The following is a 1,153,433-nucleotide window of genomic DNA, read 5'->3' as shown; positions in this document are numbered from 1 at the left end:
CTCTCCAGTTACATACCCCCTTCACCCCCTTCCCAAAAAATAAAATCTGTTCTGTTTTGTTAATGAACACCGTTGTCTTTATTACTGTTTTCGCGGGAATGTTTTAAACCTGGGACGCAGACTGTGGCGGGGTGCGGGTTTACTGTTGTGATGCAAATGATGCTTCTAAACTCCAGGAATGACGGGTTCCGCAGTGGTGGACTGGTTGTTTCAACAGAGCCTGCCAGCCCTCCTGGGCGGGACAGCGTGTATGTGTCGGCTATGTGACTGTCTGGCAGGGGGAGGAGGGTTACAGCTCCCCTGCTGCGGGGCTCTGTGATGCATTAGATCTGTAACTGCCCTCCCCCGCCACAAAGTCACAGAGCAACCCCCCCCCCCACAGAACATGAAAACCACCTCCCAGATTGAACAGGGTCACTAGTCACTGCACTGGGTATGTGTCCTGATCCTGGACCTGACCCCGCCTCTGTACCCTGGTAAAGGTGACTGTCCTGTCCAATTACCATGCCCCTTCCCCTCGTTCAGACAGACTCTCCTCCAAAATAAAATCATGGAAACAGTAATTAACAGAAACGAATATTTTATTATGAACCAGACATGAAACGTGGGGGTTGAAACTTGCACGGGGGCTTCTGTGAGGTGTGTAGGAAAGGACTTTTAAAATTTTGGGGAATGAGAGCCTTCTAGTGCTAGAGCAGTCTGCAGGGGTTGACTGAAAGTTTTAACGGCCCTTGCCGCCCCTCCTTCTTTGTACTTTGGGTGAGGGGGGTGTGGGACTTGGTGGCGGGGGAGGGCGGTTAGAGATAGACTGCAGCGGGGCTCTGTCCTCCTGCCTCCGGTCTTGCAGAACATCCACAAGGCGCCGGAGCGTGTCTGTTTGCTCCCTCAGAAGTCCAAGCAGCTTTTCAGTAGCCTGCTGGTCCTCCTGACGCCACCTCTCCTCCCGTTCCATGACTGCTCGGTGCATTTGGGACAAGTTCTCCCTCCACTGTGTCTGCTGGGCTGCCTGGGCTCGGGAACAGCTCATTAGTTCTGAGAACATGTCCTCCCGCGTCTTCTTCTTCCTCCTCCTAATCTGCGCTAGCCTCTGGGAGTGTGCTGACAGGCTGGGTTGGGAGACAGTCGCAGATGTGTCTGTGTGAATGGGAAAAATGGAGTGAATTCCTGAGACAGATAAATGAAGTTGTGTACAAAGAACCTAGTCTTTCTCTGTGAACAAGACCATGCACTGCACCTCTCACATGCGCACTCAGGACAAGGTCGAATTTTCGGCCATCGCCTTCAGTGCCTGGGGTCCTGCAGTGGTCTTGCAGTTATCTGAGAAGCGTGGCAGGACACCTGAACTTCTGTAGCGTGCAATCATGGTAAGCCGTAGACTTCTGGCTGCTTAAAACTGTACTAGTAGCACTGGCCTCCTTTCACATTGAAAGCAATGCCAGTCTCTGCTGCCAGCAATCAGGACAGCATGAACTATGCCCCTGTCCCACCCCCTCGCGGCTGTTCCAGGGAAAGATCCCTGTATGCTGCCCCTCTCCCTCCACCGCGTGGCTGTAAAGCAGTCCCAATACTAACATTCCCCTCCCTAATTCAAAGCAGGGCGTAATGAGCGACATCACCCTGCTGAGGATCTCGGAGTCCCAGAGGGAAAGGATGTTTCGAGAAAGCCTTCAGAAACCAGGGCCGTTTGCCGCTATGCTCTGCAGGGCGATGATACCAGAGTATCTGATGGTGTCGTGGCGCGGTAACGTGTCCTACCACGGAGGGCCCACTAAGATCGCCCTACCCAGGAACCTGATGAACAGGCTGGAAATGTACCTTCATGAGACCTACGAGGAGTTCTCCTATGAGGATTTCGCCTCCATCCCCGGCCATATTGACCGGATTTTCGCGTAGGTGCACTGGGACTAAAGAGTGGAGCGTCTTGGGCAGCATAATCATGACTTACCGGACATTGTAAAAAAAATTTTAAATACTTGGGACTAAATTGTGAAGAGCCTAAGGCAGACAAATCGTGAAAAACCCTTTGTTACTATTGTAAATATTCCAGTTTTTTTGCAGATAATTGTTTACATGTTTAAGCACTTTAATAAACAGCCATTGTTAATATTATAAATATTCCAGTTCTTGTAAAAATAAATGTTTAGATATTTAAAGCACTCACTGCTTGATCCTTCCCCTGATTCTGTCTCCGGGGTAAGGGATGGGGACGGTTGGTAGGGGATCTCGGTAAGGGTGATGAAGAGCTCCTGGCTGTCGGGGAAATCAGCGGTGCCAGCGCTGTCGACTGCCTCGTCCTCCTCATCTCCTTCTTCATCTTCCCCGTCCGCTAACATGTCCGACGAGGAACCTGCCGCGGACAATATCCCATCCTCAGAGTCCACGGTCAGTGGTGGGGTAGTGGTGGCGGCCGCACCTAGGATGGAATGCAGTGCCTCGTAGAAACGGGATGTGTGGGGATGGGATCCGGAGCGTCCGTTTGCCTCTTTGGTTTTTTGGTAGCCTTGTCTCAGCTCCTTGATTTTCACGCGGCACTGCGTTGCATCCCGGCTGTATCCTCTCTCTGCCATGGCTTTAGAGATCTTCTCGTAGATCTTTGCATTCCGTCTTTTGGAGCGCAGCTCTGAAAGCACGGACTCATCGCCCCACACAGCGATGAGATCCAAGACTTCCCGATCAGTCCATGCTGGGGCCCTCCTTCTATTAGATTGCACGGCCATCTCTGCTGGAGAGCTCTGCATCGTTGCCAGTGCTGCTGAGCTCGCCACGCTGTCCAAACAGGGAATGAGATTCAAACTGCTCAGACAGGAAAAGGAATTCAAATTTTCCCGGGGATTTTCCTGTGTGGCTGATCAGAGCATCCAAGCTCGGACTGCTGTCCAGAGCGTCAACAGAGTGGTGCACTGTGGGATAGCTCCCGGAGCTATTACCGTCGATTTCCATCCACACCTAGCCTAATTCGATATGGCCATTTCGAATTTAGCGCTACTCCTCTCGTTTTGGAGGAGTACAGAAGTCGAATTTAAGAGAGCTCTATGTCGAACTAAATAGCTTCGTGGTGTGGACGGGTGCAGGGTTAATTCGATGTAACAGCGCTAAATTCGACATAAAAGCCTAGTGTAGACCAGGCCTTTGACTTTTTTCTTGTTTTTCTCTTCCACCTGTTGTCTGGGGGATTTCCCCCCCCTAATTTCCTCTTCTTTTCCCTCCACCATCCTTTTTCTTTTGCCTCTTTTTTTTCTTTCATCTTGTCTAGTACTTCTTAACCCATGATTTCTTTTCTCCCTTTATCCTGTTATCTTTGTCTTCTTCATGTTGTCTAGCTCCTTTCTTTTCAACTACCCATTAGTTCTCTATTTTCCTTCTCTTTTTCCCTGTTTTATGTCTCTTCTCCTCCTCTTATGCATTCTCCTTTGCTTAATTTGCCCTCCCTATCTCTGGATAAGGCAAGTGGAAATTGTTATTAATATGCCCCTTCACTAGGAATCATCACCCCACAGCTCTCTCCTTTTGTTTGGTTGGGTCTTCATCCTTGTGCAACTCACTTGACCCTAAGCACTGGCAATAAAATGATGCAAACAGTGTGAACAAGTGCTGTGAAGGTGAGCACAGAGGAGTCACTAATGTTGGAAATAGCTTGGCAGAATCTATGGGTTTTCAGAAGTTTCTAAAATGAATGGTTTAATAGGACTAATTGACACACAAATATACCTTGCAGCTTCAAGTGCTAAATTCACCAACCCGAAGCTAGAGGGCTGCCAGATATGGAAATGATGTCTGTATACTCTGCTAGGACTGGAGTCTGATGCTTGTAAGTTTTAGTGGCAGTCCCACAAGGTTTTCACAGACTGCACCATTAGGAAGGAATGGCATAGTTTAGTACTGTACTTCTTCAGATGGGCCAACTCTATTCCTGTTTGCTATTATTTATTTATTGGACAACAGTGTGCTCAGTGCTGTTTAGAAGAAGAAAGTCTGCTCTGAGGAACGTAGACTATCACACAATACAGTATAATACAGATGCATAAAAGTTGTAAGCTCCTGCTTAACAGTTGATAGTCATTGAAGAGTTGCACGAATATAAAAATGACAAGAAGTTCAAAACTGCATCAATAGCCACTCCGACCCCTGCCCATATGCCAGAATCTTTCTGAATCACCTCCTCTTTCTCCGCTCCTAATCACACCCTCTCCCACTCCACTAGCCCAACATCTTCTGCTTTATTTCTCCCCTCCCTGTGTCCAAACCTCCCCACTTAACTTTTTCCCTGTCCAAAACACTCCAGGATCACATTTCTACCCACTCCCTAACCAACTCTCTGTTGGATCTTCTCCCCCTATCCAATTGCTGCCTCCTTCATTTTGGCCCAAACCTTCCTTCAGTACTTCCCCCTTTACTCCACTCTCCCAAGTAAAACCATCTTGTATCTGTGACACTTCCCTCAGGGAACTTAGAACTGTATGGCCACTGTGTTACTCCTTGGCCTCAGCTGCTGTTAACCTGTATGTCTGCACCATGCCACTCCAGTTTGTCTGCCTTGCCAACAAGCTCCTCAAGACTTTGCCAGTCAAAACTTTGCCTTGCAGGTAACAATCAGTGAACCCAAGTTCCCCAGAGACCTTTCCCTGCAGTGCCCAGTTCTTCAGAGAAATTATAAAATTTGCTGCCTACAAAGAGACAGAGGACACACCTAACTGTTAATTTGGCAGATGGCTCATACTTTACTTCAATATAATAACACTGAGATGGTTTTGTAATAAAACAAGAATAGATGTATTAATAAAGAACACAGATTTAAGTGATACCAGGCAAGAATAAAATAAATAGAAAAGGCTGGACAAAGCCAGACAAAACAAACATAATACACTATGATGGGGTCTGTAGGTAAAGCCCTGCAAATCCACAGATATCTGCTTTATATCCGCAGATATCTGCATCCGTGGATGCAATTGTATTGTTTACCATCCTTGTGAATTGGATGGAGATTCAAATTTTTGTATTGGTGCAGGGCTCTAGAGCAATGGCTCTCAACTGGGGGTCCATGGCCCACTGGGTGGCACCAGGGCTGCGAGCTTTAGCCCCGTGGGGGCATCAAGCTCGTGGCTCGAGGCTTCAGTCCTGTGGGGAGTGCTGGGGCTCAAGGCTTCAGCCATGCAGTGCCCTGCAGACCCCTGAAACCTGGGAGCCTCCCACTTGAGAACTGCTGCTTTAGGATGCTGGTGTGGATATAAATAAAGTTCTAGTGCTTAGAACTTAATTCTAGCAAGCTATATCTTTGCCTAAAACAGTTTGTCACTTATGGGAATGTATCAACAGCTCCTGACCTTCAGGCTAAGAGGATCCACTGTTCATAAGCTCAGAAATTGCTGTTCCCTATGTCCCCTAAGTGAAGGATAGGTAAGGGATCCTCTCCCTTTCTTTTATAATCCAGTGAACATTTGAAGTGTATTCCTTTGAAGTGTATTGCCAGATAAAGTTTTTCTCCCCTCCTGCTTGTGCAGATGCTATGCTGTCTCCCTCCTACTCTGGTCAATTTGCTGTTCCTGGTGGAATTCTGTGCCACTGTGCATGTGCAGAATTTATGTCCCCCACAGATTTCTTTGCTTCCCTGCAGAAAAAATGACTTTCCGACGGGGACGCAAATGAAAGCCACAAGAGCCGTCATGCGACCATTCCCAGCAGTATGTTTTGGGTGCCCAGGGCAGCCAACAGAGAGGTAAATCACTGTGGGGCAGGCGGTGGGACTGAGGAAGACCTGACTGGTGGTTCCTATCCTGCACCAGACTCAGATCCTAGTCCTGGCTGGGCTAGGGAGGAAGGGACTTTCTTTTCCCTTGCATGGTATCTGGGGCTGGGTCAGCCCCACCCCTAGATTTCTTCCCCAGCTGCAGGAAGCTCTGCAAACTCCCCCCACCCGCTTCCTGCACCCATCACTCAGCTGCAGGGGGAGGGATCCCTGTACAGGGAGCTGCTCCCCCATCTGCTCAACCCCCATGCATCTAGACCCCCCTCATACTCAGACCCGCTCACTGAACCTCACCTCCCCCTGCACTCAGAACCCCCCTCCCGGATGAGCCCAATACCTGGACCACCCCGACAAGCCACCTGCACCCAGATCCCCACCCCACTGAACCGCAACCAGCTGCACCTTGGTCCCCACCCCACTGTGCCCCACTCCCACAGCATCTGGACCCCCCCGCTGAGCCTCTCCTCCTCCCCCCACCCAAACACCCCCACCTCCACTGAGCCCCAACCACCTTCACCTGGACCCTGCTGCAGAGTCCCATTACCGTTGCACCCAGAACCCCCCAACAAAACCCTGTGCATCCAGATTCCCCCCGCACCTGGATCCTCCACTGAGCTGCCCGCACACAGATTACCCCACACAGAACCCTCTCAACCCACACATGGATCCCCTGACAATAAGCCCCTCCACACTTGGATCCTGCCTTGCTGAGGCTGCCTGCTCACACCTGGTGCACTTTGCACAGAGGGGCAGCACCCTGGAGTATTATAACTGGGGCAGGCCCGGACCTTGTGCTGTGTCACGGTTGGGTGCAGCCTCACTGCTGAGTTCATGTCCCTTGGGGGGAGCTGCACAGTGATCTCCCACCTCTGTGCAGCCAGTGGCCTGTGCTCCCCACTGCCATGCTGGGGCCTCCACATTTATTTGACCAATATAATTTGCAAAATTTTAAAATATTGTTTGCAGAATTTTTATTTTTTTGGTGCCGAACGCCCTCAGGAGTAATTTGCTCAGGTTGGAAGATATAAATGAACGTCCATTGTCTCTGGGGACGGAGCCACTGCGGGGGGCAGGGATTCCCCGGCTCGGCGGCTTCTACTGCGAAGCGGGGTCGGAGAGGCTGCCGGGGCTTCTGCCGGAGGTGGGTCTCGGCGGCGGCGAACACCCAAAGAGAGAATATTTTCCATCTCCCCTAGCCGAAGAGCGCGCGGCCGGAGCGCCGCCCTCTCTTCATTGGCTGCTGGCTTACTGACGTGCAGCTCGCATCACTAGGAACGCTACGTTTGTGCGCCGTGGGTTGTTTAGCGGTTTCCATAGTAACTAAACAGGCCCCGCCCCTTTAAATAGCTCCTCCCCGGGGAAAGGGGGTGCTGCTGCTGTTGCCGGAAGTGAAGATGGCGGCGGCCTCTTCGGAGCTGCTCACGGGCTGGTGCCTTTTCGGCCTCTCGCTGCTGGTAGGAGGAGGCGGCGCGGCTGCACTGGAGCTTCTTCCCCTTTCCCGGGTTGGCCGCCCTAGGCTCTGTGAGGCCGCAGGCTCTTGCCTCCCGTACAGTCTTTGGCGGGAACGGGTTACCGCACGGTGCCCCCTCCTCGGGTGCTTGGTGACTGGGGTAACGAGCGCTCCCACCCCAGCCCACTCATGAACCCTCGCAGCATGTGCTTCTCAGCCACGCCCCTAGTGTCCGGTCTAACGGGCTCCCGCAGGCCCTTCTCTCCTTGCTGTCTCTGGGGTTAACTAACTGGCCCTCACACTTCCTCCCCCCACTGAGGGGGTAACAGCTCTCCCCCTATCCCCTTCTCCTTGGGGTCTGGGGCTACCGACCACGCTCCTGCACGCCTCCCCTTGGCGTCTCTGGTTCCTCTAGGGGTAGCCAGCGGAGACAGGCTGTGCAGGGGTCTTGTGGCAAAGCAGCATGTGGTCATGTAATTACAGACTGTACCCTAAAGCACTGAACTGAGGTTTCACAGCAGCCCTAATTCCCGCACGTCCTAACTTTCAAATGCCTGACTTTGCAGTCTTATTGCTGGTCATCTTGGGTGTAATTTCATAACTTAAAAAAAGAGAGAGAGAGAGAAACTGGAACCATAGTGGCCATCAGTTTGGGTCATCAGCAGGTTTTGGGTTCTTAGATCCCCAGCACAGGCCTTTGCCTCTTGAACTAATGGAGTGAAAGGTAGCAGCAATAGTAGGCTATCCTCCTTTGGGGTGGAGAGAACAAACTACCCATGGCTCGGGATACCATATGGCTAGCATTTGATTGGCTTGGCTGGTATTTTTATGGAGTTGCCAGAAAAATAATTTAATCTGCAAGGGTTTTTTTTGCGTGGGTCTAAAGATTAGCATTATTATCACAATACACTGGGATAGCTAATGTTAAAGGTTTTTCTGTCCAGCTAAAGATGCTGCAGTGTTCCCACTTATGCAGTTTAACTGATAATAGATAAAAACTATTGAAAATCCAGCTGCTGTCTGCCCACCAACATGCAAGTGCACTGGGGGGGGGGGGGGGGGGGGAGAGGAGGGGTGTTTGAGCCATGCAAGAGTGAGATGTGTGATGTTATTAATTTTATTTGTATGTGTTTTCTCTCTAAATACTATAAGCGGCTGTTGAAGGGGGTTGTTGAGTTGCTTTGTGCTTGGGGTAGCATCGGGCTTGTCTTGTGGGGGTATGTGTACCATATTTTTTGCATTTCAAAGGTGGTAATCCTACCCCTAGCAGATGTTAGTCATGTTTAATGCACAGCCAGAAGATGTTCTGATATTATGGTGATGAGAGCAGTTTAAGTATCTATATAGAATAGAAATACAGTTTAACTTGAATGCCATTTCTGATATTCTTGTGCTGAGCTGCGTTATGGTATCTATCTTTTCTTTTGTATTTCAGGCTATTCTGGCTTTTTGCTGGGTTTATGTGCGCAAGTACCAGAGTCGACGAGAAAGTGAAGTAATTTCTACCATAACAGCTATTTTTGCATTGGCAATTGCACTTATCACATCAGCACTTCTGCCAGTGGACATTTTTCTAGTTTCATATATGAAAAATCAAAATGGCACATTTAAGGTATGAACTACTTAGATATTGGCATTCAGTAAAATATATGTTGCCAAAATTGCTTTACCATATGTCTTCCCTCTCCCTTTTCATTATCTCTTCATTCTGAGTTATCAAACTGTCATATTTTAATACCTTATTTCATTGTTGGAATTTTTGTCTTGGAAGAAGAATACTAGCATTGCAAACTAATGTCATTTACTTCTAAAATAGATTTCATCCTCATAACTTTGTAATGTAAACCTACTGTTCTCTCATTAAAATATTAATATTACCAACTTTATAACATACACAAGAATAGTCTTGTCTAGGTGCTGGAGGGTTTATTCATTTAACACTGCATACATAGAAATGAGGAGAAACTCCTAAATATTTTCTGTAGATCATACTATAAAATAATTATACAAAAATATAAATAATATTATAAATATACCCAAAGAACGGAACAAGATGTATCTGTCCAAATGAGCTCTCAGTCCAAGGCCTTAAAATACTTAAAAATTAGATTGACTTAGCTGCCTCGCTCAGGGCTATGAAGAACATTGTTCCCTGAGTATCGTAGTTAGTTTGAACTAACCCTTGGTATAGATGTGGTTAGGTTGATGGAAGAATTCTTCTCTTGACCTAGCTATGGCCTCTCTGAGAGATGAATTAACTACATCAACAGAAACATCTTCCTTATGGCACTACAGCCACACAAATTTAGCAACTCAACATGTTTTAATGGTTATCAACCAGTTGTTAGGAAAATAACCAAATAATACAAATAAAAAACATGGTTAAAATCAGTTATTTAAATCATGGTTTCCTGCTTGCTGATTTAGTGATTTTAAATCACCAGTTTTAATTGTCTTAAATAATTTCCCCCTGCTACAAAGATTGCTTTTGTACATTGGCTTACCATATTTGTCTACCATTTATTTTTAATCTCAAAGAACACATGCTCTTGCATACATTCATATGGGCGTTATGGGTAATCACTTCAAAGGGTAAGTCAGATGCTTTACACATTTACAGGGTGGACAACTTGCATCCATGCTACTGTTTCTTTGGTGAATCAGATAACTTATCCGCACAAAGAATGTATAATTAATGTTGAGATTTTAAACTGACATGAACATTTTCAGTTAAGGTTCTCCCAATGGGAAAAATCTTCCACCTTTGTGCATATGGATTCTAATTAAGAATAGACAAAACAGTTTTCATCTGCTTTGCTTCTTCCTTCAGACGTGTTCTTGTAGTCCTTACCTTGAAAAGGAAAAACTTCCTTAGATTTTCCTTGCCTCTGTACCATCATCCTATTTCTAACAAACCATTCATCTTCACAACTCTAGAACAAAACGTGTAAAAATGTGGCTTTAATACAGTTATAGTATCTGAAATTATGATTTGATTATATGAAAATCAGATTTTCATATAAAATTGAAGTAATTCTGGCATAAACCAGTTGAAGGTGTTTCTGACCCTTTTTGTCGCTCTTCAAGATCATTTTATTGTAAAAACTGGCTTTTTCTCAGGAATTAGCAGCTCATAAACTGTCCCATGTCATGTCCTCAGTTTTCCATAATTTTTGGTTTAGAAAAATACCAACTACCATATGTACTCATTCATAAGCCAAATATTTTTGGTAAAAAAGTGACGCATCAAAGAGCAGGGGTCGGCTTATAAACGGGTCTACACCAAAATTTGATGATTTTAAACTTTATGGAATCATTGAATTGAATATCTAATACATTGTCGTTTTGTTTACCTGGAGCCCAGGCCTGCTAGCGGCTCTACCCTAATGGGCCAGGGTCCAAAGTTTGCCAACCCTGAAATATAGGGTTGGCCTATGAAAGGGTCATACAGATTTGCTATTTTTACCTATCCATCTGGAGGGGAGGGGGGAGGGGGGGGGTTTGTCGGCTTATAAACCAACGGGCTATATGATAGTTTTTCTATGTCCAACACCCTTGTCTTAATAATACTCCTTTGCAGTTTTGGTAGTTTCAGGAAATAGGTATTGTGGATATGGATTTAGTTCAATATCCCTTAAATCCCAAACCATCTGCATTCCAAAAATAAAAAGCTTTTTTGTTTATAAAATGCATATCTGACAATCAAACTAAATGTATTACCCCCACCCCAAACACTTTAACTAGAACAAAACTAGATTTGCACCGTCCCTTAAAAGAAAAGCCTTTGTAACCTGAACCTGCTTTGGTTGAAGTTACTTCCTTTTTTTGCCATAGAAGCCAATGGGAGTGGAAATGGTTCCTTAGTGAATAAATGAACCTTTCACAGTGTCTTGAAAGTTAAGAACATAAGAACGGTTGTACCGGGTCAGACCAAAGGTCCATCTAGCCCAGTATCCTGTCTGCTGACAGTGGCCAATGCCAGGTGCCCCGGGGGAGTAGACCTAACAGGCAATGATCAAGTGATCTCTCTCCTGCCATCCATCTCCATCCTCTGACAAACAGAGGCTAGGGACACCATTCCTTACCCATCCTGGCTAATAGCCATTAATGGACTTAACCACCATGAATTTATCCAGTTCTCTTTTAAACGCTGTTATAGTCCTAGCCTTCACAACCTCCTCAGGTAAGGAGTTCCACAAGTTGACTGTGCGCTGCGTGAAGAAGAACTTCCTTGTATTTGTTTTAAACTTGCTGCCTATTAATTTCATTTGGTGACCCCTAGTTCTTGTATTATGGGAATAAGTAAATAACTTTTCCTTATCCACTTTCTCCACATCACTCATGATTTTATATACCTCTATCATATCTGCCCTTAGTCTCCTCTTTTCCAAGCTGAAGAGTCCTAGCCTCTTTAATCTCTCCTCATATGGGACCCGTTCCAAACCCCTAATCATTTTAGTTGCCCTTTTCTGAACCTTTTCTAGTGCCAGTATATCTTTTTTGAGATGAGGAGACCACATCTGTACGCAGTATTTGAGATGTGGGCATACCATCGATTTATATAAGGGCAATAATATATTCTCAGTCTTATTCTCTGTCCCCTTTTTAATGATCCCTAACCTCCTGTTTGCTTTTTTGACCACCTCTGCACACTGCGTGGACATCTTCAGAGAACTAGCCACGTTGACTCCAAGATCTTTTTCCTGACTTGTTGTAGCTAAATTAGCCCCCATCATATTGTATGTATAGTTGGGGTTATTTTTTCCAATGTGCGTTACTTTACATTTATCTACATTAAATTTCATTTGCCATTTTGTTGCCCAATCACTTAGTTTTGTGAGATCTTTTTGAAGTTCGTCACAGTCTGCTTTGGTCTTAACTATCTTGAGCAGTTTAGTATCATCTGCAAACTTTGCCACCTCACTGTTTACCCCTTTCTTCAGATCATTTATAAATAAGTTGAATAGGATTGGTCGGAGGACTGACCCTTGTGGAACACCACTAGTTAACAGATTCTGGCATTGATAGACAATGGGATAAGTAGATGGGTGAGGGGAATGTTAAATGACTAACAATTTCTTAAAATCCAAGTACAACTTTTAGTTTATAAAAAAAAGAAAAAAAAAAGAAAAGCTTAGTTCACCAAAAGATTCTTTGTAAGCAGAAGAGGGACTGGTAAATTGTATTACTTTATCATAGGACAATGGAATTTTAAAGGAAATGGAAATAAGACACAATTTTTAATTACTAATAACTTGCATTGTACTGTACATGTAATCTTCTCTATAGAAATATACCTTTGTTCCTGTACATAACTTGCATTTTAAAAATAATTAAATTGACAAAGCAAACTTTCTGTTGTTGTCTCCTGCTGTTATTGGTACATCTCATGTTGCTGCTATCCTCCCTGTTGCTCTCATTTAGCAGAGAACTCAGCTGCTACATATGGAGATTATCTGGTAGAATGTAGATGCCAAACTGGAATATCTTTCTAACAGGGGCATATGATTCTGTTGCTGTCATCTTAATTCCTGGTTACCTCTCCTTCAGGATTTTTGAATACCATTGACTGATGGCTAAAATTGCAGTTGTTCGTGGCTAATCAGCACCAGGCTGATTTGGTGCTTGCTATTGTGACCTTGTTTCATATTTTCTTTTGACATACGTTTACATTACTTTTGACAAGACCTTTTTCATATCCTCTTTTAAGACTTTCATGAGAGCAGAGAAGTGCTTCACGGTAACTATGTGTTTAAGTTAACTCTTCATTTCCCATAAGAGCACATAATTAATTAAAAGGAGTGCATTCATTTTTAATACTTGTTTAAAAAAAGCAAACTGTGCATGAGAACTTTTCTATCACAATTAAGTACTTTTTTATTCTCTTTATATAAATCGGTCCCAAAATCCTATCTCTGCCATGATGCTTAGAAATTCCTACTCTAGCATTGGTTGGACATGTTAGGATTTTTTCCACCCTAAACTCTCCATTTTATTGCCTCCATGAGAAGCACTTAACTCAGGAATGTGCTGTCCTTATTTGATCTTCCAGAACCCATATCTGTTAAGCTTTACGGCATGTGTGAAAGGTTCTTATTCTCTGACATCTGGGGAGGAGAATGGGTAAGAGTATAAAGGGTCATTGGCTGGCATTTGGTAATTGGATCCTGCCCCAAACTTGGTTATAACTGTGAGATAATGAACTTAATGTGAAGTTTGTTTTGACTTACTGTGAACTTTAAGATTTATAAGAAGTGGGATAGATGTTTCTATTTGACAAATAGGTGTCAGGAAGATCCTTGCTTAAAGAGACTAATACACAGACTGTCTTAATCCCTTTTTTATAACTACTAACCTATAACATGAGTAAGGTCTCTGTAAATGATAAAACCTTACTGAGGAAAACTGAAAATTAATAAACAAGCCTGAAACTCAAATTTTGCAACATTGACTGTTTGTGCAGGGGTTGATGAAATTGAGGATCTTTATTCCCAGAAGTGTGGGTTTTAGACATCTTAGGTCTATCTTCTTGTTATAATTTTTAGGGCTTGTCAAAACACACAAATTGTACCATTTGACTATACTAGTACAGTTAAAGCAGTATAATCCCTAGTATAGGAGCCTCCAGGCAGCAGCCCAGCTAGGAGTGGGGAGCCTGGAGCAGCAGTATTTCAGCTGCCCAGATTTCTTGTCCATTTCGTGGCTCCAGCATGGAGCTGTGAAATTGACAAGGCAGCCAACAGCCAAGGTAAGTAAGGCAATGTCAATACAGACACCTCCTCGCCCTAACTCAGTGGTTCCCAAACTTCAGCAGCCCGTGAACCCTTTTCACTAAATTATGAAATCTCGTCAACCCCCTCCTAAAAATGAATATTTCCAGGGATTTAAGTTTAAATTTCCTCAGTGTGATGGATGCGCTTGCTTTGCTCTGCATAGCTCTTGGAAGTCCGGAACCACTGGAGAAAGATAGTCTCAGGTCTGGTTCGGCATCAAGTCTGTTTCTGTATTTGGTTTTCAGATGTGCATACGAGGAAAACGCTTTCTCGCATAAGTATGTTGTTGAAAATGGTAACAAAACTGCAGAAGCTTTTTCTGCCAGAAGGAGGTACTCGTTTCTTAAACTCGGCCAAAAGTTGATCAATGACAGATGTCTGAAACTCCTTTTCAGTTCGTAATCACAGGAGATTTCAATCAATTTCTCTTTTTCCTCAGTGTTCAATATCTGTGTTGAGAAAGTGGTATCATCAAAAGGGTTGCAAATCCAGTCATTATCGTTTGATACAGCTGGAAAGTATTCCCTGAAAGTTGTGCAAAGTCCTTTTAGATGTGCAGTTATATTGGTTTTAGTGCACTGATCCAACTGAAGTTTATGTTCTGCCAGGAAGTCGTGAAGATTACTGAAACACTCAGTTTGATTGTTTTCCAAACAACTTTCCCAGAACTGCAACTTCTTTATCATGGATTCAACTTGCTCTTACACATTGAAAACTGTTAGATTGAGACCTTGAAGAGATAAATTTAGGTCATTAATTCTTGGAAAGGGTGGCTGTTGGAAAAAAAACTAGGATTTCCATTCTAAACTCAAACAAGCACACAAGGATTTTGCCCTGAGAGCCATCTAACTTCAGTATGGGTCAACAGACAATTGTGTATACTACCCATTTCTTCACAAAGTACGTGAAATATTCTGGAATTTGTTGGCCGTGATTTTATGAAATTCACCATTTTCACTGCATTGTCCAGCACTTCCTTCAGTCCCCCAGGCATGCGTTTTGTTGCGAGGGCTTGTCAATGGATGCTGCAATGAGTCCAAGAGACTTTTGATGCAACCTTTTTTGTTCGAGCTACAAATCCAGTATACTTCCCCGTCATTGAAGTTGCCCCATCAGTGCAAATGCCTAGGCAATGAGACCAATCTATTTCCTTTTCTTGAAAATATGCATTAGTCAGATTGAAGATAACTTCTCCAGTTGTACGTTCTTCCAATGGTCAGCAAAACAACAAGTTGTCTTCAACCAGACCTTCATTCACATAACTTACAAACAGTAGCAAAATAGCTAGATTAGCTACATCAGTTGATTCATCCAACTGTATAGTATAATATGGACTATTTTTCACTCTCTGTACAATTGTGGTCTCTACATTATTTGACATGTCATTAATTCGTCGTGACAATGTATTATTGGACAAAGGTACCATGTCAATCCTTTTTGCAGCCTTTTCTCCAAGCCTGCAATGAACTACTTCTTTTATACGTGGACCAATCAAGCTCTCTGCTATGGTATGGGCTTCTGATGCTTTTGCTACTCGGTAGCTCACGCAGTATGACGCTTCAAGTGCATTTTCATTATCAGTACTTGCTTTGGATATAAAACTGGTAATGTCACGTTTCCTCTCAGCTAATTTTCACTTGAAAAAATTAACAGGCTTGTTGATGTGTGCAGGATGCCTAGTTTCTAAATGGTGCCGAAGTAGAGAAGGTTTGAGGCTGCTGTTTGCTAGAACATCACAAATCACATACAGTGGTTGTGGACGTTCTTGATCACCAATGCATGTAAAGCCATATTTTATATAATCATCGTCATATTTTCTTTTCTTTGTAAGTGACTTTCCAGGACCATCATAATCATTAGACTTAGATTTTCCACAGTGTGGACTCGAGGAAACACTAGCTGATTCTTGCGTCTTTACACTTTCCTTTTTCAGCCACTTATCCATTGAACTTGTGTACAAAAGTTCTAATAAAAACAACACAGAGAGACTGCTAACAACCAACAAACTAGAAAATGAGAAGATTAACTCAAGTCTCACTGAAGCAAAACAGCACTCCAGAGAGAATGACAATTACTGAGGCACCTTAACACTGCTACACGGGCTACAATGTGCTTCCGGCTCGTTTGGCTCGCAAACAGCTTTTCTTCTGCTACGAAGTCTGTCCCTAGGAGGGTGTCCTGCGAGGGACAAATTAGCTTGGACCACCTCCCACGTACAGCGTGGCCCCTGCTCACTCTGCCCTCCGTAACAACTTCCCCTGTCTGACAAGGACAGGGGTCCGAGCTGCCACATGTGTGCCTGGGGTCTCAGCTGCCACCCTGCCCACTACAGGGCTCAGGCTACTGGCCCCGCGCCAGGGTCTGGGCTGCTGGCTCTGCACTCTGTGGGGCTCCTGCTGCTGGACCCTGTTGACCGCCCCAGTCAACTGAGCTCGTGCTGCAGGTCCCGCTGACCCCCGGGGCTCGGGCTGCCAGCCCCAACTGCCCGGCCCTGCTCTCCCTGGGGCTCGGGCTGCCAGCCCCGCGCTGAGCACTAGGGTTTGGGCTGCTGGCTCCCCCTGGGGCAGGCCTCGGGCTGCCACCCCCAACTGCCTGGCCCCGCTCTCCCTGGGGCTCGGGCTGCCAGCCCCGTGCAGAGCGCTGGGGTTCGGGCTGCCGGCTCCCTCGCTGACAGGGGCAGGGCTTGGGCTGCCAGCCCCAACTGCCCAGCCCCGCTCTCCCTGGGGCTTCGGCTGTCAGCCCTGTGTAGAATACTGGGGTTCGCTCTCCCTGGGGTTCGGGCTGCCGGCTCCCCCGCTGATGGGGGCAGGGCTCGGGCTGCCAGCCCAAACTGCCTGGTCCCGCTCTCCCTGGGGCTCGGGCTGTCTGCCCTGCAACCGGGTCCCACTTGCTGCCCCCAATGCCTGGGGTTCTGGCCGCCATTAGAGAAATTTTTCTGGCGTAATGTAATGTTACATTGTAATGTTGGCCCTGTAATGTTCTGCGAACCCCCAGGGGTTCGCGAAACCCATTTGGGAACTGCTGCCCTAACTACACCGACATAAGTGCCTCTCGAAGGTAGAGTTGTTACATCGTGTAGTAGGGCACTTACATCAGTGGGACAAGGCTGTAGTGTGTACGCTGACATAACTAGGGCTACGTAAGCTGCCTTACATTGACCTAACTGTGTAGGGTAGACAGCCTACTCTGCCTACATGGTCAACATACTATGGCTTAAGCAGATTTTGAGTCAGTTCTCATACCTAGTTTTTATATTTAGCATCTTATTTTAAAAGTTTTTAAAATATAAAGGACTTACCACATATTTGGGCATATTTTTCTCAACATTCAACAATAATAAACCCCACTGCTTCTTCCATTTGCCTTTAAAATGGAGGTTAAGTAGCCAGTGCAGTTGGTCTGTCGGTCTATAGGTTTCTCCTGCAAAATTACTCATTATTACCATATAAATATGACCATGAAAGTGTACTATGGTAGATACCTGACAGATATATAATGAAATTGCTCTTTGATATCAAGTTTTCAATTATAAGTATCTTTTTATATTGATATTTTTCTTTAATTTTGAGTCGAGTTGTTCTGTGCTGTCTGTTATGTGGTATTTAGATGCAAGAATATGGTGTAACTCAATGATCAAAACAAATATTAATAACTAGGGGCCTGTATAAATGCCTCCGTATTGCAGAATGGTAACTACACAGCCTTTTTACCATGTCTATGCTTTTTGTATTCAGAATTGTAAGTCTGAGTCTGTTCAAATTGTTCTTCCAGAGCTGTAAGAATTCAATTGATTGAATTCCTGTAAGCCACCAAGAACAAAATCTCATGCTTCCCAGTTCATACACTTGACAATAGCAAAATATTTAGGATTTCAAAAATGTGTTATATGGATTGAAAGTGTTACTTTTGTGAAATAAGTGTTACATATTTTTTCCCCCTTCAATCTTCCTAGGAGTGGGCTGATGCTAATGTCACAAGACAAATTGAGGACACAGTACTATATGGATATTACAGTGAGTATTTTTAAAACTGCTTCTAAAATTAGGATTTTCTACAGTGACTGGATCATATGTTGATAACTTCTAATTAAAATATTGTATTGTAAGCTAATTTTCAGGGGGTTATAACTAAACTGAAAACTCATGCTGAGATAAACCTTAGTTCTGTCTACAGTCAAAGCTTTTGTAGACCTTTTCCCCTTTTCGTAAATTAAAATTGCAGTTTGCTTATTAAAATGCAATCTTGGGGGCTTCTGCATGTGGGCTTAACGTTCCCATCACCGTCCCAATGACAAAATGCTTAAGACATGGCTAATTGGCGTATGGACCTATAATACACAATGTGGACTATTGTTAATGCACATTCATAGGATAGAAATTGAGTTCCTTAGGGAATTTTTTTGGGCCCTACTCTTGTCACTTTTTTAGCATGTAGCATGGTATGTCAAGGTTTCTTACAATTAAGGTAATGTGAAGTTTTCCTACTGTACATAACTCAGTGCAATTTTGTTTTTATATTGTAATGCCTATGGTATGCAAGACCATTCACTGTTCAGACACTGCCTGAGGACTGTATCTACTTTTGTAAATGAGCAGAAGGGTGGTGAGCCTAAACAAAATGAAAGCAAGAAAACCGTATTAGATCAACTTCTAAACTTATTTTAAAATGTGGTTTCTGTTGCTTTTGAAATTTAAATTTTTATAGAAAGTGTTGGACCCCTCTCTGCAATCTGTCCTTCTTTCTAAATAAAATATTTATTCATTGGAATAATGTATAATGTTATCTAGCACAAAGTTTTAGTGAAAATAACTATCCTAGCATTGTGTTGAACTCACTATTCAAAACCAAAGAAACAAACACCTGTCAGGGATGGTCTAGATCAGTGGTTCTCAAAGCCGGTCTGCCGCCTGTTCAGGGAAAGCTCCTGGTGGGCCAGGCCGGTTTGTTTACCTGCCGCGACCACAGGTTTGGCCGATCGTGGCTCCCACTGGCCACGGTTTGCCGCTCCAGGCCAATTGGGGCTGCAGGAAGGCGGCCAGCACATCCCTCGGCCCACGCCGCTTCCCGCAGCCCCCATTGGCCTGGAGCGGTGAACCGCAGCCAGTGGGAGCCGCGATCAGCCGAACCTGTGGACGCGGCAGGTAAACAAACCGGCCCAGCCCGCCAGGGGCTTTCCCTGAACAAGCGGCAGACCGGCTTTGAGAACCACTGGTCTAGATACTACTTAGTCCTGCCATGAGTGCAGGGGACTGGACTAGAAGGCCTCTCTAGGTCCCTTCCAGTCCTATGATTCTATGATCTGACTCTATGAAATGATCATGTGTTGGGAGGAGAATATGTTCAGTAGTTTAATATGTATTATTAATCCTTAAAATGTATTAAAGACTAAACACATGCAAGAATAGTGAAACTCAGATTTGTTTTCTGTGGTCTGGGCAAAGTGTGTGTGGTCTCTCCTTTTTTTTTTTTTTAAAGACCAATATTAAAAAATCAAATTTTAAGATTGAATTTCTTCTTTTGAGGGAGAGAATACTCTTGAAGATACGTTGCAATGAATTGTGCTACATTTTCATTGAATTGTAAGTCTTTCTGCTGGGCAATGACACTAGTACAAATATACCTGGTAAATGTATAATCACACTTTGCATTAAAGTGGAACCTAATGACTCAAAACAACAATATTTAGTATGTATATTGTACTTTCAGAATGTGAAAGTCACTAACATTCACTAATGTTTTGCAACAAGAAGCCTATTTTACAATGAAGATGCCAGAGAAAATCAAAATGCCAATTTTGGGTAGTCTCAATCTGCAGTCATAGAAAGCATTCTGATAAGTCAGATAGTACTGCTACAAAAGCGTCAATCAACATTTATTTAAAAAAACTTCAGATCCCCACTTAGAAAAGGAACTCCTCTCCTCTTGCCATTGTTTATAACTTGTTCACCTCAAAACAATAATACTGCTTCTCTAAATGAGAAATATCGGATGGCTTATCTTGAGAAATAAATTTGATGCAGAATACCATATTAGAACTTTGAATACTTTACCAGACTAAATAGGTAGTCTGTGCCTTCTGGCTTCTGTATATGATATAACTGTCTCCTTAGGGCTTTACTTTCACGAAAATAAAATCTTGGGCTTTCCTTGTCAGTTCTATGCAGTGATACTTTATTGATTTGATAAGCTATACAAATATGGCTACTTGTTTATTTAAAAAAAAACCCAAAACTTATTCTGCTTACTTCTTGGATACCTTTTGTGGGAGAGGGGTATGGCTCACCCAGGTAGGTTACATGATGTTAAGGGTTTTTTCCCCTGTGTTGATTTTTTTTTTGTCATTACTATCTGTTCCTGGTCCAGTGTCAAGGTTGCTCTGTAGTTTGTCTTCTTGGACATGTCTTTCTACCAGGGTCAGGAATTATATTTTTCTCCACAAAAACAGTGATGTGTTTTGATTCCTGAGGGACTAAAGGAATATGAGGAAATATCTTTACTGCATATCCTTGCATTTTGGCCTGTTAATTCTTTATAACAGGAGCGCCATTGATTTAGAGTCTGGTTGTTTAATATAAAGTTCTTCAACTGTCTGGAAACTATTCAGTGTCCTTTAGGGAAAAGCCCTCCAGATGGATCTTGAATTAATACTCTGGGCTAATAGGTCTCAAAACCTGTAGATGGAAAATAAAGTAGGGCTGTCAAGCAATTAAAAAAAATTAATCACAATTAAACAATAATAGAATACCATTTATTTAAATATTTTTGGATGTTTTCTACATTTTCAAATATATTGATTTCAAATACAACACAATATGAAGTGTACAGTGCTCATATTATATTTTGATTAAAAGTATTTGCAATGTAAAAAACAAACGAAATTGTATTTTCCAATTCACCTAATACAAGTACTGTAGTGCAATCTCTATCATGAAAGTTGAACTTGCAAATCTACAATTATGTACAAAAAAAACAGTGTTCAAAAATAAAACACTGTAAAATTTTAGAGCCTGCAAGTCCACTCAGTCCTATTTCTTGTTCAGCCAATCGCTCAGACAAACAAATTTGTTTACCTTTGCAGGAGATAATGCTGCCCGGTTCTTGTTTACAATGTCACCTGAAAGTGAGAACAGGCATTCACGTGGCACTGTTGTAGCTGGTGTCGCAAGGTACTTACGTGCCAGATGTGCTAAAGATTCATGTCCCTTCATGCTTCAACCACCATTCCAGGGGACATGCATCCATGCCGATGACTGGTTCCGCTCGATAACAATCCAAAGCAGTGTGGGCGGATGCATGTTCATTTTCATTATTTGAATCAGATGCCACCAGCAGAAGGTTGATTTTTCTTTTTTGGTTGTTTGGGGTCTGTAGTTTCCGCATTGGAGTGTTGCTCTTTTAAGACTTCTGAAAGCATGCTCCACACTTCTTCCCTCTCAGATTTTGGAAGGCACTTCAGATTCTTAAACTTTGGGTAGAGTGCTATCTTTGGAAATCTTACATTGGCACCTTCTTTGTGTTTCGTCAAATCTGCAGTGAAATTGTTCTTAAAATGCATGACATGTGCTGGGTCATCATCTGAGACTGCTATAACATGAAATGTATGGCAGAATGCAGGTAAAACAGAGCAGGGGACATACAATTCTCCCCCAGGAGTTCAGTCACAAATTTAATTAATACTTTTTTTTTTTAATGAGTCATCAGCATGGAATGGTGGTCGAAGCATGAAGGGGCATATGAATCTTTAGTGCATCTGGCTCGTAAATACCTTGCAATGCTGGCTACAAAAGTGCCATGCAAATGCCTGTTCACACTTTCAGGTGACATTGTAATTAAGAAGTGGGCAGCATTATCTCCTGTAAATGTAAACAAGCTTGTTAGTCTTAGCAATTGGCTGAACAAAAAGTAGGACTGAGTGGACTTGTAGGCTCTGAAGTTTTACATTGTTTTGTTTTTGAGTGCAGCTATGTAACAAAAAAATCTACATTTGTAAATTGTACTTTCAGAACAAAGATTGCACTACAGTACTCGTATGAGGTGAATTGAAAAATACCATTTCTTTTGTTTATCATTTTTACAATGCAAATATTTGTAATAAAAATATACACTTGGGTTTCAATTACAACACAATACAATATATATGAAAATGTAGAAAACCATCCAAAATATTTAATAAATTGGTGTTCTATTGTTTAACAGTGCAATTAACTCAAATTAATCATGGTTAATCATGTGAATTAACTGTGATTAATTGACAGCCGTAATATAAAGACACAAACTTGACACCACTCAGATACAGACCTACCTGCTATCAAATCTTCCTCCAGTTCTAGGTCTACCTTGGAATGCCTGTTTGAAATTTCTAGTACTAAATTTTGGTGGTGCTGCTGCTCAGGAGGATGACAGGTGCAGATTAATACGTCAAGGTCACTGATCGCAAAAAAAGAGGAATGCAGAGTTTTATGTGGACTTAATCTCCAGTTTAAAACTAACCATCTTCTCTCTTCAGATCTGAATTTCTAGTAGACTAATTCCACAATACTTTGAAAGGTGATCTGTCTGAGTGTAAATATTTTGGATAAGATACTTCAGTCAGATCAGTGACCTTTCTTCCTTTTAAAGTGTTCTGAAAAACTGAATCCAAAATCTGAGAGGCATTCACCAGATAACCATGGTAAGAGGGGCCACTTGCGACTGTTAATTTAACATGTGTTACAAAACTTCAGTCCTTTTTTTTTTTTTCTTTTAAAGAAGGAACTTGACTTGTTCCTATGAACTATATATATTCTGGAGTTGTATTATGAATGATCAGTAATAGATATAAATAGGGAAAGTAGATGGTCCGATAAATAGATATGATTAACTTATTTTTTTAAAAAACTGTAGGCAAAACTGTGTGGCTTGGAAGAAAGTTGTCACTGCTTTTTTTGATATTACCATTAGATTCTGGAGAACAGCTCTTCTGTTCTGCGCAAAATTTCAGCATTTTGGTTTTATTCCACGTGGGGATGAAACAGACCTTTTGAAACTCTTCACACAAAAAAATTATGCACAGAATAGCCAATAGCCCAGTGCTCTATCTCAGTGGTCTCCAAAGTGAGGTGCGCGCACCCCAGTGGGTGCACACGACGATCCACTGGTGGGTGCGGCAGGAGGAGTGCTGCTGGAGGAGGGAGGGAATGAGTGAGTGGGAAAGCTGCTGCTCTTCTCTCTCTTCTTCCCCCCCCCCACCCCCCTGCAGGCAGGGCCACCCGGAATGCAGGGGCTGAAGGGCCCTGGGCTAAGGGGGTCCCGGGGCCCTGGCCTGCAGCTCTAAAGCCCCTTTCAGAATGCAGCCCTGAGTCCCCCGGCCCGTGGAGGAGCAGGTGCAGCCGCACAGCCAGCGGCTGGAGAGAAGCGGCACTTTGAAGGGGAAAGTGCCGCTTCTCTCTGGCCGCTGGCTGTGCGGCTGCCCCTGCTCCTCCGGAGTCCTCCGGCCTGTGCTCGAAGGGCCGCATTTCGAAAGCGGCTTTAGAGCTGCAGGTCAGGGCCCTTCAGCCCCTAAAGCCCCTGCCTTCTGGGTGGCTCTGCTGGGGGGGCAGCTCCCAGAATTGTGGACATGGGGGCGGTGCTGTGCTGCGCAGAGCCACCTGCACCCCCCCTGCACCAAACAGGAGCTGCCCCAGTAAGTGCTCTGCACCTCCTGCCTGCCCTAGCCCTGAGCATCCTCCCACACCCCTACCCTGAGTGCCCTTCTGCACCCTAACTCCCTCCCAGACTCCGCACCTTAACTCTAAGCCCCCTCCAGCACCCTAACCCTAATCCAGACCTTCGAATCGCTGTATCACAAAGTGTTAAACCAAGATTTTCAGAAATAATGAAGCATATTCAATCACATTGCTCTCTAAAAACTATTAATTTTTTTGTGAGCAAAAGTTTTTGTACCATTAATAAATATACAATAAAAATTATTTTAAAAATATTGTTTTTCATCTTTATCTCATCCTTTTTTAATTTCTATTTTGTATGTTTTATAATGTACATAATATATTAGTATAGTAGTACATGTATGTATATTTATGTATAAATTATATACATGTATTGGGGGTGCGTGCTCAAATTTTTGACTGATAAGGGTGCACGATCAAAAAAGTTTGGAGACCACTGCTCTATCTGATTCAAAGCAGGGACTCGAACGTGGGTCTCCCACATCCCAGATGAGTGCCCTAACCACTGGAATATTTGCTGTTTGATTTTGACTAGTAATTCCATCCTGGACCTGAGAAGTCTTCACAAAATTCGGCATCACAAAGTTAACCAATTGGCATTTTCCAACGAAAAAACATGTAGTTGAAAATTTCCCAGTGAGTTCTAGAACGCGCACAGTTGAAATCAAAGGCACTAGGGCTGAGCAAAAGTTCATTAGGATGGTAGCTTTGGCTATCCATGCAGGATGGTTTGTCCAGAGCAGCAGTTCTCAAACTTTAGCAACCTGAGGACCCCCATTTTGATTTAAAAATTTTCCCCGGGGTGCTCAACTCCACTTAGCCCTAAGGTCCTGCCCCACCCCTGCCCCTCCTCTTCCCCGCTCCTCTTCTCTCCCCCCCTCCTGCACATTGCTGAACAGCTGTTATGCGGCATGCAGGAGGCACTGAGGGGGAGGAGTTGATCATCAGGGCTGGAGGCCCCGGATATGACCTCGCTAGATTAAAGTAGTATTATTTCTGGTACAGTAGCTGTGCCTTAGTCCCCTTACCAATTTTTGTGATCTTCATTAAGTTTTCCTTAACTTCTCTGGACAAATACATGTTGAGGGAGATCTTAGTAATTTGCTAAACAGGGGAAATGGTTTAATTAACTGTGTACAGCTGCTGGATGCTCTAAATCAGTGATTTTCAAACTTACTTAATTGGGCCCCCCTTCCTGGTGTCTATAGTTGTTTACCCCCCCAGTACATATACCGCCACCCAGCTCTGAAGGTAGAGCAGAGAGCAGCTGCTGCTGCTGCTGCTGGCTGGGCACCCAGCTCTGAAGGCAGCACCGAGCCAGTAGCAGCACAGAAGTAAGTGTGGCAATGTGAAAAGTGATATGTCATTACTTTTAACAGCAGACTTAGTGCTCCATTGCCACCCTTACTTCTGTGCTGCTGCTGCTGCCGCCCCGGGGCTGACAGCTGGAGCCCAGGCTGCCTCCTGATGAGGGAGTGGAGTGGGGGGAGAGGAAGGAGAGCTTGAGCCCAGGTGGTGGAGCTCCAGCTGTCCTCTTTATCCCCGCCTCCTGGGTGTGCATGGCCCTTCTGCATGAGCCCCAGCCACCCAGGGCTGACAACCAGAGTCCCCGCCCCCCTCCCCCCAGATTTAGCAAAGCAAAAATTCCTGTTGACCGCACATGAATGCCAAAACCTTCAGAGCAGCTGGACTGCAATAATGGCATATAAAACCCTAGTTTGTCAATTTAACGGAATACCTAGCACATAGAATTACAAATATTTAATTTTAATAGTGTTGAGATTTCAAACTGCATAACACTTTCATTTATTAGTAATTTTGAAGAACTAATTCTTTATACTCTTCAAAGAATAAGTATGAGAAGCACTACTGAAAATGGAGGCTTAGAGCTACCTTTTCAAACATTGCTACATGATAGCATTAGCCTATAGGTATCATCTGCTTTGAAGTGTAATAAAGTTGATACTACCTCAATTTAATGTACACATTTTTAATGCCATAGCACAGTTTTACCTCCAGATGGTGGTAGAGATTTACATATTGCATTAGCTGTATTGTTTTTCTTTTGCTGTTTTGCATTTAGTCAGATTGCTAAGGAAATAATGCACATTTTTGTAACTTTTGCCTATACTGAATTCAACAGTAATACATCATTTCTAGCAAAATATATGCACATAGTCTAAAAACATAGTCAAATCACATTTGACCATTTTCCTGATGTGCTCTGAGTACAAGAAAATATAATAGCCTTCATAGGACTCATAACATTCTTTAGCAAATTTCCATGAAATATGATTTAACAAATGAGTTTATGCATCTTGTAAAATAGCAGGTACTTGAGGTCTAGGCTCCAAAATGAAAAACCTGAAGTTGCTTCCAAACTAGGGTACCCTTTGTCATAACATGCAATGCTCGTAAAGTTTGGCATACAGTGCAATGACAGCAAAGTTTTATGTTAATACTGCAGTCAAATGCTAGTGATGCTGCTGATGCATAGCCTCATCATTCTTATTTGTGAAGTGATTCATGGTATGAGGGCCTGATTGTGAGACTTTGAAAGAAATTGTGAGGAAAGACACAAGAGTGAAATTAATGGAATTCCTCACTTTAATATCTCATGTTTTTTAACTTAATGTTTTGATCATCATGGACTCTTTTTATATCCTGTTGAGGAAGGAAAACCAAGCAACCCTTAAGATTTCCTGTGCCTACTATAATACAAATTTAACATGGATGAATAGTAATTGGGAAAAGCTTGCAACGAGAATTTTTAAAATTTGTGTGTGGGGGGAAGAATCACTTTCCTTGAATGGTATACAACAGCAGTCCCATCAAATAATCAAAATGGAAATATACTTTCTAGTTCTCCTGCCATGATGTTATACATCGTAGTATGCCTATATCTTGGGGAAGAGCATTTTATAGTTGCAAGGCCATCTCTGTGAAGATCCTACTTTATATAATCTTGAGATTATATAGTAATCTAGTAAACACTTTTGCCCCTAAGTGGGGATAATAGAGAGTAACTCCATATTGGTCCAATAGTTAAAGTTTTAACAGAAGTACCTGGTAAGCAGTGGAGTGTGGTTCATGTGACTGAAGGCCCTTGAGGCTGTGCCTTTGTGTTTTGCATTACCTCTAAATTACAAGAGGGTTTTCAAAGGAAGGCCCTGGTGTAACCTATTGGGGTACAAGTTAGGCTGAGTAGCTGTCACCCTACCCTCTAACCTGGGGTGCCTTTTACAGTGCCTTGCTACTGTAGCCTCCAATCTGGACTGCTCATAAACAGCCTCCAGCATGTTAATCACTTCCAGCTATGTCTGTGTGTGCTTCAGATAGTCAGCCACACCTTGGCTCTTACTAGCCTGGGTTATGCTGCAGGGTGACCCCAGCACACTCCCAGTCCCAGATCTTCCCCCACCAGAAATGTATGTTGTGTATTGCCCAGCCCTCTCCTGGACAGTGCAAATATATTAAGTTTGTTATTCCTTTAAGGGAATATGCCATCTTATTATTTTAAACAATTATTCAGACACTTAATAGATTAGATAAAACAAAACAAAGTTTATTATGAATTACAAAGATTTTTAAGTACGTACAAGTAATGAGGCATAAAAGTCAGAAATGTTTATTGGTGCCTAATTTAACAATCAGATTCAAATCAAAATTTTCATACCCCATGCTTTCAGCAGTCTTACGGACCAAAGTCTTTAGGTCAAAACCCCTCCCCCAGAATCCAACAGCTGCTTCCCTTGTTTCGTCAGGCGCAGTGAATGCGATGGCCAGGGTGTGTCTGTCTTGTGGTGTCTGCCCCTTCTTTTTTTTTTTTTTTTTTTTTTTTATAGTCCTGCCCCCCCCCCCACCCCACCGCCCGGAGAAGCATTTCCAGATGGGAGAAAGTGACAAGGCAGTCTGTGTGGAAGAAAACTCCATGCTGTTGTTTTGTGAAGATGTAGATCAGGGGTCGGCAACCTTTCAGAAGTGGTGTGCCGAGTCTTCATTTATTCACTCTAATTTAAGTGCCAGTAATACAGTTTAACGTTTTCAGAAGGTCTCTTTCTATAAGTCTATAATATATAACTAAACTATTGTTGTCTGTAAAGTAAATAAGGTTTTAAAAATATTTAAGAAGCTTCATTTAAAATTAAATTAAAATGCAGAGTCCCCCAGACCGGTAGCCAGGACCCGGGCAGTGTGAGTGCCACTGAATCAGCTCGTGTGCTGCCTTCAGCACACTTGCCATAGGTTGCCTACCCCTGTTGTAGATTTTTGCCCCTGCTCCCTTTCCTGCCAAAGAATGGCCACTTAGCTGGTAATGGTGCATCAGTTGTGTTTATACCTGGCTGAGGTGTCAGCTTGTTCTTTGTCTCTGAGGAACTGGTTTGGCTACTCCCTAGACTTATCTGGAAAACCTACTTTGTCGTGATCTCAGCTTATGTTTATAACTTCACATATAATGCTGCTATGTACATTTTGCCAGGATAATAGTGATCCGCAAATTGAGTTTTTAAATCTCTGACATGGCATACTTTGTACAAACATTATTTCAATAGCGAGTACGGTGTGAACACGGGTATATTCTATCATACCCTGCTAAAACGTATGCCAATACCACAGTCTAGAGGTTACAAAAGCATAGATCTGTGCCAAAATTTATAACCTGAAGAGGTTGCAGTCTTCAAATGCTCAGCAGATGAGAAACCACTTGACAGCTACTAAAGGTTGGGATACTATATTTAGCTCATGACCAAAACTTAGGACTCACTGCGTAGCTCTATCTGACCCATTTGGGTCATACATCATCAATTGGTAAGGCTGCCACCAAGCAATTGAGGGCTAGCTCTTTTCTCATCTCATAACCCTGCAAATCTTTGATCCCATCAATACTTCCATGCTTAGCTGTTTCAAACTCAGATTTCTTGTAGTCACTTGGCTAGACTGGCCAGACAGTGCTACGGAAATGGAGTTGCTGTGAACTGAAGACACAATAATACAGATCTGAGGTAAAATTTTCATAACTAACCATGTGTCTAAGTCCATCTTGAAAATAGAACTTAAAGCATTCTCAGATGGTACCCCTGGGTGTTAGTGTGCTAGTCATGCTACTTTATCAAACCTCATAATGGCTTCTTGTAAATATCCAATACATATGATGAAATCAGTGCTGGCAGAATGCTTAGTTACTTGTATTCAGGTGTGATAGTTTTAAAATGTTCACTGGGCATCATTAAGTCAACTGATTAATGTAGGTTCTAAAATAGCTTGCTTGTTAATGTGTCACTTTGGGATTGGAAAGCAAACTGAGACTGCTTATCCTGTTTCGAAAGTGTTATACCCTCATGGGTGCTCTGAGTCACTAAAGGTGGTGGAGAGGAGAGGAAAAAGGTGAGATACCTACATAGTTCAAGGGTGTTGTTTGTAGTTGGTTTTCTCATTCTTTATTTCTCGAAGGACAGAAATTGTAACGGAATCTTTTAAGACTGTTGCTAAGTTTGAGGCAAATATTTGTTGATAAAAGTTACTTTGGTATTTCTGTCTTGTTGGCTTACACAAATAGTAGAAGACCCCGATTCGCTTGTGCTATATTTAAATAGCTATAACATGTGCACTTATGAATGAACTGTCACTTTATCTTTGACTTGTGTGACCTGGCTAGTCTAAACGAGTAAGTAGGCAAGGAAAACATCTAGTATGATGTGACAATTTTGAGGCATCTGTCAGTACAATTTATGAATTCTGTTTATGAAACTACTGTATCATGGAAAGCCATTATGAAGTGTATACACAATTGCTTGACCGGTCTTGCAACAAGTACATACCAGACAGAACAATCAGGAGTTAGTAATTTTAATGACTGTGCTTTGATCTGACAATTGATATCCTAAGAGGTTGTGTTTAAGTTCTGAGAAGATACTTCCTCATCTTGTTTGAACAGAGGTGGGGGGAAGTGAAGAGTGTAGAAATCCTCCAAGCAGGACAAAGACAAAGGTGATCGAGCAGGAGCAGTTTTAAAAAGGACTCTTTGGGAGGGAGGGCGATGGAAAGTTAGGTAGAAGAAGGGAAGAGAACAGACTGGCCAAGGTCACAGTGGGCAAACTGTAGGAGAAGACTTGATGTTTCAGAACCCAAGCCATGTACTGAAACAGAAGGGCCCGGGATGATCCTGACCCTACCCCAAAAGATGATTTAGAGTGGTGAGGAAACTGTGGCAGGGAAATGTTTGTAGTGTTGTGCTGTTAGAGAGCAATAATGTGTTAAAGTCCCCTGCAAAGACTGTGTCGCACGTGGTAGCGTTCACACCCACCATGTTTTCCCCCCCTTGAAGAAGTAAACCCAGAAGGCTCTCACCTTTTGGGTGGAGTTCTGAGAGAAGATATTAAAGCTATGGGAGGAGTTTGAGGGGTCAGCATTGGTTTCAGTGAGTAGGTAGTGGGTCACATGATCTCAGCTCTCTGATGGGGTGCAGATCCTTTATCTAGCATCCCAAAGGGTGTACCTAGAGACCTCAAGGCAGGGACGGTACCTGGTCTCTGTTCAGACCCCGGAGCTTAAAACACACAGGATCCTGCAACTGCATCCAAGTTGTCTGGTTTATAGTGGCCACCAGTTCTAGAACTAGTCTTCTGGGTGGGAAAAATGAACCAAGTTTACGGCTAGTGTAACTTGGTTAACTAAAATGGAATTCTGTCTTTCTGTCTTTATGCCAGTAGTGGGTGAATTTAATAGTAAAAAGCTCTAGGTCTCTTTCCTGTGAGGAATTACTAGGTAGCAAAGGAGATGCACAGAGATCAGATTTTATGGTCTTTACAATGTCTTCCCATATGTACTGGTTTAAAAAAAAATGTTGGAGGTAAGAGGTTTCAGAATCTAACAGTTACGATGCACAGATATTGCAGAAGTTTAATCAGTTATAGTTTTTTCTTTTAAAAATCAGCTTGTGAATACCAATGTTTGTGCAGCAGTCTTATCATTAGTAATGAGCCGAAGTGACAGTAGAATAAGGCAGACTTCCCCCCTTTCACATATGAAAAACAGCACAGTTAAAGTGTATCCTGCATGAAGTCCATTTTAGTTCTTAAAATGCTTTTAAGTGGAGATCAGTATGAGAATTCAATTATAGTATTCTTTGTAATTTTCAGTGGGAAAATATAATACATGTAGGTGGAATATTTAATCCTAGCAGTGACTCTAATTTATAACTGTCTAGTGTTCCTACTGTAGGTATCTTTTTCTTTTGTGGCATCTCCATTACTGGATGGTTGCAACCATAGTAGCCAGTTCTATATGGTCCTGGACTAATCTTTGTGGATGAATAGTCCTTTTGATCCATCCAGGATATAGCATTGTCCATCCAAAATCTTCTTTTTCTGCCTCATGTTCATCAGCTATCAACTTTCACTTCCAGTGCCTATAAAAATGCATTGCATGATGAATCCCTTAAAATGTGCCCTGCAGATCACATCTTCTTTTCTTAGGATCTTGTAATGTTTTCTGAGTTAAGTCCTCCCCAATACTCTTTAGTTGGTTAAGTGGTCTATCCATGATATTTTCAGAGTTCTTCTGCAATACCATAATTCCAAGTATTGTTTCTTTATCGATTGTTTGAATGTCCATATTTTACAGCCATAATTTAACACAGATTAAATTTAAGTTTAGGAGTTAGAATTCTTAATCTTCATATTTATATCCCTTCTCATCAGACATTTGTTCTTCCAGAACATCTTTTGCTATTGCTTGCAGTGTCTGATCGTCTGCTGTAATGATGCTTTCTAATTATCAATAATTTTCAGTTGCTGTATGGCTGTGTCATTCAGTGGAATCTTGCATGTTTTCTCAGGATCCTTGTATACCATCATAGTGTGTTTGTCTTGTCCACATTCAACTGTAGACCATATGCTTTATCATGTTCATAATGTCCACTAATTTATCACATCTTCTGAATCAGCCAACAGCACTGTATCTACTGCGAAGTGAATATTATTCCTAATACAAGGTGGTAATTGTAACATGCCTGTGGATTAATACATTTCTGCTGCATTATTCCGGATTAATGCATATATAGTAGATAATAGGCAGAAAGAAGAAGAAAGAAAGCTGGTTGGCATGCATTCAACTCTATATCAAGGATATTCTCCAAAGAAAAATCAACAAGCTAACATGCACCAACCTCTTCAACTCAATAGTACTGCAGGCAATGTTGTACAGCAGCAAAACATGGGCACTGACCAAGATAGAGGAGCAACAACCGTCTGTCACGGAGAGAGCGATGGAAAGAAGAATTCTGGGGATTTCAATCTGCTACCAAGTCCCCAATGAAGTGAACAGACAGCAGAGTGAAGTGCAGGATGTCTTTGTTGAAAGCAGGTACAGTAAAATGTGGTGGGCTGGGCATATTGCTAGGCTCACTGACAATTGATGGACTGCAGCTGTTGCTGAGTGGTACCAATGGGAACTGAAATGACCACTCTGCCAACCTCCAAAGAGATAGGAAGATTTTTTTTTTTTTCGTGAAAAGGCATGGCCGCACATGGAGAAGGAAGGCCAGGATAAGAGAAGTCGTGTTGTGATCAGCGCAATCTGTATGAGGGCTGAAGGCCGGGCCGGCTCCAGGCACCAGCTTACCAAGCAGGTGCTTGGGGCGGCAATTCGGAGAGAGGCGGCACGTCCAGCTGTTTGGTGGCAATTCGGCGGACGGTCCCTCACTCCTGCTCGGAGCGAAGGACCTCCCGCCGAATTGCCACCGCAGATCGCAACTTTTTGTTTTGTTTTTGTTTTGTTTTTTGTTTTGTTTGGCTGCTTGGGGCAGCCAAAACCCTGGAGCCGGCCCTGGCGGAAGGACCAATTGGTCCAGGTGATCAGGAAATAGGCATTTCTCTTATATGGCCTCCACTGCTTGGTAATACTGGCTGGCTGACTAAAGTGAGCTCTGCTAAAAACTCATTGCTGCTATTGGATACAGACTTCCTATGCAAGAAAGGGGTCTGCACAGCATCACGAACCCCAGTTCAGTGCCTCCTTTGGGAAGTGCATCAGCTTCTCTGTTCACACTTAGGGCTTTCATCTTCTTCCTTCACCACATGTGGGAAATTCCTACTCCCCTGATCTTCTCCCCCCACCCCCCAAAAAATGCAAAGTAGGAATTTCTCATCTTGGGCTGTACCTGAAACAGACATGAAGACTTTGAGGCATTCCTCAGCCTGTGCTAGCAGTGACATGGGTTGCCTGCTGTTAACTGCCATTTACTACTCCTAGGGCTGGCTTCTCCTGTATTATCCCCATTTTACAGATGGGGGAAAGTGAATCAGACATTAAGTGACTTGCCCAAGGTCATGCAGAGTTCAAACCTTGAACTTTTAATGCTTTAATGTACATTAGGATTTTTGTCAAAACTGCTCATGCTGTTTTCTCTCCCTTCTTGGGAGTTCTCTTGAGGTTTGGATTTGCTTTTTGAGGCAAATTAGAATTGGTATTCAGAGTCAGGTATTGGACTACTTGTGATATCTTTATTAAAGAGTGAATGTTGTGTGCTATGAAATCTTTACAATGCAGATTTGCTGACAATGTGGGAATAAATTGAGCAAATCTCTGCAGACCTACTTTTTTTGTTGTTGCAGAAATTAAGCAAAAAAGCCTGAAGAGTTGCCCTATTTATTGTTCAATTCACTTGTAAAACCATTCCCTGTTTGACTTACAAAAGAGGAAGTTAGTTATACTAGATGTCATACAGTCACAAAAATGAAAGAGGCAAATCAGTACCCATCTATTTGTGTACTCCATGTTTATCTGGACTTTTGGATTCATTATGAGGGAATCTCTGGTTCTAGAAAGAGAGAGATGTCCTCAGTTAAGATGAAGATCAATAGGATTGGCTTTTCATGAGTAATTCCTTCAAATCTATTAGATGCTCTTTCTGAAGTTATGTAACCTTCATGTCTTGACAAAAGGTGCCCAAACCAATTGGGATCCAAAATCAAGAGAAGTTGCTATGAATGAAGAGCAGCCTAAAGTGGGCAACTCCTTGCTTATGGAGGTAAAGGGGGGGAAGTGCACCTTTAAAATCAGAATTCCAAGTATGCCTGATCAAAAACTGTCGTATTACTTTCTTATAGTTCTAAATATGGAGCTATGAAACTGGCAAAAAAGCAATTTTACTTTTGGCTCTTCTCTTTATTTTTAGACACTAACTAGGGTTAAAATGTTCAGTAGTGAAATGTAAGATCTGATGTGACCCGAAGCAGCAAAAATATTGTTTCAGTTAATGATTCTGCACTGAAAAGAAAATGTAAAAATGGTATCTTTTCCAATAAATCTTTCCCCTGTGTATGGAGTCCCGTGTCACTACTACGGTGACAGAATGAATGTTCTACTTCTCTTTGCAAATTACAGAGCTGGTGCAACTATGGGACAGTGAGCAGGATTTTGTTCTAGTACATATTCATCAGCAGGAGGATTGTTAACTAAGGTCCAATTGTGGTGTCAGACTCTGCCTTCCAACACACCAAAACGCCATGGCCGTACATGGGTGTATGAGAAGGCTTTTGGGTATGTAGTATCTGTTCAGGATTCTTTCTTCTATCAGTCTCGTTCCAAGAATCGAAGAGTCAAGGAGTTCTGAGTCTCCCCTTTCTCCCTGAGGGCACAAACTATGAAAACAGGATAGAACATAAGCCAGGCCCCGTTTTGGTGGTGGTACATATTATCCCCTGCTAAGTATAAATAGGGCTCTCTGACTGTTCCTCTCAGGCCTGGTCTACACTAGGGGGGAGGGATTGATCTAAGTTAAGCAACTTCAGCTACGTGAATAATGTAGCTGAAGTCGACATACTTAGATCTACTCACCGCAGTGTCTTCAGTGCAGTGAGTTGACTGATGCTCCCCCTTTGACTCCGCCTGTGCCTCTCGCTCCGGTGGAGTACTGGAGTCGATGGGAGAGCGCTTGGCAGTCGATTCCTCGCGTCTAGTCTAGATGCGATAAATCGACTCCCGCTGGATCTATCGCTGCCCGCCAATCCGGCAGGTAGTATAGACAAGCCCTTAATTGCTTCTTGATTACGGTTGTTGGAGGAACTGCCTATTAGGTGATTCTGTTGCACTTTGTACTGCTTCACTGCATTTTCCCTTCTTCGCTATGGCGTTTATTCCAGCATTTCAGAGGCTGCTTTTTTTCCTTGGCACGCAGCACCAGTTGTGGCATTTAGGTGCTCTTGCCTGTCTTTTTTGCCCCCATTCCTGGCCCTTGATGCCTGAGTTCAGATGCTTCAACATTTCTCAGACTTCTTGGTGCAGCAGTGTTCTGGATACTTGAAAACGTCTTGGTATCTAGGCATATCAGGGGTCTGTACTGGGCCCAGTCCTATTCAACATATTAATAAATGATCTGGAAAAAGGGGTGACCAGTCAGGTGGCAAAATTTGCAGATGATACAAAACGACTCAAGAGTTAAATCCTAGGCAGACTGTGAAGAGCTTCTGTGACTAACTGGGACTGTTCTTAATGTGGTCTTTGAATGCTGAGAGGGGAGTGTGGCTAGGATGGTCTGCATGGGGGGATGGGAGACTGGCCATGAGGGAGAATACCTGAGCATGTAACATGAGAACCCAGGAAGGGGTTAGAGGCCAGGTGACACCTTGGCCCGGGAAACTGAACAAAGGCTTGGGAGGGAGTTTCAGGGCTGGCTGGTGGAAGGGCTGGGAGGTAGATGGGGTTCTGACTCCCAAGGGGGCTGTGGTGCCGTGGGACCCCAAGATGGACCTATCTGAGGGGGTCCTGTTGTCGGTGCCTGCAAGACCTGTCTTGGACTGTGTTCCTGTCGTCTAAATAAACGACCTGCTTTACTGGCTGGCTGAGAGTCATGGTGAATCGCAGGAAGCCTGGGGTGCGGGGCCTTGTTTCCCCCCACACTCTGTGACAGCTTCTAAAGGATCTCTCAAAACTGGGTGACAGGGCAACAAAATGGCAGATGAAATTCAATGTTGATAAATGCAAAGTAATGCACATTGGAAAACATAATCCTAACTATACATATAAAATGATGGGGTCTAAATTAGCTGTTACCACTCAAGAAAGATCTTGGAGTCATTGTGGATAGTTCTCTGAAAACATCCACTCAATGTGCAGCGGCAGTCAAAAAAACAAACAGAATGTTGGGAATAATTAAGCAAGGGATAGATAAGACAGAAAATATCATATTGCATCTATATAAATCTATGGTACGCCCACATCTTGAATACTGTGTGCAGATATGGTCGCCCCATCTCAAAAAAGATGTATTGGAAAAGGTTCAGAAAAGGGCAACAAAAATGATTAGGGGTATGGAATGGCTTCCATATGAGGAGAGCTTACAACTGGAACTTTTCAGCTTGGAAAAGATAGGACTAAGGGGGGATATGGTTGAAGTCTATAAAATCGTGAGTGGTGTGGAGAAAGTAAATAAGGAAGTGTTATTTACTCCTCGTCATAACACAAGAACTAGGGGTCACCAAATGAAATTAATAGATAGCAAGTTTAAAACAAACAAAAGGAAGTATATTTTCACACAATGTACAGTCAACCTGTGGAACTCTTAGCCTTCACAACATCCTCTGGCAAAGACTATATAATAGGGTTCAAAAAAGAACTAGATAAATTCATGGAGGATAGGTCCATCAATGGCTATTAGCCAGGATGAGCAGGGATGGTGTCCCTAGTTTCTGTTTGCCAGAAGTTGGGAATGGGCGACAGGGGATGGATGGATCACTTGTTGATTACCTGTTCTGTTCATTCCCTAGGGGGAACCTGGCATTGGCATGTCAGAAGACAGGATACTGGGCTAGATGGGCCTTTGGTCTGACCCAGTATGGTGTTCTTATGATGTTGCTCAGGGACTCTTTCAGTGCGATATGTATTTGAAGGAGGAAGGGAAGGAAGGCTGCTCAGTGACTCCTCCCCCTCCCCCTCCCCCCCAAACCATGGCAATGGGACAGAACTACATTCAGGACAGATGACCATGTTGATTGTCCTTTATCTCAGAGTAGGCAGTGACATTTAAGTTGGCAAACTAGCCTGAAGATGATATCATCAGCACTGAAGAAACAGTGGTGGGCTTCCAAGAATGCAGGGGAGAACTAGAATACTAGCTATGGTGCTTTGAAGGATAAACCCTCAAAATTAAAGCATGTGTGAGCCAAGCATGCTGAGCACTGACAATGTGCTTAACCCTAGAGCAGATCCAAGTGTCCTCTAGTAAGGATTAGTGCCAATGCCATGAAAACCGAGAGATCCACCAACCAAAAGTACTTGATGCCATCAGGGCTTCGACACTTGAAGCCAGACTTCTTTGACCTTCAGTTCCTTAGATTTGGTGGAATCTCTGCACAAGAAACCTAGGCAGGATGTACCAAGAAAGGGCCAACAGCTCCTTGATGTGGACCCGTGGAAGGCATCCCTAACCACAGCCATAAAAAACACTCTGGGCAGATCCATATTGAAGCCTCTCTGGATTTTGTCCTTCTGCAATTATGTGCTTAAAGTGGAAAGTGGGACTCATTCTGAGTACCATCATGTGCTTGGTGGCCTGGTGCTCAAAGTCCTGGAGACAACTAAATACTGAACGATGGAAGTTTGAGGTCTATTTCAAAATAGAACTATACTTTACATGGTATAAGCTTCTCTTTTATAAAATCTTTGTAGATCCTTCAGTGGATTTAAATTTTTTGTGAAGTACTCTTGATGATTTGTTTAGTCTTTCACATCTATTTTCTGTCTAATCTGCCTGTGTGTTTTCAGTTTGGGTTGAATGAGGAAGAGAAGCTTTTTGTTTTTTTTATAGATCATCAATATTACTTGTGGGGTGTTGGACAGAGTTCACCTCCAGTTTTATCTGATGGTTTTTATGAATGGTATTACATGTCATTGATTTTAATAGATATGTAACTAACTAGTTATACTACATTAATTTTCTGTTGGGAATTCTGGACTCTCAGCCTTGATTGAGCTTGTAATAAACCTCAAATTCATCTGCTTCTTTGAAATAGATTAACTTTGAAATATCTTTCTAATTTGCATGGAGATGTTATGGAGTTATGTTTCAAATCGTTGTTATCCTTCAAAACAACAGTCACTGCATTCCTTCTTAACAGGAATGCTAAGTGCACCCAGAAAGTGATCATCTGCAGCAACACTTGTGCAACATGACCCCACTCTTACCTGACCCCGCTCTGACCTATCTCGGAGTGAGGCTGGATTGCACGCTAACCTTCTATGACCATCTGAAGAAGGTAGCTGCCAAGAGGAAGACAAGTGTCAAGGCAAGAACAAGCGAGGGGGCATCAGTGTTACAGACATTAGCGATGGCCCATGTGTACTCTGTAGCAGAGCACTGTGCACCAGTATGGACCAGAAATAGCCAAACTTGACTTGATATCCAACTGAACACTGCAATCTGGTGCATCACTGGAACCCTTAAGTCAACCCCAACACCTTGGCTGCCACTTCGGTTGCACATTGCTCCCCCATCCATTTGCCGCAATGCCACAACCCTTCAGGAATTCCAGAGGATTGTGGGAAACTGTTTTCCCATCCACCAAGACCTTAACAGCATCCCTCACCACTGCTTCAAGTCATATAAGCCCTTTTGGACCAATTCATTTAACCTTCAACAATGCAACTTCAACCCTGATGAAGCTTGGAAAGCTCACAAGAAGTCACACTGACCATGCAGAGGTCAGCAGCTTTCATTAACTTTCAGGAGGCTGACATATGATCAGATCCGAATTTTAGTAATAGCCAACATAAAGATCAAACTGCAAAGCAAGAAATAAGCAGCATGTACCTTCACAGTCCATTATAATTTTGACAAACTGAAGGTCCATGAAACAAATCCTTTATGGAAACTGCGGTAATTGAGGTTTCTAAAAATAGGGTTGTCTAGGTACACGTGGGTTAAGCCCATTGTATTCTATGCTAGTAAATGGTTACTAAGGCCTTGTCTACACTACGAGAGTACTTCGATTTTAGTTAATTCGACTATGTGGAATCGATATTACTAAGTCGAACGTGTGTGTCCACACTAAGGACAGTAATTCGACTTTGTGAGACTTTGTGAGTCCACACTAACGGGGCAAGCGTCGACATTGGAAGCGGTGCACTGTGGGCAGCTATCCCACAGTTCCCGCAGTCCCCCCTGCCTATTGGAATTCTGGGTCGAGCCCCAAATGCCTTCTGGGTAAAAAAATGTGTCGAGGGCGCTTTTGGGCGCCTGTCGTCATCCGTCCGTCACTCACGCCCTCCCTCCCTCCCTCCCTGAAAGCGCCGGCGGGAAATCAGTTCGCGCGCTTTTCTGATTACTGACAGCGCGGACGCCACAGCAGTGCGAGCATGGATCCCGCTGCGACCATCGCTGCAGTTGTGGCAGTTCTCAACGCCTCGCAGCTTCTCCTCCACCTGTACCAGAGGCAGCTGCAGATCAATCATGAGAGGAGGCTACGGCACCACCGTGACGGCATGAAGTCGGACACTAGCTCTGACCTCTCTGAGAACATGAGACCTAGCGCCCAGGACATCTCGCTGTCACTGGGTCTTGTTGATACTGTTGAACGGCGATTCTGGGCCCGTGAAACAAGCACGGAATGGTGGGACCGCATAGTGCTGCAGGTCTGGGATGAATCCCAGTGGCTGCGCAACTTTCGCATGCGGAAGGGGACTTTCCTCGAACTGTGTGAGTTGCTGTCCCCTGCCCTGAAGCGAAAGGACACCCGGATGCGGGCAGCCCTGACTTTCCAGAAGCGAGTGGCCATAGCCCTCTGGAAGCTCGCAACGCCAGACAGCTACCGGTCCGTCGCTAACCAGTTTGGCGTGGGCAAGTCTACCGTGGGGGTTGCTGTTATGCAAGTAGCCAGGGCAATCATCAAGCTACTGCTATCTAAGGTAGTGACCCTGGGAAACATGGAGCTCATCAGAGATGGCTTTGCCGAGATGGGATTCCCAAACTGCGGTGGGGCTATAGATGGGACTCACATCCCTATCCTGGGACCGGACCACCAGGCCAGCCAGTACATCAACCGGAAGGGCTACTTTTCCATGGTGCTGCAAGCACTGGTGGACCATCGGGGACGTTTTACCAATATCTACGTTGGATGGCCTGGCAAGGTTCATGACGCTAGGGTGTTCAGGAACTCTGGTCTGTGTAGACGGCTGCAGGAGGGTCTTTACTTCCCGGACCACAAAGTAACTGTTGGGGATGTGGAGATGCCTACAGTCCTCCTCGGGGACCCTGCATACCCGCTAATGCCCTGGCTCATGAAGCCCTACACTGGCGCACTGGACTCAGGGAAAGAACTATTCAACTACCGGCTCAGCAAGTGCAGAATGGTGGTGGAGTGTGCTTTTGGCCGTCTCAAGGGGAGATGGAGAAGCCTACTCACTCGCTGTGATCTCAGCGAGACCAATATCCCGATTGTGATAGCTGCTTGCTGTGTGCTCCACAATTTGTGTGAGAGCAAGGGGGAGACCTATATGTCGGGGTGGGAGGTTGAGGCAAATAGCCTGGCTTGATTACGTCCAGGCAGACAGCAGGGCGATTAGAAGATCCCAGCGGGACGCGCTGTGCATCAGGGAGGCTTTGAAAGCCAGGTTCCTGACTGAACAGGGTCTCCAGTGACTTTTTACTTTGTGGACACAGATGCTGAACCTGCCCCCGTTTCTTTATCCAGTTACTGTTGACTATCCTTCCAAGTTACATACCCCCTTCCCCACCTTCCCAACAAATAAAATCTGTTCTGTTCTGTTAATGAACAAGGTTCTCTTTTTTACTGTTTTTGCGGGAATGTTTTAAACCGGGGACGCAGACTGTGGCGGGGGGCGGGCTTAGTGTTTTGATGCAAATGATGCTTCTAAAGTCCGTGAATGACAGGCTCCGCAGTGCTGGATTGGTTGTTTCAACGCATCCTGCCAGCAGTCCTGGGCGGGACTGCATGTATGTGTCGGCCAAGTGACTTTCTGGCAGGGGGCGGAGGGTAACAGATCCCCTGCTGCGTGGCTCTGTGATCCAGGATAAGGACCGCGGTATAGGATCTCTAACTGCCCTCCCCCGCCACAAAGTCACAGATCAACCCCCTCGCACCCCAGAACAAGAAAACCGTCTCCCAGACTGACCAGGGTAACTGGTGACTGTGCTGTGTATGTGTCCTGATGCTGGACCTGCCCCCGCCTCTGTAGCGTGCTACAGGTGACTGTCCTGTCCAAGTAACAAACCCCTTCCCCCCCCTTCAGACAGAATCCCCTCCAAAAGACACTCTCGGAAACAGTACTTAACAGAAACAGATGTTTTATTATGAACCGCACATTAAAAGGTGGGGGAGGAAACTTGGACGTGGGCTATTGTGAGATGGGTAGGAAAGGACTTTTCAAACTTTGGAACGAGAGCCTTCCATTGCTGCAGCAGTGTGCAGGGGCCGACTGACAGTTTTAACGGCCCTTGCCGCCCCTCCTTCTTTGTACTTTTGGTGAGGGGGGTGTGGGACTTGGTGGCGGGGGAGGGCAGTTAGAGATAGACAGCAGCAGGGCTCTGTCCTCCTGCCTCCGGTCTTGCAGAACATCCACTAGGCGCCGGAGCGTCTCCGTTTGCTCCCTCATTAGTCCAAGCAGGGTTTGAGTAGCCTGCTGGTCCTCCTGGCGCCACCTCTCCTCCCGTTCCATGACTGCTCTGTGCATTTGTGACAAGTTCTCCCTCCACTGTGTCGTCTGGGCTGCCTGCTCTCGTGAGCACTCCATACGTTCATAAAACATGTCTTCCCGCGTCTTTCTCTTCCTTCTTCTAATCTGCGCTAGCCTCTGGGAGTGTGATGCCAGGCTGGGTTGGGAGACAGTCGCAGATGTGTCTGTGGGAATGGGAAAAAGGGAGTAAATTCCTGAGACGGATAAATGAAGTTGCTAACAAAGAACATAGTCTTTCTCTGTGAACAACACCATGCACTGGACCTTTCACATGCGCACTCAGGACAAGGTCGAATTTTCGGCCCTCGCCTTATGTGTCTGGGGTCCTGCAGTTGCGATCGGAGAAGCGTTGCAGGACACCTCTACTTCTGCCGCAGGAAAACATGGTAAGCCGTAGACTTGTGGCAGCTTAAAAATGTAATAGTAGCACTGGGCTCCTTTCGCACTGAATGCAAGGCCACTCTCTGCTGGCAGCAATCAGGGAAGCATGAGCTCTGCCCCTGTCCCACCACCTCGCGGCTGTCCCCGGGAAAGATCCCTGTATGCTGCCCCTCTGCCGCCTCCACCGCATGGCTGTAAAGCAGTCCCAATACTAACATTCCCCTCCCTAATTTAAAGCAGGGCGTCATGTGTGACATTACACTCATGAGGATCTCGGAGACCGAGAGGGGAAGGATGCTGCGTGAGAGCATGCAGAGGCCTGGGCCGTATGCCGCCATGCTGTGCCGCGCACTGATCCCCGACTACCTGATGGACTCATGGCGTGGGAACGTCTGTTACCACGGGGGACCGAACAAGATCGCCCTGCCGTGGAACCTCATGCGCATGCTGGAGCGGTACCTCCAGGAGAGCTATGCCGAGCTATCCCAGGAGGACTGTCTGTCCATTCCCGGGCACATTGACCGCCTTTTCATTTAAGTTCAGCATAAGGGACTACAGAGTGGAGCGTCCTGTGGTGGACTAATCATGAATATCCGGACAGTACTTGATTTTCTATACATAGTTAGGAGTAAATAGTTCACTAAGCCAACTAAATCATGAACAACAAATTACTAATATAGTTAATATTCCTGTTTTGTTATAAATAAAAGTTTCTATGTTTAAATGAGTGACTGAAAAGCCCATTCTTAACAATATAAATATTCCAGTTATGTTAAAATGAAATGTTTAGATGTTTAAAGCACTCACTGCTTGATCCTTCCCCTGATTCAGTGTCCGGGGTACCGGCTGTGGACGGTTGGTAGGGGATCTCGGTAAGGGTGATGAAGAGCTCCTGGCTGTCGGGGAAATCAGCGGTGCAAGCGCTGTCGACTGCCTCGTCCTCCTCATCTCCTTCCTCTTCTTCCCCGTCACCTAACATTTCCGAGGAGGAACCGGCCGTGGACAATATCCCATCCTCGGAGTCCACGGTCAGTGGTGGGGTAGTGGTGGCGGCCGCACCTAGGATGGAATGCAGTGCCTCGTAGAAATGTGATGTGTGGGGCTGGGATCCGGAGCGTCGGTTTGCCTCTTTGGTTTTTTGGTAGCCTTGTCTCAGCTCCTTGATTTTCACGCGGCACTGCGTTGCATCCCGGCTGTATCCTCTCTCTGCCATGGCTTTAGAGATCTTCTCGTAGATCTTTGCGTTCCTTCTTTTGGAGCGCAGCTCTGAAAGCACGGACTCATCGCCCCACACAGCGATGAGATCCAAGACTTCCCGATCAGTCCATGCTGGGGCCCTCTTTCTATTAGATTGCACGGCCAACTCTGCTGGAGAGCTCTGCATCGTTGCCAGTGCTGCTGAGCTCTCCACGCTGTCCAAACAGAAAATGAGATTCAAACTGGCCAGACAGGAAAAGGAATTCAAATTTTCCCGGGGCTTTTCCTGTGTGGCTGGTCAGAGCATCCGAGCTCGAAGTGCTGTCCAGAGCGTCAACAGAGTGGTGCACTGTGGGATAGCTCCCGGAGCTATTACCGTCGATTTCCATCCACACCTAGCCTAATTCGATATTGCAATTTTGAATTTAGCGCTACTCCTCTCGTTTTCGAGGAGTACAGAAGTCGAATTTAAAAGAGCTCTATATCGAACTAAGTAGCTTCCTGGTGTGGACGGGTGCAGGGTTAATTCGATGTAACGGCGCTAAATTCGATATAAGCTCCTAGTGTAGACCAGGCCTAATGCTCTGGGCTTTGTATGTGCTGCTTGCTAGTCACCACTTCATTGCACTTACCTTGCTTAGTCCAGCAGTATGAAATTTCACAAAGTAAAAAAGTTTATTGATTATCTTACAATTAGCGTTATGGAAACATTAAAGTTGTGACAATTTTGTGTATATATTTTAACATAGTTATTTTACATATTTAGGTAGCAAAGTCGGGCAATTGAAAGTTAGACTAAAATATAATCAAACCGCATGTATTCAAAAGGGCAGAATTAAGCTTGAAGAGGCATTCTTAAGTGGCATTTCCTAATGTTTGAGTGCTTAACTTGACTCTTAGGAATTAAGTAGATAGTCCATGAGACAAATATGGATCTCCAGTACTACATTTTTAGTTTGCAGTCTCAAGCACTATAAATTAAGAAATGCTTGTACGACCTTAATGCAAACCTCTTGTACATATGCACCAATAGTCGCTAATTATACAATCTTATACTATTTTTTTCCCATAGAATTCCTGCCGTGCAAGTAGCCAATTTTTCATATAGAATTTACAAAAAATAATCTCTCTCAGAAGCAGAAGGTTACAAATGCCTTTGTGCATCTCCCAGATGCAAAGACAAATAGAAAACACATTTTCCCCATTTTTTCCTATCCTTTTTTCCCATAGATTCAAAGATCCCAAGGCCAGAAGGGACCATTGTGATATCTAGTCTGATCTCCTGTATAACACAGGCCACAGAACGTCCCCAAAATAATTCCTCAAGCATACCTTTCACTTTAAAAAATGGCCAATGATGGAGAATCCACCATAGCCCTTGATAAATATGTTCCAGTGGTTAATTACCCTCACTGTTAATTGTGGGTTTTTTATTTTTATTTTTTAAAGACCTTATTTCCAGTCTGAATTTGTCTAGCTTCAACTTTCAGCCATTAGATCATGTTATACCTTTCTTTGCTAGATGAAAGAGCCCATTGTGATGGACTGGACCCCCTGGGATGCCACTGAGTCAGACTATTCTGCCAGCCTTGGCCCCCTTTTACCTGGTACTATTCAAGATGTGGGCGTACAATGGATTTATATAGAGGCAATATGCTATTTTCTGTCTTATCATCTATCCCTTTCTAGCCAAGCACACAGGCAGGGCCACACCCAGCTACACAGAGAGACAGAGATCCACTCTGGGAACTCTCAGCTTAAGGGGCTTCCACAGCACCCAGATGTCCACCCCCCCCCAGTACAAAATTATATGAAATTTGCCTCTTCCCTCAGTGTGGAGGAGGGTGTATGCAACTTCTCGCCCCCTCAGTTATAAATCACATAAATTGGGTTATATTATAACCCAGAAATAAATTTATTAACTGTAACAGGTGTATTTTAAGTAGTTTAAGGAGGTAGCAGACAGAACAAGGCAGATTACTAAAAAAAAAAAAAAAAAAAAAAAAAGCACGCAAACTAAGCTTAATAAACTAAAAAAACTGGTTACATGCAAATTCTCACCCTAAATGTGGTTCTAATAGTCCTCTTCACAGGCCAGACACCCTTCCATCCTGGGTTCAGTTCTTTCCCCCAGTTCAGTCATAGTTGTTTCCAGCAGTCATCTTGGGTGGGGTGGCAGGGAAGAACTGATGACCTTGGATTACCTCACTCCTCACCCTTAAATAGGAATTGCATAAGGCGGGAGTCCTTTGTTTGCCTAGTTTGACCCCCCCCCCCCTTCCCTTACAGTGGAAAGTTAGAAGAAGTCCCAGGTAATGTTTTAGTATCAGGTGAGAAAACCACCTGACTCTGTGGGATTACAGCGTTCATGAGTCAGGGGCAGTATGGAGTGTCCACAGGAAGGCCAAGCTTTTCACAGACCATTGTCCTTGCTGATGGGCCATCCACCCTGTCTGGCTTTTCCATTGTTGTACCTGAAGCGTTAGCAGTAGGCATCATCCAAAGTAGCATAGTTGAAATACAGATATAGTCAATATTCCTAACTTCAGATACAGAAATGATACAGGCATACAGATTGGATAATCACATTCAGTAAATCAGAACCTTTCCAATGATCTCATGTGAGCCATCTGACATAAAGTATATCTGTTATGTCATATTCATATCATAAGCATATTTTCATAAAGAATATGGAATGACACATCACACCCATTATCAAATATTTGTTCCCCATAAGTACATACTTAACCTTCTCTTTGTTAAGCTAAGTGGGCTGAGCTCTTTGAGTCTATTGCTAGAAATCAGGTTTTCTAATCTTTTAATCATTCTTGTGCTCTTCTCTGAACCCTCCAGCTTAACATCCTTCTTGAATTGTGGGCACCACAACTGGACACAGTATTCAGCAGCAGTTGTACCGGTGCCAAATACAGAAGTCCCTACTCCTACTCGAGATTCCACTGTTTATACATCTAAGGCAGTGGTTGCCAAAGTTTTCAGGCTTGTGCCCCCCACCTCGAGCCGGGGCCAGGAGCAGTGCTGTGGCTTGGGGGGTGGGGAGGGGCGCAGACTGGGGTAACGGGGCCAAAGCTAGGACTGGCAGTCGGGGCCCCGGGTACTCCCTCCCAGTCCCCTGTGGGGGCTGTTCAAGGCCCTAGCTGCGCACCCTGAACGTTACTCCATTCCACCCTAGGGGGGGGCCCGCAGTTTGGGACCTCTGATCTAAGGATTGCATTAGCCCTTTTGGCCACAGTGTTGCACCAGAAATGCATGTTCAGCTGATTGTCTGCCATGATCCCCAAATCTTTTTTCAGAGTTACTGCTTCCGTGAGTAGCCCCCATCCTGTAAGCACGGCCTACATTTTTGTTAGATTTACAGTTAGTTGTATTGAAATGTGTATAGTTTGCTGGCATGTAGCTTATAGAGCAGTCCGGATCGCTCTGTATCAGTGACCTGTCCTGGTTATCTACCACTCCCTTTACAGACTTTCACTGATTTTCTTCCAGGTCACTGAAAAATGTTAAATTCTGCAGAGCCAAGATCCTACTAGAAACGCACCCTTTTCTGACTGCAGGATGTGGTGGACCTGTAGCAAGGCACAGGATGACTAAGCTTAAGGCATACGATTTGTGAGGCAGAGAGCAGCACTGCTTCTGAATAGCTGCTGGCTCAGTTGGCTGATGAGTGAAGTGGTAGTTTGGTGAGCTGGGTCTGCCCTCTGTCACCACAGAGTGAGTGGTCTGTACTCTCCCAACTCTTCCTGTGTTTTTATTTTAATGTAAAATTAAATATTTCTGGAAAGAAAAAAAGGAATGTAAGTGATTTATGTATTGAAGGTTTCTTTAGGATACTGAAGAGCTGTACCAGTGCTATTGTAGTGATGGGAATTTCTCGGAGAGACTTATGTGAAGAGTGCTAGTACAGATTACTTTAAGTACCAAAGTGGCTAATGCACTAGGTTATGAACTATTACTTCTGCAGAAGGCCATACTTCCATAAATGTGTCAAGTTTTTTTTTAACCTTTCGATGTATTCTTTTGGGGTCACATCAGACTTGCTAGTGTGATTTGCCAATAGATATGCTTATCTGGTTTCTGCATACAAGTTCCTGGACACATCAATAATGCAAAATAGAGCGAATTTGGAAAATGGATAAAATGATTAAGACCAATGAGAAAAAGTACAGTCTGAATAGCTATAGCTCTATAAAGCCCCTAAGGTGGGACATAATTGCCTACAAGTATCTGAAGGATTCAACTGACAATGGAAGGAGGTTTAGAGTAGTACAAGATAATGTTTCAAGAGTAATTAGATGAACTGAGCATAGGAGAAACTAAGTTTAATATCAGAAATACTACCTAAAACTGTTACTTAAAAGCTCAGATTCAGAGTTAGGGACCTCATTGTGTCAAGTAATGTAGAAATGAGACCGTCACTGCCTCAGAGTTTACAAAAGGTAGAGAGGAATGGATTGAAACTTGTGTATACGGGAAGAAGATGCTAATGAGAGAGAAGTGGGAACAACATTATTATTATTAGACTATGAAAATTAATTTTCTAATCTGTTATCAGCAAATGCCCATTTATTTTTTCTTACACTCCCTTAGAAATTACAGCAAAAAATCCATAGTAGTTTGTAATAAATTCAACTTTAGTTTTCCAGTGTGATATCTTGAGATTGACCAAACACTCTGTGAATAAAAACGGCTTCTAAAACCCACTTTAATAGTGCAGTGGAGTAAAGATGAGTTTTATTGCATACCTTCTGCATACGTACATCTAGAAAGACTACTGAATAATTCAGTGTTTAACAGTGAGCAATAAAGGTATTTCATGTTTCTGGAACAGTCAAGTTAGACTACTATAATAGAGTTGCTTATTTAAAGTTATATTTTACTAGTACAGTATGAAGTGTACATTGGCTTTCTTAAAAATAATTTAGTTGGCCTTGACTATTTCACTGTTACGATCCTTCATATATGAATAAGAACCTGTTTGGAGGGAGTAAGGTAACCCATGCAGTAAAGATGCTAGTCATGTTGCTTAATGTGCTACTGGTGAATCCATTGTGATGGGCCTGGTTTAATAACCTCGATGGAAAAGAAAATAAGTCCTTCTAGAACTGTGCCTTGAGCTGTAGATTGCATTAGATTTTCAACTCTTGTCTGCTTGTATTTGTATGGTGCCTAGTAGAATGGGTTCCCAATCCCAAGGGGGCTCCGTTAAAACATCTGGATTATGATTTCTTTAATACAATAGTTTGTTTCATGTGATGGTGGTTATCGGTTGAGGGATTTCTCCCTAGATAAGGTTCAGAATTTAACTTGTTACAATTCTAAAATGAAAATATGGCGTAGACTTTTTTGGCTGAGAGGTTCTGTTGCTGATTCAGCTGGTGTTTGTACTTTACAAACTGTCTTACTAAAAAGGAAGTTTGAATTTTGTTGTTTTTTGGGGGGGGTAGCTATATCTGTGAAACTTAAGTTTGTGAACAAAGAGTGCCAATCAATTAATTAGTAACTGATGTAGAAAAAAAATTAGAACGCTCTTCTCCCTGAGTTCTGTCTACTACATTTTTAACTAAGAACTCATGCCCCTACCACTTAGAACTGTTTTTGTCCTGGAAAAAAACCCCTGCATCAGGAGTTGTCATGTGGGATAGCCCTTAGCATTCTTGTCCACGTTTAGCCTCTACTTCTGTTGAGGAAGAAATTGATATGACCTTCCATTTGCATTCTTACAGACAGTGTTTTGCAGATGGGATGAGCTACTGGGGTGGGAGGGATAGCTCAGTGATTTGAGAATTGGCCTGCTAACCCCAGGGTTGTGAGCTCAATCCTTGAGGAGGCCACTTAGGGATCTGGGGCAAAATCAGTACTTGGTCCTGCTAATGAAGGCAGGGGGCTGGACAGTTCTAGGAGATAGGATATCTCTCTTTTATTTATTTATTTATTTATTTATTTACTTACTTACCTTTTCAGGGCTGTGATCCTGAAAGAAAACTGGTACTCTTTAACTGTGCTTTCTATATAAACTTCAGAAGACCATAACTGTCTAAGTACCATCTTTGTTTCAGACTACATTGTTTTGAATGCCACTGAATTGACTTAGGAAGACATATTGTAGACATATTATGTTGAAGAAAAATAGATATTTAAGTGATATAAACAAAATGGATTAAGGTGTCTAATCTTCTCCCATGAAGATGAAGAGTATGCATTAATAACTCAAATCTTTCAAAGGTAATGGCCTTGCCTTTTCTAATTTCTTCACATGCTCAAGAGCTTTCTGCCTACTAGGCAGAGCAGGCCATTGTCAGTTTCTGATATTCAGACTGCTGTCTGGACCTACAGAATCTTTTCTCACAATCTGGAAAGCTAATACTCATAATCTTCAGAATCTTGCTTGGTATAATAACCTTCTGAAAAACATAACCTGTTTTAGTGAGAGTTTAACTTTCATAGAGCAGCATAGAGGAGCAATAAGAATATTGAATTCATATGTAAATGCAATGTTTTGTTTACTCTGTCTTCAGTATCTTTCTCCCTGCTTTCTCTTCCTGAACAGAAGTACAGGTACAGTACTTTGTTACTCATAATCCTAATACAGTGTTATTGGGGGGAGGGATAGCTCAATGGTTTGAGCATTGGCCTGCTAAACCCAGGGTTGTGAGTTCAATCCCTGAGGGGGCCATTTGGGGCAAAAATCTGTCTGGGGGTTGGTCCTGCCTTTGTAAGGGGGGAGGGATAGCTCAGTGGTTTGAGCATTGGCCTGCTAAACCCAGGGTAGTGAGTTCAATCCTTGAGGGGGGCCACTTAGGGATCTGGGCCTAAGTACTTGGTCCTGCTAGTGAAGGCAGGGGGCTGGACTCGATGACCAGTCCATCTCCAGTTCTAGGAGATAGGATATCTCCTTTATTTTAATTTAATTTTAATTAGGAAGAAAACTTTCCTTATAAATGACCCTTTTCAAGGTTTAGTTGGACTACAAATTTTTGAAAATTATCATTTTATGTTGCTTAGTAGGCCTCTGTTCTACTTTACTGAATTTTTGTAATGAACTTGTACATTTTAGTTTATCAACAACTATAATATTTTCCCCACAAACTGTCCTACTTCAGCAAGGTAATCAAAATCTTTAGCATATGGTTATCTTTTTATAGCCATGTAATGAATCTGCTTTTGAATGGTCCACTGATTAAAATATGCCTCAAAAATTGTCATATTGCATATTGTAGGGAAACTGATTATATAAAAACATTTCCTTCAGTGTAGAATCTGTCCTCCAGGCTATTGCTCTCAAAAGCCAAATGAAAGAGCATCAACTTCTGAAACCTTAGTCGTTCCTGAAAGATTAAGTAAAGTTTTCAGCAACTGAATTATCTACAGTTTGGCCAGAATTGCAGCTGGAAAGAAAAATGGCCTTCAGGCATCAGGAGGAGGAAAAGGACAATCAGGTTAACCACTCAAGAAATCAGTAGTCCCTATTAAAACCAAGGACCATTGGCTGCCAAGTTGTTGCTTTAAAATGCTTGGCTTAACCACGAGATCTTGCATGATCTAAAAAATAAAAAGGAGTCATACAAAAAATGGAAACTAGGACAGATTACAAAGGATGAATATAGGCAAACAACACAGGAATGCAGGGGCAAGATTAGAAAGGCAAAGGCACAAAATGAGCTCAGACTAGCTACGGGAATAAAGGGGAACAAGAAGACTTTTTATCAATACATTAGAAGCAAGAGGAAGACCAAAGACAGGGTAGGCCCACTGCTTAGTGAAGAGGGAGAAACAGTAACAGGAAACTTGGAAATGGCAGAGATGCTTAATGACGTCTTTGTTTCGGTCTTCACCGAGAAGTCTGAAGGAATGCCTAACATAGTGAATGCTAATGGGAAGGGGGTAGGTTTAGCAGATAAAATAAAAAAAGAACAAGTTAAAAATCACTTAGAAAAGTTAGATGCCTGCAAGTCACCAGGGCCTGATGAAATGCATCCTAGAATACTCAAGGAGCTAATAGAGGAGGTATCTGAGCCTCTAGCTATTATCTTTGGAAAATCATGGGAGACGGGAGAGATTCCAGAAGACTGGAAAAGGGCAAATATAGTGCCCATCTATAAAAAGGGAAATAAAAACAACCCAGGAAACTACAGACCAGTTAATTTAACTTCTGTGCCAGGGAAGATAATGGAGCAAGTAATTAAGGAAATCATCTGCAAACACTTGGAAGGTGGTAAGGTGATAGGGAACAGCCAGCATGGATTTGTAAAGAACAAATCATGTCAAACCAATCTGATAGCTTTCTTTGATAGGATAACGAGTCTTGTGGATAAGGGAGAAGCTGTGGATGTGGTATACCTAGACTTTAGTAAGGCATTTGATACGGTCTCGCATGATATTCTTATCGACAAACTAGGCAAATACAATTTAGATGGGGCTACTATAAGGTGGGTGCATAACTGGCTGGATAACCGTACTCAGAGAGTTGTTACTAATGGTTCCCAATCCTGCTGGAAAGGCATAACGAGTGGGGTTCCGCAGGGGTCTGTTTTGGGACCGGCTCTGTTCAATATTTTCATTAACGACTTAGATATTGGCATAGAAAGTACGCTTATTAAGTTTGCGGATGATACCAAACTGGGAGGGATTGCAACTGCTTTGGAGGACAGGGTCATAATTCAAAATGATCTGGACAAATTGGAGAAATGGTCTGAGTTAAACAGGATGAAGTTTAACAAAGGGTACGTCTTCACTTACATCCGGGTCCGGATGTAAGCAATCGGTTTTCTGAGTTCGATTTATCGCGTCTGGTTAAGACGCGATAAATCGATCCCGGATTGATCCCGGAAGTGCCCCGGATCGATCCCGGAAGTGCTCGCCTTCGACGCTGGTACTCCAGCTCGGCGAGCGGAGTACGCAGCATCGATGGGGGAGCCTTCCTGCCGCGTCTGGACCGCGGTAACTTCGGACTAAGGTACTTCGAATTCAGCTACGTTATTAACGTAGCTGAATTTGCGTACCTTAGTCCGAAGTGGGGGGGTTAGTGTAGACCAGCCCAAAGACAAATGCAAAGTGCTCCACTTAGGAAGAAAAAATCAGTTTCACACATACAGAATGGGAAGAGACTGTCTAGGAAGGAGTACGGCAGAAAGGGATCTAGGGGTTATAGTGGACCACAAGCTAAATATGAGTGAACAGTGTGATGCTGTTGCAAAAAAAGCAAACATGATTCTGGGATGTATTAACAGGTGTGTTGTGAGCAAGACACGAGAAGTCATTCTTCCGCTCTACTCTGCTCTGGTTAGGCCTCAGCTGGAGTATTGTGTCCAGTTCTGGGCACCGCATTTCAAGAAAGATGTGGAGAAATTGGAAAGGGTCCAGAGAAGAGCAACAAGAATGATTAAAGGTCTTGAGAACATGACCTATGAAGGAAGGCTGAAAGAATTGGGTTTGTTTAGTTTGGAAAAGAGAAGACTGAGAGGGGACATGATAGCAGTTTTTCAGGTATCTAAAAGGGTGTCATAAGGAGGAGGGAGAAAACTTGTTCACCTTAGCCTCTGAGGATCGAACAAGAAGCAATGGGCTTAAACTGCAGCAAGGGAGGTCTAGGTTGGACATTAGGAAAAAGTTCCTAACTGTCAGGGTGGTTAAACACTGGCATAAATTGCCTAGGGAGGTTGTGGAATCTCCATCTCTGGAGATATTTAAGAGTAGGTTAGATAAATGTCTATCAGGGATGGTCTAGACAGTATTTGGTCCTGCCATGCGGGCAGGGGACTGGACTCGATGAGCTCTCGAGGTCCCTTCCTGTCCTAGAATCTATGAATCTATGAAATCCTAGCCCCTATTCACTACCATGTTAAACAATAAACAATAAAGTAAAAAGCAGTGTGAGGCAAAAAAATCATCCTTTAAAAAGTTAAAGTTAAATCCTATTGAGGAAAATAGAAAGAAGCATAAACTCTCTAGTAAATGAAGTGTAAAAATATAATTAGGAAGGCCAAAAAAGAATTTGAAGAACAGCTAGCCAAAGAGTCAAAGTAAGGCAAAAAAAATTTAAACACATCAGAAGTAGGAAGCCTGCTAAACAACCAGTGGGGCCACTGGGTGATTGAGATGCTAAAAGAGCACTGAAGGAAGGTAAGGCCATTGCGAAAAACTAAAAACTCTTTGCATCGGTCCTCATGGCTGAGCATGTGAGTCAGATTCCCAAACTTGAGCCATTATTTTTAGGTGACAAATCTGAGGAACTGTCCCAGATTGAGGAGTCAGAGGAGATTTTGGAACAAATTGATAAATTAAACAGTTATCTGAACTCTTGGATGAAATCCTGGTGACATAAGGAATTCAACTATAAAATTGCACAGCTACTAACTGTGGTACGTCACCTATCGCTTAAATCAGCTTCTGTACCATATGACTGGAGGATAGCTAATATGAGTCATTTTTAAAAAAGGCTCCAGAGGCTATCCTGACTTTTACAGGCCGGTAAGCCTAACTTCAGTACCTGGCAAATTGGTTGAAACTGTAGTAAAAATCAGAATTATCAGACACCTCGATGAACACAATGTGTTGGGGAAGAGTCAACATGTTTTTTGTAAAGGGAAATCATGCCTCACCAATCTACTAGAATTCTTTGAGGGAGTCAACAAGCATGTGGACAAGGGGGATCCCGTGGATATAGTTATTTAGATTTTCAGAAAACCTTTGACAAAGTCCCTCACCAAAGGCTCTTAAGCAAAGTAAGGTATCATGGGATAAGATGGAAAGTCCTCTCATGGATTAGGCACCGGTTAAAAGATAAGACACAAAGGGTAGGAATAAATGGTCAGTTTTTCAGAATGGAGAGAGGTAAATAATGGTGTCCCTCAGGGGTTTGTACTGGGACCAGTACTGTTCAGCATATTTGTAAATAATCTGGAGAAAGGGGTAAGCAGTGCGGTGGCAAAGTTTGCAGATGATACAAAAGTACTCAAGATGGTTAAGTCCAAAGCAGACTGTGAAGAATTACAAAGGAATCTCACAAAACTGGGTGACTTTGTAACAAAATGGCAGATGAAATTCAATGTTGATAAATGCAAAGTAATGCAAATTGGAAAATACAATCCAACTATACATAGAAAATGATGGGGTCTTAATTAGCTGTTACCACTCAAGAAAGAGGTCTTGGAGTCATTGTGAATAGTTCTCAAACATCCACTCAGTGTGCAGCAGCAGTCAAAAAAGCTAACAATGTTGGAAATCATTAGGAAAGGTATAGTAAGACAGAAAATATCATTGCCTCTATATAAATCCATGGTACACCTACATCTTGAATACCAGCCTAATTTGTAATACATATAGGAAACCATACTAGACATTATAAATGATCCTAAAACAAAAGGGTGACAATCAGTCATAAGGATTGTTCTGGTCTGTCATTTCTTTCTGCTATTCAAAAAGGGTGGCTGGCAGGATGAAATCAAATCATACATTACTTCTCATAGTAGAATTATAAAATCCTGCTCCTACACAGGATTTGCACATTGAATCCTTACATTATTTTTCATTTTCTTTTAATAAGAACAAGCATCCTCCCCTAAACTTATAGCATGTAATCTGAGGAAAGACAACTTTCTGAAGACTTTCAAGTAAATGTTAATTAGTTCATGAATTTAGTTCTTTTACAAAGTGAAAGGAAACAATATTAACTGTCTAATCTGTTCCTCCCCACCTCCCTCCTCATTTTAGGCATATTGTGCCCTTCTTCCTTCACATGTCTGTTCGTTCCTGCTCTGTCACTATGGCTACTGGAAGTATGTGGGTGTCAGCTATTCACAACTGTGAAATATGAGGCAGGATGGAGAGGAGAGGGTGTCATTTGATTCTTTCCCATCAATGAGAGGAGGGCTACACTCTCACCATCGCTTGTCTCCACCAGTGTCAAAGGAGTGATCCAGCAACTCATTCCAGTTTTTTGGCTATTGGTGGCTTTTTTTCTTCTTCCTCTTCTCATCCCTTCTGTGATGGAAGGGCTCAGTCTCAGTGACAGAATTATATTTTTGTGGTCTGAAGCCTTGAGGAAGGAGAAGGTGCTGGCTATTGAAATTTTCTGTCCTATATCCCCTTCCTCCCTAATAACTCCTGACAGCATATTGGCAATAGGTTACTAGTTTTCAAAAGAACTGATGGTTGGAGTCTGATTTATTTGTACGTGAAACATAAATTCAGTAATTACTGATGGTTTATTTTGTAGGGGGAAAAAAAGTCTTGTGACATAATAGCTCTAAAGATCACATGACTGACAACATATGTAGGAATAATTGCAGATAATTTGATCATATAATTGCATGCCATTTGAAAACCTGCATTGCCAGTTATTATGACTTATTGCTGAGATCTGACAGGTTCCTCTTAATGGTTGATGTGTAATAAATGTCTTATCTGGCCAGCAAATAACTAGACTCACTGCAATCTCAACCCACTTGTTCTAGAGGTAAATTATCAGAATGACACCTTTTTTTAGTTGGGATGAGAGGAAATGGTGAAGTTCTAAGACATTTTGATTACTTTACCAGTTAATTTTTAGCTGTTGTGGTGTAACAATGTAAACCAACACAACTTGGATTTAATTTTTCGTCTGCTTTTTTTCTCTTCTCAGCTTTGTATTCCATCATATTGTTCTGTGTGTTTTTGTGGATCCCTTTTGTCTATTTCTATTATGAAGAGAAGGATGAAGATGATACCAGCACATGCTCAGTAAGTTCATTTATGCCACACCTAGCTTTGACTTGTTTCTTAAGGTCTGAATGCAGTAGCCAAATAATAATGAAGTCTAACATCTGTTCTGCTTCAACTGTTCAGAGTACCTTTTGTTGAACCATTATCTCTGATCTTAATTTTAAACAAAATAAGTAGGGCTGTCAAGTGATTAAAAAAAATTAATCGCGCGATTAAACAATAATAGAATACCTTTTATTTAAATATTTTTGGATGTTTTCTACATTTTCAAATATATTGATTTCAATTACCACACAGAATACAAAGTGTACAGTGCTCACTTTCTATTTATTTTTATTACAAATGTTAGCACTGAAAAGAAATAGTATTTTTCAATTCCATCATTATAATTACTGTAGTGCAATCTCTTTATCATGACCGTTGAACTTACAAATGTAGAATTATGTACAAAAAAATTACTGCATTCAAAAACAGAACAGTGTAAAACTTTAGAGCCTACAAGCACTCAGTCCTACTTCAGCCAATTGCTCAGACAAACAAGTTTGGTTACAATTTGCAGGAGATAATGCTGCCCGCTTTTTGTTTACAACATCACCTGAAAGCGAGAACAGGCATTCTCATGGCATTGTAGTAGCTGGCATCACAAGATATTTACGTGCCAGATGCACTTAAGATTCGTATGTCCCTTCATGTTTCTACACCATTCCAGAGGACATGTGTCCATAATGATGAAGGGTTCTGCTCAATAACGATCCAAAGCAGAGCGTACCGACACATGTTTGTTTTCATCAATTGAGTCAGATGCCACCAGCAGAAGGTTGATTTTCTATTTTGGTGGTTCGGGTTCTGTAGTTTCCGCATTGGAGTGTTGCTCTTTTAAGACTTTTGAAAGAATGCACCATGCCTCATCCCTCTCAGATTTTGGGCGATACTTCAGATTCTTAAATCTTGGGTCGAGTGCTGTAGCTATTTTTAGAAATCTCACATGGCACCTTCTTTGTGTTTAGTCAAATCTGCTGTGAAAGTGTTCTTAAAACTAACAAGTGCTAGATCATCATCCGACACTGTTATAATATGAACTATATGGCAGAGTGTGGGTAAAACCGAGTAGGAGACCTACAGTTCTACGCCAAGGAGTTCTGTCACTAATTTAATTAACGCATATTTTTTTTTTTTTTTTTTTTTTTTTTAAATGAGCATGGAAGCATGTCCTCTGGAATGGGTGCTGAAGCATGAAGGGGCACATGAATGTTTAGCATATCTGGCACGTAAATATCTTGCAACGCCAGCTACTACAGTGCCATGCGAATGCCTGGTCTTACTTTCTGGTGACATTATAAATAAGAAAAGGACAGCATTATCTCCTATAAATGTAAACAAGCTTGTTTGTCTGAGCAATTGGCTGAAGTAGGACTGAATGGACTTGTAGGCTCTAAAGTTTTACACTGTTTTGTTTTTGAGTGCAGTTATGTACCAAAAAATAATCTACATTTATAAGTTACACTTTCATGATAAAGAGATTGCACTATAGTACTTGCCTGAGGTGAGTTGAAAAATACTATTTTATCATTTTTACAGTGCAAATATTTATCAAAAATAATATAAAGTGAGCACTGTACACTGTATCCTGTGTTGTAATAGAAATCAATATATTTGGAAATGTAGAAAAACATCCAAAAATATTTAATACAGTTCAATTGGTGTTGTGTTTAACAGTGTGATTAATCACGTGAGTTAATTGCGATTGACAGCCCTAAAAATAAAACATACACTGACATTCAAGTCTTTAATTTGAAGAAGTTGGTGGTTACTTCTGTTACAAGAAACATAGACTTCTTTAAAAATATGCTAAATTAAGGAGTCCATTTGAGTTGCAATATTAATACTTAGCTTAATGTTAATTATCCATGATATGCCCTCCACAGTGCTCCATTGTAGCAGTCACATTTTAGCAGAATGTCAGGCAGAAGGACAACAAGGAGTCTGGTGGCACCTTAAAGACTAACAGATTTATTTGGGCATAAGCTTTCGTGAGTAAAAACCTCACTTCTTCGGATGCATAGAGTGAAAGTTACAGATGCAGGCATTATATACTGACACATGGAGAGCAGGGAGTTACTTCGCAAGTGGAGAACCAGTGTTGACAGGGCCAATACGATCAGGGTGGATGTAGTCCACTCCCAATAATAGATGAGGAGGTGTCAATTCCAGGAGAGGAAAAGCTGCTTCTGTAATGAGCCAGCCACTCCCAGTCCCTATTCAAACCCAGATTAATGGTGTTGAATTTGCAAATTAATTTTAGTTCTGCTGTTTCTCTTTGAAGTCTGTTTCTGAAGTTTTTTTGTTCAATGATAGTGACTTTTAAATCTGTAATAGAATGACCAGGGAGATTGAAGTGTTCACTTACTGGCTTATGTATGTTACCATTCCTGATGTCTGATTTGTGTCCATTTATTCTTTTGCGGAAGGACTGTCTGGTTTGGCCAATGTACATGGCAGAGGGGCATTGCTGGCACATGATGGCATATATAACATTAGTGGATGTGCAGGTGAATGAGCCCTTGATGGTGTGGCTGATGTGGTTGGGTCCTCTGATGGTGTCGCCAGAGTAGATATGGGGACAGAGTAGGCAACGAGGTTTGCTACAGGGATTGGTTCCTGGGTTGGTGTTTCTGTGGTGTGGTGTGTAGTTGCTGGTGAGTATTTGCTTCAGGTTGGGGGGTTGTCTGTAAGCGAGGACTGGCCTGCCTCCCAAGGTCTGTGAGAGTGAGGGATCATTTTCCAGGATAGGTTGTAGATCGTGGATAATGCGCTGGAGAGGTTTTAGCTGGGGGCTGTATGTGATGGCCAGTGGTGTTCTGTTATTGTCCTAGTTGGGCCTGCCCTGTAGTAGGTGATTTCTGGGTACCCGTCTTGCTCTGTCAGTCTGTTTCCTCACTTCCCCAGGTGGGTATTGTAGTTTTACAAATGCTTGATAAAGATCTTGTAGGTGTTTGTCTCTGTCTGAGGGGTTGGAGCAAATTCGGTTGTATCTTAGGGCTTGGCTGTAGACAATGGATCGTGTGATGTGTCTTGGATGGAAGCTGGAGGCATGTAGGTACGTATAGCGGTCAGTAGGTTTCCGGTATAGGGTGGTGTTTATGTGACCATCACTTATTTGCACTGTAGTGTCCAGGAAGTGGATCTCTTGTGTGGACTGGTCCAGGCTGAGGTTGATGGTGGGGTGGAAATTGTTGAAGTCCAGGTGGAATTCTTCAAGGGCCTCCTTTCCGTGGGTCCATATGATGAAGATGTCATCAATGTAGTGCAAGTAGAGGAGGGGCACTAGGGGACGAGAGCTGAGGAAGTGTTGTTCTAAGTCAGCCATAAAAATGTTGGCATACTGTGGGGCCATGCGGGTACCCATAGCAGTGCCACTGACTTGAAGGTATAAGTTGTCCCCAAATCTGAAGTGGTTATGGGTGAGGACAAAGTCACAAAGCTCAGCCACCAGGCGTGCTGTGGCCTCATCAGGGATACTGTTCCTGACAGCTTGTAGTCCATCCTCATGTGGAATATTGGTGTAAAGTGCTTCTACATCCATGGTGGCCAGGATGGTGTTTTCAGGAAGAACACCAATGCATTGTAGTTTCCTCAGGAAGTCGGTGGTGTCTCGAAGATAGCTGGGAGTGCTGGTAGCGTAGGGTCTGAGGAGAGAGTCCAAATAGCCAGATAATCCTGCTGTAAGAGTGCCAATGCCTGAGATGATGGGGCGTCCAGGGTTTCCGGGTTTATGGATCTTGGGTAGCAGATAGAATACCCCTGGTTGGGATTCTGGGGGTGTGTCCATGTAGATTTGTTCCCGTACTGTAGCTGGGAATTTCTTGAGCAGATGGTGTAGTTTCTTTTGGTATTCCTCAGTGGGATCAGAGGATAGTGGCCTGTAGAATGTGGTCTTGGAGAGTTGCCTGGCAGCCTCCTGTTCATAATCCGACCTGTTCATTATGACTACAGCACCTCCTTTGTCAGCCCCTTTGATGATGTCAGAGTTGTTTCTGAGGCTGTGGATGGCATTGCGTTCTGTACGGCTGAGGTTATGGGACAAGTGATGTTGTTGTTTGTCCACAATTTCAGCCTGTGCACGTCTGCGGAAGCACTCTATGTAGAGGTCCAGTCTGTCATTTCGACCGTCAGGAGGAGTCCACGCAGAGTAGTTCTTCTTGTAGTGTTGGTAGGAGGGTTCCTGTGGGTCAGTGCACTGTTCAGTGGTGCGTTGAAAATATTCCTTGAGTCGGAGACGACGAAAGTAGGCTTCCAGATCACCGCAGAACTGTATCGTGTTCGTGGGGATGGTGGGACAGAAAGAGAGTCCCCGAGGTAGGACAGACTCTGGCAGAAGGAACAATTCTCTTGGTCCCAACCTTCCCTACACCCAGGGTATAAATACTGTACCCTATAACAGTCTCTCAGGTATTCTCTCCTGAAGCTCTGTTCGTAACTGGGCTCTGAAGTAAAAGAAGAATGGTAAAAATGGCTTTGAGTTCATGTAGTCAGAAAACTAGTTACTTCTCCTAAGGAGGAACATGTTACAAAAGAGTGCCATTAAATGAAAATAGGCAGCAGTGCTCTCCTGACACTAGCATTTATTCTGAATGCCACATTAGGAGAATAGTTAATTTAATGAAAATGTCAATCAAACTCCCCATAGCAGTACTAGAGTTCAGATTAGGGCATGTTGCAGATACATGCTTATATTTGTCACTCTACTTCATAGTACAAGCAGACCCGGAGAAGAAAGTTCTGATTAGTCTATTAGTATAGTGCCTTTTTCTCTATTGAATAGCACACCCAAGATGGATGTTCAAGAGGATTTAAAGCAGTGACATTTGGCCAGAGCAGGTTGCCTGAGCATATATTTTGTGTGATAGATCTTAATTTCATATGGTTATTACCTCTTAACATCTGCCTTAGAGTTAACAAATCGTATAGTTTGAAGTTTGCATTCTTGAAACAAAATCAGTTTTAGTTTTGTTAAACAGTAATATTTTTATAGAAAGCATGTCGCACTAAATATTCTATCCTGTGATTTTATTGGTTAAAAATGCAGATGTTTTACTTGATTTTTTTAATTTTCAATATATTAACACTTTGTTTAATTTAAAATACAGCATTTTCAAACTGCACTCAAGTATACTCTGGGATTCCTCATGGTTTGCGCAGTTCTTCTTCTAATTGGGTAAGTATATACTTCATTGAAGTGAAGGTAAAGGAAAAAATTAGATTAATAACTGAAGAGGTAAAGCGAAAAATAGCATCATAAAAAAAAATCCCTATAAGGATTCTGATATCCTGAATCACCAGCGCAAAGCTAGGGTAAGTTATGGTAACATCAGACCCACAATGGAGCTTTTTTTTTTTCTGTTCAGTTTTTTAAATTCTTCATAATATACAGATCTTGGGGGGAGAGAGACTCTCATACTCAAGATTGTCAGGGATGTATCTTAAACATTTGAATCCATTTCTATAGTTGAGGAAAACTATCCAGCTATTTCATGTTGCCTACTGTATTTCGATGCATACACGTAGGAGGCAGAATTAGTTATGCATGCAGCTTTAACTTTGGATTTTTCTGACTTTGTGCTATCTTAAAACTTAATATATTTGTATGAAATGTAATGCTTATAATTAGTCTTAAGTTTACATCATAATATACACTATAGGCCATGTAATGAGAATATCTAAACTTCTGTATTTCCTGATTTCCTTTTTAAACCTGTGAAATTCACTTGTGCATTAAGGCCCTAATTTAGGAAGCCATGTGGATGGTGGGCTAAGAGTTTTATGACTATGCATAAATGCTTTCTGAATTGGGATCGAATAGTTCAGTGTGGGCTCATACTTATGTATGTACATACATAATTGTCTTTTGGTGTAAAGGCTTTATTGGCTTTAGTTTGGGATATATGCATTACTCAAGTAAGGGAATAAGAAATTATTTTCTTTCCCATAAATAATAGTGTTCTGCAGAAATTTAAGCATTATTCCATGTCCTGTTTGTTTCATTTTTAATAATTAGGTGTATAGTTAGGTGCCACCGGACTCCTTGTTTAGGTGTATATACAGTACTTAATGAAAGAACCTGCCATGGCACATGAACTAAGTAGTGTTTAAATGTTTCTAAAGTATGATGGAACATTCAGTTTTTTTAACTGTGTGTATGGTAGCTTCACAGGATGAACCCTACAAAGTGATCCTTGGATGGATAGACAGTAGAATATCAAGTAGAAGTAGATATTAGCACTATATATAAACCTTGTGAGAGAGCACTGTAGTAGAGTCCAGTTCTGATGTGTACACAGCAAAAACTATACTGACCAATTGGAACAAGTGCAGAAAAGAGCTACAATTATAATTTGGAGTTTGGAAAACCTGCTTTACAATGAAACTAATTAAGCTCAATCTATTTAGCTGATTTAAGAGACTGCGAAGAGGTGACAAATTCAGGCTAGAAATAAGATGAAAATGTGTGGGTAACTAGCTATTGAAATAACTTAACAAACTTACCTTTCAGTCTCTTGAAGTCTGCAAGTCAAGAGTGAAGCTTGAACTCAGCTAGAATTTATAGGTTTGATGCAGGAAGTATTGGATTAAATTCTGTGGTCTTTTAGTAGGGGTGGCAGAAAGGAGAGGTTATAATTACTGTAGGCACAATGTAGCTTACAGTGGCAGAGCTTAGTTCTGTTATGTCTGGTTAAGTTGCGCTCTTCTGCTATGTGGTCTTCCTTGTGCAACCCGCTTTCAAACTGCTCCCACAGTCTGCTATATACACTCCTATCTAATCTTCAGGATATCAGTCTGATCCCCTATACCTTTTTTGGGGGGAAAAGTGTCCAAGTTTACTAAATATCTGTTGGCTAGATTCTGAACTAGATGTTTACCTTTCTAAAATGACCCGTGGCTCAATCTTTTCTATCCAGTTAAATATGGGGGTTACCCAGTAATGAGCTAGCAGGTTCACTGTAGTGTTGGTAAAAGAAAACCGTTCCCACAGTGAGGTATGGCCATAATCCATATTATTTTTTAAATTGTGGCTAATAACCAAATCTGTTAAGAAAATGATTTTTAATTTAAAAGTTAATATTTACTCAGTTATTGATTAGTATCTGATGCAATCAGGGATTAAAGTTGATTAAACATTGGCTGGGGCAATGAGAGTTTCCTCCCAGGAGGAGCTGAAGCTGGTGGGGATGGCTACTTAACTAAGACAGAGAGAGGAGTGAGTCTTGCACTTCTCGCTTGTGCCCCCTAACCTATTAACCTCACCAAAGAATTATGGTGGTAGGTATGTATGTCCTTATTCCTGGAAAAAGAAGTAGAAGGATCTCACACACCATAGCTACGTGTGTAAATGTGGATAAATGTTGCTTTTTAATGGCAACCAAGTACACAAAAATGAAATATTGATGATCTTGGCTCACAACTACTTTTCCTTTCTAAATGCCTTCTGTCACCAGAAGACACTTTTAAATAACGTTGAATTTTTCTAGATACTATAGAAAGATCGCTGTTAAACTGTTCATGTGTACCTTATTTATATTGATAGGTACACCTCTACCCCGATATAACGCTGTCCTTGGGAGCCAAAAAATCTTACCATGTTACAGGTGAAACCGCGTTATATCGAACTTGCTTTGATCCACCGGAGTGTGCAGCCCTGCCCCCCCTGGAGTGGTGCTTTACCGTGTTATATCCAAATTTGTGTTATATCGGGGTAGAGGTGTATGTTTCTTTTAAACTGCTTGTTTACCCGTTTTGGCTTGTCATGTTTTCTTGTGCATATGGTTTGCTTATGACTACTCCATGAGTCACTTTAGCTGCGTGCCTAAAACTTGAAGCATATTCCTAGATTACTCTCTTGATTTGATTAGTTGAGGCATCCCTACACAACAATATCTCAGCAGTCCATAGTATAAAAAATAATTCAAGGCTGTAACGTAATGCCTATAACCAAAAATAATGTTCATTTGATTACCACATGTAAAGTGTTTGAATTACACACATTCTACTCAGAGTATCCTAAATTTCCTTGTTGCAGTATAATTTTTAAAAATCCTATGAATGTAGTTTTAATGTAATTTGTCTATAAATAAAAATGACTGAGTTGAATTTCAATAGCTTCTAGAATTAAGTCACCAAAGACTACAATTAAATCCCTCATGTTTGAGCATCAAAATTTAAACTACCTTTTTATATAAACTTGGCGTTAGAACTACTTACAGGAACTTGCAACATATGCTTCAGTTATCTTCTACCTTCTACTTCCCTTGTGCATTTATACTTTCCCTTGTTCTGGGTAGCCCAATTGTTATGAGTGACTAATAGGTTCCCAGAGAAGGAATATAGCTCAAGGGCTGAAAACAGGCGAGAAGACATTGAGAGTCTACTCTGAAAAGTGACTGTGGAGTTTGGCATTGTGGGGTTTCTTGTTTGTGGGAATGACTTCAGATAAAATGAGCAGCCCAATTCTGAGGTGCAATTCAAATGGAAGTAAAACAAAGTTAGTTTTAACTGCAGTCCATAAATGTCAATCCAGTTTAAGTGTCAAGTTGGGTTCTTTCTTTATCTCGCGTCACTTGTATGAAGATTATACACCCAGTTGTAAACCTGTGCAACCTTAATGTTTGCCACTTATCTCCTCAGTGGTGACTGTTCAGTCCTGCTGCCTTCAGTGGATTTGTGCACTTCTGTATGATTAGAATGTAGTAGACAAGTTTGTAGATCCACAAGGAGATGCATTCACTTTGCTGTAGCTCTGTTGGTTCTGGTTTTGCATCATCTGTTGAGTCAAAGCTAGAGTTTAGAGAGAAACTATTGCCACTGCTAAAAAGGATGGACTACTATCCTAAACAAAGTCCGTTTTCATGGCAGGTGTACAGCTGGAGCTGACTGTGCTGTCAGTTTTATTGGGAGTCTCATTTGTGGGCCATCCTCCGAAAACAATTGATGCCCCACATTCTAGAAGGTACAGTGATAGACTTCCTATTGTTCTATGCATGAAAGTGTCTCCCCAAGTTGTTGACCCTTTGAGAACTAAGGAAGTTCCTGTCTGTTTTGCATTACAAATAAACCGCAGGAATTTGGCTAATATACAGTATCTTGAGAACAACTTCCCGTGCCTTTGTTTTTATAGTTTTGCTAGTTAATTTGGGGATGTTGCAGCTGTTCAATAGTTGAAGACAGGTCTAAATGCCTTACACACATTCTGTGTGATGGTTAGTAACTGTACAGCCAACTGAAGATCAGCCAACCACTTTGTTCCATTGCATACCCCTGTGGGCCAGAGAGATTATGGCAAAGGATGCCTGCTTATAGGCGCTGAACCAGAAGAGGGCTGAATTATGTTGCAATGCTAGGGTCCTGGTAGTGCAGTGGAGACACATTTTTAATCTCTGTATAACAAATTTCAGTTTTTAGAATAGAAAAAGCATGGGTGGGGATAGCCAAGACAGAGGTCATTGAGAATCTTAGTGACTTAATTGGGCCCAGTCCTCTTTCCTCCTCCCCATCAACAATGCTGTATCTTCTTGCCCACTTTCCTTGTTTAACCCATCTTTGTGCCCCAGTGACCACATCACATCCCTCATATTTTTCCTTAGTCTCTTGATACATTAGTTGCCTCCTTTATAGTAAAACATGGCTTTTCTCAATCCTAAAAAAGTTCATTCACCTCACATCCCACTCCACTATTGCTTATCCTTATTTCTCCTTTACTTCTCTGAACTTAGGTTGTACCACTTACAACTTAGTCATCAGTTCCTTTTGTCAAACTGTCCTGGCTTTTGCCTTATGCACTTCACTGAGTAAACCGCTTTCCCTGAGGTCTTGAATGACATTCTCTTGGCCAAATCTCATGGCTTCTGCTTTATCCTTCCTTGACATGTAGGTTGCTTTTGACACTGCTGATAATGCCATGGTTCTTGAAATCTTGTCCTCCACTTAGCTCTTGCAACTACATCTTCCTCTGGTGGCTTTCCTCTTACTTCTTTGATCTCTTCTGTGCCTTCTCTTTCCATGAGGGTCTTAAAGGACTTTATTGACCCATTCTTCTTTTCCTTTTACCATTTCATGAAGTAACATTCAGCTTCTCCTGCCAACATAGCTACTGTTTCTTGTGAAGATGGAATTAAGCTGACGGGCTCTCTCCCTTCAGCTTATAGCATCTTGACCAGACGAGCTACAGCAGCAAGACTGCTTTGATGCAAATTTGTAGTGTAGACCTGCCTTTACCGTTGTACTCATTCAACTAGGTGTCAAACATGTTTCCTGGGTAATGTGGCTGACTGGAATAGGCTTATTTTGCATAGCGTTAGGCATGTGCTCAGCACACTGCACAAAATGAAGGTTACAGTAAAAAATGAAGGTTCCAATACAAACTGAAATTCACATTTTGACCCTGATGCATCCCACTTTATCACAATAATCATCCGGTTATTTTCTGCCACCCCTAATCTCGGCAAAATTGAATTCCTAGTCTTCCTCCCCAGTTTTCTTACCCTCCACTCCCTCATTCACTATGGACAACAACATTAATCTTTCCTGTTGCTTAGATACGTAACATGGATGTCCACCTTCTCTCTAGCTAGGCTTACATATCTGGGCTACTTCAACATGATTCTGCTGCTGCTTCCTCTGCAGCATCTGAAATTCAGTTTCTCTTTTAGCGCAGAGTCCTAAAACTCTCATTAAAGCCCATATAGCTTTCTGTCTACTACTGCAACCTCCGTCTGTTTGGCTTTAACTAGCACCCACATTACAGCTCCAGAGGCACATTCAAAATACTGCTTTTAAGATAACTTCACCTATTCTGATCATGTTAACACTTTGTTGTGGTGTAAAAAGGAGAAGCCAGTGGAAAGAAACAAATACAAGTTTCATTTTTAAGAACCTTCAGACACTAACCCTCTGTACATATGTGGTCTTGTACTTTACCATGAAATACCTCCTCACCTCTGCCACAGTCCCATTGCACCAGCTATTTCAGCTTTGATCACCTATTAGTCCATGTGTCCCACCAGCACTTTCAAACTATCTTCCATGCCGCCTATAGCCCTAGATTAATTTGGGGGGCAAAATTGTGCAAGTCACTAATTCAGATTCTTTACGCAGGTGGCTAGGTAGAACTTACAAGAAGTGAGACTGGTGAGTCACACACAGAGATGAAGACTTTTATTCAATTCTTAAATACAAACAAGTAGAATTGCAACTGTAGAAAAGTAAGAAGAGTAAGGTAGGTATAGCCAAATGACTTCCTGTATTGTGCATACTTCATCTTACGGCGTTCATCAGAAGTGAAGAAGGAAAACCCAGTTAAGTGGAGTAGCATCGTAAGTGGGAATCATGTTGCACGTTTCTATCATCTTGTCATTCTGGTATCACAATTAAGCATTGGCCATGCACCTCTTTATATATATATATTTTTATACAGTTTCCTTACATCACACGTCTGGGACCATATTTGACTTAGTCTCAGCCCTCTACACATGTGTGGCATTCCACGGGACCATAATTAGGGTTCTGACTGCTGTCATAAACTGTTCGCATCAATACGTTTCCCAGTGGTTTTGATACATAAGTGTGGGTTTGCTCCATTTTTACATGTACCTAAAAATATACTAAATCAAGCTCATTTTGTGATTTTTTTTTGTTTTGTTTTTTTGTTTATCACAAGATGCTTATTGTCATATTTTATAATCTTAAGTCAAACACTTAAGCTAACTGTCCAGGCCTCATGCTAACCATTGAAGTCTTATGCTGATTACCAGACCCTGTAGGTCTCAAACTTATTGCAAAACCTGTTTTAAATACTTTGATTTCCCCCCCACTTTACATTACAGTTTTAATATCAGCATCTTAGCTTTTCCTAACATATAGACTAGTTTTGAACATAAGCATAAACCTTCCAAGGATCAACATGCCCCTTATGCATGGAACACCAGTTCCTAACTTGTCTGTAAAACCACACCCTTGTACTCCTGCAAATCCCTCCTCAAGACCCATTTACACCATGATCCCTACAGGGAAACTGCCAACAGAAAATGGCTAGATAGCTGGCCAATAGGGACACGAGGTATTGTTTGTTTGTTTTTGTTTGTTTGTATGTGTGTGTGTGTGTATGTGTGTGTGTGTGTATATATATATATAATATATATATACATACACACACACACATATATATATATAAGTAATTTGCTTCAAATATATATATATATATATTATACACATACACATACACATACACATACACATACACATACACATACACATACACATACACATACACATACACATACACATACACATACACACACACACACACATACACATACACACACACACACACATACACACACACATACACACACACACATACACACACACATACACACACACATACACACACACACACACACATATATATATATAAAGTAATTTGCTTCAAGTCATCTTGATTTGCACATTGGTACTCTGCATAGCTAAGTGTTTCCTATCTTTGTTACCCTTGTACTCCCCTCTCTTGTTTCATCAGATTAACATGCACTTGCTGCATTCTGTCTGAATAGTGATGACCTGTAGCTTTGCCTCTCGAGTTTATCATGGGGGTGGAAAGTTCTAGATTCCAGCTGGGGGCAAAGGCTCTCCAGGCAGGCAGCTCTAAGAAATCATAAACTGACTCGGGAGATATGGGTTTATTTTGTGCAAGTGGTGAATTCAGGGTGCATGTTGAGGTGAGGGACTGTGTATTTGGGTAATTGTATTGGTGGCTGTTGATTTTATGTATGGGTTGTGTTGGGGAGTTCGTATTGAACTGTATGGGTGTTGAATCAAGCTTTGATAAACTGTGGCAGGTGAGCCAGGTAATCCGTCTGCTGTTCAGTCTCCTTCATATCACTGACTCATTACAATCAATGAAATAATTGCATGCAAATTAGCTTCAAAGTTAAGGGGGGGTGGTTGGTTGTTACTCTGTTATCGCAGTGATGTAAGACTCTTGGGAAGGAATAGATACATGTTTTATTTTATACTAGCTGAAAGCCCATCCTGTTGCCTGGGTGTAATTTGTGAAGTCATGTTAAAGGACAGTGACCGTTGAAAGCAAATATTAGGCAACAAATATAGAATACCAAGGCAAAACATGCATATTGTCAGATTGCAGTGTACGCACATGAAAGCTTCTGTTCATGTCACCTAATTCAAACATACCAACCTCCTCCCCAGTTGTTCAGACCCAGCAGCACTGACTCCTCATTCCCATGCCTTCTGCTGTCTGGGAGCTTCTCCTCTGCAGTGCCACTTCTCCCCTGTGAGGTGATGAGTCATCCTTGAAGTAGAGCCTGATTAATCCATATGTAGTGATGAGTCATTCCTGTGCTAGGCTCCAGCCATCCAGAAGACGGGAGCCAGTCTGGTGACTCTCAAGGAAGGTATTTGAGTCAAACAGGAGAAACAGCAGCTCAGTCTGCCCAATGTCACTTCATGGCTTGGAACTCTCCCCTGATTGATAGTGGTGACAGACTCCATAGGCCTTAGCCTGCTCTAACTTCAGCCTTCTTCCCAATCCTACTTCACCTCTGTCCTTACTTCAACCTGTCTCCCAGACCAACTCTTTATTCTGAACCTGTTCTTGACTCCTAGCTCAGATTCCTGGCCCAGCTCCTACCATAGTGGTCAGTATGCCATTCCATATCTTGGTTTCTTACCTCTTTCCCCCCTCCTCCCCCCCCCACGCTCTTGCTGCCCCAGGACCCTTTCTGCTCTTTGACTATAGATGAAAGCACAGTTCATGGTAGGGCAGATCTGACATTTGCCTCAAAGCTCTCACAGGTTGCTCTACTTGTGTGCCAGCCCTGAAAATTGCGGCATCAGAGGCACTCCTTGATTCATTGTTGACTGCTCCTCTTGCAGGCCGCCCTCTTTTCTCCACATACTACTGTACCCCCATCCCACGTAATAGCTAAATTTGCCTCCTGCTCCCCTCTCCCAATATATCTTTGTTTCTCTGCTGTTCCCCACAGTCTGTGTCCTGTCTAACATGCTGAACCATCGTAACAGCCCTTTTACATGTGGGCATGGCTTCAGTCTCATTGAAAAGTGGGAGCCAGCTTTATTAAGGGCAGCCTTACTTCTGTATGCAGATAGACTGTAAGGAAATGTTGGCCATCTTGCTGGCTTCTGGGCAGAAACTGTTTTCCCTTGTTTATCCTAGCACACGATGGGTCCTGATCTTGATTGGAGTCTCTAATACTGTAATACAAACAAATAACTTGTGCTTGGCACAAGGCATACCCATCAGAGTGGTTTGATCTTTCTTCAAGGAAGGAGAAGAGATCTACATGTTGCATGTGCTTGATAAATGCCAATCTCCATCCCTAAAATTCTCCTGAACAATGTTGGACTTCACAAATTTGTACTTTATTGGCAAAGCAGCAGTTAACTTATTTTCAAGAATATTGGCTTATTTTTAATATTTAAGATTAAGACCTTCAAAAGTGTGGTGTTAGTAGACTAGCAGTAACTTTTTAGCTTGTTTCTGAAACTTATTACTATAGTTTAGCTAACATAAAAACAATTGCAAGTTTCAGTCTAACTCCATCTTAGCTAGACAAGTTCCGAGTAGAATAAAGTCACAAATTTTCCCCAGGAAGCATAACGAACCATTGGAACACTTCCCAAGAGACATGCTGGAATTTCTGGTGCTTGAAGTCTTAAGACTGGATGCCTGTATAATACTATAGTTCAGGGATCGGCAGCCTTTGGCACGCGGCTCGCCAGGGTAAGCACCCTGGCAGGCCGGGCCGGTTTGTTTACCTGCAGCATCTGCAGGTTTGGCCGATCGCGGCTCCCACTGGCCACGGTTCGCCACACCACGCCAATGAGGGCTGCGGGAAGCGGCGCGGGCCGAGGGATGTGCTGGCCGCTGCTTTGTCAAAGGAGCTGCGTGCCAAAGGTTGCCGATCCCTGCTATAGTTCAACCACAAGTTATTGGGCTTGAGGAAGGAATTATTGAGTGATATTTTATGCTCTGCATTTTGCAGGAAATCAGGGTAGATGCCATCCCCTGTGACCTTAAAATATTATAATTGCTTAATTGGGGATATGCAAAGACCCTCAGATTCCTGTTTGTTCCCTTCAAAACTTTTACTTCTAAGATTTAAAATACACTTACGAAAGCAGTTTCATGTTTTTGAAACTTGTGATTCTAGTGTTCAGTAGTGAGGTGGGTTTTCCAGCTGTGCTGCTTTATTAAGAATATAGGAGATTCTGTCCACTGAGCTTCAGTTAAATGGAGTCTCTTTATAATGGATTTAAATAGAGCTTGGGGTGGGAAGGCTGACAACAGGAAACATTACAGCAAGGGTTCATTATGTCTGACATTTCCCCAAGGCAGTTTATATTTTCCCTTCTGTATTTTCTGACCTTCAAATGAAGCAAGCATTTAATGAATTGTCTCTGGCTTAGTCCTGTGTTTCAGGCCAACTTCCAAACGAGGAATTGAATACTGAAGACATTTTCCAGTGTAGCTGGAATTATAGAATAAGTTAATATTATCCACAGTGGTCTTTTGAATCTTAAGTGTTCTCCCAGAAGTGTGTTTGACAGCAGCAGTTGGGGGTTAGTTAGCTTTTTTTATTTTGTTTTTTTGTTTGTTTTTGTTTTGTTTTTGTTGTATGAAGTTTTCTACAATGTTGCTTTGATGCTGAATATGCCAAACAACTCTGCTCAGCCATCTGAAAAATTGATTAAATTAGTATGATAGAATAGAATCATAAGGCACAAATAAATTTAGTTTCTCTCAGATTTATTGTTGGCCAGATGTCTAGCAAAACCATGAAAATCCTAGAATTGATGGTTCTGGCTGCTCTTTTGGACATATGTGCTTCTCTCTGGATTGAGTAGTTCATCTAAATAGAATGACTTCAGTGAAATCTGAAAAACTTGGAAAGTTTGTAATGTTAGTTCACATTTTTACCTGCTTTTGCCACCAAAATACAGATTAATTTTACAGGTAGACTGCCAAAATGTTAATTTTTTTCATTATAGTAGCAAACCGAAGTTTATTTAATACTTGAAATGTATTGCAGTTCTGTTAAAAGAATTCAAGTTCAATATATGGTTGAAGATAGGGCTTCACCGCTGATGCATGGTTGTGCTATGATTCAGACACACAATAATGGACGAGGCTTTATTTCCTGGTCCCAGTCACATGATCAGGGGCGCATGGATTGATGAAGATGAGTGCATAATAGGCTTTAGTAGCCACGGACTCAAGTGGCTACTTCTATCTTTTCTTTCTTTTTGAAAATGAAATATACCTAAATATTAGGTCATAATAACCACAAATATAAACAGTCTGTTTTCTGATCATATAACCTCAGTCTTTTCTATAGTGTCTTGTTCAGCTGCTGAGGTAGATCACCAGCTTGTCTGCATTTTCTGCTCCTGATACCTTTTGCTTGTCAGTTACTAGGTGTGCATGTTACTTATGTCAACACATGGCCTCCATCAGTAGCACTCTGGATGTTTTCAAGAAGCACAGTACCAGAGTCTTCCTTCATTCTAAGGTTGCCATCCACCTTGTTTCGGAATCTAACAATATTATTGTGGTAGCGGTGACTGTGGTGATCAGCACTGTCATAGGATGTAGGAGCCCCAGTCATATACCAAGACACCATTGTGGTAGGTGCTGTACAAGAATAGAACAGATTATTTCTGCTCCAGGGACAATAGAGGGATGCAGACAGATGGGAGTATAAGGAAATGATGTGACTACTATATTAGTCAAGATGATAGTGATATGAGTGTACCAGTAGTCTATTTCTTTTTTGTAGGCATCACAGAAAAGGAGAGTTTTTAAGGAGAGATTTGGAGGATAATGTTTATATGAAGATTTAACAAGTGGGTGATGGAGGCCAGTGTCATTAGCCAATCAAAGTTGACACTGGCCTCTATGACCCACTTGTTAAATCTTCATACAAACACCTTCTCCAGTGCTTTCTCCCATATTGCCCTTCATGCTCGGGAAGAGCTCCTTATAAACATGCACAAAGTTCGGTCAGGAGACGACCATTCTGGAGCAGAGGGGTAGATCTGTGAGTAGTCAATATATAGATGGTTTTGTTTGCAGGTGAATTACCGAGACATAAGATGTAAAGGAAAAACAGAAGGGTATGAAAGACAGAGCCCTTTAGTACCATCACAAAGTTTGAGAGAGAAAGAGGAGAAATTGTCTGACTAATCATGTTTGAAATTCTTTAAACAAAATCCAAGAATTTCAAGTAAAGTTTATTTCACAATCTTGAAACATTAAATTTTTCAGACATTTGCAACCAAAACAATTCAGCAAAATAGACATGAATTTACAAAATGCATTAGTGTTGCAGAACTCGCATTTTCTAGAATTTGTTAAAATTCTCCGAGATCTTAGAGATAAAAGGGAGTTCAGGTGTGGGATGTTAGCTAGAGGCAAATAGGGTTAAGGGTGGGTATTTTTAAGATGCGAGACTAAAGCATGTTTGTGTTGTGAGGGAAAGTCAGGGGAGATTGAGGTTAAGGAAAAGAGTAAAAGGGGATGAGACTGGGTGCAAGGGACATGATGGGATGGGATGGGATCTCTGGGGCAAGTGAAAGGGCTAGAGAGGGTTTCCTGCAAATGACACTTACTTCCATTGTTCCTGGAAGCATAGCAACCATCTTCTTTCCAGACTGACGGATTCAGAGATCTTCATTTGGTCCATTTCCTCAGTGAAGTGAGGTACAATAGATAGTTGACCCTACCTTTTTCACCACTTGGATCAAAAAATTAAAACCCTGCTTAGATCACAGATGAAAAGAACTCTTCTCATTGCTAGATTTGCAATATGAACTACATAGCTGATTCTCTGTAGTAGGTGCCCAGGACTGAAACTTTATTGACTGAAGGTCAGGAGTTGCTATAGATAAATAGGCAGATGTTTTTACTCCACCAACCATGCTTAATGCAGTTTAACCACGGCCCTTTTTGTCCCATGGCTTATACTAGTTCAGTGCCATTGCTTTAGATTCTGCTTTGAAAGGCAGCAGAGTTGCAGCCTCTGCGGCACTTAATACTGTGCCACTAACTTTGCTCAGAGGAAGCCCAATCAACCCAAAAGTAGACTGAAAATGCAGAGACTAATTTCTTAAGAGTGAAACCAGGATGACAGCTGCAAGTGAATTTCTGCGGCTGCTTTTGATATTTAGAAAACTTTTTTCAAGGCCTCTCTAAATACAGATAATGCTTACGTTTTTTCCCAACTAAAAGCATAGGAGTGACTCAAATTGCAGTGACATTGTGCTTGTACACTCTGGTTCCTGTAGGAGCTGGCATATGTAAAATGTTTCAGTATCTAGCTCAGGAATATAAAATAGTAAACTGTTAATGGGTAAGCATTAGTCTTGCCGGTTAACCCAGCCTAACCGTTAACCCCCAGCCATTGGCAGGGCGGAGCAGCCCAAGCCCGCCGGAGAAGCCCTAGCCCCGTGGGCTGGCCAACCCCAACCCCACGGGCTGTACCGGCTGACCAGAGCAGCAGCCCCGGGCCCCACTGGCTGGAGCAGCACCAGCCCTTCTCGGTTTAATCGGTTAACTTTTAAAATATTTACATCCCTAATTTAGCGAATGTTGTTCCTCAAGCTTTATTAGTATTTACATTACTGTCCAGGAGCTGTAATGGGGCCAGGACCCTATTTCCTTTTGGGGGCAAGTGCTCAGATAACATGCTGATGTGTAACCTTCTAAAAATCAATATAGTTATACTCAGTGATGTATAAATACCTAGTAAAAATGATCCCTGCTCTGAATAGCTGACAATTAATGTGCAGGTTTCAAAAGTTGTGGATATGTGCAATTTAAGGACATCTAAATAAATAAATCTCCTACCAATTTTGGTGAAATGTTTTTAGGACAAAGTAGTTGGCAGTGTTTCTTTAACCTGTAAAGGTGAACTTCAAAGCAAAAAAGGCTTCCCTTTACTGTTTCTTTGATGTAGAATGATAACTGATAAAAGCCTTCAAGATTTTCTTGATTTTTTTTTTTTTTTTCTTCTTTACACTTCAAATAACCTTATTTAGATTATGGAAGTGTCACACATGCTGGGTGCTTTCCAAATGCAGATAACAGTTCTGAAGATCTTATTACCTACTTCAGAGACCAGTGAACAGAGGATTGTGAGGACTTAATGTTCTTTATTTCAAATGCAAACAACTAAACATTCAAGTTTAAGGCAATCTCTTATATTGTAGAAGGGGAGTAAAGAACTACTGAAACTTTTTTCTTCATAGTGCATCTTTAAAACAGTGGCATTTTTCATACTGTTAGCTAAGTATGTAGATGTAGTAAAGGGGGATCGTAGATGCAGCTTAATCCCTTTTCTAAGACTAGTGCTAAGAAACATGTATTGGTCCTGAAAGTATTAATGGCATAGTATAAAGTTTGATAAGGTTGGTAGCTCTAACCTTAACATTCTTTATTGCCCTTCACATTTTTATTCAGACTTGACATTAGCAGATGATCTCAAATTGCTAGTCAGTCTTGCTAAAGCTGAGCTTCCTACTTACTATTAGATGGTTTAAAGCAGGGTTCAAAATTTACCAGACAAATAGTGATTCAAAGTAGCTGTAAACGATTTGGATGGTTGGAGCTCCAACAGCCAATTCCAGGGCACTGATTTAGAGAGGAGAATTGTGCATCCCTGCAGTCAGTTGCTGGAAGGGGGACCATGCTGGGATTTCTGCCAGGATGCATACCTGCTAAGATGGAATGTCTGTAAATGTGAAGAATGTATACAAATAATGGCATGCCTTGATTGATCTAATTGAATATGCTTCATTTTATTTGTGTCTCTTTTAAGAACATTTTCCTGCTGCTAGTGCTAGCTCTTGTCACATGATATAAATATCTGCTCTGTTCAATAAACTAGATTTTTGGTCCCGCTAAGCAGAACTTCTGATCTACAGAAGACTATCAATCCTGGAAGAGAACCTCCTAATACTTGGTGTACAGTACTAATTGGTATTAATATTTCCTTAAGGGCATCTGTGTATTCCTGCATGTGGGATCTGGTACCTCTGACATCGAGCTATGGAACTGCCTTCAAAAGCCATAGTGTTTGGGAGGTGCATGAGCACTCTCTAAGTGATGTTCTATATTAGTGCACCAATCAGTCACGTTTCAGCCACTGCAGGATGATTTGTACTTGGCCTCTGTGTTCCTAGAGTGTTTTCTAGCTTTATCTTGTATATATTTGTGGATGGAAAGAATATTAAGAGGTTGCACTTAACCATCCTGTAGCATCTCCATGTCTAGATCTGGATGCATTAGCAGTAGATAAAGCCTCTGACCACAAAACCTACGTAGATGTACCTGCCTTGGAAGAGGTTTGTTCTGCCATTTAAAAACAACAACTGCAAAGCGGGTGTGCTGCAGGACTCGATAGCATAACACCTGAAATTCGCAGGTGCACCATCAAGCCCATAACTAGCATTACACCAACTCTGTTAGGGCATGGATTACTGGGAAGATAACGGAGTGTAAGGCAGGGATTATTATCCCATTATATAGGGGGAAAGGCCCACACATAGAGTGCAGTGTATATATAGGCCAATAACTCTCTGCTCCCTGTTCTAGAAAAGTCACCACATATGTCCTAGTCACCATGCTCCAGCCTATCCTTGTGAAATATTGTCACCAGAGCAATTGGGATTTGCTACTAGGCTTATCTGAGATCCATTGTGAATTCAACTAACCTTTGACAACAGCATACGTAGACCTAAAGACAGTCTTTGATTATGTCAATAGAGCTGCCTTGCGGAAGACCCTACAAGGCATTGGTCTTTCCAACGTTCTCTGGAGGTTGATTCAAGTTCTACTTAATGACTCTGGTACCGGTGTGTTGGGGGACCCATAGCTCTGACTGGCTTCACACTAGATACAGGCTGAAGCAGGGATGTGTCCTGGCCCCAGCCATATGCTGTTGGAAAATGAATTGTGTCCTTGAGCATGTATCTGCAAATATTGGTATAACTGTCAATTCAACTTCTTTTAGTGACCTGGATTATGCAGATGATAATTTGTATCTGGACCGAAGAGGACTATTTCAAAGATGGACTGGAGCGCTTCCAGCATAAGGCAGCTGTTCTTGGGCAAAACCAAAAATCCATGGTGTTGGCACAAAAGTTGTGATACGAGATTTGTGCTTCTGGAAAAACTGTGGAAGTAATGGGTGACTTTATCTAGGCAGTAAACTGCCATCAAATGTGTGCAGCCAGCCAGATATCCAAAGTAGAATTGGTTTAGTAGCCTCATCCATGAAGGACCTGCATGAAGTCTAGAGCCAAAAGAAGGCGAAAATATATTCAAAAGTACATATTTATCAAACCTAAATACTTTGGTTCCTTTTTATATGGATCTGAAACATGGATGCTGCTTAAAGAAATCAGGAGGCCAGAGACATTTCATAAGCATTGTCAGTGGTGACTACTGGGTATAAGATGGACAAATGCAAACAGTAAGAAGTATAGATCTCTGAGAATTGGCCTTGAGAGGCTTTAAGTCGTCATTGGCCATCTCCAGCTGGCCCTCTTAGCTTATGTTTCCCATCTTGGAGACAAGTTCCTACGTTTTGAGCTTTGAAGGTCATGCTTGAGACTAGGTGGAGTCTCAACCCAATCACAGATTAGCGGTGGTCATGCAGTTGCCCACAATTAACTTGGCTGCCCCAGCTCACTAATAATCCTGTGGAGCTCGTAGATCCCTGGAGTAGAGCTGTACAGTGTGCTTATGGACAGTTGGCACGGTGTGTGACTGGTTCGGTCACAGAGCTCCCCTTGGGATTGTCATCTGATGTACTGAAATTACCTCTGAGCCCATTTTCCCTGCCAGCTTGGGACTTCCAGAACCCTGTCTTATTGAGCCAGACATGCTAGCCTGCTGCAACAAGACCCAGGGCCTGGTCCACGCCCCCAAAACTGCATACTTAACTGAAAACACCTCAGCAGGTTACCTGCCTCCAGCACCCAGACACCCAGCTTCCAATGGGATCCAAACCCCAAATAAATCAGTTTTACTCTATATAAAGCTTATACAGGGTAAATTGTCTGCCCTCTACAGCTATTTGATCCCCAGGTATTAATCACTTACTCTGGGTTTATTAATAAGCAAAAGTGATTTTTATTAAGTATAAAAAGTAGGATTTAAGTGGTTTCAAGTAATGACAGAACAAAGTAAGGGTATGTCTACACTACGAGAGTAGTTCAATTTTACTTAAATCGAATATGTGGAATCGATATTGCAAAGTCGAACGTGTGTGTCCACACTAAGGACAGTAATTCGACTTTGTGAGTCCACACTAACGGGGCAAGCGTCGACATTGGAAGCGGTGCACTGTGGGCAGCTATCCCACAGTTCCCGTAGTCCCCGCTGCCCATTGGAATTCTGGGTCGAGCCGGCAATGCCTTCTGGGTAAAAAAATGTGTCGAGGGTGGTTTTGGGTAACTGTCGTCATCCAACCGTCACTCCCGCCCTCCCTCCCTGAAAGCGCCGGCGGGAAATCAGTTTGCGCACTTTTCTGGTCAGTGACAGCGCGGACGCCACAGCACTGTGAGCATGGAGCCCGCTGCGACCATCGCTGCAGTTGTGGCCGTTGTCAACGCCTCGCAGCTTATCATCCACCTTTCCCAGAGGCAGATGCAGATAAATCAGGCGAGGAGGCTACGGCACCGCGGTGAGGGCCTGAAGTCTGAGAGTAGCACAGACCTGTCACAAAGCACGGGACCCAGCGCCGAGGACATCACGGTGGCAAAGGGTCATGTGGATGTTGTGGAACGGCGATTCTGGGCCCGGGAAACAAGCACGGACTGGTGGGACCGCATAGTGCTGCAGGTCTGGGATGAATCCCAGTGGCTGCGAAACTTTCGCATGCGGAAGGGGACTTTCCTGGAACTTTGTGAGTTGCTGTCCCCTGCCCTGAAGCGCAATAACACCTGGATGCGAGCAGCCCTGACTGTCCAGAAGCGAGTGGCCATAGCCCTCTGGAAGCTTGCAACGCTGGACAGCTACCGGTCAGTCGCGAACCACTTTGGCGTGGGCAAATCTACCGTGGGGGTTGTTGTGATGCAAGTGGCCAACACAATCGTTGAGGTACTGCTCTCAAAGGTAGTGACCCTGGGAAACGCGCAGGTCATCATAGATGGCTTCGCCGCGATGGGATTCCCAAACTGCGGTGGGGCTATAGATGGAACTCACATCCCTATCCTGGGACCGGACCACCAGGCCAGCCAGTACATCAACCGAAAGGACTACTTTTCAATGGTGCTGCAAGCACTGGTGGACCATAGGGGACGTTTTACAAACATCAACGTTGGATGGCCGGGCAAGGTTCATGACGCTCGTGTTTTCAGGAACTCAGGTCTGTTTAGACGGCTGCAGGAAGGTATTTACTTCCCGGACCACAAAATAACTCTTGGGGATGTGGAGATGCCTACAGTCATCCTCGGGGACCCAGCCTACCTGCTAATGCCCTGGCTCATGAAGCCCTATTCTGGCGCCCTGGACACTGAAAAAGAACTGTTCAACTACTGGCTGAGCAAGTGCAGAATGGTGGTGGAGTGTGCTTTTGGCCGTCTCAAGGGGAGATGGAGAAGCTTACTGACTCGCTGTGATCTCAGCGAAACCAATATCCCCATTGTTATTGCAGCTTGCTGTGTGCTCCACAATCTCTGTGAGAGTAAGGGGGAGACCTTTATGGTGGGGTGGGAGGTTGAGGCAAGTAGCCTGGCTTCTGATTACGCCCAGCCAGACAGCCGGGCGATTAGAAGAGCCCAGCGGGACGCGCTGTGCATCCGGGAGGCTTTGAAAGCTAGGTTCCTGAGTGAGCAGGGTAACCAGTGACTTTTCAGTTTGTGTACAGAGAAGCTGAACCTGCCCCCGTTTCTTTACCCACTAAATGTTCAGTATCCTCTCCAGTTACATACCCCGTTCCCCCCCTTCCAACACACGTTTAAAAATAAAATCACTTGAATTTTGTTAATGAACACCGTTTTCTTTATTACTGTTTTCGTGGGAAAGTGTTGAAACTGGGACGCAGACTGTGGTGGGGAGCGGGTGTAGTGTAGTGATGCAAATGACGCTTCCAAACTCCAGGAATGACAGGCTCCGCGGTGGTGGACTGGTGGTTTCAACGGAGCCTGCCACCCCTCCTGTTTGGGACTCTGTGTGTGGGGGGGCTATGTGACTTTGTGGCAGGGGGAGGACGGTTACAGATCCCCTGCTGCATGGCTCTGTGATCCAGGATAAGGACCGCCGCATAAGATCTGTAACTGCCCTCCCCCGCCACAAAGTCACAGAGCACCCCCCACCCCCCACAGAACACTAAAACCACCTCCCAGACTGACCAGGCTAACTAGTGACTGCAATGTGTGTGTGCCCTGCTGCTGAACCTGCCCCCGCCTCTGTACCTGCCCCCGCCTCTGTACCCTGGTAAAGGTGACTGTCCTGTCCAATTACCAACCCCCTTCCCCCCCTTCAGACAGACTCTCCTCTAAAGAACATGATGGAAACAGTAATTAACAGAAACGTATTTTTTATTATCAACTACACATGAAACTGGGGAGTGAAACTGGGACGGGGGCTTGGGTGAGGCGGGAAGGAAAGGACTTGTCACATTTTGGGGAATGAGAGCCTTCTAGTAGTAGAGCAGTCTGCAGGGGTGGAGTGAGAGTTTTCACGGACTCTGCCGCCCCTCCTTCTTTGGACTTTGGGTGAGGGTGGTATGGGACTTGGTGGCGGGGGAGGGCGGTTAGAGAGAGACTGCAGCGGGGCTCTGTCCTCCTGCCTCCGGTCCTGCAGAACATCCACAAGGCGCCGGAGCGTGTCCGTTTGCTCCCTCAGTAGTCCAAGCAGCGTTTGAGTCGCCTGCTGGTCTTCCTGCCGCCACCTCTCCTCCCGTTCCATGTGTGAACGGTGCATTTGGGACAAGTTCTCCCTCCACTGGGTCTGCTGGGCTGCCTGGGCTCGGGAGCAGCCCATAAGTTCTGAGAACATGTCCTCCCGTGTCCTCTTCTTCCTACGCCTAATCTGCGCAAGCCTCTGGGAGTGTGATGCCAGGCTGGGTTGGGAGACGGTCGCAGCTGTGGGAATGGGAAAAAGGGAGTGAATTCCTCTGAAAGATAAATTTAGTTGTGAACAAAGAACATAGTCTTTCTCTGTAAAGAAGACCATGCACAGCACCTATCACATGCGCACTCAGGACAAGGTCGAATTTTCGGCCTTCGCATTCAGTGCCTGGGGTCTTGCAGTGCAGATCAGAGAAGCGGGGCAGGACACCGGAATTTGTGTAGCAGGCCGACATGGTAAGCCGTAGACTTGTGGCTGCTTAAAACTTTAATAGTTGCACTGGCCTCCTTTCACATTGAAAGCAATGCCAGTCCCTGCTGCCAGCAATCCGGCAAGCATGAGCTCTGCCCCTGTCCCACCCCCTCGCGGCTGTTCCAGGGAAAGATCCCTGTATGCTGCCCCTCTCCCGCCTCCACCGCGTGGCTGTAAACCGCCGGTTACAGTTCCGTAAAGGAACGGGCAAGCAGTCCCAATACTAACATTCCCCTACCTAATTCAAAGCAAGTCACCATGAGCGACATCACCCTGATGAGGATCTCAGACACGGAAAAACAAAGAATGCTTCGGGAAAGCATGCAAAGACCAGGGCCGTATGCCGCCATGCTCTGCAGGGCAATGATCCCGGAGTACTTGCTTGTCTCCTGGCGCGGAAATGTCTGCTATTACGGAGGACCCAATAAGGCCGCTCTCCCCAGGAACCTGATGCAAAGGCTTTCCAATTACCTCCAGGAGAGCTTCGTGGAGATGTCCATTGAGGATTTCAGCTCTATCCCCGGACATATAGACCGCATTTTACTGTAGCTGCACTGGCAGGGACTAAACAGTAGAGCGGCTTGGGCAGAACAATCATGCAAAACCGGACATTGTTAGATTTTTTTTCAATAGTTGCACTGCCCAGGACTGAAACGTTAAGCGCCTAGGGCACACTAATCATGAGAAACCCATTGTTGTTATTGTTAATATTCCTGTTCTGTTAAAAATAAATGTTTAGATGTTTAAAACACTTACTGGATGATCCTTCCCCTGATTCTGTGTCCGGGTTAACGGCTGGGGACGGTTGGTAGGGGATCTCTGTAAGGGTGATGAAGAGATCCTGGCTGTCGGGGAAATCAGCGTTGTAAGCGCTGTCGACTGCCTCGTCCTCATCTCCTTCCTCATCTTCCCCGTCCGCTAACATGTCCGAGGAACCGACCGTTGACAATATCCCATCGTCAGAGTCCACGGTCAGTGGTGGAGTAGTGGTGGCGGCCGCACCTAGGATGGAATGCAGTGCCTCGTAGAAACGGGATGTCTGTGGCTGGGATCCGGAGCGTCCGTTTGCCACTTTGGTCTTCTGGTAGCCTTGTCTCAGCTCCTTGATTTTCACGCGGCACTGCATTGTATCCCGGATGTATCCTCTCTCTGCCATGGCTTTAGAGATCTTCTCGTAGATCTTTGCATTATGTCTTTTGGAGCGCAGCTCGGAAAGCACGGACTCATCGCCCCACACAGCGATGAGATCCAAGACTTCCCGATCAGTCCATGCTGGGGCCCTCTTTCTATTCTGGGATTGCACGGCCATCTCTGCTGGAGAGCTCTGCATCGTTGCCAGTGCTGCTGAGCTCGCCACGATGTCCAAACAGGAAATGAGATTCAAACTGCCCAGACAGGAAAAGGAATTCAAATTTTCCCGGGCTTTTCCTGTGTGGCTGGTCAGAGCATCCGAGCTCGGACTGCTGTCCAGAGCGTCAACAGAGTGGTGCACTGTGGGATAGCTCCCGGAGCTATTAGCGTCGATTTCCATCCACACCTAGCCTAATTCGACATGGCCATGTCGAATTTAGCGCTACTCCCCTTGTTGGGGAGGAGTACAGAAGTCGAATTTAAGAGACCTCTATGTCGAACTAAATAGCTTCGTGGTGTGGACGGGTGCAGGGTTAATTCGATGTAACGGTGCTAAATTCGACATAAACGTCTAGTGTAGACCAGGCCTAAGTCACCAAGCAAAATAAAGCAAAAACATGCACGTCTAAGCCTAATATATTAAGAAACTGATTCCAGGTAATATCTCACCCTCAGATGTTCCAATAAGCTTCTTTCACAGACTAGACTCCTTTCTAGTCTGGGCCCAACCCTTTCCCCTGGTACAGTCCTTGTTAGTTCCAGTAGACATCTCAGGTGGTAAGCAGGGCTTTTCTCGTAATTGGCAGCCCCTTTTGTCCTGCTCCTCCTCCTTTTATAGCTTTGGCACAAGGCGGGAGTCTTTTGTCTCTTTGGGCCCCCACCCCTCTTCTAAAGGTAAAAGTACCAGATATAAGATGGATTTCATTATCAGATGACATGTCACTGTAAGACCCCTAGACTCCATTCCCCATGGGCTGGCCTACACATACACAGGAAGGCTTTCAAGTAACTAAGGCCATTTACAACTGATGGTTTCTGGAGCACCCTTAATGGCCTTCACTTAATATGTTTACATCAGTGATGCAATTTTTTTATTCTCCTAACTCCAGATATAGAAATAATACATGCAAACAAATAGGATGAACACACTTAGTAGATTACAAGCTTTCTAATGACATCATACAAGGGGTATTTAGCATAAAGCATATTCCAGTTATGTCATATTCATAAGCATATTTCCATAAAGTATATGAAGTGCAACATCACACTATGAACCACCACAGTCTAAGCATATTGTTGATCGTATTAGCCTTTTGGCCACAGTGTCTCATTGAAAGCTGGTGTTCGACCAGTTATTCTCCACAACTCCCAAATCTGTCAGTCACTGCTTCCCAGGATAATCCCCCATCTAGTAAGTGCGGCCTACGTTCCTAGTACTTGGCTATATTTGTTTACATTTAGCCGTATTAAAATGCATATTGTGTGCACCCAGTATATGAAGCAATCCAGATTACTTTGAATCCGTATTCTGTCCTCTTATTTCCTACTCCCCCAATTTTTGTGCTCTTCAAACTTTCAGTGATTATTGTTTTCTTCCAGGTCATTTATAAAAATGTTCAATAGTGTAGGACCAAGAACCAGTCCCTTATGGGACGTGTTTAGAAACATCCATTTTATAGTTACATTCTGAGACCTATCCATTAGCCAGTTTTAATTGCTATGTGCTATATTAATTTTAGATCATTCTAGTCTTTAATCAAAATGTTGTATGGTGCCAAGTCAGACATCTGAAAGATGAATTTAGGCCTGTCATCTAGCCCTCCTTTCATTCCAGGACCAACACAGAGCACCTCCAGTGCCATAAGGGATGAAGTCCCTCATGCAAACCTGTGAACTTCGATCTTTCTCCTTTGTCTGAGCCACCAGCTTCTTGGCAAGATCTCATGCAAGAACCTCTCCAGTTATTGCTGTGGTGTTACTACAAGCTTTTCTAAAGGACCTCTTAGAAGCTTCAGGACAAATTATGTCTACACTGACTTAACCTACAGACTCATAAGGCATACCTTCAACCTTGGCACTGACACCATTCCAGCGTTGGCATCCTCAACCAGCCCATATCTCAGCCTATGCTACAAAGACACTGGCTCTCCTGTCACCTCTTCCTAACCATCATATAGAGCAGCCTGACAAGGATGACTGGAAAGATAGGCACCCTGGAAAACCCATAAGTCTCCCTGGAGAACATCAGAGCTGCTGTCTTGCCAGAGGACCAGATTGGGCCTTCTTCAGTGTCCGAGTACACAGTTTCAAGAGCTCTTAGAGGATAACAGACCCTAGATGTTGATAGGGTTGGAAGACTCCAGGGCAGGGATCACTGTGTTTTCATATCCTGTAGTCACATCCAAAATAGGAGCTAGCTCTCCCTCATGGTTCTATTTTCTGCTAGGGACAGCCCATCTCTAAATGTATAGACAGGATAAACCCACTAGCAGCTAAGGGCCACTAGTTTTTAACGCCGCATCCTGTAGCCAACATTATAGGTGTCTCTCAGAAGAGTGAGAGGGAATAGTCACCTTCTGCCATCTGTCATCCTCCCCTCCCCCCCCCCCCCCCCCCCCATGGACAGGGAGGAATGGAAGTTGGACATAATTGGAAGAAGAGCATATTCATTTGACTCTCTTAGTATCAGGATACCCAATTACATGACTATAATATCCTACTCCAGTCATGCCTTTTGGGATGCCATCTCATGCCATGGATTCCATTCCAGAGAAGTAAAAGGAAGCACCAAAGACCCTAGTGATGAGGGTCATATCCAGGCCAAGCATTTGCTAAGAGCTGCCTGTGATTCTTTTGACTCAAGTGACCTAATTATGGCCACGGAGGGGGAGGGCTTACCAAGATATTTCTAGGTAGGCTTTTCTGGCTTTACATCAGAATCACAGGACAAGATTGAAGATCTTCACTTTGAGAGCATTAGCCTCTTCAGTGAGAGAGCAGTAAAGGCATCAAGGCCTGGATCTTTGGATCTGACACAGATCTCATCCACATATCCCTCTGCTTCTGACATCAGAGGCAAACACACTCAACGCCAGGAGTTCCAACCTCAGAAGTGATAGCAGAGTCTTAAGTCTGCTGCTGGAGAAAGACCCCCAACAACATAGGGGCAAGATTCCTTGATGCTACACATTAGTCCTCTACATCTGCTTGCTAGCAGGGTCTTATTGGGTCTCATGCTCTTACCTGTCTTGGAGTGGAATTGCATAATTCTTCCACTATTAGATTGGGATCTGATTACAATGCTCTGTCAGCTGCTTATCACCATGCAGATCTGACAGAAACCTGTGTCCAGTGATCTACAGTGACCAACAACCTTTTTGCAACAAGTATGTCGATTAGCAAATGGAACAAAGCATCAAAGAAAATAGACAATGTGCATATTTAGACTCATTTAATCTTGCACTTCACTACAAGCTAATATAGATGGGCTTACCTCATGAGCTACTGGAATAGAACATACCCAACTTAAATTCTTTTGGTAAGCCCTGGAGCTCTGGGGACCCAGCCTGGTCTTCATTTTACTTCCAGAATGCACCTCCTAGTCAGTTTTTCTCTCTCTCAAGGACTCCCTTTTCTCAAAGCCCCGCCATTCTGGTGTGCCTGAGCCTAACTACCGAATTGCCTTTATTACAAAGCCTAACTGAAGTCTTACCTTTGCCTCAGACTTTTATTCTTCCCCATCCCCTCCCCAGTTTACTAGCCAGGCTATCTGAGAGCAACCCTGTGAAGGTTGCTCTGACTTTCAGTCACTAGTCTTATGCCTGGGGGAATGTGCTGAAACTCTCTGCTTTCTCTAACATTGTTTATATCATCTCAGAAATCTGTACATAAAACAAACCTTGGAGTACAGATCTATAATCACCCCTGAGCATCCCCCACAATTGCCAAAATGGCTTTTAGAACTTTTTGGGCAGCTCCCAAAATCACACTTAATAGTTTGTGTTCCAAAAATATCTGGTCTTATTCCGGTTATAAGCAAATTCCTTCTGGTTTAACCATATTGTTTAAAACTGAAATAGTTAACTACAAGTAATCTCAGGTTGTATTTTTCTTGGCCCCTAGAAAAGGATACAGTTAATTTAAGATGAACTTGCAAAAGGGTGCCTTTTTATTTACTTTTCTCAGAATTATTTTCCTTTTTATGTGCCTATTTTTGCAGTAACTATTCCAAGTTGTTGCACAGTAAACAGTTGCACTCTAGAACAATCAGTGTAATATTAGTGTCTAGATGGTTGATGGTTGGGGTGGAGAAGACTATTTGCTGTGTGCTTTGTTTAAAAAAAAATTAATCAATAGCTCAAAACTTTCCACACACTATATCAGTTTTATTTTTTTAGGTGAGGAGGTGGTCTCTGTTCACCGTTGGTGCAAATGCACAGCATGTGTTGGGAACAATAATGGAGGTTGGAATCACACTATGCTTGAATTTCTTATGAGACCTCATGGTGTCAGAAAACATGTTCTTGGACCATGGGGTCAGCATAAATGATATAGCATGAGACTTTATAACTGCAAGAATAAAATGGAAACAGATGGCCTTTTTAGAAAAAACTAGTTTATTTCAAACATGTTGAGTGACTATATTTGTACAAATTAGTGTATTGGATATTCAAATTGGGCCAAAATGTATTATGAAGATAAGTATTTTAGCTTAACAAGCATTTTCTACAGCAGTATAAAAAAAGTGCAAGTTAATGCCGTCCAACACTGAATGGATAACTGAAATGCTTAAGTCCCCGCTCTCAACTGTGCAGTTGGTCAGTGCTGCTGCATCTGATAACATGCCCTCCATTATTTTCGATGTACGAAGAACCCAGAGCTGTACACTGAAAATAAGATAGCTATCCTAAACAGGTAGTTTAACTGAAGAGAGCACTATTATACTCCTTATAACTTGCAGGCAGAATATTTGCAACATTGGAAACTGATTTATACAAAAGCATAGCTAGTATGAAGGGATATAAACTAAAACGAAAAATTGGTCTGGAAGAAAATCATTCTTTTTGTGTGTGTGTATATATAATTCAGCTTGATGTAGGAGATTTTTTTTTCTTCAGGGGTAGATTGATTCCCCTTAAAATATTTCTTTTAAGTGGCAGTCTATTGCAGTTCTGAAGTTTTAATGACTATTAAAAATTTTAAAAAGTGTTAACTTTTTTTTTCTTGTTTATAGTGCCTTCGTTCCGTTGGATGTTCCCCAGAAGAGAAATTCCACTGAGTGGGAGAAAGTGAAATTCCTGTTTGAGGAACTTGGAAGTAGTCGTAAGTTCTTTCAGGAATTGTGTGTTTGAACTTGGCATTAAACAGTTCATTATACTTTTTACCTTAATAATGCGAAGTGGCATCTGAATAAGAAAAATAGTATGTGCTTCCTTGTAAGGAATAGAATTTGTTTGAATTCAGTTATTAATTGAAAGGTAAAATGTTTTTAACATAAGAATTGCCATACTGGATCAGACCTGTGGTCCAGCTAGTCCAGTATTGTCTCCATCAGTGACCAGCACCAGATGCCTCAGAGGAAGTTGCAAAAAACTTGCTCCCATAATGGTGTTATCCTAATCCTTAATAGTTAGAGACCAGCTTAAACTCTGACTCATGAGGTTTTTACCCTTTCCAAAAACTATTTTTACCATTAACTGTTATCTCTCTAGACATCCTTGTTACCCATGTAAAGGTCCCATCTTTTCTTTGGATCTTACTAAGAGGAAAACTATAAGCGCGTCTGACGAAGTGGGTATTCACCCACGAAAGCTTATGCTCCAATACATCTGTTAGTCTATAAGGTGCCACAGGACTCTTTGTTCCTTTTTACAGATCCAGACTAACACGGCTACCCCTCTGTTATAAGTGTTTAAGATATTAAATTACACAGGGAATGTATATAGTCTTAACATCGCACAGAATTATAACCAAATATTTGAAAAATCTTGCCCTATTGGGGTATGAAACTGGAGTTCTTTGTATCTTTTGCACTAGATGACGTCACACATGTTTTGCAGAATAGGGAGGTGATATTCCTTTCAGTGCTCTAGTTATGTGATGTCAGCTTTGCACATCAAGTTTGCTGGATGGGGACCAGTTCTATTAGCTTACCTCAAATACAAGTGTAGAAGTCTGCTTGAGTTGCCTCCCCTCCACTGGAGAACGCAGTCAAGGGATGTTGAGGAGGAGGAACAGGGGTTTGTATAAGGAGTGGGAGAGACTGTCGACTTGGGACAGTCTTCCCTTACATTTTTAGAAGCTTAGTAATTGTGATGGATGCCCTAAGACCAGTGAAGTTCAGTACAACTAGTAATGACCTGGATACCAAAGATGAATGATTAATAAAAATAACAGCTTACAGTTTGTCTCTTTTTAATACTATGGTGATGGGCGATATAGGAAAAACGTAAAATTGAATAGGGTTGAAGGTCTCTAAAAGTGTATTTTAACACAGGTAAAAGTCAGCATAGTTGTGGTGCTTACTGGAGAGTGGAAAAAAATTAAACTACTCATAAAATTCTAAATTGTTAAATACACCAAACTTTTTCTTAAGTAATTTGGAGAAGACAATGAAGATTTCTGGCCAACACTAAGCCATAGTCAAAAGATGCTGGGATATATTCAAAACAGAATAATTCTGAGAAAAATACATGAACTGATATGACCGAGGCACTAAATGTCTTTTTGCTAGTGTGTATTTGCAAGTTTTTACCACCACAAAATGTGTATATCAAGACTAAGAGTTCCTGGATACTGTTCCTTTGTCTGATTTTTTTTTTTAAGATAATGGCAAAATTCCTATTGTTACTTCAGTGGGGCCAGGATTTCATCTGTCTGTTTTCAAGGCCCTTCCTGGTCTATTGCCATGATACTTATCAACTCTTACAGGAGTTGTCATATCCACAGCATTTATGTGGTGTGCCACAGATGCCAGCATTCATCACCCATTTGTTACACTTTGAAACAGCACCTTGATGCTTGTGCCCTTGCTACCTCTCACACATGGGTAGATTTCCCCATAAACAGCCACAAAAACACTTCACATCATTCATATCCCTCCTTAAATCACTGCTTTTGTTATGCTTTTGAAACACTTAAGCAATGGTCTCAGCACACCAGCTGTCTATCATGCTGACAATATATTATCTCATTTTGTTTTCCTTTACTCGCTTGTCTCTATAACCACCTAATGTCCTGTCTTACGCTTGAGATAAGATCTTTGGAGCAGGGACTGTCTCTTTGTGTATTTGAACAGTGCCAAACATAATGGGTTCTGGGGCTAGTAGGGGCTAGCACTGTGCAAATAATGTTTTCTAATAATCAAGGAGAAACTGAGCAGCCATATCTGCAATTCATACTGTCCTATATCTGGCAGAATATGACTGAAGTTATAAAATGTGTAATAGCCTGCATGGTGGCTTGAAACTAAGGATGTAGTTTCAGATGGATAGCAAACTAGTAAAAACAGTTTCCGGTTACACACTGATTCAATAGATAAGTGTCATGGGTTTGACAATATTTGTCATAACTTAAAGAATCTATACTCTGACTACAGAGCTAGTTTAGCTGAATATAAACTTTTGGCAAAAGAATGTTGGGGGAAAAAAATATCTCCTGGGCTGGAGTTTGTTCAGTAAACGAGTACTCTGAAAGGGATGTTGTCAACTTAAATACTGCTTTCTGAAAATGTTGTGCCTACTATTGCTCTAAGTAATATCTAATATTTAACTGAAATTAGTGAAAATCTTTCCGGTTTACTTTTTCTGCTGTACAATCCAGTTCTCCTTAGAGTGCTTTCTCATGTCCGTTCAACTTCAGTGTGTGTGCTCACCACATGCACTGGTGCCGGAAGCTTTTTCCCTCAGCAATATCTGTAGGGGACCAGCTCCAGCGCCCCTTGGAGTTGCACGCATATGCCATGGTGTATAGGGCACTGCCGGCTCCGCCCAACCCACAGTTCCTTCTTGCTGCCAGTGACCATGCTGGAACTGTTGCTGCTTCAGCTGGCGCTGTTGCTTTCTTGTTCATATGAACTTGTTAATTCTTGTATGATAGTGTATGTAGTTTTCTATTAGTGTTAGTAAATCCCTTAGCTATAGTTAGAGACTTTGTAGGTCCCAAACGGGACTTTGTCTCGGGATGGGCCATGCCCTGGTCCCCAGGCTTTAAGCCCTGTGATTGCTGCAAGAGGCCCATGCCCATTAGTGATCCACACAGCAGCTGTCTGCGTTGCTTGGGTGAAGGGCACGTTAGTGAAAAGTGCAAAATTTGCAAGTCCTTCAAGCCAAGGACTAAGAAGGAGCAAGATATTTGCTTAAGAGCAATCCTTATGGAGTTGGCCCTCACCCCGGCACCAGAGCAACGCTCCGACTCCGCGCCGAGCACTGTGACCTCGGTACGCAGCACCCCACCAGGACCGTCCACTGGCCGTCCACAATCCCCATCAGTGGCTCCGACCAAGAAGGCGGCATGGGCTCAATCTCCAACTTCCCGCAAGGGAAAGGATAATACTGGGTGTGAGCCAGGTCCCAGGCTGGGTATCTCTTCACCCCTGTCGGGATCTTCGGCCCAAGCTCTGGTTGAGCAGGGTAACCTAGCCCAATGCCCGCCAGCCACCCCGGATAGTGGCAGGGGCCTCTGCCAGCTCCAGGTACTGTCCTCACCAGAGGCCCTGCAGGTGGTACAGATCATGTCCCTCCCGGTGCCGCCCACACTGGCTCCTGCGGTTCCCCGTTGACAGGGTAAACCTGCGTTCGGACCAGTGTGGTCCCCACCTCAGCGGCACCGTTCCCCGTCATGGGGGACGTCCCACCAGCGCTCGCCCTTCCGTAGCCGCCACGCCTCTGACTGTGAAAGGCAGATGCAGCACGGCCTCATTCGGTTCCCAGATATTGGGCACTGGCAGAGAGGCTTTAGGTGCAGCTTGCCGGTGACCAGGCGCAAACCTCTGGAAGCACATGCCCCCCCCACCTGCCCCCAGCCAGGAGTACTGGCCCCAGCACCCAGTATCTCCAAGACCATAGTACCGCTTCAGGGACCCGTCAAGCAATTGATGCTACCATTCCTCTCCCAGTCCCACTCCTCATCCTGGTACCATTTGTCAAGCGCTAGACCTAGATTGCCGGCTCCAGGCTGTCGCAGATCCGTCAAGCGCCACCGGTCCCCAAGACCCCGTTCCAGATCAGACTCCAGGCGGAGTGACTGGCATTGGTCGGGGTAGAGCGGTGGTACCCATGGAACCTGGGGCGGGGGGGGGTTTCACCCAGGCCTTCCCCTTGATGCTCGGAGCCTCAGAGACCAACGGCCTCTCTCTCCAGCCCTCCTCCGGTGCACGGAACCTCAGGTGCAAGGACCCTGCAGGTCCAACAGGGAGTAGGGGAGCAAGCCACTGGGCCACCATTGGTTGTGGAGGACCCTACGGCATGGGCATCCTTGTCACCAGGCGAGACTATAATGGGGCCCCCTCCCCTGGTTCCTCTGGATGATGCTAAAGTGAACCAGGAACTACTGAAGAGGATCACTGCCAACCTGGGCCTTCAGGTGGAGGAGTTAAAGGAGTCCTGAGACTCTCCTTTGATGTCCTCTGCTCCACAGCACTGGCCAGGGTGACTTTGCCCCTTCATGAGGGGGTCTCAAAGATCACTAATACCCTGTGGCAAACTCCCTCCTATTCCCTCCATCTTTAAGAGGGCTGAGCACAAGTACTTTGTGCCATCCAAAGGCCACGAGTACCTGTACACCCACCCTGCTCCCAACTCCTAGTGGTAGAGGCAGTTAACCACAGGGAGCAACAAGGTCAACCCAGAGCTACCCCTAAGAATAAAGGACTCGAAGAGACTAGCCTTGTTTGGGCGTAAGGTTTATTCGTCCTCTAGTTTCCAGTTGAGGGTGGCCAACCATCAGACTCTCCTGGGATGCTGTGACTTTAAGGAGGAGTTCTGGGCAATCATAGAGGAGGGCATGACTGCAGCCACGGTGACGCTCCAGGCAGCGTTGGATGTGGCGGACATCCCCGCCCAAACCCTGGCCTCAGCCGTTGCTATGCACTGGGTATCCTGGCTGTTCCTCTCTGGCTTGTCCACGGAGGCTCAGCAGTCGATGTAAGACCTCCCTTCGATGGGCAAGCCCTGTTTGTGGAACAGATGGACAATAAGCTCCATGCCTCAAGAACTCCTGCACAACTCTTAAAATGTTGGGTATGTATGTTCCTGGCCCTCCCTGCAAGCGGTTCAAGCCACAGCAGCCTCAGGGCCAGGGGAGCCACCCTCGCCAGGAGCCTCCCCATAAGAAATCCGTAGGCTACAAGCGGTATCATAGCCACCAGCCTTCGCAGGCTTATCAGTCGAGCTCAGCCCGCAATAAGTAGGTGGGCAAGTGCTCATTTGGAGCGTGTGCCTGAGGGCGACCTACTGGACTGTTCCAGGATCCTTCCTTTCCTATTTTTGCCAACTGCCTTTCTCCTTTTCTCCCTGCATGGGCATCTATAATGTCGGACCGATGGGTCTTCAGTACAGTGGCGCGGGGTTACACCCTTCAGTTGCTTTCTGCCCCTCCTTCCTACCTCCCCTTCCTGTCCCTCTTCAGGGACACTTCTCACGAGAGTCTCTTCGTGCAGGAGGTAGAGGGTTTACTGCAGCTAGGTGTGGTGGAGGTCGTTCCTCCAGAGTACTGGAACAAGGGGTTCTATTCTTGTTACTTTTCAATCCCAAAGGCCAAGAGTAGTCTGCAACCTATCCTGGACCTGCGAGACTTGAACCGCTTCATAGCGAAGCTGAAGTTCTGCATGATGGTCCCTTGGCCTCCATCATCCCCCACCCCCCAGATCCAGGAGAATGGTACGCCGCCCTCGATCTGAAAGATGTGTACTTTCACATCACCATGTTTGAGGGATGCAGATGCGTCCTCCGGTTTACGGTAAATCCCAACCACTATCAGTTTAAACAAATTAATCACACATTTAAACAATAATACCATTTATTTAAATATTTTTGGATGTTTTCTACATTTTCAGATATATTGATTTCAGTTACAACACAGAATACAAAGTGTACAGTGCTTACTTTCTATTTATTTTTTATTACAAATATTTGCACTGTTAAAAAAAAAAAAAAAAAAAAAAGTAGTTTTCAATTCCCCATTATAATTACTATTGTGCAATCTCTTTATCATGACAGTTGAACTTACAAATGTAGAATTATGTACAAAAAAATTACTGCATTCAAAAAAACTTAAGAGCCTAAAAGTCCACTCGGTCCTACTTCAGCTAATCGCTCAGACAAACAAGTTTGGTTACAATTTGCAGGAGATAATGCTCCCTGCTTATTGTTTACAATGTCACCTGAAAGTGAGAACATGGCATTCTCATGGCACCATTGTAGCCGGCATCTCAAGATATTTACCTGCCAGATGCACTGAAGATTCATGTGTCCCTTCATGCTTCAACACCATTCCAGAGGACGTGTGTATATGGTTATGATGGGTTCTGCTCAATAATGATCCAAAGCAGAGTGGACCGACACATGTTCATTTGCATTATTTGAGTCAGATGCCACCAGCAAAAGGTTGATTTTCCTTTTTGGTGGTTCGGGTTCTGTAGTTTCTGCATCTGAGTGTTGCTCTTTTAAGATTTCTGAATGCATGCTCCACACCTCGTCCCTCTCAGATTTTAGACGGCACTTCAGATTCTTAAAACTTGGGTTAAGTGCTGTAGCTATTTTTAGGAATTTCATATTGGTACCCTGTTTGCGTTTTGTCAAATCTGCTGTGAAAGTGTTCTTAAAAAGAACAGTGTGCTGGGTCATCATCTGAGACTGCTATAACATGAAATATATGGCAGAATGCAGGTAAAATAGAGCAGGAGACATACATTTTTCCCCAAAGGAGTTCAGTCACATTTAATTAAACCATCCTTTTTTTAAGGAGCATCATCAGTATGGAAGCATGTCCTCTGGAATGGTGGCCGAAGCATGAAGGGTCACATGAATGTTTAGCATATCTGGCAAGTAAATACGAATGCCTGTTCTCACTTTCTGGTGACGTAAATAAGAAGCAGGCAGCAGTATCTCCCATAAGTGTAAACAAACTTATTTGTCTTAGCGATTGGCTGAACAAGAAATAGGACTCTGTGGACTTGTAGGCTCTAAAGTTTTACCAAAAAAAAAAAAAAAAAATCTACATTTATAAATTAAACTTTCATGATAGAGATTGCACTATAGTACTTGCATGAGGTGAGTTGGAAAATGCTATTTCTTTTATCATTTTTACAGTGCAAATATTTGTCATCAAAAATAATATAAAGTGAGCACTGTACACTGTATTGTTGTAATAGAAATCAGTATATTTGAAAGGGTCAAAACATCCAAAATATTTAATTTCAATTGATATTGTATTGTTTAATAGTGCAATTAATCACTATTAATTTTTCAATCGCGAATAATTTTTTTGAGCTAACTGCGATTGAGAGCCCTAATGAAAACATTTGTCATAATTGGTGGCTTCCTTCAGATAATGGTATTGATCCATTACAAAATGGAAATGGTAAAACTATCAATAACACAGGGCCAAAGTGTTAAATATTTTCCATTCTCTATTTGGGGAAGAAATAAATGATGTAGTCTCATCATAAGGTGATAGCACTCTTTCCATTCCACAAGTATCTCTGGAAACGTTAAAAAGAAGCTACTAAAATTAAACATTTTTAAATCAACAGGACCAGATAATTTTGCATGCAAGTGTTTTGTAAGAGCTGGCTGAGGAGCTTGCTGGCCCACTAATTTTGATTTTTTTCAATAAGTCTCTGACCACTATGGGAGTTCCAGAAGACTGGAAGAATGCTAATGTTGTGCCAATTTTTAAAAAGGGTAAACAGGATAAACCGGGTAATTATAGGCCTGTCCGCCTGACATTGACTCCATGCAAGATAATGGCGCGACTGATACAGGACTCAGTTAACAAAGAATTAAAGGAGGGTAATGTAACTAATGCAAATCAACATGGGTTTAAGGAATATAGTTTGGCAGTATCTAACTTGACATTTTATTTTGATGAGATTACAAATTTGGTTGGTAAAGGTAACATTATTTGATGTAATATACTTGGACTTCTGTAATGGGTTTGACTTCGCACCCCCTGGCTTTTTGATTGAAAACTAGAATATAAAGCTAATTTGGCATACATTAAATGATTAAAAACAGGCTAACTCATAGGTCTGAAATGTAGTTGTAAATAAGAAATAGACATTGAGCAGCTGTGTTTCCAGTGGGTCCCACATGGATTGATTCTTGGCCTTACACTTATCAGTGGTTTGGAAGATAACTTAAGTTTGCAAATGAACCAAAAATGGGAAAAGTGATTAAATAATGAAGAGGGCAGGTCATGTATTCACAGTAATCTGGATCACTTGGTAAACAGGAGGCAAGTAGATAACACTGGTCTACAATTTTTGAGAAGTCGTCTGCTTCAGTGATCAAATGTGGTATTTATTATGTATTTTGATGTGCTGAATTCAAATATGACAATTAAAACAACTGATTGGCTACTGTTTCTAAGATATTTAAGTTTTTACATTTTATGTCTATGTATATTGTGTAGATGATAGAGTTTTAATCATAAATTGTAAACCTAGGTCTTTTCATGTGTTTATGGTTGCTTTACATGATAATATTTCACCTGTCCTGTTTATGCAACACTTTAAAAATCAGCAAAAGGGTGTTATAAATAAAATTTATTATGAAACAAAAGGCAAAAAACTATTATGTACATAGTTTAGTCCTATTCAGTGTCTACTCGGCGCTTCTTGGCTTGTCTCTTGTATTCATTAAATGGAGCATCTCTTGTCACTGTCCAGCAATAGTCTGCAAGCATTGATGGGCTCCATTTGCCCTGATAGCGTTTCTCCATTGTTGCAATGTCCTGGTGAAATCGCTCGCCGTGCTCGTCGCTCACTGCTCCGCAGTTCGGTGGAAAAAAATCTAGATGAGAGTGCAAAAAATGTATCTTTAGTGACATGTTGCAACCAAGGCTTTTGTATGCCTTGAGGAGGTTTTCCACCAACAACCTGTAGTTGTCGGCCTTGTTGTTTCCGAGAAAATTTATTGCCACTAACTGCAAGGCTTTCCAGGCCGTCTTTTCCTTGCCACGCAGTGCATGGTCAAATGCATCATCTCGAAGAAGTTCACGAATCTGAGGACCAACAAAGACACCTTCCTTTATCTTAGCTTCACTTAACCTTGGAAATTTTCCACGGAGGTACTTGAAAGCTGCTTGTGTTTTGTCAATGGCCTTGACAAAGTTCTTCATCAGACCCAGCTTGATGTGTAAGAGTGGTAACAAAATCTTCAGCATCCACCACTTGTTGAATCAAGGAACACTTTTCCTCCCAGGCTCCAATGACTGTCGGAGTGGCCAATCTTTCTTGACGTAGTGGGAATCTCTTGCACGACTATCCCATTCGCAGAGAAAACAGCAGTACTTTGTGTATCCAGTCTGCAGACCAAGCAACCGTCAAATCGCCACAAAGCTGCCACTGATGTTGGTCATAGTTTATGCACCTCAAAAGTTGTTTCATTTTGTCCTAGGTTTCCTTCATATGGACTGCATGACCAACTGGAATTGATGGCAAAACATTGCCATTATGCAGTAAAACAGCTTTAAGACTCGTCTTCGATGAATCAATGAACAGTCTCCACTCATCTGGATCGTGAACGATGTTGAGGGCTGCCATCACACCATCGATGTTGTTGCAGGCTACAAGATCACCTTCCATGAAGAAGAATGGGACAAGATCCTTTTGACGGTCACGGAACATGGAAACCCTAACATCACCTGCCAGGAGATTCCACTGCTGTAGTCTGGAGCCCAACAGCTCTGCCTTACTCTTGGGTAGTTCCAAATCCCTGACCAGGTCATTCAGTTCACCTTGTGTTATGAGGTGTGGTTCAGAGAAGGAGGATGGGAGAAAATGTGGGTCCTGTGACATTGATGGTTCAGGACCAGAAGTTTCATCCTCTTCCTCTTCCTCATCTGACTCAAGTGAGAGTGATTCTGGTGCATCAGGAACCGGCAGTCCTCCTCCGTGGGGTACTGGGCATATAGCGGATGGAATGTTTGGATAATGCACAGTCCACTTTTTCTTCTTTGACACACCTTTCCCAACATGCAGAGGTAACAATTGCTGGTATGATCTGTTGGCTCTCTCCAAATCATTGGCACTGCAAAAGGCATAGATTTCCTTTTCCTGTTCAAGCACTGGCGAAGATTTGTTGCACAAGTGTTGCAGCATATGTGTGGGGCCCACCTCTTGTCCTGATCTCCAATTTTGCAGCCAAAATAAAGGTGATAGGCTTTCTTAACCATAGTGGTTATACTGCGCTTTTGTGATGCAAAAGTCACTTCACCACAAACATAGCAGAAGTTATCTGCACTGTTCACACAAGTACGAGGCATCTCTGCTCACTTTGGCTAAACAGAAATGTGTCCTTTTGCAAAATCAAACACTGACAAATAAGAGAGCACAACACTGTATGATTTCTAGAGCTGATATAGGGCAATTTGTTCAGCAGAGTGATGTAAGCTTCGTTATGATTGCATCATCCATGACTTCTAGGAATAACATGATGCAATTCATATCATGTATGACGCAATACCAGCTTCAGATGGCATCATTCATTGTTTTGCCTAAAAAGCAAGTACTGGCCAAACCCAGTCATAGATTTATTCCTAGATCCAGTCAAAGATGTATTTTAGTCATTTCTGGTTTAAATTGAGATCCCTTCCCTTTATAACTCACTTATCCTCCGCCATTCCCAAGTCAAGGGTCGTATATACTGACCCAATAGCATATCTTGAAAACTAGAGCCAATCAACAATTTTAAGCATCATTTTCGTTCTCAGTGACCCAGAATTAGTAAAGTTTGACTACATTTATTTCAGAAGCATTTTGGCTGTAGAGCAGTGTAATAGGCATTTTTATACAGTTAAATGTAAACATCTAGGAACAAAGAATGTTGGCTATACTTACAGGATGGGGGACTAACTTAGGAAGCAGTGATTAGAAGATGATTTGAGGGTCATAGTGGATAATCTGCTGAAGACAAGCTCCCAGTGAGATACTTGGATGCATAAATGGGAATCTTGAGTAGGAATAGAAAGGTAAAATAATGTGTCATATTTAGCATAGATCCAATCACTGCTGGAATATTGTCCAGGTTTGGTGCCCCCAGTTCCAGAAGGATATTGATAAATTTTAGGGGTTCAGATAAGAGCCGTAAGAATTATTAAAGGATTATAAGACACACCTTATAGTGATAGCATCAAAGCAGTCAGTCTCTTTAGTTTAACAGAGAGGATTAAGGGGTGATTTGATTATAGTGTAAGTATCTACATGGGGAACAAATATTTAATAATGGTCTCTTCAATCTAGCAGAGACCGGTATAACCCTATCTAATGGCAGGAAATTGAAGGTAGACAAATTCAGACTGAAAATAAGGCATACATTGGAACACTTTATCCAGGGTCGTTGTGGAATTTCCATCACTGGCAATATTTAAATCCAGTTTGGATGTTTTTTCTAAAATATATGCTCTAGGAGTTGTTTTAGGGAAACTATGGCTTGTGTTATTCAGGAGGTCAGACTAGATGATCACAATAGTCCATTCTGGCCTTGGAATCTTTGAATCTGAAAAAAGGAAATGTACTGGCTCTACTCATCACACTCATTCTTTTATGGGTACAATGCAACCGGTGTTGACAATATGGAAACTTGCTTTGCACATTTTCTTTACTCTGGTCCACACTAACCCCCCACTTCGAACTAAGGTACGCAAATTCAGCTACGTTAATAACGTAGCTGAATTCGAAGTACCTTAGTCCGAACTTACCGCGGGTCCAGACGCGGCAGGCAGGCTCCCCCGTCGATGCCGCGTACTCCTCTCACCGAGCTGGAGTACCGGCGTTGACAGCGAGCACTTCCGGGATCGATCCCAGAAGATTGATTGCCTGCCGCCGAACCAGGAAGTAAGTGTAGGACCTGCCCTTTGTACTGAATTCAAAATCCTCAAACTGGTCACAACACACAACAAATGTTTCCAGGGAGAGCGATAAATTAACAGTAGTACTTAGAGGTACGTCCATTGTAGCCCGGATGCTGGTCTGTTTGAACTGCTGAAGCACAGTGTTAAAAAGTTGTGCCATGAAATCTGTCTTCAGTTGTTCCATTTTCTTCTGATAGAAGCTGCATGTAAATGAGTATCAGGAGTCTGATTTGTATTTTTTTTATGCATCTTCCAATGCTTGTTGAATATTGTGATTGTTTTGACACAGTGCCTTACAGTAGAATTGGTACGACTACACCATTGCATATCTGGCAGACTTTTGAAAGTCATCAGTCTCTGACTAGTGTTAATATTTACATGATGGGAAACTATTTTCCGGAAGATGTCAATTCAGAGCAGAAAGAGTATAGTCACTGCATAACCTCCCCAAAATTACTACATCTGAGCAGCTGTTAACACCATTGACTCCAAGTAAATTTAGGGAATATATTGTACAAGTAGAGATTTTCCATGATAGATGGGCCTGCAGACAAACAACCAGCCATATTACTAGCATTATCATGCAATTGTCCACGGCAGTTAGACATATCCAAACCTAGGTTATTTATCATAGCCACCACAGCTTTGCCCAGTTTTGCACCTGTGGTTCTTAAAAGGTTGTAACAATGAATCACTCAATTATTTGTCCCTCTGAATTGAGGAATCAGAATATGAATGTGATTTGGTCTACATGCACTGCATGAGGTAACGAATCAACAATTAGAGAAATTGTTGGCATGCTGTAATTCTCCTGCTTTGGTATTTTTAATTTTCTTTCTTACCAAGTCAATTAATGTGTTATACGTAGTTGGGGACAGATAGGAGGGTTTATTTCTGTCCAGATTTAGCCAGGTAGTCAGCCAGAGATGGATGAAACTGTGACATTCACTCTAGAATCCCCAGTCACTAAATCGTTCTTCTGAAAAAGCTTTTTTTCCAGTAGATTAAATACTAACAGGCTAAGCGCTAAATATTTCTTGTAGATGGAGAGCAAATAAGCCAATATTACTCAACAACTTCGTCAAAGATGGAAAGTTCTTTAGCAAACTTTTTTCTCGCCCCTGCAATTGCCCAAAAGTCAGGAAGTTTTCTACATCTGTGTTTCTACAGAAAGCCAAACCTTTAGGAACCCAGGTCTGCCTGTTCATCTAGTTTTCTCCACAGTGCAGGATCTGTAGAAACTTGGTCAGTGGTAGATATTTCTTTTTGCATAGCTTTGAAAGCAGCAACACACTGCTATATTTCTGCAGCCTTTTCTCCTGCTTTCAAATTTTCAACATCACCAGCAGGGCCGGCTTTAGGCACTGCAAGGCCCGATTTGAAAGAGCTGCCACTGAAGACGACAGCGGGACTTCGGCGGCAGCTCTCTTGGCTGCCGGTGCCTTCAGCGGCACGTCGGCGGAGGGTCCTTAGGGACGGCACGGGGCCCGATTCGGGGGAATTGGGTGAATCACCCTAAGGCCAGCTCTGATCACCAGCTCCAGTCAGGCTGCATTATTCCTCCCCACCCCCACCCCCCCCGAGCCACTTCACAACTCTTTTGTAGGGGCTTTTCTGGATTTAAAACAGACTAATTAAACTTCTGATTATTTTCTAATAAAGCAGCTTCTTTTAAACAATAGTTGGTGTACGAAACCATGATTTGTAAATTAGCATATCAGAAGTAGTTAGAATATGTCTTTCAATGACAATGCGAGCAAGCATGTGGTGGTACATATGTTAATTTAAATATTCATGTTGAAGTTCAAGTGCACCGTTGTATGTCTAAAAATAAATGATGTGTCAAGTACACTCAAACCATCTGTAGTGGGTTAGCAGTGGTCCCTGCTCTTCTGGGTCAGCGGGAGGCCACTCCGCCTCATCACATCACTGTGGGTCGCCCACAGTTAAGGAATTAGCTGGGGAATACACAGCCTGTGGCTCTGGCCTGCAGTCCAGGCAGAGCAGCAGTCAGAGTCTCTAGCCTGCAGTCAGGGCAGAGTAGCCAACATTTATGGGCCTGGGCCCTCAGTCAGTATGGGGCAGTAAGGAGTCTGTGGCTTGGGCTTTTACTCAGGGCCGAGCAAAAAAAAAAAAAAAAGAAAAGAAAAAGGGTTGGGCGTCCTAGCTCTGGTGGATGGCTGCCAAATGCAGGCTCCTTGGCCTACGGGGGGGGGACTGTCACTCCAGGGGCGGGGTGGCAGGGTATAGGGGTACATGGGCCCTCCCAACTCCACCGCATCCCAGCCTAGGACCCTAACAGTGGTGGAGTATTCCACCACTGGGTCAGTAGGGAATCCAGCCGCAACACGCTGATTATGTCTCTGGCAGAAATGCAGCCAGAGTAGGGTTGGCTGCCCCAGGCCACTTCCTGGCCTCCCCTCGGGGTATACTTGCATCTCTGGGGTGTCTTCTGACTCCTTAGGGTAGGTAGCTAGTGGCAATCCCAGTGACTTCTCAGTGCCTTGGTCAGCAGGCAGCCCTGGCCAGTCCTCAGGTTGGTGGGGGTCCACTGCAGTCTCCTATCTCAGGAGCGGGCAGCAGGCGTCTGTCGTCTTTGGTGGCTGCAGCCCAACTGAGTTCCTTGATCCATCCTTTATACTTCCTGTTCTGCCCCCTGACTTCTGGTGGAGGGGTGAGCATGGCCTGACTCTACCCACCAGGGTTCAGAGTGTGGTCCCTTCCCCTCTGCCTCAGTGGGAGGCCACTCTGCCTCATCACACCATCTTATAAGAAGGGTGTGGTATCAAGAGTTAGTAAATAAAAATGTAAAATTGTGAACTATATTTCCCGCTCTTGCAGAGGTGTATACAGAATACATGTGTTTTTTGGGCCCTTTAAATAAAAAAAAGAAGAAATATCTACAGTCATAATTATGGAGCCCCTAGTCTTCTGGGGGGCTTGGGTTCCATGGGCCCATCCTTTAACAGGGCCCTGCTTGCTGGCTAGGAAGGAAGAGATTTCATTTTTATAGTTTGTCTTGGGGGGTGGTTTTCAAATATATGGCTCCTTCAGCATCAGAATGAGTACCATGATTGATGGATAAAGTTCAGCTCCAAGCTCATCTGCGCCCATGGTAATGTTCAACTTGAGGTGGACAGTTGCAGAGAATTTCTCTAACTAGATAGGTTTGTTAAATGTTTTTTTTTCTCTCCTGATCTGAGACCAGAAGGGGGAGATGGTTATAAAATTCATTTATTTGGGGTAGAGTTGTATCTGAGCAAAATAGGTTTATTTAAAATAAATTCAAATTAGTGTTAATTGAAATAAAAATAAACACTTTCATGTTTAAATGTATGTGGTGCATGGCCCTTAGACAGTCTTTAACTTTATGACCTTGAGGAAAAAAAATCTCTGGGTGAAATTAAATGTTGAATCTTCTCAGTATTAAATGTTAGCTTGGCAGTACCCAAGGTTCTTCATCGAGTCGTGTCCCTGTGGGTGCCCCACTCTAGGTGTCGGTGCCTCCCTGCGCTGGAGATCGGAGATTTCTCGCAGCAGAACTTGGCAGGGGGAAGGGCGCGCACAGGAGTCGTCTCATGTAGCCATTAGCACCTCCTGTAGCATGCGCTTCCCCGACTATCCCCTCAGTTCCTTCTCAACTGTCCTCGGCGGCAGACGGAGCTCCACGCAGTGCTCTCTTTCTTCCCCCCCCCCCCCGAAAGTATACAAGTTACTTAGGAACTTCTTTTTAGTCTATACTTAGTTACATTGTTTAGTTAGTTTCCTTAGTTCCTCTTAGAAGTTTTTCTAAAAAAAAAAAAAAAACAGGGAAAAGAGAAGAACGAAGAAGGCTTCTTAACTCCCCATTTGGGAACAGTTTCTACAGTTTACCTTTACAATTAACTCCCACCCTTCTCTCTCGAGAGGCGGGAGAGGCTTAACTGCAGTCATGCCGGGCTCAACAGGATTTAAAAAGTGTGACTCCTGCCGTGAACTGATGCCGGTCTCTGATGGCCACACATCTTGCATTCGCTGTCTGGGAGAAACTCATATCTCCCAGAAATGTGCACATTGCACCAACTTAACATCAAAGGCAAGACGTGACAGGGATCTCTGCTTGAAAATGCTTCTGCTGGAGAAATCCCTCCAACCTCCGCAAGAGACGTCCTCCGGGGAGTCTCACAGACAGAGATCCCTGAGCTCTGATAAGGCTCCGACTTCCAAAACTGTCAGGAAGCGAGCCTCGACCTCTCCAGCAAGGGTCTCTCAGTAAAAGAGCGCTTCCCCAGCGAGGTCTTTACCCTCAGTGCTCCATTCATCCAGAGTGAGCACTTACGAGGCACCGGGCTCCTCCGGCACCATCCCTCAGCGGACTCCTGCTGAGCCCCAACATGCGGCACCGGAGTTGAGACGTCAAGTCTCCATGGCACCGACTACCCCGGTGCAGAGCACGGCACAGGCAGCGGCACCACCGTCAATGCTGCCGTCACCAGCACCGACCTGAGACTTGATGCCAGCTAGCAAGCCAAACCTGGCACTGGTCAGCACTCCAACGGTCGACCGCAACCCCAAGGCGGGACCAGCGCAACTCCTGCATCCTGCTGACATAGCAGTTTCTTCGGCATCGCGGTCACCACTGCTCAGCACTGAACACTCCCCGAGCTACATAACACGGTACCATCCTTCATCTCCTGCACCACCCTCCAGGCATAGTGGCGAGGAAGGAGATATGCAGGACACCCGCTTGTCCTCTCAACGTTCATCCCGATCACAAATGAGACCTACGTGGAATTCTGTGAAGCCGAAGCCTCATCCCTCAGAGCATTCACAGCCCTGGTATGCACAGCACTGGCCTTACCCATTACTACCTTACCCCATGCAATGGCCACAATGGGGTCCTTGGCCCACATACCAGAACCCCTATTCTGGTCCCCCTTCCCCAGCAACAAGAGGTTCCAGAGTACACCTATCATTACCACACAGAGAAATCTCTGACCCCCCCTGAGACAGAGATAGTATCTCTTCCTCTTCTATCTCAGGCAGACCTGGATGATTCACCACCTGCCCCACACTCCTCTTCTGCACCAGACGAAGCGGTGACGCCGTCTACCCCTATGACAGCAGATGACCTTAAACAGTTCCAAGAACTCTTCAAAAGAGGAGCAAACAGCCAAGAAATTGCCTTACATGAGGTGCAGGAGAAACCACATGAGTTGTTAAAAATCTTACTGACATCATTGACCAAGATTGCCCTCCCCATGGATGAGGCTATAATAGAGCCTGCGGAGGTAGTATGGCAAACGCCAACAAAAGGGCTGACAAGAAATACTTTGTTCCAGCCAAAGGCATGGAATTTTTGTTTTCACACCCTCAAGCCTGCTCTGTGGTTATAGAGGCTGCTAATCAACACAGTAAACAGCCTCATTTCCACTCCTCACTGCAAGATAAAGAACACAACAGACTGGACCTCTTTGGGTGGAAAGTTTACTCGTCACCCACTCTTCTGCTTAGAGTTGCCAACCATTCTGCTCTACTAGAAAATTACGACTACTCTAACTATAGTAAAATACAAGAGCTTGTGGAGGACCTTCCTGAGCATAAACTTCCTCAACTCACTGCCGTTATCAACAAGGGTCAGTTAATAGCCCGCACAGCGCTGCAAGCCTCAATGGATATAGTGGACACAGCTGCCCGAACAACCGCAACAGCTGTGGTTATGAGAAGAACATCATGGTTGCAGGCTTCCGGAATCCCAAAAGAACTACCACTAAAAGTGGAGGGCCTCCCCTTCGATAGGCATAAACTATTCTCGTCGCAAACTGCCGACCTCCTCCGTACTATGAAGGCCTCCCAAGCAATGCTGCATACACTAGGCATATACCCACCGCCTGACAAACGCCCTCGCTTTACACCATACTAAAGGTCATGAGACACCTCGTTTAACCGTCCACAACCACGATACTTCACTCAGAACAGACCGAAACAACAGGCTCAGATGACGAGCTCCACAGAACCAGGCCTCGTCCACCTGTCCATCTACATCTAAGCCACAATTTTGAAGTCTTGGTCGAGGGGATGCACGACCTCCTCACATTTCTAGCGTTAACAGATACCCTATCCCACAATTTTGGTCATCTCCTATGCCCATTTTACCATGCCTGGGCTGCAACAACCACAGATCAATGGGTTTTGGAGATCATACAATCTGGCTACACCATTCCTTTCACAGCCATCCCCCCTTCCCTGTCCCTCTTTAGGGACCCCTCTCACAAGCACCTTCTGCAACAGGAAGTAGACCACCTCCTACTGCTGGGTGCTGTAGAACCAGTACCACATCAATACTGAGGGAGGGGTTTTTATTCCAAATATTTCCTGACAGAGAAGAAAGGAGGGGGATGGAGACCAATCTTAGATCTCCGAAAACTCAACAGGTTCGTACACAACCACAGGTTCAAAATGGTCACTCTGGCCACAATCCCAGCACTAGATACAGGGGATTGGTTTGCAGCCCTTGACCTCCAAGATGCATACTTCCATATTATGTACATCCTGCCCACAGAGGGTTCCTGAGGTTCACAGTAGGACCCAATCACTACCAATACAGGGTCCTTCCCTTCGGACTGTCTACTGCTCCCCGTGTATTCTCAAAAACGCTTGCGGCAGTAGCAGCACATTTACGATGCAATGGAGTCATAATCTTACCCTATTTGGATGATTGCCTTCTCAAGGGTGCCAACCAACAAGAAACGGCATGCATGCTGAAGACCACAGGCCTGTTTCACCAACTAAGTCTACAGATAAATGAAAAGAAATCCACCCTAAAACCAACCCAGCAATTGGAGTTTATTGGAGCCGACCTAGACTCCATACAAGCCAAGGCAATACTGCCAAACCACAGATTTACTACATTGACCAATCATTTCCATGGTGACCATCAGCCCACAAATTTCAGTGAGGACATGCCTTCAGATCCTGGGACATATGGCAGCTACGACTTTTGTAGTAAAGTATGCCAGACTCCATATGTGCTGTCTGCAGCACTGGTGAGCACGGTCTATGCACCCAGCAAACACTCTCTCAACAGACACGTGACACTGACACCAAGGGTTATCCTCTCCCTACAATGGTGGACACAGCCAGGGAACGTATGCTCTGGGATTCCCTTTCAACAAGACACCCCCCCCCCCCCATCAGTGATTATTACAACAGATGCCTCCCTGATAGGTTGGGGCGCCCACTTGGATCACCACAATGTGCAAGGCAAGTGGTCTGTGATGGAAACCGGACTACATATCCATCTCCTGAAACTCCGCGTGGTACGCAATGCATGCCGACACTTCCTCCCACTCATACGAGAAACCTCAATCTCTATTCTCACCGACAGTGTGGCATGCATGTTTTACATCAATCGCCAAGGAGGAGCCAGGTCTCACTCGCTATGTGTAGAAGCTGTGAATTTATGGAACTTCTGCATCTGCAACACTATAAACATCACAGCATCATACCTACCAGGGTGCCAAAACACTACAGCTGGCAACCTCAGCAGGCACTTCTCACAGGAACATGAGTGGGAAATCAACTACAGTGTTTTCGACACAATATTCCAAAAATGGGGTCACCCAGTAATTGACCTTTTCGCCTCAGCGACAAATCACAAATGTTCACTATTTTGCTCTAGGGCAGGCCGGGCACTGGGATCGTTAGGGGATGCCTTCCTCGTCCCATGGAATGTGTCACTGCTGTATGCCTTCCCACCGATCCCACTGATCCCACGGGTCATCTGCAAGATACGACTCGACAGAGCATACATCATTCTCGCTGTCCCCACATGGCCCAGACAGACTTGGTTTCCGTACCTCTCACGTCTAGCAGTCTGTGCCCCACAACCATTGCCTTTCCGGATGGACCTCCTGTCCCAGAACAAGGGCCTGATGCTCCATCCAGACCCAGCGAAACTTCATCTCAAAGCATGGCTCCTCTCTGGTTCCAACATGGGGAATTGAACTGTTTGGAGAAAGTAAAACAGGTATTACTAAATAGCCATCGCCTCACCACTAGAAATACTTACCGCCACAAGTGGAGAAGGTTCTCCCTTTGGTGTTAGCAAAAACAGCTGGACGCGACCATGGCGCCTCTATCTATGATCCTAGACTACCTACTGCAACTGAAGGAAATGGGGTTAGCCATAAGGTCTATTAAAGTACACCTCATTGCCATTACGGCCCTCCACAAACAGGTAGAAGGGGCTTCAATATTTGCTCACCTAATTACACGGCGCTTTCTAGCAGGTATACAGAACATGTACCCAGAAGTACGCCAACCTGCACCACCATGGGATCTCAATCTTGTGCTCAAATGTCTCAAGACCACCCTTCGAGCCTCTAGCAACCTGCTCGCTCCTTCATATGTCAATGAAGGTCACATTCCTAGTGGCAATCACGTCTGCCGGACGTGTCAGCGAAATAGGAGCATTGATGACTGAACCACCGTACACTGTATTTACCAAAGACAAAATCATGTTATGTCGTCACCCAAAATTCTTGACCAAAGTGGCTACAAATTTTCATATTAACCAAGCCATACACTTACCTGCCTTCTACTCCAAGCCATATAACGACTCTCGAGAAGCAACATTGCACATGCTGGATGTCAGACGGGCTGTAGCCTTCTACTTGGACAGAACTAAACCATTTCGCAAGTCACCAAGACTATTCGTGTTTACAGCAGAGTGCTCCAAGGGCTCTACAATATTGACCCAGAGACTCTCCAAATGGGTCTCTACCTGTATTCAAACTTGCTACCGCCTGCATCACAAAGAACCCCCCGTGGGCCTCAGATCCCACTCAGCGCGAGCCATGGCAACGTTGATTGCATTCTTGAACAATGTCCCCTTAATAGATATTTGTAGAGCTGTAACCTGGACATCGGAGCACACTTTTGCAAAGCATTACACTATCACCCAAGGCCTTGTTTCAGACTCTTATCATTGGCCTTACAGTGCTCTCATCACACACTTATACATAACTCCGAACTCCTACCACCCCTGGTGGGGTACTGTTCTACAAGCACCTGGAGTGGAGCACCCACAGGGACACCACTTGATGATGAAGACGACGACGAAGTTACTTATCTTGTGTAGTAACGATGGTTCTTCGAGATGTGTCCCCCTGTGGGTGCTCCACTACCCACCCTCCTCCCCTCTACTTCGGAGTTCACACAGCTGAGCTCTGCGGTAGAGAAGGAACAGAGGGGACGGTCGGGGGAGAGCGTGCTACAGGAGGTGCCAACGGCTGCACGAGATGACTCCTGTGCACGCCCTTCCCCCGGCCAATTACTGCTGCGAGAAATCTCCGATCTCCGGCGCAGGGACGCATCGACATCTAGAGTGGAGCACCCGCAGGGACACACATCTCAAAGAACCATCATTACTGCACAAGGTGAGTAATTTCTTAGGTGAATATTTCCATTTGTGTAACTATACCAGGAGGTTGCACCAATGTAACTAGACTGATTTTATTTATTTATTAAGTTGCCAAGCTGCAGGTTGTTTAGTAGATAAACCTTAGTCAGAAGAATCTTGTATGAGGATATCTTAAAACCACTAAAAACTGTAGCGCAATTTTTATTTAAAACTTCAAGAGTCCTTGCAAGATTCATGTGAGCAGTAAAGTGTGTCTTTGCATATGCAAGCATGAAATAACAAGTCGCTGAAGGTCAAAAATATGAAACCTTTATCTGAAAGGCAAAGCCACCCCAAAAAATTCCATTTCCCTGTGCTGTAGGACAATTGACGTAGTTCAAAAGACATCCTCCATTGACTGTCAGGAAATGCCAATAAGAAAACATAGCAAACGGATCAAAGCAGATTACTTAGCAGATAAAACAAACATGCAATCTAAGCTTAATATACTAAAGAAATTGGTTATAAGTAGCAAACTCTCACCCTAAACTTAGTTTTAGGCAGATAACAGATTCTTGAAGGCAAGCTGAACTTGCTTGCTGCTTAAAACTCCAGACATTCCTTTCACAGGCCAGACAACCCTCTAGCCTGGGCTAGGCTCTTGTCCCATAGTCCAGTCTTTGTTTTCGGGTGTTTCCAGCAGTCCTCCTTCTCGAATGGGGAGTCAATGAAGAATGAACCACAACAATGTCACTACCCTGCCTTGCATAGTTTTTGTATATGGCGGGAATCCTTTGTCTCCCAGTTTGATTCCCACCCCCGGTCAGTGGAAAAACACTACTATTATCATGAAGTCCAGTACCAGGTGGCTTGGTCACATGTCCCTGCAGCTATAACTCAGAGGCTGTTTGCAGCGTCCCCAGGAAGGCTTCCTGGTAGGAGATTAGCATCTTTTAAGACCTATTGTTGACTGATTGCATTCTGTCTAGTGGGCGTTTCCGAGGTGTAAACACATTAGTAATAGATGCATAGACCATATTCTTAACTTCAGATACAAAAATGACACATGCTTACAAATAGGATGATCATTTAGTAAATCATAACCTTTATATCTCACATGCCTTATCTTGCATAAAATACATCATACTTATGTCATAACTATAACAGTATCTCTGAAGAATGTGGGGGGCGTAGTATCACAATCTTAAAAGCAAATTTTCACTTGTTAAAATATTAATATAACTAAAGAAACAACTTTCATCTGTCTGCAAGTTAGATAACTTAATTTTGCTTTAATAAACAATTCTAACTATATTCTAATTATCTAATTGCTAAATTATTGATCTTGTATATTGTAATGGTGAAGGGAGTGATGCTTTTACTATAGGATGACCAGACTTTGAATGTGGAATAGTCAGGGCATCTTGCTTCAGTTTTAAGTGCTCTTATATTCTGGAAAGTGACTATAAAATTGGCATCGAAGTTCTATATTTTACTCTGATTTTCAGATTGTGGCTAAAACTTTCAAAAGTGAATTTGTTCCCTGTTTTCAAAAAGCACTTGAGGGCCAATATGATCTGGGGGTCATAGTGGACCACAAGCTAAATGAGTCAACAGTGTAACACTGTTGCAAAAAAAGCAAACAACATTCTGGGATGTATTAGCAGGAGTGTTGTAAGCAAGACACGAGAAGTAGTTCTTCCGCTGTACTTGATGCTGATTAGGCTTCAACTGGAGTATTGTCTAGTTCTGGGTGCCACTTTTCAGGAAAGATGTGAACAAATTGGAGAAAGTCCAGAGAAGAGCAACAAAAATGATTAAAGGGCTAGAAAACATGACCTATGAGGGAAGATTGGGAGGGGGGGAAAAAAAGGGGTTGTTTAGTCTGGAAAAGAGAAGACTGAGAGGGGACATAACAGTTTTCAAGTAGATAAAAGGTTGTTACAAGGAGGAGGGAGAAAAATTCTTTCCTTCTGAGGATAGGACAAGAATCAATGGGCTTAAACTGCAGCAAAGGAGGTTTAGGTTGGACATTAGGAAAAACTTCCTAACTGACAGGGTGGTTAAGAACTGGAATAAATTGCCTAGGGAGATTGTGGGGTCTCCATCATTGTCTAACCTGCTCTTAAAAATCTCCAAACAACTGTCAGGAATGGTTTAGATCAGAGTTTCTCAAACTGGGGTCTCCGAGGGAACTCCAGGGAGTCCGCGGGCCCCGCTGATCAATTCCTCCCCCCCTCCCTCCCTCAACTCCTCCTCCTCCCTTCCAGCGTCTCATGCATGCTGGGGAACACCTGTTCCCCAGCATGCATGAGGCGCTGGAAGGGAGAGTGGGTATGGGGGTGCTCAGGGGAGGGGGTGGAAAAAGGAGGGGCAGGGGTGGGCAGGGCCTTGGAGAAAGGGGTGGAGTGGGGACATGGCTTGGGGCTGAGCTGGGGGTTTGGGGGTCCATGGCAAAATTTTAAATCAAAATGGGTGTCCTCGGGTTACTAAAGTTTGAGAACCACTGGTCTAGATAATACTTACCCTGCCATGAGTGTAGGGGACTGAACTAGATGACCTCTCGAGTCACATGATTCTATGATGTATGCAATTATATCCCATGTGATGGGTTTGGTCACAGAAACCCCCTTGAGACTGTCACCTGTTGTGCTGAAGTTACCTCTGAGCCTGTTTTCCCTGCCAGCTTGGAACTTCCAGAACCCTGTCTTGTTGAGCCAGATATGCTAGCCTGCTGCAACACAGACCCAGGGTCTGGTCCACACCCCCAAAGCTGAAGACTTATCTGAAAACAGCTCCGCAGGTTACCTGTTTTCGGCACCCAGACACCCAGTTCCCAATGGGATCCAAACCCAATATAAATTCGTTTTACTCTGTATAAAGCTTATACAGGGTAAATTTGTAAATTGTCCGCCCTCTATAACACTGATAGGGATGCACAGCTGTTGGCTTCCTCAGGTATTAATCACTTACTCTGGGTTTATTAATAAAAAAAATCACTTAAGTATAAAAAGTAGGGTTTAAGTGGTTTCAAGTAATAACAGACGGAACAAAGTAAGTCACCAAGCAAAATAAAGCAAAAACACGCACGTCTAAGCCTAATGCATTAAGAAACTGATTACAGGTAATATCTCACTCTCAGATGTTTGAATAAGCTTCTTTCACAGACTAAACTCCTTCCTAGTCTGGGCCCAGCCCTTTCCCCTGGTACAGTCCTTGTTTGTTCAAGCAGACTCTCAAGTAGTAAGCAGGGGTTTTCTCATGACTGGCAGCCTCTTTGTCCTGCTCCACCCCCTTCTATAGCTTTGGCACAAGGCAGGAATCTTTTGTCTTTCTGGGTCCGCATCCCTCCTTCTAAACGGAGAAGTACCAGTTTAAGATGGATTTCATTATCAGGTGACATGGTCACATGTCACTGTAAGACTCCTAGTCTCCAGTCCCAGTGAACTGGCCCACAGATACGAAGGCTTTCAAGTAACTAAGGCCATTTACAACTGATTGTTTCTGGAGCACCCTTAATGGCCTCCACTTAATATGTTTGCATCAGTGATGCAAGTTTATATCTTATTCTCCCAACTCCAGATATAGAAATAATATGTGCAAACAAATAGGATGGACACACTTGGTAGATTACAAGCTTTCTAATGACACCATACAAGGGGTATTTAGCGTTAAGCATATTCTACTTATGTCATATTCATAAGCATATTTCCATAACACATATGGAGTGATACATCACACCCCATATCTGATGTGTTTACAAGTAGTAACGTTTTTTGAACTGCTAGGCCTGCAAATTCGGTGTACAACCTGGAACTCAAACTTTTTTTCATGGCTTATGCGTCCTCACCAGTAAAGATTCTGCAGTTAATCATTGTGTTGACTAAAAACCAAGCCAGAATAGAATCCAGCTCATTCTCCTATATTTGCCTTGTAGTGCTAATAAGAGTAAAAACTTGTTATTCAAAAGGTTACTGTAGGACCTAAATCAAGGCAAAATTTGGTCCTTGGCCAATAAAGAAAGGAGGGTTGATTCTGAGTACGTACCCCATGGATGGAGGTGAGTGTGTATGTTCAATAAGAAGGTGTCATTTTTACAATCTCTTCAGTGTAGAACTGTGCTTTTAAACTGTCGGTATTGCATCAGAGAAATCTCCAAACGTTCAAGGGAATTTCAACTCTTATAATGGAATTTTTCTGTTAAGTTACAGATGATTGCTTTATGTCAAAACAAGTGTTAAAAAAATCTAGAATGCTAGCTTGCAAACCAAGGAACAAGGAGTTCTAAAAGTGCTACTAGAAGTTCTGAAGTGTAACTTATTTTAGGGTTTACATTATACTGAAATGAAATGCATCAATCATCGTTCTAATATGCTAGGTGTTTTCAAATCTGAGTGATAGGGAATTACAAACAGACAATGTGTTTTTGTGGAAGGGGATCATAAAAATGGCTTTAAAAAAAGACTTTGGGTGTGTACAATTTTATACTTGGTTTGTTTTACACTAGGAAAATTTCCTGTTGCTGACAACAGATGCAGCTGAACTAGTACTGAATGTTTAATTGTGTAGCTGTTACTAGTATTTAAAAAAAAAAGCAACTAACTTTGTTTAACTAAAATGGAATACTTCAAATTTCATACAACTTTGACTTACCACAGAAATAAGACTGACAAGCTGGAAAGAGGTTTTGATAGTAGTTGTAGTATTGCTGGTTGACTTGACACTAAATGATGCTACACTCAGAACAATAATATCCATATAAAGTTTGTTTAGAAAAATGCAGCATATTTCTCTTCTATATAAGGTCCTGTTCAATCAGTTTTAAAAATGTCTATTTTCTTTAGTGGGATTTTACCATAAATGTACATCCTGTTTTAAATCTCCTCTATCCAAAATATTTTCATGTGTTATCAACTTGCTTGCTCTGCCAACTTAATATACAAATGCAGTCTACATTAAAAGGTTTAATTAATGGAAATAACGGAGTTGAAAGCTATCATAATAACATTGTAAGAGCAGAGACATAATCTAAAATTCTTACAATTCACATTTATAAAAACTAAAATTACACACTACAAATAATCAACAAAATCTATGTAATACTTGCCCACAAAATAACCCAGCCTTTTGCCACCGTACTAGTTAGTGAATCTCCTCTCCAAATATCTGAAATAAAGATGAGCTTTTCAACATGCCTAGAAAATACTTTTAGGCTTCAAAGGACCTAGAGGGGAAGAAGAAATCCAAAAGCTCAAGAACCCTCCTGAAGAACACTGTCCCAGAAACCTTCCTTCCTTTTAAAATATGGGGCTGACATCTTTTGAGAAAGTATGTCAAGGTTCCTTCCCCGCTCTGAACTCTAGGGTACCGATGTGGGGACCTGCATGAAAGCCCCCTAAGCTTATTTACCAGCTTAGGTTAACAGAGCCATTTGGAACTCTGCCTTTCCCCAAATATTTCCCAAGTCTCTCACCCCCCTTTCCTGGGCAGATTTGAGACTAATTGCCCCCCCCCCAAGTCCTTACCCCCCTTTTTCTGGGTAGGCTTGAGAGTATACCCTTACCAATTAGTCCTGGTGAACACAGATCCAAAAACCTTAGATCTTAAAACAGTGAAAAATCAATCAGGTTCTTAAAAAGAATTTTAATTAAAGAAAAAGGAAAAAATAATCTCTGTAAAATCAGGATGGAAAATAACTTTATCAGATTCAAAGAGCCCAGAGGAACCCCCTCTAGCCTTAGGTTCAAAGTTACAGCAAACAGAGGTAAACCCTCTAGCAAAAGGAACATTTACAAGTTGAGAAAACAAAGATAAAACTAACACGCTTTGCCTGGCTGTTACTTACAAGTTTGAAATATGAGAGACTTGTTCAGAAAGATTTGGGGGGCATGGATTGATGTCCGGTCCCTCTTAGTCCCAAGAGTGAACAACCCCCAAAACAAAGAGCACACAAACAAAAGCCTCCCCCCCCTCCCCCACCAAGATTTGAAAATATCTTGTCCCCTTATTGGTCCTTTGGGTCAGGTGTCAGCCAGGTTACCTGAGCTTCTTAACCCTTTACAGGTAAAAGGATTTTGGTGTCTCTGGCCAGGAGGGATTTTATAGAGTTGTTACCCTTCCCTTTATAGTTATGACATATGTCATCTGATAAGTATCAGGGGGTAGCCGTGTTAGTCTGTATCTACAAAAACAACAAGGAGTCTGGTGGCACCTTAAAGACTAACAGATTTATTTGGGCATAAGCTTTCGTGAGTAAAAACCTCACTTCTTCGGATGCATAGAGTGAAAGTTACAGCCTGCATCTGTAACTTTCACTCTATGCATCCGAAGAAGTGAGGTTTTTACTCACGAAAGCTTATGCCCAAATAAATCTGTTAGTCTTTAAGGTGCCACCAGACTCCTTGTTGTCATCTGATAGTAACTGAGGAGGTGAAAGAGGCAGTTTGTCAGAAAACCAGGTTCTTAAAACACCTTAAATCTCTCTAGTTTAAAACCAATACTTTCAGCTCCATCCAGAGTCTGATAATCCACCATTCCCTATTGTGGAGTAACAGTAACATGCCATCTATATGACCTGCAATTTAGTGCAGACTGTGGCTACTGCTTTATTAAAACTTTAGATTCTGGGTGCTTTCAAGGTATAGCCCCACCTACTTCCATACACTAGTCTCAACTTGAGCTGGAAGATGTGGATAACTGTACCCAAATCTACATCAGGAAGGTCACACTCCTTCCCAGGTACAAATGGAAAGAATTTCAGTCACAGCTGCTACATGGGCATCACAAGATAAAGGGTGGGAGGGAAGGGATTTAACCTATAAAGATTCGAGCAATATGAACACACAAACAACGAGGAGTCCAGTGGCACCTTAAAGACTAATAGATTTATTTGGGCATAAGCTTTCGGTAGGGGGACATTAAAGGAGAGAGAGTAAGGGAGGGAAAGGAGCACAAAGGTGAGGTGGAGTCAGGTTGAAGTTAAGAGACTGAGGGAGCAAATAAGCAATCATCGGAGGGGAAGATACCCAGAATAAAAGCTTTCAAAAACTAGTTGGATGCAGATGACATCATCTGAGTCTGCAGGCTCCTGCTTTAAGCTACTTTTGTCTGCTCCAGCTGGCTCAGTTTCTGGTTGGCTCCTCCAGTAACTTCTGTGGGTGCCTGAGCTCAGATGGCTCAGGAGCAGGTGGGGCCACATGGACCATGGTGCCCCCCGAATAGGAGAATCCCCTACATAATTCTAGGTCAAGGGGGCACTGGCTTTGATTAGATCTCAGCTCCCCCTTCCACCCAGTGTTACAGATGTACTTCAGCAGTTTTTCTCTGCTTTTGCCAGCAGAGTTTCTGGTCGGCTATCAGGTTTTTTGGCATTCGTTAATATATTTTTACTAATGTTCCATCGCTCAGGATTGGAAGACCATTAAAGCGTACTTGTTCTTGATGGATATTAAAATAGGATATCTGTACCTATATTTTGTTTCAGCAAGTACTTTGTGGGTATGTTATGTTCTCTTTAGAACCTTATGGTTTAGCACATCTTCTAGACCAAATGTGTTCTTTTATTGAATTAATGTAATGGGTTTATGTATAAACAAAAAATCCAAAAAGAGAAAAGTAATCACAAGACTGCTATGCAAGAGAAGAGAACTTTGATACTTCTGAAATAGAAATCCTGTTTTTCATAGGAAGGAATACAGAATTGCAGTTTTTTCCTCAAGCCTACATGTAGAATGAGAATATTTAAACATAGATGGTGGTGGCCATCTGAGCTCATGTACATAGTGCTGCTAATAAAGTGAAAGTAATGCTGTTACTGAGTATGCCGTTCAGAAGTGTGTATGAAGGTAACTGATGAAAGACTAACAACGTCTAGAGACTATGGCATCAGACACATTTTTCTCACTTGTGCATTTTTTACCTTTACTGGAAAAATAATTTTTATATGGCGGATGAAATATTGGGTCTCAGATTTGTAGATTGCTTAAAGTTTTTGAAGGGACATTTTCAAGTAAAATGACTGCTGTTTGTCACTGAAGAAAAAGTGAGAATTCTGTTTGTTCTGGGTCCTGTGCAAAATGGTGATAGGAATTCAAAATAAGAATGTAATGGTTAGGATTGTGGGCATGGATTTATTGAATAGCTCTTATCTGATGTACATGGTTGCTAGAGTCCCAATTGGTATGTATTTTAAAAGAAAATGACATATTAATCTTTCCCATAAGAATATAAATTACTAATTCAAAACTATCAAGATGTTTTCTAACACACTATATAAATTTGAGTTAATTTGAGAGAGTTTTCTCCAACCTTGACAAATGCAGTCTTGTGTTGCTTATCCACTAAAAAATCATGCTATATAGATCATTTTGACCACATCACCTCTCTTTGTATCCCTCCACTGGCTTCCCCGTCTAGGGTATCAAGCACAACTTGCTCATGGTTTAATCTCCCTGCTATATTTTACTTTTTATAGTCTATTGACACGAGAACCCCCATTTCCACTCTGCCAATAATGCTAGACTTCATCACTCATTTGTTAAATTTTCAAATGTCGTGTTTTCTCCCATGTTTTATGTATATTATGACTTTTTTCATATGCTTTACTTGGATTGGCATGTAATTAAAAAACTAACAACATTTCTGTTTTAACTAATTGTTGTGGTTGATTTAAAATGTTAGCTAATCTAATTTAAGGTTGAATATATATATATATATATATATATATATATATATATATATATATATATATATATTTTAATTCAGGAAAACAATCCACTCTCCATTCTGGGTCATGTCTTATTTTCAGCAGGCTTTTCTCTACTTTTATATTACAGATGGTTTGGCTGCCCTATCGTTTTCCATTAGCTCCTTGACCTTGATTGGAATGTTGGCAGCTGTCACCTACACAGTAAGTCTCTATCCCTCTACACACACTTTGTTAATTCTGTCTTGTATTGCTATTTTGTTGATATTGACTTGCAATTCTCATCAAAAATTAGTCTTGGATGGAAATACTTTCATATTAAAGGCAAAGCAGGGAGACACTAAGGGGTAATAAAAGGATCTGCTTGTTGTCAAGTTCCTCTACATTGTAGCTGTGGCATTCTATACCTTGGGGCAGCACCCTGTAATCCCCATTATTCCTCATTTATATAAAATTGTGGTATTGCATATAAAGCATGCCATGTGAGGTATCAGGAGAAAGGTTGTGATCTGCTGAAAGTCATTGTTCTATTTAAATATGTATATCATTTAATACATATGGAGTTATGAGATTGTATTGTATGGTTGTCACGAAAACATGCTGTAAGTTGGGGAATCAGCCAGATATTAGCTCCCTAGGGAGAACAGGAAGGAAAGTAACCAACGCCTGGGAGGGTGTCGAATAGCCATTGTCCAGCAAGGAAGCTATGATGCAATGACTCACTTGCACAAGGCCACACCAGGGGAGTTGCTCAACCTTGCCTGGGGACTCAGTAATATCCACCAGACATGCCTGGACTTGTGTTTTCTAAGCACATGGGACTAAGGGTATAAAACAAAGCCCAGTGACCCCATGATTTGCCTTCTCCCCCCACCTACGCTGAAAGCAACAAGAACTTTCAGAAAACAGAAGACTCCAACAGAGGAGACTAGCCCAGGTTTAAGAGACAAAACTGTATACTAAAGACTGTAAGATCCAGTTGGGTGAGAACATAGCTTGGTTTAAATACTATCTAGTGTGGTAAGGGTTAAGGTTTAGATTGCATGCTTATATTTTATTTTATTTTGATAACCACTCTGACTTTTTGCCTGTCACTTATAATCACTTAAGTTTATTGATTACAAAAGATAGATTTTGTTTTACTGTTTATCTTTACCAGTGAGTTTGCCTAAAGTGTTTTGGTAAATCTGCTCAGGTTTACAAAGGATGGTGTGTAACCACTTTCCATTGATGAAGTGGTGAACCAATTAATAAACTTGCATTACTCAAGAAAAGGTCTTGAGCAGTGCAAAATGGTATATTCCTGAGGTACAAGGCTGGGAGCTGGGGGCATTTGGCTGGTGCCTATCTCTGTGTGAGTCATGAGTGGCTCTGGGAGCATTCATGCAATTTAGCTGGGTGTGGGGCTCCACATGTGGTTGTGCTGAGTGATAACCGCGCCTGGAGGGATTTGCTGTTTGTCACTAGCAAAGCATTGAGAGAGAGAGAGAGAGAGAGTTCAGGCTGGAGAGTTAAGGGGGCAGAGCGGTCCCACAGTCCCAGGCTGAACCCCGGGGATCCAATCACAGTAGTTCAAGAAAGTTGGTACAATTATCAGATTACATACTTCTCCTGGTCTGACTTTCAGTAAAAGTTTAACTCTTTAAGTGCTTGTAATATACCTTTAAGCCTTTTTCTAGAACATTCATATAAGGTAGGGCTAAATGATTCCCTGTTAGAGGGGAAACCCAAGGATGGGTTCCCAAAAATCAGAATGACCTCTTCAATCTTGTGTGAGAAGGCCACTAACCTGCCTTTTCTCCTCAATACACTCATTTCTGGGCCTTTTCCCCTGTTTCCTCTCCACTGCACGTGAAAGGATGCAAAGGAGAGGAGAGAGAATACCAGATTAAATTTTAAAATGTGTCAATTCAGTAACATAGACTATGTAGAACATAGTCAACACCACTTTACAGACTGAAGGTTTAAATTTATTTTCTTGATATTGATAACTTATCAGGGAAACATTTCAGGCAATTTTAGCCAAAATTGAGTTTTGCAGAACAATTTCTGACTCTCTTGGAAATTCTTATTAAAGTATCTGTGATAGGGAAGTATGAGATGTGGATGTCAATGTGAAGAAATGTACCTTTTTATGTTTATAGTGGTATTTCAAATGGAGTGAGCTGTGCTCATGAATAATATAAATCAAGATAGTCTGTTTCTTATTTTTGCATCTCGGAGAAATTCCTTAGTCCACACTTCAAACTATGAATTCCAACATTTGAGAAGAAGGTAGTGTTTTGTACGACATCCCTTCAATTTTCAGTAAATTTGTGAAGGAGTTGCTACTACTATTGCAACATACATATTAAAGGCACATGTATAAGATTACTGTTGCAGGTCTATATAAGTCAAGTATTGCTCTCTTAAACATCTTCTTGACTAAAGCTGTCTCTTGGTAGGAACACAGCAGCCCCCACAGTAGACTTGCCCACAACAGCAGCGGTGACGGTGAGCTGAGCAGGCTCCATGCCTGCCGTGGTATGGCGTCTGCATGGGTAACCCAGGAAAAAAGGCGTGAAACGATTGTCTGCTGTTGCTTTCACGGTGGGAGGGGCCACTGATGACATGTACCCAAAACCACCCGTGACAATGTTTTGGCCCCATCAGGCATTGGGAGCTTAACCCAGAATTCCAATGGGCAAGTCTACTGTGGGTGCTGCTGTGATCCAAGTAGCCAATGCAATCATTGACATTTTGTTATCAAGGGTAGTGACTCTGGGAAATGTGTGGGCCTTTTTAGATTTTACATGCATCATATTCCTGTCCTTTGTCGCTGGTGAAGAAGTCTTGCAGCTGTACATTCTAGTCCGGTCAGTGCTGTAACACCACATAGCACTTCATGTAACAGCTCCAGGGCTCTTGCTGTTTTGCCTTGGCTGAGGTACCTTGCCCTACCCGGACCTCCAAGCATTAGACACAGAAGCACCTGCAGCAGCTGGCATTGCTACACAGCAGCAGCTCCTTGCCTTTGCAGCAGACGGTGCTGTAGGACTGCTAACTGTCATCATCCACTGCTTCCACTGCAACTCTGCTCTCCTGCTCCCCAGCGATGAGCTCGGGGGATCTGTACTGGTCCTCCTGGGTGCTGCTGGCAGCAGACGGTGCAGTAGGACTGGTAACCGTCCTCGTTGGACATGTAGCTTGGCTACCTCCAGGGCATGGTGTATGGCTCCATCACTTCCCCTCCAACTCTGCTCTCCTGCTCCCCAGCGACTAGCTCAGGGGATCCATTCATGAAGCCTGGACAATAGTAAGGTGCAGTTTAACTATAGGCTGAGAAGGGCAGAATGGTGGTAGAATGTGCCTTTGGACGTCTAAAAGCTCGCTGGCGCTGTTGGTCAGACCTCAGCGCAACCAACATCCCCACTGTTATTGCTGCTTGCCGTGTGTTTCATAATATCTGTGAGAGTAAGGGGGGAGATGTTTATTGCTGGGTGGGAGGTTGAGGCAAATCGCCTGGCGTCCGATTTTGAGCAGCCAGACACCAGGGCGATTAGAAGAGCACAGCAAGGTGTGCTGCACATCAGAGAGGCTTTGAAAACCAGTTTCATGACTGGCCAGGCTTTGGTGTGACAGTTGTGTGTGTTTCTCCTTGATGCAAACCCGCCCCCTTTGTTGATTTTAATTCCCTGTAAGCCAACCACCTTCGAAATAAAGTGACTATTGTTTTGAAACAATGCATTCTTTCTTCCTTAATTTAAAAAAAAAATTGAGATAATGGACAAGGTAGCCCGGGTGGGGTGGGGGAGGAGGGAAGGACAAGGCCACATTGCTTATTGTAGCCATACTAAAAATCAAACTGTTTGAATGACAGCCTTCTGTTGCTTGGCCCATCCTATGGAGTGGAGTGGCTGGGTGCCCAGAGCCTTCTCCCTCCCTCCCTCCCCCTCCCCCCAGCGTTCTTGGGCGTCTGGGTGTGGAGGCTATGGAACATGGGGAGGAGGGTAGGCGGTTATACAGTGGATGCAGCGGGGGTCTGTGCTCTTGTTGGCTTTCCTGCAGCTCTAACAGACGCTTCATCGTGTCCGTTTGCTCCCCCATTAGCCTCAGCATCGCGTCTGCTCTTAACGCTCACTTAATTATTTCCTGGCCTCTGCCACTGAATGCCTCCATGCATTAAGATGTGCCCTATCAGTGCGGGAAGACTGCATGAGCTCGGAAATCATGTCATCGCGAGTGTGTTTTTTTCCCGCCTTCCAAGCTGCGATAACCTCAGGGACGGAGTTGATAGGGGGAACGTAGAAACATTCTATGCTCTACAATTCTGGGGGGACTGTATGGTCATCTGTGCTGCTGAGTTCGCCATGCTGACCAAACAGGATATGAAATTCAGAAGTTCCCAGGGCTTTTCCTGTGTGCCTGGCTAGTGCATCGGAGTTCAAAGTGCTGTCTAGAGCGGTCACAATGGAGCACTCTGGGATAGCTCCCAGAGGCCAATACCGTCGATTTGCATCCGCACTACCCCAAATTCGACCCAGCAAAGTTGATTTTAGTGCTACTCCCCTCATCAGGGAGGAGTACAGAAGTCGATTTTAAGAGCCCTTTAGGTCGACGGAACGGGGTTGGTTGTGTGGACGCATTCATTTTTAAATCGACCTAATGCGGCTAAATTCGACCTAACCCCATAGTGTAGAACAGGCCTGGGTTTGCTCCATGAGTCTTTTCACTTTGGGACCCTGTGACAGTAGCTGATTGACTCAGACAGCTTCTTCAAAACAAAGTATTATTTGTTCCGTCACCCAAAGGAACATAGCACACAGAGCAAAAGAAAAAAAACAATAAAAGACCTATACACATGGTTCTTACCTACACCTTAATCTGTCTTTGTAAGGTTTTGAGTTCCCCTCCCCTCTATCTCGGGCTTGGTGAAGCAGACTGTCCTGCTGCGGCTTCTCTCTCTCCCTGTGTGTTGGTCAGCAAGCTGACAACCCATTCGCCCTCCCTTCCTGCCTATCCTGGCATCTTTAAGGTTTTCGGTATACCCTTTGGTCATAAGTTTGGCCTAGGAAGAGTAAATGTTGCCCTTCTAGTGGGGTGACAGACTGGGGGTTATTTCCCACATAATGCATTCCCCATTGTTTATCATTAGCATTCTCTGTCATAGTCCTTTGTATTTGCCATTGTTTTATTTCCTGTTAACTTCCCCTTTGCAGCCTCCTCTATGCAGCCAGGCAGGATAATATCACGCAGGTAAACGTGTGTGCATGTGTATTATATATAAAAAATGCATGTAACTCCCTCATTCTCCATAGCTTGTTTCTTCGGAACCATCTATAGAGGCTGAGAATACAATAAAGTTTTCACCCTCCCTCCAGCACCTCCCGCCCGCTGGCAGCCCCACTGATCAGCTTCTCCCCTCCCACTTCAGCGCCTCCTGCCCACTGCGGATCATCTGTTTAGCAGCGTGCAGGAGGTACTGACGGGACGAGCAAGGGCGGAGTGCACTTGGGCGGGGGGGAGGGGCAGGAAGACGTGGTGTGTGTGGGTGACCCGGGGTGGAGTGAGAGTCAAGCATCCCCTGGCACATTAGGAAGTCAGCACCTCTGCATGAGACTGAATGGATTGTAAAAGGGGGTGAAGAGCTTGTATATTTCAGCAACTGTGGGGTTGGCAGAATAAAGGTATGAGTGTTAATGGGGCATATTGGAGCATTGTTAAAGGAAGAGAGAGTTAAGGTTGCATGGGCAACCTTAAGTATGCATTTCTTAGTATTCCGAAATTTGACTTTTGCTTAACTCGGTGTTCTGCAAGGGGACGACATACCACTAAGCAACCTGAACTCTGCAATATAGCTTTTTTGCCAATGAATATAAAGGAGTCACTCTCTCTTCCCTCAGTTTTTTCACAGCTTCCACAGAATGTAAATTGAACTCGCATTCATGTCCTTGAGCTAGGCTTTCCCTTCATCTAGCTTAATCTTTCCTTTTAAGTAGTTAGCTTTCAGTATACTGTAGGTTAGTTTAGTGTTCTTGTGCTGCTGCCTCAGGACAATAGCAACAGGAGGGTCTTTTAGGCTGAGATCATGTGATCACACAGTGAAAAATAGAAAGGCATCTGAGGATCTGAGCCATTACCTCCTCCCTAGTATTATCTGTCCTCTTCTTTGTCAACACAAAGGTGGTTCTGCTACATTTATTTCCACTTCCAAACACTGCCTCCCTTGCCTGGCTAAGGGATGCAATGCAGAGGCGATATTGGTCACCTCCTAAACTTTCTACTGGCAAATGACCTCCGAAATACAGGAGCAGGATTCTCTCCACTCATCCACACAAACTTCGGTATTGGCTCCCAAATAGCAGTTTTTTGACACTGCTGTCCAGATATGTGCCATAATTTCAGTTCCTCATCCCTTTTGAAATGTAGAAGAAGGTTTCTAACCATCGGAGGAATAAACTTCTGGACCAGCCTCCCAATAGCAGTAGTGAGGGCAAATAACCTAACTATTTTAAGGTGCAGCTTGATAAATTTAAGTGGGGTTGTATGGTGGGGTTGCCTGTGGTGACTGGAGTTGGAAGCCCAGGGTGTCTCTTGTGGTCCTGTCTCTTTTTTTAAATCTCATGCTTTGGGGTTTTCTGCTTCCTCTGAAACATCCAAGATGGTCATGCCTGGAGATGGACACCAGATTTGGTGAGCTAGTACTCTGAGGTAGTAAGGAGAATTTTTCCTCAATGCTTGGCTGTTTTGTCTTGCTCACATGCTCAGGATTAGACTGCCATATTCAGGGTTGGGAAGGAATTTCCCCCAGGTTAGATTGGCTGGGACTTTGAGGTATTTTTCCCTTCCTTTGCCATTTGAAATACAGGCTGCTTGCTAGGATTATCTGGGTATATCTCACTAAATCAATTCCCTGCCACTACAGGGTCCTCAGGCATTGGTGCACATTGGCCCCTCCTGTTTCGTCCTTGGCACACAATAGTTTAGACCCCCTGAGCGCTATATTTCTTCACTCTAATCTAGAATATTGGACTGAATACGGCAGTAACTGGGTGCAACTTAATGACCTATAATGTACAGAAGGTCAGAATAGATGATCTAGTCAATTCTTCTGGCCTTGAACTCTGACTGTGAGACCTCATCTCTTTCTTCTGTAGTGCTTGGTAGATGGTTACTTTCATTGGCTAGGTACTGGATGCCATCTCAAGAAAAGAATCATTAAGGCAGCACTACGGGCAAGGCTTTTATTTTCTGATGCCTAAGAAGAGCGACAGTCTGAGACCCTTCCTGGAATTCAAAACCTCAATTGGTACATAAGAATTCAAGTTCATGATGCTTACTCTTGGAGACTGTCCCTTCCTTCCATGGCATGTGTTATACAAGCGGTCTGATTAAATAATCAGTGGTCCCTTCTGGCCTTGTAAACTAACATGTTATCCCAGAGAGATTGGTATGCAGTTTAAAGGATGCTTGCTTTTATGTGGCATCAAGTACTTTATGTTCTTTGTGGGCAAAAGACCCTGTCAAAGTTTGCATCCTTTTGGCTAGTTCATAGGCCCCCTGAATCTTCACCAAGTGCCTCAGTCTGGTTGCCGCACACTTCAGATGTCTACACATACCTGGATGACCAGCTTCTATGAAGGAACTCTCAAAAGGACCTCGACAGTGATCCATTGCTTGTGCAGCCTCTCCAGATTTTGGACTGTTAATCAGCTGGGAGAAATCCACCCTTCAACTGTCTTAAAGGTTCATCTTCATCGGAGTGGTTCTGGATTACATTCAGGTCAGAGCCTTTCTTCCAGAACAGAGAGGTTTGAAAATTTGAGGCTCCCTGATTACTGTCTGGAAAAATCTGTACAGCCCATGCATTTTTTTCCTATGACCGTTAGGCCTAATGGCCTCTGACCTATATCACAGTCTCTTTCAGCATAGAGTGACAGATGACTACACACAGAACATTCGCTATCAAAGGAGACTGACCATCTCTCCTAAAGTGTTCCAACTGCTTTCCTGATGGGAAAACTGGGACATTCTCATTTAGAGGGATATGCCCTTTTACTCTCCCTCCATTACCATCGCAATCAACACCAATGCTTCCAATCTGGGTTGGTACATTCTCTAGACCGCCAAGTACATGGCCTCTGGAACACCTAGTAGTTCAGATTTCTTATCAACCTATTGGAGCTTTAGGCAGGACCATGGGCCCTCAATGTCTCTTTGCCTGGTCCTGCAGCATCATGTAGTACAGGTGTTCACAGACAACGCCATGGCTGGCCATGAATTACGTGGCCAGCTGAGAGAGAGAGGAACATTCCTATTTGTGAAAGTGAAGAACTATGGATGTGCATCCCAAATTAAATCCATGCAGTAGCTCTTTACCTTGCTGAGGAGAAAAACATGGCGGCAGACTTGCTTGTGAAGTTGGTCTCAGGATCAACGTGAGTGGTCTTTGAAAGCCAGCTGTGGCCAGAAAACCATTTTCCAGATGAGGCCATCCAGTAACAGACCTTTTTGTTTGTCTGATCAAAACACTAAATATCCAGTTTTGCAGCATGTCTGGACAAAGGTTTGTTCTCAGATGTTTTTGAGGGACTGGAGCCAACATCTTCTATGTGGTCTTTATCCCATTCCCACGATACCTAGAGTCATAATGAGGATCAGGTGAACAGAGCCATCATTGTACTATAGTCCCAGTGTGACCGTGTCAGCACTGATATCCAGATACCTTGCAGCTGCACTGTATCGGCTACACTTATCACCAGGTCTAATGCCTCAAGAGCAAGGGAGGATTCTGCATCCCAAACCAGCGATGCTCCACCTTGTATCCTGGAAGATAACCTTGCTGGGGTTCCCTCCAAGACCTTTTCCAATCTGCTTATTCAGAACACCTCCTACAACTAGACAAGAACACTTCATCCTCCAGTTCTCAGGAATCCAAAAAGCTCAGTTCAACTCCAGATTTTGTCACTTGGATATCTTTATTTGGCATACAGCAAAGCTACGCTGAGTTGATCAGATTCAAGCATAGAGGGTAGGCATGGGTGGCAAGTATTGAAAACGGGGAGGCTGTGCCTCCCCAAACAGCTTTGTGTGGCCCCGCCCATGCTCCGCCCTCAGGCTCCTTCCTGCTTCCCAGGCTGTACTGGGGGGGGGGGGGGGGGAGGAGAGGACGCTCTTCTTCCTGCCCCCCCATTGCCAGGGCCCCAGGCTGGGGCTGCAGTCTAATGGGGACCGGCCTGTGCTCTGGGGCTGGGGGAGGGGGGCCATGCTGCCTGCTCACCCCCAGCTCATCTGCCTGGCGCTCTGGGGCTGGGGGTGCTCGGGCGGCCTGAGGTGGGATGTGGGGGCTGGCTTCTGGAAGGAGGCGGGACTCTGGGTTCCAGCAGGAGTCAGTAGCCTCGGGCAGAAGGAATGGTTAGGGCCGGGGGCTAGCCTCCCCAAGCCTGGGGTTCACCCGCTGCTCATGGGGGTTAGGTATAGGGTGTACCACACACCCAAAGCTGCATAGCAAACTTACTTACACATTACATGGCATCACACATTTTGGGATTGTCTTGGTTACTTTGTAGGAACCAGTCCCTTTACAGCATGCTGTGTCTTTGTATTGTCCAAGCTGGACCTACTCTGTACCTAATCTCTACATTCCTAATTTATCTTGTCCATTGTTATCTTGTTTGTAGTAAATGGTTCCCTGGGTGTTCTCCCTCTTATCTGGCTCAGACATTGCCTTTTTAGCCTACTGACCTATTTACTTGTCTTATTTAGCAGGAATGTTCTGTTTTCAGCCTAATGATCTGTTTACCTCACTAATTCTATTCTACAAGAAATGAGGCCTCCCTCTATGTGTTAATTACTCATGTCAGGCCAGGTCTCAGCTACAAAACTGTTGACTAATGTGGAATTTTTTTTCTGCTTTCTGAAAGTTAGTTCAATCAAGGAAAGGCTCCACCCTGAAATGCTGTAAACAAAAGTGGAGACTTTTTATTATTTGGGCCTCTAGTAAAAGACTCCTTCCACCCTGAGCTGGGTACCTGGAGTGGCAAAATATAGTCTCCGGGCTTAGGTATTGCCTTCCTAAAGGTCCATAAGGCAGTAATATCTGCTCATGACAAACCCATCTTCTCTGTTCCTGCAATCTCCAATTTCCTTACGAGTATGGTAAATGCAGGTGCCCCATTAGGGAGCCCATGTCTTTATGGGATCTAAAGCTTTTCCTAATGGAGCCAGTGAACTCTCCTTATGAGCTTCTTGCTCAAGCCTCTCAAGTATCTATCAATCAATATGGCTTTACTGACAGCAATGACATATTCTAGGAGGGTGAGTTTAGTTTTCTGATGACCACCCAACCGTATATTGTTGTCCACATGGACAAAATCACAATTAGGCCCCATCCCAGCTTCTTGCCAAAGGTGATGTCAGATTTCTAGCTGTCTCAGTGTTTGTCCTTCCCCAAAATCCTATTCCCACAGGTGAAACTGGTTTCTGTACTCCAAAAGAAAGAGGGCTCTCTGTTTTTACTTGAAAGCACCAAGCCATTCAGAAAATCCAATCACGTGTTTGTAGCATATTGGAGGAAATGCCAGGGAAAATTCATTACCAAGCAATCTTTCATGTTGGATTAGAAGATGTATGCAACATTGCTACATCTTAACTAGGAAATCAGTGTCTCCTGTTTTAAAGGCTCACTCAACAAGAGCTGTGGCAAGCATTGTGGTATGCCTAGGCATACTCCCGTGATGGGGATTTGCAGACCAGCGTCTTGGACTTCAGTGCACACCTTTACCAAGCACTGTTCTTTGGACTTGGCTTTATGTGCTGACAGAGTGCAGGAGAATGGTGCTATAGTTCACATAAGTTAAGGACATAGGCGACGAGTTATATTCCCACGTGGTGCCCGGGCACCAGCAATATTCAGAACCCAGCTCCACCAATATTTGGGGCCGGGTGTCCGTCCCCCTCCGCCGCACCTGCCGCCCCCCCGTGCCTCCCTCGAGTGTCCCCCGGCCCCCTCTTGCCTTCCTGGGCCCCGGAGCAGAGAGTCACTGTCTCTTCCCTGCAGCTCCATGCTGCCTCCCTGTAGCAACTGCTGCTGCAGGGTCCTAGTGCCCCTCATCTCGACTGCCAGGGCAGACTGACTCTGAGCCTGCCCTTCCACCTCAGACCCTTCCCTTTTCTGGCGGGACCCTCCAGCAGCACAGGGCCCCCTCTTCCCTCCCCCTCCCCCCCTGCCTGCAGTCACCGCTCCTGCCCCATGCTGGGCAAGGAGGCAGCCCCATCCCTCACCCACAGTGAGGCTACAGTCAGGGGCAACAGCAGGGGAGGAGGCACACGCAGCATCCCCCGGCACCCACCACGGGGGAGGCAAGGGAGATTCCTGGACCTGAGAGAGGCCCTAGGAGCACATGCAGTGACAGTGGTGGGGGTGAGTGTGCTGCTGGGGGGGCGGGAAAGGGAGGCTCCTCCCCCAGAGCTCGCTGCTGCTGGCAGGGAAAGGGCTGTGGGGAGTCATTCTCTCTGGCCCCTGTCCCGGAGCAGCCTGCCTGCACCGCAAACTCCTCCCCAGCCCTGCCCCACCCCAGAGCCCACACCCCAACCAGAGCTTTTACCCCCCACCGCACCCTCAACCCTCTACTCTAGGCCTGAGCCCCTCCCACACCCCAAACACCTTATTCCCAGTCCCAGCCAGAGCCTTCATCCCCCTGCACTCCAACCCTCTGCCCCAGCCCTGAACCTCTCTAACACCCCAAACCCCCCAGCCCCAGACAGAGCCGTCACCCCCCACACTCCTCCTCTCTCCCTGAGCCCCTCCCACACCCCAAACCCCTCATTCCCAGCCCGACAGAGCCCTCACCCCCTACATCCCTACTCTTGCCCTGAGTCCCTCCCACACCCTCATCTGCAGCCACACCCCACAGCCCTCACCCCTGCACCCCCTCCTATCCCCAAACTCCCTCCCAGAGCCTGCACCCCAATCCCCTGCCCCAGCCTAGGGCCTGCACCCCAGACCACCTTCTCCCCCACCCAAACTCCCTCCGAGAGCCTTGGGCGTTTGGGGGGGGGGCAGAGTTTGGGTGGGGGTGGGTTCTGGGCACCACCAAAATTTCTACAAACCTGCCACCCCTGGGTAAGGACCCCTAACCTCCTGTCAACTTGATGAGGCATGCTTCCTAATCTCCCACGAAGTGGGAATATGCAGAGGAATTCCAAGATTGTGTACACGTAACTGTACTGTGAGAGTTGTGTGTATTCATTCTACCTGCCTACCTTCCCCACTACTTTGGAGTCATGTAGACTATTGGGGCACTGTGAATTTGTGTGTATGCACTCCATTACATAGAGTAAAGCAAAGATGTCACCCTTACATGAAACTTTTCATGCAGTACCCCCCAGTCCCAACAGACATGATGCCAGGGAAGCCATATCTCACAAGTGGGAATACAATTGTGACTCTCAAAGAACAAATGTTTCTGGTAAGTAACCTTTGTGTTGTAAATATAACAGAGAGAGGTTAAGGCACGAAATGAGTTACACCTAGCAAGCAACATGAAAGGTAATGAGCTTCTTTATATACATTAGAAGCAAAAGAAAGATGAAAAGTGTACTTAGCAGGGAAGGAGAGCTAATTGATATCAAGGAGGATGAAGTGCTTAAAACCTATTTTGCTTCCGTCTTTTTAGTCTTCACTAAAATGGCTAATGACGAATATTAACAACAAGAAGAAAGAAACATAAGCCAAAATAGTGAAAGAGCAGGTTAAAGAAAATTGAGATATGTTACATGAATTCATGTAGGCACCTGATTGTCCAACAGCAGTCCGTTGTCAAGCAAAACCCCCTAAATTACCAACCAGATTTACAAAATAATTAGGTAGGCTGATAGCTTTCTGCATCAATGCCATATGAACCAAAACACTGAGGGAGTGACAGTATGGTGATTTGGTGGAAGTAGTGCAAATATGTGAGACACTGTAAGAGGAAGCTTTTCGTTTTATGGAAAGACAGGGCCTCCTGAAAATGACTGCGTCATTGTGTTGGTATTATACACTGTCTAGCATATGTTTTCAAAATGACTTCCCTGGTATCTGTATTCTTCTTGGTCAGACGTGAAAATTGTTGTCTGCACTGTGATTGAGGTCTATAGGTAATGGTTTGTTTGCTGTGAAATTCTGTTTCCAGAATGATTTTACAGTTGATATTTGAAGACCAGTTGATCAAATTAAGTTTAGACATTTCCTTAATCAGTACTCAGTATTTCAAGTGGTGTGATAAATGGTGAGGTGTAGGGAAAGTAGTTAGCATTAAGAAAAGGAACATCTAAAATGATTGAACTGAGTGGGAGTTGGATTAGCACATTCTGTTTAACTCTTTCAGTGCAATCTTGATAAACCTGCAATATTTGATGTTATAGTTACTGGGAACATAACCTTTATGAAGTTAGATGAGACTCTTCAGTTGAAGGGGGGGGGGGAATGGCTGATCCTGTGAAATGCTGAGTGCTTCCATCGTGATGCTAAGCACTTTAAATTCCTGTTGACAGCACAGGGTTATGAGGATACCCAGCATCCTGAAGTATTGAACTTAAAACCTTTACTATGCTGTGTTTATAGCTTTGGCTGAAGCAGATGACAGATGTATTCTACAAGGACAGTTGTAGCATAAATACTTTATTGGCAGCTCACCAGTCTGTCCTGTTATATTGAGTCCACTAGTGTGGTAAGTAGGTGTCAGTTAAGGGAATTTGCACCTTAGGCTGGCTATAGGCAAACTTTGTTCTGCCTATATTCTATCTACTAAACAGTTTTTTGTTTGTTGTTCTTGAATTCCAATAACAGCGCCTTACTATAAAATTAGGCATTTTCCCCCTCCTAAAGTGCTTGTCTGCAGCTGTGATTAGGAAAACTATACATAAGTGTACATTTGGGTATAGTTTGAAATACCTAACAAATGCATGCTAGTATACATTACTACTTATAAGCATCATAGTTGAGTATCAGAGGGGTAACTGTGTTAGTCTGTATCCACAAAAACAACGAGGAGTCCAGTGGCACCTTAAAGACTAACAGATTTATTTGGGCATAAACTTTCGTGGGTAAAAAACCCCACTTCTTCAGATGCATCTGAAGAAATGAAGAAGTGGGGTTTTTTACCCACGAAAGTTTATGCCCAAATAAATCTGTTAGTCTTTAAGGTGCCACTGGACTCGTTGTTATAGTTAAGTAGTAATCTAGGAACAGTAGTTTCTTTTTTAAAAGATACAGAATAGTTCTAAATATTGTATACATTATATGCAAATATTGCAACAGGTTTCATTAGACGTATGGCACCATTATATTCTCCTTTTTGTCATTTGCATAGTGCCTAGATCCCTACCAAATTCATGGTCCATTTTGGTCAATTTCTTGGACATAATATTTTAAAAATCATATATTTCATGATTTCAGATATTTAAATCTGAAATTTCAGTGTTGTAACTGTAGGGGTCCTGATCAAAAGAGGGTTGTGGGGATGGGTCACCAGGTTATTGTAGGCGGGTTGAGATAATGCCACCCTTACTTATCCACTGCTGCTGGCCAGGGCCAGCTCCAGGCATCAGCCAAGCAAGCTCGTCCTTGGGGCGGCAGATTCTACGGGGCAGCATGCCACCCAATTCTAAAGCGGCACAGCCGCTTTTTTTTTCCGATCTGTAGGGGGCAGCGGCGCAGAGGAGGAGAGTGCCCTCCTGGGAGCGGGCTGCGCACTCAGTCTGCCCCAGCCGGTGCCAGGTCTGTAGCAAGCCCGCCAGGGCAGCCCGCGTCCTTCCCTCCCCGCCGACCGGAGCGGCGTGGAGCCCTCCTGGCAGGCGGTGCAGCGGTCCCTCCCCCCCACTAGCCGGGGCACGTCTGTGAATAAAGTGATCCAGTGCTCAGATAAGACTTGTGTGTGTATGTATGTAGTTCAAAAGGAGAATCTGATACACTATAGCTTGGTCTCTGACATTTTTCTTCAGATACTTTAGTAAATACTTGGAGTATAAGGGCTTGTCTACACTTACATTTTATAGCGCTCTAACTTGCTGGCTCAGGGGTGTGAAAAATCACCCCCCTGAGCACAGCAAGTCTGAGCACTTTAAAGTGCTAGTGTAGACAGGCTCCCAGTGCTCAGAGTTAATCCCCTTGTGGAGGTTGATTACCACAAGTGCTGGGAGAGCTCTTTCCCAGCGCTCGTGCGCAACCACACTCACACTTCAAAGCGCTGCCGCAGGAGCGTTCCCATGGCAGCGCTTTGAATTTCCAGTGTAGACATACCCTAAGTTTTCCATACCTTAATTAGAGAAATGACTTCAGAAAATAAATTAGGTAGTCTTGTAATGTACGAGAGAACATGTAACTTGCACTAGAATCCTTGATAAATTCAGACTGGCAAAATTAAATAAAAAGGGTCAGGGACTTTGTGGAATAGTACATAAGTACAGCTGTCCTTGTACATCAAGGTCAGGCAGCATCAGAAGGAAAATGGTTTGTCTTAACTCAGTTCCTAGTAGACATATCCATGCTAAACCATTTTATTTTACTTTTGTCTTTCCCCTCTCCTGCCCCAAGCCCACAACAACTCTTACATAATAGAATGTGTTTTCTCTTTAGTAATAGCAAAAATGTTAGTGTTCAGCTGTGCACTGAGAAAGGGAAGGGGCTTATTTGAAAACAGATTTGATATATGAATAAATGGGATATTCCATTAAACATTTTCTCTTTATTAGCTAATTAATAAACAGAATTACATATATAATGAATGTTTTAAATGGTAAAAACTAATTTAGGTGTAAAGCACAAATTGATGCAAATATGACCAACTGAAATTACTTTAAAATATTTTAAAAACCTCATATCTCAAATTGTTCCCAGAATAGATGTGTGTAATCTTTACAATTGCAAGTACTTTATAGAAATTATACAAAGGCCTTCTAACTGCTAAAATGGGAGGTTAGGGCTCCATGTTTCTCCTGACAAAGTTGAATTTGACATACAGATATTTAATGCCTCAAATTATGGTGATAAGACTCTTGGTTTAATGAAGATAGCCTAGAAAAATCATAGGGTTAGAGGGGTTCTCAATTCTATCATCTGTCAGCAGATAACTGGTTCTAAATCTCATACTTCGGATTGCATTGCATTTACCCCATCAATAGTGTGTTTAAATACCTTTTATTTCTCCATTGCATTTCAAAAGCTTAGAATTCTATTTTTATCACAATTATAAAACATAAGCTATCCAGGTTGTCTTTTGACCTTTAATATGTTTGAGGGAGGTAACTTTGTAATTAATACATGCAATACCAATAAATCTGTAAAAGGTCAGGTATCTTTATTTATTTAAATACATAGAATGAAAGTATGTAACAATTCAAATGTTATTGCTTTGTATATTTAATTTTATCAATTGTTAGAAAGTAATCTTCAGTGGGGGAGGTTCCTGTATGTGTCTTTGGGTTTTTTTAGAGTTCCAGATTACAAAGATAACTTTCCTCTTGCACTGTGAATGAATACTGTAGCACATTACGATTTTTGTAATACATTTGAACAAATGATCCTCATAGGGCTTTAGAATTCTGTGACCTTGATGATTTATGTTGACAACTTTAACTGTCTGTAAACATGGAGACTAATAGTAAAATGATAGATTACGACTGGAGTGCTTTGTTTGAAGCAGTTTCACAGATGATGTAGTTTGCATCTATACTTTCATTAATGTGCTTTGCATTGAAATGATTTTATATAGCCTCCGGTATTAATACAATAGTTGTCATCAGCTCGAAGTTGCTGTTTGAATTCAAGGCAGAATAATATATTACTCACACTATGATAGGCAGATTAATTTTTGAGTGATATTTTTTTTTTTTTGGTGTGCATCTCATTTAGCATATCCTTGAAGGATGAATATAATTGGTTTTGTAATTTTTCCAAAACATTTAATAAGAATTATTTGATGTTCCTTGCATCTTTTGTATGTAATTTACAAAATGATTGTATTTCTCTTGGTCTGAAAGAGAAAAAGCATTACAAAGCCTGAAATAGGGTTTTTTTTTATGGTCTATTGATTATTGAAACTTTCTAATGATTCTTTCACACATCACATTATCTTTTTGTCCAGAGTATGACTTATTTATTTTCAAATGCTAGGAATCGTATTAAACTTTCACCCACTAAAATAAAGCCTTTCATAAGTTCTTTCTGACTTTTTTGAGAGCACTGGTTAACTTCCAGATGTTTCTTTGTATTTCACTTTGTGCAGTTATTCGGAAATTACCAAAAACATTAACATTAAAGATGATCAGGTGATCATGAAATATCTTAAAATAAGAGAAAATTTTAAAATAGCCCTGTAGCTTTTTTGTAAACTAGAAATTGTAAAATAACTTTTAATTTTGGTGAATTCTCATTAATCTGTTTGCCTTATATTAGCAAAACACAGTACTTGAGTTAATAGGAGCTTTAGAGCATTGTAGAGATGAGTCTTTTGGATAAGTGATAGCTTGGCAAAAAGGTTTTGTTTCTCTTCTGAGATCCCCTAGTGACTGAATTTGCAGCTTTGAATGTACACCTCTACCCCGATATAACGCGACCCGATAGAACACGAATTCGGATAGAACGCGGTAAAGCAGTGCTCCGGGGGGGCGGGGCTGCACACTCCGGTGGATCAAAGCAAGTTTGATATAACGCGGTTTCACCTATAACACGGTAAGATTTTTTGGCTCCCGAGGACAGCGTTATATCGAGGTAGAGGTGTGTTACTACATTTTTGTAATCTTATCCTCACATACTGTTCAATGCTCCCTTAGTATGAAGGGGAGTTAAATTCATATAAAAACTGGAGATAAGGCAGTAACATATATTCAATATTGTCCTCTAATAAAATCTAACTTTGCTGCCAAGTGGACGAATGGTGTGCTGCCAATATGCCTTTTTATTTTTAACCATAAGCGGTTGTGCAGTGTTTTTTCTGTGACATATTTGCCTTTCCCTTTGGCTTCTTCAGTAAATGTTTTTAACTCTCATGTTTTTACTTTCATGCCCTTCTGCAGTTAAACCTTGGTAGCGTTTCCTCATTTATTTCCTCTGGTGCTTCATACTTCTTTAGTGCTGTCTATCAGGATTGCTCTCTCTCAGTACTTGAGGAAGAGAGTGAGAACACACTTGGCAGTTATGACCATTAGGCCCTCATTCATAAAAGATCTACTGTTCCACCCCCTGGAGGATGCTGATGTCCCTCTTTGTCTGGCTGTGCTTAGCCTTGGTCCCTGTAAAAAGGAAGGCTCTTGGCACAGCACTTCCCCTTTTCAAACCCTGCATTCCCAGGGGATGAGTCAGCAACCATGCTGCCCCTTTTGCAGCAGTTCTCATCTCCCCCCTCACCGCCACCCATAAAGCACCGTTCCCTTCACTCTGCCAGGCCAGCTGAACACCCCCCTGCTTAAAGGTGCAGGGTGGTCATTCTTCCTTTTCCTTCTCTGCAGCTTCCTTCATGGTTGAGAAATTGTTGCAGATTGGCAGATGTAGTCCAGTGCCCACGGTGCAATGATTTAAATCAAGGTTTAACTCACCAAGTGGAAAGCCTAGATTTAAATAATTTTAATCAACTTTTCTGTTTGTACTTCAGTTATTTTTCTAAAGAAAGGTGCATTCTTATTGATACAACCATTAAAACATGTTGATTTACATCTATGTAGCGCCTTTGTACTAGATTTGCCACATCTTTTTGCAATCTAGGAGGGAACACTAGAAGCATATACATTTATTTAAGCAATTATATGGCTTAATATTTTCAGATTCTTAATTGTATATTTTTAATAAATTAGAAAATGACAGATTATATTGGTTATTTACTAAATTAACGTTTTGCTCATGATTTGTGTCAAGCTGTATTAAGATGGAACTAGAATTTAGTTAAACACAATAGCACATAAAATTATTTTTAGGGCTGTCGATTAATCGCAGTTAACTCGTGCGATTAACTCAAAAATTAATTGTGATTAATCACAGTTTTAATCACATTGTTAAACAATAATAGAATACCAATTGAAATTTATTATAAATATTTGTGGATGTTTATCTACATTTTCAAATATATTGATTTCAGTTACAACATGGAATATAAAGTGCACAGGGTTCAATTTATATTATTTTTTATTACAAATATTTGCACTGTAAAAATTATAAAATAGTATTTTTCAATTCACCTCATACAAGTTACTGTAGTGCAGTCTTTTTATCGTGACAGTTCAATTTACAAATGTAGATTTTTTTTGTTACGTAACTGCACTCAAAAACAAAATTATGTAAAACTTTAGAACCTGCAAGTCCACTCAGTCCTACTTCTTGTTCAGCCAATTGCTAAGACAAATCAGTTTGTTTACCTCTATAGGAGATGCTGCTGCCTGCTTCTTATTTACAATGTCACCAGAAAGTGAGAATAGGCATTCACATGGCACTTTTGTAACTGGAGTTGCAAGATATTTACGTGCCAGATATGATAAACATTCATATGCCCCTTTCATGCTTCAGCCACCATTGCAGAGGACATGCTTCCATGCTGATGACACTCGTTAAAAAAAAAAATTAAATTTGTGACTGAATTCCTTGGGGGAGAATTGTATGTCTCCTGTTCTATTTTACCCGTATTCTGCCATATATTTCATGTTATAACAGTCTTGGATGATGACCCAGCACATGGTCATTTTAAGAGCACTTTCACTGCAGTTTTGATAAAACGCAAAGAAGGTACCAATGTGAGATTTCTAAAGATAGCTATAGAACTTGACCCAAGGTTTAAGAATCTGAAGTGCCTTCCAAAATCTGAGAGGGATGAGGTGTGGCACATGCATTCAGAAGTCTTAAAAGAGCAATACACCGATGTAGAAACTACAGAACCCGAACCACCAGAAAAGAAAATCAACCTTCTGCTGGTGGCATCTGACTCCGTTGATTAAAATAAACATGCATCGGTCGGCACTGCTTTTGATCGTTATTGAGCAGAACCCATCATCAACATGGACGCATGTCCTCTGGAATGGTCATTGAAGCACGAAGGGACATATGAATCTTTAGTGCATCTGGCACGTAAATATCTTGTGATGCTGGCTACAACAGTGCCATGCGAACACTTGTTCTCACTTTCAGGTGACATTGTAAACAAGAAGCTGGCAGCATTATCTCCTGCAAATGTAGACAAGCTTGTTTGGCTGAACAAGAAATAGGACTGAGTGGACTTGTAGGCTCTAAAGTTTTACTTTGTTTTATTTTTGAATGCAGGTTTTTTTGGACATAATTCTACATTTATAAATTCAACTTTCATGACAAAGATTGCACTACTTGTATTAGGTGAATTCGAAGAAGTGGGTTGTAGCCCACGAAAGCTTATGCTCTAATAAATTTGTTAGTCTCTAAGGTGCCACAAGTACTCCTGTTATTTTTGAAAAATACTACAGTAACTCCTCACTTAAAGTCCTGGTTAATGTCGTTTCATTGTTACGTTGCTGATCAATTAGGGAACATGCTCGTTTTAAGTGTGCAATGCTCCCTTCTAACGTCGTTTGGCAGCCCCGTGCTTTGTCCACTGCTTCCAGGAAGAGCAGCCCATTGCAGCTAGCTGGTGGGGGCTTGGAACCAGGGTGGACCGGCAGCCCCCTATCAGCTCCCTGCTCCCCTAAGTTCCTTGTGTTGCAGCCGCCCAGCAGGCTATCAATTGGCAGTTCAGCTGTCCCTCCCCCCACTGCCATGTGCTCTGCCTTGGGGCTGCTCCCAGAGACTCCTGCTTGCTGTGCAGGAGGAGGAAGGCAGGGGCTAATGTCAGGGTGTCCCTCTCCCCCCTGCTCCTGCACCCTGCTTACCCCTTCTCCATATAGAGCAGGGAGGGGACACGGACGGAGAGAGACAGAGAGAGCTTGGGGCAGCAGCTGCTGTCTCAACTTCCTGATCCATTTAAAAAGACAATGCACTTAAGAGTGGGTCAGTTTACTTAAAGGGGCAGGATGCATCTCTCTCTCTCCCACACACAAGGTGTGTGTCTGTCTCTGTCTGCTATGTTGTCTCCCCTCCCTCCTGTTCGTGCTGCCTTGATGAGAGGCTACATTAACAACGTGTTAACCCTTGAGGGCTCAGCCGAGTGCTGGTTCATCATTTAGCAGCAAGGCATTCCCTGGGAAATATCCCTCCCTCTCCCACCCTCTAACTTCACCACCTCAACCAAGCTTCACAATCATCATAGCTGTGAACAGTATTAAATTGTTTGTTTAAAACTTATACTGTGTGTATATCTATATAATAATATATAGTTTTTTGTCTGGTGAAAAAATTTTCCCTGGAACCCAACCCCCCTTATTTACATTAATTCTTATGGGGAAATTGGATTCGCTTAACATCGTTTAGCTTAAAGTCGCATTTTTCAGGAACATAACTACAACGTTAAGCGAGGAGTTACTGTATTTCTTTTGTATTTTGCTGTTCAAATATTTGTAATAAATATAAAGTGAGCACTGTACACTTTGTATTCTGTGTAGTAATTGAAATCAATATATTGGAAAATGTAGAAAACATCCAAAAAATTTATATAAATGACATTGTTTAACAGTGCAATGAATTTTTTTAATCACTTGACAGCCCTAATTATTTTTATTTAAACCACCATAAATGTTTTGGACACATACATTTGTTATCAAAAGATGTTTCACATTTACAGCTAAATGATTTAGTAAAGGAACAGAGGGATTAACTGTAGTCAGTATATTTAATATTAAATCAGGTCATCCTGGGAAAGTTTTCAAATATGCCTAAGTGAAAGTGACTGAAGCTAAATTTCTACTCTCCTAAGTCTCTTGAAAATGAGACAACAGTCTCCCAAGTTACTTTGGCTTTCCTTTGGATTTTTAAAAATAGTAGACCTCCCTTCTCTTTTTTTTTATTCATAGACTGGAAGAGACACATTTTCTTGCTTTTTCAACTCCCAGTCGATTTCTCGACTTCGAATGAATTAGTCCAAATTAAGAAAATATTTTTTTCTGTGCCAGCAGAAGAAGATATTGCTGTCAGAAGCTAGTTTATCATTTCAACAAGGTAATAAACTAATGATTAGCTAGTGACTTCCACCAGTTGAGTGGTGTGACTTTCTTTAAATTATCAGCAAACATGTTCTGATTGAATGGTTCACCTACAGCCCTGAAATTTATTATGGGTGGCATGACTACTGGATGATTATTAGATGCCCATATTATAGCAGCATCTTCTTCAGCAGTTAAGCATCTATGCTGATAACTTGGGTTCAGAATAATGGCAAAAAAATGAGGTGGAGCAAGTACTTGATCCATCCACTTCTTCAATGTCTCTTGAAGTTCTTTCCAAATTTCATCAGCAATACACCAGCAATCTTTCTGCCGTTTGTCCAAAACTGTGAAAATAGGTTTCAGTGTATTCAGTATATCTTCTACATTTCTCTTTACTCTAATGTTGACTACTTTGGCTGATGGTTCTATATATTTTGTCACAATTTTCTTCACAAACTAACGTCAGAGTAGGCCAGCTCTTAATGAAAGAGCTCCAAACAGTCAACCACTGAATTCCATCATACATCTTGGGGAAGAATTAGTTTGGATCCTCCTGCTCTCTTCAGTGAAACTGAAGCAAAGTGGTTGTTAAGGAAATGTTTTGCTATTTCAGGAACATTTTCCTTTATTCCTGGAGTTGCTCAGGCATGCAGGAGTGAAATCAGGAAGGCCAAATCACACTTGGAGTTGCAGCTAGCAAGAGATGTTAAGAGTAACAAGAAGGGTTTCTTCAGGTATGTTAGCAACAAGAAGAAAGTCAAGGAAAGTGTGGGCCCCTTACTGAATGAGGGAGGCAACCTAGTGACCGAGGATGTGGAAAAAGCTAATGTACTCAATGATTTTTTTGCCTCTGTCTTCACAAACAAGGTCAGCTCCCAGACTGCTGCACTGGGCAGCACAATATGGGGAGAAGGTGACCAGCCCTCTGTGGAGAAAGAAGTGGTTCGGGACTATTTAGAAAAACTGGACGTGCACAAGTCCATGGGGCCGGATGCGCTGCATCCGAGGGTGCTAAAGGAGTTGGCGGATGAGATTGCAGAGCCATTAGCCATTATTTTTGAAAACTCATGGCGATCGGGGGAGGTCCCGGATGACTGGAAAAAGGCTAATGTAGTGCCCATCTTTAAAAAAGGGAAGAAGGAGGATCTGGGGAACTACAGGCCAGTCAGCCTCACCTCAGTCCCTGGAAAAATCATGGAGCAGGTCCTCAAGGAATCAATTATGAAACACTTAGAGGAGAGGAAAGTAATCAGGAACAGTCAGCATGGATTCACCAAGGGGAAGTCATGCCTGACTAACCTAATTGCCTTCTATGATGAGATAACTGGCTCTGTGGATGAGGGGAAAGCAGTGGATGTGTTATTCCTTGACTTTAGCAAAGCTTTTGATACTGTCTCACACAGTATTCTTGCTGCCAAGTTAAAGAAGTATGGGCTGGATGAATGGACTGTAAGGTGGATAGAAAGCTGGCTAGATCGTCGGGCTCAACGGGTAGTGATCAATGGCTCCATGTCTAGTTGGCAGCCAGTTTCAAGCGGAGTGCCCGAAGGGTCGGTCCTGGGGCCGGTTTTGTTTAATACCTTTAATGATCTGGAGGATGGTGTGGACTGCACTCTCAGCAAGTTTGCCGATGACACTACACTAGGAGGTGTGGTAGATACACTAGAGGGTAGGGATCGGATACAGAAGGACCTAGACAAATTAGAGGATTGGGCCAAAAGAAACCTGATGAGGTTCAACAAGGACAAGTGCAGAGTCCTGCACTTAGGACGGAAGAATCCCATGCACAGCTACAGACTAGGGACCGAATGGCTAGGTAGCAGTTCTGCAGAAAAGGACCTAGGGGTCACAGTGGACGAGAAGCTGGATATGAGTCAGCAGTGTGCTCTTGTTGCCAAGAAGGCTAACGGCATTTTGGGCTGTATAAGTAGGGGCATTGCCAGCAGATCGAGGGACGTGATCGTTCCCCTTTATTCGACATTGGTGAGGCCTCATCTGGAGTACTGTGTCCAGTTTTGGGCCCCACACGACCAAGAAGGATGTGGAAAAATTGGAAAGAGTCCAGCGGAGGGCAACAAAAATGATTAGGGGTCTGGAGCGCATGACTTATGAGGAGAGGCTGAGGGAACTGGGATTGTTTAGTCTCCAGAAGAGAAGAATGAGGGGGGATTTGATAGCAGCCTTCAACTACCTGAAGGGGGGTTCCAAAGAGGATGGAACTCGGCTGTTCTCAATGGTGGCAGATGACAGAACAAGGAGCAATGGTCTCAAGTTGCAGTGGGGGAGGTCTAGGTTGGATATTAGGAAACACTATTTCACTAGGAGGGTGGTGAAGCACTGGAATGCGTTACCTAGGGAGGTGGTGGAGTCTCCTTCCTTGGAGGTTTTTAAGGCCCGGCTTGACAAAGCCCTGGCTGGGATGATTTAGTTGGGAATTGGTCCTGCTTTGAGCAGGGGGTTGGACTAGATGACCTCCTGAGGTCCCTTCCAACCCTGATATTCTATGATTCTATGATACTTATGTCTTTGGCTAAAAGATGCATCAAATGAGCACTGCACCCATATGTTAGAAGTTTGATTCCCTTCATTATCTTTTGTATTTCTTCTCATGTTTGCTACATTTGCAGCATTGTCTGTGACAAAGCTACACACTTGACACTTGAATTTTTGTTCAGATTTTGTTATTGCCTTTGTTGCTTCTGCTTTTAAATATCCTGCTGTACTGGCATTTCCTGATGTGTCAAGCACATATTACTGAATCATTGTGTACATTGTTCCACCCATGAAGACTCAGGTTAACTAATTTCCTGACAATGTTTTTTGCACACTTCTTAATTTCTTTGTATCCAGCAACCTTCCAGCAGTGTGTGCTCTGCCAAATATAGTGGAGCCTGATTGTAACGATAGAACCATGTCAATGAAATGTTTGTTCTGAACAAAATGAAAGGAAGAATTTGATGTATAAATGAACTGTACGGTCTTTTTATCCATGGAGTCTTGCTGAAATTTGTTGGTCCTGATTGCAAACTTGCCTATGATTTTACTGGATGATGAAAAGTCATATATAATAAAATATAGACACACCCAAAGGTAATTTACTGTCTGATGCATGTTTAGTTGCAGCACTGCTAGTGGTACCAGCAGATGACTCTGAAGTTGTAGGCATTGCAGATGATGGACATTCATAACCCCTTATGTCTAACCTGGGCCCTGAAACAAATAATTTTTTTTTAAAGTCACTCACACTCTTGAGTATTATTCCGTGCCCTGCTATTTTTTTTTTTAAGAGATTGTAAATTAAAGATTCCTCCTACTGCAGCTGTTTGTACCACTGTTTAAATGAGAACAGAATATTCAGACTCCGGTACAGAGAAGCTATAAAATAAGAGTTTGAGACCACCCAGGTAGGCTCAGTGGATGATCCTGATGAGTTACATGGTATCTCCTGGACTCTGAGGCCTGGTCCCAAAACCTGCGATGACTGACTGTCGGGGTTTTTTTTTTTTTTTTTTTTTTTTGCATCCAGTAGCACAGCCCCTGTTGCATGCAAATTAGATGTACACTAAGGGTGGAGATTGGTTGAATGAGACTATCTATTAAATGAGTTTGTCTGTATGACTCATTCCCTGCAGAAGTAAAATGTGTAGTCAATTAGGCAGGGAGTTTCAAGAAAGACGGTTTTAGAGTTAAGGCATGGGATTGGGACCTAGGAGGGTTGGGTTCTATGCATTGCTCTGCCATATAATTCTTATTTGATGTTGGTTAAACTGAGTGTGTGCACCTCATTTTCTAGGTGCTCACCTTGACACCTAAGACCTTACTTGAAAAGTGCTGAGCTTTCATAATAGCTCTTGATGCTCTCACTTCTCAAAAATCTGGCCCTCACTGCCCCAAGTGCCAAAATCAGTGGACATTTGAAAATTTTAGCCTAAATCTCTTTCTCCTGTAAAATTGGATAATGCTTCCTATTTCAGGGGAGTGTTGTGAAGAGGGGGAGGGATAGCTCAGTGGTTTGAGCATTGGCATGCTAAACCCAGGGTTGTGAGTTCAATCCTTGAGGGAGCCATTTAGGGATCTGGGGCAAAAATCTGTCTGGGGATTGGGCCTGCTTTGAGCAGGGGATTGGACTAGAAGACCTCCTGAGGTCCCTTCCAACCCTGATATTCTATTCTATGATTTTATAAAGTTGACATGTGAACAGCAGTTTTCTATGGATAAGTCTGGTAGAATTTCCACAGACAATTTAAAAATCACCTCTTTGACCTCTGGACTACTGAATTTCAGTTCTGATCTATATAAATACTAGAGTTCATAAAATCAGACTTTAAAAAACTGGGACAAAACTACCGATTTTTTCACTAACTATATCATCAAATAACCTGAATTATTTTTGAAATTTTTAAAAAAAATAAACCACCTGGAGCTGAAATTTTTGATGTTCCATGTATATTGGTCTCATTTTAAAGACTCTCACAATTATGAGTAGCTGAAAATAAAGGGTTATATTGAAAAGTATTGGGCATGATTTCTTTTCTGCCTTTAGATGAAAGGGTGGAAGAGCTGGGATCTGCACTATGCTATAACAGGCCATTGGGTAAAAAAAAAAGAACTTTTGTTGCAGCATTTCCCTACTACTTCCACTATCATTTTAGATTGTGAGCTCTATGGGTAGAGACATGTATGACTCTCTTTAAATGTTTGGCATCGTTCTAGGGACTAAATAAATTTTGAAGTAAGGAGATGACAAGAGTTTTCCAACTACTGACTAGAAGTATGAAGTAGAGGGGAGGGGACTTCCAGGCTTCCTCTAGTGTTAAAACTATTTCTGCTTAAATATTTTCTTCCTTTTAATATTTGTAATGTTGATTTACTTCATACACACTTATGCTAGAAATTGTACTAAACTTAAAAAGAAATTGACTTTAAAATGTATGTCTGCTTCTGAAGAAATTTTTTAAGTGTATAAACTCTTAATTGTAGAATTCTACATGTTTTACGTGTGGGCTGCATACTGGCTCACCCTGTTTTAGCTCAAATGTGTTGATGCCTGCGAAAAGAAACAGTCAAACTTGTTAACAGATATAATACTATTTTCATATGTTTAAAACATTTTTAATTTTCTCAAAGGCACTTGTTAGTCTATCTTGTTTCTTGAAAATGTTTTGTGTATCAAACTTTGTTCTTTGTATATATTTAAGATTAGTTCTGATGATTATTCCCTACTGCACTTGTCCATTTCCAATTTCCATTTGTGCTTGGCCGTCTTGTGTGCAATTTCACTAGAGGGCAGTGCTATGCAAGAAGTGCAATGCTAAGTGCTGTATCTTGCCAACAAATCTTTTGCACAAGAATAAATCTATATTGCATTTTTTAAAAACCTAAGTTAGAGAAGACTTGTATTTAAAAGCTGCATCCAGTTTGCTTTATGGAACCTGAACATTCACACAGACTTTATTCCCATATAGAAATTTGCATTTGAAATTAAAGCTTTCGATTAAAAATTGGCATTTTTAACTGCCTTATAAGAACAATACAGTTGAAGGGCAGTGGGGAAAGCTTCAGTTGTGTCATAAGTTAGATTGAGATAATTAGAGGTAACTGTATAAATTCTATCCTACTGTACTTTAATACAGGATATGCAGCCAGAAGAGAAATTTTACTGTTTCAATAAAGCACTTTAATTGATAAAATATTGTCAAATGGTAGCTGCCAGCAAGAAGCTTAGAAATGCCAAATTTAATTAATTTTAAATGCATTTAACTATAAATGGGTAGTGTTTCTGATAAAATACATAGCAGGCTTGCTGCAATAGTTGTTAAATTACTTTTAATCCATTTACTACAGACATTTGTTCTCCAAAGACACTTGTGTGCTCTAATTGATTCACACTCATTTTTGTCTATGCTCTCTGCATTTCCTAGCATTGCATGCTCTGAAATTCCAACTTATACCAAATATAATTTTTCACTGTTTATCTTGTCCTCCGCTCTACCCCCTTGATTTGTTTTTCTCAATCGGTCATTCCTCTCGTATGTTAAGACTGTAAGATCTTAAGGGCAGTTATTATCTTATTGTACATGTGTGTACAGCGCCTAGCATGATGGCATTGTGATCTAAGTTTCCAGCTTTCTCCAGACCAGGAGGTTTGCAGACTTACCTGTGATGAAATCCCCTCTGGCTGCCTTATTATCAAACCTCTTGGGGAAGATAGTCAAATACACGCTGCATGTGGTAAGAGACATCCTGGTTCCTCAACAGGTGCACACAGCCACTGCTCCCTCTCCCTCCTCTCTGCTGTGGTCCCCTAGGCCAGTGTTTCTCAAATGCGGGCACCAGGGGCTTTTCTTGTGGCTACAGCCTCCTTGGTGGAGATGAGGTCGGGGGCAAAGCTAGGGTTACCATACGTCCAGATTTTCCCGGACATGTCCGGCTTTTTGGGCCTCAAATCCCCGTCTGGGAGGAAATCCCAAAAAGCCGGACATGTCCGGGGAAAATAGGGAGGGTGGGGCCGGCGGTGCTGGGCCGCGGGGGCCGGAGCCGCTGGGGCCGGCGGTGCTGGGCCGCGGGGGCCGGAGCCGCTGGGGCCGGCGGTGCTCGGGCCGGCCAGCGGTGCTCGGCCGCTGGGGCGGGCCGGAGCCACTTGGCCAGAACCAGGGCCGGCGCCCTAGGGCCTGAGCCGAGCCGGGCGGGAGATGCCTGGGCCGGCCGGCCGCCAGAGGGAGCCGCTCGGCCGGGGGGGCCTGACTGGGCCGCCCCAGCCCCAGCCCACCTGCTGCCTCCCTGTTTCAGGCTTCCCGCGAACATTTTGATTCACAGGAAGCAGGGGAGGGGGAGGACCAGAGGGGCGGAGCGTTCAGGGGAGGGGGCAGAGTTGGGGCGGGGCCGGAGTGTCCTCCTTTTTTTAAATTAAAATATGGTAATCCTAGGCAAAGCAGCGGCCCTGTCCACCCTCTAGAGACACACATGCTGGAGGAGCAGGCAACTAGTGAGTTCCCCACTTTCCTGGGGGTGGTGGAGTCAGGCTTCAGCCCTGGGGAGGCTGGTGGCAGTCTCCAACTGTGGGGCTTCGGGATGCAGCGGCAGGCTCCGGGGTCCAGACCCGGCTCTGGCTGTGGGGCTTCAGGCTCCATCCCTTGGGCCCTGGCTGCACAGCAGCAGGTTCCGGCCCTGGTCTCACCCCACACCTTCCTGGCCCCCACTGCCTCCTTACCCACCTCCCCTTTCAGGGTTTAATTTGTCCTCTGGCCTTGTCAGGGCAGAGTAAGTCTGCTGTGAAAAGTGATATTTGTATGTTTTTAATACCACTTTTCATAGCCGACTTAGTAGCTAGCTGGGAGGCTGTGAAAAGTGACATTAACATACAAGTATCACTTCTCACGGCAGCAGACTTACTAGCTAGCAAGTCTTTTTTTTTTTTTTTTTTTTTAAATGCAACCAAAAAAGCTAAAGAAACAACTGTAAAAAAAGACACAGTGCAAAGCACCTTATTTGTGTTTCTATTCTGTTTAAGTCCAGTAAAGAATAGAGACAACTGTACATTTATTTTTATTATTGGGTCTGCACAAAAAAAAATACCCCTACATAAATAAATTATAATGATTTGAACATGTATCTGTGCATGTTTATTTGTTTTTCCTAAAGTTAATTAAGTATTTTAGGAAAAATTGTCAGAGCAGCTAGCAGCAAGCATTGGTGGCTGCACTCTGAAGCCACCAAAAAAAATTGTTGCGAGAACCCCTGCCCTAGGCCGATGTAGGTGAACATCTGGATCTGTTGATTGTTTTGCATCATAAGAGTGGGGAGTGAGGAGCAGAGTAACTTGGCATAGCTGAGAGGCAGGGGGCCAGGTAGGGAGTAGGACCAGCACATACCATGCAAATAGGTATTTGGGGATGGGGCCAGATTAATGTTGGGCCTAAAATAGCAGAGAGAATAAATGTGGGGAGAGATTGGATTGGGGGGGGGGGGAATCTGTAGAGGATATAGAATTTATTGGGTGTGGTATTAGGTGGAGCAGAATTGTATGGGAAAACTGGGCATGTACAATTGTGAAGGAGTAGAATTGTGGGGTGGGGGGCTTGTTTGGAGGCACTGTGGGGGGAATATAGAATTACTGGTTTGGTTACATAATTAGTGGTCTGTGTTGAATTGATTTTTGGGGGGGTTAGAAGGAAGAATGAAATAGTGGTGGAAGTAAAGAAATCACTTTCATCTAAAATTCATTCTCTTCTCCCTGGGGATATTTTTTCTTCAGAACAATTGAAAACAGATAAACGGGTACAGAAGAGACATCCCACAACCTCACCCAAGGGGAGAGAAGTCAGCAACAATTATTCCATTAACACAAATTAGAGTTCTTGTACTTCGTACACATTCTTCCAGCTGCTTTCCCCTAGTGTGGTAAAAGGAATCCCAGTCATATCTGGAGTAGTGGCAATGGGGCTGGTATGTACTCCTCAAAACACAGGGTTGTCAGATGAGCTGGAAAACTGTGTGTAGTCACCAATAACTCTACTTCATCCATTATTGATTTATGTAAATTTGACTCTGTTGGGTTTGGGTTAGCTGAAGTTGGCTTTTTTTGCTGATCTCTGAGGCCTCTAGACATTATTGCTATAAAATGTGAGAAGCATTCAGAAATTTTATGCTTTGCTTGGCCTTTTGGCAGATACTCACTTTTCAGCTCCATTTTTCTTATGTACCTTTATCTGCTCCTCTTTCTGTGTCTAAGTAGCAGCCTTCTGGTTTTAGGAAGTGCATAGAGTGTGAATACAAAATTTCCCTGCTGGATGGTCACAATTACTATCTGTTTTGCCTCTGGGCAGACTATGGAACATCTGAATGCGACATCTGTTGTAGGATGACACCTTTAATTTGCAATTACTGGATGAGCTCTTTGGACTTTATTTCAGCATATACTGAGATTTCAGATTCAAATTTCACAATCTGTTTCAGGGTTGAGTATCCACTTTCCTAATTCGAACTTTATACATAGCTGTAGTGCAGTCCTCTATGCCAGTGTATATGATGCTGAGTGATATTTAATTTCTTGATTACGTATACTCATATTCTCTTATGCCCCAAATCTTGGTTTCACGGGATGAAATTCATTTCTCTCCTGTACAAAGCCGGATTACTTGAGCTTTCTGTGGGGTGATTAGTGGGAATTTTGGTTGAGGGGATGGAATTTGTAATTTGGTTGAGGGTGCAGCCCCTCTGCATTTGCTCTGCAGCCCTTAAACTGGACTAATGATGGCAGCTACTCCACTCTCGGTGCACAGACCATTGGGGACACTAATCACAGATATCATGTCCCTTCCCTAACTTCCCCACTATGCATCTATCTGTTCAGAGACCATCCTGTGGCACATCCTTACAAACCATACAGGTGTGGATGCCTGCTTGCATGGTCGACCTGCCCACCATGACCATATCCATCATGTGAAAGGAAGGGAATTATGCAAGTTGTCCACTGCATAAGTGAGGTTGCTTCCTCTTCTCCCCCCCCCCCCCCCAAAAAAAGTAAGGAAGTAGTAGATTTGAGGAGAAAAATAAAATATTGACTTGAAATTTTTTTCAGGAGGTTATAATTGATAGTTCTTCGTGGAGTGCTTGCTCATGTCCATTCTGTTAGGTGTGAGTGCTTGTCACATGCACCGGTGCCAGAAGTTTTTTCCATTCATCCATAGGGGGAATGGCTCTGGTGTCCTCTGGAGTGGCACACATATGCCGCAGTATAAGCGGCGCTGCCGGCTCCCCCCCACCTTCAGTTCCATCTTGCCACCGGTGGCGGTGCTGGAACGTTCCTTGCTTCGGCAAATCTCCTTGTCCAGAACTGTTCATTGTGAACTTTTCTCCTGTAAAGAATTATTAAACTTGTTAGATAGTTCCCTTAGTGTGTTAGTTAGCTAGTTGTTAGTCCCAGTCAGGACTTAGCCTAGGGATGGGGCGTGCCCCGGTCCCCAGGCTTCAAACCCTGCGACCGTTGTAAGAAACTGATGTCGGTGAGCGACCCTCACAGTAGATGCTTAAGGTGCTTGGGGGAAGCCCACATCAGTGACAAGTGCTAAATTTGTAAAAGTTTCAAGCCTCAGACGGGACATTAGTCTCTGAGCACTACTTACCGAGTTGGCACTGACACCGGAACCGCCCAGGTTGGAATCTGCTCCTAGTACTGTAGCCTCGGTGCGGCGTGCTCTGCCGGTCTGAAGATGGAACCGGTGTCGATCCCCCTTCCCCAGCACTGGCTGGAAAGCGAAGAAAGGCCTGGAGAGGTCAATCTCCCATGTCCCGTAAAGGGAAGGAGAGGACAGGATGGGAGAGAAGACCCGTGAGGAGCTGCTCATTACCACCATGCAGGAGTCGGGGCCCAGCTCCTGCTGAGTGGGTCAGCTGACCAGGATCCGCTTGCTACCCCAGACAGCATCTTGGGAGTCTGGCACCTGGCAGTGCCATCAACCCCAGAAGCCCTGCAGGCAGCGCAGGATATTTTCTCTACCGGTGCCGCCCACACAGTTATGGCAGCACCCCAGTCTAGGGGTAAGCCTGCCTTGGGACCTTTCCAATGGTCCCTGGCAGTGCGGTACCACTCCTTGCCTCAGGGAATGTCCCACCAGTGCTTGCCCACCCAGAGCCACCACACCTTGGACACAGAATGGCCCATTCAGCAAAGTCCCCGGCATCAGTCCTCAGACTCAGGGCACCACTCATCGGGCTCCAAGCGCAGGTCCTCGGTGGTATGGCGCAAGCCTGCTGAGGTACACTCCTTCCCCAAACCGCAGCAACGAGAATGCCATAGCCATTCCCCGAGCGTTCAGCACCGGTTCTGCACAGGAAGCCGGCGGTCCCGGGAGCCCTGTTACCAGTCATCAGAGTGCCGGTTCGGATCGCAACGGCAGCGACGATGCTCCCTTGCTTGGCCATGTTCTCGCTCCCACTCCTGTTTGATGGACCGAACCTGGTTGGAGAGCATTCGGTGTCGATCACCATATCACCATTGCTGATTTGCCGAACGCTGACACCAGTCACTGGTGGACCGACCCAAGCACACTCTTAAAGGGAGTACCGTCTGACAAACCACACCCTCAGTCTCCCTGATTTCAGATGCCTCTGACCTTGGCTCGGGGGGCGCACCTCGGCAAGATGCAGACCTAAGGGACTTGGTCCCCAGAGGACCTAGCATTGCACATAAATGTCAAGGAGCTCAGGGCAGTCTGATTGGCCAGCGGGCATCTTCCTGCTGCACCTGACAGGCAAAGTGGTACAGGTGCTGATGGACAGCACGGCCTCTGTTCTACATCAACAGGCAAGGGGGAGTGTGCTCGTCAGCTCTCTGTCAAGAAGCGCTCCGTCTGTGGGACTTCTGCATCCACCTGGAGGCCTGCCACCTCCCTGGCATGAAGAATATGCTAGAGCATTGCCTCAGCAGGTCCTTCTTCTCTCATCGCGAGTGGTCATTCCTTCCAGAAGTGGTTCAGATGCTCTTCCAGAGGTGGGGAACATTCCGAGTGGACTGCCACCAGATGGAACAGGGAGTGTCATCAGTTCTGCTCCCTGTAGGGTCTCTGTAAGGGTGCCCTCACTGACACTTTTCTCCTTTCATGGTTGGGGGAACTGATGTACGCATTTCTGCTGATTCCGCTACTCAGCAGGGTCCTGTCAAAGATCATGATAACCCACGCTCTGTCTCTCTTGATCACCCCAGTGTGGCTGCACCAACACTGTTTCGGTACACTGATGGATCTGGCAGTAATTGCCCCTTGGTCGCTACCTGGCTGCCGAGACCTCCTCTTGCACCCAAATCTCGCTTCCCTCCACCTCACGGCGTGAATCCTATGTGGCTAAACCCAGAGGAAAGGACCTGCTCTAGTGAAGTACAGCAGGTCCTCTTGAAGAGTAGAAAGCCTTCCTTTAGAACTACTTACGTGGTGAAGTGGACAGGGTTCTCCCACTGGGCATCAGAACGGACCATCTCCCCGATGCATTCATCCATGCAATCGATCCTAGACTACCTGCTCCACCTGAAGAACCTGTCTTCCATCAAGGTTCATCTAGTGGCCATTTCGGCCTTTCACCCACATGTCCAGGCGAAATTGGTATTCTCACACGAGATGTCAGTCAGCTTCCTAAGTGGCCTTGAGAGGCTCTTCCCACTGGTTTGGAACCTGGTCCCTCAATGGGACCTCAGTCTGGTGCTCACAGGCTCACCCTTCGAGCCTATGGACTCTTGTCCCCTTTCCGACCTGTCATGAAAAGTAGCTTTCCTTGAAGCAATTATATCGGCGAGATGAGTGTCAGAGTGAAAGCCCTGACCTCGGAGCCACCGTATACGGTGTTCTACACGGGCAAGGTACAGCTGTGACCCCATCCAACCTTCCTGACAAAGGTGGTGTCCTCTTTCCACGTCAATCAGGACATATTTTTTTTTGGTGTTCTGTCTTAAGCCGCACTCAACTGCTGAGGAGAGGCAGCTGCACACCCTGGATGTTCGGCGTGCCTTGGCGTTCTACCTGGAACATGCCAAGCCTTTCCAAAGATCAACTCAGCTCTTTGTTGCAACAGTGGATAGGATGAAGGGCCTGCCGGTGTTCTCTCAGAGGATCTCCAACTGAATTACCTCCTGCATCCGGACCGGTTATGAGCAGGCACGGGTCCAACCACCGTCTGTTGTGAAGGCCTACTTGACTAGAGCTCAAGCATCGGCGCTGCCTTCCGGGCACACGTTCCTATCCAGGACATTTGCAGGGCTGTGACGTGGTCTTCAGTGCACACGTTCACGGCGCACTATGCCATCACCCAGCAGGCCAGAGACAATGCTGGGTTCGAAAGAGCTGTGTTAGTCTTCATGTCCATGAACTCCTACCCATCTCCGGTGGTACTGCTTGGGAGTCACCTAAAGTGAATGGACATGAGCAAGCACTAGAAGAAGATAAGACCGTTACCTTTTTTGTAACTGGCGTTCTTCGAGATGTGCTGCTCATGTGTGTTCCAGGACCTGCCCTCCTTCCCCACAGTTGGAGTTCCTGGCAAGAAGGAGCTGAGGGTGTGGGGAGTCGGCAGCACCCTTTATATCGTGGCATACGCGTGCCACTCTGCAGAGAGCCAGAGCTGGTCCCCTATGGATACCACCTGAGGGAAAAACTTCCACCACCAGCACATGTGGCGAGCACACACACCTAACGTGAATGGACACGAGCAACATATCTTGAACACCAGTTATGAAAAAGGTAACTATCTTTTGCTTGCACTTCCACCCTCCTTTACAGTTTGAAATGTTCTGGGGTTTCTGGATTCATTTCATTGTGATTTGTTTTACATAAAGGAAACTGATAGGTGAACCGATTTGTTGTTGTATCTCATCCGCTAGTGTATGCCCACCCTTTACTGGGGGTGTTGTAACAGCTCAGAACTTTGAGCTTGTGAAATTCTGAAGCCTGGTACAAGATGTATAAACCTAAGAATGGGGATAAATTACTTCTGATTGATTTGGAAGAATAAATTATGCCCCTACCTGAAGGTGAGAACAGTTAGAGGCAAGAACAGCACTAAATGCACCTGAACCCTGTGTGAAAGATTCTGGAATGCACAGGTATGCTTCAATCAATCACGATCCTAGAAATGGACCATGGAAGCAAATGAAAAGAGTATTTTGAGAGAGAAGGTGCTACTATACATCCATGGTAGAGCCATCTTAAAGTGATGAAAAACTGCTCTCCATCTGGATGCTACATGTATACTTGTACACTTCTGAAACTTAATACTTTTTGTATGAATAAATAATACTAGTGTTCTTTGGTGAACCACTGAAATGGACAGTAGAACCAATCTACGGGAGACCCTCTATGGATGAGTAGTGGGAATTCAGGTGAAACAAAATGTTAACTCAAAATGTGAGCTTCAAAGTAAGAGGGAGGGATTTATTTACAATATCCGTGTGGGTTGGGGGAAGGAAGCTGGTATGGGACAATGCAATACGAAAATGTTGAGTTGAAAACCAGCCTAGAAAAGACAGTTGTGGTTTACAGAGAGCAGAGTGTTTTTCTGTTCCTTGGATCTGGCACACTGAATTAGCAGTTCAGTGACAAAGAAAAGGACAATACTGGCAAAAGGGACAAAACCTAGATGTGATCGCTGCTTTGGAGTGAGAAGCCAGACAAAAGAACCTCCGTGAATTATACAATTTGTTAGCGTCGATAAGCTTTGATTCTTTTCTTCCTAACAATATTTTTAGCAAGATTGTCCAGAAGCATGTTTGTTGTTTTCTTTTGTACAGTATTGTATGTGATGCTTTATAGATTTTTTTTTTTATATGGGTTGCCATTAAAAGTAAACTTTTATTGTCATCTCTCACACATTCGTATGAGACCTCCATTATTTCCTGTTTTCTCTGAGATCATTGTCTGATAATTGTAGATAAGTGTTTTGTTCTCCGTGATAGCCACTAAAAGTAACCTCCTTACCCTGGAAAGCTTATGAGCTAAGTCAGGACAAGAAAAAAAGTAATGAAAGGGTTTGTGGGTAAGGGAGGTCATGTATTACAGTAAGATATATGGCTGATGAAGTTAGTGATGCATATATATCGGGTTCTCAAACTGGGGGTCAGGACCCCTCAGGGGGGTCGCGAGGTGATTATATGGGGGGTCGTGAGCTGTCAACCTCCACTCCAAACCCCGCTTTGCCTCCAGCATTTATAGTGGTGTTAAATATATTAAAATGTGTTTTTAATTTATAAGGGGGGGGGGGTCGCACTGAGAGGCTTGCTATGTGAAAGGGGTCACTAGTAAAAAAAAGTTTGAGAGCCACTGATATATATTGAATGTTTTACAGATATTTGGGGAGAGAGACGTTCTTAGTTGGGGGAACACTAGCATTTATACTTTTTATTGTATTATCTCAATTTTGTCTAATATACCTTATATTTTAATTTGATTATGGCAAGAGTTTATATTGGGGAAAATAGTGGTCATTAATAAAGAACCCCGAACTGTGACATTATAGTTGGAAATAGAGGTAACAAAATGAACTTTCAGACAAGGCATGTGAACTGCAGGGCCTATCCCCCACTGGGGGCTGAAGAGATTCTCAGAGCGTAAAGTCCTTTAGGGTGTTAAACATGGTTACAGCATCGTTCACCATAGAGGTTATTGAGGCAGATGTGTATATAGGAATCATTCACCTATTATCGAAGTTTACTATAAGTATCTTGTATAATTTAGTTGTCATTCAGAGGCATGAGAATTCAGTAATAGTCTGTGTATACCATATGATGCAGAATAAAATTTATAATGATTTTAATAACTTCACTTGTGGTGTTTGTGCAGTGGACCTACAAACTTATTACAGTTCACCAAAGAAGGGGAGTGGCATTGGCATAGGGGGAAATGAAATGTCATTTGTGGCTGGATTAGGTGTATTTCTTCACACTTGGTGATGTTAATAGTAGTTGCAATTTACCCATCATTTACCATTGGTTACCATACAGTGGTGTACAAGATACATTTATTTCCTTTTCCACAATAGAGGGATACTGCAGTATCTGAGATGCCTTTGTCTTAACTATTGCTAAATGTTGGCCTTTTCCCCAATGTACATCACACACTCGTAAAAATTGTAGGGAATTTCTAAAGATTCTTATTCCTTAATAAATGTCCATTTACTTTATAGTGAGCTTACTTTGCTTTTAAATACTACCAGGGTATATTTCTGCTTTCAGACTCTTGCTTGAGGCATTTTGCAAAGCACTCCCATGTTCTAAACTTTATAGAGGTGTCAGAAATGTTCAAGAATGAGAATTAGACTGGAAAAATGTTTAGAGAAATAAAACTCTCACTTCTCACTGATGGAAGCTGTTACCAACTATCTGAATATTTTTAATAATATCTATAAACATAAAGTAAAGTTTAGTCCTTGTCTGAAAACATTAGACTCTGATCTATAAAAAGAATGTACAGGTTTAACATCTGGATGACTCAGGATGTCCTATTTATTTGCAGAAACATGGCATGGGTACTAACTCATTCTCATATACTGCAGGATTTTTTGCTCTGTTATGAAAATGTAGACATGTGTCTTGCAGTGTTCCTTTAATAGGCACGGGTAAAGTATTCACAGAATTAGAAGAGGGCTGTGGTTACTTTGATAACTGTAAATGTCTCAGTTGGCTTATATGCAGCCATTGACCATTCTGATTTTTGTGCCCTTTAACTTTCAGATAAAGATGAAATATTCTTGTTTCTCTCTAGTTTCCAAAAGAGTTCCTTAGCATTGTAAAGTAACTTCTAATATTATTCTAGATTAGAACCAATAAAGCAAGTATGGGGTGAATGCATATAGATAAGATGTGGAGAAACTAAAAAAAGAGAACAAGATTTGATTTGCATTTTCTATCATTCTTGTATTGCTTCAAGAAGAAAATTAGAAGAGACTTGTGATTTTCAGCTCCATGAGAAAGAAGGCATTCACCTTCCTTTTTTCTGTCCCAATCAAAAAACCTTTCTTAGATATTTTCAAGTTCAATCTAATGGGATCTCCATAGATCTTAGGAGTTAGTCTTCATGTTCCCTTTTTATTTTCATTGCAGGACTCCAGAAGGTTTAAATTTTATATTCCACAACACTTTAATACTAATTCTGATCCATTTTGTTAGAGTCATAAAAGGAGTCCCTTGTCCCTTAGGAATAACTACTCAATTTGAATATGCTTACTGTCTTCTGTGCAGAAAGGAAATTATCCTTAGATCTGCAAGGCAGTCCCTTGGTGATGTCATTACAGGGTTTTCCATACACTAGTAAGTAGACATGAGCAACTCAGATATTGCTTTTGGATGTCCATTTCTTAATTCAGTGATTTGAGGAGAGGCTGTTTACTACTCCATGATTTTTAAATGCCGGTTCTGGGCAGGACTGTTTCTCCACAGAGCGTGTTAATCTCAGATTGTAGTGGGAGGAAAATAATTATTCTGTTACTTGTAAATTGCATTTCTATGAGAGGCTCTCTTGATCTGAAATGGCATGCCCAGCTTCCAGTGATGAATGCATCTTCTGTCATGTGTGTCATGTAGAGAAAGTTATAGTTAATTGCAGTGATAGATTTAGTTACCCCAGGAGGGGACACCACATTCCATGTAGTGGAAAGATCTAGCTACATCTCTGGGCGGAAAAAAACACTCAAAAATGCATCTGACAAGTAAGGTGAAAGCTTTTTTGAGTATAGTGCTAAATTTTGTAGCAGGCAGAATTTCACGTGATGGAGTGGCCTGTGGAAATGCAATATTTGTATTAGTTGGGTTTCAGCTAATAAAATCTCCTAGGATGATTGGAGAGCACTAAATTCATCTTTTGCCTATTTTTTTGGTGTCAGAGACTTCTGTCCCTAAGGAATAGCTTCCGTAGTATAAAACTTTGAATGTAAAGACTGAAACTGCGTATTATATTTTTTTCTTTTAGAGGTAAAGAAAGTGGTGTGGGTGTGCCTCTGCAGTCAGTATGCAGTGATAATGATTTGTTGACATTTGTAGCAGTATTGGAAATAGTCAAAAGGTGCTACTGCAGATGGTTTTGCTTAATAGAATTTATAAGCCGTCCTTGTGGGGGAGGGAGGTGGAGATGTTTGTCAGCTGTGATGCAAATCTTTTTAAATTCTGAGCAGATCACTCATAAAGCCTGCTCTAGTCTCTAAGAATCACTTTGTTAGGTGCCGCTGCCTACAGGTTATATGAATGCAAGCACACAAAACATTGTGATGCTAGAATTGTCAAATAGATTAGGCTGATTAACATTATTCTAATAAAGATTTAGTTACATGTATTTGCTATGCTTAAGGACATTACTGGATTTACTCATTTTGCCTTTAAACAAATCATTTTATTTAGAATTTTGTAGCAACATGTCACTCAGGCTTCAGGGAGCCAGACAGTGACTTCTGTACTATGTAGCTTATTAATTCTCAAGGAAATTAGTCTTAACACTGTCAAAGTGTGCAGTGCTAATAAGTTGCTCTTAAAACAATTTGTTCAGTCTTGTTCACCTTTTTATGGAATTAGGTTCCTTTTATTCAGATTTTTTGAAGTTGCATCCTCTAAATCTGTCTATTTTCCCAGCCTACGCAGTGAAAGCTGAGAAGGTTTAAGTTGTGGAGTCCTTACCAAAACCAAACAAACAGTGTTGAGTCTCCCTGCAGGCACATGTTGAACTGGAAATATTGCTAGTCTTCTGGCTCTCTGAGAGGAAGATACAATGTACATAATACAAGTTAACTGCATAAAGAATAGGCTTTAAAATTGGCTTGCTTGAGAGCCTGCAGGGATTTCTCCTGATTTGCCTTTCTCAGCAATCTTGTCTTCCTGTCTCTACTTATGCCGACCTGTGTACGTTTGTATGTTCAAATCTTGCCTCCTAGGATACATCTACACTTAGCGCAGTGTGCAGAGTATAGACACTGCATGCCCACCTAGAACTGGTATAAATAGTATAGACCATGACGTACAGCTTAGATGAGTAGTATTATCTGAACCCCCACTTTTTTAGGGTTGCCAGGTTACAGTTTTCTGCTGGACTGCCAGTTGAACAGGGCCCCTGGTGGTGCTGACCAGGCTGTTAAAAGTCCGGTTAGCGGCGCAGCAGGGGCCCTGGGCTAAGGCAGGCTCCTTCCCTGCCTTAGCTCCGTGCAGCTCCCAGAAGCAGCTGCCAGGTTCTTGCGGCCCGTAGGCACATGGGCAGCCAGGGAGCCTCCGCATAGTTCCCCCTCGTGAATGCTGGCTCCGCAGCTCCCATTGGCCAGGAACCGCGGCCAATGGGAGCTGAAGGGGTGGCGCCTGTGGGCGGGAGTGCTGCACGTGGAGCCTCCCTGGCTGCCCATGCACCTAGGGACCTGGCAGCCACTTCCTAGGAGCCACGGTAATCGCTGCCAGGACCCTGCACCTGCTCCTATCCCCCAACCCCCTGCCCCAGCCTGGAGTCCCCTCCCACACTGTAAACCCCTCATTTCTGACCCATCTGGAGCCCGCACCCCACCCCAGAGCCCATACCGCCCTGCACCCCATCCCTCTGCCCCAGCCCGGAGCCCTCTCCTGCACCGTGACCCCTCATTTCTGGCTCCACTTGGAGCCCTCAGCCCAGATCCTATAACCCCTGCACCCCAACCCCCTGCCCCAGCCCAGAGCCCTCTCCCGCATCCTGAACCCCTCATTTCTGGCCCCACGTGGAGCCCGCACCCTCAGCCCAGAGCTCAGACCCCTCCACCCCCCCCGATGTAGCTTTCATATGTACAAATGACAGCCATTCTATCATTCCTTATTAGCTCTTTTAGCCTCAACTACATACTGGTCAATTATCTGATGGAAAGAAAATATGCATAAGAAGACACCTTTCCCATATGTTAAATTGGAAAATGACATGTGCCACTTTTTCTCTGGAAGTTAGAAGGCATTCTGAAATACATAGGGTTTATCTACTCATAATAAGACTTTTAAGTGTAAAATCGGATACCATTTATTTTTCAGTCTTTTGAAATAAGCAAATAACTTTGTCTGCATACTTAACAGATGGCATTAATATTAATTATTTCTTTAAATACTGATTGATTTTCCCTCTAAGATATGAGTACCAGTACATCAGATTTCTGGATTCTCTGCCTTTAGTTCAGGTTTTCATTTTTATTAGTAAGAAAAATGGGCAACCACAAACAGGACTATCATTCAGTACTGGTCTAAATGAGTAGTATAAATTCAGTGATTCTGAAGCTTTCCCTGAATAGTAGGAGTCCAAAACCACCTAGATTATTGTCACCTACTTTCTGTTGCAAAGACTGTTTTCTATGTTTATATAATACCTGACATATTGAATTCCGCTGGAAACAATAAATGAAGGGTGAGGAAGAGGAGGACATGGAGACTCCTTATGGATGTGACATGTAGAACGGCTGTGAGATAATATATATATATGTTTCTATTGCAAAGGTTTTTAATGTACTTTTTTGTGTTTTGTTTTAGGCTTATGGTATGTCTGCTTTGCCTCTAAACTTGATAAAAGGAACTAGAAGTCCTACTTATGAACGTTTGGAGAACACTGAAGATATTGAAGAAGTAGAACAACATATACTAAGGATTAAATCAAAGGTTTGGTGTTTGTTACCTAACATTTCAAAGTTTTCCATTTATAGTGTTCCTGTTGCTCAGCACTTCATTATGGCATAATGTTTGGATCACTGCTCATTTTCACAATGTTAGACAGACAGAAGTTAATATTCTCCATTCTTCCAAAGTTAGGTTCTCTCAATTTCTCTTCCAGATGATGGATTCCTTCCATGTGTTGGGACTTGGGTCAAAAATACTCAGTATGATAGCAGAAAATGGACTGTTAACTTGTGCACTAGGGAATGCCTCTGTTTTCACTGGGGATACCTAACAAAAATGACTTGACAGTGTTTGTTGTAGGTGCTGAAAAAATAAATCAGATTTTGTTGATCTCAGAACAAAATAAATAGTTATAATTAGTTTTAGTTTCATGTAAAATATAATGGGGTGAAAGTGTTAAATAGAAAGTGATTTCAGCAATGAGAATACTTCAAAATGAAAATTTGTGGCAGTAGATAGGTATGTGACGCTTGGTCTTGTATGCAGATTTGATTTTTTTTTTTTTTTTTTTTTTTTTTTTTTGGTAAGGCCAGATTCTTGTGGCGTAGAGTTCACATCTCAGTTGACACTATTGTTAGCAATCTCAGAAGAAAGACAAATGATTCAATGGACCTGGAAGTTGAACCACCTTTCTCCCCTATAGGTGGTCCTTCCAGGTCAGAGTTGAGGCATGTTGGTGGAACAGTTTGGGGTAGCATCTCTTGTATATAAAAGGAGAGCTCAATCGCTTAGCTACTAAGAGCACTAAAGTTACTGAATCCTTTTAAAGAGACTTCCAGTTTAAATTTCTTAGCAGAAAGTTACAATTAAAAGTGTCTAAAAATTATTAGAGCTGCAGAAAACCTGAGATATCACCATAATCACAATGTTTAAGGATTCCTTTATTTAAAAAAAAAAGAGAGAGAGAGAGAGAGAAGAAAAATTCCTAAATGGAGAAATGCATTTTTTAATTGTTTTGTATCAAAAATATGTTTATAGTGACAAATTCAATCCTTGAGAATGTTTGCCTTAAGTAACCTATAATTGTAGTAAGAGACAGGTTATTATCTAATGTTAAAATCAGCTTGTTGATTGGTTCATATGTTACCTAATACTTTTTGTGATTTATTGCTTATAATATTCATACAACTCATTACTGTGCATTCACAAATTAAAAATTGTATATTTAGCTTGCTTAGCTCCTACAGTATATTAAGTACACTCAAACAGATTCATTAAAATACTCATGCCCAGCATTTTGAAGGTCATAGGAGTTAAATGTTCTTGAGAATTTGTCAGATATAGAAATCTCCAAATATGGATTTGACTGTTAGAGGTGGTTGAACTCAACTGGTTAAGGGGACGATTCTGATATTTGTGTTTTGGAAATTTTTATGCTGAGTGTGTCCTTTAAAGGGTGCTGCTCTGGAATGTATTTGAAAAGATGTGAAATATAGCTGACTTTGTATTGACTAGAAGAAAAAATGGAGAGCTGGAAAGAAAGTATTAAAAATAGAAATGGGCTAAAATGAAATTAGTCTCTTACAAACTGGATTTACAGTCTTGTATGCAATTCTGACTTCATAGAGCTGCCAGAGCTTGTTATACAGATGTTAAATTTTATTCTTTCATACATTTTTCACAAACTGTTCCATTATTTTCACACCTCCATTTTGATTAGCAGTGCAAAGATGGTCGGCCTTTACCAACAAGGGACAGACGGAACCTACAGCAACTTGAAGAGAGGCTAAGGATACTTCGAAGGAGAGAGAGACATCTGGAATTTATTGAGAAAAGCTGCTGGACAAAGTTCTGTGGAGCCATGCGACCTCTAAAAGTAAAAAAAGCAAAACAGAGTCTTTCATTTTATGCCTGCTTCACTGTAGAATAACTATTTCTGAATTTTTTGTTCTTTGCCATTTAGCACCTTCGCATGAACTATTCGATGAAATAGTCTGGTGGTAATAGATTTTTTTTGTTTTGTTTTTCCCCAAATCTGACATCTTAAAACACGATAAAATGACTTGAAGCCTCTTGTGTGGCTATTACTGCATCTCAAGTTGTATGAAGCAGTAGCCTGTTACTTTTAATCTGTAGATTGCTTCCTTGAAAGATGCATAGGATGTCGCATATATATCTAACAAAAATATAGCTTATGTCCCTTTTTATTGGATAAATGTGCCTTCATTATCTCTTTGAGGGCATCCCAATATAGAAGCTAGTAGCTTCTGTACTTAGTTTTGTGTAACCACAAATGTTTTCTTGTGCATTGTAAGAACAGTCTTATAATTTATGTTGGTCAGTGTGAAATCAAGAAACTGTTAACACTTAGCACTGATTACCAAGTCAGTACTAGATAATTTAAGTAGTAATATGAACTAGTTGTGGGCATAAGGTCTGATTTGTATGTCTGTGTATAAGCAGCTTCCTGACCAACTCATTCAGCTTCTACTGTGGTATGTTTAGTATGTGTTTCTCTCTATAATGATAAGGGTTGTAAATACGTAAGTATGTATGCTATATCACCTAATTGAGTGTTTCAAAAAACTGTTGAAATTAATCTTTTGACTCTTACATTGATTAATATGAAGAAAGCATCATTAGTGTTTTTGTTCAAGCATAAATACCTGATAAATATGGATCCTATAGCATATTCGAAACCTCCCAAATTAAGAGTTTCAGATATCACTGTCCTGCAAAGAGAAAATGGTCCTTACAAGATGCTTCTTAGCATCATAAGCCATAGTAAGGAAGAAAAGAACTGAGTCATTGCCTCCATGTTCCAGTTTTCTATTCCTTTTCTTGTTGGACACATGGAATCCATGTCTCATCTTTCCAGCTTCTAATTCTCTCTTCCCCTAGGCCTGAAGACAGAAAAAAGCAGAAGTTAGGACAAAGGAGCTCACTAGCCCCATTATGTGCACTACCTCTATCCGTCTTCTGGGGTGAGATCTGCAGGGAGTATGCCCTGGAGCCTGCCTGCTTGATCGTAGACGCTGACTGTGTTCCATGTTGGCCCTCCTTTGAGGAAACAGGGGGTGCAGCTTTGTCTCTCTTGGCTTCAGCTGCCAGCTTTAGCTCTGAGGGATTTGTGATTTCTTGTTGGCAGCTGCTACTCCATCTAATTCTCCCTTCCCAGATCTTAGTGTTCAGTCTTCTCTGTCCTGAGTGCCCTGCACCTTAGTTCCTGGTCTGATTCTGTGGATCTGTCTGCCTGGTTGTGGAGAGTGGGAGCCCCAAATTGCTAGCCATGGTCTTTCCCACTGGTATGAATTAGTAGCTTTGCTTCCATGTATGCAGTTTTATGGAGAGTGAGGAAAGGATTTCTGTTGGAGCATTAAGTAGGCTGGGTGGGCAGCCTTTCCCTGTTTGGGTATTTGAGCTAGTCCTAGCTAGAGCTCTTCCCCCCCAGAAGCACTCTGATTGCATAGCAGTGTTCATAGCAGCTTTTGGAGCAGACCATTTTATTCTGTTCTACACAGCCTTCTTTCTTAGCTCTCTGGAGCTGCTTCTCCTCTTCTGTCTGCTGCCATCTCTCCAGAGCCTTTCATTTAGCACCTAAACATTCTCTGTGCTCTCATGCTGCCTTCTCAAGGTTTGGATATCAAGACTGCTGCCTGTCCTGGAGTTTAGGATGATCCAGATGATTTAGCCACAGCTGAAACCCTGGGATTGAGAGACATGGACCTTGCTTTGTCATCAGGTTCTAGAGTCTTGTGAGGGCTTGAAATTCTTAGCATCCTTATAGGATAAGGATTCTCACTCATGACTCTCTGCTCTGTATTGTGAAATGGGAAGTGCTCTCCTAGCTCTTTAATTTTTTGGTCCCTACAGGTAGCAGTGGTAGCAAGCAGATCAAGAAATATGCTGTTTGTTGTGCAATTTGTAGTGTCCCTAACCACTGGCCTTGAAAACTGCAGAGATGCTGGGGAGAGAGAGCTCAGTGGTTTGAGCATTGGCCTGCTAAACCCAGGGTTGAGTGTTCAATCCTTGAGGGGGCCACTTAGGGATCTGGGGCAAAAATCAGTACTTGGTCCTGCTAGTGAAGACAGGGGGCTGGACTCAATGACCTTTTGGGGTCCCTTCCAGTTCTATGAGATAGAAGATATAGGGGCTGCTACACACGGCAGAGCCCAGCTACCCAGTTCGCAACGTGCTGGTGTGGGTGGGCTGCAGTTCCCAGCATGCCCTGAATGAGGGAGGGGACCTCTGGGTCGCAGCCCCACAGTGAGTGGAGCGCCCAGTCCGATGGGGCTGGAGGCCCCGCAGCTCTCTGCACTTTGGCCGCCAGGCCTGATCCTTATCTGCCCGGGGGCAGGAGCAGGCCCAGGAGACCCGGCTGCTTGGCTCTCACAAAGGGTGAGGAAAGGCAGGGCCACTGGCCCGATGGGACAGTAAGAAAGCTGAGTGGAGCCTGTGGCTGGGCTTTGGAGGGAGGGGGTGCCCTGCGCCTGGGTTCTGCGGGCAGGAGATGTGGGTGTTTGGGTTGGGTGGTCCCATGCAGCCTCCTTCAGAACCCCTCCACTACCCCAAAATACCCCCTTCAGCTCCCCCACTCTTCCCCTGGCAGTGTCCTCTATTTGGGAGCTTGAAATATGGTAACCTGATGGGGACAGGGTGAAAAAACTAGACTAAAAGACCAGAACGGCAGAGTTTTTCCCCAAGATGTGCCCAGTTGGCATGTGTGACACACCCAGACTGAGGCACCCAACGAAAGGATAACAGAGAAACAGGAACTGGGTTGTCATAGGGGTTTCTTTAATCTCAACTCCTGGGGGAAATCTTTTTTGATGTCCGACATACTTGCTGACAAGTATTTTGAAATAAAATATGAAAATAATTGAAACTGGTGTGATTATATTGTGTTATTTTGACAAATAAAATGTGCAGAATTTTAAAATATTTTGTGCAGAATTTCTAATTTTTTGGCACAGAATTCCCCCAGGAGTAATCATTATGAGGATACCGACTTGCCTTCTCCAGTATAAAATCCTCCCTCGCCCTTAAGCTTGTATCAGACTGGAGATATTAAGAGTCATAGAAAGCTAAGAGGGGTTATCGTCACAAGGTCAAAAATAAGAGTGAACTTAGCTAATGTCATTTGTTAGAACTCTCAACAAACTGAAGAAACGTATCTATTTTATTGTTGGAGCCTTTTTGATATTGGGGGAGAGGGAGGCTCTGACCCTGGTAAGTAACCATTCTATTTTGTTTTTTCTTTCTTCTAAGAAGTTTCTTTAAAGATTAAGCATAATTTGATATTGTGAAGGTGTCCTATCAGGGAAAACCGTTTAAAGCATGAGTGGGTTCCTTTTTGTTTGGATTATTTGAGAAAGCTGGAGGCTCTAGAATAGCATTTGTTTTCATTCACAATACAAAATAAGATGTTAGTTTCACAGTAGTTATTTTCACTGAATAACATTTATTCTATATTAAATACTTGATTTGTATTTACAGTATACAATATACATATAATCTTAAGCATTTGTCAGGGGTTTTATAAAATAAAATTTCAATCATTTCACTGGAGATAGTGGGATGTGATTAATTTCTGTACTGTCCAATGAGCACAGTTCAGAAATTGGTCTTAAATTGCTCTAATATTTATTTTCTTCAGTGTAAAATACTAGATGTGTATTGTTAATGGATTTTCAGGCTCAGTTTTCCCCCAGAATAAGAGCACAGCCAGTCTAGGATGTTATCTAAAATTCTGGGGTCTCTTGAGAGAGGTTTAGCAAATAGACAGTCATTTCCTCCCGAAGGTCTCAGGAGCAGAAACAATGTAAATAGTCCTTTTAATTCAGGGTGAGAACACAACAGTTCTGTCTTCAGAGTGGAGGAAGATAGTTTGCCTTTTTCTTGTGGTAAATGACTATCCCCATTCCTCAGGACAGGAGAAACGTTTCCCAGAAGAACTCTAGTATCTTGTCTTGTGCCTGTATGTACCCCTTGGTTACTTCCATTTATTTCCTGCTCAGGTGGGAGACCACGGTTGACTTCAAATGTCAGCCCTTACTTTCACACCATACAACACACACTCTACATGGGTTGGGGATAATGTCCTTCCCTCACTCCATGAATGACAGAGAGGTTCTGTAGATGGTGCATAGACTTTGTCTGCTGTGTTGTAAATCTTCATTTGTATGTTTGTTTAGTAGAGGAAACTCATAAGACTTTTGCATCTAGTTTATATTTACTTTATTCTGTTTACCATAGTACCTGTAGATTTAGCAATTAGATGCTGGTTTACAAAAGTTTATCCAGTCGGCGTCGGTGATCACTCAAAGTCGAGGATGATCTCTTTCACAGGTTTTATTTTTTATGGGTCCTTTGGTGGCTGAGGAGTCCGATCCTGGAGCCACAGACTTGTTGGCAAGTTGTTGCAGGTGATATTGGAAGTCAGGGTTGGGCCACAATTGCTGCCTGACAGTTGTGTGTCCTTTTCTGGTGTTTTTCTGCGACCAGGGCAAGGCGATTTTCCTCAGAAGTAGTAGTTTCCTCTCTGACAAGTCTTGGCCAGTTATCCCTATCTTGGGCTACTGTCTCCCAGTGAGTGGTGTTGATGCCACATCTCTTGGTGTTTATCTTAAGAGTGTCTTTAAAGTAACAAGGAGTCCAGTGGCACCTTAAAGACTAACCAATTTATTTGGGCATAAGCTTTTGTGGGTAAAAAACTGGGTAAAAAACACTGAAGATGTTGGCCTCTGTGAGGACACTGACATTTATAGTGGCAATCCTCCCACTATATGTTGAGGATCTTCCGAAGAAAGAGCTGGTGCTGGCGTTCCAGGTTTTTCAGATGTTTTCTATAGGTCACCCAAGTCTTACAGCTGCAGAAGAGAGTTGGAATTACCACTAATTTATAAACTAAAAGTCTGTTGTGTGTTCTGATGTCTTGATTGTCGAGCACCCGGCGAAACAATCTGCCAAAGGCAAAGCTGGCACAGCAGCTTCTGTGCTGAATCTTGACGTCTGTGTCTGCCCTCTGTGAGATGGCTGCCAAGATAGGCAAAGTAGTCTACATTTTCCATTTCTTCTCTGTCAATGTAAATCTTCCTTGCTGGATCTGATGATTGACCGGGAGCTGGCTGGTGAAGAACTTCTGCTTTACCAATGTTCAGAGTTAGCCCTAGGCTTTTGTAAACTTCAGAGAAGCAATTAAGGGCTGTTTATATATCCTCCCCTGAGTGTGCAACTACAGCACAATTATCTGCTTACTGGAATTTGGTTATTGTTGCCAGTATTACTTTAGTTCTGGAACAGAGACTAGAAAGGTTGAAGAGGTTGCCATCAGTCCTGTATTGGATGTGATAGACAGTCTTGGGATAACGTTTTCATAGCTCCTAAGAAAATGGAGAAAAGGGTGGGTGCTAGTACACAAACCTTGTTTTACACCAGTTTGAATGACAAAGGACTCGAAGTAGAGCCACTGTACAGGGAGGAGGCAGTCATTTGGTCATGGAGGAGTCTTACAATGGTGATACATTTGCTTCGACAGCCAAACTTTGACATGATTTCCCACAGAGCTTCATGGTTGACAGTCAAAGGCTTTGGTCAGATCGATAAAGGCCATATACAGCTCCTGGTGATGCTCTTGACACCTGGTGGTGGTGGTAACATTTTTCCTGGGATCTCCCTGGCTGCAAAAAACATGTCAGTGGTGCCACGTGATGTGTTGAAGGCACTGTGGGAATACTTCCTCTGCAAGAGGGAAAAAACAGTGATTTAGTAAGATTCTAGCAAGAATCTTTCCAGCGATGGAGAGGATGGCAATTCCTTGATGATTGCCACAGTCATCCCTATCCCCCTTTTTGAAAATGATGATGATGTTAGCATTATGTAAGTCAGCGGGAATTTCTTCGGTGTGCCAGACTTTGTGGAGTAGCAAATGAAGCTTGTTAGTTAGTGTTTCTCCCCCCACTTTCAGTACTTCAGCTGGTATGCCATCAGGACCTGGTGCTTTATTGTTCTTCATTTGTTTAATTGGTGTGCAAACCTCCACAGGTGTTAGTGGGTTGGCAAGAGTTTCCCAGATTGGGTTCTGAGGGATGGAGTTGATGGTGTTGTCAGTCACAGTCAATTCTCGATTTAGAAGCTTTTGGTAGTGTTCCTTCCAGAGATCTTTGATGGATTCATTATCTTCCGATCTCAGCAGTGTGCGCCAGGCTATGTGAGTTTGATCCGTACAGGGTCTTTATCTCTCAAAAAAACCTCCTCAATCATGTCTGTCAGTGAATGCTTGGATTTCTTTTGCTTTATCCTTCCACCATTTGTTTTTGAGTTCTCGAATTCTCTTTTGAGCTGATGGAAAGAGCTCTGCTTCTGACTGGATAGTGGCTGGTTTTGCCAGTGGCAGAAAGCTTTTCTCTTCAGGCCCAAAAGGGCTGTGATCTCAATGTTGTTGTCCTCACACCAGCCCTGATGACAATGGGTAGCAAGGCCGATAGAGTCCTCACAAACCTCATGGATGGTCTGTTTTAGGTCTTTCCAGTCATCTTCTACACTTGTGTTGTCATTTCCAGGTATGCATATGGTCAGTTTTTCACTGAGGAGTGTTTGGAACACTGAGAATTGAAGTCTTTGGATGTGGTATTGCTGTCTGTGTGATTTGATTGTTTTCTATGTTTTGGTGCAATCCTGATGAATATGACTGACTTCACCAGGCGGTGGTCAGTCCAGCAATCATCGGCTCCTCTCATGACATGGGTGATTTGGACATCTCTTAGAGCCTGTGTTCCTACAATGACAGTCTTAGGAGCTGCCATGGTTTTGAAAGGGGGTTGTTGCCAAGTTGTTTTGTATTTATTGCTTTGTCTGAAGATTGTGTTTGTGATTAAAAGGTTGTGTTTGTGCATTTGCCAAGTAGAAGGATGCCATTGGAATTGGTCTTGCCCACTCCTTCCTTCCCAATGGTGCTACTCCATATGTTAGAATCTTGGCCAACTTTTGCGTTGAAGTCCCCTGAGAGGATTATTTTATTTGTTGTTTTTTTTTAAATAGATGCCAGAATTTTATTAAGGTCCGTGTAGAAGGATTCTTTCTGCTCTTCTTCAGCATCAATTGTTGGTGCGTGTGCAATGATGATGGTGGCAAATGACTTATTGACCAATTGGATGCAGAGGCTTCTAAGGCGCTCATTGATGCAGATGTGGAGCTCAGTTAGGTGGTTGACTAGAAGGTTATTGATTGCAAAGCCAACACAGTGTATTCGCCTGTTGCTTGCTGGTTTTGTTTTCCAGAAGAAAGCGTAAACACCAGCCTCTTCCCTCAAGTGTCCTTCATCTGCACTTCTTGTCTTGCTGAGAGCAGCAATGTCAATGTTGTACCTTAAGAGTTCTCAGGCGAAAATTGCTGTTCTGCGTTTGGGTCTTTCAGTTTTTGAGTTGTCTAGTTGGGTATGGACATTCCAAGTTGCAAGAAACATTTTTGTTTTTCAACCTCATTGGGAGTGATCCCTCTGGACGCAGTTATCCAGTCAGGTGTGATGAGAGAGCCTACGTTTGGGGCAACTTTTCTAGCCCATCCCTATATGAAGTGAGCAGAGGGGTTCCTAAAAAGGCTTGTTCAGTCATGACTGCTGCTGCCAAAAATGCACCCCATCCCAATCCAGGGGCACATGACAACCATCTTGTGGTCACCACCAGCATGTGGGTCTGTGACTAGGGACTCCTGGTCATCACTTCACCTGTCCCCGTCGCCACTCGCCCATCATCACAGGACTTTTATGGGTGGAGGTGGGGATAAAGTTCTTCCTGTGAAAGAACCCTGTCAATTAGTAGTTTAATGTGGGGAAGCCATTGCGCACCAACAGCCATAAGTCTTGGCAGAACAGGCACCTGTGTCTGGTGGCAAGGAGGTCCGAGATGACTGGGGGTTTCTTCTCCACTGCAGCCTTCATCCACTTTTGCAGCCATTGAGGGGTGATCCTGCTTTATCTGCCTGCTCTGCCATTCAGGTCTTATACTGGGTTGTGTTGTGTTGGGCTGCACTTTGGTACCTCGCCTTCAACCTTACTGCCATGGGTGACCCTACCAGGAGCACAGGGCTCCCAACGGCATCACTCTTAGGGTCTTAAGTATACGCAAGCTTCTCCACCACATCAGGGTGGCAGCCCAAGGAGAGTCCATACGGCTTGCATAAAATGAGCAATGTTACCGCCAAGAATATGTTAAAAGCCAAGTTATAGGAACCAAGTATACCAAACAAAATCAAAATATAAAAAAAAAATCAACCAAAAGCTGAATCCAAACCATATACAGTACCTTTCATCTTGCCATAGCCTTCTGCCAAACTTGAGCTCCAGGATATAATCCAGTGGGGGTAGGAGGGAGGGATTTGAACGCTTCTCTACTGAGGGAACCCTGCTTCTGGTCTTAAAACAGACACACACACATATCAAAAGCAACCCAGCTGAACTTTACTATTGTAGTGGAGTATAGGGTAGGGTAAGGGACAGTTTCTCAGATAACCAGATTCTAACCTATGTAGAGCTTTTAAAAATCACACAATGCAACAGACTTTATACTTCCCCCCCTTTATATAGTTCTTCTCTCTTTTAATCCACATTAAACTACATTATTTTCATGCTGTGGCTTTTAAATACTTCTGTACAAATTTTTACACTTTGGGGTATTGCATACTCTCAAGTTGCTGATGGATTTTGCATCTTCCTTGGTCAGACATTTATTTTTTGTAGCGTTGTTGGCAAATTATAGAGTAAGGGCTGGTCCACACTGGGGCGGGGGATCGATATAGGAAACGCAACTTCAGCTACGAGAATAGCGTAGCTGAAGTCGACGTTTCCTATATCGAACTAAATGTACTTACTTCGGGTCCATGCGGCGCAGGCAGGCTCCCCTGTCGACAGCGCTTCCTCCTCTCGGCGAGCAGGAGTTCCGCAGTCGACGGGGGAGCGCTTCTGGGATCGATCTATCGCGTCCAGATGAGACGCGATAAATCGATCCCAGAAGATCGATCTCTACCCGCCGAATTAGGCGGGTAGTGTGGACCAGCCCTAAGAGAACCCTTTACAACTGTTGCTTTCTTGGTATGTGTGATGTGATATGTAAATCCGGAGAATGAGTCCACAGCAGGCCGGTCAGCTCCACCCTGCTACATGTGCAATAGGCACCAGATTTGGAGTGGGTGGGTTAAGTGGAGAGCCCAGCTCAGTGAGGGGCTGACTGAGGGGAGAGTAGAAGTCCCAGCTGTCACTCTGCAAGAGGCCTGGCTGGAGCAGGGAACTGCTTGAGAGACTTCTGCTTGCCAGCGACTTCCTGTGGGAAGGTAGGCTTGGTGTGGGACTGTTTGATTTGTCACTAATGTATCTGATTGGAGCTGAGTAAGTTTGCTGCAGATGGTGCTGTTCCTGAAGGGGATGACAACTAAATAAGATCTTTTGTTTCCTTATGTGGAAGTGGGGACCTCCTGGTGGTTTGTCCCAAGTCCATAAGTGACCAGGTCATCTCTCACCAGTATAACGGTGAGATACTTTGTATGTAGTTGAACAAAGTGACTAGGATTTGTATGAGACTGTTGCAGTAAATAATGTGATGAACAAGTTGTTAGAGAAAAGGACAGGATACAGTTAACTGTGAAAGAAATGGAAATAGTGACGCATGAATACTATAGCTAAAGTTAGACTATTTGATGGTAAAAGTAATTCCAATAGTTTCATTGGTCTGTGATTAAAGACCTGTTAAAGGATCATAAACTTTATGCTTCGAAGTTCCGTGTTTTAAAATGGATTTTTTTTTTTATGGATGTCATATTCTCCTGGGAACCTGGGAGTAAGTCTGCTTATATTTTAAATAAACAAATAGCTCATGGATTAAGATTCACTAGCTTTATTTTTAACTTGTGTGAAGGGATACAGTTTTGTTCTTGTTATTTTCCTAAAAATGTGTGCTGCTTGAAGGAGTGTTCCATATGCTTGTTCCATTTTCTTTAATGGGGCAGAGGTTGTAAAAGTTCTGACTTCCTCTGCAGGCCGAAGGATGCTCCATTTTCCTATTCATTTTTCCTGTCCTCAAGATCATTGAATTGTGGGATGGTTGTTATTCCAGAATGTGCCTCTTTTCCAGAGGCAAACACCATGACCAAGACTGCTAGAGGATCGGAATAGTCCTATGCAAGATGATCCCAAGTGTTTGAATTTGTTGCCTGCATGACACTTCTACTGTAGCTCTTGTTTACTGCAGAAGATCACATCTAGGAGCTGAACTCTACCTTCTGTGAAAAAGCCCTGCACACCATTGATTATCAAGGTGGTCTGAGTTAGTTCCTACAAGTCTGTACGGAAAAGAAGGGTGGGTGGGTGGGAGATTGTAAGTAACTTAGGTCATACATTAAAATCACTTTAAGAAAATTCAATCTAAAAATAGTTTAATCTTCATGTGGGTTGTTACTTTCAGATAAAATGGGAAAAAATTTTCTTTCTATAGAACATAAGTATACTTTATTTTTCACAAGTGTGTGGTTTTGACTGTCTTACTGTGAAAGTTCTTTATTTTCAACTTAAACACTCTTCCAACAAGAGGAAAGTTGTACTACTACTAGGATTCGGTTGTGGGTGAGGCTGAATGTGGTAAACATTGTTGGTACAAAACTCCAAATCCTTAGAATATAACGTTTCAGTAACTTGCATAGAAAATCTTGGATTCAATAATTTCTACTCAACATTGCTACAATGGTACATTTATTTTTACTTTGAAACGTTAAATACAGGTCAAGATGAGGCATACAAAACCATGAAATACAAGAAATCACTTGGAAGCATTACTTCTGTAACAAAGAAGCAATAGGATCAAACTGTCTCACAAAGATGGGAAGGTGGATGGAGAAGTTACCCTGTTAATAGTCATTTAAATTGTAATTTAACATTACATTAACGTAGGTAACAGGCTTCATGAGACAAATGCTTTCAGATAGTGATCCATGTTGTAAAAAGCCATTGGCTGAAACCCAACTTAATCAGCACTTTTACTCTTGGAGGTACAGATGTGGTTTGGCACCTGGAGATTAATGCAATTTATTTGCCGTTTTTTAAGAGTATTGGGGAAAACAATGATGCGGATTGAATGGAAGGATCCTTCCCAGAGATTGTTACCTAGTCAACAGGCCTGTCTTAGAGGAGAGCATAAACTAGCTAGCTAGAGCCTTTATCCGAGAAATAGACTAGTGTAATGGAAAATGCACAACACAGAGCAAAGTTTTGGTTATTTTTCATTCCTAATAGCATATTTCTCTTTATACCCAATTTCAGTCTTAAGCTAGGCTCTATTGATGATAATTACATTGTTTGGCACTATCTATTCTCAGCTTTTTAGGGATGGAACAATGACATATATTACAGTATGCCCATGATTTAAGTTTGTCTTTAGGACTTTGAGAAATCAGCTTTCAGTTGAACTACAACATTCTGAAACTGACTGTTGAAAAAACATTCACACTGAAAAAAATTAAACCAGTTTTTCTACCAGAGGTGTTAACACCATAAATTATTAAAAACCAAAAGAATCTTAATTTATTGTTCACTTCTTTCATTTCTTTGAGCTTCCACAAATGAAAAGCAAGGAAGCTTTATTTCAAGTTCTCAAGACTTTGGGTTGCAGAGACTGCAGGGGAAATGTTTGTGTGTGTGTGTGGTTTTTTTTTTTTTTTTTTTAGGTTGTATTTTATTTTTTTCAAATAATTAAGGAAAACTTTATTGAACTAAAGTTTTGTAAAGGCTTGTCTATACCAAATTTGAATTTTGGGATGAATTTTGGGACAGTTTCCTTCTAAACTGTAGCTCAAATTTAATGCTGCTTATATCTTTTTCTGTTGTGAAGTGTTCTGGGACTCTGTATGACTAGTTATTTTTTTTCTTTTGCTATTATTATTTATGCCATTTCATGACTGAGATTAGACTTTTGCATTGTCTCTCTACACAGGGCTACCCCTTAAGAGAATTCAGAGACCTAGGCAGTCACACTGTGTAACACCCCATTTGTGGAGTAGTGCTTCATAGAAAATTTGTTGTCCCGGTATCCTTAGTACCTCAAAATTACTTCTTCCATGCCATGAAAGACCATGACAATTACAGTAATTGGAGATGTTTGAGCTAATAGTCCCTGTGTTTAAAAAGTGGACCTTCTGGCATGTCATTCTCCATGCAGTGTTTTCTGCTAGGGAATATTTTTTGTTCATTGGTGCTATAGAGCATGAATTTAATCTTCAAGGCATGCCGCAAGGCTTGTGTTTACCTGGGATTTCCTCAGAGAAGAGTTGAAGGAGTTGGGTAGAATTGAGAACCATTAGTTTCAGTATTTGAAAGGTTCTCAATTATAGGACTGGTCGTGTTACTGATACATTGTGACATGACTCTAGATAGTAAAGTCGATTTGTATGAAGATTTTTTTTTAAAATATTTTTGTAAGTGCCAATGATTCATATAGTAGCTTTTATAATCTGAAATAAATGCATTTTATAGTTTATAGCTTTGTGTAATGTTTCTCTGATTGGTATAACTGTGCATGAAAACCCTTGAAAGTTAAATCTTTCTGTAATTGCTTTTATAGCAGTCATAATTCTAAAGTCTTCTGTGTATTTGTATACTTTTTTTAATATCTGTAATCAAAATGTTTTACATAAGGGTACCTCAATATAGAATGTAGCCATTTCAGAGGTTTTTAGAGCACCACTATTCACAGGCTGAAGCAGTTACAAGATGTAGAAAACTGTGTAGTTCTGCTGTCACTAGGTGTGGCGGGGGAAGAAATTTCAGAACAGATTTATAATTCTTAATACTACAGCAGAGACACAGTGACCAACATGTTCAGGCAACATTTTCATTAATTAGTATTATCTGTCCTAACAGTGAAACCTACTAAAATTTCTGGTAGAGAAACACACCTGATTTAAAGAAAAATACTCTTTTTCGATGGAGATCTTCTCTTTATATTTCACTTGCATAGTATCTTTTTCTTAGGTGCAAAATATGTTAAATCAAGTTTGTTAGGTTCCCATTAGCACAAATATTCAATTGCATCCACTAAATAAGGCCCAACTTCATATTTGTATTAGAATGCTCTGAGAAGTTGTTTCACAAGGATTTGAATTAAATAATTCAATTTTGCAAAAATTAGTTGTTTCTACTATTATTTGTAGCTAAGTCAAACATGCAGCCATAGTGGAAACTTTCCAATGCAGTTAAAGTTCCTCAATTTTTATTTTTATTTTTAAAGTACAACCCAAAAAAACTTGCTTTTCCTCTTCTAAAACTCTTAGCAAAGTGGTAATTGCAAGGAGCCTTTGTAAATCTGAATGAATAAGGAAACGGAGACCAAATGCATTTTACTTGTGCTTTGACTTAGGATTTTGAAGGGTGATATTGTATTAGAAATCCATCTTTTCTAAATTATGGGCTCAAAATTATGAAAACATAGATATCTGGAGTCTGAAGATGTGTCCATTTATGCCAGTTGAGCATCTGGCCACTTGCCTTCAAAGCCCTGTATAATTGTGCTTCTCTCTCCCCCTGATTATCCACCCTCTCTTCTTTCTGTGTTACATCTGTTACCTTCTGTGGTGGTTCCCCGTGCGTGGACTAATCGTCTTGAGCTGGTGCCCAAGGACCCCAGCCCTGCATTCACATAAGGGCCCACTTTTCTTTATGCCTACAAGAAACTGACTCAAAATGACAATGTAAGTGGAGGATATAACTTTTTTTAAAAGGTTGTTACTAACATTGTATTATTAAGATATGGACAGTCACCACAATTACTTTTATATTATGCACCTTTGCTTGGTTCTAGTCTATCTTGTCTTTTTTTAGCTTGAGGTCTTTGGCCAAAGTAGGAAGTGGCCATGCTTTTTTGCACAGTTAACAGTGAAGCAATATCTCCATACCACTGATCAAATAATAAGTGCCTGTACTGGTTAAATATTTAAATATTTAAAGACTTTACCAGTGAACAGTAGTGAGAACCATTTTAAGTTTCTTTTATACTCTCAGACACCATTTGGGGGGAGAGGGAGCAGGAAAATTACTGTACCACCCAGATGCCCCAACCTGGATCAAGGTCTCATTGTGCAGGATGCTGCACAAACATATATTAAAATAAGTCTGATTCTATGACACAGCTACTTACAGTTGCCTAAGCCTGTAATGTGCTAACCAGAAAGCCTGATGCATTGAGTTTTACTAGCTCCCAGGCAGTTCTCTCCTTACTATCACAAATGCAGTCTGAAAGCCTTTCTCTGATCTTCCTTCATCCCCATCTCTTTAAAAAAGGCAGAAAATTAATCAAGTGACCTGAATGTTTTATGCATGTAATTTAGAAATAGATGTACTCTCACTAGAACAAATTGAGGAAAGAAAAAAACTTTCTGCAATTCTACCCACAAACCAGTTTTCCTTTATTTTGTTTTGTTTGCTTTGTGTTCCTTTAAAAAAAAAATAATGGTGGCTGTGTAGTATAGGTCACGGTTGAGATGGTGGAAAACTCACATTGTGCTTGCCTACAGTATATGCTGGCTGAATCAATACTATTGATCCCTCATAAGAACTAAATTCACCCACAGTTTTAAAATGAAACTAAAACGTGTCCAGTATCTGCATCTTAGGGGGAAAATTGAATCACTTTAAATCACTGCTGCAGTCACACTGTTGGAAAGCTTAACTTCAAATCTGTCCTCAGACTCCAGAATCTTTGGCTGTTTGAAAGAAAATTTCATTTGCTGGCAACATTGCTTGATTGACATCACAAGGGCAGAATTAACATCCTACTTTCAGTTCATGAGTGCAGAAATTGCTGAAAAGAATGTTTCTAGAAAGAGCTGGAGGAATAAACAATATTTTTTGTTCTGCTCTGATGATTTTTCTTGGGAAACACATTTTTTTTCTGCTTAAAGATACATATCAGGCACTATATAAGACTACTGGAACTGTAGTCACCATGTTATATCAGCCTTGGAATGCAGAATAATGTAAAGTACATGCTAAGCCATCTTTCTTTCATCCTTTATTTAAAAAAAAAGTTGGGAATGCTTTCAAATACCTCATTTGTTTTAAATATAAGATGGCAGATTCAAATAGTCAAGCAACAGTAAACCTGTACTGGAAGTGTATTGTGGGTGGATGTGTTCAAGAATAGGACAAATAGTGAAAAATAGAGGACAAAGATACACTTAGAGGGACTATCTCTGAGAGCAAAGTAAGTTAACTCATGCACATTAATTTCTTCTCACTGTGGAGACTGATTACGAATTGTGATGCGAACAGATGTCAATCAGAAATTAGACTGACACACTTAAATTAACAAAACAGCTGTCCTCTTTCAATCACTAATGAAATGGGCCAAATCCTTAAGGACCATTGGCATTCCTTATGATAGTACCTTATCTTTGCTATTTCATTTCCTATTGGTTTCTTTTATGACCTTCTTTGATTTAACTATATCTTCAGGCAAGATAATATCATACAGATAAACTGAGGTGGATACGATATTTATAAAAACACACAACTCTCTCACTCTCTGCAGTAGGTTTTGCGAAAACCCATGTTTGTGGCTTTTTTTAAACATAGTAGGTTCAGCTCCTTCTAGAAACCAATGCATGGTTTTGTACTTTAAATATTGGGAAGAGAATAACTGGCAGTGTGTACTCAATGAGCTGTTTAGCAAGTCTGCAGCAAACGGGATGTTTACATAAATCCAAAAGATCAGAAGAGCATAAATCTGTTGCTAAATCCTTTTGGCTACAGTTGCTTATTACTACTAATATATGAGGTTCTTAACTTAAATCTACTGCTGACTTTTTGGTCCAGGCAGTGATAATCTTTTGCTCAGACTATTCTAATGCCTTCTAGGTAGTCTCCGGTTTTCTCAGGTTCTGTGGTCTGTGATTTAGCAAATATCTTATCTTTATTTATTTATCATAACCTCATTTTGATCACACTAGCTCTTCTTTGTGTGTGTGTGTCTGTGTGGATTTCACTGTACGCACGTGGGGCCAGATATTTGTCAGTAGCAGTGTCTGTAGGGGGTACGAATGCATCCTGTTCTCTCTTGTCCCCATATGAGGACATAAAGGGTAAGGTGACTGTCAGGAGCACTAAAAGGGAACTGAAGGTCACAGTGTGTTTGCACCATTAATTCTTGACTCAGGCTAAACTTCTTCAAAACCTTCCAAAGTCTTCAGAATCTTTTCTCATCTACTATATTTGACTACCATGAACTGATCCAACTCATCTGGACCACACTCTATTAGCTAGACCTCCCTGAAGAGGATTCCTTAACATGATTAATTCAAAACCTACAGACTTCAACGCCTATCCATCCTGCAGTGTACTGAATCTCACTGAAAAGTAGGCAAGTAGATTTTTTTTTTTTTTCCTGGGAGAATTGCAAATGCTCGGTATGCTTGTCCTTCTCTGCTAGAAAGCTGCAGCAATGGACTATGTACAACAGCAAGTACAAATGACACAGCAGCTGTTGAAAGAGATGGTAACCCAACAAAAAGTCACAGAAAGACCTGATTCAACAATTAATACTTACTTCCACTGTGGGGTCTCATCGTGGCCCAACTCCCCAGGAGTAACTAACTCAAAGGTCTCAGAAGTTAACCAAGATGGGACCCGATGACCGAGTCATTTTTTACCACCTTTGAGAGGGCAGTGCTATCCTCTCAATGGCCTGGTGAACATTGGGCTCTAATATTGGCACCATATTTGATGGGGCAGGTGCAGTCAGCCTATCACAACCTGGACCAAGAACAGGACAAGGACTACAAGCAAGTGAAAGCCTCAATTCTAGACTATTTTAAAATCAGACGTTCCCTAAGGGCATCAGACCTTGTATAATAGCTCAAAACTTGACGGAACATTGCTGGCGGTTGCTCTGCCCAGAGAAACAGTCCAGGGCCTGGGTTGCCACGTTAATTTTAACTGAACAGTTTGTACGGATTCTATCCGGGAGAGGTCAAAAGTGGGTGCTATGACACTGCCCTCGGTCTTTGTTAGACACTGTACGACTAGAAAATTTCATATTGAAGGGTTCTGGGATGCAGAATTTCCCAGAGCATCAACACTCTGCAGGACCAGTCCAAGGGAGGCATGAGGTATCAACTCTAAGCCCCTGAATCGGGCCACATTTAGAACCCCCATCCAGGAGAGCTAAGCAGCCTACTTGATCATGGGAAGGCCCTGGCAAACAGTGGGATAGGGCTGATAGAATGAGGCCCTGCCCAAAAGCCCATCCCATGTCTGGTTGGTTGCAACAGGTTTGTCAGATGTTACAGTGCTATCCTGTGACAAAATTTGCCTCTGACTAAGAATGATGCCTCGAAGGCAAGCTCTGCTAATAACTCCTTTTGCTGCGAGACCCAAAATATAGAATCATGGGTTTAAAAAAGAGTGCAAAGGTCATTTATGTAAAATGCAGGATTTGTGTCTAAACCATCCAAGACAGATGACTATCTAGCCTCCTTTTGTAAACTTCCAGTGAAGAAGCTTCCACAACCTCCTGAGGCAGTAAGTTTCATTGTCCTCCTGTTCTTACAGTTAAGTTTTTTTCCTGAGATTTAATCTAAATCTGCTCTGCTGTAGTTTGAACCCATTGTCTCTTGTCCTGCCCTCTGTGGCAAAAGAGAACAACTCTTTCTCCATCTTTTTTATGACTGCCTTTCAAGTATTTGAAGACGACTATCCTATTCTCCCCCCTCCAATTTCCACTTTTCCAAACTGAACATACTAAACATACCCAGTTCCTTCAGCCTTCGCTCATACGGCTTGCATTTCTTCCCTTTTGATCATCTTTGTCACTCATCTCTGGATCTTTTCCAGTTTCTCTACATCCTTTCTATACATTAGGGATTAAATTGGACACAGTGCTCCAGCTGAGGCCTAAACAGTGCTGAGTTGAGCAGTACTATCACTTCCCATGACTTGCATGCTATGCTCTGTTAATGTAACCAAAAATTGCATTTGCTTTTTTTGCAATAGCATTGCATTGCTGACTCATGTTGAGGCTGTGATCCCCCACAACTCCCAGATTCTTCTCAGCAGTGCTACTGCCAAGCCAGTTTTCCCCCATGCTGTATTTGTGCATTCGGTTTTTCTTCCCTAAGTGTAGCACCTTACATTTGTCTTTGTTGAATTTCATTTTGTTGTCTACAGCCCAGTTCTCCAATGTATCGAGATCCCTCTGAATTTTAGCTCTATCCTCTAAAGTATTGGCAACACCGCTCCCCAGTTTTGTGTCTTCTGCAAACTTGATCAGTATGCTCTATATACCTACATGCAGGTCGTTAAACAACACTGGACCCAGAACAGATCCCTGTGGAACCCCACTTTTTCCAATCGGACATCATTCCATTAATAGTTGCTTTGTTTGCCATCTTTTTAACCAATTATGTATCCATCTATCAAGCCCACATTTCTCCAGCTTACCTACCAGAATGTCATAGAATCATAGGGACTTAGAGATAATTTAGTCCAGTCCCCTGCACTCATGGCAGGACTAAGTTTTATCTAGACCATCCCTGACAGGTGTTTGTCTAACCTGCTCTTAAAAATCTCCAATGATGGAGATTCCACAACCTCCCTAGGCAATTTATTCCAGTGCTTAACCACCCTCACAGTTAGGAAGTTTTTCCTAATGTCCAATTAAGGAAAAAGAACAATTCTTCTCCTTCCTCCTTGTAACAATGTTTTATGTACTTGAAAACGGATATGTCCCCTCTGTCTTCTCTTTTCCAGACTAAAACAAACCGAATTTTTTCAATCTTCCCTCATAGGTCATGTTTTCTAGATCTTTAATATTTTTTGTTGCTCTTCTCTGGACTTTCTCCAATTTGTCCACATCTTTCCTGAAATGTGGCTCCCAGAACTGGACACAATACTCCAGTTGAGGTCTAATCAGTGTCGAGTAGAGTAGAAGAATTACTTCTCGTGTCTTGCTTACAAAACTGCTGCTAATACATCCCAGAATGTTGTTCGCTTTTTTTTTTTTTTTTTTTGCAACAGTGTTACACTGTTGACACATATTTAGCGTGTAGTCCCCTATGACTTCCCAGATCCCTTTCTGTGATACTGATTGCTCCTTCCTAAATGGAGTATTTTGGCATGTGGGACTGTGGACATCAGCAAGGCTTTTGACAGGTATATTATGTCTACCACAGGGATCGGCAGCCTTTGGCACATGGCTCGCCAGTGTAAGCACTATGTGAGCCCTTCTCCAGTCTTCTAGGACTCTCCTGTCATTCATGAGTTTGTAAATAATAATGCCAGTGGCTCCAAGATTTCTTCAGCTAATTGCTTCAGTACCCTTGGGTGAATAGCATCTAGCCCCGCTGATTTGAATTCATTCAAATTGGTCAAAAGATCTCTGACATGTTCTTTACTTATCCTGATCTGCATCTCTTCCCCTTTATTGTCTATGGTAACTTCACTAGTTGCCCGGTGACATTATTTTTTGTGAGAAGACTGAAACGAAGTAGGCATTGAACAGCTCTGCCTTCCTTTCATCTTCCATTACCAGCTCACCTTCTCCATTGAGCAGTGGACCCACACCATCCTTGATCTTTCTTTTTCGTCTGACATATTTGAAGAACCCATTCCTCTTGTCTCTGTCATTTCTTGCCAGCAGTAAATCATTCTTTGCCTTTGCTTTCCTGATTTCGTCCCTACACACTTATGCTATTCTCATGTATACTTCCTTGGTGACATGCCCCTCCTTCCATTTTCTCTAAGTATCCCTTTTGGTTTAAAAGTTTCTTGTTCAGCCACACTGGCCTCCTGAGGCTCTTCTTATCTTTCCTCTGTGTTGGAATAGCTTGATGGTAAGCCTCCAATATCACATCTTTTAAGAACTGCCACCCCCTTTGACTCCTTTTCTTCCTAATTGGTCTTTTTCCATAGGACCTCCCCCTCTCCCCCCCCCCCCCCCAAGTTGAAATCTGCCTTTCTGAAGTCCAGTGTCCTTGTTTTGCTGTTCTAATGTCCTCCTTTCCATAGGAACTTGAATTGAACTTCCTCCCAAGTTCTTGACTACCTTCATGTTTGCAACTCCTTGTTGGTCAAAACTAGATCCAAAATGGAGAAACCCCTAGTTGTTTCCTCAACTTTCTGAATCAGAAAGCTGTCTCCTACACCTGCTAAGAATTTGCAGGACATATTATGTTTTGCAGCAATAGTCTTCCAACAGATGCAAGGACGATAAAATCCCCTATTAATACTAGCTCATGTGTGCTAGCTAATCTTGTTACCTGCTTGTAGAATGACTCATCCACTTCCTCTTCCTGATTTGATGGCCTAAATTAGGACCTCAAGTTCAAATATGCAAGGGACCAATATCCATGGTGACGGATGGTACTCTCTCTGGAACGGAGTACAATTCTCCCAAGTGATCGAGAACTTTGCTCATATGCTCTACTCCATATCTGGAAAAACCCACCTAGCATAACATCGCTTGTGCAACAAGCTAAGGAGAAACTCCAGCCCGTACCATGGAAAACGTGGGGCATAGTCTGGGAAGGCATATAGGCAACGTTAAAAATTGGTGTGATTGAAGAATCTAAAGGTGAGTGGAGAAGCCCAGAGTTCTGGTCCCCAACAGTTTGGTTCATTTTTGCAACGATTTTTGTACTGTCAACTTCATTTTGAAATTCAGCACTTATCTAGTGCCCGTGGGTAGATGAACTGCTGGAGCGGTTGGAACCTGCAAGATACCTTAGTACCATTGATCTCATAAAGGCATATTGCAAATTCCCTTATCGCCCCTCCTCATGAGAAAAGACTTCCTAGGGATGTTTTCATTTAAAGACCATGCCATTCAGACTGCAAGGGGCAGTGGCAGCTTTTCAGTGGCTTGCGAATAAAGTTCTCAACCTCCACTGTCAGTATGCACTGCTTACCTTGATGATATCATTATAGCTCCACATATGAAGATCACCTGCAACTTCTGAGGGCAGTATTAGGATCCCTACTAGAAGCCAGTCTCTCAGCAAACCCAACAAAATGTAAATTAGCAAATACGGAGATGACCTATCTAGGATACCACACAGTAGGGGGTTGACTTTTGAAGCCAGTAATCAATTAAGTGTAGGCTCTAACCATATGACCAGTCCCCTAGACAGAAAGCCAAATGAGACACTTTCCTGGGCCTGGCAAGCTATTACTGGAAGTTTATCCTGAACTTTGCTTCGATCGCGGCTCCCCTAACAGACCTTATAAAAGACAGTAACCCTAGGAAGATTCCATGGGATATTAAAAGCTTTTTTGCAGTTCAGAACTTGAAGACATACCTCTGTCAGGCACCCATCCTTTTTAATCCCAGCTTTCCCCAAGTATTTATATTTACATAAATTCAATTACAGACACTACCATGTTGGCCTGGACACCATGCTTTAACACGATTTTGCAGGTGAAGAGCATCCATTCTGTATTTAAGTAGGAAATTGTTCCCCAGGGAGTGGGCCTCTTTGATTATCGAGAAGGAGGTGCTAGCAATTAAGTGGGCCATAGGTTCTCTTAGGTACTACATGGTGGGCCATCCCTTTTCATTGATCACCAATCATGCCCTTTACATTGGCTGGATACGATGGACTCAAATCCCCATATGATAAAGTGGTACTTAACACCCCAACCATATAGGTTCAGAATACATCATCATGCAGGAAAGGATCATGCCAATGCTGATTTTTTTCCCAAGGGAAATTGAAGATGTGGGGAATGTGATGGAGTATGCTCTCAACCCAATCAGGAGAAGACTAACCAGCTTCTCTGGGCTCAACTGATACAGAAGTCCACCTGCAGAGCCTGCTTCAGCTGGGGGATGCAAGCTTAAGAAGGAAAGCTTGTCTCAGGAAAGGGACAACCAGGCAGAAAACTGCTGTACCACAGAAGTAGCTGAATCTTTCTACAGAGCCACCAAGAGAGAGAAGCAGCTGACAAGCCTCTGCCACATACACAGATTTATTGGACTCATGATAAGCTGATCACTACGGGGCAGCAATTGAAGATAAACCTGAACTCAGGGTCCAGCTGTGCTGGACTGCCACAAACAAACCAGATCTTTAAAGGAAACTAAGACTGAATGTCCCCTTAAACGGAAGACCCCCCCCCCCCCCACACACACACACACACCTGAGATCCTGGAAAGGCTGGAGTAGGATTCCCAAGAAGGGAAAGGACTTTGGAAGGGGAAGAGATCTAAAACTGCTGGAGTGTGACCCTAGAGGAAGGCCCAGCCTATCACAAGGTTTTAACATAATCTAGACACTGTTCAGCATTAAACAGTATTTTAAACAAGTGCCGGGGTTTGGCATACAGAGACCACAGCATGCTTAGTACTGTCGGGGACTTTAACCCAGACAGCAAGGTTCGTTGTCTGACCGCAGAGTGAGACAGGCAACACCAGCAAGGTCCAATACAAGCTCTTTATTGAAGAGTGCACACAACAATAGAGAGCGGCCCGTCTCCAAAGAGAACCAGCCCCGATTACAATAACTAGTAAGGTTATATAGACAGTTCCGTCGCGTCATAGTTAAAACAACCCAACCCCCCTTTATTAGTTAGAAAGCTTCTAATATTCATGCATATCTATCTTCTTTGACACTACAAACAATTCGTGATGCCTCAGCAACTTCTTATGAGCTTTGTTGTCATGCACCAGAAACTAGGAGAAAGGAGGGAGTTAAGAACAGATGAAGAACAGAAACAGGGAGTGGAGACTGCAAGTTTCCATATGTCCAAACAAACTGTTCCTAGCACTTCTGGTACAAGAATGTGGCCCCCACCTCTTATCTCATTCTCTGCAGCTCAAGCAATCATGCCCTCAGGTTTCACAGAGAGACAGGAATGGCCCAGCAACTACTGTTAGCCTAACTTTGGCTAAGCTGGCCAAACAATGTTCTATACTCCATATTTTTGGGCCTAACAGTACCATAGTAAACCCTATAAAATTCAAGCCAACGGTTAGAAATGTATTGATTGAAACCCAACCCACACAAGGAACAGAATCAAAACAAGGTAAAGAACATTGAAACTGAAATTGATTGATTGTTTCGCATAAACAATCAAAACCTATCACTGTCCCTTTCTGGGGACACTAGGGTGACCAGATGTCCCAATAAAATCGGGACTGTCCCAATATTTCGGTTTCTGTCCCGCATTTTGTCCCGATATCCGCCGGCAGCAAAGAATTTTTGTTTGTTTGTTTTTTGCTCAGCCGGCGGGCCCTCCCCCCGTGTGTCCCGATATTTTCTTCCCCTCATCTGGTCACCCTAGGGGACAGTGAAATGGTTAAAGCCTTGTATTCAAATATTTTTTCTTGGTGGGGTAGAAAGGGTTAGTTCTATTGTTCAATTCTGAATCTAGAACAATAGTCATTTTCCTGCTTTAGACAAAACAGACACAGAAGGGAAAGAAGAGAGAAGATAGTAAAGATGGAGGGAAATATGACTTTTGTTGATGTTCTCAGGATACAGGGCAGCTGGTCAGTAATGGATGGATGTTTTGGACATCAAGGTCAGCTATGATATCTGTTGCTCAGTACCCCTGTTCACCTCCCCAGTCAACGACATCATCTGGTTGGTCTGGTTAGGTTCCTCACCTTCACAGGTCCTTCTCAGGCCAGGGTCAGCTGAATGGGCCATCTCATCTTATTATGCTTGTGCCATGCAGTACAGCTGATATCAGGATCAGGTGAAAAGCTGAGAGAGAGGACAGGAGGAAGATTTAAGGTGACGGGCAAAAGGGAGCACGTGAAGGAGGGGAAGACAAAGCAGGATCTCACATGTATCAGGTTGTGGTCCTTGCTGGTGCAGTGATGATGGTCAAGAGTCCCCACTGGGGTATAAAGGTCTGGTATCATGGCAACAAATCCTTCTGCCACTGTGATGGTGAAAGTTAAAATTCTCCTCCCAAAAATTTATTTAAGGGCACCCTAAACAGGCCATAGGTGGAATAATCTGTCCTCTTATTTTGTCCACCAATTAGTTGTAATTTCCAACACACCAATTTTGGTTCCTTGATTTCCAATCCTTACTCCTCTTATTTATCAGTCAGTTTTGACAGTCCTTGAGTGGTATCAGTAGACCTTGTTTAAATTTATTTAATCTTTTTGTCTCCTCACATCTTTTCTTACACAAAATTGTTTAACAGATCATTGTGACAATTCTTAATCCTTTACCAACTTTTCACCAGTTGAGTTTACAGTTAGGGTAAACTTTTAGGCCCAATTATCACAACTTGTCTTGGAGCTGGGGGCCATCAGACTGGCCTGCATAGTATTCCTGCCTGTTCTGTGGAACTCTACAATGAAAATCTTTATAGGCAACATGTCTGTGCTTCATTATATAAATAAGCAAGTTGATGCTCAATCATTCCCTCTTTGCCAAGAAGCCATCAAGCTCTGGATATAGTGTAATCAACACTGTGTAACTCTGCTGGTGGTACACCTTCCAGGTGTCAGCAACAACCTAGCAGACATACGGTGACCAGCCATGAGCAGTTACTGCAGAAATCCATCCTAACCTGTTATGCTACTTGTGGGACTCCCATCATAGACTTGTTTGCTACAGAGGACACCACCATGTATCTGAACTTCCAGAGGAGGCATGAGCTGGGCTCTCTACCAGATGTCTTTCTCCTTCAATTGGTTTCAAGGACTCCTATTTGCTTTCCCACTGATTCCCCTCTCATAACCAGGGTAATAGCCAAGATCATATGGGACAAGGTCTTGTCCATCATGATAGCCCCTGAGACCGATTTGGTTGTCAGACCTGTTACTGATGTTCAGGTGGCCTCCCATAGACCTTCCACCTTGCCCAGACATATCTCAGAACCAAGGTCAGATAGTGCACTCAGTCCTCCTGTCATTGCACCTAACAGCTTGGATGTTGGTTGGTTGAGCACTGCTGACAGACTGCTAACAAGTTCAGGAGATTCTTATACCGAGCAGGAAGACTTCTCAAAGTGGAAAAGATTCTCCATATGGGTTACTTAAAATATTGACCCAGCAGAGGCCCCCATACTGAAGATCTTAGACTACCTGCTGCTCCTGAAACATGGAGTAAGCATTTAACTCCCTTAAGGCCACAATACCAGCATGTCACAGCTCTGGTGCAGTTATACTTGGTTTTCTCACACTGTCCCTCCTCTATACTAAGGGAAGAGCTTTTACAGCAAATTCTTCTTTATCCTAAAGAAGGAGAGATAGCAACCTATACTGGATCTGAGAAAATTCAACAGTTGATGTACAAGTTGAAGTTCAGGATGGTCATCCTTGTCTCAGTAATCCTCTCTCTAGAATCAGGGAACTGGTCCACCTCTCTTGACCTTCAAGATGCATACTTCCACATATTGATAATTCCACAACACAGGAAGTACATAAGGTTCATGGTCAGAACCAACCATTACCAATATTTTGGTCTATTCTTTGGACTTCAACCACACCAAGGTTTTTCACCAAGGTACGGTATTTCAGAATACTTAAAGAAAAGGAACACTATCATATACTGATAACTAGGCTATTGGTTGGTATGGGGGAGATCTCATCATGTCTGAGTCCATCTGTATCATGCTCAGTTTGTTGAATTTCAGTCCCAGGTTTTGAAACATACAGAAATCCATCTTGAAGCTGGTTCAACGACTTATTGAAGCACTCCCAATCAGTCCATAGCTTATATTCCTCCAGATAAATTCAAGAACTAAATACCACCATAAGGTTGTCTCTTACTTCTAGGACACATGGTCTCGTGTACCTTCATGATGCTGCATGCCAGACTACATTCAATGAATGCAAGGTTGGTTGACCAAACATCATTTGGACCTGTCCCTTTAATAGTAGTAGTCTCTGTAGAAGAACCCTGCAAATGACTGCAGAACTTGCATCTCCCCTTCTGTCTAGAACTATAGTGATGGATGCTTCACTTTTGTGGGTGGGGAGCACACATGGAGGATCTTTTGAGTACAAGGCCTTTGCATAGGCACCAGCTTTCCCCGGCGCTGGTGGGTGTTCGTGCCCCACCGCCCCGACTCCACCCTTTCCCTGCCCCTACCCCGCCCCCATTCCAACCCCTTCCCCAAAGTCCCTGCCCCTATTAGATCCCTTCCCCAAATCTGTTAGGTATTGAAGAATTACCCAATATCTGTATGTTGTATTCGTTACTGTTTCTAAAATCTCAATCTTTCTATGTAACAGAATTTAAATTTCCATGAGTTCTGATTTTCTTCTAAGATGGAGATTTTTTCATATTTGTAAGACTGCTCAATTTTTTTATCATGGTTTCAACTGACTAATTTTAAGTGACTAAATCAAGTTTAGAGTCAGAGGAATTGGACTGCTTCTCAAGACTTTAAATGGATGAGAACATTGATTCCAAACAAAATTTAGGTATAATTGATTTTGCAGTACAAGATGTTTATCTGTTAGTTTTAGTCTCTAGCAGTTATAGCAAGAAGAAATTTTGAATGGGAATTGTAGGGCAATCAGTTATTTTCTTGTACATTGTATTAGGCCTCAAGATACTGCAATGGATTATTTAAAAAAAAAAAAAATGCCAAAAACCAACCAGCCTTGATGTTTTGCTTCTGCTTTAGAGGCAGCATAAGAACAAGAATGAGTACCAGTGCCACCTTAAGTGAAAGAGGAAGGTAAAGAAACAACTTTAAAATAAGAATGTGGGCTGCAAAAAATGCTAAAGTCTTAGATCTATGAAAACTCTAAAAGGGAGGCTCCTGTGCCTCCAAGCAAATTAAGTTAATATATAACTCAAATCAAGAGAGGGACTCTATCCACTACTGTTGTATACAACCATTTAGTTAGTATGAAAAGTAAAAATACAACCACCTTAAAAGCCCATTTTTTGTAATAACATTATTCAAGCAGAAAACAAAGTATAAGCATATATAAACTATAAACAGGAAAAAGATGTCTCAGTGCTGAGTCTTATCCCATATCCATAATGATCACCATTGGGCCTGTGACATCCAGCCAGGTGACTGGCAGGTCAGTGGTGTAGTCAATTTTACGTTTTAAAACAAAATAATTGTTTATATTAATAACATGTAATAACATGTCTACTACCACCTCTTATTTGATCTCTCCCAGTGCATGCCCTTTCACCTCTCAATGTTAAACTCAATCTGCCACTTACTTGTCCATCTTGCAAGTCTGTTCATATTCTCCTTCAGGTCTGTGCTTGCCTTGATTTTATTTACTATTTCTCCAACTTTGTTAGTAAATTTAGAATTCAGGTCTCTTGCTCCTATTTCAAGTTAATTTATATAGATTCTAAACAGGGTTTGCCCCAGTGCCAAATCTCAAGGGACTTCGCTTGTTATTTTCCAAAATGACCTACTAGTATTTACTAGATAACTTTTGTACCATGATCTCTCACCAGCTTTTATTCAGTTGGTTATCTTAATATTCATTCCCAAATCATTGATTGTAAGTTTTTTATAGCAGTTATCAAATTCATTACCTTATAGCAAAAAGTCTTAGGCAGATTCTGGGTATTTCTCGCTCTTTTTTTACCAGCCCATCAAAGGACTCCTCGTGACTGATATTAAATTGTTTCTGTGTATTCACACTAATAACTATTTCTTAGCAATCTTTTATGAATCACTGTAAAAGGTTTTCTGGAACCATGGTCAGACTCCTCACTAGTCTTTGTCTCTGTTATATGATAGATATTTAAAAACTCCATATAATATCAGCCTTCCTCCATTTGTTTAGTATTCTCCTAGTGCTGAGTGAAATTTCAAAGAAATCTGTCAAAGGTCACATTGGTTCCTTATTTTAGGCTACATGCACACTACAAATTGCATGGGGAGTTGTAGAATCTCCATAATTAGGGTTTTTTTAAGAACAAGTTAGACAAGTGCCTGTCAGGAATTGTCTAGTTATTGCTTAGCCTTTCCTTGAGTGCAGGGAACTGTACTAGATGATTTATTGAGGTCTCTTCCAGTCCTACGCTTCTGTGATTGTACAAGCTAGGGGTATGATTTCCCTGCTCATATACAAATACTCATACTAGCTCTCTAGCTGGTTTCAGGTGGGTTTGCATTCAGCTCAGCCATGCCTCCACTGCAGTGACACTGCTATTAAAATTCACACTACCTTGAGAATATGTTCATTAGCTGGGGAATCACACACCTAACTTGTAGTATCGACATAGTCTAACTTGCGTAGTGCCTTGCAATGACTTCCAGCTGTTTCTGGTGACTCATTCATGTTTGTTTTTATTTTCTGCATTCATGTATTGCTTTCTCTGAGACGTGGAATTGATATACTATACGCTTACATAGCCCTTTTAGTTACATTGCTTAGTCCAGTGCCCCAAAGCATAAGAGTGTATATTTCTTCTAAAAATAATTAAGGTTTACTGTAACTGTGGCTGCCCTTACTATATTTTCATTATCCATATAAATATTCAGTGCTTTTATTAATCCTACTAAAATGTTGGCTTCAGTTGCATCATGTGGCTAGGAGTTCCACATGTTTATATAAAACTTCATTTTCAGTTGTTAAATCAGTTGTTTTTTAATTTCATTGGTTTGGGTGTTTCCATTCGTCCCCTCACAGTACAAAGATACAATTTACATTTTCTCTGCATCATTCCTTAATATTTTTAATAAACCTTTTGTCGTGTTGTTTATGACCATTCTACTGCGTAGGAGCCATTGTCGTGGACCAGGACCCCATTGTGCTAGATGCCGTACAAACATAGAACAAAAACTGTCCCTGCCTCAAAGAGGTTGGACTCAAATATAAAACCAAGAGACAACTTAACTAAACAGTGTCTCTTTTCATGTTCTCTTCATATGGTAGTCTCTGTCCAGGTGCCTAATATCTTTGTTACCAATCTCTTGATACTTTCTTGGTCTGCTGTTTTCAAATAGGGTGACCAGAACCAAATACATTATTCCAGGTGATCACATACCATCGATATTTACATAATGGCATAATATTTTCAGTCTTCTTATTCTGTTTACTAGTGCTTTGGCTTTTGATTTTTTTTCATCAATGTCATAGGTAAACATGTATTTCCTTTCTTAAAAAATTGATAACTTAAATGAGGTGCAGACAGGTTAATGAGTTGCCCAGTTCACAAGTGGTCATGTCATTCAGGATTAGAACTCAAGTCTCCTGACTTTCAGTCCTGGACTCTGAAGGACTACAGCAGCCCCCTTTTCCTTCATAGTACAATTATAGAGGGAGGGGATATCTTACTTTTTATATTTCCTCACTGGGCCAGAGCCAAAGATTATTGAACTCAATATAAATACTTTCATAGGTCAATTTACAGCCAGTGAAGTCATTCTAAGGTACCTTACAACTGTTTCTGAGCACCTTACAATTTTTAGTGTATTTATCCTCGCAATACTCCTTTGAGGTAGGAAAATATTATCCCTATTTTACAGATTGGAACTGATGCACAAAGTGAGTGACTTGCCCAAAATCACAAGTCTCTAGCAGAGGGGAGAACTGAACCAGTTTTGCAGGTCCCAGGCTAGTGTTCTAAGCACTGAATCATCCTTCCTCCCTGAATCAGGCCCTCATATTGTTTTCTTGTAAATACAATTTTGTTTGAAAATGTTTAAGATAAAAAATTCAGGAATTCCTAGTGAATTGTTTTCATTAGTTTTATTTCATTCAAGTTTTAGGATGCCATCTCAGACTGCAGTTGTCTTAAACATTAAAACATTATCCATAACAAGTAAAAACCTTAACACTTTATATATATTATTGTATTTTAAATATATAACTTTGTGTAAAAATGAACACCATAAAACTATTAAAGAAATTAAAGTAATACTATTTATTCTTGTGAACTGAGAAGAGGAAAATACCAGTGCTAATATGGAAATTGTATTCTGGCAAACTGTTCTAGAGGTGAATTTTTCTAATATTACTGACATGTTTAAATTCACAAAAAAATACAATATTTTAAATCCATAAGTTATGGATTATTATATGCCTATCTTAAGTATTAGAGTAACTTTGGTGTGAACATTTTAAAAATAAGTGTTGTAAAGTGAGTCTTCAAACAACAGTTTACTGAAGCTCAAGCAAAGAAGCTGGTACAGTTTGTTTTTAGTTTTAAAATATTGCAACAGTGTTGGAAGAAAGATCTTAAGTATTGTAATGGATATTCTTATTTAAATGACCGTTTAATGTGTATATGCTTATTAAACTAGGAGGAGTATTTTGAGTTAAGTTCTTAGTTTGGATATAAAAAATAGTGTAGGAACTGAATGAGAACTTAATCACTTTAGGAGAGTTATATCAAAGGATCTGAGCATACCAGTGATTAAGAGCTGGTCTTCACTACAGGGAGATCTATGCTGCTGCAATTGATGCAGCAGGGGTTGATTTAGTGGGTCTAGTAAAGAACCACTAAATTGACCTCAGCGTGCTCTCAGGTCAGCCCCGGTACTCCAGCTCCCTGAGAAGATTAAGGTAAGTCAATGGGAGAGCGTTTCCCATCGACGCAGCACAGTGAAGATTCCAGGGTAAGTTGACCTAAGCTATGTCAACTCCAGCTATGTTCTTCACATAGCTGGAGTAGCGTAACTTAGGTCGATTTATCCTGGTAGTGAAGACAAGCCCTGAGACAGATAAACTATTAGTTGCGGATTATAACAAACACAAATTGTGCACTGCAAAATACTGGAAAACTTTAACAATACTGTAGTTATAAACATTTCTGAATTTGATGAACATCTAGTAATACAAACATCAATAGGAGTAGACCAACATGATATAGATAGAGATAAATAAATAAAAGGCTGGTTACAGTCAGAACTCCTGGTACAAGAGTGATAAACTAAAGTCAAGATACACTAGAAAATAGTTTACTTTTGACTATATCAAATGTGAGACAATTCTGGTTCTTTCAGAACATATGTTAGGAATCAGGTAATAGAGAAGATGATAAATGGAAGAGACACACACAACTGGGCTTAATTTGATAGTCCTATCCACGGGTACCAATTATCTCACGGGGGGGGGGGGTGGGAACAAAGGAGATGGAGAAAATTAATAGCCATTGGACAAAAAGTTGGGAGACTTAGTCATAGAAATGAAAAGTAAGTCTTTCTCAACAGTAATGTTCCATAGGAACACTTAAGGAGGGGAGATAAAATGTTTGATATCCTAATTGATGGTGTTGGTGGCTGCAGATGAATCCAATAAGGAGGATTAATAAAAATTAAAGCAAACTGGGACTGCGTGACAGTCAAGTTATCAAAAATTTGCATTAATTTTTTTCTGTGGAGTGTCTGACCCAGATCAGTGCTGGAATCAAGGAGTTGATCCTGCAGGAAGACAAGAATTTGACTTAGGGCAACGCATTGGCACAATTTGGATTGAAATGGAATAAGTGAAATTGGCTAAAAACTGCTTAAAATAAGACAATCCAAGGATTTTGAAAGAAGGACCTCATAAAAGACAGGAATTAAAGGCAGAGTATTTTTAATTGCCTATTCCCAGATATCATCCAGTATATTTTTTTCCTGTTTGGAAATATCTGTGGTTCAGAAATGAATCTCACAGTAGTACAGGTTAATGTTCATTTTCAAGGCTCAAACTACTTTGTCCAGACATTCTCTTAGAGCTCAGTCCATGGAAATGAAGTTTTCAGTGGTTCTGGCTCCCTAAATTCATGTTCAAGGTGACTCTCTATAACTCTTTCTACAGAATGCAGGGAGTAGATTCTTTGGCTTACCAGCACTTTTTTGCACAAGTTAGACATTAGTTTGTAAAAGCTAGTTAGCATTATAAATTATCCACTCTTTTTCTAAATTCTCAAAACCCAAACATAACATGAAACCTACTCAGTTAAGTTTTTTAGGATTTTAGGCTAGCAGAATGGCTAAGTGGGTCTTCTCTAAGCTTTTCCTGAAACTACAATTTCCTTTTTTCCTTTTGATAAGCTGTTCTGATTTTTATTGTGCATTTTGTTTAGCTGGTGATTTTCTTTTTCCTAGTCTGTCCTCAAAAGTCTTTGAATCCATTTCAAAGACAATTTTCCTTGCTTAGGTGGCTTAAGTCTCTCTGAGCTGCACAATATCGTTTTGAAAAATTAAATCCTACGTGGCTTTGAAACGCTGAACATAGCTTTTGAAATACTAAATCCTGCCTGGCTGAGGGGGGAACTGGAAGTGTATTCATGTTGCCAGAAGCCTCTTTATTGAAGGAATGCAGAATGGATATTTGGGCCACATTACATTATTTCACTTCTTATTAAACTTATCTCCTGCAAATGAGGTTTTCAACAAGCAAGTCCTTTTTGGCAGTTGTGTTTATTTAATAAAAAAAAAAAGGCTCGTTTCTCTTCTAGTAGTACTATTATTTCCTCCCAAGGTATGGCTTGCCTGTTTTGATTCTTTTCCAGTGGAGAGGAGGACATGCAAAGACCAATTACTAGTGATGGCATTTTTCATAGACCTCTTCCATATGGATCCAACATAGCACAGGAGGAAATTAAGTCTGTTCTTTCAGTTTTCTGTGTAGGTACAGCCTAGTCTCCATTTGGTACATAATTAAACTTTTCTGTGCTTTTTACTATAGCAAGTATAAGGACACACATTTTTAATACTGAATGTTACATTTGTTCAATATAACCTTTCACGTGCACTTCTCGTACTCTTTTATGTTTCCATGACTAATGGATGGGAGAGCACTGTATCAACTTACAGCACACTACCAAAATTTAAAACATTTCACATTCAGTTCTATGAATAAGGTTTAAGTCATCCCCAAGCAAAAGCAATGAATTCCTTTTTGCCTTAGTTAACTCTGGGGCGGGAGGGAGATACTATTTTAAGTGGTTAAGTGAATACCCTTTACCTTTTTGAGCATTTCCTATCAAACTCTTCACTCATTCATAAGTCATTTAAAACATGTATGTGGAAAAAGTGGATGGAAATACTCACTAAATAAACAAACAAAATAATCCTAGCTCAATTTGGTTAAAAGATTATAGCACATGAACAACCTTTGATCAATAAAATTGATCATAATGTTTTTGTGCTTTTTAATAGCAACTTCAGAGAGCATTTCAGCTACATTATAATATATCTTTGTTTTAGATCATATGGGGAGTATTTTTCATCCTAGTGGCGCTGTTGTTCACCATTTCTCTCTTCCTGTCAAAGTAAGTATATTGCAGTGTCCATTGTGTAAATCAGTTACACAGATCATGTACTGTATGCCTTTATCTAAGCTAAAATCCATTAATATGATCTAATTAATCTTAAGAGTTGTCTGCTTTACTTTAGAAGTGTTCTGCAGTGGTGTACTTTTTTCTTGCCATATTCCTATAACTGACCATATTGCTATACTTTAACATTATACATCTAAACTAAATTTTGATAAAGCTGAAACAGATAAGTCAATAAAACATTGATTAAATAAATATTGGTCAGTTTATTTTTCTGCTTAACTATCCACTGTAAGCAACTATCCACTGATGCAGCAAAGAAATTAAGCATATGTATAGACAAATGCAAATAAAGGGACTACTAATGTGGTACAAAATAAGCATGGGCTTATGTGCCTTCTGGGTTAGGGAAACAGTGCTCAACACCTGGCGGGTTTTGAGCCCTCAATCTCCTTTCTGCGTATTGTTTAGGTCCTGGTCATTTGCATGCTTCGTGAAGCTTAAATTATTATAGTCAACTGGAAATCTAAGTAGTTCGTTTTTTAAAAAGTCTGTTACGTCACCTGTCCCCAAGTCCAGTCCCCCTATGGTGTTTTGGGGTTTTTTAGGTTTAAACCTCACTTTCCCTATTAAAAATATTTCCCTCTTGCCTGTTTATATGAAATAACCATACAAACAAACAGTAGAAACTAAGGGATACATTGTGCAAAGATACATGTGTGTAGTCTCATTGACTTAACGTGAATAACTTAACTTGCATGTTTGCAGGACCAGACCATAGCTGACAATACAGGGGGAGCTATGGCATTCTTTCAATTATAACTTTTTTGGTGTTTGTAAGATTTTTTTAGAAACCGTTAAACATAAGAGTGATTTTTAATCTGATATCCCTTTAATTGAAACTCGAATAAAAATGTTTTATGGAGAGGAAAAAAGCCATAATAATTAACCAGTTTTCCCTAATTATTACAGCTTGGACAAAGCTCTACATTCTGCTGGCATCAATTCTGGATTTATAATTTTAGGAACTAATCTGACCAATCCATTGAATATGCTTTTACCTGTTCTACAAACTGTAAGTAAAACAATAATTGGCAAATATATATATGTAATAAGCTGGCAAATATATATATGTAATAAGCTTGCTAATATGTGCTAAGATCTAGGAGACCATTGCAGATTAAAAGATCTTGTGAGTCTGCAAGTCAACTAATAGATAACTCAAAAATGCAAAACAAACTTCATTTTTGACATGCTTTGTTTTAATTTAATATTGGTAGTATACTGGTAAATCTGTGGCAATGAATAATATAATAGTAAGTCTTAATAAAATACTTCACTACAGCAATCTCTTAAATATTTGCTGAGAAGTTAAATGAATTTTTTGGTGAACTGTTAGTTTTGCAGATTAGCACATTGAAACACCAAGGCCCTCTTGCATTGTATATGTTGTTGAAACATGGAATTATTCCTCAAGTGATTGTCCAGACCGATTCCACGCTTTGGGCTTATGCCCCCTGCACATGTGATCAGATTCTTTTTGAAATAGCAGTGTCCATTGGGGCTGTGCCTGCACCCTGTGAGCACTTGTGACCATTGTAGCTGAAGATATGGAGCGGGTTAGCCTCAGCAGCCTCTCAGTTCCTTCTTACTGTCCATGTCTGCAAGACAGAACCCTGCAGTCTGTCTCTTAATCGTGCAAGAAATAAGTTAGAGCTATTGTTGTTTATAATTGTGAGACAAATATCAAATATCTGTTGGTTTGAAAAAAAAATTCTTATGAAAAGAGGGCATTGATGGGGTTTCTAACGCCCCTTCCTTCCCACCAATCCCTCTGTGCACAAGCCCAAAATAGCCAGAGGCAAATCTCCATGATTCAAGATCTGTAAGTAATAGGAAGGAAATGTGTTAGATTATCTTTTGTTTTAGCTTGTGAATTGTTCCGGCCAAAGCGTTCAAGTACCTTTATACCCACCCACCTCTGGGCTCGCTAGTTGTCTCTGCGGCCAACGAAAAAGACAAGCAGGGGCACACCAGCTCAACTCCCAATAATAAAGAGGCCAAAAGACTGGACCTTTTTGGGAGAAAAATTTGTTCCACTGCCAGCCTGCAGTTCTGGGTGGCGAACCATCAGGCCTTCTTGTGCAGATACAATTTTAATTTGTGGGATGCCCTCCATAAGTTCAAGGAGTCCCTCCCGCAGGGTCTGGCCCAAGAAATTGGCACCCTGGTAGAGGAAGGCACCACGGTATCTAGGTGCTCCATCCAAATGGCATGGGATGCAGCAGAATTAGCAGCTAGGGTAGTTGCGTTGGCAGTGGTTATGAGGCGCAGCTCCTGGCTTCACACTGCCAACCTTTCCCAAGAGATACAGACCTCGATCCAGAACCTCCCATTCAATGGGAACGGTTGCTTCTCCGAACAGACGGATGCGAAGCTGCATGGTTTGAAGGACTCTTGGGCCACCCTTTGATCACTAGGCATTCATATGCCACAGTCTGCACGGAAGCAGTTCTGGCCGCCCCCACCGCCAAGGCCATGGCAGTCTTGTTAGGGGTTTGCAAGGAGAAGGGATAAAGAAATGTTTTATTTGTCACCGTCCTTCCTCCTCCTGCTCACCCCACAGCCCGGCCCGGCGAGGCATCCCGGGGTCCAGAAGCGCTCATTTTGAAGGGGCGCTCAAGAGCGATGCCCCAGTCAATTTCCTGGATCCACCTTGTTCTTTCCTCGACCGTCTTTGTCTCTACCGTTTGGCCTGGTTGCAAGTCACCTTGGACCGCTGTGTGCTGGACATAGTATCTCGGGGCTATACTCTGCAATTTTCGGCCACCTCCCCTCTTCCCCATCCATCTTCAGGGATTCTTCTCATGTCAACTCCTCATTCAAGACGTCGAGAACCTCCTGCGCCTGAAGGCGGTGAAGGAGGTCCCTCGGGACATGAAAGGCAAGGGATTCTGTTCCCACTACTTCCTAATCCCGAAGGCAAAAGGGGGCCTCAGATGAGGAGCGCAGGCTACACACCCTAGACGTCAGGAGGGCGCTGGCCTTCTACATAGATAGAACAAAGCTGTTCAATAAGTCAACACAGTTGTTCATTGCAGTGACAGACCGAATGAAAGGTCACCCAGTGTCTGCTCTGAGGATTTCATCCTGGCCTGCATCCGCTACTCCTATGAGCTGGCAAACGTGCCTCCGCCGGTGATCGGCACACTCGACTAGGGCACAAGTATCGTCAGCGGCCTTCCTGGCACAGGTACCAATCCAAGAGATCTGTAGGGCCGCTACCTGGTCATCTGTCCGCACGTTCGCATCTCATTATGTGCTTACCCAGCAAGCTTGAGACGATGCTTGCTTTGGCAGAGCAGTGCTGCAAACTGCAAGATGGTGAACTCCAAGCCCGCCTCTATTGATACTGCTTGTGAGTCACCTAGAATGGAATCGACATGAACAAGCACTCGAAGAATAAAAAACGGTTACCCACCTTTTTCGTAATTGTTCTTCAAGGTGTGTTGCTAATGTCCATTCCATTACCTCCCCTCCTGCCCCTCTGCACACACGTAGAATGGGGTGGACATGAGCAACACATCTCGAAGAACAACAATTATGAAAAAGGTGGGTAACCATTTTTTTTCTGGGGATGGGTCAGCCAGGGGCAAGTCCTCCCCAGCTGGGACTAGCTGAGCCCAGCGCAGGGTCATAGCCACCTGCCGGGGAGTCCTCAGCCCCACCCTCCCGCTCCTGCCCTGCAGTGATTTACCTCTCCGCCGGCTGCTCTAGGCACCTGAAATGACACACCTGCACTACTGGGGAGTGGTGCATGACTGCTTTTGTGGCTTCCCTTTGCTTCCCCATCAGAAAGTCACTTTTCTGCGGGAGGAGGGAAGACATGAATTCTGTGCACGCACAGTGGTACAGAATTTCCCCAGGCTGTAGATCTAACCAGACAGGACTCATCAGAGCGCTTTGTGCCCCGCCTGTGGAGGAAGACTTCACTTAGCCTCCTCAGGTGATCGCATCAGACCATCTTCACAAGAATCCGAACTGTCCCTTCCCTGGACAAACGGTGCAGGGAGAAATCCCTTAGGTGTGCTCAGAAGTCAGTTGGGTCAGTAAGAGATCTGCAGAGCTGGAATCCCCATATATGTCCTCTTTCCCCTGGTCCTATTTGGGCCCCATGGTGGGGCAGTGGGGATAATTCATGTTAGGAAACAGCTGACGAGATCTCCAAGTCAAGGTCTTCGTTACCAAAGCATTTGCTGCAGCCAGCTTCATCACAAGTTTCAACTCTATATCTACTAGTAGAGGAGGAACAAGGAGTTAGTGGAGATGATCCAACACTCAGGAAAAAAGAGAGTGTCAACTTGATAGCCTTTGCAGGACTGAATATTAGAACTGCCTGGCCTCCTCTGGGGCTATCAATTCTGAAGCCAATCACCTTGCCAATTCTACGTGATCTACTGCCTCAGAGCAACAGCCAGGTCTTCCATCTAGATCTGGAGTCCCTGCCCATGAGAATCTGGATGCTGGCTGGTTGACATCTACTATCAAATTGTTTCATGACAGTCCTAAACACCTTTTTCCAGTGTAGGAAGCCTTACCCAAAAGACACCTACCAATGCAAATTGAAACAATTTTCTGTTCGATTTGAACGACAGCACTTTGGCATGCCTGAAATGATGATCTCAAATATATTGGCATATTTGCCTTCATTGAAGCGGTCAGAACTATCCCTGAGCTTGAGTTAAGTTCATCTGTAGAGTCCTGCGTGGATACAAACATTTGTATCTGCATCCGATCCATGATCTGTGGACAATTTTTGAAGATATCCATAGATTTGCTGGGCTCTAACAGCTCCACGGGTCACTGTACAGCAGCAGTGATGCAGGGCTGTGCCAAGCTCCCAACCCTCAACGGCCCCCCACTTCTCCCCAGAGACTTCCTGCTCCGCCCCCACCATACTTCCTTCCCCGCTCAAGGCAGAGAGGTTACAGTCGTGGGTCCTTGTAAGCAGCACCATCCTCCCAGTGTGGGGCTTGGACACCCCAACACAGCTGTGGCATGTCTAATGCATGCAGACCTGGCCATGACAGACAGTAGCAACAACTTACTCCTGGGGGAATTCTGCGCCACTGCGTAATGCAGAATTTTGCAGAAATTAACATTGTGCACCCAGAATTTCCTTTCCCGCACAGAAATGGGCTGCAGTGTTGCTGACCACTACTAGAGATCACTGGACCCAGCAGAGTCCAGCTCACATATAGAAGATACTGCCGGGAGTAGGGCGGAGCTAGAGGGTTCCTGGCAGCTTCAGTTCCCAGCATGCCCTGAGGGAAGGAGAGGGCGGCGTGCAAGCCTGAGACCAAGCATCAGGCTGTTTCTCCCTCTGGATTCCTGGTGTCTGGGCTGGGGGCGGAGAGGGGACGGGTGTCTGGGCTCTTGGGAGGAGCGGCTGCAGGTATCTGGGCTGGGTGGGGGCCCGGGACTTGGCTCTGGGGAGAAGGGGGTTTGGGTGTATTGGCTGGGGTGGGCACCGCAGCTGGGCTATGCGGGAGAGGGCTTATAGGTGTCTGGCCCCCTGGCTGGGCTCTGGGGAGGGGAAGGGGGCAGAGAAACAAGAACTGGGTTGTCATAGGGGTTTCTTTAATTCTCTACTCCTGGGGGAATTTGTGTGTGTGTCTGGTCTGTATTGTTACAGACATACTTGAGGACAGGTATTTTGAAATAAATTACCAAAATAATTAAAACTGGTGTGATTATGTAGTGTGTTAACAAATAAAATTTGTTAAAATTTTAAAATATTGTGCACAGAATTTTTAATTTTTTGGCACAGAATGCCCCCAGGAGTAAACTACTCTCTTCACAGTGCCTGCCATTGCTGCCCGCTAGTTTAAAGTGCAACCACACCTCTTTCAAAATGGCATTTGGCTCAATCCCTTCTGGGAGTTGTAGTTTACCTCCTCCATCTGAGCAAGCTGGGGACTACAACTCCCAGAATGCCCAGCAGGCTATTGCCACATATCGCAGCCCGCTGCTGCATGATTCAGAGAGCTGAGCTGAAGTCTGAGGGCTGGGTGACAGCTGCTTCATTCGGGTGAGTGTGTGCCTCAGAGCCCTGTGTGGATACAAAATTTGTGCACTTGAGCTGCATCCGTGGATTTGCAGGGCTCTATTCATCTGGCTGCAACCTCGGCAGATCGTTCCCTGGTGCGGGGTCACACTATGCTCCATCACCCCACCATGACAAGATTCCTTAAAGGATTGATCCATGCCTTTCTGCCAGTCAAACAAATCCCTTCTCCTGGGGCTTTCAAGGTGGTACTTGCTGGCTTAATAGGGATTCTCTTGAAGTCCATGGCTACCTGCCTCTTTTATCACCTTTCCATAAAGACAACCTTCCTAAAGCCCATAACATTAGCCAGGAGAATAGGGGAAATTCAGGTCCTTGTGGCAAGGACTTCCTATACTATCATTCACAAGAACAAGGTCACCTTGAAGTTGCTTTCCAAGTTCCTGCCTAAGGTTGTTTCAGGCTTTCACATTAACCAGTCTGTTCATCTACCAGTCTTTTTTTCTTAAGCTTCATTCTTCACTGGTCAAAGCAAAACTTCATACCTGGATGTGGTTATAGCTCTGTCCTTCTTTCTTCTTTCTTTTTTCTTTTTAACCTAGACAGGACTACATCAATAAGAACCTCACCAAGACTGTGTTGCATTTGCAGAACAAATGAGGACAGCTGATACCCAGATATTGCAGAGGCTGTCTAAAGTGGGTTTCAGACTTTAAACATACCTGCTACATCTCAGGAAAAAAAAAATCCACCCAGACCATCAGGTCCCATTTCACTCAACTCAAGTGACCTCCATAGCTTCTTTGAATAATGTCGCTCTGCCTGAGATTTGTAGAGCAGTGACATGGAGTTCAGTCTGTAACTTCAACACTCACTGTGCTTTGCTGCAGGCCTCGAGATCAGATGCAAGCTTTGGTAAAGCAGTCCTTCAGTTGATATTTCAGTAGGAAAGCCTCTTACAAGCCACTAAGGACAGGATACTGCTCGCTAGTAACCAAGAGTGGAATCTGTATGGTTCACTCACTTGAAGGAGAGAACGGTTATTTACTGTAATTGTGGTTCTTCAAAATGTGTTGTCCACACATATTCCATGACCCAACTTCCATCCCTGCTATTTCTAAGCCCTGAAACTGGGATTTTTTTATTTGTGAAGGGAAGAGAGGCAGCTTGAGATAGCTTCATCCCTTTTACTCTCAGCTATGGTAGCTGGAAAGGTCTCACAGGGACAAAGGCGTCGCTCCAACAGACATTATTTCAAAATAATCTGATCTCGCGCATAGGGCATGTGCACAGCAGAAGTGAAAAACACACCTCAAAGAACCATTGTATTGTAGGGTAAGTAACCATTCTCTTTGATGAAAAAACAAAAAAACCCACAATGTGTGGAAGTGTATATGTATAAAAAGTTAGAGTAGACTCTAGTGTTTGTGTGTGTTACAGATATCTCAAAAAAAAAAATCCTTTACAAGTATTCAGTAGTAAACTGATTTATTGGCCTGATATATGGTATTCTTATTCTGGTAGCCTACCAAAAGGCAAGTTGTAATCACCCACATAAAATTCAATGAAAAAACTCTAACTATATGTGTTGGTAAAAGCAAAGGGTTTTTAATCAGCACTCTTGCCTCACCATCCTCTTTCTCAGTTTCTGCAATGTGCTGGCAACTGTAAAGCTCTTGTGTGAAGGAAGAAAAACAGTGCCTGAGAGTCAACATAGCATGTGACTTGTGAATAACTTGTGGCTGCTGAACTCAGTGGTGATGGGATGGAAAAGATTATCCCACTTGGGGTGGTTGTGCCCTGGATTTCAACAGAGGCAAAGAAGATTGTCACTAGTGATTTGGGTTGCCTCTGTTCTGCATACCCAAACTAGGGCAACTTTAAAGGAAGCTAATTTCCAGAGTGTTGGGCATCAATCCACGCTCTGAAAACCAGGCCCAGAAGATTGTGGCTACCTAACCAAGGTGTATGTTGGGTTGGAGTACTTGAGGATCCATCCCCTCTAGAATGAAGATGATAAACATGCATCATACAAATACTTGTATGGAGTTATTTTACATTTTTAATAGTCACTTTTAGAGTCCATTATATTGTCTATTTTCTCCTTTAAAAAAAAAAAGACATAGGACTAAACATTGTGGGCAGACTTCTGTGAAAAGAGAACTTAAGCCACATAAGAGATAATAGTAATTAAGGCAATAGATAACCAGGATATAAACAAAGTGTTAACAGTAAGGAAACAAGGAAAAGGACAAATTTTGGAAATACTACAGTGACAGGATAAACTGTACCAAGAGGATGACTGGAGAAAGAACTAAATACTACATCAACATTAAGATGCTGGGGGCATGCCATGTTTTCCCTATGAATATTATTTATTAACTAGAATTAACTATCAGATCCCTTCTAAGTAATGCTCACAACAGTACTTTCTTTAAAAATGCTATGTAAGTGACAAGTTTTTGTGTAGTTTTTTTTTAATAAAAGGTTTATATTAATTTTGACTTTACTCTAGAAATGATATATGAATGTTATATCTCTTATATTAACTCATTTGAAAGAGGCTTCTTGCGCTATTCTAACTCTGGACTTTGCTGTCAGTGGAACTAAATAGTCTAGCCCAACTTTTGAAATTTGAATGAAGCAATATCTAATTCAAATTGAGGTGAAGTTTGGAAAAAATTCACAAAGCTATTCAATCTCTTTTCTAAATTGAACTGTTAATTGTTTCAGCTCTATTTGTAATTAACTGTCTTAAGTTTTAAATCGGGCAGTTTTCCTTCCCTTACCACCTCAAACACTATCACAATGAGAAGTTCTGATATATACAGCATCCCATTGTGCTAAGAAACCTGTTTTCAAAATTAGATGATCAGCCACTCCTGTAATTTGATTGGTGTTGAGTATTTGTTATGTTACTGTTTTCATTTCTTTTTTCAGCTTTTATATATTAATATTCTTCTCTTTTAGGTTTTTCCACTTGATTATATCCTCATTACAACAATTATTATGTATTTTATCTTCACTTCAATGGCAGGGATTCGAAACATGGGTATATGGTTCTTTTGGATAAGGGTAAATATTACTTGTTTACTAAAATGTAACATTTATAAATTACTATATAAAAATATTTAAAATGTACATAACAGATACAAAAGGACTTTGCAGAATTTTCTCTCTACCATGTTCTAAAAGCTAAAATGGTGTGAAGCAATTATTCTTTTTAAACAATATTACAATCAATTGTTTTAGCAAGAGTCTTAAGGGTGTCTACCATGTTTTGAAAAGCTAGATTGTATTTTGGCCTGATGGCCTAGTTAAAGGAGGGCAAGCGGTTTCAACTCGAGACAAAATTGCAGGTATTAAGCCAGCAGAGTCTGGGAGCTTTGTGGAAGCAGCATGTTCAATGTACTGCCACCCCTAAGTGTTCAAATATCATGATTTATGTGTGAGGTGGAGTGTAGGGGTGTGGAAGACTGAATGTGTGTGGGTTTTTTGGTTTCTGGTTTTTGAGCCTTGAGGGTGGAAGTCACCTGCCCACAAAGTGTGAGCACATTTCAGGGTCAAAATTCAACCTTTAAATGTGCCTGCAACAATGTAGACTCCCCATTGGTTGCTCAGAAGAAGACTCCCCTTACCCTTTCCTAACCTTGAGAGTGGAGGAGCTACCTGTCTATTCTCCTTCTCCCTTACCATTATCCTATCTGTTTTCCTGCCCCACATTGTCACTTGTCCACTCGGTCTCCTCCCCCATGGTCTCTTGTCTCCAGTCCCAGATCTTCTCCTGAACTCCACATTCCCCTGTCTCCTCAGTTTCCTGTCCAAGTCGCTAACCTTAAAGTCCAGGGAGTCGCCATCTTTACTAAGGGCAGTCCCATTGCCACATGCAAAGCCTGTAGGCAACCATCTTGAATGAGGATAGTTTGGCATCAGCCCCACTGAAAATAAAATGAGGTGGTGACAGTCATTTGGAATAAGGAAAACTGCCAATTTTGAAGTTAGAGATCTTAGATCATAGGATATTTTGTAAAATATTGTTGATAGGGTTTGATCATTTGTCATCAGTGATCCCTAGAGGTCAAGAATGATCTTTCACAGCTTTCATTTTTCTTGGGTCCTTTGGTGAATGAGTCCCATCCTTGAGCCACAGGCTCGTTGGCAGACATTGCAGGTGGTGTTGGAAGACAGAGTCGGCCCGCGATTGCTGCGTGACAGTTCTTTCCTTTCTTTTCTGATGTTTTTCTGCGACCAGGTCAAGGCGATTTTCCTCAAAAGTGGACGTTTCCTCTCTGACAAGTCTTGGCCAGCTACCCCATCCTGGGCTGCTGTCTCCCAGTGTGTGGTGTTGATGTCATATCTCTTGATGTTTATCTTGAGTATGTCTTTTAAATGTTCCTTTTGGCCTTTCCGTTTCCTTCCTTCCTTTGGTGAGTTGGGCATACAGCAGTTGTTTTGGTAAGCGTTCATCGGGCATGTGCACACAGTGCCCACTCCACCTCAGCTGATGCTGGATAATCAGGGCATCAACACTGAAGATGTTGGCCTCTGTGAGGACACTGACATTGGTTTGACGATCCTCCCACTTTACGTTGAGGACCTGCCAAAGAAAGTGCTCGTGCTGGCGTTCCAGGTTTCTCGTGTGTTTTCAATAGGTCACCCAAGTCTCTCAGCCATGGAGGAGAGTTGGGATTACCACCACTTTATAAATTTAGAGTCTAATATCTGTTCCGATGTTGTGATTGTTGAACACCCGGCAAGACAGTCGGCCAAAGGCAAGGCTGGCACATTGAATTCTGTGCTGAATCTCGACGTCTGTCTGTCCTCTGCAAGAGATGGCTGCCAAGATAGGCAAAGTATTCTACATTTTCCAGTTCTTCTTTGTCGATGTAGATCTTCCTTGCTGGGTCTGATGATTGACCAGGGACTGGCTGGTGGAGAACTTTTGTTTTGCCGATGTTCAGAGTAGCCCTAGGCTTTTGTAAGCTTCATAGAAGCAATTAAGGGCTGTTTGCTGCCATCAGGACTGGTTTAACAACAGTAACATTGAGATTACAGCCCTTTTGGAACAGAAGAGAAAAGCTTTCTGCGACTGGCAAAACCAACCACAATCCAGTCGGAAGCAGAGCTCTTTCCATCAGCTCAAAGCTGAAGTTCAAAGGAGGATCCGAGAAATCAAAAACAAATGGTGGGAGGACAAAGCAAAAGAAATCCAAACATTCAATGACTGACATGATATGCAGAAGTTTTTTTGAGAGACTAAGACCCTGTACGGACCAAGCTCATGTGGCCTTTCACCTCTGAGATCTGAAGATGGTAGTACTCTTCTTAAAGATAACAAAGTCATCAAAGATCTCTGGAAGGAACACTACCAAAAGCTTCTAAATCAAGAATCGACTGTGACTGACACCATCAACTCCATCTCTCGGCACCCAATCTGGGAATCTCTTACCAACCCATCAACACCTGGGGACGTCTGCAAAGCAATTAAACAAATGAAGAACAATAAAGCACCAGGTCCTGATGGCATACCAGCTGAAGGACTGAAAGTTGGGGGAGAAGCACTGGCTAACAAGCTTCACTTGCTGCTCCTCAAAATCTGGCGTATAGAAGAAATCCTTGCTGGCTTATATAATGCTAACATCGTCCCCATTTTCAAAAAGGAAGACTAGGCCAGTTATGACAACTATCGAGGCATTGTCCTCCTCCTCCTCCATCATTGGGAAGATTCTTGCTAGAATCTGACTGAATCGCCTGCTCCCTCTTGCAGAGGAAGGACTTCCAGAGTCCCAGTGTGGCTTCAGACCATCACGAGGCACAAGCAACATGATTTTCGCAGCCAGGCAGATCCAGGAAAAGTGTCAAGAACAATACCAGTAGCTGTATATGGCCTTTATCAATATGACCAAAGCCTTTGACTCTGTCAACTGTGAGGCTCTGTTAAAAATCATGTCAAATTTGGCTGCCCAAGCAAATTTATCACTATTCTAAGATTCCTCTATGACCAGATGACTGCCTCCATCCTGTGCAGTGGCTCTACCTCTGTCATCTGAACTGGTGTAAAAGAATATCAGATTGACAGCAACCTCTTTAACCTTTCCCATCTTTGTGCCAGAACTAATGTAATATCGGCAACAATAACTGATCGCCAGTATCCAGATGATTGTGCTGTAGTTGCACACTCAAAGGAGGATCTGCAAACAGCCCTTAATTCCTTCTCTGAAGCTTGATCATTTGTATGGCATATGTAGAGGCTTTTACATTTACAGCTATGCCTTGGGGGAGAGGTTTTTTGAATATATTTCTACTGTCTCTTAACAGTAGAGTTTTAGGATTTAATTGGGAAAATAATATAAATATCTAGTTTAAAAGCAATGTCCTTTAACAGATATCAAGCTTGATAACCTAGAGAAACAATTATGATCTAATTTTGTACGTTTTCTTTTTTTTTTCTTTTTTTTTAGTTGTATAAGATTAGAAGAGGTAAAACTCGGCCTCAAGCACTCTTATTTCTCTGTATGATACTTCTGTTGATTGTTCTTCACACAAGTTATATGATCTACAGTCTTGCACCTCAGTATGTCATGTATGGAAGCCAAAAATACCTGGTTCAGGTGAGACTTTCCCTTTCATAAGGATATATGTAACTTACCTTGTTTTAAAAAAGTATTAGAATTGCATATATGGGGTGAGGCAAAGCACAGCCCTGCTGTATACCTATTTTTGAAGGGATACATCCATAAGAATCTCCTAGAGTTATTGTGCCTCTGGATATTTTGGAGGAGTGCAGCCCGGAGAAACTATGTGTTGCATCCTTTTACAAAATGCAGCATGTAGTTTCTGTGTAGAGCTGTAGAGGGACCTGGTCCTGCCCCCATCTAGAAGGAAATTACAGTTGTTGCTGCTAGCTTCCAGTACGCCTTATGTTCCCTCAGCACAGGAACTGCTTTTTATTATTTTCATTATATTCTGATAATGGCCAAGCTCCCCAATCAGGAATAGGGTCCCATTGTGGAAGTTTCTGTATAAACTCACAGTAACAGACAGTGGCTGCCCCAGACAGCTTGCTAATCTAAAAACAAAAACACAAAAGTGGAAGGAATAATAGGGTACAAGGTAGTCAGAGTAATGGGGGGCATATGTTGTGATAGTTCCGTTTAAAAAAAAAAAAAAAAAAAAGTTTTAAACCTTTGTCTATTTTTTTAAATTATCCCAAAACTTACTTTTATCCTGTAAATGTCCTACTTAACCTTAGCGTTTTTCTACAGTATTAGTTTATAATTAACATTAAACTTTTCCGTTAATTTTAACTACTGCTTCTTTTAACTCTTGCATCCCTGTATTTTGTTATCTTTAAGTTTTGCTGTTTCTATTCCATACCCTACCTTTTTCTATTTTAAATTAGTTTTGATTCTTGCACTTCATATTTATTGTATTTATCTCTTTCTATTTTTAAGAAAAAAGGTACGTAATCATCTGGAACTTCAATCTGAGTGACATATGCTGAAGGTCTCATTCTACCAGTACTAATATGTCCTTGGAGTTTCCAAAACTTAAATGTCAATTTCCTAATTCAAAACTGTTGCATCCAACATGCATTAGACCTGATATTGACAGATATAGAGGAATTGATCTCTGAATTAAAAATCAGTAGTTGCTTAGGTGCATGTGATCATGACTCAGTTGTTCTGTTTACACATACCACATGTAAAGTCCAAACTAGTAATATGTACTTGGTGATTTAAAAGGGCCAATTTCACAAAGTTGAAAACAATTCTGAGCCGAAGGAGCTGGGAGAAAGAATTTAAACACAAAAATGTGAACAGTTGGGAACTGTAAAAAAACATTTTGACTAGATGCCCAAAAAGTCTGTCCCAAAATTGAGAGAAAACATTACACTGGTTAAGACAGCCTGGTTTAGGTGAAAGCCGCCATTAAACACACAATGTATAACACAGGGGGAAATGGGGTAGGTGAGAGAGATAACTGTAAATTAGAAGTTGGGAATTGTCCAAAATCAATAAGGGAAGCAAATGGACACTTTGAGAAATCTATGGCCTGCCAAGTTAAAGATGGTAAGGAATTTAAGTATATTAGGAACAGATGGAATCCTAATACTAGATGGAAATGGTAGAATTGTCAATGCAAAAAAGCAGAAGTGTGCAGCAATCTCTTTAAAGTGTTTGGAGAAGACCCAAGTCATTACTGATCATCATGTGATATGAATATAATACTTTTCATTCTAACCCAAGAGGATGCTCAACAGCAGCTACTAAAGCTAGACATTTTAAAATCAGCAAATCCAGATAACTTGCATCAGAGAGTTTTAAAAGAGCTGACTGAGGAGGTCTCTGACCCATAAATGTTTATTTTCAATAAGTCTTGGAAACCTGGAAATTTCAAAGGAGTGGAAGAATGCTACTGTTGTGCCAATATTTAAAAGTGTAAATGAGGTGACCTGGGTAATTATCGGCCTGCTAGCCTGATACTGAAATATTAGACAAAATATTAGAATGGCTGATACGGGCCTCAGTTTAATGAAGAATTGAGAGTAATATAATTAATGTCAATCAACATGGGTTTATGGGAAATAGAACCTGCTAAACTAACTTGATATAGATATATATATATATAGATATAGATATATATATATATATATATATATATATATTTTTTTTTTTCATGAGATTACAAGTCTGGGTGATAAAAGTAATAGTACTGCACAACATTTTGATTAAGAAACTAAAATGATACAAATCAACATGGCACACATTAAATGTATTGAAAACTGATAAGTCTCAATGTAATTGTAAGCAGGGAATCACTGAGAGTGCTTTTAGTCGGGTCCCACAGGGATTGGTTCTTGGTCCTATGCTATTTAACATTTTATCAATGACATGGAAGAAAAATAAAATCCATTAGAGTTTGCAGATGACACAAAAATAAGAGGAGTGGTTAATAATGAAAAGGGCAGTTCACTGATACCGAATAATCTAGATTGCTTGGTAAAATGGGTTCAAGCAAACACTATGCGTTTTTAATACAACCAAGTGTAAAGTCATATATCTAGGGGGGGAAATATAGGCCTTGCTTATAGGATTTTGACATTTGTCCTGGGAAGCAGTGGCTCTAGAGATGATTTTGAGGTCATGGAGGATTATCAGCTGAACATGAGCTCCCAGACCAACCCTATAGCCAAAAGCATTGCATTGTCTTGGATATGTAATCAGGAGAATCTCATGTAGGAGTAGAGGCTGTTTCCTTTGTATTAGACACTATTTTTAACAGCTGCTGGAATTCTGTGTCCAGTTCTGGTGTCCATAATTCAAAAAAGATGTTCCAAAATTGGAGAGTGTTCAGAGAAGAGTCACAAGAATGATTAAAGTATTGAAAAACGTACTTTGTAGTGAGACTCAAGGACCTCAATCTATCAAACACAAGTTTAAGGGGTGATTTGATCAGTACTTATGTGAGGAACAGAAATTTAATAATAGAGGTACCTTTGTCTGCTAGATTGAAGCGATGACCATATCCAATGGCCAGAAGTTGAAGATAGACAAATTAAGAGTAGAAATAAGTCACAGATTTTTAACAGTGAGGATAATTAACTATTAGCAGTTTATCAAGGGTTATGGTAGACTTTCCATCACTGGAAATGTTTAGATCAAGATTGGATGTTTTTCTAAATGGGATGCACTAGTTCAATCACCGCTATTGATCTTGAAGTGGGAGTTAATGTAGGTAAGTCCTGTGGTCTGTGTTAGAGAAGGTCAGACTAGATGATTACAGCTGTCCTTTCTGACCTTAAAATATACAGGTCTATGAATCTATGGATAGTTACCTAGGAAAATCAGAATCAATGTTAAACTTAAAAAAAATCCAAATATGTTATGGTATGGAATTGCTCATTTAGGGCACCCAAACAAGCTTAAGTATCATCATGCAACAACCATACATTGTGTTTAATCAAGTGTGTAATTACAAGTAATAGAAAGTATTAAACTAATTTTAAACACACTAATTCTTTTCCAGATTTCCCCCTTCCTCCTCCCCCACATAGTATCATGATGGGAAAGGGATAGATGTTTGGGTGTCATAACGGAGTACTTTTGTATACCGTAACATGCTTAGATTTATTTAAAGTTTAACCTTAGCTTTGGATTACCTGCATGTACAATAAGATTTAGACTTACCGCTTTTTCTAGGAGTTGGGCCATTGAGGATAAAAGACCTGTTAAGGAATTGCTGCCTTTCAGAGGCTCAACCACCTAGCTTAGTTGTAGTTGCTCAACTACATCTCACTGACCAGTGTATGTCTCTGCCCCACCCCAGCAGACCCTTTGACATATATGCCCTCTGAATTCCCAAGTCCAATATCGTTGCTCTCACAGTTCACCTGTACTCCTGCCTCACTCCCAGGACAGTACTGTCTGGGTGCACAGTGGAGTTAATGCAGCAGTACCTTAGGCCATGTCTACACTTACTGGGGATCAACGCTGCTGCGATTGATGCAGGAGAGGTCGATTTAGCGGGTCTAGTGAAGACGCACTAAATCAACCGCAGAGCACTCTCCGGTCGACTCCGGTACTCCACCGGAATGAGAAGAGTAAGGTAAGTCGATGGGAGAGCGTCTCCGCAGCATGGTGTAGACACTGCGGTAAGTCGACCTAAGCTACGTCGACTCCAGCTACATTATTCACAAGGCCTTAGTGTCACATGGTAAATGTTCTCTAGTAATGGAGAAGAATAGATCATATTTTTCCTATTGTCTTTCATCTAGCAGGGAGCCAACACATTTGCAGATGACCTGAGCTGCAATCAATAGGGTCCACTCACTGGTCACTGAAAGACATCTGATTTTTTGTTCAGCAAATGCAGTTGTCTTATAAATTTGTTTGCTAACAAAGAGCAACTACCTGGGAGACCTTAGTTCCTTGTTAGATGCCTTAGAGTCTAACCCAAGTAATACTTTTTTATTGAGACAATACTGAATTCTTAAAAAGGCAGTACTTTTCTTCCAGAACAAAGAAATTTAAAAATCCTTTCAGCAATAAAATTACTACAAGAGAATTCATGTTAAAGATGTTCTTTCTCAAGCTGATGAGCCTTATGGTTTTGGCAGCATATGTACTTTAGTATGTCATGTCATGCTAGCCAAATACAGACAGCAATATTTTGAAATGTATACAGCCAGGGATGTATTCCTATCCCTTACATGGTAGACTCAGCATCTCTCTGCCCTGGAAGGAGATGCTTTCAACTTTCCAGCTCCGTCAGTCCCAGTCACCTCTGACACTTACATTCTAGGCTGGTGTAGCTATTCTAAGGATTTGTAAACTCAGTCACATGAATTTCTGGGAAGAAAAAACTTCATGTCAACATCTAGAATTAAGGCCATTATATTGGGCTCTCAAGTCCTTTCTCCATCTTCTACTGGCAGAGTGAATCAAGTACTTACTGACAACATTGCAGATGTCTTATGTGAACAATTAAGGGGAGCACCTTCCAGCTAGCTGTGCAGAGAGGCCATAGCTCTGTTGGATGGTCCATAGTACACAGTACACAAAATTTATCCATTTGGTAGCCAAATGTATCCATTTGGTTGCAGGGAAGGACTATATTACTGGCAGATCAGCTGAGCAGTGACTTACACAATCAACATTTGTTGTCACTCAATAACTCAGTAGCAAACATCTCCCTATGGGTATATGTGGAGATGGACCGACATGCAACAAGACGCAACACCAAATGTTAGAGGTTTTGCTTCAGAATAGGAGCAGCTAATCAGCCCATAGTAGGTGGGTTTCTTCTAGACTAAATGGGGACTTTTTCTAAGTCAGGAGAACCAGACAAGAAGAAAGCCAAGGTTATTGTGATTCCAAGGCCTGGATAAGATAAGTGTCTCTCTGATGTCTTGCAAGAGTTGCAAGGAGTTACTCTCTCCTCCCCTGCGACCCCGAACACATAATTTCAGACCTATTGTCCCCAGTAGAGAGGCCATAATTCCCATATGGACACAGACTCTCTCCACTTGACAGCATGGGCTATAGAGATTTGACAGATCTAGAACTGTCCTGTTTGGAAAAGGTCCAAGAGATTCTATTAAAGCAATCAACTTGCCTGTTATGATTGTAAGTGGAAAAGGTTCTCTTTGTGGGTAACCAGCAATAACATAAACCCAGCTTCAGTTCCCATTTAATCTATACTTGTGTACTTACTTCATGTGATATGCTTGGGACTTTCCATACTGTCAGTAAAAGTACATCTCCAGTTGATCAAAATAATGTATCCAGCTATAATTTAGTTAAAAGGTTATTGAACAGATCTGTCTTTTGGTTAGAGAATCCATTCCTACATGGGACCTAAATTTTATATGTAATTAGCTTGTGAAACTCCTCTGAACCAATTGGAGAATGTTTCCTGTTTCATCTCTCAATTAAGACAGCCTTTGAAAAGATATATGTAGGAAACTGTCCTGTACTGGCAATGGCATGAGCTAGGGTTTTTCCCAGCTGAAATTTGATTGTATGGATACATTGACATGCAAGCAGTTGCCAATTTTCAGCAGTTCTTAACATGTCTTCAAAAAGCTTTCGGGTATATAAGGTGGTGGTTCTTCTCCTCACATATTTAAATAATTGAAAACTAAATTGGTTACTACATGAGCCTTGAATATAAAAGTCAAAACTGAGAATTATATTCCCTGCTTTTTCTTAGCTGTGGTTGAAGTATTTTTTTAAACTTCTGCTGGTGTTTCTTGCATATTGTAAAATTAATTTGTTCTGTGAGTTTAATCTGTTCTTAGTACCCTGCTTATACAGAAATCAGAATTCAATTTTAAGTGTGTTTTCATCTGTATACTGGAGTTAATTTGCTGTTCCCATTTCTCCATTGTAATCTTTCTTCCTATGCTTTCAAATTCCAATTAATCTGTAAATATCCCTATTGGGAAACAATATTTCCGTAGACACATTCAGCAATTCTGTAACTTTTGATTCTTCAACTTCCCATCCTTTTTAATGTTCAAAACCTTAAAACCTTAAGAGAAAAAAGTATCTTGAAGTGGAAGCATTGGCTTGTGCAATTTTCTTTACAGTAAAATGGAAGAGGATTGATTAGGAGGGAAAGATGGCCTTGTGGTTAAAGCATTGGACCGGGACTAATCTAAAACATGTGACAGGGTCAGGAATTGAATCCACATTTCCTGACTATACCACTGACTAATGTTACTTTTGAAAACTCAGGGATGTTGAAAGGTCCCAGAATACTGGAGAAAACCAATGTAGCACTGATCTTCAAAAAAGAAGTGTAATTCTAGCAATTGCCATTTAATCTATTTTCAATACCAGGGGGGAGCTAAACTTTTAGAATGAACAAAATCTTATGAAGTCTTTTATCTGGGCTTCTTCTCTCATACCTACATTAGCTTGGGGGAAGAGAAGCACATTCTGAGGTGAGTAAGCCATGTAAACCCCTGGTGGAGGCACACATACTCCAGTATGCTTTCAAAGCCCCTAGACCCTTGTGATGTCAGTATAGTACAGTCCATTACTCTAAGATGATATTGCTTTCCACTTCTTAGTTTTCTTCTCTGCCCTCATTTCATCCTTTTCCACCTGCACATTCCTCTGCTTCCTGCTTCTTTGTCTCTGATTTACCATGCTCTTCCACCTGCCTTCTGCCCTTAGAAATACACTCATCAGCCTATCCCTTTCCAATAAAAGAAACCCCTTTTAAGCTTTCAGTTAATGTTTTTTAAAAAATCAAGCAAGTTACATGCAGTTTAAGTAAATAAATTATCTTTAACTGCAACCCCTGCATTCTCGTCTCTTAACCCACTCTCTTTCATCCTGTTTTCGTTTAGATTGTAAGCTTTTCAGAGCAAGGACAACATCTATTCTATGATCTATGAAGTGTCCAGTAGAATTCTGAGTACTCAATAAATAACGAAGAATAAAATTTGCCAGACAAACTGGATTTTTTTTAGATAGAAATGCAAAATTAATTGATGAAAAAAGTAGCATCTTTAATATGCTTACATTTTACTATTGAAATAGAATTTGAACTCTGTCTTGTGGAACTAAGATTTAATTCATATTGGCTTGAAAGTATGAATATCCTTTAAGAGCTTGACGATTGACTAAAGGGATAGTAAGCAAAATCTAATAAAAATGGCAGTATAAAGGGGAATAGTTTCTAGCAAGGGTATTGCTTGGTTTATTATTAGGCTTGGTCTTACATAATGAAATAAATTTGAGACCCTAAATTAGGAGGAGTTTTAAGGTGTTGAAAGACTTGAGTAACATCAGAATGCTCATTTAGAGAATGAATTTCTCAGTAAAGACTGATGCACAACATAGTGTAATAAAAGTAGAAAAATCTGGAATAAAATCAACACGTCTTAATTAGCTCTCATCTTGTAGGTGTTATGTGGACTATTAGGAAATAACAAAATCAGAAAGAGTATTGTCCTTGTGGATTAGTTCAGGTAGGGTGTTCCATGTGTAGGAGTCAGTGGAGAAGAAAGTGCAAAAAACAAAATAAGTTGCGGAAGAAGTGAATGAACAGAATATTGAGGCTGGCATCATTTATGAAGCAGACATAATGGGTGGAAATAATGTGAATAGGCTGTTGTTTCCTTGAATAGTGAGGAAGAACTGGACACCTATCATCTGAGTGGAGGGTGGGATGCTTGTGGTGGATACTAGGGAGAAATGTACTGGTGGGCTTTTGGAACCAGAGAAGGAGGGCACTCTTCTTCTGCCCATTGCCCCATCTTTCTCCTCTTTATCCTTGTAACTTCCTTACTTCTTGCAGTCTCAGGAAATGCCTGTCTCTATTTTTAGTGGAGGCCGGGTGGTGTTGCAGGGGCAAAGATAACGTGAGAAGCCTGATCTGGAGGTGATGTAGAGGTGGTGTACATTCAGTTAGGCTGCTGTCATTTTCACTGGATCAGCTGACTGATAATTCCTTCAGGAGGTCAATCTGCAAAGGTTTTTTTTTTTAAAAAAAAACAACAACAAATGCCTCTTTTGTGAAAATGACCATGACACTCCCAGTTGACAGGCCCATGTTCATTTTAGTTGAAAACAACCATCAAGACATGCAAGAACGATCAAGGGAAGTGGGGAAATCAGATGTCTGGGCATGAAATAAGCAAATAAAGTTCAGCTTAAAAAAATGCCAAATAAGTAATCTGGTGGAAAATAATTTGAAATATAGATATTAAGTGGGAGGGAGAAATCTGGGAAGTAATGCTGAAAGCCATAGAAGCAGTAATGGGCAGCAAATTAGACCCACGTTTGAGATGCAGTATGGCACCGAAAAGAGCTAATGCAATTTTATGCTGCATACATAGTGGCATCATAGAGCAATACTGCTCTGGTGTACCCATGGCTAGAATAAAGTCAATAACACTTCCACAGTGCCTAGCTGGATCTTTCAATCCATCATGTGATCCAACACCTTTAGCTCATACAACTGTTTGTCAGGTCCCTATATGTACAGTCAAACTTGTTTATCATTTTAAAGGGTTTGTTGGAATGTCATCAACTAAAGCTTAATCATGAAAAAGATAATCTTTTGGAGCAATTTTATACTATGAAATTATTCTTTAACACTTCAGAACCTGTAAAGCATTGAAAATAATCAATGGCATGCAAAGATTAAAGATGTACTGCAAGAATTTTTTAAACCTTTTTTCTTGCAAGTGAAATTTAAAACATATCTATAAAATATAGCTGTTGTGTCAAAATGATTTCTTGCAAGATTTATATGCTTCAGAAAACACCACATTGCATAATGTATTCACCTATATAAAATGTTCTTTTCTGACATTACATATTCTTCATGCAGCATAATATGACACTTGTTGATGGCCAGCCAGGGAATGTTACAACATACGTGCCTAAAGTCTGTGATGCAGATGCCCCAGAAGGTAAGACAAATGAAACTTTTGTTCAATGCACACTTCCTGTGTTGCATCATTGTAGAAGATTGGTTACTTCATTATATTTGTGTGCACTAGCAAGAGAAACCACTGAAATTTTATTTTCTTAAAAAATAATTGAGCATTTGCTCAAGCTTCTTTAGTGTTTATGTCCTCTGTGTTAAGGTTTACTTACAGAAGGTTGAAATGTAGCCTAGTTAACAGCCTAGTAAATTCCCATTTGTGGAAAGAAATCTACTCTGTAGAATATAAATCCTAATTCAATGCATTTTACTATATAGACATAAAGATCTAATTTAACAAATCTCCCACTCACTTAAATACTATACATGTGTTAACAATACCCTTGACAACATTTGTTTTTTCAAGGTTTAAATCAGTTCCTGAAAGGGGAAGTGTAAGTGATTTTTGGGGGGGTGAGAGGGGAAAGGGGGGTGATTGGTGAACCATCCAGAAAACTGTTATGCTAGCAAATAATTCTGAAACATATCCTTTTTTACAGTGAAAATTCAAGAATCATATAATTACATAGGCTTGTAATTATAAAATGTTTTCAAATTTCGTAAAGGTGTGCATATAAATCATCTAAAATGTTATTGAGCCAGAAAAATGTTGTCAGAAGTCTGCCTAATTAAAGCAATTTACCAAGGATCCTGGTGGATTATACATCAATGACAATTTATAATGAAGATTGCATGTTTTTTCTAAAAAGAGATGCTCTAGGAATTATTTTGTCCCTTTTGGCCTTGGAATCTATGAAAAACTCTGAGGTTAGAGTTTGAGGTGATCATCAGTTGTATTGAGTTCTTCAACCTTTAGTTTTTGAGGCCACAATCTTTGCATTTGACTTCTTCAAAATCAGCAAAAATAGATTTACGGCCATCTAAAATAATCCATGAATTTGCAGAATGAAGCACTGGAGTTTGTGTTCCAATCTTGGCATATTTTTTCTATGATTTAAAAGCTTGCACAGGCTGTGGAAGGGAAGGTTGAAAAATAGGGATACATATCCATGTATACATAAAGCCTGGGGGGAGGGGTGAGAAGGTTTCTTAAAAATATTACTAAGCACAAAGCATGCTTATCAATAATTGACATGAGTTTGCAATAGCTTTCCATATAATTCCAAATCAACTATCATCTTTCTCCACTAGCACTTACACAGACACTGGGATCTAAAACACTTTTTTTTCCCCCTTCCCATCACAGGGTAATGATTGAGGAAATCACATTTAATTTTAAGAGCACTTTCATTAAGGGTTTTGAATATTGGTGATAGTATCTGAACCTGTTCCCAGTTCAGAACATGTAGATTTTGTTATGGCTATGGTGGTGTATTTAGGAATTTTGTTGCCTCTGTAGGGTTGTATTTTTCCATACAAAAGTTAACGTTTAAATTTACTATCACAAGCATCAGTGTGTCATTGTCTTTGGACAGGAGTCAACAAGTCTCTGAAAGAGTTTCTGCCTATGCTTCTCTCTTAAATGAAGCATTCTTGACTTGTCTTCTACCTTTGTGAATGCATTGTCATTAAGAATAACTCTGGAGTTCCTAATGTCGGAACTATGTTGTGGTCTTGCCCCTTTTTTCTCCCTTCCCCTTCAGGTTGAAGTTCTTACTTTGAATTTACCGGTGCTGACACAAGAAGATGGATAGGGGAAGCATGCCTTGTAAACAGCATTATTTTGTGACCTGGGTCAAATTAGGTGAAAGTGTTTGTCCCCAGAATAAGTTCCACCTTCTTAAGATGCCAGAATGGGATACCATCTCAGTATATCATACAAATGCTCAAATATTTTATAAATAGAAGATTTTCTGGGCTCAACTCATTGACCTGAATTTGAATACACCCATGGGCTTTGCTAGACTCTTCAGTCTTGGATTCTCTGCGGTGGGGCTCAGATATCCTCTGATTGCTTTGGGTTTTGCTTCTACTTGATTAGGGTAAAAATAAATGGTGGTATTCTCCCATACCCACCCATACTTGGCTCTTAAATAAACTATCATGCAGAATACATAGAGTATATCTTCACAATATACTTCACTATATACTTTGACCAAAGTACCACCTAACATTGGCATTTAAAATATCCGCATTGGCATCTGAGTTAGCACCCATTTAGGAAAACTGGGTAGTTCAGACCTCTTGAAGCTATTATTTCAGCCTCTCTGCAAACTCTAGTACACATTATTGCACTGGGTACTTTTAGTTTGCATTGTCAAGCTTTTCTTTGCAACTATAGTGCCCAGAGTCTTCAGCTTTTAAAAGATGAAAGCAGAGACTCTGGAAAACAAGAAGTGATTTGGGAGAGGTGCTGATGTGCAGTACTGCTGCATACTAGCCCAGTTCAAGGCCTGAGTAACTATTAATGTTGAAGGGTTGAGATGACTTAATAGAATGCCTTGGTGTAAGCATTTAATATAGGTATAGCCAACACATAATACAATAAGCTGTATTTTGCTTCCGACAGTTCTATAGTACAATTCTTGGAGAATGTTTTGGAAAAGGTTTCTTTTGTTATTGATAGAACTTTTTTTGGTTTAATCTTGTTTTCTGTACATGGCTTTTGAGAGTCTCATTGAATTCGTAATAATTATGATCAACCCATGCATTGGGAAAAGAATCTAGGGAAATGCCAGAAAGCCCAACTTGGTGCTTGTCTGCTTTCACTGTATTGTGGTGATCCAGAAAATTGTGACGGCTAGGAGTCTCACTGGATTCCCCTCCCCCCCCCCCCCCCCCCAGTCTCAAATACTTACAGTAGAAAACAGGATTTAAAGCAAATATTGTGGATTTATCTGATAAGGATATTTTTGAAACCTTAAAAAATATCCTTAACAGTTGAACACGGAAGTGCTACATACAATCAGGAGTTACAAATGTTTGCTCAACTGATTGCTTTCTTTCTTTAATAGATGTTCCAGCTTACTGATGGAAGAATTTTTGTTTTAAATTTTATTGATCTAAAAATTCAGAGCATTGACTACAGTTTACACATGTGTGGCAGGTTTGGTAGTTTAGTTTCTGAAAACTGCTGATTTAGAATATCTGAGGACTACTTCTTCAAAAATGTTCTGCAGAAATTTTTCCAGTAAATGGTTTATTAACATACGAACGGTCATACTGGGTCAGACCAAAGGTCCATCTAGCCCAGTATCCTGTGTTCCGACACTGGCCAATGCCAGGTGCCGCAGAGGGAATGAACGGAACAGGTAATCATCAAGTGATCCATTCCCTGTCCCCCATTCCCAGCTTCTGGCAAACAGTAGCTAGGGACACCATCCCTGCCAATCCTGGCTAATAGCCATTGATGGACCTATCCTCCATGAATTTATCTAGTTCTTTTTTGAACCCTGTTATAGTCTTGGCCTTCACAACATCCTCTGGCAAAGTGTTCCACAGGTTGACATTTAAATTGTATTCATTTGGACCACTAACACTTTTCTCCTAAGCATTTATCTTGTATTTTGACTTTGTCTTTTTTAGATGCAAGTATATTTTCTCCATATACTAATTTTAAATGTTTAGCATTTAAAGTATTTTATTTTTTTACTGGCTTTGTGGATGTGACCTACTCAATTATAACCACTATTCAGATGTAGTGAGGATGAGATCCCTGCTGATTTTATTGCACTTGAATTGTATTTTTCTTCTCAGTAGAGTGAGCAAAGAACAACCTGACAGAGATCATGTTGTTATGGCAACTAATCTTCTAAAAATAATTTCTATATTGTTAGAACTTTAGTTGCCTTTAATATGGAATTCATTTTACATAGATTTGTTTCTAACCAGTATTTTGCTTGCTGAAGAGGACAGGTTGTTTATCTTTCTTCAAAATAAAGATGGGGTAAATAGTAACACAATCTGAGTGCAAAACTGTCAAATCTTTGATGTTATTTAGGTTTAGAACTGTAATGCTTAGACAATTTTAGCTTGTATTTGAAAGTGTTAATATTGTCAAGAAACAGTTTTTTCTGATATGTTGTCTCTGTATTTACTTCTAATATATAAATTAACTTAGTCTGAATATCATAGGCTATGATGACTGACCTGAAAAAGGGAATGCAGAAGACAAGAGGAAATGGAGTAGATAAAATTTTACCTTTTACCAGTTGAGAATCTGTCTGCATAAAAATTCCTTAGCACAAATATATACAATACATGAATCATCCATTTACTTGTTCAGTCTAAGTACATACAGTTTATTAAAATAATTGTCTGTAAAACAGCCAAGGATTTTGTACATCGCAGTACCTTAGTGTGTTATAAAAGGAAACATTTATTTATAATAAGCTTCAGTAGAGTTAGGAGATATTTGAAGCAGCTGTATGATAGAGGAGCTTTATGACAGAATATGTACTTGCATTTTTTTTAAATACAGTAGTAAATTAAAGTATCATTTCTCAGTCCACTTGTACTTTCTCAGATAACTTCTTACTGCTGCGTTCTAGGGTGCAGTATACCCTTAATCTGCCTTTACCACTGAGTAACCTTCCAGTTCCCCTTTCCCGGTTTTAATGTATTAACCAAAATGTATTTTTCCTTCATCTTTTTGTTTGGACATCTGGCCACTTAGCATACTTTTTTTTTTTTTTTTTTTTTGGTAATCTGTGCTGCATTTATATTACTCCCAGGGGAATGCTGCACCAAAAAAATAAAAATTATAAGCACAATATTTTAAAATTCTGCAAAATTTTATTTGTCAAAATAACACTACATAATCACGTCAGTTTCAATTATTTTGGTAATTTTATTTCAAAATACCTGTCAGCAGGTATGTCTGTAACAATATACACACACAAAAATTCCCCCAGGAGTAGAGTTGAAGAAACCCCTATGACAACCCAGTTCCTGTTTCTCTGCTCCCTCTCCCCCCAGAGCCCAACCAGGTGGCCAGACACCCACAACCCCTCCCCCCCCAGAGCCCAGGCGCGAGGCCCCCCTTGCCCAGATACCCATACCCCATCCACTGAAAGCCCAGTTGCAGGGCCTCCCCTAGCCCAGACACCCACCCCCGTACTCCCCTCCAATAATATTTCATTGAATAGATATATTAATGTCACGTCTGGAAATTATCTATTAGGCAATCTAAAGTATTTTTTCACTGCTTCTGCTCTATTCTGGCCTGATCCAAAGCCCATTGAATTCAGAGTAGTTTGGTTGTCTTCAATAGCCTTTGCATTCAGCCCTTTAGGGGGTCTTACCCTCCTGCTTTCAAACCAGTGAGCAGAGAGACACTACCATTCTCACCTTAACCTCCTGTGTTTTCTTTAACTTACAACTGGATTTCTCTACAGTGTATTTGGGGATACTCTATAGGTAAGGCTACGTTTTAGTCACGGGTGTTTGTAGTCAGTCATGGACAGGTCACGAGCTATAAAAAAAAAAAAAATCACGCCCTGTGACCTGTCCATGACTTTGACTAAAAATAGCTGCTATGACTAAAACTTGCGGGCAGGAGGGAGGGTCTGGGTGCGCTGCCAGTGCTGAGGGAGGTGACCCTGGACCCCCGCTGGTACTGAGGGAGGAGGGGCAGGGCCGCAGCACAGCGCGTGGCCTGAGATCCCCACTGGTGCTGAGGGAGGGAAGTCCGGGGTGCGGCCTGGGACCCCCGCTGATACTGGGGGAGGGGGATTTCCTACCGGCTTCATCCCTGCAGCTTCTAGGTGGTGGAGGCAGGGGCCAGGGAAGGGGTTCCTCCGCAGCTCCTGCTACAAGCGCCGGCTGCCGCAGCACCCATTGGCTGGGAGCTGCGGGGGAAGGGCTTGTGGACAGCGTGCGGCGTGTAGACCCCCGCCCCTCCACCACCTAGGAGCTGCAGGGTGGCCCCACACCCCAAGTAAGCACCCCCTCCCCCTGCCCCTAACCCTGAGCCCACTCCCACACACCCAAAGTGCTGCTGTTGGCTCAGGGGTTGCCCGGCTCGAGCCAGCACCAGCTGCTGCAGAAGTCACGAAGGTCACAGAATCCATGACAGACTTGCAGCCTTATCTATATGTAAGGGACAGCATATGAAATATTTTTAAAATACTGTACACTGGACTGTTAGATTTTCTACCTGTGCAGTGCTTTACATCCATTCCTTGCAAGGAACATAATCATTATTACCCAGTACAGAACTGTGTATTAAGCATGTGCACATGATATAATTCAGTCACAGTATTATAGAAATGTAGGGCTGGAAGAGACCTTGAGAGACCATTTACACCATTCCCTCATGCTGAGGCAGGATCAAGTATACCTAGATCATCCCTGGCAGGTGTTTGTCTAACCTGTTCTTAAAAAGTTAGTGATAGGGATTCCACAACCTCCCTTGGTAACCTACTCTTGTGTTTAACTATCTTTATCGGTAGAAATTTTTTTTTATATTTAACCTAAATCTTGCTTGCTGCACATTAAACCCTATCTTCAGTAGAAATAGAGGACAGTTGATCACTGTCCTCTTTCTAACAGCCCTTAACATATTTGAAACCTGTTAGGAAAATACCCCCCTGAGTCTTATTTTCTCATGCCTAAACATGTCTGTTTTTTTACCTTTTCCTCATGTTTTCTAAATCTTTGATCACTTTTGTTGCTCTCCTCTGGACTCTCTACAGTTTATCCACCTCTTTTTTTAATTAAAGCATCACACCCAAAACTGGACACAGTACTCCAAGTGAGACCTCACCAGTGCTGAGTACAGCGGAACAATTACCTCCCATGTCTGTCTTATGACGCTGCCACTAATAAACCCAAGAATATTACCCTTTTTTTGCAATTGCATCACATTGTTGGCTCGTATTCAATTTGTGATCCAATGTAACCCCTAGATCCTTTTCAGCAGTATTACTGCATAGCCAGTTATTCCCCATTTTGTATTAGTGCATTTCATTTTTCCTTCCTAGTATTTGCCTTTATTGGATTTTATAGTGTTGATCTTAGACCAATTCTTCAATGAGTCAAGGTCATTTTGAATTCTGATCCTCTCCTCCAAAGTGCTTGGAGGACCTCCTCCCTGAGTTTGTCGTCTACAAATTTTATAAGTATGCTCTCCACTCAGTTATCCAAGTCGTTAATGAAAATATTGAATATTACTGACCCCTGCAGAATCCCACCAGGTGTGTTATCCCACTTTTGCCAGCAAACCATTGATAACTACTTTTTGAGGACAGTTTTTCAGCCGCTATATTCACCCACGTCATAGTAATTTAATCTAGACCACATTTTCCTGGTTTGCTTAGGAGACATTTTGTGGGACTGTGTCAAAAACCTTACTGAAATCAAGATATCACATCTACTGCTTTCCCTCCCTTCCCCCACCCCATCCCCTTGGCAAGTAATCCTGCCAAAGAATATATGCATCACATTATTTTAGTAATTGTTTATAAATATAAACAAGTGTCCTAAGCAACAAGACAGATTCTCTTTCTTATACTTGTACTCCTGCCTTCATATTGCAGAGTGATTAATACTAGTACTCTTGTATCTGGTATACTTCAGGGACATGGTGAAAAATTTGTTTGGAATGGGATATTTTGAGTAAGATTTTGGAGTATTAGAAGCAATCTTAAATTCTTTGTAAGATTCAGTTTTTACCTTTTAAAAAAAACACCCCTAGTGTTCAGTACTGTACATGTTAACAGCTCTTTTTAGCAGGGGTTCTCAGCCTGTGGGCCATGACCACTTTCATTTTTTTTCTCCCTTTTTTGCCCTTCCTTTAAAAAAAATCCATGTGTCTGTCCTCCTTAGTTGTGAAGGTAGTATCAAAATTGTGAACTGAATATAAACAATGCAATGATGCCTGTCTGAGTTTGCAGACCACCTGATACAATAGCGCTATGATTTATGCATTACCACATTCATCTCATTCAAGTTCATACAGAGTCTGCGATTCAGTGGCTGTGGAATCTGGCTTTTATTTTTTATTTTTAGAACAGCCAGCCTCCTGATGTTGGGTTTGGTTTTTTGGGGTTTTTTTGTTTTCCCTCTTTGGGCTCTATTGGTGCCTTCCTACAGCTACTTCTTGCTCTCCAGCTTTCCCTTCAAAGGAAAGTTAATTGTATTAGTGTATACTTCCTGCATTTTTACACAGACAGGCAGCAGGGCAGTTGCAGCCACCTCTCTTTTTTGGACCCACTGCTTGTATCCTGACTTTACTGTCTGGTGGACCTGGACCTAATCACACACCAGAATGATGGTCAGTAACTGGCGGAGAATTCTGGAGCATGCATAAAGCCATTAAAAGCGAGAGAGTTCTGAGCCATTTGAAAAGGCAGCGACCATTTTTATGAATTCTTCAAGCAAAAGCTTGTGCATTCACCAAATTGCTTTTTTGGTAATGTAAATTCTGTCAGTGTAAAATGCCTCTTAGGGTATGTCTACACCCAGCCGCTAATTCGGCGGCTGGCAATCGAAGTTCTGGGTTCGACTTATCGCATCTTGTCTGGACGCGATAAGTCGAACCAGGAAGTGCTCGCTGTCGACTGCGGTACTCCAGCTAGACGAGAGGAGTACCGCGGAGTCGACGGGGGAGCCTGCCTGCCGCGTGTGGACCGAGGTAAGTTCGAACTAAGGTACTTCGAACTTCAGCTACGTTATTCACGTAGCTGAAGTTGCGTACCTTAGTTCGATTTGGGGGTTTAGTGTAGACCAAGCCTAAGTATCACACTTAGTCTCACCACAAATAGTGAAAGCCACCAAATCTAATTATAATTAGAAAACATTAATTGTACCCTGTGTCTCAAATGTTATCAGTGTAATGTTGAGATCTCCTGCTGCTAGGAAATTGCTTTAACTTGACCTCTCCTGTGACAGTCTGCTCATTATATAGTTGTTGATCTTCAAGAAGCGGTCGGGACACCCTGTACTTTTCAATGTAACTGGATGAAAGTATAGGCGAGTGTTCTCTCCCCAACTTTTAACACTTGCTCAGTATGAATGGGATGGATATATGAGGACTGCCTGTTTCACTGTCCACTGACAAGGGCCTGTGACAAGGTGAAAAAAATCTGTGAAGCTTAGCAGCAAGAGCTGATTGTTGAAAAGTTGGACTGGAATCGTTGTATTGGTATTCGTATTTCCTGCAACTTGACAGGAAAACACCATGGCCTTGTGACTAGAAACCACTCTGTTGAATCCTGGAAGCCATTTGGACACCTCGAATTCAGTAGGAAGCTTTGGGGTGATGACACACACACTGAAAGGAACTTAATGATGCTATGAAAATTGTGAACCCTAATAAAAGCAGTCACCAATGCAGGCCTCTACCACTTTGTGAAGAAATGAGCATTCAGCATCACCAGATCCTTTTCTATATTGTTGCTTGTTTTCCTAGATTCATAGGTTCCATGACTAGATGGGACCATTGGGACCATTTAGTCTGACCTCCTGTATAACACAGCCCACAGAACTTGACCAAAATAGTTCATAGAGTGTATCTTTTAGAAAAACATCCAATCTTGATTTTAAAATTATCAATGATGGACAATCCACCATGGCCCTTGGTAAATTGTTCCAATGGTTAAGTACTCTCACCATATTTGCAGTCTGAATTTGTCTATCTTCAACTTCCAGCCATTAGATAATATTATAGCTTCTTCTGCTAGAATGAAGAGCCTATTGATAAGTATTTGTTCCCTATGTAGGCACTTATAAACTTTGTCATGTTAAGCACCTATAATTGGGTGTTTGAATACAGAGAAGAGGCAAAGATTTTCATTGTTGAATATGGATCTGTCCTTGCTGAATATTTCACTGATCCGCATTACCTTTTCGATATGCTTCTCTCCAGGGAAAGACTACAACGTGGGTTCTTAGTGTAGGTGTTGCAAACAAGTGTCAGGGTGTTGAGACCATCCTGCCATATTACTATATAGAATGGGATCTTGGGGGAGAGGAAGTAGTCCCAGTATGGAAAAAATTGAGCCAGTTCTGTACACAAACCCATAAAACAAGATTCCTCCTCTCCCACCCACCCACCCACGGCAACGATTTTATAAGCCAACTGAGGACAGATATAACACAGTTGAAAATATCGGGTGTGAGAGCAGGTGGAAACAATGCCAGAAAGGAGATTAATATTGGAAGGCTAAGGAGGAATTTTAATAGAATAAGAACAGGAAGAAAGGGTTGTTTCAAGCACAGTAGGCTGTGTAGGGGGACGCAAAGGGAGTTTACAGTGTTGCTTTCGTTAAGGTAAAGGTTTTGACTTGAGGAAAATGAGGAAGGTTGACAATTCTCTTGCAACTTATTCCACTTATTTATTTGCCAGTGAATACCTTCCTTATCTCTAGGATCTGGTACCCAAGTCCATCTTTAGTACCATTATTTTCAAGGTTAAGAGGTGACTTGATCAGAGTCTATCAGTACCTTCATGGTGAACCAATTTTGTTAATAGACTCTTCAGTCTAGCAGAGAAAGGTATAACAAGGTTCAGTGGCTGGAGGCAGAAGCTAAACAAATACAGACTGAAAATAAGGTACAGTTTTTAACAGTGAGGGTAACTAACCATTGGAATAATGGTTGTGGTGCATTCTGAATCACTGGCAATTTTTAAATCCAGATTAGAAAAAACATCCAAAGGATGTTCTAGTTCAAACAGGAATGAATTCAGGAAAGTCCTGTTACCTTTGTTAACCAGGAGTTAGACTAGATGATCATAGTGGTCCCTTCTGGCCTTAAAATCTATGAATTAGAGTTGTCATTTAACCAATATGGAGGTCTTTAAAAAGAGAAAATGTGTAGGGTTCATTGTACTGGATTTTTTTGTAAAACTAACTAGGTCATCTCTTGGAAGAGAATAGAGGACTCCTGCTCCTGTTGTTTTTGGATTCCTTTCAATTGAAACTTAGATTTTTAAGGCCAGAAGGTCCCATTCGATCACCTAGTCTGACCTCGTGTATGTCATAGGCCATTGAATGTCACCCACTTACCCTTTATTGTACCCAATCATTTGTGTTTGAGTAAATAATATCTTCCAGAAACGCATCCAGTCTTGATGTCAAGACATCAGAGATGAAGAATCTACCACTTCCCTTGGTGTTTTGTTCGCATGGTTATTTTCCCTCACAGTCAAAGATATGTGCCTAACTTCTAATTTGAATTTGTCTGGCTTCAGTTTCCAGTCTTCTCTCTTTATGCCTTTTCCCACTAGGTTAAAGAGCTCTTCAGTGCCCTATACATTCTACCCATGAAGGTGCATATGCACTGTAATCAGATCATCTGTATACTTTTTGATAAACTAAACAGATTGAGCTTGGCACTTTTTCCAGCCTTTGAATCATTTGTGTGGTGTTCTTCTGCACTCTCTCTAATTTTCAACATCATTTTTGAAATGTGGACACACAAACTGCATGCAGTATCAGTCTCATCAATGCCATATGCAGATGTAAAATCATCTTCCTGCTCTCTGCTTCCCATTATGAGATCTAAGGATCTCATTAGCCCTTTTTGGCATAGCATCACACTGGGACCTCATTTTAAGCTGCTTGTCCACTATGATCCCCAGATCCTTTCCAGTCACTGCACTCCAATTTACATTCCCCTATTCTGTAGATATGGACTGCATTCTTTGTCCCTAGATGTACGATTTTGCATTTTGCTTTGCTAAAATGCATTTTGCTTGTGGATCCAGCTTACTAACCGATCCAAATTGCTCTGTATGACTGCCCTTTTCTCCTCATTTGCCATTCTGCCAATTTGTCATCCACAAATTTTATCAACAGTGATTTTTATATTGACTTTTAGATCCCTGATGAATGTTGAATAACATCAGGCTGAGTCCAAAACTTGTGGAACCATGCTAAAAACACCCCCATTCAATTATGATTATTCTTCATTGACAACTACTTCTTGAGATCTGCTAATTAGCTAGTTCTTAATCCGTTTAACATATTGTATCATGCTGACTTTTTAATATGAGTGTTTGGTACTAAATCAGGTGCCTTACAAAAGGCTAAATACATTACAGCTATACATTTGACTAATAAAAGTAACTTCATAATCTCAACAGAGTGAAATCATGTTTGACAAGACTTTTATTTTCCATAAAACCATGTTGCCTGACACTAATTATATTCCCATTCTTCATCAATTGAATCCCGTATCAGGCTTTCTATTATTTTGACTGGGATTGATGTCAGTTTAACTGTTTTATAGTTACCCAGGTTACCTCGCTTCCCCTTTTTTGAATATTGGCACAATATTTCAACTCTTTCAGTCTTCTGGGATTTCCATGATAGTCCAAGCTCTATTAAAAATTAACTCCAGTGGGACAGACATTTCCTAAGCCAACTCTGTTAGAATTCTTGAATGCAGATTATCTGGGCCTGCTGACTTTAAAATGTTTATCCTTATTAGATTCTGTTTAACAATCTCCCTCTGAAGCACCTGGCATCAGTCCTTAGCATCTAGCCCAGTATCCTGTCTTCTGATAAGTTTAGGGAACTTAGCATCTAGCCCAGTATCCTGCGCATCTGCCTATTAAGCCCCGTGCAGAGGCTCAGGGCTGCGGCAGGGAGAGATGCCTCTTCCCCCAGCGCGGACCTGCTGCGGCGGGGAGAGGCGCTGCTCTCTCGGCCCGGCCACAGCGCGGACCTGCCACAGCGGGGAGAGGCGCCCCTTCCTTGGCCTAGCTCAGCCCCCGCCGGAGCTGCCGGGAGAGGAGCCCCTCCCTCACCCTGGCTCAGCCCCACCGGAGCTGCCGCCAGGGAGAGGCGCCTCTTCCCCAGCCCCGAGCTGCTGCGGTGAGAGAGGGCTGGGGGGGGGGGAAAGAGGCGCATTACCTCCATATTGGTGCACATAACAAAATTAATTCCACACATGGACATAAAAAATTAGAGGGAACACTGGCTAGATGGACTACTGATCTGACCTAGTATGGCTATCTTATATTCTAGTTACTAATGAACTGGAAAGTACTTCCGCCTCCTCCTGTGGTAAAAGTACATAATCCTGTTTTTAAATATAGAACAGAAATATTTATTGAACAGTTCTGCCTTTTCTGTATTAACAATTTTACTATGTCAGTCTAACAGTGAGCTAGACTGACATAAGGACTTAAACTCCTTACTGCCCTGCAAGCTGTTCCCTGGCTTGTTGGGTGTCTAAAGAAGTCCCAATTTTTATTCATATTCTATCTGAATTTTTTTTCTCCCAGTCAATTTTGTTTGTAATTTTCTTCAACGTTGGGTGTATGTGTATACATATATATATTATCAATATATAATGTGTCCATATAATGGAATTATAGTACTGGTTAGGACTGTCCTCTGTTTGCCCATATTTAATGTAAGCAGGTCATGTTCACTGATCCCTAGGCAACCATCAAATTCCAATCCAGTGATTGATCTTTCTCAGTCATAATGAAATCCCAAATAGTTACCTCAAGTTGGGTGCAATATCCTGTTTAAAATTTAGAGGATGAGTTTTTTTGACATTTTAATGATAATTTACTATGCTGAATGAGACCTCCCACATACAGTAGACCATCCCGCTATAACAAACTCCTGGCTATACTGAACAAATGGCTTGGATCCTCAGGGGTTCGTTATTGCGAATTTGTACTGTATGTTTCTCAAAATGAAGTCCCGCATAACACCACTGTTTTTCTTTCTACATTACAAGTAAATGCTTAGGGAGTAATTCATCTTGTTCTGTTTGATTCAGTGATCCCCAACAGATGCCAACCAGTGTCCCCCTCCTTGGCTTTATTAGTTAGCACATTAATTCATGTGCATTCAAAATCTCTGGTTCTGTGTTATCAGTAACTAAAATAGGTAATGCCACTTATGTAAATCATCTGTGAGTGAAGGATCTGGGAGTTGTGGTGGATCACAACCTCAACATGAGTCAGCATTTCGATGCTGTTGCAAAAAAAGCACATGCCATTTTAGATTGCATTAAGGAGGCACAGCATGCAAGTCATGAGAGGTGATAGTACCGCTCTGTTTGGTGCTGGTTAGGCCTCAGCTGGAGTACTGTGTCCAATTTTTGGTCACCAATGTATAGAAAGAATGTAGAGAAACTGGAAAGGAACCAGAGGCAAGTGACAAAGATGATCAAAGAGATGGGATGCAAACCATATGAGCAAAAGCTAAAGGAAATGGGTATGTTTAGTTTGAAAAAGAGGAGCTGATAGTGGTCTTCAAATACTCGAAAGGCTGCCATAAATAAGATTGAGAAAAGTTGTTCTCTCTTGCCACAGAGGGCAGGATAAGAGGCAGTGGGTTCTAACTATAGCAAAGCATATTTAGATTAATCTCAGGAAAAACTTCCTAACTGCAAGAACAGTAGGACAGTGGAACAGACAGCCTTGGGAAATAGTGGAAGCTCGTTCACTGGAGGTTTTCAAAAGGAGGCTGGATAGCCATCTGTCTTAGATGGTTTAGATACAACAAATCCTGCAGCTTGGCAAGGGGTTAGACAAGATGACCTTTGCGGTCCCTTCTAACATTATGGTTCAGTGATTCCATGATCCCACCAGGTTTCAGTAATGCCAGTTTATTAATTTCTTATAAATGAGAATTTCCAGTTCTTCTTGCTGGTTACCCAGATTCCTCGTTTCCTATATATAGGCAATAGAAACATTTATCTTCGCATTCTTTGCCACGTCAGTTGAACTTGTTAATCATGTGCTGAGTATGAGTTTACTGCATTTGCCTCATTCACACTCTCCTCTTCCATTTTTAGTTTAATGCTATCCTGGTTGCTCCAGTTAGTATAGATCTGAGAAGAGCTTTCTTTTCCTAAGCCATTTCTAAAGTTTGTTTCTAAACTGTAGATAGTTTGTTCTGATTAGTATATTTGAGGGACATATAGTTCATATGCATTCAAAGTGTGTGTGAAGTATCACAGGTACATACATCTTAATATGGAGCTCAGGGCCGGCTCCAGCTTTTTTGCTGCCCCAAGCGGCAAATGGTGGGGGGGGGGGGAGGAAGCCGCGATCGGTGGCTGCTCTCCCGTGCCGCTTCATTCTTTGCCGGTAATTCAGCGGCCGGTCCTTCCCTCTGAGGGACCTGCCGCCGAAGACCCGGATGTGCCGCCCCCTTCCAAGGGCCGCCCCAAGCACCAGCTTGCTGCGCTGGTGCCTGGAGCCGGTCCTGATGGAGCTGGTCAGAAATTTTTCCTTTTTGCTATTGAAAACTGCTGATTCATCAAAATGGAAACATTGCATGGAAATATGACTTTTGATGGGAACCAAACAAGTTTCCAGCAGAAACCTGCCAGGTTTCCTACACGCTTCCTTCTTTCCTGGCTTCTTGGCAGTCTAGCCTGACAGGTGGCCAGGGCACCTGGGCTCTGCTGCTCCCTGGCAGTCCACCAGGCTCCTGAGACTCACCAATTCTTCAGCAGCTCCTCTGGGGGCTGTCAGAGCTAGGACTCCTTGGGCTTCCAAGGATCCTGGCAGCCCTGGACTTCCAGGTGTCTAGCTTTTCAGCAGCCCACATGGCACTTTGCTCTGTTAGAGCCTGATTTGAAAGCCCACTGACATCAATGGATAGACTCCTGTTGGCTTTGGGTTCAGGCTTTGTTCAGTCGCCTATGCTTTATTCTGTTTCCATTGTGTCTCTGTCTTAGAGTGTCATATCACAAACATTTTAGGCTATATCAAAAAGACTGAAATTAAACAAAAGGTAGCCTTTGTCTCACTTTGGGTCAGTTTTAAATATAAAACATATAAATAATATCCAGTACTGTCACAGTAGTACAACATAGAATACTATAACCTGAGTTAGGCTATTGGCAGGTCGGGAAGAAGGGGTAAATATAAACATTAAATTATTGCTTCTACCATGTGCTGCACACTCAGTTTTTTACCAGTTTAAAAGTTTGTTGGTTCCAGAGCTATTCCCTGCCTTCAAACTTAGCAATTCATTTTGAACTGTAGAATCTTTAAAACTGCTATAACATTTTAAAGTCTACACCGCTAATATGCGCTACCTATAGTGTGCTGTGCAAGCTTTCTGCAAAGTCTTCCAATATCTTTTCGTTGAGCTGATATAGAAAAGGTGAAGTGAAAGTTGCTTTCAGGTTCTAAAATTCTATATCATCACTAAGAAACCAAAGGAGCAACGGTTTGCATGTCAGCGTAACTGTTGGAATTAGTTAGCAGCTGGTGGGAAAGGCAACTGGTATTTGAAATCATGGAAACTATATGGATTGTAAAAGCTTTGAATAGCAGATGAATTTGGCTGGTGTAACGAGAGAAGCAGCAGCAGAGTTTGGCTTATAAACTGCACGAACAGCCTTAGGAGCTGATTTAGTCTGGCGCATGAAATTTTGTGTGTATGTATGTGTGTGATTTTATATATATATATATATATATATATATATATATATATATATATATATATATATATATATATATATATATATATAAAATCACACACATACATATATAATATATCACGCAACAAAAAAAGATTGCAGAGCTATTTTGGGGACGTTTGCAAGACCCCAGCTTTGGGTCGGAAACTGAAGAGTAACAGACAGCTAGAAACAAACTGGAGAAAGTGGCCTGATTATGTGCAAAAAGAAAAAAGCAACTGAAACACTCAAACTACTCGGCTTGTACGATGCATATTTTGTGCAGCATGGAGGCAGCTGTCAGTGCCACTCTGTGAATCACATTCCAGAGAATGCTGTAAAACTGATACATGAGGCATCCTCCTAAATATCAATTCCTTTATTTCTGTGGAAGCATAAGTTCTAAGGTTATTCCAGGACTTTTCCCAGTAGGCAACCTAGGTAACACCAGGGCAGCTTAACACTTTTATGTTCGGAAAATGCATGTAGAGAGAATATTTGATACTTCTCTTACTAATATGTTTGATGATATCTGAAGACACTTTATTTCCTTTCAGTTATTTCTGAACCACCAGTAGGGAATGGTGCGACTAACTTTCAATTTGTGGTAGGGTGACCTGATGTCCCGATTTTATAGGGACAGTCCTGATTTTTGGGTCTCTTTCTTATATAGGCTCCTATTACCCCCCCCACCCCCGTCCCGATTTTTGCTGTCTGGTCACCCTAGTTTGTGGTAAAAAATTAAGTTGAAGGAAATGTAGTTACATTCCATTTGATGTTAGTTTGCTGCTTTGAAATCTTAAGCAGAGGAAATTCCTGATTAATTTTTGCCATCTGCTGAAGGTTCTCACTGAGCTGTCTGATTTAAAGATTCTCTGACTGATGGGAGGAAGTGGGGGAGGGAGCAGCTACATTCTCTTTCCTCCTAGTTCTGTATCTCTGCCTCCCTCTGGTGGCGGTACAAAGGAATTTCATTGACTTGATATGGGAGGTGGAAGTGCCACTCTTCTGTGTCCAGGAAAAAGCACATAAATTATTTGACATCCTGCACTAAAGTATATATAGAATGTATCCTTATTTATGGGATGGGGGTCTCACTAAATATTTTTCATCTGCCAGCTTCTTTCTCAGCCATAGTTAGAAAACTCAATATTGTATTGTGTTCTCATTAGTTGTTTTCCCATACAAGCGTAGATTGTTGGCAGCTAATTACATCATTAGCAGTTTCTAGGAATTTAGACCACTGAGAAAATAAATCTTAGTCCTCAGCCACTGTCACCAGAGACTAATGTCACACTGTAGTCATAAATCACATGACAAGGAACTGCCATAGTTACTTCTTATATAGTCCTGTGCCTGGTATTTAAGATCCAGGAAGGCATGGTCTTTCTTTACACTCCCTCATCGCAACCTTTCAGTTTTATTAAGTTACATCGCTGTATTTAGTTCTGAGATGTCTCTACCTGGCTCCCAAATTTTTCTCACTCTGGAAATCCTAGAATAGTATTGGACATGCCTATCATTGTATTTGTGTGCTCTCACTAGAAAGATGTTTTGGCTAAAATGAAAGAGCTGTGGCTCCAATATTTCCATTTTGGGCTCCATCAAAGCTCTCTACAAAGATTTGATAAAGAATAGACAACCAGTTACTACTACTACTACTACTACTACTACTACGCGTGCTTGCTCATGTCCCTTCCACATGAGGAATGCACAAGCCGCATACACAGTTGCTGGAAAATTTTCCCTCAGTCGCGTCCGTTGGCCCGGCTCTAGTGCCGCACACTTATGTGCTGGTATAAGGGGCAGTGCCAGCCCCAAACTCTCAGTTCCTTCTTACTCCCCGTGATGGTGGTTGAAACAATTCCTCTTGCTTTGGCAAGGCATTATTCAGTGATTTTTTTTCTCTTCAGCTTAGTTACCAGTCTTAGTTTAGCTGTAGTGTAAATAGTCTAAATAATATTAGTGTAGATAGTTAGTCCCCCTTGCTTATCATAGAGGGCCTCCCTTCGTCCTGGAGCCAGAAATACCCTGGTTCCCAGGCTTCAAACTTTGTACCTCCTGTGGCAAGCCTATGCCAGTGAGAGACCCACAGTCCAAAGTGTTTGGTAGAGGCTCACATATGAGAGCGCTGTCAAATCTGTCGGGACTTCAAGCCTTGTGCGAAGAAAGACAGGGAGGCTAGACAGAGGGGTATCCTAATGGAAGTCATAGCCTCATTGACATTTTGGCTGTGGCAGTCCCATCTAAAGTGGCCATACCCATCAACGAGGCTGTTATGGGTCTGGTCAGAGCCGTGTGGCAGACCCATTTTCTCTCCCTCCTACTTTGAAGAGGACAGAAAAGAAATACTACGTGCCTGCCAAGGGGTATGAATTTTTACATTCTCACTCTCTAATGAGAGGGACAGACAAGGCCAGTCAAGCGCTACCTCCAAACAGAGACTCGAAGATGGACTTGTTTGGTAGAAAAAAATTATTCAACCAGCAGATTACAGCTCCATATCGCTAACCAACACGCTCTGCTTGGGAGGTACACCTACACTATGTGAGACTCTATGGCAAAATGTAAAGACTCGCTGCCTCAGCACTCCAGGCAAGAGTTTTCTTTTCTTTTAGAGGAAGAAAAGAACATATCCAGAGCCTCTCTCCAGGCAGCCAGAATGATGGCTTCTGCTGGATCATGAGATGATGCTCATGGCTTCAATCCTTGGGGCAGCCACAGGAAGTTCAACAGCCGGTCTTTTTCACCAGAAGTTGGTCCAGTAACAGATTGGACCAACATTTTCTCTCTAATATCATGGGGCCAAGATGCTTACAACATTTCCTAGACCATGGGTTCTCAAACTGGGGGTCGGGACCCCTCGGGGTCACGAAGTTACTACATGAGGGGTCGCTAGCTGTCAGCCTCCATCCCAAACCCTGCTTTGCCTCCAGCATTTACAATGGTGTTACATACATTAAAAAGTGTTTTTCATTTATGGGGGGGGGGGGTCACACTCAGAGGCTTGCTGTGTGAAAGGGGTCACCAATACAAAAGTTTGAGAACCACTGTAGACAGTCCTGATAGTTATGCAGGTGTTGCTGATTCCCTCATCATAGCTCTATTTCTACTTATCCAGGCATTTGTTTCTGGAATAGCTCAGGTGCTTGTTCTGCTTAACCAGTACAAATGGAGAGGGAGGGGGAAATGGGTTAATTGGAAAAATGTCTTAATTTCAACAATAAACTTGAAAATCTAGGGAAGTAAGCAGTTCGAATATGCTTACTTGATTCTGGCAAGTCAGTTTTGAGGTTTTTACTGAAACAATTATAAAGTAGAAATAATTCTCTGTAAATTGTCTGGCATCAGTGTAGACAGGTTTTTAAAAACTTATGATACTGTATTGGCAGGAGCCAGTCTTTCTTGAAATAGAATTTTTGGACTCTTTCTCTACTGTAAGACTTCTGTTGATTTCTTCCTACCTTCTCGTTCCTGGCTGCTTTGTCATTTTCCATATTAGAGTCTGGAATGCAATTCTGAAAAAAAAAATCATACAGTTTCTGAGACATCCTGTGACGCGGTTGGGACTCACCACTGCATCACCTCCCACTGGTTGATCTGGGAATTAGCTCAGTCCATGGGGAGCGCCCTCTGCTGGTGGTGTCCGGACCCGCGTTGCTCCCGCTTGACAGTGTCCTCCTTCAGGCCACTGCCCTCCAGCAGTGCCCCCTAGTCCATCCTCACCCCCTTCCGGGGGAGGGTTAACAGCTGTCTTTCTCTGCACCCCAACCACCCCCCAAAGTCTAACCCTTTGTGTCAGGGGTCTGGTGCAGTCCGCTACTGCCACGTCCAATGGCTGAGTTTCCGTGCAAGGGGAAAGGGGGGGGACCCAGGCCCGCCCTCTACACTGGGTCCTGACCCAGGGACCCTTTGGTGGCAGCCTTCCTGCCCTCACTCTCTCCCCTTGTGCGTCTCTCTCCCTGGGCCCCTTCCCTTCGGTCCCTTTGCACCGGCTAGGCCCTTCCCTTGGGGTCTGCAGCCTGGCAGGTAGCGGGCTGGAGTTCCCTTCGACTCCCCCTAGCCTGCCCAGCACTGCGCTGTCCCAGGTGCTTGTCTCCTCGCGCAGGAGACAGACCTTCACCCTTTGAAGGCCTGGGAGAGACTGCCTGCTCCTCTCCTAGGCAGCCTTTATATAGGGCCTAGCCTAGCCCTGATTGGCTGGCTCTAATCTCGGCCTTGACTGGCTCTCAGTAGGCCCTTCTCTAACTGGCTGCCGGCTTGCGCAGCCGCTCTGGCCTATTCTAGCCCTCTCTCTCATGGGGATGGGGCAGCCGCCCGACCACACATCCATTTCAGTTTGGCTGATACAGAAATTAAGGACACTTCTTAAGTGGAGCCCAGCCATTCTGATAACTCAAGCATCCTCGTCTTCTGCCATCCTACTGGAGTCAGCCTGTAGTGCAGTAGGATAGTGTCATCTAGCATAAAGCAAGGAGGTAAAGAATAATGAAAACCTGGAGATACGTATAATCAGACCTCACCTGCTACCTACTCACCTCCAGTGTTCTCTGCTGCTTATGCTGGAAGAATACATCCTTGCTCTTGCTTTCTGAATGTAGTCTCTTCTTTCCATCTAGTATCGCCTCAATGGGATTAAAATAGGATGAGCAAGGAGAACTACAAGAAGTGGGGGAGAAGAAAAGAGAGCTAAGAAATAGGAAAGACCCAGCTTAAAAAAAGGGTAAGCCTGATCTGCTGACCCTACAATGATTTTGCAGATTTCTGGTTCCAAAAAGGATTTTGTCACTTTCCAGGGCTTCATATTCTGACTTTAACTTGTTCTATCTCAATATCCTAGAGGTCCAGCAAAGGCACTGGTTTTCTCAGGCCATTTAGATTTTTTCTTTGGAGGCTAATAGACTAACAGTATCCAGGATCAATAAAGTTCTCACCTCCACTTCCTCTTTTTTTCTTTCAGCCAAAACCTTCTCTGTTGCACTGACTTGTCTACATTAAACTTTTTTGCTTAAAATTTTCCACTGTGGCAGCAACATTGATAACACTGGTGTAAGCTATAGTGTAGACAAGAAATTGGTTGACAGTTATTTTAAACATTGTAATCTAGAATTCATTCCATAAGCTTCCCCACTTGCATTTTGAGTCTACTGAATGAAAGGAATTTAGAGTATAATCCTTAGCTTTGCATAATCTTTAATTAAAACAAATCATATTTTATAAGTAATCTATATTTATTAAGGCATAACTGAAAAACTTGAGCCCATCAACATTGTCACTTTCTTTTCCAGATGTAGCTCCATAGAAGCTTTGATAAATGTGAACTTGATTCCTCTTTCTAGACTCTTTTCTTATTTCCCTATCAGCTCTGGCAGCAGTGGAAATCCTGGTATTTCCAGGATGCCAGGAAATATTCCATGTTTTAACCACTGTTGTTAGATGTTTGACTGCGTGTGTTCCCTCTGTATGCCATCCCAGCTCTGTGTAGGTAGCTGGCACAGCAGACCTCGAGCGAACCACCCAATGACCACAAGATCCATTAAGGTACGAAGGCGCCCAACCAGGTTTATTCTCGACAAAGCACAGTAATAGTACCTGGCAGACTCTATGAGGATGCTAAGACATGTATGCCCATGACAATGGATGCAGCTCATTGAATGGTGGGACTTTCCATTCCCCCCTCAGTTGGCCAAAGACACTCTCTCTGAGGTTCCATTTTATACACCAATACAAACAAGTTATGTATTGCCCCTATGACGTAGTTAGTTACTGCCCCCGATGTGGGTTGTTACTGTCCATTATCTTCTATATGTTGGTTTGATCAAAACATCTCTATCCATCACACTGTCATCTTGATGTCATCTTTAGGAGGGGTGTGGCACTTTGTACCTCAGGGGAACATCTTTCAGCCCCATGTTCATCTTTATAAAATGATTGTGTGGTATCCAATGCAAAGTTTTTGTTGGATGTCTTCGGAAGGCTCATAATGCACTGAGCATGGTTGTTATAGTCATGTTATAGTAATTGTTACAGTGATGTTATAGTAAGGTTATAGGTTATAATTTCATGTATATAGTTATGAGGCTGAAAATGTATCATGGCTTAAAGCAAGCCCATGCAAAAACTCTGGAAGAACAGAGAGGCAGTTCACCCCTCGTCAGGGCATGGATGGGACAAACCCAGCCCAGCCTCACAGGAACAATGGACACTGGCTTAGGCAGCGACAAAAGAATCTGTTAGACCCTCGAGGGAGTCACTTTGGTTAGTTTGGGACTGCAATGAGGTAATGCTCACCTGACTCTGAAAGGCAGGGGAGGGGCCAAGCCAAGAGGAAAGAAAGGGCATGATAAAAGAGAGAGACATGCTCGCTCTCTTCCACCTACGTCTACAAACACCACCACCACCACCACCAAGTGATTGCAACACTGAGCAAAGGGGAGAGCCTGACTGAAAAGTAACCAGCCAGCCTGTGGTGAGAAACATCTAAGTGTGTAAGGACATTGAAAGTGTTAAGATCAGTTTAGAATGCGTGTTGCTTTTATTTCATTTGACCAAATCTGACTTGTTATACTTCAATTTAAGTGATTATAAGTCAATCTTTATAGCTAATGGATCTGTTTGTTTATTCTATCTGAAGCAGTGTGTATGGTTTGAAGCATGTCAGAGGTTGGGATAACAAGCCTGGTACATATCAGTTTGTTTGTTAAATTGACGAACTTATATAAGCTTGCAGCATCCAGTGGGCATAACTGGACAGTGCAAGACGGAGATTCCTAGGGTTGTTTCTGGGACCGGAGATATTGGCTAGTGTCATTGGCTCGCTTGCAAGTAGCTGGGAGCAGCTTACATGCCAGACTATGCGTGAACAGCCCAGGAGTGGGGGTTCTCACAGCAGAGCAGGGTAAGGCTGGCTCACAGAGTCAAGGATTGGAGTGGCCTAGCAAATAACTGGTCCAGATAACACCGGAGGGGAACGTCACAGGGGTCAGTGTGTTCTCATTACCTTTGGGGAATGTGCTGGTATTGAGGCGTTCTGGTACCACCCTTCTGGCATGTGTTTGCGTGAGTGTTCTGTGCCTAGCACCTCTTAGAAATGTGTGTTTTTGCAATATCAGCCCAGTTCTTAACAGATTCTGTGAGCAGGGCCTGCCTTTTGCTCACAACCTGACTTTGCTTTATATCAGCAAAGCTTTGACCACTACTTTAGCCCAGGTCTCATACTAGACTTCTGATACAAAGGCTTTTTTTTCAGGTCCTCTTCCTACTGCAACCATCGTTCCATCTAATTAAAGTCTGAGCAAAGTAAGACAACATGATTAAAATACCAGCGGATAGTCTCTATTAGTAGTGGAGCTCCATCAGAGGTAGCAATAGTGGGAAACTTGTAAGTCTAGTATGGATGTGATTCAATGGCTTCCTTGGTAGAGAATAGAGACAACTTGGTAGATATAATCCTACCAGTTAGACTTCACTTTACTTTTTCAAACACTGTTGGTTAAAAGTATCATCAATAAACATAGCATTTGGTCCTATTTAGGACAATTTGTTCAGTAAAGTTAGGTCGGGGCAGGTTTAGAACTCTATAAACTCCTTGCGCAGTCTTCACAACTATTTCTTTGCTCTCTTTTTGCACCATGAGTTTATCTATTTTTATATGTCAGTGAGTTCTGAGTACAGACGCCCCCTGGGTTACGCAAACCCGACTTGCGCAAATCCGCACTTCCGGGAAAAGTTCCATAAGCTAGAAATAGGATTTTTTTTTTTTTTTTTTGTGCGTAATGGTCGGGTATACGTTTGCATAAGTCAGGGAGCGACTGTATGCTCAGCTGCTAGCATTGTATCAAGGAAAAAGTTCTGTGCCCTGCTTTTTACCAATGGCTCAGTGTAGGCATTAATTCCACTTACTGTCTTTTTAGCTGTTGTAAAAGTGGGTGAGTACTTACACACACATCTAAATAAATACAAAAAAAAATCCTGGGTCTGGTTTCTAGAAGGCTTGAGAAGTATAAAAGTTAGACAGTAGCACTGTGTCTACCATCTCTTGACTCCCTAGATGCATGGGAAAATATACTGAGGTCCTAAAGGTCACAAAACGCAGAATGAGTGTGCATATGTGAAATTCCTGTTATGTGAGTAATTGCCACTTGTCTGATGTCGCGCTAAGAGGGAATTAACCTTTAGTGCACACGTAGCATGGAGGGAAAGAAAATCAGCACGTGGCATTTTTCTTTTTTTTACAAATATATATCTACTATGGAGTGGAGATGTGGAGATATTGCAAAATTAATATTGTCGTTGTTTTCCTTGCTTCCCATTTTCTACCTTTTTGCTGTCCTCTAAGAAAGCATACCCTTGCTTCTCTTGTTACTAGTAATTAACTTTCATAACATTTCAGCCTGATAAAATTGTTCCTTTAAGATTTTGTTTGCTTCTGTTAAATAAGGTGGAAGGTGGAATGAGTGATAGGCTTGTAACTTGGAAGCTATTCCAAGGATAGTAATGTGTTGGCAAGCAGATGCTTACAGATCTGCAGTAAAGCCTCATTATGCTAGTGCATCAGGGACTCATTATTCATGCTGGACTGCATTGGGAGGCATTGAGTTTTGTTGGAATATTTCCCTTTATACTTTAAAAAAAGAGGGGGTGAAGGGACTTAATAAAGATAATTTTAAAAACAGACATGATTGACTTTAGAAAGCATAATGTTTCCAGGGAAAGCAGGCATTCATCGTAGTCTCTGATGACAGAAGAAAAGTGAAGTCATTTAGAGATTTTAAGAATTAAGATTGAAGTACTGGAAACTACTTTAAACAGTACAACATTGCATTCTCGAAACACATTTTCATTTCCAAATTTAAATATTTATAGTGATCAAAGATACATTTGTTTCCAAAAAAATTTTTATTGTAATGTAACACATTTCATCATTGTTTATAGAACAAAAAAGAACAAAAATCTTGGTTTTAGAACCAGTTTCCAGGTTTGTGATTAGACATTGTGGATAATAGACAATGAAGACTGTGGGCCTTTGGTACAAGATTATCAGATATATAGCTGTTCATCAAGGTTTTTATGAATATTGTGACACCATGTGCTTTTGGCTTCCATTTGTGAATGTTTAGCTGTACTGCAGTGTATAAAAGATCAACTAAGCTGTCAGTTTTAAAGATCACCTGAAATAAAGAATAAAGGTGTAGTTGTGGGACTGGATGGCTCAGGAGGTTGATCATGACGAATGTAAAAGATTATGCTCATCGGTTTAAATCCTTCCTACCTTGGAAGTAACCAAAAGCTCCTGTCATCAAATTGTACGGCGTGCACCTTGTTGATCACTTATTCTCCTTGCCATTATGTCAGAATACAGATGCAATCTAAGGGCTTGTCTACACTACAAAATTAGGTCGGATTTATAGAAGCCGGTTTTATAGAAACCTGTTTTATGCAGCCGATTGTGTGTGTCCCCACATAAAATGCTCTAAGTGCATGAAGTCGGCGGACCGCGTCCACAGTACCGAGGCTAGCGTCGACTTCCGGCGCATTGCACTATGGGTACCTATCCCACAGTTCCCGCAGTCTCCGGCGCCCATTGGAATTATGGGTTGAGATCGCAATGCCCGAATGATGCAAAACAGTGCCGCGGGGGGTTCTGGGTACATTGCGTCAGGCCCCTCCCCCGACGTCACAGCAACGGCAGACAATAGATTCGCGCCTTTTTACCTGGGTTACCTGTGCAGACAACATACCACGCCAAGCATGGAGCCCGCTCAGCTCAGCTCACCGTCACCATATGTCTTCTGGGTGCCGGCAGACGTGGGACTGCATTGCTACACAGCAGCAGCAGATAACTGCCTTTTGGCGGTAGTCGGTGCAGCATGACTGGTAGCCTTCATCGGCGATCGGGATGCTGGTAGCTGTGGGGCTGGCAGCCGTAGGGCTGCATTGCACCAGCCCCTTGCCTTTTGGCAGTAGATGGTTTATTACGACTGGTAACCGTCCTGTCAGTATTGTCTGCTGAGCACCCAGAAGAGGCCGAGGGCGATCTGGGTGCTCAGCAGATCTGCAAGAAGAGCTTTCCTCAGGTCTGAAAGCAAGTAAATTTACAGGTTGCCTGAAATGCTCATAGATTATTGTAGCCTGAGCGCCTTTACCGATCCTTCTGGCTACTGTACAGCAGCAACCCCTTGCCTTTAACCGTCCTCGTTGGACAATGATGGTTACCAGTCGTAGTATACTATTTGCTGCCAAGTATTGTCTGCTAAGCACCCAGAAAAGGCCGAGGGCGATCTGGGTGCTGGCAGACATGTGGCTGGCACACGTGGGGCTACATTGCTACACAGCAGCAACCCCTTGCCTTTTGGCAATAAAAACTATATTATGATTGGTATCCATCATCGTCATACTGGTACGCGCCCAGTATTTGCTGCCAAGCACCCAGAAAATGCCGAGGGCTATCAGTCATGCTGCACTGTCGTCTTAAGATGTAAAAAATAGATTTGTTCTGTATTCATTTCCTTCCCCCCTCCCTCCGTCAAATCAACGGCCCGCTAAACCCAGGCTTAGGAGTTCAATCTCTGGGGGGGGGGGGCATTCTGTGTGACAGTTGTTTGTATTTCTCCCTGATGCACAGCCACCTTTCTTGATTTTAATTCCCTGTACCTGTACGCCATGTCGTCAGTCGCCCGCTCCTCCCTCCCTCCCTCCCTTCTTCCCCTGGTCTTTAGATACTAGTTTCGCGCCTTTTTTCAGACCAGACGCCATAGCTAGCACTGGGATCATGGAGCCCGCTCAGATCACCGCGGCAATTATGAGCACTATGAACACCACGCGCATTGTCCTGGAGTATATGCAGAGCCTGGACATGCCAAAGCAAAACCAGGAGGACCAGCTGAGGAGGAGGAGGCGATTGCAGCGCGGCGATGATAGTGATGAGGAAATTGACATGGACCTCTCACGAGGCACAGGCCCCAGCAATGTGGAAATCATGGTGTTACTGGGGCAGGTTCATGCCATGGAACGCCGATTCTGGGCCCGGGAAACAAGCACAGACTGGTGGGACCGCATCGTGTTGCAGGTCTGGGACGATTCCCAGTGGCTGCGAAACTTTCGCATGCGTAAGGGCACTTTCATGGAACTTTGTGACTTGCTTTCCCCTGCCCTGAAGCGCCAGAATACCAGGATGAGAGCAGCCCTCACAGTTGAGAAGCAAGTGGCGATAGCCCTGTGGAAGCTTGCAACGCCAGACAGCTACCGGTCAGTCGGGAATCAATTTGGAGTGGGCAAATCTACTGTGGGGGCTGCTGTGATCCAAGTTGCCAGGGCAATGAGAGACCTGGTGATATCAAGGGTAGTGACTCTGGGAAACGTGCAGGACATAGTGGATGGCTTTGCTGCAATGGGATTCCCAAACTGTGGTGGGGCGATAGACGGAACCCATATCCCTATGTTGGCACCGGCGCACCAAGCCACCGAGTACATAAACCGCAAGGGGTACTTTTCAATGCTGCTGCAAGCCCTGGTGGATCACAAGGGACGTTTCACCGACATCAACGTGGGCTGGCCGGGAAGGGTACATGATGCTCGCGTCTTCAGGCACTCTCTTCTGTTTCGAAAGCTGGAGGAAGGGACTTTCTTCCCGGACCAGAAAATAACCATTGGGGATGTTGAAATGCCTATCGTGATCCTTGGGGACCCAGCCTACCCCTTAATGCCATGGCTCATGAAGCCATACACAGGCAGCCTGGACAGGAGTCAGGACCTGTTCAACTACAGGCTGAGCAAGTGCCGAATGGTGGTGGAATGTGCATTTGGGCGTTTAAAAGCGCGCTGGCGCAGCTTACTGACTCGCTGTGACCTCAGCGAAAAGAATATCCCCATTGTTATTGCTGCTTGCTGTGCGCTCCACAATATCTGTGAGAGTAAGGGGGAGACATTTATGGCGGGGTGGGAGGTAGAGGCAAATCGCCTGGCCGCTGATTACGCGCAGCCAGACACCAGGTCGGTTAGAGCAGCACAGCAGGGCGCAGTGCGCATCAGAGAGGCTTTGAAAACTAGTTTTGTGACTGGCCAGGATACGGTGTGAAACTTCTGTTTGTTTCTCCTTGATGAAATCTCAGCCCCCCCATGCACCCGGTTAACTCTACTACCCTGTAAACCAACCACCCCACCCTCCCCTACCCTCCCCTCTTCAAGCACCACTTGCAGAGGCAATAAAGTCATTGTTACTTCACATTCATGCATTCTTTATTAATTGAGCACACAACTAGGGGGATAATTGCAAAGGTAGCCCGGGATGGGTGGGGGAGGAGGGAAGCAGCACACAACTAGGGGGATAATTGCAAAGGTAGCCCGGGATGGGTGGGGGAGGAGGGAAGCAGCACACAACTAGGGAGATAATTGCAAAGGTAGCCCGGGATGGGTGGGGGAGGAGGAGGAAGGAAAAGGACACACTGCACTTTAAAACTTTAAAACTTATTGCTGTGGAAATCATCTAGGGTGGAGTGATTGGGTGGCCGGAGGCCCCCCCACCGTGTTCTTGGGCGTCTGGGTGAGGAGGCAATGGGACTTGGGGAGGAGGGCTGGTGGTTACAGAGGGGCTGTAGCGGCGGTCTCTGCTCCTGCTGTTGGTTACAGAGGGGCTGTAGCGGCGGTCTCTGCTCCTGCTGTTGGTTACAGAGGGGCTGTAGCGGCGGTCTCTGCTCCTGCTGTTGGTTACAGAGGGGCTGTAGCGGCGGTCTCTGCTCCTGCTGTTGGTTACAGAGGGGCTGTAGCGGCGGTCTCTGCTCCTGCTGCCTTTCCTGCAGCTCAACCATACGCAGGAGCATATCACTTTGATGCTCCAGCAGCCGGAGCATCGACTCTTGCTTTATGAGTACAAGTTGACGCCACTTCTGCTCTTCAGCCCGCGTTTCAGCACGCAACCTCTGCTCTTCAGCCCGCCACCTCTCCTCTCGCTCATATTGGGCTTTTTTTAAATCAGTCATTGACTGCCTCCTCGCATTCTGCTGTGCTCTGTCAGCGTGGGAGGCAGTCTGTAGTTCAGTGAACATTTCGTCACGCGTCCTTCGCTTCCTTCTTCGAATATTCACTAGCCTCTGTGAAGGTGAAACATTTGCAGCTGGTGGAGGAGAAGGGAGAGTTGTTTAAAAAAGATACATTTTGGAGAACAATGGGTACACTCTTTCACGTTAGATTTTGCTGTTCACATCACACAGCACATGTGCTTTCGTTACAAGGTCGCATTTTTCCTCTTATATTGAGGGCCTGCCGGTTTGGTGTGAGAGATCACTCACGCAGTGCCAGGCCACAGATTTCAGCTTGCAGGCAGCCATGGTAAGACAGTCTTTTGGCTTTTTTAACCTTGTTAACAAGTGGGGATGGTTTAAAACAGTACTGCTCTCATTAACCATACCAAGCACCCGTTGGGTTGGCCATTTAAAATGGGTTTGCAATGTAAAAGGAGGGGCTGCGGTTTCAGGTTTAACATGCAGCACAAACCCAACTAACTCCCCTCCCCCCCACACCCAATTCTATGGGATGGTCACTTCACCCCTCCCCCCCCACCGCGTGGTTAACAGCGGGGAATATTTCTGTTCAGCAGAGCAGGAAGGGGCACCTCTGAATGTCCCCTTAATAAAATCGCCCCATTTCAACCAGGTGACCGTGAATTATATCACTCTCCTGAGGATAACAAAGAGCGATAAGGAATGGATGTTGTCTGCATGCCAGCAAACACCGGGACCATACGCTGCCATGCTTTGTTATGCAATGATTCCAGACTACGTGCTACTGGCCTGGCGTGGTAAAGTGTCCTACCATGGCGGACGGGATAAGGCAGCCCTCCCCAGAAACCTTTTGCAAAGGCTTTGGGAGTACATGAAGGAGAGCTTTCTGGAGATGTCCCTGGAGGATTTCCGCTCCATCCCCATACACGTTAACAGACTTTTCCAGTAGCTGTACTGGCCGCGATTGCCAGGGCAAATTAATCATTAACCATTAAACACGCTTGTTTTTAAACCATGTGTAATATTTACAAAGGTGCACTCACCAGAGGTCCCCTGTGTGCCCACAGGGTCTTGGGTGAGTTCGGGGGTTACTGGTTCCAGGTCCAGGGTGACAAACATATCCTGGCTGTTGGGGAAACTGGTTTCTCCGCTTCCTTGCTGCTGTGAGCTATCTATGATGTTCTCTCCATCCTCATCTTCCTCGTCCGCCGAACCCGCTTCCCTGTCTCCAGCGAGGGACTGATAGCACAGGCTTGGGCTACTGGTGGCTGCACCCCCTAGAATGGCATGCAGCTCCTCGTAGTAGCGGCATGTTTGCGGCTCAGCCCCGGACCTTCCGTTTGCGTCTCTGGCTTTGTGGTAGGCTTGCCTTAGCTCCTTAATTTTCACGCGGCACTGCTGTGCGTCCCTGTTATGGCCTCTGTCCTTCATGGCCTTGGAGATCTTTTCTAACGTTTTGCCATTTCTTTTACTGTTTCGGAGTTCGGCCAGCACTGCTTCATCTCCCCAGATGGCGATCAGATCCCGTACCTCCCGTTCGGTCCAGGCTGGAGCTCTTTTGCGATCCTGGGACTGGGACTGGGACTCCATCACGGTTACCTGTGCTGATGAGCTCTGCATGGTCACCTGTGCTCTCCACGCTGAGCAAACAGGAAATGAAATTCAAACGTTCGCGGGGCTTTTCCTGTCTACCTGGCCAGTGCATCTGAGATGAGAGTGCTGTCCAGAGCGGTCACAATGAAGCACTGTGGGATAGCTCCCGGAGGCCACTAATGTCGAATTCCGTCCTCACTAACCCAATTCCAACCCCCCTAAGGCCGATTTTATCGCTAATCCCCTCGTCGAGGTGGTGTAAAGAAACCGGTTTAAAGGGCCCTTTAAGTCGAAAGAAAGGGCTTCGTCGTGTAAACGTGTCCAGGCTTAAGTCGACTTAACGCAGCTAAAGTCGACCTAAACTCGTAGTGTAGACCAGGCCTAAAACTTGGGCTTTATCACCATTCTGACTCAGTAATTCCTTCTTGTCATTGTCTGCAAAGGACACAGTGTCTGCTGTTGGTGCTTTCATGTTGTATGTGTTGCATAGCCTTTTTTGCCCAGACACCACCATCAGCCAGGGTCTTCATGGTTTTCCATTTCCCCTTCATTGGAGTCTGTCTCGATAATGACAGGTGCCTGTTTATTAATCATCCTTTACTCTGCTTTTTTTCCTTCGACACCATTTGCTCTGAGCTCAATAGAACTTGGCAGTTGTTTGGTGGCACAATGCTGGAGAAAGATGGCAGCCTTCTTTCTGCCCTTTCCCTTTTACATTAGCAGTTGTCTTCTCTTTTCTGACTCCTCAAAAGGCCATTGTGGCATAACTGGCCCTTCCAAGTGTGTCAGCCAGCAACTTCTTCAATAAGTCATATGTACAGCTCTTTTAGCTTAAATATGTGAATTTCTAGCAGTTTTACAAAAGGAGAATCATAGGATGAAGTGCAAAACTCAGCTAGGCCTTAACTGTGTGGAGCAGTGATAAGCACTTCCATAAGAAAACACAAATATCTGCCTAAATGCGTACTGAAGAACGCATCAGCCAAATGGCACTAGAATTATTTGTTCCAGTTGTGAAAATCCTCCTTTAAACAAGTTGTGGGTGTGCAACTCCATGACTTCAGTGCAATTGTATTTTTTTGAGGGTAGACTTGGGCCCCTTTTATCTAAAACTTCAATATAGTAATCCTCCCTTAAGCACAGTGAAAATTGATCCTTATTTATACAAAACACTTTTTTTCTTACTGAAGCAAGGTTGTCCAGCCTCAGTTTGATCAGCAGTTGTTTAGTCGTAACAATCAAATAGCATATATGAATAAATGCCAACAAATATTCTGTCTTACTCTTATATTTCATATTATGTTAGCGTTACTATTAACTATACTTACAACTTTCATAGACTCTGAGTGCAATACACAGTACCGCATCCTGATACATGTGTAAGGTTGATGAGAAAATTGTATATTGTTTTTGAGGAATGGAATGTAATCAAACTGTACTGTAGTGAGGGCACACACAAAGCAAAGGTAAGTTGGTTTGTGCAAACTTAATTTTGTCTTTTCTGACTTGACTGTTCTACCAGGCAGTTTTTTCGTAACATACTTTTTAAAATGGAATTTCTTGTTTTTCCAAAGAGAAATTTCATACCATCCCCATTTCAGGTACACAATCTGGATTTATTTGGCTAGACACCACCAGAACACCCAGTCTCATTCACATTATAAGATCCACTGGTAGGATAGTCTCTCTTATATTAAGAGCAGCTGAGAGTCTGCCTTCCAGGCCTTTTAAACCTGCCAAATCAAAGATCTTACTTCAACAGAGCTTTGCATAATAGGCACCTATTTCACTGACAGTGCATCTGCAACTATGGAGACTTGTGATTGAGTGGTGGTTTGGGGAAGATAGAATTTAGGGCAGGGGTTCTCAAACTGGGGATCGGGACTCCTCAGGAGGTTGCGAGGTTATTACTTGGGCGGGTCGCAAGCTGTCAACCTCCACCTCAAACCCCTCTTTGCCTCCAGAATTTATAATGGTGTTAAATATATTTAAAAGTGTTTTTAATTTATAAGGGGGGTAGCACTCAGAGGCTTGCTGTGTGAAAGGGGTCACTAGTAAAAAAGTTTGAGAGCCACTGATTTAAGGAAACTTTTGAGGCTTATGAGCCAGAAATCGAAAACCATTTGCATGCCTTCCTTAACTGCCCACTTCAGCTTAGCATGAAAACTGTAATCAAAATCTATTGTATATGCACAGTATTAATTTCAAAGGGTCATATATTGGTGAGCTCACAACAAATTTTCTCCGGAACACTTAAAAGTACTTAACTTCAGTACGAACTATTTTTATACTGACCTTCAACTTTCTACTCCGAGAAGTTTTGGCTTTAAAGCTGATTTTTTAAAAAACACTTTTTGTAATGAGATAAATGTATTTGTTCATTCTGTTCCTACCCACATATTGGACCAGTTTTGTTTAAACTTAAAAATGGAGGGGAGAGAACCTGACAAATCAAGAATGGAAAATTTCAGTTAGGTGAAAGTTTAGAAAACCGTATGACTAAAACAGAAGTAGAATTGTGAAAGCTGGTACAACCATAACTATAACGTTTGCTATGGCCATCACTTTGATACTTTCCCCATTGTAAAAACAACCCCCATGCTTCCCCAAGCATACTACTTTGGTGCATAACTACAGCAAAAACCGATTATATTTGAAACTAGAAAGCTATGGACATAGACTTTATTAGTGGCTAGTAAGGATAGTAGTTGTTTAACATTATCAAGGACTAGTGTTTTTACTTGATCTGGGGAAAAATAGGTAGGAGTTAGTCAGTTTTTTGTATGCATAATAGGCATCTGCTGAGATTTTAGCAGAGCCACATCTTTAACCCGCTCTACTCTGCGCTGGTTAGGCCTCAGCTGGAGTATTGTGTCCAGTTCTGGACAATGCATTTCAAGAAAGATGTGGAGAAATTGGAGAGGGTCCAGAGAAGAGCAACAAGAATGATTAAAGGTCTTGAGAACATGACCTATGAAGGAAGGCTGAAAGAATTGGGTTTGTTTAGTTTGGAAAAGAGAAGACTGAGAGGGGACATGATAGCAGTTTTCAGGTATCTAAAAGGAGGAGGGAGAAAACTTGTTCACCTTAGCCTCTAAGGATAGAACAAGAAGCAATGGGCTTAAACTGCAGCAAAGGAGGTTTAGGTTGGACATTAGGAAAAAGTTCCTAACTGTCAGGGTGGTTAAACACTGGAATAAATTGCCTAGGGAGGTTGTGGAATCTCCATGTCTGGAGATATTTGAGTAGGTTAGATAAATGTCTATCAGGGATGGTCTAGACAGTATTTGGTCCTGCCATGAGGGCAGAGGACTGGACTCGATGACCTCTCGAGGTCCCTTCCAGTCCTAGAATCTATGAATCTATTTCCCTTTGCTCCTGCCCTTTCCTTACATGACTCTACATTCTTCCTACTTGACCTTACATTGGGGGCTGCGTAAGGACAGCATTATTTGTCTTAGGAACAAATCCAAGTCCCACTGAAGTCAGTGGCAAAACTCCCACTGATTTCGGTGTAAGTAGAATTTGCCCCATAGGTTGGTTCTGGGACAAATTGCAAGAAGATTGCAAGTGTTTTATCAAAACAGAAACCTCCATTTAAAATAAACAAATCCCACAATTGTTGCTTTGGGTACCATTCCATTGTTACAGCCGCTATGTCATATCAACCTGCATTCCATCATGTTTCATGTAACTGTGCCATAAACATGCATTATGTGCACCTATCATGTAATGTACTCTTCTGTTATGGTTGTGACATTTACTGATTTTTTTTTTTTTGTCATATCATCTGTACTGTGGATACTGCATTATGATGCTATTGGGTATGTCTACACATTTAAAAAAAAAATTCATGGCAGTGAGTCACAGAGCCCTGGTCAACTGACTTGAGCTCCTGCTGTGTGGCTAAAAATAGCAGTGTAGACGTTCAGACTCAAGCTGGAGCGTGGACTCAGAGTCCCTCCTCACTCGCCAGATTCCAGCCTGAGCCCAAACATCTCCATGGCTATTTTTAGTCCCACATTGAGAGCGCTACCGTGTGTGTTTGTCCACAGATTTAATTCGCACAAGCTTTGCTATATTTATTTAATGGATTTTGTTGCATGCTTTAAAAATAATGGATGGGCTTTGGTGTATTGTCTGCAGTGAGATGGAAGTGCTCTTATCCTGCTCTGTCTTCTACTCTAGTAATGATAGTAAAAATCTTCCTTTCACAATATTTTCCTTATTGTTTTCTCCTGCTTTTCTGCCATTTTATGTAGAAGCAGTGTTGGCAGGAGGCAGGCTGAGCAATTTAAAAGCTCCGGCTTAAAATTGGATTTGGTGAGTACCTCCTGACCCAAACTAGGGCAATGGCAGGTGATTGGGAGACAGTGGAAAACAGGAAAACTCCTACTGGAAAGAGAAGTGAAACAGTGAATAGAATTTGTACCTATGCTAGGGGAATATGATTAAGGGAAGAACTTCTGCCCTCACACTTGGCTTTTTCCACCTAGTTCAAACGTACATGGTGGCAGCTAGAGAGACTGCAGAAGGTTAAGAGCTAATATTATTTTAAATTCAAGTAAATAGGAACTGGACAGAAATCACAATTTATACACTTACATGGGGTGCCCATCTTGCAAGATGTTATAGGCACCAGCATTTGTGATAGTGTTTCAGGAGCAGGTCTGTGTCAGATATGGTCAGACGCCTTGCTGAACTCTGCTTCATTGTTTCCATCCCACTCATGTCAAAACTCATCTTTCTCGTTCGCCTCTCTCTGGGGATCCTCCACAGTAGCATGAGAAGTGTCCACTGGCATGACAGGGCTGGTGGTTGGGCCCATAGAGACTATAGTGTGAAATTCTGAATACAAGTTTTGGTCATGGGTATTTGAACCAAATTTAATATTGTTGGTCTTAATGCTGGTACATGCGTCTCAGCTCCTTTCCCTTTTTTTCCTGGCACCCATTAATATGTCTTGGCACCCATTAGTATGTCTACAGTAGCCTAGAGTCCATACCTCCTCTGTTAGGTTCTTGTACGTATATCTGTTTTCCTGTGTGTGTGTCTTAAGTGTGCCTGCAAATGCTCCTCAGCCCAAGAAAACTATCTAATTTCTAGACTAGGCTGAAGCCCAAAGCTGACCACAAACCAGAATCATATTCTTGTCATTGGGAAAAAGCAATGTTCTCTTCAGGGCTTGGTAGCTTGTTAATGTGGCTGCTGTGCTTGTAAAGCCCTTCTGAATGTTGAAGAGACTTCTAGTCACTTTGACCCCTGGCAATGTAGTTCAAAAAGCTTAGCAGACAGGTCACTGCTGGAGAGAGTGGTGCTGTGTAGGACTGCAGTGACATTACTTCTTGTGTATCAATAAACCTATATCACTCCCAGTCTGATATTGCTGCTGGATCAGTTTTACTCAATTGGTGGGAATTTGTGACACCTTGCAAAGAGAAATAACTATACCAAATTAATTTGGGGATATTTCAGTGGGAGGCACGTGTATGGATTTGCACATGATTTCACTGGAAAATAAATGAATTCTATCAGTACAACTCTTGTGTGTAGACCAGTCCTCAGAGTTCCAGATATCACCAAATGTGTGTCTGCCTTTTGAGCTCACTGACACAGCTAGAAGCATTCTCTTACATTAAGGCCCTGACAATGTAAATGGGCTTTAAAATAGGTGTAAATAACATTTAATTCTCACATTGGGCTTGTCTACACTTACAGCACTGCAGCACTTAGTGAAGACACTACCTATGCCAACAGGAGAGCTTCTCCTGTTGATGTAGGTTCTCCACCTCCCTGAGAGGCAGTAGCCATGTCAATGGGAGAAACCCTCTTGTTGGCGTAGCACTGTCTACGCCAAGGGTCACTATAACTACATTGCACGCTCCTGAGCATCGTAGTTATACCAACATAAGTTTGTAGTGTAGAACAGGGCTTGGTGTAAATGAGAGTAAGGTTTCTATTTCGTTATCTAAGGACTTGTCTACATTTAAAATGCTGCAGCACTGCAGTGAAGACATTAGAGTTTTCCAGTCAGCATAAGTACTCCACCTCCTCTAAAATTGTTTACCTTTTTGTTTTCCTCCCTCTGGAGCATACTGTTCTCCTTAATGACCAGGGGTCACTTTAAATCGGTCTTTTTTGAGTTCAATTGCCTGATCATTACCAAGCTTGTACATTTTTCTGAAAAAAATCAACAAATCCTTCTTTTTTTGGCATAATGATATCTATTGATAACAGTGCAAATTTTCTCTAAGAAAGTAGTACAGGTTTGAACCTCTACAGTTTTAAATTGTGTTAAACTCATACTTCCTTTTTACTCATCATCTAGAGACACAAACAACTTTCCCTTTCTTCTTTTATGCTTTGGAAGATTATTTGTGCATTTTAAAAGATACATAAAGGGAGATGGAATATATTTTGTAATAAGCTGATGTTTATCCTTCTAGAGTAAACTGAATCTTTACAATGCATGATGAAACATATGCTTTTTTTTAAAAGACTTTGTTTTTGCAAGACCGTAACGTGGTGTTTGAGTAGTTTTCCAATTATTTTTTAAGTAGTCCTGTTTTGACATCGTTATGGTTAAATTAGTCTGACACTTTGGCTAATTACAGTAGTAAATGTCATGTGCTATGTGGGGATGAAATTTATCTGGCAATATTCATGCATCTTAAATCACAGACGTGACATTAGGTGCCCTTTGAAAATTAAGAACTAGTCAATTGTTTGGCAAATTCATCATTAGTTGCTAGGCAACTTCAGGTTTAATGTTTGATAATTAAAAACAGCAGAGCATGAATCAGCACTCTCTATCTATTTCACCAATGATTAAAATACAATACCTTTTACATAAACTGTTAAATGGATCAATATTACTTTATATATTTGTAAATAACCATTTTTATTATGAATAATTAGCTTTTTAGAGTGGCCTGAGTACGCTGGAGGTGGCATTCATATACTGGCTAACCATGCAACCAAAACATCTTGCAACAGTAATAGTTTTAGACCTGCCTAATGATCTAACAACAATGCTGCTTGCTGTGATGTTGGAGGCCCATCTTCTCCATTGTTGTGGACTTGCAGCATGTTATAAAAATGGATTTGTGGGAACTGCTGTTTTCATAAGCATTTTCAGGTAGCTGATTCAGTGACATCAAAAATAATAAACATAGTGAGCACTTATGTGGTGTTTTACCTTTTTCAAAGAGCTGTTGTAAAATTAATGGCCAGGGGGGGAACAGGTGGCTAGATGACGAGCACTTCAGCTGCTACTGTCAGAGAAAAGAAAGGATAACAAAAAATTTTAATACCATGGCTGGCTAACTTCTCTCCTCCTCCCTGTCTCCCCACCCCAACAGAGGAAACTTCGTCATGTGAAAAAGACACAAGAACCTGGTATTTCTGGAAATGTTATAATTACTGCTAAGTGTGAAAATTTTCCTCCTTTTCAACTTAGAGTCCTTGTTACAGTAGTTTCCTTTGAAGGTGAAATAGTTTCTTGTCCATTTTAGTAATTTATCTTTCTTAAGTAACAGGCTAATTCACTTCTCTGAAGAAAAACTTGGGTAAGAACATTGGTAAATTGAACCCGAAGACTGCTGCCATGCCAGAATAAAAAATTTCCATCAGTGGACTGGGAATAAAATACATTTGGCTTTTCTGGTAATTGTTGCTATTAGAAACTGTAGCTATCCTTTTCTAGGGCTTCAATCATCCTTTTTCTGTAAAGCATCTGTCTCGTCTTATACCCTGAACCTTCATTGGTTTAACTAGATAATGCTGATAAAGCAGTATACTCTTTTCTTTAAGAGGTAGTATTTCCTTTAACTATCTCTGCATGGGTGCCTTTCCATGTCTGCATCTACTCCAGAGGGTCTAAATGTTTTGAATAATACTCATGACAGTTTCCATTCTGGGTAACAAGTGGATATTTTAAGTCAGATTAATGCAGTAATTTTCCCCCCCTCGCTTCAAACTAATTTAGATAGACTATACAAGTAGTCTTTCTCTCACAGCATTGAGGCAGTATCTACAGCCTTCTTATATCCATGAATAAAATCTGCAAATTTGAGTTTTAAAAAAAACCTCAACTACATCTCTTAACATTTGGAATTTTCATGTCTTAATATATTTATCCAAAATTTAGTAATCTAATGGAGTAGTCTGAGTATAAATATCCTGTAGTATTCTTGCCAAATCCATAAATTTATACCATTATCTTATTGAGTTTGACATAATACAAAAATAGCCATAATTTGAACAGTTGAACTTCTGTCCTATTTCATTAAAATAACTTTTGTAGGTCAAACTGGTCCAAAATACATACTGTAATTTGCTTAGCAAGATTACCGTAGAGAGCCATCTGTAGGTCTCTTAGCAATTCTGCAATTCAGGTGAACAGCTGGAGGGCTGCAGATGGTGGGGAGACTGTGCTATCCCCATTCATTAGGTATTGTTTTTCCACTTTTCAAATACAAAGCAGAGGAGGAGAGAGAGCACTATTGGCTAAATCTTACTCCATTTCTTTTTTCTTATTGAATAGGATTTGATAACTAACAATGGAGGGGTTTTCAAATATAGTGGCACTTTACATTTTCTCTTTAATCTGCTGTCAAGCTGTCCTACAGTGGCTAAAGAGTGCAAGTATCAAGTTCAGGGCACATTGTTAAGGAGCAGGGCAGAGACCCTGCTTAATTGGTTGTGAGTTCTATAGTTCAATTTCACCAACCAATTATCAAGTGTAAACTCCTCAGACACTATAACAGCCTTAACATGGAGCCACAGACAGTTCTCTTGGGTACTCCAATCTATCTTGCCACCCAGGTAAGCTTACTTTTGTGATAGATGGTCCCTTAGACCAAAAATCACAGGTTACTCCCATTCCCAAAGGTACAGTCACTTACCCTAGGTCAGTTGTACCTTAGATTTCACACCAAACACAACACTTGTATCTAATCCTATAATAAACTAAAGATTTATTAATTAGGAAAAGGAGATAATTATTTACAAGGTTAAAACAGGTTAACATATCTATACACACATGAGTTCCAATCTTAATTTTCAAAAAGTAATAGTAGCTTCTATAATAAGCTTTAGGGCTAACCGAAGCCATGCACTGCGGATCTTTTGCTTAACTTTAGTAATCCTTGCCCTTCAGAGTCCAAGCAGCATAAAAAACACAGTTCTTCTTTGTTAGGGCTTTTTATTCCTTCCCCCCTTCTGCTTCAGGTTGCAAATTCAGCTGTTGAGAGGAATTCACTTGCACATCCACTCTTAATAGAGGTGGGGAGCAATCCAAGTCTTTTGCCCTTCAATGTTTCGTAATAGTTCGTCTGGTGTTGACGGGTCTTCTTTTGTTGGGCAGGAGATAGCTCCTGTTGGAAACTAGTATTTCTTACTCGTTAATGCTTCTCTCCTGTCAGGTGATTTACAGTTACAGAGCAAACACTTAAGTATCACATCATCATATGGTATACCGATATTGTAAGGGAGATTAATGCATGCAACAATTTACAAGCATTTCATAAAGTCTAAACACATTCTTATAATGCTAATACTTATTTTAACAATACCAACACACAGATGAGCCAAACTGGTTCCAGCTATGTATTTGTCAGAGTTAAACTGAGACCTAGGGCCCTTGGCAGGAGCTGGCACCTGGTCTGTCAGCATCATAACTTCACATTTTTATTAGGAATGGATGAACAGGTTCAGATAAAGTAAGAACGCAAAAAGTCTTGTTTTTTCTTACACAAACCAAATCTCAAACCTTTTCTGACTTTCTGAGTTTGCTTCCATTAAATTCTCATCTCTCCTTAACCGTCTTCATTTGGTTGTGAGGCTTGTCTGTGTCTCAACTTGGGCTCACTGCTATGCCCTTTAATTTTCTCCAGGATTTACCTGTTTGTCATACCCCACAGTGTACCTCAAAAACTCCAAAGCCAGATATAGTGAGCATTGCAGCTTCTAGTGTGCTTTTTTAGCAATAAAAAGAAAATGTATTAAAGGAAGCTTGCCAAAGTGGCTAGACTCACCCACTGGGCCCCACTTCTGTTATCACCATCTATTACTAAGGAACAGGGCTGCAGAGCCTCTTGTTCAAGAATCTCTATCATGCAGAGAGGAGCCGTAGAGTCCTTTGCAAAAATGAGAGGAATGAGGCCTGGTCTACACTAACCCCCAAATTCGAACTAAGGTACGCAACTTCAGCTACGTGAATAACGTAGCTGAAGTCGACATACCTTAGTTCGAACTTACCGCGGTTCAGACGCGGTCCACACGCAGCAGGCAGGCTCCCCGTCGACCCCGCGGTACTCCTCTCGCCGAGCTGGAGTACCGCAGTCGACGGCGAGCGCTTCCGGGATCGATTTATCGCATCCAGACCAGACGCGATAAATCGAACCCGGAACTTCGATTGCCAGCCGTCGAACTACCGCGGTAGTGTAGACCTGGCCTGAGAGTCTCCAGTGTACTCTCTTCATAGAATCCTGTATCAGTGAGGGTGTAAGAGAGCTACAGACAATCCTTCCAAAGAGAGCCCTGCCAGCATCACAGAGGGAATAGTAGCACTTCACAGACTTAATGGATTGCTTTAGTGTGCTTATTTTCTGGCTTGAGCTAGATACTGTCATTTTAGCTACTAACTTTTTACTAAATATAACAATTCTGACAGAAGAAGTTAATTTCTTACATAAGTATTTAGAGAGGATGTCCAATATACCAGAAAAGAAAATAAGGGAGTCCATACATTTTAGTAATGTTTTAAAATGAGTTCATAGAGATAAGTCATGTCTCTTCTACAATCCTGCAATATTTCTCAGTGGGGATTAATATGAGAGTCTTTGCCTTTTTGTGCACTGCACATCCTTCTTCTTTTTTTTGGTTTTTGGTTTGTTTTTTCTTTGTGGCTGTTTAAAGCTGCTGCTCTAAAGACCTGTTCTTTTCTCTAAAATGTTAAGTATGGTCACAATGCTTCTTCATCTGCACCAGTTTTATTCTCTCTTCCTATCTTATTGTTTCAGTGATTAGATTTAGAATTTACTGTAAATCTTTGTGTGTGAAGGTAATTGCTGCTGTTTTAAGCATCCTTTCCATATGAAGAGGGCATGAGGGTGCTATTATTTGTTAGCTTTCATCAACAAATGTTTTGACTTTCCTATAAGGTAAATATACCTCTAAAATAATCCTGTTCCTTTTAAAGCATACTGACCAGACAACATGGCTTTGTAAATACTCCTCCAGCATGCTGTAAATGTTTGCCTTCACCAAAGAATGTTCCTGTTTTTTCCTTCTAATTCTTTATACTTCATCCATAGGCAAATCCATGGGTGCAGTAAATTTATAGACTCCTCTGTTCCTCAAAACAGATAAACTACTGACCTGTCAGTACAATAGACTGCTGACTCTGATCTTAGCTGGTCCATAGCTTTGCTTCATAGTGCTTTTGTATTGTTTGGATTATGATTTAAATAAACATGACCATTGCATTTCATTAGTTGTCCCTTGAATAGCCTCTACAAATTCCCACTCTTGGTTCAGTTCATCCTTGAAATGAAGCTGGAACTATTTGGAAAGCAGTAATTGCTGCAGCCATGTATTTTCCGGAAAGGACGATGTTCTGGCAGGCAGTGTAAGCAGAAATTAACTTCCAACATGGATGATTTAAAAGGGCTTGGTAATTCACTCTTTCATGTATTATTTCAGCATACATAAAAACTTATATAGAGGTATCTCTTCAAAACAAATGAAAATGACATGTTAAAATTGTGGTCTGGGGAGGAAGTGGCTTTGGTTCCCTGACCAATGCAACTTCCCTAGACTATAACCTGGGTATTCTCTCCAATAGCCCCAATTTCAAAAGTCATCAGGAATAGAAAATAAGACCAAAACTTGGGCACTATTAATAGTTTCAAACTGATCTCTTCAGTTATTGCATTCAGTCCCCTAGGTTTGGCAGCAGAGTTCCCTTTTCAGCATCCAAACAAATTTATCCAGTGGAAATGGAGAGATTACCTTTCTAGTCCATACAGAGGCGAGTTACTTCAGTATTCATATGTTATCCTGATCTATTCTTTGAAAAATAAAAATGTACTGAGCACAGACAAAGATGCAATCACATATGCCAGATTCCCATTCAAGAATCTTTTGTACTTGGTCATCCAAAGATTCCTGAAATGCTTACTTCACTGTTTCCCACCTTCAATGCCTTCTTGTGGTTTAAATCTAGTTCTTGCTAAATTTATTAAACTTCCATTTGAAACTTTGGGAAAATATTCACTGTGTAATTTTTTTCTGAAGATTGCATTTCTCACAGCAATAACATTGGCCTAGAAAATCAGTGATTTGCAACCCTAAGGCCAATATTCCTTACACAGTGTTCCACAAGAGCAAGTTAGCTTTACTCCCACATTCCATTACAAAATTCTAAGTACTGTGATCTCTGAATTCCGTATAATCCCAGTCCGTTGGTTTATATGTATGTTAATTTAAGCAAGATGTTAAGAGTTTTGAGTTATTATTTAGGTAAGACTACAACTTTTTTAAATCTCTGAGATTTGTAGCAGATGGATAAACATGCAGGAGGGAAACAGTAAACTTTTTTTTACAAATTTGTCATGACGGTTTCTCAGCACTTGAAAATCTTAGGTTGTATTGTACCGGGTCCAAAGCTTCTTCAGGATATGTCAGGATTCTATCTGGTATGATATACAAGTCTTCTCCCTGGAATTGGGTTCATACATTTACACAATATTAATTTCTTGACTTTACCAATTCAGGGGAGCAGTCCTACAATCTTTGGTTTAGTTGATTCTCCTCACGCTACTGTGAGTTAATCTCCAGAGAGGTTGTATTTGTCCATATTCCGTGGGTATAACACTCCATGGGAAATGTTACAAGATCTTTTACACCCACACGTGGCCAGGATCTCTGTTACGAATCTTGCAAAAGACAAACACTTCAACAGCCTTTAACTCCTAGGTTCACTGTCAGAAGGAAGAGTGCCACCTGCTGAATCACAGTTAATTCATTTAAAGAACAGGAGTATTTGTGGCACCTTAGAGACTAACAAATTTATTTGAGCATAAGCTTTCGTGGGCTACAACCCACTTCATCGGATGCAAGTGGGTTGTAGCCCACGAAAGCTTATGCTCAAATAAATTCGTTAGTCTCTAAGGTGCCACAAGTACTCCTGTTCTTTTTGCGGATACAGACTAACACGGCTGCTACTCTGAAACCAGTTAATTCATTTGTTTCATTTTTCACATTTTTGTCTTCCTTCTGTTCGTTCCGATCTCCTTTACCTTAAAATAGTCATTCCCTGTGTATTATTGATCTTTTTGTTCTCACTTCCATGGCAACTCACTTTAATATTCTGCTCTTACATGTGATGTCACATTACTTCAGTTTTCAAAATAAAATACACAAAATCAAGCTGAATTTATTCTTTTGTATAATTTATGGGGATGAAGGGTGGACTGAAATACATTATATGGGTTCCAAACTGCTGTTAACATATGAACTGCTCATCCCACTGGCCAGGGTGTGGCTTTGATGGGATCTGGAACTCTGGAGAGACATTTTCTGGGGCCAGGAGAGAGAGGGATCTCCACTGGGAGCAGCTGAAGCAGTATTCTATATGCCCCCTCTTTTTTTCTCTCTCTCTTCCCTTTCCTTTAGTGTGTGGGGCAGCTGCGTCTCTTCTCCCTTCCCCACCCCCTGCCTTCTTCATGTTGCAAGTTATTGGAGATCACGTGCACATGGGCCTCCAGGGCATGTTCTGCCCAATGCTGCTGCCATTGGACAGTGGAGGTGGTGCTAGGGCTGGGTGACTGGTTCTCATTTGGTGGAGAACAAGGGAGGGTTGATATAGTTGGCTGCCAAGGAAGGGTAACCATGGTGGGTTCCCTGTTGCAGCCTCACCCTTCCCACCTTTAATCTAGCTGCTGGATTCTGGTGGTGCTAAGAGCTAGGTTGATTGCGAGTTTTGGGTCCTGGAAGGGATTTTTCCCATAGGGCAAACTACTGTATGGGTTTTCATCTTCCACTTGGCGCCCAGCAGGGGGTTTAAATTACATATTTGGCAGATTCCGGTGCAGTTGGTGGGTTAGCAGGGGTGCTGTTGAGGTCCCTATAATCAGTGGGCTGCCTGGGCATTGGTCTTGAGCACCGCACTGCATGTTGAGGGGGTTTGCCAGAAATCGTGAATGAGCGACAGGGAATGGGTCACTTGATGGTTACCTGTTCTGTTCATTCTCTCTGGGGCATATGGCATTAGCCACTGTCGAAAGACAGGCTACTGAGCTAGATGGACCTTTGATCTGGTCCAGTATGGCCGCTCTTATGTTCTTATGTCTCGTGCAGCCTATGGCTCCCTTCAATTTAGCTTTGCTACCTCTGACATGGAGATGGAAAGCAGGTTGGGACTCTGCTCTAAATCAAGGTCCCTCGGCAGGTCCAAAGTTGTAGAGGGGGCATGGCCTTCACGCTTTACACTTGCCCTCAGTTTTATAGTAGACTGGGGTCATTGGTGACCATTGAGAACCACACTGGAATAAGCCTGCTGAGTGTTCTGGGATGATTACGCCAGTTAGTTAAGTTTTAAATAAAGTTGTAGCCTCTGCATTTAACTATGCTATAGTGTCTGTCTCTCACGTTTTCTGTGTCTGTTTCATTTCCATCAAAATGTTGAAACGAAACACTTTGATATTTCTGAATTGAAACTTTTGGAATTACTGTGATGTGGAAAACTTTCTGTTCCCAGGGAATGGACATGCTGAATTTCCTCATCTCTAGGAAATATGGTCACCTTTAAAAATTGTATCAAGAATAGCATTACCCTTTGAACAAATGTCTTCAGACAACCACTACATCCAAATTCTGTCAATTGCTGAAAATTTGGGAACTCCAATTCACTTGGGCTTGGTGATTAAAAAAATAAATTTGATATGCAAGAACACAAGTGCTTATATAGGAAAAGTGAATATTTTGGTGACTTAATGGAAATAAATAGCATTTGAATAAACCTTCTGCAGCATTTTGGGACCAGTAGAAGATGATAGGTCTATTATGCAGTCCCTTGTGGGCAATCCTATTAAGAATTTAACGCATTATAAAACCAGAAAAATGGGGTAATGTCTGTTACTTTTGACTCCTCACTAGTACTGCATCTGCTGTACACAACTTAAATAAACACGGGAAGTGGTCACATTTTCACATCCATATTAATAAATGGATACAATCCCAACTGTTTTTTGTTTTTCAGAAATGGCAAATCTTTAATAAGTACCTTGTAAGAATTAACAGCTTTCTTTAAGGAAGAACCTGTTTTACACTGGTTAATAGTTGTTCTACTATTTTGATGAGCAGTGCATCCCTGATATGCTAAGATTCCAGAAGAATGTGCACAGCTTAAAGTCACAGAATTTTTTTTCTGTTTTAAAATGTATGGGAATTTGTGAGCAAATATACAGAGAATGTAGTTACATCTTCCCTACCCAACAGCTAGATAGCAAGAGAATCTTGTTTGTTTTTCGGCCAGATCTAGAAGCCAGTGCTCTCTAATTTAGAGACATACGTTCATGACACAACTTGTAGTGAAAATTCATAATTTTATTAAATGATACCTTCACTTAAAGCCAAAAATCTTGTTTTCCTCCAAAAAATTTGTAATAGAGAGAATCTTTCCATATGAAAATTGCTTTTTTTAGTTACCATTTATTAGTAATAGTACAGTTTCACCCTGAAGAGCTATCAGTCTGAGGCCTCAATCCTACAGACACATATATTGTGTCTTTATGCATGTGAGTAGTCCCATTGGCTTCAGTGGGCTTATTAGTGTGAGTAAAGCTAAGCATATACGTAAAGGTTTGCAGGAGTGGGGCTGCAGTTAAGACAGGATGCAAGAAGTTCATGCAACACACGTGTGAAGGGAGTGCCTCAGTATTGCCTACAGTTTTATGCGTGGAAGTAACTTGTTCAGTAAGCAGACGTACGTCTTTCTGTGTTTCTTTTAGAATGTAGTGTGTTGTGGGTTAAGGATTTCCCACACAGGCCTATTTGCTCTCCCCCTAGGGTCTGGACAGGCTGTAAAGGGCTAATTCTATATCAAGATAGTCTGTTGAATCTGTAAAAAATCCATGACTTTTACCTTTTGTTTCTTCCTCCAGATCTGCTTCCCGAGCATTCTTAAAACCTACCGTATTGTTTTGGAGGGATGGTGGGGATTTAATCAATCCTGGTGGCAGATTTCTAGTCCAAATCAGACCTCTGCTTTTTTGGGTCATATAACCTCTCATATATGTCTTTGCTGTAGCAGAACTCAAATAGATAACTGGAATTTTTAAAATCAACTTTGGGTTGAGCCTGCAAACATGTATAGTTTCAACCAATAGATTTTTTTTTTCAGACAAGTCTACGTAATTCTCTGTGAAACTGCATTATTTTCTTTGTAATTATTGTTTCCTCAGAATAAATTATTCCATAACTATAATTAGCTTGTATATCATTGTATCTTTAAGAGAAGACTGTCTATTTTGAGCGGCGTAGTAGATTTCTGCTATATTTTTAATATTAATCAGTTTACTGTTAGCTGTAATTCCAGAAGATTTTACTATACCATGAAATACACACATTGGAATAACCATTTTGTCTGCTTTATTTTAGATCAGTGCACTATTACTCGGACCTACCTTTTCCTTCATAAGTTTTGGTTCTTTAGTGCTGCCTATTACTTTGGGAACTGGGCATTCATTGCAGTAAGTAATGTGACGTAGAGATACTTACAAATCAAGTTGAATGTTTTAACATAAATGGTAACTCTCAGGTATTTGCATCACGACTGTGACATTTAACTTTAAATGCATCGCTTTCATATTCTTAAGTGAGATCGAGTAATACATATGACACTCATTTAAATTCACAGGTCTTTTTAATCGGATTAATTGTGTCATGTTGCAAAGGGAAGAAATCAGTCATTGAAGGAGAAGTGGATGAAGATGATTCAGACATAAGTGATGATGAACCATGTGTCTATTATGGTTGACAGCCTTTTGTCCTAAAGGTTAAAATAAATTGTAATTTAAAATTGTCTGAAAGTTGTGTTTATGTGGAATTTTAATCCAAATGTTAAGCAAATTCTCTCGCTTGTGGTAAAAAAAATAAATTGAGAGAGAAAGTGGCAATATTAATTTAAAAGGGGTGGAAAACTGAATATTTTTTGTTTCCTGAAGAATACATCACTGTATCGTAGCAGAGCTATTATTGAAATTGGGTTGGAATAATATATATAAAATGTACTGTTTTTATGATGGAATGCTTATGTGACATGTTTTCTAATGTACAATTTGATATTGTAATTGCAGTTGATAATATTTCAGAGTTAATGTTGCCCTTCTGTTACTAGTTTTTGGTTTCTTAAATTTCTTTCATGTCTGACTTGTATGATTTTTTTTACAGCAAGATTGAATTTATAGGGAATTACGTTTAAAAATCATACTGAAACAGCTGGTAAACAAACATTGCTTGAAAGACTCAGCTAAAGTTCCTTCACTTTCCAGAAGTGTGGCAATTTATGTATAATTAATTTTTGCAATAATAATTTCACTGCCATTACTGTGATATGCATATAAAGTTATAGTCCATGAGATAGTGTTTAGATTTACAGGAATATCTTTAAATGTACTAAAAATACATACAGTGAGCTCCAGAGTTCATTCCCAGTATGCTAGGAATAAACAAGTTGTGTAAACTTCCACTGTTTCTGAAGCTTAGCCACGACTATATTTCCATTTACTAGATCACTGAATTTTGTGGCAACCTGGATATAGCCTTTGCTCTGTTACTCTGATATGTGAGAAGTTAAACATATTATTCCGTATTAACCATACTATACAGCATCTTGGCAGTGTTTCTTCAAAATGTTATAAGATCTAAAACTGTTATGTGATTAAACTCTTTACTGAGTAGTATTAACCACATGGATTAATTAAAACATGAGGTTAATTATGGTACTTCTATTTTTTCAGAATATATTAATACAAATTCTCTGGATTAAGACTATTTTCCCTATCTGAAATAGTCAGTATAATCATTGTCATTTTAAACAAGTCATTAAAAATGAAATACAAACATAATTGTAACACTGTAAACATTAAAAAGTTTAATTCCACTAAACTAGATGTTTTCTTTGTATACTTTTTTGTAAAATAAACTTACAATATCTTAACTATACCTTCTTCTTGAGTTCTTCTTTGTAAACCAAAATGCATTTGTGCTATCAAGTATCCTTTAAATATTGACTTTCCATGGGTTATTACCATTATTTCTTTAAAAGTGCAGACTTGCCAATTCCTAAAAATAGTGCAAGAGATAAAATGCATGAACTATAACAATACAGTAAAAGCTGTGTTATCCAGCATTTTACCACCCGGAAAGCTCAGCATTTCTGATCTTCATAGAAAGTCCGGTTTATAATCTGGTTGGCGCAGGGCTGGTAGGCTCCCTCCCTGGCACTGTGTGGCTCCCCAGAAGCAGCGACATGTCCCTGCTGCTCCTAAGTGGAGGAACAGCCCATGAGGGGTTCGGAGTGCGGGAGGGGGTGCAGGGCACAGGCTCTGGGAGGGAGTTTGGGTGCGGGAGGGGGCTCAAGGCAAGAGGTTGGGGCTCGGGAGGGTGCGTGGTGTGCCGGATCTGGGCCCACCCCAGGCAGCTCCCTGCAAGTGGCGACATGCCCCTGCTGCTCCTAGGCAGAGGCATGGCTAGGCGGTTCTGTGCGGTGCTCCTGCCCCGAGCACTAGCTCTGCAGTTCCCATTGGCTGCGGTTCCCAAGCCCCCTCCCACACTCAAGCTCCCTCCCAGAGCCCTCACCCCCTCCCACGGTCCAGCCCTGACCCCCTCCCACACTGAAACTCCCTCCTCTTAGTTAACCAGAAATTTTTACTTACCAGCACCCCTCAGTCCCCTAAAATGCTGGATAACAAACAGTGCCTAGAAATATAGTTCAGGTAATCTTTGTAAGATTAGTAATTGTTACCTAATTACCTTGAAATTTACAAAAGTAATTTATTAACTTGCCCTCTCTAGTTCTCACAGTATTTTAGAAGCAGACAGTCTCCTCTTTTATTACCCCAGAAATAGGCTACATATTTGTTACTGCAGTACTTCATCACACCAGGCCTTTATAAGAACTTTTGAATTTGTCTGTCAGCTGTGCCATTTCCAAACAAAAATCTTAGTTGAGAGGCTGTTTAGATGGAGACTGTATTAACCTTTAAAACAACTTTAATAGAATTCTTTAAAAAGGAACAAACCAAGAAATAAAATACCATAAATTCTGGGAAATTTTAATTGAAGTTCAAGCACCAATCCACTCTAACCCTATATCCCCATCCATGCTCCACCCACTAGGCTGAAGATGTACTAGGACTGTGTTAGGGCACATTTTAGTCAGACCCTTAGGATCAAGCCCAGTACTTGAAAAGATTTATAGATCTGTTGGCAAATCTGCTCATCTCATTGTTGATGGCAAATTTGCCTGCTGTCAGTGAAACATCGAAAGAAGCAAAATTAAAGAACCTGTTCGGATGTACTGTTTTACAGTGGGGTCTATGGGTTCAGTTGCATTAGATGATAGGTTATTTAACCTTACATTTGAAGCATTAACAAAATGGGTAGCACTGTCCATACCTACCTGTGAGAAAATCTGCAAAGAGTAGGAGGAATGTGGGGTGGAACTACTCCATTCCAATTCTGACACCCCCCCCCAAATAACCATAAGGCACAAAACTCTACAGGTCCTCCCTAACAGGAGGAATAGGACATAACTTTTATTTTAAACATTATATCTTAACTGTGGCGGTGAATTAGGATTCTCAAAATTGCGGACCCTAATTATGAATAAGGCTATGATTTAGTCATGGGTATTTTTAGTAAAAGTCATGGACAGGTCACAGGCAATAAACAAAAAGTCATAGCCCCTGACCTGTCCATGACTTTTACTATATAAATACCTGTGACTAAAACTTAGGTGCTCAGGGGGGCTCCTGCAGCTGCCGCTCTGGGATGCGGGGAAGCTTGGGGGCATTGAGAAAGCTGGGAGATTGTACAGAGCACCATCAGTGTAAAGGAAATGCAGGGCTGCATGTTACGTGATGTCACTCTTTTCTATTTTTACCATAGTCCTGCATGAAATCTGTAGGAGCAGGATTTTATAATTGTACTATGAGAAGTAATGTATGATTTGATTTCATCCTGACAGCTACCCTTTTTGAATAGCAGAAAGGAATGACAGACCAGAACAATTATGGTCACCCTTTTGTTTTAGGATAAGTTATGTCTACTATGGTTTCCTATATGTATTACAAATTAGGCACCCTAGTTAAATATACATTTCTTTGTTTTAAGGTTTAGAAAGTGAGAGACAGGATCTTGCATTGTGTCAATGTTAAGGAGATTAGAGGAATGTTGAGGGCCTGAAGCCCCAATGTGAATTGTTTTAGTTATAAGATTTAGCGAGGCTTGATTTACAATGTATTCTGCTGAATATAAAATACTGCTGTCTGTATACCTTTGAAGGTTTCTGTAAGAGGTTGTTTGTGTGAATGAGGAATGCATGCAACAGGAAAAGATAAATGTGTGAAAGCCATCACAAATGTCCAGATGGTCAAGGAAAAGTGAGAGACTTGGAAAAACCAGGAGACAATCAGAAAACATTCATTGTATCCAATGCTAAACATGTTTCAGAGTAGCAGCCGTGTTAGTCTGTATCCGCAAAAATAACAGGAGTACTTGTGGCACCTTAGAGACTAACAAATTTATTAGAGCATAAGCTTTCGTGGGCTACAACCCACTTCTTCGGATGCATATAGAGTGAACCATATATTGAGGAGATATATATACACACACATACAGAGAGCATGAACAGGTGGGAGTTGTCTTACCAACTCTGAGAGGCCAATTAAGTAAGAGAAAAAAAACTTTTGAAGTGATAATCAAGATGGCTCAGTACAGACATGCTAAACATGTTAGCAGCATTGACGACCTCAGAGGGAGGCAGGCACCCCCAAAGGCAAGACAACAAATAGGAGATAACGATGGGAAGCCCGACAATAACCATCAAATGATAACAGCAGAAAACCCCAAGATTAACACCACTTAAGGACAGGATGACATTGCAAAATGCATGGACTCAAATGGGAATTTACAACTACAAAGCTGGGGTGTTTTGGCATGGAACTCTGGGTTCAGTCCTACAAAGCATCAGATCGCGACCGACAAGAGCCCAGCTCCTCAATCATGCTCAATCTAACTGGCCACTAGATTGACTCAAGCTACAACAGACTGGTAACTATAAACATCAACTGGCAAGACTGTGTGTGTGTGTGTGTGTGTGTGAGAGAGAGAGAGAGAGAGAGAGAGAGAGACTGAAAAGCATATGCTAACTGTTGTATTTTCAATAAATGCAGCGTATTTGCCTTTTCCCCCTGAAAAGATCCCATGTGCTTTGTATGAGCATAACATACTCATGTTATGGGGGTTGGGGGTTGGACTAGATGACCTCCTGAGGTCCCTTCCAACCCTGATATTCTATGAATCTAGCAATGCCAGTGCAAGTGATCATTATCATATTTCTTTATATGGAACATCCTTAGTCCAGGCAGTAGTTTGGAAAAATATTGGCCTGTCATTATTTGTACTGGTAAGTTACAAAACGTGTTTCCTAATATTTTCTGTATAGCTTCTCAGAGATAAAAATATATTCTTATTTAACATCTTTATTCTGAATATTTACTAAAGAACAAGGAGTACAGTTAAAGATTCCAAGGACTGCTGCTTATAATAACTCGTTTTTCATTCATTGAAGTTATTCAAAAAAGTAAAGCAATTTAGGGCAATTTTTGCCTTCCATGTGCTCAAATGTTCTTTCCTATTCTTACAGGTGTTCCTGTCTGTCATGTATGTTTATTACTTTGTTCAATAACTACAGATAGATAAGTGATCTGATGGGATAAGTGTCCAACAAGATTCTAAATTTTTTAAAGGAGCATTCTTGATGCCTCAAATCTTGAGGAAATATTTTTACCAGATACTAAATGGGATTTTTTTAAATCTACTACTCTGTTGCTAAGAGACTAAGAAAAGACATGGCTGCTATTTTTGTTAATGTATGTGACACTGTTTTTAAATGTTTGTTTACAAATATGGTTTGCATTGCTAAAGTTTTCTGCTTGAGCTGGGGATAGGTCTGTTTTTATAATGGGACAATTCTACAGCCTCCTTCTGCACACACAATTTCTGACATGGAGTCCACATACATGTTTGTCGTGGTTTTGTTTATACACTTGCAATATAGTACAGTTCTCATCCAAAGCCATTGTTAATCACTATAATCTATGTCTCAGGGAGACTTTCACAAGCTATTATGTGTAATATCTCCATCTATGTTAACAGTTGAACCCCTATATGTAAATCATATATGATTATAATATAATTGTTTTGTTCAGCATCTTCATTAATAATCTGGATGATGGGATGGATTGCACCTTCAGCAAGTTCACGGATGACACCAAGCTGGGGGGAAAGGTAGATACCTAGGGTCCAGAGTGACCTTGACAAATTGGAGGATTGGGCCAAAAGAAATCTGATGAGGTTCAACAAGGACAAGTGCAGAGTCCTGCACTTAAGTTGGAAGAATCCCATGCACTGCTACAGGCTGGGGACTGACTGGCTAAGCGGCAGTTCTGCAGAAAAGGACCTGGGGATTACAATGGGCAAGAAGCTGAATGAGTCAACAGTGTGCCCTTGTTGCCAAGAAGGCTAACTGCATATTGGGCTGCATTAGTAGGAGCATTGCCAGCAGATTGAGGGAAGTGATTATTCTCCTCTATTCAGCACTGGTGAGGCCACATCTGGTCTATTGCATACAGTTTTGGGCCCCCCACTACAGAAAGGATGTGGACAAATTGGAGAGAGTCCAGCGGAGGGCAATGAAAATGATTAGGGGGCTGGGGCACATGACTTACGAGGAAAGGCTGAAGGAACTGGGCTTATTTAGTCTGCAGAAGAGAAGAGTGAGGGGGGATTTGATAGCAGCCTTCAACTACCTGAAGCGGGGGGGGAGGTTCCAAAGAGGATGGAGTGAGGCTGTTCTCAGTGGTGGCAGATGACAGAAGAAGGAGCAGTGGTCTCAAGTTGCAGTGGGGGAGGTCTAGGTTGGATATTAGGAAAAACTATTTCACTAGGAGGGTGGTGAAGCACTGGAATGGGTTACCTAGGGAGGTGGTGGAATCTGCATCCTTAGAGATTTTTAAGGCTCGGCTTGACAAAGCCCTGTCTGGGATGATTTAGTTAAGGTTGGTCCTGCTTTGAGCAAGGGGTTGAACTAGATGACCTCCTGAGGTCTCTTCCAACCCTAATCTTCTATGATTCTATGATTGTGTGTCAGGTCAAATGAACCTTTTCCTTTGACCTGACAGTGTTTCCTGACTTTTCAATATGCCAAAAATGTCAATTTAAAAAAAATATATATTTATTTATTTGTGAACTGCCAGTGAACCAAACAATCCATTATTTGTCCAGCTGAAGTGGGACCCTATGCTATGGAAGCGGTACCCCAGTCTTATAAGCAAATACACCTTAAAACTTTCCCCCCAAATAAGGAAATCAATATAGAGATGAGAGGTTGTCTTGCATTTTGAATCTCATGTAATTACAATCATTAACTTACATTTACTTCTGCAATAATACGATACCAGTCGGTTCCCATTCTCACCTGCACAGTTCGCCTCTTACATGCTGCACTCCTCGTTTTGGAATCCTCTCAAGCCTTTCTGTGTGTACCGCTGCCAACAGATTTCAGCTGATTCATTTATGCTTGGCATCTGTACTGCTGGCATTGTATACATCTTTGAGTTTTAAATGCACTTTAGCTGGAATATTTAATTTGTTTTTTGTTAAGCTTGTCACTTTGCAAACAGTCTTGCATGTAGTGCACAGAGCAAAGACTCAACCTCCCATTCCTTCCTTTTCTAATTTTCACTGGTTTAAGACAATGGAGAAGACTCATACAGCTGTCATAGAGATTAAGACCAGATTATGCAGTCTGACATCCTGTGTATCACAGCCAACTAAACACCACTGAGCCATCCCCACACAAACCCAGCAATCAGAATTAGACCGAAGTATTACAGACCTTAGGAGACTCAACCATAGAGTGCCACAGGCAAAGAACAGGAGAGGCCAAGATGCACCAGTGCCTGAGGCCCCTGCAATAGAGACTTGATTAAGTGAGAGATACCCAGATGATCCCAGAAAGAGACATGCACACCATGATGCAGAGGAAGATTCACATTGCAATCTGAATTGGGGGAAAATTCCTTCCCAACCTCAAATATGACCCTGAGCATGTGAGCAAGAACCACCAACCAAGCACATGAGAGAAGTCTCGGTATCACCCCAGAGTATCAGCCCAGTCCATCCATTATCCCATATCCAGCTGTAGCCAGCTCTGATACTTCAGAGGTAAGAGGACACAAATAAATACATTGGTAGGTGGGAAGAAGTAACCCAAGAAAATCAGTCTCTCCAAAAGAGGAGACATCTTATGTGATGTGGGTGCTGCACAACTACGAAAGAGGTAGAGATGGCATTGAAGTGGGTAGGTATGGCAAGGCTAGGCAGCATGCACATTCTCTATACACCAGACATGGGCATAGAAAGAAAGTGACCTTTGTCACCCCTTCAGCCACGTATGAGATACTTTTTTGACCATTTTTGTCTAAGCTTTTTCAATAATCAAGATAGTTTCATATTTGCACAGATTCTGAGAACATTGCTATTACCCTCATATTAGGAATGCATCCCAAGAGATTATGTATCATTAGTACACATGGAGCAATTTGTTACTTCAAGAATTGGGGAGAGACAAAGAGAGCGGCACTTCCTGTGGCTATGTCTACACATGGAGCCGGTATGTGATTCCCAGCTTCAGTAGACATATTGGCACTAGCTCTCATCGACAGCTACGCTGCACTAAAATAGTAGTGTAGCAGCAGTGGCAAGGGCAGTGGTGGCTCAGGCTAGCCGCCCCGAATACATGCTTTTATTTATTTATTTATTTTTATGCTCATGGTGGCAGCTCTTATTTTATGGGATTGCAGTACTTTAATACCTCAAGCCAGAATTCTTCTCTAGGCTGATCCTGTCCTTATAAGGCATTTGAATTCTATATTGTATTGCAGGGTCTTTTTAATTTAAGTTTGTTAAAAGCGTCTCTTACATTCAGACTAGCTGCTGGAATATAAGCAAGGTAGATCATAAATTATTACATGGTTCTGCCAATTTACCATGCTTGCTATTTACGCTGTTGTAAAGCATTGAGTACAGTTATGCTGCCACAAAAATAGATTCTGAAGCTAATTTTCTATAATCTCAGTAGTGACATTATTTGGAAATGATAAACAAATCCATTCACACTTTCTGTTCACAAATTGTCTATGAAGAGATCACAACAAATGTGTTCGTGTGAAAATGTTTTACAAGCCTGTTCAAGCTATGACTGTTTCACAGACTGTTCCTAGTCAGTATTCAATTGATTATTTGTTGTCTAGTATTCAGGATTCATTCTTTGAGCTATGTGACTGGTTGCTTGGGTGAACTAAGGTTATAAACTGGTTCTGCCCTCCTCCCCCAAATGTAATTTTGTTACAAAATGATTGGGTGGGGGGGGGGGGTTTACTTATCATGGTGATAAGTTCAGTTGAAAAACAGATTTCATTAAAAAAAAAACACATTTAGCCTGCATGTCTGAAATTCACTTGCAATGAACATCTATATGAACAAAACATTGATGTATAAATGTCACAAAATGCAAATAGGGCATGAATGTGTCTGAAACAAAATGTGATTCAGAATTTGCAAACATATGCTGAACATATTTCCCCTCGTTAGCCCTACTATATTATCAAGGAACTCTCACATAAATTACACTGCTCTACAGCCAAAATGCTTCTGAAATAAATGTAGTCAAACTTTACTAATTCTGGGTCACTGAGAACGAAAATGATGCTTAAAATTGTTGATTGGCTCTAGTTTTCAAGATATGCTATTGGGTCAGTATATATGACCCTTGACTTGGGAATGGCGGAGGATAAGTGAGTTATAAAGGGAAGGGATCTCAATTTAAACCAGAAATGACTAAAATACATCTTTGACTGGATCTATGAATAAATCTATGACTGGGTTTGGACAGTACTTGCTTTTTAGGCAAAACAATGAATGATGCAATCTGAAGCTGGTATTGCGTCATACATGATATGAATTGCATCATGTTATTCCTAGAAGTCATGGATGATGCAATCATAACAAAGCTTACATCACTCTGCTGAACAAATTGCCCTATATCAGCTCTAGAAATCATACAGTGTCGTGCTCTCTTATTTGTCAGTGTTTGATTTTGCAAAGGGACACATTTCTGTTTAGCCAAAGTGAGCAGAGATGCCTCGTACTTGTGTGAACAGTGCAGATAACTTCTGCTATGTTTGTGGTGAAGTGACTTTTGCATCACAAAAGCGCAGTATAACCACTATGGTTAAGAAAGCCTATCACCTTTATTTTGGCTGCAAAATTGGAGATCAGGACAAGAGGTGGGCCCCACACATATGCTGCAACACTTGTGCAACAAATCTTCGCCAGTGGTTGAACAGGAAAAGGAAATCTATGCCTTTTGCAGTGCCAATGATTTGGAGAGAGCCAACAGATCATACCAGCAATTGTTACCTCTGCATGGTGCCTCCAGTTGGGAAAGGTGTGTCAAAGAAGAAAATGTGGACTGCATTATCCAAACATTCCATCAGCTATACGCCCAGTACCCCACGGAGAAGGACTACCGGTTCCTGATGCACCAGAATCATTCTCACTTGAGTCAGACGAGGAAGAGGATGAAACTTCTGGTCCTGAACCATCAATGTCACAGGACCGACATTTTCTCCCATCCTCCTCCTCTGAACCACACCTCATAACACAAGGTGAACTGAATGACCTTGTCAGGGATTTGGAACTACCCAAGAGTAAGGCAGAGCTGTTGGGCTCCAGACTACAGCAGTGGAATCTCCTGGCAGGTGATGTTAGGGTTTCCATGTTCCGTGACCGTCAAAAGGATCTTGTCCCATTCTTCTTCATGGAAGGTGATCTTGTAGCCTGCAACAACATCGAGGTGTGATGGCAGCCCTCAACATCGTTCACGATCCAGATGAGTGGAGACTGTTCATTGATTCATCGAAGCCGAGTCTTAAAGCTGTTTTACTGCATAATGGCAATGTTTTGCCATCAATTCCAGTTGGTCATGCAATCCATATGAAGGAAACCTATGACAACATGAAACAACTTTTGAGGTGCATAAACTATGACCAACATCAGTGGCAGCTTTGTGGCTATTTGAAGGTTGTTGCTCTCTTGCTTGGTCTGCAGACTGGATACACAAAGTACTGCTGTTTTCTCTGCGAATGGGATAGTCGTGCAAGAGATTCCCACTACGTCAAGAAAGATTGGCCACTCCGACAGTCATTGGAGTCTGGGAGGAAAAGTGTTCAGCATCCACCACTTGTTGAATCAAGGAAGATTTTGTTACCACCCTTACACATCAAGCTGGGTCTGATGAAGAACTTTGTCAAGGCCATTGACAAAACACAAGCAGCTTTCAAGTACCTCCGTGGAAAATTTCCAAGGTTAAGTGAAGCTAAGATAAAGGAAGGTGTCTTTGTTGGTCCTCAGATTCGTGAACTTCTTCGAGATGATGCATTTGACCATGCACTGCGTGGCAAGGAAAAGACGGCCTGGAAAGCCTTGCAGTTAGTGGCAATAAATTTTCTCGGAAACAACAAGGCAGACAACTACAGGTTGTTGGTGGAAAACCTCCTCAAGGCATACAAAAGCCTTGGTTGCAACATGTCACTAAAGATACATTTTTTGCACTCTCATCTCGATTTTTTTCCACCGAACTGCGGAGCAGTGAGCGACAAGCACGGCGAGCGATTTCACCAGGACATTGCAACAATGGAGAAACGCTATCAGGGCAAATGGAGCCCATCAATGCTTGCAGACTATTGCTGGACAGTGACAAGAGATGCTCCATTTAATGAATACAAGAGACAAGCCAAGAAGCGCCGAGTAGACACTGAATAGGACTAAACTATGTACAGAATAGTTTTTTGCCTTTTGTTTCATAATAAATTTTATTTATATAACCCTTTTGCTGATTTTTAAAGTGTTACATAAACAGGACAGGTGAAATATTATCATGTAAAGCAACCATAAACACATGAAAAGACCTAGGTTTACAATTTATGATTAAAACTCTACTATCTACACAATATACATAGACATAAAATGTAAAAACTTAAATATCTTAGAAACAGTAGCCAATCAGTTTTAATTGTCATATTTGAATTCAGCACATCAAAATACATAATAAATAGCACATTTTATCTCTGAAGCAGACGACGTCTCAAAAATTGTAGACCAGTGAAATGGGAGGATAATCTATAAATAACTACTAGCATTTTCTAAGGGTGAGACTTTGTCCATTCAGTATTTGGCCTTTCTTCTGAGGCTGCTAACTAAAGCGGTCATTTATTGCTAATTTCAATTGCTTTTTTTGTGACATTCCCATCCATTGTGGATTTTATATCATACCCATCACCATGGTGTCAGAGTGCCAACCTATTAGGAATGGTCTGAGACCAACAGGGCATTTGATTTTCCTGGATTAACCACTCGCACCTTCACTAAGCCACTCATGCAAAGATTAGGCAATTCTCACTACCCTCCTGAAAATTTGAATTGTAATACATTGTTAGCTATTATTTACATTATTTTATATAGCGTAATGGTTTTCCAACAAAACTAAATTAGTTCAGTGCTCCTCATTTAACAGTGTACTGCAAATATCCTGATGATCTTTGCTCTAGTAGAATCCTGTAAATTACTTTTTTGTAAATTGATTGAATATTTTGGAACCTCATATCTAGCCTTAGTATTAAGTGACCCTTTGAGTGTGCAGACTTTTATTTTTATGGTCACATACACAGACTCCACCATACAGTAATAAGTTATTACAATCTTGCATTACAACAAATACGCAGTATATAATATACTGTACTTAATAAAAACCCAGAAAGGCATGTTTTCAATATTACTGATGGTCAGTTCTCTTTTGACAGTTTCCTAACAACCAATTAATATAATGCGTCAGATACCAGCTTTTACCTGTGCAGATTCATCACAGAACTTCATTCACATTAATTTCCTGCACAATAGTTGCATAGCCCAATACGCTACCATTCAGTTACCTTCTGTGGGTAAAGGGGTCACATTCTGCTTTGACTTAGCATGGCAAAAGCTTGGCATATCTCCATTGCCTCCAAGATCAAAGTGTTCAAGCTTTCACTTCTATCTGCATAAACCTGGAGTAACTCCATTGACTTAAGTTCCCACCATAACTATAGCTCATGCTAATATTTGCAATGTGCTGCAAATCCTGGTTTGGCAGCAAAAGGAGCTGGTGGAGGAATGAGCTATTATCTCATCTGGTGATATCATTTAAAAATACTACTGGTGTCACTACTGATTAAGTGAGCTTGGCAGCCTTCTAAAGAATGCACTAGATGCAAAGCTTCTAGAGAGCACCTGAGTCTACATATTCACAGACGTTCTAGACTTTGCATAACTCATTCTATTATTGCAAAGACAGCAAACAGCTTTGCAAGTTCCCAACAAAACTAAATCTAAAAAGTAATCCTCAGGTGCTCTGTGGAGTTAATTTTCATGTTACTATCCATTCACTCTTTCTTGGGTCCCTTCCAGGTCCAGATGAAGTGCAAATTGACTGAGGGCTGAGGAAACATTTTGAAGGAAGTATTCTGAGCGGTTTGAAGCAATTTTAATTGTATCTAATTTTGACATCAAAATAACTTTAAAGCACGTGTACTAAACTCCAAAACCATTTCAGCATGATGTATTACTATAATGCAAATCTGTGCCAGCCACTAAAATAATGTCAAATAACAATAGTAAAGTGATTTCCATGCAAATTTTTAAGGGACCCTATAATGACCTCAAAGAAAGTGAAAATACTATGAATGCAAATTTCACTACCATTTTTAAAATGCCAAACGGAATGAATTACAAACTGCTGTGAAATAATTAAGATTGTGACCTAAAACCCACAATATGAACATCAGAAAATATGTTAGTTCTGCCACAGCCTGTGCACCTCACTCATGCTGTGTCTGGGCATTGCAACGTGCATGAGATGTAAGGTAATCCACTTTTCTGAACTCCCCTAATAGATGACCATCTGTGCTGCACAAGGTACAGTGGCCAATGTGAATGACTTAAGAAAACTGCTGCCGCTCAATTTTTTGCTTTTGTACATCAGTTAGTACTATGTTAAAGTGTGTGTAGGTTTGTGTTTACATATTACATTCCAATTCCTAAATAATATTGTACATTTTAGCAGCCCACTACTGTACTATACACATTTTAACACCGGGCATTCATCCCTGTTTCCTTTTAACCCTATAGACATGAATTCTAACCTGAAGTGCCCTAAGTTGGTTTTATTATGGCCTGTTACATTTTTAATGACAGTGTCAAAGAAGCTTTGTTTTGTAGCATAGATTGAAATCAATAGCATTAGACAAAGCTAGAAGGAGAAATACTCACAGTTGGGATGAAGAATGCAAGAGGTAAGCAAGGTGGAGGAAAGGGAAAATAGGTGAAAGGATGGAGAAGCGGAAGAACAGAGTTCCTAGCAGACAATATGAATTTTGCCCTTACATATATTTACCAGATCTTGGGCAGAGGAGAATGAGGATGGAGCCACAGTGGTTGACAAATGAAGGGTGGTGAAGAGACACTAGAGATTAGAGTCTGCTTGTTGTGTGAATCAAGGGTTAATTAAGAGGGAGATGGGTAGATTCCTAGGTAGACTGGCTGATATCCACCTAGATTCTCAATGGTTCTGGCCCATGTTTCTTATTGAAAAAAATGTGACTTATTGTCCTTTTTGTTAAAGCTAATAAATAAAACCAGAAAAGCATATCACTAAAACTAAACTACTATTAATACTACTAACCTGAGAACTAAGCGATAGAATGATCAAATAAACAAGTTAGCAGCAATACTGGAATAGAAGCAAAACATCAAATCAGATAAATCATACAATGAATCCTTCTAAATCCTAAAGAGGAATCTTAGGAAGTGGCTGTGCATTTTTAGAATTTTACCAAAAGCAGTAAATTCAGATCTTAGCGGATCGAATATTTCACTACTGAAACCAAATTATTGTTTAATGTCTACGCCACAATCTCAAAGCCAATGAAGGCTTCTTCCTTAGATTTACATTTGTATGTGGTGGCTAACCCTTTCCTCCTACCTCCCCCGCCCCCCAACACAGCTTCATAGATTCCAAGGCCAGACAGGACCATTGTGATCATCTAGTCTGACCTCCTGTATAACACAGACCACAGAACTTCTCTTTCAGATTGGATGCATTAACATTTAAACATTACATGATACAGAAAATCTGCACCACTTCCAGCATCTACATCTACCCTGATGATGACCACTAGATATGCTTAACATGTAGTAGCAATACAAATTTTTTAGCTGATGGTACCCTAACATTAATACGACCCCTTTTTAAATCTGGTAGACCAAACTGGTTGCAAACAAGACAATTTGTCAATTTTTATATTTTAAGAATTGAGTTATAAGTCACGCAGCTTCTCTCTTTGGAAACGTCCATCTTATGGGGGGAAAGGTTACTTTAAAGCTTATCAAGATAAAACGCATTTAAAATACAAATAATGTTTAGACAAGGTCTGTATTTTCATTTATGCTATTTCATCATATTTTCAAAAAATGAGTGCCAAACTTTAGACACCCAAATAAACAGCTTGATTTTCAGAAGTGCTGAACGCCCAGCAGATCCCATTAGGTTCAGTGGGAACTGCTGGGTACTTAGCGTTCTTAAAAACATTATTTTGTTTCCCAGTCATTCCATTTTGTGAGATCCTCTGTAATTCCTCGCAGTCTGCATTGGCTGAAACTATCTTGAATATTTTTTTATCATCTGCAAATTGTCCGCTTCACTGTTCACCTCCTTTTCCAGATCTCTTATTAATATGTTGAACAGCACTGGTCACAGTACAGATCCTTGGGGGACACTGCTGTTCAGCCTCCTACTCCCCGCTCCTGTGAAAACTGACCATTTATTCCTACTCTGTTTCCTATCTTTTAATCACTTACTGATCCATAAGAGGACCCTCTTATCCCATGAATGTTTACTTTACTTAAGAGCCTTTGGTGTTGGACCTTGTCAAAGGCTTTCTGAAAGTCCAAGAACACTATATCCATTGGATCACCCTTATCCATGCTTGACTCCAGAGAATTCGTATAGATTGGTGAGGCATGATTTCCCTTTACAAAAGCGATGTTGACACTTACCCAACAAATCCATGTTTATCTGTGTCTGATAATTCTACTCTTTACTATAGTTTCTACTAGTTTGCCAATACTGAAGATAGCCTCGACGGCCTATAATTGCCATAATCTCTTCTGGAGCCTTTTTAAAAAGATGGTATTACATTAGCTATCTTACAGTCAGCTGGTACAGAGTCTGATTTCAGTGACAGGTTACATACTATAGTTCTGCAATTTCATATGAGAGTTCCTTCAGAACTCTTAGGTGAATACCATCTGGACCTGGTGACTTACTACAGTTTAATCAATTTATTTTAAAACCTCTTCTGTTGACACTTCAATTTGGGACAGTAGTTCAGATTTGTCACCCACATCAGAGCTATTCTGCTTGGGCATCTCTCCTCCACCTTCTGCAGTGAAGACCAATGCAAATAATTTAGCTTCTTGGCAATGGCCTTGTCTTCCTTGAGTGCTCTTTTAACATTTTTGTTTTCTAGTGGCCTCACTACCTGTTTGGCAGGTTTCCTGCTTCTGATATATTTTTAAAAAGTTACTGTTTGTTTTTGCATCTTTAGCAAGTTGCTTCTCAAATTCTTTCTTGGCCTGCATCATTATATGTCTCCAATTTACTTTCCAGAGTTTGTGCTCCTTCCTATTTTCTGCATTAGAATTTGACTTATAAATTTTAAAGGATGCCTCTTTGCCTCTAAAAACCTCCATTGCTCTGCTGGCTTCTGCCTGCATGATCATCTCATCCATACATTTAGACCTTGCAATTTTGCCTTTGCTATTGTAGCATTCTACCTGCACTGTGGCCCTGGTATTCTGCAACAGCCAGCAGAACTGGCTGGCTGTTCAGGGGAGTGCACACTGCATCCTCCTAAGGGACATAATGATGAATGCATTCCCCTTGCATGTCAAGGAGCTCCAGGAGGCATTGCACCTCAGAGGCCGTTGCCTCACAGTATTCCTGCTCGGGTATGTAGGTCTGCATTGGTCCCAAGCCAGGGTTGTTGCTAGAATACATATTAGGGCAACTTCTTCTGTCAGTGGAGAACACTTCTAACCTTCCCAATGGATGCTTCAGACTAGAGCCCTACACAGGACTAATGTAAGAGCCCTACAGCAGGACTTGGATCCTGGACCCGCTGCCATAATAGCAGGAGAGGGATTAAAAATAGTCCCATGCAGGGCTCTACTTCAGACAAAACAATATACAACCAAAGAATATGCTGATTTTTTTTTTCTTTTTAATGGAGAATAGTAGAGAACAAGGAAAAAAATCCTTGAAAGACAAATATAATAAAAAATAATCTGTCTCCTATTTCACACACACGAGACAGTAGATAGGAGATTACAGTGGGATTTTGAGGCTCAGTTATATGACATGGTGTTCCTACTGGTGATATCCACATTCCAAAAAGCCATAATAGAGTTCACATTGTTATTTAAATGGTCCTATCATGTGTACTGAACAGCCTGAGACTCAGCTGGAAGGAGTAGACTATATGTGCCTTTGATATTTAGGTACCAACCATTTGTACGAAGGATTATTCAGAATTCTCTAAGGGATATCAAGGAAGTGGATAGAAACCAGTCACAACTGTGCCAGGGGCAGATTATTTTGTTGGTGTGTCACCTCTACAGAAGGGACAAGTGGTATTGAAAATGAATAAATGATGATTGACAATGAAAACAAGTTAGGACCAAAAATAGATCTCTGAAGAGCCTCCAAATCAATTAGTATGACACAAAATCACTTATGGAAATAAACTGATTTGAGACAGGCATCTTCTGAAACTTAGTAAAGAATTCAGCTAAGATCATGGTTTGATAATCTGCTAAAATAATGAATACAAAAATCCATATTTAAGGAGCATGCAAGTTCTTAGACCCACATGTGGTCCCTCAATGTGCCAGCTGCCACTCTTTTTGCATCACCCCATTGTGCTAAGGTGGCATTAAGCACCACATATGAAACCCTACAATGTGTACTCTTGGTGAAAGAGGTGAATTCAAGATAATGATGACCCTTTCCCCCTCATTGCTTAACACATTGTGACAAAAAAATTGGGAGTTAGAGAGAATAAGATGGGGTGTATAAGAGATAAATAGGCCATGGTGTGAAAGAGCAAATGAGAATGATCAAAGAAGGAAACAGGTCTTTATACAAAGCAGACTTTATATAAAATGGAACTCAAAAAAGGCATCAATTCAGTAGTTCCACACCATGTAGTACAGTATCTGACAGTTTTTGCCTATTCTAAGTCTGAGGAAGTACTGCAGCATCTCAGATATGGCTCCACAGTGTGGTAATGGGTGATCTTTTATTGATGACTCCCGGACAGGAAACATAGAATCGTAAGACTGGAAGGGACCTCGAGAGGTCATCTAGTCCAGTCCCTTGCACTCATGGTAGGACTAAGTTATCTAGACCATTCCTGACAGGTGTTTGTCTAACCTGCTCTTAAAAATCTCCAATGATGGAGATTCCACAACTTCCCTAGGCAATTTATTACAGTTCTTAACCACCCTGACAGTTAAGAAGTTTTTCCTAATGTCCAACCAATACCTCCTTTGCTGCAATTTAAGCCCACTGCTTCTTGTCCTATCCTCAGAGGTTAAGAACAATTTTTCCCCTTCCTCCTTGTAACAACCTTTTACAGGAACTCCGCACTTAACATTGTAGTTCTGTTCCTGAAAAATGTGACTTTAAGCGAAACAATGTTAAGCGAATCCAATTTCCCCATAAGAATTCATGTAAATGAGGGGGTTAGGTTCCAGGGAAATTTTTTTCACCAGACAAAAATCATAGAATATCAGGTTGGAAGGGACCTCAGGAGGTCATCTAGTCCAACCCCCTGCTCAAAGCAGGACCAATTCCCAACTAAATCATCCCAGCCAGGGCTTTTACAGCCTGACCTTAAAAACCTCTAAGGAAGGAGATTCCACCACCTCCCTAGGTAATCCATTCCAGTGCTTCACCACCCTCCTAGTGAAAAAGTTTTTCCTAATATCCAACCTAAACCTCCCCCACTGCAACTTGAGACCATTACTCCTTGTTCTGTCATCTGGTACCACTGAGAACAGTCTAGATCCATCCTCTTTGGAACCCCCTTTCAGGTAGTTGAAAGCAGCTATCAAATCCCCCCTCAGTCTTCTCTTCTGCAGACTAAACAATCCCAGTTCCCTCAGCCTCTCCTCATAAGTCATGTGCTCCAGCCCCCTAATCATTTCTGTTGCCATCCGTTGGACTCTTTCCAGTTTTTCCACATCCTTCTTATAGTGTGGGGCCCAAAACTGGACACACTACTCCAGATGAGGCCTCACCAATGTCGAATAGAGGGGAATGATCACGTCCCTCGATTTGCTGGCAATGCCCCTACTTATACAGCCCAAAATGCCGTTAGCCTTCTTGGCAACAAGGGCACACTGTTGACTCATATCCAGCTTCTTGTCCACTGTAACCCCTAGGTCCTTTTCTGCAGAACTGCTTCCTCGCCATTCGGTCCCTAGTCTGTAACAGTGCATGGGATTCTTCCGTCCTAAGTCCAGGACTCTGCACTTGTCCTTGTTGAACCTCATCAGGTTTCTTTTGGCCCAATCCTCTAATTTGTCTAGGTCTCTCTGTATCCTATCCCTACCCTCCAGCGTATCTACCACTCCTCCCAGTTTAGTGTCATCTGCAAACTTGCTGAGAGTGCAGTCCACGCCATCCTCCAGATCATTAATGAAGATATTGAACAAAACCGGCCCCAGGACCGACCCTTGGGGCACTTCGCTTGATACCGGCTGCCAACTAGACATGGAGCCATTGATCACTACCCGTTGAGCCCGATGATCTAGCCAGCTTTCTATCCACCTTATAGTCCATTCATCCAGCCCATACTACTTTAACTTGCCAGCAAGAATACTGTGGGATACCATATCAAAAGCTTTGCTAAAGTCAAGGAATAACACATCCACTGCTTTCCCCTCATCCACAGACCCAGTTATCTCCTCATAGAAGGCAATTAGGTTAGTCAGGCATGACTTGCCCTTGGTGAATCCATGCTGACTGTTCCTGATCACTTTCCTCTCCTCTAAGTGCTTCAGAATTGATTCCTTGAGGACCTGCTCCATGATTTTTCCAGGGACTGAGGTGAGGCTGACTGGCCTGTAGTTCCCCAGATCCTCCTCCTTCCCTTTTTTATATACATACATATATATATATATATATATATATACACACACACACACACACACACACACACACACAGTATAAGTTTTAAACAAACAATTTAATACTGGTACACAGTGATGATTGTGAAGCTTGGTTGAGGTGGAGGAGTCAGAGGGTGGGATATTTCCCAGGAAATGCCTTACTGCTAAATCAACCAGCAATTGACTGAGTCCTCAAGGGTTAACTCTTACAACACTCTACAAGGCAGCAGGAAAGGAGGGAGGGCAGGCAGAGAGACACACCCTGTGTGTGAGAGAAAAAAATGTGCATTTCCCCTTTAAGTAGCAGACCCCAGGCTTAAGTACACTGCCTTGTTAATTAAATCAGCTTGCTGAGACCTGAGACGGCAGCTACTGCCTAGAAGCTCTGCCTAGAAGCTCCCTCTCTCCGTCGTGTGTCCCCCCTGCTCTATGGAAGATGGGGTAAGCGGAGTGCAGGAGCAGGGGGGAGGGGGAGACACCCTAACATTAGCCCTCTTCTTCCCCCCTCCCCCCGTACAGCAAGCAGGAGTCGCTGGGAGCAGCTCCAAGGCACAGGGGGGAGGGACAGCTGCTGCACAGGGAACTTAGGGGAGTGGGGGGCTGCTGGTCCACCCTGGTTCCAATCACCCACCAGCTAGCTGCAATGGGCTGCTCTTCCTGCAAGTAGCAGACAAAACAGGCGGCTGCCAAATTACGTTAGAGGGGAGCATTTCACAACTTTAAACGAGCATGTTCCCTAATTGATCAGCAACTTAACATCGAAACAATGTTAACCGGGACAACTTTAAGTGAGGAGTTCCTGTATCTACTTGAAAATGTATGTCCCCTCTCAGTCATCTCTTTTCCAGACTAAACAAATCCAATTTTTTCAATCTTCCCTCATAGGTCATGTTTTCTAGCCCTTTAATCATTTTTGTTGCTCTTCTCTGGACTTTCTCCAATTTGTCCACATCTTTTCTGTAATGTGGCTCCCAGAACTGGACACAATACTCCAGTTGAGGTCTAATCAGCGTGGAGTAGAATGGAAGAATTACTTCACAAGTCTTGCTGACAACACTCCTGCTAATACATCCCAGAATGATGTTCACTTTTTTTGCAAGTGTTACACTGTTGACTCATATTTAACTTGTGGTCCACTATGAACTCCAGATCCCTTTCCGCAGTACTCCTTCCTAGGCAGTCATTTCCCATTTTGTATGTGTGCAACTGATTGTTCCTTCCTAAGTGGAGTACTTTGCATTTTCCTTATTGAAGTCATCCTATTTACTTCAGACCATTTCTTCAGTTTGTCCCAATCATTTGAATTTTAATCCTATGCTCCTAGGCACTTGCAACCCCTCCCAGCTTGGTATTGTCTGCAAACTTTATAAGTGTACTCTCTATGCCATTATCTAAATCATTGATGAAGATATTGAACAGAATCGGACCCAGAACTGATCCCTGCAGGACCCCACTCATTATGCCCTTCCAGCATGACTGTGAACCACTGCTAACTACTCTCTGGGGATGGTTTTCCAACCAGTTTTGCACCCATCTTATAGTAGCTCCATCTAGGTTGCATTTCCCTAGTTTGTTTATGAGAAGGTCATGTGAGACCGTATCAAAAGCTTTGCTAAAGTCAAGATATACCGCATCTACTGCTTCCCCTCTATCCACAAAGCTTGTTACCCTGTCAAAGAAAGCTATCAGGTTGGTTTGACACTATTTGTTCTTGACAAATCTATGCCGACTGTTACTTATCACGTTATCTTCTAGATGTTTGCAAATTGATTGCTTAATTATTTGCTCCATTATCTTCCTGGGTATAGAAGTTAAGCTCATTGATCTATAATTCCCTTGGTTGTCCATATTTCCCTTTTTATAGATTGGCACGATATTTGCCCTTGTCCAGTCTTCTGGAATCTGTCCCATCTACCATGACTTTTAGAAGATCGCTAATGGATCAGATATCTCCTCAGTCAGCTCCTTGAGTATTCTAGGATGTATTTCAAGTCACCAGGGCCTGATGAAGACATCTAATTTGTCTAAATAATTTTTAACTAGTTCTTTTCCTATTTTAGCCTCTGATCCTACTGGCATTTCTACTGATTTCACTGCCATTCACTATGTTTGACATCCAATCACCACCAACCTTCTTGGTGAAAACCGAAACAAAGGAATCATTAAGCACCTCTGCCATTTCCACATTTTCTGTTATTATTTCCCCCCCACACACACACACATACACATTCCTCATTGAGTAACAGGCCTAGCCTGTCATTGGTCTTCCTCTTGTTTCTAATGTATTTGTAGAATGTTTTCTTGTTACACTTTATGCCTCTAGCTAGTTTGATCTCATTTTGTGCCTTGGCCTTTCTAATTTTGTCCCTACATACTTGTGTTTGTTTATATTCATTCTTTGTAATTTGACCTAATTTCCATTTTTGTAGGATTCTTTTTTGATTTTTAGATCACTGAAGATCTCCTGGTTAAGCCAGGGTGGTCTCTTGCCGTACTTCCTATCTTTCCTACGCAGTGGGATAGTTTGCTCTTGTGCCCTTAATAATGTCTCTTTGAAAAACTGCCAAACATCTTCAATTGTTTTTTCCCTTAGACTTGCTTCCCATGAGATGATACCTACCAACAACCTGAGTTTGCTAACGTCTGCCTTCTTGAAATCTATTGTCTTTATTGTGCTGTTCTCCCTCCTACCATTTCTTAGAATCATGAACTCTATCATTTCATGATCACTTTCACCCTAGCTGCTTTCCACTTTCAAATTCTCAACCAGTTCCTCCCTATTTGTCAAGATTAAATCTAGAACAGCATCTCCCCTAGTAGCTTTCTCCATCTTCTGAAATAAAAAATTGTCTCCAATACATTACAAGAACTTGTTGGATAATCTGTGCCCTGCTGTGTTATTTTCCCAACAGATGTCTGAGTAGTTGAAGTCCCCCATCACCACCAAGTCCTGTACTTAGATGATTTTGTTAGTTGTTTAAAAGAAGCCTCATCCAACTGTTCTGCCTGGTTAGGTGGCCTGTAGTAGACCCCTACCATGACATCACCCTTGTTTTTTACCCCTTTTATCGTTACTCAAAGACTTTCAACAAGTCTGTCTCCTATTTCCATCTCCACCTTAGTCCAAGTGTATACATGTTTAATATATAAGGCAACACCTCCTCCCTTTTTTCCCCTGCCTGTCCTTCCTGCGCAAGCTGTATCCTTCTACACCAATATGCCAGTTATGCATATTATCCCACCAAGTCTGTGATGCCAACTATGTCATAGTTGTGTTTATTTACTAGCACTTTGAGTTCTTCCTGCTTATTCCACATACTTCTCACATTAGTATACAGACATCTAAGTTTTTGATTCCCTTCCCTCCGCCCCCGAGTTCTGTCTTGTCTCTCCCTTATCCCTGCTATAACAGCCCAGGCTCCCCCCAAATTCTGACCCTTCTCCCAGGTCTCCATGTTTTTGACTTAATGTGGGCTTTGGTCACTTGCCCCATTTGAATCTAGTTTAAAGCCCTCCTCACAAGGTTAGCCAGTCTGTATCCAAATATGTTCTTCCACTTCCTTGATAGGTGGATCCCATCTCTGCTTAGCAAGCCTTCTTCCTGGAACAGCATCCCGTGGTCAAGGAAGCTGAAGCCCTCCTGGCGACACCATCTTCACAGTCAGGCATTCACCTCCAGGATACATCTGGCTCCGCCGGGCCCCTACTCTTGACGGGTAGGATTGAAGAGACCACCACCTGCGCTCCCAATTCCTTCACCCTTACTCCCAGAGCCCCGTAGTCACTTCTGAACTGCTGAGGGTCATACATAAAATGATGGGGTCTAAATTAGCTGTTACCACTCAAGAAAGAGATCTTGGAGTCATTGTGGATAGTTCTCTGAAAACATCCGCACAATGTGCAGTGGCAGTTAAAAAAGTGAACAGAATGCTGGGAATAATTAAGAAAGGGATAGATAATAGGACAGAAAATATCATGTTGCCTGTATATAAATCCATGGTATACCTACATCTTGAATACTGTGTGCAGATGTGGTCACCCCATCTCAAAAAAGAGATATTGGAATTGGAAAAGGTTCAGAAAAGGGCAACAAAAATAATCAGGGCTATTGAATGCCTTTTGTATGAGGAGAGATTAATAAGACTGGGACTTTTCAGCTTGGAAAAGAGACGGCTAAGGGGAGTTATGATTGAGGTCTATAAACTCATGTCTGGTGTAGAGAAAGTAGATAAGGAAGTGTTGTTTACTACTTCTCATAACACAAGAACTAGGGGTCACTAAATGAAATTAATAGGCAGCAGGTTTAAAACAAATCAAAGGAAGTCTTTCTTCACACAACGCACAGTCTACCTGTGGAACTCCTTGCCCGAGGATGTTGTGAAGGCCAAGACCATAACAGGGTTCAAAAAAGAGCTAGATAAATTCATGATCCATCAATGGCTATTAGCCAGGATGGGCAGGAATGGTGTCCCTAGCCTTTGTTTGCCAGAAGCTGGGAATGAGCAAAAGGGGATGGACCACTTGATGATTACCTGTTCTGTTCATTCCCTCTGGGGCACCTGACACTGGCCACTCTTGGATGATGGGATACTGGGCTAGATAGACCTTTGGTCTGACCCAGTAGGGCCATTTTTATGTTCTTATCATTAGTGCCCACATGGACGAGAAGCATGGGGTAGTAGTCGGAGGGCCAGATGATCCTCGACAATCTCTCCGTAATGTCTCGGATACGGGCCCTTGGGCAAGCCCCGGGATGCCATGTCAGGGTGACAGATGGGTGCCTCCATCCCCCTCAGAAGAGTGTCACTAACCACCACTACCCTACATTTCCTCCTGGGAGTGCTGGCTGTGATCCTCCCAGTCTTGGGGAGACATGGTTTCTCCTCCTCCACCTTTGGGGGTCATTCCTCATCACTCCTTGCCAGGGCAGCATATCTGTTTTCCATCACCATGGTGGGTGGGTTGGGAGAAGAGGTGGAGCACTGCCTGCTGCCAGAAGTAACTGGCAGCCAGTGTCCTCCCTGTGACAGATCCATATCCTCCTGCCCTGGTCATGTGACAACAGTCCTCCATAGCTGGATAGCTTCCTCAGGCTTGGATGTCTCCATATGAATACTCTCAAGGAATTCCTCATGGGCACAGATGCACCTCAGCCTAGCCACCTCCTCCTGTAGCTCTCCCACTTGCTTCCTGAGAGATTCCACCAGCAGGCACCTTTCACGCTGGATGGTCCCCCAGCCTGTCTTTCTGTGAGTGGGAAATGCAGGCCAGTCTCTGTGAATCCACACCAGGATCTAGGTAGAGGCATCCATGGTTAGGTTGTCTGTCGCAGGAGGAGGAGACAGGAGCAGCGTTTGCACTGGCGATGCGGCCCTTCCTAACCATAGTGATTATATTACGTAACCCTCCCACAAACTCCCTCTCAAACTCCCCTGTTTGCAGTCCCCTATTCGTTAGCTCCCCTTGGTTGCCTAGCCTCTGGCTTTTAAGGCCTTCTCTCCTAGGTCAGCCCTACCTCCTCGTTGTACTCACCCTTCCCCTGTGTGATTAAGGCTGATTGAGGCTGACCAAGGATGATCCTGGGAACAAAGGCTCAAACTGTCCCCAGACACACAATACAACTGACCCAGTAACTGAAACAACAAAGAGAAAGAAAAACACAAACAGCCAAATGAACTCTCTCACCCCAAAGTTAGTACTTGGCACCTTGTTCGTTCAGCAGGGGGATCTCCTTCTGCCTCTCTCAAAACTCTCCTGTTTGCGGTCCCTGTTCGCTAGCTAAACATGTAAGAAGATAAATAGCTTCCACCAGTCTAAGAGAATCCTAGGGGTAAAAAGCACCTGAGTGATTTAGGAGCTTAATCCCATTGACTTTCAATGAGGTTGAAAGGCGTTAGACTTAGATAAACTAGAGGTCCAATCTTATCTAGTAACACTGACAATTTTGTTACCTGAAAATGCTATTTTGACAAGGCTGAGACTAGGCTGAATGAAATTAGGCACTGTGCCAAGCTTCCACATACATTTCTAGCACCACTATCAATCTTATAATTCTGTCCCTGAGCCTGTCTTGAACACAGATTGTCAATCCAGGTGAATTATTCCCTAGTGATGGTAGTATTACTTTGACCACTAAGGCTAGGCCTAGGCCAATACCACTGTTCCCTAAGATTTGTAAGTAACACCATGTCTCCTGACTTTAGGGATGAAAGGCTCTATCTGTTTGAGTGTCTGAAGCTACAGGAATTTATCACAAGCCAGTGGCTGTTACAGACAATACATGATTTGCCCAAGATCACAGAGGAAGTCTGGGGCGGAGGTGAGAACTGACCTCAAAGCTGGAGCAACCCCAACTAAACCATCCCAGCCAGGGCTTTGTCAAGCCGAGCCTTAAAAACCTCTATGGATGCAGATGTCACCACCTCCCTAGGTAACCCATTCCAGTGCTTCACCACCCTCCTAGTGAAATAGTTTTTCCTAATATCCAACCTAGACCTCCCCCACTGCAACTTGACCACTGCTTCTTGTTCTGTCATCTGCCACCACTGAAAACAGCCATGCTCCATCCTCTTTGGAACCTCCCTTCAGGTAGTTGAAGGCTATCATCAAATACCCCCCCCCCCATTCTTCTGCAGACTGAATAATCCCAGTTCCCTCAGCCTCTCCTCACAAGTGATGTGCCCTAGCCCCCTAATCATTTTCGTTGCCTTCTGCTGGACTCTCCAATTTGTCTACATCCTTTCTGTAGTGGGGGATCCAAAACTGGACGCAATACTCCAGATGTGGCCTCACCAGTGCTGAATAGACGGGAATAATCACTTCCCTCAATCTGCTGGCAATGCTCCTACTAATGCAGCCCAATATACCATTAGCTTTATTGGCAACAAAGGCACACTGTGGACTCATATCCAGCTTCATGTCCATTGTAATCCCCAAGTCCTTTTCTGCAGAACTGCTGCTTAGCAGTGCATGGGATTCTTCCAACTTAAGTGCAGGACTCTGCACTTGTCCTTGCTGAACCCCATCAGATTTCTTTTGGCCCAATCCTCCCATTTGTCTAGGTCACTCTGGACCCTATCCCTACCCTCCAGCGTATCTACCACTCTTTCCAGCTCAGTGCCATCCACGAAGTTACTGAGGGTGCAATTCATCCCATCATCCAGATCATTAATTAAGATGTTGAACAAAGCCGTCCCCAGGACCGACCCCTGGGGCACTCCGCTTGATACCGGCTGCCAACTAGACATTGAGCGTTGATCACTACCCGTTAAGCCTGATGATCTAGCCAGATTTCTATCCACCTGACAGCCCATTCATCCAATCCATACTTCTTTAACTTGCTGGAAAGAATACTGTGGACAATGTTCTCAGACTCATTTGATCAGATTCAGATTTTTGTTTTGATTTTAGGCATTTTAACAAAACCAAAGGAGGAGCCCTCCCTTCAACTTTCATCCCACTGGTTAGAAGGCTCATCTGAGATGTGGGAAACCTGGGTTCAATTTCCCCCTCTTCCTGATGTAGAGAAGGGATTTGTGACGTGGGTCACAAATCTTACAAATAACACAAAATTAGTCTTTCCAAGACAACCGAAGGCTGAGAGGAACTTCTGAGGGATCTAACAGCCTGTGTTGTTTCCCCTTGTTTTTAATTCCCCTCCCCGCTAGATTAATGGCACATGGATGAGGAGCTCACTGTGCATCTTACCAATGCCCTATGGCTTGGGATAAGTTTAAGTCAGCATCCCTGGACCTCATTTGGTAAGTGATTTCCCATATTCACAGGTTTGAGCTTTAGGACAATCACGTGTATTGAGTGGTTTGTGTATTGCCCTTGATTATCAATAGAAAGAAATTTTCTTTAGAGGGGAAATAACTGCAGTACCTCAGATGACCATTGGATAAACACTGACATTTGAATTGTGACCACTATAGTGGTGCTACCTCTTTCAGCTGTAGCAGCTAGCCAAAAATTCAGGATCATGCACATTGTTCCAGTTGGGAGGGGAAACTGATGGGGTCAGGTACCTTTGATGCAATCTTTATATATAAAGAATGCACACAGTCCTGTTTTCCTGAACATAGGAGGAACCAAACAGCAGGAGACAGTTGCTCCCAGCCTCCTGGTTCTTTTAACCAGCACCCAGCTCAAACCCCTCTATCTAGGTTTTTTCAGGAGCATATGCTCAGTGCTTGTTCAGGCTTTGTCTGTTACTCCCTTGCTGCCTTCTCTCCTCACACACACTTACCCAAAGCAGCACCCAGCATAGCCCTCTTCCCACCTAGTTCTAATTCCTGGGTGGACTCACATGTGCTAACGAGTGCTGCTATGAAGGAGCTTAATTTTTTCCTACAGCTATCTTAAATGAAAGGTGGTGGTTATAGGCATCATCTTCAGTGATGTTCTGACAATCCACAGCAGTATAAATCAATTACTTGTATTGATAGAGTTATACCTGAAAGAGCAGAGCAAAGCAAATTCCTAGGCCATTGCCTTGTTATGTGAAATTTGACAAGCACAGACACACTGAGCATGAGAACTGAATTCAGATAGCATACGATTGAAGTATAACAACTTGTTAACATGATTTACAGGCTTTTTTTGAAACCAGATATTTGAGTCATCAGTGACCCAATGACAGAAGTTTTATGATCTGCAATTGCTGGATGTCAGCTTGGTATATTGTGTGGATTTGTTAATGCTCAGTTAGATGAGATCACCAATGTATATAATAGCTGACACCAAGTTTTTTCACATGACTTCTGCTGCTAAGTTTTCTAAACAAATTAAATATTGTGGTTTGTAAGCTACATTTGTAATAAAATACGAGGGATAAACCAGAAGCTAAGTGTGTTTGTAGCTTATTTTCAGCACATACTGAAATCTGAAGGCAGTTTATAGTGTCTCCATGGATTAGGATTTCTGTAAAAATAAGTAGTATGATTTACTGCAATTTTACTCAAATTTTATGCCCGTATGACTGCCCAGATATCACTCTTTATCAATTGAAATCAATGTAATTACCCCAAGCTTAAAAATAAATGAACTAATGCAATAGTGAATCAGGCCCTATGTTTCATATGAGTTCCAACACAAAAATTTGCTGTGTTTTTGTTTACTGGTCCCATGATCCCACATGCTTTCAGTGCCAGGAGCAGTACACACTGTGATATCTCCCCCACAACAATCAATATCTGTAAATTACATAGCAGAATTTCACACTCACAGTCACCTTCTGTTGTTTGTTTTAGGATTGCTATAGTGAAATGAGCTAAAAAGGAACTTCTAAGTAGATATTTTATGTGCCTACCTTTGTCATTCTCGGTTCACTGGATAGTCTTTTAAAAAACTTTAGCTGATGTATGATTTATTTAAAATTGCTAATATTTAACTTGATTTCTGAAATGCTCACATTCTGTTTCTGTTTGGCTCTATTTTCTTAATGGTTTTACATTGTATTTCTGTTTTGACTACAAGCTAATAGCTGTTTTAAATATCAGGATGGCAAACTATATTTCACAAAACCTGGTATAAAATTCAAACCTTTAAATATGTATTTTATTTATTCCAATCTATGAAATAAAACGATAGGTGCCCAGAGCATTGGATAGGCCCCTACCTCATAATTTAATAAGTACAAAATAAAGAAAGGCCTGCCCATAAATATATCTACCTTAGTCCCATCTGCAACGGCCTTACAGAAAAAAAGATGGGCCTTGCAGCACGTCCAGAAGTCTGACAAATCTGGGCTCTGGCAGACCCAAGGGGTGGAGCAAGTCCCAGAATTGGGGACACTTTTTGCTAGTGGAGCTTCTTCCCTCTATTGCCAGAGCTCAGACTTGAGCACCTTTGCTGATCTCAGCTGCGGCAATCGGTCATTTGAGGGGAGGGGATGATTTCACGGTAAGCAGGTCCCAAACCATTAAGGGGTACAAACAACTTGAATTGCATCTGGATTTTATAAGGTTGCTAGGTGTCCAGTTTTCAACCGAATACCCGGTCGAAAAGGGACCCTCCCCAGCCCAGTGAAAATGAGCGAGTGAGTGAGGGTGGGGGAGAGCGAGCGACAGAGGGAGGAGTGGGGCAGGGCTTCGGAGAAGGGGCGGGGCAAGGGTTTCGATTTTGTTCCGTCAGAAAGTTGGCAACCCTACCTGGAAGCTAATTGGAGGCCAATGCAGATCCCAGAGTACTGGTCTAACATGCTTCCAATGCACAGCTCTGCAGCATTCGACACTGGCTTCAGCTTCCAGATGGTCCTAAAGTATAGCTCCAGGACATTACAGCAATCCAACCTTGATATGACAAAGGCATGGCTAATTGTGGCAAAGTCTGCACTTGGAAGAAAAGGTCACACTTGTCTTACTAGGAACAGACAGATAATAGCATTCTTAGACACAGCTGCTACCAAACATCCAGGAGCAGCCCAGGATCTGACAACACCCTCATGTTTTGCACCTGTTTTAGAAATGGTGGTCACACTCCCTGTATGAGGGGCACTCCACCCTTTGGTCTGCCAGAGTTCCATGAACTCTTCTGGCTGCTTCTCCCAGCATAACAACATTACCCAGGATCTCACCATAGCACTAGATAATTTGTTCCACAGCTCCCAGCTGGGTCACAGGATAGAGACCTAAAGCAGGGTGTTGTTAGCAGCAATACTACTGCAATCCATGTCTCCTTACTAACACTCGGGAAGCCTCATGCACATGAAATGAGAGATGACCATACCTATCCCTGAGACCAACCAACAAGAGAGAGTTCTTAGGGCAGAATAACAACTGCCCCCAACTCTGAGTTGTGTAGAAAGATAAGGATGGACAGTGCAAGAGCTAGTGCCTGCTAACGAGTTAAAAAAAATCTCATTGTCAACAGAATCAAAGGCTGCCAACCAAGTAAAAGAATCAGCGTGGATACTTTATCTTCATCCACTGCTAGGAGGAGATCATCAGCTAATGCAATCTGTGCAGTTTCTCTCCTATAACTAGGCTGATCAGGGTCAGTTAATGTAAAAAATGAATTAAGAACATTCCTCCAGCAATGCTGCATAAGACTGACCTCCTCTTAAGGGAGGTTTGGAACTAAACAGGTTCATGGTGTCCATTAAAACCTTTTAAAAAATAAAAAATACTGTAAATGGAAATAGTAATTGAGAACAAGAAGTTCAAAAATATCTTTTTATCCATTTAAAAATAAGATCTTAACCTTACACCTGTTCAAGATTTGGCCCATTTATTTGAAGAACACTGAAATAGCATAGAAGATTTAATAAAACATATTCTCAGACCCTTTAAAACACTATTTGGGAGTAATCCTCCTCCTGTGGCGCTAAGGTGGGAAGAGGTATACAAAGCACCTGAGCTCCAACATCACATTTGTAAGGTAAGTGTAATGTCTATTGTCCCTGCAATATGACAAAGACGTTTAGAAAGGACCCCTATTCTGCAATCCTTCTCATGTTCAGCAGTGCCATAAACCAAAAGTGATACCAATAAACTGGAAAAAGTGCCTTGCCATATTTCAAATGCCAAGCCAAATAAGAGATTGAGACACATCAGATGTTATCAATAAATTTGGCCTGCTGAAAGACAACTTTCCTTCCAGGAGTATCACATGCCAGAGCCTCAGGCTTCTTCCTAAAATTGAAGGCATACCAGGTAAGGCTGAAATGTAGGACCAATGACCCGTTTATTCAACCAATCATGAAAACCGAACAAAACTAACTAACAAAAAAACTGCTTAGTGTAATAAGGTTTAAGATTCTGATTGTGCGCTTACCTTTTATTTTCTTTGGTAACCATCTCTGACCTTTTGTGCCTACCACTTATAATCACTTAAAATCTATCTTTCTTTAGTTAATAAATCTATTTTATATTTTACCTGAAACTGTGTGTTTTGGTTGAAGTACTTGGGAAATTGCAGCTCAGGTTACAGAGGCTATTGTGTGTACTCTCACGTCGAGGGAGGGGAGGACTAGGTAATGAGCTTACACTGGTCAGGCTTCTGACCAAGGCAAGATGGTACATTTCTGGGGTGCAAAGCTGTGGGCTTTGGAGATTTGCTGGTGCCTTTCTCTGTGTGATTTGTGAGTAGCTCTGGGAGCATTCATGCAATCTAGCTGAGTCCACATGGGCTCCACATGCCGTTGTGCTCAGTGATAACAGCGCCTGGAGGGGGTTTGCTGCTTGTCACTAGCAAAGGATTGTGAGAGACAGCCCCGGCTGGAGAGTTAAGAGGGCACAGCGGTAACCCAGTTCCAGGTTGTACCCCAGGGATCCCATCACAAAGGCACTTTGGGTAAAATTCATCTCTGTGAAGGGAGTTCAGTACAAGGACTAGTCACATCTCAAGTCCCACTTAAGCTTTATTTTGAGGACTTCAATGGAATTTAAGTTGTGGGGAGGCCATGTGCGATCCCTCTGTACAGGAGATGAATTTCAGCCTTCCTGCATTGTCTTTTTTGTGCTCAGTAAACTCCTGCTCAGTTTTAAACAGAGATGTTGTATGACTTCAGTAGTTGCTAGACCAATATTCATATTTGTGCATTCCTGCTCGCTTTGTTACAAAGTGGCAGCATATTGCAGCTCACCCTCCCACTTCTAGCAGATTTTCCTATATATCGTTTCCCTTCTGCCAGTAGAGAGACAAGGCATGTAATTGCTACACTGTCCAATCATTCTGCCAGTTGTTTTACGGGAAAACTAACAGGTCAGTGTTCCATGCCCTCTGGGATGCCACCTAGATTTTTGACTTTCCTGTTTTCCAGAATATCTAAATTGTTCTCAAAGGCTTTTTAGTTAGCAATTAATAACATGTGCCTCATACATTAATACAGAGCTCTTTAAATTAACCACCTCTATCCATCACCAGGCAGCAGTGCGGGGAGAGGCTTTTTAACCATGATGTCCTGGCACTGAGCTTTCTTGCCCCAGGCTCAGGCAATGCACACAACCCGATTATTCTCTAATCAAAACTGCTTTCTCCTTTATAACCACTCTACATCCCCCATCAACCTCTTCCATCCCAGAACCTCGCTAACATCCTCAGGCCCTGCTATAGGCTTGCTAACCATGCCCCTCACCAGGAGGGCTGCTCAATATATATCAGAAAGTAGAGGAGCAAGGTAGGGTGGACATATAGCAAGGTAGTGGATCTGGAGGGAGTATGGTTCTTTGGGGGCAAGCATGGTGCAATCTGAACTGTACTCTGAGGGGTGCTGTGGGGAGGGGAATGGGGCTCTGTGTAGGGACATGAAAGAGGAATGAAAGTCTGTGATGGAGTTAGGGGAGCAGGCATGGGAGCCATTGGGGCTCTCCCAGGAGGATTATGCATTAAAAACCTGGGAAATTCCCCCCACAAAAAACACATATAATTGTGAGTGACAATTGCTGGAATCTATAGCCAAGAAAATAAGTCTTTACTTTCCACAGCCCACATCTTCAGCCTCATCCTCAATAACCGATGTGCAACTTTAATTCTGACCATACATATATAATGTATCACTGCATCCAATTCTGAAATTACTATATGGAAACAAATAGCAATTTTTCACAATCATGTACAGCATAGATCACACATCCATGTAAACATTCCTAAACCATACAGAAAACAAATTGTAATCTCATACCATTCCTCTCATTGCTTACACACAGCAATACAAAACCACGGACAGACCTACATACAATGTAATTTAAGAAAGCCAGTGCAGCTATAGATCAAGGTGGAGAAAAGTTGGATCTTTTTATTTCAATCAGATTTTTGTAATTTATATTAAATACAGGCTTACTTTTTAAAATAAACCTATTTAAAATTAAATTTGAAATTGACAAACTATGTAAAGGCCTAAACTTGTAGTCTATTAAAATAATTTAAATACAAAAGTATAAGTAGTACATATTTTTTGCCAATTTTTAAAGAAAGTAAAACCACTGAACAGGTGGAAGTCTGTGCTAAGCATCTGGAATCACTTTGCTGACCTGCTAAATCAGATTTTGACAGCAATAGTCTCTTCCATAGGTGTGGAGAGAATATTTTCTTCATTTCAGTTTATTCAACTAGTTCAATTCAATTCCAAGTTCATTAAACAAATTGGGAGGTGAAAAAGTAGGAAAGCTTGTTTTCCTCTTCCAATCTATGAATAAAAACTAGGTGTTAGAAGATGAAGTTTACTAGTTCTAAAATCCTGAAGGACAGTGACCAGAAATAATCTGTTCAATTGACTAATTAAAGATAATACTTGTTTTGTTTAATAAGTTAGCAAGTTGTAAATGAAAAACAAGTTTAAATTAACTTTTTGATAAACTTTTTTCCCTTATGTTTCAGTACATTTAAGGTAGCTTTATTTATTATTATTAATAATGATAATAAAAAAATGCTTTTTATACATTTTACTTGACTTTCCATCCAAACAGAGCATGACACAAATCACAAGTAAAATAATTGATCATGATCGTGTAAAGAAGAAATACATCATCCCCCATTTTCTAAAATAATAAATGTAAAAATAACCTGATAAATGTAAATTTATATAATTGCTTCAATAAATGTGTATAGATATGGTATATTCTCCTGGTTAGCAAAAAGAAACACCACATTTTGTGTAAAGGCTATATTTAGTTGCAAATCAGCATTTTTTAATGGTCATGAACCAATGAGAATCAACCTTTCTTTAGGAAAGTAAATAAACAGTACAAGAGCAAAATGCGATTAAAATTGATTATTTAATTCGTTTCCTGCTTGCAGATTTCAATCATAATTAATATCAGTGATTTAAATCAATCCACTCTTCTCTAGATCATCAAAACACATGAGCATATAATTGTTAAACATGGTCAGCAATCACATGTACCCCTTGATTGTTCAGTATGAGAATTGACTTGGGTGGTGAAAGGAAGATAATCAAGGCTTAGAAAAGGAGCACTGGTGGCCATGCTGAATGTCTTAACTGAATCCCTAACAAGCAGACTTACTAAAAACTTAAATCTTGACTCAAAGTGAATACTGTAAGTTTGGAGAGGATACACTATATCCTTCATTCATAATAGAATGTTAATTTTTTAAATCAAAAGCACATTTGATGAAAAATGTCTTTCTGACCAAACCAAACATTTTTTGCAGAAATTTTTCATTTTAGTTGAATTTTTCCATTTTTTCAGTGAAAATATTTTAGTTCCTTCTCTCATCCTTCTCTACTTTTTCTCTTTCTCCTCCCTTTTCATTCCTGTTTTCAAGGTGGAGGGGAAAGAGAGAGAAGGAGGGGGGGAATTACAGCTGAATTTTTTTAGTGTTCATTTTTTGAAAAGCCAAACAGGTTGAAGAAAATGAAAATTTTTTGTTTCACTTGAAACTTTTTGTGGAAGATGTATAGTAATTTTTGAATACAGAATAGAATACAAAAAAATGTATTCCTGACTTTAAGCGTGAAACTTGAATCACTCTTAACTATGGAGTCTAGAATACATACAGCCTCCCTTGATTAATTTCCTTTCTAATTTTATGCATCTCTCCCTTGTTTATTCATAAATGTTAAGGCCAGAGGGGACTACTGTGCTCATCTTGTCTGACCTCTTGGTAACACAAGCCAGAGAACCTCAATCAGTAATTTCTGCATCAAGCCCATAACTTCTGCTTGAGCAATAGCGCATCAGTTGGAGAGAGATCTATTTTTGGTTCAAAGACTTCAATGTTCTGACAAACAAATAAAGCTTCTTTATACTGCTGAGTGGAGTTTATCTGTTTAGCCTTTTCCTGCTCTGGTTTGCCCTTCCCTTTCTAAATCATATCCTTAGTTTGATCATTCAGATGGAGTGATATAGGCATGTCCTCATCCTCCCCTGAGCTAACAGTTTCACTCTCTAAATGCTGCAGAATATACTGGATCAAACCTCTGCAGCTGGGACAATAGGATGATTCAGACTTTGTCTGTGAAAGTTTTTTTAAGATGTAGGAGTAGTGTTCCCTTGAAATACCTTAGTTTGTATAGAATACACTACTTGCCTGTGGCTGTGGAACAGCAATTAGATAAGCAAGGCTGAGCCTTATATAAAGAAAAAGCAATTAGTGTGGCTGCCGCCCCCACCCTAATGCAGCAAGGTTCCTAGACAGTTAACTATTCCCTCCCTAGCCTCAGCCCAAACATTTATCTGCTCCCCTGTCACAGAGAGATGTACCTCCTTGTCCCTGAATGTCAGATATCACTTCACACAGCTACTGGCCTTGTCAATGCATGGATGCCTGCCAGGTCCCCACCATACCCTTTTGTGCAGCACTTCAGAGCAATTTACAATCAACCCCAGGACAAGGTACTAGGGTGAACAGATGTCCCAATTTTATAGGCACAGTCCCGATGTTTGGAGCTTTTTCTTATATGGGCACCTATTACCCCGCATACTCTGTCCCGATTTTTCATACTTGCTGTCTGGTCACCCTACAAGGTACTGACTCTGCCCTATGTCTCTTTACCCTGATGACCAAATCAACCCCTTCCAAATCATATTCACTGAGGTGTACAGTAATCATGTCTGGTGGTTGCTTCCTGGCTGCCAAAGAGTGTAAGAGGGGCAGCAGCTGGCCTCAGAGCATACCCCTCCTGGCAGGCTCAGCATTGCCTCACCACCAAGGCCCAGCTGAGAACCTTCAGGTGCCCTGGCTGCCCCTTATAGACCCAGTGCACAATACCATGCCCACAGATCCAAATATGTTCCCTTGCTCCCCAGAGCAAGCACTGCCATCCATGCCAACACAGAGATGTCTCAACTCTGAGACCCAACAGTTGGTTTTCCCAGGGGAACTGACCAATATGTGAGCCAAAAGCACAATATTACACCCAAGCACCCAGTCACCAACTCCCGTGACCCATATAAACCACATATAAACCATGGAATTATCCTCCCTAACTGGGACCTCCATACCTGTGTATGTGTCTGGTTCCACCATTGAGTGGCATAACTCATTGGGGTCTGTTAGGTATAAAAAAAGTTGGTGTTGTTTAATATGTTCAATTAGGTATTTTAATAATGTATTTTTGAAGTAATGTTAAGTAAATCACTGGCTTCAATAGAATTTAATATGGAGTATATGAACTATGACCCTTGGACTCCATCTTAGTAAGCAAACTTGTTTACAACTTAGACACTGGAGTCCTCTGGCTCAAACCAGACTGAACCGGCTTTTCCCGCCTTAGAGATTATATATGATCTTGCTCAGAGCCTGCACAGGGCTGTCCATTCCAGCGGCAGCGCGTGCATGGTCGGGTCTTCCTAACACTCCAGAGCTAGAGAGAAGAGTAACATCTATCCTGCCCCGCAGCGAGGTTGAGGAAGGAGAGGCCTGTCATCACTATCCCCGCCACAGCGAACCGAATCCATTTTACCTGTGGAGGGTCCTGCTTTCCTGGTGTCCATCATCCCAGAGGGTTTCCCCGCCTGCGACGAAATCCAACAGTCGTCGGCAGGGCTGGCTCTAGGATTTTTGCCGCCCAAGGCAAAAACAATTTTGGCTGCCCCCCCGTTTTTTAATTACCCCACCCCCGGCCCGCCTCAACTCCGCCCCTTCCCCAAATCCCCAGCCCTGCCTCCTCCCCCCAGGCTCTCAAGCCTGGGAGGGAGAGCAGCGGCGCGCGAAACGACTGTTTCGTGCGCTGCGGCTGCTCGGGATCTCCCCCTTCCTCCCAGGTTTGAGAGCCTGGGAGGGAGGGGGAGACTCCGAGTGGCCGCGGCGCGGGCGCCGCTTCTCCCTCTCCCTTCCAGGCTCTCAAGTCTGGGAGGAAGGGGGAGCAGCGGCGCGCGAAACGGCCGCTCGGGAGGGAGGGCGCCTGGGAGGGAGGGGGAGACTCCGAGTGGCCGCGGCGCGGGCGCCGCTTCTCCCTCTCCCTCCCAGGCTCTCAAGCCTGGGAGGGAGGGCGAGTAGCGGCGCGCGAGCGGCAGCAACAGCGGAGGTGAACTAGGGCGGCCAGGGCACATTTTTAGGGGCGGCATTCTGGTGCCGGCCATGCCGCCCCTAAAAATGTGCCGCCCCAAGCACCAGCTTGTTTAGCTGGTGCCTAGAGCCGGCCCTGGTCGTCGGGACTCCCCAGTAGTCCTCCTCAAAGGCTCTAAATCAGCCGGAGAGTAGAAGGTCCTGGGCTTTGCACCTGTACCTGTGTCCACTGTGCCTAAATCATAGGAAAGGTTTCTGTATAGGGGTTTCATTTATTGTTTTTCTGAATGCCAAGGGAGGTTTTGTGGATCTGAGCTTCAAGCTCCTAAAGCCAGTCACTAAATCACTGTATGGTTAAATTTTTCTCCCCCCACCCCCCCATTTCCCCCAGTTTTCTGTACCTTTACCCTTAATACACTTACCTTTGTTTGCACCATATTACCTTGTCTTTTCTTCATTTTTATTACATCACACAGGGAGGGAGGGACACCCTTATTGTAAGCTAAATCCACCGGTGACAGAAGGGAGCCGAGTCTGCTCTTCTGAGAAAAGGGGCTTTCCTTTTCTATTTTTCCCCCTACCATTTCTCGAGTATTTTCTCTCTGAAGCGTTACCTTACTCCCCTTGGGGTAACAGGTCCTAGTCCAAGCTGTGATGTGGATGTAACCACTCCAATTCTGAACAAATGAGATCCCACTTCAGAGGGGTGTCAACAATTTGTGCTCTTTGACATCACCATGAATTGAAATTTCCTTTCCCCAGGCAATCCTTTTCCCCACAAGGAAAGTGGGTCTGGCACCAGCAGTGTCCACACTAGGCCAGTCTGTACTGCTTTGAGAGGGCTAATCCCGATCCTCAATTATTTGTAGCACTATGACATACCTTACCAGCCTTTTATTGGTGTTTTGACATGCTGAGAGTCAGGGGGACAGGTCTTCCTCCACACTGCAGATCCCTAAACTCCAAAACCCACTTTAAATCCTCCCTTGCTGACCCCTTATTAACCTTGATAGAGAGAGAGAGCCCCTCCAATAGCCCAAGTAAAACCTGTTACCAGGGTTCTGGTAACCAGATATCCTCATGCAAAATGTGCTGCTTGATAAATGACCCACAGGAGCAAATGATACCAGCCCTCAGTGCACCCATGATGGCACCACATGGACAGCTGTCTGTTTTTTACTTTATCTCTCGTGCGTCTTCCAAATCAAATTTGTACTACTTACCCGGGTGGAAACCCAGACCAGGATGTCCCCAATGCATCTGAATCAGCTTCCAGGTCCAACTCTGTCATGCAATCCTCCCTTCAAGGAAATGCTACTGCATTGATTCAAGAACTGTCCAACACTCAATAAATCCTCTTTCTCTTAATTTTTCCAATAATAATAAATTGGGTACTACCTAGGGTATGGAACTGAGGAAGGCCAACCTTGTAGTTCATGAAAAGTAATCTACTTTGGATGCCCCAGCCCTCTTAGCCAAGGGATTCTTTGTATTTCTTTTGCTGGCTGTACTCCTAACCTACCTGTCAATCTACCATGAAGTCGTCAGATTTATATCTCCTCTTGAATCCATCTTTGTCAAATAGTTTTTTTCCAGGGGGTCCATCTCCTCTAAGTCACAAATCTGATTTGTGTCCCATTATCCACTCTGACATGGTACTACTCCTTTGGAGGCTGAGTGCAATCATGAGCATCTCATGGGCTTTGCCTGTGAAAATAATTTGACCCCTGTAATAGGGAGTAGCTGGAAAGCTGCTTTCTGAAAATCTTGCTTGTAATCTGCTAGCCCTCCCATGTTTACAGCAGGGCATAAGAAGAAGAGAGATCATTAGTCTAGGTCTTTCCCATCAATCACTAATGCCCTCGTATGACGGTAGTGCCTCCCGCTTGGGTGACATAGAAAGCACTCCCCTGACAACTGGTGGGGGTCAGGACAGGCCTGGCCACCTGCAAAGCCATTCTTAACCTAGCAACAAGGGACAGATTTCTCTCGTTGCCCTGCCTCCGTGTGGCTGTGAGTCAGGGTCCCTTAACTAAAGTGTCCCCCAATATCCACTGCCACTCTCTGTTATAGGCAGCAGCCTCACGGGTGCTTTATATGTATCTTGGGCTTTTCCCACCATAGGGTAGGAATCATATACAGTACTCGTTAAACACCTCCCTATCCCGACCTTCAGTTGGGTTCTTAGTCACAGCAACACTCAGCTGTGCCCCAGTTTCGCCAGTAGGGGAAGGGAGTGGGCTAGTCCCTGAGCCTGGCCTAAGTGGATTTGGGTAGGCTTCCTTCCACCTCCCCCCACAGATCATACGAAGAGGGCTATAACAAGAAGGTCAGGGCTTATATATATTCCCCTGGGTGCACAGGGACCAACAGTTTAACCGAGCCCTACCAATCTGCCTACCCATTCAGGTTATACTTTCCCCCCTTTCAACCTTGGGGCCACTACCTCTTTTTTCCTGCCATTTCAGGCAAAGGTTGAGGTTGCAGGGAGTGTATTCTAGCCCTGAACTAGGTTCCTACAGCTGTGCATAACCGAGACAATAACAAATGACTTTTCTTAGAGAACAACAGAGAAGCAGCCAAAAGACAGTCACTCTTCAATCTGCATTACTAACATTCTCCCCCTGCCATCCCCTCAAACCTCCTAGCACAACAAAATGTTTGCCCCCAAAAGGAGAAGACCAAAATCAGACATGAAAGGAATTTTATTTCTATGTTTTAAGCAGGAAAAAAAAAATCACATCCAACCTTTATGGCTGAGGTTGTCTGCACAGCTGCACCTGTCAACCCCGCCTGCCTTTTGTTCTTTCAGGCCTCAAGCAAAATGTCCTCCCTTCTCATGCTGGAACATTCAACCTCCTCAGGGACCCTGGTTCCAAACTGTCCAATACTGAAACTGCAGGGAGGTTCGACCTGAATCCTCCAGGGTCTACACGCACTACCTTTAAACTTCAAGGATGAGTGTCTATGTTGCCTCTCAGAGTCCAGGGGAGAAGGTGATAAGCTTTAAGCTGTCTTTTGCGCCCTCCTGACTGAGGGCTGTGCTGGAGGCTGGAGTGGCCCCTGGTGTAACTTGGGGGTGGGGGCGCTGGGTTATGTGAGGGCCCTGGAATCGATGTTCTAGATTGATATTATGCATATTTAGTAATAATTTTGAATATTTTTCTTATTGTAGATATTGTTAATAGTGCTAAAAACTATAGAAAAGAAATGGGAGCTGCCCCTTTAAGTATAGTGTGGGGCACAGTGTGTGAGCTACTGCAGGGGCTGGAGTGTTCAGAGCCTAGCGCATGCTGCTGTGAGAAGAGGCTGGCCTGCAGCTGTGCGCTGGGGAGGTCTCTGTCTGCAAGAAGCTGCTAAAGCAAGAGGTTTGACTCACAGAATAAAAAAGGTTCTCTTTGAAAAACTGTGCCCTGTGAGTGAGGGTGCAGCAATACCATCTGGAGGTCCCTCCGAAATTATTAGTTCTGGGCCCTTTTGAAGGAGTGCAGTTGAGCAGGCCACAACATGGAGACTGAAAATTTGCTGCTTGAGATAGAAAACTGTCTGCCTCCAAGCAGAGCAGGAGCTCCTGACTGTGACTGAATGGCTGCAAATTTCAGGGGACGATCAAACAAATGTAAGGGGCAAAAGCTGCAGAGGTTTCATCAAGTATATTCTGCAGCATTTAGAGAGTGAAACTGGTAGCTCAATGGAGGATGAGGAAATGTCCATATTACTCCATCTGAATGATCAAACTAAGGATATGATTTAGAAAGGGAAGGGCAAACCAGAGCAGGAAAAGGCTAAACAGATAAACTCCACTCAGCAGTATAAAGAAGCTTTATTAGTTTGTCAGAACATGGAACAGGTAGTGCTGCAGCAACAAAAGACGACAGGGCAATTTAGAGCTAAGCTGGTGAAAACTGAATCAGTGCAGCCTACTGAAAATGAAAGTAATAAGGGAACAGCCTCAGATCAATCAAAACCTGCTATCAGTATTTAGGAAAGATTTCAGAATTACAGGACAGACTGGTGATTCCACACAAGAAGACAAATTGTTTTAGTAGTCTGGAATACCAAATTGAAATGCAGTAAATAAAGGTTATCCATAGTTAGAAAATACAGAAGGTGCGATTTATGCAGCCAACCCAAGATTAAATCTCCAAAGTTATCTGGAGGGCAAAAGTGAGCTTCACATTGCCCAAACTAAGGCAGATCCTACAAACAAATTAGAAAGAAGAAAATGCCACTGATCTCTATCAGAAATTAACTAAGGCAGTTCAAGAACCCAAAAGAGATTCTACTGGATTTTCTGGAGTATGCAGTGGATCTTTGTCAAAAAAATTATCTTTGCATCAGAGAAGAAGAAAGAGTCTTGCACTAAGATATCAGCCTGAATTGGTCCAAAGTCAGTTTCTACAGTCTCTTTGGACTGGGCTGCAAAATTAGAATATTATAGCTGACCTAAAACTGAACTTACAGGATTTAAATGTAGCTGATGAACTTTTGTTGGAAAAACTGAATATTGCCTGTAGTATTGAAATGGAGCACCAGCAAAAATTAAGAGCATCAGGGCAACTAAGGCCATTACAAATAAATACTATGCAATTTGTTTTGAAAGAAGGAGAAACCAATGATCTCACCATGGTCAAAGAACATAAATGGACAAAGCCAAATTCATTAGCTATTCAGGTGGAACAGAACAATGAAGCAATCTGACAACTAGCAATTGAAATGACTGCTTTCACAAAGACTGAGTTATGGGAAGACCTCTAGTAATTCCCCAAATTTTGCAAACCAGAAAGGACAAGCGCCAAAGAGTTACCAGAGATGCTGCCAATGGGAAAACTCAGCTAGATATGATCGCTGTTACAAGTGTGGTAGCTGTGAAAGATGGGCAATGTCAGCAACTGGAAAATGAGAGGTGCATGACCAGGGAGACCAGGGACAAGGAGTGATCAGCCCAAAATGGAAGTCCCAATACACTTGCACCTTTTGCCAAAAGAAAGGAAATGAAGAACAGTTTCTGCAGTGTTCCAGGTGCCTTTGGGAACAGCATTGTTCAAGGAATTGTCAAATACAGCACTGGAGGAAACCTAAAACTAATTGCCAAACTCCGGAGAACAGCAGTAAGTACCCAATCTGTGGGTCATCAGAGCTTTAATGGAGGGGCTCCTAGACAGCAAAGAAAAGTTGCCAAGTTGGTTGGAAAAAAGGCATTTAGTGTGGTATTATATCAATGACAGGAAAGTAACAGCATTATGGGATACAGCTGTAGGGTTGCCAGCAATCCCTTATTTTTTCATCTCTGTACAACAAGTTTGGGAGTTGCAAAGTGCTGCAAAAAGCAGCAAGAAATACCCATGGCAAACATAGATGTTGGAACTAGGGATGCTGACGGTGCTGCTGCACCCCCTGTCTTGAAGTGGTCTCCATCATATACAGCGTTAACAGTTTGGTTCAATGGCTCTCAGCACCCACACTATACAAATTGTTCCAGCGCCCATACTGGTGAATGTACCTGAGTACTGCTTATTATTAATTATTATTATTGTTGTTAATGATAATATTGGGAGGTGGGGTGGGGGTGCTTAGAAAACAGTCCCTTATTTTTGAAATACAATGTTGGCAACGCTAAGGTGCCCAGATATCAATGATTAATTAAAAAAAAATGGAAAGAAGGGGCCATCTCCCAGAGCAGGACATAAGACTCATTGAAGAGGTGTTAGATAGTGAAGGCAGACTAGATTTAAAAGCAGTGAATGGCATTGAAGTTCCTTATGAAAGCAGCCATTAATCATTTCCCTGCCATTTTGTGGGGGCCTAGGGCATTTGTTCCCCTTGGTCCCTCCTATTTCTCTGCCTGTGACACCTAATAGTCTAATCTCTGTGGGCCATACTTTGGTTCAGTTGTTGGGTTTAGTGTGCGGGTGCTGGGTGGGAGGCCAGACTAGATGATCTAGTGGTCCTTTTTGGCCTTGAACTCTGACGCTATAAAGGTTGGCTTGAAATAGAATTCTGCTTATCACCCACTGCCAATCATGCCATTAAGATTAATGTACTTATGCTAGTGAGGTGTGGGGAGATGGAGCGATAATAATAATCTGCCACATCTTCTGTGGCTCAGCCCTCCAGCCAAGTCACATAAAGTTCAGTCCCCTTCTGGGAGTAACGACAAAGTCCAATTGAAAGTTCACAAAACTTCTCAACACAAAAAAGCCTTCAGCCCCCCTCTTGGGATATTCCTCAGTCCAATCTGTGGGGTAAGTCTACAGCCCTACCCTGGGCTCATTATTCCTTCCACTGGGCTTCCATGCCCCTTCCTCAGGCATGGTAGGGAAACACAGGCTTATCCTTTGGTCCAGGTTCCTATCCCGGGACCATGTATTAGGTCAGCTTCTTCTTCAGACATGCTGCTGTTTCCCTGGACCATTTTTTACCACTAATCACCTCGTGCTTTATCCCTACAGCCAATACTTAACACAGCCTCCCTTTGCTTCCCAGGCCTCTCTGGCTTCTCCATAAGTCGTCCCAGATACTCCTTTTTCTGATGAACTAACCACTCTTCCTCCCTTCTTGGGCTCCACTAGAATTCTTTCACTGACTGTACTTAGAGTCTCCCCTAGAAGAGCATAGCCTACTCCCTGTGGTTCGTCCTACCTGGGTTCTTGCCGGTTTAAACCCTATCTCAGAGCTCCCCCACCACAGGAGCCCGATCTGCTCTCAGTGGGTTTCTTTCTGCAGGACAATCCTACCTCATCTGCAGTGTCTCCCTCTACTGAGTTCCCTATGGTTCCTTGTAACGTCCAAGTGCCTAGTGAGCTTTATCTAGCTCCCCCCTCTCTGGCCTGTGTCAATCACAGGTGCACTAATTGGCTCTAACAGGTGGTAGGACTAAGCTCCATCATGTTGTGCAACTCTTAACCTCAGCACTTCATATAGAGGTAAATTGTGCAAAACCCATAGTTAATTTAATACAGCAGAAGGGCAAAAAGGCAGAGGATATTTGCACAGTCAAGAAAGAAGCAAGAGCTCTCACTGTTCTGAGAGGACAAGCAGTTGAAATGATGTGTATAGCAAAAGCGAACTGCACAGAAGGCAGTACCATGGTACTATTTATTCCAAATGAAACAGCACCATGGCCTGAAGATCTGGAGATTACAGAACACCAAATGTGTTTTCCAAAAGCAAACTCTCAGATGTGAGTAAATGTCAGGAATATCACTAAACATGGTATCATCTTAAAGAGAAGAACCATAATAGGATGATTACAGCAGGTCGATGTTATCTGCCCTATCCAATTACCACAGAAGCCAGAAAGTGAGTCTTCATTGAAAGGAAATGAACATGTAATAACCAATCAACAATGCAGGCTGAGTATAAAGACGTATCTCAAATCCCTAGTGAAAGATGGGCTCCTCCTGTCAGCTTGCAATACCTCTCAGAGGTGGAACAAAAAGAGGTCACAGAGACGCTGCAAAAGAATGCAATGGGATTCAGATGTAGGGTGTACTGAAATTTTGGAAATGGACATTAAGCTGGCTGACAAGGTTCCTGTCCAGAAAACATAATGTCACTCCCTGACCATTGTACAATGAACTAAAGAGCTACATAAAAGATCTTCTTGCCAGAGGGTGGATAAAAAAATGTAAGTCACCGTATTCCCCACCTGTGGTTTGTGTCACAAAGAGAAATGGAACATTTTGACTAGGCATAGACTATAGAGTTAAACAAACAAACAAACAAAAACCTATTACAGATGGACATCCTACCCAGAATTTAAGAGATTCTCAGTAATTTAGGTGGCGGCTTATGGTTCTCTGTCCTTGATCAAGGTAAAGCTTATTATCGGGGTTTTATAAGTGAGGAAAGTGCACGCCATATTGCCTTCATCACACCCTGGGAATTATATGGATGGTTTGCACTACTCATAGACTCAGTAATGCTCCTGCAGAATTCCAGCACTGAATGGAAGAATACCTGGAAGATGAGAGATGAAATATGCATCCCCTACCTACCTTGATGTGCTTGTCTACAGCAAGGATTTCACGGATCATGTAGAGGATGCTAGGAAAGTTCTCAAAAGTCAAAAGAAAAGTAGTATCAGACTATGCCCAAGTACCTGTGATTTGTTCAAGTAGGAGGTGCACTATTGTACAAAGATGGTGTCAGTTCAGGGGTATAAAATGAACCCAAAAGACATAGCTGTTGTACAATCTTTGAAAGAAAGAACTCCTTCCATGGTAAGGGAAGTAAAATTTGGTTAGGTTCCTTAGCTGTCACAGGGTATTTATACAGGATTTTTGAGGTTTGGAAAACCTTTCCAATCCCAAATATCCTTGCTTCAAAAAGAAAAAAAATGTCAAGGGAACAGGACAGTTACCTGTCAACCAACCAGTGGTATGGCCAGAACTTCACTGAAGAGTTTTAGAACAACTGATTCATAGTCTGTTCAATTCTCTGATTATGGCCTACTTAGATTTCTAGAAACCATTCAGTTTGTGTACTGATGCCTCAAATGAGGGCCTTCGGGCAATCCTGTACCAGCATCAAGAAGGAAATCTCTGGATGATTGCCTCTGCATCCAGAACTCTGACACCTGTATAGAAGAACTACCACTTACAGTCTTGGAAATTGGAGTTTCCAGCTCTGAAGTGGGCTATATCAGAAAGGTTCAGAGATTACCTCTTCTATTCACCTTCATTTACACTCTGCAGTGGTAATCCACTAATGTATGTGATGACACTGGCTAAACTAAACACTGCTAGTCATAGATGGGGTTCAGGATTCTTTTAGATTTCAATTTCACCACAAAATACCATCATGAGACTGTGAACACTGATGCTGACAATTTATCCAGGGAACCTTTAAATATGGAAGCGCACATGAAAGAATGCACACATGATTATAATCCTGAGAGCATTCCAGCAATTGTTCAAGCTGTGAAAATCCAAAATGAGGGTGATGTGGAGTGGGTTTTGGCATCTACGCCAAATCTATATACTCCACAAGCAAACAAATACAACATATTGAACCCCATAGCTTAAAAATTATGTCCTGATGAGTTAAAACCCCATTCTTCAAATACTCTCTGCTGTGCAGTCAGTGCAATTATTATTACTATTACTATAATTATTTATTTGTATTACCATAACACCTAGGAACCCTCGTCATGGACCCCATTGTGCTGAGTGTTGTACGAACACAGAACAAGAAGACAATCTCTGCCCTAGAGTGCTTACACTCTAAGTAAGAGCTTACAATCTAGTGACAACTACCTTTCTTCCAGGCTGGAGTGGGGTTTACTGCAGGGAAGTTCCCCAGAAGAGACACTTATAACATTGGAGGTAGGGAGGTGGGTCCACAAATTAGAAGCTGGGTGTCATGTATTTCATTTACACAGTAAATGAAAAATGGGGGGGAGGGATAGCTCAGTGGTTTGAGCATTGGTCTGCTAAACCCAGGGTTGTGAGTTCAATCCTTGAGGGGGCCACTTGGGGATCTGGGGCAAAATCAGTACTTGGTCCTGCTAGTGAAGGCAGGGGGCTGGACTTGATGACCTTTCAAGGTCCCTTCCAGTTCTAGGAGATGGGATATCTCCATTAATTTAATTTCAGTATGTTTCCGGGCTTCTACTAGCAGGTCAGGCTTCTGTACCAGATCTATTTCCCAGAGAGATACACACCAGATGTGTTCGCTGTAAGATCCTTTATTGTTCTGTCAGGGGTGGCTGAGGTTAGCTTAAATAAGGTTTGTTGCACACAGTGCCACCTAGTGGGTGAACACAGTACATTGTGCATTCCATTCTATTTGGAATCCAGCCTATGTACATGTCTTTCTCAACGCAGCAATATTTTAAAGGAATGTTACTCTTACGTGTTATTTTCAGACCAGTTCTGTTTTCCATGTTGTGTGCCTATCCTCTGCTCTTACACTTCAATTTCACTGTCATTTGGAATCTGACATAAAGAGAGAGGCCTGAACCAAAACTCTAGATCTGAACACCCTCAAACATGGAGGGTCTTTAAATCTCAGTATTGCTAACTCCAAGTGTTTCAAAATAACGAGTCAGGTCTTCAAAAATCATGTGATTAACTTAAAAATCATGAGATAATATCCTTGCAGTAATGCATTTGGAGCTCCGTTTATTTGCCTTCTGGCATTTTACATTTTAAAGTTCACATTTTCAAGCTTTTCTCTGGAACCAGGAGGGTTGGAAGTTAAGAATTGTTTTTAAAATGAATGCTGAGAGTCTGTAGTCAGGGTCTAAAGCTTTAAGAAAAACACCCAGTATCATGAGATTTGTGATTAAAATCACATGAGTTAGCCACACTAAAACCTGGATCAAATGTTCGTGGTACACCGCTACCTCAATATAACGCGACCCGATATAACACGAATTCGGATATAACGCGGTAAAGCAGTGCTCTGGGGTGGGGTGGGGCGGGGCTACTCACTCTGGTGGATCAAAGCAAGTTCAATATAACGCGGTTTCACCTATAATGCGGTAAGATTTTTTGGCTCCCGAGGACAGCGTTATATCGAGGTAGAGGTGTATTAGCCTATTTCTAGATATAACTCTAGATGGAAAGAGGGCATAATGCTCCTTCCTCTGTCTATAAGCACAATACCTGTTAACTGACAGCTTGTTAAACGATTATTGCAGTAATTCCTGGTTTTAATATTTGTAATAAAATGTAACATTTGTCCTCCCTTTTTTAGTAGAAATGTATTGACGCTGGTGATCATGGCATGGCTATTCTTCACAGAAGAGTAAAGCAACTACATATCAATGAAAGATTTCTATTGAAGTAGCAAACTGTAGTGTGAGTTTAAAATTATTGATTTTCACTGAATTTATTACTTGAAGCTTTATGCTTAGAGACATACATTCAGTGTTTGTCTGATGCCAAGGTGCAGGGAAATATTTCTGACAGTGTTTTCCTTGTGCCCTGCACTGACTGATCTAAATTTACAGTTGACCTCACTGACAATAATTCTGTCAGTAGATAGGTCCTTCAGGCAAATTGCCAGTTCAGACATGAAACTCTGCAACTGGAAGAATGCAGAAAGTCTTTTACATTAAAACTCTAGTGTGGTAGAAGATGTAAATTTTTCCTGACAAAGCTGGCATTACAGTTCCTTTGCAACTCTCTCCTTTATCACTTTTCTTCCAAGCAAAGGGAAAAAATGATTTTTTCCCCCTCCTGGGTAGAGTCCAACCATATTAAAATGCTGATTTAAAAATGACAATCATTCATTATTATTCTTGAAACTTTGTCCACATAAATGAAAACTTGTAGCTACTAAGAACATTTTCGTTACTTCCTCATTCTGTGTTCTGAAATAACTTTTCTACTAACTACTAATGGAAGAGTTTGAAATTGTTGAATAAGCGAGAAATTTTTTTCTTACTAATAATTTGCTGCAGGGGTTTTACTGACTCTATATATTAACTTTAATGTTGGTAAGTGCATTACATTTTATTTTATATGTAGGTGTGTGTGAGTGCATGTGCGTGTGTGTGTAAATCATGCATTTACAAACATTAATCTTACCAGATTCATACTTTTAGTGAACTAGATACTCACTGGTATGAGTGAATTATAAAGACATTTCTTACAAGGAAAGTAAAAAAAGAATTATAACTCTTCAGTGATGATACTGTTTTATAGGATATTATTTTTCTCTTTCTTTACAGAAAAGCAAAGCTTTCAGCGTAAGTGTAATATGTCCTTAGATGAGTGTTTTGTGCTGGCATCTGTTATTGATGTATCTTATTTATGTAGATATGCATGCTATGCGTAGGTGGTAAAATATCTTTGCCTGAATAGGCCTGTCTGAATTTCTAAACCACCTTTTGCAACTAGTCAATAAGCTATAGTTCACAAATGAGTGCCTCCCAGTTATATAGCTTGATATAAAAATATTAACATACGATAGACATGTACTTATCAATGTAACAAGATAATATGTCCATAATTGCTGAATTTGAGTGATAGCTGCAGCCATACTGCCTTATATTGTGAGCCGATCAGATCGGCCAGGTTGGGTCACATCATTAAAGCATTCCACAGTGGTCTCCCAGAAAGTATGGCAGAAAGTGGTGGACGCACTCTTGATCCCTGAATTGGTACCAAGCACAGTGCTAGCAGGTACTATGCTGCTTAAAGTGCCATCTTTTGGACAAGTTCTTGACCAAATGGTTAAATATCTGGGGTCACTTTCAGAGATTTAGGTGTAGCCTTATGTCCTAGATAAATGCTAGCTTGGATAACTGCATTCTGCCTTCCTCAGATTCTCCTTTAATATAATTAATTCTTTACTTCCAGACCTCATACCCTTGTTCGCTGTTGCCATGTATTATCAAATAGCTACTGCATTTCAGTGTCTGGTACACTGTACATTTGTATACAGATTACCTTTGCTAAGAGATCCTTTGGGATGAAAAGTACAATATAAAAGTACTGTGGTGAGAGGAAGGATGATATTAGGGTGCTGGAGTAGGGATCTGAAATCTGGGCTCTCCCACAGACTTCCCCCGTGACCTCGGGCCAGCCACTTGGTCTCTCTTGGTTTCATTTTCCCAGTTGTAAAATGCAATAATAATTGTTTCTTTCCCCCATGCTTGTCTGTCTTGTCTATTTGGATTCTAAACTCTTTCAGGCAAGGTGTCTAAATATATTTGTACAGCAGCTACCACAGTGGAGCCCTGACGTCACTTGAAGTCTCTAGGTTGCTGTAATACAAATAATTAACAATAATGTAAATGTGATTTGTTGTTGTTTATACCCAAATGGCTAGAAGTTTCTTCTGTTAATTTGTTTACACATGTAGAGCCCTCCCCCTCCAGCTTCAATGCATTTTTTCTTTCACATAAGATTTATAATGTGAGGAAATACTTCATTTGATTAACCTTCTGATTTATAAAAGTAGACATTTATCATTATTTCAATGACACATCATGACTGCATTTGAAGAAACACAGTAATGAGAGTTCAAATGTAAATAGTTTTCTCTTGGAAACAAAAATTAGCTATTTAAAACAAAGCCACGGATTGATCCTATGTTGATTGAAAAAGAGGGGTCAAATATGTATTTTAGGCAATTCTGAGCCCTTTAAGTATGGACTGACAAGGGAGGTGGAACATTACTAATATTAACAAGGAACTGTACAGGAGAACCGATATAAATTCAAGATTGACAAGTCAAATTATTTTGGGAGGGGGGAACTCTGGGAAAAATTAGCATTAGAAATATATTATAAATAAGCACAAAACATTGAGATGAATGTGGAGAACTCCCTTTAGTGCTAATTAAGAAAGCTCATAGGATTGACAGAAATGTAAATGAGAGAGTGAAAAATCAAGACTTTAAGAGCAGAGAATGGTAACAACGAAACCTGAAAGTGTCCAAATGTTTAAGCATCAGAAGAGCACAGTGTTTAATCTACCTTTCTCTACCTTCTTTCCTTCCATCCCATTTACTGTTAGTCATTAGGCAGCTTCTCACAACTGAGAACATTTCACAAGTTATAAACAGACATGGTCCTGAGCCTCACATTTCAGATTAATTCAGGTTTTGCTGATCCTGGGTTTTCTTTCTGGGCCATCTCTGATCTGACAGCAGCTCTGTTCATTTTGATGTCTCATTTAAGTACTAGTATTCCTTATCCAAAACCTAAAATTGCTATTTACTATAAAGTAATACATGTAAATTTATGTCGACAATATCAGTCTGTAACACCCTTTTCCAGCCATGTATATACACTGAAGGTATAGCAGATTCCTGGCCCCTTAAATATAGAAAAAAGAACAGGAGTACTTGTGGCACCTTAGAGACTAACAAATTTATTAGAGCATAAGCTTTCGTGGGCTACAACCCACTTCTTCGGATGCATCCGAAGAAGTGGGTTGTAGCCCACGAAAGCTTATGCTCTAATAAATTTGTTAGTCTCTAAGGTGCCACAAGTACTCCTGTTCTTTTTGCGGATACAGACTAACACGGCTGCTACTCTGAAACCTGTTAAATATAGAAGTCTCTTAAGGGCAATTACCACTTCCTACCACTGGAGGACCAGTCAATCCATTCAGTGGAAGCCAATTAGGTTCAGGAAGAGTTTTTCCCTTAATAACATAGTGTTGCATAATTAGATGTATTGTGTGGAGGCAAGGTAGCTAGCAAGCAGCTGGGAGTGGATCCTGGCCAAAAACCAACCAGATGATGATATTTAATTTTTACCGTAGTGTCTGAGGCCTCAGTTAGGCCCAGGTCCCCTTTATGCTAGATCTTGTCCAAAGAGAGAGAGGATTGATCCCTCTTCTGAAGAGAAAATCCACGTAAGAGATTTGTGGGCGGGGAAAGTGATTATCAAAATAGGCAATTATATGTACATACACACACACACACATTTTGCTATTACACTAATAAACATTGACTTTCCACAACTGCAGTGCAGCCTAGTCTATAAACATTGGCTGATTTCTTGTAGGTATCATAACAGATGTGGTTCTGTGAAGGGTTTCAAACAATATGGATCATTGGGCTGTTCAATATGATGAGGATGTTTCATGTGTAGTGCCCTTTTAATGCTGATTGTAACACTGTGCAATGAGCTTCGTTTATACTCTCACAAGAAAATCATTTTTACTCTTCTGCCCAAAAGCATTCTTTCCTCTAAAATATCTGTTTAGGGCCCAGATCTGTTCCCACCAAAATTAATAATAATATTTCCACTGAGTTCAACGGGAATAGGACTGGATTCTAAGGTACTGATTCAGCAAAGCACTTATACAAGCTACTTTGAACTGGGGCTGCAGTCACTACCTTTCTGAGTTTTAACAGTGTTTTCTTTTCACATGGATGATAAGGAATACAATTAATAGTCTGTGCACAGTAATATGTATGAAAATCCCAGAGCTGCTCTTTCTCATAACATAGAATCCATAAAAAAGTTTTTTAAAGAATTATACCTCCAACCACAAAGAAAATTATGAAAAGGAATTTAAAACAAAACAAAACACCAGTTCTGACTTTTCAAAATGTAATATGCTTTCTAGATCTTATAAATCTATTTTATTGCTTACCTTGAATGCCCTGGATGATATATTCCTTTTTATTTTTAATATGTTTATTTGCAATATGGAATACCTGTGAAGAATCACAACTACACACCAAAGAAGAGTTAAATTAAATATACAGGGTACCAAGCAACCATATATACTTACTAATCTACACAATGCACTATTCATAAATAACATAGGTGCCAGTCTGCTCTACGACTAGAAACCTGTTCTATGACTAATATAAATTGACCAGGAGAAAGAACAGGCAACTTCTTCTATTAATTTCTGGTCAGTCTTGCCAAGCCAATTAGAAAGTGCATCTGTATTAGCTCTTTGGCAACCAGTAGAAGATTCACGACCACGGACTACCCATATCTTGATAAAACAAACCAGTGTTATGTGCCACTAACAACAAAATCTTTGTCAATAGCTAAAATATATGAATGAGGCATTAACCAGTGAATGAGATTTAGGTTCAATTCCTGCTAATTTTGCTCATTCACATAGCTCCATTAACTTCAGTGGGACTACTTGTGTGAGTAAAACTAACAGGCTGTTGCCTATAGTGGCCAATTTCCAAAGAATTAATTTCTGTCAGAAACAAAACTGAGACATGCCCCTCACATCAGATCTAATAAGAAGTTCATCGAAATCCATTAGGACTTGTGACATTTCTTAACCTGGAAGGTGTGGCTGTGAGAAATCAGAAAAGTGTTTGCAATATGAGGGCACCGGGCAGTTACGCTATTTCAGTTCAAGTGCTATGAATCGTGGGGCCCAATCCCAAACCTGAAAACATTTTATGTTCACCATAATAAGGAAGGAGAGTCCACACACAAGTCATCAGTAATCTGTTTTTAACACCCAGCTTCTGCCAAATGCATAATAGTGGTTCATCGGAAATCAATAAAATCATTGATTTACAGCTGTGTCTTGCTCGGGGAACATTTCAGGGTGGAGTGGAGTGGGGGCTGAACTGAAAATTAGGACCAGCACCAGAGCAAGAGGGGATATTGGTGAGGAGGGTGGGGGATCCACTGTAATTTACCAGCCTGGGGTTCTAGTTCCTGCTGTGGCTTGGGGTTTTCCTTGGGTTTTTCAGTGCAGGGGAACTTCCTCAACTGGCTTCTCTGGCTAGAGGTGAAAAATCACATGCTCCTTGTGCTCTTGGTCTTCTGGGGCATCCTCTGTGGTCCTTCCTGCCTGTTTGCCTTGGCCCTCATCAGCATTCAAATGAGGGCAATGAGGTGGAGGAGGGGATCATGAGCTACTTGAGGCTCTGTACTGGGAGCCCTTGACAGCACCCAGTCCAGCTCATCATAGAAGGGGCATATACAGTGAGCCCTCCTAGAGAGACACTTGAGTTTTTCGCTCTCCTGTTCCAGAGACTCCAGTGCTTGATCCATTCCCGGCATGGGCCAGAATCTGCTCAGTACCCTCCTGCTCCAGTCTCTGTGAATGATCTTGCTGCTCTGTGAGAAGTCAGGGAGGGTGGTGTACTCTGACCACACATTGATCAGTAGTGACCTGGGTGTGATCAGCAGGCCAGGCAGTTGCTCTCAGTACAGGAGCCATGTTCACCTGCATTGATCAAAAGAAAGTGGCAGAAAACTGTTCTGATGTGGTCAGCGCAGCTTGCTCCTACTGGCAAAAATAGGGGGCGGGGACCTTTATAGATTGGGTAAGGGTCAGGCAGAAAAGGCTTCCGTGCAATTGGGGGAGAGGGGGAGGACTATTGAAACTCAAGATCTGGCACTTGCCCCTTAACCTTGTATGCACTGCAAATTGGCATGGAGATGGGCCGTGCCACAGCCTGAGATGTGTACTTACCACAGCCCTCAGGCATGGTAGTTTACTCACCCTCTCCTCTCCTTCAAACACATGATTCTTGGGGCATCTAGATGTGGACATGGGGGAGAGGGTTATGGCACAGCCACGCGCATGGACACGTGGACAGTCACTGGTGTAGAGGTACCCCAAGACTCTGAGGGGTCTGGATGAAGGTAGGAGTTATAGCAGCTTAGACTACTGGAGATTTACTTAAAATCACCTCTGAATTAGGCCCAGTGAAAGGCAGTTTTTAGTGAACCATATATTGTAGTCTTGAAACACTTACGTAAATGTAACCACCTTTGATAGGAAGCGGCAGAAAGATATTAATTTTTAAATTGGGTGTACTCTTCAGTGAAGGTTTCTGACAAAATCTATCTTAAATCCTATTTAAAATGTAAATCTAAACAAGGTGTCAGAGTAAGAAACTAAATAGGCCTGTCAACTAACTTCTAGTACAATATATTACATAAGAAAGATTTCCAGCAATATTCTGTTACTGTGAAAGTCTACTTTTAAGCATTTCTGATAAAACAATAAAACATTTATTAGAATCAATTATGTATGTCTAGATACATCTCCTTTTAACTATAGCTTTTAAATGAATAAAGATGGATACATGCATTAAAACCACCCCAAACCTGTATTCCTCTTGCTATTTGAAACTCTCAATGCATAGTCCCAAAATCTCCATTCTGAGTGGGAATTTAGAGACAATTTTTAGTGTGTTTAACTGGTGTGAGTCTCCAGAAGGAGTTGACATGGGAATAGTAATGGCATGCAGATCTCACATGGCGTTTTGGTCCTTTTCAGTGTTGGTGTAACCCAGGCTAGTTGTCAGGATGACTTTAATGTTCATGCAGAAAGTGGCTGTTCAAGATTCTGTTTTTATAGCCACCATGCCAAATATGGGCTATGAGAAGGCATCTCACTCTTTGTATTCTACCAGGCACACATGGGTTCTTGTTTCGGGTGACATTTCATTGCTGGGGAGAGAGTGAATAATACATTTCCCCCCCCACCCCCCATGATCAGACCATTATATCTTGTAATGTGAGATGTGAGTCTGCCTTTGCTTAGATTAGGATAAAGAATCAACGTCAATGGTCCGCCTGTGAAGACGACTAGACCACATTCAGTTTCAGAACTTCCTAAAGGATTATATTTTTAGCTATCTGTCAATGGTCTCATAAGGCAGTATAACTATCGCTTGTTCTCAACCATTTATCCTAAGTGTCCTTTTGCTGTATGTCATGCACACAGATCATTGTAATTTGCAGTTCCATTAGACTTATACAACAAAGTATTTAAAAAAAAAGAGAAAGAGACCATTCAGATCTCTGTCAGAAACAGGTACAAACTGGCCACCTTCAATGTGGTTGGGTTTTTGCTGTGTCTATCTGTTCCTAATTCAATGACAAATTGCTACATAGGAAAGAAAAGGCAGAGCTCATGCTTTCTGTGGAACTAGAACATTGTACAGTTTTTCCTCAATTTTTTAATATTTTTTTCTTATAATTTAATGCAAGTTTCTCCTGCTTTAGACAGTGGCGTTTATAGATGTCTTGCAACAACTGAAACGTATAAGACACACGTTAGAGTGACAGTATTGGAAATTGCATTCCAAGTCAGATTGACTGTAGCATAAGAGTTTTTAAAGTCCTGCATGGTGTCTGTGGTGGACATAGAGAGATCATTCTTTGCTTGCACCATTGCATTTGTGGAATTTCATCCAGCAGGACTGGTGGTGGACACCTTGGTAAGTTCTATCCTCAGAATGAAAACCAGATTTTTTTCCTGTGGTTAGGAGTTGTCTCTGGCTAGGTCTACACTACCCGCCTGAATCGGCGGGTAGAAATTGACCTCTCGGGGATCGATTTATCGCGTCCCGTCGGGACGCGACAATCGATCCCCGAATCGACGCTCTTACTCCACCAGCGAAGGTGGGAGTAAGAGCCGTCGACAGGAAGCCGCGGAGGTCGATTTTGCCACCGTCCTTACAGCGGGGTAAGTCGGCTGCGATACGTCGAATTCAGCTACGCTATTCGCGTAGCTGAATTTGCGTATCTTAAATCGACCCCCCCATGTAGTGAAGCCGTAGCCTCTCTCTTTCACAGAAAAGCTCAGCTAGCTACGGTCTGAGTTGGAGGGTACAAATAGACCATCTTCCTTTGGTTGAATTTAAGCCAGTATTTCTCACTGAGAGGCAGCTCTTCAGTTGATGTAAATTGGCATAGCTCCATTGGACCAATAGAGCTATGCCAGCTTGCATCAGCTGAGGTTCTGGTCTTGAGTTTCATCTGGCAACTTTCCCCTCCTGGCTGATTAAAATCAAGTGGAGATGAACTGAGTCCACTGTTGGTTAAGAATGTTATTGCATCCCTGTTGGAGGGCAGGGTGCTATCTTCCCTTAAGTCTGCAGTTCTTAGGCCTTTGTTCAAGAAGCCGTTTCGTGATACTGGAGATCTTGCATGAACCAGCTGCATATCTGACAGAATGGGAAAGCTATTGCATATTAGTGCAAGTGCCCCACAAATTCCTACCCTAGTGGTCTTTAATCACGCATAGAAATATGTTGTATCTAGAAATAAAAAAGGATGAAAGCAGGAGGGAACACACTACTACTTTATGTGAGAAACATGTAAAACAGAAACAGTGAGGAAAAACTGATCAACTACTAGATACATGAGCTAATAATAGCTACAAAACAGAACTCCCCAATATAATTAGGAAATCTTTAGTCGTTATTACATATTTAGCCAGTTACCCAGCTGTCTAAGAGGAGAAAGGTAATTGAAGGAGAAAGGTAATTCCAAGAAACTTGGAAAAATGTTAGACACAGCTGTGGGCCCATTCAAAGAGCTTTTCCTCACCAAATATTCGTATTTTGCCCTTGGCTATAGTTGTGCCAAAACAGCACTGGATGAATTCAGGCTGATGCTTCATTTGTGCGGTTCAGTCAGTGGTTTTACACAACTGGAGCTGACTGGTGTAGTGATGTGGAAGAAATGCAGTAATGGCAACAAGTTACATCAAGTCAATCTTTTGCCTGTTAGTAGTGGAGGCTGAGGACTGAACTGCAAGGCTTACTTTGGCAGGATGGCGGTTACTTTTATTTGAATAAAGCATTGTCCATGCATTATTCCATTTCATACTGCCCATTGAGCACATGTACATCCCCCTTCCACTATCTCCTATGTTTTTCATAGCCTTCTTTTTGGTGTCTATACAACATTATTATGAACAATGGCTCGATGCTTTATGAGGTGTGAGAGAGAACACTGGTTGGTACTAAAAGGTGTGCTCCCCAGTGGGTCAGTGTATTTTGGAGATGAACAGGATTTCTTGCTTATAGCAGCTATAGCCGTAATCATGCAACTAGGATTAATTCTGAATTTTTGTGTAGTCCCATTGACTTTAGTGGGGTTACTCAAAGGTAAAAAGTTAACCATGTTTGTAAGTGTTGCAATGTTGGGGACCATGTCAGAAGGGTGAAATGTTCCCTTGACAGTGCTAACTGGGAAAGCTTCATAGGCAAAAGAAATCATGTTTAGAGGCATTTGTCATAATATCGGGGCCACTTCAAATTTTCATGTAAACGTGTGAGAATGTTTTGTAGACAGGATGGATGATGCAGTGCATAGGGGACTAGTCTAGCACTTCGAAGACCTAGGTGCTGTGTGGCCTTGGGCTGTCACACAGCCTCTCCGTCCCTCAGTTTTGCCACCTGTACAATGGGGATAATGACATCTCCCTGCCTCACAGGGGTGTTGTGAGGATAAACACATTAAAGATTGTGACATGCTCAGATACTATGGCAATGGGAGCCATGTAAGTACCAAAAAGAGATGAAAATAGGTTGGCTATAGTAATATCTTCTTCAGAAAGCTGTGTTCCGTATAGTTAATCTAATGAAAATGATATGGAGAAGAGATCTCTGTGTTGCTGGTCCAGTTGGGAGCACATTTTGACTTTTTTTTATGGTAAGCAGCATGTTCGTGCAAGTTGTTGTGTATTGCATGTTGTCGCATATACCTATCATTTCAAGGAAGAATAGCATTGAGATTTTGATAGCTGGGTGTTAGTGACATAGAACTTGAATAATAATACTTTGCATTTAAATATTCCCTTCATTTAAAGATCTCAGTGCATTTTAAAAACATTTTTTAGTTCTCACAAATATCCGTGTGATACAACACTCACCATTAAAAATAAACATTTGCCAGCAATTACCCTATAGTAACGTGTGAGAGTGAATGTGTTTCCTATTGGAATATAGCAAATACAGCAGGATCTGATCTCACAGCATGGTAACTATTGGTAAATGCTACATTTTAATGGAAGGCATTATAGGCAAATCCTTTTATTCTCATTAAATAGATGGAAAAAGAAGTCTGAGAGGTTGAATGACTTACCTAAGAATACACACCAAGTCAGTGGTAGAACTTTCTCTGACTTGTCTATTAGGTTTTAAGCTCGATGGGGCAGGGACCACCCATGCTATGTGTTTGTAGAATGGTTTGCATATTGTATCATAATACAAATAATGAATAATAACTTGGAATCAAACCCAGTGTTCAGGATTTCCAGTTCTAGACCACATTTCTTCCCTAAAAAAATCACACTCTGTGCCCAAACAACTGAAGTGTGAAGACAAGTTCTGTCTTAGCTCTTGGCCAAACAAAAGTAAAATCCATTATAAAAGATGGAAACATTTTTTTTTATTAACTCAACTCACATTTTATAAAGAACATGTTCTTCTTTCACCTCCTATGATGTCAAAGAACAAAAATCCCATTTGAAAAGGACAAACTTTCCTTTTAACATCTTTGCTAGTTACAGGGAATTCCCTCAGCAGGAGACTGAGCTCCAGAAGGCTATTGGAAATTATAGCCAGAGACAATAAATAAATGACTCAAAGTTTTGGTGCTCTGGGACTGAACATTTGAACAGTTGGACTCTCAATTAATGGTAACAGATTGTTACCGGCGAGAAGCGGCACGTGCGAGGGATGTGCTGGCCGCGGCTTCCCGCCGCCCCCATTGGCCCTGGACGGCGAACCGCGGCCAATGGGGGCTGCGATCGGCCGAACCTGCTGCATCAGCAGGTAAATAAACTGGCACGGCCCGCCAGGGTGCTTACCCTGGCGAGCCGTGTGCCAAACGTTGCCGACCCCTGTTTTAGGATCTACTCTCAGTATAGACAATGGCAAAATTCACACTGGAGTATGAAAACGCCCTTTAATTTTCTCTACTTATCTATTTATGCTTAAAATAATACTTGTACGTAATCTTGCTGGAGGCATTTCCAATGAAGACTAATGGATGGATGCCTAGCTATTGCCAAATTAACAGCAGTCTATGTAGTAAGGGTTTTGATTATAGCCTTTTTCTCACCACTGAGTTTAGAACTGTCATCAGAGGTCTCACTTTTATTTTCTCCACCCCAGGAGATGCCAGAAAATGTACAGGACATTCAACATACATATGGGACTGCTAGGAGAGTTAAAGAGGAAGAAGGAGCTGTGGTGCTTTTTAGTATGCTAATGACATTTAGCTTCCTATCTTCATTTCACCCAATCCATCCAGTGGCGTTGAATGCCCAGCCCAGTGTCTGAGTCTGGGACATGGATGAGAGATAACTGTTGGAAGGTTAATCCACATAAAACAGAAGTTGTCTCCCTGGATTTGAGGGGTGTGTAGATCTCAGAATGTGACCAAGCCATTGCAACCATATTATGCTTATGTCTGTGTGTGCTTAAATCTAATAAACTGCAGTGTTAGACAAGAGCATGCTTACTTGCTTTTAATCCTTGCTCAGACAGAATTGCTGTGTTCCTGTTGATTTATTCCTGACACTGCCTGGAGTGAAATAGTTCTGAAAACCCCAAGTAACAGATTTTGGCAAGCCAAGCCAGGTGTAGAGGACGGGAATGATTGATGCAAGTGGTTTGTTTGTTTGTTGCAATAGGTGAAGGGGGCAGTGCAACTGGGTAGCAATCTGTAATTCTCCACTCGTGAGTGCTCGTACTCTGTGAGTTGATTTACAGTCACATTCCGTTGTTGATTTACGGGCTCGGGCTGAAAAGCCTGGTTGAGTAAAAAGATATTTCAGAAGGACAGGGAACACCTGGAGAGAAAGAAAAGCTAGAAGTAGATTTGGATAAGAACTTGGCAGATTTCATGCAGGTGCATGATAATGGTTTTGGGAAGCCTGGGAGCTGTACCAGTCCCGGAGCGTTCCTGCAGCTTTGTAAGCAGATGGTAGAGTTAAAGGCAGAAAGACAAGAATTAAAGAGAGAAAAAATTGAGATAGACAAAGAAATATCCAAATTGAGGGCAGATGAGGTAGTGGTACTGCAGGAGCAGGAGTGTGACGGTGAGAGAGAGAATAACAGGCTGGAGCAGGAAGTATCTGGATTGAAACAATAGAAAACTGAGGCAGATCTCGGGGAGTTTAAGAGTGAAAGTTGTGCCCTCAGACCCATGTGGGAAGAGCAGAAGGGAATAGTGGTTATGATTCCAGGGAGTTGGGGGAGGGGCGAGTCAGAGCTGGATCTCTACTCGTATTCTTCTCATTATGAGGTTGAGAGGAGTGATACCCTTGAGCTTCCTTGTCCCTTGGACTCTTCTGGGCAGTCCTTGTATGGTCCCTTGCTTGAAACGCTGGAAGAGCTGCATGCGCCCATAGGCCCCATGGCAAGTGAGCTTGGTCCCCAAGTGGGTAACCCAGAAGAATGGGTAGAGGTCAGGCTCTTCACCCTGGACCAGGCTAGAGCCACAGGAAAACTGGTTGGCCCATTAACCCAGTGCACAGCCTTGGAATGGCTGGCAAGGATAGTTGGGACCCCCATGTCTCACTCCAGCGGATGTGGCAGCAACTCCCACTCTCCTCTTGGAGCCAGGATAGGAGTTGAGGTTGGGGGTTCCCAGATTCTTTGGCCCCTGGATCTCTACTTCTGGATTCCTTGTTGCTGTCTGTACTTTCCTTGGCTTGGGTTTTCCTTTCTCCCTAAGTCGTTCTTTTCTCACCCCCTCCCTGTCTCCTCTTCCTCTCTCCCCCCTCCCTCTCTCTGCTTTTCTTGTCTCTCTGCTTTTTCTCTCCCCCCGCACTCCCCCCCCACTCTCTTCCCCTTCTTTCTTTCCCACCCTCCCCCGCTGACAGTATTTACTGTCTTTGAAGATATGGTTGCCAGGCAATAACTTATTAGGGCCTGGAAAAACAATTTCGAGAAAAGCAGTAAATTAAGAAAAGAAGGATCAGGCCCAAAGATTGAAAAGTTTGTGCCCGCATGAAGCAACTTTGTTTAAAGTCATGGCCCCTCCTAAATAAGATTTTAAAGGAGGGGGAAAAGGAAAAGGGGAAAGTGAATGAAGACAGGCCCTTCAAGGGTTGAGTCAAAGCTCTTGATCCCTGGTGGGTGGAAATTTAGAGACAGCTTTTAAGGCTCAGCCACCCTGGAATTTTAGTTAAGATTGACTGAGCACATAGGGAAAATCCTGACACTGCTACCGCAGCCAGCTGCCTCCCCGTAGGGAGGCCGGGCACCCCCTGCTCCCCCAACAGTGGCACATTTTGGACACCGATGGGTGGTGTGGAGTTTGAAGGAGGGGCGTTTGGACAGAATTTGTTGTTAGATACATATGCCACTTACTCTTTGATGAGAACGTGCTTGGCCCTCTAGCTGGAGTTAAGAACTAACAGGGGTTTAATGAGACAAAGACTGTTGTTCCCTTTTGCAGAATACTTTATTAGGTGTGGAAGAGGAGAAATAAAAGGCAATTTGGCTAAATGAATTTGGGAGGAGAAGGATTTTTGGGAATCGATGTTTTAAGAGAATTAAGATTGTTAGTTGATTTTGCTAACAGGGTTCTATGGAAAATGCCTCCTGTCACATTCTGGGAGGCAGTAGAGATTTCAGCAAGCTACCGGATAGTGGCTTTTAAGGCATCTGAAGAATTGGAGTGGCCCACATGGACTATAGAAATTCTGGCAATTGCAGAGAAACACTGGGAGGTGTGGACCAAGAATAAAATAGGATGTGGTAAAACTGGCAGAAATCCTAGTTACAGGCCCTGATCCCCCACCCCAGAAGCCGTACAGGTATCCAAAGGAGGCAGAAGCCAGCCTGAAATAAACAATTGATGGGCTTTTAAGCCAAAGAGTTTTAGTGGAGCAGTCAAGCCCCAATAATGCTGCTCTCTGGCTGGTCCTTGAAAGTGATGGCAAGACCTGGAGGCTAGTAGTTGATTTTCACCCCCTTAATTGGGTGACCTCACTGATAGCCCCTGTAGTGGCCAAGTATCAGGAGGCCTCCATTGTGGGGAGGGGGGCACAGTGGTTTTCAGTTTTGGATTTGGTCAGTGCTTTCTTTGCTATCCCTTTGCATCGGGACAGCTATTACAAATTTGTTTTTCCCTTTCCAGGGAAGCAGTTGTGTTTTGCTAGGGTCCCCCTGTAATCAAGATGTGGGATGGGATGCCTCAAAGAGACAGTGTGATTTCTTATGTGGATGACATCCTGATTTGTACTCAGACAAGAGAAAATAACGTGGAAGTATTGGATAGAGTGTTACAAAAGAGTCAGGAAACTGGGTTTAAAGTAAGTCCAAAGAAAGCCCAGTTGTGTTCCCAGCAAGTGAATTATTTTGGGGCAGGAAAGGACATTCTCCTGATCAACAAAGAGTGGAGCTGATTCTTAAATTACCCGCTCCCACAAATGGCACAGCTCTTATGTTCTTCCTAGGAATTATTATTTTCTCCCAAGATTTTATTGAGGGATTCTTAAAGAAGGCAGCCCCGCAGCATGAATTGTTAAAGAAGGGGGTGGGATGGAACTGGAGCCCTCTGCAGCAGGAAGCCATGATCCAGCTAAACCAGGCCTTAGTTCAGGCTCCAGCTGTAGTACCCTGGGTGTGATTGCCGTTTGTGCTATAACTGGCAACTACAGACAGGGGAATGAAAGTTGTGCTAAGTCAGAACCATGGAACAGGGCTCTGTCCTGTGGTTTATGCCTCCAAGACTTGAAGTGAAATCGAGAGGGGATTTACTCCCTGTGAAAAAGGAGGTTTTGCACTAGTTTGGGCTTTGCAGCATTGGGAATAGCTGGTGGGATTGTCCCCTGTGTTACTGAAAACTGCCCACTCCCCAGTGAAATATGTGCTTATTGGCAAGATTAACAATGGTTGTGTGTCCAGCTTCAGCAAGCCTGGAGCTAATTAGGGCTGATGAATTTGCTGAGCCCCAAGTGGGAGCTCGAAGCACAGTTAAGAGTTAAAGACTAGGAAAAGGCAGAGGGGACAGAGGAACTTAGGCACAGATGGGTCTAAGTACAAGTTAATAAGTTTAGTTAAATGTTTACGTTATGTTTCAATGTAAACCACCCGCTATATAGGGAGGGGAGAAGTTTTGCTTTGTGTTTTAGATTATTAATTTTGTGGATTCTGGAAGACCCGGGTGATGATGCACTCTTCTGTGCTGTTTTGGCTGGCATTTGTATTGCAGGCCTACTCCTCTGATGGTGTGAATCCGGAACCTGGTGTGCCCGCAGCGTGGGAAAACTTCCTGTGGATGACAGTGATGTGCAAAGTGAATGAAGCAGTGGAAATTGAGGCACTGGGGGGAGCACCCATGGAGTCAGCGCTTATGGTTGGAGACCCATTTTCTATTGGATAGTCATGTTGTAGCAGTGTCCTGGTCGGGTTTTTATCATTTCAACTTGGCCAGGAGATTCTGGACATTGTTTTCAGATGTGGGTCTTGCTACCACAATCCATGAATTTGTCGCCTCAGGATTGCATTACTGCAGTACATTATGGGTGGTTCAATACTTTAAATCTGTGCCAAAACTTAATCTGGTACAGACTGCAGCATGCTCACTAAGCAGCACCTCTCAGTTGTGGGCACATTTTACCAGTGCTCCAAGATCTGTATTGGATGCCTGTTGGTTTCCAGGAATGTTTAAGGTACTGATTCTGAGTTATAAAGCACCAATGGCTTGAGACCTGCCTATCTGAGTGCCCACTTCTCCATAATGTCACATTCTGCCACAGTTAAAATCAGCAGGGATCTCTGAGTTTGATCCCGCTCATGAGACAGAGGGGGGCTTCCAGCAGAGCATTCTCTGCAAGATCTCTTTTCCTAGGATTGCTCTGCTACTCAAGGTCTGGAATTACCTGCATTTGTTGATGTTCCAGGCATGCTAAAAGGACCATCAGTAGAAGGTGGAGGCATCTGAGGATTTCTGTCTAGTGGGAAAATGGGCAAAGGGGCTTTAAGGTATGTTGGTCACATGACTGATCAAATCCTATGTGGTCGGGTGGGAATAAGTGCTGCTCCTTTAATCACAGTTTTCTTTGTATATTGTATGGTCTTCTGCTTAAATGTACTTTGGATGGGAAAACCTGTGAAGCTGAGTTTATATAAGAGTGAAAACTAACTAAATAAAGAGGATAGCTCAGTAAGCAGTTACATTCTGCTTGCGAAAGTGAAGGACTACCTGAATTGTCCTGTAACAGCTGAGTGACTTTTTAGTGTGTGTACTCAGTATGCATTTCACTTGTCTGACCCAAAAGAATGGGTGACTGTGTGGTACATACTGAGTGGGATTGGATAGATTGGTGGAGTTAGTGGATCCCCTGCTCTTATTGTCATCATCAATGGGATATATTTAGGCATTTCCCACAATGTTGTATCTCCACCATGTCTTTGATATTAAAGTTATAATTGTTTTTCTTATCCATACTTGTCACTACCCAACAGTGGAGCCACTGATTACATTTCCTTAATAATAAATATATTTCAAGAAATCAAGTTCAACTCTTCGGCGGTCTGGCAGGGATAATATACTGCAGAAGTAGCTGTGAAAACTAGTTTCTTAGCTTTGAAAGATGTCTCTTTGAGGTGTCAGGCTTAGATTAGCCATTAACATTATTTTTTTTATTAGAGGAGCTCCTAAAAGGCCTTACCTGAGATCATTGCCCCATCATAGTGTGGGCTTTATAAATACATGTATGCATACACACACATGTACATGTCCCAGCTCTGGTCTTTTTACACACAGACACACCTGCCCTAAAGAGCTTACAATCTAAATAGATATGACAACGGGTGGAAGAAAAGAAGCATTATTTTTCTATTGCTTGGGCAAAGTCACACAGGGAGTCTGTGGTAGGGCTGCGAGAGGACCTCTGAGTCACAGTCCAGTGCCTTAATAAGACCAGGCTCCAATGAAAGATTTCTTCCTCTTTTTTTGTTCTGATCATTAGAAGAATGCTCACTTACCCTACACTTGTATGTCAGTATTGGTCCTCTGTTACTTTTTAATATTCCTGATATTATGTTACTGTTGGTCAAGCACGATTCAATAAAGAGAAATAAAAATAACAACCCCCTCCCCTCCCCCAAAACCCCCCCACATGTGACTACCTCACCTGCACTTAATGCATTTGGTAATTACTACAGATGGGTATGTATTTTTGGCAGTACACTTTTAAGGCTCTTCAGCTGGTGCAGAAAGAGGATGGCTCCCATTATGGGAAGAAACATTAAGTGCGGTATAAAAATGATCTGAAATCCCATAAGGAGTGAGGGAAATAACAGGAACTCTGCCAATCAGATAATGAAGCTGTGGGTGTTGGAAAATATCAATAAAGAGTCAACAAAAGCTGATCTAAGCAGTGAGCTAATATGCTCCTGTTTAATAGCATTAGACTTTTTTCCTTTAAAGAGGCACCCTCTGATAAATAGACCTCAATGTGATCTTCTATTAAGGTAATTTTAATCTGGTGGGAATGTCCTCTTGTGTTGAAATGTCTATTTTGTCTTTAAAATCCCTCACTCTGTGAGAAATTTGAAAAAGAGAGTAACTGCTTAGACAGGATTTACGTATAAATAATATGTTATGCCCTTGTATTCCCTCTAATACCTTTGCAGCAGCCAAGACGTGTGCCCAGATTTTTAAAAAAAAATTATTCTCAGTCATTTAATTACTAGTGGAAGCCAAATCAGTTTACTGAGAATTAAATATGGTTTGGAAATCACTTGAATACAAAATGGGACAGAGCCAAGGCCACAAACCTGCAACTCCTGCATTTGGGCTGAGGTGAGAAAGAGGTATCATGCCACATAGGTCTCTAATGTTTCTAGTTCCAGACAAAATCAAAGCACTGAGAACCACATTTTGGTTCCAGTTTAGATAGGGCCTATCTTAGGTAGCTCCCATTCTTGTGATATTTACCTAACAGCAGTAGTAAGGCTCCATTTTTATCTCCAAAAGATTCCCCATCCTCATCTGCCTTCACTGCTCTCCCCTCCCTTGTACATGCATCTCTCCCCCAGAACCTTTCTTGCTGCCTGAGGAGAGGATGAAGAGTCATGGATTGTATGGAGGGAGCGAAAAATGAAAATATCTTCCTTCCACACTGATCCAAAGGGGATCATTTCTCCCATTAACCACTAATAGTCCCTGTACTTCCACCCCTCTTTAAGTGGACTAAAACCCCTCCCTGTGAGTTCTTCCTTCCTGCATGGTCTTAAGGAGCTGCCTGAACACTCCCAGACCCCCATGTCACTTGTTTTAGGAGCATAAGCCCCCCAAAGCTGCAGAATGCTGGATGTGGAATGGATCAACCTTGAGGAATGGCAGCCAAGTGCATAAGGGAGGAAGAAGGGAACCCACACTTGATGGCCAAACATGTGGAGCTACTTGGATGGGAGGGAAGAAACTATAAAAGAGTTTCTCCAGACAGCTCTATCCATCATTTTTTCCTCCTGATAGGACTGTGTAAAGAGAGAGTCATGCAATGTTAGCTATTCACTTTCATGGCTCCGAATGGGGGCTGAGTGGAGGGGGCCAGGGACTGGTCCACAGCTGCTTAAGAACAGTAATCTGCACCTTATGAATGGCTCTCTCTTCTCTTCCCTATTTACCTGTGGGGGGATTTTTAGCCTGATGGATGTGAAGGAGTACAGATTCCAGTGATGAGCAGGATTAAAGACCCTGAATAGTATAGCATAAGTACTCTTCTTGAAAGGCAACACACATGCTCACTGCCACTTCTTTTATCATTCTTCAAGGGCCAGATGTGGTGGGTGGGTGGGTCAGAGTCTCAGACTACACCTCTCCAAAAAGAGAGACATTGGTCGGTCATATAGAAAGCTGCCTCAAAGTGGCCCTAAAGTATCTGTAGAAGCCTCCAGAACTCCCATGGAAGCTACTTGAGGACAGGATTATGTCCATATTGTATACCTGCAAGGGACAAAAAAGTTAATGTTGGCACAGGAATCTTATCTATAAATTTTGGGTTTAAAAACTTAAATTTAATGGTGCATTAACTCAGTAACTAAGGTTTTAGATAAGCAATATGTTTCAGAGGCTAACGGTATCTTAATCTCAAAGGCTCATAAATGGAACAGCCTCACTTCTATTTGTTCAAACATTACTCTGAATTGAGCTTCGGTCTCCCAGACTTGTTGATTCATATATCAAAGTCTGACTTGGAGATAAAGGTTTATGACTGAAGGCAAGCTCACTTGCTAACAAATTGGCTGAATCCTAAGTATCCTGCAAACTGATTTAAGATTTGGATAATGGTGGTTAATAAATAGACAGGCTGGACTAGCAGGGGATAAAGGGGGAAAAAAACCTCGCAGCACTAGAGAAGTCAGTTTGTTGTGACCTGAAAGAGATTTTCTCCATTCTGCCTCTGGAGTGTCTGACAGATGATGGGAGAGTCTCTATGAGAATCCCTGCATCCCGCATAGTTTGTAAATAAACATACCATTATTTCTGTAACAATTTGATGAGCATGACTTATTTTCCAAGAGTTTTTGAACTGATTTAAGAAACTGGTTATTAAGGCAATCCATGATGATATAGATCAAGTGTAATAAGTCTCAGTTCTCCATTGCACTCATCATCAGCTCTCATTATGATAGGTTTATCATTGAAGCCTGCTTATTTCTACACTTGCTTTTAGACTGCAAGGCCTTTGTGGAAGAGATGTTACATTTGGCACTGACACCAACTTGTATAGAACCATGTATATGATAAACCCCAGCAGATTTTAAATTATTTGCTCTTTCTAGAAATAACTCCACATTCCCCAAGGATGAAAATTGACACCCTTGATCAATAACTTCCTTAGTTTTTTCCAGCCAGTGTATTTGGAATGGTGTACCCTCTCTTTGTTTTCATTTAGTGTAACTTTCCTTTGCTTACACAGGGAGTTAGAAAGGGTGTAATGGATATAAAATTGCACAGATGACTGAATAGTCGCAATCTGACTAGCTTATAAAATAGGTTTGCCATTTATTTTTGTCATTTATGGTGAAATCCTGGAACCTGCTTAAAGTTAAAGTTAAACGGCTTTGCCCAGGTGACCAATGTGGGATTGAGAAGAAGGAATCCCTTGCTAATCTGGAGATGGTTTGAAGTTCTTAAGCAGTTATGTTTAGGCTTACTATGGAAGGACAGGGGGATTTGGCCCTATAAGAGCAGTTTATATATTGAAATAACATATTCCCAAACTTTTTGTTTGTTTCTCTTGTCCCTTTAAAGATTGCAAGCTCTTTGGGGGCGGGGAATGTTTCTTCCTATATGCTTGGAAAGAGATTGGAACAATCACAATACAAATAATAAATACTAACAAACTACTAAAACTATTTTGTCAGTGGCTTGAAGTCATCAATTTTTGAAAAATGTCAGTAATTAATGGGCAGTCATAGAAAAACTCATTGACTGACACAGCTTTAATTTATTGCAATAAAAATAGTTATTGTAAGATAGAAAAAAAAAAGAGAGATTTTAATGGAGCCATCAGATAATGCCTCTTTAAATGCCTATATTCTATTTTCCTGCTTGAGGCAGTAACTAAACATTGATGGAACACACATGGTGTTTTGAAAGCTGGGAATGCAATGTAAGGTAGCAATTTGCATCTTCTAGTGCAGCTGCAATCTGGAGTAACCATGAATAAATCAAAGCTGGAAGGCTTGAAGTTGCTGTTGAGATATATATTACTATTTCTTTTTGACTGTAGTCTACTCTGATTTATATTGAGAAAACGTATCATGGCATTTATTGTTTCAGGTGAAAAATCCGTTATTTTCTAAATTCTAGGGATATGTTGTAGAATCAGAAGTTATACTGTATTGGGCAAAGTCCTAGCCCATCTCCATGCAAGGGCAGGCTTGTTCCCTACTGACGTTTTGTGCAGTTTGGTTTTAAATATCCCATCCCCCCAAATATGGGGCTCCATCATTTTCCTAGAGATGCTATTCCACAGCCAAATAGGTCTCACCATCAGGAATATTTTCCAGGTATTTCTAGATTTTCATTTCTTTTATTTGACTCAGTTACTCCTAGTTATACTCCCTTTTACTATCCTAAAGAATGAATCCCCCTTTAAGGTAGAGGTTTGAAACTGGAGCAGAAGACAAGAACCTTAGCATTAAGTATTGATTTCTTGAGAATGGGCCATGCTATTGCTATTTTAAGAGTGGATGGTAGTGTTCACTCTGTAAGGAAAGCAATAATTAACTCTGTCCCTAGCATACCCATGTATGGTTGCTAGGTTGTTCCCAACTCTTACCACTTTTCTGGAGGCAGGAATTCATGCAGGATTCACGCTATCACACAGATCTCCCCCAACACCTTTATTAGCATGTGCTATCTTTGCAAAGAACAGTCAATGGTAGTACAATGTAAGCTCCAGATGCCTAAAAGGAACTTTACCTCCATCAGTCACAGTCTTTACTGCCTCTCCAGACTCAGCTCCTTAGTCCTGGATTAAGGCAGTTCCTTCCCGTTGGGCAGTATTCTATTCGTAATCTGGGAACAGCTCAAAGAGACCACAACTCAGGCTGCTCCCTAGGCCTGTCCCCCAGCTCTAAGATCAGACTCTTGGCCTGCTATGTTCCTGCAGAAGCATGTGCTGTCTTCTGCAGCCCATGCAGTTCCTTCTTGTATGTCATTCCCCTATTCTAGCCAGAGGAGAGCTGGCAGCAGGAAGAAGGGGCAGGATTGCCTGCCAGCTCTCTAGCCAATCTAGGTTGTGAGGGATGGAGAAGCCAGCTTCTCCAGTCTGCCCAGTCACAAGCATTTGGGTCTCCAAGGGCAGAACCAGCCTTCACATCACTGCAGCTGTTCTGTGGAGTAGGGGTTCCACACCAATTCTCAGTAGGTTTTCACAACTGCCAAGACAAGCATAGTTCCATTTTTCGGGGGGGAGGAGCAAGGGCTTCCATTAGGTCAAGTGACTTCCCTCGGTATTTGGGTAAAGGCTGAAATGGGGTCTTGATGAAACTACTATAAGGTGGGTGCAAAACTTGTTGAAAGAACACATACTCAGAGTAGTTATCAATGGTTCACTGTCAAACTGGGGGATGTATGTAGTGGTGGTCTGCAGGGATCAATCCTGAGGCTGGTGTTAGTTAACATTTTCATTAATAACTTGGATAATGGAGTGGGCAGTGTACTTATAAAATTTGCAGGTGACACCCAGCTAGCATTTTGGAGGACAGAATCAGAATTCAAAAGGACCTTGACAAACTGGAGAACTGGTCTGAAATCAACAAGATGAAAGTCAATAAAAATAAGTGCAATGTACACACTTAGGAAGGAAAAATCAGATGCACAAATACAAAATGGGGAATAACTGGAAAGGCAGTAGTACTGCTGAAGAGGATCGGGGTGCTCTAGTGGATCACAAATTAATATGAACCAAAAGTGTGATGCAGTTGCAAAAAAAGGCAGATATTCTGGGGTGTATAAATAGGAGTGCCCTCTATGAAAGGAATGGGAAGTAATTGCCCAACTTGACTCAGCATTGGCGAGGCCTCAGATGGAGTTTTGTGTCCAGTTCTGTGCACCACTTTTTAAGAAAGATGTGGACAAATTGGAGAGCATCTAGAGGAGAGAATCAAAAATGATAAAAGGTTTATAAAATCGGACCTATGAGGAAAGTGTTAAAAAATTTGGGCATGTTTAGTCTTGTGAAAAGAAGACTCGGGGGGGAACCTGATAACAGTCTTCAAATATGTTAAGGGCTGTTACAAAGAGGATGGTGACCGATTATTCTTTATGTCCATTGACAGTAGGAAAAGAAGTAAACAGCTTACTCTGCAGCAAGGGTGATTTAGGTTACATATAAGGAAAAACTATCTATCAGGGTAGTTAAACTCTGAAGTAGTCTTCCACAGGAAACTGTGGAATCTCCATCACTGTTTTTTAAATACCGGTTAGACAAACACCTGTCAGGGATGGTCTAGGTATACTTGTTCCTGCTCAGTGCAGGAGGCTGGACAAGATGACCTGTCGAGGTCCCTTCCAGCCCTACATTTCTAGGATTCTATAAATCCTTATTGACAGAATCTGATCCTCACCAGGACCCTGACACACTTGCCCAACTTTAAGCAGGTAAGTAGCCCCCTTGACCCAGTGGGACTACTAATTTGTTTAAAATTAGAAATGTGCTAAATTCCTTACTGAATAGGGGCCCATGTGAGCATAGAAAAGAACCTGCCAATCATGACTAGGAGTGGTTCCTGCCTGTTAGGCTTAATGATTGGCACTGGGACAAACACCTGTCAGGTATGTCTAGATAATACTTAACTTTGCCTAGAGTACAGGGGACTGGATTAGAAGACCTCTCAAGCTCCCTTTCAGTCCTATGATTCCATGATTCTATGATTGTGAGGAATCCTGCTGTGAAGGGCTGGGTCATAGAAACCCCCTTGGGACTGCCATCTGATGTGCTGAGACTACCTCTGAGCCCGTTTTCCCTGGCAGCTTGGGACTTCAGTACCCTGTCTTGTTGAGCCAGACACGCTAGCCTGCTACAAACACAACAAGCCCATGTCCTCCACAAGCTGCAGGCTTAACTGAAAACAGCTTAAGAAGTGTTCCTATCTCTAGCACCCAGACACCCAGTTCTCAATGGGATCCAACCCCCCAATAAATCCGTTTTACTCTGTATAAAGCTTATAAAGGGTAAAGATAAGGGTTGAAATGCTATACCAGTTCTACATGAGGAGAAAGGGTATGGAGGTTAAATGATTCATCCACTATCACATAGAAAGTGTGTTGAAGAGCTAGCATTAGAACTCTCACTCCCAACTCACAGTTCTTTGATCTTTGACACTTAGCCTTTCCCATTATAAATAATTGTATACACTGGAAGTGCCTTCCCTATAGTGGAGCTACAGCTCTGCTATAATGATTTTTGAAAAATAAAGCTGTAAAAAGGCATTTGCTCTAGTATCAAGCTTTTTCAGCCATTTTTAATTCTACTTTCAGTGGCTGCTCTACAGAGAGACTTCACTGGACATATTAGATTCCTCTCTTTTAATTAGAACATTAATATTCCCACTGTTTCTCTAGCTTCCAACTATGACTAGTTTTAATCCCCCGCCTCCAGTCACTTAGCAAAGAAAGTGAAGACTTAGTATCCAGATGAAGTTCTGTGTGAAAAGCTTTCTGAGTCACAAGAGAGAGGGCTGAGTGTTATACCTGTCAGATTTTTCATATGTTCATATCCATGCAGACCAATGTCACTATCTCTGCACCACAGTAGGACTTATTTGCTTTGCTTCTTTACTCCCCTCAGCAATATTATCCTTTATTTTGAAATGGAGGGAATTATATAACACAATCATGTTAAAAATGGTTGCAATGCAACAAAAGTTTACCTGTCCAAATTTTTTTTAAATCAAGCTGTGCAAATGAACATGTTGCCTAGCAACATGATACTGCAAGCTTGAGCAACTGCTGGGTCCATTGAAATTGACAAGGGAGCCATAGATGAGTGACTGAGCTCCACTACTTAACAATTCTGGCAATGAAAGGGGGAGAGAGAGCAAGCAGAAAAAAAATAAAATTGAAAATCAAGAGAGATGAAAGCGCACAATGAGAACCTAAGAAAAGAAAGAGATGTCAATAGGGAGGAAATAGGAAAGGAAGAGAGAAAATACAAAGATTCAAAACAAAAAGATAAGGTGGATAGAATTAAATTGAAAAAAAAAATAGTGTGGAAGTTATTTTGGCCAGGTGATATATTCAACATGTGCATCTGAGTGTCTTAAAGAAAACTGTTGTATGCAATATCAGATGTGAAATTACGTGAATATGTAGGGATGTGGAGACAGACATTTGCAGATGTGGTTATGCCTTCACTCACTCATATGATTCATGCTCAGATTTTTTGTTTACAGGTCAAAGTGATTGTTTTACCAGTACAACCTTTCAACAATAAGTTGAACACACCCTGATGGAAGTCATTAACCTGCATAAAGATTCAAGTCTACCTCCTTCTCTGCAGTGTGTAAAGAGCATGGATGGGGCAAGCTGGCACAGCTAGTGTTTCCCTGTAGAGTTCTGGCTCCCATGTCCCTTCCTGGAGGCCACTAGCAGCTGGCCTCACCTCGAGCAGTCTGAAATAGGGACATGTAAGTTATAGCAGTAGTTGATTAATACATTTCCAAAGCAACAAGTTAGTGAGCCCTTACTATAAAATGATGTAGAAAGTGAACCCCAGGCTTTAGTTATGGTCAAGAAATGCACAGGGCAGCTCAAGGTTTGGGAAGTAAAGGTGGCCCAGTCCCAGGCTGACTTGTCATAACCAGACTGACTTAGCACTGGGCTAGTCCCACAGCGTAATCCACTGGGGGAACACAAAGGCTGTCTTTATTCCCCACCATTCCTGAGCTGAGCTTCTGTTGTGTCTCTCTTGAATGTAGCTGATGATCTGGACCTGCCATTCTAAAACACTTTGCAGGGTATGCTCACTGAGTTGTACTCTGAAAATGTATGCAGCAATAATTACTAATACTTTAACTTCAACTTTTTTTCATGGTACTTCTCATCCCAAAGGATTCCAAAGTGCTTTAGAAATATAACAGAATGAAATGCATACTGTTCCAAATTCTGCTTTCATATATTCTGGTGTCAAGCAACAGCACTTATGGACATTTTAACAGCTACTCCAGCCCTACACCAGTGTAAATGAAGGCACTGACTCACTGTACCTTCACTGTACCTCACCAGCTTTGGATGCGCAAGGAATGTAGCACTGAGCCCTGGGTACATAGACATGGCTTCACATTCTCCTGAAAGATAGTAACCTCTGGTTGTAAAGTGTGACAACTGTCTAACAACAAAATAACTTAGTTGTTTATAATATACCATAACCCTTTGAGCAACGGTTGCAAAAACATGTTGTTAAGTAGTTGGTCTTCAAATAGTTTCCAGGACATGTATTTTATTTCAGATGATTAATTACAACAATCTCTCTAGTCCTCCTAAAGAATGACATTTTAAATCACATCTGTTATCATTGGACTGACATTGATTGAATATGTTGACATGCTTTATCATTTAGCTGGTAGGTAAGTTTTTGGTTTTCTGTGGGTTCAATCTATACCTTCCATTAGAGATAGAGTATCCTATATGCCATTATGATCATACATTGATGACTATTGCAGATGATTGTAAAAAGAAAAAAAGTGCACTGGTTCCCTTTGAATAGTATATCTACGTTAATACTATGATCCATAACCCTCTATTATTTAAGAGATTATAGGTGATGTCCTAAATTTTAAGAATATTTTCTTAAGAATTTACTGAAACATTGGCAATTAATTTAGGAAAAAATGAGAACCAGACAGATACTAGAGTGCTGGGGAAAATGTATGTGGTACCAGTTTTGAAAAAAGTGAAAGAAGGTCTATCCTGGCAGTTACCATCTTAGGAAATCCAACATAATTCCCTGTTAAACAATGGAGCAAATATAAAAGGGGGGAGGGGAACCTTTAAGCAATATGAGATTTCTTGCTTTCCTGCCACCTATGTTAAAGATAGTATGTGAGCTCAGAGGGAGAAGGACAGCCACATCCTTGTGCAGCTGGCTCTCGCCTGCTAAACTTGTGTTATGGTGCATCATCTGAGCGTAATGCTTTCTGCCGTCTTTGGTTTGATAGGAGACTGTGCCATCCTGGTGGGCGATGAACTGGCCTCAGTTATATATGCCTTTGTTACCTCCCATTTGGACTATGGCAGGGTTCCCAAACTTCATTGCACTGCAACCCCTTCTGACCACAAAAATTACTATACGACCCCTGGAGGGGGGACCAAAGCCTGAATCTGCCTGAGCCCCACTGCCCTGAGTGGGGAGGCCAAAGCCCAAGCCCCACCACTCCAGGAAGGTGGACAAAGCTGAAGCCCTCGGGCTTTGGCTTCAGCCCTGGGTAGTGGGGCTCAGGCTTCAGCCCCAGACCTCAGCAAGTCTAAACCATCCCTGGCAACCCCATTTGAAGGGGGTTGCAACCCACTTTGGGGTCCCGACCCACAGTTTGAGAACGCTGGACTATGGCAATGCAATATACCTGGGCAGAAAGCCCGATCCCTTAGGAAAGGCCAACTAGTACAAAATGCCACATCACATCTCAGCAACATAGGCTATTGTGAGCATATCAGACCTAACTTCTGCTTTCTGCACTAGTTTCCCATAGAATATAGAGTCAAGTTCAAGGTCTTGGTTCTTATCTCCATGGCATGGTCTTGGCCCAGGATATCTAAAAGAACTAAAGCTCCTGGATGAAGACCATGGTTGACCACTCCACTTCAGAGGCAAAATGGAACTTTCTACCATAAGGATAAAGCTCATCTGTGCAGTAGACAGATTTCTCAGAGACCAGTCTCAGACTATGGAAAAAATTCCCCCAGGAACTAAGGACCATCTTCACCATCTTCACCACCTTCCACTCCAAGTACAAGATGCACTTCTTTGATCTGCCTTCTCTAAAATAAACACAGACCAGCGCATATAGTTAAAAAAAATCACTCCCAAAACTCTATCAGAACAGATTACCACACTATACATGCAATTATCTCCTGGGGTGAAGATAGGGAATGAACCACACATGACAGATGTTAGTAGTGTCTCTTCTTGCACTATTGGCAGGCACGCAGATAGTAAGGTGATGAGTGCAGTATAAGAACCCATATAGGATAGAAGTATCCATTCAACTCATGTTCAAGCTTGGTTCAGCTGAGTCCAGTGCGGCTGGTTCAGGTAGGCTCAGATTACTTCTTTAATGGTGTTCCCAGTCTAGATCGATTGGAACTGTAGTTTATAGTGTAAAACTCTTGTTCTCTGAATTGAAAAGTGAATGTGTGAGACAATGTCCACTCATGGATTTAGGTTAGATATTAGGATAAACTTTCTAGATATACGGATAGTTAAGCACTGGAATAGTCTTGCAAGGGAGATTGTGGAATCTCTGTTCTAAAAACAGATAAGATAAACAGGGTGGTGCAGGCAGGAGGGGGGGACTAGTGCCCCGCAATGCAAATACTGGGCAGACTCCGCCCTCCATGTAAATTCATGTCTGCCTGAGGGGAGGTAACAGAGGCAAGAGCGGGACCCAGAGGGGCTAGAGTGGTTGCTGCAGGGCCTGGGAATGGGCTGGGAGCAGGACCCGGATTGGCTGGAACAAATATTCAAGAAAGGACTCTTCAATCTTGTAGAGAAAGGTATAACATGATTCAATGGCAGGAAATTGATGCTAAACAAATTCATACGGTAAATAAGGCATGCATTTTTTAACAGTGAGGTTAACCAACCATTGGAACAATTTACCAAGGGTTGTGGTGAATTCTCCATCAATTTTTAAATCAAGATTGGATGTTTTTTCTAAAAGGTATGCTCAAGTTCAAAGAGGAATTACGTTAGGAAAGTTCTGTGGCTTGTGTTATACAAGCTGTTAGACTAGATGATCACGTTGGTCACTTCTGGCCTTGGAATCTATGACTATGTTAGCCAATTTAAAAATAAATTAATAAATGAATGGAACTGCTGAGGAGAGGGAAGACAGTGCATAATTGGCATCAACTATATTACCCGGACACACTTCACTGGAGATACAGTTTTAGAAACCCATCCAAGTTTTAATCCAACATGCTTAAAAAAGGGATGAGAGATGCACCAACCAGATCCCTGCCTGTTTCTGGTGATTATTCAAGTGGAAATTAAAAGGTCCCATAACACCCTTTGAAAAGCGGGGGGAGAATAACACAGATTTTCTGGCACACATTCCATCTCACAATAAAAGTGTCTGTGATGTCTAAAGCTGTGTATGAGTTACTGCTTGAGTGCACAATGCTACTGCGTTTGTCAAAATAGCCACTACACAACACTGGCATCTGACTTATTATTGTAAAGTCCTTTGGGATATTTTCACTAGGAAAAGCACTCCCCAAACCCTCCTATCATTTATTACAAATTAAATTTATAGAGACACATTTTCATGTTGTTTTCAAAGGGCCTTTTTGTCCTTTGACACATCAACCAGTGCTTAATTTGTGCCAGGGTTTGCCAGGGCTGAGCCATGTCACCTCTAGGCTTGGCAGTTAATAGCCCCTGCACCTCTTGGGTTTGCTGTATCAGTTATGAATGTAAAAAAATTGCTTGAGCCCTGGCACCTTTTTCATTACAAATTAAGCACTGACATTAACCATTTGATTTTTATGCAAACCTCAATGTTCTTTTTGAGTATTCATCAGAGGTATTTGTTTCCTGCCTCCATATCTCAGAGAAATGTTATATCTATAACCAGGGCCGTCCCTAGGGGGGTGCTGGGCCCTGGTAATACAGCCGTCACTTCCGGGACTGACCCGTCACTTCCGGGACTGACCGCACCCCTGCAGCTTTAAAAGATTGTATTAAAACATTAAGTAATTGCCAATGAGATACAACTTATCTGTTACTGATCATCAATTAAAAAAACCTTTCTAATGTTCCAGAAATGGAATGTGAAAGATTGGAAAAACTGGGAAGTAATGTCTGATACAGTGTAAAACTGGCAGATAAAGATACTTCTGTGTAACTAAGGATTACAGACCAACAAGAACTAGACAATTAAACGATGCCATGTATTGTTCCCATCTAGTAAAACACAGTTCTGCACTGGAATTTCTGTTAGAAAGTAACAGGCTTTCAGCAGAGAACGTATACACAGCTTTCATGCTAATCTTGTCCTCTGTTAAACATTTACCCTGAACTTCTAATACAATTATTTTAAATCTGCTGAATTAGGCCAGTTTTATTTCTGTCCTTGAATCTATTTTACCTTTGTGGACTCATAAAAACCTTGCCTTATATTTTTGTATTGTTGAAATCTGTAATAGATTTATCAGATTCAAATACACCGCTACCTCGATATAACATGACCCGATATAACACGAATTTGGATATAACGCGGTAAAGCAGTGCTCCGGGGGGGCGGGGCTGCGCACTCCGGTGGATCAAAGCAAGTTCAATATAACCCAGTTTCACATATAACGCGGTAAGATTTTTTGGCTCCCGAGGACAGTGTTATATTGAGGTAGAGGTGTACTTCAAGGCATCACAACACTACTTCAGGAGTGGGACATGCAAGGGTTTCAGTTCTCTGGGGCTCATGCGAATTACTATACTTGATTAGACCAGCAGTCAGCCTAGTCCAGCATCCTAAGAAGTATCACATAGTTCTGTACTCTATCCAGCTACTCCACCAATATTGCTACTCTGACACTGAAAGTGGTTAAATTACAAGAAGAATGGTCTAACCATTCTATTAGAACTGATTGAATATTTTGCACTGAATACATGTATTCTATGAATTATATCCTTTTTCTATTTGCAAACTGTCCATGAATGGATCTCAGTACTGTCTAATTTAGATTTATTCCTGACATTCTGCCGTAAATAATTCTTTGCCTGCTGATCATTCACAAACAATTAATTATGAATATTAGCAGTTCACAACCTATGTTGAACTACTTGGATAGGTCATATTGACTAAAATTTGTAGCCAACTGTTTGACTACATTTTTGGTTGATTCTTAAAATTGTTCAAGAGACCAAATAACCAAAATTAGCTAAGTTTATTGTCCAAAGATAAAACAGTACAATACACAAAGGAGACATACATACTTTCCTTCCAGCAAGCAAATTCTCTTAATATGTTCACTTAACACTGAAGGTATGGTTCAAAGATACACATATCTAGTAGTATTTATAGATTGATTTTACAAGTTACAAAATTCTTTACATGTCACTAAAATCCAGCCCACCAGTTTGAACCACTTCCTTAACTTGCTGTCCTGTACCTTCCTTATTTTTACTTTGGATACTAGCATTCCAGGTGGTGGAGGAAGACTGAGATTGTATGAAGAGTCTCGGTAGATAGACTAGGACTGAGGGTATGTCTATCCTGCAAATAGAAATCGGTGGCTGGCCCATGCCAGCTGACTCAGGCTCCCAGGGCTTGTGCTGCAGGTCTGTTCCATTGCAATGTAGACTTCCGGGCTCCCACCTCGCAGGTTCCTAGAACTCCGGCTCCAGCCTAAGCCCGCAAGTCTACACTGCAATGAAACAACCCCTTAGCCCAAGCCCTGTGAGCCTGAGTCAGCTGGCATGAGCCAGCTGTGGGTGTCTAATTGCAGTGGTGACAGGGGACCTGGGTGAGAAGGGAGGGTGGGCAATTGAAAAAAGGACGGAGAGGCTGGCAGAAGGGGGACAGACAGACTGGATCAGGAGCCAGGAAGAAAGGAACTGGCTGTGCCAGAAGACAGGGACTGGGATGAGAAGCCTGAGAAGTAGAGACTGAGGTTGTCTAGGTGTGGAAATGGGACTGGAATTAGGAGCCAGGTTTGGAGAAGAAACTGGACTGCGACAGGACAGTTTGGAGAGGATGGGGCAGAAAGGGCTAAATTTGAAGGGAATGTACAGAATAGTCTGTGACCACTAGAGAACATTCCCCTTCAGAGCCTCGCCATTCCTCTGCTGTCAGCAAACATCTGTGGAACCCATGGCAAAGTGTCTGTCTCAACCCCCTCTAATGCGGTTCCATCCAGAGAAGGACAATCTATTACTACTATCAATTGCTCTGTTAGCTCAGGTGGCATGTGCAGTGGATGTAAAAGATCCAGTACTGCTGAGGACCCATCTGGGGTGGATATGACACCCTGGATGGGATTTTTCTTTTTTTCAGTTTGTTTTTTTAAGACCTAGGAAATCATGTACAAAAAATACATTAAAACATTATTAAGGGGGTCAAATTAAGCACTCAAAAGATAGCAAATGCCATAATTAATGCCTGTGCAACCTTAATTCAACCCACTGGTGCATATGTATTATAATACAGTCTTTGACCTCTATCTCATTCAGTGCACACAGTGAACGATACTTACTTAATGAGACGCTATTCAATATTTTGTTTTAGCCTCGTTGTTCAATATGTGGATATATATCCCAGTGTCTGCTAACACATAGGCTCAGTTGTAGTCCAGGCAAATAACCTGTTTGTTAAGAACATTGGAAGGAAGTCAAAGATAGGTAAAAAGTATTATTTTATTAGACTCATGTAATGGATATTAATAGATGGGACACAAGAAGGAAAATTATCAATGCACAAAGCAATCCACGGTATATGGTAACTCTTAAGCAATTTTCAGAAAAGACATATCAATTCTGTGTAACGAATCATATCAATTTCCAATATCACTCTGTATTTTTTTAACTTTTCTCTTGCTGAGGAGCTTTCAGATAAAACCGAGTTGTGTCTGTAAACAGCGAGGCTTTTTCTGCTGGGATAGCCTTTCTGTGAGGAAGAATTATAGTTGGAATAGAAGTTTGCATTGCATGTGGACACTTTCTCTTTATTCAGTATTTTAAAAAATATTTGATCTACTTTATTGTAAATAGGAGCCCCTATATCTATAAATCTTCCTTGGGGTGTCCAAACAACAAGAGCTTATAGCTGGTGCTAATATCACCTCTTGATCCCTGTATTACCCCTCTATTAAATGATCTGAGTTTAAAAATGGCAATATGGACATTTATTCAAATTGTTGGTTGCTAATACACTGATACAGGTCTGTTGGATTTCTCAGGCTGTCTGTTACCTGCAATCATAGCACTATCTTTTACCTTATTAAATTCATCAACTGCTCTCTTGTCAAAGCATTGCTGGCTTTCTGTAGCAATAGAGAGTTATTTAACTTAATTCCAAACCATTTTACAATGCTTATCACATGCAATCTTTCCAACAGAGGATTTGTGACGTTGACCTGGCATCTTAAAAAGACTTTGTCTTTCCTTGGAGATGATTTCTGGAGAAATGCTGCATTCTCTGGGAGACAACAAAATTCTCTAAAGGCTCCTTAAGAAATTAGACCTGCCTTAAAGGGAGGATTGAATACATCTGGTGAAGAGTAGCATTGTTCCTCTCATTGTGAACGATGGCCTTCTTCTTAGGCACTGAATTCCATTAGTTTGAGGACTGCTCATTTTTATAAATAAATACATGCCAGAATATCAGCTGGAGTAACTCGGCATAGCTTAGTTTTAGTCAGAGGAGCTACACCAATTTACATCACATGACGATCTGGCCTCATATTTTTTTCTGTGGTGGTCATAACTATAGTATCTGGCCACCTCATACACATTAATTAATTGAGCATTGCAACACCCCGGTGAAGTAGGAATGTATTAAAATAATTTTATAGTAGAACAACTGATTTTCAAAGGTATTTAGGAGCCTAAAGATGCAGATTAGAGACTAGTGGGATTTCCAAAAGCACTTAGGCACCTAACCTGCCTGGACACTTTTTAAAATCTTATTAAACACCTAGCTTTATTTTTAGGCATCTAAATACATTTACAAATCTGGCTCAAAGAGATTAAATGATTTGCACAACATCTCACAAAAAGTCTATGACAGAAAACTCAAGGCAGATTTTAAAAGTATGTAGTCACCTAAAGATGCAGGTAGCTGCCTAGTGGGATTTTCAAAAGTGCCTAAATGCCTGATTCCCAGTGTAGTAAAAGCACCCTTTCAAAAATGGCCCCTCCTGACTCCCTTCCACTGCCTTAATCACAAGATCTTACAAGGAAGTATGTAACTAGCTAACATTTACCACTGGTTATGGTATAAAACATAAAGTGATGTTGATTACAAAATTTATTCATCTGTAAGAGGCTAATTAATTAAGATGAGATATTATCAGCAGGAGAGAAAAAAACTTTTGTAGTGATAATCAAGATGGGCCATTTTAGACAGTTGACAAGAAGGTGTGAGGATACTTAACATGGGGAAATAGATTCAATATGTGTAATGACTCCCAGTCTCTATTCAAACCCAAGTCAATGGTATCTAGTTTGCATATTAATTCAAGCTCAGCAGTTTCTCATTGGAGTCTGTTTTTGAAGCTTTTCTGTTGCAAAATTCCCACCTTTAAGTCTGTTACTGAGTGACCAGAGAGGTTGAAATGTTCTCCTACTGGTTTTTGAATGTTATGATTCCTGATGTCAGATTTGTGTCCATTTATTCTTTTGCGTAGAGACTGTCCGGTTTGGCCAATTAATTAGCCTTTTACAGTTGGTATGGCTACTTCCACCTTTTCATGTTCTCTGTATGTATATATATTTCTTACTATATGTTCCATTCTATGCATCTGTTGAAGTGGGCTGTAGCCCACGAAAGCTTATGCTCAAATAAATTTGTTAGTCTCTAAGGTGCCACAAGTACTCCTGTTCTTTTTCCAGAAATAAGTGTAGAGAGAGAAAAAAGAAGGGGACCCAATGAGGGCACTTGGAGCCCCCACAGAAAGTTGCGGGTGGGGGGGGCAATGGAGAGTATTCTCCAAAGGAAACACTGAAGGAGCTATTAGAGAGATAGGAAGGCAAGCAGGAGAGGATAGAGTCATGGAAGCCAAGGGAGGACAAAATTTCAAGAAGAGCATTGTTGACTGTGTTGAAGGCAGCTGACAGAGCAAGAAAGATAAAGATAGAGTACTGATATGTGTGTGTGTGTGTGTGTGTGTGTGTGTGTGAGAGAGAGGGGGAGGGGGGCTGATGGGTGATGCTGAAAGAGACCTGATGATGGTCAGAGAGGGGAAACTCAACAAAAGAGCGATCAGAGAGAGAGCAGTGCTTGGTGAAGACCAATTCAAGTGAATGACTGTTTTGGTGAGTGGGAGTATTGAACAAGAGTGGCCTGTTGAATGAAGAGGTGAGGGCAAGGAAAGGTGTAGCCTAAGGGGTTGGATGAGTCATCAGTGTGGAAACTGATGTAATTGAAAATAAGGGTTGGAGATTGTGTGGAGGGGAAGAGAGCGAGAGAGCCAGGAATCAAAATCAGAGAGGAAGGCTGATGGGGAGGAGTTGGATGGTAGATGACAGTAACATGGAGGGTAAGAGGAGAGAAGAGTCAGAATCAGTGCTGTCCAAAAGATGAGAAAGAGTAGGAAGGGGGGAAGGATGGGCTAGAAGGGGCAGGAATGGAAGAGGAGAAGCCCAACAACCCCACTGTGGGCTGATCCAGGGTGGGGAGTGTGAGAGGAGAGGCCTGCATTAGAGAGGGTAGCAGCAGAGGCAGATGAAAGGATCCAGGTCTTTGTGATAGCCAAATAAAATGTCTCTGCTCTATTATATTATTATTTCAACAGCTTTTGAATATTATCTAAATTCATTATCCTCTTTTGTTTGGAAGACTCTTATATCAGAAATACAAATATGGGTTCTTAGATTGTAAACTCTTCAGGGACAGGCACTGGGAATTGTTTGTGTTTGTATTGTGCCTAATTCACTGGGGCACTTATCCTGACGGGGGCCTATGGGTGCAACTGCAATATTATATAATAATGTGTATGGTCTCTCTAATAAGTTAATTTAGTTTTTTTTCAAAACAGTTTAGCCATAGGATGACAGTGAGAAAAAATAATCAACTGTGACTCTTTGAGACAGGTTTTGAGCTGGATGAAAAGAAAAGTAATTTCAGGGAATTATTTAAAAAATAAAGAAATCAAATTCAAGATGTTTCCTTATTAATTATGGATAGATCACATTAGTCTAAGCTAAATATGTTCCATATAAAAGTATAATTGAAGATTTCAGTCTTCTGTTGGGGGTTGCATGACCACTGCATTAATTACAAATATGTTAATCAAATATTGTAATCAAACTTGCATGGTTTTGCTGTATTATGAAGCACATAAAGATTTTTTTCTTCCCAAACATAGCACTAACGATTCCATTTGTAAAATGTTACCATCATCATCTTATTCCCCTATGCTCTTTCTTTTTATAATCTCTTCCGAAACCCTTTTTCACATCATTTCAGTAAATGAAAGCACCTCATGCCTTGGGGTGGAATTTTCAAAAGCACCTAAGTGACTTAGTAGCATTAGACCAATTTAAAAAAGGGATTTAGATGCAGATTTTCAATGGTATTTTGGAGCATAAAGATGAAGATAGGCACTTCTTGTCATTTTCAAAAGCACCTAAGCAGGTTCAACATCTAACTTGCCTTGAAACTCCCTATCTTCATCTTTAGGCACTTAAATACCCATGAAATTCTGGTCCTTAGGTACTTAGGCCCAGATCCTCAATGGTACTTAGGTGATTCTCTGCTCAGCATTGCATCGCCAAACTCCAGGTGGCCAGATTCCTTGTGGAATCCTCAGCCCCCAGTTAGGCATTTAGACTTCCAATGCAGCACATGGAGAAAGGTAGGCACTTAGCAAGCTGAGCAAGGAACTGCCTCGGCTAACCAGGAGTGAAATTCTAAGTAGGGGAGCTAAGAGGAAAAAGTGATTGAACATGGGCTCCCAGTGCGATGCTGTGGCAAAAGGGCTAATGTGATCCTTGGATAGATAAACAGGGAGACTCAAGGAGCTGGGCTTATTTAGCCTAACCAAAAGAAGGCTGAGAAGAGATATGACTGCTCTCTATAAATACATCAGAGGGATAAATATTAGGGAGGGAGAGGAGTTATTGAAGGTAAGTGACAATGCTGACACAAGCACAAACAGTTATAAACTGGCCATCAACAAGTTTAGGCTTGAAATTAGATGAAGGTTTCTACCCGTCAGAGGACCGAAGTTATGGAATAGCCTTCCAAGGGGAGAAGTGGGGGCAAAAACCTAATTTGTTCAAGACCGAGCTTGATACATTTATGGGGGGGATGGTTTGATGAGATGCCTACGATGGCATGAGGCCCATCTTCAACTGCTAATAGCAAAAAATCCCCAGTGGTAGGAGATGGGACACTAGAGGGAGAGGGCTCTGAGTTACTACAGAGAATTCTTTCCCAGGTGTCTGGCTGGTGGGTCTTGCTGACATGCTCAGGGTTCAACTAATCACCATATTTGGGGTCAGGAAGGAATTTTCTCCCATGTCAGATTGGCAGGGACCCTAGGGTTTTTTCACCTTCCTCTGCAGCATGGGGCCTGGGTGACTTTCTGGTTTAAACTAGTATAAATGGTGGATTCTTATAACTTGAAATCTTTAAACCATAATTTGGGGGCTTCAGTAAGTCAGCCAGAGGTTAGGGATCTATTACAGGAGTGGGTGGGTGAGGTTTTGTGGTCTGCAGTGTGCAGTAGGTTGGACTAGATGATCATGATGGTCCCTTCTGGCCTTAAAGTTTATAATGAAGAGGACAAGTCACTGATACAGAGAAATCCGGATCGCTTGGTAAACTGGGCACAAGCAAACAATATGCACTGTAATATGGCTAAATGTAAATGTATACATCTAAGAACAAAGAATGTAGGCCATTCATACAAGATGGGAGACTCAATTCTGGGAAGCAGTGACTCTGAAAAAGATTTGGGGGTCATAGTGGATAATCAGCTGAATATGAGTTCTCAGTGTGGTTCTGTGGCTAGAATGGTTAATGTGATCCTTGGATGCATAAATAGGGGAAACTTGAATAGGAATAGTGAGGTTATCTGGCATTGGGCCGACTGCTGCTGGAATACTATGTCCAGTTCTGGTGCCCACAATTCAAGAAGTATGTTGATAAATTGGAAAGGGTTCAGAGAAGAGTCACAAAAATGACTAAAAGCTTAGAAAACATGCCTTATAGTGATAGACTCAAGGAGCTCAAGCCTTTCAGATTAACAAAGAGAAGGTTAAGAGGTGAATTGATTACAATCTATAAGTACCTACCTGGAGAACAAATATTTCATATTGGGTTCTTCAATCTATCAATCAAAGGTATAACATGATCCAATGGCTGGAAGTTTAAGCTTAATAAATTCAGACTAAAAATAAAGCATAGACTTTTAAAACTGAGAGTAACTACCCATTGGAGCAATTTATCAAGACTTGTAGTGGATTCTCCATCATTGGCAATTTTAAAATCAAGGTTAGATGTTTTTATAAAAGCTGTGCTCTAGGAATTATTTTGGGGAAGTTCTATGACCTGTGTTATACAAGAGGTCAGTCTAGATGATCACAATGGTCTCTTCTGACTGTGTAATCTATGAGTACAAAGGTGATCTGAATGCTGTAAGCAGCTTGGTGAGATATTGGAATTCTGCATACTGCTCTGCTGCATTTTAAAAAGGATGTTGAAGAATTAGAACAGGTGTGGAAAAGAGCTGGACAAAGTGCTTCACAGTGAGACACTTAAAGGTTTCTGTCTGTTTAGTTTATCACAAAGAAGATTGAGAGGTGACTTGATTACAATGTATAAATACCTGAGTTAGAAGAAAATATTGGGTACTAAAGGGCTGTTTAATTGAGTGAAGAAAGGCATAACAAGAACCAATGCTGGAAGTTCAAGCCAGATAAATTCAAAATAGAAATAAGGAACACATTTTTAACTGTGAGGGTGATTAACTATTGGAAAACTACAAACGGAAAAAAACCTACAGAAACTACAAAGGGAAGTGGTGAATTTTCCATCTCTTGACATCTTCAGATTGTCTGTTACAGCTGTCCCCCTGTTGGATTCCTTTTCCCCCCTTCCTTTCTGTTTGTGCTGAGTGGCTGCCCCCCCCCCCCCCTGCCATGGAACTGACCAAAGTCACAGCCTGGCCCTGCTCATGGAAATGGCTTGTGCAGACTGACTGGAGCCATTGCTCTGCTCAGGGAGGGGGCGGGGGCTTTTTCGCTCCTTTGTCTAGCTTCTTTGTTCGGACCCGGCTCAGTGTAGGGTGCTCTGCCCAGGTATGCAAGACCTAAAGTGGCCACATAGCTAAGCATATGAGTCATACCTGTGACTCAGAACTTGCCCAGACATGTCCTGTGCCTACCTGCAGTTTCCCTGCCTTCTCTCCTCCCCTGGATTAAGGGGAACCAATCAAAGTTACTGGCGGGAAACTGCCTGAGTTTGCCCTTAAAACCAGACATTTTCTGATCAGACCCCCGAAGAAGGTCCTTGCTTTGCCACCTGGTCTGATCAGCTAGGGGTCTTTGGGGGGCCCTCTCCCCGCTCTCGTTTGTTTTTGAGCGTACCCCCATTTTTAAACTCCCCTCCCACGAACAACGAATTTGTGCCTGGAGATCTCCTGATTATTGTAAGCGAATCGAGTCCTCTCTGCGTCCTCTGATGCTGAAACTGCTGTTCCTGCTGCTGCTTTGGGGATTGGTAAGGAAAAACCTCTTGCACACTCCCCTTGTTCTAGCTGCTAGCTTTCTTTCCCCAGCAGGCAGACCCAAGCTAACTCCTTGGTCTGTATCTGTAATCTGCTTCTAGCTCCACAGCGCCTTTGCTGCTAGAAATAAGCCTGCTTGCACTTAAGCCTTAACCACTAGTTAAACACCCCCCCCCCCCTTGAAGCTGTATCCTGGGCACACACCACTCTGCCCTCTGGAACTACCCCTAGTATAAGGTGCACCCATTAGGTTAGATTTAGCCTTGTAATTTCATTTTGCATAGTTGTGGTTGTTAGGTTTAGAAAATTGCTTGCATTGTACTCTGTAAGTTAGGCTTAAAGAATTGTTGCATTGTGTTTTGTTACTTGCTAATTTGTGTAGTCTTGGTTAAGTTAAATCATAGATAAGATTTTGCTGTGTTCTGTATAATTGTCTCTCTGCTGTTTAAACTTGCAGCCTGTCTGCTCTCTCTCTCTCTCTCTCTCTCTCTCTCTCTCTCTCTCTCTCTTAATCCCTTCCCCCACGTGCTCACCCTGCTCCTACTGCTGCCAGACCTCAATTGTATTACTGAAGTCTAGCATAAAACCCCATTGGTTACCCTTTTTCTCTCTAACACCCCTCACATTTTACATTTACACCACTGTGACACATTTTTACCTAGAGTTGTTGGTTATTTAACACATTTTACCCATAACTGTTAGTTGGTTATATGCTGCTGTAACACACCCTTTACATAGAAACTGTTAGCTACCTGTTACATTTATACTTCAGTGTTAATTGGTTACCAACTGTATTGTACCCCACTGTATTGTACCCCACTATTGAAACCCCCTATCCTATTTACTAAAAGAAACCCCTCCCCAATTGTCTACCTTAACAAACCCCATACCCCTCACTATCAAATTTTCCCTGTTTTTGCATTTTCTTAATAAAGTTTATTTTACACCCCACCAGTGCAGTAGTTGTCCCCCAAGATCCCCTACCTGCTGGCAGGGTCACAGATAAAGACTGCATACTTTTCTGGAAGATGCACTTTAGTCAAAGCCAGGTTATTGTATGCAATATAGGGGTAACTAGGTGAAATTTAATGGCCTGTGTTATACAGGAGGTCAGACTATATGATCTAATGGTCCCTCTGGCTTAAACTCCAGGAGTCTAAGAGCTTTTTATAATTATGAATTCGGAAAATACTGCTGAAAGGGGTGTGGAAAGTGCCTAGAGGATTAAATTTGTCCTCCTTATACAAACAACTCATGGTGGAAAATGTTGCCTGTGCATTTAACAGCTCATTTTAGGGATTCAAACCCCATTTCAACTGTACAGCCTAGCTGATATCTTACTTAACTATGGAGCTGTTTGGATAGTTCCATTATTAATAGAAGTTAAATTTGCAATATATGCTGAGAAGATTTTTTTTAAATTAAAATACCGTCTTCAATTTGTAGTGTACACCTTCAGAGCATTTTAAAATTACATAATTGCCTTTGATTGATTGACTTCTGGATTTCTGAATCACACATTAATTGCATAATTAAATAATGAAAACCTATATTTAGTTTTAGTTGTTTTTCTCACTTGATTGTGGTGTGAAATATTTGTAGGAATAAAATCTAAAGCTCTCAGAACTGAAAGAAAATGTACAACACTTAACATTCTGTACATCTTATTACACAATTCTTTGCCTAAAGGTCTTAGGTTAGGCGAATAGCTGCTAAATAAGACCTGAATGAATATAAAGGACAGCTCTCTTAGAACTGAACCTGTATGTTTCTATCTGGAAAAATCTTGTTCTTGAAAGGTTATGGAAGATGAAATTTTTACCATTACAAGCAAAGTAAGTCTCCTATGTGTTTGGAATTTCAAATATTCTTACTGAGATATGAAATCAGTGGTGTGTTTGATCTATATATCAGTTGTGTTCCTGAGTTTTGGTCATGTCTATATGAGAAAAATTGGAAAATTTATCACTTTCTTTGCTTTAGAATAATCCATGAGGCTTTCAGGACTCCTACTGTGACAGTGTACCCCATAAGGCTTTATGGGGGGGTGCTCATAAATGTATATATGATATAACTGGAATAGGGTTTTGCTACATATGCCATGTAACATATCTATGTAAAGGTTATGATCTACTGGTTATGTTCATCCTAGTTGTATGCAGGCACCATTTGTGTGTTCAAAGTTATGAACATTGGCTGTATAATTGCTTGATTTCTAAGTGGCCTTAGTTAGAACATTTGGTCATTTCTTGGGAAAGGAATGTGCAAATTAGGTGCTCAGTCAGGAAGCACTTAACAGACAAAAGAGCTTGGAAGACTCCAATCCACATAAGAAGTCTACCTGAGGATGTTCAAGGTAGCATGTGGGTAATGGCTACTACCTGCAAGTCCTGAATCATGCATGGGCACGTGACTTGCCCATGTGATTCCGAATCTCCATTTTGTGACTGGATTCTACACAGGGTGAGGAGGGGGTCTCCACCCACAAGAGAAAGTCTATTTAAACCCCCGGGAGACCCCTCCATTTTGTCTTCAGCTGGCTAAAGAAGGAGCCTCTCCACCCCCCAGGATACTTGAAGGAAACTGGAACAAAGGACAGTAACTACAGGGGGTGTGAGTGATTGCTGGACCCAGGCTAAAAGGAGATTAGCCTGTAAAAGGGAGCATTCTGGAACTGGTGAGGATCTTATCTGTATTTAGTTTGATTAGACATAGATTTGCGCATTTTATTTTATTTTGCTTGGTGACTTACTTTGTTCTGTCTGTTACTACTTGGAACCACTTAAATCCTACTTTCTGTATTTAATAAAATCACTTTTTACCTATTAATTAACCCAGAGTATGTATTAATACCTGGGGGGAGGGGCAAACAGCTGGGCATATCTCTCTATCAGTGTTATAGTGGGTGAACAATTTATGAGTTTACCCTGCATAAGCTTTATACAGGGTAAAATGGATTTATTTGGGTTTAGACCCCATTGGGAGTTGGGCATCTGAGTGCTAAAGACAAGCACTCTTCTGTGAGCTGTTTTCAGGTAAACCTGCAGCTTTGGGGCAAGTAATTCAGACCCTGGGTCTGTGTTGGAGCAGACGGGAGTGTCTGGCTCAGCAAGACAGGGTGCTGGAGTCCTGAGCTGGCAGGGAAAACAGGGATAGAAGTAGTCTTGGCACATCGGTTGGCAGTTCCCAGGGGGGTTTCTGTGATCCAACCCATCACACCTACCATTGCCCACCTCACAGAAATCCCTCTCTCCTTGTTTTTTAAAGAAATTTTGTTCTTTCACAGTTCTGAAATTGCTCTTCTGCATTTTGTTAGGGATAATCCTCTCTTGCCTGACCCTGATTCTTCAAGTCTCATCCTGCTGGAACTCTGTGCTACATTTGATACCATAATTAACTTGATAGTTTAACTTCCTCAAATCCATTTTTTCCAGGCACTATTCATGCAAATGTAGGGAGAGGGTTCATATCGCAAATTCATAACTACTTTACACCATGTAAAACCCCATTGATTTCAATAGGTTGCATGGACTGTACAGAAGGTCAGTGCATGATTTGACGTATGGTGTGATGTTTAATTACCGAGCATGTCAAAATACAGTAATAAAATATCTTGTCATATCCTTGTTATAGTTACCATGGCCATAAACAAGCCAAACTTTCAAGTCACACAGGGCTTTTTTGATGGCTATTGTGAATATTACAGAAATGCAGACCAAGATGTTATGAGCAGTGAAGAGCCCATGTGTTATCATTTATAGTGCAACACAGCAGGAGTTGAGAGACCTCACTTCACATATTCCATTAGGGTCTATGTACCAAGCACTCCACATGAATGTATTGAAAGATTATTAACTCCTTTATTAATTATATTGTAGAGGGGGGTTTTGCACATTCTCCCTTCTGTTTTGCATGCAGAAAATGTCTATATGATCTATTCAGTTCAATAAAGAGACCTCATTTTCATTAACATGTACAGCCTTGGAACCAGATATATGGTTAACTACCAGAAGTAATGTAAGCTTACTGATAATAGTTATCTTTAGGTTTCCCCTTTCATTCAGCAGGTGCTGTTTGCCATCATTCACCAATAAAAACAATCTTATTTAATGGGATGAAAAATGTTTTTTGTCTTGTAAATATTGGTCTTGCACTGCATTGCATCATGCCTCTTTCTCATACCCTCTCTAGTGGTAATGATGGCCTCAAACATCTCCACTCAGGGCCAGGCTGTGAATCCTTCCTCAGCTAAGGGAGCAGCTACTTCCATGAGTTGTCCCATTGACTTAAACCAGTGAGACTAAATATGCAAGTAACTACTCACCAGTGGGGGTAAGAGGGTCACAGGCCTACTACTAATGTGAGAGTGGATATAACAAAGAATTCTGAATCTAATGCAACACGTTTCATGCAAGCCAGAGGGAGGGAGTCCCAGTTGGTTGTGAATAGGTCTCATGGTCCTGATTTTGTTTTCCCTTATGCTGGTTTTACATTGATGCAACTCTGTCACAGATTTACAGGGTCTGTGCTATGCCAGGGCCTTTAAACAGTCCCTGGGAGCAGCCCACTAGTGCATCAGATCTCCAAGGGTTCACACTTGTCCGCAAGGGAAGCTACATGCCTTCCATGACTCCTGACTTGAGCCTTTGGTCTCCAGCGTCCCCTGTTAGGCACTGGACTGAAACTCAGGAGACCTTGGTTCTGTTCCCAGCTCTACCATTAACCCACTGCATAAAAGTGGGTAAGTTTCCCATCCTCTGTCTGTATTGTCTACTCAGATAGTAAGCTCTTCAAAACAAAGACTGTCTTATGTGGGGTAAGTTCAGCACCCAGCAAAATGAACTCTGGGGTCTTTATGTATCAATGTAATGTAGATAATAAGCAAATTACTCCTGATTTACACCAGTTTAAGTGGGATCAGAATCAGTTCCCTTTTATTAGAATTAATTTATTATATCTATTGATGTAGCTCCAGAAGGACCCAATCATTGTGCTAGATGATGTACAAACACATAAGAAGACACAGCCCCATCTCTCAAGGACTTACAATTTGGAACAAGTCACAAGGAAAGAATATACCAAATGCTAAGAGGAGTTGTGGGGAGGGAAGATGACTAATGATAAAGTCATAGGTTGACCATATTAACTTCTTGGTGGTTTGAGTTATTTTAAAATGATGATTTTTTTCTCTTTATAAATTAAGAGGTTTAAGTCTGCTATCTCTGATGGCTAGGTGTTATAGCAGATATGGGTCTCCAGGAAGGTTTTTGAGGCAAAGATTGTTTTTGTGAGGAGAAGTAGAATGTTTTTTCCAGAGTTCATTATTGCAATATTTAACTTAAGCAGTTATGACCTCCAGGACAGGTAGATTCTTGCAGTTAATGACGGTCTGAGCATTTAGCATTGCCCCAAACTTCTAACTCCTCCAGAAAGTCATTTAAGCATGATTTAACCTGCCCGTCTTTATTGTTCAATTTTAACATGTGCTTTTAGGAGGCCTCTCAGCCTTTCAACATTGCATGGTGCTGAATCTTCTTCCACCAAGTATGGCCTGGAAGCATAGCGTACTCTAAATATTTTCTTTACACTTTGGTGATTTTCAGGATAATAGCTGGCCATTAACTTGGGTTGTGAGAGGGTGGATGAGAAATTTCCCCAGCTCCTGGTATTTATTTTAATATGATAGAAAAAACACATCAGAGTGAAATCATTTTCTGTATTAAATAATCTATGACATTATAACTGAGAAAACAGCTGAGCACTAAACTGTATGATGACAATATTCCTCTGCTCTGTTTGTATGGTTCATAGAAACAGATATTATAGTCATATCATCTGAATATAAGTACTACAGAAACTGTTTTAATTGTTATTTTAAAAAGCAGATTCAGCTACCAGTCCCTTTTCAGTGTAGATTTAAGTACAGTTTAGCATAATATTTGTTCAATTATACGACATCTGCAAATCTTCCTAAGAGTCCTGAATAGGTCTAGTATGTATGAAAGAATATGTTCTCGTTCTGCAGCAAACAAATTGAAGTTATTTCAATGGAGTCAAGATTAGATGACAAGATAAAATTTTCAAAGGTCATTCTCGGTATTTGGTATGAGCAAGAAAGCAATATTTCTCTTATTCCTTTGCCAGCTCAGGGTCTACTAATCAGGATATGTACCTCTGAGTTTTCAACTAAAAATGATCAGCAAATAATAAGTCTTTTTTTCCATTAAAGTGTTGTCCTTGGTTTTAAAGGATGCAATCTGAGCTTCTCTCGCTGTTTTAACAAAATAACTCAGTAAGCCTGGAGAAATGTGGATGGCCTGTAATTCAGTAATATATTTAGAAGACGAGTTTGGCTGCTTTGTGTTTGTCTGAATCTATATGTCAGTATCTTTGCCTCTTGGTGAAGGGTGGAAAACCAGAAACAACTTATTTCTATGAACTGGATATTTCAATTCTGTTCCATATAGGAAAGGCATTCAATTATGTATTGTTTGTAAGGCTTGTAATTTTGCTAAGCTTACCAATGCAGTTGAGTTCTTTATTTGGCAATCTTACCATGGGGTCAGGCTGAAGCAAAACATAAAATAAAATAAAATTGATGGAAAGTGTTCCACTGTTATTCTAGAGAACATTTTGGCACTGGAAGTTGAAACTATTGGGGAGAAAACACCAGCATCCAGGTTTGCATTTAAAATATATATTTTACAAACTGGAGAATGAAGAGTGAGTGGGGCAGAAAGAGTGTTGGTGATGCCAGCTGTGCATTTGCATTGGCAAACTAAGTGCAGGCACAGAAAATCTCCTCTCACTCAAAAAAATAACTGATATTGATCTGCCAGCTGAATTGTGGGGGCATATTTACGATTCATTGTACTGTTCATGTTTTGCATCATTCTTCCAGCAGTAATAAATAAGTAGCAACAGTCATACAATATAAGATCTATTCCAGCTGCATTAGTATATTCTTGTATTCATGCCCCTGGTTCCCCCTGTGTACTAAAAAACTTCCATTACTCACCTCTCTCTCAAAATCATACCTGATACAAAAGCAGAGAAGGTAAAAGACTAAAATCTTTATAGAATTGTATTAGTTGCTTATCAAGAATCAAATTCTGTAGCCCTACTTAGCGGAAATTTCCATTGAGACAATAAATGGGAGTTTTGTCTGATTAATAACAACTGAAGGTAGCAAGATTGGTCCCCAAATGAGAAATTATGTCTTATGAAGATACGTTTATCTTCCCTAAACATTGTAAAATATTCACTCAAAGTACTTATGAATCTGGAGTTATCCATTGGGGCTTATATACCATGTACTGCAATATAGAAGTTTCTGTGATATAGTAATGAGAGCAAAATCATTCTGTAGCATGATCTCCTTACCCTTATGAATTAAGGTCAAACCAGGCCCCCCCTCATTACTCTTGATGACATTTAAATTAATACACGTCATTTACATAGGGGAATGGAGAGAAATTGCACCATTTTGTTAAGAAGTGATATTGCATCATTGTGTCCACTGCTCAGATATGCAGACAACAGGCTCCTTAAAATACCCATGATAACTACCCCTTTATTTCTTAAACTGAAGCATTTTGAAAAGTGATCTACTATATAAGTGGCCGGAGGTAGTTACTGCTACTTTGGGCTATGAATGATTGTTTTTCCATTTTGGCTAATGCAGCAGACACTTCAGGCTGGTGCAGAGTGAAACCCTTAACTGTAAAGAGACGATTGAAATTAGCTTTATTAATCTTGGTCAACGGATTCATTATAAAAAATATAAAGGAATGTTATGAAGAGATCGCCTTCCTCACTTGCCTCTCCTTCCACATCCAATTCAGACTCTGCAGTGGACTTTTGAAACTGCAGTACCCAACTATGCTGCTGCCTTTACCTCATCTCTGCTTGTCTCCTCCTGCCCGCACCACATCCCTACACTCTTTCACTTCAGCTTGTCTTGTAGCTCCCTAGGATTCTTTCTCCCAGAAATGACTCCCTGCCTTGTTGGCTGCTGTCCTTTATGTCTGGAACATCTGCCCAGAGACTATATGCCATCAAGCTCATTCTCCTCCTTACAATTCCTGCTCAAACTTGCTTCTTTCATTAGCATTCCAATACTGAACTCCATTCCTCCCTTCTTTCTTGACACTGTCCCCAAATAATATAAATATTAAAAAGGATTGATGAAATGTTTATATGTCAATACATAACAGGGTGGCAAGGTCTACAGACATAGGGATATGGTGGATTCTCCATTGCTTGACATCTTTACAGCAGGATTGGCAATCTTTCTCAAAGATATGCTCCAACTCAACCAGAAGTTATGGGCATGATGCACGAATTATGGGGTGAAATTCTATGGGCTGTTTTATGTAGGAGGTCAGACTAGATGATGAAAATAGTTGCTTCTTGCTTTAAAAAAAAATCTATGAATTTAGGGATGCAGATGGATGGAAAAAGCTTAGACTGAGCTTTGTGATCTGTTTCTGAGTTGCCAATAAAACCAAACTCCAGAAAGAGGGGTAAATTTGACCTCAGACAAAATATAGACTTGATTTGGAGCAGAACTGCTTACATGTGATGTGAGCTTGGTTGAAATCTCCCTCTTCACAAGGAGGGAAAATGGAAGAGGCCCTAAAATGGATAGTGGAATAGCAGAAGTGACTACATCCACTGTAGCATCAGCAAACCCTGCTGCAATTTAGGAATGAAGAGCAAGCCCAACAGGAATGGCAGCAGACCCAGGCTACAGCTGTTCCAGAATTAACTACTGAGGAGATTCATTAACCTAGGTGCACTTCCCAAGCTGGAAATAAGTCCTTTTCTAGACAAGATGGAACCACAAGATGACCCACAGGCTTACCCAGTCTCTTCTGGGAAGGCAGCTATTGCTGGTGAATGTGAGAAGGAAGCGTTGGCAACCTGTTGAGAGGAAGGAGAGTTCAGTGATTAGGGCGCCAGCCTAGAACATAGGAGACCTGGATTCAATTCTCTGCTCTATCGCAGGCTTCCTGTGTGACTTTAGACAAGTCACTTAGCACCTCGGAGGCAGCCTCAGTTCCCCATCTGTAAAATAGGGGTAATAGCACTTCCCTATCTCACAGGGGCGTTGTGAGGATCAGTTTATTAAAGATTATGGAGTGCTTTGAGTTCTGCTGATGTAAAGTGCTATGTAAAAGATAGGTATTATTATTGGTCCTGTGTCATGACAGGAGAGGTGTCAGTCAATGTAATGAGCCCTAGAGAGTCACTGATTAGGAGACCCTGCAGACTGCTGTTTTGGCCTAGCTGGGAATCATGAGAGAAGCACTGGTGGGGGATTTGAGGTTAGCCTCCTTCTTCAGGGCTGTAGCTACACTCCTTTTCTCAGTGCTTGACAGACTAAGGGTATGGCTACACTGTAATGTAAGCCCGGTGTTCAAACTCAGGCTCAAGCTTAACCCCTGCTTCCATCTACACACAAATTGTGTTAAGCCATGGCTCGAACCCAGGAGGGTCTGAGTCTGAGTCAAGCCTGGACCCAGGGCTCAAGCCCCATTGCTTTGCAGTGTAGATACAACCCAGCTGGACTTGTGCTCTGAGAGTGCATCATAAGTATCCCAACTTTCTTTGTCCTCTGGACAGTCAAATTTGGTGCACAGTCACATTGTCCCACACTGTAGCATGCACAAAGAGTGGCCACATTTTGGGAGGGCACTAGGAAGTCTGGGATAAGGGTGGTTAGACTCGGGCCCATAAAATACATGTGGATGCTGGAACCCCAGGTTGGGATGCTGGGCTCAAAAATTCCTAACTGGGCTTACAAATATATGTAGGCATTCAAGCCCAAGGTTAACAGACCCAGGGGCTGCTAACTCCAGTACAACTAGCCCTGTGTACGCATACCCTAAGTGATTCATTGGCTAAAACCTGAGACTGGGAATAGATCTTCAAAAGTCTGGCTGGGAGCTGTGATGCTTGCAAACCAGGTGCCAGCTCTTACCAGGGCTTTCAACCACAGCTGAGCACTGACAAGTTCGTTGCTAAACACCAATCTGTTTCACCGGTGTGTTAGTATGTTTAAGATGGGTATTGAAGTTGTAACAGGGTGTTTAGTGTTTAGACTTCATGAAATGTTTGTATGTTGCTACATACATTAATCTTACCTATACTAACTTTATCACATGCTATTAGGTAATATTTAATATTTTGCTTTGTAACTGTAAAAAATGTTTGCTCCGAAACTGTGAACCTGTCAGGAGGGATTGTCTCCTAACCATCAAGAAGGCCTAGCAAAACTAAGTGGGCCACTGTAGGATATCACAATACCCAAAAATTTTAAATTGCCCCTTCATACTCCTGAAGAGGCTATGTGCAAAAGGATTTATCCCATCAGCTAGAATTCTGGAAGAAGGAAATAAAAACAGCTGACAAGAAAATTTTGGATCTCTCTCTGTTTTTTTGCTGTTTGGACTCTGACAGGCTTGGAGCTATGAAACAGAAGCAGTGATCCCCAGGCTCAGTTTTGGTTAGCCCTAAAGGACATTCAGAGTTGACAGATTATTACAACTCCGTCACCTTTTAAAACCATAGACTGTAACTCATTTGTGTATGTTTGTTTGCCTTAGCCAGTCATCATAATGCTCTCATTTCTTTTTCCTAGTTAATAAATCTTCAGTTAGTTTATTACAGGATTGGCTGCAAGCATTGTCTTTGGTGTGAGATCTGAGGTACAAATTGACCTGGGGTAAGTGACTGGTCTATTGGGACTGCAAGCGACCTGAATATTTTGTGATCTTTGGTGTACAGCAACTAACTATCACTAAGTCCAACTTGCCTGGGTGGCAAGATAGACTAGATTGCCCAAGGGGACTGTCTGTGACTCAGTGGTAAGAGTGTTGCAATGCTTTAGGAGTTCATCCTTTTTACTGGGTTGATTAAATCTAATCATAGAACATACAACCAATTTGGAGTCTCTGCCCTGCTTGTTGACTATCTGCCCTGAGGTTGGCACCCACAGTTGTGAGCCACTCCAGACAGTGTGACAGTAGGGCATAGACTTCGGTGTGTTGAAACAAACTATCTACATTCCTAAGGCTGGGCAGCAAACTGGGTTACCTAGGGAGCTCTTCCAGAGAGCTCCCAGAGAGACTTCTATGGCCACAGCTGCAACCTAAAACTGATGGATATGTCTACACTGCACTAAAACACCCATGACTCAGGCTCGTGGGACTCGGGTTGCAGGGCTAGAAAATTGCAGTGTAGATGTTTAGGCTCAAAGTAAAGTCTGGGTTGTGGACCCTCTCCCCTTGCATTGCAGACATACGGTGGGGCAGTCCATGATCACCATGGGGTTCATAAAAAATAAAGGGACTTGAGGATCCTAAAAGTGAGCCACAAAAATGTTCACTCAGAATGTAGGGGGAACAACCAGTCCCTCCAATTAACTATTGCTACCATGTGTCTAAAGAGGAGTCTGGGAATACTTCTGATTCTTCCTAAGATACTAATTGTGTCCAGGGAACCATGGAACTTTCTTAGAACAAGGGAGAAGGAAACACCACAAGGAGCCTGGAAACCAGATGCCCTTGCAACCACAGGAGCCTTTGGGACTTGAGTCCTGAATAGGTTCTACAGAAGAGGAGAACAAAGAGTTCCTAGCATTGCTGTGGATGGGGCAGCTCTGACTCTGCTTAGGGATGCAGAGTTCTCCTCTTCGTTTATTTACTGTTTATTATTTCTCTCAATTTATGCTCATTCCATAAACAGACATGCTTATCCATTGATCCAGTGCTCCATGACACATTTTAAAAATACATTACACCAGGAGTTCCCTTTCACCTCAGAATATACCTATGTAATAACCATATTTAAGATTTTTTAAAAAAATCTTCCACCAGTCGTCATTGTCCCTCACAGCTAGGGAAAACAAACGGGCCTTGCTGCATGTGTATGTATACTGCCTGCTCACACAAGATCTCAGGTTTCTCTTGTTACATCCTCTGGTGTGGTTTTGCCCATCCATTGCTTATTGTCAGACTTGCCATGTTATGTTTGTCTCTGTCGTGATGCTGATATGGCTCAGAGAGAAGGGTTAACTCCTGCTGCACCAGTGAAGGGCTGATGCCTCCCGTCACAGTCTCCCATTTAATTTGAAAGATTTTTATTTCTGATAGGTAATCTACCCCAAAAAAGGCATAACAAAATCCCTTGGTTGAAAGCTGAAGCGAGAATAAGTTTTTAATGGTGAGTAATTAACCATTGGAACACCTTAACTAGGGATTCTCCAACATTTGAAGTCTTTACATCAAGAATGGCTGTCTTTCTAAAACATATGCTATAGCTCAGGCAGAAGCTTTAGACTCGATGCAGAAATTACTTGTTCAGGGTACATGTCCTGTGTTATTTAGGAGATCAGACAACATGATTTACAATAGTCTCTTCTGGACTTTGAATTTACCAATAGGATGTATCTGAGAGAGAATTTGCAATTTCTGCTTTGTGGTTATATGAAAGGATATATAATTATGTTACTTACCAGGGACACAAACCTTATAATTTATTTTTCATGTTTTCTAGTCCCTGAAATGGTGGTGATGAAAAGCAGGTGTAACAGGTTTGGGGAATGCACTATTCAAATATTTGGTATAATATTCCTTTCCCTTTTCCATACCTCCGTTTACCTCTCTGCTGAGGTTCAGACCAGAGTTTAGTCTATTCAGGACCTTGGTGTGTGTGTGTGTGTGTGTGTGTATATAATACAGAGTTAAATCTCAGAGAGAAAAAACATGATACAGATACAAATGCTCATCTTCATAACAGTTCACTTCTAACCCATGAAACGGTTGTGACTGTTGTGAATAACAGCACTTTTAAAGCAAACACTCTTAGGGGAGTTTCTACCAAACTGAAAATATAATTATGAATGCTCATATACACACAATTCTCTAGGGCTCTTCTCTGGGAAGATTTACTCTTCTCGGTCTCTGTGGAATGGCGTCTAAACTCGCTTTAGTGATTTAAAATCTGGAGGGAAAGTGACAATCCCACAGCCTCCTTCAAACTTCCCTTGAGTCTCTGGAATATCAGTCTGAGATTTGCACAGAAAATCGAGTCCTCTTCTTCTTCTCCAGCAGGGTGAGGGAGCCTGTAGACTAAATCCAACAAAGATAGCAAAGTCTCTGGAACACACTCCTTTCAGCAGACCTTTCTTCACCACTGAGTTCTTCAGTCTGGCTCCCACTTCTTCTATTTATAAACTCTTCTCCTTGAGTTCTCATTGGTTCCACTCTTAGGCTTGGTCTACACTAAACCCCCAAATCGAACTAAGGTACGCAACTTCAGCTACGTGAATAACGTAGCTGAAGTTCGAAGTACCTTAGTTCAAACTTACCTCGGTCCACACGCGGCAGGCAGGCTCCCCCGTCGACTCCGCGGTACTCCTCTCGTCTAGCTGGAGTACCGCAGTCGACGGCGAGCACTTCCTGGTTCGACTTATCGCGTCCAGACAAGACGCGATAAGTCGAACCCAGAACTTCGATTGCCAGCCGCCGAACTAGCGGCTGGGTGTAGACATACCCTTAGAGAGTGACTCTGGGTGTGTGCTGCCACACTGCTTGCTCACAATGGAAATCACTCAAGTAGCTTCACTCAGCTAATGAGCACACCTAGTGCCCACTAGAGCCCTATTTCTGGATGATTGTGGCTCATCTAACAGAATCACCCTGTCTGGCTCCAGAAAGTCTGTAGGCACACACAGTACCGCAGAGCAAAACCAAGAAATTATTTATCCCTCTCACTGTTCCTTTCCTTATTTACAGTGCTAAAAGCCGCAATGGAAGCATGTTGGTTATGCAAGCACAAAGGAGACCCCTTACAGTGACCCAAAGGCTAGTGAATCTGTATTCCAGCAGGAGGAGATCCAGGGAGGATGTGTTGCAAAATATGCACTGGCTGAAACCCTTGCAATTAAGTTTATTTTAAATTATACCTCCATCTCTGTCTTCTTGTGAATAAAAAGATGTCACAGCTAATGTTTATTAAATTCATTTAGTACCTGAGCCTGGTTCAGCATCCTACCTCACTACATTTTAAAATCACTATTTCACTCCCTATACAAATCAAGCCTATGAGAGCATACCATGGCCATGATGTATTACCATAATTCTATGGGACTCAGCTCTGGGACCAGAAAGTAGGTACTGGGACCAGCAGGTAGGTACTGGGTCATAATCAAAATATTCCCTCTTCTTCACAAATATTGTGTTGTACGCAATACACCCATATAAACTACATGGTAATAAATGCACTGCAGTCCAAGTGCATTTGCAGCAATGTCCCTGAAATAATTGCTGACTGAACAAATGAGCAAAACTGTGTTCATGCCATTGATGGCACATACATTTTAGGGGGCCTGAAACTACTGCCAGGGATTATAAAACGCTGGAAAAATATGTTCTTTTTCGGAACAAAAAGTAAAGTTTCCTAAATTTCCCACAGAAAGGAAAATCTGATAAAAAACGTTAAAACTATTCTAATTTCATTTGAAAATTTCTAAATCTAATTGACCTCGGGAGCCCAATCTCCAAGGCTCCCAGCTTGGCCATGACTCCCAGAGCTTCTAGGCTCCTGACTCCCCCTATTCCGTCTGTCAGGGAGCCAGGAGCCTAGAATGCCTGGGAGCCATGGCTGAGCCAGGTGCCTCAGAACTTGGACTGGCAAACAGCTGTCACCACCACACCCACGGTTGACTTGCCAACCACAAACTGATTACCCACAGGTCTGTCACCATCTGGGATGGCCAGCATCCAGAGTGTGCTTCCAGTCTGGTATTGCCTTTTTTGTTTTTCTGTTCTAGGGCTGGCACAAAGTCCTCGCACAGCTCCAAGAAGATGGCCTTGCTCATATGAATGTTCTGGTTGCATTGGTGGTAATCCCATGTCTTCACGCCAATGTAGTCCCACCACCATGTGTGTGTGGGCCTGGTCCACAACCACTACTCAGTAAAGGGGACTACTTCTGACATGAGAGCATGCACTAGCTCCACAGATATTGGTGAGGCCTGTCCTCCATCTCTGATGTGGTTGGCATGCTCTCTGTTTGACATCAAGTCTCTGCATTTTTCAGAACAAGTCTCTGCAGGAACACCCATTGCCACCTTGCAACCCTGCTGCTGTGGCCTCTCAACAAAATGACAGTTGCTGTCTTAAATGTGCCACTAGTGGTTGCAGGTCATCAGTCTATGTGAGCTTCATGCCTTGACACCATTTGAGAGGTAGGCCAGATACTGAAATGAGCATTGCTACGTGGAACTACTGAACTGATCATATGATTCTATGAACTGTCTGAGTGCCTGGATTTATCATCTTTCCACCACAGAGCAGCTCAGTTTTCAGTGGTTCTATGAACTGGGGCCTGCACCCCTCAGAAAGCTTTACATCTAACACAACTGAGTGTAGTACCAGTGTGGAAACAGGCAGTAGCAGCAAGCTTGTGGAACATAGTTGTTGTTTTCAGTGTAACCACTCTTTCTAATGCTAGCCTGCATGGCGAAAAATTTACCAAGATTGACTCAATTGAGGTAAATCTGTAGCATAGACATACCCTTGGATTGTAAATTAATCTCAGGACAGGGACTTTTCTTTAGATCTGTCTGCAAATTATCAGGCCTATGTAATACCTATGGTGCTGTATAAATTAATACTAAATGAATATTAAGCTTAGAAAAGGTTATTCCAGTTACTCTACCTACACACTAAGAACTATGGAAAACTAAATTCAAACATTAGTCCATCATCCTGAATTAACTCTCCTATTTGTTTAGGGCATTTTTCATTATTGGTTATCTACAAAAGTGCACCATTTCCCCAGAACATTGGCTCTTTTGAAAGCATTTCCAGCAACCATGAAATGGCTGATAAGTAAGTTTTAGTTGTTGTTTGCAACATCAGCTAATGCACTGCTGTATAGCAGCTTTTGTGTATACAGTATCATGTATGTGTTGTCCCGGGCCTGTGCAGTCCCATCTTGCAGCTGACTACCACTGTATTTCATCACACCGCTCAATTTTTATGTCTGCCTCACCATTGCTTTCTGTTTACGTTTCTCTGTGTCATTAACTTCATCTGCTGTACCTGGTATCATATTGTCCTGCACAGTGTCTGGCCCACGACCATATACTTTTTATTTTCCAAGGAGTCTTGCATGCTGCTTCCCTGTCAAAGGCACTCATTTTTTTTTCTTGTCTCTCTGTGCTATTCTCAGCATACACCCTTTTATATTCATCTCCACTTAGTTGCAGTTTATTTCTTTCTTTCTTAAAGATCATCCATGTTTCTAATCCATAAATCATTGCAGGAAGGACACATTGATTGAAAACATGTCTTCAGGCAGAGTGGCAAATTGCTTTTCAGGATGATTTAGATTTCATGAAGTCTCCAATTCCACTAGGTCCTCACTAAAAAAAATAAAAATGATTAACAGTAGGAAAACACTGGGGATGTACAAATTTATTTTGCATACATAGCTTTAAGTACAACTTAGTGCAGGAGTGGAAAACTGTGATTTTAGTGGCTGCGTCATGGCAGTATTTATTGATAGGAGCAACAATTGTGATTGACTGTTTGGGGGAAGAAAATAATAAAATATTTCATCAGAAGATTTTTATGTAGCCAGAGTGGATTATGCCTAACAAAGAGGCTATTGTGTTATTCATAACTTTGCTACTTTACACCCTCTAAATAGTTGGCTACGAAATGCTGGATGGCTCTTCTTTTTAACTTTAAGATGATAACAGGAGGGGCACTTCACTGACACGAGAAAAGAAAGTGGCTGTTTCCTATGATGAAATCAGAGTCTTCTAGCTTTTCAGCACACAGAAGTAATTAATCCGTGATGGAGAGGGAATCATTAGGCATTAATATCTGAAAGAAAAGATACAGTCCATTTGTGTTGTGCCTTCTCTTGGCCAGATTCTGCCCCCCCCCCCTTATGCTAAACAGTATTGTACTTATCAGCTAGCTTCATTGATTTCAATGGGCTCAGTTCTAGTCTTACTTAAGGCTACAATTCTGGCAAAGGTATTTTTAGTAAAAGTCTGACAGGTCACAGGCAATAAACAAAAATTGATGGAAGCCCGCAACCTGTCCCTGACTTCTACTAAAAATACACTGGGAGGAAAGGGGGTAGAAACAGAACGCTGCTGGGGCATGCAGCTGCTCCATCTTTGCTGCTGCTCTTGTGACGGGGCTAACTATTGCTGCTCTATCCCCCAGGGGGGCTGACCCAATCCCAGCCACTGCCCTAAGGGCCCTGGGGCTGGCTGCCAGTCAGCTGTTCCTGTGGCCCTGGGGCTGGCCACTGGTTAGCTGTTCTGGCAGCCGCTGCTCCAGCAGCCCTGGGGCTGACAGCTGCTCCAGTCCTGCCACAGAAGAAGTCACGAAGGTCCCAGAAAGTCATAGAATCCAGGACCTCCATGACAGAATCGTAGCCTTAGTCTTACTCACAGTAAGTAGTGTCTGACTTTGGGAGTAGCATCACAGATTGCAATGGCAAAGTCCAATAATAAGGTGCTACTTAATGTGAGTAAGGGTAGCTGAATCTGGCTGTATAGAGCTACTCATGTAGTAAAGTGCTGGTACTATACAACATGAGTAAGGACTAGACTCTACCACTCTGTGTAAAGATGTGTTCATCCCCTCATTCTATTACTCATACAGTAATGAAACTCTTCCAAAAGAATAGCCACTTAGCATGCATACACGAATAGTTTACTTTTTTATACAAGGAAAATTATCTGTGTCTTTGTCACAGAGGACTCTATTCATAATACATGTATTTGCTCTTACTCAGAAGACTGCAGAAGGCCATGGAACAGATTTTCACACAGAGCTCGCTGATTCACTGTCATATCTGGCAAGTCTAAGAAAGCATGTTTTGGCCTTTTCCCTAGTGCCTTTCAATGAAGAGACAAAAGAGTTTGGAAACATGATTTTACTAACTGTCTCCCCATGACCATCACATCACTTGATTTAACGAGGTCAAATTCAAGCTCCATGCAGCTATGGAAGTTATGTTTCCTTTTAAAAATTTTCTATAATTTCCTGGCACCTATCCTATCTCTAAGAGGCATGGAAGCTCAAGACAGAGAGTTATTTCAAGCACCGGGAATCAAAACATTTGATGCACATATTGTTTCTTAGCTCCTTAGACTCATGCCCAATCTGTTACAATGGCATACAGCCTATTCGCAAATTGTTCAGACCCTTACCCTAGAGAATTAAATAATCAGCCAAGTTGGGCATAAAGCAGCAGGCAGGATACTACCAATACTCTGTTCTTCAGACCACTTCTTGTCTGTGACAGCAGCCTATTGGAGACATGTTGGGCTAACTTCTGCTCTGGTCTGTTTGTATATAATTGGAGTAGCCCGTCATGTTTTACACTTGCTCACAGAAATTGATACTCACATCCAGCCTGGCTTTTCAAAGCGATTTTTAAATAAAGCTGAAACCCCTCAGTCTCCACATATAGTGAGTTCTGCTTCAGAGCAGTGATCATTAAACTATGCAAAGGCTCACCAATTTTCTCCCTCTTTTTGCTCGGGCTACTGAGAATGGAGTGAATTGAGTAGTTATATTCATGGGCAGTATCATTTTCTATGTTTCGACCTTTGCTTCATCAGCTGTGAGGAGGTTAATTCTTCAAACCCAAAATAACAGTGTGGCATTTTGAGTTGTCTTATTTTTCCAGCACTTTTGATTTTGAAATAAACTGCAGTACCTGGAATAAAGAGATTTTAGAGTCTCAAATGTAGAAATATAGTAATATACTCAGGGTGCTGGAACGATTTTATAGTGGGGGTGCGGAGAACCATTGAAACAAACTGTAAACCCTGTATATAATGGAAACAACTTCAAGCCAGGGGGTGCGGCAGCACCCCGGCACTCCTAGTTCTAGCACCTATGAATACACTTTTGTCACACGTATCCAAAAACACAGTGAGACCCATCTAGATATGTTAGAAACAACCCACTCTTCTGAATAAGTGTAAGAAATTGTTAAAACCTAAATCCTCGGGTAATAGAAACTCCCCTCTGAAGAGAGTTAGATGAGAACCTGTAAGAAAGTTCCAAACAAGAAAATTTCCATTAGTGGTTCCAGAGAATGAGGAGTATCCTCATACAAAACATATGGGGAGGCAGTAGATGTAAGAGGGCTCACTATCTGGCTTCTCTCTCTGGTGCCTATTGAGATCTTCCTCTTTCTATAAGGGCAGGAGAAAACAAAAAGAGCCAGACATACATCAGAACAAGGTGCATATATAAAAGAGGAAGAAATTACTCCACCTATGTATACACCATGCATGGAAATCTATGTTTATACTAGGGCAGGGGAAAAGTGAACTAAATTTTGCTCTTAATTACACACATGTAAATGTAGAGTAACTCCAATATGCCAATAGAGTTATTCCAGATTTACATTAGTATAATTGAGAACTAAAATCTGGCCCATGCTGTTTATGTCCTCAAGTAAACTGATTTACCTATTGTTAAACATAATTTCATTTGTAATAGTTCTATAAATTTGAGAATTAAAGTGATGTTATTGTTCATATATGAGAGATAAGTACTTCCTAGGATCTGAGACTTGGAGCTTCCAGGTTTTGCTTGTCCCTAATAGTGCTTAATGAAGGGCCTGTCTCTGAACCAATGTGCTGCTGAGATAATGGTAGCAAACGTCACATCCCGTGCTGGCTAGAGCAGTTGCTTATGCTCCCCTGGATTGAGAGGATTCCAAATTTTGCATGTCTATACTGTACCAGCACTTCCTATGTGAGATTTAATCCAGAATCTGATTGTATTAGACCTGACAGGCTTGCTGGACCCTCCAGCTGTCACAAAAATTGATTCTTTACCAGCCCTTCTGTCTTTCCAAACACGTCCTTAGAAGGCAGAGAATATATGTTTCTGGTTCTGGTTCATCTGTGATGACATGGAGCAAAACGGGGGTAAATCTGAGGTTTTGTCTTTCCTGACATGAGGTACTCATAGTCCATAGGCTTTTCTCTCATCCAGGGTAACAGTTTTTCTGAGGTCCAATTCCAGCATCCTGACCAAGTAGCATAAAGCTAAGCCTGCCAGCTTTGCAGATCAATCTCTTAGGCTGTGAGAGGAATTGTCAATTGAGGTTGGAGACTGAAGTTTAGTAAAATGTTCACACCCCAGAATCAATTGTGTGTTTAGTTTTATTGGCTTTGATAAGGAGACAGAGCTGACTAGCATGCCAGAGTGTCTATCTTTGGAGACAGCCATGAAAGGCTAAGGCTGAGACATATGGGTTTGAAGTCATCATGAACTTACTGATGACCTTTCTTTGAGCTTCAGAATCAAAGACTATGGTTTAATTCCTGAATGAGAAACCTTAGCAGCTGGTTCTGATCTGACCAACACAACAAAGTCTCTATGACCAATATTTTCAAAAGTTTGAGTTCCCCCAAATAGTATTTGACTGTCTAAATGTTGGTTTGTTTGTTTTGGGTGGGAAGCGTGTCCCTCTTGGTACACAAGGCATTTTCAGCAAAATGTGTTAATACTCATGTCCCTTTCAAGTTAATTCAAACTGACTGCCTTCTGTCTTGTTAAATCAATTAAATAATTCCCTCTACCCTCTAAGTACATCTCTGCAGGCAGTAGATCAGTGAAGAGGAGCCCGCAACAGAGCTCTCTATACCTTCACCATCCATGTGCATTCAAGAAGGAGATTGTGATATTCAACCCCCTCTCACCAGGCATGGCTGGGGCAGGGAGGGACTCTCAGTTTGCTTCTTCACCCCTCACTGGCCTAAGTGAGCAGTGCCACTAAAATCTCCATCTCCCAGAGGAAGGTGAGCAGCAATGCAGGATCTTCCACTCTCCCTACAGACCTGAGAGGGGTATTGGCACAGTCACTGATATCTTCCCTTCTTTCACCACCTAGCCTGCAAAGCAGTGCTGCAGGGATCTTCACTTTCATGGGAGAAGGGACAGCTTTGCCAGGACTTTCACCCCCACATGCCCTTTCAAGCCTGGGAGGAAGAGGGACAGTAATGCAAGGATCACACAAGTTTTCTGGGATAGTAAGTAGCAGTGCCCCTCGTCACCCCCTCAGAGGCCCAGGAGGAAAAGGAATAGTGCTGCACCGATCTTCACTTCACTTCATTTCGGGTGGTGGGGGGGAGGTAAGGAATAGTACTACTATGCTCCTCCCCGCTCTCAGGCCTGGAGGAAGATTGAGATAATACTGCCTGAATCATCCTTGGGAGGAGGGGGTTAGGAGGAAGTGGGTTAGCAATGCTAGGATCTACACTCCTTCCCCTCTCAGGCCTGGGGTAGGAGAACTCTGACAGGATCTTCTCCCCTCCCTCAGGCCTGGGCAGGAAGGATGGGAGCAGTGATGCCCGCATCTTCTCCTCACCTCAGGCTAGGGAAGGAGGAAGGAAGCAGCTGTGAAACCTATTATGTCCCAACTAATTAGGAGCTTCTGGAATGAATCACACAGGTGCCATATATTGTTTTAAAGTAAGATTCCACAGACCATGCAGTTTCTCTGTAGCTAACTCAACTCTCTAGTCAAAACCAAAACCTGGAATGGACCGACATGAGTTGGAATGGACCAACTGGTATACTGAGTACTCTTAAAGACCAGCACATATCATGGAATGGATTCTCCATAAATATTAAATCCCTCTTTAAATTAACAATTATTAAATTCACCACTTTGACACACTTCCTTATAAATAAAATACAATAATAAAATAAATGAAGCAATGTCAAAAGTTTGAAGATTGATCAGCGTGTCCACAAAAACACAGTCATTGGTTATATAGTCCATCAAATGCACTGGCAGCTAATAGCTACTTCTTTTCAGATAATGGAGATTTTCCACCTCTGGAGCACAGGGACTTGACTCACTCACTTGCCTTGGAGAGCATACAGGGGGTTCAATCTCTGTAAGGTTGTCATCATCGCCACCATCATCTGGTGGAGTATGAATATCAGGAGTGCCACAAAGTGAGATGCATTTTGAATGACTTTATAGGATCCTCTCTGAGCAGTGACCATTGTTCCTTTGACCATGATGATCCTATAAGGCTCAGGGGAAAAAGGCGCAGAGTGTTTGTAGCAAGGCTGAAAGTTTCTGACTAGAATTATGTCTCTGACATTGAAAGATGTGGTCTTGGCCCGTCTGCGCTGATCAGTATATTGTTTCATTACCAACTTCACTTTGTTGTCATGCTTTTGTAGAGATTCATCATTTGGTTTTATCTCTTGTGGGAATTTTGTTGTTAGTTAACTGCTGAACAAGACAGTTGCAGGCCAGTTGAATAGTGGGGGTTCAATATTTATGGAGGAAACAAAATACTGTGATTCCTTTTTCATGTCCAATCCATCAGCTGCATTAATTCATGGTGCTTTCTTCACATAAACCTCTCAACTTCTCCATTGTGGCCAATGCAGAGTAAGTTTATGATCTCTGAAACCAAGATACTCTGCAAATTGGGTGAATTGTGAGCCATGAAAGGGAGGAACATTGTCAGTTTTAATAACAGCTGGTATGCCATAGGCAGACAAAATCTTGCCAATGGCAGAAGTAGTAATGGCCATTTCAACTTCCGGCTAATGAAAACAATTGTCTTTAACAACCAGTAAATGCTTTCCATTAGGGAGATCACAAAAATCTATGCTACTTCTGTCCATGGGCAGAGGAGATGCATGTAGTGGAGCTTTTCCAGAACTGATGCCTAGATAATCTGCAGAATTTAATGCGATCATCAGAATAGCTATCAATCCCAGGGAACCAGACCTATTATCTGAGCAGGGATTTTGTTTTTCCCAGTCCCTGATGACCTGTGTGAGCCAAATCAATTGATCCCACAACAAACATGAAATAACAAGTCTTGTATCTCAGAGTAGGAGGTCATCGTCTGTGACAATAAATTCACCTTGAACACAGGCAAATTATTGTAGAACAACTTGTGTTTCAGGAGTCAAATGTTGTAGGCTCAGAGGAAGTTTTTTTCCATTGACCACTTCAAACAGTTTTGATGACCATTTAAAGATATGTCAGACTCTGCGGCTGTTTTTGTTTGTTGAGAGAGCTTTGGGAATGGTGTATGAGAGAAGTTTGCATGTGCTTCTGCTTTATCTGTAGTGTTGTAATTGTTAGCTGTTTTGGGAATAGGGTGCTTGGAGAAGTAGTCAGCAGGATTAGCCTTTCCATGCTGATAGATAACTTTGTAGTCATAATCTTGTAGTTTGAGTATCCACTGCTCAATATGAGTTGGTGGGTGAAAAGAGAGATTGTTGACCATATGTTCAATAGGTTTGTGATCAGTCAGAATTGTGAAATGACATTCATAAATGTATAAATGAAAATTACTCCTGGAGGAATTCTACGCTACTGCACGCATGCATAATTAGTGAGCCCCGCAGATTTCTAATTTTTTGCACAGAAAAAAGTTTCTGCCAAAATGTTGCTGCAGTTCCGCCTTTTCCCCACCAGGGGCACTGTGGCACAAGAGCAGCAGCAGCTCCCAGCAGAAAATAATTTCTGCAGTGCTGCCTTTTGCCCACTAAAGGGCGCTGTGGTGATAGAACAAAGCTGCAGCTCAGGGCCAGCTAAGGAAGAGAAAGAATGCCTTCTTCACAGCTCTTGTGGCCAGGTCAGGAGATAAGGGCTATGGGGAGACAGACAGTGTAGGGTGCTGGGTGGGTTAGATGCGCTCATAAGGGCTAGTGCGGGAGGATAGACTGGGGCAGGGGCTGAATGGGACTGGAGGCACAGGGCCACAGTGGGGAGGGAGGTGCAGAGACACATGGAGATGGGGGAGGGGGCACAGAGATACATGGGGACGGGGCAAATGTGCTTGACTGAATGGGAGAGGCTAGGGGTCAGCCAGTGTCTGCACGGGGGAAGCTCCCTAACAATCCCTCCCTGCCCCCCAATAAAACCTGTTCCATACTTTTCCCACCCATACCCAACAACCCTCCAAGTTCACACCCAGACTCCTCCCCAGCAATTTACTTCCCTCTCCCTCAGCTCTTCCATTACCCCTGACTCCCCCAAGCCTTTGTACTGCTTCTGAGGGGTGTGGGAAATACGGTTCTGTATTGTAGTTTAAATGAATTATTACTCAGAGTTCTGTATTAATACACCTAGTAAGGAATCTATTTGTCAAAAAAACATTTCCTGAATCTTTTTTGTTGTCTGTATTATTACAGACATACTTGTTGACAGGTATTTTGAAATAAATGACCAAAAATAATTGAAATGGGTGTGATTATATGGTGTTATTTTGACAAATAAACTATGCAGAATTTTGCTGAATTTTAAAATATTTTTAAAATATTTAAAATTGTGCACAATTTTTTATTTTTTGCTGCAGAATTTTTAATTTTTTGGCACAGAATTCCACCGGGAGTAGAAAATGGAACTATCCCCATGCTACAGCAAGAGCTTCTATTTCTGTCTGAGAGTACTTTTGTTCAGAGGGACAAAGAGCCTTGCTGGCATAAGCAATGGTGTAAATTTGACCATGTTAGTCAACCTAATCCAACATCTACTAAAAGTTCCGTTCTCTTACTAGACTCAAAATATGGCATGACTACATCACCGGTAAGTGGCGGGACCTCCTGCCACCTCTAGAGGGTGAGAAGCCCTGGTGGGCCAGCCTATATTCCACCCTGGTCCCGAGGCCCGCCGGGGATATCAGCTGGCGGCTCCTTCATGGGGCCGTGAGCACGGGCGTGTATTTGGCGCGGTTTACCCCTGTCCTGGACACCTGCCCCTTCTGCGGCGTGAGGGAAACTCTGGCGCATGTTTACTTGGAGTGTGCCACGTTGCAGCCCCTATACCGTCTCCTCACGAATATTCTGTTACATTTCTGGCTGCACTTTTCCCCTCACCTCCTTCTCTACGCACTCCCTATCCATGGCCCCACAAAGTCACGGGACCTCCTGGTCAACCTCCTCCTGGCCCTGACTAAAACGGCCATCTATAAAACCAGGGAGAGGAGGTTGGCCGATGGAGACTCCTGTGACTGTGGGGCCTGTTTCCGATCTTCTGTCCATTCACGTATCTGGGCAGAGTTCCTCTGGGCGGCGTCCACTGGCTCCCTTGACGCCTTCGAGGAGCAGTGGGCACTGTCCGGGGTTCTCTGCTCGGTTTCCCCATCTGCTCGGTGTCCCCCCCTTCTTTTGACCCTTTGACCGCACTCCTGTCCCTGTTATTTCATTAGTTGTCCCCCAGAATAATTTGGTTTCCAGGTCCTGTAGAACCTCCCCTTAGTCTGGGGGGGTAGGGTCCTTCAGCAGTGGGGCGGGCAAAAGCCCACCCACTTCCCGGAACCCAATAGGTACATCACCGGTAAGGGATTTCTTTACATTCTCAAATGCATTTTGATGTCCATCTGACCAAACCCATATTTGAACTTTTCTGGTTAGAGGTGTCAGCGGCTGTGTGATAGTGGCTAACCTTGGAATGAATCTGCCACAGTAATTTGCAAGCCCTAACAGGCAATGAACGGGAAGGTCCTCCCCTTTCTTTGAATCTGCTGGCATGCCATCTTGGAGAATGTGTTTAAAAGAAATCTAATATGGGTTTATTGTACTCTCATTTGTCTAGATTTAACTTGAGATTCTGCTCCTGCAGTCATTCAAAAACAGCTGCTAGTTGAGTTAGATGATCTTCAGCTGTGGTGCCAAATACTAATATGTCATCACGCACATTAAGAACTCCAGAGATTCCAGCTAGTATCTCAGATATGGTGATTTGAAATATTTCTGCAGCTGAAGAAATGCCAAAACTGAATTGTTTATAGGTATAGAGACCCACATGTGTCATGAAATTTGTTATGTACCTGGGCTTAGGGTGAAGCTCAAGTTGATGCAATAATGTCATCTACAGTGGGGGTGATGTGTTGCTCACATTTGATAGCCTGATTGGATAAATGCATATCAATTCAAATTCAGATTTTGCCTGGTTGCGTTGGTTCCTGGGGCACTAGTATAGGGGAGACCTATGGTGTGGGGCCTCCCACTTGCTCAATGATGTCAAGCTGTTCCAGGCATGCTAACTCTTCTTCCACCAGCTTTCTGAAATGGAAAGGAATGTGTTTGTGTGGTAGAGCTATAGGCTGAACTATGTCATCAATATGCAATTTTACTGGCTGTCCCTTCAACTTTCCTATTTCTTTGAACATGTCCTCATGAGACGAAAGGAGTTGATTTAGCTTGTTAGGCTGTACTATTTGGATCATCTGAATCAGTCCTAATGCACTTGCTGTGGCATAACTAATCAGTGTATCTGTGCCATTAATCATCACATACATTGGACTGGTAACAGACCTAGCCTTAAATACAAAATGAGCGGAGAATACACCACACATTGTCAATGGGTCTGGATTTCCATAGGCATATACTTTTACTGCTGTTGTGGTTTCTGTGGTATGGCATCATACACACATTGAGCCATCACAGTCAGTGATGCACTGGTGTAAATTAAGACTTCAGCCTCATCTCCTTGTATGATGATGTGGTGTCATGGCTGAACACTGTGCTTTCGAAGACTTTGTTCTCAGGAAATACTGTGAAGACATAAGAACTGTCAACTTCTAAGGTGTTGTTTAAAGTGTGTTCATTTGATCTTACGTCTTTTTTAGAAATTTGTCTCAACTTGTGAGAGAGTAGTACATCTACAGACTTTTGCAGAGTGGTTTTGTTTTCCACAGCTATAACAGAGGACCCCTTTTCTGGACAAACATGACACATTGGTGTGGTTATGAGCCTCCAGATTTGTAGCATTTTACATTTGTTATCTTTGTGGCTGGACCCTGAGTCTTCCATGGTTGGTTGCCATTCTTAATTCCTGATTGAGTTCTTAGTGTGGAGTGAATGTGCTGCCTCTGTACATGTTGCCGGGTTTCCTCGCTCTATTTGGTTGAGCATGTGTTTCCAACATCTTGTTCACTCACGCAGTGTCCAGTACTCCGAAGAGAGTCATTTAGGGGTCTCAGAAAATTTGTCTTCTCAAGCATCCTAATATTATCTGCTGCTCTTAACTCATGGTCCACATTTGTGAACTCCCATGAACTCACAAGTTGGTATAGGCATGCAAGATATGTTTTCCCCTTCTTAATGACATGCTTGCCAGAACATATATTGTTCATAGTCAATGTTTCTTTGTGGTTTAAAGTACCTTATGAAGACTGTTTTTGCTTTCTCAGAGTCCTTACTATCCCCAGTGTCAGGCAATGGTTTAAAAATATTATGCTCCTCACTTCCTGAAAAATTAGTTTTGTCAGGCTCCTGCCAAACAACGTTTGGAATCTGTACGCAGGGGCACTGGAACAATTTTTATAGTGGGGGTGCTGAGAGACATTGAACCAAACTGTAAACCCTGTATATAATGGAAACCACTTCAAGCCAGGGGTTGTGGCAGCACCCCCAGCACCTATGTATGTATGAAGCTTAAGACTCAAGGGAGCCCAGAGGATGGACTGCAGCTGAAACCCCAAAGATCAAACTCTTTATGAAATAGAGTCTTTACTTGGAAAATCTATGTTTTGTAGTCTTTGAATTGTTTCTAAGTATATTTAAGTTAGCAATAAATATCACAATCCAAGATTTAGTGAAGAAACTAAGGGCTTGTGTACACTGTGCCACAGTGCAGACTACAGGTGTGTGAATTGCCAAGTGCACCAAAATGTTGTGCCCTGCATGGACACAGCTGGCATGAACTAAAACGTAACTAGTTCACATTAATTTAGTACTGTTTGAAGAACACTACAGGAACATGAATTAGGTATCTTTTACTTCACACTAAAGCAGCATTCGCATGGGGCTGTTCAAGTGCAACATTTTGGTGTGCTCTGCATTTCACACCCCCGTAGTTTGCACCATGGCGCAGTGCAGACATAGCCTAAGAAAATATAATTAATGTGGTACTGGCTCCCTTTTGGCAATGTTTAAACTGTAAACCCTTCAGGGCTGAAACCTTTTTTCCTTTTTGTCTGTAAAACATCTACTGCACTTTAGCTGCTAGGTAAATAGTAACTAACAGTAATACCTGCCAGGATTGTTTTTTAGATTGTAACTTAGCATCTAGGAACCACATCTTCATACATATGCCCCGTACAACGAGGTCCCCACACTGATTACAGATTTTTGTCACTACTCTAATGAAAACATTAAATAATCCAAGTTGCACCACACATTATCATATACAGTATACGTTGCAAATTATATTTTGCAGTTAAATATCATGACTTTATACTTCTTGATATAAGCATATACCATACCACAAAAAATGTAAGCAATGCAACATAACTTTTTATTTTTTCTATCAAATGCAGTAGAAGCCAATAAAGAGTTTTTAATACTGCCCACTATTATCACAAAGCATACAATGGTAGCTACAGTTATTTTCTATCTTATTTATAGAGGAAAAGAGTGGTAGTCTCACATAGTATTATATAGTAACTAACTAATTCTGGCTTTTAATGGTGATCCCTATATTTTTCAAACTTTAGTTTATTTTATAAACAGTGGTAGAAGTTAGTTTTAAAACTAATTTTTCAAGTGCTTACCATTAATCAGAACTGGACTGAAGTAGACTTTTTAAATTTATTTTAATTACTTTGTTTAGTTGGAAATTTTTTAGAAATGCCAGCACTATAAGCTTTAGGTGCCTCTTCTTGCTATGATGCTAATATTGTTTACATTTGTTTATTTGTATGGTATAAAATACATGATGGTTGACTCTGACATATACACAGAATATTGTGAGGTCTGAGGCTAACTTTCTACACATAAATGGTACATATATTTCAAGTGAATACCAAGTAGTTGTTACTATTATCAAAAGCAATCTTACCTGAATTCTTTTCTGAATAGACAATCTGAGAAGGGATCCATGTCTGAATTCTTTGTGAAACTATAGGTGGAATGTCAGAGAGCTGCCTATGAGATTTCAGAACATCAGAGGCAACCTCCTATAGCCCAAGAAGCTGACATATCCAGAGCTGAGTGGGCTCTCACCAACAGTGGAGAGGAGGCACCTTCTACTTGGTAAGCCTCCTTGGTACATGGCCACATATAGAGATCCAACAAGCTAGAGAAGAGAGAGAGGCTTTCAGCCCCTCCGATAAATTTGGTCCACTGACTCCAAAGGTACAAAGAGAGGAAGATAATGACTGCTCAACATGAAGTTAAAGTTCCTGCCTGGAAAACTTGACAATTAAAAGGTGTGTCCCTTGAGCTTGGTCTTTGATGTCTCCCTAGTCATGCACAGTGCTGCCACCTGACCTTAAAACTCATTGCAAGATTTGAGGAACTCAATTGGCCTCATACTCCCTTAGAAAGACACCACTTTGAAAATGCCTCTCTCGCTCTCCTAATATCTAAAGTATGTCCTAAAAATTACAGATGTCCAGGAAGCTATTAGGGATGGATCCATCTCAATTATTATGTTAATTCCAAGAAGCAAGCCTTCAGGCAGAGTCCATGTTGCAACCTCTGGAGGACTTAACATTGGGAGAGAAGTGCCATGTCTGTAGGAAGTGGGATGAGGTCCATGGATGACAGCTGCAGAAGTTTGGAATTTCAGACCTTGCTAGACCAGTCCAGTCCAGTCCAGAGCAATCAGAATCAGATCTGTCCCCTTGCTCCTCACCTTCCAGAAAGCCCTAGAGATAAGAGGAAAAGGCAAACATCAGGCTCCCCAGTATCCACCTGTTTCCTTGCATTTGCTGTAGACCATCTTCAGCTATGTTTTGCTCAGGGTTGTGAACAGTTAGCCCTTGGATAGCTCCCATGTTACCCAAATTAGCTAAAGCACATTTGTTGAGAGACCATTCCTTAGGGACCAGGTCATGGTAATCTTCTTTCTGGGCTAGTTTTACAACCAAATGAGTAGCCATTATGGGGGAAAAGTATGATTCTGTCTATAACATAATTTTTAACACTTTCAAGTAAAAACTTCAGCTCATAACATGCCCATTGATATAAATGACTAATGGTCATTGCTTGTCTAGACCAGGATTAAAAAGTTGAATGCTTGAACTGTGAAGGGAAGAATGGCACACTGAACTGTCCTAAGGCTCCAAGCTATTGTTGTGGAAACTATCTGTTCTTCCTGGTCCTAATTTGACCAACTTGGTCACGCTTAATTTATACAGCACGCATCCACAGAGATTACCGTGTATGCCACTGATACAACAATGGCAAAAATCTCTCTGATAGTGCTAACGGTTCTCCCTCCATTTTACAGATTGAGGTAGAGGGTGCCTGCGAGAGAGATCTTGGATCTCAGTTGACCCACTTTCTTCATCAGAGGACAGCAGGGAGGCCATGTCTCTGAAGGACCTCTCATGTGGGTGGGTGAGCTAAAGTTCTGATGCGTAATAAAAATGTTGGGTTTTTCTGTTAGAAAAATTAAGGGACCTCATGTCGAACAATAATTGGCTGCTGAGAGGAGGTGAGCATACTTTTCTCCGGGTTGATGCTGAATACCAGATTATACAGTAAATGAGTAGTTTTCTCTATTGCCATGACAGTTTTATTGGGCAATAAGGCCCTTTACCAACCAGCTGTAAAGTGAAGGAAAACATGTTTTGGGAGGGATATTAGTGTTTTGTATATAGTACCTGACAGAGGCCATTGACAGCACCTTCATTTTGTGGTGTTGCCCCATAGATTAGTGTAGTGGGGCCTTCCGCTCCCTCTTTTCCTTCCCCTCTCTGAGTGGTGAGGGCTGACTATGTCTTCTGGAGATATAAATTCACTTTGGTCCTTATGGTACGATTTCTTGGCCCTGCCTCTGAGAGCTCTGGATGTTTATGACTTGTGATAGCTTAAAATCCAGTCCTGAAGACCACAACCAAGGCTTGCTTGACTTGTGAACCTACTTAACAAGGACAGAGTCCTAAAGCTGATCTTTCTGTTACATTATTGATAAGAAAGACAGGGTGATGAAGTGGTCAGATCCAGGGAAACATTGAATAAGAAATCCAAACATCATTCTAAGCAGTTCTTTCTTCTTTTTTGTACTTCACACATCACTGTTTGCAATTTCCTGAGTCAAAAGTCCATTTTGACATAATACAATGAATCATAGGCATTATGATGGAAAAAACACCAAAGAAGCTAGCTCAAAGCACTTTTAAAAATTGAATTCTAGTGATCTCCTATGAATAAAAATTGGTCTTTTTTGACAATGGCAGTGGCACCCAAACCACTCTGAACTCCTACGTGCTCTTTAAAGGTGTTGTTAGGTAACCTGGCATTTGGGCTTGGGAGTTTTATGAATTGGACCCATGATTCTTCAATACACTCAAGATTGGGATGTGCAGGAAAATACTTGCCCATTCCCTCTTCTGGACAGAGGCATTTTGGAGTCTTTTTAGATGTGGGTTTCCTTTCTCCTCAGGAGTTAAGGAAAGTGTCCTGAAGAATTTAGTATTTAATAAGAATTGCATGTAGTCAACTGCAAAATGAGGTATCTTTCTAGGGCTTTGCCTTCTTGTGGCCTTGGCTGGTATCTCCTGAAAACTCCCCTTCCTCTGATAAAGTTGAGCAGTCTACTCTCTCACTTGCCGCCAGCTGCCATCCACCTTTTTTAGGGGCTGAGGATAGGGGCTATTAGAGGGGAAAGAGAAGCGTTCTCAAAAACTTTGTTGGGAGCTGTGCCTTGAAGCCAAAGAACATTTTCTTTTAGATGCTCATCAGCTTGAAGAGAGATGGGGAGTGGGATGCTGATTGTGATTAACTGATGGGCTGTCTGACTGGGAGTGCTGGGATTAGTAGGAACTCCTGTTCTCTCAGGAGGTGGACTTTCCTGACCTGACTGTGACCTCTGTGGGAATTCCTGGGCTCTCCTGAAGAACTTGAAGGGGTGTGTGAAATACGAGAATGCTTCATCAAACCACACTTGTTTGCAAAATTCTTTTCTTTGCTTACCAGCCTCCTGGATCCTGTTCACAGACTCAGCCCCAAAACCTTTCTCTATCAAGATGTCTACTGTGCCCCCTAGGGAGGTTTCAATCAGTGGGCTTTCTACATCCACCCCCCCCCCCCCAGAGTCAAAGCATAGCCCTAGGGGTGTAAAATGATCCTAGCAGTAGATTGAGGAAACATAACCCCACAGTCAACACGCGGTAGCCTAACGCTCCATTCCTAATTAATGACCACTACATCTTCCTTGGTTGTCAGATGGTTATCACCATCTTGCTTATACTGTAATAGAAGATTGAAACCTCAAGAAAGTTGCTGGAGTGGGAGGGAGGTGGTACTGGTGCTAAATCTTGCCATGACTAGCTCATCTACCGGCAACTGGGAGAAATGGCAGCTCATTATTTCCAGCTTGGGGAAGCTAGAGAAGAAATTGATATTGTATTTAAACCAGATCAATTTAATCAATTTTAAAACAGCACTAGGTGGATTATGCCTTTCCTTCTGCATAAAAGAAGGTGTTCTTACAGGAAATCTCTGTGGGGGTCAAACGCCTCAAAGACACACCACACCATTTCCCTGCTTACGTGGGGCAGGTACTAGACAATTGCTAAGGCCCTGTAACTTTGGGGCTCTATTGGTACAATCTCCTCATGTATCTCAGTCATAAAGGCTCATTCAGTGCCATTGTTTCTGTGCAGTCTTCAGGCCCACACCTAATCACCACACTGCCAGCATGGTTGGCATTGCCATGCTGCCATTGATTGCTTGGCAGCAGCATTATTCATTTATCCCCTCCAGTGGATGTCACACAGCATGAAAGGAAACTTAATACTGAATTAACACCATTAATCCTCATAGAAAATTCTGGTAACAGTTACATCACTTTGCCCTAGGCTCATGCAACACAGCACAGGTGTTTCCTAGCTCCTTTAGGCTGGCTATAACCCCATTACCCATACTGCATAGTAAAGGCATGGATGTCTTGCGTTGCTATCTGACAGATGTGTATCTGCTGCGAGTAGCATGACTTATAGGCACTGCTTCCCCATACAAAGGGGTCCTGGCCACATTCTGACTAGCAGCAAATTGTTAGAAATCATCCCTCACTGTGCTGCAGAGCAGGTGGAGAGCAGATGGCCTTATGCAATTAATGTGTATTTACACTGTTGAAAAATAAGTTCTTTCTTTAGAATGTATTTGCTTTTTAAAACACGTTTTTGGCATATTCAATTTGTAAATTTAATTAACATTTTTTTCAAAGAATGTTCTCTGTTTAGAACAAAATAAATGACTAACATCTAAAGATGGACAGGATGTTAGGTCTGAACTGTTGAGTTTTCAGATTCATATTCAGTTTTAGACTTGGCTCTTAACACAAGAAAAAGATCGATATTTTTTTAAAAATGTATATTTTATCTCCCTCTTTTGGGTATCCCAGTACATCTGGTCTTCTCTGTGAGTAGCTTTTAGGCTGTAAGCTCTCTAGAGTAAGGCTCTTATTTTGTTTGGATTTAGTGTAGTGCCAAACACACTGTCAGTGCTTTACATACTATTAATAAATAATAATACATTTATACATTCCATTTTTTTTCAGTGCTTGTCTCAGCTTGAGCTGCACCATTTGAAAAAGACAGTGAATGAATGTGCCCACTCAAGCACTTGACTGTTTAAGACAGGACAGGTCAGATTTAACATTAAGTCAATCAAATAAAAAATTGAAAGCTTGGTGGTCTAGTTTGCTTTTAAAGCCTCCTATTATTGTAAATATGAAATGATATTAATATATAATATTCCCTTTCATACCGATTTGAAGGAGAGTAGTGCAGCTATTCTGAATAGAGACGAGCCTAGTAGGCTGTGTTCCAGATTATTCTAAAGATTAGGTCCCAGACTCAATCAAGGGTAACACTGTGCCTGGATTCAATGGTACCAAAAATCTGCAGAGCTGATCTTGAAAGTTGGAAATTTCACAAAATTTGCTGTTCTGGAGAGACTTCCAGCATTTTGTAAGAATGTGTAATTTCAGCAGCATCTGTAGAGTATCTGTAAATAGAAAATAAGTCCTTTCCTGTTTTGGATTTGAGTCCATAAACAAAGGTACAGATTCATATACAGGAATTCAAACCCCCTCATTCTTGGAAAAAGATTGTGTTTTTTGGCTCATTTTTAGGTCTGACCAGAGTGACTTTACCAAATCACACAGGCAGGTTTGATAATCAGTGCCTTCAGTCTTTGCCTCTTGATTAATTGTATAGTTGGACCCCTAATACGAAAATACATTACGTTTTTGATTTATAATGTGAAGTGTATTCACTTTTATTTGACTAAAAAATATGTTCCTGAGTTTTTGATCCTTTATAGGTGCATAAGTCTTTCTTGTTGTTTGTCATGCAGCAACAAGAGGCACCAAGTGGCTTTCTTCCTATTGTGTATATACACACAATTTAATTACTATAAATCAACATTTTCCTTGAGGCTTTGTGCATAATACCTTACTTGTTTTCTATTAGTTGTCTTTCCGCAACAAGACAGAAAAACATAATACTTGCATAATAGAACAACTGTAGCAGTATTCTGACAAGTCCAATTTACATGGTACATTGTTTCCAAAGAATATCTGAGTAGAAAATACAGAACAGCTATACAAACCTACTATTACATTTGAAAATCATTAGCCTCGAAGGAATAATAACAGTATGCTATTAAAACTCAGAATACATTTTCAGTATCTGTGGTTTTAAAGAAAACTTTATAAATATGCAAATTGCAGATCAACAAATCCAAAATAAAATACACTAAAAAACTGATATGTAGACAAAAGTTTATTTACACCATACAACATTTTAAATATTTTATACACAGCTGCAGCAGAGAAAGCTACTCTGAGCTTTCCAGAGAAAACTGCAATAATAAAGATGTGAAATATATTATTCATATAAAAGTGAGATTATTACTTTATTGCATTTAAAGCAATGAAGAATGTAGCTCAACAGACATTCATTTAATGACAAAAACTTTGCTTTTATATTATAAAGTAAAAAGTGTAGTAATGGCCAAACAGACTGTTATAAACTTTAAAAACTGCATAAATATATACATTGTGCTTCATGGTGAAGTTTTTTGAAAACTAAACCAAATGAAGCTGTTACAACATGAATCGTTGCTTGAGGTTTATCTATAAAGATTACCTTACAAATCCATTCCACGGGTACTTACAACACACGATGGTAAGAATTGTACACCTGGTTCTCCACTAACTTTACTAGTGGGAATATATTGTACGAAAAAAAACCACTGACATTTGGCACATGAAGATCCTGACATAAAGTAGTCACAATGTTCAGACACAAATGTCAGGCTTCCCAAGTCTCTTTAGCGTCAGTGCAATGAATTCATTTTTGTTTTGTTTTGTTTCAGTTCGTTTTGATTTTGTTAAACTTCTGTTTGAAAGTCCCCTTCCTGCACATCTAAAGGCAAGTTCAGACACTTCTCCCATTCTGCTGGTCTTAGTTCTAAAGCATCTTTTGCCTCCGTATCTAATACGTTTATTGTGGTATAGTGTTGGTATTCATTCGTGTTTTTGAAACTGTCCCATGGAGCCTTGTTTGGTGTTGGGTTTTCCTAAGGACAGAAAAAAACAGGAAGAAAAAAATTAAAAGTAAGAAATAAATGATTTTCTGTTTATAATTTTGATCACTGAGGTAGCCTCATGGGATACAGAAGTCACTGAGAGGAAATGACTTTGAAGGGAGCTGAAGTGGCTGGTGTCCACATCATTCAGCCTGTACTTCTCTCTGAGCAGTCAGCACTTTGGAAGCCTCATCACCTGAGCTGCCAACTAAATCCTCTCCGTCTAGCATCTGCCAATTCTGAATAGAGAATGGCATGGGGCATGTGGGCCAGCACTGAGAGCCATATTTTAATAACTACCGGTATGTTATAGAAAAGTAGGAGGAAATAAAGGAAAATAAGAGATTTTCTCTTGAATTATGGAATGATGTAAAATAGAGGTTGCTAGCGTGGTTATAAATTGGGATAACTTGATGATCTGCTTATGAAATAACAACAGTGGCCTGATTCCAGCAGGGGCTGAGAGCCCTCAACTCCTGTAGAGTACAATGGGAATTGATGAGAGTCTGTATGGTAGGATGAATATAGCCTGAGGTTGAAGGCTGACTATTGTAAATAAGTCCCGCAAATCATTTTAATGCCGAATTTTAAAATTTGTCACTTTTCAAATCAAATAGTGGGATTTTTTCTCATATGTTTGAATGATCCTGAAATTGACTCTGTTATTTCTTCTGAAAAACAAAATCTTCAATTCTGTAAATGCTTTTTAATGCCAAAACATTATAGTCATGTGTACCAGCATCAACAGATTGACATCAGCACAGTCCCAGAAAGTGGGTTTCTATTTGTTAATGGTGGCTGCACAGTTAAGTTAGTAGAAGTAACACAAAACATCATGTGAGAACCACAAAATAATGACTATTATTCCCACCTTTAATATCTATGGCAACATCTAACTGCAACCAGCAGTGTAATTTGCAGCTCATGTAGATGTACCTGTACTAGTTTTAATCTACTTGGCTTGCAAAAAATAGAAGTGAGGATATGGCAGTGTGAGCCTCAGGATATGTCTACACTGCAATCAGACACCCGTGGCTGGTCCATACCAACTGACTTTAGCTCATGGGGCTCGGGCTAAGGGGCTGTTTATTTGCAATGTAGATGTTTTAGCTCAGGCTGCAGCCCAAGCTCTGGGACCCTCCCACCTTGCAGGGTCCTAGAGCCTAGGCTCCTGGAGCCCAGGTTCCAGTTCGAACCTGACCATCTACACCACGATTAAAAACCCCTTAGTTTGAGCCTCTCAGCCGGAGTCAGCTGGCAGACACCAGTCACGGGTTTTAATTGCAGTTTAGACATACCCTGAGACTCACGCTGCCATGCCCTCGCTGTTGTTTTTAGCAAGCTAGATAGGCTAAAGTTAGTGTGGGTATGCCTACATGGGCTGCAAATTACACCTTCTGTTGCAGTGTAGACATATCAGTTCTTAGGGATTAACTTTAAGAAAAATGCGTAGACCCTAGAAGTCATTTCTCACCAGATTTTGTTCAGAAGGCATTTCCCAATAGGTAAGATAATTCAAAGTTTTGGATTTAAAAACAGATTTGCACAGATTCCTCCTGCAAGGGCCCAATGCCATATTCCTTGTGCATCTAAAATTCACATTGACTTCACCCTAAAGACTGCATAAAGGGACCCTAAGTGATATCAAGTTCTGAATACTTCATCTTACAGCGTTGATTAAAAGATAAAACATGGGTTTCTTTTGAAGATTTGAGTTTAAATACAACATCTTCAGCATATAAACACCCATTGATTTCAGTAGGCTTTGGAATAAGCCCTAAATATTCACCATTTGACCTCCATTTGGTTCCTGACAGAAATCGAAGGTCACGTGATTATGCCTCTTGTGCCTCCTAGAACAACACTGCTTCTCTTGCTGCACTGCAAATTTGTTTTCTGAATTGCAGTCTGGATGTTTGTTCTGGAAAATAAGTTTGGCCATAGAAATCATTTCTGAGAGATTTTGCTTTATAAAATGACAATCAGGCCAAGAAAGCACTATAATTTGGAAAGCAGAAACCAATAATTATTTATTTTAGTCAATATATATAACTAAGGGTGCATTTAATATTCAGAAACAAAGCATCTAATAAATATTAATTATAATTAAAAGCATTGTCTACGTAGGACATACAATCTTTTACTTTTATTATAGATGGCACTAGTAGAGCTGTGCAAAATGTTTACAACAAAATGCCAAACCATACAAATTTCATCTGTTGTACAGATGAAACTTACACCATGTTTGTACATTATATTTTAAAAATCTTTCAAGAATGCTTCAGCCAGTTGTATGGTTTGTATCAAAATCATATTAAATATGTAGATTTGAATGGTGCTGATGTGAAACCAGGTGAGATACAATGGTTTCAGCTAAGTTTTCCTTTGAGATTTTGAATTCATTCAAATCCCAAACACAAGGCAAAACTTGGATGAGGGAAAGGTGGGAACTGGGTACAAATTCGCATAGATCATAGCTAAAGAAAATACTCAACAAACCCCTGAGGAGCACAAATTCAGGGCCAGATTTCAGTTGATGTAAACTGGCATAGCTCCATTGGCTTCACATTGGCTGAGCGTCTGGCCCTCCGAGTTGAAAATATATAAAGGGAAACACTTCTAGTTTATTTTTAATGTGCACTTTTGAAATCATAATGATACTATTGCTGATTAATAAATGTGGCACAGTAAACTATTTGTTTTAATGAAGGAGAATCCACCATTCTCTGTTCTCATTATTAAGCATACCTAAATAAAGGAGGTTATTTTTGTTAGTTTTATTTTTGCTGTGCACAGACAATTAGGGTAATAGTCAACTACAGATTACTGTATTTTTGATTTTCAAATGGTAAATATTTATAAATCTATTACAGCCCAGGCACGATAATACAGGACAATATATACTCTCAGAAGCACATCAGCTGTGAGTGATTTTAGCTGAAGATATAACAAATGATTTTGGCTAGGACAAGAAAACATTACACTAGCCATACTGCATTAATGAACTACTTTCTCGGTATAAATCCTTTAGGCTTGGTAGACATATACAGATTTTAAATGTGCTTCCTTCAATTCAATTACTTGTCAGCAATAATGATGTTGTGAGTCGTTATAGTCTAGTTATGAAATCTAATGAGTCTTGTCAAACATAAGAATACTGTAGATATCTTTGGTTCTCTGTCCTAGGGCTATTTAAGAGTAGTACACAATAACATTATCTTACCATAAAATGGTGTTACATAATCCATTTGCTTGCTTGCTAAAGTCCACAAACCAGTATATTTTAAATTCATAAGAAGATAACAATATACTTACCATACTTCCTGATTTTGGTACGTCCCGAAATCTGTCCAGAGTCTGAAATTTCTGATTTAATTCCTGAAACAATTCCATGTGCCTCTTCCTCGTATGCATGACCTTCTGCGAAATGGAACATAATTGACTATAGTTGTAATTGAATCTGGCCATTTTTTAAAAAAAGAACCATTATTTCCCCCAACATAATAAAGTAAATTGAATTTGGCAGGACCATCTTTTCCTTATAGACTCAGTAAATGGAAATGAATTGCACTGAGCCGCCTATCTTCTGTTTATAATGTTCTTCCTGTTCACAAAGTGTTGCTTTTACCCTTCCATTTATTGAATTGATGAAATCAGGAGATGTTTCTTTTGTGCTAGTCAGATATATTAGGAATGCGACAGCAGCCCTTCTGCAAGTTCTTCATCAGTCACAAGTTAAAACTGTTTTCTAGATATGCATTCAGCATAGAAGAAATTAATATCTTAATTTCAACATGAAAGGAATAGTATCTACATCTTAAGGGTATATTTTTTTCTGAAAACAGTGGAGGCAGAGCTGACATATTGATGGGGGAAACGAATTCGTCACGCTGATGCTATGATGAGTATGAGTTGCTAATGTATATCACCACCTCTGAGTTGTGATTATGGTCCAAAACTCTATGCATTATAATTAAATGCCTTTCTGTCATTCACACCTCCCCAAAAGAAAGTTTAATAAATGCTAAAGTTGTGACATGTAAGGATAGATTTTCAATGTTGCATGTGTTTGTATTTGAATAGCGTGAGTTGCTCAGCTGTGTAAATCCAATTAGCATTGTATCCATCTGAGTTTTGGGACATATTCTCTGCTGGTATAAAAGTGGCGCAACTCCACTGACCTCGGTGCAGCAGCACCAATTTACACCAGCAGAGCCTGTGGCCATGGTGTTGTTATGATATTCATGGAGACAGAATTGCTGTAGAAAGGATGCTACTCATGTTCAGTAGGTAATTTTCCAAAAACAGTATACCCATTCATTTTAGTATTTAATGAAGTATTAATTTCATGTTTTGGGCTAGCAAGAGTTAAATTTGAAAAAATAAGCAGTTTTTATGTTAAAAATGTGTAAAAGAATAACTTATGCATAAGGCTACATTTTAATCATGGGTATTTTTAATAAAAGTCATGGACAGGTCACGGGTAGTAAACAAAAATTTATGACCCATGACCTGTCCATGATTTGTACTATATACCCCTGACTAAATCTTGGAGGGTGGGAGAGCAGCCTGGGGGCGCCCGAGGTGCTGGGGGAGGGTGGTCCGGGGCTACCACGGGGGCGGGCGGCAGCGCGCAACCTGGGACCGCCACTGGGGGGGAGTTGGGGGGATATTTGGTGGGGCTCGTAGGCTCCCTACCTGGTTCTGGACCTCCCTGGAAGTGGCGCCATCCCCCTCCCTCAGCTCCGAGGAGCCCTCACCCCCTCCTGCACCCCAACCCGCAGCCCTGAGCTCCTTCCCACACCCAAACTCCTGCTGCTGGTGGGGAGGAATGCGCGGTGGCCTGAGACTGTCCCAGCAGCAGCTAGTGCGACTGGTCCAGGGGTTGCCAGAACTGCTCAAACGGCCCCCGGGCCAGCTGCATCGGCTGCTGCAGAAGTCCCGGAGGTCCCGGAACGTCACAGAATCCGTGACTTCTATGACCTCCATGACAAACTTGCAGCCTTACTTATGCATATTTAGGAACTGTATGTGCCAGACGGTGACACAACCTTATGTGGGAGGAGAAGCACACATGTATACCTTGTGCCTCCCATCCTTTATGTGACCCATGCAAGTGCCATTCAAAATTGCAGTCTCTATACTGGCGGGAGCCTTCTATAATCATTATCTCCATGCCTGATTCTGCCACCCTCACTCACAGTGGATAACTAAATTAAGCACAATACTACTCAATGTAGGGTGTTAGTAGATGGTCTTGAAACAATCCTTTAGCCCTGTGTTTTAATTATTTTATCTTCCATTTAGTGTTTATAAATTGTGTGAAAGGTTCCTGCCTTGTTAGCCATGCATTTTTACCAATGCTATATAACAACTATATTATCTGTAACATAGCTACTCTGAAATTTAAGCATTTGTTTGATGACAGCTCAAGGAGCCATCTGAGTCCTGGAAATTGGCAACATTATTCACAATAGGCACATGAGATATCGCAAGCAATTAGAGACTGATTAACTTAAGATGAGTTGTGGGGAGAACACAGGAAACAATTTTTCAGGATTCAGTGAGAAATACCTTGCAAAACATTATTTAACTAGAGATAGCTGACCTAAACTCAGAAAGGGGGTCTCATTTAAGTGACTTGCTGGAGATTTTTGACGATATTACTGCTCTGGTAGACAAGGGAGCAGGTTCCATATACACAGAATTTCAAAGGCAATGTGCCACTTCAAAGGTTATTATTGGCTAAAATAAGAAGTCATGGTATAGGGAGTAAAACAAATTTTGCAGGTTAAAAAACTGGCACTAAACCGGGAAATAGCATATGGCTGTGAAATAAATGATGCCAGCTGGAAACTTTGTAATAGTGGGTAGGAAATGGAATGTACCGAATGCTACCTTTTTGATATTTGTCTGAATGTTTGTCTGAAGTATTTGTTAAATAGCAAATATAAATAAAGCAAATACGTCACTTACTTCATTATATAGTTCCTGAAAAGAAGCAGGTGGGAGGGGAAATTAATCATTTTCTGTGCAAGTCTGGCAGGTAAATACTTTAAAAAATGTTGTTGAAAGAAAAATAAATACAATCCACCTAACTGAAAACTATGGATATTTTCTGCTGCTTTGTATTTTCATGGATACCCTTCTTTATTCCCTGCTTGCTGGTTCGGTGTACATTTAAGTGTGTAAAGAGTAATTTACACTGTAAGTTTTATATAAATAAATTATAATCTCTACCTTTAATTCTTCCTATTTCTACTTTTTAATTCCTTGTTAAAATTCTCAGTTTTAACTATTTTTTCAAAAAGTAGACTGCTCTAGTATTCACTCTAGTGAATGCCCTGCTTTCTCTGCTACGGGACAACAAGCCACAAAAGGAGAGGAGTAATTCTGAGTTCAAACTTTTGGCTTTGTGCCCACTTTTCTATTGAGTGGGTGAAGTTCAACAGCCATGGAATAAGTCAGAAATGACAGATCATGTGAAATCGGTGTGGCATTTCAGATAGCCTCAAGATGTACTCTGGTGAGTTGAGTGGTATAAGAATCTGAACAAGATACAATAAAGAGAAAGGGAACCCTTTCTGCTGCCCCGCTGCTTTACACCACAGGCTCATGCTTCCTCTGGACAGCCTGGCTTCTTTAGCAGCCATTCTTCTGGGGATTATCACAACCACAACCACCCAGGAAGCCCCACCCATCCCCCAAGGCCTGGAAAGGTGGGAAGCAGTGCAAGTTATCATTCAAATATATTAACTTGTGCCAGTTTCTTCCATAGTAAATGGGGAGAGGGGGAGAGGGAAATCCAGAAGAGAGAACCTAGCTCCCCTCCTCCATCCCCATCCAGGTCTGCACTGTCCAAAGACCATGGTGCCCCTCTGAAGGGTCTTCCCTAGGGTTGGGGGAGAGAGAAGAATGGCACAGAGGCTGCATTTCTTCCTTGTGCACCTGCTTCTTTCTGCATGGAGTCCTATGATTTTATTCTTCCTTTCTCTGTCTCCCTTTTTCTCTTACTGTGCAAAAATAATATCCCCCCCCCCCGACTGGATCAGTTTCTTCTTCCTGGTAGATATTTATTTACTGTTTCTATCAAATTTTGCCCCTCCGGTTCTTTCATTTTTCTCTTCCTTTGGTGCTGCTGTTTGACTTTCTTTCTGCTTATTTTTCTCATTTTCTTCATTTTCCTTCTCCCTCTTCCCGGGCTTTCTCTGTTTTTGCTTCTCATCTTGGTGCCTCTGTGTGTGTTACCCCAAATCCTGCTCATTTACTGTACTCACCGAAAGAGAGAAGTGGCCTGAAAACAGGGCTGGGAGCTAGCAACTCCTGAGTTCCAGACCTAACTCTGACAGTGACCTGGGTAAATCACAACCTCTCTGCCTTGTATGCTACCAAACAAACTTGAGGGGGGATATACCCCATTCCAGCTTATACTGCTCAAACTAGCAAAGCACAAAGATGGGATGCAAAGACCCAAAATGAGGGACACAAAACATTTATGAATGCAGGAAAATACAGTCCTTTAGTGGAAATAACTCTTTCTTTAACTTCAGTTTATGAATGTTTGTTTCTGATGTAAATACATGTCTACAGTTTTTAGCAATAAAAGTAAGGCAACACCAAACTGGTGTCGAACATAGCTAGCTTTGGGAATAAAATGAGTAACATTCCACAAAATGAGGGAGTGTTGATAAATATGTTCCACCTAGTAGTTCTACCTACAGTGACACAGTAGCTCCAGTACACTCATCGTGTAGACTACTGTACAAGTGATTTGCTCAGTTGCTGCACAGTCCATTGCAATGTGCAGTACTATTGTGACATGTGCCCCCTCCATTAAACGATAATAAACTTGTGACCTTCTGCTTTAAAAATCTGTGTCTGTGTTTCATTCTCCTGTGTGTCCTCATCAGTAACAGAGCCGTTCTCCCCATGGCACATCTATTATAGAGCTCTTTGGGGGGGGGGGGAAAAGCAATTCCCATGGCATCTTTGTGACATACACTGTTTGACACAATTAGAAGTAATTTTATTTGAACTGACAGCATACACTGGTACTGAAATCTCAGTACAGTAGCAGCTCTGTAAAAGTTTTAGGGGAAAGCAGGCTATGTGGCTAAACAGGGTGCCACATAGCTAGGGGCACCACAGCCAATAACACTAAGGGTTTTTTTTAAACCAACAATAGTTTTGAATGTGCAAATGTATCAAGGCCCTAGTGAATGTCCCTTATAAAGTAATATTCGACTGGTTTGCAATGGAAACCAGTGTGATTTGTGACTGCAGCAGGAACACAGACAGAATATAAAACTGGCTCTGTGTGACTTTATGTGTAAATATAAGACAAACACAACATTTTTTATGGACTGCATTCTGCCCTTGACTCCATAAGGTTCCATGCTGGAGGTTATGTATAGTGTGTGCGATTCAGTGGGAGCTCTGAAGAGAAATTCTGGCTGAGTCAATGATAATTCCAGTTTCACGGAAGGACTGGGGCGGGGGGTGATCCTAGAGTGGTAATGGCACTACCTTGGAAAAAGTTCTGGATTTGTAAGAGCCGGTGGAATGCAGAGCCACAGAGACTTTATTTGTGAGCATGCTAGACAGGGGCAAGCAGTATGCTCCTCAACTAGATTCTGGCCCTTCCCTCACCCTGAAGCACTAATGTATGGGTTAGCCAAAATCTGGATTTATTTGTTATATTCTATCCTTGTATTTTTTCTATGTGACACATGGATAAAATAGCTTGTGTGTAGGGGCTTTGGCACATAAAATAAGGAGTTTTCCTCTCTGAAGGACCAAAAGAATGAAGCGGGATATTTTTATTAATTACAGAGTATTGAGTGATGAGGTCTTAGGATGAGAGGATGCATTAATGTGTCCAAACCCCAGAACTGCCTGTAGTTAGTACCACCAGTGACAGTTTGTGATGGGACTGCATGGCTGTGCATGAGTGAGAGACACAGAGGACAGCTGTACCGCTACTGTAGCTTGTGACTGGTCATGCAAGAAGATTTCAGAGTTCAAAGAGAGTATAATGTACTTTGTAAAAACTAACAAAATATAGTATATATTTGGCAGTAATGCTTTCTGTTTACAAAATGAAACCCATATGTTTCAGCCAGTGTTAAGTCCCCATGTAAATAGTACTTTTAAGAACGATTAACTATTACATAACGCTAAACTGTTTACAAAGGCAAAAGAAGATACAGTTGGCCCGCTCCTTGAGTCTGACCAGGCTCCTCTCAGTGCAGGGGGCGGCAAAGGTGGCTCATGGCTACCTTTTTGTCCCCTCCGATCCTGGGTGCACATTTGGCCCACAAAACCATTTAGGGCATCCTCAGGGCTATTCTAAGTTTGTCAGCTGCGATGGCCTCAAAGACAGAATGCATCAGTATTTTGGCCCATGACCCCACCCTACCTCACCCCTCTGTCTTACACCTAGGACCGTGAAGGAGGTTGGGTGGTTATGCCACCACTATGGGATTTCCCTATCAAGGGGAATCCTCAGGTGGCCACCCAGGTCAGCTTTCAGAGTGATGCAAAGCAGAGGTCGTGATCTGATCCAGTACCGACAATGAAATCTCAAAGCAGGGAAAGGATCTAGTTCAGCACTTCTACAATACCACAGCCACTGGCACAATATCATTGCTGTTATTATTATTATTTATACTGCAGTAATCCCAAATGGTCTCCATTAGGATTGGTGTCACTTGAACAGAGTAATGTAAACATATAGGATTACACATTTCCCTTCCTGATGTTTTATATACAATGCATGTATATAATACGGTATTTAAAAAAAATCTAGGCAGTGCAGCAATTGCAAACAAAACACAATAAAAGATGTAAGCATCATATATACACAATGTGAGTCAATTGAAAAAGCATTACAGGATAACTGATACTTGAGAACACAGTGTGCATAGTATTGTCAGTAGTTATCTGGTGTTGGAATATGTTCCCTTGAGTGCTAGGATAGATGTCTTTGTAGCAGTTGCCATAGCGAATGTTCTCAGAGAGAACTGCACTGAATTCCTGACCTTCAAAATGGAATTGTGTGATTCAGAATTCTTTTCATTGCTGTGATTGTATAATTTCTGTTGTGCCGTTTTTATTTAATTTTAGAATTGCTTTCCCCCCCTTAGATTGTTGATGCATATTCTTCTTCCTTCTTTGAATGTAAGTATCCTCAAGAACATTAACTGATGCTCTTTTAATTTGTGTGTGTGTGTGTGTGTGTGTGTATTTCCAGAAAAAAAAAAGTAAGTTGGAGTTAAATTTGAGAGGTAGCTTAAAAAAATTGCAGGAATATTGTAATTATCCCCAAAATAAGTGTTGCACACCTATGAAATTCAGAGTTACTGTTAAACTTCAAAGAAATTCAAACATGCACAATTAATGCACTCAAATAATCTTAACTCCTTTAGTGACACCATGAAATAACAATAAAATTATGATTTTTTTCTGTTGTGGTCGAAAATTAGATTAAACTCATTGATAAAGAAAGAGGGTTTGTGTCCTTTCATGTTTTTTCCCCTCATATATCACCACAGGTCAGAACTGATTGGCTGAGTTATCTCAGATATTGCAGTGCCCCAGTTAAGGGTGATCTGAGCTGTTGACCTATGCTTGTCTAGATTCTGTGTAAACATAAGACTTAGATACCACAATCATTAATAACAGCTTAATTACAACCTAATTTCTTCAAATCTAGTTTATACAAAAGATTTCAACAAGTGTTAACTATCTGGGAATTTGAAGGCTATATTAGTCTGTTATTAAGATCATTTGAGGGAAAACAAGGCCTGAAACTAAATTGTATTTTTAATGGAACCATATTTAAATACATTTGAACTGACACTAATTAATGGATTCATTTGTAAATTCTGAGAAAATTCATTCTGTATTCAAACAGTAAGTGCTATAATTTTTGGGAGTACACACTGTATTTTTCGTAAATAAGACAGAAGTAGACTCCTTCCTCTAACTGAACAACTCAATTGCATTAACTATGAGGCCTGACCAACTTGTCTCCATTGCATGGAGCATTCCTGAGTGAAACACTAAAAAGTATGGCATCCAATATATACTGTGCTTTAAAATTTTCAAATGTTAAAGATTTTCATAATTCAAATAATTTTGGTTTGGATCTCTGAACACATAATTTATTGCTTAGAATTTCACACTTTGATAGCCTAAAACTCTGGAATACACAGCATTATATACTGAATGATTCACAAGATGAGATAATAAAGGAACTGCCATAGTTTTTGGATCAGTAACTGCAGGCCAGATTCTGACTTCTGATCCAAGTTATGCTTCAATGCATGACTAGAAAAATCCACTAGACAATGATTTTTCAAGTCACAGTCGATATGTGGATCTCACTGAATATTAAAATTTGGTCCTAAGTATCAGGGCCGGCTCCAGGCACCAGGCAACCAAGCTGGTGCTTGGGGCGGCACCTGGAGGGGGGCAGCGCGGCGCTCGGGCCGCCGGGGAGAGCGGGGCCACAGCCGGGCTCGCCGCCCTCCCCCCGGCGCTCTGGCCGCCCTCCCCCCGCGCCCTCCCCCCCGGCTGCCGGGGGGAGAGCGGCGAGCCCCTGCCGGGGCTCGCCGCCCTGCGCTCTGGCCGCCGTGGGGGGAGAGCCGAGCCCCAGCCAGGGCTCGCCGCCCTGCCCCCGGCGCTCTGGCCGCCGGGGGGAGAGCCGAGCCGCCGCTGGGGCTCGCCGCCCTGCCCCCGCCGGGGCTCGCCGCCCTGCCCCCGGCGCTCTGGCCGCCGGGGGGGGGGGGAGCCGAGCCCCCGCCGGGGCTCGCCGCCCTCCTCCCAGGGCTCCGGCCGCCCTCCCCTCTGGCGCCCTCCCCCCGGCCGCCGGGGGGAGAGCAGAGCCCCCGCCGGGGCTCGCCGCCCTCCCCCCCCGGCGCCCTGCCCCCGGCCGCTGGGGGGAGAGCGGAGCCCCCGCCGGGGCTCGCCGCCCCCCCCGGGCTCCGCCCCCCCCCCCCGCTGGGGGGGTTGGGGGGGGCGGCCGGAGGCTTTTTTGCCTGGGGCGGCAAAAAAGCCAGAGCCGGCCCTGCTAAGTATGTAAGGTTCTATGCAAACTGTGTGAGAGGCTTCACTGGAGAAACACATAATGAATTACATCAAATTATTAAAACGCATGAACAAGACAGCTTTTGCAAAAACCAAAAATCCATAAATCATTAATATTCTGCTGATTATAGAGTTTGACTATACAGAGTAGTCACTTAGAGCAACCATACAAATAAATAGGACGATAAATACCTTCACCAAAATGTTTGTGCCTGTAAATCCTTGCATTAACTAAACAACCAGAGCCTACATTTCCAACAAGGACTACAGATTTTGCATGTCTCAAATTTTGGGTATCCAACTTGAGACACCTAGGGGGCCTGTTTTCAGAGTGCGGTAGCTCTCTTTTCAGCATCTTTGAAAAGTCAGGCCCCTTTAAGGTGTTTCAACTCAAGTACCTAAAATCACTGACCAGTTTTGAAAATTTAGGTCCCAGAAGCTAGAAGAATCCTAAAGAAAATGAGAGATTGGGGTCTCTCATATAGAGAATTTGTGGAAGGAAGCAGACTTGCTGTGACAACACCACTTATCAAACAAAAGAGACAAACTTTTTCAAATAGACAATTGTCATCTACGACCACCGGGGAAATGAATAGATGTATACAAAGGAAAAAATACATGCAATTGAAATGGTGGAGAACTTAGAACAGAAGCCATGATGGTTCATTTGTACTATGCGGTGGTTCGATGTTAGAATGTTTTACAAGTAACTTTTGCCAAAGTAGTTTTAATGAAACTCCCATCATATATTATACTGCACCCATTTAAACCATTATATTAATATCTACTATATCATGTGGTTTAAACTGAAATTTCGTATTAACTTTATATTACTATAGTTTTAATAAGCAGGAATAACTTAAACTTAAACTTACTTCAAAGTCAAGGTCCGAATAACGTGATTTTCTTCTCTGTTAAGCATCAGAAAAGGAAAGAAAATAATAGGTATATTAACATGGGGTCTATTCATGCAATCATAGTCATTAGTTTAAATAACCCTGGTGTTTCCTTTTGAATATTTATATTAACAATTTCTTAAGGAAGATGTACTTTTTGTTTTAACAATTAAAGATTAATCTGTGATATGATGAACAGTTTGTTAGAAATTAGATAGTTTTTCCTATGGAATAAGACAAAATTGCATTTCACAGGGAGTTCTGCATGTAATCAGGCTCCTCATTCAGTAAGTTGTGTGGCTGGATAGCATGATCTCAACTATATTTATAAGGAACCTATCACTTTGGGATCATAGAGACACCCAGAACTTGGTTCTTCTCTCTCACCAGATTGATTTCAATATAGTTACTCCAGATTTACACTGGTCTTAGTGACAGAGGAATCAAGCCAATGGCAGCTATATCTTCCATACAAGCTTTAGCTTGTTTGCAATGATGACTTCGTTTGGAGAGAACAACTTCAAACTAGTTTACATTTATGACAAATATTAGTCCAGGAATCTGAATGTAAAAGAAATGATTCTTCAATTGTGATGTATTTACTGTTATGCAATACAACAAAATGTCATTTTGTATAGTATCTTTTACCTCCCACATTAACCAGGCTATTTAAAGACTAATTGGAAAAAATGTGTCTCAGCACCAAAAACAAAACAAAACAAAAAAACCAAACCTAGAACAACAGTGGTAAAAAAATCAGAGAGACTATAATCATTCTAAAATGAACTAGTACCTCAAGAGATTTATATACCCCCAAAACACAAACAGGGCTCTCAAGGACTTGCAGACACTCAGAATATTTAGTATTATGTTTGGCTGTGTGGTCACAAAAGGAAAAAGGCTCATTCGTGAGGTAGTTGTCCCTAAAAAAGACTAGTTTTAAGACATAATTCAGTAATAAACCTGATTTCACTGAACTGCATGAATGAGGGTGCTAAATCAAATATAGTTTAGAGACCTGGTTTGCAAGAAATCATGATTTAGAAAAATGGAGGATTTAAAACCCATTTTGCATTTTGCCTGCAAGTCTGCTCATGGGCAGCACGTGTACTCTGGCATTACCTATAAGCAGAGATGGGTGATTAGGTTTAAGCACATAACTCTACTGTTCACTTTAAACGTGAGCAAAACACTGAACCATATTTTACTGCAATCTGATTGGATAGATGTCACAGTAGCATTTCTGCTTTTACATCACATCTCCTTGGCACTGTGACTCAGCAGGCTATTTTGTGTACGTATGTCAAACAAAATTCTTCTGGAGTCCAACCAGAATGGAACCAGAATGAGGACATTTATTTTTAACTGTACATTCAAGAATATTAGTTTTGTGCTTTTACTTTATAGTTTTCAGGGCTGCATATGGTGATCAGTCAGAGTCTATTCCCCTAAAGTCATCAAAGACATGATCTGCTGTCATAGGTCAGAGCAGCAATAGTGTTGTGCTTTGAGTTGAAGTCCATTAGAGTTCTGCCAATGACATCAATAGGTAGAAGGTCAGGTCCTATCAGCTATCACACTGGCAACACTGAACAATTTTAATGTTATTTTGGAACTGGCAAATATGTTTAAGGGCCTGATCCAATTTACATTGGAGTGATCAGGAGTCTTTACATTGACTTAAGGAATTTGGATCTTTCCCTAATATGCTATCTCAGAAGCTTTTATTTCTGGATGCCACTATTTCTACTTCCATTTTCTCTGATTCACATATGTGGTACAGTAAAACCAACACAAGCTGCCCATCCACCTCAAGATTACTGGCATGTTTAGGTTCCATAAGTAATCTGACAACCTCAAAAATAGTTTCTTTCTTAAATCAAGTAAAAGGATGATTTTCCAGGGTGGTTTCTCAGTTGGCTAGGGAAGAGGGGTTTGTATATGCACCTTCGTGGTCCTATAGATCTAGGCAACCATCTAGCTCATTCAACAAATTAAATTAATGGAAGTCAAAAGCCTAATGAGATGGGGCTAATGAAAAAAAAAACTCTGGTAGCCAGTGAATGCATAGCTTGATGAAGGTGGTCCATGGTGGGTCTCTTCTTAGCGTAATTGCATGTATCCACCAGTAAAACTGAGTATCAGTTTAATCAACATAAACTTTACAATGAGAGCCAGAGGGGTTTTCCAGGATCAGTGTTAGCCTCAGCTTCATGTAGTATCTTTTATTAATGATTTGGAAGAATAAGTAACCTTCGCATGAAGCAAAATATGTAAATAATATAAATTCAAACATATTGCAAATAGTGAGCATGGAGAAGTAAAAACAAAGTCCTAGAGAGGTGCAAAAATTACAAAATCAGATTCAATCTAAAATATTGAACACGAAGGCATGTAGCTATTCAATGGCAGAAAGAGAGCTGGGAAATGGTAATGAGGAAAAAAAGCCCAGGGGTGATAGCAAACAATGAGCTGGGTATCAATTTGCAATTCAATATGCCATCAAAAAAAGTCAAGGCTGCATATACTGGCCCAAGGAGGTGTAAGTCGCTCTCTATGCAACTCTGGTGATATTGCACCTAGACTATTGCATAAAGCTCTGGGCCTGTCAGTAATAGAAAGATGTCAATACATTGGAAACATTTCAGAAAAGGACAACAAAAAACATTCAGAGGCTAGCAAGAGAGATTTAAAAGGAAAGGGCAAAAAAGTTTATGTACTTTGGTGGAACAGTGGGTGTGGTGGTGGTGGTGGAGTTGGAATACATAATCACAGTTTAGAAGTATTTGGGTGTAAATACCAAATAATGAAAGAGGCTAGTTGGGGAAGAACATGTCTGAGAAGTTATAATTCAGGAATAATGGGATGAAATTAAGGCAACTTTAGACTGGTTATCAAGAAAGCATTCCCAGTAGTGAAGTTCATTTGACCAGGGAATGATCGCCTAAAGGAAGCGGTGGGATGCCCATCAGTAGAGTAACTGAACATTAGGTCGGGCAAGGTGTTGGAGGAAAATACTGTAGAAAATATTCCTGCATTGACAGGAGGTGATCTGGTGGGTCTTTTCCACTTCTACTTTCTCTGGCTGTCTGATTTCAGAGATAAAACCCACATCACAGGAAAAAGCCCTTATATTATAACCAAAGTAAAATTCTGTGGAAAGGAAGTCTGCAGCAGCAATTCATTCTAAATCCGTTGTGTTTTGTACTAATCGGGTATAGCTTCTCTGTATAATTCCAGAATAACTTTTAACTCTGTTCATTGGTGGAAAAAATAGAACAGTGCTGAAAGATAATTTCCATACACCAACATGCACTACTTTGCTGGCACCAGGAAGGCACTGCTCCCACTAAATGACTAATATAATCCCTCTCCATCTGTGTAAAAAAGATGAATTCCTGGTTTGCTCCTTATTCTAGTTTGCATTATACTGCTACCTGATTAATTACTTAAACTCCTGAAGAGATATTATGCAGTGCAAAGTATAATTGAAACCAGAGATATAATAGTGAAGGCTATCTCCATGTTTCCATTAATATAAATCCTTATTATCAGCAGTTGATAATTCACTCTGAGATTAAACGTGACATACAACATTTTAGCCCAAGGGAGGATTTTTTCTACCTACAAAATTAAAGGAAAATCTCTTTTGGCATTTTGGAGATATAAAAGTGCAGCATGAATAGAAGTTCTGATTTTTTAAAATGCCCATTCGTGTTCATGTTAGTGAAAAAAATAGCTTAGCTTCGAATACAAGGCTGTACAGGCTATTAGTCTTTAATACCAGTGAGTCATAAGGCAGTAATTTTGTGTGAAAAAAGTGCATAACCACATAAGTGTGGGAATTTTTGAGTGCTGAATGTCTCCTAGCAATTTTAGCACACAACACACTTGCAACACCCACAAGGCCTCATGCCCAGTAGATCAAAATAGCTGTGAACTAAGGCTCCTTTTTATAACAGCTCCTACACACACATTTACTGAATAGTCTATAAACACCTGTTTTGAAGCTGCTATGCTCTTTTGGGGAAGGTATAGGCATTTCTTAATTTAGTACATGACTGAAAATATGTATTTTTCTTAAATATCACATGCAGCTAAAATAGGTACATGTAAAACATTGTCTCAAATACATGTTATTCTCCAGGGTGTTGACTAGAATTCCAGTTCAATACACCTTCAATTACTGCCCTCTCATTGCCTGGTTCAACTTCCACCTTTATAAAGGTTATATAAAATGATGTAGTGGCAGTTTTGGAACTGGAGGAACTCAAGATCCATCCAACAAATCAAATAAAGCAGGAACTATAATAGGCTTAGGCTTTCATTAAGTCTGAGAGTCACAGAACTGGCAAGCAGCACTGCTTCGGCACATGATTGAGAATGGAAGGAGGAAAGAAAGATAAATCTATGTAAGGGTGGTCCTGAAAAACTGATGCAATCTGGGTGCATTTTAAAGCAGAAACTCCCATGATGCTCTTCTCATTCTATTCCCAATTATTGCTTCAGTTCTCATAGCATAGGTCAAAAGGACTTGAGACTACCTTATTGCTCCTAAATTGCTTGATGTCTGAGTCTTTGCTTGACAAGAAATGCTGTTTTGGTGGTGTATTTCTTCTATCTCTTTCTTTCCTCTCGTGCTACCACACATGTTTTTAACCTTGTTCTTTAATTTTGATTTCAATGTTCTGTTTCTGCCCCCTTAATTTTAAGCCTCCCCTGAACTTCCCTTTCCCTTTCTGGTGTCTCTGACTTTGCCTTTCCTCTGTCTTCTCTTCTGCCTTTCCATTTATTATTTCCCCGCTTCTTTAAGTTGTTAGCTCCTTCACTATCTTTTTAGTTCTCTCATATTTTCCTGTCTGTGATGCCCCACATCAGATCTTTGACTAAGGAGGCCTGGAAGGAGCTACCCTTTGGGATATGTTAATGCCTCTCATTAATGAGTCAGAAGTGATATTTTAGTGCCTCCCACTTATGGCAGTGTGCCTGTCTCTATAGAAATTTCAGATTGGAGAATGAGGGACTGGGACCTGAAAAATGAATAGAGGGGAATGAGAGATTGGGAACTGAATTCCAGTCATTTATGTGCCAAAGCACCACACTAGGTCCTCTCATTTAGAGGAGAATATTGAAAAGAGTTTCAAAGAAAACAGTTTCTTCCTTGTCTGCCAAATTCTCTTTTAAATTAGAGTTGCTCCTTTTCTTTGACTGTTTATCCTTTTGTCATCTTCCTGCCTACCAGAGCACAGTCTTTCTTTTTCCTTGTTAATACAATTTCCTGCATGTTCTACCTTCATTTTTTTTTTTACAACTCTTACTCTCCTTTTTCCTTTTTGGTCTTTTTCTTTCTAAATATCCTTTTTTCCCTTTTCATTTGAAACAAATCAAGTACAGTGTTTCTTTCCTTCTCTGTATTCCTCTAAAAGAAGCAGCCGTTCCTGCTCCACTAAGATGCTCGTGCCAGTTCTCCCTGCATTTTTGGGGAGCAAGTGCTCTGCCCCTTCCATAGATCTGCTGCTTCCTCTGCATTTAGACTTCCAACCCCCTCCCTCCCCATTGTGTCAAAGTGGATGGGACTGCACTGGCTCACTTCAAAGTAATTTAGTTTTAATGAGCACAGCACTCTGAGTGTGCACTTTCAAAACAAAAACCACTCCAAAAGAGGACATTCAGAGTGCTTTCTTGATTAAAACCAAAACACTCTGAACTGAAGAAGCGCATTGAAAACCACTTTGATGCCCACTTTACAGCCAACTTTAATCCATGCATATGAAGAAGGTGCAGGAAATAAGCAAGACGTTAAATTATTCCCTGTAAGAACCACCATGGTGTACTAGTATGTCCGCCTGTGTCTATAATAACACCAATACTGTATGGAGTGAAACCTCACTAGATTGCACCTTGGTAATCTGCAAAGTCATACATGTATGTGTGTGCCTGGGTAATATTTGTACATAAATATATCACCTGTAAAGAACTATCTAACTAGAGAAGCAGATCTTCTCGATACAATAAAGCATAAGAAAAAAATATTAACATACAAAAACTGGAAATAAGTCTGTGACACACAGAGGCAAAAGCTAGGAAATTCCAGCATGCCTGAATATTACAGCTATCTCCTAAAACTGTCATCTCCAGGCATCATACAATGCAATGCCCAGGTATGAGAGAGTATATTAATGACCTCACATCTCAGCCTTAACTTTGAACTGCTTAGGATTTTATGATACAGGTCTCATAACCTTAATATCACATAAAAGCAGTTTTTGAAGTGAATTGTTCTAATGGATAAAGCAGATGCCCATCAATGTAACTGTGGAACATTTTTGAGATTTGTAAATATAGGAAAATTAGGAATTTTGCAGACTTTGTAAGAGTGTTAGCACAAAAATCTCAATTTTCCAAGTGTGATGAATATTTTATGTGAGGACACGCATACATGTATGACCTAAGAGACTCGGTCAATGAAGTATGAGATTCTGATTTTTCAGAAATAAAATGGAAATGAGTTTCAAGTGAATTGTTTTTTGTTTCTTTTTGTGAGAGCACTTAAAGCTAAAGGCCTACATTTTCAGAAATGTCCCCTACTTCTGCAGGTTCAGTTTTATACCCACAAGTACTTGTGCCCACAATAAATTGTGAGAACAAATAATAGCAACTAGGTATACAGACTAGCTATTTTGGGACACAATGTTCAGCTGGAACCAATTACACCCATAATTCTTGATGAGTGTAAGTATCAGCAGGTGAAAAACTGCACCCACAAAATCAGAAATTGGTTTGAGTCCCTCTGAAAATGGGGCCTATGATATCTAATATTATTCCTGTAGCAGGGTAAATAATTTCCCAGTTATACCATTTCCCTAACTGCTTTAAAAACTTTCTTCCCTTTATTATGTGCTCAATAAATACTGATCTTAAATTTTAAAATTTTAGAATTAACACGTCAGAAAACACCCAGGTGCACTTCACTTACATGTTAAATGTTGACTGCTATAGAATGACATGGTAAAAACACATTTGCAGAGTGATTACAGAGCAACTATCATGATGCCGAGGATTAAAGTATGGAGGCGTGCAGGGGAACACAACTCCCTATCCTACACTGAATGTAGAAGAAGAGCTCCTCCTTCTCTTTCTGACTTAAGGCATCCCCCTCCTCTCTTGCTAGGGGAACCTTGATGTGGGAGCCTTAGGAGGAGCCTGATGCCTGGCAGAGAAGCTTCTGGGGCTCCCAGATTTTCCTATGGATGGAGAAGAGAAGCAACAGGTCCTGATGGGAGAAGATGGGCTTCTCAGTTAGGTATCATCTATTTGCATGCTTTGTCTAAAAGAAAGGAAAGAAAGATTTCCCCTCTCCCCTGTGAAGGGAAAGCTGCATCAATAATACCTGATACAAAGTTTTGCATTGAATCTATCTTTTGAAATGTCTTAAAGTTTTCTAAAATGGAGGAAGTGGCACTGGATATTTCAAAAATTTTGAGGAAGGACCTCTCCCCCAATCTCTACTTTAATTTGGGTTTACATGAGTAAAGATTCAACAACCTCGTCAAGTCTAAGCAATGGCATTTGTAGGAATCTGCCTCTACTACTATTCCATATATGTTACATGTGTGTGCACGTGCAGTGCACACACACACACACACACACGCACATTTTTTTCCAGTTGGCTAGGTACCTGCTAGGAGCCATGAACTCCTTTCACATATAGAACCCTGAACTGCAAATGCAACTGTACAAAGTTGCAAATATGTATCAGAATGATCCTGTGTGGTTGCCCTAATAAGAGAGAATACATATATTATAATGACCCTAATCATCACTCTTGATTTCAGTGTAGTTACATAGCATAAAACTGGTGTAACGGAGTGGTAAATCAGACCCAGTGTCAGTAACACATCTTACAAGTGAAGTGAAAAGCTTTTATAAAAGAAATAGGGATGGGGAGAGGGATAGCTCAGGGGTTTGAGCATTGGCCTGCTAAACCCAGGGTTGTGAGTTCAATCCTTGAGGAGGCCACTTGAGGATCTGGGGCAAAATCAGTACTTGGTCCTGCTAGTGAAGGCAGGGGGCTGGACTTGATGACCTTTCAAGGTCCCTTCCAGTTCTAGGAGATGGGATATCTCCATTAATTTCAAATAAACCTTTTGGATTCTAAAGATGCAAGCCAACATTCTCATAGACTTGAAGGCATATTTTCAAATGTGGCACCAGGAACTGGGCCCACCAAAGCTGGAATTGTGCATGCATATCGGGTAACTTCATGTCTATCTAACTAATGTATGCATACAACTGGACGTGTGTGCAAAATGCAATTTTAAGAAGTCCATTTGAAAATGTGTCCCAAGATTACCTATACATTTACATGTTAATGCACCTTACAAAGCCAATACTTGGCTTACCTGCCGACCCCAAAATTCATCTTCTTTCTTTTAAATTTATTTAATTAATCTGTGTTTCTCATGCAAGATTTGTGGATATTATGAACACAATATAAGAAGTGAGGGAAATATTTTGCTTTCAAAGCTCTTGATGAGAGAAACAAAATTCTGATCTCCAGCCCAAATTCTCTAGTCCACACACTCATAAAAACTCCTACTGACCTCACTGATATTGGTTTTGCATAAGTAAAGACTTTTTAAGAACTGAAGTATTTGATCCTTAGATGTTAAATAAACAAGCAAATGGTTTTCACATGCAATTTTCTATCATGTTTAAATCCTACAGACAGATTCCAGTAATGATTTCCAGAACAATTTAATAGCCAGAATGACAGCTGAGCAAGAAATGTACCTGCATCTGCTGCACAATACAAATTCTACACATGTTGGCACAAACAGGCACCTGTACATGCAAATTAGGTCACTTCATGGAATGCTACTTAGGAGAGTTACTCTGATTTACACTAGAGTAGAATCAAGCCCATTGTCCTTAATTGCTGGTAAAGAATTATGCACATTTAGTGAGGTAAATAAATAATGAATAATGTACATTGTTTGAGGATACCAGTAAGTTCAGCGATTAAAATGTTATCCTGTAGGAAAGGGTTTTTCTTTTTCACTGGAACTCAGAGTTATTTAATAGAATTCATCCTGCAGGTCAGGACATTCGTGGCAAGGCAGGTGGAATTTTGAAACTCCAAGATTGTATCATTCCATCCTGAAGGCATTAAAACTTTACTTTGATTTTTATTCCAATTCTAAACATCATCAGTATTGTTTTATAGGAATAGAATAAGCAAAGCATGATTTCAAACAGTAATTTAATCTTAATTAAGACATTAGCTGTACCCTCAAACATAAACACTGGCTGTAGTCAAGGAGCCATGACTTATTATGTTGCCATATAATTAGAACAACAGAACATGTAATTTCCTTATGCATCACTGACCTCTAAAGAACTCATTGATATTGTGGATCCAGTTTCGCTTCTTGCTAATCCCGCATTGTCATCCAACTCGGAGGCTATGAAGTTCTTTACTGCTGTGCGGGGCTCAAAGGGCAAATTCTGCATATGTTCCTGGGTGGGAAGATGCTGATCTAAATTGATATTGAATTGGTCCATTACAGAGGGATTCATGCTGAATTCCGGATTAACTTTATAGTGCAACAGCCTTTCATGAGGCAAGGTATCCATGCCTATATTCAATTTGCTCTCATCTTTCAATGATTGCTGGGTGTTTATTGAACCTCTGGGCATGACAATATAGTCACTTTCCATCATCCGTTCTTGAGGATTGATTATGTCCATATCTGCACCTCTCAAGTTATCATCAGTGCATAAATACACAGTCCGCCGCAACTCACTGTTGTCTTTTTTCAAACACTGATTGGCCAGCTCACTCATGCTCATAGGCATGTGGAGGCCTGCGGGCTGCTGAATGATGACTTTGGAAATGATGTTTCCAGGCAGTGTTGAATAGCTCATACCTTCAGGGTTTGCTCCTTTCTCTTCTTCATCATCATTTAGTGAAATCCTAGAAAGTGTTCCTGTTATTGTAGCTGCTCTGCATGGTCCAATATCCTTATGTAGAACTGTGAATTACAGAACAGGATTCTCATAACAAGGAGTTATGTTTGCTCTGCTTATTTTACATTGTCATGGTTTTGTTTACCTATGTTCCTTTCACCGGTGTATTTCCTTATATCTTTTTCTATCCATTTAATAACTTTGTTTTATTTCATAAACATTAGTTTGAATGGGCTTTTATTTAACCAGTTTCTTTTAAACTACAGTATATAGCTGACCTGGATCTCTCCCTAAGCCTAGATCATTTATATAAATTAAAAACAGCCCTTTATCTATTTCTACATTCTGTGATAGACCTTAGGTAACCTACAGCTTAAGCAGAAGCCTGCCATGTGGAACTTGATTAAGGGCTTCCAAAAAACCCCAATACACTATGACATCTGCCCGGCCCTTATCAACTCTGTGTAACCTCTTGGAAAACATCAGACAGATTGTGTGGCTAGATCTTTTCATCAATCCATCCTAATGATCTCCTTAACTGTGTACATGTCTTCCCCTGACTTTACTCCTAAATGTTCTTTTCTGCTGAATTTTGTAACTCTCCTGTATTAAATTCATCTCTGAATACATGCAGCATATGGTCAAACTAGGCAAAGAAGCCTGTTTATATGAAATAAACATGTTTTGGTGCACTTGAAGAGTCTATAGATTTATATAAACATGGCTAATAAAACAGTCATTCACCACTTTCAGTGAAGGTCTCTCCAGTCAAAGAAGAAAAAGAAAGCTTTGTTTCAGGACTTGAAGGAAAATGAGTGGCAAAATAAGAAAGATAAATTTAAAATATCCAACTGCCACGAATCTTTGACTCTAGCACAAGTATAGCATTTCCCCCCATTTAAAGGAATGGATTTAAACACAATAGTGCTAAGCATGTGCAGCAAAATTAAGATTTTGTGAGTTAGACAATAAGAGGTACAGAAATACCCATAAATGCATTTACTCCCTTTCCTGTGTCCTGAAGTTCATGGTGGCTCTAATATTACAGTGTGTATCAGTACACTGATATACAGTAGTAATCAGCTCACCAATGCAGCCCCCTGTGTTAAATCATATATGATTGTCTGTAATGTTTCAAGAATTATTTGCCCTAAAGTAAGGAAATGTAAGTGAGAAATTGGGGCATTTCAACTACCCAATAGCATTACTTAGCAAAAATGAAAAAAAAAAAAGGGAAAAACTCATTTTAGGAAATGCAAGTGGTTATTAGATTGTTTCTAACCACACATGTCATGCCAGCTCACCCAGTCACCTTTTACTAAATCTTTCATTATAGGAAATTGAATTTAAATCACTTAATTTTACATGGTGAAGTCCATTCATGTCTGCATTAAAAGTATCTTTCTTTAAGTGTGTCCTTGACATGACTTTCTGTACTACAAAGCTGATAAAGTGTGCAGCTCATGGATTAAGTCTGAACTTGTCCTTCCATTAGGAAGGTAGGAGGAATATATTTGTTTTTAAATTCCATTGCCTTACTTCTTTCAAAACACATCAGCAGTAATGAACATTAGTTAATAAGGAAGAACTATTACTCTATTGTGACAAAATACATGGAGGGACTCTAAAGCTTAAAATTCCCAATGGGTTATAAAGACCCTTAATTTTTCATTGTATTTTATTTAAACTACATTGGCTGAGTAAGTTGCTGAAGACAAGTATTTTTAAGTAGCAGAAGCAGACAGAAATGGAGCCAATTAAAGTACAGAGTACTGAAATAGAATAAAAATGTGTACCTAGTATGTGAAATTAAAATATATTTTTATTTTTTTGTTGCTGTGCTGCTTAAACTACAATAAACTTTAGTTAGTTAGATCCAGAGAAAAGTCAGGCCCTTTAGATCACTTACTGATTGTTTTTGCTACTATATATTATATGCACATTTTCAAATGCCCTATATCTAACCAAAAATGTGCTTTGCTAGCTGTATGGCTATTTGATATTTGCATGTTTACTGGGGTGAAGACAATTCTTGTATGCATGAAGTTGATTTTATCACCAAATCCATTTGTTTTCTAAGATATAAAAATTCCCGTGGGACACTTATCAACTACCTGAATCCTGTTAAAAAGACTCTTACACAATTTGCTTTGACAGTGAACTACATTTATCCATATAGCAGCATGTCTTCTGACAATGAAAGCAATTAGAAAAGATATTTTTCTGTAACCAGGTAAAACCTCATAGTTTTTCTGTTTCTTCCTTTTACTTCACAGTGACACTAGTACACATCTTCTTCATTTTTTGTTTTGTTTTGGTTGACTACATATTGTTCCAGTATCCTTACCTGACCGACAAGCAATGTCCACATCTTTTTCAAAATCTGTCTGTAACAAGAAACAATGAAACAAGACAACCATTATTAAATGAAAACCAAACCACAATACCTTTTGCCAACCAGTGCTTCCAAAATGTCCTACTTACAGAATCACAGTCTCTTAAAAGTGGTTTCTTGTTGCTGGGAAGGTGGAGTTTATTGTTTTACAACAGCAGAGTAATACAATTTTTCCTAAAGTATAAGTGGGTTGTTTTCAAAGTATGCTGCCTGACCACAAAAAATAAAATAAAATAGATGGAAATATAGTATGTAATTTTAATAAGATGATACAGTATGTAATTTTATATTTACATGGAAGAATAACTTCTACATATCATAGTAGGGTTATTGTCGAAAAAGCTTTTCATAGTGATTGTATAAACAGGAATACAGAAAATAGCCTGCAACACACATTACCATTAATAACCTTAATCAAATTAGTTCACTTTATCTGAAACATTCTTATTAAATTTGGTATTTGTTATATAGCATTCTGTATATCTCTGCTTCTAATGCAACCACAGTAAGTTCTGCAGCCCCCTCCGCCTCCAACCGTCAGGGCCGGTTCCAGGGTTTTGGCTGCCCCAAGCAGCCAAACAAAACAAAACAAAACAAAACAAAAAAGCCGCGATCGCGACTGCGATCTGCGGCGGCAATTCGGCGGGAGGTCCTTCGCTCCGAGCAGGAGTGAGGGACCATCCGCCAAATTGCCGCCGAACAACTGGACGTGCCGCCCCTCTCTGAAGTGGCCGCCCCAAGCACCTGTTTGGTAAGCTGGTGCCTGGAGCCGGCCCTGCCAACCGTGAACGTAGCTATTATTCATTTCAAAGTGGGGTAAAGATGCTGCCAGGTTTAAGAATGATGCTTTAACATTTAAGAATCTATGGTCACTCCGTCACAGTGAAAGAAATACTATTTAACTTGATATAGAGCTTAAATGCATTTCAAATTTTGCTTTCATAGTTTCCTCAGAGTTTATTTACTTGTATCTAATACAAGCAGCAAATTTTCTCTTTTTTCAGAAAGGGTCATTTTATCCTTTTTCCTGACATCTCAACATTGATTTTCCTCTGCTCAAACAGCTCTTTCAAGGGCATTTGCTAAGAGATCCTTGCATCATCTAGGGCCTGATCCTGTTCCCATTGAAATCAATGGGATAAGTATTTGGCTACTAAACTGCACCTAAGGATATTAGCAAATCCTAATACTTTAGGGTTGCCAACCCTCCAGGCTTGTCCTGGAGTCTCCAGGAATTAAAGATTAATTTTTAATTAAAGATTATGTCATGTGATGAAACCTCCAGGAATATGTCCAACCCAAACTGGCAACCCTAACTTTCACTGACTCCTTAACTCTAGCTAGTTCTTTCCCCTGTAGAATGCCCACTACTGTCTCCTCAATTGAAATAATAGATGCATTTGCTTTGAAGCTGGGGAGGCGGGAAGCCTCTTAAGTCACCCCAGACTCCAACACTGCTCTGCAAGCAGAAACTAGTGGGTACAGAAATTCAGTAGATAGTATGTTTCACACTTCACCACTCATCCTTGAGACTGAAAACATCATCTACACAACACTGTAGTCCCAGCTGCCCACAAAGGCAGAGTCTCAGCTGCTCTTGAACCTTGGTATTCAGAGATTCAGCACATAATAGCGCCATTCAACAGACCACTGAACCAACAAGCTGAACTTTTCTAAGAAATTTCAGGAGCTGAAATCAGACTTGTACTTAAGGACTGTATTAATATTTCATGTACATGCACTTGACATGTACAGCAATGTATGGTCATCTTTTTATTTTGGCTAGGGACAATGAATTAGAAGTCCAGGATAAAATAAAAACTCACCATGATTTGAGCATGTCCATTAGGAAAAGAGCTCGAAGAATCTGCATTGATTGGATCTTGGCAGTTTCTTAATCGACATCTAAATGCATCTTGAACCTGTGAAAACAATATGATGCACTGAGTCTTCTGACATTTTTAATACAGCTATAGACAAAATTAAACTGTAAAGTTAGTTTTACTTTAGGATACTAGATATATCGCAGCCAGTAAATGCACATTTTTTATCTCTGTCATTTCACACTCTTACTATACCCTAGTGCTGGTACAAAAGTCTGCCAATCTGCCAGACCCAGTTCACAGAATTAAATTTGTCAAGGAACATAATTAATAAGCAGTCAGTGATGAGGGGTTACTCGGCCCCAAACTGTCTTCAGTGGCAGTGGCAGTCTCTTGCATCTGAAGAAGTGAGGTTCTTACCCACGAAAGCTTATGCTTCCAATACTTCTGTTAGTCTTAAAGGTGCCACAGGACCCTCTGTTGCTTTTTACAGATTCAGACTAACACGGCTACCCCTCTGATACTTCAGTGGCAGTGTTTGTCTCTGCTCTCTCACTCAGTTTGACTGCAGCAGCAGGTCAGAAGGTAGGTTTATTCCCATAGCAAAATAAAATGTATTGTATGCCTGAAAAATGTAAGGGCTTTGAAAGGTGACCCTTAGCAGTTATTTGCATTAAAAGTGAAGTAGTTTCCTAATTACAGTGGTTGGTTGCACTTTAAAAAAAATCCATTTTGCAGGGTGTTACTGGCTCACATTGTAGTCTCTAGTTTTAAGTATAGGGAATATTTCTTAAACCTCTTGCAACAGTAAAACCTGTCAGAATGGACAAAAGGTTTGATGTACAGAATTTACAAGAAATTTGACCAAGATCATATGTTTAAGTATATATATTACCAGAGAACAATTTCTAAGGAACGAGATGCATAAATAGAAAGTAGCGTCCAAAGGGGTAAAACAGTTCCTGCTTATTGGCAGTCTAGTGTGAGTACATTTGGCTGCACATATCAGAGATTAAAAATGGAGGCAGCAAGAAGATTCTTGCAATGGGAAAAGATATTTATAAGTGTGGCCTTGGAAACACACAAGAATATTTATTTGAATTAAGAACCAAATTTGCTTCAGTTTTGCTTATGTGTCTTTTGTATACACTTGCCACAGACATTCTAGAAAACCAGTTTATTGGGAGGAATGTTTGTACTGTATTCACAAAAAGAGAATTTAGATTTAATAAATGTTAGTATTCATACTGGAAATCTGATTCTAAGAGTTACCATCTTCCAACTTTGATACAGAAATTTGGCCACGTGACCTGTGTCCCATCAAAACTAACCAACACCATTTCTATGCTGAATATCAAACACTCTCAATGAACTTCTTGTGAGCAGTCTACAGACCATTCTTTATCTGTAGAAATTATTCAGTGGTTGATTTAGAATAAACAAATCAGAGAAAATCATAAGCTACTCATGGACATTTTGTAAACAGTAAACGAGGCTAAATTAATCAACTGAAGCTGAGCCTAAGGCCTGGCTTTCTGAATGCCATTATTTTATGCTACAAATTCTTTGAGAGCTTGGACAAGCTTTCCCAGCAGGAAAAAAAAAAGCAGATGGAAAACTTTGCCTTATCTTTATAATTAGAAAGCATTATCTTAAAGTGCTCAACCCTTAAATGAGTTAAAGTGCCCTGCAATATTTAAGTCTAAATGAGTACTGCAGATGGAGGAAGACTAATATAGGGCAGAGAGAAAAGATGTAGCAAGTGTGAAAGGTTTGGTGTGATTTTAAGGCACTGAAACTCCCCAAGTGTGAGAGAGTAATTAAAAGTGTGCTTGACCTGGATTATGAATCAGACTTTGATTTTAGGCATTATGTTTGTTGTGGTTTTGCATGCATCTGACACCAATCTGATTTAGCATCTCCCAGTTGTTACAAAAGTTAATCCAAATCTTTTCCCTCTTTATCAGTGCTGAAGTCCTACATCAGACTTTAGCGTTCTATATTGTAGGGAAATCATCGGTGAACTAAGTTGACAAAATGAGGACCACCCTGAATTTCAGTCAAATCTCAAAGTAACGGAACCCAAATCTATTATTGCTTCAAAACACATTAAGTGACAACCTCCCCTACCCAAAATCTCTCTCTTACATGTCCATGGAGGCTCCCCATACCTCATACTCCTATAGATTTCATTAATCTCTCTCAAGTACTCCATCAGCAATAAACTGGAGAGCCTTTGGTGATAGATGCATTCTAAAATGTGTCTTAAATGCAAGCAACATACTATTAGGATGTTACAGCTGAATGTCTGAGATAGCTGTGTCCATCAAAATTATGTAAATTGCAACTTGTGAGCATGCACCATGAAAATACTATTTTTTTGTCCTCACTGACCCATCCATCTTCTGTTTAATCATTCAGAGACATATTGGAGACAAAAGTAGCTGAGATGATGAAGAATTATTGTTGCTAATTAAGAATGCTATAGAGTTTCTGGTTTGGAGAAAGAACTTAGAACCAGATCCGCAAAGATTTAGGCACCTAAATTCCAGATGTAGGCATCACTGTGATCCACAAAATTCCTGCTCAGCTGCTGTGTAAGTCTGTAGGTGCCTAAACTCACTCAGCACCTGCATTTACAGTGTAAAAGTTCCCTAGATGCCTATGTTTCTGCCTCTGGGCATGTGCACTGCTGCCTCAGGCAGGAGCCTGAATGCCTGTCATGCCATAGCCCCAGCACAAGCCTCAAATCAGGAGAAGATAGGTGTCCCCTCACCTAGCTTGCCTGTGGGTCCTGATCCAGTGGGTGTGCTCAGAGGGTGCCTATCTCCACACAAAACATCGGAGGGGGAGAGGCAGCCCCCCCACACCTTTAGCCCATTGGTTAAGGGACTCGGATGGGATGTAGGAAATCCCAGTTCAATTCCCCACTCTTCCTGAGGAGAAGGAATTTGAACAGGGGCTTCCTGCCACTTCCTAACCACTGTTTCTGAGGCCCAATTATTTATAACAAAGTGAAACAGCTTCCAAAATGGAGTGAGAGAGGCCCTCCTGAGAATATCCCATAGCTCAGTGGTTAAAGCATTCACCTGAGAGGTGGGGAATCCCTGTTCAAATCCATTCCCCTCCTCAGGCAGATGGGAACACTGAACCAGAGGCTCCCACATCCCGCTGGGTGATCACTTGAACCGCTGGCTAAAGATTCTGAAGGAAGCCACTGCCTCCCCCGGCTGTTTTGTGTGGTATTAGGCAGGTACCTAAGGCATTCTCACAAGAAATGGCTATTGCACCTGACTTCAAGAGAGAAGGGGTTCCCAAATGTGGGTTGCAAGAGAGATAGCCACCCCACACCCCACTGCCTGAACGTAGGTCCCTAACTCCCTGAAATGGGCAGGGGCTGAGGGAACTCCTCTGTCATTGGCATCTCCCATTGGGTAGCAGTGGTGGCTCTCTGCCTAGCATGCTAGCTCTTGTGGAACCCATTCTCAGGCACCTATCTCTCCCTGTGTGTTGTATGGAGACCCTTGGTGCCTAATGCAGCCTTTGTGGATTCCACTGATTTTCTAGGTGCCTGAAAGCTAGGCATTGCAATGCTGAGTGTAGCAGTGCCTAATTCCCTTTGTGGATCCAGTCCTTACAGACTTTAAGGGATTTTGTCAAAGGGAATAACCTGACCCACCTATTGGTTTCCTACTCCACGGTCGTAGAGGCAGAATCCTCAGACAATGTCACAAACAAAAGGTGGGCCTTTGAAATGCTCATTTGTTTTTCTCCACCATTCATTCGGAATTGTTTTGTAGTTTATTTTTTTCTTTCTAACATCAAGCTGTAAGATTGTTTTAGAGCCAGGCAGACTAAGAGAGACAGATGTGATGAATGTGCACGAACCAAGGAAGTGGTTTCCCTAGCAACAGTAACCAATTCAAGACTCTTATAACTTATCCTCTCTCCCTAATCATGCACCTTTTTTCTCTTGCAATATAGAAATGTGGGTTGAGATTTAGACACCAAACATGTATTTAATCCAAATGCATTTCAATCAGTAGGAGCAGGGAAAAAGCAGAAAATACACATGGGTTCCTCCCATCACCACCAGCCTTTGGAGTCGTTCAGCATGACTCAAATTAGCTTCAGAAGAGGCTGTGTTCAAGCATGTCAGGCATACTGTTCTGGTATTCTGGTAAGGAAGACTATTAGCACTAGGCTTTTCTATCATTCTCTGTTTTATGACAGAAACACGCATACCATACTCCCTCTATGTCTCATTAGGTACTTTAACAGCAAGAAGACAAGAATGAATAGTGATATGATAGGGTGGGAATATCCCCATTAGTCTTCAAGTTAAAAATAATAATACTTAGCTCTTCTATAGCATTTTTCACCCATAGGCCTCAAAGCATGAAGGAGGGGAAAGTATCATTATCCTAACTTTACAGGATTGGGAACTGAGGCAGAGGGATGTGAAGTGACACTCCTAAAGTCACACAGCAGATTGGGAACAGAAGCCAGGACTCTAGAGTCCCACTCTAGTGCCCTATCGAACAGCCACGAAGCCTCTTAAATAGCTCACATTCAGACAAAAATACTGAAGTGACAGACTAGTGGGTTTTGGATGGAAAGAGAGGGTAGATACACACATGTTCTTACATTTCCAATGTTTATGTCCAAACCAATACATCAAGTATAATGAGAAAAAGATTTTATATATTTACATGAACAAGAATGCATCATTTTTGGAATATAACAATAGTAAGGGCATAGTAAAGCATATCTGACCTTTTCTTTGTTTGAATTTTTCTATGATATATTATTAGTGGTATGTTATTTGAGAGTCCGAATTAATATTTTGCTTACACTGGCATATTGTAAACATTAGATGAATCTTATGGAAGATATAATGAGATGGCTTCATTATTTGTATGGCATTCATCATTAAGAATGGAAAATACATTGGTAAGATTACTATGTCATGTATGGGTAGAGAGAAATGTCTTCTTTGGACTACGTAAAGTAATGGACTACAATTTCAGGTAAAATGTATTCTAAACAATTTAACAACTAAATTGCTCCTTGAAAATGTGCACATGTGATAGCTGCTATGTTAGCTGACACCAGGAATTGAACTGCGAACCTCCAGAGATAAAAGCATGAGGATGTATAGCGTGACTAAAGAACCAGGTTCTTGAAGTCCTCAAGGCAATAGGTACAAAGTGGGACATAACACACCCTGAGCAATAGTTACATCCTATCTCTGAACAGAGGAAGTTCATCCAGTGGTTCTGTGGACCCACACCACTTTGAATCACACATGAGTCCTCACTTAAATAGCTTACATCACCTTGATGGAATCAAGGCTCTCCAGAGCTAAAGGTGTGAGTTACCACAGATTGAACTCAAGAACTCTTTAGCTGAAAACTGTTATAGACCCATATCCTCTATGAACTGGGCACAGAGGGGGACATAACACATGCCAATCAGTGGATTATACAAACATGTGTTCTGTGAGATAAATGGATACATGAATGCACATACTCTGTTTGTGTAAGCAAATGCATATGTCCTTTTGCAATTACTTGCCTGAGAATGTGTGTGCATATTATACAAGTAGAATGTAGGCATTTTTAAAATGTGGGTACTGAAGTGGTACGAGAAGGCTTCTTGCATCAGTTAATTGCATTGTATCCTGTGACAATTAACTAATGCTATGAAAGAAAATTGCTCCAGTAGTGTACCATCTCTTTGATCCCTTTCCCATTTGGAAAAAAAACCCATCTTAATTAGTTCCTCAATTTTTGCTCCAGCTCTTAAATTCAGATGAGTGTTAGGATAAGAAGGTGGGGGAAAGAAGATTCTGTGTGTGAGCACTTGAGGAAGAAAGGATTCAGCTAATAGTTCTACATAAAACTGTCATCACTTTTTATTGGCTGAAGAAATGAGGTATAAATAATTGTAGTCTTTTACCATTTCACTGTAAGAATGTATGATCTGGTGGCTTCCAATTCTGCAAGTACCTGCCAACCAATATTAGAAAGGTATACAAAATATGGAGGGAACAGTAGGCCTTGTGGGTGATAAGTAATAACAATAATATAAACTTTTTAAAAAAAAAATCCACTTTATATATAGTGCCTTTTATATAAAGATTTCAAACTGGTTTACAAACATTAAATAATTTTGCCTCCCAACACCTCTGAGGGCTACTTTTAGTATTGTTATCCTTTTTACAGATGGGTAAAATGAGGCACAGGGAGTTGTCCAAGGTCACACTGCAAGTCAGGAATAGAGCAAGGCATATTAGTTCAGTTTTTAGAACCCAGGAATCTCTTGTTTTAAGCCATAGCCCATATTCCCTCCATTTTCAGACTCTTGCCTGTCTCTAGTGAAATAATCGAATGACTTAGTGGTTCACAAGGTGACTCCCCCCCCCACACACTGGATAGGATACAATATTCACACAAATTAGAATACCACAGGGAGACTGAAATAGATTGGGTCACTATCCTGCATGCTGTTTTTGATGAATATAGTGAACTTGAGTTCTTAGGACGGTGAATGACGGAGAGAAGAGACACTGTGCAAGCCTCCTCACTCAGCATGGCCAATAAATCTTAAATGTGACCCGATGCACACTGTTATTCCAGCCCTGCAGCTCCCTTGAATAGATACTGCCAATCACTGTGAATTGTGCTACACATGTGGTATGGTTTAGTGATGTTGATAAACATCCTAACCTAGATAAATTGAAAGCACCACACTTACTGTGACCTAACATGATTTGAACCAATATAGAGTTGAAAGGCTTGTTCATTAAACGACCACACCTAGCTCCTAAATTTTTGTATATTTTCAAGTTTTCTGTTTAAGATGGAATAGTGTAAATGAAAGCAATTATATATTTTATCAGTCTTTCTACATGTGAAAAACTCACAGAATCTGTTCCTTTGGAAAAGGAATCTTAGGTCTGCACTGATTGTGTATAATCATAATATCAAAGATGAATAAAAGTTAGAAATAAACATGACCTATTTGGCCCAATTTAAAGATGACCTGTAATTAAGTGGGCCCATTTTTCCACTGAAATTAACTGTGCTGCATTTTGCATCTAAAAATAAACAATCTTCCTTCAACCTCACGTCCATCTACTCTCCATCTTGTTCATTCCTTTATTCACTCTCAACTTCCTATCTGTCCCTGTCCACTCAGTTTCTACATTTGGGGGCTGTTCTCTTTCTTCTGTTGCCTCATCATCTGCCTAGAACTGTTTGAGATCCTTATTCACTTGCCCCTCTTTAAATCTCATCTCAAAATTTTCCTTTTTTTCTTTATACCAATAAGTGAATTTTTGAAAGAATATGTTGTATATAATATTAAATAGTATGTGAGAAATACAGCACTTTAGCGATCGAGAAATTATTCCTCACCTCCCTTCGGAGAATGCAGTGGACCATGACAATAACAAAGCCTTGCAATGAATCAAATACTGCAAAGAGTATCTGAAATAATATTGATCTTTTGTCTGTCATGGCCAGAACTGCAGACATCCACGTCAGAGCCAGAAGAGGCAACACAACACAGGAACTCCAAAGGGATGCCCTATTGAGAAAGAGAGAGAGAAAACAACATTATATAACTGCAAGTAGATAAATAAAAACCCACTACTAAAAAAAAAACCTTTTTAGGATGGCAACTTATTAGTTAATTTGAAAACCACAGACAAATATATAAAAAACGTTGTACTTTATGTTCTAAAGAGTATCCCCTATTCAGTTAATAAACACAGTTGCCAATTTTAACAAGAATATTTAAATATGTTCAGTGCTCTAATACAGTATTAGCAAACACAATTTTCATCATCAAAGTATTTTCTCACATGCACTGTATAAGATTTGTAACAAGAAGATGTAAATGATTAGGACTAACATGGCATTACTGGCGGTGGTGGCTGACAAAGCTGTTGTTGAAACTACTCCACACTTGGCACATTTGAGCGTCAAACCGCTATGAGGCTCACTCATCTGACTGCAAACAAACAGAACACCCACAAAAAGAACAAAATATTGAATTTTCACTGAAAAACGTTGCTACTGAAATTTAGCTTTTAAATATGACGTCATGCAGAAAAAGTAAATAGACTTATTCAGGATGAATGCTCTAGGTTGTTGCAAAAGTATATTGATACTATACATTATTAACTTTAACTATTAATACTATGGGGCTTAATTTCATGCAGGCTCTATTTCTTCCATTTAAGCTAAAAAAGGCCCCAATGTCCAGAGATCAAAGTTGCTCAATACATGGAGATAAACATAAGCACGTGCTCGTGTAGACACACACCGTGAAATCCCTCTATTCAGACCATTTACAAAACTAATGCATCAATGCTGTATAAAATATTGATTATTATATGAACATTAATAAAGGAAGAGACTTCCAAAATGTGCTCAGGTCATTCAGTCAAGATGGACTTACTGTACAGTCAGTAAGCAAATGACTTGGTATAGTAATTTGAGTGTGTTGGCTAAAATCTGGAGACAGCACTTTACCTAGGAGTTCTTGTTCCCATTGTATAAAGGTCTGAATAGAGGGGTTGAAATGTATGGAATTTGATGAAAATAAATATTACTTGGACTAAAAAGGGGTGATATGTTATTCCATTTTAATAAAACACAGTACACAAGCATTAAGCTTAAAGCATTTTGTACAGACAACTGTATTACAAAACTCATCACAGTTAAAATGTAAAACCTGGTATTAGAATTTTCTTCTTCTATGTACAACATGCATTCAAATTCAGAAGTTTTGATTAAATAAACAACTTCTTTGCTATCCTATTTCCCACCTGCCAGCAGAACCAGTGATTTCCATATCATATCAAGAAACATACAACAATATAGGGAAAGTTTTTTTACACATAGATAACTGAAAAAAACAACAACAACCAAACCAACCAACCAACCAAAAAAACCCACAAATGTTTCCTATATGTAATGAAGAAAAGCAACATTTGGGAAAAATATTTCTCAATATTTCAACTGACTTTGAGCTCTCACTCTTCGCCCTCCCATTTACCGCCAAAGCTAAAAGTTTGCTTTTGCTTCTATACATAACGCACAGAAATAAAGGGCCAGATCCTCAGCGGGTGTAAAATGAAATCAGTGCAGCGAGATGATTTTCACTATCTAAGGGTATACCCAATAGTTGCTGGAGACAGAAAGAATTAAGTCTTGATCTTGATGCTGCAGCACTTACTCATATGAAAAGTCTCATTATTGCAATATGCAGAACAGATCTATAGATTTAGAGGGCCAAATCCATCCCTCACATAACTTGGGAACATCTGTGTATATATTACAAAAGAATGGAATGTCTTTCACCTAACTTATGATAAGTCTTCTCAAATAGCTCTTTTCTAATTGAATATTTTGGGGGCAGATCCTCAGCTGGGGTTTTATAGCATAGCTCCATTGACTTCTGATCACACCAGATATGTTATTTTACAGCATTTCATGATCTGGCCTGTTATTTTGACCTGAAGAGTCACCATGTGCTTTACTAAGATAGAATTCTTTGGAGTGCCATTATTTTGCCTCTGGAAATGCTCTAATCCTATTTAAATAGTTTTACTACTGAACTTGTCACTGGGCCTAGATGGTAGGTGAGGCTGGTAGAAATACTTAACTAATGAGTGACCATCCTCCTTTGATTGGGGCGGGGCAGCTAAAGAATTTCCACTGCCCCAGAAAATGACTCAAGAATCTGGGTCTGCATCACTTAATCAAACAGTACTGAAGATAGATTGTTTCCATCTTTATTAAGGCATCTAGTTCCTAGTCCATCCCTGTGGGAGTGCGGTATTATTTCTGACAGCATATTTTCTAGTGCTTTGTCCAGTTTAGCTTTAAAAATAACATTCATTTTACTGAGATACAAACTTTCAGAAAGCAAAGTATTTAGTAAATCAGAAAAGTATACTATAAGCAACAAGATTTAAATTGCATATAGCTGATAACTAGAAAGCTATTCTGCAGATAAACATGATTTCTCCTATCCTTTAAATATTACACAGAAAAATGATCAATAGATTTATAGGGTCAAAACTTCTTAAGTATAACTATTGAAAAAGTTCTCACAGATGCTGAAATATTGTGGCTGATTTTATAATATGGCACATTTAATCAGAACATGAAGAATATATTACAACAGTTAAGAAGGCAGATGGAACATTGTAGACAAGAGTAGAATTAAGAAATTATTATTTTCTAATAAGAAGGAGGAGAAAAAAAGAAAAGAGAACAAAAGAGGTTTTGGTGATGGTGGTTGTTGTTTTTGAAACAATGCACTAAGAACTGAAAACCACAAGGGGTTTTAACCAACACTAAATGGCAACGTAAGCACACCAAAGTGTATATGGTATCAATATGGACATCTAATCAATTAATTGAACATTAGGAATGATGCTATTACAGGAATGATCAAATAATTGAAAGTATGGTTTTAAGAAAAGTTTACAGACAGCTGTAATATATGCATGTAAAATAGAGAATCATCATTGCTATCAATGCTAATATTGGGGTAGTCACCTACAAATGATGTAGAAGAAAGAGTACCACAAGTGGAGAAGTAATAAATGCTGATTGCTTATCATCACCTGAAGCATTAAAAGACATTTACACATACATTCAGAAAGCTAAGATACATTTGTGAAACGTTTCTCTTTTATGTAGACTGCAGTCATATCCACTGCAGCAGACCTTGAAACCCACCTGTACCTGCTGAAGTCAACAGCAAAATTATCGCTACCTTTTATTAGGAGCTAAGCTGCAGACCCTCCCTCTTTTATCACTAGAAACCCAGATTTTGAATGTAAAATTATAAGTATATTAATGAAAGGAAATCATGGATATAAATACACAGAGAACTTTTCTATTTACACATTTTTTTTGCTTCTGAAATATGTATAATTTACATTCAAATTCTGTTATGCTTATTTTAGAACACAAACACATATACATGTATATACAAACACAGAGCCAAATTCATCTCTTAATTACAATGATACAATGCTATTGACTTCAGTGAGGTTATATTGGTATAAAAGGTAAAATAATACACTAAGAAAGAAAGAAAGAAAGAAAGAAAGAAATTTTGGCTTCTTCTGTACACACATTTTATACAACTATATTCCCGATTTCAGAAATAAAAATGTATGTCTTCCCCATTAAATCCCTGCTCAGTTTTGAAACTGTTTAATCCCCATTCTTATTAACTTAATACTGTTGTACTTGTGTTTTATTTTCAGTTTGCTCAGTCACATTCCCTCAGGATAATGCAACTGCAACTTTTGCAATGAATGAAATCTGTTAGACATACATTGAGAAAAAAGTTCAAAGCACAATCAAATGCATTTTTGGTGAATATCTGTAATTGAAAATATGATACATTTGCAATATGCTTTAAAATATCCCAATTTGTTGCTTACCCCGCTCTGTGTTTGAGCTTTTTATCTAGGATCCCATCTCTGGAAACAAGTTTATTAAATACCAAAATGCCAATCACCATGTTGACCTGTCAAATAGAAACAAACAGTTGACCTTTCAGTGACAGTGAAGGAAAATGCCTACACGCATTATTACAGAAAATGGTCTCTTTTACATTTGCCAATATGATGGAATTACCAACTTAGACTATGGTTGCATGATACATTTCTGAAGAATTTAGTCAGAGATTTTGTACTGTACTAGTCTCAGGACACATAAAGTGTACATAAAGTGTACATAAATTGCCTAGGGAGGTTGTGGAATCTCCATCTCTGGAGATATTTAAGAGTAGGTTAGATAAATGTCTATCGGGGATGGTCTAGACAGTATTTGGTCCTGCCATGCGGGCAAGGGACTGGACTCGATGACCTCTCGAGGTCCCTTCCAGTCCTAGAATCTATGAATCTACTTAACTTTAGGGCTAAATTCTTGCTTCCCGTGCATATCCTCTAATAGGTGGAACAAACATATAAATTAACAGCTGTATTAATTAAAGCCTGAATTATGTCCTGTATCTGGCCATATATATGCCTGCCTGTTAATAAGAAAGTAGGCAGCTGTGACTCTAAACACTGATTAAACGTAAACTTTAATTGTAACAATGTAATCTAGTCCATGTTAGAGAGAGAATATTTTATCTGAATTTTGTGTACAAGACTAAAAAGGATTATGTATTATTTGTATTGCCATTGCATCTAGGAGCCCCAGTCATGACTCAGGACTCCATTCCACTTGGTGCAGAACAAACATAAAACAAAGATAATCTGATTTGGTTATTTTAGGTATCATGCTTTCTTGAGTCCCAGCTATGCCTCTTTTGCGGCAAGGAGTTCTCACTCATGCAAAACCAGAATCTATGGTTTCTGGTTGTTGGTTTTGTTTTGTTTTTCCAAACTGACAACTGTCTTCCTCATTCCTGGGTTCCTCAGATGTAGGCTTGGCAGAATTTGATTTTTTTAAAATAGTTTCTACGGATAATAGCAATGCTTATTTTTATTTTATTTTTATCCCATTTAAATTTTCACAGATGGGAAATTGGTATGTGTGAGGACAATAGACCTTGAGATTCAAAAAGTTAAAGCTTTATAACTTAAAAAGCAAATTGTCAAATTCTCACATCAAAAATATATAAAGTAAATATTCTTAAATAAAACTCTAATAAGTTCTCAAGCAGCATTTTTCTGTGCCTATATGGGAATATTTATTCATTGGTTTGTGTGTGTACAGTGAAATTGACATTTAATGACAAATATCTAATCCTTCTAAGCCTACTCATATGCCAAAATGTGATTTTGGTTGGCAATATATAGGATTGTTTGGTTGCACTTTCTTTTTTTATGGGCCAGATCCTTAGCTGGTATCAACTGGTGTCAATCCATAAATGAACAGAGCTATAATGATTTGTAACAGCTGAGTATTTGGCTCAAACAGCCATGTAGTTCTAAAGTCAGTATTTGGTCCTTAATACATATTCTATGCATCATACTAGGATTTTTATGTAGCCTTTAAATGGACCTGCCAAAAATAATTTTTAGTTAAGAAATGTTTTAAAATGGACTTTTGAGAACTACATTAAACACTGATCATTTGCCAGTATGCCCTGCCCACAGCCCTACTCTTTTAAGCCTTTCTTAGTTTCAGTTTATTTGAGCTTTTACATTTTTCAGACGAGATTTTTCTTTTGTATACTCAAATCTAAATGGCTAGATGAAAAAGCTCCCTGTACACCTGCTAACTAATGGGGGAGCAAATCATGTCTGTGAACGTCAGAGATCTCTGAATAAAGTTTGCCAATTGTACAGAGCACATACAGTTCCATGTGGAAATTATGATTGGCTTTTTGTAAACATCCTTGGCTTCCTCACTGTGCCATGGACTGTGAGCTGTACAAAAGGTTCCTGGCTTGACTCTATATGAAGATGAGACATACTCTGCGGGAGCTGCAAACATTAACATCCAGGTAATCTTTGTAGCTATATGCCTATATCTCTGATAATTACAGATTTCCTTCTCATTTATGCCAATGCAAATCAGGACTAACTCAGCTGAAGTCAGTAGATGTACACTGGTCTAAAAGTGCTGTAAGGGAGAAGAGAATCAGACCCAAACACTGTAAACTCCATGCTGAAATTATTACCAGAACGTAGAGTAAGATACTAGAGCATTTATTACACAGCGACCAAATTGGCTTCAGAAATAGGTTATTATTAGCTGATAATAAAAGATGGTCCTAAACATCATTGGTGTAGAAGAGGGACAAGTAGTGTCAATGGCTGCAGTTTTATTTGATGTGATAAAGTCATTTGGTCAAGAGGACTCACCATTCTAATTTGTGGAACATTTGGCTTCAGCAAAACCTGTATTTCCTCGCTCACATGAGCCTACGCTTCTCTTAGAGTGACAGTATGTAGAGAGGGGGAGGTATTGTTTTACCAGAGATACTAAGCAAATGTTGTCCCATCTGTCCCCTTTTATAGATTGTAATGAGAGAAACCTGAGAACAGCAGTTTAGGAGGATGAGATTATTTGTGGCATTGAAATTCATCATGATAGTTTGAAAACAAGTATTAATGCTGGTGATATTCAGGTGACCTAGTCTAATTCTCACTTTATCCTACATTCCTTGCAACTTGTAGATAACAGTCGGCTCTTTGTCAGGGTATCATGTTTTAGGATACATGGCAAAATATAAGATGAGGAAATTTGGAAGAAATATTGTATTATATTGATAAAAGACTTTCAAGATAAGCAAAGTATGTTACTTTATTTTGCTTTGTTGACTAAAGAGTTTGAGAAATCAAGGATTTCCCTCCTGCATTTATTAGTTACAAACCAATCATTCAAAGATGTAGATCTTTGGGTGGAACAGCTTCATAGCAAATAAATGTACAGTGGGTGGGTTGAGGATAGAGTCAATGCACTTCAAGAGATAGCAAAACTAGGAGGCAAATTTACATTCATAACGTTTAGAAAATTTACAGTCAGCATTGTGTGTGTATATGGGGGGGAGGGAGGAGGGAATGTTGGGGTGAGGGCTGGTTGTATGCATGTGGGTGATATGGGGGCTTCTAAAATTAAATTCTTACCTTACCTCATATATTACGGCTACAAGGGGAGGAAGAAGAATCAGTGATTAGCATGTTCCTGGTGGTGAGGTGAATTACCCTATTCATACTGGCCTCTTCTGTGTAAAGTGTACATCCTATAGGACAAGGTCACTTGGTCATTTTGTAAGGTACCAGAGCCATATCTAAGAATGGCTTTGGCCCCTGAAATTAGTATACAGAGCCTGAAGAAGGACTTTCTGGATCAAATTTTCAAAAGAGTGTATGCCAAACCCTAATGTGTGAGTGTACAGGTATGTTTACATGCAAATCCCCAATGTGCCTGCATGATTCAGGGGTTTCATAAATCCAGCTCTTTCCAATATGCATAACAAAATCTTACAGCAAACCCATTCTGATCTAAGGGCTTGTCTACACTACCTCGGTACATCAGCACAGTTGCACAGTGCATCTGGTGAAGATGTGCTATGCCAAAGGGAGACCGCTGTCCCATCAGCATAATTACTCCACCCCAACGAGAGGCAGAAGGCACCGCTTTAAGTAGATGCAACTTATCTCAGTCCGGGGGTGGCTTTTTCACACTCCTGAGCGACGTAACTTACATCGATTTAAGCGGTAGTGTAGACAAGACCTAAGACTTTTTAATACTCTGGAACTGACCAATATAGAACCTCCTGTCAACAGTCCAGGATCAATGGAAAATTTAAACAAATGTTGACAGATGTTGTATTACCAATGTATCTATGAAGAACTTCAGATTATTCGATCCAAATATAGGATTTCTCAAATACCTAGATACATTTTCAGGGCTGTGGAAGTTTGATACATAATAAGTTACGTTTTCCGGCGATCATGATTTTTTTTTCTTCCAAGACAATAGCCACAGAAGACCTGCCTCTGATTCCATCTTTCCTGCCTGCCATCCCTGAACAACAGTGGCACAGTGCTTTGCACCAGGCCACCAAAGCTGTCACTGAACTTCTCCATAAGAGAGCAACCATTACATGGATACAACTGATAAGAATTCAGTGATGCGTGTAACAAAATTCTTGTGTTAGCAACCAGCATATCATGCTTTCCCAGTTTTATTTTGTGTGGCTCAGGAGTAAAATGAACAAGGCAACTTTTGCAAAACAATCATTTTTCAGTTGTACCATAACCCTTTTCTAGAATACCGTCTTACCTCCTACTTTGCATATAATAAAATATAGTTAATTCCTAAATAATTAGAAATTATAACCTATTTTTATAATTATGTAAGTCTTAAATATATGTCCCCTGCCTTTTAACTGGCTCCTCCAGAAAAGAATAACAGTTAGCTATTATCATGGTAATAGCATTGGGTGAATCCTGGCCTCTTTGAAGTGAATAGGAGTTTTGCCAGTGGGGCCAGGATTTCACCCATTGACCTCATCCTGGTAATAAACTCTTACCAAATCCTGTTGTTGCTCCTAGAGAATTTTTTTGAAGGTGTACAGAGTACACACATATAATATATAAACTTGTATAAAAATATATACACTAATAACAATATAAATGATGAGCTATTTGTGCATACAGAAATGTCTTTGGTTATGCTTGATGTTCATGTGGCTTTGTGGAAACGATGACGTATATAGTGTTGATGTAAAATACATAATAAAATAAACAATCAGAAAAATAGCATATTCAAAACATTGAGGGAATCTTAGACCATTGTTCTCAGGATGTCTGCAGTAAAATTAATACCACTGCATAACTAACCACTCTGTAATTCAGACAGTATTCCGCCATTTCTAATGAAAATACTAAAAATAATTTAAGTGTTTACCAAGACAACAGCAGCCGCAGGCCCAACAAATGCATAGAGTAGTCCTCCTTCGAGAGACAGCCAGCAGCTGGAAAGAACATTAGAGGAAAAGAACTACCACACATTAATAATATCTTTTACGCTATGGAGGTGTGATGTGAATAAAACATATATAGTATATGTATTCACTTGACATAGGGTTCAATCCTACATAGAGAGTTGTATAAGCATAGAAAAAGGTGTGAAATTACTCAGTTGACGTAATGGTGCTATACGCAGTTGATAAATGAGTTTCATTATTAGGCCCCATTTTCATGCTTCTGCAACTTTTCAAACAAGTTACACTTACAGTGAAATTCCTTATGCTTATTCTGAGTCCACAGTTAAATATTTCTGTAAATTTTTGTAAAATGTCATTTAGCCATTTTTGAGTTAACTGTGAATGACAAAAAAGATCATTTCTACCTATTAAGAAATTCTTCAGAAACTTATTTCATCTCAGGGACCTCAAAACCACTTTATTTTTAAAATGTCAGACTTATCTTATACTTAAATGCTTATTAAGGTCAAGTGCATATGACATGGTCGAATAAACTTGATTAAAAACCATAGTTCTCTATAAATCTTCACTGGTGTAATCTGGTATTTAATACTAGGATAAGGTCTTATGGATTATACGCACTTTAAAAAAGTTATTATACATCATGTAAGGACTAAGGACCAATTGGTGTCTCTGAAATATTAAAAATATTAAAAAACTAATACTATATTTATGAAGATTGTACATCTCTTGTGTGCTATATCCTACTAGAGGTCCAATATCACAAGGCCTTTCTGTATGGTGCTTCCATGCAGATTTCCAGATTCAGAGGGCTTGCAGAATTGAGTCCTAAACATTTAACACACTACAGTGCTAAGCTTAGATATATAAACACTATCAGGAGCTTCACTTACTGAAGTAAATGCAGCTGTTTCCCCCCCCTTCCCCTCCCCGGTGATTACACATTCATATAAATTCATGTTTGTTGGAGTGTGTGATCACACATACATATAAGGCTATGCAAGTAACTGCATTTATTTGAATCTCACATGCAAATAAGCTTACATAAAGATGTCTTTATCCTCTACCCCCATTTCCCCCCCTTTCTTTTGAAAACCATATAAACACAAACACATCTTAATCTTACTGTTCTGTTATGGCTGAAATTTTAAAGGCCAAAAAAAAAAAATCATTAAATGTAATTGTTTCCCACAGTAACCAAAAACAGAGCTGAACTTTGCCACATGGACCCACCTCTGTTAGTGTGTTGGATGCTAATATGATACACTGATCTAAAATGTCAATATTTGCCAGCAGTTACCCTCCACCAAAAAAGCAATGACAAAATATCAGATACCATTGTATGGTAACTTTTTAATGGACCTGGATCTTTATTTTTTAATTTAATTGAAAATATGTTTGTATTTATTTATTTTTTGCTGGTTTTCTACTGGTTTATAGAATAGTTGAAAGTTGGATACAAAGTTTTCATTAAAAGTTTTGAATTTTTTCCCTGGATTTTCTGACCAGTGTACACATGAATTCCAATAGAACTCCCCTCTCAAATTACTGTCAACCTCCTGCACGGGATGCCTCCCCCCCCATTTACTTTGGTTTTGTACAAGGAATCACAGTTTTACCTGTAAGGTGGCCACTGTAAGGGTGTGATTCAAAAGCAGACTTTTCTGGGAATGTTTCCATTGACTTCAGTGGGCTTTGGATCAGACCCTAAGCCTTAGGGTAACATTTTCAAAATCTCTTAACTGACTGAGGAGTCCTATTTTCAAGAGTCACTATGGCACTTAGTATCAGAGGGGTAGCCGTGTTAGTCTGGATCGGTAAAAAGTGACAAAGAGTCCTGTGGCACCTTATAGACTAACAGAAGTATTGGAGCATAAGCATGCATCTGACAAAGTGGGTATTCACCCCCGAAAGCTTATGCTCCAATACTTCTGTTAGTCTATAAGATGCCACAGGACTCTTTATGGCACTTAGGACCCCTTAAGTCTCATTGATTTTGTTTTCCTCCCTCTTTCAGATTTACTATTAGGGCTAGATCGACAAAGGGATTTAAGTGTCTAATTGCTACTTTAGGAGCCTAAGTCCAACATTTAGGTGCCACTGAGATCCTGAAAACTCCTGCCTAACCCTGTAGCTGCTTAACCCTTAGGCACCAAAATTTCCACTGATAAAGTCCCGATGGCACCTACATTTCTGGAAGTGAGCATGTGCGCAGCCACTTTGGTCTAAGCCCCATCTCACAAATCCTCAAACTAGTTGTTTCCCTATCTGTCTCGCCTATGGGGCCCAGTCTGGTAAGCATGCTCTATGCCCACACAAACCCATATAAAACAACTGAAGGAGAAAGTGGTAGTACCCCCCACCCCAACTTTTAGTTCAGTGGTTAGCGCACTCACCTGGGATATGGAAGACCAAGGTTCAATTCCCCATGCTGCCTGATATGGAGAGGGATTTAACTTGGGTTTCCCCCCTCCTAGGAGGGGACCCTAACTGCTGGGTGATGGGTATTCTGGGCAGGTCTCCCTCAGTGTGTTCTGTTGACACTGTTACACTGTGTATGAATAATTAAATACCACCATTTCTTCTGGCATAATTGATTATTATTATTTTTACAAGACATTGGCTAAGTACCTTACTCCAGGAGAGAGTTCACTGCTGAGAATCCCAAGTGGAGATGGATGCCTTTGAGAGGTGGAGCTTAGGACCCACTCCTCTCCTCACCATTTCCTATTAGCAAGTTTAGGTGGCTCCCTGCTCAATATGCTAGCTTTTGTGGATCCCAGTCTTAGGTGCTTATCTCTCCCCCTGCATGTACAAGGAGCCTATGCATCTAACTTGGGGCTGTGGATTCCACTGGCTGGCAAAGTTCCTAAAACTTAAGTGCTCCATTGCTCAATGTTCCTCTGTCCCATGAACCTCTCAGCTAATTTGGCACACCTTCCAAGCAGGGCCTGCTCCCCACGCTGAACAACCCCTCTATAATGGAAACCCCTTTACAATCTCAACTATGGCTGTTTAAGGGTTAAATTAATGCATAAAGTTATATGAACTGCAAAGTAATTCAACATGCTGCTTATATGCAAGTGGATCAAGATGCTAGGCTAACCATAATTTGGAAATCCCTTGCTTTTGAAATATCATCAATAACATCATTGGAATAATGGAGTTTTGCATAAAATATTTTTCATATGTGCAGTAGAAATGACACAAGTTGCTGATAACTAGGGCTGTGTGAAAAATTCAGGTAGAAATCTAAGTTCACCTGAAATCAAGGTGAGTTCAAGTTCTAACCAAACCACTCCCAACAGCCCAGGCATACAGTTGTTCCATGGATCTGGTCTAATGCTATTTCCCCAGCTCCTCCCTCAGAGGTGTTTCTTAATCCTCCTTCCTAATCCGTTTTCCCCAGACTGGTTCTAGGACCTCCCTCTTACCAGTAGGTATCTTCATGTGGGGACCAGGACCAATTTCCCTGTTTCCATTCATTGCTCTTTCAGTCTGGAAAAGGTCTTCTGGAAATGGCACCCTACAATCTAGGAGTAGCTGGCAATAAGTCTTGTTCCTGCTGCCAGCACCTTTGTAACTGTGGAATGGCAAACAGCACTACTAGATTCCTTAATACAGGGTAGCTAAAGAACCCACAAGGTTATCTTAGCAACCATAATCTAGGAGGGATAGGACAGAATTCCTACAGGATTGCTTTAGCTACACAGGGCTCAGGATGAGGAGGCACTACCTATCATTGATGAGTTCTAGAGTGGGACAGCTCCTCAGCTCCTGATGCCCTGTGTTGAGCGGAAAACATCTCCCGCCTTTGTCTGCAGACTGGGGGATGAAGTGGCCAATTGTGGCAGCTTCCAAAGACCTGAAGAGTAGAGGACTGTACCCCACAGCAGATCTGATGCCAGATTGGTCAAACAACAGGAACATGTTTTTGTAAGCATGTTTTGAAATCCAGGTCCTGATTCCCTTGGTCCATATGCATGTCCTTTCGTGTTTTTTAGTTCCACAAGTATTTGGAAAGCTGGTTTTGTCCATGTGGATGTTTGGAGAGGAGCTGTCAGGCATACAAGCACCCATATATCATTGCATTTAAGGTTACTCCTTATTAGTAATTGATTATTTCCATCAATATTTCAATAATCTCCCATTTTAAAAGTACCAAGCATCTCAGCAGGAATCAGAAAACAAATATGCAGCTGAAGTAACCAGTCCCACATGAATAATCTTAGCAGGATAAGTACAGTGCTACTAACAATGGGCTTAATCCTGCAAAGGACTGAGCGCCTCCTGAGATATGCTCATGTCCTCAGTGCTCACTCGGAGTTGAGCGTACTCAGCACTGCACAGGACTGAGTTTAATACTGGACTCTGATTTTCTTTTCACTCTTTGTATGGGGCATTTGGCTTTCAGCAGTGTCCTGCACATGAAGGGACACACAATGGGCCCTTATACTGTGTAGTATAATCTCTAATGGGCATGGCAGCCTTGTTAATCAAAAACATGATTTATCACTGCAGACTGACTTACTAGTGAGATGTTCCATATCCTTTCGTCTTGGTAAAGCCTATTGATATTGCCACTACTAATGCTGGTAAACCTGGAAAAAAACAGCAATTGTCATTAAGGCTCAGCTAAATACCGCTGTTCTATTGGGTATGAAATGATGAGAGCGAACTACTTTCATCTAAAATGATCAATTTGATATGGAATGAATCATTTAACAAAGCACTGCTCTGTTGCAGCGTTTGTTTCTTCCCCAAGCACAAGGGAAGAGCTAGATTTTTAGCCCAGTATGAATCATTTTCGTGTTGCTAAGTTACCAGTATGTTTGAAATAGCTTAAAGTGAACAAATAACACAGAGATTCAGTGGATTTTCAGTGAGGGGCTTTTGTCTGCATTACACTATTTTGCAGAAAAGCTACTAAAATGACGCTAAAAGCATATATGTTACAGCATAATAAAGTACCAGAACATTGGAATATTCATCAACTGTATCTTGAGCCAAATCAAGAGAATAAAATTACATTGGTGCTTCCAATAGGGAAATCTCCTTGTCCTGATTTTCTGTTTAGTAACTATGCTATCGACAACCTGTCAGGATTATTGAAATAAATACCAACACCCCCAATTGTGTAAATGCATAACATTCAATTCTAATGATTCTGGCGACATGATTTTTATGGGCTTACCCCATCCAAGGCACAAAAAGCGTTTCCTTATGAGTCGTGTCCTAATTTTTCCAGTAACAGCCATGTACGACTGCCACGCTTCTGTCAAAACCCAACAGAACGAAGCTAAGAAGAAGAAGTGTAAAAATGCGGTGGTCGTGGTGCAGATGCCCTGCAGGGAGCAAAGAAAAGCTCATGCTGAATACTTAGGGACAATCATTTCTCCTTCAGAGGGTTGTCATATTCTATCAGCTTGACCTTTACCCCGAACATCACACCTCCATCTTTATAGCACATTTGACACAGAGCTTTGGATTATACAGAACAGGTTGAACCCTGTTCTGAAATACACTAACATAGACAGTTTTAATTAAAAATATTTAAATATAGAATAGAGCAAAGTTTCTTACATCTTTACTTTGGCCACAGAACATTGCAAAGCCACTGCAGTGAATAGGTTACATGGTTACTGAACATTGCAATTTCACTACACTGAACAGAGTGAATGTGCAAATACAAACAAACAAACCTAATTGCCATTTTTATGTTCTTTCCCCTCATGCAGACAAATCTTGACTATAAATCTGAACTCCAGGGGGCAGATTAAAGCTTCCTGCTTTATTTGATTTTTCATTTAAATCTTACAGAATGTAATGCCTTGGGAAGCTCTTGGCATACATGGCCTGACTTTTTTTAGTCAGGTTTAAGCAACGTTTCCTTAGCAATTATTTTGGTTATTGTTTTTATGCATGTCAGTCATTTGTCATCTGAAAAGTACTCTGAACTCATCCAGCACATGCTCTGCTCCGTCACTGTAGCCTTTAATTAAATTTGACATTTTGGCTCATATAAGTAAATTTGACTCTCCCTTGAAAGTAAATTATAATCCATCATTTCACTGCTTTATTTCAGTATGGAATTCTAGAGACAGTAGAATTCAGACTATTAAATGCAGTATGTATAATACCCTGGCATCAAAACCACACCAATACTGTAGAATATAAACCGTATAGATCTTTATTACTTTTTAAAATATGGTTTAATCAGATCAAGATCAAAACACCCTGCCAAAACAACAGATGTCAGCAACACAAGAACTTAGCTTGATATGGATTTAGAATTTTTTAATATTAGTGTTATTATTAATTTATCTAGCATACCTCTAATAATAAGACAAGTTCCTCTCCCAAAGACTTTCTAGCTAAGGCACCAGTTCAACAATACTTAAGCATGGAGGCTCCGCAAGAATTAATATTATGCAGGTACTCAAGTACTTTGCTAAATCAGCACTGCAATATATAAAGTACAGATAAGAAGGGAAGTGATACACCACGTGATTATTTTTTAGTTTGCTTTATATTTTTCAATTTTTTTAAACCCATCCTATTTTGTGTTTTGTGGTTTGATTTGGTTTTTGATCACACTGATTTTCCTGAGTCCTCATCTGAAACAAATTACATTCCTTTAATTTATTGCACTTATTACTACTATAGTTCTGCTGCTCGTTCATGGTTCACTTTTATCTTTAATATTTCTCTCATATGCCTGGTTCTGTTGAATTTCTTAATCTGCAAACTGCCAAATAATTTCTACATCTATTTCAAGAGTCCAGTAAAGAAATTGATACCTACTTTAGTATTATGAATTCAAAGTTTTGACAAATATTTAGCTTTCTTTAATGAAAATATCTGTGAGATATAAGAGACCCTAGAGGAATTACTTTAATATTAATGAGTCCAGTCTTGCAGCTTTACCTTATCTGAATATTCCCTAGGACCAATTCTGATCTCACACTTGTTTTCCACTAGTTGTAACTCCACTGACTTCAGGGGAGATATTCTTGTTTTACACACAGGTAAATGAGATAAGAATCAAGCTTTAAAATTATGCATACAAGTATATACTTTATTTTAAAATAAGTTTCAATGCTGCATTGAAAAAAATTATTTTGACTGTCATAACAGCCACGTGAGAAACATGGAAGCCTTCAGCTGTCACAGTGATGTGTGTGGAACGAAAAACCTAGACAGCGAAAGAGAGGTTGATTTTTGAGGTTATATTGCAGGACTGCTTCTGACCTAAAATCAGATTGAATCACATTGCTGAATTGGTACACAACCGCTCTCAGTGCCTGTTTAAAACAATTAGCATTGAAGTTACTTCCATATAAGCTAATGGCAAAATTCCCACTGAGTTCAGTGAGTGCAGAATTAGGCCCACAATATACACCTGAAAATATCATCAGGCAATAAAAAGATACTGTAAATCTGGTCCATATAAAATTACTGCACACTGGAAAAGCACTCTATTTTATTCCGCTACTTCAAAATACAAGACAGGATAAAGGCATATCATGAAAGCAATGTGACCATTCCGTATCTCTTGAGAAACAATTATAAGCTGATGTGCTGGAACAACTTGTATAGAGCGGGTGCTGAGAGCCATTGAACCAAACTGTAAACCCTGTGTGGTGGAAACCTCTTCAAGGCAGGGTGTGCAGCAGCACCCACAGCACCCCTAGTTCCAGCACCTATGATTACCAGGGGTAGCCAGTGACCAAAATATTAATTTATTACCATTAATTCTTAAATTTAGCTGCTCCAAAACTATGTGAGCTCATAAAATCCATCCCAGTAAAGCCACAATGACAGTATTATTACACTGGGTGGTAATATTACAATAAAAAGCTTGGCCAGATAAACAGATGGATTTGCAGGCAGACCAAGTATTATATCGTGGCCATATAAGCATACTTGAGGTGTTAAGATTATGATGAACTAAAGTAATGTGCATGTTGAATCCTGGATGTCTGTGCTTTAGACCTTTTATGTGTTAAAGCACATACTCTGTTTTTACAAATCCTGACATTCTAATTCTAATTTCTATAATATACACTCCTGTATTTTGTCCACTAAGTTAATTGGAGACAGTATTGCAACAGAAAAGTCTTAAACTGTCCTGAATTAGTATTCATCTGATAACATTACTATGCAACATGACTGCAAGCTCCAGAGTTCCATATCATAAAACTAAAACCCTGATGTCACTCACTTAGCAAGGGCCTCAATTTTTTTTTCAGGTCACTTACATCCAACCTCTCTTATTCCATAGTTACAAGCCAACAACTACAGTATCTGGTTTATGACTATCCTTCCAGCAGCTGTTGTTAATGGTACATCATCTGCAATGTCCTTTGTTTACAGATGCAAAATAAGCCTTTCCTTTTTCTCTTAGATAAAAAATCTTAGCCAATGCATTTAATTTCAGCGTTCCTTTAAAAAATGCCAATAGAAGGGCATTAGACCTTTTAGAAAGTGTTGTATAGGATTTCTTCCCCCTGACAGTAGTAAACTGCCTGACAGGAAGTATTACCATAATATAAAATCTTATTTAAAATAAAGAATATATAGAGAACTGCACAGTAAACAAAATGACAGAAAATATAGAAATGACTGTGTTCCTGTAGCAGCTGGCTCACATATTATAAATTCATATTATAAAACTTTAATTTGCCTTCCTGTCAGACTTTTTGTAAAAGCTGAGACATGTTCTATGGAGCACAGATTTGCTCCCCAAAGCTGTTTTTTGTCAATGTTAGAAGCTTTCAGAGAAAAACTGCATAGGTAACACAGAGTATTACCTACCCCGAAAAAAACAAAACAAAAACCACCACAAAAATCAAAGCTTATTACTTTTCATGTAACAAACTATACAGCACATACATAATGCATATTGGGACAAAGCGTATTCTCTTTATTTAGTCAAAGTAACTAATAACCGCTATGGAAGTTTTGACTGAGTATGGACTGCAGGATTGGGACCAAATGTAGATCTGTATTGAAAGAAAGATAGATGTTAATAATTTTCTGACATAAATATGAACTTAGGTCTTTTTGAGCAAGAACTCATGATTAAAATGTTAACTATCATGTTGGCCCCAAAACCTGAAAACAGGTGAAAAAAGTTTTGCTATAAACTCTAGAAATTACACACGCTGGAGTTTGAGCGGGACATAGCGATTAATATCTCTAACTCCTCTGAGTCGTACATGGGATCTTTAATGAACCCCAGAGGTAAAAACCTTAGTGTCACATATCATCCAAGAGACATTACCTCCATCAGCTTAATGTTCCCTAACAGCTACTGGAGAATCCTGATTATAGAATCTATTATATTCCCCCTCAAAAAGCAATGTTGGGATATATCCTAGAAACATAAATTCAGTAAGACCCTACTAAATAGTGGCAAATTTTCATTCCCACAAGTGGCTGTCATCAATGGAACACCAAGCAGCGATACCGAGAAACGTATGCCTAGAATCCTTAGAACAAAAAGTGAACCAGCAGACCTAAACACAAAAAGGAACAATCCCACTTCCCACCAGCATAACTACATAACATTCTTTTTTTAAGAGATGGCATCATAGGCAAATAATATCTTAGAAGCACTTTGAACAAACGATGGCTGCTCCAGCACAGGTGGGTTGGAGATGGAGATGAGTGAATGAAAAGTCCCTTCTCGAACTCCAATGCCCATGTGCAGGAAGCAGCCATAATGCTGCCTCCAGCACGTCTTGTGTGCAAGGGGCTGGGGCAGTATCATTACCAGTCGCTCTGAAATCTGAGAGGCTGTTTCTGGGTGTATTCAGGGTCTTGAAAATGGGCCCAAGCACCTGCATATCAGCAAGCACCAGGGAACTGTCCCCTAAAGACAGTGTATGCTACCCTTTGCTGAAGGTGTGTAGCAAGGATTGCCAGTGAAATGTTTTCCTGTGGATCCTGGTAGTATTGCCCAGACAATACCGGAAGAAAGACAATGCACCAGGAATGTAGTTTAAGTAGGTTGCAGCTTTATTAAGTAACACATCTGGAAATAATTTATCCAGTGCAGGTCATCCTTCCTTTGTAATCTGTTCCACCTGCTGAGGGGGTACCATTCTCCCCACCCCCAACTCTGTGAACTTGGTCCCTGAATTGTTGCTGGGATCCCATTGCCTTTCCCTCATCTGGGGGTTAAGGGGTTTGGGAAAAGGAGTTGTCTCTTCATTGTACTAGAAATTAGGAGCCACAACCCCATTCTCTGCCTTCTTTGATCCATTTAATCTCTAATCCATTTTCAGTTCTGGTCTATCGGGGAACCAGAAACCCTGATGAATGATTACCTCTACTGGGCACATGCCAAGTTGCAACAAAATGAATTTAAAATCTAAATCTACAAACCAGGTTCATGAGCTGCTGAGAAGGTCAATCTGCCAGTGAGGGAAAAATTCCTTTCCAGCCCCCAAAAGGCAACTAGTATGATACCCATATCAAGACCCCCAAACCTGGTCTGACTCTAATCCCAAAGGAATGGAGCAGGAAGCTTTCCTTCCCAAGGAAGAATCTATGGCTCTAGTAGCCTTAATTGATCTTTCAATTTTTAGCTAGCTTGAATATCTGAGTAATCAGCATCTTCTCTTTTTAATGAACAATTTATCTTTGAATGTAGGAGCCTGTATTAGGTATCAAATTATTCTGCTCCTTTCTGCTTGTGGGAGACACAATCATATTTAGAGCACTGCAGCACAGCTTGGATATATAAAGGACAAATGGTGGAAAGAGTCATCCACTTTTATTAGTGTGCCAAAAAGATTAGATCTAACCAGGCAATCCCCCTCATTTCACTCAGGGGTTGAGGCATCTTAAATTTTTAATTCAACAGTGGTTTTTGAATAGCAATGTGAACAGAACTTCCACACAACTATAAAGAGGAAGAACCAAGGGTACTTGATTATTCTACTTCTAGTCAACCTGTTTCTTTCATCTACAACAAACAAGAAAGGTGCCTGGATGCTGAAAAGTGGTCTAAGAGCCAAAGCTATTGGAGAGTAAAAAAATGAATAGAATTTATAGTATTAATAACAAATAGAATGGTCCTAAAATCCACTTAATTGTCTTCAAAGGCAAGAAGCACTGGAAAATGTATGGAAGTAGAAATGACACCTGTATCCAAAGAAACTCACATAAGTGATAGCAAGTCCTTTATGATTACAAAATTAACTCAGTCTTCATTTAGATCGGCCCCACAGGATAAGGTCTCAGGAGATAAATGAAATGAGTAGGACTTGTACTCCTAAGAAGCCTTGACATTGGGCATAGCAAACTACAAAGAGTGGAAATATTGCCTTGTGTTTAAGACATTGGAGTGGGATTCAGGAGATATATGTTCAATTCCAGACGTCCTGTGTGACCTTGGAAAGTCACCCAGTTCCTCATCTCTAAAATGGGAATAACAACACTATCTTTTCCTTTTCTATTTAAACTATAAATTCATCAGGGCAAATATCATCTCTTACTATATGTGCACAATGGAGCTCCAATCTCCGTTAGGATCTCTAGACACTACTGTAAAAAAAAGTACTAAGACATGGCTAGCCATCACTATCAACTCTGGAGTAACATGCCCTTCTGTTTTTGACAATCTTTCAGAGGCAGAGTGTCCGTCATTTAAAGGTTTGCCTCTCAGGAAATGCTTTTTTTTAAAAATGAAAAAATGACTTTGTAAGATTTCAAAGGAAGAAAAATGTACTGGAAGTGTAAGGCAGGCTGTATTTTAAAAAAATGAGACTATTATATCTTAAGGTTCTGAAAACAATAAGCTGCAGAGAACTATAAGCTGCAGACTTTTTGGATTCTCTTCCAGGATGAGGAACAATAATGGCATCATAAAGAAGTTTGAAAGAACCATTGCATTTTAAACCTTATTTTCTTTCCTTTTGTTGGTTTACAGTACTTATAATGTGACTCTAGCAAAGAAATCAGCTCATATTTCTAAAGACCTTGGGGGAGCGGGGGTGAGATAGTAGTGGTGATGTGGCAATTCTGCTAAAGTACAATGCTCATTAATTTTTAAAACAACAGCTATAAAATTGTCCTCTTTGGGTATTTTACAGACAAACTTAGATGTATGCAAAATTCAAGCAGTTCACTTTTCAGGGTGAAGTGTAAAAAGGCTTAATTTTAGTGAAGTATGTGACAATATTAATGTAGAACACTGCCTCTCATTTGACAGCATTGGTGTTCATGTTGTAGAGACATGCATACTATGATGTACAGGGAAAGATCCTGGATTTGCTCACACAGGTCCATATTTAATGAGCAGGAAGGTCATTTCATTAGGTAAGAAGGATGCAAAGGCAAGGCCATTGCTACTGTGGCCCAACGCTCTTGGGATCAGTTGAAATAGCCAGCGAGCAGAGAGAATGTAATGGCTGATTCCAGAAGCCTACAGAGCTGAAAGGACTTCAGTAGCATGTATGTTCAATTGCAGGCACACATTTAACACCTTCTGCTTCCTTGTCTAGCAAATGGCAGTTTTGAATGGATGCTCAGAGCCCCAAACCAACCCCAATTTCTGTTTTGAGAATCTAATTTCTCCTTAAGTGGTTCAATACCATAGACTGCTGGGCCCTAGGGATAGCAGGGAACAACTACACCATCCAGTACATGCTTCAGCCCCATACATTCCCCAGGCCAGCCCGGGGTCATTAGCACTGAGGCAGGAAGGTGCCTTCCTAATGGAAATGGGAGTAGGAGAACCGATTCCTTTCCTTCAGAGGGATAAGGGGCTTTACTCTGAATATTTTCTTACTCCAAACAACTTGGTAGATCTCTGCTTCATACTCTCTTACAGACTGATCAAATTTCTCACGGTGACTTTGAATGCCCTAATTCTTTCTCTGCTTCCTTTAGGCTGGTTTGGTGCTGTCAGCCTTCAGGTTGCCTACTTCCACTTTTCACAAAGGGCATCTCACAGAGAGTATCACAATTCCAGCTGGGAGACAAACATTTTCAGTGTCATCTATTGATTCTGGTACTGAGGTATTATCAACTGGTAATTACCATTGGGGTAGTCAAATGTTTGGGTTACCAGGATGATATCAGCACAGTCGCAGAACTCAATGTGGTCTGCTAAATTATTCTTGTTTTCTAATATCCCAGCTCTTGCTTTGCTTATTTTATCTATCACTCCTGATCTTCTGTCCCAGATTTGTTCACTCCTTTCATCTGGCAGTTTGAATTCAGAAAACCTCACTGCAAAATCCTTGCAGTCCCATAAATTTTTACAGGAAGAAAGTTTATGCTTTACAGTGGAAGCTTTTTTTGTCCATTTGAACTTCCAATCAAGCTCTAAACCGTAATCTTAGAGCATCCATCTTGGAGCACTTATAATACTTTCACTGATGAGATTCAACTAGTGCTCATAATCCCGCAAATTTCACTTGGAAGCTATTTATGCATATCACTTCCCTGTGAATGAAGCATGCAAGACCATTACTCACATCCACTGAGAAAGGAATTCAGTAAGACCTTCTTGCACTTTCCCACCCTCATGCAGAGCCCAGCAACTTGATGCTATTTACATCCAAGTCAGTACCAGCAACACGAAGCAAGGCAGTTACCAGAATGTCTTCTGCACAGGACTCTGGAATACCACCCTTGGAATGGTAGTGATAACGTCGCATACCAAAAGAGGGTAATGTGGATGTGGGTACACACTCTGGCAGTACACAGGCAAGTAACGGTGTCCACTTGCAAGTGTAGATGAACCCTAAAAGTGCTCTTTGAATTACAGTTGCCCCTGTTACCCACATGAATGATGAAGCTATGATTTGGTACTGAATGGTGGTTCTTTGGCCTCACTGATATCTCTTAAAAGCCACTGCTGGTATTAATCCAGACTAATCCCTCTCTCTGCCAGTTTTCTTCTCCAGACCTTTAAAAAACATAATGGACAATTTTGCCCCATAAATTGGATGCGAGATGGTTGCTCGATTATTACTTGAATAGGACCAGCTCTTTCCAGAAGTCAGGCAGGTTTTTTATTGTATTTGGAAAGCATTTCTGCTTTGGTCCTATCTCATTACAGAGCGTCCAACTGGATTATTCATCATATTCAGAGCCACTATTTGCAGGCAGGGATTCAGGTCAGTGAGTACTTTAAATCCCACTCCCCTATGTCTATGACAGCCTCCCTAACATGGCAGCATCATAGAATTACAGAATCATAGAATATTAGGGTTGGAAGAGACCTCAGGAGGTCATCTAGTCCAATCCCATGCTCAAAGCAGGACCAACACCAACTAAATCATCCCTGCGAGGGCTTTGTCAAGCCGGGCCTTAAAAACCTCTAAGGATGGAGATTCCACCACCTCCCTAGGTAACCCTTCCAGTGCTTCACCACCCTCCTAGTGAAACAGTGTTTCCTAATATCCAACCTAGACCTCCCCCACTGCAACTTGAGACCATTGCTTCTTGTTCTGTCATCTGCCACCACTGAGAACAGCTGAGCTCCATCCTCTTTGGAACCCCCCCTCAGGTAGTTGAAGGCTTCTATCAAATCCTCCCTCACTCTTCTCTTCTGCAGACTAAATAACCCCAGTTCCCTCAGCCTCTCCTCGTAAGTCATGTGCCCCAGCCCCCTAATAATTTTTGTTGCTCTCTACTGGACTCTCTCCAATTTGTCCACATCCCTTCTGTAGTGGGGGGCGAGGGGGGGGCGACCAAAACTGGACACAATACTCCAGGTGTGGCTTCACCAGTGCCGAATAGAGGGGAATAATCACTTCCCTCAATCTGCTGGCAATGCTCCTACTAATACTGCCCTATATGCCTTGGCCTTCTTGGCAACAAGGGCACACTACTGACTCATATCCAGATTCTCATCCACTGTAAACCCCAGGTCCTTTTCTGCAGAACTGCTGCTTAGCCAGTCAGTCCCCAGCCATATTCCATCTCAGATCTGTAGCGCATTACCCAGTACTGATCTCTTGACACCAAGTCCACAGTAAATTGAAAGCCAGGCTAGGAAAAGTTGTCTTACAGTCCCCCTTTGTTTATACTCTCTTCAGCTCTTCTCCTGGTATGGATTGCTACTGCTGGCTTATATCCAATTATGGAGGGTCTATGCAGGCGATATAATGGAAGAGAAAGGTACAGAAAGGTAGATTACAGACTAGTAACTGTAAGTCTGCACAGTAAACCTCCTCCTTTCCTAGTTTTTTGAACCTATGTATTTCCTGGACAGTCAGACAGGAAGTGAGGGAGGAGGATCCTGCACCTGTTCGTGGGCCTGACCCACAACCCACTAAAGTCAATAGGAAGACTCCCATTGGCTTCAATGGGCTTTGAATCAGGCCTTATAGCCAAAGAACTGATGCTGGGAGGTGAATGGCACATGGCCTCTCCTTGGCCCAACTGTTTCCAATATTTCTGAAGTATGCATGGCAAGGCCACCCAGGTTACATAAATAATTTCTGCCTCTTATATGAATAATTTGACTGTTAAACAAATATGGCCTCAATAGGACACATAGTGAACTTTGTTCTGTTGCTTCTGATATTAATTTTTTATGCTAATCTTTAAACATGGGAAATGTCAACCCTATCAGAACAAACCAATGTACACAGCATTTTAACTCTGCCCTTACATGAGTGTGGTATGTTTCAAAATGTATGCAGCACAGAGGAGCATGCCTTTAGGGAGAACTGAGAAAAACAACAAACTCCACAGCTTGAAGGTGTAAACATGAATGTGAATGCCAGTTTTTAAATATCTTTCTGCCTATGTACACACCCAAAGGTGTATGTTGCATTGTGACAATGATGCTATCACTAACCCACAGATGACGCTTATTATTAACACCTTTATTTTCAGTTTCTTGATAACTTTGTTCAGAAAAAAATTACCTTTTAGGGCTCAAATGACTCATGCTTGATCTGAGCACAAAGGTGAACACTGCAGGGAGGTTTCATAAAAATCAGATCACCATGTGTGAATTATCCAAGCATGAGAAATCATTTTAAAGTTTTTACTCTGTGTGGCTCCAACCCAGAAAGTGACTCTTCAAAAATGGCTTTGTGGGTTTCTATGTTTATCAGGTCTGAAAGATTTCCGGCTCATTTTTGAAGTAAAAAAAGATTAGTTTTTGAACTGCCAGCCATGCAAAATCAATCCAGGCTCTGCAAGTCAAGCAGAATTCTTACCTTCTTCCACATGACTGAAGGCTAATGTTATTCCACAGGTGTAACTGATTGAAGGCATAATCTGAAGACATTGGGGCCGCACAGGCTTAATTTGAAAGCATAATTTGGCCTGCAGAATCTTTGTTCCAGGTTATGACACATGTGAAAAAAAAGAACTTAGACAGACTGTCAGGGTGAGTTTGTCTGGTCTGGCAGTTAGAAACAATTATTTTCACTTGCAATCTGAGCAAATTAATCCGGAAATCTTTGCTGCATGAAACATGGAATTCCACAATGCCATTTACACAGTTGCTTTGCAAGGCAGGTTTGCACTTAAAGGAATTTTTCCGATGCTTTTGTTATGCTTAGAAAATTCCAAATTAGTTTTGTTTTAGAAATGTTGAGCATGGACTGTGCAGGATGCAGGCATGAATGAAATATAGTGCACTTGAGAGGCTGGAAGAAATGTAAAATTGAAGCTTCGTAATTGAATAATGAAGCTACAGCTTTTTGATGGTAGCATATTGGACGTGTGCTGTACATTAGTTTTAGCTAATTTCATAAAGAAACATCAGGCTCCAGTGCTCTCTCCAAATATTCATAGGTGTAAATATTTGAACGTATTATCATGCTAATAGATACAAATTATATGATTGGAATGTGGGATACAATAGAAAATAACAAATTAGAGTCATGAATAGCCAATACTAAAGAGTGTTTCTAGAATTCTAAATCTTCGTAAACTTCTTTGTTTAAAAATTCATTGTGGGGGCAGTGAGCCAGTATTGATAGTGAGGGGATAGCTGAGCTGAACACAAGGGCGATGAGTCAGCAATCACTGCAACTGGGGAAAAAAGAGTGCAGTTTAAAGAGTAGTTCAGCAGGAGCTCCCTAGGAAGTTCTAAGAGAAGGTGATGGAAGTGTCTGGGCCCTGACAAATCCAAACAATTGAAGCAGTTCCCTTGAACAAACAACATAATATAAATGGGTTACAGAATGGATATTGATGGGACTGAGGTAATCTGATGTGTGAGACTCTCATTTCCTGAAGGGGTGATGTCTGCATCCACTCAAACCTGATTTCCCTTCTGGAGGAGAAAGAGACTAAGAGAAATCAAGGTTGGGTGGGAAGGGAATATTGCTGTTTGCTGCTCAGCAATGCAATATGAGAGAACACTAATCTGGGTGTATCTTTTGTGTCTCAAATAAAATTATTTTTCTCTTTGAAAACGTGCTATCATCACAGAGGAATCTCCTCTCTTTCATATTAAATGGGGTCATTTATTTGCTCTATTGTCAAATTTGACCTCAGACACTAATGTAGAAATTGCAGCAATTTTAGGGAGCCTCCACAGCATTCAAAAAGATGTCTAGAAAGAGAAGTTCAACAACAAAGCCTAGAGTTGCCTTCTACTTAGTCTGACTGTGCTGATTATAACCCCACCCTATGAAAACATTCCATCTTCCTGTCCAGGGTCCTTGTCTCAGCACCCACTGTAACAATTCCATCTCTTTCTAATATTGATTAAACTATGTTGAAGCAGTAGCAATGCAATTTTATTGCCTGGCTATCCACCATGGTATAAGATTACAATACTGTGTTGATAAAATTGTTCAATACAATATTATTAAAATACTCCAATAAACATTTGTGTGTGTGAGTGGGGACTATCATGTCTACCCTTCCCAAAACTTGATAGAGAATACATAGTTCATGTTTTCCCATATGTATATTTGAAGCATAACATGTCATAATCCTCACTGCAGGATGAATCATTAATTAGACTCTAGGGGGCTTAGTTTCATTTTCCATCACTCCAGAAGTGTACAAGGGCCTCAAAGTGCCACAGCACCATAAAGGAGGCTAATGTAAGAATGAGAATAAATAATGTAATAAGAATATAGCTCTAAGTTTTCTCAAAGGGACTGGTCCTACAAGGTGTTGAGCACCCTCTGCTTCCTTCAACTGAGGGAGCTCAGCACCTTGAAGAAGATGCTTTGTCTTTTGCAAGATCAGGCCCATAAAGAATGGGCAGCATGAAAGCAATGTGAAGCAGGGTCTCTTGAAGAGAGCAAAATTTAAAAAAGTACATAACACAGCTAAATCCTGTAAAAGGGGCAAGTATATCAATTAGCACTGTCACCACTAGCCTTTTCACACTGGGAACACACAACGTCCTTAACGTTTATTTTTTTAAGAACTTGTATATGTTTTTCATTCAGAACATACATTTCTGTAGAGAATCCACAATATTTTGGTAAAACAGGAGGTGGCTATGGGGAAGCTACTATTACCCCATGTTGTGTGTCCTAAGCCTGGACTGAACACAGATGTTTACATCAATCATTCTTTCTTTCATACCTACATATTCACACTTTTAAAGTTATTTTCTCTTTTAAAATGTTGAATTAAATGATTCTGACAGTACCAACTGATAAAACTGGGTAGCAAAGTCCTCCCTCTAATCACAGAACATGGACGGCACACACAGTTGGGTGCAAGTTTCTGACCTGGCGTGACCAGCTGTGGCAGTAAAAGTCTAGTACAGTTCAATCCTTGTCTTTCTCTGCAGGTGACACGGCAGCAGTAACTGTCAGGGTGTTTTTGTGATGGGGACAGCCAGTGGTTAATGTAGATTGATATAGGAAGGGGGAGCTCTTGCTACACCAGTCCAGGAGGTGTGTGAGTGTTGCTTAACCAGCCCAAGGAAAAGATGGGAATCTCTACTTCTGCTTTTAGCCGTGGACAGGACTGTACTCCCTTCTCTCCTCTATTATTTTAACTCAGAAATACACCCCTGGTATCAACTAGCAACAGGGCCGAAATCACAAACATATTTCACATACATTACTGAGGAGCTCCCCATTAGACAGTAATTCAGTCTGTATCATCGTGATCTCAGTCTGAACAAGCAACCTAAATGTGCAATGCTCTGCATGAATTAGATAGTTCCCCCTTTCTTCTAGTTCAAGTATGCTTTCTTCCAGGGGTAACATCCGTTCATAGTAGCTGAGAAATTAGAGCAAACAATATTGCCAGATTTCAGAAAAAAATTAATGCAGAAAAATAGCAGAGTCTTGCATTGCAAAGAAAAAAATTGAAATCCATCCAATATCTGTAGCACACAAGGTACAGAGCAATACCTACATTAGTGCACCTTTCTCTATCTGGGGTTTATGGTAGGGCTCACACTGAAGCTACAATTCATGCAACAGATAATGGGATGGCTGCCGGGCAGGAAAGACAGGTGCAGACACCTCACAACAGAACCTCATGGATTATATTGGCTCCTCATGAGATTCTGAGCCTAGCTAGAGGCCCTGGTATTGCTCTTCAAGGCTCTCAAGAGATGGTGGGTGGGCTGACAGTCCCTTCTTCCTCTGTCCAAGAAAACTATGTGGATGGAGGCAATGTGGCAATTTCACATCCAGGGTGAATTTTCAAAAGCTAGAGGCAGGAAATTCTTAACACAGGACCATAGACTGTGGAACACCCATTACAAGAAAATGGACTGAGCTCAAGTCTAAGTGTGCTAGGGGAAAATGTAACCCCCCCTTTTGCATTAGTCTTCCTACCCCAATGATATTGTTGAAATCTCAACACTTCAAAGGGGAGGAAGATTCTACATTCATGCGTGTATGAGCACACAGAGAATCAAACAGAGAGCACTGGTTCTCTTTGGACTGACAGACTGTCCAGCATCACCAAAAAAGGCTTAATAATCAGTTATAATAACCCCGGCACCTCCCAACTCAAACATTACTTCAGAAGACAAAGAAATACATGAGGCGAGTCAATTCACATACCTTGGTAGTAATGCACAAGCCAACAGGGATGTCTGGAAGGAAATAATGTCATAAACTGGCGAGGCAGCAGCTGCGTTCACCAGCTTAAACAAGATTTGTTCATTGAAAATCTACAATTTAAAGACCAAGCTGCAAATCTCCAACTCCAATTTTATTTCCACCTCAACTTATGGGTGTGAAAGCTGAAAAGCCACCAAAGGTACAGACAGATGTCTAAGTGCCTTTGAAAGCAAATGCCTCAGGAAAATAGTAGGTATTAAATGGAATGAGTTTAAAGCAAATGCTGAGATTCATCAGAGTTCAACAACTCCTTATCCCTAAAAATGGCCACAAAAGATGATGGAAATATTTGGTGCATGTATTAAGAATGAAGCCACTGGGCAGCTGGAGGACCAGGCAAAATAGGGCTGACTGAAAGAATCCCTCCATCACACCAAGAGAGAGAACTTATGGGACTTAAGAAGACACAAAGAGCGGCCCAGAATAGACAGGGGTGGTGGAGCCTTGTTCAAGCCCTAAACAACACCTGGTCACACAGGAAGGATTCATAATTAGATTTCGGTACAGAAATCTGGGAGGACAGCAGCACTTCCCTTACTCCAGCTCTTTTCTTTCTCAATCTTGCCCCAATTACCCCTATCCTTGGATCTTCCTTGTTGCTGAGCCCCAGAAAAGTAAGGCCAAGAATAGGGGTATAGTGTGAGGAAACTCACTCCTTCCCCACGCAGTCATTGGGGAAAAGCTGGGCCATTATAGTTATTTGTATAGCATTGATACTAGAGGAGGTGTGTTACAGATGGCTATGAAGGCAGGTTCATACTCCAGAGGGCTTATATTCCAAAGTATATACTAACTATATTCTCTCCACAGAAACCACTAAGTATTAAGATGTGGCCCAGTAGTCTCTCTGCTAAGCCCTGATTCTGATTAAAGTGTAGCAAGAGCTACTGGAGAGACTTCTGGGTCTCCAAAACAAGACAACTTTCTCCAGGTGGGCTCCTGGCCTCACTCCTAAGGATGCTTGCTATGGAGAATAGGAAAGGTTGTGGAGCTCCCCCTTGACCATGCTTACTGGCAGGGTGAAGGCCATGCAGCCCTTCTAAAAGTCTGCTATTCCAAGAAGAGGGAGGAAAGGAAGCATGACTACACAATCCTACTGGAGAAAGCCAGGTCTATCTCTGAGGAACAGACATGTAAGCATCAGCCCCACGAACACGATACAGTTCTGCAGTGATCTGGAAGCCTACTTTCGTCGTCTCTGACTCAAGGAATATTTTCAACGCACCACTGAACAGTGCACTGACTCACAGGAACCCTCCTACCAACACTACAAGAAGAAGAACTCTGCGTGGACTCCTCCTGACGGTCGAAATGACAGACTGGACCTCTACATAGAGTGCTTCCGCAGACGTGCACAGGCTGAAATTGTGGACAAACAACATCACTTGTCCCATAACCTGAGCCGTACGGAACGCAATGCCATCCACAGCCTCAGAAACAACTCTGACATTATCATCAAAGGGGCTGACAAAGGAGGTGCTGTAGTCATAATGAACAGGTCGGATTATGAACAGGAGGCTGCCAGGCAACTCTCCAAGACCACATTCTACAGGCCACTATCCTCTGATCCCACTGAGGAATACCAAAAGAAACTACACCATCTGCTCAAGAAATTCCCAGCTACAGTACGGGAACAAATCTACATGGACACACCCCCAGAACCCCGACCAGGGGTATTCTATCTGCTACCCAAGATCCATAAACCCGGAAACCCTGGACGCCCCATCATCTCAGGCATTGGCACTCTTACAGCAGGATTATCTGGCTATTTGGACTCTCTCCTCAGACCCTACGCTACCAGCACTCCCAGCTATCTTCGAGACACCACCAACTTCCTGAGGAAACTACAATGCATTGGTATTCTTCCTGAAAACACCATCCTGGCCACCATGGATGCAGAAGTACTTTACACCAATATTCCACATGAGGATGGACTACAAGCTGTCAGGAACAGTATCCCTGATGAGGCCGCAGCACGCCTGGTGGCTGAGCTTTGTGACTTTGTCCTCACCCATAACCACTTCAGATTTGGGGACAACTTATACCTTCAAGTCAGTGGCACTGCTATGGGTACCCGCATGGCCCCACAGTATGCCAACATTTTTATGGCTGACTTAGAACAACACTTCCTCAGCTCTCGTCCCCTAGTGCCCCTCCTCTACTTGCACTACATTGATGACATCTTCATCATATGGACCCACGGAAAGGAGGCCCTTGACGAATTCCACCTGGACTTCAACAATTTCCACCCCACCATCAACCTCAGCCTGGACCAGTCCACACAAGAGATCCACTTCCTGGACACTACAGTGCAAATAAGTTATGGTCACATAAACACCACCCTATACCGGAAACCTACTGACCGCTATACGTACCTACATGCCTCCAGCTTCCATCCAAGACACATCACACGATCCATTGTCTACAGCCAAGCCCTAAGATACAACTGAATTTGCTCCAACCCCTCAGACAGAGACAAATACCTACAAGATCTTTATCAAGCATTCGTAAAACTACAATACCCACCTGGGGAAGTGAGGAAACAGATTGACAGAGCAAGACGGGTACCCAGAAATCACCTACTACAGGACAGGCCCAACAAGGACAATAACAGAACACCACTGGCCATCACATACAGCCCCCAGCTAAAACCTCTCCAGCGCATTATCCACGATCTACAACCTATCCTGGAAAATGATCCCTCACTCTCACAGACCTTGGGAGGCAGACCAGTCCTCGCTTACAGACAACCCTCCAACCTGAAGCAAATACTCACCAGCAACTACGCACCACACCACAGAAACACCAACCCAGGAACCAATCCCTGTAGCAAACCTCGTTGCCTACTCTGTCCCCATATCTTCTCTGGCGACACCATCAGAGGACCCAGCCACATCAGCCACACCATCAAGGGCTCATTCACCTGCACATCTACTAATGTTATATATGCCATCATGTGCCAGCAATGACCCTCTGCCATGTACATTGGCCAAACCGGACAGTCCCTCTGCAAAAGAATAAATGGACACAAATCGGACATCAGGAATGGTAACATATAAAAGCCAGTAAGTGAACACTTCAATCTCCCTGGTCATTCTATTACAGATTTAAAAGTCACTATCATTGAACAAAAAAACTTCAGAAACTGACTTCAAAGAGAAACAGCAGAACTAAAATTCATTTGCAAATTTAACACCATTAATCTGGGCTTGAATAGGGACTGGGAGTGGCTGGCTCATTACAGAAGCAGCTTTTCCTCTCCTGGAATTGACACCTCCTCATCTATTATTGGGAGTGGACTACATCCACCCTGATTGAATTGGCCCTGTCAACACTGGTTCTCCACTTGCGAAGTAACTCCCTGCTCTCCATGTGTCAGTATATTATGCCTGCATCTGTAACTTTCACTCTATGCATCTGAAGAAGTGAGGTTTTTACCCACGAAAGCTTATGCCCAAATAAATCTGTTAGTCTTTAAGGTGCCACCAGACTCCTTGTTGTTTTAGCAAAAAGAAGGGAGACAAAGGTGCAATTTACACAACTGCTTTCTGGACATTTTCCTTAAAATTATTTTATTTTTGGGATCCATGTATTTTTCATGTTGAGCAAGAGGACATTCTTCTACTGATAATACTTATCTTTCTTTGGGCTATTTATCTTCTTTTGGACTCATGGTAGAGCACTGGCTATTTGCATATTCATAGGAAAGAGATAAATTCTTAACAGGAAAGTTTAATTTCCTAATGAAGTGTATGAGATCACTATGTGAATGGAATATATGTCCCCTGTACTCGGCCTTTAAATGATAACATACCAAAGAGAGAAGGTATTTAAATAAAATTAAATCCTCACTGCTTCAAGTCTGGAGCTTTGATTTGTGTCTATATGTGTCTGATTTAGACTGCAATCTCCTTGAGGAAGGAACCATTTCTTCCTCTATGTTTGTACAGAACCAAGCAATCCAGCGGCACTCGATAAATAAATAATATCAATAGTAATGTAATAAATATAGGAAATGCTTCACTAGCAGTTTAATTTCAATATATTGTCTTCCCCAGGAGAGATTTTTAAAGAGCTTTATGAAAATGTACATTTCCAGTGAAGTCCAGGCAGGGGAAAGCTAGCACATTTCCTGAAGGTTTGTTTTATAAATCACTCAAAGGGTGCACAAAGATGCTAAGTTTACAAAACTACTAAATTAGCTTTACACCACATGTCAAAATAAGCACTGACTGTTCAGTAGTTATTTCCCTGAATCTATCACTGCTTAATACATTTCTCATTTGTTTTTGACTGCCTCTTCTCATTGATTCTAGCTGTGTTTAGCTTTAAGTATGCTGTTATTTCCTGACTCTGATGTTCATTAATATCCCCTTCTCAATCTATGCTAGGCACACAGTTTCCTGGAGATAAATTGTTTTCAGCCCTTCAAAGTGTTAACACTAGGACAGCTTTATGGGAAGTTCTTGTTACTAATTATTTTAGAACTAGGATTGCAGTGACTTCTGCATGGTGAGGCTGATGTTTTGCTGTTTCTCTCTCTCTCTCTCCCTTCTGTAATTAACCTGGCTATTCTTAGATGCTAACTACATACTGTATTTTGTGTCAGGATCCTTGACTATTTTATTTTACATTTGGTTGACCAGTTATATGATGGGTTTTCTCCCTAGATGTAGCATATTATCTTTGGGTGATATAATTACTGAGCATGAATTGATTTTATTTTATATTTATGCTTATGACACTCAGCCCAGTTAATCAATTGAACTCAGTAACCTGCATTGGCAGCTACATTTCAGAACTGCCCTACAAGTCTTCTGGTCCTGAATCACAAATCACCCACTACTAAAGACTAAATCTTTAATTAAAGAAATTCAAGGTTTTGGCAAATTTATAGCAGATTTGCTGGCCCCCCAAAATGTGAATATATTCTGGAGAAGATGAAATACCACATAACACTTTGACATATATCACCGCATTATGTCAATCATGTGTGACATGTTGGAAAATGAGACACAGCAGACCACAACCTAACTAGTCAGTGATGGACACAGACAAGGGGAAACAAAGTTAAAGGCGAAAGAACTTGCTTTCACTTCTCATGCTGTTTTTCCCCCCAAGTGCTTGTAGCTAACATGAGGCTGAGCATAAAAACAAACTGTAATGAAGACACCGAGCTTGATTTGCTTAGTATTCAAAGTAGGCAGGAGCCTCTCCAGACTAGTTCAGCTTCAGAACTTTGGCATATGGTCTGAACTAGCAGCTATCTGCTTTTGAGAATCAGGTGAAACATTCTCATCACCCCTCTGCCCCAGTAAATTCTATGTATGAGGTGCAGAGTGTGGAAAACTCAACAAGGCTCCCTTGCAGAGCTCCTCCAAAACGGTCCTCTTGGGAGCAGGGAGGTCAAATTAAAATAGGCCGTGGGAACCTCTTTCAAATTCCACTGATCCTGGTGGATCAGTGTCAGCAAAGAGCCATCCGTATGGAGAGGCTGTGCCCCTGGCTGCCCCTGTACCATTCTCTGGCAGTGCGGCTCCATACCAAGGCTCCCCCTCAGCACAGTTGCTCTAAGGAACTCCCACTGAGTATCTGTGACAAAAGTTACACAGGCCAGTCTCCATGTGTTTCCCCATTTTGTTACTCACTGCCCCACTGCCTTGTGCAGCTCCCGAGACAAGCAGAGAGCCCTCTATGAGATCTTGTAGAAGAAAAAATGTTCCTGCAAAGGCATCTAACTACCACTGCTGGGGGTAAGGGTGGGAGCTGGGATGGGACTGCATCTGTGTGAAGAAGTCTCCTCCACTCACATATCTAATGGGGAGGAGGAGATCCTACTTTGGTGTGACTTCACAAGTACCCTGCTCAACGGTGTAAAACCTCTATGTATGCAGCCCAAAAGAGCACTGACTGTTTTTACTGCCATATCACACTGAAACCTAGTCTCTAATTCACCTTCCATTATCACCCCCTTGGTCTTTTGCAGAATTACTGCTTTCTCCCTTCATTTGGGTACATGTGTTTCATACTTCTGATTCTTACACATAACATCTCAGATTAATATAACTGGGTGAGATCAGAAAAATCAAAGTCCCTCTATTTGTGCAGTTCATTTGCTTTGAGAGTTTACCGGTATATTTTAGTACAATCACTTTAGCTGTTTTCAGCATATTATCAAATCCCTTTGATGTTTTGTGGGTCTTTCCCACAGCAACAGGAGGGAGAAAAACATCTAAAGAACAGGAATACTTTACTGTAAGTCCACAAATTATGAAAGGGGGACTCATGGGTAGGTGTAGTATCAGAAACAATTTTTAGGGTGAGGTAGTGAGGTTCTGTGGATAGGGTACTAGACTAGGAGACAAATGGCCTTGTTTGTATTCCCAATTTGGGCACTAAAATCACCTCCCACAATATATAGAATAATGATACATATTGTCCTTTCTAAAACACTCAGATTTGCGGATGATGAATGATATAATATATAACTAAACTTCAAATTGACAGAGTCCCTTCAAAAAAATATGAAGTTTCTCACAAGGAATGTTACATAAAGAGATCTTAGTGAAATGTCTTGGAGTTACACTGGTTAAGTGCTTTGAAGGTCAAGCAAAAAAAAAAAATCTCAGATTGTTATACATGGACACTAGTATATTTATTGCTATACAACAGTCAACAAATACCACAAAGAGGAAGATACAGAGCTGCTTGAAAATAATCTAAATGGGCTAAAAAAATGTTGCCATAGATACAGACTTGCACACCATGAAAACAGCTTCACTTATTGTTGATAATGCTATTTTGTTTTCTAGTATTCTAGGTGACTGCAGCAGACAGCCTCAGCAGGAGCTTTAAAATTATCAAAAGGACAGAAGCAAATCCATGCAGGATATCAGAGATTGCTTTAAAATAGTGGCTAACTGCAAATTTGTCTTAAAATTGTGATACATTCAAAATCCAATAATGCAACTACTGGAAGCCGGGCCTGGATGCTTTGACTCTCTCAAGCTGTTTCAATGTGTACCAGCATCATGGGAGTAGTATGGATTCCTACATTTAAACCCAAGAGAAAAACAGAAAGAAGAACAGTTGTTTTGTTCCTGCACTTTGACCTCCAGTCTGTTAAGGGGCAAAGCTGCTGTTAGTTCTTTTAGGGAGAAGGGGTTATGATTTGAAAATAAAACTCTATTCATGGATTTTCTGGGCAGATATATATTGTTAATTGTATAGTTCTGGTTATACTTATGTACTCAATGTGAGCTTTTTGGATGAACATTTTTGTTTCTGAGTTTAATAAATTGATAAACATGAAATAAATTATAGTTAAATGAATATTTTCAGAATTACTGAGTTATCTACTCACATTTGATAGGCTCATATGAAACACAGGAATCAAGGCACAGCCCCCTTTTGGTATATACTGAACACAGTTGTTAGGAACCAGTTAAAAACATATGTGCCGCAATATATTTCACATGAGAAATCAAGCCGTGTTAGAAAAAGAATGGTTTAGCCATATGAATGGATGGATTCTAGAAAAACAGCTGTATATGTAAAAAAGTAAGGCATATAAATGCTCAAAACATAGCATGCACGATTAAGGCTAATACTATCCTGCTTACTGCTTTTATCTGTGGTTTAATTCCAGAAGGAGAGGCAGTGTAAGCCTTAATTATGCTTTGTTTAACTTGGCCATTTAAATGGCTATACTTTTCCAAGGGAGGCTGTTCTGCTAGGCACTGGTCTGAATTCTGCTTTCCCTGCTGTTAATAATAACTCTTATATGACATATCAAGGTTGAACAGTCCTTTTCCTAACATTGCTTATAGTACAGGTGAAGGGTGTTAGATATTTGTATTTTATTGCTTTAGAAAAGTAGTAAGAGTTAACTGACTTATAACTGCTGAAAAAATCATGGTAAATTTTAATAAAATAACCCCCCTAGCACAATCTGAACTCAGTGGGCCCACAGCGGCACCCTTAGTGTATATTCTTTGCACTGGTGAAGGAGCCCTTCAGCACAGCAAAATCCTCGATGATACAGGGCTGACAGAGCACCTCCTCTTCCCCCCATAGTGCTGAGGAGTGGCTGGGAATGGAGTGTTGCTGGAGTGCCCTTGCCCTCCTGGGAACTTCGGCTACTGGAATGAGCCTTTGAGCCCATTGCAGTTAGGTACAAGTTAGAATCCCCAGTTGGTACTAGGATGGATGTGGGAGCCATCGCAATTGTATTCATCAGGGCTCAGCCAGACATGGGGTTTTAGCCAGTATCTTGATGATAGGTAAGGGTCTTTGATTAATATTCCTGGCAATGTGCAGGTGTTATTTTGTCCACCAGAAGAGAAATAGAAACATGATAATAAAACAGGAGAGAAAGGATAGTCCAGAGGTTAGGGTGCTAACCTAGGAGCTGGGAGACCTGAGCTCTATTGCCTGGATTGCCATTGACTTCTGTGTGGCCTTGGGCAAGTTCCTTAGGAACTGGTTTATAAAGGTGTTTAGGTGCCTAAAGATGCAGTTAGTGAGATTTTCAAAAACATGTGGGCACCTCACCCCCGCTAAAATCATCTGCATTTTTAAGGCCCCTAAATACCTTTACAAATCTGGTCCTGAGTCAAACTGTACCTCCGTTTCTCCATCTGCAAAAAACAGGGATAATAGCACATCCCTATCTCACAGGGATGTTGTGAGGATAAATACATTAGAGACTGTGAGATGAACAGATACTATGTAATGAGGGGTGTGAATGCCTTATATAGATATTATGGTTCAGAAGGATTGTTTTAAAACAAATGCTTGGGATACAATAATCAAACTAAATGCAGCTCCTAATTCACACCAATAAATACCTGCAATTCCTGCAAATAAACTGTAAAAAAATAATGTGCCTGTGTTTTGTATCTGTATGCTTTGATACATAGGTCACTTATTAAAAGACCCCAAATTACCCATCAGGTTCAAACTGCACAAACATTAATGCTCTTGCTCTAATTTGGATTCTCATAATCAATATGACTCTCAGCTAAAAATACTAAAGTGTTCATTGTTCATAGTATCTATCATGCTTAAAGTAACTCTGGGGTACATTAGCACTTAGTGCGCTAATTTGCTATTGTCTTGCTCTTTGTTCAGTTATTTACATCTGTGCAAACTGTAAATGTAACATTCAAGTGCTAACATTCCAGGTTGGTGCCATAAGTCAAATGCCAATATTCCAGATTGGTAGCTTTTGTACAGGTGTAAACAACGGCACAAAGGGAGTAGAGAATCAAGCCTTTTATTTCATCATTCTGGGATGTATTAGCAAAAGTGTTGTAAGCAAGACATGAGCAGTAATTCTTTCACTCTACTCCGCGCTGATAACACCTCAGCTGGAGTATTGTGTCCAGATCTGGGTGCCACATTTTAGGAAAGATACGGACAAATTGGAGAAAGTCCAGAGGATAGCAACAAAAATGATTAAAGGTCTAGAAAACATGACCGATGAGAAAAGACTGAAAAAATGGATTTGTTTAGTCTGAAGTAGAAAAGACTGAAGGGGACATGATAATAGTTTTCAAGTACATATCAAGCAATACCTATGGGTGTACAACAGTAGCACTTTAAAAGCCTCTTAAATTCTGAAATATTCTATCAGTATGACAGTGATTCCTCGTAAATGAAATAGGAAATCCTGTTGAAATTAGTAATAACTCTCTTCCATTTTTGAGATAGAATTGCCACTAATATACTGATATATAATGTTAAGAATTGGGAGTGGGTGAGTGGTATCATTTAGTAAAATTTCTATTCTAAAAATTCTATTACTTTATTAAGGACCCTAGAAATTATTTATTACAAAAAGTAAGAATCATAAGTCCTCAGCCTGGCCATTGCTGATTTTTCTTATCTCTTCTGCTACGCTTTTATTCTCCTACTATGTGCATTCTGCACGGGTCCATCTCTTTTTAATACACTGTGAGGAACACAGGAGATTTCAGTTATAAGCAAAAAAGAGGCAGATTGGTGGATCACTCCTCTAGTAATCCACCAGCAATAAGCCTCAAAAGATACTTAGGCACCTAACGTCCACTGAAATCACTTTTGAATTACCTTTGAGGATCTGGGCCCAGTGAGGATCTAGGTCATTTTCAAAAGTGACTTATGGTGGGATTTTTGAGGGGGGAGATAGCTCAGTGGTTTGAGCATTAGCCTGCTAAACCCAGGGTTATGAGCTCAGTCCTTGAGGGGGCCATTTAGGGATCTAGGGCAAAAATCTGTCTGGGGAATGGTCCTGCTCTGAGCAGGTGGTTGGACTAGATGACCTTCTGAGGTCCCTTCCAACCCTGATATTCTACGATTTTCAAAAGCACACAAGCTAACTCCCATTGATTTTAATGGGACTTAGGGGCCTAAACTGCTTAGGCATTTTTGAAATTCCCACTATTAGGAGCTTAAGTGTAATTGAAAACCAGTGGGACTTAAGTTCCTAAGGGCCTGATTTTAAAGGTATTAAGGCACCTAAAGATGCAGACAAATGTCTAGTAGTATTTTCAAAAGCATCTAAGCGTGTTTGGTATCTAACTCCCGTCTGGATCTTTAGATGCCTAAATATCTTTGAAAATCAGGCCTTAAGTCACTTTTGAAAAAAAAGAGATTTAGGCTCTAATATCATTTAGGTGATTTTCTCTTTATACAGTGATGAACAGTAATTGTTTCAAACTATTCCATTGTACATGAGCAATGAGCAGCATCATTTTATGTTTTCCACAGGCAGCTGTGTTGCTTGAACCCAGATGCTGGTTTAGTAACTTCACTCTTCAAAATACATTTTATAGTGAAACATTTTTATAATGAAATAACTTTTCATGCAGAGTAACTGAAAATATATCTCATTTTTTAAAAACAAAGAGTATATCTTACAAATCTCTAAAAACCACACTGATAAAAGTCACTTGGTTATTTTTGTTATTGGTCATTTTATGTAGTTATTGTTCCACTGCTGGTTCTGCTGGCACCATTTCTCTTTCCTCTCTCCAGAATTTTACATTCTCTCTTCCCCACTCTGTCTAGTTCAGAAGATACATAGCATACATAATTTCTTTCAGTACAATGAAAAGTAATATCTGACTTTGGGTATTTTTATACCTATATGGCTTTTGGTGTTTAATAATGCTTAAGTATACCTATCTAACTCTATTTGCCTTTTACATCAGCGTTATCATTTTAATTGGATTTTATGCTTTTGTCTGATCTTTTTTCTTAATTAAATTTGCTTTAATTTCCCAGTTTTTATTTAACTTTTATCATTTTTCTTCCTTTTTTTTTAGTTACAGCTACGAATTGTTCTGAATAGATTCTCCTTTGTTACTACCTCTTCCCTGCCCCTTGCCCCTGTCATCCTTTTAGTTTCACAAGCCCCAAGCATCTTCATCTGTTACCCAAAAAACAACCTTGAGCATGTGCCAAAGAACTCTCACTCCCCTAATGCAGTGACTGAGAAATGAAAGGGAGGGTACTTGCACATTCATCCACTGTATCTTTCTGGGCAGTCATATTTCCAGCCTATGCATTACTCTCAGTCCCCATCATGTTGCATGTGGTAGCTGTGATCATAAGCAGGGGTGGCTCTATGTAATTTGCCACCCCAAGCACTGCAGCCAGGCAGCCTTCGGCGGCACGCCTGCGGGCGGTCCGCTGGTAATGTGGATTCAGCGGAATACCTGCGGGAGGTCCGCCGGTCCCGCGCCTTCGGCGTACCCGCCGCCGAATTGCTGCCAAAACTGCGGGACCAGCGGACCTCCAGCAGGCATGCTGCCGAAAGCCGCCTGCCTGCCGCTCTCACGGCGACTGGCACGCCGCCCCCTGCGGCTTGCCGCCCCAGGCACATGCTTGGTGCGCTGGTGCCTGGAGCCCTCCCGATCATAAGCAACACAATCATGTAATTGATAAAGGAAATGAATTGCATAGTTACCTATTTTCAGTCCAGGGAGCCTAACACCTGCATTTGCCTGACATTGCTAGCTGCCCACACTATTAGCCCCAATATGTAAGTGTATTGAGGTTGCTCTTGAATTCAGGCATCATGAGTGAGTTGCAAGCCAAGCGAGTTGGTTGGTGTGTTGTGCCTTGTTTTGTTTTACTGACCCTCCATTTTTCTTTAGTTCCTCTTTATCCTCCATCATTTGAAATGATGTGTTCCCTATATCCCTATCCTCACTGATATTGTTAGCATCATGCCACCTTATCCTTAAAGTAGTTACAAAAAGTTTCTTTTTTGGGGGGTAAACTCTTTTGTTACCATTATTCATTTGGGTTTGGTTTGCTTTTGTGTTTAAATTCCTATCTGTGTGCTGTATTGACACCAATGCAAAAGTGACCATCACCCAGCCGCACTTAAGAACATAAGAACGGCCAGACTGGGTCAGACCAAAGGTCCATCTAGCCCAGTATCCAGTCTTCTGACAGTGACCAATGCCAGGTGCCCCAGCTAATAGCCACTGATGGACCTATCCTCTATGAACTTATCTAGTTCTTTTTTGAACCCTGTTATAGCCTTGGCCTTCACAATATCCTCTGGCAAATAGCTCCACACGTTGACTGTGCATTATGTGAAGAAATACTTCCTTTTGTTTGTTTTAAACCCACTGCCTATTTGTGTTGTTGGTGGAAAACTGCACCTCCACATTAAAGATTGCTTAGTACTTTTCAGATTTCTGTGAGTCAAACCTCATTGATTTCATTCAGACAATAAAAATAATTTAAAAGGAAAACCTCTGAGGGTCTGAACCCTGGACATAATACTGAAAATTTTCCTGAAGATTATTGTTGAAGGATATCATTACATTTCTAATTATTATACATTTATATAGCAAAAGTGAGGTAAGAATGGAAACAAGGTCTTTGCCACAAGGAATTTATTATCCAAAGCTCGATTCCTACAAACAGATCCACATGAGCACATGGGTCTATCTGTGTAGATCTGATTGCAAAATCTGAACGTAGGCCCTGATTCAGTAAGTTATTTAGGCACATACTTACTGTAGTACCATGCTAAATCAGGGCCTTACTTTAGAATCTAAGTACTTGCTCAGTTCACAATGTAGAGTTGTACTCTACTACACTGGATTCAGTTCATTTTCAGCTTTGTGTATGAATTAAATCCAAATATGATGGTGGCAAACCAAACAAGCTTTCAGAAGCCCAGGCTGAAAAATACAATTACTAATCAACATTCCTGTGGGAGCATCTGGTGTCCTGAGTCCACTATAAACCTTCAGTTACCTGGCATCTTGTGTCTCAGAGGCTTGGACCTTTCCCACCAAAAAACAAAAACAAAACAAAAAAACCCTCAGTGGACCTCTCTCTTCTCACCACATTGTTTCATACTGCTACCTACTCCTAACTGCTACCTTTCATCTATTGTTTGACTTAGCTTAGTGGTTGCCTGGTAGGTAGTTGACTACAGTTCACATAAGATAATAGGGCATACTTCAGCAATATTCAGTTATTTAATCAGTGGTTTGAAATGTCAGGGAACTCCAAGAATTTATGGGTAATCTCTGGATGTCAGATAAACACCAGGGATTGCACAAAGCTTAATTTCCTAGCTCAGGAATGGTTCTCCTCTACTGTTTTCAAGTGATAGCTACTAGTATTCATATTATTCATATTTGGATTCACAAATGGTCTTAAATATGCAAATATTTGAATTTAAGGACTTGATCTTGATATAGCTCCATGTTACTGGCCTAATTCTTTACACAGTCAATCTGCATTTTTCTTATTTTGGGACCAGTGCCCATGTGTGACTACCATATAACTAAATATCCAGTTCCAGAAGATACTGTCTATATGGTCTCCAAAAATCACATTGACACTGAAAGAGTTATTTCTTGGTCTACCCATTTAATTAAACTGCTGCGAGGCTGACTGAGTCGCTCTGTTCTCAAGATGACATTTTCCTTTTGACTAAGCTTTCATGCTAATTAATTGGCAAGCTGATATATATTCAGGAAAGAAATCTTTGAAAGATCTATTAGTTAAACCTTTTATTTATGTAAAACTGGGATCCCAAAGAGTATTTTGGTCTTACAAATGCAGTAGTACTTTAAAAAAAATATTTTCCTTCTATGTTAACTTTCTTCACTCGTTGAGATGAGTTTTCTTTAAACAACAACGATGGAACATGTTTGGTATTCTGCTGCTCAAGACCTGATGGGGTTAAGAAGAGTAGTGAATAAAGATCAATTGCCATTTTCTTTTCAGTGGGTTACTCTTTGTATTAGTATGCCATTATTTAGGCAGGGCTATACTTTTAAAGCCACCATTACCCGAGCCAAAGATTCAATACACAAATATACTAAGGTCTTTTAAGCAAAGTAAGATATGCTTGCAGGGCCTGACTGAAATACTTGATGGTTGTGGGAAGTACTCAGCTCCTTTTAAAGACAGCTACCTTATGTGATATGAATGAATTCAAAATCGCCTGTGAGTATCTCACCATTATTTATTTATTGGATTTAGTAGGGATTCTTCCAAAGACTATTTCCGAAAGGTACTCAAGTGGGCAAGATCATTTTGGGAACAGCAGGGGATCAGTGTAGAGAATGTGGCACGCACAGCATTACATTGTCAAGTGTAAACCAAAAGGAAGAAAATTGAAAGTTTGAATCTTGAAATGAAAAAGCTGGGACAATATTGTCAAGATCAGGACAGGAGAATGTCATAGGTAGAGATATGCCAGTACAGAAGCACTCTTCTTGTGAGAAGCTAACTCAATACCACCAATTTGGCATAAGCTTCTCTCTGAGTGGCTATGATTAGTGGGTAAGGATGGAGGCTGGGGCTGCAGAAACCAAAGGCCATCCTCCATTTTGAAGGTGAGGCTCTGGACTTCAGGGGGCAGAACAGACAGTACTGGCTAAAGCTTACAGCAGGCTCAGTTACTGTGTTATAAAATATAGAAATACAAGTAATTTAGTTGTTAAATACAGGCAGTTTGTGCTTTAATAAGTGTCCATTACCCAAATATTACAGTGTTTTCCACTGTATTTACTTTTGAATGTGAAGTTCTTGATAAGAGAGGCCGTGAGTTTAAAATTTTGTAAACATGGCAGCCCCCTCAAGCTTTTAGCATGATCAAGTGTCCATATTCAGGAGCTTTTAAGTCCTAGCATCACCATTCACAGATTTAGTTCTGCAGGAGTTAACAACACAAATGAAGAAATACACAAGAAATGAAGAGATTCCAACTCTCTTCTTTTACAGAAGCCCTATGAGGATTGCACTAAAGGGCCAGAACAGTATTGTGTTTGGATGTAAACAAATACTTTTGTTGCAAGAACTGATTCGGTTAAATTATAACATCAGACTCAGACATGAAGGCTCAAGAAGCAAGTCCTGTTCCCTACTTTTTGCTGTATTTTTACTCGGGTCACAGAGCACAATTTTCTGTTCATTGTTGCATTATCATTTATTTCTTACTTTAATAATGGCCATGAAAAGAATGACTCTGTGTGTGCATGTATATGAGATCTCACTTCATCACTGGAGACTCATCAAAGCCTTGCAACTATGGAGAGGAATTCTAAAGACTGTCCTAAAAAGGAATATGATGCCATAGGCCTGCTTGAGCCATGAACTGATGAAAATTGTTTGTTATAACAGCAGCATCCTCTCCATAATTTCAGTGGTTTATCACAACACTTACCTTGTGAATAACTTGGAATACACTTGACATTTATGGAAAATATTCAGGCAGTGCTGGTTTTGTGTAAGTGACCCTCTAAGTATATTTTCTCTTTACACGTCAGAATGTTTTAATCTTCGTTATTATTACACCAGGAGGAGATATTGCAAACCTGAGAGAACATCAGGATTGATATTTTGACTGATTAACTTTGAGTGAAGGGAAACCTGAAATGACCTAGGAATATAAAACATGGGATGCTATACTGAGCCTTTTAAAAATTGTGCTTTTAGCTTCTCAACCTCACCAAGTCTTGCAGACGCTTTAAATAATTCCTCTTAACCAGAATTTTAGTGCACCTTTGATGTTAAGCATGCTTGTAACAGGGTGGCTGGGTTCTTCTGCTGACCAACCCTGTTAGCAAGGGTTGGTCCCCTGCAAAGAGATGCTATTGAGCCATGCTGCTCACCTTGGCACTTTCCGATTGTTAATCCACACCAAGAGAGGTAGGAATATCCTCTCTTGTCAGAGAAATCTGGGGCTTGGGGCCAGATCCCTAGGAACAGCCAAGACAAGGGAGAAGGCTTGAACTAGAGTTTGTTGTTTATTTTAATGTTTAACTTGTTAATAAAGGCAAACTCCAGGGAAGGGATCAGTTTTGACCCAGACAAGCATATGCTGACAGTATTGAAGTAGGGTGGGAAGACAGTCTGCACAGAATCCTAAATTAGAACTCACTGTTTTTAAACTTCATTCAAAATCTAATGACCCAAATTGTCTCTCTTTCTATTCCCATTTAAAAGGATGATTTTTTTAAAAAAGTAATAAAATAAAGTGACACTTTAAATTGAAATATACAGGGTGTTGATTTTCATTGTGCAGGCTAGGTATTTAACCCTTCAATTTCCATTAGCATTAAGGGGTATCACAAAACTATGTACCATAGTTGCACAAACCACAAACAGCTGTTTTTACTGTCAAAAATGTCAGAGCTATGACATACTGGTAAAGTGCATTTCGAGAGTCTTGTTGCACCCTGTAGGCTCTACCTGCACATTTTCATTTTAATGCTGATGGCTTTTTGACATTTGAGTGAATGTTATTACTGATGAAGTTTATAAGTCGTGGAAAATGCTGGAGGGAGGCATAAGATGCGTGGGCCCATACAAACTTCCTTATACACAGTTCTGCCAATGCATATCCATACTGAATAGTCTAGGTGAGCTGAGAATACCAATCATCTGATACGGGTGGTAGTTTTCTTGATGTGGCTGGAGTCTAAACTTATGACCTAATCTATTTTCTGGAGATTGAAGACTTATGTATATGGGTTTCTCCCCAAATGTTTCCCAGTACTTCCTGTACTTGATGGAAATCTGGTGTGTAGCTTCTCTCTCTCTCTTTCTCTTGCCTTCCTTTTTAAAAAGATTTTTGGGCCAGATTCTCAACTGGAATAAATCAGCATAACTGCACTGAATTCAGTGGAGTGTCTCCAATTTACACTAGCGGAGAATCTACCTCTCAGGGATCTCCCTGTTCATTGGACACGTGAATGTCTGGTAGCCAGAACCTTGTTCTAGTTTCATTTCCACGCTCTGTGCCCAGATTCTAACTTCTCTGTACATAGTTGTGAATAGTATTCCTCCTTTTAATATAGTGTACCATCTAAATGATTTCTTTCTTGGGGTCAAGGATATATAGTTATAACAATATGTTGTGTATTACAACAATGAAGATGCTGTTAGGCTTCCATAATTTATGAAGCCATAGAACCATGTCCTCCAGGATGGTGTGGCCATGTAGCACCACTCTGCAGGGTTAGTCTGTCCATAAAGCTATTTTAAGCAACCCAGGCATGAACAACCCCAGTATGATCCTTTTAGCCCAGAGAAGCACAGTCATTGTAAGAGCTCTTATGATACACACCTTATCTGCTGCTGGCATAGCAGGAGAAAAAGGGTGTGGCTGTAGAAAAGGAGGAATAGTCTGCATACTCCTACACTATGTGGATCAAGGGCTCCAGTTTTGTCCTGTTGCTGCCTGATGTAAAATAGAGCAAACCTCAGGCCATTCTAACAGCATGAGGGAACAGCCATGCACAGACCAGCACCAAAATTAGAAGAATGAAAAGGAAACTTTTAAGCCATCTTTGCACAAACTTTGCACATCTCTGACTTGTCTTCTGTGCACTTTGGCCGTACCTGCAGAACTGGCCAAGAATAAATGAGAATTATTAAATTAGATCTATCCTTGAGTCCTGTGTTACATTTAAAAACTGTGTGGGCTGCCACTAACAGCAACTAACCCAAAATTATTTAGGTGGTGAAAAGCAGAGTGTGCAGACCTGCGGGATGCTCTTTGTCAAACTAAATGAGACAAACCAAATTCACCACTGTTATATACTGGCCCAGTGCTGCTGGAGTCAATGGAAGTGTGCTTGCTTACACCAGTAATATAACTGGCCCAATGCCTACCTTCTGGGGCAATATAATGCTACAGATTGCATTACATTTTAAACAACAGAAGTTCATTATTCAAAAGGAGAAAATATGTACTGCTGAAAACATGTTGTCACTGAGTGGTACAGAAAAAAGAATAGAATAGAGAAAAATATTTACATTGGTAACAATTGGTAAAATCAAACAGACATTAACATTCAATACAATTAAAAAGTAATTTCAGTGGATTATAATGTTATCACAGGATAAGGGTCTCCCACTACTAGATAAATCCTGAGGATATTTACGTTCAAAGCAGGAGCTATTTAACCTGTAACAAAATACTTAATCCATCAATTAGTTTCTTATATACCAAGTAACTAATCAACAATTAAAACAGACTGATGGATGCTGGTGCTGGAATGACACTTGTTGAAACAAACATCAGGATCTTTTATTAAAAAGCCTCATTTTGTTTGGCTTGGAGTTCAAACCTTCCTCCATTGCAGTTGATGGCAATCTTTCCCTTGATTTGAAATCAAACAGGACCAGGCCATTATACAGTGTTTAAACAACTCAGAAAATAGCTTAGTCCTAGAAATACAAAACTGTTGAAGATGAAATTCAGTAAAGACAAGTGCAAAGTACTTCACTTAGGATGGAAAAATCAAATGCACAACTACAAATTGGGGAATAACTGCCTAGTTGGTAGTACTGCTGGAAAGGACCCAGGAAGTCTAGTGGATCACAGATTGAATATGGGTCAATGTGTGATGCCACTGCAAAGAAAAGCTAGTATCATTGTTAGATGTATTAACTGGAGTGTCATATGTGAGCCCTGGTCTACACTATGAGTTTAGGTCGAATTTAGCAGCGTTAGATCGATTTAACCCTGCACCCGTCCACACGATGAAGCCATTTTTGTTGATTAAAGGGCTCTTAAAAATCGATTTCTTTACTCCTTCCCGACAAGGGGATTAGTGCTGAAATCGACCCTGCTGGGTCGAATTTGGGGTAGTGTGGACACAATTCAACGGTATTGGCCTCAGGGAGCTATCCCAGAGTGCTCCATTGTGACTGCTCTGGACAGCACTCTCAACTCAGATGCACTGGCCAGGTAGACAGGAAAAGTCCCGTGAACTTTTGAATTTCATTTCCTGTTTGGCCACCGTGGCAAGCTGATAGCTGACCATGCAGAGCTCATCAGCACAGGTGACCATGGAGTCCCAGAATTGCAAAAGAGCTCCAGCATGGACCGAATGGGAGGTACTGGATCTGATCGTTGTATGGGGAGATGAATCCGTGCCATCAGAACTCGTTCTAAAAGACGAAATGATTAAGCGCAGCCAGACACCAGGGCAGTTAGAAGAGCGCAGCAGGGCGTGCTACGCATCAGAGAAGCTTTGAAAACCAGTTTCATGACTGGCCAGGCTATGGTGTGAAAGTTCTGTTTGTTTCTCCTTGATGAAAACCCACCCCCTTGGTTCACTCTACTTCCCTGTAAGCCAACTGCCCTCCCCTCCCCCCTTTGATCTCTGTTTGCAGAGGCAATAAAGTCATTGTTTCAAATTCATGCATTCTTTATTAATTCATCACATAAATGGGGGGATAACTGCCAAGGTAGCCCGGGAGGGGTGGGGGAGAAGGGAAGCACAGGGGTGGGGTAGTTGTAGGGGCACCCCCTAGAATGGCATGCAGCTCATCATAGAAGCGGGATGTCTGGGGCTCTGACCCGGAGCGGCCGTTTGCCTCTCTGGTTCTTTGGTAGGCTTGCCTGATATTCCAGGCAGGACTGAATCTCCATTGGATGAAACTTAAAGAAGGGAATGACCTGGAGTCACTCCCATTTATGTCCAGGCGCCCCCGACCAACCTCATTGAGGCCGGCCAGGAGCACCCATGTCTGCCCAGGAGCCCCCGACCAACCTCACCGAGGCCGGCCAGGAGGAACCAGGCGACAGCAGCAGATGGTACAATACGGCTGCTAACCATCTTTGCTAACTTGCAAAGGCAAGGAGCTGCTGCTGTGTAGCACTGCAGTACCACATCTGCCAGCAGCATCCAGGAGACGTACGGTGACAGTGAGCGGAGCGGGTTTCATGCTTGCCATGGTATGTCGTCTGCACGGGTAACCCAGGAAAAAAGACGAGAAACGATTTTTTGCAGTTGATTTCACCGGGGGGGCTGACGACATGTACCCAGAACCACCCGTGACAATGTTTTTGTCCCATCAGGCATTGCGAACTCAACTCAGAATGACAATGGGCGGCGGAGACTGCAGAAACTGTGGTATAGCTACCCACAGTGCAACGCTCCGAAAGTCAACACTAGCCTTGGTACTGTGGATGCACTCCGCTGGCTTAATGGTCTTAAGTGGGGACACACACAATCGACTGTATCAAATCGATTTCTAAAAAAAATCGACTTATATTAAATTGACCTAATTTCGTAGTGTAGACATACCCTAAGACACAGGACATGATTGTCCTGCTCTGCTTGGCACTGGAAGCCTCAGCTGGAATGCTGGGTCCAAATCTGGGCTCCACAGCTTAGGCAAGTTGTGGCCAAATTGGAGAGAGCCCAGTGGAGAGCAACAAAAATGATAAAAGGTTGAGAAAACTTGATCTATGGGGAAAGGTTAAAAAAACTGGGCGTGGTAAGTCTTGAGACAAGAAGACTGAGGGGGAACTAGATAATCTTCAAATATGTTAAGGGCTTTTAGAAAGAGGATGGTGATCAATTGTTTTCTACGTGCTGAAGAGGGAGAAAAACTGTTCTCCTTAACCTCTGAGGATAGGACAAGAAGCAATGGGCTTAAACTGCAGCCAGGGCAGTTTAAGTTGGATATAAGGAAAAACTTCCCAACTGTCAAGGTGGTTAAGCACTTGAATAAATTGATTAGGGAGGTTTTGGAATCTCCATCGCTGGCGATTTTTAAGAGCAGGTTAGACAAACGCCTATCAGGGATGGTCTAGATAATACTTATTCCTGCCATGAGTGCCCGGGGACAGGACTAGATAATCTCTTGAGATCCATTCCAGTTCCACAATTCTATGATTCTATGTCCACTGAAGGTAGAACAAGAGGTAGCGGGCCTAATCTGCAGCAAGGGAGATTTAGGTTAGATATTAGGAAAAACTTTCTAACTATAAGGGTAGTTAAGGTCTGGAATAGACTTCCAAGGGGAGTTGTAATTCCCTGGGGGTGTTTAAAAACTGGTTGGACAAACACCTGTCAGGGATAGTCTAGGTTTACTTCCTCCTGTCACAGTGCAGGGGGTTGGACTTGATAACTTCTCAAGGTCCCTTCCAGCCCTACATATGAACTAATTATCTTTTCATGAGTAAATTTGTTTCTCATTGGCAGGAGGATTATTTTTAAAAATAATTTTAATACCAAACGCTGTGAAAGTGATCATTTGGGGCCAGATCCACAAAGGTATGTAGGTGCATAATTGCCTTTTTACGTACCTAACTCCACCAGTGAAATTCACAAAAGCACTGCTCCGCTGCCACCTAACACAACAGGCACCTAAACTCCCTCTGGTGCCTACATTTCAACCAGTAGGCATTCATAAGGCTGCCTAAGTGCTGATGCTGCCCCACAGGCAGGGCCGACGAGGGGTGGGGGGAAGCCGGTACAAATTACTGGGGCCCGGTGGTCCAGAAGGGGGCCCGGGGCCCGGCTTCCCCCATCTCTCGTTGGTCCTGTTTAGCCGGTCCGCCCTTGCTGGGGGGCCCGAAAAAATTTTTCACCGGGGCCCGAACCCGCTCTCGGCGACCCTGCCCACATGTATGAGCTGCTCAGAGGCCTAGTTCCAAATCAGGCAGAGCAAGGATTTGAATGTGGATCTCCTACATCTCAGATTACTGTCCTAGCCACCAGGCTATTGGTTATGCTGGGGTGGGGATCTCTCTTGTTCCCCACTTATGAGAAAGTGGAGCTTCAGTTCAGGAGAGCATACAAGGCTGAGAATCCTGAGCAGCAGGAGGCTCTGGGAGGCACCTACCTCTAGCCTATTATGGCCAAGATCAATGGGAGTTAGTTGCCTAAAAACCTTCGAGGATCTAGGGCTAAACCTCTGTCCCTTTCCTTTGCATTTAACTTCTGGCTAGCTTAGGCGGCTCCCCACTCACCTTGATGGCTTCTGAGTCTCCTTTTCTTAGGTGCCTACCTCTCCCTGGACAATGCCTGGGGCGCCTAACTTGGGGCTGAGCATTCCACTTGGCAGCAGGGCACCTAGGTGCTGCAATGAATCTAGAATCTAGCCCTGAGATATCTCAGTTGGGTTCACTATTGCTTGCCAAACTGTCCAAAATGCTATTTAGATTAGTCAATGAGTTTATTCAATACATATTCACTAACATGATAAAACAGAAAAAGGCTAATTTTCATTTTTGAACACAGAGTATTATTATCATGATATTTGTGATCTGGCATATGTTAGTTGCAGATGTTATTTATTCTGAACTGTCATTTAAGCTGTTTTCTCAACCTGACCATAATTATAAACTCTCAAATCAAGGATTTCCATGCAAGACAATAGTGTCACAAATATTTTGGTTTGGACAAAAAATTTTCAGAATGCATTGGAGCTATAGATCACAGAGTCATACAACTTAAGGTCCGAAGGGACCACTAGATCATCTAGTCCAGGGATCGGCAACCTTTGGCATGCGGCTTGCCAGGGTAAGTACCCTGGCAGGCCGGGCCGGTTTGTTTACCTGCCGCGTCCACAGGTTTGGCCGATCGCGGCTCCCACTGGCTGCGGTTCGCCGTCCCAGACCAATGGGGGCTGTGGGAAGCGGCGCGGGCCGAGGGATGTGCTTACCCTGGCGACCCGTGTGCCAAAGGTTGCTGATCCCTGATCTAGTCTGACTTCCTGTATATAACAGGCCACCAGCACCACCCTGCACCCAAACACTACCCCCAACAACAGAAATGTCCCACAGGAGACTACATTATTATGTGCCAGAGGCAAAGAATAGGAGGGATCAAGGTGCACCAGTGCTTGAGACCCCTGCAATGCCGGGGAAATGATTACCATTTATACACATCTAAACAATTTACTACTATCAGGTAAATCCTTCTCTTCCGTGTCCACACACCTGCCTACTACCAGAGATATGCATCACTTTGAGCAAAATTCATAATCAAGTCAAAATCCAAGTCAGCAAAACATCCAACCTTCTGTAGTCTGAGAAGTATTCTCTATTCTGTTACTGTCTTGACAATAGTGTGCTCACTTAGCATTTAATGGACGATTGTACTTGACATTATCTACCAAAAGCTCTAATCATGAAAGCCTGAGTAATCTAAAACCCATCCCTGACAAGATATCACTGCTGGAAGTCTAATTTCAAAATGTCAGCCAAAGTGGTGCAGCCATATATTGCATGCTCATTAAAGGTAATAAACCCATCACAAACTAAAAAATCTGCTGTAATCATGCCCGTAACCCTGAAATGAGTATGAGACTATACAAAGATGAAAAATGTTGCCTTTCAAATCATGTGCTATATGAAAATGAGGCTTAATAAGGGTAACTGTTTTCATCTGCCTAATTGTATAGTCTATAACAAAGCTTTATCCTTTCGTGAATTAAATGACACTTCAACTGTTAAAATTGCTGGAAATCTATAGGGCCTGAGGGCTTAAAATACAACCTGCAAAATTACACACATATTCTAAATATATATTTTTCATCTCAAACTCTGTATGTCACATGCACACACTACCAACAAGGAAACAGAGAAGATTCAGCCTGACAAAACATTTTAGAAGGAACTGGACATTGCTGTGATTACTTCCCTCTCTTATCAAAATGCTGCTTCATGCTGTAGCAAAGGAGCAAACAAATTATAGGTATATGTTAAAAGTAACTGTCATATCAGCAGATTTATTTTTTGAAATATTTTAAAACATACATGGAATGGGCATCAGTTTTTGAAAGCGGCTTCCTAAACTGCACAAGCAAGCAGTCATTTAAAGGTACAGAAATGGCTAATGAAGTAGGGCTGGATTGTGGTTTAGATTATGTGTCCATGTAGGGGAGCAAGGAGGAGTAAGGCCAGCAGGGGTTACTCACACCTTGAGTCCAGCATGCAGGAACAAGTGGATGCTGTGCATACACTACTCTACCCTCCCCAGAGCAGATAAGCAAGGTGGAGCAGCAGGGACAGGTAGTGGTCAGAGCTTTAGCTAAACTACATTGGCCACAAGTGAGGTATTATAATTGTTGCAAGTTACTACCCTGCCCCAGATCAAGGGAGAAGCAGGGAGAGGACTGTGCCTCAGAGGAGTTTCTCTGAGGCACAATAACTCCCAGAGACATTCCTGAAATGGTAAAGCGTATGCACTTACAGAATTAAATGCTACATACAGCTATCTATGGGTTGATTTTGAAATTCTATAGCAACGTGATTATTCTCTATCATAATTTCTAGGACTTTCCCATAAAGCAATATTGCTTAATTTCCAAATTTCCATGCATGCATGTTTGATGCAATATAATCTTTGTAGTCTGTTTAAGATGGTGTCACAGAAATGTGATTTATTTTCATCCTGGAACCGGAGGAGGGGCATTTTATTAAAATTTAAATTATTATTTCAAAATGGAATTGGACACAAGATACTTGGTAAAAATGCTGACTCTTGCATTATAATTACTTCAGAAGAGCAAACACTTACTTATAACTTTTTAATCCCAGAATTTGTAGAGCTAGTGGTTAAAGCATAGGACAGCACTTTGGGGGTTTATGATCCTTTTCCTAGCTCTGCCACTTGCAAAATTGGGCAAGTCTTTTTATACCATCTGGGTGAAATCCTGGCTCCATTGCAGGCAAAGACAAAATTCCCATTGAGGTCAGTGAGACCAAGATTTCACCCTTCATGCCTGTACAATGGGAATAATTGTATTTATCTCACAGGAGTGTAATCAGACTTAATTCATGAGCACTTGTAAAGCACTTTCAGCTGAAAGACTTTATGTATGTCCAAAGTGTCTCCACATGCTTCAAATGAAACTGGTGGAAATAACTAGACTTGATGAGAATTGCACTTGCATGTTAAGATTTTCCATAAAATGAAACAAAATTATTAGTGTGTTGCTTCATCAATAAAAGCCTTCAGTTAAATACAAAAAAAATCATAATTATTTTTTAAATACAAAAAAATTCTCTCTCCCTTAACGGTACAGAAAACGTGGAAAATGAGGTTAAGTTAATGACTTCTTTATGGCACATGAACTTTCACTAACATGGTAAATAAGATCTGTAACTGAAGAGTTGCAAAATTAAATCAGTTTAGTGTTTCACAGCAAATCAATCGAAAGTTTGCATTCAAATAATAGATTGATAGAGGGGATCTAGAGGCCTGAGAATAAAGGACATAATCACTCTAGGGAGCGAAACCTGTCACTGCTTTTTGTAACATGATTGGAAAACCCACAATGCAGTTGCAGCCTATAGGCAAATCAACCCCCCCAGCAGCTTTTAAATGTTAACATGGCTGCCTTGTCAGTATTGTGATTGTTCACAGAAAAGCTTAATAGAAAGAGCAATAAATTCAGTTGGATATAATGTCATAACTACTTAATGTAAAGCATTACTTGACTCTCTCTCTTCATCCAGAACCAAACAGATTCATTGTGCAAAATAAGACCCAATTTAAACCATTTCCCAGTAGAAATGCAACACATTCATCTCTTTTTGCCTCAAAAACCTTAGATATTCACTTCTAACTAGGGCTGTCAATTAATCGCAGTTAACACATGCAATTAACTCAAAACAAATTAATGCATTTTTTTTAAACAAGTGGTAATCGCACACCAGGGCGTCGTGCTCAGGGGGGTGCCACTGTGTGCCTCCGGGGTAGGGGTGCTTGTCCTCCCACTGCCCTGGTTCCACTGCTGCTCCTACCTCCCCTAGTTAAGCTGCTCCGGACGAGAAGCCTGTCTCCTGTCTGCTGCGCAGAGCGGGAGCGAGAGGTGCTGATGTCAGGATGTCCCTGTCCCCCTGCCACTAAGCTGGGGTCAGGGAACGGGGGGGGGGGGGGGGGGGGGAGCCAGTCTGCTGCTGGCTCAGGAACAGGGCTGGCCTTAGAGGTGGGCGGGCTGGGCCACCACCCAGGGTGCCATGCTCAGGAGGGTGCCTCTCCTCTCCCCACTATTCTGCTTGCTGCTGTCTACAGCCACTACTGCTCCTACCCATCCTTCCTTCTACCTTGTTGCTGCTATGGCCAAGCTGCTCGGGGCCGGGGGGCCTCCTGTCTGCTGTGCAGAGCCGGGGGGAAGAGGGGCTGATGTTGGGGTGTCCCCATCCCCCCACCCATGTACCCGGTCTCTGCTGAGCTGGGTTGGGGGGACATGGAGCCTGTCTGCTGCCTCTGGGTCAGGAGTGGGAGCTGCCTGCAGCTGCTGCTGTCTGAACAAGCATTCAGGCTGACGTGTCAGCGCGCTCTCTCTTTAAGCAAAGCACACACTCTCTCCCTCCAACACACACACTTCCCCCCCCAACACCCAAAAATAGTTAAATAAATGGTATTCTATTACTGTTTAATAGTGTGATTAAAATTGCAATTAATCACTAAATGTTTTTAATCTCATGATTAATTGTGATTAGTTTTTTTAATTGTTTGAAAACCCTAATTCTAATGTACACTAAATGCCATGACTGTAACACAAGTGATGGAGGAAATAACATGATGTATAAATACCAGATGTCAAATGTACAGGAAATTGTTCAACATGCTTTTACATGAAACACCTCCTCTACTAGTGTTACTCTGGTTAAAAGACTAAAACTTACTTCAAACCAGGCAGAATAATTTTAAAGGAAAACAAGAAACATGATTAATTGTATTAGCTTGATCAATAAACATTATTCTAATTAATTTCAAATGCCAGCACAGGAATGTATAAGTGATAGTACTAGCCATTACAAGCTTAGAAGAAGAAAAAAACATTTTCCTTTATACATGTACTTTAATGTTCAGAAATACACAGCCCGCTTTAATCAATATTTTACAAACTAATCTTAAAAAAACCCATCTGAAATGACGCATCAGTGACATGAATTAAGTATTATACTTGAAGTCAAGGATGTTTTGCTTATTTACACCAGCTCAGGATCTGGTCTATTTTCTTTTGACTAATTTCATTATTTGTTAATGCTTGGACTATAACAGGGATGGTTTGCATTTTGATTTCATAATTGTGAATTTGACTGATGTAATCTCCAGTGGGCCAAATTCTGCCCTCTGATGTGCTCACAGCTCCAGTCGAGGTCAATAGAAGCTGTATAATTGATGGCAGAATTTGGTATGCAAAAATCCTTTAGTATTAAACCAATATGGGTCTATAGAAGTATGAGTCTATAGAAATTACTCTAGAAACCCCTGAAATGTAATAGAGAGTGGTATCTTTTCTTGAAGTTTATTGAACCATTCTACAACCATCTACACATTTTTCTATTAAAGTCTATAGAGAATGGTTAAAAATATAGAAAACTCATAATTTTTCCATTACATTTAACAGGAATTTTCCATAATGGTATTTTGACAATTGAATCAGTAAGTGCTACTCAGTAATGATGACATAAAACTAACTTATTCACAGCTCTGTACATTAATAACTGTCCTATCATTTTACCAAAGTCTTGCCACAAATCATACAGAACAAGGCCCCAGTCTTGTAAGGAGCTGCTGCCTGGAGCTCTGAACTTTTGTGGGGCACCAGTGAAGTCAATGGAGGACTGGGGCCAAAATCAAATGCAGTTGCAATGTCATCTCACAAAGTTAAGCAGTTCTGATTAAAGATCCTGTTTACTACATCTATATAACAAAGTTTGTGCACTTGACCTTCCAACTCCCCTTCATACTTCATACCATAATGACCACCTCACTAAACGATTCAGACTTAAAAGAAAATCATGGATAGGGACTACTGTATATAATGCAAAAACTGAGCCTCCCACCAAGTCAACAGATTAACACCATGGCAAGTACAAACTCTGCTTTTATGGTCCATCTGTCGCAATTAAGCTTTTAATAATGTTATCTAAAAGTATGAAGCAATATGGCTTTGTGCTATTCTGCCTGGAGTACTTACAGTTAAGGGGTACATCTTCTGTAGGCGCTACATGGAATTAGTTGCCTGTTTTCCATTAAGATTTCCTGGGGCTCTTTCCTATTCTGACTTCACCTCACACTTCTATAAACATGTCTCTCATTTTCAAAACACTGTAGGGACTTATGCTGTATTATTACCGTTCTCATAAAGAGGTATTTTACCATTTAAAAACCTATGCAAAGTTTGGAAAATGTACCCTTAAATGTCCCCGAAATAAAATTTTGGAGGCAACAAATCCCATGATTTGGATTGCAGTCACCGAGGAATTAAAGAAACTAAAGGAAAAGTGAGCATTTTGCTAGCTTTTAGAAAAGCAACTAGTAAGTGTAAACAAATAGGGCCAGATTCACCAGTTTGTTCCAGCTACTTTATGTTGTGCTGGTGACACAACGCAGCTGTAAACCAGGTACTTAACCAAGCAATGATGATGGGCTTATGGCTTCTTTGCATCGCCAGAGCAGTGCAAAGCAGCTGAATCATACTTAGCGCTTGATTCCTACTACCTTGCACTTTGTGTAGTCACCCACACCTGTGCAAAGGGAACACAAAAATGTTACCATTCTGCTATTGTTCTACACCTGCTTTGCATAGATATTAATGGATACATAAGGTACAAGGCAGTAGAGAACCCAGTCCTACATAGTTTGTTTTCAACCAAATTTTTATATGAATTTCAGCAAACAGGCTTTAGTGCACATGTGCACTAGTTATACTGAAAAGACATACAAAGACAAGCTCTGAACATCAGCAGTGTGATGTTCCTAACCTCTGACATCCCAATGCGCAAAAGCCTCAGGCCAACCTGGAAAGTGGGTTTCTCACATGACTGGAGGGTGATGCGCAATTTGTTGACTAATTTGACTAGATTTAATTTTCTTTGCTTTTTAAAAATCTTTGGGTATAATTGTTTAAAAATTGTTAAAAATAACAATCCATAAAGGCAGCTTTGATTTAATAAAAGGCACCATCATAAATTAGTATAAAAGATCACCAAATATCTCAAGATTTGATAAACAAACACCAGCTTTCCAAAATAAAAAAAAACTATATAGCTGTATCTGGTATAGCAATAGGAAAGACATATAAGAACAAATCAATCACCTTAAAGGATGGTCTTGTTAATAAGGTACAGGAGTAGAACTCAAGAATTCTGGGTTCAGTTCCTGGCTCTGCTGCAGACTTGCAGAAGTCAGTTTTTCTGTGCTCCAATTCCCTACCTGCAAAATGTTGATAATAACACTTCCCTACATCACAAAGGATAAATAAATGTTTGCAATGCATTGACATGCTGCAACAATGGGGGTTAAAGTAGCACATACATAGACGCTGGAATATAATATTGGGTCAGTAAATTCTGAGGGGGAATCTCTCAAAGATTTAATAATTCCATAAGAATTGAACAGTGCTGCTCCCTGTTGTCTTTTAAAGCCATACTTTAATAAAAGAAAGGAAAACAAAGCATCTCTCGTAGGATTGCTCAGTAATGGTGAACCACTCACTCACAATAAATGTACCATTGGCATGGGATGCGAGTCCTCCTAAGGTAGCACAGGGACTGATGGAGGTTCAGTTCACAATAATGCACTTGTCCACCTATCTGGGAGGCAGAGTTAATATAGGCATATGCTATTCAAGACTTGAAATGTACCTCCATTGGAAGTCTGACATTTTGTAGGGAAGGCCAGAAAAAGGTAGGATACCATTTTATAAGGGGCAATCTGACAGAGAATATGGTGAGAGGAAGATCACCTACGTAAAGGGAGACACAGGACAGACAGCAAGAGAGTAGGGAGAGTGAACCAGGGAGGGAAGAGGGGCCAGAATGAGGTGAAGTGAGGGGAGCCAGGAAAAATTAGAGAGATAGAACAAGGAAAAAGGAGGGGAGAAAGGAACAGAGAGTAAGAGGTAGAACAAGTGGGTTGGAACAAAGAAATATTAGAGGTGGACAAGGAAAGAAAGGATAGTAAAAAGGTTCAAGGACAAGGAAGAGAAGAGGGAGGAAAGCAGGACCAAAAGGAGGAAAGGAACAATTATAATGAAAAAAGGAAGAAGAGAGTGGCATGGAGTAAAGACAGAATAGAAGACAGATGGAAGAGCATGGGGGGGGGGGGGAGAATGGGGACTACAGGGGGAAAGTGCTATTTAAGACAGTTCATTGATTTGTTTAAAAAAAATTGAGAGCAAAACCACTTTTCCCTCTCTAGGGCTGGAAGAGGAACTCTCCATCCATTGTAGATGTTTCGTCTATAAAGGGCCAGGGAAAGGAAAAGGCACCTATCAGAGCTAGGATTTTCCCTTCCACCCCTGAAGCAGCTTTCAGGTGTAGGGATTGTTGAAGCTGTGCCCCAGTTCCAATGGGCGGGGGAGGGACACAGGAAGGCAGGCCATTTCTTCCTGGCTGTCAGACTGAAAGAAGTGATTCATCCCCAGCCAACCCGAGATTTGTTTTTCAACATCAGATCTCTCTCACCCCATCCTATGCAAATCATGGGAACTCCAGCCCTAGGACTGATGGGCCTCCCACATACTGCACGTGGGAAATTGGCTAATTGACCTCTCCCCAGCCCAGCAATACTACAACTCTGTCTACTCACATAGAGGATTTTCCTTGAAGGCAGGGATGTGGGACTGGAGAGGGATACAGTGGTTTTGTCCAGCAAGGTAACCTGTCTCCTGAACAAGTTGGTCTGCTGTGCACTTGTTATATTATTTGTGGTTTGGAAGTCACTGGATAATTAAGGCTAGATAAACCCCATTGCTAGTAGCACATTATCTCAGCTTTTAGTATTTTCCCCCTTAAATAGAAATCATTAGCATATATAAACATTCCCTTTCCAGAGTGCTTTGAGCTCTGTTCTAATTTGGATTTAGTTACTTTGAAAGATAAATAACTATAAATATTAAATAGAACTCAGCATTACACATAATGCTTAAAGAAACAAGGATGTCTACCATACACTGACAAACAGCTTCAGATTTAAAAAAGCACGAACCACTGCATTGTTTTCAGCTTGTGTGACATCATGTTGCTCCTAAATAACACAATTATCATTGATTAAGTTTAGAGATATTATATACAAATTATGACTGATTAAATGATGCATTAGTAGCATTTTTAAGGAAATAAAATCCTTTCAGTTATTTTAAATGATTAACCACATAAAGCTCTGGCTCTCTGACTGGCTGAATTTCAAATAAAACATGAGACAAAAATTGGTGAAAATAGCCCCCAGAGAAAACCATAACATTTTTTACCTAGGTTACGCATAAAGAGGCTGTAAATTGGGCAAAAGTAGTCCCCAGGGAAATCCCCAATTTTAAGGAGGTTCCCCAGCTGGCACAGAGCTTCTAGAATGATTCTATGCTGACTCCCTTTGCAGTCCCTGACTTAGGGGCATGCCTGGGGTTGTCTGGGGAGTTGGGGAAAGAAAAGAACATGGCCGAATACACTTTGGCTATTCTCAGCCTGCAGATTCCACAGGAAGCTGGGGTGGCTATTACATTATGATCATTTAAGGGTTCTTCAGTCCCTAAGAAGAAAGAGGACTTTTGGAGATATCCCTGGATTTATCCCTGGATATGCTGAGGCCAGTACTGCCTTTTTCCATCAGCATCTGGATAGAAGATTGTGACTTTTCCTCTCTGATGTGGATTTCACTAGTTATCCCACCCTTTGTGACCTGACTGTTGGTCACCCTTGAGGACCACTCAGTGAACTAGTGCAAAAAATGGATCCTCATTTTGCACCTAGTCTTGGCACCACTGAAGTCAATGAGAGCGTTCCCATTGGTTTTGATGGGAACAGGATCAGACCCTTTCTTAGCAACATTAGCCATATCAACCATTGGACACTTCTTCGCCATCAATGATACTAGCTTCCACCCTACTCCTCGGTACAATTCAAGGTATTAATTTTGATCTATAAAGCCTGACACAGTTTCAGTTCCAGTTACCTTGGAGACAACTTCTCCCCCTGTGCACCATTCACCGGTTGAGATCAGCAGCGGGGCACTAAAGGCAGGATGTTCTCTGTGTAGTTAAAGGTGTCCTCCTTTCTTTCCATCCCCTCATGCTTCTACAAGAGAGCTGATGAAGCTCAAGGGTTCTGACCTTGAGCGCACAATGCAAGGATAATGTATTTACTCAGGTGTTTCCCTAGGGGGGTAAGTGTGAAAGGAGTTGAGGCTTTTTATATCTGTTAATACATTACATTGAAAGTTTGTTCAATTGGAAACACTCCCAGAGCTTTGAGGATGGACTTAATTTTTATCAACAACAATAATTATTAATAATTAATCCTACAATCCTCTCAGATATATTTTAGCAGCTAAAATTAGTGAACCTAAAATGCCCAGTTTTAAATTATGCATATGTCACAGATTCCTCCTCTTGCACAATCTTCCGTGCCACATTCATCCAACCTTTCCCAAGTTGATAAAGCCCAAATATCTCAGGGCACCTTAGCCATACTCTGCTCTATCCCTTAGAGTAGGAGAATTCCCTTAGTGTAGGGGAATCTTTAGGGGACAGAGGGGAATTTTTTTACACAAGGGACAGGGACATGTGTTGAGCGCCAGCACACCTCAGCTGCTGGATGGACTACTGGGGGCCATGTCAAGCCAGGCATTCCTGAGGATGATGCTGGGACCTTAGAAGCCAATCCTGCATTGTGACCTGTGTGAGCAGACTGCTGCATCCACATGGAGCCCCACTGAAGTCAGTGGGTTCCCATGGGGGCACAGAAATCCTCCACTGCAGATCACAATGATGGATTCAGATCTTTGTGTGGTGTCAGTCTCCACTGCTAGAAGTTAGCATGGGAAGGATTTTTTCTGTATTACCTAAAACTGTGTACCATCATAGCTCTGTTTATGTACCTTAATAGAAGCCATTGAAAACAAAATTCCATATTTAACCACAAGCAGAGAAACAGCTTGTTGCAGAAAAGTGTTACCAATATGAAATCAACAAAAAGGACATAGAAGAAATTAACTAGAGACTGCACTGAAAGACCAGTTGTTTTGTGTACCCATAATTGTGCATTTTCAATGGCTTTATTTTCACCATCACTTAACATTCCTTCCAGAAACTGCTAAGCTATTACTTAAGCTTTTATAATGCACTAGCAGGTTTCTGCTTGCCAGCTTCTAAGGGAAAGCCATGGGAATCAAACAGTCTGAAGTATTTGAGATACAATGCAAACTTGATAATTTAATGGGGAAAAGAAGCCCTACTAGCTGAGAATTAGCAGAACCCTCATGGCTTTGGGGTTTCTTGAATTATTATTTTTTAACTTTAATATTGCATAGCACTGAGAGGCAAACCAGGTCACAGACAGGAAATAGCATCAGACAAACACATGAAATGATAGCCTCTGCCCCCCAGAGCTTCTTTGGCTCTTCCTCACTTATCACACACACTCACTGACTTTTAAAAACTTCAGCAGAGTCACCCAGCCTTCTAGTTATTCTTGAAAAGACATTTTGTCACCATCAAAATGATGCATCAATGTACTGACTTTTGTGACCATTCAGCCACAATGTGTCCAGGTCACATATTGCTGACAGTAGGAAATTCAGGAGGTCACTTCCAGACAACATACATTTGACAGCAGAACTATACAGTTTTTGGGAGGCTTCACATCCTGCTAATGCCACTTCTTTGAAAATAATTTGCCTGTTCTAACAGATGTCTTCCTAGAAACGAATGGGTTAATAACGTCTGCTTACTGAAGATGCACAAGAAAGCTTCCTGTCTTTAGCTAGGGAACATTTCCTAGCATTAAAAATGCCTGTTTTATTAATACATAATAGAAAATTGTTTAGTGGCTATTGTTTAATTAAGGCATACATATTGTTAAGATATTTATGGAATTGCATTCATTTTTCTCTCTAGGGTTTAAAAATCTGGTTGAAATACATTTCCACTGCTCTTCAACAATACTATGGCTACATCAGGATAGTACAGCCTTGTTGCTAAAATCAAAGGAAAATTCAATATGCTTATGGAGTAATGGAAAAAGACATTTGCTCAGTTTCTGAGCTCTTGCAAATTGGTCATTGTGGGTACAGGTATTGTGAAAATAATGAGCAAGTGAGTGCTGTGACCAGTTTTTGTACAGCATTAATGCAGTCCCTAATATTGAGGTCTAAGGCTATGATATGTAGCAAAATCACTTTGTTGTCCATTGTGGCACAATTGCTAGACCTTGGTGAGATTACTCGGTTCAGTGGCACATTATTACTATTCTGTATTTACTTTAAAAGATAAGAAGTACCAAAATGAAGGTTTTATAGTGATAATTAAATTGGTAACACTCAAGTCTGAATTCTGATTGACATGACATAAGAGGATATGCAGTAAAAGACAGAGACTTGAGAGCCCTCTTACGTACAAGAAGTATAAAATTTCAATGCAAATAACAACAGATTATAAAATTAATCCCATCTTTTTAAAACCAAGTTTCAGCAGCAGTAGGTTCTGACATATTGGGAATTGTTGTCCTGTATGTCTCAGCTAAGCTTATTAAGGATACAATTTTCATTCTAAGCCCTTACCTAACTTAAAATGGGATTTAAGGAATAATAAATCCACTTAGATTTTCTTCCTTAAAGAAATTATTTAACAACTACAGTATGTTTCTGAGATGTGATAGTTATGAAATACAAAGATACACCATAAATTACATGCAGTTCTTCTAATGATTTCCAGTTATATAATCGCTGACTGGTGGTAAAACATTTTGTGCCAACCTTATTCACACTTCCTTCCAACTGCTGGACTCTTTCTTCCAGATACACTTCAATTTTCTTCAGAACAAAGAGATATTAAAATGTTTTTTCACCTGTTTTTAAAACCAACAAAGCTAGTGCAGGCTGAACTTTCTGACATTGCAGAAATATTATCCGTTTTAACAGCTGGAGGCCTTTTTTATTACAAAAATGTAAGTTTCCCTGCAGCGTTCTGAAAAGTCTCACCATTCCATTCATTAAGAAAGGCCATGATTATACTCCAAGGCAGTGCTTCTTAACTTTAACTTTAACTTTACAGTTTTTCTTTCACAATTATTCCTAGGACAATTTTCTATTCGGTTGCACAACTGCACATAATTATTTACCCATAAAAGTTTTCTTAATCTAAATTCTGACAAAAACAGCAGAAGAGGAATAAATCAAAACACAGACACTGTCAAGTCATTTAGATCTTAAACTGGACCTCCAGCGAATGGTTATCATTTGGTGGAAAATTTCCTTCAGATCCTAAATATCACTTTGACTTCAATGTACCACAAATTAACCAATGTAATAAATAAAACCAACTATTCCAACAGAAGGGCAGGTTATCTCATAACTGCCTGCTACAAGGTTTCTTGTGCCTTCCTCTAAAGTAGCTGGTACTGTCTATTGTCACAGACAGGATACTGGACTGGACTGATCACTTAGGAATTTCTCAGACTGGATCAAACTATGTATATGATTCTCTCATACCTTTAATCTGCTGCAGCAAAATAAAAAATAATCATGCATAAAAGGAACATTGATTAACTAGCAAGATCTGTTTCCAGAAGTCATGATAACTAACCAAACCAGTAAACAATCTCTTGCCGTATTGGCATATGATCCATCTTTGGACCTGATTCGGTCAACCTTATATATGTATAATCTCTGCTACTTATTACTCATGTGTGTAAGGGTGGCAGGATCCAGCCCTATATCTGTTAAATAGGAAAGGAAAAATGTGTCAAGGAAATAATTATTTTTAAGTCTCTAATCAGCCCACTTGCGTAGTCATTGTCCATAAGCGTATTCCCAATGCCTTGACAACTGCAAGATCAGGGCCCTAAGAAGCTATTACTTAGATAGAAGAGTGAAAACCAAAAATTTAAAATTGTAAAAATGAACCTGACAGCATTTTTTTAAGGTTGAAACTTACCATATGTTATTGAATACGTATAGAGACAATGAGGAACACTAAGGAAGTATAGAAGAAACCTAGTAGAGTAAATGGATAACCCTATTGCACCAAATAGCATCTTGTGCTATTCTTCTAAAAGGACTTTATATTTTCCTAACATGTTTTGATTTGTACAAAGGAAGAATATTGAATAACAGATTTATTATTATGTCCGTTTTCTATTGTATTTAGCCCAGAATTTATTCTTTTACAATGCATTATTTTACCAAAGGCTGTATTGTGTTTCTATATCCATTTTAGTTTGTGTTACAAATGGATTTATCTGTGTCTGTTGTAATATGAGGACTGGTAATCTGTGCCGCCCACAGTGGAAGAGTAACAAGCAAAATGCTGCCTCCCACCGAAGGATGAAAATCACCAAATACTTGAATGCTGATTTATAATTATTATTATAATGGAGTCTATGGAGTCTGTTACTGTCGTATCTGCACTTAAAAATCCTGTTTCACCATTTCTATTTAGGAACGAAGTGCCTCCCCCCTGAAATCTGATAGTATGAATCAAACACATGAGCATTTAAACTGTGCTGGGCTTTACAGGTCTCATCTACCTCCCATTGACTACTTTGCAATTTGAACTGGAATCCAGTAAACAAACCCAAAAGGAACAGAAAGAATGTGTGAAGCCAAAAGTAGGTAGCTTGAGTCATCAATAGCTTGCCAGAAACTCCTCAAACAGGTGTTTGAGGGGATGAGCTATTTATCCTGAGGGTTGTGGGGGTGACTTCCAGAGGAGAGGTAGCAATTAAAAACAGACCTTAGCAGACATGGAGAGAGAAACTCCATATTGGGAGCAGTATGATAAAATGTCTGCATGATGGGGCAATTGTGACCCTGAATCATACAAGGGTAAATCACTATAAAATTTCAGAATGCCTGTAATAAGACTATTTCCCTCCTTTTTTTGTAATGCTGTTTAGAATAGCTTACCAGAGTTCATAACAGGAGTCTGAGTATCACTGGCAGTATTTACACCTTTCTAATTTCTATGTAATCTCTTTCTTGTAACATTAAAAGTCAAATTTGTTTACAGAATCCCAAACTGACTGCTACAGTTGATATATTTTGAGAAAGAGACCGCTTGGTGCTTTCAAATCGAACCTTCTCCTGTCCTCCGAGCAGGGCCGCTGCTACCATTTAGGCAAACTAGGCGGTTGCCTAGGGCGCCAAGATTTGGGGGCGCCAAAAAGCGGTGCCCCCAATTTTTTTTTACAGCGTTCCTGGGCTGGGCTGCCGGCGGCGCGCTGACACGTGTGGCTCAAACTCCCTCTCCCAGCGCAGCGGCCACTCCCCTTCTCCCACCTCCCAGGCTTGTGGCGCCAATCAGCTGTTTGGCGCCGCAAGCCTGGGAGGGGAGGAGAATTAGAGCGGGGGCGGCGGGGAGGCGGCGGAGCAGAGGTGAGCTGGGGTGGGAAGCTGCCGCACGGCTCCCCGGGAGGGGGGGGGAGCTGCCGCGGAGGGGGGTGCCTCAGAGCGGGGGGGGGAGGGCGGGGAGCTGCCGCAGGGCTGGGGGGGGGGGGGGGCGCAAGGTGGAAGTTTTGCCTAGGGCACGAAACTTCCTTGCACCGGCCCTGCCTCCGAGGCAGGTATCAATAGTGGGAGTGACAACCTGTGTACTCATCTTGAGTTAGGAGAGAACAATGTAGGGTCTGCTCCCCAGAAAGACTCGTAAAAGTCTCAGGCTAGGTCTACACTACAGCGGGGGGGTCGACCTAAGATACGCAACTTCAGCTACGTGAATAGCGTAGCTGAAGTGGCGTATTTTAGGTCGACTTACCTGGCTGTGAGGACGGCGGCAAGTCGACCGCTGCCGCGCCGCCGTCGACTCCGCTACCGCCTCTTGCCGCGGTGGATTTCCGGAGTCGACGGTAGAGCCATCAGGGATCGATTTTATCGCGTCTTCACTAGACGCGGTAAGTCGATCCCCGATAGACCGATTGCTACCCGCCAATCCGGCGGGTAGTGAAGACGTGCCCTCAGAGTAGTGAGCTAATCCACCTGAAGTTAACAGGTTTTGTCAGAGTTTGGCATAGGGAAGCAGCATTGTTTAAACAGGCCTAATACTTTAACAGGTATTCATTTAAGTGAGCTCCACTGCAGTTAATTGGTTCTGTGCTCCTGAATGTACAGCACATAGGAAAAATACACTCTGTTTGCTGGTCTTTGGGGCACAGACGCATTCCAATCACATGGCTGTACCAGTCCTTCAAAGAGCCACTGCATTCAAATTCCACACACAAGCAGAGGTGAGACTCACCAGTGAAGGGGTTAAAATGGCTTCCTGGTGTTCACAAGAGTGGGAGGACTTATGCAGCCAGATCCTCAGCTGGAGTTAGTTGGTTATGCTCCACTGAAGTCACCAGTTTACTTCCTCAACTGTAAATTACCTTCTTCATTCATTGCTTTCTAACACAACCTCAGTGTTGTTTTCACATGTGTGTGTTCCAGCTGCCCTGGAGCTCTTGCCTGCTGTTTCTTAGCTGTGCTGCTACTGGTTCCTCTGCCTCCACAATAACCCTTTCTATAAGGTGGCTTCAGGTAGGGTGCAACAGTTAACATGGGCTAGAAGCAGAATTAATACCCACATGGATATCTGAGGGAATCATGCCACATACAGTGCTGCTCCCTGGTTCCGCCCCTCCATGAAGACTCCTCAATCCCCCGGTGAGCTCTAATTACACAGCCAGCTACTTCAGGGAGTGAGGAGGGGACATGTTACACTGGCTCCTGCTGCTTCTGAGGCTTTTTCCATTGCTTTGTAATTTCATGGGCTCCAGGCCATGTGTTAGGGTGGAGGGGAGCATATAGGCATCTATTTTGTAAAAAGAAGTAACTTGATACTTCATCCAGTCCAAACAGTTAAGGGAGCTAATCCAAATTGGTTAATGATCTGCAACACTTTAGGCATGTTTGGTTTCTAAGCCATTTTTATTCCTAAAGCATTTATGCAAACTGATGATTAGGTTTTTTTGTACTTTAGATGGTCAAAGAGTATATTCAAATCCCCCTCCGCCCCAAAATATGCTCCAAGTTTTAACAAAAAGCAGACTTTATGGCTGAGTTGTAAACCCATGTAAATAAGGGATTATCACCAAAATGCTGCAATAATGAGCATCACAAACCCTAGGCTACAATTAGAGAGGATACAGAAAATTAAACATGCTGTCATCATCTACCTCACTCTAAAGGATATAATCTTCCCTTGATGGGCATACGTACACCCTATTACAACTAACAGAATGGATAAGTGTGCATGAAGGGAAGAGCATACACTCTGGAAAATGCACCTATTTCTCAAAAGCCACACAGGGCAGTCAGCTAACTCTGAAACATGATAAAAACAGGAAAGATGGAAAAGAATTAACTTCCCCAACCTGTAAAATGTATTTTTGTGGTTTGTTTAGCACTGTTTTCTTCCTAAGGAAAACAGTATTTGTTTATCTCAGATGACTAATGTGTTTTTATTTTCAATGCAACTCTTAATGAAGCCAGATATTTTAGTATGTGCACATTCAGAAACTAAAAAGGGAATTTAGAAAAAAAAATCAGGATGATACCTATCAGTACCTTATTGGGAGGAGGGAAAAAGCCTACTTGATAAGTTAGCGCTGGAGCATAATCAAGATTTATAGTTTCAAGCAACAAAGTCCATGCAGTGAAGAAATGCAGCCATTTTTCTTGATGCCAAGGAAAGCAACAGCAAGCAGATAATATGGAAAGAGTTACATGACATAATCAAGCCTTCAAATCACTGAAATATAGTTCCCCCCCCAAAATGGCAGTCTCTATCAAGCAAAAACTCAGTGTTTGTGTAGGTTTTAGGGACACTTTCTAGTATTTGACAAAGCACACATCTATTTGTCCTGTTAGCTTATTCATGCAACATGGCATCTTTACTATTAAGTCCAATGGATTCTGAATCAGGCCCTCAATACCAATATTAATGAGTTTTAAATCAGAATTGAAAGGAGTATCTTCAGCACACTAATCATATTGGAAATATCCCCATGTTTAAGTAAAGTAATATACCTAATATTTGATACAGAACAAGTTTACCTAAGAAAAGAAACCAAGAAGCAGAAAGAAGTATCAAAATGTTACAATAAATTAATATGCTTCATATCTCCTTCCAAGTGCAACACTGATTATATTTAAGCAGGATGCATAATCATAGAAACTTTTCATCAAACTTTATAACCTTTTTGAAAATTCTGCCTTCAACAACCTTTATTTCAAAACAGGTACTTGAGAGAACAGGAGTCTCTGCACATGTCTTATGCATGTTTTAAGAGAATTTTCAACAAGATTTTTCTGCATTTGGAAACTTCTTTGGAAAACATATTGAGACTAGCTGACCGATTCTCTCCTGTCTCCTTTAAGAAACTGCACAATATCTTTCACTATGAAGAGATCAAAGAAAAATGCTTTTCTGGTGAAAACAGCTATTCAATCCCAAATCTTCCAACAACCATCATCCTTTATTCCCCCCTCTCTATCTTAAAACAGGTGAAAAAGCTCCATGGTCTACACCTCAGGTCTAATGTCTGAACCCTCTAGTTGAAATACTTGAGAGGGAAGAATTTTTGCCTTTAAACATTTAGTATTTGAAATATAAAAGCTATTCCATCTTTGAAGAACTTAGACTACTTTTATATGGCCCTATCAGTACACCGTCCATTTTTGCCTGTGTGAAATATCATGACCCTTTTTTAGTGGAAAAAAAGGACAGAACATACTTTTACAGAGAAAGTACAGCATTTCAAACTCACTTAGTCTTCATTAATTCTTCATACACAAAGAAAGTCAAACCATGAATAACACACTCAGCCTTAAAAGACTATTGCTAGTTTTAATATGCAGAATACCTATGGTATATTTAAAGTAAATAAGAAAATAAGAAATAATCTGCACTTATTCAGTGCAAGAGTCATGATTCCTTTATTCACAAATTGCCAGTGTGCACAAAAATAGCCCCACAGAAGTACAAGTTTTTTAAAGTTGGAACAGTTTTTAAATAAATAAAAACTGGTCTGTAAATTGATTAATGCAAAGAGAGAAATCTACAATCTGTAAACCAGGATAACAACATGCTGTCTGTAATCACTGTATTTTCATTTTGCTTAATTTACACACTGCTCCAATTTACTACTAGAACTGGACCCTGACCATATCTAACCCTATCCTAAACCCAGATCCAGTTCTAAGTCCAATAATAAATTGAACAAGTGGGCCTATATAATGGACCATAAAATGTGAATACTCCTGAACTTTGAGGTGTTGGGATTAGTATACAGATATTGATTAGTGGTGATCAGATACCATGGTGATGGTGGTGGTACAAAAATGAGAATAGGATAGTATAGAATTCAAACTTGGTAAATCAGGTCTCTCTCTCTCTCGTTACACAACATGAAGACAAGTCCTCTTATATTTAATGTTTAAAATGCTTCCCTTCCTTCTGAAGTACCAAAGCAGCAACACCTATTCTCCAAGAGTCAATTCCCTGCAGTCCTTATTCAGGGAAATTTCTGCTGACTTCAATGAAACCGTCTCCTGAGTAAAAACTGTAGCATTTGGCCCCCACACCTTTAATAAACTCCGCAACTGGATCCTGTTTGTATTACCAGGGAATAGTATTAATATAACTCATATAAAAGGCTAATGTCAAAAGATTTTTTCCTCTCAAACAATGGTTAAGACGCAGATCTTTTTTCTATTTCTGCCTCTTCCGGATCAAATTTTCTCAGTTAACAAGGCAAACTAAGATTCCCCCCCCCAGCCGTTGGCACTGAAATCTAAATGTGGGTTCTTTTTTCGTATATCAACATCAAAAATAAAAATTCTAGCATGAAGAATTTAGACCCTGGGATTCAGCAAACCTCATAAATGCCTTTCAGCATGTGTTAAGTATATGCTTCAGTTACTCTGATTTCAGTGAGACTTAAGCACATGCCTAAGAGTTTTGCTGAATCATGGCATTAGCTGGCAACTTTTCTCATGATGCATGCATACACATGGTGATCTTCTGGAGCTACAGTATACTAGCTCTGCAGTGGACACAGTATAAAAATCAGTTTGAATCAGTAAGCAAAGAACCACATTTTGCCTTTGATCTATTTAACCTACAGCCTCATTAATGGTTGCTCTGCACATGTATCAAGAACAACATATGGACTACAGAGAGCATATATGGACAGAAAAATGTCCATTTTTAGAGCAGCTTTTCAGACCACAAAACACTTTAAAATGTAGACTTCATAATGTGCTCTTTTTCTCTCACAAATTGCCTCAGAAGATCTCCATTCTTAGGATCTCTTATTCTCAAAAAGAAGTTGAGAAAACATCCAAACACTTTTCTGGAACTCAGAAAATGAAAGGGCTACTGATGGAATGAATAGGGCTGTGGCTCTCAGAGGAGTTGAATTAAAGATTGCCTTGGTTCCAGGCTCCCCAGATCCAAGCACACACATGCTGGAGTGGGATTATCACCCCCTTAGCTAGGGATTCTGTCTAAACCAGGATCCACAGCCCTTACGATGCTCACAATCTCTGGTCCAACCTCTGTTTTAAGGAGCGTGGGTTTTTTCCATGTCACTTCCTATTCTTTTTTGAGAACAGTGGCCAACTACTGGGGAGCTCTCCTTTCAATTAAATGCAAGTTGCTGTATAATAAAGTAGAATATAAAACTTTTCCAGTTAGTGTTCTGGGGTAAAATTTTCCAAAGTAATGAAATGACTTAGGAGTCTAAGTCCCACTTACTTGCAGTTGGACTCAGGCTCCTAAGTCACTTGTGCACTTTAAAAAATTGTAGTCCAGGCCTTTAGCGGCATAACTCCTCTTAAAGTCAATGAGATTCACATGACTTCCTTCTGCAGCCCCAAATAGATACTTATACAATATTATGTTATGAATTATTGTACAAGTATATATTTTGAGGTACATTTTTCAGCATGTTGCCATCTGCCTCTCATTGACTAAGTGGAGATATTCAGCTAAATACCTAAGCACTGATTTGTAAAGTGAATGACAGTAATGGAGATGGATGAAGGCAAGTACTGTCTGAAATTTAAGTTTGTTGTAGAAAAATATAGTATTCTGTTTTTCTAAACCATTTGAACTGTTTTATTTAATTTAAAACAACTGCTTTTTGTTGCTTGGAAAAGCTACCCAGCATCACTCAGAGATTTGTGATGACCCAGTACATAGAAGTGTCTACATATGATAAAGATAGTCTGAAACCACTAATACTCTGAAACCAGGTTTTGTTGTGAGTATTGTCAGTTCTGCAATCTGTACATAAACAAGATGCACAAGGTTATTACTATTCTATATCCATTAGAAATCAAAGGTTTAATAATTCTATATTTATCTGGTACCCATACAGTCTTGCTACAGCATCTGAGTATAGCTGCTTGTGCACATTTTCAAGAGTTGTACTCTAACTTCCAAGCAATTTACACTTGCCTTCTGAGTGTCAGTGTATTAATAAAAAGACAAAAAAAGACAACATTGTAGCACAATCCTATTACAACTATTATAATGAGCCAGAATTTGTGCTTTTGATGTTTTATGTCTTTGAACTATTTCAGCTTTGAAATTTAGTTATAAAACACACAAGTCTACCACAGAGAACACAGCATGTCCAAAGGGAATGATACCAAAAGGGATTTTTGGAGGAAAAAAATTAGGAAACGTTAAATAATTTCCTTTGCCTGTTAATATTTTACCAAAAACTCTCTAGTCCTGTGAGAATAGATTTGTATCCAAATTAAACACAAAAAGATAGATATTAAAATACAAAGTCAATATAATCAATCATACCTTATTATGTGTCTGAGTTTGTCCAACCAGTATAAGAATATTTGATGAGATAATAGATAGGCAGAAATTAATTAGAATTATTGACCTCTCAGATCTGATGTACCTGTCAAATAAATATAGAATAAAAAGGTTCTATAGCCATTGAAAATGAAATTCTAACAGATAAGCAACCATAAATACTTGAATGCAATTCTTAGAAATTTGGGAGACATTTTAAAATGTCTGTTACCAGAATTTCAAGAGAGAATTTTCTATTAAACTATTACATTATTTCTTGTTTGGTATCTCCTACTAATACAAAATAACATGCCAGTTAGAAAAGTTTTTGTTTCCATTAAATATTTTATAATTCCCTCAGAATGTCTCAAGACATTAAAGCTAGATTCTATCAGTGCTTCCATTATAAGTCGTTGGTATTATTGATATGAATCATATTGATAATAATGTGACTGCATAAATTCAGATCAATAGTAATATAATTTCTTCTGCTGTCTGCTCCTCTATGGGAGTGTTCATAGAGGGGCAGATCCACAGCTGGCATAATTCGAAATAGCTCCATTGCTGAGGATACGTCCCACAATATTAATTAAGATGCAGTATAGTAGATCATAACATGGCAGTGCATTCTTAAACACTTACATTATTAGGATAATTATAACACATAAATTAATTTTGAAGTTTAAACTACATTTACAAAATAATTTGTGTGCAGAAGTAATAATACAATAAGTCCTTCATTTCCATATGACCAAATAGCAAAGATAGCTGATCTTTGTACTGGTAGATATTAAATTATAGTAGTGAGCATTACATATTCCCTGTTGCCAACTTTTGTTATGTTATTCATTTTACAAGTCTATTAGGAAAATAGTTGATAGGATAACAAAATAACTGCATCAACTGGTTTCTTAAAAATGTAAATGTCCTTATTCTGCTACATCGTGTTTTATTTGCTGAAGCACACCAAAACAATGATGACTATTTCAAGAAACACGGCTACCCCTCTGGTATTATTATTTTCAGAGGTGTTCTGCAATACCATTGACTTAAATCACTGGGAGCTGAGGGCGCCCAGATTTTATGAAAATTATGCAATTTATTTATAGCTTTTACTTTGTCAGTACAGCTCAGTTGATGCTATGTCTCCAGTGGGCCAGAAAGTCATGGGTTTAAACCCCAATTTTAGGTCTTACATGCATAACCACAGCTGACACTTCAGGGCACAGTGAAGAGGGGTAGTTTGAGGTGCTGTGCTTTGGACAGAAAATAAATCATTGTCCTTTCTGCCCAGTTGCCTAGTTATAAGTTAAGGATTCCATTACACTTTTCATAAAAAGAGTACAAGATAACCCAAGAAACATTCCTCCTATAAATAAAAAAAGTATAATGCCCAAGGCTGTGTGTGATTTGGCAGATGAATACTAAAAGGGTAATGCATTTGCCTACATACTACTACTCTAACTCCTTATTAGTGATGGACATGAACCAGACCCAACATCAAACACCCTGGAACTATGAAGAAGCTCAGATTTGAACATGGTACAAGAACAGTTTTTTGCTACTCAATGTGTGGGTAGATTTAGTGCTCAGGAAAGTTAGGGGCCCACAGCATTGCCCTGATCCAGGCAGGTGATGTGCAAGCTTTCAGCAGCTTTGCTAATGCACCTTATTTCTTCTGACCAGCAATGTTACTATTCCAAAGTTCTTTTGAGCAGACACTGCTAATCCAGACAAATTGCAGGGGTTTTCTTGAAAATATTTTCAAGGGTGACATAACCAAGCTCACAAGAACCAAGAATCACAAAAGTTGGTGCAGGAAAACCCTTATTAGATCCACTGTTCAACTTTCTGCCAATGCAAGACTGTTGACTAAAGTGTACTCCTGAAAGCTTTGTTCACTCCAGCTTTAAATAACTCAAATGGTGGGACTTTCAAAGGTCATTTCTAGAGTTAAAAAGGCCTCACTTTTAGCACATACTTCCTGATATAAATCTAAATTGTCTTTTTGTCAGTTTCATCCAAACCCTGTTTTTATGCCTCTCAGGTCACATCAAACAATTCCTTTCCCAGCTTAGAAGCCCTTCTACTGGGAACCACCACTAATACATTCAGCCTCATACCGGGTCTCCAACAATGCTAGATACATCACAAGACACAGCAACAATGCACCCAGCCAATTCCGCAGTTGAGGAGTTGGGAATCACTTCCTGAAGTCATCTTATACTCAGTTTATTTCTTATTTATTTATTTAGCATTTGAATATTAGCCAAGCAATAGTGTTCTTAGTGGGCAAGTAGAGCTCTTGGAGCCCACCTCTGCATTTGGTTAGTGGGCACTCCTCGACGATGTGAGTCATTGTTTGAGCTGCACTGCTGCTGCAGCTTGAGTTATCTTGAAGATCCCAATGGGGCTGGTTGGCTGCACAGAGATCTGCCCAGTCATAAATCGGTTAAGAAGGGGCCACTGACAATGTGGCAGGTTGAAGCTGGGCAGGAGGAGCAGTAGGGTCTGTGATGAGGAACTGATTGGTGGTCGATGTTAATTCCTTAAGACATGATGGTTGATAATCCTTATAATATTTTATCCTGGCTGGAATAACCAGGTTTTCTATATTAAACAAAAATGTCTAATCCTCTCTCTCTCTCTCATAGAGAGAAATTTAGCTATTTATTTTGGTAATTAAGCTATTTATTTTAATAATAACGTGTGACAGCATATTCCATTGGTTAATGTTACATTTTCCATCCTTTTAAGCTTGATGTCTTTTAATTTCATTAAGTGCCCTTTTGTTTTTATATTATGGGAAAGGGTAAATAGCTGTCCCTAGTTTGCTGACTCTGTCCCTCATTATTTTATATACTTCTCACTCTTCTTCTGTACTAACTAATCATGCTATTTTAAATCCCCCTCCTACTGAATTCCTCCATGCCTTTCAGTTGCATTTATGATCCTAGGGGTCCCTAAGGTGCAAAGCAAGTTCAGTATTAGACTGTGCCACAAAGCCCCAATCAAACATGTTTTTTGAAGGCATACTGCTTCATTCTGTGCCCTTCAATGAATGATGCAGCTGAAGTGTGCATACTCAAGCATAGTAGTCTGAATATCTGTGAACCTGCAAAACCTGAAACTTGTGTGACTTTCATATGTAGTTTTTATTACACAGATACCTCATGTTCAAATGTAAATGGAGGAGAAGTGGGTCAGGAAATAGGCCATAAGCCTTAATTCAAATATAAGAATTCACTTCTGGAGGAATCATGTAAAATGTTTATTAGCTGTCTGACTACTGCACTAAAAGGGCAATATCATTAATACTGAAGAGGAGAGAGAAGGTATGGACTATAATGTCACCAGTAGACCAGGACAGACAAGCAAATCAATTACATTAATCAGATTTATTACAGATCAATTGCAGCATGCACTATATAGCTATTTTATTAAAAAATGCCTACTATTACTACATATAGAAGATAAGGACATATCTAATGGCATCCTGAACTACTAATTTAATTCCAAACAATTGTGCATTTCCATTCAACCATGTCATCAATTACATACCTCCATAGTGCTGCATAGACAACTGCGAGGGTGATCAAAGCCAAGCATGAGAGACCACTGCCTACTATTAGGGTTACTGAGGGGGTGCCAGATGATTCCATGATCTGTAGGTTACAACAAACTACTGTGAGAGAAAACCATCTTCCAGGAATTAAAATGCCAGAAAAGAGCAATAAAAAGGAAAATGCCTAAAACAGCTACTGTATCATAGCCAGCCTTGGTAATATTAGGTATGAAGCAGACATGTACTCCTTCTAACTTAATTCCCAATTTGATCCATACACATCTCTGAGATCTCTTTAATTACTGATGCCATCCAGAGAGGCCTTAGAACCTTAAAATGTTTTATTATACTACTACATAATGTTTTGTAAAATAAAGCAAATGATGATATTACAACTTACACCACAATATTAATTTAGGTTTAAAAGGCACTCTAGTTAAAATTAATTTAAATATGTATTTTCCTTGAAAGGTAGAAATATTTTGAAAATAATGTGCTAAACAAATAGCTTGTTTTATTGACAGCTATTAAATATCATCCAGTACTTTATCCAAGATCTGATTCCTGTTCACTGCAGAATTACCAAACTTTAGGACTTTTAATAACTTTGTCTGAAGTCCAGTATTCTCACATGCTTAGTTTTCTTGGGCCTCTGATCATATAGAAGAAATGGCAATATAAGGGAACACAAATATATTGTATGCTTCTTCTGAAGAACTTGGAAATCTAGAATTATTTAATCAGTGCTATTCTGAATTAATAACAGTTGAAAAATAAATACATGACCTTGAAAAAACAAACTTGCTTATTGCTGTAAAACAATTAGTCTCAGACATCACTATTATGCATTAGGGATATCTGTGTGTATTCTAAAATTAACATGATATTGGCTAATGCAAATTAAAGGATTTAGACCTAAAAGATTGACAAGATATTCTATATGGCTTATCAATATGCTGTTTAAAAGTCTCAAGTATGCATTGTAAATTACATTTTATCAAGATATCTTTCATCAACCAAACAAGAGCTAAGACTAATGTACTTTTAGGCCAGATTTTACACAGAAAGTCATGCTTTATTTCAACCACTTTGTTTCCAAACAGCTGACGCTTACTGCTAAAAACAATCTCTGATCATACACTTCCAAAAAGAGAAAAACCAAATTATTGCCCTTTTGGGTTCAACTTCAAAACGATTTGCTTTTTAGACTATTTTTACATGCAGTAATACCTAGAGTGGTTGCTTCTACATTTTATGTCACTCCTTTCCATGCAAACTTTATTTTTCTTAAAGATGTCAACAGACAACACAGAAAACCTGTACTAAACATGTCCAGTGCAGATCTGCAATCTGTTTAACTACGTTATCTAGGGTTTTCATTCTACTAACAGCAATAAAACCTTCTACATTCCTCTTGAAAGGGTAACACCCTTGAAAAAGGCTGTTAAGTTGATAATCGTTCAATATGAAAGTTTTCAACACATTTGCATTACAATTAGAAGGCTTTCCTATAAAATACTGAGATGGAAGCCGTCCGAAATTGACTAGGATTTAGTTATATCACAGAATCTGGAATTCATTTATCTGAGCTACTGTAGATAACAGGAGACTAACAACATTTTGCCAACCTGCAGTATTTAAACAATTCCTCGATGCAACGTCTGAAATCTACCTGACAGAGAAGCTGGACAACAAATCTTCCTGCTTTTGCATTAAATCTGGATTTTTTTCTTTGTTACTTACTATTTCTCTAGGTTGCTGAGCCAAAATGGCGAAGGTAGAGAGACGATCACATAAGCATTTCGTATGGGATGCATCGGTAAGCACAGTTTTACATCCCTGGGTGGACCAGGTTCCCAAAGAGTCGTTCCTGCAAAGGAGAGAGAGAGAGAGAGAAATCGGGATAATTATGCCTGACGGTCAATTCCATGAAGCGAAAATGCAGTTTAATTGAGAGGAGAGTCTAGGGTAGTTCCCGGACAGAAGAGATCTACTTGTTGTTCAATCGGACTTAATTTAGATGCATCTCCAGCTGTACAGTAATGCGAGGGGAGAGGGGGAGAAAAGGCAGGGAGACGGCTAGGCTGCGTGCAGTGAGCTGTCCAGCATTCTTCATGCTGAAACCTCGCCTAGCTCTGTAGAGCCCTCTGCTACCAGCAGCAGCCTTGAGCACGGCCGGCCAGCCACTTCCTAGCCTCATCAGATCACTGCAAAAACTGATCGGGGGTTGGGAGCGGGGGGGAGACAGGCTTGTTTCTTTTTCATACCAGCTCTGTCTGTCTCTTGTTCCTTGTTTTTTGGGGTGGTCGTTAGTGTTGTCTGTTTTGTGTGCGTGGTTAGTTTAAATGCAGATGGCTTTAAAATGTCTGTCTAGGTTACACTGGTTGCATTGGGAGATGCCGGATCTTCTGCTCTTCTGGCTATTTTTGTTAAAGGTTTTTTTTTTTTTTTTAAACGATCTGCCTTGGAAATTTCACCCTGGAAACGGCAGCATCAGATGCCTCCGACTATTGCCTTTGCCTCAGCTCCAGCAGAGGGACGGATTTCAGCACAGCAACCCACAACATCGCCAAAGAGACACGAGTTCGCCCTCCAGACATCACTCAGCCCAACTCACCTTTCCCCATCTCCCTCCCCCCTTCCCTGTATTTTTTTATTTGGGGGCAACAGTACCGGGCTAACCCCAAGCCAAAGGGGTCGTTTGAATGGGACTTTCCACCCTCTGCCCTAAAAAAATAAAAATAAAAAAAGGACTAAACCAGCCTCCGATTTAATTAGACATTCAAAATCAAAATGCTCAAATCCACCCCAGCAGAACAATAAAAATGGTATCGACCCACGTTTTCTTTGTGCGGAAAGCAAGAGAGAGGGGAAAAACCCATCTCCCCTGCCTGTGAAACGCAGCACTGGGATCAGTTCTACAGGAGGAAGGGCTCGGTTTCAACTAAATCAAGCCTGTTATCTTTACATAGGTCATATTTAGAGTATAACCATTGGATTTCTTCCCCCCCATGTCTAGGGATCAAATGGAGACACTGCAGCTAGTAACAGCATGTGTTGTCAATTCTTGTCCATTTCACTCTAGGTCACTAAATGACTTGAAATGAGAAAAGGAAACAGGAAGACATGGGGGGGGGGGGAGGAAGGAGGGAAATAACTACGTTTAATTTTCATTCACCGGGATCACTCTTCTGTTCACCTCTTCTGCCTCTGATAACCCACATTGGTGTGATTTCTCTAAGACAGGGCCCTCAGGAAGTGTAAATTTGTGATTTCTAATTCCCTTTCAGAGTACAATTCACACTATCCCACGCTGGCATCTTACGCCACTAGCTTTTTCAGTGCCCAAAGGCAACACTTATATCATATTCCCTTCAAATCAGTTTCACATAAAAAACAAACACAGACACAATGGAGGAAACTTAGATGAGAGAAAATCACCAAATCTCCAACTACTAAAGCTTTCCTTTAGTAGCCTCTAGTCACACATTGTCCCTTGCACAAAGCCAAACAATACTATACCAACATCCACTTTAAAAAATGTTCATACAATTTATTTAAACTATAATAAATTCTGAAACATATCTTCTGGTTCACCTTACAATTTTATTTTATTAGTTTTCCTTTCTCTTATCTTATTGTGGCACACAGTTAAGGCCAAATGAAGTACATTTATCTGAGCTGATTAAATATTTAAGACAAATGATAGCTTAAGAGAAATTGACATGTTTTAAAACATAAGGACAGTATTATTCACTCTGAATTTAGTACACCCTGAATTTAGTACACTGAATTTAACCTGTGTTTTGCATACACAATGTATCCATTTAACACTAAATCTTTCAAGATTGTGTCCAATGAATAGCACTAGTTGAGTTATAATAATAATAAAAAAACCCATAGACAGCTATATAGACCAATTCTATTTAAAACAAAATACCCCGGATCCTGATCACAATTAAACTGGTGTAAATCAGGACACTCCATTGATTCAGTGGGTCTGATTCTGCTTTCAGGAGATAAAGTCACAAATGAGTTGAACCAGTGATTGCAAATGGCTACCAATAAAACCACTATGTCACACCAAACCATCATGCATTCTATATATGGCACATATTTCACAAAAGAACTACACTAGAAATACTTTAAAGATTTAGGCTAGGATTTTTCAAAAGTTCTCAGTGATGGCCTAACTGCTCCTGTTGAACTCAAGAGTAAAACTCCCATTGATATCAATGGTAGCAAAGTTAGGCCAATACTGAGCACTTTCAAAAATACTACCCTTACCTTTTTTCTCCCTTTTGATGCAGGATTGTGAGATATTGAAATTTAAACTATCACATTCAATATTGCCATTCTTTCACCTCTTTATTTTTGGGGGAGAAATTCTACTTTTTGATGACAGCGAGACACATTTCTGTGGCAGGTTGATTATTTTGAAAATGATGGCTGTTTGAAGCTGTTTAGAATGCCAGTCTAAGTCCCTCAGGGTAGACAGAATATAATACACCAGAAACAATGTTATTTTTACTATTCAGTAACTTTCCATGCAATATTATGTGATATACTTAAAAATATTCTCATTACTGCAAACAATGGGGCTAGTGGCTTAGATTTTTGAAATGTGACTTTGTACAATATTATGTAGGGGCATTTTTGTATAGTAAGATTAATTCTCAGAGGCACAACTGATCACAGACTGATGATTGGGCCACATCTGATGTGCTAGCAACCACATTTTGCTTACCTGTACTTTTCTAGATATCATGACACAATATACCCACTTATTATTGATATGTTTTGTTGAAATTAAGGGTACTAATGTCCTATTAACTGCAGTGCTATTTTCTCTACATAAAAATAATGATTATAAAATTCTGCAGTGGCACTGCTGTCAAAACTACTCACATAACAATGGACTTATCACATAACGTACACTAGCTACCATATTATTTTACTCTGAGTCCTAGCCAATAATACAAAATAGGATGGGTTTATTATGGGTGTGGTGGTCAAAGACATCCACGCAATGATTTTAGTTCCAAGACTCAAGCCTGAGGCCAGTTTATTGACATACATACCAGTGCACTGGGGTGCAGTCTGAAGACTGACACCCCGAGGACCGCTCGCAGGCGGGTTTTTATTTCATCAAACCGCAAGCAAAGTACAAACAATACGTCATGAGTTAAGAAATTGGGGTTGGGGTCAGCCCCCCCAAACCACAAGTTAAGAAACTAGGGTTGGAATCAGTCCCCCCTCCCCCATCCCCCCTGGTACCTTCCTCATTAATTTCCGAGAAGTGGGTGTTTATTTGGGTAGAGGGGCGTTTGGTGGTTTTCCCCAGGGGTGGTACTTGGCACCAGTTTGGGTACATTTCTCAAGACACATGTTATTTTCCGGGGTCTTTTGGTTAAAGATTGGGGGGGGTTCCATGGGATGCCTAAAGAGGATCTATGATTGGCTCTTTTTGCAGATAGCTGGAATCACGGAGTGGGTCACAGATCACCCAAAGGAGAAGCTGCATGAGTTAAGAAATTGCATTTAGCTAAAGTTACCTATTGCTTCACACAAGTGGTTATTATATTTCATTAGTCATGAACATATTTCATTAGTGCTGCTGCTGGGGCTTTTTTTTATTCTTTCCCTCCTTGCCCCCCCCCCCTGGTCATGACCCTTGACCGAGTTTGGCAGGGAATTGTGCAGTCTAGTCTAGTTCAGGCCCTGGCCTGGGCCCTGGCCTGTACTGCTTTGTGTAAGGGTAGTTAGCATAACAGATCTCTGTTGGAGGGTTTATTTTGGGGCCTTCAGATTCACAGCTCTGGATATTAAAAAGAAGGCCCCCCTGCTCTATTTCCCCACAATTTCCCTCCTCTGGTGCCCTATAGGCATCACTACTATCATTAAACAAAGGGGCCATAGGACAGTATTCGGTTTTAGAAATGACACTAAGGTGGTCGATTTCCAGATTTGAGGGACAATATAGTGTGGGGTGGGGAACATCTGTGAAAATAAAAAGGGCTTCCATTGGTGGTCGGGGCTGAACCGGGAGCCGGGGCAAACGGCAAAATTTACATAGACAACAAGCAACAGCCAACATTAATCTGCAACAAATTGCTAGAACAATCCAAAATAGAATGTGAAGGGCAGAAGAGGTTAGCCAACTGGGTGCAACTTGGGCAATTTCCTTAGAGGCAAAGCATGCAATGTCATGGGAGGAGCATAAGGTATGTACTCGATAAGCAGTTTGGAAGGCTTTGGTCTCTTTGTTATATTCTATTTCTATTACATGCATTTGGTCTTGCAGGTGAGATAAGTTGGAGAGCAGAGGGAGTAGAGAAGTGAGGTTTAGGAAGCGGTTAGGGATAGGGGAAGTCCAATCAAATGTAAAAGGAACACTTGGATGGAGGGTTACATAAACCTGAGGATTAGCAGGCCATACAATAAAGCGGCTTCCTTGTGCAGTGGTTAAATTAAGGTGAAAGGGGATAGGGATGTGGGGGTCTGATGGCAGGGCACATCCATGGTTTCTACTAAATAGTAATTTTCCCTCTGGATCTTTACCTATCGCTTCTCCTTCCCAACATGCCAAATTAAAAACGTTAACCACTTCTCCAGGATACAATTTGCAGAGGCAAAATAGCTGTGGGGGTTCCAAGGGCCATAATGACCACAAGGTTCCGATACCCACCCAGATATGTTGAGCAGCGAAATCATAGGGAGTGGTGATGAAACGGCTAGGTTCATGGGGTGGTTTAACTTCCCATACCTGCCGGTGGATAACCCAGTCCCATAGACAAGTCGCCCAGGGTTCTGGCACAAGTAAGTGCACTGGAGCCCAGGTGCCATTTACCGGTTCCGAAGCATGGAAGGAGCATGTTGAGGAGTTGCAGGCCCAATCAGATAGGGTCCAGGTATGCCTCCACTTCCATAGCTTGGATGGCACTCCTACCGCGGTGGTAAGGGTTTCAGGCCACCGCTGATTTAAAACATCGGTTCGCATTTTTGCCAAAAGGTTGTTAAAGAAATCTTGCATTTGGCTGCACGCTAAATCCCACCCAGTGTCTTTTCCTGTTAAAACGAGGGTGTTTATTAACCTTGTTAAGAGGGTTTGGGTTGTTGTTCCCAACCCTGATAAGGTATGGAGAGTTTTTATATCTGATTGGGTGTTAGTGAGTCCTGCCTCAGTAATAAGGCCCGATGCCCTTTCTAAATTTCCCAGGTGTTCTTCATGGTCCTGGGCTTTGTCTATGTTCCAAATATCAGCCGCTCCAGTAAGACCATGTAAGACTCCGTCTACCAAACCCCTTTTTCCCCGATGGAAACTTTCCCACTGCACAAGCTGGGCCAGCCGAATGGCTGCTCCCTGGGAGCAATTGGAAAGAGTCTCCCTGCTCTCAGTTCTGGTGTCCAGTACCATAGTGGCCCCTGGCAACCAGGAGGAGCAACAGCAGGGAAAGTCCTGCTCAGCCCCTAGGATGGTACATGCTCAGTCAATCTGTGGGATGGAACAGACTCATTCTGGCTGATATGTAGGAGCTTTGTGGGGTGGAGCATACTCAGTACAGAAGTAATGCTGAGAAAATAATGCTCAGAAAATAATGCTGCCAAACCATAACAAAACTCTCCTGAGCATGTGCAAACTACAATTTTAGAGGCTTATCTCTTGGCCAAATTTGGGCAGAAGTTCATGGGGATGGCAAAAGGCACATCCCTGACAACAATGCCTTTTGCCAAATTTGAATTCCCTGCTTCAAAGCACAAAGTCACTACAGCTTCTCAGTGAAATCGTTGTAAGAAACTTTTAACAAGGGCAAAACAACATATTTTCCTCTAACCTCTTACTCAGAAATGGCTGGGCTGTTTTGCTGAAATTAGAAAACAAAACATAAACAAACAAATGCCACTTTGACCTGAAGCAGACACTTGGCATGGAAAATTTCAGTCCAAATAGTTAAAGTTTGACAAAGTTATAAGCAAGTGAAAACAGAGTCTTATAATGGAAAGTGTTGGACAATCTAAGCTGTGGATATTGCTACTAGCTGTACCTATAATATTATATTGTATGATTGTTGCTTATATTAATGTATGTAACTTTCACTGATCATTAGATAGGTGCCCATGGAGGTTTATAAATCGAAATAAAGAAATATACTGCTTTTGATTTTTGCATTAACTCCTACTATCAACTGAGATCAGTGCACATAGAGATAAGGCAATATTCGGTCTTTAGGGCTAGATTCTGTCTTTTCAGTGTACTCTTCATAAAGGGTGGTATGTAGTTGTGAGAAGCACAGGTAAGGAATCATACTTTACTATTGTGATCCTTCCCTTTGCTCCAGAACAGTAGTAATCCGTTTATGGTCTTTACAAGTAGCAAATTACTACTTCTCCAAACCTGTCCAGCTGTGCTGGCTGGCACGTTGGGAAGAATGGAGCCAAGGCTCCACTCACTCCCCAATCCTCCCAACTCCCATACTGACTTAGGTGCAGAGAAGCCACAGAGAGACTTAGGGAAGTATAGACTTCTCTTTAAACCTCTGCATGTCCACACAGCATGGGGCGTGATTTTGTGCATGTAATTCTTACTGCGATCAATCTTCTGAATATTAATAGTGTACTGCAACCAACTGGGCATCACTACATGCAACAATATTACACAGAAATATTTTTGCAAAACCCTGGAAATTCAGAAGTTTATTCTCATGTAGTTTATAAAAACAACATTATGGAAACATGAAAATGAAAGTAAATATGTTAGACAAAAACATTTAATACCACATACCACCATCAATATGCCCACTGAGTTTGTGGGAGGCAGGGCCGGTACTACCATTTAGGCAAACTAGGCGGTTGCCTAGGGCGCCAAGATTTGGGGGCGCCAAAAAGCGGTGCCCCCAATTTTTTTTTTACAGCATTCCTGGGCTGGGCTGCCAGCGGCGCACTGACACGTGTGGCTCAGACTCCCTTTCCCAGCGCAGCGGCCGCTCCCCTTCACCCGCCTCCCAGGCTTGTGGCGCCAATCAGCTGTTTGGCGCTGCAAACCTGGGAGGGGAGGAGAATTAGAGTGGGGGCGGCGTGCTCGGGGAGGTGGCGGAGCAGAGGTGAGCTGGGGTGGGAAGCTGCCGCACGGCTCCCTGGGGGGGGGGGTGCTGCCGCGGGTGGGGGGGGCGCCTCAGGGCGGAGGGGGGGGGCGGGGAGCTGCCGCAGAGCTGGCGGGGGGGGGGGGGCGCAAGGTGGAAGTTTCACCTAGGGCACGAAACTTCCTTGCACCGGCCCTGGTGGGAGGCCAAAAAAAAGTAGAAACCCCTCAGAATTTTGTTTCCTTGCTGATCTCTAAATTGAAAATGAATCCAATTTAAATATTTTTTTTTGAAAAACAAATGTGCATCTGGGCTGGAAACCAAGTTTTACTCCAGTGCGATTTGAAACAGATGAGATACTAAACCCTGAAAAATAGGATTTATAGAAGAAACACTACCATAATGAGCATATGTTAGTTGTTATACTCACTCTGTAATAATTTCTGACCACCCTTTCGCTCAAAAGTATGGTCCTAAGTAAAACACAGCAGCCTTGATCATCCCTTCCACTACCATGCACAAAGACAGATGCATCTAAGCTGGAGCTATGGAAGAAGGGAGTAATGACTCCATGGCATGATCCCACAGATGTACTTCTGCAGCTACAGCACAGAGCTGGAGCACAGCAGAAAAGAAAGAAATGAGGTGAGGGAGGATGACCACTTCTTCATATTTCTTGGGGTCTGGGAAACATAAGATATTGCCGACCTCCTTAATATTATCTTATTCTGACTACTTTTCTATTTTATGATCTATCCCCTGATGGGAGTTTGGGAGCAGAGCTCAATCATGAGAGAAGGGAAATATGGCTCTGGAAGCAACTGTGCTGCTATGGAATGGGAAAGGGCTAACCTGGGCAGCTATGAAGAGGATGCACATGGATCTCGAGACATGCATGGGATTTGAGAGCCCGTCTCACAAAGTATGGGGAAGATAACCCCTGTCATCTGAAGAAATGAGCTGAAGAAAAAGTAAGGGATTGAAACTCAAGGAGTTTCCTGGTCCCTGCTTGGTAATTCCCATATGGTATGGGATGATACAGATCCATTGTTATTAAAGTTGTGGGAACCCATGTTTGTTTATACATAATGTCAACAAACTATGGAACAGAACATTCCTCCCCTCCTGTGAGCTGAGGGACACACACCTGTGCAGGGGGCATTTGATCCATAGTATTGTCTCTTTCCCTGCCAGGCCTCTACAGAAGCTCCTCTACAAGAATTGCAGGGAGTCGGGACCTCACACAAATTTGGGGAACAGAAACATCAGCGCAGAAGACTAACTACTTTCCATGGCTTCATCTCTGACTAACCTTGTAGATTTCCCTCTAGAAAGTTGATCTGGAGTTAATTCTATGCCTTTCTGCTACATGCATGCTGCCAAGGGGAGGAGGGCAACATGGGATGGCTTCGCCCTACTTGTGAGATCTAGGGTTTCCTTTCCCTTTGATATCTCAGGATGAACAGAGGTGGAAGGTTGCACTTCCTTTCAACTCCATTCCTTCCCAAATCAATCCCCCCTGAGGGAATGATTGCAAAGAAATTAGCGTTGGTCAAAAAGGAGGAAAATATTTGTAAAAAATTGTCTTTGTTTTTGTGGAAACATTTTGAAATTAAGTGTTTTTGACCTGCTTTATTGCCAATTCCACAGAATAATTTCTTATCCTCTTTTCTGCTTCCTATTGTTTTCTCCACATGAGGAGATGATGTGGACATGAGAGTATTGGTCATTATTCTCTGCTCTGATTGTTGCTTCTGTTACAAAACACTTTTGCTGTGTTTGTTGAGAGTGAAAAGGAGAGTATATAAAATACCTGATAATACTTAATATTGTGCTGAAGAATCAAGCTACAGAGAGATCACATTACTATTTTGTAAACAACTACTCTCTGACTATGTTGATGCTGGGTGAACAGACTAATTTGTGACTCTCTTTGTGACAGAGATTTTGACTGTTATTTCTAACCTATGTGGCAAACAATAAAAGAGTAATGTAAAGGGTCTTGCTACGTTAAAAGGAATCTGTTCTTATTTATATTTTCAGTGTTGAGTTTAGTAGTATTTCAGTTGTGATAGAAATAACACATTAATTAAATCAATGTTATAGGTTAGCATTACAAGATATTCAGTAGAAGGGAAAAATATGGGGGTAACATTAATAATACAGTGTTTATGTTAAAATAGGACATAGGACTGGACGGAATCACCTGAATCACTGAGTCCAGTTCCCTGCTATCACAGGTAACCATTTCATATAATTCCTTTCATAAGCATATCAAGTTCAATCTTAAAACCAGTTAAGTTGTTAGCCCCCAGTATTCCTGTTGGAAGACTGTTCCAGAACCTCATTCCTTTGATGTTTAGAAACCTTCTAATTTCTAGCCTATATTTATTCATGATCAGTTCTCATGAATGTATTCATGACCAGTTTATACACATGTTCCTGTGTTCAGAGTTTTATGATCATTTTTATTATCTTTACTCTTCACAAAATAGGCATAAGCTTTGGTAATCATTTGTTCAGATTATATAAATAATTTGTACAGATTTATTATGAGGTAGGAGAAACTTTGAAAACTGATATTTTCCCTGTGACCAACCTGAGCAATCTGTCAAATGTTACCATTATTTACAAGTATCCCTAGCAATAAGGCACCTTGTTAAAGAGCATATATTGCCAGGGGCTTAAAAAGATGAGTTCAGAAGTTCTTTGTGGAAATTAAAAATGGAGGGTTTGTCTAAGGCCTGGTCTACACTAGGAGTTTATGTCGAATTTAGCACCGTTATATCGAATTAACTCTGCACCCGTCCACACCACGAAGCTATTTAGTTCGACATAGAGGTCTCTTAAATTCGACTTCTGTACTCCTCCCCAACGAGGGGAGTAGCGCTAAATTCGACATGGCCATGTCGAATTAGGCTAGGTGTGGATGGAAATCGATGGTAATAGCTCCGGGAGCTATCCCACAGTGCACCACTCTGTTGACGCTCTGGACAGCAGTCCGAGCTCGGATGCTCTGACCAGCCACACAGGAAAAGCCCCGGGAAAATTTGAATTCCTTTTCCTGTCTGGGCAGTTTGAATCTCATTTCCTGTTTGGACATCGTGGCGAGCTCAGCAGCACTGGCAACGATGCAGAGCTCTCCAGCAGAGATGGCCATGCAATCTCAGAATAGAAAGAGGGCCCCAGCATGGACTGATCGGGAAGGCTTGGATCTGATCGCTGTGTGGGGCGATGAGTCCGTGCTTTCCGAGCTGCGATCGAAAAGACGGAATGCAAAGATCTACGAGAAGATCTCTAAAGCCATGGCAGAGAGAGGATACAGCCGGGATGCAACGCAGTGCCGCATGAAAATCAAGGAGCTGAGACAAGGCTACCAGAAGACCAAAGAGGCAAACAGACGCTCTGGATCCCAGCCCCAGACATCCCGTTTCTACGAGGCACTGCATTCCATCCTAGGTGCGGCCGCCACCACTACCCCACCACTGACCGTGGACTCTGAGGATGGGATATTGTCGACGGCCGGTTCCTCGGACATGTTAGCGGACGGGGAAGATGAGGAAGGAGATGAGGAGGATGAGGCAGTCGACAGCGCTTACAACGCTGATTTCCCCGACAGCCAGGATCTCTTCATCACCCTTACAGAGATCCCCTACCAACCGTCCCCAGGCGTTAACCCGGACACAGAATCAGGGGAAGGATCAGTCAGTAAGTGTTTTAAACATGTAAACATTTATTTTTAACAGAACAGGAATATTAACAATATTAACAATGGGTTTTTCATGATTACTTTGCCCTAGGCGCTTCACGTTTCAGTCCTTGGCAGTGCAACTACTGAAAAAAAATCTAACAATGTCCGGTTTAGCATGATTGTTTTGCCCTAGGCGCTCTACTGTTTAGTCCCTGCCAGTGCAGCTACAGTAAAATCCGGTCTATATGTCCGGGGATAGAGCCGAAATCCTCCTGGGACATCTCCACGAAGCTCTCCTGGAGGTAGTTGGAAAGCCTTTGCATCAGGTTCCTGGGGAGAGTGGCCTTATTGGGTCCTCCGTGGTAGGAAACGTTTCCGCGCCAGGAGACAAGCAAGTACTCGGGGATCATAGCCTTGCAGAGCATGGCGGCATACGGCCCTGGTCTTTGCAGGCTTTCCCGAAGCATCCATTCTTTCTCCGTCTCTGAAATCCTCATCAGAGTGATGTCGCTCATGGTGACCTGCTTTGAATTAGGTAGGGTAATGTTAGTATTGGGACTGCTTGCCTGTTCCTTTACAGAACTGTAACCGGCGGTTTAGAGCCACACGGTGGAGGCGGGAGAGGAGCAGCATACAGGGATCTTTCCCTGGGACAGCCGCGAGGGGGTGGGACAGGGGCAGAGTTCATGCTTGCCGGATTGCTGGCAGCAGGGACTGGCATTGCTTTGAACGTGAAAGGAGGCCAGTGCTATTATTAAAGTTTTAAGCAGCCACAAGTCTACGGCTTACCATGTCAGCCTGTTACCCAAATTCCGCTGTCCTGTCCCGCTTGTCTGATCTGCACTGCAAGACCCCAGGCACTGAATGCGAAGGCCGAAAATTCGACCTTGTCCTGAGTGCGCATGTGATAGGTGCTGTGCATGGTCTTGTTCACAGAGAAAGACTATGTTCTTTGTTCAACCAAAAATTTATCTTTCTGAGGAATTCACTCCCTTTTTCCCATCCCACAGCTGCGACTGTCTCCCGAAATACCCTGGCATCACAGTCCCAGAGGCTAGCGCAGATTAGGCGTAGGAAGAAGAGGACACGGGAGGACATGTTCTCGGAACTTATGGGCTGCTCCCGAGCCCAGGAAGCCCAGCAGACCCAGTGGAGGGAGAACTTGTCCCAAATGCACCAATCACACATGGAATGGGAGGAGAGGTGGTGGCAGGAAGACCAGCAGGCGACTCAAACGCTGCTTGGACTAATGAGGGAGCAAACGGACACGCTCCGGCGCCTTGTGGATGTTCTGCAGGACCGGAGGCAGGAGGACAGAGCCCCGCTGCAGTCTATCTCTAACCGCCCTCCCCCGCCACAAAGTCCCATACCCCCCTCACCCAAAGTCCCAAGAAGGAGGGGTGGCAGAGTCCGTGAAAACTCTCACTCCACCCCTGCAGACTGCTCAAGTACCAGAAGGCTCTCATTCCCCAAAATTTGATAAGTCCTTTCCTTCCCGCCTCACCCAAGCCCCCGTCCCAGTTTCATTCCCCAGTTTCATGTGTAGTTGCTAATAAAAAATACGTTTCTGTTAATTACTGTTTCCATCATGTTCTTTTAGAGGAGAGTCTGTTTGAAGGGGGGGAAGGGGGTTGGTAATTGGACAGGACAGTCACCTTTACCAGGGTACAGACGCGGGGGCAGGTTCAGCAGCAGGGCACACACACATTGCATTCACTAGTTACCCTGGTCAGTCTGGGAGGTGGTTTTCATGTTCTGCGGGGGGGGGGGGAGGGGGCTATGTGACTTTGTGGCGGGGGGAGGGCGGTTAGAGATCTTATGCAGCGGTCCTTATCCTGGATCACAGAGCCACGCAGCAGGGGATCTGTAACCGTCCTCCCCCTGCCACAAAGTCACATAGCCCCCACACACAGAGTCCCGAATAGGAGGGGTGGCAGGCTCCGTTGAAACAACCAGTCCACCAGTGTGGATCCTGTCATTCCTGGAGTTTAGAAGCATCCTTTGCATCACTACACTACACCCGCTCCCCACCACAGTCTGCGTCCCAGGTTCAACACTTTCCCGTGAAAACAGTAATAAAGCACGGTGTTCATTAACAAATTTCAAGTGATTTTATTTTTAAACGTGTGTTGGAAGGGGGTGAACGGGGTGAACGGGGTATGTAACTGGAGAGGATAGTGAACATTTACTGGGTAAAGAAACGGGGGCAGGTTCAACTTCTCTGTAAACAAACTTAATAGTCACAGGTTACCCTGCTCACTCAGGAACCTAGCTTTCAAAGCCTCCCAGATGCACAGCGCGTCCCGCTGGGCTCTTCTAATCGCCCGGCTGTCTGGCTGGGCGTAATCAGCAGCCAGGCTATTTGCCTCAACCTCCCACCCCGCCATAAAGGTCTCCCCCTTGCTCTCACAGAGATTGTGGAGCACACAGCAAGCTGCAATAACAATGGGGATATTGGTTTTGCTGAGATCAGAGCGAGTCAGTAAGGTTCTCCATCTCCCCTTGAGACGTTCAAAAGCACACTCCAGCACCATTCTGCACTTGCTCAGCCGGTAGTTGAAGAGTTCTTTTTCAGTGTCCAGGGCGCCTGTATAGGGCTTCATGAGCCAGGGCATTAGCGAGTAGGCTGGGTCCCCGAGGATGACTATAGGCATCTCCACATCCCCAAGAGTTATTTTGTGGTCCGGGAAGTAAATACCTTCCTGCAGCCGTCTAAACAGACCTGAGTTCCTGAAAACACGAGCGTCATGAACCTTGCCCGGCCATCCGACGTTGATGTTTGCAAAACGTCCCCTATGGTCCACCAGTGCTTGCAGCACCATTGAAAAGTAGCCCTTTCGGTTAATGTACTGGCTGGCCTGGTGGTCCGGTCCCAGGATAGGGATGTGAGTTCCATCTATAGCCCCACCGCAGTTTGGGAATCCCATCGCGGCGAAGCCATCTATGATGACCTCCACGTTTCCCAGGGTCACTACCTTTGAGAGCAGTAGCTCAATGATTGCGTTAGCTACTTGCATCACAACAACCCCCACGGTAGATTTGCCCACGCCAAAGTGGTTCGTGACTGACCGGTAGCTGTCCGGCGCTGCAAGCTTCCAGAGGGCTATGGCCACTCGCTTCTGGACAGTCAGGGCTGCTCGCATCTGGGTGTCCTTGCGCTTCAGGGCAGGGGACAGCAACTCACAAAGTTCAAGGAAAGTTCCCTTACGCATGCAAAAGTTTCGCAGCCACTGTGATTCATCCCAGACCTGCAGCACTATGCGGTCCCACCAGTCCGTGCTTGTTTCCCGGGCCCAGAATCGCCGTTCCACAACATCAACATGACCCATTGCCACCATGATGTCCTCGGCGCGGGGTCCCGTGCTTTGTGACAGGTCTGTGCCACTCTCAGACTTCAGGTCCTCACCGCGCTGCTGTAGCCTCCTCGCCCGATTTCTCAGCATCTGCCTCTGGGAAAGGTGGATGATAAGCTGCGAGGTGTTGACAACGGCCATAACTGCAGCGATGGTCGCAGCGGGCTCCATGCTCGCAGTGCTGTGGCGTTCGGGCTGTCACTGACCAGAAAAGTGCGCGAACTGATTTCCCGCCGGCGCTTTCAGGGAGGGAGGGCGGTGGTGATGGTTGGATGACGACAGTTACCCAAAACCACCCTCGACACATTTTTTCCCCCAGAAGGCATTGGGGGCTCGACCCAGAATTCCAATGGGCAGCGGGGACTGCGGGAACTGTGGGATAGCTGCCCACAGTGCACCGCTTCCAATGTCGACGCTTGCCCCGTTAGTGTGGACTTACAAAGTCGAATTACTGTCCTTAGTGTGGACACACACGTTCGACTTTGTAATATCGATTCCACATATTCGATTTAAGTAAAATCGAACTACTCTCATAGTGTAGACATACCCTAAGACTGCAGAATAGCAGTAGCTTTTCCTGATGTTTTCTTCCAAATGACAAGGGAAGGAGCAATAAAATCCTGTAACTGTTATATTATTATTAAACATTTTGAGGCCAGATATGCACAGCATGGAGGGGAATACATGTGAATGGGATTGGAGTGGGTGCAGAGTGAAGGGCAGAATAGTTTTCCATTATTGTTTGGTGATGGTCGTTCCTTTACAGTCTGACTCAAACTCCCTTATTGAAGTCAATGGAAAGAATTTAATTGTCTTCAATGGGTGTTAGATCAACACATATGTGAGCAATGTATGTTAGGGGTCTGTGATGGATTTCTGTCTGTCCTGAAGAGTGAAGAGATCATTATAACAGCATCATCATCATCATTAGGTTTTAGAGTTAACATTTTGATGGGATTCACAGTGGTTGAAGCTCAGAGTCATTATTTCAGGTGGTCTGCAGACTCAGGAAGATGACAATACTTTGGTGACACTTGATTCACAATTGGAAGGCTTTCTTCACAAACAAAAGGGCAAGAAACTTTCTTTTTGAAAATAAAAGCTTAGATACTGCTGAATCTGACTATGCCTCATGGGCCATATGAATACATCAAGCAGGCTAATATGTCTCACACCACTGGGCTATATAATGCTAAATTGCATGCCATATATAAAGTGTATGAATGTCTGAATTACAGTTGATGAGAAAAACTAACATTTCACGGCCCTGATTTTTTCTGTTTATAATATCAAGTAAAACACTGCAGTGATATATCTTTTGTATATTTCGGGGCAGTGGTGGATAATCAGCTGAACATGAACTCCCAGCGGCCTAAAGGGCTAATGCAATGCTTGGATGCATAAACAGGGGAATCTTGAGTAGGAATAGCAAAGTTATTTTGTCTCTATATTTGGCATTCATGAGACAGCTGCAAGAATACTGTGTCCTGCTCTGGTGTTTACAATTCAAGAAGGATGTTGATAAATTGGAGAAGATTCAGAGAAGATCCATGAGAATGATTAAAGGATTAGAATACATGCCTTACAGTGATAGGCTCTAGGAGCTCAATCTATTTAGTTTAACAAAGAGGAGGTTAAGTGTGACTTGATTATAGTCTGTAAGAATCTACATGGGGAACAAATATTTAATAATGAGCTCTTCAGTCTAGTAGAGTAAGGTATAACATACTTCATACATTTTTATCAGCGAGTGTAATTAACCACTGGAACAACTTAGCCAGGGTCATGATGGATTCTCCATCAATGACAATTTTTAAAATCAAGATTGGATGTTTTTCTAAAAGGTACGCTCTAGGAATTATTTTGGGGAACTTCCATGGCTGGTGTGGTACAGGAGATCAGACTAGGTGACTGCCATAGTTACTTCTGGCCTTGGAATCTATGAGTATAACACTTTACAGTTTTTAAGCAGGAGACAAAAAATCTCACTGATCACACAGCCAAATAAATGTATATTTAGAGCAGATTCTCTCATGTGCCAGAGTTCTGCTCAGCATCAGGGAGAGATGGATGTATGAGGCGTACCGCTACGGCTCTATGATTCTCAGGGACAGGAACAGTCCCAGCCCTGATATCACTTAAGCCGGTAAACACTAACACTTAGGTCAACCTATGTAAATTGCACAGGGCTGTGAAAAACGTAATGCCCTATAGTTATGTTTACCTGACCCCCCACAGTAGATGCAGCTAGGTGGATGGAAGAATTCTTGGAGGGGTGGATAAACTACAATCGATGGGAAAACACTTCCATTGAGGTAGTAAGTGTCTGCACTATGGTTCAGCACTGGCGCTGTAGCACTTGTAGTGTAGACATACCTTTAGAGCTGCTGCCCTGTCATAAGGTCCTTAATGGAACTATGTTAGCAGAGGATAGGTGTAGTGTAGCACAGTAATAACCTCCCACACCCCTTTAAGGCACTATCTAGACTGGGAAAATGAAATATGATTAGCAAACATACTAGCTAACATGTTGAGACATTTTTCAACCCCACATTGCATCTACTTTAGAGAATGGTGGCCGTTTAGAAATGTGTTAGCTAATCTTGATAAATCTTAGAGGAGAACCTCTTGGTTGACCACAAGAAGTATGGTTAAATACCACTGTCTTTGTCTATACTAGACAATTGGTGATCTCGGAAAGTGTCTCAATTAACATATATTAGCTAATATGTTGGCTAAGTACACTTCATTTTCCTAGTCTAGATAGAGTGTAAGGGGGCAGCTTATCCCTGCAGCTCTATAGCCAGCAAGCCCCTCTGACCAGTATGTAGAGGGTGATGCTAACGCCCCACCCAAGGCTGGCTCCAGGCACCAACAAAGGAAACAGGTGCCTGGGGTGGCCAATAGAAAGGGGCGGCAGTCCGTCCATTGTTGGGGCGGCACATTCGGGTCGGCAGTGGCAGCACTTCAGTGGCAGCTCAATCGGTCCGCTTCAGTCTTCGGCGGCAATTCGGCGGTGGGTCCTTCACTCCCTGTCTTCCTCTTTGGCGGCACTTTGGTGGTAGCTCAATCAGGTTTTTCTTATTTTTTTTCCCGCCGCTTGGGGTGGCAAAAAAGCTGGAGCCGGCCCTGGCCCCACCTGCTTTTCTCCTTTTCCTGCCTCCCTTTTAGAGAGGTGCTTTCTGAGGGAAGCAACTCAGTAGCAGCCCATTACCTCCCGGGGTGCAGGTATTGTGATTCTGGGCATCCCTTCTGTGGGCTTATAAAGAAGAGGGCTTTACTCCTCTTGCCTTGCAAGTATGCAGCTGCATAAGGACTGGCAAACATTTAGCTCTAAATAATTAATAATAATTTCACTTACATTCTATAGTACCTTTCATCAGAAGATCTCAAAGCACTGTATAAAGGTGGGTAAGTAGTATTAGCTTCACTTTGAAGATGAGGCTCCGGGAAGTTAAGCATCTTCCCCATGGTCACACTGAGTGAGGGGCAAAATAAAGATGGGCAGCTAGATTTCTTCTTGTTTATAACAATAGCTTAACTATTTATACCCGTTTTCATATCCTATATGTGATTTCTGCAACTTCAAATTATACATCATCTGAAAATATTATGCACCTGACCAATATATATAGTAACAGTATGCAGTTTGTGGAATGGAGTCAGCTTTTCTCACTGGAGTGAAAGGCATATCACAAGCTCGCTTTTTGTCTGTGATAGGCCACTTAGATGTGACCTGCTTCAGCTGAAAATTCGAAGTGTGATATACTTTCACTTCAGTGAGACATAATGCTACAAACAGAAACTGCTGCAACCTCCTCTTACGTCTCGTGAAAGTAATTTACATCCTCATGATACATGGCGTTTTGAGAAGTGCAATAATGTGAAGAATACAATTAATTTATGTTAGGTTACTTAAATTATATTTGGATTTCTTAATACAGGAAGTTTATTATCCAGGATATAGTTCCCAGAACCTACATAATGAGGAGCATAATGCATTCATTGTCTGTGTACACAGAGTATCCAAGGGAGTGTCATAAATCCGCTTCATGTCACTGTGCATTGTGTGGGCCTATTGACTTCAGAAGAGTTGGATCAATGTAACTCACATCAGAATCTGGCACTATATTTTGATTTCTGAGACAGCTCAATGATATCTAAAAAACTATCTCACATAAACAGACATCTTTCTATTGACTATGCATCACAGGAGGCTTATGTGTATTTTTTTCCCCCCAAGGAGGCTAGAGATAGTATGAAGAACATGAAATGTTCTCCTGGTACATTATTTTCAGATGGGAGTTTGCAAATAACTGTTGTGCAGGTCTCAAAACTTTCACTTTAAGTCCAGTCATACCTCATTTTGATGCTTGTGATGGGGTATACAAACCCCTTACCGGGCAACAAGAGGTTAAGCCAGCCCCACCCTGCCACACCTGCAAGATTGCAAAGACTGGAGGAGGAGGGAAAAGGAAGCAGAACAGCTCACTTGGCAGCAGACCAGGGAAGAAAGTAGATCTGCAACTTGCAGCTCCTGAGAAAAGAGCTGAGGAAAGGCAGGATCTCTCCCTACAAGAACTGAGAGAAGGGAGTACATGTTTCAGCTGCACCCTGAGAGCGAGGCATTCCCTCCCTCCCCCACATGGACTCAATTTTTTGTGTTAATTCCCCTTGTTTTGTTTAGGGACAACCATGGAAGGGGAGAGACAGGCTGAGGTTCAAGCCACAGGAGAAGGCAGTCACTGCTGTCCCCAGAGAGAGGAAGCTACAACGCCACACATAGCGACAAGGTGGCGCCAAGTGGTGACCTGATCCCCTGCCATAAATGGTGAAATTTGGACAATCATGGGATGGTAAGAAGTGGCCCAGGGAGGGCAGCCTTAAGGAGCCCCTGGCTGTCAGACCTTTGATAGCCCTCACAGGGCTCTAGGCCAGACCATGGTGGAGTGGGAGGGCCCCCACTGCAATTTGAAGAGACTAAGCCCTGACCACTAGGCAATGCTCTCCATGAGCGAAGACCATCACAGTGCTCTTTCAACCTATGCTCATTGGACATCTATAAGGACAACAATACTGCTCTTAGTCCCTGAAGACACAGATTAACTTCCTAACACCCATGTCTGGAGACACAGGATCAGAACGAAGCCTTTAATGCACAGCAGTAAGGTCCAGATCCACAAAGGGACTTAGGCACTTAAATCCTCGATTTAGGCACCACTGTGATCCACAAAATGCCAGCTCAGCTGTCACTTAGCCCTGTAGGCACCTAAAACCACTTGGTATCTAAATTTGCATTGTAAAAGTCCCCTAGGCACCCGTGTTTCTGCCTCTGAGCCCACACACTGCTAGCCTGAGCCCCAGTGTGATCCTCAAACCAGGTGAAGTTAGGCAGGGCAACATGTACCTTGTCTCCAAGGGGAAGGCAGCTTTCCTTGTAACTTTTAACCCAGTGGTAAGGGAACTCAGCCAGGATTGGGGAGAGCCCAGTTCAATTTGCCCCCCCCCCCGCCTGATGAGAAGAAGTGATTTAAACAGGTCTGTGCCATTTCTCAGGTCAGTGCCTCTGAGATGGGTTGCTTTCATTCTCTCTTGTTGAAGCTGTTCCACTTTCTTTATATACCGGTAATTAAACAGGCATTGAACCAGAGAACTAGTACAAATATATCTATAGTCCAGAGAGTAGGGAACTCAACTGAGAGGTGGGACATCCTTTCAAAGGAATTTGAACCTCACCAGGCAGAGGGGCAAATTGAACAAGGATCTCTTACATCCTAACCACTGGGCTAAAGGTTGAAAGACAGCCTCCCTTACTCCTCCCACAAATGTTTCGTGTGGGCTTAGGTGCCTAATGTGTCCGACTCCAGGAGAGGGCTTTCCAGCTGTGGAACCCACACACAGACACGCACCTCCCACCAGATTGGACCTAGGTGCCTAACACCACACGAGGGGTGGTGTAATTTTGGGGGAGAAAGTCCACCATGGCAGAGAGAAGAGGAAACATTTTTGTAAACATTTAACAGTTAACACGTTTTTGGGAACACCTCTCTCCTCGGCCTCTGCTATTGGCTAGCTTAGGTGGCTCCACACAGGAGCGGCGCCAGGGTTTTTGCCGCCCTAGGCAGCAGCACTCCTCCTCTGAGCATTCAGGGGGCCTGGGGTCTTCGGCGGCAGGGGTCCTTCCGTTCCGCGTCTTCGGGGCACTTCGGCGGCGGGTCCCGGAGCAAGTGAAGGACCCGCCGCCGAATTTCCGCCAAAGACCCGGAGTGGAAAGACCCCCCGCCACCGAATTTCCGCTGCGGGTGGCAAAATGCTGCCCCCCAAATCCTGCCGCCCTAGGCAATCGCCTAGGGTCGCCTAGTGGAAGCGCCGGCCCTGGCTCCACGCCTAACATGATGGTTTTTGTGGATCCCATTCTCAGGTGCTTCTCTTTCCCCAAGCATTGTATAGGGACCATAGGTATATAACCCAGGGTTTGTGGATTCCATTGGGTGGCTATGCACCTAAAAGTTAGGGCAGGTCAGAGATCTCTCCCATCGGCTTAATAATTCCACCTCTGTGATAGGCAGTAGCTATGTCGGTGGCAGAAGCTCTCCCGCCAACATACCATTGTCTACATGGGAGTTTCACTGTTGTAAGTAAAGCATTTCCTGATTCTTTGATTTTATAAATCAGGGATGGAATTTTCAAAAGCGCTCAGTGACAGCCCAACTCCCATTGAAATCCACAGGAATTTTATCACTGAGTTTAGTGGGAGCAGATTGATGCCAACACTTAGCATTTTTGAAAACCCAACCTGATGCTCTCAATTAGATGCATCTTCTCTTCCTTTGCTGAGCTGTTGTGTTGTGTGCTTTGTAACACACTTGTAGTATTTTCCTTAAGAGTGGCTGCATTTCACTGGAAGGCAAAGTCATTAATCCAGTACCATACTGTGAGATTACACCACAGCTGTGCACAGGGACTGGTGCAGAGCTCTACCATTACAATGAGAGCTCAGGAAAGAATAGTGCCACAGAGGGTTTTTCTGGGATGCAGGATGTATAAATACACATGCTCTGTATGCTATATACCCCATACACGGTGGCATTATCTATGTGTTAAATTGCTGATGAATGCATCTGTGCCTCCCCTGCTCACGACCCACTAAACTATCTCCCCTGGGACTTACCCTTACAGCAGCTCCAGACAAACACCTTTAAAAAACGTTAATTGTTTACAAAAATGTTTCCTTCCTCTTTACCCCCAAATTACACCTGCTTGAGGTCCAGAATGGCCAAGTTTTAATCCTGGCTCTGAAACATCTTTTCTGTACCTAAAAATGTCACTGCTTTAAAGTCCAAAACCTTGCAGTCATGTGGGGCTGGAGGCAGTAGCTTTGTAAAGGGAAGATTCTCAGACTTCCAGCTGGACACACAGCACTTGCTTCTAACCCTGCAGGTCTGTACGATCAAACTTTAAAGTCATGACATTTTAAAGAAACTGTATAAAGAAGCTATTTTACTGGAATATTTTTAGGTCATTTTAGGATTTTTTTATTGCTCTGTTCTGTCCTGTTGGTAACTTGGGTACCTCGTTTACAGGTATGGGGATACAAAAAGAGTCCCAGCAAAATGCTTAAAAGTCCCTAAAGTATTATAAATATATATATAATACATTCATGCAAAAATTATAGCATCAATATTAAAACTGAGTAATCAAGAACTCAGAGTCAGGAAATATGGAGCCTTAAAATATTGGGTTTCTTTGGGCCCAATTCATCTCCCATTAAAATCAATGGGTGACTTTCAGTTGATTTCAGTGGGAGTTGAATTATGTCACCTTTCACTGGAAGTTATTTATTAATTAATGCAATAAATGTGATACAGCACAAATTGGAATTTCTTATGAAAGCTTTTACATAGGAAGTACATACAATATTTGGACAAGGATTTTAAATCTCCAGGAAATCTATCAAACAAGACAAGTTTGAAAAAAAAAAATCCGTTTAGTAATTTTAAAAGTATGAATATTTAAAGTTGCATGGTTAAGAATTTGAAACATTCCCAAATTTGACATGAATTACACAATGAAATGATACCGAGTTTGAGGTGTTTCTGGGTTTGAGATGGCCCCATGTTTTTAAACCACACAAGATTTGCACTGATTTAAACAAACTGAATGAAACATTTAAAACTCACTGATTTTGACAAAAATAATATCTATTGCAGGGATCAGCAACCTTTGGCATGTGGCCCGCCAGGGAAAGCACCCTGGCGGGCCAGGCCGGTTTGTTTACCTGCCGCGTCCGCAGGTTCAGCTCATCCGCAGGTTCAGCCCAATGGGGGCTGCGGGAAGTGGCGCGGGCTGAGGGATACGCTGGCCGCCGCTTCCCGCCACACCCATTGGCCTGGAGCAGCAAACCACGGCCAGTGGGAGCCACGATCGGCCGAACCTGCGGACGTGGCAGGTAAACAAACCGGCCCGGCCCACCAGGTTGCTTACCCTGGCGTGCCGTGTGCCAAAGGTTGCCGATCCCTGATCTATTGAATTGATTTTCTTCAAACAGGGTAATCTTAACTCTGAGACAACTTTGTCTATGAGACAGTTTCATTCCAGAGCTAACATTTTTCACTCAGTAAATGAACTAAAAATGATCATTCCACTGCTTTGCCTTTTGTAGGCTCCAGTTCAGCAAGGTATGTAAATATACACATAACTTTAAGGCTGTGAGTAGTCCCATTGATTTCAATAGGTTTACTCACATGCTGCATGTGTAAGTACCTTGCTGCATCAGAGCCATAATGTTTTTCATCTCATAGTCTGAAAATATTAATGAATTAACTCTCAAAATACTCCTTTGAAGTAAGGAAGCATCATTAGCCAGATTTTACAGGTGATAGAATTCCCTGGCCTGGGTAATACTGCAGGTCAGACTAGATGATCACAATGGTCCCTTCTGGCCTTAAGTCTATGTGTATGAAGCTGAGGCACAGAGAAGTTCATAGCCATATTTACAAAACTGCGCACATACAAATGAAGGCAAACTACCATATGCTATCTTGGTAATTGTTCATTCAAATTACCAGTTTTGTAAATCTCGTTGATACTTAAAAAACCCAGACAAAATCCAAAACTGCATATACTGTATTGTAAGTTACTGAATGGAAGGGTGCATAAAACATTCCAGTTTGTAACATATATTATATTAGCTGACAAACAATTATAATGATATACAGAGATTAGTTTTTCAGTTGTGAGATATTTGGGACTAGGACAGTTTCTTACTACTTGTATGTGTTTGCACGGCACCTAGCACAACAGGGCACCGCGTCTAATCGGGGCAGTTAAGGTTCTACTGCAATGCAAAAAATAATAATGTTGCCATCCTTAACAGAAGTCACCTGAGACCCACCACTCAGGATCAAGGCCACCCTGTTATTGTTTTCTGAGTAGCCAAGAAAATATACCCCTTAATTTTTATTTGGCAACCATGTATCAATAGATTAGAGATTAGAATATTCATATCTGGTTAACACCTAGTCAACCAGTTGGTACTAGCCACAGAAAATTTATCCCTATTAAGCAGATTTCATGCTAATATTGTCCCACTTAATAAATAGTCATTACCATTCACTGTTATTGGGCTAACTCAATATCTTCGGAGACATCCTGGCAAAGCCCCTGGCCTGATTCAGCATGTCCCAGTAAAAATTATACTCTAATATTTTTATGTGCATATCATAATTCATCCCCAAACAGATTCCTTGCAATACCAGACACCTGAAGCAGCCACTATGGATGTAGCTACACCAATAAAATTAGGACCTACATCTGCAATCAGCAGTGGTGCAGCTCCACTGGTGCTACCAATGGGATAAGCACTAATGTGTAGCTGCAGCTCAGGCATTTTTACTACGGTGTCACGAAAACCGACATGATGGTGAAAATGCCTGGGTCTGTTTAAACCAGCACATGCATTGCAACTTTGGTAGCAGCTACTGTAATATTTATACTAACTCTTCTACTGTAGGCAAGGCTAAAGGTGGAGGGTAGCAACCAGTAGGGGCTCAAATGCTACTGAATAATGGAGTGGGTCAGCAAGGGAGAATGAAAAGGGGAGATTTTTGTGCAATGATAATACCCCGTCTCTTACCAAAAGCATCATGGGTTCTTTTATGTTTGCATAATGCAGATAGAGCTTCAAATTTTGCAAGTTTGGGCAAAATTTTCAAAAGCACCTAAGTGATAGAGGAGCACATGCCTAAGGGCTTGTCTTCACTACCCGCCCAGATCGGCAGGTAGAAATCGATCTCTCGGGGATCGATTTATCACGTCTCGCCGGGACGCGATAATCGATCCCCGAATTGACGCGCGTACTCCACCAGCCCAGGTAGGAGTAAGCGCCGTCGACGGGGGAGCTGCAGCGGTCGATTTGCCGTCGTCCTCACAGCGGGGTAAGTCGGATCAGATACGTCGAATTCAGCTACGCTATTCCCGTAGCTGAATTTGCGTATCTGAAATCGTTTCCCCCCCCGTAGTGTAGACATAGCCTAAGTCAATTTTGAAAATGGGACTTAAGCTCCTAAGTCACTTAGGTACTTTTGACATTGTTACCCCTTGTCTGAAAAAAGATACACAATAAACTGTATGGATGAAGGGTTAAGCCAACCCTGCCTACATAATGTTGGCATGCATATTGGACAGGTATATATATATATGCTGGGCGGTATGAAAAGTGTGGTGCTAAAAGTTAGAAACAAGATAAGAGAAATGGGTGTGGGGGGGGAAATCTATAACATGGTGTTTCCTTGCACAGTGAACTTGTTTAGATCAGCCAAAGACTTAATTTCTCACAAAACTGTAATCATAGTGTGACAAAGTTCCTCCTCTGCCTTGGTGGGCCCTGCACTTTTTGGTGGATTTGCTCACCTCAGAGGTTCATGGCCACCCTCAGTTTGACTGTTTCTGCTAGAGGCTCAAACTTGCCATTTACTCAGCTAACCTCATCACTGATCAGCATGGGGAAAACGGAGATCAATCGCCACAGTCTCTGTGTCCCACCTAGTGGGTCGGGGACAGGCCAGATCCCTTTCCAAATTAGACCTTCTGGTGTTTCTCACAGACCAGGTCAACGTCTCCTGTGTCCGATCAGGAGTTGGTGGGATGGGGGGAAGCTGGGCCCACCCTCTACACCAGGTTCCAGCCCAGGGGCCTGTGGATAGCAGCTGTCTACAATGTCTCCTGTATCAGCTGCGTGACAGCTAGAACTCCGTGGGCTACTTCCATGGCCTCCCCCCAGCACCTTCTTTATCCTCATTGCAGGATCTTCCCCCTGAAGCCTGATCACGCTTGTACTCCTCAGTCCTCCAGCAGCATAACTTCTCACTCCCTGCTCCTTGCACGCCCTCCACTAACTGATGGGAGGTCCTTTTTAAACCAAGTGTCCTGATTAGTCTGCCTGCCATAATTGATTCTAGTAAGTTCTTAATTGGCTCCAGGTGTCTTAATTAGCTTGCCTGTCTTAACTGGTTCTAGCAGGTTCCTGATTGCTCTAGGGCAGCCCCTGCTCTGGTCACTCAGGGAACAGAAAACAATTCATCCAGTGGCCAGTATATTTGCCTTCTACCAGACTCCTGTACCCCACTGGTCTGAGTCTGTCACAATAGTTACTCTGGTGTGTCACAGAGCTCATCCTTTAAGGGAGACAGGTCCAGCCCAGCTGTGACAGGCTCCACCGAAGGAAATGAGACACTCCAGTTCCATCTGGGAATAGTTAACTGCCTAAGTCATTGAAAGACAACGTGGGTGAAGTAATATCTTTTATTGGACCAAATTCTGTTGGTGAGAGAGACAAGCTTTTGAGCCACATCACGCTCTTCCTTAAGTCTTAACTTTTAATCTTTTTTCCTTACTGAATTCAAACTCCTAGAAATGTCTTGACTAACTCCTTTCTTAAAGTAATAAACCAAAATCAGTGAAACAACACAAATGAGGGAATAGAGGGAGGGAAGAGAGCTAGAGAAAAAATATCCGCTGATAGATCCTTCCTAATAAGATAACACCTGTTCCTAAATTGTGTATTCAAGACAGTTCTGCCTTTTTTCAATCAGTCAAAGTCTAGTTTAATAAAAAAAAATTTAAAAAAATTGTGACAGAACTCTTTCAACAGGCAAACTGATTTTTTAAAAAATGGGGTTGGCTATGAAGCTATTTATAAGCATGTGGCTAGAACAGGGATCGGCAACCTTTGGCGGGCCGACCCGGTTTGTTTACCTGCCAAGTCCACACGTTCGGCCGATCACGGCTCCCACTGGCTGCGGTTCGCCGCTCCAGGCCAATGTGGGCAGCGGGAAGCGGCGGCCAGCACATCCCTCGGCCCTCGCTGCTTCCCGCAGCCCCCATTGGCCTGGAGTGGCAAACCGCGGCCAGTGGGACCTGCGATTGGCCGAACCTGCGGATGTGGCAGGTAAACAAACCGGCCTGGCCCACCAGGGTGCTTACCCTGGCGAGCCGCGTGCCAAAAGTTGCTGATCCCTGGGCTAGAATTTGCCCAGAATGTAATTATTGGTGAAAACACAATGTGTTTACAGGGAAGCCTACATTTTCCCTCATACAATATGTGATTTGTATGTTTAATATTGAATTGATTTTGGACTCAATAATGCAAAGGCAAAACTGGCTTTTTACTGCATTGCAAAGACTCAAAAAAAGGTGGCAACATAAGGTCACCTGATCAGATGCCAGCTATCAATTGCTTCCTTTGCCTAATGTCACCTTTCCATAAACTGATAAAGGAACTAGTAAATCTAGGTATTAAAGACAAATTATTGTCAAATGACACTAAGTCTCTGCAAGTAAATAACTTAGTACATGTGAGTAGTCCCTCATTCACACATGGAAGTGTTTGAAGGATTGGGGCCTAACATTGTGAACAACAGAAAATACAGTAGCCTACTGAAATGCAAACCACCGTATGAGTGTGATTGATTTACAAAAACTCTGTAATGAAAAAAATCTACAAAAGTTGATTGCATGATAGTAAAAGTGTGCTTCTTTAAGAAGGTCCTTGGAAGCAACAAGGCAACATATCAAACATTGTTACAAATAGATGTACTGTACGTACTTTATTTTTAATGATAAGTAAATAGTCATTAAGGAAGGCAAAGGGCCTTCAGTAATCTTGTGACTTCCGCACTATTCCTTTTACCAATTTTTAGTCTTTAATGAATGCTCACCATATTTTATATGCTGGAGTACTGGAATCATTTTCTTACTGCCCTTTCTCCTTTTGGGTGAGTGAATGGAGACAGATGGCTGTCCGCATGTAGAGGAGAAATAGTATAAAGAATTATGAAAGTTTTCTTTTGGAAAAGCAAATTCCTCACTATTTCCCAGGTGAATTCTATGAAGAGCTCATGCGAACAGAGTATGTATCTTTTTATGACTCAAGCTATCAAGTTGTAGCCACAGACTGTATTTCATTCCATATTCACCGGCAAACACAATTGCTCCTCTTCTCAGCTAATCTTTTATCTCTGTAGTGCCGACTCAGGAATCTCATTAGATTAACAGGTCACTAAAACATGGTTTGATCATATAGTTCAAAAGCCTTTGTCAACCTATGAATCAACTTTGTAACATAGGAGAGAAAGATTATTTTTTGCCCTCACCTTCTCTAACAAATTTTAAATATTTAACACTAAATGATCTGTTCACTTCCACCTTCTCTTCTGCGCTGCAAGGCAATAGACCTCTTAATTCCAGTCTTATCTGAACAGTGGCAAATGCTGCCAAGATTTCAAAGCCATTAGCTGTTTTTTACTGACAGACATGTCAAAAGCAAATGCCTTCAGTATAAGGCCACAGAGTTCTCTCTTTCCAACCAATTGTATTTTCTTAAGAAAACACAAAATTCAAACTCTGGAATAAAAAAAGTGAAAATAGTCCTATAGAGGATTTAAAAAATAAAATACATCACTCAGAATATTCCTGCTATAAATGTGAGGGAAAAACACAGGAAACACACACCAATGATTCCCTTTTCTCTGCAATTTGACCTCTGATGAAGGGGACATATTTCTGTCCAGAAAGTACTTTTATATCTTATTTTACTGTTAATTATATAGATAAAAAGCTCAATGCCTTCAAGTGCTGAACATTCCTGAAAAATGCCAAAGTTCCTTCAATTCCCACTGTCTATGATAGGAGCTGCGGGGTGCTCAGAATCTTGCAGAAATGAGCACAAAATTAGGAACTTGAAAAGATACCTTATTCAGGTGGTTTAGAGCTCTGCTTTGTTTTCTCTATTACGGTACAATTATCTTTTGGATTCTATGAGCTAAACTTGCAAAGCTGGGCAAAAACTTCATACAAGTGCAAATGTGAACACAAATACCTAGAGTCAGATCCAAAGCCCGCTGAAGTCAGTGGCAATCTTTCAGTAGACGTGAAGGGCTTTTAGATGCAGGTCCACAATGCCTATCTGTGTACAAAAACAACGAGGAGTCCTTGTGGCACCTTAGAGACTAACACATTTATTTGGGCATAAGCTTTCGTGGGCTATGACCCACTTCATCAGATGCATGGAGTGAAAAAAAGTAGGCAGGTATAAATATACAGCACATGAAAAGATGGGAGTTGCCTTACCAAGTGGGGGGATCAGAACTAACGAGGCCCAATTCAATTAGGGTGGATGTGGCCCATTCCCAACAGTTGACAAGAAGGGGTGAATATGAACAGAGGGAAAATTACTTTCTGTAGTGCTAACGAGGCCAATTCAATCATGGTGGATGTGGCTAGGGTGACCAGACAGCAAGTGTGAAAAATTGGGACGGGGTAGGGGGGGTAATAGGAGCCTATATAAGAAAAAGGTCCAAAAATCGGGACTGTCCCTATAAAATTGGGACCCATTCCCAACAGTTGACAAGAAGGTGTGTCAACAGAGGGAAAATTATTTTTTGTAGTGACCCAGCCACTCCCAGTGTTTATTCAGGCCTAATTTGATGGTGTCAAGTTTGCAAATTAATTCCAGTTCTGCAGTTTCTCGTTGAAGTCCGTTTTTGAAGTTTTTGAAGCCCACGAAAGCTTATGCCCAAATAAATTAGTCTCTAAGGTGCCACAAGGACTCCTCGTTGTTTTTGTTGATACAGACTAACACGGCTACCCCTCTGAAATCTATATGTGTACAGTTATTTACCCTGTCTTTGAAAATGTGGCCCTTTTGCATACAGAGCATGTAGGATCTCATTGAGTAAGGCACTTAAGCACCTCCCTAACGATAAGCATTTGAGTAGTGCTTCAATGAGAGCATAATATAGAACACAAACCAGAGTGATGGAATTATCCAAAAAGGGGTGTAGAGTTAAGTTCATGTTTCATTTTTTGATGTTCATAATATTCCATCTGAAACAATTGAATTTTTTGTAGGAATTCAGTGAAGCTAATTAATCAACACACCAAGAAATCCAAGTTGCAAAATATACCCTAGTCAAATCAGTGGTAAGAAATAGTTTCGATGGCTTGTTTTATTGTTCCATATAAGGACACAGTAATTGTGCATAAAACTGATTTTCTGAGAAAAGCTCCCAAGTTATGTGTTGCATTCACCAGGCTAGAAACCAATGGGATTTTAAAACAGAATTAATAAATGGTTCAGGCAAGAGTAACAAGATCTTTCCCCTACAGAGTTAAACTCAGGTTGCTAAAATGAAGAATAAAGTTGGTCAATGATCTAATGCCTGAATTTCTTACACAGATGTCTCTGTATAAAGGGCCTACTTGATCATGCAAGGTGCAGGGCACCTCCTGTGAGGTGCAGAGCTGACAGGCCATTGCACCTCCCCGGAGATCCTCAGAACCTCACTGGGTCAGTTTGTATGTGTTATACGTGCTATAATTCTGGAAAGCATTACAGCTATCTCTCATCCTTAATCTGTGCATGCAATTCCTACCGACTTCAGAGGGAGCTGTGTTTGTGCACTGAGGGCAGTATATATTCATATTTTTATACCTATAATGAACAAACGCATTAGAAAGGAAATTTTAAAAAGTTTTTTTGTTCCTATCCAGGTGTTGCATCATACTCTGGGAAACAGTTAGGGGGAAAAAAATTCCAGAGTTGGGGGACCTTAATGAAGGTATTGATTTGTATCCTGTCTAGATCGACCTTAGGGACATTCAGTGATTCCAGCCCCTTCAGTTTCAGCACTGCAATTATTGTGAACCGTATCAATCTGCTTGGAGCAAACTCCCTTAGTCAACAGGGTAATCACTGAGGAGGCAAGATCCTTGAGATGTTCGTTACTGTGGCTACTGTAATGACGAGTGGCCTAGAGATGCCCATGAATGAATCAAAATGTCTCTTCTACCCCATAAGCAATACCCCAGCATTGTCTACATTTAATTTGTTCCTGCTCTGGATTCCCATTGAGACAGCAGGACAAGATGCTGTTACTGGATGAGATAGACAGATTTGGCCATTATCTGCTTACTGATCATGTTGTACCTCTTATCGTGACACTGTGTCACTTCTCCAAATATTCATAGTGTGCACTGTTTGCTATGCTTTGGCAGTTATGCCCACCAACCTCAAATACCATAGGATGTAAAGGATGTAATACTTTATTTTCAATCAACATGTCTCCAATGGAGATTTGTAAACCTACCCACCTCCCACAGTTTTTCTTTGTGTCCCTATGTTTTTATTATTCTCAGCTCAATGCTTCTTTGTTGTGTACATTACTTCTTCTGATAGGAGTTCATCCAGAAGGTTTTAGTTTTGACTGTTATGTGCGTAATACAGAACTTAACATTTTTCTTTGACAGCAGTGCTTTTTAGTGCCATTTAATGATAGCAAACTTTAAATCATACACTTGTAAATTGATGAGCTCCAATTTTCTTCAACACATTTTATTTTTTGTCATTTCAGTGGATGCTGCATGATTTGAGTGGTGATGAATTGGTGCTTAGTGATTATCTCACATATGGTCCAGCTGGAGCCTTTGCTTGACTCTGGAGTCATTTTAGAGGTTCACATTTGTATTGCTGTCAAGGATTCTTTTCCCCCATCTAAGAATGATATTTTGATTAAAAAAGCTAGAACAGTATCAAATTGTCCCAGCACACATTAAATGGATTAAGAGCTGTCTAAGTGATAGGTCTCAACATGTAACTGTAAACAGGGAATCATCATCAAGAAGATATGTTTCTCCTGGGATCCTGTTCTTGGCCCTGTACTATTTAATTATTTGATTCATGACCTGGAAGAAAATATAAAATTATCACTGATAAAGTTTGCAGGTGGCCCCAAAATTGGGGGAGTAGTAGATAATAAAGAGGGCAGGGTCACTGATGCAAAGTGGATCGCTTGGTAAACTGGCTGCAAACAAACAATATGCCATTTAATATGGCCAAAATGTAAATGTATATACAGGAACCAGGAATGTAGGCTGTACTTACAGGATGGGAAATGCTATCTTGGGAAGCAGTGACTCTGAAAAAGATTTGGGGGACATGGTGGATAATCAGCTGAACATGAGCTCCCAGTGTGATGCTGTGGCTAAAAAAGCTAATGTGATCCTTGGCTGCATAAACAGGAAACTTGAGTAGGTATGGAGAGGTTATTTATTTCTGTATTTGGCACCGGTGCGACTGCTGCTGGAATACTGTGTCCAGTTCTAGTATCCACCATCCAAGAAGGATGTTGATAAATTGGAGAGGGTTCGGAGAAGAGCCACAAGAATGATTAAAGGATTAGAAAACATGCCTTATAGCAATAGACTCCAAGAACTCAATTTATGTAGCGTAACAAACAGAAGGTTAATGGGTGACTTGATTACAGTCTGAAAGTACCTATGGGAGGAACAAATATTTGATAATGGGCTCTTTGATCTAGCAGAGAAAGATATAACCTAATCCAATGATTTGAAGTTAAAGCTAGACAAATTCAGACTGGATATATATGTACGTTTTTAACAGTGAGAGTAATTATCCATTGGAACAATTTATCAAAGTTTGTGGTGGATTCTCCATCACTGAGGATTTTTAAATTCAGACTGGATATTTTTCTCAAAGCTATGCTCTAGAAATTCTTTTGGGGAAGTTCTATGGCCTGTGTTATGCAAGAGGATCAGACTAGATGATCACAAAGGTCTCTTCAGGCCTTGGAATCTGTAATAATGTTCACTGTCAACCTTACTTTTAAATTGCTCTTTTGCAGGTTTAGAGTAAAATAAGCTGGGCCTCTATGATCCTGCCCCATGCCATAGTCCCACCTCTCACTTGGAGTTATAGTGGCAGGGAGAGGGAGCAGAATAAGGGTTCTTTCCTCCCAGAGAAGGGTAGAAGGGGTCCCCTTTCCCCCAAACAAATGCAGGTGGCAGAAGGAAAGTCACCTGTTTTTACCACATCAGTTAGGAGTGCCTCTGACTGGGTGACTAGGTGGGCTTGGCAGTTTACATTCTTCCCTTCGTGCCACACAGACTCATATGTTGGGATGATGATGGTGGGGGGCCCCCAAAGCAGTGGGTTTTGGAGGTAACACTGGTGTATGGTGTAGTGCACACCTCTCAGAATGAGTGCTTCAGGCTCTCTGCAAACAGATATCCGTCGATCAGTTACACTCCGTTCATATTTTCTAGCTTTACTTTTCACCTAGGAGGTCAAGAATCTTCATTTTTTTTAAATGACAGCTCAAATTCTGTTGACATCAAGAGACTCCAGAAGCAGGGGTCTTAGACATGAACCTATAGTGTGGATGTCCTAATTAGCCCCTGCCTGTACAGTATATGGAGATTCTTATTTATCTATCCAGACTTGTTAGATTGAAGCACAGCCAATAAAGCAAAATAATCAGAAAACTGCACACTTACCAAATGCTCTGTTGCCTGTCCTTTCACTATATATAGCCATACTAGTGGAAGAAAATAATGCTTTACAAAGCAGCATACAGATATTAACTAATCTTCATCACACCCCTGTGGGAAAAGCGGATAAGGGTTTCTTCTCTAATTATCGAGTTGAGGCAGAGAGATGAAGTGATTTGCTCAAGGATACTCAGTGTCAGGGCCAGTATGAGAACTGAGCACCTCCTCATGCCTACTGCTATGCTCATTTCTCCAGATCAAACTGCTTCTTTGTACATCAGCCATGAGTAGGTATGTTAAGAATGCTACAGTTATTACATGCCTCTATAAAATGGGGATGACACCACCAACTTACCTTCCTCACAGGGATTCTGTGAGAATTAAGGCATTAATATTTGTATATCCCTGCTGAAATGTAAGTGGTGGTGGTGTTATCCCGGCATTGAGGACATCAGTCATTACATTACTGAGACCTTATTGGAAATCTGGGGGAATTTACCATTCCAATATTATATGGCAAGACCTTCATCTCTTAAGCATCTAGGAGGTATTCAGATCTGACCATTCACACACTTAGCCCAAAACCATGTACCATGTATTGTATAATACTTCATAACATGGAAGCCAGATATTAAATCCAAGAAAGGGAAAACTATCCTTCAGTAACATATTGCACAATTTAATCCATTAAAAGTTTAAGGCTTCATGTTTTCCTGTTCTTTCTTACACTACTGCCTATTAACTACATTGTTGATTACAATCTCTGTTAACAAATGACTGACATGGAATTTTTAGTATCAGCAAAATCAGCAAGTAGCAGCAATTTTTAAATGCCATTTACAATTGTGTTTGAGAATTTAAGGCATGATCCTGAAAACCTTGACTCTTGAGCTCACATAAATAAGGATCTCAGAATCAAGTCGTAACTGTGATCTTTATACATGAGCACTGAGGCCCAGATGGTTGAAGGGGGCACTGCACAGTTTAGGAAAAGAATGAAAAGATGCACTTTGTACTCCCTCAATCTAGGGCCAAGTGTGCATGGTGGTTTGTTCCTCTGGTGTAATTTCAGTCAATCCTTAAAGCTGCTTTAAGTCATGCTGCCTGCCAAGCAGCTGTGGATTAGTAAAGATCCTGAGAAGACTTGGCCTTGTCCCGTTTCCTCCAGGAAATATGGAAGGAGGTGGTACAGAAGCTTCTATGCTTGCTCTACAATACCAGATGATCCCCTTACACCAAACTGATCTCCTATGGTTGGCCATGCTGAGTTCAGGACCAACATCCACCAGTGGCAGTGCAAAGCCGCAGAGATTCTGGGCCTGAGAATTTGACTAATGTTGTGTTTGCTCACATTGTGCCAAAGCAAAAAAAATCCAACCACCACCTCCAAGGAAAATTTGCTCTGAAAATGTTTACACCAGTATACACAAAGCAATGGGTATTCATTTAAAGACTAATTGCTTGTAAAATGAAATCTGGAAGTGAATAAAAACTTTTCCTCCCACATTTATAAGTTTAATAGTTACAAAATATTGTTTGTATAATATTCTATCACACACATTTTTTAATTTAAATTGTACTTTTTCAGTTGCAGCAATTAGCTGAGTTTTGAAAAAGCTTTTCTTTAATATGTAATTGTTGGTTTGTGTGCATAGGTTATTTTTTTTTATGTGTGGTTGTTGTTAATACAAGCAAATTTTGATTCCCATTTTTCACTCAAGGTTCTCAAGCATGCGGTCGCGATTCAAATTGTTGCCCATCTGGAACAAAACTGACGCTAAGAACATTTTCAATCTGGTTTTCAGGCCTCACATAGCAGCAAGACTGCTCTTTCGAGAATAAAAAATGGTCTACTGGCAAGTGAGTCAAGGGTTTTATTTTCCTTCTCATTCTTTTAGAGCTTACTGCAACATTTGACTCTACAAAGCATGACATTTTACTTTGTAGAATTGAGACATGAATTGGAATTACTAGCACTACACTTGAATAGTTCTACTTTGATTTAACATACTATAGATGGCTTTTAATCATCCAGGTATAGCTGAAGCATCCCCAGGGCATAATCAGTCCTTTACTGTTTGTGATCAATATGTTACCACTGGATACTTATTGGCCATCATGCTACTAATTTTGCACATAGAATAATTTGCACTTGTGGACATACACTTGTTTCACCCTGGGCTAATTTAATTCTCTGCCATCATTGCTGAAGACCAAGGTAATTCAGGAGTCTATAACTCTAGTAGTGCTAAACTGTGTCCCTCTGCAATTTCCTCTTATCTGTGTGGAATCTGTTGATTTTTCTGTTGCAAATTTAAGGTGATTAGGCCTCCTTATTTTCTGCTGCTACAGTAAATGTTACAGACTTTCCCACACACTCTTCTATTCTTGCATCCAGATTTACATATTTTTTCAAAATTTCAAGTACAGTAGGGTCCAAGGTCTTCAAAACACTGATAGTTAATGATAGCTAATAATCACGTCTATTTAGAATATTCAAAAGATCCCAAAGTGCTTCCCAAACTTAAATTCAAAGTATATCTAAGCGTCTCTTCACCATAGATGAAATGCAGTCACTATTACATATGTCCCTCATCACTCCTTTATCATTGGGAGCATGATTTAGTCTCATTCATTGTGTGCCATACTTTTTCTTAGAGGCAAGTGTAGTCTTTGCTTCACCAGAACTAGTTATCGTTTATGCTGATACCTATAAAAATTTACACTGGACCCTGAAATTCACTGTCATTTAATTTCTAGTTGAAGTTCTTGAGTTGATTGTAGCTAGCCAACTCTGTCAGCTCTCTGATAACTACCTCTTTGTCCAGTCCTAGTCTTTTTCAGACCACAGTACTGTCAGTTACATTTTTTAGCAATCTCTTGTCAAATGCCAGAAATAAGAGTTTTCTGCATTTAAACTCCTAGTTATTATAGCTGCTTTTGACATAAGTGGCCACCTGATTTTCCTCAAATAACTTGCAAAAGTTGTTTTGAGCTGATGTGTTGTTTCTTGGTTCTGCTTCATTCTGTTCACTTGAGAGCAACCTGCGGCATGTGATTTGATCTCCTGCATAAAAATCTTTTCTTCAGGTGTCACACAGGTTTCTGTTCTCAGGCCCTTGATTTTTAATTTGTACATGCTTCTCCTAGATAACCTGATCTGTCAACATGGGCTTAAATTTCATTTATATGCTGATGACAAAGGAGACTGATGTTATAAAATTAGCCCTTAATATTCCTTCTGCCACATCTGTGCTGTCTGCTTGCCAAACTAATGTCAAAGTTGGGATGTATAGAAATTTCCTACAATTTAATGCTACCAAAATAGATATCACTTGAAGGAAATACACACCACTTTAAATCACCCCCCTCTCATACACTCTCTTTTGTTTGCTCTCTCAGTGATATATTCAAATGGATAGAAACTTCATAGATTATAAAGCCAGATCATCTAGTCAGACCTCCTGTATAACACAGGCCACAAGATTTCCCTGAAATAATGCCTATTTGAACTGAAGCATATCTTTTAGATAAACTATCCAATCTTGATTTTAAAATTTCCAGTGATGGAAAATCTACCATCAACCTTGGTAAGTTGTTTCAGTGGATAATACCCTCACTGTTAAAAATTGCCCCTTCTTTCTAGTCTGAGTTTGTATAGCTTCAACTTCCAGCCCTTGGATCTTGTTCTATGTTTGTCTGCTAGCCTGAAGAGCCCTGTAACATGAAATTTCGGAGCTCCAGGTAGGCAGATAGACTATGATCAAGTCAGCCCTTAACCTGCACTTTATTATACTAAAGAGAGAGAGGTCCTTGAGTCTATCACTATAAAGCATGTTTTCCAATCCTTAAGACTCCATATGCTCTAACACTAAAATCATGTATCTCTGCTGTGGCAAAACCTGCCCTCTGCCAATTTGTAACAATGGCTGGAGTACCTCCTAATCTTTCTTATGTAGAAGAGAGGTCTTTGGATCATGCTTTTTAAGACAATTCAGAACTCTCATGTTGGTCTTTTATACACTTTATTATCAGACTAGAGACTACATTAAAGGTTGATGATAATACCAGACCTAGATCCAGACATAAAACCCAGTGGGGATATAATTCTGATAGAGACCTTTCAAATGGCTGCAGTTAAATCTGAAGCCTTGTGAAACTGATGCGGTTCCATGACCACAGTGCATCATAGGAATCCAGGTGGAGAGGGAGGGAAAGGTGACTTTACACCACCTTTGTGCTGTCTCTATTCTGAGTTCAGCCATACACATTTTACAGTGGCCTCAGAGTTGAGGGTTGATGGATCTGGTGCATAACTAAAGGAACTTTTCCACCAACATTTTTGGAGTCAAACCTTTTTTCCTGTGGGTATCCTCGTTAACTGCAAATCTAAGAAATGTTCCCCCCTCCCCCCCCCCCCACAATTACAAAGATAAATGACTAAAGATCAGCCATTATATGTTCTTCTTGCAGGATATTTTAGTCATTTTTGATACGTTATGTAATTCTGTAATATTGCAAGTGTGCTTCATTGCCTTCTCAAAATCCTGGCTGGGTGAAGTGAAGACTTGCTCTTTTCACCTTTTGAAAGTTAGAAATGAAATTTGTTTTTGCCAGTGTACCCTTAATTAATAATTTATTATACCACTATAACATGATAAAAATAATGATACTTTTTTATTATGGTAGTGCCTAGAGATCCCACCCAATGATTGGGACACTTTGAGCTAGGGGCTGAATACACATATAACAAAAAATATGGTCTCTTCCCCAAGGAACTTACTATTGAAGTATACAATCAGAGACAATATGTGAATACAGCAAACAAACAGGTGGAGCATCACGTAATAGCAAGATAGCTATGATGACTGCAAAGGTCACAGAGAAAAGTTTGTGTATGTGTTAAAGAGTTTTAATTGCGCTCGCCAACTTGACTAAAAGTTTAGCAGAATTTTTATTCTGTTGACAAAATTAATTAAGAAGTAATTTACCTAATTATTTTTCAAATATAACAGTATGTTTAACAGATCTTTCATTTTATTTGAATATAGAAAATAAATAAGATAGCCCAACCTCATCTCTGTCAAAAAATAAACAGAAAAAAGTTAAGAGTACATCCACTTTTAGGCTGGGTCAAATAGGAATCAATATTAGAATGGTTACATTTTCCTTTCCTTTAATGCTATTTGTTTCACTGTTAAACCTAAGCATTGTTATTTTTCTGTATAACAATATATTGAGCCGTTTCTCTGATATGCTCTGGCTGGTTTGCACTGATCCAATGATGCAAAGAAGCCATAAACCCAGTTTAACCAGCCAATTAATTTGAGTTTATGGCTTCTTTGTGCCACTGGAGTGTACTGGTGAATCTGGCCCTCCCTCTTTAAAAATGAACATCAAGTGTAAGTAACTAGAGAAAAACCCCACTATTCTTGTAAGAGGCCTGTGTACAATTTGTTACTTCTAATTTTGTGATTAAAGGAGCCAATAGCGTAGTGTATCAGGCTACACAACACAAATTTGTACAAAATACAAATTCAGACCTGAGTTGGGATTGCAAACCATTCTTTGCTCCCCAAATGTTCAGGGGAGCTTGGGTCTATGGCTTTGTTTTTGTCTGAACGTAGAGACTGTCATTAAATAAGTATTGTCTGACAACCTCATAATTTCCTGCAACTGTGACAATGTAAATAGATAAGAATAAAAAAAATGCTGAAAAATAAACATCAGTATTATCCATCGAAAGCCTAAATACATGTCATAGAACGTTCCTGTTCCTAGTCTTTTTGTATATGTATACAGATTTATTGTATAACTAACAGGTGGCAATGGCATATTATGTAATCATTTAGTGTAATGCAGGGTTCGGCCTGTCAGGGTAATCCGCTCATGGGCTGTCAGGCAGTTTGCTGACATTGACCATCCACAGGCACGACCGCCCGCCACTCCCAATGGCCGCAGTTTGCCCATTCCCAGCCAATGGGAGCTGCGGGAAGCGGCAGCTAGCATGTCCCTGCGGCCCGTGCCACTTCCCACAGCTCCTATTGGCCGGGAACTGTGAACCGCGGCCACTGGGAGCTGCAGGTGACTGTTCCTGCAGACAGTCAATGTCAGCAAATTGTCTCGCAGCCCATCAGTGGATTACCCTGATGGGCCGTGTGCCGAAGGTTGCCGACCACTGGTCTAATGTCATCCTTGATGTTACCACCCCGCAACTATTTGTTATACCCAAGCCACTGGACAATACACATGCTACTTATCTGGAGGGGACATTTGAAGCAGAGCACAAAATGATTGTAGTGTCCCTTTCATAAAGGCTTTCATAATGACTTAGTGTTTTAGCCTAAAGTCCATTTTTCACAGTGCTTTGACATTTACATAATTGAATAAAGAATTTTGAATAAGACAGAGTTAAAAATTCAAGAGTTAATGTCTCACACTAAAAGCATGATCTGACTTCATGTTCACAGGTATTGTTTAGCTTATAGATTTTTAATTAAACATTAATAAATAAATTGAAATTGAAATTCTGTCCATGCATCTGTAGTCTAATTTAGAATTTATTAGAGGGCTTTAACTATTGTACAAGCACTTCACTTTGGAAAGATTGGGGTTTTGGGTCTAGAGTATACCGCAATTTAGAGTTACTGGAGCGCTTCACAAATTGGAATTCCAATTTCGAAGAATGAAGGTCTCCTAAAAATGTGAAGCACACCAATAATTTTAAATTATTTTATACTTTGCAAGCCCAGAACCCTAACCATTTACAAAGAGAGGCACTTATAACACACTAAAGTGCTACAATAATTTCAAATCATTGTGTGTAATGTAGGGCAATTTGAAGGCACTGAAATACTACAGCTTTCTTTTTTTTTTTTTTTTTTTGTAGAAGACCTTCAATCTGAAAGCAAGTCAGCAAGTCAAGGAGCTTAAACTCTGCAGAGATTCAAGATATATTGAACAGTTCTGAAATGTAACTAAATACATATTACAAAAGAGTGCATATAAATTTCATCTGAAACTACATTGAAGATATATGTATGTGTTTAGTTTCTTCTGAATTTCATATGCCCACTCTTTTTTAGAATATTTTTGTTATATTATAAATCAGTTCAATAAAGAGGTGCACTTTGTGATTTTTTTCTTCATGACTGAGAAAGTGTGCCTGTGTGTATGCCTGCATGTGGAAACGCAAGCATACTTTGCTTGTGGACCTTGGTTCTTACTGGGAATAAAAAGGATCTAAAGAAACCAGTCTGTACATATTAACGTATCACTGAGGCGGTGAAGTGATCACAAATTGAATAGATCCACATGGTGCAGAGAAAAGGGTGACTAAGGTAACAGCAGATAATTTAATATACAAGTCTCCTATTTTGCTTCATCTGAAACACCATCAAAAATATCTCCTTGCCATTTCTCTGCCCACGTCCTACTTCCCGTGAAACCATTTCTGACTTTGTTTCTTCCCTGAATAAAAGCACTTCTCATTTTGACTTCCTTTTCAATAACCTGCCTCCCTATCCTTTCCTCTTATATCACCACATAATTAACCACTTCATATCTACCTGATCTTTCACACATTCACTCAAAATTGCCACTATTAACCCACCTTGTGAAAACATCCCCTTTGACACTTCCTTATGTGTGAAAGACAAGATAGCCACCAACCTCCGTTTACTCAATAAGGGTAACCTTCTCACATCTTACTCCTTCTTGACAAACTCTTGCAACACAACCTGCCTGATTGCTTTTAGTCTGTGTTTGAACCTTACCTTGTACTGAAAATTTCTTCTCTAGGTGGTTTATGATCTACCTCAGGATTATGATAATAGATTTTTCTCATTTCACTCTGTATGGTCTGTGCAGCTTTCTATATTATTGATCCCTCTTAATCATCTCAAGCAAGAGGTCAATGTCTTCAGCATCCTCAAATCCTGTGAATCCCACCTGTCTAACTGCTACTTTTCCTTTTTTTTCTGCAGGATCTATACCCTTGCCCCATCTACTGTGAAAGCTCCCTTCTTGGTATTCTTTTATTTTCTCTCCTGCTTGCATGTATAGTATCAAATGTGAACATTACATCCATCCAGGAAACACCCAATTCTACATCTCCTTCAGTGCAGTCTCTTTTGTCTCCATAGATTATCTGAGAGAGTAGATTCGGTCAAAGAAACAAAGGGCAAGCAGTGGAAAAGACCAGGCCATGAGAATCACTGAGGGCAATTAGATGAATTAGTCCATAGTGGTAGATAAAATGAGGATTTATCCAAAGGAAGTAAGAGGTAGCCAAGTCAGATTTGCTGTCAGCCTTGAAACTGAAGTCACTTCAGATGAGGGAAGTAGTAATAAAATAATAATACCTAGTTCTCATAACTTTTATGAGTAGATCTCAAATCACTTTACAAGGGAGGTCAGTATCATTATCCCCATTTTACAGATGGGGAATGTGACAGTACCTCCCATAAGGCTTTTGATGGTACCTCCCAAAAGGCTTTATGGAAATATGCTTAGAATGTGTTTTATGGAAACATGCTTAGAATGTGTTTTATGCTACATATGCCATGTAACATATCTCCGTAAAGGTTATGATCTACTGAATGTATTAATCCTATTTGTATGCATGTATCATTTTTGTATTTGAAGTTATGAATGTTATGAATGTTGGCTGTGTACTGGCTTGATTTCTAAATAACCTTAGTAGAGCATTTGGTCAGTTCCTGGAGAAAGGAATGTTAAAATTAAGTACCTAATCAAGAACACTTAAAGGACAATGGATCTTGGAATGCTCCAATCCACATAAGAAGTCTATTTGAGGATGCTCAAGGTAGCATGTAAACAATGGATGCTACCTGTAAAAACTGTGAGTCATGCATGGACATATAACTTGCCCACGTGACTCCAAAACTCCATCTTAGAGCGGGACTTTGCATAGGAGAGAGGAGGGGGTCTCCACCCACAAGAGAAAGTCTATTTAAACCCCTGGGAGATCCCTCCATTTTGTCTTCAGCTGGCTAAAGAGAGAGCATCTCCACCCCCCAGGATACTTGGAAGAAACAGGAACAAAGGGCAGTGACTGCAAGGGGTGTGAGTGATTGCTGGACCCAGGCTAAAAGGAGATTAAAAGGGAGCATTCTGGAACTGGTGAGGATCTTATCTGTATTCAGTTTGATTAGACATAGATTTGTGCATTTTATTTTATTTTGCTTGGTGACTTACTTTGTTCTGTCTGTAACTACTTGGAACCACTTAAATCCTACTTTCTGTATTTAATAAAATCATTTTTTACTTATTAACTCAGAGTATGTATTAATACCTGGGGGAGCAAACAACTGTGCATATCTCTCTATCAGTGTTATAGAGGGCGAACAGTGTTATAGAGGGCTTTGAGTGTTAAAGACAGGAACACTTCTGTTAGCTGCTTTCAGGTAAACCTGCAGCTTTGGGGCAAGTAATTCAGTCCCTGGGTCTTTGTTGGAGCAGACGGGTGTGTCTGGCTCAGCAAAACAGGGTGCTGGAGTCCCGAGCTGGCAGAGAAAGCAGGGGTAGAAGTAATCTTGGCACATCGGGTGACAGCTCCCAAGAGGGTTTCTGTGATCCAACCTGTCACAGGGAAATTAAAGCACAAAAACAGGAAGTGATTTGCCCAAGGTCACCCAACAGGCCAGTGGCAGATCGAAGAATAAAATCCAGGTACCTTGAGTCCCCCGTTAAGTGCTCTATTCATTAGCTGACACTGCCTCCACTTTGATTGCACTTCTCTATTTAGAAACTACAAAAATGTTCCCTGAAAATATAGTGTCAAATAGAGCTGGGCAAAATGTTATGTGCAAATCATTTTTTCACTGAACAATGCAAATTTATATTGACCAAAACAATTTGCAAATCTGAGTCAATTTTGGTGAATGTTTTGGTCAAATAAAAAAAAATTGGAAATGTCAAAACACTTTGTTTTGTCATTTCCAAAATAAAATGTTTTGACTTTCCAGCAATACATTTTGTTTTGGAATTTCACTCAATTTTATTAATTTTGTTTAAAAGAGTTAAAAAAGCCACACAAATGACACAAAAGGCTTTGTTTTTGGGTCATACAAAATGTTTTGTTTGACCCTAAAAAATTTTTTAACTTTTTCATTTCACCAGAAAACCCCAAAAGGTTTTGCTTCAGGTTGACTTGAACCAAAGTGTTTTTGATTTTTTGATTCAGCAACCAAATTCAGATTAGGATTTTTGACCATGTTCTATGTCCTGTGTTTCCTCCCAATTTCTAAATGTGATTTATCCTCTTGGCTATGAGAACTCTCCATGGACTGGCTCTCTCTTATATCTGACATAATGTGTGACTGCTTGGCTACTCATTCAGTTGGCTCTTCTAGTCTTTCCTAGTTCTGTCCCTTCCACTATAATTCTTCACAGCAGATGGTGGTTCTTTCACTTGTGCTGCCTCATCTGTCTGGAAACCACTCTTCTTTCCCTCTAAACCAGTAGTTTTCAAACTGCATGTTGCGACCCAGTACTGGGTCATGGAATGTAAGGCACTGGGTCGTGGCAGCTCTGGTCAGTGCTGCTAAAAGTCCCGTCGGTGGTGCTGCCTGGCTAAGGCAGGCTAGTCCCTACCTGTTCTGACACCGCGCTGTGTCCTGGAAGCGGCCAGCAGCAGGTCCGGCTCCCAGGCGGGAGGGCCACGGGCCTCCGCATGCTGCCCCCACCCTGAGCATCGGCTCCGCACTACCATTGGTCAGTTTCCGGCTAATGGGAGCTGGGGGGGTGGTGCCTGCAGGTGAGAGCCTCACGGAGCCGCTTGTGCACCTCTGCCTAGGAGCCAGACCTGCTGCTGGCCACTTCCGGGATGCAGAGCGGTCCATGGCGCAAGAACAAGCAGGAGGCCTGCCTTAGCACCCCCGCTGTGCCACTGACCGAGAGCTGCCCGAGGTAAGCATGCACCCCAACCCTGTGCCCCAATCACCTGCCCCAGCCCTGAGCCCCCCTAAACCCAGAGGCCCTTCTGACACCGCAAACCCCTCATCCCTTGCCACACTCCAGAGCCTGCACCCCCAGCCCAGAGCCCTGACCTCCTCCCACACCCCAACCTTCTGCGCCAGCCCTGAGCCCCTCCTACACCCCAAACCCCTCATCCCCAGCTCCGTTGGGTCGCAGGCATCAACAATTTTCTTCAACTGAGTCGCCAGAAAGAAAGTTTGAAAATCACTGCTCTAAACCACTTCTGTTCTTTTAAACTAACCCCCGCTTTCACACCTTTCTTTTTACTTTATCATAAGATGGAGTCTATGTGTCATATATTGTTGATGTCCCTTGAATATCATTACATAAAGAACAATTAATATGTTCTTGAAGCTTGTACAAGACACTTGATGAAGACAGTCCTTGCTTCAAAAAGCTTACAATGTAAAAGACAGACACAAATTCTTGTCTAATATTTTAAAGTCATTTATCTGATGCAATTTTTCTATGTTCAAAATATGTTCCTTTTGATGTACATCAAATGCAGTTTTACACTGAAATTTCCAGTGCTATGTGAGTGAGATTTTCTTTGATGGGCACCCCTTGATCAATAGGCAGAACAGGCCATCTCTCTCACAGAGACAAAGTTCTCAGTCCTTAAATATGCATGCACACATTATCACCTTGTCAGCTGGTGGTTTACATGCTGTATGTGGACACAGTACACTCTGCCTCCTTGATCTCAAGTCCACCCATTGCTTCATCCACTCACTCTGCTCCTTCCCATTTCTTCTCCTCTCTTTCTATCCTTCATAAGTCTCCAGTCAGAAGTTGCTCTTTCACTTCTGACCCAAATATCTATGACTCACCCTCCCCTCTACGCAGTGTCTTCTTGTTAATTCCCACCTTTAAAACCTTTTCTTCTTTATAGTACTGTAGCTTATTTATGATTCTCTCTGTACAATGATTCATGATGCTCTCTGAATGAAGGATGCTATATAAATTATAGTTTGTATACCTGTATGATACGAGCAGCCAAAACAGTTTTAGGTGCAGTTTTATCAAGCTTTAAATAAAATTTGAATTAATTTTTAAAAGTACACAGTGGGCCTGTTTACCCTGAAGTGAAATAGGAGTAACTGCTATGAAATCAATGGCAGATACAATGGCTTAACACCAGAATAATGCCTAGTATCTTTTTGTTCATTTTGCCAGCAGGTTAGGCCTTTCCATTTTTTAGAGCTTCAGAGATTTCAGATCTGTTTATTTTTGAATTAACTGAACTTTACATTTCAGTTGACTGTTTAAATTCATGCAGAGATATGCCTAATTCTCTAGGCTTTTGCTCACTTGAAACCTATTTGTTACTCATTGCTGATCCAAATATCACTTGTACAGGGAAACCAAAATGTTCTCTCTTTATTAATTTTAATATATGAATTAGGCCATATTTTCAAGGGCATTTACCTAGCCTCTGAAAATGTGAACACACGTTTTGCGTACACCAAAGCCTGTATTTGCATTCTACAAGTCTAGTACAGTAGTAGGGCACATGGGTCCTGATCTGAAACCCACTGAAATCAATGAGTCTTTCCATGAATGCATGCAAATACCTATTGACACACATCAATGCAGAAATGTATGCAGAAATAGATGCACAAGCAATTTTGCATTCACTAAATAAGGACTACTTGTATAAATGCAGCCCTTTGCTAGATGTAAAATATATGTATTTTATTGCATGAATTAATTAGTTTTTTTTGTTTTAGTGCAAAGACCATTCTAATAACTTTCAAATAAAGTGAAATAGCCAGAAAAGCAGCATGTTAGGGGAAATACTGATCCAAAGAGATTTGTTAATATGGAGTTCTGTGCCTATAAGACATTTTTGGAACATTTGGCTATTGCAGGCAATAATTTTCTTATCAGAGCTTTTAATCAGTGGATCACTTTTGAACAAGCCTTTTTAAAACCTTTGTCTACTGACTAGGGAAAGGATGACCTGTAGCCATCTTGTGTTGGAAATGAAGCTAACAAAGAGGTTATTTCTTTCTGCCCTGTCTTTGAGATGATTCAGAGAATTGCTAACAGGTTGAATCAAATGTTAGCCAGAATCAATAACCCAGAGGTGAGAGTGTGAATGGAGTAAATCAGCCTGAGTGGAAGGAAAAAAGTGGCCACAGGAGACAGGGTCACTGCAGGAAAACCTAAGTCATCCTCTGGCACTTCAGGAAGAGAAAATGCAAACTTGAAGTTAAGGATGGATTCTGTAGAATTATTACACACATTAGAAACAGAAAAAACAAATAACATTGTATAGTCAGTCTCCCTATCAATTCAAGTTGGGTTCCTATCCAAAGAATATTGCAGTTCATGCAAATATGAGAATGTTGCCAAGGAACGCAAATAGCACCTCATAGAGACATAACATACTGAATATGTGTTGAGCAGAAGATTGGCACCATATATGTTTAGTTCTTTTAAACTTTCCTCACATAATTCCTCCCAATCCGTATATAATCTTTATTGTACTTCTCTGGGTCACCTCTAGATCAGTGGTTCTAAAAGTCGGTCCGCCGCTTATTCAAGGAAAGCCCCTGGCGGGCCTGGCCGGTTTGTTTACGTGCCGTGTCCGCAGGTTTGGCCGATCGTGGCTCCCACTGGTCGCGGTTCGCCGCTCCAGGCCGAAGGGGGCTGCGGGAAGTGGCACAGGCCGAGGGATGTGCTGGCCACCCTTCCCGCAGCCACCATTGGCCTGGAGCAGCGAACCACAGCCAGTGGGAGCCGCGATCAGCCGAACCTGCGGACGTGGCAGGTAAACAAACCAGCCCGGCCCGCCAGGGGCTTTCCCTGAACAAGCTGTGGACCGGCTTTGGGAACCACTGCTCTAGATTAATATACGTTCCCTGTAGTGAACTGACCAAAATGACATACAGTAAAGTAAAAATCTTAGAAAACCAAACACCTTGTGATCATTCAATTAATTCTGGCAACACATTTCTCATGTGCCCATTACTGTGCTATCTACATAGCCTTTTCATATTGTCAGGGCAGATAAGTTTATATGACTGGAGGTAATAATTAAATTCTTTGGTTCACAACTCTCTTCAAGATTTTGAGTTCCATAGAGCCACAGATCTTCAGGATAGCTGGCTTTCCTGAGATCGCCTGCAGAGAATGGACATTTTATATCCACAATGGCACTGATCCTCAAAATGTCACTATTAGAACTGTGGCACTACACCTGGCTCTAGTGGAGCCCACAGGTTTGACCTGAGCTCTTTTTCCTCTAAGGAGAGAGATGTGAAAAATTCTCCACTCATTCTCTCCTAGTACCCTGAAGAGAGATTGGGTGTAACAGGGTGAAACAAAAAATAAAGTTGTGATTGATACATGATAATTTTACTTCCCGACTATGCAACATTGTGACATGGGCATCACAAAGCCATAACAAAGTGCCATTCCATTGTGACTTTCTGCATCTCCAGTCTCCATTCACTAGGGAAGAGGCTTTCCAGCTCTGCAAGGCTGAGGATCATTGCATGACAAATTTAATGCATTTTTTAAAGAGACTCATTGGCCTCAAAGCAGCAATCTCCAACTTTCTGACAGGATTGCATATTCTATACAACATGATGAAAAGATTTCCTTCACATGACTGCAAATATGAGTAACTATTTCATATTATGGCCATGGATAAATATTAAATTTTAACAAACTTGTAAAGACTAATCAACACATATATGATAATATCCTCCCATATTCTGTAATAGAAAGCTACATGTGCTGCAATGGAGAGGCACCAGCTGCCTTTAGCTGTGCGTATTTTGGCAGTGTTCTCTCACAGAATATTCTTGAATTTAAAGATTTTTTTGTTCCACACTTAAAATAATTTTACTATAGTTTTCACATATTTTTATAAATAGCAAAATAGACAGGAATAAAATCACACCTGGGATTTATCAGAAGTAGCCAATCAGTGCAAAAAGAAGGATGAGCTGCCAAATTTACTAATAAGAAGCAGTTTATAAACCACATTGCTGTTGTGGTTATCTGAAATGAAGCTGCTCTAGTACCTGAGTTGAAAGCTGCTACAAGTGTTGGGCCTTGATGTAGCTTTGAGCTAGAGGTCTGAACTGGAAGGTTAGGGGAGTACATAGGCATACAGTGCTTCAGCAGGAGATGTTTGGCCGCTCCCTGGTGTGTAAGGGAAGTGCTCCCACTACTATGCAACCAAAAGGGATGCAGCATGCACAGTGTTTTGTGAATATAATATTCTTTCTTTGGTATTTTGGGGTTCAGCTGCTTATGCCTGGAGGTTTAAGTATATTATTGGTTCCTCAATATCTTTTTAATTTGGTAAAGCTTTTGCAAAAAAGGTGATTTTTCACAGTTGTCTGAAGACAGTAACTCTTGGGCTCTTTTGATCTCCAGGAAGAGACGCTACTGATTTTTGAGCAATTTAAATCAAGTACTTTTGGGGCAAGATTTTCTGCCACCCACAGCCTGATCTCAAGTGACCAAATTCTACTCTCAGTTAAACATATTTACACCTGGAGAAAGTCGAGTGATGTCAATGCAGTTACTCTAGATGTACACAAATTTGACAGAAAGTAGAATCTGGCCATTTATTTGCATATGCTTATTGTGCATGAGCACTGCTTTATGTATATTATCACACTTGTGCATGTGAAGGAGATTGTTAGACCTCCGTTGGGTGAGATCATGCCACTTAGGCATAGTCTTGCTCTGGAGGCTGCGTGGAGGTGTGCTGTCTTGTGGGAATCACTGTAGCCCACCTGTCTGATAGAAGTAAAATGCCCCCTGGAACTCCAGTGAGTCTGGCCATGGCTACACTCTTTCATGAGATGCGGTGCAAAGAGTGCAATGGTGCCATCTCCTCCATTTATTTGTATCATTGTGCACCCTCAGGAGACAGAGCAATCTCCATATTTCCATGATCACAGGAACTACAATTCTACTCAATTAAATGATCTGTGCAAACAGGGGTAAGGCCGTCTACTTTGAACACCAGTGTGCTCATCTTCTTTGTACCATTATGGCCAGATAAAGCAGTTGGGGTTTCAGATGCTTTGTGTTGCTGGACCATCTCAAAGTAACCAGAGTGTACCAATGATTTGGCTCCAAAGCTAGACTTACCATGCATATTTCATCAATTTCAAACATGTTGTCTTTTGTGTTTGCCGGTTATTCTCTTTGCTAATGCAATTACTGGCCAGACTTTTTGACTATCTCTTTTGTGATCTGGAGAAACCATCAAAGATCCTTGACAACAATGACCTAATTTACTGGCCAATCAGCAATATGACTGTCAAAAGTTTTGGCTACTGAGGTCCTGCCGATCAGCTAAAATGGTAAAAAAAGCAAACCACCCAACTATCCTAGCCCCACAGCAACTAAAACACCAAGGAGTTACACTTCATGTTCAGAGGGTCATTGTGGTTAAGTGAATGCAGAGCGAATCCGCTGCTGCTATTGTTATAGTGATAAACATTTCAAATGTTTCCTCTCCTTTTTAAGACAAAGTAATTTCTCAATGGAAGATGAACTGAGGATCTCTATTCTTGAAGGCAGCATATTTCCGAGAGAGAGAGAGAGAGCACTTTGAAATAAACCTGGTAAAACACTCAAATCGTGAGTACCTCAATCTTTTAAATTTCTTGAGGCAGGGAATATCATAGAATCATAATAATGTAGGGCTGGAAGAGACCTCAGGATGTCATCTAGTTCAGCCCCCTGGACTGAGGGAGGACCAAGAAAACCTAACCCATCCATGACAGGTGTTCGTCTAACAAATTCTTAAAAACTTCCAATGATGGGGATTCCACAGCCTCCCTTGGAAACCTATTCTAGTGATCAGCTATGCTTATAGTTACAAACCTCTTCCTAATATCTAACCTATAGCTCCACTGCTGCAGATGAAACCTGTTACTTCTTGTTCTACCTTTAGTGGACATAGAGAACAATTGATCACTGTCTTCTTTATAAGATCCCTTCACTTATCTGAAGACTGTTATCAGGTCCCCCCTCAGTATTCTTTTCTCAAGATTACATGTGCCCAGTTGTTTTACCCTTTCCTCATAAGTAAGGATAAGATTTTATCACGGAGGTCACGGAAGTCATGGATTCCATGACTTTCAGAGACCTCAGTGACATTTTGTGCTTCAGCTTCACCCCATGCCCTGGGGCAAAAGAACCAGAGCTGTCAGCTGCAAGGGGCGGTGGGGGCCCCGGAACTGTTAGCCCCCCCACCCCACCCCGGCAGGCAGCCCTCCCCTATGTTTAGTAAAACTCAGACAGGTCATAGGCTTCCATGACATTTTTTTTTATTGCTCACGACTGGTCCATGACTTTTACTAAAAGTAACCATGACAAAAATCTTAACCTTACTCATAAGCTACCTTTTCTAAACCTTTTATCATTTGTGTTGCAGTCCTCTGCATTCTCCCCAGTTTGTCCACATCTTTCTTGAAGTGTGGTGTCCAGAAATGGATGCAGTATTCCAGCAGAGGCCTCACCAGCACTGGGTAGAGCAGGACAGTTACCTTCCATGGCTTACACACAACATGTCTGTTGATACTACCCCCAGAAGGCTATTAGCTTTGTTTGCAACTGCATCACACTCTTGGTTCATACTATAGCTGTGATCCACTATAACCCCCAGATCCTTTTCTGTAGTATTACTGCCTAGATAGTTATTCATCATTTTTGTCTGTGCATTTGATTTTTTCTTCCTAAGTGAAATACTTTCACTTGTCCTTATTGAATCTCATCTTGTTGAGTTCATACCAATTCTACAATTTGTGAAGGTTGTTCTGAATTCTAATCCTGTCCTCCAAAGTGCTTGCAACCCCTCCCAGATTGGTATCATCCACACATTTTATAAGCATGCCCTCCACTCCATTATCCAAGTAATTAATGAACATATTGAATAGTATTAGACTGGAACAGACCCCTGCTGACCACACTACATATGTCCTCCCAGTTTGACCGTGAACCACCTATAACTACTCTTTGAGTACGGTCTTTCATCCAGTTACGCATCCACTTCCAGTTAGACTACATTTCCCTACTTTGCCTATGAGAATGTCATATGGGACTGTGTCAAAAGCCTTACTAAAATCAAGCTAGATCACATCTACTGCTTCTTTCCTTTCCACCAGGCCAGTAAACCTGTCAAACAAGGAAATTAGGTTGGTTTGGCATGATTTGTTCTTGACAAATCCGTGTTGGCTTTTATTTATTACCTTTAATATAATTTTCTAGTTGCTTACAAATTGAGTGTTTAATAATTTTTCCAGTATCTTTCCAGTATCAAAGTTAGTCTGACTGGTCTATAAATTTCGGGCCCTCTTTGTTCCCCCTTTTACATGCAGGTACTATGTTTGCCCTTCAGTCATCTGGGACCTGACCCATCCTCCACGAGTTCTTGATAATAATTGCTAACGGTTCTGAAATTGCATCAGCTCATTCCTTAAGTGCCCTAGGAAGAATTTCATCAGGTCCTGCTAAAATTAGATGTATTCAAGTATCTAAATATTCTTTAATATTTTCTTTCCCTATTTTGTCTAGTGTTCCCTCCTCCTTGTTGTTAATATTGTGATAAGTATCGGGTCACTGTTAACCTTTTTTATGAATACTAAAGCAATATAAGCTTTAAATAGTTCAGCCTTCTTAATGTCACCTGTTATTAGCTCTCCTTCCCTGCTAAGTACTGGACCTTTCTCTTCATCTTTCTCTTGCTCCTAATGTGTTTATAGAACCTCTTCTGATTGCCTTTTATGTCCCTTGACACGTGTAACCCATTTTGTGCCTTTGCCTTTCCGATTTTGTTCCTGCAATCTTGTGCTATTCTTTTGTACTCATCTTTAGCAATTTGTCCACGTTTTCACTTTTGGTAGCTTCTTTTTTGATTTTCAGGTCATTGAAGAGCTCCTGACAGAGCCATATTGGCCTCTTACTATTGTTTCTATCTCTCTATATTTATTAGTCTGTTTTGTCCAGGACTAAACATATTGTAGTCACTCAGGACCTCATTTACCATTACTCTGCACCTTGTTTACTAATTTACACCATTTCAAAGTTGGTGTAAAATGCTGCTATTCTGATTTGGTAGCATTTTACACCTATTAGTATTAATGAATACACAAGGCTCAGTGCAATGGTGAATCTGGGCCCCAGTTAATAATGCCAGGAATAATTATGAAGAAGAATCAGTAAAATAAATTATAGCTTACCAAACAGTGTGTAATGCAGAGAGAGCAGGAATTACTATTGTTTAGTAACATTTTACTCATGTTCTGAAACAATACAGTTTAAAATAATGTGCATTTCTAATCAGTTGTGATTTAGTTACAACATATTCCAGATTATCAGCTTCTCTTCCCAGCAGCTGAGGAGAGCAGCCCATTCACTATGAAGGTGGTTATGTGTTCTCAATTTCCTTCAAGTAGTTTCAGAAGAGCAGTTCAGAATCAAAAGGAATACAATAGTGCCTTCAGAATCTTTGGGAGAAAGACATTAAATTTATGTCATTCTATCTAGCAGTGCAGAGAGTGGTTTATGACAAAAAGAGAAAGTAATATTTTTTCACACCCTCTCAGTGGTTTCACAATTTTGGAAGGCTATCTCTTGAAATGGAAAGTTACATGATCGTAAATTTTCTTTTACTAATATGGATTGCCAACAAACTGGCTGCCTTTCTGCTCATCTTTTGTGCAGCATTAAAACCCTTTATTTGTGAACTATAATTCTGCAAAAGAATCTAACCTTCAGTCAAACTGAGCTGTTGTAAATGACTGGATTAATCTGTGTTTATATTTGTTATTTATATTTTTCAAGCCTTTATTTCACCCTGGTTATTTTGGTTGCAGCATTGTACATGGAATTAAAAATTGCTTGCATTTACATGGTTTATAACTTCAAGGTTTAAGCACTTTGTTTAAGTGGAATTACTCTGAATGGAAAAAGAGGTAGGAGAATTGGAATAAATGGCTGGTGCTTTTTGGGGAACTTCACGATTAGACCCTATTATATGATTTCTGGGTGGGGGCACTAAGCAGGAAGAACTAGAACTGAAAATAGTTTTAGATATTTTGCCACTTGGATCAAAGGAGCTCAGATGTTTTATGAATGTGTAGTAGTGAAGCAGAAAATATGGACTTATGATTTATCTGCAGCCTTTCAGTCAAGGGACTGATTCAGCTATCTGTACTTTACTTCAATAGGAGTTTTGCCTGAACAAGTCCTGTCAGTTAGGGACCTAACAGTGTAGCAGTTATGTTGGTCTTACAAGCTACTCACCCCTCACAGTCAGAGGATGAGTTGATATTTAAAGAGAAGATGGTTCAGGGGCAAAAAATATTGATGGTCATAGTGGAGTGGAATTTCTTAGGCCAGTGTACTTGGGAGCTAAGAAAACAACACACAGATGCCTGGAAAGTGAATCATCACTTGTGAGAAACCTGGACATAGAAGAAAAATATGGTGCCTGCCTTTTTGTTGTTGTTGTTAGTAAGGAGCTACATAGCTTAATCATTGTCACCCAAATAGTTTTCTCAGTCATTTAAAGCTGTCAGTGAAAAGGAGTCTACATTTGAAAAGCATTTTTGCATTTTAAAATCAAAGTGCAATGTTTTGCTCTCCTAAAACAATTTACCTGGGAATTTATCCTTTTGCAGAATTAGAATTTTTTATTATTAGGTACTCTGGCCTTGTGAAAGGAAGAGAAAAGTCACTAATATACTTCATATGTTAAATTCTGCTTCTTTCTACATGCCATCACCTGTAATCTCCCTTCTAACAACTGTCAGGTTAACAGGAAAGATAAAAGATAAAGTACAAGATTCTAACTCCTCTTAAAACAAAATGGAAATAAGCACAGATTTGAAATAACCTATTTGATCTGGAGGAGCAGATGAATTTTAACAGCAGATAATATAACCCAATGCTGTATATATGTGCTGTTGAGATGGACTGGAATGAAAACTGGTCGACCAATTTTTGAATCTCACAATTTGGATGTTAACAGTCCTTTAGATGTTTCATATATTGCTGAAACAAAGAGGTTAAGAGCCATTTCTTGAAGTATCTCTCAACTGTGAGACTCTGTATTTTCTTTATTCAGCTACTGCTCATAGAAATGATTCCCCTTTTCGATACCAGTATTAGATTGTCTGATTAAGACTGATAAAGGCTGCTCTCAGATACCAGTTCAGTGATGACTCAGTTTTCTCTTGGCATCTAATAACCTTTCTTTTATAAACTGGCAGTTTAATGTTTTTATGATGAAGAGTTTATAAAGCACTTTGACGAAGCAGATATATTTATGAAACTTAATGACAGCATAACATCAGTTGCTGCATCTTGTACAAAACCAATAAAGCCTCTTCAATAAGTACTAATATTTATTTTTTGTCAGGCAGGGCAAACAAATGTAAGCCTGCCTGGTGGCCGAGACTGCAGTGTATTAGGCCAGTGGTTCTCAAACTTTTGTATTGGTGACCCCTTTCACATAGCACGCCTCTGATTGCGACCCCCACTTATAAATTGAAAACACTTTTTTATATATTTAACACCATTATAAATGCTGGATGCAAAGCAGGGTTTGGGGTGGAGGCTGACAGCTTGCGATGCCCCATGTAATAACCTCACAATCCCCTGAGGGGTCCCGAACCCCACCCCCTGTATTAGGCTGAAATATGGAAGACACAGCTCTGGAATCTACTTGGGGACTCCTACTCCAGGGTTAATGTAGATTAGGAGCTCTCTAGAGGTGACATGGGGCCACTGTTAAAAAGATTCTACGGGCACTAGTCTTTAGCATCACTTACTGGCCATGTTTCAGAATGACATTAATAGTGGCTTCTAAAGAGACTGAATAGTCCAGGGATCAGCAACCTTTGGCACGCGGCCCGTCAGGGAACTCCGCTGGCCGGCCAGGTCGGTTTATTTACCTGCAGCGTCCACAGGTTCGGTCGATCGCAGCTCCCACTGGCCGTGGTTCGCTGTTCCAAGCCAATGTGGGCTGCGGGAAGTGGCGCTGGCCCAGGGATGTGCTGGCCATGGCTTCCCACAGCCCTCATTGGCCTGGAACAGCAAACCGCGGCCAGTGGGAGCTGCAATCGGCCAAATCTGCAGACGCTGCAGGTAAACAAACCGACCTGGCCCGCCAGCAGATTTCCCTGACAGGCCACGTGCCAAAGGTTGCCGATCCCTGGAATAGTCTAAACCAGTTGGCTGAGGGACATGTGCATAATTCTGTATGAATCACACAGTAGAACTGCAGAAACTAGAGATGGAAAACAGATTAGTCATGCAACCCACCTCCCTTCTACTCCAGGATAGTTCTCTACATTCAATTTTGTAGTACTTTACTCACTTTGGTTATAAGATATTACAAGCTATGGAGCTTCTGCCCCTTTTTGGTAGACTGTTCTACTGCTTAATAGTACAAGGAAGTTTCTCCTGTACCCTTCTCCCATCACTGCCACTAGCCCATTTCATGGGCCAGTGGAGAAGGTGTGGGGTTATGGCTGACCACTTCCCAAACTAACCCTGCCTTCTTTGAGAGAGACATCATGTGCCCCAAGGGTGCAGAGGCAGCAGTCCCTGTAATCATAAATAAGGCTGCGTGTCTGTCACGGAGGTCACAGAAGTCACGAACTAGGCAGCCCCTGTGCAGCAGCAGTTTGGGTGTGTGGGAGGGGGCTCGGGGCTATGGGCAGGGGGTTGGGGTGAGGGGCATCTCTTACCTCGGGGTGGGGGCTCCCAGCGGCATATCCCTGCAGCTTCTAGGCGGAGGGGCCAGGGGGTTCCCAGCAAATGGGAGCTGCAGAGCCGGCGCCTGGCCTTCCCTCCCCCTAGGAGCTGCAGGGACACGCGGAGTCAGGTAGGGAGCCTGTGAGCCATGCCAACCCTCCCCCCCAGCACCAGTGGGGGTCCCAGGCCGTGCACTGCTGCCTGTCCCCCAGTACCAGCGGGAGCCCCAGTACCAGCGGGAGTCCCAGGCCGTGTGCCACGGCCTGTCCTCCCCCCACAGTACTACCCTGCCCAGTAGTAGTGGGGGTCCTGGGCCGTACACTGCTGCCCCCCCCCCGAGCACCAGTGGGGGTCCCGGGCCATGCACCACTGCCCTCCTCCCCCCCAGCACCAGTGTGGGTCCTGGGCCACCTCCCCCAAGCACCCACGGTGCCCCCCCAGAGCACTCGTGGCCCCCCGTCCCAAGTTTTAGTTAGGTATATGGTAAAAGTCATGGACAGGTCGGGGCCGTGAATTTTTGTTTACTGTCCGTGACCTGTGCATGATTTTTACTAAAAATACCCGTGACTAAAACATAGCCTTAATCATAACAGGCCCTTACTTTGGCTACACAAAGGATTCTTGGCTGCTTCCCCAACTCTTGCAAACCTGCAAAAGCGCCTGCCACAAGCTGGCCCAAAATAATACTTCTCTTCTCTTAGTATTAACAGTGTGGACTCCATCCCCTCTTTAGTCATTGCTGGTAAGTCATTCTCACCAGCCCTCTGATTATTTCAGTTGCTTTTCTCTGAACTCCTAATTTGTCAATATTGTTCTGACTCTTTGGTTTCATGAACTGAATACAATAATTCCAAGTGTGATTGTACCAGAGATATATAAAGCGACATTCTTACCCCGGTGCTTTAAGATGATGCCTTTTTTTTATACGGCATGAAAATATATTTTGGTCTTTATTGTAGCCATAGCACATTGTTAACACATATTTAATGTACTGTCCAGTACATCATCAGGTAACTTTCAAGCACAATTGTATCTCAGAATTCTCCCTCCTATTCAGCATGTGAATGTTTCAGATTATTTTGACCCAGATGTATTAGATTCTACCTTTCTAAGCTGAATAATGTTTGTTATTTCAGATCATGTTTCAAATCTTTCTAGGTTCCTTTGCATTATTTCTGTCTTCAGTGATGGTCACAACTCCTACCAATTTACTATTAATTAGCAATTTCATTAGTATATTGTTTACTCCCTCTTCCAGATCATTAATAAAGATATGGAAATAAAACCAATCCTCGCACCATTCCCTGAGGTACCCTCTAGCTTCCTCCTCTCAACTTGATACATTGCTGTTTATTTATTTATTTTTTTATCCATTTAGCCAGTTCACAGCCTGCACAATCGTATTCTCATCCATTTTTAAAAAAAATTTAAATTGAGATTTCATGAAATACCCTACCAAATGCTTCACTAAAATCCAAATATATCTACTTCAGTCCCCTCACCCATTAATTTTATAATTGTATCCAAAAAGCAACCAAGATTGACTGATGAGATTTATTCTTCATAAGCTCATGATGTCTACTGTTCATGGCTCTGTTATTCTACTTATTAATGATGTAATATTTATTCACTGATTTCTAGGTATTAAAGTTAGATTTATCGGATCCTAGTTGTCAGGATCAATCTTTTCTTTTTTGAAAATCAGTACCACACTCATTTATCTCTATTCATCCAGTACCTTCATGCTTATCCGTTGTCAGTGGGTTCAGTAAATTTAGTAATTCTTTTAATATCTTAGAAAACATGTCATCCTGACATACTTATTTGCATATGTACACCTTTACCTACTCTATGAACAGATCTTCTATAGGGTCTACCTTCTTTTCTGATTTTTTCCCTTGCTGAAGATAGATATTAAAAAAGGAGTTCAATATCTCAGCTATTTTGAGTGATTATTAATTTTATCCCCCTACTCTTCTAATAGTCCTGCTTTTTTCCTCGTACATTTTTACATCATGATGTATTTGAAAGAACCCGTTTTATTCTTCTATTAGCAGTAAGCCATTGGCAACTAAGGAAATGGGCCTAAAAGAATCAAATCTGAATTTGGGTGTGCACATTATCCATTATGTCTCCAAATTTGTTAAATCTAAATTTGTTGATATTTTATTTTTGATATTCCCAACTCAAGTTGTACATTTTATGGCATGATTGTTTTGAAGAAGCCAACTATTTCCCAGAGCTGTGCCTATATCTCAGATATTTCAGAAACAACTCACTTCTTCAAATCAGTCATTGGCACACACCTTTATGGTGCCCTCTTTCTAATTAGACCAGGACTGTATTGGCAGCGTGTCGCTGCAGAGCCCACTGGTAGTCATAAATTTTCTTCCAATGATCATGTTTAGACCCATAAATGAAATTAAGCTAAAAGAAACAAGAGAGTAACAGAAAGCTCCCAGGGTGCAGAGCCCTGTCCTTCTACAGTCTCCTACCCTCTTTGTCTCCCAAGCAGCCAATGTATAGTCCCTTGCCCGCCGTACATATGGAAGGAGAGGGGGAATCAAAGTCCTTTATTCACTGCGGACAAAGTAGGGTCCCTGCATCTATCACAATGTTACCCCCCCCCCCAACAAAAAGTTATATTTCCCTTTCTTAAATCCTTGTTGGCTGTTTCTAAGCAGGCTATCCTTCTCTGCCACTGAAGACTGCAAAATTGTTCTGAATGTTTTCCTCATAATTGAATTTGGACCAACTGCCTGCCTCATCTCTTGACCCTCTTTTGAATAACCATTATGTCTGTTTCTTTACAGTCCTCACAAATCTAGCCTGTTATAATCAGAGAACTTCTCAAATAGCAGGCATCAGTAATCTTTGCCCTCATTTCTTTTTAATCAGCTGATTTATGCTATCTGGACAATCCAATCATTTCACAGCCAGTTCCATTGTTACCTTCATGCAATTAAGCCCTTCCAGCTCCCAATCAGAAAATATAAACATTGGGTTAAGGCAGCTCTCCATTCTCTTTTCCTCTGGGAAGCATAAAAATAAACTATTTAAAAAATCCATGGGCCAGATCCTTAGCTGATGCAAGTCCATATAGCTTCACTGACTCACTCAATTGATGGAGCTATACCAGATTATACCACCTGAGGATCTAGCCCCATTAATTTAACTCCATCTCAAATAACCCACTGCTGTTTATAGAGGAAAACTTTTCTTCTTACCTTGTCTGTTGATAAAATATTTGAAGAACTCTTCGTTAGTTGAAATATTCTCTGCAATTCATCATTAAGCATCTCTTTTCCCTTCTCTAATTAGCCTCTTAAACTGTTCCTGTTTGTAGATATAGATCTCATATCCTCCCACCCATGTAGCTTATAGTAATAAATCAATAATTTAGACAGATTGTTGATTTGTCTGAGTGGGAGTCAAAATGAATGTTACTTCATGACACCTTTTGGAGCCAAATTTTAGGGAGCCCTTTTTAAAAATCATTTTATTGAAGTGTATTGTGGGAGTGCTTTTTTGTCAAACCAATGATGTTAACAAAGAAGGATGATTCTATCTAGTTTTATTTACAGCACTCCCAAATGTATCTACCATTTTTCTCTTCCCTTTTATAGAGAAAGTAATAGTGCATGTAAGTCTGGTTTTAAATTTGGAGAAATAACTCTATAACTTAATATCTTAGCAAACTAGTTATGGCCAAATTTTCATAACTGGCTTCTAATTTGTGCCTTCGATCAACACTGTGGCACAATGTTGCACATGCTATCAGCTGTGAATACAAATCATGAGTTCAGATGTCTAACTACCTGATATATAGGGGTAAATGTCTGCCCATGCAAATCAGTTAGTTAGATGCCTAGGAAGAGATTCCCAACTGGTGTAAAACTCAGCTAGTGTAATCATGGACAGAATCAGGGAAGGGAACTCAATGGAGTGACCCTGATTAATACCAGCTGAAAAACTGACTGCTCACCTAGAACGTATGCATGGAAATTGAACTTCCTTTGACTATGAATGTAAAATAAAAGGCTGGTGTTAAGGCCTCTTAAAAATGTAGCCTGTAATGTTTGAAGAATAAAATTTATTTTATCTACCACTAAAGTGGCAGATGCCAAATGCTATTAAGAGCCAAATTCTGTCCTCATAAACATAGGCTGGAATTCCCTTAATGTCAAATGTAATCCCACAGGCACATCTGAATTAGGTCTTAAAAGATGGAGGATGCTAGTTTAGAAGCCATGACAATGGGGATCCTACAAGTGAAATCATGGCTCAATATTGTCCTCACTTCTAGAAAGAAATCCAAAAACCCCTACTTTAAACAAAAACTTCAGTGTGGATCTACTTTGAAAAGTGGCTGTAAAAATGGCATTGTGTCTTTCCATATTTAGGGTGTACCAATGACGTCATATAAAATATTCTCCATTTACAGGTTGAAAAGATTGCACAGATATCACTGATGGCATATGGCCTGCAGCATCTTTATTATCAGTGACATAAGAAGTAAATAACCCAGTTTCACACTAAGAACCCAGGTTGAGTTTTCAGAAGGCAGACAGATGGAAAAAAAAGTCTATATTTATGACAGGTTTCAGAGTAGCAGCCGTGTTAGTCTGTATCCGCAAAAAGAACAGAAGTACTTGTGGCACCTTGGAGACTAACAAATTTATTTGAGCATAAGCTTTCGTGGGCTAGTGGGTTCTAGCCCACGAAAGCTTATGCTCAAATAAATTTGTTAGTCTTTAAGGTGCCACAAGTACTCCTGTTCTTTTTTCCATATTTATGAACTGGGCGAGTTGATGGAATCTGTGAGCAACAACAAACTTAGATTCCTACAATATTATGTTATAGAGTTAAATTTCAGAAAAGCACTGCACTCTGACTGAAAATATAACTGACAGTTTTGATCACAGCAAGAGGTGATTCTCAGTGCAGTAAAAGCTTTTTTATCTGGCATATTGGGGGTGCCTGTAAATGAAAAATTCCGGTTAACTAAGATGGAGGGAGTTTGGGTGTGGGAGGGAGTTTGGGACAGGGGGTTGGAGTGTGTGAGGGGGTGCCGGATCCTGGCGGCTTCACCTTGGGCAGCTCCCCACAAGAGGCGACCTGTCCCTGCTGCTTCTAGGAAGAGACACAGCTAGGCGCTGCCCCTGGGCCTGCAGCTCCCATTGGCCATGGTTCCTGGCCATGGGAGCTGTGGACCCAGTGTTTGGGGCAGGAGCTGTCCCGAGGTGAGCACTGCCTGGATCCAGCACCCCAAATCTCCTTCCATGCCCCAACCCCCTCCCCTCTCCCATACCCAAACTCCCTCCCAGATTCCGTGCCCCGCACCCTCTCCCACACCCCAACCCCCACCCTGCACCCCTCCCGCACTCGGAACCACTCATGGCTGTTCCTCCACCTAGGAGCAGCAGGGACACGTTGCCGCTTCCGGGGAGCCCCATGGAGCCAGGTGGGGAACTGCCGGTCCGGCACCAACCGCACTATAAACCAGACTTTCAATGAAGATCAGAAATGCCAGTTTATAGAACTTTCTGGTCGGTAAAGTGCCAGATAACACAACTTTTACTGTATATGAATTTTCAGAACACAGTGCTGAACAAAATAGGCTTCTTTTAAAGCATTAAGGAACTTACAGTAAAGCAACGGAATCTTTACATAAAGGTGCATTGAGTCTATTTAATACATGTCAAATATTTCCATATAGATTTGAAATTACTCAACAATTCCCCTTCTCAAATTATAAGTCAGTTTTTGTTTTTGTTTTTTTAAGTTTGAGGCAAAACTACCAGAGGTTATGGTTTGCTAGCTCTTCTGTGGCAAGCACTTCTCAAATAGACATCCAGGGATTGTTTAGTTGATAAATGTGAACTGAAATACTATAAATAAATAAATTAAATAAAACCAAAATCTATTTAATATCTGCAGTCTCTAACAGAATGTGTGTGTAGGCTTAACATAATGAATATAATTGAAAAAGCAACTTAAAAGGATGTTTTTAACCTGCCAGAACATGAATTCAAATTTGAGTTTCTGCTTCAGCACCCAGCGTTCTTCACACCTAATTTCTGCAGCACTCAAAACATCTAAGCCAGTCATACTCAGACTGGGGCTCAGGAGCTACAAGTGGCTCTTTAATGTGTCCACTGCGGCTCTTTGCAGCATGTGATATTAAAACACTGTGTTATTATTAACCAATCTAAGTTATTAACCAATCAGGAGGCTTTTACTAGGTTATTAACCAATTGTAGTTGATAAAATAATAATACTTGGTCAGTTATTTTGCTGTGAAAATTATATGTATTGTGTATCTATATCTATATCACATACATACAGAAACACACACAATATATATTGCCTGTCATACTGTTTAAATATAAATATATAGTACTATAGTAAATGAAGCAATGCATTCATACTACTGTGGCTCTTTCGAGTAAAGTTAATCACTAATTTGGCTCCTGAACCACTGAGGTCTGAGTATCACTGATCTAAAGAGTTCAGGGACATGCATTCCTAACAGTGCTTTAGGCATTTGGATGTCATCAAACTTTTTGCAGGAGAAAAACAGAACCTTAATGTTAATGTCCTAGCAGGTAAATGAAAAAGGAAATGCTTTTAAAAGTATTGGGCCAGATATATGCCAGCTCTGTTCTCAGAAACCCAGGTAGACAGCCCCAGTGGTGGAAAGTGGAGAAGATATTATGGCAGTTGAAAGTGGCTTCAATATCCCCTACATTGTGGATCCCTGCAAAGAATGTGCAGGCCCCAAAAAGTGGAAGGGTCAGAAACTGCCCTTACCATATATAGATATAGATACACAATTACAACACAATACAACTTAGCAAGTTGCCCTCACCAGATGCAAAGTTCTAAGGTAGCATGGTTCCAGCACAGTCTGCACTCCCTCAGGGTGAGTCTCTTCTAGAGTACTGGGGACCAGGCAGCTACCGCGTACATAAAGCCTCAGGGAATCTGACCCATTTTGTTTTAACCTTCCATACACTGGACAATTCTAAAATATGACATAGTTAAAGCTTTGCCTTTCCTAAATCCCTAAGAGTTGTCTGAAGCCCTGTAGCGGGGTGAACACCTGTTCCGGCCCTGGAGGGGTTGGAGAAGCCCTGCAGAGGGCTGGGGCTGGGCAAGGTAAAACCCTGGCTGATTGGGGGAAGTGGCTGCAGCTGGGCCACGCCCCAATCAGGCCTCAGCTGGCCTGCCGGGGGTGCTCCAGGATGCTGGAAGAGCTAATTCCCAGAAGAGACCAGCAGGAGGCGCCGCAGGGGTGAGTCTGCCCCTCTACAAGCCCCTTGGTGCAGGGTGTTAGCTTGGGTACGAGGAGGGAGGATGTGTGTACCTGGAAAACAAGGTCAGGTTGGATTTCTCGCCTAGAGCAAAAGCAAGAGATTATTTGCAATCAGCCCATGTATCCTGACTGTGATTTAAAGTACTGGACTGTTCTTATATTCATTTATTTTAAAGGCATTTCAGCTCCTCTGTAAGATACTCACAAAGACAACAAATCCTCTTAACAGAAATTTAGAATGTATTAACTACATGAAAACTGACTTAGAAAGAAAATGCCACATTCCAATGTCTAGGTTTGCTGAAAGCACTGTGAGATGAGCAGAGTACTAATAGCATTAGGGTTGTGAACAAGAGGGGATGACTAGAACCAGGGAGGCAAACATCAGAGGGGTAGGAGGAGGGAGCACTTCTGTCATGTAAACTCCAGCACTTGTAAATAGCTTCTGCATAGCACTGCAGATTAGTTGAACATGCTGCTAAGTGGGTGCATCCAAGCAGATAAATAATTAGCAAAGAACAGAATTTTCAGTCCTAGATCCAAAAAATCAATTGTACGAATACTCAAGAAATGATCCCCTTATTGCTTTTAGATAAAGATGGGTGTGAACTGGAACTCCAGAGTCAAATTCCTCAGAACAATGGGTGTGTATGGCCCCAGCACAACAGCTCTGAATCTACCCAGATCTCTAGCCCACAAAATGCTAAATTCTGGGTTTGCAGATTGGAACGGGGAAAAATTAGACTCCTCTGATTACAGCTTCCTTTGTCCCGGGCCCCCATTGCGCATATGCTAAGATGATGACTCACCCTTGCCTTCTGGGAGGTTTGTGCCATAGCCTTCCCCCCACCCCAACTTTATCCACTTCTGCCAATGTTTTCAGGGAAGCACTGGTGGACCAATTCCTTTACACTGCTTATCTATTTGCTTCTTTTACTCCTTCTCTCTCATCACTTTTTTGCTCAGCTGTCTATCTTCCCCTCTTTGTTTTTTATTTTCCTCTATGCATTTCTGCCTTGCCTATCTTCCCTGTTCCTTTCTTTGATTTTTCTTCCTCTTTCTGCTTCTCTCTCTCCTTCCTTTTCCTAATATAACAGTACCTAATTTTACATTCTTTCCAAAGCACGTTGCAGTCATTAGCTAACCCTCATAACATTGAGGTAGCTAAATATGTATTGAAACCCTCATTTTAAAGAGAGGGGAACTGAGGCAGCCAGGTCACCTGACTGCCTCAAGGGCATGGTGGGCATTGGGAAATTTTGGCTCCCATTCCCTAGCTCAATACTTTACTGTATTCTCAGTTACTCTCTTTCTGCTTTCCTCCCCTCATTTCTGCTACTTGATACCCTTTTCATTCATTACCCCTTGCTCATTCTTTTTCCTACCTCTCTCCCTCCTGTTTCCCTATCCCACTCCATTTCCACGTCCCCTTTTTTGTCCATTACTTCTTGTTAAGTACAACCTGCTACACTTGAACTAACTGGACACATAGGAAGCAACACCTTTCAACAGGTATCACGTACTAAAATGCTAATTCAGTGTTAAGAAGGGAAGATGGCCTGATGCCAGCCATAACAGACATTTAAAATAAAGGCAGTGTAAGGCTTTTTGTTGTTGTTTTAAATTAAATTACTGTAAGTCTTCCTATTGATGTGGGACGGTGATGCATGTCTGACTCACCCTGCCTCTGCAGCCACAGGTGTGTAAAGCCTCCCACACAAAGTAACTGGGATCCTTCATGTCCTTTACAAATGTTCTCAAGCTACACTGTGATGTGAACAATACGTACGTTTACTGTTTGAAAAATGGTGTGAGGAGGAAGTATTGCTACCACATTTACATTTTTATAGCATGGCTTGTTCTGGAAGTGTTAGAGTAGATTGCCTGGCTTAGAGCCTGGCTCAATGATTCCTAGAGGATTTTTTTTTTCTGCAGCTCCAACTACCACATGTACTGCCAAGTAGCATAAAAGAGATTTCAGGAGCAATTCCATGGTCGCATTTACTATACATTAAAGGCACAGAAGGGCTATTGTAAATTATCTGAATGTTTTCTACATAATACATTATTTTCCTCAAGTCACAGATGACAGGCTTCCATAATGGCCCGTTTTATTTAAATGCATGGCAATATTTTTAAACAAATGACTGCTAGCAGCAGAACCTCTGTGATCCTGGTAGTATCTAATCGCAGCTCTGCCATTAGCCTGCTGTGTGATCTCCAGTAAGTCACTTCCCCTCTTTGTTCCCTTTGCCTATCTTGTGTATCTAGATTGTAAACCATCTGAAGCAGAGACTCTCTTATTATTTGTTTGTACAGGGCTTAACACAATGGAGCCTCAAGGGGACTGAGACCTGTAGGCACTAACAGGGTCAGTTGCTAGGAAAATATGACTGCCAGGCAAAAAGCAACAATCATATTATTCAGAAGGTTTTGGCATGGGGGAATCTAGGTGTCACTTTATTTTCCTTTTTGCCCTGAAAGAAGCTTCACTCAGAACCAAAGACTAGAGATATAACAGACATAAAATACCCCACAAAATCAGATCATGGGCTAAAAGACACAGGTTTTGTGTTCCGTGAGTTACAAAGAAACAGAGAGGGTGAGAGTGAGGGCAGGGGAGAAATGTGGCTTGAAGTCACTGTATTCTGATCCCAGCCCTTGGAGTAAATTAGAACAACTTCAACACTGCTCTAACCTATGCACAGCTGCAATGGCCCCTTCGAGCCATTTTGCAGCTTAGAAAAAACAGAATGCAATGTAGTCTATATATGTCCCCCATACGCCTCCTATGCAGGGTGGCGGCAGCTAGGGCAGAGGGATGGTATAGGGCTGTTGCAGCAGCTCTCTGATGCCTTGGGAATTCCCTTATATTAGGAGCATTTCCCAGAGGCTGATTCCACCATACTGGGAGCATTTCCCAGAGGCTGATTCGACCATATTTATAATGTAAAAGGGTCTTAGTTTATTGCAGAACCTAGCTTACTTTAAGTAACATGAACATTAGCAATTAACCATAGTTGCTAATGCCCTTTAGAACTGTCCTTTAGAATACTAAGAACGGCAACTGAAAAGACAGGTCTGCACACTTCTTGGCTATCCTGACCATTAAGTTTGTTACTAAGTAAAGACTTTGAAGATTATTAGTGTTAAGGATATTGAACTCCATGGGTAAGCACCGTTCATGAAGGACCAGATTTAGGCTCCAGTTGTGAAAAATATAGCTGGTAAGGAAGGCTGCCATAAGGAAACAGATCAATAACCATAAGTCCCTACTTGAAAGCCTCTCTCTCTCTCACTTCCCCAGGGTCTCAAGTCAGGCACCCCATAAATGAAGAACACACAATTAGTGACCACCCGTGAAAAGTTTGGTTCAAGTGACCTGCCCAGCATCACATAAGAACTCTGTAGCACCAGGCAGAGAGGGAATCCAGAAGACCAGGATATTGTTTGACTGCCTTAACCCTGAGACCATCCATTTTCTGCCTGTAGTTTCCTGCCTTATTCACTACACATCTTTCATCTTCTCCTACAAATGAGGGTATGGACAATGATCTCATTAACTATACAATCCTGATTAATTTCCTGAGCAGCATTCATCCTGTGCACTGAATGAGGCCAGGGTCTTGTGGAAAACATAATATGTGATCATATGATTGAAGATTATATCATAATGTATAAGGAAAGGTGGGTGAATAAAGGTTGCAAGGGCAACCTTACTTCTGGTGTTTCCTTAATTTTGAGTGCTAGAATTTGCATCCTTAATGTTTTTAAGTAGTTTTTATATGTAATTTCTTAGGTTTTTTAAAAAAGCTAGTTGAAACAACAGAAATTCCATCATGTGGCATGACACTAACTCCTATTTGGTTCATCAGTAGGGTTAGAATCTTCAGATCCATTGCTCAAGACATCTGCCGCTTGAGCTAACAAAGTAACTGATAGCAGTAATAAGTTGTCATCTTCTATGTGGAGCAGCCACCAACAGGAGCTGAGGCACATTTTCCCACTGGGTTTCACAGATATTTACTAGACAGCAAAGGAGTGTTGAGGCTAAAGAATCCTGGCTTCTATTCCAGGTTCTGAGGTGAGTGGACTCTAGTGGTTACAGACCCCTTCTGCCCCATCCCTGCCCCAATCCTGACCCTGCTTTGCACCTGACCTCTCCAGACAGTCCTTATCCCAGTCTCAGACATGCTCCCTATCTTCCCCTTGATCTTTTCCCCAGCCTCAGTCTCTCACCAGTCTCCTCCACATGCCAGTCCCCTGCAGGTACATGTCCCCAACATCCTTTCAGTCCATCATGCTCAGCTCTTCTTTCCAGCCTCTCTCTCCCACCTCTCCTGTATCAATCCCCTGCTGACCCATCTGGTCCCTTATCACAGTCTCCCTCTCCCTCCTGGGCTCCTCATCGCAGTCACCCTTATTTGGCTCTTCACCTCTATGCATTCCAGCCAGGCTCCTTCCTGCTGCTGCCTACTTGCCAGCTTGGGGATCACTGACAATGCAGGAGAGACAGTCCTCCGGTCTCCAGTATATGCACCAAGCACCGCAGCAATGTCAGAGTGGTGGGTGGAGCAATTTTAGGGAAGTCATGCTGAGCCCTTGCTGCCTTAGGCTACAGCATGCTGGGTATAGAGGGAATATTCATAGAATTTAGCAGCCAAACTCTAACAAATCTCTACCAAGCCTATGGAAACTGAGATTTAGACAGGATCATAACTTGGTCAAATTTGTTTGACTGCCCTGATTTTCACAGGGATGCCAAAAGGCATATCCTTAACAGCCGGGAAAGCCCCCCAGCCAAATTTCAAGTCCCTGCTTCAAAGTATGAAGGCATGAGAGCTTTACATTGAGACAGCTATAAGAAATTTTTAACATAGGTAAAACAACATATTTCCCCTAATCTCAGTCTGAGTAATGGCTGAAACATTTTTCCTAATTTTTTTCCCAAAACATTCAGTCTGAGGTAGACACACCTCATGCAAAAACTTCAACCTAAACAAAGTTTGGCAAAGTTATAAGCAGGGTCTTATAATGTATTGGGCAATCTTAACTTTTGGCTGTCCTACATATATTATACATATATGTATTTACACACACACTGTCCACTCTGTCTCTGCCTCCATTATTTAACTACTGAATCTATCTTTATAACTGTATGACCACCATTACAATAATACTTGAGCACTCCCAAAATGGCTGAACGTATAGGGTGATAATAATTACACTTTTGTTTGCCCCCCAAGCCCTTTCTAGAATGCAGGAAAGTGCCAATTACTTGAGATGCTTCTCACATATCATGCCATCACTTCTAGTATCTTGAGAAGAGGATTATACATTTGTCTGTGGATAAGTGAAACAGACCTGTGAACTAGGCATGTCTGAACTACAGCATGGTAACAACAATGGCACTGTTTTTTCCCACCATAATCCTGTGGATGGAGGACTGAGAAAATGTATATAGGATATCATGGCTCCATACACTCACAAAAACCTCAATGTTTGTTGTTTGAAGATCATGGTAGCAGTTGCAATAACTGGGATGGGTGACTTTACCAGTGACGCAAATAGATCAAGAAAGATAGGTACTCCCATCAAGACATAAGGAACTGGGATCCTGAATGAAGCTGCAGGAATTGGTTCACTGCCAACCCTTGTATGACAAACCCATTGGGTTACATTTGTGTGATGCTTGCTAACCAGATCCAAACTAGTCAAGCTCCTGTTTCTTTAATTTTCTTGGCAAGAGACCACTGTTTGGAAGAAATGTTTCTCCACCAATCCTGAAAGACAAGGAGTCTAATCCTAGGAATTTTCTGAAAGGTAGAGCAATCAAAAGGGAAAGACATGGATTAGCCTGATCTGAACTTCAGGTTGGAGCGGAATGATATATACCATGTGCCTGGAAATGAGCTCTACTGGGCTTACATGAGAAAGAAAAATATCTAAAAGTCTTAGAGAGCAAGAAGCATTGGAAAGACTTGGGCTTCTCTTGGCTGACTGACATGATACCCCTGGAATCCTAAAGAGCTTGTCTTTTTTGTTTCTGATTTTAGTTGGAACATAAGAGCATGGCAGAGAAGAAGAAAAAAGGTGAATTAATTAACTGTATTTATAGTTAACTGGTGATTTTCAGAGGAAATTAGAAAGCAGTTTTAAAACCAGTTAGAGTATGTGTTTTGTAGTTTACAACTGATCACATGCAAATGTGTGGGAAAACTTGATTATGGCTTGTTTTCATTAATATCTGGGAAAGTATTTTTGCTTTAAACTGAGGTTTAAATAGCAAAGTAATTGTTCTGATTCTTTGAATTTCTAACTTCACAGCTAATTTTGATAATTTTCCTGACAGTCATAAATATTGACTGGGATAGTTTCAATGACCTTAAAAAGATTTGTATTAAGGATTCATTTTTGGTCAGACACTGTCTTCTAAGAATAACATTATATAGATCACAGCCACATGAATTTGAGTGAACTTGGTAGAGTGTATTGGTATTAGGGGCTTGTAATGGGGTGGCAGCTACCTCTCGTGAGCACCCTCTGGCCAAGTGCGTGTGCCTGTACTCTTAGTCTGCAGTGATCGCTCTTGGTGATTTCTCAGGTGGATTTTCAATGATTCAACCCTCTGTCTGAGTCGCACACACAGTCTGTATGTGAAATAAACAGACCTCTTCTGGGGTATACAGTCCATCAGGGGTCTATCCCAGTACCGCTCTGTTGGTATCTCTGTAGCCGTTTTCAGATTCAGTCTTTAAATAGTCCAAGCCCTTCCTATCTGGAGACTCTTCACCCTTTCTGGGGCTTTCTTGCCCCAGACATTTGTCTATATTAAGTCCCAGCAGCCAGCCAGAAGCTTCTTCTTGCTCCCCCACTCCCTGCCAGTAACTGATCTGTCCACAGTCCTGCTGCTCCTTCAGTCACCCAGGAACACAATCCTCACTCCTCCAGCTACAGGCAGCAATTGAGTGACTCTAGCCCTGCAGCTCCTTTTATGTCAACCTGCTGGGCCCTGACTGGCTGCTCCCTGAAACCTCTCTCATTGGCTGCTTTCCCCGCAGCCACTCTAGGCAGCCCAGAGGACTTCTCTACTGCTCCTTTCTGGGACGGGGCATGGTAGGACCTTGAGGCCTCCGAGACTGGTACACCCTGTCACAGGGTCATTGAGATACTATTTGTAAGGCATTAATGGACTGATTAACTGAAAATCCCCCAGAAGTGATAGCTGGAGTACATATCTTAATTCTGGGAAACTTCATGTTAGCTTGACATGGGAAAAACAAATAATTTACTAAGAACCATTGTGAAGAATGTGGTTCTTCATGTTCATCTTTGGGAAAGAGGGACAGGACTTCATATTCTCCCCATCACCTGTTGTGATTCATAAAACTACAATGGAAATGAGATAAATGAGGGATGGACAGAAGCCCTTAATTCAATGGAAGTGGAATAGCAGATGTTGAAGTCCTGGAAAGTGCAACAGTTCAGTTTATCTTACACAGGGAAGATTAAGCTAGAAGTCCTGCTTAAACTGTACTTTCCATAGAAGCTTTGGCAACTAGTAAAGGGAGATTTGGTAAAGAAGACTGGAAATGCCACCTTCCTGTTGGAGAAGTTAGGAACAGAAAAAGTGCATTTCTTACCTAATCGAGAGGTTTCTATGCCATTGATACTGACTTTTCTGAGCCATTATTGAGGCAGAAGGAAGTAAACTTATAGACATTTGAGTCTGCATTACTTGACAGTTAGATGTTGTCAAGGCAACAGACACAAATAGACTCTACAGTAATGGTTGAATAGGTGCTCTGTAAGGGCCTGATCCAATACCCATTAAAGTCAATTGAAAGACTTCCATTGATTTCAATAGGTGTAGGATCATGCCTCAAGTGAGCCCCTTCTCTTTCTTTTCTTCCTCCCCTCTGCCTGATCTCACCTTCCCTTGGGACTCCCCACACACATTTTAAAGAAAACTCATCTCCCAGAGACATGATAGAGCAGGTACTTGTTTCCAAGACTAGCTATATGAGAGGATGATGGAGCTCTACTAGTGTAAAACTGGTATCAGTGAGAGCACAATCAGGCCTGGCGACATTAACATATTCATGAGACATTTAATACATGAATCCAAGTAATTCCCCTGTAAAACATACTGCCCACACCTGCACATGCGATACAAAAACTTGCACAAAACACCCTTTTTTCTTGGACTTTTGGGATGAAAACAATAAAAAAGAACTGAGTAGAGCAGGCCAGGAAAGTGAATTTCACTTCTGTGAAAAATTTATAAGGTTTTAGGAAAAAACATTCATCCTGAATCATGACAAAAAGCCAAAACTTCAACAATTTTTTAATGGAAGTTAAAGTCCACAATATTTCATTTTAGAAACACCAGAATATTCCCACAGCAGGAACACTTTGATTATTCTGAAACAAAATATGCTCCCCAAGTTCCCAGGCTCCCCGGAAGTCTGGAAGTCCTAGCAAGAGGTGAACTAGCAAGATGCCAGGCAGTCTGGCTACTTGGGAGTCCCAGCTCCACGGCAGCTGCCAAAGATTCAGGAGCCTGGAAGCCCAGGCTCCCCAGCAGCTCACCAGAAAAGCTGCCAAGGAGCCTGGGAGCCTGTGCTACCAAGGAGCCAGGAACTTTGGAGCCCAAAAACCACGTGGGCTGCTGAAGAGCTTGGGAAGCAGGCAGCTGGGTGGGTTATCTGGCAGGAAAGAAAACTGCTTTGTTTCCTTCAAAACCTTAGTCAGAATTGCTATGCACCCATAGAACGTTTACTTGAATTTGACATTCCATCAGAAAATTTCTGACCAGCTCTAGAAATGAGGTTTGCCTACGAACAGTGGTACACATGGTACTGAGCCTTAGCCATATCAATATTGCCAATGTTGCATTTGCTAAAAAGAAATAAACATATCAAATAGAGGAGACAAAGTTAAGCCATCCCATTTTCTCTCCCTCTCTAACACCCAAAGCTATGCAATAAAGAGAGATCATAAAGATATTTCCGGTAGACAACTATGCAGTGATACTAAATAATTCACTAGATTCCTTCTGCAGACCATGGGAAAAATAGCTAAGTCTTTGCCCTTTCGGTATAAAACTAAATATATGGGAACTAATTTATTAAATCTGATTGAGGTAGGGTTGGCCCTAAATAAAGTGAGGGAAGTGAAGAAAAGCAGGAAAGATTACCTCAAATATTTAAATTACAGTGTATAATTTTGTACATAGTATATATTATAATTCTAATACTAGTGTAACTAAACCAATTTATAATCCACTTTGTGATGCAGATAAACTTATTATTCAAAACCTCTTGGTTAATCAATATGCTTTCAAACAATACCATATTTCATGTAATTATTTTTAAAAAACAACCATTTCTTTTAATGCACAGAAACAACACAGAACTCAAATCTATATAATTAAGCTGATTAAAACCTTAGCATATTTTAACAGATAACAGGATTTTCTCTTTAATAGCAAGAAATGTCACAAAGCAATCTACGGCAGTTGGGAGGCAGTGTGGTCTGCTGAACACTAGGGTGGGAATCAGGAGATGGATTTTATTCCTGCTTTGCCACTTATCTGCTGTGTTACCGTAGCAAGGTCAACTCACTTCTTTGTGGCTTTGTATCCCTTCCAACTCTTTGTCTTTCTTGGCTATTTAGATTGTAAGCACTTTAGGGTTGGGATGATCTACCACTATGTGTTTATAGGGCCTATCCTAAGGGGCTCCCAGTGTCAGCTGGTGCTGCTGTTATACAAATAAATAATAAATACTACTAAGAAGCATGCATTACAGCAACAGCACATTTGAGATGTGCATAAGGAAATAAAGTAAAAAATGCAGTCGCGATCCATCTGGGTCATAGAAATAAATTTTATATTGTCCCTTAGATACAATAATGATTAAGCTTTCAAAAGAAACTCATAAAAGGTTTTGCAAATTTCACCTGTAAAAGAGACCTGCAAATTGTCAATTTTTACCCAGAGTCAAAGATCAGGATTTGAAAGGATCCACTAGAATAGACCTTCAGATTTTATTTTGTAATATTTGAAAGAAATAAGTGTGATATGGAGATGGATGAACAGATTTTTTTTTTTGTCTTTTAATTTGTATTTATTTCTAGTGACAGCTCTCGTTTCTGAAATGAACCCAGCAGGAGGGAAGAACCTGAATAGATTTCAGAAGAACTGGCATCTGGGTGCTAAATATTTTTTAAAAATATCTGAAAGTCTTTGTTTATAGAATAGAATCACAGAATATCAGGTTTGGAAGGGACCTCAGGAGATCATCTAGTCCAACCCCCTGCTCAAAGCAGGACCAATTCCCAACTAAATCATCCCAGCCAGGGCTTTGTCAAGCTTGACCTTAAAAACCTCTAAGGAAGGAGATTCCACCACCTCCCTAGGTAACCCATTCCAGTGCTTCACCACCCTCCTAGTGAAATAGTTTTTCCTAATATCCAACCTAAACCTCCCCAACTGCAACTTGAGACCATTACTCCTTGTTCTGTCATCAGGTACCATTGAGAACAGTCTAGATCCATCCTCTTTGGAACCCCCTTTCAGGTAGTTGAAAGCAGCTATCAAATTCCCCCTCATTCTTCTCTTCTGCAGACTAAACAATCCCAGTTCCCTCAGCCTCTCCTCATAAGTCATGCGCTCCAGCCCCCTAATCAGTTTTGTTGCCCTCCGCTGGACTCTTTCCAATTTTTACACATCCTTCTTCTAGTGTGGGGCCCAAAACTGGACACAGTACTCCAGATGAGGCCTCACCAATGTCGAATAGAGGGGAATGATCACGTCCCTCGATCTGCTGGCAATGCCCCTACTTATACAGCCCAAAATGCCGTTAGCCTTCTTGGCAACAAGGGCACACTGTTGACTCATATCCAGCTTCTCGTCCACTGTAACCCCTAGGTCCTTTTCTGCAGAACTGCTTCCTAGCCATTCGGTCCCTAGTCTGTAACAGTGCATGGGATTCTTCCGTCCTAAGTGCAGGACTCTGCACTTGTCCTTGTTGAACCTCATCAGGTTTCTTTTGGCCCAATCCTCTAATTTGTCTAGGTCCCTCTGTATCCTATCCCTACCCTCCAGCGTATCTACCACTCCTCCCAGTTTAGTGTCATCTTCAAACTTGCTGAGAGTGCAGTCCACGCCATCCTCCAGATCATTAATAAAGATATTGAACAAAACCGGCCCCAGGACAGACCCTTGGGGCACTCCACTTGAAACTGGCTGCCAACTAGACATGGAACCGTTGATCACTACCCATTGAGCCCGACGATCTAGCCAGCTTTCTATCCACCTTATAGTCCATTCATCCAGCCCATACTTCTTTAACTTGCTGGCAAGAATACTGTGGGAGACTGTATCAAAAGCTTTGCTAAAGTCAAGGAATAACACATCCACTGCTTTCCCCTCATCCACAGAGTCAGTTATCTCCTCATAGAAGGCAATTAGGTTAGTCAGGCATGACTTGCCCTTGGTGAATCCATGCTGACTGTTCCTGATCACTTTCCTCTCCTCTACGTGTTTCAGAATTGATTCCTTGAGGACCTGCTCCATGATTTTTCCAGGGACTGAGGTGAGGCTGACTGGCCTGTAGTTCCCCGGATCCTCCTTCTTCCCTTTTTTAAAGATGGGCACTACATTAGCCTTTTTCCAGTCATCCGGGACCTCCCCCGATCGCCATGAGTTTTCAAAGATAATGGCCAATGGCTCTGCAATCACATCCGCCAACTCCTTTAGCATCCTCGGATGCAGCGCATCCGGCCCCATGGACTTGTGCTCGTCCAGTTTTCCTAAATAGTCCCGAACCACTTCTTTCTCCACAGAGGGCTGGTCACCTTCTCCCCATACTGTGCTGCCCAGTGCAGCAGTCTGGGAGCTGACCTTGTTCGTGAAGACAGAGGCAAAAAAATCATTGAGTACATTAGCTTTTTCCACATCCTCTATTACTAGGTTGCCTCCCTCATTCAGTAAGGGGTCCACACTTTCCTTGACTTTCTTCTTGTTGCTAACATACCTGAAGAAACCCTTCTTGTTACTCTTAACATCTCTTGCTAGTGTGATTTGGCCTTCCTTATTTCACTCGTGCATGCCTGAGCAATATTGTTATGTCCTTTGGATTTCCAGCTATCTTTATTTCATATCTAGTCATACTATCACCAGTAAATTGCAATCCTGGAGGTCTGTCTCAGTCTTTTGTGGACCCTCTGGAGGGTTATTGAGATATCCCAGTGGCATTTGGAAATGAGTAATCCAAACAAATTCTATATATGATTACACCTCAGTCAGGTGCAACACAAAGAATATGAGGCATATTCTCAGTTAGTGTAAAACAGTGTAGCACAACTGATTTAGAGCTTCAGTGATTTATACACATGGAGGGACTAAAATTCTCATGACTTAGGCACCCTCAATACCGCTTAAGCACTCTAGCACACAAACATGAGAGGAGACATTCATGCATGAAAATTCATGAATTGCCAATATCCGCGATAACTTATCTAGTCTTTTATTAGAACTCAGTCTTTTGTTGAGATGAATGCTTCCTGTGGGAGGCTGAAAGTCAGAAGAAATGGGGCACTCAACACCTTGTAGGAATTGGGCCAAAATGCACAAACCTCTTTCCTTATTGGTAGAGCTCGTTGAAAAAAAATTGATGGAACAGTTTTCTGTTGCAAAATGCTGTTAAGTCAAACTCGAAACATTTCATGGACCATGTCTATTTTCATTAAATTTTCAACAGAAAAGTTTCAAAACAATTTGAAATCAAAATGGAATATTTCATTATGACTTTCTTGTTTCTTTACATTGCAACTCCATAATTTGTTTGTTTAGTCTTTCTTGTTTCATTTTGTTTTGACTACTATATCATTTCAACATTATAAAAATATTTCCTCTTCATAAGGTTGATTTGTTGTTTCTGAAACAAAATATTTCTAGATTTCAACTTTTTGTCCCAACATGGAACAAAAACAAAATCCAAAATTTCAGAATCCCCCACAAGATGGAAATTCTATTTTCTTACCAACTCTCTTTATTGGATCAAAACTGCACTGCTAAATATTACTATTTAATTTTCATGGCTTGATACAGATCTGGATGGGAAGCTTTATCACTTTGATGACTATTAAAAAATCCTTTTAAAACTGAGCAATTCAAAACAAACAATGCCAGAGGGGAAGGGAGGCACTAAAAGGGCAAGGAACAGCTTTTTTTGCGGTATTAGTGACATGTGGCCACAACAATATGGACTCCAAAGGTAGCCACAGTAGGTAAGTGGTTTTATTTTTGCCTCTGGATCTTTAAAGTACTAGGTATCCAGATGGAGTACTTGGGCTGACACAGCTGCTCTTTGACATTAATTGCATTGATAGCATTGTTTCAATTGTACAATAATTACCAGTTATCCCCACTGACACAGAATTCTTTATAAAGCAAGCACTAATTAGTTGCACTATTTTGTTAATAAATTCTATCTAAAAAATTGTAGGACGGCCCTGATTGTGTATTAAGTCATCTTTATGAACTGCCCACTCAAATTTCCCATCAGCACCACTGAATCTTTGTGATTAGGTGTGAGAAGAAAGCTACTATAAAATATTTCCCCACCTACGAGTCAAAAACTGGAAATTCCAAGGTTAAATGAAGAGCCTGGGAGCTTAAATTCATAACTCTGCTAGACACTAAAAATCATGGACTGAACAGAGACACTCGATTCATGGTTTATTACAACAATCTGTAACCCACTAACTCCCTCTTTTTGTCCTTTGACTGTAGAGGTGTTAACGGGCCACTCTACCTTACAATATGTGCTAACTCCTTATGCTAAACAATGTGTTCCACCTTGCATTTTGCTCTGATGCTGGTAGTACCTTTCCCAGACCTGAAGAAGAGCTCTGTGTGGCTCGAATACTTGTCTCTCTCATGTACAGAAGTTGGTCCAGTAAAAGATAATGTTTTTACCTCACACACCTCATCTCTCTAAGGTGTCTAGCTGTGATCCCTGATGTAATGGAGTGGAATTATAGTTAGATGATTACAGTGATCTTTTGACCATCCCTTCCCCCATCATTTAATTGGCCCTGGCTCCAGTTACTTTCATTCGGGTTTTCTGAAAAACCATGTGTGAATTAAAGACATATATTTTTCTCTAAGTTGAATGGTTAAGAATCCCTACATGCAAGAGCAAAATTTAATAATCTGATTACAGTACTTAAGGAAAATTGAAATACAAGTCCCATCGACAAAATGCTGTGACCACATTTTGGTGTGTGTTTTAAACCATTTCCTGCTCTTTGATACTGGGAGTTTTCAGTACCACTTTCTCTCTTCTGTATTATGTTGGAAAGACAAGTCTTTGGAGTAACTATCCACCTTATTCTTGCAGGTTTTGATTTCCTCAGCAGTTAAACATCCTTCATTAACCAGTCATACATGCAGGAAACTTGTTAGTAGTTTGCAGAAGCAGAATGGATAGTTGGCTCAAAGAGGTCTTTTAATAAGACAATTTCTACGCAACAACTATCTGACAGCTGAGTATATTTATGCAGTAACATCTGGACCTGAAATGAAAGGGAGTTTGTAAAGAAATCTCTGTGGTTCAATATGATAACTGCTACTCTTAATGCCAATACATTATTTTAATTTGCTGGTAGAAATTAGCATTTAGAAAATTTTCAAATAATCTTTTAGTTGTGATAACGTTTTAAATGAACCTTGATCATTTGAGTTTATATTTAAACAAAAATCCAATTTTGAGACAATGTTGGCCTGGTCCTAAAGAAATCATCCAAAGGCAAATCCATATAATGAGACGCTGAGGAATAGTTCCATATTTTGAAAGTTCATATAGCAAGTCCACAAAAACTGAGATATGGGTACAATCATCTGTCTAGGAATTTTTTATGCTGCCTATAGTGGTGAACAGTAGGCCATCATACAGCTGTGTTCTAAAGAAAGCATATAGTGTAAATAGACATTTGAAGTTACATGTTCGCCTCCTTAAAAAAAAAATCGCTTTTGGCTCCAAATTGGAATATGTGTAGCCCTTATTGCCAAACAGTGCGCACATCTCTAAAATTCAAGGATGAGTTAAAAGAAGATGTTATCCAGGAGCAACAATCATGCAGCAGACTGACCCTGAAACCGTCCCAGAGGTAGCCTCAGAATTATCAACACATCCATTAATGGAGCCAGCCACAGAGCCAAATATTAGAAAAATATATTCTGAAGTCTTGCCTTTGGGCCTTGAAATGTCAATCATGTCCTGAGTATGACCTTGTGTACAGACTACGCTCATGGAAATGATAGGGGAGAAGTTGAAAAAAATGAAAAGGAGCAGCATAAGGAGTTTCAGCAAGAGATAACAGCATGATCCAGACAACCAATATTGATATTGCCTTCATTTACTTAGCAACTGCTATGTTAGAAATGTATAATGTGGATTTGCATATGTGGAGATTTTCAAGTATACTGAGGTTGTAATGGAGAAGGAATGGTCTCCATAGAGATTCATGCACACTTGAAAGCTCAGCTAACTGACTCTAGTTAAATAAAAAGGTCCTTTTCTGATAAAGGAAGATAGACATGGAAAACCTGCTTTTGCTCCTAGGTAGTTTATTTTACCCATGTTTTTAAGTTCTCTCTGATAAGCATACCTAGAATGAAAAATTAAAGAACTTGATACACTCATTTTGCTAGACTCAGCCTGCTATCTTGGTTTAGATAATTAAAGGCCAAATCATGTCCTGTGTTTTTAAGCACCGCCAGCAGGAAAATGAAGGAAATATACTGGAACAGCCCAAATTTGTCAGAGGAAAGGGGGTTCAGCCAATGTAAATAATTCCCTCCTCCAATACTCCTTCCATGCCACAGAATTCCCTACTTGTGTTGTTTGATGTTTATGTATTTGGGGTGGATGGGGAAATTGGAGGGTCTAGAAAGAACCACCCTCCATGGCACCATATTTGTCAAATCAAAGCTAATTTGTTGCATTTATAAATTATGATAATTCTCACAATTCTCCCAGGGGTATAGAGCATCTACTTTATATAGTCCCTGATTCATGAAAGCACTTAAGTACATGTTTCAGTCTATCCCTCTTCAGGACAGTATTTAGGCACACACTTAATCTTAACCTATGCTTAAACCCTGTTAACTTGCAGTGACTTTTCTAGCCCTTCATGCTTAAAAATACAGGGTATGATCTTCAATTTTTCCTTTTCGGTGTTCTTAGAAAGAAGTGAAAAAGAGCTTGTGGGGTTACTAGTGTCCCAGCAAGTGGCAGGGGGAATTCACCGTGCTCAGGAGACAGCAGAACTACAATTACTCCTGGTCCCTTCAGTGGCAGAACTCCTTTTGCTGTCTCCACTTTACATCCCTGCACCAGGGCAAGGCATGAGCTCACCCTGAATTCTATACATTTTTATTGTGCTAAGGAATTGCATCACTGTTTCAGTTATTGGCATGTTTTGATGTAGCAAATAAATTTGTTGTTCACCATAGTGGAAACTTAATAGATAAATATTATTCCTGGTTGAGATAATATAATGGATGATGTTCATTGTGTCTTCAGGAATACAAAGAAAAAAGAAGTCCAATAGCTCTTTAACTCTTAGTTATACCAAAAAATACAGAATATATTTATTCTCTGAGCACCATGGAACTAAAGTTTAGTGCTGCTTAATTGACACCAATGGATGCCTAAACTATATCAGAAACAACTTTAGTTCAAATATTTGAATTCTCAAATTATTAATACGAAAAGACAGATACATGAAAATGTATCCCAAGCCACTCTGGAAGAATGTTAGGAAGAAGCATCTTTAAAAAAAATCTATCATGGAAGTTTACTAATAAAAGATTTACTAATAGGAAGAAAATAATTTGCCATAGTCTCAGTCAAAGACATGTCCCACCCCCTCATATGGTCATTTCTGAAATATAACTAAAGAAATTTGGAAAACTCTGCAATTTAATAATCCGTTAGTAAATTTAGCAGTATAATGTAAATATTTTCTTTCCATATGGAATAAAAGTTATACTAACTAATTCATACACCATATGAGGGACAGAAATGGCTTGCTAACGTGTTCTCTATGGGTTTTCTCAAATTATAAATTGCTCTTTATAAGCCTTGAATTTCAGTGGAAGTGTGAAATTGAGCTATGCAAATTGAAGAAGTGCTTTTTTTCTGTGTGAAGTACACTACATGAGAGAAAGAGAGAAAGACAGACTGTCTAAGTGAAAGATTGCTCTTGTGTTTTATAGCAGAGAGGGAGAGAATGTCATTTTATTGAAATTATATACAGAAAGTTTAAGGAAAGCAACATGAACTGAAATACCAGAAAAATATTGCTTATAGCAGCTTTTGCTGACCAAAAAGAAGCAAATGCTTATTCTGTACTTGCAGCAGACTGAAACAAATGGCTTTTTAAAGAATTGATGACTCAAAATGTTTTCTATTTTTGCCTGCCTGAAAGTCCATGTATATGCAAGTCTAATGCCTGGCATTCTACAAATGGGCTGCATTGAAATATTTAAAAAGTTGTCTGTAATATGAAAAATGGAAAATAACCTGCAGTATTCATATATTCTAAGGCCAGAAAGAGACCACTGTGATAATCTAGTATGCTCTCCTGTATTAAGAAAGATATTAATTTTTCATATTCTCCTACTGCAGTCACTACTGGTAGCCTGAAAATTATTCACTATAGCTGATCCTGCTTTCATAGAAATCAAAAGGTAAACTCCCACTAATTTCAGAAGCAGGCCCTAAAGATTAATGGATTGTTAAATTTGGTGGGCTTTGAATTTTAGATCATCTACTATTTTAATTAAGAACAAAGGGGAGATGGGGATTCTCATTCTCAAGGGCCACGTGCAATAGATGAAATCAGGACTAAAGCAATTGTTCCTAATGTCTTTACAGTAACTCCCTTTCTTCCCTTGTAACATGGTTCAGAAACTTGGCTTTTTGACCTGAGGGCAGAAAATTACACAAAAAAGCCAACTGCATGTGTTGTTCAAACTATTCCATGTATCCATAAAATCTGTGTCCATACAAATACTATGACCAGTCCTCTCTTTCCAGATGTGTATACCCACATTTATTTAGCATTTATCTAGTCAAACAGTTAGTGCATGATAGCAGCTCACTAGTGGGCCGCACATTAATGATATGTGTGGACCCTGCTACCATGCACTAAAAGTTCCCATGTGTGCATTGACTTACTCTTGCACAAAAAGTCCTGACAGCATGTCAGGGTATGTTTACGCTACATTGTAAACCTGGGTCTGTGGGATCTGGGCTTCTGGACTTGGCATTTCCAAGCCCGTACTTGAGTATCCACACTGTACTGTAAACCTGGGCACCTGGGACTTACAGCCATGCTAACGCATACTTACTGCACTACTCAGACCTTCTGACTTGGGTCAGCAGCATGAGGTACAACAACCACACTGCAAAATGACAGGGCTTGGACCCAAGTCACACTGGGACTCCGGCTCTGACCACTCCTCCCCCTTAAAAAGGGTCCTAAGATCTGGGTCGTGAATGCTTGCTAATCTGAGTCAGACTGATTTGTGTATGGACAGGCCAGTGGCTTGGGCTCAAACCTGAGTCAGAGCCCAGGCTTAGTTTGCAGTGAAGACATGCCCAAGTATGCAGGACACTAGTGCACTGTAGATTCACATGCCAGTTTGCTATGCGCTACCTGTTCATCTAGACTAAACCTTATATTTCATTACAAAAAGACATTAAAGTCATTCTAAAATATGAAACAGAAGTGTAAAGAGGTGTTATAAAAATAGTGATTATAAAGTACCATAACTGGGAACAAGTAGCCCTATATCTAAGATCCTTACTATGAAGGTAGAGTGTGTATATATGTATACAAACAATGAACACTTTGATCAATGTAATCTGCGAAATAAAAAGTGTGTTATTCCAGAATATTATAGTACAAAGAAACCTCAGAGTGGCCTGTAATATCTTCCTACAAAGTCCCCTTTTGGTTTCATTCAGGGACTGTGTTAAAGCTATAAAGATATCTGAGTTATTCAGGCTCTTCTCCCACGAGTAATGGGTAGTTAGGTCCATGAAAAGCTTATAATTGCTCAGGTTAGCATGTATATTAGTCAAAATGTATTTCTCCCCATGGAAACCTGACAGTGTATAGTCTGTTAAGAACCGTGTAATCTTAACACAGGCATTTGTTATATCAAGAGCAAATCCTACAATCTTTAGCCAGGTAAAAACTCCCACTGAATGAAATGGAGTTTTCCCAAAGTAAGGGCTAAAGATTGCAAGATTTTGATTGCAAGGTTCTATTACAGTGAATTTCATGCATAGAACAAACATTTATACAATTTCTGCACATATCATAAACACATTACATTAAAACCAAAGGACCTGGTATCAATTGAAAGTGATAAATCAGAATAAATGGCTAATTATGTGCATCTAGAACCAAAATAATGCAGCCTTGGACTCTGGAGATATGCATTCTAGGCATTCACTTTCAAAGGACATATTTGTAAGCATGAGTTTGGGGGTGGCAGAATTACACAAAGTGGTGAAGCCTTGAATGAGTTATGAAGGTTATACCAAACAAGTGCCAGGAAGACCATTATACCACACTGTCATGTACTCCATATATGACATACAGGCATCCCATATACTTTAGGGATGGTTTCAGAGCATTTAAAAAAAAAACAGGTGAAGCACACAAATAGTTTTTCTGAACTAGAGCTGGTGAAAAATGAAAAAAAGTCATTAACATTTCTAAATTTGAAGGTTGCTTCCATTGTGCATGTTTCAAAAAGGACTTTTTTGAAAAAAAAAATCCTGAAATTTTAATAAAAATTTTCCGAATTTTTTGTTTAGCAGTTTTCAGGAAATAGAAAAATGTCAATCGCCAGTTTGAGAATGATTTCAATACAAATGTTGATTAAATATGTCACAAAAATTTGTGATAAACAAAACAATTTTTAACCCTCAGTTTTCCATTTAAAAAGGGCCTTTTGGTGAAAAAACTTATTGCATGAAAAATTTTGACTAAAGTATAACTCACATGCTTAAGGACCTTCTCTAGCTAATACTAGAGAAGGTTACTCCATGTGTGCAGGGTGCTGGAGTAAATGATCTCTCAAGGTCCCTTCCAGTCCTATGATTCTATGAGTCTATGAATTTGGGGCCACTGTTACTATGGGCCAAATCCCACATCCATTGAATTCAAAGGATCTAAGTTTGGGCTCCATGTTTATGACTGAACAGGGTTCAGAATAAGTTATTTAAACATCTAAAAATTACCTAAAGTAGCCTTTCCATACCTGAAAACGATTTTAAATATTTTGGGATCTTCCAAGCAAATAAGTAAGTGCTGGGTATACTAATGAAAATTTCCCCTTTTCAGTGGTATACAACTGTCATTTCTCACTCTTGTGCAGCTATGAGAAATCCGACTTGAAACTGTTGTACTCTTGTTTTGAGAGAGACACGAGGTGTATATGCATGTGTGTGCATGTGTGTGTGTGTGTGTGTGTATGTTTGAGAGAGCAAGAATTCCACATTTGGGGAAACAAATGACACATTTCCATGGTAGATTATTATTTATTTTAAATCTTGGCGGTTTGAAGTTGCTCTGAAGTTTGGAAAGTTAGTACAGTACTTGTCCCAGGAGAGATGGGCAGAGTGCAGGTTAGGCGGTCAAAGATGGGTGATTAATTTTATTTCTTCTTATCTATTTATTGAAGTTTGTTGTTAGATGTGATAAAAAAAAGCTTGATCAAAATATTTCCCCACTAGGAAATGATGGGTTTTGTTGAGAATGAAATATTTTTGCTATAAAATGTAATTTTCAACAAAATTTAATTTTTGATGGGAAATTTCAATACAAAATTAAATTAAAACTTTCAATGTTTTAATTGCATTTTTGGTTCTGAAAACTGAAATTTTGCTTTCAATTTTTTGACTGATGGATTTTTTAGATTTTTTCCCCTCCCCTCCTTTTTTCCAGAGGAAAAAGAGGGCCAGGGTAAAAAACTGAGGGGAAGTGGGAAAAAATCTCTCTCTCTCTTGCTTTTTTCCCCCCATTGAAAACAAACAAACAAACAAACAAAAAATGTGTTCTAAATCTGGGGTGATGCTGCCCTGCAAGACCTACCTCACACATTTCTACTTCTTTTCTATTGTGTGTGGGAAGGAGGAGGGGGAGTAAGACCTTCCTAATTTTTTTAAACATTTTTTTTACAGTTTTCCAATTGATAAAAGTAGAAAAGTATGAGAAAGGAATTTATTTTTCATGCTTCCTTTTTTAGCTTTTTCCTTCCCTTGTGGAAAAAGGGATTTAAAAAAAGAAAAAAAAAAAAAAAAAAAAAAAAAAGGAAAACCAGAAAAAAATGCAAAGGTGTAACCCATAAAATTCCAAAACAGAATCATTTGAGATGTTTGATTTTGTTTTTTAAACAAAATTAAACTCTTTGAATTAAACTGAAAAAATTCTGCACATATCATAAACAAAAAAAATCCTGAAAATTCTGAATTAAAATGTTCTGTTCTGAATTTTTTTTGGAGGAAAAAAAAAGCAGAGATGGGAAGGGGTTTCCTACCCACTCTATCTTTTATACAATGCCCAGCACCATGACATGGTTTCTACAATTTTTTCATATTGCTCCTGACATCAGCTCTTTGGGCTGTATGGGTATATTTTGTATATTTGTATGCCTGTATATTGTTTGTGCATTTTTACATTTATATGCAACCACAATCACACTGAGAATGTTTCTTTTTGATTTTTTATGAATATAAATCAGAAAGTCTATTGTACTCCTGATTCAGTGGGAACAGTGCAGATTTATATGAATGTGGGCTTAAATAGGTAAATAATAAGAAGTTTTGAATGAAAATTAAATATTGGTATAAAGTAGTACTTTTATTTTAACCAGAGAAAGATTGGTCTTGTCTTCAAATGGAATAGTAGTTAGCCCCAGTTCATGAAATAGGCCAAGTAACACTAGTTTCTGAAGAATTTGAAAGATATTTTTCTCTATAAACTCATATTCCTTCAGAGATGACATACATCTGCAGTAATACTTGAAATATTGTGATCAATGTCACAGTACACTGGAAATGAAAATCAGGGATCCAGAAATAGCAAAATGTGGGATGCATCTTGGTAAGTGTTATTTGCAATCCATCACAAGTACAACACTGAAATGTTGCCATTAGCCACATGTACATATTGCCATTTTTATACATTCAAGAAAGATATTAAAATGAAAAAAAAAAAAACCCACACACAGCAGAAATATTGGGACTTAAATATGAGGGCTTTATTTTTGCTCTCCCAAAATATGTGTAATAAAAAATAATAATATAAATTGAGTACTGTACACTTTGTATTCGGTGTTGTAATTGAAATCATTATATTTGAAAATGTAGAAAAACATCCAAAAATATTTATAATAAATTTAAATTGGTATTCTATTATTGTTTAGCAGTGCAATTAAAACTGCGACTAATCACAATTAATTTTTTAATAAAGTTAATTTGTTTCGCGTTAATCACTTGAGTTAACTGTGTTTAATTGAAAGCCCAGTTTACACACATGCTTAACTATATACCCATTGTGAGTTGCTCCATTGACTTAAATGGGACAACTCACGGTGTAGATTTAAGCATGCTTACGCTAAAATCTTGGTGCAGTCTGCGGCTCAGGAGCTATTTTGATAGATGGAAAGACACATTTGAGAATTTCCTCATTGGTAAATTAGAAAAGGCATAATGCTTTTACAGGCACCACTGGACTTTTAAAGGGCACCAAAAGACCAGTGGCGACGTAAGATTTGACCTCTGGAAATGTAAAGGATGTGACTCAAACTGATTTCACACCACTGAATTGAATTGACTTCAGTGGAGTTATTCCTAATTTACACCAGGTTAGCGGACAGTAGAATCAGGTACTAAATCTCTAGCACTGTTCCTATAGCCAGAGCTCCTTATTTAAACACCTGTTCATGGAATCTTTTCCTTCTTTCTGCACCTTGCCAATGGGACAGAAATCAGTGGAATGGCTGTTTCCTTGGCACTCTACTTAGATATTTGCTCTTAAGTTCAGCGGTTGTGGCAGCATTGGCATCAGTAGAAATTGTTTAAATCTTTGTCCAAGCATCTGGGCCAATATTGCTTCCTCCCATTTTTCTTTGGAGAAATGAAGTTCCACTGAGGACTTCAGATGTGATGTCCCCTTCCCTCCCAAAACATTTTTCTCCTCCACCTTTGGTTCTGCAGCACCAGGCATTATCTTGCCCCCCGCAGAAACCTTTTTACAACAAGTCTGAGTAAAGACAAGTGGGCACAGATAGTGGTGTACTTCTGTAGGGTTCTTTAAATCCTCCTTCAAGGTTTGTATGGAGATATAATTTTGAACCCCTGGGGAGGCTGGTGGGAACAGAATCTTTATACATGTAGAGGTAGACTAGAGAATTTCCTCACTTTTCCACACGTTCACAATAACCAATAATGAATTTATATGCAGATGACAGGAGGTCCATGTGGCAGCATTTTCTGCCGTAGCAATGGCACTTCTTAGATTCCAGAGCGGGGAAAAAGGGACAGTCAATGAACCTCAAGAAACAAATGGTGAATAATGGAATCTGTGCTTTCTGTGAGCACTGTTCTGCTGGTCACATATGGCTAGGTCACATATGGCTTTGCTATTTGTGCTACAACATGTACAAGTGAATAGTGTGGAGATAGAGCCACCATCAGCAGTGCATCAGCAGGGCCTCAACACAGGCAGATGGACTATGAATGCCCCTGCACCTGTCTTAATGTCCTGTAGAGCTCAGCTGGGAAAACCAGTTCCCTGTCTCCTTTGGTCACCAATGCCTGAGGTCATAAACATTTCAATTTTCTTTTTAAATAGCCCTGACCAAAACCTTGCATAAATTGGAAATAAAGTTAAGACTAACTTAAGCATTGTCAGCATTAAAATTCCCCCCGAATCCCCAACCTTTTATTAGCCACCCAGGAAACCTAGCAAACATCTGATGGCATGGAAATGCACAAGTAGAAACATATTTTCAGAAGAATGGCCTCCCTTTCATGGTTGCAAGTTGCATCCACAAAATGAAACCTGCATGCCATTCTGAGTATTAACCCCTTTCCTGCTGCTGCAAATCAGTGCATGGCAAAAACACGGGCACCAACTTAGTCATGCAATTTGCTCTCACAAAATGGGGCCTGGGCCTTAGCCCAGCTAAAAATGTGCTTCTTGGGTCATACAAAAAACCATAATGCTGCCCACTTAATGCTATGAGAAAAAAATAGAAATTCTCCCAAATCCTTAGCCGGTATAAATTGGCATCTCTTCTCTGACTTCAATGGAACTATGCTGGTTTACACCCACTAAAGATCTAGTCTTCTGAGATATCCTTATTTACCCACTACAAATAGATTCATCTAACCAATGACCACAAAGATTGGGATGTCTGACTCTTAAATGTTCAGTGGTTGTGCCTCCTCTATCATTCTTTGTGCCTATAGTCAGACCACAGAAAAAGACTTACTTTAAAAATTCCTGATTAGACTAATACAATTCTGAAAACAACTCTTCATTAAGGCCTCATTCAGGAAAGTGCTCAAGTTCATCCTTATTCAGGAAAATACTTAAGTACATGCTTAGGTACTTTTCTGAATAAGGGTGCTTTCTGAACTGGGGTCTAAGATTTTGTATGCCTCCAATTCTACAAACATCATTTAACAAAGAGCTTGAGTGTCTATATGTACAAACCTAAGTCTGCATCATGAAATTCCAACATTTACATGAAAACTGCTAAGGTTATGGTGATGATGAAACATCATACTTAGTACCTGTAGCTATGAAACTAATTGTAAAATCAATGCTTTGTATGAACTTTTTCAATACTCCATCTGTAAGCTTTATAAATACAACTTCTCTAAATCTGAGATATCCTTACCCTCAGTCTGTAGATTTCTGTAAAGCCCTTGTGAAAAACAATGATGAAGGGAAGATGAGTGAAGGTGAGTGTACTGTCCCTGTATCAATACAGAGATTTTTCCAAATCGTAAAGCCCTTTGAAAAAGTCACTGGAGTGATATGCTGGACAATATTCTCAGGAGATCTTCTTTTCAAATTATTCCATCTAACTGATTTGAAGGCTGGATTGATTTCCTTGGCATTTATACAATTCTCCCTCTTATTGGATACGGTTAAATTAGTCTGACCAGTGATTACTTGTCTCCTATGGATCATATTTCCAAAAAGCATTTTTTCCTTTATAAAGCACCAATTTGCAACAAGCATCAAATAATTAGGAAATGTATTCAGGACCCCAGCCCCCACAAGCTCCTCCTATGAGAGCTCCACTTCCTTCCACCATTTCAAATGGATCCACGGTGAAAATTACGCTTTACTATCAATATATTAATTTTCAGGAACAAAGTATTCCAACAAATATATATTTATTCAAAAATGTATGTCTCAATATAATGTCATTTCCCCAGTGGTATTGGATTTTGATCATATTATGGGAAAACAATTGATGTGAACATAGAAAATATTAGAGACAGATACAATAATGTGGTTAAACACAAGAGGCAGCAACATTATTTAAAACTATTTCTCAGCTGGGGTAACCACCCCAAACTACCTGACAGGACTGTTCCAGTAAAGATCTCAAGTGGTACCAATGGCCCCGGTACACTATAATCCTGAAGTTAAGTGTGAAAGACCCTGATTAGAAGCCAGAGTCTCAACCCACTCCCCTCCTCCATACCTAAAGTCGGAGAGATTAGATGAAGGGAACCACAAGCCATGTAAGACACAGAGGGAAACCCATTCCCCATGCCATGGAAGTGCCCATGAGCAATCTCAAGCAGTCTACTGTGTTATAGTTATGAGAAAACAGTTTTGCGCAAATGGGAAAGCAAATGAATACATTCCCCGAATCTCATTCCTCCTTTTTCTTTTAACACTAACATTATTCATATGTACTTTTAGCCTTAGCTTCAGTTTAATGATTTCTGCCTGGGATATTTAAATCTACAAAATACAGATGCAGCTGAAAATAAAGTAATAGAGCTGGTTGCAGAAAAAGGGGGGAAATGTGATTGTTTTTCCTCAAATTCCCTCTCCCTTTTCCTGAAATACAACATTTTTGAATTCCATTGAAATTTTAAATTCAAAACATTTCAACCGGTTCTAGAAAGTAACTATTATTATGGTAGGGGCGCAAACTTCACACAGTGCTACTACACACATGTATTACTCAACTGTGTTACATCACCAAGACTAAATGCTCCCTTCCCTTACTGCATTACCTCAGCTGTGTTGGGGGATTGAAGAAGCAGTAAGTTATCTCAATAGGTTAGGAGTTTGAGTGCTCCTGCTTTATTGGAACTAAGTTTCAAGGGTTGTGAGGACAGGAGGCAACCTACACATACACATAACAGGTCAGGGGAGCAGGAAATGTTTTGGCTTAGAGAGTGCCTCAGCTGCTTTGCTGGTATGGGGGGAGCAGGTTCAAAGCAATGGAGCTATGCAGCTTGCATAGAAAAGACAGGTGAATGTTGGGGAGACTGCCTCATTGAAGGTGTAGACACCTTTTTGGGGATTGGGGCTGTCATAACTATAAAGGGAAGGGTGACAGCTCTCCTGTGTACAGTGCTATGGAATCCCTCCTAGCCAGAGACTCCAAATCCTTTTACCTGTAAAGGGTTAAGAAGCTCGGGTAACCTGGCTGACACCTGACCCCAAGGACCAATAAGGGGACAAGATACTTTCAAATCTTGGGGGGGGAAAGGTTTTTGTGTGTGTCCTTTGTTTAAGGGGTTGTTCGCTCTTGGGACTGAGAGGGACCAGACATCAATCCAGGTTCTCCCCATCTTTCTAAACAAGTCTCTCTTATTTCAAAATTGTAAGTAAAAGCCAGGCAAGGCGTCTTAGATTTACTTTGTTTTCTCAACTTGTAAATGTACCTTTTACTAAAGTGCTTATCTTGTTTGCTATACTTTGAACCTAAGACAGAGGGGATTCCTCTGAGCTCTTTAAGTTTGATTACCCTGTAAAGTTATTTTCCATACTGATTTTGCAGAGATGATTTTTACCTTTTGCTTTAATTAAAAGCCTTCTTTTTAAAAACCTGATTGATTTCTCCTTGTTTTAAGATCCAAAGGGGGTTTGGATCTGTATTCACCAGGAGTTGGTGAAAGGAAGGAGGGGGGAAGGGTCAATTTCTCCTTGTTTAAAAATCCAAGGAGTTTGGATCTGTATTCACCAGGGAATTGGTGAAAGGTTTCTCAAGGCTTCCCAGGGAGGGAATTCTTAAGATGGTGGCAGCGGACCAGAGCTAAGCTGGTAGATAAGCTTAGAAGTTTTCATGCAGGCCCCTACATTTGTACCCTAAAGTTCAAAGTAGGGATACAGCCTTGACATGGTGGCACAGCGGTGGGATCGTTTTAAACCCAAAAGCCAGTAAGAGATTTTTTTCCTTCTAGCTGCTTGGAAAGCAGAGCTGAAGGTAGATGCATATCTTATCTCTCCTTGCCTGAAGGCAGAGGTGTTAAGTTTTTTTTAACAAGGTCCTTTGTTAAGAGAAGGGTTCAATTAATGAGCAAACGACTGGTAAAAGGTAATTTACAAGGTGAATTGTTTTTTTTTTTTTTCTTTTTACATCCTCGGGAGTAGCTTGTTAGAAAGTCTCTGTTAACTCAGCAGCACTCAGCAGGAGCCTGAGCTAAGTACATCCCAGTTTCAGTCAACTGCAGAGGGGTGTGACCCAGCACAAGAAAACCAGGAAAATGACTACCAAAGAAGAAAAAGCTAAAGAGGAGGCCCACAAGAGAGCTATGGAGCTGAAAGAAAAAGAGATAGAGCTGAGAGACAGAGAAGAGAAAGCCAAAGAGGGGGCCCACAAGAGAGAGATGGAGCTGAGAGACAGAGAAGAGAAAGCCAAAGAGGAGGCCCACAAGAGAGAAATGGAGCTGGAAAAAGCCAAACAGGAGGTCCATAAAAGAGAGATGGAGCTGAGAGAAAGAGAAGAAAAAGCCAAACAGGAGGCCCATAAAAGAGAGATGGAGCTGAAAGAAAAAGAGATGGAACTGGAAGCAGCAAGGACTAGGCAGGGTGCATCAGACCATCCTAACAACTCCTCTCCAGGTACCACTTCCCATCCCAGGAAATTCCCCACCTACAAGGCAGGCGATGATACTGAGGCCTTCTTAGAAAATTTTGAAAGGGCCTGCCTTAGATACGACATCCCTCCAACCCAGTACATGGTAGAGCTGAGGCCGCAGCTCAGTGGACCCTTAGCAGAGGTGGCGGCTGAAATGCCTAAGGAACACATGAACGGTTATGAACTTTTTAAAAACAAGGCCAGAACCAGAATGGGGCTAACACCTGAGCATGCCCGTCGGCGGTTCAGAGCCCTAAGGTGGAAACCTGATGTGTCATTTACCCGACATGCCTACCACATTGGGAAAAATTGGGATGCCTGGATATCAGGAGCAAATGTTAAATCTACGGAAGAGTTGCCCTTCCTATTGCAAATGGAGCAGTTTTTAGAGGGTGTTCCTGAGGAAATAGAAAGGTACATCCTAGATGGGAAGCCCAAAACTGTAACCGAGGTGGGGGAGATTGGAGCCAAATGGGTGGAGGTGACAGAAAAGAAAAAAGCTAGTAGCAGTTGGAGCGAATATCAGAAGGGGCAAGCCGAAACAAAACCTTATCACCGGGGACAACCCAAGGCCCCACCCACATCCCAAGGGAAACCCCAGACGCCTTCTCACCCCACCACACCAGTCTCCATCAACCAACATCGCCCCGGTGATACCTTAGCAGGGCGATGTTTTAAATGTAATGAACTGGGGCATATAAAGGCTCACTGCCCCAAGAACCCCAACCGATTACAGTTCATTACACCCCAATCACACCAAAGAACCCCAGACCCAGATGCCTCTCTCATACCCTCGGAGCGAAGGGAAACCTTGAGAGTGGGCGGAAAGAAGGTTATCGCTTGGAGGGACACTGGGGCACAAGTGTCAACTATTCACCAATCCCTAGTGGACCCCAAACTCATCAACCCGGAGGCTACAGTGACAATTCAACCCTTCGTGTCACAGTCTGTAACCTTGCCTACAGCCAAGTTGCATGTCCAGTACAAGGGCTGGTCAGGAATGTGGACTTTTGCAGTCTATGACAATTATCCCATTCCCATGCTACTGGGGGAAGACTTGGCTAACCATGTGAAGCTAGCCAAGAGGGTGGGAATAGTCACCCGCAGCCAGGCTAAGCAAGCTTTCACCCCCATCCCTGTTCCTGAGCCGTCCACCAGGACCCCGTCTGTGTTACCAGAGACCCAAACACAGGTGGTGGAACCGGATCCCCTGCCAACGACTGCAACAGCCGTAGTGGATCCAATCCCAGAGACCCAGCCAAAGCCAGTCCCAGAACCGGAACTGGCAACGCAACCAGCACCAGAACCATTGCCAGCACTGAGTCCAGCGCTTGCAACCCCGTCTACAACTCCAATGCCAGAGGGCACCAGCGAGCCTAAACTGGCGGAAGCAGCAGATAACCCTACCCAAGAGGCTCAGCCAGAGACTGAAATACCACATAGTGCACCAGCGGACAGCGGTTCACAGTCAATGGAAACAGCCCCAGCACCTGCATCGCTTCCAGAGGGACCAAGCCTCAGTCCACAGTCCAAGGAGGAACTGATGTCTCCAGCATCAAGGGAACAGTTCCAGGCCGAGCAGGAAGCAGATGACAGCTTTCAAAAAGCTTGGGCGGCGGCACGGAGCACCCCACCGCCTCTCAGCTCTTCTAACCGATCCCGGTTTGTTGTAGAAAAAGGACTTTTATACAAGGAGACTCTTTCTGGTGGGCACCAGGAAGACTGGCATCCTCAAAGACAGTTGGTAGTTCCCACTAAGTATCGGGTAAAGCTCTTGAGCTTAGCCCATGATCATCCCAGTGGCCATTCTGGGGTGAACAGAACCAAAGACCGGTTGGGGAAGTCCTTCCACTGGGAGGGAATGGGCAAGGACGTTGCTAATTATGTCCGGTCTTGTGAGGTGTGCCAACGAGTGGGAAAGCCCCAAGATCAGGTTAAAGCCCCTCTCCAGCCACTACCCATAATTGAGGTCCCATTTCAGCGAGTAGCTGTGGATATTCTGGGTCCTTTCCCAAAGAAGACACCCAGAGGAAAGCAGTACGTACTGACTTTCATGGATTTTGCTACCCGATGGCCGGAAGCTGTACCCTTAAGCAACACCAAGGCTAAAAGTGTGTGCCAGGCATTAGCAGACATTTTTGCCAGGGTAGGGTGGCCCTCCGACATACTTACAGATTCGGGAACTAATTTCCTGGCAGGGAACATGAAAAACCTGTGGAAAGCTCATGGGGTGAATCACTTGGTTGCCACCCCTCATCACCATCAAACCAATGGTCTGGTGGAGAGGTTTAATGGAACTTTGGGGGCCATGATACGTAAATTCGTAAATGAACACTCCAATGATTGGGACCTAGTGTTGCAGCAGTTGCTTTTTGCCTACAGGGCTGTACCACATCCCAGTTTAGGGTTTTCACCATTTGAACTTGTGTATGGCCGCGAGGTTAAGGGGCCATTACAGTTGGTGAAGCAGCAATGGGAGGGGTTTACGCCTTCTCCAGGAACTAACATTCTAGACTTTGTAAGCAACCTACAAAACACCCTCCGACACTCTTTAGCCCTTGCTAAAGAAAACCTAAAGGATGCTCAGGAAGAGCAAAAGGCCTGGTATGATAAACATTCCAGAGAACGGTCCTTCAAAGTAGGAGACCAAGTCATGGTCTTAAAGGCGCTCCAGGCCCATAAAATGGAAGCGTCGTGGGAAGGACCATTCACGGTCCAGGAGCGCCTAGGAGCTGTTAACTATCTCATAGCCTCCCCCACCTCCAACATAAAGCCTAAGGTATACCATGTTAATTCTCTTAAGCCCTTTTATTCGAGAAAATTAAACGTTTGCCAGTTTACAGCCCAGGAAACTGATGACGCGGAGTGGCCTGCAGGTGTCTACTATGAAGGAAAAAGGAATGGTGGCGTGGAAGAGGTGAACCTCTCCACGACCCTGGGACGTCTGCAGCGACAGCAGATAAAGGAGCTGTGCACAAGCTTTGCACCGATTTTCTCAGCCACTCCAGGACGGACCGAACGGGCATACCACTCCATTGACACAGGTAATGCTCACCCAATTAGAACCCCACCCTACCGGGAGTCACCTCATGCCCAAGGGGCTATACAAAGGGAGATCCAGGACATGCTACAGATGGGTATAATCCGCCCCTCTACCAGTGCATGGGCATCTCCAGTGGTTCTAGTTCCCAAACCAGATGGGGAAATACGCTTTTGCGTGGACTACCGTAAGCTAAATGCTGTAACTCGTCCTGACAACTATCCAATGCCACGCACAGATGAGCTATTGGAAAAATTGGGACATGCCCAATTCATCTCTACTTTAGACTTAACCAAAGGGTACTGGCAAGTACCACTAGATGAACCCGCTAAGGAAAGGTCAGCCTTCGTCACCCAGGCAGGGGTGTATGAATTCAATGTACTCCCTTTCGGGTTGCGAAATGCACCCGCCACCTTCCAAAGACTTGTAGATGGTCTCCTAGCAGGATTGGGAGAATCTGCAGTTGCCTACCTCGATGATGTGGCCATTTTTTCTGATTCATGGACAGAACACCTGGAGCACCTGAAAAAAGTCTTCGAGCGCATCCGGCAGGCAGGACTAACTGTTAAGGCTAAAAAGTGTCAAATAGGCCAAAACAGAGTGACGTACCTGGGGCACCAGGTGGGTCAAGGAACTATAAATCCCCTACAGGCCAAAGTGGATGCTATCCAAAAGTGGCCGGTTCCAAAGTCAAAGAAACAGGTCCAATCCTTCTTAGGCTTGGCCGGATATTATAGGCGATTTGTACCACACTACAGCCAAATCGCCACCCCGCTGACAGACCTAACCAGAAAGAAACAGCCAAATGCAGTTCAGTGGACTGATAAGTGTCAAAAGGCCTTTAACCAGCTTAAGGCAACACTCATGTCTGACCCTGTGCTAAGGGCCCCAGACTTTGACGAACCGTTCCTAGTAACCACAGATGCGTCCGAGCGAGGCGTGGGAGCAGTTTTAATGCAGGAAGGACCGGATCAAGAATTCCATCCTGTCGTGTTTCTCAGCAAGAAACTGTCTGAGAGGGAAAGCCACTGGTCAATCAGCGAAAAGGAATGCTACGCCATTGTGTACGCGCTGGAAAAGCTACGCCCATATGTTTGGGGACGGCGGTTCCAACTACAAACAGACCATGCTGCGCTACAGTGGCTTCATACCGCCAAGGGAAATAACAAAAAACTTCTTCGGTGGAGTTTAGCTCTCCAAGATTTTGATTTTGAAATACAACACATTTCGGGAGCTTCTAACAAAGTGGCTGATGCACTCTCCCGGGAAAGTTTCCCAGAGTTAACTGGTTAACAATTGTTCTTGTAATGAAACATATTGTTAGTTTTTATATAATCAGTAGTATGTCTAAAGGTACATGTGTTTTATTAACTCTGTTTTCTCCTAAAGCTCCAGGAAGAAATCACAGCTAGTGTGGAACCGGACGTCCAACACTATCTGTGATTTGCGGGGCGTGTCATAACTATAAAGGGAAGGGTGACAGCTCTCCTGTGTACAGTGCTATGGAATCCCTCCTAGCCAGAGACTCCAAATCCTTTTACCTGTAAAGGGTTAAGAAGCTCGGGTAACCTGGCTGATACCTGACCCCAAGGACCAATAAGGGGACAAGATACTTTCAAATCTTGGGGGGGGAAAGGTTTTTGTGTGTGTCCTTTGTTTAAGGGGTTGTTCGCTCTTGGGACTGAGAGGGACCAGACATCAATCCAGGTTCTCCCCATCTTTCTAAACAAGTCTCTCTTATTTCAAAATTGTAAGTAAAAGCCAGGCAAGGCGTCTTAGATTTACTTTGTTTTCTCAACTTGTAAATGTACCTTTTACTAAAGTGCTTATCTTGTTTGCTATACTTTGAACCTAAGACAGAGGGGATTCCTCTGAGCTCTTTAAGTTTGATTACCCTGTAAAGTTATTTTCCATACTGATTTTGCAGAGATGATTTTTACCTTTTGCTTTAATTAAAAGCCTTCTTTTTAAAAACCTGATTGATTTCTCCTTGTTTTAAGATCCAAAGGGGGTTTGGATCTGTATTCACCAGGAGTTGGTGAAAGGAAGGAGGGGGGAAGGGTCAATTTCTCCTTGTTTTAAGATCCAAAGGGGGTTTGGATCTGTATTCACCAGGAGTTGGTGAAAGGAAGGAGGGGGGAAGGGTCAATTTCTCCTTGTTTAAAAATCCAAGGAGTTTGGATCTGTATTCACCAGGGAATTGGTGAAAGGTTTCTCAAGGCTTCCCAGGGAGGGAATTCTTAAGATGGTGGCAGCGGACCAGAGCTAAGCTGGTAGATAAGCTTAGAAGTTTTCATGCAGGCCCCTACATTTGTACCCTAAAGTTCAAAGTAGGGATACAGCCTTGACAGGGGCTGTTCTTCAAATATATGCAACTGATGGGAGGAGAGTGAGATATGTGGATGGTAGGACCCCATTGCTGGATAGCACTGAGAGTTAGTTCCAGGATGCAACTATGATATTACTTGCAGACATAAGCAGATGACATGGGGATATGATTTGGTACCTGTTGACATGGTCTAAGGTTTGTCATTTAAGGGCTTCCAGTGTATCAGCTTTGAGTTGTTGAGCTGAGTTATAGCTAAGTGATTGCGCATATTGTAGCAATTTAAAGTTATGATCATTGAAGACCACTTGTTAATTTTATGTAACAAATGTATTCTTCATTTATTCATCCTGCCATTTAAACAATTTTAAAAATATATTAATTATTAGAACTACATGGGGTTTTCCCTAATTTTTCCATGCCCTTTGAACAAAAAACAAAACACAAACAAAAAAAGGAAATAAGAGAAGAAATATGTGCATTTTACTAATATGGACAACACATGTAACTCTAAATACTCTGTGTGCCATTAGCAAGACGATATTGAAATTCTCCAGCCCCCTACACACAAAGATTTACTGCCCATTGCTCATAGTTGTACAACCACTGACATACTCTGGAGAATCATTTATGCTGCAAAATCAAGGCACAAGAAGCTATGATGATTATTATTATTATTGTGAAATATTTATATTGCAGTAGTACCTAGAGGTCAATCAGGTTGGAACTCCATTGTGCTAGACAGAATGTGCTACAGAAAATGACAATCCTTGCCTCAAAAGCTTAGCAACTGAAAGACGAGACGTAACAGGTGGATGAGAGAAAGGGCTTGTCTATATGGCGCATTAGTCCACACCTGAGGAGTGTAAATTTTAATCTGTATCAGCATGACATGCATTAACTGGCCCTCATGGACCATAGTCAAACAGGACTATGTTAATGCATTAGGGAACTTTTATAATGCACACTGTCAGGGTTTACATGGGTCAGTCAGTTCATGAGTGACATGCTAGTGAGGACTAAAATTTACACCTTTTTGGTGTGGACTAAAGCACCATGTAGACAAGCCCAAACAAGGGATCAGGGTGGGGGGGTGGGGAGAGGGGAGAGAGAGAGAGAGAGAGAGAGAGAGAGAGGATAATTTTAAACCAATCAGGAGAAATAATCACAACTTGCCACTTGTCTTCTGATACCAGAAAGCAATTTAGGGTTTAGTAGAGATGCATTTTAAAGTGGGGTTTGAAAGATTTTGAAGGAGGACAAGGAGGTAGCTTTATAGATTTTCTTTGGGAAATTTACCCACTGATAAGGGAAGGCCAAAAATACTTGTTGGCGAAGTGGAGAGTCGGGCTTTTCGAGGTTGGCATCACTCATTATCTTGTCAGAAGCTAAAAGACCTGATAGGTAGGGAGGGACTATGTTATGAAGAGTTCTGAAAATTAGGACAGGAAGTTTGTGATGGAAGAGGTGGAGGGAGTTAAGAGAGGGACTGACTTAGAATAATGAGCCAGTAGCACTTAGCAGCAGGATCTTAGAGGTATGGGCTCTGGATCAGCTTTAGATTAGAATCTCTTTACTTCTGAATCACAGCATTTAGAGATGGAAAAGGTCTATTATCTCATATAGCTCATCCTCAAACCTCTGAAAGGGTTTGGAGTACAGTTAAAGATAGAAAGCTGACTGGAAAAATATTACTCAATATTTCTTCACTCACCAGATCTGTTTCCCTATATTTCTACTGTGATTAATATCAAAGATAAAGCAGCGCATTCCAAGAGACAGGCACTAGAACTGGGAGTCAGGAGACCTATGTTCCATTCTCCACTCTGCCACTGATCTAATTTACGACACTGGGCAAGTCACGTGAGTGAGTCTGTGTCTTGGTTTTCTCATTTGTAATATGGAGGTAATGATGACACTTACTTTCCTTTATAATATATTCTGAGATCCACAGATGTAAAGCACTATACTTAAGTGGTACATATTATCATTTTTACTCTTGTTAATGCTGAAGAGCACATACAGCTAAAGGAGAGTGAACTGGAGAGCAGCAGCTGCAGAATTGTGTAACTGTTCCAAAAGAAGACTCTTTACCTCAAGATGTACAGGTGCACCTTTGCCACTTCTATAGCACCTCTCAATCGGGATAGAATTATTGATGACCCAGAAGAAACACAGCTTGACTTTCAGATTGTAGGCTGATTTTTACAGCTGGCGGTTAGAAAGAATAATCTTTTACTTAAAAAGTAAGCCAATGTGAAATGGAAGGCATGGAAAGACAATAAATATGGAACCCCAGGATGCCACTTGCAGAGTCACTTTCCACAGTAGAACTGCACTCCAAGTCTTTTTATTTTTGCATTGTTTTCCCCATTGATGAAACAGAAAATAAGTTCTACGATGGACAATGAAACTATATAGCTGGGATATTATTTATTTTCCTACAAAAGCAAATCTCAATTTTAGAATCAACATATACACTTATGAATATATGTACTATATTTTAACATTGTCGTGCATCTGCTTGCATTTGCATCAGGTTAGATACCTTCACTTGGGGATGATTACAATGTAGAGAAGCAGAGCTTTTATACAAGATAAGTTACTCTGTCCTTACTTAGGATTCACATATTTCACTGCCTGGTCAGAAACGGGCACTCTGCGACATTAGGTACATTGTTTATTTCAAACATTTCCTCCAACGTCGGGACCTGTGTTAACTGCCTCCTGGAGCTAAGCTTTCTCTTGGTGGATAAATGAAAAACCAAGTCCCAGTCCAGCAAAGTAGGTGCTTAAATAGACTCCCTGATGTAAAAAAAAAAAAAAAAATCATTAATTTAACATGGAGATATTAAGTTAAACTTATCTAGTTTGAAGTTAATGGGATTTTTCACATGCTTAAAGTTAAGCATGTGCCTAAGTGCTTTGCTAAATTGGGACTTTGTTTCTCATTCATCCACCATAATTTAACTACGAAGGCTACAGCTGCACTGCAAGCAATGAAAAATTTGACAACCATCGCTGACATTACAATTTGTCAATAACAGCATTTTCTCCTTTTTGAAAAGCAAGAGGAAAACACCAAGTACTTTAACTTGGGTATGTAAAAAACAAAAACAAAACCCGAAACCAAACGATATGCTGATATCCAAAATGCTTAGAAAATAGCACATACAATTAGTTCAAAAGTTAAACTTAGCTAAATATTTCTAAGTTAACTGATATAATATCCAAGGGCAAAATAATTTAATATTGAATTATTTGGTTACCAGAACAGGTTTCTGAAAAATAAATACTATCTTTGAATGTTATTCATTGCCTTTTTACCACTCAAAGTAGCTGCTTGGGAGTTTCCACACGTTTCACTGATTACATTATTGTAAAGGGCAAAATATCCCTCAAACTAAAATTTCATTATTTTTATACATCCTTCTGGAAAGACTGCATAAAATGTAATAAAAAAAGAAAAAAATTGATTTAACGATGATCAGAATTTATGCCCTATGCTGCACACCAAAAAAAAAAAAAAGAGGCTAAAATATGAGATTTAAGGGAAGACTGAAATGGGACAAACCACAAAACAAACTTCATAGTGCATGGAATTATTCAGTGCATGGCACAGAAAAACAGAATTTGAATATTTATAAGGCACAGTTCATGAAAGTCTTGTTATAATGCTTCTGATAATGTTTTATTGTTAATTAGTTTTCTTGCTATGTAGTCCTGTCTGCTGACACAGGTAATCCTTGCAAACAGGATGTTAGCACCTTAATGGGTTTGACTTTGTATGTGTGTTATCTGTCTTGTTAAATTAATTTGAATACATAGGTAAATAAAGGTGCCAGTTCTGGAGGTGGAGAAAAGAGATGCAATGTGAGCCATTCAGTTCTAGCTCTTCATGAGTTTCAGAATACATTATACAATCAAATTAAGAAAAATAGACAGCAGAAAGGTTACTTTTGAGTTTTTAGGCATTATGGAGATGATTTAAGAGGCAATCAGAAATATTGAGATTCAATTGTTATTAATAAATCTCTGAAGGTTGGTCTTTGTTTTTGTCACAAAGCAGAATGAGACTGGATTTTCTGCTTCACAAATTTCAGTCCACCTCATTATTAAGAAAATATGACACGGGAGCCATAAAGCCAGAATATTTAGTCTGATTGATTCTTTGCCCATATAAACTGATAAATGGCCCACACTTGTTGTGACAGACACAGAACTCTATGAAAAACAGCACTGTTTAAAAGAACACAGAAAATGCTGCTCTAAAAATGTAGGAGTTCTCAAATATCTGTTCTTCATGTAGGAGACTGAATCTGTGTGCATGTTAGTCGTAAAGAATACAGAATCTACATTTGCTTTTAAACATAACTTGTGATCTCAGTTCAATCTCAAGTATGGCATTTGTGGAGGACCACAAAATTACAGTCCTCAGAATGTCATGAAAATGAAATAATATCAGCCCACTTTATGCTCTCATTACAATTGTTGTCATGAGAATGGATTGATACTGTACTATTTTCTACTTTCCTTACAATCTCTGCTCTGTAACAAGAATGACACAATATAAGGGCAATATATATTAAACTCTGTAATTATTCTGCCTCGTGACAAAGCTTGTAATGAGAACAGAAATTGCACACAAAATTATTCTGTTGGCAATCTGAAGATTTTAAAGTGACCAGAAAATGTAACACACTTGTCCAGCTCTGTAACATGTTATTCCAAGAATGAAGAAATGGATACAAATGGTAGATATTTTGTCATTTTTATACTCTGTTTCTGAGTGGAACCACAAATATTCAGACGGTGGCCACCACTGCATCCCCAATACATGTCTCAAGGTAGCTCCAAATGAGACATATTGCTACCGAGTAACCACAATAAATTATAGTTATTCTGTTCTATATTTGATTTTTCTTAGTCCTGTTCAATAGATTGTCTGTTGCTTTCTGACTATGTACTAAGATTTTATTTTTTGTATTCTGAGGATAATTCTGCAATGGAGTGCCTAGTATTCACTACAACAGGAACAACCAAGTTGGAAAGTCCTGCCATGCAAGAAGAAATTTCTGAGGTTGCTTGTGGACCTATTCTCCTGCATCAGTTTAATTTATCTTTCTGCTATTTTAAAATATTTTATTATTTTTACTTCCTAATAGTAAATGGTGCCAAGAGTGTCCAAGATACCTTAAATAGTGAGTACAGAAGGCCAGCTTTCCTTTATTCATAGGAGTCTGTCCTGAAAGCTGAGTCTTTCTGAATGGAGTTTGGTCAGTTTGGTTCCATGATATTTTAGCATGCTGCAGCAGTTTGTGTTTATAAAATACATATTGTTAAAAGACATTTTCAACATGGCTGAATATTAAAATATAGGTGATATTTTAGGCTACTGAATCAAACATAATTTATGGAAACTTATAACTTATTCCTGTCCACAGAATATATATCCATAATCTCCTAGTTCCTGTGGTATACACTGTTTCAGAAACCATAGCACTAATCATAGCCAACTGAAAATCCTTGATAAATCACAGGGGTAAAACAGATTACACAAGGCCAGAATGTGACATTTAGACAATGGCCTGAGTTGGAGGCAATGCAGAAGCCCATGCAGAGTTTGTGGAAGAATAGTGTCTCTAGACAGGACAGTGTGCAAGGGAGCTGTGTAGGTGTAGGCCTTGCTTGACATGAGTGGAAGGGGTCTGAGGGGCACACCGACAATAGGATGCACCATGCATTAGAGGACAACTCCTCCCAAACCCTTACTGCCTCCTTAAGGATTCCAGGCACCCCTGGAGGCTAACTAGGGAAGCAGTCTCTCTGCTCTCCTGAGCTCAAGAGCTGCAACAATAACAGGTCTTTGTGCAGGCTGCACAAAGGTGAAGTTTCCTTGCACATTCCCCATCACCTCCCTGAGCATCTGTATAAGAGCCAATAACTTTTGTGGGTCTTTAAAACAACAACAAAATAGAAGCACAAGGAAGAAATGTGACATTACTCTGTGTTGTCAGACACTACCGGTGTGGTGCTCAGCTCTGTTCAATGTTGATATCAGTCGACTGTGTGCGTGTGTTCCCTCTGTGTGCTGCCCTGGCTCTGCAGATCGCTGGCACAGCAGACCCTGAGAGAACCCCCAATGACCACAGACTCTAATAAGGTATGAAGGCATCCGGCCAGGTTTATTGTCAAATGAAACACAGTGTCTAGCTCCACGGATCAGGTATTTACAGTTTTGCTAGTACATATGTGCTCCCTGACAATGGATCGGCTCAGTCGGTGACGGTATTTGCTACTGCCCCCTAGGCCAGACAAAGACGTCCACTCAGGGATGCATTCTTATACCCAGGTACAAACAGGTTTTGCATCATTGAACACACTGAGGTACAGCCCCTCTATGCATTACAGTGTTGCCTTTCTCATGGTGCAGATTGGTTCGAACAAATAAGTTTATCCATCATACTGTTTATTTATCGTATTGTCCTTTTATATTGTCTATCCATCATATTGTCTATCCATTGCATTGTTCTTTCATATTGTTTATCCATCATATTGTTTATCCATCATATTGTCCTTTTATACTGTCTTTAGACTGGGTCTGCCTGTTCCTTGTTATCTGTGTGGGTGCCGTCCTGGCGTACGTTCATCTTATTAGTACTTACATGTGTATACGCTTTTGCCAAGTTCTGTGAGCAGGGCCTGCCTCTGGCTCACAGCCTAATTTTGCTTTATGTTAGCAATGTCTTGACCATTACTTCAGTTCAGGCCTCAGGCCTCATACCAGGACTCTGATACCAAGGGTTTATGTCTCAGGGCCTCATCTTACTACACTCTGTTTTCTTTTTGTCAAAAGGTAAAAGCAAGACTAGAAAAAACGAGCCTTATCTCTGCTAAATATTAGTTGAAGTAAATAGGATAGCCCTCTATTTCCAGACTGTTAGGAGGCCTATAATTCTTGTGGTTAGAGAAAAAGGCTGAGACCCAGAAGAACCCTGTAGAACTGGTCAAAATTTTTTCTGACAGAACAGTTCTTCACTGGAAAATGCTGATTCAAAGCATTTTGCTGGAGCATGTCAATTTCATCAGAATTTTGGACAGGTAAATATTGAAATGTTTAGTACAGGTATTGATAAGGTCAAAAAATTGTTTCTATAAAGTCAGAATTATTCACTTAATTATAATAAGGTGAAAATGTTCAATGTCATATAAAAGTCAAAAGGTTAAAGTCAAAATGAAATGTTCAAACCTCATTGAAACACAACTGGTTTCATTTCAATAAGGTCATTACTATGAGTCCAAAATTAAATATTTCAGAAATGTTGTTTCACAGTAAATTTTGACTTCACATTCTGAATTGGAACAAAAGCCAATTTTAAAATGTTAAAATTTCCTATGGCACCAAAAATCCATTTCCCAACCTGCTCTAGAACCCTGTGTTCTAAATCTTGGATGAACCACTGGATCACTGTGATATTTGGTGGCCTGGATTGAAAATTGAGCTGGATGAAAAAATTCTTATACAAGCAGACATCAGGGGAAAATAAAGACTGCATCTGATCTGAGTTTTCTTGGGTAAATCAGTTACAAAATAGGAGAAAGAAATTGTTTGTTCCAAACAAAGAGTAACAAACAAAAACATCCTCAACAATTTAAGTACAAGAGAGAAATAAATGATAGGAACTTGTATTTGTTTAGTATGGCACGTTTCTCCTCCTGCACTCACGTGAAGTGATTATAATAGAATTCACATTGGTGTGTCTTATTTCAAGATGTCTATCTGTTCTTTAATGTTGTCTAACTTCCTGTTAAGAATATGTAGCATCTGATATATAGTGCACTAAGCTGATTATGTCTTGCTATGGAGTAGCAGAGTAAACACGTGCATAACATCCAAATTATAATGGCACTTACTGCTGCTGTTGTAAGATCTAAATAATGTTTACATCTTTCTTTTTTGATTTATGATTAATGTGTATGTGGAAGCGTTTTATATTCTAGATTTAGGCTTACTGCTACCTTGCTGCTTTCTGGAACCACAGAACTTCAGGTGCCTAAATGACAGGTGGCCATGCACAGGAAGGAGAGAAGAAAAGGGGGTTTAGGAAGACAGATTTACATTAAAAAGGAACATTTACTTTTTTCTACATAGTGTAAATGCTGCAAAGTATCATTCACCTAGAAAGAGATTAAAAGTATTTCATGAATACACCCATTCTACTTTTCAGATTGGATTCCTTATATTACTTGCTGCATGACAGTGGGTAGTTTTAATGAGGTCAAAAGTCACTCAGATCAGATTTTTATATCTTCGTGCTGTTGTGATATTACACCAGGGTTCTATATTTGACAAATTTGTATTTTACGTTATATCAAGGGTGCCTAGAGTGAAAGGATAGGCATTCTTATTACTCTGAATAAATCTAGAGAAATATAAGATTAAACAAATGACTCCCCTGCTTTCCAAACAGACATTTTCATATCTGATTAGCTCTAATTTTGTCACACGTTGCAAGGTCATTATGAGCCTGATTCTGCATTGTTTATTCACAACTAGAGTAATGCTTTGCTCTATGTGTGCCTATGTGTGATCTATTAAGTAGTGCCATTAAAATCAATGGGCCTACTTGTGGAGGAAGATAATCATCCATGTCACTAAGGATGGACAGAATCTGGCCCTATGGTCCCAATCCATGTGCCTAATTTTAAGCATATGAGTAGTCCCATTGAAGTCACATGCTTAAAGTTAGGCACATGCTTACTTTTGAGATATGCAAGAACAAGTCAGTAACTTAAAAGATAAACATTTTTCCTTTCTCTCACAGAATAGTGGGGGGTAGAGGGGAAAGCCAACTGCTCCAAATTGTACCATTAGGATAACAGATGTAATGGGAGTAATAAGCATGTGGAATTTAGAATTATAATATCATTTTCTCCATTACTCAGAATAATGGAATGGATTGTAGGATGTTATCCCCAGCTCATGCACTTCAATACATATGTATATTACATTTAGCTAACTAGCTATACAGGAAATCTCTCTTACTCAACGTTATCAGAGAAGATGATGATAACATTAAAAAATCATCACAAATACACAACGCTTTAGCTAAAAATCTATTGAGCCATAATCTGGCAGCTATTCAGCTGAGTACATTTTTAGTGAAATTGCTTTTCTTGAAGCTGTTCATCTAGCATATTACCTTCCGTTTAAACATGTTTAAATCCTGAGATATATTTGTATTATTCTTATTAAGCCTGGTCATCCTGCAGAGCTTAAGTTTAAGAAAAATATCTTCTAATCATATTAAGTGGTAAGTGGTATAAACATTGTCCTTACTATCTTTAAAAAATATTCAGGACTTAAGAAAATAAAAAATAAATCAGTTATTTTAAATATTTCATTCTTGTTTGTTGTGCTGTGAAACTGCATTCATAGTAAGTATATTCCTTCAGTCAAATGACAGAGAACATAACACTGGCCTCTAGCCTTTATCTTTCAATGGAATTCAATCAGACTAACTCATACAGAGAATGTGAAGTGATTTTAAAAAAAGAATTCAATGCAAATTGTATCAGTAACTCCAGGGAGGCAGTGCCAGACTAGATTCAACTGCAACATGGCACATGGTAAAGCTAAGACACAATATAACCCCTAATAACTGGAAGATAAATGTAATTGTGATAAGATAACAGAGCAATGGAATAAATTCTACTTCTTTATTTGGCCAGAATAAACTAATCTTATAAGGAGACAAGAGAATATAACTTTGGGACCTTGGTGGATTTTAGATACCCTCGTGATTGGGAATTAGAAGCATAACACTGTAGGCAATAAATTGAATTAAAATCTTTTTGAACATCTTTTGTTAAAGTTTCAAGACTAAGCTCTTTTACCAATCTCTCACATATAGTGAATGTTTTTGTGCAATGAAAGGAGTCCACTGATAATTAGCCCTCTTTTAGTAGGTGACTTAATACTCTGCTGACCAAAATCCACAGAATGGTTCACACCCATGACAACAAACTGGAATACACAGAAATATTGCTGATATAGGGGCCAGAGTCTGCCACTCTCACTTTGAATACTGCCTTATCGATTGCTGGGTAGATACTATGGAATATAAGTAAGCATGGCCAAAGGCTAATCATTGGCTAAGACACTACAAAATTCAAGTAAGGTCAGCAGAAGCTGGCCAACAGTCTCTACATCTATTAATACATCCAAGTGTTGTCACTGCAGTACAGCTATTTTTATGGATTTCACACTATTAGTCTAAATTAGGCACATGGATTTGAGGGGCGTTCAGGGAATTTCTGTGCACTGCCCCTACCCCCAGCGCTGGCTCTGCAGCTCCCATTGGCCTGGTACCATGGCCAATGGGAGCTGCGGTGGCGGCGCCTGTGGGCACGGGCAGCGTGCATCGTGCAGAGCGGCCTGGCCCCTCTGCCTAGGAGCCGGACATGCCAGCCACCTCAGGGAGCAAAGCAGCGCGGAGCCAGGGCAGGCAGGGATCCTGCCTTAGTCCTGTTTCACCGTCAACCAGGAAATGCCCAAAGTAAGTGCCTCCTGGCTGGAGCCTGCACCCCACGCTCCCTCCTGCACCCCAACTCCTTACCCCAGCCTGGAGCCCCCTCCTGCACCCAAACTCTCACCCAGAGCCCGCACCCTGAACCTCCTGCTGCACCCCAACCCCCCGTCTCATCCCTGTTCCCACCACAGAGCTCACCCCCCCAGCTGGAGCTGCACCCCCTCCTGCACCCAATCCCCTTCCCCAGCCCTGAGCGCATTCCCCCACTCCAACCCCCCAGGGGCCCCACAAAATCTAATAGCCCCGGCCCACAGGAGAGTTAATCCGGCCCTGCTCGTGTGCATTAGAATTTACACCCCTGCTGGTGCAGACTAAGGCACCAGCTAGACAAGCCCTGAAGAATATAGGCCTTGATTCACCAAAGCGTTTAAGTATCTGCTTAGGTCCCAGTGAAGTCAGTGGGATTTAATCATATGTTTAAAGGTAAATACATGCTTAAATACTTTGCTAAATATGGATGGTGCATAAGTTCTTTGCTGGGGCCTTAGGACTGATCTACACTGCCGCTTAAGTTGATGTAAGTTATGTCGCTCAGGGGGGTGAAAAAATCACCCCCTGAGCGACGTAGCTTACATCGACCTAACGTGGTGTCTACACCATCCTGTGTCAGTGGGAGGTGCTCTTCTGCAGACTTAACTTCCACTTGTCGGGGAGGTGGAGTTCTGAAGTTGATGGTAAAGTGCTCTCCCATTGACTCATCGCATCTTCACCAGACCCGCTAAATCGACGCCGCTGCTTTGATCACAGTGGCGCCAATTTAGTATGCAGTGTAGACAAGCCCTTAGTCTTCTCACTGAAATAGAGGCACAGTTTTAGCACCGAAAGTCCTAGGTTCAAACCCTCCTGTCATCACAAGCAGGGTCAATTATACATGGAGGCACTGTATAATGTGTACTTCAAAGCTCTGTCAATAAACATTAGCCATGATTATCATAATTGCTATGCTAATCCTAGACTTTTTGCTGAACTGTGTTATGGTTTTGTAATGTAGAATAATGACCATCTTGCTTCACCAGGCACTCAACCACATTTGGACCCACAGCTCTGAAAGTGGAAAAATATAACCCATTGAGCTATATACAGTCCTCTTCTCCATACTTCTTACAAATGAATATATGTATGCTAGCTGAAATCCTTTCTATCTTCTGATGCCATGCAATGCCACAGTGCAAAATTGAGCATAATTTCACTTACCTATAAACAATTTATGCACGTTTTGTAATTCAGTCCCTTACATTTCATTTCAACTTTGAAACCAAACCAAGGTGTCTGCAATCCATTACTTTTTTCTATGAATGATTACCATAAACTTTAGTTATGATGCTGATGAGGAAACTGAAATTGCAAAGCAAATATGCATCCTAACCTAATAATTGTAATAAATACAACATTAAAATACAATATATTTTCTGTGAAATAATAATGATTTTGTAGAACCGAAATTTACTTTTCAGATGTTAGTAAAAATAGCTAGTAATATCACTAAACAGACAGATTGCTATTATTAAACATACGGTATTGGTATCATAATAGTCCTTAACAGGTTGTTTATTATATAACCACCACCTCTATAGATGCAATTTATACTTTAGTTTTCTGTTAAAACCATAAGGTTTAGACATTGATAGATACTATAAAGGATGTTTTCTAATTTTTGTTCACGGTCATAAATGTTTTGTTCATGTAGAAAAGTCTTGAAACTTGAGCGGATTAGAAAGCTCAGCAAATTCCCTTAAAAAAATCTTCTAGAGAATGAAAGAGGAAATGATAAACTTTCTACATGTTCTTTAAACTATCCTGTAGAAAACAAGAAATGTATATGTCAGCTACAGAATTCTAGAGGATGGTTGAAAAATCTATTGACAGTTCAAATTTTATTATATTCCATAAAATTTCAGAATAATTTGATTAGATCTTTATTACATTTCCATAGAATTCCGAATAATTTGATTAAATCTTTATTACATTTCCATAGAACTCTGTTACTTACCTTCCTAGTAAATTTTATAGGACATATTCACAGGGCAGGTAATAGGCCTTTCAGTTCTACTTCACGGCTCCAAAAACAGGTAGCAGAGACTAACACCCTGACCTAGCCCAGGAATTAAGTACATGCATAATTTTAAGCATGTGAATATTCTCATTACTTTCAATAGAGCCATTCATGTCCTTAAAATTATGCATGTGCTTACATACTTTACTAGACTGGGACATCTGGGTCCAATTCTGAACTCACGTATACAAGTGTAATGCTGATCTACTCCACTGACTTCAGTGGAGATACTCCTAATTTTACAGCGCTATAAATGAGAGCAAAGTTCTATGGGCAAAACTCCATCTTTGGATACATGCATGTGATTCCTAGGCTACATCTACACTCCACTGGTGGCAGTATATAGTATATGTGTAATTACAAGTCACAGTGAAAATAAGGCTGCATCCACACTGTGGTGTATCAGTGAAAGGCTCTGCCAATGCCTTTCCACTGCCAGAATCTTTCCCTGTGGTGAGGAAGGGCTCCAGTAGCAGGGAGCTGCTGGAACCTTTCCCAGCTGCCTCCCCTCTGCCAGAGCCTTTCCCTGCAAAGGGGAAAAGCCCCAGCAGAAGGGAGCTGGCAGAGGCTTCCCCTTTGCCAGAGTCTTTTTTTGGGTGGGGAAGGGCTCCAGCAGCAGGGACCTGATAGCCTTTCCCCACTGCCAGAGCCTTTGCCTGCGTAAGGGCTCCAGTGCTGGAGAACTGACAGAGCCTTTCCCCATTGCTGGAACACTACTGCCTTCCCCTGACCTTTTCCCTGCTGGGGGAGTCTATTCCTGCAGAGAGGAAACTCCAGCGGCAGGGAGGTAAGGGGACACTACACTGCTATAAACAGCAGTGTAACAGGAAACATATGTCAACCTAACAGGGAGCAGAGGGGGGCCAGCCAGCAGGGAGTCCATGAGCTTGTGGGGCAGCCAGGCTCCCAGCAGGGAGCTTCCAGTGGAGCTCCACACACTTCCCCTTCTTAGGTCGGTGGAAGCGCTCTTGGTGAGGACATGCATCACTGACCCAAGGAGGGTAGTGTGGACATGCACCACTGCAGTAATTACTAATATATGTCGACTTACATTTCTAGTGTAGACATACCCTTAGTAAATGCATCTTAGGCATATGCCTTGATTCTAAGAACAATTTTGCTGATGACATAGTGGTAGTTGATGAATCAATGGACGAGCTAGTTGCGGCACTTAAAACCCTGGAAAGCTCAGTGGCAAGAATTGGTCTGAATATTAATTGGGGTAAAACCAAAACTCTTCAAATCAGCAATTTCAAACACTCTGAGGGCTCCAGCATCTTAGTGGGACACAACCCAGCAGAGAGTACTGGGGATTTCACTGGGTCTGTTGGTGATGACATGAGTGGCTTTCAGAAAGAACTTAAAGCCCTCACTGCAAAAGCATCTTCAGTAATGGGGTGCCTCATCAACAACATCTTTTGCGAACCAAACACCCCGATAAGCATAGAGATGAAGCCGAAGTGGTCTGTGTTTTGACCTGTGGGACTGAAACATGGCCTCTCATTGTCAATATTGAAAAGAGGTTGGATACCATGATCAAAAACATCATATGGTGTGAATTCAAGTTGAATGAAGAGATCAGTGTTCTAACTAAACTGGTCTGGCTCTCTCGAACAGCCACCCAAAGTTCTTTAGGTGGTATGGACTTCTGCTCTGAATGGCTACCAACTTCCCTGTGAGAAACTTCTTTGACTATGACCCAATGAAAGCAGGATGGAAAAGACCCACTAGAAGACTTAAAATATGATGGCTGGACAGTGTCAACAGACACCAGTCCTTCACAAGCACCTTACACTGTAATGTGACAGATTTGATTCAGGACAGAACATCAGAGAGTCACATAATGTCTTTGGTGGCCTCACTGTCCAAGTGACATCATGAGAACTAACCCCCCCATCTAGGTACAGTGTTTTATTCACCACAGTGTCAGAAGAGCTCTCGGCAGAGATATATGCATGTACTGTGTTTTCCTACTAGTTTCAATCAAATTCCAAGCCCAGGTAGTAGGCACAGATGCCATCCGCTCAGCATGCCACAGTGACCATTAATATGTAAAATAAGGACTCTAATTGAAATTTATCTCCTATCTCTCTTAGTTAAGCTCATGAATTCACCCTTTCCATTTTTATTGGAAACACAGATGGTACAATTAAATTGTGATATATTTCTGTCCTGTCCTCATCCTTACTTCAAGAGATTAGACTATTATCTTCTGTTCTCATATTGCACTACAAACCCACCAACAGATTAAAGTCAAGTAAGGATGTTGTGTTTCAAAATTGAAGATTATATTCCAATCTTTAAAACTCGAGAGCAAACCTGCACCAGCTAACCCTTTTTTATCTACATTTCAAAATTATACCTGCCTGACATCTCAGACCCTCCCATTATTTTTAGTTTCCCAAAATATATATGTATACACAGGCAATAAATAGCAATTGTGTTCTTCACAAAATGAGATTGATTCATCACTTAGCAGCAGTAATTAAAAATTATCAGCAATGATGAAATTAATTTCCTCTTTTAGCTGTAATTCTTAGCAGGAAATGCATCTCCCTATTCAGAGAAGTGTAGGTGTTACTGAAAGGCGGTGTGACAATAAGGGCCTAAATTATGAATTCCTCCCATATACACTGATTCATTTTATAATTATTTAAATCAAAAAGATCTTCTCTCTCTCTCTTTTTTTTTTTTAAATAGAAAGCCCCTCAATTTTCTCTACCAAAAGATGTGCAGAATGTTAGTGGAATAAGTTCTTCTGCATCACAGTATAATGTTATTAGTCACCACAATCATGTTTTAAAAAATATCCATAGTAAGGCCTGATTCCCACCCTCATCCCTGCATGTTAAGCAGTAATTTATTGCCTGATACAAGCCTACTCAAGTGAATGGGAGTCTTTTTATTAATTTCAGTGGACTTTGGGTCAGTCCTTCTATTCCACAAGTATCTGCACACTGAAATCAGAGGGGCTACTTGCAGAGTATGTTGTTACTCCTTAGAACTGGGGTCTTAGTTGAGCACTTTTCTGCAGGACAATAAGAAATTTCTGAATATGTAATGTGGTATTTACAGATTCATCCATACAAAGTTCTATAAAGCTATTTATAAAGATAGTTTTATGAGGGAACAATTATCTTTTAAGTAAGGTACATTTATAGTTAACTTGGCCATGGAGAATTCATAAACATAAACATGGAAGCTTTAAATCTGGTATTGACTCACCACTCACAAAGATGGCATTTTATTCACTAGGCTGGAAGCCAAAAATTTCTAAAAGCAGCCATTGTTTTAAAAGCAGCTCAGCTCAAGACAACAAGAGTCTAATTTTCCTAAAGGTTGGTCACCCACTACTCCAACTTAAGTCAATGTAACGGGCAGAGCCTCAGTTGGTGTAAGCGGTTATAGTTCCAAAGAAGTCAATTATATTCATTTTTGTACACTTTTGATATTTTCAATACATTTTTATTTTACTTATAGAAAAATGTAGCCCTGTTCTACTGCCCTTTTGGCCAGAAGAATACCATTAAATATTACTTTACATGGATATGTAAAGTAAGATTTGTGCTATTTTTTTTTCTCAAAAGTCACCACTGATTTTGGGTGTCTCAATTTTAAGATGTTCAGTTTGAGACACCTTTGTCTTGATTTTCAAAGTCTCTTCCTGAATCTTTTCAAAAGGTGGCAAAACTGGCCTGAAAGTAAAGAGCAAAAAGTGATTTAGACCCATTATCACCCAATTTTAAAGAAGAAAGAGAGGAGGAGGGAGAGACAGATCAATGATCCATTTCAATTTTAGCAACATGAAATTATCATGCTAATAGGCTATAAGTCTGTGGGTACAGTAGAGTTATGAGAAACCATTTACATTGCAGGCAAAACTGTGGGAAAATCTTGTTTTCACTTTCATTTTTTCTAAAAGAAGCTATTTTCACTTTAAGAAAAATGGCAAAATGAAACAACGCACAAATTTGAAAAAAAAGCCAACCATTATTTGAGCTAGTAGATTTAAAAAAAAAAATATTTTTTCACCATGAATATATTTTTACTGGCAGAAACACCAAAATTTTGGCCTGGAGTGAATTCCTGAAACTTGTAGAATATCACAATTCATTTTTCGCTTGCAGATATTCATAATTTGCCACACATTTAGGGTAAAGGTATGAACTCCTGTCAGTGTAAATTAGAAATGGGTGAACCTGATTGGAAAAAGAAAATGGAACAAATCAGACTGGCCAAAACCCACGCCGAACCTGAACAAAATCTTCAAGGTAATAAAAAAAATTATTTAATTGCTTCTCTGGTGCCCTCCAGACAATTAAGTATTCAGGGGCACATGGTCATCTAGTCCAACCCCCTGCTCAAAGCAGGACCAACACCAACTAAATCATTCCAGCCAGGGCTTTTTCAAGTCTGATCTTAAAAACCTCTAAGGATCGAGATTCCACCACCTCCCTAGATAACCCATTCCATTGCTTCACCACACTCCTAGTGAAATAGTGTTTCCTAATATCCAACCTAGACCTCTCCCACTGGAACTTGAAACCATTGCTCCTTGTTCAGTTATCTGCCACCACTGAGAACAGCCAAGCTCCATCCTCTTTGGAACCCCCACTTCAGATAGTTGAAGGCTGCTATCAAATCCCCCCTCACTCTTCTCTTCCACAGATTAAATAAGCCCAGTTCCCTCAGCCTCTCCTCATAAGACATGTGCCACAGTCATCTACTCATTTTTGTTTCCCTCTTCTGGACTCTCTCCAATTTGTTCTCATCCTTTCTGTAGTGGGGGGGGGGGGGGGCAAAACTGGATGTAATACTCCAGATGTGGCCTCACCAGTGCTGAATAGAGGGGAATAATCACTTCCCTTGATCTGCTGGCAATGCTCCTACTAATGCAGCCCAATATGCCGTTAGCCTTCTTGGCAACAAGGGCAAACTGTTGACTTATATCCATCTTCTTGCCCACTGTAATCCCCAGATCCTTTTCTGCAGAACTGCCGCTTAGCCATTCAGTCCACAGCATGTAGCAGTGCATGGAATTCTTTCATCCTAAGTGCAGGATTCTGCACTTCTCCTTGTTGAACCTCATCAGATTTCTTTTGGCCCAATCCTCCAATTTGTCTAGGTCACTCTGGACTCTATCCCAATCCTCCAGTGTATCTACCTCTCCCCCAAGCTTAGTGCCATACGCAAACTTGCTGAGGGTACAATCCATCCCATCATCCAGATCATTAATGAAGATGTTGAACAAAACTGACTCCAGGACAGACCCCGTGGCACTATGCTAAAATCCGGCTGCCAACTAGACATTGAGCCATTGATCACTACCTGTTGAGCCCGACGATTTCTATCCACCTTATAGTCCATTCATCCAATCCATACTTTTTTAACTTGTTGGCATACATGTCATACAGGGAGTCTTTGCCTGGAATTGAACCTAGGTGTCCTGAATCCAAGTCCAAGTCACTTGTCCTACCCACTAGATCACCCTTCCTCATTTTTATAAGATCTCCCATGGAATGGTAGGTACACATAGCTCTTGGTTAGCTCACTTTCACTGAAGCATTGGTTGAGGCATAAGCAAAAAATGTATCTTTTTAGTAGGACATCTTAGATATTAAAATAGGATCTGCTTACAACATTGAAAATAATGCCCAAGTCTCTTTTTACTCCCAGTAGCTGGAGTCTTCCACTACTAAAACTATCTCATGTGAATGAAGCTGTGACTTTGTTCACTTTAGTTCCTTTTTTCCTCTTGCTCCAATGTGATTGCCATAGGCATATGTATGTAGTCAAACAGCTAAAGCCAATGACTGACAAATGGGCCAGATTCTTTTGCATGGAACCACATTATTTTCTTTCAATTATATCTGAGGTCATTGACAAACTTGAGGTGGCCACTCTTACATTAGCAATGCATCACATAACATTCATCCATACTGCTCAATGTCATGCTGGAACATCTCTTTGAGGGGCATCTAGTTAGATGAGTGATTAATTAACCCTTCCAGTATCTGCAGAAGACTCCTCATGACTCAGTTGCGTATTGGGCTGAGAACTTACATAGGAGCCAGCATGAACACTACAGTCTTTGGCAAAGGAAGATGTTTTCTAGGCCAGGGAAGAAGAGCCAGTTTGAAGACATGAAAAGAATAAAGGTGCACATAGGGAATGAGTCTTATATGAGTACGATCTTGCAAGAAAAATAAAATTATCCAAAGTGGTATTTATGAGTGCTGTGCAAAATATCAGACTTGACATTCAAAACACTCAGGACCCCTACAATTACAACATTGTGAAATTTTAGATTTAAATAGCTGAAATCATGAAATTTACTATTTTAAAAATCCTATGACTGTGAAATTGACCTAAATGGACTGTGAATTTGGTAGGGCCCTACTTATGGACAGTTTATTCTATTTATATCACTGTTGGCTTTTTTGCACTTTCTTCTGAAGGCCAGTGCCAGTCAGGACACTAGACTAGATAGACCACTGGTCTAATCCAGTATGGCAAGCTGTATGTGGACCAATTTTCAGACCACTGATACTGTATCTGTGAATGGCACTGGCACCGAACAGTGAGAAGGGTGCCCTGATTGTAGCAGTGTGTTATATTGCACACTGCTTGTTATCTGTTGCACATGGTGAAGGATGTGAGGTGATAGATGGGTGGTTGACTGGTTCCTCTCCTCCCTGTGTCTTGGATGAATATGGGTCCAATGTACTGCTTGCAGTTTGTGACAGCAGTTGCTTTAAATCTTTCTTTGCTCATGTGAAAGAATTTGGTGGCGAGGAGAGGATTTCTTTTTCAAAAGCTTTCAGACAGTGGACCAATTCAGCTCAGAATTTCAATCAAAAATACTTTATATGTTTTCACATGCTTTGATGTGAAAAACATTCAGCATCCCAAAATTTTATGGAAGGCCAAAACTGGAATGAAATGCAGAGGTTAAAATGGTCACACAAATTCCAGAGAAAAAAAATAAACTACCACTGTCATACATTCTGCTGTTGATGCTACTCAGATAATCATATGGGAAAGTGGAGACAATGAAGGAATAGCCAAACCTCTAAAGAACCCCATTCTAAATCAGCATAATAAAGGTACTGCATATTTTGGAAGTGTCAGCCAAAATGAATGCTGCACCACTATGAGAAATTGTATTTTAACATATATAATTCATGCTATGATCCTTTATGTAGTTAGTTGTACCTGTCTTAATGTTATACAAAAACAATAACTAGATGCAGATAGTCAGACAGCAAGCCTGTCAGCCTGATAGACAGATAAAAGGAAAGCCTTCTAAAAAGTTATCTAGATAAAAAAAGTTATATAATTCTATTCCATAGATAGGAATGAAATAAAAAATAATTTCTCCAAACAATTAGACATACCACACATACACCCACATAATAAGAATAGTAGAAGAAAGATTCACCATAAAAATGCAACAAGAATGCAGAGCCAGACTTGATCGGACAGCTCACAGTCTAGATTCAGGGGCTTCTCCATGAATGTATGAAGAAAGAGCTATCAATCATTGAACAATAGCCTATGCAGAATGTTTAAAATCCAGGAAGAGAAAGTTTCACCCACTTCTGGAGCATATATTAAACTGAGAGCATCACCAGAGAAACATATAATTTACCACATATGGAATTGTAGTGCATTGAGATTAAGATCTGGGCAACTTGCCAGGAAGACGGCTAAAAATTTCAGCAGTTATAGCTACCTGATGTAGATGCTAAAGGCAAACATTTACCGTATCTGAAAAACACTTAATTTAAAGCACCTTTTTTTTTCTGTTGTGGAACAGTGATTAGCTAAGCATCTTTTACTAAATGCTGTCTACTTTCTTGTTGGATTGATCCCCAAAGTTCTTGTGAAATTTGAGTTGTGAAGAACTTAGCCATTTTGAAGGATGTGAGCAGAACAGAGCTCCACATGATTTTCAACACTAGATCAGACCATTTATCCATTATATCTGGTCTCCTGCTTCTGCAATAGCAAATCCCTGATGCTTTAGAGGAAAGTGAACACAAAACAAAACACAAAACAAGCCAACAACCCAAGGCACCCAGCTAATTGTATAATGTTGTACATATTTATTTATTTAGATTTATAAATGATAAGAATCTGTCCATTGTGCTGGGAGCTTTTGCATTAATTTAAAACTCACAATATTAGAATACAAATTCCATAATATAATCAAATGGACTTAAATAAAATGCCCCAAACACAAGTAATTACCAGGCCAATAGAAAGTCATCATGAATCATAAAATGCCCTCACAGTTAATACTAAGTCCCTAGATCCCCACCTTTTCCAAAAATGACTGGGGGAAAATATTTTGGGGAACTATAGATCAAATGACTGCTTTTCGGACCTCTGGTAAGTGATCAGTTTACATGCAGAAGCAAGACAAAAAGTACCTTCTCATAAAAGAGTGTGCATATACATTCATACCAGATGGTGGTGAAATCCATGTGATAAATTGCAGAGCCATATAAATTGTATTTATCATGACTCTTTGATGGTCCCACCTACTCACTGATGACTAATATATCTCACACGGTATTCCCAATATTTCAAACCTTTCAGCAGCTTCAGCTTCCTCAGCCGCATGGGTATATCTCAATTAATCAATTCCCTTTCACTGCAGGGGCACAAGGACTGGTGCATCTCAGTCCCTTTTATTCTCTGCATGTGGCACATAACAGACTAGTCTAATATAGTCTGTACTACTTTGGTCTAATTTGGGTTGTTGGGTTTAGTGTGTGGGCATTTGGTGGTGTTGGTGGCTTGTGATATACAGGAGGTCAGATTAGATGATCTGGTGATCCCTTCTGGCCTTAAACTCTATGATAGTTGTTGGTGAGATATTCTGCTAATTCAGGATTAGTAACAGAAAAACAAACAAACTGTCTTTCAAATCTGCATTACAATGTGACTGCAGAGTATGGAAAGGAAATAATTTCACTCTGTGGATTGCACATTTTCCATGCCCTCATAATGACCACTGTCTGGCAAGTTAAATATTTTTACGTGTTTTGGAATATTTAATCCATAGTAATAGAAGCAAACATCTGTCACTTACATTCTTGAATCATCCCACAGCACACAATAGGGATTCAATGTGCCCTAAAAACAAACAAACAATACCATTAGTTACTGGTGTACATAACCAATAAAGTGCTCAACCCCGCAGTCCTAGTTCAGGGCCTGATCCTAAAAGATCACCCTCAGTTTGAAGAGGTTTGAAATCAGTGGGAGTGAAAAACAAATTGAAGTCAGTGGGAGCTGAGGGCACTTAGCACTTCACAGAGCGTACACAGCACCTTGCAGTATTGAACCTATCGTCCCTACTCAGGAAACAGTCCTGTAGATGTCTTCATGAAGCCACTTGGAATTTTGACTAGGAAAGGACTGTGGTATTGGGTCCAAGTGTGCCAGTTACCTAAACGTGGAGCCTGCCCAGTTCATATTCTTCAAGTAATTTCAATTTCCCCCCTGTATTCCACTCCAAAAAGAACGAATAAAAGACTCTCAAAATGCTGCCCATTCAGGTTAACCAATGGATTAGTTATTCGCAATAGGCAGAATTTTAGGTCTTGTCTGCACCCAAAGACGGTATTAATTTACCAAAATCAGCGGAGCAACTTATGTAAGCTTGCTAACCTATTAAGGAGGGCTTTAAACTAGGTTCGCTGGGGGATGGTAACTTAAGCCCAGAGGTAGGGGAAGTGGGATACTGGGAGGAAACACAAGAAGGAGGGTGCAACAGGGGAAGCCTCCTGATGCATACTGAGAAAGTAGGGCAATCGGCTAGTTATCTTAGGTGCCTGTACACGAATGCAAGAAGCCTGGGAAACAAGCAGGAATAACTGGAATTCCTGGCACAGTCAAGGAACTATGATGTGATTGGAATAACAGAGACTTGGTGGGGTAGCTCACATGACTGGAGCACTGTCATGGATGGGTATAAAATGTTCAGAAAGTATAGGCGCGGGAGAAAAGGTGGAGGAGTTGCACTGTATGTAAGAGAGGCAACAAAAATGATTAGGGGGCTGGGGCAGATGACTTATGAGGAGAGGCTGAGGGACCTGGGCTTATTTAGTCTGGAGAAGAGTGAGGGGGGATTTGATAGCAGTCTTCAACTCCCTCAAGGGGGTTCCAAAGAGGATGGAGGTAAGCTGTTCTCAGTGGTGGCAGATGACAGAATAAGGATCAATGGTCTCAAGTTGCAGTGGGGGAGGTCTAGGTTGGATATTGGGAAACACTATTTCACTATGAGTGTGGTGAAGCACTGGAATGGGTTATCTAGGGAGGTGGTGGAATCTCCATCCTTAGAGGTTTTTGAAGCCCAGCTTGACAAAGCCCTGGCTGGATGATTTAGTTGGGGTTGGTCCTGCTTTGAGCAGGGTGGTTGAACTAGATGACCTCCTGAGGTCTCTTCCAACTCTAATCTTCTATGATTCTATGTAGTTTAGTTGGTGCATCCCCTTTTTGTAGACACTCCTAATTCTATTTCAGAATATTCACACTAGGGGGTTGAGCTGATTTAACTACATCAGTTTCTAAACTGATTTTGTTAAATCAGTACAGTTTTTGTGTGTAGATAAAGCCTTAACTGTGCCTAGATTGAGACTCCCGATTTCTGATACCAGTTCTTGAGCCCACACCCTTTCAAGTAGCCCAGCTGACTATTGATCACAACAGGCCATCCACCAGTGGAGAATAGTTGGGGCACAGTAACACTTTTGCCACATTCCCATCCTGCCCCTTACAAGGGCCCAATGCCAAGGCTGCAGGAGGAGGAGTTCACTGTAGAAACTGGCTACGCTGGTAGATTATTTAATGAAGGGAGAAAATTATTGGCCTTCTGGCTCTTTTGTGCCATTAATGGTAAAAGGGCTAAATCATAGCAAATATTCTACTTTTTCATGCTCAGTATTAGCCCAGCTCAACTCCCATTGACATCAGTGGGAGCCTGGGCCCTAAATCTCAGTTTCTTACACATATTAAAATGGGGTAATATTTCAGAAAATTGAAGGCTCTTTATTATTGCTCTTATTTCCTTCTATCCATTATGAAGTGAAGTGACTAAAATTCAAAGTTTGGGCCCAGTCCAACAAATCTTTTTTCAGGCTAAGTGTACATTAACTTTAATGAACAGTTTGATTGAGTAAAGACTGCAAGACTGGGCTACTGGTTTGTTGTAAAGATTGGGTATGCATGAAGTCACAGCTACACAAACTACAATAGATGTATAATACAGAATAACAAACAAAACTGCAGATATCTAAAGGAACAGATTTCAAGGTTCTATTTACATGCACAAGACATATTTTGTCATGATGTTCATATAATGTTCTCCTAGAAGTCATATATAGCACTTTTGGCACAGATATCTTAAAGTTAGGAATCAATTAAAATAGACACTGGGCACAAAAGCACAACTCCTCCAACAAAAGATTGATGGAAAACAAAAACAACAGAAATTGCAAGGAATAGTTTAAAATGATCAAGTTATTTTCATTTTTATATACTAATCTTAGGATAGTATTGCAAAAGTCAGTTTTACAGGTTGCCAGTGGACAATATTTTTAAAGAAGCACTTTTACACACACATTTTATTCCACAGCTGTTTCAAACTGTAGAAACTATTTATTAATATTAATGAAAGAAAATATTCACCCATTTGTTAGAATTCTTCTATCACCCTTTTTACAGAGAGGCATAGCTTTCTCTTCCAGACTCCAGTAACAAACATATTTAATGAAGTTCTGATCTTGTAGTTCACTAGTTTGGTGACTATATTAAATGTTCTGAGTTTGGTATAATTATTTAAAAATACATGTAGCACTTTAAATTCACATTGCACCTTACAAACATAGATAAGTGACTTCATAATCTAAAATAAAAGACTAAAAACATGTAACAGGCACATATAGAGCCAGTGTATGCATCTTGCACCACTGGCCCAAAGCATTCTGAAACATCAGTAGAAGAGGTGGTGGAAGAATCACAATTGGCAATAACAGGAACATTAGAATAAAGGAGGATTCTGCAGCTTGAAAGTGTTTTGAGACTTGAAGTAATCTGCCTATATTCATTTTTATGCAGTCATGATCATACTTAAAATCTATGCCTAAAACCGATGCCAGTATACATTCACGTAGCTGTGATTTTTTTTCCGGTGATGGACAGCCTACAACATCTATTTCCATACTGCAAGGAGAAAGGACTTGAAAATACTTTGAGGAAAAGGTGACTGTTCAGACTTAGCTAAAAGAATGATTTTAAAGAACATTTCAAGCAATGCCCAGTAACCAAGGCAAATAGAGGACTCTGTGGAAAGGTTTAAGGAAGTGATAAATCCATGTAGTTTTCAGGTCACATATCTGTGGCCCTTTTGGAGCTCATTCACATGGAGAGGGGAGTGTGTTGAGTCACCATAGAAATGAATAGGAGATGAAGCTGTAACATTGAAAGCAGCATAAATGTCACCCATATTCCTCCAAAAATCCTTGACACATTGGCAATAGAAATACGTAGGTGTGGGACATGAAACTTTCGAAGATATGGTGCATAATTGTGCATGCTATATAGGCCCACAATAATTGGAAGTCAAAGTTTCAGTGGAAATAATCATAACCAGAAGCTTTAACTCCCATAATATTACTAGATTGCTGCTGCATTGTCCTTTGATATAAGAGCAGAGGTTCTGCAAAGTTAGGAGATGATATTTCACATTCTTTCTGGAACAAAGTCCATGATGTTGGTGCCTTTTCCAGCATAACTAGTAGAAAAATGTTACAATCACGATCATACTGCTCATATAATTCACCTGTGATCATACTGGATGGCATTAAATACCGTGTACTGCGAGCAACACACTGCAAGCCACATTAGCATGTTACAGAGTATCATGGTCAGCACTATATTTAAAATCATCTACAAGTTCAAATACAGTGCTATATTCCAAATAGCCTAGCGATCAGTGGGGTGTGTGTGTGATGGGTAGGATATTTGGATATACCACTGATGGGTAGGATATATATATGTAAAATAATTCAGTGTTATGAATAAATACCAAATTTGAGTGTAAAATGCAATTATAGTAATGTATTCATTTTGAGCACATGAACACCTATTATGGGTAGTTAGAATGGAATTTATTAATTCATATTTCATTGTTTGAAAATAAAGCCCTGAAATATTCTAGCTGTGAACAACAGGGGTTTTCACATGCGCATATGTCTTTTTCACAATCACTTATGCATGTTTGTGCAAGGAGCCCTTCTACATCTCAGATGTATACATAATAGAATTTATTTTAATCAATCAGCGGACAAATAAATTAACAAAAATAATAATTAAAAAAATGTAACTATACTCCCACAGATCCCTGAGTACATTTTAGAGATCATAAGTTAATCATTAATCCATTCAACAACAGACTTTTTTGATTGGTATAGTATAGATAATATTAAAAGAGGCAAAGTTTGAAAAGAGCAACAACACAAAGAAAACTTCTAGAAAAGATTAATTGGAATAAAATGTCTGTATTTTAATTCCCGTTTAATATTTAATTTAATTAATTTAATAATTAGCCCACTTAATTGACATCATGATTAAACTCTGAGCCATTAATGTATAACAGTCAAAGTCTAGAGATGAAGTAAAACCATTTTCACCTTAATTACTGTGTGTAATGTACAAAGTTCAAAGACAGATTATGGTATATTAAGACATTATAATTAGAGAAAATTAGATTCTAATTTTCAACTGAGGTAAATTCTAATACAGAAAATGAAGATCACTCAATCTAAAAATGCAAAAGACACAAATCAGAGAATGTGCCTCAACATCTCCAACTGCTCTTCTTTATATAAAATCTCATCTGGGAAACTATCATGAACAGAAAACCACTAAACATTAAAGCCATTCAAACTGTAAAATCAGTTTCTGTTCCCAGTTTTTAGGCCAGGATTCTGCATTTGGATCGGCATAGGCTAACTTCCGTGTTCATGTGGCGTCACAGTGACCTCAGTGAGATTCCACATGGGGGCAGTGGTCTGGCTGTATAATTTGGAGAAAACTTTCTGATATTTGGAGTAAAATATTAATGAGCTAAAATTGAGCCAGAAGAAAACAGTGCCAGGTCCATAACGTTATTGACAAGGTTACTATCCTCTTGTCTTGTCAGCACTTCCTAGTCCTGCGCTAATACAGTACTCATTAATATCCTGTTACAGAAAGGTAGACAATGCCAGATCACAATCGATGTCCTGCATCTTCCATCGCCAGAATGAACCTTTCTAAAGAACTGGAAAATGGGCAAGTGCTGGGTCTGTACATTTTAAAAAAGAATAATAAAACAAACAAGCTGAAGAAACAGGTCCCTCTTTAATGTCTTTTTCTAGAAATCAACCTGTGAAGACATTCATTTAATCTTCCTTTTGCCTGGTTTATGTCATGCCATTTTAATTGCTTACTTTGGATTTATCAGTTGATTTCAACACTGATACAGAGCTTACTGATATTACCTTGATTGTTTCTTACCTCTTATCTTACAGCTATGAACAAAGTCATTACAATCTTCTCTTTTCTTTCCCCCATCTACCTGGGCTATAGCCCTGTGACTAACCATTCAAGTTTCCACATATGAAATGATCCTTTCACATTCCTTAGTTATGAGCTGTAAAAATAACTCCACAACTAATAAATAATAAAATAATATAAACAAAAATCAAAGATCTAGAAGTATCTTGAGCTTGTCTGAAGATCTCTGTGATCTGACTTACCTAAATACAGTAAGGGAAATATTTTCCACAAGCTGTCTGGCTTTTCTGATAAATAGACATGAAGTACTAAGATCAAGCTTCCATGTTCATTTGTGGTCCATGCCTCAAAGTAGTCTGACTGAATACAGCCCATGTTTTTTAGTGAAATTTCTGTTCTGGACAGTGCTGGAGATTGAAGTTTCTCCATAGAAAAGGTACCACATTGGCTGCAACAGTGTAAAAGCTTCCTCACACTGCCACATCAATGTGTGTCAACCCTTACTTTAAAGTACTACCTCTAGGATTCAGAGGGTAGCTCAGACTCCTTGCTTGTTCCATCTTTTCCTGTCTGCTAAACTTGACCATGAGGACCAATTGTGATGTTCTTTGTAATCCCTGATCACCAGGAACTGGATAAAACTCATTTCATACCAACTACTGAATAATCAGTAGATGGTAATAATATTCCGTCACTTCCAGCCTGGGCTGGATGTAAACCAAAAGCTTAGAGTTGAATGGGCCTGTTTGCCACATAAATTCCAATAGCCATCCAGTTTCCTACAGAGTCTTTGGGTCAAATCCACAGGAGGCTGAGTGCAACTCCATTAATGTCAGTGAAATTGCATTCGAATAGGCCGATGGAGAACTTGTCCCATTAAATGTAACAAAATGCCATTAACTTTGAAGTCTTTTATGTTAATACAATAACTTTATTTTATATGCCTTTCTTAAATGTCCCTTTCCTCCTCGATTCAATATAACTGCTAACTCTTCATTACCAATGTAAAAAGTCAGGCAGAAATTCTGCATATTATAATGTCTCAGACATCACTAGCGATATCGATAGGCCTTGTTCTTATCTGGATGTCTTACTTCACACAACTTTCCTGTAAAAGTGTTCTTTGATATCAAGAGGTAGCTGAAAGCAGCAGGAAGAAATTGTTTGATATTTCTGTACAACTCTAGTCACCCTTTAATATGGAATTAAATTTAGAGGGTTTTTTGGCTTTAAACTCTTTTAATTAAGATTGCAGGACAAGAAAATAGCAGAAAAAACAAGATCTTGTGAATTTGTAGAACTTGCAAACTGGAGTGAGGCTGCATTTTGATATTCTGATAGTGTAGTCAAATATGAATCGGCCTTTCATGTATCACATAGTGGCAAAGAAAAAAGTAAGGAAAGGCCTGAAGCATGTGTTGCACTATGGACCTCATCTGATAACAAAAAGGAAACCAATGGACAAATACTACATGTGCCATTGCATCTATCAAAGCAGTTAATGTAGAGTTCCCTATGAAAATTGCTGTATAAATGAAAACCATAAGAATGACAGAAACAAAGGGTCAGGCAGTTCTGTATGCACGCAAAATGAAAACAGTCTATTCAGAGTATGCCATGTATCTCTGTGCTTTGATTTTATCAGGCAAATTAGTCTTTTTTTTTTTAAAGAAGAATACAGCTGGAAATAAAGATTCGCTGCAGCAATACTTACATTAGCCAGATGTGCTAACTCTATCTCTAGAAATGAATCCGCTGTTTTGGGTTCAGGCCTTATAGTGACGACAATGATTTTGGAATTAACAACAGTAAAATTTCTGAAAAATAATGATTAGAAACAAAAGATTCTGTTAATATTAACAGTCACCTCTAACATTAACAAATTAAAATAAAGATCCTCTGGATATTTTCAGGTGGTTTCTATACCTAAGAAAATAAGTTTGTTTTTGACCAGTAAGTATAATCACTCGTGTTACCAACCATTCCCGGACACTGTAAAGATTAGAGAGCAACAACGCCAACAGAAGCATCATTCCTTAAGTATGAGTCACTGATTAGAAAGACAGACAGACAAACAAACCTTCAAATAGCCTTTAAATGAATATCATTCATTTGTCTCAAGGTGGAACTACTGGTCCTGTTTTACAGGAGACAGAACATCTTTCTTTCAAAGTGCTGCCTTTGCCTTTTTTCCCCAACTGCTAACTTTAAAAATGACCACACCACACAGGAAAATGTGTCCCACTTTAAGGGGTTAGAGTGACTTTTACAGCAGCTGCAGAGCAGGTCAGCATCCATCCCTCCCCCCCAGGTGACCAGAAGAGAGAGAGTACTATATAGGTCCATGCCAGGCAGGCAAAGTCCTCTTTTTTTTTCCTGGACCAGGTGGCATAGCACCCCTCCTCTCTGCCATGGAAGTGGTGAAATAGCAGATTGTCAGGATCTGCTGTGGGCATTTGCAATTGTCGCTCCTTTCTCTGGGGGCTGGAAAGGAATTCTCCCCTCACCTCCAGATTGGCCAAGGTGAAGTAAGGGTTTTTTGCCTTCCCCACTGTGGTTTTGGGAGGGCTCAGTTGGGGCAGCATGGAATGGGCATTAAGCTAGGATGTTGCAACTCATTATGTAAACATGGGGTGGATGTCCAGTGCAGGTACTCCATAGTGAAAGGATTCAGTCGTCAGATAAAATGGATTGGTAAAGGATTTAAAGGAGGAATTCATTAAGAGAGAGAAAATGGGGGGTAATAGGAGGGGGTTCAAGGCTCCTATGACTGGTATGGCAGGAAGCCAATCCCCCCTCCTTTATAGTCCTTTCCAGCGCTCATTTACGGGGGGGATGGTGAGGTCCCAGCAGTGGGTTGGCTGGTGTCCAGGATTGGTAAGGAGGAGGGCTGACGGAAGCCCCCTGGTATTATATGAAAATGATTATGGAATTTCCTGCACTGTACACTTTTATCTACCGGATACTCCCAGAGAGTTAAGAATAAAGTCGAGGCCTAATTAAACCACCTCCAGTGCCTCCTGTCCTTCTTCCGGCATAGCCAGACAACATGAAGATAGATGAGTGCTTTGGGAGAGTCTACTGGGCTGATTGTTCTATATCTAAGCAGAGAAAGGCTGACCCTAATGATTGAAAATCATTTCAAGATACGTATAAGCAACTGCATTATGCAAACACATTTAAACATCCATATTGGTGCTTTCAGGGATGGATCCAAAGCCTGCTGAAGTTAATGGGAGTCTTTGCATTGACTCTGGATCAGGCCCTTACAAATCTCCTTTTAAAATAGATCTTTGTTAACATGTGTTCACTTTAGAAAATATTTGGCTGTTAGCTTTCTATAGCTCCTACCTTATCCTCAACTACCTTTATATAGAGCAGGGGTTCTCAAACTAAGGGTCGGGACCCCTCAGGGGGTCATGAGGTTATTACATGGGGGGTCACGAGCTGTCAGCCTTCACCCCCAACCCCGCTTTGCCTCCAGCATTTATAATGGTGTTAAATATATTAAAAAAGTGTTTTTAATTTGTAAGGGGGGTTGCACTCAGAGGCTTGCTATGTGAAATGGGTCACTAGTAGAAAAGTTTGAGAACCACTGATGTAGAGTATCTATATGTGTATTTTATTGTCACCTCTCTATGACAGAATCCAGTTCTTATCAGGTGATGCCTATGCTAGCAATGGCAGATTAGCCACTGGGCCAATGGGAACTGTCCCCAGAGACCCTGGCCAATTGGGGACCCCTGGAAAAATGGGCGCTCCTGTGCCCTGACCCTGCTCCCCGTCAGGAGTGCTGGGTAGGGGGGTAGCAGGGCGGGGCAAGCCTCTGTGCCCCAACCCCATTTCCCCGGTAGAAGCGCTGCGGAAGGGGACGGTGGGGACTTCAGGCAGAACGGGTGGGGAGGGGCCTCACAAACACCTAATCTACCTCTGCATGCTAGGATAAACAGATGTTTACATGATGTATATAATCCATGCTGCTTATGATCCCTCAGGCTCAGAACGAGCCTTCAGCTACCAGATAGGAATATTGCTTGTGACTCTCACACGCTTGCTTGCATGCCTTCAATGTTCTTTTTCCCCACCCCCACTCATTTTAAAAATAAGCACAACTGTTCACAGGAGCACATATTAATAGGGCAGACTTTGCCATCTATTACAGAAAAGTCTAGTCCATCTAGATTTTGTTACAATAACCTGACATCGCAAATCTTCAATGTTTTTTATTTTCCCTAAGGGAACAGTGCTTGAGAGAGGATTCCATTTTGCTGGAGCACTGAGATATGAAATGTCATTGCCACAATATTAGAAACTTAGCTCAACTGAGAGCAAAAGGAATCAAACCATCCTTTCTGAAGAAGGGCATGAATTCTACAGTCAATTTACTTGGCCATGTCATACAACAAGAATTCAAATATTTAAATAGGTTATAGTGCTTATATAAAAAAAAGAAACACTTTGTTTTTTAGTTAACCTCCTATTTTCAATTTTGGTAACACTCATATTCCTTTTGAGAGTAACGTACTACTGCAGCAGACTAATACTTAACAAATTTCCAATGTAATATGTAGAGCTACAGTTGTGAAACAACTACTAACATTAACGTTAATACTATGCTTAGTTCCCAGTGCATTGCACAGAAAATGTACCCATAAATGCTTTAATAGTATGGCATAATTTGAAAGGAAGCAAAACCAAACAAAATTACAATACATGTTGACTTTCTCTTACAGATCACACAGGATACAAAGTTGGCCTATTAGTCTTTAAGATAAGTCTTTTGTCCAGTTTACATGAGTGAATGATTGTCATAGGACCTAATCACATCAGCCACATCATTAGGGGCTTGTTCACCTGCACATCTACCAATGTGATATATGCCATCATGTGCCAGCAATGCCCCTCTGCCATGTACATTGGCCAAACCGGACAGTCTCTACGCAAAAGAATAAATTAACACAAATCTGACATCAGGAATCATAACATTCAAAAACCAGTAGGAGAACACTTCAACCTCAGTAACAGACTTAAAGGTGGCAATTTTGCAACAGAAAAGCTTCAAAAACAGACTCCAACGAGAAACTGCTGAACTTGAATTAATATGCAAATTAGACACCATCAAGTTAGGCTTGAATAGAGACTGGAATGCCTGAGCCATTACACACATTGAATCTATTTCCCCTGTTAAGTATTTTCACACCTCTTGTCAAACTGTCTGTAATGGACTATCTTGATTATCATTACAAAAGTTTTTTCTCTTACTTAATTGGCCTCTCAGAGTTGGTAAGACAACTCCCACCTGTTCATGCTCTCTGTATGTGTGTGTATATATATCTCCTCAATATATGTTTCACTCTATATGCATCCGAAGAAGTGGGTTGTAGCCCACAAAAGCTTATGCTCAAATAAATTTGTTAGTCTCTAAGGTGCAACAAGTACTCCTGTTCTTTATGTCAGACTTTGTGATGGACCAACATTTTTTGTCTGTACCCAATTTGGGGCTCTTAACCCGAGGGATCTAGACTTTACATCAATGTACTTAAAGTATGAAACCTATTGCTGCTGAGTCTCTGTTTCTAAATAGAGGCTAACATTAGAGTTGTTCTCTGAAAGTTTTTGTTTAATGATTATGTGAAGTGCCTCAGACACTTCTGGCATGAAAGGTATGTTAAACAGGAATCAAGTCCACACTGAATGCAAAGGCAGAGTTCATGATGCACTGGTAAGTACAAAGCATGCTATGTATTGCTATTTTCAAGAAAATCCAAACTTGTCTTGTTGTAGGGAAATACATTGACAGGTGATAAATGTCCAAATGACAGGGGTCAAATCCTGAAATTATTTACTCAGACAAAAGTTTTATTAATTCCAATGAGAATTTTGCCTGAGTAAAGGCTTCAAAATTCAGGCAATGAGTGTTTTGGCTGAGTGAGGACTAATAAGGGCTTCAGGATTTTGCCCTATACTATTAGTTTCAGATCTGAGAGGTAATAGTTTAGAATAGTAGTTCTAAAATACAGTTATGTAATCAAATCCTTTATTTTATAGGTAAATTGGATTTGATAACTAAATAACAAAAAATTTCTATCCAAACATACGTATCTCTTCCATTATAACTAGATATAGAGATTTCATGGTGATGTGAGGTCAGTGGATGAGGGTTAGAATGAGTTTAGATTAGCCACATTAATCAGGAGAGGTGGAGCTTTGAGTAAGATATGTGGCAATCTCAAGTAAATGCAAATAAAGTCATTGTATCATATCAAACCATCAGGTATTGTGTAAATGTCATGTATGTTACAGGAAAAAATAATTAGAAAAGTCATAGGGCTCTATCCTGCAACATAGTGAGTGTTCTGTCCCCAGTCCAACAAAGCACATGAGCAGACCTGTTGAAGTCGATGAGCCTTTTCTGGACTGGGGCCAGAGTTGTCAGCTCCTGAGGAGGAGAGCTGAGAAGGATGGGTGATATGTGGGAGAGCACATTTCAATCTAGTAACAACAATATGAGGATGTGCATGTAAACTGAGTGGAGAAAAAAAAAGCTTTGCTAACTGAAAAATCATCTCCATTGGATCTGTTATTATTTTATGTGGGCAAAACTTTAAAAACTATTTTTATGGATAGCATTATGCCACGTGTTCCTTCATAGTACCCAAGAGGGGAATTATACATAATGTTGTTTTGAAAATTATTGTGCTGAAAATCAATTTTCTGAGAATGTAACAACAATATGCATGTTGAAACACCCCAGGGCCTACACCACAGCTGTGGAAACATTATTCAGTGTATACAGTATTCAATGAGACCCTAGAAATTTCAATAAATTATTAGGAAAACAAAGTCTTGCACATTACAGTACAAAAGTATTGCATACAATATTGCAAAATATGTGTTTACTAAATGAAAATGAGATCTTTTCATCTTTCTACTTGTGCATGGGAAGGGGTAACTCTCATTTGGGGAAAAGTATCCATTGTGCCTGTTTATTTTGGAAAAAAAGTAACACAATTCTAAGTCATCGTAAAGTAGATAGAATAACATACATGCAATAACATACTTATTTGCCTTGTTCAAAAAGGTATTTTAAAGAACAATTAATGTTAATAGGCCCAATTCTCTTTGCTCAGTGAGTTTACAGGATTTATGAATGTTAATGAAGTTATCCTCAGAATAAATCAGAGTAAAATCAGGCCTTAACACTCATTGTATACCTTAATTTCCTAATATAGGAGTTTGTGAGAGGTACTATACTGACAGCCCTGGATAATGAAATCCTTAATTTATGACCAAATGTAGTAGTGGGAAACAGCTTTCTACTGGGAACTGGAACAACCACAATTCATTTGACATACACTACTGGCGCATGGTGATAGAATTCAGCCACTACAAGTCTGGGCCTTATTCACATCAGGTGTCAGCTTCACAGAGGGATGTGGGAACCTACCTTCTACTTCAGGTGCCTAAATCCAAAATGTGGATCCTCAGAACCTCCATTCAGCTGCCTAACCTTGTAGGCACCTAAATCCCTGCTAGTGGGCATGTGCAAAACTGTCTCAAGCTGGACACTGGCATCTAGCTCACGCCCAAGTCCTGATTTCATTCTCAATCTAGGTATCCCCTGCTTGTCTCGCCTGTGGGGTCCAATCCAGTAGGCATGCTCTGAGCACAGCTCTTCTGGCAAAATACAACAGAAAGAGGTGGCGGTCGTAGTGCCCCCCTTATGCCCAAGAGCCGACCACTTAGAGCACTCATGCAGGATGTGGGAGACCTTGATTCAAATACCCAGTCCTAGGTGAGTACCCTAATCACGGAACTGTAGAGTCATTCTAACTCTCTCTGGCCCAATGAATATTTAATTATTTGTGCAGAGAGGAATAGCTCTATAGCTCAGTGATTGGGGCACTCACATGGGAGACCTTGATTCAAGTCCCTACAGCACATCAGGCAGAGTAGGAATTGGAACTTGGGTCTCTAACATCCTGGGCGAGTGCTTTACCCACTGAGTATAAGGGGAGCACCTCTTCCTCAAATCTTTTTTGTTGTTGTTGCAAGAAATGACTGACCTCACTTAGGCATCTGACTCTTGGAGAAGGTTGATGATTGTGAATCCTGTTAGGCACCTAACTCCCCTTTGAGGGTTAAGGCTTAGTGTCCGCTGCATCTTATAGTTATAGAGGTATAAAAGAAAGAATCAAAATCACTGTCTGTCAGTGTAAGGGCCTTCTCGTACTGTGACAGGCTGAGGCCTTGTTTTTAGGCTAAGCCTTTGGCTAAGCAGCAAAGGCAGCCATAAACTGGGAAGTGTAGGGTCACAGCCTCACATCCCAAACCAGTCACATTGAAATAAGGTGCTATTGGGCTGTTAGGAATACAATCCTGTCCTGATATTCCTATCACCTCCAGAGGAAGGGAAGAGCCTAGAAGATGTAAAAGGAAACTTAGTTTGATAGCATCCTGTCTGGCAAGTACTCACTTATCAATAGCTGGGATGTGAAATCCTCATTCCTGTATTGTTCTATCGCTGTAGTCTCTACTTCCCTATTGTTTGTCTGTATAATCTCTGTCTGGTTCTGTGATTGCTTCTGTCTGCTGTAAAATTATCAAAGTAAGTTATGGCTTTCCCAGTTTATGGTTGAGAACAAGGCCTCAGACTGTCACAGTAAGAGAAGGTCCTTACACAGACAGACAGTGATTTTGATTCTTTCTTTTATACCTCTATAACTAGCTAAGTGATAAGAATACACCTAAATTCTTAAAGTATAGGCATTTACAGACAGGCCTGAATATCTATATCCTAACACTTAGCACCACCTAAATCAATACAAATCATTCTAGTTTTTAATTCTAATTTAATGTATGTTTCAGTTCAGTTTTCTGGAAAGAGTCTAGTGGATACAGTTATTTAGCATAAAACATGGTTGGAGTTTTTCAGATTCAGGGTTGTATCTAAATGAACATTCCATTAGTAAGATTTAGAGCTCTAGTGCCTTTGTTGTCATACCTTGAGGTCTTGAAATCAAATTACGAATGTAGTTGCTGCAGGCAATGAAATGCAACACACTCCATTACCTGATTAGCTGATGGATATAAATTGTATATGTATCAACAATCTAATTTCAGTATGAAGAAGATTAGAAGAAGAAGATTAGGGTTGGAAGAGACCTCCGGAGGTCATCTAGTCCAACCCCCTGCTCAAAGCAGGAACAACACCAACTAAATCATTCCAGCCAGGGTTTTGTCAAGCCGGGCCTTAAAAACCTCTAAGGATGGAGACTCCACCACCTCCCTAGATAACCCATTCCAGTGCTTCACCAGCCTCCTAGTGAAATAGTGTTACCTAATATCCAACCTAGACCTCCCCCACTGCAACTTGAGACCATTGCTCCTTGTTCTGTTATCTGCCACCACTGAGAACAGCCGAGCTCCATCCTGTTTGGAACCCTGCTTCAGGTAGTTGAAGGCTACTATCAAATCCCCCCTCATTCTTCTCTTCTGCAGACTAAACAAGCTCAGTTCCCACAGCCTCTCCTCATAAGTCATGTGTCCCAGCCCGCTAATCATTTTCGTTGCCCTCCACTGGACTCTCTCCAATTTGTCCACATCCTTTCTATAGTGGGGGGTCCAAAACTGGACGCAATACTCCAGATGTGGCCTCACCAGTGCCGAATAGAGGGGAATAATCACTTCCCTCGATCTGCTGGCAATGCTCCTACTAATGCAGCCCAATATGCCGTTAGCCTTCTTTGCAACGAGGGCACACTGCTGACTCATATCCAGCTTCTTATCCACTGTAATCCCCAGATCCTTTTCTGCAGAACTGCTGCTTAGCCAGTCCGTCCCCAGCCTGTAGCAGTGCAAAGGATTCTTTTGTCCTAAGTGCAGGACTCTGCACTTGTCCTTGTTGAATCTCATCAGATTTCTTTTGGCCCAATCCTCCAATTTGTCTAGGTCACTCTGGACCCTATCCCTACCCTCCAATGTATCTACCTCTCCCCCCAGCTTAGTGTCATCTGCAAACTTGCTGAAGGTGCAATCCATCCCATCATCGAGATCATTAATAAAGATGTTGAACAAAACCAGCCCCAGGACAGACCCCTGGGGTACTCTGCTTGATACCAGCTGCCAATTAGACATCGAGGCATTGATCACTACCTATTGAGCCTGACAATCTAGCCAGCTTTCTACCCACCTTATAGTCCATTCATCCAATCCATACTTTTTTAACTTGCTGGCAAGAATACTGTGGGAGACTGTATCAAAAGCTTTGCTAAAGTCAAGATATATCACATCCACTGCTTTCCCCATATCCACAGCGCCAGTTATCTCATCATAGAAGGCAATCAGGTTGGTCAGGCATGACTTGCCCTTGGTCAATCCATGTTGACTGTTCCTGATCACCTTCCTCTCCTCCAAGTGCTTCAAAATGGATTCCTTGAGGACCTGCTCCATGATTTTTCCAGGGACTGAGGTGAGGCTGACAGGTCTGTAGTTCCCCAGGTTCTCCTTCTTTCCTTTTTTAAAGATGGGCACTATATTTGCCTTTTTCCTATTGTCCAGGACCTCCCCCGATCACCACGAGTTTTCAAAGATAATGGCCAATAGCTCTGCAATCACATCAGCCAATTCCCTCAGCACCCTTGGATGCATTAGATCTGTGCATGTCCAGCTTTTCTAAATAGTCATTAACCTGTTCTTTCACCACTGAGGGCTGCTTACCTCTTCCCCATACTGTGTTGCCCACGACAGCAATGTGGTAGCTGATCTTGTCTGTGAATACCGAGGCAAAAAAAAGCATTGAGTACTTCAGCTTTTTCCACATCATCTGTCACTAGCTTGCCTCCCCCATTCATTAAGGGTCTCACACTTTCCCTGACCTTTTCCTTGTTGCTAACATATCTGTAGAAATCCTTCTTGTTACCCTTCACATCCCTTGCTAGCTGGAACTCCAGGTATGTTTTGGCCTTCCTGTATGTTCGAGCACCCTTCCTGTATGTTACACCCCTGTATGTTCGAGCAAATATTTTTATACTCCTCCCTAGTCATCTGTCCAAGTTTCCATTTCTTGTAAGCTTCCTTTTTGTGTTTAAGCTCACTGAAGATTTCACTGTTAAGCCAAGCTGGTTGCCTGCCATATTTACTTTCTTTCTGCACATCGGGATGGTTTGTTCCTGCTCCCTCAATAAGGCTTCTTTAAAATACAGCCAGCTTTCCTGGACTCCTTTTCCCCTCATATTAGCCTCCCATGGGATCCTGCCCATCAGTTCCCTAAGGGAGTCAAAGTCTACTTTTCTGAAGTGCAGGGTCAGTATTTTTCTACTCTCCTTTGTGAGGATCCTGAACTCAGCCATCTCATGATCACTGCTGCCCAGGTTGCCACCCACTTCTACTTTCCCTACCAATTCTTCCCTGTTTGTAAGCAGCAGGCCAAGAGGAGAACAGCCCCTACTTGGTTCCTCCAGTAGTTGGACCAGGAAGTTGTCCCCAACACTCTCCAAAAACTTCCTGGATTGTCTGTGAACTGCTGTATTGCTCTCCCAGCAGATGTCAGGGTAATTGAAGTCCCCCATTAGAACCAGGGTCTGTGATCTGGAAACTTCAGTTAATTGTCCGAAGAAAGCCTCGTCTACTTCATCCTCCTGGTCCGGTGGTCTATAGCACACACCCACCACGACATCACCCTTGTGGCTCTTGCTTCTAAACTTAACCCAAAGACTCTCAACAGGCTTTTCTCCAATTCCATACAGGAGCTCTGAGCAATCATAACGCTCTCTTACATACAGTGCAACTCCTCCACCTTTCCTCCCCTGCCTGTCCTTCCTGAACAGTTTATACCCATCCATGACAGTGCTCCAGTCATGTGAGCTACCTCACCAAGTCTCTGTTATTCCAATCACATCATAGTTCTTTGACTGTGCCAGGACTTCCAATTCTTCCTGCTTGTTTCCCAGGCTTATTGCATTCATGTACATGCACCAAAGATAACTAGCCGATTGCCCTGCTTTCTCAGTATGAATAAGGAACCCACACTGTTGCACCCTCCTCCTTGTGTTTCTTCCCGGTATTCCACTTCCCCACTTACCTCAGGGCTTAGGTCACTGTCCTCTGGCGAACCTAGTTTAAAGCCCTCCTCACTAGGTTAGCAAGCCTGCCTGCAAAGATACTCTTCTCTCTCTTCGTTAGGTGGATCCCACCTCTTCCTATCAGTCCTTCTTCCCAGAACAACAACCCATGGTCGAAGAATCCAAAGCCCTCTCTCCAACACCACCTGCACAACCAAGCATTTACCTCCACAATTCAACAGTCCCTACCTGGGCCTTTTTCTTCAACAGGGAGGATGGATGAGAACACGAATTGCGCCTCAAACTCCTTTATCCTTCTTCCCAGAGCCACGTAGTCTGCAGTGACCCGCCCAAGGTCATTCTTGGTAGTACCATTGTTGCCCACATGGAGAAGTAGGAAGGGGTAGCAGTCTGAGGGTTTGATCAGTCTCGGCAGACATTCCATCACAGCCTGAATTCTAGCTCCAGGCAAGCTGCACACTTCTCGAGTCTCTCAGTTTGGTCGGCAGATGGATGACTCTGTCCCCCTTACAAGGGAGTCCCCAATCACCACCACCCGTCTCCTCCTCTTGGAAGTGGTGGTCGTGGAACCCCCATACCTAGGACAATGCATCTTATGCCTTCTGGTTGATGGGGTCTCCTTCTGATCCCTTCCCTCAGATGGCTCTTCCAAATCATTCTCCACACTAGTACCTGTGCAGAGAGCCTGAAAATGGTTTCTTAACTCTATCTGCATAGGGGGTACATGGTTTGTCTCATTCTTCTTTTGGAGGTCACATGTTGCCAATTTTTTCCCTGTTTTGCAGTGCCCTCTCTGATTCTTTGGCATGTTGTGCCTCCAGAACCAAACACTGACTTCTGTCCAGAAAGTCTTCATTTTCTCTGATGCAACGCAAGGTTGATACGTGCGTCTTTAGTACTTTAACCTTCTCTTCCAATATGGAGACCAGTTTGCACTTTGTACAATGAAGTCACTTCTATCCTCTGGGAGAAAGACAAACATCCTATGCAGGTCACAACAGCGGATTGCTCATTATCCACGTCTTCCTTCTAAAAGCATCCTCAAGTGTTGTATTTACTTCTCACAGAAGCCTGAAAGGCAAAAACACTCTGTGGGAACTCCCCCCAGGCAAACTCCCTCTGTTTGCCGCTCACACAGTTCGCAACTGGCTGCCTTTTTATGAGGCTGCTGGTTTGAAGCAATTGGCCTGGCTCAAAGCCTTCCCTCTAATCAACCACTCAAGGCCCACCTGGAACAAAGCACCCCCAATTCACATTTTTCAAACAAACAAACAAACAAACAAACAAACAAACAGTCAATCACTCCCAATTCACATTTTTCAAACAAACAAACAAACAAATACACGGTCAGTCACATTTTTCAAACAAACAAGCACACCGTCAAACAGTCCCTGCAACTAGTTCCAGTCAAACAAATGGTCACAGCAGACAAACACTCGGATATTCACCCCACCAGCTCACAACACAATCCCCTAATGAAGCACTCACCTTAGCTCCTCTCGGACGGTTCCCAGGCAAACTTCCTCTGTTTGCCTGTCCTCTGCTTGCCGCTCACAATAAATATTGATGAAATGCAACAATGTACATAAGATACTAATGCCCTCATTCAGAAGGTCTTATACACATACTAGGTTTTTATTCCTGATGCACATACACAAATATAACCCACAATACCACGTTCGCAGAATTTGTATCACAAAGAGGCAGCTCAAATTTGACTCTATTTAAACAGAACACACTGAGGGGCATCGGGAGATAACTGTATCATTTCATCTGCAGTTCTAAAGGCTTTATTTATAAATAAAGACACTTAGAGCACCAAGCCACACAGACCTGGAAGCTCACTTTTTATGGAAGGCTGATCAGTTGTTCAAAGGAGAGGTCAGCTTGCTGTGGAAGCCAAGAACCAGCTGAAAGTAACAGAGTCAATGGCAAAAATCACATGCAACATAGCTGTACTCCTTTCAAGACTCACAATGCCCTGTTTGCTATACATTTAGGACCCAATCACTCACCGAAGAAGTCTAGCAGTTTAGGATTTTTGCCATCAACCTCAAGGGGGGAAGCAATGCGTCATTAATTCCTATCCATCCAGAGTACAGAGAAGAGTGCCCTGAATAGCTTTGAATGTGCAGATGGATGGACTTCAGTAGTCCAGACTTGTTTTCTATAAATTAAAATTAAGAAGCTAGGAGTGCTGACAGGGCCTGGCCATTGATAGCTCTTTATAAAATAAAGGTTTGAATGATTCATGGCCACCTTGATGCTCTTCCATGGCTGGCAGACTTTCCCTAAGGTATTCCAGAGACAGCTGAATATGATAGTCATTTGGCTCTATATCTCAGAGTGTGGAATAATAGAGAGAAACTGCTGCCATAAACAACTCTTCCTGGCTTCTTTCCTGGTTTCAGGAGTTAGCATGCCAAATAGAAAAATGTTCACCAAAATTTGAGAACAGTATGATTTATTCTTTATGCTGTACCATAAGTGTGAATGGTTCCTTAAGAGTACTTCTCTAGATGGCAATGTCCTGACATTTGAGGCAGACATTTAGTTAATTAAGGTATGGAGGGGCCAAGAGAGTGGTGCACTGCGTAGAGAGAGAATGGTGCATTGTAGCCCTAAAAAATAGTGGCTAGCCACTGCAGGTGCAGAACACATTAGAACTTAATTGGGAAGCTATTTTCTTCAGGACTAACCTCTTTTTTCCTCTTATTTTTTTTCAGATTATCATTGGCAAAAAAAAAAAAAAAATCTGCATATTCTTCTCATATCTCCTTTTGGTCATGATTTCACTCCAACTCTGGGCAAGGGAGAGAAAAGTGTCTGGGGTTTCTACTTCACTAATAACTATTATGAAACAATGTTCAGTGATTGATTGTGAAACAAAAAAAGATATCAGTAGTAGCTACTGCACATAAGACTGTGTGAAAACATAGAGGTATTTGATTCAATGGTGCGTGAAGAAAAGGGAGAATATTGGTTTCTAGTATTTTAGGCTGCCTGGGAGTAAAATGAGCTCTCCCTTTCTATTTAGATACTTGTGCAGATCTCAGAACTGAAGTATTTGAGCTGTACAGATGTATGCATTTCTTCTTTCCAAAAAAGTCCCTTCATATAACCCTACTTTCCTCTGCTAATGCAATTTAATTGAAAACGTATCTGGAAGCTAACGGTGGTGACTTTCGTGAAAGTGAGGCCAGGCACAATCGGTATATCTTTGCTAGAGCACTTTCACTAAACTGATGAGCATCAGTTTTAAGTACAAATACATGAAGCCTGAGTATTTTTTACAATTATCCATCAGCTTACATACTTACAAAGGAAACTCCCTTCCAACCCCATCCCCAGCCCCCCAAGCTAAAGTTCAGAATAAACAACATTTACAATATAGCAATATGATTAACAAGTCATTAACATAGTATACACAATGATTCATTAAAGAAAGACCATTTTATTTTTTAAAATAATAGTTGTAAAAAGTTTATACTATACTATAAAAAACCACATAAACAAATATGGCCCTTATTGACTGATTTCACCTTGAGATTTCCTACAGTCATGTCCCTGAAGTAATGTAATGTATGTGGCATATCTTAATAGTTTCTTACCTTAAAGTGGGCAAAATAAGTTCTAAATTTTTGTACAGCACTGCTCCAAGCACAAATACAGTGGATTCATCTAGTTCTAAAATAAAAAATAAAAAATAAAAGTTATAAGTACCTTAGTCAGCACATGCCTCTATGGATAGTATTTATCTTTCCAATATATGTTTTATTTTTAATGAAATCATCATTAGGGCTCTACCAAATTCATGAAAAATGCATCACAGACCATGTAATCTGCTCTCCCTCATGAAATTTGGTCTTTTGTGTACTTTTACCGTGTACTATACTCTTTTATACTATAGAGTAAAAGTATATACAAGTACACAGCGTTTCTCAAACTGGAAGTCCCAACTCAAAAGCGGGTCTCAAGCCTATTGTAGAAGGATCACAGTATTGACACTTCTACTTCTGTGCTGCCTTCAGAGCTGGGTGGCTGGAGAAAGCAGGGGCTGCTGGCCAGGCTCCAGGTCTGAACACAGTGCCGCTACCCGAGGCACCACAGAAGTAAGGCATAGAAGTATTGCCAACCTTACTTCTGCGCTGCTGCTGGTGGTGACACTGCCTTCAGAGCTGGGTGGCCAGAGATCAACGGCCGCTGGCTGGGAACCCAGCTCTGAAGGCTGCGCTGCTCCTGGTAGTGCCGCTGCCTTCAGAACTCAGCACCCATCTAGCAGCCGCTACGCTCCAGCTACCCAGTTCTGAAGGCAGCCCAGAAGTAAGGGTGGCAATACTGCAATCCCCCTACAATAGCGTTGCAATCCCATTTTGGGTCAGGACCCCCAGTTTGAGAAATGACTTAAGGGCTTTACATGTTTATATTTTGCTGTTTTAAAATACATATTCATGCTTTTTTACAACTCCATGAAATTTAAGATTTAAGTATCTGAAATCATGAAATTCAAGATTTTTAAAATGTTATAACTGTGAAATTTACGAAAATGGACCATGAATTTGGTAAGGCCCTAATCATCATCGTTGTGAAATATATTCTGCAGAACTCTGTTTGAATATTAGAACATATCAGACATAAGAACGGCCATACTGGGTCAGACTAAAGGTCCATGTAGCCCAGTATCCTGTCTTCTGCCATTGTCAGGTGCTTCAGAGGAAATGAACAGAACAGATGGATCAAGTGATCCATACCCTGTCATCCACTTAGAATTGCTCTTTGATAAGATCCGCAGTATGTAGTAAACTCTGTCAGTGCTTTCCAATGTATTTATCTTCATTCTGATATATCCAGAGAAACTATCTTTAGAGGGCATTTTTAATATGAAGGGGGCAGATGCTCCAATGTGGCAGATGCTCCAATGTGGCTCCAATGTGGCCACTAGTATATATTGGCCCTAAAACCTGTGCAACTACTCTGGGGAGGATTAGCCAGTACAAGTCAGATCAGCCTTTAGGATGCTCTAAGCTGGTAGAAGATTGGCCCTGCTATCACAGTGATTGTAGGATCAGGGCAATGCATAGAATAGCTTTAAGTCATCTATAAACATACGTTTGCAAGACGAGCACTGTGCAGAATAGCTGGATCCCAAGATTTTGCCTGACATGTATTAATACTGAATATTGAAAATATTGGCAATACAATGAAGCAAATACTTTGCATTTCTGCACGACCTTTTGTCCAAGAATCTGAAAGTTCTTTACCTACCTTAATTAAAATTCAGCACAGATATTTAAGGCTGGGTAAGTATTTTTATTATTATTACAATACTCATTTTAGAGATCGTTAGCAAAAGCACTGGGACATTAAGTACTAGCCTGATGAATCCATACTTCCCAGTTTCCTCAGTCTAACTATTAAATAAACACTTATCCTCTAATAAAATATAATACCTGAATGCATCTTTACCTGATGACATAGGAGTGAAGATATTTTTTGGAATGACAACCCTGTCTTCTGAGTTTCTTGCCCAGTCAACCATTCCTTTCCTTCCTTTCATTGGGAAATTGATGTCTGTTAGAACAGATGCTGCAGGAAGCTTCTGAATGCTAGCCACTATTAAGAGAAATCATAAAATCAAATAAAACATGTTTTACACTTCAAAGCATTATTAAGAGGTCATAACAGTAAAGTAGTAACAAAAATGTGCAATAATGTATTTCAAATAAAATGAAAATTTATAAGGCTATTAACTGGGACAACACACTTTATTTTCAATTTATTAGATAGTTCTACTGTGGATTAATGTTATGGCATTGATTCTATCACTTGTCAGCCAGGTTTATGTTAACTCTCTTAACAAGGATTATTGAATGCGCTGGCTCATACCCTGAAATTCACATGTAAGCACATATCTGAGCTGTGTCTTCAGAGCAAATTCTGAAATTATTAAATGTGACAGTACAAGGAAGAGGATGCTTCAAATTGCTTTGGGAGATATAACTGCTAGAATCAGGCTAATGAAGCAATAACAGTTCTTCTCTCCCCTGCACAAGCACAAAAATATCTGGAGACAGACCCATTAAAGAGATTCACATACTAAAAGCTACTGTTGTTTCCATACAAAGCAGAATAACAAATACACCACATGATCAGTTTCCCTTAAAACAACAATTCCTCACCATGAAATATTTATTGTATGGGTTTTTTAAACTAAAAAAACACAACTAAATATACATAACATCACTGAGCTGAACAGAAAGAAAGACAAACCTTATAACAGGCAATTTGGAATTTTGTTTACCCATGTTAGTTTTCTTTCTGTTTTTAACTCATTTTTTATCTAGAAATCGGTTTTATCTTTGCCTTGAAATCTGAGTGCAACTCCATGGCAACATCTAGTAAGATTCAGGCTACTTTTAATCAGATGACAGTGATGCAAGTCTTTATGCACATTCAGAGAGATGTTAAGCAATCTGTTTGGAGGTAGCTCCATTCCTAATGTAAACCATGTTGATAAGCATTTCTAGTGCAATGCTTTTCCTAATTAATTTATGACAGGGATAATAGAGTTGGTGCAATTTGCACATGTCAATTCCGTGATTTGCATAATGATTTGACTGCAAGTGTTCCATAGAGGGGTTAAAGAGAGAGACAATCACAGAGGCAAAATTAAAGTAGGAAACTATTAAGCATCTCATAAGTAGATTTCATTTTAAAGGAAAAATAAGTTAATGCTACCAGCTCCACAAATGTATTATTTGACAACTGGCTCTTACTTCCAAATTAGAGTGGTTATGTATTATAGCATCACATTAGTGAGGTTGTACTCAAGGCTCTTCTGGGCTCTCCGTTATAAAACTATCACCAGGGGTTTATTGTGACAGTTAAAATCGTCTCTAGGTTACAATTTGGCATATAAATTCACAGCCCTAGAGGAATGTTTTTCCTTGTCAAGTTTTGGTTGGCATGTGTGTTTGTGTGTAGGGGGGAGAGGGTAGAGTTCAGGTGTTTCAGAATTATTGAAGCATAAAATGGATTGCATGTTTTTCACATGCTTTTATAATTCCAATATTTAATACATTAATCTTGTATAAAGGAAATTTTCCTGGTTATTGGAGCCTAATTAGAGAGTTTTATTTATAGCAAACCAATTTAAAACCACGTTTATTTAGTTTCCAAAAGTAAATACATGTAATACAATTAACATGTTCAGACTGCTTAACACATATTCTTATTTTAGTCACAGAGTATCTGTCTGTCTATCATTCTGAATACTATTTCATCTGTGCATCAGAAAGACTGTTCCTCATTTTTCAGATAAACAAAACAAAACAGGAAATCAATGTTAGTCAATGGAATTCATTCGGCAGGACAGAAAATCATTTTAGAAGTGGTGAAATGTTAAGGGTCAAGGACTATATTTCTTTGGATTCTATCTATATATTTTTAACTCAGTCCACTATCATGACACTTAAGCACTTCTCAGACATGAAGGCTCCAAAACAGCCATTAAGGATAAGCGGTTAATAATACACAAGTTAAACATTCAGTTAATGGCTTTCATAATACAAAATAATCCTATATGTGGTTTAGACCATTTGTTCTTTCCCTAAAAATAAAAACCAACCGCACAAAAAGTTTTCAGTTTAATTTTGTGAAAGTTGCCAGATCTATACTCTGGAGAATGAAATTCTCTGCTTAGCCAGAAAGCAGGCAACAGCCATGCAAGCTCAACTGTGAGCAGGCCACAGCCTTGTTCTGAAAGGATTACCTGTAGGGATCAGTGTAGATGGTCAGATCACACCAAGCCCTGTCATTCTTTAGCCACTTTGCTGAGACTACAAACAATGTGTGTCCATTAATGTCAGCTATGACAATGGAGATATGGGTACATAGTTCACTAGAATCTGGACAGAGGTCATAGTTCAGTCCCTATTAAGATACCAGCAGGATACATAAAGGGGCACCACTTTCTGTACAGTAACAAATCTTCAGCACTGCGGTACATCATACTTTAGTTCTAAAACTAAATTTCATTCACATTGAATATTAATATGTGACTCATCACAGAGATCTTGGAGCACGACCAGCTGCATTTCCATTGTGAAATGATGCTTCAGTGTTCTCAGACTCAATTTTAATCTGCAGCATAAAAAATAACTGTTTACTGTGATGTGAGTGTTGAAATCAGAGGGGCATTTAGGGAAACCTGCATGTAATTCGGGTGCCAGGTCATTCACATACCAGGAACTCAAATGTCATTTCCTTACATAAATATCCTACACAGAGAATAAAACAGAATGACATTTTATTCACTCTATTTTATAGTGTTGTCTGTATGTTATATTTGCATTAGGAATGATGCTCCAGCTACTGGCACCTGAATTATTTAGTGCTGCAATTACCACATACTTTTATATCCAAATTTTCTGACTTCAGCACTCTGTTCAGTAGAAACAAAAGCAACACGTATTTTTTTAATCACCAAAACAAAACCTCATGACCTGAATGCTAAGTTTATAAAACAAAAAAATGACACCAACGGAAATTCAGAGACACTCTTGGGTATTTTTCTTGCACTTATATAGAGGGGTAAAATGTACAAAAAATCCCAAGAAATACAACAACAATTATGTACCATTCCAAATAGCTATAATATTCAATAAAAAGTTTAGTAAAAAATTATACAACAAATAAGAAATAACAAAAAGAAAAGAAGATAGAACAAAAGAAAAGAAAAAAAGATCTGGGTCCCAGAAGAACAAAAGTATGGGAGCACTGGCTTTAGTAACAATAATTTAACTTACAATATGAGAAGTCCTCATATATAGTTTATGCATTGTTATCATAATCTACAGTATACATTGCTCTCTCACACAAAGATTTTTCTGTTAATGATGTGGGCCATTCTTTTATAATGGTCTGTTTCCCAGTGCTTTAACGTTATTTTGGTTTGTAAACATAATACTTACATATACCCATGTTAGGCACCAGTTTTAGGCGGGTACATAACAATTGGCATAGATAAGCCATGCCTCTGCTGCTTCTACCTGTGCTATCATGGCTACATTGCTAATTACACTTGTGCTAGCTTAATGAGAGCTAGCACAGTTATGTGTAAGCAAGCAGGGGACTCAAATCCTTAAGTCATACTATAGTCTAAGGAAGTAGTTCTCAATCAGGGGTCCATGGCCCCTTGGAGGGCCTCGAGCAGGTTTCAGGGGAGCCTCCAAGCAAGGCCAGCATTAGACTTGCTGGGGCCCAGGGCAGAAAGCCGAAGTCCCACTGCATGGGGCTGAAGCCCAGGTCCCTGAGCCCCACCACCCAGGGTTTAAGTGGGGTGGGGAGGGGAGCTCAGAAAGAAAAAGGTTGAGAACCCCTGGTCTAAGGAATTCTGCCCATGGACCCAAACTATAACCTCAACTTTCAGCAGCAGAATTCAGAATCTAAACCTGGATCTAGATCAAAATTTCAAAATTGGTCTCTAGCTCTATCAGGGGCTGAAAACAAAGCCCCAGATCTAAATACCTCTAGATGGGATGTTTGAAATCTGGTTCTGAATTTTGCAGCTGTTATTACTTTTTAAACAGAGTGAAGAACGTTGGGCCTGATTCTCTTCTCAATTCCACTGATTTACACAGGAATAAATTAGAGGAGACTAGGGGCTCATCATTCTACAATGCATTGGTGCGTTGACACAGTATATTTAATGAGGGAAAATGGTTAGGTAAATTTTACTCAGAGCTCAGAAAGAAAAAGGTTGAGAACCCCTGGTCTAAGGAATTCTGCCCATGGACCCAAACTATAACCTCAACTTTCAGCAGCAGAATTCAGAATCTAAACCTGGATCTAGATCAAAATTTCAAAATTGGTCTCTAGCTCTATCAGGGGCTGAAAACAAAGCCCCAGATCTAAATACCTCTAGATGGGATGTTTGAAATCTGGTTCTGAATTTTGCAGCTGTTATTACTTTTTAAACAGAGTGAAGAACGTTGGGCCTGATTCTCTTCTCAATTCCACTGATTTACACAGGAATAAATTAGAGGAGACTAGGGGCTCATCATTCTACAATGCATTGGTGCGTTGACACAGTATATTTAATGAGGGGAAATGGTTAGGTAAATTTTACTCATGTGTAGAAGGCCAGCACAACGTCTGTACAATTCTTAAGTTCCATTTAACTCCCATATCAGAGCTTGAGAGATTTTAGTAATGCACAGCTTTGTACTTTACCCCTACACAGGGGTGAATTTCACCCACATAGAACAGGGTTCACTTTACAATACTACTATAAATAGATGTGCACAGTCAAAAATAGCTAAAGAAGGGTAACAATATACTGAGGCTGAAGTAAAGCATACATATGCCCTGTACAATATATTGAAAAGAAGAAGTTGTCCTTCCAAATATATTACTCTAAATTAGTGCCAAATTCAGGAAGAGTTTGCTTATCTGCTGTTTGAGTACCAAACTGGTTCTCAAACTAGACCTGTCCGGGGCTTTTGCCTGGGGATAGCAGCTTCATGGTAGTTTGAGAACCAAACTTTCCAGGAAAGTTTCTACATTTTGCTTTTAAGAATAAGCAAAACTGGAAGGAAGAGTTGTTTATAATTCTTCCATCATTCCTCTTTTCCTGCCCCTTCCTGACTTGTTCACCTACTGCATACAAGATATATGTCTTTTTCTGCATTCAACAAACCTGAGTTGATAATACCAATTGGTTTTGTTTTCTCAGTTCAGGGGTGTTGCTCCCTCTAAGTACCCATGCATATTTTCCAAGGGAAAATTAATAGATCTGCCATCAACACATGTTCAGTATATAACATATAAAAGCACTATTGCATTAAACTTCAGAACACCAAATCTGTATATTTCTTTACAGATTTTTTTCATGTAAAAAATGTCTGTATTAGAAATAAATATGCCTCAGTTGGAAACATATTTATAAATTTTAGAATTATTCTGCTGATCTCTCATGTAAGCTCTTACTTCCTTTGCTGAATAAATAAGCTCATTCCACTCAGCTCACCCTGGATATACAGGGAGCAAAGTCCTCTTTAGCACATCATCAAAAAAGCCAGATGGGTATATTAAAGATGATATTCATAGCAGATTTACCATATCCACTTAGCTCCCCGCCCCAAACTTTTCATTTTAAAGGCATTCTGTGATAATCTGCAATGGTGAAATCCTCTTCTCGGGGAGACCCATTTGTGGATCTCTGGATATGCTATGGATCTCTGCATACCAGTAGTCCTGGTGATCCCCTTTGAAATCCTCCTCTATGTGCTTGTCAAATTTTATTCACGTAGATTTGCTTGTGGCAGGGCCTGATCCCTTGACATGATCGATGTGTAACCTATAGTTACAGAGAGTCACATATTTGGGGTACTTTTACACGTGTGTGTTCACGGATCACAATTAATTGATTAATCAGATAAAGACTTTCATACTCCATCTATTCACATGTAACATAATAACATCATAACAAAGCTCACTAGCCATGTACATGTCATGTGTGTAGTTCCCTTTTTATATTCTTCACAGATTCCAACTCAAACAGATTACCTGATCATATCGAAAATTGTTTGAATTCTCCCATGCCAATGTCCACTTCAAGGTTAATGTCAAAACAGTGAAACACATAGTAGGCTACTAGTGTGGCAGGGGAAAATTCAGGGTAACAAGATTTAGCCCAGTCAACTGTGCCATAGTTGCACCTCTCAGAAATCTTCAGCTAATTCATGCATTATCTAGACTGTGACGTTTGTCAGTTCACGTTCTGTACCAGCAATGACTGAGGACCAAAGTCACAAACCATTTATCACAAAGAATATCACAAAAATAATTCTGTCCGAGATTGCCCCAAATATCATGAAGTCATATGTGTCAGAGGGATTGAGGTGTGATGGAATCCAGTGCTTGAATGGAACTATGTAGAACTACCTAGTGTAATATTCACTCATAGAACAGTGCACACAAGATGAAATATCACAGCAGTATACAGTATACAGTGTAGTATTCCATGTTGTATGTAAAGATCTTCTATGGTCAGCAATGAGTTTATGTAAAAAAAAAATCACCTTTCTTTCCAACAAATCTGCTCTTTATGAGTATCCACACATAGTTTGGTCCTAAAGCAAGAAGACATGACATATGCCCTGCTGCTCCATGAGTATGCAAGGAGGGGAGGGCACTAAGAGATCTTTGCCCACTCCTGGTGTCCCTGAGCAGTAGTGCCTCACAAATGTTATCCCTAAGTGCAATTCTTAGAACAAGACATCCCATAGGCCATGGGTAGGGGTATAGAACTGCCAGAGCCAAAGTCCTTCACCCCTTAGCCAAGGGGGACTAAGAGTGGGTGGGATGGAATTCCTCTGAGTGCAGGAGAATTCTGGGAGGAATTCTACTTCAGGGGCTGGATAGCTAACACAGAGCTGTGCCTTAAATGTCATACTGAACCCTACATGACTAAGAATAAGAAACTTCTTATTACTGTTAGTACCGAACAGCCAATACAGCGATGGGAGAGTGTAATTTTATTCTGGTGAACACATCAGTATGATGGTTAACGATATCCCAATCAGAGAAAATTTCTTAAGAAAGCACTATACATGTGCTCTGTAAATACTTCCATATGGAGCTCTCTAGAGAGTCATTGTGATGGGGATGAAAGATGCCTGATGCCTACCTCTAGGTAAAACAACATACATATCACAGAGATGAGAACCATAGACTTAGATGGCTCAATTTTACTTTGTACTTTCAAACTGCTATAGCCTTTAAAAATATGTGAAGACTAATTAACACGCATGAAAGGTCACATAGTTGCCCACAGCTAACACATGTCAGCAATAAACTGGCACAGCGATAATATGGTAGGTATAATATTTAGCTCAGGTTAAAAGGCAACACAACTTAAGGCAGTGATCAGGATACATTTAATAAATGCTGGAATTCTTGCTATTATTCATGTAATTAAACTAAATACATTTTCATAGGCTACAAGTCAAGCATGCCCCTTTCCTTTTATGTGTGCTTTAGTGATTCAACAGAATCGAGCTATTTTTTCAATACTATTTATTAGTCTAGCTCACAAATGCATTCGAGAAGACTTGTGAACTGACAGTTTATTGTAGCTGCATTCTCTTAGTGGTTAAAGATCCCACATTTGCTCTGATGAAAAATCTAGAGATCAAAAATAACCTTGGTAAGGTACTAGGTCGTAAAATCAATTGGGCAAAATCGTAAATCCTTCCTTTCTCTCCAAATCTCTGTCTTGTTCAAGGAAAACAAAGTGGAAAATTAAAAATTTATCTTATCTTAGAATTAAACTAATTATAGGCTAAGATTATTGTAGACAATACAAGTTTTACTGTCTGAAAAATAAAAGATGATTTCAAAAGATGGAAACTATTAAATCTCAATCTCTGGGGAAGAGTTAGTGATATAAAAATGGTCGTGGCACCACAGCTAAATGTTATGTTCCAGACGCTGCCACTGCATAGCTCTTTAACTCGCTTCAGACACTTAGAAAAATAATATCAGCATTTTTGGGGGCACTATTATTAATCATTTATTATTTGTGCTACCCATAAGGTGAATATGGCTCTTTACTGCTGGTCAATGTGACATACAAAGAACATTCTCTCTTTTCCAACTCACAAGCTTAAGGCATGAGTATGAAGAATATACAGTATAATAAACTCATGACATACAAACAAGCTCCATGCAGGCAATCACAGAGGGATCTATCTTCATGGTAGGTAAAGTTCTTCCTGAAGGAAGCTTCTCAAATAAGGAGTGAATGGGGGCCTGTCGTGCATTAAGTGGAAGGTTTTTCTATCTGCAAGGAGCCATGGTAATGGCAAAAATAGAATAAAAGAAAGTCCTGGGGCCCAATCTTACAATGTGCTGTGTGTTTCCAAGAGTCCTGGGTGCTCTCAGCTCTCACTGCATTTATAAGGAGTTCATGGGGTTGAGCACCTTTCAGCATGGGGCCCCAAGGCAGCTCTCAGGGAGAGAGGAGAAGTTTAGGAAGAAACAATGTCTAATATTTAGGTTGGTGTAGGACTCTAGAATGCCTTGACATTTAAGAAGAACTTGAACTTTATAGACAAAATGAAGGGAGCCAGGAAGACATGCCAAACCCACGAAAGAAACACAGAAATTGGGCTTGTTTTTGGCTTAATTGACTTGTGAGTTGCTTGTTGGCTAGTTTTTGGCTTATAGCGTGTTGCTTGTTTGGCTTGTTGCTTGTTGCTTCTTGTAGCTTGTTGCGTCTTTTTTTTTATCTGCTCCCAGCAAGCAGGGGCAAGGGGGGGAGAGAGTCAGGGGTGCACAGAGGGCCCACTACAGTCCCAGACTGCACGCTGGGGGGATCTAGTCATATAGGGTGTTGGGATTCTTAGGGATTGGCTTCTTTTGGCCTTGTTTTGAAATGGATTAGCTTGATTTTTGGCTTATTGTGAAAGTCGGGGTGCTTATTTACCAAGTGAAAGTTGGCAACTGTGGAGCCAGGTGGTGGGAGACATGGTTAGAGCAGGAGGACAGGAAAAGGATCCTGACAGTTGCATTTTGGATAGACTGTAGAGAGAGAGAGGCCAGAGAGCAAGAGTTTTCAATTAGTGGGTGAGGATTAGAATATGGATTAAAGTCTTGGTAATGGGGGTCCTGAGGAACGAAAGAATTCAAAGGGAAGCAGCAGCAAGATGTAGCAATTGCCTGGATGTGAGCAGAGAAGGAGAGAGTGGAGCCAAAAATGACTTTGAGGTAGTCATCAAGGAAAGGGAGAAGGAGGAAGGGTTTTGGAAGAAAAATGATATGCACATTCATCAGGGTTAAGGTGTTGACAGTCAACAGGATGATATAGTGGAAAGACAGGCAAAGATGTAGGACTTGTCAGAGAGCATGAGGTCTCTGGTGGAAAAATATATTTGGAAATTATCAACATAGAATCCACAGAAACATGATATCACCCAGAGAGAAGGGTAACGGAAGAGAAGGCTCACAAATGGATCTGGATTTTACTGATGAACACCTCCATCATCATCTGAAATGACATTATCAGGTATTTTTAGATACAGGTATCAAACTATGAACAGACTAAAATGAAGGTAATATTATATTTTTAAAAAGAAGTAATTAGCATGAATAATTCCCATGTGTCTAATAGACCCAAACCCTGTATCTGTACAGATCCTGAACCAATGATTGCACATGGCCCTGACTTTCATAATATGCTGAATTCCAAATTGAAACAATCCAGAAATTTCAGATGTTTGATATCTGGATCACGATCCAAATTTTGTGTCTTTAGTTATCCATCTCAACTCTGTGCTCGTGCTACAAATTTAGCATGGAAACAGGAACTGAATTTTCCTTTTCAGTAAAGGAATGGTGTACTCACTATAGTCCATATACAAGGCTGTTAGGAATGCAAGTCACAGGGTATCTTGCTTTTAATACCATGAACTGACTCTACTGAATGGAGAGAGACAGAGAGAAATTGTGTACTACAGGTTTGAACACAGAACTTGGCATCAGGAATTGCTGAGTTTAAATCCTGGCTCAGACACTGACTTCTTCTGTGGCCTTGGACAAGTCACTTGGTAATGGGGGTCCTGAGGAACAAGAGAATTCAAAGGGAAGCAGCAGCAAGATGTAGCAATTACCTGGATGTGAACAGAGAAGGAGAGAGTGGAGCCGAAAATACTTTGAGGTAGTCATCAAGGTAAGGGAGAAGGAGGAAGGGTTTTGGAAGAAAAATGATATGCACCATTCATCAGGGTTAAGGTGTTGACTGGTCACTTTTCCCATTTGCAAGTTATTTCCTATCTACATCACAGAATGTTGGGCAGATTAATAGAACAGTAAAGCAGTCTGTAAGTACTAAATATTTATCATTGTAATGAGAGATTCTTTGCAAACTGAAGTTTAAAAGTATCCATTTATGTATGGTTCTGTTCAGATCAACCAAAAACTGAATTTGTATGTTCTAGTCTTGAAATGAGGTGCATGGAGCAATATTGCAAGCAAAATGAGGTACATCTTAAATAAAACGTGAACAGCATAAGATGTATTTATTTACAGAGCACCCAAAAACATGCCGAGCATCATGCAGACAAATAACAGGCCACGTTTCCCATCCCCAGTGTCTTACAGTCTATGGACAAGGGTGCCTTGGGTGGATAGGAAGATCAGGGTTACAGTGATAAAATCATCATTCCTTAGATTTGTTGTGCATGTATCCTGGCACTAATGATTTATTTCTAAAATAGCTATGGTGTTGGACAAAAGTGGTGATGATAACAGGGTTCAAAAAAGAACTAGGTAGGTTCATGGAGGATAGGTCCATCAATGGCTATTAGCCAGGGTGGACAGGGATGGTGTCCTTAGCCTCTGTTTGCCAGAAGCTGGGAATGGGCAACAGGGGATGGATCACTTGATGATTACCTGTTCTGTTCATTCCCTCTGGGGCACCTGGCATTGGCCAATGTCGGAGGACAGGATACTGGGCTAGATGGACCTTTGGTCTGACCCAGTATGGCTGTACTTATGTTCTTACGATAATGATTATTATTCCCTTTTCTTAGGAAAGGAGGGTTGGGGGAACATTTGGAGCTGGAGGAGTACGGGGCAGTGGTGACATGGTGGTGAAGGAGTTCAGCACAGCAAAAAGGCCAGAGATGGGGAGGGCAGAAATGGTGGCATAGGAAGTGTGGCGAGCAGGAAGGGTGTGAGGAAGGAAGGAAGGAACAAGGGAGAGGTGGTGTGTGATGGCAAGGAAGAGCAACAAAAGGGGACATGATCTGTGATAGAGGCAGGTGGAGAGACATCCAGGGTGTAAACATGCACAGCAGTTTGTTTTAGGTGATGTCAGGAGGCTGGGCTTGTGAAGGGTTTCTCCCTCTGCCTTGGCTGCTGATGCTGGATGGTGAGAGTGGTATCTGGGGACTGTTGGTCATTGACAGGCTGCTCTGCTCCATATTTGTGGGGGAGTTAATGTTACTGGGACCTTGAGCTCTGGACTGGCTGCTGTCTAGTCCAGTAAGGCAATGAGGATGGGGGCAGGTGGACCATCTTTCCTGCTCTGCTCATGTCTGTTAATAATAATGAAATAATACTTTGTATTTACATAGTACCAGACATCCTATGATCTCAAAGCACTTTGCATACAACAGTTAATAAAAACACAGAGTCCCTACAAGACAGGTAATTATCACCCTTATTTTACTGATGGGTAAACCACAACACAGAGAGGTAAAGGGACTTGGCCAAGTTCACACAAAATAAATCTTTGGCAGAACTATGAAGAGAAACCCAGATCTTCTCGGTCTTGGTCCAGTGGCAAAAAGCCCCACTTCTTCAGATCTGAAGAAGTGGGTTTTTTACCGACGAAAGCTTATGCCCAAATAAATCTGTTAGTCTTTAAGGTGCCACCGGACTCCTCATTGTTTTTGTGGATACAAACTAACACGGCTACCTCTCTGATACTCAGTCTTGGTCCTGTTTTAAACCCCAACTCCATCCTTCCTCCCACACATTTATAAGAAATGCTTTTGTTTACTTGGAGACATGTCTAATTTGTATGTTTTCAAGAGGGGAGATAAAATGGATTAAAATTCACTAAGGGATTCTCAACAAATGTTATCCTAAGGCACCGGAACATCTAATTTCCAAGGTAATGCACATTGCTTATTTAGATTATGTGTGTAGTGCATAGCACATGGGGGCCCCACTCCCTAATTGGGATATCTAGGCACTACCACAATACAAATAGTAAATAATAGTATTTAGAAAGAATAATTAGTACACATTGCTGGGTTCTAAATTAACTAAGGAGAAGATGTTAAGTGTTATTATGTACAATTTAATAAAACAACTGCAATGCACAGAGTTAGTAAAACAGACTAACTAGACATTGGGCCTACAGAGAAGAAGAATACCATATGTCATTATATACGTCAATGGTACAATCTCACTTTGAACAAAATGTTCAGTTCAGCTCTGATCAGCCCATTTCAAAAAAGAGAGAGAGAGAGAGAGCAGAAACAGAAGGGGGCCAATATAAATTAAAGTTACGGAAACTATTCTGTAGAGAGGAACTAATGAAAAGAGTTCTGGCAGAAGTACTATTTTGATACATTTTTCTTACTTCAACGACATCTTTAAATAAAAAATGACATCGCATTCTACACCCATGCTGTGTCATCAGCGCACGCTGAATCCCAACTGGTCTGTTTGGAGTATTAGTGAGGTGCTGCATTTCCAGAGACTATTCTGTGTTTCAGAGAGTCTCCATGTTGAGGCACTTCAGTGCACTGATCCGAGGAAAAGGATACATTTTCTTTAGCTTTGCAGGAGACATACAGAATGCAGAATAAACCTGTCACAAATTGCCATCTCGGATTCCAGTTCTTAATTGCCAATGTTTTGCTTTTCAACCTTTCCATTAGCAGAGATATGTGCAGCATGCATACATAGTATACCCATCTACCATCTCTTCAGTGGCTCTGCATCTAACTGAACTATCCACTATAGCTATTCCTCCCCACAGATTCTTTTTTTTTGTTTTATTTTTGGAATTTGGCACATCCTTTACGTCACTCACACCTGTAACAGACAAATTGGGAAAAAGGGTTCACTGAAACAAAAAAGCCCTATTTCTCAGAAATATTGGCCCAAAAATGAATGTATTGCTCAGACAGAGCTAATCCCTTTCTAGAATATGGAATGTTCTAGAGAAGGACAATTCTATATTGAAACCAAGTGAGGTAGCCATTTATGCAGCACACCAGAGATGAGCACATTCACCCCAAATCATTTGTTCTTGAAATTTTGCAAAATGTTATTTTCGGAAAGACCTATTTTATAAGATCGCTCTACAGTTTTTTCCTGATGTTTAGAATGCTATGTCATAACAAGTGAGAGCTAGCTTATTATTATTAAAGGTATGAAAACTGGAGGTTGGAAGTAGTTATTTTACTGAAAACTTCTGTCAGTCTTATTGCAAAATAACCCACATTTTTGCTCTGAAAAATAAAACATCAAATCTAAATCTGAGCCCAGTTTTACTCACATGACATCTTTACAATCATTAGCATTGTCTACACTGTCAGCACTTTTATGTAGTCAGAATAAATGAAATTATGCCATTCTACAGTATTTGACTATTTGCCAACTATAACCACAATCCAGGTGGCTTTCCTAATATAAATCATCCCTTTGAGATTGGACAATCATACAGCAGGTGGCTTTCCTAATACAAATAATTCCCTTTGGCATTGGACAATCAAAAAGTGTCATCATAGTTTGTCTTTTTTTCCCATTACATCTTGATTATAGTATTGCTACCTAATAAACAGGATTTTACAGAATGTTGGAATGAAATTGCTTCTGAGCCTTAAGTTGCTATTTTTTGTTCTCTGTTGTACATAGTTTTTACTGTACTATTGCTTTTATACAATATTTTTGATGTACTAAATTGTTTTTTTGTTTCTAATCCCAAAGCATCTAAATGGTACTTTATTGGAAACTAAAGCTAACTGCACTCCAGTGGCAAACATTAATAAAAAAACATTACTAAACTGAACAACAAAGGTATAAAGTTAACGGTCAGTGTAAGGCTACCCAGCTATCTGATATTATTCCGAAGGAATGTCTTTTTGCAATAATAGAAGTCCCTGCTATGGTGGATGGGGTCTAGACCAATCCTGATATAAATTGTACTTGCTAATTAAATCTTGATGATTTAAATATTTGAGTTTTATAAATCATGCTATGTAATTTGCACAGGGACTGATTCCATTTGCATGGTAATGAAGCATTCTCAAAAGATGCTGAATTTCTTCTGTGAGTGAATGAGACTTTATGTGTATGTGCTAAGACAACATGCTAGTTGCACTCGTTAGAGCAAAGAATTAATTGAAAGTAGAGAAAAACTTTGTTGTTCATAATGCACACCAACATCCACATAAACATTAACACAGGAAGATACAAGAACTTAGCATAAGCAAATATAAGGAAGAAAATCAGTTTTGTATAAAAGCTAATCTAATCAAGCTTGTCTTTTTTAACAAGAAGAAATAAATTGCACTACTCTGGATTGACTCAAGATTGGGATCATTTCACAATAGTGTATTAAACTAGGTAAAACTCTCATCTCACAAAAGGAGATGTGCAGTGGTGTTGAAACATTTTTTATAGTGGGGGTGCTGATGGTGGGAACCATGTATTTGGGTTGTTATTACTGTTTCAAGCCAGGGGTTGCGACAACACTCCCAGCACTCTTAGCTTTAGCACCTATGGAAAGATGACTAATTCTAGAGTCTCACTTGACACAAAGAGACCACCTGCTGGAGAACAGCTGACTTTGGGGACTCCGTAGAGAATATAATTCCAAGTGTAGAAAACAGGAGCCACCAGAAATGACTGGCCATTGTGTAATATGTTCAATTGTTATTACTCTTCCATTTCTGCCTTGACTTGCTCTTCACAAAAGTCCACTGCAGTCAATGGGGCTGCATTAGGTATAAGTCAGAGGAGAATTTGGCCCTTAAACAATAACTTCTAACTAAGGTATGGGGCCTGGTTTTATATACTTTTGGATAGTGACTCACTAAATTAGTATTTTTTTTAGCCAACTTTAATTTCATGTCTTTATTTTTATTTTTAGTACTTTGTAAATAAAGTTGGCTTCTATTTAAGATAATTGGACTTGGAGGCAGATATTTAAGCTGAAGATACTCATTGAAGCATGTTTCAGAAAGAAAGAAGCTGAACTTAGTTTTCAAACAGGGCTGAGTCAGGACTAGGGTAATGACCTGATCATTCAGGCAAGGGGGAGGGAGGTTTCAATTCCCAATTCCCAACAGTGTCAAAAGGGGTTGTGATAGCTTCTCCAACAGTGCTGAAAGGGAAATGGGTGGAGGGTAGGGAGAGCACAGGGAGTGCCAAATGACTCAAAGAGAACTGGACCCAGTAGCTCCTGGTAGCATAGAAAATATATTAGGAAATATGAAAAAAATGGTTCTATACAATTGTAAGTGTGAGACAGATTTGTAATGCACTCTTTTGTAAAGGGATCTAAAACCACACTAACAATACTGTAAGAATAAAAGAATGAAAGAATAAATTGTGAGTTTTTAAAATTTGGAACAGAGAAAAATATTGCAATAAAGTGTACAGAGTACACACGGATACATGCCTTACAGAAGAGAAAAGATTAATTGCTCAACTCCAGACTCTTCCAGCTTTCAGAAGAAAACCCTAAATGTATATTTCAAACCCATGCAAAGAGAAAAAGTAAATTCAGAAAATAATTGAATCCTCCCCCCTCACACTCTCTGGTGGAATAAAATAATTTTAAAAGATCATAAATACTAATCAAGCATTTCAAGCTCTTTCTACTTCTCCCGTTGAATAGTAATGCTAAGCAGCCAAATTAGTTTAGAATTTGAACTCTTTATCCTGCTGATGTGCAGTCAAGATCACTTAAGTTTATATCAAAGTTGATATCTACATTTCTAACATCTGAAAATGAATTCTAAATAGAACCGTGTATGTAAAATAGTTGAAGCAGCATACAATGACCAGCCATACTTTTTAGTAGTGGAACTACTCATCCAAAAATCAGGTATAAGCTAAATTGGGTAAAGTTAAATGTCAGTCATTTCACAGAAATTAATTGTTCTTTGTGAATTGTTGACTATGACTGGAGAATGTTTTTTTTTTATTGCCCACACAGCAATGTGATTTTCAGAATGAAATGAACAATAAAGAACATTCACTCTATGCTTTCACAATGAACAATCAAAGATGTCTAAAGGCACAATGAGCCACTGCTTTTAATCTTTATCAACATATTGTATCCTCCTGTGGTCAAAGCTAAGAAGGGGACAGAGGGCCCAAGAAACACACTAAGGTTCGTGTTACAGAATTTCTGATAACCGTTCCCCTCAGAAGGGGAGAAGGTTTGGAGTGTACAAAGATGGCAGATTGCACAACCACTACACCCTGAAGATCCAACTCTGCTGAGAGGCTGTTCTGCTTTCCCTTCATCTTTGATAGCCCAGTTTCTTTCCATTCCTCTGCTCCATCTAAGATAAGGGTTTTGTGCAGGTATGGTCAGGAAGTGAATGCTGCATGGGACAGCTTTAATTTATGTGACGATAACCCTGTGAATATTTCTAGACTCTCTTGGAGAGCATACAATAGATATCAGCTACTCTCCAACCAAGTTCCAACACAACAGGGCCTGGCCAGGGGGAGATGGGACAACCCTGGGGAATGTCACAGACATGCTACTCCCCATTCAGTGTTTCCTGACCCCTCTCTCCTGTCAGTGCTCGCTTCTTGATTAGGTGGAAGAGAGCATCAGGCTGTATGAAATACTTTTTATAATATCTCACCAAAAGTATGCAGATCATTAATACTGGTATGTATTAACTAATGTAGGTGACATCACAGCTGAAGTACAAAACCTTACTGAAAATCCAGCAAAAATTACCTTAAGGATGAAAATCAACACAGAAGGGCATGATGTTTGAATCCTAGGTTGTATTAAAACCCCACTATTCAAATAGTGTAAACAATACATCTTTTTTGTACAATGTGTTTCAAACTGTATCCTTAAAAAGCTTAACATGTCTAAGGGTAAATATTGACAAGGACTGAGTCCAAGTCTCCTTGTATGTAGGCAAAATTTTCACTGACAAAATTTGCCAGACTATTTTGCACCCACCATATGAAATCTGAATATTTGTGCCTCTAGTTGCTTATACATCTATACAGCTGCAGATCAGTGGACACCCTACTGTTAATTCATTCCATATTGTCAATGGGACAGATTGCTTCCTGTCACTTTAAATCCCTGAAAGGGGACTCAGGCTACGGAGAAGTCCAAGGGGATTCACTTACAGAGTTCCTCCTGGAGTTTCCATGAGGAGAGGGGGCTGTATTTACCCCGGTGGAATAAACCTTAGCTCCATTTCTCAAATCCTCACCCCAGCTCAGGCCCCTTTACACTGAGGACAGAACAATTTAAAAGGGTCTTAAAAGCCCTAGTCCGGGTTGAGGGAAATAAACATGAGGGAAATTTGCTGGAAAGGCTTGGAAACCAGAAGGCAAATAAAAATAACCCATATTTATATATTTAAACCTTATGATCTGTAAGCCAATGTCATGAATTTTGGGTGGCCTGACTCATTTACTGAGGTTGGCAATATTACATATTATTCCCTCAGTCACAGTTACACCTGAGCAACTTCCTCACTTCTTGTTACTCTCAAGAAGTGTATGTAAGGTCAGAAATTGGCTCAGTATAGTTCCTGAAAATTAACTCAGAACCCAAATATTCACATTTAAAAAAGAAGCCTCTCTCTCCTTCTCTAATTTAATTTGAGAACCAAAATGTTTATAGGACTTTGAAGCTTAATCTCAAATATTTCTTATATTTTCATTACCAAATCAATGATTAATCATTTATTAACCATAAAAGACTTCTCTTCTTGATTTGATAATACAGAGCAATTAAAAATCCCCAAAGAATTAACAAAAACTGAAATCTGTTTAGTCAGTTTGTTAACACAATAGTTATGTTTAGATTCTGCAGTGTGAAAGAGAGAAACAAGAAATGTACAGTCATTTGAGATTAAAATCTACAGTCATCACAGAGGAGATAATGTGTTAAAAGTACTTTTCTTTCAACAGCAGTAGGTCATTTTATCTTTTATACTAGATGGATTTTATTTATTTAAAGCAGACTGTGATGTAAAAGTAACAACTTTAACAGATGGTAGGCCACAACTTCAACTGGATGTAAATAACACATAGCACCACTGATTTCGACGGAACTACATTGAATTACACCAGCTGAGGATCTGGTTTGGTATATTTAAAATATGTATTGTTTGCTGCTATCTATGGAAATAACTTTACTACTATATTTCTCATTCTTAGATAATAGCTCTACATCATAGCTCTAATATCATAAATATGTCTAGACACATTGGTGATAGATACATTAGAAGTACACAGAATGGGAGATTTATAAATGGCTCTAAACCATCTTATATAGTCCATCATGTTAAATTGTAAGCTTTTTGGGAAGGGCCCATCTGTCTGTTATGTCATTGTTTACTACCTCACAGAATGGGATGGTGCTTACTAAGCCTTACTGCATATAAAACCATCATCATCTCTTGGGTGTCTTTTTTACTCCATCAAGTTGAGGCAACCAATATAGTCCCCTAGTTCCTATCCCTTTGAGTCCAGTGCAATTCTGTGAAGCTGTTGATGTGATCTTCTGTGAAGCTGAAGATCTAGCAGTCTGGGACAAATGAGTAAATAAACCCAGACCTTCCATTTCTCAAGGCAGCAATTAAGGGCACCTGTTAAAACCTGGCCTGTCATAAAACAGGTGATTATTTTAGAACACTTTGACTTTTAATTACTCAGGAACAAAGGGATATATAAACAATGATTCAACAGACTTTATTGAAGCAGAAACTAAAGGAATGATATAAAGAAACTAAAACAGATATACTTAGGTGCTATAAATGATTATTTACACTAATATCCTGCAGATATTGCCTTCTATCATAAGGTCAGTTATTCTTTTGATTAGACTGAAGACTGTTGAGACGGTGCCAAATTATTATGAATTGCTGTGATTGATATGAATGAATGTGGCAAGCATGAGTTTGGTATGGCTTGGTATGTCTGAACCTGCTAGAAGATTCTGGGAGCAAGATTCTCTTAGCATTAGATAAATGGACTGGAATGGTTAACAACGGCTCGATAGGCGTGTGTGTTTTAACCCCGAACTTTTGAATATATCAGCAGAGAATCTGCTCACAAAGTAAAGAACACATAAGATCATGCGATCAGTGAGCTTGGTGAAATGGCAAACATGGGTCAGAATGATCCTTTTTGGATAAACTCATGCTAAGAGCTTGAGTGAATGATTTATGAGAGGGTAAACGATGACTGAGCTTTGGTGTCTGTGTGTCCGCTTTGCAATCCCTTCCAAAATTATGAAGAAAACCAGTAATAAATGCCTACGAGGCATATTTCTGGAACATGTGACTTCTTTGAGATCAAAAAGGTATATAAATGCTAAACATGTTGAATGAGATCAGATCAATTCCCCAATTAATATCCGAAGAGGTTTGAGACTATGAGACAGAAGTCATCAGTAACTGAGACCCCGCCTCAAGGGACCTTAGAACCAGAGGTCATCAGGGTGACCAAGGCCCTGCTTTGAGGGACAGACCAAATGCCTGAGAGGGGAAAGAAGAAAGAGGAGTAGTCCCCATCTAGAGCTGGTAGATATATCTGCTTTGTTTGCCAATCAGGATAATGTGTAAGGCCAACATAGTTATTGAGGGTTTATGCTTGGGGAACTGAGGCTTATGGAAAAGAATGTATACCATGTAACCTTAACTGCTTGTGTAATTCTCTCTCAAATAAATGACTGTGCATTAAGCATACTGTTTTTCAAATTCTCACTGGTACCGGTAAACCCCTGTTCAACTGTGGGCCATTAAAAGATCCATTTCAACAAAAGCCAAGTGCCCTCATTTTTATTGTCTCAAATTTCTTTAGAGGCGTTAGAGAAGGATAACACCTATTAGATTATCCAAGCTTCACATGGAAGCCATCTTAAAATACTGATAGGTTAGCTTATTTAGATTCTGCTCTTAGCCTTTCTAGCACTGTTTATTATTTTGGCTAACTGCTGAATTGCGTCCATTATATAGGATAGAGTGGCAGAACTAAATTAGCTAAATCTCTGCAATTGTGGTGGTTGCTTATTTAAGATTTTCATAGCAGCTTCCCTAGTTTTAGACATTATTTCTCTCCAGCTACAGTAAGTTTAGATAATGAGTAATTTTCTTCACTACTCTGACAGTCTTATTTATTCAGGATCACAGATCATACAGTTTTAGAAAAGTGAGGGGGGAAATCCCACCCCCTAGAGACTGTTATTTTATCTGAGATCTCAGTTGCTGAATCACTTTTAATATGAACATTTGACACCAGAAAAAAATCTGAAAGGATCTAAATCTATTGGTCAAATTTATCCATTTATCCAAAATTCAGTGGATGAATATATATAAAAACTGTTAATTGCCCATTGCTTAATAAGTAACTATATTTTACTTGTTACTGGTAAAGAAAGAAGCAGCTAAGGAGAATATTCTAGCCTGAGAAGACGATTTGTATTTTTATGCTTGGCTGGGTAATAAATATTCTCACTACAGAACTATGCAACATTTCCACCTTATTTTTTCTTCGCAGAAGGGCTTTGATGAGTAAGATGAGTGTGATGATGCTAATGATTATGGAATAATGAATATCTGAATGTAGAAATACTTAACACAGGAAACAATTACAGTTTGCTATACCAAAAATAACAAACCTTCAACCCACTGCAGTGCTTACGTAAAAGCTAACAATCTTAACTTCTGATTCCTGTAAAATTCACAGTGGCAATACAGAAGAGTAGGTTTTTCGGAGATAACTGTCAAGGATCTGAGACTTGTGGTATTGGTTGAGTTTTTTCTATAATGGTGTAACAGGGTTCGCACCCACCTCTCGCAAGTGCCCCCTTCTGGCTGGGTGAGTCTGCATTCTTTAGTTCTGGTTACCCCTTCCAGTGGTTCTTAGGTGGGTCTCTCAGTGACACAGTGCTCTGGCCGAGTCATACTGTCTGCATGTTAACCAGCACAAACCCCTTCTGGGGCATACGGTCCACCAGGGCCTATCTCAGTACTCCTGTTCTCTCTCTTTCCCTCCCTAGGCTTTGGTCTTTAAGTAGTCCATCCCTGGTATGGGGCTGTCTCCCCAGGGCTTCCTCCCTAGAGACATTATCTTCCTGCAGCCCTTCCCAGGCTCAGTCCCTACTCAGTCCTAGCAACCGGCCAGGAGCTCCCTCAATGCTCCCCTGGTCCCTACTAGAAAACCATCTGTGGCCCTGCTGCTTTTCCAGTCAGCCAGGTCTGCAGTCCATTCTTCTCCTGCTGCAAGAAGCAACTGACTACTGCTCTGCAGCTCCTTTTATATGGCCCTCCTGGGCCCTGATTGGCTGCTTTCCCTGCAGCCACTCTAGCCTGCTTGGAGGACCTCTCCACTGCTCCTTCCCTGGGATGGGTGTGGCAGAACACTGAGGCCTCCAGCTGGGGGCCTTTGGGCCTAGTCCATCCCATAAGGAGTGGACATAGCATTGTTTTTTCATTGGAACTTTGCAACCCGGTGGAACTTCAAGGAATGTGATGTGTGATGATACATGGGCATAAGTGTCTGTATTAATTGCATAGTATGATTTGTATCCAAAACATAATTTATATGCTTGAGGTCTAAGATTGCATGTTGGACTAAAAAAGGGAGCTCATTATACTTAAGACAATTTTCAACAAGCCTCACCCAGAGGGGAGAGACATGCACCAGGCTAATGATTACAACCCATTGAAACTGAATGGGTCTAACAGTCCAAACAGTGAAGCAGCCATTATGTGGACAATTCTCCTGGATAAGTCCTGCTGGATGCTCTGTCTGACTGGGAAAAAAATAAAGGTCTTCAGCATGGGTACTACCAGCCCATCATGGACCCTGGGTATGTACTTGGCTAGCTAGCCCACTCTGAAGTCTGCACTGCTGTGTTCACTGGTATTGTTACCTGTGCTAGTAGGACTTATGTTAGCTTGGGTAGGCTAGCCTAGTAATATAACATTGGCTTAGGGGATCAAGCAAGTCTTTGAGCCTCCTGCTTCTCATTCTATAAAGCCTGGATAAATTATTTTGGTGACCTGTCTGAAATGCAGAATTGAAAAGAGGATAGGAAATCTGTTCATTATGAGCCCAGTGCAAAACCCATTAAAGTCTTATCGAGTCACAGAGTTTAAGGCCAGAAAGGACCACAGGATCATCTAGTATGACCTCCTGTGTTTCACAGGCCACCAACATCAACCCACTCCCGCACACTAAACTCAACAACTTAAACCAACACTCCCACTGATTGGGGTCAATGTGCACTTTGTTTATTGGTCCATGGAATAGTAGTGGGATCAGATTCAAAAGAAGTATCTTGCCTAATCTAGCCCTTTGGACTGAGATTAGATGCTGTCATGGTAGATATCAATGCAAAACAGCAAAGAGAAAAGAAGGTGTTAAAGAACAAAGAAGCTGAAACCATCTGCCCTGGTCTCCTGACAGGGAATGAGGTAGCCATAAAGACTTGCTTTAATGCAGTAGCCATCTAAATCACAACCCATCCTCCAAACACTTTCCTTCTGTCCAGGAAAATAAAAATTTGGGTTTTTTTCTGTATCGTCCATTGATCTTGGTAAACTACAGCATCCTCACTAATGATGGACCAATGAGCAGATCTTACTAATATTTAAAATGTCTTCCTAGACTGTCTTACTGCTGTTCAAAACTTCAAAATGCAAATTTAGAACAATTTATATTGCTTATAACTAATTCTTTGCATAGATAAACTTCTCAGGTTTCAGTGCTAATTCTCCAAAATGTTATTGTGAGCACACTTATTAAATATAGTTCTTCAGCTCCAGCTGCTTAAATAGCCCCCATCTGATCTCTCCCCTTTTATGTCAAAGAAAGCAGTTAATCTGTTGACCTTTGCTCTTATTCAGAACTATGAGCAGTGCAATGAAGCTCCAGAAAACTGTTTTTCCTACAAAATTGATCCACCTGATCTTGTGAAAATTATGATTGGTGTTTATCCAGTGTTGATTCATTTCTTAAATGACCATTTATTGATGGGTATAAGACAACCACCAACACTCTCAGTAACAGTTCAGTATTTTACATGATTAGAGACTTGTTGCTGTTTCTAGTAGTTCTACAGCAATTTCACTCCTATTTATTTGACAGATCAAGTTTTCTCTCTGTCGAGGGAGAATGTTGAAATTATACCTGTTGAATTCCTGTTAACCTCAAAAGTTCATTAAAGGGCTCTTGTTATTTTATTTTGACATGGCTCAGTTTAGGGATATGTCAATAATTTCATTACAAGCTAAAGGTGAGAGTATGTATGCTAGTAAAACTAAAACAAAGTTGTTTTTCTGACTGAAAGTTTCAGGCCATTAATTTATATATTGAAGAAGAAATGAACATCCTAGTTGTTTTATAACTTTATTTTTCCATTTGTCAAGAAATAGACCAAAATACAAGAATGATTCCTAAAAGCTGCTCAGCTTTTAAGTGCATTTATAGATCTGCACATTATTTATGGCATGTGACTGAACAACCCTGAAGTGCTGACATTAAGAGATACAGCACTAAATCTCACATCAGTGTAACAGATAGGCTGGTCAGACACCATTAGCATAAACAAACACTCAACAGAAAGAAGAAAAGTTGCCAGAAAGGACTGGGATTAGTAGTGAGACTGATGGTCAGAACTCACTCTCTCTTTGTATTAGAAACTCTGTAGAACTACATCTTCTTGTTTTTCACTAGCACTAGGCGCTGAGATACTATAGCCACCAGGAGTCATATAAGCAGTTATATAGTATCAATAACCTAGCTATTTAGAAACAAATCTTGTATCAAGGGGCATCCATGGTGCAAAGTCCCAAGGACCAACTGAGTTTCATGGCCAAGGAAGACTAAATGGATCCTGAAATCCCTCAACCCCTCAGCTGTGGCTGTTTAGCACCAACATGGCCAGCTAACCCCAAGGCCTCCCCAGGAGTGGAGTCACTCACCCTGACTTTTATTTATTAGGTATTCTAGAAGATTATGTCAGGTAAGGTAACATCTTAGCTGGAAATGAATCTGTGGTTTTCCCAGATAACTGACTTATATGAAACTGAATAGCCCAGCACAGGCATTCCAGAGGACCAGGAGATTACCAGACCTGCCGGCTGGTACCTGAATGGAAACTTCATGGATATGGGCACGGAGAGGGAGGGGAGAGAAGAGATAACTATAGAACTGGTTGGAGGGAGAAGTGCCTTTTGGAATGATGCAACGAGACCTAAAACCTGTCTTAAATGAGTTGTTTAGGATTCTAATGGCATAGAGGAATCCTCAACTGATGTAAAGCTAGTGTAACCTGCTCTATGCCAGACCCTCCTGACCTCCAGGATGTAGAGGGTATATGGGTGGGAAAGACAAGGGACTTCTGGAGGCCAGAGGGGGCCAGACTGGCTCACATAGCAATGATCTTTATCAGAGTAAAGGCCTTACACACCATCACAAGCTGGCATAAGTTAGAATAACCCTTAAACTACACCACTAATTGTGCTATGGGCCAGCTTGGTCCCTAGCTAGCCACAGGATCAGAAGGAGAAGAAAGGAGGCTTAGCGTCACCTTTGCTTCCACATTCTCCTCCTGCACAGCACAAGTGAGGAGTGAGACTTCTCACAGCATGAGGCAACAGATTATGAGAGATATTTGGCTGAAACTTAAACCTTAGGCAAAATGCTGACTCCACTGAAGTCAAGGGCAAAACTCCCAGGATTTTACCCAAGACCTGTGCAGTTGCTGGAGATCCACAAACATGTACATTTTTCTGCTGATTATGCAGTTTTTGCTAAAGAGAAATAGTTCAAAGTGTTAATAGGAGCTAAGTAGATATTGTAAATAAATATAGATAAGTAAGGGTTATCCTGATTCTCTATGTAATCATTTCTCTCCCATCAAGGTTTTGTCCCAATAAAGAAGTCTAAACCTTTCTTGACTTGTCAGAAACTGAAATAACAGCCACCAATCCAGTCACCTATCAGTCTTTGTAGATTCTTGCAGCTTACCTTGGCCAGCACCATATCATATTGTGTGTGCCTCACAACTTCATTTTAAAAAAACTCACAGTAATATCTTTCTCTTCCTTCCCTTGTAGACTGAAGTCATTTCCCTGTGAATTATGCAGATCTTAACTGACAACCATGGTCCTACTCTGAAAAGTGACTCTCTGAAAGTGGCATAAGGGGGTTTCTTGTTTATTGTGCCTTAATGATTCCAGAGCAAATGTGCTTTGTTTATAAGTAACACATGTTTTTCTTAGTTGTGTTTGCTTCTGAAAGTGGCAATGTCTGTGTCAAAAATCTGTATTAAATTTTAATGGTGAAAAAAATCCTTGCACTGATTTGACTTAAACAGAGATGGACGATATAGCTACAAATGCTGGAAGAAATTAAAGCCAGAAAAAGGAGGCAACAGGAAGTGGTCAGGGGGTAATGTGAATCAGTTAGAAAGAAAGATACTAGCAAGGAAGCTTAGCAAAGGAAAATTAAATCAGCTTTAGCAGCACAGATGAAAAGTGATCTCAAGGCAAACATCAGTTGGAAATGTAAGAATGTAACCATACTGTAAGATCAGATATGAACGATAAGATAAGACACAGAATCACTGTTACATGCCCAAACTGGTGTGGAAAAACAGATAGAAGAGGTAAGCATCCATTTGCTAAATATGAACAATAATGTTTCAAGAAAAGGGAATACAATGAGGGAACTTGAACCAACCACAAACTGGTTAACAGAGAGATGCACAGAGGAACATGAGAATCTCAGATGAAAAAGAAAGAGGCTATGGGAACGGCAGTCATTTTAAAAGACTTTTCTACCCTATGGCTTCCTATAGATTTTCAGAGGGCCAAGATCAGACTTTCCCTACTTAAATAGGAAGGAAAACATTTGAAAGGCCTATTTGGCCCAGCTCAAAATGAAATCCTAAATGAATGATTCGGAGTGTAGGAACTGTCATATCGGATCAGGCCAGTGGTTGTTTTTAGCCCCTGTCTCTCTCTGATAATGACCAGTACCAGATGCTTAAGATGAAGAGGTTTGTCTACACTGGCGCAGCTCTGCTACTGTAGCACTTAGTGAAGATGCTCCCTATGCCAATGGGAGAGCTTCTCCTGTTTGTGTAGGTATTCCACCTCCACAAGAGGTGGTAGCTATGTCAATGGGAGAAGCTCTCCTGCTGACACAGCGCTGTCCACTCTGGGAGTTAGGTTGATATAACTGTTGGTTAGAGGTGTGGATTTTCCACCCCCCTTGAGCAACGTAGTTATACTGACATAAATTGGTAGTGTAGACCAAGCCGATCAGTTAGTGTTTGGCTTATGCCCAGAAGCATGAAGACCAGTATCCATTCTGATGTGCTTTATCTTATCGAGTATAACTGTGATTGTTCCCATTCTCCATATAAATGACCAATACGGTTTTTCCTTTTATTCCTACTAGGCACCTAGCCCAATGATTATGGCAATGGACTCCATTGTTCATCCAGTTTTAAATGTTTTGCTTTACAGTTTAGCTAAAGGACCCCTGAATGTTTTTGTGTTAGGACTAAGGTTAAATAAAGATTGGTTATCTTCTCTTCCCATTCATTATTTTTCATACATCTATCATATTCCTTTTTATTAATTTCCTTTCAACACTAAACAATTCTAATAATTTCAGTCTCTCTTCAATGAGAAGTCACCCCATCTCTCTAAGAATGTTTATCACCCAGCTCAGATCCCGTTCTATTGTGCTACAGCAGTGTTTCTCAAACTGGGGCCACCGCTTGTGTAGGGAAAGCCCCTGGTGGGCTGGGCCGGTTTGTTTACCAATGCCCCGTCCGCAGGTCTGGCCGATCGCGGCTCCCACTGGCCACGGTTCGCTGCTCCAGGCCAATGGGAGCTGCTGGAAGTGGCAGCCAGTACATCCCTCGGCCTGCTGTTGTGAAAGAGACAAGCTTTCAAGCTACACAGAGCACTTATCTGTTTCAGCAAAGGAAGTTGGGCCAATAAAAGATATTACCTCACCCACCTTGTCTCTCTAATATCCGGGGACCATCATGGGTACAACAACACTACAAACAAGTACATTTGGTCAGCCAGTTTTCTTTTAACCATCCCTTTGCTGCTACACTGAAACAAATCTAGTTCAGAACGGGTATCCAATATTCCTTTACAGAACAATCCTGATCTGCCCTACTATATAAGTGTCTATCTTTCATTACTGTTCGAAGCATTTTACTTGGTTCTGAAGTAAATCTCACTGTTCCATAATTTCCAGATCCAGCTGATCAGTTTTTAAAGACAAGTACAACATTTGCTGCACTCCAATCGTCCAGTCCAGCAGTTGATTTTAATGAGATTGAAGATTTCTTGTTAGCAGCTCAGCCACATTATTAAGTTCCTTCAGAACTCTTGATGGAAAACTATTGGTTCTGGTGACTTGTTGCTATTTAATTTTTCAGTTTGTTCCAGCAACTTCTCCTTTGTTTGAGAGAAGAATGGAGAAGGAGTGGGGGGAGCTGTAGTGTGAATGGACCTGTTCTGACTGTGCTGCAAAATTTGGTCCTGGAAAAGAGAGATATTTTTTTTGGATTTATAACTACACTTTGATGTGTGGTTCAGAATAAGCATTGAATCTGAGTTAGACAGAGATCACCTAAGGATTAGTAAGGAAAACGACACTCCATCTGCAGAAGATCTGAGGAGATTGGCATATCTGTCAAACCCGATTACAAGTGTGGATGCCCAGGATAAATGATCTATGGATCAGTTTACTTCTGTTCAACTGGATGTGGACATGCAAATTAAAATCAGTGAATGGAAACCAAGGACACTTCTGAGGCTGTGAAATTTGCTACAGAACTGGAATCTTTCTATTCCGCAGCACATCAGAAAAAGAAGCAGCTCATCGTAAGTACTGAATCTTGTTTCTCATGTTTATGTGAAAAGGGATTCTGAATGGATGCATGAAATGTCGGAGGGGATTGAAAATTATTATATTCAGTTTTTACAAAACAGAACATGAAAATAACTATAGTACAGTTCTGCTCTATTAATTATGTGTAAAAATGGCCCCTTCTCTCTGCACAGATCTGCTTCCTGTATTCAACATGTTTGCTTACTTTTGTGACAAAAATAACTTTTAATACTTTTTATGCTAGTTAGCACTACAGAGTTTATACAGCTAAGAGAGCATGAGCTGGATGTATTCCTTCTGATGTAATAGCAAAAAAATTACATTCCAATTACATGGTCAATCAGTCACACTTGTGTAACTCCAATGAAGGCAACTGTGTTGCACTGAGGGTATAATTTGGGGACAGTGGGATTGTACAGCTTAATCAAGGACAGAATTTGGTGTGACTAACCTTTATTACTGGTGCAAAAAGGAAAAACCCAACTTGATTCTCAGGTTATATCTACATTTTGAGCTGGAGGTGTAAATTCCAGCATGAGGAGACATACCTAATCAAGCTAGCATGCTAAAAATAGAATGTAGCTGTGGCAATGCGAGTGGTGTGAGGGGCTAGCTGCTCCAAGCAGTTACCTGTCCAAGATGCTAAGTACACACTAGGGGCAGGCAGTCCCTTCTGCTATTCGCACCACTGTGGCTACATTCTATTTTTTAGCACACTCGCTTGATTAAAGCTAGCATGTGTATGTCTCCTCAAGCTGGAATTTATATTTACAGCTCAAAGGGTAGACATACCCATAGATCCCAGAGTGAGTTTGGAGGACTGGCAGTAGAAGCTGCCTGCATTTTTTAAAATTATTATTTATTTGTATTGCTGCAGCAGCCAGAGGCCTTAATTAACCTGAGTTTAGGAACAGCCCTGAGCAAGAGGTGACGTGTAAGATTAACCAAAACAGAAATAAACCTGGAAGGCATTGTGACTCAGAGATCCCCCCATCCTTATTCTTGCAGGGGGTAGTAATTTTTCAGACAGACTATAATAGCAATCAATTTCTCCCTCCTCATGCCACACCAGCTCAACTACTGTGGCCAGTGAGCAGAGGTAGTAGAGCCAAGACTGTGCCCATTTCCTGTCCCTCCTTGCCATCTGGCTCCAGCGAGGGAGAATGTAGGTGGACAACCCATTTGCTTCAATGTGCCAGGACCCAAGGTCCAGCTAGCCAGCATAAGTGTATAAGTTTCTCTTACTTTTCTTAATCCCTTTCACTTGCTTGCCTGGGCACATAGTCTAAGTAAGACTCTAGTCCTAAGGGTTTAAAAAACATTAGGTGTGAGTGGGAGGAGGATGATCAAAGGAAAACTACTAAATTTATGCAGTTACATGAGTAGCTAGTGCACACCACAATTTCTGATTCAAAAAGAAAGTTGTTACTTCCCATTTGATATGGAGATGATGTAGAAGCTATATACACAGGATCCCTACATGTCATTTTTTATAGTCACTCTTTTGAGCACAAACGGATTGGGCTGCAGTCAAACATGCCAAAAGGTATGGGCTGTGCTGTGTTAATCAACAAATCTTTGATTTTGCCATAAAAATGGTTTCAAACACACTCTCTGGGGCGGGGAATGTCTTTTTTTTTTTTTTTTTTTTTTTTTTGCTCTATATATGTACATGGCCTAGCACACTAGGTCCTGATACCTGGTCCATGACTAGTGCTCCTAGGTGCTATGGCAATACAAATGATAAATAATAACGACAACTCCTGATTTGGGGCTCTAGGTACTACCACAATACAAATATTAAACAACACCACTGCCACCACCATGACACTCATTAACAGCAACAAACTATCAGATTAATCAACATTTTAAACATTCTGAGGCACAGAGAGTACAGTACCTTCTGATGCTTTCCCTAGAACTTCCCCAATACAAGAGTAGGCCTTACATCATTGATTGTTTACAATTCTAGGGTTCATCCAATTCTGAAGCTGGGCAAATTATTTTAAGAAATATTTAATGAATAATTTAACAAAATATGGACAGGTTTCCACTATTGGATTGCTAAATCAATCTACTTTACATTGTTCAGGAGTGTGAAAAAGACTCCCTTCTCCCGAGCGACGCAAGTTACAGCGGTGCTATGTCAGCAGACAGTGTCCTGCTGACATAGCTTCCGCCTCTCATGGAGGTGGAGTAATTATGCCGACCGGACAGCACTCTCCTGTCAGCATAGAGCATCTCCACCACACACGCTACAATAGACCTGTAGACCTGCCCTGTCATTGTCTGGCTAAATTATTCAACAAATATTATCAAATAGTGCTGTTCATCAAGGTAGTGATTTATATTAGTCATGAATCAAGAATATCGGAACAATACATCAAATATTTGTAACTGCATGCCAGTATATTTATTCTGGTTATAAATTTGGTTCTTCATTAGCAATGTTTTGAATATTTTGTATGGTGTTTTCAAAATCAAGTAATTCTTAAATCATAGTGTCTTCTGACCAGTTCTACTGCCTCACTTTAAAAGAGATTGACATTCTGATGAGACAAGGTGGGTGAGGTAATATATTTTATTGGACCAACTTCTGTTGGTAAGAGAGATAAGCTTTCAAGCTTACACAGAGCTCTTCTGCAGATCTGGGAAACTTATTCAGACCTGGTCTACATTACATGGTTATGTTGATGTAAGTTGCCTTGCGTCGACCTAGCTGTGAAACTGTTTTCACTTAAATTTGGCTTCCGCTGACGTAAGAGCCTCTCTATGCTGATTTAGTGACACCACCTCCCCAGTGTAGAGAAATGGTAGATGTAATTAGGTCGACACACTATCTGTGTAGACACTGCATTGCTTACCTAGACTGTTACTGGCTTTCAGAAGCCATCCCACAATGTCCACACTGACAATATAATCAATACAAGTGCTCCTAGTGAGGACACACACCGCTGACACAAAGAGCAAATTGTGCACACACAAAAGCAATTTAATAACTTGTGGTGGCTTATGCTGATGTAAGTTAGGTCAACATAATTTTGTAGTGTAGACATGGTCTCAGAAAGTCACAGCTAATTACAAGATGGAGGAGACTGTTTAGCATAAGTAGTTAACACATATTTCAAGGGACCATTCAAGGTGAAGTGGCCCATTAAAACCCCTCCAGTCACAAGGATGAAAGGAAGTCGGGGGAAGCAGCTGGGTGGGTTGTTTTTAGTGTCTAGCAAAGTTATGAATTTAAGCTCGTCTTTTCAAACTGTTGTGCAGGATTCCTTTGAGGATGAGGACTGACATGTCAGAGATAGAAGTGATCACTATGTAGTGTTTTTGTATTTTATCTTTTCCTGTGTGAATTTATTAGAGAGGATAGTGATTGTATGGTTTCACCTACATAGTTGCTATTGGGGCATTTAGTGCACTGGGCAAGGTACACCACCTGTTGTGATAGGTATGTGTAGGACCCATGGATCTTGAAAGGTATATGGCAGGGGGTCCATTGTAGCAGTGGAGATATGTCTGCAGGTTTTGCATCTGTTGTTCTGGAAGGTTCTGGTACCACTTTGAGTTGGTGTGTCCTGCTCTGTGGGGAGCTTGCTTCTGATGATGAGCTTGGAGAGGTTGGGGGCTATTAGAAGGCCAGAAAAGGGGGTTCAGGAAAGATTTCTTTCAGGATGGGGTCCCCATTGAGTATGGGTTGTAGCTGTTTGATGATGTTGAGTCTGAACTTTTGATGAGCTTAAACTTAACCCAGACTTGATGTCTCTGTCTGAACTTTTAATCAAAGCTCTGACCTGCGAACTACTCATGACACCCTCTTCCCCTTAAGTAGCTATCTCCCCTTTTGTCTTTTTGAATCTACATTTTAACCTGTTTTATCCTGTAGAATCTTGATTGATTATGCATGACCATTATGATCTGTTAATCACTTTGTTTACTTCTGTGTATAAATATTGATGCTCACCCCTAATAAACTTGCCACATTACTCTGAAGCCTTTTAAGCTAAGGATAGTGTGAGCCCGTTGATCAACGAATTGGTGTCTGGTCTCTGACAGATTGTGAGCCCATACCAACTCCGCACGAACTCGGGTGCTGGAGAGGTGAGTAAGGACTTGCTTTTTACCTAACAATTTGGGGGCTCGTCCGGGATTTCCTTCTGGTGCGGTGCCTCTGTCCAGTGGTCAGACCACTCATATACGAATTGGCAGGCGCCACGGGAGATTTCTCCCAGCCAATTCAATATTGAGGGGTCGTGTACTGGACAGCAGGATAAACGCCAGTTGGAGGGCTCCTGTCAGACACCATGGGTCAAGGGACTAGCGTGCCTCTTGAGAGTCCGTTGGGGATTGTAAATAAGTTATGGAACGAAGGGAAACTCCCAGTACAGACAGGAATGTCTAGGAGGAAGTTGTACACACTGTGTGTAAGGAATTGGACTGGGTATACCGCGGTATTGGCCGACCCGGAGATGAGGTGGCCTTCGTATGGCTCTTTCGAACAGGCTGCCTTAAGAGGAGTAAGGAGCCAGATCGAAAAAGACCATCCGGGACAGTTATGTTACTGGTTTTGTTGGGACACAGCAGCAGAGCTGTGGAAATCTTTAAAAATTATGGCAGTCAGGTACTCTCCCGAGAGTGAACCCCCTCCATGTTATTTCAATGAAGGGTGTAAACCACGGCGTGTTTTGACTCGTCAGTTGGTCCCCACTGCACCTGCCCCTATTCCTCCGCAGGGGGACTCTCTCCAGAGTGCAGAGGGGAATCTGCAGGACTCCAGATCGGAATCTCTGCAGAGGGATAAGGGGGAAATGGAAGGGCACACCTCGGGAGGAGTAATTACTAGGCAAAAGATCAAGCAGATGCAGCAGGTTGCATATCCCTCCCCTGAGGATAGCCCAGAGGCTGCCTCCGCCAAACCTTTTGTGAGTGATAAAGGTGTAAGAGAAATGCCTTTACAGGTGCACGACCAACCTTTTGTGGACAATAATGGCCAGTTACAACATACTAATATTGTGGAATATAAAGGATGGCTAGAATGGGACTTGAAAGAGTGGGGACGGTTGTCAGGGTCCTTTGGGGAAAATCCCCGAAAGATCACAGAACTTTTAGAAAGATTGTTTTCAAGTCATAATCCTACTTATACGGATGTAGATCAGTTGTTAAGTAGAGTTTTGACCGGAGAGGAACGTAGTAGATTGTGGATGGCAGAAAGGACATGGGGGGATAGCGATGCGGTTAATACTACTTGGATGGATAGGCGGGATCAAGCCGCTGGCTGGAATCCCCTAGACTGGAATCAGCCAAGGCTGACTCAGCTGCGAACAGATCGAGAGCGATTGTTAGAGAGACTCAAAGAAATGGCTCGCCGCTCGCCTAATCAGGCTAAGTTCATGCAGATTCGGCAGGAATCTGATGAGCCACCCAGAAAGTTCTGGTCGAGGCTATTGGAGGGGACCCGAATGTTCACTCAGATGGATCCTGAGAGAGAAGCAGACCACCCTACTCTTATTTCATTTTTTGTGAATCAGTCAGTGCCCCCTGTAAGGGATTATTTCTTAAAGTTTCGCCCTGGTTGGGGAGGTGAGTCAGTCACTTCAGTGTTGGACGTAGCTGATTTTGCATGGGAGAAAGAAAGGGAAAGTAGTAAAAAGAAAGAGAAAAAGGAAGAATATAAGTTGATGGCTTTAGCTTTTCGCGGCGGTGTTCGAGGCAGAGGCCGTGGCCGTGGCAGGGGATTTCAGGGTGCTCGGGGAAGAGGGTCCTGGCAACCCCAGCCACCAGGAAATTGTTTTCAGTGCGGACAGCCCGGTCACTTTAAACGTGAATGCCCCTGGGGACGCCCAGAGGGTCCGGTCGCATCCGCAGATACTTACACCAGGGACGAATACACCCCTGCACCACCAGCTCAGCCCGTTCCCCAGGCCTGGATCAACTACGGGCAACAGCAGCAGCTGCAGCAAACTCAGCCTCCTCAATGACGGTACCCCGGGGGCGAAGGCAAACAATGTGATGGTCTTATTTCCTTAATGTCTTTAGCCGGCTCCTTCCTCACTTTCTCCCCTCCCAGCAAAGAGCCTCGTCTAACCCTTTCAGTCCAAGGACTGCCTGTCTCCTTCCTCATTGATACTGGAGCTACTTTCTCTCTTTTAAATCATGCCCCCTCTCCCTGGCTATCCTCTGAGGTTAAAACTGCAACTGGGGTGGAGGGCAACCCACAGTCTCTGGGACTCACTTTGCCTCTAAATGTTATTTATGCTGATAAATGTTTTTCTCACCGTTTTCTTTTTTCCCCAGCTTGTCCGATCCCTTTGATGGGCCGGGATTTACTCTGTAAGCTTGAGGCTACTTTAACCTGCACTCCTGAAGGGGTAGGATTGTTGATGACAGTGTTAGGAGATTCGGCCCCAACTCAGGGTAATTGGGAAACCCCCCCCTCTCTCTCCCCTGACCTCACTGACTTGCCTTTAACCCTCTGGGGAATTTCTGACACTGATGTTGGCCTGCTCCTTTCGGCAGAGCCAGTAAGGATTCAAGTGAAGCCCTCCTTAACCCCCCCGTCAGTCCCTCAATACCCCCTGTCGCTGGAAGCCCGGGAGGGCATCCGCCCCATTATCGAGGGATTCATTGCACAAAAGCTAGTCCGCCCTCAGCGCACTCCCTGTAACACCCCTATACTGCCTGTCAAAAAGCCTCCTAAAAAGGATGGAGACCCTATTCGTTGGCGCTTTGTACAGGATCTACGGGTTGTTAATCAGTATGTGGTCCCTCTTCATGCAGTAGTTCCTGATCCAGCTACTATCATCAGCCAAATCCCCTGGGATGCTGAGTGGTTCACTGTTATTGACTTAAAATCAGCCTTTTTCAGCATTCCTGTGCACCCAGACTCTCAGTATCTCTTTGGTTTCACCTGGGAGGGACAAAGTTATGTCTGGCAACGACTTCCTCAAGGCTACAGAGACAGCCCCACGATTTTCAGCCAATGCCTCCGCCACGACTTGGAAGGCTTCACCAGTCCGCAGGGATCCACGTTAGTCCTATACGTAGATGACATCCTATTAGGTAACCGCGAAGAAGCTGCCCTCCGCATCGATGGTAAGGCACTTTTATTATACCTACACACCAGAGGCCACAAGGTAGACCCTAACAAGATTCAGTGGGTCTCACAGAAGGTCCGATATCTGGGCTTCCTATTAACCCCAGAGGGGAGACAAATGGACCCAGTCCGCATAAAAACTATCCAAAACTGCCCTCTGCCAAACACCAAGAAACAACTTCGAGGTTTCTTAGGATTAATTGGCTTCTGTCGCCCCTGGTTGCCGTCCTGCGGGGAGTTAAGCAAACCGCTCCACCGACTCACTGCTAACCTTGCTCCTGACCCTTTGCAGTGGTCCCCGGACACGATCCAAGCCTTTCAGTTACTCAAGGACAGTGTGGCCTCCTCCATGTCTCTCTGCCCCCCCAATTACAGCAAACCCTTTCACCTTTTTGTCCACGAGAGGGGCGGAATTGCTAGTGGCGTCCTTACCCAGCTGAGCGGGCCCCACCATTTCCCGCTTGCTTTTTACTCTCAGCAGATCGACCCTGTCGCTCAGGGAACCCCATCCTGCACCCGGACTCTGGCAGCAGCTGCCCTGCTGATCACAAAGGCAAAGAGCCTGACCCTGGGTCATTTTACCACGGTTTGGACCTCTCATGCCTTGTCAGCCCTTCTGCGTAGGGGCACAACCCAAGTCTTTTCGGCCCATCGTCAGCAACAGCTAGAGGCCGAACTCTTAGAAGACACTAACCTAATTTTTGAAAGGTGTGGGCCCCTTAATCCAGCTACCTTGCTTCCTGACCTGCCAGTCCTCCAGGATCAGCACGACTGTGTGGAAGTAGTTTATAGCATCTTACAGATAAGGGACAACCTGTTTGACGTGCCACTGGACAACCCTGATTGCATCCTCTTCTCGGACGGAAGCTCCTTCTATGTTGATGGCAAGCGTTTCACCGGTTATGCAGTCACCTCTGAATGGGACATTCAAGAGGCCGCCTCACTGCCAGGCAACTGGGGAGCCCAAGCCGCCGAACTCTATGCCCTGGCCCGAGCTTGCCAGTTGGCCGCTGGTAAGACCGTTACCATTTTTACTGATAGCAAGTATGCTTTTGGAGTTGTGCATTGTCACATCCACCTCTGGAAGTTTCGAGGTTTCCAGACAGCTGCCGGAAAACCCATTCAGCACCTCCCCCTCATCCACAAGCTTTTGGACGCCCTCCAAGAACCCTCGGTCCTGGCTGTAGTTCACTGCCGGGCCCATACTAAAGATGATAGCCCCGTCACCCGTGGGAATGCCTTGGCTGACGCCTCCGCCAAGACGGCTGCCGTCTTACCCTTAGCCATGCCCACGTTGGCTATTGCAGCCTCCTCCTTTACTCCACCGCACCCCGTACCAGTACCCGCTGCTGAACTAAAGTCGTGGGAGAGCCTCGGAGCCACTCTGGTCAAAGGGACCTGGCTTATGCCGGATGGCCGAGCCTGCCTCCCTCGCTCCACATACCCCGTGGCAGTTCGCTGGCACCATGATAAGGGGGGTCACTACGGCACGCACGCCCTTGTGGACACCATCGCTCGCTTTTGGTATGCTCCAGGCATTCAACCCTACTGCCTGTCAATAGTGAAAGCATGCAGCACATGTCAGCGTAATGGACCTGCTCCGCCTCTTAACAAAATTAAGGGTGGAAGACCTCCGCCTGCTGCTCCATTTCAACATCTTCAAATTGACTTTGCAGATATGCCAAAGGCTTTTGGGAAAAAGTACCTCCTTGTTTTGGTTTGCCCTCTGACTTCCTGGGTCGAAGCTTTTCCTACTGCTAATTGTACTGCCGCCACAGTGGCGAAGATTCTCCTTAGAGACATTGTACCCCGTTTTGGCATCCCTCTCGTGCTTGACTCAGATCGCGGACCTCACTTTACTGGTCATGTCCTTGGCCGTTTAGAACAAGGACTGGGCATTTCACACTCCTTTCATACACCCTACCACCCCCAGTCTAGCGGGAAAGTTGAGCGTATGAATAGGGAGCTTAAGTTTACATTGGCTAAATACTGTCAGGAAACAGGGTTAAAGTGGCCTCAGGTACTTCCCTTGGTCCTGTTTCACCTTCGTACTCGCCCAACCCGTGTATTGGGATTATCCCCCTTTGAACTGCTCTATGGACACCCCCCTTTCAAAGGCGGGGCGCTACCACGTGCTGATGTTTCACTATTGGGAGGGGATCATATGACCGCGTGCCAGTTTCTCTCCCTACAGGCTCGCCTCCGTACCCTTTGGAAAGCCTCGCAGTTTTCCCAGACCGTGCCGCTGGAAGAACAGATCCACCCGTTCCAACCAGGGGACTTCGTCTGGGCCAAAAAGTTCGTTCGTGGCGACACCCTCCAGCCGAGGTTTACTGGACCCCACCAGGTTCTTTTAACAACCCAGACTGCAGTGTTCCTGGAAGGACGCAAATCCTGGATCCACCACTCCCACGTCAAGCCAGCCGTAGTGGACCACAGTGACGGACCAGCAGCTCTTGCCACCACTGAGGACACTGCCTCCGACCAGTGGACCAGCTTACCTCTTTCAGACATCAGACTTAAATTGACTCGGCAAAAATGAGAGGACCTTTTATTCTGACAACTGTATGTTTTTTATTATGCCTTTTTAGTTTATTTTCTGCTTATGAAGATAATGCTTTTATTAGATATTCCCAGGAGGTTAAAACTCGTATTTTAGGAAATAGAAGTAATTGCTGGGTATGTACTCAATTTCCAGTAAATGCAGAACAGGGACTCCCCTTCACACCCATTCCCCTGACCACTGCTAATATGACTTGGATGCCACCGGCTAGAGAAAAAAATCCAGTCCAACACAATCTTACATGGGACAAAACAGGAGTGCCAATTAACAGATATCTCAGGGTAACCAATCAGACAGGATCACTGTGTTTTGTTAAAGAAAAGGGGTCAACTTTTGTGGGAACAAGTAAATGCAACATGTATTTTAATGGTACCGCCTTTAGTAAAAATCTTGGCTTCAAGCCTTGCGCATCCCACTTATCCCATATGTGGATCCCTCACCCCGATCCAACTTTTTCATGGGTGGGCAAGCCTTCAGAGTCAGCTTTTAAGAAGCCCTGCTCAGATCACGAGGGTGTCCAACTAATTGCTAAGGGATATACGATTGCCTTCTACAACTGCTCAAGCAGTACTACACTGCCCTTTGAAAACACCACTACCAAACTGTGCCTCTGCAGTTCGCACAACGACCCCTCTGCGTTACCAGGGGAACAATGGTCCAACGGGTGGTGGGTTACCTCCTACTTTGAGCAATGGAATACCCGAAACGCATTGTATGGAACATACTGGGTGTGCGGGCCCAAAGCTTATTACTTTCTCTCCCCTGATTGGGCAGGGTCATGTTATTTAGCGTGGCTAACACCGCCTTCTCGCATCTCCCTCACTCCCCCTCATTTTCCCCACGTTCGTAACATCCGTGAAACCTTCAGAGATATTAATATCCGTGATGGTTTGTCGTGGCAGCGGTGGGCTGGTCTCATTAGCTTGAGGGGTGGTGTCATCCGTCTACAGGGACTACTAGAATCTTTAACCAATGAAACTGCGACCCTATTTGAGAATCAGGCCGGGGAAATGTCCCAGCTGCGCCAGTTAGCTTTGCAAAACCGAATGGCTTTAGACATAATGTTAGCAGCCCAGGGAGGAACTTGCGCCCTCATAAATGAAGAATGCTGTGTTTTTGTAAATGACACCTACTCTGACACTTTTCAACGTACCAAACATCTAAGGGAAATGGCTAAGAACTACTCCTCTGGCCAGCCACCTTATGATTGGTGGGGAGCCTTATGGAATTGGCTGCCTGGATTTGGGTGGGTTAAAAAACTCTTGGTGGGTATTGTTGGGGCCATAGTAATCCTTATAATACTGTGTTGCTGTATTCAGTGTGTCCCCTCCCTCATAGACTCATGTGGGTCAGTTTATTCTTTTCCTACTTCAGCCAAGGGCCTTACTCTCTTCGAGTTGGCCCAGGCTGAAATTGCCAAGCGGCCCTTGGCTCCTTAAAATGGGGTGTAGCTTTTGGTAAATAGTTATCCCAAAGCTACAAATGGAGGAATGTTGAGTCTGAACTTTTGATGAGCTTAAACTTAACCCAGACTTGATGTCTCTGTCTGAACTTTTAATCAAAGCTCTGACCTGCGAACTACTCATGACACCCTCTTCCCCTTAAGTAGCTATCTCCCCTTTTGTCTTTTTGAATCTACATTTTAACCTGTTTTATCCTGTAGAATCTTGATTGATTATGCATGACCATTATGATCTGTTAATCACTTTGTTTACTTCTGTGTATAAATATTGATGCTCACCCCTAATAAACTTGCCACATTACTCTGAAGCCTTTTAAGCTAAGGATAGTGTGAGCCCGTTGATCAACGAATTGGTGTCTGGTCTCTGACAGATTGTGAGCCCATACCAACTCCGCACGAACTCGGGTGCTGGAGAGGTGAGTAAGGACTTGCTTTTTACCTAACAATGATATCCATTATGGGTTCCAGTGTTGGGTGATAGGTGACAACTAGGGACATGGGGTGAGAAGGGGTTTTATCCAGAGATAACCTGCTTCAATATAGAAATAAAACACCCTCCAACCACACACTTCTAGTTAACATACATGTTAAGTTTATAAGAATGTGTTCAAATGTTTGGACTTCATAGCTTGTGCATTGCATTAGACTTATTATATCTGTATCCCATGTTATAAGGTAATATTTAAGGGCATGTCTTCACTAGCAATGTTAAAGCGCTGCCGCAATGTTAAACCACCACACTTGCAATGTTAAACCACCTTAGGGTGACCAGATGTCCCGATTTTATCGGGACTGTCCTGATATTTCCTTGTTTGTCCCGCGTCCCGACCGATGTGCGGTCGGGACACTGGACAAACAAGAAAATGCTCCAGAGCCCGGAAGTGCTCACGCCCCCCCCCGCCCCGACTCTGCCCCCTCCTCCCCCCATTGGCTCCCTCCCCGAATCCCCGCCTCTTCACCAGGCTCACCATTCCTCCTCCCTCCACAAGCGCTGGAGGGAGGCCCGGGAGACGCAGGGGAAGCGCGGGGCCAGGGTGAGTGAGAGTCTGGCCTGGCCCCGAGCAGGCAGGACTCAGTCGGGCGGTAGGGAGAGTAGGGGGGCGGCCCGCGGGGCCAGGCGGCGGCTGTTCTCCCCCCTTGGGCAGCGGGACTCGGGAGCAGCCGCTGCTGCAGCTCCCACTGCCGCGGGGGGAGGAAGCGGCCGATGGCCAAGCTCGGCGGCTGCGGCTCTGGTGCCCTGGCCCGAACCCCCCGAGCCTGGGCCTGCTGTGGGGACCCAGCAGCGCGCACGCTGCACCCAGCCCCTGGCCTGGCCAGTCGCGTCTGGGCTGCTGCCCAGCTGGTGCAATCCCGCGGTGGCCCCGGGGCGGAGGCATCGGCAGCCCAGGCCTGTTCGTTCCTCTGCGGGACCCGAGCGGGACGGGGGGGCTGGGGCCTGCTGCCCCCACTCCGGGGCCGCCACAGCAGCCCAGACGCGACTGGCCAGGCCAGGGGCTGGGCGCAGCGCACGCTGCTGGGTCCCCACAACAGGCCCGGGCTCGGGGGGTTCGGGCCAGGGCGCCAGAGCCGCAGCCACCGAGCTTGGCCATCGGCCTCTTCCTCCCCCCGCGGCAGTGGGAGCTGCAGCAGCGGCTGCTCCCGAGTCCCGCTGCCAAGGGGGGGGAGAACAGCCGCTGCCTGGCCCCGCGGGCCGCCCCCCTACTCTCCCTACCACCCGACTGAGTCCTGCCTGCTCGGGGCCAGGCCGGACTCTCACTCACCCTGGCCCTGCGCTTCCCCTGTGTCTCCTGGGCCTCCCTCCAGCGCTTGTGGAGGAAGGGTGTTTTTTTGCGCCCCCCCCACCCCCCGCATCCCGATATTTGACTTGGGTGATCTGGTCACCCTAAATCACCTCCAATAGCTAGGGGAATAGCTACCAGCACTGGTGCACTGTCTACACTGGCACTTTACAGCACTGAAACTTGCAGCATTCAGGGGAGTGTTTTTTCACACCCCTGAGTGAGAAAGTTGCAGTGCTGTAAAGTGCCAGTGTAGATAAGCCCTAAGTGTTGCTTTGTAATGATAAAATTGTTTGCTGTGAAACTGAAAACCCCCAGAGTCAGGACAGAAGCATTACCAAGTGTGAGATACTGGTTTACCACAAGAGATGTCATCTCCTGCCCATCAAAAGAATGCCTATAGACACCAGGCGAACCATTATGGAACATCAATGGACAAAAGTCTCTGTTGATTGCTCCCCCCCACACCCACACCGATGAAGAGGGGATGTGAACATAACCATCCCATCACAGTTTGAACTCTGAAGGAAGGAAATAAAACTCCCTGACCAGAAGGAACTATATCACTATGCTACTTGGAATTTGGAAAGGGCAATAGTTCTAAGGTTAAGCAAGGATCCCTAAGCTGCTCAGCTTTGGTTAGCCCTGAAGGACATATAAAGCTTGCACATGACAGCGGCTTCTATTGCTATTTGGAACCTAAGACTGTCACTCATTTGTTTGTGTATGTTTACCTGTTTTATCCTTGTAAATAACTCTATTTCTTTTTCCTAGTTAATAAACCTTTAGTTAGTTTATTAAAGGATTGACTTCAAGCATTATCTTTGGTGTAAGAACTAGGGTGTACTTGACCTGGGGTAAGTGACTGATCCTTTGGGACTGGAAGTAACCTGAATTTTGTTGTGATTTTTGGTGCAAGGTACCATCTATCATAAAGGCAGGTTTTCTTGGGTGGCAAGATAGCCAGAGTGGCCAAGGTAGACTGTCTTTGACTCCATCTTAAGGCTATTATAGTGCTTGATTCTTGGTTGGTGAAATCTAATTATAAAACACACAACCAGTTTAGGGTTTATGCCCTGATTTGTAACAGTCTGCCTGGAGGTTGGCACCCATGTTCATGAGCCACTCCAGACAGCTTGATAGTAGTCACTGCAAATTATGGCAACAAGATGAAATACTCAAAATTGCCTTACAGTCTGGGTCATTTCAAATGCATTAGTACTCCATGCCCTAGATGAACTGATACTTCAGAGATAATTACAGCCCCTAATAGGTTGAGTCCAGGTTGATGACATCTTTCATATGTTCTGAATGTTATTTTATTATATTGTCTCAGTCTTCACTGGCATTATGAATGTTGTACAGCTGCTCTAACAAGTCTTTTAAAAAGTAAATCAAAACAAAATTTTGAATACACACACACACAGAAAAACTGAAAACCTAAGTAACCCAAACTTTTAAATGATTTCGTTATATAATGACAACTGATGTTTAGGTTTTATTAATAGTATTTGCTGAGGCTAATTACTAACATACTACAATATGCACAATAAGGTCTATGGGTGAATAAAAAATTAGTAGAAATATTGTCAACAAAATCAACATTTATCCAGTGAATTAAGCAATTAATTATATATATATACACAATTTAGCTTTTTTTAATATATATATATATATATATACACACACACACTAAAATTATTAATTATAATGTCTCAAATTGATATATAATTTGAGACATTATAATTAATATATATATATATATATATACAGACATTATATATATATATACACACATTATGTATGTATAATTTTAGTGTACACATTATATATACATAATATGTACATACACTAAAATTATACAGTATACACAATATTCAAATAGCAATTTGAGACATGATCATTAATAATTATATATACATACACTAAAATTATTAATTATCATGTCTCAAATTGCTATTTGGATCATTGTGTATACTGGCAGGCTTCTAGTATATGCATAGCATAACATGGGCTACTTTTTGGATTTTATTTAGGATCTTAAGCTTTATATTCAGGTTGTGAGAGATGAGAAAGTAGAAGATTCACTACTCACACATTCACTTTTAAATAGACTAATAAACTAGACAATAGATGACCAAACACCAAAACACAAGTTTAGAAGAGGATCCCAATCATATAGACAGCAGGTATAAAGTACATACTTGCATGTTTTGATTTTCAAATATTTGATAAAAGAAATTCCTATTTCTTACCTACATTTCCAGTCATTAGGTATGAATTCTGAAAGTCCATCATCCCCATTCCAACAATGTGTATAAAATCTTCAATCACCTGCATTAGCTCCACTGATCCTGGATAGATCTAATAAATGAAGGTCAGATACACAATAACTGCAAGACCTTCACAAACTCTGTATCATTCACATAACCAAGTACAATAAAATGAGCTGGGACATTCAACAGCTAAATTGTACTCATCATGTTTTAATGTCCAAAGTTTTAAGTTACTGCAAAACAATATGTTTTAGTCTTCAATGCATCATTTATCCCCAGGCGAGCAGACAAGATCTCTCACAATATCATTCAAAATCAGCTTTGCCCAAGAACTGTGAGATGTTTGCCCATAAATTAATGCACTTAACAGAAAAGGATTCAAATTCTTTGCTCTCCACAGCCCTCAGTAACGGTTACTGTATTTCAGAATAATATTCCAGAAACAAACGTAGACCAAATTTTGCCTTCAAATCTGTGCAGGCAACCTCCAACAATGTTGATACGAGTTGTGTATGTATATGAAGGCTAAATTTGGCCCTTAGTTCTTTGCAGTATGGTATCATCTTTGTTGCTTTGAAACAGTGTTTAACTATAAAATGCATTCTTGAATCTGTGTGTATTCATTTTTAACATTATTATTAGTGCTAGCACAGAGATAAAGTAGTAAACTAAAGGCATCCACATTGATCTCTGCAACAGCAGAATTGCACCCTTATATGATTGCCAAATGGTAAATGGCTAGTCCATTTACAAGAAAACATATTTCATTTTCATGGTCCTGAGAGGGCATTAGGGCAAAAAATATGTATTAATTATGCAATAGTATCAAGAGATTAGAAACCGTTACATTTATTAACACATTTAGTGGATAAACTGATATCATATACAACATATACATCAGTAAATCATTGAAAGGATTACTGTCTGCGTCATGGACAAGGGATACTTTCCTGTAAAATAAACATTTTTTTTTAAATGGATATCCTGCAAGACACAATACATTTTTTGTCCTCATACATAAGGGATGGTCAAAATACAAAATGTAAATGATATTCACTGTATACTGTTCTGCATTTGGGAATACAGCCACTCTCTTCTTTAATATGCATGTGTTGCTTTTGGAGACTACAAGTCCTAACATCCAATACTGTTCCTTCCTATGGTTTGATGTGTCTAGCTCCAGAGCCTCTCAGACCAAGGTGGGCAATTGCATGCTCTGTTCTGTAGTCTATGCAGGCCCTTATATTAAAGATTTGGGCAGCAACAACCTACTTTCTTTTACACTAATTAATTGTGGTGTTCAAGATCCTGGCAAGGTACAAATGCTGCCCTGAGTGATGCAGATTTAAAATTTATTTTTCTAATGACTTCTTGTAAGGTAACAAATGTTTTAGTATCAATATTATCCACACACCAAACAAGCAGTACATGTTTCTGGACTGAGTAAGAAGGCTGCATTTCAATCAAAAGGGTCTGTTCTCAGTATTCACTCCAGTTAGAATTTCACAGAAAATAACTGCAGGAGAAACCATCGAGCCATAGGTGTTACATGGGTGCTCTATATCTGTGTATATGGAAAGTATGTAGTTAATACATAAAGTGCCAGTAGATGGCGATAAAGAATACATAGCATAATTTCTGAGTTTTGCAGGCCCAATAAAAATTTATTGTTGTGGACTGCAAATGGTGTCCTCTATGAGGCGCTTTACATCAGCTCTTAACAAAAGGCATGTATTAAAGTGGGTGCTGTATATTTGTATTCTATATAATCCATAATTAATGGTTTCTGATGCTGGCAATTAATCTAAAAAAAGGATGTTGAGCTGCTGCAGCTGTATTCTGATAGAAAGTCAGCAATTTATTGATAGTGAATGAGGCTTTCTTTCTACCAGAAAGAAGAATGCAGAGCACAATCTCAGGGATCCAAAGTAGTGTACAAATGCAGTTTGCTCAAAGCAAATCATCTTATGCAAGCTGGCAGGAAAAAATGGTGAAAATTCCCTTGGTTTGCAAATCTTAACTCGGTAGTCTTTAGAAAGAACACAGAATCAGATTGCTTAGCCCTGTAAAAAGAATTCTCTCTCTAGCACTTTCAGCTAGTTAATGCTGTTTATACTAAGTGAAATATTCATCTCATATAATGAAATATGCATGTGTTTTTCATGATTATTTGCTGTGACGAGCTTTGTATAAGAACTTTAAAATACTTTTGCAAAGGATTTATTAGTTTCAGATGCTTTTGTTTCTGTCTCATAAAATATGATTTTATTTTTAACTGTACCTTAGCACGTTTTCATTCCATAAAACTGACAAGTCTAATGAATATTTGATGAAAAGAAAAATAAAACTACACTAAACCTGAAACAAGGACTCAGCACTGCCTCAAAAATAAACAAATAAATTAGGGCTGTAGATTAATTGCAGTAAACTCACGCAATTAACTAAAAAAATTAATTACGATTAAAAAAATTAATCGTGATTAATCGCACTGTTAAACAATAGAATACCAATTGAAATTTATTAAATATTTTTGGATATTTTTCTACTTTATCAAGTATATTGATTGCAATTACAACTCAGAATACAAAGTGTACAGTGCACACTTTGTATTATTTTTATTGCAAATATTTGCACTGTAAAAATGATAAACAAAAGAAATAGTATTTTTCAATTCACCTCATACAAGTACTGTAGTGCAATCTCTTTATCATGTAAGTGGAACCAAATGTAATTTTTTTTGTTACATAACTGCACTTAAAAACAAAAAAATGTAAAGCTTTAGAGCCTACTAGTCCACTCAGTCCTACTTCTTGTTCATCCAATCGCTAAGAGAAACAAGTTTGTTTATATTTACAGGAGATAATGCTGCCCACTTCTTAATTACAATGTCACCTGAAAGTGAGACCAGGCATTCACATGGCACTGTTGTAGCTGACGTCGTAAGATATTTACATGCCAGATGCACTAAAGATTCATATGCCTCTTCATGCTTCGGCCATCCTTCCAGAGGAGATGCTTACATGCTGATGACGCTTGTTAAAAAAAAATGTGTTAATTAAATTTGTGACTGAACTCCTTGGGGGAGAATTGTATGTCTCCTACTATGTTTTACCCATATTCTGCCATATATTTCATGTTATAGCAGTCTTGGATGATGACCCAGCACATGTTGTTCATTTTAAGAACACATTCGCTACAGATTTGACAAAATGCAAAGAAGGTACCAATGTGAGATTTCTAAAGATAGCTACAGCACTCTACCCAAGATTTAAGAATCTGAAGTGCATTCCAAAATCTGAGAGGGATGTGGTGTGGAGCATGCTTTCAGAAGTCTTAAAAGAGCAACACACTGATGCGGAAACTACAGAACCCAAACCACCAAAAAAGAAAATCAACCTGCTGCTGGTGGCATCTGACTCAAATGATGAAAATTAACATGCATTGGTCTGCACTGCAAGAGATTGTTATTGAGCAGAACCCATCATCAGCATGGACGCATGTCCTCTGGAATGGTGGTTGAAGCATCAGGAGACATGAATTTTTAGCACATCTGGCATGTAAATATTTTGTGATGCCAGCTACAACAGTGCCATGGAAATGCCTGTTCTCACTTTCAGGTGACATTGTAAACAAGAAGCAGGCAGCATTATCTCCTGCAAATGTCAACAAACTTGTTTGTCTGAGCGATCGGCTGAACAAGAGGTAGGACTGATTGGACTTCTAGGCTCTAAAGTTTTACATTGTTTTATTTTTGAATGCAGTTATTTTTGTACATAATTCTACCTTTATACGTTCCACTTTCATGATAAAGAGATTGCACTACAGTACTTGTATTAGGTGAATTGTAAAATACTATTTATTTGGTTTTTTTACAGTGCAAATATTTATAATAAAAATAAATATAAAAGTGAGGATTGTACACTTTGTATTCTGTATTGTAATTGAAATCAATATATTTCAAAATGTAGAAAACATCCAAAAATATTGGAATAAATGATATTCTGTTATTGTTTAATAGCCTGATCAATTGCGTGATTAATCACAATTATTTTTTTAATTCCTTGATAGCTCTAAATAAATATATAAATAATTAGGACAGGTTTTGGGAGTACAACTGAGCATATTTAGGGCAAAATGTAAAACTCTACTTTGGTAATTTTTGAAACTAAATAGCAACATAGGCAAATCTTACCTGCTGTGCATCTTCCCATTTCTCTTTGTTCTCTTCATCAAGCAGATTACTAACTATTTGAAAGAAGTTCTGCAAAATTGAAATAAAAAAAATCAAAGTAAAATGAAATTCAGGAATATAACAAATGCTCATGCCATTAAGTTATAATTAAGAATGATTTTGTATTGTTGTAACAGAGGTCCATTGGCGGTTCACCACTCTGTCACTCTTGTCAGTTGTACATACCTTGTACATCTGTGGAAGGTGCTAACTGAGAAAAAGTCAGCCATAGCTGGGAAGAAGGAAGACTGTGAAAGAAACCATCTTGAACAAAGCCTGTACTTTGTTAGATTAAGTTTTAGACTTTTAGATGAGTGTTTTCACTCCCTTGGAATTTCTCCTCCCTTGATGTTCACACCTCAACTGCTAGAAGAGGCCCTCATCCTCCCTGATTAAACTAACCTCATTATCTCCAGACTGATTCTTGCCTGCATATTTATATCTGCCTCTGGAAATTTCCATTACATGTGTCTGACGAAGTGGGCATTCACCCAAGAAAACTTATGCTCCAATACATCCATTAGTCTTTAAGGTGCCACAGGACTCTTTGTTGCTTTTTTACAGATCCAGACTAACACGGCTACCCCTCTGATACTTGTTTTCACTTTGATTTGCTTATAACTCTTTCTAACTTTATTCCTTTTACTTGGCATCACTTAACTTAGTACTTTTATTTCTTTAGAGGAACAAACAAACCTTATTATTTCTCTAAACTGTCCAGGACAGGGCTGGACATGGCACATGGTTTGGGGGAAATTCATGGTGTGTGTTGGGATCACTTTGGTGGTTGTAACCAAGGCTGGTGGAAGCCAAATAGAGGCTGTAGACAGGCTGGGGTCAGAGCTACCGAATCAGGACTATCTAATACCAAGACACTTCAGGGTGTGACCTGGATACTTGTAGGCTGGTTTTGAGCATCCCAAGCTGGGAGCTAAAGCAGCAAAACATTTTAAGGCACCTAGAGTTGCAGGGCAAGTGGTGACACAACCTCTTACTGGTCTGGATTGTACCCCAAACCCCATAACAATTGTCATTACTGATGCATGTGTCCAGCCATATAGTCATGGGCTCAGTATTACCGGTTTAGGTAATAAAAACTAACCAAAATCTTTTCAATATCCATATTTAACCTATTGGTCTCTCCAATTTTTCCTGCATCTCTGCATTTTCTGGTTTCAATCACCACAAGATTGAAAACATAATGAAATACTTTGACCCAGGCTAGTTGTATTTCCATTCCAGCTAAAACCTGGAAGTACTGGAAATTTCAGAAGAAAACTGCCATATTTCCAGAACCAAACCATTCAGGTTTGCTCATCACCCATTTATACTAACAAGGATCCCCACTTGCCATGGAATTTTTCCATTAGACAGATAAGTTTGGGAAACAGAAAAAATAAAATAGATAAAATATCTTTTTCACTATACAGTAATGAATGTACCAATGGAAAATATTTCCCAAACAAAGGGTTAGAAAATAGTGCAGTGGCATTATTTTATACTTACACAGTGCAAGATTTCCCTTCAGATACAATATGGACTTAAAAACTTTACAAGAGTCCTTGCATCAAAGCAAAAGCTCCATTGACTAATGAAGAATTTTGCTTGAGGATTTTTGGACTGGGTTCTTTGTGGTGCACGGGATAAGGCAGAATTTGGTGAATCAATTTTACTTTTGATAAATATTGCCCAACGCTAAGGCCAAGCCAGTGTATCCACTCTTTCAGCATCAGCACCAGCATTAATACTGTCTTTAAAATAATGCAGTAAGTGAATTTAGTCTTTGCATTCACACAACAGTTTAACTGTACTGGTATAGTTGAAGTGGTACAATGCTACTAGTGTGGAGACACTTACAGTAGTATAGATTATTGACATATGGTAATGGAAATAAGTTATAGCAGTATAAACACATTTGTACTAGTATAGTTGTCTTCATAGTAGGGGGTTGCCCTTGTGTGTGTGTGAGAGAGAGAGAGAGAGAGAGAGAGAGAGGGGCACCAAACCAAAAAATCAATTATCCTCTCAGCTCTACTCCTGAGTATAATGCAATGATTGTGAGATATAGGCCAATGTTTACTGGGAAGTACTTTGACGGTAAATCATGATATTCTTTTCACTTGTTTTTATCTACATTTGAATGGAGGTCTCTGGCAGTAAAATATTGTAATAGGTTGCCTTTAGGGGCTTTGAAGCAGTCACCTCATCCAGAAACTGGTAAAGGAGACTAGGTTTAATTCAGTCTCCTTAGGCAGGGAAAGCTTAATAAATTTCCTTTTGAATGCAATAATGTCACAAAAGGGTTAATGATGTTTCATGCCCCCCTCTTGAGAACATGTGGTCCAATGGCATTTTTGAAATAGAGGGGTTATGTGGTTGTGGGATGAAACAAGTGCTGTGTACTAAGCAGGCATTCTGGTTGTGAGAGTACCTGGAAAAATACAGAGAAAGAAGGGTATTATTAGGATAGGGTAGAAATGCCTGGTCCAAGGCCTCTACCAAAGGCAACTGCCCGTGTGCCATTTTTAAGCCCCTACTTGTTTCAGAAAACAAGACTTGTGTACATTTTGAAAATAAACAAATTACACTAAAAATACCTGACTCGATGTCATCAATTTCTGCTCCAAATGGGAAACTGACCTGGGAGGCCCCCAAACTCTTAACAGAATGGTAATAATAAATAAACTAACAGGCAGTCTATGGTCGCTCTCCAACTAGGTGTGCCAGCTACTTTTCAAAAAAGTAGATGTCTTTTTAGGAGGCTTAAACAGAAAATATATAATTGTCTCTAGCTGTTACTTTCTATATTTGGTTGCCCTATGTATTGAATGTCTTTAAGCAAATCATATGCATGACACCTAAAGTCACGTATCAGAGGGGTAGCCGTGTTAGTCTGAATCTGTAAAAAGCAACAGAGGGTCCTGTGGCATCTTTAAGACTAACAGAAGTATAAAGTCTTATGCTCCCAATACTTCTGTTAGTCTTAAAGGTGCCACACGACCCTCTGTTACCTAAAGTCACAACCATCTTTAAAAGCTAGTCAGCTTTTAAAGCATACTTTTAAAAAAATCTATTTATTTCAAGTGTTTCTCAGAACTTTCTTTTTTAATTCCATCAGCTGCATTCCCCGCCCCCCCGCCGCCACTTTTACCTACAATTTATTTTGTCTGTAAGAGTTACGTTTTTTTTTTGGTGCAGAGCCTGTTCAGCTCAAATCTGTATCAGTTTTCTTGCACTCATACAATTTTGTCTGCAGTCTGTTAATTATCTAATGATTTTTATATTCATTTATAAAAGATTCCTGTAGCTGTCATTAACTTCAGTTAGAGTAATGGGTACTCAGAAGCTCTGAAAAACAGATCATGAGTGACTTACTCAAGGTCACAAAGGAAGTCACTACAGAAATTGGATTAAGGATCATATGCTCTCCTTTCTCCTACACCATTAGTTTTAACCCCCCTGAAAGGGATGGTGCGAAGCATAATTAAGTAGCATTTTAAAAATGATATTTACTGTGAGTATAAAGTATTAAGGATAGTCAGTGACAGAGGTGAAAACAGAACTAGTTGTTCCTGGCTCCCAGCTCTCTACTCAATGCACTAACTACAACAGTGATAGTCAGACTGAGGCTTGTGAGCTGCAAATGGCTCTTTAATGTGTCTCCTGAAGCTTTTTGCAGCACATGATATTAAAGTTATTGAACAATCAGGACGCTTTTATTGTTATTAACCAATTAAGTGACCAACTTGCACTAAATATAAGTTAATAACTTAGTGCAAGTATATATATATATATATATTATTCTCACAGAAACATATAAAATTAAATATTTCCCCTGTCATACTGTTTAAATAGTACTATAGTAAATGAAACAATGAATTGACACTACTGTGGGTCTTTTGGGTAATGCTGATCGCTAATTTGGGTCCTGAACACTGAGGTCTGAATATCACTGAATTACACCATGCTCCTGCTTCAGAATATCCCCATGCTCCATAAAAATATTGCACATGAGATTTTGTGAATAAATTTGATTTTTAAGAATTTTTCAGTACCAAAATTCTCATGACTGGAAATATCAAAATTTGGGGAATATAAAACTGCACAAAATTAGGGAAAACATTTTCACAAAATAAAATGTTCACCAATTTAACCCGACTCCTAAAATTTACCTCTAACAACATATGATCTTGGGAGAATGGGGGAGGAACGCACTGAAAACACTTGTTTTCCTCCATAGTCTCACACTGCCCCAAGGGAGGAAGCTAATGATGCCATTTACAATGTGAGAATTACATTGCCAATAATTTACATTGCTAATAATGATTCAGCAAAGCACTTACATATGTGCTTTAGGGCTTTGCTGAACTGGTACAAAAGAGACTTTAAGGCCTTGGCTACACTGGCAATTCACAGCGCTGCACTTGCTGCGCTCAGGGGTGTGAAAAAACACCCCCGCTGAGCGCAGCGAGTGCAGCGCTGTAAAGCGCCAGTGTAATCAGCGCCTGCAGCGCTGCAAGCTATTCCCCTCGGAAAGGTGGAGTACTTGCAGTGCTGCGAGAGAGCTCTCGCAGCGCTGGCGGCGCGACTACACTCGCGCTTCACAGCGCTGCCATCCGCGAGTGTAGCCAAGGCCTAAAAAATGACATAACTGAAGGCATGGTCATTCTCCTTTTGAAGTCAGTGACAAAAATGCCATTGGCTTCAGTGATATAAAATTGGATGATAAGAATGCATAAGGGAGGGAACATTGGGGATCAATGCAGTAATGAAAACAGAGAAGCAAAATGGTCTCAGGGATTGATCCAGTGCCCACTGAAATCAGCAGGATTCTGTTCGCTGACTTTAATGGGTCCTGGATATGACTCTCGGTATTTATCTACTCAAGCACTTAGAGTATCCATTCACATTCAGAACTACATCATGAGGACTATAAATACAATAATCCATCATAAAATATACTCTGCAAATTAAATGTCAAGTAATTTAACCTACAAAATTCTTTCCAAAGGAGATTCTTCATCTCTAAGAGTTTTCCTCTTTCAGCTCTCAAGATATGTAAAAGGATGCAAGGCTCACATGGATATTTTCAAATGTCTCTACATTTCAGAAAGGTTAATTAAGGACCATGCAAACAGATTTTCATGTCAAAAATGCCTATAGAGATTTATTGGTTGTTCTTCCTTTCTTTCTTTCTTTCTTTCTTTCTTTCTTTCTTTCTTTCTTTCTTTCTTTCTTTCTTTCTTTCTTATGCCTTATTAGCACAATGTAAGACACCTACAAGCCATATCATTTTTCAGTTAACATATGCTTTATATCCAAAACTAGTCTAGTATCTAGGAATCATATTTTTTCCCAACCAAATTTATATTCTGGATGCGAAATAATGTTCTTTTTCCTTTTTAAGTAACAAACATTTTAATTTGCCACATCCCACTTGAATATGAAGGTATTAGATTCCTATATATTCTATAACTGAATCTATATATATAGACATAGGCCCAGTCCTTGACTTCATGAAAGTTTTAGGAGTTCATTAATGCAAGTATGGGCTCTTAGATCTTAGTCCCAGTGGATATTTTATATACTTGTGTAAAATCCATATTAGGGACCAAATTATGTGCTGACTTACACCACGAACACTACCACTGGCTTCAGTACCATTGCACAAGATTTAGGTCAGCAAAATATTTGTCCCTGCATGTCACAGTTCATATCTAAAATGATAAATGGCTACACTATAGAAAATGAAGAGTGCCTGGAAAATCTATAGTGTCAAAGGTGTCCTGTCTATGGAAGGAAGAGGTTGCTAGAATCACTTGTCAAAAATATTACAGCACTTGTACAATATTACCTTTCAATCTTTCTGAGACTCTGTGTCACCTTAAACATCTGGTCTCTCTCTCTCTCTCTCTTTGAGAAGAGTGCTGTGTATTTGTATTAGCTCTCTTTTCATATTCTTGAGTCTTATGGTTTATGTCATGCTTACTTTGTAACGGGTGGTTGTAAGTTATTTTATAATGTGCATACTCTTCACTCCTGCTTTAGATATATCTGTGTCTCTTTATTGGCAGAGACTGAATGTTTATGCAGGTTTCTTTTCTTAAAAAAGTTTTGAAAAGAATGCATATACATTTTAAATTTAAAATAAATGTGCGTAAAGTATGGGTGCATTTATAAATATAAATGGACTTGTCTAGAGGTTGACCTGATTTTCATTTTCAGTTAGTTCCTTTTATACCAGGCTGGCAGTGTACATAAGAACAGCCATACTGGATCAGACCAAAGGTCCATCTAGCCCAGTGGCCAATACCAGGTGCCCCAGAGGGAATGAACAGAACAGGTAAACATCAAGTGATCCATCAAGTGTAAAAGGAACTTAGAATAGGAGAAAATCACATTTACACTGCCAGGATGGTGTCAAGGAGAATTAGGTCCTTTATGTATAATAATGGATAGCTAGATAGATATAGATGGAGATACACACATTTTAGATAGATTAATATCTATAATATATTTAGAAATATAGAGATAGTTAAGACCACTGATTCTTATTAATCATAATTAATGCACTGACTAACTTACTGTATTAATCTAACATTTTTATAGCACTTGTACTGAAGAGACCTAGGTGATATACAATAATTAACAAAGGGACTTGGGAGATATACAATAATTATTAAATACATACAGTGTTCATGCCCGAATTAACTCAAATAATTCTGTCCTGTCAAAAGTATATGAATATAATTTGAAGTGTAATATTTCAACTTTGTTATGTAGCCATATTTTGCATGGCTCTTCTTGTGGATGTGCAAGAGAGAGAATCTCCCAGCGCCTCAAAGCAGCAGTAGGAAACAATTGTGATCCCTGCACTCACTGCTGTACAGAGACTCCTCCCTCTATGCACTGTTTATACATATTACTCATACTTATGGCATCTTGCTACTAATATTTTTACTCATGATTATTTTAACTACCGGTACTTCTCTTTATAATAAAACTAACTATTTATTAATAGTAGCATTTGTTAGGTTTTTGGTGAGAATATGTAATCAGGCTTATAGATAATCAGCCTAGAATCAAGGTCTGATTTAACATGTACGTTCTATTTGCCCATAAGTCATGAGTATGAAACAGGTGACAAGAATATCGAACTTCCTGAGTCAAGTTACAATACATCTGTTTTTCCTCTATTTTCATCCTTGTCTATGCCCCATAAATAGCAGCTGTGGAAGCTGAGATGCATGGAGATTTTCAGACTGCAGATACCAGTAGCATGTAATTTAAACAGAAGAGCTGGTTGATAAGAACATAAGAACGGCCATACTGGGTCAGACCAAAGGTCCATCTAGCCCAGTAACATGTCTTCCAACAGTGGCCAATACCAGGTGCCCCAGAGGGAATGAACAGAACAGGTAATCATCAAGTGATCCATCCCCTGTCGCTCATTCCCAGCTTCTGGCAAACAGAGGCTAAGGAAACCATCCCTTCCCATTGATGGACCTATCCTCCATGAACTTATCTAGTTCTTTTTTGAACACTGTTATAGTCTTGGTTTTCAGAGAACAATCCACAATGACTCCAAGATCTCTTTCTTGAGTGGTAACAGCTAATTTAGACCCCATCATTTTATATGTATAGTTGGGATTATGTTTTCCAATGTGCATTACTTTGAATTTATCAATATTGAATTTCATCTGCCATTTTGTTGCCCAGTCAGCCAGTTTTGTGAGTTCCTTTTGTAGCTCTTTGTGATGTGGTTTTGCTATTTAAATTGTGAAATATGACATGAGCACCAAGAATCTGATAGGCCTACCAATATTTCTGCCATTTCTGTAAGAGACCTACCAATATTTCTGCCATTCCCTGCATCACAACACGCAGAGTATACATATCAAAAGGCATTTTGCAGGGCACAGATATAAGGAGAGACAGTGACTGATAGGGGACTAAATTCTGAACGGGTGGTAAACAATGGTCCAGTCCCATGAGGTGCTGGATGTTCTTATGGAGCTGAGCACCCTCATTTTCTATCACAGCTTAGATATGACAGTGATGGCCTCTATAGAAAACTCTACTATAGAGAGACCCAAATTCTGAGGTCCTTAATTTTCATTCACTCCAACTGCAGTCAGTTTCAGACAACTATGGTTTATTAATTTAAATTAATTCCTTTCAAACATTTTCTTGCTATCTGCAATTCTTCAGTGCAATCTGGCTGCTTTGAGCCACTCTGGGGGTTTAAAGCTGCTGTAAATCCTATTACATGGCTAGGGTAGGATTTCCTTCCCCCAAACCTCCAGACAAGATGAATCCCTGGATAGCATGGAGGCTCCGGAGTCACCTCCGTGTTTGCATCTCGCCATAGGGGACATGTCCTGGGGAAATGGAGGAGGGGAGGCAATCCTAGGCCCTCTTGATTTCTGGCTACAGCAATGGCTCCTAGGGATCATGCACAGCCAGGCATAAATTAAAACAACTGTCAGACTGTTGTAATTTACACAGGGGACAAGCCTCATTCTCAGCCAGTCACAGGAGTAGAGGATTGTAGAGCTGGTTAATAGCCTCACCTCTTCAAGTCTGGCAGAACATAGTTCAACTAGACCTAGGTTACTTCTGGCTAATGTTCTAAAATGCTGTTTCATATTAATGCACATTATTTACAACCTTAATTCTGTCTTATTATTTTTTTCTTTTAGGGATAACAACACGGTTACCATCATTTTAGTTCTAATGTTCATTCAGAATATATTTGCTAACCATCTCCATGCTAACAAAAAACCCTAGCTGCTCGGGCTTCTTTTGCCATTCATGAAGGTACTGTCAGTTTCAGTCATTGATCCAGGATCCTGTTCCATGTTATTTAAACTGTCTCCTGCATGCTTATTCTTCTTTCTGATGCTGTGTACAAAACACCCCAATTGTTAGCAAAAGCTTGAAATATGCAGAGAATAACTTTTATATAATGAATAACTTGGCACCTGAGTTGCATATTTAAAAAGGGCTGTGATACTTTTGCTATATTGTCTGACTAAACAAACAGCTCTTTCGCTACTACATTGGAAGCAGTGGCATTTTAGTTTGCACAAATAAATAAATTGAAGTCTTCTAATTTTATCCTATTTCTCTGGTGTGACGCTGTATGATTGAAACATGACCATTTATATCATTAATATTGCCAAGACAATTGCAACAAATCTTGTGCAAAGTATATTATGTAAGGTGCAAATAGAAAAGTTATGATCTGCTGATGATTATCTTCTTTATGTGCATATATCATTTTTGTATCTGACGTTATTAATATTGACTATATACCTGTATTTCAAATGTGTTTGCTCCTGGGATAACACCCATAGGGTAATTTACATCCAGTCTGGCCAGCAGATTGTGAACGAACTATTCAAGTTGATGACCCATTGAAGAATATTTAACTTTCACAATGAACCATAGAAGAAACTTGTCCCCGCTCGGTGAGCCGTCCTGTGGATGCCTTAGCCAGAATATGGGCAATGTCTATGCCTATTAGTCATCGAAGCATGCGAGATCATGTGACTTGTTCATGTGACCCTGGACTTTATCTTGTGCCTGTAATTTCCCACAACCTGAGAGCATTCCCTCCACATGGGAGAAGGTATAAAAAACCCTGGAAGCATCTCCATTTTGCCTCTTTCCTGCTCTGATCTCTGGAATATGGGTTTACACTAAAAGGAGCATTCCAGTCAATGGACCTTCTAATCTTTTGGAAGTTACCAGAGCCTTTACAAGCCAACAGTCTGTAACGTCACTGCTACAAATCTGATCCACGAACTTTGCAATGAGTGTATGTGTTTGTTTTCCTTGACCACCATAACTCTCTCCTCTTTATTTTGTCTTATAAATAAACCTTTAGATATTAGGTACTAAAGGATTGGCAACAGTGTCATCATTGGGTAAGATCTGAGTTATACTTTGACCTGGCTATCTAGCTAACCTTTAGAGATCTTTGTTGATGAAATTGGTTTGAAATAAGCACTCATCATTAAGTCTAATGTCTGGGTGGTGAAACAAGGGCTGGGATGCCTAAGAAGACTGCAGTTTGGACTCTTGTTAACCAGTGTGGTGAGATAGAAGTTTACTTTTGCTTCTGGCTTGGTATATCTGATAATAGAATGACCACCCATTTTGGGGTGAGTCTGCCCTATTTCTCAGCAGTTTGTCCTGAATCTGGTATCCTCAGCTGTGACCCACTGAGGCACGGTGATATCTGGTCATTCCCATCATCATGTAACGTCTATGGATTATATCTATTGCAATATGTACTTATATTGATATTAGTACTTGGCACAACCCCAAGTCTGCAGATAATAAAGGGAATACCCAGAAGAATGGAATAAATACAATTGAACACTCTTATACACCCACAGCACTCCCTCCTAAGCTTTAATTTGGCTGGCAGTCTGGTGCCAGTAATCTAAGGGTAAATTGTAGTAAAATCTTTTTGACATTTTTGAAATATATAATTACCCAGAATTCATAATCTACTGTTCTGACATCAAACAAAATGCGAAATTATGACTTCTTGTTTTTTTTAACAACCTCATTTATGTATAAAAGAGAGATATAAAGAATTCTGTTCTTTATCTACTTCTTCTCAGGGAGATGAGTCAAAGTTTGAGGATTTAATGAAAGGTCCACATTTATTTTCCTTAAGAAAAAGAGGAAAAAAATTTAAATTATAAAAATATCTTCTTAATTTTCATTGTGGTTTCATTAATATTTTGTCCAGAAGCCATAGATTAGAAAGCATAATAATGTGTGGTAGGAAAACCAAGACATGAGATGTAACCAAGACATGAGTTCAACAAGGGTTGAAATTTTGTCTGTACCCACTGAAATCAATGGCAAAACTTCCATTGACTTCACTGGCTCAGGATTTCACCATATATCATTAGAAATCAATGAGGGAATTATTACTTAACATCCAAATACTCGGAATACCTTCACTCTATGTTTGTATGCTTTCCAGAATGTGTGCATATGAGTTTTAAGATTTATATTTATAAATGTACTAAATTTCCTATTTCTTTTGATCCTTCAGTATCTTTTTAGGCTGGGATTTTTAAAAGACACTATAGGAGTTAGGCATACAACTCCCACCAAAATTCAATTATTATATCTCCTAATTGAAATCTATTTACAACCTGAACTATAGTTTAGCAATATAATTTTTTGCCATTTACTCCCTTGGTCCGCACCTTCAGAGTTTCTCTACGTTTCTAAAGGAAAAACAAATAAACAAACAAAAATTAGTTTCTCCTGGTTATGTCTACTAAGGATTTAGGGACCAGTTCTGCCTCATTGATATCAGCACAAATTTTGCCATTGATATTAATGGGAACAGAATCAAGTTCTTACTAATTTTGCTGAGCAGAGTGTGACCCCATCTGCTAAGTCCATAAACAGAAACCACTTATATCAAGCAGTTTCTCAAGGCTGTTTCTACCAAAAGTTTCTGTAATCTCTGTGAGCCTTGGAGAGGCTACTTTGGGGCTATTGGACTGACGACAGTATGAATGATTTGTAGCAAAATAACTCTTTGTTTAAGCAGTCAACCTTTCAAAAAATACTCAAAGCCACTACTGCCTTTCATGAAAGAAAGACAGATTAAAAATGGAATTTCCAGTCCAAACTGTTTTTGAGACATGTTGTGCCAATTTTTTTCCTACAAATTAAAAAAAAAATCTCATTTTTCTACACTCTACATTTTAATAATACTCTGTTCAGTTCACCTCAATTTGGGATGCATATTTTTCCACTGGATGAGGGCCACACACAAGAAATCTTAGAGAGTCTGTTTTATTTTGAGCAAAGAGGTTTGTGTATGTGGGAAAGAAAGAGAAAAAGACAGAAAATTGGGAGTATAATAGAAAGCTGGATAAAACCTTAACTCTGGAGAAATTACTGTCTTTCTAAAAGAGATCATACATTTTCAATTATATTTGCATACACACATATATATGTATGCTGTACATTAATCACATCATGATTATTTTATGAATTATCACAGAACCCTCCATTTAATAAGTGATATACTGCCTGTACACTGGTTTTTCTTAATATCTTCCTTTAAGTAAATCTGCACTCTGAGAAAAGTGCATATAAAATTCCCTGATGAAGAAAAAAAACAATACCTGATATGGGAGTCCTGCCAAACTTTTATTATTAAGGACTTTATATACTGAGACAGGCAGCACATTATGCTGAAATAAACACTGTGGCCCATGGCACAGGAAGAGTTAATCTAATATGCAAAATACAAAATTCACATCAAATGCACTATACATCACTCCTGTGCTCTTTTAATGAGCTTTAATTATTTGAATTGCAGAAGCAATGGCAGAATGACTTAAGCATCTAAACATCCTGGGTAGATTTTCAAATGAAAGGAACTGGAATAAACAATGCTGCAGAACTGCTTGATGTAAATAATAATAATAATAATAATAAAAAAAACCCACCACCACCACTGAGAATGGAAAGTTACTAGAATAATTGTTATAAAAAAGACTTTTCTACTTTTGACACACTATGTTGTTCTCAGACGTTTGTTCACTTAAATGTAGCTGGGTCCTTTTGCCCTATTCATAATTAATGTTTACTGTGCTTCTATTATATCTACTGAGCAGATTTAACTTGCTCTTGGGGCAAATAGATAATGCTGAACATTGACTAAAATACAGCAGCTGAATCATTACCCTGTTCTACAGAATTTCTCTTACCTGGACACCATCAGATGCAGGGATATAACTTGCCCTTTTAAATGTGTCTGTCACATTTCTGAGAATTTCCACAGAAATCAGAAGATCCCCTGCATAAAAGTTTTTCCTCTGAGTTAAATCCAATAGCGTTTTGGTCACCTGGGACATTCCATCACCAGCCAGCATCCTCTGTCCTTTGGCAAGATGCTCTTTAATCTGTGCCAATCAAAAGAGTGAAATAAATATCAGAACCTACTTTACTGCATTTAAAAATGTCTCAACCACAATAAACATAATATAATGCAAACATCCTTAGGAACTTCAAGAATCCCACTGCTCTAACAACCAATGCATTGTTTTTTATTAAGGATGAGACCAAATAACTTTAAAACAGGATAAAATGAGAAGTATATGATTTCTCACCAATCATTAGATCATTTAGTTTGACCTCCTTTATATCACAGGCTATTACATTTCACACCGTTACCCCTGTATTGAGCCCAAAGACTTCTCAAGCCAACTGGCCACAGTATGATCATGTATTTCCAGTCTTTTCCAGAGCAGCAGCTGTAGAGCCATTGTGCCTGATTCAGAGCCAATGGTTCAGGAACCATGTGGGAACAAGGGCCAAAGCAGCTCAAACGGTACTCTTTAAAAGCTTGCAGTATATGCTATCAGCCTTGCCAGTTCAGCTTGGTTGACCAATGTGGAAACAGAGGCAAGGACATGGACCTGTCATTGAGCATCCTGTCCCCTTTAAGGGCACTAACATTATTAGAGGTGCAATCCTGGAACAAACCTTGTGCTCAAGAAGTTCAAAAACTGGAACTGTGAATAGCTCCTGTGCAGCAATCAAGGAGAGGGGGCTTATTTTGCCTGCTCACCCCCTGCAGATCTGTGCAGGGCCAGTGAAAAATGTAGCCCATAGTGTGCATAGAGATGGAAGAATATGTCGATCCTTGGTTGGAAGCTGAACTTGTGGATTTCAATTATTTCTAAAGTCAACTCAATATTTAAGTAAGATGTGCAGCATATCACAAAGAGGGATGTCATAAGGCCAGCATGTACTGAAAAAGAATGCAGAGGTTTTAAGAAACCTGCTTTTTGTACCATATGAAAGTGCAAGTTCCTCTGAATCCAAGATAAGTTGAAAAAAGATAAAGTAGCCCGGACAGACCTTCACTTTATCCAAGATAGCTACAGAGGCAACTTAAAAGCTAGCAACCAAACTGACTGACACCACCTCTGAAAATGTACTTTCAATTGCTTTTTATCTTGGCCTGATTACTGACATCCAAAGGAAAGAAGACTGATGTAATGCAATGTGATGGTGGCATGGAATGACGAGGATAAATGTACCCTACATTACCTTCCACTGCCGCCCTTTGTTTTGTTATGTTTTAATTTCAAAGAAGGGAAAAAAACTGTAGCAAAAAATGCGTACATGAAAATAATCAACAATCTTTTAAGGAAAGTGATATATAAAATTCAAGTACATTCTGACACACAAAATTTAAATATTATTCACACTATAGTATAGTATCATTCGGCTACCTCCTTAAATGCTGTTGAGATACACTAGATACACTCAGCATAGCTGGGTGTTGGGTGCGCAAATGTGGTCGGCTCTAAGCCACTTTGTGGCTTTCCAATTCTGGGACGAAACCCCAGCATAATTTAAAAATCAGCCTCTGGCTGCTCCATGTTATGCCCAGCTGCCCGCAGCTCCCAGAGACCTTTCCAGTATCAGGAGATTTCCAGAGTGCAGCAGTGCCCTGACAAAGCCCCAGGAATACTCTGGGTATAGAGGCAGCTCTAAACCAGCCAGGGATTGGCCCTATTTTGGGGGGCAGGGGAATGCTCAATGGTTTTCATCTTCCAGGTTATCAGCTACTGCAGGCAGAACAGGGTGAGGATCTGATTCTATATGTTAACTACAAGAATGAGGGGATAAAAGCATTATTATTCAGTTTCAACAAACAAGTATTAGTAATATTAATGTAGGCAAATGAATTCTTTAGACAAATGTTTCAGAAGAATGCCTCCTTCAGTGTACAGAAAACTGAAAAGGGTAATTAGGCGAGAAACTTGTTTACAGAATTCATTTTCTTCAGTTTCCATCAGACTTAAGAGAGGGTTTTTAAAATGAGCTTGTAAGAAAACAAACAGTATGAAATGGGCATGAGAAAGGATAGAAGCTCTTGTGATTTAGGCACTGGACTGGGGGGTTGAGGAGACCTGGCTTCAATTCCTGTCGATATCACAGACTTTCTAGATGACTTGGAGTGAGTCATTTCATCTTTCTATCCTTCAGTTCCTTGTCTCTAATCTTGGGATAATTAAACTTCTCTCCCCCATTGGGGTGAAGTGAAATATATCCATTAAGGTTACAAATGCAATGGTGATGGGGACCATATAAGCATCCAGACAAATACTTGCACATGTTGGGAGAGACCGTTCCTGCATTGGCCAAAACCACTGGGGAGGGAAAGTGATTCACATGTGCAAGACAAAAAATATGTAATAGAGACACTGTTCTATCCCTCAGTTTGTTTGCTACTGGCTGTCTTAGCTGCACATCTATAAGTTCACAATAACTGCTTTTCAACAAAACAAACACTGTGAACCCAAATACAGATTCAAGAATCCTTGTCCCTGGCCACATGAATTTTCCCCTTTCCCCTTTTATATTCCATGACACACACACTTGAGAAGCAGCAGAACTCATAGTCAGAATATGTAAATTCTGTTCTTGACTGTGCTCCTGACTCTATGGCCATGGGCAAGTTACTTAACTTATCTGTACCCCCGCATCCCCACTGGTAAAACAAAGATAATACCTATCTACATAACTGAGAGATGGGGGCTCCAATATTAATTAGCTAGAGTTAAACTTGACTGCATGCTTGTGTAAGAGAGTCAGAACCTTGCTTACATCTCTACCTGGGCTACCTAGACATGGCTACTTCCTTTTGGAAACAGACAAGGAGTGGGTGGGAAGGGTGGTAAAAGGGGGGAGCCTGGTCTCCAGCCCTCCTATGTCTGTGTGGGGGTGGTATGGTAGCAATATATGCTGATATAAAATATTACTACCCCAGGAGCAAGGGAAAGCAGAGAGGAAATTGTGGCCACAGCTCCCTCATGGAATGCTCCTACTGTAGGGCGTAACAAGAGGCACTATGGGCAGTGTCCTTGTGACAAATTGAGCCCTTGTGACAAAATCTAGCAGTGGCTACCAGCTGCCTAACGATATTATGTTTTTTGTTGGCTTGGCAACAGAGGAGAGTTTTAAGGAGGGATTTGAAAGAAGATGGTGAGGTGGCTTTGAGGTCCCTGAAAGCATCAACAAAGCCACCTGGTTGTCCTCTTTGAAGATCTCCTTTGTCTTGATGCCTACTCAGCTACCCACTCAACAGTGGCTAGCTGTGATCACTGCTTATCATGCTGACCACTATTGTCTTATTGTTATCTTGTGTTCCACCCATTCATGTATCCACTGGTCATCTTTCATCTTAGATTATAGATTGTTGGGGGTGGAGACCATCTTTATTCAGCACCTAGCACAGTTGGGTCTTGATCCATGACTGGGGTCCTTAGGCGCTACCACAGTACAAATAATACAAATACAAACACTAATTCCCTTAATGTCTTTAAAGCTCTTGAACATGTAAGGCACTGTAGGGGTGTGTTTACACTACAGAACTTTACAAACCTGGAGCTGTACCAGTGGGAGCCCCAGCACAGACATAGCTCCCAAAGCAAGACACATTTTTACTATATGCTGACATGGTGGTAAAAAAGGTCCCAGCAGCAGGAGCTTTGCCGACACTAATGTTCTCCCGGGCAGTGGGATTTTATAAGACTAAAGAGTGGTAAGTATTAGATTTGGGGGCCAAATTTAGGAGTGGCATAAATGGTGGAGGAAGTTACAATATCGTGAGGCAGTGAAAGTGAGTGCAAATGAGTGAGAGTTAGTGGAAGGGTGCAGCAGGAGGAAATAGGAAGCTGTAAGATACAGCAGTCTCCCCACCACCAATGTATCTTAGCAAAATATAATGTATACTACCATTTACATCACCTCTGATTTGAGTCCGGGCTGCATAGCAAATGTGGTGTGTGTCTGCATGTGATGCAGAAAGTGGTGCAAGATGCTGACTGCCATTTCCATAACTGCACTTTGCCCTTGTTCTCCTACTGTAGTATGGTTCTCAAATCCCCATTGCACCCCTTTCCATGCCATGCAGGTTCACTGCTGTTGTGCGAAACAACTGAGCATATTTTCACAGTACTGCCTGAATCTGCAGACAAATACCTTGAATGGATTACTAATGTTAGGCATGTAGCTGCTACACACCACTTTAATCACAGGCTAGATCCTCAGCTGGCGTAAACTGGCATAGTTCTATTACCTTTAATGGAGCTATGTAAATTTACACCACCTGAGGATCTGGCCCCATATGACTAGTACTCTGCATGTGTACTGTGAGTGACAGTCAGGCTTAATGGGAGTTAGAGATGCCTAGTTATGTCATGCAGATCTGTGAAAAATGTAGCACCCTGGGCACCGTGATTAGGCCGACCTCATCCCCAGCCTAGCTGCAGCTAGGTGGATGGAAGAATTCTTCCGTCAATGTAGCTACCGCCTTTCGGATGTTGGATTAACTACATCAACCAACAGAAAAATTTCTTCTGTAGACACAGCCTCAGGGTGAGGATACAGATTGTTCTCATCAAAAGGCCCAGACAATAAGAGTTAATATTTTTCTCTACATCCTGGTTATTGTCTATGCCACAGGATTATTCACTGCCTTCCATTGCCCAAGAAAGTTACTCTGGACAACACTCAAGGTCCTTCTAGCATTCTGTGGAGGTCATTTTTTAGTAGCCTTCCAGGCAAGCTCATTGAAAATAAAGTTTATGAGCCAAGAGATGGTGAAATGAAGCAGCTGTTAAAGTGATACTTCAATTGTCAGCCCTGCCTCTATGGCATATCTACATACTTGAAAAAATTACTGAACTGTTTAGCTGGACATTGACTCAGAGTTCAACCTGTCTACATCCCTTGATTTGTCAGCATCTATGACCCATCTAAAGGGTATAAAAATTAACCTTGACAATGTCAAACCTAGGCCCCTAGTATCAGACTGATAATTTATATACAGTACTATAGTTACAGCAAATCTGAATAGCTATACTCAGTCTAAAAAGACTCTAAACAACAAATATTTGAACAAATGATAAAAGATTCTAAGTGATCAGTTTAAAGAATCACTAAGAATATTCCCATCCTTTATTTGTTTTTAATTTTGCCATTTGATGACTTGAGTTAATGATTTGGAATTGCTAATACCATTGGCGCGTTTTAATGTCGGACCTCTACATAAAAATAAAAAAATAAAAATAAATTAGTTGAAAGAAAAACATACCCTAAAATATTTTTTCTGATCTGCAAAAGATTTTGTTTTGTATCTTCACACCTCAGCTAGTCCTAAATGATAAAATAATTTAACATTAAAACTTTGTGTAGTCTTAACCTGAGGATTTCAACACACTTAGGGTATGTCTTTTTCTGAATACGTTATAGTGAAATGAGTTGGTGGTGCCAGTCCAGGTCATAGAAGATAGCTGCATATTTAAAAAACCACCACAGCAATTTGCACTCTTATAAAAAATGTGATCAGAATCTAAGAACTTAATGGACATGGAAACTGAATTTTCTTCTTTTCTCTAGATCAGTGGTTCTCAACCAGGGGTACATGTACTCCTGGGGATATGCAGAGGTGTTCCAGGGGGTACTCAACTCATCTAGATATTTGCCTAGTTTTACAAGAGGCTACATAAAAAGCACTCGTGAAGTCAGTACAAACTAAAATTTCATACAGACAATGACTTATTTAAAATGCTCTATAAACTGTACACTGAAATGTAAGTACAATATTTATATTCCATTTTTTTTATAATTATAAGGTAAAAATGAGAAAGTAAGCAATTTTTCACTACTAGTGTACTTTTGTATTTTTATGTCTGATTTTATAAGCAAGGAGTTTTTAAGTGAGGTGAAACTTGGGGTTACGAAAGACAAATCAGACTCCCCTGAAATGGGTACAGTAGTCTGGGAAGGTTGAGAGCCACTGCTCTAGATGTGGTCCCTCACAGTTATAACTGGAAGCTCACTGGAAGAAAAATGTAGAAACGGCCACTGCATCTGTTCTGTGGAGTTACTGGATTCTCCTCTCACATGCATCAGGTTTACACCTGTGCAACTCTATTGTCTCTAGTGAACTTACTCTTGATTTACACTGGTATAAATAAGAGGAGAATTGTTTTCACTGTATAGAGCATTTCTGCCCCTGGTGTCATTCAGTTACCAAAACAGTGTATTGAAAGAAAAAGGAGTGTATGAGCATGCATGCCCCAACACAACATACATAGTACTACACATAGTTCACTGGCAAGCTGAATCTTTGCATATAAACCAGACAAACTGTATTTGTTCAGCCCTTGCCGTACAGTGTGTGTTGCAGAAAATCTCAGAAAATCAGCTACTGCTGGTGCTGCTCTTGTATATTGTTAGATGAAGAATGATAATTGCCCAGAGGGCTCCTAAATTCTAATTGCCCTCCCTCTATCCCACAATAGGAGGCTTTCAAGAGATTTTTACAACTGTCACCCATTCCACAGTCTTCTTTTTATTATACTATTATTAATTGCTTTATTGCCACTAATTCCAGCCCTAAAACTTTGGTCATCAAAGAAGCATCATGTGCATCTGCATTCCCCTAGGATTGATTTTGACTACTACATACAAATGCACAAATATAGTAATTGATTTTTAGGGGGTATGCATTGATGCATTCCTTAGTACAGATGGCCACAATTACGCTTCTACATTTAAGTTCTCCAATAACATTTATGAATAGGAAGGTTGTAGGATTTTTCTCCAATAGTGGAAGAAATGGTTTTGGGGGACACAATCACAAAAGGAAGTTCCATTTCTTTTGTTTTTCATTTTTGTTCTTGTTCAATTTGTCACTGAGTTTGTTGAACCGGATTTATATGATGTTTTAAGTATTGCCACTTAGAACTGCAATTATCTGTGATTAATTCAGCTCACATTGGAATGCTGCGTGAGAGGTGGTTGGGCTTGTATTTTTTTTTAAACCAGAGGGCATGTCTTTAAGTTTTTGCGTTATCCATGTATAATGGAAGTTGACAGGAGCAGGAGTTGAGGGGAAAGAGAATGAGGAGTCTGAAAGGTTTGTTTTCATTTTATGACAGACATAGCATTGCTTGGGGGGGGGGGGGGGTAAGTCTCTCATGGCTCTCCATACTGAGGGAACTGCCAAAGCTGGGGGGGGGGGGTATAGTGAGGGGACGCACTTCGAATAATTTGTCTTTCTTTTTACACAGAACATCCTGTTTATCAGGAATCCTCCTTAAGCTCTCTCTCTCTCTCTCTCTCGTTAATATAGGCAAATTATGCATTTATCTAATTATATATTGATGTGGTGGTTGAAATCCTAGTCACCTTGTTTGTGTGTACAAGGTCATCAGAATTTGGCCCCATTTGAGTACATTATTATTATATTACAGTAGTGTCCGGAGACCATAAGTCAGATTGGGGCTCCATCATGGCACATTGGATACACAGCAAAAACACGGTTCTTGCTCCAAAGAATTTACAATCTAAGTACAAGATGAGAAACAACAGGGAGAAACAGAAAACAGGTGGGGAGAGCAAAAGGTAACAGAGGGATGATTATGTTAAGTGTAATGTACTGTAACCATTGTTTTCCAAGAGCCTAGCCAAATTCCTGAAATCGTTCTGCAAGGTACATTACAGTGAATGGTTTTACTGTGGTGATAGACTTTAAGGAACAACTGCATGAGTGCTTTCTTTATCTAGTTCTTAAATGGCCTTCATCTTTCTTTTCCCCTCTGTAGTGGAGTTCACCTGTCGGCTGCAGTGTTGGTTGGCTCAGAATATCAATGTGATCAGGGAGCACTCAGAGCTGATCACTGCTGTAGCACAACTCAGCATTAGGGAGCAGTGGCAGAAACAACAGGAGAAAAGTTCACTTCACATTATTTTTTGAAAGCAGATGTGATAAGAGGGATTGGGGATGGTGAGGCAGGAAACTTTATTGATGTTACGTGGGATTTAAAGAGAGGAGGTACAGAAATGGAAGGGAAGAAAGGCAAGGAGATGCAGGGGCTTTGGTGATTTCAACCACCTTTGCACCCTCCTGATCCTGGCTGCCCTGGGGACTGGAGAGGTGCTTGTTGTAATACAGAATGCCCTGGAGGCCTGTCTAAGTTTCAGGAGACTCCCAGGACCATCCAGTATCCCCTGCACAGCCCTGTAGCCCAATCCCTAAGCCTCAACCCAGCACACCTGGGCTTGTGAGGGGATCCTCAGGAGGCAGCTTTCTGGGTTACCCACATTGGGGAAACTTCCCACAGCCAGAGTCAGGGCTTTTAGGGCCCTTTTATGCTTCTCTAGTCCTTTCATATGGCCAGCCCAGGGGCCAAAGCAAGGGTCAGTCTTTTTTGCCCTCAGGCTTTCTTTTAATGTAGGATTTCTAGAGAAAGAGGGGACATAGAGCTTGGAGGGGAAGAGGGAACATTTATGTTTTACTAATTTGAATGTATATTAGAGCAGCAGTTCTGAAACTGGGGACTGCGAGGTTCTGAGGGTACTCCAGGGGTCCGTGGGCAACACTGATCAACTCCTCCCACTCCCTCCCTTAACTCCAAACCGGGAGATTTTAGGTGCTAAAAGTCCGGCAGCGCAACGGGGCTAAGGCAGGCTTCCTGCCTACCTTCGCTCTGTGCCACTCCCAGAAGCGGCCAGCATGTCCCTGCGGCCCCTAGGGGAGGGAGGGCAGGGGGGTCTCCACACGCTGCCCTTGCCCCGAGCTCCAACTCCGCAGCTCCCATTGTCCGGGAACTACAGCCAATGGGAGCTGCGGGGTCGGGGCCTGCGGGCAGGGGCAACGCATGGAGACCCCCTGGCCACCCCCCGCCTAGGAGCCACTGCCAGAGGGATGTGCCAGTCACTTTTGGGAGCCACCCGAGGTAAGTGCCGCCCGGGCGTAGTCCACACCCCCAACCCCCTGCACCAGCCCAGAGCCTGCACCCAAACTCCCTCCCAGAGCCCACACCTGCACTCTCTCCCACACCCAAACTCACTCCCTCCCAGAGCCCGCACCCCTCACTTATAGTTGCTAAATGGTAGCCAGTAGTTGCCTTCTTTTTTTCTTGGTCCTCTTTTTCTCTTTCTTCACCTGTTGGCTGCTTCCTCATTGAGTTCAGCACAGGGGGGAGCCAGAGACAGGAAATTAAAGGAAGCAAAATGTGCAACCAGGGAAAGGGGGAGCACGGATGGCACTGATCAGGTGTTTTGAGAGATGAGCGAAAAAGCGTATGTTGCAACCTCTTGCCAGCTATGAAGGTGACAGAACAGGGTCTACTGCTGCAACTCCCTGAGCCCACAGGCCTGGGAATGGTAAGATGATTCAACAAGAACTAAAGTACGAGTGGGACGGGACAGCAATAAGGGAAATACAAGTTCAAATCACTGCAAATCTGCTCTACCCTGCAACCACCGAATCTGCTCTACCCTGCAACCACGTAAAAAGAGATGAACCAGTAAACTCGCAGAGGAGGCAATACATTGTCTGGAAGCAGAGCAGTCATTTCATCGAGGAATACACTGACTGGCTGATAAGCTGCCCTTGTAATATAATTTGGAAAAATGAAATCAGTTCTAATGAGCTGCAGCTGAGGCAAATCATTATTCACCTCAGAGTTTGTTTGATCAAATTATATTTCAGCCTACCAATTGCAATATAGTGAATAATATTGCTGAGCAGGAAGCGAAAGCAAAATTATGGCATGAACTAGAAGGAGTAGAAAAGCAATTTTCTGGGATATATTATCATTTTCATATGCAAAAATTCATCTACATAATTCCCAATACACTAGGATGAGAATATACTCATGTAAGCAAACTTGGGAAATGTGGTCTTGATGATACCACTATAAGGTGGATTCATAACTGTTTGAAAGACCATGCTCAAAGAGTAGTTATCATTGGTTCACTGTCAAACTGGCAGAACGTATCTAGTAGGGTCCTGCAGAGGTCTGTATGGTACAATTCAAGATTTTCATTAATGACTTGGAAAATGGTGTGGAAAGTATGCTTATAAAATGTGTGGATGACACCAAACTGAGCGGGGTTGCAAGCACTTTGGAGAATTCAACCTTGACAAATTGGAGAATTGGTCCGTAATCAACAAGATGAAATTCAACAAAGACAAGTGCAAAGTACTACGCTTAGGAAGGAAAAATCAAAATTGGGAATAACTGGCTAGGCGATAGTACTGGGAGTTACAATGGATCACAGATATGACTCAACATTGTGATGCAGTTGCGAAAAATGCTAATATCACTCTGGTATTAATGGGAGCGTTGTATGTAAGACAAGGGAGATGGTATTAACAGGAGCGTTGTATGTAAGACAAGGGAGGTAATTGTCTTGCTCTACTTGGCACTGGTGAGGCCTCAGAGTATTTTGTCCAGTTTAGGGCAACAAAAATGGAAAAAGGTTTAGAAAACCTGACCTATGAGGAAAGGTTAAAAAAGTCGGTTGTGTTTAGTCTTGAGAAAAGAAGACTGAAGAGAGACCTGATAACAGTCTTCAAATATGGTAAAGAGAATGGTGATCAATTGCTCTCCATATTCATTGAAGGTAAAACAAGAAGCAACCAGATTACTCTCTAGCAATGGAGATTTAGGTTAGGTATTAGGAAAAAAATATCTAATTATAAGGACAGTTAAGCACTGGAATAGGAAGTTTTTAAGAACAGGTTAGCTGATCACCTGTCAGGGATAGTGTTGGCATTTTTGGTCCTGCCTCAGCATATGGGGCTGATTTAGATGATCTCTCAAGGTCCCTTTCAGCCTTAGATTAATCACTTGAAACTAGTCAGTTATTTCTTATGTGAATCTTTGCTCCCACACTCCCAAGAGTTAACTGTTTTTCTAACTTCATCTCCTCTTTAGAATAAGAGCCTGATTTTCATATATACATGCCTGATTCAGGAGATTAATTACACAAGTTGGCACAAAATACTAGTATTTGGCATCTAAGTGCCTAAATCTGGAATTTTAGTAATCTAAATTTGAAAATTGGGCTCCATTCATTCTTTAAGTTAGCTTTAGAAAATAAAAAGAAACAATGGAGAGATTTTCAGACATTTCTGATGACATTCAGAAAGCAAGACATATTATGTGCTTTCGTAGACATCACTATTTATTATATACACATTTATTAATATACACATCTTATGCAGTCTCTGAATGGCCAAGAGCCACTTCAAGGAATTTCACTTTAGGTGCACAGGTTACTCTATCTTTGATGTGGAGCAGTGACATGTTATCAAGACTATCTTGTCTTTTCCAAAAGCTACGTTTGCTCTGGAGAATGATTTTTAATGGTCCCCATGGACAAGTCATTTGAGCTAGTGATGAATTCATGGTAACTCCCCTTTTCTAAGTCTTTAAGAGGTTGGTGGTGGAGTCAATGCTAGTTTTGGTGTCTGATCATTTTCTTAGGGGTACAGGCAGAGGTTAAATGTTGATTCTTTAAGATCAGTGAGCATCATTGGTCATAGTAGCTTCACCCATTCCTTCCAGAAAGCTCCCATAGGGTTATGATGAGTAATTGCTCTTCCATCCCAAACCATTCTACTCTTGTCCTACATGTTCTGCACTAGCCACCATTTCATGTACAGATGCTGTTTAATGTGGCTACCATCTGTAGAGCTGGTCAGGATAACAAAAATACTTCTTTCCCATTTCCTCGTCCCAACACTTGCGTTCAAGCTGTTGGTCTCAGAAGTGGGTGTTTATTCAAAGGAACCAGCTGCAAGATATTCTCAGTGGTAGACTCTTAGCACTGTAATCCTCTCACTGCATATCCAGTGGTGGGCAACCTGCAGCCTGTCAGGGTAATCTGCTGGCGGGCCTCCAGACAGTTTGTTTACATTTGCATGGCCACCCACAGCTCCCAGTGGCTGCGGTTCGCCGTTCCTGGCCAATGGGAGCTGCGGGAAGCTGTGTGGGCCACAGGGATGTGTTGGCTACAACTTCCTGCAGCTCCCATTGGCCAGGAATGGTGAACCATGGCCCCTGGGAGCTGCGTGCAGCCGTGCAAATGTAAACAAACTGTCTGGTGGCCCACCAGCAGATTACCCTGATGGGCTGCGTGTGGCCCATGGGCCGCAGGTTGCCCACCACTGGTCTAGTCTGTCCAGTTGTGATGCAAAGAACAATTCTCTGTCACAGCATTTCACTGATTGTAGGTGGTGGGACTGCCTTTCAAAATTACTCTCCTGGCTGCTAATCCTGATTCTGATTCTGGTCCTTCAGGGAGTCTGATCCATTCATTGTAGAGATTTCTGAAGCATATGCCCTTGATTATCTTCTTTATCTAAATGATGTAAGAAGCACCCATAAATCAGCAGGAGGTCAAACCTATAGCTTCCAGGCCAGATCCAGCCCACTTTATGTATTTACATTTACTGCAGGACATATTCAGAATGTAAGGTTTCACTTAAAAAAGAAGTTCTAGACCTCACGGCTGGTGAAGAACATCTAGTATGAACTAAGTGAAACTGAAGAAGTGTAACCTTCCTGAGTCAGTGAACAGTGGAAACAATGAATCAGAGATGTGAACTGTCTGACATGCAGCTGATGTCATTAAAGTTCCAGCTCTTATGCCCAGTGATGACACTTCAGTGTCATCATTAACAATTTCATGGTTGATTGTTTTAGAGGCTAGAGTATGGAAAAGGGAGCAACTCAACTGGAAGATGCAGCAAGAAAGGAAATGCAGTGAGACCAGAGGAAGCACACCAAGACTGAGAAGAGGGAGAAAACGAGAATGAAGGATGGGGAAGCAATAATTTATTATGAATAAAAATAATAATAAATGGCAATCAAAATTTAGTTATTACATAAAAAACATATTCTACCCCTGGTCTTTTGCGTAAACCTTCATTAATATCAGTGAATGTTTTGATGTGCATTGACAGTAGTATATAGCTCTCAATATCTGATGGTAGAGGGGTCTGTAATGTAGAAGACAAAACGCATAACAAGATACAATGGCTGGAAGCTGAAGCTAGACAAATTCAGACTAGGAATAAGGTGCAAATTTTTAGCAGTGAGGGTAATTAACCATTGAAACAAGTTATCTAGAGATGTGATGCATTCTCCATCATATGAAGACTTTAAATCAGGACTGGATATCTTTCTAAGCAATATGCTGTATTTCAATTTATAACTAGATAATCAAAATGGTCCCTTTCTGGCCTTAAAAGGCTACAGTTCAATTAATACCCTTGTCCACAAACCACAATGAAAACTAGAATTTGGCACTCTTTACTTCATGAGTTTGTGGCAAGAATAATGAGTACTTTTTATACTGTTATATAAAATAATTAATGCATAATAATAATAATGTAACTCCTTGAAATAAAAAGAATGTCACACACTTGATTTTGAACTCTGACATACCACAAGCTAGAACTCAGATGGCAGTTTGGTGGCCTCCCACAGCTGAAACACATGTATTTTCCATGTCTTGTGATTCAAAGTCATGAATACCATGAGAAACAGCAATTCCTATTCATTCTCAATTTGGAATTTCTCATCGTGACAGTAAATGAGATATGACAAAGTATCTTTCAAAGGAGTTAACTGGTATTTAGATATCTAGGGCTGGTCTACACTAACCCCCCCACTTCGGACTAAGGTACGCAAATTCAGCTACGTTAATAACGTAGCTGAATTCGAAGTACCTTAGTCCGAAGTTACCGCGGTCCAGACGCGGCAGGAAGGCTCCCCAGTCGATGCTGCGTACTCCGCTCGCCGAGCTGGAGTACCAGCGTCGAAGGCGAGCACTTCCGGGATCGATCCGGGGCACTTCCGGGATCGATCCGGGATCGATTTATCGCGTCTTAACCAGACGCGATAAATCGAACTCAGAAAGCCGATTGCTTACATCCGGACCCGGATGTAAGTGAAGACGTACCCTTAGAAAATGTTTTCAGCTACTGTGAATTTATATTTCAAATTTTTTGGTGGGAACCTTGTTTTACCTTAGGAACATAAATATATATCAGAAAATACTAATCTAAATTAACAATGTAATGATAATTTCAGGTAGTGAAGTAACAAATGCTTCTATTTTTAGATGTGTGTTTCTAGACTCCAATGATGTAATAACAAAATACATGTAAAACATGCTCAGAAAAAGGGCAAGTAATAGATTGAACTGTGGACCATATGATTGCAGAGTGCAAAGAATAGCATTTATCATTTTACATATTCAAAGTATAGCGTCATACTAAAATTAATCCTCATTAAGCTCTGCAAGTATTATCAGGAGAGCTGACCAAATAATTTCCCAAAAGTTTATTTGACAGATTTTGGCATCTTTTTCTCCCTTAAATTATTCAGTGAATGATTTTTCACATTATTCAACCAGCTGTCTAAGATGGTCAAACATTATTTGTTGAAGTGATTTGATGATTGTTTTGTGCCAAATGTTGAATAAGTTATTCCTGAATAACTGGCTCCATTATTCAGCCAGCTCTAATTATTATCCCCATTTTACAAATGCTGAAAACAGACACAGACAAATTATGAAAATTCTAAAGAGTGGCTGGAAGGTGGCACACACCAGACAAAAGTTTCTAACAGGAAGGTATAAGGGATGTTGGTGGCACACTCAGATGTGGATACTGCTCATCTTATACCCTCGTGTTAGCTGGTTTTCCTGTAAATCTCTTTCAATACCCTCAGCCTGGAGGTATAAGGCTTCTGGAGCTGTGGAGTGGTGAATTCACTGCCAATCCCCACACCACATCCCACACTATTTCTCTAAACTGCCATGGGGAGAGGCACCATACAGAACAGGGAGTGCAGAGTTAGAGAGAAAATAGCCCCACTCCCCCACAACCCATGGAAGTTCGGCTTTATTTGGACTTTCTACATTCTGAGGGGGAGAGGAACAATGGTCCAGTAATTAGGGCTGTAGCTTTGGACTTTGGAGACCACAGATCAATTCCCTGCTCTGCCACAGACTTCCTGCATAACCTTGGATCACACTTAGTCTGTGCCTCAGTTCCCCACCTGTAAAATGGGGATAATAGCACTATTGTGAGGATAAATTAAAAACCTTGAGGTGCTTAGATACTACAATAATGGGGGCTATATAAGTACCTTAGATAGATATAGCTAGGGTGACCAGACAGCAAGTGTGAAAAATCGGGACAGGAGGTAGGGGGTAATAGGAGCCTATATAAGAAAAAGACCCCAAAATAGGGACTGTTCCTATAAAATCAGGACATCTGGTCACCCTATATATAACAGTAGATAGGCCTAGACTGTACCATTCTACTATGAACATGCCTCCTTTCTTCTACCACATTTGGAACACTGCACACTCCTAATGTGTGTTGGGGCAGACCAGCATTTTTGCTCTGATGTGTGCAGGGCCAGTAATTCTGCCTGGTCCTTCTGCAAGCCACGTACGGTGAGGAGAGCTCTTCATTGTATACCGTGTAAGGGTTGGACACAGTCTGTTTCTACTTAAAGTCATGTGGGTATTTTTAGCTCCAGTAATTCCACTACCTTTGGCAAAGAGATTTTCAACTGCATTTTGTGATAAAAAGATTGGACCAAATTACATAGAAACCGTACTTGCCATTATTACAAGCCTTGGGTTGAACTGAACAATATGCAAATTCTAACATGCCTCCTACTACTTCATTTTAATACTATCTATTAAGGGATAAATCCCTGTCTACACAGGTGAGTAAAGGAGAAAAAATATAAAGAGCCACAAGTCTTTGCGTGAAAGCAGTGCAACTAAAATGTGTGTCCTACAGGTAATCTTACTAGGCATACATGACTCAGTGTTGGATAACTCCCATTAAAGAGACAGCACACACAATGTTCACTCAAAGGGTTCAGGCTGAGGGGAACAGTTAGTACAAAATTTGGTGATGTGTTTAGGGACTCTTTGGAAAGTGTATGTCCAGTAAAGAGTAGTAAAAAGCTCTCTGCAGCACAATGAGACCGGCCTGCATATCACAGCCTGCCCTAGGATGGCAGGATTTGTCCTACTAGCCTCACTGTACAGCACGCTGAGCTAGGAGCTGCAGCCCATATGCTGGCTTTGATGTTTACACCAGGATTTTATCCTATGGGTGCATTCCTGACCCCACTGAAGTCAGCATGAGTTTTGCCATTGATATCCATGGGACCAAGATTTCATCCTGAGGCTACATTTACATTGGAGCTGGGAGGTGAGATTCCCAGCTCACGTGACCATACCCAGGCTAGCTCTGCTTGAGCTAGCGAGATAGCATGCCCGAGCCACCGCCTGTGCTACCCAGCTACACTCTATATTTAGCACCCCACCTCGAGCAGAGCTAGCACAGGTACATCTACACCAGGAATCACATCACCCGGCTCAAATGTAGATGTAGCCATAGTATGTGTGAAGTACTGTTCACATACTGCATTTAAATTGCAGTAACTCTACTTCAAGAATGTCATTTATTTCAGAACTGTATAACTTCTTATTTTGTACATTTAGGACCTGATTTTTTTTTAAAGGGATTCAGCTGAGTCTTAGATTTTTAGGATGCATTTCATAGCACTTGAATGTATAATGACCCTATCACTGCTGCTCTTGTTTGTAAAGGAATATGACTGGTAAGATACGCACACTAAAATATTTCATAAATGCTTTTGTAAATCTACACGTGTATTGTAGCAATGCTGTCCGTCAGAATTTACCTTACAAAACTCTGTTTTCAGGGATACCAACCCTAACATATGTATCAGGGAGAGAGGACAATCCTCCACTCCCAAGGGCTTTTCCATCTCTCTCTTCCTTAACATTCAGTTGCACTCTGAGCAGCACCATGGAGTTCAACAGGTTGATAATTTATTTTTAAAGTAAGTGTAAAAGAAACCCATTTGTCTCCTTTAATTTGCATGTGTACCAACTTAGCACTCAGATAAGATGCTTTTTAGATGCGTGTGTAACTTACAAGAAGATTTCGTTATTTTTAAATGTTCTCTGCCAAAACATTATTTCACAATATGGACTAATCTTTTCTAATATTTTGAAAAAGAAAATTTATAAAAGAATGGATATAAATCTGCTCTGGGGGATTTAATGTTTAACAATGACACCTTTTTGCCAAAAAGGATTTTCTGGGACTCCATAAACTATCAGGGCCTCTTCCTTCTTAGCCAAATAAGTCACACTGTTGAAAAATCATGTGAGTCCTGGTAATCCTCTAATGCCCTTCCCATGATTCCCCCCGAAAGGACAGATGAGTTCTCCCTTAAGAACTCATCTCAGCACAAAGAACTATGGGTTATGCCCCTACACACACACTGGTGAGTGCAGAAACAGAAAGGATACTAGTATCAGAGGGGTAGCTGTGTTAGTCTGGATCTGTAAAAAGCGACAAAGAGTCCTGTGGCACCTTATAGACTAACAGATGTATTGGAGCATAAGCTTTTGTGGGTGATACCCATTTCGTCAGACGCATGGCGTATTCACCCACGAAAGCTTATGCTCCAATACATCTGTTAGTCTATAAGGTGCCACAAGACTCTGTCGCTTTTTACAGAAAGGATACTGTAATAGGAGCATGGCTTTGCTGTGGGAATGCTCACACTCAGGCTAGGATAACCCAGATGCTCAGGTCTAGGTGCCAATCATCTGGGTTAACTGCCCAGTATAGAAACACCCTTAGTCTAAAAGTGTCAGCTTTATTTCATGTAAACCTGATAAAATTTGTTTAACCCTTTCAGTATTTCATATGTAACACTTCAACTTCTGTACATGTCACTGAATGCAACATTCTAGGTTTTGTTTTGTGGCTATTCTATTTGCCTTTGCTCCAAAATGATAGTTTCAGTGAATTCCATCAGGCTGTGGATGATTTAACAGCTATTGAATTTTGAAATGCTAACGATCCCATCAGATATTCCGTAGTCTGCTGCACTGAATTGTTCAGGTGTGGAATGTGCCTATGCTATCACAGCAGTAATAGAGACTTTTAAACAAAACAAAACAAAATACTTAAAATTCCAAGAGTGAAGTCCTGGCCCCAGTGAAGTCAATTGCAAAACTTCTAATGCCTACAGTGGAGCCAGGATTTCACCGCAAGTCAGAACCAATATGAAAATTTTGAATAATTTAGATTTTTCTGATCTGAATTATTTCCATGGCAAGAGATATTTGTAACACAATAGACCACTGTGAATGTTATTAAAAACTGGACATGTATCACCCTCAGTTGTTAAATATGCAGTATTTATAGTATTTCCCATTTCAAGAAGAGGCAATATATTAGTATCACTGCAACTGTCCACTTGTAATGGAAATCACTGTAAAGTGTGTCTAAACTGCAACACCGTAATAGGAAAAGAGCAAAGAAACCAATGCACTTGCAGCACATTATTTATCTACTGGGAAATTACCAAGATGTTTTATACAAAAAGTTACATGATTAAATCATAGCACTTAGCCACGGCACTGCAGTAGGCGTGATGCAGAGCCACTTCACTGCAGAGAGACAGTCTGCCTTAAAGTGAAGCTTCCCAGTTGTGCAGGGGAAGGGCGTAATCTCTGACATCCCTTTAAGGGGCACAACACAGCTGGTGCTTGGAGGGGTGGAAGCATGTCTCCACCTACTCTGTGCCCCTCCCCACCACTTTTCCATTGAGGTGCACCCAGGTGAAAGGAACTAAGTACCATCTCTTCTGCTCCTTCAAGCACAGCGCACCTGCAGGTCAAGGAAGGAATGGACCAGAGGCTCCTTACTCCATTGTGCCACTTGCTATATCTCAAATGTGTGCTGCCACGCAAGGACCAGCTATAATCAAGCCCATAATTTTCCTTTATTTCTGAAAGGTCTCCAGAACTTGTCCCCAAAATACAGTTTGCATCAGTTTTAATACACTGCAAGATCCTGTCTCTAGTACTTTGATACTGTATTTATCAAGGCTGCTATAGTACTCATTTGCAGTAGGTTTGCACAGAACATATTGATATTAATTGGCAGATTATTTTTAAGTATACAGAAAACATGTTCCATGTTTTAAAAACTTTAAAAATACCTAATTGCAAATAATTACAAGCCATATTGTTTGCTCTGCTCTCCTGAATGAAAGGTAGAGGGATACCACAACTCTCAGCCAGGTGCATGCAGAAGAGGGGAGGTCTGGTCTAGCACAGGTGCTTTCTCCTTGTCTGAGTTTAAAAATAATGCTTCTGTTGGCTAATGCTGAAACTGCATCCCTTGTCTCAATTAAGTTGGAATCTAATGAAACAGAAAGGCAGCTCAGGGGAATTCATCACAATCTCCTCCAGGTGGGAAATCAGATTCAGCCACCAGATTGTTAAGCACATTACATGAGTGTTGCGCTTGGTTGAGAGGCTGGGAAGTAGTCATATTCCTTCACAAACACACAGCTGTTAGTGCCCCTCTGTTGAATGATTAATGGAGCAGCATTAACGGTGACCTTTGAAAGAGGAGGGGGAGTAATAAGGGTGTCAGGAAAATATATCTTGGGAAGAAAAAAAAATGAGTGTCCATGAGACTCTTAAAATGGGCTTTGCACGCACTGGAATGACCTGGCAGAGTCCTTAACTGGGAAAACAGAATTTAAAAATACATTTAGGAAGACATTGTTAATATATTTATATATTATATCTTGTCAAGAAACCTTTCTATGTATGTTTGAAAAGCATATCATATTGCTCCATGGGGTTATTTATTTTGTTTGCAATCCAGTGCAGTATTTTTACCCTTCAACTGTTTTTCCTTTTAATTCACCTAAAGTGGAAGTTCAGAATTTGATATCAGAAGAAGGCATCATAGTTCCTCACTTGCTAGCATGCAATCAACAAATGTAAAGTATTATAACATGACCTTAGTAGGTTGAATTCCTGCAAATCTCATTTATTCCGATCTCATTTGCTAATAAGCCTAAAATATGTGCCTTTACCCCCAGGACCTCGATAAAAATTTTATACAATGAAAAAGGGAGCCTTCATCATTCTTTTCACTGCTACAGTGAGACAAAAGGATCTTTCATTCAAACAGCAGCAGATATACAGGATCAAAATTATATACATTGGATATAAATTATCCTTCCTCAAGTCTCCCCCACCCCATTCCTCATTAGAAGTCTGACTGAAGGGTAAACAGTTAAGTGCTTATATGGTGATGATTAGCAAAGAATAAACAGAGCAAGTACTAAAGCTGGCTTTGCACCTACTGAATGCTGCAAGTGTCTGTACTCATTTGATATGCATCTAGCAAAGCTTGGATGTTCCCAGAAGGCCACTCCATGAACACTGAGAGAGCAGCGTCTGCTAGTGGTGCCTGTGAGTCATAAAGAACAGAGAAAATATTTATATAACTGAGAATAGTCAGAGTGAACAAAGCTTCTGTAGGATACATTCTATATTATTTTAGAGCATACACAGAAACAATTTCATGCAAATGAGCATCAGCAGCATTCAAAGAGCAATACATGTTATGTTATGTTATGTTCTTACTAATATTTTATGTTTCTGTAACAGATTTGCTGTGTCATATAATTGGCATTTAGGAGTTTTAATTAGAAGGCTTTACGGTCTGCTTGATTTTCAGCAAACTGCCTGATACATCCTGGCAATTAATTATAACTCATTATATTATATATGTTTATATATTTCACTGTAGTATCTGGGCAATGGTTAGATGTGTTTGAACGCAGGTGGAAGGGCAGTTTTAACGAAAAATAAAACAGTTTTCCCCCCTCTATTGTCAGCATGTAAATTTGATGTACTACTGTACCTGTGGCATTGAGAGGACATCGATTGAATGCCATGTCACCAGCTGGGGTCCTTTTCCACACCATTGACATCAAATAATCTTCAGGACATATTTCATAAGGTGCTGTGATTGAAAAATGAGTATTTGAATATAGGCTTTTGTAAAATGTATACATTGCGTATCAGACAAAATACATCCTCAGCCTTAACCCCCCATACTCTCTGAGAAATGCAGATTGTTGTCTTTAGGGGCTTATTTTAACATGCTTTAGCACATAAATGTAAAATCTCCTTTCATTTTTTTATAGGATCTCTCTTCCTGCTGGGCTTTCATTTCACAATCTGTGGCATTTACTCTCTCTCCCCTACATACATACATATGCAATATTAACTCTTTTAAAAATATACCACATTGTACCAGTTTCTATTTAAAACATTTTGTCTCTGTTGCAAATCAGTATGGTTAACAGGCATGAAAAATGCAGAAAACTTTTAAAGGCTTTTGTGAGGGTTTTTTAAACTTTAGTTGCACACAAAGCAATTATTTTAAAGCCATTGCTGAAACATTAAATGTGATAAGCATGTCAATTGTGAAGCAGATATTCTGGAAACAAGAGAGTAGGTCACTACTTCTTTTGAAATGGCTTTCATTGCAATTGTGTTGTTAGCGAGTGAGGCCAATAATGTGACGCAGAGTGGCTATAAGCCAAAATGACCTTTACTGATTATCACAAAAAAGTTTTTAAAAGGAAAGGAAATTACTTTCACATTCCCATGGTAACAGACTCCTACTAGCAAATATGGACAAGGTAAAAGAAAACTACACTGGTAGCATTTTCACATAATCAAGACTTCTAGATTCCTTTTGGTGTTCAATATTTTTGTTGTAGTTTCCCAGTTTGTATTTTTTTGAATATATTAACTCTAAAAAGTCCCCATTTTGACAGATGTCTAACCATTTGAAGTGATGCAAAACACTAGCAGCTCAAATCATTCCAATAGTAGCAGAGAAAAATGGGGAATACTTTCCTTCTATCATTGTCTGTATTGGAGTAGAAACTATGGCCTTTTGTACTAAATGAGGTATATACTCATAATAAGAAGTCCCTTCCTCAAAGTGCTTGCTAGACACGATAAAGGGTTAGAGAAATGAAGTATAATTATCGCCACTTTACAGATAGGGAACTGAGGCACAAAGGGATTAAAGGACTCATGATAGCTATACAGGAAAACTATGACTGAGTCAGGAATTGAACCCCAGTATCTTGAGTTCAACTCCAATTCCTTTTCCACAAGACAACCCTTTCCCTGTACTTCTACTGACAAAACTATGCAGAAGCAGTGAACTCTGTCTTTGTGGATGACAAAGAGCTCCTTGCAGATGGCTCAGTGATACTAATATGAATCACAGTCGTTCCGAAAATTGCTTGCTAAATTTGCCTAGGCATCAGCACTCCTGAATCGTAAGTCAAGGAAAGTTGATGATGCTAGAGAAGCAAGAATATCCCTTAATGGCAAAACCCTAAGAAAGTGAGCTGTTTCACTTATCCAGAATGCTAATTTGCTTCAGATAAGGCAGTCTAAAAGTGAACTCATGAGGCCAATGTTCTAATGGGGGAAAGCAAGGGATTCATGATAAATGGGGAACATCTGGTGACATAAGCATGTTCAAATTACTGTCATACTTTAACCTTGTGAAAAAAAAGAAAGTTAAGTGATGGTCTTTGGGCTCTGAAGACTGACACAGCCTACCCAGGTGCTGACTTACAACTGACTTTCTTTTTTGTAGGGGTCTTCCCCCTTTATATTGACTACATAATGTCTAATTTGGCTTTACAAGCTTGCTCAATCTGTTTTATTCCAGTTCAGTCTCCATCCAATACTCAAACAAACAGATCATATAGAATCACAGAGTGAAGGTTGCTTGGATGCTTTTGAGGCAGAAATTCTCTCTTTATATATAGTTTAAATAGGGTAAATTTGCATTAGTTTAAAATAAATTTTCTTGAGCCTTTTAGGGTTAGAAGTGTTAGTTCCCATTTAGAAGCAACAGTACAAGATAATACCATTTATATTTTTGAAGATGATTTTATGTAAAGAAAAGTTGTCATGGTACTTTGGTTGATGGACATTTTGTGGGAAATTCCATATCTGGGGGTGAAGTAGTGAATATTTCTCTAGAAGGTTAGTATAAAAAACCTAGTATAAAAAAGTGGCTGTTTGACACTGTTCAGGAGGTTAGAAAGTTATTACATAATTCTGCAATTTATTACCTGGCTCTAAAATTTATCACATGAATTAATACTTCATATGTGTAGGTGATGTGTGATAAATTACAGGGCCATGTGATACATTATAGAGCCCTTTGATAAATGAATTGATCATACACGTTAGACCACTTCATATGTTCACTAATCTATCACCTCAGGACTTACTTTCACATGCCAAACTCCTTCCCCTTCCAAATGTTGAATTTTATATGTGTGTGGCCAAATGTAATTTATACATTTTATTTGAGAGAGCGTTGAAGGTAGAAAATGTGTGGAGACCTTTCAACTATTTGGAAGTGTTCCAAGGTACTGTATTTTAAGTAGGAAGTAAAACAGACTGAGAACAGTACTGACCTATTTTGGTTCTATTTGTAGTGGCTAAATTAAAATGCATGTGGGTGTTTTTTCACAGAATTCAAACCCTCTGCAGTGCTCGAAGCTTAGAGCTCCACTCCTCAGCTACAGCTTGGGGGAGCACAGAGCAACTCAGGATTAGGGGCTGTACAGATGGCTTTGTGCTATTTTGGTTCTCCAGTCTGAGTGCTAGTTAATTGACACTGTTGCGGTAGCTGAGGATCACCGTGATGCTGGTCAGTAAGACGCTTGAGTTTATTTGTAAATGGGGATATCATAAAGGTCTTTCCCCATGCTCTATTAACTTCTATTTCAGCTAATAACCCTCAATTTCTCCTCTCTGCCTATGATTGCTGATGATACAGTATTGTATTACAGTATGCCATCTTGGCCCCAAGATATAAACTTATTAAATTCTGACTCTGAGAAGTTGGAGGCATGGTTATTCTTTAATGAGCTGATTTAAAATTAAATTAAAACGAAAACCATGGATTTGCGTTCACCTCCAAGATTACAGGAACTGATTACCTCATTAATGATTAAACCAACAATGGGTAATGGGATGTCATTAAGTGGGATTTCAGGTAAGTAATTTAAAAACTGTAAAAAGCGACAAAGAGTCCTGTGGCACCTTATAGACTAACAGACGTATTGGAGATAAGCTTTCGTGGGTGAATACCCACTTCGTCAGACGAGGGTATTCACCCACGAAAGCTCATGCTCCAATACGTCTGTTAGTCTATAAGGTGCCATAGGACTCTTTGTCGCTTTTTACAGACCCAGAGTAACATGGCTACCCCTCTGATACTTAAAAGCTGTAGAATCTGGCTTGCTCCTTCTCTTACTTCTAGTTTAGCAAACATGGATTATATCTACACATTTACCATGTTGACGAGCACAGTATACAAATGAAGCAGAATGTTCTCTTCATGGTATACCCAAAATGGGGAGTAATGACAGAACAGCTTACACTGTGTAAGTATCTACATATCTGGACATCTGCTGATTTATGATCACTTTATTCACTTGTGTAACACTTGCTAATCTCTCAGCTGGGGTTTCTGTGACCTTTATAGACTGTGCCAAACTGAAGGCGAGGAAGGGGCCAGGAGAGACTAATAGAGAGCAGCTATTTGGAGGAGTTCTCACTGAGTCCAGTGGACTGACTGGGAGGCTGAAGACTACAGTGGCCCTCAGAGTAGCCTTGTGGGTTACATGTGGGATTGAATTTCTATTATTCTTTTTGTGTGTGTTCTATGTTACTGTTGTAGTAATTTTTTAATATTTTTAACATGGGCAATTAATATAATCACTTGCATCATGTACTGGTATAAATTAGAGACTGTGTTGTGTGTCCAGAGAAGGTAACTATCTCCTTCTAATCTAAGGCAGAGACACAGGACCTTTACCCAGTGTCAAGGACACCAGGGTCATGGGGGCAAATTTGGCAAACCAGCTGTATTGCACATAATGCCCTTCCCTCAAACTGTTCCATTAAAGTCCAAATCTTGTTTCCCACATGTAATCTCAGTAAGGAGGTGCGGCACAATGGAAATCTGTGGAGATGGATAGAGAAAAATCCTTTCCTTTAGGCCACTCTGGGGCTGCTGCTTTCTTTCCCCCAAACGCTGTGGATGTTCAGCAGGTGGATATTCATAGCTGTCCCACCCACAAAATACTTCTTGACCCTTCTGCAGATGTTGCCTCCTGAAGCACAGCTCTATGGCAAGAAAGTGCTGCAGATCTCCATTTGTGGTCTCCCAAGAGCCAGCCCCATATTTCTGGGTGTCAGTTAAGCTGCTTGTTGGGCACTGTCCTTTAAGAGAGAGCAGGGTCCAGGGCACTTGGTCTAATTACCTGCTGCCCAAGAGGACTTAAGGGAAGGCTACTGAGCCTTACAACAGGGGAGACAACTGCAGGTGATTGGGAAATGCCTGAAGTCACTGAAGGAAGTAAGGAATTGCCTGCAGGGCCCTGAGTCAGAAGGAGGAAGGCACCAGCTGGGAAGGCCTCTGGAGATGGCTGAATTCCAGACATGAGATGAGCAGAAAGACAGACCCTTAGGGAGGAGGGACTGTGCCCCTCCTGGGATGAAGTTGAAATAAACTAACTAACAAACTTTTAAAGTGAGGATACTCGTTCAGGGAGGAGGAGCTGGGCCCAGCTGAAACTGTGATGAAGACTTTGTAAGCTTGAATTTTCTTTTAAAAGACTTTGTGCAGGACTTAATAAAATGAACCCCAGAAGGGGGAATGTGTTGAATATCTGTCCTGTGTGGACTTTATAAGTGAGCCTGAGTTAAGGGGAAAGTGAGGCAGGCCTCAGCAGAGCCATATTGACCTGAACAGGATGCTGCAGGACTGGCATGCCCTTTGACAGACACCCACAGAGGGGATAGGAGGAACGAATCGCATTTGCCTTCATATTAAATGTCTATAACTAAAACTGATTTGCTTACAGTGAAAACTGATTATGGGAGGCAGGCTTCGGGGACTACCACCCCCAACAATTGTAATTAAGTTGGGGTTTTTTTGCATTAAAACCGGCACCTACATTGTTTGTTCTGGGATAACTTTTAATCCTATATTTTTATAAGCCCTTCATTATAAAATTAACTAAAATGGTGACAAATCCATGTCAGTTGCATTTAGAAAGTCCCAAGCATTATATTATTAATACCTTTCTGAAGATTACTGAATAAGAAGCTATGCCTGAGATGGGAGTGAGCTGTATCATGGCCTGGCCCAGTGAGCAAAATATAAATTTAAAAAGTATCATGCAAGTGAGGCTATCAATTGAATATATTAAAAGAAAAAATATGACTGGTGCTCTCTTAATATAGAATGCTATAGAAGTATATGAATGATTCTCTACAAAGTCTAATATCATCTCGGAATGTATAACATTAATTCACAATTGAAATTAAATAGTGAAAAACATTCACATATTTCTATAGCATTCAGAACCAACTCTGTGCCTGAAAAAGCACAAACTGTCAACATACATATTCTATAGGCTTGCTCCCACTTACTCTCCAGACCTATATTGTGTTTAGGATGAATTTGCAAACTAATGCCTTCAAGTGTGTTTACAATTTTTCCCTTTTGTGAGATGTATTGGTCAGAATTTAATTAAAATGAGACAAATATTGTGTTCAGGAAATTTGCACTGCTAGTGAACCCAGTCAAAAATGTTTTTTAGCTGGATTCTTGGAAAGCAATACATTCAGGGCCCAAGTCCCCACTGGCACAAATGCACTCCTTTATGCTAGTTATGCCACCAGTGTGTTGAGCTCTTGGTGTTCAAAGTATTTTGTGAAAGCAAAGTTGGAGACAGCACTGGTAGGTACTATAAGGGCATGTCTGCATTACACATTGGATCGACAGGCAGCGATCGCATCTAGTCTAGACGCAATAAATCGACCGCCGAGCGCTCTCCCGTCGACTCTAGTACTCCACCGGAGCGAGAAGCAGAAGCAGAGTCGACAGGGGAGTGTCAGCAGTCGACCTACCGCAGTGAAGACACCGTGGTAAGTAGATCTAAGTACGTTGACCTCAGCTATGTTATTCACATATCTGAAGTTGCATAACTTAGATCGATTCGCCCCCCCACCAATATAGACCAGGCCTGTCCCAGTGAGTCAGCCCTGTCTTCCCAGGCAGAGTATCGGAACACCAAAGATTTCCATGCTGCCCCAAAGTAATGATAGGAAGTGAAATACATAATTAGTACGACTGGCCAGAAAACAAGAATTCCGTCTTGTGAATAATTTCAGGGTTTTGAAAATTAGTTTAATTCCAATGAAGAACAAAACTGAGACATTCCAAAATGTTTTCACAAAAAACAAAACAAAACACAAGAGCCCCACTCCCCCTCCCCTAAAATAGCCAACAACCCAGTAGTTAGGGCACTCACTTGGCTGTGGGAGACAAAGGGAGATAACTAAGGGGGGATGTGAGAGAGAACACACAACAGACAGTCAACCTGTGAAACTCTTTGTTAGGGGATGTTGTTCAGGCCAAGACTACAATGGGGTTCAGAAAAGAATTAGAGAAATTCATGAAGGATAGGTCCATCAACGGCTATTAAGCAAGATGGTCAGAGACAGAACCTGTTGCTCTGTGTGTTCCTCAATCTCTGATTGTCAAAAGCTGGGACTGGATGACAGAGGATAATTGCCCTGTTGTGTTCGTTACCTCTGAAGCATCTGGCACCAGCCACTATCAGAAGACAGTATACTGGGCTAGATGGACCATTGATCTGATCCAGTATGGCCGTTCTTATGTTCCCTCCTCTAAATCAGGCAGAGCCTTACCCACCAGGCTATTGCTATTCTGGAGTGGGTGGATCTCTCTTTTTGACCAGAAATTCCATCCTAGACCTGAGAATTCTTCTCAACACATTTTTTGTCAAAACAATTACATTTTATAGAAAAAAAGCATTTCATCATGAAATTCCCGACCAGCTCTAATAATTACACTGGTCTACAATTTTTGAGAAGTCGTCTGCTTCAGAGATAAAATGTGCTATTTATTATGTATTTTGATGTGCTGAATTCAAATATGACAATTAAAACAACTGATTGGCTACTGTTTCTAAGATATTTAAGTTTTTACATTTTATGTCTATGTATATTGTGTAGATAGTAGAGTTTTAATCATAAATTGTAAACCTAGGTCTTTTCATGTGTTTATGGTTGCTTTACATGATAATATTTCACCTGTCCTGTTTATGTAACACTTTAAAAATCAGCAAAAGGGTTATATAAATAAAATTTATTATGAAACAAAAGGCAAAAAACTATTATGTACATAGTCTAGTCCTATTCAGTGTCTACTCAGCGCTTCTTGGCTTGTCTCTTGTATTCATTAAATGGAGCATCTCTTGTCACTGTCCAGCAAAAGTCTGCAAGCATTGATGGGCTCCATTTGCCCTGATAGCGTTTCTCCATTGTTGCAATGTCCTGGTGAAATCGCTCGCCATGCTCGTCGCTCACTGCTCCGCAGTTCGGTGGAAAAAAATCTAGATGAGAGTGCAAAAAATGTATCTTTAGTGACATGTTGCAACCAAGGCTTTTGTATGCCTTGAGGAGGTTTTCCACCAACAACCTGTAGTTGTCTGCCTTGTTGTTTCCGAGAAAATTTATTGCCACTAACTGGAAGGCTTTCCAGGCCGTCTTTTCCTTGCCATGCAGTGCATGGTCAAATGCATCATCTCGAAGAAGTTCACGAATCTGAGGACCAACAAAGACACCTTCCTTTATCTTAGCTTCACTTAACCTTGGAAATTTTTCCACGGAGGTACTTGAAAGCTGCTTGTGTTTTGTCAATGGCCTTGACAAAGTTCTTCATCAGACCCAGCTTGATGTGTAAGGGTGGTAACAAAATCTTCCTTAATTCAACAAGTGGTGGATGCTGAACACTTTTCCTCCCAGGCTCCAATGACTGTCGGAGTGGCCAATCTTTCTTGATGTAGTGGGAATCTCTTGCACGACTATCCCATTCGCAGAGAAAACAGCAGTACTTTGTGTATCCAGTCTGCAGACCAAGCAAGAGAGCAACAACCTTCAAATCGCCACAAAGCTGCCACTGATGTTGGTCATAGTTTATGCACCTCAAAAGTTGTTTCATGTTATCATAGGTTTCCTTCATATGGACTGCATGACCAACTGGAATTGATGGCAAAACATTGCCATTATGCAGTAAAACAGCTTTAAGACTCGTCTTCAATGAATCAATGAACAGTCTCCACTCATCTGGATCGTGAACGATGTTGAGGGCAGCCATCACACCATCGATGTTGTTGCAGGCTACAAGATCACCTTCCATGAAGAAGAATGGGACAAGATCCTTTTGACGGTCACGGAACATGGAAACCCTAACATCACCTGCCAGGAGATTCCACTGCTGTAGTCTGAAGCCCAACAGCTCTGCCTTACTCTTGGGTAGTTCCAAATCCCTGACAAGGTCATTCAGTTCACCTTGTGTTATGAGGTGTGGTTCAGAGGAGGAGGATGGGAGAAAATGTGGGTCCTGTGACATTGATGGTTCAGGACCAGAAGTTTCATCCTCTTCCTCTTCCTCGTCTGACTCAAGTGAGAATGATTCTGGTGCATCGGGAACTGGCAGTCCTTCTCCGTGGGGTACTGGGCATATAGCTGATGGAATGTTTGGATAATGCACAGTCCACTTTTTCTTTTTTGACACACCTTTCCCAACTGGAGGCACCATGCAGAAGTAACAATTGCTGGTATGATCTGTTGGCTCTCTCCAAATCATTGGCACTGCAAAAGGCATAGATTTCCTTTTCCTGTTCAACCACTGGCAAAGATTTGTTGCAGAAGTGTTGCAGCATATGTGTGGGGCCCACCTCTTGTCCTGATCTCCAATTTTGCAGCCAAAATAAAGGTGATAGGCTTTCTTAACCATAGTGGTTATACTGCGCTTTTGTGATGCAAAAGTCACTTCACCACAAACATAGCAGAAGTTATCTGCACTGTTCACACAAGTACGAGGCATCTCTGCTCACTTTGGCTAAACAGAAATGTGTCCCTTTGCAAAATGAAACACTGACAAATAAGAGAGCACGACACTCTATGATTTCTAGAGCTGATATAGGGCAATTTGTTCAGCAGAGTGATGTAAGCTTCGTTATGATTGCATCATCCATGACTTCTAGGAATAACATGATGCAATTCATATCATGTATGATGCAATACCAGCTTCAGATTGCATCATTCATTGTTTTGCCTAAAAAGCAAGTACTGTCCAAACCCAGTCATAGATTTATTCATAGATCCAGTCAAAGATGTATTTTAGTCATTTCTGGTTTAAATTGAGATCCCTTCCCTTTATAACTCACTTATCCTCCGCCATTCCCAAGTCAAGGGTCATATATACTGACCCAATAGCATATCTTGAAAACTAGAGCCAATCAACAATTTTAAGCATCATTTTCGTTCTCAGTGACCCAGAATTAGTAAAGTTTGACTACATTTATTTCAGAAGCATTTTGGCTGTAGAGCAGTGTTACATGTGTTTTCCCAAGTGTAGCTTATCTAGTAATTATTTTGCGGCTATACAATATAATGTTCAAAGCATTCTACAAACACTATTACATATTGGTTACTTGGTACAATGGAAACTCTTGTAACAGTCTTCTAGAGTTTTCTTTTTGACTGCATAGCCAAAGTCTGTTTTAAAAGCTGATGTGAATCTATACTTATCAATGTATTGATAAATTGCATCACCTTCAACCTGTTTTGAATTTTGCCCACTGACTTCAGTAGGAATTTATGGCACTCAGTATCTTGAAGTATCGGGTCCTATATCTGCACTTCTAAAGTCGGGATGGCTTAAAACACTTTGTTGATCATTAAAGTCAAGAACTAGACCCTAACTTTGCCTATTAATATCTTTATTCATTTTTATCCTACTGTTCATAGTGATAGTAGTGCCGATTGGTTCAGTATTATTTTATTAGTAGTATTATAGTAGCACCTAAAGGCGCTAGTCAAGATTGGGGCCCCATTGTGCTAGGTGCTCTACACATACACAGTAATTTTTTGCTCCAAAGAATTTACAATCTAAATCAGCAAAACAGACAAAGGATGGTGTTAATACAGCGTATACTCCCCCTCATTCATTTTGGCCAGGCTGCTTCACAACCCCGCAGCGGACCCGAAGCCAGGAAAGAGGCCCAATAAACTGCACGACCTTATTAGGGCATAGTGCTTATCACAGGAAACTTATGAGGGACATGTCCCCAGTGTTACCACACAAAAAAACCGTTTCTGCAGTTTCCGTATTGTACTGTTCTTCCTAATAAGGGGAAGACAATGGGGCACTAAAAAAAACCAATCAACGTGTGCCACACTCACTTCCAAAAAAACCCCCTATATATTTAGTCGCCCCTGTATAGCAATTAGAGGTGTCCCGAAAACGAATCTACGTCACGGCCAGTCCAGGTCTGATCAACTTGGGCTTGACCTTCCCGCTCCCGAATCCAACCTGAGCGTGTGTCGTATAGCCGGCTTGAACTCATTATGTATATGCTCTCCCATCTGGCTGTTATCTGCATGGTTGTAAGTAATTAGTTAACTATCATTGCTTTGCTTTAAAGGGGAGACTGCAGCGGGTCGTACTGAAAGGTGAACTGTCAGGTTGGAGGGAGGTTACCAGTGGAGTTCCTCAAGGTTCAGTTTTGGGTCCGATTTTATTTAATCTATTTATTACTGACCTCGGAACCAAATGTAGAAGGGGGCTGATAAAGTTTGCGGATGACACAAAGTTGGGAGGTATTGCCAATTCAGAGAAGGATCGGGATATCCTGCAGGGAGACTTGGATGACCTTGTAAACTGGAGTAATAGTAATAGGATGAAATTTAATAGTGAGAAGTGTAAGGTGATGCATTTAGGGATGACTAACAAGAATTTTAGTTATAAACTGGGGACGCATCGGTTGGAAGTAACGGAGGAGGAGAAGGACCTCGGAGTCCTGGTTGATCGCAGGATGACTATGAGTCGGCAATGTGACGTGGCCGTGAAAAAAGCTAATGCGGTCTTGGGATGCATTAGGCGAGGTATTTCTAGTAGGGATAAGGAGATGCTGCTTCCGTTATACAAGGCACTGGTGAGACCTCATTTGGAGTACTGTGTGCAGTTCTGGTCTCCCATGTTTAAAAAGGATGAACTCAAACTGGAACGGGTACAGAGAAGGGCCACTAGGATGATCCGAGGAATGGAAAACCTGTCGTATGAAAGGAGACTCGAGGAGCTTGTTTACCCTAACCAAAAGGAGGCTGAGGGGGGATATGATTGCTCTCTTTAAATATATCAGAGGGATAAATACCAGGGAGGGAGAGGAATCATTTCAGCTCAGTACTAATGTGGACACGAGAACAAATGGATATAAACTGGCCGTCGGGAAGTTTAGGCTTGAAATTAGACGACGGTTTCTAACCGTCAGAGGGGTGAAGTTCTGGAACAGCCTTCCGAGTGGGGGCGAAAGACCTCTCTGGCTTTAAGATTAAGCTTGATAAGTTTATGGAGGGGATGGTTTGATGGGATAATGTGATTTTAGTCAATAGGTCAATAACGTGCCATCGCTGGTAATTACTATCAATGGTCAATGTGGGTCTGGCTGGAGAATCTTGCCCGCATGCTCGGGGTTCTGCTGATCGCCATATTTGGGGTCGGGAAGGAATTTTCCTCCAGGGTAGATTGGCAGAGGCCCTGGAGGTTTTTCGCCTTCCTCCACAGCATGGGGCAGGGGTCGCTTGCTGGAGGATTCTCTGCGACTTGAAGTCTTTAAATCATGATTTGGGGACTTCAACAGCTGAGTCAAGGGAGAGAATTATTCCAGGAGTGGGTGGGTCAGCTTTTGTGGCCTGCATCATGCGGGAGGTCAGACTAGATGATCATAATGGTCCCTTCTGACCTTAAAATCTATGAGTCTATGAGTCTTTGTTTGTGGTTACTTTGCTTGTTACCCCTTACTGTGGTTAGACTGAAAAAGGCCTCAATTGTTAATGTGTTTCCTTTCCCTTATTTTGTAAGTGCTTTTTAAAGTTAGTTACATAATAATTGCAAGTGTTACAAATTTAGTTACATAGTAATTATAGTTGCTTAAAATCTGTTACATAGTATAGTAGCAAGTTAATAAGAATTCATAAAATTAACATTTTATTATAATTATCATCATATAATAAAATTGAGTTGTATCCATTTCTCCTCGTCCTGGGTCATTCAACTCAGTCCTTCACCGAGAACCCTTAAAGAACCACAAGCCCCTTTTTGGGTCGAACAGATGGGAAGAGAAAACAGGGATACAGAGAGGTAAAGTGACTTGCTCAAGGTCACACAGCAGATTAGTGGCAGAGCTTAGACTAGAACCCAAGTCTCCAGAGTCCTGGTCCAGTGCCCTATCCCCTAACAAAACTAACAAAGCAAAGTTTTCACAAATCTTGTAAAAAAGATGGTATAGCTGGAGATAATTTATCAGGTCTCCACATTTAATCAAAACTTAAAGCATTGGCATCAAATAAGTAATGATATTAAAATATTTTCCCTTTTCTCATACTCTATCATAAAAAGTTGATATCTCCTCTTTGCTGGGAGAGGAAGATAGGGATGGATCTCTCCAGAATTGCTCTGTTCTGTATTCTCTCCCCGAAGCTCTGGTACTGGCCCATGTCAGAGACAGGGTATTGAGCTAGATGGCTCATTGGTCTGACCCAGTATGACAGTTCTTATGTTCTTATCTTTCGTGTGAAGGCATTAGCAATTCTTTAGCAGAAGCAGTTGTGTTCTATCATCTTTAGGTTAATATGGAAAATAATTTGTCATCCCTTCCATTAATTATCAAGTCAAAGCAATTCATATGTTATGTTTTTCCTTACTGAGAAGAGGCACTTGGTGGTGAATTTGATGGATTTGTTTTGAGTAAAAACTGAATGATGCATAAATATAAAAATACGATGGAAAAAAACATTATAGGAGGTTCCATTAACTTAAAACCAAAACTAATACTGACTGAACACAAGATATCATCAAAAAGGAAAGGGCATTATATTTTTCAAAGAAAATTTATGCAGGCTTCATTGTTTATAAAGATCATTTGAAAATGGGCTCCAGTGATCTGATCTGGTCTGAAAAAAGACACACTTCTGAAATGTGTTAACAAAAATCTGAGATATTAGATTACTTTTCCATGCTTGATGTGGGGGAAAGGGACATTGGCAGGACTGAGAGATGAGGCTCCATATAAGCCTGACCAGCGTGGTGAAGGGGTATCCCCTTCCTCATGGTATCTCATGCTCACGTGGATGAGAATGGACTTGGGTAATAGCATGGGCTTTGTCCTACCCTCTCACTCCCATTGATCATGATTGGCTCATTTGAAGGGCCCTTCTCTCTGAATTGGCCCAGTCATGTGGCTGCAAGTCTTCATAAAGCTCCCTCTGGGAATGGGCTGCCACTTTACTGGTGCCTAGCTGACCCACCCACCCTTCTCAGATCCTTAGCTTGTGTAAATTGGTTAAAATTATATACAAAAGTAGAAGATCTGGCTGTAACACTGGCATAAAACTAATGTCAGTAACAGAAGAATCAGGCTTTTTGTGTCTGTCAGATGCTTGATGATCATCTATCATAAAAAGAGAAACTAATTAGACACAAACCTTTTTAGTGCTGCTTTTCTGAACAATGTTTACAAGCTATAAAAGAAACAGTAAATTAAGAAAACTTCTAAATTAGAATGATCGTTCCTTGGTGATTTTGGCAACTTTCTTTAATCTATATTTCAAAATGTGTGAAAAGAAAAAGGGCCAGGTAAGTATAGAATCATTCTCATACTGAAGCCTTAACTTTTATTTTATATTTGTAAAGAGTTGTTTTATATATATACACACAGTATACCAGTAATTTGGGTAAATTATCCAGTATCTTTGCTTAAATCTTAGCTATACTGGGAGATGAACAGTAACTCTGCCTCAAAACAGTTAAGTCAAACTTATCGTTAAACTTCTATAAATGTGTGTATAATCTCCTGCATCATTATTATCATTTGATAAAAGTTTTAGGTTATTACGACTCCTGTTAGCATGATGATTGTGATCTGGTGAATCAAGTCAGTAAACAAATTTAGTGAACAGCACATAATGCTCTGAGTGCATTTGACTTGTAAATACATTTGCAAAATATTTTATTAACAGCAGGTGGCAACCTTTGAAAATTGGATTGTAGCAGTATGGTTTTACCTCTAATTCCACAAATGCAAATGATTTAAAGAATATTTAGTAGGTCAAGACTGGTTTATCTGAATATCTGCTTATCCAGAAGATTCACATTAATCCTGCTATAGTGTACTGTGCAGCACTACTATGAAAAATTATATTTTGTCAAAATTTGTATTTCTTTATGATTACTACACAGTTATTTTGTATTGCTTTTCAAGTAATATAGATTACACTAAAACTATACACCAAAGAAAACATTTGCATGTAGTTAATTACTCTAAAATATTATTAGAGATTTGTAACTACAATTACTCCTTTGTTGCTCTTGGACCGTGTTGTTCTAGTTCATAGTTTTATCTTAATATTTTGAGTTCTGTTCTTGGGGATGGGGTTAATTTTCAATCAGGGGACAGATTTTGCTGCTTATGAATATGTGGGTTTCAGAACACAGGTTTCAGATTTGATAAGCCTCCCAATTCCTGACCTGCATCGTCCCTACCATTCAAGTCCCATGTTTCCAGAGCTGAGAGTGCAAGCATTGAAACAGAAAGTGGAATTGTTCAGGGGTGAGAGAGACTGCTAGATTCACTTTGTCATACCCTGTTCAGAATTTAGAACACAAGACTTCCAGCATGACGGACTAGCACATAAAATCACTAGACCACATAGCCCCTGTTTGTTATCTTGTATTTGTCTAGTAATGATTATTATACTTCAGGTCAATGCCTCCACACAGATAAATATAGAAAGATAAATTTGTATTCACCAACTGTTTTTGCTTAGTCATCACTTTAGTAGTTGCCCAAATTTGTTCTTAAGTGTCACCCAGGAAGACTTAAATCTGTGGGCAGGACAATACAAAATATGCTGCAAAGAAATGTGTTTAAATATGTATAGTAAAACTGAAAAGATGTGCGTCCTTTTCATTTGAACCACCTTCCTTTTATAATATATTGCTCACATACAGTATTCATTCATTCTGTACATTACAGTAGGGTTCATTCTTTTTTCCCCCTTATCTTCATTCCATTTGGATGCTCCAGATGCATGACATAGAGGACTTTTGTATGGAGGATAAAAGGAGGAGGTTGAATCCACAAACCAAACCAAACCAAACCAAACCAAAAATACTTAATTTTCTCAGAAGCTGCATTGTCAGGGATGTTTTCTATAACAAATTATCCCCCCAAAATAATGCAGTTGCACCTATGTAATGAAATGTTTTTCTGAGAGCTTCAATTTTTTATTATAATTTTATTTTAAAAAATACTTCATCCTTTAACCACCCATTGGGCTAGACAGTGTCCACAGTCATTGACAGAAATAGCAATTGCTTGTCTGGATCAAGGGCATGGTAGGACCATTTATGAAGATTGCTTTTTATATATTGATCCTACCTCAAATGTAATATATTAAAGTGATTTTTGGCACTGAGAAACTACACTGAATTACATACAATAATAGTATTGAGATTTGCTTCTCACCAGGGCACCTCTGTTCACTGCATCGTCTGATCTCCTCACCAGTTCCTTCACACTGTTGCCCAGTCACAGCTGCACCTTGACAAATCCTTATTCGCCTTTCCCAGCCACCATCACATGACTTGGAACATCCACTCCAGTGACCCCATTGGTTCCACTGACCGTTAGCTGTTTGGAGGAATGTCATTATCAGAATTGTGACAGACTGCACTGTAAGACACTATTAAGGCCGGAATTTTCAAACTTTTTCACTAAAGATAGGCTCCTAACATTATTCATGCATGTAAATAAAAATAAAGTCAGCGGCAGGTGTAGGTGCTTGGTGCCTCTGAAATCAGGCTTCTTTGATTGTTCCTCAGTGCATCACAACTCAAGTTTTAAAAAAAATCACTGCAATTAGGCTTTGAGTTAAGCTACTGCTCTGAAGCCTGAACATGGATGTTGTCGGCTTTGTATTTTTTCTTTTCTCTGTATTCATTGCATACACATGTATTTTGTTATTGTATACATGTGTATGCAATGAATAGAACAATAAAATATGCTTTAAAATAAAAAAAAATCCCCCATATGCCATTTAAAGGCCAGATTTTACATGCCCTGGCAGCGTAAAGCAGTCTTAAACTAAGTGTAAGTATAATTTACTCACACTGAGAATTAGTTCCCTTCATGTACAATTTCTTCTTGTTTCTTGAAATGCATTGTTTTCTAGTCCTCAACTTTTTATTTCTAAACATAATTGTTTTTAAAGAAATACTTATAACACTAACACATAGAAATGCCAGTGTTTCAGAGCCCAGTTTTTTCAGCTTTACTGACACGGTCCCATTGTCGTCAACAGGCTTTTTATGTGAGTAAGGATTAAGGCCCCAATTCCAGAAATGAATCAGTGCAGGAGCTGGAGTGCTGTCTAGACAGGCACAGGGTCAGCCCACGCAGAGACAGTTGTAGGATTAGAGCCTAAATGATGCAGGCCGGCAGGATTGGGGCCTTAGATCTCTTTTTAATTGCAAATTAATGACATGAATGTTGCACTAAGTCAGATTTTTCCACATGAATCATTTCAATTTAGAGGATCCTACTTACCTGTACATTCTGGGTTATGGCACTCCCTGCTTTCAGCCCAAGGACCTCTGCATTCAGAACCTCCATGAGCAGCCGCAGTGCACTGTCGACTTCTCTGCTGGGTGCCATTGGAACACGTCACTGAGCACTGACTCCATGAACTCCACTCTTGCCACTGTCCATCAACTACCACAGCAACACATAAAAGACAGACAAGCCATTACCACCAAATCTATGCAGTAACAGAATGGTTAGTTTTATCATAACCAATTTCGTCTGCACTTTGAAAACTATTTTTAAGACTGAAATTGCACCAGAAAGCATCACTTTAAACAATGGCATTTACATTATTGATGTTTTCTTTGTTTGTGGTGGGATTTTTTGTTTTGTTTTGTTTGTACAGACTGTATTCTGATACATTGGGTCACATTTCCAAAGCAGGTGAACCTACTAAACGTGCAAGAATTCGTTGTATCGATCAAAACTCTGCATTCACACTGCCTAACAGCAATTATTCTTTGTGCACATCATTACCCAATATGAATTCACAAATTTAGCTGGCAATAGCCTGTTATTCAACTATTGTCCTTCTTTGAAAATCTGGCTTTACAAGTACACTTATACTTAAAAACAACACAACTGTAAATCAGTAACTTCAACTGCCCATCCTGACTTCAAGAGTCTGCATTTCACTTCTCCAAGATAGAGAAATCACATAAATAAAGCAGTGCTGGGATGGCAGCACAGAGTTTTAGGGGTTTGTGATTTCAACAGTTATAGAGGAAGCAGAATTCTTAAACACAATTATTGAAAGTCAAATCACTAAGTTAAAACTAAATACATCTGTATTTCTCTTGTTTAGAAAGCATGGCCGCTTTAAATCTTTTTCCTGAGGGGGGAATTGCTGATTGTTCCAGAAGGAGGAAGTGCTGTTTGTGGGAGGAGGAGCAGAGAGAGAGGGGAGAGCAACAGGGATGTGTGTCTGGAGCTCCAGAGAGAAGCGCTGCAGCAAGCAGGCCCTTTCAACTTTCAACCCTCATTTGCCCTTATTACCTGCAGCAAATAGAAGCACGGGATTGTAAACTCACCTTCTGATACACCATCAAATAGCTCCTTTGCAGAGAGCCAGGCATGATAATTCAGACTGAAGTACTGAATATTGTTCAAGTACATTATAGTTGCTGCTTAAGACAAAAACTAACAATCAGCTGCTACTTTTAAATGTTACATTGTTATGCCAGGAAAGGGCAAATTATCCACAGGCGTGTAATCGCTGTGGGTGAAATTCACTCCTGTACAGAGAGCCTGCAAAATGTCTATGCACCACGTAAGTCCAGCATAAACCCATCTATGCCAGTTTAAATATTAAATATTTTGGGGTGCAGGAGGAGGTACATTCCTTGTGCTTTCCCTCGGCACAGAGGTGAATTTCACACTATAGTAGCATCTTCTCTACTCCTATTTGGTATTTCTCACTTCCTCAATTTCAGTTGAGATTCATATATGATATTATGTACTTTTCTGTAAATGTGCTAGGGTCGCATTCTTCCTGCTCACATATTGTTCTGCTCTCTTTGAAAGCAGTGATATAGACCCATGTGAATTTCACAGTGGTGGTGAGAGCTTGTGTGTCTTCCAATAGCCCCAAATTACAAGAAACAGAATGTGTGAAAAAACTGAACAGCTGGAAAAATTAAATAAATCAGAAAAAAGAGGCACAAAAAATTGAAACTTGTCACAGGTCCGGTCTTCGGAGAATCTATTTTTCTAATTCTCTAGGGTCCTGACGCCGTAGTCTTTGGTTTCTCTCTTGTTCATTTGTTAATGCAACAGTCACAAAAGTTACCATTTTCAGAGTGGCAACATTTTGTTGAATTAACACAATGTTTTCTTCTCAATTTATTTTATTTATTTTTAAATTTTGCAAATAAACTTCAATTTTTACCGCCAAAAATATGGGGTGTGAAAATCAGATATTTCAAACCATTGCATAGAGTTAATGGACAAATGATGAATAGGATGTCTCCATAATATCTTGTCAAACCGAAGAAAAGCAAAATAAATGACTTTCCACATGTCTTGTGTTGGGAAACACCTATAGCTGTAGATTACAAAATGAGGTCAGAGCATAAAAGAGATTTGTTGACTCCTAATTATAAGGCTTCAGTTCAGGGGAATGGTAGCTGGCAAAGCTATGGCAGGCCGATGAAGAAAGCTGACATATGTTACCTCTTAAGGGAAATGACTTTTCAACAAAACTTAGGCTTTAATGCAAACATCACCGTCTTTTGATGGGATGTGTCCACGTATGGACATGTATGTGATATTGCTACCTGTCTCACTCTAGTCATGAAACCTTTCTCAAAGTCTGGATTCAATGATTCACGTCTGTGGAGCAAGTTTATCCATGAGCAACGTTGCACCGCATGCCACTCAAAACTCGTGACCAGAACTGTATGCACTACAGTGGTCCCACCCCTTTTAATATTTTTTTTGCAGAAGGCCCTAGGAGTAAACTGATTTAGAAAAAGCTTAAGAGAGAGTATTTGTAAAGCAAAACCTCATGGAATTATTTAGATAATTTTGTCATTTCATTTACAGATATAACTTTTGTAAAGAGTAAAAATACTGGTTAAAAATAATCACAATCATTCCGCAGACATTTTAAATTGCACAAAGGAAGTGGCTTGTAATAAAGTCAGTTATTTTATTTTATTTCAGTGTGAAAGGCCAATTTAAAACCTATGCACCATTTAAGTGCTTAGGTTTTAAGTGAAATTAAAACGGTGCATAAATCTGTGCTGATCCTCCCTCTGCACAGGTGAATAAACTAATATAAATAATTAGAAAGAAAATCTTAGTCTCCTACTATTTCTAAATATGTGACATGTACTGTGTGTAAATAAAAAGGTACTTATTTTTATTATTATTATTATTAAGACCACCGAGCAAGATATATTTAAAATGTACATGATGGATATTAAAAATGCACACACTTGGAATGTTTCCCCTTTTTCCCTACCTTTGGCATATTGCTTGTCTTCTTGGGTGTCCCTCCTGCATTGGGATCCCCTAGCACAGAATCCCAAACCACGCAGGATCGGTTTGAAATCAATGGGACTCCACATGGATACAGGGCTCCTTGATAGCACATCCCAATGCAGGATGAGTTTACATTGTAAATTCTTTGAGAGAAGGACCTTGTCTTGCTGTGTGTCTGTACAGCATGTAGCACAACAGAGTTGCAATCCTGATTGCATCCTTTGGGTACTACCACAATAACAGATGATAATAATATTTCCTACCTATAAGACTTTACTCACCAAATATTCAAGTGCACGATAATAAATAAAGCAAGTCAGAAACAAGCTACACTAAATTACTGTAGCTGAGCAAATAGTTACTATACAAGCTCACCGGGGCAGAGAGCAATATTGCAAGGTTTATGTTGTGTTTCAGGTCCGTCACACGATCTTCCCCCATACTGGGGAGGTATACATGACCTTGTTCTTGTTCTTTGGCCTCGACCACATGTGAATGAACACAAACTCCAAGGTGACCACTCTTCCCAAACTCCATGTACTGTAACAAAGCAAACAGGACACCGGTAACATAGAAGATTCTAAATAAAAACAACTACATTGTAAAAGGGACTATTTTGCCCAACACGAGAAAAAAAAAGTGTTTAGAAGTTTGCATCATTAACATATACAAATTAGCTTTAAAAATTCAGTTCACTAAAATAACATCTTATTCTCCATATACTACATTGAGCTTTGACAAATTTTATTTGATCTTTTATGAGTTAGTCTAATCTCAATACATTTTTTTCTTTAGTTTAATTGTATGAAGTATGGCCTACATTTTCAAAGTGACTAGTGATTTTGGATGCCCAGGTAGAGACATTTTAAAGGGGACTGAGTTTTTGTGGAAAGGTAGTCAGCACATGAAAAAATCAGATCCATTTTGGGTGTTTCAAGACAGGTACTTAAAAGCTGAGAAAGCCAAAATTACTAGTCTCTTTTGAAAATACAACCTATGTCATTTCTTAGTCTATGACTCTGGTACATTAAGGACCTCGTCTTGCAAGTATTATTCATTTCAATGGAACCATGACAGGATATGGTCCTAATGTTTTTCTTCAGGTTAACCTCAGTTTTGCATTATTTCCTGATATGACAATATACGGGGAATTATCAGATTTAATAGTGCATGCCCCTGTACATCAGAGTTTTGGACCAGAATATTTAAATTACTTTATGAGATTATATGATATAAATACATACACATAAATATTTATATAAACAATGACTTCACAAAACATTCTTCCCTATTGTTTTCAATATAGAAGAAACTGACATACATCGTATCTTAGCCTATTATCCTTATATTGCATTTCTTTTTCAAGAAGAATCTGAGTCAAATTTACAGATGATACCACATTATATATAATTAACAAATTATATATAATTAATTATAAATAATTAACAAAATTCTGTAAAAACTCAGTTCCAGGGGAATATAACCTCTTTAAAGAGAGAAACCTTGCAAAGAATATCTTAGTTATATTCTAGTTAATCTAAGAATATGTAGGATAAAATGCAATGAGCTAACACCCATCCTGAGCAGCAAACTTGTTGTGTGTCACACACACCTCAGTTATCTCTGCAGGGAATCCTCCCTAACTGGCCATGGAGTCTCTGGGGAGATGGAGTGGTGTGCTACAGTCCCAACACATCCATGGCACGGAGCTGAGGATCAGCAGTGACAGATTCTCTGGTTTTGTCTTCACTTTCCCTTGAGCATTGCCTATAGGGAACCTCCATGGAGCTGGCTCTCTCCTGTCCAGGGGTCGCAAATTCCTGCTCAACTCCTCTAGTCAAAGCCTTTGTGTTCTTGTGCAGCAAAACCACACTGGTTCCACCACTCAGTAGAGTGGAGACTGGATTTGCCCCATTGGACATAATCATGAAATGATATGCAATGTCAATGGGAATTCTGCATGTGGAGAGCTTGAATTTCATTCTCTTAGGAATATAGCAAGGTGTCTTTTTAGAAGATATATTGAGATTGAAAGTTTTATAGATAACTTCAGAGAAGACAATTTCTGACAAGAAATGTCTAGCTTCATGTAAGTAAATATTTTACTTTTTTTCATCAACATGAGTTCCCTATTGCTGAAAGCTTATTGAGTTGGCCAGACACAAAAGGTCTGCAAAATACCATTATTATTTCACACCCTACGTTTCAAGTTGCTAGCTTCATTAACTTTCTCATCTAAATATTACATCAATATGCATTGCATTAGCAGAAAAATAGGAGCATTCTAAGTGAATGTTAAATTGACAGATTTTAGTCTATTAATCTTAAAAACCTTGATTAACCTTGACAACTTAGTTAAATGATAAAACCCAAAGCTTCTGAAAATTAATAAGCTGATAAATATATTTTTGCCTAAGCCTTTATATTTCGTCTGTCTACAACAGGCACTGTTCACAGAGACATGTTATGATTCAACCACAGCATTTAAAGCACTTTTTCATTGGCAATGCATTACATTTTCAATCCAGCCCTGACTCCAAGGATCAAAATTCTTTTGATCAGATGAACATGAGAAACCAATTTGTCAGTTCAGGTTCTGGAGGGCTGTTAAGAACAACAACAAGGGAATAATTTCATTTGCTGCAGTTATAGTTGAACAAGAGGCTCATGCTGAAACAATGATCATTTCAAAGAGTACAAAACATATAAAGCCAATTCTTCCAGGTCAAGTCAAGAATAAATGGTAAATTTTCATTACATTGCAAAAGATATTAAATGGGAAAGCTCTTGGTATTAAGTAGATATGGTCTAAGAGAATGTTATTCAGTTCTGGATATACATTAGGGTTAGGGCTTGTGTTTAGGCTTGGTAGTCTTAGATTTGATGCTGTCAGTATATTGTAAATTGTCCCCATAAAATTTCATTTCAAAATTGCAGAATTCTCATGAGCTGTTCTTCAAAGGTATTGCACGAGCATCTTGAGCCAAAAATCTTACAAGACTGTTCTTGCAAAATGTTGACTGCAACCAAACCATAACTCTAAAATCGTTTCCTTATGATTTGGAGTCTGACCAAGAGCCAGAACAGTAGCTGAGTTTGGATCTCGGGGTTCAAAGCTAAACCAATCTTTTCTCTGTTCTGGTTTAGGTCCATGTCCTATATTAAAGAAACTGTGGGTTCAAAAGCAAGTCTTCCATTGTAAAAATGGATCCCTATAATCTTTCTTTACTGTATCCAACCCCCTGCCAAAATACAACCCAACAGTTCACAGTGTCTTTTCTTGTATGCAGATGACATATGTAAATTTAACTAGAAGGTAATTAGTGAAGTTAGGGGAAAAGGCCCACAGCAACAACACACATTTTCCTTTGCTTAACGTCATTAACAAAGTGCAAAGAACCCCAGCTAAAATGTGCTGAAAGCTTAAGGGCCCGATGAGCTATGTCAGTTTATACCAGCTGGGGATCTGGCCCAGAGAGGAGTTAGTATTTTCTGTAATACAGTTGCAGTTGTGAAATTCATTATCTGGGATCAAAAAAGATGTTCAAGTTATTGCAAACATTTCTGTCAAAAACACTGGTAGCAAAGCTAGTCTGCATCATTGCTTTCATTAATTATTGATGGGAAGAAAACTCTTTATTTTGGGAATATTACATAGTAGTTCTTATTAAACTTAAATATCAAATATTATTATTTTATGAAAGTTGTTAAAGCTGTTTTATAAAACTAGGCTGCCAATGACTTCCCTTATTCTCACTCTGATGGAGGTTAAACAACATCAGTCAGAAACTCACAAAAACTAATTGTTGACAGGGTCAATGTTGATTTATGTGCGTATTTCCCCATGGATTGGCTGAGAAAATATTTCATGCAGAGTGGCTATTCTCTAGTCCCACCATCTCCTGGCTTAAACATGCTGAAGTGCCATCCCACAGTGTTCACCCTAAGCGACTTCTGCAAGGTTGGAGGGGAGGCATCAGACTATCCTTTATCCTCCTTCCAAGAGATTTTGGTAGTTTTTGTTGGAGCTTAAGATACTTTCATTTACTCTGTGTTAAAAGAAGGAAAGATAATTTGGCCAATGATGTTCAGTGGCACAACGCTTAACAACGTCATATAATGAAATAAGAGTGCTCTGGCTGAAATTAGATTTCGGCCAACATTTTCAAAAGTGACTAGAGGTTTTGGGCACCCAACTTTAGACATGCCAAAGAGACATGATTTTCAGACAGTGCTCAGCACTGTGCACCTACCTTCTCAAAATCAAGCCCCTTTAAGGTGACAAGTTGTACACCCAAAATCCATATTCACTTTTGGAAATTTTGACTTTGAAAATTGGCTACAGGTAATTCACCAAACTTTTTTCAACCTACACCTCTTATCTACAGACTTTTCCTATAGCTCACTGGATAGACTCTACTTTCTACTCTCCCTAGACAGCCTCTTGTCTTTCTGCATCTTGGGTTTTATCTTCCTCCCAAGTGAAGGCTTAATCCTGCAGGTTGTTGAATGCTAATGATAAAGTTCCAGAAAAGCAAAGTGATAGTGCTAAGCTCTCTGCACCTGTGGAGATAGTGTACTTGTGGAGATGCATAATATGGCAAAATATGCACACCCTCAGCAATGTGAGTAAATGTGCATGGCACAGGGAAGTAGAGGGAAATACTATGCAATAAGTGGGAGCAGCAGAGAGTGTTGTGATGATAGCTGAGTAGTGGTCTAAGTGCAGTTCTGCACGTGCACATTATTTCATTATTTTAGGATACTCCTCATGACTCCCTGGAGTGCTGCTATACCCAAGTGTTTACGGAAAAATGAACTTTGGCCAAGTTTTCTACACTGTATACAAGCAGTCCCAACTCAGTGAGAGTATTTGTGTAAATAAGGTGAATAGATGTTGTCCCTCTATAAGAAACTGAAAACAGAGATGACATGAAGGCCAGCCGTTGAAAATTACATGCTTCCAAAAATTCCCAAGAAATAGTATTGCTGACAGCCAGATGATCAGTGTTTGATAGTGTAGGCTGGCCATGTGTTCTTTCTGGCCCATCAGTCATGCAGGTATGGCATGGAAATTTCAAATGAATATTTTGAACAAGTTCCTTCTAAAGGTTTTAGTTGCCCAACTGCATTTGGGAACAGAGCAATGATCAGTCTACTGGTCTTTCATTTGATACTAACAGAGGAGGGAGAAGCAGCTATACACAAATGCTGACCTGCTGAAGGATTGTGTGGAATCTACTGAAATTTCCACCAGGGAGTTTAGCTTTATTAACTATCCAACAAGATGAAGTAAGTGTGTACCGCCTGCAGGACTGAGTCCCGAGGCAGCTTAGCTCCAACCAAGAAGTTAACCATCAAGCAGTTGGCAACAGACACACTGTTTTGGCTGGACCTTAGATATCAAGGCACCTAGTGAGCTAACTATCATTATATATATATATATGGAGATATACCTATTTCATAGATCTGGAAGGGCCCTGAAAGGTCATCAAGTCAGGCCCCCTGCCTTCACTGGCAGGACCAAGTACTGATTTTGCCCCAGATGGCCCCCCTCAAGGATTAAACTCACAACCCTGGGTTTAGCAGGCCAATGCTCAACCCACTGAGCTATCCCTCTTCCCTCTGATCAATATTTATAGGGGATATATTATTGAAGTTATAAAGAATTAAAAAGTAGTCACTTCATAAACTAATTAGTAACGTTCTCTTTTCAATATCGGGAGTAACTACTATTCCATAAGGTGTTGTTTCAATGCTAATAATAAACAGTAATGACACCCAACAGAGGGAAAAAACGGAAATCACTGGTCAAGTGGCTTTTCTAATAGTTGGAATACCCATGTTAAGGAACCAGTCTGTGGCCTAGCTCACCATCTGATAATAGTGGGAGTAGTCTGTACCACTCTCAAAGCTCTCCCAAAGATAGTAGCACTACTCTATTTGTAAATGCACTTTACTGATATCAGGGAGAAGGATTGGGGGATATAAAGAAATGGTGACTGAAAATGCACTGCCATCCTTGATCAGGAGATGAGCTGTTTTCTATATTATCTATTTCAAAGTCTAAGAGGGAGAGGGAGAGTCTATGCACTGAAGCTCATGGATAGGCGCTTGGGGCACATCCCAGGTACCTCACTGTGTATTACTTTTTTATTTCTTGGGGGGCAACATTTCTTATGAGGGAACATTGTTACATCTCTCAAAACTGGCCTTTTTTCATGGATCACATTGTGCAATGAGCATTCCTCAGGAGACAGTGCATTCATAGATTATACAGCCAGAAAACAATATTGTTAATGTTTTGTATGTTTGTTGTGATCAGAGTGAACATGAGGCATGGGAGCTGTTAGTTGGCTATCCAGATAGTATTTTTTGGGATGCAAAAGCTTGTTCTAAATTATAGTATACACTAACTGCTTGGAATGGATGGTAGAGGTGAATGGAATAGGAAACATAAGCCAGTACCTGTATATACAAGTTGGTGTTTGCTTTGGTTTTGTTTCCCTGTCCCCTTCTCTTTTGCTGGCCAACAAACTGTTTTGTCTTGCTTTAACCAGGGGTAACCCTGAGACAGGGAATATATTGAGGACAGAGGGTGTTTAAACAGACTAATAATTGTATGGCTATCTGAGCATTTCAAGAATCATTTTCAGGAAAAGTAAAGGTATAAGGCTCTGATCTTGCAAACTGCTGTTTTCAGCTGGACTCTGATAGCTATGTAGAGTGTCATTGGAGTCAGTGGAGCTATAGGTGCAGGGCTTTGACCATGTGGAGTATGTTTGAACATGTAGGAGTAGTCCTACAAGAAATTTAAGTGAATTAGTCTAAAAAAAAGGTTTAAAAAGGGGGAGGGGAGGGAGGTCAAAATTGAAATGTAACATTTTGACCAACCTGAAACAAGAATGTTTTCAGTTCATTATTATTTTTAAGATTTCTGACTTTTCATCCCAATTTGCGATAGGAAATTTTTTCCAACTTTCAAAAATATTTGAGCAATGGGAAATCCATTTCCCATCTCATCTCTACTCAGGATAGCCAGTGACAACTGGGAACCATTACCCATCACGGGTATCTGGCTATAGGAAGTCCTAATAATAAAGCTATGCCCAGAGGCTGGAGTTCATACTATTAGGCAAGAGGTGGGAAGCCTTGGCTACTCTGGAAAGTGTTGTTGAGGAATTAGGTGGTCATTTTGTGTGTGTATCTTTTTACAGTGTGTTAAAATCACATTCTTTAAGAATTATTGCTGTGCACTTGGATGATAAAATTACTTGACTTTTGCATTACATGGTAATAATGGTGGGTTGTTTGGTTTGGTTTTTGAATGAGGAGGGTTTTAACTCTTCATAAGAGAGACTACATATCAACATATCCTAGAAAATAACAGAACAGCTGCAGGGCAGTTACTCATTAGTTTTCAGGTAGTGCTGGAAGGACCATGGTAGTGGGCAGAAATCTGAGCTCTGGGCTATGTGCTTGCATACTTATAGTACATGCAGTTCAAAAGGGGCTCTTTAAGTAGACTTATGATTGTTTGTTTTTTGTAGTTTGCTATTATTTCCTTCATATTTTGCTATTTTTAAATCAAGAGAAGTTCTTACACAATGTATACCACCCTTTGTTCTTTAATGAGCTATCCTAATCTCTCCTGGAAATAATGGGTATTCTTGTATGTACACATTTAAAATGGTCCATTCCATTCTTGCTTTGGGGTTCCTACATCATAAAATATTAGGCAATTCATATGGAATTTTCTATCTAGAACACAGTGTAAAATTATCAGAGGTTGACAATAATTCTCATTAAATTAGTTGTTTTACAGGATAAGCTGTTTTGTGCTTTTATAATGCCTTTCATCTCAAAAGTTCCCAAAACATTTTAGAAATTGATATACAAACTGTATAGGAATAACCACATTGACATGTCCCCTCTACCAGGGTGAAACTGCAAGTCTTTAACGCAAGATAACTGTAGGAGACTGAGTCTACAAATCATTATCCAGTTAAGTATGCTCTGTGACTGGATCTCTCTGTGACCCACCTCCCTACTTGGAAAGGACGAATCAATTGCCTTTCCTCATAATCTGCAGACAGCTCTCTGTAGTCCTGGGCTCCTGTGTTGCAGGAAGGTTAGAGAATGCATGTACCTAGAGGGAAGCACATAAGTCTTCGACTGCAGAGATTTCATAGAAAAAGTAATATAGTTTATTCTATAGTTCTATTATTTTTCTGCTGCATCCCACTGCTTATAAGACAGACCCCAAAGGCAATGACAGCCAATAGAGCATGAGAATTACTGCAGGAAGTTCAGAATTGTAGTGGAAGCATAGGGCTTCTATCCAGATGGCTATGTGCTCATGGAGTCAGGGGGACTTGCTGGCCAGACTCTTGGTTTTTTCCCCCTGTGATGGGCAAATCTTACCCCTCCTAGACAGAAGAATGTAGAGGAAATTCCACAAGGGGCATTCTCATGATCTCATGAATGATTCTCATCATTCAGGCCATATCAAACTAAATGGCTAAACAAATGCAGTGTCTGATGACATGTTAACTTCACCACCACTGCTGATCAATGGAGTTTTTACATCTATTTAGTGTGTTGGTGATCAGGATTTCTTCTCCTAAAAGAGCAATCTGTATTGTGCCTTTCCCCCCTACCTTTATCTAGAATACAGAAAACCTACAAGCAAAAAAAGGATGATACAAGGATTATTTTTTTTAATCTGGAACTGACAGGAAAAAAATATTCTTCTTCAGTTCCTTGGCTTCTCTGAAACAGGAAATAATCATTTACAAAATAAAAGTTCACAGATGAATAAGAAGTACAAGTTCCATTCTAATTAAAGTGCTTCTATGCAATTTATGTTTAAAGAAAAAGGTATAGTTTGAAATTCGTAGCATTATACAGTTCAATAACATCCACAATTTTATTGATTGGCTGCTAACACTACCTGGACAGAGGGCAGTGTTATTGCAAACCCTTGATTCTCTTAAAGGGCCGCTGCAGTGTGTCCCGTAAGGTGATACACAAGTTCTGGTTCGCACCTGCGACCCTTGACCACAAGTAACTGAACATGTGCTCCATTGGGCCCACTCTTCAACACCAGATTCACCTGTATTCAAGACAACAAACAAACATGAATACTGTCATGAGTATTAATAAAGATTTTTGTTTGCCAAAGTTTATTATGGCATGCAGGTATAATTTAAAGACAAATAAACCAAACTAAAATAAACTTAAAAATTAATGGAAAGAAAGCAGCTTTGAAAAGCTGGAGAAAAACCAATTTGACCACTTGGCATCATTTACAGCTTCCTTAGAACTACTGTCTTTCAACATTCCAGAAACAACACTGCCCTTGGCACACCAAAATAACAGAAAAGTCTAGTTTTTCATAGCTAAAAATGATTTATTTTTGACTGATTATATTTAGCACTCCAAAATGAAGGCTAGATGATAGTTTTTAAGAAATGATGACAGCAGAGTGAAATCTTAAAAACAAAACAAAACAAAAAGTATTGAATTCCCTTTGGGTGAGAGCAGCATTTGAGAGAAAATTCCTGACTCTCTGATTTTACCCATAAACAAAAAATAATCTTTCAGAACTTTACTGTAGCTACACAGACTATTAAGCTGAATGGCAGGCTAAGAACTTTGATTTAATATTTCATCATAGTTCTTCATTATTAGACTTTGATATGACCTAACTGTTTGCTGCTCTACACACTGTTACTGCATACAGTAATTACCGCTATTTTCAATGGAGTTATATAGTCATAACTTAATAGAACAAATAATTTACAGTGAATAACTTAGCCAACAAATATATCTGCTATTTCTGCTCATAGAATATGTTTAAGGAATTGCAATATCTTCAAATGCATTTGTTATTTAAAAATATCTGACTTTTTTTATTCTATGGATTATCACCAAAAGCAAGATTCTCCTACTCTTTCTCATAATGTGTACTACCTTAGTCTTTGAGCAATCATAGTGAAATGAATAGGATTACTTAGTACAAGATACTACTCAATATGAGCATCGGTGACAAAATCGGGTCTGATTTGTGAAGATTTGCTATTTGAGCTGAGTCAGTTTGTTGTTAGTGGTGAAAACTACCACATGGTATTACTTCTGTTCCCTGACCTGATGCGTGCACAAACATTCTGGTATGACTACTTGGGCAAGGGTGTTTAAAATTCATTTTCACTTGCGTCTCTGAAATTCTTTATCTGAAGGCATTCATGCTAGGAAAATACAGAAAGGGTATGAACCTGGCTGAAGCAAATTCATTGAACAATCTCTATAAGTAATCATGGAATTGTATTTACCTAGCTTCATTACAGTCATTGTAAAATACAATGCCATGGGCCTTATCAGGCCATTGATTTTAAAGCTAAGTCCCTTCTGAAACAAACTGGAACTTATATTTAAAAATCAATGTCATTCTATGATCTTTTATCTTTAAGTAATTATTAAAAATTAAAAATCTTGTTTGCATCCCTGTATCTTTATCTATTCTTCCAAGGTTTTGCCCACAGCAGCAATCACGAAAACTCTGCAGCCAGGAAGACTCAGGTAGTGTCTTCCTTGAGTACTGTAAATGTCATATAGTGATTTGTCCAGAAACCATGTTCTTGTAGCAGGGCATCCGGCCTGCCCCTTTCTCTCCACAAAGCAAGCCCATCACTTTTGCCACATGTCTGGTCTCCACTACTCCATTAAACAGGAATCGTAAGGTTATTCAAAGCCTCCCAGAAACCAAGCACAGCACAATGTGCCACTGAAGCCAGAACACTTTATAATTAAAACATACAAACCCTCTAGCCTTTCATAAAATTGTAGAACATTGCAAAAACATCTATGAACAATGACAATTGCTTAAGGTTTATTAAGGTGTGAAAGCTCACAAAATGTGAATCTTGCAAGCTTTACACTCATTTGTTACAAGGATCAAGTAGAAAATTAAGCATTTTATTGTTTAATAATCTCTCTTGTGTGTCATTTATGATTTTGATTAGGCTGTTACATAGACTTGCGTTGAGATCAGAGGAAGTAATGTAGTAGGTATGACTATTCTATAGGCAACCAGTAACAGTAATAGTTAGTATTATACAATATACACTATAGTCCCTGTGAAGAATGTAGTAAAAGAACTTATTGTAGTAGCATCTGCACTTCTATTCCAGGCAAATCCTTCATTTTAGTTTCTTTCTTTTCCTACAGCTTTGACACTTGACTTTGCCTTTGTAAAAGTGGTTTAGATGAAAGGTCAAACAGCACAAAAAGTCAAAGCAATGCTTCTCAATTTGTTCCTCATTATGTAAAACAGTCTTATATACTGAATGCAAATTACCCATTATCCCACACAGACCTGGTGACAGTGCACTGCTATTAAAATGCAGAATGCAGTATTAAAAATTAAAACTATTGGCTAACTTATACAGGAAAAAGTTGTTTTTAACCTTCACAATGTAATGGACAAAAGTAGTAGCTTAGTATTAAAGAATGTGATTGTATTTAATGAGTTTTAAGATGAAAATTGCTTACTGAAAGCCTTGAAGAATCTATGTACCATACAACAGTATCTCTTGGTTCCCAATCCAGAAAACACTTAAGCATGTGCTGAATTTTAAGCATGTGAGTAGTTCCCTTTGAAGGCAATGGGACTACTTAGATGTTCAGAGTTTAGCACATGCTTAAGTGCTTGTTGGATCGAAGCCTTAAGAAGTAACATGACATTTCATGCACAAGGAATAGCAATTTTTGTGAGATTAGGAAACATAAAGAACAGATTTGTCTCACAAAATATTCCATTCCTTTTGCAGAATCATATTACTTGTTACTAATCCTTGCTCAAAGAAACATGATGTATTTGATTATATTTTTCAGAGGGGGGGAGACACATTATGTAATTTCTAGCAAAATATGTGCTTTATATTATCAAATATACTAAAAATTTTCTAGATTAAGCCTGGGTTTTGACTATCTGCCTAATCCCAGATTGCATTTCCTGTTGTTGTTGTTTTGTTTTCCTTCTGAATATTACAAAAAAGGACTATGCTTTGTTTTCTTTTTAGCTGTTAGTTACTTTATACCTACCATGTTAAACCTATGATCTCAAATTAAGTGGTAACAAACTAACAATCCTTCCTTTTCCTGAGTTGCTAGACTTGTAGGAGAAAATTCTGTCTGGAATGTCTCACTGATCTGTGAAACACTTACCTGCATTTATATATTCTAAATCCCATAACATCTAAAGAAAGGATAATTTCAGGAACACAAAAATAACAAATATAGGATAATTAAATTATGAAATTATTTATTTGAATTTTTTTATGTTGTACACAGATACACATACAAAAACTTTCTTTTAGTTCTGAATATTAGGCCTGACACTCTATTGGTGTCAAAGGGATTGGATCCAGTCTTCTCAAAACAGTATTGAACGTTTCTCATAACTATTTTTCCAGCACAATATGCATTTCCTAGAATGCAATTTGTACTTCTGCTGTGTCTTTGCCCTTTCATTGCATGAAAAAGGTATGCTTACAGTTTAACTATAGTTATTTTTAATTATTCTTTATTACATAAAAAAATAAACAGACTAAAATGACAAGAAATTATATAAACCGAAAGAAATCTATATGATTTCCATTTTCAAAACTCCATTAGTTTTCTTAGTGTATGAGTAAATCTATGAAGTATGTTAGAAAATCCCTGTGTTTCTGTTTAAGAAGATATCACATTAGTTTTATCACAAGAAAATAAATACATTACAGTGAAAAGATGAAATGATCACTACAAAGGAAAATCAAAATGAAAAGATGAAAATTAGTAACACTGTTCTAAAAAAGAACACAGTATTATTTAAAATGAGTTCTCTACAGTATGCAAAAGATAAGTCCTTAGAATTAGGCATGTGAATTTGTATGCTCTGCACACACATCTCACATGCTTTCAAAACAGGAACTTGGAAACCAAGCCTGTATAATTCTGAACTTCCATATCCACTTCATTGTCACCATATTTCCAGAGTAGAGGGTATTGGTGGTCCATTTGAAATGCAGTTCTCTAAAAACCATAGAAAATGCACTGCAAATGGATGTATAGTTACTGTTCAGTAGTAGGTTTACAGTTAATTTATATAAAAAGCTAAAACAGATTCTGAAATTTTTTAGGGTAAATCAAGAAACAGCATTAAATCAAAAGGGTTAGCCATAGTAAGAAGAAACTGACATCATCAGTCTGAAATAAATATGTAAGTAATAAGCTCCCACTGTGCCTAAACAAAAACTGTATGAAACTGAGGAACTTCTGAGATAATTTCTTCCATTTATGTCCGACATATAACTGCAGACATCTTCCAGTATTGTCGATTGGGTTCATGCATAAAAGCAGTCCCAGGTACTGGTGTGAGGGCAGCACCCTTTGTCTTCTAAAATCTTTATAAAAAGGGATCACTATTGATTTTTATACATTTATGTTTACATTACTTTCTATATGACTTCTGAAAATCTGTTAAAAGTGCACTCTATATCTAAGAAAGTCAACATGCAACTTAACTAAATGCAATTATAGCTCATTTACTAAAATGAATATTAAACTTGAAGCATTATGTAGGAAAGATGCAGACAATCTTCTAGGTTAGTATCTATGGAATACAGTGTAAATTGTTTCAAATCCATACAATGCTTATGTGGCACAAGGTTTCTGATGCAGCAATTTATTAGAATGTAGTAAAGTGGGCACATTAAAGAGTCAGCATATACCAACTGTTACAACACAGTGGTATCTGAGATGCACTGTTATTACTCTATAATTAGAACAGGACAGGACTTCAGTATCTTAGGACCTGATCCATCCTTTACTGAAGTTTATGGGAGCCTTTCTTTTGACCTCAAGAAGAGGTCAAAGGGAGCTGGATTGGATCCATAGATACTATCGCGTGTTAATTGTTGGTAAATGCTGACTTTTTAGGGACTAGAGCTGGGTGTAGATTCTTTATGTAATATTTTGGTATCTTTATCCAAAGACGGTTCAGTTGTTAAAATAAATTTGGAAAATATGTCTTAGACGTAAAACTGTTAGATAATTTGCATATCAAATTCATACCTATTTATATATTTAGCAATTATGACCCAGAATCTAGAGAATATAGTATTATGTTGGGGCAAGGACACTAAGTGCTGAATACACGCACATTAAAGTCTCTAATAATTAATTAATATGATAAATGCCCAAAGCAGGGATTAGATTTCAGTTGTTCTATTTATATTAAAATTCTAACACACTTCCTTAACATTTTTTTAAAAAAAACGTTGATATATGGTCATTGTAAACTACAGTTAATCTCAAAACTGGACTCTGTCTTTCATGTGTAAGCCTGCTTTAATTATTAATAAACTCATGTTCATATTCAATCATTCAGTATCCACATTCACAGTGCATGTTTTTATATGTTCTACCTAATTCTCAGCTACTTTATTTATGGACTTTAACTGGTGGAAAAATAAATAAATAAATGGTTCAAAAATATCAGCTTAGAAAACTGACAGGTATGCAGTAAAAGATTATGGAACATGCAGTGGCTTTGCTAAAATTAACAACAGTAAATAGAAAAATGTAACTAATGTATTACCAGTTTGTGCCATAAATTTAGCAGCATCAGCTTGTTCCTGAGGGACCCTTTTCTCATGAACAGATCGAGGTCGCTGACTTTTAATTGTATGATCTCCCATCATTCCAAATTCTAAAGACAGAATAAAGGTTTATGAAAGCTTGTGTGTAGACATTTCTCAAAGGTACATACTGTCTCATGCAATATGTTCCTAAACATACCTGGACATTGCTGGTAAAGTTCAAATGATCATGGCAATTATCAGCTTATTTTGCTATACTCATCTTTTAAAACTATACTTAAATTCACGTTTGCAAAACTTTAAACATGACTTTATTGTAAGAAACAATCAAAACATTCAATGTAGTGATACTTGTACTGTAATTCAGCTGCATGTTACAAGACAAAAACAATTATTCAAATGGAGACATTATATTCTTATATTTTAAATCAGTGCAAACCACACCAGAAAATTACCACCACAATGTTAATTATTGCTGTTCTGTGACACAGCCCAGTTCCTTGTGCAGAAAGCTCCCATTTCTGCACTCATCCTTATGGACTGGCAAGCAGCTTTCCATGAGAACGGTGCCAATGCCACATAATAAAGTGGCAATAAACTGCTTATTATACAGACTGAATTCAACAACAGTCGTGTTTGTTCCCTTCATTGCTTTGGAAAACACCCTATGGGTATGTGTACACTGCATCTAGGAGCGTGCCTCCCAGCACAGGTAAACAGATGCACGCCAGCACCGCTCCAGCTACCACACTTAAAATAGCAGTGTGGACACTGTGACACAGGCTAGCCACCTGAGCATGGACTATGGGAGCCAGGCAGGCTTGTACTCTGGCAGCTAGCCTGTCCTGCCACCTGTACTGCAACATCTGCACTGCTATTTTTAGTGCACCTGGTTGTGGTAGGCAGACATGGGCTAGGTCTACTCCAGTTAGAGTGAGTCTGTCTACCTGGCTCGGAAGCACGTTCCCAGCTGCAGTGTAGACATACCCTTTGAGGTCCAGAGCTATATTTTGCCATCAATTTTTAAACAGAACTCCCCATTTATTTCAAAGGGAACATCTGCATAACAATCAGTGGGATAACATGGGCTTCAGTGCTGAAGCCAACAGTTCTTGATTTTTAATCCCAACACTGCCACTAGTTCCCTCTCTGGCTTTGGACAAATTCATTCATCCAGTGCTCCCTCTATGATTGCATGTGCCATATAAGTGATATTTCTACCTCTGGAACATGTTCCCCTCTTTTCATCACAGGTGTATAGAAAAGCCTTCTGTTCTCAGATGCTCTACACTCAAGCCCAGTGGGGGTTGGGAGGCAAGGGGAATAGGCAGGTGATCCATGAGGCAAGAAGGCAATTCTCTCTATGAAATGTGAGAATGTGTATGATACTCTGGAAGTTTAAAAATTCAGAGTTGCTTCTCTGAAGGCAGGTTACCTAAGTCCCTTCATCTATAAAATGGGGGTGATGATAATATTTACTTTCCTGCCCCAAAAGGTGTGGGGGAGGCTTTTACAGAGTTAATGTCTGTAGAACACCACATATGTGTTAAATGCTATTATAAAACAGATTATTTTACTGTAATTTAAAAAAAAATCTCATTCTCATACCAAGACTGTCTCAATTTTTAGTGTTAGGAAAATATTAATGAATCACAATCATACAATTTCAACAGCCAATCAGCAGAGAGGATGGGTATTTTTTGGCCTTTTCTAATAATTGTCAAGATAGCATTTCAAAATCAGTATTTGTCTCTGTAAATATTCTTTTATTAGCTTCTTTTAAATTAAAAATGTAACTATTCATTTGAGAGTAACAGCATATTTTGCACTCTAAAGAGAATATTTGAAACATATAATAAATAAAATATTTTGTGAATTATATATGATATGTTAAAACCTAGAAATATTTATTACAGATAATTAAATTATTTAATATGTATTTTAAATTCCCCCCAATTTAAGGAAAGGCACCTTTATCATTCACTTTGTGATTTTATGTTTTCTAACATAAATGAACAATGGGATCTTTATTAAAACAATTTGGGGAGATGTAGTCTGGATGTCCATTTAAACTGAAATAAACAGTGTGATCTGAAGATTATCTGGAGAGAGATGTTTGCTTCTTGAGCACCACCCACGTATTGAGCGATACTGGCACCATGCTTGCAGAATGCTGCTTACCCATCTTTCAACCCCCCAAATGAGTGCAACAATGGGAATCCTTTGCAAGAAGAAGGCATTCCAGAGGCATACAGGGAAAGGGTAATGCTTTGATCTCAGTCCTGCAAAATGCTGAGCACCATTCAGAGTTGCAAGTACAGATTTCTCAGCACCTCCGGGAGTTGTTGCTCAGCATCTAGCAGAATTAAGCCCTAATGAAAAGATAAGAGAACTTTAAGGAGAACAGGCTTCAGTTTTGTCTTTGTTACACCAGCATTACACTGGTATAACTGCATTCATGTCAATGGAGATATTCATGGCCAGGAACGGCAACAGAGAAAAAACACTTTATACTATATAAAATTAGTCATCTAATTTTATCCAAACCTCTCTCTTTTCCCCAATAAACAGCAAACTTTCCTTTTAATTTACAGATGAATGCACATTAGCCAGTTTTTAACTTATCTATCCACATTATATTGTGTATTTATAGAGCGCCAGTCACACTCAGTAGTATCTCTTGTAACTAATATACAGTATTTTCGGTATATATTTTGTCAAATATACCACAGGAGTTATGTAGTCCTCTCATTTTGCATATTTAGTTGAGGTACTTAACCAAATACTGCACATGAACAACATATGGTAACAGGAAGTGTATTGTACTAGTATCAATGAGAACTTAAAAGGCAACAATTGCCTCACTAAAACTCAGATTTCTCATAAGAAAATCAGGGATAAGTACATTTTCTTAATGGGATCCAAAGTGTTTATGTGTATATCTGAAATGTCTATGTATAGATTACAATCAAGTATTTTAACTAAGAGCTTGTTAAACATTTTGTTTTGCCAAAAGTTCCCCTGGAAGTACAAAAAATAAAATAAAATTAAAAAAAAACCTAACTAAAATAACATGGTTTCCCTTCATTTCTAGTTCCCACCTAATTATCTAATTTTAAAACCTGAATAGTCACGTTTTTTCCCCTCCAATAGCTTCTGGGAAAGAAGACCCATAAGTATACAACTTTTAATACTTTCTGTGTTGCTAAAATATTACCAAATCTCACCTTAGCTTGAGGGAGCTGTTTGTGGGGAAATGGGAATAGTGATAGAGTAGTACCACATTGCTAGACATTGTCTGGCCCAGAGGTGTCCTACAGTTACAGGTTGAGATGGTTCAACACAGAATGCTGCAATATGTTTCCGGTGCTTTTAATTGCATTTCTGAGCAAGGGAAGTTTCCTCACTCTTGCTATTCTTGGCTAAAACTTGTTGCTATGGGGGAACATTCGTCCCCTAGCCCAGAGACCATGAATCCTTGGGGATACAGGTTTCTGACAAGCTCTTCAGCTGGATATGCCTCCTAATGTTCTCAAGTGTAATGGAGAGATCCTTTCCTGCTCTGACCATATGTCATAATTTATTAATGTGAATTAAAATACTGCATTAAACAGTTGCCTTGAATCATAAACAAGGCTTTCTCTCACCCAGGAAGACAGATATATCACCAGGTCCAAAGCCCACCGAAGTTATTGAGAATCTTTCTGCTGCCTTTAACTGGCTCTGGATTAAACCCATGCTGTATAAACCATCCAAAAAGCTTTGATGTTTTGCACTACAATGGTAATATACTCCCATGTTCTGTCTGGAACCAATCCCATACAGAAACGTCTCCACAATCTACAAATACAGGAGTGGAAATTGTGTTTGTTGAAGACTATGAATAGACCATTGCCAGGTCAGGAAGTGTATATGTATAAACACACGGATCACATCTACTAAACTGTAGGCCACAACATAGCATAACATGCTCCAGGTTCCTGTTGTAGAGGTTCTAATGGAATAGCCACTCGACACGAATTTCACACTGCTGGCATTAGCTTTTTCATGTGCCTTAAGTACCTCCCAGAAATGTGATGTCATCTCAATTACAAGTAAAAAGGCCAGGAATTAGCTCGGTTTTAGCCACATCCAATCCAGATCCATCAGTCTGGATGTGGCTTGATAATTTTCTTTCATTTATATCTCCAAAGTGTGGTAACATGGTCCCATGGCTTTTGATAGCGAAAAATTATAACAGCAGCTTTTGAATATGGGAAAGCTTCAGAGCGGGTGTTAACTTTAACATTGTTTATCTGCAGCCTCATTGGCGTTACCTTTACTTTTCATGATATGTTATGGGAGTTTTTATTCCTATTTAGTAATCTTTTTATTTCACATTTTTAAGTGAGAAGCTAAAATCTTGACGTCAGTGTAGGCATTTATAGGAGAGGTGCCATGTGCTCTCTGTAGGAACAAAGAAGAAAACATCTGTTAATAGTACAAAAATGCAAAGAAGGAAAACTGTGCAATACAAAACTAGATAACAGCTTTGCAAAATTCTACTCACCAATGGCTAGTATTTTCCTTCTGACTGGTGGATAATATATCATGAGATTTTTTTCTATCATCATCAAAATTAAGGTATAGGACAGCCAAGTAGATTTTATGCCTGGGCTGCTTAGGCAGTTTTGCAAGCAGGCTACACATACATCTGGGAGATCAGATGACATAATAAATCACTTGAGCTTTGCGCTCATGATTTCCACTATGTCATTAGAACCCCAGAATATAGATTTATTTCTCACTGTTATCTGTGTGCTACTCTCTACATAATATGAATCGTGGAATTGTTAAATGGACAGCTCACAAAAGAAAATATGGCATTGTTCGACATAATAGCTGTGACTCCAGTATGAAAGATCTGCTGAGCTGGAAAAGTGATGCAGAGAACTCTAGTGTTACTCTTTTAGAACCTGATCCTGTGAGGTGCTAAAGCATCCCCAACTCTCACTGAACTCAAGTGAAAGTAAAAGGTGCACAGCAAATCTCAGGAAGTGATCAGCACCTCACAAATAAGCCTTGACTCTCAAAGACAATATGTCATTTTGTTTTCTCAGCCATGGCATTCTACTGTGCCCCCCAGGGTATCGTATCACCCTTATGTTATTTCTTCATGATCCTAAAATGTAAACAACGCAATTACTGTTTCCTCCTTAGTATGGACTAAAGGCCAAATCCTAAAGTTCTTGCTGTCAGGAGCTTACATGTATTAACTTTCTACAAAACCTACCTTCAAATTCTATGCAAAAGCAGCTTAGTATGCAGCCCACACCAGCATAAATATGGGGCCCTACTCAGAAGGTGCACAAAATAACTGCAAAATGGGATGTGGGGTGGAGAAATGTGGAAGGAGCCAGGATAAAATCCATATTGCACCACGAACTTTCCAGCAAAACAACTCATTTATTTCTAGAGCCCTGCACGGATACAACATTTTTATCCGCATCTGATCTGCGATCTCCAAACATGGTCCACAGATATCCATGGACATAATGGGTATATCCACAGATTTTCCGGGCTCTCTTATTTCAGTAGATTCAGTCTATTTCAGGCTGCAAGAAGCTTTGAAAAGGTTTGTGCACATTTCCTTCTTCCGTAGCCCCTTATCCAGACTCTGCCATAAGTAAAGTAGTACAGCATTCAGCCTTTGCAGGTTTGGGCATGGGATTAAACTTTGCAACGTGTGTTTCTAATCACACCCATGGCTGGTCAGTACAAAAATAAAATTCTTGTCACTAGATGGCAGGATGTGTATTTATTTACACAGCAAAGTTTTGCAATACATTGGAGAATTGTAGCTCTTTCCACTGCTTTTTTGTTACAAAATGACCCTCAGGTCTTGCTAAAGCAAAATTTCCATTAATTTCAAAGGGTTTTTTCCTAAATAAGGCCTGAGTAAAATCTCTAGAGCACCATTCCTCACTTCCACTCCATAGCATTGAAGTTCCACTGGAACCAGGCTGTCAGGAACTCTTATCATGGCTTCCCTTGGGAACACCGTAAAGGAGGATTTCCCCACCATGGCATGCAGGCTGCAATAATAAATAAATAATAAAATAATAATAATTAATAATTAATGAAGTAATAGAGCCCTAAGCTGTAATGGAGTTCTGTGGAAATCTCTGTTTAACCAGTGAGGGGACAATATTTGTCTCCCGTGTGCCACCACCCAATGCTTCTGCATTTCACAAGTAGACCCTGCCTCCTCCCTGTACAGGTCTGGACTCAATAAAGAGTCTTCTGTGGCCTCTCAAGAAAGGTGGAGAATGGTACCATGGAGGTATTAATCCCTTCTTTCTCATCGGAGGAGTGACAGCCACACAAGGAAGGCACCTTTCAGGCACATAACCTCAGCAGCCCAATTTGGCTCTGAATAAGGGTCTTCAGGATTTGGCTTAATATACACACTCACATTGTGGACCAGCCAGTGTCTATTTTTTTAAAAAAAGATAACAGCACAGATGTCTTACCCATCCTCCTGGAGGTAAGCAAGTGATGTTATCAGTATGCATATCACTGGTCCCGAATGACTCTTTAGCCGGCCCCACATTCTCACATGCAACTATATATACCTTCCTCTCCTAATAGAGATGGGAAAGCTGTAGTTAGGATTTTATTTATTCATTCACTTTTTCATATTTGACTTTAAAAATTGAATTTAATATTCATTAAATAGATTTACATTGACAGTACTGGAGACTGACCACTATTTTTATTCAGAACACAAGTTCTGCACAGGCAGAGGAAGAACAAGGTTCTCTGCACTAGTCTGCCAGTGTGCCTTGAATCTGACCTGGAGGGACTCAAGTTAGGGCTACCTATTCAATCCATTGTGGTTTTTTTTTGCTACCAGCGGTGGTGGTATTTATTTATTTATTTTTGTGATGCTTCCTTTATTTTCAAAGAGTTAAATGTTGAATAGAATAAGTTCTGTCACTAAAGGGTAAAGTTAGATCTGGATTGTGAAGGCAGACTCTACTGGGTTGTTTTTATGGACATAATGGGACAAAGATACCTTATGATTCATGTCTACACAAAGAGCACTTTAATGATAGTGAAAATCTGGACTTTGGGCACTTTTAGAATACTTCCCTTCAGTCCGACACCAAATAAAATTTACAGTTAGATGAACACTTACAATCAGATTGCTATCTTTAGCATTCAGTGCTATAATATTTTTATGTTATAAATATAATGATCAGAAATGGGAAGCCAATGTCCATTAAGACATGACCTAACTTCATGTAAAGGATTCTCAGAAACTGTTAATTTAGCTGAAGCAGTTATATCATCTCTTCTAATTTACAAAATAGCCTAGACAAACCTGAAGACGAGCTCTGTGCAGCTCAAAAGCTTGTCTTTTTCAGCAACAGAAGTTGGCCCAATAAACGATATTATATCACCCACCTTGGGACCAATGTGGCTACAACAACACTGCAAACAAAATATCCTAGAGTTACTCTGAACTAAGATATCAGAAGTTAGAAATATTAAAACCTGAAAAGACAAAAAGGGTACAAGTTTCAAAAATACCTAAGTGGCTTATGTGTCTAAGTCCCATTTCAAAAGTTGACTTAGGCACTTAGGCTCCTAAGTACCACTGATGTTCACATCCATTTTTGAATATGGAACTTAGGTCCTTAAGACACCAGGCAATTTTTAAAATTTTATACAATCTTTTCATGGATGTTAAAAACAAAGCACCTTATCTAAAGTTTGCATGCAATAGGAAGTTATTACTGAAACCTATTGACAAAGTGTTTGGATATTTTTTCAGTTATAATAAATTTAAATGATAAGGTATATTCTATATTTTTTGTATTATACTGTACCTGCACTTTAAGGAATGTCAGGATAGTACATGTACCAGTATTTGTGACAATCAATATGCCCGCATTTGCATTAAGGATATATATCATTTTCTCTATGCATTCCTCTAGTCTGGTTAGCATTACTGTAATTGGATGTGTGCTACCAAAATGGTGTGGTTTGATTTTAGAATACACGCTCATATTTTGATCTCAGAATACAACTTCATATTTTGATCAGGAAAAAAGAACCTGGATTAAAAATGTATAAATAATTAGAGACCACAACAAGAACTTTAATCTTGCCCCTCAGACAAAGACACAGATACACAGACCTTCATAACATTATTCAAGAAAAGGAATAATTATATGGGGTATGCATTCATCATACATCAGTAGCTGGTACAACGGTTCAAGAACTTGTACACCTCAAAATGCATGGTGAACCCATTAGCTCTTAACAACCATTGCTGGATTAATACTACTGCTCTTGCCACTGCAGGTCCATTAAGAAATGTAATATTGCTGAATTATAAAACAAAGTATTGTACAGATCCTGGTGAACCAGATATTCTCAAGACATGGCCACCTCATGAGATATCACAATGTATCAACGAAATTGAACAATTAAGTGTTAAGTCTGAGAGGATGGAAAGAGGGAGAAACAAGAGATATCACTGATTAAGTACAGCGATAGCTTTTATTAGTTCCCAATTTTATTATGGTAAAACACAAAAATAACCAAAGACAGATCTAAAGTAAGTCAAAAGCAACTTGTAATAGCATGTGTAGTGATAGAAGTACCTTGTAAGAAAGAAGTTTCCCCATGCTCAAAAAAATTAATCATGATTTTAAAAATGTATCGCAATAATCACAGTTTTAATCACACTGTTAAACAATAGAATTCCAATTTAAATTATTAAATATTGTGGATGTTTTTCTACATTTTTATATATATTGTATACTGTGTTGTAATTGAAATCAAAGTGTATATTATTTTTTACTATAAATATTTGCACTGTAAAAATGATAAACTAAAGAAATAATATTTTTCAATTCACCTCATACAAGTACTGTACTGCAATCTCTTTGTCATGAAAGAGAAACATACAAATGTAAGGGTTTTTTGTTACATAACTGCACACAAAAACAAAACAATGTAAAACTTCAGAGCCTACAAGTCCACTCAGTCCTACTTCTTGTTCAGCCAATTGCTAAGACAAACAAGTTTGTTTACATTTACAGGAGATAATGCTCCCCTCTTCTCAGGGCCGGCTCTAGGATTTTTGCCACCCCAAGCAAAAATAATTTTGGCCGCCCTCCCACCCCGTTTTTTAATTACCCCACCCCCGGCCCCACCTCAACTCCGCCCCTTCCCCAAATCCCTGCCTCCTCCCCCCAGGCTCTCAAGCCTAGGAGGGAGGGAGGGAGGGGGAGAAGCGGCGCCCGCGCCGCGGCCACTCGGAGTCTCCCCCTCCCTCCCAGGCTTGAGAGCCTGGGAGGGAGGGGGAGCAGCGGCGCGCGAATCAGCTGTTTCGCGTGCCGCGGCCGCTCGGGATCTCCCCCTCCCTCCCAGGTTTGAGAGCCTGGGAGGGAGAGCGTGTAGCGGCGCGCGAATCAGCTGTTTTGCGTGCCATGGCGCGCAAGCGGCAGCAGCAGCGGAGGTGAGCTAGGGCGGCCGAGGCACATTTTTAGGGGCGGCATTCTGGCACCGGCCATGCCGCCCCTAAAAATGCTTATTTTGCTGGTGCCTAGAGCCGGCCCTGCCTCTTCTTATTTACAATGTCACCCTAAAGTGAGAACAGGCATTTGCATGACACTTTTGTAGCCAGAATTGCAAGCTATTTACATGCCAGATATACTAAACATTTGTATTCCCCTTCATGCTTCGGCCATCATTCCAGAGAACATGCTTCCATGCTGATGACACTCATTAATAAAATAATGCATTAATTAAATTTGTGACTGAACTCCTTGGGGGAAAATTGTATGTCCCCTGCTCTGTTTTACCTGCATTCTGCCATATATTTCAGGTAATAGCAGTCTCGGATGACATGTTCACTTTAAGAACACTTTCAGTGCAGATTTGACAAAACGCAAAGAAGGTACCAATGTGAGATTTCTAAAGATAGCTACAGCACTCGACCCAAGGTTTAAGAATCTAAAGAGGGACGAGGTGTGGAGTATGATTTCAGAAGTCTTAAAAGAGAAACACTCCAATGTGGAAACTACAGAACCTGAACTACCAAAAAAGAAAATCATCCTTCTACTGGTGGCATTTGACTCAGATAATGAAAATGAACATGCGGCGGTCTGCACTGTTTTAGACTGTTATCGAGCAGAACCCGTCATCAGCATGGACGTGTGACCCCTGAATGGTGGTTGAAGCATGAAGGTACATATGAATCTTCAGTGCATCTGGCACGTAAACATCTTGCGACACCGGCTACAACAGTGCTATGAGAAAACCTGTTCTCACTTTCAGGTGACATTGTAAACAAGAAGTGGGCAGCATTATCTCCTGCAAATGTAAACAAACTTGTCTGTCTGAACGACTGGCTGAACAAGAAGTAGGACTGAGTGGACTTGCAGGCTCTAAAATTTTACATTGTTTTATTTGTGAATGCAGTTTTTTGTACATAATTCTACATTTGTAAGTCAACTTTCATGATAAAGAGATTACACTACAGTACTTGTATTGGGTGAACGGAAAAATACTATTTCTTTTGGGGTTTTTTTACCGTGCAAATACCTGTAATCAAAAATAAATATAAAGTGAGCACTGTAAACTTTGTATTTTGTGTTGTAATTGAAATCAATATATTTGAAAATGTAGAAAACATGCAAACACATTTAAATAAATGGTATTCTACGGCCCTCGCCGCTTCCCGCAGCCCCCATTGGCCTTGAGCGGCGAACCGCGGCCAGTGGGAGCTGCGATCGGCCGAATCTGCAGACGCGGCAGGTAAACAAACTGGCCCAGCCCGCCAGGGTGCTTACCCTGGCGAGCCGCGTGCCAGAGGTTGCCGACCCCTGTACTAAATAAAGTTTGAGAAATTAATATTATTATAATGTTATAGAAAAAATATAAAGGTGCTGTTTGTGTGTGTTTCTGCTGATACAGCAGTCCAGACAGTATCAAAGTTGTGTAAACTAGAAATTTGATTTGTGTATCTTATATGTAAATTTTTTGGCCTGTGCAGATACCAGGGTGAAACTGAGACTCAATACGGAGTTGTTATTTTTGCCGAGACTAATGGCCAGGTATAATCTCCCCTCACAAGACAATCTAAATAAAGAAATTTATATATTAAACAGACAGGAGCTAGTTCACAAGTAAAAACCCAAAGCCACTAAAACAAACCAGTAAGAAGGATAAAGATAAGGGACAGCTGAATGAAAAAGTGAGAGGAAGGAATAGATGTGCTGGGAATCAGATAGATAAGAGTAAAAAATGTATTAATTTAGGTTAGTTATGATTTATGCATGAGAACGTTTTAATTACTGGGTTTAGAATGGAATGTATATAGATACATACACAGATGAGATAGCTTGGTAAATTGAGTATGCACAAAGTTATGGAACAGGGGATAAAATATAGATGATTGACAGTAAGACAGTGGAGAAGAAACAGAGACCAGAGTTTTGAAAAGAGTCACTCTGTTCCGAAGAAACATGATTTGATCACTTACTTTTCTTGCCTTTCTGTTTTTGCATGTATATATAGTTCATAGGTGCTAATAACGTTGTCTTGAAAAGTACATAATGAAGGGTAAAAAAAACTTTTAAGCCTGATTGGAGGGGATTTCATGTCTCACTCAAAAATACAATGATCATCTTCTCTCAGTCACTTGCCTGACATAAGTAAGTAGAATGGGAAACGTGTTAAGCAACATTCCAGAAGAAAAGTTAAATATTTAGGCCCAGATTTTTAAAGGTATTTAGGCATTGCTCTGTACAGCATTGAAAATCTTAAGTGATTTAGACAGTTAAGTTCCATTTTCAAAAGTGACTCAGGAACTTGTGATCCTAAGTTCCAGGGACTTTCAATAGGATTTTGGCTCCTAAGTCACTTTTGAAAATGTAACGTAGCTCTTTGAACCACTTAGGTTTTGCAAAATCTGAGTGAAACAATGACTACATACTTTTAAAAATTGATATTTGTCATTAAAATGTGTATTTTGATTGCAAATTATGTACATGCATTCTGAGATTGACCTACTCATTTCAGAAATCTCAAAATAATATAAATGTCTATATAAGAAGATTTCAGGATTGTCACTATCTGTGTGTCACTCTGAAGCCTGGAATGTCTGTTGAGTAAGTGTGAAGCAATGAAAACAGCTACAAGTATGGCTGAGAGCTCTTTCTGTTCAGTCATTAATCGGATTTAAGGTCTGTTACCATCCAATTTTTAAGCTCTCAGTAATTTTGACTTTTCAAATTAAACCTGTGTGGTATAGAGCTACAGTAAGGCATATATCTATACCATGCCAAGAGTCCTACACCATTTTGATATCAGAGGCAACTGGACCAAAACTTATTCTTTAGCTAATCTGCATGCAACAATTTCATTGGTTGTAATGAGGGAGATTGTAGATTACTCAACCTAACTGCAACACCAGTGCAACAGCATGGTCTTTCAACTACTGGCTCATAAAATAAGACCTCTTGCATGGAGAAGACTGTTTTCAGTTGGATTTTACTAGGACTGTTGATTAATCATTGTTAACTCATGTGATTAACTAAAAAATAATTGTGATTAAAAAAATTAATCACAATTAATCGCAATTTTAATCACCCTGTTAAGCCATAGAATACCTATTGAAATGTATTAAATATTTTTGGATGCATTACAACATTTTCAAATATATTGCTTTCGATCACAACACAGAATACACAGCGTATAGTGCTCACTTGATCATTTTTACAGTGAAAATATTTGTAATAAAATAATACTATAAATAAAAGAAACAGTATTTTTCAATTCACCTCATACAATTTCCATAGTGCAACCTCTTTATTGTGAAAGTGCAATTTACAAATGTAGAAATTTTTTTTGCTACATAACTGCACTCAAAAACAAAACAATGTAAAACTTTAGAGCCTACAAGTCCACTCAGTCCTACTTCTTGTTCAGCCAATTGCTAAGACAAACAAGCTTGTTTATGTTTATGGGACATAATGCTGTCCACTTCTTTTTTACAATGTCAACAGAAAGGAAGAACATGCATTCACATGGCACTTTTGTAGCTGACATTGCAAGGTATTTATGTGCCAGATATGCTAAACATTCATATGCCCCTTCATGCTTTGGCCACCATTCCAGAGGACATGATTCCATGCTGATGACGCTCGTTAAAAAAATGCATTAATTAACTTTGTGACTGAACTCCTTGGGGGAGAATTGTATGTCCCCTGCTCTGTTTTACCTGCAGTCTGCCATATATTTCATGTTATAGCAATCTTGGATGATGACCCAGCACATATTGTTCATTTTAAGGACACTTTAACTGCAGATTTGACAAAATGCAAAGAAGGTACCAATGTGAGATTTCTAAAGATAGCTACGGCACTTGACCCAAGGTTTAAGAATTGGAAGTGCTTTCCAAAATCTGAGAGGGATGTGGTGTGGTGCTTGTTTTCAGAAATTTTAAAAGAGCAACACTCCGATGCGGAAACTACAGAACCCAAACCACCAAAATAGAAAATCAACCTTCTGCTGGTGGCATCTGACTCAGATGAGGAAAGTGAACATGCGTCAGTCTGCACTACTTTGGATCTTATCAAGCAGAAACCATCATCAGCATGGATGCATGTCCCCTGGAATAGTGGTTGAAGCATGAGTGGGCATATGAATCTTTAGCGCATCTGGCACGTAAATATCTTGCGACGCCAGTTACAACAGTGCCATGTAAATGCCTATTCTCACTTTCAGGTGATATTGTAAACAAGAAGTGGGCAGCATTACCTCCTGCAAATGTAAACAAACTTGTTGGTCTGAGTGATTGGCTGAATAAGAAGTAGGACACAGTGGACTTGTCGGCTCTAAAGTTTTACAATGTTTTATTTTTGGATGCAGTTTTTTGTACATAATTCTACATTTGTAAGTTCAGCTTCCATAATAAAGAGAATGCATTACAGTACTTCTATTAGGTGAATTGAAAAATACTATTTCTTTTGTTTTTTACAGCATAATATTTGTAATAAAAATAAATAGAAAGTGAGCACTGTACACTTTGTATTCCGTGTTGTAATTGAAATCAATATATTTGAAAATGTAGAAAACATCCAAAAATATTTAAATAAATGGTATTCTATTATTGTTTAACATCGTGATTAAATCGTGATTAATTTTTTTAATTGCACGATTATTCGCGATTAACTTTTTTAATGCTTGACAGCCCTAGATTTTACATATTCTTAATTCAGCATTATAGTGTTATTTGAGGCACTGCAGTTAAAGATCAACTGGTATATATATCATAGCTCATTTTAGTAGCGGTTTATAACTTTGGAGGGCCCATTTGCTTTCTCTGAAAGGTTTTCTTTTCTCAACAGTAATTAGTAATGATCCCTCCATCTTCCCATTCTCTCTACAAGTGACCACATGTGCACATACACACATACATCCATAAAATTCTTACTTCATAACTTCTATCTTCTGGCCAGGAAGGGCTGAATAAGAGTAGACTGACAAGGAAGCTCAGCACAGAAGCTGAGCAAATATTTTTTTTATCTGAGAATGCTCTCAAATAAAAAACTGAATTTGCTTCAAATTGTGTTTGTACCTCTTGTGTGTTTGCTCTATGCAAATAGTCTAACACCTGGGTCACCTGGAATGTATGTTCTCAGAAAAAGTGCATTTAAGCAAACAAAATGGAATATTTAGGGACGGAAAATAGTGAATTGATAAATATGATTTTCTGGAGACCTAATTGTATGAGTTACCATGTTGCATGAATTATCCAATCAGAGATCAAAATCAAAAGCATGCAACAAGTGTCTAGTCAAAACTAGCCAACCCATGATGTATTTTGAAAATCACTCAAAATAAAATGTTGATGAATGATGACTAGATTAATGTTTTTCAAAGAGAATTCAACAAATAACTTCAAACAGTGAATACGTTTTCAATAAAACCATAAGTTGATAGCTAAAATTTCACAAACAGAAATACAAGCTAAATTCACTACAGAAATAATGCACTATGAATTAGTTGCTCAGACCCACTAACATGTTAAGTAACCCAAAAAAGCCAGTGTTGAAACACACAAGGTTCCATTTCCCAGAAGCATCATTACACTATGTGGCACTTCTATTCTCTGCTAGCTCAGGAGCAGAACATGATATGAAACTGAGCCCTGACCTGACACATGGAAACCAAGGCTAATCATCATGAGTTGGCTCTGAGAACGAATTAAGAAAAAAAAATCCTTCTGGACATTTGCTATTTCAGACTGAGTTCAATCATATCCACAGAGGAAATAAAGCAGTTATAAAAAATCATGTTTATAAAATAATTTCTTTGCAAATGAAAATACAATTTGGGTTTAAAAAGTAGCTATTTGCTTGACATATTGGTGTTAAATTCCACTACAAACCATGCAAGTGACCCCAGGATTCAAAATAAATGTTTGATTAGTTTTAATACCGTGTTTCTAACTGCTGCTGCAGCAGGCCTGCTAAGACTGAATGAACTCGTATGCATTGAGTCATAAGGTATTACATCCTCAGACACAGCTGTTTGCTTCCCAGGATCATAGCAGAGCACATCCACATAAGACATGGATATATGAATGGCCTCATTCCAACATATGTACAATATTTCTAAAAATCTAAAGGAAAGTCTGGGTGAATATGATCTAACTCTGGGAAATAAGTTGCTGCCACATGGCAGCAATGTATGAAGTTTAGGACAGAGAACAGATGTTTCCATGTATGCCCTCCACTTAATTTGAAAATTTTGAATATTAGAAACTCCCAAAGGACATGAAGAGGTATTTTTTTATATAACAGATACCTTCTAAAAAAACTACCTGAAAACTAAATGCAAGCAGCCCCCATGTTTGTAATAATAATTAGCACTTATACAGCACTTTACTTATCCAATATGTTTCACAACTATTTACTAATAAATTTTCACCTCACTGATTTTTCCCATCAGTAGAGTAGACAAGTGTTATTTCCTCTACCCTACTCCCCCTCCCCCATCTTTTTAACTTCCAGGAAAACATATACAAATGGCTTTATTTCACTTATGCCAGTTAAATGAAAAGAAATTGAAGTCAATGGAATTACACCAGTGTAAAATTTATGTAAGTGAAAGGAGAATCAGACCTGAAAGGTTAATCCAGGATTCGTCCAGTGGCACACGGTGACTCAAAAGGTTGAGCCAGAATTATAACTCAGGAGGGTCTGTCTCCTAACCCCATGCTCTGTCCATCAAACCATGTTGCCTCTCATTTATATCCACAAATGTACATCTACCTTTTACATCTAGATTTTTTGAAACATTATAGCTTGTCCAAATGGTGTTCCATTGGACCCCCGTGTCTGCAGAGGTAAGGGCTAGATTTGCTGCTTAGCAAAGGGCAAATATTATTATATTCTAAGTAAAAGACTAACCAGGGGAAAATATTTTAGTGCTGTTGCCCATTTACTATTTTCATTATTATGCCAATGTTTAATGTAGTCATCTGCATATATGTTTCAATACTCCATATATGTCTAGATGATTTTTATAATTCCATAAGAGAGTCACTTGGCATTCAGGGGAAGGGACTTTCAAATTATTTGGAAATGTCAAGCAGTATTCTTCCTATCCCACATCTATGGCAGGACTCAGCAAGTTTGCTGGAATATGCAAGAAGGACCAGATCTGATTGCAAAAAACTAGGCTGACAGAGTGAGAAGCTCTGGAAAGAAAGGACTAAAAATGCCAGGTTTGGCACAAATAAAACTTAACTCCAGCAGTAATACCCAGGCAGAACTAATGGAAGGGAACAGCAATAGAAGAGAAGGGAATATTGGAATAATTGGAAGGGAAGGAAATGGAAGGGAATATGAGGGGCGAAGGAGTCCAGGAAAGCTGGCTGTATTTTTAAGAAGCCTTATTGAGGGTGCAGGAACAAACCATCCTGATGTGTGAAAGAATAGTAAATATGGCAGACGACCAGCTTGGCTTAACACTGAAATCTTCGGTGAGCTTAAACACAAAAAGGAAGCTTACAAGAAGTGGAAATTTGGTCGGATGACTAAGAAGGAGTATAAAAATATTGCTCAAGCATGCAGGGGTGTAATCAGGAAGGCCAAAACACAACTGGAGTTGCAGCTAGCAAGGGATGTGAAGGGTAACATGAAGGGTTTCTACAGATATGTTAGCAGCAAGAAAAGGTCAGGGAAAGTGTGGGATCCTTAATGAATGGGGGAGGCAATCTAGTGACAGATGATGTGGAAAAAGCTGAAGTACTCAATGCTTTTTTTGCCTCAGTCTTCACAGACAAGGTCAGCTCCCACACTGCTGTCCTGGGCAACACAGTATGGGGAATAATAGAATCATAGAATATCAGGGTTGGAAGGGACCTCAGGAGGTCATCTAGTCCAACCCCCTGCTCAAAGCAGGACCAATTCCCAACTAAATCATCCCAGCTAGGGCTTTGTCAAGCCTGAGCTTAAAAACTTCTAAGGAAGAAGATTCCACCACCTCCCTAGGTAACCCATTCCAGTGCTTCACCACCCTCCTAGTGAAATAGTGTTTCCTAATATCCAACCTAAACCTCCCCCACTGCAACTTGATATCTACTCCACTGGCATTCTAAAAGGACCTTTTCCTTGATCACTGATATAGTGTCCCTAAGGATCCTCTACCTATAGATCAAGTATCAGAGGGGTAGCCGTGTTAGTCTGAATCTGTAAAAAGCAACAAAGGGTCCTGTGGCACCTTTAAGACTAACAGCTGATAACAGTACCTGTAGAAATTTATGAATATCCAGCCACTGATGTTCAAAAACTGTTGCAATGAATCAATGCAGAGAAATACTAGATGTATCTTTGGCTTTATATCAGGTGTGCAAAAGTGAAAATAAATCCTTTCATCATAACACAGAATTATCAAAATGTAAAATGTCCATCTCTACATGCCTTTTAAGTAATACGACATGTCCCATGAAATGTGATGTAGTGTTTATCTGGCCGGGTGCGGTAAACAGGTATACTTATTGCCTTCTGGGATTTTAGTGACCATGTCTCTTTTCGATTTGCTCAGGATCTCATAACCAGCTACTATGACAACTTCATGGCTCATGCCAGGTGATTTGGGGCTTCATTCAGAGAGCTGGGAACACCATGGATCTTGTTTATGGGAGGAATTTGGTAATCGAAGGGGGGAAGAACTACTATTACTTCTTGCAGTGTGAGATAAAGGCTGGGCTTTGCTCCCATTAAGCCACATGATTGAGTTCAATGTACATTTATAAACACTGATGATTGAGTATCAGACTTCTCTAAGGGAAAATGTTCTGCAGCTGGATATCTACTCCACTGGCATTCTAAAAGGACCTTTTCCTTGATCACTGATATAGTGTCCCTAAGGATCCTCTACCTATAGATCAAATATACAAATAACCTGACGTAGGAAGCCTGTAGGATAATGTTTGGAGTGCCAATGGTAGATATCTTGCTCTAAGACTGATTGATTGAAATGTAGAGAGTTTTTGAAGTTCTGTGCATGGCAGGGTGGAACCACTTTGTTTTAGCAAAGTTTCATCCACTGAAAAGCATTCCAGATCACAGACAGCTTGGTGAATTCTGGTTACCTTCGCTTGAAGACAATCAGATTTTTCATACTCTGGGGAATTTTCTGTCTAGTGCTATCTGATTTGGCATGGCAGGTTTATCTGACCTGGACAGGACAAAAGCAGTACTCCTTCTCAAGATCCAACCAGTTTCAGTATCTGAGGCTGTAGAAGCTTTGTGGGGAAATATGACATGCAACATGTACATTGGACCCAAGCCCCTCTGGGATAATAAAGGCAATTGTGAGATATTGGGTACACAGAGTATGAGATGGTTAATATCTCCCTGTGAAACAGAAGGGGGGGCTTCTTTCTTCTAACAAGTGCTTATTAGTCCTTTCTTTTCATGGAAGATTACTGAGATGGTGGCAGAAAGGCTTCTCTGAGGTCATTTGGAGTTTTCACATTTCCTCCATCCCTTTCATTTGGCTTGTGGCCTAGCAATACATGGAGAGTGCACAGAAGTCAGCAAGTGGATGATATTTTAGTGGATGAAGTGCAGGTATTCACAGCCTACAGACCCATGCTAGAGCAGTTCCATTATCTCCCTCTGAGAAATCCCAGAAAGTATATTTGGAAAACGTCTCATCTGCCCATATGGTTAAACCATGTGGAGATTTTGCCATGCTTTTAAGGTAACATTACTCCCTGCTTATCATGTATGTAAGTGGTAGCTAATGAGATAGTTTGGTCTGTACTGTCATCTGTATGTAGATACTGCGCCTCACACCCTATTTTCATCATAACCAGGTGAAAATTAGGTGCATTTTATAAATACAATACAAATATAAACACGGTAACACAAAATCTATCATGAACTGCTTTGAAATTTGCTCAAAGATCGTTTTCATAGATTCATAGAGTTTAAGGCTAGAAAGAACCATTATCATCTAGTCTGACCTCCTGTATATCACAGACCTTTAAATTTCACCCAGTTACCACCACATTGAGCCCAAGAACCTGTGTCTGGCTAAAGCATATGTACCCATGCCTGCTTGGTGTGGTGCGCTTCTACTGGCACCTAGACCATCTAAAGATTAATGAGTCTGCTACAGCCTTAGGTAAAGGCATGTGGCTTTTAGCTCATGCAGTAGGGTTCATGCATTTAACTCCAGAGGTCCCAGGTTTGTTCCTGCAGACCGGGATCCATCAGCGTTACATATATCTTCTAGAAAGGCAACAGTCTTAATTTGAAATCAGAAAGAGACTTCACACTTCCCTTGATAGTTTGTATAGTGAATCACCCCCACTATTACAAATTTGTGCCTTATTTCTCATTTTAATTTGCCTGGCTTCAGCTTCTAGCCATTGGTTCTTGTTATGCCTTTCTCTGTTAAATTAAAGAGCCCTTTAGTATCCAGTATTTTCTGCCTGTCAAGGTGCTTATGTGTTTGCTGAATCCGCGTATGTCGACAATCAGCATTAGACGCCATCATTATTTTTTCCCTGTCAAGGTGACTATTCACTGTATCAAGTCACTGCTTAACCTTCTTTTTGATAAACGAAACAGACTAAGCTCTAAGTCTTTCACTGTAAGGTGGGTTTTTTCCAGCCCCTGAATGATTTTAGTGGCTATCGTCTGCATGCTTTTCAATTTTGAAAAAATATGAACACTAGAACTGTATGCAATATTCCAGTATCCATATCAATAATGGCATATACAGAGGTAAAATCACCTCCATACATCTACTCACTAGTACTCGGTTTATGCATCCTAAGATTTCATTAGCCCTTTTTGACACAGCATTATACTGTGAATTCATGCTCAATTGCTTGTTCACTATGATCCCCTAAATCCTTTTCACTGTCACTACTTTCTAGGATACAGTTCTTCCCCCTTCCACTTTATTGGTATGGCCAGCATTCCTTGTTCCTGAGGGTATAACTTTGCATTTGGTTGTATTAAAATGCATTTTGTCTGACTGGGCCTCTGATAAATAAAGTGTGTGTGTGGGGGGGGGGGGAGCTCCCTTTGATGGACACCCAGCCAGCCAGTTAGCTGTAAAATCCCTCTTGATAGCTGTTCTCTACTTACTTTACCTGTAAAGGGTTAAAAAGTCCCCCAGGTAAAGAAAAGAAAGTGGGCACCCGACCAAAAGAGCCAATGGGAAGGCTAGAACTTTTAAAATTGGGAAAGAAACTTTCCCTTTGTTGGAGGTTGTTCTCTCTGGGCTGAAGAGATGGGGCAGAAGGAATGCTGTGTAAAGTTTGAACCAAATATGAAAATCATCCGATCATATCTAAAACTACTTTTAACAACCCAAATATGTAAGTAAATTATGAATGTTTAGGAAGACACGATTAGATTTATTTCTGTTTATTTTTTAAGGCTTGTGGACTCCTCTGTGCTAACCCCAGATGCTTTTGTTTGCTTGTAACCCCAAGAAAGCTATTTTGGGTGCTTAATTTTTTGGAATTGCTCTTTTAAAATCTAGCAAAAGCCTAAGTTGCAGATGTATTTTCTTCCTTTTTGTTTTTAATAAAATTTACCTTTTTTTAAGAACAGGATTGGATTTTTGATGTACTAAGAGATTTGTGCATATGCTGTTTGATTAGCTGGTGGCAACAGCTAATTTCCTTTGTTTTCTTTCTCAGCTTTGTTTTCTTTCCCCTGAGGGGTGGTGGTGGTGAAAGGGCTTGAGGGTACCCCACAGGGAGGAATTCCCAAGTGCTCCTTCTCGGATCCAAGGGGGTGTTTTGCATTTGGGTGGTGGCAGCATTTACCAAGCCACAGTCAGAAAAAAGCTGTAACCTTGGGAGTTTAATACAAGCCTGGAGTGGCAAGTATTAATTTTTAGAATCCTTGCAGGCCCCCACCTTCTGCACTGGAAGTGACAGAGTGGGGATTCAGCCTTAACAGGGTCCAACTTACAAAATGGTCAAGATCACTCTACATGACTTCCCATTCCTCATCATTAAATTACCACTCCAGCAATCCTTGTATTACCCACAAATTTTATCAGAAGTGATTTTATATTTACTTCCAGATTATTGATGAAAATGTTGAATAGGATCTGGCTTAGTACTGATCCCTGAAGAACCCCACTAGAGACACCCACATTTGATGATGATTTCCCATTTACTACTATTTTTTTAGGTCTGTCGGATAGCTGGTTGTTAATCCATTTAATGTGGGCTCTGTTGATATTGTATAATGTTAATTTTTTTTTAATCAGAATGTCATGCGGGACTAAGACAAATGCCCTACAAAAGCCTAAGTATATCATATCTACACAGACAGATAACTTTATCAACCAAACTTGTAATCTCATTATGGAATTAAATCAGGTTTGTTTGACTTGACCTATTTTCCATAAAACCACATTGACTAGCATTAATTATATTCCTATAGAGAAAACAATATTGGGCACCCCAAGATGGAGCATCAATTTCCATGAGATTTCAAACCTCTGGAAAACATTTTTTTTCAAGAATATTTTACATGACTGCTTACCAAATCCAGACTGAAACATTGGAAAATACTAGTTGTTGAATATTAAATATTTGTAGAAAAAATGGTAATTTTAATTCCCATCACATTTCCCCCAGTTTTGTTCCATACTGTTTCTTAGTTGTCAATGCTACAACAGTAGAACCCCATTTATCTGATCTAATTGGGACTGGGGCCAGATCGGATAATCAAAAATTCGGATAATCCAGAGAATGGAAAGTGCGAGGCTGCAGTGACATCTAGTGTCCACCGGGGAGATTGCCTGCTTCTGGACCTGTGTGGGCTGGTTGTTTGATTAATACGGTGAGCCAGATAATGTAGGCCTGGCTAAATGGGCTTCTACTGTATTTCATTATGTATATATTTTGAACTGTTGAGGCCTTTGTTATTTGAGTGTATATAATTGGGTTTTTTTAATTGCACATCTTTCAGACTTTGGAGGTATGCAAATTTTCTGCACCTCATCCTAATCCTAAAACTTACCACCAATATATTATAAAACAGCATTCTACAGCAGTGATTTGGAGGAAAATTTTAACTCATGTGTATGCCAACAATGTTGTTTATTGTACATATATAGTCATGGGAAAAATACTTTCCTCATATAATATATATCTAGGTACAGAATGAAAACATTCTACTTGTGAGGTATTTTAGATAGACAGATAAACAGATAGACCTATGTATGTATGTGTATAAATAAACAGATACATTTATATAACTGGAATTTGACTTTAAGATGTTGTCCTGAAAAATAGTTCACTTCTGAAACCCTTCCTATAGTAACTATTCTACTTAGGCAACTTGGCAAAATGCTTTCATTTATCATCACGCAGTCCAGTTGGACAATCCCGATGCATATGTTGCTTTTCAGACAAGAGGAATAAATTCTTATTTTTGCTTCAAAATGAAAAATTGGCACGTAACTTTACATTGCATTATAAACTAAAGATGGACCCATGTGTCTACTTTTAGTTATATTTTGCTAAGGTACCAAAATACCCCACATTATAACATACACAAACTCCAGAAATTCTATACTTACAGCAGTAGGAGTTTTCAGTAAGTTTATTAGTGAAATAGTTGTTAGCATGGCAAGATGCAAATGAAAATTAGGACATATCCTGAGATAAATGAGAGGAGGGATAGCTCCCTTTTGTGGACACCCAACAGCCAGTTAGCTATGGAATTCCTCTTAGTTGTTGTTCTCTACTTGCTTTACCTGGAAAGGGTTAACAAGCCCACAGGTAAAAGGAAAGGAGTGGGCACCTGGCCAAAAGAGCCAATGTAGGGCTAGAACTTTTTAAAATTGGGAAAAAACTTCCCTTTGTCTGTGTGTTGTTGTTCTCTGGGGAAGAGGGGAACAGGGAGCAGTTATGCTGTGAGAAGCTTTAAGCCAGATATGAAAAACTATCAGATCATACCTAGAAATTGCTTATCTGAAACCCCAAATATGTAAGTAAATTAGGGAATTTCTAGGAAGATGCAATTAGGTTTATTTCTGATTATTACTTATTGGCTTGTGGACTCCTCTGTGCTAACCCCAAATGCTTTTGTTTTGCTTATAACCTTTAAGCTTGACCTTAAGAAGGTTATTCTTGATGTTTAAATATTATAAGTGGGGTTTTTTAAATCTAGCAAAAGCCTAAGTGCCAGATGTATTTTCTTTCTTTTTGTTTTTAATAAAATTTACCTCTTTTAAGAACGGGATTGGATTTTTGTGTCCCTAAGAGATTTGTGCACATGTCGTTTAAATAGCTGGTGGCAACAGCTGATTTCCTTTGTTTTTCTTTCTGAGCTCTTCCCCCAAGGGTGGCAGGGTGAAAGGGCTTGAGGGTACCCCACAGGAAGGAATTCCCAAGTGCACCTTTCTGGATTCAAAGGGTTTTTTTGCACTTGGATTACGGCAGCATTTACCCATCCAAGGTTAGAGAGAAGCTGTAACCGTGGGAGTTTAATACAAGCCTGAAGTGGCTAGTATTAATTTTTAAAATCCTTGCGACCCCCACCTTCTGCACTCGAAGTGACAGAGTGGGGAATCAGCCTTGACATACCCTTATTAGACATCCACCCAAAATTCATTCTTGTTTTGCAAAGACCATTTCCACAAAGGCTTCCTGTAACCTCCCAGACAGCAAGGGAAAGGTAGCTGACAGCTGTTATTCACCTAATTCTTTAGGCTTCAGAAAGCAAAGTGAATCCTCACACACTGTATCCAGCCCACAGTATATTTAAATAAATCTATCACAGTAAACAGATAACCTTTCACATATATTTAGGTGTGCATATAAAAATAGTCCTAATTTCCAACGGATATCAACAAATTATGTATCTGCAAACAGGCATCCTCCTTATGATCACATCTCTGAATCAAAAGCATCAGGAACTCATTTATTTGGTCTCGTTCTTGCCTTAATTTTCATCAGCAGTAAACAGCTCTTCTAATTCTTTTAGAAATGTATCTCACTATGATATGGATGATATAAAGTAGGCAATCCTGAGCCAGTAAATTTAAATGGCACTTCCCACATATAACATGAAAATGGGGCAAACACAGGAGCAGCCAGTAGAGCAAAGCTGGATAAAGCTTTAAAATCATCTCAAGCCTCCAAGCAAAAAGAGACAAATTATGTTCTCTGAAGTGAATGAGTCACAAGCACACATCAGAGGGGAGAATTTAACCTGTCGTCAGTATTTCATTGCCATTTTCTACTGCTTCTGATTAAGATTTGCAACCAAAAGAAGGGGGAAATAGGTATTCTTCCCATTCTTTCTATTATACTGGAGTGTAAATAAATAAAATCTATCATGTTAATAGCAGAGGAGACAAAAGACAGAAATAGAATACTGGGCAGATCGTCAGAGACAAAGATCTATCTGAGATGAGTGACTTGGATCAATGCTGAAGCAATAAAAGCCAAATGAAAATGGACTGCATTAAACTTAAAATGACCTTTCCCATATAGTCCAGGTAAAGCAGATAAATGCAGGTGATTGGAATGTATTGAATGTTGACAGCTCTATAGTCCCAGCTTCTGTTTCTGTTTCCCAGTCTCAGTTCAACTTTACCAACCTGCCCAATTCAAGATTGCTTTACCTAAAAGACAGAAAGAGAGGAGCAATCTCATGAGAGCAAAGCTGTCAGTTCACAAAACTGTTTTTGTTTTATTTCTTCCTTTTTGGTTTTCCCTTCATGACATTTTAGTGAAAACCATATACACACATATGTATTTTCTACATTGATATTCATTCTAATCTTTTGTTGTTTATAAAAGAATAGCACACCTAAAAAAAATTGTGTCTCATCCATTGCTTAAGGCTTCTTACTCTGCTTTGTCTTCTTGTTCACCTTTCCATAGATGAGCCTTCTTTTACAATAGAGGAATATCTTTATTAATGTCACACACTGAGAAACATTCATGAAACTGAATACACCTGTCAAACTTTCCAAGAAACAAGCTGTAATGTGCCCTTCTTCAGTGTCATATGGGCATTTAACCTTAATTTTAAGCATCCATAAGTCATTTTATTTAACATGACTTTTTTGGCAGCATATTTTGAGGTATGGAAGGGAGGAACTCTCATATACTCTTCAAAGGTATCTGCTATCACCTGCAACATGAAGGTATTGCTTTATAAATAAGCTCAATATTCTGCAATGAATCATTAAAAACACCCATTATTTAAGACTAAATTCAAAATATACATACCAAAGAATCAACCAGCGCTGAATAGTCAGGATAGCAACAAATAGGTGAGGGCAGATGTGTCAACTTTATAAATCGTCAGCATGAGAGTCATATTTTGCAACAATAGTTTTTTATTCTGACATTCCCTACTCCTTGCACCTTTATGCTGTGGAAATGCCTCTTGTTCTTATATATTTCATCATCTTTTACGGTAGTCACTATAGAAACATGGCTGAGGCATTACAGATTACAGATTCAGCTTCATGCCAGTCCCCTCTAACCTTTCTACAAATGCTGTGCTTAGGACAATCAGACCATCCTTTTGGTAAGAGAAAGGTAAAAAAATGACACTTTCTTCTGCTAACTTCCAAACAGCCAAGGCCTGACTCTCCTCTCCTTTGTAGCTGTTTTATGTCAGCATAACTCCATTGACTCCAACGTGAAGTGAAGAATCAAGAAGATTACAACCACATTGGACACACTGTTCACAGCCTTTACTACATTATATGATACATGGTTCATTATAAGCCCTATCTCTCTATTACTTTCTCTTTAAATTTACCAAGGAAGTTAAGGTACTGCATAATCTACATGACAAAGAAGCCATCAGTGTCAGTCTCACTCTCCAAACATCTATGATCTCAATTAACAGAAAAACATCCAATATGCATATTAATATATTTATATGCGCATCGCAGCGAGACTAAGTGTCTTGGTAAAAAGGTTATGTATGGCATCCCAATATGTATGCAGCTCTGATCCTCTGCCTCACAATGTATTCTTATATCTCTGTTTAACTTCACCACCACAATTTTCTTCCTAAATAAATAATTCCACATTCCCCTATAATAATATATGCTCATGCAGAGCTTAAAATTAGAGGGAATGTGAAGTACTCTATTTAATGGTATAAAATGTTGGTAGTTAAAACTGTATTAATTATTCATTTATGTGTGCAGTAGGTTCCTTCAATGTGTGTTAGACTTAATTTATCACGTGTCCAGGATATCAGATATTAACTGTTTTTGGAACAATTATTGTTCAAAAGATAATTTTACAACCTCACGTAAATGACTTTTATGGTTTGTGAATACAAGTGAAAGAAGAGAAGTATACCATGTCTCATGTTATTTAAATTTAAATAGACTCTCTAACACATTTGCCCATTAAGTAATCCAGATGCTAGGCTTAAGGAATCTCACCCTTAACTACCAAGGCTGCTCTGCTTCAATGTATGGAATATTGCAACTGTGGCTAGTACTCTTTACCCTAATTTTACCCAAACATCATTTTATTCCATATGCTCTCTTTCACTCCTTTATGGGGAGCATGGATCAGCGTTCATGTTGCACTCCCCATCAGTACACAGCCCAGGCCAGGGAAGCTAATGATCCAACTAGCAGACCAAATTCAGAGACGAATCCTGGTCATGTGCCACCTGAGTCACATTGCACATATGCTAAGAAGACTCCTTTGTCACTTAGGCTTCTTTGATTTTATATCTAAGGGTTTGTTTACACAGGGACATTGTGTGTATGTCTACATTATGGAGCCTATGCTGGCATAGTCCAACAATGTTGACACAGACTACACTGACAGAAGGAGTTTCTTGGCTAGTGTAGGAACAACATCTCCCTGAATTATGTTAGGCCTACCTACATCACTCATGGTTGAGAAAATTTTCATACCTTGAGCACCATAGTTTGGTCAACCTAACCCCGGTGTAGATGCAGCTGGGTGGATGGCAGAATTCTTCTGTTAATTTCGTTACTGTCTCTTGGAGAGACGGATTAACTCTACTCATGGAAAACCCTCTTCTGTCGATGTTGGAAGTGTCTACACTACGACGTTACAGTGGCGCAGATGCAGCACCATAGCTGTGCTGCTGTAGTGGCTGTAGTAGAGACATGCCCTAAACTAAGTCATTGGCAGAATCCTTCTTCCATTGATATAGTTGTATCTAGACTGGTATTTTATTGGCATAGCTATGTTGACCATGTTTTTCACACCTCTGACTGATGCAGCTATGATGATATAATTTTTAAGAGTAGACCAAGCCTCAAGAAACAATCTGAATTAACTAAAGATGTGAATTTAAAACAGATTAGTTAAATTGCCCTAAATCTCTCTGTAGACACTCCCCTTCAAAATTAAAGTGGCTTTAATTCAGTTTGATTTACTTGGTGAATTCAGAATGAGAGTATTCACAGAAGGGTTTAATGTGGTTTTACTGATGTACTTTAAATTCACACCTTTAGCTAATTTGGATTAATTTTCCTGAGTGTCCCCATGCAGACAAGCTCCTTAGTCTATGTTCCTCTTGGCCTTACTGGTCTTGAGGTATGGCCTCCCACAATTCCTTCACTTCCACGTGACACTGCTGCTGATCCCTGTTATTCCCCTTCACCTGAATCCCCCTGTGCAATTTTTTAGTAGATATCCACATTTCTATGACTAGTCCATAGCTGTGCCTGCACAGCCTCTTCTCCTCACAGGCCCAGGAGATCCACTACCTCCTGTCTACTCCAGGCAGGAGCGCATCCAGAGCATGGAGCCAGAATAATCAGTTGAGAAGATGCACACTACAAGGGAAAGGTGCTAGGTGTGCCCATCAAGCTGGGCAATCAGAAAAAAGACATTTCAAATATATAAGGATTTTTTAAAGGGGTAGTGCCTTCCAGTCTCTGTGAGCTCTGGCCAGTGGAACTCACAATTGTGACCAGAGCGGTCACTGTCAGGCATTGTGGGACAGCTGCAGGAGGACTGGTAGGGTCCACATAGGACACACAGTGTCTAAACTTCCACTGGTACATCACCACAGTACATCAACCATGGCTCAGCACTGTTTAGGGAGGTGGTGTACCGGAGTACTTATATCAGCGGCAGACAAATCTGAGTGCAGATGCATGCACAAATAGGTTGAGGCAAGGCAACTTACGTCAACTTACCTTTGTAGTGTAGACCAGGCTTAAGTCTCTATTCTTTACCTCATCTCAAAATCTCTCTTCCTGTTTCTTCCAGCTAAGAATCTTTTTCCTTTTTCTGTAACCTGTCTCATTAATCTCTTGGATCTATAATATTTAGAGATTTGATCCACAGCTCAGCCTTTATATTCCTATAATTTATCAGGAGGTAACAGAGCCAGACATCCAGCAGCTAGAGGGCAATCTAACTCTGTCCATCTTTCAGTCTGACTCTGACACAAGAAAGGTGGTATATCTGTATAGGTGGTGCTGAGGCGAAGGAAGTAAAAGAATTAATTTTAAATGTTTTTTTAAAAGTATCTGCTTTAGTTACACCCAAAATGCCAAAGGATTTTAAACTGGTTCTCAAGAGAATGCCAGATAAAATGCACAACTTTAGTATTTTTATAGCACAATCCCAAAATGGTAAATGCTAATTTACACATACACATGAAAACCACACTGAAAATAACCTGAGTGAGGCAAATATATCATGCCATTCATAAAATACTTTGTATGAGATCCAAGCAAAGAAAGTCACCAGTTATTAGTATCTTTCATACATGATTCAGAGTATGCTTACTCCTGTAAAGGAACCCAGAATAACACCCGGGAGGAGAAGTGGTGGATTCTCCATCACTGACTATTTTAAAATCAAGATTGTATATTTTTCTAAAAACTATGCTCTAGGAACAATTTGGGGGAAATTATACGGCCTGGGTTATATAGAAGGTCAGGCTTAATGATCACAATAGTCCCTTCTCGCCTTGCAATTCCTGAATCTATTAAAAAACTTACATTCAGCAGAGCAAATACAAAGAGGCAGCTATACATTTTCTGGTGAGTATTTCCTCTTGCAAAGCAGAGTAGATTAGCAGAGGATATTAGCACAATAATACCATAAATTATCAGAATGCTTAAAAAGCATTTGCCTTGACAACCTGTAATACTAGGATCTTCAATTTGGGATCACAATAGACTGACTCCATTCTGCTTCCCTTAATTTCCTTTTTAAAATTTCCCCTCTGCAAGCAGTGAATGTACAAACTTAATGTTGCTCCTGTACATGTACAGGGATGTGCTGGCCGCCGCTTCCCGCCACCCCCATTGGCCTGGAGCAGTGAACCGCGGCCAGTGAGAGCCACGATCAGCCAAACCTGCGGACGCGGCAGGTAAACAAACCAGCCTGGCCCGCCAAGGTGCTTACCCTGGCAGGCCATGTGCCAAAGGTTGCCGATCCCTTGTTTACAACCTAACATTGACTTAATGCAGCTTTAAAATTTTACTATTTGCTTTTTTTCTTGTCTCTGTTTCTCTCTGATTCTGTATTTCTGGTTCCAAATGAGATGTGTGGTTGACAGGTCAGTTTGTAACTCTGGTATTCATTAATCTGAGTTTCTACTGTATGCATCATTGAGTCACTGGCATTCTTAGATACATAATTCTATGAAGTCTTAAAAAAAGTGTTTGCATTTGTTCCTGAACCTTTGTATCTAAAAGAAGAATGGGACAAATTTATCTTTGGTTTAATTCAAAGGATCAGGGAGATTACAGCAGGGATGAATATAGCCTAATAAATTTAAGTGAGAATGATATTTCTTCTACTTATTTACAAACTTGAAATATGAAGCCATGCATGGGTGGAAATCCTTGGAGCTACTAGCAAATTTTAAAAGTATGTATGTGTTCAAAACTTTGAAGAATAAAAATATCTGGATGGTATTTTTCCATATTGAAATAGGTTTAGAGTCCACAGTCAGATTGCTGAACTTTTGGCATCATTCACAACATTATGTGCAAATGTGATTAATGTGAATTATATATTGCAGTGTTCTGAATAGGTGGTCTTTGAACTAAGAATGGCCAGTAGTGCCTTTGCCAGTAGTTCACAGAACAGAACATTTTGTGAAGCAAGAAGTGATAACTGAGGGGGAAGACGATCCATGAGGGGGAGCTCTTTCTTACGAAGTGGCTCTTCAGAATGAAACGGTAAGAGAGCCTCTGATTTGTTTAATGCACAAACACACACAAGCACAAGTTCTCACCTAAGTCACATCTAATGACTTTAGTGGGTTTGAATAGTTGAAACTGAGGACAAAAAGTAGCCTAAACATTTTTGTATTGTGATTGTATGTCTGCAATAAGCAATATACACACACATATCTATCTATCTACATATATCTAGCTCTATCTATCTATATACAGACACATACATATATCTATCTATATATCTACATCTATATATATATATACACAAACACACACCTGTTCATGTATGTGTACATTTTTTCAAAATCCTGATGCTACAGTTACTTGCGACAAGCCCGATTTTTGGATCCAGAAGCAACCTTAGGGTAACAGAAAATAGGTGTGCTAAGGAAGTCGAACCCTTGGAATGGTGTTGGCCATAATTATCTTACAATACCCTCTATGATCAGTACATATTGCAAGATGAATGGTGCTTTCACATTCAGGCAAAGAAAGCATGAAAAGGAGAGAATGGGCTCTAAAAGTAAATAATCTGACCAACTGGACATAAATTATTTTCAAATGATATCGTTTTTAAAAGATCATAATAGACAGGGGAAATCACTTTTATGAAGACAAAGCTTTTTTTTTTTTTTTTTGTATTTCACATGCTTCTGAATAAACTTTACAGAAAACTGTATAATGAACAGAGCTGCTACATGGTTTGGTCTTATAGCTATTTATAATTTTTGCCCAAAACATGTTTTCCAGATGGTGGCAACCTCAGATCTACAACTGTACTCAAATGCTGCCACCTAAAGGATAAAACAGAGTACAACCATAGAAATGTGCTTATAGAAAAAATTAGGGCAAATGAGATATGATTCAGGGACATCCAAGATTAGTGAGATTAAAAAAAAAATCAGGCCTGCTGTTCTAGCTCTCACACGTCAAATTCAGTCACAATTAAACTCATATTTCTAGTTCAACTATAAATGCTTTTTGCATGTAGTTCAGTCAAAGATAGGTTAGGATTCAACATTACAACATTATCAACCATATTATTGATGTGTCATCATACTTTTAAATAAAGATAAATACATCTAAGTGATCAGAAGAATAACCCATGTACTTGATGTTCACCACTGGTAGGTTTATGATGTCTTTTAGCAGTATCTTTTATCCTTTGAGAGAGAGACTACAAACTTGAATCCTAATTACATACAGTATGTGGTCTCTTTTTTATCGGAGCAGGTTAGTTATGTTAACTCATTAACAAACGTGAAATGCACAATATACAAGCTGCTTGGACATCTGTAATGTTGCTGATCTTATAAATATGTAGGAAAAACAACATAAACAACAACACTTAAGAAATATTCCTTTTAAAAAATTTAATCTATTTTCATTTTGTAATTAAAAAATCAAATCTGGTCAGACCTTGCTATTTTGCATGTGATTTAATTCTTAAGAGACAAGCTTTAAATATAGTAGGTAAATTGATAGTTATTTTAGGATCTTTTCATCATCTTGATAAATTGAATGGTACATTTATAGTATAGATAGTAAAAGAACCTACTTAGCTAAACTTAATGCACATTTAATACAGTTCATATCTGCCATCTTTATAGTGCTTAAAACTATTTTAAAAATTAAATAATAATTTGCTTTACTGAAACATATATGTGTTTTAGATTTTAGCTTTGAAATTGCTGGATTTCCTGATATGAAGAAGTCTGCTGAATGATTTTTGTGGGTGGGTGATGGGAAGAAGGGAGTTGCTAGGGGGATGGACAGCAGGTATACTTCAGGTTTTATATCAACATTTTTGGTATTTTTTAGCCAATTTTTCCACTGCTCCTGATCTATATGCGCCATCTGTTGGTGCCTCTCTATTTCCCAGTGTGAAATTGACCAGAACTAGAGTAAGTAGAGATAAGGGGTGGTGCAAAATCATTTGTTGGGATTTTTTTCTTTTTTTTTAATCTTTTTAAGTGAATTTAATATTCATGAGAGTGGAGAGCTAAAGTAGATCTAACTAGTGAGTAAGCTTCGCACTGGCAGAAATTTATGAAAAAGGAAAAAAAATCTTGTGAAATACCTCAGTCCTGATCTGCAATCACTCTTTTATTAGTGTGCTGGACTGCCCAAGATGAGACTGGCAAATGTATCTAATTTTGTCACATTGAGTGCTAGTTTTTTGATGTAATTTAGGGAGAACACCATTAACATGTATTTACTAGTGAACTAAACCAAAGTCTGAATTCACTAACTCCACTCTTTCATTTCCATAAGTCCCAGCCTTAATTTCAACAGCCTAGTCCATAAAATAGTTTAAAATAGCAATGAAGAGCTGCAGCTGTAAAAACTGTCAAATAACCAATAATTACAAAACACTCTGAATTTGTTTTTGCAGTGAGCAGAATGAATTAAACAAATTCATAATCAGTTATACATCACCAGAATTTTTTTTCTCTAAACTTAAATGTTAATTTTTTATAGCTGCATATTAATGAACACTTACAGTATGAAATTGCTGTAGTAACTACAGGTTCAAACCCCCCCCCCTCCAAACCTCTAGTATATTGTCTATTACTACCTTGGTTTCCTTAACAAGAGGCTGGCAATAAAAAGTGTCTTATTTTTATTCCACATCTATTTTTGTTGGTCTAAAAACCAGGGTATTCTCCAGACTGAATGCTCTCGGGAAAAATAAAAATTGTAGTGAAGTTTAAGGCTGTTCAGTGGTCTGCAATGTAGTGGTACTGATGGGAATGAAGTTAGTTCTGACAAATTGGGGCAAAACCTACAGAACAGAATTCAAGAAAGGGAACATTCAAAAAGATTATCTCTGTATAGTATACCCCAGAAGATAAGATATTTAGGCCATTGATTCAGATCAGAAAATAAGGTTTAGGCAATAGATTATATTTAAAACATTTTGCCTTTCAACATTTTGCATTGCTCTGATTAAACACCAGCCACTTTCAAGTCTCTTAGAAATGATTTAACATTAGTAGTGCTGTAGTAACACAGCATACTGCATAACCTGTAATGCTATTTTTCTGAAGCTAGTATTTCAGGGACTTAATATGAAGACACAGTTTCTGCCCCCTGAATCTTACAATCTCAATAGCTCTGCTTTAAATTTTAAGAACCACAGTTACACTTCATTCGAAATGTAGAATTTCCCAAGTCATATCCAAATATTTGTACTTACTGGATCTACATCAACGTAGGCAAAATACAATAAAGATATACTCTTGCCTATATTACAGTGCAATGCCTAATCCTATAGACCTTGTAGAACTCCCATTGTTTTGTTTATGTACTGTGGAAAATGAGAAAATAAGCATGCTCAGTCTTATTCTGCAACCCTTATTCTGGATGTGTAAAAAATAATGCCCTTCAGGCCGTTCATACTGAACACAAATTTCTACTACATAGTACATGTAAATGTATTTCATATACTTTTTTCAAGAGCCATCCAATACCCCTCTAGCTGCATTTACCGGTGACAGATGTTTAAATTGTTTAATGACTTTTTCCACTATCCACTTGCACCATGAAAAAGGAAGAGTGGTTAATCACGGATGAGGCCAATCCAGGACAAATACAAGGTTTTCTTACCACATCAAGGTTGCCTTTTTTCCACTTTTTAAATATCTATCCTTTGTCTGCTAACCCATAAAATTCAACAATGCTGGTGACATTTACTGTACCTGCATCTGCTGAATTAAATGTTGTCTCAGCTACAGTACTCTGTCCGTCACGGATCACAATGGTTAACCTCCAAAATACTGTCAGTGCCAGAATAAGCGGTACACCAATGTCTCGGTCAAACTACACAAAGGTGATAGTGTACTCTGATACTAGACTACTCTCTTTTTCCTTAATCTTTTTATGATTTCCTTGTAGTTTATAGTCCATTTGATATTAAAGGGGAGCTTTAGCACCAATAACTTTTTCACAGATTCTGACTAGATGTTATTAGAGTAGAGCCTGAACCCTGTGTAGAGTTGTGCAAAGAATGGAAATTCCATTTCAGAAAGATTTGTAGACTTCAAAATCTGGCTTTGTTCTGAATTGAAATGAAAACTGAACATGTCTTAATTCTCTGGAAATGAAAATGCCAGAAACATGTTTATTTTGGGTCAGTCAAAACATTTTGTTTTGATTTTTACTTTTTATTTTGTATTATATTGCAATATATAATAAAAAAGAAAAAATTGAATCAAAAAGTTGTTTTAAAACAAAAAAACAAATTCATTCTGAAAATGGGATGTTTCAACATTGTCTGATCCTTTTTTTTTTTTTTTTTTTTTTTTTGAGGGGAAGGGGATCTTCCAAAATGAATTCTGGCAAAATCAACCTGATTCCCCAACATGTTTTGATTTTGAAGAAACTGCATAATTCGTCCAAATATTGTTCCATTGAAGTTTCTCTGACCATCTCTACTCCAGGGCTGTGGTGAAGTTCAGATTGTTCCCAAAGTTTATAATGAGCCACGCCAAGTCAAAATTCTGGATCTAAACACCCCAAACTTTGGTAAATTGAGACCCATATCTGAACTTTGCTGCTCAAAACCCTCTCTGGTTATGATATTGTTATAAGTAATCCAATTTCAAATAAATACTGACAACATCTACAGTACCTGTGTATTTCTCTTGATGCAGTGAACCTTTGTATGAAAACATCTTAAAACAAAAAGAAACCTTAATCAAACTCTTCCTATCTGAAAATCAGTTTTTCAGGGTTTCTATTTTATTTACTATTCCCAAGGCAATGCATAATTGCTGTGATATTTCACATCCAGTTACCTGATGTATTAATATGACTAGCTAAACATGACTCATTATATCGAGGTCATTAGAGTCCTATACTTTTTTAGAAAATGTGATTCTCAGAAGAATTATTATTAAATTGTGCTTTTTACCAAGAGAATAGATTTTCTTATTTTAATCAAGTCCATTTTATTATTTTGTGAGCAGTGTGGTTAAATAAGGATGGGTTACTCTGAAGGTAGTTACTGGGTCAACCCTGCTCTCAGTTATATACCTGCAAACTTGCTGACATCAGAGTGTGAAATTAGACCCACTTTTATTTTAAAACAGAGGTCACTATGGTCAGAATGGGAAGAAAGGAGGACTAACATGAACACAATTTCCAGTTGGACATGTACCTGCTTATTACATCTAGAACAAATGTTAACCAATGATTTGGCTCAGAGGCAGGTATTGAGATTTTTAGGAGTCTGTTAACTGATGTAAACACAAACATTAGAGAAGGATAAACAGGCTCAAAGAAAATAAGAAATGACTGAAAATTTTGCTGGCAACTTGAGCTTAACATTAAAGTTCTGAACTTCATTGAACTTCAATTAACTTTTTAAAATTATTGCCTGTTTTTTATCTTCCAAATTCCAGTCACAACCTCAAGCAAGCAGAAAACCCATGACAGAGACTATTCTCATTCCAGGGCATACTGGAAACTTTACTAAGAAATATGTTTTCACAAGATTTCCAATGCAATTTCAAAACCAAACAGGTTGAGATTAGGGCTGTCGATTAATCGCAGTTAACTCACGCAATTAACTCAAAAAAATTAATCGTGATTAAAAAAATTTATCATGATTAATCGCACTGTTAAACAATAGAATACCAATTGAAATTTCTGAAATATTTTTGGAAGTTTTTCTACATTTCAAATATATTGGTTTCTATTACAACATAGAATACGAAGTGTACACTTTATATTATTATTTTTATTAGAAATATTTGCACTGTAAAAATGATAAACAAAAGAAATAGTATTTTTCAATTCACCCATACAAGTACTCTAGTGCAATATCTTTATCGTGAAAGTGTAACTTACAAATGTAAATTTTTTTGTTATATAACTGCACTCAAAAACAAAACAATGTAAAACTTTAGCATCTATGAGTTCACGCAGTCCTACTTCTTGTTCAGCCAATCACTAAGACAAACAAGTTTGTTTACATTTACGGGAGATACTGCTGCCTCCTTCTTATTTACAATGTCACCTGAAAGTGAGAACAGGAGTTTGCATGGCACTTCTTTAGCCAGCGTTGCAAGGTATTTACATGCCAGATATGCTAAACATTCGTATGCCCCTTCATGCTTCAGCCACCATTCCAGAGGACATGCTTCCATGCTAATGATGCTCATGCTAATGATGCATTAATTAAATTTGTGACTGAACTCCTTGGGGAAGGACTGTATGTCTGCTGTTCTGTTTTATCCACATTCTGCCATATATTTCATGTTATAGCAGTCTCGGATGATGACCCTGCACATGTTCATTTTAAGGACACTTTCACAGCAGATTTGACAAAACACAATGAAGGTACCATGTGAGATTTCTAAAAATAGCTACAGCACTCAACCAAGGTTTAAGAATCTGAAGCGTCGTCCAAAATCTGAGAGGGACGAGGTGTGGAGCATGCTTCAGAAGTCTTAAAAAAGCAACACTCAGATGCGGAAACTACAGTACGTGAACCACCAAAAAAAATTTTTTTAAAATCAACCTTCTGCTGGTGGCATCTGACTCAGATGATGACAATGAACATGCGTCAGTCCGTTCTGCTTTGGATCATTATTGAGCAGAACCCATCATTAGCATGGACGCATGTCCTCTGGAATGGTGGTTGAAGCATGAACCTTTAGCGCATTTAGCATGTAAATATCTTGCAAAACTGGCTACAACAGTGCCATGCGAACACCTGTTGTCACTGTCAGGTGACATTGTAAACAGGAAAGCGGGCAGCATTATCTCCTGCAAATTGTAACCAATCTTGCTTGTCTGAGCGATTGACTGAAGTAGGACTGAGTGGACTTGTAGGCTCTAAAGTTTTACATTGTTTTATTTTTGAATGCAGTTATTTTTTGTACATAATTATACATTTGTAAATTCAACTTTCATGATAAGGAGACTGCACTACAGTACTTGTATTACGTGAATTGAAAAATACTATTTCTTTTGCTTTTTACAGTGCAAATATTTGTAATCAAAAATAAATATAAAGTGAGCATTGTATACTTTGTATTCTGTGTTGTAATTGAAATCAATATATTTGAAAATGTAGAAACCATCCAAAAATATTTAAATAAATGGTATTCTATTATTGTTTAACAGCACGAATAATCACACGATTAATTGAGATTAAGCCACCAGAGAGAAGTGGATCAGGAGAAATTCTACACAGCTAGAAATTTCCAATCTATACTAGCTCCTTAATATGGAAATTGTGGAAGATAACTCAAAATCCAGCTGGTCCAAGAGAACAGAGATATGCAAGGGACACACCTTTGACGGCAGCTTGGCCCAACCTGTAAGGAAAGCAAGCTTGCCCACAAAGAGTTCTCACACTGTCCAAGGAAAATGGACAATCAATGTTGGGGATTGAATACGTACAGGAACAGAACGATCATTCTGCAAAGGACAAGCAGAGAAAAGGATGGTGTGCTGTCTTCTTGGAGCCAAGATACAAGATGTCACTCTAAGGTTGGATAATCTTCTGAAGTTCACAGGCAAGAATCCTCTGGTGATGGTTCGTATTGACACTAATGACACTCTGTCATGGGATATTGTAGAGATATTAGATGACTTCAAGGAATCTGAAGTGTGCTAAAGAATGTCCAAGCCATTTTCTCTGAGATCCTTTCTGTTCCAAAAGAGAAGGAAGACAGAAGGCAAAAGACTTGGCACACCACTTCTGAAAGGTTGCCAGCCCCTGTTGTATAGTTTGGATGGCCTCCACCTCAAGAGAAGGGGAACCAGTCTTCTTGGGGACTGGGAGGCTGAAATAGTCAGGAGAGCATTAAACTGATAACAAGAGGGGAGGGTAAAAGAAAGGAAGATATGAACATAGAATCAAGATGTTGAGAACAAAATTAATCAAGGAACCAAAGGACATGAAGAGAAGAAATTCTTTAGTTAGCTATACACCAGTGGTGGGAGCATGGATAACAAACAAGAGGAATTGGAATTGCTCATTTATGAGCATAAATTCAAAGTAGCTGGTATTACTGAAAGCTGGTGAGATGATTTTCACAATTGGGATGTTGAAATCAATGGTTATAACTCACTTAGGAAAGAATGAGTGGGCAAAAGGGGAGTGGCACTCTATCCTGTTTCCAAGTCACTGATAACATGGAAGAAAATTATATTGATTGCTTATGGGTCAATGTCCTAACAGGTAAATCACAAGATGAGATATTACTTGGTGACTGCTATAGATCACCATGTCACACAAGGGAACAGGTTGACCAGCTCTTTACACACCTATCAACAATATGTAGGCAAAAAAAGCTGTGTGATTGTGGGGGACTACAATCTGTGTGACATATGCTGGAGGTCTCATGCTGCCAGTACTAAAACATCCTTGGATTTTTAAAATATAATAGATTACAATTTCCTAACTCAAAAACTGTTGCAACCAGCAATATATTAGAGCTTATCTTGACAGATAAAGAGGAACTGATCACAGAACTATAAATTAATGGTAGCTTAGGTATAAGTGAACAAGATTTCATCACATTCAGAATGTGTAAACAGAATAAAATCTAAACCAGTAATATTTATACCTGGTGCTATAAAAGGGCCAATTTAAAAAAGCTGAAAAAATTATGAGCCAAATCAGCCAGGAGAAACAATTTAATCAGAAAAATTTGAATGATAATTGGCAATTGTTGAAGAACACTTTACTAGGTGTCCAAAATGCCACAATCTCATAAGGAAGAAGTCTGTGCTAGTTAAAAAAAATGGAAATGGTACAATTATCAATAATAATGCAGAAAAGGCAGACGTGTTCAATAAATATTTCTGTTCTATATTTGGGGGGAAAGATGATGAGCTCATCTCCTCATATGATGATGATAACACTTTCCATTCCACTAGTATCTAATGAGGAATTGATCAGCAGCTGCTGAAGTTAGACATTTTAAAATCAGCAGGTATAGAAAACTTTCATCCAAGAGTTTTAAAAAAGCTGCCTGAGGAGCTTGACCACTAATGTTGATTTTCAATAAGTCTGGGAACACTGGTGAAGTTCCAGAAGATTGGAAGAAAGCTAATGTTGTGCCAATATTTTCAAAGATAATGGAGCAACTGATGTGGGACTTTATTAATAAGGAATTAAAGAAGGATAATACAATTAATGCAAATAAACATGGGTTTATGGAAAATAGATCCTGACAAACCAACTTGGTATCTTTTTTGATGAGATTATAAATTTGGTAAACAAAATTAGTAGTGTAAATGTAAACTCAGAGTTCTGTAAAGCATTTGACTTGATTTCACATGATATTTTGATTTAAAGATTTGAATGATATAAAATTAATTTGGCACACATTACATGGATTAAAAGCTGGCTAGCTGATAGGTTTCAAAATGTAATTGTAAATGGGGAATCATCATCAAGCAGGTGCATTTTTAGTAGGTACCAGAGTGATAAATTCTTGGCCCTATGCTACTTAACATTTTTATTAATGACCTGGAAGAAAACATAGAATCATCAGTGATAAAGTTTGCAGATGACACAAATTGGAGGAGTCACTGATAGAGCGTGACCTGCATCCCTTAGTAAGTGGGGCACAAGAAAACAATATGTGTTTCAATACATCAAATCATACATTTATATATCTAGGAACAAAGAATACAGGCCATTCTTATATTATGGGAGTCTCTATCCTGGGAAGCAGTGTCTCTGAAAAAGATTGGGGATGGTGGTTGATAATATGCTGAACATGAGCTCCAAGTGTGATGCTGTAGCCAAAAGGGTTAATGTCATCCTTGGATGCATTAAAAGGGGAAACTTGACTAGGAGCAAAGAGATTGTTCTACCTCTGTATTTGGCATAGATGCGACCACTGCTGGAATACTGTGTCCAGTTCTGGTGCCCACAATTCAAGAAGGATGTATCATGTAGATAAATTACAGAGGGTACAGAGAAAAGTCACATGAATGATTAAAGGATTAGAAAACCTGCCTTTTAGTGATAAACATAGATTGAACTCCTTGAGTCTAACAAAGACAATGCTAAGGGATGACTTAATTACAATCTATAAATATCTACATTGGGAAGAAATATTTAATAATGGGCTCTTCAATCTAGGAGGGAAAGGTATAACATGATCCAATGACTAGAAGTTGAAGCATAATGAATTCAGACTGGAAATAACCCATACATTTTTTAACAGTAAGAATAATTAACCAATGGGATAATTTAACAAGGGTTGTGATGGATTTTTCCAATTTTTAAATCCAGATTGGATATTTTTGTAAAAGATATGTGCTGGGAATTATTTTGGGGAAGTTCTATGCCCTGTGTTATACAGGAGGTCAGACTAGATGATCACAATGGTGTCTTTTGGCCTTGGAATCTATGAAAATATAAAACGTACAGGGCTGTACATCTTTAGAGCCGAACTGTGGGCTTTAAACAGTATCACCATGTAGCGCATCTATAACAGTTTTCATCCATAAATCTCAAAGCATTTTAGTAAAGGAGGTAAGCATCATTGTCCCCATTTTATAGATAGGAAACTGAGGCACAGAGCAGTGGTGTGACTTGTCCAAGGTCAGCCAGCAGGCCAATGGCAGAGCCAGGAAAAGAAACAGATCCCTTGAGTGCCAGTCCTGTACCCTATCAGGAAAGCCACGCTGACTTTCACTGAATAATAGGCAATATGGTGCACCTAAGGCACAAACAGTCATGTAAGCCATCTGCACACCAGACAAATGATAATTAGAACTGGTTGAAAGTTTTCTGATGGAACAGTTTTCTGTCAGAAAATGCTGATTCAATTAAAACAAAACACATCCTGGTATTCTCAATTCCATTGATATTTTAATGGGAAATTATTGCAATGTTTCATTTGGACAAGATTGAAGCATTTCATTTAGACTATCATTTGCCTTTTATGTGAATGAAAAGTCGGATATATGAAATTTCCTGCAGGGGTGACATTTTAAAAAAAATCCATTTTTGAAGAACTGAAACAGAATGTTTTTAAAGTGTCTGATTCCAGCTCCCTGGGCTCCCAGACAGCCTGGGAGCCCAGTTCTGAGGTAGCTCTCCAGGTGGACTATCAAAGAGATGGGGAGCCCAAGGAGGCAGGCAGGCAAATGAACTGGTAGGTGGGCTGGCAGGCAAGCTCGCTGGCCAGCTGGCCAGCCTGCTTTCTGTTGAAAGTTTCATCAGAATGATCATCCTGCACCTTTAAGTGGCGGAGGAGGGGGCGGGTTGGTGGTATTTGGCTGGCTGGCCGAATAAAGGGAATTGTGCTTTATGGCTTGGTGTGAGGGAGATGAAAACTTCTGCAAAAGGGTCAGTATGGTCACTGACTCATCCCCTGGGAATGAGGAGTTTAAAGGGGCAGCCCTGTGCCTTAACCCTCCTTTTTGCAAGGAGCAGGCTGAGGGGGCACCCACCCTCCCTCCCCTTTAGGTGGTAAAATACCAGATTGGTCTAGACCTACTGTGGGCATTACACTAGCTGCCCCTTTGATGATAGGGGCTGGGAAGGAATTTTTCCCTTGCCACTGTATTGGCCTACATGGAGCTGGAGTTTTTTTGCCTTCCCCACAGCGGGTTCAGGAAGGGCTTTGTTCATGCACGGCATGACGGGCAGTCGGTCATATGTCACAACTCATTATTTAAGTGTAGGGTGGATGTCCAGTGCAGGTGCTCCATTGAAAAGATATACAGTGACTGTATAAATGGCTTGGAAAAGGACTTGAAAAGAGGTGTTTGGTAAAGGAGCGAACGGGGTGCAGTTGGGGACTCCTATGATTGGGGACTCCTATGATTGTTATGGCAGGAAGCCAACATTCTCCTGTCTCCTGTCCTTCTTTAGGTATAGCCAGACAATTGACATGTTCCTGTGGAGCATTTAAATTCTATCAAATCAGCATTTTCTGGATGAAACCTGTTGTGGCTGAAAATTTTCAACTTGCTCTAGTATTTGTCTAGACTATTGGGAAAGTAATATATTACCCCCAACTCCCCTTTATGGCTTACAGATCCATTCTGCAGTTGTCAGAAGGAAACACACTGTTCGATACGCATAGCCCCTTTCACGTTCCCTCAACTAGAATATCAGGACAAGCACCATGCATGTTCAGTAACCCCTGCCATTGTCTCTTGGCACTGGCTGAGGTGCAACGAGAGACTCTACTTCTTAATATGGAGGGGGATTGGATGGCTACATAGGTGCTACATGGCTACACATGAGGATCTCCTCACAGTGAAGCCTGTCTGAGAAGCTCTGATTGGCTCCATAGTGCAGAAGCAAGTTTGGCCAGCTCTGGTCCTTCAAAGTTGGTGAGCAGGATTAGAAATAGTACATCCTTTCAAATAGAGGCACAAGCATTTTTGGATAGGAATCGTGTTCTGAATCCTCACAACTGATGCACATACATTGTGTCTGTTGTCTCCCTTCATGCTCATCTCATCAGCAGGCCTGGTGCTTGTTTACAAGTTCATCAGACCCTTGCCCTAGGGTACTGGTGTCAAGCAATGAAAGGTGACTGCTTAGATGCCAGCAAGTGATAAATTTAGATAGAAAAAAATTCAAGTAAGGTGTAGGTTTAGAAGAACCTGAAGAGTTTGACTTGAGGTAGAACTAATCTGAATTACTAATTAATTCTGATAGTTCCCAGAAAAATAAGAACATTTGCCAATATATCATGAATTACATATGGACTATATTCCAGTAAATCACCTAATTTAGAAAACATTTCCCAAGCATTTTTGTTCCTGATTCATATTTTCTCTCCATATCTTTAAACATTCTGTATTTAATTTACTTTTTCCTTTCACTTTGCTTCCAAAATCCTTATTTTTATATAATTTTCTTGGTTTCTCTCTCAGTCCCTCTCTAAAAATCTTTCCTTTCACCATTAGTTACTTTGCTTCCCCCCTCTTTACACTCTATTTTTCTTTCCCTCTTAATTTTTTTTCTCATTTCTCTCCCCTATCTCCAAAATGCTGTCATCTCTCCTCTGCCATTTCAGATCTCATTCTTTGTTTCTCTCCTCTCCGCTCCTCACTTAATGTTTTCTTCTCTAGTCATTCACTCCATTCTTCACATCCATCTTTTTTCCATGCCATCAGAAATATAGTTGTTTGTCACTAGAAATACTATGGAGCTGTTCCCAGGGTATTTCATGAAATTAGCATCACAGTCAGGGTTCTTGCAGCAGTTTTGCTGTTGATCCATTTTCATCTTATTTTTCAGAACCCAGGAGAGTGGGAAAGAAAACAGTAGTAGTAGTAGTAGTAGTAGTAGGGAATCTGATTCTAATAAAAAACAACCACTAACCCTTGCAAAAATAACATTCCTCTTTGCAAAAATTCCCTGCTTTTGTGAAGTATTTAAGCATTAAAACTACATGCCTCCTCATCACATTTAATCACACCTGGTGACAATTATGTGCCAAGAAATAATAACATGAAGGAAGTGAGATCTAGAGTTCACAGGCAATTGAGATTGCCAAAATTAACAGCCTGATTTGCAGCAGGTGCTTTAGCAACTCATGATGGCCTCCTGACTGTGCCAAAAAGCTTGTAGCATGGTATCTTTTGTGGAGGTAGCCCTCCTGCAGACAATGACATAAGCAAACAAAATGAACCACAAAGGACTAAATATAGCAGAACTCAAGCAACAGGTTGTTCTCTTCTCTGGAAAAGTACACAACCATGTTAGGGACAGAGAGCCAAATCTGGGTTACAGTGAAGTTGGTGGCAAAACTTTCATGACTTCAGTGGGGCCAGGATTTGGTCTATACTTTTTTAATAGCTGTCAAACAGCTGACACATATGAACCCTCTCCTGCCCTCTCCCTCATGGTCTTTAGCCCCCTCCCTTCCTTTGTCTTTCCACCTAGCTAATCCCCATCTAACATAACCCTACTGAAAGGATTTAAATAACAAGATAACACCAAAGAACGTATAGAACCAGCATGATGTTTACAGCCATCACATTGTTCACTCTGACTGTATGTTCTATCACTTTTCTCCTACCCTGTTTCTGTCTTGTCTGTTTAGATTGTAAACTCTTCAGGGCAGGGATTCACTCTTATTCTGTGTTTGCACAATGTCTAGCAGAAGGGACACCCGTTCCCGGTTGGCCCATGGGCACTACTGTAATAAACATGATTAATAATTAGTAATTAGCACAAGAAATGTGGCCCATTATTATGTATGTATGAGTAATTCCTTTGATTTTTGTGTGCCATAGATGAAAACAGGTGCAAGATGGATTAAGCACCATGGTTACAGTTTGTACACAGATCAACATGGCAGGCTGTGACTGACATAGAATTGCATGTATCTGTTTGTCAAAGGCAAACTTCAAGACAACCTTTGTGTGTTGTCTTTTTAAGTATGATCGGCTATGAAGTTGTTCTCAAAGCTCTCTCCAAGAGTGCTTCATTATGTGTGAATGTCAGGATTTTGTCAAAACAAACTCTCTTGCACCAGTCTGACTTTAACAATGTAGACTAAGGGCTGGTCCACACTAAGCCCCCAGTTCGAACTAAGATACGCAACTTGAGCTACGTGAATAACGTAGCTGAAGTTGAAGTATCTTAGTTCGAACTTAAAGGTACTTACCGCGGGTCCACACGCGGCAGGCAGGCTCCCCCGTCGACTCTGCCAACTCCTCTCGCGGAGCAGGATTACCGGCGTTGACAGCGAGCACTTCTGGGATCGATTTATCGCGTCTAGACAAGACGCGATAAATTGATCCCAGAAGATCAATTGCTTGCTGCCGAACCAGCGGGAAAGTATAGACGTACCCTTAGCTATAGGTTTGGTTAGGAAGTGTGACCTCTTTTTTCCATTATAATTAAAGGGGATTTCCAGATCTATGCATTTGAACTCAACAAGAGCAATATTGTGTAACTTGTTCTTGAGTCCTCAATCAACGGAACCTACAAAGAGCCCATGGAATCCTTAAGGCCCTTTAATTATTGCTATTATTGTTTAGACTACAAAATGCCTACATTTCTAAAATGGTTATTTAAAACAAGTCCCTGAAATGTGTGTATTCCCTCCTTCCCCACATTAAGACTTTCTCCTGCTAGTAACGTATTGCAGTAAGGAACATTGACTTTTGCACTTCAGCAGTATCCTGTCCAAGTAAGCCAAAACAATTACTGAAATACAGCAATATTGTCCTCTCTGATCCTCACTGCAGATCTTATATTGTATTGATTGTATTGTATTGTATTGTATTGTATGTATATTGTATTGATATTATAGCCTTTAATTTTCTATTAAAATCAATGGAACTCTGCATGTGCACAAGTGCAGAAAAAGCTAGAGAGATCCGGACTGGTGATAAGAGATTCACAGTGTGGATCTGAGTAGGAATAAATTTTTGCCTTAAGTAATGACTGAGGTTAACAAAGTACTAAATGTGGACTGTATGGTACAGTTCTGTACATGAACTTAAGTTTCAAATAAAGGATTTTAGAATGTACGTAAAGGACATTATACCAATGCCCTCAAAGAAGACTAGAGAAAAAAGAATCAAGATCTGGAGGAGATTTCTCTTTAAAAATAAAACAAAATTTTACCTTCATTTGCAATATTTATGAACTGAGCTGTCAAATTATTTTTGCTATGCAAATTTTGTTTACTCTGTGTCATTGTTACCCTTCAGTTCCTATCACCATAAGTTAAACTTTTTAAAATGAGCTCTGAAGCTTTTGAACAAATGCTAAACATGTTTTCCATGCTAAAAAATCCAAGGCTACTTGCCGCTAATTACTGCTGTTAATGTGGATTTTTTTCAAGCAGTACTTGAAAAAACAGTTGAAAGTCCCTCCTGTATATCACCAATCAAAACTGTAATGTATATTATCTTTTCATATCTTTGATCAAGAATCTGATTATACAAAGAAAACCAACAGCCCATCAAGTAAATTTAATTTAGCAACCATCTGTGTAACTGCAGATACTGTATCAACATTTCAAATATGGTTTCTCTTCGAGAGAAAACAACAACAAAAAACCTTTGCGAAGGGCTTTATATTTACTCTTTCATTCTTGTATAAATATATTGAAAAATGAGTGAGATTACTGATTCCACTGACAAAAAACTCAGACTAATAGAATTGCAAGCTTCCTGATATCACTTTCTAATGTGCTTTTGCTTCAGCAAACTCATTTATCCACAGGAAAGACTCAGTGGATAGGTATAGTCCTGAGGTTTCAATTGTTTCTACTTGACAGTCAAAAAACCCTTGCACATCACCTTAGAAAAGTACATTCATTTTGTGCTCAGACAGTTACAAAAAACAAAACAAAACAAACAACACCCCTAAGATGCTCTTTCACTTGCTGCCTGTACTTGTGGGGCATGGTAGTCACTTATACTCAGAGGTGAAAGTAAGCTGGTACGGTCCGGCAAGAGCCAGCCGTGCCGGACTGGACCGGCTTCTCCGACGGTGATTTAAAGGGCCGAGGGCTCCAGCCACTGCGGGGAGCCCCGGGCCCTTTAAATCACCGCTGGAGCTCTGGCAGCCAGGCTCCAGTGGGGATTTAAAGGGCCCGGGGTTCCCCACAGAGGCCAGAGCTCCAGGCCCTTTAAATCATCGCTGGAGCCCCGGGGCTCCTGCAGCCGGGCTCGGGCAGGAATTTAAAGGGCCTGGTGCTCCTGCAACTGCAGAGAGCCCTGGGCCCTTTAAATTGCTGCCCGAGCCCCGCTGCTGGAGCTCCAGCGGCCCTTTAAAGGGCCCGGGGCTCCCCGCAGTGGCAGGAGCACCGGGCCCTTTAAATCCCCACCCAAGCCCTGCCACCCTGGGGTAGCGGCAGCAAGGCTCCTGCGATGATTTAAAGGGCCCGGAGCTCCATGGCGGCCGGAGTCCTGGGCCCTTTAATTCGCCCCTGAGCCCCGGGGCTCCCAGCTGCCTCTGCAGCTGGTAGCTCCAGAGTGATTTAAAGGACCTGGGGCTCCCAGCCACCTGAGAGCCCCAGGGGCCTTTAAATCTTGAAAGGCCCCGCCTCTTCCAGTTGAGGCCATTCCTCTTCCTGTTGAGGCCACGCCCCTGCTCAGGACTCCGGCGTACCGGTAAGTCCTTTAAGTTACTTTCACCCCGGCTTATGAGAAGTAACCGCACTAAAGCCAGTGAAGTTACCCAAACCTGATTCTCCAGTGCCTTGTACCTTACATAGTCATTAGCACCTGTGCAAACTGAATGTGAAAAACTACCAAATCAGAATTCTCCACTCATTAGAGTAGCCTTTCATGTTCCTTGTGTACAAATATTAAAACAAAACAACACACTACATAAGGCACAGGGCAGTGGAGAACAGGTCCTATGTATATTAGCCACTTCATCCTGAAAAATGTACAATTGGCAAAAAGGAAAAAAGAATCAATTTTGTATAATGGGAGGTAGCTAGCAGCATATGGCCTGGCTTACAGAAGGAGACACCACTGGAAACGGTGTGGCAACATTCACAAATTACAACCTTAACTATTAAAAATAGATCTGTGACTAGGGTTTTTGTTTTCAAAGGGGCTAACTTTAAAAAATTAAGGTAATTAGTTAGGGAAGTGGATTGGACTGAAGAACTTGTGGATCTAAAGGCAGAGGAGGCCTGGAATGACTTCAAGTCAAAGTTGCAGAAACTATCAGAAGCCTGCATCCCAAGAAAGGGGGAAAAATTCATAGGCGGGAATTGTAGACCAAGCTGGATGAGCAAGCATCTCAGAGAGATGATTAAGAAAAAGCAGAAAGCCTACAAGGAGTGGAAGATGGGAGTGATCAGCAAGGAAAGCTACCTTATTGAGGTCAGAACATGTAGGGATAAAGTGAGAAAGGCCAAAAGCCATGTAGAGTTGGACCTTGCAAAGGGAATTAAAACCAATAGTAAAAAGTTCTATAGCCATATAAATAAGAAGAAAACAAAGAAAGAAGACGTGGGACCACTAAACACTGAGGATGGCGTGGAGGTTAAGGATAATCCAGGCATGGCCCAATATCTAAACAAATACTTTGCCTCAGTCTTTAATGAGGCTAATGAGGAGCTTAGGGATAATGGTAGGATGACAAATGGGAATGAGGATATGCAAGTAGATACTACCACATTCGAGGTAGAAGCCAAACTCGAACATCTTAATGGGACTAAATCGGAGGGCCTAGATAATCTTCATCCAAGAATATTAAAGGAAATGGCACATGAAATTGCAAGCCCGTTAGCAAGAATTTTTAATGGATCTGTAAACTCAGGGGTTGTACCATATGACTGGAGAATTGCTAACATAGTTCCTATTTTTAAGAAAGGGGAAAAAAATGATCCGGGTAACTACAGGCCTGTTAGTTTGACATCTGTAGTATGCAAGATCTTGGAAAAAAATTTGAAGGAGAAAGTAGTTAAGGACATTGAGGTCAATGGTAATTGGGACAAAATACAACATGGTTTTACAAAAGGTAGATCATGCCAAACCAACCTGATCTCCTTCTTTGAGAAGGTAACAGATTTTTTAGACAAAGAAAACGCAGTGGATCTAATTTACCTCAATTTCAGTAAGGCATTTGATATGGTTCCACATGGGGAATTATTAGCTAAATTTGAAAAGATGGGGATCAATATGAAAATTGAAAGGTGGATAGGGAACTGGTTAAATGGGTCGTACTAAAAGGTGAACTGTCAGGCTGGAGGGAGGTAACTAGTGGAGTTCTCAGAGATCGGTTTTGGGACCAATCTTATTTAATCTTTTTATTACTGACCTTGGCACAAAAAGTGGGAATGTGCTAATAAAGTTTGCGGATGACACAAAGCTGGGAGATATTGCCAATACAGAGAAAGACCGGGATATCCTACAGGAAGATCTGGATGACCTTGTAAACTGGAGTAATAGTAATAGGATGAAATTTAATAGTGAAAAGTGCAAGGTCATGCATTTAGGGATTAATAACAAGAATTTTTGTTATAAGCTGGGAACACATCAGTTGGAAGTAACAGAGGAGGAGAAGGACCTTGGAGTATTGGTTGATCACAGGATGTCTATGAGCCACCAATGTGATATGGCCATGAAAAAAGCAAGAGCTGGTGCGCCGTACCGGGGCGGCCCAGCTTCCCCAGGCGGCAATTTAAAGCAGCGGCTGGAGCTCCGGGCCATTTAAATTGCTGCCAGAGCCCCACTGCTGGAGCCCTGGGGTAGCGGCGGCGGGGCTCCGGGGGTTATTTAAAGGGCCAGGGCTCCTGCTGCCTCTACTGCCCTGGGCCCTTTAAATAGCCGCCGGAGCCCCGCCGCCACTACCCCAGGGTTCCAGGGGTATTTAAAGGGCCGGGGCAGTAGAAGCAGGGGGGTCCTGGGCCCTTTAAATAGCCCCCAGAGCCCTGGAGTAGCAGCGGGGCTCTGGGGGCTATTTAAAGGGCCCGGGGCTCCCTCTGCCTCTATGGCTCCAGCCCTTTAAATAGCCCCCAGAGCCCGGGAGTAGCGGCGGGACTCCGGCGGCTATTTAAAGGGCCCGGGGCGGTAGAGGCGGGGGAGCCCTGGCCCTTTAAATAGCCCCCAGAGCCCTGCTGCCGGAGCCCTGGGGTAGCAGCAGCAAAAGCTGAGGGCTCCGGTTTAAAGGGCCCGGGGCCGTAGCAGCGGCTGAGCCCATGGCCCTTTAAACTGCTGCCGGAGCCCCCGGCTGCCGCTGCTAACCCTGCGGGGAAGGGGGAGGGCACTTACCGGTACAGGGCAGGCCGGGGCTGGCTCTGACCCCGCATCTCCACCCCTTCCGCCCGAGGCCCCGCCCCTTCCAGGGGCCAGAGCCGGCCCCAACCCAGCCCCGTACCAGTAAGTCCCTATTTCTACTTTCACCCCTGGGCACTGGTGAGACCTCATCTGGAATACTGTGTGCAGTTCTGGTCTCCCATGTTTAAGAAGGATGAATTCAAACTGGAACAGGTACAGAGAAGGGCTACTAGGATGATCCGAGGAATGGAAAACCTGTCTTATGAAAGGAGACTCAAAGAGCTTGGCTTGTTTAGCCTAACCAAAAGAAGGCTGAGGGGAGATATGATTGCTCTCTATAAATATATCAGAGGAATAAATACCAGGGAGGGAGAGGAATTATTTAAGTTCAGTACCAATGTGGACACAAGAACAAATGGATATAAACTGGCCATCAGGAAGTTTAGACTTGAAATTAGATGAAGGTTTCGAACCATCAGAGGGGTGAAGTTCTGGTACAGCCTTCCAAGGGGAGCAGTGGAGGCAAAAGACATATCTGGTTTCAAGACTAAGCTTGATAAGTTTATGGAGGAGATGGTATGATGGGATAGCCTAATTTTGGCAATTAATTGATCTTTGACTGTTAGCGGTAAATATGTCCAATGGCCTGTAATGGGATGTTAGATGGGGTGGGATCTGAGATACTACAGAGAATTCTTTCCTGGGTGTCTGGCTGGTGAATCTTGCCCACATGCTCAGGGTTTAGCTGATCACCATATCTGGGGTGGAGAAGGAATTTTCCTCCAGGGCAGATTGGCAGAGGCCCTGGGAGTTTTTCGCCTTCCTCCGCAGCGGGGGCACCAGTACCGTAGCTAGAGGGGTGGAGGGGAAGCAGCCGCTTTCCCTGAGAACATTTTCTAAAAGTGGTGCCTTTCCGGGCAGCCAGCACTGGGCTCCGGATTCGGGAGCCGGGTTTTCCATGCGGCCGCAGATTGGCTCTGGGCTCTGCACCGCCCCCTGCATCCCCAGCCCGGCTTGCTGGCTCCGGGGCTGCAGGCGGCGTCGGCTGGTTGCCCGGCTCCCAGGGGATGAGGAGGAGGAGGCTTCCCCCCGCCCGAAGCTTGCTAAGCCGAGCCCCCTGTGGCACACGCCGCCCAGGCAGGGGTGGGCTCTGCCAGGAGGGGAAGGGGCGGCAGCACAGCCCCCCAGCGTGGCAGGGGGGGGGGGCTGAGGAGCAGCAGCCCCTTGGCCCCCCGGCCCCAGCAGCCCCATGCAGAGCGAGGTTTGCCTGGCTTCCCGGGGAGGAGGAGGAGGCGGAGGCTCCCCCCGCCCCGCCCACAGCTGCCCGGCTCGCTAAACCGAGCCTCACTTGGTGCATGCTGCCCAGGCAGGGGTGGGCTCTGCCAGGAGGGGAAGGGGCGGCAGCGCAGTGGGGGTGGGGGTGGGGCTGAGGAGCAGCAGCTCCGTTGGTCCCCGGCCCCAGCAGCTCCATGCAGAGTGAGGCGGCCACGCGGCGGGGAAGGCAAACACCTCCTGAACCGTCCTGGGTGAGCTCTTGCTCCTGGGCTGGTGATGCAGGAAGCCGAGACCTTCCCTCAGAGTCAGTATTGAATCAGCACCGAAGCATGACGCTCAGGGGACACTGTGCGACCATCTCTCAGAGGAAGCTTAAAACCAATGTCCTGACCATGTGTGATCACTAAAGAGTCCACTTCCTCACTGCTTAACCCTCCTGTCCTGGCCAGTGTGGGCGATTGCATCCTGCTGACCCATCTTGCCCCTGCAGTTGTGACAGGAGGAGACATTTTTTCACTTTGTTGCCTCTGTCACACCGTTGTGGTTCAAATTGGCTGCCAAGTTCCACCCCAGAAGCAGCTGCATTTCAGGCTGGGATGAATGGTCTCTCTGTCTGTATGGTTGTATTCTATAAAGCACAACGCATGAAGTGCATCAATGGCAAGTGCTGGTATCCTGCTAGCATGATAGCCAGGGCACCATGATACTGTGTTGCATTGTTTGCATCTTTAGTTGTGATGATGCCTGACTGCAGGACACTATTGTGTGTCCTGGGGCACAGTCATTATGTGACACCATCACAATGCACTACATTAACATGCAGTTCTTGAATGGCTCATGCTCATGGGACACAGGACATTTACAACAGTGGAATCATAGGATTGGAAGGGACCTCAGGAGGTCTTCTAGTCCAGTCCCCTGCACTCATGGCAGGACTAAGTATTATCTAGACCATCCCTGACAGGTGTTGGTCTAACCTTTATTAAAAATCTCCAGTGATGATGATTCCATAACCTCCCTGGGCAATTTATTCCAGTGCTTAACCACCCTGACAGTTAGGAACTTTTTCCTAATATCCAACCTAAACCTCACTTGCTGCAATGTAAGCCCATTGCTTCTTGTCCTATCCTCAGAGGTTAAGAAGAACAATTTTTCTCTCTCCGCCTCTCTCCTCCTTTTATGTACTTGAAAACTGTTCTCATTTCCTCTCTCAGTCTTCTCTTTTCCAGACTAAACAAACCCAATGTTTTCAATCTTCCCTCATAGCTCATGTTTTCTAGATCTTGAATCATTTTTGTTGCTCTTCTCTGGACTTTCTTCAATTTGTCCACATCCTTCCTGAAATGTGGTGCCCAGAACTGGACACAATACTCCAGCTGAGGCCTAATCAGCCTATTACTGTCCTGAGACCTCCAGGTGAAGCAGCAATCCAACTGTATGGAAGCAGGAGACATGCATTCAATTCCCAGCTCTGCCAGTGACTCCCTGGGTGACTTTGAACAAGTCACTTAGTCTGACTGTGCCTCTGTTCTCCATCTGTAGGTACGTCTACATTGGAGCTGGAGGCATCATGCCCACCTGGAGGAGACATACTGGTGCTAGCTCGGATCAAACTAGACTAGAGTGCTAAAAATAGAAGTGTAACGGCATGAGCACCAGGAGGGGCTAGTCACCTGAGTGCTTATCAAGGGTCTCAGGTGGGATCACACTCAGGATGGCTAGCTCCTTGAACCACTGTGGCTCCATTTCTATTTTTAGCATACTAGCTTGATCAGCGCTAGCACGGGTATGTCTACACAAGCTGGAAATTACACCTCCCTTTTCCAGTGTAAACATACCCCAAATCATGGGGATACTTCCTTTCGTCCACCCTCTGTAAACTCTTTGTACTCTATATGTACAGCTTCTAGCATAGCGGGGCCCTGACTTTACGTGAGGCTTCTAGGCCCAACTGGACTTGTTATTAATAATAATTAATATGCCACCAAGAAATAAGGGAACCATTGGCTGGAAACCAAGCGTGCAGTACTACAATAGGCACCTGTCACTTGGAAGTTAACACGGCTTCCAAGCTTTCAGTTTTCTCACATCAGGACATCCAAGGAGACCTCAACAGAACAGCACAAAAGCCACAATCTGGTGGGCAGAGGGTGGCTCTGAAGCCCAGCTGATGCCAGCGGAGGAGGTGGAGAAGGAAGGAAAAGGGGGGGATGTTTTTTTCTCGTGGTCTCTCTTAAGCAGCATCTTTTCTCCGCGAGCAGCGGCAGCCCGGGGAATGACTCTGCCACAGCCGAGCTGCCGCTCTGCTCCGGGGGCAAGGGGTGACTATTACAAACTACTGTATTCTGTGATTTACTTTATAGAATCTAAATTATATCTCAGTATAATCTAAAGTTCTCCTGTGAAATGCCGGCTGTGCAACCCTTCCGTGGCTGGATCATTCTTGTGTTTTTATTTTAAGTACAAATAAATATGTATAACGAATTTAAAAGTATGTAATTAGTAATTTGATATGTCGGGTGGCGCCTTTTTTTATGTGTTCGCTCCCCCTGATGTTAGAACCTGGCTATGCCACTGGGGGGCATGGGTCACTTGCTGGAGGATTCTCTGCAGCTTGAAGTCTTTAAACCATGATTTGAGGACTTCAATAGCTCAGACATAGGTTAGGGGTTTGATACAGGAGTGGGAGGGTGAGATTCTCTGGCCTGCGTTGTGCAGGAGGTCAGACTAGACGATCATAATGGTCCCTTCTGACCTTAAAGTCTATGATTCTAAAAACACGGAGCATATTGGGAGACATTTACAAAGGCACAAATGGGTGCTCAATTCTTACCATCCAGCTGTTAATTATGCCTTTAAAAATCTCTCCTAATATGTTTACTTTTTTGAAAATCTCTAAAACAAAACATGCCAATTTTTTTTAATTGCAAGAAATATTATTTTTATCCTATTCCTCTTTCCCTGCTTTGCCTTCACACACTACTTGAGCTTAAAAATATCTGAATACTTTTCCCTCAAACTTTCCCAAACGTATCACCTTGAGGAAGATAGTGTCATGGAAAATTTAATCCCAAAATGTCTCATGACTTCCGAGGAGAGCTGGCTGGAAAATGGATGTTTCCAGCTGAAACTTTTTATAAAAATGAAAAAAAGTCAAAATATTCAGTAGAAAAATTGATTTTTCATTGAAACAATTAAGACCCCAAAACTGTAACTTAAAACCTCAAAATATCTGGTTGAAAACTTGAGAGATTAACAACATTTTTTCTTTTCAGTCAAAGTTTTCTAGTTTTCCAACGAAAAATGTTTCAGGGAAGCACACACTGTGAAAATTTGCGTTTTGTAGAAATCTCATTTGTATTTTGTCTGTTTGACCAGCCCTAGTTCTGAGTCATGGATGGAAGGTGCTAGAACAGAAACCATTATGCAAACTTATGTAGTGAGGCATGGTGAGCGGCCTGTTATAATGGAATATGTGTTGAGTCCAGAAATAAAGAGAGAAAATATATGGGTAGTTTACTAAACAAGCTAAATTAATGAACCTCAACTTCTGAGAATACCTCATAATCACTTTAGATCAGTAATTTAAATGTAAAGGTTATTTTAAGTGTAACAAATACAGTTTGGTGAATACAGGAGAAAAAGCATGCATGAGTGTTCCTTTGTAAATAAAACCTGCCAAATTAGTTTCACTGGTATTCATGACCACTTTTTCCTAGTTATTTATGAGCATTAAGTTAGCAAGTTTTTATTCAGAAGCATATTTGTAGATACCAAAAGCACTGTGAACAAATATTTGTAATAGTATTTGCACTAGGAGTGGTCTAACAGCGATTTTTAAAAGCTCTGTTTATTATTTCCACAATAAATTCATTGGATAATTAGGAATATTCAATTAATTTACAATCAGAAAAAGGGAGAACTCTCTTGTTTATAAAGCGAAGGTCATCTGGTCACGGAAAGAAAAAATTCCATGTGACTTAGGTGACCAATTATATGATGTGAATAATTAACAGAAAATAAAGTGCCTTGTTTGTGAACAAACTATACTCTAATTTTTTTCTTATAAACTCTTTGTTGAACAGTTCAGAACAGGTAATTCAGAAACAGAAAAAGAAATAGGGATAAAGTATTCACAAAAAATAATCTGACCAGCTTTTGCACTGAACGAACCCATAGCTATATACAGTCACACACCACAGTCCAAAATCCAGAGTCATCAGCAACTGAAGTACAACTCCTAGACACTTAAGCTAAATGAGTAAGTGTTCTATTTTACATGGTGCTCAGCATATCTGTGAGGTACTTAATGCCACTAGTGGGAGCTGAAGGCATCCAGGACATCAAACGAGTGCCCAAGCACCTTGCAGAATTGAGCCCTGTGTTAGCTGTGAGGGAGGAAGTAAGTAGCAAGCAAGCATTTATCCTTGATGGGGTCAGCCACCAGTGGGAGCTATGAGATCACACACTCAGCCAGCATATTATATAAAAACTAACAAATTTATTAGAGCATAAGCTTTCGTGGGCTGCAACCCACTTCTTCGGATGCTTCACGAAAGCTTATGCTCTAATAAATTTGTTAGTCTCTAAGGTGCCACAAGTACTCCTGTTATTTTTGCGGATACAGACTAACACGGCTGCTACTCTGAAACATATTATATAAGGCACCCATTGTTGTATCATCTGGGTGTTGTATCATCTGGCTCATAGTAAAATGATATTGCTAGATGTTTGTATTCGGAACATATTCAGCAGTTTCTGAAACTTTACCTGAAGTAACTGCTGGAGAGTGAAATATTACAGGGTATAGTATTTTATAATTGTATGGTTACGTTCTGAAAAACTCACAAATGGGATTTTTTTCATGTGAGCTGATAAGGTTATTTCTTAGTCAACATGCTCCACTGCTTTCTAGGTTTCTCTTTTTCTAGCCTTGCTTAAATTTTAAAACATTGTAGTTCTTCAGTTGGGTACTTTAATTTGGGTTATACAAGTTCATATAAAGGATCCAATACCATGCTGAGCTTGTGTGGGATTTAGTGCAGAAATTGGCCCAAAAATTAACGTGTAGATTTTAGAGACAATCATACTTAACTATTTCATGGCGCAATATTTGATGTTTGTAAAGCGTATGGAAAATTAAAAGTAAGTGCTTAATATTAACATGTAAACCTTTAAAGAACAAATTACAATGGACAGAAGATTTCATTACGGTCATACTACTTGTTCTCTACCTGTGCACAAGCTATGGCCCTATCCTGTAAACACTTATGAATGTGAATGACTTTATGTGAGACATCAAAAGAACTCAATGGGACTATTGATGTAAATACATGTTTGCTGGATCAGAGGCCTATATGTATATGTACAATCTCTCAGCAGAAGTCAATAAGAAAAATATCCTCTATGATTAATAAAAAGTCACTGTCACCACCTCCAAACAGATAACATTTCCTAGAAGTCATATTTTCTGACTTGTCACACTTTATTTAAACTCTTTATGGGAAATATTACTTTGAAATTCATATTTCATTTCTTTCCCTTATTAGGTAGATGACAGAAATAAATATTGGTTTAAACCAAATAATGCAAGTAATTTGTTAACAAAGATGATCGCCAGTTTGCACACTGAAATGGCTAGAATAAAGATGAAAACGCTTTACTTTTTAAAATTAAGAACTTAAAAAAAATGCTGAATGAATACTTAGAAGTGGGGGGAAGCAAGAGAAGACAGAGTCATGAAAGGCAATGGAGGACAACAGTTCAAGGAGATTGTGGTTGACAGAAAGCCAGTTGATCTGTTAAAGGAAATTACAGTGGTGTACATGTCCTGAAATTTGGTCAGGAAGAAGCAGTTAGAGACTTTGGAGAGAGCACTAGCAGTGGAATCTAGAGGGCAGAAGCTGGAGAGGAACCAAGATAGAATGATAGGAAAGGCACTTGTCATGGGTGTTCATCCCAAACTTGCCCCGAAGGGGATCATGTGGATTGAGAAAGAGGCTAATTAACCCACAGCTGAGGGGAATCAAGTGGCTAAGTAATTCCCTGACTGAGTAAGAGCCCAGCTGAGGAGGAACAAGCTGATCTGGATTTATAAGGACAGGCCTTGGCTATTGAAGTGAGGGCCCCTGAGCCGGAATACGTATTAGAGGGCAGGCCTGGGTAATAGCCAGTGGGCATAGACCAGACGGCAGAAAGTGAACTGCCCGGAACATACCCTGGAAGGACGAAACACGCTGAGTGTCCCACTTCTGTTAGTGAAAGAGACAAGCTTTCTACCTACACAGAGCTCTTCTTCAGGTCTTTTTTTAAAGAAAAAAATTAACAAGTTCCTATGGCACTTTTACCTTCTCCTCCTCCTCCTCGGCCATCACCAACATTGAGATTTCCGATCTGCTGTCCACATTCCCTTCCTTCCTAATGTCTCCCTCTCCTCTGGCTCAGTGGAGATCTTTTAAAAATGATAGTGGAGACTCAAGAATATTTGTGCTGCAAAGGGAATGAGCCAGAGGAGAGGGAGAGGTTCAGGAGGGAAGGAGGGTCGAGAGCAGATGAGAAATTTAAATGTTGCTGATGAAGGAAAAGGAAGAGGATAAGGTAAAAGTGCCAAAAGAACTTGTTAACTTTTTTCTTTAAAAACAAGTCAATAAGAACCTGAGTGGAGAATGAGAAGGAACATGTGGTGGGAAGGATATAAGGAAGCAGTTGAAAGCAGCCAAAAATCAACTGTGGTTGTGATATTTGTATCTTGTATGTTTTAAAGGATATTTATATTTTTCCCACTTAAAGCTAAACACATTCAACAAAAGAAGATTTTAACTAAGCAAGAAAATACAAAGTCCAAGGAACAATCAGAATTATTCCTTTTATACCACTACAAATGAGGCTGTGTCACCATTAACTACAGCAATGTTTCCCAACTGGTGTGTTGCAGCACACTAGTGTGCTGTCAGGCCCGAACAGCTGTGCCACGGAATTTTTTTTAAAATTACATGTGAGAACAAGGGGGGGGGAAGCCGACTTCTGATTGGCCATCTGCCTCACTGCCCCGCCTTGTCTAGGGGAGGAGCAACCAATCAGAGCTCAGTCTCCCTCTCTTCCCTCCTGTGTGAGCAACCAGTTGGCTCCTTTGCCCCTCCCCTTCCTTCTTGCAGCTGCAGGCTAGGGGCCCAGGGGAAGAGCCCCTGGAGCTCAAGGTGTACTGTGGCAGAGAAAAGGTTGGGATCCACTGATCTACAGTGAACACCGAAGTGTGTAAAGATACATCTAAATTGTTACAGAATTGAGAGAGGTTTTTATTTCACAACTCGCATTAAAATCAATGGGACAAGTACACTAAAATCTCCATTCAACTGTGGGGAAGACATATAACCTGCCCTATGTAGGCAGGACCTTTTACAGAAAATGAGAATCATAACAATGACCTCCATGGTGCAGCAGCATAGCTAGACACTGTGGGTGGGATTCACAAGGGGGACTTAGGCGCCTGACTACCACTTTAGGCACCTAAGTTAAAAATTTAGATCCTCAAAACCCCTGCTCAGCTGCCACTTAACCCTGCAGGTGCCTAAACTCCCTAGGTGCCCAAGTTTCCACTGGTAAAGTCCCTCAAGGCACCTAGTATTTTGCTGCTGGGCATGCATACAATTGCCTCGGTCCTAACACTATGTGAGTAGCTCTGCACATAACTCATGCGTCAGTCCTAGGAGGATTCACAAAGTAGGCATTCCCATGTCGATGTCACCTGTAGGGCCCAACCCAGTAGATGTGCTCAGAGCTTGTCTACAGGCCCCCTCTTATAACCTTTAGCCCATTAGTTAGAATACTGACCTAGGGTGTGGGAGTCCCAGGTGACAATCCCACCTCTAGCTGATGTGGAGCAGGGACTTGAATTTGGGTCTCCTACCTCCCAGGTGAATGTCCTACCTACTGGACTCTGGGGTACAGGTCACTATCTCTCCTGTTTATATTATTGCATTTTGTATAAATGAAGAGTAATTGGGCCAGAGAAAAGTTGAGAATGACTCTATAGCCTTCTGGCTAGCTTAGGCAGCTCTCAACTCTGTGCTGGCCTCTGTGAATCCCGTTTTAGGATCCTAACTCTCCCCCTGTATTGTATAGAGAGCCTGGGTGCCCTAACTCAGGGGTGTGTATTCCACTTGGTGGCAGGGTGCCTAAAAGTTAGGCTAAGCATTGTAGCACCTAAGTCCCCTCTGAGGATCCCACCCCATCTCTTGGAACGCTCACAGCTGTTGATATGAGGGAAAATCAACTCATTTTTCCTACTGTATCCTTTTATATAATAAGGGGCCAGCACACAATCAGCCATAGCCATCCCCAGAATATTTGTGGCAGTTGCAAGGTGTCTGATGCAGGGTATTGTCATGAGCTGCAATTTTCACAACTTATATCAGTGCTTATGTGTCCTGAGCATAATGAACAACAGTGTTCAGTGGTCCAAACTAAATTGCGTTCTGCAGGGCAGTCTTCAGGACGGCTCTTCCATGCAATTCCATAATTTCATAGCCCTGTTGCGTAGAACGGGGTCTGAATCTAAGAACAACCATTCTGAGCCATGGAAGTTATGTCTTTTCTACAATTTTGATCTTCTCCAACTCATGTATGATTGCACAGCCTAAGCTCCCTAGTTCATAAAGTACCACCACAAGCTGTAAGAAGGATTTGTACAATGACTAGATTTATTTCTGAATCTGGAATTTCATATCAATCACACACAATGACAGAAACTGAAATACTGACTCTCCCAGGTTAGTAAAGATGTGCTGGCTCCAACAGCATTACTAGAGTAGGATAAATGGTTGTGTTTTACTGCATGTTAGATAATGTTGCACTTTAGGGTGCGCAGCTCCTACGGTTGACTGTGACGAAGTAATATGTTCTTAATTGTGGCTTTGTCCTGTCTAGATTAGGTGCAAAGTCTGGTTTAAAATTGTGTTAATGAAAATACGTGGTTTCAAAACATGACAATTTTCCTGTTGTAGACATGCCCTGAGAGTCCAGACAATGCAATAAAAATAAATTATACTTTGCACTTGTAAAGTGCTTTTCATATAAGGACTGAAAAGTGCTTTACAAGCATTAATTATGCCTCAACACCAGTGGGCATACACAAACTAACCCAGAACATAGAGATCACAAAGGATAGGACTGGACAGTTGCTCAACAAGCTGACAGTCACGCTTAAGGAGTACTACAGGATTCTTTCTTGTTGACCCTCTTGTTCAATATACGTATGAAGTCAGCAAATAGGTTAGTGAGGACTAATACACCTGAGAGTTCTACCTCTCCATTTCGTTGTATCCATTCATTCATATATCCTCCCCCCTCCTCCCAAACAGGTCTGTTAATGGCTCTATGTGTCTGTGCATGCGTGCACGAGGGCGCATGTGAGGGCAGGTCAGTGTATCACTACAGTCCTGCAGTAGGCTTGATGTATACTTTGACAAGTGTGCTTGTCTCCCAGTCATGTTACTACACTGAAGAGAACTGAGTCTGCTCCTTGGTACACTCACTTTAAAGAGGGGTGTTTATTTTTCCTTGCTGTTCCATGCAGTTCCCACTGCCAGATGGGAGATACAAGGACTCTTTTCCAGAAGTTGTCTTTGGCACAGACACTTTCCTGTCATCTCTTGGCTGCATATCCTCATGCTTCTGCTGTTTGATACAAACAGACTGTCCTCTAATTTTTGCAGTGAATGCTGTTGTCATCTGCAGAATTTGACTGCTGAGGTGCCCCGAAGGACCAAAAAGGATCACCCAATTAGCTTCACAGGATGGCTCTTGAAATAGTGTCACAGCAAGGGGCCATTTGGTTCCCTTTTCTGCCCGAGTGGAAGCTCATCTCGCCCAAGAACCTCAAGATGGTCTAAATTATGAAATGTGGTTGATTTTTTCCTCTTCATATTGTTACTTGTGTGTTAGAGCAATAATAGTATGTCAGGTAGGGGGGTCGCAGGATTGGGAAGGGGTCCCAGGTTCCAGCCACTCACCTCTGCACAAACACCAGCCCTCCCTCCTGGGGTGGAGGGCGTCAGAGTTACCCGTGGAGCAAGTACCACACATAACAATCGAACAACACTTTTATCTAACCCAGGCAAAGCCAGGAGTAGACCCATGTCAGGCTCTCCAGCCGGGGCTTCATAGATTCCCTTTCCCCTGGCACAGCATACAGCAAGACAGGCCCCCATTCACTGCCCCCCATGCCTGGCTCGACACACATATATCCTCTGTTCCAGTCAATGCAATTTCCTCCCACCTTTGGGTTAGTCCAGCCTGTCCATGCACTCTGATGCTGACATGAAGTGTGAGCTCAGAATGGTGAGTTCTTATGTGTGGTCTCAGGTGTTCTGTAAGCTCCAGGCTGGGCATTTATAACAATCTGCTTTTGCAAGCAGCTGGCTCTCCTCCAAGCAGTTCCCTCCTCCTCCCTGCTGTAGCTCAAGGCTCCTGCCTCTTTGTTTTCTCTCCAAATTTTCCTGGGCTGGTCCGCCATCCCGCATCCCATCTGCTCCTTCACTCAAACCCTCCTGAGGGTCAGAGTTAATTTGGTGCCCTTGTTTTGGAGCAGCGCTCCCTGTCCCCAGCCAATCAATTTTGTGCAGAGTAGCGGTGAAGGGGAGAGGGGGAGAAAGTAGGGAGAAGGGGATCTTTCGTCAGCTCCATAAGTACATCAATATGCACAATGCTTCATTCACTCAATTGCCTTCAATACAGAGAAAAAGGACTTGGCCCTCAATATTGAAGTCATTTTAGGATATTTTATTTATATTCAGCTACAATTTTACAGAGCTCTTCTGGGGTCTGAAGCATACTATAAAGCTTTTCCTGGAACCTTTTGATGCACACAGCATATAATTATCCTTATCCCACTATAAAGGTCTTCTTTAGCTCATCAGATATAACGACCTCATTTTTTATGCCTTTGGTTTCTTTTACTATTTCTCTTAATTTTTATTAGAAAATTGATTTTATCAAACCTATCCAGCTAAATACCTCTTACAGATTGAGTGTATTATCAATAAATAGGTTAACATTTTAGGTTTACTAAGCACTGGCTCTCTCTTCCCAGAATTCTGGTGTGAGGAGAATGGCTCATTTGCGTATATTCTCTCTCACCATTATTATTTATCTGGTAGACCTGGCAGATGTTCAATTGTCATTATTTAGTAAGTCAAAAAGAACACACAGGTTTATCCTGTTCTTGATGTGCACTTTGTGTAACTTACAATATCGATAATGGGATCCACACCTGTATTTAGAAGAAAATAGATCTCTTAAAATATAATATTTCCTTCATAAAGAAATGCATACTAATGATTAGCTGTTTGCAAATGCTCATTTTGAAGTACTAAATATATATTATATAAGTAAATAAAGTATAACAAACTGTGTAGTAAGTTCTTTCTCTGATATCACCTTTCTGCTTTCTTCTGTATAAAAAAGAACTGAAAAAAAAATCAGTCGATGTATCTTGAAAGGGACACGGTTAAGGTCAGTATGCCAATATTTTTTCTTTTATTTCATGGAAAATTGCTGAACTGACAGCCTTGGACAGTGAAGTCATCTTATTTATCAGCAAAAAATTGCATCCTGAATTGTGGCAGTATAAACTTCTCCACTAATGCGTTTCAAACCCTGACCTGGAGAGATCACACTGAGTAGTACAAAGGAAGTTCATTTTTAGTGTCCACTCAGTACTTTGGCCATTTGCTAAGATTACCAGCAAAGCTGCTAATTTTAGAAATGAGGACACCAAATCATTAGGGATTGAATTATAATGCTGTAAACATCTAGGGTTTGTCTATACACAAAAGTTGTATCATGTTGACCATATTGGTATAGTTAAAGCAGTGTGGAAGCAGTTATATTAGTATAAATGGGCTTATACTGATATAGCTATTCCCATGTGGGAAGGGAATAAAATATACTGGTATAGCTACATCCACACTAGGGATTGTACTGGCATAACTATTTGGTTAAAATAAACGAAACAAAACAAAAACCACAACCACCACACAGTTATCCAAAATAGTTATACCAGTGTGTAGACCAGGTCTTACTCCTGTGCATAATCCTACTGATTTAAATTGGATTATTTGAGTAAGAACTACTTGGGTGATTAAGGCTTTGAAGGATCGCACACAAAGAATGTAAATGAATTTCACATATGACTTCAACAGACACAGAATGGTAATAGTGAATCACTCAGAGATGGATTCAAACTTTTAAACTAGACATGAAAGGCTCAATCTATTATTACAAAGTTTTTGAGCCATCCAATCTATATCTATCTTTAGGTATTTATATGGCCCCCATTCAGGGCCAGATTAATGCAGGGGTTTTAGGGTCTGCAGCTCAGGGCCCTGGATCAAGGGGGTGGGGCACAAAAATAAATCACAGGCAACGATCTCCAACTCCGGGCCGCTAAAAGTCCCGCGGCACAGTGGGGTGCTCAGGCAGGCTGCCGGCATGCCATGGCCCCATGCCACTGCTGGAAGCGGCTGGTTGCTAGCATGTCTCTGTGGCCCCTGGCAGGGGGGAGGCAGCTCCGCGCGGTGCCCCCACCTCCAGCACCGTCCTCACAGCTCCCATTGGCTGATAACACTGCTCTACAGCCAAAATGCTTCTGAAATAAATGTAGTCAAACTTTACTAATTCTGGGTCACTGAGAATGAAAATGATGCTTAAAATTGTTGATTGCCTCTAGTTTTCAAGATATGCTATTGGGTCAGTATATACGACCCTTGACTTGGGAATGGCGGAGGATAAGTGAGTTATAAAGGGAAGGGATCTCAATTTAAACCAGAAATGACTAAAATACATCTTTGACTGGATCTATGAATAAATCTATGACTGGGTTTGGACAGTACTTGCTTTTCAGGCAAAACAATGAATGATGCAATCTGAAGCTGGTATTGCGTCATACATGATATGAATTGCATCATGTTATTCCTAGCAGTTATGGATGATGCAATCATAACGAAGCTTACATCACTCTGCTGAACAAATTGCCCTATATCAGCTCTAGAAATCATACAGTGTCGTGCTCTCTTATTTGTCAGTGTTTGATTTTGCAAAGGGACACATTTCTGTTTAGCCAAAGTGAGCAGAGATGCCTCATACTTGTGTGAACAGTGCAGATAACTTCTGCTGTGTTTGTGGTGAAGTGACTTTTGCATCACAAAAGCGCAGTATAACCACTATGGTTAAGAAAGCCTATCACCTTTATTTTGGCTGCAAAATTGGAGAGCAGGACAAGAGGTGGGCCCCACACATATGCTGCAACACTTGTGCAACAAATCTTCGCCAGTGGTTGAACAGGAAAAGGAAATCTATGCCTTTTGCAGTGCCAATGATTTGGAGAGAGCCAACAGATCATACCAGCAATTGTTACTTCTGCATGGTGCCTTCAGTTGGGAAAGGTGTGTCAAAGAAGAAAAAGTGGACTGTGCATTATCCAAACATTCCATCAGCTATACGCCCAGGACCCCACGGAGAAGAACTGCCGGTTCCTGATGCACCAGAATCATTCTCACTTGAGTCAGACGAGGAAGAGGAAGAGGATGAAACTTCTGGTCCTGAACCATCAATGTCACAGGACCCACATTTTCTCCCATCCTCCTCCTCTGAACCACACCTCATAACACAAGGTGAATTGAACGACCTTGTCAGGGATTTGGAACTACCCAAGAGTAAGGCAGAGCTGTTGGGCTCCAGACTACAGCAGTGGAATCTCCTGGCAGGTGATGTTAGGGTTTCCATGTTCCATGACCGTCAAAAGGATCTTGTCCCATTCTTCTTCATGGAAGGTGATCTTGTAGCCTGCAACAACATCGATGGTGTGATGGCAGCCCTCAACATCGTTCACGATCCAGATGAGTGGAGACTGTTCATTGATTCATCGAAGACGAGTCTTAAAGCTGTTTTACTGCATAATGGCAATGTTTTGCCATCAATTCCAGTTGGTCATGCAGTCCATATGAAGGAAACCTATGACAACATGAAACAACTTTTGAGGTGCATAAACTATGACCAACATCAGTGGCAGCTTTGTGGCGATTTGAAGGTTGTTGCTCTCTTGCTTGGTCTGCAGACTGGATACGCAAAGTACTGCTGTTTTCTCTGCGAATGGGATAGTCGTGCAAGAGATTCCCACTACGTCAAGAAAGATTGGCCACTCCGACAGTCATTGGAGCCTCGGAGGACAAGTGTTCAGCATCCACCACTTGTTGAATCAAGGAAGATTTTGTTACCACCCTTACACATCAAGCTGGGTCTGATGAAGAACTTTGTCAAGGCCATTGACAAAACACAAGCAGCTTTCAAGTACCTCCATGGAAAATTTCCAAGGTTAAGTGAAGCTAAGATAAAGGAAGGTGTCTTTGTTGGTCCTCAGGTTCGTGAACTTCTTCGAGATGATGCATTTGACCATGCACTGCGTGGCAAGGAAAAGACGGCATGGAAAGCCTTCCAGTTAGTGGCAATAAATTTTCTCGGAAACAACAAGGCAGACAACTACAGGTTGTTGGTGGAAAACCTCCTCAAGGCATACAAAAGCCTTGGTTGCAACATGTCACTAAAGATACATTTTTTGCACTCTCATCTAGATTTTTTTCCACCGAACTGCGGAGCAGTGAGCGACGAGCACGGCGGGTGATTTCACCAGGACATTGCAACAATGGAGAAACGCTATCAGGGCAAATGGAGCCCATCAATGCTTGCAGACTATTGCTGGACAGTGACAAGAGATGCTCCATTTAATGAATACAAGAGACAAGCCAAGAAGTGCCGAGTAGACACTGAATAGGACTAAACTATGTAGATAATAGTTTTTTGCCTTTTGTTTCATAATACATTTTATTTATATAACCCTTTTGCTGATTTTTAAAGTGTTACATAAACAGGACAGGTGAAATATTATCATGTAAAGCAACTATAAACACATGAAAAGACCTAGGTTTACAATTTATGATTAAAACTCTACTATCTACACAATATAAATAGACATAAAATGTAAAAACTTAAATATCTTAGAAACAGTAGCCAATCAGTTGTTTTAATTGTCATATTTGAATTCAGCACATCAAAATACATAATAAATAGCACATTTTATCTCTGAAGCAGACGACTTCTCAAAAATTGTAGACCAGTGTAACCGGCCAAAGGGAACTACAGGGGTGGTGCTTGCAGGCGCGGGCAGCACACGGAAACACACTGTCCCCCTCCCCCAGGCGCCGCAGAGATGTGCTAGGAGCCAGACGCATCTGAGAGCAGCGTGGGGCTATGGCAGGCAGGAAGGCAGCCTGAGCCCTGCTGCACTGCCGGAAAGCAGCCACCTGTCGTAAGTGCTTCCCGGCCAGAGCCTGTACTTCCCACCCCCTCCTACACCCCAACCGCCTGCTCCAGATCAGAATTCCCCTCCTGCACCCAAACTCCCTCCCAGACCCCGCACCCCCCCCTGCACCCCAATCCCCTGCCTCAGCCCCCTCCTGCACCAAACTCCCTCCCAGGAAAAAGACTTGTATATGGGGCCCCACAAAATCTAATAGCCCTGGGCCCACATAATCCAGCCCTGCCCTCATTACCGTATTATCTGAGCACCTCCCAATCTTTAACGCATTTATCCTTATTAAGTACTATTATCCCAATTTTATAGAAAGGGAATTGAAGGACAGATAGACTAAAGCCCAGATTTTAAAAGGTATTTAGACTCTTACAGATGCAGGCAGGCACATAGTGGGATTTTCCAAAGTGCCTAGGAACCACTCATTGATTTCAATGGGAGTTAGATCCCTAGGTGCTTTGGAAAAGCCCAGTAGGCACCTAACTGCATCAATAGGCACCTAAATATCTTTGAAAGATAATGGGGTTTAGGCTACTGAAGAACAGCTCTATGGAGCTTGAAGGCTTGTCTCTTTCACCAACAGAAGTTGGTCCAACAAAAGATATTAACTCACCCCCCTTGTCTCTCTCCTATCATAGGACCAAACGGCTAAACCACTGCAAACAGTAACCACTGGCAGAGGCAACTATCTTCTCATTTTTATCAAGGGTGTTTCAGGGGCATAGCTGAGAGAGTACTGTGTCTGTTCCATGGATAAATACAATATAAAGTTTCCAGTTCCAGTTCCAGCTCACCTTTCTTTAACACTAAATTCACTTGAAAAAAAAATCATGCCTCCATGTATTAACAATGACACATTATACTTTGTTGACATTAGTATCTCAACAATATGAAAAAATAAAGTTTCTAAACCAAACCTTGAATATGTCATTATGATCTCTTTACTATTAAGAACAGTATGTTGTTTGGTTCAGTACTTCCATGTTGTCATTGCAAATGACAAATAAAATTGTTGAGCACCTAATATATTATAAAGTGACATTCCAGCGATAATAAAGGGAAAAGATTATGTGAATGCTCTAAGAAAAAATATGAATACTACTGAAACATACTACTGTGTACTTGATCTTTCTCAATTTGGTTTATTAAAAAATGTTTCCAAGGTAATTAGATATTTGAAGGTTCTTTAAAAAGCTAGGCTTAGAGGGCACATGCACAAGTATTTAGTTTGCCTAATATCCGGATTTGAACTTGTATCCAGTTTTGATAGTTTTTAAATAATTTAAATAGATAATTAAATGAATGTTTCATGCCTTGTTGGAACAATTCCTTTTTAGCAACTGACCATGAAACCTAAGCCTTCCTTACTAGAAAAAGGTGGGTATTTTGTTTAAATCTAGAAGCAGAGTAACCAAGGGCCCAATTCTGCAAGTTACTAAGGCCTCAACTCTCAGGACCCCCAATCCTGCACTGCAGAGTCATGCACTTAGTCAATTTCAGTGGTTACTAGTCTCTTCTACTCAGCAGAGAATACAGAGAGTGGAACCAGTAGAATTTTTAATATTAAACATGAGAGACATGACACTGCAGTAATCAGTGGGGAGCAATAGACCACAAGGTAAAAGAAATCCATGGTACAAAGATCAAAGTGGGAGTAGAAAAGTGCAAACATTTAAGATCTCATATTTAGCAAAATGGCTAAACTAGAAAAAGATTAGCTGTCCAAATTATCATAAAAACAAGGCACAATTAGAGCTGAGTTCTCCTCAATTCAGACTTTCTAAATCTGGATTTATGAACTCTCAGTGTGGGCTGAGTTATCCTCTGATATTGTCTTGATAAAAAATGACATTTATTTAGTACATCAAAGGCACTGGACAAACTTCAAAAACTGATTATAAATTATGAGTCAGATCCTCTGGCGGAGTGTTCTGTATTACCAAAATAATCTGGCATTAACTCTGATTTAAGCAATACAGAGGATCACCCCAGTATACCCAGATGGCATAGACCAGATGAAGGGCTTTTATGCTACTTATACGCCTTGTGAGCATAAATAGGAAAAGAAGGCACACAATAATGCACAGCTAGGATGCCCCTATACTACACCAATCCTTGGATGAGTTTTTGGCCTCCCATGGTTGTTGCAGCTCTCAAGACTGTTCTGCCAAAGCCCAGAGGGATCAGCTCTACACAGAATAGAACCAGGATCAGCGAGAAGCAAAGGTGAGCTTTAAATCACTGCATATGCATGTGCAAGCACACAGGTGCACACTGCATGCACACAGACATACACACTTGTTACCTACCTCACGTTGCACTTTGTGCAGATTAACTGTACATATGCAGAAATATCTACAACCAACTCTATGGAGAATGGTGGTACCCTTTAAACTGCACACAACAGCAATTCAGAATGAAAAGGGAAGACTACCTCCTCTATCTCAAGCTGCGAGGGGGAATTTTAGATATGGACTGTGGGCCAGTTTTTAAAGATGCAGACAGGTGCCTACTGGTATTTTCAATATGCCTATGTGCCTAACTCCTATTGAAATGGGAGCCTATCTGCATCTATAGGTGCCAAAATACCTTTAAATGTCTGGCCCAGTGTAAATAAATACCCTACTGAAATTTAGCCAGGACATCAGGGTAACTTTAACTCCTCACAAACTGATTATGATTTTTATTAAAACATTGAAAGAAAGGGCCAAATCTGAAAAATATATTTTTCACAATTAATATATGTACCAGCTCTAGTTGTAACAATTAAATTTGTGAAACACACTGTTTTATTCTCTTTCTCTTTCCTATGATTAGTCTAAAGAGTTAAATGTCAAAATGTTAAGGGTGGCCAATGTTTATAATGTTTTTAAAATGAGTCAAAATAACAGTTTAGAAAAGGTACAATAAACAAGTAGCCATGTTATTGCTTCTGATGGCTGTTAGCTTGTGACAACTTCCAAATTAACCACAGCACACAATAATTGATACATTATACACCTGCACAAGTCAAACTGAAACTTCTTTAGTATTCTAAGCCACATTGTGATAAGGAATGGATGAAGCTATATTTTACTTTCAGGTAAAAAGAATCCCCAGAGTTTTCTGTGACACAACACAGATCTAACGTGAAAAACTGGAGCACTTGCCAGAACTTTACTGAATGTATCAAAATAACAGGTAAAGGGATGAACATAATAATTCTTACAGAAAGTGAGGGCTGCTGTTGCATTCCTCTCCCAACATCACTTTTAGGACCTAATCAAATTAGACAGACCTGAAGGTTCCTCCAATAGTCCCATGGCCACCTCAGCCAATAAGATACCAAGACCTTGCTGATTGCCTAGGACTCGTTCCTATGAGATGATGCGTAGCTGCTGGAAGGTACTGAGTGCCCTTAGCTGCCATTAGAGTCAATCAAAGTTGAAGATTTAGCACCTTATATGGGATACTCAGCACCCTGCTGGACTGGGCTATTCAAAGTCAGTAAATGTTCCACATTAGGAAAGAAAGTTAGATGATGCTACAGGTCCAAGATCAGGCATCTCTACTGTGGCTTTCACTGCTTTCTGATGGCAAGAACTACTCCTTCTCTAAATTACCTCACTTGTGAGACAATAACTATTTTTCCTCACTACCAAATAGCCCATAAAATATTATCCACATTAATGAACAGGGAATATGAGCTACAAACTTGAACAGAATTTGGTGTTAAAAGATGCAACTTCTATACAATATATTGCAAAGGCTAAGCTGGGCCTGGTACAAAAATAAAATTTAACAGGTTTGTGCAAATGGAATGCTTAGTGGTTATGCTTCAGAAGTACACATCAGTACATGGATGGGAAGAACCTCCCAACAGAGATATATGCAAGGGAGAAAAACTGCCCCTTGTTACCTAGTGCTGCAATATTTAAAGGGCTATATATCCAGCTCAAAAGGAGGCCAGCTGGGGGACACTCATAGGAACAACCCATCAGGCCAGACCAACTGCCACCAGAGTAGTATATAAACAGCAGTTTATTCAGAAATCAGATAATATCTTTACACAGAAAATGCAAACTGGAGACCCAACACAAAATATTAGTGACAGTCCAATTAATATGTTCTTGGTTCCATCAAATAATCCATATAGATGCTTCCTACAGTGAATTTTCTTAATAAGCACAAGTTTTAATACCTGATCAACGTGCTCATTATTTCACACACAGGACTAAACCATGTATGTAACGCAACCCACCAGGCTTGTCACTTGATATTCCAGTCACACTGGTGACATGGCTTCGTATTCTTGGCATTTCAGCCTGTTGAGCCAAAAGTAGTAACTCTTATTATTCTACACTCAAAGCCAACAGTTTCCACTTGAGAAACAATTCCAACAAAATTAATGTCAGATGAGGAAAGCATTAATTCATTTTCCAAGTAAATTGGTTATCTAGTCTTTGACAGCTTGCATTGTTCCAGCGTGCAATGCTGCAGGCAACAGAGTTTTTAAAAGTAAAAACAAAAAAAGGCAAGGAAACTTTTTTACCGTTATAATATGCACAGACAGCACTACAGGCAGAGTAGTGCTTTAAAAAGATGTCAGAGCTGATTTTTTTGGCATCAGTCCTAGAACAAGTGGATTTTAACCACATTTCAAATTTTATTAAAAGAAAATCCATACTACTCACTTTGGATAAAGGCTTAAATACATTTATTTAACTCCAATCACATTGAATTCCTGGTAGCTGTTGTGAGATTCTTCTGGCAAACACATACAAATTAAGATTTTCTCTCTACAGATATCTTAAAATAAACTAAAATTGTAAAAATAATGGACACATATATGGCATTTGATGAGTACTAGTTTTCTCAAATCACACAATCAACAGCCTGACATTTTTCAACCTTGCCTTTCCCATCACTCATATCTCAAAGATTTTTGCACATTTTTATTAAGCGTAATCGTTCACCTTTCTCCATCAGAGGGATATATATTCTTTCCACTGTTCCCTCAAGACCACATTGGTGGGAAATAAACAATAAGTTTTTACACACTTCAAATGCATGTGCTGCAAAAATATGACATGCTGATGTGAAGAGAATCGGTAACAAGAATGTCTTTAATAATATTTGACATTTTGTTTTTATCTCAAAGATTTCTTATTGAGCAAGTTATCCAAATGATAAACAAAATAGCAACTAACCAATCTAGCATAAAAAACATTCATGTTTAACTTTGGAACTCAAACACCCCACTGAGGCTGTCTACATAAGACTACATGAAAAATGAAATTACAGTGCTACCATTTGAAGACATGGCTGTTAAGATGGAGAATGTATTAGGGTTTATGTGTCACTGACTGATTATAACAAGCAAAAAGCCAAAGAATCTACATTTCTTATATTTACTTCCTTATGTCTCGGTTAACTCACTGGAAAATGGGAAAAACAAAACCTCAGTGAAAATGAGATGCCACATCTGAGGTGAAGGTTCCTAAGTAACTAAATAAAAATGTTAATGCAGACAAATCAAATTGTTCCAGTACTCTTACTATATCTCATGAAAGAAGCAGGGTGAGATCTGATCCATATTGGAATGTGGAACCTGAAGGAACAGCCACATTTTATGCAAAAGATGATGTTAATGCCTCTCAATACAGAACTTTTCTCTCCAATTTAATAACAAACCAATGCACCAGCACTATGTTAAGGGCAAATAAAACCAGGATGAAATAAAACCAGAGGGTTCTTTATTAAAATTCCACTGGTACATTTTACATAAATAAGAGAGTCAGCCATAGTGTCTTGGTCAAATTCCTACACAGCTAACATCTGCTTATATAGATTAATTCTGTACATTTCAGTTGAATAATGCAATTTTGGTTTCTCTCAAAGAATAGTTGTTCTGCTAGGTGGAAAAAAAAAGTCTGATGTTTACAGTTTAGTCATGGCTAATTAATCAGTTCTCTCAATAGCCCTGGTGAAGTTGCAGTCTCAATCACAGATGGGGAAGCTGAGGCAGAGGGTTAAGTGACTTGCCTTAGGCCATACAACATGTTAATGGCAGTATAGGATTAGTACATTTTGAAAGCTGAAATTCCAAGCTCCAAACTTGCAGATGATATATAAGTAGTCATTCGTACTAATACTTCTCAAAATATACATTGTTGAAACCATGACTGTACTGAAATAGAACAAAAATAAGATTGTAATCTAAATGATGGGTAGTTAATGTCCAGTATATCAACAAGCTGCCTGGGCAAGAAATTAATGCTTTAGATTACTGGAGATCCAGAAATCCTCACTTCCTAATATAACATTTGTTTCTATACATGGCACTCTTCAATATTTTGAATCCTAAACTAGTCATTGGTCCCCCAGCTTTTTCGCAGTTGGCCATAACTGAATATTGGAAGCCCCAGGCCTCTAACTAATGTGATTTTCAATCCCTACAATCATAGCAGAACAGTGTACACAAATACAGAGGAGATAGCTGAGAAATTCTTACACATTACAAAGTCAAGAATCTCAGAGGTTATCAGTACTGAATAGTATACAAGGAGATATAACAATCCAATTCAAACATAGTGAATACGTGAAGTATGGCAACGGTTGCAACAATATTTCAGATCTGACAACATAATAAAAGGGTATCTTAAAGCACAGGAAAAGATCAAAAAGACTCCAATATTCTAAACTCTACTAGTATAAAAAAAAGAAATACTAGAACTGAAAAAAATATACTTTTTTCAAAGATGCAGTTTGAAAAGAAACTATCTATAACCTGCCTCTAGGAAGGTAACTTTGACATGTAAACTATCTGGGCTTAAACATTGTACTGATTATGTAATTACTGGCTTGATCCTGCAAACCGACCCTCACAGAAATAGTCTTTATTCAAGAAACAAGTCCCATTGACTTAATAGAGCCTGTTTATATGGGGATTACTCATGGGTAAAGGTTTGGCAGGTCATGAACCAAACTGCTATGTGATTGTTTTAGGGTTGCCTATTTTGGTTGGACATATTCCTGGAAGTTTCATCACATGACATAATCTTTCATTAAAGATTAATCTTTAATTCCCGGAGACTCCAGGACAATCCCAGAGTGAACTGTGGGCATAAACTCACATACCATGAAGGGGAGAAACAGAAAAGACTCAGGAGCATTAAAAATGTAAGGAAAAATATACTTTTTCAAAATGTTACATCCTGTACGAGCTGAAATAACATAGGTTACAAAGATTCCCTTAGCAACTCATAACAATATAGCTCCCTGCTCAAATAAAACCTTCCTTTATTATAACGATACCTTGCCAAAGTTAAACAAATTCTTTTCAGGATGGTGCAGGCCTCTGCCAGGCTTCCAGCTTAAATTCAGTCTTCCCAGCATGGAACAGACCTTTGCATAAATTAAGCTTCCAAAAAGATTGAATCTTTCAAGACATGGTTAGGGTTCAGCTCCAGAGCCCCTTTGGCATTTTTCTTAAAGCCACAGTTCCTGCAACTATTTGCCTACATGAGACTGTCATATATCATTTGAAAAAACATTAAGTTTCTATTCCTCATGGCTGCGGAGAAAAGATTGAAATTATGACCCATGCATACCCTAAAGTTCTAAACCCAGAAGGAAATAAAAAACTCCAAATGTATAATTGTTTTATAAATCTCATGATATTTAAACCAATCTCATAATGTTTGGATGCATGACTCATTATTTTCAATGCTTAGGGTTGGCAACATTAGGCTCTGGCCTATCAACACTGTCCACCTGACCCAAAATGAAATTCTCCAGCTAGCAGCGAAGACTGAAACTTCCTTTTGGTCAAGGAGAACTCTAACATGAATACACTTCCCAAACCTATTAAATCAGAAGAAAGGAGAAATCAAATCTGCAGAGCACACCCTGCAGTTGGTTTCTACCTTTCTATTTCCATTGGAACTTAAAGTAATACTAACTATGCTGTTAGCTTACACCAACCAACCCACCCTCCATCCCTGCATGTCCTCACTCCCAGCTATGAAGCACTCGGTGACCCAGACATAACACAATTCCTGCACAGACACATTCAGAACGAAATCAAGAGGTATGTGGCAGAAACAAAATGTTAGAACAGGTTTGCAAAATCCACAATGCTCTTTCCCCAGAAGGACCATGCGTACTTGAGGGTTAACAAATTATGTCAAAGGTTTTGTAGGCTGACATATGCAGATCACAAATGAAACTGTGTGCATAGCATACTGTAAATTATCTAGAACACTGCTGAGCCTGTACAATTAACAGCAACCATAATAAACTCTAAGGAAAAGAGCATCTCTACTGTGCACTGAACTGAGAGTACTTATTAATAAGGTGTGCAGGCAGCTGGATTAACCCAATCCTTATCTGAACTTCTAAAAGAAAATTGATACAGATCACAACTGGCAAAGTTATCAAAAGATGGAGGTCCCTTCAGGCTCAAAGCTAACAATCACAACATATTAAAAAGATGGTAAATGACTTATACTCCCCTTAATTCCACAAGTGAATCTTGAAAAGCAAAAAGGTGATGAAAGGTGAGTTAATTCCTAAGATGTCAGCAACTCCCTTTCAACTGGTAGGCAAAGAAACCACAAGGAAGCATGTGGCAGCATATGATTATGGCACAGAATATGGGATTGCTGAGTGGATATAATATTAGCACTGCAGCATACAACAGTAATAGAGAAAAGGCCTATTTTCACTCTGTCACCAATTGAGAAAGACAATTCTGACATATCTTCAGATATTTCTAATAATATATATGTCAAGTAATTCCTTTCCTAAAATTCTAATGCATTACCTACCCAAACTGAAAGATTATGAAAAAAAATGTTAAATGTTACACTATGGTTTGTTTTAAGTGCCAATGGAAGCTTTACTAAAAAAATGAGAAATTCAACAGTAATTTACTGGTAAAGCTTAACATGCTGACCTGTCTCTTGGACCCTGACTTTAAATTCTCACAACTGAATATTCTAAGATAAAAAGCAATTACAGATGTAAGCAAGTAGTTTGAATGAGCTCTCTCCTGCCATCTATTGATGAGCTGGGGGAAAAGACCTCAGGAGAAGACCATATTTGTATAGACACATGACTTTGCTGACATGATCCATAGATATACCTACTTTGCTAAAGTGATCAGTTTTGGCTGTTTTAAGTTAAAATTCACTTAAGTATTGGGTGCAGGGGTAACTAAATGTTATCTTTATTGTATGAATAAAGGTTAGCAGAACTGTATTTAATATGCCCTAACGGGGGGGGGGGGGGGGGCTATCAATGTAACCTCACTTGCTGAGCATGGGGTAGTGATGCAAAACTGAAGTGAAGAACAGAGAACATTTGACCCTCTCCCTCTAACGGGTAAAGAAAGAGCTGATTAGACTTATTGAGCTAGAAATTGTTAAGAGATGAAATCATTGATAGGCCAGTCTAGAGGGCTGGCCTTACACCTGGTGTGGGGGCAATGCTGCAGTGAAAAGCAGTGCAGAGAAGGCAGCAACAGTGAGGTTCCCCATTACCCAGTGACATCACTAAGAACTAAAATCACTAAGAACTGGGCTGGGTGTGGGAACCTCAAAACACAGCATGGCAGGTAAAGGCAGTGGCAAACAGAGGTGGCAGCGATGAGTAGCCACAAGGAGGGCAGAAGTAGAGGCATCACTCTTCTTCTCCTCTCCCACCATTGGACCCTGGGACTTCATTGACCTTGGACAACAAATCAGTGAGTCAGGCACAGAGGAGGGAAAAGGGGAATGGTGTGTGAAAAGGACATTTGTCTATGGGAAACTGAGGCAAAGGATTACTGCCCAAGATACTGTCGAGCAGGTGTTTACTTAGTGTTTGCATACTTCTGAATCATTGTTGCAGTGTTTTCTCGAATTAATTGTGTGTTCCCTCCCCTCTTAGTAAAGTCAGTGCTAGGAAGTAGGGAAGTATTGCCTGTTAGAGGCAACCAAAGGTGGTGTTTATTTTTCTGGTGGGAGCTTGAGCTGGTTTTGTTTTGTAACATTAAGGGGAACCCCCCGAGATATTGAACCCTGCCCTTCTTGCTGCTGACACCACCTGGCAGAAGGGTTACACAAACTACTGCTGTAAGAAGAACGTATGCTATTTAAGGCCCACATTGGTTTTCAGTTGACTCTTTTCTTTCAAGAACCAAGTATTTCTCAGTCTCAAAACCAAAGTAGCCAGATTTAGAGCTACAGGGTTCCATTTCACCTTGCTTCTACTTAAACAGACCTCTCACAAATGCTTTTGTTACCTCCTGAGCTTGATCATGGTACCGAGCAGACACTTAACTTTTATCAATCATGTAGACAGAAATCTATAGAATTTTCTTCTTTGATCTCCTACAGGTCTAAATTATGACCATTTTCTTTACTATGGAGACAAATCAAAGATCTGACCACTGGTGCTTAGAATGGTTTCTTATTAACTGAGCTTTAAATGTTCAGGAATGTACTTTGAGTTCATCTGTATTGCTGGCGATGTCGCTCAAGCAAGAAATATATCTGGTGTCAATAAAGGAGTGACTTATCTTAGTTAAAATAAACCCTGACAGGTTTCAATATGAAGACAAAATTGAATGTTGAAAAGAAATTAGACATACTATTTTTTAAACCAACTGGTGTTAATACATTGAGATACTTTTCTCCATTTAGATCTAGTGTTATATTTATTTGTCAAAAGAAATCTCCATTATAAACATCTACTTTCAATGTTGATTTCAGAAAGAAATTTGGCATATGCATTTCTAAAGCATGTCAAGAGTACATTTTTGCAAAATGAAGATTTCTTGAAGTATGTGGCTGAAGAAGATGTGAAAACGCTTTCAGAATTTTTCTCTCTCTTCTATAACACTAGATGTTTTCCAGAAATAAAACCATAATAAACAGATAAGGAAGCATTGTAAATAAATAAATATAATAAATACCATTAGATTTCTATTGTTGTACTATCTGTATAATAATTTCTCATATAAAAGATTCCAAACTAGTCATTTCTAGTTTTATATCAAGGGCAAAGATTATATAAAAAGAATTATTTTGGATACATGATGGGATTGCCCAAGGTAGGATAGTTCTGGGACATGATGCAAGAGAAATTAAACACTCCATTATATTTTGCAATGACTAAAGTTTTAGGTTGTGTACAGAATGGATTTCCATTTGCTAAATCACAGTCAGTGCTCAAGTTCTTGGTATTGGAAGTCAGTATCACAAAAGCAGTATACTAGAGAAGTTCTATATCACAGCTTGTTGACCTATAGTTCTCCAACATTTCTGGGTCTAAAATTAGGCCTCCCAGCATCTCTGCAGATATTGTGACCACCATTTTACAGATGGTAGGCATAAGACAGAGAGGGCTCAATACAAAAATCTTTACTCACACAGATTTCCCATTGAAATCAGGTGTAGTTTTGCTAGAGCAATGTCTTCTGGACTAGGACCAATGAGGTTATGTGATTAGAATAAGGATCAACATCCTGTGACAGAGCCAGATGAGAAAGGGCTACTACATGACACACATTTGTGTTTAGCTTCAATGGATACAATTCATTGGTGCTACTGTGTTGTGGTATGTAAGTACCAACCCAACATCGTTAATTTATATTTCTTTGCTAATCCTTTGCACAAGAATATTATCAGCACATCAGAAGTGAAATGATCTTAATGAAAAACAGATACCAAATACCACTTCAAAATGGAAAGAGACAATTTCCCGTGTAGGTGGATCCAGACCTGAACATTTCAGCTCTCCCCGATATTGCAGAGAAGTAGCTAATGTTTATCAGCACTTTGAGCAGACATTGAAGCATTGAAAGCTATCAGCTAAAATTCAAGTCACTGAAGTGGGAAATGTATTGATTTTTTTTTTTTATGAAGTGAACTTATCTGGTTCTGTAAAATTCTAAGTAAAAATGAAATTCATTTCTTTTCTTTTCTAGGAAGTGAAGATCACACTTAGTTCATCTATAAGCCTTCACTATTCTACAATACTTTGAGCATAAGAATCTCATATATCCGAAATGAGATGCAGGCCATTATCCTGTTTTACAACGCCAACTTGGATTCCTCCTAACGTATTGTGATATATCTAGGGGAGAATGACTGAAGTCTAGAATAAAAATGATGAAACATCACAGATATTTGATGGCAACCAAAGTAATTTAAAATTATGTAGGACCCATTACATTCTTTTATTGCCTGCCACTAACCCTTCCTCCTAAGTATGTCCCTTTTGTAGACCCAAGTCCCTAATTTTATTAGATTATATGACTTCTGAATTAATGGATGTCCCCCTCTGGTACCCTTTCCTACTATCTGGCTGCTGAGCATGATCCACATAATTAAATAAAGGTCCCCAGCATTTGACTATCTGTTTACTCTCTGTCCCACACTTCCTAGTATTGCCAACACTATCTTTGTTTACTAAGCCCCTAACCAGCCCCCTCTTAACTATGAATTTCTTTATTTTTGTGGGTTGAAAAGAAACTCTATCACTTAATTATTGAAATATTGTTGAGTTGTTTTTTTATAGGGGTTTAGAACAAACATTTACACCCATTCATATTTTACTTATTAATGGGTGAACAGTGTTGTATTTTTACTGCTAACTTGGAACAAACAGCTCGATCACTTTTAAAACAGGATTTTAAGTTAAATGGATTTCTACAGTACATAGGTGAAGAAGAAAAAAAATAAAATTAGCATATGAATATAGCTTGTTTACTGGTTCTTGTTATACTATACTTATGTTTAATATGCAATATGATTTGTATTAAACAACGTGTACAATCTAAAAAGGCTTTAGTCATTAAAAGCCAAATGCTGAAGTCTCTGTCCTTACTGTGGTTAAACTCCTATTCAAGGCACGTTCTTAGGCCCCGATTAAACACAAAGGCATTGAACATTACGCATCTGAGAAGCTCCAATGAAGTCAATAATTTCTCACATGCTTGAAATTAATCATATAAGTGTATGCAAAATTGGGCTTTTACAATCTATGTTTTTTTAATCAATAATGAGATGATGATGCAATAACTTTAGCAATGACTGCATGGAACTTGGAAGGAGAACAAGTTGCAGGAGGAAAGATTTTGGAGGAGGCACCAGGAATTAGTCTGTATGCACCTGGATTAAATGTTAGCTGCAGTTACAGCACCTCTGTAAATAGTTCTCTTAATAAAGAGCCAGTTTAGTTTTATAAGCATGGAGTGTTCTCATGTTATTACACACCGCGTAGTTCATGAAAAAATAATTAGACTGATTTTCACCCATTCATTCCAAACACATGTTTAACTTATTTTTACAATACAGTGCAATTATTCCTGAGAATCTAATTATTTTTCATTATTACTCTTTTAATAAAACACAGTTAATTATAGAACTTTTTTTAAACTTACTGTCCAGACTCTAAGGCATTTAAATTTGCTTTGCCGTGGCTCCATGAAGTAATTTCTTATATGAAAAAATAATTTAATAAAAGGGAAAAATCGATCCAAAGTAGAGAGGTTTACCTGATTAACCCTTTAATTTAATCTGACATGCAATCACAACAAGATTAAAGACTTCTCAGAACACTGCAGCTCTACATTGCATATAACTAGCAGAAACCAGAAACTTGTAATAATGGCTGGCCTGGAATCTTTCGAAGGTTTAGTCCTCCACAGTATGTCAGGGAGGAACTCTCTCCCCTTTCCATTATTGGTTGAAGCCTTCAAAAATTCTTTTGTTCCAGGTTTCTTTTAACTGCTCTCCTATATTCCCCCTAAACAGACTGCTCCCCTTGAAGGAAAGATTTTGAAACTATTAGAGATAGTCTCAAACCAAAACTCAGAGCTCCTCATCCTGTATTTAGCTCACATCCAAAAACCACACAGAGAGGGAGATTGGAATCCTGGACTGGTTCAGCACTAGGCAAGAGGACCAAATTTTCATGAGAACAGTTGGTCTTGTAAAAGTTTGGCCAATTTGTACAGAAAACTTCTGAAGACAGCTTGAGAGGATTCAGACTCCTCCCCCAAAAGACCAGTATGATATTACAGCAGCTGAATTGGGGGAGGCAGCATCCCACAAACAGCAGTCTAGGAGTGAGGACCTGGAGTGAAATGCACAGCTATCACATCCAAATATTTCATGGCTTAGAAGGAAAAGAGCAAGATAGATGAGAAAGAGAAAGAACTCTTGCGCTTCACATGGGTAGAGAAAGCAGGTGAGTCCTGCCCAGCTTCCTCCATTCCTGCTTGTAGAGAGCCTTGCACTGAGATAAATATACAAATAGCTTTAACAATCCTCTACAAATGGGGTTCTGGGAAATCCCAAGAGTCCGTGGCGCACCCCTCAGGCAGGGGAGCACCGGCACGAGTCCTTAATACTTTATCGGGGTTCTGCCACCCCGAGGCAGGGTGGCAGGGGTAGGGGAACGCAGGCCTACTCGACTCCACTGTGTTCCAGCCCAGGGCCCTGACAGTGGCAGGGGGAGAGGGTCCTGCCACTGTGTCAGTGGGGATCTGTCCACAACACGCTGACCAAACACTGTCCAGTTCCACCCCTGAGCTACTTCCTACCCGGTCTCTCGCATGGGTCCCTCTGGTTCCTCCAACTCATTGGGGTGTTCAGCCGCTGGTAGCCCTGGTAGCTCCAGCTCACTCTCAGCATCGGGCTCACTCGGGCTCAGGTTGCTGCCCGGCTCCTCCAGTTCCTCGGGATACTCTGCCGCCGGCAGTCCTGGTAGCCCGAGTCCTTCCTCTGGGTCAGGTTTGCAGGGTCTAAAGGAAACAGCCAGCAGCCTGTGTCTGTCTCCCTCCCTGGTCCTCCCCTCACTGGGCTAAGGACCCCACCTTTTGTACTTCCTGTTCCACCCCTCCTCTTCTGGGGGATGGAGTAAGCTTGGCCTGGCTCTGCCCACTCAGCCCGAGAGAGTGGCTCCTTACCCTCTGGTTCAGAGGGAGACCACCCTGGCTCTCTACAGTTTGGTCTTCACAAGCAACTTAGTGCAGGCTCATGACTGGGCCAGCAGCAACAGTCCCTACGGGATTACTTGAATGTATCACTCTGGTCTGCCCCTTATGTTGGGAGATGAGGGCTAGGAGGGATGGTATGGAGCCAACCTTCCCCATGCCAGCAAAGAAGACAGCAAAGAAGATTTCACAATTGCTTTGCCATGATGGACTGACACAAAGCAGCAACAGCCAAGCCTGAGCTGGCTCATAAGATTTGTGGCCAAAATCCAAATTCTCATTATACCATGTTTTTAATATTCTCTTTTTAAATTATCAATGCATTTCCACCCATCTTATGCATGTGGTATGTTGATGCCACAGTAAGTCTGGGGGAAAAGGCCATCTGTTCTTTCTCTGGACAGAGCATGCAGTGATTGGACATGCTTCATCACTTTAGGGTTAGAGGTGGCAGCGGAGGATAAAAAAAAAAGTAGTAAGGGCAGAAAGAAAGAGACATTAGAAGCTGCAGTAATATCTATAGTCCACAAAACCCTCACCATTCATGCACACTCTGTTTCATTTGTATCATCCATCTTATTCTGTTTTTAAAATATTACATTTTCTTTCACATGGCTTCAAGTGGCTTCATTCATTCATTTTTAATCTTCTGATTTATTTAAATTGATCCTGATACATCATATGCTCCACCATATGTCAATAAGTTCCCACTGTGCTTCTTGGGTGTGGTTTGTTGGTGGAGTCTTGTAGCAGCCATATTATGAAAGTCTTAGATGTCGCTGCCTGCTGAGATGGCTGCTGACTCAAGCAATTGATATTTTTGAAATAACATTCTGCATCAGACTGTATTCTAGAACTTCAGTCTCCATGTGTGAACATCTGCTGATGTGAGTGGGATATTCACACCATCATATTTAATCAATTAAAACTGCAAGAGGCTTTAAGCAGTATGAGCTGAGAATGTTATGTTATGAGACCAGGAGGTGCAAAAAACTTGTGCTCTATCAGGACATTTCCTTCATGGGGGAATGTGTTCAGTGTATGCTAAGATGTGGGCTCACACATCTGCCACAGTACCAGGCAGTACCCAGTTGGTCTTTACGTAGTGATGTGTATTTGGCATAAAGTACACACACTTAGTATCACTGTTGTGAAATATTCAACCATCTGCCTAAAAGCAGTGTGGCCATATTCAGTGGTTAGACTGACCATTCACTGAACAAAAATGTTTTACTGTGTGTGGGGTGGGGAGAAAGCTGCACTGAGAGAGGGGGTACAGTAATTATATCTGCAGTGTTCTACACTATACACTCTCTCGCCTCCTGTTTTCATTTGCATTTTTATCTTGATTTTTTCAAAAGTAATTTTACCAGGGCAGGTAGGAGTAGCTCAATTTTATTGTCAATAAACTCCTTAATTTTCTGCCATTACTTTTGTTTGTCTGGCATGCTGACTAAGTAGGATGATGACTATAACAGGGTATCTTGACATATGTGAAAGAAAGTGGTGACATGCTGAAAGAAGTGGGACACTGGTTGGGAACAGCCTGTGCTGTGTCAAAGCTCTGCTGTCAGCTGTGTGTGTGCCTTGTGTCTCTGCACCCTAAAACAGTTTGCTCATCATTGATCTGAGAAACAATGGGAGAAGAGATTATGGGCTCTGTTCCCTTGAGCGATCTCTTGGCCCAGTTAGGACTCAGTTCCTCCCCCAGCTCACCAGTATGCATGGAGAACATGCAGCCTGCACAATCCCTTTTGCTCTTCTTGTCCTTCTTCCTGTGAGATCAGAATTGTTATCTATGCTATGGTCTTAATTCTGCCCATCCCTACACAGCTACAAGCTGAGTAAGGCACAAAATGAGTGCCCTCTTTTCTTTTGTACCTGGGAAACAGGTACAAAGATAGTTTTTGCACTCACTTGAGTACAGGGACTTATCTTAACTAGCTCTGCTGCTAATACTAGCTTCTCCAGAGGCTAGTCACTCAAATGTATAGGTATTTCCTATTCCTGCACAGGTTGAAATCCCATTCTGTCTACAGTGATGGAGCAATAACACTCACCATTTCTAGAGTCAAAATGTATTTGTTAAGGTAGTGTGTGACTTTAAATGAGCACTATATGCTCTATGAAACCTAGTTTTAAATGATTATCTATTTACCTAGATTCTTTTCAGGTGCCCATCACGGTGATGTCTCAGTGTCTCCCACAAGAGAATGAACATAGGACAGTGTCCAATAAGTGTAGTTTATATCATTCTCCTCCTAGGAGGAAGGTTGCTGGAATTTTTCTTCCTCCTCTTCCTTCAAAGAGTGTTTGTGTATGTATAGGTGCACACATATTTGCATAATACCACCCTTCTATAATCATTTTCTTAGTTGTTGTCACTGTTGTGGAGGGAAAATAACGGTAAAGGAGTGAGAATTTTGAATGTTGTATTCTCACTGCACTGAGCTCGGTGGCCATTGTTACCACTTCTGGAGAAGATGCTGAGAAAGCTCTGTTGCTTGCTTTCATGAGTTTGGCCCTTGGAGATGGATGGTTTCCTCATTCCCGTGAATGTAACAACTGAAAGAGGCACTGTTTCAGGTAACTTGGTCCAATCTCATGGAGGTCTTTAACAATGAAGACTTCTTCTTGAAATTAAGCCAGTATTCTACTTCATGAGCAGCGGGCTGGGTTAACATGCTCATGACAATTGGAGTTGCTCAAGAGTTAGACTGATGTTTTCTGGACTGAGCTGAAGCTATTTTAAGGTTGGGGCAACTGTTCCCAAGCATTGTGAGCTGCAGTAATAGGAGCTTGGGCATCTCATATTAACTATGAGGGGCCTGGTCTAAGCCAGACGTCCCCAAACTGTGGGGCATGCAGCTGGTAGATTGCCTTAGAGCAGGGATTCCCAAACTTGGTTTGCGGCTTGTTCAGGGTAAGCCCCTGGTGGGCCGCAAGATGCTTTGTTTTCCTGAGCATCCGCAGGTACGCCTGCTGGCAGCTCCCAGTGGCCACGGTTCGCCATTCCCGACCAATGGGAGCTGCAGGAAGCGGCGGCCCGGCCCATGCTGCTTCCTGTAGCTCCCATTGGCCGGGAACGGCGAACCGTGGCCACTGGGAGCTGCGAGCGGCCGTACCTGCGGACGTTCAGGTAAACAAAGTGTCTCGCGGCCCGCCAGGGGCTTACCCTGAACAAGCCGTGAACCAAATTTGGGAACCCCTGCATTAGAAGTAAGGGGGAGCATGACTTAAAAAGTTTGGGGACTACTGGTCGAAGCCCATTTACAGTGGCTTGAATTTCTTGTAGTTCATCAAGTGTTTCTTATTTTTTAAGTAGGCAGAAGAGTGTATAATAATGTTTCTTCACATCTCTCTGGTGACAGTGTGTTTCCTATGTGCTTTGGGAGACTACTCTAATAGACCTAACTTAGGAAAATTTAGCATTCATAGGAAGAAAAATGTCTTTGTTCTTGTTCCATTACTTCTAGTTACACGTCCCTGGACAGATACAAGTAGTCTTTTATATCCTTCAAATACTTTCAGATGGTTAAATTATTTAAGAAATAAGAAAAAAAAATCAAATCATACTATATGTGATGAGATATAGGCACTGCAGTTAGAAATACTTTTCTTATGGGCAAGTTATTCCATAATTTGTCATAACCGGGTTTCTCTCATCTAAAGCATCTGGTACTGACCACTGCTGGAAGCAGATTGTCAAAATAAATGGAGCACTGGGTCTGATTTTATGTCAGCTCCCCTGTTCCTATATTTGCCTCTGTCTGTACTATACTGCACAGTAAAGAGGTTACACTCCTTCACAAAGGTAAAGGGAAGAGCCACATAAAGATCATTGTCTCGCTCAGGAAGGGAGAAACCTCCAGGTGTGGCTCATGAATTCTCTCTCAAGAAATGGTACGGAACAATTAGGCATCATATGTAAAAAGAGAACTAGTTTTGGGGCTTTCTTTTTGTTAAGGCTTACTAACTAACCAGCCAGCAATGGAAACTGTTTGTTAACCAACCTAAAGAAAGTTAGGATAGAACTGTTTATTTGTCTCTCCCCTCTTTTAAAAAAAAAAAATCTGAAGACTGACAGCTTTATTTGCAGTTGTTTTATTCCACCCTGAAGGCAAGAAAACTGGAGCTTGCCCTTTTAATCCTTTCTCAATGTTCTAAGATTCTTTTGGCAACCTAGACTGACTGGTGCCATGTAGTACAAATTAGTGGAGTTGCAGTCACCTCATACCAAATGTGGCACAACAACCTGTTCACACCTTTAAGCCATCCTCATGCATGCATGTGTGTGTGAGACACCGATGATTTATAAAGTCCACAATAGAAACTAATTAAACACTTATAAGCATGTAAGGTTCAGTCTTTATTCATCTCTTCAAGTACAAATTTCCTACATTTTAAGAGAATGGCCAAGAAAAAAAATCACAGTGAATTCCGGTTCTATTTCAATTTATCAGTCAAGCTACTCATTTACTCCTTATACAGAAAAAAGGGTACTGAAGCTTCAAATCTTATTACTTTCTTTTTATCTGAGTGGGCAGAGTGCCCAACATTCCAACTTTTGTGATCTGTCTTTGCTTTTCCGTCTTGCATTCAGCATTCTGTCATCTAATTGTGAATTATTCTGTGAGTGAAATAAAAATAGCGATTTTGCTAACCCAACAACAAAGACAGTTGCCTTAATTTTTTCTTAAATTAAACTTTGTTGGGAATATAAAAACTGAAAGAACAAACAGATACTCTTCTTGAAATCAAAATGGTTTACTGCCGTTTCCTAGTGAAATATAGTCGCCCAAAATTTAAAAAAATTAAAAAACACCTCAAATCCCATTGACTACATTTAAATGACTGACATCTATACATCTGGATTGATAGCATTGGGCTACAGAATATCTTTGTGTATATTTTATTAACCAAAACACTAAATGAAAAGTCATTGCTTTAACAGGAAGAGCAAGAAGTGCATTTCAGTGAGGTTAATTCATTTGTTTATTTTAAGTCACTTTTTATACATTTTTTTTACTTTGATATTTTGTTCTTCAGATGGCAGTAAAGGACAAGGTCTTTTCAATTCTCATTGATATCATGCTAGTCCTGGAAATGTCAAAAATAATGTTTCCTAATGGAGACTGCTAACTGATGCTGATTATGATAATACATATGATTCATAACAAATCAAGTCTTTTATTATAAATAAAAGCCTCATCTGTCACTATTCTTTTTGAAGGACAAAGTTTAAGTGCTTTTAAACACAGCTGCTTTTACAATATGCATCTCGGGAACTACTGTGTTGCTCATATCTTGTCCTTCAGCAAGATATAATTTTCCTACGAAAACCGCTTGGACCAAGTATATAATATAACTGTGTGTATCCCAAGATCTTAAAAGAGTAACTAGCAGTATTACTTCTGATACAAGACAATTTTGCTTCATCTTTCAGTTATGGTGAATCTCATTCTAAAATGGGTTTTTCTATTTTTCCCAGCACAATTTCAAGATAAGGCTGTTGTTTCATGATACAATAGCTAAAAATGGTTCATAGACTGGGTATGGTGAACAGGATAATGCAACTTTCTACAGTGAGGGTAAAGCTCATCTGTGCAGGAACTTTCTCAGGGGCTGGGTCACGACAGTGGAACGAACTCACATAGCAGCTAAGAACCAGCACAAGCCTCATCACATTCCAATCTAAGTGGAAAGCACATTTCTTTGACCTTGCCTTCCCTAACATAATCATGTAGCAACAAGTGTGTGCATATATATTGTTAAATAAATTCCAAAACAAAACACTTGACTGCACACACTTCTCTCCTTGAAGAGAGGATGAGAGAACAAACAGGTGACAGATGGTAGTCACGTTGCTTAATACACTACTGGAAGATGCTCACATTAATTATGGTTGATGAGTGTGATATAAGAACCTATATGGACTAGACTAGAAAGAGCAAACTAACATTCAAAAAACATTTCCTACCGTAAGCATTTTTACTGAAAGCTGAGCAAAGCACAAAGCTGAGCAATGTCTCATAGGTTTTATCTGAAAATTCTTTTTTTTTTTAAATAGGCATTTTCCTTACTGCACATTTCTCTTAGCTAGTTTATATATGATTTCATACTATGAGTCACGTTGTCTGTGTCTGGCAGTAGGAGACATAATTATTTCTAAAAATATCCCCTAACTGCTCTTTCCACCTTATCACCATTTGAGATTAATTCTATAGCACACAATACACCCCGGGTTCTGGATTTTTTTCTTATTTTCAGTCTCTTTCATAACAAACTTTAAAAATGGAGAAAAGTGTGACAAATTTCTCTGATGCTCAGTCCATAGACACTCTGGAGAAAGGACTGTCTTCTTGATTAGTTGTCTGTAGAGTGCCTAGTACTGATCCTTAATTGAAGCACCTAGGCACTATCATATTACAGGATCAGCAATAAGACAACCTTCATTACTTGTGTTAATGTTACTGCCATAAAAACATAATATTGTGTCTAGAGATGGTCAGAGAATGGGTTTTTCCCCATGAAATATTTCAATTTTTTTGCAAAATAAATAAATAAATATTATGGCCATAACAGTATTTAAAAATAACAAATCTACTCTACAAAGGAAGAGTATATTTGTCAGTGTAGCACTCTACATAAAGTATTTTTATTCAAACTTAATTGCCAATCTTCACCATTTTTTTTCAAACAATTTTTATTTTTAATGGCAAGAGGTGCAAAACTCAGAGGTAAGCTGCTTGGTTCAGAAACTGTCGGTACTTCAAACCATATACCCTGCTTTCTCTTTTTTTTTAAATCCTTGAAGTTTGTGTTACTTCATGCAATTTCTGCCTTTCACTGGATCTACCTACCTACCGTAGGCAGTTATACAATACCACATCAACATAGTGCTAAGCACTTCCTAGGTACTAAGAAATTCTGCAAATCCTTCCTGTTACAGTGGGAGAGAGTCTTCATTGAAAAGGATGAACTTGTACTTCTTTCTAAGAGGTTAATTTAAGTTTGGGTCTTAATTTAATTTAACTCTAAACTAAGAGATTTTAAGCTAATCTAATCACCTCTGTTAGTTCATTCAACTGTCAAACCCTTGACTGTGAGTGGTTTTTTCTCTGGTTCTTATGAACTTGAGTTTTGTGAGCTGGATAGTTCCAGAGGAGCATAGATGGATCTGGGATATAGATATGATCATTGATGTAGCTGGGTTCTGACCCTCTTAAAGCCTTGAAAATCTGTATCAAGGCCTTCAATTAGCAATGTAAACACACTCTAACACCTCATATAAATATGCTACATAGTTACTCTATCTACAGAGCCTAGAGGTTGTACCTTGAGCACATGGACAGACCTCAGAGGAAAATCCTTTCTTTGACTACTCATTTGACTAAGCAATCATCTCTGTGTGAATACTCCCCAACAACCTAGCACTAACTGTCATAACAACATAATTCTCCATAATAGCCAGACTCTCAATGCAGAAAAAACAGTGCTACATGGCATTGCCACTGAAATTCATACCTGTGAAACACACATAGAAGGTCGTGTTGGAGACTATCATTTAGGCCCTAAAACTGCTTGGTACTGAAAGAGTAAACATTTAAAAAAAAATGTGTATGATATACAAATATACACAGTCAACAAAGCAAAGAGATGCTCATGCAAATAAGAAACATAAAATATACCACCGTGTTGCTCCATCCATAATCTTAATAACCTCTTCCCTCATTATTCTAGTATAGCTTGATTCAGTCCATTTTGGAAATAGGAATTAAATATCATATACAGATAAGGTCAAACAATTTCCATATCATTAACACACTAGTTTAGAAGAGAAACTTATAAATCAATGCTTATAGAAGCTTATGTTAGCTATCTGCAATAGAACTGAGGGAAAAAGCTATCTGCAATAGAACTGAGGGTTTTTCCATCTTGCAAGATTTTTTGAAATTTTGCAGAATTTTCTCATGCCAAACTGAAATTTTTTTGCAAACCAACTATTTTTGGGAGTGGGTCAATCAAAATGCTTTGTTTGAATAATTTTGAAACATTTCAATTCAATTTTAACCATTTCTATTTTTAATTATTTACGATAAATAGCTGAAATTTCTAAAAACAAAGTCTTTTCAAACTGGAGAACAAGAACTTTTCATTTTGAAAATGTCAAAAAAAAGTTTAAACTATTTTAAAACATTTTTTCCCAAAAAATAGGTTTAGAGTAAAAACAATTGATCAGAAATGATCCTTTCCCATGAAAAGTTTCTGTTTGAATGCATCAGCATTTTCTGACAAAAAAAAAGTTTAGTCTAAAAATTCTCAGCCAGCTCTAAGCAGAAGCACTCCTTGCTGAATGCTGCATCTGCCAAAGAGAGCCTATGATAAAAAAAAAAAAAAAACACTGTAAGCCAAGCTGCTTTTCTCAATAAGATTTACTGTTGCACTAGAATTAATTCTTGGGAGAATGTTTGTTGTCCTTTTAAATAGTGGTATTGTGATATCTATTCCATTTTACCAATACATCCTTTAAAAGTTGTTGGACCTTTTTTTGGTTGGGTACAAACAAAACAGATATTTTTTTTGAAGTGAGACAGTCCTGATAAATGAGTAAATTTTCCAAGCTCAAAATATCCAGAGAATGCAGTTTCAACTCCCAAGAATTACAGGGCTTTAGGATTACTTTTTAAATTATATGGAAATTTGTGTTCACTTCATTTAGAACAGAACTGTTATCATTTCAGCTGTGTGGGGGAGAACAAAAAAGACAGGTTAGATTAGTAAAAGGGACTTGCAACTCACTAACACTCAAGGCTGAGAAAATTGCTACAAGTTTTAAAGCTTAGAAATTCACTTAAAGCTGAGTTAAGCGTCTTAAATGAAGAATCCATAAGAGGTTTGTGGAAAATATTTAAATCCCAAGAAGGCTGAAGTCCTGATCCAATGTCTCAAGTTAGAAACAGCTTTAACAGAACATATAAGGCTAAATTAATTGAAGGAATCTGACCTGTTTTATTGGTGTGTGATGAAACTGCTTTCCCTTTAATACACAGTTTGATGGGCATGAAGTTTCAGATTTTCTCCTATCCTAACTAGCATTGCAGAATAAGTAGTCCACTAATAAGGCACCGGCAACACAGAGAGTGAATTGTTCAAAGACTGGAATGTAGGAATGGCCCTACTGGGTCAGACCAAAGGTTCCTCTAACTCTGATATTCTGCATTTGGCAGTGGCAATTATCATATAAGGTTTTAGAGGATGGTATAAAACCCCAATAAACCATTGTCCAGCTATACCAAAAGAAGGACAGGAGACATTTGATATGGTTTTAATCAGGCCGCAACTTTTATGATTAGATGTCTGGACCACCCAGCAGATAAAAGTGTAAAGTGCAGGTAACCCCATGCTAATTCAATAATTACCCGGGGGGTTCCACCAGCTCCCCCTGTTTTTCCATCCAGGTCCCCCCAGCCCAACCATTGCTGGGACCTTATCAGCTACCCCTGCTTGTAGGAGGGCTAAGGTGGGCTATAAGAAAGGGGGTTGGCTCCTTGCCAGATCATTCATAGGAGCCCCAACTCCTCCTCCCATTCCATTCCTTTCATGAACACCTCATTTATATAAGTCCTTTTCAAAGCCATTTATTTGGTTACTTTATACCTTCCCTATGGAGTACCTGCACTGGACATCTGCCACACACTTATATGAGCTGCAACATATAGCGTACCTTCCTTCATGCCATACATCAACAAAGCCCTCCCCAAACCTGCTGTGGGAAAGTGAAACCCCCCCAACTCCACCTAGGCCAATCTGGTGGTAAAAGAAAAGTCCCTTCCCAGCCTCCCTAAACAAGGGGCAGCTGGTGTAATGCCCAGAGCAGGTTTTGACCAAACCTGGTATTTCACCACCTAAAGGGAAGGGAGGGTGGGCCCTGCCTCAGCCTGCTGCATGTAAAAGGGACTTCACACACAGGGCTGCTCCTTTTAAACCCTTCTGCCCATCCAGATCACAGGGGATGAGTCAGTGTTGCCATGCTGGCCCGTTGTCTCCCCCCGCCAACCCATAAAGCATTGTTCCCTTCATTCGGCCAGCCAGACAAATTTCCCCTCCCGCCCCTGCTTAAAAGTGTGTGGTCACTTCCTGACATAGTGCCCCTAGACTGCACTTTCACAATTAAGATTTGCATCCATATTTAAAAAGTTACTGTGGAAGACAGGAATGAATTTGTTTTTAATGCGTACTGTTATCTACCAGTGAAAAGATGAAGTGACTGACTTGATAGCTAGAATTCTACATTCCTCTTTAATCTAAAGGAATCACATGCTCAGAGGATATATATGCAGAGTTGCCCAGGGAACCATACTGATGGCAGTTGTCCATATCTTTCAACTTGCTCAATTACTTCCCCCTGAACTTAATTGCTAACAACACCTGGGTTTCTAGGTGGGAACACCCAATTTACTGCATCCCCTTCTGCTGTGCTCTCTGCCTCATAGTCTGCTGCATCCATACCTTGCACTCCAAAAGGGGAAGGGGGAGGAACAAAATCACCAGAGCAATGGCAGCCACACTGGGCCTGGCTGGGTGATCCTGACTGAGCTGAGGTCTGGGAATGGGTGTGAGTGGTTTGTCAGATGGGGTTGGTAGAAGTAGCATGCGGTGAAGGGAAGCTTGTGGAGAGCTGGGCAAAAAATGTTGACAAAAATTTCCATCAAAACATTTGCTGAAACCAAAATGTTTCACGGACGCATTTGTTACGATGAAAATTTAGTCAGGAAGATTTCTCAGGTGCAGGATGGAGTTTCTGTTCAAAATCAGAGTGAGAGTAAGAGAGAATATTACCAAAACCTGGTGGTTAAGGCACATACTTCAGCTAGGGAAGACAGAGGCTGAAGTTCCTGTTCTGCCTGATTCAGATGTAGTCAGTCTCTCCTGTTGGAGCTGTACCACTCTCTGTAAACAACTAACTATTCACTGGGCCAAAGAAAGAGAGAGGCTCTATAGCCCAGTGATTAGTCCCTGGGATGCAGGAGCCCACGTTCAAGTCCCTGCTTTTCTTGATCCAGGACAAACATTTCAAAACCTCAATTTTTTTGTGAAAAACAGAATTGTTGTTTTCCAGCCAGCCCTAACCCTGAGTTTAGGGAGAACGGAGCAAAGAGGAGTCTGGATGCAGCCTGGGAGGAGTAATCTAGGATCTACAAGGAGAAGGGGAAGGGGCAGGCATCAGAGGCAGAATCCTCTACCCTAAGTAGGCAGCAGAGACTACTCTGAGGCTGTGAGGAGTGTAGGAGAGGAGCATATTAAAAAGAAAAGGAAAGATGGATAGTAGAAAATACAGTGAAAACTGGGAAAGAAAGTAGAAGGGGAAGAGGGAGAAAAGATACGGAAAGAAGAGTGAGAGGAGCTGGGCCTACAACGTTTCATGTCTTGAAGTGGAGAAAGGAGGGAGGGGTTCACGTAAGAAAGAGTGCCGGGGAGGAAAGGACAACAGTCTCAGGTAAATAAAATATTAGAGTGAAACAAAAAGATTAGAGTGAAAATAAAGGAAAGAGTGGAAGACAGAGGAAAAATACTAATAAAATGAAGGAAAACATAACCACATGGGAAAAACAGAAAAGGTGATAAGAATGGAGTTGGACAACATAAAGAGCAATTCAGAAATTTGTAAAAGATTTTTAGAAAAAACATCTTGAAGAAAAATATATAGAGAAGAGAAAAAAGAAAAAATGGGACATTTGCCAATATTTGAAAAAAATTAAATGAAAATAATTATTATGAAATGAGATAACATTTCATGTGCATTGAAAAACTGCTTTATACCACATTTTTGACTCTTCCCCTCACTCTTTATTCCATGTTACTGTTTCTGAGAGGTGTTTTGGTCTCTTTTGCCTCACATACTGTCCTGGCCCATTTTTTCATTAATTATGTTAACAGGATTACAGATAATACATTGTAATTTGGCTGTTGAGAGATGAGGAAGTTTTAAATATTGGAATTCCTAAGTAGTTGCACTAGTAAAAGGCTTCTGTCATTTTTTAGTCAATTTCCTCCTGGAAACGTTTGGAAAAGACATAGAGAAGTGGATGACGGACTTTGTTTCCCTATTCTGAAAAGCTATTCATTTTAGTGTATGCTAACCACTACGATTGTTACCAAATTTAAAAATATTCATATATTACATGAAGTCTACCAAAAAGCTAGATCCCTGTTAAAAAAGACTAGTTAAACTTTTGATGTAATATCTAATCACCCACTACTTTAGCCACAGTAAGCAACTTGCTCCATCACCCAAAGCAATGTCTTCCTAAAAGTAAGATCATATCACATCCCGTATCTGCAAGCAAGGTGATTCGTGAGCCTAGAGAGTTTTGGAGTTCCTTGGTACAAGAGGTGACAGCTATAAAAGTGCAAACTACATAAATACCAGCCTTATAGATTTCTCTATTTAACTCAAACGATCTTTAAATTGAAAAATCAATCTTCTAGCTAGCCTTTAGTCTTCCTTGAATTCTCTGATCTGCAGGAAAGAGAAGTTTCAGAAGACTGAATTACTGGTAGAATCGGAGACTGAACCAAACTACTGGGGAAAGTGTTATATAGTTATATATGTTATATGAACTTTCACTGTCAGAGAAGAATGTCTCAGTTCCATTTGTACGTGTCCTTCTGAATGGATGTAGGACTGAGAGGCTGCATATCTGACAATATTTCTAATAGTTAATTGTCTTTAAAGATTACCTTCACCTCATGGCTTGCTTTAAGACAGACCAAGTTTCTAGGTCATCGCTCATTCACAATTCTCACCCACCCTAACAAACACTATGGTACAGATGTTATAATCAACTTGGTTGTGCAGTGATTAGTCTTAATTTATTACTTTTTAACTGAGGTATTTTTAGTCTGGAATGTTTATATGGGAAATTCATGAGATTCTCCTATACAAACTATCATTTTATTCTAGAGCTGTATGTTTACTGCTCTGGGGTGGGCAAACAAATCTTTGTAAGGGGTATGGTCAGGGCCACCCAGAGGATTCAGGGGGCCTGGGGCAAAGCAATTTCAGGGGCCCCTTCCATAAAAAAAAGTTGCAATACTATAGAATACTATATTCTCGTGGGGGCCCCTGCGGGGCCCGGGGCCTGGGTCAAATTGCCCCACTTGCCCCCCCCCCCCACTGGGCGGCCCTGGGTATGGTTTATTCAAACACAAAGAAGAGCTTTATAGAATTCTTTGGTAATTACACTAGTTTAACTGGATGAACACTAATCATGAGTTTCAGCAGTGATGATCTGAAACATCTTTTACTGCTGGATCAGCACAGCAAACTTTTGTTGTAGTCAAGGCAACGACTTATGCACAGACAACTGCAGGCTATCTGGACATGTACTCAGAACTCTCTAATAATAAAATGAAGTCCCAAATCTGAGATTATTTTACAGTCCTCACTGATATCATACTAATCCTGGAAATGTTTTTTGAATGACACATACTCATTTTAAAAGACAAGTTGTTTAGATCACAAATTGAATTTACCTATAAAGTAATATTTATCGTACATGGTAGAAAATGGGCTCTTTATTTAACTTTAGTGGTTTCTATTTAATGCATTTCTCCAAAATCAAATAATAAAACACACCAAATAGAGCAATTACTGTATCAGCTAGATAGATTTATGTTTTTAAGGATGCTCATATGGAACAGACGCACACATTTTTAAAATAATATAGTGCTAAAGGTATTCTATGTTGAGTTTGAGACCTAACAGACATGACAGTTGTCCTTTAAGCTTTCATTTTAATATATATATATATATCATATTTTTCTTATTCTTTACTTTAAAATGTTTATAGAAAAAGATGTTTTGTATAAAATACACACAAGCCATGCAGCTCCAGTTTTAAGCTCTGTTCTCTGACCTGATGGAAATTTATTGTAAATTAAAATATAGGATTCAAGATTAAGACCTCATTCTGCTTCCACTGAAATGAATGGCAAAATTCTCACTGACTTCAGTGGGAGAAATATCAGGTGCTTAAGTACTACAAGGAGCAATGGCTCAACCACTAACACCGTCTATCTACCACAATGTATAATATCAATCTCCAAAATAAAACAAGAAATTATGTTTTTTCTAAAGTTCCCTACATATTAGAAATGCTTTTGCAGGACAAAGAAAAAAACAAAGAATTGGAGTCTTTCTTCATTGCTTCTGGCCTTCAAAATATAGTTGTATCCACTTGTAGGTGAACCTCTTGACTACCTAGTTGTTACTACTCACGCATTGAGAGAACAACTTTGAAAAGAATCAGACTAGCTCATTCAACTTGTGACTAGGAAGAATAAATAATGGCAGAAGTCCCACAAATTTGAGGTATTTAAATTAAACTTTAAAAAAAGAACAATATGATAACAAAACCACTCTAATTCACACTAATGATGAGGTGATGAACAATACAATGATAATGGATAAAGCATTTCAAAACATATTTATTGGAGACATGTAGTTTAGTTTTGATTATTTATGATAATATTTCAGCATTACTTGTTATCTTGCCCAGCTGTATATTTCCTTCTCATGAAGAACAGGCAAAGCTGTCACAAACTTTAAAAGAAAAACACCTATAAGAAAGGCTGCTGTCTTGAGCTTAATCCAGATGTTTGTAAATAGTTGAAAGTACTTTAGTGTATTAGCAGAAACCATGGCCATTTCTCCTCTGTCAAATCATGTGCCTAGGATTTTAAAAAGTCCTACCTGACTCATTCCAGATAGACACCTAATGGCTCAATATTTTCTCCCTTGTGCAATTACCAAGGAAATGCTGCTTCTTCCTCAAAAATGCAGACTTGCATACAGGGACCAGTAACATCATCACTCCTAGGCTAAACTATGCCATTGATAGGCAGATTGTGATGAAGACAGGAGACCTTTAGCGGCGCCTGTATGCCACAGTTTATCTCCTGATAACCAGTCATTGAGGGTATATTAAATTCCAGATTCACTTTAAGGTTCTGTTCCTCATCTACAAAGACCTTGATGGGTAAGGGCCTGACAGTGTTAGGGATTGCCTCTCTTTATGTAACCCACCAAGAACAATATGACCTCTGGGGACACATCAGCAGTGGGATTATTACATCAGATTGTGCCCAGGGTGGATTTTTTGGAATCTGGAATAAGGTAGTTTTGACCAGATACAGAACTTCCATCCTAGATGTTCTTCTTTCTCTCTCTCCCTGCCCAAAGAGTCAGACTTTCCCTTTCTCTGTATACCTACTCCCTCAATATCATTTAAGAAGTATTCCTGCTTGATGGAGGAGTAGAAAAAGCATTCAGTTATGGATGACAATTATTCTTTTTAACTACTGTATCTTGCATCTAAATACTATTGTGTTGGGTGCATTAAAATGTTATACATTAGACAGTTTGATCTGTAGTAGCTAGTGAAATCACTGGCAAATTTTGTAAAAGTGATAAATTCTTACTGTTATGAAGCATCTCTAAAACAGTCTACCATCAATCTGTTCACCTTCACAGTACTTTACAACTTTAACTAATCTTCACAGCATCATGTGAGGTAAATATTATTCCCATTTAAAGATACTTGTACAAATATGTCTCAGACTACAGGATAAAATTCATACAAAATGTGAAAGGTACCATAAAGTAAGCAACTTCTCTATATTTTAGCATCATGCCATTTTAAAATTTGTACGTTTTCTAACTGCAGTAGTCAATTGGGAAAAGAAAACACAGATGAGAAGAAACAAAAATTAATATGCCTTGCACATAGGGGTCATTGATGTATAAAAACAGAATGAAACTCTCCATAGAAAGAGTTAAGGATGCCATGCAGTAATCACCTTCAGAGAGTCATGAAAAGGCATTACCTGGGCTAAGTCTCTCTTCTTTATCTGAGTCATTAGACCTTTCTGAGCTTACTTTCTATTGCAGAACAAGTGCTCACAAGAAGTCTTAATGGCCAAACTACCTTCCTGGCTATGAGGTCTGAGGGGAGTCTTGGACAAGGGGCTTCCCAGGTGTAAACGTGAAGGGACTGAGGGAGCAAAAGGGGTACAGTGTGTTTTAAATCAGTTGAATCTGTCTGGGATTGGTGTGACTCCTCGAGAGAGACATAGGTCCAAGGCAACTGCTTCTTGGAAAGAACTGTTGTGCCTGAACTGAAGATTCTGCAAATGGAAGTTACCTATGTGCAGTTTATCACCCCGGTTCCAGGAAACTGGACTTGTGTATAGTTTGCAAATAAACATATTACACTAAAAGAGACATGGTGGGTAAGAGAATATCTTTCATTAAATTGTCTCTCTCACCAACAGAAGTTGGTCCAATAAAATATATTATCTCACCCACCTTGTCTCTCTAATATCCTGGGACTGGCATGGCTACAACTACACTCTATATTTCACTAAGAACATGCCTGAGCCTGTGTCACCGATTTCTGCTCCAAATTGGAAACTGACCTGCAAGTCCCAAAATCTGCTAACACTAAGTAAAGGAGAAAAAATATGATCAAGAAAAAGTGTGTTTGTATCCAAATACAAAGAAATACAATGCATTTATTATTTATTCATATATATATGTTGGATTGTAAGCTCCTCCGTGGAGAAGAGACTTTCTGTGTGTATGTGTCATCTAACTCGATATAGGCTCTATGTGTGTGGCACAATGGGCTCTGATATAGGTTGGGCATCTAGGCACTACTGTAATACAAATAAATAAAAATATACTGCACCTTACTGGAACACTAGATTTCATGAAAACTGGTTATGGAATCACATTTTGTAAAATTAAATTAATGTAAATTAACTAGATGGCTCATATCCTGAGATGTTCTGCAGCTGTTTTGTACTGCACAGCTGGGACAAAGCAGTTCTAAAGTGGGCATCCACTGGTGGTATAGAGTGCCTGGAACAAGGGACTTCTGGATCAGGACTTCAATGCACTTTGCTGATCCCCGACTGGGGGCTGGGATGAATTATGGAAGCCAACATAGGATTGGGAGGTCACAAAGGTGGCTTAAAGCCTCACACATACACAGGATCCTGAATGTGCTGTGAACTGGGCAAATGGCAGTTAAATCCCTCTCTAATACACAGAAATGGAGATCCTTTCCAGTGCTTTATTAAAAGCTTTCTCCTCATCCTTCTTGAAAAGGCTGGCTAAATACATCGGGCGTGGCAGTACAATCCTCAAGGTCAACAGTGAAGAAGAAAAAAAATTGGCATACAAATTGGCCACTGAAGAAAGAGATCTTGGAGTCATTGTGGATAGTTCTTTGAAAACATCCACTCAATGTGCAGCAACAGTCCAAAAAGCAAACAGAATGCTGGGAATAATTAAGAAAGGGATAGATAAAGGACAGAAAATATCATGTTGCCTCTATATAAATCCATGGTACGCCCACGTCTTGAATACTGTGTACAGATGTGGTCACCCCATCTCAAAAAAGGTATATTGGAATTGGAAAAGGTTCATAAAAGGGCAACAAAAATTATTAGGGGTATGGAACGGCTTCTGTATGAGGGGAGAGTAATAAAACTGGGACTTTTCAGCTTGGAAAAGAGACGGCTAATGGGAAATATGATTGAGGTCTATAAAATCATGACTGGTGTAGAGAAAGTAGATAAGGAAGTATTTTTTACTACTTCTCATAACACAAGAAGTAGGGGTCACCAAATGAAATTAACAGGCAGCAGATTTAAAACAAATAAAAGGAAGTATTTCTTCACACAACACACAGTTAACCTGTGGAACTCCTTGCCAGAGGATGTTGTGTAGGCCAAGACCATAACAGGATTCAAAAAAGAACTAGATAAATTCATGAAGGATAGGTCCATCAATGACTATTAGCCAGGATGGGCAGGATTGGTGTCCCTAGCCTCTGTTTGCCAGAAGCTGGGAATGAGCGACAGGGGATGGCTCACTTGATGATTACCTGTTCTGTTCATTCCCTCTGGGGCATCTGGCACTGGCCACTGTTGGAAGACAGGATACTGGGCTAGATGGACCTTTGGTCTGACCCAGTAGGGCCATTCTTATGTTCTTATGTTCTTAAATAAAGGTCTGACATCATGCTACCATTTACTATTTCCACTAGAGGTAAATTAGGCCAAACGTAACTGCATTTGTATCAAGCTAAACAGCCCAACAGAACAGCTCAGAAGGTCCATTAGGCTTTCCAAGGTCCTAAATGGTCGTTATTTCACACAGGACAAATTAAGGGACATTTACTGAGAGTCCAGAAGAATCTTTAATTAAAGTAAAAGATCATAATAATTGTTTGATTCAAAATTGGAGCATAAGAAAAAGGGGTAAAAATGAACTTTCCACCATAGCTGACATTGCTGTAAAACTCAGAGTTCAAGGAAGAAAAACATCTAAACAGATTAAAATAAATATATTGATTTCTTAAACCACTCTATAAACCAAATAAATCAGAGCAAGGAAAGAAGTGCCCTATCTAATTGTGTCCTAATTAATTCTGCAGACATTATTCTTGCACTCCTGTAGAGTTAATTATGAATCAGTTTAGTGTAATTAGATAGTAATAGCCTCAGTAATATTTTCTAATAACTCTTAAGTTAACAGTGTCATTTTCAACAGAGACTTTTTATCACCATGGGCCAGTCTGCAACCCTTATTTGCAGTGAGGAGCACATGGGAGTATTTGCTTAAGGTGTTATTCATTCAGCAATAGTAGGGGTTGCAGAATCTGGCCTTAACATCTGAAAATATAATTGTACCGGGTTTTTTTATTTTATTGTAATAAGCCTTGTGGTCATCTAAAGCTATCTGAGAATTTCAGTGGTGCAAAAGAAACATTTCAGAATCATTCCAATCTTTTTCTCAAAATTTAGAGAGCAATATTATCTTTAGCCTTATATTTAGTAATCTATTGTAAGATATTAAATATAGTCCAGTTTCAGCATATCAGACTTCTTTGACATTAATGCTATACAGAATTTGTCCCAGATATTTGAAATATGTTTTATTTATAAAGAGACGACATGTAATAGAAAAGCATGCTTACTGCATGGTACATAATATATCACCTTGACACTGTTAATTTAAAATCTTCTCCTACAACAAATTATCACTGAGAAATCTTATGGTAAATAGCGCTATAATTACCAGTGATAACTATATCACTGCCTTTAAAAATTAAAAGAAAATGTAGGGATCTATTGGGGTATCATTAGCTCGAAAAACAAAATATTCTGCAACATCAGACGAGACATTAAAAATAAAAATTTTCATTAAAGTATTAAAATATTCTGTATTATATTCTGCATTAAAATATTCCACAATTTTTTCATTAAAGACATTAAAATATTTTGCATTAACGTTCCATTGCAAATACTATAGAAAGTCACCAATTACTTTACAGATTATACTAAGTGCTATAGTGTTAAAAGAAAAATAAAGAAAGGAGAAGCCACTAAATACAGTAGTTACCATATTTACCATCTGGGAAAAAAGTTAGCATGTATAAAAGTTTCAGTGATCAATAACATATCCTTGGAAAACCATAGGTACAATGTAATTGAGAATAAGATGTTTAATAATCAAAATGCAACTACGAGTCCAAAGAAGGACCCAAGCTACCAAGAAACAACTCATTTTTAAAAAAATATCTTAATCTAATCCCAGTGCATCAGTAGACTCATAGATACATAGATGTTAAGACCAGCAGGGGCCCCTAAAGTCATCTAGTCTTATCCCCTACATAACACATGCCATCAAATTTTGCTCAGTAATTCCTACAGGGGAGAGAAATATTCTTCTTTACTATATCATAAACAATGTCAAGCCCAACAAATTGGGGATGAACTAGATCATATATGTTAGAAACATCCCCTGTCCTACCTAAAAAGACTTCAAGAGATGATGAATTTACTGCTTCCTTTGGTAAGCTGTTCTAATGGTTAATCACCTTCACTTAAAGAGCTGTGACTATTTCCAATTTCAGTTTGCCTTACTTTGATTTTCAGCCTTTGGATCAGGGTCCTCCTTTATATAATGCCATCTGACTGGATTCTAAATTGCTGTGCATTCTCGGGATTTAAAAGAAAATATACATCTTGGCTTGGTGCAACCATATTAAACCCTACACGGTAAAAGATTGCATAGGCAATTTCTAACTCATTGCATTGCTTTTTAACTCCAGCATGTATTGTTCTTGATTCTGATGTCACCCTGGTTTTGCACGCATTAAATTACTAACTTTGATGAAGCTACTCCTTATTTACATTTGTGTAAATCAGAGCAGAAACATGCCCAAAATGAGTTGATGCACACTGAGGGAAAATTCTAAGAATATTCCAACTATGACCTGTTAATAAAGGTATTTCCAGACTCTTGTGGTAGCTTTTCCAAGGGTATGGTTGTCCTCATCAGATTCTTCTTGCAATTTAATTGGAACACTGTATTCTTCACATTCTGTTCTCAAACTTTTGTATAGTGTAGCTACCTACTGTTAAACAAGTGTTATCCCAGAAATGGCTTATTTCCAGGATAGGTAAAGGTATTCCTTTGTATATATGCAGTGTATAAGGGACTCTGAGAACCTATAAGTACATAAGAGCTGCCATACTGTGTCAGACCATGGCTCATCTTGCCCCAGTATGATGTCTTCAACATTGGCCCATACCAAAGCTTTCAGGGGAAGTGTACAGAGCAGGGCAATGATTCACCCATCTTCCACTCCTGGCTTCACACAGTCAGAGGTTAGGGTTTCCCCAAGCATGGGGTTGCGTCTCTGACCATCTTCATTAACAGCTATTGATGGACCTATCCTCCATGAATTAATCCAATTATTTTTTTAATGAAGTTATACAATGTTCAGGATGAATGGCAATACAGAATAACTGTTTCTTTAATTTGTTTCTTTATTAAAATGTTACATCTCTATAAGTATATCAGAGAATGAAAAGATGCTTCAAGAAAGTGCTATAAAAGGTATTTACCATATAAAGTCAAACACTGGCCTATTTCTGATCTCAGTGATTTTACAGAGATATAAATCTCCTAGCTTCAGTGGAGTTACTCATGATTTATACCAAGAGCAAAAAGCACACCCAATATTTCTATATTATTACACTAACATTACACTTGATCATAATTTATTTTGTCACATTTAATATCATTAAGTGTGGAGGCAAAGTAATGTCTTATACCCTACCTTGAAGGAGGTACTTTAAGACAAAAATTTAAGCTGAAATTTTGCTTGGGGCATCCTTCATGCCCCTACATTCAGTATAAATATTAATATCTGACTAAATATATTTTAGAACTTAATATCCAACCCAGCTTTATCATCACCTTGTAGATATGCCGTCTTAAACTGTTATCATTTTATTCCAGAAAAATCCACTGTTTGTTATTTATTTTATGAATCTTTTAACTGTAATTTCAGAAAGCTATTCACAGCTCTAAATATGCATTATTTTGCACGTCAGTGCTTTTATTGTTTTGGCTACAGTTATCTTGATAGTCTTACAGGCATTAATAAAATTAAAGTTAGCATGCCCCTGCTTTACAGAAGATAATTTAATCATCAGAAGAAATTAGTAAAATTCAAAACAAAGGTTTACTACCTTTGTAGAATTTAACACTAAAAAATAAACAAGTTGTGCTAGCATTATACAGTGAGGTCTGATGCTTTTTCACACTCACTTATCATGACTTTACACCTCTTCACCTTAGTTTTTAAGTGATTCTCAGTTAAATCACTTAAATCACAGCATGATTCACTTTTTGGATTAATTCAGAGGAGTGATATTGTCTAGTTTTTGCAAAATGCTTTGAGATCATAGGATGGAAAGTATAATTATACAGTACTATTGCAAAGTATGGACTTATGGAATTCCACAATACAATTCCAATTGTAAAGTATTGAAGTGCAAAGTATTAGTTTTATTACAATCTGTGAATTTTATTAAAAGGAAACTCTTTTGGGCAGCGACGAGATCTACCTTTATATTTATATGGCACATGACACAACAGGGCCCTGATCCTAATTAAATTAACTGAGAACTACCATAAAATAAATAATAAGAAGAAAGCAATCCTAATTATATAGATCTATACTATCTGGTTATAGTGTTTCATGACTTATCACCACATATACCAGAACAGTTCCAAAGAATCCCATAAAGTGTAATAATTCTTTGTTTTTAACTTACACCAGTGGAGAAATTGCTTTGGAATTGGAATTCTGCATTTTTTTACATTTCTATTAGTTAAGAAAAAAATAAACCAAAGATGTATATTAAGTTTGCTTCTTGGTTGTAATTCTATTGTGACTAAAAATAACCCAACCAAATCTACAGGTTATAATTCCATAGATTCAAGGCTTGCTTCTGTGGGCAAAATAAAAAACATAGATCTTATTTCAGTAACACATAGTTTGGCTTACAGCTAAGATTGATTTATTTCTACAGAAGTGGGACCGATAGCCGTGTGGAGGTTCTCTTCTGAGACCTCTATTGAGAGATATCCAACACCCTAGCAATTGCCTTGAAAGTGCCTGAAGAGTCTCGGATGTGAATGGCAGCCCTCGTGGCCATGGAATTAGATAATGCAATGTGATAACACACGGAAATTGAAGGGAGAAGGAAAGTGTAATGGGAAAAAGTTGTGCTATGACAGTTAGGGGCAACTAGTAAAAAGCTTGAAATTAATTACTGTGAGGAAGTATAATCTCCCATGGCATAGACTTTAGCCATGGCCAGACAAAATGCCCACATTCTGATGCCTCAGGCCCCACTGCTACAAAGAAATTGAACTTTTCATTAACTAATTTATGCTAAAATATGAATTTTCTGACATTACACTTTCAGAGCTTGGAAAGAATTGACCGCATTTACATAATATGCTTGTGCTGAGAATTTGACTTTTAAAACAGACCCAGCCTCATAAGGTGTTTTATAGAACCATAGTATTAGAAGGGACCGCAAGGATCATGTAGTTTAACTCCCTACCAAAATGCAGGATTTGTTGTGTCTAAACCATCCAAGACAGATGGCTATCCAGCCTCCTTTGGAAAACTTCCAGTGAAGGAGCTTCTACAACCTCCCCGGGCAGTCTGTTCCATTGTCCTACTGTTTTTACAGTTAGGAAGTTTTTCCTGAGATTAAATCTAAATCTGCTATGCTGTAGTTTGAACCATTGCCTCTTGTCCTGTCCTCTTTGGGAAGAGAGAACAACTTTTCTCCATTTTTTTTACGGCAGCCTTTCAAATATTTGAAGACTGCTATCATGTGTGTCCCCACTTTAATCTCCTATTGTGCAAACTGAACATATCCATTTCCTTTAGCCTTTGCTCATATGGCTTGCATTCCATCCCTGTGATCATATTTGTCACTTGCCTCTGGATCCTTTCCAGTTTCTCTACATCCTTCTTATACATTGTTGACTAAAATTGGACACAGCACTCCAGCAGAGGCCTAACCAGCAACTAATAGATTGGTACTATCACCTCATGTGACTTGCATGCTATGCCTCTGTTAATGCAACCTAAAATTTCATTTGCTTTTTTTGCAACAGCATCACACTGTTGACTCATGCTGAGGTTGAGATCCACCACAATTCCCAGATCCTTCTCAGCAGTTCTGCAACCAAGCCAGTTATCCCCCATTCTGTATTTGTGCATTTGTTTTTTCTTCCCTAAGTGTAGCACCTTACATTTGTCTTTGCTGAGTTTCGTTTTGTTGTCTATAGCCCAGTTCTCCAATTTATCATGATCCCTTTGAATTTTTGCTCTCTCCTCCAAATGTTTGCAGCCCCACCTAGCTTTGTGTTATCTGCATATTCAATGCTCTGTATTCCTACATCCAGGTCATTAATAAATACGTTAAATAACAGCGGACACAGAGAACATATCCCTGTGGAACCCCACTTGAGACCTCCTTGCAATCTGACACCTTCCATTAATAGTTACTCTTTGTTTGCAGTTGTTTAACCAATTATGTATCCACTTAATGGTAGTCCACTGAGCCCGCATTTCTCCAGCTTACTTATCAGATTGTGGGATTGTGTCCAAAGCCTTGCTATAGTCCAGGTATATTATGTTCATCATATTCCTCCTATCCACCAAACCAGTTACCCTGTTAAAGAAGGAAATCGAGCTTGTTTGGCATGATTTGGTTTTAGTAATTCCACGCTGGCTGCTAGTGTTTACCCCTTCATCCTCCAGGTATTTGCAAATTGAATGCTTTATACATTGCTCTAGTAGCTTCCCAGGTATCTAGGTCAGGCTGACTGGGTCTATAGTTCCCCCCTTTTAAAGATGGGCACTACATTAGCTCTTCCAGTTTGTAGCACAACTTCTAAATGCATATGTCAAACTAAGCTGAATCTTCAAGAGTTTTTCATTAATCAGTAAGCATGGGCATAAGTGTAAAAAGGTTTTAAAACAGACAAATTACAAAATTATCTGCTGTCTTTTGGGATAATAATCATTTGGGGATTTATTTTTTCAAATTACTTCTCAAAAGTTATAAATGTTGCCAAGGTTAAAACAGGTTTTCACTTCATTTCATGATTTTCAGAGACTCGGTGAAGACATATTTATCTTTTCCACTTCAAGAATTGTTTTCTTAAATACTGGTAGAGGAAAGGGAAGAAAATTTTAAAAAATCATCTGTACAACTCAACTCTTCATCCTCACAGCACTTCTCTTTGAACAACATGCTGACATCCATGTGCCCCAGTATCAGTCCAATTTTCATGAAAGAAATATAATCATAGTTAGCACTTACATAGTGGTTTCCATTTGTACATATGAAAGTGCTTTACAAAAAGCATTTTTGTATAGTTATCCTAATTTTTAAAAGATGGCAATTTGAAACATCAAACATTATACGTCCCAGATCACAGAGTGAGTCAGTGGTGAGACAGGAATAGAACCTGCATGACTCTCAGTGAGGTGCATTAATCACATGACCCTCTGAATGGCCTAGTTGCCTCCTAGACAGAACAGAGGAAGCACATGAAGATTTACTTAAATTTTATTTAATTTTATTATTCAGACACTAATTGAAAGTTTTCTGATTTAGCCCTCAATACCCTACTTCTGTGCTATGGTATTATTATACGGTCAATCTTTACAAAAGGATGCAACGAACTTGAGAAGTTCCTTCAGTGTATTGCACACACATTCATTTTGCCTTAGCAGATCATAGGCACCTTCTTGTTCTACTTGTCTTTTTGTTAAAGAAACATTTATTGTGGGGGATGCAACAAAAATTCAACATCCCATGGCTTAAGCCAGCACTTTACTCTTGGGGTTAGGAAGCAACTCTATCCATTATAATTATTTCATGCTTACAGTACGATGCAACTTACAAGTCCCTATCAAGATTCTATTCTATTCTATATAAGTTCTTACACCTTCATCTGAGCACCTTTCAATAGAGCATTGCACAATGTTACTAACATTTGTCAAGTATGGTTCTCTCTCTCTCATTTTCTTTCCCTGGAGAGAATTAAGTGCAGTGCAGTATTTTGTTTTGGTAGTGGCTCTTTTTTGTGTACATGTTGCTATCTGCTATTATATATTATATGTTAAGGAAAGGTCAAGGAAGTGCATCTTGCATTTGGAATGGAAGGTGGTGAGGTTTGTAATGGTTCTTAGTTCCTAAGGGAGTTAATTCAACACTCTTGGACTTCCCCCTGAAAAATCTCTGTATACTGCACAGATGAGCTTTCCTCTTGTAGAAAGTTCCCTGGTGCCTGAGGAGAGGGGTTGTCAACCAGGGTCTTCATCTTTGAGCTTTAGATAGTCTTTTAGATATCATGGGCCCAGGCCATTCAGTGTCTTGTAGATAAGGACTCAGATCTTGAACTAGACTGAGTATTCTATGGGAAGCCAGTGTAGAGAGCAAAGAATCATGACACCATTGTGCTAGTTGCTGTACACAAATATATGCAAACATCAGAGGGGTAGCCATGTTAGTCTGGATCTGTAAAAGCAGCGAAGAGTCCTGTGGCACCTTATAGACTAACGGACATATTGGAGCATAAGCTTTCGTGGGTGAATACATGCATCCGACGTACATGCATCCGACGAAGTGGGTATTCACCCACGAAAGCTCATGCTCCAATACGTCTGTTAGTCTATAAGGTGCCACAGGACTTTTTGCTGCTTTTATATGCAAACATATCCCTCTTCCTGAAGAGCTTACAAGGCAGGTTATTCTACACTTATCTACTGTGAGGTTTCTTGCATCTTTCTTTGATGCATTTGATATTGGTCACTATCAGAGACAAGATACAGGACTAGATGGATCACTGTTCTGAGCCAGTTTGACAATTCCTAGGTTCCTATTTATATTTGATGTTATTTATTTCCATATCTATATCTATATCAATATCTATAGATATAGATATATATTATCCTAGGTCAGATTTAATGCAGCATACTACTCAAAACCATTATCTTTCCTTGTGAGTTTGCAGCAGGACAACTTTTGTTATGTATCATCAGAAAGCACAACTTTTCACAGCAATTTAGAAATAACTTTCCTCTTAAAAAGATTTCTCTAGCATCTTAATAATTTGATAATCCTTCTCTCTTAATTCTCTGTAATTGTTTGAATCTGTTGGGTACTAAAGTTCCCAGTACGGTTAGCAGTGTTCTAGATTCGGTCTCACTAGTTCTGTATCACCAACCTGTGACATTTTGCCTGAAAATATAAGCCAAATATCATACTGACTTTCATGTTACCACATTGCATTGTTTGTACTAATTGGTGAACCTCAAAAGGTTTGAAGAGTGCATTAATTTCAGATAAGATCCCAAATTCAGTTTCAAATATTTTAAGTGGCACTATCCCACATAACATCATTAAGAATTTATATCATAGTGCAACATACACAGTTAAAGTAAACACCGATTTGAGTAAGTGGTTCAAAATAGACACTGGTGTCAAACAACTCTGACCTCTGTTTGGTATTACCCTTATGAGAAGAACAGTATGGGTATACAACACTGGGATCACATGACTCAACACAGTACAAGATCTAGATTTTGCTGACAACATAGCTCTTCTAAGTGACAGCTCAAGCAACACACAAAGAACAAATAACTGTCCAGCATCACATAAAAGATGCGTGGCCCCATAATAATCAGTTACAAGAAAACAAATGTAATGATAACCCCAGCAATGCCTAATTCAAGCATTACTTTAGAAAGCAATGGAATACAGTAGAAGTCGATTTACGTATCTTGGCAATAACATGCAAGCCAAAGGGGATGTCCAGTAGGAAATAATGCCATACATTATCAAGGCAGAAGCTACATTTACCAACTTAAAGAAGATCTGGTCAACCAAAATGTAAAACTTAAAGACTAACCTATCAATCTTCAACTCAAATACTATCTCCATCTTAACATAAGCATGTGAAAGCTGGAAAACCACCAAAGATAGGACGTCAAATGCCTTAGAAAAATCCTAGGTAATGGAATGAGTAACAAATGTCAAGATTTGTCAGAGAATTCAACAATCCCCCATCTCAAAAGTTATTTAGAAAATAAGATGGAAATATTTGTGACATATGTTAACGATGCAGCTAGAGAGTCTGCCTTGTTATGGAGACGTTTCCCACATCTGGCAATAGCATACTTTGAGAATGTCAGCTTTCCTACTACCTACCATTGGAGCTTCCTCATCAGAGGTTGTGTGTCCTCCTGCCATTAGGAGAAGTTTTCATGTAGTGACCTGTCCACCAGTAATAGATCTGTTGTGGGAAGTGCATCAGCCACACTCCCTGAACACTTCGCCACAACACCAATTAGAACATTATGGGGGAGAAAGGAAAGCAAAGGATGTGAGGTTTCTTCTGTGACGATTCCTACCGGTGGACAGAAGCAAGCAAAATGTCCCTGAGATGAGCCACAGCAGCAGCATTAGAGACACGGTGAGCGAAAGTTAGAAAGATGAGGATTTAACAAAGCCAACCATTTACCTTCAAAAAGTTCTGGGCACAGCTCAAGACATGGGAAAACAGCTAATCTGATTATCATTACATTGGCCAAACCAGTTTTAACACCTTTAGGTCCCAGTTCAGATATGCACTTAAGCAATGCTTAAATATATCACATTATGAACATTACTTAAATGTGTTTACTTCAAACAAATACTTAAGTCCCATTGACTTCAGTGAAACTTAAGCACATGCTAAAGTGCCGACTTGCACAAGGATGCTTCCTTTAATTAGGGTCTTAATGTATGTTAATTCTGGTATGTAATAATTACCAGAAACCAGGGTCTATGAAGTTTAAACATTAACCATCACTATCAGAATATACTTTACTTTCAAGAGTCATGCATATGTAACTGCGTAAGTACAATACATCAGAGTGCATCCCTGGAACTTACATATTTATACTTAGATATTTTCATTACATTCTGTCACAGTTTGTTTAGTAGACATTTTGCTATTATCACAGGACAAACAGAATGAAATTTAGCAATTATTACATTCTTTTGCAAATCTGGTAATTACAAGACATCCTCTTTTTACTGTTTAGATAAAAAATGGGATAATGCGATTACTTGTTATGAGCTCTTATTATCCCTGTAGAAGTGACTAGGCCATTTCTTCAACCATGAAACATTATATTGTTGCCAGTTAAATGTTCCAAATTGTTCACATCCAATAGAGGATGGGATTGATCAAAAGCCCATTAAAGTCAATGTGAGTCTTTCAATGGGCTTTGGATCATGCCCTTTGGAACAGTTTGTGTGCACCTGATTAAATCTAGGTACCTAAAAGTGCAAAATAAATTTTATGCTAATCTTATCTTTTTGTACAGCATATATTAAATTTTAATGTACTCAAGAGGATACTACTAAAACTAAAATAATTATATGTGAAACTTTACTTTGCATTTCCATTTACAATGTATTATTAAACACAGTATCTATTCTACATGGGTCTTCTAGGAACCTGAAGACTCTGCATATTATTAAAAATATGTTTTCAAAGACACAATAGATAGTAAGTGTATATATGGGTTACAAGGGCATCATAAAAAAGACCTTTACTGCGAGAAGTGCACAGCCTGATTCATTAATATTAGATATGTCTGTGCCAGGTTGACAACTGACAGTACCAAAAATAGATTTTGCTTAAACTCTGATTGGTATCTAGTGGCAGGCTGATGGATGATAGGGATAGTCCCTATTTGAAAAAGATTTCTTGAAGACAAAAATACCGCCCACCCAGGTATTTTAAAAGATTTGATGTCTCTGAAAATTTTAGTAATGTATTTCTCTGTTGATCTTCATGGAAGGCACCGTTAGGTTGGCTCATACTTTCCACCTGTGCTGAAAGTGTCTGGCTGAGATGGTGCCAAGATTTACAACCTTTTAAAGATATCAAATTTACAAATCAGTTCTACTGAACCAAGCCTGTTTGCAGCTAGTTAAATGATCAGTGCAATTTTATCCTATAACTAAGGCACTTCATTTTCTGTTTTTATTTTGTTTATAAGTTGCTGGAAATTTATTGGTGTTTATTACAAAATTAAAAAATGGCTGAAAATCAGTGTAAAAATTAACTTCACAGTTTTCTGGGTAAATATCAGAGTTAACACAGCACATACGCCAACACTCAAGCCGTTACGGTACTTCTGACCTGACTTTCTTCTCCGAAAGGAGAGATGGTGGCTTGATAACCTGGGCAGCCAGGTTACCAAGAGGCCATGGAACAGGGAGCTGGGTCTGGAGCATTCTGGCATTTCCAAAATTCGAATGGAAAAAAATACACTGGTAAAAAATGAATAATGTCTTTTGTAAAACCTGGGCATTGTTTGGTAAAAATCAGACAAAAACAAAAGTGAAGGGCCTTGTCCATAGCACAGTATAATGAAGAACCACTGCAGAACATGCTTGGTTGCTTGATGTAGTCTTTCAACACATTCATTTGTCAGCTCTTCGTGTGCAAAAGCATAACTGTGTGTGCTGATAGTAGCAGATCTTTATTAACATGGCACAATAGATGGCATTTCTATTCATTTTAGAAGCTGTTTATACAAACTGTGTAAAAAGTCAAGGGATTCCTAACAGTGGATGGTCTGTGCACATGCATAGTGGTTGCCACTAAATAATCAAAATTTGCCACCAGTTACCACATAGTGGTATATTTAAAATGGGAATTAACCTTAGTATTTCTAATACCATTGTTAGGTACGGGTTGGCCAACATTGACTTTTGAAGGGAAACTGTTTACTTTTTTAAAAAAAATCACACTTCTGTTCTTCTGTTAGAAAATAAATAAAAAACAAATTAATGGAGATATCCTATCTCCTAGAACTGGAAGGTACCTTGAAAGGTCATCGAGTCCAGCCCTCTGCCTTCACTAGCAAGACCAAGTACTGATTTTTACCCCAAATCCCTAATTGGCCCCCTCAAGGATTAAACTCACAACCCTGAGTTTAGCAGGCCAATGCTCAAACCACTGAGCTATCCCTTTTAAACATGCTGTTATTATATGTAACAGACAACATTACAATAGATAAAAGACAGAGAAAATATTCATTTTTTTTTAGTTTGTTATGTTCATCTGGCAGGACTCTGTACATAGTCAATTAGGCTTCAATCCTGTGTGTGAAGTTATGCATGTGTGCGATTGCAGAACTGGGACCTTAAGCACTCAGATTTCTCTGTTACTTCAATGGGCCTTACACACAGCAACAGGGGTGAAAAAAATATATTAAAACAAAACAAAAAACAGGATAATGTGAATGTAAAGCAAAAACTGACTCACAGACAGGTGTAGTCAGTTGAATGGTGTCCCTTTGATAATGACTACGGTATGTGCATCAAAACAAAAATAGGTTTATTGAAATAGATAATATTTAAGATGCTCACAATTCTCTATGGAATGGACTTAACAATTCAAATGAAAATATTAAATATAATTCCTTAACATTAGGTAACTAAATCCATATTTAAATGCTTAAATGAGTGGCCTGACTTTTAAAAGTGCTGAGCATCATTAGCTTCCACTGAAGTGAATTGAATGGGAGTTGGCAGTATGCCGCTCTTCTAAAAAACCCAGGCCACTAATTTACCCCTAGAGTGGTTTAAATGAATTTACCTGCAGCAAAATCGGTACATTACAATGGAGAATTCAGTTCCTTTGTCCCTGAAATTTCAGTAAAGCATCTCTTAAGCTCCTTGAGCCTGTGCCTAAATGTGGAAAAAGGTGACTAACTTTAGGTAGCTATGTTTGAAAATGCATATTGTACATAAGACTAGTGTAGGAAAAACTATCCTAAGTCTGCACCCAGTCATTTTTCTTCCAGCTTGAGATCAGCACATTCCAAAACAAAACAAAACAAAACAAAAAAAACTTACTAGTGTTTGGAAGCCAGCATAAATACACATAAATAATAATAATACAAAATCCACATAGATTTAAGTGGTAAGTGTTTGGTGGTAAACCTTAACTTTCTATGAATAGATCAAAAACTTTGAAGCAAAAATATCAAAGGTTATATTCTATTTATGTCAGTTAAGCTTCTTAAATGTGCATTCTTCTCTCATTTCAAGTGCACAACTCCCACTAACTTTGAGTTGCGTGCACACAAGAAAGACAATAGTTCCCATGGTTTTACCATTTACAATGCTTTAAAAAAAAAGTAACATTTTACAAGGATAATATGCAACACAATCTAGAAATTACAAATAGCATACAGCTTTATCCAGAAGGAGAGTTGTTTGGGACTTGAGCTTTTTAGCACTATCGCATACTGTTAAAACCAAACTCTCCACTATCTGCATGCAGTATTTAAGATATGTACTCTCTTATGCCACACAAGCATGGAAAATACTGTTCACTGTATACATGATGTCCTGCTGAATATGCATTGTTTAGAAAAGGTTAAAGTTTTAAAAAGTTTCACTCCTGTATAGGGCATTGTGTAATTAAAGGAGGTGATGCCTACAAATAACTTATCATTTAGGGGTTATACACCAAGCAGGAGTTAAAACAACTATTACTATTACTGTTAATGGGGTTTGCATGCCCAATTCTCTATGCACCAAGCTAAAGATATCACCCTTAAGAAACATTGTTTAAAGAAGCTGCTCATAAGTCACACATTAGGGAACTAGAGAGGTTTTTTTTTAAGAAGATATATTCCAGAAGCAATGAGCAACCATCTCATGTCTTATTATTGACTGATCTTTAAGTGCCGTATATACTCGATCATAAGCTGGTTCGTTATTAAGCCGACCTCCCCCTCCAAGATGGATAAGTAAAAATGGAAATTTTTTATGACCCATTCATAAGCCGACCCTATAATTCAGGGGTCAGCAAACTTTGGCTCCCGGACCATCAGGATAAGCCGCTGGGGGGGCCGAGATGGTTTGTCTACCTTGAGTGTCCGCAGGAACAGAGGTAAACCTAACTAAACAAAGTGTCCCGGCGCACCAGCTGCTTACCCTGATGGGCCGGGACAGCAACTGGTGGGGAAATTTTTTGCGGGGGAGAAGCTGGGAGTCAGGGGAGTAACCCTTGTGACCACCCCCCACATGACCCCACCCCTAGCCCGGGACCCCCACACTCTCCCCATCCCATCCCATCTGGGGATGGCCAGGGGAGGAGGTCTCTGACCTGCCTGAAGCTGCTCCGGCAGGCTGGGCAGCCCGGCCATAGCCTGCTCCGGCAGGCCAGACCGGGCAGCGTGGCCACAGCCTGCTCCGGGGGGTGGGGCCAAGCGGCACAGCTGCAGCCTAGCAGCCCCGGAGCTGCAGCTGCTTCGGAAGCTGGGGTGAGAGCAGCGTGGCTAGAAGCGGAGAGACTCTGGCCCCATCTCTTCCCTTCTGTCTCTGCTGGATGTGCTGCCTCTCCTTGCTCCCTCTGTTGGAGGGAGGGGCTGTGTCCCACCTCTCCCTCTCTATACCCGTTCATAAGCCAACCCCCGTCTCTGGTGCTTCCCTTTTGTCTCTTTTATTCTCCTTTAAAATCCTATTGTTGTTTTCAATTCCTCATAATTTATACTTCGCCATCTGAAAATCACTCACTACTTTCTTGATCTTTGGTGTTTTCCTTTGTTTGTTTGTTCAGATTATCTTCATTTGCGACAACACAAAACTCTTTTGCTGCAACTTGTTACTTCACCTTGAGCTCAGAAACCTTTGGGGCATATTCTCATCTCAGTATATAGACTCATAGCTTTTCAGGTGGGAAAGTACCATCGTTATCATCATCTAGTCTGACTTCCTGCATAGTGTGTAGACCATATTATTTCACACTTAAAGTATGGGCATCGTTCATCAAACATATATGATATGATAAATTACAGATGGCTCATAAACTAAATGACATTATTAAGGACATATATTTTATTTAAATTATTTGGACAGTATTTAAATCTAAACTGTCCTAGTTATATCCCAATTTTAAAAGAAAATCTTTTCTATCATGAGTGCATCAGGTAGCCTAATTCCACAGCTTGTATGTAAAAGACTTCCAGACCCAGTTTATCCAGGCCTGCTGGCTTTTTAAGAAGTCTGTATTATTGTAAAAAGGAGGCTTAGGATGCTACAGCTATAATTTCAGCAACAAAATGGGGTTCTGCTGACTTTTTGCAAGATTTTCTCTAATACAAGCAGCTTAAGTGGGTCACTATATCTTATTAGTTTATGGGCCCATAGGCCATTTAAAAATGAGACTTACTTCGAACACTGTATATAGCTCTTTAATCTTACTCCCACATATTTGTGTTAGTCACAGAGGAAAGGAAAATAATTTCTTTGTGATTAGAAAGTATTGGAATTCACAGGAAAATCAATGGACTTTAACAGAGCTGGCATTCAGCATAACTTAAAAGAATGTGGTATGTGCTTGGTAGAAGAGTTTTCCTTGTCATGCTAGATAATGTTTTTTTCAGTTTTGTTTCTCTTCCATCCTTTACAATTAGCTTTGCTAATTTGACCAAGGTGGTTTAGTTAGTATTGTCATTAGAGACCCAATCTAACTCCCTTGAAAATCGATGGGAGTCTTTCCATTCATTTCCATGGAGGTTGGATCTGTGTGTTGCCTGTGCATTGTGTGAAGCACTTCCTTTTGTTAAAACAAAAAAAGGAAGTATTTCTTCACACAATGAAGACTAACAGATTTATTTGGGCATAAACTTTCATGGGTAAAAAACCCACTTCTTCAGATGCATGAAGTGAAAAGTACAGATACAGGCATTATTATACGGACATATGAAGAGAAGGGAGTTACCTTACAAGTGGAGAACCAGTGTTGACAGGGCCAATTCAATCAGGGTGGATGTAGTCCACTCCCAATAATTGATGAGGAGGTGTCAATACCAGGAGAAGGAAAGTTGCTTTTGTAGTGAGCAAGCCACTCCCAGTCCCTATTCAAGCCCAAATTAATGGTGTTAAATTTGCAAATGAATTTTAGTTCTGCAGTTTCTCTTTGAAGTTTGTTTTTGACTTTTTTTTGTTCAAGTATGTCTACTTTTAAATCTGTTATTGAATGTCCAGGGAGATTGAAGTGTTTTCCTACTGGCTTTTGTATGTTACCATTCCTGATGTCTGATTTGTGTCCATTTATTCTTTTACGTAGAGACTATCCGGTCTGGCCAATGTACAAGGCAGAGGGGCATTGCTGGCACATGATGGCATATATCACATTAGTAGATGTGTAGGTGAATGAGTCCCTGATAGTGTGGCTGATGTGGTTGGGTCCTCTAATGTTTTTGTGGATACAGACTGGGGTTGGGTCCTCTGATGTTTTTGTGGATACAGACTAACACGGCTACCCCTGATACTTCACACAATGCACAGTCAACCTATGGAACTCTTGGCCAGGGGATGTTGTGAAAGCTAAAACTATGACAGGGTTCAAAAAAGAACTAGATAAATTCATGGAGAATAAGTCCATTAGTGGCTATAAACCAGGATGGGTAGGGATACAAACACCATACTCTGAGTATCCCTAGCCTCAGTTTGCCAGAAGCTGGGAATGGGCGACAGGAAATGGATTGCTTGATGATTGCCTATTCTGTTCATTCCCTCTGAAGCACCTAGCATTGGCCACTGTCAGAAGACAAGTTACTGGGCTAGATTGACCATTGTTTTGACCCAATATGGCCATTCTTATGGTCGAGCTGCAGGAATGAACATGACTGAAATGGCTCCTGGCTAGCTGAAATACACCATTATGAATAAATTACATTTCCAAGATCTTTGTTACTTGGAATTGCAGTCCAATTTACTATCTTTCTCCTTCACATTACACAAAGGAGGAGAGGAGGGTATGTTCCCATCTCACCACTTGTGAAGTTACACATGTAAATTTTCAAGCACTGAGATGAGGATAGCTATCTATGTTAAGTATGCAACACTTGTCAGTGCAGGTAAAATCTGAGCCCAAGAAATTTTAGTTTTAAATTACACAAACCAATTGCTGGAACAACGGATAACTATATGGTCCATAATTAAAACCACAGAGATAATACTACTGAGAAACTGGAGGGTATAGTTTTTTCCATACACTCGCACAAAAATAATTTCAAGTGGAACACCAGTATGAAAAAGCATCCCAGATTCATCCTGACATAGTAAGTGGCTGAAAGCATACTGTACTTGCTTAGATTAGCACTGAAAGAGAGCTCCCTAATCCTAGGCAATATGCACACATGGATTTTAGTACTTTAAGAATAAGACAGCAACAGAAAACTAGCAGACTCAGCAATCTGCTGAATTAGAGTTATATTACACAGTGGGAGGTGGGAGAAGATAAACTAGCTTACAATAATTCTGGTAGTATATATTACTAGGATTCAAGGGATCTTGGTATGTACGTTCTCATCCCAATTATTTTGAATAGAGTATCATAACATTTGTCATAAAAATAAAAAGAAATAAAATCAATGGAAATGATGTGTGTAACTGATTTTTTTTAGAATAATGTTTTTATCTCTGTGATTATTAAGTGCCAATAGGAGATATATTTCTAACAGTCCTAACAGAAACATAAAACCACACCTACCTTTTAAAATGACTAGTACAGGGGTCGGCAACGTTCGGCACGCGGCTCGCCAGGGTAAGCACCCTGGCGGGCCGGGCCAGTTTATTTACCTGCTGACGCGGCAGGTTCGGCTGATCGCGGCCCCCACTGGCCGCGGTTCGCCGTCCCGGGCCAATGGGGGCGGCGAGAAGCCACGGCCAGCACATTGCTCGCCCGAGCCACTTCTCGCTGCCCCCATTGGTCCGGGACGGCGAACCGCGGCCAGTGGGGGCCGCAATCAGCCGAACCTGCCACGTCAGCAGGTAAATAAAACTGGCCCGGCCCGCCAGGGTGCTTACCCTGGCGAGCCGCGTGCTGAACGTTGCCGACCCCTGGACTAGTAACTACTTATTACTAAATAGAACAACTTTATAGGTCTGTGCTCTCACACACAGAATATTGGCATAAGATGCCACTATTTAAAACTGTAACTCTATAATTATCACATTAGTTCTAAGGCAGAAATTTCACTGGTATGTAATAAATACAGACAAGATTATAAACCTAGTGATGCACAATGAAACAATAGGACGTTACAGAATGCAAGTAGACTAGCTATATTTACTTTATAAAACCCTGAGTTCATTACTATAGGTTTAGTGGGGGACGGAAGGATGAAAGCACATCAGAAAAAGTAGGAGATTATTGTATAACAACAAGATTAACATTTGTGCTTAGGGAAAGAGGCTGCAGCATTTATAAGAGAAAATATACTGCCCAAGGGAGATGAATATGAAAGAATGTAACACATCACAAATGGTGTCTTTAGGAGCCATATTGTTATGTAACTGCAGCCATGTGTGGAACTCTGTACCTCAAAGCAACACCCTGGAACTCCCATATTCACTTATCATATAATTATGATATATTGCACATAAAGCATGCCATGTAAGATATCATATGACAGGTCATGATCTGCTGAAATCCATTGTTCTGTCAAAGTATATATATATCATTCGTGTATATACAATTATCAGATTTTGCTATATGGTTGTTACTGAAATATGTTGTAAATTTGAGAGTCTCCACTGCTAATTCTTCAGTAACAACAAATGAGGTGACCCACTCCCAGGAGGGTGTTAAACGGCCATTAATCATCAGGGGAGCTGTAATCAAGGTATTTACAATGCTGTAAGAGGACTGCGCAAGCATAATACAATAGGGGGTTGCTCAACTCTGTGACTCTGCAAAGCCCACAAGGACCTCTCTGGGTTACTGTTTTCCAGGCACATCTATTGAGGATATAAAATAGGGGACAATTTAAGGGGGCAGAGCAGTACCCCAGCTCCAAGTTGTATCCCAGGGATCCCGTCACACCATGTCACTTGGTTCATTGACATTGTTAAACCTTAAGAACCACCACTAAATGAGGGCAAACCAGGTTGGTTCTGGTAGGTCACGGTGACCTGTATGCATCATTAAGTTTTCAAAAGCTGGTGTTGGGAACTCAAGGAAGGCACACTTCCTTCTAAGTAGTATTGAGTCCAAGCACATTAGATACTGGAAGTACCATCCATCAGATGAGATGTATTGTTAAACTAAGGAGCTGTCTAATGTGGCTCTCGTAGAACTAAATTATAATGTTCTAATCTTGAGGTCATAATTGCATTCTTAGGAAATCCATACAGGCTAGCTTACCCTTATTTCCCCTGTAATGTATTAAGAAAAACTATCACGTCCCTGACTTCAGACATAAATGGTGTGTCATATGAAGTCACACGCAGGGGTGCCTGCATTTTAATGGCTAGGAAGTGATTCAGCAGTGTCAGCCAGTATGAAATAATGACATTCATCATTATAAAGGCAATGCAGATGCTTGCTATAATCTCCAGTGCCAGATACTCAAAGAAGATACAGCATTTTACACCAACTAAGGATGTGTCTAATTTCAATGGGTTTGGTGAACAATAATCTTGTCAATGTAACAAAGTGTTTCTCTAATGCAATGTGAGTAACTGTCACCAATGGCAGATAATCAATTGATAGCAGAAAAACAACAAGTTCAGACGTGAGTCTGTATGTAATTACCAAAGTGTATGTGCTAAAAGTTGAGAGGAAAAAAATGAAAATTCATTCTCTCTCATTGGTATCTGTTTGTGGCAGAAATGCAGCAGCAGGAGCTGGGTTTTGGAGCTTGACAGTGCCTGGTTCTTCTGAGCTGCTCAGTGCTCTCAGGCCAAAATGAAGGTTGCAGCAAGGGCTGACTCCAACAGCCACAATGTGGCAAACAAGCCTTAAGATGCTTGGGGTGGAAATTCAGCAGTGGGACCTGGCATGTGGAAGCAACAAGCCAGAGGTACGTGGCTATTTTTTTTTCTATTCTGGCTGGGGTGAAATATGGTGCCCATGAGCGTTTCAAGGAGGCTGGCAAATCAGAAGGGCGGGAAAGTCCTTAACCTCTTTCAGTCTATTTGAATCCTAAAAGAGTAGGCTTCCTGGCTCCTACTCCCTGGCGTCTTGGCTTGCCTTTTGCAGAGAACTTCAAAATTTTTGATTTTGGTTCCAAATCAGAACTAAACCAAAATGTCAACATATCTAAATCCTCCATGAAATACTATTACCTTTTTCTACACAGTTCTATTAATAGCCTATCAGTTGCCAGTAAACTTTCTGTTTGGCCCCATTTAGGTTAGAGTGGTCTAATCCAGCCTGCCATTTTTACCACTCCTACCAATGTCTTTTCTTATCATTGCAGTAGAGCAGCCTAGAGCAGACTGCCAGAATTGGAATCTGCAGGCAGATGTGTGATTAAGCATTTCTCCTTCCAGTTTCCCTTCATGTGTGCCAGATTTGCCAAGCATTCCATTACATTGAACAAGGTAGCAACTTTCATATGAGCAACACTGCTGAGAACGTACAGATGCTAATGCTATCAGCCTGCCAGATCTAATGGACAATCTGAATGGCAATGACCCTGGATTAAAATGTTAAACAGCTGTAAAATAACTTCTGCAAGGTTTCAAAGCTCACAAAAAAGTTCAGGCCTAAGCAAGGGCATCAAGCATGAGTGTTCCAGCCCAGCTTTGCTCTCCCACCTCCCTCATTATCAGCAGCAGTGGACTGGGAGTATCACAGATTGACACTGTCCCTTTAAGAAGGAGCTGGGCCAGTTCACCTGTGTCTGGTCAGCTGACCCCAACTGGGCTAAACGAGAAGGCACCTGGGCCCTAGAGGGGGAAGCCTGGCTGAATCAGGCCTGACAGTCAGTCAGGAAAGGGGCAGAGAAAGAAAGAGTGAGAATTGCAGACATGGGGCTCTGACTGACTGCTCCCTGGGAATAGGGAGAAAGGCCAGAAGCAGGAAGTTCCCTGAGAGTGACTGCCAGAGTCCCCTGGGATGGGAGGCAATGGAAACCTGCTGGGGGAAAAAATGAGTCCTCAGGGATGAAAGCCCAGGGAGGCTGTGCTCAAAGAATGGAGCATGAATGATTCCTGCAGGAAGCCCTAAAATGGGAAGAACTGACAGGTGAAGGGGGGAAAAAAAGCATGGCAACTGTAGCCCATGGACTGAAGAACTGTTTCGATTTTGCTTATGTTGTGGAAATAAAACTGCCTGGAAAGAGACTCTGGATGTGGCAGTGGGTCCTTTGTGAATTCAGAAGTGGCCAGTGTATTACAGGGGGGTTGCTCTACCATTTCTGAGGTGGTTAGTTCAAGGCTTCAATAAGATGCAAACCTCATTTCACCAGAAATAGTTACTCTTTTTCCTGAGGATTTTTTGGGGTTGTTCATTCAAGCTTCTTCCTGGTAGGAAAGAGAACAAGCAAGTTTTGCCCAGTACAGGTTCTGTCCATCCTGACAGTGTGCAAGGCCCATTTCTGCATGGAGCCCAGGTTTTTCTGATAGACATAATAGAATCATAAAAGATTAGGGTTGGAAAAGACCTCCGGAGGTCAACTAGTCCAACCCCCTGCTCAAAGCAGGACCAACACCAACTAAATCATCCAAGGCAGGGCTTTGTCAAGACGGGCCTTAAAAACCTCTAAGGATGGAGATTCCACCATCTCCCTAGGTAACCCATTCCAGTGCTTCACCACCCTCATAGTGAAATAGTGTTTCCTACTATCCAACCTAGACCTCCCCCACTGCAACTTGAGACCATTGCTCCTTGTTCTGTCATCTGCCACCACTGAGAACAGCCTAGCTCCATCCTCCTTGGAGCCCCCCTTTCAGGTAGTTGAAGGCTGCTATCAAATCACCCCTCACTCTTCTCTTCTGCAGACTAAATAACCCCAGTTCCCTCAGCCTCTCCTCATAAGTCATGTGCCCCAGCCCCCTAATCATTTTTGTTGCCCTCTGCTGGACTCTCTCCAATTTGTCCACATCCTTTTTGTAGTGGGGGGCCTAAAACTGGATGCAGTACTCCAGATGTGGCCTCACCATTGCTGAATAGAGGGGAATAATCACTTCCCTCGATCTGCTGGCAACACTCCTACTAATGCAGCCCAATATGCCGTTAGCCTTCTTGGCAACAAGGGCACACTGTTGACTCATATCTAGCTTCTTGTCCACTGTAATCCCCAAGTCCTTTCCTGCAGAACTGCCATTTAACCAGTCGGTCCCCAGCCTGTAGCAGTGCAGGGGTTCTTCCATCCTAAGTGCAGGACTCTGCACTTGCCCTTGTTGAACCTTATCAGATTTCTTTTGGCCCAATCCTCCAATATGTGTAGGTCACTCTGGACCCTATCCCTACCCTCCAGCGTATCTACTCTCCCCCCAGCTTAGTGTCATCCGCAAACTTGCTGAGGGTGCAATCCATCCTGTTATCCAGATCATTAATGAAGATGTTGAACAAAACCGGCCCCAGGACTGACCCCTGGGGCACTCCGGTTGATACTGGCTGCCAACTAGATATCGAACCGTTGATCACTATCCATTGAGCCCGACAATATAGCTAGCTTTCTATCCACCTTATAGTCCATTCATCCAATCCATGCCGATTGCCAGTCTATGAGAGGAAGTTCATAGATGACTTGTTGATAGTCCGCCGGTACAAAAATAGAATCTGTAAATACTGACTGGATTTTTCAACATCTTGAGTGCCTCAGCCTCATCTACTTTTCTTATTTATTCTTTCAAGATTTGTCCAAAACCTGTGCCTTCTGTCAAACATTCCTGCATTTTGTATTTATCATGGGAACACCAAGTATTTGCCCTCCAGGAATTTCAGTTACTTTTTATGATGGTGACTGGATGTGGAAACTCTTGCATGATTTTTATAGACCTCTGTATTCTACAAATTTTCCTGGTTATCAGTGAAATTTCTGGAATCAGGAACCACATAATCTTCTACACCATTGAGGGATCTCAGATAGGCCACATTCAATGGCCTGTGTTATACAGGATATCAGACTAGATGATCATAATGGTCTCTTCTGGTCTTGGAATCTAGGAATCTATTAATCTATGAATTCAAGGCAAACCGTTGTTGCAAAAAGCTCACCAGAACATCTTTCTAGAGTTAAGAAGGTGATTAAAAGTTCAGAAGGTGCTTCTTTCTTTATTCTCATGATTCCCTCTGCATTTGGTTGTCATTCACATGAAAAGGAAACAGGACCTCCATGGCATACTTACGCTTCTAGGCTGGAACAAGAAAGTACAAATGAACAATCCTGAATAATGAAGTAAGGGAAATTCTCTTGCTCCTAGAGCAGGAAGTTTATTGATTATTTATTACTTACATTATTTCTTTATAATAGTGCCCACTGTGTGCTGGCTGCTTTCTAAGCCCTTATTAAGGACCGCTTCTGCTCAGAGGAGCTGACAGCTTAAGGCATCTAATGATTAAAACCACCTACATTTGAGCAAAAGAGCAGTCCATAGGTCAACTGACTAAACGGACACCAGTTGGATGAATATGAGAACTAAATCATTGACTTCTCAAGCAATTAACAGAAACCTAATGGCTCAGGCACCTACAGTATCTCTGACTCCTGCGGATGTCAGTCCAGCATCTTTGAACCTCCTGGACTGAAGGAATAGTTGTATTCCAGGATCTTGTCTAACTCCCAGACCTGAAGCTCATGGCCCAGGAACCCGAGAGAGTTTTCACCTTTTAGAGCATAAATATTCAGGAAAGGTTGTGGGCTTCCTGCTCAGATTCAGAAACTCGCCACCGATCTAGTTATTTCAAGAGATTCTGAGACCTTGAGCCTCATGGTGCTCTTGAAAGGGCAGGCATTTTGTCTCACATCCAAGGATACACTGAAGTTTCTTCTAGATGAGTTCTTGATTGGATCTGAGTCTACTGATTCCAAGTCATGGTGTTATGAACCTTATAGCCTATTCCTTCCACTTCTAGCCCTATTTTCAGCAGCCTCATAGTTCTCAATTCCTTAGAGCAGTGTTTCCCAAAATTGGGATGCTGCTTGTGTAGGGAAAGCCCCTGGCGGGCTGGGCCAGTTTATTTACCTGCCCCGTCCGCAGGTCCAGCCGATCGCGGCTCCCACTGGCCGCGGTTTGCTACTCCAGGCCAATGGGAGCTGCGGGAAGTGACGCGGGCTGAGGGACGTACTGGCCGCCGTTTCCAGCAGCTCCCATTGGCCTGGAGCAGTGAACTGCGGCCAGTGGGAGCCGCGATCGGCCGGACCTGCGGACGGGGCAGGTAAATAAACCAGCCCGGCCCACCAGGGGCTTTCACTACACAAGCAGCGTCCCAAGTTTGGGAAACACTGCTGTCATAAACAGATAGTTAAGGGTTAATGCCTCTTTTACCTGTAAAGGGTTAAGAAGTTCACCTAGCCTAGCTGACACTTGACCAGAGGAACCAATGGGAGGACAAGATGGTTCAAAAGGAAGGAGGGAAGTTCCCTTTGTCTGAGTCAGTTTCACTTTTGACCGGAGTGGGAAAGCTCCAGAATTCAGCCTCTTATCAAGTAGTGAGTATTAGTGAAGGGAATAAATAGGTTTATGTTTATTTTCCTTTGTAACTTGTCTTGTGCAATTAGGAAATAATCAAATTGGGTATTCTTTTGTGTACTAAGTTTTTGCCCAGGGGAACATCCTCTGTGTTTTGAATCTGTTGTCTGTGAGAGTAGCTGGTATGCTAATCTCTCCCAGAGGGTTTTCTTTTACCTTTCTTTTCTTTAATTAAAAGTCTTATTTTTAAGAACCTGATTGATTTTTCCCTGTTTTTAAGATCCAAGGGGATTGGGTCTGGACTCACCAGGAATTGATGAGGGAAAGGAGGGGGGATGGTTAAATTCTCCTTGTGTTAAGATCCAAGGATTTGGATTGGTGTTCACCAGGAAATTGGTGAAGAAGTCTCTCAAGGCTACCCAGGGAGGGAAAGGTTTTTTGGGGGGAGAGAGAGTTTCCCAAATAACTCATAAATCATTTGGGTGGTGGCAGCAAGACCAGGTCTAAGAGGGTAATTGAGCTTAGGAGTTCACATGCAGGTCCCCATATCTGTACTCTAAAGTCCAGAGTGGGGGTGAAACCTATGACAACTGCCTTAGAGCATCTCTGCAGAGACACTGTCAAGAGACTGACGAATGAATTCATGTTTCAGGTAATCTGAGACTTGATTTTGAAATACGGATGTCTTTCCTGTACTTTCAATTAAATGTTTTCCTGCTAGCAATAGCAATTACAATTACATTGGCTGGGAGAGTTTGTAAGTTTGGGAGTCTTATCCATCTGGAATGCTTCCATGCAGATGGGTTGATTCTCAGGCCTGCACCAGAATTTGTTTTCTCCCAAAATTATGGTTTTCACACAAACACATTTTTTTGCCTTCCTTGTTTTGTAAAGTCCCTCCACAACTAGAAGAATCAGTTGTATGCTTTAGATGTGCTAAGGACATTGAAATTCTATTTTGGCTAAATAAATAATTAGATAAAAGAGTAAGTATCCAATCTGGAGATGTTTAGTTATTTGTAATGTTTATTAATAAGTCTTTTCAGCTATGACAGTGAAGGAGAGTAAGAGAGGCAATCAATGCTCTGAACAGTTCCACCTGCTGGCAATACATTCTGAAGTTAACGAAAGGGGGTTTTTCTAATTAAAAAAAAAACAAAACTAAAAAAGAGGTGCCTCCATGCTTGGAAGAATAACCCAGTTGCAATGGATCACAGAACACCAGGTGCCTACTTCAGAGAAGGAAAAATTACAGGCAGGCAAGTAAATTTGACCTTTCCTTCTCTTAGGTAGAAAGTGATGTCAGTGAAAAGAGAGAGAAAGCAAGAATAAAAAGTCTAACATAATGAACTGGCCCAATCAACACATTGTTATGATCACACATCTACATGCACATCAAAGCATCAACTACTGTCAACACAGTCGTGCAACCCATAAAATACTCCTAAGAATCTTCACGGGTTAGACTTAATGTTGCAGTTTTGCCAAGTTAATTTATTTTTTTTAAGAAAATTGTGGACTTTAGCTTCAGAAAAAATGTAAGTGGTCATGAAATCAATCAGATTTAGTGAAATGTCATTATGAAAAATTCCTTCACGTATCTGAGTCACAAAATTAGAGAAACAGAAAACTTCATGCAACACTTATACATTATGCTTCGCATTATGCAATGTATTAAAAACTGTGTTTATATGCTACTGGGAAAGGAATAGTTAGAAAAAAATACATTTTATTATTAATAAATAAATAATAATACAAGTCTTACAAAAATACAATCAAAAATACATTTAATAAAACTGCATACATTCCTGCAGGGAGTGCAAGAGTCATAGATTCCAAGGCCAGAAGGTACCATTGTGATCACCTTGGCTGACATACTGTATAACACAGGTGTCAAAATGTCCTCAAAATAATTCTTTAGAAAAAACATCTTTTAGAAAAACATGCAATCTTGATTTTAAAATTGCCAGTGGCACCTTGGTAAACTGTTCCAAAGGTTAATTATCCTCACTTTCTAAAAATGTATGCTTTATTTCCAGTACGAATTTGTCTAGCTTCAACTTCCAGCTATTGGATCATGTTGTGCTTATCTTTGCTTGACTGAAGAGCCCATTATCAAATAGTTGTTCCAGATGCAGGTACTTATAGACCCATCAAGTCACCCCTTAATCTTTTCTTTGTTAAGCTAAATAAGTTGTGCTTCTTGAGTCTATCACTATAAAGCATGTTTTCTAATCCTTTAATCATTCTCCTAGCTTTCCTCAGAATCCTCTCCAATTCATCTACATCCTTCTTGACTTGTGTACACCAGAACTGGACACAGCATTCCAGCAGCAGTTGCACCCGTGCCAAATACAAAGGTAAAATAACCTCTCTACTCCTACTCAAGATTCCCCTATTTATGCATCCCAGGATCACATTAGCTCTTTTGGCTATAGCATTGTACTGGGAGCTCATGTTCAGCTGTTTATCCACCATGACTCCAAATTTTTGTTTCAGATTCTCTGCTTTCCAGTATAGAGTCCCCTCTCCTGTAAGTATGGCCTACATTCTTTGTTCCTAGAGATATACATTTAGCCACATTAAAACACATTGTTTGCTTGTGCCCAGCTTACCAACTGAGCCAGATCACTCTGTATCAATGACCTATCCACTCATTATTTATCACTCCCCCAATTTTTGTGTCTTCTGTAAAGTTTACCAGTGATGATCTTATGTTTTCAAGGTCACTGAATCAGAGATCAATTTTGTATGTGGAATTTGGGAAAGTATAGTTTACATATACACAAATGCCTGCATAGCATACATGCACTTATACAAACATTATATATATTATATATATATGAGAGGGAGGGAAAATGTGGTAAATGCAGCTGGGCTTTGGCTTGAAGGCAGGAAAAAGAGGTAGTGGCTCTTTACAGCTCTTCCACTGACTTTGTCTGTTGAGAGGCTGAGTAGGAGCACATATATATATATATCTAGATATCTAGATATATATACAGGGGCGGCTCCAGGCAACATCTCTCTCTCTCTCTCTCTCTCTCTCTATATATATATATATATATGCATGCCCCCTTAATTCAGGAATCATCCTGATTGCTTTTGGATCCTTTGACATACGTTTCAGAATCATGAACATTTTAATCTAAGTATATTGAGTTAGGTCTAATTTTGTGCCTACAAACAAAATACCTTCCTGCAAAATGTTGGGATTATTAACCGACATTAATCCTCTTGTCTCTAGGATAACTAGGTGGGCAATACTCAAAAGTTATTACCCATCTGATGGCTGTTCAATGTGAAATCAGATTGTGGTCTCGGTCAAATCCCTAGCAGGCAGGTCTCAGATATACAAACCCCTCACACTGGCACATTTGTTGGCAGTTTCAGAAGATGACTGAATGGTCATGGAGGTTGAGGCACACAGACCTTTGCAGTGTTCGTAGGTTTATGAAAGACAAGCTGCTGTTCAGCCTATATGATAAGCCTTCAGCCAGGAAGATACAGGGAGCCTGGCCCGCACAGCTTCCTGCAGCTCTCATTGGCCGGGAACGGTGAACCCCGGCCACTGGGAGCTGCGAGCGGCCGTACCTGCAGACGCTCAGGTAAACAAAGTGTCTTGCGGCCCGCCAGGAGGCTTACCCTGAACAAGCTGCAAACCAAGTTTGGGAACCCCTGATCTAGCCAAATAGCAGACAGAATGCCTAGGGACATGCACTCACACAAGATAACAAAACTTTTTCATCAGTCTTTCTGCTGCTTTTTGCATAAACTGTTCTTCATCAGTTCTCTCCCACTTCCTACTTACTCTGTAATAATGATAGTTTACTTGTCTTTGTGTGCTCTATAGAGTTCCCAACAGGGTGTGGCTCCCAGTAAGAGAGGGAAACAAATCTGGAGCTCAATTTGTGTGGAAACTTGGTTCTGTCTGTAGCTATAGCTATAATCTTTAAATCGATGCTTCCTGTTTAAGGAGGACCATGATGCCATCTTTCATGACAATTGCAAACAGGCATTTAACATCCATTTTATGTTAGCATCAGAAAGCATAGCTAGCAATGCAACATTCCACCTTGACCTTCGGTTCCACATTGTAGGTCCAATCTTCTTGGCTGGGCAGACAACATCCTAAACAAACAATTGTTCTTTTCACCTCCCAGAGGAACCAATCTGACCTCAATGTTTTGGTTTCTACTCTGGTAAATTGGTAATGTAGGTTGGTTATAAACAGAGCTGTGTTAATACCACAAACAATTCCCAGAAATACTCACTGTCAGCAGTGTTCTTCACAATTTTCAAGCAATGTTCACAGAAAACAAATTTTAAACTCGGACACTTGAGTAGCTGCACTGAAACTGATATATTATATGGGGAAGTAAACTACTTGATGGCAGGGTTCCTAAAAGCCCTTGATGCAGAGGCAATTAAATAAGGCAGTCAATGATCTACCTTGTGGACACTTGAAAAAGTATGATCATGGAGCAAAACAACACTACAACTTTTGTTAGTGCTATTGTCAAATATCCAAACTTACTGTCCTGAATAAAACAGTGGCAAGTTTCAGACTTTGGATCAGATATACCAAGGTATTTAGGCACATAAAGATTCAGCTAGACACCCAGCAGGATTTATAATCTGCACCTTTATAAACCTGTGTTTCAGTTCAAACATATGCAGTGTGTGCTTTGGGCTTGATGTGACTTGTTTCCCATAGCACCAGTTTCTTTTCAATAGCAATGTGATGCAGAGGCTGTTGGAGTGGATGGGCAACAAAGTACATAATTTATGGTCCATGGCTTTGTTTGTCAGTCTATATTTGCATGGCATAGCTTTCTATATCAAGACAATTGAATACAGAGTACTCTGTTTTACAAGTCCTTTAATTGTCTGGACACTTCTTTCAACTTTTTCTTGTGGGGATCTTGCACTACTAGTACTATATTCAAACTCCTATGACAGTCCCTATGTAAAAGAATAAATGGACACAAATCGGACATCAGGAATGATAACATACAAAAGCCAGTAGGTGAACACTTCAATCTCCCTGGACCCCCTAACCCGAAGCAAATACTCACCAGCAACTACACACCACACCACAGAAACGCCAACCCAGGAACCAATCCCCGTAGCAAACCTCGTTGTCTACTCTGTCCCCATATCTACCCTAGCGACACCATCAGAGGACCCAACCACGTCAGCCACACCATCAAGGGCTCATTCACCTGCATGTCTACTAATGTTATATATGCCATCATGTGCCAGCAATGCCCCTCTGCCATGTACATTGGCCAAACCAGACAGGACCTACGTAAAAGAATAAATGGACACAAATCGGACATCAGGAATGGTAACATACAAAATCCAATAGGTAAACACTTCAATCTCCCTGGACATTCTATAACAGATTTAAGAGTAACTATTCTTGAACAAAAAATCTTCAGAAACAGACTTCAAAGAGAAACAGCAGAACTAAAATTCATTTGCAAATTTAACACCATTAATTTGGGCTTGAATAGGGACTGGGAGTGGCTGGCTTATTACAAAAGCAGCTTTGCCTCTCCTGGAATTGACACCTCCTCATCTGTTATTGGGAGTGGACTACATCCACCCTGATCGTATTGGCCGTCAACACTGGTTCTCCACTTGTGAGGTACTCCCTTCTCTTCATGTGTCATTATATAATGCCTGCATCTGTAACTTTCACTCCATGCATCTGAAGAAGTGAGGTTTTTTACCTACGAAAGCTTATGTCCAAATAAATCTGTTAGTCTTTAAGGTGCCACTGGGCTCCTTGTTGTTTTTGTGGATACAGACTAACACAGCTACCCCCGATACTTGACACCACAGTGAGGCACTCTCAGCTCTGTAGAAGTTCTTTTGTACTACCTGTTTTCATAATAGCTCCTTAGGCCCTGGTGAACTGCTCAATAGATGCAACTGCAGGTCCTGGATGACAAACGTCCTTGGAGGTCTTGGAAAGATGGAAGTAAGGGAGGACGGAGCCCTGATGCTTTAGCCCAATCTGCCCCAGCACAACCCATGGAAATGTAAGTAGTGTATGGGGCTTCTCAAACTCTACCAGCTGATAATAGTTCCTAAGAGACCATACATCAGTGAAGGATTGCTGGAGCACAACACACTCTGGTCAGGCCTCCCGTAGGTAGCCCTGAGTGTGTCCAGGTGGTACAGAAGATGGGTACAGTGGCTCTATGTCAGCAGAAAATCTCCCCCATGCTGGAGGAGTTCTCAGCTGACAAGAGCTGGCTGCTTTCTGGCTCTTTTGCACTTCTCTGGACTGCAGGAAAACATCTAGCTGTAGAGCAGTTATTTATTAAGTATACATTTGAGGGTTGCAAATCTCAGACTCACTGCTCAGTCTTAAATTTAACAAACAAACCCACAGATAATAGTAAAATCATTTGGGCTAACATATGAGTGTGTGTATAATACATAATTTTGTATGAAGCTAAAAGGGCTAATGCAATCCTTGGGTGTATAAATAGGGGAATATCAAGGAGAAGCAGAATAATTATCTCTGAATACAGAATTGGTGATATCACTCCTGGACCAGTGTGTCCAGTTTAGGGTGACCAAATGTCCTGATTTTATAGGTACAGAGCTGATATTTGGAGCTTTTTCTTAAATAGGTGCTTATTAACTCCCCTCCGCCCCCCCAAGCTCCTGTCCCGAGTTTTCATACTTGCTATCTTGTCACCCTAGTTCAGTTCCAATGACTAGACTTTAAAAAAGAGGTCAAAAAATTGGAGAGCGTTGAAAGAAAAGTCATAAGAATTATTCTAGAATGCATGCCATAGAACAGATCTGAGGATCTCAAAAGAAGTTTTAGCGGTTACTTGATCACAGTCTGTAAGTGGCAACACAGGAAGATATGAGACACTAGAGGGCTCTATCTAGTAACGACATAACAAGATTCAATGGCTACAAGCTGAAGGCACAGATTTTAACATGTAAGTAATCATTGGAAGAGTTCACCCAGAGATGAGCTGGATTCTCCATTTGAAGTCTTTAAATCAAGATTAGATGTCTTTCTAAAAAATATACACTTGCTAAACCACAAATAACTGGGCTCAATGCTGAGACAAATTCCATTGCTTATATTATGATAGAGGGCAGACTATTGAGCAGAATGATCCTCCCAGCCTTAAAAATCTATGAAACTGCTTTTTTAAACTTCATAATATTAATTAATCGATATGTGAAGATCTATGTATCTACCAGGGCAAATTTACATTGGTAATAATACTAGGAACCTAGCATATTCTGTCCATACAATGTTTCAGAGAATCTTCTGGGGCTGGTGGAAAAATTTCAATACAGTTTTTTGTCAAAATTTCAAAATGATCAAAAAATTAAATTAAATTTTAACTAATGTACTTGCAAAATGTGTGCTTTGTTTTATGACCAGCTCTAGAATCTTCACATTACAGTAATTTTTAGTCACAAATTCTCTCACTTTCCAAGTTGTAATGGCCTCATTTCAAATTGCTAATCCTAACTCTTAACTCCTTTTTTTTTCTATATTGTTTTACATTCTATGGTCAAAGTATTCTAGAAGACAAAATTCTGAGCATGCATATATAAAAAAAATTGAGATAGAAATGCATTTTCCATAAACCAGAGATGGTGGGGAAATGCCTGATACAAAGATGGTACAACATGTCAATTTCTGCAATAATGTCAGTATCTGAGGACAGGATCCTGGAATGTTTGATCAACAAGAGTCATTTGAAAAACTACTCTTCTGGCTGAAGAACTGGACAGGTGGAATACTGATGTGTGTGGCATGCAGGAGACATGGTAGAATCTGAACACCAATAGCACAGCTCTGACTTGTATGCATTCAAGCAATCAATGCAGTAGTGATGACAACCCTGTTATCTGGAGCAGAAACATGGCTTTACAAAACAGCAGAGGAGAGGAAACTAAACAGTTACGGTGTCAAAGTTTACAGCTTATACTTAACATCCTTTGGTTTGAGTTTGTCACAAAGTAGGAGATACTTAGATGAGCCCGGCAAGATGGAGTGTTATACCAGTTGAGAACAAGATGGCTGTTTTGATGGTAATTGTTGTGTCATGTCCAACGTGCAGAAGAAAGTATGCTTTTACAGAAGATTTATAGAGCTGAGTTTGAAGGAAGTAAAGCAAATGCCTAGCATGAATGAGGTTGGAAGCTGCAATTCTGAGGGATTTCAAAAGCCTCAGTGACTCTTCTGAAAGGAAGAAAACTTGTAAGGGACCATTCGAGATGGAAGCCCATTCTACACACTACCACACCTACATGATAGTCATGTGAAGCTGCTGCTGCTGAGTGAGAGGTTCAGATTATGCACTTCCACAGCAAAACCAGTGAAGAGGGGGAGGAAATCTAAGTGAAAAATACCCCCAAACATCACAGCAAGATGAGGGGTTTCTCCATCTCCCCCATAGAAAAGAACATGTTGCTTGCACCCAACATTCGTGGATTTCCAGAAATCTGCAAGGGAGGCCAGGGTCATCTGCAACTAAAGCCCTGGGCCTTTGCACCAGTTCTGACTTCCATAGCTACCAGGAAGCATAAAGAAGTGTCTGGGAGACTCTCCTTGGCTGTTGCTGCCCATGGGATCCCTGGTGGGAAGGTCTCCAGGCCATATTATTATTTCCAGGGATGTCTCACAAGGCCAGAAGTAGCGCAGTGTACATTTCCCCTGACCTATCCATTCCTCACCTGAGCCTGCCCAGTCTCAAATAATTCCCCTAGCATGCACACTGGACCAACTGAGACCTTGATGGTCTTGTGGGAGAAGGAGGAAATCTGCAGTGGAGGATCCTGGGACAAGGGGAAAGAAATCCAGGCTCTACTGAGACTTCTTCATTGCCAGTGTGATACTATTGTGTCATGTTGCTGTGCACTGTGAAATGGCTACCATGTCCTACTCACAGAGGTATGTGAGGTAATCCATTTATGTAGTTCATAGAGCACTTAGAGTTCCTCTGGGATAAAAAGCACTTAAAATGTAAGATATTATTTCTTATGTGTTTAACTTGTCAAATCTCATCTCTCTTCATTCCAATCCGGCTGTAAAACTCACTTCAATGAAGCCTGAAAATGCTAACTCATCATAATTAAAATGCTATTGCCCTCCCACTACCTGTGTATCATATATGTGATCTAACACAGAGCCTGCAAGTATCTGATTTATGCCTTGTGCCACTGTGGCCTGCTTCGCTGGGGCATCTCTAGTGGCAGCAATTCTGTTTCAGGGTCTATGCCTGCTTCTGCAAGTGCCATCCTCTGAGTGAAGCATGTCCACTGTTTATTTTATGTTTTTATATACCACTTCCCTATGGATCAAAATTACATATTTTGTGTCCACTTGTCCCCTAAACCTTGTAAGGGACCTCCTCAGCCTAAAATAAATACCTAGAGGTGAATAAAGAAAAGACTGTTGGAACATGCTGACACTTATCATGTTTAAGGAAATAATAATACCAAGTCCAGTGCTCTAACCATTTTTTCAGTTTGGAGTATCTTGCTCAACAAGAATGAGAGTGTGCTGAGCACACTTAACACACAAAGTTTCCTCTCTGTCCTTACATCCATTCCTCCATTTAATCTTCACTGAACCTTCTGAAGGCCATATGCTCAACATTGATGGCATTTCTCTGTTGGTCTCTCTGTAGTGCTTTTGAATGCAGCATCTGATCCATTTCAAAATTTCAAGCAATAGTATAGACATCAATAGTTAGAAGCCTATTGATTTTGGGGGGAAATCAGAAAACCAAAAGAGGGAAAATGGACACATGAAGCCTCTGCCAGTCTTTAGCATGGTCACAGTCTCAAGCACTTCCGGAAACAACAGGTTGATAGCAATCAGTATCTTACAGCATAGCAATACCCCATTGGGGGTCCTCCCAATAGAGTTTAACATGTTGATACCTTAAATAACATTTCTCTTTGGGGGAAGAAGGTATGCACACAGCCCAGGATGGAGGGGAGAATGAGGGAAAACTGGTATGGGGAGAAGGGGAATGGAGTATACAGAACTCATAGCAGTGAGGGAGATTGGGAGACATTGGTATGGGAAGAAGGGTGGAAAGTGAGGCATCCGCAGAGCCCCTGCCATAGAGGGAGAATGGAGGAGGGGGAGGAGGATTGGAGGAACATATTAGGGAACACACAGGGTCTCTACCATGGGGGAAAGAGGAAATGGGTATGCACATAGAGCTACCGGTATGGAGGGAGGACCAGGAACTCTGGTATGGGAGATGGCAAACAGAGCCCCTAGCAGGAGAAATATTAGGGGGAATTCCTGTAAAAGAGGGGCAGGGGAGAATACAGAGATGCAAAAAGCCCCTGGCATGTGTGCACAACCCCCTAGTTATATTAATCTGCTAATGCCTTTTTCAAGTCTTTTATGTAAATGCATACTCCATGAAACACACTTTAGTGTAGAGGGTCTGTACAAGGTGCTCTGTACCACTTATGCCCTGTGGGGAGAGCTGTTGTGCAAGGATGGTCTCTGCAGTTTGTGTGGCATGGAGGTGCTGTTGTGGTGGGCTAAAAGAGGAGCTGTGAGATCCAGTGCCCTCACATCTTATGTAAGTGGTGTAGAGGGTCTGCTAGGGTAACCTTATGCGGCTGGTGCTGCACCTCCTCATTCTGACCCCAGATTTCAGGGGAAAAGGGGGCTGAATTTCAGTAACATTTCTTTGAGGAGCATGTAAAAATGTATTTATATATGGAAGTGTACTGATCTTAGGAACATGGTGCAGTTTTTAGCCTAACCCCCCCCCCCCCCCCCCAAAAAAAAACCTCCAAGCAGTTATTTACAAATTAAAAAAAAAAACCCTTATTTTAGAAATCAAATTTCCAAAATTACTACATTTTAGAAAGTAAAATTTTGCATGAATATTGTGGCCCAATTATTTTATTTCATTGCTAAAAGTGCAAGTCATAGTGGTTTAAAAACAACTTTAGTAATATGATCTCAAGATATTTCTGAAATCAAGTTAATAACTTGTATGTTAAAAACTTCCTAAGTACATGACACCACTAGATCAATAATCCATAGTCTCTTAGAGATTAATTAATTAATACTGCATCTTAACTTGCAGGGGGGAAAAATCACCTAATGCTGAACTCTCCTTAATACAGGACCATACCAACACCCCAAGCATGAAACAGTGAATTAAAAAATAGATTTAACTTTACTTCTGATTTTCCTGCCTTTTGCAGGCTTAAGCAAGACCCTTAATGTTACTTTAATGTAGTTTTTGGTGGCATAATTCTCTTTAATTCTGACCATTGCAGTCCTTTGATACTTTATGAATTACTTATCTTACATTAATAAGGCTTAACATGGAGTATTAACCTCCTATACATTCCTAATTAGTTTTTAATGAATTTTAGTTTCCTTGTTAGAAAAAGAGCTAGCTAGCTAACTACCACAAATTTAATCTCCATTACTGAAGCATAAGACAACCACCCCTGGGGATGCATGTCCTTGAGATTTTTGTGTTAAAGTGGCAGCTTTATAAAAGAGTCAAACAAACGAATATGCATCTCAGCTTATCCCTTCAACTGAGATGGTGTAATGAATTCTGAACTATTTATAACTAATACACTAATTTATAACAATACACCAGATAATCTTCAATACATATAAAAATGATGATGTTCAGATACTTCAAGAAAGCCAAAAAGGCCATATATTTATCTTCTTGCAAAAAAAGGAAAAAACAAGAAAAAAAACTAGTTACACTCTCTAATGTCGGTTCTTTTATATAAATAATAACAGCTGCTTCCATCACAGGATATCAAAGTCCTTTAAAATATTAGGAAATATTTTTTTCTTTTTTGATGTGTCTCTGATTATCACAGTATTTTCCCTTGCAAAATTAGCTTATTCATGTATGTACTTAAATCAAATATATATGTAAATAAGAGCTTCAGTTAAAAAAAAAAATCTATGACAAACATACTACAGGTAACCATTTTCTTGATAAGTTGCAGGAATGTAGGACAACAAACCATCTGTTTTGACAATATTTATATAGAAATAAATAAGAATACACTGCATCATCTAATATGCTGGATACATAAAATACTTTAAAATGAAAATCAACTCATGGAGAGTAACTATAGTTCAGAGAATTAATGACTGGGTGGGACTGCAGTCCAGAGGTTCCTGTTGAGACAAGTCTCAGTATAAAACAGCCATTGGTATGAATAGAGATAAATGCAAACAGCCCTCTGGTTCAACTGTAAGGGTGCTGCAAGCAAGACATTTTCAGTGCTGGATCTTTAATTTAAGATTCTGATTTCCTTGGTGGTACACCAAAGCCGTACATTTATAAATTCAAGACCCATTTCTTATTCCCTTAGGCTTTTCCTGAGGGGGAGGGATAAGTGGATTGCTGTAGTTAGTGAAGGAGGATTCAGTTTGTCAGACATTGGTCCTCATTGTTTTTATATTGAGCGCACAGGCATACAGAGTAGTACATTTTTTTTATAAACAGAAAGAAAAACATCTGCAGAGCTGTATGTTTAGTGAATAATATCTGTTCATAATAAAGTGATAGGATCATTTGTATTTATAGATCAATAGCAATGAACAAATTCAAAGAAGCTTGGGAATCATTTTAAAATTCAAAAATATTAAATAGCAAAATGATAAACTATACAGTATAGGAAAGAATTTCTGTGGATGTAACAACATATGGTCTGGATGATTGTCTAAACTGAATGTGTCTAATTCCTTTAGAACGCCACAAATTGTATTTGGTTCATTTCACTTTATCAACAGTTAGAAGGGAAAAAAAGAAATTATGGTGCCTGAGACAGGAAAGTTAATACATGTGTTAATGTATGCAGTAAAAATATTTTAAATGCAGACAACTCTGCAAAATAAAACCCAATTGAATTTTATCTAAATAAGATCATCCTGCATTTTGATATCCATTTCAAAGTGGTTTTATATTTTTACTCATTATTCATGTTGAGTGAAATTCACTCCTCCTAGGCAATGCTTGAATACTTGCATAGCTTGAATTCCCAAATCAAATGGCAAGTCTCCCAGAAATGGAGTGTACCTTTCCTCACTTGCTACTCCAGGTCAAAAATGATTTCACTATCCAGTACACAGGGGGTGTGCACCACAGGATGCATGTAAATAATACATGTAGTCAGGACCAGGGACTAGTTCAGGGGTCGGCAACCTCTGGCACGCGGCTCGCTAGGGTAAGCACCCTGGTGGGCTGGGCCAGTTTGTTTACCTGACGCGTTGGAAGGTTTGGCCAATCGCGGCCAGTTGTCCCAGGCCAATGGGGGCTGCAGGAAGAGGCGCGGGCGAGGGATGTGCTGGCCGCAGCTTCCCGCCGCCCCCATTGGCCTGGGACAGTGAACCACGGCCAGTGGGAGCCGCGATCGGCCGAACCTGCTGACACAGCAGGTAAACAAACTGGCCCGGCCTGCCAGGGTGCTTACCCTGGCGAGCCATATGCCAGAGGTTGCCGACCCCTGGACTAGTTTGTGCATAGACAGCATCGGATTCTTTTCAACAGAACATAGGAGATGAGGAGGTTTCCTGCACAGCTGTTCCATCAGCGAAGCCCAGTCATGCTGATGGCCTTAAGTGGCTCAAACAGCTGAAGCAAATGAGCTCTGCATTATCAGTGAATTTCACCCATTAATCTTTTACTTTAAACCATGGTGGTAAAAAACAATGGGTTTGTTAGGGTTCCTTCTCGACTCTGAACTTTGGGGTACAGATGTGGGGACCCACATGAAAGACCCCCTAAGCTTATTTTTACCAGCTTAGGTTAAAAACTTTCCCAAGGCACAAATTCCACCTTGCCTTGAACGGTATGCTGCCACCACTAAGTGATTTAGACAAAGAATTAGGGAAAGGACCATTTGGAGTCCTATTTCCCCAAAATATTCCCCCAAGCCCTGCACCCCCTTTCCTGGGGAAGGCTTGAGAATAATATCCTCACCAATTGGTACAGGTGAACACAGACCCAAACCCTTGGATCTTAACAACAATGAAAAATCAATCGGGTTCTTAAAAGAAGAATTTTAATTAAAGAAAAGGTAAAAGAATTACCTCTGTAAAATCAGGATGGTAAGTACTTTACAGAATAACAAAAGATTTAAAAACACAGAGGATTTCCCCTCTAGGCAAAACTTTAAAGTTACAAAAACAGGGATAAACCTCCCTCTTAGCACAGGGAAAATTCACAAGCTAAAACAAAAGATAACCTAACACATTTCTTTGCTATTACTTACTATTTCTACAATATTAGATGCTGAGCTTAGATATGGCTTAGGGAGATGTATTTTCCCTGCCCTGGTTCCTTGTTGACTCTGGGAGATAATTTCAAATCTGTGGGGGAAGGTTTTTGTCTATCTTTTCCCATATTGGTCCTTTTGGTCAAGTGCCACCCAGGTTATCTGAGCTTCTTAACACTTTACAGGTAAAAGAGGCTGTAGCGAGGCGGTGGGATACCCCACAGCCCTGCTGAGGGCCGAACCTCCCCTAACACCCATGTGGGCGGAGCCACCGGGTCCGGCGCCCGCCCCTCAGAGGTCACGGCGCCGACCCGGAAGTATAAAAGCCCACCTGCAGAGCTCAGTGGAGAACAAGTCACCGGAGAGAGTAGACGTCTGTGGCCGAGCTCCCGCTTGGGAGACAGCAGCAGGCCGCGACCGGCCCGAGGACTCACCAGGCCAGCCAAGCCTACCCCTCGCCCGTTACCCCAAGGAGGACTGGCCGAGCCTGCCCCGTTCCAGCTACCCCGAGGAGGAGCCGAGCCTGCCCCGTTCCAGCTATCCCGAGGAGGAGCCGAATCTACCCTTCGCTACCTATCTGGAGGAACCGATGCTGGTGGAGACCACCAAGGACACTAGTCCGACCCAGGTACCCTACGAGGGGGAGTGTGGAAGTAGCCCAGGGGCAGCCAACCCCAGTCTGGCTGCAGCACTGCCAGAGCCTATGACAGTGTGTTGCGGCCAGGATCCCCACTGACAGCAGTGAGTTTCCGCCGCTGCTAGGGCCCCGGGCTGGGACGCAGTGGAGTGGGAGGGCCTGCGTCCCCCCTGCCACCCATTCCTTGGGTGGCAGACTCCCCCTTTCCCTGGCCTGGAGAGGCTGGGACCTCTCACTCATTGACTCAGCCCCTGCTTAAGGGCCTGGGTTCCTGACTATTTGATCACTGCCCCGCCCTGACCTAGGGCCTGGGCCGCTACAAATGCATTGACTCAGCCCCTGCTTAAGGGCCTGGGTTCCTGACTATTTGATTGCTGCCCTGCCCTGACCTAGGGCCTGGGCCGCTACAAACCCATTGACTCAACCTTGCTTAAGGGCCTGGGTTCCTGACCTATTGGCTCAGCCCCTGCTTAAGGACCTGAGCCCCTAACCGTGTGTTTGCTGTCCCACACTACCGCCGGACCAGGACTGACGGCAGACCAGAGCGAGGCGGTGGGATACCCCACAGCCCCGCTAAGGGCCGAACCTCGGCCGAGACCTCTACAGAGGAATTAACCCTTTACAGGGTAAAGAGTAATTTCATGCTACCCTTAGCTGTATGTTTATAACAGGGTTTGTGGTACATTCATTAATCACACTGTGCATTACACAGTGCATGTTGAGACCCGTCATTTGTGTGGCAGCTGATAAAAAAGTCTAGGCATAAATGAAATGCTGTCTTTGAATGCTACAGGCAACTTAATCACTACAGGTGATAACAATAAAAATCGTCCATTTGAATTACATGCTACAGAAGACTGTGCAAAGCTACAAGGGTTCCGATTACTATTCCATTGTTTGTTGTAACAAAAAAATTGGCCTAGATTGAAGAGCTCAGCTGCACAAGAGGGAAAAAGATGAATGCAAATCAATGAGTGGGCATCAATGGAATTACATCATGGTTTATGTTGACCCTGGGATTCCATCTTATTCTAATATTTTGGGTTTTTTTCTGGGGTCAAAAATATTCCCAATTTCAAAAGTTGGGAATGTGATATAGCACAAATGACCCTTCAATGCACACATCTCAACAAACAAAATTTACAACAGGAATCTTCTAAAGCGGAAGTGTTCTTCGATGAAGAGTAAACAAAGCTTTAATCTCCTTTTCATTTGTTAAGTGCAATATAGAGTTTACTTCTCTATTAAAAGTGTTATCTCTTGCCTCATAGGTAACATGATAGTTAAGATAAAAATGTTAACTCTTCGCCATTAATAATGCCACTGTTACTACTGTTTTAATATTACAAGAAGATGGCATATATATAAGTAAGCATTTTAGAATTATCTATCTAGCTCTAATTAACATCCACAAATGATGACAGTTGGAAGCAGATATTCTTCAAGTTTCTAAGGATGAAAAGGTGTAAAAACCGCTCTCTAGTCCAGCTGAAGTCTTCTCCCCTCCCACTCCCCTTCCCTCTTTGCTGTGGCTATGGAATGCTGGGGTCACACTTCTCTGGAACATGAATAGAACCATGCCAAGCCCAGCTGTTATATATGATGTCTCAACAGGACTGAATTCTTACCTGGCTCAGTCAACCAAGAAATTTTTTTCAAAGGGACAGCATGGTCTAAAGACTCCTCCCTGGCTGAGAACTCTATTCTAGACCTCAACCAGAGGGGAAGAGGTGCCCATGAGGCTGGAGTTTCATCTCCACTTCTCTACCAAAACAAATGGTCATGGGAGAGAGGGAGATACCCACTGAAGGGGTGAGAGAGGAAGTTTTGTTAATATTAAAAAAAAACTATTAATGATTAAAAATATTTTTCATATTTCTCCAGCTAGGTGAGAATTCATTCTCTTCTGTTGATGACATAGAATCATAGAAGATTAGGGTTGGAAGAGACCTCAGGAAGTCATCTAGTCCAACTTCGTACTCAAAGCAGGACTAGCCCCAACTAAATCATGCAGTCTTACTCTAGAGTTCTAGTGAATCCCTCTGATCATATGATTCACCTGAAAAGGGACAGTGCAGAACATATAGATTGTCCTAAAACTTAAATGGCCGAGAACCAAATAAGCTGCTTCAAAACTTCCTAACTCTGCATCTCCAGTCACACCACTGTTATTGTGAAAAACATGTTGAATCACTCTTTAGTTCAATGTTGTAACCAATATGATCACTTTTACTAGCCACAACCCCTAGTTTTATATAAAAGTTTTAGTATATTTAATACTCTTGTTCAATCCTCAATAGACATCAGTGCTGAATCTTAAATACCTTATTTTTAAAGCATGCAGCAGCAGTGACATTATAATTTCTGCAAAAGATCGTGGTAACTTACCATAGTGATTAAACTGCAGTGATTTATTATAGTTTTTATACTATTTTTTCCCCTTGGCTGTCGCAACTAAATTGGCCAAATTCACATTATTACAAAACTGAATCATGATGCAGGCATTTTAAACCACTTTCATTCAGCACTATAGTATTTCACCAATATGTATAGAACATTGCCAATAAAATTTAAATACTGGAAATTGTGATTTTTGCCAAATGGCAGCATAAACCCTGAATGCTCTCTGCTGCCGATGCAACTTTTCATTGGCTAGCCTTGAACATTTTAGATTTTATAGGCTATCAAAATTCCACCTATACTTTAGTATTCTATTTTATTCTTCCTCCCTTAAATATATATTTAGCACTGTACTTACAAATACAAAAGACTGAACTGGTTGGTTTTCTTTTATTTTAATGTGAGACTATTAATCTATGGGTGAGATTAAAAAAAAAAACAACCCAAAAAGCAAGAGGGAAATAAAAGCAGAGTAGGCCATGTCATCAGTAAGGAAGATACATCAGTTTGGACAAAATGAGAACCTTTGCCTTCATCCAGGCAAAAGACAGGGAGATCTGTGGAGGCTGTTCTGGAAAACTACCTGCAGACAGGTGGGACAAGGCACCAAATCTCCACCCAAGGACAAAAAGAATCAAAGATTGTGTTGGAGCTTCTGAGAGAGACTGGAAAGAGAGAGTCAAATAGAATGGGAAGGAAGGAAATGCAGGAAGAATCAGACTGGCAAGGGGAATGACTGGAATAAACAGCAAGTCAGCAGGGGGGAAAGAATGTTCAGGGTAAAAAATCTATAGATAGAAGCCCGATGACATCAGTTTTCAAGGATCCCTGCTGCAGCTGCTTATGTGTCTACTGCTGCCAGTTGAGTCTGCCCCAAACAGGCTCTTCTCTGAAGTTTTGCTCCCTCAAGCTCAGGATGACTTCAGAGAATTTTTCACACATGGGACTAGTCACTTTGATTTGCAGATTTTCTTTTGACTCATTGGCTTGAAATAACTATTTCACAGATTTGAAGGCCAGAAGGGACCATTGTTATCATCTAGTCTGACCTCCTGTATAATGCAAACCACAGAACTTCCCCAAAATAATTTCTAGAGCAGATCTTTTAGAAAAAATATCCAATCTGGATTTAAAAATTGTCAGTGATGGGGAATCCGCCATGTCCTTGGTAAATTGTTCCAATGGTTAATTACTTTCACCATTAAAAAATTATTCCTATTTCCAGTCTGAATTTGTCTAGCTTCAACTTCCCACCATTGGACAGTATTATATCACTCTCTGCTAGATTGAAGAGCCCTTTATTAAATATTTGTTTCTCACATAGATACTTATAGACTAATCAAGTCACCCCTTAGCCTTTTCTTTGTTAAGTTAAATAGATTTAGCTCCTTGAGTTGAACACAGGTTTTCTAATCCTTCAATCATTCTTGTGGCTCTTCTCTGAACCCTCTCCAACTTATCATCCTTCTTGAATTGGGGGCACCAAAACTGGCCACAGAATTCCAGCAGCAGTCACACCTACTTGAGATTCCCCTGCTCACATGCATCCCAGGATTACATTAGCTCTTTTGGCCACGAGATCACACTGAGAGCTAATGTTCAGCTGAATATCCCCCACAAACCCCGACACTGCTACCCTTTGTGAGACTTGAACTCAGGGAGGTCAGAAGCTTGAACTCAGGGCGGTCAGCATGAAGCTTACAAGCTGACAATTGTGCTAAGGAGGCACCTTTGAGGTATTTGAGTTAATACCTTTGAGTGAAATTCAGATGAGGTTTTGACATAAGACCTGAATTCCCATGAGAGATATGCAGGCTTAAATAATTCAGTTTTCAGCTTGTAACCCATAGGGCTAGCTTGCCTTTACTATATTCATTGCCTTGCCTTCATTATATTTAGCTGCTTTCATTATATTCAGCCATAACACAAGAAACCTACAGGTCTGTATACTGTAAGATATTAGCTGAAGCATAAGTTAGCATGAGTGTGGTTAAATTGGCCATAACTCTTGGCATAGATTAATGGTTTCCTTTAGATCTTGGGAACTAAGAAGAGCTTGCTCAATGGTAGGAGGTAGAATGTTCCAGTAAGTGCTATTGCAAGGAACATGGAAGTAATAACCGTAAATCTGCTTAAGCAAGGGCTGATGGATATTATCATGAGCTGAAATGGTAGTTACACATATTAATATACTAACCTATAGAAGGAGGACACCTCAATACTAGTAGATTGAGGAAATACAAATAAGGAAGAGGGGAAATATCCCTGAATATGCATTAGACATAGTGATGTCAGTGTAACATATTATAAAAGTTACATCCCAGTATGGGGGGAGTAGGAGAGAGAGAGAGAGAGATGCAGCCCTTGGGAAGTGCCAGAATGATGGCCACTAGTGATGATGAGGAAGGTGATGTTGATGAGGAAGACAATGGTTAACATTTCAGGTTGTCCTGCAGGGGATGGTGAGAGTATATGGGTGTTCAAATATACATTCTGTAGTCTCTCTATGAGTTAGTTTGTTTGTGACTTTGCTAAATGTATTAATAAACGATTTGTAAATATAGAAGAGTTCCATGCACACTGGGATTTCCAACTATATAGTAATTTTAATAATACTGAGCCTGATACTGGGACAAGGACCTGTCAACCCTCAAAGTCAGAACTGAAAATTCTTAAGTAATCAGTATAATTAATACATAATCTATAGATCAGGCTACAAGCTCTAGTGTCAGAGCTTCCTATTTGTAGACAGTCTGAGGATTTGAAGACTAACTTTCATTGTATCTCTCTGTTCCCAGATATGTGATCTTTTGATCTTTCTCCCCATAGTGAAATACACGGACTAAGGTTTGGAACATCTGCAAACATTTGTAATATAGCCAGGTTTGTTTCCTTCATATGATTTTGACAATATGAATTAGTTTGAGTTACATGTGCACTTTTTTTCTTGGTGCCATCATAATCACCAACTTGTCATTCTTGTGAAGCTGGAGGAGAGATTATGCTAATCTAAAGGGAGAGATGCTTGCATTCAAAGTGTAGATGCCCATCAGTAATCCACAAGAATTCTTGACGACTCTGGTTAATGGAGTGGAGAGATGCATTTTTGAGTTGAAGAAATACCACTTAACATACCTCACTGTTTGCTGCTAGAGTATGTCTTCCCAATTTCATTATGAGGCTTTGACACTGAGGAGATGCTGAATAGTCAGAAGGATTCTTTTTTTGGTGAAAGGCGATGTTTCCTTTATTTTGCCAATGACATTGCTTTACTAAGTACGACAAGGAACAGAACGATAACCTGTTACATCAGAGGTAGAATGGGAAGCAATAAAAATTGGATTGAAAGTAAGTGCAGAGAAAACAAAGTTTATGATAATAGGAAACTGGACAACAGATGCAAAGTCGTACATGGATGGAAATAAAATCAAACAGGAGGACAAGTTCTGCTATCTGGGGAGTGTGATGACATTTGAAAATGGCTGAGATAAAGATATTCATATGAGATTAGGAAAAACAAATACCTATTTGGAAGTATGAGCAACATCTGGTCAAACAGACATCTCCATACCAAACTAAAGGTCAGATTATACAATGTGATTGTACTGAACACATACTGTACGGAACAGAGACTTGGCTAATGACAGTAGCTAGTTGAAATCTTGTCTCTCTCACTAATACAAGTTGGTCCAATAAAGGATCTTACCTCACCCACCTTATCTCTCTAGTAGCTAACAAAGAGAGATTGGAGGCCACCAATCACAGATGGCTAAGGAAGATGCTACACATTTAATGGAAGGACAAAACAATTATGAGAATACGGGAGCAGGACATAACAGAAAATATCATCAAAGAAAGAAGTCTCAGGTGGTTGGGACATGAACACCATATGGAAGATGGGAGACATGCTAAACAATATTAAATATTGTGACATTTGTTCAATCTTTGAGAAAAATAGTTTTGCCACCACCTATCTTCTCCCAGGTCCTACCACATCTGAGGCCTTTGAAGAAGATAATGAATTGCCAGAATTATTCCTGACTGGATTTCCAGTGTCCTTGGAGTGGCTAGGATTGGAACCAAAGATGCAAAAAGAATATTACTGTTGAAGTTTAGGAGGGTTCTGTTTTCTTTGTTTTATTATTTTAGACAGGCAAAGGAAAAATCACAAATGCAAAAATGCAGTATGTATCTTGAGGAAGAGGCCAAATAAGATAAGGGACTTGAGCTGAGGCATTTGGGAACTGAATGTACATCAACAGACTTTGCTCTCAGAAGTCTCCTTAAAAGACCAGTTCTTCAATTATTTTGGAGTGGGAGGATGTGCCGGAAGAGTGATTAGGGACACCAGTGAGAGATAGCGACTCCTTTGTCATGTATTTTCAATTCCTGAGATAGATATAATAGTATCTGGAGCACGTATCAATACTAGTCCAAACCTCTGGGGAAACTTGATTGAAGTAACCAGAGGAAGGAAGGGCCTTTATCTTTTTATGATTTGGCTTGTGAAATGGCTTCCTTCCTTTCATTTAGAACTAGATTCTAACTACTGGTGGGGCAAAGCACCACTAAATAAGAATAACCCGAATCTGTCTCATATTTAATAAGCCATGTGACATGTCAGCATATTGCATAGCATGTTGTTTTATGATAGTAATGGTAAGCTAAATGGATGTATAGTATACAAACTAAAGCAAAAGAGGTCTGGCAATAATGTAAAATTATTGCAAATAAACTTCATATGGAATCTTGTGGACTGTAAAATACATGTTTTTAACAATTTCCAGATGATCTTTTGAATATTTATCTCTTGTCTGGTTCTGAGTTATCTTTAGCATTCTCAGAAAAAGGAAAAGCTTGAGTCAAGGAAAGGGAAAGCTTTGGGTGATTCATTTCTGAGATTCATTTCTTTAACCAGTGGGCTCCACTTACTGAGCTATATTCATTTCAGCTAGAAAGCTTTTCCCTTTTTCAAAAATGTGTTCTCGTATAAATTATTTATAAAACATAGCCATAATACCCATAGCTTGAACTGATTTTTTTAAAGTTCAGCTCTATGACAAACTATATTTTAAAGATTACTGGCAACATATTTTAGGGCTCTATCCATCCAAATATATACGTAATTTTCTGAGTTATACAAGCCCTTGAACACTGCAAAGGCTAGCTCCACAGCAGGTCAACCTATTCAACCAAAACATCAGAATGTCACCTCAAAACAATTCACTCTTTTTTTAAGAACAGACCAGCTCAGAGTAAGTGAGTTGAAGGGCATAAACTCTTGGTAACTCAATTTTCATGACCATGAGTGCCAGATAGGTCTGCATAGCCCAGTAGAGTTATTATTACTCCCCACAGTTGCTAGATTTCAGGATATTTTCAGGAGTAAGGTAGTCTTCTGGACTAAACAAAACTATCAGTCAGAGCCATGCTTTCCTGGTTAACTGACATTCAGTCAGCCAAGAATGAACTAAATTCTCTGTTAACCATCTTTAAATTTAGAGGAAACTGAATTATTTATGACTTACCCACCCAATCTTTGTTAGTTCTGTTCTTTTCAGAATCCAGTAATTGCACATCTTTTAGAAGAGCAATGTCCACTTTATGGACCTAATTCTGCAATCTTTGAATCTCCCCAGAACTCACACTGAAGACAATGTTATTTTGGGAGATGCTTGTAATTCAAGATTATTTCCTACATATGTTCCTCTAAATTGATCACAACTTTTTAATGACATTACTAAAAATGGTATTTTTATCATTTGTGCAATGTTGCAATATGCCCTGTGTTCTGTTTGTCTTTGATAAACCAAATACTTATTTCTTTCCTCCTTAAAATTCAGTATATGTAGCAAACTGAATATACAGAGGCTGGGAAATTGGCTTTATAAGGCCAAAAAAATGTTTGTATTTGGCCCAATAGGGACCAAATAGAATAATGGAGATAAGGATAACAGAAAGGATTAGGAAGCCATCCTATATCATCAGTGGACTAGAAAGTCAAAAGAATAGGGATAGAAGGGGAATGGGACAGATTTGGGATCACATGAAGAGAGATTACTAAAGAGAACAATTACTGACATTCATTGATAAGCAATGTCCTTTGTTTAAAAAGAAATCTCAATATACCGTATATACTCGTTCATAAGCCGAATCTTTTAGTAAAAAAGGGAAGCACCAGAGAAGGGGGTCGGCTTATGAACTGGTATAGAGAGGGAGAGGTGGGACACAGCCCCTCCCCCCCAACAGAGGGGACAAGGAGAGGCAGTACAGCCAGCAGAGCCAGAAGACAAGAGGCAGGGCCAGAGTCTCTCCGCTTCTGGCCATGCTGCTCTCCCCCCAGCCTCCGAAGCAGCTGCAGCTCCGGGGCTGGCAGTCTGTAGCCGCGCCGCCCGGCCCCGCCTGCTGGAGCAGGCTGTGGCCACACCGCCGGAGCACACTGCGGCCGTGCCACCTGGCCCAGCCCACTGGAACATGCTGCAGCCACGCCGCTCGGCCCCACCCGCTGGAATAGGCTGCGGCCCACCACCCAGCCTGCCAGAGCAGTTCCGGCCAAGCCAGAGACATCCTCACCTGGCCTGCCCCAGCTAAGGTGGGAAGGGAAGGGATGGGATGGGGAGAGTGTGGGGGTCCTGGGCTAGCAGTGCGGTCATGTGGGGGGTGGTCACAGGGGTTACTCCCCTGACCCCCAGCTTCTCTCCCCCCCATCAAGGTTCCTTCCCCACTCTGAACTTTAGAGTACAGATATGGGGACCTGCATGTGAACCTCTAAACTGAATTACCAGCTTAGATGTGGTTTTGCTGCCACCACTCCCAAGTACTAACTCCCTTCCCTGGGTAGTCTTGAGAGACTTCTCCACCAATTTCCTGGTGAACACCGATCCAAACCCTTGGATCTTAAAACAAGGAGAAATTAACCATTCCCCCTCCTTTCCCCCACCAATTCCTAGTGAATCCAGATCCAATCCCCTTGGATCTTAAAACAAGGAAAAATCAATCAGGTTCTTAAAAAGAAGGCTTTTAATTAAAGAAAGAAAGGTAAAAAATCATCTCTGTAAAATCAGGATGGAAAATAACTTTACAGGGTAATCAGATTCAAAGAGCCCAGAGGAACCCCCTCTAGCCTTAAGTTCAAAGTTACAGCAAACAGAGGTAAACCCTCTAGCAAAAGGTACATTTACAAGTTGAGAAAACAAAGATAAACCTAACACGCCTTGCCTGGCTGTTACTTACAAGTTTGAAATATGAGAGACTTATTCAGAAGATTTGGAGAGCATGGATTGATGTCTGGTCCCTCTTAGTCCCAAGAGCGAACAACCCCCAAAACAAAGAGCACAAACAAAAGCCTTCCCCCCACCAAGATTTGAAAGTATCTTGTCCCCTTATTGGTCCTTTGGGTCAGGTGTCAGCCAGGTTACCTGAGCTTCTTAACCCTTTACAGGTAAAAGGATTTTGGTGTCTCTGGCCAGGAGGGATTTTATAGTATTGTACACAGGAGGGCTGTTACGCTTCCCTTTATAGTTATGACACCACCCCAAAAAAATTTCCCCACCAATTGCTGTCCCAACCCATCAGGGTAAACTGCTGGCTTAGGTTTACCTCCATGCCTGCGGACGCTTGAGGTAAACAAACCATCTCGGCCCGCTAGAGGCTTATCCTGATGGCCCAGGAGCCAAAGTTTGCCAATCCCTGAATTATAGGGTCGGCTTATGAATGGGTCATAAAAAATTTCCATTTTTACTTATCCATCTTGGGGGGGGGTCGGCTTATAAACGAACCGGCTTATGATCGAGTATTTATGATTTATATATTTATAATTACATATAAACAGAAAAGTGTCCCATGCTAGTTACTTTAGGTCAAAGAAATGGCATGTACTAATATGGTACAAAAGACAAAGGATAGACTATAGAGGCCTGAACTTGATACCCATATTCACATCCATGACCGGTCTCATTTACTTCAGCGAGGCTATTTGTGCAGTAAATATGCTAGTCAGTTTAAGGGCCTGTGGTAAGCAAGACGACTTAATGTGTTATCTATAACAGAGAAAATATAAACAAAATTGGTTATAGTAACTGTATTTCAGGAAAAATCAGATAATATAGTCTCATCATATGGTGATGATAATACTCTTTCCATCCCACTACTCTCTGAAGGCTGTTAAACAGATGCTACTAAAGTTAGACATTTTTAAATCTGATGGTGCAGATGACTTGTATACCAGAGTTTTAAAAGAGCTGGCTCACGAGCTCACTGGATGGTTAATGTTGATTTTCATTAAGTCTTTGAGAACTTTGGGAAGTTCCAGAGGTCTGGAAGAAAACTAATATTCTGCCACATTTTAAAAAGGGCAAAAGAATGACCTGGGTAATTATAGGCGGGTCAGTCTGACATGGACACTGGGCAAGATAATGGAGTGGCAGAAATGGCAATTGATTAATAAAGAATTAAAGGAGGGTAAAATAATTAATGCAAATCAACATGGGTTTATGGAAAATAGATCCCATCAAACTAACTGGATATCTTTTTTTACTTTTAATCAGATTACAAATTTAGATGATAACAGTAATAATGTTAATGTAATATACTTAGACTTCTGTAAGGTGTTTGACTTGGTACCACATGAGATTTTGATTTAAAAAAATAAAATGATATAAAATTAACATGGCAGCTGCAAGATGTCCAGGACCTGCTGGTGCGGGTCCTGGACCTCCTATAATGGGATCTGTATGTCAGTGGCCATGTTTTGTAACAGCTACTGGTACTAGCAATGGTCATCTGGTGGCGAAGGTGAACAAGGAGTGACTGCTTTGTCCAGGGAAGATGAAGAGGCACCCATTTGAACCACTGTACCTGTGGATTCAGTTCCACTTCTTCTTCCTTGTACACTGACTCCTGACCAAGGCCTGTACACCTGCCATAAGGATCCTGTGGATCCCAAAAAGGCCAGAAAGAGGAATCAATCAGTTGTATGGGACCCCAAGGAAATCAGTACCATCGTCCTGCAGGGTTCATACCTGGCAGAATGGCAAGTGTCACCCATCGACTGCCTCTGTGGAGATACCAGTGCGGCCATCTTATCTGATTCATCCAAGTCCGAGAACAGTTCTATCAGTAGTGGTGGTGCTGTTGGTACTGGGGCACTTCTGCTGGATTGTTGGAGGTGAGTCAGGTCCTATGATCATGATGTAGATTCCTCTGGAGTAAGAACATCCCTTATGAGGGCTGGGCAGAAAAGAAGTGGACTTTGCAGAGATAGTACAGGCAGTACTAATCACTGATGGAGAGGATCAAGGGCAGGAGATACAATTCTTGAATCCTGGGACTCTGGGCATAGTCCTGGAGCCAGGTGAGGGGTTCCCCAAATGGGGAGAAAGAAGTACTCTATATTATTCTATATACTTTTCAACTACTAATCTAAGAATATAACTATTTACAAATGTGTTCTATATTGGTTATACAATGAAGTGAAGGAGGATACAATTCTGACTCTGGCCATGTGGCAGTAAGAAGGAACTGGAGAGGCATCAACACACACTGCCTGTTATGCCCTTGTTTGGGGGCATGAGGAGAACCATTTCACATGTGTGGACCAATGAATGCTGTTTTCAACAACTTCTGGACTCAGGCACATGGCGCATATGCGTATCCACATGTGAAATAAATATAGGGACCATCACTCAAAGAATTACCAGACTTGATGTTCTCTCTCACACAGTCACAACCAGCCCAGAGACGTTTTACAGATTTGGGGGGCTCCACCCATAATTCTATTGGACCTGAGTTTTTTTCACTCTCAAAGTAAACCTGAAGTCTGGATTGACTGAACCCACTGCTACATTATGACACAAAAAGTTGGATGAATTAGTGTACCATCTTGCTTGGTCTGTCTCTCTGTTCCCCCTCTCACACATCCAACATCCACAGCAAAGCAATCTTGTTTATATTAAATAGTATTGATAAAGCATAGCAGGATGCTTTTTGTGTGTATTGTTATTTCTAAGGGCTCTACCTGGACTGCTGCAAAAGCAGCAAATATTGGCTTTACATATGGTCAGTTGATTCCACATGGCCTTATAAAATTAAATACATCTTTATATGGCAACAAGCCATAAAGAGGTGGAGAGGTCACCTGGATTTGGACCAACCTCCAGCTCTAAATACAGGATTCAATTTAATTTCTTTAGCCTAGTTTGAGGCTGTACAACAATTTTTCCAGGCTTAGAATTTACTTTGGCTCTGGGCTAGAGTATCGCCCTTGTGTGACAATGGATTAAGGATCAGGCTTCCAGGAGCCTATCTTGAAAATGCCTTAAATGACAAAGAACAGACTCGGTTGTCATGAGGAAGTGGCTATGTCAATCATCTCTACTTTTAGTGAACCTAAAAGGTCTCTATGACTGACTCTCCTTTTTATTTTTAACTTCTAGGGCTTGTTAATTCAAAGCTTATTTCTGGCTGACTGGTATGTCCATCCATTACATCACTAATATTAAGCTTATATAGATATATGAATACAGTATACTGTAGCTAGACAGGTAAAACAAGGCTCTTTAGAAATTAACAAGTGGATATAGCAATCAGCCTGAACACAGCCCATTACCACAATAGGTTTCAGGATCATTCTGAGAAGTTTCCCTCCTCCAATCAGTACCAGTAGCCTCATTGTAGTATTATGGAGAAAGAATCTCTGTCCACACCAATCATTAGATCTGATTAAGTATAAATAACTTCATATGTGATTATGCAGTAATCACGAATATTTAGAATTAAAAAGGAGACATATATCCTATGCACATGGTATGAGATACACAAAAGGAGAAAGAATGTATAGATGGGGATGTGATAACAAGGTAAGGGACAGTTAAAATTGAGGGCTTGGTGGTGGCGTGATGTGGGGACAGGAAGGGTGTATCAAGGGAAGGGCTGCAGCATGCAGGGCTCTGGATAGTTCATAAGGTGCCTGGAGAGATTTCTGTAACTTCTGTAAGGCCCCACAGCTGTCTAAGTTATGCCAGGCCTCTTCAGTTCTCAGAACAGCCCTGCATCAGGAGGGCATAAAGGTTCCTTAAAACCTCCTCAGGTCCCCTTCCCCTAGGCTGTGAGTTCTGTGCTGGCTCCTTATTTTAACAGGGCCTCCAGACAGGTTGGTCTAGCATTATTATTTTTATTATCATAGTGCCGAGAAGCACTCAGTCATGCACCAGGACCTCATTTATGGTTGGTGGTGTACAATCACAGAACTTTAGTGATGGAGAGCCAGGGAGCGTGATATTAGAAATGTTTGTACATTTTAGGGATAATCTCACATCAAATAAGCATGTTTTTGTTATTTTGTGTATATTATAGAGATGCTACTAATTGTTTAGGTGTTAGGCACTAATATAACAACAGTGCTAGGAACCTAATAATAATCTACCTACAATTTTATCACAAAACATTTTATTTATGACACATATCAGGGTAAAAAGTGGTACATATCACAACATGTTAAGATAACTATATCTATCTACCTTATGAGAGGAGACTCAAAGAGCTTGTCTTGTCTTGCTTAATCCAAAGAAGGCTCAAGGGAAATATAATTTCTCTCTATAAATACATCAGAGGGATAAATACCAGGGACAGAAAGGAGTTATTTAAGTTAAGCACCAATGTGGACATGTAACAGGGGCTGGCCAGGAGATCTGTGCCAGGCCCCTGTTAGCCCAGCTCCAAGTAAGGAGTATTAATTGGAGCTGGCTGGGTGTGGCTCACCTAAAGGGTTAAGGAGAAACACCTGCTGGCCTAATCAGCTAGGAGACTATATAGAGCTGGCAGGCAGGCAGTGTGAGTGTGGGTGGAGTTCCAGTTCCCTGCTACCTGAAGAGACTAGCAGTCCCCCAGGGAGCTAACTGTATTGACTGAACTGTATATAGATGGTGGTGGGAACAAACACTACAAATAAAAGGGCACTGGTGTTTGCACAGAAGAGGTCTCTGGCTGATTTTTGAGAGGAGCGGTGAAGAGCACTGTTACACGTGGGGGCTTGTCCAGGATCTGAAGCCAGCGAACGTGGTTGGCGACCTGGACAAGGAGGAAACCCTGCAATGGTTGGTAAAGCAGTAGGAACAGACTCAGCAGGCCCTGCAAAACTTCCAGCAGTCCCACCAGGCTGAGAGACAGGCCTTCCTGGCCTGGCAGGCAGAACAGCAGCAGAGCCTACAGGTCTTTATCCGGGAGCAGACCAGCGTGCAGGGGCAACTCCTGCAGCGCATGGTGAGTCCTATAATGGGGGGTACCCGGCTGCCAGGTTGGGGACTGTGTAAGATGAGCCCAGCAAATGATCCGGATGCCTTCCTGGGGACTTTTGAGCGGGTAGCCACGGGCGCCAGGTGGGAGAGGGCAACCTGGGCCCTCTGACTCGCTCCCTACTTAACCGGTGAGGCCCAAGCCGCATACATGGTGCTGAGCGAGGAACAAGCTTGCAATTATGAGGCGGCAAGAGCAGCCATTCTGGACCAGGTGGACCTGTTGGCCGAGCGGTACCGACAGAAGTTCCGGTCAGCCCGGTGGACGTTGGCTGTGCAGCCCCTGGCATATACCCAAAGGCTGAGGGACTGGACTGGCTGAGACCTGAGGCGCGGACCATAGAGGAAATCATGGATACCCTGGTCCTCGAGCAACTATTGCAGAGCTTCCCTGAGACCATACGTGTATGGGTGAGATGCCACCAGCCAGGCAATGTCAAGGCGGCCGTCCGATTGACGGAAGAGTATATAGAGGCTGAAGGACCCCGGAGGGAGGACCAACCCCAGAAGGACAGGGAGCCAGGGAGGAGACAGACAGACCCATTTCCTGGGAAAGGACAGGAGAAGGGGGAGCCCCAAGGAGCACCCAAAAGGCCCGCCCGTCTAATGTGTTGGCAGTGTGGGAGACCGGGTCACACAAAACAAGACTGCCCGGATATGGAGTGCGGGTGGGTGGAATTTTGTGGATGGACTCAAGTTAAGGGGCAAAAACGGGGGCCAAACCTGTCCACCATTCCCGTGAAGGTGGGGAGAAAACCCCAAACGGGCCTGGTAGACATGGCATCAGGCTGTACACTAGTGCAAAAGGCGCTGGTGAAGCCGCATTGGCTCATCGCAGGGGCAAGGATAGCCCTCAGGTGCATACATGGGAACAAAAAGTCCTGCCCGGTAGCCCAGGTACCTCTGGAAGCGAGAGACCGCTTCAGATGGAAGTGGGTGGGGGTGCTGGAGAGCCTACCGTACCTGGTAGCGTTAGGCAGAGACTGGGGCCCGTTAGCTAAAAGGAAGCGGTGGGGTGCCCCAAGGGAGGGGTCAGATATCCCCAGCCCGATGAGCCCAAGATGGGGGGATGAGCAAGGTCCCAGAAATAGTAAAGAAACTCCTAGACAACAAAGCCCAGAGCAGGTGGACCCACAGGAAGCATATATGGGGGAGCAGGCTGGCCAGAATCCGTCAGATGAAGGGATGGATCCAGGGAAACCACCCTTAACACCGCTCCCCGCAGAGGAGGCCCCGAGCCCACAGGAAGGTACGAGGGAAACTGAGGTGCAGGGGGCCCCGCCTGAGAGTGGGGAGTATTTAGAACCCCAACCCAAGGTACAGGAGGAACTGGGGGTGGGCTGCCCGCTGTGCTGTGACTGGTGTGACGACCTGCGGGCGGAGGTGGAATTAGGGAGCAGTGTACATTTTGTGGGAGAGGGACGGAGGAACCACCAACAGAGGTGGCCAGGGAGCCTTCCCTGATAGGGCCCCCCGGGGTAGAAGGCAAACGGGCCGAGGGGCAAAAGGGCCTAAGTAGGCCGGGCCTTGCCCATCTTAAGGGGGGAAGGCGTGTAACAGGGGCTGGCCAGGAGACCTGTGCCAGGCCCCTGTTAGCCCAGCTCCAAGTAAGAAGTATTAATTGGAGCTGGCTGGGTGTGGCTTGCCGCAGGGGTTAAGGAGAAACACCTGCTGGCCTAAGCATCCAGGAGACTATATAGAGCTGGCAGGAAGAAAGCAGGGGGTAACCGGAAAGGGAGGAGCCTGTGGCTGGAGTTCCCTGCTAGCTGAAGAGACTAGCGGTCTCCCAGGGAGCTGGCTGTATTGATTGAACTGTATATAGACGGTGGTGGGAACAAACACTGCAAATAAAAGGGCACTGGTGTTTGCACAGAAGAGGTCACTGGCTGATTTTTGAGAGAAGCGGTGAAGAGCACTGTTACAGGACACAAGAACAAATGGATATAAACTGGCCATCAACAAGTTTAGGTTTGAAATTAGGAAAAGGTTTCTAACTCTCAGAGGAGTGAAGTTCTGAAACAGCCTTCCAAGGGGAGCAGTGGGGACAAAAAAAACCACCCTAACTGGCTTCAAGACTGAGTTTGATAAGTTTATGGAGAGGATGGTATGATGAGACTGCCTACAACGGCATGTTGCGGAACTGAGACTGCTATCCGCTAATATCTCTAATGGCTGGTAATGGGACACTAGATGGGGAGGGCTCTGAGTTATTACAGCAAATTCTTTCCCGGGTGTCTGGCTGGTGGGCCTTGCCCACATGCTCAGGGTCTAACTGAGAACCATTTTTGGGGTTAGGAAGGAATTTTCCTCCGGGTCAGACTGGCAGTTTTCTGGGGGGTTTCTCCTTCCTCTGCAGCATGGAGCACGAGTCACTTGCAGGTTTAAACAAGTGTAAATGGTGGATACTCTGTAACTTGAAATCTTTAAATCATGATTGGAGGACTTCAGTAACTCAGCCAGAGGTTTGAGGTCTATTACAGGAGTGGTTGGGTGAGGTTCTGTGGCCTGCAATGTGCAGGAGGCCAGATTAGATGGTCACGATGATCCCTTCCAACCTTAAAGTCAAGGAGTCTATACAGGGCCTGGGCCTGCTGCCAGTGAAGTCAATGGGAGTTTTAAATGAAAGCAACAGTATGAAAGAACTGAAAATACCAAATATTCCACATGAATCATTTTGGCAACAATGAAGTCATAGCCTCATCCCAATGTCATTATGACCAGCTATTCTATGCTATTTCATGATATTCAAAATAACTCTGCTTTAGGGTTTGCTTTTTTTATGTATATAACATGCCATAGTACCAATGCACCCAGTCTGGGAGCTGACCTAATTTAATAAATCCTAAATGCTGCAGAACCTATGAATGGTAAAAACTTCAGTAATTATGAGGTCCCAGCGCAATCTATCCAGCACTGATTATGGGTCAGGAAAAACTCTCGGGTCACATTAATACTTAGGTAGCAAAAATAACTCTGATTGTCACAGGTTAGTAATGAATGGTGAAAAATGGATAACCAGAAATTGATCGAGTGAAGAAAGAAAAGAAATCCCAGATAGTAGAAAGAAAATTATTTGAGCACGGCAATGGGATTATTATTTCTGATTCAGACCTCAAGTTGTATTATTCTGATTATCCTTAAGGCTGAGGGTTATTATATTGCTGTTTACCAGAGAGCCTGCCTGAAGACCCTCTGACATTCAAGTCTCTGAAATCTCATGGAGAATTTTTGAATCCATTAACCTTAAAAAAGCTTTTATCAGTCTCTGAATTCAAACGAACAAACAAACCCAGCAGAGATATCCTAAACAGAAAGAGATTAAACTGAAAAATGAAAGACAAAACATTGAATTAAGCAATAAGAGATGGTAGTAAAAACAGATGTAAAAACTTCTTCACTAGCTAAGTTGTCAATCTCCTGAAACATGAGTAGAATAAAAACAATCATCATAGGCCAATGGGCACATAATATGTTTTAAACTAACATTTTTTCTCCTTCCTTGTGATGTTTTTCCATACAGAAAAAAGCAATGACATATGTTTAAATTTGAACCACTGATTTTAGATTAAGGGAAACAACCAAACAAGAAATTTCCCTCTGAGAGAGCATAGCATGTAATATGAAGCACTAACTTTTCTTCATAAATGGCAGCTGTCTCTGCAGACAGCAGATTCTTGGAAATTTAAAGGTGCAAAACAGAGAAGACAATCATAACATTTACACATTGCTACATGCATCAGGATTTCAACTCCACAAAACTGAGTTGGTCACTTCCTGCTTCATTGTGGTACCCCAACGTGGATCATTCTGAATGTCACTGCTACCACTGGAGCCCAACCACACCACATCATTGGAATTCTACTATAACAGCTGCCATGAGGCCTAGAGCTGATCTTTAGAGATGCAGGTAACTGGAAGCTTTTCTTTACATGATGCAGATTTTTAAGGTATTAATTATAAATTTAGTTTCAAAAGGGTTTCAAATAGAAACACATTAGAAACACATTACATTAACTAAAAAAACACATTTATTTGATCCTCTATGAGCCGATTACATGCTTCAGTAGATCTTTGATGGTAACTATGAGGTCACAGAATGCTGCATTGTGGAATGTCACAGCCAACTGCCTTACATTGAGGAAACTAAATGAAGGGGAAAAAGTTTAAAATTAATTATGTGCCAAATGCCCCACTTGCTCTTACTATTTGGGGATTTCAGCTCATCATGATACATATAAACCTAATTAAAATAATCATTTTCACTTACATAACATTTTAATAGGGGGATGACCAAAGTGCTTTACATACATAACCTACCTTCAAGGTGGGTAAGCTATACTAAATTAACAGATGGTTTAAATTGTTTGGTGAAAGTTCAAAAATAGCAGTGAAGGGAAGAAACTCCATGACTCCTCACTCCCAACACCTTGCTCTGATCTCAAAACACTGATCCCATTATACTCCAATATCTGTAATTCAACATTAAGAGCTCTGTTATATATTTCATTTTCCTAATACATATTAGGTTTGTATTGGCAAAAGTGTATTATACTGCAAAGTTGTATATGTGTCAGAATGTGTATGCTTTTAATGTTCAAATAAAAAGAAATTCCTCTGTCTTGCCACAGAGTGTTTTCCTTGCTCCACATGTTATTCAGTTGGACAGTATTTCTTGGGCTAAAAGTATGCCTTATTTAAAGGAGTCAGCTTAGAAGCAATGGTGTTCATAGAATCATAGAAGATTAGGGTTGGAAGAGACCTCAGGAGGTCATCTAGTCCAACCCCCTGCTCAAAGCAGGACCAACCCCAACTAAATTATCCCAGCCAGGGCTTTGTCAAGCCCGGCCTTAAAAACCTCCAAGGATGGAGAGTCCACCATCTCCCTAGGTAACCCATTCCAGTGCTTCACCACCCTCCTAGTGAAATAGTGTTTCCTAATATCCAACCTAGACCTCCCCCCACTGCAACTTGAGACCATTTATCCTTGTTCTGTCATCTGCTACCACTGAGAACAGCCGAGCTCCATCCTCTTTGGAACCCCCTCAGGTAGTTGAAGGCTGCTAGCAAATCTCCCCTCACTCTTCTCTTCTGCAGACTAAACAAGCCCAGTTCCCTCAGCCTCTCCTCATAAGTCATGTGCCCCAGCCCCCTAATCATTTTCCTTGCCCTCCACTGGACTCTCTCCAATTTGTCCACATCCTTTCTGTAGTAGGGGGCCCAAAACTGGATGCAATACTCCAGATGTGGCCTCACCAGTGCCAAATAGAGGGGAATAATCACTTCCCTCGATCTGCTGGCAATGCTTGTTCTAATGCAGCCCAATATGCCATTAGCTTTCTTGGCAACAAGGGCATACTGCTGACTCATATCCAGCTTCTCATCCACTGTAAATCCCCAGGTCCTTTTCTGCAGAACTGCTGCTTAGGCAGTTGGTCCCCAGCCTGTAGTGGTGCATGGGATTCTTCTGTCCTAAGTGCAGGACTCTGAACTTGTCCTTGTTGTACCTCATCAGATTTCATTTGGCCCAATCCTCCAATTTGTCTAGGTCACTCTGGACCCTATCCCCACCCTCTAGTTGTACAGGGCTGAATTGAATTGAGTTGTGCAGGGCTGAATGCTAGTTAGACTGAAATTCAGCCCATTGTCAGTGGCTCCACCTGTTCTGGAATCCTCACTATAGTTCTGCTGCAGGCAGAGCAGCCACATTAGGGCTTCCATTCTATTTAAACAAACAAATGGATAAAGTTAAGAAAGTTTAAGAACATTTTCTTATAAATGGTTAATTTCTTAGTTTTTCTAATAATTTTGTGTTATGTTATTTTGATGCTCATATGATTTTCATATTTTGGAAATAAAAATACTAAAAAAAAATTCAGTGGTTCAGTTCAGAATTCACTCATTGATTAGTTCCATCTCCTAAAGGGCATGCAGAGGATACTGAAAGTGAAAGATGTGAATGCCACTGACTTTCAGGCATCAAACGTGACAGCATAAAAAGTATTAGAATGGGAACAGCACATGGAAAAGCAATTCTCTCTCTCATTTTCAGTTAACCCGTGTAGTTCTGTGCACTCCAGACTGGCGAATCCTGCCTCTCTGTGACAGCATCCTAAAATCAGCATTCGAGCATATCCAAAAAACTCAAACTTTACTTCAGCCCCATTTAATAAGCACAGGATTTAAGAAACTCCTGCAGTGGGAGAATAGGGCCCCTTGTGATCAATCTGAGGTTTGCATGTGTATGTGCATGCGCACCTAAGTAAAAAATGGCCATCCTACATTTTGATAAGACTGTCTTTCTCAATATACTTTATTAGTTTACCCATATATACCTCGCAAGCTGTTCAAAATAAAGGGAATGGAGGCAGAAGACAAATTAAACTCTCTGCTAAATTAAAGATATCTTCATGTTTGCCCCTTTTTAAGACACAATGCTTAGATTCATTCTTATAGTGTAACTGGATTCTAATCTGAAAGCAATTTCAGTATGAAATCTCAGTGTGCCATTTACATTGTGCCACTAGGGAACTCAGCCGTGCTGTGCTCGAGTACCTGATCTGAATTTTGCTTTGATAGTTACCAGATTGGCCATTAGTTAAAACACTATAAGTTGTATTGTCTGTGGTTAATACACCACCTGTACATCTGAAATTCCAACATGAGCTGGGTAATGATAAAAACTTTTACAAACATTGATTTTATGACAGAATACCTTTGGAGAAAGTCAAATATTTTGTTCATGCAATAGCCTTCTGCTAAACAGAAATCACATTACTGAAAATCCCTTCTGTATTGTCCATATAATCTTCTCTTACTCGTACTTTTCATACCAAACAGTAATGCCCTGAATGTCAAAAGATAATACTGATAGACATCCAGCACTAGACTACATACAGACAAGGATGGTGCTTTTTTATTAAAAAAAAAAAAACCCAGCAAGAGAATTGTTCTTGCTATCTCTCAACTGTAGTAAGAGTTAAGCAACCAAGCTTATAGAAAGTTACAGTTTGAAATCAGACATTTTAAGATATCAATAATTTTAAAATCAACACACTATCATATTACATCATACAAATTTGTTTCTAAGACACACATGTAAATCAGGGTTTGAGATGTGTTGAAGGTGCTCTTATGCCAGGGTAATGAGTAGCAGACTAATTACCAGGGGTTCTTGAAATCCATTTGCCACAGAAAAACACAGAATTTGCAGTTTTACAGGGAATCTTTCGTTTTTACATTTGATGAAAAAAATAAAAATATATACAGTAGAACCCTGTTTATCCAATCCACCATTATGCGGCTCTCCATATTAATTGAACTGGGGCTGACAACCGGAGCCATGGGGTTCCTGCTGTCACCTGAATTGCAATTCTATTAATTTTTAATATATATATATAAATATATTTATAAATTATAATGATTGATGGCACAGGTAAGCTTCAACCTTGCTTAAAAATGGTAAATATAGCAATAAAACATTGTGTTCAACTGTTACCTATATATATTGTGTCTAGAGAAACTAAAGTTCAGCATTTCATTTTAATCATGGAAAAACAAGGATTTTTATGTTTTTTTATCAGAGAATTTTGTTGTTTTTAATCAGAGGAAACTAGGATCTCTGCTAATGACTATAACTAGGTAGTCTTAACATGTTAGACTCCATAAATATATCCAGATATGGCTCTATGCTATATACAACTTCAGGTAAAATGTGTGTGTGTAAATTGCTAAGTGACAAATCCTCTCTCTCAGATGCAGAGAGATCATACAGCTCCAAGTGGACACAGGGAGGAAAATGTGGCACACTGTAAGTGATTAATAATACAGCATTTTCAGGAGTCAATGAATTCGCAGCATTTTCAGGGGTCAATACATTTCCATCTAACAGTCTCTATAAGCAATTTTAACCTAACATGTATTAGGAAGTTATTAGTATGCAATAATGTAATTCAACTGAAAAAATTCAGTGTGACCAATGGAAATGGTATTTGCTTTTAACTAGCCGAGCCAGCAGCAGGTCTAAATTATCTGCATCTCATTTTGGATTTAATTATTGCAATAACATCTCATTTGCTTCGAGGTATTATAATTATCTTCTCATTTAAATGGACAGGTATTTTATTATGAATGCAGTTAATGAGGCAAAAGGTTGCAAATGTCCACAGCACCGAGTTTTAAAGTAAAATAAACTATTTATTAATTGGTCTTCACTGCAAGTTGAATGCATTTTCATTCTCCCAAATGCTTAGTATACACCCAAGTGATTTATAATGATTTTTGCAAATCACAATGCTGTTAAGTGAAAAATTATGTAAGACAAAAAACTGATGACAAGTGCTGCCATGAATAATTTTTTTAAACTTTGCCTGTCAGACTGTGTCAAGCCACAATTTAAAAATGTAAGTGCTTATTTAATGTGCTGTTTTTTAAAAACATACAAATCTATGACTGAGCAAAACTTGATATCTGTGGCACACAAACAACTACATTGGCCTATTTATAAATTTATCTGATCAAAAAGTAACCTACAAAAACACTAGTAATTCTTTCACTCATACTATGCATGAACATTCATATATTAATTCCTTTTATAATTAACCTGTATTATAATATGTGTATCCATGAAATTAAGATTGTCCTAAAATGTTTGTGATTTCATAAATTGATTTTGTATTGTATATTTTTCTCTAAAGATCTGTCAATATTATTATTCTATTTCACATATTTATAAAATATGCATATCACCACTTTCTAAGTTAGGCAGTATCAAGCATCCTCATTTGAATGTGGAGCAATTTAAAACATAAAAATAAAATGTAAATGTACAAAACCAGAACACTACATATTGTTCACACAGAGATATGTGAAAGACCCCATGCTATTCTCCCTACCCTTCTAAAATACAATGGATGGACAAAGGGAAAGACATTCCTTAGCAAAGCAAAATATTGGGCTTCTATTTAGTCTCTCATTCTATAATTAATAAATAAACCACATCACAATCAGATGTATTAGATAGTACTGAAGAAGAGATCCTTTTGAGGAATAAAAGCTGAACTGTACTAGCTTACTGACACACATTACAGTAAGTCTTAGCATTTTTTCAAGTTCACAGTTTCTACCTGGCAATTAGAACTGCTCAAAGTTTTCAGAATTTTGACCAAAAATGGTATGAATTTTCTCATTTTTAAAACCAGCTCTAATAGCAATATAACACATCAAATGATGAATGATTCAGGCTTACATAGAAAGTGCTATAATCTTTGTTTCATTAGCAATAGGGGAGCAACATGCAGAGAGAGCTATTAAAAAATACACTGTGTTTAATTAAATACATGTGCTCCATGCCACATTCAGGAGCAAACCCCAGGCACACATCCCCTTAGCCTTTAGTCCTCTCCAAAATTTGATCATCCTTCTTCAGTCATTCTCATTGTACAACATTCCCATTTTAACAACAAATAGTTTAACTTCCATCCCTACAAAACATCCATAAGCCAGAGGTTACTAGCTGGAATTAAGTCTTTACTAGCAACTCAGGTAGATACATACTCTACTATATTCCAGTTTACTTAGTCAAATATAGTGCAGTCCAGCTTCACTTGTCCATTGTCACTAATTCTGTATCTAGCAAACTGTTTCTTCCTAGAGTCTCTTCCCACTCTGAAGTATTAGCTTCAATATTATTATTCCTCAATGTCATGTCTGGTATCTAAGATAACTATTGATGAGTGATTTCCCATTCTTCCTCCTCGAGTCTACTGCCTTATAGATGTCTGTGGTTTCTGCATACTACATATCCTTCCTGAGTGATCACCTCTTAAAATCTCGGTCCACCACCTTGTTAACCACTTGTTTAATCCACCTTGTGGTTTTCTAAAGGCTAGATCCACAGTGAGGTGCACTCTCTCAGAGCAAGCAGATGTTTGGTTGACACGCTGCAATCATTCACTTGCTTCCTCTGATTGTTGGCTATTTCCATTTTGCATTTTCCTACTACTTCTGGCTATAGCATGTCTCTCATTGTCTAAGTTTTTTTTCCTGCAGTGGCAACCCACAAAACCTTCCAGCCTTACTCTTTTCCCATATAGGAATGACACATGCATTCATGCCAAGTCAGTAATCACATTCTTGAAGCTGTTATCGACAACTGTTATTACCGAAGTGTGACATGTACTTTTTTGCATTACCTCCTTGATCAAGGTAACCAAAATTATAGCTTTCTGTTCTAGAAATGTAACTTTTCTGCATACTCAGCTCTATCTGGCTTTTATCTGATGGCCACGCACCTTTTATCAACTTATTGACCACCTTATGTTTGTGTCTTATTCCATAGCTTCTTTGGTTTCCCTCTGCTTTGCTGTTGAAATAGACAGATTGAGTCAATCAACATGTTGCACAATGTTCTGACGTCCTTGCACCAACTCACCAATGTCTGACATATGTGTCCTGTTCAGGATGTTGAGCAACAATAATAATCATACAGGACAGTATCTGATCTGTAACTCATAGCACTTAAAGTGCATCAATGTGCTCTGCAGTCTTGTTGGGGGCCTAAAAGGTACTTAGCCATAATAGTCTCTAGTGGTTTGTGATCTGATTTGACCAGTACACAGTAACCATTGGTTTATTGGTGGAATCACTTTAACCGAAACGAAACAGAGTTCTTTTTCTTGTTGGTCATAGCCACACAGGGTCAGTTTCCAATAGGACTCTGCTTGTGTAAATCAGTTGACTGTCCTTTAATTAAGCTGCCCCCCAAAACTTTTCTCCAGTTCATTACTTTGTAGGGTAAGTGTATCCCCTATTCATCAGTAGCCTTACAACAAGGGCATCCATAATCATCTTTCACTGTTTCAAATACTTAATGCTACGGCACTGCACTGTGCCACTCCATGTTCTTCCTCAGATGCTGGCATGTGTTCTGCTATTGCCCCCAAATCAGGCCAGAAGTTTGACAGGAAATGTATCATCCCTACTAAGTGCTGCACACCATTTACATTACTGGGGCAGACATGTCCTTGACTGCCCTGTCTTTACTGCAGTCTGCCTTCAGCTCCTTCACTCTGAACAAATGACTGCTGAATTTTTTTGGTGGAGAGTGGGGGTAAGAGGGGTTCACTTTATGTTTTTGTCTTTTCATTTTTGCAATAATCCCTGCATTTTGCCATCATGAATGTTTTCTGCCTCTGTGCTGCTGTTCTCACCTGCAGTGAGGATGTTGGCTGCAATGACTTTCTCAACATGAAGCCTCTCCAATACCTGGGTCACTATTCTCTGGAATACACCAGTGCTAAGTTTTTCCTCAATGGGCATGAGCAGCCATCTGTAGTGACAAAATGATATTGCAAAAATCACCAGCTTTCTGAACACTTCATCCTGCTTTATGTGCCAGAACCCAAGCGTTAAACGTATTCCTGACATCACAGAGTCTAAATATTCTCTCTCTGGAAAGGTCTGGCAGAATTATCATCAATATATAAAGTACATAGTGACATCTTCTCAGCACCCAGTTCGATACCTTTCTGTCTAATGCAGATCTGTAATTTGCCTGACCATTATTTTACACTGCTAAGCAGTACTATTATCTTCTCATTCTGTGTTCTCTTTTGCTTTGAAGCCTTCAAACCACTGCTTTTCCTCTAAACAGTCATCAACCTTGAAAGCACTATATGCCATCTTAGGATCATCTTTTTATTGACAGGACTAGCCCTGACTTTCTTGTATTGTGCATGCTTAGTTCATGAGCTGTACTCTGATCAGATACATGGCCTGAAGAGATATTTCCTCAGGGGCATCTCTAGTACTTGCCATCAACTACCACAAGGTTTGCTTAGTTGGATTGAATTGTTATTGAGATTGCATTTTACTACGTTGTATATTATCAAAGAGTGGTTTCTCTAATGGTTGTGTCTGGATCCAGTTCACCCTTGGGAATCACATTGGATTGTCTAGCTGAGATCTAGCCATATGGCTTTCTACCAGTATTGCTCATGCATTGGGGCTGGTATTGTGCCCAATTGTTTTTTTCTGTCTAGAGTGTCTGATCCTTATATGCTCTAGGACTCAGGCCACTGTCTTATCATCTTTAACAATTCTGGCAAAATCCTTTCCTGGCCTGTCTCCACTCTTACATTGTGAGTAAAGCAATTCTATTTTCCACACTCATTGCAACTGTTCAAGTTCACGGCACTTCTTCCATCTGTTCACGCCATCTGCCACAGTAAATGCAACTTACTTTGGGTATGGATTCCTGATTATACAAGTCCTAGTCTGTTCTCACTATGCATACAATGAAATACTATGCCGATAGGGTGGTGGACATCCCTGGATTTTCATCTTGCTCCTGCTGTACACCCATGCGCAGGAATCTATTTAAGCTAAAATTCCCTTTCTGGAACACTGTTCATACTGGTGGCGGTCCCTAGTGCACAGTTACTCAGATCTCCAAAATTTCACGACACCATCACTGTTCACAGTGCTGTCAAATAAGGATCTCTCTCTTCTCCCTCGTATCAGCTCCTTACAGAACTTGTACCAGGCTACAGTTTTGCTGTGCTTTGGAAAACAAAAAACGTCCTTAAAGCTGCGAATTGCCAATGCTCTGTTTGGAGAGGCAGATACTTCTTTATCCTGCTCCCTGATGAAACAAAATAATAGTTCCTGCACTGCAAGAGAGCTGTGAGCTCTAAAATTTTACTTCCAGCAAGGCTGTGCCTTGGCTACGTTCTTTTCAGCAAAATCCAGAGTGCCTCAGGGCTTCAGGCTATGTTCCATGATTCATGTTGATAGTTGCTGCACTCTGGAACACCTTATAGCCCACCATGTTTCATTAGCAGTTAGTGATGTAAAACCAGAGTTGTAAGAAACAGAGATTTAATATGCATTTTGCATGGCCAATATTACATACTTTCCATATCACACCTACAAACAACCCCAATTACACCCCTAGTCCCTCAGCAATAAATGTCCTTCATGAAATCTGATCTTCTCTTTCCTGTTCAAATAGAACCTTCATTAATGATTTCTTCCCACACAAAAGCTGCTTATGGTGGGAACTAAGGATGAGAGTACATATCAATAATATATGATACATACATTACAGGGAAGGTATAATTATAACTGATACATTTCCTTTTTTAAAATATTTGTATTTCTTTAAATTTCACCTTGATAGAATATGGGACTGCACAGTTAGGGAACCCAAACAACCTTAACTCCTTCCCTGTAGTTACACTATGCAAAGCCATGTGGTTGTAATTAGTTTTTTAGTGTTTGTAATTCCAAATTAGATTAAACTAATTTTTAAATGGATGTTGACTCTCTCTCTTTGTGTCACTGGTGTACGATTGGACAGAGTTAACATTGTGTGGGTGCTTTAACTATGCATTTCCCTTCTTTTGATATGATTGGATTCTAGAAATCTGAACAAAATAAGTAGTAGAAAAATTTCCTTGAATGTTAATTCAAATTCAGAACAAAATTTTGATTTCACTTCATTCAACCTTTTCATGTCTGCTTTCCATGAACATTTAAATGTTAAAAATTAACCATCATATAAACTCACAAAAAGGGACTATTTGTTAAAATGTGGGTTTGCTCATCCATCTCTGTTATCCAGGGTTTTCAGAACCCCCAACAGGGGCAGCTTAACTATTTCACTCCAGGCGGTGTAAGGAATAAATCAACAGGAACACAGCACTTCTGTCTGATAAGATTCAGGCAAATAAATGTGCTCTATCTAAAACTCCACTTTATTACATTTAAGCACATACAAACATAAGCAATAGGTTTAGAACATCCCAGATATTTGCCTAACATCTGGAACGGTACTGAATAATTAAACAGCAGGTTCGCAGTAGCCAGTTGCTCACCCACCGGGAAGAAAGTGTGTCAGGAAAAACATCTCTCTGAAGATGGCTTCAGAGGACTGCTCCAAAGTACACTCTATTAGCTAATCTTTTATAACTAACTTCTACAAAACACATAGGTCACTACTTGATCATCACTTTTCTAACATTCAATAAACTTTTAATATCAGAAGCATCTAGATTCAAGGTTTTCCAACCACCATGGGTTTCAGACTTAGTTGTTTACTTGTCTGGCCCCTCCTCCCATTCTGATTAGCAGAAACTGTAGCTAGTTTTGACCTTGCTTCTGAAAGCCCGTCTCCAAATTAACGCTTAACTATGTGGTGTTCAATTTGGAGTGTCCTATACTGCAAACACAATCAAACTGGGGCTATTTATCCTTGGAAGTGCAATAAGAACGTTACTCTTAAACCTATAGTTGAATAAATGGGTGGCCATTTTGTTGTTTACATTGCTGTTTGTTATTGGTTACACTAAAGAATGTTGTTTTCCTAAAGGGAGTTTTATATTAGAGGGTGGAAATGAGTAACATCATCCTACACATCAAGGTTTTTTTCTTCCCTTCTCTCACACTTCTCTGAATGGGCAGAAAGATTATACTTTTTGACTTGGAGAATATGAGTAATTTCCTCTTACAAAGGAGGCTGCATGAAACAGTCAGAGAAACTTCTAGTAGAAATTAATTAAGGCCATAGGTAACTTGGGAGGAGATAGAATTTTGGCTGTAATAGTAAACCCTGGGCTACGAGTTTTAATGCAGTTTTGTTCTGCAGGCTGGTTGGTAACTCCTTAAATAGAGTCATAGTAGTTCATTTTTGCATTTTGATAATTTTTTCCCTTTATTTAATGTTCAACATAAAGTAATTTTTCCATAATCCCCCGTTTGGTTTTTCAATGAAATAACCCAACCTCCTTCAACACCACCGCCCCTTCATGTACACTACTCACAAGCTGTCCAAGGGCTGTAACTCCTGTGGGCTGTTTCTCTCCAGTGGAGTAGGCAGAAGGAGTATAACAGACAGAGTGTGGGAAGGACTGAGTTCTTTTCTGGACAGTTTCAAAACTCCCCCTCTCACTGTACTTCTTTGGCTTTGATTTGTTTTTTGCTTTTCATGAAAAGCCAAATTCTCCTCTTTGCACAGAAAGGCTGTGGGTGTATTATGTTAAATCTGGCAGTTTGAGTGTAAAAAAAAAATCTAAAAAGGTTTTTGTGCCTCCATTCAATCATAACTTGTACATAAACCACCACTGGTGATGTCAGCACAAGTTTGGGAGGAGTCTTACTTTACAGATGATCCAAAACCAACAGAGGGACTCATATGCTGAAGGCCCTGATCATTTTTTTTTAAAGATAAATGCCTAGACCATTTAATTTTAAAAGTTCAAATTTATGGTCTAAAAAATTGTTATTGTCCCTTACAGCTAAATTTTTATAGTAGAATTACATTAAGCCGATTATATATTTTCGGGTTTTGTGGCATTATGTTAAAGGGTCACAGTTAAGGCTGCCAGGCTTACAGTTAACCTAGAAGCTTTGTTTTGGTTCAAGGGTATTACAGCGCCTTTCCACACCGCCTTCTTGTTAAGTTACTGGGTTTTACAGAAATCTTCCTCTTTCACAAGAAGAGATCAGGTAAGCAGACCTGTCAGAGCAACATGCATATTCCAGCATGAGAGTCTGCTGAAAATAACAGGAGTACTTGTGGCACCTTAGAGACTAACAAATTTATTAGAGCATAAGCTTTCGTGGGCTACAACCCACTTCTTCGGATGCATATAGAGTGAACCATATATTGAGGAGATATATATACACACACATACAGAGAGCATGAACAGGTGGGAGTTGTCTTACCAACTCTGAGAGGCCAATTAAGTAAGAGAAAAAAAACTTCTGAAGTGATAATCAAGATGGTTCAGTACAGACAGTTTGATAAGAAGCAAGTGTGAAATGCTGAGCTGGAATTGATATGCAAACTAGACACAATCAACTCAGGGCTAAATAGGGATTGGGAATGGCTGAGCCATTACAAACATTGAATCTATCTCCCCTTGTAAGTATTTTCACACTTGCTTCTTATCAAACTGTCTGTACTGAACCATCTTGATTATCACTTCAAAAGTTTTTTTTCTCTTACTTAATTGGCCTCTCAGAGTTGGTAAGACAACTCCCACCTGTTCATGCTCTCTGTATGTGTGTGTATATATATCTCCTCAATATATGGTTCACTCTATATGCATCCGAAGAAGTGGGTTGTAGCCCACGAAAGCTTATGCTCTAATAAATTTGTTAGTCTCTAAGGTGCCACAAGTACTCCTGTTATTTTTGCGGATACAGACTAACACGGCTGCTACTCTGAAACCTGCTGAAAATAGGCCTCCTCCACGAGGCAGACATTTTAACCACACTGCAGCCCTTCTTTGGGAAATTGACTTTTTTTTTTTTTAAGAGACGGATGTGTGAATACACATACACACACCAGTAAATGAATAGACTTAATTTTAGGTCTATGGATGTATAGTAGAATATTGGCAACGTGATATAGCACTTAAGACAGTGATTCTCAACCTTTCCAGACTTCTGTACCCCTTTCAGGAGTCTGATTTGTCTTGCATGCCCCAAATTTCACCTCACTTAAAAATTACTTGCTTACAAAATCAGACATAACAATACAAAAGTGTCACAGCACACTATTACTAAAAAATTGCTTAATTTCTTATTTTGTCTGTATGAAATTTTAGTTTGTACGGACTTCACTAATGCTTTTTATGTAGCCTGTTGTAAAACAAGGCAAATATCTAGATGAGTTGATGTACCCCTTGGAAGACCTCTGTGTATCCCCAGGGATATGTGTGGCCCTGGTTGAGAACCACTGGCTTAAGCCAGTAATTCAAATTGAGCCTAGATGACTGAGTAATGATTGGATGTGGCTGCACTCTAAATGCTCTTTGGTAGTCTACATGAAATGAGTTTGGTGCTTGTAATTCAATTCACAGTGGGCAGCGATTCATATAGCATAAACCACTTCTACCAGATGACTCTCTTTTAAGCTCAAGGACAGCTGGGTATTGAATGCAGGGCCGGCTCCAGGCACCAGCTGAGCAAGCTGGTGCTTGGGGCAGCAGATTGTTCGAGGCAGCATTCTGCCCAATCCTAGGGCAGCATGGCCGCTTTTTTTTTTTTTTTTTCCCGCTCCAGCCGCCCTGTAGGCGGCTGGAGCGGAGAACCAAAGCACCCTGCAGGGCAGTCCTCCTCTTCCTTCCCTTCCCGCCGACCGGAGCGGAGCCCTCGCAACAGGCGGCAGGAGGCGGCGCAGCGGGAGGGGCCGCGTGGCAGCACCCCTGCTGTAGCCCTGGCCGCCCCCTTCTCTCTCTCTCCCGCCCTCCTCCTCCCCCCAGCCGGTCCCCCTGCACACGCGCTCCGGCCGCGCCGCAGGTTTTTTTTTTTTTTTTTTGCTTTGCTTTGCCGTTCTGGCCGCCCCGTTTTTTTTTTGCTTGGGGCGGCCAAAAAGCCAGAGCCGGCCCTGATTGAATGGGCACAAGGATGGAATTATTCTCTCATCCCTAGGTGTGGTCCCTCCAGATCAGAGTTGAGGAATACTGGTAGTGCACGCTAGGGAGGCCTGCACTCCTGCTATGCATATAGCAGCTATTCTATGGCTTGATAGTGCCAGAGATTGAACTGCTCTATCTGGAAGCTAGAAACCTTCATGCAAGTTCAATTCATGCCTTTTAACTGTAATAACTAACTCTTGACCATATCTCTAAAAAAGCTGTTCAGCAATCTGTATTTGACAAACTGATTTTGTATCTCTCCTGTACACTGATATGCATATAATGTCAAAAATTTTCCTCGCATGTTTGTGATTATTCCCCAAAATTACTAAGAAACAGGTCTTAAAACAAAACCAAAAACCACTGAAAGTATTGACCTCACATGATTGTCCAAACAGATAAGCAAAGTAAGTGATACATTTGTTTTTCCAAAACCTTACACCATTAGTCACTTTTTAAAGTTCCATGTATTTCATAAACTGCACATTAATGATTTTAACATCAGACCACCAAAAGAAAATCAAAAGGCAGATTTTTCCACATTGTGAAAGGATATCAAATGTCATTATTAGACTACCTAATACAAGTAACATACACAAAGTAAGATAATCAAGTTTTTATATGGCAGGGTAATTTCTTAAGGCCAGCTTGTCCTAATCACTACTGCAAATGGGGGTTGTAACAGTAGCCACTGGAGTCTGCAGCTATTGGTCCCATCGCAGGACAGAGGTATTAGAGTGGTCAAAAATTGGACAGTCCCATGGGAAATTCTAGTATTTCAAAATTAGATTTCATCTCAGAACAGGATGAAAAGTTGAAATTTTTCATGGACCAGAAAGTTCTGACAAATTTCAGTTTGGAAATGGCAACATGCTTCATTTTGCTATTTTTGGTCAAAGTGAAACATTTCAACATTCCTGAATCAAAATGTTTCATTTCAACCAAGTTTGATTCAATATTGAACTGCATCCACCTGAGCTGCCAGGGTGCTTCATGCTTTCATTCTCCTCTGCGGGCCAAGCTCCGGAATGTGTCATAGACTCCCCCAAATGCACAATAGTGATTCAAACAGATAGGAGACAGTGGTGCATCAAGAGAGAGGTAATCTGGCCAGGGAGCCTAGCCCAGAGAGGAGAATGGGGGCATGAGGCATCCAAACTACCACTCTCATCAAGCATCCTGGCATTTCTGTAAACGCAGATTAATGCCCAACTGACCTAAAAGAAAACATTTCACTTCAGTCTGACAAACCCAAATGTTTTAATTTGAGTTGATCTGACTTGAAAATAAAATTCTTTCATTTAGACTTTCTTGATGGAAAATTGAAACATTTCAGCAACATCAAAAATTTCCCATCAAATAAAAATAAATTTCAAACAGAGCCCTGACAAATATCAGTTGGCTAGAGCCAAGAAACAAAGACCATTCTTTTACCAGCCTTCTTGAATATCACATCTCTATTACAAGGTGTCAGAAAAAAAATAATTGTTTGGCAAAAACAGAGTAAAATAGGTCATTTGGAACCCAGCAGGGAACTAGATATAAAGTTCACATGCTTTAGGGTCTATCTCCTTGCTAGTTGATTATATGCTTCCAAAAATACCCTGACCAACATACAACAGAACTATACTCAGATAAAAATTGAAATGCTGGCAATTATTTTTAGTTACAAGCAATTTCCTTAACTTCTTTATGAGCACCACAATCAATTGAGGTAGATCATAATCTGTTGGAAACAGTCTTACAGAAAAGATTGTACAAAGCATCACACAGACTTCAGAAAGGCTCTTCTAATATTTTAAAGAGTACCTATATATACGGTAGTTACAAGCAAGTTGCTGAGAGAAGAGGAGGAGTTTGAGGGAAATATGGACTCAAATACTGTCTGTTTCAGAAACAAGCTCAAACGAAATACAAAATGACTCAAATGTACAACAGCCTGAAATAGTAATTCTAGAATGATGGTCAACAGAAGCAGCTCAGGCCAGATGTTCAGCCAGAGGCAGATTAATCCTCTCATCTGTCACAAGGTTTGAGTCATTTATCCTGACCTCCATCCTAGGTGTCTATTTCATTAACAGGCTGAATCAGTTTGTGGCTGGTTTTTGTTCACTTTATGTGTTAATTGCATTTGTGGTTTTTAAGAAAGGGGGAAGATGGACTCATAGACAAAAGGATATTTAGCCCGGCCATCTCACCTTTCATAAATATGTGACTTCAGCCAGGAAATAAAGATCAGTTTCTTACTAGCACTTCTGTATAATAAACCTTTATTACAGCCTGACATCCAGGCAGGAAAGTAACTTTTTCCTTATTGACTAACTCTACAGAACTTTTCTAGCTAACTGAGAGGAGCTTGGGACACAAAGCTGAACTTGTCTAACTGACAGCTCCATTATGGAATCTTAGTTCTAGAATGATTGCTACTGCATGTGTGGCTCTAGCAGAGGCAAAGGACCTGAATGTAAATAAGGATTAACAGTATATGGAGTGTAGGTAGTTTTGATGCTCAAAGCTACAATGTTCTTTCTTTCCCCTAACCCTCCCTCTAGTTTTGTTCATTTGCTGTGACACTGAGCCAACATTTCCTCTAAATAGGTCAACCCTCTGAGCAACCCCCATTCACAAGCTCCTCAGGACTGCCCAGCCTCCAAAAGGCCATTTACCTTTTATTCTGAATAGGACTTTACGTGAGCTTTTGCTTACCACAACATAATCATAACAGGGCTATAACAAGGAAAATTTAGAAGTTCAATTGCTTTGTTGTTTTTAACTAAAACAAAAACAAAAGCATAAACCAGTCTTGAATACATACTCATTACTATGACAGTAAGGTTCTAGTGTTGTCTCTAGGCTCTCTCCTTCTCTTGATGTAATCTTTTCCCATGGATCTACCACTTTTTCTTCTTTTGACTGAACTAAGTCTTCACTTTGCCTCAGGAGAGCATCTCCAAGAGCATATTACTCTCTGGGTAATTTTGAAATTTTGCCCTAATAGATTATTTTCATTCAAGAGGCAGACATAAATAACGGTTGTACACAGCTGCTCCTAAATCACGTTATAAGAATAAACAAAATGACTACTCCATGCATTTCTTGCTCTAACTGTTCTATAACCTACACAAAGTAAATAAATGTACATGTTCAAAGTGATAGACAAGAAAATAACAGATTCAGTGCAAGTTCCGTGTGTGGACTGAGGATAGAATGTAGCCCATCTACACATGGTAGTTATTACTTTTTTACATACCAATAAGGTTGGTTTATTGTATGTTTTTCCAGGTAGTCATGCAATGCTGATGTAGATTTAAATTAGTGAGATATGTTTCGTATAGCAGGCCAAAATTTTCAAACAATACTTTTGTAATTAAAAATGACTTCATTTGAAAGTGGTTGTGAAAAATGGTTCTTTTTTTTTTAAAATTAACGTAAAAAAAAGTTTGCTTTTTAAAAAAAAAATTCAGTCCATCCGTCCCCCTCCCACCGACCAACACACTTTTCCGATATTTTTCTCTTTCTCAGTGGCAAAAAAGAAAAAAAGGAATAAGGGGGAGAGAGCAGGGAGAATGTGAAAAGTGAAAACAAACCCCAAATATTTAATAAATGTTTCCAAAAAAATGTGAGCAAAAAACAAAAATCATTTTCAAATATTTAGAATGAAAAAGTTAATTCCCCCTCCCAAGCAAAACCTCTTTGTTGCTCCTGTTCAGTGTTTAAACATAGATCTTCATTCTCTCAGATTGTCAAAGTGGCACCTTTCATGATCTCTGAATTTACTTTTATTCTTTAAAAAAATGGTTTAAAGTCACTGCTTAGGTATTTTTAATTGAAATACATAATGAATTTTAGACATCAAGGAACATATCCTGTGTAGTCCCTGTGCCCCGAATAACTAGGATTTTAGTATAATTTAAATGAAAATGAGTACAACGTGGCTTTCTGTTTGAACAAAACAATGATAGCATTTGTCCTTCTAGAATGTATTGCAGACCTTGGAAACCTTCCAAAATGTGTGTGACTGGATATAGGTGACGAGCAAAGATAACGTGCATCGTAAATGGAGAAAATAACTGGAGAAGGGAATTATCCAAAACAATCTACTTGTACATATTTTTCCTTCTAATATTTTTGAAATCTTTGAAATAGTCTGTGCATATTTTAAGCCACAGGAGGCCTGCTGCAGGCAGCTTTAACTTGCATGATTTGCTCTTACACAGCAGATTACTCTAGGTCTCATTGACCTTGGCAGCTATATCGGGGTCATATTTGCATACACATGACATATTCTTGAGCAATTTCTTCAATTAGACACAAAGTGACTTCTTCTGTATTATGCATGCATATACTTACTTACTTTCTAGTTGTTGTTTTTTACCTTCAATAAACATGGTTTTAAGTGCATTAAGGAAACACTATTCTGTGTTGAGATTTGGCTCTTCTTTTCTGTACATTATCACAGCACACTGCATGACATCTCCAGGTTTTAGCACAATGCATATTTTTGGACACTTCACTCCAGTGTCACATCATCTAACATAAGCTCGATTTCTTATGAGACTTAGAGTAATTATTTTGGCATGTAAAGAGCCATTGCATGTCCCTTTCCCCATGGGATCTCAGCAGCAGACAACATGGATGTAGCATGCTTCAGGCAGCAAAGGTGGCAGCAGCACCTACAGTAGACACCTATTTCCCATTTAATTCAAAGAGTTTCTGTTCACTACCCACTGATTACTTCTAGGATGTCCAACTTTCTCATTTGTGAAAACAGGACACTGAGCGCTGGAACCTCCCCTGCCGCCTGCTCTGCCTTTTCCCTTGTGGCCCTGCCCCCCACTCCTCTTCCCCCCACACCGTCACTTGCTGCTCTTTCTACCACCCTCCTCCTGCCAGCTGAGCAGGACTCTAGGGGTGGAGGGGTGAGTGGGGCAGGATGGAGGAAGGAGAGCTGGGCTCCAGGAGTGGAGGGTCATGGGGCAGGACAAGCGGCGCTCAGGGCAGGACGGGGAAGCCACCGACACCTCTTTCTGATGGAGCTGTTCCTGAGTGCTCCACTGCTCCTCCAGGCTCCAGCAGCACCTGCTGCTCTTCCCTCCTCCTGGTGGCAGAGACTGGTTACTTCAGGTAACTGGACTTTTAGCCAGGTTCCTTTTCGACCAGACTTTCCGGTCGAAAACCGGACACCTGGCAACCTTAACTACATCTGTTGCATTTTGGCTGAGTAACATTTAAACTGAACATTGTTATCTAGAGTAACAGCATGGATAAATTACAAATAAATAATTCAGTACATAAATGGCATTGTGTTGACAATAAAACATGAAAGGAAAGATTTTCAATGTGCTAAGGGCCAATCATGTGATTAAAACAAAATTTAGGCACAAACCCCTACAAAGGCATTTAAGTGAACAGGGACAGCTTGTTTCAAAAGATGGTGAAACTCTTAACTGATCAGTGCATATCCAAAATGGGTAGAGTGAATACAGGAGCCACTGAAGGTATGTCTACACTACAGTTAGACACACATAGGTGTCCCATGCTTGCTGACTTGGGCTTGGGCTAAGGGGCTGTTTAACTGATGTGTAAATATTTGGGGTCAGGCTACAGCCCAAATTTTGGGAACCTCCCATCTCACAGGGCCGCTGAACGTGGACTCCAGCCTGAACTCAACATCTACACCGCTATTAAACAGCCCTGTGAGCCCAAACCTTGTGAGCCCGAGTTAGCTGGCATGGGCTAACCACAGGCCATGTAGACATACAGTGAGAGAACTAGTCAGACAATAGATGCTTAAGTGCCAGCAGAACTCTAAAAGTCTCCATTATTGAGGGAATTTTCCCCTAAACTGTTAAAACAGTATGAACTCTTGGACTCCTCATTGGCATTGGACACCCAAATAGCCATATTATCAAAAACATCCCTCTTCCATCTGTGGTTGGCCAGAGAATTATACCCCTACTTATCAGACACACACCTGAGCTAGATAATCTGTGCATTTATGGCTCCAGGCTTGATTACTGCTACTTATATTCAGGAATAAGGGCCAATTTTCTGATAAAGCTTCAACTAGTACTAAATACCTGCCTGTCTGCTTATCAAAATGAGTTTCCATAGACGTATCACTTCAGTGATGTCCTATATGTAGAGCAGAGGAATACAGAGTTGAGTTCAAGGTCTATGCCCTGTTATTCATAGCCCTTCATGGGATTTCTTTTAGTTACTTAAGAGATTATCTCCATATTTACAACCATGACTTTCAGGGAAAACTACATTCAGCTGCAACACTGAAAAATTGTCCACAACCAGGGGGAAGCTGATGAGTGCAGGAGACAACCGTCACAAGAGCTGACTCTATACTTTGGAGCTTACCACTCCAAATGGTAAGAATGATCATGGACCACACCACTATCACAAGTAAACATGGTACTCATTTCTTTCACTTAGCTTTTCCTCAATAAATTTCTTCACCCACACAGACTTGAATCACATCCACTCACCCACAAAACCATACGTTAAAAAAAATCCTATAAATGGATTAAATCACTTCTCTGATAGGCTGGGAAGGAAGAAAATGGGAGATGCTGCTTTTATTATTTATTATTAATTATTATTATTATTATATACTCAGGCTGCATTTTGTTGTAATAATTGGGCATACGAATCTACCCTAAATGTGAGCTCAACTGTAAAAGTTTATAAAATGTCACAATAACCTATAATAACAAAATGTTGATGGGAAAAAGTATACAAGAAGAGATCAAATCAGCCCAAAAAAGCCTACTACTATAATTCAAGAAGTGTTTTAAGATCATGCCTCGTAAACAAGAACAGCATGACACAGGAAATCAATTGGTGGACAAAACATTGAGGGAATGGGCTATTCCACCCATCACTCCCTTTTTGGGTCCTTTAAAAAAGACGTTGTAGGGATGTTGGCTACTGCAACATCTGAGAAGGGGAAGGAGCAAGCTGAGAGAAGGGGAAGGAGCAAGCTTCACCATCATGGCTGTCACCTTCACCATATTCTGGGACTTTGAATCTTCTTCATCCTAATCCTATGAGATGTCCTGACCAGACCGGGCCAGAGAGAGAGATCCAGATAACACCGCCACCTCCTGCTAAATCCTGATTACCACCTAGGATGTGAAACTTCATCTCCTTCCCTCATCTCCACCTCAAAAATTTATCTTTTTCCTTCCCTACCTTACTTCACTTTTCTATCACTGTACTTTTGCCTTCTGTCTAATGAGAGTCTGGCTTAGTTGACCAAGATTACCTGTTTTGCAACACTGCTGTAAGCCTGTGACCAGAAAGGCAGCTAAATGCAATGCCTAAACAGCTGGATGCTGATACAATTTTGCCAGGTCTCAAAGTGGATTATAAAACCCTGTGCTGTGCCTATATTTTTCCAGCAGCCAGAGTGCAAGTAAGAGTCAACACCAGACACAGAATTTGCATTTTCTATCCTTACTGTTCTTTTCTTTCCCCTTTTGTGTGGGTGTTTTCTTGTTTTGTTTTCTAGAAAACAGGATTGGACTTTAACAGCAATAGCTCCATGTGAACTAACTTCTTCTCTTGTCCCAAAAAGGAGAGTTATTACCGTCTTTAATATCATCCAAAAGACAGTCAAACATGGGGGTTTTCCTTATAAAAACCTCTCTATAGCTAAAGGGAACAAGAGATGTTATTAAAATAAAAGCCTTACTTAATACTTTACATGTCAAATTCTGTAACTCTCCTTCCCCTTTTTCAGTAGCTTTAATAAAAGGTTAAAAAGGATTTTTAATGGCATGTTTGCCATGGTACTAAGCAGACTAAGATCTCTGTATACCAAACTTCAAACCTTGTTTAAAGCTGTTTAATGTTGGACAGTTACGGGGTCGTGTAAACACCTTTGCCTCTTTGGTCCCATTTATTCCATCTAAATTAATACAATGAATTTAATACTACAATGATGGGGCCATCTCAGTGCCCAGATAGTATTACGCATCTAGAAATGAATTTTCTAATAAATTCTTTGTAAGTACGGGGCCATTCTGGTCAAGACATTCTAGACAGCAGAAAACAGCAACAATAAACTTGACAAAAAACTAATCAGACACAGCATAAAGGACTGACTAAATCCATATTAGTTGCTAAAACATCTCTTGCAACTGGATTAGCAGAAAGAGCCCTTGTACAGTTCAGGAGGCAATATACTAAGAGACCAAATTTATGATCCATAAGACTAAAACTGTTACAAATTTTCATTGTATGATCTGGTCCTGTCTACACAGGCAAGACCAAACTGTATAATAACATGATGTAAAGACTACTGTGCAGTAAGAATTTCCAAATGCCCAATGTCATTTTGTCCATGTAGACTGGCCCTTAGGTATTCTATCCTGAGGAGAATAAGTTACCATAGGCCTGATCCTGCAGCTTAATGCAGGCAAAACTCTCTCAAAGTCGATGGAGCTTTTGACTGTACCAGGATTACAGGAATGGGCCATGTATTTGTAATCCCTTTTGACAGAGAGCAGTAGATGGAAGTACTGTATATATTTGCTAAAATACCTAAGGTACAGGAATTCTAAATGCACCCATTTAGGTACGTCCTGAGCTTCTCAACACTAAATGTAACAGAATCTTTTAATGAAAATGAAGCAAAGATGTACGGTAATTTATTTTTTGGAATATGTACAATATTTAAACTATATATGAAACCATAACTACAACAATATGTTATATGGACAGGGAGGGCAGGTAAAGGAACTTATAAAGTCTCAAACGAAGTAGTAATTTACTCTACGAGTGTTCTCATATTGATGCCAGAAACTGGTTCAAAGTCATCAATATACTAAGATGACACTCTGAAGACAATACAAAGCAATTTCTCATATAGAATATGCTGATGATTTCAATATATAAGGGCAGAGCAACAAGAAATTGTGGGCTTTATTGTGCAACATTTAAAGTCAATTAGACCACTAATGTGAATAAGAGCTTGCCAATGTAAGGGTAACACAATTAAGCCTTTTGTGCTACCTGCTTGATGTCTTTTAAACTTCAAGAAAATAAACAGACAGGATACATGCGGTTTGGTATTAAAACTAGCTCTCTTAATATGCAATAGGAGAACATTCAGTACTCAATAAATGCTTCTAAATTTTTTTGAAATTATCCTCTTTTTCTCCCATATCAAACAAAAGTTGTACCTATTCCAGATATATGCATTTAGCAAGCTGTTTTGACCATTATCTTTTGAACATTTATCCACAGATCCAAACCCTGGCCTGGGAGTAGCTCATGGATCCATAAAGTTTGGCTCAATTTTTGGGAGCATCACCAAAGAAGAGGAGCAGGAGATACCATTCCTGCCCTGCCAATGCAAAAAGCAAGCAGAGGGTTGTTTTGTTGAGGGAGGGGGAGAGGGGATTAGTCTTGAACATCTCTGCTCTAGGACTCCGAATATTTAATAAATATCAGCTTTTATTTCACTGGCTTTTCTAGTTCATTTTATACTGTTGACCAGCACTTTGAAAATTCTGAATTTACAATCTCACAATATCTGATGTTTTTTCTAAAAGCCACAGGAGTCCAGAAGCTGCGAGTACATGAAAGTCTCTACTTTCAATTAAAATAAAGTAAGCTTCTAGCCCTTGTAATTGTGGAAACAGCTTGAAAATGTGAACCCTGAAGACTTAAAAACCAGCAGACAAATAAAAAATATCCAATGTGTTATTTTTAAAATCTCATGATTCTAAACCAATATTATTTGGAGCGGCCTGATTCAATTTTGAGTGCTTAGATTGAGCAATACTGATCCTGCTTGGATCTTACTTGCTTCAGTCTTTTAACCCCAGAGGGCCACAGAGATCCTGTGGTTTGCTGAGATACTCCTCTTTAGCCTTTAAGTCCTGTCATGACAGATACTTCCTCAATGTTTTCATTCATTGGCCTTTCTGAAGTCACTAACTACACATTTATAACAGGTGTAACCCACTGGTGAGTGTGCTACAGGTTCCCCCTGTGCCTGATGGTCTGAGGATGAGTCTGTTGCAGTGTCAACTAGAGAACCTTTGCTCTTTAGCTTAATCAGTAGCAGTGCTTTTAGCTCTGGAGGTCCCTGCTTCAACCCCTGGTATATTGGACAAGATGACAGCTGTCAGATAAGCATGGCCTGAGAGCTGCATTCTGTAATAAACCTACAGTGTTATAGCATGAGCGCACATACACACACATTAGTTCTTAATTTAACATTCTTTTAAAAAACACACCAACTTACATACATTTCTGCCTTGTAATAATAACTTTTTAAAGGCTTTGGGCAATTTCTATCTACTTATAAGCAATGTAATTCCACAGAAGTACTATGGGACCCATTTATATCAGAGCTCAATATGACCCATGGGTTCTTTCTTTGTACTGACTTCCTTTACTTTGAAAGTGCAGAGTTCATTATTACTGCATCAGGGTGTTAACACTACCATTGAGAAGGCACATTTGTTCCTGTACAAGAGAGCTGGTTAGGAAAGTTTTGATTGAACCATATTCTGTTGGAATACGTGACTATCAAAGTCAAAGTGTTTTACAAGTTCAGGTCAATTTCATTAGAATTTCATTTTGGAAGAAAACAAGAAAAAGTTTGACAGTGTCAAAACGGAATGCTTCAACAGTTCTGGAATGGAATGCTTAGATATTTTCATTTTGAAATGATTTGGTTTCAAAGGTTTTTTTTATTGTGCATTACAATATGATACAAAAAAGTAAAAATCAAAATAAAACGTTTTGATTTTATCAGAACAAAACATTTCAACTCATCAGAAGTTTGTTGTTGTTGTTTTTAAATTTTACTTTGGAGAATTTCAGAGTTCTGGGATATGAAAGAAGTAAAATTGCAAAATCTCAAAATCCTTTGCAAAATAGAACTTCTGTCCTCTGTACAGCTCTCCTATACAGTCTGGAAAAAAAAGTCAGCCAAGGGAGTTGTACATGGAAGTTATACATATGTGTTTTCTAAGGATTTGCAACTGAATTATGTCTGGGTAAGTAAAAATATTTTACTTCTGTACACCACTTGAACAATAAATTGCTAGATTTAAATTATTTTTACTTAAACTACAAACCGAACTGAAATTTGTAAGCTACTCTATTTGCTTGCAGTAGCACTATCACATGAGTGAACTGCGTAATTATGTACAAAGCCATAACATTTCTAGGTCAGTTGACAATTGCATTTGGATGCACAGGAGTCCCAAGGAATATCTGAAAGTCATAATTGGCAACAGCTACATCTGCAGTATCTCAGTATTTCACTTAAGGGGCAGAGGTTCAGTCATTCAACATTCATCTACCAATCAACCCAATGCCAAGTCATTATCGTAAGCCTCTGGACTCTCCACGCAGATGTGACCCTTGCAAACTGAGAAGAAATTTTTAGATGTTAAAAAGAGTGCAAAACTACCAGCATTTGTCAAACCTAAGGCAGATAGTGAACACAGAAATAAAAACCACAGCTATGTAAACATTCTAGAAAACCTAAAAACACAACAAAAGGAAATCAATTCTGAACTAAGTGATAAACTTAATCCTTTAACAGCTATATTGCACCAAAAAACCTAGTATAATTTAATTAATAACTAGGCTCAATGGCTGAAAAATTCTAGGCCTGATTCCCTTCACATTTATGCCTTTTGTACCTCCATTTTCTTCTTTGGCGTTGCTCCTGATTTACTCTGGGTTAAGGGAGAAGATAATCAGACCCCTTGTTTTTGCTTGAACATGATGGGGTTCAGAAAATCTGACTCAGGAAGGTGTAAATTATACCTCCTTATTCCAGAGGAGTGTTGACTGGTGAATGGTTCCACCAGCGCCCTATTCCAGGATTTCCTCTGAAAGGGAGGGGGAGCAACATTAACTCCCATCAGAGCACTATAGGAGTTCTCTCAACAGAAGCCACTGGGTACGAAGGAAGGAAGGAAATTTGAAGAAAATATGGACTCAAATACTGTCTGATTCAGAAACAAGCTCAAACAAGAAATACAAGATTACTCAAATTTACAGCGGCCTGAGATAGTAATTCTAGAAGGATGGTCACCCCTTTTGTGAGGGGTGAGAGTAAGTACTTTGCATTGCTCCAACTTAATCCTCTGCTGGGCTTTTCACCATCATGGACCTCTGCTAAGATTTATGCTAACATCAAATGGCAAATACATTGAGTTATCCTTTAAAATACAGTACAGATGTTATTTTTAGTTGTTTGCAACTGTATTTTATTTCACTATTCTTAATGGGCATCTGCTGCTTGTGCATGAAAAATCCAGTGGATTTATATAGAAGTTTTGTACTCTTTAGTGCCCCAAATACCCATTTGCTTCAACTGAAATTTTGCTTGTGTAAAGATTAAGGGATGTCTACATCAACACTTCCTGTGCAGCAAGCTGGCATGTACATTTACAGTGTTCTGCCTAATGTGAACTAACTGTCTGTCTGGACCCAGCTGCTGTGCTCTAACAAGCTCCCTAGTGCGCACTGATGAACTGAGAGAGAAAAAATACATGAAGCCCATAAATGAGTCATGGTCAAGTCACTGCCCTAATCAAACTTGTATTGATCAGCTGCAAAAAAGTGGGAGAAACTGAGGCACCCGTATAATTGAACAAGCAAGTGCTGCTCTGATAGAGGGAATAAATATTGGAAAAACAATACTGTGGGAAGGCTGACACAGAGAACTAAATTAAATGACCATGGAAGTTAATTACTGGAGAGGTAAAACATGTACTGGGAGAGGCAATAAACAGAAGACAGACAAATAGAGCTGCTACAAACTCCACTTGATTTAATGTACACCTCCTTTTATTCCCTGCAGTGTGTAAATTACACCAACTGAACTGACTTCAATGGAGGTAAACCAGTATAATTGGGATCAAAATCTGGCCCACATTTACCAACTTTCACATATATTACACATGGAAATTAGCAGCAGTCTCCTTGGTGTTGTGCAACTGTAGATTAGAAAATAATCGAAATCTGGCCCTTCTTTTCATTTCATTAATTTTTATTCTGTGGAGAGAATGAAGCAGGAACCAAGTCTTTCTCTGTGTGCTGTACAGTGCTAAGCACATTGTTGATAGGCCTTCTACTGATACATAATAAAATCAAGTTCTAGGAGTCAGACGTCAGCTTTGCATTTGTAATAGCTCATGCAAAACAACTGGCTGTGCTCATTTTAAAACTCAGCTATAACATTGGTACATGTCTCACAAATTTTAAAAATATGAGTATAATTCCAATGCTTGCTTGTTCTGCAGCTTAATTGAAAACTGAAATATTATTTCATTTTAAAGTATTTTACTAAAAAATCCTTTAAAATATTTTAGAACGTTATATACAAAAAATAGCCTTTAGACAATTTAAGTATACTAATGCACTGCTGTTTAAATGAGTACTCTATGAGTTCTAATATCCTAGCAGGCTTTTCTACACAGATCCCATAAAGCAATAAACATAACAGAGGATGTTTTGTGTTTTGTTAAGTTGGCAACATTAATACCCTTCTATTAAGTGCTTATATGAGACAGAAGATACTACACGATGATCAGATTCCACAGCAGTAGGGGTGGTAGAAGAGCCAGGATTGCACAAACCGTTTGCTACTTTCTTCTACCGTTGTCTTAGACAATTAACTCTATATTCTGTTTTTCGTACAAAGAAATGTTAAATATTTTAAATGTCTTCCTCATTGGACTCCTTCCTAGTTTAAACAGCGACATTGTAATTGGCTGTAGTGCAAGTGTATACAATAGCAGAGTTGGAAAGAGCAACCTCAATTCTGGGTCCCCCTTGCACCCGCACAGGCACTTCATGGTATGGCTCCCAAAGAAGATTACAGACTTCTCCTTTCAGAGAAGGAGGCCCCTGAGGAATTCCACCAGGATTTCAACAATTTCCACCCCACCATCAACCTCAGCCTGGACCAGTCCACACAAGAAATCCACTTCCTGGACACTACAGTGCAAATAAGCGATGGCCACATAAACACCACCCTATACAGGAAACCTACTGACTGCTATACTTACCTACATGCCTCCAGCTTTCATCCAGATCACATCACATGACCCCTTGTCTACAGCCAAGCTCTAAGATACAACTGCATTTGCTCCAATCCCTCAGACAGAGACAAACACCTACAGGATCTCTATCAAGCATTCTTAAAACTACAATAGCCACCTGGTGAAGTGAAGAAACAGATTCACAGAGCCAGAAGGGTACCCAAAAGTCACCTAGTACAGGACAGGCCCAACAAAGAAAGTAACAGAACGCCACTAGCCATCACCTACAGCCAACTAAAACCTGTCCAGTGCTTCATCAAGGATCTACGACCTATACTGAAGGACGATCCCTCACTCTCACAGATCTTGGGAGACAGGCCAGTCCTCACTTACAGACAGCCCCACAACCTGAAGCAAATACTCACCAGCAACTACACACCACACAACAAAAACACTGACCCAGGAATCAATCCCTGCAACAAACCCCGTTGCCAACTCTGTCCGCATATCTATTCAAGGGACACCATCATTGGACCTAATTACATCAGCCACACCATCGGGGCTCATTCACCTGCACATCTACCAATGTGATATATGCCATCATGTGCTAGCAATGCCCCTCTGCCATGTACATTGGCCAAACCAGACAGTCTCTACCCAAAAGAATAAATGGACACAAATCAGACATCAAGAATTAAAACATTCAAAAACCAGTAGGAGAACACTTCAATCTCCCTGGACACTCAATAACAGACTTGAAAGTGGCAATTCTTCAACAAAAAAACTTCAAAAACAGACTCCAACAAGAAACTGCAGAACTGGAATTAATTTGCAAACTGGACACCATCAAATTAGGCCTGAATAAAGACTTGGAGTGGATGGGTCACTACAAAAACCAATTTCCCTCTGTTGATACTCACACCTTCTTGTCAACTGTTTGAAATGGGCCACCTTGATTACATTGGCCTCATTAGCACTACAAAAGTGATTTTCCCCCCTCCCGTGGTATTCACCCCTTCTTGTCAACTGTTGAGAACAGGCCACTTCCACCTTAATTGAATTGGCTAGTTAGCATTGAACCCCCAGTTGATAAGGCAACTACCATTTTTCATGTGCTGTGTATTTATACCTGCTTACTGTATTTTCCACTCCATGCATCTGATGAAGTGGGTTTTAGCCCACAAAATCTTTTGCCCAAATAAATTTGTTAGTGTCTAAGGTGCCACAAGACTCCTCGTTGTTTAGACTTCTCCTTGTTTTTGATCCCTACATTGGCTGATAAATTCATCCTTTTCTGCCTCCCTAAAGTGTTGATTTCAGGAATACCAATTAGTTACCTACTCATATGCATGTCTCTAATTCTTAGAGAGGTGTTTAACTTCAACTTACTATAAAAAAAACCCACAGAAATAACATAAAATTAGAAATGCATGAGAGTGGACACCTCCAAAAAGGTCCTTCAAACAGTACTTAGGAAGAAAAAGAAGAAAAAAAGTTAATTTTAGCTTCCATGACGGAAAGTGTCCCTGTTTGACTCAGAATGTCTCTCTCTCAGCCTGTCAGAGCTGCATTACTTCTGGGCATGAGGTTCTCCTGGATTAATGTCTCCTCCACACTTAGACATCACATATTGATGCTTTGATCCCCAAAGGTAACAATTACAAGAGGTGTTATCTTTTTCCAGAAATGTAGACCAGCTTTCCTTTAACACAATCTTGTATTTTTGATGCATTTTCAGTTTCCTTTTGCACAACATATATTGACTTTCTTTTAAAATGAAACTTTTGGGATATGGTTTCCCCTGACCCCTTCTTGGTCCCTTTTTATCCACCTGTTTAAACAATAATGTCATGGAACTTCCAAATGTTAAAACACAGAGAATCAAATCCTTTGCACATTTTCTAGTTAACCCTCCCTTTACCTAAGTAAAAATTGCCTTTAACACCTGAGAACAGGCTCAAATTGTGCTACTTCTAATAATTTATTATTTAGATTGTGGTAGGCTCCAAAAATGCTGGGCACATTCCAAACACTGAAAAAGACAGTGTCCCTGTCCCAAATTGCTAGTGCAGTCCCAGAATTACACATTAATAGAGAATTAACAGTAATCAGTAGCAAAATAGGTAGAATTTTGGCAACAGTCCTGCTATCTAAACTGTGCAGATGGACCCATATGCCCAGAGCCCTATTGAAGTAAATGAGACTGTGGGTTCACCAGCATGATTGCAGTATCACAGCCTAAAATTGAGCATGGTCACATCTCTCACAAATACCAATGATAATATACATATATTTTATAAGTAAGATGAGTGAAATCATGGCATCATTGAATTCAATGGCAAAACTCCCATTAACTATAATGTAGCTGGTTGTGTATCTACCAGTCACAATGAACATTATTTTAACTGAGTGAATTTGGTGAGAATGAAAGGCAAGAACTGATAGCACTGGCTAGATTTATAGAAAGTCCAAGTGCTATATATGCTTCATCACACATCTGTGTCAATATTTCAGATTTTTGTCACCCAATTGTCAATCCTGGGCCTCATCAGAGCAGAAACTGTTAATTATGACAAACTAGGCCATCTATTATTTATTATTTGTAATATCTAGAGGTCTCAAATGAGATTGGTACAATGGTACTAGCAACTGTATGAGAGTAAGACAGAGTCCTGCCCAAAAGAGCTTATAGTCTAAACAGACAAGACAGAGAGAGGGGAAGTGGAAGGAAATGATATGGCATACAAGCAGAGTGAGCAATCTGATAAGTTTTCAAACGTTAGATTTGGGGGGGGGGATCGGAGGAGTTAGAAAGGAACTTTTCATTTTTCTTAGGTGAACAAATACTATCTAGGGAGGTAGTTTTGTGTTTTACAAAACTCATTTTGCTAATATTTGAAGGAAGAGTCCATGCTGAAAGGCATTCATATAAATTATTCAAGTTTCAATGGGGTCTGAATAAACACTGGGTCAGATTTACTACATTATACACAAAGTGAAGTGTTTTCAGAGAGATTTCATAGAACTATATTCAACAGGGACAAGATAATCAGCTCTGCAGGCAGTTGGGACAAAAACCATGCAAATGAAGGTACAAGGGGGAATGCCACCTCTGCAGCATTTTCCAACCCTTCCCCACCCCTGCAGAAGCCCCTCCTTTGAGGCAGTATGGGGAGTGAACTCGAGAATTTTAGGGATGGAGGGCTGCAAGAAAGAAGAAAGGGACCATTATTCTCTGTAGTTTTGTTCCAGCTGCGGCCAAGGATCTCTCTGTAGATGTCCTATCAGGAATTAATGACATTTAAGAAGGCATTAATACTTACGTACTCCATAGCTGATACTACTTGGAACTTAGTCACGGGTAACAGGGCTGCTGCTGAAGCCATGCTCTCAGGAAGGTCAATGGGATCAGAGCACCAGTATGAAGGAGCCAAAGCTCCACATAACTTCTTCATGCTTCAATATTTTGGAAGGTTCTGTCCCCATGGATTTTGAAGCCTCATCACCTACTCACTCCAAGTAATTCTTGTTCCTTCCTTCTCCACATGGCGAACCTCCTCGCGTATCTAGCCCCTGTTCTCATGTCCTACAGAATGATTCAGCCTCAGTTACAACCTAAGAGCATGCTCTGGTCACTGTTTCACCCTGCAGTAAAAAAGGGCAGTGAATCCAAGGAATCTTCCCATGGAAGAGGAAAATCACTATGTCCATGATGATACCAAAGAGGAAAACATAGTATGAAAACCCAAACCATATGCCCCAGAGAAAGCAGCATTAGCCATCTCAATTTAGGTTACTATTGCTTCAACGTGTAGGGAAATAATTCAGGGTGGAGCTAGATCAAGACAAGATCTGGAAACAAGAAACATAGAAAACTAACCAGGAGAGCTCTGTCCTTGAAAAGGGAAGGATAACAGTCATTGGATCTAGTGGTATGTTTTCTTCTAAGTATCCCGAGGCCATAATTTCAATAACTTGTCAGTGGAAAAAAATCCCTTATGTGGTTTTCAACATACAGTGTCAAAAACAACAAGGGCTAACTCCTGCTTACCATGTCTCAAAGTGAAAAGAGTATTTGCTGTTCCACCAACAGCAACTCCCATGCAAATTTCAGGTGGGAATTCTATACTGTGTGTAAGCTGTGCCATTTCCAGCAGCTACTCTCTCTCTCTCAATCCTCGCCCTGCAATGCCCACTCTATAATCACTGAGCCTCAACTCCACAAATCATGCATGAGGGTTGCTTTCACAGTGACAGCTGGCAGGAGGGAACATGCCACAGAGGCCTAGTCCAACTTTTCCACAGAAGACTGGCCCTGGGGGGAGGGCCTGTGGAAACCACAGGTAACTAAGAAGCTAAGACAGAGGCAGTCCTGAAAGGAAGCCCTATAAACAGCCAAGAATTCAATAGAAGGTTAATGATGTGTTATATGTTGGAGCTACAATAAAACCAAACTCTAAGGAGGGATTGAGCTTGAACACTAATTTAGAGTCTATATGCTCTTCTGAGTGTCAGTTAAGGGACTCAGTCAGCCCATAATAAATAACACTGGAGTTTCTGCAAAAGTTGCCAAGTAATTTAACTTCCTATCCTGGGAAAGGAAGACAAAACTAAAGTAATGTCTGACTTTGTTAATTCTTCAAGAGTGGATCATCTACTTGCAAATATATAGGGATGCAATCTCTTAATGGAAGCAAAGAAATGAAGGTAAAATATATTCTGCATATGTCATTCCTGTCTCAAACTCCATCTGTTTATAGAAATTAAATTTAGAGCTGGGAGTACTTCAAAAGGCCTGACCAAGAAGTAAGCCTTTTTTAAAGATCACTACACTACATTTTTTAATGCATGGGACTTAAAAGTATTTTCACCGTATTTTGCTAAAATACAACACACATACATGTGAAGACTCAGCAACATAGAATGAAAGGGAAAAAAACTGCATACTCAGATTAAATCTCAGGCAGATAGCCACTCTCAGCTCTATTGAAAATTTAACAATTTGTTTGTCTTGTTCATTATTAATACATCATCAAGAAAACCAAAGTAAATGGTATTCAGATACAGGGTGAATTTGTATTTCACCCCTTACTGCTGATCTCTCTGCTAATCAGTCAAAATCAGCAGATATTAATTATTACTTATTTGCTTCTGATAGCTCCTGTAATCTACATCCCTGAAAGGATCTAGCAGCTGATTTAGTTCAGATTTTGAAAGGATATCTACTGGTGACTGATAGGATGACAGGAGAAGTTTGACCTAACTACCACTTTAGTAATGAAGTTTCTTTCCTCAGAGAGAAATTAACTTTGAAAGCTGTATTGCTTCTCTATTTTGAGACAGTAACTCAAGTAGACATATGTTTCCAGATCTAGTCACCAGGACAAAACAGGAAAAGGAGCTATAGGAAGGAAATTATTTTTATCTTACAATATGAGTTCTTTGCCACAGAACAGAGCTGGGTGAGTTTCATGAAACTAAGGCAATAGGACAAAATATTTTGAAAGTGACAATGACATCTAGGCCAAAGTAGAAAACAAAATGCCATTTTTATTTTGATAGCTGCTTGGATTCCATCTTTTCTTCTATATGTTCTCTGGGATGTCTAATATCTACTGTAGCTTTGTTGTACATCTAAGACTGTCCTCTTAACAAGTCAAAATACTTTATATATTGCCTTTATGAAAATTTATTATCATTTGCAATGGAACTCTGACTCACAGAGACACTATTAGTCACAGATAGTAACTCATGCATACCTTGTACAGCTAATTATAACCTTCATGCAGAGCATATCTAGAGGGAAGTCTTAAAAACATTTCATACATTATACCACTACTGTGACCCAGGGACCAACTGGCAGAGGGCACAAGAGGTGCATAGAGTTTTACAGGGATCCCCTGGGTCACATATATGCATAATTATTCACTAAAGGATGGCATGTGAGCTATCTACCGAGAGCCAGTAGCCCACCGGTCATCATGATCATTGTGAAATGTATATATGGATAATGTTTAAGGAATTACATGTCTATACTGAAAATTATGTGCCTAAGCCGGGTAACCAGGAGGTGACATTGTCTCAGACAGGTTCCTTTCAGGCAGGGGGTAACAGATGCTTATCTCCCTGTCTGGTTATTGTGTGTCTCACAATGTATGCCTATTTGCATACTGAGCCAGATTCTGATTAAGAAAACTACAAGAAAGCAGTATTGGGGGGAAGGGGACAGGAATCAACCAGCAGTGAGGGCATCCTGTTTATGAATAGGAAAATAGACTCCCTGAGTCTTTCACCAAGGAGGCAAGCTGACAGTGTAATTTGTCTCACAAACAGGAGATCATAGCCAAGCTTGGCTGTAAACACCCAAAGGACATTGGGTAAAAATTGCGTTGTAAGTCAAGAAAATGTCTAGTTAAGTATGTCTAGGTTCTAGAATGCACCTTGTGATTTTATTTTATATGTAACCATTTGTTCCAATATTCTACTTGCTACTTGTCAAGTCTCAATACTTTGCTAAATAAACTTTTACTAGTGTTCACTATAAACATATCTAAGTGCTGTGTGTCAAGCAAAGCAGTGATCTGAAGTGAAACTGGTAATGTGGGCTGTGCTGCTTTCTTGAAGCACTGAATTTGTAAAAATTGTGAGTGTCCAGTGGACCAGGGGCTGGAGGGCTTGAGAGTTGGACTGTGATTATCTCTAACCGGTAGAGAGAGCAGAGTCTGTGTAGGCCTAGAGAGCAGTGTCTGTGTTGCAAATGGAGTTGGAGAGCTTACCTACAGGAGGCACAGACAAGTCTTCCTCACGCTAAGAGCAGGTGGAAGTGAAGTGACTCACAACCCTGCGTACCCCCTGGAAGCATCACAAATACATTTATGATTAACATATTCCAGATATTTCCTTCCAATGCATTTGTCAGCCTGTCATCAGTGAGTTATGTTTAAAATGCATTAATGGATATGTTAAGATAAAAACCTCTTAATAACTATGTTATTAAATAATATAGCTGCCAAGTCATCAACTGACACATCTTCCTCCAGAAATTCTTTCCTGTTTCTCACTTTGAATAACTATCTGGCTCAGAACTCACCCTTTTAATATTATACATCAATTCTATTGCTCAGACACCATTGTAGAAACACACCAATCAACTAAAATTGTGTCATTTACATTAGCAACATTTCAAGCAATAGCAAGATTTTTTTGGATCAACGAATAACATTCTGACACATAACTCAGAAGGACAAAGTACATTAGGATGCAGTCTCCTTACAATGAAGCAATATTAGCCACTGTACAAAAATACCAAACCCTGGAAAAAATCTTCCAAAAATTGTATTTTGGGCAAGGCATTGTTATGAGTTTTATTAATCTAACATATTGAGTAACTACTTTTTAGGCCACATCCTGAAATCTATACTCTGATAAACTCCTATTGGAATCCATGAGGCTTTGCTTGAGTAAAGATTGAATATAAAGATCTCAAGATTTAAGCACTAATACATGGTGATTTTACAATATCTGTATGAGTGAGGATGTAATAGTTCAGGAGTTAGCAATAATTTATTCTGGGCTATTCACCACTAAATTGTTGAAAATATTTATATTCACAAATAAAGGTGTCAGAAAGCCATATATCTTCAAAACTAATGTCAAGATTACAAACTCAGCTTGGATATGTGCTGGCTTCACATACATGCACCTAAGTGTGGCACATTATTGGGAAGTCTACAGTGGCAAAAAACAGGCACAAGCTTCCATCATCTGGGGAGCAACAAGAAAAGGCAAGCTCAGCCCAAAGAATGGGCTTCACTGGCCAGGGACTGTCTATGACTACAGCAGCAAGGTAATTAAATGACTCAGCTCATCTCTAATGACAGAAAATTCTTGTGTGACTTGGAAATGGAGATTAAAATGAGTAGGTACTTGTATGCTAATTTTCTAATGATGGTCATTTTTATTCCCAACTTATTTACAAACCTCTGAAAACAGATGTTAACAATGGAATCAGCACTCTCATGAGCCTACAAGGAAGAATTTGTCATCTATTGATGATGATTCTGCTTCTCATACTTTTCTTAACGTTTATATACGTATATGGCTCCATCACAGTAGGATCTGAGCACCTCCCATGCGTTTATGGAGGTATTCTCAGAATTTATTTTTTAGGTAATTTATCATTATCTAATCTTACTGATGGGAAACCAAGGCATAGAGAGAATAAGCCATTTGTCAAAGGCCACAAAGAAATTGTGGCAGAACCAAGAATTCTGTGACAGAGTGGGAATAACAGCCAGATCTCCTGAGTCTCACTCCACTGCCTTTACCACAAAATAATTCTTTCACCAACAGCCATTTTAAAATTCCATGAGTAAATCAAATTTCTGTTACTAGGACAATGAAGATGACTTTTTAAAAAATATTTTAAACCGGATACAGTTCCTACTATTGCTGTACAAAACACTAGAAAATAGCATATGCAGAATAATTCTGCATGGGTGGGAGGGTGACTAATTACCCTTCACTAGTTTTTTGTTCCCCATTTCTAACAGATATGGTCCTAGAAATTATATCACACTGGTTTCACAAATTTTAAAAAGTAAAAATATAATGTAAAATAGAATTGTAAAAACTGTTACTAGGGCAATTTTGTTCCCCTAGAATTAGATCAGACTTGTTTTATGATTCCAAAAGTAAAGACAGAATGTAATATATTGAGTCTTGTAATTAATGTACATTTGATTGATTTGGGGATCTTACTAATCAAGTATAAATTAAAATCTAAATTAATGAAACAATAGTACTTAGAGAAAGGTTGTTTTTCTATTATGTTTTGATAATCCTTTAATTTCTTTTTTAGAAAATGTAGGTTTCTGATGTTTATTCAGACAGCTAAATATTTAAAGAGATCCTCTGTTACTATCTTTTTAACTCTTCTGAAGATAATTTGGATTTGTAATCTACCTCCCATATTCATAAAGTGTTTTGGATTCTTTGACTGAACAATGAAGTAAATGCAGCTTCTCAGCTGGTATAAAATGAGCGTAAGCTCTCTTGAATCAATGGAGCTATACCAATTTATGCCATCTCGTCTGACCCTGCCCATACTATTAACGTGTGACCTAACATAACTAATAAGGATTATTACTGAGTGTTTAAGCATCCTTGGCTGTTAGATTGTCTTTTTAACATTCTCAGTCCATTCTGAGGGATTCACTACTCAAAAAATGACATAAGAATTTCTATTTGGGTAACCACAGACAACTAGCAAAGAGGATGCAAGTTTGACAGTATGGTACCTGTCTAGTTGTACACTTTTATATAAATATTTGGTATGAGTCAAGTCCTGACGAGGGATTTAAGCAGATTACCTCATAGCCCTGAGGAAAGAGTTATATGTGTAAGCATGACTCAACTGGCAGTTGTCCTATTATAGATTGACAAGGGATTGGATTGTTTCCTTCTTTCTCCCAACCTATGGAATTTCCTCCCAAAAAGTTTCACGAGTGAAATTGCAGGAGTGGACAGTATTCACACCTTATCCAGTGACAAATCTGAGATCTCATGACCTTTCAAGGCTTGAAATAGGGGTTTTAGGTCATTGGGAAAAGGACAAGTCACAGCTTCCCAATGGGAAACACAGTACTTGCTTCCAGTCCTGAAAATTCTGAGATATTAATTAATTCTGAGACCTTAAAACTATGAAATATTCTAGGTATAGAAAATTTTAGGTTATCCATAAAGGTTTTTATGGCTCTCTCTGAGCCCTATACGGTTGCCTTCATGGTAACTGATGCATCTGGCACATTACAGAAGAAAAAGATAAATAAAGTTGTCCCAGTTACAGTTTTTAAAACTCTATTTGTAAAATAGTCTCTCTGTAACATAAGTGTCATAAACAGAATACATGATGGCATGGGCGAGGTATAAATGTTTTTGTCACCGTGAGTCTGGGTGATTCAACCATCCCAAATTCATGCTAATAAAACAGTTATACCACCCCACATCAGTATGCATTTACACCCACACTTATCAACAGAGTTACACCAGGTTTTGAGCTTTGCTGTTGTATTTCAGAAATAAATGACAATATGCAGTAATGATAACCCAGTTCCCTGGGTAAAACAAATCTTAACTTTCACCTCCTAAATCATCGGAATGAGAGCTCCCATTTTACTGAGAGAGAACTCTGGACAGTGTTGAAATAGAACCAAACCTTTTGTCGCTCTCATCAATAGCTTTGCTACACTTAAAACTAAATTCTTTTTAAAAATTAAAAGTTATGGATAAGGGCCAGCTTGTCTCCCTTGTGGGCCATAAAACAAAATTCAAATGTAGAGCAAGTCAGTGGAGACACAAAACTAACCAAATGAAATAGAGAAAAAAGTTTTGTTCCCAGCTAAACAGAAAAATCTGTCTTTAAAAACTTAATGGATATTGCCATCAACAAAGTTAGTTCAGTTTAATTGATTTTTACATATCTAAAAGGGACAGAAGTTATATATGAAGTGGTCTTGGGAAACATCATGGAGCTGAACACAGAGATCAGTCTGAATGATGAATTTTGTAAAGACAAATTATCTTTATTCAGATTTATGACATTCACTCATTCCATCTATTTTCTCCTCATTATAAACATAAAGAATCCAGTTTAAAAACACAGGGCAGGTTTAGGTGTTAATCATATGGTCTTGGCAGGGGTCTCATACTACGTTATCTTTTATGTAATAGTTAAACCCTTTTTGTTCAGAACCAATGCTCTTTCTTCAGTTCCAATATTGTTAAGTGCCCTTTCCCCTCCAATCCTTGTCTTGAAGAGCAGTTAGTTGTTGGACAGTACTTTTATGGTGGATATGAGGAAACGTACTTAACATTTTAGTTGCAATAGGTCTCAAGGTTATTTCAACTGTAATTGTAAAGACAACTAAAATATTAAATGATGCATGGTTAAACCTAATAAAAACAATAAACATTATTAATGCCATTGGTCTGGAATACGGCCAGCCCTAAAGTGACTAAGTGGGGAGGGAGAAAGGGGCCTCTTACCTTTCTGAAGCCTCTGCAAAGGCAATACAGAATCACTGTCCTTGCACTTGAGACAGCACAAGGACTACTACCAAGTTATATACTCAAGAGCAACTCAGTTACAAGGTGACTGGGAGTGACAAAGAATAGGTGGAACCATGCCTCTCCTCTGCCCTTGTGCTGTCAGCAGAGCAGGCCTACCATACTGGAGAGGAGTTTGCTGCATCCCTTCCCCTTAAAAAGATCTCACAAATTTCTCTCCCCAAAATGCAGTGAGGGAGCTCCGGGAGGCATTATGCCTCCCAGACCAGAATGCCATGTTGTGCTCCAACTGGAGTAGTACAGCTCTGTGCAATTTCAAATACAGGGCTGTGGCAAAAACCCAGCCTACAGCGATCTGTATAAGTCTGAAAAGGAAACAGCACAATTCTATTATGGATACAATTTTCCAAATCTTGTAAGTGACTTTGGCACGTAAGTCCATTTTCAAAAGCACTTGAGTCATTTAGGAGCCTGCACGCCACTGAAAGCCAGTGTGTCTTCGGCACTTGAAATTTTATCTGATATGAATGTTATTTGCATCTTAAATATTTATCTCTATCAGGGGACCCATATGTTCTAGATTTTGAATTAAATATTGATTCTATGAAGTTGGTGCTGTTTAACATTTTATAAATCAAAATAAACCAATGTTCTTAGCTGCATCTTTATTTTTGAGATGTAGAAACTAAAACAGGAACCTCGTTTTTCATGTAAGAATGAGACATCCCCCGACAGAGCACTAGCAGCAGCACTCTGATCACTGACACTGATGCTGCTGCAGCAGCATGAAGGATGCTGTAGGCTCAGCTCTGGGCCATTACATGCTTTCTGTTGGGGGATTACGAGCACCTGTGTGGTAATTACTGGGTTAATGATGTAATTGGGAGGATATAAGTAGAACGAAAAGGAAGCAAGAGGGAAGCTCAGAAGGCCCGTGTTGAGGCAGGAGGCTAACTGGAAAGCTCCTGCTACAAGACACCTGTGTTATGTGTTGTGTGTAAAACAGCAGAAGAATAAAAGGTACACATGGTAAAAGGGAAATAGCCTAGACATTTTTGTGACCATGAAGTGACAGAAACAGGCTAGACAGTGTAGCTGATCAAGTGCCCTCTGATACAACCCATTGTGCTTTACCAGATGTAGCATGTGCCCAATTTTGCTAGGTGCCAGGTACCCTCCACTCCCACTGAAGTCAGTGATAGTGGAGGGTATTCAGCAGCTCTCAAGAGGCATTCAGACCCTTACGACAGTGAGCCCTAAGGGGTCAATCCAGCTAGTACAGAAATAAATTGAAAGATTGTGATTGCCTTGAATGGGAGTTAGGTCAGGCACAAAGTAAACCTCGTTAAGAAAATTTAAATTAATTAAACTTTGAAAAGCTCTGGATAGGATGACAGCATTTCACTTCTCCCATCTCAACTTGTCTTCCTTTAAAAAATGAATTAAGTTAAATACTGTAGTTCTTAATTATTCTTTGTGGGTCCTTTTATCAGTGTCAATATCAATACTCTCAGTGTATGTTAATTTAAGTACATCTAACACCACAATGCTAAAGACACAGTACTGCATGTGGTACTGTATATGAGAAACATGTTTTGAAGCTTTGGAGCAACTATAACGTAATAGCTTAGAGAAAAATCAAATATTAGCATCTGGATTTGCTCAGTCAGGAAGCAGATTTTGTGTGTGTTTATTAGTGCCTCCAAAGTTACTTTTATTGGAATTAGATGAGGGTGTTTAATTAGAAGTCCTAGCAAAGGGCTATAAGTACTACAAAGTGAAGAAAATTCTTTTCTTTACTCATGGCAGAACTGTGTGTGAAACACAAACTAATTGAACCTGAGCAGGCACTTATATATTTACTGGGAAGGATGCTAAGGTAACAACGGTGAAAGCAAAGCCCAGAAAATTTTACTGATACCTAAATTAACACAGACATCTCCAAAATTTAACAAAACAGGATAGTCCAGTGTTTGTAAAATGATTATTAGACAAGAGTTATTAATTGTGTCAGTTTTTATAACCTCAACAGCATGAGGTATCTGTATTATAATTAGGAATTTTTATATAGTCTATTGTCATTGGTTGAAATACCCCCATGATTTTGATGCTAGAGTCCTCAAAGACTATGATGTAGTCTTAGAACCAGAGGTTGCAGACATTGAAAATATCTGCTGAACACAATTCACAGGATGCTGTTTAACCTCAGTTAATCTGCAGAAGTAAAAAATCTGTTATACACATAACTAGAAATTATTTTTTAACAAAATCAGGAAGATCAAGTGTGAATCTTTGATTTTTTTCATCACATAAGCTTTTATCATATCTTAACAATATTTATGCAGTTAGGTGTTGCAACTGATCAAATGGTAGAAAGATTAAAGTAATAAAAAGAACACTTGTAGGCCACAATTAATAAAAATATAAAAGCAAAAGAAAAGCAAACAGACACAAGATGTTATAAACAAATTTAATCAAAAGTTTAAACAAACATGAGAATCTGTCAAAAACAAAATTAGAATACCTCTTGAGAGCACACATTCTTAAAGACTGCATAACAAAATAATCATTTTAGTTATTAGAGATGGTTCTTTTATATTATCTGGTAAATGAACACAATTATCTTTCCAAAAAATAAATGAAAATTGGTGTTGGCAAGATACACTTTTTAATGAAACACAACTATATGCCCCTTAGGAAAAATATTTTGTTAATTCAAACCATTTTAAAGATGAGGGAAGCTTTCAAATGAGAGATCAGTATACAATACAAATGAAATGTTTGCACATTACATCTAGTATTTAAATTGAAATATAATTGAAGCACCACTCAACAGTGCACTTGTCAGAAAATTCATCAGTAAGAAATCTCATTAAGTTTGGTAAACAGTATTAGGTATATTATACTTTGGTGTATTTTGCATTTACATCTTTTTATTAAAACACTGGGTATAAAAACATGAGTACATGTGGAAAAAGACAAATGTTTCTCAGTGCATGTAACCTGCAAGCCATGCAGCAGCAGAAACCTTTCCTTATGTGAAGAAAGAAACTCCTCCTGTTTAGAAACCCCACAAAATGCCCCTTTAAGAGGATGAACCTTTTCCCTCTTCCTGACAGCTCTGTCATAGAGTTGGCAGCCAAGAAGAGGAAAGTTGCCTGTTCATATACTGTTTCCTTGAAGATGGCGATCAAAAGGGAAGAAACAAATGGGACAGGAGCCTAAAACTTAGACTAGACAACCTTGATCAAGAGCATACCTTATACCTCTCTCTTCTCCAGCTGATTACAGTCCATCAGTGTTACAACCTCTTTTTACATAAAGCTTCAACTCCTAGAAACAACTGTTTGAGAGAGAATCTCTGCTTTCATTTTAAAGTAAGTTTTGTGGGGAAATAGAGCAGGGGGGGCCTTCTTTTTAATAGCCAGAGCTGTGAATCTGAAGGCCCCAAAATAAACCCTCCAACAGAGATCTGTTATGCTGACTGCCCTTAAACAGAAAGCAGTACAGGCCAGGGCCCAGGCCAGGGCCCGAACTACACTAGACTGCACAATTCCCTGCCAAACTCGGTCAAGGGTCATGACCAGAGGGGGGGGGGGGGGGGGGGACAAGGAGGTAAAGAATAAAAAAAAGCCCCAGCAGCAGCACTAATGAAATATGTTCATGACTAATGAAATATAATAACCACTTGTGTGAAGCAATAGGTCACTTTAGCTAAATGCAATTTCTTAACTCATGCAGCTTCTCCTTTGGGTGATCTGTGACCCACTCCGTGATTCCAGCTATCTGCAAAAATAGCCAATCATAGATCCTCTTTAGGCGTCCCATGGAAACCCCCCCCCCCTAATCTTTAACCAAAAGACCCCGGAAAATAACGTGTCTTGAGAAATGTACCCAAACTAGTGCCAAGTACCACCCCTGGGGAAAACCACCAAGCGCCCCTCTACCCAAATAAACACCCAATTCTCGGAAATTAATGAGGAAGGTACCAGGGGAGAAGGAGAAGGGGGGACTGACCCCGACCCTAGTTTCTTAACTTGCGGTTTAGGGGAGGGACTGACCCCGACCCTACTTTCTTAACTCGCGGTTTGGGGGAGGAACTGACCCCAACCCTAATTTCTTAACTCATGACGTATTGTTTGTACTTTGCTTGCGGTTTAATGAAATAAAAACCCGCCTGCGAGCGGTCCTCGGGGTGTCATTCTTCGGACTGCACCCCAGTGCACTGGTATGTATGTCAATAAACTGGCCTCAGGCTTGAGTCTTTGAACTAAAATCACTGCGTGGGTGTCTTTGACCACACAGTTTCTAAACCTCATGGTTGCAGAGAGAAGCTTAAAATGTGTCCCAAATGCATCTTAAGGTCTCAAAAACCAGAAGGCAGATAAGAACCCAAGCTAATTTTTATCTCAATTTTAAGCCAAATTCATGGTTTTTGAGGCCTGACTCGTGATAGTTTAGTTGTGAGATTGGTAGAAGAACTTTCAAAAGTGTGACACAGAAGAACTTGAGAAAAAAGGAAAGAACCTCAAATCACTGTCAGGACTGGGTACAATCTGGAGTCTAATGATTCACAGCATTGTCCTTAGGGGAAAGTACTGAAAACCCAAAGGAAGGCTTTAGGAACACAATAGTTCTTATACCAGATCAAACCAGTCTATTCTAGTATCCTGTCTGACAATAAACAATATTAGATGCTTCAGAAGAAAGTGTAAGAAATCACATGGAGGCCTTAAAAAAAAGTTTCTTCTAAACCACAGCTAGCATTGAGGTTTAAACTCTGAAGCATGAGAGTTGTACATCTCGTTATAATTTAACTGTGGAAGTTCTTACTTTTTCATATAAATATCTAATCCTTACATTAAGCTGTCCAGGTTTTTCTTCTTGAGTGGCTACAGTTAATTCAGAACCCAACAAAGTATATGAATAGTTCAAATTATTCCTTCCAGTGTTCATTAGCATGCATTTGTTAGCAGATAATTTAATTTGGCATCATGCTTATTGAACTAGCTTTAAATCCCTGTGAAGTTCCTCAGATTCTTCTCTTGTTTTGAATAACCCAAATTATTGGGTCACCCATCCCTATTTAAGGTTGTATGTGGGAGTTTTTGAGATTTTATGCAAATGACTTAATGCCTTCATTTGCATGTTTGATGAAGATGCATTATATCATTTATCCCGATTACCAAAATGTAAACATCATAGCACAATCTGAAGCTTTCTGCAAGCAAGGAGACACAGAGAAATGCCCTGCAATGTAATTAATGTTAATCTTTACCTAATCTCTCATTTTGCAGTGAATAGTCCTATATTTTTAATCCAAAATCCTGCTCTATCTCCTCCTCCCTCCCACAATTGATTCCCCTTTCTTCTCTTGTAAAATCCAAAATTCTATCAATCAAATATATGATCACCCATCTGTCCATCCACATCTTGATTTTCCCTTCTTCATTCTCCCGAGTTCCATCTTCCCTCTGGAGAGTCCCCCTAACCTAACCCTTGGCCCCTTATTCCCCCATGTTGCCCCCACCTCCAGGACAGCAGTACCTATGTCCCTTGAGCTCTGGTGAAGAGACAAAGGGTCTCCTGCCTAAATGCAGGGAGCCAGAATCTTACTCCCTCTGCAGCCTGCTGTGGATGGACTCCTGCCTCCCTCTTGATCTCCCTGCTGGCCAGTTGCTTAGAAAGCGAGCTTCATCTGTGCTGCCCAGCAATGACTCAACAGCTGATGAGCAGAGATCTGCAGGGGAATGAGGCAGGGGAAAATCTCTGCAGTAGTTCTGAGCTTGTTTTGGGCATCCCAAGAAAGCTGACCTGAAAAAAAGGAGGTGCAAGTAGTTGCTCAGGAGCACAGGAAAGAGCAACCGAATTTGGGTGAATTCTGAAGAAAGGAGAAGATTTAGCAGGCAAAATTTGCAGGCAAGCATGCCATCTCATGTGCCACTCTATTTTCCTGGTCGTTCATAAACCAGTGGTTTTCAAACTTTTTTCATTTGCGGACCCCTAAAAATTTTGAATGGAGGTATGGACCCCTTTGGAAATCTTAGACATAGTCTGCAGACACCCAGGGGTCCATGGACTACCATTGATCTATGGTAATGACAACCTTTTGCAGACCTCTGAGACATAGTCTGTGGACCCCCAGGGTGCACTGCATTAAACAATATTGGTCTTAGCACAACCTTGGGTAACCCTTTGCTCACCATTTGTTCTTACTCTGTTTTCTCTTAGCTAGCTGATAAATTGAAACAGATCTTAACATTTAACCCCATTCCAGGTAAGAATCCACTGAAACATTATAGCCCTGAATTGCCTCACAAACTCAACAAAACAGAGACTTTTACTGGTTCACAGACAGACTGAAGTCAGAGAAGCAAGAGTGGGTTCATTATATCACCCAGTCCACAGGTTTGCAGATGTGCTGATGCAGTTTACCTCAAGAATACTAAAATTATGAAGTTTAAGTGGACCTATTGGATAGCTATTTAGGAGCTCATTCTTGTTGGCTTTCCCCAACCACTTGGGAACTGGGAACAGAGAATGCATCTGAAGAGCTATCCTTGGCAGAGGTAAACTAGTAGTTAAGATTAGGGGATTTACTAATTAATATTTCTTTTGCAATATAAAAAGCACAGATCCTTTTCTGATATTGTATTTAAAGATCTAACCAACTTGTATTTTTCTTATGCTCTTTAATGACTTGTTTGTTCTTACCAAGCCCAAACTGATGCCGACTTCCATTTTTGTTGAAGTGATGTCTGCGCCATTTGCAAAGAAAACATTATTTCCCAGTCCCCAATTCAGGAAGCGGAGTTCAGAGAAAGGGAGTACAGCACACACTAGCTAATTTCTGAGAGATGAGAACTTGAAACTGCCATTAAAATCAATGAGAGCGCCTCAGCACTTCTCAGGATTTGTCCCCAAATCAGGAAAGCCATTTCATCGGGATATCTCCCAGTGAAAAGATTTAAACCTAATGATATAGCAGCAACTGATTAATAGGGATGGCAATTCTATTTATTGGCGATACCTTTAGGCGATTTAGTGGTGCTGAGGTTTTCTGGTCTTGTGCTGGTTCGGTCTGTTTGCTCCTCTGAAAACAGCTTCCATAGCTGTGACTCAAGCTGGTAGAATATGAATTATTTTACCACTGCCTGTATCTGACTTAGTTTGCTCCTGCCAAGCCAGTAATTAAGTGTTGGGCCATAGGAAACTCACAGCAGCCCCCTTGGTAGGTAGTAAGCTCAAATCTTTATCAATGCATTCAGTGCCTCCTCCAAAATCCGAAAGCCTCACCACAAATCTGCAGCTCCTTGCACAGCAGCAATGGTATTAAAATGCTGTCCTCTGTTAATCAGAAATCCCTGACAAAAAGTGTTCCAATTAAACATGGCTTTCCAATTAAGTCCAAGTATTAACTACTGTATCGCTCATCTGGCAGAGAAGGAGCACAGAGTTAGAGAACCAAGTCTTGGAAATTATCCTGCTACTGCCTAGGGTAGTCTAAAGCCGATAAGGGCATAGAAGAATAGCACAAAAGAAGGTTAAAGCCTTTCACACAACACATTTTATTCCATAAAGAGGCTGCCATTAAAAAGTCAGCTTTTATCAAAAGTTATCCCATATGGTATCTGATATACCACTATCTCCTGTACTTTAATACTAAAACAAGAAAGGCTGACTTTTTAGTGGCAGCCACAGCATTATATATTAGCGGGTTTTTAAAACTTAGTTTATAAAATGTTAGGTTGTATTCTGAGGTAGTGAGAACACATTGACACCACGTGAGTTTATTTTGTGGCAAAACTGAAAATATAAAAAATACACCTTATTTTTAGTCATAGCATTTTCTGTGTTCGATGCTTTAGCAAATTAGGCCACGTGACTAGAATTCTTTCTTACCAAAAAAAAAAAAGTATCTTCTAATCTTGCATCTACAATCCTTTTATCTCTTGAAATGATTTTTTTGTGCAAAAATCTTACTGACAGTGCAACTTTTCTATTGACTCTTATGCTTTCAGAGAAAATTTAATTACATTGAAAACTCTCTGCTGCAGATGTTTTATTCAGTTTACTTTGTAATTTATAAAAATTATTAGGTATAGAAGATAAAATAGGTCACAATACACTAAAATCTTTTAAACTTTTGTTACATTTTATTTATAGATTTAACCATGACACTTCTAGATGCACAATGAAGGATGTAATTAATTAAATTTCTGATTTCCATTTTGGACTAATTAAATGCATCTCAAAAGGCACAACTGGCTCCCACTGAAGTAACCTTGTCTTCCCTCCTTTCTATGGTTCTGAAAAGAGGGCAAGCAAGTGATAGAGCAACCACCATGTAGCAACTTCCTCCTTCTGGTTCAGAACAATGCTTTTGAACTGATTAGACAGAGTGCTTGACTTATCAGACTCCTCTTGCAATGTACCTGACTAATACTATATAAAATGCTTTGACCCTGAAGAATAGTTGGGGCAGAAAGCATGCATTTTATGTTATGTGCAAACATTTATAATGGTATATCAGTATTGTGACGGGTTGGATCACAGAAACCCCCTTGGGAGCTGCCACCCGATGTGCAAAGACTACCCCTGCTTCTGTTTTCCCTGCCAGCTCAGGACTCCAGCACCCTGTCTTGCTGAGCCAGACACTCCCGTCTGGCTCCAGACACAGACCCAGGGTCTGAATCACTTGTCCCAAGGCTGCAAGTTTACCTGAAAACAGCTCACAGTAGTGTGCTTGTCTTTAGCACTCAGATGCCCAACTCCCAATGGGGTCTAAACCCAAATAAATCCATTTTACCCTGCATAAAGCTTATGCAGGGCAAACCCAGAAATTGTTCGCCCTCTATAACACTGATAGAGAGATATGCACAGTTGTTTGCTCCCCCAGGTATTAATACATACTCTGAGTAAATTACTAAATAAAAAGTGATTTTATTAAATACAGACAGTAGGATTTAAGTGGTTCCAAGTAGTAACAGACAGAACAAAGTAAGTCACCAAGTGAAATAAAATAAAATGCGCAAATCTATGTCTAATCAAACTAAATACAGATAATCTCACCCTCAGAGATGCTTCAGTAAGTTTTTTCTCAGACTGGACACCTTCCAGGCCTGGGCACAATTCTTTCCCCTGGTACAGCTCTTGTTCCAGCTTAGGTGATAGCTAGGGGATTCTTCATGATGGCTCCTACTTCTCTGTTCTCTTCCACCCCTTTATATATCTTTTGCATAAGGTGGGAACCCTTTGTCCCTCTGGGTTTCCACCTCCCCTCACTGGAAAAGCACCAGGTTAAAGATGGATTCCAGTTCAGGTGACATGATCACATGTCACTGCAAGACTTCATTGCCCACTTGCCAGCACACACATATACTGGAAGACTAACAGGTAAACACAGTCATCTGCAGACAATGGTCCTGGTTAATGGGAGTCATCAAGATTCCAAACCATCATTAATGGCCCACACTTTACATAATTACAACAGGCCCTCAGAGTTACATTTTATATTTCTAGTTTTAGATACAAGAGTGGTACATTTATACAAATCAGATGATCATACTCAGTAGATTATAAGCTTTGTAATGATACCTTATGTGGTGGGGCAGCTGCCCCACGCACGGAGAGTGTGGGCTGGGGCAGGCCCGGGTGCCTGCATATCCTGGCAGCCAATAAGGGAAAGGCTTGCTGCGAGCCAATCAGAGCCCAGATTGGGGACGGCCAATCAGGGCCCAGCTCAGCCATATAAAAGACTGCTCAGGGAGAGAGCAGTCGGTCTGTCCCAGGCCTTCAGAGGGGAAGGTCTGTCTCCAGAGCTGGGAGGCCAGCACCACGGACAGCGCAGTGCAGGCCAGCCTTGGAGAGTGGGAGAAGGTCCTACTCCGTAGCCTGCCAGGCGGCAGGCCTGGAAGGAAAAGGCCTAGTGGGGAGAAGGGCCGTTGGGGAAGCGGTCCAGAGGAGCAGTCAGAGGAGGAAGGAGAAGGAGGACAGCAAGGCTGTCGCTAGAGGGCCTCTGGACCGGGACTCAGAGTAGTGGGCGGGCCTGGGTCCCCCCCTTCCCCCCTTTTTGTTCCCCTTGGCCATACACTCAGCCATAGGCCGCAGGGAGTGGCCAGCCGGAACCACGCCAGATCCTGGACTGTAGGGATCGGACTTAAAGGTGTTTGACTGTGGATTATTGCCCCCCCCCCCCGGAAGGGGGCGCGAATGGACAGAAGGACACTGTCGGAGGGCAGTGTTCCAGAAAGAGGACCCTGTGCGTCGGGAGCACAGCGGGTCCACACGCCAACCCCTGGCGGGACGACAGATGGGACATCACCAGAAGGAGGCGCTCTACTGGATCGAACCGATTCCCCGAGCCGGCCAGTAGGAGACGCTGCAGTGGTGAGTCCCAACCCTGTCACACGTGGTACCAGAAGTGGGGCCTAATCTGGACCTGTTAAAAGGTCCAGAGTGTGGGGGTTGCGTCGGGAGCATCCCGCTGACCCCCAAGATGGAGGCCGAGAAGCTCCTGAAGTGGATGCTGGAAAAGCAACAGGAGCAGTCGGCCCAGCAGCAACAGCAGCAGGTGCAAATGCTGCAACAAATGACTAGCCAACAGCAACTGCTCATGACTCAGCACCAAGAGCACCAGCAGCAGCTCCTCCGGGAGTTGGCCGCCCAGCAGCGGGCACAGCAGGAACACCTGGTACAACAGATGGCCGCGCTATTACACCCGGCGGGAGGCACCCCTGCCGCACCCATGGGGACCGGACTTGGGGATACCTTGGGGGCACTACCAGTACGCCTCACCAAGATGGAGCCTGAGGACGACCCAGAAGCATTTTTGGTGACATTTGAGTGGGTGGCGACCGCTGCCCGGTGGCCCGCAGAACATTGGGCCACCTTGCTAGCCCCCTATTTGACGGGGCAGGCTCAGGCCGCATACCATAGCCTCGACCCCCGGGAAGCCCTCGAGTACGCCCGAGTGAAGGCGGCCATCCTGGACCATACCGGCATTAGCCTGGAGACCTACTGCCAGCGCCTACGCAAGGAACAGTACCCTCCGGGGGCCCGACCCCGCGCCGTGGCCCAACGCATCCGAGACCACTGCTGGAAGTGGTTGAACCCGGAAGGCTTGACGGGACCCCAGGTGGCGGAGATGGTGGCCCTAGAACAGTTCACCCAGATCCTGCCCCCGGGAGGAAGGGCCTGGGTATGACGGCATCGACCGGCCACCTTGTCAGTAGCGGTAGCCTTGATGGAGGACTACTTATCCGCCGAGGGGGCTGAGGCGCCACCCCGAGCGGCAGGGAACCTTGGTCGCAAGGGCGGGACAGAGAAGGGGAACCTCCGCGGGTTGGGACCCTCCGAACCACTGGCAGGCAACCGCCATGGGCATCCGAGGTCCCCCAACCCCGAGCCCAGACACAAGTTACCACAGGGGACGACTCGGAGGGAGCATCAGCCCCCGGAGCGAGCAGGCCCCCTTGGGGGAGGCCCAGGGCCGGCCGAGGCTCGAGAGAGATGCTGGGGTTGCGGACAAGAAGGACATTTTCGACGAGATTGCCCTTTTATGGACTGCAGCTATGGGCAAGCCTGGGTGGCCGGACGAAGGGCTCGGAGGAAAGGGATAGGAAAGCTCGTAGTCCCTGTCCGGGTCGAGGGGACCCCCACAAACGCCCTCGTAGACTCGGGGTGCAGTCAGACCCTCATAAGAGAGGGGCTGGTCCTGAACCTTAATCTTTCGGGGCCCCCGATCCACCTGCAGTGTGTGCATGGGGACATCCGCCCGTACCCCACAGCCTGGGTCAGAATAGGAGTAGGCTGCCGAGAGGAGGGTCTCTGGGTAGGAGTGGCCCCAGGCTGGCCTACCCAGTGGTGCTGGGACGGGATTGGCCGGGCTTCGGAGAGGTTCTCCTGAGATACCAGCCGCCCGAACCCCGACCAGACAGGACTAAGGCGCCTAGAACGGGACTGCTCGGGCGCAGACCAAGGAGTGACCCCGGCGAGGGGACCTCCGCAACCCCGGAGGCCCCCGTGGATCATCCCGGAGACAGGCCCCATTCAGTGGAGGATGCCCAAGCAGAACTAGAGCGTGACGGGGACTTCTTACAGGAACAACGAGAAGACCCAACCCTAAGCAGAGCCTGGGAGCAGGCCACCAACCCCGACACCGAGGGGGACATGATGCCACGGCCTCCACAGGGCCCCCGCTTTGAAATATGGCGGGACCGCCTGTATCACATCGCGCAGGAACCCCAGACCCAAGAGACGTTCCGTCAGCTGTTAGTCCCCCGGAGACTGCGATCCGGCCTCCTCCAACTAGCCCATGCGAACCCTTCGGCAGGACACCTGGGGCGCGAGAAGACCCTACAGAGGGTAGCTCGCCGGTTCTTCTGGCCGGGCATCCACCGAGAGGTGGCGGACTTTTGCGCGTCGTGCCCAGAATGCCAGCGAGCCGGGCCGAAAGGGGTAGCCCGTGCGCCCCTGGTACCCATGCCGGTCGTGGGGGTACCCGTTGAGCGGATTGGGATGGACCTCGTCGGCCCCCTCGAACGAAGTAAGACAGGGAACCGCTTTATCCTAGTGGTGGTGGATTATGCAACGCGCTATCCCGAAGCCGTTCCCCTAAAGACAGCGACAGCACCAACCATCGCGAACGAACTAGTAAAGATTTTCGCCCGGGTTGGGATACCCGGGGAAATATTGACTGATCAGGGCACGAGCGTGTCCTCCAAATTAATAGCAGAGCTGTGTCGCCTCCTCCACATACGGACTCTCCGGACATCGGTGTATCATCCGCAGACCGATGGTCTGGTAGAACGGTTCAACGGCACGCTAAAAGCTATGCTGCGGAAGTTTGTAGAGGAGGACCCCTCGCATTGGGATGCCTTGTTGCCAGCCTTATTATTCGCTATAAGAGAGGTACCACAGGCCTCGACGGGGTTCTCGCCCTTCGAGCTCTTATACGGGAGACAGCCCAGGGGGATATTGGACCTCCTGAAGGAGGAGTGGGAAGCCCAGGAGACGCGGGTCTTCGGAACCACGCAATATGTGCTACACCTCCGGAAGCGACTTCAAATGTTAGGGGCCTTCGCCCAGGAAAACTTGGAATGGGCCCAGGCATGCCAGGAACGCCTCTATAACCGCAGGACTAGAGGGAGGAAATTCAGCCCAGGCAATCGGGTGCTGCTTCTACTGCCCTCAGTGGAGTCGAAACTCCTGGCCAAATGGCAGGGCCCCTATGAAGTAATCCGACGAGTGGGGCCGGTTGACTACGAAGTCAGACTACCGGGATGACGTAAGGAGACCCGCATTTACCATGTCAATCTTCTGAAGGCCTGGAAAATGCGGGAAGCCCTGTTCATTGGCCCGTCCACCCCAGACTCGGAACTTGGACCCCTAGCGGGAGATATTCCCGACCCCAGACCGGCCACGTTGGGGTCAGGCCTCAATCCCAGACAGAGAGGGCACTTACAACGGTTAGTGGAGGAATTTCCGGATGTTTTATCTGCCCGCCCGGGCCGGACGACTCTAATGAGTCATCATATTGCCACCGACCCCAGGAAGAGGGTAAGGGACAACCACCGACCATTACCCAAGAGAATGTGGGATACAGTCTGGCAGGAGGTAGAGACGATGTTGGAGATGGGAGTGGTGGAGGAATCAACGAGCGAGTGGCATAGCCCTATCGTCTTAGTCCTGAAGCCAGACGGGACGACCCGGTTTTGCATCGACTTCAGAAAGGTCAATGCTATCTCCCGCTTTGATGCATACCCAATGCCAAGGGTGGATGAATTGTTGGAGCGTCTCGGGGGAGCCAGGTATCTGTCAACTATAGACCTAACTAAAGGATACTGGCAGATCCCCCTTACGCCAAACTCCCGTGCGAAGACGGCCTTCCCCACTCCTTTCGGCCTCTTCCAGTTCATAACCATGCCATTCGGGTTACACGAAGCAGCGGCTACGTTCCAACGCTTAATGAACAAGGTCCTCCAACCCCACGACCAATATGCGGCGGCCTACATAGATGATATTGTAATTTACAGCCTCGACTGGGAGAGCCACCTACACCACCTGGCAGGGGTGTTACAGGCCCTCAGAGCGGCCGGCCTAACAGCTAACCCGGCAAAATGCCACCTAGGACAAGAAGAAGTGACCTACCTGGGATACACGGTAGGAGGGGGGAAACTAACACCCCTGATTAGTAAGGTGCAGGCGCTCAAAGACGTGCCCGTCCCCAAGACGAAGAAGCAAGTACGTCAGTTTTTAGGATTGGCTGGGTATTACCGCCGTTTTGTGCCGGATTTTGCATCCATAGCCGCCCCCCTGTCCGACCTGACAAAGAACTCTCAGCCTCGACAGGTACAGTGGTCCGAACAATGTGAGAGAGCCTTTGCCACACTAAAGGAACGGCTCACTCAAGAACCTGTCCTATGACACCCTAACTTCACGAAGGAGTTTATACTTCAAACGGACGCATCCGAAGTGGGCTTGGGCGCAGTGCTCTCCCAAGAAATAGACGGGGAAGAACATCCGGTACTATACCTAAGTCGTAAGCCTTTCCCCCGGGAAAAGCATTTTTCGACGATAGAGAAAGAGGCCCTAGCGGTACGGTGGGCTATCGACGCCCTACGTTACTACCTGCTGGGGAATAGTTTTAAGTTGATCACAGACCACGCCCCTTTGCGATGGATCCACAGCATGAAGGACACAAACTCTAGAATTATGCGGTGGTACCTCGCCCTCCAGCCTTACGACTTCCGTGTGTTCCACCGCCCGGGTAAGGCTCATACTAATGCTGATTTCTTCTCCAGACTGGGGGAGGAGGGGTAGGAAACGGACCGAGATGGGGGATCCTTAGCACGGGGGAAGGTCTGCGAGGGGGCAGCCATGCCCCACCCCAACTCCAGCGGCACCAGGCAGGTGGCCCTGACGGCGGAGGACTCGGCCCGCTCATACTGGGTATGCTCCAAGTGTACAGAGTACGAAGGGAGAGGGTATAGCCCAGCCTAGGCAGGCAGCCGTAGGAGAAGAACCTATGCGGGAAGCCCCGGTGGAGGACCAGCCCACACTCCTGGAGCTGCCAGGAACCGCGACTTCTCCAGGCCGGGGTGGAGCCTCACTGTGGGAGGAACCCGAAGAGGCGGCGGACCTCGAGACCTGTGGAGAATCAGGAGACCTGTGGGACACCCCAGCGTCCGAACTGGTAGGAAGCAACCCGAGGGGAGTGAGAGACTGGTACGTCAGAGCCGGTAAGCCTCAGCGTGTTTCGGTGGGACCCCCCCGCTGAGACGGCGACGATGCCGTGTTGCCCTGTGACAAGGGCTAATTCCTTAGACTCTGGCCAGTAGGCCGTGTTGCCCTGGGACAAGGGCTAATTTTCTAGACTTTGGCCCATAGGCCGTGTTGCCCTCGGACGAGGGCTAATTCCTGAGACTCGGGCCAGTAGGCCGTGTTGTCCTGGGACCAGGACTAATTTCCTAGACTTGAGCCAGTAAGCCGGGTTGCCCTGGGACGAGGGCTAATTTCCGGGTTCCAGGACTCTAGGCCGATCAGAACCCCCCCCCCCTCCCCCCGGGGAAGGTTCTTAAGGGGGAGGGTATGTGGTGGGGCGGCTGCCCCAAGCACGGAGAGTGTGGGCTGGGGCAGGCCCGGGTGCCTGCATATCCCGGCAGCCAATAAGGGAAAGGCTTGTTGCGAGCCAATCAGAGCCCAGATTGGGGACGGCCAATCAGGGCCCAGCTCAGCCATATAAAAGACTGCTCAGGGAGAGAGCAGTCGGTCTGTCCCAGGCCTTCAGAGGGGAAGGTCTGTCTCCAGAGCTGGGAGGCCAGCACCACGGACAGCGCAGTGCAGGCCAGCCTTGGAGAGTGGGAGAAGGTCCTATTCCGTAGCCTGCCAGGCGGCAGGCCTGGAAGGAAAAGGCCTAGCGGGGAGAAGGGTCGTTGGGGAAGCGGTCCAGAGGAGCAGTCAGAGGAGGAAGGAGAAGGAGGACAGCAAGGCTGTCGCTAGAGGGCCTCTGGACCGGGACTCAGAGTAGTGGGCGGGCCTGGGTCCCCCCCTTCCCCCCTTTTTGTTCCCCTTGGCCATACACTCAGCCATAGGCCACAGGGAGCAGCCAGCTGGAACCACGCCAGATCCTGGACTGTAGGGATCGGACTTAAAGGTGTGGGACTGTGGATTATTCCCCCTCCCCCCCCCGGAAGGGGGGCGCGAATGGACAGAAGGACACTGTCGGAGGGCAGTGTTCCAGAAAGAGGATCCTGTGCGTCGGGAGCACAGCGGGTCCACATGCCAACCCCTGGCGGGACGACAGATGGGACATCACCAGAAGGAGGCGCTCTACTGGATCGAACCGATTCCCCGAGCCGACCAGTAGGAGACGCTGCGGTGTTGAGTCCCAACCTTGTCACACCTTACAAGAGACCTTTTGCATGAAGCATATCCCAGTTACGTTATATTCACTTATTACCATATTTTCTCTAAAACTATCCCAGTTACATTATATTGACTTATTATCAAGTTTTTATAAAACCATATAGACTGCACAACGTCACAAGTATGTCCTGAACTAATATTTAATAGTTATAAAAACTTAATGTTCTGACTAGTGAAACACTGGCATTCCAGGTTTCCAGAAAACTTTTCAGGACACAGACATTAAAAACACACACACACACACACACCAAAAACCAGGATATATGGCATCTTTATACTCTGCCCAAGCCTCTCTCTCCTTGCTTCTCTCTTTTTGTCTTCCTTACTTTACCTACATTGTGGCTTCTCTCATTCCCAACCTTACAGCTGAAAAGAAAGTTCCCTTCCCCAACTAATGTGCACCAAGTGCCATCTCTTTCTCCTCCTTCAAATTACACCTAAAAGCCCACCTAATTCCACAAAACATATGAGCAATGATGTCCACAGTCACTCTGCTTATCCACTCTCCTGAAGAGTGCCCCTTCAGGTCTTCAGATTGTAAATCTTTTGAGCAGAGATTTTGTGGTTTCTGCTTAACGTATTTGACCTACTGTAAAGTGCTATGTACTGTTGTGCACTAAACAAATAATAAATCCAGTTCCCAGGATCATGCACTCCTCAAATGGATGAGGAATTTATCTTTATCATGTTATGACATATATTCATCCAAACAGGGACTTTTATCACAAAAATCGACTTTTGCTCTTGAGCTTCCCTTCCTACCTTTTTTCCGGATAGGTCTTACAATGTGCTGCCATTTCTGCATTGTGTGTGCTTCTGTCTCCCAGTTATCCTTAAAAAGATACAATGGAAGGCACTGAGAGGGGAATACCTCTGGAGAGAGCACAGCACTAAAGATATTCCCAGCCTTTTTGGGCCATCTTTCAGTGGTAGAGTATGTATGTATGTGCTGAGTTTTACTCTCTAGGCCAGGTAGACATACAGCAGCTTCCAAGCTACTCCCATCCTAAGGTCTTAGTAGCTCCACAGGGGAGTCTTTGGCTGACATTAGGAATGGGGAAAAGACAGCCTGTAACAGAACTTGTAGGAAGTTGGGGAGGGCAGCAGTAGGAAGTGGCTCCAATATAAGTGCTGCATAAGCACTGCAAGAGCAAAGCTTCACTTTCATAAACTGTTGAATAATTCAGTGCAGCTCTGATGCATATATCAGGGGGCTTCCCTGTATAAATTTAAGGTCTAATATGTCTATGGTATATGGGGCTTTGATAACAGTGATTCCAAGAGTTGACTGAAACTCTTTTCTCCTTTATATGAATATAAACTTTAAAAAACTACTGTTTGCTGCAGGTAGTGGGAAATTGTGGAAGGTGAGTTCAGATTTGGCCATCCAAGAGGAAAGAAGAAAGATAAACTTAAAATTCCACTCTTATGAGTCTTCTTTCTACCAGTTTGTTCTGCAAGTGGAAGAAGTAATAGGTATTTAATATTCATTCATTCCAGCTGCTGAGCAGATGTTCAGGAGAGGTCGAGTACAATGAAATGTTGTTTAGGTTTTTGGTGCAGGGTTTTCCCAATCAATTAAAATGCAGAGGTGCTGTAAAGGACTAACAATATCCCTCCACTAGTCAGCCAGTCCTTCCCACTCTATAATTATAGGCCTGATGGGTTATAAGCAACTCCTAGAAAGAGCTGAATTTCAGTAAGACCTGAAGGTGCTGAGCACCTCCCAGGACTCAAGCCATTACCAGGCCTATTTCGACAGGCCTAATTTTCTGAGAAAAAAATATTTTTGCATAGATTTCTTCATATGTAGCCTCTAGCAAGATTGTTTTTAAACAATAATTTAAGATTAACTGGACAAGTCATTTAAATTTATGAAGCTTTGAAAATATGGATTTCCTTTTTGAAAACTCCTGCTTTTAAAATTAATTCATAACTCATTTGCCATAAAAGCTTCCAACTTGTTTTATACATTAATCATCCATGACAATTAGGACATAGGATTATTTTTACCAAATTGAAATGGAAAAGGTTATAGTTGTTAAAGGATAGATTTTTTTGGTCCTCTTCCTGCATTATAAATTCCTTGGAATGGCTAGCAAAAATCACTAGCTGTGCTGCATTTACGCAAATTTGTCATTAAAAAAGTGTTTATATACCTTTCTAAGGAAAAGAAAGCTTTCAGAGCATAAACCAATCAGGAGAATTGTAACTTTGTTTCAATGATATTATCTAAACAATCATCCATCACCTCTGATTTTAGCCAAAGTCACATTCATATATGTAACAGGTGAAAGACATTCTAAAGCAGTTCTTAGAGACTGGATTCTTCAGAGAATATTTCCCATTCAAAAATTCAGACATACACTTCCCAGTCCGTAACATGGGGGGGGGGGAAACTGTAGGATTAGGTTACTCAGAGACATAATCTTATCCAGCCTTTAGCTACCCAAAATATTTAATACAAATGTAGCTCCCTATCCCCTTTTTAATTTAGCAAGTCATTTGTTTATTAAGCCTGATTTTCTCTGAATTCATAAGCAGGTCTGGGATCAGGCCGATTCATGATAGTATGCCACACTGGCACCTCTCTGAAGTCATCATCTTGTTCTCTAAAGTTTCATCTTTTGTTTAAACAACAAAACAGACAGTCTCTAACTACTATGATTGCAAAGAAAACCAAAAAATTGTTAACCAAATGCAACAAATCCAATTAGGTCTACCTGAATCTGCAGAGAGCCTGGACCAATAGCTCAGAGAGGTGTGAACTGCCCTATTTATCTCAATGAGGTGTTAAGTCAGATACCCAGTAATGATAATCTAAATGTCAGCATTGTTACCTATTTCACACTTCAGTAATAAAGGAGAGGAAGGATCACATTTTCTGTGGCACCAAAATGAGATGTTGCTCACAAAGGGGTGACATTTGGGAGATACTACAACTTATTTTTCCCCCAGCCAAGAAGTCAAGCTGAAGGAGGCTAGCATAGCCAATAGTCATATTCAGTCCCCACTGTAGGAATGTGAAGCTCAAGTAGCCCAGTGGAATTCAGAAATCATGCATGATTATATCTCATTTTGGTGACTCACTATGGCAGAGCTTATTTTGTGAGCAGGGCATGGAAGACTACCATCACCATTTTCTCCCAAAGTTTGACCCTTGCTCATAAGCATTTAGTTAACACTTTTCACAAATTACATTCAGATTATAGGTTGTTTGCAAACTATTTTTTCTTTTCCCAATTCATTATTCAAAGTGAGTGGCTGGTCCCATGGCATTGGTTCTGCTTCTTGACCGGATGACTGAAGTTTTTCCACAGAAGAACAAAGAGGGTGCAATAAAACCTTAGTGCAGACAGTCAGTAAAAGTCCTGTTCACCAGATTATCAGAAATCATCTGTTTCAAAATTTTGAGTAGAGGTGGTACTATAATTTATTTAACTGAAAATGGAAGATAACCATTAAAGCTCAAACAATACATAAATTAGAGTATCTAGGGCTATTTTACTGTTCTGAAATTAATAATAGATTAATTGTTACTTCTCACAACAGCAGTACTATGACAAATGGGTACCCATTATATGAGAATACAATTATACAAGATACAATTGATGAGAAGACTGCCTCTTTCTTCAAGTTCAAACTGTATTATTAAATTGCATACAATTTCTCTTATTTAATTGATATGCCATTCTACATGTTGCTTATTTCACTGCACTAACTGTAATGATCAAAGGGGGGGGGGGGCAGCTTTCAAACTGTTTGACAACAATTAAAAATGCCATAACATAGCCAGCTCTCTATAAGCTGACTACGTACCCTAAACCAAAAGAAACAAAGCCAGTAGTTCCGTTTGTCAACTAAATTTGCTGAGTGATACCTTTAGAACAACTGCAGTGTTTTTTATGGCATTTTGTCCCCTATGATCTCTCTGAATTGGGAATATGGAGCAAGAAAATTTACAGCATGTGAATTCAGATCTTACTTTTTTATGTTTAACACATAATAAAACACAACAGAAGGGCGTCTATTAATACAATTATCAGCACAGTCTTCAGTATTTACATTTTTAAATGGTTATTAATGTACAGTATTCAAGAAAAAAAAAGGGGGGTCTATTTGGTGTTCAGTTGATCTGTGCTTATTTTCAACATGGCTGGCTGGGTCTGCAGCAATAGCAGAAAACAAAATATTATAAATTCTGCATCAGCCAGTGATTTTCTCATTTCTCAGCAACAAAATTGTAGATTTGAAATATGTATATACACAAACACACACTATCACAGAAGACATAGACCAAACAAATATTAGGGCATGGAGGCCTAAAATGATTAATACTCTTTTTAAAAATTATTTTAAACTAAATTCTGTTTTTGGTTCCATATCAGTAGAAACCACAGAAAATGGTAAATTTTATCCCCCTTCTTTTAAACATGGGAAAATTAGAGCCCAACGTAAATATTATAAGCTTTGTATCATCTATCAAAACATCCTGACATATCACTTACTATTGTATTGCACATATATCTAGGAAAAATTCAAATGTATGATCAATTAGCAGGTTTAATAATATCTGTAGATAAGAATGGAAACAGTAATATACTAGTATATTCTGATGCACAGAACATCAAACCAAGTTCACATAAATACCCCAAAATTTGTCAAACATTGACAAATTATTTTCTATATTAAACAGCTATATCCCATACACGTTGCAAGGGAACGAGATGGCTCAAAAAAAATGTGGCATTTCAGCCAGGCTCCAAATATTTGTTTGGAACTAGGAGTCAGACTGAGACAGCTTGCAACGATACACAATAAAAACCTCTCTCTCTGGTGCCACTCCATTTTCTCCCTCTCCCCCCTCAACACATTAGCTTCCTCAGAACTGAAGCTTTTATTTTTTTAAAAACAGTGTCTGGTTCTTGTGGTTAAGAAGATATCTCTCTGAGCACAAACCCCACAAATACTTGGTCTGAGGACAAAGGCAGAAACCAAGAACTCCAAGGGACAAATGCCCAATGAATGAACACACACACACACACACTCAATTGGATGGTTTGAATAAGGTGATCAGAAATTGGTCTCTACTGTAATGAAGCACAGTCTGAATTCAATGCACTTCCTTCACAAATGCCCAACTCTGCAAAGTAGTGAGCACCTCCTGTGAGAAGAGATTCAGCTGCCATTGACCAGGAGTTCAGAGTGCATAGTTTCACAGGAGACAATACCATCCAGGATTGGGTCCAAAATGACTCCATATTCCTAGCTGTCTAAATAAGACATTAGAAACTGATCTACTGAAAACAAAGAAACAAATGTCAGAATGGGAGAGTTATGTATAGAAGTCCATATACCATCCTGTCTAGTTTTCAAAATAAGGATCAGTTATTCACATTGATTTTAGTATGCAGATATAGAGAACTCAGAGGAATAAAACTGAATTTAAAAGGAGTGAGGGTACTGAAGAACTGTACTGTAACTTCACTCTAAAATATTTAAGGTTGGACTATAGATTTTCTTCTCTCATCATCTCTCTACAATCAGTTGGACAGAATGACAGCCTTGAGACCTCACACTACGGCTTCAAAAAAATAAAAAGGTGAGTACTACAAACATAGAAATGAAAATTGAGTGTAAAAAAAAAAATTGATCCAATAGGGGTTCCATAGGTTCCTTTGTGAAACTACAAAAGTAACTTTTTATTTCAGTAGTCTTAGTTTTTTTAAACTTTTGGAAAAATGCCAACCTGAAAAGTCAGGCACAGATTTCAATTCACAAGCTTCCAGTGATTTTGTCACTAGTACTTAAGAGTATTTCAAACTCTCAATGCCCTGATTAGTTTATTTACAGGCTGCTAGATTTTCATAGCATACCAGTAGCAATAGAAATTTCTTTCCTTTCAGAGCCAAACACTGACTCACAAAACTTCTCATTTGGACAGAAAGGGCTAAATTCTCTCCTGGTATAAATTAGTGCAGCTCCACTGACTTCTGTGGGGAAGGAGAGATAATAACAGTCGTCATCAAGAAGGCTGAAGTGTTTACATAAGAACGGCCATACTGGGTCAGACCAAAGACACATCTAGTTCAGTATCCAGTCTTCCAACAGTGGCTAATGCCTGGTGCTTTAGAATGAACAGAATAGGTAATCATCAAGTGATCATCCCCTGTTGCCCATTCCCAGCTTCTGGCAAACAGAGGCTAGGGACACCATCCCTGCCCATCCTGCCTAATAGCCATTGATGGACCTATCCTCCATGAATGTATCTAGTTCTTTTTTGAACTGTGTTATAGTCTTCACCTTCACAACATCCTCTGGCAAAGAGTTCCACAGGTTGACTGTGCATTGTGTGAAGAAATACTACTTTTGTTTGTTTTAAACCTGCTGTCTATTAATTTCACTTGGTGACCCATGGTTCTTGTGTTATTAGAAGGAGTAAATAATCCTTCCTTATTTACTTTCTCCACACTCATCATAATTTTATAGACCTCTATCATATCCCCACTTAGTAGAGCTGTAGAGTTACATACATCTTGATTTAATAAGGCTGTTGACACAGTTCAACATGACATTCTCAAAGTAGGGAAATGGTTTTAGATTACTATAAAGAGGGTACAAAACTTGGCTAGAGACCACACTCAAAAAGTAGTAAAGGTTCACTGTCAAACTGGGAGGTTGTACCTATTGGGGTCCAACAGGGATTTGGAACTAGTCAACATTTCCATGAATGACTTGAATAATGGAGTGGGGAGTATGCTTATAATATCTGCACATTACACAAAGCAAGGAGGAGTTGAAAGCACTTTAAAGGACAGGATTAGAGTTCAAGGTGACCTTGACAAATTGTGAGCTGGTCTGAAATCAACAAAGTGCAAAGGAAGGGGGGGAAATCAAATACACAAATACAAAATGGGGAATTAGATGGTGAAAAGGATCTGGGGGTTATAGTGGATCACAAATTGAGTAAGAGTCAACAATGTGAAGCAGTTGCTAAAATCATTTGGGGGGGTGTACAGGACTGTCATATGTAAGACAGAATAGGTAATTGTCCTATTCTGCTTGGCACTGATGACACCTCAGTTGGAGTACTTGGAGGTTTTTAAGAATAGGTTAGACAAACACCTGTCGGGGGATGGTCTAGGTTTACTTGATCCTGCCTTAATATGGGGGGGAGGGGCGGCTAAACTAGATGATCTCCTGAAGTCCCTGCCAGCCCTACATTTCATTGATTCTATAATCTGCTCACAGGTATTCTCTGAGGAGAGAAAGTGGCTAAGTTAAACAAAGAACCTATTCATTGCAAGTTATTCATTCAGGTCTGCTAAAGAATACCATTTAAGAAGAAGGTGGTAGGTGATGGTTATAAGTCATTGACATCTTAAAATATCCAAATCACATAACCTATCAGCTTTGTACAGAAACTAGTGAGAGGAATGGCCAGTCTATAATAGCCTGGGGATTTATTCAGAAGAAGGAACTTATTTCTTCTGAAAGTTTTACATTTCAGAAAACATGATTCATAAACTGCTGAATAATTTTCCACCAATGGTTTATGATTCAAACATTGTCAGGAGAAGATAATTTACAAATAGATTCAATAAAAACTTTATCCAGAAAAAAATGGTGCAAATATATATATCACATGACCTTAAAACCTTAAAAGTTTTCATTATCTTGATGACCAGTTTGTGGTTTATCAACTGTGCTTTGTAATCTTCAATAACATTTTTAAAATCTAACAAGAATTTATACAACCTCTCAATCTGATATTTCAGGACCTACTTAGTCTTGAGTATCTATTGAAGTAGCTCAGAGTATTATTACTGAAGCTGGACCTTGATAGCAGATAAACAGTGTTCTATGTCAACAAAATATTACAAATTTAAATAATTAATTTTTACTGCCACTTTGCAATGGAATAAAGGACTATAGACTCAGGATGCTAAAAGATGAAATCCTGAGCATGTCAAGGTAAGAAAGCTTGTGACACTGTTGGCATTTAAAGTGAAAAGGAGAATTCGGTGATCGACAAAAAACACTGAGAGAAGTCATTTGTACCTGATCTTAAAAGGTCATGATTGGAGATCATGATCAGTTAGCTCAGTGAGGAAGTGAGGTTCTAGCAACAAACAATCCTCATGGTACCTAGAAAAAAATAGCTTGTAATTTTAAGAACTGGAAGGAAAATCTGAGAAGAGGCAACCGTGGGCAATCCTGATTCCCCTGAAACACACTTAATGGTGGTGAAGTGTTGAAAGAAGTTTATTTTATTACTTGTTACAGAAAACTTCAAAGTTTTGTATATTAGCTTTTCTGTATATATGTTGTGTCTGGCTGTGTTTGTTTTTACCATTCCTGGAATTTTATTTTTTTACATTTCTTTCCTGGTTCACCAAAATATGTTCTCAATGTTTATAAATAATTTATTTTTGGCTTCACCTTACCCTTGTGACTTGTTACATTTAGATGTAAGTGAATATACAATGAGACCAACCAACCTAAACATGACACACCCTCATGTACAATTCAACACTATATACAGCATGAAGAATCATAGTGTGGCAATATGAACAATAATTTTCTTAACAACAACTGTTATGGACCTGTTATGGAGAGACCTATGACATTTATCTAAAGTGGCAACTACTGAAAGTTCAGTATTTTCTCTTAGATTCTGCAGTCTCTATACAGTTCTTCTTTACAGGACACAGCAGAAAACAATGTATTTTAATGTAGATTTCCTTGATTTTCTGCCCACTCTCACAAATCCCTCCAGGCACAGAGTTCATTTTAATTGTCTCCACAGTAAACTACTGTGCAAGTGGCTCCAGCTTTTTCTTGAAAAAAAGCCAGTATTGCTTGTTTGTTTTTTGTGTATAAGTAAGCTGAAAATTATGCAGGCCCTTAGAATGCTGTGCTATAAAAATAACTATAGAGTTCAAAATTTTCCACAGAAAGCACCTCTCACTGTGCTTACAATATCAGAATAGCTTCTTTTCTAGGACTCATTCTTCCATCCTTTTATCCCTCTTTCATTTCAAAGGCCATTCTGTCTTCATAAATGGTATTTTGTAATCCTCTAGAAAAAACACTTAATGCCATATCTTCAACAACAAATACATAATTTAATGCATTTTAGTATTTTTTTCTAATAAAGATTTCTTTCCCCTCCAACATAGTTTTATAAACATTGATTCATAGAAACATAGGAAGTGCCATATCAGATCTAATTGATGGTGTTTATAATTCAGTATCCTGTCATTATGTTTGGCTTGACTAGGATTTAATGGTGTGTTAAGTACTAGCTAACACCTTCTGATTACTAAAATCTAAAATAGATTTTTAGAACTTAACATATGCGAACTAGGACCAGGAACACCCCTCCTCTCTCTCAGCTCTTTTAGCACACATTGAAATCTACATTGCCTTGTCTACTCTAGAGTTTTAGAACACTGTCTCCTCAACTGGGCTTCTGCAAGCAGGTTTCAGGGGATACGCTAAGGACCCAGCCCCGGGATGTGGGGCTCAGGAAGGATGCACCACCTCCGCCCCAACTCACCTCAGTGGGCCACCCAGTCCGTCTGGGTTGGGGGGAGGCACAACCAAAAATTGCAGTGTCACTGCAGAAGAGAGATCTCCCCCTGCCATCAAAAGGGGTTGCCTCATAGCCATTGACTCCAGGAGCAGGCAGCAGCTAGCCAAGGAGACATACCACTGCTCTGCCCTGCTATATCAGCACTTCAGGGATCAGGGCCAAATGGAAGGCAAAATCTGGAGGGGGGGCAAGTGACCCCATGTGTCCCCGTATGCATCGCATCTAGTTGGGGTTCTACGGGTTTGTCTATTTAAGTTTAGGGGTACCTAGGTAAAAAAAGGTTGAGAACCACTGTTTTAGAAGATGTTAGCTAACACTTTCTAACAAACACACCTTTAAATTAGGGCTATCAAGAGATTAAAAAAAATAATCACAATTAATCACACCATTAAAAAAATAATCGAGATTAATCATGCGATTAATCGTGCTGTTAAACAATAATAGAATACAATTTATTTAAATATTTTTTGATGTTTTCTACATTTTCAAATACAATACAGAATAAAAAGTGTACAGTGCACACTTTATATTTATCTTTGGTTACAAACATTTGCACTGTAAAAAAACAAAAGCAATAGTATTTTTCAATTCACCTCATACACGTGCAATCTCTTTATAGTAGTGCAATCTCTTTATCGTGAAAACCTTGGGTCGAGTGCTGTAGTTATCTTTAGAAATCTCATATTGGTACCTTCTTTGCATTTGGTCAAATCTGCAGTAAAAGTGTTCTTAAAATGAACAACATGTGTTGGGTCATCATCCAAGACTGCTATAACATGAAATATATGGCAGAATGCGGGTAAAATGGAGCAGGAGACATACAATTCTCCTCCAAGGAGTTGAGTCACAAAATTAATTAACACATTGCTTTTTTTTCTTTAAACAGTCCTCATCAGCATGGAAGCATGTCCTCTGGAATGGTGGCTGAAGCATGAAGGGGCATATGAATGTTTAGCATATCTGGCACATAAATACTTTGCAATGCCAGCTACAAAAGTGCCATGCGAATGCCTGTTCTCACTTTCAGGTGACCTTGTAAATAAAAAGAGGGCAGCATTATCTCCCGTAAATGTAAACAAACTTGTTTGTCTTAGCAATTGGCTGAACAAGAAGTAGGACTGAGTGGACTTGTAGGCGCTAAAATTTTACATTGTTTTGTTTTTGAGTGCAGTTATGTAACAAGAAAAAAAAACATGTGAAAGTTGCACTTTTACGATAAAAAGGTTGCACTATAGTACCTGTATGAGGTGAATTGAAAAATATGATTTCTCTTGTTTATCATTTTTACAGGGCAAATATTTGTAATAACAAATAATAATATAAAGTGAGCACTCTCTACTTTGTATTCGGTGTTGTAATTGAAATCAATATATTAGAAAATGTAGAAAAACATCCAAAAATATTTAATAAATTTTCATTGGTATTCTATTGTTTAACAGTGTGATAAAAACTGTGATTAATCGTGATTAATTTTTTTGAATTGCGATTAATTTTTTTTAGTTAATCGTGTGAGTTAACTGCGATTAATCAACAACCCTACTTTAAATCCTAGTCAAGATGAACCTGATGATGGTACAAGAAACCCCATAGTGAAGAGTTATAAAATAACCTACCCATCAGGGAAATTTTTTCCTAACTCTCATCCTTTGAGCCTTTTAAAATACAGTTTTAAACTTCTATCTGATATAACTGTGAATGTTCTCTTATTATTCCTTAGAACTGTCTAATCCTTTCTTGTAATACTACTAAGTTCTTTCCCTCAATGAATTAATTCTTTGCTTCGGTGTGACACACCTAGTCTCTTTAGCCCTAAGACAGACTAGAGGCAACATCAGGAGTAATTGCGCACTCCTCATTACTCTTGGAGGAATCAATCCTAGAATGGGGAATTGACAAGACAACAAGAGAAAGTGCTGGAGGCTGATTTGAAGATTGGATTTTGCCTTAATTCTACAAAAGAAACTCATGGAAAGTGGAGTAGGTATTCAGTATATCCCATAATTCCTGGGGAGCCTCTTTGGGGTCAAAGAAACCTGGTTTAGAGGTATGACAACTAAGTACATAGGAGGGCCAGCACAAATCCTGTGCACCACTTAAATCCCACTTAAGCCCTATTCTGAGGATCTAACTGTGTCGCCTGGAAATACCTTGGTTGAGAGAGAGAGCGAGAGAGAGAGAGACGTGTCTCCGCCCAAGAGAGGTGACTGCTGGAGAACGAGAAGTGTGAGGGTGGGTGCCCTTGCTGGACCACAGAGACAGAGTACAGGTGCAGTTGTCCTAAACTGTGACACCTCTTACCACCAAGCCGAAATTATTGTACATTTCCTAGTGTTTTGACTGAAGATATTTACTACTTCATTTTAAAAAAGCCCACATATTAAAAAAATCCTTGAAAACAGCATACTAAATTGTACCACTTGGACATACTGCCTTTTTCAGTTTCCATCTCTTCCCACACACCCACAGAGTAAACTCTACAAGGCAGGGTCCTTTTCTTCCTACTTTCCCTTCCTAAGCACCTCGCTCACTGCTGGCACTATACAGATAATTAATAATAAATGGACCTAATGATGTGGCTTCCACCATTCCCTTAGGCAACTATACCACAGCCTGTAGATCTTACTGTCAGGAAGTTTTTCCTGACATTTAGCCTACATTTTCTTATAGTTTTATTTTAGTACTCCTTGTTCTACCCCTTTGAGCCACGGTAGGTAATTCCTCTCCATTCTTGATCCCAAAACCCTTAAAATATTTCTGGACTTACTATTTACACTCCTTAGATGTCTCTTAGCTAACCTTCACTCGCTCACCGATCCACAAGCACTTTTAATCTTTCCTTACAAATCATTCACTTTAACCCAGGGTGACCATATAGCAAGTGTGAAAAATCTAAATAAGGGGTGGGAGATAATAGGCGCCTATATAGGACAAACCCCAAATATCGGGACTATCCATATAAAATCAGGACATCTGGTTACCCTTGTGACGTTATTGACATGAACTGTGACCATATAGATCATTGTTGCAACCAGGGTCCTATGGTTGCACCAGGTCTTGCACAGAGGAGGTCAAGTGGGGTGTCTATGGAAAGGTGGTAGTTTGCTAGTTATGATTATGCTGTCTCTGTGTGTGTATCATTTTTGTATTTGAAGTTCTGAATATTGGCTATGTACTTGTATCTCAATGTGTTTGCTTCTAAGTAGCCTCAGTGAAGCATTTGGTCAGCTTCTTGAGAAAGGACTATTCTCAGTAAGTGCCCAATCAAGAAACACTTAACTGACAATGGACTTTGGGAGACGCCAATCCACATCTGAGGTTTCCTGGGAACATTCAAACTAACATGTAATCAATGGCATCGGCCTGCAAAAAGCTGAATCATTCATGGACATGTGACTCGCCCGGTGGCTACAAACTCCATCTTGTTGCTGTGACTTTGCATAGAAGAACAAAGGGGTTTCCGCCCACAAGAGAGAGAATATAAAAGTCCCTGAAAACCCCTCCATTTGGTTTTCAGCTGGCTTAAGAGATGGCCTCTCCACCCCCTAAAAGAAACTGGAACAAAGGACAGTAACTACGGGGGTGTGAGTGATTGCTGGACCCAGACTAGGAAGGAGCCCAGTCTGTGAAAAAGCTTATTGGAACATCTCTAAGGGTGAGATTTACCTGTATGCAGTTTCTTAATGTATTAGTCTTAGACTTGCATGTTTTGTTTCATTTTGCTTGGCAACTTACTTTTTTCTGTCTGTTATTACTTGGAACCACTTAAATCCTACTTTTTATACTTAATAAAATCACTTTTTGCTTATAAATCAGGGATCAGCAACCTTTGGCACGTGGCCCGCCAGAGTAAGCACCCTGGCGGGCCGGGCCGGTTTGTTTACCACTCCTCCAGGCCAATGGGGACTGCGGGAAGTGGCGTGGGCTGAGGGAATGTGCTGGCCACGGTTTCTCGCAGCCCCCATTGGCCTGGAGCGGCCAACCGCGGCCAGTGGGAGCCGCAATCATCCTAACCGGCGGACATGACAGGTAAACAAACCGGCCCAGCCCGCCAGGGTAAGCACCCTGGCGGGCCGCGGGCCAAAAGTTGCCGATCACTGTTATAAATTAACCCAGAGTAAGTAATTAATTCCTGGGGGAGCAAACAGCTGTGCCTATCGCTCTATCAATGTTATAGAGGGCGGACAATTTATGAGTTTACCCTGTATAAGCCTTATACAAAGTAAAATGGATTTATTTGGGGTTTGGATCCCATTGGGAACTGGGTATCTGGGTGCTAGAGACAGGAGCACTTTCTAAGCCGTTTTCAGTTAAGTCTGCAGCCTTGGGGGACATGGTGCAGACCTGGGTCAGTGTTTGCAGGAGGCTAGTGTGTCTGGCTCAACAAGACAGGGTACTGACGTCCCAAGTTGGCAGGGAAAATGGGCTCAGAGAGAGTCTCAGCACATCAGTTGGCAGTCCCAAGATGGTTTCTGTGACCCAATCCGTCACAACCCTATTTTAACCTCCTCTTCATTTTGGTTGCTCTTCTCTGAACTCCCTCCATTCAGCAATATATGTTTTGGTAACAAGTTGCTCAGTAAACAGTCTTCCAGGAACGGCTGCGCCAGAGTCATTTAAATGGTCATATTAGCTTCCTGTTACATGATGAGATTCATTATTACGACTTTCCAGGTTTCTTCCACCTATTGTATTTCATATTATTTCCCACAAATGTATTACCTAATATTCTTCCAAGTGGATTCTCATTTTATTTTCTGCCCATATTTCTAATCTTTCTAAGTCCTTTTGTATTATCTCTCTATCCTCCTTGGTATGTGCATTATCAGCTGTGAATTTAATTAAGAAGCAGATTATTTTCTTTTCTAGATCATTACTGAAGATGTAAGATCAAACCAGAAACCAATTTCTGCATCAGAAATCAGTACCTTTGACCTTTGCTATGGACTTTTTGATAGAGTTCCAATCACAGACAATTTGAAATAAGTTTTAAAACAAGATTTTATAGGACACTTTGTTAAAAGCTTCACTAAAATCCATATATACATTTACTGAATTCACTTCAGCCACTCATTTTGTAATTCCTTAAAAAGGCGACAATCAAGTTTGTCAGGCAATACATATTGTTTCAGAATAAATGTTTGAATTTAGACGCTAACACTGACTATTAAATAGTTTTGTTATCCTCAGATGTAGTAATATTCCAGGGGTAGGCAACCTATGGCACGCGTGCCGAAGGCGGCACGTGAGCTGATTTTCAGTGGCATTCACACTGCCCGGGTCCTGGCCACCGGTCCGGGGGGCTCTGCATTTTAATTTAATTTTAAATGAAGCTTCTTAAACATTTTACAAATCTTATTTACTTTACATACAACAATAGTTTAGTTATGTATTGTAGATGTATAGAAAGAGACATTCTAAAAACGTTAAAATGTATTACTGGCACGTGAAACCTTAAATTAGAGTGAATAAATGAAGACTCGGTACACCACTTCTGAAAGGTTGCTGACCCCTGATATTCTCTTAATGCTCTTCCATAATTTTATTAGTATTAGAAATTAGAATCATGGAACAGTAATTGCAAATCTCACTATTCTTGCCTTTGTTTAAAAAATTGAAGTATGTTTGCTTTTCTGTAGTTTTCCAATTCCACCAAGTTACACATGATTTTGCGAAATAGCATTACTAGTGGTATAGTTCTTACGTTAGCTACTTCTCTTAATGCCCTAGGATGCATATCATCAGGACCATTTGATTTGTTTATATTCAAATTTTCCAAATATTCCCTTATTTGCTCTTGATCAGTCTTCCTTACTTCTTAATTATTCTAATTGCTTGCTTCTTAATTTTTTCTTTTATTTTTCTTAATTTTAAAAAGGAGTTTAATATCTTAGCCATGTTTAGTTATTCATTTCATCCCCTTCCATCTCTGCAATTTTATTTTTCCTTCAGATGTTATTATGAAAACCCTTATTATCTTAACCCCTTTGGCTAGCGTTTACTCATTTTTCTTTTTTGCTGCCTTATCTTTTCCCTGCAAGCCTTAACTGACTCTGAATATTATTGTTTGGTTGCCTCCCCTTTTCCAGTTCCAGAATAGGATTCAATAGTGATTTATTTTCTTGTCTCTCAGTGCCAGAAGCTACCAAAGGCATGGCACAGCCTGAGTGACAAATCACAGGCAAAAAAAGCAGACCTGTAAAATGCTTTTCACTTCACTTATGAGAATGATGTAACACTGCAGAAACTACTACTTTTATGTAACCTCTTGGTTAATAGTGACCATTACTTAATGGAAGTTTTTTGCAAGACGGTTACAAAATCCACATCCTATGCTTGATATATACATACCATTCTCGAAGATCTTTGCCTAGGATAATACATTATGTAACAATTTTTCAGTTCACTTGTTATGAGCCTGGTCTTCCAGCAACATCAATGTGCTTCAGATCATTTTAATCACAGTTAGGATATTGTGTCCTAAAGCCGGTTAAAGAATAACTAAGGACCCTTTTATGTGATTGACAGCAGAATAAGCTGTTTGAAATATACACACATAAACATATCTCCAATTGTGGGTTTAACTATTGACTGAATCCTGACGTGCTCAAATGATTAAGATTTTGAGTCCGTCCCATCCCCACACCCTCACATCCCTAAGACTAGACTGCAACTCAGAACTACGTAGTAGATAAAAAGGTTCTGAATACTTTCTAGTGCCCTCCTTTCACACAGGGATCAGCAAATATTTGGGAGATTCACCCATACAAATCAGTCTGAATGTAGGTTTTCGCCTTAAGTTATTACACTTAAAATTCTTGAGAATAGCATTTATTTATGACTTGGCAATAAACAAAGTTAGAAATTCATGCTAATGCATTCCTATGATATTCTTTGAATTGTATGTTAAACTACTAGGACAAACTCATCCATGAATGCCACTGCAGTCAGTAGAATTACATAAAGTATGAATTTAGTATTTTCTTGACTATATGAAGTAACAGATATAATAAATACTGAAATATGTAAACTGAGTAGGTAAATAAATGAAGATTAATGAAATATAATAAAAGACATCACAGAGACTGGCCAGTCAAAAGCAAAACCATCTAACACCCTGCCCTGAAAAGGTAATTAGTCCACCTGCAGAAAGAGGTGACAACCAGTCCACCTTGATTACTTCTTCCTAGCAATATTTAACATTCTGTAATCTTCAAACCAAATAGAATCAACCCTATAAAATTGCATAAACAACTCTTTGTTATTACAAATACATTGTGATAGAAAGGAACAGAGGTAGCTGTGAGGTAAGGCGGCACTGACATCAAAGATTTTTGATAACATGTTTACAAAAGGAAAGTGATATTAGAACCAGTGGTAGATACTTAGAACTATTTGGATTTTTTTCTGTTTATATTTAAATACAGAAATTTAAGAAAATATTGTTTTAATTAAAACATTTCCATTTGTTCTTCTTTAGATATTTTGAAACATTCCATTTATATATTTTTATTAATAAAAGATTTTTAGACTTGTTTACATTACATTTTATTTTAAAAGACTCCTGAAACACCTTAACTGAAGGCATTGTGACATTTGAGTTAACACAGCCAATTCAAACATAATTGACTTCAGAGTGTTATGTACTGCAAATGTATTAGTAAAAAAGATAACAGTGACAACACTGTGATAGTTTAAAAAGTTTCCTGACGAAATCAGAGACATAAATTTGTCTTTTTTGTGCTAGTCAGCAGTGGCATTTCAACCATTTCTATTATATTAAGAGAGAATAACAGTGAGAGAATGAAGTGTGCCCGCTACATAATAGGCTGCATTTTCACTGAGAATTTCATGTTATACTGTAAGTGACAAGAGTGTAGTTCAAGTTACTACTTTTTTATATACATATGTCACCACCATGATTCACTGGCACAGACAAACAATGCAAAATCCTGCTCACCTTACTCATTCAAGTCCTACTGAAATCAATGGAACTTACTAGTATCACTAAAGCATGCAAGATTTGGCCAACAGCTTTTATAATAATTTGGTTGGTAGCTCCTTTTTTATTATACTCAACTATTCAAAAGGCAGATTTTCATTACATTTAAATTGTACTGTTGCCCTCATGACTTTAATTTGTTTTGTCTTCTCTACATTTCTCTCTCCATTCTGAAAATCAAACACCAAGTCCAGGTTCTTATAAAAACACTGTTGCAGTATAGCTATTTAATTTCCTTAAAAGTATTAGTTACCAGAGTGACATTATGGACCTGATCCTGCAGTTGGTGCTCTGTGTGAAGTGTCAAGCTCCCGCAACTCTCATAGACTAAGATGAATTCAGGATATTCAGAAAAGGTATTCAGCACCTTGCAGGATTGAGCTCTAAATCCTGAAATGATACATCTTTGTATGTAACAATGAAATATGTCTTGTAAGTGTCTGTCCTTTAAAGGACCTAATCTAGCAGAGTATGTGAATGCCTTTCTGTGACATAGAAGCGGACTCTGTGATCAGACAAACTATCCAATAGATAGCCTGGCTTGCTACTTAAGCTAAAAATAACCAGATAATTCTCCAATTCACCACAAAAAATAGAGTGAACCCATTAAGGTGAAGAGACCTCACAGAAAAGTAAAGTGTGTATGTCCATCACCATTCACATACATCTATATCCTCTTCTAATTTAAAATCCAGTAGTGTGTGCTATGAAAGCTTTCCAGTGGCTTTCAAAATAGTCTTTTATACTTTCTACATATGTGGTTGGCTAGGTAACCATGGAGTGGGCAGGCAGGGACCAGCTACACATAAGCCACCATGAACAATGGGGAAATGGCCACAGAGTCCTTGGTTACACCAGTTCACTGATGATAAACCCAAATATAAGAGGTACAGAGAAGTCAAAATCCCTGTTCCAGCCCATTGGCTACAATAACAGCTGCACAGGGATTTGGGGACTTCCTGGTGCTTTTTCCCTCTGCTGAATGTGGATTGTGTAGCCCCACCCCAATGTGATACACTGCACAAAGCCCAGGATTTATGCAGGGTGGCAGGGAGTTATATATCACCTTCAGCGAATAAAAAGCAAAAGTTTTTCAAAATATTTTCCCCTTAAATCATTAGGTCTCTCTGGCTGTGGACTGGGGAATAAAGAGATCCTGATCATATGTAAGGAGCCTGTGTCATGTAATATTTCTACTCTACAGCCAAACAATCTTTGGCTTTACGAGGAGTGTCGTAAGCAAGACATGAGAAATAATTCTTCTATTCTACTCAACACTGAAAAGGCCTCAACTGGAATACTGTGTTCAGTTCTGGGCACCAGACTTTGGGAAAGATGTGGACAATTTGGAGAAAGTCCAGAGGAGAGCAACAAAAATGATTAAAGGTCTTGCAAACATGACCTACAAGGAAAAAATTGGGTTTGTTTACTCTGGAAAAGACTGAGGGGAGACATAAGAGTCTTCAAATATGTAAAATGTTAGAAATTGGAGGGTGATAAATTGTTTTCCTTATCCACTGAGGACTGGACAAGAAGTAATAGGCTTAAGTTGGAGCAAGAGAAATTTAGGTTAAAACTTTGTAAGTGTAAGAGTAGTTGAACACTGGAACAAATTACCTAGGGAAGGTGTGGAATCTCTGTCATGGGAGGTTTTTTAGAAAAGATTAGACAAACACTTGTCAGGGATGGTTTTGATAATACTAAGTCCTGCCTCAGTGCAGGGGACTGGACTAGATGACCTATCGAGGTCCCTTCCAGTCCTACATTTCTATAATTCTATAATCTGGTAATATTATAAACAGCATAGTAAGATATTGAGAACCCCAATCCCCGGAAGCTTGGAAAGAGTGAACCAATGCACAGTATAATCAATCCAAAGAGCTGAATCCTGACTTAGGAGGTTTCTGATGCACAGAGGGACAAAAGGGTGTAGATAGCTCCCACCTCCAAGCCCCAGAGAGCCTTACATGTGCAGTGGTCAAGCAGCATAGCTCCAGTACACCCAAATGAGTGCTATGATTTATGGCCCACAAATATGTTGGTATGCACTCCAGATCATCAGGGGGATAGTCTTGTGGATGACAAAGTGCATGGCTATCCACCAAGCTGGTATGAATATGTAGTATTCCGCCATAATCATAGAATGTCTTCTCCAGCATTATTACCACGAGTAATGGTACTGTATTTTTGCCAGTATGCCTGGGGAAATTCTGTCCTGTGATACCAGGATTCTTGATGAACTGGATGTGCCAGACAACCTGTTTCATCTCACAACACAGGCTTCTGGAAAGTAGAGTAAGCTTGGGCACATAGTGTGACACTGCCAATAAATTATTTGTTTTCTCAGGGAAGTTTAACTACATCCATTATAGAAACTTCTGAATTTCATTTATTTCCCCATGTTTCCCTAACATTAACCCATCTGCACAAACACCCCCACTCCCAATATTTTTCTCTGGATCTCATGTTGGGTCCACTATCCTTCAATAAATGAGGTTCAGATAGACCATTCTTCAGAATACCACAGCAATTCTCCTTTATTCACTTAAAGAATCACTGATGAATAAAGGCATTCCCCTTTACCAACTTGCTCAGATCCTATATGGCCATGAAATGAGTGACCAAGACTTGAAATTATACCTTCAACATGTGACTTTGTGACAATGCTGAGTGTGAGGATGTTTATAAACCCGTGGTTGATATTGTGTCATTGTTATGTTAATGTGTATGTCTAACATCTATTTTCTACCCATAGCTCATATACTTAATACCCTTAAGTATCTGCAAAATGTAACTTTTTCATTTAAAAATCTCTCTTAGCCGGATGATAAAAATAGCAAGTAAGCCACCAAAACAAACTGTCTCCTCTTTTAATAAATGTGTACAGATTTTAATTAAATTTCATGCAAAATACTGCACGTAGGTCTGAGATCTTCTAAATCAAATTTCAGTTTGGAATAAAACAGTATAGCCCAATTGTAAACCCAATGGAGAATGGAGCTGATAATGGACACACTGACAAAACTTCAATCACTATTTGTTATCTCTGCACTACAGCATTATTTTAGGATATTTACATAACGTAAGAAACAAATGCTTCTTTAACTTCCACATCTGATTGTATAGATGCCTGCAGAAAATTCAGTCCCCAGTTGTGTGCCCTCTCATGGCTGAGCCCCGCACAACAGCCCCTCTGTCTTTGTTGCCTCCAGAAAGCAGCAGCTCAGGCCACCCAGTGGTCTATCCCTCCTTGTGATTCAGCCCTCTAGCCAAGTCATGTAGCCTCACCTCGCTTAGTTTCAATCCTTCTGGGGTAACACACAAAGTCCAAATAAAATCTAAAGTCCAATAACCTTACACCAGATCTTCAGCCCCAATCTGGGCTCAGTAGTCCCTATCCCTTTATGACCAAGGCTTATATCTCCCCACCTGGGGGAGGCTGTTAAGACAACTCATGCCCACTTTCTCCTCTGGTTACAACCCAGAGACCAAGCCAGCGAAGATCTACTTCTTAAGATCCCTCTCTGCTTCCCTGGGCTGCTCCTACGTTTGGCTGTTTGCACACATCTTTCACAAAACTGCACATTCTGTTCTTTTCTCCCTGGAGCTCTGTCTCCTCATGTATCTTCCTCCCATGCTGCTGAGGTGCTTCCTAAGGTAGTTCTCAGCCTCTCTGCTGGCCAACTCTCCCCCCTTCCCTGCCTTTTATCCAGGGGCAGCTCTAGCTTTTTTGCTGCCCCAAGCACAGCAGGCAGGCTGCCTTCGGCGGCATGCCTGCGGGAGGTCTCCAGTCCCGCGGATTTGGCGGCATGCCTGCGGGAGGTCCGCCGGTCCTGCTGCTTCGTCGTACCTGCCACAGAATTGCTGCCGAATCCGCGGGACCGGCGGACCTCCCGTAGGCAAGCCGCCAAAGGCAGCCTGACTGCCGCCCTTGCAGGGACCAGCAGGGCGCCCCCTGCAGCTTGCCACCCCAGGCACGCGCTTGGAGCGCTGGTGCCTGAAGCCGCCGCTGCTTTTATCCCAGCTGTTGCTAATTTTCCACTTAGTCGCAGCTGGAGAAGTAATTGATACACCTATTAATCACTTCTTAGCGGCTACAGTATGGGGGTCTATACACCCCATCACAGTCATAGTTCTGAACAATTATTTAATAGAGCATCATAACTTTTCTATTATATGAACTAGGTTTTCTGATACCCATCTCTTTCTGCTCAAGTGCATGCTGCGGCTAACATTCTTTATGATTCATTGTTCTGATCATTCTCTCTCTCACACACACACACTTTCTGAGCAGCAAGATCCTCTACTGATTAGCAGTGACCTTGGGTGGGTTTTGCCTTCCTCTGCAGGGTATGGGTATGGGTATGGGTCACTTGCCAGGATCAACTGGGTATATCTCAATCACTTCCCTGCCTTTGCAGGGGCCTCGGGTACTGGTACACCTCAGTCTCTCTGCCTCTGGCACATAATGGTCCAGTATCCTGTGGGCTATAATATTTTGATCTAACTTTGGTTGTTGGGTTTAGCGTGTACGTGTTGGTGGCCTGTGATATACAGGAGGTCAGACTAGATGATCTGGTGGTCCCTTCTGACCTTTACCTCTAAGATTCCATTACACTAAATACAAGCCCCCAGTCCTCACCTTTATGTGCCTTCACAATTGAATTCCTCTTTATTCTTTCATATTAATCTTAAGGGGTCACTCCCACTGCTCTGCAAATGATGCCAACCTCCAATGCCCATCTGTCCACTTCTCACACAAGTATATTTGCAGAATATCTTCATATACTCAAAATATATGTGTAACCCCCAAGGAGATTACATAGATTCCTGGAGCTCTGTCTGCTGGCAGCTCAGGGAGGAGGAGCCAAGGCAAACTCAGAGTCTGTCCAGCAACCAATAGGGAGTGAGATGCTCCTCCCAGGGAGTTCAGGAGAGGGGAGAAGCCATTTTGTAGAGTGGGGAGCTGGTGAGTCCCAGGCCTGCAAGCAGGGTTCCCCCGAGAACTGGCCTCTAGGGACCTGACAGCGGATCCCTCACCAGGGTTTTCCTTCCCCACGGATGAGTCCCAATTGGTAGCATTTGCTGAGAAATTTCCCCAGCCAGGCTGGGTTCACCCCCAGCTCCCTAGGTGAGACTAGTCACCACATAGTCAGCTCTGCTAGTCCAGGGAAGCTGCCTGCTGAGTGTGTGACTGGAGGCTGGGCTAGGAGGCTACAGTTTGGATGTTAGGGTACTTGTATAACCTACACCTTGAGCCCTGCACCCCTTCGTGGTGAGGGGAAATCCTGGGACCAACGCAGCCTGATTCCTGCTTGAGGAGGATCCCTGACAGCAGACAGCAGTCCCTCTGCAGTGACTGAAGAGCCCAGCGTCATCTTCCAACCTGAAGATCATTCATGGAGTTCGTGAGTGCACCATTTTTAAGTTAGTTAGTCAGGGAATTTGTTTTGGGGACCCCCTACTCCCTGAACTGTGTCCTCAAGCCAGGGAGTAAGGGTTTGAGGATTTTATAACCTGCTGCTTATTATACCTGTGGAGGGATTCACCACCTCCTCCCACTTGTGGGTCTTTTGGGCTGAACTGAACCCAGTCAGCCACACTGCTAAACCACTGCAGATAATTTTATAGATCATCAAGGGCCCCAGCAAAGTATGCGTACCAACAGGACACTGGTTTTACACTTGTTACATCAAGTCACGGGTATTTTCAGTGTGGGCACCGGTGACCCTAAAAATAGTGTTTCACCCTGTTATGTTGTATTTGTTGCCTGTTTAATATAATTATTGTGTTGAATATATTTTTATGTGTTGTGTTATTTCTTGGAAGTCTCCAACTATCTGGCAAGTAAGTGGGGATTACCCTGTAGTTAGAATTTTCCACCCAAGCTGCCCTGGTGACCCTGCCAGGAAGGAGCGAGGGGGGTGGAGGCACCGCCAAATAATTTCATAGAAAAAGAAGGAAAAAGATTCACCCTGCTGAGTGGGTGGCGGGATCCAAAAGAACCCAGACCTGTCCATCAAAACCTGGAAGCGGATTGCCATTAAAGGAGGTAACCAGGTGAAGAGGGGCGCTACATATGGGATAAGGAAATTTCATATTTAACATGAAATTACATTCAGAAAAAGACCATGAGCTGTTAAACACCCATTTCTCCAGCAGAACATCCAGTCATATCCAGAAACCAGAAAATCGCTGCTAGAATGACTCCATTTTTATCCAGGTGGATCTACTGTGATGCATTAGTCAAGTGTAAATCAATAAACTCGTTTGAGGTATTACCTTTTCTTTATCTAATAAAAGTAGATATGCTTTCAGAATCCTGAAACTCTGTCTTAAATGCCACAAAAACTCTTAGAGAAGTTCAACAGAGTAAAAGGACAATGGAGACAATAGGTGCCACTCTAGCTGATTAATTCTATACAGTTCTTAGCCCTTGAGAACAGACTAGAGATAGATCTGTAAAACTGAATTGATTTGAAAAGTCATTGTAGACGTTGGGTGAAGACAGTATATGAAACCACCTCTGAGGCAAGGAGGGAAAGAAGAATTGGATATTTAATTAATAGGTGAAGGGAGATGTAAGAAGGGAAGAGGAAATTATAAAATTCACTATAAGATTAGACTAGTAAAATATGGTAAAGTACCCAAAGTTTTAGCTGTTTGTATTTATCATAAGACTGCAACCTATATTAAAAAGAGCTGGGTACTATCCAGTACGTTCAAAAATATTTTAGATCTCTCATCCTGCAGAAAAACAAAAAACTAATTATGAAAGGATGCAAAAGTCTATCTAAATTCTGAAAACATAAATGTAGGTTTACCATTCTACACAATAGGAGAGAGAGATGCTGAGGGCAAAAAACATTTTGTTTTTTCAAAATGATCCTTCTCTCTGGTAAACTGACCGTGCTCATTCCTAAAGGGAAATGTTAACAAAAGTCTAATTAGCTAATATTGCACAGTGTTCATAATTTCCCTTAATTTTTGTTGCCTTCCCAGATAACTTCAGCCATACTAAACATCTATAGTTTGGTTTCCTGCATTTATAATGCTATACTACTAATAAAGAATGACATTGTTCTAATACTGCTTTTCTATATTGAACATTTTTTTAATATAGAGTGGGTGAATGTCATATTTTAGGGCCTGATTCTGCAAACATACATATAAGTACCTTTATTTATATGAAGAATCCCATTGATTTCAATGAGATTACTCATGTGTGTAAAGATCCTCATGTCTGTAAGTGCTTGCAAGACCCGGATATTGGCCTCATTTGAAGAAAAAAAGTCTTTAAATGCTAGCTAATGGCATGCTCGGATTTCCCACACACACACACTTTTAATGAGCGAGACTGCTGTATTTTGAAGATACTATATATACTAAATAGGCTACCCAGGGAGGGAAAGGTTTTGGGGGCGAAGACAGAGTTTCCCAAATGACTCAAATATTTGGGTGGTGGCAGCCAGACCAGATCTAAGCTGGTAATTCAGTTTAGGGGTTCACATGCAGGTCCCCACATCTATACTCAAGTTCAGAGTGGGGGTGAAACCTATGACAGTGCCCTCATATGCTTTCATATGAATTATATCCACAGAGCAGCATATTTGACTGTCACACATATTTGGGAAGTTTTTCTGCCTTAAAACTGCTGAGTTAACTGTTAAAATTTCACATCAGAGAAATGCTCTACTTTCAGAAGTGTTGACATAACCTGTCTATCTATGGTACTTCTATGCTGCCCATAACTGTAGTATCTGAGCACTTCACAGTCTTTAATGTATTTATCCCCACACTACCCCTGTGAGGCAAGGAAGTACTATTTTCTTGATTTCATAGATGGGGAACTGAGGCACAGAGAGACTTAGAACTAGCTTCACAAAAGTGATTTAGGCTCAGTATTCCAGTGCCTAACTTTAGGCACCCCCTGTCACCTAACAGAATTCATAGCCCTGAGTTAGGTGCCTAAGCTGCCTATACAATGCATTGGAAGAGTTAAGTGCCTAAGAATAGGATCCATAAAAACCAACATGATGAGTGGGGAGCTGCGAGCCAGTAGGAAATGACAAGGAAAGGGATGTGGCCTAAACCCTGCCCCTCAAAAAGACTTACATGCCTAACTCTGGGCCAGAGGAAGGCATCCATATCCACTTAGTACACACAGCTGTGACCCCTCTCAAGTTGGGTGCCTGAGCCCTTTTTTGAGAAAAACACTAGTCGTGGTGGTGCTGTTCCCCTTATAACTTTTAACCAAGTGGTCAGAAAACTCTCAGGATTCAGGAGAACAATGTTCAAATCCCTCTGTTGGATTCAGAGTAAGAATTTTAACCCACTTCTCATGAGCAGCAGACCCAAACCACTGGGCTATAGGATATTCCAGAGTGAGGCTCTCTCAGTCTCTAGTGCTGAAGCTGTTCTGCTGGGTATACATAATTAAATAGTCATTGGGCCAGATGACTCTCTAAGTCCAGGGTACTCCCCTGGGATATAGGAGAGCCAAAATTTCAGTCCCTGTTCCAATGACTCACTACATATACAAAGTGGATAAATTTCAAAAGAGGAAGGCCCACCCCGGAATATCCTATAGCAATGTCCTCAGATATGGTGTCAAATCTCTGCTACAAGTCAGATAGAAAGGAGATATGAACATGAGTCTCCCACATTCTGGGTGAGCATGCTAACCATTCTAACGCTAGTACCAATCTGTTAGGTGGCTGCTGAAAACACCTAGATTGAGGATCCTTCAGGGGCTTAGGTATGAGCGGTGCATCAGGATTTAGGTGGCCTGCACACCTACCCACTGGCAGATTTTTAGGCACTTAGGGGACTTTATCAGTGGAAACTTAGGCATCTATAGTCCTCTCATGGGCTTCTAGAAATTGCATACAGCTCAGAGCCAATGCATCAGTGTGCATGCCTGTATTGCACTAGCATATGTGCTTATTACAGTCTTCCTTCCTCTAGATCCTCCATCCCTGTCAGTATCAATGTGAGAAAACTGCAAGTATGATGGCCATCATCTTGGCCAATGCCTTGGATTCACCTCATGAGCTTCAGAGGTAAAAGCACAAGTCTTTGCACTTGTTCCACTGCACAGACTTACATCCCCCATGGATTGGGCACATAGGGAGATACATAAGACACACTGACCAACAGGTTACTCAAGTGAAATGCATAACAACTGACTGAAATATGAATTTTGGTAAGTGACACCAAAATGTACAGATTATCATAGTTTTGAAGTACAAATGTATTAAAAAAGGGGTCTTCTCATTGCCTGAATCCCATGATCCCCTCTGTCATAAATATAAAGGGAAGGGTAACAACTTTTATGTATGCAGTAATATAAAATCCCTCTTGCCAGAGGTACGGAATCACTTACCTGTAAGGGGTTAATCAGTTCAATTAACCTAGTTGGCACCTGACCAGAAGGACCAATGTGGAAAGAAGATACTTTCAAATCGGGGGGGAGGGGGAGGTTTTGTTTGTGCTCTCTTTGTGTGTGCCCTCTTGGGACTAAGAGAGAGACCAAGCAGGAAAAAAACATCTCCTAAAAAGATCCTGAAATGATACATCTAAAATTACAGAAATTGTAAGTAATAGCAAGGAAATGTGTTAGATTATCTTTTGTTTTAGCTTGTGAATTTTCCCTATGCTAAGAGGTAATTTTATTCCTGTTTTGTAACTGGGAAGCAGAGTCAGAGGGGAATCCTCTGGGTCTGAAATCTTTTTATTTACCCTGAAACGTTATCTTCCATCCTGATTTTGCAGGTGTGATTCTTTTACCTTTAAAAAAAAAAATTCTTCTTTTAAGAGCCTGATTGATTTTCAGTGACCTAAAATCCAGGCATTTGGTCTGTACTCACTTTGTTAATCTACCGGTTGATATATTATTCTCAAGCCCTCCCCCCCCCAGGAAAGGGGGTGAAAGGCTCCAAGTGGCCACTCCCTGAATGTTTAAATCACTTGATGGTGGCAGTAATACCGTCCAAGGACAAGGAAAGGAATTTGAGCCTTGGGGAAGTTTTTAACCTAAGCTGGTAGAATATAAGTTTAAGGGGTCTTTCATGTGGGTCCCCACATCTGTACCCCACAGTTCAGAGTGGGGAGGGAACCCTGACACCCCCACATAAATCAGCAGCAGGATTGGAACCCCCTAGAGCTTCACATCCCTAGCTTACTTACTATTTGATCTAAAGGAGTAATCGTTAGCTGTTTTGTAAACCAGTCACTGGAGGAGGCCTAGCCCACTTTCACAGTGGGTTAATACAACTATTTATTAGTCAGCTGTAGAATAGTGGTGATTTGGAACCCTGGATTCTATCCCAGACTGTGGAAGAGGAGTGTGGTTAATATTGGTTAAAAACAGGATAACCAAAATTGGTTTAGTCACTTTGAAAGGCAGTGAAGAGCAGTGGGGATGACTAACTGCTAATTAATTTAAAAAATGGAGTGGAAGAGTTTTTCAGCAGCTCTTCCCTGACTGCTTTCTAGGTTGGCGCTAATAGCCTTAGTCAATAATACTTTATACAGCCATTAGAAGAAGTGAGATTTGAACTCCGAATCTACTTTTTCACACTTTAGAGAACTTTCTTGGGAGCTATAGACAGTAGTTAGTGACAGAGATTTTCGCACTTCTCTCCCTCCACGAGACATTCTCACAACAGCAGATTTGTTGTCAAATTAATCAGATTTAGCTTATTGCACAAATTTTCAGCCTTTCAGTTATAAAATGTTCTATAGACAATCACTATCCTTGGGTAACTGATAGTTGAGCAATCAGCACATCAAGAGCAATAATGGGGATAAAGAATAAATCCCAGAGTGGTTTAGATTTCTTGGGGAAAAAAATAGAGGGGACAATTCAATGAAAAATTACCAAATGGGGTGATTTTTAAAACTCTTATTATCCTCTCTGTATGAACTCATTTTTCATTAAACCACCATGAAAAATTCAAATAGTGCTCAAAGTTTATATCCGATATTTTGTTTTTCTGCCATATCAAAAGATTTTTACAATAAGTTTAAAGCTCTCATTAAACTAAGCACTACTGACTCAACTTAACTCTCAAGTGTCTTTTGTAATTAACTGAAAATGGCTCACTTCTAAGCTTCCCCTGTTTACATTTAGAAGACTGTTAAAGAAATAGCTATGGTGTCATTTGTGCAATTTGCTTTGCAATGTTCTGCACTGTCCATTAACATAAACATTAAAGAAAACCCACTAGCATGAATGTCTCTGTTTAAATTATGTACCACCTTCTCAAGAACAAGAAAAGGGACACTGGGGGAAAACATAACAGGAGTTAAAGAGTACCTATCTGCTGGAAGAGAGGAAGATATACCAGGTAGCAGTCAGTTACAAAATGGCTACTTCAGGGCTGCAGCAGCTTTGTTTTGCCAAATGTATATGGTTGGATCCAGAAAGGAATGCTGAGAAAAAAGTTCTTGTAAGAGGGCAGCCTGGAAAAGTTTAATAGGAAATATGAAGTCGTGTGCTCCTGAAAGAGGGATTGTGCACTGTATATCATGTCTGCCTTATAAGACTCCAGCTGGTAGAGGTAGCCAAAGTAGGGATTGCTGCACTGATGGGGGAGGAGTAAAATAGGGTCCAGCACCCCCTGGATCCAGAATTGTGAAGGGGAGATTTCCCACTCTCTCTAGAGAAAGCAGGCTCCAGGTGGTGCTTATCATATGGCCTGGGGGAAACGTTATAGAGAGGAACCAGCCAGAGACTCCAACTGGCAGGAATAGCTGTAAAAGATGCCAAAGCAAAGGTTTTTGGAAATTTAGAGAACTTTCTATAGTTCTAACTGCACTTTCTCTGCCTGGTGCTGATTTGCTGTTTGTTCTCCTTCCCCCTCTCTCACAATCTACACTTCAGCTTCCCTCTACACCCACCTGTCCTGTCCTCTCCTCCTGATTCTCCCCTTTCAATTCCCTTCAGTGTCTCCTTGTGACCCAGGAACGTCTTGGTGCCAATTGGAAGAGGGTACAGGGATGCATGGAGGTAAGGGAGTTACAGGGATACCCCTGGGCCTGGTATCTACATACTGGTTTTTAAAGAGTGTCATATAAGGTCTCTACTGAAAACCTGTGTCATGCTAGTCATAGAATCTTAGAATATCGGGGTTGGAAGGGATCTCAGGAGGTCATCTAGTCCAACCCCCTGCTCCAAGCAGGACCAATCCCCAGACAGATTTTTACCCCAGTTCCCTAAATGGCCCCCTCAAGGATTGACCTCGCAACCCTAGGTTTAGCAGGCCAATGATCAAACCACTGAGCTATCCCTCCCCCAGCACATCCCTCGGCCCACGCCACTTCCTGCCATTGGCCTGGAGCGGCAAACCGCGGCCAGTGGGAGCCACGATCGGCCGAACCTGCGGACGAGGCAGGTAAACAAACTGGCCCAGCCCACCAGGGTGCTTACCCTGGTGAGCTGCGTGCCAGAGGTTGCCGACCCCTGCTCTAGGGGGTTCTAGACAGGCAAACACAAGCAGCGGGGGTTGTCCTGTTTTCAAGTACAGACAATGGCTTTTTGGACTATAACCATAAAGACAGAGGAAAAACTCTGGATCTTTCCACTGAGAAGACAAGCAGACAGCATGGGTCAACTTATGAACAGAAGACCACAGCCCAGCCTAGCTGTAATATGCTGGAAGGATTTTAGGTGAGCTTTTTTGCTTTATAGGGCATGATCATATCTTGTTAATTTTGTTTAGGCTCTAGAAAGTGAGTTATGATTTTATTTGATATGTAACCATTTGTTTCCATTCATTCTACTTGCTTCTTCTCAACTCTCTGTTCTTTGTTAAATACATTTTCTCTTGTTTCTACTATAAACAAATCTAAGTGGTGAGCATTAAGCAGAGCTGTATTCCAAGGTGTAACTGGTAAACTATGGTGTACTGTTCCTTTGGGAATAGAGGATCAGGGAATACACTGACTGTCCAGTGGAACAGAGGCTAGATGCACCAGGGAGATGCTCGGAGGGCTTGGGGGTTGGAGAGAGCCTATCACTAACCTGCAGAGGGACTGTGGAGCCTGCGTGGGCTGAGAAAAGAGTGCTTATGCCCATGGCTAGTGCTGTTAGGGAGGTGACCCCTGTCAGGCAGAGAAACTGCCTTGGGTACCCCCAGGAAGCATCACACTCCTTTCCCTCTGCTTATCTGTCCATTTATCTTATTCCTTTCTAGCTAAGTCCACCCCTATAAAAGATGGAAAAACATGGAGCTAATGTGTCATTTGCTGCCATCACATTGTTCATTCCACTTGTGAATTATGCCCCTTTCCCCACACTCTGTCTGCTGGTCTGTTCAGATAGTCCAATCCTTAAAGAGCTTACAATCTAGTACTCCATGCTTGAGCAGTGTCTAGCACAGTGGGATCCCATTTCTGTCTAGTCCATAGGCACTACAGTAATAAACATTATGAATAATAATTAAGTCCTTATTCAGGCAAAATTCCTGCTGACAGTAGATGGAATTTGTCTTGAGTAAGAACTGTGATATTGGCCTCAAAATAAAGTACCAACATCCACATTATATATTGTTTATTATAAGCTGTTTTCATTAATTCTAATGAAGTTTAGCCCATCAGAAAATTGTGTTATTAATTTCACATGAACTTTATTTATATCGCCTCAAATAGATTAACAAAACTGAATACAAGCCTGAAAAATCCTATTTTCTTCCCCCATGGAACTTAACTAGAAACAAAAGGGGTTCAGACACTGTAATATTTATAAATCAATTATGCATAATTTGTAAATTTGTACTATATCTCATATACAACTTTCTGTCTTACAGAATGTTTTATATTTCTTGTTAACAGAGAATGCAAATGAAGCTCAGAGGAATTCTACAGTGACCTTTGTTTTATTACAATTACTGTATATTTATAGATGAACAGCTAAACTTCAGTTTGAAATTTCAGAGCCACAACAACTTTGAGTTTGAATCCTTTGATAAAGCCCATAACATGATTAAATAAACTTCATAAAGTTAATTCCCCAAGAAGAAAGAACTTCTCAGAATAAATTGCTTTGTGTATATTGAAATGTTAAATAGAGCTGCCAATGTATTTTTACAAATTATAAATTAAACAAAACTGCAATACTGACAGATGTCAAGATGGGATAATTTTTTTTTAAATAACTCGGGAGAGAATTAATTCAGATTCCATTACTGGTCTGAGGTACATGAATGTATTGTAGGAGAATCAGTGTTGTCTAGTGGGTAGGTTGCTGGATTAGGAGCTCGAAGACCTGAGTTTTATTCATGCCTCTGCCACTGTGTAACTGGGCACCTTTGTCTACCTTTTCTATTAAGACTGCAAACTCTTTGGGGTAGGGACTGTCTCTTATAGTGTGGATCCTAGTCCCAGTTGCACAACTGAAATACAAATAAGTACATTTTTTTAAAAAGATTTGACTCCAGCAAAAAATTAAAGGGTCTAGCTTCTGAGGCAGACCGTAGAAGCCAATTTTTGGGAGGCCCTGGTGGTGTGGTTGCCAGACTTATACTGTATTGTTTTAGTAGGCCCACCAAATCCACTGTACAGTTAATTAGCTTATTGAAAGACTAAAATATTCAGTTATTGTACAACAATATAGACCTGATTCTGCTTCCATTGAAGTCAACGGCAGAAATTCCATTGACTCCAACAGGAGGACTGAGCCTAAAGAAGCTACTTGCTACTTCCATCTTCTTCATATGAGCACTGCCAAACAAGACCCAAAATTGAATCTCTGCCACAACAGACTTGGTATTCAGATTTATATACAACTAGTAAATAATCACTAATAATACTGCAGAGTATATCTATTAATTCAGGCTTTTCCTGTGGTGTCGGATAATGAGTGAAGGGTTATTCTCTGTTTCAAGGGTGTGAGGAAGCTCTTTCAAGGGCTGACTCAAAGTCCACTGAAGTCAGTGGCTGTGCAAAAGTGTGAGTGCATTTTTATATGAAAACTTTAAACAAACAAACAAATACAAGAAGTAAGGTTTTATAAGCTGCTAAAATTAAAGGAATGGAAATGATCAATATATTAGACTAAAATACAATCATTAGCAATAACCGCATGTAATCCTTGACAAAGGTAGGTGTTACTAATTAAAAGATATTCTGATCATTAACTGTTTCTTTCACAGAGCTATCATTTACTTCAAAGAATATCTGAAATCAAACTTTCAAGGCTCTGATTGTGAAAGGTGCAGCATAACCTAAACATCCATTGAAATCATAAGGAGTTGAGTTGCTTATCACTGCCTAATGAAATAACTCATAATAGCCCTGATCCAAAGTCTACTGAAGTCAACAGGAACCTCTTAATTGACTTGTGGGCTTTGGAGCAAACCAAGTGAGCAGAAAAATGCAACTGTCATTAATTTTTGAAGAAAATAACCTGGATGTTCATTTTATCAAGAATCAGCCTCACATATAAAAAAATCACTTCTTTCTTTGTATTTTATATTCTTGGTGAGATCAAGCTACTTGTAAACAACATGCCAGGTTTTTTTTTTTTTTTAAGAATATCTTGTATTAAATTTGATACAAATGTTTATTTAATTCTTCTAGTAACTATCCACGTAAAGCTGAAAAGTGTGGTGTTCCACTTATGCTTATCTTCCCATCGCAACTTGCATTCTCAGGTCATGGATGAAAGAACTACTGTACACACACACACACACACACACACACACACACACACACACACACACACTCACTCTCTCTCTCTCTCTTTCTCTTTTCCTATAAAAGCTTTCTAAGTAGTTCTTTGTACTGATTCAATGCTTTGGAAGATAGAAGGAACTAAAATAACTAATTCTAAATGTCAATCCAGACTGGAATACTAGTTGCACATTAAATATTGCATATCAAAATATAAATATACACCTCTACCCCAATATAACGCAACCCGATATAACACGAATTCGGATATAACGCGGTAAAGCAGCGCTCCGGAGGGGGGCGGGGCTGCGCACTCCGGTGGATCAAAGCAAGTTCGATATAACACGGTTTCACCTATAACACGGTAAGATTTTTTGGCTCCCGAGGACAGCGTTATACCGAGGTAGAGGTGTATTAGGCACCATTCTGCCTTTTTTGTCCTGCATGGGCATATTTCCCCTCCTCTACACCTTTTGTATACTATAACTTTACATTTTAATTCTTTGATGAAGCCATATTATGATATACTACAGCATTATTGCTATATGGTAGCAATCTTGTGTTGGCCTTGGGACAGGTTTGGCCAGTGCTGCATTTCATTTATTTCTCAAATATGAAAATGAAAATGTTGTCATAGATGGAAGAGTGTATAAATGTGTAAATATTCTATGTAAACTTTACAAGTAATTTGCACACTTACTTTCTACCACTGAATAATGTGTCAAATGTGTGAATTTAAGGAGACGTGTGGTACAGTAAGTCTTCCCTTTCTGATGCTCTTGGTATCTTCATGTCTGAAATCAGAAAAGAGCCTGCCGCTGATGTGTTCAGATGCCAGTGCATATGCTATTGGAATTTGTGACAAAGTGACTAACACTACATTTCCTGTGTACTCAGAAATCCCATTGAAATCATTTCACAGTGGATGAGCAAGTAATGCAAAATCAGGCCAAAGGGCAGCCCTGGATTGCCAATTGCCAAGACCCAATTAATCTGAATTTCTCATCCCCTCCCCCTTAACTAGAATTACTTTGGAGAAGAGCAGTAAACGCCTATAGTTGCTCTGTGGCAGTAGAGTACTGAAGGAAATTGTTTGTAATGAGACAAGAATGTGGAATAAACTTTAGTCACTATCACATAAGTATTATAAAACACAAAATAATGTAATATTGTCTTGTAGTAACCATAAGGAGTATAATCCTGAGCCTGCCACCCTCACTCATGCAAGTTATTCCTGCTGAATTTATGGAGGTGCCTACTCATGTATGAAACAATTGTGGAATAGGGTCCTATGTATGTTGACTAAAAACTGCATGAGAAAACTTGGATATGTAACATACAAGATCAAGAGAAGAAACCCTATTGGGTCATTTAGTTCAGTCCCCCTCCAGTGCAACAATTATCCATACAGTATATTTGCTAGTGCTTTGTCCAGTCTAAATAGTAGTAGTGCTACTACTCAAAAGTAGTACTAAAGAAAAGCCTGATTGTACATTACATACATTCAAATAGAATGGATTTGCATTTTAACAAAAATGTGACCCATTTTCATGTTGCTAGGATCAGTGACACCAGAGATGATCTATGTATTGCAGTCAAGTGTCAGGGGGTAGCTGTGTTAGTCTGTGTTAATCCACAAAAACAACAAGGAGTCCGGTGGCATCTTAAAGACTAACATTTATTTGGGCATAAACTTTCATGGGTAAAAAAAACACTTCTTCAGATGCATGGACGGTATCTGCATGTCCATCCATCTGAAGAATTGGGTTTTTTACCCACGAAAGCTTATACCCAAATAAATCTGTTATTATTTAAGGTGCCACCGGACTCCTTGTTGTTTTTATGTATTGCAGAAGTACTGGTTATACTACGTGTTTCCAGAAGTATATTGTTTGGAAGGTAATAGGTACAGCTTCCTTGTTTGAGCTAATTCTTACTATTGCTAAACATCTGCCCCCCATTGGACAAACAACTACCCATTGTGTGGTTGTCAGGTAAAATACATCAAGCTGTAGGAGGGGAAAATTCTGGCTTTAATCTCTTTTAGTAAGTCATTTAGCACTTTCAAAATAGTGAAAAACTTCAGAGGTGAAAACAGTTGTATTCTTTTCTAGGTGCTTCTAAACGGAGGATACAATATGCTTCTAAATGGAGGATAGATCCATCAATGGCTATTTGCCAAAATGAGCAGGGATGCAAAACCATGCTCTGAATGGCCATAGCCTGTTTGCCAGAAGCTGGACATGGACAACAGATGATGGATCACTCAATGATTGCCTGTTCTGTTCATTCCCTCTGAAGCACTTAGCACTGACCATTGTTGGAAGATAGGATATGGGCTAGATGGATCATTGGTCTGATCCAGTATGACTGTTCTTATATTCTAAATTGTAGTAATAAAGAACAGTTTGGCTTATAACCTGATATAGTCAGGCCCAATGGAGGAGAATCTGAAGAACTTGAGAGTATTTATCACACTGAAGAAGGCTGTCAGCTCTCTGCAAAATCTGTCCTAAAAAGTCAGCATTGAAATATTTTAGTACTATTATAAACCTCTGAAGAATGCTGAGACAAGAGACAATGCAATGAGAAATGATTCCAATGGAAGTGAGGAGCCTCAATACCTTTGAAGATCAAGGCCTTGAAGCCCAATCCTGCAAGGCTCTGACCTCATCCCAATTAATGCTGAGTAACCTCAACTCCCACTAAGTTCCAAGTTAGTACCAACAATAGTTTTGTTAGTGTATCTTACCACCACAGTTGTCAACAGTGTTTCCCTTTGTCTGGGTTGTTCAACATAAATATTTTTAACAGTTCCGATCTAACCTGAATCAGCTCACCCGCAGAAACATACTTGGCATCTTATGTGTAGATGTTTTCAGATATAAGTGGCAAAATTCATAATGTTCATGCAAAGAATAATTTACATTTTGAATCTTAAATTGATGTCATACACAACCTATCAATCACAATTTTACACACAAATATATCTAAGTGACATAGATTTAACTCAGTGGCAAGTCATTGGTACAACTTTTGTGTATGGTTTCTATGTAGAAAACACAGAACTATAATACCTCTCATGTAGATTATTTATCCACGGGAAAAGCTGGTAAACAAATACTTTAAATTGAATGCAAAATAAGCAGTCTACTGCTATTAAACGTTACCTCAAAGCCTTAATTTTGTAATTGATAAAATACATTACAACTTTAAGATAACAGTCCAATGAATAAAATCCAATTGTACAAAAGGAATGAAATTATAAAAAAATTATGACAGGTTTCAGAGTAGCAGCTGTGTTAGTCTGTATCCGCAAAAAGAACAGGAGCACTTGAGGCACCTTAGAGACTAACACATTTATTTGAGCATAAGCTTTCGTGGGCTACAGCCCACTTCATCGGATGCATAGAATGGAACACACAGAAAGAAGATATTTATACATACAAAGAACATGAAAAGGTGGGAGTAGCCATACCAACTGTAAGAGGCCAATCAATTGAGATGAGCTATCATCAGCAGGAGAGAGAAAAAAACCTTATATTATATTAGTCTGTTAAATATTCCAACAACATAAAGTAAACAAGCTGCCACCTACACTGGAAAAATAGAATATTTATCTTTCTACAGAACATTTAGGGATTATAAAAATATGGTACGGGAAGTGTCATGTCTTTCACAATTAAAATTTAATTATGTGCAAAATGCAGCCGCTGAAGAATGATACCACAAATGCTCTTCTTGCGTGACCCCTTCAGTCAGGTTATTACTTCTGTCTAGAAAACCTGGACTTTCGCAGGTGGAAAGCCAAGCCTGGGGGCCATGCTAGTTATATTTGAGGCTACTCCATTATGTTTGCCCATTGACATTTAAAGTTGACTTGTTCAGGTCCATTAAAATGTGGGCAACCTTAACACCAGGATTGTTATTCTTAGGCCCTTCTCTTTGGCCCAGCATTTTTATTGTATTCAGTCTCTTATTTTTCTCTGTCGGAAAACCAGCAAGCCTATCTTTTCAGTCTCTAATACAACTGCTATTGTTCGTTTAGAAAACATGCTGGGAGCCCCATTACAGCCCCTCTAAATCCTAGCGCTATCTTCATGCGTCACTCACCATCCAGAGAAGCAAATTCTCAGTAAATCACCCCCACTGCGCAGGCAGCAACTTTGCCTGCCAGCTGCTGCCTTTGGAGAAGCTCAGTGGGCAAACTGGACGCGGGGGGCTTGTTCAGTTGCTCGCAGGAGTGGGTTAAAGCCCGCAACGCTCCCAACAATTAGCGCCTGGAAACCTTAATAGGTTCCCCAGTCTCCGCGCAGAGAGAAGCCGAAACACTTTCTGCGGCTTAATTGTCTTAATAGTCAGCTTCTAACATCACATTGTTGGGGAAGTTTCTGATTCTAAGGGACACTAATTAGCTTTAAATGATGCTAAATACCATCCCTACAGTTGCAAGGGCTTCTCTGGGACTTTTACAAGAGACAAGCATTCCGGTAATTTAAAATCACTTTGTTTTCTTCTCCGAGCTGTTAACCGTTTGGAGAAACACTGACCCGCAGGACAACCACGGGAGAACCTCGCCTCCCCCCCTCCCCCCCCGACCACCTCCCCCCTATTTCTTCAAAGTGCCTTTGGCAGTGCACAACTGAAGCAAGTAGTTCAGCTTTTCTTCTCCCACACCGCTCAGGCTTGGCTGCCCTTAAAGAAAATCCTCTCCTAACAACGTGTCAATGTTACATTCCTCCACAAAGGCAACTTCTATTAGAGGGGCTGGGAGTTTGGCTCCTAGACAGGGAGCTTTGTGGCCATGCAGAAACCAGGGAGAGAGGAAACATTTCCTGCATTAAAATGCAATAGCCTGGCTCAGTGATTCATGCCTGTGCAGGGGGCAAATTCAGCCCCTCTCAAATAGCTGCCCTCGAGCTCCAATTCCCAGCCAGGCGGCGGCTTTTCTCCTTATCTCTAGAGATTTCTCTGTTTTGCATTTCTCATTTGATAACTGTATTTTGACCTCACATGTCTCCCTTTCCCTGCAGCTTCCAAACCACGGCGTGGCTCTAGGATCTTCTTTAATAAATCAGCTTGCCCTTGCTCTGTACACAAAGCATTAATATGACCAGAACCCCAGGTATTAAGAAAGACAAAAAAGGAACTTAGACCCTAATTATTATAATTGGGTGGCTGCTCTGATGACCGGATCCACAGCTTCCGGACCTTCCGCGCCCTCCCGCTTTTCCAAACTCAGGTGATTACGATATCAGCCGCGTGTTATTAGCACACGTGGAAAGCCATCATCCCCCCTGGAGCTGGGGCCGCCCACGTGCGTCTCTCTATTGACCAAGGGAGCATGTGGGTGACATTGCAGGGTGCAATATGTCTCCCTGAGCCACAAATTGAGGCAGGATTTGCTATTCGCTTGGTACTTGTGCAGTTTCGAGGTCAGACCCTGTTGGCGTTTAGGGTCCTGGTACTTAAGTCGGGTTGTCCGCATGCCTTTGGAAATCTCTTCCCTGCAAAGTCAAGGAGTAGCATCAAAGGGAATAAGATTTTATTGCTGGGTGGTTGCAATAAAAGAGGGAGAACTGGCTCACAACGTGTCCGCATTATTATAAGTGAGAGCTGAGAACAGCGACAGCTTAAATCACCATTGAAGTATAAATGATCTTTTAGTAGGAATCAGAATTGTATGCTGGAGATGAGATTAATTTTAAAATAACATCCTGCCCCGTGTAAGTGGTTTGAGGATGTGTCTGCAGTTCTCCCTAGCCCTTTCATGGGAGCGGGCTGGAGGTTAGCAGCAGACCCCACAACTAGTGTGGAGTGCAAGTCAGATAAGTTTAACTATCAACGAGAGGCAAGAGCAGAACCCTAGATAGTGATTTGAGATTGAAATAGACCTTTGAGACCCCATTAGAAACACCTACCTTCTTTTGGCGGCCGTTTAGCTTCTTTGCTAAGGTTGCAGACCTGGGTAGTTTGCAGCTCCTGGGTCAGACACCCCTCCGTCTGCTCATTGAGGGGCAGCACCACATTGCTGAGCAACACCAGGGACTGGTCGTCTATTCCCCATTCTCCCAAATGCTGAGGGCAGGTACATTTTGTATACATGATCCCACAGGACTCAGTTCTCCCGTTCTCGGATTTCAGGCAGTTCTCTAGCCAAGTGCACAATACATGGCAACCAAACTGGCTCGGGCTCACCTTATTCAACACCAAAAACTCAAAGAAGGATTTTTGGTCTTCTTCCTTTTTGTGTAATCCTGGGAAATCGATGGGATAGACCCGGCGTATCTGAATAAAATTCTTATCATATTGCAGAAATACAAAAGCATTCTTGGAATCGCAGAGCTGCATTATAGAATGGTTATTTTTTAAAAGATCCTTTATTTTTTCATGGGAAAAATGATCAAATTGATAAGCCAAAAGGGAAAAGTTGGAGCAGCTGAAGTCCTTTTTGGAAAATTTCAGGTAAATACTATATTTGGTCGGATCTGGATTTTCCAGCGTCCAAGTGCAGTTTGTAAAGTTTTTAGGAAACATTTCACTTAGAGAATACGATCCATAAATGACCCCCTTCACCAGCGTGGAACACCAGAAGTCTTGGGCAGCATTAAATCCAAACATAACCAGTAGATAGGTGGAAAATATATAAATCAGCAAATTACGAACAGCCTTCATCCTATGTCATTTGGCCTGTAGAAAATGAAATGAAATAAAAATGCAAGTAGAATTCTTCACGCATTGAAAATCAAACTCCTTCCAATATTCCAGCCAGCTGTTTTCAAGATTCCAGTTAGAACCCTCTTCAAAAAGAAGGGCAAGTAATTTTTATTTTTTAACACAAGGAAATTGTTTGATGCTGTGTGAACAGCGCCATCACGTGGCCATCACAACAGTCAAATTCCCTAAATTCAAATAAAAAAAAATAACATTTATTAGATTATTAAATGGAATGCCCTCCCTTGTCTAGCATGTATTTGGCGTGATCTGGAACTATTAAATTTAGATAAAAGTCAGAGACTTTCATCTGGTGGACCAGAAGAAGGACTAGCTATTTATTTATTTATTTTATTTTTGAAAAAGTAAATCAACAGCCTAGGCACCATTTATATATATGCACAGAATTTCACTAGACCAGATCAGAGAAGCTGGCAACAGCTGTTGTTACATATTATTTTTTCTATTAAGACTGAGAAGTAATTGTGATGAATTACAGTCATAATTTAAAAATGCACAAATTATTATTTGCTACAGATGGAACATTATCTCCCATATGTCTACATGCCTCTGCAGTGGCCACCTGGTATACAAAGGTCTCTGTAAAAAGAAAATCCGGAGAGGAAACACTGAGATTAATATGTGTTAATAAAATCTTGAAACTGTTATCCGGGAAAGAAATATAGATGGTTAGATAGATGGAAACTGTGGTTGCCTGACACCGCCATTGAGACCAATCATTTTAAAGACAATCATTTCAATGTGATATAACCTCTTGGAGTAGATAACGTTGATAAGTATATTAGTATTTATAGCCAAAGGAGCTGTATAGAGAGCAATGCTATAGCAGGACCTGTATAACTGGACCGAACTGGGTCTCTAAGTTGCCCTTTATTAAGACTGTTTTGTACAGTATGGTTATCTACTGTATTTTGCATATGTGCGCTTGAATGATGAAAGACAGATTACATTTTCTCTGCTAGTATCTCCAACTAAAGCTCTTTTATTGGCCCCCTCCGCGGAAACAGCCTTCACATCTTCTGTTCTCTAACAGTGGCCTAGGATAATAAAGTGAACCTTTGGTTATATTTACCTCTGTTATCCAAAAAATAAAACTTGAATGTTTTCAGCTTTAACCTTTGAGAAGTTGCTTATCTCTTATCAATGAGTGTCTTTTCGCTTTCTGTTTACAAGTGTGAGCAGACAAAAGTGATGCCAAGTTAATTAAAAAACTCTTTAGATTGCAGCCTCTTCCACTGTTGCTCTGTAAACAGAGACAGACATACAGACACATACACAGTTACTGAGTTTTAACGTGTGTCTTTGCCTAGCTTTCATCTCCCCCACCAAATGGCAAGGCATCTTTCGTCCCCCGTTGCATAACACAGAACAAATCGGCGGATTAAATTCCCTGTAAGAGATTTTTGTATTTCCCAGATTATAATTCAAACTCTAAATCTTGAGATGGGCAAAGCAGCACCAACTCTAACCCTCTTTATAGCTGCGGTTTAAAAAAATCGGAGCTGCCGCCGGATCTATCCAAACTATTGGATTTTCCCTTTTCCGAACGTGCATCTCAATGAGTAACAAATTCATCCTTCTGGAAATAAGGTCGCGAGAGCGGTTAACGTTTTTTTAAAAAATAGAAATGAATAGGCAGTTCTGGAAATAATTTCCTCTCTACAAAATTTGCTGTAGCACTTTGCAGGCAATGCAGCCCTGCGCAGTATTATTCAGGATGGTGTAGGCGTTGAAAGCCAATGTGACAATAAGTGTCTACATTAAGAATTCTACCCATGAAAAGGGATTCATTTTATAATCTGGAGACCAAAGAGGGTTTTTTCTTAATTATTTTAAAATAAAAGCCCCTGACTTTTCCTCCTGTGCAATATTTGCACTGGAAAAATAAAGACGTCCGCAGTGCTAGGCTGTTTTCCATGACGAAACCAAGTCTAATAGCCATCATTTTAATTACGTTTGTTCATGCAAACCTACTGAAACAAAATACTACTTTAAATGATCGCTCTCTGCATGAATAGGCAGGATTTCATTTTGCTTACAATAGTGCTAAATACAAAAGTGAAGCTGCTCAGGGAAAGCATCAGTCACTGATGATTAAAAGATCTTTCTTTGGGGGGGGTGGGGGGTGTTAAAGAACGGCCACCAAGGTTTAAGGTTGCCCATTTTGGAAGAAATCTCCTCTGCTGAAAAGCAAACAGGCGTTTAGTTTGGATAATCCCCAACTGATTTTCTAGGTGACACTGTAGTTTGGTCGAACATAGACGGCGCCATCACTCCACTTATTTTTCCCCAACAGAAGACCCACTGACTTCCCTTATTTTAACTTCCTATTAAGCTAAGATTCCCACTCCTCATAAAATTACCCTAGTCATGCACAAACCTCAGGTTTTCTTGGTCTCGCTGGAAATTACTCTCAGGGAAGCAGACCTGTCGCAAACCCGACTTCTCTAACTTTTAAACTGTAGGGTAGAACTAAATGCAGAGATAATTCTGCATGTGTAGGCTCTCTTTATCGTTCAGCAACAGCCTGTCCTCCTCCTCTGCCGCCGCCGCCTCCTCCTCCCCGGAATCCCGAGCTAACAGCTCTACAGTCATAATCCCTGGAAATGGGAAATGGAAAATGCCCCTGGACACCCTTACCTTCCACTCCGAAAGCTGTCAGGCTATTTCTCTAAAACACTAGCACCACAGGCACACGTCCCAACAACAGTGATGGAGAGATTCCCCTTCTGTCGGAAGCACCGTTTCCCATTTTCCCAGGCTGAGGTTCAAAACCAAGATTTAAAGGAGAGAAGAAGAAGAAGAAAAAAACAACAACAAAAAAACACAGGCAGAGAGGAAACCCCAGCACGCGCAAAGCTTTGGCTTCGGATCCACCAAATCCACCATGTGAAGGGAAAGAAAAAGCCCCAAACCAGAGAGACTGCAGGGGGTGGGGAAATGGACCTGGCTGAACAGCGAAGATTTTTTTTTTTAACTTGAACCAAAGTCTAACCCAACAAACCGATCAGCGGAGATACCAGGCAAGCGATGAGCTGAGAGGAGACCTACAGGCTACTGCTGCCCTAACGCAGATGTGGTGGTGGGTTTTGGCTGCTGTTATTATTATGAATATACTTATTCTTATTCCTCTTTTCTCCCTGCTCCGCCTCCCCCCTCAGGTACTGATGGACGGACAGCGGCCGGGGGAAAAAATCCTTGGCTGGTGATGTCGGCAAGCTGTTTGAATGCTGAGTGAGGAGGGAGTACAGCGGGAGAGAGATAGTAAAGCTGTGTGTGTGTGTGTGTGTTAGAAAGAGAGCAAGTCAGTCAGCGTGTGAGAGAGAGTCTGTGTGTGCGCGCGCTCCCGTGTGCGCCTGTGCGCTCGGCTCCCGGTCGGAGCCTCTCCGGTGGGGTGTGCGCGCCCCGCAATCCCTCTCCAGCGTGTGGGGGTGCTGTGCGGGCCCCGCTCGCCTTTTCCGCTGTGTGTGAGTGCGCGCGCGCTGCGCGCCCCGCGCTCCCTCTCCAGCCCGGGCGCACCCGGGCACTCTGCTCGCTTCTCTCCTTCCTCAGTGGTGTGTGTGTGTGTGTGAGAGAGAGACTCTCCTCTCGGCTCCAGAGACCGGGCCCGCGGTGCGTTTTGCACGTCACGGCTACTCAAAACCAAGCACGTCCGAAAAACGTTATTTTCTGCGGCTGAGAGGTTTTTCCAGCCTCAGTTCCCACCGCTGGAGCTGGCTGCGACCGAGTGTAAGAGAAACTCACAGGCTGGGAGAGAGGCGAGGGGAGGAGGGAGTAAATCCAGCACTTGATCTCCTTCCTCTTGTTCTTTCTTTTAAAGCATAACCCCGCTCCCGCCCCCCGGAGCTGTCAATGTGCCACCGCGATGCAGATTAAGTGATATAGCGCTGCAAGGAAAACACATCTCCTCGCTTTCAAACTGCCGCCTGCCTCTGAGTGGAACAATAGCAATTTTCTCAGCGAGGCTGCAATTAACACCTTATTTGTTCCTCGCCAGAGATAGGGCTCCGGTTGGGATCACATTAAATCGCTCAGCAGGGCGAGTGACTCTGGGAAGCGGCTATTTTCTCGTGATTTTTTTTAAAGTTCCATTTTAGCGCAGCTGGGTTGTGCTGGTGGCTGCGTTCCATTGACGATGCCCGAGGGCCGCGGTAGGGGATGGCGGATTGGAGTGGGTGGGTATGTTGTCAAATGTCCGAACAGCCCCATCTTTAGCTGCCCCTTGCTCAGGCTGGAGTTTGCAAGGCAAGCGGCCAAATAGCACAACTGCTGGAGGGGTGGGGGTCGGAATAAAGGAGAATTGTGAAAATGGGGCTGTTTCCTGATCACCCAAAGAAACACCTGCTTTGTTGGTGTAGCTAAGTAGAGTTGAGTAAGGTGTTTCCCTCTCTCCTCCCCTTGCTTCTCTCCCGTTCCCCGTTGGTGAGCTGGGTTATCCTTTGGCTAGTGCCCCGGGGTGTCAGTGAGAGAAAGGTGCCTTATATGCGACATTAGATATATGGTATGATAATGGGGGGGGGAGGGTTACATTTAAATAAGTTTTAATACCAATCCAGCCCCTAACTTGAATACTTGTTCTGTAGCTACAAAAAGAACAGGAGTACTTGTGGCACCTTAGAGACTAACAAATTTATTTGTTCTTTTTGCGGATACAGACTAACACGGCTGCTACTCTGAAACCTGTTCTGTAGCTATCACACACCATTTACATTCTGCAAAGCATTTCTCAAAACGGTGTGGTCCTGCTACATGTTACAATCCCACTCAGTTTGAAAGTGCATTTGAAAAATGCCTGGTTTTAGATGTACTCTCCGCCCCCTCCCCCGCTCATGGAAGGAACATGAACAGAAGTTTAAACTTCTGGCCACCATCCAAGCCAATCATCGTTTTCCCCCCCCTCACAAAAGGCTCGAATTCAAATAATATATAGGTATACATACATGAATACTTTATACCATATTTGTAAAAACAATAAAGCGCAAGGTTTGCATGATCTACTCCTTGTATTTATATTTTTATGAATTTTTCCAAATACAGCAAATATACCAAAATAGCAGGTTCATCATCACACACAAAGTAAATAAAGACGGTAAGATAAAGGGAGGGGAGGGGAAGCGACATGTCTATTTTCAGGGTCTACATTAATCATAGACCTCAAAAAAGTCAGCCCAAATTGCTTTGAATTTTTCGGGCATTCCCTTTCTGCAGAATGCCAGTCATTAGTTACCTGCGAGGTCAGCCATATCGCTGAGCCATGCATCAATATTTGGTGCGGATAGATTTTTCCATTCTTGCAAGATTAGTTTTTAGTGACCAAAGTTGCATGCTGGAACCATGCAGCCCTGCTATCAAGTTATCTTCAGGTATCAGGAACATATCCAAGAATGAAAATTAAGAATGAGGGCTCCAAATTAGCATCCAATATCAAATTGGTCCTTTGACGCACCTCCTACCAGAAATTTTTGAATGATCTACTCCTATCAAATATAATACAAAGGAAATAAGGCTATTGCTGATTTAGGAATAACGATACTCCTTCACATACAGTTGCACTCCACATTGTCTGTGAATGATGACCGTCACACTGTTCTGAAATTCTTGAGGAATAGCCGGTTCACTGTCATGCTGACCGAAGCATAACAATCACAGAGGTGCATGTATAATACAAGCATCTTAAATTCAATTTTTTCCCCTCATTTACATTAGATGTGGGACATGATAGGTCAAAAAAGCAAGCCACCCATAATGAAGCAGTTCATTCTCTACACTGATTCCTGTGGCCTTTGCAAATTGCAGTTCCCTTGATTGTGAAGGGAGTGAGGTATATTTATATAACACTATTTATAAATATGGAGTGGATAAGCCATTAGTCTCTAGCAAGCCCCTATATATTACAAGCCTTTAATTAATTTCCACAAAGAAGTCAGGTTTGAAAATCTCTGAGTGAATAATCAATAACGAACAACTGGTGAAGATTAAGGTCAATTGAAGATATGGTCGAGCTGGAGAGAAAACTGTGAGGGAAGCTCTTCCTCCATCTCCTGCATTCAATTCCAAGGTAAGGAAGAATGTTGCAGAAGTAACATCTAGGTTAACCCGAAGAACAGAAGTCTGGAATGGCAGTGCATAATATTATGTAGACTCTTTCAGGAGGTTTATGGTCAGGCTTGGGTGACCCAGTTATTAATTGCTGGAACATATTCTAAAGTATCATGTTGCACTCTTTGTTAATGCATAGATATCAATTAATCACATGTATGTGCCTACCTGAAAGAACTGCTCGGAGTCACAAAACAAGACTTTCCTACATACATATATCTCAGATTAAATTTAAACAGAAATTGGCTAACTGAAACCACAAGGTTTGACAAAATAAAGGTGAAGATCAGTGTATGTTTGGTATTGCAAACTTTTCTCTCTCGGTTAAAAAAAAAAATAGAGTCTCATTAAGCAACCACAGTCTGATCTTCTATTATTAAAGCTTTTAAGATTGCACCTGGAAAAGTGTGATTTTGAGTGCTAAAGTACAGAAACAGAAGTGAATGCAAGACACGGCTGTGCATTTGTAGATTGAGCATCTACATATTATCAAGAACAGTACTAATTTACCTGGATACCTTCCATCATATATTTGAGGAATGAGATGCTAGCTGCAATCTCACTTTTCTTTAACAGATTTGCTGTCAACTTTCCCAGACACATATGGTCCCACCTATATTACAGACAATATAGTTTATAAAAACTTTGCTAAAAAGGTTTTATGTGGCACAGTCATACTCTAGTGTGGATGACCACACTGCACCATAAGCAGGGGGACATTGTTCAGGCTTGCCGGAGAAAGGGTAACAGTGCTTTACGGGGGCAAGCAGGGGGAAGGGAAGGAGAAACTGCTGCAAAAAGGGAGCTGAAGGTCACTGTGGCAATGCTGACTCATCCTCTAGGAATGTAAGGGCAGAAGAGTTAAAAGGGGCACACCCAGGCATTAGAACAGTGGTGGGCAACCTGTGGCCCACGGGCTGCACGCAGCCTGTCAGGGTAATCTGCTGGCAGGCCATGAGACAGTTTGTTTATATTGACTGTCCAGAGCGGGTGCACTTTTTCCAGCAGGTGTCCACCTTCCTCAACTCTTTGGATCCTCGCAAGTGCCTGGTTCTGGGCGGGGATTTCAACAGCACCCTTGAAGAGTGGGACTACTTGGGGACCGAGCAGTGCCCAGCCACCGTGGACATCCTCTGGGAGATTGTTGACCATCACTCCCTGGTGGATGTCTGGCGCGACCACCACCTGGACGATGTGTCAATGTTCACCTATGTCCGGATGGAGGCACATTGGTCACGCCACTCCCGGTTGGACCGCATCTACTTATCTCGCCATCATCTTTCATGGGCCCACTCCTCCAGCATCCAGCCAGCCCCATTCTCGGATCACCATTTGGTGACCATGATGGCCTCTCTCACCTCAGAGAGGCTGGGGCCGGCCTACTGGCACTTTAATAACAGCTTGCTGGAGGACGTGGGCTTTGTGGCATCCTTCTGGGAGATCTGGCTGGCCTGGCGAGGGCAGAGGTGCGCCTTTCCCTCTGCTCAGCGGTGGTGGGATGTGGGGAAGCTGTGTGCCCAGCTCTTCTGCTGCGACTACACCTGGGGCACCAGCTGGCGGAGGGATGTGGCGATAGAGCAGTTGGAGTGGGAGGTCTTGGAGCTGGAGAGGCATCCGGCCATCAGCCCCGGGGATCCATCCCTCTGTGGAGCATGCTGGGAGAAGTGGGAGGAACTTCGAGTCCTCGAGGACCATTGGGCCCAGGGTGCATTTGTTCGATCCCGCATCTGTCTGCTTCAAGAGATGGATTGTGGATCTCACTTTGTCTACGTCCTGGAGAAAAAGAGGGGGGCTTAGAAGCATGTCACCTGTTTTTGGCAGAGGACAGCAGCCCCGTCACGGATCCGGAGGAGATGCATGGAAGGACCAGGGCCTTTTACGCCAGCCTCTTCTCCCCGGGTCTGGCCAATGCCTGTAAAGTGCTCTGGAACGAACTCCTGATGGTCAGCATGGGCGACCAAGACCGGCTAGAGCTACCTCTCACTCTGGTCAAGTTCTCGGAAGCCCACCATCTCATGCCCACTAATAAATCTCTGGGAATGGACGGACTGACCGTGGAGTTCTACCGGGTGTTCTGGGACGCCCTCGGCCCAGACGGTGACAAGGTCTGGGCCGAGTCCTTGGGGAGTGGGGTCCTACCCTGTCGTGCAGGCGAGCCATGTTCGAAAGCAAGGCGAGGAAGGGGGACATCTGCAACCTTTAGAATTGGCATCCCATCTCGCTCCTCAGCATGGACTACAAGGTCATAGAGAAGGCCATCTTGCTGCGGCTGGGGTCCATGCTGGTGGACGTGGTCCAACCCGACAGACCTACACTGTCGCAGGCCACACCATCTTTAACAATCTGTACTTGGTCTGGGATCTCCTGGAGCTCGGGTGTAGGGATGGTCTGTCGTTCGCCCTCCTGTCCCTGGACCAGGAGAAGGCATTCAACAGGGTGGACCATTGGTATCTCCTGAGCACTCTGCAGGCATTCGGTTTCAGGCCCTGGTTTATGCGTTTTCTCTAGGTACTGTATGCCTCCGCAGAGTGTCTGGTCAGGCTAACTGGACCCTGACCGAACCGGTCAGCTTCGGGCAGGGGGTGCTTCAGGGGTGTCCGCTGTCAGGCCAGCTGTATGCTCTGGTGATCAAACCCTTCCTCTGTCTCCTCCATTCGAAGTTGATGGGGTTGGTGCTCCGTGAGCCAGAGTTGCGGCTGGTCCTTTCGGCGTATGCCGATGACCTGCTCCTCATGGTCCAGGACTCATGCGACCTGGTGCGGGTGGAGGCTTGCCAGGCCATCTACTTGGCGGCCTCCTCCGCCCGGGTCAAGATCTCTGGCCTGGTGGTCGGGGGTGGGTGGCAGGCAAGCTCCCTCCTACCTGCGCTTCAAGCCATCTGGTGGAGCACGGGTCCTCTGCTCTATCTTGGCATTTACCTTTTTGCCAAGCATCCTTCTCTGCCGGAGAAGTGGCAAGGGTTAGAGGGCAGGATGTCTGAGCTGCTGCGGAGGTGGACGGGACTGCTCCAGTGCCTCTCCCTGCGGGGGAGGGCACTGGTGCTCAACCAGCTAGTCCTGTCCATGCTCTGGCACTAGCTCAACACCCTGATCCCAGCCCTAGGTTTCCTGGCTGATATCCAGAAGCTGGTTCTGGAGTTCTTTTGGCCAGGACTGTACTGGGTCTCTGTGGGGATTCTGCATCTGCCCCTGAAGGAGGGAGGACATGGCATGACATGCTTGCACACTCAGGTCCATGTCTTCCACCTCTGGGCCCTGCAGAGACTCCTCTATAGTGCAGGTAGTCCGGCTTGGAGCATGTTGGCGCACACCATCCTGCACCGCTTCCGAGCGCTCTGATATGCTCCTTTATCTCTCTCCGCTGGATCTTCCGCGAGACCTCTCCAGGCTCCCAGTCTTCTACCAGGACCTCCTCTGGACGTGGAAGCTGGTTTCGGCGACCAGGTCTGTGGTGGCCACCAAGAGGTGGATCTCCTCTCGGAGCCCCTGCTACACAATCCCCAAATCTGTGTGCAGGTGTCAGAGTCTCCCTCGGTGTGCCAGAGGTTGGTCCTGGTGGAAGTCACCAGAATCGGAGACCTCCTGGACTACAACCAGGGAGACTGGTTGGATCCCTTGATGCTCACTCAGTGCATGGGGCTCTCCACCCTTCATACTCCCCGGTGCGTACTTCAGGAGGTGAGGGCAGCTTTACTGGCAACTACTTGGGTTTACCTCGACTGGGTCCTGCGGAACGGTACTCCCTGCCCACCCTGCATCCCGGGCCCTCCAGACATTTTTACTGGCCTCTGCTCCATGACCTGGCCATCCCACCTGTACACCGCGAGCCAGCTGCACAACTTGCAGCCAGTTCGCTTCCGGACCGTGCTGAGGAACCATCTGTACATGCTCATGCTCCACTCCCTTTATTTCCTTACTCTTGTGTCCCACCTCGATATGAAGAGGTGGGACCTGTTACCACCTCTTGAGGGTGAGGAACCCAGGAGGGCCAGCCTATACTCTACCTTGGTCCCACGGCCCACTGGGGATATCAGTTGGTGGCTCCTCCATGGAGCCGTGAGCATGGGCATGTACTTGGCACGGTTCACCCCTGTCCCTGATGCCTGTCTCTTTTTGTGGGACCTCCTTGTCAACCTCCTCCTTGCGCTGGCGAAAGTGGCCATCTATAAATCCAGGGAGAGGAGGTTGGCTGAGGGGGTTTCCTGCAACCGTGGAGCCTATTTCCGATCCTCCCTCCGTTCATGCATCTGGGCAGAGTTCCTGTGGGCAGCGTCCGCTGGCTCCCTTGACACCTTTGAGGAGCAGTGGGCACTGTCTGGGGTTCTCTGCTCAGTGTCTGATTCTGGATCCTTATTTTTGGCCCTTTGGCCCTAACACCCCCCTTGTTATTTTTTCCGTTGTCCCCTGTAACTACTTGAGATACTGGGCCTTGTGGATCCTTTCCAAAGGCTGGGGGAGGGTCTTTTAGCAGTGGCTTGCACCCACCCACTTCCTGGAACCCAATACGAACACTCTCCTGTAGCCGTTTGGCCTGTCCCCATGAACACTTTCACACATGGTGCTAGAACAACCATCACCACATTCAAGTGCTGGTCTAGAAACCTTGTCAACTTGTTTTCTCCCAGTTCCAAACAGAACAGACTTCCAAATTATAAATGCTAATGCAGTATTTATTGCAATTATATAATGGTCTAGTATTTTTGTGAGTGTTATAAGAGTGATTACTATAATCCTGCATCTTCATACATATTTATTTGCAAACATTTAAGGTGAACTGTTTGTTTTCCCTTCCCCCAAGAATGCCCCCAACAGCCAGGCCAATAGGCAATGTGATGCCCTGTTGATGAGCTATATGAGAACCTAGATACAGGAGACAGAGATAAGAAAAATAGATAGATTCAGCAACTTATAATTAATTACTATCCCAACCCCCTGGCTCTGCTGATTCTCACTATTAGCCAGGATGGGCAGGGATGCAAAACCATGCTCTGAAGTGTCGCTAGCCTCTGTTTGCCAGAAGCTGGGAATGGGCAACATGGGATGGATCACTTGATGATTACCTGTTCTGTTCACTCCCTCTGAAGCACCTGGCATTGATCACTGTCAGAATACAGGATACTGAGCTAGACGGACCACTGATCTGACCCAGTATGGCCGTTCTTATTTTCACTTAGTTATGTCACCCAGTATACACAATGATGGAAGTATACAAGAGCACACAGCCAGCCTATTGGGAGGAGGTAAGTGCTAATTTTTCTTAGCCAGTTTGTTCCTGTAGTGGTGGTACTGACATTTTTCCCTTTGCACTCTATGCTACTCTGCATACATGGCCATGCCCAGATATGCATGACTCTTAAATTCCCCGTTATGTGTGGATTTCCTTACTTCACAAGGTGAATTCCACTGAATAATACTGAGTCCTTATAAAAGCTGGGCAGGGGAAATTTTAAACTTTATTTGAGTTATTCTGAACTAAAGGAGTTTTGAATTCAGTTATTTTAACTTTAACAGAAGGTATTGGACATATTATGAATATCAGCAAATTAAATAAGATAGTAGGTGCCTAAAAAAGTTGATAGCAAACATTGAAGAGGAAATTATTTTGAGGCATCATATGTCATCTTGTCCAGTGTTTTGTTAGCTGTTCAGGAAATACTCCCTTTCCCATTTAAGTTGACCTGTTTAGACTAGAGCACTTCTAGGTTATTTCTTTCTTTCTAATCAAGGGAGGGTACGGATTTAAAAAATAATGGGTTATACTGTGACAGCCTCATTTTCAATATCTTTTGAAACAGGAGGATGTCTGGTGGCATTTGAAATATGTCACAGGAGTGCTCTGTATCTGCATATTTATAAATAGTTAACAGATAAAGTGTCAGCAGATGGCACTCAAGAATATGTAGTATAGCTCCAGCATACGGCTCGGTGAAAGTTTTTCTTCCAAACTTTTTTGTCCCCAAAGGATAATCAGGTTTTTGATGAAATAAAAACTTTTACGGACAGTATATGTTTTCCTCAAGAAAAATGGATTGTTCACAGGAAAATCAACCCCCCAAAATTGTCATTCAGAATCTTTTCTTTTTGCTTTTGGAAATTTTCAGCTGAAAAAATTGGGGAGTTTTTAAATGAGAAAGTTAAAGTTTTCAGCTGAAAATTTCAGTGAAAATTATTTTTGTTTTTGTTTTCATGCAAATCCCTCCCTTCACTTTCTGACCACCTCTATTCCTGGATTTTGTAGGACCATTAAACTTGTGTCCTCCAAATGGCTTCCAGCTTGTTACTTAGAGTGCTGTTAAGCGCTGCTATTCTAGATGATATACTCTAGTTCAGTCACAAGTTGTTGGGCTAGATGCAGGAATCACGGGATGAAGTTCAAGGGCCTAAGTAATGCAGGAAGTCACACTAGGAACATAGACATTGTCATGCTGAAACTGACCTAAAGTCCATCTAGTCCACTATCCTATTTCTAACAGTGGCAAGCACAAGATGCTTCTGAGGAAGGTGCAAAGAAACCTCATAATAGGCAGATGTGGGATAATCTGGCCACCATGAATTTCTCATCCTAATCCCTAGTAGAGATTGTTTTAAATCCTGAACATGAGGTTTCATCTCTCTTCCAATACTCTTTTAGCTAGCATTAACTATTATAACTCTGGATAGTCTTGTAATCCATATAACCATACAATCTCTCTGAATCTTAATATGGTTTGCCCTCAATGACATTCTGTGGCAATGAGTCTCACAATCTAATTACACATTGTGTGAAAAAGTACTTCCTATTACCATTTGTGAATTTTCCACCTTTCAATTTAATTGACTGTCCCCTTTTTCTTGTGTTATGAGACATGGAAGAAAACAAAAGCTCCTGATCTACCTTCTCCAATCCATTCATTATTTTGTATATTCATATCATGTTCCCTTTTATTTGTTTCATTTGGAAAATAATCCCAGTTTTTCAATCTTTCTCCATATCAGAGTTATCCCATGCTCTCAAGTCATTCTTGTTGCCCTTCTCAGCATCACCTCTAATTCTGCAATGTTCTTGTAGAGATGGGATGACCAGTACTGTGCACAGTATTCCAAATGAAACTGCTATTGAGTCATTTACTATAATGGCATTATAGTTTCTCTGTATTATTCTCCATCCTATTCCTTATGGATCCTAATATCTTGATTGGTTTTTTTAAATGCATCTACACATTAAGCAGAGGTCTCCAGTGAGCTTTGCTTTATTAGCCTCTTGTGAACGACTTTGTCAAAGGCCCTTTCACAATCTAAATAAATTATGTAAACTGATTCTCCTTATCCAATATTTTATTGACATGTTCAAAAAATTCTAATAGATTAGTGACACATGATTTTGCTTTTCAGAAACCTATCATATCATGATTTTCCAAATAATTTAAAAATAGAAAAATAAAACATCATTTCAATCAATTTGCCAGATGTAAGGCATACTGATCTGTAAATCCTGGATCACCCTCAGAGACTTTATTACATATAGGTACAACATTTGCTATCCTCTAATCCTCCAGTATAGTAGCTGCTTTTAACCAGAGATTGCATAGCTCAGCCACTTTATACTTGAACTCCATCAGAATTTTTGGATATATGCCTGTGATGGGGCAGCTTCCCCTCACTGGCAGAAAAGGGGTTAAAAGCAGCCCTAGGTAGGCTGCACCAGAGGCATCCAATTAGAAAGGGGCTGAGAGGATTAGCCAACCATGGCCCAACAAGCCCATATAAGAAGGGCTGCAGGCAGAGCAGAGTTCAGTAGCTGACTGGAACGTGAGGGGAGAAGATCAGGTATCTCCTTAACATTTTGTTCAGTGAGGACTGATGCAAAGGAATCATTCAGCTTCTTAGCAATGTCCCTATCTTCTACAATTGCTCCCTTTCTTCCCTTGTGACTTGGCAGACCCACTGATTCTTTTGCAAAGTTTCCTGCTTCTAATATACTTAAAGAATTTAAGAACATAAGCACATAAGAATGGCCATACTGGGTCAGAGCAATGGTCCATCTTGCCACGGGTGCTGGCTTCCAATTTTCCCCAGGGGTGCTGAACCCCCACTCAGTCCCAGGCCCTGCCCCCACTCCACCCCTTCTCCAAACCCCCACCTTGCCCTGCCTCTTCCTGCCCTGCTTCTTCCCCACATCTTTACACTCCCTCCCATGAGTGCACCCCAGCCCCATTCTTCCTCCTCCCTCCCAGCGCCTCCTGCATGCATGGAACAGCTGATCCATGGCGGGTGGAAGGTGCTGGGAAGGAGGGGGAGGAATTGATCGGTAGGGCTGCTGGTGGACGGGAGGCATTGTGGGTTAGGGGGGAGCTTGGCTGCCAGTGGGTGCTAAGCACCTGCTAATTTTTTTCCATGGGTGCTCCAGCCCTAGAGCACCCACAGAGTCGGCACCTATGCATCTAGCCCAGTATCCTACTTTCCTCCTGTAGCCAATGTCAGATGATTTAGAATAGGGCAGTGTAGTGAGTCGGCGTGGCTCCCCTCCGCCTCCGGCAGGGTAGAGCTGCATCCATCCCCAGCGTGGGCGGAACTTCCGGGTCCGGGGCCCGCCCCTCCGAGGTCACGGCCCCGACCCGGAAGTATAAAAGCCCGACACCAAAGCTCAGTAGCAGGCAGCCGGCCGGAGAGAGCAGACGTCCCGGACCGAGCTCCTGCCTGGGAGACACCGGCAGACCGCGAACCGCCTGCTAACGCCCCGCGCCGGTCTAGCCTCCCTCTCGCCAGGTACCCCGAGGAGGACTGGCCCAGCCTGCCCCGGACCCGGTACCCAGACGAAGACTGGTCCAGCCTGCCCCGGACCCGGTACCCAGACGAGGACTGGCCCAGCGCGCCCCGGACCAGCGGCCCCGAGGAGGAGTCCAGTCTCCCCTGTGCCAGCTATCCCGGGGAGGAGCTACCGAACCAGCCCCCCCAGCCCCGCCACCGAGGAGCCGATGCTGGTGGACTGGCCTGAACCCAGCCCCACAGACGAGGTAGGCCCTGAGGGGGACCTTGGAAGTAGCCCGGGGGTAGCCGACCCCAGTCAGGCTACAGAGGCCTGTGAGCCCATGTCAGTGTGTTGCGGTCAGGATACCCCACTGACTGGCAGCGAAAGTCCTCGCTGCTAGGGCCCCGGGCTGGGACACAGTGGAGTGGGTGGGCCTGCGTCCCCCCCTGCCACCCCTACACACGGGTGGCAGGTTTCCCCCTCACCCACCGGCCAGGTAGGAACCTGAGCCCCCTTTGCCTACTTACCTGCTCAGCCCCAGCTCCAAAAGGGGCTTGAGCTACTGCTGTTTGCCTAGCCCCTGCTACAGAGGGCCTAGGCTCCTTGAGCTACTGCTGTTTGCCTAGCCCCTGCTCCAGAGGGCCTAGGCTCCCTGAACTGTTTGCCTGCCCAGCCCCTGCTCCAGAGGGCCTGGGCTCCTGAACAGTTTGCCTGCCCAGCCCCTGCTCCAGAGGGCTTGGGCTCCTGAACAGTTTGCCGGCCCAGCCCCTGCTCCAGAGGGCCTGGGCTCTTGAACTGCTGTTTGCCTAGCCCCTGCTACAGAGGGCCTAGGCTCCTTAAGCTACTGCCGTTTGCCTAGCCCCTGCCACAGAGGGCCTAGGCTCCCTGAACTGTTTGCCTGCCCAGCCCCTGCTCCAGAGGGCCTGGGCTCTTGAACTGCTGTTTGCCCCGCCCTGCTACAGAGGGCCTGGGCTCCGTGAACTGCTGCTTACCTAGCCCCTGCTACAAAGGGCCTAGGCTCCTAGACTGTTGTTTGCCCAGCCCCTGCTACAGAGGGCCTGGGCTCCTTTAACTGTTGTTTTTCCTCAGCCCCCACACCAGAGGGCCTGAGCCCTGAGCTGACCGGCTATTGATTTCGGCCGCAGTGAGTCGGCGTGGCTCCCCTCCGCCTCCGGCAGGGTAGAGCCCCGACTCACTCTATTACAGGCAGTTATTGAGTGATCCATCCCCTGTCATCCATTCCGAGCTTCAAACAGTAAAAGGTGTAGGGACACCCAGAGCATGGGGTTGCATCCTTGACCATCTTGGCTAATAGCCATTGATGGACCTATCCTCCATGAACGTGTTCAATTAGTTTTTGAACCCAATTAGGCTTTAGGCCTTCGCAGCATCTCCTGGGAATGAGTTCAACAGGTTGATGGTGTTTTCTTCTTTGTTTTTATGCTGTTAATTATTTGCTTTCAAAAATCCCTTTTAGCCCTCTGAATTTCCCTCTTACATATTGTCTGCTGTAATTTATGCTAATTTTTACTGGTTTCCTTAGGGTTGGATTTCCAGATTTTTAAAGATCCCTGTTTGACTCTCAAATCATATTAATTTGCTTCTTGCCTTTCTGATTCCCTCTTTTTGTTCAGAGGTACATGTGCTTTCTGAGACTATTCTTTTTTTCTTAAGCAGCATCCATGCCGCATCCAAAGATTTTACTTCCTTTATTTTTGGCTTTAGAGCCTTTCTGACCAGCCTCCTCATTTTTTGAAATATATTTTTCTAAAGTTTAGTGCCATTATGTCAATTTTTGGTACCTTACCTCTTGCTAGGATGTTGAACCTAATTATGTTATGGTCACTATTACTTAGAGGCTCAGCTACTGTTAAAACTTGAATTAACTCCTGTTAGTTATTATTAAGCTAAGAATTGTCTCTCCTCTTGTGTATTCTGGAACTCGCTGTCCCAAGAAGCAATTATTTAAAGTTTTGAGAAATTGCTTCTCTAAATGCTGTCCTGTTGTGCCATTTGACCAGTTTATATGCAGGTAGTTCAAGTCTCCTGTTATCATTTTGTTACATTTTGCTGCCTCTTTCTTCTCTCTCAACATTGTGTGCTCAAGATCCATAGGCCAGTAGGATGGGCCTAGTAATATATTTACATTCTTACAGCTTGGGATTTATATTTACAGATTCAACTGTGTGGTCATCTCTGCTCAGAAGTTTGATCTCACTAGATTCTATGGAATCTTTTACATACAGTGCTACTCCCATACATGTTTGGCTTAGCCTTTCTGTCCAATATAGTTTATAACTAGGTATCCCCTTATTTCACTGATTTTTATCATTTCCATAATGCCTACTATATCAATATCCTGTTACAATGCAAGGCATTCTATTTCACCTATTTATGATTTTAAGTTTCTTGAAATTGTATATAAACATTTATAGTTATTTTTGACCAAGTGCCTATTTTTATTTACCTCCTTAATATGACATCTGTGCTGATTTCATGGATATTTCCCCTCTGATCTTTTCCTTTTTCTGTAATTCATTTGTGTTTTGCATCATATTGTTCATTGGATGCTCGAATACCTTTGTATGACTGACATCCTTGAGAAATATCTCTTTCTGTCCTGTGTTCCTTGGTTCCTATTAGATGATCATAAAGATCCCTTCTGGCCTTAAAGTCTAAGTTTTCGATACTGTGCCTTTCTCAATTGACCATTTAAACTATTGTATCAAGGTGTCTAAAATTGTGCATAGTGAACTGCTGATAAATTATTCTCCCGTAATGAGATCCCATCTAGCTATTGTCTTCATGCTAGCATGGATCTGCAGATGGACAGTTTGCAGTTATTAGATGTAGGCCCTGCCTTAAACCTTACCAAATTAACTTAAGAACATTTATGCACAGATACACAATAAAAGCAAGCCACTATTTTCATGTTAATTATCTAAATGCATCAAAATCCGCTTTATAATAGGAGGGCTAATTTTTAAAAAAATGCCCTTTCATCTGATATTATTAATCTGCTCTTAAATCTTGCCCAGCCATTAATCAAATTGAACAATAATAAATCCAAAAATACCCAACCTGTTTTAGATTGGCTCATCTCAACAAAAGACGAGACAATCCGAGTTAATTCTGAATCTGTGCTTAAGTCCCTTCATTTTGGTTATGTAGTGTGGAAGGCTGATGAGTGAATGATTTTATGCCCTGTGTGTGTCACTGAGATTTCTAATCATGAATGGGAGTATTAAAAATGAAGTCTCAGATTGCTGTTTTTCTTATATTAGTGAAAGTGAGGGAGTAATAACATTGGTCTCATCCTTAAGATATATTTTAATACAACTAAATGTAAAAGTACTAGGAACAAATGTACTAGGAACAAAGACTAAAGCCATACTTACAGGATGGGGGACTCTGAAAAAGGTTTTAGGGGCATGGTGGATAATTAGTTGTCCATGAGCTCCCACTGCAATGATATGGCCAAAAGGGCTAATGCAAACCTTGGACACATAAACGGGAATCTCAAGTAGGGTAGAGAGGTTATTTTACCTCTGTATTTAACACTGGTCTAACCACGCTGGAATACTGTGTCCAGTTCTGATGTCCACAATTCAAGAAGGATATTGATGAATTAGAGGGTTCAGACAAGAGCTTCGAGGCTGATTAAAGATTCCTTATAGTAATAGACTCAAGGAGCTCAATCTACTTAGCTTAATAAAGACAAGGTTAAGGGGTGACTTGATTACAGTCTGTAAGTACCTACATGGGGAACAAATATTTAATAATAGGCTCTTCAGCCTAGCAGAGAGAGGTACAATACACACACACACGAGAGGGAAAAATTATAACACAATCCAATGTCTGGAAGTTGAAGCTAGACAAATTCAGACTGGAAATAAGGTGTAAATTTTTTTAACAGTGAGGGTAATTAACCTTTGGAGCAATTTACCAAAAGTTGTGGTGGATTCTCCATCACAGGCAATTTTAAAATCAAGATTGGATTTTTTTCCTAAAAATTATGCTCTAGGATTATTTTGGGGAAATGCTGTGGCCTATGTTATACAAGAGATCCATCTAGGTGGTCACATTGGTCCCTACTGGCCTTGGAATCTATGAAAATTGCCTTAATGCTTGGCTGGCTTAGCTAACAAAATGATGATCACCACTGTTCCCACAAAGATAAGTGCTTAAGGTGACATAGGCTCAGATCCTCAGTAGTATTTAAGTTCGGGATCACAGAGCTGCAATATCAACTCCTCTGCTGAGGGAACTGGGTGGCCAAAACATGATGTGTGTTTGGGAGTTCCTGAACCTGCCAGTTCCTATTAAGGGTCCCTTGGGGGGCCTACTAGCAGCTGATACAAATACAAATGCAGCCTTCAGGTAATTCTAGTGTGGTAGGGCCAGCCCAGTGCAAAGTGGCCCCAGAATCTGCAGAATACTTTCCTTCTGCCTCACCCAGAGCTGAAGTTATTAAACAGCACCAACCTACACACTAATGGCTCACTTACTAATTGTCTGTCTGGTAATTAAATGTTTCATTCATATTAAAAAAAATCTGATGAGACGGTATTGTGATCTAAAAGGCATTGTGCAAGCTTCCCACGCAGAACTCAGTCATTGGGTCTCAGTATAATAGTAACCTCCAATATCTTTGATCATTCAATTCTCGATTTTTTTCTGCTTGCAGAGCATACATCATGACAAATGTTTAGTAATTTCATAGAGGAGACATAAGTCCACAAGACTTTAGGGTCACCAATGTGATCAAACACCTCTTGCTGGACACCCACCAGGCTGCAGTTAGGGGATTCTAAACACTGAATCCCACAAGGCCTTAGCTTCCTGGGGCTGGGCAGTTTAGGCACTGTGCCTGGCCTTGTGCCTCTAGACATACACTGTGGGTACAGACCTCATGTCTGACACACCTCTTGGGGGGGGATCCCTCAGTCCAAATGCTTTAGCCCTGAAACTAGCATAGTCTCCCCCAGTCTTCCCCAGCAGCTCTTGCACATTCCCCAGAATAGCATAGAAGGTGTGAGCCTTCTGGTTTACACTTCAGCTCTTCAGGGGTACACAATAGTGAAAACCAAGAGGCAGACTTTGCACAGGATTCTAAAACACCATTGCTGCTTACTTAGATAGCATGAGAAATACAAATATACAAAATAATGATAACATTGATACGCATCTCCCTGCCTCAGTTTTCTCACCTGTCTGGAGAGTTCTTTGGATGTAAACCAGAGTCCTCTAAGGAATCCAGGATCCTTCCTTTTCCCTTTGCCCTCATCCACATGGCTTCTTGTTCAGAACATGGGATCCCTTGTCATCTTTGTTGTCATCTTCTTCCTCCTTCCTGCTTCTCCTCTCTAAAATGTCTGCTGAGAAATCCTGTCTTTAATAACTTCCAGTCCCCTCTGTCAGGTGACTCACTGATCAACCCGAGAATGTGACCACAGACCCCCACACATGACTTTGCTGCAATGAAACCATGCAGACTGGCATTCATTTTAGTTTTAGCGTCTAAACCTTTGTTGATAGTCCTGAAATAACTCATAATTCTTTTATCAGGATTGACGTCAGGCTAACAATTCTATAGTTCCCTGGCTCATCCTTTTTACCCTTTTAAAATATTGGAACTTCATTGGCAGTCATCCAATCCTTTGGACATTTTCAAGTTTTCCAAGATTTGTTAAAAATTAACATTAGTGGTTCAGAGAGCATCTCAGCTAGTTCCTTTAATACTCCTGGATGCAAGTTATCGGGGCCAGTTGATTTAAAAATGTTTAGTTTTATCACATGCTGCCTCACAGCTTGGCTGGTTACACCTACATCCTTGCAGTCATTTCTACTCATCCTCCTACTTCCAGTGCTCATCAAACTTTCCGTTTTGTTTTGTTGTTGTTTCCTTCTCTCACTCTTGGCTTGAAACTTTCTGCTATGCTGCCTCATGCCTGAGACATTCTCCCTATCCTCATCTACTAGGTGCTATTTTCCAATCATTGGTTACTTCTTAAATCTCACCTCCACAAGCACTCTTTCCTGTCTACTTGTCTTCATTTATATGACCCATACTTTCCCTCTCCAGAAGTGCTGACCACCAACTTGTCTTGTGATGTCTCTTTTTATCTGTAAACCCTTTGTGAATAGGGACATGTCTTGTTTCAATTTGGCATGTTCAACAGAAGTGATTTTTGCCATCCTAAAATAAAATTAATTAGATAAACTAAAATTCTGCACTCAATATATGTCCATGGTTGGAAGTGCCGGTCTGAGGTCAGAATCAGGCTCAGTACTCACACAATAAACTGTATTGGCTGCAAAGGTCTAGCCATATATTTTATTATGGGTGATAATTTTGAAACTATAGATTTGATTGGGTAGAAGGTAGAAACTTTTAAATAAATCCCTATTTAGGCCCTTTTAAATTTTTTGGTTTTGACACAATGATTGGCATTGACTCATTGTTTTGTTTGCACCTTAGTTCGCTGACTTTGAATTTCAAGGTTTTTCTTGAGTCACATCTTCATTATTTAAAACTCATTTGAGAATTTAATGTTAATATAATACTTTATGTAGGGGATTTAAAAGTTAGAATATAGGTGGGTTATGTAAATGCAATATCCTATGTGGTACCCCTCAGCCTTAATTACCAGCTTGATCTTTTTGCATTAAACTGATACCTCTGTGATTTTAATATGGTAATAATATTACCAATAAAAATGATCACATATATTTTCTATTACAACTTGGTGTGTATTAAAATCCATTAAAAATGGATAAAGCCAATTATTACAGTACAAGGCCATTTAATATAACACATATGGTGCCATAATGCAGAAGTCATAACTTGCCACAATAAATTTCAGTTATTTCACTTTTGAAGTATTTTGTTTTAATATCATCCATTTGAATGTGTTTGTTTTGTCATATTTTTGGAGCAAAGCATTTTTCACATTGCTGTCTTAATCTATCATTTGGTCATTTATACCAGTGGCTCTCAACCTTTCCAGACTGCCGTACCCCTTTCAGGAATTTCACCTCACTTAAAAACTACTTGCTTACAAAATCAGACATAAAAATACAAAAGTGTCACAGCACACTATTACTGAAAAATTGCTTACTTTCTCATTTTTGCCATATAATTATAAAATAAATCAATTGGAATATAAATATTGTACTTACATTTTAGTGTATAGAGCAGTATAAACAAGTCATTGTCTGTATGAAATTTTAGTTCTCACGGACTTCGCTAGTGCTTTTTATGTAGCCTGTTGTAAAACTAGGCAAATATCTAGATGAGTTGATGTACCTCTTGGAAGACCTCCGCATACCCCCAGTTGAGAACCACTGATTAATACCAACTGCCCATTTGATTTTCATTCTACTCAGCTGGTTGACAGTAAAGTAAAAATCAGAGTGAGAGCAAAATCTGAGATAGTCTTTGAAACTGGGTTCTGCAAAATCTTTATGGAATATACCCACCTTCCCAATGTTCCTGGTCAAACTGAAAGAGAGTGCCAACCCAGGGGAAGAGGATGTGGTGGTTGGTTTTAGGGTAGATCAGGATAATTTCGTTAAGGGAAGAACAACAGGACTTCCCTGCTCTCCTGCTAAGTCCTGCAAAGGCAGTCGGCAATTGAAAACTGAAAATTACCATTCAGGCCACATCACGGAATTAGCAGACTATTGTACCTCGCTGTTTGATTTGCCACCTGCTGCGTGACTATGCTATAGCAGTAGAAAAGTAAATTGTCAACCATTGGATACATAGAGATTTCTGCACTGCAGGACTCACAAGGGAGGATGCCACAGGTCCAGCTATACAGACATACAAGTAAAGTACTATAGTGCACATTCCAACAGTAGTCGGGGAAAAAAAATAATTTAGAACATTTGCAGCTTATTACAGAAGAAAAAGCCTTTCAAAAAATAGCTATGCACAATTAGTGCCTGTGAAAAATGCTAGCATAACAGTCCCAGAGACTGAAATCTCCTACTTCAGGACCATACTGTTCACTGTTCCTTGTTCACACTGAGCAGAACTTTACTCCGCTGGTAGCCCCACTGACACATCATGTGAGCTACTCTTGCATGTGAGAAAGTGGCAGTCTAGCCTAAAGTAGAGGAACTACAGCTACAGCAAATATCTGCTGGTCTACTGATTCCACAAACCAACATGCTGATCAATATTGTTTCTCTGAACTCCCCTGTTGGTCTTTTGTTGTATCCATCTTTTGTCTTTACTTAGATTGTAAGTTCTTTGGGGATTTGTTTGTTCTGTGTCTGTACAGTACCTAGCACATTGGAGTCCTGGTCCATGACTAGGGCTTCTAGGTGCTACAATAATACAAATAATAAACAATTCAATAATGGAAGCTTTCCTAGGCTGCCCCACCAAAGTGCATCCACCTTTGTTCTGGAGGAACTGCCATTAAGTGTGAGTGAAGAACTTGTTCTCCATGTCTATACAAACACAACAAGGAGTCTGGTGGCACCTTAAAGACTAACAGATTTATTTGGGCATAAGCTTTCGTGGGTAAAAACCTCACTTCTTCGGATGCATAGAGTGAAAGTTACAGATGCAGGCATTATATACTGACACATGGAGAGCAGGGAGTTACTTCGCAAGTGGAGAACCAGTGATGACAGGGCCAATTCAATCAGGGTGGATGTAGTCCACTCCCAATAATGGATGAGGAGGTGTCAATTCCAGGAGAGGAAAAGCTGCTTCTGTAATGAGCCAGCCACTCCCAGTCCCTATTCAAGCCCAGATTAATGGTGTTAAATTTGCAAATGAATTTTAGTTCTGCTGTTTCTCTTTGAAGTCTGTTTCAGAAGTTTTTTTGTTCAATGATAGTTACTTTTAAATCTGTAATAGAATGACCAGGGAGATTGAAGTGTTCACTTACTGGCTTATGTATGTTACCATTCCTGATGTCCGATTTGTGTCCATTTATGCTTTTGCGGAGAGACTGTCCGGTTTGGCCAATGTACATGGCAGAGGGGCATTGCTGGCACATGATGGCATATATAACATTAGTGGATGTGCAGGTGAATGAGCCCTTGATCGTGTGGCTGATGTGGTTGGGTCCTCTGATGGTGTCGCCAGAGTAGATATGGGGACAGAGTAGGCAACGAGGTTTGCTACAGGGATTGGTTCCTGGGTTGGTGTTTCTGTGGTGTGATGTGTAGTTCCTGGTGAGTATTTGCTTCAGGTTGGGGGGTTGTCTGTAAGCAAGGACTGGTCTGCCTCCCAAGGTCTGTGAGAGTGAAGGATCATTTTCTAGGATAGGTTGTAGATCGTGGATAATGCGCTGGAGAGGTTTTAGCTGGGGGCTGTATGTGATGGCCAGTGGTGTTCTGTTATTGTCCTTGTTGGGCCTGTCCTGTAGTAGGTGATTTCTGGGTACCTGTCTTGCTCTGTCAATCTGTTTCCTCACTTCCCCAGGTGGGTATTGTAGTTTTACGAATGCTTGATAAAGATCTTGTAGGTGTTTGTCTCTGTCTGAGGGGTTGGAGCAAATTCCGTTGTATCTTAGGGCTTGGCTGTAGACAATGGATCGTGTGATGTGTCTTGGATGGAATAGGGACTGGGAGTGGCTGGCTCATTACAGAAGCAGCTTTTCCTCTCCTGGAATTGACACCTCCTCATCCATTATTGGGAGTGGACTACATCCACCCTGATTGAATTGGCCCTGTCATCACTGGTTCTCCACTTGCGAAGTAACTCCCTGCTCTCCATGTGTCAGTATATAATGCCTGCATCTGTAACTTTCACTCTATGCATCCGAAGAAGTGAGGTTTTTACCCACGAAAGCTTATGCCCAAATAAATCTGTTAGTCTTTAAGGTGCCACCAGACTCCTTGTTGTTTTTGTAGATACAGACTAACACGGCTACCCCCTGATACTTGACACCATGTCTATATAGTATTTACCATTTCTGAGCCCCTGCCAGCAGGATTAGCAGCTAGTGCTAACTGTGATAGTATTTTGTATTGTGGCTACCTCCCTACTAGGAATGGAGAGAAAAATGTGAATAGCTTAACTGTTATAGTTGGATTTTCATACTTGACAAAATATCATGTAGGAGCCAAATTTAAATCCTTGTACCTTTCATCTGCTTTTTTGTGATTTGTTTTATCATAAATATTTGTTTTTAAATCAGACATTCATTTCTCATAATTGATCTGTTTGATCCATCAGTCGTAATAATGTATTTGTGATCTTATTGTCATTTAATAAATAATAATAATGCTTAGCTTTTATATAGCACTTCTCATCAGTAGATCTCAAAGCACTTTACAGTGGAGGTCAGTGACTTGCCCAGAGTCACCCAGCAGCCAGTGACAGAGCTAGGAATAGATCACAGATTTCCTGTTATTCCATAGATATAACCTGTGGCTCTGTTAGTAAAAATAAATGTGACTTTGCAGCAGGATCAAACCAAAGAGAAAGTTGGGATGTGAGCAAAAGAAGCCTTTTAATAAAACCCCATGAAAAACTTCAGTAACAGAAAGGATTTCAGTGCCCTGATTGTGCATCAATATTTGCAGAATCTTAATATTATGCCTGGGAATAATCTCATTGAACTCAATTGGACTGTTCAGGTGAGTAAAGTTAAACATATATTAAATATATGTTTAAGTGTTTGCAGGAGTGGGGGCTTATTTTGAAAGTTTCACATTTTCAAAGCTGTTTTTTATTCCCTCTCTATGCCCAGACCCTTTACATTTAATTCTGATTTTAATTTTTTGTTTGTTACTGAATGCCCTTCTTCAAGAACCACTACAAGAGAAAAAGACAAATGATCCTTGCCTTATTCACAATGTGAGCATAATTTGGCCCAATATAGGAGGAAATATACAGTAAGCTGAAGAATAAATTATGCTGTGAAAGCCAGGAACAATTGAAACCTATGAGGTATTTACACACTATTTTTAAAATATCAAATCTCTTACTGTCTGGTTTATAAAATACAAGTCTTACTTAATACACATCTACATTAAACATTTTTACTGAACTCTCATTTCCTTTTTTGTTAATTTGAATGATCTTATTACTGTAGTACATTTGCAAACTATTTTGCGAGGTAAAAATTGGTGCATATAAATAAATATAACTTTGAAAAGATTATACATAAGTGGTTTAAAATGGACAGTTTTAAGGGAACACCATCTGGTATGTGGCTATTACAAAAAGTATAGATAAAAAATTAAATGACAGCATTTATATGGAATTAAGTGTACATCAAAACTAAATTAACAATTCAATATTGTGATTGTGATTCATTTTGTGAGTAAATGTGCCTTGCTTTTCAGTTCTCTGTTATGGCCCAAAGGACCCAATTCTAAGAGACACTGCATTTTTATAGGACACTCAACACCTATTGCTTTCAGTAGGATTTGAAGGGGATCAGACTCCACAGGAGGCATGCAGCACCCCATTGAATTCAGGCCATGATCTCAACAGGGAAATATAACTGATAAAATATTTAACTTAATGAAAGATGTGTATAGTATGATTTTTGAGGCACATTGATTGGGATTTTCATAAGCTCCTAAGTGACTTAGGAGCACAAGTCTAATCAAAAGTCTGTGGGGCTTGTGCTCCTATGTCATTGAGCATGTTCTGTAGAACCTATTCATCATCTGTAACTGCTAGGTTGTGGTTGTAAAGCCACCCACAGTTTTGTGGTGGTGGATGGTGAAGAGGCACAGTGCCCAGAGGGAGCTTCTGCTGCATCATGATCAGTGCAACTGGACTCAGAGAGCACATGTTCCCTGGAGGGACTGTTATTGAGGGGACACCAGTGGCACAGGGAATATAGAAGTGAGGCTGGAAGCAGCTCAGCCACATGGACAAAGCAGTTGACTAGGTTTAATAAAATTCTACTTGTTCAGCATAACAACCTGCATCCAGCTTTGCTCTTTGCTAATGAAACAAGGTGACAGTGGGTGAGCTGTAAGTTCTCTGAAGTGCAGCAGCTGGCGATGTGAGTCGTGGGACTTGAGCTGAAACCTCCTGGAGCCCTGGCCATGCAGGAGGACAACAGCAGCGAGAAAGCAAAACTATTATTTTACCATATAGGAGAACAAGGCAGAAAGGTCTGCATCACTCTGAAGCTCACCACTGTCTCAAGCCTCATAGCAGTCCTAAGTGCCCTGGAGACCTATTGCTCCCCAAAGCAGAACAAAACTGTAGAGCAACACTGGTTTTTCACTAAAGACTAATCTGAAGGGGAGATGAGACCCCGTCCTATGTTACAGACTTATGTAGAATGGCTACTATATGCAATTCTGGGGATATGACAAGACTCTCTGATTCAGGACAGGATAGTTTGTGGAACTTGGGATCACCACCAGTGGGAGTGGCTGCTCCAGGACGGTGCTCTCACATTAGACAGATGCTTGCACATGGGTCATGCAGCAGAAGCCTCTACATCAAGTATAAAAGCCCTAGAAGTCAGAGCACCCCCAGAAGTACGTGGAGTGAGACAACAGCAAAGGAGAGCAGGTGGCCCAGGTTCCATACCCATGATGAGATGCATTTACTGTGGGAGACAACATGAGTAAGTAACGGAGAAGTGACCTGCACTAGGACAGCATTGCAAGGAATGAGGCAATTTGAACCATTTTAGCAGGGTGTGTGAGAGCAGAAGAAGGTCTCAGAGATTCAGCCAGACTTGCACAGGAGGAGGATGGCACATCAGACAGCAGTGATGACATCAGGAGTCTCAACTTTGAGTATGAGAGCATATCAGGTTCAGGCTGTCTGGACAGAAAGCAACAAGGGACTATACCAACCTCGGTGCATGCAACAATTTAATAGGGAAACACCCTGTGTGATTACAGCTGGATAGGGGGCCTCCTGCAATGTGATTCCTTAGTGTGAATTGGACTTAAAAAAACACACACCCATTACAAGCAGGCATAATCTAATAATATACAATGAGGGCATAATGCAGCCTTTAGGAAAATGCAGCTTGAAATTAACTAACCTGGAGAATGACAGACAGTACCAACTGAAGTTTTTCATGGTAGATGGTAAGTGCCACAGACACTGCTTGGGGACTACAGTCATACAAGCCATAGGTCTGATCAAAGTGCAGCATCAGAATTTTATAGCTGCAGAGCAAGAAACAAAAGGAGGAATCCCATGGACAATGAAGACCATTTTAAAAGCACATGTGGATGTTTTCACGGGAGATGGGTGTCTTGAAGGAAAGCTGTGACTGGAAGTAGACTAGTAGAACTAGTGTGCTTACCACGAAGGAATACATCAGTGGTATTATATAATCCGGTATGCAAGGCGTTCAGAAGTCTGCAGAATAGGGGTATCATAGCACCTGCAGAGGTCAGTACAGCCTGGGTAAGCAACATGGTGATGGTAAAGAAGCCATCAGGCACATTATAAATCTACACATACACAAAGTCACTGTTCTGGACATTGAAAAGATGCCACTGTATCCACTGCTCACAAATGATGACATCTTGCCAAAACTTTCCAAAGCCAGAATCTATAGGGTCTGTGACGTGTGGAATAGGGTTTTGTCATATAAGCCTGGATAAAGAGTCCTGCATGCTGACAAGCTTTGCAACACCATTTGGTCACTGTGGCTATGCATGCTGATGGGCATAAGCCCAGCACCACAGGTGTTCTAGAGAAGACTGATCTAAGCGCTGGAAGGGCTGCCTGGTGTGTAAATACAGTGTATAACTACCTACATGGGGAACAAATATATTATATTAGGATCTTCAATCTAGCAGAGAAAGGTATAACATGATCCAATGTCTGGATGTTGAATCTAGACAAATTCAGACTGGTTATGGTGTAAATTTTTAACAGTGAGGGTAATTAATCTTTGGAGCAATTTACCTAGGGCTATTGTGAACTCTCTCCATCATTGGCAATTTTGAAATCAAGATTGGGTGTTTTCTAAAAGATATGCTCTAGAAATTATTTTGGAAAAGTTATGTGTTATACCGTAGACCAGACTAGATGATCACAATGAGATGACATACATTGGACAGCTGCTCACAGCAAAAGGGCTGAAAGCAGATCCCCAAAAGATCCAGGCAGTCAGTGACATGACAGCTCCGGTACAGCGGGGTGGTCAGATGACAAAAAGGGGTACAGCGCTTCATAGGAATGAAAAATTTTCTGTCCAAGTTCCGTCCACATCTGGCTGCAGTAGTGAAACCCATATGTCAACTCACAAGGCAGGATGTTGAGTCAGAGTGAGCAATCCCCAACAGCAAGCATCTGACATGCTGAAACAAAAAATAATGGATGCTCTTGTCCTGAAGTACTACCAGCCAGGAGAGCCATTGACACTCCAGTGTGATGCATCAGCGAAAGCACTGGAATTTTTTCAGGAGGAGCCCTGTCAGAAACTGAATAGGGATATGCCAAAATAGAAATGAGCTTCTGGGTGTGGTATTTAGAGTGCACTAAGATGCATCAGTGCACTACGACTAAAGCTGCGATTTAGTCACGAAGGTCACGGAAATAACAGAATTTGTGAATTCCAAAGACCTCTGTGACTTCAGCCAGCCCCAGCTGGGAACTGCAGGGTCCCCTGCTGCCTGCAGAGGCAGGGAGCTGAGGGGTACGCCTGCCGCCCCAGGCAGAGGAAGTAACAGAGTCGTGGGCGGCAGGGGGGACTCCCGCAGCTCTCTACCAGCTTTGGCGGCAGAGGAGACACACACAGCTCTCCGACTCCATGGGTGCCAGAGGGGACCCCCAGAGCTCCTGGTGGCTGTGGGTGGCAGGGGGAATCCCTGGAAGTCCAACCCCCAGGGATGGTGGGGGCCCTTGGAGCTCCCAGCCTACCTGCAGCTGCCTAGGCTCCCCCTTTTGTCATGGATATTTTTAGTAAAAGTCGGACAGGTTATGGGCTTCCATGAATTTTTCATTCTTGCCTGTGAGTTTTACTAAAAATATCCATGACAAAATCTTAGCCTTAACTATGACCGCTCAATAATAATGCAATCAGACCACAACCCCCTGGAAACAATTAGAGCGAAGCCCTTTAATGCTCCAAGCATATTGCAGCACATGTTGATGCATCACCAGCACTATCAGAGATCAGATATTGTCCAAAATGATTACTGGTGTTAGTTGACACCATAAGCATACACACCCAGCATCAGCAATTTGGGGGGAGTGAATCAGGACATAGTGCAGCATAGAATCATAGAACTGGAAGGGACCTCAAGAGGTTATCTAGTCCAGTCCCCTGCACTCAAGGCAGGAGTAAGTATTATCTAGACCATCCCTGACAGGTGTTTGTCCAACTTGCTCTTAAAAATCCCCAACGATGGAAATTCCACAACCTCCCTAGGCAATTTATTCCAGTGCTTAACCACTCTGACAGTTAGGAAGTTTTTCCTAATGTCCAACCTACACTGCCCTTGCTGCAATTTAAGCCCATTGTTTGTTGTCCTATTCTCAGAGGTTAAGAAGAAGAATTTTTCTCCCTCCTCTTTGTAACAACCTTTTATGTTGTTGAAAACTGTTATCATGTCCCCTCTCAGTCTTCTCTTCTCCAGACTAAACAAACCTAATTTTTTCAATCTTCCCTCATAGGTCATGTTTTCTATACCTTTAATCATTTTTGTTAATGGCTTCAATCTCCCAGTTTCAACAGTAAAGCTGTTGGAAATCAAAGAGGCTACATGCAATTACAGGCAGCCAAGACAGCAATAGTAGCAGGGTGGCCAGATGACAAAAGCCAAGTAGTAGCAGAATGATATTTTCAAATTAAAGATGAGCTGAGTGTGCAGGATGGAATCATATTTCGAGGAGAGAGAGCTGTTGTCTCCACCTCATTGCAGAAGGCTGTCATGCAAAAAATACATATCTCACACCTGGGCTTTGACAGCTGTCTTAGATGCGCTTGTATTCGTTCTGTCTGGGAATGAATACACAACTCCGCTCCTTGATAGAAGGGTGTTAAACCTGCCAGTTGTGTGATAACTATCATCAGAAAGAGACTGTTACCACATGAGATGCTCACCGGACTTTAGGAAAAGGTGGGAGCAGACTTATTTAGCTTCATGAAAAGGCAGTATTGATTAAAATGGATTCCTATCCAAATTTTTGGGAGGTGGATGCCCTGCCTGATAAAAGATTGGCAAGATAAAGGCCCACTTTGTGAACTATGGCATTCCAGACACTGTATTCACCAATAATGGCCCAGTTTGCCTAACAAGAATTAAAGGAATTTGAACACAAATGGGAGTTTGACCACCACACCTCCTCCACAGCTCACCCACAGAGTAATGGTAAGGTGAAATCAGCTGCAAAAACCGGTAAGAGACAGTTACGCAAGTCTGTTTCTTCTGGTTCAGACCCCATATTAGCATTTTTGGCACATAAGAATACTCCATCACAGGGGTGCCAAAACCATGTACCATGTGCATTGATGGGGCAAAGGACCAAAACCCTGCTACCAATGAGGACAGACCTGTTACAGCCAGAAGGATTGAGAAACCGCCAAGAAAACATAGGTAAGTCAGAGAAAGCAGGCACTAGAGTTGGTCAGGTCAACCAAGGAGCTACCAGCCTTGGGGACAGGTACTCCTGTCATTAGAGATACCAGGAGAGGACTAAAGAAGTCTTGAGAGGTGCAGTGACATCCAGGTTATATGGGATGACTACACAAGAGGGACAAGTGAGCCTAAGGAATAGGAGACACTTATGAGCCAGCAATACAACACCCAGAGAGCCTATAGAAATAAAGAGATCATCAAAGAGTGAAGAGACAGAGAACCAACCTCACAAGGAGGGAGGAGACTCCACGGAAAGATAGTTTGCTAGACTCAGAGACAGGTGACAGGGAGATAGAGATAGATCACTCCCAGTGTGGTAGCCTATTGAGGAGACCAAACTATCTAAATTACTAGGTAACCAGCTGAATCTGTGGTAAAGACCAGCCTCCAATTTGGCTATGTGCTAGCAAGCTCTAGCTGAAGGGACGAGGGATGGGAAGGCCTGACCAACAATTATTTATTTTTAATGTTTATATTAGTGTTTGTAAAATAGGGAAGATGGACCATGATCAGTGGACCTGGAATCAGATGGCCTGTGTTCCCTGGAGGGACTCTTATTGATGGGACAACAATGGAATGGAATGGTTGGAATTAAGGTGGAAGTGATTCAGCACAGGCATAGAGATGTCCACAGGTTTAATCAAGTTCCACTCGTTCAACTTAACCGGCATTGAGCATCACTCTTTGTGAATGAAACACCTGCACCATTGGCCAAACTGGCATTTGTTGTAATCTTGGACAGGGTTCTGTATGCACACTCTACATCAGTGGTGGGCAACTACTGACTGTCCGCAGGCACAGCCGTCTGCAGTTCCCATTGGCTGGGAACGGTGAACTGCAACCACTGGGAGCTGTGGGCAGCCGTGCCTGTGGACGGCCAATGTAAACAAACTGTCTCGTGGCCTCCCAGCGGATTACCCTGACGGGCCACATGTGCCCCGCGGCCGCAGGTTGCCTACCACTGCTCTACACTCTGTTTTCTGGTGTGGAGGGGGTACAATGCCATGGACCTCAGACTCTTTTGATGGAGTAGAGCATCACTCTTAGCATAGTGAAGCCCTTATGCTGAGATTGTGACTACACAGAGAAGGATAGGAGGAAGACCTCTTCTGCCCCCTAATCACAATCTAGTCCAGATTGTTTGTTTACACAATCAGGAGGATCAATACAGTAAGTGATACTACATGGACATATAACCTGATTGCTAGAATTGAATAGACTGAACCAAATGCATTATCATGATGCAGATGAATTAGCTATAAAAGACAAATCTGTTTTGACCCAGAACTCAGCAAGTTAAACTTTTAGTGAGAGAGGAAGAAGACAAGTTATACAAGTGATTTTTCTTTTGAATTTTGACTGATTCATAAAGATTTTGTAGAATCTATAGAGATAAGAGATAAGCTTGTACTTAGAACCAACAATGGCATTTATGTTCATCCTGTAGATGAAGAACTTGGGCCCAGATTCACAAAGATATTTATGCACCTAACTCCAATTGAAATCAATGGAATGTAGGCACCTAAATACCTTTATGAATCTGGGACTCTAAATAGCAAAGCATGTATAAGGCAGATGTGCACTCTCTGGCCTCCTCTAGTAGCTCAATCTCATGGGGTTTATGAATCTGGTCCTGACTCTGAGCTAATAGAGCTTGGTCTTTTAACTGAGGCAGTAGAAGTTTCCACGATGGTCCTAGATCCATGAGATTCCATGCTTTAATGGAACACAGTTATACTTTGGGGAAGGAGATGGAACATTTTTTATATTCTTTAATAGAATGATGTATTTTCAACCTCTTTTTCCTGCTTTTTTGGGGGGCTAGATCATGTCTGTTAGGCATAACCCATAGTAAGGAATAGTCCAGAGCTGCACTGCTCCAGGAAAAGCACTAGCAGGCATTCTGCCTCAGACAGTTTCCTGGGACAGAAAGGAAGAACACCCACTGCTGCACGCCTTTGGTTCTCCCTTACCTTAGGTCCTCTTCCATTGACTAACGTAGAGGAGGGTGAGGCCATGGGCGAAATCCTTAACCCACTGAAGTCAATGGATGTTTTGACATGGACTTCAATGGGACCAAGATTTCTCAGCATTGTTCAAGTCCCTCCCCATGCTCTGTTTACCCCCTGGGGAGTAGGGGACTTGCAGTACCTTTTCTTCCTTTAGTGCAGGGACTGCAATTCTGCCAGGATTTTAAGGGACCCATGAAAGATGGGCAGGAGGATTACTTCTACCCTCTATGGTGCACCTGCATAAAGGGCAGGCAGAATTTTACTCTGTGTGTGTGTGTGCACGCGCGTGCATTCATTTGCTACATCTGAGACTATTGTGTGTTTCCTCACAGATTCATTTTACAGTTTTATTTTCCAGGTGGGGAAGTTTTATTTTTTTCCACCATTACTTTTGTGCACACATACACTGCTTTTGGAGAGTGGGTGCTAAACCTTTATGAGAACATATATAAGATCCTCTCATTTCAGTTCTGTGCATCCACTCTTTGAAGATGGCCTTGGTTACAGACAAGCATGATGACTAAGATTCAAAATGTGTTCTGATGCAGAAAAGCTCAAGGACTGTGTTAAAAGGATTTTTAAACCACTTTGAACCAGTGTGATTATCCAAAGAGGTTTTAGAAATCACTAAAAGAAGCTATTTTTTCTTTTCTCCCTGACCTATAAGATTAAATGATAACACAAAGTAATTGTGGAACACAAAGTGATTATGTTCAGTATATTCACAATATTAACGAATAATTAAAATATAGCAGCTGAAATAGCCAAATATAACAGATGAAATAAACATAGACATTTCTTTATTTCAGCAGAAAAGAGAGTCTGGAATGGAATGAAACAAAAAAAAAATTGAAATGTCCTGGAAATAGAAATTCCAAAAAAAAAAAATTTGCATTTTAGGTTGATCAAAATGTTTTGTTTTGACAAAATCTAAACATTTTGGTCTGATTTAAATTTTTATAAACTTTATATTATATTTTATAATATAAAATAAAAAAATGAATTTAAAATCAGAATTTTCCATTTAAAAAAGTCAAGCTGCAACATTTCAACCTTATTAACATATATATTTTTTCAGTTTGGTTCAAAATGAATTTTTGTAAAGGTGACACATTTCTGTTAAGTGTTTTCTGTTGACTAATGGGCATTTTCTGGTGGGAAAAAACTTTCATTGGAAAATTTCCAAACAACTCTATTTATGGGCCTAATTCTGATGTCACTTATGCTGATTTTCCATTGCTTTAACACTGTTGACTTCAATGGAGAATATCTTCTTTACCACAGGGTAAATGAGATGAGACCTGGACCTTATTTTTCAAATGTGCAAGGGAAAGTTTTAATCAGATTTACGCAGCAAGACTGAAAGTCCACTTAATAAAAATGATGGCAAAATTATATGAGAGAAGAAGAGAGCTGAATGAATGATACGCTACAGATACAGTGGACCCCTGATTATCTGATCTAACTGGGATTGAGGCCAGATCGGATAACCAAAAATCCAGATAAACTGAAGAGTGGGGCTTCTGCTGTAGCCCTGGGTGGTGGGACTCCAGCAGTGAGCCCCATACACCGAGCTAACAGCGGGAGCCCTAGTCATGTGGGGCTGACAACCTGAGCTGAAGTCACCTAGGCCTGACAGCCCAAGCCCCAGCTGCCTGAGGCTGACTATCCCAGCTCCCCAGAGCTGACAGACGAGCCCCAGCCATCCGGGGCTGACAGCAGGAGCCCCAACTGCCTGGGGCTGACAGCCAAAGCCCTGCTGTCCGGGGCTGAGCCCGAACCCCAGCCGCCCGAGGCTGACAACCTGAACCCCAGAAATTTGGGGCTGACAGCCTGAGCTCTGCCACTGTCAGCGCCAGGCAGCTGGTGGTTCGGTTAATATGGAGAGCTGGATAATGGATGCTCTACTGTAATATATTAGTCAAATTTCACACATTTATCTCCTTGCACAGTGTTGGTGAAAATTCTCAGATTTGTTTGTTATTCATGTTATTCACATGTTTAGCGTATGGATTGCTCTCAGTTTGGTGTAAGCATTCAATAAACAGAATTCAAAAAGTAAGCTGTCTGATTTATTTAGAGACCAAAATTGTATAGTTTCTGTTCTCTTATTAAATGACCCTAAATATTGTGAACTGGTCTTCAGTAGGTCACTGGAGTTTTGATTCTCTTTAGGGGAGAGCATTTTCAAAAGAGGAAGCAAGAAATAATGTAAATAATTGAATGTTTGCTCTGTGTGGGGATTGTGTTCCAGATGCTTTGCATTTACTGGTGTCTAATTTTCTGTCTTCCGCATGATGGTCATTGACACAAAGTAACTGCAAAGTGTATATGTATATGTCTTCATTGGGAATGGTGAGGTCTGATCACAGCAATAATTTCAGAGCCAGGGTTTTGTCCAGGGTTTTGTTATTAATGTTTGGAGAATATTTATGACAAGACTTTGCCCCTGCAATGTTAATAAATGTTGCTCATGTCCATATGAAATATACCTAGGGCACTGCATTTACTGGTTTCTGTATTTTCCTCTATTCAGCCCATTTCATGAGGGTCATTGACACAAAGTAAGTGTATTTTACACTGTAGATATGTGCAGTACAACTTGGAAAGATGCCATCAGATCCCCATAATTATACCGCTGCCAAGCCAATGGAGTTGAACAAGTCCATTCACTCTGCTTGAGCTGTGTTCCACTATTAAGTGCCTTTGTGTGTCCTCAGCACATATAGAGCTTGATCAAAAGACTATTAAAATCAGCCACTACTGTCAGCTGTGCCCTTCCTGTGAGTACTGACTTCAGTCTCCAAGGTTTTGGATCAGGCCCATAATTAACATTTGCTCAAATGTGCAAGCAAAGCAAAATGCAAAAAAGAACATGAGATCAGCTAAAGGAAATTCAGTTCATAATTCATACCAATATATGTGGAACTTTTAATTTATATAGTCCCACTTCTAGTAATTACTAAGTATTCAGAGACCAAATCCACTCCAACCCCCAACCTCCCACACAGCTGCAGAAGAATCCAGCACAGGAAAAACGTGTTGCCTGATTGAGCCAGAATACAAAGAACCTGTACAGGGGATACCCAATGTCTTACATGCCGCAGAGCAGTTTCACTTTCTGTGTTGGAATGCAGAGGGGAAACTATGGGAAGGCTGACATTGTGGACATATTGCAGTCAGTGTGTAACAGGCTGCACAAGTCCCACCTTCATACCGGGGGGTCACTCTTGGTTTAGATCTAGCAGAGTTTAAAAATAATAATAAAGTGAAAAAGAAAAGTTTTCAGAACAAATGACTGCTAGCTCCGTAATTCATACAAACCATGCATTACTTGTTATTCTCCTGTTTGGAAAGTATCAGTCATCCACCTGGGAGCAGAACCAGAGACAATCTCATGTGACATAGGTGACCAACCACACATCACCAACAACAAATAATTGGAGCAAGTAGCAAGTAGTGAACAATCTGTATAGTTTGAAAATTATACATACGAAAAACGGGCAAATTCTTCTGAACAATATTTGAAGAAAATCAGGATCAGCTCATGAATAATTCACTAACACACACAGTGGCAAAATCCAGGGCAAATATTATTCATAACGAGCAGTTCAACCAGATCAACCTACAGTTTTCAGAATGGCATCTCAAAGCAGGGCTGAAGAATGAACATCTATTCAGAGGCAAGGCAGGGCACTCTATAATACTGGCTCCCAGGTCATTTGGGAGGAGAGGAAAGAGGCAACATTCCATGCCAAGTTCCTGAAGATGGCAGGTTGTAGACTGAGCGGTACCTTTTGTCTTTGTTTTTTCTTGTTTCTTATTATAACCTATGCACCCTAAACCTCAAAAATAAAGCCTCTGAGGAAAAAACTTGCTTGGTGAAATATTTTTATTTTTTGTACTACTGAACTAGTTGGTTAACTACCACCTTATCTCTGTGCACTTTTAAAAATCTACTATAGGCCTTAGTCTGTGCAACTCAGAACATTTCTTTATTTGAGATGCCATAGACCAGCACACAACTGTGATTAGCATTGTATCAGATATAAGCAGTGCTCAGTAGTGACTGTGGGACCCAAACAACTCAGCCAGTATGTTTTATCAGGAAATGTAATGTATATAACAAGTTTTCATTTTTTAACCTGGTTTTTGGTTATTATAGTCACAAGATACATATAACTCAGCAATACAATTTTCCTGGCTACTAAGGGCTAAATTCACAAAGGGGACTTAAGTATTGCAATGCCTAACTTTAGGTGTCTTGCCGCCTAGTGGAATTCACAGCACTGAGTTAGATATCTAGGTTCCCTGTACAATGCCTGGGGGGAGGTAAATGCCTAAAAATGGGATTCACAGAAGCCAACATGCTGAGTAGGGAACTGCCTAGATTAGCCAGTAGGAAATACCATAGAGAGGAGTGAGGCCTAAGACCCATCTCTCTAAGGGAGTTAGGCACCTAAATCTGCAGTGGAGGGAGGCACCTATCTCCGCTTAGGATTCACAGCTGTGAACGCTCTCCTGCAGTTAGGCACTTAAACCAGGTCACTGTTGTTTTGAAGAAAGACCAAGTGGAGGCTGCCTTGTAACTTTTAGCCCAGAGGTCAAAGCACTCACTGAGGATGTTGGAGACCCAGGTGTAGTTCCTCTTTCTGCCTGGTGAGGAGCAGGGAGTTGAACTTGAGTCTCCCACCTCATAGAAGAGGTCATAACCACTGAGGCATGGAGTATTCTGGGGCAGGTATCTCTCTTTTTGGAGCTGTTGTACTTTGTATACGTGTTAAATAATAATTGAAGGTAGGCACTGGAACCACGGTCTCCTACATATCTGATTAGTACCTTAGCCACTGGGTTATACAGTTATTCATGTTCTCTCTGGCCCAATGACTAATCATTTATACACAGTGGAGCAGCTTCAACAGAAAAGATTGGGAGAAAACTGCCCAGAATACCACGTAGTCCAGAGGTTAAGGCACAGTATTAGGATGTCTTAGGCAAGGCATTTCCAGCAGTGATAAAATATGAATGCCATTGTACAAGGCATTTGGACAACTGTGTACAGTTCTTGTCACCCATGTTCAAGAAAGAGGAATTTAAACTGGAATAGGTGCAGAGAAGAGCAGCTCGGATGATCAGGGGAATGAAGGGCCTATTTTATGAGCTGAGATTGAAAGAGCCTGGCTTGTTTAGTCTAACAAAAAGAAAGCTGAGAGGGGATAGGATTGGTCTGTATACATCAGAGGGGTAAACACCAGGCTGGGTAAAGAGCTATTTAAGCTAAAGGACAATGTTGGCACAAGAACAAATGGATATAAACTAGCCACAAACAAATTCAGGCTGGAAATTAGAATAAAGTGTCTAAGCATCAGTGGGGTGAGGTTCTGGAACAGCATCCCAATAGGAATTGTGGGGGAAACAACTTAATTAATTTTAAGCGACAGCTGGACAAATTTATGAGTGCAATTGTATGACAGGGTTGCTTGTGATAGTTGGGGGCAGGTCTGAACCACCTTGAGGCTCATTTCCAGTTTTTATCTTATGTCCCTAAAGCTCATGTTTCAGGGTTTCAGTTGGCCACCAGCAGGGATCATGAAGGGATATTTTTTCCCTCAGGTTTTTTTATCTCCTTCCTCTGAAGCATTAGGGATGTCCATGACTGGAGGTGGGACACCGGGCAGAGTGGGCCAAGGATCTGAGGTGGCACCAAGCATTTTCCCTCTCAAGTGCTTGGTTGGCTAGTTTTTGATCACATGCTCAGGGTTTAACTGATCGTCATATGTGAGGTTGGGAAGATTTTGCCTTCCTCTGCCGTGTGTGGGTGCAGGTCACTTGCCATGATTATCTAGGTATATCTCATTTAATCATTTCCCTGCTATTGAAGGGTGCTCAAGCACTGATGCACCTCAGTGCCTCCTATTCTCTGTCTGTGGCACAAAATACATTCCTTATATGTCTCATTTACTTTGGTCTCCCATTTCCACTGTTGGGTTTAATGTGTGGGTGCTGTGTGGTGTTGGTGGCCTGTGATATACAGGAGGTCTGGACAGATAATCTAATGGTCCCTTCTGACCTTAAATGCTATGACTTTGAGAGGTAGTAGACACAAGTTAAAATCTCTGCTCCCTATCAGGCAGAGGGGGAGCTGATCCTGGGTGTACGACTTCCACACTGGGCTAAAAATTATAAGGGGGTGGGTCTCCACCAGGGAAGGGAGCAGATGTCTCCAGGCTGCTGCAGATCCCTGGAGAGGAACCCGTGCTGCGCCAAGCCCTGTTTCTGGAGGAGACTAACTCAGGAGAAGAGCTGCCAGGACTGCTGCTCACCACATACTCTGAAGAGGCGGGGGATGACCCTAAGCCACAGGTACATGATGGTGGTGGGAGAGTAGGAAGTAGCCCAGGGACAGCTAACTATAGTCCAGTCTTGTTACTGCCTGAATCCAGGCAACAAGGCTGGATTCCCACTGAGCCAGTGGTGGAACACTCTGCCACTGTTAGGGCCCTGGGTTGGGACCCAGAGGAGAAGGGTGGGTCTGGGGACCTCCTATCCCCTGCTGACAATCCCAACCTGGGGACCCCCTACTCCCTGCTGCCAAGCCTCCCCATCTTTGACCAAGGAGCCTGCATTTGTCCGCCGTCTCCCAGAGCAAGGATGACAGATTGTTTGGCGCTCCATCCTGCCTGAGGGTCTGAGCCCCTAGACTGTTTGGTGCTCCACCCTGTCTGAGAACCTGAGCTCATAGACTGTTTGTGGCTCCACCTTGCTTGAGGGCCTGAATCCTAAGACTGTTTGCTCTGTCTTGCCTGAGGATCTGAGCCCCAAGACTATTTGATTCCTCCGTCCTGCCTGAGGCCCGGCACCCCGAGACTGTTTGCTCTACTCTATCCTGCCAGAGACTCCACAACTTGAATCGCTACTCCCCTGAAACAGGGCGGTACCCAAGTAGCATAGTGAGGCAGAGTGGCCTCCCATGAAGCCAGATGGGGAGGGATGACTGCTAACGCATTACAGGCCATACAGAATGGACTGGGGCCATGGTTCTTACACGATGGATTAATTTGGGCCATTAATTATTAGGTTTACTAAGGGATGGTCCTATCTGTGTCTACAAGTATTTGAGAGTGCAAATTCCTAGAAGGAGGAAGTATTATTTCAGATGGTAACAAAAGAGATTAAAAGGAGTGATGGTATGAAATTAAGAAAAGGAAAAATTAGACTGAATATGAAAAATAGCTTTCTCAAGTCAGGGCAAAATCTACTAGTTTGTGGATGCCTCATTTCTTGAAATCTTTAGAACTAGGAAGGACAAAGCAGGAGAAAATCTACTGTAAATAACAATCTTGCACTTGCAAAAGATGATTTAATAGATCTTTTCTATTTCTAGTTTCACTGATTCCATTAGTCTGTGCATGGGTGAAATTTTAGGAGAGAGATGGAAAATGTGTCTCTTTCAAATGTTATGTGTGTGTGTGTGTGTGTTTGTGTGTGTGCGTGTGAAAGAGGTGGGGGATGATGGTACCCCAGCATCCAGTTTGTTGGAACAGCAAGAGGAGAGAAGTCATCAGTGGTGAGAGGAGTCCAGTAGAGGGGCCAAAGGGAACCAGTCAATGCTCTGACTCAAGTTGAGCAGCTGTGTGGGAGCAGCTCTAATTTATGCCACTGATGTAAAGTCCTTCAAGGACCTTTCATCAAAGGAGGACGGGGCATAGCCACATCCTCTCCCCTTCCTCTTCTCTTATGTTGAGGGTGGGGATGGGGTAACTGATGCAGAAGAGGCTATGCTCCTTTCAGTAGCTTTATGTTGTTAGAGAGTTGCCCTACACAGGGGGAATTCTTTGCTGACCACCTGTGGCTTACATGTCACAAAGGAGTGGACTGGAGAATCTAGCCCTCTGTCTCTTTATTAATTACAAAGTGCTCTAACTTTAGGAAAGCCTGAAAATGTAAGATCCAACCATATTTACAGTTCTTAATATTTACATGTTATATTTCTTTAGTCTAACTTGAATGTAAACAAATATCATGAACTTTTCTGGATTACTGACAATGGTTTTGTTTGTGATAACTTTTTCTCTTTTCTCTCATAGCAGTTTGATAAGAGTCATTTCTAGCATATGATATTTCCTCCCTTTTTGCACTTGAGAGGTATGAATTTGCATTTATTTGTCTTTTTATTCATATCACAGCTTTGCAGATAGAGCTTCATTTCTTGAAGTGCTCCTCAAAAGTACATTAACTATATTGGACAGATCTGTGTGAAAGACCCCTTCTGCTGAAATAAAACTAATCCAATGTTCCTTTATACAAATACATATGATCTCCAGTGATGTGTAAAGATATTGGACTGATATACAGGCAGGATATAAAACTTCTTTCTTACTGTGTATGTATGTGTGACATGGGAGGCCTATTTACATGTTACCATTTTCGTTTTCATTTTGAAACATCAATTTTCAAAAAAATCTAAATTAGCTTTTACATTATCTTGGGAGTTGAAATTACTGATTTTCTTGCTCTGTTTTTACAAAATGCAAGAAAAAGTGTGAAACCAAAACTTCATTAGAATAAAGTGAAACATCACTGAGAAACACATAAAAATAATGTGAATGCCCCCTTTTGTTCTTAAGTACTGGACATTTATAAAAATATATTTTAATTAAAATTGTAGTATATAGACAGAAAATAAAAGCAAATCTTATGACTAGAATGGTACAGCAAAGAAGAAATAACTGAAAAATTATATATAGGACTATTTAGAATGCTATCCACCTGTTTATTTATGGTGTCCTGAGGCATGGCATCCTCAATTTTATTTATTTATTGGATTTATTGGAGCAGTTTGCCACTGCTACATTTACCATTAGTTCTAGGGCACCATAGCATTTATTTAGCTGCTGGCATCTTGTATAATTTTCTTCCATTGACAGGGAGGACAGAGTGGAGTGTTGCAGCAGCAGAGGTATGTCTCAGTCGAGTCTTAAATGAAGGGTGGAGGGGAATGGAATCCATTTTGCTCATCCATCTTGACAATAAGAGACAAAGTCTTGCTGCTTTCAATAGTGGTCAAAGCAGAGGGAGGAGGGGCAGTTTCAATAGTTTTGTTGTATTACTGCACAAGACAGGAAAAGTCTTGATAGAAAAGTATCTAGGACTGACAGCAGGTTCTCCTCAAAGACCTTGTTAAAAATTTGGACTTGGTTGTAGCTTTGGTTTCTGGGGTAGGATTTTGAGGGTCTGCTATTTGGGATTAGTGAGAAGTTTCTGGTCAGAACTCTGGATCTGATTTCAACTAAACCATTGAGGGATTAATCAAAAATAGGATCTGGAGAGGACTTAAAAAAGGGGGGTTGCCTCTAACCCCCCCTATATATATATATCATAGAATATCAGGGTTGAAAGGGACCTCAGGAGGCCATCTAGTCCAACCTGCTCAAAGCAGGACCAATCCCCAACTAAATCATGCCAGCCAGGGGTTTGTCAAGCCCAGCCTTAAAAACCTCTAAGGAAGGAGATTCCACCACCTCCCTAGGTAACCCATTCCAGTGTTTCACCACCCTCCTAGTGAACAAGTTTTTCCTAATATCCAACCTAAACCTCCCCCACTGCAACTTGAGACCATTACTCCTTGTTCTGTCATCTGGTACCACTGAGAACAGTCTAGATCCATCCTCTTTGGAACCCCCTTTCAGGTAGTTGAAAGCAGCTATCAAATCCTCCCTCATTCTTCTCGTCTGCAGACTAAATAATAATATATAAATAATCTCGTCTGCAGACTAAATAATCACAGTTCCCTCAGCATCTCCTCATAAGTCATATGCTCCAGCCCCCTAATCATTTTTCTTGCCCTCCGCTGGACTCTTTCAAATTTTTCCACATCCTTTTTATAGTGTGGGGCTGTAGGGGGGTGTTCACCCGCTCCTACCTTAAAAGGCTTAAAACAGCCGGGGGAGAGGGCTGTGGCAGGGAAGGAAAAGCGGGGCTGATTGGGGAAAGCAGCCTCAGCTTGGGGCCACATACCAATCAGGCCGAGGGTGGCTTAATGAGGGCCCAGCTGGCCCTTATAAGAGGGCTGGGGCCAGAAGCCAGAGGCAGACTCTCTCTAGTTTTGAGAGGGAAGGACCTGGCTGCAGGGAGCTGAGAAAAGGTACCTGGAGTGGAGCAGGGCTGGGGGAAGGCCAAGGGAGCTGGGGAGCTCCAGCCTGGAAACCCCCCAGGCTGCGGCCTAGTGGAAGACCAATTAGGTACTGGGGTTGCAGGGGGCAGCCCACGGGTAGGCAGGGGCAGCAGGTCCAAACCCCCCTTGCCTATGATGAGTGGATTTTACACTGCAGTCTGCCCCAGTGAGCGGGGGCTAGATGGTGACTGGCAGTATCCCACGACTGAGGCAAGGTGGGGATAGAGGGTTGGGGGTTCCCCTGGGTGGGGAGACCCTGAGACTGTGGGGGTATTGCCAGGGGGCAGCACCCCAAAGACAAGGGGAACCAGGTCCTGTTAGGGACATGGGGGCAGCAGCAGCGAGACACCAGCCTGCAGAGGGCACTCTGGAGGCTAGAAACGCTAATTCCCTGAGACGACCAGCAGGAGGCGCCACAGCGGTGAGGCCCGCACCATCACAGGGGCCCAAAACTGGACACAGTACTCCAGATGAGGCCTCACTAATGCCAAATAGAGGGGAATGATCACATCCCTTGATCTGCTGGCAATGCTCCTACTTATACAGCCCAAAATGCCGTTAGCCTTTTTGGCAACAAGGGCACACGGTTGACTCATATCCAGCTTCTCGTCCACTGTAACCCCTAGGTCCTTTTCTGCAGAACTGCTGCCTAGCCACTGGGTCCCTAGTATGTAGCAGTGCATTGGATTCTTCCACCCTATATATTAGGGCTGTCGATTAATCACAGTTAACTCACAAAAATTAATCACGATTAATCGCACTTTTAATCACACTGTTAAACAATACAATACCAATTGAAATGTATTAAATATTGTGGATGTTTTTCTACATTTTCATATATATTGTATTCTGTGTTGTAACTGAAATCAAAGTATATATTTTTGATTCTAAATATTTGCACTGTAAAAATTATAAACAAAAGAAATAGTATTTTTCAATTCACCTCATACAAGTACTGTAGTGCAATCTCTTTGTCATGAAAGTGCAACTTTCAAATGTAGATTTTTTTCTTGTTACATAGCTGCACTCAAAAACAAAACAATGTAAAACTTTAGCGCCTACAAGTCAACTCAGTCCTACTTCTTGTTCAGCCAGTTGCTAAGACAAACAAGTTTGTTCACATTTACAAAAGATAATGCTGCCCTCTTCTTTACAATGTCACCAGAAAGTGAGAACATGCATTTGCATGGCACTTTTGTAGCTTGCACTGCAAGGTATTTATGTGCCAGATATGCTAAACATTCGTATGCCCCTTCATGCTTCGGCCACCATTCTAGAGGACATGCTTCCATGTCGATGACGCTTGTTAAAAAAAATGTGTTAATTAAATTTGTGATTGAACTCTTTGGGGGAGAATTTTATCTCCCCTGCTCTGTTTTACTTGCATTCTGCCATATATTTCATGTTATAGCAGTCTTGGATAATGACTCAGTACATGTTGCTCATTTTAAGAACACTCTCACTGCAGATTTCACAAAACTCAAAGAAGGTACCAATGTGAGATTTCTAGAGATAGCTAAAGCGCTTGACCCAAGGTTTAAGGATCTGAAGTACCTTCCAAAATCTGAGAGGGATGAGGTGTAGCGCATGCTCTCAGAAGTCTTAAAAGATCAACACTCTGATGCAGAAACTACAGAACCCAAACCACCAAAAAAGAAAGCTGCTTTGGATTGTTATTGAGCAGCACCCATCATCAGCATGGATGCATGTCCCCTGGAATGGTGGTTGAAGAATGAAGGGACATGTGAATCTTTAGCGCATCTGGCACGTAAATATCTTGCAATGCCGGCTACAACAGTGTCATGAGAATGCCTGTTCTCACTTTCAGGTGACATTGTAAACAAGAAGCGTGCAGCATTATCTCCTGCAAATGTAAACAAACTAGTTTGTCTGAGCGATTGGCTGAACAAGAAGTAGGACTGAGTTGACTTGCAGGCTCTAAAATTTTACATTGCTTTATTTTTTAATGCAGTTTATTTTTTTACATAATTCTACATTTGTAAGTTCAGCTTTCATGCTAAAGAGATTGCATTACAGTACTTGTATTAGGTGAATTGAAAAATACAATTTCTTTTGTTTTTTACATTGCAAATACTTGTAATCAAAAATAAATATAAAGTGAGCACTGTACACTTTGTCTTCTGTGTTGTAATTGAAATCAATATATTTGAAAATGTAGAAGACATGCAAAATATTTAAATAAATGGTATTCTATTATTGTTTAACAGTGCGATTAATCACAGTTAAGTCTTTTAATCTCTTGACAGTCCTAATATATATATATATATATATATATATATATATATATATATATATATATATATATATATATATATATATATATATATATATATATAATTACTTGGCATGGGAGTTTGGGGATTGGTGAACTAGGCCTAAAATGAAATGAGACCTTATCTAGAATAGTATCAGTATTTTAGTCAAGAACACCCATATGCCTTGGTGTCCAAAAATTTTAACTTACTAGATCTAAAACATGGGCAATTTGCTATTTTAGATATTTGAAATCTGAATAGAAAGGGAATTTACAAATTGAGGCAGATTAGCCAGATCTATCTGTATTCTGGCCCTTTGCAAAACGTAAGCTGGGTCTTGGCTTTTATCATCTCTTATCGAGGTAAGTGAGGGCTGGTTAAGAAATATTAAAAATAGTTATAAGTTTTCAGCTGAATATTACCTCTTTGCCTCCATGTCTGGCTGCTCACCATCTGGGCCTTAGGATCATTCACTTCTACCTCCAAGTCATACAGCTTAGATATCTGAGAATTAAATGTATTGCCCCTTTTCATTCTGGTTCTGCTCAATTGTTCCTGCAGAACTTTATAACAGTATACACTATCCATAACCAGAACATTATGGAACAGTCAGAGGGATAGTGCTCATCAATTCTTACTCTAGAGGCGCAAAGCCATGCCACTTGAATTACAGGAGACTCTCCATTAGCTGCTATCATAATAGAGCCTATAACACACAGTTTAACAATACTGAATCCTTCTTGTAGAAGGAAGCAGTATACATTCACCCTAACCAATACATTATAACATATCAAAACTATGAGAGAAACCAAAACAGTAAATATAGTTAACTGGTTAGTGCGTACGTGCAAATATATCCCAACTCTTTTTCTTCTCCCATCCTTTATCTGTCTTATGACTATTTAGACTGTAAACTCTTGGGTGCAGTTGTAACCCACACACCTTCTGGGTGTGGTGTTCTGTCCCATCTTGTGGCACCGAAACCACTTAGAGAGAGACAGAGAGATTAATGAGTCTGCTCTACAGACTTAGCTAAGGGCCAGTTGGCTTTTAGCTCATGCAATAGAGGCTCATGCACTAAGCTCCAGAGGCCCCAGGTTTGATACCGCCAGCCAATGACTGGGGTCTGTTGGCGTTACAAGTTGGGGCTCGTCCGGGATTTCAACTGGGCAGTCTCTGAAGCTCGGGACATGCTTCCTTAGCTAGGGGAAGAATGTAACCCACACACCTTCTGGGAGTGGTGTTCTGTCACATCTAGTAGCACCGGGACCACCCTGATAGATTAATGAATCTGCTGTACAGCCTTAGCTAACAGCCATATGGCTTTTAGCTGATGCGGTAGAGGCTCATACACTAAGCTCCAGAGGTCCCAGCTTCAATCCCACCTGCCAACGACTGGGGTCTGTTGGTGTTACACAGTGGCCTTGTCTTCAGCATGTCTGTATAAGTGCCAGACTCACTTATTATAATAATAATAATGTGATAACCCTATGCTCATTTTCATAAAGTGTCTACATAAATGTAATTAATAAAAGCCTTTTAGAGAGCACAGTATTAGCAGTGCTATTGTAAGGTCAGTCCTTGACTGGCAGATTTAAAAAAACAAAAAATCCTAGCTAGTGTGGAGCCATAGTACTGCATCTGATTTCAAACTTAAATATATTTTTTTCTAATTTACTGCCAAGTTATTATTCCCTTACTCATGCAAGTAGTCTTACTGACATCAGTGAGCCAGTTCAGGTGATAAGGTTATCACAGTTTGGTCCATGTGACTTGCAAGGCCCCGACACAATGGTGAGAAGTAGGGCAGAGTTACACAACAGCTTATAATTAATCTCTGAAGTTTTTCAATAAACTCATAATATAATAATATTAATAATAAAAATAAGTAATAAAGGCCAAAGGAATGTGTATGTTACAAGAGGAGGTCTCAAATCTGCTTTAAATTTGCTGGAATATTTTTTCTGTGCTAGTAATAATTTAGTGTTCTCTAAGCATTTTCTTCAAATGTCTTGGAGATTTTAAAGACACAATTTACCTAAATTGCAGCACTCAAGTTGCAATAGGTATGACCTATTTTGCTAGCATGTTATGTCTGTGTTGTTCCATTTTACCATTAGAGTGCATAATTATAATTAGATGTTTGGTTTTGATTAAAGAAAATTGTTATGTTAAAAATCAACTCAAATGATAACCAGACCTTTGAAGTTTTTCATGTTGTTACTACTAGAATAGGCATAGTTATGAGGGACACATTGAATGGTGAACAAAACATATTTTTAAACCATTTTGCTTACAATTAATCGAGCTGACTTGCATAGACATTTTCTGTTGAGATACCTATTTCCCTAACTTCTTTCTACTTGTCTGTCTTAAATTGTGAGATCTTGGGATGAGGGACCACCCTTTATTGACTGTTTGGAAATAATTTTAGTCCACTGTGGATGCCACCATAAAATATTAAGACATAAATAGCAATAGTAACAATAATAACATAAGATACAATAGGAACAATAATAATTTTCAAGGCTATGTATGTGAAATAATACATTCTTTTGTGTCTATATACAACTGACTGAAATTTCTGCTGCAACAGATACTTCTAGAGTTTTTCTATTCATCATTAATGTGCATGTCTGAGAGTGGCAGAATGGTAATAGGGAGATTTGGCAGCTGAGAAAGGTCATAAGAGATTTACAGTAAAATCCTACAATTTTTTTTTTAGAAGTAATATAAAGTTTATTTAAGGACAGGTATCAGATCAAACTCACTGCTGACGTAAGCAGTACAACTCCATTCATATCAATGAAGCTGGCCTAGAGATTTTATATTCTAAATGAAACACTGACACACATCATTGCTTGTTTTCTCACATGGTCACAGAGTCAAAATATTGGCAGGTTTATGTTTTCTTAGCTTTGTAGTACAGTTCTCTCACAAAAAAAGCCACTTCTTCCATATCTGCAAGCTGAAGTTAAAACAACATGGAGGATAAGGAAGAACATGCAATCAAGATTTTAGTAGTTGCTCCCTTCTGCATAAGATCTTTAATGAATCTCTCTTTTCACATATCTGAAAACTGTCTAAATATATGGTTTAATCTGAACTTTCATCAACTGAAGGCCAAGCACAGTAACAAGTGCCTCTTGAAAGGTGATTTGAACCATCAGTGTCTTACATGAGAGTTGAAAATGCAGATGATTTTCCAAAAGAGGCTTAGAATTCCTTCTCTTCAAATACCACAATCTCACTACTGCTGGTGCAAAAACCTCCTCTGTAGCGCCTGCCAATTAGAACAGCCTAACCATTTCTCTCTAACTCAGACTCTCCAAATCTTAAAAACATATTTTGTCCTCTATTGCTTATTTCTCCTAATGATACTCCCCTGCTGTTGCTTTTACAGTTAAGTGCCTTGAGGACCAAATCCTGCAACCATTGAAGTCATTGGCAACACTCTTATTAATTTCAGTGGTGATGGATTAGGCTCTAATTTTTCCTCACTTGTGTTTTCCACAATTTATAACATATACTTGGGGTACAGGTTTCATATATTAAAGAGTTTTATCATCACTCTCTGAAACCCGGATCATCTTCATTCCTGCCACAAAGGCTTCAGCAGCTACCTTTTAATAGAAAGGATTAAAGCATTATCAGGGATCTGTCCATGTTAATGATTCATAATGTCAGGAAAAAGGAAATGAGCGCAAAACATACTCAAGTTTTACAATGATGGGAAAATATAGAGGCGCTTAGAGAAAGAAAGTGTTAAATTGTAATTGCTAGGTTGAAGCAGCGGCATCAGGCTTGCCCTAAAGAGGTGATAAAAGCATGTTGACAAAGATGTTTTGTAACTTCTTGTTTACTGAACTCCCATAAAAGAGAGAGGATTTTGTAATATGCATAAATTAAAATATTTCACAAAATTATATTTGTGTTGCAGTTTATTATATTCAATATTCCCAACAAAAACACTGTTCCTTTAGAAAGTCTAAACATATATGCAAAGAGGAGAGCTGCTTAGGAATTGCTGCAGATTTGTTGACAATGTTCTCATGTACATGTAGGCACAATATTTACAGCTCTGCCAGCCACTCAGCCCACTCTGGCTAATTTCTTTTCACAATTACCCATATCCCTTATGGATTAGCCAGATAAACAATCACCAACATTAAAGAATTTATGCACATATTAAAAACCTTTCAGTTTTACATAGTTAGCTGCGTAAACGGCAGTTCAAAATTACATTGTAAATTACTGGATTACAATGTTAAAAACCCCCACAATGGGCAAGAACCAGCAACTTTCATTAGCAAAAGAGCCAGCTTTGTGCTATGATAGAGAAAACATACAGGTTGTGAATATTGGGAGATCAGTGCTGAAATGTAATATCTATTTTTCAAGCAAGGTTTAGAGCAGTCTCACACCATTACTTTCAAGGGTTATGAGTCTATTACATGTCCATTAGGGCACTTACCAAAGACAAAACAAGGAATTATCTCCACCATTCATTCTTGTAATGGATGAGAACTCAACAAGAAGTTTCAGAGAATGAATAAGGAACCTGTGAAAGAAAAAAAAAGTTTTGATTTTGAACATCTAGAAACTTTCAATTATTACCAATTTACACCTCAGTAAGTCTATAAATTACAATGCAAAATTTAAGGTGCATTGTATATAGAACATGTATATAGGATGGTGGCAGGTCAAAATATCGTAATATACCAGATTTCAAGACATTTCACCTTCATGCTCACTAACCTGGGTGGAGTGACTCTTGCTTTTTCACACTGATCCATAAAACATTCAAAGAACTATTTTGTAACACACCAGTGGCAATTTCTGTGGAAATGGCAGTGGAATTATAAGGCAGCTTTTTATGGATGGATTCTGTGACATTTGTATGGTTTGGCTGTGTTGGCTGTAGAATTCCAAAGAACATGACTTTTTCCCTCCTCTTTTGAATATGTAGAATGCTAGAAAAAAATCAAAAACTCAATTTCATTCTTTTCTTTGCTCTCATTTTCCAGCCTGACACATAGGGGTACCTTTATGTATTACTTACTTACTGTCAACAAGCTCCAGCCCTGGTTACTGGGAATTCAGGAAGGTATCACTAAATAAACAGCTGATTAGGGTAAGCAGTAATAGTTTATTACCAGATCTAGAACACTCAAGCGCTGTCTTAAAAGGATGAGAACCTGATGTGTTTAGGGTCAAATCCTACCTCTTGCTTCCCCTTTATGGGGGGCCCTAGACACAGAAGACTTAGGGTAGTTCTGCCATGTAGGTTATGGGGAGTTTGTACAATTTGTCTCAGTTTAAGAATATTGGGGTCAGACTAATGGTCCATCTAGCCCAGTATCCTGTCTTCGAAGAGTGGCCAATGCTAGATGCTTCAAAGGGAATGAACAGACCAGAGCAACTATCAAGTGATCTATCCCTTTTGTCCAGTCCCAGCATCTGGCAGTTGGAGATTTAAGGACACCCAAATGGGTTGCATTAATAGCCATTTATGTACCAATCATCCATGAACTTATCTAATTATTTTTTTAACCCAGTTATAGTTTTGGCCTTCACAACATCCCCTGACAACGAGTTCCACAGGTTGACTGTGTGTTGCGTGAAGAAGTTAAAAAAGAAAGAAGGAGGTTAGGCACTAGCAGAGGCTTGCAGGCTATAAAGTTCAGCTATAAAGTCTCCCTGCAGACTGTAAAGGTCAGTGTCACAGAGGCTTCCTGCAGAGCAGGGTTTAAAGGTACGGTTTTGTGGGAATAACAGAGACAGGATTTCTATTATTCCCCACAGAGCAGTGGTTTGGGCTATTGCAACTTAAGGGCTTCAGTAGCAATTGCAGAGAACATTCCTTTCCCCTGCAGTCCCTGAAGAATTCTCTGTACCATGCTTGGATACTCATGTAACCTGAACTCCAGTGTATCTTGACTTTTGAGCGTTTTGCTGTTCAACTTAAATGTTCTAGTAACATATTTTTGATGGGCTATTCAAATATTTATAAATATAAAGTGTTAAAGGGAAATGATCTACTGCTTGATGCCCAGCCTTTGACTCATCTCTTTAATTCTAAATTTCTTTTATTCAGAATCCATCATTCTGTTTCCAAGAAATTAAATACAAAAATCATCACAACACTGGGTGTCATCACAAAAAAAAACCCTTGCTATTTTTCAGTTGCAGTTCATTAACAAATGCTTCCTTTATAACTGTACACATATCACGATTGATGCTAGTGCACAGAGAAGGAAGTAACCAATTGTCAAAATGCCTTTGGCTTGGTCACTGAACCTAGGATCTAAATGCAAGGCTGTCTACTATTTGAGCTAAAGGACCAGGTCTGCTGGCTTGAAGGTAGTAGTAATTCATAAACATCTTTTTGTGATCCAGCCACTAGAGGAGGACAAAGATCCACACGAAGCTAAAGTGGGTTACACCCAGATAATTAAATTTCTAGTGCAACACTAGAAATATAACAAAATAAAATGGTTCCCAAGCAAAGACGGTTTAGAAAGAGAGAGATTGTCATGCTTCTAAGAAGTTGTTACAAAATTCAGTAAGCAAAATGCATGTATTTGATATGACCCTCTTGTTATATACACGCTGAACATAGCTTTATCATAGGAATTACAGAATAAGAAGGTCTGTAAAGTCATCTATAGAATCCATCTCCCACACAATATGTTGTCTAAATGTGTGTGTAGTCCAGTTTTAAATGGCTCAAGAAAAGGACCTGCAGCATTTCCCTAGAGACACTTTTCCATAATTGAATAGATATCACTCTCAGTGTCGCTGACTTTGGAACATATTTATAAAGTTCCTCTGAGTAAAGAAACCTATCAGACTCAAACTAGATCCGGGGGAAGTTAAATTTTCTCTCCTAACCACTATATCACACTTGTCATGCTATTCATTATTGCAATAATTTCATCTCTCTAAATATGCTTGGGCTAGGTGTTTCAGAGAATATAGAGCAAGACCCAGTCCCTGTCTGAAGGAGCTTACAATCTAAATTTTATGCAGTATGACAAATGAGGGTAACTAACAATGAGGGCGGGGGGACACTGGGGAAGGATGAGGATTATAGTGATACACGAAAGCAGTTATTCAGTTTATGCATGTGCACGTCTTAGTGGTTGTTAAATTTTGTTTTTTAATGTGTAAAATTAAGGCAGATGAAGAGATAAGATAGAATTCTTCAGTGATATGAAATCTCATGCTACCTGCTATTACAGACTAATTGCTCGCAATCAAATAACTCTTATCTTTGTAAAATTATTGGTGTTACTTTGGTTATTAGTGTTACTTAGGACTACATTTTTTTTTCTTTCTAAAGTAAACACACACCATATTAGACTCCAACATGAATAAAAAGTTTACTTATTTTTACAGGGAAAATCATTTAATTGTAATGTATTATCAATATTGTTGTACAATAAATCAATGCTACCTTACAAAGGCAATTTAAGTGTGCTTGCAAAATAATGGAAAACCATTGTAAGGGGTATACTGTAATTCTCAAGTGGAAATAAGCTGAGACATAAGAGTTGATCACTATTTCACACTCTATATACTCTCCCATCATCCATAGTATCATATCTTTGATTTTAATCTGTAATTCCTTCACTCTGTTTCAGAACCTTCCATTACTGATCACTCTCCCATCAAATTCAACTTTGCTCTTGCTAAACCAATGCTCCCTTTTGTCTGATCTTCCTGTCATCCCCTAAAACAGATGGCCTCTTTGGTTCTTACTCTCAAATCAGTTCTCTTCACTGTTTCTTTCCATAAAAGTCATCATTGACTGCATTTATGAAAAGAGCATGAGACTTCCATCATTTCTTCTGCCCCTCTACTCTTACCCTTGTGTTATCACTGTTATGAAGCTATCCCATTTTCTGTTTCATTAAAAAAAAATCATCTTTTGAAAAATAACTACTTGAGTTTCATAATTTAACTAAGTTAACTAAGACCATCCCATCTCCAGCCTGCCTTTTTAAAGCAAGGTTGTAGATAAAGTATAACTGATATATGTGATATAGTTCATGTTCTCCACAGATACTAAAGGAGACAGGGATGTGTTGCAGCAGGGGGATTAACAAATGCAGGAATTGAGTCTTCCCAGTTAGGGAGTTCTTTAGTTGCTGCATAAAGCACAGCTCTTTGTATGTCCTCATGCCACATGGTGTCAGGAGTGAGTGAATCCCTTTTTCTAAAGAAGGTGTAAAGGAAAGAAAAGAGATACCCCCACCCCACAGACTGCCAGAATTGTGAGTGAGCAGAGAAAGTGGAAAATCAGGGAGGAGGCCTGTGAATGTTGCAGCAGGAAGTAGGCAGAGCCCTGTCTCAGCACAGCAGTGGAGCTCATAGCACAAATGACTGTTAGAGAAGTTTGATTTTGGCAACTCAAGCGATCGGCTATGCTGGATTTGGAGATTTGAGTGATTCCAGACAGCTTCTGATTGAGCAGAGAAAGCACAAGAATACCAGACAAATGTCCTGATATTTGCCATGGCTGCTGCTGCTGCTATCCTAATGTGCCCTACCGCTCACTGATGAGAAAAGAAAGAATACTCCAAAATGAAACAGGCTTTTGATGCCCATTTCATAAGAAGACAGAATATTATATATGAAAGGACAAAATTTAATATGAGATGCCGGGAAGAAGGAGAAACAGATGAGACTTTTGTTAGTGTAGTTCATAGTCTTAATGAACATTGCAAATATGCAATGTTAAAAGAAGAGCTAATAAGAAACAAGATAGTTGTCGGTATAAGAGACATAAGTTTATCAGCACAGCTTCAGTTAGATCCAGATCTCACACTAGGAAAAGCTATAGCTAAAGTGAGAATGCAAGAAACCATAAAAAAAGCAATGTGCCTTACAAGCTAGCAGCGTATGAAAGGCCGCATCAGAAAATATTAACAGAGAGTCCTGTGGCACCTTTAAGACTAACAGATGTATTGGAGCATAAGCTTTCGTGGGTGAATGCCCACTTTGTCGGATGCATGTAATGGAAATTCCTAGGGGCAGGTATAAATATGCTGGCAAGAATCAGTCTGGAGATAACGAGGTTAGTTCAATCAGGGAGGGTGAGGTCTTCTGCTAGCAGTGGAAGTGTGAACACCAAGGGACGAGAAACTGCTTCTGTAGTTGGATAGCCATTCACAGTCTTTGTTTAATCCTGATCTGATGGTGTCAAATTTGCAAATGAACTGGAGCTCAGCAGTTTCTCTTTGGAATCTGGTCCTGATGTTTTTTTGCTGTAAGATGGCTACCTTTACATCTGCTATTGTGTGTCCAGGGAGGTTGAAGTGTTCTCCTACAGGTTTTTGTATATTGCCATTCTTGATATCTGACTTGTGTCCATTTATCCTTTTACGTAGTGACTGTCCAGTTTGGCCAATGTACATAGCAGAGGGGCATTGCTGGCACATGATGGCATATATAACATTGGTGGACGTGCAGGTGAATGAACCGGTGATGTTGTAGCTGATCTGGTTAGGTCCTGTGATGCTGTTGTTGGTGTAGATATGTGGGCAGAGTTGGCATCGAGGTTTGTTGCATGGATTGGTTCCTGAGTTAGAGTTGTTATGGTGCGTTGTGTGGTTGCTGGTGAGAATATGCTTAAGGTTGGCAGGTTGTCTGTGGGCGAGGACTGGCCTGCCTCCCAAGGTCTGTGAAAGAGAGGGATCATTGTCCAGGATGGGTTGTAGATCTCTGATGATGCGTTGGAGAGGTTTAAGCTGAGGACTGCAGGTGATGGCCAGTGGAGTTCTGTTGGTTTCTTTCTTGGGCTTGTCTTGTAGCAGGAGGCTTCTGGGTACACGTCTGGCTCTGTTGATTTGTTTCCTTATTTCCTTGTGCAGGTATCGTAGTTTTGAGAATGCTTGGTGAAGATTTTGTAGGTGTTAGTCTCTGTCTGAGGGGTTGGAGCAGTTGCAGTTGTACCTCAGTGCTTGGCTGTAGACGATGGATCGTGTGGTGTATCCGGGGTGGAAGCTGGAGGCATGAAGGTAGGCATAGCGGTCGGTGGGTGTTCGGTATAGGGTGGTGTTAACGTGGCCATCACTTATTTGTACTGTGGTGTCTAGGAAGTGGACCTCCCATGTAGATTGGTCCAGGCTGAGGTTGATGGTGGGGTGGAAGCTGTTGAAATCGTGGTGGAATTCTTCCAGAGTCTCCTTCCCATGGGTCCAGATGATGAAGATGTCGTCAATGTAGCGTAGGTAGAGGAGGGGCGTGAGTGGACGAGAGCTGAGGAAGCGTTGTTCCAGGTCAGCCATAAAAATGTTGGCATATTGTAGCCATCTTACAACAAAAAAAACTTCAGGACAAGACTAACCTCGTTATCTCCAGACTGATTCTTGCCAGCATATTTATACCTGCCCCTAGGAATTTCCATTACATGCATCCGATGAAGTGAGCATTCACCCACAAAAGCTTATGCTCCAATACATCTGTTAGTCTTAAATGTGCCACAGGACTCTGTGTTGCTTTTTACAGATCCAGACTAACACGGCTACCCCTCTGATACTCAGAAAATATTGACACAATAAAGAGAAAAGACACAAATGAGAAAGGAGCAGTCTGACCAAATTTACAACATAAATACAGTGCACTATTTGACTGGGAGACCAATGAATGTGAATATGGGGGAAACTTGGAAAAGCTCTGGAAGATGTAGCAAGATTGTGATATTCTATACCGTAGGGGAGTGTCCTGTAACCCCCATATTCCTCATTTTATACAATGAAGCATGTCTTGTAAGGTATCAGAGGAAAGGTTATGATCTGCTGAAAGACATTGTTCTATCTAAATCTGTGTATCATCAATGCATATGAAATTATAAGAACTGTGTTGTATGCTTTTCACTAAAATATGCTGTGGGTTTGGGAAGCACCCTGATACTAGCTCTACAGAGACAATGACAAGGGAGGTAACCGATACCTGGGTAGGTGCTGCTGAACAGACATCACCAGCCATTGTCCAAAAAGGGAGCTCACCTGCATAAGGGCACACCAGGGGAATTGCTCAACCTTGCCTGGGTACTCAGCGATGCCCACCAGACATGCCTGGATTTGTGTTCGCCAAGCACATGGACTGAGATGTAAAACTGAACACAGGAGGCCTATGTTTGGCTTTTCTCCTGCCCCCACCTATGCTGCAAGCAATAAGGACACTCAGAAGACTCCAACAGAGGAGACTGGTCCAGGTTTCAAGGTGAAATCTGTGTACTATGAACTGCAATATCCAGTGGGTTGAGAAAAACTGCTTAATCAACAGAGCCAGACGTGTACCCAGAAGCCTCCTGCTACAAGACAGGCCCAAAAAAGAAACCAACAGAACTCCACTGGCCATCACCTACAGTCCTCACCTTAAACCTCTCCAATGCATCATCAGTGATCTACAACCCATCCTGGACAATGATCCCTCACTTTCACAGACCTTGGGAGGCAGGCCAGTCCTCGCCCACAGACAACCTGCCAACCTTAAGCATATTCTCACCAGCAACCACGCACCGCACCATAACAACTCTAACTCAGGAACCAACCCATACAACAAACCTCGATGCCAACTCTGCCCACATATCTACACCAGCAACACTACCACAGGACCTAACCAGATCAGCTACAACATCACCGGCTCATTCACCTGCACGTCCACCAATGTTATATATGCCATCATGTGCCAGCAATGCCCCTCTGCTATGTACATTGGCCAAACTGGACAGTCACTACGCAAGAGGATAAATGGACACAAGTCAGATATCAGGAATGGCAATATACAAAAACCTGTAGGAGAACACTTCAACCTCCCTGGACACACAATAGCAGATGTAAAGGTAGCCATCTTACAGCAAAAAAACGTCAGGTCCAGACTCCAAAGAGAAACTGCTGAGCTCCAGTTTATTTGCAAATTTGACACCATCAGATCAGGATTAAACAAAGACTGTGAATGGCTATCCAACTACAGAAGCAGTTTCTCCTCCCTTGGTGTTCACACCTCAACTGCTAGCAGAGCACCTCACCCTCCCTGACTGAACTAACCTCGTTATCTCCACACTGATTTATACCTGCCTCTGGAGATTTCCATTACTTGCATCTGAAGAAGTGAGGTTCTTACCCACAAAAGCTTATGCTCCCAATACTTCTGTTAGTCTTAAAGGTGCCACAGGACCCTCTGTTGCTTTTTACAGATTCAGACTAACACGGCTACCCCTCTGATACTTGACATCATGCAAGGCACTGCATTTAGCCGTATGGAATGGAAATCTATCAACCTGATGAAGAAACTTGCACAAATACAGACAGATATCATCTTCCTTTCCAAATGCAAATGGATGGACATCATACCAAATGGACTGAAGGTGAAAAATCCATTGCTATCTACATACTGCACAGACCACAGTGAGAGATTATGCCATACACTATCAAAGAAACTGAGGAACCACCTGATCAGCATCCTATACAGCAAACAGAAAAACATCAGGAAAGAGCTCTCCAACCTGGAGACTTTCATAAATAACCAACCCTCCACACAAATGGACTTTACTAAAATAAGACAGGAGATCTACATTACACACTTCACCTCTCTACAAAGGAAAAAGGACCGTAAGCTGTCTAAAATCCTACCTGCCACATGGGGCCACAACAGGGGTACCCCTAACTCACCCAGCAATATCGTCAATTTATCCAGCTACACACTCAACCCAGCAGAAGAGTCTGTCCTATCTCGGGGACTCTCTTTTTGCCCCAGCACCCCCACGAACATGATACAGTTCTGCGGTGATCTGGAAGCCTACTTTCGCTGCCTCCGACTCAAAGAATACTTTCAAGATAACACTGAACACCGCACTGATACACAGATACCCTCCCACCAACAACACAGGAAGAAGAACTCCACATGGACTCCTCCTGAGGGTCGAAATGACAGTCTGGACCTATACATAGAATGCTTCCGCCGACGTGTACAGGCAGAAATTGTGGAAAAACAACATCGCTTGCCTCATAACCTAAGTCGTGCAGAACGCAATGCCATCCACAGCCTCAGAAACCACCCTGACATTATCATCAAAGAGGCTGATAAAGGAGGTGCTGTTGTCATCATGAACAGGTCTGACTATCAGAAGGAGGCTGCCAGACAACTGTCCAATACCAAATTCTACAGGCCACTTTCCTCAGATCCCACTGAGGAATACACTAAGGGGTACGTCTATACCCAGCAGCTAGTTCGGCGGCTGCCAATCGAACTTCTGGGTTCGACTTATCGTGTCTTGTCTGGACGCGATAAGTCGAGCCCGGAAGTGCTCGCCGTCGACTGCGGTACTCCTGCTCGGCGAGAGGAGTACCGCGGAGTCGACGGGGGAGCCTGCCTGCCGCGTCTGGACCGAGGTAAGTTCGAACTAAGGTACTTCGAAATTCAGCTACGTTATTCACGTAGCTGAAGTTGCGTACCTTAGTTCGATTTGGGGGGTTAGTGTAGACCAAGCCTTAGAAACTGCACCATCTACTCAGGACACTCCCTACACTAACACAGGAACAAATCAACATACCCTTAGAGCCCCGACCGGGGTTATTCTATCTACTACCCAAGATCCACAAACCTGGAAATCCTGGACGCCCCATCATCTCTGGAATTGGCACTCTCACTGATGGACTATCCGGATATGTGGACTCCCTACTCAGACCCTACGCCACCCCCAGCACTCCCAGCTATCTCCGTGACACCACTGATTTCCTGAGAAAACTACAATGCATTGGTGATCTCCCAGAAAACACCATCATAGCCACCATGGATGTGGAGGCTCTCTACACAAACATCCCACACACAGATGGAATACAAGCTGTCAGGAACAGTATCCCTGATGATGACACAGCACAACTTGTTGCTGAGCTCTGTGACTTTATCCTCACGCACAACTATTTCAAATTTGGTGACAATATATACCTCCAGACCAGTGGCACTGCCATGGGCACCCGCATGGCCCCACAATATGCCAACATTTTTATGGCTGACCTGGAACAACGCTTCCTCAGCTCTCGTCCACTCACGCCCCTCCTCTACCTACGCTACATTGACGACATCTTCATCATCTGGACCCATGGGAAGGAGACTCTGGAAGAATTCCACCACGATTTCAACAGCTTCCACCCCACCATCAACCTCAGCCTGGACCAATCTACACGGGAGGTCCACTTCCTAGACACCACAGTACAAATAAGTGATGGCCACATTAACACCACCCTATACCGAAAACCCACCGACCGCTATGCCGATCTTCATGCCTTCAGCGTCCACCCCGGACACACCACACGATCCATCGTCTACAGCCAAGCACTGAGGTACAACCGCATCTGCTCCAATCCCTCAGACAGAGACCAACACCTACAAGATCTTCACCAAGCATTCTCAAAACTACGATACCTGCACAAGGAAATAAGGAAACAAATCAACAGAGCCAGACGTGTACCCAGAAGCCTCCTGCTACAAGACAAGCCCAAGAAAGAAACTAACAGAACTCCACTGGCCATCACCTGCAGTCCTCAGCTTAAACCTCTCCAACGCATCATCAGAGATCTACAACCCATCCTGGACAATGATCCCTCTCTTTCACAGACCTTGGGAGGCAGGCCAGTCCTCGCCCACAGACAACCTGCCAACCTTAAGCATATTCTCACCAGCAACCACACACCGCACCATAACAACTCTAACTCACGAACCAATCCATGCAACAAACCTCGATGCCAACACTGCCCACATATCTACACCAACAACACCATCACAGGACCTAACCAGATCAGCTACAACATCACCGGTTCATTCACCTGCACGTCCACCAATGTTATATATGCCATCATGTGCCAGCAATGCCCCTCTGCTATGTACATTGGCCAAACTGGACAGTCACTACGTAAAAGGATAAATGGACACAAGTCAGATATCAGGAATGACAATATACAAAAACCTGTAGGAGAACACTTCAACCTCCCTGGCCACACAATAGCCGATGTAAAGGTAGCCATCTTACAGCAAAAAAAAAACGTCAGGACCAGATTCCAAAGAGAAACTGCTGAGCTCCAGTTCATTTGCAAATTTGACACCATCAGATCAGGATTAAAAAAAGACTGTGAATGGCTATCCAACTACAGAAGCAGTTTCTCCTCCCTTGGTGTTCACACCTCAACTGCTAGCAGAGCACCTCACCCTTCCTGATTGAACTAACCTCGTTATCTCCAGACTGATTCTTGCCAGCATATTTATACCTGTCCCTGGAAATTTCCATTACATGCATCCGACGAAGTGGGCATTCACCCATGAAAGCTTATGCTCCAATACATCTGTTAGTCTTAAAGGTGCCACAGGACTCTCTGTTGCTTTTTACAGATCCAGACTAACATGGCTACCCCTCTGATACTTGATTTCCATTGTTATTACTGCTTGCTGTGCGCTCCACAATATCTGTGAGAGTAAGGGGGAGACATTTATGGTGGGGTGAGAGGTTGAGGCAAATCGTCTGATTACGCGCAGCCAGACACCAGGGCATTTAGAAGAGCACAGCAGGGCGCGGTGCGCATCAGAGAAGCTTTGAAAACCAGTTTCATGACTGGCCAGGCTACGGTGTGAAAGTTCTGTTTGTTTCTCCTTGATGAACCCCCCCACCCCCCCGGTTCACTCTACTTCCCTGTAAGCTAACCACCCTCCCCTCCCCCCTTGATCACCGCTTGCAGAGGCAATAAAGTCATTGTTACTTTACATTCATGCATTCTTTATTAATTCATCACACAAATAGGGGGATAACTGCTAAGGTAGCCCAGGAGGGGTGGAGGAGGAGGGATGCGCCGGGTGGGGTGGGGGAGGAGATAAGGACAATGACACACTGCACTTTAAAACTTATTGAAGGCCAGCCTGCTATTGCTTGGGCAATCCTCTTGGGTGGAGTGGCTGGGTGGCCGGAGGCCCCCGCACCACGTTCTTGGGCATCTGGGTGAGGAGGCAATGGAACTTGGGGAGGAGGGCTGTTGGTTACACAGGGGCTGTAGCGGCGGTCTGTGCTCCTGCTGCCTTTCCTGCAGCTCAACCATATGCTGGAGCATATCAGTTTGATGCTCCAGCAGCCGGAGCATCGACTCTTGCCTTCTGTCAGCAAGCTGACGCCACCTATCCTCTTCAGCCCGCCACTTGCTCTCTTCAGCCTGCGATTCAGCCCGCCACCTCTCCTCGTGTTCATATTGTGCTTTTCTGCACTCTGACATTGTCTGCCTCCACGCATTCTGCTGTGCTCTGTCAGCGTGGGAAGACATCTGGAGCTCAGAGAACATGTCATCCCGAGTGCCTTTTTCGCCTTCTAATCTTCACTAGCCTCTGTGAAGGAGAAACATTTGCAGCTGGTGGAGGAGAAGGGAGAGGTGGTAGTTAAAAAGACACATTTTAGAGAACAATGGGTACACTCTTTCACGTTAAATCTTGCTGTTCACATTACACAGCACATGTGCTTTCGTTACAAGGTCGCATTTTTCCTCTTATATTGAGGGCCTGCTGATTTGGTGTGAGAGATCACTCACGCAGTGCCAGGCAACAGAATTCGGCTTGCAGGCAGCCATGGTAAGCCACAGTCTTTTGGCTTTTTTAACCTTCATAACATGTGGGAATGGTTTCAAACCGCAGAGGCCTCATTTCCCATACCAAGCGGCCATTGGATTGGCCATTTAAAATGGGTTTGCAATTTAAAAGGAGAGGCTGTGGTTTCCGGGTTAACGTGCAGCACAAACCCAACTAACCCCCTCCCCACTCCCCCCCCACCCAATTCTCTGGGATGATCACTTCACCCCTCCCCCCACCGCGTGGCTAACAGCGGGGAACATTTCTGTTCAGCAGAGCAGGAACGGGCACCTCTGAATTTCCCCTTAATAAAATCACCCTATTTCAACAAGGTGACCGTGAATGATATCACTCTCCTGAGGATAACAAAGAGAGATAAGGAATGGATGTTGTCTGCATGCCAGCAAACACCGGGACCATACGCTGCCATGCTTTGTTATGCAATGATTCCAGACTACGTGCTACTGGCCTGGCGTGGTAAAGTGTCCTACCATGGAGGACGGAATAAGGCAGCCCTCCCCAGAAACCTTTTGCAAAGGCTTTGGGAGTACATCAAGGAGAGCTTTCTGGAGATGTCCCTGGAGGATTTCCGCTCCATCCCCATACACATTAACAGACTTTTCCAGTAGCTGTACTGGCCGCGAATGCCAGGGCAAATTAATCATTAAACACGGTTGCTTTTAAACCATGTGTAATATTTACAAAGGTACACTCACCAGAGGTGCCTTGTGTGCCCTCAGGGTCTGGGAGCACGCCTTGGGTGAGTTCGGGGGTTACTGGTTCCAGGTCCAGGGTGAAAAACGTATCCTGGCTGTTGGGGAAACCGGTTTCTCCGCTTCCTTGCTATGAGCTATCTTCAATGTCTTCATCATCATCTTCCTCGTCCCCAAAACCCGCTTCTGTGTTTCGTGATTCTCCATTGACGGAGTCAAAGCACAGGGTTGGGGTAGTGGTGGCTGCACCCCCTAGCATGGCATGCAGCTCAGCGTAGAAGCGGCATGTCTGCGGCTCTGCCCAGGACCTTCCGTTTGCCTCTCTGGTTTTGTGGTAGGCTTGCCTTAGCTCCTTAATTTTCACGCGGCACTGCTGTGCGTCCCTGTTATGACCTCTGTCCTTCATGCCCTTTGAGACTTTTTCTAATGTTTTGGCATTTCGTTTACTGCAACGGAGTTCAGCTAGCACTGATTCGTCTCCACATATGGCGATCAGATCCCGTACCTCCCGTTCGGTCCATGCTGGAGCTCTTTTGCGATCCTGGGACTCCATCATGGTTACCTGTACTGATGAGCTCTGCGTGTTCACCTGGGCTCTCCACCACGCTGGGCAAACAGGAAATTCAAAATTTCGTGGGCCTTTTCCTGTCTACCTGGCCAGTGCATCTGAGTTGAGAGTGCTGTCCAGAGCGGTCACAATGGAGCACTCTGGGATAGCTCCCGGAGGCCAATACCGTTGAATTGCGTCCATACTACCCCAAATCCGACCCGGAAAGGCCAGTTTCAGCGCTAATCCCCTCATCGGAGGTGGATTAAAGAAATCGATTTAAAGAGCCCTTTAAGTTGAAAAAAAGGGCTTCGTCGTGTGGACGGGTCCAGGCTTCAATCGAGGTAACGCTGCAAAATTCGACCTAAAATCGTAGTGTAGACCAGGCCTTAGATGATACAACAGGCTTTTGGCAAATCCACCTCGCTAAAGAATCTACACAATTAACTATGTTTATCACCCTATTTGGAAGGTACTATTTCAGACATCTGCCTTTTGGACTATCCCCAGTACCAGAACATTTTAAAAAAAATCTCTCCGATTGTGGCAGGTATGCCTGGAATCCTTTGCCAAACAGATGATGTGTTGGTATATGGCAGATATAAAAATGAACACGATGAGTGACTATATGTAGTTTTGAGACACTGCCAACAAAACAGCCTGACTGTATGAGAAAGGAGCAGATAAAATCTGTCGGACACATAATTAACAAAAAGGGAATTCAGCCAGATTGAGATAAACTGAAGTAATTACTTGCCTAGCCTGAACCTCAAGAAAGTTCTATGGAAAGACGATTCTGGGGCACGACTAACCATTTTGGGAAATTCTTACCAATTTAGCTCATCTAACAAAACTGCTAAGAGATCTCCTTACTGATCACAATATGTGGATCGGTGGTTGCCCACAACAAAATGCATTGAATAAAATAAAAGAATTACTGACATCCCAACCTGTTTTGACACAATATTCAGTAAACTATCCAACAACAGTAGCAGCAGATGAACCTTCATATAGTTTAGGAGCTGTGCTCCCACCAAAGCATCCCGGAGACCAGAGATCTGTTGCATTCAGATCAAGAAGCCTCACAGAAACTGAGTAGTAGTATGCTCAAGTGGAAAAAGAAGGTCTAGCAGTCACTTGGGCATCTGAACAGTTCAGTGCATATCTCTTTAACTTGAATTTTAACGTAGAAACAGATCACAAATAATTAGTGGCATTATTCAATTCAAAACCACTGGATGACCTTCCACATTGATTCAAAGATTTTGACTACAGCTAATGTGATTTTCTTTTCACATTGAACACACAACAAGGAAAGCACTCATAGCAGCTTTCTTGACTATCTAAACCCCAATTGAGCAGCCACCAATGGAAGAACAAAAGACATCAGAGAAAGACATCAGAGTCTACATTGACCTTGTCTGACAGCAGTTCCAGCATCTGTCAGCTGACTTCAGCAAATCAGAGATGAACAACTAAACAGTGAGACTTGCCAGAAACTGACTCAACCCTCCGAGGAGGAGGAGGAACCAGACCCCAATGGACAGGGAGGAGAGCCCGAGGACCCCCCACCAGGACCCGCCATTGAACCCAGGCTTAGCACTGACTTTTGCCAGGACCAAAGGGACGACCCCACCCTCAGTCAAGCATATGAGCAGCTAGCGGCCATTGATGGGACCCTGATCCATCAGTCCTGGGCAAAGTGGTGGCCCCATTTCAAGTTGTGCTGTGACCGTCTCTATTGGGTGGAATGAGATCCCCACACCGGAGAGATCCAGACCCAACTCCTTGTGCCTCGATGTCACCGACGAGCTGTAATGAAACTTGCCCACAACACCCCGGCTGCAAGGCACTTAGGCCATTAAAAGACCCTTGCCTGAATTCTGCCGCGGTTCTTCTGGCCCAGTGTACATCAGGAGGTGAGGAACTTAAGGTCATCTTAAATGAATCCACATATTCCATAGAATCTTTATGGATAGTAATTCCTTGCTCTAATAAGAATATAACAGTAGAGTTCTATTATAGACCACCTGACCAGGACAGTGATAGTGACAATAAAATGCTAAGGGAGATTAGAGAGCCTCTCAAAATAAAGAACTCAATAATAGTGGGGGATTTCAATTATCCCCATATTGACTAGGTACATGTCACCTCAGGACAAAATGCAGAGACAAAATTTCTCGATACTTTAAATGACTGCTTCTTGGAGCAGCTGGTACAGAAACCCACAAGGGATGAGGCAATTCTTGATTTAGTCCTGAGTGGAGGGCAGGATCTGGTCCAAGAGGTAACTATAACAGGACCGCTTGGAAATAGTGACCATAATATAATAACATTTAACATTCCTGTGGTGGGAAGAACACCTCAACAGCCCAACACTGTGGCATTTAATTTCAGAAAGGGGAACTATGCAAAAATGAGGAGGTTAGTTAAACAGAAATTAAAAGGTACAGTGACTACAGTGAAATCCCTGCAAGCTGCATGGACACTTTTCAAAGACACCATAATAGAGGCCCAACTTAAATGTATACCCCAAATTAAAAAAAACAGTAAAAGAACTAAAAAAGAGCCACCATGGCTTAACAACCATGTAAAAGAAGCAACGAGAGATAAAAAGGCATCTTTTAAAAAGTGGAAGTCAAATCGTCGTGAGGTAAATAGAAAGGAGCATAAACACTGCTAAATTAAGTGTAAAAATGTAATAAGAAAAGCCAAAAAGGAGTTTGAAGAACAGTTAGCCAAAAACTCAAAAGGCAATAACAAAATGTTTTTTAAGTACATCAGATGCAGGAAGCCTGCTAAACAACCAGTGGGGCCCCTAGATGATCGAGATACAAAAGTAGCACTTAAAGATGATAAAGTCATTGCAGAGAAACTAAATGAATTTTTTGCTTCAGTCTTCACGGCTGAGGATGTTAGGGAGATTCCCAAACCTGAGCCGTTCTTTGTAGGTGACAAATCTGAGGAATTGTCACAGATTGAAGTGTCACTAGAGGAGGTTTGGGAATTTATTGATAAACTTAACAGTAACAAGTCACTGGGGCCAGATGGCATTCACCCAAGAGTTCTGAAAGAACTCAAATGTGAAACTGTGGAACTATTATTGTGGTTTGGAACCTGTTCTTTAAATTGGCTTCTGTACCCAATGACCGGAAGATAGCTAATGTAACGCCAATATTTAAAAAGCGCTCTAGAGGTGATTCTGGCAATTACAGACTGGTAAGTCTAATGTCAGTACTGGGCAAATTAGTTGAAACAATAGTAAAGAATAATTGTCAGACACATAGAAGAACATAAATTGTTGGGCAAAAGTCAACATGATTTCTGTAAAGGGAAATCATGTCTTACTAATCTTTTAGAGTTCTTTGAAGGGGTCAACAAACATGTGGACAAGGGGGATCCAGTGGACATAGTGTACTTAGATTTCCAGAAAGCCTTTGACAAGGTCCCTCACCAAAGGCTCTTATGTAAATTAAGTTGTCATGGGATAAGAAGGAAGATCCTTTCATGGATTGAGAACTGGTTAAAGGACAGGGTACAAAGGGTAGGAATAAATGATAAATTCTCAGAATGAAGAGGGGTAACTAGTGGTGTTCCCCAAGGGTCAGTCCTAGTATCAATCCTATTCAACTTATTCATAAATGATCTGGAGAAAGGGGTAAACAGTGAGGTGGCAAAGTTTGCAGACAATACTACACTGCTCAAGATAGTTAAGACCAAAGCAGACTGTGAAGAACTTCAAAAAGATCTCACAAAACTAAGTGATTGGGCAACAAAATGGCAAATGAAATTTAATGTGGATAAATGTAAAGTAATGCACATTGGAAAAAATAACCCCAACTATACATACAATATGATGGAGGCTAATTTAGCTACAACTAATCAAGAAAGCGATCTTGGGTCATCATGGATCGTTCTCTGAAGATGTCCACACAGTGTGCAGCGGCAGTCAAAAAAGCAAACAGGATGTTAGGAATCATTCAAAAAGGAACAGAGAATAAGACGGATATCTTATTGCCCTTATACAAATCCATGGTACGCCCACATTTTGAATACTGCATACAGATATGGTCTCATCTCAAAAAAGATATACTGGCATTAGAAAAGGTTCAGAGAAGGGCAACTAAAATGATTAGGGGTTTGGAACGGGTCCCATATGAGGAGAGATTAAAGAGGCTAGGACTTTTCAGCTTGGAAAAGAGGAGACTAAGGCCTGGTCTACACTGGGGGAGGGGGGTCAATGTAAGATACGCAACTTCAGCTACGGGAATAGCGTAGCTGAAGTCGACGTATCTTATTTTGACTTACCTCCTGTCCTCATGGCGCGGGATCATCAGCCGCGGCTCCCCCGTCGACTCCGCTACCGCCGCTCGCCCTGGTGGAGTTCTGGAGTTGACGGGAGCGCGTTTGGGGATCGATATATCGCGTCTAGACGAGACATGATATATCGATCCCTGATAGATCGATCACTACCTGCCGATCCGGCGGGTAGTCTGGACGTACCCTAAGGGGGGATATGATAGAGGTATATAAAATCATGAGTGGTGTGGAGAAAGTGAATAAGGAAAAGTTATTTACTTGTTCCCATAATGTAAGAACTAGGGATCACCAAATGAAATTAATTGGCAGCAGGTTAAAAACAAATAAAAGGAAATTCTTCTTCACACAGCCCACAGTCAACCTGTGGAACTCTTTGCCTGAGGAGGTTGTGAAGGCTAGGACTATAACATGGTTTAAAAGAGAACTAGATAAACTCATGGCGGTTAAGTCCATTAATGGCTATTAGCCAGGATGGGTAAGGAATGGTGCCCCTAGCCTCTGTTTGTCAGAGGGTGGAGATGGATGGCAGGAAAGAGTTCACTTGATCATTACCTGTTAGGTTCACTCCCTCTGGGACACCTGGCATTGGTCACTGTCGGCAGACAGGATACTGGGCTGGATGGACCTTTGGTCTGACCCAGTATGGCCATTCTTATGTTCTAACTATTGTAGTTCCTATCCAGAATGTCAGCTAACTGCCCCCCCATGGTCGCCCAAGGCCCAGTTTATTCCCATGCCCATTGTAGAAACACCGTTCGAGTGAGTGGCCATGGACTTGATGGGCCCCCTTCCAAAAAGTATTGCTGGATTTCAGTATGTACTGGTCATCGTGGACTATGCCACCCATTTCCCCGAAGCAGTACTGCTATGGAGCATCACCGCCCGAACCGTCGCTGACGAACTTGTAAAGATCTTCACTCATGTGAGCCGGCCCTGGGAAATCCTCACCCAACAGGGCAGTAACTTTACCTCCATGCTGCTGCGGCAGGTGTGCAACCTTCTGGGGATTAAGCAGCTGCACACCTCCATCTACCACCCACAAACTGACGGCTTGGTTGAATGGTTTTTGTACCCTGACATACTGCACAAGTTTCCCCCAGATGACCTACACCAATGGGAACAGCTACTCCCGCCCTTGCTTCTGGACTTCAGTAGAGTTGCCCCAATCCTCCACGAAATTTCCCCCCTTTGAGTTATTGTATGGACGTTGCCCGCGGGGGCTGCTGGATCTCATGCGTGAGACATGGGAACAAACCCCATCACCGACCCAGGGCCTCCTGAAGTACATCCTCCAGCTTCAGGAACACCTCGCTTAGGCAGGAGCCCTAGCTTGGGAAAACTTGAAGGCCGCGCAGGAAGCTCAGGCCCAAGCCTATAACCAAGTCACGTGGATCCGCAACTTCAAACCCAGTGATTGGGTTCTGCTCCTCCTGCCCTCGAATGAGTCAAAGGTACTGGCCCATTGGCAAGGGCCCTATGAGGTGGTCTGAAAGGTTGGGCCCATCACCTATGAGATCAACCAGCCCGACTGGTGTAAGAAAACTCAACGATACCATGTCAACCTCCTGAAGCACTGGCGGGAGCGAGAGGGCCTATTAATTAACCCTTGCCCACCAGAGCCAGAGCTGGGCCCCTGTGCACCTCTGACAGAGGACCCCACAGGACCCCAGCTCGGGGAGACACTTACCGAGGAACAACGTAGGCAGACCCAGTGCCTCCTGCAGGCATTCCTGTGAACCTTCACAATCCAACTGAGCTACACGCCCCTAGTCCATCATACCATTCAGATGGAGCCTGGGGTGGTGATTTGGGAGCCAACCAGGCCCTTGCTGCACCGCATGTGGCAAGTCGTTGAGGAGGAAGTACAGGCTATGCTAGACCTGAGAGTCATCGAACCATCACAGAGCGAATAGCGCATAGTGCTGGTACCCAAGCCCAATGGAACATGGCGCTTCTGTATCGACTTCCAATGCGTCAATGCCATTTCAAAATTCGATGCATATCCGATGTCCCGTGTAGATTAACTGCTGGGCCATTTACGGTGCTTCCTCACCACCCTCAATCTGAGCAAAGGGTACTGGCAGATTCCCCTCAACCCCGCCTCCAGGGAAAATACTGCATTTGCCACCCCTGCAGGCATGTATCAATTTACTCGGAGGCCCTTCAGCCTCCATGGGGCAGCTGATGGACCGCATCCTCCAACCCCATCGAGACTACGCTGCAGCACACCTGGATGATGTGGATGTTTACAGCCGCCATAGGGAGGATTCCCTAGAGCGGCTAGCTGCGGTCCTTAGGTCCCTGTGGGCAGCCGGGTTGATGGCCAATCCAAAAAAATGCCACTTTGGATGGCAAGAGACTACATATCTCGGGTACACCATCGGGAGAGGATAAGTAAAGCCCCTTGTGGGAAAGGTTCAGGCCCTGGCCGCCTGCCCACTGCCTGCCAAGTGCACCAGTTCCTGGGACTTGCCGGATACTATCAGTATTTTATTCCCTGATTTGTGTCCATCACAGCCCCCTTGACTGGGCTTTTGATCAAGGACAGCCCCTGGCATGTGGTTGGGACCCTGGAATGTGAAGATGCCTTTCAGACACTCAAAGAGAGTCTCTGCCACGAACGTGTCCTATATAGCCCAGACTTCGACCGGGAGTTCATCCTCCAGACGGACGCCTCGGAGGTAGGACTTGGGGCCGTCCTGTCCCAGGAGATCGATGGAGAAGAACACCCAGTCTTATATATTAGCTGGAAATTGTTTCCGCGGAAGATGAACTACGCAGTGGTAGAGAAGGAGGCCCTTGCAGTGAAATGGGCTTGTGACGCCCTGCGTTACTACCTCCTCGGGGGCCCGTTCACGTTGGTCACTGACCATGCCTCGCTCCAGTGGCTGGCCAAAATAAAAAAGAATAATGAGAGAATAATGCGCTGATACCTGGCACTACAGCCCTATGCTTTTACTGTTTGCCATAGGGTGGGTAAGGACCACGCAAATGCAGACTTTCTGTCCCACCTGGGAGGTATGGAAGGGTCTGGCCCCAATGAGCGGGAGCCAGACTTGAGGGTGTGTGTGTGTAGGAAGGCGGTGTGGTTCCCTGCCGCCCCAAAGAGGAACAAGCCCCTCTGGATACCAAAGTGGGCGGAGCCAGCGAGTCATGTGCCCACCCCCCAGAGGTCAAGGCGCAGGACAGGAAGTATAAAAGCCCAACGCCAGAGCTCACTGGAGGAGCAGCCGCTGGAGAGGCCAGACACCTGTGGCCTAGCTTCTGTTTGGGAGACCCCGGCAATCGGCAGCAGACCCGAAGACTGGCCTGTCTGACCAACGCCTGACGCTGACCAGAGCCCGGAGGAGCTGTCAAGCCTGCCCCTCGCCAGTTACCCTGAGGAGCCCATGGTACTTGACCCCCCCCCCCCCCCCGGAGGACACCATCTGGACCTAGGTACCTCTAAAGGGGGAGTTAGGAAGTAGCCCAGGGACAGCCAACCCTAGTCTGGCTGTAGCACTGCCAGATCCTATGTCAGTGTGTTGCAGCCAGGATCCCCACTGACTCAGCAGCAGGCCTTCTGCCGCTGCTAGGGCCCTGGGGTGGGCGCAGTGGAGTGGGTGGGCCTGCATCTCCCCTGCCACCCAACTTGTGGGTGGCAGTCTCTCCCTCTCCCAGGCTCCTCTGAGCCGAGAGCCTGGGCTGGTTGTTTACATGCCTTTGCTCAGCCCCTACTGAGGGCCTGAGCCATTGACTCTCTGCTGCCTCGCTCTGACCCAGGGCCTGGGCTGCTAATTGCATAAACTGTTGCTCAGCTCCGGCTGATGGACCTGAGTCCTTGACTCGCTATTGCCGCTGACCACAGGCCAGCACGAATAACTGTCTGTTTGCCTTTATTGCTACCATGGCGAGAGACTCCCGCAGCCAGGCTAATTCCCCGTCAACAACTGGACGGAAGTAGTGAGGCGGTGTGGTCCCCTGCTGCCCTATATAGGGACGATACCCGGCCAAACCCCTCCACAAGACCCCATCATTTTATATGTATATTTGGGATTAAGTTTTCCAATGTGCATTACTTTGCAGTTATCAACATTGAATTTCATGTGCCATTTTGTTGCCCAGTAACCCAGTTTTGTGAAATCCTTTTGTATCTCTTCACAGTCTGTTTTGGACTTAACTATATGGAATAGTTTTGTACCTGTCATCAGATGTTCGGCTGTGTGTGTGTGTTCTTTCTGCATGCCGTACTAACTCTGGCCAGATAGCCCATACTGCAGGCTCTGATTGAGCTGCCCAATAAGACCACAAGACTTGGTTTAGTAGTGAAGGCACCTGGCGAGGTTTATTGCCGACAAAACATGATGCTAATGACCTGGGTCAATGGTTACAGGTACACTAACACATGTATGCCCGTGACAATGGAACAGCTCAATCAGTGGTGGGACTTTCCACTGCCCCGTAGGCCAGATGAAGGATTAAAGCAAGGGATTCCAACGTTTATAGACTGAGACAAACAATCTGGGATAAACAACTTATGTATCACCTTACGTGTTTCATGACATGTTTGTTACCTCTCCTTGTACTTTCCTTCTGATGTTTAAGAAACAAACATTCCTATCCACCACCTTTGTTCTTTTACTCCTGATGTTTCAGACAAAATATCACTATTAATCAATTTTGTCAAACCATTTTATCATGTGCTAGGTTAGGGTGTTCTTGTGCTGGCCTGGTGGAATCTGTTTACATATTCAGTGGGTTTTATCAACGCTAGGAAAACCAGTGCCGAGTTCGTGTACCGGTCACTGACTTGCAGGCAAGCATTTGCTTTTGAGAGGTCCTGACTGTTGCTCATAGCATAACTTTTGCTGACTTTGGCTCAGGCCTCAAGCCTTGCACCAGGCCCATGCTTCAGGCTCTATGTTTCTACTAGAGTATAATCTGCAAAGTTTGACACCTCACTGTTTACCCCTTTTTCCAAATCATTTATGAATATGTTGAATAGTACTGGTCTCCACCTGGGGGACACCACTATTTACCTGCCTCCATTCTGAAAACTGACCATTTATTCCTACCCCTTGTTTCTTATCTTTTAACCAGTTACTGATCCATGAGAAGACCTTCCCTCTTATCCCATGACAGCTGACTTTGTTTAAGAGCCTTTAGTGAAGGACTTTGTCAACAGCTTTCTGAAAATCTAAGTACACTATATTCACTGGATCCACCTTGTCCACATGCTTGTTTACCCACTCAAAGAATAGATTGGTGAGGCATGATTTCCCTTTACAAAAAACATGTTGACTATTCTCCAACAAATCATCTTCATCTACGTGTCTGATAATTCTGTTCTTTACTATAGTTTGAATCAATTTGCCTGAAGTTAGATTTACCGGCCTATAAAATTGCCGGACTCGCCTCTGGAGCCTTTTTTAAAAATTGGCATCACATTAGTTATCCTCCAGTCATCTGGTACAGAAGCTGACTTAAGTGATAGGTTACATACCACAGTTAATAGTTCTGAAATTTCATATTTGAGTTCCTTCATGACTCTTGGGTGAATACCATTTTGTCCTGGTGACTTATTACTGTTTAATTTATCAGTTCATTTTAAAACCTCCTGTAATGACACCTGAATCTTGGACAGTTCCTCAGATTTGTCACCTAAAAAGAATGGCTCAGGTTTGAGTATCTCCCTCACATTCTCAGCTGTGAAGACTGATGCAAAGAATTAATTTAGTTTCTCTGCAATGGCCTTATTGTCCCTGAGTGCAACTTTAGCATCTTGATTGTCCAGTGGCTCCATTGGTTGTTTAGCAGGCTTCCTGCTTCTGATGTACTTAAAACTTGTTTGCTGTTACTTTTTGAGTCTTTGAATAGCTGTTCTTGAAATTATTTTTTGGCCTTCCTAATTATATTTTTACACTTACATAAGAACGGCCATACTGGGTCAGACCAAAGGTCCATCTAGCCCAGTATCCTATTTTCCAACAGTAGCCAATACTAGGTGGTGCCCCAGAGGGAATGAACAGAACAGGTAATCATCAAGTGATCCATTCCCTGTTGCCCATTCCCAAACAGAGGCTAGGGAAACCATCCCTGCCCATCCTGGCTAATAGCCATTGATGGACCTATCCTCCATGAATTTATCTAGTTCTTTTTTGAACCCTGTTATAGTCTGGCCTTCACAATATCCTCTGGCAAGGAGTTCCACAGGTTGACTATGCTTTGTGTGGAAAAAAAAATACTTCCCTGTGTTTGTTTTAAACCTGCTGCCTATTAATTTCATTTGGTGGCCCCTAGTTCTTGTATTATGAGAAGGAGTAAATATCACTTCCTTATTTACTTTCTCCATACCTGTCATGATTTTATAGACCTCTATCATATCCCCCCTTAGTCATCTCTTTTCCAAGGTGAAAAGTTCCAGTCTTATTAATCTCTCATAATACGGCAGCTGTTCCATACCCCTAATCATTTTTGTTGCCCTTTTCTGAACCTTTTCCAAGTCCAATATATGTTGTTTGAGATGGGGCGACCACATCTGCACACAGTATTCAAGATGTGGGCGTACCATGGATTTATATAGAGGCCATATGATATTTTCTGTCTTATTATCTATCCCTTTCTTGATGATTCCCAACATTCTGTTTGCTTTTTTGACTGCTGCTGCACATTGAGTAGCTGTTTTCAGAGAACTGTCCACAATGACTCCAAGATCTCTTTCTTGAGTGGTAACAGCTAATTTAGACCCCCATCATTTTATATGTATAGTTGGAATTATGTTTCCAATGTGCATCACTTTGCATTTATTAACATTGAATTTCATCTGCCATTTAGTAGCCCAGTCACCCAGTTTTGAGAGATCCTTTTGTAGCTCTTTGCAGTCTGCCTGGGACTTAACTATCTTGAGTAGTTTTGTATCATCTGCAAATTTTGCCACCTCATTGTTTACCCCTTTTTCCAGATCAATTATTATGTTGAATAGGACTGGGCCCAGTACAGACCCTTGGGGGACACCAATATTTACCGCTCTTCATTCTGAAAACTGACCATTTATTCCTACCCTTTGTTTCCTATCTTTTAACCAATTACCAATCCATGAGAGGACCTTCCCTCTTATTCTATGGCAGCTTACTTTGCTTAAGAGCCTTTGATGAGGGACCTTGTTAAAGGCTTTCTGAAAATCTAAATACACTATATCCACTGGATCCCCCTTGTCCACATGCTTGTTGGCCCCCTCAAAGTGTTCTACTAGATTGGTGAGGCATGATTTCCCTTTACAAAAACTATGTTGACTCTTCCTCAACAAATTATGTTCATCTATGTGTCTGACAATTTTGTTCTTTACTATAGTTTCAACCAGTTTGCCCGGTACTGAAGTCAGGCTTACCGGCCTGTAATTGCTGGGGTCACCTCTGGAGCCCTTTTTAAAAATTGGCATCACATTAGTTATCCTCCAGTTATCTGGTACAGGAGCTGATTTAAATGATAGGTTACAGATGACAGTTAGTAGTCCTGCAATTTCACATTTGAGTTCCTTCAGAACTATTGGGTGAATACCATCTGGTCCTGGTGACTTATTACTGTTTAGTTTATCAATTTGTTCCAAAACCTTCTCTAATGACATCTCAATCTGGTACAGTTCCTCAGATTTGTCACCTAAAAAGCATGGTTCAGGTTTGAGAATCTCCCTCACATCCTCAGCCGTGAAGACTGATGCAAGTAATTCATTTAGTTTCTCTGCAATGGCCTTATCGTTTTGAGTGCTCCTTTAGCATCTCGATCGTCCAGTGACCCCACTGGTTGTTTAGCAGGCTTCCTGCTTCTGATGTACTTAAAATGGTTTTTGCTATTACTTTTTGAGTCTTTGGCTAGCTGTTCCTCAAATTCTTTTTTGGCCTTCCTAATTATATTTTTACACTTCATTTGCCAGAGTTTATGCTCCTTTCTATTTTCCTCATTAGGATTTAACTTCCACTATTTAAAGGATGCCTGTTTGCCTCTCACTGCTTCTTTTACTTTGTTGTTTAGCCATAGTGGCACTTTTTTTGGTTCCCTTACTATGTTTTTTAATTTGGGGTATACCTTTAATTTGAGCATCTATTGTGGCGTCTTTAAAATGTTTCCATTCAGCTTGCAGAAATTTCACTTTTGGTGCTGTAGTTTTTAATTTCTGTTTAACTAACTTCCTCATTTTTGTGTAGTTCCCCTTTCCGAAATTAAATGCTACCATGGTGGGCTGCTTTGGTGTGTCCCCCTCCCCCGCCCCCCGGCCCCAGGATATTAAATTTTATTATATTATGGTCACTATTATCTAGTAGTTCAGCTATATTCACCACTTGGACTAGATCCTAAGCTCCACTTAGGACTAAATCAAGAATTTCCTCTTATGGGTTCCAGAATTAGCTACTCCAAGAAGCAGTCATTTAAGGTGTCAATAAACTTTTTCTCTGCATCCTGTCCTGAGGTGACATGTACCCAGTCAATATGGCGATAGCTGAAATCCCCCATTATTATTGAGGTTTTTTTTTTTAATTATAGCCTCTCTAATCTTCCTAAGCATTTCACAATCACTATCACCATCCTGGTCAGGTGGTCAGTAGTATTTCCCTACTGCTATATTCTTATTATTCAAGCAATGTTTTGACAATAACTGTAATTCCGTCTTTTCTGTCTTGTTAAATCCAGGCTCACCAAAACCCAGTCCAGTAAAGCACATAAGACCCAAATTGTGGCTGGTCCTTGCACAAATACACCACATCACTACCTTGTACCTGTACAAGAGCTTATCACAATCTCAGTCCCGCATGTGGACAGTGCAGAGCATGCTCCCTCCATGCAGCCTGGGAGTGTACATTGCCTAAAAGGAACCAGAAGGGAATGGGATGACATAGTTGCTGGAACTAAGTCCGCGGGGGGTTCTGAAGCACCCCCTGGCTTCAAGTGGTTTCCATCTATATAGGGTTTACAGTTTGGTTCAATGGCTCTCAGAATGCCCACTATAAAAATTATTCCAGCACCCCCAAGAGAGGAGGTGGAGTTTTGGCCCACAAAGTAAGAGGGTGCAATCTGCTCAGAACAGCCCCACCCAGGCGGTACCAAATACCAGGAAGGTTGGGAATGGATTGTGGCACTCCATGCAACTTCTGTGAGGTTTGGGGTCAACAGATCTGTGTAAATGCGGATCCCATCACTCTGCCCCATCTTGTCCCCTCACTTCTCTCTCTGTTGGCTGAGGTGAGATTGGTGCTGATCCCTTTTATGAGATTTTAAAGGGTGGATAGGCAATATGGAGCTTAAATGGTGTGGAAAGTCTTGTTCTGGACTTCCACTCCACCACTGTGAAATTCACCCTGGACACATTAGCATGTATTGTTACACAGGAGTAGGCACAGTGTTCAAGATTTAGTTTTCTGAACATAAGGTATGAGGGGACTACCTATGATGGTATGTCGCCCATTGGCAAAAATCTCCAACGGCTGGAGGCAGAACACTAGATGGGGAGGGCTCTGAGTTACTACAGAGATTTCTTTCCCAGATATCTGCCTGGTGGGTCTTGCCCACATGCTCAGGATCTAACTGATTGCCACATATGGGGTTGGGAAGGCATATCCTCCCAGGTCAGATTGGCAGAGACCCTGGTGGGGGTTTGAATTCCTCTGCAGCCTGGGGCACATGTCACTTGCAGGTTTAAACTGGTATATCCTATCTCCTAGAACTAGAAGGGACCTTGAAAGGTCATCAAGTCCAGCCCCCTGCCTTCACTAGCAGGACCAAGTACTGATTTTGCCCCCAATTCCTAAGTGGCCCCCTCAAGGATTGAACTCACAACCCTGGGTTTAGCAGACCAATGCTCAAACCACTGAGCTATCCCTCTGAATTCTCTTTAACTCAAAGACTTTAAACTATGAGTTAAGGACCTCAGAGAGCGGTTGGGGTCTATTTCAGGAGTGGGTGGGTGAGGTTCTGTGGCCTGCAATGTGCAGGAGGTCAGAGTAGATGATAATGACAGTACCTTCTGATCTTAAGTCTATGAGATAATACTTAGCTGGAGCGGGAAAAGTTGTTCTCCATCAGATTTTTTATTAACACACTGCTAGATAGCTACCTCTAACTGCACCAACTGTGTTAGCGGTCACATTGCTTGTAATGGCATGTCTTCTTTGGGGAAGATTATAGGCACACTGCAGACAAAAGGCAACGGATTGGCCAGAGTGCATACAATTTTCAAATTGCTAGCTTCACTCTGTCACATAATGCATTTTTCTTACACTAGAACATTTTTCATAACTCACATATCACTCTTATGGCATCACTCATTGGTTCTCACTGACCCATTCAAGATTGAAAACAGAAGTTACTCAGCTATTCGCACTGGTAAAATGCATTAAAAAACAAAACAAAACAAAACATCACCACCAATTTTTTCACACAGATCATATGCTCTAATATTCTCTATTTTTCATGCAATCTATATTTATGGATCAGAGATATTTTTTTTTAAAACAGAGAAAAAAAACATAAGCCATACTTTTTCAGCATGTTACAAGCAGCATGGTATTGATAGAAAGTTATCTCACTGTACAAGCCAGACATAGATGAGAAAAAAATTCTCTTATCAAGCATCAAAGAAAATACTGTTATGTCACTAGCAAGCTGTATTCTTTCATTTCACAGCGATAAACAATGCACATTGCTACAAGAGCAAACTTACCGAATTCAATAGGTAAATAAATGAATAAATTGATTAAATAAATAAAAAAGAGAATATTTGTTTTTGCTAGGAAACAAGCTGTAGGGGGCTCAAGATACACTTACTTATTCATAGTGATCTTTATAATTTATATTGGTGTAGTGCTTAGAGGCGCCAACTGATATCGGGCACATAATAAGCATATAATGGGAGACAGACTCTGCCTTGAAGAGCTTACAATTTAATTTAACAAGAAAGACAAAGTATGGGGAAAAGGGATTATTATTACCATTCCCATTTCATAAGTAAGTGGGGAATGGAAGCAGAAATTGATTAAGTGATTTGACAAAAGTCACTCAGAAAGTCAGTGGCAGAGATGGGAATTGACCCCCCCAAATATTCTCATGCCTAACTCATTGCCTTAATTAAACGACAACATCTGCCTCTCTATAACCTTCTCTCACTAAAAGACCCATTTTGTTTTCACATCCCAAAGATGCAATAATCTTTAAATAAAAAAAATGTTTGTTTCATTTTAGCTTTATCATTTTTTAAATGTTCAAATAATTTCACTAGGATTCATTTAGCTGACATTTGGCTTTCTGATTTCATTTAGTTCCTAAGAAAACACCAAATAAACTATTAGGAGTTATCAAGAACTTTAAAATAAAAAAAATAAAAAAGTTTGCCTAGACCATGAAATGGTAACAATAAACCAGGACACTACCTCACTAGTGCTTTTATTATTTACATTAAAGCTAAATGAAGTTGCTGGATTTTGTTCTCCTCAGAACTGTGATATTTAACATTGTTCTCACCCCAAGAAATAAACAATAGTTTAAGGAAATGGGTGATAGTTGGTCTCAGTGCTACAGTGCTGAGTCAATCATGCAGAACTAATTTCCTGGCTGTATCTGAATGCACATAAAGCTGCTCTTTAGCTGCTGCTGCTGCTGACAATGAACTAGTGACTGGAAAAAGGAATCTTAAACACAGTCACATCTCCTGACTGTTAAAATCCTTTTCACAAAGCATGCTGATCTAATGTACTGTCCTATAAGCATTACACTTTTTTTAAAGGCGTGGTAGTGGAAAAAGTTTTACTATTTGTTACCTTTTGCAGTAGTTGCTAAGTAACCAAATGCTCTTTAAAGGGATCTTTCTTACTAATAATGTTACATTATTGACTTTTTTCTTTTAGTGACTTGCTGTATGTTTAGGATGTAACAGCATTATGCAATGTATAATTAGAGACTTAGCTTTACTGTGGAGAAAAGTGTCATCGATATCTGAACATGTTCTGTCAGTGGAGGACAACCAATTAGCTGAAGTTTCTTAAGAAAGTTTTTTGTATTAGGGCTGTTGTATTTGAATTTGACTAATAAAGTCATGCAATATTTTAGGACCAAAAGGACAAACAGAGCAAAGCTGGCTTTATAAAATCATACTCCTTTTGCACCTTTGAATCATATAGTTTATGAGGATAAACCCCTTTCAGGGGATGTGAAACTTAAAAAAAATGGTTCACTGACATTTTTTATTTCATAAATAAAATCAATTTGATGAAATGGTGTCTCAGTACATAATAGAAAGTAAGCTAGGTTAGTCAGAAGAAAAATGTTACTGCAGGGTTTTAGTTCTATACATATATTAATCCAGACGTTTAGGAGCACAGGAGTTGACACAAAGCAGCAAGAGTCCTTCTAACGTCATATAGATCTAAGGTTATCTCTGAAATAAACCTTAATAGTTGATAGTAGAGAAAGGCAAGAAGAAAGAGCTCCCAGATCCAAGTGTGCAATATTATAGCCTCTACTGGGATGCAAATGAAGTTTTGGACACATAATCTTCGGAGTGGAAGAGAAGGTTTTACTGTCTTCTAGTAAACTGTGGTTACAAAAATATCTCTTAAAAGGTAGGCATGCAGAGTAAACTTATTCAGTAATTGTTACTTCAAATTCTACATGTACTGTTCCTGGAATGTCATCTCTTTTGTTTCCATACATAAAGAACCAAACATACACTCTTTTAGATTAAGGAAAATAATAATAAAACATAAAAGAAAAGTCTCCAGGCTGCATCTGCACTTACAAATGTGATGCCATTTTTTCAGCACTGCTGCTAGCAACACTGTAAGTGATAGTGTATTCTGTGATAGAATGGAATTTTCATAACATGGTGGTCAAAATGCCTAAGTGCTATCTACAAGGGGCCTCATGCTGTTTCTAGCAGTTGTACCAGTACTGAAAAACAAGGACTAACTTTGCTACTGTAGTTGCAGCCTAAGAGTGAGCACAGGATTTGTGTCTTTTCTTTTATGGCTGCAGCAACTCTGAAAATAAAATGGCAACTGAACTCTTCACAGAGTGCTTAGACAGTACTGTAGAAAACAATAAAATAGGTAGGGAAAAGTCTGAGTTATTTAAAGGTGCAGTTCACGGAATAAAAGGTATCCTGGTTTCATAGCTCCATACATAACAGTATTATGCAAAGTTATAACACTCAGTTATAGATAAAGTGAATAACATCATGGGAGGGATGGGAATAGGTAGTGAAGATTCTGATTGTAATGGTGCCCAGTATTACTATGCACATTCAGATTTATTAGCCATTGTAGCCTTTACCACCTGAAATAACATTAGAAAGAATTCCTAAGGAAAAGCTCTAATTTTCAATATATTTTTTTAATTCAAAATTTAAAACCAGCAGACTTCAGAAGCCACCTGGACTTACTGGGAAAACAACATTTTCATTTGTCAATATCAGCCACTGAAAGGTACAAATGTTCCCCAGTGCTGCCTCTGTTTTCTGCAGAAACAGACATTGGATCACCCAAAATTATTACTGATATAGCTCCATAAATATAAAAGGGCCTGTGAAAATGGAATGTGTGAGTTAGAGTGGGGGAGTGTTTTTAAGTAAATATAACAGAATAAACAAAAGGAGAAGCATGCTGTTTTGAAAACAGTAAGGAATAATGGTGGTGTTTATACCACAGACCTGAGTAGGGGGTGAAGCAAATCCACCCCATCCTGCGTCACCCCAGGAGGAACATCAAAGGGATTGTACTCCTTGAACAATATAGAGGGGCCAGTGCATAGGGAGACCGTGGCAATTTTCTGCCTTCTCCTTAACTGTTTTTTGTTAGCTTCCTCTCTGGGGAGAACAATAGTGAACTCCCCTGGGCACAGGGAGCATAGGGACCGCTGTCATGAAATGCCCTGGTGCAGCCATGCAAGGGATCTAGTGTGTCTCTGTACCCCTGTATGGCCTTGCAAGAACCTCTCATAATTTAATCCTAAAGGCCAGATTCTCCAGTCTGCAATGACCACTTTGCACTGCTTGTGACTGAGTGGCTTGGGATCAGGGAGCCGTAAACAGCTCCCTGATGGCCTACTTGCCCACAAGAGCTGCTTGGGCTTGGTTGAGGACACAGTCATGGTAGTGCTACAGTAGGTTTTCAAAATGGGTACAGGAGCAAGAAGGATTAGTTGCTAGCAACCGTTGTGCCAGTGGTGGCATGATGACCCCTATAAATATATTTTTCCTATTAGACTTTCAAACACATTCCTCAGATTGGTAGCAGTTCAATTTTTTCAAAGCTTTACAAATTAAAAAAAGTTAAAATAATGTATATAATAATGTAAGGATCCTTAGACTTATCTTCCTGTGTTCTAAATATATATTTTTTCTTTAACAGATATTACCCCTTTTTCATTTTTATTACTTTATGATGTTTCTATAAAGCTTTTACAAACAATGGTGCATTCTATTGGTAACAAAGGGGTTGACAATTGCCAGTTTGTTACATGTGCTTACACAGCTGTACATATTACAGGTATTCCTTAACAAGCAGTTGGTATTTTATGGTTATATTTTAGTAATGTTTATGTTTACCAAGAAGTGTGATTGATACAGTGAGCATGTACAGGCCTTTGATATACATTGGTGGCTGATTGGATTTCCTTCTGCTGAATAGTGGGAAATTAGGCTGGTGGGATTATTGGTGATTTTAAGGAAGCCTGCTTATTAAATGAAGCAGGATTGTTCCTCACTAGACTGTTGTGAGGGGACTGTATCATGATCAATGGAACTGGAGTCAGAGGGCCCATATTCCCTGGAGGGACTGTTATTGATGGCACATCTGTGGAAAAGGGAACAGTTAGAGTTAGGATGGAAGCAACTCAGCCACATGAACACAGCAGTCCGCAGGGTTTAATGATGTTCCACTTGTTCAAATTAACCTGCATTCAGCTTCACTCTTTGCTAATGAAACAGGGTCACTTCCATAAATGGAAGGGTGGCTTAGACAACTTTATGATGCCATAACACACCTGGACCCTGCAGATGCCCAGATGTGCAGTGGTAAGGGGAGGAAACTAAGTAGGCCAGGAAGAAGCACATCATTGCTATCTGACCCAATGGAGAATCCCCAGCACAATAATACAGCCACAGATCTCATTAATATTTCCTGTTGAGTCCCATGTGTGCCTCTAGTCAAGGCAAGTCCTTGGTACCACAGCTCCAGGACCAGGTCCATATAGCATTTACATGATTTTATATATATTGTGTGATAATGTAAAAAGGAAACCTACCGTAAAGTATACATGCAAGAAAAAGAATGAATGATATCAGGATCTTAAATGAAAATGTCCTCACTTTCTTGTTTTTAAGGTCTGAGCCTTAATATATTTGTATTGATGAAGCCTGCTGATGGGGATGGGATTCCTTTCATTGTGTTATTTTAGACAAACAATTCCAAGTGAAAACTGCTGTATAGCTGCACATAAAGTCCCAATCCCATCCTTTTCTGCATTCCTTCCCAGATATGAATTATATAATAAATTAATGCAGTAAGAAGTGGGAAGGAGTCCAGTGAGAACTACAGGACTAGTGTTTGTAGTGTGATACATCAAAATATGTGATCTATGGATTTTTTTCTTTGTGGAGGTTTGTGATCCTAAGAACTCCTCAATGCCAACTCCTTTCAGACTTGACCAGCTCATTACACCCCACACTCCTTCAGGGATGGCTTACCTTGTAATTTCTGTGAGGGTCCAGCGACAGGATCTGGATACTACAGAGGGAAAGCTCTGTGGTATCGGGAGTTGGTGTGTGCCTATTAGTAACCTGGACTGAGGAAGCAAGGTCTGCAGAGGTCTGGAGGGTCCTGTTTGTGTGGTCAGAAGCTGTTGGTTTCAGGGAGCTGAGCAATAGCAAGCACAAACAAGACTGCTGCACACTAAGAACAGGTAATGGTGGTGTGTCTCAGAACCCTTGGTACCCATGGGGACTGTCACAGAGATCTTCCACGAACTTTCCAAGGACCCACCAGACAAATTATGATTTGATTATGAGTTCTGACAAGATCACAGACCTTAGGAGTCAATTGCAGTTATCACGGAGAATCAACAAACACAAAACACTAGGTTGCCACGTTATATCTATTTGTGAAGTAACTAACTACTTCCCCTTGAAATATAATTTAGGGCCTGATCCTGCAATCGATAGCATGTGGACAGGCAGCTGAACCTTCATTGCACCCTAGTGATTTCAATGGCTCTCTGCAGGTGAGTACTCTGCACTCTATCAATTACAGAATATTAATACTTCTGCATCTACAACAGGGTATTGAGGACATACTACATCTGTGATGAACAAGATGGGAATTCAGCTTGATTCTTCCTCTAGAAAAATCCACTTAAACTAGAAGAAATCTAAAGATTCTATCTAGCTTGGGACTTTTATTTTGGTTACAAACACTTAATGAATATATACTAGGATGTATGAACTAAGTATTGTTGTGGCTGAGTACTCTATACATGTTTTGAGCAGCAGGGTTTCCAGCACTAATGTTTTTACTTAGTGAATATTTACTTTGAGTTTTTTATGTATATCCTTATCATTCAATGCCTTCAATCAATATATATTCTCTCTGGAGCTTCTTTTCCTGCTTTATATCAAATTGGCCATTTTTCTGTTATCTGCATTTTGTGCTGATTCTGTAACAGAAAAAATTATCTTTAAAAGGGTGGGAGGCAGGTAATGGAGACTGATCATCTTGTGGCCAGATTCTTTAGAGGGTTTAGAAACTTGCTGTGTATTTATGAGCTTGTTGAAAAACTGCCTGGATTAAGTCACCGCAACCTCTTCACCTCCCTCTTTTTCCCCACACTGTAAAATCTTTCTGAATCAGTAGCATCAATAAGAATGATCAAATCAGTGCAGCTCTGAACATTACAAGATGCGCACTCCAACAAACATGAGATGCATGAGCGCTTGGTGCATATTAGGAGATCTGTCACTATGAAGAATCAAAGGCGACACAGCTAAATAGACCAGGGAATTCAAATGTTAACTTACTTCCAAATAAGATGTTTTCAAAATTGTCATGATTAATTTTTTGTATTAAGGATTAGCTGCATGAAAAGTAAGCCACTTTAAAAGCAAAACACTGTTGATGGTAGTACAAATAAATATATAAAAAAATTAAAAAATAAGAAAGGGATACTGTTAAAAATACAGAAACATGAACATTTTTCACAGCCCACCTGATTTTGCTGGAACTTTGTCATTTGCATGTAACCCAATCAGTGTATGATAGAAGAAAGTAACTGATTGTCCTTGTTCTATCACTTAATTTATTTCAAAATAGGCATTTGTAAATGATCTATGCAATTTTATATTTTGGTTTTCTAATTTATGTTGCATTTTGGATTAACATGTTGATTTTAAAATTAGTCATCAGAACGTGCAAAGCACTGGAAAAAGATGGGGGTTTGAATGTAATAGGCTTTACATTAAACTCCAACGTGGATTAGATGAATGATGGAATTATGGTAATTCTCTTAAGGGGGTTTAGTGATCAAACACTCAGTAGATCCATGCTGACAATAAGGCTAACACCTGAAGTACAGTTAGGAGAGGGTTAGCGCCTCTCAGAGTATGTCTACACTGCAATAAAACATTTGTGGCTGACCTGTGTCAGCTGACTCTGGGTTGTGGGCTGTGGGGCTATAAAATTCCAGTGTAGATGTTTGGGCTTGATCTGGAGCTCAGGCTCTGGGATCCTCCCCCCTCATAGGATACACATCTTGAAGACCTCAAGTTACTATACAAGGTAAGTTGCATCTCCTTCTTCTTCGAGCAATGTTCTCTATGGGTACTCCAGTCAGGTGATTCCCAACCAGTAACTCTATTTCAGGGAGGGGATCAGGAGTTCTTTTTAGAGTAGACTGCAATACAGCCAATCCCACCAAGGGATCTTGTCTAGAAACTTGCACTAGAAAATAAGGTTTAGTAAATGTATGAATTGATGCCCACATAGCTGCCTTTCAAATATCCACAATGGGCATGGTAAGCCAACCAAGCTTGAGAGGCAAGCTGTATGCTTGTCAAATGTGCTCTAATATTAACAAATGGTTCTACTTTTAAAAGCTCATAAAATGCCTTGATGCATCCTACAATCCAATTGAATAATCTCTGTGAAGAGATTGGAGAGCCCTTCATATTTTTTGCTATTGCAATTCAAAATCTTTGGGACTTCCTAAAGGATTTGGTCCTCTCCTAGCATCTGATGTATGTATTGCAGCCTCTCTTGCATTAGCTTGAGGTTTGGGGGAAAATACTGAGAGATGGATTTCATGATTAATATGAAACCCCATGACTATTTTGGAAATAAATTTGGGATGTAGATAATTCAACACTTTATCTTGACAGAATATCACACAAGGGGGCATCAATAAGTGCCCCCCCAGTTCTTCAAACCTCCTAGCTGCCATTCTTGTCACCAAAAAGGAGACCTTCATGGACAGATGCTTTAAATAACAGTTGGCCAAAGTTTCAAATGGGAGCTTCATTGGGACTGGTGAGACATTCAATTCCCATGTCTGCGGAGGATATTTTTACAGGAGAATAAAGATCCTCTATGCCTTTTAGGCATCTGGATGTAAGTGGATTTGTAAATACAGGACAGCCCTCTACTAGAAGATGGAAAGCAGTAATTGCTGTTATGTGGACTCAGTGAATTTATTGATAAGCCAGACTTTTTTAGCCCCAGTAGTAGTCTAATGTATTGTAATGGAGAAACCTGGGTAGCAATTCCCTTTATTGACATCAAATCTGGAATCTAGTCCATTTGTGAATATAAATCTTTCTAGTGGATAATTTTCTGTTATTCAGCAGAACATTTGCACATTTTACTAGCACTGTTCTTCTAACCTTGTAAGCCACCCAGTAGCCAAGCTGTTAAGTGCAGGAATGTCCATTTTGGATGGAGAGTGTTCCCTTTATTCTGGATCAACAAGTTGGGAATAAGTGGCAGGTGAATTGATGGGTGGACCAATAGATGAACTAGATCTGGAAACCATATTTGCCTGAACCAGAATGAGGCTATTAGCACTACCAATACCTTGTCTTGTTTTATCTTCTTCAGAATTCTGAGAAACAAAGGTAAAGTAGGAAGGTGTAGTTTCTTTGTCCATGAAATAAGAAATGCATATCCCAGAGAAGCCTGACCCAGGCCTCCCCTGGATCAACAGACCTGAGAGATCTATTTGTGGATAACCCCATTTCTTGAATATCCCCTGGAGTCCTGTATTTTGAATCTGCCATTTGTGGCCTATGGAGAACACTCTACTTAGCTTATCCATCAACACGTTCTGTAGACCTTGGCATTTGTGTAATAAACTGCCACCTGTTGCCTGTTATAATTTTGATGGTCAGTCCTTTGATTAATGGTAGAAAATGAAAATATGCATCCCTCATCAGTTTCAGCTCCAATACACTGATATTTCTTGGAGGGACCATCTACTCTGAATTAAATTGTTGTCCAGATGTGCACCACAACTCATCAGTGATGCATCAATAACTATGGTCTTTGTTGGTGGAGCAGGGGTAAATGACATACCTACACAAACCTTATTATCATCCTTTCACCAATCAAAAGACCAAATTATCTTCTGGGGAATTGACACTAGCATATCCAAATAATGCTTCATGGGGACATAAACTGACTTGAGCCAAGCCTGGAAGCATTGCCGATGTGGCTTGGCGTAATGTACAAGATGCTATGCAGCCTAGAAGTTGGGGGCAAGAACTCACTGTTATACTTGGAAGAAGTGAGATGAGGTGTCTCATGGTCTCAAATCTGTCTCTTGGTAAGAAGGCTTTAGCTGCTCTGGAAGCGAAGAGCACCCCTATAAATTCTATTTGTTGAACCAGGGGTGTGTGTGTCAATGTCAACTTTGTCTGTGTTCATTCTCCACCTTAGAGTGACAAACAGGTTCAGGGCAATTCCTATTTAACTCTGTACTTCTCATTAGGTACGACCAATCATCAAAGTATGGGAAAATCAGCCAATCATCAAAGTATGGGAAAATCCGTTTCCTCCTTAGTTATGCTGCAACCACTTTTGTAAATACTCTGTATGCTGATTACAGGCCAAATGACATACTCTGTATTAGTAATGATGCTTGCCCAAAGTATATTGAAGGAATCTCTTGTGCACCAGATGTAATGAAAATACCCATCCTAGAGGTCAAAGCCGGCAAACCAGTCCCCTGGATCTAATGATGGAATGATAAAAGCTAAGTGTGACCATCCTGAATCTTAGTCTTTGAATGAAGGTGTTTAAGTTCCTTAGCTCTAGAATGGGTCTCCAACCTTCTCTCTTTTTTAGTATCAGAAAATGCCTTAAATAGAACCCCCTTCTGATGCAAGGGAGAGGAACTAGTCCTATCACCCCTAGCTTCAACAGAGAGCCTATTTCTTGCTTTAGTCGCCTCTTATGAGAGAAGCCCCTGAAGAAGTAAAAAAAAAAAATGTTGTAGTTTACATAGTTGTACCTCGCCATCAAAGCCTGGTAATTAGCTACTTTAAACAGAAGAGTAGCCGACGAGTAACTTTTTCTACCAAACAGATCTAGTTGCTTGTTTTCCTTATCCTGTGGTGTTCATCTAGAATTATGCTGTTTTCTTCTTTCACTGGCAGCATCTATTAGAAAATTTGGAGGTGGATGATAAAATAAAAATTCTGAGCCTTTAGGTGATATATGATACCTCTTATCAGCCCTTTTGCACTTAGAAGGTACTATAGCTCCAGATGGTTTTGCCAATTCCAATTTATTGGAAGAGCTACTCATCATGGTGTTATTGACTGAAGAATATCTAATTGTTTATGTTGAGACTCTTGAATGGGTCCCAATCGAATTTGTAGATTGTTTGCAATTCTCTTCATAATCTCTTGGAATTGCTTGAAGAATCAGCCTCATTTGGGGAGGAAGGAATATTTCCCCTTCTGTTATCTGCTGATAATCCTCCTGCATCCTCCTCTTGTTGAGGAGATTGCTGTTGGTGGTGAAGGAAGTTGTTTATCCCGAGTCTCTCTACTAGGATGTCTATCCTTATCCCAGCCCTATGCCCACAAGGATCTCAGGAGTTCCTAAAGTTCCATCGGAGAATCCCACATGCAAAGGAAGAGGGTCCCCTTGGGGCACCATACCATGGATTACATGACTAGTAATGAATTTTTCCCTTGTGACTGCTTAGAGTAGTCAGGTTCCGAATATTATTTTGAAGTGGGGGCTTCCTCTGAATCTGATGGTAAGCCTGGTATGCTCTGTTGTCAACCTGATTAAATGTCTTCATCAGAATCTCTAGGCATCCCCAACCCCATTGGTACCAGAAAGTCTGGTGGTACTGGAGATGTACTTCTCCTTTACGGTGAACCCATATCCGTATCTAAAAACAGAGAGTGAAACTCTTCCAATACCATCAACTCCCTTAGTAACAGAAACCTAACTGCTACTGGTAAAAGGAAGGGAGTGGGTATTCATTTCCCCCTAACTCCTTGTACCATACTTGGCTCTAGGAGAGCCACTGTTTGAAATGGTACTGTACCTTTATGTCTAGCCACAGACTGTGCTGAATGCTTGGGTGCAGTCTTGCTCAGTATCCAATATTTCATGGGTATCTAAGTCTCTGAAGAAACAACTAATTTAGGCTTATGAGGAGTCTTATGTGGTACCATGTGTTTAAAAGATGGTACTGTACATGCCTGCATATCAGCACTTAGTATTCTTTCTAGGTACTGACAGCTCAGTGCCAACAGGCTTTGGAGCCTCAGCTGTAATATTTCCCTCTGAGTGGATTTCTGAGGTGACTTTGACCTTCTTATGGAATTTGACTACTTTGCTTCCCTCAGAGAGTGTCCACTCTCAACCTTATTGCTATGAGTTGTCCTGTTGTGCCAGATCCTAATGGGGTACTCTGAGTCCTCTTGTCCCCTTGTACAGTGGGGTTAGACAGGCTGGGATCCAACAAAGCTATCAGGGATTCCTTCATGAGAAACATATGCAGCTTTGTCTCCCTAATTTTCCAAGTCCTCCTCTTGAAGGACCTATGGATGCTACACTTAGAAAAGATATGAGATTCCTCTAAAGAATAAGGCAGGTTGTGTGACTATTGCTCAAGGGGATAGCTTTCCTACACATGTCATAAACCTTTAAGCCAGGAGATTTAGGTATTCCCTCCCTAAAATTTCAAGAATTTTTCACCCCCAAACTGCAGATAAAGCTAATTATCCCCCAAACTGGCATGGTAAGTAACCAAGGGTATTCTCTCTCCAAGAGAGTACAGGGAGAAGGGAAAGAGGATGAGGGAAATAAAGAATAAAAGAATAAAAACGTGGACTTTCCTACACCCTACAATAAAGTCTATAGAATAAGCCTAACGCTATCACTAACAACCTAACAATAAACTAACTACATACAACACTCGACTATTTAAAACTAGCTATGTGGACATTGCAGTGCTTTGTCTCAAGCCAGAGGCAATTGAGAAGGAGCTCAACCGGTGGTTGGTCTGGCATTACCCTATAAACCCTTGGTACAGATCATGTGGATAACTAGGCCACATGAGCATACTACACAGGCATTGCTGGCATGAAATCTTGGATTGAAGATGCGGGTGCTGTGGGTGCACCTGAAATGGAGCACCCATAGAAGCTATCACTGAAAGAACAATTTGCATTAAATTATTCCTAGAAAAAACAATCACATACTAGGGCCCATTGTGATAAGCACTGTACACACAAGTAACAAGGAAGACAGTATCTGCTCCAGAGACCTTACAATCTAGGTGTCAGACAGAATGCAAAGGCTAGTGGGGATTGGGAAGACAAAGTAACAATAAAACTAAGGCCTTTTCTACATATAAAGTTGTACTGATATAACTAAAGGAGTATTGTAATGTTATACCAGTGTTTCTCAAACTGGGGCTGCCGCTTGTGTAGGGAAAGCCCCTGGCGGGCCGGGCCAGTTTGTTTACCTGACCCGTCTGCAGGTCCGGCCGATTGCAGCTCCAACTGGCCACGGTTCGCCACTCCCGGCCAATGGGAGCTGCTGGAAGTGGCGCAGGCCGAGGGATGTACTGGCCGCCGCTTCCAGCAGATCCCATTGCCCTGGAGCGGCGAACCGCGGCCAGTGGGAGCTGCGATCGGCCGGACCTGCGGATAGGGCAGGTAAACAAACCAGCCCGGCATGCCAAGGGCTTTCGCTACACAAGCAGCGGCCCCAGTTTGAGAAACATTGTGTTATACCCATTTAGTTAACAGGAGCAAGCTAAATTGATTTAAGCCAGGTTCAAACCTCCATAAAAATGTCTACATACAAAATTTCACTGGTTTAACTAAATAATTTTTAAAATAAATTTAAGTTAAACCAATGCACCTTCTGTTGTATAAACAAGGCCTAACAGAATTTAGCATAAAACCAGTTCCAGACAGTTGGCATTGTGGCAGAGATAGATTTTCCTGAGAGATTTAAAACAAAGCTGGTCTTGCCCTTGATTTTTTTTTTCAGATTTAAAACTTGAAAAATTTCACCCAACTCTAATATAGAAGAGGATAAGTTGATATTCTGATGTTCACAATATAGGTAGATTTTTAAAACTGCACACAAAACCTCAGATTTGTAGTAGAGTTGCCAACTTTCTACTCACACAAAACTGAACACCCTTGCCCCACCCCCTGCCCACTCCTCATATGAGGCACTGCCCACCCTTTCTCTGAGGCCCCGCCCCCTACCTCTGTTGCTTGTGCTCCCCAAACTCATTCACTCACTCACTCACTCATTTTCACTGTGCTGGCTCAGGGGGTTAGGGTGCAGGAGGGGTTGAGGGCTCTGGGATGCAGGAGGAGGCCCTGGGCTGGGAGGTGGGGGTGGAATACGGGAGGGTGCTCTGAGCTGGAGTAGGGGGTTAGGGTGCGGAGGGAGTGAGGGCTCTGACTGGGGATGCGAGCTCTGTTGTGGGGCCAGGGATGAGGGATTTGGGGTGCAGGAGTGGGCTCTGGGCTCGGGCTGAGGGGTTTGAAGTGTGAGAGGGGGATCAGGGCTGGGGCAGGAGGTTAGTGCATGGGAGGGGGTCAGGGGTGCAGGCTACAGACAGCACATACCTTAAGCAGCTCCTAGAAGCATCTGGCATGTCCCCTCTCTGGCTCCTACATGAAGGCATGGCCAGGCGGCTCTGCGTGGTGCCCCGTCCATAGGCACCGCTCCTGCCCCCGCAGCTCCCATTGGCCGCGGTTCCTGGCCAATGGGAGCTGCAGAGCCGGCACTTGGGGCAGGGGCAGTGCACTGAGCCCCCTGGCTGCCCCTATGCATAGGAGCCATAGGGGGGACATGCCGCTATTTCTGGGAGTCGCGCAGAGCCACGGCAGGCAGGGAGCCTGCCTAAGCCCTGTTGTGCCGCCAATCAGACTTTTAATGGCCCGGTCAGCAGTGCTGAACGGAGCCTCCAGGGTCCTTTTTCAACCAGGTGTTCCAGTCAAAAAACGGACACCTGGCAACCCTAATTTGCAGGCACATGTCAACCAATGTTAAAGTGTGAATTGGAGTTTGGATATTTTGGAAAATATGGCCCACAGTTTAAAAATATGCTAACAGAAAAACAATAGTAACAGAAAACAATTCTTTCTTAAAGAGGGAGATAGGTGACAGACCTGGATAGAGTAGAGGAAGAGGAACATAGAGAGCATTTTCATAGTAATAACCTTAAATGTTCAGTGCTAAATAATAAAAAAATAATAGTAATCAGATCATTCCACTGACTGAATTGAAGGCAGCCTTCTACTGGATGTTAGGACTGCCTTTTTGCCTTGTTCCCGCGTTGGGGTCTGGAACATAGCTTAGGAAAAGTTGCATATATGTTTATTATAAAGCACCAATAGGTTTTTAAAATTCGTAGGTGCTTTACAATGTATTTTTAGGTGTGCTCTTGCTTTTGAGTATTCTAAAGAGCTCTTATGTACCATTATGGGATTTCTAATAACTGCTCACCTGTGGTTTAGGATATCTAGCATCATCCAAATGGCTCACAAGAGCACTTTATTATACCTAAAAGAGTCAGGCAAGAAAGAGACTTATAAATAGAACAAACAATGCATCAAAAAATTAAAACTAAATGTAAATGCTGTTTCACTTTAAACAAACAATTGGCAATTATTTACACGGACCCTTTGACTAATGGAATAATGAAACATGGAATTATAAAATGTCTGACTTATGAGTGAATCCCATTGTTACATAAATGACTTTATCTTGGTTTCCATACATCTCAATCACATTTAATTGTCCAATGCATATCTCATATCTCATCCTGAATTCTCTTGATACCTCTTAATAGAATGTAGCACTTTCTGACATAAAAACCAGGAGCAATAGAACATGCTCACAAATGATTTTGTATGTGTGAAATTGTATATTTGCTAATAAAAATGTTACATACAATTTAATGCCCTGATCTGCCCATACCATTTCCATTAACATCAGTGGGAGCTGTCATGTGGATCGGGTCATGCTACAGCCCTACCAGAAGACAGTAAAACATATGGGGAAAAATAATTGAGACAATAAAATAAAACAGCATTTGTCTTTAGAATATAAAAACATTGACTCCAATGTCTAATATTACAGGTGATATATTACTTGTGTTGTTTTGCCAATTTCAAGAACTGTTCACTTGTGGACTGCAGTATTCTGGATCACCCCAGTAAGAAGACTACTAAAGAAACAGGCATGGGAATCCTTAACCCTTAGATATCAAAGAAGTACGTGCCTTAGAACTCCTTTAAACAGATAGCCAAAACAGTGTTCCTATTTTCAGATAATTTTTCTGATCTTTTTGAGTAGCTTTCCTAATCTACATGTCAGAAAAGTGGAGTGCTATTTCTGATCACCATAGTTAATTTTGACAGTTATTGCTATTTCTGTCCCAAAGTTTGATTTCAATAGTGTCTTAACACTGGTTGTTTTGCCATTAGGTGCAATTGAAAGAGAATGGCTATCAAAATGTTAACACGGATGGTCGTCAATCTCTGTCAGATTTATTATAAGCAAATACATTTACAAGTTCCATCATAAATCTAGGTCAAGTAATGAGATTCCTGACTTATTTTCCATAAGCCAGTTATTATATTATGCAGGCAAAATGACATAACACACAATAGTTCAATTTAATCAGTTTCATCAAAACTGCACTGTATAAAACTTGATATATTTAATTTTTATCTATTAGTGTAATGTATGTAGAATATTTCAATAAAATACCTCATTAAAAACTTGAAAATCTAATATTTCTGTTGAAGGCAAAGTAAATTTCCCATAAAATGAAATTTACCCCCAAAATTATTTCAGAAATATCAAAACAACATTTTCAAAGTGCTTTGTTCTGATAAGATCAGAAATCTTCATTTCAACATTTAGATCTTATATTTTAATATGAGTCAAAAGTTTTGAAAGTGTACTTCGATTGCATCAGAGCTAGTGAAATGGATCTTCTTAATTGAACAGCACAAACAATTGCTAGCACCCAGTTGCAGTGAATTCTATACACCTAATCATCAAGAATAATTTAAATGTGTGGAGCATAAAATATACAGCAATAATGACCTGAACTTGTTAGCCCTTAATCAACATTTGAAAAAACAAAACTGGAGATTTCCCCCTTACATTTGTAAATAGTGGGCTCAATGATTGGAAATTGTAGCTCTTAGCTAACTTTCTCCTCCGCTGATCATGGGCTAATTTATCCCTTGGTGTAACTTGGAGCCTATGGGCTGTTTTAAATTATGTTAGTTGTAGCAGTCTCATTGGGAACCCTGTGCCAGCTACAGTAGAGGTCCATGCATCCTGCCTACCCCCAATTTTATCCTAATCTTGATCTCACTCCCTCTGTACCACTATGCAGCCCTAGGATTGCTTTCAGACCAGAGTAATCATTGGCTGCTTTGTGCCGCTGAGGTGATGCAAAACAGCCAGATCAGGAGCCAAGGATTGGGCCTTATATGTTTGTTTCAATTATATTTCAGGCTCCATTTTCCTGTTGTATGTTTTCTGCTCTCTGTGTGTTCTGCATGAGAAATTACATATACAGAATAGTACAAAAAAGACAAAGGATGCAATGAAGTCAGAGGATATCCATTTGGTGATTTTAATGTCCTGGTTTCTGTTCATAATTTAGGTGAAGTCTTGGATAAAATATTTTAATGGATGTTGTATTTTTTAAATAGTCTTATGTTTGAAACACTGAAGATTACCTTGATCTGCAGAGATGATATTTGCCTTCTTGGCCTACTTCTTGCACAGTATACCACCAGATGTCAATATTAAACACTTAATCGGTATATTACCTTTTTTATGGGCCATATTCTTTCCTCTGGTTGAAGTGGGGAAGATTAAAGAAGTAGAAAAGCTTCTTTTTGGCCAAAATTCTGTCAAGTCAACATGAAAAAAGATTCCAGAATTACACATCTTCCCCATTATTATAGCCCTATCATTCTACAATGGGTGAGCTGTGTCAAACAAAGTTCGGTCCCTACGGGCTTATAAATAGGGGAATAAAAGATGCTACACGACAGATGAAAGAAATAGCAGGTAGCAGTCTTTGTGAATGGAAGTGTTTTACTGACGGGGAGAGGTTTTGAAGGAAGTGAGTAAAAGAACTTGCTGTCGACTGGTTGTGAAGCTCTTCCAAATGGACATGTGCAGAGGGGAAGTACACAGGAAGTGAGGTGAGGGCAAAAGAAACTAAGGGAGTAATCAAGAAAGAGGCTTGAGTGGAATAAGACTTGGAACCAGACTTCTAGAAGAGCTCTGAAGTTCAAGGCTACCTGACAGTAAATCACATCAAGAGGAGGGGAAAAAAACACTAAAAACATTAATGAAATTGTTTTCAGTTAATTAGGTTGTCCTGAATTCTAATCTGTTCACTGGGAACAAAGGATTTCTTTCAGTAAAAATGATAGCCAGCTTCTGCAGTGAGAAAACTGGTTGTTCTGTAACTGAATTGGGCCCTAAATTTGCAGCTTGGCAAAGAAGAGGCAAGTGTTTTATTCTGGTGTCTGATTCCTTTGGCAGTGATGCTTTTCAATCATACAGTTCAGCACAATGCACCACTTAAGGAAGAATGTCAAAAACATCTTATGGCTGGGTTGAAGGCTATAAAATGCAATATTTTTTACTAATCATGTCTAGGCAATGCTATGTTTAATGTTGGTGAAGCCAGTCTATGATTGCACAGGAATGACAGTGCTTGCGGCTAAGAATCCCCAACATCAGTGAATAAAGGGGACAACCCTGGAGTCCTGATGTAAAGCAATATTTAGGGTAACCTATCATCAAGCAATAATAGAAGAAAATCAGAGGGAAAAGCAATGCCAAAAATGTTTATTTGCTTTATCCTTATCATCCTGCTCCTATCCAACCTGGCAAGCAGGAACTGGAAGTTGCCAAACATGTTTTATTTTTAAATCCTTTATCCACTGGCAATGCTGCATGTTGCATCAAACCTCATAAATATGCCTTACAATTTCATTAAGATTTTCCAGCCCATCAGACCTCACATACAGACAGCTCTTACACTAGCAGTGTCTTTGTGGGCATATTGGATGCTGATGCTAAACACTCCAGTAGAAACTAATAGGTACTCAGCATGCTCTGTAAACAGGTAATATTGAAATAACAGGAGTATCCAAATGAATGAAGTGAGATCACATTGTCTTCAAATCCAACAATCTTGTAATGGAGCCAGAGCTCTTACACAACAATACCTACTTCCTCTAGAGCTGGGGACAGGCAGCGTCACAAACAAATATACTTTGGCCTGGTCTACACTACGACTTTAATTCGGATTTAGCTGCCTTAATTCGAATTATCGCTTGACCCGTCCACACAACGAAGCCATTTAATTCGAATTAAAGGGCCCTTTAATTCGATTTCTGTACTCCTCCTCGACGAGAGGAGTAGCGTCAAAATCGGTATTGTTAATCCGAATTAAGGTTAGTGTGGCCGCAATTCGATGTTATTGGCCTCCAGGAGCTATCCCACAGTGCACCATTGTGACCGCTCTGGCCAGCAATCTGAACTCGCATGCACTGGCCAGGTGGACAGGAAAAGCCCCGGGAACATTTGAATTTCATTTCCTGTTTGCTCAGCGTGGAGAGCACAGGTGACCACAGAGAGCTCCTCAGCACAGGTAACCATGCAGGCTGATAATCGAAAAAGAGCACCAGCATGGACCGTACAGGAGGTACTGGATTTGATCTCTATATGGGGAGAGGATTCAGTGCTAGCAGAACTGCGTTCGAAAAGACGAAATGCCAAAACTTATGAAAAAATTTCCAAGGGCATGATGGAGAGAGGCCACAATAGGGACACAGATCAGTGCCGCGTGAAAGTCAAGGAGCTCAGACAAGCCTATCAAAAAGCAAAGGAGGCAAACGGTCGCTCCGGGTCAGAGCCGCGGACATGCCGCTTCTACGCTGAGCTAAATGCATTTCTAGGGGGGGCCGCCACCACTACCCCACCTCTGACTGTGGATTCCGAGATGGGGATAATCTCATCAGGTACACCTGATGATTCCGTGGAAGGGGAAGAGGAGGAGGAGGAGGAGGAGCTGGCAGAGAGCACCCAGCTCTCCGTTCTCCCCAACAGCCAGGATCTGTTTCTCACCCTGACTGAAGTACCCTCCCAAGCCTCCCAAGCCAGCACCCAAGATCATGACCCCATGGAAGGGACCTCAGGTGAGTTTACCTTTTAAAATATAAAACATGTTTTAAAAGCAAGCATTTTTAATGATTAATTTGCCCTGAGAACTTAGGATGCATTCGCAGCCAGTACAGCTACTGGAAAAGTCTGTTAACATGTCTGGGGATGGAGCGGAAATCCTCCAGGGACATCTCCATGAAGCTCTCCTGGAGGTACTCCAAAAGCCTTGCCACAAGGTTTCTGGGCAGTGCAGCCTTATTCCGTCCTCCATGGTAGGACACTTGACCACGCCATGCTAGTAGCAAGTAATCTGGTATCATTGCCTGACAGAGCCTGGCAGCGTATGGTCCCGGTGTTTGCTGGCATTCAAGCAACATCCGTTCTTTATCTTGCTGTGTAATCCTCAGGAGAGTGATATCGCTTAGGGTAACCTGGTTGAAATAAGGGAATTTAATTAAGGGGACAGAGGTGGCCATTCCTACTGGGCTGTTTGCCTGTGGCTGAAAAGAAATCCTTCCCTGCATTTAGCCAAGTGCAAAGGGGGGGGGAGGATTGGCCCAGAGCTTTTCGCGTTTTGCTAGCAGGGATCTTCCCTGATACCAGCCACGCGGTGGGGGGAGGGAGAAAGCACTCATCCCAGAGAATTCATGGCGGGGGGGGGGTGTTAGTTTGGTTCCTGCAGGGATCTTCCCTGATACCAGCCACGCGGTGGGGGGAGGGAGAAAGCACTCATCCCAGAGAATTCATGGCGGGTGGGGGGGGGGTGTTGTTAGTTTGGTTCCTGCAGGGATCTTCCCTGATACCAGCCAGGCGGTGGGGGGAGGGAGAAAGCACTCATCCCAGAGAATTCATGGCGGGGGGGGGGTGTTAGTTTGGTTCCTGCAGGGATCTTCCCTGATACCAGCCACGCGGTGGGGGGAGGGAGAAAGCACTCATCCCAGAGAATTCATGGCGGGGGGGGGGGTGTTGTTAGTTTGGTTCCTGCAGGGATCTTCCCTGATACCAGCCAGGCGGTGGGGGGAGGGAGAAAGCACTCATCCCAGAGAATTAGATGGGGGGGGGGGGTGTTAACCTTCAGCAGCAGAAAACAAGCTAACAGGAAAACTGCAGCACAACGGGCTTTGCTTGGTATGTGGGAAAGCAGGGCGCAGAAGCCTAAAGACAGTGGCTTACCATGGCAGCATGCAAGGTGAATTCTGTTGCCCGGACCTGCGTCTGTGATCTCTAGCAGCAAAGCCACAGGCACTCAATATTAAGAGGCAAAATGCGACCTTGCACAGAAATCACATGTGCTATGTAATGTGAATAGTATACACCGTGAAAGAGTATAAGCATTGTTCTGAAAAATGTATCTTTTAAAAAAATTCTCTCCTTTTTTCACTCCCTCCAGCAGGTGCAAATGTTTCAAGCCTCCCTACTCCTTCCCGAAGGCTATCCCAGATAAGGCGTCGTAAAAAAAAGACGAGAGAAGAGATGTTTGCCGAAATCATGCAATCCACCAGGAATGAAAGAGCTCATCTGAATGAGTGGAAGGAGATGGTTTGCAAGTATAGGAAAGAAGCCAGTGACCGTGAGGACAGGAGGGACCAACGTGAGGACATGAGGGACCAACGTGAGGACAGAAGGGACCAACGTGAGGAGAGGAGAGACGCTCGAGATGAGAGGTGGCGGCAGGAAGATCAGAGGAGTCGGGAAGCAACGCTGGGGCTGCTGCGTGAGCAAACAGACATGCTCCGGCGTCTGGTGGAGCTTCAGGAACGGCTGCTGGAGAACAGAGTGCCGCTACAGCCCCTGTATAACACCCCTACCTCCTCACCATGTTCCATAGCCTCCTCACCCAGACGTTTAAGAACACGGGGGGGGGAGGCTCCGTACACCCTCCCATTCCACCCCAGTGGACAGCCCAAGCAAAAGGCTGCCATTTTTTTAACCTTTTTTTACTGGGCTTTTCCTTCCCGCTGATCCTCCTCCCAAACCCCACTCAGGTTCTCTCCCTCTTTTTATAATCAATTAATAAAGAATAAATGATTTTTAAACAATGGTGACTTTATTTCCTTTGAAAGCAAGCTGGGGGAAGGGGGAGGGTGGGTTCCTTACAGAGAATGAGTCAATAAAGGGGGCGGGTTTTCAGGAAGGATAAACAAACATAAATTTCACACTGTAGCCTGGCCAGTCATGAAACTGGTTTTCAAAGCTTCCCTAATGCGCAGCGCTTCATCGTGTGCTCTTCTAATCGCCCTGGTGTCTGGCTGCGAGTAATCAGCAGCCAGGCGATTTGCCTCAGCCTCCCACCCTGCCATAAAGGTCTCCCCCTTGCTCTCACAGAGATTGTGAAGCACACAGCAAGCAGCAATAACAATGGGGATATTGGTTTGGCTGAGGTCTGAGCGAGTCAATAAGGATCGCCAGCGACCTTTTAAACGGCCAAATGCACATTCTACCACCATTCTGCACTTGCTCAGCCTGTAGTTGAACAACTCCTGACTCCTGTCCAGGCTGCCTGTGTATGGCTTCATGAGCCATGGCATTAAGGGGTAGGCTGGGTCCCCAAGAATAACAATTGGCATTTCAACATCCCCCACGGTTATTTTCTGGTCCGGAAAGTAAGTCCCTTGCTGCAGCCGTTTAAACAGATTGGTGTTCCTGAAGACGCGAGCGTCATGAACCCTTCCCGGCCAGCCCACATGGATGTTGGTGAAACGTCCCTTGTGATCCACAAGTGCTTGCAGCACCATTGAGAAGTACCCCTTGCGGTTTATGTACTGGGTACCCTGGTGCTCCGGTGCCAAGATAGGAATATGGGTTCCATCTATCGCCCCACCACAGTTAGGGAATCCCATTGCAGCAAAGCCATCCACTATGACCTGCACATTTCCCAGAGTCACTACCTTTCGTAGCAGCACCTCCGTGATTGCTTTGGCTACTTGCATCACAGCAGCCCCCACAGTAGATTTGCCCACTCCAAATTGATTCCCGACTGACCGGTAGCTGTCTGGCGTTGCAAGCTTCCACAGGGCTATCGCCACTCGCTTCTCAACTGTGAGGGCTGCTCTCATCTTGGTATTCTGGCGCTTCAGGGCAGGGGAAAGCAAGTCACAAAGTTCCATGAAAGTGCCCTTACGCATGCGAAAGTTTCTCAGCCACTGGGAATCGTCCCACACCTGCAACACTATGCGGTCCCACCAGTCTGTGCTTGTTTCCCGGGCCCAGAATCGGCGTTCCAAGCCTATAACCTGGCCCATTAACATCATAATCTCCAAAGCACCGGGGCCCGCGGTCTCAGAGAATTCTGTGTCCATGTCCATGTCCTCATCACGCTGGTCGCTGCGCTGCAATCGCCGCCTCCTCCTCCTCGCCTCTTTTTTCTTGTCCTGGGTAAGCATAAACTCCACGATAACGCGCGAGGTGTTTATAATGTTCAAGACTGCGTTCTGGAGCACAACGGGATCATGCTTGCTGCGGAATGGAGTCTGCAGAGTTCACTCAGGAAAAAAGGCGCGAAATGGTTGTCTGCCGTTGCTTTCAGGGAGGGAGGGGGAGGCTGTACCCAGAACTACCTGCGACAATGTTTTTTGCCCCATCATGCACTGGGGTCTCAACCCAGAATTCCAAGGGGGGTGGAGACTGCGGGAACTATGGGATAGCTATGGAAAAGCTACCCACAATGCGACGCTCTGGAAATCGATGCTACTACGGTAGCTTGGACGCACACCACCGAATTAATGGAGCCTAGTGTGGCCGAATACATTCGAATTTATAAAATTGGTTTCCTAAATTCGAATTATATAAATTCGGATTAATCCTGTAGTGTAGACATACCCTTTGGTTTTCACTTTCCATTCCCTTAGCACCTTTCTAGCCCTATCCATGTGCAACCCAACTAGAGAGGAAGGGAAAGCAATTATAGTCTGTCCAAGTATATTAAGATTCAACTTCTAGTTACTGCAGATGATATAAATTCAGTTATTGTTAGCTATTAAGCAATGTCTGGCACTGTTCTGTGGCTAAAGGCACAATTGAGTGCAAATTTAAATCATGGAACTGAATCATTTTAGTTAAACCCCAGAGCCAATCACTAACATTTAACAGGAAAAAAATAGGTGCAGTGGTTTTTCTAGACATTGTTGAATTCCACATGTTCCATAGCATGTTCCAAAGGTTATTGGTTGGTTATTATTTGTATTACAGAAGTGCCTAAGAAGTGTAAAATGTTGTATAAACATAAGACACAGTGATGATTCCTCCCACTGGTCCTAGCCATGAAAGCTATTTTCCTAAATAAGAACAGGGTTCTTAGGAAAGTATGGTCATCTATTGAAACATACAGTGTAGCAGATGCCAGCCTTAAAATCAGAGATTGGCTCAAACCAAAACTTCCAGATCCAAATACTCACAAATGTTAAAGGCTTTCAAAATCGAAACTCAATATTTGTGAATAGCTTTTTAATAGACTACATCACATTCCCAAATGCTGAGGACATTTGAAATCTGAATCTTAATTTTTTATTGTGTTCAATCTGTAACAGGGTGCTGGCCAGGAGGTCCCTGTTAGCCCAGCTCCAATTAAGGAGTATTAATTGGGGCTGGCTGGGTATGCCATGCCTAATTGGTGAAATAGAAGCACCTGCGGGCCCTATTAGCCAGGGTGCTATACAAAGGAAGTGAAGGGGGGGGGGGGGCGCGTAGGGGCAGGCGCCAGGCAGGGCAGGGCAGCGCAGCACAGCACAGCAGTAGTCACCGCCGCTGCCGCCACAGGCTGTGCATCCCTGCTAGTTGGAGAAGCTGGCTGTCCCCCATGTTGCTGGTTTACAACTGTCTGTAAACAGAAGGTGGTGGGAGCTGACACTGTTAATAAAAGAAGCCCTGGTGATTGCACTTGGAGGAGGTCTCTGACTGATTTGTGCGAGGGCAAGGGAAGGCCGTGTTACATGTGGGGGCTTGTCCGGGATCAAAGTTCCAGTGAACGTGGTTGGTGGCCCGGACATGGAGGAGACCCTGTAATGGCTGGTCAAACAACAGGAGCAGATGCAGAAGGCCCTGCAAAGCTTTCAGCAGTCCCACCAGGCCGAGAGACAGGCCTTACTGACCTGGCAAGCCGAGCAACAGCAGAGTCTGCAGGGCTTCACACAGGAGCAGACCGGCATGCAACAGCAGCTCCTCCGAGTGGTGAGTCCTGTGGCAGGAGAGGGCACCCAACCACTGGGCTGGGGACTTTGTAAAATGAGCCTGGCGGATGATCCGGATGCCTTCCTCAGGACCTTCGAGTGGGTAGCCATGGGTGCCGGGTGAGAGAGGGCAACCTGGGCCCTCCGATGGGCTCCCTACCTGACGGGAGGGGCTCAAGCAGCCTATATGGCCTTGAACGATGAGCAAGCCCAGAACTATGAGGCAGTGAGGGCGGCCATTCTAGACCGGGCGGTACTGTCAGCAGAGCGGTACTGTCAGAAGTTCCAGGTGGCCTGATGGACGGTGGGGGTGCAGCCCCAGGCATATGCCCAGAGACTAATGGACTGGACCACCCGCTGGCTGAGGCCGGATATGCGCACGGTGGGAGAAATGATGGACACATTGGTCCTAGAGCAGTTTCTGCAGAACCTCCCCGAGAACATCCGCGTCTGGGTGAGGCGTCACCAGCCAGGTACTGTCGAGGTAGCCTTGAGGCTGACCAAGGAGTATATCGAGGCAGAGAGTCCCCGGAGGGAGGACTGACCCCGGAAAGCCAAGGAGTCGGGGAAGAGACTGGTGAAACCTTTTCCCAGGAAAGGCCCAGAGAGAAAGGGGGAGCCCCGAGGAGCACCCAAGAGACCCACCAAGCTGGTTTGTTAGCAGTGTGGGAGGCCTGGACACATAAAACGTGACTGCCCTAATATGGAGTGTGGGTGGACTGAGTTTTGTGGCTGGACTCAAGTTGGGGGGCGGAAAGAGGGGCAGAAACTGTCCACCATCCCAGTGAAGATTGGGAGGAACCCCCAAAGCAGCCTAATAGATACAGCGTCTGCCTGTTCGCTGGTGCAGAGGGGGCTGGTGAAGCCGCACTGGCTGATCGCGGGGACAAGGATGGCCCTCGAATGTATTCATGGGGACAAGAGGTCCTGCCCGGTGGCTCAGATGCCCCTTGAAGTGAGAGGCCGCTTCAAATGGAAGCAGGTTGGGGTGCTAGAGGGGCTACCATACCCAGTGGTTAGGTAGGGACTGGGGCCCACTATCTAGAAGAAAGTGGAGGGGTGCCCCGAAGGAGGGGGCAGATATCCCTAAACCGAGGATCCCAAGTGGGGAAGGCGAGCCAAGTCCCAGAAATAGCAAAGAGGAAACTCCTAGACAACAGAGTCAAGAGCAAGCAGACCTGCAGGAAGCGGGTATGGGGGAGCTGGCCAGCCTGAGCCCCTTGGAAGGGGAATGGGGCCAATTGGGGAACCCCACAACACCACTCCCCAGAGAAGGGACCCAGAAACCACTGGCTGGTGCGGGGGAAACTGAGGCACGGGGGGGTCCCACAGGATGGTGGGATGGATCCTGATCCCCTACCAAAAGTAAAGGGGGAACAGGGGTGCGACTGGTGTGATGACCTGCGGGCAGAGGCAGAACTATGGGGGCAGCCACTCCCTGAGCAGTGTACATTTTGCAGGAGAGGGATGGAGAAAACCCCAGGAGAGGATGCCGTGGATCGCCTGGCCAAGGGCGGGGAACTTCCCCAGAGGAGCCCCCCAGGTGGAGGGGCTGAGGTCGGCCGCATCCTGCGGTTCTTAAGGGGGGAGGCGTGTAACGGGGTGCTGGCCAGGAGGTCCTGAGCCAGACCCCTGTTAGCCCAGCTCCAATTAAGGAATATTAATTGGGGCTGGCTGGGTATGCCATGTCTAATTGGTGAAACAGAAGCACCTGCAGGCCTTATTAGCCAGGGGGCTATATAAAGCTGGCAGGAAGGAAGTGGGGGGGGCAGCGCAGTCACAGGCAGTGCATCCCTGCTAGTTGGAGAAGCTGGCTGTCCCCCAGGTTGCTGGTTTACAACTGTCTGTAAACAGAAGGTGGTGGGAGCTGACCCTGTTAATAAAAGAAGCCGTGGTGATTGCACTTGGAGGAGGTCTCTGACTGATTTGTGCGAGGGCAAGGGAAGGCCTCATTACAAATCACACAGGAAAACATAGACTGTAAATTCTTCAGGACAGGAATTATGATTACCAAAACCAGACAAAGGGTACAACATATAACCAAAGTGATTAAGGTGAAGCTAGGCATACAGCTGGTTAGTTCTTTTCTTCCTTTTAAATAATGTATTTGTATGCATTTATTTATTATTATTTGACCACGAGAATGCCATGGTAACTAACTGATGTAAAAGCTAATGAGTTTGAGGTAAAAGGTCTAGTAACCTATGGGAGAAGGGAACCCCAACATTGGGAGGGTTAGGAAACACAGATAAGGAAAAGGGACTTAATATGCACCAGCGTAACCCATTATAAAAGCTGTTTCCCAGCCTGCATGTCTTGGGAGATGCCAGGATGATGTCCACTGATGATGGTCAGGATCATGACTAACACTCAGAGTTTTTCTGCAAGACCAGGTGTGAGTATATGAATGCTCAAACACAGGATGTTTTGACCATCTTATATTATCAATATACTTTACTGCACTGGAGTGTTTGTGAGCTTGCTATCTGTACTCATAAATATATTACAAGGACAGAACTCCTTTCCTCAATATAATTGTCTCCTTTGTAGCCAATTATTTTATTGTTCATTCATTGTGTGGTTATGATTAACTAATGTGTTATATTACATATATTCATTGTATGTTAAAGTTAATTTGTAGGATTATAGAAGTCTAAGATTGATCAGTATTTGGAAGAATCATGTATTAGACACGAGTAAGACAACCTGAAATGCAAGAACATGTAGGTTTCAGAGTAGCAGCCGTGTTAGTCTGTATCCGCAAAAAGAACAGGAGTACTTGTGGCACCTTAGAGACTAACAAATTTTTAGAGCATAAGCTTTCGTGGGCTACAACCCACTTCTTCGGATGCATATAGAGTGAAACATATATTGAGGAGATATATATACACACCCATACAGAGAGCATGAACAGGTGGGAGTTGTCTTACCAACTCTGAGAGGCCAATTAAGTAAGAGAAAAAAAACTTTTGAAGTGATAATCAAGATGGCTCAGTACAGACAGTTTGATAAGAAGCAAGTGTGAAAATACTTACAAGGGGAGATAGATTCAATGTTTGTAATGGCTCAGCCATTCCCAGTCTTTATTTAATCCTGTGTTGATTGTGTCTAGTTTGCATATCAATTCCAGCTCAGCAGTCTCTCGTTGGAGTCTGTTTTTGAAGTTTTTCTGTTGTAAGATAGCCACCCGCAGGTCTGTCATAGAATGGCCAGACAGGTTAAAGTGTTCTCCCACTGGTTTTTGAGTATTATGATTCCTGATGTCAGATTTGTGTGTGTGTGTGTATATATATCTCCTCAATATATGTTTCACTCTATATGCATCCGAAGAAGTGGGTTGTAGCCCACGAAAGCTTATGCTCTAATAAATTTGTTAGTCTCTAAGGTGCCACAAGTACTCCTGTTTTTTTTTTGAAGAACATGTAGGATGAGGCCTGCAAGAGTTTAGCTTAGCTATTTTAGGCCTTGGAGACAAGAAATGGTGACATAAATGACTGGAAAATAACCTGATGCTGTAAGATTATGGGAAAAAAGTATCAACTGGTAATATTACGCAAAATTACCCAGAAAATTAATATTAGCTCATAAAAATATTGTAAACATGCATCTCTCTCAGACATGTGTCTTAATCACAGGATACAGGTTGTGCATCAATGCTAATGAGAATAAAGGGAATTTACACAGCCTATAGAAAATTGCAGTCCCTTTAGTTTCCAGGGGACACAGACCAATAAGGGAAAAGAGGTTTGACACTTTTATGGACATGCACAGAATGTAAGTATAGACAGAATCACATTCTAAAAAGGGGATGCCCAGAATGGGAAAATTGAGCTCCCTATGGGAGACTCCAGCAGGAACTATCCCTCTACTGATGATCAAGTCATGAGAGTCCAATCAGACCCTAACACTGTTGTTAAGGATGTGCGTAAACTATATTTGTAACTTGTGCATAGATCTGTGTAGGATTTCTACATGCTTGCGTAATCATAATTTTAATTGTAACTTTAATAAAACTAGTAATACAGACTAGACCTTGAGCTTGTATGTGTGGTCACTACCCTTGGTCTGTATGTATTCCTAGAGACTCTAAATCTGAAGCAAGTAACAGAGGTGATGTTCACTCTGTTAAGCTTCAAACAGTAGCTGCCAGAGCTGAACCCATAGTGGTGTAATACAACATTACAAAATTCACTTTAAATAAAATAAGACTATACCTTTATACACACTGGGGTCCTCATAATAACTTTAATACTTCTGGGTCTGGTCATGAGGCAGGACCTTGCCAAACCATTGAATGCTAACTGGGAATTAATACATAACACTGCTCTACAGCCAAAATGCTTCTGAAATAAATGTAGTCAAACTTTACTAATTCTGGGTCACTGAGAACGAAAATGATGCTTAAAATTGTTGATTGGTTCTAGTTTTCAAGATATGCTATTGGGTCAGTATATACGACCCTTGACTTGGGAATGGCGGAGGATAAGTGAGTTATAAAGGGAAGGGAGCTCAATTTAAACCAGAAATGACTAAAATACATCTTTGACTGGATCTAGGAATAAATCTATGACTGGGTTTGGACAGTACTTGCTTTTTAGGCAAACCAATGAATGATGCAATCTGAAGCTGGTATTGCGTCATACATGATATGAATTGCATCATGTTATTCCTAGAAGTCATGGATGATGCAATCATAATGAAGCTTACATCACTCTGCTGAACAAATTGCCCTATATCAGCTCTAGAAATCATACAGTGTCGTGCTCTCTTATTTGTCAGTGTTTGATTTTGCAAAGGGACACATTTCTGTTTAGCCAAAGTGAGCAGAGATGCCTCATACTTGTGTGAACAGTGCAGATAACTTCTGCTATGTTTGTGGTGAAGTGACTTTTGCATCACAAAAGCGCAGTATAACCACTATGGTTAAGAAAGCCTATCACCTTTCTTTTGGCTGCAAAATTGGAGATTAGGACAAGAGGTGGGCCCCACACATATGCTGCAACACTTGTTCAACCACTGGCGAAGATTTGTTGCACAGGAAAAGGAAATCTATGCCTTTTGCAGTGCCAATGATTTGGAGAGAGCCAACAGATCATACCAGCAATTGTTACTTCTGCATGGTGCCTCCAGTTGGGAAAGGTGTATCAAAGAAGAAAAAGTGGACTGTGCATTATCCAAACATTCCATCAGCTATATGCCCAGTACCCCACGGAGAAGGACTGCCGGTTCCTGATGCACCAGAATCATTCTCACTTGAGTCAGACGAGGAAGAGGAAGAGGATGAAACTTCTGGTCCTGAACCATCAATGTCACAGGACCCACATTTTCTCCCATCCTCCTCCTCTGAACCACACCTCATAACACAAGGTGAACTGAATGACCTTGTCAGGGATTTGGAACTACCCAAGAGTAAGGCAGAGCTGTTGGGCTCCAGACTACAGCAGTGGAATCTCCTGGCAGGTGATGTTAGGGTTTCCATGTTCCGTGACCGTCAAAAGGATCTTGTCCCATTCTTCTTCATGGAAGGTGATCTTGTAGCCTGCAACAACATGGATGGTGTGATGGCAGCCCTCAACATCGTTCACGATCCAGATGAGTGGAGACTGTTCATTGATTCATTGAAGACGAGTCTTAAAGCTGTTTTACTGCATAATGGCAATGTTTTGCCATCAATTCCAGTTGGTCATGCAGTCCATACGAAGGAAACCTATGACAACATGAAACAACTTTTGAGGTGCATAAACTATGACCAACATCAGTGGCAGCTTTGTGGCGATTTGAAGGTTGTTGCTCTCTTGCTTGGTCTGCAGACTGGATACACAAAGTACTGCTGTTTTCTCTGTGAATGGGATTGTCGTGCAAGAGATTCCCACTACATCAAGAAAGATTGGCCACTCCGACAGTCATTGGAGCCTAGGAGGAAAAGTGTTCAGCATCCACCACTTGTTGAATCAGGGAAGATTTTGTTACCACCCTTACACATCAAGCTGGGTCTGATGAAGAACTTTGTCAAGGCCATTGACAAAACACAAGCAGCTTTCAAGTACCTCCGTGGAAAATTTCCAAGGTTAAGTGAAGCTAAGATAAAGGAAGGTGTCTTTGTTGGTCCTCAGATTCATGAACTTCTTCGTGATGATGCATTTGACCATGCACTGCATGGCAAGGAAAAGACGGCATGGAAAGCCTTCCAGTTAGTGGCAATAAATTTTCTCGGAAACAACAAGGCAGACAACTACAGGTTGTTGGTGGAAAACCTCCTCAAGGCATACAAAAGCCTTGGTTGCAACATGTCACTAAAGATACATTTTTTGCACTCTCATCTAGATTTTTTTCCACCAAACTGCGGAGCAGTGAGCGACGAGCACGGCGAGCGATTTCACCAGGACATTGCAACAATGGAGAAACGCTATCAGGGCAAATGGAGCCCATCAATGCTTGCAGACTATTGCTGGACAGTGACAAGAGATGCTCCATTTAATGAATACAAGAGACAAGCCAAGAAGCGCCAAGTAGACACCGAATAGGACTAAACTATGTACATAATAGTTTTTTGCCTTTTGTTTCATAATAAATTTTATTTATATAACCCTTTTGCTGATTTTTAAAGTGTTACATAAACAGGACAGGTGAAATATTATCATGTAAAGCAACCATAAACACATGAAAAGACCTAGGTTTACAATTTATGATTAAAACTCTACTATCTACACAATATAGATAGACATAAAATGTAAAAACTTAAATATCTTAGAAACAGTAGCCAATCAGTTGTTTTAATTGTCATATTTGAATTCAGCACATCAAAATACATAATAAATAGCACATTTTATCTCTGAAGCAGACGACTTCTCAAAAATTGTAGACCAGTGTAATCAATAGATCAGGTAACAATAAGGAATGTCTTCTTCCATCTTTGGATGGCCAGGAGACTGCACCTATTCCTCATGGCTGAGGACCTATCCACAGCAATCCAGATATTGTCATCTCCAGGTTAGATTGCTGCAATACACTCTGCTTGAAGCTGATGGTGAAGGCACACAGAAGTCCCAGCTGGTGCAATGTGCACCTGCCTCCTCCCAAGCAAGAAAGACCAGACAAGGAAACACATCTTGCTAGTGAGCTCTACATTCCACTGGCTCCCCACTAAATTCTGTGACAACTTCAAGGTCCCAGTCTTCATTTTAAATATGCTTAATAGGCTCGGGCCTAGATATCTTAACGAGCACTTTCCTCTCCATTACTCATCAGACTGGTAATGCTCTATGGGAACATTGTGCTTGACACAGCTCAAGATGAAAGCCCGTGGCTGTGAAATTCTCTGATACAAGCATTTTCATCTCTGTTTTTGCCTATATAGATCTTGAGCCAGCTATTTTTCTTTCATGTGCTCCAAAGATGCTCTGGCTGCTGCATATGGTACCAGCTGCTTTAAGTGTCTCCCTTCACTAGGCACTTTTCATCCATGTGCATAATTTGGTCAGGCATTCAGATTTTCTTTTTGCAGGTAGTCTTTCTTCAGTGAGGAGAAAGGGCTAGTGATGCCCTTTATGGATGAAGGAGGAAAGAATGATCTGGAACACAGAGTGGTGGAGGCCAGTTGCCTATAATGACCATAGTTATTTAATCTTGCTCCGTACATGGCACCCTGATCCCAAGGTGAGAGTGTGTTACAGACAGTTTCCATTGTACATGTTTTTAAAGAGTTGCACTGGGTATTGAGAAACCCAGGAACCATATTAAATTGCTACGCTGTGCTGCAATATGTCTCAGTTAACATGTGAGACACTTAGCCTCCATCATAAAGTGAGATCTCACAATTGCAAGAGAAATAATGCAATAGGAGGAATAAATAGCAGACAGTTTTCAATTTGATATTGAATCTGCTGTGTAGACCAAGAGAAAGGAAGTAGTTAAGTTTTTCTGGACATTGAACTGTTCTTGGAGGAGAGCAGAAAAGAACAAACTCTCTTTTACCTACTCCAGATTCAGAACTCTAAAGCCTATAACAGAGAAAGGAGAAAGCTTTAACACCTCAGATGATGTATGAGAAGGAAGAAACACAGTTTGAGTCTCAGAACCTAGGCTGAGTGTCAGGCCTATTGCTTAGATCAACACATCAAAGCAAATTTGATGTGGAATTGGTGAGACATAACATTCCTAATTACAAAAAAAAAAATGACAGTTTTTACAGAATAGAACCACATTTTAAGCTTCTTCTTCTTCTTCAATGCTTAGCCAGACAGTCAGCCATAGCGTTCGTTTGCCATTTTGGTCTGGTCCTGCGCAATCGCGAAGGCTTGACGACCTGAGTCTCCAACATTGGAAAGGACTTGATGAACCCGTGTAATAGGGGGTCTGCCTCTTGGCCGCCTCTACCCCTCAGTTGGTAGAATTTTACCCCGGATGTTACAAGCCACCCGGAGAACAGGTTCACTGGAACGTCTTGTGGCATCCTTGCGACATGTTCAAAAAGCATAAGGCGCTGGCTGCGGACAATGGCCCCAGTAGTCTGTAGACCTGAACGACCATAAACATCTGCGTTACAAATGAAGTAATTGCCCAATATACAACAGTGACATTTTGTGTGGAAAGCCTCTAGCTTTGTCCAGTTTGTGCGGCGTAGTGTCCATTTTAAGCTGGTTAAAAGAAAATTCAGGGAGCATTTTTGAGGTCACCAGACCAGGTGTGGAGAAGCATACTACTAAACAACAACATGAGTGAAGCAGTAAAGTCTTTAGCTAGGTAGTGGATACTCCCCAGAATGTCTGTATTGGAAAACATAATTCTAACCAGCTCAAAACATTGTTTCAAATTAATTGAATATAGAATAGTCTGAGCGCCAATTGTTTGGGTAGTAAGGGTGATGCTGGGTGAGTCATTCCCCCTCCACATGTCTCAGTTTCCCCATATTTAAAATGAAGATAATGATACTGACCTTCTTTATAAAGCACATTCAAATTTACTGATGAGAAGTGCTATATAAAAGCTAGGTACTATTATGAATCATGTTGGAGAACCAACTTCAGGAGCATCTGGAGGATTTCTATAAGCTGAAGCACCCAGGCCAGATAATATACATAGGGCATACAGAATTCCAGAACAGTTCAATAAAAAGCATCTACTCTTGTAGCATCTAATATATACTGACACTCTCTCAGCAGCCAAGGAACATCCTGGTGTTTTGACACTTCCTGGCTATAACAGATGTTGTAAAGTACTGAGAGGAAAAAAATATAATCCAAAATTAACCAAGAGTTAATCATGCAGCAAGAGCCTTGTTTTGATTCTGAATAGTTCACTCCTGCTTATATTAAGGCAACTGCTAAGCTTAGATACACATGGAAAACTATGGTTTCTCATCTAAGCTTGCCAAAAAACTCATCCTCACTTTGTGGAAGAATGAAGTCAGAAGGAGACTAATTCACTGGTAGTGTCTCCTTCATCTGACTGAATACAATCTAAGGTCTAGGTGGAAGCAAATTTGACTGAGCTCTATGTAAATTTGACTTTCAGTAGTCCTTGCAGTTTCTTTAAACAAATAAAGACAACAGCCCTAACTCTTTCAGATCTTTCCTTTATTTATTGACTCTGGACAGACTATGCAAGTTATTTGGAAATGAATGGGATCTCTCTTTTCTAGGCAGTTATGTAGCAATACACCTGTAATCTTGTGTGGTGCAAGTTTTTCCCTTCTCTGTCTTCTTTGTGTTGTGTTTACCTTTGTGTTCACCTTTCCATCTATCACATTATAGTGCTCACAACAGCAAGCATTATAATTGAGGTTCAGATGTTTTCATTATGACCCTCATTTTTACTTCCTCAGACCTTTGTGAAGAAAATAAAGTGTAAGCAGAGTCAGGATGAGCTCTACCCTGACATCTGGTGGTGAATTATGGCGAGTGTGGAAAAGAACTCCAGGGGCTGATCTTGTTTGCATAGGCACACCCACTCGCCTGGCATGAAACAACAGCAACTGAAAGTGGTTACTTTGGCTGGTGTGGGATCCCCAGTTTCTCTATTATTGGGGCAGGAAGAATAAAGTTTTGTTACCCTGATTCTGTGAATCAAGGCCAGTGGAACTGTTGTATGACAGAAGGACTTAGTGAGTCCTTCACCCTTACCTAAGTAGCACTTGCTTGACAAGGGGCATGGGTTACAAAACCCAGTGAATGGAGAGAGGATGGGGATGGGTATTTGTACCTGATGGTATGGGCCCCCTCTGAGGGTTTGAAACACCAATTGCACCACCTCCTCTCTCCACTGTTGAATGTCAGAGCTAACTTTGATTCCATTAGGAGTCTAGTTACAGGCTGCTGAGCTGAATTCACTTTGGGCCAATGGTGCACCAGCACTGGGGCTCCCCTACTATACTATGAGCTGAAATCGCTAAGAGCTGAAATCACAAAAGAGCTAAAGTTACTAAGAGCTGAGATCACTGAGTGCTGTGTTAACTAGTGGGGGAGCCTGAAGCTATATTGCTCAGCAGCTGGCGGAGCATTTGTGGGGACGACTGGAGGAGCAGCGAGCAGCAAGCAGCGCGGAGCCTTGCGGGGCCGGTTGGAGTGGCCCAAGGAACGGCGAGCGGAGCTGTTTGCGGGGACGGCTGGAACGGCCCACAGGTCGGTAAGCGGAGCGGAGCAGCTTGTAGAGCGGAGCAGTTCGTGGGATGGCAGGAAAGTGGACTGGCTCGTGGTGAAGGCTGCGCCGGAACCCCCACGAAGAAAACAGATGGCTGCCCAGCCTCGGATCACGTAAGGTGCCCCTTAACACCCTGCGTGCCCCCCCCATTTTACTCTGGGGCTGCACTGACCAGGGACAGAGACTTTGGGGGTTGTTGGACTTTTGGAACTTTGGGTGGTTGCTGGACCCAAGAGACTTTGGGTGATTTTTTGGGTTGCTGAATTCAAAAGCCAAAGGGAAAGGACACAGCCCAATTTGCTGGGGTGGGTTTTGCTCATGGTTTGTGTTATAAATCCTGTTTGTGGTGTTTTTACAATTTTATGCTGATGTCGTTTATCTCATGTTATTAAACATTTTCTGCTACACTCAGACTCCGTGCTTGCGAGAGGGGAAGTATTGCCTCTTAGCGGTACCCAGGGGGGTGGTATGTAATTGTCCCAGGTCACTGGGAGGGGGCTCGAGCCGGTTTTGCATTGCGTTATTGAAACGGAACCCCTAGATACAGAACCCGGCCCTTGTTGCTGCCAACTTAGATGGGCAGAAGGGTTACAAAAGCAAGACCAAAAACACAGACTTTGTCTGAAACTTGAGCTGGTTACCAAAGTGGTCTTTGAAGAGACTGAATGACAAAAGCCGTTTTGGGCAAAATCATAACGCAAATGAGGATAAGGGCTATATGGTCTTAGACCAGCTGCTGAGGAAGTTCATTCTTCCACTCAGATAAATGTAATACTTGAGACTGACCATTTTCCCATAGTTTTTGATGACTATAGCCCAATCAGGAGCCTAGAGCTGTCAATTTTTTTTTTTTGATGGAATAGTGTACCATCAGAAAATGATGATTTCATTAAATTGAAACATTTGACAGGAATATATATATTTTGTTGAAAATTTAGATAAAAATGTATCAAAACTTTTCATTTTGGCATATATTATAATGCAAGATATAAAAGTTGAAGTGCAGTTCTTTAACCTTATCAAAAGAAAGTACTTTGATTATGTTATTTTGGTATTTCTGAAATAAAAGTTTTGGAAATTCCATTCTGTGTGAAATTTATTTTTTCTTCTGATTTAAGATGAAAGGAAGTTTCAGAATGTTGGAATTGCCTGGGGAATGAAATTCTGAGTTTTGACCAGCTCTACAGGAGACATCATTACAACATGATTAATCACAGTCCTATAATTAAAACCCTGGACCTTCACTAACATACTACTGCCCTTAGGAGCATACATAGTACCAGGTAGGGTAAGACTTAAGTGTGCCTTCTTTCTCATCTATAGGTCAACTTTTAACTCAGCTGCAACTGGGGTCCCTGAGTCACTTTCATCTGTAATTTAGATGAAAACCAATAAAAGTCTGAGGTCTTGAGTTCTTCTTAGAAGCAAGATATCACCATTGTATGCAGCAAAAACAAAAGAAGAATTTGAATGTGAGCACATGGAAGACAAATGAGGAGGGAACTGAAACACATGCATTGGGGGCTTAATAAGAAAAAAGCCAGTCCTATAACTAATTTCAATTATTTTATATTTTAAATAATGTTCAGATTTGTTTCTAACATCAACTGAACAAAAGTATAAAGCTATGTGAATGTGATTCACTTTAGTAGTGGTGGTGTGAGGGGTCTTTATGATACTAAACATGATTAATTATAGAAACAGTAAACATGCGTGGAAGAACTAAAATGATCGGACATTCAGAAAAAAAAAAAGTCCATTTAAATGTGAAATTGCACAGAGAAATTGTTATTTCTCCCTCAAAGGATGATCTGATGACAGCATTCACATTTTAATTAGAAGAAAATACCTTCACACTATTCCTCAGTCATGTTAGAATATTTAGCATACAAACTGATCACCTTTGTGTAGTGTTTTGTTCTTACTATAGCCTTTGGCCTAGATCCACGGAGGGATTTGTGCATTGCAACACTGAGTGCTGCAACCTTTAACTTTTAGGCACCCTCCCCCGTAATGGAAGCCACAAAACCTTAGGCATCTAGACACCCTATACCAGGGATCGACAACCTTTGGCATGCGGCCCGCTAGGATGAGCACCCTGGCGGGCCGGGCCGCTTTGTTTACCTGCCGCGTCTGCAGATTCGGACGATCGAGGCTTCTACTGGCCTAGGTTCGCAGTCCCAGGCCAATAGGGGCGGTGGGAAGCGGCGGCGGGAAGCGGCGGCCAGCACATCCCTCGGCCCGCGCCGTTTCCCACTGCCCCCATTGGCCTGGAGCAGCAAACCGCGGCCAGTGGGAGCCGTGATCAGCCGAACCTGCAGACACAGCAGGTAAACAAACCGGCCTGGCCCACCAGGATGCTTACCCTGGTGAGCTGCATGCCAAAGGTTGCCAATCCCTGCCCTATACAGTGCTTGGGAAGAGATCATTGCCTGAGAGTGGGATCCAGAAAAGCTGGCATGCTAGAGGGGAACTGCCTAAATTAGCCAATAGCAGACATTGACAAGAGGGATGTGTCTTAAGCCCCACTCTTCTCTGAAGTAGGTACCTAAATCTGGGTTGGAGTAGTACTTCTCTGAAGTAGGAACCTAAGTCTGGCCTTATCTCTGCTTGCAATCCACAGCTGGAAATCATTTCTTGGAGTCAGGCACCTAAACCATTCTTGCAGAAACAGCAGCAGTGTATGCCTAATTCCCCACAAAAACAGCCCTGGGGAAGGAGGAGGTCTCCCTTATAACTTTTAGCTGAGTGGTTAGGGCACTTTTACTGGGATGTGGGATAAGTTCAACTCTGGCCTCTGCCTGATGAGGAGAAGCCCTAGCTACAGGATTATAGAGTCATTGTCATGATCTCTTTCTGGCCCAGTGCATATTATTTATACATAATGGAACAGCTTCAGCAGGAGAGGTTCAGATGCAAATCAGTATAGCCCAGTGATTCCAACACTCACCTGAGAGGTGGGAGAGCCCAGTTTAAATCCCTTCTCCTTCATCAGCGAGATGGGGAATTGAACTGGGGTCTCCCACATCCTGGGGAGTGCTCTAAGCACTGAACTAAAAGTTAGAGGGGAGGCCATTCCCTCTTTCTCCCACCCACTGGGTTGTTGTGTGTGGATTTCAGCATGCTCAGAGCATGCCTACTAAAGCAGGCCCTGCAGGCAACAGGTGGTGCAACGCTTATTTTCCCCTGGTTTGAAGATGGTGCTGGGGCTTTGGTCTGAATAGCCAGGAGCCTGGAAACCTAACACAGCAGTGTGCAAATTCAGAAGCAAAAAACTTAAGGGCCTAGGAATTTCTAGAGTGAAGCTTTAGGCACACAGTGGATTGAGGCAGTGACTGAGCTAACGATTTTGTGGCTCACAGTGGTGCCTCAATGTGGGACTAAGATACCTAATCCCTTTGTGGATTTGTGTCAGAATATTGAGGGTGAAAACATGTCCCCCCTGACGTCAATGGAAATGTTGCTAGTGATTTCATTGGAGCCAGGATTTCATCCCAAAACATGCTTTAGTTGAGAAGCTGGAGCAGTGTTTGTACTACTTTGATCTCTTTCCATTATTGAAACTAGTTAACCATTCCAAATTAGGTGGCCAAATCTCTACCCATTGAAGTTAATTGAAGTTTTGCCATTGGTCACTTGTATTCCCCAGCAGGTTGAGATGTGTGTAGCGCCACAGGATGAAATAACTATCTACCTCTTTAATTTCTATAGCTGTACCTACCTGTTCATTCTTTTGTCTTATTTGACTTGTATGCTGGAAATACTTGTGAGCTGCATGCCTGTGTACTTCTAGTCAAGCAATGAACAAGCCTTGTGGCCATTCACTTCTTATGGTACACTTTGATGGGGTTTATTTGAAGATTTCCCCTTCACATTGACTTTTCAACATATACATTGAATGCTTCACTCAGTCATTAACGTAACATAGATACCTGTGTTCCTAATCTGTTATGTATATTCATCAGCCAACTTTTCTTTTTTAAAAAACAAGAAAATACCACCTTACACTTGTCGTTATGGTCTCCTAGCAACAGAACTTCTCTTACAATGAGTTGTCATTCAAGGGATTTGTGTCCGGAATATTTTAAATAGCCTTAATTCTCCATATAGTTTATTGATCCTTTTCTTTATAGAAAATGTGTTTAACTACACCCCTGTAACATAAGAGTCACAAAACAACTTAAAACCATCATCTATATTTCAATGTAAATCAGATCACAAGATAAAAAGGAAGTTCATTCACAAATAACCAGGAGTTTGTTGTTAATAGATTAGTTGTTTCTTATGCTGATCTCATTCTTTAAACCACAGAAGGCAGCTTCTGTTTGCTCTATCACAGGTTCAAGACCTGTAATCCAATGATATGGAGAACATTAACAGCAATATTAATATTAAAATCCTTACTGTATTGGTGTCATCACAGTTGTGTTTTTCCCTCCTTCATATGGGTTTTATTTCATCCCTTACTTCTATATAATTGGATTGATGGAGTTCTTTACCTTTATAAAGATCCACAAAATACACTAATATTTCTAAGTATTATAGTCATGACATCATAGATTAGCTAAGGTGGCCTTTGAAATTACATTTTGACAGGTATTTTAAATCTTTATTTTGTAAAAATCTCACAAAAGTGGCAAAAATTTTTTTATCAAAAACACAGAATGCAAACTTTGTATGCTATTTGAATTTTGCATGATTTAATGAAAAATGGATTGATACAAGGACAATAATAGTCGTCCCCCCCCCCCCCCAAAATCACACCTTTTGGCAATTTTGTCTCACTTTTTGGGATCCCTTTTATAAGAAATCTGAAAAACTCTGGAATCTGTGTTTTGCCTCACATTGTTGCTCCTCATTCTGCCAAGATCAGTTAGACCTAGGTAGTATTTACCTATAGAGCATGTTATCATTTTTCAGAGGTAACTGTTGAGATAAGCACCAAGACAAACCCACTGCATTTAGCAGTGAGGATGAGAGCAGGCAGAGCCACTTTCATTAATGCCCAAGTGACTCCCTATAATTGATCCTGGAAGCATAACCTTCACAAAAAGGTGAATGAAAGTGAGGAAAGGAATGAAGGCAGGTGTATAACAGTTGCCCCAAACACTGTACAGCTGTTCACACACTTTCATGTTATTCCTAAGGACTGAAACATTCTTCTCTAACTTTACTTACTTAAATTTAGGGTACGTCTACACTGCAAAAAACAAGCAAAACCCTGGATCATCAAGTCTCAGAGCCCAGGTCAATTGACTCAGGCTCATGGGGCTTGCACTATGGGGCTTGTAATGGTGTGGCACCTACCTCTTGTGAGCGCCCCTTCTTGTCAAGTGTATCTGCAGTCTTTAAACTGTCCTCCTTGAAGGCAATGGTTTCGCCCTCTTGGACTGTTCTGACCTCAGCTTGCAAGCTGGGCCACTAAATAGTTCAGATCCCCTTCTGAGGATTTATTGCTGTCCAAATGTAGACCACTTCCTCAGTGACCTTTGAAATGGACGCAGGCCTGCCCACTACTCCAGGTCCCTGCCCAGGGACCCTGTGATGGGATGTACTTGCCCTGCACTGGAGAAGAAGGGCTTAACACCATATTGTAGGCAGAGGAAGCCACACCACCTTTCCACCGCTGGGCATACTCTAACTGGAACCTCAGCATAAAAGGAAGCAGCCCAGCTCAGTCATGGCTGACCGCCAAGGAGAGAGGACACATATTGCTGTCTCCCTTCTGGGAGCTGTTGAAGTCCCAGATTGCAGAGGCTAAGTATGCTGAGGCCCAGATGGATACTCTGACCGCCTGCGGAAGCCCAAGAAGAGACTGAGTTGCAGAGAGCTTCACAAGCCAATGACCCCAGAGGCACAGGAGACTTGTGGACAGCAACACTGGAAGACAAGATAGGAAATAACAAAGGGGAATTAACATTGGTCCAGTTGTGGAACCTGGACAAAGGCAGCGAGTTTCAGACGAATCCCCGCTGATCTAGTGGCAAAGACATTTGCTGCTATCAGGGCTCTGGGTTGGGACCCGGTGGAGCAGGGAGGGCCTGCATCCGCCTACCCCAGGCACCACTCACTGCTGAGTGGTGGCCCACTTCCCCACTGGGCCATGCAGCCCTGCCTGACCACAAAGCCAGGAGGACCCCCTTATTAACTCTGGCTGTTAGGTAATACTGCCCTGAGCCTAAGGGTGGTCATTTGGACTCAGCTATGGTGCTATAAAACCCTCCTCCAGACCCAAAACGGTGACAGGGTGTATTTGCCCCATGGCATACCCTAAGAATATCAGCCATGTACCACCACGTCCCTTTAACGAAACTGCTTTCAGTTCCCTGGGCCACTTTCCTGCAGCTTGAGCCTTGACCAATGCTTCACCCTTACCTCAGGGGTCTTCTATGTTCAGGCCTTGCAGCCAGTCAGGAGCTCTTTCTGGCTCCCCTGATCCCTGCCACACTGTCCATGGTGCTGCAGTTCTCTTTGGCCAGCCAGAAGCACCATCTACACTCCTCTGGCTCCACCAAGGAACTGACTGTGGTTTGCACTGTGGTTCCTTTTATACTAGCCTGCAACCCTCTGATTGGCTGCTTCTCCTGCAGCCACTCTAGGCTGCTTGGAGGACTCCTTTACCGGTCATTTCCAGGGATGGGTGTGGCAGGGCCCTGAGGCCTCCACTCTTCTAGGACCACTTCACCCTGTCACACCCCTCCCCCCGACAGGATTGGGGTGGTAGTTCTATAGGGGGTAATTTCTCTTCTTACATCATCTTTTACCCTGATTTTAGCAGGGTCCTCTCCCTCCCAGCCCTATGTCTAGAGAGCCTCTAAACAGTCTTTGCCCTGGTCTCTCAGGGTCTACTCTCCCAGGACTTTATGTGGAGAGTGTCTGTGGTCCCTTGACTCACTTTTTTCTCCTGGATTTCAGGGTCTGCTGAGCCTCTAGCAGCATTTCATAATCTTATACTGTGTGGAGCAAGCACTCTTTTTTTTAATCCTCTGAATTGGAGATCTTTGGTCAGCTGTTCCTTCCTGAACTTGAGATCCTCCAGTTCTGGTTTGGCTGCCTCCAGTCATTTTGCCATGTCCTCCTCTCTTAGGAGGGAGTTCACAATGACTACCTGTTCCACTCCCTTCCCTATCCTAGTGTCGAACCATGGCCACTGGGAGCTGAGGGGGACGTGCCTACAGATAGTCAACGTAAACAAAATGTCTCGTGGCCACCAGCGGATTACCCTGATTGGATGCGTGCTGAAGGTTGCCGATCCATGCTCTAGGACCACCTGATCCAGAAGCTTCTCCATGAAGCTGCTCTCTGGGCAAAGCCAGCATGTAGCCAGGTCCTGTAGCTTCTGCACCACTACCAATGGCCATGCCCCTCGCAGGAATGATTCTGACTGGAACTTGCGCCTATACACCTCTGATGTCATCCCTAGCCAATCCAAGATTGCTGCCATCACCACAGGGTAGGAGTTCACCTGCTCATTGCTTACCACCTGGTAAGCTGCCTGTACCTCAGCCATCAGGAATGGTGCTGTGCGGGATGCCCAAGTTGACTCTTTCCAGTCTGCTGCCTTTGCAACCCTCTCAAAAGGTCCAGAGGAAGGCCTCAGGGTGATCTTCTGGCCTATCTTCACCAGGCCAGGAGCCAACTGACTACCAGTTCCATCACCAACTGGGTTTTTGGGTTTGGTGTGACCCAACCATCCCTGTATCCATTCCTGCTGGCTGGAGTGGATCTCCTGCCACCATTGCTGTGCCTCAAACTGGGCCTCCTGTTGCTTCTGTGGGTTCTACATCAATTGCATCAGCAGGGCCTGGGTCCGCTGCTGCATAGCAGCCTGCCACCAACAGGCAAATCATCTTTTCCATGTTGATCAGGTATCAGTCTGAAAGATCCCCACTTCTGGTACCAACTGTAATGGCATGGCATCCACCTCTCATGAGTGCCCCTTCTGGTTGGGTGTGTCTGCAGTCTTTAAACCATCTTGGCCCTGGTATCAGGCCATAGGCCCAGGGCTTCCTCCTTGGAGACAATGATTTTGCCCTCTTGGTCTGTTATGGCCCCAGCTCTTCAGCTGGGCCATTAAATATTTCAGACCCCCTTCTTGGGATTTATAGCTGTCCAATTATAGGCCACTTCCCCAGTGGCCTATGGGGGAGGGGGGGAGGAACCTGGGCCTGCCCACGACTCCAGGTCCCAGCTCAGGGACCCTAAGAATAGCAGCCATGCACCACCACATCCCTTTAACAAACCACCACATCCCTTTAACAAACTGGGATACTTCACCGCATGTCTAGCCTTGACCAATGCGTCACCTTTACCTCAAAGGTTCAGGCCCAGCAGCAAGCCAGGAGCTCTTTTTCATTCCCCTGATCCCAGCACTGAGCTGTCCATGTTGCTGCAGTTCCCTTTGGTCAGCCAGGAGCATCATCTGCACTCCTCCAGCTCCACCAAGGAACTGACTGTGGTCTGCACTGTAGCTCCTTTTATACTAGCTCGCAACCCTCTGATTGGCTAACCCCTTGCAGGCTCCCTGATTGGCTGCTGCTCCAGGCTGCTTGGAAGACCCCTCTACTGGTTCTTTCCTGGGATGGGTTTGGCAGGACCCTGAGGCCTCCAGCAGGAGGTCTCTGGGCCTAGTCCACCCCATCACAGGGATAATAGCAGTGTAGACATTCTCTCAAGCTGGAGCCCATGCTCTGAAATCCACCCCTTTGCAAGGTTTCAGACCTCTGGCTCCAGCCTGAGTGGGAACAATTACACTGCTATTTTTAGCCCCTACCGTGAGTTTTGTGAGCCCAAGTCAGTTGACCCAGGCTCTAAGACTTGCTGCTGTGTTTTGTTTTGTTTTTGAAGTGTAGACATACCCTTTGAGTCTCCTGTGCCTAGTGGTATATGAGGTAACCCATTTTGCCTACTGCTATCTGTCCAGAGCAAGATGTCTGACTCTGCCATAAGGTGTCTCCATGGTGGCAACATCCCTTTTGATTGCCTGTGACACAACTTCTCTTCTCTTCAGGTTGAATCTAATCTAAGAAGACCTTGTGTTACTGCCACTGGGTAGCCTGATGACATGGCCAAACCCTGGCAGCCATCTGTCTGATTATTGAGTCCTCTGTCTGCTGACCCATGTGAAGTAACGTTTCCACATTGGTTACAGATCTCGCCAATAAATTTCCAAATTTCTTCTTAAACAGTGCTGTTAAAATGCATTCAGCTTTTTGTTGTGTACTTCCACCATCTTCCCTGTTTCTGATGCAGTGTTGGAAGGGCAATACCTTGTACCATCTCATTTTTACTGTACAGATTAATCTTTTTACTCTTCCAGATGTTTCACTGATGGGAAAATGATTCACTGGCTTTACCAGTTATTGCCTTCACCTCTTTACTGAGCTGGTCATTAGGAGATATTGTACTTCCAAGATAAACAGAGTTATCAAATTTCATACTCTTCTCCATCAATCATACATTCTCCAGTGTTGAGAGCATTCTCTCCAATCTCAATGATCTTAGTTGTCTGCATTCTGACATGAAGTCCCAGGCTCATAAAGAATCTTTTTCTTCCATCCAAGTTGGTATCCAGTATGACTATCTCATCTGCAAAATCTAGTTCTCGCAGTTTATCTCCTGCCCAGACAATACCAGTGTCCTTGGCAGCAGCTGTCATTCTTCACATCACAAAGTCTGTGATAATGTAGAAGAGAAGTGGGGATAGCACACAACTTTGCCTTTCACCAGTAAGGATCTGAAACTATTCCATGTTTCTACTCTGTGTCCTGACACAGCACATGAACTTGTCATACAAAGCTTTTATCAAAATTACAATCTTTGATGGAATTCCATAGTGTCTCAGGGTCATGCAGAGGGCTTCTCTGTGGACACTATCAAAAGCAGTCATAAAATCATTGAAGTTAAAAATGATCTGGTGCTGATATTCTAAATTTTTCTCAATAAGTCTCCTCAAGGTGAAATTCTGAACTGAAAGTGACCTAATGGATCAAAATCTAGCCTGTCCTTCCCTAAGTACTATGTAAAAAGCAGTTTTCATCCTATTCAAAATAATAGTGCAAAACTCTTTTCCGGGTAGAGATAGGACTGTCACCCCTCTTCAGTTATCATTAATAACACATCTTCTCCAATCTTTAGGACAGATTTCCTTTCCCCCCCAAGCCATTCTATGTAGCCTGCACATGTTAATTCACCATCACTTCCTCTTCAACTTTTAACCTTTCAGCATCTGTCTTGTCATAGCCTGGTACTTTACCACTTTTCAGTTGTTTTATGACCTTAGTTACTTCCTCAAAGGCAATTACTTCTAATGATATAAGTAAAGCCACTAATTCTTCACATCTCTTAATGTGTGTTACTAGTTCTGGCTGGTTGAGCACAGCCTGGAAATATTCCATCCAACAGGCTCTCTGTCCTTTCTTTGTGGTTAAAATTGTACCATCTTGAGCCTTCACAGTGCCACCATGGTTTGAGAATTGTAAGGTCAGTGGTTTGGATACTAGAAGAAGTTTTTTAGGATCCCCTCTCTTGTACACATCCTCAATTTCTCTTACTTTATTTTCCATCCATTCTCTCTTCTCTTCTGGCTGATCTCTTAAATTCCTTGTCTTTGTCCACATATTCTTGTTGAAGAATAGTTCTTTTAATGTTGTCTCATTCTTGTTAAATTGTCTTTACTTCTTTCCTCTATTCAACAAACCTCCATGCATTTGGTTTGAGTCATACTTGTTTTGTAGATCTTCTCGCCTCAGTGAGGCTGGCTGCATCAACACTTGCTTCTTTGAAAATCTGCCATTGTTCTTCTATGTCATCTGTCAGTGTCTTTAACTCTTCAAATCTATTCAGTTGCAACATGAAATGTGCCTTCATTGCTGGATCTACTAACTTACTAGTATCATACATACCCTCTGCCTTACATGGTTTTGCCTTCCTTAGTTTTATTTTGACTGTCCCAATAAGAAGATGGTAATTGCTTCTGACATAAGCACATTTATACACCTGGTGTCCAACAGTGATTTTCTCCAGTGCCTACTAATGGCAACATGGTCAAGCTGTTTCTGAATGAAACCATCTCTTGATCTCTATCAGTCCATGTCTTTCCTTGTGTGGAAATAGTATTCCCGCAATTCAAAGCGCGTATAGGCCACAGAGTCCAACAAAATGTTCTTCTCTCTCAGCCTGTTCTCAGATGCCATGTCAGCAAATAATGTGTTCATATCCAGTGTCATCACCAACCTGTGCATTTAGCTCTCCCATGGGTTGTTTTTCTCTGGGTTGTTTCTATAACATAAACATTTTTACATGGACAGGTTGTTTACCTGACTTACAACCCCCTATCAGGAGGACAGGTGGGCTGCCTTTAGACTGGCTTCTATCCTTTGACCTGTCTAGCTTGGGTGGCCCTACTAGGAGTTATACTCCTGCCAGCATAGCTCTCAAGGTCACTGGAACATGCAAGCCCTCCACCACATCAAGGTATATTCCCTGGGGAAAGTTCCCTAACTTTGCTCTCCTTTAATCACTACCAAAAGGAGTCTCCCAGGCAATCACAGTACCACATTCCTCCCTCACACATGATATGCAGTCAGGATGAAGAAAAGCCCTGTTGGGGAAATTTTAAGGAACTTTTTCACAGATTCATACATAAGGACAGTGTGATCATCTCCTCCTGCATAACACAGACTAGAAAGTTTTGAGCTCCTTTAGCTGCAGTTGCAAACCTCCTGAGAGAGCACTGCAACCTTTGGCAACCTGCTGCAACTAATCCCAGGATCAATACAGTTACACGTAACACAGTTAGGGTCAGTGAGAATGTATGAATAGGATTAATTATCTGGAACTGCACTGGGTACACAGAAAATGGATCTGTTATGTTCCCAGTACCTCTCACCATCTCCAGAGGGGCAAGGTTGTGCAGGAGATATTAACTGAAGACTATTTCCTGGGCTCCAGAGGTTTAAATGTAGGCATTCTCCACATCTGCGAAGAGAACAAGGGAGCGGTAGGCAACCTTAACTATTCATTAACAGAGATTGGTTGCAGTGAACTATAACAGAAGTTCAGTCTGGGTAATGGTTATCTGGTAAGTGCATTATAATTATAATATTTTGTTCCTAACTCATGCGTTAAAATAAAAAAAAAGTTATAAAAATACTTTTAAGAGTTAGACCTGCACCTAGATCTGTTCAGTTGGGAATGATGCGAAGAGAAATAAGGGCTTACAGTGTCTGCAAACAGCAGGGAGTATCTTTCGATGGCGGTCAAGAAAACAATAACTGTCGTCTCTGACTATCACACTGACCCACATACTGCAGCTTCATGCCAAGCCAGCTAACATGGATTCTGGAGTCATAGCATGTGCTAGTCAGTAGCAATGCTGCTCCTTTTCACAACAGCAATTAATCATGTCATTGTGAATTCCCCAGGGGCCACTTGGAGGGATTTTACCCTGGCTGCCAATATTCATGAAGCGAGGAATGCATCTATTATCATCCTTGCTTTCCCTTGCCAGCTCAGGATTTGTCCCCAACCCCTTACTTGCATGAGTAACCATATTATTTGTCACAAAGCTAACAACCCTTCACTAACTAGCTGTGAGAACAAAGGAAACATAACCTTTCAATGATCCGTTTTTCCTCTAAATTGTTGTAGCTGATGTGATCATCCTCAAAGTTTTTCCTTCTTGAGTTCAAGTGAAAACTCCAATGACGAAAAAGTCTAAAGCACTGCATGTCAGTGGAAACTGTTTAACTGAGAATGTGGTATTAAAATTAAAATATAATCAGAACAAGTTTAAAAATTGTGAGTTCCAGGGGGAACAAGGTTTAGAATTCTATGTTTTCTACAATGAAGAAAATACTTAGCAATAATGTTCTGAGGTCATGAGTAATAAGGAGTGATGATGAAAACACAGAGGCAGATAGCAAGAGAAAGCAAATAATTAACAGGACTAGAGAGCTATAAAATGTGTACTTCTGTTTTATGGTTAAAATAAGCAAAATACAACATATTTTGCATTTACATGAAAATCTCAATAAAAAGGAAGTTAACAAAACATTATCTCTGTTTAAAAATATCTTTGGTTTTGCAGATGTTACCTTTCCATTTACTGCCTTTCAGCCACGTGGGAACAGAGTAAATGACAGAGTAAATGAAAATGCAGTATAATCAAAAACTAAATTCTACAATACATTACTGTAATTCACATATTTTACAGTACTTTGTACTCTGCAAACTCATAAGATTTTTAATGAGAAAAGAAAATGACATATATATATTCAGATGGCAAAGGTTGTTATAAGAAATAAAAAACTGCACAATATTGACCTATTAACTACACAAATTAGAAATAGCAAAGATACAGTATGTTCTAGGTGTGATTTAGTCACCTCACTGCCACTGTTATAGGATTCAATAATCTAATTCATTTTTAGAGCAGTTTGTAACTTTCTACTGTAGATGGTGCTAAGCCTGGATGTTCCATTCTTGATGGTGATATACTGCAGAGAATAGAACATTGTTAACTTAGACATGGACAATGTGAACCAATCATTCCACATTATAACTGCTAAGCAAGTAAAATGTAAAGTCTCAGAAAATCTTATTCAAACCATTTCTAAGCCTCAACTCAGGGGAAAAAAAGGATCAGATTGTATGAGTCTCACTGTCTATTTAGGTTTGCCAATAAACTTGGATTTTGCCAAAGTCTTCTAAAATGTTCTGACTCCAGTGAGTTTGATCCTGAAACTGTTGGCTCAAATACCAGTAATGACTGGTAATACTAAAATCTGCTGCACTAAAGATAAGACTGGATCACAATAAACATAAGCTTCCAGTGTGAAGGAAGAAAACAAATGCTTTTTAAAACAATAACTATCTGAATGTTCACAATAATGTAGTATTACTATTGAGAGAAGCAGGGAATGTTTTTCCACAGACTATAATATGGAAAGTAGTATTAAAATGGTTTCTGTGGTAAACCCATACATGGTATATCTTTGGATAGTTTATTTGCCTCAAAGATATGGAACATAATATTGTTTTCATGTTTAAAGGCACAATACATTTCTCAAGCAGGGTTTTCCTACATCCATCCTGTCATGTAAGGTAAATATCTTAGAACAGAAACACTCCAATTTAATAGAGAGAAATATAGTCTATGATTCTTTATATATACAGCAAGAGAAAAGTTATGCATAACTGAAAATACTTCTAAAGTGTTTTCAAACTTAATCAATTCAAATACCTCTACTGATTTGAGTTTGTGTGCATCATTATGAAAGAGTGAGTCTGGTGCTTGGAACATAGAACTGAGACTCAATAATAGTGGGTTTTATTCCCCACTTTATCACTGATTTGCTGTGTGACTCTGAGCAAATTATTTTACAACTTGGCACTTCAGATTCTTCACCTGTAAAATGATTTATTACATGATTCACAGGGATGTTGTAAGACTTAATTAATTACATGTTTGTAAAGTGCTTTCAGATCAACAGATTAAAAGGTGCTAAATAAAAGGATTAGTTATTATGATTATGACACATTGCCATGTCCATCCATAGAAAAACATATGTACCGTAAAAACTGGGCCAAGTTTGGGTTGTCACATGCACCTTTTAAGCATGTCAAGAAATCCACAAATGAAATGGGGTGGCACGACTATTTTCCCAGACTAAGTTTGGCTCTCCCCAAAAGTAGCTGAGAGGTCTTTCTGCAGTCCTGAAGGGAGGAGTTGCCAAGACACAATCTGGAATGAGGTTAAGGAAAGACCTCATAGTCTGTGTGTTTGTCCACTATGCCCCTACTTCAGTAATGGCAATTATAGACGCAGTTGTGCAGACTATTAATGCTCTGAGCAGAAATATTCCTTGTAGTGGGGGCTGTGGGAGGGAGTACTGGTAAGTCAGACTGGTAAATCAGAGAACAGATTGTATGGTATTCTGCTTTTGTATTTTTAATGAATATTGGTTTGGGGTTATTTTCCCCAATAGACTGCAATTTGGCCATAAAGTAAATTACACTGGTCTACAATTTTTGAGAAGTCGTCTGCTTCAGAGATAAAATGTGCTATTTATTATGTATTTTGATGTGCTGAATTCAAATATGACAATTAAAACAACTGATTGGCTACTGTTTCTAAGATATTTAAGTTTTTACATTTTATGTCTGTGTATATTGTGTAGATAGTCGAGTTTTAATCATAAATTGTAAACCTAGGATTTTCTTGTGTTTATGGTTGCTTTACATGATAATATTTCACCTGTCCTGTTTATGTAACACTTTAAAAATCAGCTAAAGGGTTACATAAATAAAATGTATTCTGAAACAAAAGGCAAAAAAATATTATGTACATAGTTTAGTCCTATTCAGTGTCTACTCGGCGCTTCTTGGCTTGTCTCTTGTATTTATTAAATGGAGCATCTCTTGTCACTGTCCAGCAATAGTCTGCAAGCATTGATGGGCTCCATTTGCCCTGATAGCGTTTCTCCATTGTTGCAATGTCCTGGTGAAATCGCTCACCGTGCTCGTCGCTCACAGCTCCGCAGTTTGGTGGAAAAAAATCTAGATGAGAGTGCAAAAAATGTATCTTTAGTGACATGTTGCAGCCAAGGCTTTTGTATGCCTTGAGGAGGTTTTCCACCAACAACCTGTAGTTGTCTGCCTTGTTGTTTCCGAGAAAATTTATTGCCACTAACTGGAAGGCTTTCCATGCCGTCTTTTCCTTGCCACGCAGTGCATGGTCAAATGCATCATCTCGAAGAAGTTCATGAATCTGAGGACCAACAAAGACATCTTCCTTTATCTTAGCTTCACTTAACCTTGGAAATTTTCCATGGAGGTACTTGAAAGCTGCTTGTGTTTTGTCAATGGCCTTGACAAAGTTCTTCATCAGACCCAGCTTGATGTGTAAGGGTGGTAACAAAATCTTCCTTGATTCAACAAGTGGTGGATGCTGAACACTTTTTCTCCCAGGCTCCAATGACTGTCGGAGTGGCCAATCTTTCTTGATGTAGTGGGAATCTCTTGCACGACTATCCCATTCGCAGAGAAAACAGCAGTACTTTGTGTATCCAGTCTGCAGACCAAGCAAGAGAGCAACAACCTTCAAATCGCCACAAAGCTGCCACTGATGTTGGTCATAGTTTATGCACCTCAAAAGTTGTTTCATGTTGTCATAGGTTTCCTTCATATGGACTGCATGACCAACTGGAATTGATGGCAAAACATTGCCATTATGCAGTAAAACAGCTTTAAGACTCGTCTTCGATGAATCAATGAACAGTCTCCACTCATCTGGATCGTGAACGATGTTGAGGGCTGCCATCACACCATCGATGTTGTTGCAGGCTACAAGATCACCTTCCATGAAGAAGAATGGGACAAGATCCTTTTGACGGTCACGGAACATGGAAACCCTAACATCACCTGCCAGGAGATTCCACTGCTGTAGTCTGGAGCCCAACAGCTCTGCCTTACTCTTGGGTAGTTCCAAATCCCTGACAAGGTCATTCAGTTCACCTTGTGTTATGAGGTGTGGTTCAGAGGAGGAGGATGGGAGAAAATGTGGGTCCTGTGACATTGATGGTTCAGGACCAGAAGTTTCATCCTCTTCCTCTTCCTCGTCTGACTCAAGTGAGAATGATTCTGGTGCATCAGGAACCGGCAGTCCTTCTCCGTGGGGTACTGGGCGTATAGCTGATGGAATGTTTGGATAATGCACAGTCCACTTTTTCTTCTTTGACACACCTTTCCCAACTGGAGGCACCATGCAGAAGTAACAATTGCTAGTATGATCTGTTGGCTCTCTCCAAATCATTGGCACTGCAAAAGGCATAGATTTCCTTTTCCTGTTCAACCACTGGGGAAGATTTGTTGCACAAGTGTTGCAGCATATGTGTGGGGCCCACCTCTTGTCCTGATCTCCAATTTTGCAGCCAAAAGAAAGGTGATAGGCTTTCTTAACCATAGTGGTTATACTGCGCTTTTGTGATGCAAAAGTCACTTCACCACAAACATAGCAGAAGTTATCTGCACTGTTCACACAAGTACAAGGCATCTCTGCTCACTTTGGCTAAACAGAAATGTGTCCCTTTGCAAAATCAAACACTGAAAAATAAGAGAGCACGACACTGTATGATTTCTAGAGCTGATATAGGGCAATTTGTTCAGCAGAGTGATGTAAGCTTCGTTATGATTGCATCATCCATGACTTCTAGGAATAACATGATGCAATTCATATCATGTATGACGCAATACCAGCTTCAGATTGCATCATTCATTGGTTTGCCTTAAAAGCAAGTACTGTCCAAACCCAGTCATAGATTTATTCCTAGATCCAGTCAAAGATGTATTTTAGTCATTTCTGGTTTAAATTGAGATCCCTTCCCTTTATAACTCACTTATCCTCCGCCATTCCCAAGTCAAGGGTCGTATATACTGACCCAATAGCATATCTTGAAAACTAGAGCCAATCAACAATTTTAAGCATCATTTTCGTTCTCAGTGACCCAGAATTAGTAAAGTTTGACTACAGTTATTTCAGAAGCATTTTGGCTGTAGAGCAGTGTTATTTTTGACCATTTTCCTTGCCATATTTACTACAAAAACAGGGATATAAATTCCATGCAATTGGAAACCTAAGTATCTGCAGTGCCTTGCAGGAACTGCACCTTTTATCTGCTCTCTGCCTGGCTTGCAGGAGAAGGCAAAGTCCTACAAAAGAAGTACAGAAGATGGCAAATCCTCATCCTAAACCACTACTGCAAAAGTTCCACTGTTTCAAGGAAGCACAGAAAGAAATCAGGCAGTTCATTTGAGGCCATTTGCCCACCAATCCCCCTCACTCCAGCCCACACACACCTACCTCCCTGGCAGTAACTGTGAGAAGGGTTCTAACCCAGGGATGAAGAGCAGGTGGTTTGTGCAGGGACACTCACTTTGAGTGAGTAAGATGAAAACAATGCATCAGGAGAAAGAGGAGTGAGAAGACAAATTCAAAGTTGTTTAGGAGAAGGATCTACTTAATTTTTGTTTGTTAGGCCTTTCAAAATATCATCATGGTCCTGTACGTGAAAACAAAACAAACAAACACTTCCCACCACCACCTGAACCGGAACAATTATAAAAAAATTATCAGCTACAAAAATCCTTTTTTTAAAGGCAGTCCTACTTAACTGTGCCAAAAGTTTGGGAAATTGCAAGATTTTGTCTAGTTTGAGTTGTAACATAAAGTATATTTTGCTCAGGAAGTCATCTCGAGTAGAAGAACACTTTTGACCCAAGAGCTTATTTAATTTAAAAATATTGATGTACTTCGCTTTAAGAAGACACTCTTTTCTAGGAAAGAACATTAAAAGCCTTATTCATCAATATTTGACATAACTGCCTGTATTTCTACTTCTGTGCAAGTTTGCTACATGGATGAATAGGTGTGTTAGCTGTAATACAAAAGGATACCTGGAATATTGGTCAATTTACTGGAATCTGGAATGGGAGGGGTGGGAGACTTGATGAGCAGCTATTTTATTGAAGATTTTAAATAAGATAGATAAAAAGAGATATTTCTTATCTTTAGACTGGATGAGAAAAGTGAGCAAATCTCTTTAACACCATGTAATCTTTAGAAAAGTGGCATTTCCACTAACTGCAAAATGCACAGGCTGGTTTCATAAAAGAATGTGGAAGATCTCGGGGCCTCTCCTTTTGTCCCTCCAGACCCACGAACATGATACAGTTTTGCGGTGACCTAGAATCCTACTTTCGACGTCTCCGACTCAAAGAATATTTCCAACATACCTCTGAACAGCATACTAACCCACAGAATCCTCCCTACCAGCACTCCAAAAAAAAAAAGGATTCTGCGTGGACTCCTCCGGATGGTCGAAACAACAGACTGGACTTCTACATAGATTGCTTCCGTCAACGTGCAAAGGCTGAAATTGTGGAAAAGCAACATCACTTGCCCCACAACCTCAGCCATGCTGAACACAACGCCATCTACAGCCTCAGGAACAACTCTGACATCATAATTAAAAAGGCTGACAAAGGAGGTGCTTTCATCATCATGAAAAAGTTGGATTACAACCAAGAGGCTGCTAGACAGCCCTCTAACACCACATTCTACAAGCCATTATCCTCTGATCCCACTGAGGATTACCTAAAGAAACTACACCATCTGCTAAAAAAACTCCCTGACAGAGCACAGGAACAAATCTGTACAGACACATGCCTAGAACCCCGACCAGGGGTATTCTATTTGCTACCCAAGATCCATAAACCTGGAAATCCTGGACGCCCCATCATCTCAGGCACTGGCACCCTAACATCAGGATTGTCTGGCTACGTAGACTCTCTCCTCAGGCCCTACGCTACCAGCACTCCCAGCTATCTTCGAGACACCACTGATTTTCTGAAGAAACTACAATCCATCGGTGATCTTCCAGAAAACACCATCCTGGCCATTATGGATGTAGAAGCCCTCTACACCAATATTCCACACAAAGATGTACTACAAGCTATCAGGAACAGTATCCCTGATAATGTCACAGCTAACCTGGTGGCTGAACTTTGTGACTTTGTCCTCACCCACAACTATTTCACATTTGGGGACAATATATACCTTCAAGTCAGCGGCACTGCTATGGGTACCCGCATGGCCCCACAGTATGCCAACATTTTTATGGCTGACTTAGAACAACGCTATCTTAGCTCTCGTCCCCTAACGCCCCTACTCTACTTGCGCTACATTGATGACATCTTCATCATCTGGACCCATGGAAAGGAAGCCCTTGAGGAATTCTACCATGATTTCAATAATTTCCATCCCACCATTAGCCTCAGCCTAGATCAATCCACACAAGCGGTTCATTTCCTGGACACTACTGTGCTAATAAGCGATGGTCACATAAATACCACCCTATACTGGAAACCTACTGACCGCTATACTTACCTACATGCCTCTAGCTTCCATCCAGGACACACCACAAGATCCATTGTCTACAGCCAAGCTCTAAGATACAACCGCATTTGCTCCAATCCCTCAGACAGAGACAAGCACCTACAAGATCTCTATCAAGCATTCTTAAAGCTACAATACCCACCTGCTGAAGTGAAAAAATAGATTGACAGAGCCAGACGAGTACCCAGAAGTCACCTCCTACAAGACAGACCCAACAAAGAAAATAACAGAATACCACTAGCTGTCACCTTCAGCCCCCAACTGAAACCTCTCCAGCGCATCATCAAAGATCTACAACCTATCCTGAAAGATGATCCCTCACTCTCACAGATCTTGGGAGACAGACCTGTCCTCGCTTACAGACAACCCCCCAACCTGAAGCAAATACTCACCAGCAACCACACATCACTGAACAAAAACACTGACCCAGGAACCTATCCTTGCAACAAAGCCCGATGCCAACTCTGTCCACATATCTATTCAAGTGACATCATCATAGGACCTAATCACATCAGCCATACCATCAGGGGCTCATACTCCTGCACATCTACCAATGTGATATATGCCATCATGTGCCAGCAATGCCCCTCTGCCATGTACATTGGCCAAACCGGACAGTCTCTACGCAAAAGAATTAATGGACACAAATCTGACATCAGGAATCATAATACTCAAAAACCAGTGGGAGAACACTTTAACCTGTCTGGTCATTCAATGACAGACCTGCGGGTGGCTATTTTACAACAGAAAAGCTTCAAAACCAGACTCCAACGAGAAACTGCTGAACTCGAATTGATATGCAAATTAGACACAATCAATTTAGGTTTGAATAAAGACTGGGAATGGCTGAGCCATTACAAACATTGAATCTATCTCCCCATGTAAGTACTCTCACACTTCTTATCAACCTGTCTGTACTGGGCTATCTTGATTATCACTTCAAAAGTTTTTTTTCTCTTACTTAATTGGCCTCTCAGAGTTGGTAAGACAACTCCCACCTGTTCATGCTCTCTGTATGTGTGTGTGTATATATATATATATCCTCAATATATGTTCCATTCTATGCATCCGAAGAAGTGGGATGTAGCCCACGAAAGATTATGCTCAAATAAATTTGTTAGTCTCTAAGGTGCCACAAGTACTCCTGTTCTTTTTGCGGATACAGACTAACATGGCTGCTACTCTGAAACCAGATAATAGACAGTTCTTGCAGATACTGTGACATGACCATTTAAGATTCCCCAAACTTTGCTGCCTCTATATCCATTCATGTAATGGAAAATATTGTATATTTATCATTATATAATTAAATGAATGTGGAATGAAGTGGGGTAGGCTGAATTTACACATTGTGCTGAAGAATCTAGTATTAGTCAAAATCAGAGACAGAATTCTATGTCAGATGGACCATTGGCTTCAGAGTATGGTCATTCATACATTCTTAAGAAAACAAATTAGTTGGAGCTTATAGAAAGTCTCAGAATTTAATACAGATTAGATAAATAGGATGGTATGGAAATTGCTCTAAAATCTATGGAAAGACAAAGATTGACATGAGTGGACTATAAGACTTGATACATAGTAATAATAATACTGCACAAGAAAATGAAGCACAGGACAAAAGCAGAACATCAAAATACGGAACGAAGTATGTTTGGGATCACAGACATTACAAAAGGGAAGAAAGCAATCCAAGATGAAGTCATTCTGATGACTGAAGAAAATGATATTGCAAAAGTCTCTTTTATAAGCTAGAAAATGGACTGTAACTCTAATACAAAGGATGTAGAAAGCAGCTTCCAATTTTGGATGTGTAAAGAGAAATGAACAGAGTTTGAAGAAACATGTGGCAGTAGCAAAGATGGTTGGTGCAAAGTGAGGACTTTGTCATAGATGAAGTATCAATGTGATTATTGTAATTTAATACTGGTTTGAACAGAACTTTTGCTTTGAGACAGTTAACTCTGTCTTTATTTCTTAAGTTATTTTGCTCAATGCTGCCTTTTCTCCATCATTCTTGAGTTGCCTTTGGGCTGCACTTTTGTGACTCAGTTCAATGCACTATTACATGCTGAGGAATCTGTGCTGGTGAATATTGATTTTAAGTTAAATGTGAAATGCATGTTATGTGATGTTTTTCATGTAAGTTACATGCTTAATAACCTTAGATATAGTGTAAGATTTTTACTGTGAAAATCCTGAAATTGATTAGGGATTTTCATTCAGCACAATGAAGTTCTTTGAAATTATGTTTAAAGTATCATCAACTTTTTCTTATATTACAAACAAATCTACAATAAAATAACATTAAGATTGCAAAGTCAAACACTCGGAAGTTTGGAAATGCTAGAATTAAGGTTGTCTGTGCAACCGTAATTTGCCACTCCTTGCCCCCTTGTGCATTTTGATAATTTTTAAAATATGTGACCTCATTGAATGCAAAGAATGGATGATACCCCTTAATAAGTATCAATTCAATATTTTTCTCTCATTGTTTAATGTATGTTCCTAGGCCATATTTACTGCGCAATATTCAAACCTTACTCTGAGGACAGAATTAATAATTTCCTCATGGACATTTTTTTTAATGCTCATCATGGTAGCATCTGAGTGCTTCACAAACATTAATTTATTTTTCCTAGTGCCCTGTGAGATCAGAGAGTATTATTATTCCCATTTTACAGCTGGGGAACAGAGGTACAGAGAGTTTAAGGTCAAATTCTGGTGCCCAATTTGAGACACCTTGGATATGATTTTTCAGAGTACTTAGCATTTTATAGAACTTTATAGTACAAAGCAAAGCTTCCATTGGCTTTAATTGCAGTTGTGAGTGATCACCACTTCTGCAAATAAAACCTCAGAGTCTCCAGTCAGAAAATGAGGAGCACACAATTAGTGACCACTTGTGGCTTAAGTGACTTACCTACCAACATATGTGGCAGTCAGCTGCCTTAACCACAAGACCATCCTTTCTCTTCCTACAGTCCCCTGCTTCATTTGCTACACACCTTCCAACTTCTGCAACAAAAGAAGCAGAGGTCCTATAGACAGTTTCCTTCACTACACAGCCCCAATTCATCCCCAAAGCAGGTCCATGGATGGTAGGGACTGATTAGGGCAGGGATCCTGTGGGGGAAAAAAGGTGTGATCATATAATAAAATATTGTATCATAATATACCCACCAAGGCTGGAGCATGCCCAGGGTGGATAGAAACTTTGGAGATTTTAGCTGTTAAACTCTAAGAAGGTCTCCACTGAATGGGTGAAGAAGTTACATACCTTACCTAAATGAAAGTAGGTTTCTTGGGATTATAATGGCTAGTGTCACATCCCAAAGTGCTGGGAAAGGATATAGGTGTTCAGATTTCTCCTCTTGGGAACTAGGATATAGTTGGAATAGCACCCTCTTCTGATGAACTCTGTGGGAACTGGCTTAATTGCCCCCAAGAGTAGGAGAGACTGGTCCTCTTGTTTCAAGAGCTCTGCTGTCTCTGAAAAGGGAGAGGAAGGAAGGTGGGATGGGGGATAGTATGGAAGTGGATGAAGTATCCCATGCTGATCTGTCTCGGGAAACCTGTTCCGAGGCAGGGAGGAAGTGGGATAGTTAATCTCCAAAGGGGGTGGAGGTTGGATGCAATCATTCAGCACAGGACCCAGCCCTCAACCAAGATATCAAAACTGTGTAGGTGCAGATGAGGTTGCTGTAAAAGGGGTGGTCCCCTTTTCTGGGTCTAGGTCTCGTCTAAAATCCAAAGTTCTAGGAAAAACCTGTTGCAAGTTATACTGAAGTGGTCTAGATTGCTGTGACAGTTGAGACCTGCTAAACAACTCTTTGTTGCAGGAATGTAAATTTCCAGCAACCATAAAGAATCTCTCAAGTGCTTCAGAATGTGTCAGAGCTGAAGAGCTTGGGCCCTTCAAAGGAAAGATATTCAACTATATTCGGCACCTTTGCACCTAACCACAGCTGTGGCCAAGGACCTTGGAGAGAGGTTTTGCCTATCCACTGGCCCACCAAAACGAGGGCCTGAAATTGTTCCCTCTGGTCCTGTGACAGATGTTCAATAAAATTAGTGAACTTGGAATATGTGTTAGTCATATTTCAACAACAGGGTTTGATAGTTTGCCACCTGAAATTGGAGACCTGCTGAGGAATAGTTTTTCCTACCTAGAAGGTCCAAATATCAAAAAAAGAGAGTCTGGATCAGGCTTGTCTATTTCTTTCATTGGCTGTGAACACCACATGTAACTGGGAGTAGGGTGAGAAAAGACATGCTCAGTTCCTTTGGTGGAGAACAGTACTTTTTATCTGCCTGCTTACACATGGGCTGGCTAGTGGCAGGTGTTTGGCAGACGGTGTGAATGGGTGCTACCAGAGTCTCATTTTCCCTGAGGGGTGATATTTAGAATGTCCACCAAGGAGTGTGGAGACTCCTGCACCTCCTCTAATGAAATTTGGATAGATTTCACCAGGCATTTCATGAGGTCTTGAAAGGCCCAAAAGTCATCACTGTAATAACATGGTGGGGTCATTACCACTTCATCTGGGGATGAAGAGGACTTAGCTGATGGGGGCAAGTTTTGCTTCATCTGTGGGTCCTGCTGCTCCTGCTCTCTCAGTGCCAACAGGACATAAGGAACTGGAGGGCGATCATGCGGTACCAAAGTTTGGTCAGAAAGTGTCTGTGAATGTTGCAGTATTGGTGGATATTGGGGTCTACCTCTGGTTGGAACCCTATAAAATTGTCCACCAAAATAATCCCAGGGATTGTGATAAACCCACTGAGGGGGTGGATAGGGATACCAACATATAGTCATAACTCCCAGCTCTAGGGCATTTGTTGGGGTCTGCAATAACTTCTTCAGAATACTGGTTCAGCGGGGTGTGGCGGTAGGATGCTGAAAAAGATCCCTATTGATAGAATCATAGAATATCAGGGTTGGAAGGGACCTCAAGAGGTCATCTAGTCCAACCCCCTGCTCAAAGCAGGACCAATCCCCAACTAAATCATCCCAGCCAGGGTTTTGTCAAGCCTGAGCATAAAAGCCTCTAAGGAAGGAGATTCCACCACCTTCCTAGGTAACCGATTCCAGTGCTTCACCATCCTCCTAGTCAAAAAGTTTTTCCTAATATCCAACCTAAACCTCCCCCACTGCAACTTGAGACCATTACTCCTTGTTCCATCATCTGGTACCACTGAGAACAGTCTAGATCCATACTCTTTGGAACCCCCTTTCAGGTAGTTGAAAGCAGCTATTAAATCCCCCCTCATTCTTCTCTTCTGCATTGTTTCCTGAAACTTATTTTTTGTAATTTCATTATATAAACACAAAATAATCACACAAAAATATGCATGACAAAAGTTCTGAAAAAGACACGTAAGTATAGGAAGAATGAGACATTTTGTTTGTCAGCAACCTAATTTTACACTTTTTAAAAGCACTGCCAATTAACCTTTTTAAAATTAATGTTCATATCTTATTTTATATTTTGATCTTTTACCATGCAGTAAAATGCATGTTAATAACTTCATCACAGTGAAATCTTTGTAAATCTCTAATACAACTGAAATGCTCCACCACTGCTTTATGCCTGCGACAATAAAGTATAAAGTGGCTTCAGCCAGGTCACTGTAGACGTTTGTTGCCTTGTATCTCTACCCACCCTGTATGAGAGTTTAGGACATCTGTACCATTCTCAGCTGTCTAAAAGTGACAATTGGACCACCTGCTACATTTGGAATTTTAATGAGTTTGGCCACTCAGAGAGAAAATTGTCCCATCACAAGATCACTGAAGGCCCCCATGGGAGGTTGTACACATGGCACCAAAATCATCTTTTGTGTAATGGTAAATTGTATTACTCAATCGTATTACACTAAGGATGAACATGGCCCTCAGTGCTACTTGCAGAATTTGTTCTTTATCAGATAGAGGGACAGCACAGAGTTGAGTTCCTGAAGCAGTAAGGCTTTTAGAAGGGTCATCCAAGCAAAGCATTGCTGTAGCTAAACTGGTGCAGCAGTGTTACAACAGTCACCTGGACAGCTCAGCACTAGGGAACATAGGAATTGAGTACAAAGGCTCAGCATCTCATGTCTATGTGAAACCATTTTATGGGACCTGTCATAAATATAAAGGGAAGGGTAACCACCTTTCTGTATACAGTACTATAAAATCCCTCCTGGCCAGAGGCACACAATCCTCTTACCTGTAAAGGGTTAAAAAGCTCAAGTAACTTGGCTGGCACCTGACCAAAAGGATCAATAAGGGGACAAGATACTTTCAAATCTGGGGGGAAGGGAAAAGGCTTTGTTCTGTCTGTTCCGTGTGGCTTTTGCCAGAGACAGATCAAAGAAGCAAGCAATCCAACTCCTATAGAGTTAGTAAGTATTTAGCAAGGAAATGCGTTAGATTATCTTTTGTTTTGGCTTGTGAATTTCTCTGTGCTGTGGGGAATGTGTATCCCTGTTTTTTTCTTTTTGTAACTTTAAGGTTTTGCCTAGAGGGAAACCCTCTGTGTTTTGAATCTGATTGCCTGTGAGATTATCTTCCATTCTAATCTTACAGAGGTACTCCTTACACCTTTTTTCTTTCTAATAAAGTTCTGGTATTTTTAAGAATCTGATTGGGTTTTTTAGTATCCTAAAACCCCAAGGCTGGTCTGTGCTCATCTTGTTTATTCTCAAGCCTCCCCAGGAAAGGGGGTATAGGGCTTGGGGGGCCATTTTGGGGAAATAGGACTCCAAGTGGTCCTTTCCCTGATTCTTTGTTAAATCACTTGGTGGTGGCAGCGTTTACCTAATCCAAGGTACACGGGAGAATTTGTGCCTTGGGGAAGTTTTAACCTAAGCTGGTAGAAATAAGCTTAGGGGGTCCCCACATCTGTGTACCCTAAAGTTCAGAGTGGGGAGGGAACCCTGACAGGACCCAACACTATTAGCCTTCTGGGTGAGATGAGGAGTACAATAGAACTAAGGATGAATTACTGAAGAATTCCCATAATCCTATAAAGAGATAGCCTTTTTGCTCTTCAGAAATATTAATGAAAAGAAAAGGGCACCCCAATGCCAGCTGCTCTAGATTATTACGACTAGGGTACCCTGTTTCAAAGGGTAGAAAACTAGCAAAGTATTGTAAAACTCAGTACCATATGTTTTGCATTCACAGAACCATGGGAAATTCTGAACAGCCTTCCCTTCCATCCTGTTGACCCCCATAAGCAAGCCTTTTGTGGCTGAGGGTATAGGATATAGACTGGATTTGAGAATGGGTGTGTGAGCATAGCATTCTCTTGTGTCTGACCTATAAGAAAATTGCTAGCATAATGAAAGAAGATTGCCTTTAGCTTAAGTGGTAGAGGCATGGGTTTTTTTGGAGCTGAAGGACAAGATATCTAGTTACACCTCTGAGGGTGTGTGTCATTTATATAGTAATTGTGTCTGTCTGCAGCATGTGATTTGTTACTTATTTCTGTAGGGTAATATGGATACAAACAAGGATGTGAAGGCTAACCAAAACAAAAGCCATGTGCAGGGTGTTAAAAAAACATACACCACATCAGGATCTTTGCATCAATCTGACAAACAAAGCAATATATATATATATATAGTCTTTTGTTCAGAAGTTGGTTCAGACCCCTTTCGGAGGGGTCTGCCTCAAAATTAAAACTAAAGAGAAGTAGGATAACTACCCTCTCTCTATGTTACAATCTAGAACCAGCTGCAGAAACTGCCTCCTTCCAGGTATCTCCTCTTCTGGTGAAGGAACAGGCTTTATATAATCCCTTATTTCTCAAG

General features: G+C 41.2%; 2 protein-coding genes across 3 annotated transcripts; one reads left to right on the top strand and one right to left on the bottom strand.

Annotated features, from left to right (window-relative positions):
• The first annotated feature begins 7,116 nt into the window (after nucleotides 1-7,116).
• Nucleotides 7,117-265,764, top strand: LMBRD1 (LMBR1 domain containing 1). 2 transcript variants are annotated; one of them, XM_065400966.1, is made up of 16 exons: nucleotides 7,117-7,197; nucleotides 8,629-8,805; nucleotides 17,919-17,979; nucleotides 55,577-55,674; nucleotides 60,804-60,871; nucleotides 87,438-87,526; nucleotides 117,494-117,567; nucleotides 159,401-159,526; nucleotides 161,205-161,360; nucleotides 194,607-194,671; nucleotides 195,650-195,752; nucleotides 203,715-203,819; nucleotides 207,206-207,355; nucleotides 216,597-216,678; nucleotides 264,236-264,327; nucleotides 264,495-265,764. In XM_065400966.1, exons 1-16 carry the CDS (start codon nucleotides 7,138-7,140, stop codon nucleotides 264,612-264,614), a joined length of 1,626 nt encoding a protein of 541 aa, XP_065257038.1. In that variant the 5' UTR covers nucleotides 7,117-7,137; the 3' UTR covers nucleotides 264,615-265,764. The 2 variants fall into 2 exon arrangements, with proteins under 2 accessions (XP_065257038.1, XP_065257037.1); XM_065400965.1 differs by having other exon boundaries at nucleotides 7,122-7,197; nucleotides 161,208-161,360.
• Nucleotides 265,765-387,871: 122,107 nt separating this feature from the next.
• Nucleotides 387,872-1,012,069, bottom strand: ADGRB3 (adhesion G protein-coupled receptor B3). The gene is made up of 30 exons (XM_065400780.1): nucleotides 1,011,316-1,012,069; nucleotides 758,585-758,695; nucleotides 752,894-753,055; nucleotides 744,316-744,480; nucleotides 740,920-741,084; nucleotides 739,840-740,004; nucleotides 724,017-724,118; nucleotides 723,454-723,560; nucleotides 703,090-703,284; nucleotides 690,290-690,358; nucleotides 686,077-686,185; nucleotides 642,714-642,860; nucleotides 640,859-640,934; nucleotides 626,879-626,981; nucleotides 619,694-619,737; nucleotides 501,073-501,199; nucleotides 499,326-499,429; nucleotides 495,768-495,870; nucleotides 436,889-437,039; nucleotides 436,226-436,295; nucleotides 431,655-431,721; nucleotides 426,722-426,807; nucleotides 423,163-423,261; nucleotides 422,664-422,835; nucleotides 415,246-415,341; nucleotides 413,372-413,411; nucleotides 410,446-411,089; nucleotides 401,035-401,070; nucleotides 391,385-391,489; nucleotides 387,872-388,060 (listed from the first exon to the last, which is right to left on the bottom strand). Exons 1-30 carry the CDS (start codon nucleotides 1,012,067-1,012,069, stop codon nucleotides 387,872-387,874), a joined length of 4,563 nt encoding a protein of 1,520 aa, XP_065256852.1.
• Between the last annotated feature and the right edge of the window lie 141,364 nt (nucleotides 1,012,070-1,153,433).

Source organism: Emys orbicularis, chromosome 3, assembly GCF_028017835.1.
Source record: "Emys orbicularis isolate rEmyOrb1 chromosome 3, rEmyOrb1.hap1, whole genome shotgun sequence".
Taxonomy (NCBI): Eukaryota; Metazoa; Chordata; order Testudines; family Emydidae; genus Emys; species Emys orbicularis.
This window is presented reverse-complemented; position numbering and strand designations above follow the sequence as displayed.

Bases quoted from the DNA above. Each gene is read 5' to 3' on its own strand.
- ADGRB3 (XM_065400780.1), bottom strand. From the start codon at position 1,012,069: ATGAAGGCTGTTCGTAATTTGCTGATTTATATATTTTCCACCTATCTA. The intron at 753,056-758,584 runs GTAATACATTAG...TCTTGAATACAG, and splicing joins TAAATTTATGGCACAAACTG to GTGAATCTGGTGTTGAAGAG. The intron at 723,561-724,016 runs GTACAGTAGTAC...TATGACTCACAG, and splicing joins ATGTCCTCTCAATGCCACAG to GCACCACTAGCAGACGCTGC.
- LMBRD1 (XM_065400966.1), top strand. From the start codon at position 7,138: ATGGCGGCGGCCTCTTCGGAGCTGCTCACGGGCTGGTGCCTTTTCGGC. The intron at 195,753-203,714 runs GTAAGTAAAACA...CTTCTCTTTTAG, and splicing joins TTTTACCTGTTCTACAAACT to GTTTTTCCACTTGATTATAT. The intron at 203,820-207,205 runs GTAAATATTACT...CTTTTTTTTTAG, and splicing joins TATGGTTCTTTTGGATAAGG to TTGTATAAGATTAGAAGAGG.